Source organism: Oryzias latipes, chromosome 2, assembly GCF_053564925.1.
Source record: "Oryzias latipes strain Hd-rR chromosome 2, Olatipes_Hd-rR_3.1".
Lineage (NCBI taxonomy): Eukaryota > Metazoa > Chordata > Actinopteri > Beloniformes > Adrianichthyidae > Oryzias > Oryzias latipes.
Genome location: NC_136238.1, coordinates 35,895,702 through 37,002,138, shown reverse-complemented (window position 1 = coordinate 37,002,138; position 1,106,437 = coordinate 35,895,702). Strand labels below are relative to the sequence as shown.

Genomic DNA, 1,106,437 nt, shown 5'->3' with positions numbered 1-1,106,437 from the left:
ATTTCTCCTGTTTGCTCTCTCCAGTGGCTGACTCCGCCCCTTAGGACGTCCCCCTGTGTGGATCAGTGGTCAGTGGGTTGGAACCTGCTGCAAATGCAGGCTCTGGTTCTAACTGCTGGATCAGAAGTGGAATGTGAGCTGTAGTGGTGTGTCTGCAGCTGGATGTGGAACACATGAGGGAGGGGTCAAAGGTCAATCTTTCTTCCAAACAAATGTTGTCAGTCTATTCTCCAACAATGCTCCAACATCTTCAAAGGTTTTTGGTCCCAAATCCAGAGTGTAGCTGGTAGGACGTGATCATTTCAGCCTCAGATTTGGGATCTGTCATCTCTCTGCCACCGTGACACCGAGTGATGAGTTCATGCTCCAAAGCGGCCCGATCGCTGGCTTTAGGGACTATTCCAAAAGCTTTCAATGATGGCGGGGAATGAACATTAGGAACAGATGACGGCTTGAAATGTCTGCTGTTGGTTTCTGATCCAGACAGAAATTCAATCAAATGTCTGTGAATCCATGATTTCCTTAGAATCTTTGACTCTAGATTCAGATCCATCTGGTTCAAAGGATGAAACTGCAGCTAAAAGTCTTTCAAAAGTCCAAATCCTCAAAGATGAAACAGAAAGTTCCTAGAAAGTCAAATGAAAAACAATCAGATTGTCTTAGATAAACCCGTTTGGAAGTTAAAGCATAGAAACAAAGAAAGTTCCAAAAGTTAAAAGCCTTAAATAAAGAAAAGTCCAAAGAAAAACAGAAATCCCACATTTGGATCAGTAAAGACATGAATTCTCCAGAAACATCCAGAAACAGCTCTGAGCAGCAGCCATGAAGGGACTGAGAACAGACGGACATCAAAGCAGAATCCAAGCAGCACCTTCATCCTGATGAAGCTCCGCCCTCTGACCTTCAGCAGTCATCTCCAGGCTCCGCCCCCAGTCTGTGACGGCTGGATGATGCTGTCCTCCACCTGCAGCTGGACCTGGATGTTCTCTCAGACCATGTGGCCTCATGGATCAGAAGGTTGAGGGAGCAGAAAACTGTGCCTGTAGGCTGGAAGCAGGCAAAGGCAACAACAGCAACACTTCCTCACCTGCACCTGTTGTTGTTTGTGTGTTGATCCACAAACACATGCTGTGAAGAGGAACCTGCAGTGAAGGCAGCCATGTTGGAGCCTCACACATGTTCTCATTAGGATCAAATGAACCAGTGTGTTTGAGACTGAAAGAAAGACTGAAGGACAAAGAAATATGAAGATTCATTAAGGATCAAATCCAGACTTTATTCATGTCTTCAGACAAAAAAGCTGCAGACATTTTACAGACACAATTGAGGTTTTTCAACACTTTTCTGATCAGAAGATGCAGTTCTGGATACAGCCAGAAGGGGTCGCCCTTTTCATTTCTAATACAAGTTCAAACTACAGACCTGACTGATTTGGTTTGGTTTTTCTTCTTTTAGTCATCATGTATGAAGAAATCAGACCTAGAATTACAGAAAAAACATCAAAAATGTTTCACAAACTTGTTTTAATAAACTGAAAATGTATAATTTCTGTCTGTTGGAAGTCATTTGAAGTGAAGCTGTGAAAGTGACCACATTTGTTCAACAACCTCATAGCAACAAGAAACAAAGCAGATTTCTCTCCAAAGAAGTTTTTTTCCTCCGTTTTCCATCCAAACAAAGACAAACAGGTGTTCTGTTTGGCAGAAATGTGTTTCCACCCAGAGGAACCTGCAGCAGCTGCTGATCCATCAGAAGATTCTGGACCTGCAGAGACTTCCCACACAGCTGCCTCTGCCTCCAAAGAAGCTGCTGATCTGCATGGAGAGAGAGCTCCAAGTCTCTGCAACCAAAGCAAAGAAGCAACCAGAGAACAGAAGCACAGAGCTGAAGCAAACATCCCAGAACGTTTGCTTTGGGAGTCCCACCTTCAGTTTGATCCGCTTCAAGACAAAGTCCCACATGAAAGAGATCAAAGTGAGCTAACCAAGCGCTTCATCCAAGAGAAGCAGCTCCAAAGCACAAAGACTCCGTCTGGTTGCAGGAACTCTGGGAAAGAAGGAGCAGGAGGAACTCCTGCAGGAATCTCTGCAGGAAACATCAGCTTGGAAAGAAGAGCTGACTCAGCTGAAACATCAGCTAACATGTCAGCAGTCTGTGGCTGAGACCAAGTCAACACTACTGCAGCGCTCAGCTGCAGCAAAAAGACACCCAGCAAACGTGGAGAGAGAGAGAGAGATAGAGAAAGAGAGACAGAGAGAGAGAGAGAGCTGGAAGCAAACGTGGAGAGAGAGAGAGAGATAGAGAAAGAGAGACAGAGAGAGAGAGCTGGAAGCAAACGTGGAGAGAGAGAGAGAGATAGAGAAAGAGAGAGAGAGAGAGAGAGAGAGAGAGCTGGAAGAGCTGCTGTACTTGACTAAATTTAGAATTTAGAAATGACTTCATGGTCTTCTGAAATAGTTCCATCTATATTAATTCTCTGAATGCTACTACCTTTAATAGCGACTCGTCGCATTTCGGGCAGACACTCTGCAGAATTGCAGGTTACTCCCCTAGGGCGGGTCAGTTAATTAACCCACCTGCTTAGCGTCCTATTTAAGTCAGGTGTACAATTGTTCATTCTCTCTTACCTCCAGCGCTCATTCTTTGCCCCTCCCTCCTCCCCGGCTTCCACGTGTGGGCTCCGTTACGGGGATTGTTACCCGAAAGTGTATGGAAAAAATAATAATAAGTGTCTCAAGGAATTGAACGGAGCCTTATGCCAAAACGAAGTTGTGAATCAAATTGTGAATGTCAACCTAAAGATGTTGTGAAATAAATATTCTTCTGCAAGAGTTGTCTGACTGAAAGGCCTGTTCACACCGGGACGAATTTCGCCGGCGATTTTCGCCGACGTTTAACGCCTCGTGACTAAACAAAGGGCACCAATGAGAGTGTGCACACCGAGGCGAAAAAACGGCAAGCGCCAAAGCGTCAAAAAAAAAAAAACGCCTCGGGTTCGTTTTTTTTTTTCCACGCGTCGCGTCGAAATCTATTCGACCAATGAGAATGGCGCTTTTGCACACGTGTCTGGAGCTTCTGAAGTTACAGTAAAACACAACTTGGGGGCGCTCAAACACAAAACTACCTTGCTGAGCACACATACCAGCGAAGAAGATAGACGCCAAGTAGCGTCTACACTGCCGCAAAGAAATAATTACGGACATTCTAAAATATCCCCTTACCAAGTACCAGTTGGAGCTACTGATGCTTGAAATATTCATGTTTTCTTTGTAGGATTCTGACAAGCTCGTAAATACTTGCTCTCTTCTTCTGAGTGAAAAGCGACTTTAAGAATCGTAAAGTTGCGCAGCGCCACCTTGTGTACAGGAGTATTTCTGTTTACATTAAGCGCCATCTAATGTCAGGGAAGGAAATTGCATGTTCGCTCGGCTCATCGTCAGCGAAAATCGCCTGGGTGTGGACACAAAAACGTGGTGAAAAACGCTGGCGAATAACGCCTGGCGAATATTCGTCCCGGTGTGTACGGGCCTTTAGAATGGGGTCTCTCCAGATTAAAGAAGTAATGTGAATTTTGTTCACCGTTTTCAAGCCACCTTGATGGAGATCTCACAAAAGCTCCCTTGGCTTTTGGAAGAAAGTGTTTCCACTAAACAATTTACATGAGAAGACATTCATAAACACAGATGTGAGCAATACTTGGATTTACAGCAGATACCTTCACATTTCTGTCTGTTTGTCTCATTACAATGCATGGAAGACACGGATGATGTTTAGCCATCAGATTGATTTATTTGAAAAAGCTGAACAGAAGCATAGATAATCACGTCTCCATGTCTGGGTTCACTTACATCCCTTTACGCACTCACATATTGAATATATTTAAGATATGTGAGGCTATATGTGTAATCTAGACAACTACAGAAAAAGAGAGTTCTATATGCATGGACATTCTTTATTCAACATCAGTTCTACCATACTTCAAATGCATTTGTGACATTTTGGGGGATTTATACAAAACAATTATTTGGATTAAACTCCACAAAAAGATTAATACAAATACAAAGTGGGATTTGGAAATCTACTAATGCATTCATGAAAAAAACATCACATAAACATTTGTGGACAGTGTGCATGCAAGAATGTTGGAAATGTTGTATTGTGTAGATTTTTAAAGAAGAAATGAACATTTATGATTTAAGAGAAATGTTTATGTTTGAGTCATGCTGAGTTCTCAATAACTGCTGGTGAAGGATAACCTTTTTTCTTCTTTTTCATTCTTTTCTGCTACTACAACTTAATTTCCCTACAGGGATTAATAAAGTTCATCTTCATCTTAAAAAACAACATCCAAACTCTTGCAAAGATGGATGTGCATGTTGAGCATATGAAAGGAAAGCATTTAGCCAATCAATGCTAACTCCACAGAGAAAGTGGGGCTGTGTCCGAATTCCCCCCCGAACCCCTAAATACTGACAAACTAGATAGTGCGGCACTAAATATTCAGCCTTTCTCTTAGGGCACTATAGCTGTGAATTGAAAAGCAATTCGGACACTATGCTCACTACATTATTTTTATGGTGGATACGACGCCATCGATTTCACAAAGTTAAATGAGTTTTTCACTGATTTACTGAGCAGCGATGCACACTTCTGTTTCGCAGAGACTTCTGGGAAATTTCTATGGTACTTAATTTTGGAACTGTAGGTTGTGTCTGAATTCCTTCCCTGCTCACTATATAGTGCGTTCACCATTTTGTAGTGCATTCCAAAATCCAGTGCCCTAGAAACTTCCCAGAAGACTCTGCAAAGAACCAGTGTGCATCGATGTTCACTTGATCGGCGAATATAGACCACAATGCATTCCGTCATAACAATTTTTGCCAAAAACCTTTATTTATTTAATTAATTATTTTAATTTGTTTTGCTTTTTTGTTATTATTTTTGTTTAGAGTCAGCAGCATGTCTTCATTTCGATTTCCAGCAAGCTTACTTCTGATTGGCCACAGTAGTTGCCCTAGAAACGTCACTCAGACCAACTCGACCAATCCCGGTTGTCTGGCTCCAACGGGGACCCGTTTTGTGGAAAAATGGCAACGGAATTGGCTTCATTTCCCTGTAGCCAGGGGTAAGGCCCTTTCTCTGGGTGAGGTCACAGTCCTCTATGTACAGTGAATTTCAGGGCCGGATCTGTGTGGAAGTGAGCCCAAATATATCTAGCTGGTACCTTCTAACATCTCACACAAGCTCAGGCTCCTTCCCTCTCAGAGAGGTGACCCGACTGCAAGCTTTGTGTTGTAACTGGACCTTGTTCTTTCTGACTCACTTTAGGGATTCTGAACCGCTCTTAGTCTGACTCGTCACCTAGAGCCGGTCTGCGTGGGACACCTTGCCATCGGCTTTAGCCCCGGACAGATCAGCTTCTAGGATCACTCGAGTGCTCAAACCCCCCCACCATGTTAAGGTGGCGGTTCACGGAGGGGATCCATTTAGTGTGTTGCAATTCTTTCTGTTTCTACTTTTTAATGTCACTTCATTTTTTTCTGAATAAAATGAATTTAATTAAAAATAAATGATCAACTTATCCATTTTTTTTACAGGAACCTTTTTTTGGTTGGGTGGGGGGAACTGAAGTCCTCAGAGAAAACCCACACAAACACTAAATGGTGTGTTGCCCTTTTTTTCTGTTTGGCCAGATTTTAAAGAATTAATAAATCAGTTCACATTTTTTTATTGCCTTTGTTATTTTTGTACAACTAGAAGAGAGAATTGCAACAATGTTTTTGTTTCTTCAATTCACAATTTTTTTTCTCTCTCACTTTTTCTGTCCAACAACTGAGCAAACAGATTAGAGCTGAAGGCCTTTTGTGTTGGACAGGTTTTACTATCACAACAAGAGGTTATAGAACTTTAGAAGCCAGAGTGGAGATTTGTATAAAACCCCTTTTTGTTGTATTGTTTTTTTTATTTATTTGTTACATTTAGTGTGTGTGGGGAGGGGGAGGGAAAGAATGTGTGGGGGGTGGAAGAGAGTAAAAGGAAGAAAGGTGAAAAAGTGGGGGATACAAGTACCGCTGATGTCTAATGATGTCATCACTCTGCAGACTTTTCTTCCCTTTTTAAAAAGATCTTTGGTTCTTTCCAGCAGCTGGAACAGACATTAAAGGAGGAGTCTGTTTTTTCAAACAGGCTTTGTTTGTAACTAACATATTGATAACTAATGACGTTCTGCTGTGCGAAGGTTACAATAATCTATAACAATGATTTAACGTGGTAGAAAACATGCATTTATCTAAACGCCACTCTTTATTTCCATAAATTAAATCACTTCTACAGTATTTTCATCAGTCATTAAGAATTTTGAACACATTTTTTACTACTTATTTGTGCAGATAAAGTATATAACATGGGAAAATACTTTTGCTGATCACATTACCAACCTACTATGAAGGGATTTCTGAGCCATTGTTCCATGTGCAACACTTACAAAAAATTCTTTTGTACCTGAAACTCAAAAACAAGTGCAAACAAAACCAGGAGCTGGAGAAAGTGGTCAGGGTTAGGGAAGTCTGGGAATCTCTACTTAGACTGCTGCCCCCGCAACCCGGTCCCGGATAAGCGGAGGGAGATGGATGGATGGATTATTGAAAAAATGTGTTTTATAGTGAACGCAGTCCTTCGTATTTAAAGTGGCAGATGTGGCTCTAAAAATGAATAACATCAACTAATCAACAAACAGCAGAAACCCACACTGTGAGAAAGACTCTACACTTCTGACTGATGTTCACGTCCACTTTAGTCTTCACAGTAAAGATTGGAACAGAACAATGAGAACCAAAATAAAAAACAGAGGAACAGTTCTAATGTCTACTAGAAAACATGAATAACAAGAACACCAGACATAAACCCCAGTCTGGTTCTTTATCAGCCTCTTCCTTCATACATTTTTAGGAAAATCTTTTCCTCACTAAACTTGGTCTAAAAAAAAATATAAACTCAGTGACTACTTTTTGTTTAAATTAATAATCAAATGTTCACTGACTACATAAAAAGTGTCAGAATTAAAGACGTTTACAAAATCTTTCTTGTGTTGTCATGGTAACACACACATGAACAAACTAAAAATTAATTAAAATATTTTTAAAAATTAAAATATTTAAATTATCTGAAATACGAAAACCAAAGTGATTGGATGTGCTGCAGAGGTAGAGTGGTTGACCTCTGATCAGAATATCACAGGTTCAACTACCACTTTGCCCATCCATGTGTCAAAGTGTCATTGAATAAAACTTAACCCCACATTGATCCTGGGGGTTATAGGTTAGTGCCAGTGTGAGACAGCACAGCTGCCATCAGTGTGTGAATGGGTGTGTGTGGGGGTGAATGGGACTGAATGTTTAGTAGTTTGGGCTTTCAAAGAAGGTACATTAGCGGTATATTCCATACGTATATGGCAACATAAAAACAAGGCTTGAAATATTTCATTCTAAAAAATCATAATTTCAAATAAAATACTAGTTTCTGTCTTTATGGAAGAAAATTTGTACTTTTTCCAAATCTCTTCCTCTGCTCATGAAAACCCAATGTTTTTACTGCACAAGTTCTCTGCTCCAAGTTTTCTTGCGCTTAAAGTTTTTAATGAATCCTGTATTAAACTGTTTTAAAATGTTTTTCTCTTGTGAGTTATCATATGTGTTTTGAGATTAGATATAAGTTTAAAACTTTTGTCACATTCTTTACAAGAAAAAGGCTTCTCTCCTGTGTGAGTTCTCATGTGTGTTTTAAGATGAGATATTTGACTGAAACTTTTGTCACATTCTTTACATGAGAAAGGCTTTTCTCCTGTATGAGTTCTTGTGTGTTTTTTTAGACTAGACAAATCACTAAAACCTTTATCACATTCTATACAAGAAAAGGGCCTTTCTCCTGTGTGAGTTCTCATGTGTGACTTGAGATGAGATATTTGACTGAAACTTTTGTCACATTCTTTACAAGAAAAAGGCTTTTCTCCTGTGTGAATTCTCATGTGTATTTTGAGACTGGATATTTGACTAAAACTTCCACCGCATTCTTTACATGAAAATTGTTTCTCTCCTGTATGAAATCCTATGTGAAAAGGTTTGTTAGTGATTCTTGAGCTTTCACCAGACTTGAAAAAAGAAACATTTTTCTGCACTGGAGATTCTTTGTGTTTCTTAACCAAATCATCCTTCTTTAATTTTTTACTACCATCAGAGTCACACTGACTTTTTGGCATCTGAGAGCTGTCCACACTTTGGACATGACTCCTGTCTCTTCTCTTCCTCTCATCTCTGTTCTGTGGGTCTGTCTCTTCATCTGTAGTTGATGTTGATTCTTCATGTTGGTTTTCTTCTTCATCCTGACTATCAGTTACATTAAAGCTCTGCTGAGTGTTTAGATCTGCTTCACTGTTCTCATCATCCTCATTAGTAGGAATCTCCATCAAGGTATCAGTCTCCTGCTTCAGATCAAGCTGCTCTTCATCCTGACTGATGCAGAGGTCCTCTGGCTCCTCTTTAATCTGCGGTGGTTCTGGTTCTTCCTGTTCCACTTTGAAGTTCCACTGTTGGTTGTTTAGATCTGCTTTACTTTTCTCATCTTCCTCATAAGTAGTAATCTCCATCAAGGTATCAGTCTCCTGCTTCAGATCAAGCTGCTCTTCATCCTGATTGATGCAGAGTTCCTCTGGCTCCTCTTTAATCTGTGGTGGTTCTGGTTCTTCCTGTTCCACTCTGAAGTTCCACTGTTGGTTGTTTAGATCTGCTTCACTGTTCTCATCTTCCTCATAAGTAGGTATCTCCATCAAGGTATCAATCTCCTCGTTAATCGTTGATGGTTGTGGTTCCTCCGGTTCCTTTTTATAAAGCGGAGGGTCTGGTTTCTCCAGTTCAACTCTGAAGTTCCTTTGCTGGTTGCAGAGATCTTCATCTTCAGTCACCCAATGCTGGGGGAGGACTGCAGAAACACAAAAAGACACATTTTTTTGTTTTAGGTCTTTGTGTGTTGTTAATAAACACTATTAACTGATTATCTTAAAACACCAATTGTCTGTGAAGACTCTAATTCATCCAGTTTGTTTCCATCACAGAAGTAGGATTAAAAATGCCATCTGTACATTATCATTTTCGAAATTGAAAACATTTCACCTCTTATCCAAATTGTCAATTCTGAAATACCTGGTGAAAGAGCTAGTTTATATGTGCTCCTGGAGGAGGAATCAGTGGCTGCCCTCCCTAACCTGGTCATCTCTTTCAGCTGTTAATGAGTGGAACTGGTTTGTTTGTCTGGGACTGATTTAAACCTGAGACCACCATTCTTATTAAGATAATGTTTATCTTTCTTGAAGAAGATCGCATCTTTCACGCCTCGCTCAAACCATGCTTTCTCTCTGGCTAAAACTCAAACCTTGCTATCCTGGAAGGAGTAGTTTGTGGCCCTCAGGTGGAGGTGTACCGCAGACTCTGGTCCACTTGAGTTGGTTCTGTGATGTTGGTAATGCAGCTAGGGAAGCAACCTCTGCACAAGCGGCTTTACCAACATGACAGAACCAACTCAAGTGGACCTGTATTGGCTCGAGCAGGGGAACCAACCAGCCAGGTGAGGGGGCCCCCCTTCCGGCATCCGGGAGCAAGGGGGAACCCCGCCATTAGGGCCCCGAGCCACAGGACAGGCACTGCGCTGTACTGGGGGGTAGCCCTTGGGGCCACCGGGCACCAAGACCCGGGCCATGACGGAGCCAGGACCCAGGAGCCGCCCACCAACCAGCCGGGGGCTCGTCACTCCAGGCCAGCCCCGGCGCCCGACCCAAGCAGCTTCAGAGAGCTTCACTGGTTTGTAGAAGGTCACATACCTATGTGGTGGAGCTGCAGCTGTGGTTTCCAGATGACATCCAGCAGTCTGCGCTGACGACAGAGCTCCTGCTCGTACTGGACGATGGTTCCTTCACAGAGTCTGCAGATTTCTTCAGCAGCAGCAGCTAGTCGCTCGCTGATCAACTCTCTCAGAGACTGAAGGGAAGACATGGTTCCTGCTCCGATCTTCAGCTCCAACTCCCACAAACACCGCCGTCCTCTTCACTGCAGCTCCGATCGATCATCTGCTAGTCTCACAATCCCAGAAAAAAGGTCCAAACAGAAACTTTTCTCCTGGTTGGAGATTTTCCTGAAAGTTCCTGTGATCCTGCAGGAGTCAGTTCTGCTCAGCCTGCAGACCAAACAGAAAAGACTCTGGAAGCTTCCACATGTGAAACTTCAAGACAAAGAATCCAAACAACAACATCTGATTGGTTGACTTTTGGAGGGAAAGCTGCAACAGTCTTCTGTGATTGGTTCAGCCGTCCCTGCCCCCACTAGTCTACTGCACAGGGGGCAACATTCCAGGGGGGGTTGGTAATCTCCTCCTTCTATTGTTTCTGCCCCACTGGCTCTTTCAAAATAAAGGCTTATTGTAGCAGAAACCTGAATGGAACATCAGAATGGACTCAAACTGCTGCTGGTTTCAAAGCCTCGTTCTCAACTTCCAGCTGAACTCTTCATGAGTTTGAGCGTCTGTGACAAACTCTACAGTTGAACAACAGCAGTGAAAATCTCCATGGATGTCAACTGGGAGAGAATCAACATGAGATTTCCAAGAGTTTCTGCAGGAACTCATCACAAAGTCAGGAGCTGCAAGGCCTGATGGGAGATCTGTGATCCTATTGTGACATGAAGGAAACTCCTTCAAACAGGAAAGATTTCATTTGACACGATCACTTTGATGTTAACATGAAGATGGATCCCAGTGATTCAGCTGAAAAACATCCCATAATAGTGTTCTAGATGGTTCTAGAGTGGTGTGGAGATTTCCTGTTTCTTTTTCCTGTTTCTCCAGAAACTAGAAGTCAAACCTGAAAGCAGAAGCTGCAAACTGAGTCTGTGAGGCAGATTTTCCAGCAGCACATCCTCCTCATCTGCTGCTGAGATGGAATGATGAAGCTCAGCTGAGGAACAGCAGGTTTCCTCTCACATGTTCCTGCTGCAGAAAACACTGTTTCATATCAACTCATCCACATCATGAAGGATCAACATGTTTGACTGAATTTAAAGGAAAAGAAAAGACGTCAAAGAAATCTGTCCAGACGGGAAAGACTGAATGAATCCAAGTTTTTACCAGATAGATGGAACTTTGTTTGATTTTCTAGCTCTGCTTTTCTCCAAAGACGAAGAACATCAAGAAATAACCAATAAATGCTGATCTGGAACATTCTGTCTGGGAGTCTGACTGACACTTTGACACTTTCTACATTCTGCTTTGATCCGGGTTTGAACCTGCTTTACTGCCACCACAACACATCCAATCCCAGCCCAGAACCTGAAGCTGGTTCTGAACATGAAGCCGGTCTTCAGGGACAGCAGGACTGATGAGTTAGTGATCTTCTCAGATGGACTTCAGACCCCTTAGAGCTGAAACTCTCACTTTTCTCTAGGAATCAGCTTCTTGTTGACGACACACTGCTGCAGTCAGGGGAACACACAAGAAACACACACACACACAAAGACACACAAAGGGGGAGGAGCTTAGCTCAGGCATTGAAGTCATGGTTGAACTCTTCTGGGACTTATTTTAGACACAGAAAGCGCTCGTGTTGTAATCAATAACATGATTGGTCAGCTTTAGCTTCAATGGAAACATCACATGGTCTTTCATTAAAGTCCATTTAGATCATAGTTACAGAAATAAGAACTGATCAGAAGTCATGAATCAATGGAGATTCAGAAACATTCAGAATATTTCACTAGTCTGATTGGAATCACTCTATTCAATAGAAACCAGCAAGAAAATAGAGATTTTCTCTCATGACCTCATTATTCATGTGAATTTATCAGCTGTAAGCCATAATTCAGACAAATGGAGCCAGTAATTCCAGAATAATCCTCACATAGATGTTGTGTGTGGAGCCCGTTTTCCTTTAGATGATCCAGCTCTTGGTCCAATGAACCTCCAACCTTCTTCCATTTGTTCAGCTGCTGGACAGAACAAAGAAAAACAAACAGATGTTTTTGCTGAGTCAGGAAAATGCCTGTTGGAGCTCCAACATGATTGTTGACGGTGTTCCTCCTCTTTCTGCTCCGCTGACGTCCTCATTTTCAGTTTCCTGATCAGACAAACTAAACTCTTTTCCAGGTTTGAATCATCAGAAGAAGAAGAAACTTCCACCTTTGTGCCACATGCTCAGAGAATCCACTTCCAGAACAGCAGAGATTCCCGCCACATGTGACAGAGCATCCAGGTGATCTCCAACTACAGGACATCATCACCTGCCTGTGACAGTCACACCTCCATTCTAGATGCAGCCAATGACCTCTAGGCTGTTTGAGGCTCAGAACAACATGACAGCCAGGAAGACCATCCCTCCTCCTGACCACCAGCTGCTCTGTCTCACAATGGCTGCCATGAGGAAGACTCCATGAAGAGTTAACGCCCAGAGGTCTGCTGGACCAGACACCATTCCTGACAGAGTGATCAGAGAGAGCAGAGCAGCTGCTAGACGTCTGATGTCTGACAGGAAATCTTCTAGGGAGACAGAGGGACGGGGACAAACCAGGACACCTGCAGTATGCACGGAGCACTTCAAAAACAGATGAAAATCATGTTTTCTTATGAACAGCATGTTGAAAACCCTTTCTCAGATAAACAAACCTACTTCACTTTGAGACAAACAAATCTGTATTTAAAAGAAAAAATCATTTCTTTTTGTAGGATTTTAACAGAGATCCGGCACACTTAACAAGTTTCTCAGAAGTTTACTGACAACAAATCCTGAAATTGTTCCATTCAAGGAAACATCGACTAATATTTGTATTGATGCTGTTTTCCATCTGTGTTTTCAAACCTGCATCAATAATTAGCTCATGTTTATTGATTCACTTTCTCTTGAAATTTGGCTTCTCTGATGTACCACCAGAGGGCGACAGAGAACTGTTGATATTATTAACACAACAGTAGATAGAAAATAGATGGGGTTTTACTAGAAACGGTCATTTAAGAAGATGTCAGCTCACGGTCACCCAATGCATAGTAGCAGTACTGACCCTTACTTTCTGTGTAGAAACCACAATCGCCTCGACCTGAGGGCTTGCTCACATAGTCGATGCGATTGCAGTAGTCGTTCTTGATATGAACAGCTCCACTCGGAAGAGATCCCTCCCAGGTCTTCCAGTAAAGTTTGTCAGTAATTTTCCACATGGTGGACAAACACTTGATCGGTTGACTGTGGACTGACAGTAAAATGCAGTGTGGGCTCTTCTCTGGTCAAGTTGGAGACTACAAGGGAAAATGAAAAAGCTGTGTTAACTCCATTGTAATTCTTCATACTCACAGAAGCTGATGCTTCGCTCAGGTTGACTGGGATATTCTGCAGACAGTTGGGCTCACCTCTACTCAGGGTTTGGGCTCCAACACTCAGTAGTGACCTGAGAAGACTTGGAACCTCAGGAGTGGGACGCGGATCACTACCACCACTGCCAACCTGTCAGCTCTGTGCTAGATTTGTGCTGTTTGAGTCTTGCAAGTCCTCACCAACGGAAGAGATGTGACGTAGTAAGAATTTCCCCTGGAAAGTTAGTGAGATGAGTCAGTAGGGCTGGGCAATTTAGAATTTTTTGGCATCAGGTGACAACAACATATATCACATTTTAAACCAAATAATTGTATTTTTCAAATTTGAACACTCTGTTGCTCATAAGAGAAATATGTAATCATCAGCAGGTTGTTTAGATTTAAATATTTACTTCCTATTAAACTTTTAACATAAAAGATGCAGTGAAGGACCCTGATGAAACAGTTTTTTCAGATAATTAAAAAATGCATTTACATTAAAAGGTAAACTGAAAAATAAAAAGCAAAATCTTTCAAGTTTCAAAAGAGAACATAAATAAAACAGAACACTAAACTGTTTGATTAGTTCTATTTGAAAACAAAAGGATGATTTTACAAATAAATTCTGATGATTTCAAGTTTTACAGAACTGACATAAAATTGAAAAGCATTATTGTCATCATCCTGTATAAAAACAAGGAACTAAAAGCAACTAGGAACTAAAAGCAAATTCTGAGTTTCCTCTGCTAGATAAGACTGTTGTTGCTGTGCAGGTCTGACCTTAAATTTTTTTCCTGGAGAATCATCGTTTATTTCAGTCTGAGACTGAACATGCTTGGTGACTCAGCTTCAGGTGATAAAAAAGTTTGGTGCTATTTCCAGTTTTAGAAAGAACATGTCTTCTGCACAGTTTGCAGTGAACGTTACTCTGTTTTTTGTTGTATTTTAAATAAATAATCAATTAAATCAATTTTTTATTTGAATAGCACTTATTTAAGCAGGAGCTGTCACGGCGGGGGGGATGAAGGAAGCACCCAGGTCGGAGAGGAGGAGACAGTTGCTCAAGGTGGACAAGGATTTTAATGACAAAAACTAGAAGCCAAAACTACTGCTAAAGCAGGCAAACCAAAACGCGAAACACTCATTACACTCAAAAAGCGGGGAAGAGCAGAATAAGCTTTGGACCAGCACAGGAGGAAGGGAAAGACAGGACTTAAATACATACAAGGCAACAAGACACAGGTGGAAACACTCAGGACTGATGGGGAAAGGCAACACTCGAAACAACAACAAAACAGGAAATACTACAAAATAAAACAGGAAGTAATTCAAACATATACAGAAAAACAAGGAACCAAACACAAAGACAAAAAAAAAAACGGAAAACCGTTACAGAAGCAACCATAGTGCTTAACATAAAATCACATTAAATCAGAGACAATATGATACAATAAAGAAACAATAAAAGCAATAAAACAACAAAAGGAAAAAATTAACAAGCTGACCCACCAAATCCACTTATTGGAATTAAAAGCCTGGCTAAAAAGATGAGCTTTTAAAAGTGACTTCAAATCACTGACAGTTCTGGCTGACCTCACAGAGAAGGGGAGAACATTCCAGAGTTTAGGACTTGCAACTGAAAAGGCCCTGTCTCCCCAAGTCACAAGCCAAGTCCTGGGAACCATTAAAAGCGTTTGATCTTCAGATCTTAGGACTCGACGTGGACGATATACATGGAACAGCTCAGATAGATACAGCAGTGCCAGACCATTCACACATTTAAAAACCAAAAGTAAAATCTTAAAAGTGATCCTAAAAGACACAGGCAGCCAGTGAAGAGAGGGTAAAAGTATGTAGTATGTATGGTCACCTGCAGAAATCCTCTCAACTGTCCCGGTGATTGTTATTCCCAGATTATCTTATTGATCTGAAGGGGTAAATAAAACCTCTCAGGGAAAACCAGCAACACCCCTTTTTAACCTCATTCAACCAGTCCAAACTCCGCCCAGTGAAGACAGAATTTGCTATTTATGAGTGACAGGCACAGCGCTTAGACTTGTTTGCCGACCCGCTTGACGAAGCAACGGTCAGCACTCTGACTCCTCTGTACTGGTGAGTGAAACGTCTTTTACCTATCTGAGCAGAAGGTTGAACTTCTTAACTTAATCCCAGCAGTGAAAATTTCTGCTGTGGACTGGCAGCACCTATGCATGTGAGGTCTGCCAGAACCGACAGTGATTTAAAGTCACTTTTAAAAGCTCATCTTTTTAGCCAGGCTTTTAATTCCAATAAGTGGATTTGGTGGGTCAGCTTGTTAATTTTTTCCTTTTGTTGTTTTATTGCTTTTATTGTTTCTTTATTGTATCATATTGTCTCTGATTTAATGTGATTTTATGTTAAGCACTATGGTTGCTTCTGTAACGGTTTTCCGTTTTTTTTTTTTTTGTCTTTGTGTTTGGTTCCTTGTCTTTCTGTATATGTTTGAATTACTTCCGGTTTTATTTTGTAGTATTTCCTGTTTTGTTGTTGTTTCGAGTGTTGCCTTTCCCCATCAGTCCTGAGTGTTTCCACCTGTGTCTTGTTGCCTAAGCAGAAGAAACTCAGAATTTGCTTTTAGTTCCTTGTTTATATACAGGATGATGACAAAAATGTTTTTCAATTTTATGTTTGTTCTGTAAAACTTGAAAACATCAGAATTTATTTGTAAAATCATCCTTTTGTTTTCAAATAGAACTAATCAAACAGTTTAGTGCTCTGTTTTATGTTCTCTTTTGAAACTTGAAAGATTTTGCTTTTTATTTTTCAGTTTACCTTTTAATGTAAATGCATTTTTTAATTATCTGAAAAAACTGTTTCATCAGGGTCCTTCACTGCATCTTTTATGTTAAAAGTTTAATAGGAAATAAATATTTAAATCTAAACAACCTGCTGATGATTACATATTTCTCTTATGAGCAACAGAGTGTTCAAATTTGAAAAATACAATTATTTGGTTTAAAATGTGATATATGTTGTTGTCACCTGATGTGAAGAAATTCTAAATTGCCCAGCCCTACTGACTCATCTCACTAACTTTCCAGGGGAAATTCTTACTACGTCACATCTCTTCCACCGGTGAGGACTTGCAAGACTCAAACAGCACAAATCTAGCACAGAGCTGACAGGTTGGCAGTGGTGGTAGTGATCCGCGTCCCACTCCTGAGGTTCCAAGTCTTCTCAGGTCACTACTGAGTGTTGGAGCCCAAACCCTGAGTAGAGGTGAGCCCAACTGTCTGCAGAATATCCCAGTAAACCTGAGCGAAGCATCGGAAGCATCAGCTTCTGTGAGTATGTAGAATTACAATGGAGTTAACACAGCTTTTTCATTTTCCCTTGTAGTCTCCAACTTGACCAGAGAAGAGCCCACACTGCATTTTACTGTCAGTCCACAGTCAACTGATCAAGTCTTTGTCCACCATGTGGAAAATTACTGACAAATTTTACTGGAAGACTTGGGAGGGATCTCTTCCGAGTGGAGCTGTTCATATCAAGAACGACTACTACAATCGCATCGACTATGTGAGCAAGCCCTCAGGTCGAGGTGATTGTGGTTTCTACACAGAAAGTAAGGGTCAGTACTGCTACTATGCATTGGGTGACCGTGAGCTGACATCTTCCTCATTTCTCATCCTTGTGAATGAAGATGATTTTGAAGATCTTGTTTGGAAAAAAGACTCAAATGGTCAGGTACCTAAAAATGCTGTGGAGTCTGATAATGGATTATACGTAGGAAAGAACAAGTATGGCCTAGGGAAGGTGCACCCAGTACACCATAGCCTTTTTATACCCTGCAACGGTCGTGAATATTGGTACCACGACTACGAGGTCCTGACCTACAACACTGATGTGAAAAGTGATGCTCTCTCTTGTGTTGAGTACCAAATAGATAAAGCTGAAACTGAACACCTCTTTCCAGAAACAATTACAAAATTGGAATGTGTCAACGACAATAGCACTGAAATGACAGTAAAGCGTACCATTGTGGGGACAGTTGTAAATGAGTCAAAATGGGATTTCACTATTTCTAATACTTCACATGCTGAAATGACCGTTTCTAGTAAAATCCCATCTATTTGTGACATGAGCGTCACATTTGGTGCTGAGGAGACATTCACAACTTCGAAAGGAGGCTCCAGGAAAGAGGAGAAACAATTGTCTGAGGAGGTCACTGTCAAAGTCTTATCAAAACAGAAATTACATATCATGATGGTGGTCCGTAAGTGCAAGCTCGACATTCCCTTCACTGCACGCCTCACTCGCACTTACAATAATGGAACGGTCAGGTCAACAAACATCAGTGGTACCTACAGAGGTGCCTGTGTGAGTGAAGTTAAGGTTGAGGTTAAAGAGGTTTAGTGACCTCATCCTTTAGTCTGAAGTGGCTAGCAGAGTATCGAGGGACAGAAACAAACAGATTCAGCTTGAAGCCTTAAACTTACCTGTACTTCAGGCCTTGGCTCTTTGGAAGGAACTCCATGTGAATGTGTTTACAATAGCTGAATTGGACCTCTGTCTTGGACATCTGCTTTTCAGAACCAAAAACATGTAAACTAAATGTAATCCAAGAACATTTGCAAACAAAACTTTGACTTTGGTATTTTTTCTCTAATTTAGGACATTTTCAATGTTTGCCCTAAAGGTTGTGGCTCTTACTTGTGTATTTGTGATCATTTGCTCCAACGCAATAAAAAATGAGCAATTCTTCTTTTTCTTGTCCTGTCAAGAAATATAGTGTGTGTGGAATTATTTTCTTTGCATGTCTGCTTCACATTGATACTTTTTTGAAACTCATGACTTTGTTAATATAAGAGTCTATCTTCTTTTCATACTGAATAAAGATCAACTTCAAGTGTGTGAGTTTATTTTTGTCTCTGAGACTTCCTTTTTTTCTATTTTGTCTGTTAGATATTTCACTACAAGTAGTTGAAGCGTTTAAGCATTTTGCAGTTTTAGTCCAAACGGTTAAAGGAAAACATTCCTGAATCCCAAATTGATGGCTGCAGGAAGATGGAGTCACTGCAACGCTCTATTTTCACACAAAGACTTGACACTAGCCGAAGCTGTGGCGGAGAAGTGGAGCAGAAGAGGAAAGTTCAGAAGATCTGAATGTTCTTTCTCCTGGAGGAAAGCTGCAGCCAAACTGTGAGACTTATGCTATGTACACACCACGCATTTGACGTGTGTTTAAGAGCATTTGTGATTGATAGATTGATCACAAACTGAGTGTAAACTTAAAGAATGTGGATCTTCCAGATCTGTCAGAGCTTCCAGGAAAAACACTGACAGATTCCAACAGAGAGAAACAGTTGACCACTCAATCCTTTTAAAAAGACTTCATGACATGGTTGAAATTACTGGGACAGCTCTTAGTTGGTTTAAACCTTTCCTCACAAACAGAGATTTTATTGTTAATCTAAATGATTTTTCATCTGAAAGGTATAAACTGACTTGAGGGGTGCCCCAAGGCTCCATCCTGGGTCCCACACTTCAATCTTTACATCCTTCCGCTTGGTGATGTCATCAGGCATTAACTTTCATAGCTATGCTGATGACACTCAACTGTGTGTTGCTGTGTCTCCTGATGAAACTGGACTGTTGTTATCTGTCAACCCACTCTATGACTACATGTGACACAGTAAGGAACCTCGGTATGATTTCTAGATGCAGATCTTAGCTTTGACTAAGACTCTGACTTAGCTTTGAATCAACTAACTAAATCTGCATTTTACCATCTAAGGAATATTGCCCGAGTGAGACCCTTGCTCTCTAGAGGCAGTGCTGAAATCTTAATCCATCAAGAATAGATTACTGTAATGCCCTCTTTTCTGGGGTAAAGAAAACCACTCTCAATTGTGTGCAGCTAGTCCAGAACTCTGCTGCACGCCTTTTAACAAGAACCAGAAAGAGGGAGCACATTACACCAATCTTAAAATCTCTGCACTGGCTCCCCGTCAGCTTCAGGGTTGATTTTAAAATTCTTTTAACAGTTTTTAAGAGTGTCCATGGTCTTAGTCCTTCTTTTATATCAGACTTGCTTTTAACGTATGAACCTCCTAGAGCCTTTCGGTCATAAGGTGCAGGCCTGCTGATGGTCCAAAGGGTCAGGACAAAAATCCACGGCGAGGCCTCATTTAGATACTATGGGCCTTGTCTGTGGAATAGTCTGCCTGAGGATGTGAGGGCCTCATCTACTGTGGAGGTTTTTAAAAAGAAACTACAGACACACCATTTTTTTTTTTTTTTTTTTTTTTTAACTTGTCCTGTCCAACAGCTAGGCAAACAGATGAGAGCTGAGGGCCTCTTGTGTTGGACATATTTTATTTTAACAAGAGGGGTTATTCATCTTCAGACAAACCAAAGGTATGTCTGAATAAACCCCTTTTGTAATTGAGGCCAAACTTTATTAATTTCAATCATGTTTGAAAATCTTTGGTGTTGGACCGGACGGAAAAGGAAAGAGGGGAAGAAGAGAGAGGGACGTTAGAGAGGGGGGGGGGTAGGAGGGTGATAATCGGAGGGGAAAGGGGGTAAGACCATGAAGCAGCATAGAGCAGACAGACTTACTGGTTGTTTATCGTTACGGTACGGTTCAAATGTAGTACAAAAAGGGCGGGGCCTGTTCACACACACTCAAATATTATCAACACACCTGCTAGCCGCAAAAATGTCCACATGTCAACATGCACACAAAACAGATAGTGTTCACGAACGCATACCTATGCCTTTAAACCAACTAGTGTGAAATCTTTCATTCATTCAATCACGCAAACTATTAGTGCAAAGGTGAGCCAACACCTGTGCTCAGGTGAGTGTTTATGTTCTTCTAAAATGGATGGTGGAATGTGAAAAGAAGGAGGAGGAGCGCCCAGCCACCCCCACACCCACACCCACACCCCCGCCTCAGCAGCAGCGGCAGCCGGAATTCCCCCAACGCCACACAGGAACAGGCAGGGAACAACCGCCCCCCGGGCGACCAAGACCGCCACCCAGGCCAGGGCCAGCAGGACCGCCGCGAGGCCCCCAGAGCCAGAGAGCAGGGAGGCGCAGAGGGAAAGAGAGCGCCGCCCCAGCCCAGCCAGGAAAGCAGCCCCCCGCCGCGCCGGAAGAGCCCAACGCAGGGCCCCACCGGAGAGGGACGCCCACAGCCCCAGACGAGCACCCCACCACCACCCAGGAGTTCCGGGCATCCCCCCGCCCCGACCCCAGGTACGAGCCAGGACCCCCCAAGGGAGACCCGCTCCGCACTCCAGGCAGCCACCCACCCGGCCCACGGTTGGTCCAGGCAGAAGCAAGGCAGGGGCCCGCCGCCCCCGCCCAGGAGGGGGGAACCCCGGGGAAAAAAGGGCGGCCCACAAGGGGTGTTATGAATATGGCCCGACCAGGCTCGGCCATGTTGGAAGTTTGGCGGGGCCCAGCGCCCAGGGGCAAGGACCAGGACCCACCCCCCAGGGACACAAACACCCCCGGCTCTGGTGTAATATGAACCCCCCCACCGCGCGGAGAGAGCACCGCCGGGCCCAGGGAGCCGGCACCCAAGGGACACGGCCGCCATCGCCAAGAGGCCCACACCCCCCACCAGGGAAGGGGTAGGGGACAGATGGACCCAGGTCCCACCTTCCTTGTAAAATGTGTGTGCGTGTATGGGTGTTTGAGAGGGTGTTTGTGTGCATGTGTGTGTGTTTATGTTTGAATGTATATATTGAAGGGGGAGGGGTGTGTGTACTAAGGGGGGTGCAGTTAAAATTGGCGAGTAGGGCACTAAGGGGACATCTCCTGATTACTCACAGTGATGTCCCCTCACCCTCCACACCAAGGGGCCCTAAATGTCTAAGGTGCGGTTAAAATTGGCGGGTAGGGTGCCAGGAGGACATCTGCTGCTTGCTTGCAGTGATGTCCAAGCACCCCCCCTACCAAGGACCCTACATGTCTAAGGTGCAAATAAAACCGAGAGAGGGGGGGCCCACTCCATACGGCAACCATAGGAGGGGGGCCACTCCCAAGTAGCCCCCCCCCCAAGGCGCATCGCAGGCTAGACCCCCCACCCCCTCACCCTAATATGAGGTTATATAAGGAAGGGGGTAAGTTGGGGACAGCTGGTAAACTGTCCCCCGGTGGTCAAACAGCCGTCCCCCAGCCCACCCCCAGCAAAGGGGCCAGGGCCACCCAGCCCAGGGGCCCACCCCCGGAGGCGCCGACACCCCAGGCCCGGCACCACCCGCCCCACACAGAGAGAGAGGAGCCAGAAAGCGTCGCCCCCCCCCCGGAGCAAGCCCAGGCCCCCACCCCCAGACGCCGGCCCTAGAAGAGCTCTGGTCAGGCCTCGACGGGATCGAGGAGGCCAACCGGCCGAGGCAACCACTGATTGCCTCAGCGGAGACCCCGACCCGTTAGCCCCCCCGACCCGTACCGGACCCGACCCCCCGACCAACGGAGACCCCCACCGCCCCCGCCAGGCACCGGAAGCACCGACCCCCACCCCAAACCACGGCAGAAGGGCAAGGAGCAGCGACGACCAAGCCCCCCACCCCCTAAGTCATGGAGTCAACCACAGGAGACCAGAGAGACTGAATTCTTTCAAAGTTACTTGAGCTTTGGGCTGACATTTTTTCCAAGCTGATATGATCAAACAGCAGATTTCTGTGTTGACTTATGTTTATATTTTTCTTGTTTTTCCAATTTATTAAAATAGTTTTTTTGGCAATACAAAGAGTTATGAAAATGATAGATGCTAATCCTTCTTCTATATCGATGGCACTCATGTCACCAAGCACACAAAGTGACGGTGAGGCAGTGATTGAAACCTTAAGCCAGACTGATAAATCGGCACATACCTGCTGCCAGAGAGCCTGGACAGGAGTGCAGACACACCATTTTAAATTAGCTTTTAATTAGATTTTATGTCTTTTTATGTTTTATTACATCATTTTAGCATTTTACTTTTTTAATCTATTTTTTAACTCTTATATTTTATTACATATATATTTATTCTTCATTCTTTTTATGTTTTATTACATAATTTTAGCATTTTACTTGTTTAATCTATTATATAACATTATAAATATCATTATGTATATTATGCATGTATATATTATATCAAGGGTGCTCATCACGTCGATCGCGATCGACCGGTCGATCTTCAATGACATGAGTGTAGATCGCGGGCCAGAAAAGATTAAAAAAAAAGTACTTCTTTAAAATCCACCAGCCAATCAAAATCCTCACTGAGAAGTACGGGACTTGATTGACATGTAGATTGGCCAATCGGACATCGTCTGAAGCATACATCACTGCAAATGCACATTATGTTCATTATGCGCTCTCCTACACAGAGAGCGCAAAATACGATAGTCGGGGCGCTCCAGCGCCGCACAAGGATGAAAGAGCCGGACGCAGGTTTTAGCGGGGATAGAGCAGGTTAAGCAAATGAATGGAAGAAGGCGGCCCGCTGAAGAAATATTCAATATTGTACACATTTTATTATTAGTCTGAACTATCTTTTATTTAGAAAAATCTTTTATTTTATCAGTCCAGTATGGAAAAAAAAGATCAACAAAAGCTGTGTTGGGCGGTTTTTGGCTGGGTCTGGCAGTTTTCAAATGACTTTTTGGCTGGAAACCTGTGACTCCATCTGACAACGCTGGCGCGAACTCTCAGTCTGTCATCAGTCTCTGCCCCGCGGCACGTCAAGTTCCCGGCAGAAGATCAGAGTGTTTATTGAAGCCGCCCCGCGTGCCTCTCCCTGCTATCAGCTCTGCAGGTCTCGCCAGATAAATACGAGCTCATTACGAAGCTGTTTTTTACGTGGCTCGCGCTTCGTGCGGAGCCATCAGCGCCTTTGAAATGCCATGAAAAATGAACAAACTAAAATAAAATTTAATAAAAATACTCATTATATTTCCAAAGTCACAGGGAGCCACAACAGATGGATGAAAGAGCCACATGTGGCTCCGGAGCCATGGGTTGCAGACCCCTGCACTAAATCCAAATGTCTTAGGTCTACTTCTAAGGGGTGGGGGAAGTAAAAACAATGCAATGCAGCCCACACAGGTCAAGAAGCTAATCTAAACACCATCTTTAAAACACAACTGCTCCTATGGGATATCACCTTGTTGACCTCTTAGCGCACATCTCCTACAGATGAAAGGTGAACAGCTGTCACCCGGTCAAGGCGAGACAGCTGTGCTGGGTCATCCCCTGTTTTCCTGAGAACCAGTTTTGCAGAAAAGCAATATACACACTCACACTTTGCCATATATGATCACACGTTCAAAGGTTCAGAGCACTGTATTTTCACAACCATAAGGTGCACTTAAATGTCTTACATTTTCTCCAAACTTTTGGGGTTTCCCAATGAGGTGGTGCGCCTAATGTGTAGTTGTGGGGCGTAGAGGAGGACAGCGTGAGAACGGGGAAAGTAAGTGTGAGCTTGAACAGCACTGTGTAACAACCACACCGCACTGCATTAAGATTGGTCAATGTCCTTTCCGACATCAAAGCCTATTTATTTTCAACACACTCAAACAGCGTAACAACATGAACCTCACCTCTCTTTATAGCTCTCTCACTTATGGTGAGGGATTCCACAAACACAAGTTTCATGAGTCTTAGTGACCCCCAGGTCATCATACTTGTTTACAACATGGCTGATGCACAGTTTAAACTACAGCTATCAGCTACCAGGAGGAAAATGAGGGCTATGAGATAATTTATGTACAATTATTCCAACACATGGTAACACACACATAATGTACATTGTCTTAGCAAAAGCTACAACCACAGTGAATCCATTCAAGATGTAGCACTAATATATCAAAACAACTTGTTTCTATTTGCAGGTACATCTAAAATAATTCATTTTGTGAAAAAAGTTTACATATTTTGTCAACAGTAAAATTCATTGACTTATCTTTACACATAGTTTGAAATGTATTGATCCTTTAGCTTTTTACCTTTTGATAATTGCCGCTTTGAGGAGTAGAAAACCTAAAAAAAAACGGTCCTAGAAAGTTAGAATATCATGCTTCAACAATCAAAGTCTTTAGAAAACTTAATTTCTACACATTCTACACTCACTTGTGCCTCCCTGTGGATCTGTGTACTTGTAATGAAAGCGTAGATAGCTGTGGAGTTCATTAGAACATTGGGGTTTGACCTCAAGAGTTTTAAACATTAAAAATGTATTTTAAAATATTCAAATTAACTGAGACATAGAACTTTCTCCCCGTAATGAAATCTTCAGCTGTGGTGCAAAGAGGTCGGCCTCAGATGTTATGGCCGTGGCCGTATCTGGTTTTGTTTGTTCTGAGTATTGTGTATTATTTTCTATCAAAGTGGGAGTTCATTGTTTTGTTGTGTGTATCTTGTTTCAGTATCAGAGTGGGAATTTGTTATGCTTTTGGATCTTTGTGTGACTGTCTGATTATTTTCAGGTTTGGTGTATGAAGGTGTGGCTACCATTTGGAACCAAGCTGGTGGAGACAGCCTTTGAATCCACCATTTGGACTTTGGCCTATGAGAAGGGAGCTTGGCTGCAACATGTCTCCACTGCAGCTTGGCGCTCTTCTCCACTTGTTTTGTGGAGCTGCACTTAGTCGTACTTGTTAGTTTTGTGTTCAGGTCCACTCTGTTTAGTCTTTTGGTTTGTAGTTGTATTTTAAGTTAAGCTGTAGGGGTGAACTGCCATTTTCCTACTACTCTTGGTACTCCTTTTCTCCTGTTTATGATAGTCCAGGGATGTCAGTGTTTGTCTTTGTTTTTTTACATTCTTTACAGGCAAAAGGCTTATCTCCTGTATGAGTTCTCATGTGTGCTTGGAGGCTAGATTCATGACGAAAACTTTTATCACAATCTATACAAGGAAATGGCTTCTCTCCTGTATGAGTTCTCATGTGGGTTTTGAGAGTAGATAAATCACTAAAACATTTATCACATTCTTTACAAGAAAAGGGCTTTTCTCCTGTATGAATTCTCATGTGTCTTTGAAAATTACATATACGACTAAAACTTGCATCACATTCTTTACAAGAAAAAGGCTTTTCTCCTGTGTGAGTTCTCATGTGTGTTTTGAGATGAGATATTTGATTAAAACTTGTATCACACTCTTTACAAGAAAAAGGCTTTTCTCCTGTGTGAATTCTCATGTGTGTTTTAAAATTAGACACATCACTAAAACGTGTACCACATTCTTTACAAGCAAAAGGATTCTCCCCTGTATGAATTCTCATGTGTCGCTTGAGATTAGATAAATGACGAAAACTTTTATCACATTCTTTACAAGCAAATAACCTCTCTCCTGTATGAGTTCTTATGTGTGCTTGGAGGCTAGATACATGACAAAAACTTTTATCACATTCTGTACAAGTAAAAGGCTTCTCTCCTGTATGAATTCTCATGTGCGTTTTGAGGCTAGATGCGTCAGTAAGACATTTATCACATTCTTTACAAGAAAAGGGCTTCTCTCCTGTGTGAGTTCTCATGTGTCTTTGAAAATTATACATACGACTAAAACTTTTATCACATTCTTTACAAGAAAATTGCTTATCTTCTACATGGATTCGGATGTGAATTCTGAACAGAGATATGTTACAAAAGCTTTTACCACATTCTTTACAGATATAAAATATTTCATCAGGACTAGTTCCCACGTCAGAGAGCTTACCAATTATTTTTGAGCTTTCACCAGACTTAAAAAAGGGAAGTTTCTTGTCTTTTGGAGATTGTTTCTGTATCTTAACCAAAGTTGCCTTCTTGAGACTTTTTCTAACATCAGAGTCACACTGACCCTCCGACATGTAAGAAATGTCCACATTTTGGACATGCCCTCTGCCTCTTCTCTTCCTCTGATCTCTGTTCTGTGGGTCGGTCTCTCCATCTGTAGTTGATATTGATTCTTCATGTTGGTTTCCTTCTTTATCCCGACTATCAGTTACATTAAAGCTCTGCTGGTTGTTTGGATCTGCTTCACTTTTTTCATTTTCTTCATAAGTAGGAATCTCCATCAACCTATCAGTCTCTTGCTTCAGATCAAGCTGCTTTTCATCCTGACTGATGAAGAGCTCATCTGGCTCCTCTTTAATCGGTGATGGCTCTTGTAGCCCCTGTTCAATTTGTGGAAGTTCTGGTTCCTCCCATTCCACTCTGAAGTTCCTTTGGTGGTTGCAGAGATCCTTCTCTTCATTCATCCAATGCTGTGGGAGGACTGTAGAAACAAAAGAAGAAGCCCTTTTATTTGTTTTGAGGACTTTGTATATTGGTAAGCACCAATAAAAATTTGAATAGTCTCAGTCAGACTATGCATAATTTAAAACTCTAATTTAAAGAATGTAATTCCTCAATTTAAAAACCAAATCCATTTATGTTGATTTATGTTGATGTAACTTGTTTCAGTACCGGTGAAGGTGCCTACAAATGCTCAGGGGCCTGCGACTAATGATGATGTCACTCAATTTCATAGGCTTTACGTTGGTCTGATGACATGTAAGATAGTGATTGGTCTGGACTGATGACATGTAAGATAGTGATTGGTCTGGACAAATTACGGTACAATTTTTTACACAACAATACAGTTCCTCGTGAGAAACTCCCCGTGGGAGCTAATAAAGTTGTTCGTAATAAATTTGTTTACATGCCAATACAGTTCTTCATTAGAAACTTGTTTACACGCTAATACAGTTCTTTGTGAGGGCTAAAAAGGTTCTTCGTGAGAAACATGGATGACTTCTACATCGAATTTTCCCAGCCTCAGTTAAAAAATCCTACTAGCAGAAAGTGTACTATTCAAAGGCCATCAAATATTAAAAGTAAGTACCAATGTGGCTTGATGTGTGTGGGACTTCTACTCAATTCACGTTTGTAACTTGTAGATGCCACTGTTTTGAAGATGAATTCATTACCAATCTAATTATTAGTCATTACAGAGATAATAAAATAATGTTGGCTTTTCCTGGTGAATTACATGAGCAGCTGTATTACAACTGTCAGGTCATTACAGTTACAAGGTATTACTTGGTCATGTTTCAAGCGCAGGTTTGCGACATTTTGGTTTTAATTTCAATGAGCAGATCAGTTCACTGGTGAAATCCAGCTTCTTTCAGTTAAGGCAGTTGGCTAAAATCAAATTTTATTTTATCAAGAAAGCACTTTGAGACCGTAATAAGGTAGAGTGATCCCTAGCTATAACGCGGTTTACTTTTCACGGTTTCGCTACTTCACGGATTTGCATCGTGCATTGTGTTCTGCATTCTGATTGGCTAAAAAGTCACTCTGCTTCTTCTCGACCTGTGCGTCAAAAACGTTGCAGTTTAATATGTACACTTACGTAAAACAGCTTGCCAAATTTACATTACATACATGCAAATCATCTTGCAATTTCGAGTTTCTCTAAAACCCATAGAAAAAAGAGCGACAACAACTGCCAATCAATATGTTCTTCTCCTGAACAAACACACCTGCACCGCGGGCTTCAAAAGAAGAAAACACTGCAGAGCGGAGTCAGGATGCAGTGTTTCAGTCTGAATAGCAGGGAAATACACCTGAGTCACTATTTGTCCCACTGTACTTTGTATTTTTTTCATAATCATTTAAAATTTTCTCCCGTTAATCCAATTACTCGGGTTGCGGTGGGCGGGGCTAATCTCTGCGATTTGAAGACTTCTGTTCACATTGATGATTCAAATTATTATTTGAGAGGACAGTACAGAAGTTATTTGTTGAAAAAAAACATTTCCAAAGTACTTTTATTTATGAAACAAATATAGAGCCTGTAAAATTTTTTGTTCTTTCTTTTCAATGTATAATAGAGTATTTAACTGTATAATAATAGTTAAAAAAAATAAAGGTTTCTACTCTGCCTATCACGGGTTCTTTTTGGAACGTAATCCCCGCGAAAAACAAGGGGTTTACTGTATATGGGAATCTCTTCATACCAGAAGCCAGACTGGTCAGGGGAGCATCGCCATAGTGCCCACCCAGACTGGAACAGCAACTGGGTCCACTTTACAGCTATGAAGCTGCTAAGGTAGACTTTAGCCACCCCAGCAAGGGCAACAACTGCGGCAACAACCACCGACCAAGCCGGCAAGCCCTGGAAGAAAAGATCCCCAAAGGAAACACTGGGGATAAGATACTAAAATTAAAGATATAAGATGAATATTAAAACTTAAAATTGAGAATACAGGGCTCCAGACTAACTTTTTTCACTAGGAGCACAGTGGCCCCCAACTGAAAATTTTAGGGGCACAACCAGAAAATTTAGGGGCGCATACCGTAAATCAACATTCTAACCAAATCTACTAATTTCTTCTGTATTAATAATAAATACTTTAATGATAGATGCAGAAATTACAATGCGCTGTTTCAAATTCAGTGTCACATTTTAATCTGCACTTTTGAAGATGCAACAAGGTAAACTGACAGAAGAAGGTAAACTGTAAAAGAACGGGCGATGTTCACTGGATATCAGAACAATCGATACAGATACCAGAGAGAGGCTTAAAAACTGAAATTTATGGTGACACCAAATAAGTGCAGCCAAGACGCACAATAAGCGTGTTTGAGATCACCCAGGTGGACGCAACGCTGTTCAGATCACCTGGTGTGTGACATATATTTTTGTTTTTGCTCCAACATCACCTGTCAATCATCACAAAAATATCAGGAGAAAGGGGCGGGAGCAGCAAGGCCCCAACCTACCGAACGCAGCTGGAAATTTAGTACTGAACTGACTGAAAGCTGCCCTATGACTACAAAACAATGCATTATGGGACATGTGTCCTGATGGTTTTTGTAGTTAAGTGAGAAATTGAAATAATTTAAAATACCAATTGTTTAAAAATAGGCTACATCCATTACAAAACATTCAAATAAATATAAAATATGTTAACACAGATCATACTAAGGGGGAGAGGAAATATAAAACTAAATTGAACTGAGTTGAACTCCAACTTCCTGTTCTCCTTCAGTCTCGCTGCAGATTCGCCATCCCCCCCCCCCGGCCTGGTCTCCCCAATGATCCAGGCGAGCCGCTGGTTCATCTTCTATCCTTGCATTTTCACCACGTGTTTTAAGTGCGTCTCGGACTAAACCGTGTTGTTGCTGGCACGTGTTTAAAGTTCAAGCCCCGTTAGCTGTCACGCATGTAGGTGTGGGACATTTATTCTCCTCAGCTGACCATCGCCCGCGGGAGCGGTGTGCTGCCGTAACAGCCATGCATAAACCGTTTGGTTGGGGGGATGCGAACCGTAACCCCCATAACCTCCGGGTCTGTGAGGCCCAGACAGACTGCAGCACAGACTGCATGCATTTAGAAAATTACGAGCGAATAGATACGTTCTAGAAAGGAAAGTAAGGAACTCCTTCATGTGGTCTGGGGAGGGGGCGGTCAGGTTTCCTGCTTTCAAGCCCAGTCATTTACTCCACTGTGATTGGTTGGTTTCTCAGCTCCGCACACGACAATGAAAAGGTGTTATTCATACAAACTGGCAGGACGCATTAAAATTAAACTTTCATTTCAAGGTGGGGGCCACAAATAGTCCGCGGGCCGAGAGTTTGAGACCCCTGCTGTACACTCTGGCACTGGTACACCAGCCGCAGGTCGGAAGAATGAATCAATAGTTTGCTTGCTCATAGCTCAGTTGCACGCACAGGTTGTGATGATATTTGTCTCCGTTTCCTTCCCACAGATGTTTACGCGCGCTCTATTATCTCTAGGCCCCTCCCCCTACACGCATTTTAGCCACTTACGTGAGTGTGTGCCCTCGTCTCATGAGTATGTGTGTGAGTTTGTGTGTTTGTTTGCGTGCATGTGCGCTCGCGTCTCATTGATTATTTCATTGATCATTGACGTGCCCCTTCCACGTTTAATGTTTAAAAAATACAGAGGGTGGGGGAGGCAAATTTACTGGTCGCACATGTGCGACTGGATGTAAAATTCAGTCGCACACTCTCAAATTTTGGTCACAAAATGCGACCAAATGGTCGCAGTCTGGAGCCCTGGAATAAGATGCATAAAATGAAACTAAATACATAAAATAGCCTGTACTAAAACTACCGTATTTTCACGACTATAAGGCGCACTTAAGTCATAAATTTTCTTCCGCCAGCAGGGGGCGCCCTATGAGCCGGTGCGCCTATTGTGTAGTTGTGGGTCGTAGAAGAAGATGGAGTGAGGGAGGGAGAGAGACGCAAAGGCCAAGTGGAACCTAACAGCAGTGCAACTATCTACATTTTAAAGCCTTCTATGCTCCTTCTACCTCATAACCATCAAACATTTCAGTACAGGAGGAGTAAGCAGAAAAGCAGCTGGCCCACTGCTTTAAGCTGCTGCTTTCGCTAGGCATAGGAGGAGAAATGCAGACACAGACTGGCGCAGTTCTGTGTGTGTGTCTGTGTGTACTGAAAGGAGCAGGTTTTCGTCAGCGCTATGAAGAAAGGAAACCCGCAAGTCTGTCTGTGTGTCTCTGTGTATGTGTGTGTGCTGAAAGCAGCTCCGTTTTCTAGTGCATAGAAAGGAAAAAAAGGAGACGGCACACCCAGCGTCTGTGTGTGTGCCGTGTGTTTAGCGCTTGTTAGGAGGAAGGGAGACAAGAGCGCTGCAAGTGAGCGACCATTCAGTTTGTGATCAGTTAGGGAGAACAGTAACAAGATAAAAATGTTTTCTCTAAAAAAATCAGAGACTGGATGTTCTATTAACCCACTCTAGAAGCTCTGAGGGTCTGAACAGGGCATTAACGTGCCCGCGCCTTAACACCCGGTGCTCCTTTTGTATGTGTCAAAGACGGAAAAATCCCCCGTGACTGAGACCGCGCCCTAACATCCGGTGCGCCCTATTGTCGTGAAAATACTGTAATAGAATAAATTAGCAGTTAAAATAAACTAAAAGCGAAACTAAAAAGGTGGGTCTTGAGCCTCTTCTTAAAAACCTCTACAGTCTCTGCGGCCCTGAGGGTCTCCGGCAGGCTGTTCCACAGGCGAGGAACATAATGGTGGAACGATAAGTTTTGGTCCTAACCTTAGGAACAACTAAAAGGCCAGCACCGAAGGACCTCAGGGTCCGCGAGGGCTCATATTTTAAATAATATCATTTAAATAAGAAGCATTAAAAGGATCTTAAAATCAATCCTGAAATGCACAGGGAGTCAATGCAACAATTTTAAAACCAGTGTAATGTGTTACCGCCTGTGGTCCTTGTAGTCCAGAGTTCAGCAAAAGTTGTAAGTTTGAAATAGACTTTTTGGGTAAACCAGAGAGCAGGGCATTGCAATGATCTGAAAGACTAAAAATAAAAGCATGCATCAGCACTTCTATGCTGGCGAGAGAGAGGAACGGGCGGACTCTGGCAACGTTTTTAAGATGATGAAATCCTGTCTTAACGACATTTTTAATGTGTGGGATAAAAGTTAGCTCAGAGTCAAAAATAGTGTCCATCTGTAAGGTAAAAGTAAGAGTGCTGTGTTACCTTGTTTCATTGTTGTGGAAGAAAATTTCTGGCGCACGCGCTGCGTGGCATGCGCCTCATGTTCTCAGTGATTTTTACCGTTCTGTAGGGCTGGGGGATATGGCCTAAAAATAAAATCTCCAAATTTTTTTTTTATTCCATTTCCGAATTTTTCCTGACTCCACTTACTTAAGAAAAGCAATAATTACAAATGGCAGACAACTTAAAGCAAATTTTGCTTTTATTAAATCAAACGCAAGACAAATGTAACCCCCATTTCTGCGATTATTAATAAATAAATGAACACACTCTTGAAATCAAAGTCCCAGCTGTGTTTTGAGTCACACTGTGTCTAAACTAAAAGGACACAAACATTATCCTTGAAAGTCGCACCATTTTCTAAAGGATTAACAATAATTAATAAACCCCTTCTTCTTCATGGTATAAATGGGTACCATGTATTTGGTTATATGCAAAGTGACCGCTTCTGCAATTGTTCTCCACCGTGCCCATTTCCTAGGGATGGGTACTGAGCCCCGGTATTGAACGAGTCCCAGGGCAACATTCTGAAAGATCGCAGTATCTGTAAGATCTGACCTCCACTGGAGGAGTCACATTTTTTGGTGTCCCACAAGATAAAAACTAGAGCTGCGACGATGTGGGATTTTTGATCAGCGCTGAAGATGAATTCATTACCAATCTAATTCTAATTCTTCATCAGCGCTGATGAAGCAGCACAAAAATCACAAAATCCCCCGGCGGCCACGTCAATAATTACAACGCTACAATTATAGCTTAGTCAGTTTGTTAGTTCATTTTAGTATTTTTCTATTGAACTCTTTGTATTCGTGATCCTTTTGATTTCATGTTTTACTTCGAAGCCCATCGAGACGACTGTTGTTGTGATTTTGGGCTATACAAATAAAATTGAATTGAATTGAACGCAGTACTCTTTATAAACAAATGACATTAAAAACTAGCTACTAACCATCTAACTAATGAACTAATTATATAAGTTTTGTAGAATGAGTACGTGTATGTGTGTCAACCTCCACGTCTGTGGCAGTAAACTCATACCAGTTCCAGACAACTGATAATTTAATTCCTTTCTTGGGAACAAACTTCCCACTCTCACCGGTAGCCATGCTGTTGCTTGCTGTTTCGTGTGTGTTATGATGTTGTTGTTTGTCACTTGCCATACTGCCGTGAGAAACTAACGCTACGGAAGCTCTGGGGAGCCAAAAATGCGCAATTACACAAAAACTCGATTTAGTAATTTTTGAAATCGCCCGTAACAAAAAATTTGAATTCATTAATTCAATCGATTTTTCACCCAGGCCTACCGGTATGTTTTTCCTAAACAGCCCTGTTACTACCATTTTGCTGCCGTGTTACTGCCACAGGCACTGTTAAGTTTGCCTCCAAAGCCTCCTCTGGAGAGAAACACCATCTGTGCATGACGTAACACCATGAGACCCACGATTAGAATGAACTGTTTATATGCATCACTATCGGATCAACAATAGGCATAACCCGCCTATCTTGATCGGAATGATATTTTGATCTAAACGAGTCTGATCGGTGTAAAGTATTACGAACAGTACGTTTACATCACACATTTTTCTTCTGATCAGGCGTTTATTCCGATTACTTCTTTAAATGGCTTTTAGGGGAGCCGGTTTAGCTCGTGCTGGTTTGCGGCGCCTTCCGCCCGTGAAACCAGGGTTCGACTCCAGGCTGCTCCCTGTTCCCTTCTCTACCTCTGTGCCGGTACCAAGCCCGGTGGCTTTGAGAGGGTTGCGTCAGGAAGGGCATCCGGCGTAAAACATTGCCAAGTTTACCATGCGACTCGTTCGCTGTGGCAACCCCTGATGGGAAAAGCCGAAAGAGAAACACTTCTTTACATGTCTTTTGGACCGGTCTGATCATTTCTAGCTTCTAGTTTCGGAAAAAATATTTTTTCACATTAAAATGCATCTACAAGAAATTTAGCTTAAAATTAAAAGATTTATAGGTTGTTGGCGCAACGTTACGTGTCTGTATAAACAAAGGCGTGTCTGCAGTCTCGTTTATTACTGGGCAAGATATAATATTATGAGAAGATGTCTGTACCAGAGAGCACAGGTGAAGACTCACATGCAGCTAGAGAGCAGAAGAATCAACACGCACCCCCAACACACGTATGCGCGCTTCTTTCTCCTAGTCCTACACAAGAAGCTCCGCGCTCACACACACAGTCAATCTACAACACCTATATGGTTAGTTCATTAGTTAGATAGGTAGTAGTTAGTTGTTACTGTTATTTGTTAATAAGGAATACTACGTTGTAATTGCATTTATGTCTGATTCAGCCGCCGGGGGATTTCATGTTTTTTTTTTTTTTTGTGTGTGTGTGGGAGGGGGGCTGCGGTTAACCGCGACACCGCGCCCCCTGGTGGTTCATCACCGCGGTGATCAAAAATCCGACACCGTCACAGCTCTAATTCTGGTTACATTTATTGCTTTGCTTTTCAGGGATATAAAATAAGAAATCAAGTAAAATAAAATCACTTTCTTTGAAATGTCTTTATACCATTGGGAAATTTTTATTTAAGCCCGTTGCAGTGACATCAATCCAATGTTGAATTTTTGGTCACATACCAACTATGTTGAGCTGCAGCTGCGGGTTCCAGCTGCTATCCAGCAGTCTGCGCTGACGACAGAGCTCCTCCTCGTTCTGGACGATGGTTCCTTCAGCAGCAGAAAGTTGTTCTCTGACAGAACCTTCCTGAGGTTCTGAAGACATGGTTCCTGCTCCGATCTTCAGCTCCAACTCCCACAAACACCGCCGTCCTCTTCACTGCAGCTCCGATCGATCATCTGCTAGTCTCACAATCACAGCAATCCACGTTGTCTTTCCGTTCAACACTTCTTCACTCATTTACGACACTTTGGAAAATGCTGAGAGTTCCCACACGAACCACGTATCGTCCTTTCTGTCCAAAAACCTCACAAACGTCCCAACTAAACACCACCGACCTCTCAACACAAGCCAACGCTGCTAGCCTGCTAACAAGCTAACGCTGCTAGCGCCTCGTGCTGTTTACTTCCGGGTCACGTACAGATCTTTAAAACAGTTTTAATTCTGGATATAATAAAGTAAAGAAAATCAAAATAGAAAAAAAATGTATCGAGGAAACTTTTTGAGAGCTGTTGTGACGTCATCACACTGTGTCTCATTCCAATCTTCAGATTTGACTACAAAAGGCATCAGAGACTAACTAAACCTGATCACATTCATTTATTGTATTTCTAAAATACAGTAATGAATAAAGACATTTCTTAAGTAAACAAAGAAACAAAAAAGGAAATTTCAAGCAAAAACATCCTAAAAATCTGTTTCTAAAGAGAATAAATACGACTATAAATAAACATTAACAACTGAGAATATGTCATATTGTAGGTTCTTCCTAGTAGCCACCTTTTGCTTTGATTACTGCTTTGCACACTTTTGGCATTCTCTGGATGATTTTTTTTTTTTTTTTTTTTTTTTTTTTTTTTTTAGAGAACAGATTTATTTATTTCAAAAAGCACAAAGGCATCCATCGTATTCACGTTCATTCATGGTGATCTGGTACGCCCTCAGTCATCTTTTTTTTATTTTTATTTTTTTATTGAACTTTTCAAAGACAAAAATACAAACTCCCGCAGAGGATGAACACACCACAAAATACAAAAAACACTAAGGGGGTAAAAAATACTCTCAGTCATAAACATATAGTGTTAAAAACACTTACAAAAAATAAAATAATAAATAACAGGAGCCAAATGATAACATAGGACGGAAACTAGAATAAAAGCCACAAGGAAATTTGTTTAGATATTTTTTTAACACCTACTGAGGATTGTAATCTTTTCAGTGAGGAATAATATAATTTAAAATCGTTAATAAAACCTGGGAAGGAGGGCTTGGAACCTCTCCACTTGCAACAGTGGATATGGTATTTTCCTAAAAGTAAGATGATATTAATGATATTTGAGAAAGAATCATCAATATTTTCCATAAACAGCAAGACATCAGAAATACCAAAAGGGGGAATGTTCAGTTTTAAATTAATCCAATTCCTTATTTGAGTCCAGAACTCAGAGTAATCGCATGAAAAAAACAAATGTTCCAGCGTTTCCTCATTGGAGTTACAAAAAATGCAAGATTCCACGTCAAATTTAAATCTGCTTTGAAGAAAATTGGAGACAGGATAATATTTATTTATTATTTTGGAAATGAGTTTCTTTTATTTTTGGCAGAACAGGCCATTTAATGGACTTTGAGTGTGCTTTAACTAACAGAGATTGGCTGTTGGAATAAGAGAATGATCTAAAAGAGGCTCAATTATGGACATGATAAATTATATCTTTTAAACAGTTGTTCAAAAGATTGTTATTTAGTTTAAAATCTAAGAAATTACATCCATTTATCTGTAATTTTGGTAATGAGATAATTGTTCTAAGAGGAGTAAAAACAGTGTTCTTTATTAAATGAATCAAAGCAGCAGGAATAGCTCGACAAACTTTTTAAATTCTTTAAGACTGCAGGTGAGACTGTATTTATCTATAAACGAAGAAAAAGTCAATAAATTACCGTCACTGTCAGTTAAATCTGTAACAAAAAGCATGTTCCTGTCAAACCAATCCTGTTTGAATATAGATTTCCTACCAACTAATACTGTTCTGTTATTCCATAATGTTGATCCATGGGGGGTAAAATTGTGATTAAATATCATTTTCCAAAACTGAAGAACCTGTTTATGGAAGTTGGACAAAATGAATGGAATCTTATTTACTTCAAAATCACATTTCAAAAGGAAGTCTATGCCTCCTAAATGTTTAAAGATGGATCTTGGAATATGAAACCACATGGAGTTACTATCAACCAGAAGAGCTTTTAAAAAATTAATCCTGAAAGTACCGACCATAGCTTCAAAATCTAGAGCATTGATGCCACCATTATCATAACTTTTGACCAGTTGGGAACGTTTGATATAATGTGTTTTGTTTTTCCATATGAATTGAAAAATAATAGAGTTAACCTTCTTGATGTTTGGAGGGGATATGTATAAAGAATAGCAGGGATAAATAATCTTAGAGACGCCTTCTGCTTTGGTTAACAGATTTCTCCCAAAGATAGTTAAATCTCTTGTCAACCAACGACTCAAACTTTTCTTTATGTCAAACAATCGGTTTGTAATGTTGACTTCTTCCCTCCTTATTGTGTTTTTAGACAATAATACACCCAGATATTTCACTTCATGAACAACCCTAATGGCTTCAATAGTTTGGTGCTGACATGAGTGAACGGGGAGAATTTCACATTTGGAAATATTTAACTTCAATCCTGATGCTTTGGAAAATAACTGAATCCTATTTAGAGCTTTAACAACCTCTGCAACGTTTTTTAGAAGTAAAGCAGTATCGTCTGCAAACTGACTAATTTTGTATTGCTTATCAAAAATAGAAATACCTTGAATATCATGACTATGTTTTATGAGAACGGTTAATAACTGAGTAGCTAACATAAACAGTTTGGGTGAGATGGGGCAACCTTGTCGGATACCCCTTTTAATTACAAATCGGGGAGTAATTCCTGGATTTAAGGAAACTGAACTATAAATATCATTATAAAACATTTTAATAATATTACAAAATTTATCACCAAATCCTAAAAATGTCAGGGCTTTAATTAAAAAGGAATGCTCCAATGTGTCAAATGCTTTATAAAAATCTAGAAATAATATCAAACTATCGGGGTCAACAAAGTCACAATAATCCAACAAATCTACCACCAACCTGGTGTGATTATGAATATTTCTTCCTTTAATAAATGCTGACTGACACTCATCCACTAAATCCTTCAGTCCTCTGTTTAGACGCTCTGCAAAAACATGAGCTAATATTTTATAGTCATTGCATAACAAAGTAATTGGTCTTCAATTATCCAAATATAAAGTGTTTTTGTTAGGTTTGGGGATTAAAGTGATTAACCCCTGTCTCATTGTGTTAGAAAGGCTACCTGCTGAGATACATTCCAGAAAAGCTTCATGTAACAAACGTCTTATATCTGACCAAAAGAATTTAAAAAATTCTGCTGTTAAACCATCCAAGCCAGGAGATTTCCCAGAGGACATCTTTAGTACAGCAGCATCCATTTCCTCAATTTGTAAATCGTTTTCCATAAAAAGCTTAAATTCTAAATCAATGTTTTGGTTCAATCCTTCAATGCTTTCGAATAAAATTTCACAGTCAGCTTCGGAATGATAGGACTTATATAAATTGGAGTAAAATGTGTGTATTTCTTTGTTAATTTCCCTTTGGTCTTCATAAACAAAATTATTTACTGATAATTTGTTAATTTGCTTTCTTAATTGCCTTTGCTTTTCAAGATTAAAAAAATATGTGGTATTTTTTTCTCCCTCTTCAATCCAGCGAGCTCGGGATCTTACAAATGCACCTTTAGCTTTTTCAATATACAAAATGTCTAACTCGCTTTGTAATTTACTTAATTCTAATAATTCCTCAGTCGACAAATCCATCTTTGTACATAGGTCATTAATATTTCTTAAAATATTTTGTTGTTTAAGACGTTTCAATCTAAAGGCACTTTTACTAAAATCAATTGCAAGACTTCTAATTTTAAACTTAAACCATTCCCATTTACTCACAGGTGACATGTCCAAAGCCTCAACTTCTGTTATTAATTCTCTAACCTTGTTGCAAAATAAGGAATCTTCCAAAAGCATATTGTTGAATTTCCAAATTTGAATTAAATCAGTTACTGACCTATTACATTGAAGGGATAAGGAAACAGCACAGTGGTCTGTTAAGGGCGAAGCAGAAATGGAACATTTATCAATATATTTTACTAATGATGAAGATATTAACCAATAATCTAACCTTGAAGATTGTCCATTTCCTGCAGCATTAAACCATGTATATTGCCTGGTCACTGGGTTCTGAATTCTCCAATAATCAACTAAATTGACAACATTCATAAATTCAACCACCAGATCATCAAACTTGTGACATTGTGCTCTAGGTGGATGTCTGTCTAACCAAAGGTCTGGTACCAAGTTAAAGTCACCTCCAACTATGACATTATCAGTTAAATGAGCGTGTTTAAGGTCTAGAATTTGTTTACATAAGTCTGAGAGGAGTGTTTTGTTTTTAGCTCTTTCATTATAACCATATGCACAAACCAAAATAAACATTTCACCGTTAAACTCAAATATTAATATCAACCAATGGCCATAAGTATCCCCAAAATGGCTAATAACTTTTCCCGGGAATTTGTTTAAAAGTATCATGACACCAGCTGAATGAGAGGTCCCATGACTGACATAAATAGAATCACCCCACTGTAATTTCCAGAAGTTTACATCTTCTTCAACTGAATGGGTTTCCTGCAAAAAAACACATTTAGCTTTCTGCTCCTTGCAAAATAAAAAAATAGCTTTTCGCTTAACATTGTTTTTAAGCCCCCTAGTGTTTAAAGAAATGAAAGAAAACATTTAAGAATTACCAATAGAACAGCAACCGCAGAAGATGTGCAGGAATGAACAATATTGTCCTTACCAGACAATTCAATGAGCATTCTTCACCAAGAACATGAACTGACAGAACACTAACTCTCACTGACTGGAACCTATTGAGGGTCCACTCTTCGATTGTCGATCAGTGCGTACCCCTCCTTCAGGAACGCTCTCTGACCCCTCTTCCTCGCCTCTTGGACCAGCGGCCACAGCTTGGCTCTCGCCTCCCTGTCCTCCTTGGAGAAATCTTCTTTGAGGTGGATGTGCAATTCCTTGCAGACTCTTGCATCTCTTGACCGTTTCCACAAGTCATCCCGGACCACTCTGGACACAAACTGCAGGATTATCGACCGCGGCGTATTGTTGGAAGTCGCCGCGCTCCCCTTTCTTCCCGACCGATGGACCGTGTCAACTGTCTCTCGCAGGTGGTCCGCGCCGATGGGAACCACCCTGGTCAAGATGCCGATGACGGTTTCTCTGATGTCTTCTCCATCCTTCTCAGCCAAACCATTCAGCCGCAGATTCCACCTCCGTTTGTATCGAGCATGCTCAGCCACCGCTTCCTTTAGCCGCTTGTTGTCTCCTTGAAGTTCAGCCACTCTTTTCTCCAGGTGTTCTAGAACTCCCTTATTCCTTTTTATAGCTTCTGAGTTGGCATCAATTCTTTCGTCAAACTTTTTCAGTAGGGCTGTCTGCTCATCCATTTTGGTCGTTTGCATGTCGACCTTCTCCGTCAGGGCGGCCACGGCTTCCATTATTCTTTCAAACATACTTTCATCGTACACGTTCTGCCCGCTCCCTTTCTTTTGTTTTTTAGGATGAGGTGCTTTGACTGGAGTGTGTGCAAGGTTCACTAACTTTTCTTTGGACCTTTCTCCATCCCCTGTAGTGACTTCAACAGCTTCCTCTGTCATCTCGTGAATATCGGACTGCCACATGGAGCGGTTGCTTGTGCTTATCTCAGTAACAATGCATGGATGCACAATATACATGGAGAGTGTTAAGATGTCAGAATCGTCATCGCAGGAAAGGTTCAACATTTTTCTTGAGAGGGAAAAATAAAACCAGAGGACCTGATTATAATCATTGAAAATAGAAAAATATCATAAGGTTCAGGAGGCACGAGCAGGCTTGTCCCGCTTTGCGCAGCTGCCTGGTCTCACTCTGTCGATCCTCCTGCGAACCGACATATGTCACGATGTGAGCTGTGAGTGAATGGCGTAATGAGGACTGTGAAAGATGTTGACGATCGGAGCTCCTTTGTGGTTTGGTTCACACAAACCCTCAAACTACAAAAACAGAGTCGTAGATGTTTGCATCTTCTTCAGCAGACAGATTGTTTGTCTCTATTTGATCTCTAATGTCAGCAAAGCCTCGCAGATATCGCTGAAACATGTAATCTCTCTGACTGGAACACCGCTGAGTGGGTATCGAGGAATATGAGTAGATTTCCATGGATGAGCCAATGAGCTTTTAGATCCCGCCCACTTTCACTGATTGACAGATAGACCCATTCTCCTGAAAAAGCTCTTCATGAAATAAATAAGCCATTGTGAAAAACAGCAACATGAAATAAAACAAAGCTACTTTGGAAAATATTGATTTTGAAATACGAGCTTCTGAAAAAAGACAGAATTATATTAAAATTCAACATGATTAAAATGAATATTTTAAAATGCTGTTTTAAAATAATGAACATGTTTTTAAAGCAAAATGAAATATATTGAATAATATAATGGCTAATTTTCATTTTTTTAAATGAGAGTTATTGCATGCCCTGTATCGTTATTTGATGTACAAATGTATTCATTTGGATTGCATGTCTGTTCATTCCATAATAAACTACCAGAAATAACGTGTTTTGTCTGAAATATAATCAATCAGACAGATTCTAAAAGTGAGATTTAACACTGACAAGAGTGTTTTGTGGGTTGTTGAGCATGACATGGAATGGAATCAAGCAGAAATGAAGAAACTCCAAGTAAATTCACATCTGGTCCTGTCAACTCTTTCTAAAGTTGCTTCATTTAAGGTGACACAAAACTTTCACTGGATTATTGTTGGTAATGATGTTCACTAATATCATAGCAAGTTTGAAGAAGAATGACTGCTTTTGCGTCACCTTTAACAGAAGTAGCATTTTGTAAGGTTTACATAATACTGATTGCCTGAGAATGAGGAGACCCAAAATGTTTTATAACTTTAATATCTCTAATATTCTGCAGTCATTTTTCTTCAAACTTGCTGTGATGTTAGTGAACATTATTACCAACCATAATCCAGTCAAAGTTTTGCGTCACTGTTACGGCTGTGGCCGTATTTGGTTTTGTTTTGTTTGTTTGTTCTGTGTTTTGTGTATTATTTCTGTATCAGAGTGGGACTTGTGTTTTTTGTGGATCTTTGTCTGTTTTTGTCTGATTATTTTCAGGTGTGGTGGAAAGGGTGTGGCCTCCCATTGGACCAGCTGGTGGAGGCAGCCTTTAAAGCCACCATTTGGACATCCAGTCGGTGAGAAGGGTGCCTTGCAGCAAAAGCCTCCACTGCAGCTTGGCCCTCTTCTCCATTTTGTTTTGTTCTCCATTTTGTTTTGTTCTCCATTTTGTTTATGTCTTCTCCACTTGTTTTAGTTTGTGTTGCACTTTGTAGTTCTTTGTAGTTTGTAGTTTTGTCTGTGCCCACTCTGTTTAGTCCTTTGGTTTATGATTTTGTTTAAGTGAAGCTGTAGGGGTGAACCGCCATTTTGTTTAGTACATGTTTTCTCCTGGTTTTGTTAGGTTAGGGAGGTTAGCGTTCTGTCTTTGATTTCCCTTTTCTTTCTTTGCAGGTAAGATTACATGTTGCAGTTAGTTGGGGTTTTGTTTGTTGTTTTGGCCTGGGTTCACCCTGAAGCCTTTTAGTTTCACTTTTAGTTATTGTTGGATTGTTTGTTTATTTGTAAATAAATTTGACATATTTTTATGGAGACATTCGTTTGGTGTTTTGTGTTGCAGTCAACTTGGTAGCCAAACCTTTACTTTTTTTATGTTATGCCCCCCTAGCACCCCTAGACACACAAGGGGGCGTAACAGTCACCTTTTGATAAAGTGCCCTTTTGAAGGGTTCACAAGTTTTATTTTAACTATACAAGCAGGATGCTTAGGTGTACTATAATGTATAAAATCTCTTATTTTTTCCAGTCAAATTTCTTCAAATTTACTGTGATGTTAGTGAACATTATTCCCAACTATAATCCAGTGAAAGTTTTGCTTCACCTTTGAAAGAAGTAGCATTTTGTAAGGTTTACATATTACAGTGTCTCTAAATGAGGAGACCCAAATTGTTCTATAAGTTTAATATCTCTAATATTCTGCAGTCATTTTTCTTCAAACTTGCTGTGATATTAGTGAACATCATTACCAACAATAATCCAGTGAAAGTTTTGTGTCACCTTAAATGAAGCAACTTTAGAAAGAGTTGACAGGACCAGATGTGATTTTACTTGGAGTTTCTTCATTTCTGCTTGATTCCATTCCATGTCATGCTCAACAACCCACAAAACACTCTTGTCAGTGTTGAATCTCACTTTTAGAATCTGTCTGATTATTATATTTCAGACAAAACACGTTATTTCTGGTAGTTTATTATTGAATGAACAGACATGCAATCCAAATGAATACATTTGTACATCAAATAACGATACAGGGCATGCAATAACTCATTTATTTCAGAGTACAGTACATGTCATTTCTATAATGGGTAACAGTGACATCGGTGATGTCCGCGCTTTATGCCGTCTTTCCAGCTCGCTGGGGGTGTGTACCGTAAACTATGATGTAAACGCGCATGCTAAAAGTCAGTGACGGCTGGCGTGACCGCACTTCCGCAGATGTCGGCTCACTTGACCGCGGTCCGGTTTGCAGTGGCGTGTCTTCAGGTGAAGGGTTCACCGTGTGAGTGTTTTTATCATTTGAGTGGGGTAATTTTTATCTCATAGTTGACATTTTATTTGGGAGCCTCCACCTCGCCTAGTGAAAAAAGTCCTCAGCCCAGTGACCGGGTGTCTGTGGTGCCCGTCTTTTTAACTTCTTCATTTTAAATGGTTTTAGGATTTTGCAAATAATTTATATCTTAACCTTGATTCCTCCGTGTCTTGCTTTGTGCGCCTCCATTGCAAGAAATAGTGTCCCTCGGGACCACATTCACGTTCGCCAGGAGAATGAACAGAAAAACCACAATAATAAATACAAATACATATGAAACAGATATAATGCCCTTAATTCTATTACAGAAGAGAGCTATTCCAATTATTCACAAAGCTAATTTTAGAGATCACACAAATGAACTTTTTATTAAGTCAGGCTTATTAAAACTTAAAAATGTAATTGAATTGCAGACCTTATTAGTTATGTTTAAAGCCAGAAACAGAGATTTGCCTGAAGACCTACAAAAGCTTTTTATTTTTACCACAGGAGATGAAAATCATAGGAGAAAATTTGATTTCAAACAACAGATTGTTCGAACAACATTAAAGCAAAAGTGTTTGTCTATAGCAGGGATACAAATGTGGAATTATCAGTTAAAAAGTTGTCAAAATAATATTCAATTTAAACGGATGTATAAAGCTAAACAAATTAGTTTGTACAAACTTTACTGTTGAATAGAATGTTTGGAATGTATGTATTAAATGACTGGAATGTATTTACTGTGTAGTGGAACTATACATTGTTAAATCTGAGCACAGGTGATGGTGTGAGAAATGTAAATGTAATGTTTAAAGGGAGCAGATAATTATAAGAATTGTATTCTTCAATTCTGCTCCCTTCCAATCATGAAAATGTTCAATATGTAAGACAAACATGTAAACATTTGAACATCAATTTTCATGAAAGGAACAAATAAATAAATGAAATGAAAACCAGGTAAAACAGGTTATGCAAAAATAATAAAGGCAAAGGAATCTGTTAAAGTTTCAGGAGAGACCATGTTTCAACTGTTCTGACAGCTTTTTTGTCAGTGGAAGATTTAATACTGTTCCCAGACAACACCATTTCTTTCTGAAAAACATAAAACACTTGTTTTTTGTCAGCATATTTACACTTGTGAATAAATTATTTAGCCATAATTATAAGTAAATTAACTACATATATTGTACCTACATTAATTTTTTCTTGTGTAAAATATCCAAAAATAATATGCTCGTAAAATAATCTATAATCTTCACATAGATGAGTTCTTATAAAATGTATCACATCTTTCCAAAATAGTTGAATGAAAGAGCAATACCAAAAAAGATGAGGCACAGTTTCTGGTGAGGAATGACAGAATGAACAGTTTATGTCCAGATCTTTTTTAAACTTAGTAAAGAAATGTTTCACTGGATAAAATTTATGAAGAATTTTGAAAGAAATTTCTCTGATTTTATTGGTGATGAAATACTTTTGGGGCAGGGACCAAACCTTTTCCCACTGAATTCTACATCCAAAGCTGTTCCAGTATGAGATAACATACGGTTTTGTGGCAATCTCATTTTGAAACAGAGAACGGATACTTTGATTATTCCTGCTAGTTGAAAAACAAATCTTTCCACACCACAAGTCTGTTAATTTGGGAGGAAAACATGGAGTATTTGAAGGAGAACTGCTACACAGAAATCTAACAACATCTGGGATGGCTCCAGTAACCAATGCAAACTCTGCAGGTGAGACATGCAGACAGGGCCGGCCCTGGTCTTCTGGGGGCCCTAAGCGAAATTTTATTTGTGGGCCCTCTAACTGATCAGCAGCACCAAAAAAACACAACTGTTGTTGTAATATAAATGAGATCTCTCTATTAATACATTTGTGAATTATTGTTGCTGCCGAAGAATTGAATACAGTATGTTGCCTGCATGTTGGATATACATTTAGTGGTGCACAACAAATTTTAAATGCAAAGAAATAAATATGAATGACAAATGCATATAGAAATATATTTTTTAATGTAACATTAGGCACTCAACAAATGACATTCACAAAACTCCAACTTATTTAAAACAGCAACTTAATAGAAAATCAAATAACAATAAAACAATCCAACATAAAGAACACAACAGCTCAATGAGGGCGATTTTGGAAAGTCAGAGTCTTTATCAGTCTGAAAACGACCTCTCTGCACCAAATCCATTCTTACTGGATCAGAGAGTGTGGTTGATCATTCAGCTGGACCAATTGGATTGGAGGAAGGTGGAATTTTGGATCCAGTCGGCTCCTCTTCCATACACGCCTCTCTTGGAGCCCCTGGAACATGAGATACAGAACTTCAATAAAAGCAAACAGTGAAAAGTCAAACAGTCAAATGTTTGCCTTTCAACAGTAGAAGTGGGGACAGGAGTTTCTTCTGCAGCTAAAAAACAAGAAATATTATTATAGAATAATCACTGATAAAGCCAATAAAAAGCCAGTTTTTCCCAATTTCATGATCTTTTTATACATTTATGAGAGATTTATTGTTTGATTATTTGCATGAGGTGATATTTATTAATTTAATTATGAAGAACTTGGGACTCCATTCTCTTCAGCTGCTGTTTATAAATACAAGGGGTTATGCAGACACTGTTTTTTTATTACTTTACATGCTATTAAAGTTACCTGAGATGACATCTTCAGTGAAGTCAGGAACATCTTGGGATGTGGATGCTGCACCACCTCCAATACGTTTTGAGAGCAGAAGAAACTGTCGGCTGAGACGGAACTGTGCAAAACATCATCATTATGTAGAATCAAAACTGCAAAATACAAATAAGAAAAAAATTTACCCATTTATAAATAATAAATGTGAACACTAATTTGAGCATAAATGAAAATATAAGTTTTTATACACGTCTTTATCTATTATTTTACGTTCATGATTTTAAAATTAGTACATTTATTTTGTTTATCATTTATAAATGAGAACATTTATTTCCTATTTGTATTTGGCAGTTTTGATTCTCCATATTTCATGCCAATGCAAGATTTTAAGACGCATTCAATGTTGAAAAAGTCGGAATACCTGACCTGCTATAATAAACAGCAGTTTTTTTAATGACATAAACCGGAAAATGCAGAACGCACTAAATGTGTCAGCAAAACAACGAAACAATACGATTATAACATGAGTTTAAACATTTTTCAGCCACCATACCATCATCATTATTTACTTTTCTCTGCTATTAGCCGTTTTGGAAGGTCATGTCCTCATGATCTTGGAAACTTGGATATCAGAATTATTTTCGAGTTTTCCATTGGAAATGACGGGATTGTTTATGTGCAATCTTCACCTCGGATCGATTAGTATTTAACGTAAATTGCTCAGCAGCACCGAAAGGCAGGATAATGTATGAATACGGCTCCAATCCAACATCCTCCAAACTTACCTTGTGATTGATGTTAAAGTTCTTCATCTTTTTTCAGCTCCTAATGATGGATAAAGTCTCTTTGGCATGAAGTTCTCTTGTTGTCGCTCTGATCAGTGTGATAAAATGTGCTAGTTTTTTTCTTTTTCCCAACTTTATTGAAACAAAATGCGCTCGTAAATGCACACTGTGTATGGCTCAGATGGAATGATGATGACCAATCGTTGCTAAGAGGGGCGTGACGCCGTTTATTTGGGTTGCCAGATTGTTTCAGGTGTGTTGAAGGGGGGGATCACAAAAGTGCAAGCAAGTTTCTTTTGCACAACACTCGGAGACCACGTTGGTACGGAAATTCTATCAAATGGGTTGCCAGATTTGGGTATTTCTTTATTTCATTTTTTTTCACCACTTCGGGGCCCTGGTGATGACGGGGGCCCTACGCGGCTGCGTAATTCGCGTATAGGGAGGGCCGGCCATGCATGCAGACTATAGGTGGACAGAAATTCAACGTATGACATCAGGTTACCTTGTGGATTAATCAGCTGCGTTACAAGAGAAATGTTCTTTTCCAACCAATTTTCAAGAAAAATACTCTTGTTTTTGTATAGAATATCTGCATTATTCCAAATATAGTAGCAATGAGGAGAAAAATGTTGTTTGTAGATCAAAGTCCATGTTAATAAAACCTGCTTATGAAAATTAGACAGTTTTAAAGGAATTTTCTCTATTTTGAAATTACATAATAAAAGAAATGGCAGACCACCAAGCTTATTAAAGATATATTTTGGTATGAAATTCCAAAATGAGGATTCACTTTTTAAGAAGTTTTTTAACCATTTAGTTTTGAGGACATTGTTTAGAGTGGAGAAATCAAGAAAGTCAAGTCCTCCATTTTTAGATGAATTAATTACTACTGATTTTTTTACATAGTGGATTCTGTTTCTCCAAAGGAAAATTAAAAAGTATCTGATCAATCCTTTTTGCAGTTTTACAGTCCAGAGATAGCGAGGAAGAAATGTAGACTAGTCTGGAAATTCCTTCTGCTTTAGCTAAGAGGGCACGGCCTTTTAGTGAAAGATCTCTTTGTGCCCAGCGATTCAATTTATTCTGTGCTTTTGCAATCATAGGATTATAGTTCATCAGTTCTCTTTGTTCTTGATCTTTAGTCATCTACAATCCCAAATATGTGACATTTTCTTTGACTACTATACTATTTATGGATGTTAGAGCACATTGTTTCAGAGGAAATAACTCACATTTCTTTAGGTTTAGATAAAGTCCAGATACTTTTGAAAATATCTCTATAACTTGAAGAACCCTGGGAACCTGTGAGGAGTTTTTTAAGAATAACGTGGTGTCATCTGCCAGTTGACTTATAAGAATGTTTTTACCAGCAATGGAAATACCATCAATATTACTTGATTTAATATATCTGCAGAAAACTTGTGCAACCAGAAGAAACAGCTACACAGAGGCAGGACACCCCTGTCTTATTCCTCTCTGGAGACAGAATCTGCGAGTGGTGCCAGCACTTAACTTAACAGAACTATTTCCGTTTGCATAGAGTGTTGCATAGAATAGAAAAGGATGCTCAACAGTATCAAATGCCTTATAAAAATCAAGGTGTCATGGTTTGAGTTTGTTTTGTCTTTGTTTTTGATTTATTTTCTTGTTCTGTCTTGTTTGGTTCTGTTTCCTGTTTCATTTTGAAAGGTGTTCTGTGTTGTAATGTTCCTGAGTTTTACTTCCTGGTCCCTATCTGTCCTGATCATGTTCACCTGTGTCTTGTCTGCCCTGCCTGTATTTAAGTCTCGTCTCTCCCTTCCTCTTGTGCTGGTCCATTAACGTCACTAACGTCTTTATGGTCTCTTTGTCCCTGACTCCCTTCATGCCTTGTTTCATGCTTTGTCACAGTAAGTCTAGTTTTGTTTTTTGTTATCCTGCAGCGCCTTTTGTTTTGCATTAAAACCCCTTGCCCTTGAACCGTGTGCCTCCGCCTCTGCTTTTGGGTCCTTACCTGCTCTCGAGCCTCCCGCACATGACACAAGGAACAGAATGAAGCTATCATCATCAGCAATGAGGTCTGAATAATCTATAAGATCTAAAACTAGTCGTAGATTGTTTGAGATGCATCTGTCTTTCATGAAACTTGACTGATTCTCATCTATTACTGTATCAAGAACACTTTTCATTCTCATGGCTAATATTGTGGCAAATATTTTATAATCATTAAGTAGACTAATAGGTCTCCAGTTATCTATCAGCAAAGTATCTTTGTTGGGTTTGGGGATCAGGGAAATAACACCCTGAGTCATGCTGGTTGGAAGAGTCATGTTTGTAATACTTTCTGTATAAACATTCAGTAAAAATGGGGTTAAGAGTTCTGAAAAAAATTATAAAATTCTGCTGTTATTCCGTCGTTCCCAGGGGACTTGTTGTTTTTTAGATTGTTAATAGCATCTGACACTTCCTGTAAAGAAATGACAGAATCACATGCCAATTTATCCTCTTCACTGATTGTATTTATATTATTCAATATAAATATTATTTTATCAGGAAATTTGGCCCTCCATATGTCACATAAATCCAACTTTTCTACCAACAGCTTCAGCTTTGATGTAGATTTTAGAGTCTGACCTGGAGGCCATCTGTCAGCGATTTGGTCCATTACCAGATTAAAGTCACCTCCAATTAGCACATATGCGCTTGGAAATTTGGCTAACCAGAACATTATTTTAGCTTCTAGAGTTTCCAGAAGCCGATTGTTATCAGAGCTGGAATTGTATCCATAAATGTCGATTATCATGCAACGAATATTGCTCATCTTTACAATTAGACATATAAAATGACCATTTGCATCAGAATCAGTGTGCAAAACCTCCCCCTTAAAATTATTCCTCACGCAACATACTCCTGCAGAGAATTCTGTGCCATGTGAAAACCAAAAGTCATCCCCCCACTGAGCTTTCCAAAAATTTGCATCCTTAGCAAGAGAATGAGACTCCTGAAAAAAAAACAGTCAGTTTTTTGCTGATTAGCAAACAAAAATAAGGCCTTACGCTTTACATTATTCCTTAGCCCTCTGGCATTTAACGAGAAAACAGATAACGACATAAAAAAGTAGAAAAATAGGTAGAAAAATAGAACCTTTTTAACTTGTAAAAAATCTTTAGTCAAAAAAAAATATAGGTTTACAGCAAACGCAGTCGCACGTTCTTAAATCAAACTAGTGTGAAAAAATAAATAACACTAACACTGAGAACATTTCAGCATTAACTCAACATCCTCTTTGGATATAATAATGTCAAGAAAAGTGACATTCATATGTCCACTGTGTTAAACCTTCAAACTTTTGTTGAGAGATCTTTTATTTATGTACTCAAGTTGTGAATTTATTTTTGTACCTTTATGGAGCAGTATTTCATCCCCGCCGCTAGGAGGCGCACGTTTTTGTTTTGTTGAGTTTTTTTTTTTTTGAGAGGAGATGAGACAACTTGTTGTTGTAGGGATATACAATTCCTGTGAGCAGTTTAAAATAAAAGCACAAGTGAAATGTTGAAGTGCCTCCGTAAACTTCTTCCCTTCGAGTTCAACGCAGTGGTGCTGCAATAATCCAACACCTTTTTTTTTCTTTTTCTCTCCTCTTATTCTCCTCCTTTTTAAAATGGAGTTACGTTATTGATCACCAATGATGATTTCCCTTCTCCTTGGATGAACGCCCTGGCACCAGTGTAGTAGGCAACTTTTCCAGCAGCTCCAGCCTTCTGAATCTCTGGCCACAGCCGCAGCCTCCTCTCTCTGTCGCCTTTGGAAAAATCCTCCTTGAACTGCAAACCATGATCCTTCATGTAAGGCAGGGGTGTCAAGCTCATTTTCATCGAGGGCCACATCAGCTAGAGGTAAGATCGGGCCTAAAAAATACAGCCCGACCCGACACAGGCCCGCGGGCATTAAAGCCAAACCCGACCAATTAACTTGATTTGCAGCCCCAAGCCCGAAGCAAACCCGAAATTTCATTTTAGCCCATAGTATTTTTGACAGAAAAAAACCCCGCCAGATTTCTTGAAGGTAAAATAATCTACATATTTTTATGATCATGAAAGTTATTTTCTTTCGAACAGAGAGTGGTCGCTGCAGCCGCGCGCGTATAAGCTCGCTGTTGTGGAATTTAGTTCCGCTGGAAGCGCTGCGCATAGGTTCCTCCCTACATGATAAATGCATTTGCACAACGAAATAACGCTGGAACACAGAAAAAGAGGCCAGACAATAGAAAAAGAGATCTTGATGCGCACTCGCTTCATTACGCGGGAAATACTGCAGCCGGTGCGTGTTTGCCTTTTCAGTTCCCCTGTCTGAAGTTTATCCTTGACTTCTTGCTACTCCATATCGGGGATATCTAAACAAAATAGATGCAGACTTATGGAGGGAAGATTACATTCACGACACGTGCGCGTAGCTGCGGGTGGCCTGCGCCCCCCTCTTTCTGCCAGTTGCTGGACCACAGTGTGTGTCAATTAATGGTGGGCTGGTGACTGGTGGGAGGGGGCGGGGTCTACCTGTGTGTGTGTGTGTGTGTGTAAATAAATGTAACTATTCCTTAATGTTAAATAACTCATTATTTATTTATTATAACTTTTTAAGGAGACAATTCCAGTTGCATAGAAAACATGTTTGCTAGTTACTTTAGCATAAATCCATTTACATTTTGTCCACTTATTAAAACCCACGTCCATTAATGAAGGATCAAACTGTCCAAGACAATAAGGAAAAACAACATAAAACTGAGCTCAAGAGAACATGTATGAGACGTGTAACATTTTCCAAAAAAAGGCTACACACAGCCTTGGATCCAACTAATGGTTTGATGACAACAATTTGTCTGCTTACACACATAAGACCTGCAAACATTAAATAATTACAACTGCAGCTACACATAAATAATATGTAATCAACTAAAAAAAATGATTTTAAGACATTCTAAACTTTTATGCTCTTGCGGGCCACATAAAGCGACATGGTGGGCCACATTTGGCCCCCGGGCCTTGAGTTTGACACATGTGATGTAAGGTGAATCCTTCGCCACCTTCCAGACTGCATGCCTGTCCAGCCAAGAGATGAACTGTAGAATCAGAACTCTGGGTCGTGTGTTACTTGAAGGCTGCCTCTGATTGCCAATAATGCACAGCGTCTATAACATTCACCAGCTTTTCCTTCATAGAAGGGGGGACCATCTGACTGATTTTTATCACAACGAGGTGTGTGTTTTCAATCTCTGTCTTAGGAACTCCCACAAGCTCCAGATTCCATCTTCTTGTGTCAGATTCAAGCTCATCCATTCTTCCAGGGGGGGGGGGGGGGGGGGGGGCACGGGTTCAATCCCTTAATACGGCATAATAAACTGCAGCCAGAGGACGTGAAACAGGTTATAACATTAAATGAACAATTTTCTAAAAAATATTAAAACCATTTCTGAATTGGAAGCTCTATCATTTGTGATCACCTACATTTATCTCTGGACCTTAGAAATTTGTAGCTTGCGGCCCCTACTTGGTCCCTACTCTGTTCTGCTCAGAAACATGCTTCACTAGGGTGGAGCAGCAGGTTCATTCTAACAGCCACAGATCTTTTTACAAAGTGGATTGTGGCAAAATCTCTCTATAAACACTACAAAGAATAATGTCAGAAACAACTTATGAGGGAAAAGAACTTTGGGTTACAAAAAGAAACGTGAAATGAAAACATGTAGAGCCCCAGCATATCTCCACACTACATAGTTTGTCCAAGTGGGGTTAGTGCACCTGCACGATCGAGCATCAATACGAACACAATTGATGAATCCATGGGCACGGATCAGTCCGTGCGCATGGTTTATCAAAAACATTTTTTACCACTGGCACCCGGGGAGCCTAATATATTTCAGCCCCTCAGAGCCGAATCTCTTACTCTTTAGGACCCAGAAGCATATTGACTGCTGCAGCTGCAGACACGTGATTTCTTGTAACTGCAGAGTGGAGAGTCACATCCATGCATATACACACGCACGCACGCACACACACACAGACAGACAGCAATCAGAAATGGCCTCTTTCTTGCCCTTTTACTCCTCCCACTGAGCTGAATAACTCTGCATCAGCACAAAGTCCATCCAAATATTGTCTTCTGGTCATTTTTCTAAAAGTTATACTCTGGAGAAGCCAACAAGTTCACACACACACACACACACACACACACACACGCACACACACACACACCCAGTGAAGTGTTGATATTCTTTTGGAATGAAAGCGCACAGATGGGAGTTTCTAATTCAAGCCAAAGATTTATTACCCTAACAATATCACTAATACAGATATCCGGGCTCAATCAGTTTCCCAGAATGCCTTTTATTAAAACAGGGCTCACAGCAGGACCACAAGAGAGAGCGCTGTCCCTCCCTGGGGATTTGTGGTCTCCCCAGGAATGTTAACTGTCCCGTAAGCATCTGCACAGAGAGAACCCAGAACACAACCCACAAAGTCTTCCCCCCCACACCATGAGTGCCTGGGACCCACCTCCACAACCTGACCTCCCATGTGTCTGCTCCTCTAAAACTGCAGGGGCCACTCACATGTATGCATGATCTGCTGAAAATGAGTCTGAAACCGTTTCTATGGGTTTTATATTGTTCAAGTTCTATGTGTTATACAGTGGTGGACAAAATTGTTGGTACCCCTCAGTTAAAGATTCTCTAATTTTCCAGAAATTTTAATTTATTGTTACTTTTGAACGTTTCAAGTCATTTCAGTGAGCATTGTGGACTTTCTTACTGACGCGTACCAACAATTTTGTCCACCAGTGTATATTCTTCACCACCCACACACACACACACGAACAAAGAGGGAGGAGTTCTGCTCTCAAAGTCAGCCAGCAGAGTTTGTCCAGCAGACACAGACGTTGGAGTCTCCTCCGGTTTCTTCTTCTTCTTCGGTGAGTTTTTGTGAAAAAGTGGTTTTCTGCTCTCATCATGAAGCTGTTGGGTTTGATCTGTGAGGAAAAGAGCAGCAGACCAACACAACAGAGATTCCTGGAAACATGGTGACTCTGGTTTTAACCTGTTGAACAACAGGTTTTTAAAATAATCCAAACCCTCTGATCTGTTTCACAAAGACACAGACAAAGAAATGAACTTATTGCTAAAAATGATGTCAGGAGTTCAGCTCCAAAAAATTGATAAAAGAGCAAAAAAAACAGAATAATTTTATATTTCTAATTATTAATATTTCCAGGCTTTGTTTTCTTTTGTTCTGCAGCATTTTCATATTTGTATATTTCTCACAGAATATATTTTTACTAGAGCAAATTGTTATATGCTATTTAAGGTTTAACTTGTTTTTTTCTGGATTTATATTCCTGTCTTTTTATATTTGTGTTCAAAAAGTTTAGCTTTAGTGTGTTCAGTAAATGTTTATCTTGTTCGGCAGAAACTAAAGTGTGTTTGGGATTCAGACTCCCTGTGCGACTGAGTTTGACCCCCTGTAACACGAGTTCATTGCACATAAAGCTACATGTTCAAACAGCATAATATATACAAGGAAACGCAAATTTTACCTTTTAAAAAAATAAAGAAATTCTTAGGAAAGTAACGGTAGACGTAGCTGTACTGAACTGTTTCAGTACAGCTTTTTCAGTTTGGTTCACTCTTGAACCATTTTAGTGTTCGCTGTTTTTTTTGGTCCCCCAAATGTATTAACTATGCAGCAAGGTGGAACTAATGTTAATCGTGTGAGCAGGGGCGCAACTACCTACTACTCTCACACACACACACACACACACACACACACACCCACACACACACACAAATACACAGACATAAATGCACATAATAAAACGTCCCATCCACCCCTCCTAAAGTCATCTAAACACCCCCGCAACACTTTTATTGTTTAAATGTATGTATCTCATTACTTCTTATCTGATTATGGATTTGACCCAGCAGAACATTTTTTGTGCCGTTTTCAACTATTATTGCCTCAACGATTCCCCAAATCTGTCAGGTGAAAGCCAGAAGGATCTTCTGAGTAATGCCTTGCCCCAGCCCCCTCCTCTGTTCTTCTCCCTCGTCATCATCAGCTGATTGTCTCTCAAACTTCAAACTTTGTTTATTTATACCGCGCCTTTCATTTCAGTTAAAAACACAAAGCTCTTAACATAAAAGCAGATAAAATAATCATAAAAATGAAAATGATTAAAAACAGAAAACACAGGACAATAACACACAGATGGGACCCCTCCCTCACCAGATTCCTCCCTCCACCCACCCAATTCCCACAGTAGAACCCTGAACTCACAAAGAACTGCAGCATAAAGAAAGTCGGACTCAGTTCTGCTGTGAGGAAATGATATCATGGGGATCCATTCATTCCAAGGCCCAGCCCACGGCCCGCCCAGCACAGAGCAGCCGAAGGCCCATTCCATAGCTATTGGACCACAGAGCAGGACCCCAGCCAGCCCAATGAAGACAGGCACTTTGGCAAAAGCGCCACCTACAGGTGAAGCCGGTAGTGCCCCAGACAAAAGATCCCCAATATGAAAAACTGGAGTAAAAAACATCAGAATAAAAATTATCATAAAATAACAAAAATAAAATAAGATATAACAATATCAGTAATTAAAATATAAAATACCTAAAAGGATTAAAACATATCATAAATATCATAGGTAATATAACAATAGAAAGAATAGCATCTTAATAACATAAAGATAATAATGATAGTCCTTAAAGAAGAAAAAAAGATAAATTAATAAATAGATAAATAATAAAAGCCGGACTAAAATGGTGGGTCTTGAGCCTCTTCTTACTCTTGTACTAAATCTCTTGTACACACTCTGCAGCCCTGAGGTTCTCTATGGAGTCCTATACTGTTCATAATTAAATAAATAAATATTTAATTAAATAAATAAATATGAACTCATGCAAATACACAATCAACCAATAAATCTCTTATAAATATATAAAAAGATCATGAAATGGTGAAAAACCTGCACACTGATTTTAAATTAGCCATTATATTATTCAATATATTTCATTTTGCTTTAAAAACCTGTTCATTATTTTAAAACAGCATTTTAAAATATTCATTTTATTCATGTGGAATATTATTAGAATTCTGCTTCTTTTTTCAGAACCTCGGATTTCAAAGTCAATATTTTCCAAAGTAGCCTTGTTTTTATTTCATGTTGCTGTTTTTAGCAATGGCGTATTTATTTCATGAAGAGCTTTTTCAGGAGAATGAGTCTATCTGTCAATCAAACTAGACAAGGCGGAGACACTTTTGTGATTGGCTAATCCTTTACTCAGACATGAGCAGCAGCACCCTGACTACATCGATCGAAGATGCTTCAACAAACGTGACGGCGCAATGCACACTCCTCAACACTAGGGGGAGTATGCACCTCAACACATCCACAGTGTTACCAGAAATCGGGCAGTTTTTGTTCTAAATTTGCGCATAAAAGTGGCTTTGGGTGAGTGTGCATAATTCAGGTGGTTTTGTGGTCGGTTCGGCAATTTTCATCTTCTCATTTATATCTAGTTGTGGCCTAAGTTAGGCTGGGTGGTTGTTGGAGTTCCACAAAACGTCTATGAACTGGAGTTCCATGAACGCAACATGCCGCGTGTGGGATGGGCTACCACCTAATGTTTTCTGCCTGATAGCCACATGGAGCGGTTGCTTGTGCTTATCTCAGTAAAAATGCATGGATGTACATGGAGTGTTAAAAGATCAGGTTTATTTATTTTGAATAGTTTCACATGATAACAATGTTTCCATGTTTGAGTTTATGACATCATCCCAGAGAGAGTCTGCTTCAGCTCCTGCAGTCAAACGTCTTAAATTATGTGTAAATCAAAGCGCCCAGGCAGCGCGAGAGTGTATTTGTGAGCACAAGTTCCCCGGAAAAGTAATAATAAAAAAAGATTTCCTCCAAAGTGCAGAGCCTGAAATTTGGAGTAAACCCTGGCTGCAGAATTGCTCAATCAATCCCGGATCTCCGCTGCGTTTTCCGACCACGGTCAGAAACGTCATCGCAGGAAAGGTTCAATATTTTGAAGGGAGGGAAAAATAAAATCAGAGGACCTGATTATAATCATTGTCTCATTGAAAATAGAAAAATATAAGGTTCAGGAGGCCTGAGCAGGCTTGTTCCGCTTTGCGCAGCTCCGACATAAGGCACGATGTGAGCTCTGAGTGAATGGCGTAAGAATGAGGAATGTTTCAACGGGGGACTTATAGACGTGGACGACCGGAGCTCCTCTCTTTGCTTTGGTCCACACAAACCCTCAAACTACAAAAACAGAGTCGTCCATGTATGCATCTTCTGCAGCAGACAGATTGTTTGTCTCTATTTGATCTCTAATGTCAGCAAAGCCGTGCAGATATTGCTGAAATATGTCACCTCTCTGACTGGAACACCGCTGAGCGGGTATCGAGGAATATGAGTAGATTTCCATGGATGAGCCAATGAACGTTTAGACCCCGCCCACTTTCACTGATTGACAGATAGACTCATTCTCCTGAAAAAGCTCTTCATGAAATAAATACGCCATTGTGAAAAACAGCAACATGAAATAAAAACAAAGATAATTTGGAAAATACTGATTTTGAAATACGAGCTTCTGAAAAAAGACAGAATTATAATAATATTCCACATGATTAAAATGAATATTTTAAAATGCTGTTTTAAAATAATGAACAGGTTTTTAAAGCAAAATGAAATATATTGAATAATATAATGGCTTATATAAAATCAGTATGCAGGTTTTTCACAATTTCATGATCTTTTTATATATTTATGAGAGATTTATTGGTTGATTGTGTATTTGCATGAGGCCATATTTATTTATTTAATTAAATATTTATTTATTTAATTATGAACAGTATAGGACTCCATAGTTCTCTGGCAGGCTGCTCCACAGGCGAGGACTGCAATGGTGGATCAAGGCCTCTCAGGGACAACTAAGAGGCCAGTGCCAGAGGACCTCAGGGTCCGTGAGGGCTCATATTTTAAAATAACATTATTTAAATAAGGAGGCCCAAGACCATTAAAACATTTATAAACCATTAAAAGATTATTAAATTCAACCCTGAAACGCACACAGAGCCATGCAGCCATTTTAAAACCGGTGTAATGTGTTCCCGCCCTCTGGTCCACGTCAGAACTCAAGAGTTCTGCAATAGTTGTGGGATTGAGATTGACTTTTTTGGTAAACCAGAGAGCAGGGCATTACAATAAACCAAAATACTAAAAATAAAAGCATGCGTCAGCACCTCTTTCTTTCTTTCTATCATCATCATGAAACCAAACTAAAGAGCCCAATCCTCTGACGATCCCAGCTGTCTGGAGGTGATGCCTCCTCCTGCCCCCTGAAGGAGCAGCAGAGAGGAAGAGGAGCAGCTGAGGGTTCTGCTCATGTGAGCGTGTGCAGAGTGAAGCTCCCACACAGACTCTGCCTGGGGGCGGAGCTGCTGCTCAGGTGTCCTGTGGGCGTGTCAGCAGGTGAAGGACAGCAGTCACAGAAAGGTGCAGCAGCTGACCTCTGCTCCAACTGCTGTGAGCGGGAGCAGCTGACGTCCTGCTGTTACCATGGAAACAGACTTTGGAGTAAAGAAGCTGCACATGCAGCTGGTTTCTTCCTGCAGGGTTTGTCTGTCAGACCTTCATCAGGCAGAAGAGTCCAGAACCAGATTTGAGATCCTGAAGGTCTTTTTCACAAACACAATCCCTGATAGAAACTCTCAAACATCTGACTTTCAGAGACGCTTCAGGAATCCCGTTTGAGGAGTTAAAGCAAAAGAAAATGAGAAGAAAAGAGAAATGATGGGAAATGGAAACAGAGTTAAAAAGTTTTTTTTTTCTGATCCAGTTCCGTCAGACTTCCATCATGATGTGATGTTTGGAGAAACAGGACGAGAAAAAACTCCAAATCTGTTGATGTTTTATAGTAGAAAACAATCAAATCCTAAATCCAGTCAATGATAACACATCAACCAATCACCAGTTCACTGCAGAACCGATGGACCAAATTTAAAATCTACTTCAGGATCAGACCATGTCCTTGAAGCGTGGAGATTCTGTTGGAATGAAAGCACACAGACAGGGGTTTTCAATTCAAGCCAAAGATTTATTACCCTAACAATATTTCTAATACAGATATCCGGCTCAATCAATTTCCCTGCCCGGGAATTTACACAATGTGTTAATGAATATGTAAATGCAGAGGAGGGGGAAGAATCTGCTGGTCAGTGGTCTCCCCAGGAATGTTAGCTGTCACTTAACCATCTGCACAGAGAGAATCCAGAACACAACCTACAAAGAGCCTTCCCCCCACACCATGAGCGACTGGCACCCACCTCCACAACAAGCATGTGTCTGCTCCTCTAAACTGCAGTGGGGGTCTCTCAAATGTATAATCTGCTGAAAATTATTCTGAACCAGTTTTATATTTTATATAGTTTTCATCCTTCACGTCCAAAATCCACAGGAATCTGCTTCCTGGCTGCATTCAGAACCGGTTTGTAACTGGAGCCGGTAAGACTTCAGGGACTCCAAGCGGTTCCAAAAGTCCAGAGGAAGAAGTCAAAAAAAGAACAGATGCATTTGTGTCAGAGGGGTGAGTTGATGGAACAGCTGGGATGGAAAGAATGTGAATGTTTGCATTTCAAAGACTTTCAGAAGAACTTCTTGAATGTTAGGACTCAGCTGGGAGCCTCTTTGTTATAATCCTAAAGGATCCTGGCTGAGATCAGATCAGATTGATCCAACATTAGTTTAGAGTTCTGGATCATGAAATAGTGAAATGATTTGGAGGATTTGAAAGGAGGATCAATCATCTGAGCTTCAGCTTTTTCAATCCCATTTGATCTGGTTGTGATTTTTCTTTCTTTGGTTCTTTCTTCATCCTTCAACCAAACAAAGAAACGAAGTAAAGATCTTCACCTCTGGAGGTGCAGATTATGAGCTCCTCTGCAAACAGACCGAGGCTTTTGGGATCTGCAAACACTGACCTCTGCAGGGTGGAATAGGAAGTGTAGCTTGATGTCTGAATGGAGGAAATGTTTGATCTTCATCAGATGAACTGAGAGGCTCTCATGTGAGGAAGAACATCTGAACAGCTTTGATCCTTTTCTGCTGCTTTTGCTCTGATGTTGCTTCAATTCTGCTTCAATTCGTTTGGATTTCAACTCACTTCATGGATTTTCTTCAGAGCAGCACTGGACTCTGGACATGAACAGGTCAAAGGTCAAATGTCATTGAGGGAACTCTGAGTTCATCCAGATGTTTAGTTTTAGTCCAGAAAACCATCTGAAAGAGAAGTTGGTTCAGATCCACAGAGTCCTGCAGCAGGATCAGAGTCCTGATCCTGCTGCAGACAGAAGTGATCAGAACATTTGAATCATCATCTGAATGAAAGAAGAAAGACTTTTCTGCTGCAACACAAAGATTTGATGAAGCTGTTGAGGATTGAAAATGAAGTTCCAAAGCAGAAACTTGATCCTGATGTGCTGCTGCTGATGCTGATAATGATGATGATGATGATGATGAGGGTTTCCTCTGCAGGTGAAGGTGTGTGTGAGCTGATGTGGATCCAGTGAATCCAGCAGCATGGATCAGTGGGAGGAGCCACAGGAGGGAGCCCCTCCCTCTAAAAGCAGAGACAGTTACCATGACAACCAGAGCAAAGCTCAGAGGTGAGATGAACATCTCCAACTGTCCATGATCTTCTCCATGTCAGAGCTCAGGACTCACACCAGCAACCTTCATTCTACACAGGAACCAACCTGGACCTGAATCTGGATCCAGCTGTGGCTCCATGAAGAGTGACTTGTCCAAAGATGATCCTCCTGAGTTCAGAACTGAACCAGGATCTTCAGACTCACAGTAAGAAGCAGTTCCTTGTGAACATAGATCTGTTGGTGAATCTTTTTTCACAGTTAAGATGGGATTAGATTGTTGGAGAGAAACCCAAACAGTAACTTTAGCTCCAAATCCCAAACAGTTTTTAAAAATGTCAGGTATGATGTCATCATTCTCTGATGTGTTGAAGTTCTTTAGGTCAGTGTTTTTCAACCAGTGTGCCGTGGCACACTAGTGTGCCCTTTCCCATCTCCAGGATATCAGCTCTTTGTTCATCCAAACAGGCCCTGATAAAACACTGAGTAGTTAGGAATATGAAAGATCATAAAACAACTTTTGTCTTTGTGTTTATTTGATTCTATTAAAGACACTTTGATAAGAATGGCGGTACCACGACTTAGACGCAGCTTTCAGATACTTTAGTTGAAATTTATTACTGAAAACTAGCTTAACTTTTATTACAGCTTTTAGAAAAAAACAGCAGCAACTTCCAGCTTTTTCTGCCCCAATTATAACAAAAATGCATGTGAGAGTTCGAAGGGACTTTACATCAATTCAGACCATGAGTTTCTCCTTTTATTAATTTTTGGATGCTGGTGTGCCGCAGGATTTCTGTCAAGGATGAAGTGTGCCGTGGCTCAAAAAGCTTGAAAAAACACTGACTTAGGTCGCTGTAAACTGTTGATCCAAACATGTCATGTTATTCCAGACCAAACAGCTCAGTCTGTGTTCATGTCAAAGTCCATCAGCTGTTCACGAAGAAGCAGATCCTCCAACACTCTGATGGTTTGGTGTTTGCAGAGGTCAACAGGTCACACAGAGAGTCCAGTCTGCAGCCTCCAGCTGTGGATCCATGAAGAGTGACCGGTCCAAAAGTCTTCCTCCAGACTTCAGAACTGAACCAGGATCTTCAGACTCACAGTAAGAAGCAGTTCCTTGTGAACATAGATCTGTTGGTGAATCTTTTTTCACAGTTAAGATGGGATTAGATTGTTGGAGAGAAACCCAAACAGTAACTTTAGCTCCAAATCCCAAACAGTTTTTAAAAATGTCAGGTATGATGTCATCATTCTCTGATGGGTTGAAGTTCTTTAGGTCAGTGTTTTTCAACCAGTGTGCCGTGGCACACTAGTGTGCCCTTTCCCATCTCCAGGATATCAGCTCTTTGTTCATCCAGAACCTTCTGTGGAACCTGAAGATTTTTCTTCTCCACCTTCATATGATAAAGACCGAAGGGAACCGTGTCTGAGTGTTAAAATGACGCTAGCATCAAAGCTAAGAAGGATAACGTATTACAGCAAACAATACCGAGTGAAACATTCATTGTAAATCTCATAACCAGGACACATTTCTCTGGATTCAATGCCAACTGCATTCAACCACTGTTGCCTTGCTTTCAAGTCCACTGAAAAGTTGCGCAAGCCACTTATTTTTGACGACCGAAGGCAATAAACCGACAAGCCATGCTAAATCTAACACGCTAACGACCGACCGGTATAGAATCAAATATGGGCGGGGCTTTTGCCACCTGCACGAAAGCGTAGAGAAAGCGTAAGGGGCCATTTGATTGGCTAAAAGCGAACCCGCCTACTTTGCTGATGAGTGTGATTGACAGATTCACTAGCCAAAGGTGACATTAGTTGACCTGCTCCGTCAGATGAGTCTCAATATTCACCGGAAAAAAATCTCTCACAAATATGGGCAGATTCACAAATGAGAGCGGGTTTTTGAATGACATTCTGCAATTCGTATGATCTGTGAGTTCACATCACATGTGTACCTAAAAATCATGTTTGTGAAGCACCTATTGTGCATTTCTAATACATTTATTGTGAATTTCTGAAATGTTTTTGTGAAACACAGTGTACACATTTGAAGATGAGCTGTCATTACTGTCCGTCTTCAGGCACATGCATCTGCTGTGTGTGCTTCCATACCTCAGGTCCAACGATTTTATGAATGAACGCCGAACTAAACCATTGATGAATGAACGTAGTAGGCTGCTGCGCTCCAATCACGTCGCACATCCATTAGTTTCCAATTCCAAAAGCGATCGAATGATCTCCAAACACTCCAGGATAATAATTCTACCGATCAATGTCTCTGAGAGTCACAATTTGATGACTTTAATGTTTCTGCTAAAAAGCGTTGAGGGCCGCCGTGGGCTAAGCTGCGGCTTCTTTGTCCGAGGTGCGTTTCAATAGAAAGTCCAAACGTCTGCCTGGCTGCAAAGTATTTATTTTCTCCTTCTGCAGGTTTCCAATCCATACAGTCAAAACAATTGATAAATTAAATATAAATTCCAGCAGTGAAAGACTTCCAAACCACTCAAGTGACGCGATCAACAAATTATGTGATCACCGCGGCTCACCCCACTTCCTCATCCATTCACATGCGTCGCCAGCAAGTTAGTGAGCACCTTTCAAACTTCGTGCCACACACACCCACAACCTGATGATGCAGCACTTCACCTGTGCCACCTTCATTATGGCTCCCACACTGGTGTGCCGCAGGATTTCTGTCAAGGATGAAGTGTGCCGTGGCTCAAAAAGCTTGAAAAAACACTGACTTAGGTCGCTGTAAACTGTTGATCCAAACATGTCATGTTATTCCAGACCAAACAGCTCAGTCTGTGTTCATGTCAAAGTCCATCAGCTGTTCATGAAGAAGCAGATCCTCCAACACTCTGATGGTTTGGTGTTTGCAGAGGTCAACAGGTCACACAGAGAGTCCAGTCTGCAGCCTCCAGCTGTGGATCCATGAAGAGTGACCGGTCCAAAAGTCTTCCTCCTGATTTCAGAACTGAACCAGGATCTTCAGACTTACAGTAAGAAGCAGTTCCTTGTGAACATAGATCTGTTGGTGAATCTTTTTTCACAGTTAAGATGGGATTAGATTGTTGGAGAGAAACCCAAACAGTAACTTTAGCTCCAAATCCCAAACAGTTTTTAAAAATGTCAGGTATGATGTCATCATTCTCTGATGGGTTGAAGTTCTTTAGGTCAGTGTTTTTCAACTAGTGTGCCCTTTCCCATCTCCAGGATATCAGCTCTTTGTTCATCCAAACAGGCCCTGATAAAACACTGAGTAGTTAGGAATATGAAAGATCATAAAACAACTTTTGTCTTTGTGTTTATTTGATTCTATTAAAGACACTTTGATAAGAATGGCGGTACCACGACTTAGACGCAGCTTTCAGATACTTTAGTTGAAATTTATTACTGAAAACTAGCTTAACTTTTATTACAGCTTTTAGAAAAAAACAGCAGCAACTTCCAGCTTTTTCTGCCCCAATTATCACAAAAATGCATGTGAGAGTTCGAAGGGACTTTACATCAATTCAGACCATGAGTTTCTCCTTTTATTAATTTTTGGATGCTGGTGTGCCGCAGGATTTCTGTCAAGGATAAAGTGTGCCGTGGCTCAAAAAGGTTGAAAAAACACTGACTTAGGTCGCTGTAAACTGTTGATCCAAACATGTCATGTTATTCCAGACCAAACAGCTCAGTCTGTGTTCATGTCAAAGTCCATCAGCTGTTCACGAAGAAGCAGATCCTCCAACACTCTGATGGTTTGGTGTTTGCAGAGGTCAACAGGTCACACAGAGAGTCCAGTCTGCAGCCTCCAGCTGTGGATCCTTGAAGAGTGACCGGTCCAAAGGTTATCCTCCAGACTTCAGAACTGAACCAGGATCTTCAGACTCACAGTAAGAAGCAGTTCCTTGTGAACATAGATCTGTTGGTGAATCTTTTTTCACAGTTAAGATGGGATTAGATTGTTGGAGAGAAACCCAAACCGTAACTTTAGCTCCAAATCCCAAACAGTTTTTAAAAATGTCAGGTATGATGTCATCATTCTCTGATGGGTTGAAGTTCTTTAGGTCAGTGTTTTTCAACCAGTGTGCCGTGGCACACTAGTGTGCCCTTTCCCATCTCCAGGATATCAGCTCTTTGTTCATCCAGAACCTTCTGTGGAACCTGAAGATTTTTCTTCTCCACCTTCATATGATAAAGACCGAAGGGAACCGTGTCTGAGTGTTAAAATGACGCTAGCATCAAAGCTAAGAAGGATAACGTATTACAGCAAACAATACCGAGTGAAACATTCATTGTAAATCTCATAACCAGGACACATTTCTCTGGATTCAATGCCAACTGCATTCAACCACTGTTGCCTTGCTTTCAAGTCCACTGAAAAGTTGCGCAAGCCACTTATTTTTGACGACCGAAGGCAATAAACCGACAAGCCATGCTAAATCTAACACGCTAACGACCGACCGGTATAGAATCAAATATGGGCGGGGCTTTTGCCACCTGCACGAAAGCGTAGAGAAAGCGTAAGGGGCCATTTGATTGGCTAAAAGCGAACCCGCCTACTTTGCTGATGAGTGTGATTGACAGATTCACTAGCCAATGGTGACATTAGTTGACCTGCTCCGTCAGATGAGTCTCAATATTCACCGGAAAAAAATCTCTCACAAATATGGGCAGATTCACAAATGAGAGCGGGTTTTTGAATGACATTCTGCAATTCGTATGATCTGTGAGTTCACATCACATGTGTACCTAAAAATCATGTTTGTGAAGCACCTATTGTGCATTTCTAATACATTTATTGTGAATTTCTGAAATGTTTTTGTGAAACACTGTTCTGCCCCCGGTTTGTTTGCCTTTATTTAATTAGATTTCTCTTTATTCTGAAGTCATGTTTTGTTCATGCTTTTATTTTGAAGGCCATTTTTGAGTTCATGAGAGGAAGTCAATGTCAGCCATGTTAATTCAGTCTTTGCCATGCAGTCTTGTCATCTGTCGCCATCCTGCTTCTGTTTGTGCCAGAGACCTCATTGTCTGTAAGTTTGGTTTAGGTTAATTAATATAATTCACAATATAGTCTTATTTGTCTCTTTTCTTCAAGTTTGAATGTTAGATTAGCAGCTGTGTTGTCATGCTGGAGTTGAACTCTAAAAACAATATTGCTGAGTAATGTTTAGACATTTTATTTGACAATTATATTCTTATATGTTTGCAGTTTTACTCTTTGTTGAATGCCGAAAATAAACGGAGCTTGGAAGCTACTCCCTGACTCGACGTCTTTCAGCAAGAGTTAGGCTTACTGCTAAATCATATTAGAAACATATGAGGAGAGCAGGAAAGTAAAAAGACAATACGCAGCTGGTCAAACAAGAATACGGCAGCAAGCTAAAACAACAAGTATGGATGATGCAAAAATGAAAGGTGCAAAGCCTAAAGAAAGAAAGCCTGTGGATTATGAAGCATCCGTTCACAGTTCAAGAAGTTCTAGAGAGAGCTCAGTATCTTCAAGCCGATCCTCAGTAAGTGCTGCTGCAGCTCGAGCTAGAGCCAAGGCAGAAGCTGCCCGCACACGTGCTATGTTTGCACAAAGAGAGATAGACATTAAAGTCGACAAAGCAAGATTAGAAGCGAACTTGGAAGCTCTGAATCTTGAAAGAGAAGCTGCTGCTGCTGTCGCTCAAGCGGAGGTTTTGGAAGCAGCAGTTGAATTGGAGTCTGGTGAACTGCATAGCAAGATGAGCCCCTCGGTTTCGATGCAAAGTACACATGAGCGTGTCAGTGACTATGTAAAAGACCAGGCTGCTCACCTAAACCAGGAGTCCAAATTCACTGATTTACTACAACAAACTAACACTTCGATTCAAGTTGCTCTTCAACCTTCAGATCATGTCCAGTTTAAAGAAGATGAATACATTGTGACAGACGTCTGGCCCCCACCCCGTCGGCCAAGGTCAGAAGCAACCCGGACTCGGCAGAAAGAACATCTTATGAGCTCAACCATGCAGCTTCATGGCACCAATCAACCTCAACTTAAAGGTGAAAGGACATTGGAAAATTCTGACAGAAACAACATGGATAAAAAACCACCAAGTTCAAATGTTCCACAAAACCTTCAAGATGCTCACACAAGCCGTCCAGAGCCTTCAGCCATGATGGACATGGCAAAGTATTTGGCACGGAAAGAACTCGTGAGCACAGGCCTGTCTCACTTTGACGACTGTCCAGAATCCTATAGAGCATGGAGGTCCTCTTTCTACAACACTATCAAAGATTTAGATTTGACAGCCAGCGAGCAGTTGGATTTACTTTCAAAGTGGCTTGGAAGGGAATCAGCTGGTTATGTCAAACGTTTGAGAGCAGTGTGTACAGGCAACCCAAAAGCAGCACTTCAAATGACTTGGGAAAGACTGGATGAATGCTACGGTGCACCTGAAGTTATCGAAAGTGCTCTCTTTAAGAGGTTGGACAATTTCCCAAAAATATCAAACAGAGACAACCACAAGCTACGAGAGCTAGGTGATCTTTTGATGGAGCTACTTTCAGCCAAGCAGGATGGTTATTTACCTGGCCTTGCATATTTGGACACTGCCCGTGGCATCAAACCGATCGTGGAGAAGTTGCCATACAACCTGCAGGAAAGATGGGTTTCTGAGGGATTCAAGTATAAAGAAGAGTGGAGGGTTGCATACCCCCCTTTCTCCTTTTTTACTTCGTTTGTTTGCTACCAGGCTAAGACTAGGAATGATCCCAGCTTTACACATTCTGGTGGCAGCGGGTTCACAGACAGACAACTTGTAAAACAAAGCAACCTCAAAAACTCAATCTCAGTGCACAAGACCAAAGTGATTGTTGATGCAACACAGAATAATGCAGCTATGGATGACCTAACAAAACATTGTCCCATTCACAAGAAGCCCCACTCCTTGAGAAGCTGTCGCGGATTCAGACTAAAAACTCTTGAACAAAGAAAGGCTTATTTAAAAGATCAAAACATCTGCTTCAAATGCTGTTCCTCCTCTTCTCACTTGGCTCGTGACTGCAAAGCAACATTAAAGTGTGATGAGTGCAACAGTGAGAACCACGTGACAGCTCTTCATCCTGGTTCACCACCATGGGCGTACAAGGGCTCAGGAACCCCAAAAGACAATGGCGGGGAGCGAGAGTACCAGGACGCCACAGCAACATCCGTGGTGAGTCCCCTTTGCACTGAAGTTTGTGGAGATTGTTTAAAGTCTAAATCGTGTTCAAAGATTTGCCTTGTTGAAGTTCACCCAAAAGAAACCCCAGACAAAGCTATCAAGATGTATGCTGTGCTTGACGACCAGAGTAACACATCTCTAGCTAGATCAGAGTTTTTTGACATATTCAACATTCAGAGCAACCCATATCTTTACACATTAAAGACTTGTGCTGGCTTGGTTGAAAAATCAGGCAGAAGAGGATTTGGCTTTCAAATCAAAGGGGTGAATAATGGAGTCAGCATTCCTCTTCCCACACTCATCGAATGTGATGACATACCAGACAATCGGGAAGAAATACCAACACCAGAGGCTGCCTTACACCATCAACATCTCAAGTCTATTGCCAACGAAATTCCTCGGTTGGATAAGAATGCCAAGATTCTTCTTCTGCTTGGCAGAGACATTCTTCAAGTCCACAAAGTGAGAGAGTGGAAAAATGGTCCAGGAAACTCACCCTTTGCACAGAGACTTGACCTAGGATGGGTGTTGGTTGGTGATGTGTGTTTAGGTAAAGTCCATAAACCAATCATCCACAGCTACAAAACTAACATTTTAGAAAATGGTAGACCTTCATTTTTCAGACCTTGCACAACACACGTCAACATTACCCAATCAATTAGCCCCATCTTAAACCACAGCTTTTCCCTCAGTCACTGCCACACAGACGCAGCCAATGACTCATTTGGTCTGACAGTTTTCAAAAGAACTGTAGATGATGACAAACTATCCCTCTCAGTAGAGGATGAAAGATTTCTAAAAATAATGGACAGAGAAGTTTTTCAAGACGAGACACAATCTTGGGTGGCCCCACTTCCATTCAAATCACAAAGACCACCTTTGCCAAACAACCATGAACAAGCCAAGAACCGACTTTCTTCTTTGCAACGCACACTAGAACGTAAGCCGAAGATGAAGAATCAGTTTATTGCTTTCATGCAGAAGATGTTTGACCAAAACCACGCAGAAATGGCCCCTCCACTGCCTAAAGGAAAGGAGTGTTGGTACCTACCAATGTTTGGAGTTTACCACCCTCGAAAACCTGAACAAATCAGAGTCGTGTTCGACTCTAGTGCACAATTCAAAGGTATTTCGCTAAACAATGTCCTCCTCACCGGACCCAACCTGAATAACAATCTGTTAGGAGTTCTCTTACGTTTTAGAAGAGAAAAGGTAGCTGTTATGGCAGACATAGAGCAGATGTTCCATTGTTTTGTTGTTAGAGAGGATCACAGAGATTTCCTGCGCTTTTTGTGGTATCGCAACAATGATCCGACCAAAGACATTGTTGAGTACAGAATGCGAGTTCATGTATTTGGCAATAGCCCTTCACCGGCAGTTGCGATTTATTGTCTCAGAAGAGCTGCAATGAAAGGAGAGCAACTGTATGGATCAGACACCAAGAACTTTGTGGAAAGAGAGTTCTATGTGGATGATGGGCTAATTTCAAGACCTACTGAAGAAGAGGTCCTTTCATTGCTGAAGAGAACTCAAACCTCTCTATCAAAGTCCAACTTAAGACTCCATAAGATCACTTCCAACAGCAAAGAGGTGTTGAAAGCCTTCCCAGAAGAGGATCATGCAAAGAACATCAAAGACCTTTTTCTGGATGAGGAAGTCGTTCCAACACAACGAAGTCTTGGCTTGAGCTGGGAGGTCAAGAAAGACACCTTCACCTTCCAGGTATCCATTGAGGACAAACCATTCACTCGTCGTGGAATTCTCTCTACTGTGAACAGTCTGTTCGACCCCCTCGGTCTCGTTGCTCCAGTCACAATTCAGGGAAAATTCCTCCTAAGAGAACTGACAAAGGAAGGAAGTGATTGGGACGATCCTCTCCCACAAGACAAGTGGAATACGTGGAAAATATGGAGAGATTCACTTCAAGAGCTCAAAAACCTTGATGTCCCTCGAGCCTACACAAAGGCATCTCCTTGCAACGCCAAGAAAAATGAGATATGTATCTTCTCAGATGCCTCAACCAAAGCCATTGGGGTGGTAGCATATCTCAAAACAACCCAAGAAAATGGTGAAATTCATGTGGGATTTATTGCTGGAAAAGCCAAGTTAACACCTGTATCCGAACCCACTATTCCTCGTTTGGAGTTGTGTGCTGCTGTACTAGCTGTAGAAATGGCTGAATACATCACAGAAGAAATCGACATCTACCTTAGTGCAGTGACCTTCTATTGTGACAGCAAGGTTGTGCTGGGATACATACACAACCAGTCCAAACGTTTCTATGTGTATGTGCACAACAGGGTCCAAAGAATTCGACAGTCCACTGAGCCAAAACAGTGGAAATATGTGCCTACTGAACATAACCCTGCAGATCATGCTTCCAGGTCAGTCCAAGCCTCACAGCTTGTTGAAACCAACTGGTTTACAGGTCCACCCTTTCTTCACAAGGTCCAGTTAACCAATGAGCTTCAAGAGACCTTTGTGCTTGTTAACCCAGACTTGGATGTCGAAATTCGACCTCAAGTTACAAGTTCTGTGACTAATCTTGTTGAGAAGAAGACTCTCAATCCTGACAAGTTTACAAGATTTTCATCCTGGAAATCCCTACAAAGGTCAGTTGCTTCCCTTATCCACATTGTGCATTCTTTCAAAGTGAAGAATAAGGTTTGTCGTGGCTGGCATTGGTGTTCGAAGCCTCGCACTGTCAGTGAGTTGTCCGCAGCATCTACAGTGGTTCTTCTTTCAGTTCAAATGACTTCCTTTCCATCTGAATGGGAAGTTCTTGCCAAGGGAGAGGTGATAAATAAAAGAAGTCAGCTTGTTAAGCTGAACCCTGTCAAAGGTCCGGATGGCTTGATGAGGATTGGAGGCAGGTTGGACTCAGCGAATCTAAGTGACAGTGAGAAACATCCAGTCATTCTACCAGGGAAACACCATGTTTCTTCCTTGCTGATAAGGCATTATCATGAACAAGTGCAGCATCAAGGCAGAAGCTTCACTGAAGGGGCTATCCGAGCTGCAGGCATATGGCTGATTGGTGGAAAGAGGTGTATCAGCAGCATTCTGCATGGATGCGTTACATGCAGGAAGCTCCGAAGAAAAACTGAAACTCAGAAGATGTCCAATTTGCCACCGGAACGACTAAGTGTATCACCGCCATTTACATACACTGGATTGGACGTTTTTGGTCCCTGGCTTGTTACAGCCAGGCGAACCAGAGGAGGCCTGGCCAACTCTAAGCGTTGGGCAGTCCTTTTCACATGCTTGAGTACACGTGCTGTCCATATTGAAGCGATTGAATCCATGGACACTTCCTCTTTCATCAACTCTCTGAGAAGGTTCTTTGCCATTCGTGGCCCTTCCAAACAACTGCATTCTGATTGTGGAACTAATTTCATTGGTGCTTCTAAAGAGCTGGAATTCCGCAAGGTGTTGGAGGAGTCAAAGGTCCAGCTGTATTCAAACAGCCAAGGTTGTACGTGGTACTTTAATCCCCCTCACTCATCACACATGGGTGGTGCATGGGAACGCATGATAGGCGTCGCGAGGAGAATATTGGATGCAATGCTGATGCATACCCACTCTTCCAGCTTGTCTCATGAAGTTCTCTGTACGTTGCTGGCAGAAGTGACGGCCATCATCAACTCTCGTCCCCTTGTTCCAGTTTCTTCAGATCCGGACGCTCCAGAGTTGCTTACACCAGCAATGCTTCTCACTCAGAAACAAAGTGTACCACCTCCTCCAGGAAACTTTCCAGAGAAGGATTTGTACAAGCGACAATGGCGTCAAGTTCAATGTTTGGCAGACCAGTTTTGGAGCCGATGGCGACGCGAATACTTGCAGACCCTCCAAGTTCGACACAAATGGCAAAACGCATGTCCAAATGTTGAAGAAGGAGATGTTGTTTTGATGAAGGATGCTGGAACGTGCCGAAACGACTGGTCTATGGCTCTTGTGACGAGAACCTTTCCTGGACGCGATGGACGTGTCCGCAAGATTGAACTCAAAACTGTACAGGATGGTTCTGCTCGAAAGTTTTTTAGACCCATTACTGAGGTTGTTTTGCTCGTCAAGAAATAACTTCAATGGATTGTTGGCATGATAGTTAATATATGACATCATTACAGATGCCAGGCGGGGAGTGTTCTGCCCCCGGTTTGTTTGCCTTTATTTAATTAGATTTCTCTTTATTCTGAAGTCATGTTTTGTTCATGCTTTTATTTTGAAGGCCATTTTTGAGTTCATGAGAGGAAGTCAATGTCAGCCATGTTAATTCAGTCTTTGCCATGCAGTCTTGTCATCTGTCGCCATCCTGCTTCTGTTTGTGCCAGAGACCTCATTGTCTGTAAGTTTGGTTTAGGTTAATTAATATAATTCACAATATAGTCTTATTTGTCTCTTTTCTTCAAGTTTGAATGTTAGATTAGCAGCTGTGTTGTCATGCTGGAGTTGAACTCTAAAAACAATATTGCTGAGTAATGTTTAGACATTTTATTTGACAATTATATTCTTATATGTTTGCAGTTTTACTCTTTGTTGAATGCCGAAAATAAACGGAGCTTGGAAGCTACTCCCTGACTCGACGTCTTTCAGCAAGAGTTAGGCTTACTGCTAAATCATATTAGAAACATATGAGGAGAGCAGGAAAAACACAGTGTACACATTTGAAGATGAGCTGTCATTACTGTCCGTCTTCAGGCACATGCATCTGCTGTGTGTGCTTCCATACCTCAGGTCCAACGATTTTATGAATGAACGCCGAATTAAACCATTGATGAATGAACGTAGTAGGCTGCTGCGCTCCAATCACGTCGCACATCCATTAGTTTCCAATTCCAAAAGCGATCGAATGATCTCCAAACACTCCAGGATAATAATTCTACCGATCAATGTCTCTGAGAGTCACAATTTGATGACTTTAATGTTTCTGCTAAAAAGCGTTGAGGGCCGCCGTGGGCTAAGCTGCGGCTTCTTTGTCCGAGGTGCGTTTCAATAGAAAGTCCAAACGTCTGCCTGGCTGCAAAGTATTTATTTTCTCCTTCTGCAGGTTTCCAATCCATACAGTCAAAACAATTGATAAATTAAATATAAATTCCAGCAGTGAAAGACTTCCAAACCACTCAAGTGACGCGATCAACAAATTATGTGATCACCGCGGCTCACCCCACTTCCTCATCCATTCACATGCGTCGCCAGCAAGTTAGTGAGCACCTTTCAAACTTCGTGCCACACACACCCACAACCTGATGATGCAGCACTTCACCTGTGCCACCTTCATTATGGCTCCCACACTGGTGTGCCGCAGGATTTCTGTCAAGGATGAAGTGTGCCGTGGCTCAAAAAGCTTGAAAAAACACTGACTTAGGTCGCTGTAAACTGTTGATCCAAACATGTCATGTTATTCCAGACTAAACAGCTCAGTCTGTGTTCATGTCAAAGTCCATCAGCTGTTCACGAAGAAGCAGATCCTCCAACACTCTGATGGTTTGGTGTTTGCAGAGGTCAACAGGTCACACAGAGAGTCCAGTCTGCAGCCTCCAGCTGTGGATCCATGAAGAGTGACCGGTCCAAAGGTTATCCTCCAGACTTCAGAACTGAACCAGGATCTTCAGACTCACAGTAAGAAGCAGTTCCTTGTGAACATAGATCTGTTGGTGAATCTTTTTTCACAGTTAAGATGGGATTAGATTGTTGGAGAGAAACCCAAACAGTAACTTTAGCTCCAAATCCCAAACAGTTTTTAAAAATGTCAGGTATGATGTCATCATTCTCTGATGGGTTGAAGTTCTTTAGGTCAGTGTTTTTCAACCAGTGTGCCGTGGCACACTAGTGTGCCCTTTCCCATCTCCAGGATATCAGCTCTTTGTTCATCCAGAACCTTCTGTGGAACCTGAAGATTTTTCTTCTCCACCTTCATATGATAAAGACCGAAGGGAACCGTGTCTGAGTGTTAAAATGACGCTAGCATCAAAGCTAAGAAGGATAACGTATTACAGCAAACAATACCGAGTGAAACATTCATTGTAAATCTCATAACCAGGACACATTTCTCTGGATTCAATGCCAACTGCATTCAACCACTGTTGCCTTGCTTTCAAGTCCACTGAAAAGTTGCGCAAGCCACTTATTTTTGACGACCGAAGGCAATAAACCGACAAGCCATGCTAAATCTAACACGCTAACGACCGACCGGTATAGAATCAAATATGGGCGGGGCTTTTGCCACCTGCACGAAAGCGTAGAGAAAGCGTAAGGGGCCATTTGATTGGCTAAAAGCGAACCCGCCTACTTTGCTGATGAGTGTGATTGACAGATTCACTAGCCAATGGTGACATTAGTTGACCTGCTCCGTCAGATGAGTCTCAATATTCACCGGAAAAAAATCTCTCACAAATATGGGCAGATTCACAAATGAGAGCGGGTTTTTGAATGACATTCTGCAATTCGTATGATCTGTGAGTTCACATCACATGTGTACCTAAAAATCATGTTTGTGAAGCACCTATTGTGCATTTCTAATACATTTATTGTGAATTTCTGAAATGTTTTTGTGAAACACAGTGTACACATTTGAAGATGAGCTGTCATTACTGTCCGTCTTCAGGCACATGCATCTGCTGTGTGTGCTTCCATACCTCAGGTCCAACGATTTTATGAATGAACGCCGAACTAAACCATTGATGAATGAACGTAGTAGGCTGCTGCGCTCCAATCACGTCGCACATCCATTAGTTTCCAATTCCAAAAGCGATCGAATGATCTCCAAACACTCCAGGATAATAATTCTACCGATCAATGTCTCTGAGAGTCACAATTTGATGACTTTAATGTTTCTGCTAAAAAGCGTTGAGGGCCGCCGTGGGCTAAGCTGCGGCTTCTTTGTCCGAGGTGCGTTTCAATAGAAAGTCCAAACGTCTGCCTGGCTGCAAAGTATTTATTTTCTCCTTCTGCAGGTTTCCAATCCATACAGTCAAAACAATTGATAAATTAAATATAAATTCCAGCAGTGAAAGACTTCCAAACCACTCAAGTGACGCGATCAACAAATTATGTGATCACCGCGGCTCACCCCACTTCCTCATCCATTCACATGCGTCGCCAGCAAGTTAGTGAGCACCTTTCAAACTTCGTGCCACACACACCCACAACCTGATGATGCAGCACTTCACCTGTGCCACCTTCATTATGGCTCCCACACTGGTGTGCCGCAGGATTTCTGTCAAGGATGAAGTGTGCCGTGGCTCAAAAAGCTTGAAAAAACACTGACTTAGGTCGCTGTAAACTGTTGATCCAAACATGTCATGTTATTCCAGACCAAACAGCTCAGTCTGTGTTCATGTCAAAGTCCATCAGCTGTTCACGAAGAAGCAGATCCTCCAACACTCTGATGGTTTGGTGTTTGCAGAGGTCAACAGGTCACACAGAGAGTCCAGTCTGCAGCCTCCAGCTGTGGATCCATGAAGAGTGACCGGTCCAAAAGTCTTCCTCCTGATTTCAGAACTGAACCAGGACCTTCAGACTTACAGTAAGAAGCAGTTCCTTGTGAACATAGATCTGTTGGTGAATCTTTTTTCACAGTTAAGATGGGATTAGATTGTTGGAGAGAAACCCAAACAGTAACTTTAGCTCCAAATCCCAAACAGTTTTTAAAAATGTCAGGTATGATGTCATCATTCTCTGATGGGTTGAAGTTCTTTAGGTCAGTGTTTTTCAACCAGTGTGCCGTGGCACACTAGTGTGCCCTTTTCCATCTCCAGGATATCAGCTCTTTGTTCATCCAAACAGGCCCTGATAAAACACTGAGTAGTTAGTAATATGAAAGATCATAAAACAACTTTTGTCTTTGTGTTTATTTGATTCTATTAAAGACACTTTGATAAGAATGGCGGTACCACGACTTAGACGCAGCTTTCAGATACTTTAGTTGAAATTTATTACTGAAAACTAGCTTAACTTTTATTACATCTTTTAGAAAAAAACAGCAGCAACTTCCAGCTTTTTCTGCCCCAATTATCACAAAAATGCATGTGAGAGTTCGAAGGGACTTTACATCAATTCAGACCATGAGTTTCTCCTTTTATTAATTTTTGGATGCTGGTGTGCCGCAGGATTTCTGTCAAGGATAAAGTGTGCCGTGGCTCAAAAAGGTTGAAAAAACACTGACTTAGGTCGCTGTAAACTGTTGATCCAAACATGTCATGTTATTCCAGACTAAACAGCTCAGTCTGTGTTCATGTCAAAGTCCATCAGCTGTTCACGAAGAAGCAGATCCTCCAACACTCTGATGGTTTGGTGTTTGCAGAGGTCAACAGGTCACACAGAGAGTCCAGTCTGCAGCCTCCAGCTGTGGATCCTTGAAGAGTGACCGGTCCAAAAGTCTTCCTCCAGACTTCAGAACTGAACCAGGATCTTCAGACTCACAGTAAGAAGCAGTTCCTTGTGAACATAGATCTGTTGGTGAATCTTTTTTCACAGTTAAGATGGGATTAGATTGTTGGAGAGAAACCCAAACAGTAACTTTAGCTCCAAATCCCAAACAGTTTTTAAAAATGTCAGGTATGATGTCATCATTCTCTGATGGGTTGAAGTTCTTTAGGTCAGTGTTTTTCAACCAGTGTGCCGTGGCACACTAGTGTGCCCTTTCCCATCTCCAGGATATCAGCTCTTTGTTCATCCAGAACCTTCTGTGGAACCTGAAGATTTTTCTTCTCCACCTTCATATGATAAAGACCGAAGGGAACCGTGTCTTAGTGTTAAAATGACGCTAGCATCAAAGCTAAGAAGGATAACGTATTACAGCAAACAATACCGAGTGAAACATTCATTGTAAATCTCATAACCAGGACACATTTCTCTGGATTCAATGCCAACTGCATTCAACCACTGTTGCCTTGCTTTCAAGTCCACTGAAAAGTTGCGCAAGCCACTTATTTTTGACGACCGAAGGCAATAAACCGACAAGCCATGCTAAATCTAACACGCTAACGACCGACCGGTATAGAATCAAATATGGGCGGGGCTTTTGCCACCTGCACGAAAGCGTAGAGAAAGCGTAAGGGGCCATTTGATTGGCTAAAAGCGAACCCGCCTACTTTGCTGATGAGTGTGATTGACAGATTCACTAGCCAAAGGTGACATTAGTTGACCTGCTCCGTCAGATGAGTCTCAATATTCACCGGAAAAAAATCTCTCACAAATATGGGCAGATTCACAAATGAGAGCGGGTTTTTGAATGACATTCTGCAATTCGTATGATCTGTGAGTTCACATCACATGTGTACCTAAAAATCATGTTTGTGAAGCACCTATTGTGCATTTCTAATACATTTATTGTGAATTTCTGAAATGTTTTTGTGAAACACAGTGTACACATTTGAAGATGAGCTGTCATTACTGTCCGTCTTCAGGCACATGCATCTGCTGTGTGTGCTTCCATACCTCAGGTCCAACGATTTTATGAATGAACGCCGAACTAAACCATTGATGAATGAACGTAGTAGGCTGCTGCGCTCCAATCACGTCGCACATCCATTAGTTTCCAATTCCAAAAGCGATCGAATGATCTCCAAACACTCCAGGATAATAATTCTACCGATCAATGTCTCTGAGAGTCACAATTTGATGACTTTAATGTTTCTGCTAAAAAGCGTTGAGGGCCGCCGTGGGCTAAGCTGCGGCTTCTTTGTCCGAGGTGCGTTTCAATAGAAAGTCCAAACGTCTGCCTGGCTGCAAAGTATTTATTTTCTCCTTCTGCAGGTTTCCAATCCATACAGTCAAAACAATTGATAAATTAAATATAAATTCCAGCAGTGAAAGACTTCCAAACCACTCAAGTGACGCGATCAACAAATTATGTGATCACCGCGGCTCACCCCACTTCCTCATCCATTCACATGCGTCGCCAGCAAGTTAGTGAGCACCTTTCAAACTTCGTGCCACACACACCCACAACCTGATGATGCAGCACTTCACCTGTGCCACCTTCATTATGGCTCCCACACTGGTGTGCCGCAGGATTTCTGTCAAGGATGAAGTGTGCCGTGGCTCAAAAAGCTTGAAAAAACACTGACTTAGGTCGCTGTAAACTGTTGATCCAAACATGTCATGTTATTCCAGACCAAACAGCTCAGTCTGTGTTCATGTCAAAGTCCATCAGCTGTTCACGAAGAAGCAGATCCTCCAACACTCTGATGGTTTGGTGTTTGCAGAGGTCAACAGGTCACACAGAGAGTCCAGTCTGCAGCCTCCAGCTGTGGATCCATGAAGAGTGACCGGTCCAAAGATGATCCTCCTGAGTTCAGAACTGAACCAGGACCTTCAGACTCACAGTAAGAAGCAGTTCCTTGTGAACATAGATCTGTTGGTGAATCTTTTTTCACAGTTAAGATGGGATTAGATTGTTGGAGAGAAACCCAAACAGTAACTTTAGCTCCAAATCCCAAACAGTTTTTAAAAATGTCAGGTATGATGTCATCATTCTCTGATGGGTTGAAGTTCTTTAGGTCAGTGTTTTTCAACCAGTGTGCCGTGGCACACTAGTGTGCCCTTTCCCATCTCCAGGATATCAGCTCTTTGTTCATCCAGAACCTTCTGTGGAACCTGAAGATTTTTCTTCTCCACCTTCATATGATAAAGACCGAAGGGAACCGTGTCTGAGTGTTAAAATGACGCTAGCATCAAAGCTAAGAAGGATAACGTATTACAGCAAACAATACCGAGTGAAACATTCATTGTAAATCTCATAACCAGGACACATTTCTCTGGATTCAATGCCAACTGCATTCAACCACTGTTGCCTTGCTTTCAAGTCCACTGAAAAGTTGCGCAAGCCACTTATTTTTGACGACCGAAGGCAATAAACCGACAAGCCATGCTAAATCTAACACGCTAACGACCGACCGGTATAGAATCAAATATGGGCGGGGCTTTTGCCACCTGCACGAAAGCGTAGAGAAAGCGTAAGGGGCCATTTGATTGGCTAAAAGCGAACCCGCCTACTTTGCTGATGAGTGTGATTGACAGATTCACTAGCCAATGGTGACATTAGTTGACCTGCTCCGTCAGATGAGTCTCAATATTCACCGGAAAAAAATCTCTCACAAATATGGGCAGATTCACAAATGAGAGCGGGTTTTTGAATGACATTCTGCAATTCGTATGATCTGTGAGTTCACATCACATGTGTACCTAAAAATCATGTTTGTGAAGCACCTATTGTGCATTTCTAATACATTTATTGTGAATTTCTGAAATGTTTTTGTGAAACACAGTGTACACATTTGAAGATGAGCTGTCATTACTGTCCGTCTTCAGGCACATGCATCTGCTGTGTGTGCTTCCATACCTCAGGTCCAACGATTTTATGAATGAACGCCGAACTAAACCATTGATGAATGAACGTAGTAGGCTGCTGCGCTCCAATCACGTCGCACATCCATTAGTTTCCAATTCCAAAAGCGATCGAATGATCTCCAAACACTCCAGGATAATAATTCTACCGATCAATGTCTCTGAGAGTCACAATTTGATGACTTTAATGTTTCTGCTAAAAAGCGTTGAGGGCCGCCGTGGGCTAAGCTGCGGCTTCTTTGTCCGAGGTGCGTTTCAATAGAAAGTCCAAACGTCTGCCTGGCTGCAAAGTATTTATTTTCTCCTTCTGCAGGTTTCCAATCCATACAGTCAAAACAATTGATAAATTAAATATAAATTCCAGCAGTGAAAGACTTCCAAACCACTCAAGTGACGCGATCAACAAATTATGTGATCACCGCGGCTCACCCCACTTCCTCATCCATTCACATGCGTCGCCAGCAAGTTAGTGAGCACCTTTCAAACTTCGTGCCACACACACCCACAACCTGATGATGCAGCACTTCACCTGTGCCACCTTCATTATGGCTCCCACACTGGTGTGCCGCAGGATTTCTGTCAAGGATGAAGTGTGCCGTGGCTCAAAAAGCTTGAAAAAACACTGACTTAGGTCGCTGTAAACTGTTGATCCAAACATGTCATGTTATTCCAGACCAAACAGCTCAGTCTGTGTTCATGTCAAAGTCCATCAGCTGTTCACGAAGAAGCAGATCCTCCAACACTCTGATGGTTTGGTGTTTGCAGAGGTCAACAGGTCACACAGAGAGTCCAGTCTGCAGCCTCCAGCTGTGGATCCATGAAGAGTGACCGGTCCAAAGATGATCCTCCTGAGTTCAGAACTGAACCAGGACCTTCAGACTCACAGTAAGAAGCAGTTCCTTGTGAACATAGATCTGTTGGTGAATCTTTTTTCACAGTTAAGATGGGATTAGATTGTTGGAGAGAAACCCAAACAGTAACTTTAGCTCCAAATCCCAAACAGTTTTTAAAAATGTCAGGTATGATGTCATCATTCTCTGATGGGTTGAAGTTCTTTAGGTCAGTGTTTTTCAACCAGTGTGCCGTGGCACACTAGTGTGCCCTTTCCCATCTCCAGGATATCAGCTCTTTGTTCATCCAAACAGGCCCTGATAAAACACTGAGTAGTTAGGAATATGAAAGATCATAAAACAACTTTTGTCTTTGTGTTTATTTGATTCTATTAAAGACACTTTGATAAGATTGGCGGTATCACGACTTAGACGCAGCTTTCAGATACTTTAGTTGAAATTTATTACTGAAAACTAGCTTAACTTTTATTACAATCTTTTAGAAAAAAACAGCAGCAACGTCCAGCTTTTTCTGCCCCAATTATCACAAAAATGCATGTGAGAGTTCGAAGGAACTTTACATCAATTCAGACCATGAGTTTCTCCTTTTATTAATTTTTGGATGCTGGTGTGCCGCAGGATTTCTGTCAAGGATAAAGTGTGCCGTGGCTCAAAAAGGTTGAAAAAACACTGACTTAGGTCGCTGTAAACTGTTGATCCAAACATGTCATGTTATTCCAGACCAAACAGCTCAGTCTGTGTTCATGTCAAAGTCCATCAGCTGTTCATGAAGAAGCAGATCCTCCAACACTCTGATGGTTTGGTGTTTGCAGAGGTCAACAGGTCACACAGAGAGTCCAGTCTGCAGCCTCCAGCTGTGGATCCATGAAGAGTGACCGGTCCAAAGGTCTTCCTCCAGTCTTCAGAACTGAACCAGGATCTTCAGACTCACAGTAAGAAGCAGTTCCTTGTGAACATAGATCTGTTGGTGAATCTTTTTTCACAGTTAAAATGGGATTAGATTGTTGGAGAGAAACCCAAACAGTAACTTTAGCTCCAAATCCCAAACAGTTTTTAAAAATGTCAGGTATGATGTCATCATTCTCTGATGGGTTGAAGTCCTTCAGGTGAGTGAACTGTTACGGGAAACCAAGGGGGTTAACCCAGATGCAGGAAGGACAAGGAGGCTGAAGGATCTTTGAAGGCTATTCAATGCCAAAGTGCTAAGACAAACAGTGAACATCCAAAAATGACTCTGCGACAAACACAGACAGGAACAGAAACCTTAAAAAGGAACCAAATCAAAGTATAATACGAAACAGCTGTGGGGGAAAAAGCGGACAGAGAAGGAAGGGCAACCTCCAGACGGAGTACAGCTGAGCAGCAGGGAGTAAATGTATCATAACCCCCTCCCCGAAGTCTGGCTACCAGACGGACCCCGACGGGGTTGATCCGGGTGGCGGCGATGGAAACGGGCTATCAGCCCGGGGTCGTAGATGTGGCGTTCTGGGACCCACTGCCGATCCGCAGGGCCGTAACCCTCCCAGTCCACCAAGTATTGGACGCCCCGTCCCACTCTCCTAGAGGTGAGAAGCTCCCGAATGGTGTAAATAGGTCCTCCGTCCACCATCCGAGGAGCAGGAGGAGGAGCTGGAGCAGGCTGTAGAGGAGAGACCTTAGCAGGCTTCAACTTGCTCACGTGGAACACCGGATGGATCTTCAGACAGGGAGGCAGCTCCAGTCTCACAGCCACAGGGTTGATGATTCGGGTGATGGAGAACGGGCCGATGTACTGGGGCTGCAGCTTCCTGGAACCACCCTTCAAGGGAACGTCGGTAGAAGACAACCACACCCTGTCTCCCACCTTGTACTCCGGGGCAGGGGTCCTCCGACGGTTAGCCACCACAGAGAGCCGTTCCTGGTTCCGCAGGAGTTCTTGTCGAAACCTGCTCCAGGTACGACGACACCTCCACACGAAAGCCGCCAGGCCTGAAGAGGAGGCCAAGTGTTCTTGGTGCGGAAACAAGGGAGGCTGGAATCCGTACGCGGCCTGGAAGGGTGAGTATCCTGTGGAGTTAACCAGGGAGTTGTGGGAGTACTCTACCCAAGGAAGTTGTGAAGACCAGGGGCCTCATTTATAAACGTTGCGTACGCACAAAAGAAGGCGTACGCCACTCTCTACGCAATAGTTGAGATTTATAAAAAGCAAACTTGACGGGAAAATGTGCGGTCCTTCACGCAAGCTCTGACCCAGGCGTACGCACAAAAACGGGTGAAATGAGAAACGGCGACACCGTCGGCAGATGGAAGAAACACGTGAAAGTGAAAATGACAATACTGCCTCTCATAAAGAACATGAAGACTTCACAAAGTAAGTCTTACAATTAACAGCCTACACGAACACCCGTTTGATCGATCAGCAGTGAAACAAACAAAATAAATCAAACGAAAATTACAACAGAAACTTAAATGAACACATATTTGCAAAAGGAAAAGTGAAATATGTTCTACAATATTGGCATGTTGTGCAATTCATCCTCATAAATAATATAGTTAACAGAACGAAATAATGTACAAAACTGATATTCTCGTCAATGTGTCCGTCTGGTGGAGCAGATATAGTCAAAGTCAGCTTTATTGTCAAATATGCTGCATCCATAAGACATACAGCACAGATGAATTTGCTTTCCTCTCACCCCACAGTGCAAGCAGCATATAAAATAATAAATAAACGACTTACGACTTAAAATACATTCTTTTAAAAACAATAAATCCTTGAAACACAAAAAGATAAAGCCAAAAAAAAAGCCAAAAAACACTGAAGGTAGGGGAGAGAGGAGCCGCTGCGTGTGCACGCACCGCCAGATGCGTGCGAATCAGACAGACGGACGGACGGACGTATTAATTGTCCACTGGGGAAAGTTGTTTTCACATTAAAACATTTCTTCTTAAGCTATGGAATTATGGTATTCATGCATATGCCTTTAGTTTGTTTTATTTTTGATAAAACAATGTATGGCGTATGTATCAACCATTCAGAAAGCAACAAGAAATTACATTTGCGCTGAACAATTTCCCATTTCCACGTCGATTATTACCGACATCTGTAGCTTGTCAGATGTAATTAAATGGAGGGAAATAAAATGCCCCATCACAATGCGTAATGACGCGCAATGGCTGATGTTGTGCTCTTAGAAAGATGTGGCAAATGAAAGAATTCGGAGTGAACGCATCTTAATCTTTAGACAGCAAGAAGACTTGCTGGCAAACGAGGACGAGTGTCTTATGAGCCGGTTCCGACTTCTTCGAGCCATCCCTTTGGACCTCTGCGGGCTTTTGGGGGGTGTCACCCGGTGCATCTGGCGCGTCGGTGTCTCCCTCCGCCTCAGTCACCACTCCCCTTAAAAGGGATTCCCCAATTATTGCCGCCAGTCTCTCAAGAGGGGTCAGCTCCGGTGTGTCCCCCCCCCCCCGTGGCAGACACACTCTGGCGATGCAGCGCCAGACGCTTTTTTGCCGCGACTTTGATGTCCGACCATTTCTTTTTTACTTCGGCCACGGTCTGAGGTTGTTAGGCTACAGCATTTTCACGTGCCTTTTTGGCATTAGTAATGCCCACACTGTATCCTCCAAACAACACTTTTCTCCTCTTTTCCACCTCGTCAACTATAACTTCTACTTCACGTTGAGTGAAGTTACGTCTTTTTGATTTCCTCTCGGTGTTTGCCATGGTTTAGCAACCAATGAATATTAATTTGTGGGCGTTTCACGGACTATTTATGGGCAACTATGGGCGTGTCATGAAGCCGCTAAAGCTGCGCTGCATTTAGAATTGGTTGTGATTTATAAAAGGAAAGATGCGTAGGATGTGCGTGCGCACGGTTTTATGAATCCGAATATTTCTGTGCGTACGCACGTCCTATGTTTCATCCGTACGCCACTTCTGACGCAAATCCTACGCAAAGTTTTATAAATGAGGCCCCAGGTCTTAGGATTCTTGCTGCACATAGCCCGCAGGGACGTCTCCAGATCCTGATTGTACCTCTCTACCTGGCCATTAGTCTGAGGATGGAATCCAGAACTCAGACTGACCTTGATCCCGATGAGGTTGCAGACCTCCTTCCAGAAAGCCGCAATGAATTCAGGGCCCCGATCCGAGACGATATTGAGAGGGAGTCCATGAAGGCGAAACAGATGCTGCAAGACCAATGCTGCTAGTTCCTTGGCCGAAGGGAGTTTCTGCAGGGGAATAGCATGGGCTAATTTGGAGAAACGGTCAAATGCAGTCTTCCACTCATCACCCTCTCTCACTCGAACCAGGTGATAAGCATTCCTGAGGTCCAACTTTGTAAAGATACGGGCCCCGCTTAACAGGTCAAAAGCGGAGTGCAGCAGTGGCAAGGGGTAAGTATTACGGATAGTAATAGAGTTTAAACCCCTGTAATCAATGCAAGGACGCAGGCCCCCATCTTTTTTTCCCACAAAAAAGAAACCTGCTCCAGCTGGAGAGGAGGACGGACGAATGAGCCCCGCCTGTAAGCTCTCCTGGAGGTACGAGTCCATAGCCTCTCGTTCAGGTGGCGACAGGGGGTAAATGTGACCCTTCAGTGGTTGAGTCCCCGACAGAAGGTCGATGGCACAGTCATAAGGGCGATGGGGAGGAAGAGATCTAGCACGTACGTTACAGAACACAAAGCCCAAATCATGATAAGCAGACAGAACCTTACAGAGATCTGGAGTTTTCTGGAGACTGTTGGACCTCAACAGCTTTACGAACTGAGGCAGAGGAAAGGCAATTCAGCAACAAAAGGGACTCCACGACAGAAACCGCCCCGAAGCCCAGTCGATGTGAGGTTTGTGTCTGCTCAACCCGGGAAACCCTAAAATAACAGGAGGTTTAAGGGACTCAACAACATAAAACAACATGTTCTCAGAGTGGTTTCCAGAGATAGACACAGAAATATTAACAGTACGAACAGAAACCTTTTGTATGAGGGACCCATTAATGGCATGAATGTCAAATGCTGGAGACAGAGGTTCGGTGGGGATTTGCAGTCTGTCCACTACCTCCTGGGAGATCAGATCCCCATCAGACCCCGAGTCAATAAGAGTGTCAAATTCCACCTGGGCTCCAGCATATGCCGCCAAGACCTTGGTAGAAGGATGGGAAGGAGAGGAAAAAGAAGAGTTGCGGCTCACAAGCTTCCTCACTGCTGGGGAGCCCTGGCGTTTCCCGGACAGTTGCGCACAACGTGTCCCGATCGTCCACAGTAAAGGAAAAGTCCCTCCCGCATGCGGCGCTGCCGTTCAGCCAGAGAGAGACAGCCAGCTCCTAGCTGCATGTGCTCCGGGGAGGAGTTGGGAAGAGGCGGAGAAACCTCCACGGGGCGCGGTGGGCGGTAACCTGGAAGGCTGCGTTGCTCGTTACCCCGTTCCCTCATTCTCTGGTTGATACGAACCGCCAGGTCGATAAGCTCCTCGAGGTCGTCCGAAAGTTCCCTCGCCGCCAGCTCGTCTTTGAGAGCGTCGGACAGACCCCGCAGGAAGACGTCGAGCAGTGCTTCATCTGGCCAGCGGGTGCCAGCAGCCAAGGTCCAGAACTCCACCGCGTAGTCCGAGACACAGCAGGATCCCTGCTGAAGGCGAAGGAGCTCAGACGCAGCAGCACGATGAGGCGTGGTGGGATCGAATACCGTGAGAAGCCGGGCGGAGAAGACTCGAAAGGAGCGGCACAGCTCCGATCCGCGCTCCCACTCCGCCAGTCCCCATCGTCGGCTCTTCCTGTTAGGTAGCTCAGAGCAAACGCCACCTTGCTCTGCTCAGAGGGGAAATAATCAGGATTAAAGTCAAACTGCAGCCGGCAGGAAGTGAGAAACGCCCGGCAGTCTGCAGCAGTCCCATCAAACGGTTCAGGGTGACCCAGTCTGGTCTGCCGAGGAGAAGGCGAGGGCGCACGTTCCAGGTGGGAGAGGCGTTCGTGCAGCTGCTGCATACCCGACATGAATCCTCGCATCTCCTGAGCCGTACCGGTGACGGAACCACCAACGGCGGAGGATCCAGGTAAGTCTAGTCGAGACGAATCTCCTGCTGGGTTGGACATGGTCGCAGCGTAATGTTACGGGAAACCAAGGGGGTTAACCCAGATGCAGGAAGGACAAGGAGGCTGAAGGATCTATGAAGGCTATTTAATGCCAAAGTGCTAAGACAAACAGTGAACATCCAAAAATGACGCTGTCACAAACACAGACAGGAACAGAAACCTTAAAAAGGAACCAAATCAAAGTATAATACGAAACAGCTGTGGTGGGAAAAGCGGACAGAGAAGGAAGGGCGACCTCCAGAGGGAGTACAGCTGAGCAGCAGGGAGTAAACGTATCATGAACAGAATTCACTCCAAATGAAACTGGTTCTCTGGGATTTTCTACATCATTCCAGAGCTTTTTGTCTCTTATCAACCAAAGCTCAAAGTCTGAAGGTCAATGAGGAATTTTCAGAGAAACTGGAAAGAGTTTCAAGCGTTTCTGACTAAACTGTTGGCTCCTCCCACTTTCTGTTCTTCTGCTTTATAATGGTTTCAAAGATCAGAGCAAGTCCAAGTGTCCTCTGGAGCTCAGGAACCCTCAGAGAAAGTTGGGGAAGAGAAGCAACGACTGAGAGTTCAGAATCCCAAACAGACAGCAGAGCTTTGATCTGAATCTGAAGAAGATCTGAGTCCATGAGAGCAGAGATGTTGGAGAAACTTTCAACAGAATGAATATTTTCATATTTTCTGATTTGAACAAATGTTTGGATCAGGAAAGACACAGTTTAGGCAAATATTTTATTAAAGTTTTTCATAAAGATAGTTTTATAATAAACCACAGATTAAATAAAATATAATGATGCATAATGGTTGGACTCCATTAAGATTTATTACAAATTGCTTCAGACACCCAAATAGGACAAACTTAGGAATGCAAGAAACCAGATTTATTTTATTCTTTTACGTAAAGGAGCACAGGGCCTGGAGAAATACAGCAAATGCACAGATATGGGATGAGGAGTGTGATCTGCAGGTAGAAGAGAGGGGCGGTGTTAAGTCCTTGGTACTGCAAATGGATGGAGGTGTGGCTCCAAACACAGAAGTCAGAAAAGAGAGAGATGCTATTTTCAGCGTGGGAGAACTAAAGAAATTAGGGTTCAGTCACTAGCAACCTTGATTTTGCAATCCAAATAATAAACTGCAAAAATTGCAGAGGTGCGGGGACTTAGGAGGCTTGGGGCAAAATGGTGTGGCAGGGAAACAGGAGCAGACCAGTAATGTGTGGGCAGACGAGGTAAGTGAGGCTCAGCCTCACATTGTGATCAAATTGAAAAATGTGAATTAAGTAAATATTTTCCCCTGATTTGTGTTAAAGATTCATTTTCGTTGACTTTACACATTTCCCACAGTTTGACGTTTAAAAATAAATAATTAAAGAAATCGCCATATTTGCACGATCATATACAGAGCAGAACCTCCGGGTGAGGCTCTTGAGCGCTTCGCCTCATGTCTGACTGCGGGACTTAGTTTAAACATTGACGTGCGCATTTGGAAGTTTTTCTGTAACAAAATTAAAAAGAAAAGTCAAACCCAGAAATGCTTTTTCATTTTAAAGGTGAAGCTGCATTTTCTTACTCAAAATTAAAAAGAAAAAGCAATCCACCAAAATGTTTTTTCATTTTCTTCTTTAATTGTGCTATCCTATGGGGTCAAGGTGACCAGTGATGTGCTCTCCTTACCATGACAAAGGTGGATAAAGGTGAATAGGATTTCATGCAATTCATGGACACCAGTGAAGATCACAAATCATTAAAGAAAAAGGTCCAGCGCACTGTCTTTAGTGGGTCTAGATGATCCAACTACCAATGTTAAAGTTCCTAGGATAGCACAAGGGATACCATTGCTTATTATGTGACATAATTTAAGCAAAAATGCAAACAGGGGAATGCATTTTGTTTGCACATTCACAAAGCAAAGACTGTGGCAAAATTCAATACCAGTCAGCATTTCCAGGGGACAGGCGGACAGAGGCCTGACAGAGTAAGGGGGTAAAACAATTTTTGATACCTCTGATGCTCGCCCAGCTTCCAGCTTGAGAAATATTCGCACCCGGGCGCCCCCATTTTCCCTGCTCACCTGTGTTTTACATTTTATTTGACTGAAATCCGGATCTGGTAACACTTTATATTAGGATTCCTTAACAAGCTTTGTTAACACATTAACAAGCATTATAAATGAATTTATGGGTGTTAGTAAGACATTATTAGTACAATAAGTCTATTAAGGTTTACTAAATTACTTAGTTGCATTTTTATTATTATTAATTATATAAGCATTATTATTAGGATGTTTTCAAGATGCTAATGATACATTTATTGGAATTATAGATGCCTAACAAATGTGTCAATGTTAATAAGCTTAATAACATTTATTAACAACCTTTGCTAACAAATTAAGAAGTATTATTATTGTTTGGGGTTCTAGTAATATATTTATTAGCATTATAGATGTCTCACCCAAGCCTAAGTGTTCATGAGCTTAATAAGTTTTATTAACTAATTTAACAAATTAATAGGCTTTATTAATGTCTAAGATGCTAGTAAGATGTTTATTAACATTAAAGATTTCTTGCAAATACCTGAAAGTGTTAATAAGATTTATTAACATCTAAAGTCAGACCATTGTCTTCAAAATCCATATTACTAAACTGCTTATAAGCTTAACAAATGTATTAACCAACTTTGTTGACAGTTTAATAATTGTTTTGCAGCACCTCAACTAAACTGAGGACGGCTTTACCACAAACAACCACAAAGCATAACGATTGTAAAAACAACTTTATAACATTAAAACAGACTAAACAAACAAAACTCTTTCTGTAAAAGAAATATAATAATTTAGTTCAGACAAATAAAAAAAATAAAAATAAAAAAACATTGGGACTGGTGATGGATGACTCTAGCATCATAGCTAATAAGGATAAAGTATTAGCAAACTATCCTGAGTGAAACATTCATTGCAAGTCCCATCACCAGGAGACAGTTCTCTGGATTCAATGCCAACTGTATTCAACCAGTCCACTGAAAAGTTGCACAGGCCCGTAATTTTTGAAGACCGTAGGCAATAAACCTACAGGAGCCATGCTAAAGCTAACATGCTACCGACCAACTAGTACAGAATCTATGGAGTTAATTCAGTCTCAATAATCAGAAATGCACACAACCTGTTTTACAAATACACACGCTCTGATTCACAAATGTCATTTTATGCAAACATGAAAAAATAAATTTGGAAATGCACACGTGTTTCACAAATGCACACCCTGTGTTTCACAAACACAGACATTGTGTTTCACACATGCACACTGAATGTTTTACAAATGCACAATAATTTTTTCTCACAAATGTGCACACTGTGTTTCACAAAAACATTTCAGAAATTCACAATAAATGTATCAGAAATGCACAGTAGGTGCTTCACAAACATGATTTTTAGGTACACATGTGATGTGAACTCACAGATCATACGAATTGCAGAATGTCATTCAAAAACCCGCTCTCATTTGTGAATCTCCCCACATATGTGAGAGATTTTTCTACCGTGAATATTGAGACTCCTTTGACAGAGCAGGTCAACTAATCTCACAATTGGCTAGTGAATCTGTCAATCACACTCATCAGCAAAGCAGGCGGGTTCGCTTTTAGCCAATCGAATGGCCCCTTACACTTTCTCCTGACTTTCAAACTGACGAGGGAGGGAGCTGTTCAGCACAGCAGTTGAAAGTACGCGGGCAGCAAACATGGCGAAGAGGTCCACCGAACGGGATCAGTCTCAGCCCGTAAGTAATGCATTTATTTGATCATTCCCTCGTTGTACATCTTGTAATGTTATTGAATAATAACTTGGATAAGCGTTCTGCTTATCCAAGTGACATGGGTGAATGAACACTTCAGTTGAGTCGTTTGCAGAGTACACCCACCGCAAATTAGCTTAGCTTAGCTAAGCCTGTGTGGTCATATTTTTTAAAATGGTTTTAAAGCGGGGGAGGACTTATGATGGTTTTGTCAAGTTTTATACTTGGCATACCAGCTCTTCACACAACACGAGTAACTACAACTAACCAGGGGCCTCGAAACCAGCCGGCTTTTGACTCAAGTTGTGTCTGCTGTGAAGCTGGTGGGACCGGCAATCTGTACCATGTTGAGTTCTTAACATGATTCCCGGAAGTAAGGGGAAAAAACATTTACAGCAGCAAAGAAAGTTTAATAAAAAGTATTGATTTGGAGACGGCAGTGTTGTTGCACACTGATGCTATGCTATGCTTACTAGCTAGTTAGCTGTTCCATGTGCTGCCTTTATGTAAACACGATCCGGGTTAAAGTTAGACACAGTATTTTCTCAACCCAGACTTTAAGACGGGGTGGATATGTGCAACAAAATAATTCATATGACATTCAGGAAAACGGCATTTTTCTAAATATGAAAAAAGACGTGTAGGGCTGAAACGATTCCTCGAGTTACTCGATTACAATAATTCCACGAGGCAAAAACTCTGCCTCGAAGCCTCGTTAAAATCCTATGACGCGCACTATACGCGCGGCGCAGGGGTTTGATTGTGTCACACAGACCGTTTATTCACATGAACATTTTGAATTTAGTTGGCACGATGGTGGAGAATAGATCTTTAAATTAACGGCAGAAAACGTGAGATGTCAAGGCAAAATAGAGCTGGCATACCACAACAGCACATCTTCCATGATTCAGCATCTGAAAAGAAGACATCCACTCTATGCTTTTTCACCAAGCATCGCTGAAACAAGGTAAATTAACGTAGTCTAAACCTATTGATGTTCGCTGATTTTAATCCCATACTGCATTTGTAGCGATGTCGTGATGCGGTTTGACTAGTTATGATGTTTAACTTTGACGTTTTAAAGTAGTAAACGTAACTATTACGTTCAATTCCAAGAGAGTATAGCCTAAAAAAAGAACCCCTTCACACACACACAAACACACGCACACACACAAACACGTACATTTTGATGTTTGTTTTGAGATTACAGCTTATTATTTATAATTGTTAATAATTGTTTTATTTACATATTTTTTTAAACATTTTATACATTGTGTACCTGTTTGGCTTGATATTTCATATTCATTTTTTGTTCTCTGGTTAACTAAACTAAATTTGCAGAAGGTGCAATCCTTTTTTTGTAATGTTTTGTATTAAGAAGACAAAAAACGAATTTATATATTCATATTAGTTTTACAATACATGTTATACATGTTACAGTAAGTTCACTTAACTGTACATTGTTCTATAATTGTTGGCAATGCCAACTTGGCACTTAACTTTTGGAGCCAACTTTTTGGACTTGGAAATAAATACCTCTGTTGAGAAATAAAAGCCAAATGCTTGTTCATTTTACAGCCACATCATTTTTGTTATGCATTATTTGTTTTGGTTGTTCAAAAACACACACAAATCGTTTTATCCGATTACTCGATTAATTCATTGAAAGATTAATCAATTACAAAAAGAATCGATAGCTGCAGCCCTACAGACGTGAATGAATGAAATGTCATAGAACTAACGTTAGAGCCCGAGTTGTGCTGAGAAGCCCTGTGAGATTGTGTCAGACAGCCACTAAAATCCCTTTACTTCCAAAGACGTAATGACAAGAATCCCAAACATTATAATGTTTTTAGGCTGTTTTGTAGTCGATAAGTAGTCACAGGAAGAATGGATCGATGTAAGAAATCAGCTGTTGCCTCAATTGTTTTCTCCAGATACATGTAACCCACTCCTGTAATTTTTTAACCTAGAAATTCTACTTATTGGCAACGTACATAGGAAAATTAACATAAAAAATGTTAAATTGATGTGTACCGTTTTGGCGATGCATTTGTAATTATGTGTTTGAGAAATTATGTTCATGTTATTGTCAGGGTGAGAGGAGATCATGGAGGAGAAAATGTGGGCATAGCCGAGTTAATGCATGTAGATGGAACTGACACAAACAGCTTCATTGCGGGAAAAGTGTACACAATCAATGATGAGTTGAACCTAGTTTTAGAAGCTTTAATATATACATAAAAGTAAATGATGTATTAAAACGAAATCTGACAATATAATATTTACTTTTGCTCTTTTCCAAATACAGGATTGAGCCCCCTCTGGTGTGATGTCTTCACGAGTGTTACTGGTTTATATTACAACATCCTGCACTCTCCTGAGGACCAAGACTTGCTCAATATCAGTAACATCAGGTATTCTGCTGCCACTATATTTTCGTACCACGCATCCAAGCCAGTTTGGATGTCTTTAGTGACGCGTGGCACAGCCATCCAATCAGGACGGACCAAAGCATGACACCAAATCAGCTGTGGCAGTTGGGCTTGACCCAGAACCCTGTTTCTGATCCCCGGGTAAATGCTTTATTTAATCTCACTGTACTGGACAACTGATTTGTGTGCAGTTCGACTAAAGTGTAAAGTATCAAAAACAGTATCATGAAATCACATCATGACTACAAGGAATTTTCATCAAAAATGAATGAAAAGTATTATTGTTGTGTGGTGCAAACTATTTCCCTAAATTGGTTGGTCTTTTAAATCAAGTAGGAAGAATAGCACATCTGCAAGTTCAAAATGCATCACAATGCATGGCATTATGAGCCATCAGCTGTACTAATCTCACTACTTAGTTAAGAGTCACTTATTTACAAATTAAAAACAGTTATTGAGATATGAGGTCTGCCTGCCAGCAACAATATAAGTAATTATTGGTCGGTCAGTGTGCCTACATAATCTAAATCATTAAAAAAACAGCACTGTTCATAAACAGTATCTTTTTTTTTGTCAGGGTATGCTGGTTCCAGAGATTGAATGGGAGGAGAGTGGATCCATGACTGAACCTCATCCTGGGATCAATGTTCCGGTATGGGACAGTCCCCTTTTGGGTCCACAAATGTTGGAACTGCAAGACGACATCAATCCATTGTGGAATTCAGAGCGTTTTGGAGTGGACCTATATCTTTACTGTCCAGTATGTTTATAACTTAATTTAGGCGACATAATTACATACAGAAGGAGAGAGACTGAGGGGAGGAAGACAAAGTTCAAATAAATACTGCTATATTGTTCAAGGGACTTCATTGTATGTAAGGATGTTAAGAAAATTAGTTCCAGTTTAAATTAAATTCAAATCCGTAGAGATCCCACATCTGCTTAAATTTTGATTTTTTAATCTGTCCATGTTTTCACTGAATTTTACTCTGCAATAAAGGGTGAATGTTTGCACTTTGTTGTTCTATGACCATATTTTGTTTTGTAGTATTTAACCAGTTATAAAACCCAGAGAGATGAGGATCTTTTTTGCAAGGGTGACCTGGCCAAGAGGTTAGCAGCAGAAATATGGTTACAATAAAAAAAAATCAATGACTTTAGAGTTATTACAAAATTAAAATTAAGGTCCAGCAAAGTGACTTCGGGCTGAGCAGGGGAGGCATATTGAGTATCTGTGATTGACAGTGAGATGAGCTTGAGGTAATGTAGTCCCACTATGTGGTACTGAGCAAAGAGATGCCAGTTTCTCCAAAGAACCTTCTGTGGAACCTGAAGATTTTTCTTCTCCACCTTCATATGATAAAGACCGAAGGGAACCGTGTCTGAGTGTTAAAATGACGCTAGCATCAAAGCTAAGAAGGATAACGTATTACAGCAAACAATACCGAGTGAAACATTCATTGTAAATCTCATAACCAGGACACATTTCTCTGGATTCAATGCCAACTGCATTCAACCACTGTTGCCTTGCTTTCAAGTCCACTGAAAAGTTGCGCAAGCCACTTATTTTTGACGACCGAAGGCAATAAACCGACAAGCCATGCTAAATCTAACACGCTAACGACCGACCGGTATAGAATCAAATATGGGCGGGGCTTTTGCCACCTGCACGAAAGCGTAGAGAAAGCGTAAGGGGCCATTTGATTGGCTAAAAGCGAACCCGCCTACTTTGCTGATGAGTGTGATTGACAGATTCACTAGCCAATGGTGACATTAGTTGACCTGCTCCGTCAGATGAGTCTCAATATTCACCGGAAAAAAATCTCTCACAAATATGGGCAGATTCACAAATGAGAGCGGGTTTTTGAATGACATTCTGCAATTCGTATGATCTGTGAGTTCACATCACATGTGTACCTAAAAATCATGTTTGTGAAGCACCTATTGTGCATTTCTAATACATTTATTGTGAATTTCTGAAATGTTTTTGTGAAACACAGTGTACACATTTGAAGATGAGCTGTCATTACTGTCCGTCTTCAGGCACATGCATCTGCTGTGTGTGCTTCCATACCTCAGGTTCAACGATTTTATGAATGAACGCCAAACTAAACCATTGATGAATGAACATAGTAGGCTGCTGCGCTCCAATCACGTCGCACATCCATTAGTGGATGGAGGGGGAGGAGTCTGACAGAGGCACCATGACACCTTTTATGTTTTGGAGGTTAAATGTGGCATTTGTTCAGCAGAACTGTCAAACTTAAAAGCAGCTCCTTAATGCTGGGGAATTATAGAGCCAGACATGGAAAAGATGAACTACAATGACAAATATTGTGTTTAGATTAATTGCATTAAGTCCATCAGCAGAGTTTACGTGGGTTGCCTGCAATGATGTTTTTGGTCCAGCAGGAGTCAGTACTAAGTGACACAGTATCGACACAGTATCAATTCTGTTTTAGCAATGTGCCGAAACGCTTCACAAGGCCTCACCTACCCATCACTACTGAGAACAGAGATGGCTGAGCAGGTTAGCTGGAAGCCAGGCTGAATGGTGAGCAGAAGGGATGGCCTGTTTGACACAGCGCTTCGGCGAGTGTTTCACCTTCATGAAGCAGAGTGGTTCAACACAATGTTTCGGGGCGGGTGTCAACATGCGCAGATCACGTGGTTGATGAGCTATGAAGCGCCAAATGCATTGTTTGGTCAAACCATGGTTCAGATGTCACTTTTGTTCGAACAGTTGGATGCGCTATTCTCTAGAAAATACGAAATTAATCCCGACCAGTTCTATCGTTTCCCCTGTATTGGAATCAGCGTCAGTTCATTGCACTTTACCATGGCTCCTGGTAAAAAAAAGTACTGTGGTTCAGGATCATTTCAACTCAATTTCTCCTAATAAAACAATACACTATGAACATTGCGGATAAAAAAGAAATATTTCAATAAATCTATAACGGCAAGTTAATATGATGTGAGCAGAAGTAGCTCAGTAATACAGTCTATGGGATTTGCAATCAGAGGTCCTGGGTTTAAGGCCAGCATTTTACCTTTTTTCTTTTTGCTTTGCATTTTTTTTCTTCATGTAATGTGTATTTTGCTGTCTCAAGCACTTCTCACAGAAAACTTCACATGTCGTTCTTTTTTTTTTTAAATCATTAACAACATTGTTTTGTTTTACGTTTTTTCATCATCATTTCCACATTGAAGTGTTACAAGGAGCTTAGTTTAGGCATTTGATATACGTCCAGTCCGCCACCAGATGCCGCTGTTCTGTGTAGTTTCAAAGCCCTGAATGGGTGGTTCGTTTTTCCGGCACAATTACATGAACCCCAAGGGAAGCTTCATGGGGCTTCTATTTACATCCCTAGTGAGCAAACAGGTAGACAAGCTGGCAGAGACAACAGAGCAGGTAAGCTGCCTAAATACTTGCAGTGCAATGATCAGAAAGGTGAAGGCAAAGGCAGAGATTTATAGGAGTAGGCACAGGTGAAGGAAATCAGACAATTAGCAGCAGCGGGGGAAACTGCTGCTATGACAATTTTAATTCAAGTTTTTCTCTGTATCTCATCAGCAAACCCAAACATTAAATTCTTCATTTTCTTCTGGTCTACATGAGAATCAATAATCCAGTTTTCTGTAACTCTGATTCTCTGTGAGTCAGAATGAATGTTAGAATCAGTGCTGTTCTGAAAACAACAGCATTCATGATGCATTTGTGATCTGAGATGATCCAAATCCAAAAGAACTCATCAAACACCATCATGAAAGAAACTCACATCTAACTAAACAAGTGTTTTTCTATCAGGATCCATCAGAGACTCAGAACTGGATCTGGATCTGAACCCAGCTGTGTTTCCTTCAGGAGTGACCGGTCAAAGCATGGTCTCATCGACTTTAAATCATCTTCTGGTTCAGAGAGGTGAGCTGCATGTAAACGTTCTTCCTCACAGACATTTCTATCTCCATGTGTGCAGCAGTGAGTGTTGGATCTTTTCCACAAACACAGAATAGATCTTGTAGATGCTTCTGAGTCTTTGCAGGACACCAGTGGGTCCAGTAGGATCTGATTGTTGCTGGTTGTCCACAGACTGGACCAGCAGAGCTCAGAGACTCCCAGTGGTCCGTCTGTCCAGCAGCATCAAACACAGCTGGACTCCATCTTTCTGGTCTGTACATGAACAACAACTACTTTCCCATCATTCTGTCCACAGTCGTCTCCATGCTGCACTTTGGACACCAGTGGACTGTCAGTGTGTCCAACATGGAGCTGATGTTTGGTCCATGACTTCACTCTGATTGGCTCATTCATCTGGAATTCTGTTGCAGCTGCTGGAGGACAACATTGTCACTTTTGTCAAAAAGGAGCTGAAGAAGATCCAGAAGCTTCTGAGTCACAGGGAGGATGAGGAGGAGCTGGAGGATGAGGATGAAGAGCAGAGGAGCAGCAGAGAGTCACTGATGAAGATCACAGTGAACTTCCTGAGGAGAATGAAGCAGGAGGAGCTGGCTGATGGACTGCAGAGCAGTAAGAGGATTTCTCTGAAGGTTTCAGCTGCTGAGAAATGACGATTTACTGATGTTTGAACACATGGAACCACAGGGATTCAAACCCTCGTCATTCAGGGCTGCAGAGAGTTGATTTACTGTTTGTTGTCTTCATTCAGGATCTGCTGCTGCAGTTTGTCGACATAAAGTCCAATCTGGTCTGAAGAAGAAGTTCCAGTGTGTGTTTGAGGGGATGGCTAAAGCAGGAAGCCCAACCCTTCTGAATGAGATCTACACAGAGCTCTTCATCACAGAGGGAGGAAGAGGAGAGCTGAATGAAGAACATGAGGTCAGACAGATTGAAGCAGCATCCAGGAAAGCAGACAGAGCAGAAACAAGCATCAGACAAGAAGAGCTCTTCCAACTCCCAGCTGGAAGACCAGAACCAATCAGAACCGTGATGACTAAGGGAGTGGCTGGCATCGGGAAAACAGTCTTAACACAGAAGTTCACTCTGGACTGGGCTGAAGGCAAAGCCCACCAGAACCTCCACTTCACATTTCCATTCACTTTCAGACAGCTGAATGTGCTGAAAGAGGAGAAGTTCAGCTTGGCGGAACTTGTTCATCACTTCTTCCCTGAAACCAAACAAGCAGGAATCTGCAGCTTTGAAGACTTCCAGCTCCTCTTCATCTTCGATGGTCTGGATGAGTGTCGACTTCCTCTGGACTTCCACAAGACTCGGATCCTGAAGGACCCTAGAAAGTCCACCTCAGTGGCTGATCTGCTGACAAACCTCATCAGGGGGAACCTGCTTCCCTCTGCTCGCCTCTGGATAACCACACGACCTGCAGCAGCCAATCAGATCCCTGCTGAGTGTGTTGACATGGTGACGGAGGTCAGAGGGTTCAATGATCCCCAGAAGGAGGAGTATTTCAGGAAAAGATTCAGAGATGGGGACCAGGCCAGAAGGATCATCTCCCACATCAAGAGATCCCGAAGCCTCCACATCATGTGCCACATCCCAGTCTTCTGCTGGATCACTGCTACAGTTCTGGAGGATCTGCTGAAGAGCAGAAATGGACGAGAGCTGCCCAAGAGCCTGACTGAGATGTACATCCATTTCCTGGTGGTTCAGGCCAAAGTCAAGAAGGTCAAGTATGATGGAGGAGCTGAGACGGATCCTCACTGGAGTCCAGAGAGCAGGAAGATGATGGAGTCTCTGGGAAAACTGGCTTTTGAGCAGCTGCAGAAAGGAAACCTGATCTTCTATGAATCCGACCTGACAGAGTGTGGCATCGATATCAGAGCCGCCTCAGAGTACTCAGGAGTGTTCACACAGGTCTTTAGAGAGGAGAGAGGCCTGTACCAGGACAAGGTCTTCTGCTTCATCCATCTGAGTGTTCAGGAGTTTCTGGCTGCTCTTCATGTCCACCTGACCTTCATCACCTCTGGACTAAACCTCATGGAAGAAAAACGGAAAACAAAATCCTTAAAGATTCTCAAACAGACACAAAGCAGTCCAGTCCAGTTCTACCAGAGTGCTGTGAAGAAGGCCTTACAGAGTCCAAACGGACACCTGGACTTGTTCCTCCGCTTCCTCCTGGGTCATGCAGTGCAGACCAATCAGAATCTTTTACGAGGTCTGCTGACTCAGACAGGAAGTATCTCACAGACCAATCAGGAAACAGTCCAGTTCATCAAGAAGAAGATAAGTGAGAATCTGTCTGCAGAGAAAAGCATCAACCTGTTCCACTGTCTGAATGAGCTGAATGATGGTTCTCTAGTGGAGGAGATCCAACAGTCCCTGCGGTCAGGACGTCTCTCCACAGAGAAACTGTCTCCTGCTCAGTGGTCTGCTCTGGTCTTCATCTTACTGTCATCAGAAGAAGATCTGGAAGAGTTTAACCTGAAGAAATACTCTGCTTCAGAGGAGGCTCTTCTGAGGATGCTGCCTGTGATTGAAGCTTCCAACAAAGCTCTGTAAGAACTCTCAGGAAAATTACCTTCAGTGAACAAATGAATCTGAGTGGAAACATGAAGGTTTCAGTAACTGCTGTCGGTCTTTGTTTTCTTCAGGTTGTATAACTGTAATCTATCAGAGAAAAGCTGTGCAGCTTTGTCCCCAATTCTTAGCTCTCAGTCCTGCAGACTCAGAGTTCTGGACCTGAGTAACAACAACCTGCAGGATTCAGGAGTGAAGCTACTGTCTGCTGGACTGGAGAGTCCAGACTGTAAACTGGAGACTCTCAGGTCAGGTTTCATTCAATTTTTGATTTTCTGCAACAAGTGTTATCAGTTTTTCTCTGTTTCAGGAGAAAGTGTTAATAGACGTCAGTGCAGATAAAACAGCAGAGGACTGTTGCATAGAAGTAAAAAGAAAAGAACATTCTGCTTGAGTTAAAAATCCTGAAATCTCCTTATCTGATGGTTACAAATGTTATCCTGTATTATTTTATTTTTTTGCACCAGACTAAACAGGAGAACCTACATCCACCCAGGTGTTGAGATCTGGGAGAAGTTCATGTTCTGTGTTCTTTCAAAGAAAACATGAATCAATTCAAGAACTGCAGATTTCAATGGACAGTTACAGAGATTTCTGACCCACAGAGCAGCAGCTCCTTATGAAGAGATATGAGGAGGTCAAACTCCAGCAGATTGACAGGCGTTTCCCACAGACCTGGTTTGGTGATTATTCAGAACCGAGCTTGGATCAGAACCAGGTCTTTCATTTCACATAGTCTCTAGGTTCTCAGTCCTGGTGCTTAAACAGATACTAAATCTATTTGTGATTAGAGTGAAGAACCTCTGGATGTAGTTTATGTTCAAGGCTTGGGGCAGAGCTACCTGGCAAAAGGAAGATGGTGCCATAAGCAAACCCAGAAACTGAAGAAGATCCTTCAAGGTTTCTGTGATTAGAAATGGACTTTGGGAGCAGCAGAGACAGTGGACCTCGCTTAATTTGATCCTATGGTATCGGCCGGGACACTTCATATTCATTTATGTTACAGCACATCAACAATAAAATGAATAGTAACAGAATTGTATATGTTCAAACTCAAACAGGTTTCTTAAAAGCTCCAGAGCTGAACAATCTTAAACCCTTAAACTAACAGCACAACCAGCTGAAGCCCTTTGACTACCAGCAGAACCATCAGCAGCTCCTCTTCAGGGCCACATTCAGACATTTTTGGCCCCGTGGATCCTCATGTTTTTCAAGGCCATTTACAGTTTAGAGATGTCAAGAAATGCTTTCAGAGGAGAACTAAAGACTTTTTGAGCTGTTTTTCTGCAATGTGATCATTTGAAAATGTATTTTACAATGTAAGATTCAAGATGAAAAAATACAATTTAATCTGACATTTTTTAATCAAAGCTTTAAATCAAAGAAACATCTATTGGATTGTAAATATTTAGTCATGAATAATTCCTGATGATCAATTACATTTCAATTCCTCATCTGTTTTAACTTCATTTCAAGTCATTTCTAATCTATTGCATTTTCATTCATGATCATGTTTTTGGGTTCAAATCCAAAAGAAATGAGCAAACAGTGAAAATGTCATCTGTCAGTCTGTCATCAGGGCGGGTCCCACCTGACAGAATGGACCAAGTTCGTGGACCTCCAGCTGCATTACTGCTCCTGAACACACTTTTCTGTCTGATTGCAGGTTGGAGGACTGCAGTTTGTCGAAGAGCAGCTGTAAAGTTCTGGTCTCAGCTCTGAAGAAAAACCCGTCTAATCTGACAGAACTGGACCTGAGCAGGAACAAGAACCTGCAGGATTCAGGAATTCTTCATCTGTGTGGTTTTCTGGAGAGTCCAGACTGCAGACTGCAGACTCTGAGGTCAGACTCCATGTTTCAGTTGTGTTCAGATCAATATGATGACAAAGTTGTGTTGACCCACAGTGAGCAGAAATGTCCAGATTCTGATCTGCAGCAGCATCTTCCTGCAGCTGCTTGTTCTCTTCAAAGATCTGCAGAAGAACTTCTTATTTTCTTCTTGCAGCTGCTTGTTCCAAAGCTGTCTGCTGACATATGTGCTCCACAAAGTTCCGCTTGCAGCCATCAGCTCTTCTTTGTGTCTTTGCTCCAACAGACTCCTTTAAAGCGCGTGCATAAGAAGCAGCCGTGCACGCTCACATGCACTCTGAGTCCTGCTGTGTTTCAGCAGATACAGCTGAGAGTCCAGCGGCTGATGTTTGTGAGCAGACAGTGACAGAGTCATGCTGCAGCTGGATGCTGCTCTGACAGACACATCCTCCACAAACATCCTCACCTTTTCATCCACAAACATCATCACATCATCCATCAAAGCTCCCAGCAGCTTCTGACTCTTCATTCAGAGCTGAAGTCATGGATCAGGGATCAATGTCCAACATTTGCTGCTGACTCTTCCTCACCACTTCCTTCTTCTCTCTGCTTTGATCTGTTGGAGCTGAAAGTCTCTGCTTGAAGGGCTGCAGCAGAGAAGGACTGGAAGATCATCTCCTGAAAACTGGGATGAAGACTTTCCAGCATCATGCTGCTGAAATTCTCCCATGATTCAGTGCTGTTTGGAGAAGAGCTGAGCAGAAAGAGGAAGTGGACTTTTTCTGCTGTTGCTGCAGAAACATCAGTTGGTTTGGATGCAGCCACAGGCTGATGTTTGACTTTCACACATCTGGACTTCTTTCCTGAAGCAGCTGCATGTTGTCCTGAATGTTCCTGAATGTTCTTCTTCTCTGCTTCTGCTGGACTCTTCTGATCTGCTGCTGTTGCTTCACATCTTTGGACTTTTTCTAAACTTTCTGATTTTTTTTCAGCTCTGAACTCTTTAGAAGAAGTGAAGGATGAAAAACATGAACTTTGTCTTTAAACTCAACTCTTTGTTCTGGATTCAGGTTAATTAAGTGCAGTTTGTCAAAGACCAGCTGTGCTGCTCTGGTCTCAGCTCTGGAGAAAAACCCGTCCCACCTGACAAAACTGGACCTGAAGAACAACAACCTTCAGTTTTCAGATGTTCAGCAGCTCCAGGATCTGGTGGAGAGTCCAAACTCCAAACTGCAGACTCTGAGGTCAGTAGAGGGTTGGAGTCAGTCCAGCTGCTTCCAGATGTTGCCCTAAAGTTAGTCTGAGAGCAAAGATGCAAAGTTTCCTGTGAAGCTGCAGCTTCTCAGTGAAGCTCTGAGGAGACTGATGACAGGCTTCAGGACAACAGTCAGCCAATCAGAGCAGCAGAAGCTCCAACAGGTGAAGATGACAGGAAGCTGCTGCTCTGAACAGGACTGAAGCTCCTGCTGCTCTTTCTGCTGCTGTGCTGCATCACTGACTGACAGACCAGGATTACGAGACACTCCATCATCTCTGTCTCTACACTTTCTCTCTGCAGGTTCTGAGTCTGATGTTCCTCCTGGAGGAGCAGAGAGGAGCAGCAGCAGCTGGTCTGCAGAGATGTTGTGACTGGACGGTGTTCCTGGGAGGTGGAGAGCAGAGTGATGGAGGAATCAGAGGAAGTGGAGATGAGTGTCAGAGCTGCAGCAGGAACTGATCTGAGATCAGCTCCATTGTCTCTCTCAGCATCAAGTGGACAGTTATTGTGCTGCAGCTCCCCAGGTGGACTGATGGAGAACTGCACTTCCTCTTCTCATTCTAACTTGGAGTGTTGATCTGAAACATGGGTTGGATTCAGATGTTGAATTTTTAACAAGCCAACTAGTAAATAACTGGTAAACTAACCGGGATCCACTTAGTTTACATTTTAAATGTGTTACTGTTGCCTCTCCAACTTAGCAGTTACAGGGGCAACTGGTGTTTATTTCCCTCAACATGTTTGTGGTAAGAATAGAAGAGACATACACGTTGAGCTACCGTTAGCTTTATTTCAAGAAGGTTTATTCCTTGCAATAACCTTCAACATAAGTCAAGTTACAACATATTTTCTGCACACATATTATCGGTCTTGTACACTTTCATGAGTTACTTAAATGTCACATTCTAAAGGAAAATACAATATTCTTATCTCCCTTTAACTTCACCTTTGAACATTTATGAAAACTCTGTAATCCCTCTATAACTAAAATAGTTTTTTGTAACATATAATCAGATTTACAGGATAATCAAAACTAAAAACAAAGTAAGTATTCCATCAGTTAAACTTGCATTACTTGTACATCCATAAATCCAATTATTCGCTATATCTCCTACATCTCCTGCATTTATCTAGATGCTCTTTTTACTGACCTGTGGTAAGAATAGAAGAGACATACACGTTGAGCGTTAGCTTCATTACAGGAAGGTTTATTCTTCTTCCTGCATCCCCAACTAATCTATACCAGCGTGATGATCGCCCTCTAGCGGCCGGCTGTGAAATAGCACAATGGTAGCTGAGCTTGTACTGAAATCAGTACTGAAACGAAAATGATCAGGGTTAAGAAAATATATAGATCAACATATAGACTATGACAAAATAAAATAATGGTGTCTTTTTTCTCCTGGGGCCTGTTTCAGAAAGGAGGTTAAGTGTAAACTCTGAGTGCGTTAACCCTGAAATCAGGGAAACCCTGGGTTTTCCGTTTTAGAATGGGAGGTTTGTTAAACCAGAGAAAGCAGAGTAAATCAAACCCGTTTCTGAAAGAGAGGTTACTTATACTCGGAGTCAGTGTCCATGGTTACTTACGCTGTGAACCTAACCTGGTCGGGAGCAGGTTTTATTCTCCAAACTCAAAGTTTCTGCCGGTCCCCTCCCCTTTTTAAAGACGAAGCGGTATTTTTCGCTTTAACCTTCATTGCCCACATTTCCGTCACACAGAGACGGTCTAAGTGACAAGAAAGGCTTGTCCTTTTTTGGAGGACCCAATAGACGAGGAGGCTGCATTAATTCATAGAGAATTATATTTACCTCGTACGAGGATTTTGAGAAGACTCGATTTTTTGTCATTTCCCCATACGTTTTTGTTTGAGCTTTACCGTCAGTCAATTACATATATACAATGAAAACAACATTAGATATGTATTGCTATGCAGATGTTTCATATGTCAAATATTGTCAACAAAGCCTCCATCCATGACATGCTCAAATTTGACCTGATTGAATTTATACTTCATTTTTAGCTGCTGCCATGTTCTTTTAATTCCTGCAGGATTGCATCTACATGAAAATGAAATCAGGGACATTGAATTAGATTAATGTAACAATTACTTTTTGGAAACACAATTTGCTAGTACTGCTTACTTTCTTAATCCCATTAAAATCTATATCACTTGATCAATACAAGGGTAGTGTTGCAGCGTGTGTGTGCTGAGCGGGGTGCGAGCCACGAGAGATAAGGGGAGGGGTGAGTGCAGGTGCAGATGGGGGGAGGGGTGAGCACGGAGCAGAGGTGTGTGCGTGGAATATATTGTGTGTTCGGAGGACGGAGCACTTAGTTAAATAAAGAGAAGGTGTCATTCCCAGAATAACTGTTTTGGAGTCATTCTTCATCCGCTCTGGAGGTTGAGGGTTTTCGAACAGGAAGTGAACCCCGAAGGAGAATTCCCTTCGGCCCTGAAGGAAATCTCCCCTGCGCTTCTGACCACGGTCGGAAAGACGACAGAAAAGAAAGGAGAAGTCTTCGCGCAGCGAAAGGTACAACAGTAGACAAAAGTTCACTTTTAAAAACACAATTGCATGTATTAATATTAAACTGACCAACGTTTGCAAGAGGGGAAGGTTAACAAAAAAGTCCTCTAAACATTACCGACGTTAAATGCATTTTCCCCCAGATTGGTTCTGTACACTATGCAGCATTTCATGCAATTACACCAGGAATAACACTTCAAAAGTAAACCTTAATATCGCCATTTTTATTTCACACCTTACGCTGTTTAAAAAGTTATTACAGCCAATATTTTATAACAATGATTTAAATGCAAACTTAGGCATTAACTTGAGCAGCTATGTTTTCCCACGCTAACTGTCTCTGTTTTGCAGATGCAGCGGTGTTGCTTTTCTTCTGGAATATGTGCTCATATTCACTGTAACTCTGCAGCAGCACGTCAAGTTCAGCTGGTGAAAAATGTGCAGACCTCTTTTTTTCCACAGTTGCCATGGTGACTCGTGATATCTGCGCTCCATTGATAATGGCTTCTTATAGTCGCGGTGCGCACGCTTAACTCCGAATCAGTCCACTCAGAGTTGATTGACCTAACTCCGATCAGCTTCTCTGAAACAGAAAACTCAGAGTTTTTAATCTCCCGATTGACCAACTCAGAGTTCAAGTTCAACCTCAGAGTTGGTTGAACCTCCTTTCTGAAACAGGCCCCTGACCCACTACATTACTAAAAATGTTTCCTCTCGATTCAAAGTAAACCTGGGGGGTATTCCAGAAAGCAGGTTATGCTAGCTCCTACGGTAAGTGTGAGGCTAAGGAAGTTGATAACCTCAGCTTTCGGTTCCAGAAATGTAGGTATGTTTCAGGGTAGGTCAAGTTGCCATAGCAACTCATGCTCTGAACATAACCTGGTCTGGAGCAGGTTTAGTTGAAGCTTAGTTTGTTTTCAGAGAGGTGAAGCAGCATGGCGTGTCCATTTGAAGATGATTTAGGGGATGAAGAAGCTCAGATAATACTTTTTCCACCATGAGAGGGTGATAAGACCACATATGGATGTTGGAAAAATAAACTTTATACTTTGATCTAATTTCATTATTTGCTTCAGTTAAGATAAATCATTTTTTTTAGTTAAGTCAGCTTAAAAATAACACGTACCTTTCAAACAGTTATTTTACTTTCATTCAGATTAATTAAATTAAGTAGGTGTAACTTTGGTGCTGCTGTTAGATCGGCATCACAAGGAATTGTGGGATACCATTCCCTTTGCCTGTCTGGACGGATTTGGGTTTAAATGTGGGTTTCTGGCCAAATGTGTTTAGTTGTTTAGCTGTTTTACTGTGTTTTGCCGAGTTATTTTGTCCTACTATGCTTAAGCCTTTGCACCATGAGTGAGAGGGATGGAGAGGATGATAAGTTTATATAGCACCCCTAGTGACATTAACTATAATGACAATGTTGGAAAATTCCCAAGAATTTCTGTACTCTCTACATATATTTTCGGTCTTTTTATTGTTGTACAAATTTGTATATCTGCCAGTTCAAACTTAGACATAGGAGAGTTCAAGAATTTTAATTAATTAAGATGGAAAAAATATTAATTGACTTGGAGTAATATGACATGTAGTTAGATAAATATGTAAATATGAGTTGTATAAACAATTATTGAGTTTTACAGACGTAAGAAATTAGGTTAAATAAATTTAACTCAATTACTTGTTACCAATTGAAGTAATTCATTTAAGTTGGCAAAATTTATATATGTATATATATAAGGAAAATGGAAATGGAAAATGGAAATAAGATCAGAAACTCGTGCGTTTACTTTGTCTGTTCTTTTTCTACACGCAGAAACTCTTTTTGCTGATGCAGCCGTGTTACTTTTTTGATGGACGTATAATCTTCATACTCCGTCATTAATCTCAGACTCCGTCTCACTGAAGTATAGCGCTTTCTTTTTTTCACCACGCGTTCCCATGGTGACTCCAGAAATCGGCGATCTATTGAGAATGTCTTTATGTACCTGCTTTGCACGTGCATTAACCCAGGGTTACCAAGTTGAGCGTAATTACGCCAACTCATTTCCGGTCTTTTGGTACCGACATACCCAGAGTAAGCAAGTTCAGACGGATTTCAGCCAGAGTTCAGGCTTAAAGTCAGGCTGGTTTAAACATGCTTCCTGGAATATCCCCCCGAACTGGTTTATCTAAACTGATGTGGATGTACGCGCTAGCTGTAGTTGAAAACGCTGCTAAAATGTGAAGGGGATTGTCATGGATTGTAACCTCTCAGGTTGGATACGCCCCTAACCGGGTGCCAGTGGTTGTATTGATGAGAGGAGAACAGATAAAAGAGGAGCTTAAGCAGCATAGCAGCCCCAGTTGGCAGTCTAACAGTGGTAACACCAGGCTTGACTCATGTACTTACTTTTAAGAGTGAAACTGTCATCTTTGTTGTAGGGGAGAGCTGCCATTTTCTTTCAAATATTTCTATATTGCTTTTCTCATTCTAGGAGTGTTGATCTGAAACATGGGTTGGATTCAGATTTTCAGCAGCTCCAGGATCTGGAGAAAAACAGACCTGCAGACAAACAGATTATTTTCTAGATCATCACTTTCTTCTTTGATCTACATTTGATGGACAGATGTGTGTTTGGGATGGACCAATCAAGGATTGAGGGAATCATTGATCAGACAGAACATTTCTGGATGACATAGATCTATGTGTGGGTCAGGCGTTGGATCCTGGTTCTTGGATCCAGAACTCTGGATCACAAGATTCTGGTTCCAGATGTTTCACACTTGATTTCTGTTCTCCAGAAACTCTCATTGACAAACAAACACAGAGTTTCATTCAGAAACCTCCAACATGGTCATGTGACCAGAATGTTCATAGTGGAGACACGGACAAACGCTGTGGTCACATGACTCACTGGTCTGGATTCAAGTCCTTTGAAGTCAGTTTTTGGAGCAGAAATCCCGTCTGATCTCAGTTAGTAAACAAAAGTCTCTCAGTTGAATCATTTTTCTATCATCTCTGTTCTGTTGATGATCAAATATTGACTCATGTAGTTTAAAAGACTTAGAGTTTTGGTTTGATTGATGTTTTCCACAGTTTTCTGACTGAACTTCTTTTTTCTTTGGTGTTTTGTGGGTAAAACTCTGTTCTTTTTCATGCTGACAGCATTTTTAGCTGAAGTTTTAAAGAAGTTTCATCTAAATCCAGTAGAATCTCCTCATTTTCTAGAATGTCTGAATCTAGTAGAAACTTTCTGTGCATAAAGCCTGTTTTCTCCAGAGGACATGAATGAACAGAGTGGATCTTAGTGAGGAATGACAGCCTCTGGATGCAGAGAATCACTTTGATGCAGCTGCTGCAACAACACCAACTGCGTTGAAGCAGGAGGGAGAAGGGAGCACCTGCTGGCTGTTTGCAGAACTGCATCTTAGTGTCTAAAGGCTTCAAACTGAAAGCTGTAAAATTCCTGCAGCCTGTTTGGATCTAATAAATGCTCTTTTGAATCAACTCTGTATTTTATATTGATTTCTGTCTTCATTCTATCTTTGACTCACAAACAGACTTGAATCTTCAGCCTTCCCCCTCAGCCTGTTCCAGCTGTTCTAATCTTCATGTGTTTGGTTCCTTCTCAGTAGAAATGGGTTGGAAAAGAGCTTTGGAATGTTCAGGTGCTGCTGATGTCTTTCTACATGGGGGTGGGCAGAACAGATGAGAGCTCCTCCCTCCTGATTCAGAGGGGAACAGTGGGCAGCAGCTGAAAGGAGGGAGTGGAAATGGGAAAAGTTCTCTGCACGTTTCTCCTTTCCAAGAACAGAGGGACACGACTCCATGAACAGCAGAAGCTAAAGAGGTGGAAAACATGCCCAAAGCTGCAGCACCACCTGCAGAAAGATGCTTCCTCTTCAGGCTCCGCCCCTCCACATCAAGAAAGATCAGAGTTTCTGCTGAGCTGCTATTGGAGCTTTTAGGGGGTCAGATCTTTAGGGACATTTGCTGTCAATAAAACCAGGAAGTAAAGATCAGATTGATGACATCATCAGTTGTGGAAACACTGGAAAATGAAAATCCAGCAGAGAAGTAGACATCAGGAACTTCCTGCAGGACAAACTGTTCTAGACTGTTGGAGACAGGAACAGCTTTGGTCTGGAAGTTGTCTGCATTCTCAGATGAAATCTTCTCCTCCAATATCTGCTGCTTCCATCACCTGAGAGACTTGTTCCTCCATCCAACATCAGCACCTCTGAAAGAACCACCTACAATGGATCGGAACCAGACTTCTGTCAGCTGGAACTGGGGCTTCTTCCAGACCATGACATGTTGTTCAATAAAGTTCATTCCAAACCGTGACTGATTCATGAAGTGGTTCCTTGAGCCGTGAGTTTTGCCAGCAGCAGGAATCCCTGAGAGTTATGGTAAATGGTAAATGGCGTATACTTATGAAGCACTTTCTACCTTCATTTGAATGCCCCTTTACAGTCACAGTCCCATTCACCCATGAACACACAAATTCACACACTGATGGTGGCTCCGCTGCCGAACACTGGTGCCAACCTCCCGCCAGAGGAAAGGTGGGGTTCAATGTCTTGCGCAGGGACACTTCGACACATGGGTGTGCAAGGCGGGAATCGAACCTGCAATCTTACGATCATGGGTCGACCGCCCTACCGCTGCACCAGTTAGGAAACAGTTTGTGGAGAGAGTGTGTAGATTGAGGAGAAACCAACATTTGAAATGAAACCAAAGTGTCCTAAACCAAAATCACTGAGCACATCTCAATGTTCCACAAACAGTCTGTTTGATTCATGTCTGATGAATTTATCTTGGAGTATTTATCCTCCACGTCTAGAAGTCCGCTCCGTGAAAATCCTGTCCGACTTTAAAGCGGCCCGTGTTTCCATGGTGACAGAGGGAACAGCTGGTTAGCATCTTTCTAACTTGACTGAACTAAAGGTTGGGGCTTCCAGCACAGAACCAACCTGAGAGCAAATGAACATTCAAATCCTCCACAAGCTAAACCCCATCAGCGTTGGATTGTTGCTGACAGACAGACTTCATTGATGGCATCTTCCGTTCTGGACCTGACGTTTAGCACACCATAGCTGGATTCCAGAGCGCTTTATCAAAGCGCCTTAAGCCCGTTTGGACTCTGGATGAATAGTGGCGTTTGGAGGAAGTGCGGCTGCGCAGTCCGTCACTGAACACCGTCACTGCCTGGACCTCTTTCTGGGTCCTAGTGCCCTAAAGGTTACTGCTCCTGGTTACACAAGAAAAAAGTCATCATCATCATCAAAGACAGCGTTACCTAGCAACCATACCAAGACCATAGCAGCTATAGAGGGAAACACAACAAACCATCAACGGCGGTTAAAGCAGTCAGACGTTTGTTCTGCAGCTCAGCAAAAATCTTTGCTTTAGGTTTTGGGGAGAAAAACAAAGGAAAACACACGGAGAAGGATTCTGCAAAGGAAATCCCAAGTTCTATTGGTAAGTCAGCGTCCTGGAAACATGCTTTGTTGGTTCTGAAGTGGCATGAATGCAGACTTAGATTGGTTTGTTTCCTTGGATTCTTCAGATGGATTCAAGCTGTAAATGTTGTCGGCATAAAGCAAGTTTGGACTAAACTAAAGCAGAAAGTGGCTTTGAAGATGGTCAGGAGAAATGAGGGCTTTTTTCAGGAATTCTTGGAAGAGGAGGACTTCTCCAAACAACCAGAATCTAGGAGGAGGTTTTTTCAGCATTGAGATCAGGATTTAGCATGAGCTTCAATCCCATTTTTGTTCAATCCAAATGTTTACCGTCATATTCAGGAGTTCAACTCTGAAAGCCACCATGACATCATAGACATTAAAGACCCTGTTACCTAGCAACCAAACACAACAAACTGTAGACTATTCAAACTGGACATTTTGGGGCAACAATTCTTTTCTGACTCAAGTTTTTATGAAAAATCCAAATGATGGAAACAGATTGTGTAAAGGAAATGAGGATCTATTGGTGAGTCACAGTCCTGGAAACATGAGTTGTGCTCTGATGAAGACGCCTGATCCAAATGTGGATTTTTGAAATGTTCTTCATGAGATTCAAACTGATTGAAGCTTTGAATTAAAGGTGTCAACACATTTCTGCATTGGATTCATTCTGTTTCAGTGTCTAAGGTTGGTTTTGTGGCAGAAACCAAGTTTTTGTTGAACAGTAGCGTTTGAAAAAGCAGAAAGTGGCTTTGAAGATGGTCAGGAGAACTTCTTTGAAGAGGAGGACTTCTCCAAACAACCACAACCTTAGAGGAAGTTTTCTGAGCATTCAGAGAATGCTTTTACAATGACTCATCATTTTCCACAAGAAGCTAATGAGTTTTTCCAAATGCATGCTGGATATTCTTAGTTCTAGCTTGGAAAGCACTTTGTGGGATTTCCCTGGAAAACCTGCTTTATCAATCATTTTGGTCTCTTTTTCTTCTTCATGCGATGCTGCTTGGGGCAGAGCTTGAACACAGATATTCAACCTGAAAGAAAGGGTCGTCATGGTGACCTGCAGACTTTACACCTACAGCCTCCTGAGGGTTTGGAGGTGTCATCATGGTACGGGCCAAAAGGCTCCATGTTCAGAGCTGCTGATTACGTCAAGTCATCAGTGATCTCAGAGCTCTGAGATCTTTCTGTAACATGTTCTTTGTCTGTTCTTTTGACCTTTGATGGTTTGTGAGGAAACATCAGCAAATTCCTTTTCTTCTTCCAGACTTTTTCACATTGGAACTCCAACCTTCAATGCTCCTTCAGGCCAGAATTCCTCAGAATTCCCCCTCATTCATCAAATGGATCAAAATATTATATCACAACCCCAATGCATCAGTTAGAACTAATAAACAGACTTCCAACAGGTTCTTTCTTGGAAGAGGAACCAGACAGGGTTGCCCACTTTCTCCTTCTCTTTTTGCTATATTTATTGAGCCTCTAGCTGCAGCAATAAGACAGAATGAGAGCATTATAGGAATAAAAACCAAACACAGCCATCATAAAATTAGTCTTTATGCAGATGACATATTACTGTTTTTAAGTAATTTACATTCTGTAAATGAAACAGCAACAATCATGAATGAATTCTCCTCTATATCAGAGTATTCCATTAATTTGAATAAGTCTGTTTTATTACCACTCAATAGGAATGCGGAACAAAGACTCACAATACCAGTCAAATCAGGAAATATCAAATATCTAGGTATCAATTTTCCCCCCAGGTTCGTTTTTTTGGTTTGACGCTCCGCTTCAAAAACGATACGACCAATGAGAACGGTGCTTTTGCACACGTGTAAAACACAACTTGGGGGCGCTCAAACACAAAACTGCCTTTCTGAGCACACATACCAGCGAAGAAGATAAACGCCAAGTAGCGTCTACACCGCCGCAATGAAATAATAATGGATTAGATTTATCTGCACTTTTCCAGACGCTCAAAGCGCTTACATTGTGTCCATTATTCATTCACTCCTCAGTCATACTTGGTGATGGTAAGCTATGGTTGTAGACACAGCTGTCCTGGGGCAGACTGACAGGCTGCCATTTTGCACCTACGGCCCCTCTGACCATCACTGGGATCATTCATGCACATTTACACACCAGTGGAGCCACACTGAAGGCAAGGAGGGTGAAGTGTCTTGCCCAAGGACACAACAACATTTTGGCTGGTGGGAGCGGGGAATCGAACCGCCAACCCTTCAAACATTGGACGACCTGCTCAACCACCTGAGCCACTGTCGCAACATAAAGACGGACATTCTAAACGCTCATGATACATTTTTAGGTCTTGTACCAGTCGATAACTCCCCATGTTCTTCTCTTAACTATGGGATTGTGAAGGAAATTGTTTTAGTATTATAATTTTGTAAATGTATTTGTTTAAATGTGTGTTTAAATGTTAACTCAGATTGACCTTTTTACCTCTTCTGAAAACAGTTGTGTGTTTGTTCATCTGCTTCTCATCCCCCACCAAGGATGAGGGGTTTACGACACACTGTCCTGAGCTGATAAGGGATACTGTTTGAAGTTAGAATCCAACCAAAAGGGTCATTTGACGACACCCCCTAATGAACTTTTCCTCTTTGTCTTGAATTGTTACCTCCCACTTGTGTTCTTAATAAAAGCAGCACAGGGAGAGGCAGACCTTTGAGAAGAGAAACGTGGCAGACGTTTTCTGTCACTCTTGCTCCTCTCCCTCGTGCATGAGAAACTTGATTCTTGTTGTGGTTTGTTGTTTATAATTGTGTTTTTCTTTAATGTCTAGATGCATTTATCTGACATTCTTTGGTCCATTCGAGCCGGATGACAACATATCTGCGTCCTTGGGGGAGGACCATGCCGATTGAAGTCTGTGCACAGCCCGTGAGACTAGGTCTCCGGAGGAAAGTCCGTCGTAGTGAATTCTACGCCGGCCAATCGACTGGTCTGATCCCTGGGTCCGGATTGACGTTATTCGTTAACCAGTCAGACCACAACGACAAGGCAAGTACAGCGCTTTTTCAGGGGTTCGAGTCCCCGAAGTGGCCCAGAATTCTGAGGGACAGGTTCAAGTCCTGTTGCCTAAAACACGTGTGGGTTTGGAGTCCCGGAAAAGTCCAGAATTCTGTATAAAGGTGTAGGTTCAAGTCCTGCAGCCTAAAACGCGTAAGAGGGTTCAAGTCCCTAAAAGGCCTATAAAAATTAAAAAATAAAGTTTTTTTTTGGTGTGAATGTGTATGCATGTGTGAAAGGAGTGAACTTGTTCGAAGCAGTGAACAGCTGGAAACCTTGCGGTGTTAACACAAGGCTGCTTGTTGGAGTAGAACAAGATTTCATCTCATTAGGCTTTAGGTGAAAAGAACCCAGAGTCTAAAACGGGTTTTGCTCCTGGGAGGACCCTAAACGTGTGACCGGATCAGACAATAGGTCTGACCTAGAAGCTTGTTGCACGGGGAGTGAAATTCGGTCCTGAGAGAAATTCTCTGTTGGTTCTGATCACACTCTGTGACTAACGTAAATAAAAGAAAAAAGAAAAAAAAATGGGGGAATTCAAATGGAAAGGTTGAATTAAAATGAGATTAAAAATATGTGTGAAGAGTTCATCCAGATTCAACTACATTTTTGAGAAAATGGGATAGAAATTACAATTTTAAGGGGAATCTTGGAGTACAGGAATGTACTGAATTAGTTCAACGGTTACCAATTAAAAACTAGAATAAAACTAAAAAAGAAACAAAAAAATAGTGAAGAATTAATTTGTGCAAAACTGTGCTTAAATGAAGCAACGAAAAATAAAGAATGGCATTCAGAAAAGTAAAACTAGAGAAGCATGTCTGATTGCTAAAAAAAAGGAGGATAAATCAGTTGTGAGACTCAGACCCCTGCAACAGCAGGCTGCAGCAGGCTGCAGACTGAGCAGGAGCAGGATGAAAGGGGGGGGAGAGCAGAAACCAGCTGATTTCTCACCTCCTCCCTACCAGGGGACAAATGCTCCTCTGTTGACGGGTTTTTACCCACCGGTGACTGATTTAAATAAACTAGAAAAAGGCAAAATGATTTTAAGAGGAAAAGGGAAAAAACTTGTTTGAAGTAAAACTATGGGGGTTGGTTTGGAAGAAGCTGGAGAGTCATCTAAAGTTGCAGAGACATTTCCAATCATTGAAGTGTCCAATCCCAGAGCTGGAGAAGATGGCCAGAGGCCTACACTTCTTGTGTTTAGGACCTGGACATTAGAGGATGTTAGGAAGGCAGTGAGGGGAGTTATCTCTCACAGGGAAAATGATGGAAGTTCAGAGAGCTTATCATCTGAATGGCATTAAATGTCAGAAACCATGTATGAATGCTATGAAAGTAGACTGGGCAAAAGTAAAGGGAAAAAGGAATCCTATGAATGATAACGATCCACCCAGACCTTTTCCGCATAACAGTCTAAGAGTTAATTCAAAGTCTTACACTTTTAGGACAAAGAATTAGAGAAGCCTTTCCAAAGAGACCTGATTATGGAAAGATTGGTCAAACTAAGCAAAAAGATGGAGAGTTAGTGTCTGATTTTAGAGTCAGATTTGAAGAAGTTTTAAAGCTAATTGTGGACTCAGAGATAATGATAATGATGATGGTGCCTATAGACAGCAGCTGAAAAAAGCTTTACTGCAAGCTATGAGACCAGAGATTGCAGACTAAATAAGGACACTTTACATAGATCTGCCTACAGGAGCACTACAACAGTTTGTGAATTTTACTGTTCATGCAGAAAAAAGTGATGGTGAATAAGAAGAAATTTAGGAATCAAGGTGTAGTTACATTTTGGCAGGAGGAAAGTAGTGATGTGTTTTTTGGAAGGAATATGAACAGAGGAAGAAATCGTGGTCGTGGAAAAGGAAGTTTTAGAGGAAGGTTTAGAGGAAGTAGCAAGAGAGGGTCAGAGCAGGTTGATGATGGATGTTGGATTTGTGGACAGAGAGATCATTGAGAGAGATATTATCCTGATAGGAGGAAATCAGATTGTCTAGATAGTAGGAAACTTGACAAGTTAAAAGATAAATCTGAACTAGAAATTCAACCAATTAGTGATGAATTTTTAGATCTCACTGAAAGAGAAATAGTTTTTGTTGATGGGTCAGCAAAGAAAGATGAGACAGGCAGAAACAAAGTGAGTTTTGCCGTTGTAACTCAAGATAAGGTTCTGAAGGCAGGACCCCTGTGTGGAAATTACTCAGCACAATCAGCAGAGTTGACAGCTTTAACTGAAGCATGCAAACTGTTTAAAGATAAGCCAGTTACAATCTACACTGATAGCCAATATGTGTTTGCTACTGTGCATTTATTTTGTCAACAGTGGAAGAACAGAGGGTTTAAAACATCAACAGGAAAACCAGTAACGCATGTAGACTTACTGAAAGAATTATTGACTGCTGTAATGTTACCATCTAAAGTAGCAATATGTAAATGTGAGGGACACACACGAAGAACAGATCATATTTCTAAAGGAAATGCCTTTGCAGATGCAACAGAAAAGCAAGCTGCAACAAAAGATGTAGAAATATGCACAAATGAGGATGTGACTGCAGATGTAACCGCTGATTTTTTTAAAGAAATGCCACCCAGTGCACCACAACCAAAAAAAAAGATTTATGTTTGAAAAAGGGAGCAAAAGTTGGAACAAGGTCTTTATGTCAGCACAGAAGGAAAACCTATTTTACCAAAATCCATGTACAAATGGGCAGCAATTTTGAGTCATGGGCTTTGCCATGATTCAACAGGGGGGAGGATGAATTTATTAGAGACATATTAAACAACTTATGGATTTATTCTCTATTACAACATTTTTTTGTAAACAATGTGTTACATGTATGCGTCATAATCCCCAAGGCAATGTTAGACCTAAGAGAGGAAAATTTCCTGAACCAACTTTTCCTTTCCATACAATCCATATGGATTTTATTGAATTGAATAAAAGTAAAGGATTGAAATATTGTTTAGTGATTATTGATGCATTTTCCAAATGGGTTGAAATTTTTTCATGTGCAACACAAGATGCTATTACAGTAGCTAAAGCTATTAGTAAAAGAATAATCCCAACTTTTGGCATACCACAAGTGATAAGAAGTGATAATGGTACACATTTTGTAAATCAAGTGATAGACAAAATGGCTCAACATCTTTGTATTGATCTAAAGAGACATTGTAGTTATCACCCACAGAGTGCAGGATTAGTTAAGAGAACTAATGGCACTATCAAATCAAAGTTAAAGAAATGCATGGAAGAGACAAACAGACAGTAGCCTGACTGCATAGACTTAGTTCAACTAAGCATGCGTATCACACGCACAGCAGGTCAACCTTTAACGCCTTTTGAAATGTTGTATGGACGTTCTTATAGGTTACCAGACCTTGATCCTACACAGCAACATTCTCCAGATGATGATGCAAATTTAGTGGATTACTTGAGAAAAATGTTTACCACTAAAGATGTGCAAAGGACAAATCAAGTGCCAGATTCCTTCTTATCTCCACAGGACACTTCACCAGTGCAGGTTGGTGACTGGGTGTTTGTGAAGGCCATAAAAAGGAAGTGTTGGTCCAGCCCACGGGGGGAAGGGCCATTCCAAGTCCTGCTGACTACACCAACAGCTGTCAGGATTGCTGAAACAGCTGAAACAGCTGTCACACTGCAAGAAAAAGCATCTGGGTGAGGCTAATTCCAACTGCTAGGTGGGGAAGTCTGACTACAAAGGGAGGCAGCTGTATAGAAGCTGCTTGTCTCAACGTCAGCGAAGCAGGGGAATCCACCTAGTCTTAGGGAAGAAAGCACACCAGAACTCTTTTGCACTACACAGATCCTACACTGTTAGAGGACTTGAGGAGGTGATGTGCTAGTAACCTCTCCCTCCCGAAGATAGGCACATATCCACCATGGCGTGTCCAACTGGGCTAAGAGACAGTTTATTTTGTTTACTGTTCCTGCTATTCCTGACAGGAGCAACCACAAGGATTTGGTTCTTTTGGAATCATTATTCACCTGCAAGAAGAACCACCAACGAGGAAATAAACATTTCTCGACGATGGCTGAGTATTGATGAACATGATGTTTTAACTAGTCCAAAAATGAACATAACTCACCTGTATATGACAAATTCTTGGTATAGGTATGTTATGTTACTGGCTAAGGAAATGCATAGATCTGATTGCTATGTTGTTCTGTAATTCCAACTTCATCCCTACATCCTAATTTACAGGCAAAGCAGTTTTCTGAGTGGAAAAGTGACTGTGTTATTGAATATAGTACCAGAGGGTATATTAGTACTGGAGCCGTCACCACTTCAAATGGTACTCTTGTAAGACCGAGTTGCAAGAGTTTGTATCAGTTTAAAAAACTGAAACTAACAAAATCATTAGCTCATGCTAGTGTGGAACCAGGAACTGTGTTTCCACATTGCGTAACTAACAATGTAACAGTGTTTTTAGGAACGTTGCCGACAAAGATGTGTCATGAACTTCTTGTTCCCTTCACAGTCCAGATAATCAATGACAGAGTTTCCCATGGTTATGCTGTTCCCTGCCCCAGAGGACGTCGTATTCGATCTAATCCAGATTTAATGCCAGGTAACAATGGTACTTGTGTGGTTGATCAAATGTTTTGGTTATGTGGGCAGGCCCTCTACCTCAGTCTGCCTAGAGACTGGAGTGGGATTTGTGTTTCTGTAAAGGTCACAGGTCACACTTTCGTAGTTTCTGCAGTCCATGAGCCTCACCTGCGTCACAGACGTAACCTTATTGATGTCAAGCCACATGATTCCATTTGGGGATCAGATGTACCTGAAGACCATAAACACTGGAATACTGGGGAAAAGGTAACTATGGCATTGTTTCCCTGGGTGGGAAATGCTAAAACGCTCTCAGAATTGAGACCATTGATTATTAATTAGGTTTATTTTTGAACGCTACAATTAAAGCATTTAAAGGCTATAACGAAGAAATTGCAAGCATGAGACTTATGGTTCTACAGAACAGATTGGTTTTGGACTTATTGGTTGCTCAGGAGGGAGGTGTTTGTAAAATGTTAAATGAAACCTATTTTACATTTATTCCTGACAACACCGATAAAGGTCACAGCATCACTGAAGCATTACATCAACTTGAAAAGGTTCAACAGGCAATACAGGATGACAGGAAACCCCAGTCTTGGGATTTCTTCTCCTGGCTTGCTTTTGGTTCCTGGTCGCAACTTTTGTTAAAAATAGTGACACCTATTCTTATGGTACTGATCACATGTTGTGTGTTCACTATGTGCATTTTTCCTTGTATTCAATCTATGATTTCCAGAGCAGTGAATGGTGGAGTACAAAGTGTTCTTATGAGTCAAGAATACAACTTGTTATTACAGGGAGAACAAGACGACTGTAATGATTTTGAAATTGAAATGACTTGGAAAAAAAAAAAGAACTTCTCATCTGAGTGTAAATTGAAAGTGTTATGAAAATGAAGATGTCACAGAAAACTGAAAAGAGATGTGATATTGGATGTGAGATTTTAACATTTATCAATGATAAAAAGGAGGGACTATGTGAAGGAATTTGTTTTATTATTATCATTGCCTAAATGTATTTGGTTCAATGTATGTTAACTCAGATTGACCTTTTTACCTCTTCTGAAAACAGTTGTGTGTTTGTTCATCTGCTTCTCATCTCCCACCCAGGATGAGGGGTTTACGACACACTGTCCTGAGCTGATAAGGGATACTGTTTGAAGTTAGAATCCAACCAAATGGGTCATTTGACGACACCCCCTAATGAACATTTTCTCTTTGTCTTGAAAATGTTACCTCCTTCTTGTGTTCTTAATAAAAGCAGCACGGGGAGAGGCAGACCTTAGAGAAGAGAAGCGTGGTAGACTATTCTGTCACTCTTGCTCCTCTCCCTCGTGCATGAGAAACTTGATTCTTGTTGTGGTTTGTTGTTTATAATTGTGTTTTTCTTTAATGTCTAGATCAGTGTTTTTCAACCAGTGTGCCGCGGCACACTAGTGCGCCGTGGGAGATGGTCAAGTGTGCCGTGAGAAATTGCCCTCATTAACTGATCTAAAAGCAATTACCATCTCCAGGATTTCAGCTCTTTGTTCATCCAAACAGGCCCTGATAAAACACTGAGGAGTTAGGAACATAAAAGATCCTAAAATACTTTTTCTTTGCGTTTATTTTATTTTAATAAAGACATTTTAATAAGAATGACGCGATTCAGCTGCACCTTCGGCTGTATTTGGGAAAAGTCCCGTCCCTTTGACTGTCTCGACCAATCATTCTTGAGGGGCTTAATCACATGTCATCGGTCTGACCAATCAGAAGTGCTTAAAGTCTTCACTTCCTTGTCCCGATTTAGCTCGTAAAGTCGCTCAGTTCTAACAAAAATACCAGCTAAAGCTCGTCTTTAGCGGTGTAGCTTTCCACAGAATCCGGTATCAGACCGTGGAACAAGTGAACAAAACAATGAAGCTCCGAAAAGCGATTTTCGGCCATTTTATGCACTACATCTCCCATGATGCATTGGGTAGTGAGAGTGACAGCGCATAAGGAGATCTGTTGTTAAACGTCTTGAAACCAACGAACACACATCAAACTGTTTCTTAAATCTTCTAACTTAACTTTTATGCATCTTTTAGAAAAAAACAGCTGCAGTTTCCAGGTTTTTCTGTGACAATTATCTCAAAAATGCATGTGAGATTGTGGAGGGAGGGGCTGTAGATCAATACAGACTATGAGTTACTCCTTTTTTTTTTTAATTTTTGGATGCTGGTGTGCCGCGGGAATTTTTTTAAGGTTAAAGTGTGCCGTGGCTCAGAAAAGGTTGAAAAACGCTGGTCTAGATGCATTTATCTGACAGAAGGTTTTTGGGAAACTGCAGAGTTTTCTTTGTGGAGCTAAAGAGCTGCTGTCAGTCTGCTTTGGTCCATCAGGAATGAAGGTCAGGACTGAGAGGAACCTGAAGAAAGTGACTCTTCATCATCTGCTGCTGAAGAAGACAGAGGAAGATCCACTGTGAGAGCAGCTGCAGAAAGCTTTCTGCTGTTTTTCTCCTCTGAGAGAGTTTGGAGTTCCCAGCAGTTTGAGTGGAGCTGAAGCAGCAGAGCTGAAACAGACGTTCTTCTGCTCCCATTCAGCATGAACGGACAGATCCACTGAAGGCCGGCCTGAAGCTCTGGCTTCCAACACGTCTGCATGGATCCAAGCGTGTGCAGTGTGTGCTGACATGCTGTTCTCTGAGGAACATGTTGGTGTCTGACTGGATCTGAGGACACAAACAGCTGCTGACATCTGAGAGGGTCAAGCTGCAGAGTGGCTCCTCAAAGCTCACGTCTCTGTGACAAACATGATGCTGCTTCTGTCTGTGCTCCACCACTAAAAGGACTGTCCAGAGTCGGTCCTGATCCGGTTCTAGTCTTTCTGGCTCCAACTTCTCTTTCCTGTCAGGAACCCTTCATGTTCTCTGCCTTCCTCACATTTCTGTCTTCTCTCTGGGCTTGAAGCCCAAAAGGAGCTGAAAGCTGCTGACTTCAGTCTGATCCCATGTTCTGGATCATCCGTGTTCCTGAAACACGCTGCTGGACCCGTGATCAGAGGAACCGAGGAACCGGAGAACTTCCCAGAACATGCAGACACATGTGGAACTGTTCTGATCATCTGTGTGTGTTGACAGTGAAGGAGAGCTTTGTCCTTCAAGAACTTCATCTTTGAAAAAACTTTATTGACTCTGACAGAGTTTCAGTTTGAATCCATGTGGTTTTCATTCTTCCATTGAAGTTGTCTCCAGAAACTAAAGATCTGCTGAATCAATGCTCCTCTGAGAACTTTGGAGCTTTTCTCTGCATCTGTTCCACACTTGAATGTGCAGAAGATCAAAGCGCCGGACGCTCTGAGCTTCAGCGTTCCAGTCAGCAGCTGCTGAACCAAAGCCAGCAGCAGGTGAGGATCTGGGCCTCAAAGCAAACGGACAGAAAGATGAATGGAAGAAGGGATGGAGTCCCAGTGTTGAAGACATCAGCTGGAGAAGCCCTGAGGCTCTTTCAGGTGGGCGTGGCAGCGCTGCTGCTTTCCAGCAAACCAAGCAAACTGCAGCATCTGTGATCTGAGAGGCTGTTGGTGAAGAAGAGCATCATCAGCATAGAACTGTGGGCCGTTTGGGTTCAGAAGAACAGCTTCATGATGTGGAAAGAATCTGTGTCCTTCAACAGCTCCAGAAGATCCCAAACATGGAAACTGGAAGCAGTTTGGATTCCGGTTTCTTCCTGAACTTTGAGGATCCAAATGCTGAAAATGGAAGCTGACAGATAATGCAGCAGACTTTACCAATGTGCTCAGAACACTAGAACATCCACAGAAGAAGAAAACACTGTTCTAGTGGAACATCTACAACTTCTGTCCATGATTCAGAGGAACTGCAGAAAGATGACTCCTCCCACTTTGGGTTTTGGTCAAATGTAGAAAAAAAGTATTCAGCACAGCTCAGGGATCTGGAGCTCCATTCATGCATGGAGTTGGGGAGAACTCATCTTTGAGCAACAAGCTGGTCTAGTTTCTCCAGCAATCCTCAATCTGAAAAAAAGACAATGATAAACTTTAAAAGGAAATCTCTTTTCTTTCATTCTAGGATGGAAAGTCCAGGAAGAATATTGTGGACCTGAAGATGCTTTGATCTAAACGCTTTAGACTCGTAAGAGGATTGTCCCACTTGATTGACGGTCGCCCACAAAAAGCAGTTCTCCATCTCATCTCAGACTTACTTTAATTTTAGGTGACTTTCCTGGAGAAAAAACACTTTTCTTCCTGGTTTCATTGACAGCAAATGTTCCTAAAGATCTGACCCCCTCAAAGCTCCAATAGCAGCTCAGCAGAAACTCTGATCTTTCTTGATGTGGAGGGGCGGAGCCTGAAGAGGAAGCATCTTTCTGCAGGTGGTGCTGCAGCTTTGGGCATGTTTTCCAACTCTTTAGCTTCTGCTGTTCATGGAGTCGTGTCCCTCTGTCTTGGAAAGGAGAAACCTGTAGAGAACTTTTCCCATTTCCACTCCCTCCTTTCAGCTGCTGCCCACTGTTCCCCTCTGAATCAGGAGGGAGGAGCTCTCATGTGTTCTGCCCACCCCCATCTAGAAAGACATCAGCACCACCTGAACATTCCAAAGCTCTTTTCCAACCCATTTCTACTGAGAAGGAACCAAACACATGAAGATTAGAACAGCTGGAACAGGATGAGGGGGAAGGCTAAAGATTCAAGTCTGTTTGAGTCAAAGATAGAATGAAGACAGAAATCAATAGAAAACACAGAGTTGATTCAAAAGAGCATTTATTAGATCCAAACAGGCTGCAGGAATTTTACAGACAGCTTTCAGTTTGAAGCCTTTTGTCACCAAGATGCAGTTCTGCAAACAGCCAGCAGGTGTCTCCCTTCTCCCTCCTGCTTCAATGCAGTTGGTGTTGTTGCAGCAGCTGCATCAAAGTGATTCTCTGCATCCAGAGGCTGTCATTCCTCACTAAGATCCACTCTGTTCATTCATGTCCTCTGGAGAAAACAGGCTTTATGCTCAGAAAGTTTCAACTAGTTTAGACATTCTAGAAAATGAGGAGATTCTACTGGATTTAGATGAAACTTCTTTAAAACTGCAGCTAAAATTGCTGTCACAATGTTCCAAGTTAGAATGAGAAGAGGAAGTGCAGTTCCCCATCAGTCCACCAGGGGAGCTGCAGCACAATAACTGTCCACTTGATGCTGAGAAAGACAGTGGAGCTGATCTCAGATCAGTTCATGCTGCAGCTCTGACACTCATCTCCACTTCCTCTGATTCCTCCATCACTCTGCTCTCCACCTCCCAGGAACACCGTCCAGTCACAAAATCTCTGCAGACCAGCTGCTGCTGCTGCTCCTCTCTGCTCCTCCAGGAGGAACATCAGTCCCATAGCCTGCAGAGAGAAAGTGTAGAGACAGAGATGAAGGAGTGTCTCCTGATCCTGGTCTGTCAGTCAGTGATGCAGCACAGCAGCAGAAAGAGCAGCAGGAGCTTCAGTCCTGTTCAGAGCAGCAACTTCCTGTCATCTTCACCTGTTGGAGCTTCTGCTGCTCTGATTGGCTGACTGTTGTCCTGAAGCCTGTCATCATTCTCCTCAGAGCTTCACTGAGAAGCTGCAGCTTCACAGGAAACTCTGCATCTTTGCTCTCAGACTAACTTTAGGACCAAACATCTGGAAGCAGCTGGACTGACTCCAACCCTCTACTGACCTCAGAGTCTGCAGTTTGGAGTTTGGACTCTCCACCAGATCCTGGAGCTGCTGAACATCTGAAAACTGAAGCTTGTTGTTCCTCAGGTCCAGTTCTGTCAGGTGGGACGGGTTGGACTTCAGAGCTGAGACCAGAGCAGCACAGCTGGACTTTGACAATTTACAATTGAACAACCTGAATCCAGAACAAAGATTTGAGTTTAAAGACAAAGTTCATGTTTTTCATCCTTCACTTCTTCTAAAGAGTTCAGAGCTGAAGAAGATCAGAAAGTTTAGAAAAAGTCCAAAGATGTGAAGCAACAGCAGCAGATCAGAAGAGTCCAGCAGAAGCAGAGAAGAAGAAGATTCAGGAACATTCAGGACAACATGCAGCTGCTTCAGGAAAGAAGTCCAGATGTGTGAAAGTCAAACATCAGCCTGTGGCTGCATCCAAACCAACTGATGTTTCTGCAGCAACAGTAGAAAAAGTCCACTTCCTCTTTCTGCTCAGCTCTTCTCCAAACAGCACTGAATCATGGGAGAATTTCAGCAGCAGGATGCTGGAAAGTCTTCATCCCAGTTTTCAGGAGATGATCTTCCAGTCCTTCTCTGCTGCAGCCCTTCAAGCAGAGACTTTCAGCTCCAACAGATCAAAGCAGAGAGAAGAAGGAAGTGATGAGGAAAAGTCTGCAGCAAATGTTGGACATTGATCCCTGATCCATGACTTCAGCTCTGAATGAAGAGTCAGCAGCTGCTGGGAGCTTTGATGGATGATGTGATGATGTTTGTGGATGAAAAGGTGAGGATGTTTGTGGAGGATGTGTCTGTCAGAGCAGCATCCAGCTGCAGCATGACTCTGTCACTGTCTGCTCACAAACATCAGCCGCTGGACTCTCAGCTGCATCTGCTGAAACACAGCAGCAGGACTCAGAGTGCATGTGAGCGTGCACGGCTGCTTCTTCTGCACGCGCTTTAAAGGAGTCTGTTGGAGCAAAGACACAAAGAAGAGCTGATGGCTGCAAGCAGGACTTTGTGGAGAACAAATGACAGCAGACAGCTTTGGAACAAGCAGCTGCAGGAAGAAAAGAAGAAGTTCTTCTGCAGGTCTTTGAAGAGAACAAGCAGCTGCAGGAAGAAAAGAAGAAGTTCTTCTGCAGATCTTTGAAGAGAACAAGCAGCTGCAGGAAGAAAAGAAGAAGTTCTTCTGCAGATCTTTGAGGAGAAAAGGCTGCTGCAGGAAGATGCTGCTGCAGATCAGAATCTGGACATTTCTGCTCTCTGTGGGTCAACACAACTTTGTCATCATGTTGATCTGAACACAACTGAAACATGGAGTCTAACCTCAGAGTCTGCAGTCTGCAGTCTGGATTCTCCAGAAAACCACACAGATGAAGAACTCCTGAATCCTGCAGGTTCTGGTTCCAGCTCAGGTCCAGTTCTGTCAGATTGTACGGGTTTTTCTTCAGAGCTGAGACCAGAACTTCACAGCTGATCTCTGACAAACTGCAGTCCTTCAACCTGAAAGCAGACAGAAAAGTGTGTTCAGGGGCAGTGATGCAGCTGGAGGTCCAGGAACTTGGTCCATTCAGTCAGGTGGGACCCACCCTGATGACAGACTGACAGATGACATTTTCACTGTTTGCTCATTTCTTTTGGATTTGGACCCAAAAACATTATCATGAATGAAAATGCAATATATTAGAAATGACTTGAAATGAAGTTAAACCAGACGAGGAATTGAAATGTCATTGATCATCAGGAATTATTCAGGACTAAATATTTACAATCCAATAGATTTAAAGCTTCCAAATTCCAAAATTTCAGATTTTAAAAAATAAATAAAGAGACACAGGCTGTGTCCAAATTCCCGCCCTACTCGCTAATTCCTTGTTAGGGAGGACTGTGAAGATGGAGGACTGTGAGGACGGATGACTGTGAGGACGGAGCACTGTGAGGACGGATGAATGTGAGGACGGAGCACTGTGAGGACGGATGAATGTGAGGACGGAGCACTGTGAGGATGGAGGACTGTGAGGACGGTGGACTGTGAGGACGGATGACTGTAAAGATGGAGGACTGTAAAGATGGAGGACTGTGAGGACGGATGACTGTGAGGACGGTGGACTGTGAGGACGGATGACTGTGAGGACGGAGGACTGTGAAAATGGAGGACTGTGAAGATGGAGGACTGTGAGGACGGAGGACTGTGAAGATGGAGGACTGTGAGGACGGAGGACTGTGAAGATGGAGGACTGTGAGGACGGATGACTGTGAAGATGGAGGACTGTGAGGACGGTGGACTGTAAAGATGGAGGACTGTGAGGACGGATGACTGTGAGGACGGTGGGCTGTGAGGACGGAGGACTGTGAGGACGGAGGACTGTGAAGATGGAGGACTGTGAAGATGGAGGACTGTGAGGACGGATGACTGTGAAGATGGAGGACTGTGAGGACGGAGGACTGTAAAGATGGAGGACTGTGAGGTCGGATGACTGTGAGGACGGTGGGCTGTGAGGACGGAGGACTGTGACGACGGAGGACTGTGAAGATGGAGGACTGTGAGGACGGAGGACTGTGAAGATGGAGGACTGTGAGGACGGTGGACTGTGAGGACGGATGACTGTAAAGATGGAGGACTGTAAAGATGGAGGACTGTGAGGACGGATGACTGTGAGGACGGTGGACTGTGAGGACGGATGACTGTGAGGACGGAGGACTGTGAAGATGGAGGACTGTGAAGATGGAGGACTGTGAGGACGGAGGACTGTGAAGATGGAGGACTGTGAGGACGGAGGACTGTGAAGATGGAGGACTGTGAGGACGGATGACTGTGAAGATGGAGGACTGTGAGGACGGTGGACTGTAAAGATGGAGGACTGTGAGGACGGTGGACTGTGAGGACGGAGGACTGTGAGGACGGAGGACTGTGAAGATGGAGGACTGTGAAGATGGAGGACTGTGAGGACGGATGACTGTGAAGATGGAGGACTGTGAGGACGGAGGACTGTAAAGATGGAGGACTGTGAGGACGGATGACTGTGAGGACGGTGGGCTGTGAGGACGGAGGACTGTGAGGACGGAGGACTGTGAAGATGGAGGACTGTGAGGACGGAGGACTGTGAAGATGGAGGACTGTGAGGACGGATGACTGTGAAGATGGAGGACTGTGAGGACGGAGGACCGTGAAGATGGAGGACTGTGAGGACGGATGACTGTGAAGATGGAGGACTGTGAGGATGGAGGACTGTGAGGACGGAGGACTGTGAAGATGGAGGACTGTGAGGACGGAGGACTGTGAAGATGGAGGACTGTGAGGACGGATGACTGTGAAGATGGAGGACTGTGAGGACGGAGGACTGTGAGGACGGAGGACTGTGAAGATGGAGGACTGTGAAGATGGAGGACTGTGAGGACGGATGACTGTGAAGATGGAGGACTGTGAGGACGGAGGACTGTAAAGATGGAGGACTGTGAGGACGGATGACTGTGAGGACGGTGGGCTGTGAGGACGGAGGACTGTGAGGACGGAGGACTGTGAAGATGGAGGACTGTGAGGACGGAGGACTGTGAAGATGGAGGACTGTGAGGACGGATGACTGTGAAGATGGAGGACTGTGAGGACGGAGGACTGTGAAGATGGAGGACTGTGAGGACGGATGACTGTGAAGATGGAGGACTGTGAGGATGGAGGACTGTGTGAGCCCATAAATTAAAGGGATTGTGTTTAGAAAAATGCTTCAGTTTTCACATTTTTATGCAATCTTTTTGTTCAACCCATGGAATAAAAGCTGAAAGTCTGCACTTCAATGGCATCTGAGTTGTTTTACTTAAAGTTCACTGTGGTTATGTACAGAAACTAAATAAAAATGAAAGAATGTGTCTCTTGGTCAGCTTTCAGGCAGGTTTGGTCAGGATAACTAGTCTGTCATTAGTTTGAGTTCTTATTTGTTTTCTGACTCTTTAAACTCAGAAATCTGTCAAAAGTTTCAACAGCTGAACCTTTTGTTGCCATGGAAACATCTTTGTTCTAAAGAAAATCTAAGCAGCTGTTTTCTTGCACTGCAGACTCTTCAAAGAATCAAAGATGTTCAAATTGTGGAAAATCCAGAAAATCTTTGAATCCAAACCTTTCAGCTTCAGTGTAGAACTACAAATGTAGAAATGAACCAACCAGCAGCTTCAATGTTCTGACCTCAGAGTCTGCAGTCTGCAGTTTGGACTCTCCAGTCCAGAACACAGAACCTTCACGGATGAATCCTTCAGGCTGTTGTAGCTCAGGTTCATTTCTGTCAGGTGGGACGGGTTGGACTTCAGAGCTGAGGCCACAATTTCACAGTGAGTCTCTGAGAGTCCACATTTATATGGAAGTCTGAGAAGAGAAAGAAAGACAGAAACAGGTGATCTATGATGAATTCAGGCTGTGATGAAGTTCCAGTTGGACATTTCTCTCTTCTTTAGAGCTTCATCTTCATCATGAAACAGTCTTCCTCATTAGTCTCTCTCAGACCTTCATCTTTCTTTCATCTGCAGCTGGAGGAGAGAAGGTGGAGCTCCATGGAGCTTCATGCTGCCCTCAGTCAGTCAGTGATCTCAGGTCTGAACCCCAAAGTTCACAGTAGAACATCTGGATCCCAGAGACTGACAGCTGTCACTCTGACCATGATGATGATGATGAGGGTTGAATGTTTTTAAATGTTAGTTCTGATCCAGTTTTCTGAGAGTTTTCTGTTTTCATTTCCAAAATTATATTTTCATGTTTTCAGCTCTGAAGCTGTAAACAACAACAGTTCATCTTCCTGTTCTGTTGCAGAACTTTGGATTCAGTTTCCTCCTCAGGTTCACGTCTCCCGTCATTAACAGAACCACAGCAGCACCAACCTTCAGGCAGAACTTTCCAGAAGGTCTTCTTGGTAGAAAGAGGCTAAAGTGACTGTTTCTATGGAGGAACCAGAACCTGTGTAGGTTTACAAGTTAGCTGTGATGCTAAGCTTCATTGTTCAGAGTCAGAGTCCTCCTCGACTGTGACAAAGACAGAAGACGTCTGTCAAAACATGTCAGGTACCGTATTTTCACGACTATAAGGCGCACTTAAAAGTCTTGCCTTTTCTTCAAACTGTAGGGGGCGTCATATGAGGGGGTGCGCCTTATGTGTAGTTGTGGGACTTTGGCAGAGGAGTAGATGAAGACAGCATGAGAACCAACTCAGTTTTTCTCCCACTGCTTTTTTTCTACAATGAGTGTGTATGTGTGTGTGCTGAAATGTGTGTGTGATGAAATGTGTGTGTGTGATGAAATGTGTGTGCTGAAATGTGTGTGTGCTGAAATGTGTGCGTGCTGAAATGTGTGTTGAAATTTGAGTGTGCTGAAATGTGTGTGCTGAAATATGTGTGTGTGCTGTTATTTGTGTGTGCTGAAATGTGTGTGTGTGCTGAGTTCCCGCATGCTGCTCTCCCCTATTTGCAAAAGGAGGGGGCAGACACTCAGCCAAGTGAGTGTGTGAGCGCAAATTCAATTTGTGTTACTCAGTTAGGGAGAACAGTAATAAAAAAAAAGTTCTCCTCCAATAAAACAGAGACTGGTTCTATTATTAACCCGCTCTGGAGCCTCTGAGGGTCCAAACGGTGAAGTGAACCCTGAAGGAAGATCCAACGTCGGCCCTGGAGAGGATCTCCCCCGCGTTCAGAAACGTCACTGCAGGAAAGGTTCAACACTAGTATGCATGTTTTACCGGTATGTTGTGCTAACGAGCCCGCGCCTCAACACCTGGTGTGCATTTTGATTGTGTCTAATACAGAAAATTCTCCCATAACTGAGACTGCGCCCTATAACCCAGTGCGCCCTATCGTGGTAAAAATATGGTAAGTGAAAAAACACAACCATGTCTGATCTAGAAGAAGCTAAGAAATCAAGTTTCTGCTTCAGTTTCTTCTATTAGTCATCAAACGGTTTTATTTACAGATCAATGATTTATCTAGAAAGAAGATGATGAATGGAAGAAAAAGCGTTTTAGAAATGTACTTCTAGAATGACTGACATTGTGGAAATGAAGACATCCTTTCATTCTGGACCGTCTGCTTTGGGTTCAAACCTTTTAGAAGTTTCTGGATTGGATTTCATTAGAACAAATATGATCCTTTTTTGCTCTTTAGCTAAAAGATCATATGAGTGTTAGAAAAACTGATATTCTTCTGTCATGTTTTTATTTCGAATCATTTTCAAACCTCTCATTCTTTGTAAATCAATCTGAACACTGATCTGATTTATCATCACAATCATTTCTGGACTCACCTGAAATTTCTGCAGTTCCTCACAGCTGGGATCAGTCTCCGTTTACCCTCAGGTGATGTCTTAAACTGGTCCAGGTCCAGTTCATCCAGAATCTCCTCTGACATCTGCAGAGTGTAGGCCAGAGCTGAGCAGTGGATCTCTGATTTGTTCTCTGACTTCAGGAACTCTTGGATCTCCTGATGAACTGAGAGGTCCTTCATCTCCATCAGACAGTGATAGATGTTGATGCTTCTGTCAGGAGAAACTCCTTTATTGTTGATCTTCTTCAGGTTGTTGATGGCTTTCTGGATGGTTTCTGGATTTTTCTCTGTCTGTCCCAGCAGGCCTCCTAAGAGTCTCTGGTTGGACTCCACAGAGAGACCATGAAGGAAGCGAACCAGCAGGTCCAGGTGTCCAGTTTGACTCTGCAAGGATTTCTCCATGACTTTGCTCAGAAACTCATCCAGGGATGGGTTCTCCATGTTGTTCTTCAGGAATTCCTCAATGACCTTTACCTTCCTGTTGGAGTAACAGTGGAACATGTAGACTGCAGCCAGAAACTCCTGAACGCTCAGATGAACAAAGCTGTAGACCGGTTTCTGGAAGATCTCACACTCTCTTCTGAAGATCTCAGTACAAACTCCAGAGTACACTGAGGCCTCTGTGACATCCAGACCACACTGCTGCAGGTCTTCTTGGTAGAACATGATGTTTCCTTTCTCCAGATGTTCAAATGCCAGCCTCTCCAGCTTCAGAAGAACTTCCCTGTCAGTCTCTGTCAGCTCTTGTGGACTTGTCTGATGTTCCTGCAGGTACTTGTTCTTCTTCCTCTTTGTCTGGACCATCAGGAAGTGGGAGTACATGTCAGTCAGGGTGGTGGGCAGCTCTCCTCTCTGCTCTGTGGTCAGCAGGTTCTCCAGAACCACAGCAGTGATCCAGCAGAAGACTGGAACTTCACACATGATGTAGAGGGACATGGAGCCCTTGATGTGGGAGATGATTCTGCTGGACAGCTCTCCATCTGGGAACCTCCTCCTGAAGTACTCCTCCTTCTGAGCATCATTGAAGCCTCGGACTTCTGTCAGTCTGTCCACACATGAAGGAGGGATCTGATTGGCTGCTGCAGGTCTGGGAATGATCCAGACCAGAGCTGAGGGCAGCAGACGTCCCTGGATGAGGTTAGTGAGCAGCACGTTGACTGAGGACTTGTGTGTGACATCAGACACCAGCGGACTGTTGTTGAAGTCCAGAGAAAGTCTGCTTTCATCCAGACCATCAAAGATGAACAGAAGTTTGCAGACATACAGCTGTTCTGCTGGGATCTTCTGGAGTGTTGGATGGAACAGCTGGATCAGAGTGAGAAGACTGTGCTGCTCATCTCTGATCAAGTTCATCTCCCTGAAGGACAGAGGAACCACAGCACTGATGTCTTGGTTCTCCAAGCCCTCGGCCCAGTCCAGAGTGAACTTCTGCACTGAGAAGCTTTTTCCAGCTCCAGCAACTCCGCTGGTCAGAACCACTCTGATGGATCTGTGTTGGTCAGGGAGGACTTTGAAGATGTCTGGGTTCTTGATTGCAGTGTCATGGAGCTGGTTGGTCTTGGTGGTGGTCTCCAGCTGCATCACCTCATGTTGGGTGTGAGCCTCTGGTCTCAGTCCCTCTGTGATGTAGAGCTCAGTGTAGACCCTGTTGAGGAGCGTTTCTCTTCCTGCTTCTTCAGTTCCTTCAGCCACATGTTCACTTCCGCTAATCAGACTGATCTGATGTTCTCCAAACATCTCCTGCAGACCAACATCTGCTGACAGAACAGAGAAGAAAGCTCCTTCATGAGTGTTCCACATGTTTCCAGAAGAATCCATCAGCAGATGATCAGGCTCTGACTCACCAGCTCTGGGTCTTTCTGCAGACTGGGGTCCGCTCCTCTTCTTCTCTCTGTGGACACGAAGGAGAAACGTTAGTGAACAGCAATCAAAGCAGTCAGTGGGAAGTTCCAGACTAACTCTGATCTTCAGACTTAGATATTGTGTGATCCAGACTGTGTTGAATGTGAGCAAATGTGTTTCTAGGTTAAACCAGAGCAGATCTAGTCAATCTGAAGGTCTAAATGATGCGTTAGCTGTGTTTGGAGCTCATGTCTGGACTGAGCTCAGAGAAAAGTTCAGCTGTTTGCTTCATCCTCACAGACTGAGCTTTGTGTCCTCCAGAGTTGTCCAACTCTTTTCTTTCCTCTCAGACCTAAAGCGCTCACAGCAGATGGTTGACCTTCCTGGATGGATCAGCTGATGTTCTTGATGAGAACATTGTTGTTCCAGCTGAGAGCTGAACTCTGCTTTGTTCACTAGAAACTGCTTCTTACTGTGAGTCTGAAGGTCCTGGTTCAGTTCTGAAGTCTGGAGGATCATCTTTGGACCGGTCACTCTTCATGGATCCACAGCTGGAGGCTGCAGACTGGACTCTCTGTGTGACCTGTTGACCTCTGCAAACACAAAACCATCAGAGTGTTGGAGGATCTGCTTCTTCATGAACAGCTGATGGACTTTGACATGAACACAGTCTGGAATAACATGACATGTTTGGATCAACAGTTTCCAGGTTTCAGCATTTTCTGTCAGTCAATCCAGACTTTTTTCTAGAAAAGCTGATTCCAATTCTCCATGTAGAAATGTAGAAATTCCGAGAGCAGAAAGTCCAACTAGAACAATGTGATGTTTGGAAAGCATGAAAATCTGAATCCTAGGAGTCTGCAGTGATTCTTCTCATTAGACTGGAGCTGCTGTCAGTCAGAGTCAGCAGTCAACATGTTTTCTTCTCCAACATCTCTGATGTCTCTCAGAGACTCTCAAAAGACTCAACTGAAAAGATCTCATCACACACATGATGCTCCAAGTGAGTCTGATCAGAGAGATCCAGAACTGAACCAGACCTCAAGTCCTTCATCTGAAAACTGTTGATCATCTGAACTAGAATCCAGCCTCCAAAAACTCTGACAAACACTCACTGTTCCACTCCTGAATGGATGGCTTTGAAGTTTACAGGTAAATCCTTTGATATGTCACTCCTGAAGGACCCCCAGCTGGATCCAGGTCCAGCTCCAGGTCTTGATCCAGGTCCAGATCCAGATCCAGATCCAAGTTGGTTCCTGTGAAGAATGAAGGTTGCTGTTGTGAGTCCTGAGATCTGATCTGGAGAAGATCATGGACAGTTGGAGATGTTCATCTCACCTCTGAGATTTGCTCTGGTTGTCATGGTTACCATCTCTGCTTTTAGAGGGAGGGGCTCCCTCCTGTGGTTCCTCCCACTGATCCATGCTGCTGGATTCACTGGATCCACATCAGCTCACACACACCTTCCTCCTTCACCTGCAGATGAAATCCTCATCATCAGCTCTGATCCTCCTTCACCAACAGATCAGCTGCTCCTCCACTGATTGGCTCTTCTCTTGTGTTTCCTCTCAGGTTCAGGTGAATCCAGTCAGACAGCAGGGAAATAAATTTTGTTAAATCTTAATCCGAACGAATCCAGTGGTTTTCTTCTTCTCGACTTTTTTGAACACGCAAGGAAAGAATCTGAAAATAAGCTGAAAAGCGGATAGATTTTTTTTCTACATTTTTGGTGACCCCTGAACGTGAAAGTCGGGAAGGAACGCGGATCCGGATTATAGTGGTTTATTACGAGATTTCTGAGACTTTCGGCGTAAAGTCAGGGGATGCTTCCTTCCATGCGGTCGACTCCTTCAGAGGCCTCGTAAAAGAAAGGTGAGCAGAGCCTTTTGTAAAGTCTGCATATTGATTAAGTTATTCAATAGTCGAATAACTCAAATTAGAGGAGACGTTGATTGCGTAGGTGGCGGAGTGTACCCCATATGGTTTACCCGAACCTTAAAGGAATGGTTAACTGTTAGCCTGCGACACAGGATGTGAGTAAACAGAAGAAATAAAGAGTAGGTTCACCGTCTCCTAAACGAAGCGTTCATAATTCGGTAGGTTTGCGTCTGTTGGAGCCTGTACGTCAGGAAAACGTACAAAAAACAGTGTTAGGATTCAATTCAATTCAATTCAATTTTATTTGTATAGCCCAAAATCACAACAACAGTCGTCTCGATGGGCTTCAAAGTAAAACATGAACTCAAAAGGATCACGAATACAAAGAGTTCAATAGAAAAATACTAAAATGAACTAACAAACTGACTAAGCTATACTGGCATCCCTGCCCTTAGACCCCCCTTCGCGGTAAGGAAAAACTCCCAAAAAAAACGGATTCCGGAAAAAACGAAGAAACCTCAGGGGTGCCCACATGAAGGAGGGATCCTCCCCCAGGACGGACAGGCGATTTACCAGAACTCTTAGAGAAGAATTAACTTATCTAAATCTACAACTACATATATAAAAGTCCAGCAGATGAGCTTCATCCAGCTGTGGTTGTGTGGACAGTCAAAGGCGCGAGTCGAGCCGGAGACAGGAACCACAGCCAGGTGTAGGAGCAGGAGCAGAGACGAGGTACTCGGTCAGGTACAGAGCAGAGACGAGCCAGAGATGAGCCAGAGGTAGGATCCACAGCCAGGTGTAGGAGCAGGAGCAAAGGCGAGGTAAACGGTCAGGAACTGGAGCACGGATGATCCAACTGGAGTCTGGAAGCACTCCCACTCCCCAGGAGGGGAGAGGAAAAGAGGGACAATACATGAATCGCACTGCACCAAACAGAGGCATGGAGAACTAAATGATAAATTATGATCAAGAATAGAGGAGAGGAAGGGTAGAAGTAAAAAAGGAAAGAGGACAGAACCCCAGTGCACCATAGTTACCCCAGCTTCAACTTCTAGCAGCCTTTTAAAAGAAATAGTTATTATTAAGTTTAATTTAAACAAACTAACATTAAGTTAAATAATCTCTGAATACTAACTAGTCTGACAATAAGCCTGTCCAAAGAGGAATGTTTTCAGTCTAGCTTTGAATGTAGAAACTGAGTCGGCCTCTCTTACATGAGCTGGGAGTTTATTCCATAAGACAGGGGCTTGGTGGCTAAACGCTCTACCTCCAACCGTACTTTTACTAATTCTAGGAACCACAAGCAGTCCTGCATTTTGCGAGCGAAGTGTTCTGATTGGTTGGTAAGGGACTATGAGGTCCTTAATATAGGACGGGGCCATTCCATGTAAGGCCTTATAGGTTAAGAGGAGGATCTTGAACTTGATTCTAGAATCAACTGGGAGCCAATGGAGCGAAACTAACACAGGAGTGATGTGATCTCTTCTGCTGGTTCCAGCTAACAATCTAGCATCTGCGTTCTGAACAAGCTGGAGACTTCTTAAGGAACTCTTAGGACACGCTGCTAACAAGGAGTTACAGTAATCCAGCCTCGACGTAACAAATGCATGGATGAGTTTTTCAGCATCACTCTTAGAAAGTATATTTCTGATCTTAGCAATATTCCGCAGGTGAAAAAAGGCAGTTCTACACGCCTGAGATATGTGAGCCTTAAATGATAAATCCTGGTCAAGTAAAACCCCAAGGTTTCTAACTGTGGAATTGGGGGCTATACTTATGCCATCCAGGGAGACTATCTGAGCAGACAGAGCATCTCTGAGGTTTTTAGGACCAAGTATAATGACCTCAGTTTTTTCTGGGTTCAAGAGGAGGTAATTAATTGTCATCCAGGTCTTGATGTCACTGATGCAGGCGTTCAGTTTCTCTATCTGGTCATTCTGGTCAGGCTTCATGGATAAATACAACTGCGTATCGTCGGCATAACAATGAAAATTAATGCTGTGTTTCCTGATTATGTTTCCTAGGGGTAGCATATAAAGCGTAAACAGGATCGGTCCCAAGACTGAGCCCTGTGGGACTCCATAGTTGACTCGAGTGCACTGAGAGGAATGGCCATTTACATTAACGAACTGATACCTATCAGACAGATAGGATTTAAACCACTGGAGAGCAGATCCTCTGATCCCTATGTCCTGCTCTAATCTATGGAGTAAAATACCGTGGTCGATAGTGTCAAAGGCAGCACTGAGGTCCAACAGGACCAGAATAGAAAGTAGTCCCTTTTCTGAGGCCAATAGCAGGTCATTAGAGACTCTAACTAGTGCAGTTTCCGTACTGTGGTGAGGTCTAAACCCCGACTGAAAGTCTTCAAAGTGGCTGTTGTCCTGTAGGTGGCAGTAAAGCTGCTTAACTACAACTCTTTCTAGGATTTTAGAAATAAAGGGCAGGTTTGATATCGGTCTATAGTTGGCCAAGATGCTAGGATCCAAACTGGGCTTTTTCAGAAGAGGTTTAACAACTGCATATTTAAAAGACTGTGGCACGTAACCCGTTTCCAGAGAGGCATTTATCATTGTTAATATGGGATCATTAATTAGGGGAAAAGTTTCTTTAAAAAGTCTAGTGGGAATTGGGTCTAACAGACACGTTGAGGATTTGGAGGACGTAATAATTGATGTTATTTCCGCTTGATCCACAGCAGTGAAGCAGTCTAATGTTACAGAGGTTTCTATGGATGCCTCCATTTCTACCACTTCAGCCTGTTCTGGGCTGATAGTAGGAATAACTTGATTTAACTTATGTCTAATATTTGAGATTTTACTGTCGAAAAATGTAAGAAAATCAGAGCTGAGAGAAACAGGAACATGTGGTTCTACTGAGCTCTGACTGCGAGTTAATTTAGCAATAGTGCTAAAAAGAAATCTTGGATTGTTTCCATTCTCTGATATTAAGGTTGAATAGTACTGGCTTCTAGCTCTACGCAGAGCTTTTTTATAATTTAATAGGCTATGTTTCCAGATATCCAGAGACTGCTCTGAACCGGAGCGGCGCCATTCTCTTTCCAACTTACGGGTTTCTTGTTTAAGAGAACGAGTTTCAGCGTTAAACCACGGTGCTACTCGGTTTTGTCTGACGAACTTAGGTTTCAAGGGGGCAACAACATCGAGTGTACTCCTGAGGGCTTGTAAGGCATCATTAACAAAGTGGTCATTTATACTAGGACTGATGCTATGGGAGCTAGACTCAGAGTATTTTCTCAGAATATCACTAAGTACTGGCTGAACTGTGTGTTTAAACTCAGACACAGAACGGTCAGTTAAGGTTCTTCTAAGCTGTTTCTTATTCACTGGGGCAGAAGGATGTTCCAGTGTAAGCTGGAAGGTAATCATAAAGTGATCAGAAATGATGGGGTTAAGAGGAAGGACACTCAGCTGGCTGATCTCTATACCATGGGTTAGAACAAGGTCCAGGGTGTGCTTATGACAGTGAGTGGGTTCATTCACACTTTGGGTGAAACCAACATCATCTAATAAAGCTGCAAAAGCCGTTCCTAGACAGTCACTGGGGTCATCAACATGAATATTAAAATCCCCTAATATTATAATTTGATCAGAATCTAAGACAATAGTCGATAGGAAGTCGGAAAACTCAGTTAAAAATTCTGAATATGGGCCGGGGGGGCGATAAATAATTATGAGTAAAACAGGTTTTCGAGTTTTCCTGTTAGGGTGACTTAAAGACAATATGATGTTTTCAAATGAATTATAAGCATTTTTAACTTTAGGGCTGAGAAGTAAGCTAGACTGTGATATTACTGCCAAACCACCTCCTTTCCCGGAAATCCTGGATTTCTGATAGTTAGCATAAGTGGGGGGGGTTGCTTCATTCAATCTAACATAGTCATCCTGATGGAGCCAAGTTTCTGTTAAGGCTAAAAGACTAAGATTGTTATCAGTAATTAACTCATTGACTAAGAGGGACTTGGAGGAAATGGATCGAATGTTTAATAAACCGCATTTAATGACATCATAATTCTGCTTGTGAGAACTACTGTCTGTCACTTTAAGGTTTCTATGACGCGCTCCTTTCATTTGTCTTTCAGCACATAAGCTAAAGCTAGGACCTGCTTGACTTTCCCTGCATGGGTTTTGCACCGGCACTAACCCTAAGGGAGGCTCAGAGGAGCGTTTTACACTGCTGCTCTGCGCCCGGGTCTCGGGATAGTTAAATTCGGTAGGTTTGCGTCTGTTGGAGCCTGTACGGCAGGTACGTACAAAAAACAGTGTTACTATAGGAACCAATTTTGTGGGTTAGTACAATTCGGAAACACGACTATAAATTATTTTTTTATACGGAGAGAAACCACAGAAGGATTCAAAATAAACATTAAAGGTGAATTGGACATAAAATATGAGGAAACCGGTGCATTTTGTTTTGATGACAGACTTGACGATGACGACAGACAACTTGACTTGACAACAGAGGTGAAAATGACTTTAATGAGGATGAATGGAATGAAATGTGTGAGATTTTGGAAAGAATGGGATGAAAAAATGTTTGAAATCGGTGAATTTTAACTTTATTTCCGCATTTCCCCGTGTATTGTTTTCTATATGGACGTGGACATCTTATTTACGTTGAATGGACCAATGACGGGACATTTTAGTTGTTTTCGAATGTGTCGACGGCTCTGATTGTTTTTTTGTTGTACCACGTGGTCAGCGTGACGGAGTCCTAGCAACCAAAATGGCGTCGACGGCTATGATTGGCTTTGTTCGTACTATTTGGTCGGCGAAATGGCGTCCCTAGAGATCAAAATGGCGGAACACGCTAAACTTTTACAAACAAATTTGAAGAGTTTGGGATGTAATTTGTGGTAAAATCATGGTGGGGATTGTCATTATTGAGCGTGGTTACGACCTCAGTTGTAAGTAGACGATAAAAAACGAATTTAAGTGGTCTTGGTTCGACAAAGAAGATTTTTAAGGTGGTGTCGGTCCAATACATTTTGTGTAAAATAATTTTGAAATTATTTCGGTTTTCTTATTTTAATAAAATTCTCTAATTTGTTTGTATTTCATAACTACCGTGATTTAGTTCAGCTTTGTTCAAAGAAGTATAATTGACATTAATTATAAGTTTTTGGTGGTTTAGATCCGGACTCCCTTAACAAGAATCTCTACGATGTTTGATTTGGTTTGTATGTTTGTTTTGATATTACATAGGATTGTTGTGATGTGCACCGCTGTGAATGTGTGTATGAGAAGCGAATGACTGGTGGTTCTGTTTGTTTGATTCATGATCAAGAGTATTTGAAAATTGTTATCAGAAATAACTGTGAATGGGAAAAGGACAAAGCAGTGAAGAAAAGGAGAAATGAAATGCATGGGAAGTGATATAGAGGATCTGTGGACACGGAAAGGTATGATAAGGTAACAGGAGGTGCTGGTTCTGGTAGAAAAGAAGAAGGGGGAACAGGAATGTTAATACTAGTTATAAAAGATTAATTTCAGTGAAATGGTTTATTTTGTTTATGTGTAAGGTACCTAATTTTTTGTGTTATGTCTTTTGGTGTGGTTTTAAGAAAAAGTTATTGTCTGCGTATTGATTGTCTGTGTTTTAACAAACCTGTTATGGTTTAGAGTGTGAATTGTGTTTTTGGTTAAATAAGGAGAAGCCTAGATTGTGGGATTTTGTTTCTTTTAGATTACAAATTCTTTTTGTATGACAGCAAGTCCTTAATGGTCAGTCAAAACAATTAGTCTTTGTCACTAATACATTTACTAAATCTTTTTTCAAGCAGCACATAGCTTTAATGTTGCAGGCAAGGCGAAGAGCAGACCCCTACCGAGACCTCATAAATCTTTACGCAGAAAAAAACGCCTCTAATTCGTGGGTGAGTGACAAAAGTCGCAGAAGCCGAGGCGGGGGCCGAGTCAGGAGTGACTGACCCTCAGGTCAGCTCCTCTAATCAATTGAAGGCATGACTGAACGCATGAAGAATGCATTGGAGCGTCTGGCAGGTGATAAGAGTCGATTTAAACTACATCTGATTCATCACTGCAGAGCACATTTGCAGACAAAGGACAGGGCAAAGGGAGAAGTTGAACAACTGACAAAACAATCATTTACTCCAGGAAAATTCCACTTGAGATAATAAAGGTGTTTGAAAAAAGCAAATAACATGATGAGTTTAAATACCCTCAGGACCTGCAGCAATGATGTGACAAGTTCAGGCTTTCGGAGGCCGGGGCAGGAAAAGTGGTGGAAATCCTGGGAGACGTGATCCACCCAGGAGACCCCCCAGCAGCAGTTGGAAATGGCATCTGTGGCACTCCGAACCCTTGGGCATGTGAGTGCCCACAACGAGGTACCCAACAGCAGAATGCACAGACCGGGGGCAGAGGGCGTGGCGGAAATGAACAGTACACACGACCACTCCAGGCCCTCCCTTCACCGCGGCGAGGACCACAGGGGTGGCAAGTCGAACAATATCACTTGGTGATGCAAGAGCCATGATCCCTTTCAAGCCCAGAAGTAACTCCATGAATGGACACTGGTGCAACATGTTCCTCTAAAAACTGCCAGTTACCTCCATCTGCTCTGACGAATGAACATATGACTCCTCAAAATCTGCAAAAGATCATCCGACTGACTTTTGACCAGATGGTGGAACATTCATTTGTGCATTCACCACACACGCCTGTGAATCTTTTGGGATGGGACATTCTTGTCAAAACAGGAGCTAGCATTCTCTCAATGCCATGCCACACACAAAAGCCAACCCCCACTGCAGACATCTGCTGGATCCAGAGGCCCCTGACAAGCCAGGTGTGTTCCATGAATTTCAGGTATGGAAGCCATGAATCCTGTCCTTGAAGCCACATTTTTCCCCCTCTGATGACCTGAACTGCATACTCTATTATGACAGAGAGGATGATCGACTGTACCAGGAAGCCTTTCATCAGGTAGAAGGCATTTAAACTACACTGACATATATAAAGCGGGGAAAATAAGTATTGAAAACATCAACATTTCTCTCAAAAGACATATTTCTAATCGAGCTATTGACATTAAATTTTCACCAGATGTCGGTATCAACCCAAGTAATGCACCCATAGAAAGAAATCCAAACATTTATGTCCATAAATGAAGTTATGTGTAATAAAGTGAAATGGCACAGGGAATAAGTATTGAACACATGAAGAAAAGGAGGGGTAAAAAGGTCTGGCAAGCCAAAATGTCTAAACTTCTGAAAGTTCCAGTGAGTACCATTGGGGCCATCATCCGGAAGTGGAAAGAACACGGCATTACCATAAACCTGCCACGGCCAGGTGCTCCTCGCAAGATTTCAGACAGAGGAGTCAGAACAATCATCAGAAGGGTTCTCCAACAGCCCAGGACCACTCGTGGAGAGCTTCAGAAAGACCTGGAATCAGCAGGTACCGTTGTTTCAAAGAAAACAATAAGTAATGCACTCAACCGCCATGGCCTCCATGCACGCACACCACGCAAGACTCCATTTTTGAAGAAGAAGCATGTTGAAGCTCCTTTGGAGTTTGCCACACAACATTTGGATAAACCCATGACATTCTGGGAGAAGATACTCTGGTCAGATGAGACCAAAATTGAACTCTTCGAATGTCATAAGACACAACATGTTTGGAAGAAAAATGGCACCGCGCATCACCCCCAAAACAATACCAACAGTCAAGTTTGGAGGTGGGAGCATGATGGCGTGGGGCTGTTTTTCAGCATGCGGTACTGGTAGACTTCATATCATTGAAGGAATAATGACTGGAGAAAAGTATGGAAACATTCTTGATCAGAATCTGCTGTCATCTGCCAGGCTGCTGAAGATGAAAAGAGGGTGGATCTTTCAGTAAGACCACGATAATTAGACAGTTTTTTTTTGTTTTTTTTGTGTGTTTTCTTTTATTGATGATTTTATTATCATTTTACTGTGTTTCTTTGAATTTTACCTATGGTTTTAGTGTAGTTAAACGTGTGCAGCACTTTGGATGTCTGGAAGATGTGAAAGTGCTATACAAATAAAGATTTGATTGATTGATTGATTGATCCCAAGCACACAGCCAAGGTAACACTCAACTGGTTGAAGAAAAAGAAAATAAAGCTGCTAGAATGGCCCAGTCAATCACCAGACTTGAATCCAATTGAAAATCTTTGGAAAGAACTGAAGATCCGGATTCACAGAAGAGACCCCCGGAACCTTAAAGATTTGAAGGCAGTTTGTGTGGATGAATGGGCCAAAATCACACCTGAGCAATGTATTCGACTGGTTTCTCCATACAGGAGGCGTCTTGAGGCTGTAATCACCAACAAAGGTTTTTGCACTAAGTATTAAATAAATTTCAGTAAGCGTGTTCAATACTTATTCCCTGTGCCATTTCACTTTATTACACACAACTTCATTTATGGACATAAATGTTTGGATTTCTTTCTATGTGTGCATTACTTGGGTTGATGCCGACATCTGGTGAAAATTTCGTGTCAATAGCTCGATTAGAAATATGTTTTTTGAGAGAAATGTTGACGTGTTCAATACTTATTTTCCCCGCTGTACGTCTCTCAACAGACTTTTCCAGACTGAATGCACCCTTAGAAAAGGGCAAACAGAACTACAGGCCTGTTTAAGCTATTTAATTAAAGCAGGTTCTACCACGGACAACTAGGACCTCCTTAAAAATAAAACAATAGATTTAGGAGAATAAAGGTATACATTTATAAGAAAAAGTCATAATTTACTAGGACACAGACAAGCTTTTCGAAAAAGTCGATTGTGTAAGCCTAGCATAATGCCTTTGGACCTCTGCAGTACACTGCCGACGGCGTAAACGCTGCTGCCAGAAATCCACTTCCTGTGGGTCAAGAATCTTCTTCTGAAGACTTCCAGTGTCCTGAAAGTCTTTTGAATTTCCTTTAACTTATAATAAACTATGCCGACTCACTAAACGATGAAGTATTTCCTTATTAGTTAAACCAATTCTGAATGAAAAACAATGTTCTCTACGTCTCTCACCATACTTTATTATCGTATAATACCGACTATTTTACCCACAAACCTATGAGTTTATTCTCATAAAATTACATTTTTTCACATAATTGCACTACTTTATTCCGGTAAATGTATTTAATTTTTTTTTTATTTTGATGGCGGCTCCATTACTTTCTCATAAAGTTCAAATGACAGAACTAGAAAAACTAGACAGACAGCTGTGTGCTAAAAACAGATTAAACACACCCATGAGGATCACAACAACTAAAGTTTAAGGTCAACAAAGACTAACAGCAGATTGAACACAAGCATTTAAGATGAGATGAAAAATAGAATTTATAGTTGGTGACGAAAAGCAGAAAACTCTTTGTTTTCATGCACTAACGCCTCATGGTCTCTCTGCTACAAACATTTCTATTCTAGGTCGTTTTTCTGATGGAATCTAAGAGTTCCTGAACATGGAAAGAGGAAATATGACTCTACTGAGTTCCAGCACACAGTTACCTGGAACCGTAATCTATTACTTTAGTAATGAATTCCCCACACAGACTTGGATGGAGGAGAACAGGAAGGTTTGGAGTCAGAAATGATGTTGATGATCAGTACAAAACAATGATGAAGCTTTGGAAACAGCAGAGTGATGAGAGTTTGCAGAGAAAGAAGAAGATCTTCTCCAAACATTCAGAAACAAACAGTCAAGTTAGAGAAGACTAAGGCCGCATTTACACTGCATGGTTCCAGTGACCCAATTCCGATTTTTTCCTCTCATGTGTCACAGATCGGATATGACCAGTGAACGTGTAAGCAGGACAAAAGAGCATGGATTCTAATTTTCTCAGATCGGATACAGGCCTCATTCATATATCGGATACAAATCGGATACGTGCATTTGCGTGTGCCATGTAAGCAGACATATTGGATATTCCCCAGTAAATGCGAGTCGTAACTCAGTGACATCAACTCAGGACACCACCAACTGAGATCACACGACTTATTAAGGTGCTTTTTGTGCTGATTTTACTGTCAGCGTGTTACCTTTCAGCCTCAGGCTTCAGACCGTAGTCAGAAACTTGCTGTTATTCCCGGTCCGGACGCAAACGGTAACTAATCAAGCTGGACACTGTTACAATGGAGCAGGCTAGAAGCCCTTTATTTCTTTGCTTGAAGAAATAAAGCAATTGTGGGGGCGTGTATGACGGGGACCTCGCATGCTGTGTGTGTGTGTATGAGAGTGTGAGTGTGTGTGTGTGTGTGTGTGTGTGTGTGTGTGTGTGTATGTGTGTGTGTGTGCGTGTGTGTGTGTGTGTAAGGAGAGATGAGGGGGTGTGAGAGCGGAGCGGGAGAGTGTCGGAGAACCGTAATGAAAAGAAGGTTTTGGAGGCTTTCTTAACCCACACTGGAGGCTGAGGGTTCAGAACGGCAAAGTGAACCCCGAAGTAGAATCCGCCTTCTGCACTGGAGAAAATCTCCCATGCGTTTCTGACCACGGTCAGAAAGAGAGAAGTCATCGCGCAGGAAAGGTTCAACACTTGGATCAAACTGTTAGCACAACATCTGCAAACACTTCCTCATTTAAAACTCAGCGAGAGCACATCAGCCGGCCGAGCAGCCTCCCTTTTTCCTCTCCTGCCCCATCCAGGAGCGCCCAAGGCAACGCCTCCTTCCGTCCCCGCCTTGCCTCCATTAAAACCACAATCACAAAAGTCTGAAGGAGGTCCGCGGAAGGCGGAAATGCTGCTACGTAGTCCTCAGAACGTCTACGTTTGATAGTTTCAGCATTGTATAGTGTAAATGCAAAAATCGGATACGGGTCACTTTTAAAAGGTGATGTAAGCGGGTCGTAAAAAAAATTGGATATGGTCAGAAAATTGGATATGAGCATCAAGACCTGCAGTGTAAATGCGGCCAAAGTTCCAGAAACAAACTCAGTTTAGTTTCTTCAGAAATGAAGAGGAAGAAGAGTCTCCACTCACCGTGTCAACGCAGCTGCAGCACAGATCACTGATTCACAACCAGAAGGAGTCCACCTGGATGGAGGCGGGGCCGCACAGGTGGGCAGGGCAGCAGGTAGAGTAGCTGAATTGGAATTTTAATGTCAGATTCAGACTGTGCGCCTTTCCGGAATCAAATCCTCAACTTGCCGGTTGACACTGAAGCAGAAACTCTGATGGAGCTGAAGGGAGGGGCCTGACTATTTCCTGGAAACAGCTCCTTCTGATCATCAGTCAGACTCAGAGGAACAGAGAGTTTGTTCACCTGTAGCTCAGGAAAATGGCTGACAGTGAAGCTGAGAAGCTTTTTTCTCCATGTCTGTTAGAATCACAATGTTTCAAATCCACAAGATCCTAAAAGTGAAGCAGAAACTGAGAAAGAAGCAGATTGAAGTCAGAGTGAACAAGTCAGAACAGCAGTTGGAGGAAGATTTGATCCCAAAGCTGATGGGAAACTGAAAGAATGTGGATCTTCCAGATCTGTCAGAGCTTCCAGGAAAAACTCTGACAGATTCCAACAGAGAGAAAGATGTAAGAAAAAGGAGCAGAAAAACACTTTAGTCTGACACTTTGATTAACACCATGGTCCCACCCCCACAGACTAAAGCCCTCCACTCACTGCAGCATTTTGGCCTCACAGGCTTCCATCTCCTTTAACAGAGTCAGAACCAAAGCTGAGCCTGAGAGCAGCTCTGACTGAAACAATGTGGATCTTCCAGATGATCTGTGGGACTTTTTCTCTGCTTTAGTCTGGAAGAATGTTCTGCAGCAGAACCACATTCCTGAAGGACGTCTGTTTTCCTCAGTAACAGGGCGTGTCTGAACGGCTGCAGATTCTGCAGAACATCAAGGTTTCCTGCAGTTGGATGGAAGGAGTGCTGCCCCCTGGTGGACAGGAACTCAGCAGTGCAGCTTCAGGATGGAGTGGCTTCCAACAGATCAGATCAACGTTCTGCTCTCTGCTAAAGAGGCAGAACGTCTCCTTCTAAGAAGAATCCAGAGTTCCTGATCACAAACATCAACTGAAGCCCAAATCAGAGCTGATCAGACTGCATGGAGCCCAAGCTACAGAAAAGAGGAGAGAAGAAGAAGTCGTCCACATGAAGCTTCACCTTAGAGGAAAAGAGGAGCTGCTGAACTAAAGTACTCGAGTACTGAGGAAGACTTTCAACCTCTGATGGATTCTGTAGAACATTTGGAACTAGAATGTAGAAAGTGCTTCAGTTCCATCAGCTGTCAGTCTGCAGCAGTTCCTGCTGCTGTTTGATTGACTTCTTCAGCATTGAAACCTTCCTCTTCCTAGTTTCTAGAGTTGAAAGCTGCTCTGTCTGACCTTTGACCTCCACAAACATCAACTCAGAGAAAGAGGTTCAAGTTCCACACAGACCTGGATAGTTCTGCTCAAAGGACCACTGTTGGTGAGACCCATTCATCCACTTTGTTCCTCTGCAGCATCAGGATCTGGAAACTCCAACGTCACTCACTTCAACAGGAAACGGAGTAGCTCAGAGTCAGAAGATGAGAGAGGAGCATGACAGCATCTGTGTTCAAAGCTGATGATGAAGCAGAGTCCAGCCTCTTCCTCATTTTGGATCCAGAACAGCTTCTGGAAACACAGCAGCTCTTCTAAAGAAAGGAAGGAGCATTTCTCTGGAGAGGATCTGGTTGGTGGCCATGAAACCACCAATCCTCTGCTCTGATTCTAAACCCCAGTTTCTTCTAGAAATACAAAACATTTTTGTCTGACATTCTAGCCACAGATCATCTCTGCAGACACAAAGAGCTTCATCTGAGCAGAATATCCCTTCAGTTTCAAATCTTCTTTCATTCTTCTTCCACATCCCTCCCTCAAAGACTCTGTGCTGCTTTCTGGTGTGGAAATGAATGAGCGTCAGTGATGAAGATGATGATCATGATAATGATGATTCTTCCACCATCTGGTCTGTGACAACAAAGTGAAATGAGAATCTGACCATCAAGCAGTGACAAAGAGTGAAGTTCTGTGTTCCTCACCACGCCGTCTGAAGACAGCCAGCCCACTATGACACAGAGACAACGGCTGGAAGGTCCCATTACCAGAGGGGCGGTCCAAAAAGCAGCGTTCTCGCCTGGCGCTGTTTTCCAGTCAGTGTTCTCCATAGATTCTAAAATAGATTTATTTCTTTGAAGCTTTTTTCTTGAAATTTGAAAAGTTTGAACATTTTCTGCCAGAATTGATCCAAATTGTTTTGATTTGCTTGTTTTCTCTTTTCTACATTTGACCAAACCCAAAGTGGGAGGAGTCATCTTTCTGCAGTTCCTCTGAATCATGGACAGAAGTTGTAGATGTTCCACTAGAACAGTGTTTTCTTCCTCTGTTGATGTTCTAGTGTTCTGAGCACATTGGTAAAGTCTGCTGCATTATCTGTCAGCTTCCATTTTCAGCATTTGGATCCTCAAAGTTCAGGAAGAAACCGGAATCCAAACTGCTTCCAGTTTCCATGTTTGGGATCTTCTGGACCTGTTGAAGGACACAGATTCTTTCCATATCATGAAGCTGTTCTTCTGAACCCAAACGGCCCACAGTTCTATGCTGATGATGCTCTTCTTCACCAACAGCCTCTCAGATCACAGATGCTGCAGTTTGCTTGGTTTGCTGGAAAGCAGCAGCGCTGCCACGCCCACCTGAAAGAGCCTCAGAGCTTCTCCAGCTGATGTCTTCAACACTGGGACTCCATCCCTTCTTCCATTCATCTTTCTGTCCGTTTGCTTTGAGGCCCAGATCCTCACCTGCTGCTGGCTTTGGTTCAGCAGCTGCTGACTGGAACGCTGAAGCTCAGAGCGTCCGGCGCTTTGATCTTCTGCACATTCAAGTGTGGAACAGATGCAGAGAAAAGCTCCAAAGTTCTCAGAGGAGCATTGATTCAGCAGATCTTTAGTTTCTGGAGACGACTTCAATGGAAGAATGAAAACCACATGGATTCAAACTGAAACTCTGTCAGAGTCAATAAAGTTTTTTCAAAGATGAAGTTCTTGAAGGACAAAGCTCTCCTTCACTGTCAACACACACAGATGATCAGAACAGTTCCACATGTGTCTGCATGTTCTGGGAAGTTCTCCGGTTCCTGGGTTCCTCTGATCACGGGTCCAGCAGCGTGTTTCAGGAACACGGATGATCCAGAACATGGGATCAGACTGAAGTCAGCAGCTTTCAGCTCCTTTTGGGCTTCAAGCCCAGAGAGAAGACAGAAATGTGAGGAAGGCAGAGAACATGAAGGGTTCCTGACAGGAAAGAGAAGTTGGAGCCAGAAAGACTAGAACCGGATCAGGACCGACTCTGGACAGTCCTTTTAGTGGTGGAGCACAGACAGAAGCAGCATCATGTTTGTCACAGAGACGTGAGCTTTGAGGAGCCACTCTGCAGCTTGACCCTCTCAGATGTCAGCAGCTGTTTGTGTCCTCAGATCCAGTCAGACACCAACATGTTCCTCAGAGAACAGCATGTCAGCACACACTGCACACGCTTGGATCCATGCAGACGTGTTGGAAGCCAGAGCTTCAGGCCGGCCTTCAGTGGATCTGTCCGTTCATGCTGAATGGGAGCAGAAGAACGTCTGTTTCAGCTCTGCTGCTTCAGCTCCACTCAAACTGCTGGGAACTCCAAACTCTCTCAGAGGAGAAAAACAGCAGAAAGCTTTCTGCAGCTGCTCTCACAGTGGATCTTCCTCTGTCTTCTTCAGCAGCAGATGATGAAGAGTCACTTTCTTCAGGTTCCTCTCAGTCCTGACCTTCATTCCTGATGGACCAAAGCAGACTGACAGCAGCTCTTTAGCTCCACAAAGAAAACTCTGCAGTTTCCCAAAAACCTTCTGAAGCAGAAAAACCAGGAGACTTCCTGTCTGTCTGTCTGTCTGTCAGTGTTGGAGTCTTCCTCCATCTTCAAATGATGAAGGTTTCTGCTTTGGAACATGGCATTCATTAAGGATCAAATCCAGACTTTATTCATGTCTTCAGACAAAAAAGCTGCAGACATTTTACAAACACAATTGAGGTTTTTCAACACTTTTCTGACCAGAAGATGCAGTTCTGGATACAGCCAGAAGGTGTCGCCCTTCTCATTTCTAATACAAGTTCAAACTACAGACCTGACTGATTTGGTTTGGTTTTTGTTCTTTTAGCCATCATGTATGAAGACATCAGACCTAGAATTACAGAAAAAACATCAAAAATATTTCACGAACTTATTTTAATAAATTAAAATGTATAATTTCTGTCTATTGGAAGTCATTTGAAGTGAAGCTGTGAAAGTGACCACATTTGTTCAACAACCTCATAGCAACAAGAAACAAAGCAGATTTCTCTCCAAAGAAGTTTTTTTCCTCCGTTTTCAATCCAAACAAAGACAAACAGATGTTCTGTTTGGCAGAAATGTGTTTCCACCCAGAGGAACCTGCAGCAGCTGCTGATCCAGCAGAAGATTCTGGACCTGCAGAGACTTCCCACACAGCTGCCTCTGCCTCCAAAGAAGCTGCTGATCTGCATGGAGAGAGAGAGAGCTCCAAGTCTCTGCAACCAAAGCAAAGAAGCAACCAGAGAACAGAAGCACAGAGCTGAAGCAAACATCCCAGAACGTTTGCTTTGGGAGTCCCACCTTCAGTTTGATCCAGTTCAAGACAAAGTCCCACATGAAAGAGATCAAAGTGAGCTAACCAAGCGCTTCATCCAAGAGAAGCAGCTCCAAAGCACAAAGACTCTGTCTGGTTGCAGGAACTCTGGGAAAGAAGGAGCAGGAGGAACATGTCCAGAAGGACAAAGACTCCTCCCTCCCTCCCTCCCTCCCACCTCCTGACTGACTGACACCACAGAGGGAGGCAACAGTCCCATGGAGACCAGCTCTGATGGAGAACCAAAAGAACCTGGAAGGAGAACGGCAGCAGAGAACGGCAGCAAGAACAGTCCTCCCTTTTGGGGGAGATCTCCTCACTCAGAGAGACCCTCAAGAAGGAGGAGGAGGAGAAAATGATGCTTTCAAAGACCTTGATGGACACATTCAATCAGATCAAAGAGGAGATTGAAAACCTGCAGAAACCAAAACCCAAGAAGAAATCTGGGATGCAGAGATTCCTTCAGTTTTTCCAAAGATCTGAAAGGCAGAATTGATCCAAACTGGATTGATTTTGGTTCTTTGAGTTTTTCTACATTTGACACAAAACAAAGTGGGAGGAGTCATCTTTATGAAGTCCATCAGAATCCTAGAAAGAAGTTCTAGATCATATATATCTATACATCCTTGATTCTAAATGATGGATCTAAAGTTGAAAAGAAGTCAAAGTAGGCTTCATGTGAAGAAAACAAACTGTTTGAAAAGATGAAAACATAAACAAAGACGTTTCTAGAAGCTGCAGATGCAGTTACAAAGAACAGCCAGCTGGTGTCCCACTGTGTTAGTCTCTGGAGTTGAAAAATGACTTTTTGGTGAAATTCAGTCAATTCCTGAATTATCACCCAGACAAACACAGAGAATGAGAGACAGACAGACAGAGAGAGAGAAGAACAGGAGATGAGCTTGCTGGAAGATTAAATTAGATGTGTGTCAAATATGTAAAGGTTGATGGTCGACTAAGTGTGCATTATTACTTCTAAACGCACGCCGTGGAAGCCTGAACCGTCCGACGTGAAGCACACTTTGATGCCATTTATTCGCTTATATCATGGTCACTTACAAAAGCTAATATTAACCAGTTTTTAGTCCTTAATCCTTGTTTTTTCCCCGATTTGGATCACTTTTCTCACAAAAAGTGGACCATTTGTTATGTGGTGCCGCACCACGAAACAAGCAGTCAACGTCGCCCCGCACCTCAGCTGCACTCAAGATTCGGCGACTTATATATGCTGATTTTTCAATGGGTTGAATAAAGCATCAGTGCAGAGAGAAAGTTCTCCTCTTACCGCTTGTTCTTGTCCAAATGATGAAGCTAAAGGTTGTTTTAAAGAAGCGGTGCAGTGATACAAAACATTTAAGATAGCTGACCGGATAGCAGCCAATCAGAATCGAGCATTCACCCAGACCGTGGTATAAAGCAGGATAAAACTGAACTAAAAGACTGTTTATTTGAACAATACAACAATTAAGATTTGTATCTGAACTAATATTTGATTTTTTTGATTTTCATCAATAAGTGTTGAAATATAAGGAGAAAATAGCATCAAAAAGGAAAGGGAATTTAAGAAAGTTTATCTTTTTCTGATTGGTCTGAAACTGATGTCCATCTGTTCGTTATCCCCAGGCAATAAAACATAAAATGGTTGCTATGGAGATAAAAATCAACAGAAAAACTGTCAATTTGAAAAAAAAAGTGGATTTTCCACCAATCTATCACATGTAGTTCTTACCGATACAATCATCTTAATTAATGTGTTTTTCTGAGTCAGTTAATAATGCTGATCGTATTGCTGATCGATCATGCAGAGCAGCAGGATTTTGGTCCAAAGTTTCCTCTGTAGCTCACACTGTAACCCCCCCTCACCCCCGCCTGCAAACAGAAGCTACAAGACTCGCGTGGAGCAGCAAGTTCATTATGGAGTCCTATACTGTTCATAATTAAATACTCTAGTGATATAACTCATTGGTTTCAGACCCTTAGAGCTGAACCTCTTACTCTTTAGGACCCAACAGCGTCTTGACTGCTGCAGCTGAAGTCACGTGATTTCTTGTAACTGCAGGTAGGAGAGTCACACCCATGCCTATGAACACACGCACACACACACACCACACAAGTCATTTGATTTCCTGTTAAGCCAAGCAGAGACTCTCTTAGGTTTCTGGGAGGAGCCTAACACAAACACACACTTAAGGGGGCGGAGCTCTGCTCAGGTGTTCCTGAATCAGGAAATGAGGAAGTTGAGAGTTTTCCTCCGTGTCAGAGCAGACAGAGCAGGACTTTCTTCTTCTTCACGGTGAGTCTTTGTGTTTCTGTTGTCTTCTCCACTCATGATGAAGGCCGCGACGTGTCTGTGTGTTCTCCTCTGTGAGGAAGAGGAGCAGCAGAGGAAGAGCTCAGACTGAAGTTTGTCTTGAACTTGTTCTTCTGTTCTTCCAAAAAGCAGCAGCTAAAGGTCACTGCAGGTCACCTTTCTGACAGAAACAACACAAACACACAAAGAGACCACAATGCATCTGTCAGATCTGCCCTGAAGGACAAACTCTGAGTTCTGCTGGATCCTTGTTCTTCCAAACAGTTGGTGACTCTGCTCCAGCCTTCCTCTCAGCTCACATTCTGACATTCCAGTGATGTGTTCCAGAGAGGCTGTGGAAGATCCTCAGTGCTTTGATCTCTGCTGAAGAAGGTTGTGAAAAGCTGCAAAGCTGCCATCAGACAGCTGCTGATTGGTCCAGATTCTAACAAGTTAAATCCCTGTACTCACTCTTCTCGGGTGGGGCCCTGCGTTGGGCTCTCCCGGTGCGGCGGGGGGGGGGCTGCTCTCCTGGTTGGGCTGGGGCGGCGCTCTCTTTCCCCCCGTGCCTCCTTGCTCTCTGGCTCTGGGGGCCTCGCGGTGGTCCTGCTGGCCCTGGCCTGGGTGGCGGATATGGTCGCCAGGGGGCCGGTTGTTCCCTGCCTGCTCCCGTGTGGCGTTTTGGGGGTTCTGGCTGCCGGTGCTGCTGCGGCGGGTGTCTGGGTGTGGGGGTGGCTGGGCACTCTCCCTCCATCCATTTTAGAAGAACATAAACACTCACCTGAGTACAGGTGTTAGCTCACCTTTGCAATAATAGTTTGCATGATTGAATGACTGAAATATTTCACACTAGTTGGTTTAAAGGCATAAGTATGCGTGTGAACACTATCTGTTTTGTGTACATGTTGACATGATGAGTTGTACAGAACATTTGGTGACAACAGCATCACTGTCCTCAGAGCTACTGAGCCGCTTTATTATAAATCACATGTGTTCACATTTGAAAAAATAGATTAGATTAGATCAACTTTCTGTCTCGTCTGATCTGAAGTGGAAGGTGGATGTGAGCCACGGAGGGGGCGTGGCCTGGAAAGGAGAGGCGAGGAGCCCACAGGGCGGGGGCGGAGCTCGGCTCTTCGTACTGTAACTGTTTAGTTTAGTTTAGTTTATTTTTCCACAATGTGTCAAAAGCAACAAATCCCCTCATAATACAGAATGTGGAAAAAATGGACATCCCGAGGCAGTTGCTTATTATTAGGGGTCCAGCATTTAAACCAGCATAAAAGTACAGACGATGAGTGGCGGAAGAAAAAAAAGAAAAGAAAAAAGAAAATAATTACAAAAATAAAATACAATAATAATATGAGAAAATGATGGTAATATAGTGGAAAGTGTTGGACAATAGGGACAATGAATTTGAACAACATAAACTCTGGCGTGTGGCCATATAAGTGTCAACAAACAGAGAGAAATCACGAAACATTAATAGGTGGTTTCGGTCGGAGCAGCATTTGTACAGTATGATGACAATAATAGCAATTTCAGTTTCCTTTTAAACATGTGTATTGTAGCAGACTGTTTAATGTCATTGTCTAATACATTCCAAATTTGTGGACCTCTAGTACAGACAGAGAAGCTTGTACATTGTAACTTTCTGTTTTTGCCTTTTAGCATATGCTTTCCCCTGGTGTAATGGTGATAAGAGGGCGAGGAAAGTGGTATGAGGTCACACAAACGACTGTTTAGTTTATGAACAACACTGTACATTGTGCATGCGTTATGATACGTGTTGAGTTCCGGTAACTTAAGGAGGCTGTATCTGTGAAAGAGTGGATCTGTTGGAGAATTTGGCATGGACCAAGTTATTGCTCTTATTGCTTTTTTTTGTGTAATCTGGAGTTTTGCCGTGTAGGTAGTATATGTGTTATTCCATATGATGTTGCAGTAATTCAGGTGAGGCTCAAACAGGGATCTGTACAATGTTAGCGATGCATCTGATGGGAGCATGTGTCGAATCTTATAGAATAAACCAACAAATTTGGATAATTTTTTAACAAGTTCATCTATGTGTTTTTTAAAATTTATAAATTGATCTATATGGATTCCAAGAAAATTGATTGAGTCCACCTGTTGTAGAGATCGCCCATCTATATTTATGTTCAATTTCCTGTAGGTGGATTTGTGTCTGGATGTGTGGAATATGATAAAAAAAAGTTTTGCTCGTGTTTAATGACAATTTATTGCATTTGAACCAAGTATCTACTTTTACTAGTTGTTCATTTTCAGAGTTTTTCTAATAGGTCTATATTTCTATGTGCCAGAAATAAAGTAGTATCGTCTGCAAAAAGTATTTTGTGGATGGCGCCGGAACAGTAGACAAAATCATTTATATAAATTATGAAGAGAAGTGGTCCCATTATGGATCCTTGTGGCACACCCGTTTGAATGTTGAGTTTATGTGATTTTAGTTCATCAACTTTTACATATTGCTCTCTTCCACAGATATAACTCCTGAACCATTGGAGCACTAATCCCCTGACCCCGTAATGCCTTAATTTGCTGAGTAATATTTCATGATCTATAGTGTCAAATGCCTTAGAAAGATCCAGAAAACCCCAATAACATATTCACCTCTTTCAAAGGCGTCGTTGATTTTTTTCTACTAGATCTAAGATAGCCATACCCATGGTGCTGTTTTTCCTAAAGCCGTATTGTTGTGGCACTAGTATATTGTGTTTTACAAAATAGTCTTATGATCTGGAGTACACAACTCGGTCAAATACTTTGGAAAGAATTGGCAGTATTGATATGGGTCTGTAATTTTTAATATCATTTTGTCCCCAGACTTATATATGGGTATTATTTGAGCTATTTTAGTCATTTTTGGAACTTTTCCATGTGTTAATGAAAGATTAATGGTGTAGGCGAGAGGTTCTGCAATTTCATTTACTATGGCTTTGATGATATTACTACTTATGTTATCAGCACCAACTGTGTAGGATGATCTCCGCTTGTTTATAATATTCACCACTTCTGTTTTACAGGTGGGTTTTAGAAAGACTGAATTTGGGTAATTTCCCTGAAGATAAGCATTGTAATTGGCACCACCTGGTGGACAAATGTTTTGAGAAAGACTTTTCCCAACTGAACAGAAATAATTGTTAAAAATATCAGGTAAACTGAGATTGTTTGATTGACATTGTTCAAAGGCATCGGGGATGACTGTAGTTTTTGTTTTGCGGCTGAGAATGTCATTCAACACCCTCCAAGACTTTTTTTGATCTCCAGATGCCACCTTCAGTTGTGTAGTAAAATGATTTTGTTTGCTTATCCTTAATAGTTTTGTTAGATTGTTTTTATATTTTATGTGAGTTAATTAATTTTGTTCATTTGGTTTTTTTATATACTTTTTGTACAATTTGTTCTTTTGTTTGATTGAATTTAGTATTCCCTTGGTTATCCAAGGTTTTGCTTTTATGTATTTTTGTCTAATTGTTTTTTCTGGGATAGTTATGTTAATTGAGTCACTTAATTCTTCAATTCATGAATTGTATGCACATCCGGGATCTGTGGTTTTAAATACTGCGTCCCACCTTTTGGTTTGAAGGTGACGGATTAGGTTTGCTAAAGTTTGAGTGTTTACCATTTTCACTTTTCTCCTTGTACGTGAGATTGACATTTTTTTATTTAAATCCATATAGCATGCAATGGGATAATGGTCCGTGATGTCTTAGTATACAACCCCTGATTTATATTACGTATTTACTGTATTAGTTATCATGTTGTCCAAAATGGATTTGCTTTTATCCGTAACCCTGGTATACTTGTTAATTTTTGGGAAGAAGAATGTTTACAAGTTTGTCTCTAAATGTATCATAATCAGAGTCTGGTAGGCGATATATTACTCCAATAACAATACTTTTTGCATTGTTATGTTTTAGTTCTAGAAAGATTGAGTCAGAAAAACCATCATCAAGTATAATGTCTGTTCGTTCCCTTACTGAATATGAGGATCTCACATATAGACAAACTCCAACACCAGGTTTTCCAGGTCTATTTTTGCAGAACAGTGTATATCCATCTAAGTTGTAGAGATCTAAATATGCATCTTCATTAATCCAGGTTTCACTGCAGCCAATTATGTTAAAGTTGTGACCTATTGATACCAGCAGTGAAACTAGGTCATCATGATTTTTTTGTAATGCTACGTATATTTAGATGCAAGGAGGAGAAGGTAAAGCTGCTGTTGATTTTAATTAAATCCTCTGGATTATAATATTCACAGTTTAAATTTCTCAGTTTTGCACCCAGATAGTGCTGTTCAAAATGGTCTTCTTCAAGACTACAATTTACTTCTATCAATCCCATACAGTTTGTGAGATACATGATGGCCAAAATGCAGGTAGAAGACTCTGTGGAGACACTTTCCCAGATTCCCACATCAAACGAAACATAATAAACAAAAAACAAGTAGAAATGTAAGAAGGAAAAACATTACCATAGTCATTTAAGTAAACTCAAGTCAAATTTCTGTCTCCCAAAGAGTGCAATTCGTTCAATACCCATAACGAACATTATTCATTGATGACTGCGATGTTTACTCACCAGATCATTCTCGAGGTTAGAAAATGAGTACAGTACCTCATTTTTGGGCACTTTTTAGAAATAGATCAGCCTCTTTCGAGTCTCTGAAAGTCATTTTATTTCTGTTGATTGTGAAGGACAGGGTTTGCAGGATAAGCCATCTGGAAGCGTATATTCCTCTCAATGAGGTGCGTGCACACAGAGTTGAACGCTCTTCTGGCGATATGAACGCTTTGTGGAATGTCGGGAACAATCTGAAGGTATGAATCCTCATGCGCTATTTTCCCCCGTCGTTTTGCCTCTGTCAGAATCATCCTCACATCTCTCTTTTGCTGAAGTTTGATGAACACCGGGTGCAGGCGTCCATCTGCAGGCGTTCCAAAGCCCCGATGGGCGCGGTCGGTAGCAACATAGTTTATCGGCAATTTCAGGAGTTTAGGGATGAACTCTTCAAAGAACACAGTCGGGTCACTTCCTTCAGTGGATTTTTTGAGGTTTAACAATCTGATGTTGTCACGTCTTGACCGGCCTTCTAGGTCCATGACTTTGCTGGTAATCTCCTCGTTTGTTTTTTCAAGTTCATCCAGCTTCCTCTTTATCGGAGCGATGTCGTCCTACAGCCCAGAGACCCGTGTCTCTGACTCGGTCTGGCGATCCTTGAGCGAGTCAGTTGTAGCCACCACATCATCAAGGCGTTTAATTATGTTGTCCAGCTTGGCATCCAGAATGGATTCGAACTTTTCGAATGACTCTTTGACGGACATTAGAGTGCGGTGTCCTTCCTCTGCAACAGCTGTGGAGATCATTTTTAACAGAGCCTCCGGTGAAAACTCCGAATAAGTTGCAGGGGAGTCGAGTTTTGTCGAAGCGCTAGCATTAGCACTTGTTGTTTCATAGGACTTGCTAGATGCTGTTAAAGCTGTGCCATCTTCACGGTCAGCTCATGATTGTTTTACTGGTTTTGGCATTTCAGCGACTCCTTTATTTTTTACCCTTTAGTTTTAACCTTTAGTTCTGTAACACAGTTAGAGAGTGGGTATCTGTTCAAAGTAGACTTCAGGGGAAGACAGTTTGACGTGACTTACTCCTCTGCCGCCATCTTAGTTACCAATCAAGTCCCGAGACGGGATGTCAGCATTTACAGCTGAAAGACATTATTTCTCATTCAAATGCAGGAAAAAAACATCTTTTTTCTTTAGAAATGCAGTTGTAGTTCACTCTCTGTGTTCATACAAAATGACTGAGAGACTCTGTCACATTTTACGTTTATCAGAGTTATTGAAGCAGGAAGTCTGAATCTGTGAAGCTAGCACACTTGTAATTTTCACCAGCAGACTGGAGACACGCAGAAGCACATGTGAGCAGCTGGAATCACAGATTGGAGGTTGTAGCTCTAAATGAACACATGCTAATGGGAATCTGTCAGTTCACAGCTGAAGATTTTTACACACAGATGCAGATTTTTGGTGTGCAAGTTCTCACATTTTATGTCACAAGTTCTCCCATTCTGTCACAAGTTCTCACATCAAATATACAGGTGCATTCTTTTTGGAACATATTTCCCTTCATATCCATCTATCTGTTTGGCTTCATGTGGACGACTTCTTCTTTTCTCCTCTTTTCTGGAGCTTGGGCTCCATGCAGTCTGATCAGCTCTGATTTGGGCTTCAGTTGATGTTTGTGATCAGGAACTCTGGATTCTTCTTAGAAGGAGACGTTCTGCCTCTTTAGCAGAGAGCAGAACGTTGATCTGATCTGTTGGAAGCCACTCCATCCTGAAGCTGCACTGCTGAGTTCCTGTCCACCAGGGGGCAGCACTCCTTCCATCCAACTGCAGGAAACCTTGATGTTCTGCAGAATCTGCAGCCGTTCAGACACGCCCTGTTACTGAGGAACACAGACGTCCTTCAGGAATGTGGTTCTGCTGCAGAACATTCTTCCAGACTGAAGCAGAGAAAAAGTCCCACAGATCATCTGGAAGATCCACATTCTTTCAGTTTCCCATCAGGTTTGGCATCAAATCTTCCTCCAACTGCTGTTCTGACTTGTTCCCACTCTGACTTCAATCTGCTCCTTTCTCAGCTTCTGCTTCAGTTTCAGGATCTTGTGGATTTGAATCGTTGTGATTCTAACAGACATGGAAAGAAAAGCTTCTCAGCTTCACTGTCAGCCATTTTCCTGAGCTGCATGTGAACAAACTCTCTGGCTGTGTCCGAATTACCGCCCTAACCACTATATAGTGCACTATATAGTGCGGTCGCCATTTTGTAGTGCTGTCCGAATCTACAGTTCAAAAATCATGTGCACTAGAAATTTCCCAGAATTCTCTACGAAAAACCAGTGTGGATCGATGCTCACTCGATCGGCGAATATTGCCCAGAATGCATTGTGTGTGACCCACAATACACTGCGCTTGAATTATTCGAAGATGGCGGACGGTTGCGCGAGAAAGAGGACTTAAAAATGTAAGTATATTTAAAAGTATCAAGTATCTGTTGTAAAATATATTTGTAAATACGTAAGATGATGTGTTTAATGTGTTATATTCCTCAATCGACAACCTACATTTTTTGGAAGCTCATCAATTTCGGTAATGCTAAAGCTAACGCTAGCGCGAATTAGCGCCGAATGCTAAAAACAAACGCTGTTGATATTACATAAAAAAACGAGTGAGTTCTAACCGTAGTAATAAGTTATTAAAACATTTTTTAAATGTGTTTATATATGTAGGGACTGACGAGGATAAAGAAAATCTGATCCATCTGTGGATGGAGAAAGATAGCCTGTTTGTTATCAGGCAAGCTCGTGCCGGATGGGAGTGAGAGACACTTGATTTGTATTTATTTATCATTAAACTGTAATCGTTGTCATGTTGGGGTAAAGGTTGTTGAAAGGGGAGAGGAGGAGAGAGCAAGAAGGGACAAAGAGTGACAGGAGAGTCTGTTAAGCTTACCTGAGTTTAAAATATTGTTCACAAAATGTAACGTCGTCATTGTTTTTGCAATTTGTTTAATAAATGCAGTAACAAAAATGAATTATTTACATGCATTATTTAAATCTGAGCCATTTTTAACAATCTCAAAAGAATTTTCATATAAATATCAAATGTACATATTTACATTTTCGTTTTATGTTAACATTTATTTTTATACATCTTAACAATAATCCTGGTCTTCTAGAGTCATGTGTGTCACAGTTGGAGCTGAAAGGAAAGCAGAGATTTGTCCTCGCAGACGGACGCCACTTTACCCATCCTACTGGTTCCTGCTGTGGCTCAACATCTGTGGCTCCAAGCAGTCCCCTTCCCTGATGCACAGATTGTGCAGAACTGAACTGCAGGCAATGATTTTCATTGCAAAGGTTGGTTTTACTTCCAGTGCCCCCAGAAATATTTCTCTCCTCCTCATCTTCATCATGCCAAATCCTCTCTCCACCACAGAGTGTGTCTTGGCGTGGTGCTGGTTGTAACGGGCCTGAACCGCATTCCTCACGGGTTCCCTGTAGGGTGTCAGCAGCGTGATGGGATGAAGAATGCAGGGATACCCACAATCACCCAAAAGGATCCTTCAGGTGGGTAATGTTTTATTTACATAAATTGGGCTTTTACGTAGAACATGTGAACTGTGGACTGATCCTTGATTCCCAACAAAAATATCTCTAAATTTGGCATTAGTCACATACAGCCTGCAGTTGAATGGAATAAAAAAGCTTCCTGTTAAAATAACAAGCTGCATTTTCTTTTAGGGCCTTTATTCTTATGTGGCAGCCATCAATGCTCCCTACGACCTTTTGGAAGGTGGAAGACTCAGCGAGCTGCTAAAAAACCAGAGTTGACTAATGGCAGTTCATTCCCACTGGATGCTGGGTGACCCTGCTCATCAGCTGGAGGATGCGGTCTGCCGTCCTGTGGACAACGTCGCTCACAGTGGACCGTGGCATGTCAAAGGCCAGGTTACCACACCGTAAGATGCGCCACACGCCAGCCAGAAAAGGAACACCAGGACCTCAGTCTCCTGTACACCCCCCCCAGAGTGTGAGGAACCCGAAACTGCTCTACCAGATGCTCAATGGTCCTGCGGGTCAACCGATCTGCGGTTCTGCCGGTCTGGTCTTGCGTGGGACTGACCGTCAGCGTGAAGGGCCACGACAGACACCTTTATGTTGGCAAAGCAGTAGAGACATGGAAGACCCTGTAAAATAGAAAAATAATTATTTCATTGAGAAAATTAAATCTGATTTTTTTGAATGTTTCATTTTATTCTGATGTCTTACATTTTAGTTTATGACGTATTTATAAATGCTGGAAAATCTCGTGGTTTTTTTTTTGGCTGGGTTTTTGGATTTTTATATAAATATTTAAAAATTAAAGTATTTTTGTTTTAAACAAGTGATATGGATTGACTCTGAATAAAAAATACTAAACTTTGATCTCACAAGTGTTTCATGTAGTTAGACTATACAGTTCATAATCCAGTGTTGAAAAATAATGTTAAACTCTTACCCAGCAGACTGTGTAACCTTGAGCAAATTTAGAAACAAATGCTTAAATTGAACTAATAAAAAAACTTTAAGTTTAACTCACAAGTTGTTCATGTCTGGTCAGGGGCATCCAGAGGAAATCTTCTGAGATGTCTGCTTCTCCTTGCTGTCCTGTGATGCTGCATATCTGCTCGTTTCTGGTTTGATCTCACGAAAAACGGTTGAATCATTGCCAGGAACATGGACAGATTCATATATAAAGCTATTTTCAGTAAGGTAGAAGATAAAACTACAGAAAAAAAATGCTTCCTCGCAAGAGCCCGTAAATCGTTCAGCGGCACAAAAATAAATATTGCCATGGACTAATGACTTGAGGGTTTATTTATCAACTAATACATAAAAGCTACACCAATGTGTTTGTAATTTTATTATTTATAAATCAGCCACGTTTTCCATGATCAGAACACGGCAGATTCATAAATAGTCATCATAAAATGTTTATATTTATTATATTTTTACTTTGACAAATGGGTGGCATTCTCGGCGTTAAATAGAAGTAGTTCCCCTCCAGACCAGGTGGTGGCGGTAATGCGCCACTTTGTTTTCGTGCGGAGCGCCATTTGAAAACACCCGAAAGAGAAAACTAGTGAGCACGGGTGTCCGAATTGCTTTGAAAATTCAGAGAACTATATAGAGAACTATATAGTGCCGCACTATATAGGGTTTTAGTAGTTAGGGGTTAGGGCGGTAATTCGGACACAGCCTCTGTTCCTCAGAGTCTGAGCTGTTTCCAGGAAATAGTCAGGCCCCTCCCTTCAGCTCCATCAGAGTTTCTGCTTCAGTGTCAGTAGATGACAGATGAAGGGAGTTCATGCACGTCTGGAAGCAGAAGGTCACATGACCTCACCTTTCTCAGTCACTGAGATCAACAATCTGTCAATCAGCTTGAAGCTCCGCCCCTCCTCTCAGCTGCTGTCAGGTGGTGTCAGGTTTCTTCTTGAACCTGTTCTCTGTCTTTAGTTCAGGAAACAAACATCCTGCAGCTCCTGACAGTCATTCCACCTCCAACTAGAAGCCCCGCCCCCTTTTTCATGTCAGGACAAAACCTGATCAGATCCTGATCCTCTGACTGTGGAGCAGTGGCTGTTCACTACGTAGACAACAGGCAGGTTGAGGGTTTGATTCCAGGAAGGCTCACAGTCTGAATCTGAATTCCACTAAATTCCACTTCAGCTGCTCCACCTGCTGCCCCGCCCATCTGTGATGCCCCGCCTCCATCCAGGTGGACTCTTCCTGGTTGTGAGTCAGTGATCTGTGCTGCAGCTGCGTTGACACGGTGAGGGAGACTCTTCTTCCTCTTCATCTCTTTGCAGAAACTGAAGTGAGTTTCTTTCTGGAACTTTGTCTTCACTAACTTGACTGTTTGTTTCTGAATGTTTGGAGAAGATCTTCTTCTTTCTCTGCAAACTCTCATCACTCTGCTGTTTCCAAAGCTTCATCATTGTTGGATCAACAACATGGAGGACTCTTTTTCATCAAGTCAACAACAATAGGCTGATGCTTGTTGGTTTTTTTTTTTTATTTCTGACTCCAAACCTTCCTGTTCTCCTCCATCCAAACCTGTGTGGAGGTCAAAGTTCATGAGAAAGTCTCTGTTGGAGCTTTGAGAGGAAGAATTCATGTCTTTCTTTTTTTTTCTCCTCATTCTCTGATTCGTCTTTTTTTTTCTTGATGTTTCCTGAAGTGTAGAAACAGGAAGTTTGTTGTTTCTTTGTCAAAGTGACTGAATGGAAATGTTGCTGCTGCAGCTCCATGTCTCCACCTGGTGGAGGGAGAGCGGAAGTGCAGCAGCTGATGGCAGCTTCCTCTGCCTCCCACTGCTGTCTGACTGCATTCACCTGAACCTGAGAGGAAACACAAGAGAAGAGCCAATCAGTGGAGGAGCAGCTGATCTGTTGGTGAAGGAGGATCAGAGCTGATGATGAGGAGGGTTTCCTCTGCAGGTGAAGGTGGAAGGTGTGTGTGAGCTGATGTGGATCCAGTGAATCCAGCAGCATGGATCAGTGGGAGGAACCACAGGAGGGAGCCCCTCCCTCTAAAAGCAGAGATGGTAACCATGACAACCAGAGCAAAGCTCAGAGGTGAGATGAACATCTCCAACTGTCCATGATCTTCTCCATGTCAGAGCTCAGGACTCACACCAGCAACCTTCATTCTCCACAGGAACCAACCTGGACCTGGACCTGGACTTGAACCTGAACCTGAATCTGGATCTGAATCCAGCCGTGGGTCCAACAAGAGGCGCAAGTCAATGGTTTCACCTCCTGACTTCAAAGTCATCCCTTCAGAAGTGGAACAGTGAGTGTTTGTCAGAGTTTTTGGAGGCTGGATTCTAGTTCAGATGATCAACAGTTTTCAGATGAAGGACTTGAGGTCTGGTTCAGTTCTGGATCTCTCTGATCAGACTCACTTGGAGCATCATGTGTGTGATGAGATCTTTTCAGTTGAGTCTTCTGAGAGTCTCTGAGAGACATCAGAGATGTTGGAGAAGAAAACATGTTGACTGCTGACTCTGACTGACAGCAGCTCCAGTCTAATGAGAAGAATCACTGCAGACTCCTAGGATTCAGATTTTCATGCTTTCCAAACATCACATTGTTCTAGTTTGACTTTCTGCTCTCAGAATTTCTACATTTCTACATGGAGAATTGGAAACAGCTTTTCTAGAAAAAAGTCTGGATTGACTGACAGAAAATGCTGAAAGCTGGAAACTGTTGATCCAAACATGTCATGTTATTCCAGACTAAACAGCTCAGTCTGTGTTCATGTCAAAGTCCATCAGCTGTTCATGAAGAAGCAGATCCTCCAACACTCTGATGGTTTGGTGTTTGCAGAGGTCAACAGGTCACGCAGAGAGTCCAGTCTGCAGCCTCCAGCTGTGGATCCATGAAGAGTGACCGGTCCAAACGTCATCCTCCAACCTTCAGAACTGAACCAGGACCTTCAGACTCACAGTAAGAAGCAGTTTCTAGTGAACAAAGCAGAGTTCAGCTCTCAGCAGGAACAACAATGTTCTCATAAAGAACATCAGCTGATCCATCCAGGAAGGTCAACCATCTGCTGTGAGCGCTTTAGGTCTGAGAGGAAAGAAAAGAGTTGGACAACTCTGGAGGACACAAAGCTCAGTCTGTGAGGATGAAGCAAACAGTTGAACTTTTCTCTGAGCTCAGTCCAGACATGAGCTCCAAACACAGCTAACAAATAATGATTCTTAACCAAACCTTTGTCTTAGAGCGCCAACTATTGGGCTGCAAAAAAAAAAAAAACTGGTCTGAATCTGCGGGACCTGAATGCAGCCTCCCACCACTTGGTGGCAGTGATAGTTCAGTCAGTGTAGCTGGGTAAAAAAAATGTGTCCAAATTCCAGCCCTAATCTCTAACTACTAAAAATATTGAATACTAAATACTTTTTTATTTTAAATGGTGAATATCACCGATTTCAAGAATTGAAAACATTATAGGATCGTTTTGTGATGACTATTTATGATTGCACTGTTCTTAAGACGAAAACATTTATATTTGATCAAAATACATTTAAAAACATTTTCTTTGCAAAAAATGTTCAGATGCATTGTGGTCTATTTGTAAGAACTGTAGGAGGTTTGAATGTAGAATGAGGGGGGAAAAAAAAAGATTAGAATATTCCAGGGCTAGAAGGATGAAGTGAGAGCACACATGACACCAAAGAGGACCTGTGCTTTACCACAACAACAAATTATTTACTATAAAACATGAATATTCACTGAGGTGAAGTTTAAATACTAAAAACATATGGGAACAGTTCTAAAAATCCCAGGAAAGTTTAAAACGGGGTAAAATGAAGCTTTATTGGGGGAGGTCACAGATCCGGAACAGAGCGACGTCTCCTCCCAGCAAGACTTTGTCCCCGGAGTCGGTGTCTCACGTTAATGGTCAGGTGATTCCCTAATCACAAGCACCAGGACCTGTAAGCAGAGGCACCTGCCGTACCAGAAGCAACAGGGCCGCTATGAGGGGCCGTATAAGACATTATTTATTCTGAACCATTCACATTCATACATTCTTGCTCTCACAGTCATATATACTCTCTTTCGCATACATATATTCTCTTACGCATCCATATATTCTCTCTCTCACATTCATACATTCTTGCTCTCACAGTCATATATACTCTCTTTCGCATACATATATTCTCTTACGCATCCATATATTCTCTCTCTCACATTCATACATTCTTGCTCTCACAGTCATATATACTCTCTTTCGCATACATATATTCTCTTACGCATCCATATATTCTCTCTCTCACATTCATACATTCTTGCTCTCACAGTCATATATACTCTCTTTCGCATGCATATATTCTCACTTGCACATCCATATATTCTCTCTCTCGCATGCATATATATTACTTTACACATACATACATTCTCACTCTCATTGTCACTCTTAAAAAAGAATGTATGTATGTGAAAGACAAGTATATATGAACGTGTGAGGAAGAGTTTATATGTGTGAGTGAGAGAGGAGTATGCATGAAACGGAAGTGAGTTTGCATGAAAAGGAAGGCACTTTGAATGAAAAGGAAGGCATTTTGAATGAAACGGAAGGCAGATGATTTCTCGTGCTCTGATTGGACGAGAGGCCGCCACCTCCCATTTTGAACACACTCTAAACCCTATCACTTGTACTGACTCATAACTATTAAGGTTACACAACTTAAATGTCATTTTGTAGTTGATTCAACTATAAAGTATTAAGCTCTATCAAGATTTTTTCAAATTTAACTTAACAGTGCTAAATATTTTAAAGCTTATTTGTATCTAGCACTCAAAAATTTTAAGATCCCTGAAGTAGCGTCATGACGTCATCACGTACTGGTGGGAGGGTCTTTCGTTTTCTCTACGTTAGCTCAGGTGGCCATGTTGGATTTGCCGAATGCGAGTATGCGACGTTTGAAATTGAAAGTCGAGCATTTTATTTTTCTGCAAAGCGTTGCGATTTCGTCCCGCTTCAAGACGCCCCAACCTCGGGTTTTTTTTTCATCCGCCTCATCGCTGATGGTGCCGTCTTGTCTTCAGCCCTGATTTAATTTGGTAAGTATCGTTCATGGTTTATTTTGAATGAATGCTTTAAAAATGCTCTTATACTACCGTAAATGTGGTTTACTGTTGTTTAAACATATGTGTGTTATGATTGTTTTAGAGATTAATGTGGAAATGTATACATGATTAGTTTGTCATAGCAGACGTATGGCGAGCCAAACCCAAAATGCATTTCTGCCCGTAAGTTACGACAGTGATGAGGTTTTTTTTTTTCAGAGGTAGAAATGAGCTGTTATGCTGCAATCACACTAAACATGATCCGCGTGTGAAATTCGCGTTGGAGGCCTCTGTCTGTGGCTAAAGTTTGCTGCTGGACATTTGTCCAAAAATGTCACTCAAAGCCTCTAACGGTTGTGTGGGAGGAGCTACCGCCAAAAGTTTTAAGCCTGGTTGCTACATGGAAGCATTGGGTTTTGAATGCAGCTTTAAGCTTTTATAAATCACTGATCTCCGTTATAAAAAAGGTTTTTGTAAAAATAAATTAATCAACGTGCTCGTGTTGTGTTCAGGTACCGAACTACAGAGTGTTCAGTGTTTCACCTCCAGGTAGACGCCAAGGCCAGCCAGGTAACTTGTCTCCTGATCAGTTATTTGTCTAGAGCTATTTTAAAAAAACAAAAAATGCAATAGGTTGTGTAGTGCAATAAATGTTTTTTGATCAGAATATAATTGAAACATTTTTTAACATTGAAAAATCTCTTTTGGACTTTTTCAGATACTGAACTTCAGAAAGTTCACCAGAAAGTCACCATTTCACCAGAAAAGAGGTGTCAGTAGGTGAGTTTTATACTTATTTAATACATTCATCCTGAACTATTACCATTATTAGATTTATACGGCAGCATGGAAACATTTATGCACATTTTAACTAGCCAAAGGTCTAAATAGAGCTGAAATTATTTACAATTTAACTAAACATATTTAGATTGCAGGCTGAAGGTGGCACAATGGAATGGAGGTGCAAGTTGTGTTCTGTTACTTTGGCACTATGCAGTACTACATATAATACTGCAGTACTACATAGCCAATATTCCAAAGTGTTTCCACTGCCATGTATGTGGAGACACTTTGGAATATTGTCATGTCTTTATGACAGTATATTACAATAATAAAATGATGTTGCATTAGCACCATTCCATCATTTGAAACCATGAAAACTCATCTGTCAAGATCTGAAATGGATTTATGTAGAGTAGATGCAGTCAGAGGAAATTGTGCAGTTTTTACATGTTTGTGTAACTTAAAGCTGCCTTTTTCTGAGACTAAGTCCACCAAAACAGACAGGAACTGGCCAGCTTGGTTAGGATTTATGACCTTCAGGTGAATTTCTAATGTATTTCTAATTCAAAAACGGATAACAAATCATTTGTAAACAGCTGTAAGAAGCCAAGGTGTAACTTGCCTTAAAAATGACTTTGGGTCTTTGACCTGAAGTGGATCATGACATAAACACTGTATTGTCCTCTTACTAGAAATAGACATCTAGAAAAGGTATCATTTTATTATTTCTTAAAGTTCCTTAAATAAATATTGGAAGTGTTTGCTCTGCATTTGCTTCAAAGGTAATGGATATTTCTTTTTATTCTTTTAGGACCAGCGTGACGTGAACATGAGACGGGCACTTGTCCTCCTTGCACTTCCTGTTTATCTGCATGAAGATGCCTCCAACTTCTTCAAGACCTGTACAGTAAGTGCACACGACTCCCTGTCAATGGTTTTCTCTAATCCTTTAATATTGATTGAGATTTTATTGAGTGACATAATAAATAGGGCAATTGTTTGTAGTTTGTAAACTGAGTGATATTTTTAAATGGTTTTAAAAATGAGACGGAAGATGAAAGGCGAACATCAGGGACTCCTGATTGGAAGGAGTGGAGTTTCGTTTACCTTTTTCTGCTCCTGATCCATCATTATTTGAATAAAGAAAAATGAAGCTTTAGTCTTAAATTATTTTATAAATGTCCTCCTTCAGAAAAATGCTAAAGAACTTTTTAAAAACACAATTTTAATTGGAGTTGGTCCTTAAAACATCATAGCCAGTTGATTAAAAGCTAACAGAATGTTAGCATGAAAAGATTCCTATTGACAGGTGGCAGGAATGTCAGTTTTGGACATTAGTGTGATGAATATCTTTGAGGGTCCGAACTCATCTGTGTTTTTTGTTTTGTATTTTCCAGAATACCAGACCTCACAGACACTGCTGTGGGTATCTTCTCAGTTGTCGTGGTGATGCTCCTGATGCTGCCGTCAGTGGTCCCACACATCTGGCTGACTAATCTCTTCTAACTCTTCGGGGATATCTATGCTCTGGACCTACAGCACCCCAAAAAACTTGAACTTGCCTTCATATTTATTCAGAATGCTGTCTTGAGCCTTGAGGACAGCAAACCACTGAAAGGACATTTATTGACGCTGAAGAATGTTTCGTTGAGTGAGTCTTCCAGAATGGACTATTTGTTGGTTTAAGTGTTATGTAACTAATGTGTTTTGTTGTGATCATTTGCTTTTTCTGCCGTAAAATACAAAACCAACTCTTTTTGTCAATATGTTGTGTGGCACTCTTATAATGCAGTTTTATTGCACTTATTGTTTCTTCATCCTCTTGATATTTGTGCTTTTTTTTTTAAAGAGCAATTAAAAAAAGTGTATTAAGCAATCACTATTGTGTGGCCTTCACTTTTGTTGGTTTTTATCAATGTTAGCCTTTAAAATGTAGTGGGGCAGTATCAATATCTCTGTTTAGAATACATTTTAAGCTGAAGAATTTTAAATATTTTCAATGCTACACATTTAATGAGTTAAAGAATTTATAAAGCATTTGAGTGAATTTTACATATTTTATGAGTTGAGTAATATAAAAATATAGTTAGTTAAAGCGTTTTTTAGTTGGAAAATATTAAAAACTTTAAGTAAATAATCTCTCTTTTATAAGTTGAGGAATCTTAATATTTTTTATATGAAATAATACAAATGTAAGCCAACTGACAATATGAATTTTAATAAATGTTAACTTAAAAGTTTTAATAATATAACTTAACTGTTGCGTAATCTGTTACACAATAATTTTTAAGTTCAGTCAACTCGCTAGGGATTACAGTGCAGACGCTAACATGAACCAGCAAGAAATCCCAAATTAACAGACTTGTGGTGTGGAAAGGTATGTTTTTCAGCTAGCAGGAATAATCAAAGTATCTGTTCTCTGTTTCAAAATGAGATTGCCACAAAACCGTATGTTATCTCATACTGGAACAGCTTTGGATGTAGAATTCAGTGGGAAAAGGTTTGGACCCTGCCACAAAAGTATTTCATCACCAATAAAATCAGAGAAATTTCTTTCAAAATTCTTCACAAATTTTATCCAGTGAAACATTTCTTTACTAAGTTTAAAAAAGATCTGGACATAAACTGTTCATTCTGTCATTCCTCACCAGAAACTGTGCCTCATCTTTTTTGGTTTTGCTCTTTCACTCAACTATTTTGGAAAGATGTGATACATTTTATAAGAACTCATCTATGTGAAGATTATAGATTATTTTATCTATAATCTATTATTTTTGGATATTTTACACAAGAAAGACTTAATGCAGAAAAAATATATGTAGTTAATTTACTTATAATTATGGCTAAATACTTTATACACAAGTGTAAATATGCCAACAAAAAAAACGTGTTTTATGTTTTTCAGAAAGAAATGGTTTTGTATGTGAACAGTATTAAATCTTCCACTAACAAAAAAGCTGTCAGAACAGTTGAAACATGGTCTCTCCTGAAACTTTAACAGATTCCTTTGCCTTATTATTTTTGTTTTCTTTTTGCATAACCTGTTTTACATGGTTATAATTATGTTTTTTTGTTCATTCTCATGGCGAACGTGAAGATTGTATTTTGCACACAGTGGAGTTTTGTGTTTGGTATTTTGTATGTGCAAGATATTGTTAATAAAGTTTATTTTTTAAAAAAAACGAACCGGCAAGAAGTAGCCACGGGGGTCCTGCAGCCATCGGAACCTTAACAAATATTTCATCTCCACCTCACCGTTGCCTTTTTAAGAAATGACAGCTGGTTTTCCCACATTTATATGTAGTTATGGATCAAAAAAACAAGAGGAATTTGTTTTAATGTAAATGCGTGTTCCAGCGTCTACAGGAAGTGTCGCCCATAATTCACGCAAAGGCTCATGGGGGCTAGGAATAAGGTGGATACGGATTTTCTGTTTCGGTGGCACTTCTATTACCATTATTGGTATTTGAGACATTCCTTTGTGTCTCTAGAGATGCAGACAGATTTTTGACCACTTGAGGTGAAGATAAAATATTTCTTAAGGTTTCGATGGCCTTCTTATTGGTTCGTGTTAGCGTCTGTTCAAAATGGGAGGTGGCGGCCTCTCGTCCAATCAGAGCACGAGAAATCATCTGCCTTCCGTTTCATTCAAAGTGCCTTCCTTTTCATTCAAAGTGCCTTCCTTTTCATGCAAACTCACTTCCGTTTCATGCATACTCCTCTCTCACACACACATATAAACTCTTCCTCACACGTTCATATATACTTGTCTTTCACATACATACATTCTTTTTTAAGAGTGACAATGAGAGTGAGAATGTATGTATGTGTAAAGTAATATATATGCATGCGAGAGAGAGAATATATGGATGTGCAAGTGAGAATATATGCATGCGAAAGAGAGTATATATGACTGTGAGAGCAAGAATGTATGAATGTGAGAGAGAGAATATATGGATGCGTAAGAGAATATATGTATGCGAAAGAGAGTATATATGACTGTGAGAGCAAGAATGTATGAATGTGAGAGAGAGAATATATGGATGCGTAAGAGAATATATGTATGCGAAAGAGAGTATATATGACTGTGAGAGCAAGAATGTATGAATGTGAATGGTTCAGAATAAATAATGTCTTATACGGCCCCTCATAGGCCGCCCTAGGCCTACGCTCTCAGCTACTTACACTGAAGGCAACATTTTTTTTTAATTAACTTTATTTTTTATTAACTTTGTGCATGACAGGAGCAATAGTCATAACAATGAGAATGCCAGGGGATGGTGCATGTTTTACAAAAGAAATATTACAGCACAGATTGCTAAACATCAAAAATGTTGGAGAAAAATGTTGTAAAGACAGACAGTTTTCATAAATATGTATGGCCATTTTGTTATAGCTATTAGAAATGGTATGTAGATAAGATTTTAATCGATGTAATGATTCTAATTGTTTAATTATTTCAGTGGTGATAAAGAAAATGAATTGATTTGTGAAAATGAAAAATGACCAAATATTATGAAAATGTGTACATTCTTTCCAACATTTTTATTTTCATTTCAAAATAGGTGGCCGATTGGTTCTGGGTGTTTACATAGAGAACAGTTAGGGTCAATTTTTTTCTCATATCTTAACATGTACGGATTTGTTGGATAGATTCTATGTAGAAGTTTGTAGGAGACATCTCTCCTCTTGTTATTAATTAGTCATTTCTGATGCAGGGTCCAAACACTTATCAAGGATAAGTCAAAAAATAAATGTTCTCGCTATAGAAGGTAGCAGAGGGAACAAAAATGATATTGTGCTGAAATGTCATGATTTTGTTTTTCTTTCAGGCACAGTTGAAACTAGATTTTCCCACAGTGGTGTCACTTAGAGATTGACAGAAGGCAGAGTTCCCCTCTGCTCTGGTTTAACCTGGAAACACATTTGCTCACATTCAGCACATTCTGGATCACAATATCTGAGTCTGAAGATCAGAGAGGATCTGCTCCATGATCAGAGTTAGTCTGGAACTTCCCACTGACTGCTTTGATTGTTGTTCTCTAACGTTTCTCCTTGGTGTCCACAGAGAGAAGAAGAGGAGCGGACCCCAGTCTGCAGAAAGAGCCAGAGCTGGTGAGTCAGAGCCTGATCATCTGCTGATGGATTCTTCTGGAAACATGTGGAACACTCATGAAGGAGCTTTTTTCTCTGCTCTTTCAGCAGATGTTGGTCTGCAGGAGATGTTTGGAGAACATCAGATCAGTCTGAGGAGCAGAAGTCAACATGTGGCTGAAGGAACTGAAGGAGCAGGAAGAGAAACGCTCCTCAACAGGGTCTACACTGAGCTCTACATCACAGAGGGACTGAGACCAGAGGCTCACACCCAACATGAGGTGATGCAGCTGGAGACCACCACCAAGACCAACCAGCTCCATGACACTGCAATCAAGAACCCAGACATCTTTAAAGTCTTCCCTGACCAACACAGATCCATCAGAGTGGTTCTGACCAGCGGAGTTGCTGGAGCTGGAAAAAGCTTCTCAGTGCAGAAGTTCACTCTGGACTGGGCCGAGGGCTTGGAGAACCAAGACATCAGTGCTGTGGTTCCTCTGTCCTTCAGGGAGATGAACTTGATCAGAGATGAGCAGCACAGTCTTCTCACTCTGATCCAGCTGTTCCATCCAACACTCCAGAAGATCCCAGCAGAACAGCTGTCTGTCTGCAAACTTCTGTTCATCTTTGATGGTCTGGATGAAAGCAGACTTTCTCTGGACTTCAACAACAGTCCGCTGGTGTCTGATGTCACACACAAGTCCTCAGTCAACGTGCTGCTCACTAACCTCATCCAGGGACGTCTGCTGCCCTCCGTTCTGGTCTGGATCACTTCCAGACCTGCAGCAGCCAATCAGATCCCTCCTTCATGTGTGGACAGACTGACAGAAGTCCGAGGCTTCAATGATGCTCAGAAGGAGGAGTACTTCAGGAGGAGGTTCCCAGATGAAGAGCTGTCCAGCAGAATCATCTCCCACATCAAGGGCTCCATGTCCCTCTACATCATGTGTGAAGTTCCAGTCTTCTGCTGGATCACTGCTGTGGTTCTGGAGAACCTGCTGACCACAGAGCAAAGAGGAGAGCTGCCCACCACCCTGACTGACATGTACTCCCACTTCCTGATGGTCCAGACAAAGAGGAAGAAGAACAAGTACCAGCAGGAACATCAGACAAGTCCACCAGAGCTGACAGAGACTGACAGGGAAGTTCTTCTGAAGCTGGGGAGGCTGGCATTTGAACATCTGGAGAAAGGAAACATCATGTTCTACCAAGAAGACCTGCAGCAGTGTGGTCTGGATGTCACAGAGGCCTCAGTGTACTCTGGAGTTTGTACTGAGATCTTCAGAAGAGAGTGTGGGATCTTCCAGAAACCGGTCTACAGCTTTGTTCATCTGAGTGTTCAGGAGTTTCTGGCTGCAGTCTACATGTTCCACTGTTACTCCAACAGGAAGGTAGAGGTCATTAAGGACTTCCTGAAGAACAACATGAAGAACCCATCCCTGGATGAGTTTCTGAATAGTGTCATGGAGAAATCCCTGGAGAGTCAAACTGGACACCTGGACCTGCTGGTTCGCTTCCTTCATGGTCTCTCTGTGGAGTCCAACCAGAGACTCTTAGGAGGCCTGCTGGGTCAGACAGAGAAGAATCTAGAAACCATCCAGAGAGCCATCAACAACCTGAAGAAGATCAACAGTGAAGGAGTCTCTCCAGACAGAAGCATCAACATCTATCACTGTCTGATGGAGATGAAGGACCTCTCAGTTCATCAGGAGATCCAAGAGTTCCTGAAGTCAGAGAACAAATCAGAGAAGAAACTCTCAGAGATCCACTGTTCAGCTCTGGCCTACACTCTGCAGATGTCAGAGGAGGTTCTGGATGAGCTGGACGTGAACCAGTACAAGACATCAAATGAGGGTAAACGGAGACTGATCCCAGCTGTGAGGAATTGCAGAAAGTTCAGGTGAGTCCAGAAGTGATTGTGATGATAAATCAGATTAGTGTTCAGTTTGATTTACAAAGAATGAAAGGTTTGAAAATGATTAGAAATAAAAACATCAAAGAAGAAAATCAGTTTGATCATGTGATCTTTCAGCTAAAGAGCAAAGAAGGATCATATTTGTCCAAATGAAATCCAATCCAGAACCTTCTGAAAGGTTTGAACCCAAAGCAGACGGTCCAGAATTAAAGGATGTTTTCATTTCCACAATGTCAGCCATTCTAGAAGCACATTTCTAAAATGTTCTTTCTTCTGTTCATCATCTTCTTTCTAGATAGATTATTGATCCGTGAATGAAACAGTTTGACGACTAAAAGAAGAAACTGAAGTAAAAATTTGATTTCTTAGGTTCTTCTATATCAGACACAGTTGTGAAATTGTTCACTCAGCGTATTTTCACGACCATAGGGCGCACGGGGTTATAGGGCGCGGTCTCAGTTATGGGTAATTTTTTTGTATATGACACACAAAAAAGGCGCACTGGGTGTTAAGGCACAATAACACAACATACTGGTAAAACATGCATGCTAGCGTTGAACCCTTCCTGCTGTGATGTTTCTAACCGCGGGGGAGATCCCATTCAGCCTGACAGCAGATCTTCCTTCAGGGTTCACTACCCTGTATGGACTCTCAGAGCCTCCAGAGCGGGTTAAAAATAGAACCAGTCTCAGTTTTTTTTTAGAGGAAACCTTTTTCTTTAATTACTGTTCTCCCTAACTGAGTAACACAAACTGAATGTGGGCTCACACTCTCACTTGGCTGAGTGTCTGGCCCTTCCTTTTGCAAACAGGGGAGCGTGTAACCGGTTTACAGAAGTGTTATATAATTACACAAAATTGTATTTTTTTATTTAATTTATTTTATATCTGGCAATTGATTAGCATGCCATCAGGGTCCTTCAGACTTGGGTATAAATTCATGCTCCCCCCCCTCTCTTCCCTTTTTGCTGTGTCCAATCTGGAAGAGGTGAGCATGATGACAATCTAGTTCTCTGTATGCAATGTTGGTGCTCATTTGAAGTTTATATTTTTAGTTTTGGGGCATTATCGGAGTGCAGCACGTGTTGATGCCATATTTTGTCACAACCAGAAAATAAAGAAAACCGCTCCAAGAAAGTTTCTCCGGTGTCTCGTGGCTTCCTGCGGGTGCACAAAATCACACAACGCAGAGCAGAGACTAGAAAATGGTTACAAGCGCAGCACTCAGTACACACACATTTCAGCACACACACATTTCAGCACACACACATACACACTCATTGTGGAAAAAAGCAGTGGGAGAAAAACTGAGTTGGTTCTCATGCCATCTTCTTCTACTCCTCTGCTGAAGTCCCCCAACTACACATTAGGCGCACCGCCTCATAGGGCACCCCCTACAGTTTGGAGAAAATGTAAGACTTTGAAGTGTGCCTTATAGTCATGAAAATACGGTACCTGACATCTTCGTCATAGTCGAGGAGGACTCTGACTCTGAACAATGAAGCTTACCATCACAGGTAACTTGTAAACCTACACAGGTTCTGGATCCTCCATAGAAACAGTCACTTTAGCCCCTTTCTACCAAGAAGACCTTCTGGAAAGTTCTGCCTGAAGGTTGGTGCTGCTGTGGTTCTGTTCATGACAGACGTGGACCTGAGGAGGAAACTGGATTCAAAGTTCTGCAACAGATCAGGAAGATGAACTGTTGTTGTTTACAACTTCAGAGCTGAAAACATGAAAATATCATTTTGGAAATGAAAACAGAAAACTCTCTGAAAATTGGATCATAACCAACATTTAAAAACTGTCAACATTCAACCATCATCATCCTCATCCTTATGGTCAGAGTGACAGCTGTCAGTCTCTGTGATCCTTTTGTTCTACTGTGAACTTTGGAGTTCAGACCTCAGATCACTGACGGACTGAGGGCAGCATGAAGCTCCATGGAGCTCCACCTTCTCTCCTCCAGCTGCAGATGGAAGAAAGATGAAGGTCTGAGAGAGACTGATGAGGAGGACTGGTACATGATGAAGCTCTGATGAAGAGAGAGATGTCCAACTGGAACTTCATCACAGCCTGAATTCATCATAGATCACCTGTTTCTGTCTTTCTTTCTCTTCAAAGACTTCCAGAACGATGTGAACTCTCAGAGACTCATTGGGAAATTGTGGCCTCAGCTCTGAAGTCCAACCCGTCCCACCTGACAGAACTGTACCTGACCAATAACATCCTGGAGGATTCATCCATGGAGGTTCTGTGTTCTGGACTGGAGAGCCCAAACTGCAGACTGCAGACTCTGAGGTCAGAACATTGAAGCTGCTGGTTGGTTCATTTCTACATTTGTAGTTCTACACTGAAGCTGAAAGATTTGGATTCAAAGATTTTCTGGATTTTCCAGAAATTGAACATCTTTGATTCTTTGAAGAGTCTGCAGTGGAATAAAACAGCTGCTTAGATTTTCTTTAGAACAAAGATGTTTCCATGGCAACAGAAGGTTCAGCTGTTGAAACATTTGACAGATTTATGAGTTTAAAGAGTCAGAAAACAAACAAGAACTCAAACTATTGACTGACTACTGATCAAACCTGCCTGAAAGCTGACCGACGTCAAAGTTCAAATCAGAAACAGCAGAGCATGTGAGCCTGCACGTGCACAAACAAGTCTGAGTCAGACACTACGGAGGAAAATCAGAGAAAGGAGAGTTTTGGTGCAGAAATGAAAGAATTGAGTAAACCTGCAGAGGTAGATCTGTAGCTGCATATCAGTTTAATGTCAGACAATATTTTCAAGGACCAGAGTCTACCAGGTTCAAGTTATAAGATTAACAATATTTGATAAAGGATTAAATGCAGAATATAAAGAGAATGACTTTAGCATCAGCACGCTGCACCACAGCAACACTCTCTCAGAGATTAGTGGTCCAGAGTGTCAGAATCTGTCAATCTTCTGTTCTCTCCAATGCTTATCTAGACTCCTTCTGAGGGACTGTCAAGAAACATTCGAGCTACGGTCACAGAGAAAACTGCCACCACATGATGGGAAGGCACCAGCAGAATCTTCTAGATTAGATGCTGCAGCCTGAGTTTCTCAAAATCGTCATGAATGTAGACAGCGGCAGTCCCAGAAGCTCCTGGCTGCAGTCTGCAGACCGAGGCGTGCCTCTACGTGGGCGGAGTTAAACGCGTTGAGTCCCGCCCACAGTAAAGGTTTACATTCAGAAACACCAAGTGTCTCATCTTTGAGAAGCTGAGCTGGTTTCTTCAGTCAGTAATGATCTGCTCTGTTCAGGAGAAGATTCTCTCAGTTTTCAGGTCCAGGTTGGTTCTGATCCGGTTCTAGATGGAATTGTTTTCTTGCAGACTCTAAATTCTCTTTTCACATCATCAGTTAAAGTGAAGTGGTTATGGATTTAGCTTCTTTTTCCAGTGTCTCTCATTCCTGTAGGTGCTTGTGTTAATGTTGTCTCATCTTGTCTTTTGTTGCACATGGCGCTCTATTCCATTCCATTCCATTCTATTCCATTCAGCTTTCATTGCCCCTCTCAGCCCCCCGCTCAGCATAATTATCACCAATTATGAGCCGCTTGAAGACTAAAAGAACAAAGAAAGAGTGAAGGACAGTTAAAAATGGTTTCCAGGAAGGAGTTGGTTCTTGTCGTTCTCTTTTAAAGCCATTCTGTCACTAGTCGTTTCCACAATGGCGCGTTTAGTTCATACTTGCTTGGATTTGCCTGCGACTGTGATCTTCTCCAGGGTTTATTGATAACGTGAACCACATCCTGTCAGGTAGTGAGGGGCTGGTGAGCATGAAGGACCCAAAATGCAGAGACGGAAGGCACACGGTTCCAGGACAAGGGGTTTATTCTTAACCTTAATTCTTAAGGCTTAACAAAACCAAAACTAACTGTGGCCTAAGCATGGAAACATGTTAGAAGACAGTCAGGAAAGAGACGTTAAAAGACCAGCACAAGAGGAAGGCAGAGGCGAGACTTAAATACAGACAGGACTGACAAAACACAGGTGACAATGATTAGGTGAGATTGGAACCAGTGAATTAAAACTCAAAACCATGACATAACAGTAAACCTTTCAAAATAAAACAGGAAACAGAACTCAAATCATGACAGATATAATGGAAAGCAAAAACCAATACAAGGAACCCCAAACCATGACAGTACTCCCCCCTCAAGGAACCGCACCGAGATTCCAAAAGTCAACCAAGGAGGAGGGGGCCTGGAGGACAAACGTTGACGGCCAACACAGTCCAAGGAGGCTGGGCTGGGCACACCAGCGACGCCGAGAAGGTGAATCCGCAGGACGGACAGGAGTCTGCTCTGTCCGGCGAGGCAGGTCCGGAGGAGGCCAGGAGGCTGCGCTTTCCAGCGAGGCGGGTCCGGAGGACAGCCGGGAGACCGCGCTGTCCGGCGAGGCAGGTCCGGCATGGTGGGTCGGGCCAGTTGTCGAGCTACATCACTCTGCTCCATATCAACCAACATTGTTATTTTTGGTGATGTAAATATTCATGTTGATAACCCCTCTAGTCGTTATGCAACAGAATTTCTGAGCATGCTAGACTGTCTTGGTCTCCAGCAGCATGTGGAGACACCCACACACACCAGGGGTCACACTCTAGATCTAGTCATAACTGATTCAGCCCTATAAACAACCTGCAGGTCTATGATCTGGGAGTGTCTGACCACAAGCTGGTCTCCATGGACTTTGTGTTTCCACTACCAAAAATTAGACCTAAGCGCCAAATGTCCTTCCGAAACTGGAAACAAATTGATCCAACTTCTATGGCTACAGATCTCCAGCAGATTATCTGCCCTGACCTCAAAACTGCTGATGAACTGGTGGAACATTACAATGCATCCCTGAGCAGTTTTTTCAACCTTCATGCCCCTATCAGAACACGTGAAGTCAGTTTTGAATGCTCTGCTCCTTTGTACACACCAGCACTACGCCAGATGAAAACAGCTGGTCGTGCTCTGGAAGGCAATTTTAGAAAATCTGGACTTACTATTTACTCTTTGATTTATTCCTTCATGTTGGTTCAGACGACCGTGATCAAACACTTCTCAACGTCTTTCATGGGGTTAATAACGCGAACCTTGGACCGGTCCGATCCTGCAGCCGATAACCCAAGTGTTCTCAATCTGCTTACGCTTCCTGAGAAGCCTGGCATGTTTTGAGATTTCAGCATTCCTTCTGGTCAGATGGTCGTTCAGATAAACAGCAGATCCTTTCAGATTTTTACCTTGATTCATCAGAGCCAGCTTGTGTTTTTGATTCACAAACTTGATGAGGATCGCTGGTTTATCCGTCTCCTTTCTCCTAGGGAGCGGGTGGCAGGTCTTGATGGTGTTGAGATCCAGGGAAATCCCTTTAGACGTGAGAAATTATTTCACTTGGTGATCCAGAGTCTTTCCACCGCTCTCCGTTTCAGAACTAGTAGCGATGCTAGCGCTATTAGCATTAGCAGTGCTAGCTCCAGCTGCATTTAGCTTTGCCCGAGGTTTGATCGGTACTCCAGTGAGAATTACATTATTCATCCTTACTTGTTGTTCCACATCGTCCAGTCTTTTCTCCAGAATGTCGACCCGGTTTTCTCATTGCTCATTTTGAGCCCGAAATCTTTGGAACTCTTCCATGAGTTCAATCAGTGGAGCTAGCTTAGCTTAGGATACAGCGTAGCTTCAAGAATCGTTTGAAGGTCTTCGTATTCCTGGTCTTTCTTGGGGGCCATGGTCAGCTCTCTTTTTTGGAGAAAATCTAGTTTTTAAATCATTTGAAGATAGGTGTATAGCTGCCGTGAGCCCCGAGCGTCCGCGCTGTAACCCGGAACCGGAAATCTAAAATCTAAGACATCTCCAAACTCCGGCCCCTTCTATCACTTCCCGACGCAGAAACACCTCTCCATGCCTTTATCTCCTCAAGGCTAGACTACTGCAACTCCCTTTTTTCTGGCATTCCCAACAAAAATATAAAAAAACTTCAGTACGGGAGTACTGGGGGACGGCTGTTTGACCACCGGGGGACAGTCTACCAGCTGTCCCCAACTTACCCCCTTCCTTATATAACCTCATATTAGGGGGAGGGGGTGGGGGGTCTAGCCTGCGATGCGCCTTGGGGGGGGGCTACTTGGGAGTGGCCCCCCTCCTATGGAGTGGGCCCCCCCTCTTTCGGTTTTATTTGCACCTTAGACATGTAGGGTCCTTGGTAGGGGGGGTGCTTGGACATCACTGCAAGCAAGCAGCAGATGTCCTCCTGGCACCCTACCCGCCAATTTTAACCGCACCTTAGACATTTAGGGCCCCTTGGTGTGGAGGGTGAGGGGACATCACTGTGAGTAATCAGGAGATGTCCCCTTAGTGCCCTACTCGCCAATTTTAACTGCACCCCCCCTTAGTACACACACCCCTCCCCCTTCAATATATACATTCAAACATAAACACACACACATGCACACAAACACCCTCTCAAACACCCATACACGCACACACATTTTACAAGGAAGGTGGGACCTGGGTCCATCTGTCCCCTACCCCTTCCCTGGTGGGGGGTGCGGGCCCCTTGGCGATGGCGGCCGTGTCCCTTGGGTGCCGGCTCCCTGGGCCCGGCGGGGCTCTCTCCGCGCGGTGGGGGGGTTCATATTACACCTGAGCCGAGGGTGTTCGTGTCCCTGGGGGGTGGGTCCTGGTCCTTGCCCCTGGGCGCTGGGCCCCGCCAAACTTCCAACATGGCCGAGCCTGGTCGGGCCATATTTATAACACCCCTTGTGGGCCGCCCTTTTTTCCCCGGGGTTCCCCCCTCCTGGGCGGGGGCGGCGGGCCCCTGCCTTGCTCCTACCTGGACCAACCGTGGGCCGGGTGGGTGGCTGCCTGGAGTGCGGAGCGGGTCTCCCTTGGGGGGTCCTGGCTCGTACCTGGGGTCGGGGCGGGGGGATGCCCGGAACACCTGGGTGGTGGTGGGGTGCTCGTCTGGGGCTGTGGGCGTCCCTCTCCGGTGGGGCCCTGCGTTGGGCTCTTCCGGCGCGGCGGGGGGCTGCTTTCCTGACTGGGCTGGGGCGGTGCTCTCTTTCCCTCTGCGCCTCCCTGCTCTCTGGCTCTGGGGGCCTCGCGGCGGTCCTGCTGGCCCTGGCCTGGGTGGCGGTCTTGGTCGCCCGGGGGGCGGTTGTTCCCTGCCTGTTCCCGTGTGGCGTTGGGGGAATTCCGGCTGCCGCTGCTGCTGCGGCGGGGGTCTGGGTGTGGGGGTGGCTGGGCGCTCCTCCTCCTTCTTTTCACATTCCACCATCCATTTTAGAAGAACATAAACACTCACTTGAGCACAGGTGTTAGCTCACCTTTGCACTAATAGTTTGCATGATTGAATGAATGAAAGATTTCACACTAGTTGGTTTAAAGGCATAGGTATGCGTTCGTGAACACTGTTTTGTGTACATGTTGACATGTGGACATTTTTGCGGCTAGCAGGTGTGTTGATAATATTTGAGTGTGTGTGAACAGGCCCCGCCCTTTTTGTACTACATTTGAACCGTACCGTAACGATAAACAACCAGTAAACCTGTCTGCTCTATGCTGCTTCATGGTCTTACCCCCCTTCCCCTCCTATTATCACCCTCCTACCCCCCCTCTCTCTAACGTCCCTCTCTCTTCTTCCCCTCTTTCCTTTTCCGTCCGGTCCAACACCAAAGATTTTCAAACATGATTGAAATTAATAAAGTTTGGCCTCAATTACAAAAGGGGTTTATTGGTTAAGATGAATAACCCCTCTTGTTAAAATAAAATATGTCCAACACAAGAGGCCCTCAGCTCTCATCTGTTTGCCTAGCTGTTGGACAGGACAAGTTAAAAAAAAAAAAACTTCAGTACATCCAAAACAGTGCAGCCAGAATCCTGAAAGGAGTCAGGAAATATGAGCACATCACCCCCATCCTGAAATCGCTGCACTGGCTTCCTGTTTCATCTCGGATTGAATATAAACTTCTAATCATCACCTACAAATGCATGTCCGGTCAGGTACCACCATACCTCCAGGAACTCCTCATTCCCCAGAAACATACCCGTACCCTCCGTTCATCAGGCAGCCTCCTTCTTCAGGTCCACCCCACCAGGCTCCGCACGATGGGAGACATTCTGTTCTGCTGCACCGAGGCTTTGGAACTCCTTTCCTATCAATCTCAGAACATGACAGACCCTGGACTCTTTTAAAGCCCTCTTAAAGACATTTTTACTTAAAAAAGCCGATGACTGCTGATAGTTTTATTTTTTGCTCGTTAAGTTCTACTTTTATAGTTTTAACATAGTTTTGTATTAAAATGTGCACATTCTTTCTTTTTAATTGAGTTTTATTGATATCTTGGAGCACTTTGAGGTTTTATTTAATGAAAAGTGCATTATAAATAAAATGCACTATATAATGCAATGTAATGCAGTTGAGTACATGGCCGATTGGGCCATGTAGGGCAGGCGGGTCAGACATGGAGTCCAGGATTGTCATCTTAAATTCAGGGTTGGGATGGGGTGCGTTCGGCACCCTCCTGGGAGCAGAGACAGGTCGGGGTGCATCCGAGACCACCACTGGAACAGGAAGACGGCTCCCCTTGTTAGTAGGAACGGAGAAATGGAGCATGTCAAAATCCCAGTATGACCTAGTCCTCTCTGCTTCCAGACAGTGTGCCTTCAGTAATCGCATGTCCTGCTTTGCTGGGTCCAGGAAAAAGTATGGCTGGTCCATTCTGTCAGGTGGGGAGGGCTGGTGAGCGTGAAGGACCCACAATGCAGAGACGGAAGGCACACAGTTCCAGGGCAAGGGGTTTATTCTTAACCAAAGGCAATGCAGAGCAGGGTAACAAAACCAAAACTAACTGTGGCCTAAGCATGGAAACATGGCAGAAGACAGTCAGGAAAGAGACGTTAAAAGACCAGCACAAGAGGAAGGCAAAGGCGAGACTTAAATACAGACAGGACCAATACAATGAAACCCAAACCATGACACATCCTGATCATTGACTTGCAGCAGCTGTGAACGCGCTGAGGAAGAAGAGGGTGATGTGTTCGTCCACCGAGCAGAAGCAGGAAATACAGAGGAGAAAAAAAGCAAATTGTATTTTCAGTGGGCGAAGCGCAACGCGTTAACCCCGCCCACATAAAGCCACGCCTCTGTCTGCACACTGCAGCCAGGAATAGTTGGGCAGTCCGGCTTCAGTCTGTCAGGCGGGGAAGACACCATTACAAACAGAGTTGGATTGCCGGCCAAGCAGCTCTGACTGGACGATGTATAAATGTCTGTAGATCACAGCCGTCCTCATCAAGTATCACTGGCCGCCAGCCACCTAGTTCCTTGCACTTGTTTTGTGCAATCATGAAATGCTATGTGGAGAGCACAAAACAAAATTACTGTACATATTCTGACATACACAGTTGAACTATTGACATCTAAACATTAGCTGTAGTTACTTTTGCAGAATGTCTTTGACCGGATCAAAGATCAGATTAGAATTGAACTGTGTACATGGAACCAGAGAAACTTTATCCAGTTAGAACAAACGTTTACATCCGGTTCAATTTCTGCTGCAATAAATCACATTGACATGCATAGAACGATCTAAAATACTGGAAACTACTATAGAAGAAATATTGAGTTCTGTTGTAAACGAAGACAGCTGCAGCATAGAGTGAGATGATCTTCTAAACGTGCATTTATTGTTGATATGATTATTATTAAGTGCATTTTTGCTCATACATTTCCAAAACTGTGCGGCCAGTGCTTTATTCTAGGCAGCTGGGACCCAGAAGAAAGGTTAGGATTAGGTTAATATGTGCCAGCAACAACATCTAGTCGGGGATGAACATAAGATCCGTGTGGTCAATGCTTTAATCTGCATTTTGGCTACACTTATATATGTGGGAATAAAATCAGTCTTAATTTTTTCTGAACACAACTGGTTACACAAATTCACATGATTGTAGATAGATAGATAGATAGATGATGACTTTATTAATCCCACAATTGGGAAATTTCATATATCTGTGGCAGCAAAGACGACATTCAGAAATAATCTATATAATATAACATCAAAAAAGGACATAAAAATAACATTCATATTTAATTATTGAGAATATTAAATTTTTAAAAATTATAATTACAATTATTATTGAAATTATTATCGAAAATGAGATTCATATTAAATAAATAAATATTAAATACTACTACTACTACTACTGCTACTACTACTACTACTACTAATAATAATAATAATAATAATAATAATAATAATAATCACAATAATATAAATAAATAAATAAAATATATACAAAAAATATGTGGTCAACTGCAAATGCTCGATTCCTTATGCAACCCGCCGTTGTCAAATGTTGTTTTTTTTTTTTTTTAAATTGTACAGTTGTAAAAACAGAAAAAACTGCAAAAAAAAGTAAATGAATCAATGAGTAAAAGAAAGAAAAACACCCCTGGGACTCTGTCACTTTGACACGGTGTTGTCTGATGGCTGTGGGGAGGAATGACCTGCGGCAGCGCTCCTTCTTACACTATGGGTGCAACAGTCTGGTGCTGAAGGAGCTGGTCAGCGCCTCTACAGTTTGGTGCAGGGGGTGGGAGGGGTTATCGTAAAGCTGAACCCCTCAGTCCAGAAAAGCACAGTGCTAGGAACAGCTAAGATACTGCAGGACCCTCAAGCTCCCAAGCCTCTGGTAGAGTACCCGAGCTTGGAGGAGAAACCATCCACGGAGGGTGAGAGTGGCACTTTTTTAAAATTATATATTTATTATATATTTTGTATATGTTTTATTTTATATATTTTTATATATTATATTTTTCCTGTTAATATATATTTCAATTCCTCATCTGTTTTAATTTCATTTCAAGTTATTTCTAATCTATTGCATTTTCATTCATGATCGTGTTTTTGGGTCCAAATCCAAAAGAAATGAGCAAACAGTGAAAATGTCATCTGTCAGTCTGTCATCAGGGCGGGTCCCACCTGACTGAATGGACCAAGTTCCTGGACCTCCAGCTGCATCACTGCTCCTGAACACACTTTTCTGTCTGATTGCAGGTTGATCTGCTGCAGAATGTCAAAGATCAGCTGTGAAGTTCTGTTCTCAGCTTTGAAGAAAAACCCGTCTAATCTGACAGAACTGGACCTGAGCTGGAACAACCTGCAGGATTCAGGAGTTCTTCATCTGTGTGGTTTTCTGGAGAGTCCAGCCTGCAGACTGCAGACTCTGAGGTCAGTAAAGAAGCTGAACTCCCTGAAGGATGAGAAAAACGGATCAGGTGAAGAACTTTCTGATGTTTTACTGGAAGATTTTCTGTCTACAGCCGTGTTTGAAACAATCTGGTGATTGGTTCAGATTTTCTTCATCAATTGAATTGATTGTTCTGATGATTGATAGAAACTGATCTGTTTCAATCAGCATCTTGTAAATCAGTATCTCCAACCTATTTTAGAACACCGATCCATTTCATGTCAGAAAAATGTTCACAGATCGGCCTGTAGAAAGTTCAAGTTAGTGTCTAAATTCGTGTTCAGCTTTCAATTTTCAGTAAACCCTTCAAAGGATTCTACATCAAATTTGTTTGAGGAAATTACTTTGAAAAGATCTTTAAATATTGAATCTACAACAGACAGTTCCTTTGAAAGTCACTAGTACAACAAAAACACATAAAGTGTTCTCTGGTCAGTGCATCATTCAGTCACTGAAAACCAGAAATGACTGCAGATTCATTTACAACTGCAAATGAATAATTGTCACTTAAAAAAAGATAAAGTCCAAATCCACATGAAAGAATAATTGTGTGGGTAGAGCATCAAGAATGGAAGTGAAAGAAGACTTTCATGTTCTGCACTAGCTTTCTGCTTTTCTGCTGAACTGCAGGAACAAATGGGTGGCTGCCCCCAGCTTTCTGGCTCTTTGCACTGAGCCAGTTCCTCAAACACACAAGCCTCCTGATCTGTTCAGAGGAGAGAGAAGCTCTATTTTTCTAAACCACATGTCCAGAGAGGGAAAATCATCTCTCACAAGGCACTGATGGTGCTGCTGTCTCCAGGTACCTGTGTGCAAGGCGGCCCATTGATGTTTGACCATCACTTAAGCGGCCAGTCCTCCAAGCTGATTGTGGGCTCTGCCTTGTAGAAAAAACATGTAAACAGTTCTATATTGATAGAAATCAGATCCCCATCCCCATACAGGCCTCCAGATGGAACCAGCTGCATGTGTTCAGAATCCACTGTTGTCTTCAGCATGGTGAGGGCTAGCTTCACAATAATTTGCAGCATCATCAGCTAGTTTGGATCGACGCGGTAAGAGTTCATGTTGGATTACTGTGTCAAATGTTCTCCAGTTCATTTGATCTGTCAGAGAGAAAGAGGCGCTAATTGTAAAACAGAGATGCAGATGACATCATCACACTGAGAACGTCCAGAAATAGGATTTTCCCTTTTTCCCTCTTACATTTTTTCCCTTACATTTGGTTTGGATTCTTGTCATGATGTCATTGACAGTAAAGATGCAGCACTCTCAAGGGGGGGGGGCTTTTTCAGTTCAACACCGGTGTAGGTACCAAAACTATTCTGCCAATAACCAATAACCGTTCGGGGTCCTTTCGACTGAGGATAACGTGACACTACGGCAGTGCTTCTGAAATAGTGTGGCGCGATGCCGGGGGGGCGCTCAGTTACGAGGTGCCGTGTAGGAGATTATTCAGAATTAGCATTCATAAACACGTATGAAATCTCTCACACACACTAGTGAAATGCTTGTATACATACAACTGAAAATATATTCATTCACATACACATGTGAAATCTCTCAGATACAGATGTGAAAATCCTCTCACACTCCCTACCGAAAACCCTCTCACACTCAGTACCGAAAATCCTGTCACACTCGCTACCGAAAATCCTCTCACACTCTCTACTCAACAACTGAAAATTTCGATAGAAACGGAAGGCTGTCATGGTTTGGGTTTCTTTTGTCTTGGTTTTTGCTTTGTGTCTTGTTCTGTCATGTTTGGTTCTGTTTCCTGTTTTATTTTGAAAGGTGTTCTGTTTGGTCATGTTCCTGAGTTTTACTTCCTGGTCCCTATCTGTCCTGATCATGTTCACCTGTGTCTTGTCTGCCCTGCCTGTATTTAAGTCTCGTCTCTCCCTTCCTCTTGTGCTGGTCCATTAGCGTCTTAACGTCTTTAATGTCATTAATGTCTTAAATGTCTCTTCCATGTAAGTCTTCTGCCCTGTTCACCATGCTATGCCCACAGTGAGTTTTGGTTTTTGTTTTGTTTCCCTGCTTAGCAGCGCTTTTTGTTAAGTTAATAAATCCTTTGCCCTGGAGCCGTTTGCCTCCCGCCTCTGCATTCTGGGTCCTTCCTGCTCACCAGCCTTCCCCACCTGACAAAGGCGTTTCAGTAGAAACGGTAGTTGGCTGATTATCGCAAGATTTTTTTTTTTTTTTGTTTTATTGATTATCGCGAGATTTAAAGGCAGTCAAAAGCATTGCTATGGTGATGTATATTGGCAACTCGGACCAAAGTAACAACTTTAAACTATAATAGACTGGCTGAGGCAGAGCCTGCACCTGCACCTGAGGAAAAACATGGTCTGGGTGACATTTTTGTTTTTTCTTTTAAACATTTTTATTTTCGACTTCCAGTGTCCACTCCGCGTCATGAGTGGGTCCAGCGGACTGCTCCACCAACACATCCATGTTCTGAGATAGATGTGCAGATGACACTTAAATGATATTTTTAAAAACTTGCTTTTACCTGACATCCCCTGGAATGTGTTCGCCAAAGCCCTCCCTGATGGGTTGCACAACTGTTTGGTAGTCCCAAGCTTTCTGAAATTCAAAGGCACTGAGTACTGTAAATTCCGGACTATAAAGAGCACCCGATTGCAAGCCGCACCCACCCATTTTCACGTGTTTAACTACTTTTCTACATACACAAGCCGCGTCGGAGTACAAGCCGCATGTATTAGGCAACATTGTCATCCTGACAAATCACGTCCTGACTCCCATAGTGAGTGTGACTCATTCACACTGTGGGTGGCATCAACTTTGCCTCAGGCTCATGTATTTGAGCATATCTACATCTGCCAAACAGCATGGAGCTCTATTCTGTTCACAAGTTCCTCAGTTATGGTTTTTTTATTTTATTTTTTTTTACTTATTGACAATCTAGGTATCATACATAAAATTACAAACAGTAACCATATAATCAACATTACATCCCTCAGTTATGATGAGGAAATTTACATCCGTGATTCCCCATTTCCCATGAGTCTTAGGGGCTAAAGGCGGGGCCAATGCCCAGCTCGCCACACTGTTGTATGTGTTTAAGAATGAGCAAGTATCAGCAGTGCATGGAGGGTTGAACGGGAACAGCTCTCCTTCCACTTGTGTTGCGGCAGCGTTATGGGAGTAACAGGGCTGGTTAAAAAAAACACATCAGCAAAATAAAGTAGCGGCGACTGAAAAGCGCACGCCTCAGCGCGATACGCACGCCTCAGCGCGATACGCGCGCCTCCGCGCGGCGCGTGCGTCAGATGTTTCTTTCCACAACAAACACTGTTGCTCCGCGGACGCCTCTGCGCTCCGCGCTCCCGCGCACTCCTTGTCTCCCCTTCCTATCTACTCCGACAGCTCTGGCCAGGGCGGCTTCAAGGAGGAGCACTTCGTCCCCATTGCGCCGGTGGAAGGAGCAAATCGTTTCTGTGCAGAGCAATCGGACTTAATACTGTACGTTTTGTGTATGAGGGGCGGATGCGTTGTTACGTGTGGGAGCCTTCAGACTGCCATCGGCCCCGCAGCTCACACGCAGTCTCCAGCTCACACGGAGGCTGTGAGCGTTTCAATGCAAAACTCCGCTCAGTCCTTAGAAACCGTTAAAACGACCACGTCAATTTGTGTTTCCAGTCGTGTCCCGACAAAATAAAGGCTGATGTTATTCCCACATATTTACGTGCAGCCAGTCGAGTCACTATGACTCAGAGGTAAATTCACTCCATGCGCTGTTCTCTCCATCACGCAGCTGACCGGCTTTTCCAAACCCGTTGGTGATGGTGGATTTTTTTACGCTGCTTTTAACGATTGCTTTTAACTTGAAAGCTTCATCATATTGTAGTGGCGATCACGTGCATGTTGCGTCTGATGGCACTAAAGGATTCTGGGATGCGGCCGGGCATGCGTGTTTTTCGTTTTGTTGAACCATGACTGAACTGTCTAAGACCTGAAGTCAAGTCCATGCTGTTTGGCTGCTTAGAGGTGTGTTGAAAAACAAATGACTTGTGTTTGGTGTTAGATAGAGAATTCAAACCATACACTGAGTCCGAAAGTACGTTCATGGCGGCCGCCAATTAAATCCACAAATCCGCCGCGTCACTGAATAAACCGCAGGGCTGTAAGCGCAGGAAAAAAGTAGCGGCTTATAGTCCGGAAATTACGGTATATGTCCATGCCTATGTATTTTCAACTTTGGACCTTGCTTACTAACCACATCCCAAGATGGATTCGGAAGGAGTATCACATCTTTATTAAAATGGTTAAACTGCTATGTCCGAGCTCTGAAACAAAATGAAAACAGCAATATCAGATCACGTCTGGTGGAGTTTCTTCATTTCTTTCTTATAGCATTCCAGGAGATGCTCAACAACAGACAAAACAATCACTTTGAGTCTGTCTGGTTTATTATATCTCACACAAAAGACCTTATCTCCCATTAGTTTTGCTTATTATAAAATGGAAGGACATGCAATCGAAATTACATTTTTTTAACATGACAAAATATAGCTTACAAAAGTTCTCATTAGATTCCTGACCACAAAAACGTTAGGTAATTGTGACATATTTATAGTATTACCACTTTATACGGTCATTTGAGTTCGCTAAGCACATGTACCGTAAACCATGGTATAAACGTGCATGTAAAATGTCAATGATGGCTAGCGTGACCGCACGTCTCCAGATGGCGGTTGACTATGAAACAATATTAAAATTTTTATCTGATATGCATATACAACAATGTTGAAACCTAGGTCGTTAATTTACCTTTTCCTCTTTGTGCCCATATTCCACGGGGCAAAAGACTGCTGTACTTGATAACGTGGGGTGCGTCCGCTCAAATTCCTGGTTATTGTTGGTGGTAACGGGACGCAACCACGGTGCCGAGACGGGAAAAGTGACACTAGGCGATTATCCACCGTTTCCGTACTCAGGGACATGGGGGTCCCTTGCAGGGCTGCGCTTGTGGAGTTCAACAGGGTGCGAATAGTCTCTGTTGAAGACAGGATATTAGTCAGTAAAGCTGTCGGCCATAGGTTTTTGGGGAAACTGAGAAAAAATACTGTAGCACCCAACCACTGCTAGTAAAATCCCGCTCTCGACCAACTTCCGTTTTTACTGAAATGCCTTCCATTGACCAACTTCGTTTCTAACAATAAAGTTTAAAAAAAACTTACTTTCTACTGAAATGTCTTCCGTTTCTATCGAAATTTTCAGTAGTATGTGTGAGAGGATTTTGAGTTGTGAGTGTGAGAGGATTTTGAGTTGCGAGTGTGCAAGATTTCACATGTGTATCTGAATGAATATATTTTCAGTTGTATGTATACAGGCATTTCACTAGGGTGTGTGAGAGATTTCATATGTATTTATGAATGCTAATTCTGAATAATGTCCTATACGGCACCTCATACGCAGTAGTGGGGGTTTTAGGCACAGGAAATACGGGCATTTGTCCAGGGCGCAAATTTAACGGGGGGGTTGACAGCAGCTCAGTGCTTGGGAAAAAAAATCTACGCCACTATTTGTTTCCTATTCTCTGTTCTATCAGAGTTTATAACAGCCTGAAACCTTTGAATCCTGCATGTGTGAGAATGAAAGGGGATGGGTAGTGGGCTCAGGCTGCGAGGTGGAACGTGCACGCAAGCAGCCTCTGTTGCCCAACACCAGGATCATCATAATGCCTTTAGATTACTCAGATCATGCTAATAATGTCATTCTTTATTAAGTATTGAAGACATTTTGATGAGGTGTCTTTATTTTCCATAAATCATTTCTTTGTCTGCCTGTCGTTTAGTTTGTGTCAGTTTTTTGACATGAAGACAGCAGGTAATGCACGAAAACAGCTGCACTCTATGACATCATAAATAATAATAAAATGTGTCTGTGCTTTTCCAGATGCTCAGAGCACTAACAATGTGTCCATTATTCATTCACTCCTCATGTATATTTGGTGATGGTAGGCTGCTAGTTCGCGTCTATGGTCCCTCTGTCACGGTGAGGGGGGCTCGTGAGCCGGTAGGACCCAGACGCAGAGACGGGAGGCCAAAGGGTTCAAGACTAGTGGGTTTATCAACAAAACAAAAGGCGCTGCAGAGCAGGATAACAAAAACAAAACAAAAACTCACTGTGGCGTGGCGAAGAACATGGAACAAGGACACTAAGACAAGAAGACGTAACACCATGACCAGAAGCTAATGGACCAGCACAAGAGGAAGGCAAAGACAAGACTTATATACAGGCAGGGCAGACAAGACACAGGTGAACACGATCAGGGCATATGGGGACCAAAGGAAGTAAGACTCAAGACATGACAAGACAGGAACCCTTTCAAAATAAAACAGGAAACAGAACCAAACAAGACAGAACAAGAACTAAAACAAAAACCAAGACAAAACAAACTCAAACCATGACAGTACCCCCCCCCCCCCCCCCTCAAGGAACCGCTCCGAGGTTCCAAAAGTCACTTGAGGGGGGGATGCCCGGAGGACAAACTTCGACGGGCAAAAGAGTCCAAGGAGGCCGGCTTGGCACGCCAGCAAGGCCGAGAAGCGTCCGGAGGACGGCCGGGAGGCCGAGCGGTCCGGCGAGGCAGGTCCGGTGGACGGCCCGACTGACTGGGATGATGTTGGAGAGTTTGAGACAAGCAGGTACCACACACATCTCCAGGGAGCTGTTGAAGATCCTGGTGAAGATGGGAGCTAGCTTCTTAGCACACAGACTTTCAGGCAGGAGGGAGAGACTCCATTAGGTCCTACAGCCTTCCTGATCTTCTGCTTCTGGAACTGTTGATGCACACCCCATTCTTAGATCGTCAGTGTAGGTGAGGGGGCAGGTGTGGGGGGGATTGCAGGTCTATCCTGTGTGATGGAAATGGTGGCTGAGGGGGAAGGTGAAGTTCTTTCAAACCTTGAGTAGATGTCCTTAAGCTCCTCAGCCAGGTGGTAACTGTCTGAGGGGCAGTGGGATGATCTCCAGTAGTTGGTGATGGTCTGCAGGCCTTTTCAAACTGCAGCAGAGTTGTTGGCCAATAACTGGTCTATCAGCTTTGCAGTGTAGGACCTCTTTGCAGCATTGATCTCCTTTGTCAGCTTATTCCTGGCCTGCTGGTACCATTCCCAATCACCACTCCTGTAGGCCTCTTCTTTGTCCTGACGTAGTTGCCTCAGTTTAGCAGTGAACCATGGTTTGTTGTTGTTGTATGTGCAGGAGGTTTTAGTCTGCACACACATGTCCTCATAAAAGCTGATCTAGGATGTTCCAGTGTCATTGAGTTTATCCAGGTCTGAAGCAGCAGCCTTGAAGACGCTCCAATCAGTGCAGTCAAAGCAGGCTTGCAGTTGCATCTTTGACTCATTCGTCCATCTCTTCACGGTCTTCACTATGGGCTTCGCTGATTTCAGCTTTTGCCTATACATGGCAATCCATGGGTTGAACAAAAAGATTGCAAAAAAATGTGAAAAAGTAAAGCATTTTTTAAACACAATCCCTTCATTTCATGGGCTCGTAAGTAGTTGGCCAAATGAATTAACTGAAAACAAAATGGTCATTACTATTATTTGGTTGAAAAGCCTTTGTTGGCAGTGACAGCCTGAAGTCTTGAACTCATGGACATCACCAGATGCTGGGTTTTCTCCTTCTGAATGCTCTGCCAGGCTTTTACTGCAGTGGCTTTCAGTTGCTGTCTATTTGTGGGCTTTTCTGTCTGAAGTTTAGTCTTCAACAAGTGAAATGCTGCTGAGTTGGGTTAAGATCAGGTGACTGACTCTGCCATTCAAGAAAAGAGTATTCCACTTCTTTGTTTTAATAAACTCCTGAGTTGCTTTGGCTGTATGTTTTGGGTCGACACCTCCATCTGTATTGTGAAACGCCGCTCATTCAGTTTGGCAGCATTCACCTGGATCTGCGCAGACAGTATGTCTCTGAACACCTCAGAATTCATTGGGCTGCTTCTGTCCTGTGTCACGTCATCACTAAACACTAGTATCCCAGTGCCACTAGCAGCCATGCACGCCCAGACCATCACACTGCCCCCACCGTGTTTTACTGATGATGTAGTGTGCTTTGGATCATGAGCTTCTCCACGCCTTGTCCATACTTTTCTCTTGCCATCATTCTGGTAGAGGTTGATTTTGGTTTCATCTGTCCAAAGAATGTTTTTCCAGAACTGTGCGGCCTTTTTTAGATGCTTTTCACCAAAGTCCAATCTAGCCTTCCTATTCTTGAGGCTCATGAGTGGCATGCATCCTGCAGTGTACCCTCTATATCTAATTTCATGCATCTTCTTTTTATGGTAGAGAGTGTTGTTCACTTGGTTGGTTGTTGTGAACAGGTTCCTCTTCACCATGGAAATTATTCTGCGATCATCCACCACTGTTGTCTTCCGTGGACGTCCAGGGGCCTCATTTATAAACGTTGCGTACGCACAAAAGAAGGCGTACGCCACTCTCTACGCAATAGTTGAGATTTATAAAAAGCAAACTTGACGGGAAAATGTGCGGTCCTCCACGCAAGCTCTGACCCAGGCGTACGCACAAAAACGGGTGAAATGAGAAACGGCGACACCGTCGGCAGATGGAAGAAACACGTGACAGTGGAAATGACAATCCTGCCTCTCAGAAATGAACGCAAGACTTCACAAAGCAAGACTTACAATTAACAGCTACACAAAGACCCGTTTGATCGATCAGCAGTGAAACAAACAAATCAGATCAAACAAGAATTACAACATAAATTCAAATGAACACATATTTGCAAAAAGAAAAGTGAAATATTTTCTGCAATATTGGCATGTTGTGCAATTCATCCTCATAAATAATATATTTAACAGAACGAAATAATGTACAAAACTGACATTCCCGTCTATGTGTCCGTCTGGTGCAATCAGACAGACAGATGGATAGATAGAGAGAGATGCATTAATTGTCCACTAGGGAAAGTTGTTTTCATAGTAAAACATTTCTTCATAAGCAATGGAATTATGGTATTCATGCATATGCCTTTAGTTTGTTATATTTTTGATGAAACAATGTATGGCGTATGTCTCAACCATTCAGAAAGCAACAAGAAATTACATTTGCGCTGATCAATTTCCCATTTCCACGTCGATTATTACCGACATCTGTAGCTTGTCAGATGTAATTAAATGGAGGGAAATAAAATGCCCCATCACAATGCGTAATGACGCACAATGGCTGATCTTGCGCTCTTAGAAGATGTGGCAAATGGAAGAATTCGGAGTGAACGCATCTTTAGACAGCAAGGAGACTTGTTGGCAAACGAGGACGAGTGGCTTATGAGCCGGTTCCGACTTCCTCTGCGGGCTTTTAGGGGTGTGTCCCCCTGCGCCTCAGTCACCACTCCACTTAAAAGGGATTCCCCAATTATTGCCGCCAGTCTCTCATCAGGAGGGGTCAGCTCCGGGGGGGGGGGGGGGGGGGGGTTCAGCGCTAGACGTTTTTTTGCCTTGACTTTGATGTCCGACCTTTTCTTTTTTATTTCGGCCACGGTCCGAGGTTGTGAGGCTACAGCATTTACAGCGTCTGCCGCCGTCTGCCACTCACGTGCCTTTTTGGCATTAGTAATGCCCACACTGTGCCCTCCAAACAACATTATTCTCCTCTTTTCCACCTCGCCAACGATAACTTCTACTTCACATTGAGTGAAGTTACGTTTTTTTGATTTTCTCTCCGTGTTTGGCATGGTTTCGCAATCAATGAATATTCATTTGTGGGCGTTTCACGGACTATTTATGGGCAACTATGGGCGTGTCATACAGCCGCAAAAGCTGCGCAGCATTTAGAATTGGTTGTGATTTATTAAGAGAAAGATGCGTAGGATGTGCGTGCGCACGGTTTTATAACTCCGAATATTTCTGTGCGTACGCACATCCTATGTTTCATCCGTACGCCACTTCTGACGCAAATCCTACGCAAAGTTTTATAAATGAGGCCCCAGGTCTTTTTGCGTTGCTGAGTTCACCAGTGCTTTCTTTCTTTCTCAGGATGTACCACACTGTTGATTTTGCCACTCCTAAAACTGTAGCAATTTCTGGCATGGTTTTTTTCTCTTTTCTCAGCTTAATGATGGCTCCTTTCACCTGCATGGAGAGCTTCTTTGACCGCATGTTGTCTGTTCACAGCAAAATCTTTAAAATGAAAGCACGAGTCTTCTTATCAACTCCAGGCCTTTTATCTCCTTCACTCATAATGACATTGTAAGGGAATTGCCCACACCTGCCCATTCAATAGCATGGAAGTCAATTGTCCAATTACTTACGAGCCCATGAAATGAAGGGATTGTGTCATTTGACAACCATGCCTGCCCACTTACCGCGTTGCCGCCGCTTTCTAAGTCTGCACAGGGCTGCTATACCTCCGATCAGGATTTCCAAAAAACTATCCATGTCTATCCTAAAGTCTGTCCATGAAAATATTGTCTGACATTAAAACAGTTTGTGGTCACATACCAACAACACACGGAACAGCTTATTATCATAGTGTAACCCTGCTTAAGTTACTTAGTTATTTTTTTCTCTTTTTATTTAGTGTAATTTTCAGTTTCACCACCGGTGGCAGTCAAAATTTAAATGTTGTTTTTTTTGGATTTGCCAGGAGTGATCATCCTGTCATTGTTTTATCTTTGACGTCTTCTCAACTTTTCTCAAAGCAAAGCGTCAGAGGAAAAAAAGACTTGAGCGAGGTAAAAAGGAACAAAAACTACGACGGAGTTTTAGGGCCACGGTGAGGAAAAAAAATTCTGGCCAACATGACGAGATTAAAGTCGTCATGTCGACTTTAATCTCGTCATGACGAGAAAAAACTCGACACAAAGTTTCGAGAAAAAACTTGTCGTGTCGAGATAAAAGTCGAAATAAAGTTTCGAGATTAAAGTCGCAATGTTGCGCGCGAGCAGTGAAGCTGAGTCTTTCAGGAGTATTCAATGTTATGGCTGTTAGTGAGCTAGTGGCTTTGTATTTAAGAGTTTACGACAGAGTTTTATGGCCACCAAAAAGATGAAGCGACCCGTTTGATCATTAAAAAAACAAAGATGAATGAAAATAGTCTATTATATTAGCATTACAACGTTGATAAAGGCAAAAAGTGCTTCTCCTCCTCAGACGGAAGCATCACACAAACATAGAGATCTTGTCTTTGGTGGAGGAAGAAAGGATTCAAGCAAACAGCTGCAGGGACACCCGATGCCGGCTTCATCATCGGGCTGCAGAGTATGGAGGCAGAGATCCTGCAAACCAACCATCAATAAATAAAACTTTAATAACGTGTAAATCAAACAAATGAGCTTCCAGACATTTGGAACGTTATCAATAAACATTCAGCTCACCTGTTCAACTACGTTTAGTCGGTCTGATCTGCTGCTGCACGGCGTTCACCTGCTGCTCTGCATTCTCACTTCCACAATAATCTCGTAAATTTACGAGTTTTTTTCTCTCGCGCGCAACATTGCAACTTTAATCTCGAAACTTTATTTCGACTTTTATCTCGACAAGACGAGTTTTTTCTCGAAACTTTGTGTCGAGTTTTTTCTCGTCATGACGAGATTAAAGTCGACATGACGACTTTAATCTCGCCACGTTGGCCAGAATTTTTTTTCCTCACCGTGGCCCTAAAACTCCGTCGTAAAAACAGATTGAAATTAATTGTGGTTGTTAAAACTTTATTTGTTCTAAGTTGGAAAAAACTCACTTCCAACAGTTAGTGTACCCAGGAATAGAAATCTGGTTAAAGAGCTACGTTGGACTTTGATAACTTTGTGGAGAAATACGTTGCCTCGTGGTAATATCGCATTTGATGTCGCATTGACCTGCTATATTCACTGGTGAAGTGTATTGATTGATTTGAGAGAGAAAAAACAGTGATTTGCAAACCAAATATTATAGAAAAAACCAGTTGAGGTAACTATAAAAAATATGTGATCAGTATTGTAATGTTCTGTTAAGTTTAATGCACGGAGTCTCCTCAGTTGGCCACGTGTTGCAGGCTAGCTGCACAGTTAAGCTAGTTTTGACGCTAGTTTTGACTTGTTTTTTGCATACATGTTAAGTTATATCCTTTTGGTGTGTATATTGAGTTAAATTTCTGAAAAAAAGGAAAATGACTGTGAAGTAATGTTAAAAGGACAATATATATGGACAATATTTAATGATTTTCTGCACATTTGTGTAGACTGTTTTTTTTTTCCTTTGTGTACTACATCTGGATCGCCGACCTTCCTTCATTCAACTCATCTACTCCATCATCATTCCGTCATCTTACATCCTTGGTTCATTATATCTAATCTCATCTACTGTTTGGACATTAAGTGGGTTACCTTTATTATTATTTTTTTGAGTGCACTCAAAGGGTTATTTATTTTATTCTAAATAAAAGAGAAAGTTGGACTCAGATTTAGGTTTTCATTTTGAGATCTCCATTTTATTTGAACCTCCTTTTCATGTCAGTGGCCACTTGTTTTTGTTGTGAAGTGTTAAATATAAGAAATTCACTCAGTTCTGCAGACTGTTATTTTGTGTTATTTTATTGCCTAAACCAAAGTATTGTTTTTCTGGTTCAACTGTAAATCATACACTTCTTTGGGGTGAAATATTCCTAGCTAAATACTGGAATACATGACAGTAAACAATCTCCTTATTGAACCTAGACCTAGAGTAACTCCATTTGAAGTTATTTAGAGCTGTCAGACACAGCAGCACCACCTAGGGGTTACAATAACATTCTTAGCGTCAGTATCTTAGCATAATTTGCATCATTACCTTGGCATTATTAGCATTGCATTATTAGTGTGGCATTATTGGCATCATTAGCATAGCATTAATAGACGGAGCGGGAGTCGGAGTGGAGGCTGTGGAGCTAACGTGCATCACGTGGTCACATGGAAGCGGAGTCGTCGTCTTTCTGTTCTCTCTGGATCTGACTGGATTATTGCAACAAACTCCATGTTTTCCAAAAGCAACAACAAGCCTGCAACGCTTTTTCTTGGCTTTAAGGTGCCGGTACCGGGACTAAACTGGACTGTGTGTTTGAGCGCGTGCATGAGAAAAGCTCTGAAACGGTTTCAATGTTCAATGTTCTACGGTTTGGACTTCTGTGCTTTACTTTCTTAGAAACTAAAGGTGTTAATATGTGGGAAACTTTGATGGAGACATATATTTATCATTTGGATGGAAAGCAGTGTTTTCTTTAGTTTAGATAGAGACTCAAAGGAGAAATTTATGATTTAGGATCATTTCTGTCATTTAATTTTTACATTTTCACTTAATTGGAGGGTTTTATATTTTTAGTTGGGGAATTATTCACATTTTTGTTCCAAAAAAAGTATTTAAATGTTTGTTTGTTTTTACATAAACATCCATGTTTTTCTCTTCTGAACTCAGTGGATTCATAAATGATCATCACTAAACGCTCATATCAATTAGATTTTTACTTTGTGAAATCAATGACGTTATATTCACCGTTTAAATGAATATAGTGATCTTGGTGTTAGAATTACTTCTTAAATCCAGGGGCCTCATTTATAAACGTTGCATACGCACAAAAGAAGGCTTACGCCACTCTCTACGCAATAGTTGAGATTTATAAAAAGCAAACTTGACGGGAAAATGTGCGGTCCTTCACGCAAGCTCTGACCCAGGCGTACGCACAAAAACGGGTGAAATGAGAAATGGCGACACCGTCGGCAGATGGAAGAAACACGTGAAAGTGAAAATACTGCCTCTCAGAAATAACATGAAGACTTTACAAAGCAAGTCTTACAATTAACAGCCTACACGAACAGCCATTTGATCGATCAGCAGTGAAACAAAAAAAATCAAACGAAAATAACAGAAATTCAAATGAACACATATTTGCAAAAAGAAACGTGAAATATGTTCTGCAATATTGGCATGTTGTGCAATTCATCCTCATAAATAATATAGTTTGTCAGGGTTGTCGTAGACATGGCAGACCCAGATGATGGAACCCAGAAAGAACTGCACTAAAGCAGATTGAATTTCATATAGCATATTATAAGGAGTTTATGTTCAAAATGACAAACTCAGTTTTCCTTGTTTTATGGACTTTATTTTATTGACAGCAGGTCAATTTGTGCAATTTGTGTAGTGATAAGAGGGATCTTTAGTTGTTTGCAGATTGACTTGGAATATGAATCAGCAACAGAATAAATGTGGAACATCTGCCAAGTAGAGTCACATCTCTTTCTCCTCCTCCCTGTGTCCTGACCACCCCTCTCCCCCATCTTGTTGCCTGTTAAACTCCTACCCCGAATCAGTGACACAGTCCTCCATCCTCACAGTCATCCGTCCTCACAGTCCTCCGTCCTCACAGTCCTCCGTCCTCACAGTCCTCCGTCCTCACAGTCCTCCGTCCTCAGTGATCTGTCCTCACAGTCCTCCGTCCTCACAGTCATCCGTCCTCACAGTCCTCCGTCTTCACAATCCTCCGTCCTCACAGTCATCTGTCCTCACAGTCCTCCGTCCTCACAGTCCTCCTTCCTCACAGTCATCCGTCCTCACAGTCCTCCGTCCTCACAGTCCTCCATCCTCACAGTCCTCCGTCCTCAGTGATCTGTCCTCACAGTCCTCCGTCCTCACAGTCATCCGTCCTCACAGTCCTCCGTCTTCACAATCCTCCGTCCTCACAGTCATCTGTCCACAGTCCTCCGTCCTCACAGTCCTCCTTCCTCACAGTCATTCGTCCTCACAGTCCTCCGTCCTCACAGTCATCCGTCCTCACAGTCCTCCGTCCTCACAGTCATCCATCCTCACAGTCATCCGTCCTCAGTCATCTGTCCTCACAGTCCTCCGTCCTCACAGTCCTCCGTTTTCACAGTCCTCCGTCCTCACAGTCCTCCGTCTTCACAGTCCTCCGTCTTCACAGTCCTCCGTCCTCACAGTCATCCGTCCTCAGTCATCTGTCCTCACAGTCTTCCGTCCTCACAGTCATCTGTCCTCACAGTCCTCCGTCTTCACAGTCATCTGTCCTCACAGTCCTCCGTCCTCACAGTCCTCCATCCTCACAGTCCTCCATCCTCACAGTCATCCGTCCTCAGTCCTCCGTCCTCACAGTCATCCGTCCTCAGTCATCTGTCCTCACAGTCTTCCGTCCTCACAGTCATCTGTCCTCACTGTCCTCCGTCTTCACAGTCATCTGTCCTCACAGTCCTCCGTCCTCACAGTCCTCCATCCTCACAGTCCTCCATCCTCACAGTCATCCGTCCTCAGTCCTCCGTCCTCACAGTCATCCGTCCTCAGTCATCTGTCCTCACAGTCTTCCGTCCTCACAGTCATCTGTCCTCACAGTCCTCCGTCTTCACAGTCATCTGTCCTCACTGTCCTCCGTCCTCACAGTCCTCCGTCTTCACAGTCCTCCGTCTTCACAGTCCTCCGTCCTCACATTCATCCGTCCTCAGTCCTCCGTCCTCACAGTCATCCGTCCTCAGTCATCTGTCCTCACAGTCTTCCGTCCTCACAGTCATCTGTCCTCACAGTCCTCCGTCTTCACAGTCATCTGTCCTCACTGTCCTCCGTCCTCACAGTCCTCCGTCTTCACAGTCCTCCGTCTTCACAGTCCTCCGTCCTCACAGTCATCCGTCCTCAGTCCTCCGTCCTCACAGTCATCCGTCCTCAGTCATCTGTCCTCACAGTCTTCCGTCCTCACAGTCATCTGTCCTCACAGTCCTCCGTCTTCACAGTCATCTGTCCTCACTGTCCTCCGTCCTCACAGTCCTCCATCCTCACAGTCCTCCATCCTCACAGTCCTCCATCCTCACAGTCCTCTGTCCTCACAGTCCTCCATCCTCACAGTCCTCCCTAACAAGGAGTTAGGCAGTAGGGCGGGATTTGAACATGGCCTGAGTCTCTTTATTTAGTTTTAGAAATCTGACATTTTTGTAAATATGTATTTATGAATAATTCCCGATGATCAATGACATTTCAATTCCTCGTCTGTTTTAACTTCATTTCAAGTCATTTCTAAACTATTGCATTTTCGTTCATGATCATGTTTTTGGGTCCAAATCCAAAAGATATGAGCAAACAGTGAAAATGTCATCTGTCAGTCTGTCATCAGGGCGGGTCCCACCTGACTGAATGGACCACGTTCCTGGACCTCCAGCTGCATCACTGCTCCTGAACACACTTTTCTGTCTGATTGCAGATTGTGGGACTGCAGATTGTCAGAGATCAGCTGTGAAGTTCTGGTCTCAGCTCTGAAGAAAAACCCGTCTAATCTGACAGAACTGGACCTGAGCTACAACCAGAACCTGCAGGATTCAGGAGTTCTTCATCTGTGTGGTTTTCTGGAGAGTCCAGACTGCAGACTGCAGACTCTGAGGTCAGACTCCATGTTTCAGTTGTGTTCAGATCAATATGATGAGAAAGTTGTGTTGACCCACAGTGAGCAGAAATGTCCAGATTGTGATCTGCAGGAGCATCTTCCTGCAGCTGCTTGTTCTCTTCAAAGATCTGCAGAAGAACTTCTTCTTTTCTTCCTGCAGCTGCTTGTTCTCTTCAAAGATCTGCAGAAGAACTTCTTCTTTTCTTCCTGCAGCTGCTTGTTTCAAAGCTGTCTGCTGACATTTGTGCTCCACAAAGTTCTGCTTGCAGCCATCAGCTCTTCTTCTGTCTTTGCTCCAACAGACTCCTTTAAAGCGCGTGCAGAAGAAGCAGCCGTGCACGCTCACATGCACTCTGAGTCCTGCTGCTGTGTTTCAGCAGATGCAGCTGAGAGTCCAGCAGCTGGGTGGCTCGGTTGGTAAGGTGAGCGGCTACCACGCAGGAATTCAGGGTTCGATTCCCGGAGGGGAATAAACAATGGTACTGACCATATCAATTGAGCAATGAACAACACCCAGTGAGGGTCCTTAGCGCTACTGCCTCCCGGGCACAGTTAAGGCCCATACACACCGGGACGAATATTCGCCAGGCGTTATTCGCCAGCATTTTTTGCCACGTCTTTTGTGTTCACACCCAGGCGATTTTCGCTGACGATGAGCCGAGCGAACATGCAATTTCATTCCCTGACATAGATGGCGCTTAATGTAAAACAGAAATACTCCTGTACACAAGGTGGCGCTGCGCAACTTTACGCTTCTTAAAGTCGCTTTTCGCTCAGAAGAAGAGGGCAAGTATTTACGTCCTTGTCAGAATCAAACAAAGAAAACATGAAGATTTCAAGCACCAGTTGCTCCAACTGGTACTTGGTTCGGGGTTATTTTAGATATTTTATTATTTATTTCTTCTTCGCTGGTATGTGTGCTCAGCAAGGCAGTTTTGTGTTTGAGCGCCCCCAAGTTGTGTTTCACTGTAACTTCAGAAGCTCCAGACACGTGTGCAAAAGCGGCGTTCTCATTGGTCGAATAGATTTCGACGCGACGCATCAAACCAAAAAAACGAACCCGAGGCGTTTTTTAAAAAGTGACGCTTTGACGCGTGGCGTTTTTTCCCGTCGGTGTGCACACTCACATTGGTGCCCTTTGTTTAGTCACGAGGCGTTAAACGTCGGCGAAAATCGCCGGCGAAATTCGTCCCGGTGTGAACAGGCCTTTAGGCTGCAGCTCACCGCTCCCCCAGGGGATGGGTCAAATGCCGAGAAGAGTTTCCCCATTGTGGGATGAATAAAGTACCAATTATTATTATTATTATTATTATTATTGATGTTTGTGAGCAGACAGTGACAGAGTCATGCTGCAGCTGGATGCTGCTCTGACAGACACATCCTCCACAAACATCCTCACCTTTTCATCCACAAACATCATCACATCATCCATCAAAGCTCCCAGCAGCTTCTGACTCTTCATTCAGAGCTGAAGTCATGGATCAGGGATCAATGTCCAACATTTGCTGCTGACTCTTCCTCATCACTTCCTTCTTCTCTCTGCTTTGATCTGTTGGAGCTGAAAGTCTCTGCTTGAAGGGCTGCAGCAGAGAAGCACTGGAAGATCATCTCCTGAAAACTGGGAGGAAGACTTTCCAGCATCATCTGCTGAAATTCTCCCATGATTCAGTGCTGTTTGGAGAAGAGCTGAGCAGAAAGAGGAAGTGGACTTTTTCTGCTGTTGCTGCAGAAACATCAGTTGGTTTGGATGCAGCCACAGGCTGATGTTTGACTTTCACACATCTGGACTTCTTTCCTGAAGCAGCTGCATGTTGTCCTGAATGTTCCTGAATGTTCTTCTTCTCTGCTTCTGCTGGACTCTTCTGATCTGCTGCTGTTGCTTCACATCTTTGGACTTTTTCTAAACTTTCTGATCTTCCTCAGCTCTGAACTCTTTAGAAGAAGTGAAGGATGAAAAACATGAACTTTGTCTTTAAACTCAACTCTTTGATTTTGATTCAGGTTGAGCAGCTGCAGATTGACAAAGACCAGCTGTGCAGCTCTGGTCTCAGCTCTGAAGTCCAACCCGTCCCACCTGACAGAACTGGACTTGAACTGCAACAACTTTCATGATTCAGATGTTCAGCAGCTCCAGGATCTGGTGGAGAGTCCAAACTCCAAACTGCAGACTCTGAGGTCAGTAGAGGGTTGGAGTCAGTCCAGCTGCTTCCAGATGTTTGGTCCTAAAGTTAGTCTGAGAGCAAAGATCCAGAGTTTCCTGTGAAGCTGCAGCTTCTCAGTGAAGCTCTGAGGAGAATGAGGTCAGGCTTCAGGACAACAGTCAGCCAATCAGAGCAGCAGAAGCTCCAACAGGTGAAGATGACAGGAAGCTGCTGCTCTGAACAGGACTGAAGCTCCTGCTGCTCTTTCTGCTGCTGTGCTGCATCACTGACTGACAGACCAGGATCAGGAGACATTCCTTCATCTCTGTCTCTACACTTTCTCTCTGCAGGTGGGAGGACTGGATAGTCTGATGTTCCATCTGGAGGAGCAGAGAGGAGCAGCAGCAGCTGGTCTGCAGAGATGTTGTGACTGGACGGTGTTCCTGGGAGGTGGAGAGCAGAGTGATGGAGGAATCAGAGGAAGTGGAGATGAGTGTCAGAGCTGCAGCAGGAACTGATCTGAGATCAGCTCCACTGTCTCTCTCAGCATCAAGTGGACAGTTATTGTGCTGCAGCTCCCCCGGTGGACTGATGGAGAACTGCACTTCCTCTTCTTATTCTAACTTGGGAGTGTTGGGAAATCTTCATCTTCTTGTCTTTTGTGTTGCCATAGTAACTGATGTCATTCTTCCTGTCAGCTGACGTCTGTGTTTCTCTGTTCATGAAGCTGTTTGTGTACATTATTGTGACATTTTCTCCTGCTTGTTCTAATACTTTGATTATTCTTCTTTTGTTTGGTGTGAACATGTTTTTCCTCTGAAAGAGTTCATGTAGGATTCAGTCTTTATCCTCACAATTTTAAATGTCATTTCCACTTTGATAACTTTTGAAATGAGGATTGAAACAGCAGGGGGCGATTGAAACATCTAATGCCGAGTTTAAAAAACTTTTCTGTTACACTAAACAGTTAATGGATGACTTTTCTTGGAAAATAATGAAGAGAACAGAGAAAAGAAAAGAAAAAAACAGAAAAAACACCGGAGACGTCCACATGTGGATCCCAGGAATTACTTTACTGTGGAAATTTTTTAGAAACTCAACTTTAAGATTCAATTTTTATCAACCTGTTTACTTCTTAAATAATATATTTCCTAAGAATGTCTTATTTTTGTTGTTTTCTTTGGCTCATACAACACCAACTGCATTGAAGCAGGAGGGAGACACCTGCTGGCTATTTGCAGAACTGCATCTTAGTGTCAAAAGACTTCAAACTGAAAGCTGTCTGTAAAATTCCTGCTGCCTGTTTGGATCTAATAAATGCTCTTTTGAATCAACTCTGTGTTTTCTATTGATTTCTGTCTTCATTCTATCTTTGACTCACAAACAGACTTGAATCTTTAGCCTTCCCCTTCATCCTGTTCCAGCTGTTCTAATCTTCATGTGTTTGGTTCCTTCTCAGTAGAAATGGGTTGGAAAAGAGCTTTGGAATGTTCAGGTGGTGCTGATGTCTTTCTAGATGGGGGTGGGCAGAACAGATGAGAGCTCCTCCCTCCTGATTCAGAGGGGACCAGTGGGCAGCAGCTGAAACAGAGGGACACAACTCCATGAACAGCAGAAGCTAAAGAGTTGGAAAACATGCCCAAAGCTGCAGCAGCACCTGCAGAAAGATGCTTCCTCTTCAGGCTCCGCCCCTCCACATCAAGAAAGATCAGAGTTTCTGCTGAGCTGCTATTGGAGCTTTTAGGGGGTCAGATCTTTAGGAAAATTTGCTGTCAGTGAAACCAGGAAGTAAAGTGTTTTTGAAGATCAGATCGATGACATCATCAGTTGTGGAAACACTGGAAAAAGGAAATCCAGCAGAGAAGTAAACATCATGAACTTCCTGCAGGGGCCTGTTTCAGAAAGGAGGTTAAGTGTAAACTCTGAGTGCATTAACCCTGAAATCAGGGAAACCCTGGGTTTTCCGTTTCAGAATGGGAGGTTTGTTAAACCAGAGAAAGCAGAGTAAGTCAAACCCGTTTCTGAAAGAGAGGTAACTTATACTCGGAGTCAGTGTCCATGGTTACTTATGCTGTGAACCTAACCTGGTCGGGAGCAGGTTTTATTCTCCAAACTCAAAGTTTATGTCGGTCCCCTCCCCTTTTTAAAGACGAAGCGGTATGTTTCGCTTTAACCTTCATTGCCCACATTTCCGTCACACAGAGACGGTCTAAGTGACAAGAATGGCTTGTCCTATTTTGGAGGACCCAATAAACGAGGAGGCTGCATTAATTCATAGAGAATTACATTTACGAGGATTTTGAGAAGACTCGATTTTTTTTTTTCACTTTTAGCTGCTGCCATGTTCTTTTAATTCCTGCAGGATTGCATCTACATGAAAATGAAATCAGGGACATTGAATTAGATTAATGTAAAAATTACTTTTTGGAAACACAATTTGCTAGCACTGCTTACTTTCTTAATCCCATATAAACCTATACCACTTGATCAATATAAGGGTAGTGTTGCAGCGTGTGTGTGCTGAGCGGGGTGCGAGCCACGAGAGAGAAGGGGAGGGGCGATTGCAGGTGCAGATGGGGGGGGGGGGGTGAGCACGGAGCAGAGGTGTGTGCGTGGTATATATTGTGTGTTCGGAGGACGGAGCACTTAGTTAAATAAAGAGAAGGTGTCATTCCCAGAATAACTGTTTTGGCGTCATTCTTAATCCGCTCTGGAGGTTGAGGGTTTCTAACGGGAAGTGAACCCCGAAAGAGAATTCCCTTCGGCCCTGAAGGAAATCTCCCCTGCGCTTCTGACCACTGTCGGAAAGAAGAGAGAAAAGAAAGGAGAAGCCTTCGCGCAGCGAAAGGTTCAACAGTAGACAAAAGTTCACTTTGAAAAACACAATTGCATGTATTAATATTAAACTGACCAACGTTTGCAAGAGGGGAAGGTTAACAAAAAAGTCCTCTAAACATTACCGACGTTAAAGGCATTTCCCCCAGATTGGTTCTGTACACTATGCAGCATTTCATGCATTTACACCAGGAATAACACTTCAAAAGTACACCTAAATATCCCCATTTTTTATTTCACACCGTACGCTATTTAAAAAATTATTACAGTCAATATTTTATAACAATGATTTAAATGCAAACTTAGACATTAACTTGAGCAGCTATGTTTTCCCACGCTAACTGTCTCTGTTTTGCAGATGCAGCGGTGTTGCTTTTCTTCTGGAATATGTGCTCATATTCACTGTAACTCTGCAGCAGCACGTCAAGTTCAGCTGGCGAAAAATACGCAGACCTCTTTTTTTCACGGTTGCCATGGTGACTCATGATATCTGCGCTCCATTGATAATGGCTTCTTATAGACGCGGTGCTCATGCTCACCTCCGAATCAGTCCACTCAGAGTTGATTGACCTAACTCCGATCAGCTTCTCTGAAACAGAAAACTCAGAGTTGTTAATCTCCCGATTGACCAACTCAGAGTTCAAGTTCAACCTCAGAGTTGGTCGAACCTCCTTTCTGAAACAGGATAATGAAGAGTTCTCCAGAATCATGGGGAATCACGTCTCCATGTCTGGATCCTTCAGATTCTCTCCGTTCAGTGATCTTCTCTCCTGATGAGTCTGAAAGACGGACGCTTCCGCCGTCTTTCCGTCTCTCTGACCGACTTTGAAGGCTTGCTGTCCCATGTTAACCCCAGAAGAAAACTACAAACCAGAATCAAATCAGGGAGCTTTTTCTGATGGTCTCCATGGAAACCAGAGAGCTAAAGTTCAGGAGATGATCAGGCTGTCTTTCCATCAGCAGCAGCTCTCTGTCTGGCCGCCAGCTCTCCTCCTGGAGCCGCATAGCCAGATCAATGCTCCAGCTCCATGGGCCCTGCAGCAGACTGAAGGGTGAAGCCGCCTTTGGCCAACAGCAGGCAGGACGCTTCCTGAAACCCCGCTGCCCCCAAAGGGAACCAGCAGGTGAAGAGAATGAATGGAAGTTCAGGAGAACCATGGATCCATTCACTAGATTGATGTGTTTTCTACCCGCTGTCACTCAAACCGTCACGCTGCGGCCAGACCTTCACGCCGCCCACCGCTCAAATGGCACCGCAGGACCTCAGATGGTGTCTGTACCATAGAACCGGAGTCACACTGGATCCAGCTGTCAGGAAGGGGAGGAGCCAAAATGCAGAAACTGGACTCAGAGGCAGAAACGTCAAGATTTGATCAATAAACAGAAACAGGAGAAAATCCATGGAGAAACCAAAAACTGATGATCTGACAATGTAGAGCTGAAAACAGAGACTTCTACTGACTGAAGACAACAGAGATGAAGACATGTGGATGATTGACAGGAACCTGGAGGGACTGACAGACAGAACACCACCAGAACCACTGAAGAACGGACCTGCAGAATCCTCACAGCAACAGCAGGAGAACATTCATTCTCAGTCAAACTGTTGCATTCTGGGAAGGAAAGCTGGAAGACAGGGCTGCTCAATCCTGGTCCTAGAGATCTACCAACCTGCCAGTTTTCCAGATCTCCAAGCCCTGCTAGCTGCTGATTGGCTCAATCAGATGTCTCCAGATTGTGACTGGATGAACACACCTGGTCCAGGTGATCAGCAGGAAGGAGTGCAGGGAGAGCTGGAGAACAGGCAGGTGGTAGATCTCCAGGAGCAGGAAGGAGCAGCCCTGCTGTAGGACGTCTGTGTTTCCAACATCTGGATTCAACTGGATTCCTGTTGATTCTGATCCTGTTGAAGCAGCTGCATCACAGTGTGGTACGGCAGCTCTACCGCCATGGACCGCAAACGCCTGCAGAGAGTGGTGAAGTCGGCGTCCAAAATCCCCAGGACTCCTCTTCCCTCGCTGCAGAGCATCTACAAACACTGGATCCACAGTAGAGCTGCCTCCACCATCAAGGACCCCACCCACCCCCAACCAGGTCTGTTCCCTCTCCTCCCCTCAGGAACTCTTTCTTTCCCTCTGCCATCAGACTCCGTGACAGGAGTAACAACAAACTGCACCTTGCACATCCTGTTCACTACTGTTTATTATCAAATTTTGCACATTTGCACATTTAGAATTTGCACAACATCTAGTGCTTTTTGGGTGGATGTTCTGTGTGATTTTTCAGTTCCTGCATACTTTTTGGCATTCGAAGCAGACAGCAAAGTAAGCATTTCATTGTGCAGGGAAACCTGTTTCTTCCTGTGCAGATGACCGTAAACCCTTTGAATCTGGAATCTACTGAGGTGTCCAGGAGACGTCTGAACCAGATGCTGGATCCTCTGGATGTGGAGGAGCAGTGGATCTATTCTGAGCCTCTCACCCTCATTGACTTTGACACCCAAAGGTCCTCAGATCCTCATGAAAGGCTCAGAAAAGACGCTCAGAACTCCTCATCTTCTTCAGGATTCAGGGATGAAGAAGAAATGCTTTTCCCCAAAACTTCTCTCCTGCTTTATCCACTACTGTCAAATAGGAGCTACTGAGGCTGCTGGAGGTGGTTTCCATGGCAACGCCTGATGAAGGACAGGAGTCTGTGTGGAGTGAGACTGGAACATTGATGTTTAAACTGAAACGACTGTTTCTGCTGTCAGAAGCTGCAGGAAGAAGAGACTCAGCGTTTTCCAGCAGCTTCATCCTGCAGAAACATCAGCAGAAGAGAAGCAGCAGCCATGAAGGGACTGAGAACAGACGGACATCCAGCCAGAATCCAAGCAGCACCTTCATCCTGATGAAGCTCCGCCCTCTGACCTTCAGCAGTCATCTCCAGGCTCCGCCCCCAGTCTGTGACGGCTGGATGATGCTGTCCTCCACCTGCAGCTGGACCTGGATGTTCTCACAGACCATGTGGCCTCATGGATCAGAAGGTTGAGGGTTCAAGTCCCTTCATGGTTGAAGTCAGACAGAAGAAGAGTTTGGTTTGGATCCTTTCTTGTCTTTCTGTTCTCATTGAGTCTCTTCTAGTTCCAGGTCTGGTTCAAATAGTGGAATCATCCAAAAGGATGAAAACAGTCCTCCAAGCAGACGTCAGATTGAAAAGCTCATCAAAGAACACATCCAACTAGCCAATCAGCAAAGCACTGACAAGCTGGACTTGTGCTCTCCTTCAGTGAAGAACCTCCTCCTGCTGCTCCTCCATCTTTAGCTCTGACTTTGGAAGTCTTAGCTCCTCCTCCTCACCATCACTGTGACTGTTGACGTCTTCCAACTCCTCCAGAAAGCTGTTTTCTGATGAAGCTCTAACATCTCCTCCCTGTTGCTGCTTTCAGTCCAAACTCACTCTGTTCATGTCAATTCACTCCATAGAAAATCCTTTTTCTGGGAAGAATTTGCTCCAAGTTTTCCTCCAACTAAGAATCTGCAAACCCAGATGAGAACTCCCAGCAGGAAAAGAATTCATCTGCAGGAAACTAGAAAAAGGCCTTTTTGTGGGAGGAAACCATTCCAGATCTTTACAAACACCAGAAATCCCAACTTTTCCTCCACTTAGCCTGAGTTTGGGTTCCAGGAAGCGGTGTATGTTCAAGCTCCGCCCCCAGCAGCATCTCATGAAGCCCCTCCTCCAACATGAGGCCACTGGGGAATTCTGAATGAACCTTTACATTTCAACAGAAATTTCAAGCTAAAAACAGGAAAAAAAAAACTCTCTTCATGTTTGAAAACAATCAAACATTCAAACAGGAAGAGAAAACAACGTTTGTCAGGAAATCAACAGATTTGATTGATTGTAAATCTTCTTCCTGTTGGAGTTTGATGAATGGAAGTAGAATCTGTAGAAAGTCAGTTGATGTTTTCCATTTCAGTAAATGAAGGTTTGATCTGCAGATTTCCTGATGACTTTCTGACTGGGATCCAGACCTGATCTAGACGTGACTCATGAGGAAGCAAACAGCACAGAAACTGCTCTGAATGTTCCCTCTTCTTCACTTTCTGTCTGACTTCAACCATGAAGGGACTTGAACCCTCAACCTTCTGATCCATGAGGCCACATGGTCTGAGAGAACATCCAGGTCCAGCTGCAGGTGGAGGACAGCATCATCCAGCCGTCACAGACTGGGGGCGGAGCCTGGAGATGACTGCTGAAGGTCAGAGGGCGGAGCTTCATCAGGATGAAGGTGCTGCTTGGATTCTGCTTTGAAGTCCGTCTGTTCTCAGTCCCTTCATGGCTGCTGCTCAGAGCTGTTTCTGGAAGTTTCTGGAGAATTCATGTCTTTACTGATCCAAATGTGGGATTTCTGTTTTTCTTTGGACTTTTCTTTATTTAAGGCTTTTAGCTTTTGGAACTTTCTTTGTTTCTATGCTTTAACTTCCAAACGGGTTTATCTAAGACAATCTGATTGTTTTTCATTTGACTTTCTAGGAACTTTCTGTTTCATCTTTGAGGATTTGGACTTTTGAAAGACTTTTAGCTGCAGTTTCATCCTTTGAACCAGATGGATCTGAATCTAGAGTCAAAGATTCTAAGGAAATCATGGATTCACAGACATTTGATTGAATTTCTGTCTGGATCAGAAACCAACAGCAGACATTTCAAGCCGTCATCTGTTCCTAATGTTCATTCCCCGCCATCATTGAAAGCTTTTGGAATAGTCCCTAAAGCCAGCGATCGGGCCGCTTTGGAGCATGAACTCATCACTCGGTGTCACGGTGGCAGAGAGATGACAGATCCCAAATCTGAGGCTGAAATGATCACGTCCTACCAGCTCCACTCTGGATTTGGGACCAAAAACCTTTGAAGATGTTGTAGCATTGTTGGAGAATAGACTGACAACATTTGTTTGGAGGAAAGATTGACCTTTGACCCCTCCCTGATGTGTTCCACATCCAGCTGCAGACACACCACTACAGCTCACATTCCACTTCTGATCCAGCAGTTAGAACCAGAGCCTGCATTTGCAGCAGGTTCCAACCCACTGACCACTGATCCACACAGGGGGACGTCCTAAGGGGCGGAGTCAGCCACTGGAGAGAGCAAAAAGGAGAAATGGGGGTCACTCTGGGCCTCTCTGTGTCTGGACCTTCAGAGGGACAGTGGTTTGGTCCAGAACACGGATGCTAAACTAGCTCTCTGGAAACTTGAACTTGTTGAATGGGAAACTTCCTGAAATCTTCTTCATCTGTTGACTTGTTCTTTCTTCATCTGAATGAGCTCAGTCCTCTCCCAAATCCAACTCCATCTATCTTCAGTGCTTTGGACTGAGTTGGAGCAGAACTAGAGCTTTCTCCAGATGTCCTAGTACTTTTAGATCAGTGTCTTCCAGTATTTGGAGCCCAGGTTCACTTCTTTCCCTGACAAAAATCCCAAAAGGCCTACCAGCCACCAAATAGTCAGAAACCAGAGAAACTTGGTGGTCTGCATTGATGAGAAACCAGTCCCTCCAGGATGACACATGGCTTTTTGGAATCATTTCACACACAAACAAAAATGAAGTTGTGCTTGTTTCTCTGAGAAAATGCCATCAAATGTGTGATAATGGTCAATGTAAATGTTTGGATAAAGGCTGTAGGGGATTCAGGGATTGTGGAGCGGTTGTTGTTTCCTTCTGGGTTAAAGTGCAGTTTTGTGTAACCTCCCAAAGAGGAGAAACCCAAAAAAGAAAGGAAAAGCAAAGAGACAGGTGGAAGCCATCATGATCTTCCTTTCAAACAGGAAGTTCTTTGTCATTTCATGCACTAGTTTCATTTAGCTCTAGTTGTTGAACATTCTAGAAACTCCTAAAAACATTTTCTGTCCACTTTGAAACCATATGGGGCTGACTTGGCCTTGCTCGCTGGGATACGGCCAACATCCAGAAATCTACCAACAGACATTTTTAGCTCTAGTTGTTGAACATTCTATGTTTTGAAGAGGCAGTTCTTCTAAAAGAAACTAGCAGGAGCCCCAGCGCTGGTCTTTGCTTGGATTTGGTTTAGACTTGTTCAGAGTCAAATGCATGTTTTAAGGGGAGGAGGATTATTTTGTTGTTGCTGTTTTTGTTCCTATTCTTACAATCCACTATATGTCCCGTGTTGAATTCTACTATTAAAATGTGGGAAACAAATGTTTATCAAATCCAAATCAATCCAAAAGCCTGGAGACTGGATGGCCGTGGTCCTCCCTTTGACCTGGGGCCTCATTTATAAACGTTGCGTACGCACAAAAGAAGGCGTACGCCACTCTCTACGCAATAGTTGAGATTTATAAAAAGCAAACTTGACGGGAAAATGTGCGGTCCTCCACGCAAGCTCTGACCCAGGCGTACGCACAAAAACGGGTGAAATGAGAAACGGCGACACCGTCGGCAGATGGAAGAAACACGTGAAAGTGAAAATGACAATACTGCCTCTCAGAAATAACATGAAGACTTCACAAAGCAAGTCTTACAATTAACAGCCCACACGAACACCCGTTTGATCGATCAGCAGTGAAACAAACAAAAAAATCAAACGAAAATTACAACAGAAATTCAAATGAACACTTATTTGCAAAAAGAAACGTGAAATATGTTCTGCAATATTGGCATGTTGTGCAATTCATCCCCATAAATAATATAGTTAACAGAACGAAATAATGTACAAAACTGATATTCTCGTCAGTGTGTCCGTCTGGTGGAGCAGATATAGGTGCAGACAGATAGATGGATAGATAGAGAGAGATGCATTAATTGTCCACTAGGGAAAGTTGTTTACATAGTAAAACATTTCTTCATAAGCTATGGAATTATGGTATTCATGCATATGCCTTTAGTCTGTTTTATTTTTAATGAAACAATGTATGGCGTATGTCTCGACCATTCAGAAAGTTACAAGAAATTACATTTGCGCTGATCAATTTCCCATTTCCACGTCGATTATTACCGACATCTGCAGCTTGTCAGATGTAATTAAATGGATGGAAATCAAATGCCCCATCACAATGCGTAATGACGCACAATGGCTGATCTTGCGTTATTAGAAGATGTGGCAAATGGAAGAATTCGGAGTGAACGCATCTTTAGACAGCAAGAAGACTTGTTGGCAAACGAGGACGAGTGGCTTATGAGCCGGTTCCGACTTCCTCTGCGGGCTTTTGGGGGGGTGTCACCCGGTGCATCTGGCGCGTCGGTGTCCCCCTGCGCCTCAGTCTCCACTCCACTTAAAAGGGATTCCCCAATTATTGCCGCCAGTCTCTCATCAGGAGGGGTCAGCTCCGGTGTCCCCCCCCCCCCCCCACACCCGTGGCAGACACGGGTGTGTGTGTGTGGGGGGGGGGTCAGCGCTAGACGTTTTTTTGCCTTGACTTTGATGTCCGACCTTTTCTTTTTTATTTCGGCCACGGTCCGAGGTTGTGAGGCTACAGCATTTACAGCGTCTGCCGCCGTCTGCCACTCACGTGCCTTTTTGCATTAGTAATGCCCACACTGTGCCCTCCAAACAACATTATTCTCCTCTTTTCCACCTCGCCAACGATAACTTCTACTTCACATTGAGTGAAGTTACGTTTTTTTGATTTTCTCTCGGTGTGTGCCATGGTTTCGCAATCAATGAATATTCATTTGTGGGCGTTTCACGGACTATTTATGGGCAAATATGGGCGTGTCATGAGGCCGCAAAAGCTGCGCAGCATTTAGAATTGGTTGTGATTTATTAAGAGAAAGATGCGTAGGATGTGCGTGCGCACGGTTTTATAACTCCGAATATTTCTGTGCGTACGCACGTCCTATGTTTCATCCGTACGCCACTTCTGACGCAAATCCTACGCAAAGTTTTATAAATGAGGCCCCTGGACAGTGGTTGCCATGGCGACCTGCACACTTACCAGGCTGGAACTTAGAAGAAGAAAAGGACACAAAAATGTTTGATAAAGCAGGTTTTCCAGGGAAATCCCACAAAGTGCTTTCCAAGCTAGAACTAAGAATATCCAGCATGCATTTGGAAAAACTCATTAGCTTCTTGTGGAAAATGATGAGTCATTGGAAAAGCATTCTATGAATGCTCAGAAAACTTCCTCTAAGGTTGTGGTTGTTTGGAGAAGTCCTCCTCTTCCAAGAATTCCTGAAAAAAGCCCTCATTTCTCCTGACCATCTTCAAAGCCACTTTCTGCTTTAGTTTAGTCCAAACTTGCTTTATGCTGACAACATTTACAGCTTGAATCCATCTGAAGAATCCACGGAAACAAACCAATCTAAGTCTGCATTCATGCCACTTCAGAACCAACAAAGCATGTTTCCAGGACGCTGACTTACCAATAGAACTTGGGATTTCCTTTGCAGAATCCTTCTCCGTGTGTTTTCCTTTGTTTTTCTCCCCAAAACCTAAAGCAGAGATTTTTGCTGAGCTGCAGAACAAACGTCTGACTGCTTTAACCGCCGTTGATGGTTTGTTGTGTTTCCCTCTATAGCTGCTATGGTCTTGGTATGGTTGCTAGGTAACGCTGTCTTTGATGATGATGATGACGTCAGAGTGGCCTCTAGAATGGACTTTTTTCTTGTGGAACCAGGAGCTGTAACCTTTAGGGCACTAGGACCCAGAAAGAGGTCCAGGCAGTGACGGTGTTCAGTGACGGACTGCGCAGCCGCACTTCCTCCAAACGCCACTATTCATCAGCGCGTGGAGCGCCAGAGTCCAAACGGGCTTAAGGCGCTTTGATAAAGCGCTCTGGAATCCAGCTATGGTGTGCTAAACGTCAGGTCCAGAACGGAAGATGCCATCAATGAAGTCTGTCTGTCAGCAGCAATCCAACGCTGATGGGGTTTAGCTTGTGGAGGATTTGAATGTTCATTTGCTCTCAGGTTGGTTCTGTGCTGGAAGCCCCAACCCTCAGTTCAGTCAAGTTAGAAAGATGCTAACCAGCAGTTCCCTCTGTCACCATGGAAACACGGACCGCTTTAAAGTCGGACAGGATTTTCACGGAGCGGACTTCTAGACGTGGAGGATAAATACTCCAAGATGAATTCATCAGACATGAATCAAACAGTCTTTTCTACATAGAACAGAATGAAATCCACTGTGTTTTAGCAGCGTCTGTAGCATCACAGAGACGGTGTTCCACCAAAAACTGGGACCTGTCACATGTTGTTTCCTGGTGACAGAGCTGCAGCTTTAATGTCAATGATATAGAAGAAGAAGAATCCAAAACATTGGACTGTTTTCATGTGATCACATGGAAGCAGAATTAGGAAATCTCTAGGAAATCTGTCCTTGTTTTGTCAGCATGTTTGAATTGGAGTTTACAGTTAGACGACAAGAAAGACGTGTTCACACCAAGAAATTACTTGGAGGCTATTTTCTTTAAATAAATCAAAGAAATGTTCATAAAGTAAAATAGTGTTAATATGTTGTCATATATTAACTGTTGTCTCCTGTGTGGAGGTATTTCCATTCATTAAAAACTGACATAAATGAGTAACGTTCACTGCAAACTGTGCAGAAGGCATGTTCTTTCTAAAACTGGAAATAGCACCAACCTTTTTTATCACCTGAAGCTGAGTCTCCATTTGATAATTCAATAAAAATAACATTTCATTTCCTCATTATAAAGCAACTTTATTGGAGTTTCATTTGTCATTGGTCTTTTTGAGCCAAAATTCTGAAGAAATCAAAACAAAAGGCTTTTCCAACAGAATCAGAACGTTAGCACGTGACCTAAGTTTGTTCACTTTGTGCTAAATGTTGATTTATTTGACTGTTGTGTTAATAATATCAACAGCTCTCTGTCGCCCTCTGGTGGTTCATCAGAGAAGCCAAACTTCCAAAGAAAGTGAATCAATAAATATGAGCTAATTCTGGATGCAGGTTTGAAAACACAGATTGGAAACAGCATCAATACAAATATTAGTCAATGTTTCCTTGAATGGAACAATTTCAGGATTTGTTGTCAGAAAAGTTGTGAAAAACTGTCTTGTAAAGTGTGTGGTGACGGTCCACTGTGGAAAATGACTGTTTGTGGAACATTGAGATGTGCTCAGTGATTTTGGTTTAGGACACTTTGGAATGTGATCTTAATTTCTGTTTTATTTTGCATTTGTTTTTCTTTTGTGTATTTTATTTTGAAATTAGTTTGTGTTATTTCCTGTTTTGTTTTCTTGTCACGGTGTGTTAAATTAATCCACATTAATCCCAGCTGCGTGTTTACTGAGAGTGAAGTCAGAAAAAACAGGAATTGTTTGCTGTGACTTCTTTGATTCTGGAGGAATTTATCCAGGGGGGTATTCCAGGAAGCATGTTTAAACTAGCCTGACTTTAAGCCTGAACTCTGGCTGAAATCCGCCTGAACTTACTTACTCGGGGTATGTCGGTTCCAAGAGACCGGATATGAGTTGGCGTAATTACGCTCGACTTGGTAACCCTGGGTTAATGCTCGTGCACAGCAAGTACATAAAGACATTCTCAATGGATCGCCGAATTCCCGAGTCACCATGGAAACGCGTGGGGAAAAAAAAAAAGAAAGCGGGACACTTGAGACGGAAGTGAGACGGAGTCTGAGATTTTAAAGACGGCGGATAAAGATTATAAATCCATAAAAAAAGTAATACGGCTGCATCATAAAAAAAAAGAGTTTCTGCTTCGAGAAAAATAACAAAATTTCTGATCTTGTTTCCATTTTCCTTGTGACGCATATATATAAATATATATTAACTTAAATAAATTTCTTTTATTAGTAACAAATAATTTAGTTAAATTTATTATTTATTCGACCGTCTATAAAACTCAATAATTGTTTATACAACTCAAATTTACGTATTAATCTAACTAAATGTCACATTACTCCATTAATCTTTTTTCCATCTTAATTACTTATATTTCTTGAACTTTCATATGTCTAAGTTTGAACCGGCAGATATGCTCATTTTTATAACAATAAAACGGACGGGAAAAAATGCACGGAGTGCAAAAATTCATCACAGAATATTCCATCACTGTCATAACAGTTTAGGTGGTAGGGGTGGTACATAAACTCATCATCCTCTCCCTTACTCTCACTCATGGTGCAGAGACATAATTATGGTAGGACAAAATAACTCGGCAAAACATGGCAAAACACAGTAAAACAGCTATACAACTAAACACATTTTGTAAAAAACCCACACTTAAACCCAAATCCGTCCAGACAGGCAAAGGGAATTATATCCCAGAATCCCTTGCGGTGCCAATCTAACTGCAGCACCAAAGTTACACCTACTTAATTGAATTAATTTGAATGAAAGCAAAATAATTGTCTGAAAACTACGTGTTATTTTTAAGGTGACCTAACAAAAAAATGATCTTAACTGAAGCAAATAATTAAGTTAGATCAAAGTAAAAAAGTTTATTTTTCCAACATCCATACATAGTCTTATCATCCTTTCATGTTGGAAAAAGTATTATCTGAGCTTCTTCATCCACTAAATCCTCTTCCAATGGACACGCCATGCTGCTTCACCTCTCTGTAAACAAACTAAGCTTCAACTAAACCTGCTCCGGACCAGGTTATGTTCAGAGCATGAGTTGCCATGGTAACTTGACCTACCCTGAAACATACCTCCATTTCTGGAATCAAAAGCTGAGGTTATCATCTTCCTTAGCCTCAAACTTATCGTGGGAGCTAGCATAACCTGCTTTCTGGAATACCCCCCAGGTGAAGTTGACACGGTAGTCCAGGTACCACGCAGCACCGCAGTGCAGCTACTAACCTGCTAACAGAACCCAATCCTCAGAGGATCCCAGCTGTCTGGAGGTGACGCCTCCTCCTGCCCCTGAAGGAGCAGCAGAGAGGAAGAGGAGCAGCTGAGGGTTCTGCTCCTGTGCAGAGTGAAGCTCCCACACAGACTCTGCTAGGGGGCGGATCTAATGCTCAGGTGTCCTGTGAGCGTGTCAGCAGGTGAAGGACTGCAGTCACAGAAAGGTGCAGCAGCTGACCTTTGACCTCTGAACAACTCTGTTCTGCTCTAACAGAGATTAGATTAGATTCATCTTATTGTCCTTACACATAAACAGATACAAGGAAACCAAATGCAGTTTGTGTTTAACCAAAGTACAACAAGCAGTAAAGTGCAGGATAGAAACATGTCATGAATAGAAGTTCAAGATGCAAATAAATATGAGTTAGATATGAAAACAATATCCAAGATAGTTCTACTATAAGCAGTTCTGTCCAGATTTCCAGGTTGTTTGATTAGAAATGTACAGGAATACTATATATTTGCATTTAGGGATGAGTGCATTTACAGTGTAATCTATTACATACATGTGCAAAGGAGATAAAACTGTTCTTCAGTCTGCTGTGGGCGCGACCAACTGATGACCTGCTGTTGCCATGGAAACAGACTTTGGAGCATCTGGTTTCTTCCTGCAGGGTTTGTCTGTCAGACCTTCGTCAGACAGTAGAGTCCAGAACCAGATTCTAAATCCTGAAGGTCTTTTTCACAAACACAAACCCTGATAGAAACTCTCAAACATCTGACTTTCATAGACGCCTCAGGAATCCTGTTGGAGGAGTTTTGGGTCAAAGAAAAGAAAATTAGAAGAAAATAGAAATGATGGGAAATGGAAACAGTTGAAAAGTCTTTTTTTCTGATCCAGTTTCCTCAGACTTCCATCATCATGTGATGTTTGCAGAAAAAGAAAGAACTCCAAATCTGTTGATGTTTTACAGAAGAAAACAATCAAATCATAAATCCAGTCAATGATTAAACATTAACCAATCGTCTGATGACTGCAGAACAGATGAATCAACTTTATGATCTGCTTCAGGATCAGACCGTTTCCTTCATGTCCAAAGTCCACAGGAATCTGCTTCCTGGCTGCATTCAGAAGCGGTTTGAAACTGGGGCCGGTTGGACTTCAGGGACACAAAGCTGTTCAGAAAATCCAGAGGAAGAAGTCAAAGAAAGAACAGCTGCATTTGTGTCAGAGGGGTGAGTTGATCGAACATCTGGGATGGAAAGAATGTGGATGTTTGCATTTCAAAGACTTTCAGAAGAAGTTCTTGAATGTTAGGACTCAGCTGGGAGCCTCTTTGTTGGAATCTAAATGATCCTGGCTGAGATCAGATCAGATTGATCCAGCATTAGTTTGGAGTTCTTGATCAGGAAGTGATGAAATGATTTGGAGGAGTTGAAAGGAGGATCAATCGTCTGAACTTCAGCTTTTTCAATCCCATAGGATCTGGTTGGTTTTTCTGTCTTTGCTTCTTTCTTCATCTTTTAACCAAACAAAGAAACAAAGTGAAGATCTTCACCTCTGGAGGTGAAGATCACAAGATCATCTGCAAACAGACGGAGGCTTTTGGGATCTGCAAACACTGACCTCTGCAGGGCAGAATAGGAAGTGCAGCTTGATGTCTGAATGGAGGAAATGTTTTATCTTCATCAGATGAAATGAGAGGCTCTCATGTGAGGAAGAACATCTGAACAGCTTTGATCATTTTCTGCTGCTTTTGCTCTGATGTTGCTTCAATTCTGCTTTAATACGTTTGGATTTCAACTCATTTCATGCATTTTCTTCAGAGCAGCTCTACTGGATTCTGGAAATGAAGGAGAACAGGTCAAAGGTCAAATGTCATTGAGGGAACACTGAGCTCATCCAGATGTTTAGTTTTAGTCCAGAAAAACATCAGAAAGAGAAGTTTGTTCAGATCCACAGAGTCCTGCAGGGATCAGAGTTCTGATGCTGCTGCAGACAGAACTTCTCAGAACATTTGAATAATCATCTGAATGAAAGAAGAAAAACTTGTCTGCTTCAGCAAACAAAGGTTTGATGAAGGATTGAAAATGAAGCTCCAAAGCAGAAACTTGATCCTGATTAGCAGATGATGATGATGAGGAGGGTTTCCTCTGCAGGTGAAGGAGGAAGGTGTGTGTGAGCTGATGTGGATCCAGTGAATCCAGCAGCATGGATCAATGGGAGGAGCCACAGGAGGGAGCCCCTCCCTCTAGAAGCAGAGATGGTAACCATGACAACCAGAGCAAAGCTCAGAGGTGAGATGAACATCTCCAACTGTCCATGATCTTCTCCATGTCAGAGCTCAGGACTCACACCAGCAACCTTCATTCTCCACAGGAACCAACCTGGATCTGGATCTGGATCTAGATCCAGCTGGGGGTCCTTAAAGAGTGATTATTCAAAGGATTTTAATCCAGACTTCAGGGACGTCCGTTCAGCAGTGGAACAGTGAGTGTCTGTCAGAGGTAACCCTTGTGCTATCCTAGGCACTTTAACATTGGGAGTTGGGTCATCTAGACCCACTGGACAGTGCACTGAACCTTTTTTCTTCAATGATTTGTGATCTTCATTGGTGTCCATGGATTACATGAAATCTTTCCACCTTTATCCACCTTTGTCATGGTAGGGAGAACACGTCAATGTAAGGGTGGGGTTATCAAAGATAGCACAAGGGTTAAAGGATTCTAGTTCAGATGATCAACAGTTTTCAGATGAAAGACTTGAGGTCTGGTTCAGTTCTGGATCTCTCTGATCAGACTCACTTGGAGCATCATGTGTGTGATGAGATCTTTTCAGTTGAGTCTTCTGAGAGTCTCTGAGAGCCATCAGAGATGTTGGAGAAGAAAACATGTTGACTGCTGACTCTGACTGACAGCAGCTCCAGTCTAATGAGAAGAATCACTGCAGACTCCTAGGATTCAGATTTTCATGCTTTCCAAACATCACATTGTTCTAGTTTGACTTTCTGCTATCAGAATTTCTACATTTCTACATGGAGAATTGGAATCAGCTTTTCTAGAAAAAAGTCTAGTTAGACTGACAGAAAATGATGAAATAATAAAATAATAATATAATAATAATAATAATAATAATTGATACTTAATTGATCCCACAATGGGGACATTCTTCTCCGCATTTTGACCCATCCCCTGGGGGAGCAGTGAGCTGCAGCCTAACTGCGCTCAGGAGGCAGTAGCGTTAAGGGCCTTGCCTAAGGACCCTCACTGGGTGATGTTCATTGCTCGCCATTGATATGGTAATTGACCCAGTACCATTGTTTATCCCCCTCCGGGAATCGAACCCTGGATTCCTGCATTGTAGCCTCTCACCTTACCAACCTGTGTGAAAATGTCAGGTATGATGTCATCATTCTCTGATGGTTGGAAGTCCTTCAGGTCACTGAGTTCCAAATTCCAAATGAAACTGGTTCTTTGGGATTTTCTACATCATTCCAGATCTGAGGTTCACTCATCAACCAAAGCTCAAAGTCTGAAGGTCAATGAGGAATTTTCACTGCTCTGCAGAAATTCAAAGAGTTTGAAGCTTTTCTGATTGAACCATTGGCCCCTCCCACATTGTGTCATGTCTGTTCTTCTGCCTCCCCCTCCTTTTTACATTCCATCATTCATTTTAGAAGAACATAAATAGTCACCTGAGCACAGGTGTTAGCTCACCGTTGCACTAATAGTTTGCGTGATTGAATGAAATATCTCACACTAGTTGGCTTGAAGCTATAAGTATGCATGTGTGAACATTATCTGTATTGTGTACATGTTGACATGTGTTCATTTTTGCAATCAACAGGTGTGTTTATAACATTTGAGTGTGTGTGTGAGGACAGGCCCCGCCCCTTTGAGATTTGTATTCTATCTGAACCTTGCCGTAATGATAAACATCAGTAGCTTGTTGCTTTATGCTGCTTCATGGTTTTAACATCTCCCCCCTCTTATAATCACCCTCCTACCCCCCCCTCTCTCTCTAACGTCCCTCTCTCTTCTTCCCTTCTTTCCTTTTCCGTCTGGTCCAACACAAAAGAATTTCAAAAATGTGAAAGTGTTAAAGTAAAATATGTCCAACACAAGAGGCCCTCAGCTCTCATCTGTTTGCCCAGCTGTTGGACAGGACAAGTTAAAAAAATAAAAATGTCTGTTCTTCTGCGCCAAAATGGTTTCAAAGAATAAAATCAGAGCAAGTCCAAGTGTCCTCTGCAGCTCAGGAACCCTCAAAGAAAGTTGGTAAAGAAAAATAAAGACTGAGAGTTCAGAATCCCAAACAGACCGACAGAGCTTTGATCTGAATCTGATGAAGATCAGAGAAGATCTGTGAGTCTAAGAGCAGAGATGGTGGAGAAACTTTTAACAGAAATGAATCTTTTAATATGTTCTGATTTGAACAAATGTTTGAATTAGAAAAGAAACAGCTTAGTCAAATATTTTAATGAAAGTCTTGAATAAAGTTAATCTTATCGTTAACCACAGAAATTACAAAATATTAATGCATAATGGTTGGTGTCCATACAAATGGTAAATATAAGTTTTTATTTGTCTCATCAACAAACTCAAACGTTTAATTCTTCATTTTCTTCTGGTGTAAATGAGAATCAATGATCCAGTTTTCTGTAACTCTGATTCATCTGTGAGTCAGAATGAATGTTGGAATCATTGCTGTTCTGAAAACAACAGCATTCATGATGCATTTATGGTCTGAGATGATCCAAATCCAAAAGAACTCATCAAACACCATCATGAAAGAAACCCAGCTCTAATAAAACAAGTGTTTTCTATCAGGATCCATCAGAGACTCAGAACTGGATCTGGATCTGAACCCAGCTGTGTTTCCTTCAGGAGTGACCGGTCAAAGGATGGTCTCATCAACTTTAAATCATATTCTGGTGCAGAGAGGTGAGCTGTTTGTAAATGTTTTTTCTCACAGACATTTCTATCTTCATGTGTGCTGCAGTGAGTGTTGGAGCTTCTCCATAAACACAGAATAGATCTAGTAGATTCTACTGAGTGTTTGCAGGACACCAGTGGGTCCAGTAGGATCTGATTGTTGCTGATTGTCCACAGACTGGACCAGCAGAGCTCAGAGACTCCCAGTGGTCCGTCTGTCCAGCAGCATCAAACACAGCTGGACTCCATCTTTCTGGTCTGTACATGAACAACAACTACTTTCCCATCATTCTGTCCACAGTCGTCTCCATGCTGCACTTTGGACACCAGTGGACTGTCAGTGTGTCCAACATGGAGCTGATGTTTGGCTCCATGACTTCACTCTGATTGGCTCATTCATCTGGAATTCTGTTGCAGCTGCTGGAGGACAACATTGTCACTTTTGTCAAGAAGGAGCTGAAGAAGATCCAGAAGCTTCTGAGTCACAGGGAGGAAGAGGAGGAGCTGGAGGCTGAAGATGAAGAGCAGAGGAGCAGCAGAGAGTCACTGATGAAGATCACAGTGAACTTCCTGAGGAGAATGAAGCAGGAGGAGCTGGCTGATGGACTGCAGAGCAGTAAGAGGATTTCTATGAAGGTTTCAGCTGCTGAGAAATGAAGATTTACTGATGTCTGAACACATGGAACCACAGGGATTCAAACCCTCATCATTCAGGGCTGCAGAGAGTTGATCTACTGTTTGTTGTCTTCATTCAGGATCTGCTGCAGTTTGTCAACATAAAGTCCAATCTGGTCTGAAGAAGAAGTTCCAGTGTTTGTTTGAGGGGATGGCTAAAGCAGGAAACCCAACCCTTCTGAATGAGATCTACACAGAGCTCTTCATCACAGAGGGAGGAAGAGGAGAGCTGAATGAAGAACATGAGGTCAGACAGATTGAAGCAGCATCCAGGAAAGCAGACGGAGCAGAAACAAGCATCAGACAAGAAGAGCTCTTCCAACTCCCAGCTGGAAGACCAGAACCAATCAGAACCGTGATGACTAAGGGAGTGGCTGGCATCGGGAAAACAGTCTTAACACAGAAGTTCACTCTGGACTGGGCTGAAGGCAAAGCCCACCAGAACCTCCACTTCACATTTCCATTCACTTTCAGAGAGCTGAATGTGCTGAAAGAGGAGAAGTTCAGCTTGGTGGAACTTGTTCATCACTTCTTCCCTGAAACCAAACAAGCAGGAATCTGCAGCTTTGAAGACTTCCAGGTCCTCTTCATCTTTGATGGTCTGGATGAGAGTCGACTTCCTCTGGACTTCCACAAGACTCGGATCCTGAAGGACCCTAGAAAGTCCACCTCAGTGGCTGATCTGCTGACAAACCTCATCAGGGGGAACCTGCTTCCCTCTGCTCGCCTCTGGATAACCACACGACCTGCAGCAGCCAATCAGATCCCTGCTGAGTGTGTTGACATGGTGACAGAGGTCAGAGGGTTCAATGATCCACAGAAGGAGGAGTACTTCAGGAAGAGGTTCAAATGGACACCTGGACTTGTTCCTCCGCTTCCTCCTGGGTCTTTCACTGCAGACCAATCAGAGTCTCCTACGAGGTCTGCTGACTCAGACAGGAAGTAGCTCACAGACCAATCAGGAAACAGTCCAGTTCATCAAGAAGAAGATCAGTGAGGATCTGTCTGCAGAGAAAAGCATCAACCTGTTCCACTGTCTGAATGAACTGAATGATGGTTCTCTAGTGGAGGAGATCCAACAGTTCCTGAGGTCAGGACGTCTCTCCACAGAGAAACTGTCTCCTGCTCAGTGGTCTGCTCTGGCCTTCATCTTACTGTCATCAGATGAAGATCTGGAAGAGTTTGACCTGCAGAAATACTCTGCTTCAGAGGAGGCTCTTCTGAGGCTGCTGCCAGTGATCAAAGCCTCCAACAAAGCTCTGTAAGAACTCTCAGGAAAATCACCTTCAGTGAACAAATGAATCTGATGGAAACATGAAAGATTCAATAACTGCTGTATGTCTTTGTTTTCTTCAGATTGAGATGGTGTAATCTGTCAGAGGGAAGCTGTGCAGCTCTGTCCTCAGTTCTCAGCTCTCAGTCCTCCAGACTCAGAGTTCTGGACCTGAGTGTCAACAACCTGCAGGATTCAGGAGTGAAGCTGCTGTCTGCTGGACTGGAGAGTCCAGACTGTAAACTGGAGACTCTCAGGTCAGGTTTCATTCTACTATTTTATCAGATTTTGTATGGAGAAAGTGTTGTCACTAAAGAGGAAATAGCAGAGGACTTTTGCACAAAAGAAGAATAACAACATCAGTTAAATTCCAAGTAATTTCTAATCTGATTATCTTTTTTTCTTGCATGCTTTTTGGACCATAATTAAAAAGGAGAATCTAAGTCCATCCAGGTGTATATCTGGGAGAAGTTCATGTTCTGTGTTCTTTGAAAGAAAACATGAATCAACCCCAGAACTGCAGATTTCAATGGACAAACAGTTGCAGCAGATTTCTGACCCACAGAGCAGCAGCTCCTTATGAAGAGAAATGAGGAGGTCAAACTGCAGCAGACTGACAGGTCTTTCCCACAAACCCGGTTCTAGTGATTATTTAGAACCAAGCTTGGATCAGAACCAGGTCTTTCATTTCACATAGTCTTTAGGTTAGTTTCTGGTTCTCAGTCCTGGTGCTTAAACAGACACTAAATCTATCCTATAATGTAGTTTATGTTCAAGGCTGGGGCGGAGCTACCTGGTCAAGGGAAGACAGTTAGATCAGCTAACTAAGATATTGACAAAGATTGTAAAATATTTCTGGGATCAGAAATGGGACTTTGGGATCTACAGACTCTGTGGACCTCACTAAATGTTATTCTCTGCAATTGCTCAGCACACTGCATATTCATTTACATAATAACAGATCAACAATGAAATAACTTGTAACTGACTTGTACATGTGCAAACACACACAGTTTCTTTAGAAGCTCCAGAACAGAACCAGCTAAAACCCTTAGACTAACAGCCGAACCAGCTGAAACCCTTAGACTAACAGCTGAACCATCAGCAGTTCCTCTGCAGGGCCACATTCAAACATTTGGGGCCCGTGGATCCTCATATTTTTCAAGGCTCCTCTACAGTTTAGAGATGTCAGGAAATGATTTCAGAGGATAACTAAATACTTTTTGAGCTGTTTTTCTACTCAATCTGCTTTTTCCAGTCAGGATGAAGAGAGAAAGGAAAGTTTAGCGCTGCTTCATTCTTATATGTGGTGAACATCTTTGAGTTTCTGCAGAGAAACTTCATGCTGACCTGGATGACCTCTCCCATCAAATGAACTATCTGATCTAGTTCAGCAGCAGTCCTGGTCATGAAGGTCCTTCATACACAGATGTTCCTTCAGGCAGAGAAACAACAGCAGAGAAATCAAGTGATTGCAAAAATGTTCATCTTTCAGAAGTCTGCATCAAATCTCTCTGGAAGTTATTTTTTCTGAGTCTTTAGCAGCTTTAAAACATGCAGATTCTCCAGGATAACATTCCAATCGTCTTCTAGCTACAGTTATTAGCAGCGGTTACATGGGCAAAATATATTGATCAGATCAATGGCCGGATTAAAATTCAACCGTGAACATGGTGTTGCACCGAGTAAAAACTGTTAACTGTCGTAACACGAGTCAAAGTTTTATTAACACAGGATCATTATTTGCAGTACAATACCATTATACAGATGACACCACAGCACACGTGCGAAAAAGAAAATCACAATCGATGCAAAACCAAAAATAAAAAAATTTAAACATGCAAGAAAACTGTGATGCACAGCACACTCGGTCAGATACGGCACTTTTAAAATAATGTCCAGTATAAATGAGAGGAAGTGACTTTAGCAAAAATGACAAACAAAATAGAAAAGAAGTAGTCCGCTCCTGCACTTGATTAGTCAGTCATGCCGAGTGAGCCCCATGAGGAGCGGACAAACAAAACACAAAACCAAAAAACTAAAACAGGACAGCAGGGCACAGTATTCCAACAGTGATGCATAGCAAAACCTCACGCCCAGTCTGTTAAACCCTTGAAAAAACAGGATCTACCTCTGCCGTGATCCTCTCGCCTTGAGCCAACTAACGCTGCTCCCTGAGCTAACCGGCTTTCTCACAGGAAGCTAGCACCATGGCAACCACACATCAACTTCCTTTTTATACCCTCTGTACAATGGGTATAGCAACACCCTTAGGTGCCTTCCATTACAATGGGCCCAGAAAAACCTTTTCCGATTAGAACAAACGTTCACATGGTCACACTTTCGGTCAGAATAAATCATTTGGGCATGCCCAGTAGTGTTGAAAATACCGGAAGCGGAAATTAGTCCCGGTGTAAACAAATAGCCACACAGTTGATAACTGGCAGCCCGGTGATATACAAGATGATCTTCTAAACGTGCTTTTATTGTTTTTATGGTTATTATGAAGCACCTGTTCGCTCATTATTTTATTTGTAATCCGTGTGGTCAGAGCTTTTTTGTGGTGGAACAGAGCTGGTAGAGGCCAAGGTTAGGAATGTGCTAACACGCGCTAGCAACATTGGCTTGTGTAACCCTTGTGCTATCCTAGGCACTTTAACATTGGGAGTTGGGTCATCTAGACCCACTAGACAGTGCTCTGAACCTTTTTTCTTCAATGATTTGTGATCTTCACTGGTGTCCATGGATTACATGAAATCTTTCCATCTTTATCCACCTTTGTCATGATAGGGAGAACATGTCAATCTAAGGGTGGGGTCATCTAGGAACCGGATATTGATAAATCATGTAATAAAATGGTTATAGTATAACGGGGTGGAATTATATAAGTTCGCTTCCTTCCACTCCCTTTCAAGCAATATTTATTAATTATGTCTAATTATCCTAAGTTTGATTAGTTACCGTATGAATGTATAACTGATGTTTATATTGCTTTTGTGTATAACTTCTATTTGATTGCTTGAAATAAACCATTTCAAATAAAAAAAAATCAAATCTAAGATAGCACAAAGGTCAAAAAACACAAAATCCATGCGGTAAATGCTGCAATCTGCATTTTGGCTGCACGTAAATATGACATCAGCCTTTATTTTGTCGTGACACGAGTGGAAACACAAATCCACGCGATTGTTTGAACGGTTTCTAAGGACTGAGCGGCATTTCTGCTTTAAAAAGCAACCCCCCCCCCCCCCCCCCCCCCCAAAAAAAAAAAAAAAAAAGCATGGTTCTGGCAGCTCGCAAACCCAGAACGGCAGGACGGAGGGACGGAAGCCTTCCCCCTCGGAACGCACACATACCAAAGCACCCCCCCCCCCCCCCCCCCCCCATCCGCAAAAATCACAGCTATCACTCCGACTGCTGTGCTGACAGATACGGTTCAAAAACCAGAGCGATAGTGACACATGATCGGAATGTACTGTTTACATGCAACATGATCGTGTCCCCCGTCCTCCAGTTGGGCGGCTTTTTGCTGGGACTGGCACTTTTCAGATGACTTTTGGGCTGGAAAACTGTGACTCTATCTGGCAACACTAATGTCATTTACAATGCATGGAGAGATCAGGTTTATTTATTTTGAAGAGGTCTACATGGTGATCATGTTTCTGTGTTTGAGTTAATGAGCTCATCCCAGAGAGAGTCTCTGCTTCAACTCCCTTGATGACGGCCACTTCAGCGATTTTTCCATCTCTCTCTGACCGAGTTTGAAAGCTTACTTTCCTGCGTTAACCCGAGAGGGAAAAATAAAACCAGGGGACCTGATTTATAATTATTGAACTGATGAAAATAGAAAAACATCATAAAGTTAAGGAAGCCTGAGCAGGCTGGCTCCGCTTTCCACAGCGGGTCTCTGTCTGTCTGGCCGCCAGCTCGCCTCCCGGGAGCAGAACACAAACATCCTTCGCGCAGTTGTTCATCCCCCTTTGCAGCCTCAGTTCATCCATCTTATTAGTCAGGAAGATGAGCGGAAAACATCTGACCATGTTAGGAGGGGGATGAAGCAGACAGGGAGCAGTGTGCACGTGGGGGTTGAGATACATGCATGCACCAAATTGAACCGTGTGTTCATGAGGGGTAAAATAGGAGGTCTCCAGTGTGGCGGGCCCCACCGCTGCCAAGCAGTATAGCCCCCCCACTCCAGGGTCCCTCTGTGATTGGTGTTTATTTGCTGTGTGTGTGGTGCTAACATGCAGTGTGTGTGTCTAAAGTGGAAGTTAAAATTGTGGGGCGGACCAGTGAAAGATGAGCATGGATGTTTCACCGTACCCCCCTCCACCAGACCATCCCCACAAGGCCCTAGATGAATCAGGTTGTCTAATATGCGAGTAACGACCCCAGAGAGAGACACCCCCAGTGAGCCCTCGCCAGCAGTTCCCGGAGCCCTATGTGCCTGTGTGCAACATTTGTTTGGGTGGAAGCAGGGATGAGCAGGCGGATGGGCACAACCGGGGGAACAAGGCTCCCCCGAGCGACCGGCCCCCCAGCCGACCGCATTAGGCGCCACCCCTCCCAGGGCGGCCAGGCAGTCAGGAGGCAGCAAGGCAGCCGCAGATAGAGGCCAGAGCCATTCCAGCGCCGAGAGACAGTCAGCAAAGAAGGGGCCCGGTGCCAACCCAAAGGGGCAGGAGGTCCAGCCCCACCATTCATGCCCTGACTTCCCCAAGGGACTAGCACCCCCCCCCCCCCCCCCAGGGCGCCCCCCCCCCCCTAAAAAGTAGATAAATAAATGGAGAACGAAAATAGATAAATAAATGACTAATAATAATAATAATTATTATTATTATTATTATTTTAATCAAAAAGAAAATAATAATTATTAATAATTATTATTAATAATTGTAATAATTAAGAGTAGAAAAAATGTGTCAGACAATATTTACAAGAACCGGCCTATACGAGGGTGAGGTTGGCATTTGATGTTTTTTAATTTATTTTTCACATTAAAATTGTTTTGATAAATCTTCAGGGCCAATTTCTCTGTGTATTTCTCTTTAACACAGATGTGGATTTTCCATACTAAAGTTTCCTAACAGGGTTCTGTCCAACTTAGCTTTGATGTTGAAAAATTCTTCGATTCAAACTTGTTTTTTTAAATTGATAAACAAACCCATGCCCCCACCCCACTCCCATTTTCATTAACAGGTCATCACAATTTTGCTGTTCATAATTTTAAAATATAATCAGTCAGTCTGTCATCAGGGCGGGTCCCACCTGACTGAATGGACCAAGTTCCTGGACCTCCAGCTGCATCACTGCTCCTGAACACACTTTTCTGTCTGATTGCAGGTTGGAGGACTGCAGTTTGTCAAAGATCAGCTGTGAAGTTCTGGTCTCAGCTCTGAAGAAAAACCCGTCTAATCTGACAAAACTGGACCTGAGCAACAACAACCTGCAGGATTCAGGAGTTCGTCATTTGTGTGGTTTTCTGGAGCGTCCAGACTGCAGACTGCAGATTCTGAGGTCAGACTCCATGTTTCAGTTGTGTTCAGATCAAAATGATAAGTGCAGATGAATGATTAATGACATGACTATAGAACGACGACTGAGACCCCCCACCTTACCATGTGCTGCTGCTGACTGCACTTGCTACGACTCCGAGGCTCCTTTTTTTCTTTTTACACAAAGGTACTCACATATGTCAGGTGTGTACAGCTCATGTGATATTTGGATCTGAAATGAGAAGGAGGAGCTTGTTTGAGCGTTTATGTTAATGTGTGAAACTTAGGGAGGGAGTGAAAAAGAGAACAAAAAATGGTTCCTAGCCAATCGCCACTGGATTTCCACCGTTTATGTTTATGATGCGTTCAAAAGGTTTGATTTGTTCCTGTACGTCACATCTCCACAACACATCTCTGTATAATCAGGAATGTCAGTGAACTCTGAATCTGTCTCCTGCATAAAGGACTGAAACTGCTGGGGATTCAAACCTTTAGCCCCGTTAAAGTATACAGTTTGTGTTCCAGAGCTCATTCTTTTATCCGTCTTCAGGATTTTGCCACATAGTGCTCCCTGGTGGATGATGCAGTGATCTGCTGTTTACTCACCAGTGCAGTTCTCCTCCTGCATCTTTAATCACATTATTCCCACTAGTCCATTTTTTTCACCACACATAGCTGCTGCTCCATCAGTTGTTAATGCAAAGAGTTTGTTTCATGATGGTACCACTTTGACGAACTCTTCTTACTTTCTTTTATAAAAATTATAAACAATAGAATTTGTTCAACAAAAACTTTAATTTAAACATTTCAGTCAGACAACTCCTGCAGTAAAATATTTATTTTCACATTCTTTAAGTTGGCATAAGACTCCATGAAGATTCTTCCCACATGTCTTTATTTCATGTTTCACCTTTTTTAATTTGTTATTTAGCTACAGGGAAAAGGTTTTATTAGCACCCACTCCCCTGCATTCTGAAAGGAGGATTAGAGAAGAATTTGGGCTGTTTATTTCTGTTGACCACTATTAACTGTTTTATTTACACCTCTGGTTTATTTAGCGATCTCCTTTCTGCTCATGGATAATAGATCTGAATTCATACAAAGTCATCTTTCTCCGTCTGATATATTTCTGTCAATAAAAATAAACAACAGAATGGACTGCTCCATATTTATAACACAAAAGAAAGTTAGACATTAAACTGAACCCACCGACTTCTCATGTAGCTTCAACAGGAAAGTCGCTTCTACAATCTCCTGTGGAAATTGGGTTTAACACAAAGAGCAACCAAATACAAGCAGTAAAAATGTTTGCAGATTAATGCAGCACATGTTTGGTGAGCTAGAGCATCTTGTACAGAGAAACACTAGATTAAAAAGAAGCCAAAGAAATCAGAGAGCTAGGAAAATGAAATGCAGAAATTCCTGATAAAGTATCTTCTAAAACAATAAATTCAAATTCATCTGTAAAATAGAAATTGATTTATTTGTAGGGGCAGATATAATCACACACCAGGCTGGATGTGGCCCGCGAGCCTTGAGTTTGACCCAAATATCCTAAAGGAGTTCTGGGATAAAATAACATAAAAAAAATAAAATAGTTTAACTTGAAATTTAAATTGTGTCAGAAGTTCAAAGTCACTCTTTGAATGATGGGAGTTGAAGTTCTTGTAAAGCATTTTCTCATATTAGAGACCACTCTGACGGAAGACGTCCGTCGAAACATGTCAGGTATGTGAAAAAACACAACCATGTCTGATATAGAAGAACTTGAGTAATCAATCGACAACACAGACACTACTAACTTTATTAATTAGGTTTTCATCAGTTCAGCGCATGGCGCTTTCAGCTTGCTATCGGACATGGATTGTGAAATGCAAGGAAAGGTAACTTTAACAAAAGTTGGCTTTTCAAGGGGGAGTATGAACTGTGGCTAGAAAGACCCAGACTAGAAAAATGCAAAATGCAGACTTTGCTCCAAGTCATTCGACATAAGCAGCATAAGAGGTGTGGGCTGGTGTGCCACATTAAAGGGAAGAAACAGCGACAGGTGCCGAACGCTGCAAAAGCCAGTTGATTAAAGAACTGTTTAAATAAGTAATGAGTGTGTTGCTGTAGAAGTTTATTACAAAAAAAAAAAAAGAAAAACGGGTGACCTTCGTTTTAATTTTTCCATTAAAAAAAAGATATATTGTATTTTCATTTACAGGTCATCCCTATTTGTTAGCACAAAATTCAGCTGAAAATGTTATCCGCCTGTCATCATGGCGGGTCCCACCTGACTGAATGGACCAAGTTCCTGGACCTCCAGCTGCATCACTGCTGCTGAACACACTTTTCTGTCTGGTTGCAGGTTGAGAAACTGCAGTTTGTCAGAGATCGCCTGTAAAGCTCTCGTCTCAGCTCTGAAGAAAAACCCGTCTAATCTGACAGAACTGGACCTGAGCAGGAACCAGAAGCTCCAGGATTCAGGAGTTCTTCATCTGTGTGGCTTTCTGAAGAGTCCAGACTGCAGACTGCAGACTCTGAGGTCAGACTCCATGTTTCAGTTGTGTTCAGATCAATATGATGACAAAGTTGTGTTGACACTAAACTGCAGATCAGAGGCACTTCCTTATCACCTACTTATTCTCTTTCTGCTTTGATCTAACTGTTTAAACGAAATGGTCAGAAAAAAAGCTAAATAGTCTGAAAATATGCCACACCCACACTGCTGTACCATGATGTGTGCAAAGAGGAGATCATCACCAGCTCTCTTAAGCAGAAGGAAGGGGTGTAATAGCAACAATGCCATCCATTAATCCACTCATCCATCTTCATCACCTCATCTGGCAGCAGTCTAACCAAAAATGTCCAGACTTTCTTTTTTTTTTTTACTTGTCTTTTCCAACAGCTGGGCAAACAGATGAGAGCTACCCAGACTTTCCACTTCTCAGGTGTTTCCTCCAGCTCCTCTGTGGGAATCCTGAGGTCTTTCCAGATCAGATGTCAGTTGTCTCCTTTCCTTTGACTCTTAGCTTCCCCTGTGTGACCAAGCTCCGCCCCTATCTCTACAGGAGTGCCCAGCCACCCAGTGGAGGAAGCAGATTTTAGCCGCTTGTTTCCGGGATCACAATCATTATGACCCAAGGCTTGGACTTTTTCCGAACTTTCTGATCTTCTTCAGCTCTGAACTCTTTAGAAGAAGTGAAGGATGAAAAACATGAACTTTGTCTTTAAACTCAACTCTTTGTTCTGGATTCAGGTTGGAGGACTGCAGTTTGTCAGAGATCAGCTGTGCTACTCTGGTCTCAGCTCTGAAGTCCAACCCGTTCCACCTGACAGAACTGGACCTGAGAAACAACAACCTTCATTCTTCAGATGTTCAGCAGCTCCAGGATCTGGTGAAGAGTCCAAACTCCAAACTGCAGACTCTGAGGTCAGTAGAGGGTTGGAGTCAGTCCAGCTGCTTCCAGATGTTTGGTCCTAAAGTTAGTCTTAGAGCAAAGATGCAGAGTTTCCTGTGAAGCTGCAGCTTCTCAGTGAATCTCTGAGGAGAATGATGACAGGCTTCAGGACAACAGTCAGCCAATCAGAGCAGCAGAAGCTCCAACAGGTGAAGATGACAGGAAGCTGCTGCTCTGAACAGGACTGAAGCTCCTGCTGCTCTTTCTGCTGCTGTGCTGCATCACTGACTGACAGACCAGGATCAGGAGACACTCCTTCATCTCTGTCTCTACACTTTCTCTCTGCAGGTGGAGGTAAAGGTGAGTCTGATGTTCCTCCTGGAGGAGCAGAGAGGAGCAGCAGCAGCTGGTCTGCAGAGATGTTGTGACTGGACGGTGTTCCTGGGAGGCGGAGAGCAGAGTGATGGAGGAATCAGAGGAAGTGGAGATGAGTGTCAGAGCTGCAGCAGGAACTGATCTGAGATCAGCTCCACTGTCTCTCTCAGCATCAAGTGGACAGTTATTTTGCTGCAGCTCCCCCGGTGGACTGATGGAGAACTACACTTCCTCTTCTCATATTAACTTGGAGTGTTGATCTGAAACATGGGTTGGATTCAGATGTTCAGCAGCTCCAGGACCTGGAGCAAAACAGACCTGCAGACAAACAGATTATTTTCTAGATCATCACTTTCTTCTTTGATCTACATTTGATGGACAGATGTGAGTTTGGGATGGACCAATCAAGGATTGAGGGAATCATTGATCAGACAGAACATTTCTGGATGACATAGATCTATGTGTGGGTCAGGGGAAAACACAGTCAGGCGTTGGATCCTGGTTCTGTCTCTGGAACAGGGACAGAACCAGGACTCTGGATCACAAGATTCTGGTTCCAGATGTTTCACACTTGATTTCTGTTCTCCAGAAACTCTCATTGACAAACAAACACAGAGTTTCATTCAGAAACCTCCAACATGGTCATGTGACCAGAATGTTCATAGTGTAGACACGGACAAACGCTGTGGTCACATGACTCACTGGTCTGGATTCAAGTCCTTAGAAGTCAGTTTTTGGAGCAGAAATCCCGTCTGATCTCAGTTAGTGAACAAAAGTCTCTCAGTTGAATCATTTTTCTATCATCTCTGTTCTGTTGATGATCAAATATTGACTCATGCAGTTTGAAAGACTCAGAGTTTTGCTTTGATTGATGTTTTCCACAGTTTTCTGAATGAACTTCCTTTTTCTTTGGTGTTTTGTGGGTAAAACTCTGTTCTTTTTCATGCTGACAGCATTTTTAGCTACAGTTTTAAAGAAGTTTCATCTAAATCCAGTAGAATCTCCTCATTTTCTAGAATGTCTAAACTAGTAGAAACTTTCTGAGCATCAAGCCTGTTTTCTCCAGAGGACATGAATGAACAGAGTGGATCTTAGTGAGGAATGACAGCCTCTGGATGCAGAGAATCACTTTGATGCAGCTGCTGCAAAAACAACAACTGCTTTGAAGCAGGAGGGAGAAGAGAGACACCTGCTGGCTGTTTGCAGAACTGCATCTTAGTGTCAAAAGGCTTCAAACTGAAAGCTGTCTGTAAAATTCCTGCAGCCTGTTTGGATCTAATAAATGCTCTTTTGAATCAACTCTGTGTTTTCTATTGATTTCTGTCTTCATTCTATCTTTGACTCACAAACAGACTTGAATCTTTAGCCTTCCCCCTCATCCTGTTCCAGCTGTTCTAATCTTCATGTGTTTGGTTCCTTCTCAGTAGAAATGGGTTGGAAAAGAGATTTGGAATGTTCAGGTGGTGCTGATGTCTTTCTAGATGGGGGTGGGCAGAACAGATGAGAGCTCCTCCCTCCTGATTCAGAGGGGAACAGTGGGCAGCAGCTGAAAGGAGGGAGTGGAAATGGGAAAAGTTCTCTGCATGTTTCTCCTTTCCAAGAACAGAAGGACACGACTCCATGAACAGCAGAAGCTAAAGAGTTGGAAAACATGTCCAAAGCTGCAGCACCACCTGCAGAAAGATGCTTCCTCTTTAGGCTCCGCCCCTCCACATCAAGAAAGATCAGAGTTTCTGCTGAGCTGCTATTGGAGCTTTTAGGGGGTCAGATCTTTAGGAACATTTGCTGTCAGTGAAACCAGGAAGAAAAGTGTTTTTTCTCCAGGAAAGTAACCTGAAATTAAAGTAAGTCTGAGATGAGATTAAAAACTGCTTTTTGTGGGCGACCATCACTCAAGTGGGACAATCCTCTTACGAGTCTAAAGCGTTTAGATCAAAGCATCTTCAGGTCCACAATATTCTTCAAACTGCTTCCAGTTTCCATGTTTGGGATCTTCTGGACCTGTTGAAGGACACAGATTCTTTCCACATCATGAAGCTGTTCTTCTGAAGCCAAACGGCCCACAGTTCTATGCTGATGATGCTCTTCTTCACCAACAGCCTCTCAGATCACAGATGCTGCAGTTTGCTTGGTTTGCTGGAAAGCAGCAGCGCTGCCACGCCCACCTGAAAGAGCCTCAGAGCTTCTCCAGCTGATGTCTTCAACACTGGGACTCCATCCCTTCTTCCATTCATCTTTCTGTCCGTTTGCTTTGAGGCCCAGATCCTCACCTGCTGCTGGCTTTGGTTCAGCAGCTGCTGACTGGAACGCTGAAGCTCAGAGCGTCCGGCGCTTTGATCTTCTGCACATTCAAGTGTGGAACAGATGCAGAGAGAAGCTCCAAAGTTCTCAGAGGAGCATTGATTCAGCAGATCTTTAGTTTCTGGAGACAACTTCAATGGAAGAATGAAAACCACATGGATTCAAACTGAAACTCTGTCAGAGTCAATAAAGTTTTTTCAAAGATGAAGTTCTTGAAGGACAAAGCTCTCCTTCACTGTCAAAACACACACAGATGATCAGAACAGTTCCACATGTGTCTGCATGTTCTGGGAAGTTCTCCGGTTCCTGGGTTCCTCTGATCACGGGTCCAGCAGCGTGTTTCAGGAACACGGATGATCCAGAACATGGGATCAGACTGAAGTCAGCAGCTTTCAGCTCCTTTTGGGCTTCAAGCCCAGAGAGAAGACAGAAATGTGAGGAAGGCAGAGAACATGAAGGGTTCCTGACAGGAAAGAGAAGTTGGAGCCAGAAAGACCAGAACCGGATCAGGACCAACTCTGGACAGTCCTTTTAGTGGTGGAGCACAGACAGAAGCAGCATCATGTTTGTCACAGAGACGTGAGCTTTGAGGAGCCACTCTGCAGCTTGACCCTCTCAGATGTCAGCAGCTGTTTGTGTCCTCAGATCCAGTCAGACACCAACATGTTCCTCAGAGAACAGCATGTCAGCACACACTGCACACGCTTGGATCCATGCAGACGTGTTGGAAGCCAGAGCTTCAGGCCGGCCTTCAGTGGATCTGTCCGTTCATGCTGAATGGGAGCAGAAGAACGTCTGTTTCAGCTCTGCTGCTTCAGCTCCACTCAAACTGCTGGGAACTCCAAACTCTCTCAGAGGAGAAAAACAGCAGAAAGCTTTCTGCAGCTGCTCTCACAGTGGATCTTCCTCTGTCTTCTTCAGCAGCAGATGATGAAGAGTCACTTTCTTCAGGTTCCTCTCAGTCCTGACCTTCATTCCTGATGGACCAAAGCAGACTGACAGCAGCTCTTTAGCTCCACAAAGAAAACTCTGCAGTTTCCCAAAAACCTTCTGAAGCAGAAAAACCAGGAGACTTCCTGTCTGTCTGTCTGTCTGTCAGTGTTGGAGTCTTCCTCCATCTTCAAATGATGAAGGTTTCTGCTTTGGAACATTCCAGAAAGCCTTTTGAAAGCTTCCTGATGATGCTGGAGGACAGGGAGGAGCGCAGGAGGATGCAGGAGCTCCCAGAGGAGGAGAGGCAGGAGGAGCAGAGGGAGCGGCTGCTGGAGCAGAAGCAGCTGCAGACGCACTTTTGGCTCTGGGCTTCAAACTTTGATCAGGAGGAAGAGGAGGAGCTAAAGAGGAGCAGGAATGCTGGGAGTGGGACTGGAATTCAGACTGAATCCAACATTTAGAGACAAAAATGGCGTCTTCCAGAAATAAATCAGAATCAGAGTCTTTATTGTCATTGTAGATGGTGATACAATGAAATTGCAGCAGCCTTGAAGTGATGAAGTTAAATAAAATAAAATAGAATAACTGTATTTACATCTCTAACAAAAAATGAACAATATGTACAGAAACTGTTAAATATTAAATATGTATGGACAAAATAGAATGGAATGAGTTGAGTTGCTGTGAGCGCAGCATAGTAGATATTGTGTTATTGCACAGAAGTCAAGATATTGCACACATGTGTAGTCAGAGATTTAGCATTTCTTAGCATTGTAACCGAGCGATGGGGAAGGTTCAATAATCAGCCACTCTGTAGTCAAAAACAACTCGGGACACTCAGTCTGCCATTTAGTGAATCTGCTCACCACTCCTTTATTCTTCTTCAACTCAAAATCCACAATACTCTCTGAACTTGCCACGCCCCCTGGTCTCTAGGGTAACTCGGGAGGGGCACACCTCTCCCAAAATAAAAGATCCAAGAAGTTGGTTACAGCATTAATGTGACTCCTGGTGCTGCGTGGTGGTTTTGCTGATGGTCTAGTCTGGTTGATACGTGGCGAGTTTCAGCTTCATGCAGGCGTTGAGTCTTCCATCCGTTAAACGTGATCATAGGTTGGTCTGAATGTTCTGTAGATGTGAGAAAGACTGCTCATATGCAGATTTGGAGCCAAACACACACTGACGCTGCAGTGAGTGACGGGTTCTGTGTTTTAAGTTATGACAATGTGCCCACTACCCCTACACCCTTTCTTCCTCACTCATCCCGATCCTGCAACTGCACGCTCTTTCTCAGATATGGGAGCGCGCAGTTGCAGGAACAGCAATTAACAGGTTTCTGGCTGTTAAAACTCTGTGAAATAATAGATAATAGTTAATTAAGTAAGTAAGTAAAATGGTGCTGATTCTTCTCTCTGCAAGCACCGCTACTACTGCGCGCCCCTCTGGCATAGCATCGCAAACAAGGACTGGTCTAATGAAAAAAAGACGTTATAATTAAAGATTTGTCTGTGAGCCAGATGTGACCATCAAAAGAGCCACAGGTTCCGACCCCTGGTCTAGGGGCATAGAAAGTTTTTTTTTTTTTTTTTTTGGGCGCTCACATGTCCCCTACGAGATCGCCACTGACTGTCTTTCCAGGAAAACTTTCCGTCCTATAACAGACTCTGGTTGGCGTTCACAGCTGCAGACACGCCCCCTCCACGTGCGCTCACACTGCTCTCTTCCTCCAGCCCGCTCTGACGGTGTTAAAGGCACCACAACAATCTGGGAACATGATAGTTATTTTACAAAAACACAAAGAGCCGCAGCATTTTGGACCGTTTAGCTCTTTCTGCCATCGTATATCTTTGGTAGCGTTCCTGTGTGAGCTTCTTCACCCCGCCCCCCGTGCACACAAATAGCCAGAGAGACCTGTCCTCTTCAGTCAGAATAGTGAAATTAATATAATCATTAAATAACGAAAAATTTACTGAGTTGGTGATTTAAATATGGCAGATAATGTTCATATTTTGTGGGACACATAAAAGCTACTTCTCCAGTATCGAAAGCAGAACCGTTGAGGTCAGATCTTAACAATACTGGGGTCTTGAAGAATGTTGCCCCGGGGCTCGTTACCCATCCTTATTACCTAAAAATACATGTTGGTATTTTTCGAGTTATTTCTCTTCATTTTCAATGCTGCCCAACTCAAATGGCTCAGGAGACAACGGAGGACGCTGGACAACTCCACTCATTTTAACTTCTTTTTATTTTCAACAAATGGAATGGATGAGAGCTTGATAACCTTGAAATAAAACAGAACATAATTAAACAGACATCAGAAATGTTTGTTGTTCAGCTCACCAAGACTGCCAGACAAAACCCCCACCTGCACACTGTCACCTAGTTAAATACCTCTTCCCATCTACCTACCTGGTAGATTAGGATTCACATTTTCCTTATACTGCCCCCTTCAGCTATGGAGTTGATCCTATCTGGAACAATCCTCCAAATCAATGTTCAGGAGCAAAAATAAAGAAAATAGAAGACAAAAAGGCAGGACAGACAAATCTTAACAGTATTTATTGATCATTTTATTTTAGTGTAAACTTACACCAGAAAATATCCATAAAAATACTAATAAGGTACCAGAGTGAAAAGCAGCAGATTAAAAGGAGTTAATAGATCAAATCTTAACGATACCTATCTCTACTAGATGTTAACTTTGCTAGATGTTAACTCTAATGATTCAAAACAACTAATTTCTATTCTAAAATAATTCATTTTGTGATTTTTTTTTACATATTTTGTCAGCAGTGAAACTTATTGTCTAGTATCATTAGATTGAAATGTATTGATCCTTTTTTGCTTTTGATAGTAGTGGCTTGGAGAAGATGAAAACCTAAAAAGCTGTCAGGATAAGACAAGACCAGACTTTATTGATCCCTGGAGGGAAATTCAGTTGTTACAGCAGCCAAACAAGAAATATAGCAGTTAAAAAAACAAATAGTAAGTAAAAATTAAAATAATAACAAAAAGTGGAAGTAAAAGTACACGTCATAAATGAATAAGCAAATCCAGCAGCAGTTTCAACAGTCCTAAACTGTGTCATTCTATAGTCTAACTGCTGCTGGGAAGCAAATCATTGGGACAAAGAACCTCCTGTAGCGGATCAAATATCAAAACAACCAAGGTTTTTTTTTTTTTTTTTTTGGAAAGTTAATTTCTACACATTTAATATTCACTTGTGCCTCCCTCTAATGAAGTTATTGCTTCAACATGGTATGGAGGCCATCAGCCTGTGGCTCTGTGTACATGAACTAAAAGCTTCATTAGAACACTGGGGTTTCACCCCAGAAGTTTTAAGCATTAAAAGCTTATTTTAAAATATTTAATTTTTCTGAGATACAGAACTTTTCCCCTGTAAAATAAAGTCTTCTGCTGTGGTACAGAGGTTGAGAGGTCGACCTTTTATCAGAAAAGTTTAGAATTTAGAGTTTACACTAAATCCTTACATTGTCAAGAAAAAGTCTTACAAGTTCTCATGTGTTTGTTGACACAAGATACTTGACGAAAACTTTTATCACATTTTTTACAAGTAAAAGGCTTTTCTCCTGTGTGAATTCTCATGTGTGTTTTGAGATGATGTATTTGATTAAAACTTTTTTTACATTCTTCACATGAAAAAGGCTTTTCTCCTGTGTGAGTTCTCATGTGTGTTTTAAGAGCAGATATTTGATTAAAACTTTTTTTACATTCTTTACAAGAAAAAGGCTTTTCTCCTGTGTGAGTTCTCATGTGTGTTTTGAGATTAAATCTATGACAAAAGCTTTTTTTACATTCTTTACATGAAAAAGGCTTTTCTCCTGTGTGAGTTCTCATGTGTGTTTTGAGAGTAGATATTTGATTAAAACTTTTTTTACATTCTATACAAGTAAAAGGCTTTTCTCCTGTGTGAGTTCTCATGTGTGTTTTGAGATGATGTATTTGATTAAAACTTTTTTTACATTCTTCACATGAAAAAGGCTTTTCTCCTGTGTGAGTTCTCATGTGTGTTTTGAGAGTAGATATTTGATTAAAACTTTTGTCACATTCTTTACAAGAAAATCTCTTATCTTCTGCATGGATTCTTATATGAATTCTGAACAGAGATATGTTACAAAAGCTTTTACCACATTCTTTACAGATATAACATCTTTCATCAGACCCAGTTTCCATGTCGTCAGACGGGTTAGTAATTATTCTTGAGTTTTTATCAGACTTGATAGAGGAAAGTCTTTCTTCTTTTTGAGATTGTTTGTATTTCTTACCAAGACTTGTCTTCTTGGGATTTTTTCTAACATCAGACTCACACTGACCTGCTGACATGTGAGAGCTGTCCACACTTTGGACATGACTTCTGTCCCTCCTCTTCCTCTGATCTCTGTTCTGTGGATCTGTCTCTTCATCTGTAGTTGATGTTGATTCTTCATGTTGGTTTCCTTCTTCATCCTGACTATCAGTTACATTAAAGCTCTGCTGATTGTTTAGATCTGCTTCACTGTTCTCATCTTCCTCATAAGTAGGAATCTCCATCAAGGTATCAGTGTCCTGCTTCAGATCAATCTGATCTTCATCCTGACTGATGCAAAGTTCCCCTGGTTCCTCTTTAGTATGTAGACGTTCCAGTTCTTCATGTTCCACTCTGAAGTTCCTCTGCTGGATGCAGAGATCTTCCTCTTCAATCATCCAACACTGGGGGAGGACTGCAGGGACACAAAAACAGGTCCTTTTATCTACTATGGTGACTTTATTTATTCTTAAGTATCAATACAAATGATTGCAGTATCATTCAGTATAGGGTTGTGCCGATGGACGATATCATCGTCCATCGTGATGGGTGACTGACATCCCGATGGAGAGACCACCATCGTGATGCCACGCCCCCGCCACGTTGCGCGTCGACACCATAAGCCGCGGTTACATGTACAAAATATCTTGATGGGATCAATGGTCGGATTAGAATCCAACCGTGTAGATGGGACCAGAAAAATGTTTTCAGAATATAAAAACGTTCACTAAGGTCACAATTTCGGTCGGAATATATCATTCGCACATGCGCAGTATTCGCACATGCGCAGTTTGAAAACCGGAAAGGGATACAACTTCCGCCGAGCGGCTTTTTTTCCCAACTTTATTGAATGTAACAATTCAATACAAAACGATAACAGCGCCGAGCGGCTATATATATTGACATGTCAGCTCGGTAAAATACGAGATGATCTACTAAACGTCCTTTTAATAATGTTACGGTTATTATGAAACACCTGTTCGCTCATCATTTGAATTTTAATCCGTGTGGTCAGTGCTTTTTCTGAACGAAGCCAGGATTAGCAGTATGCTAACACGGGCTAACAACATTAGCTTTGGGTGGCGCTGCAACATGTGAATAACATCAGCCTTTATTTAGTCAGGACACGACTGGAAACACAAATCCACGTGATTGTTTGAATGTTTTCTAAGGACTGAGAGACATTTCTGCTTTGATGCTCAAACCTCTGTGTGTCTGCTGACGATCCGAGCTGTGCTCAGACACACGTTTAGACCCGGTTCTGAGTTCGGTTGCTTGTAACCCTAGAGCTGCGGGACGGATCGCAGTTTTAAATCTCCCACACATACCGCTCATGTACCCCCCCCCCCTTCCCATCAAACACAAAGCTGTAAATCCGCACTCCGCCGGTCCACTCCGCTAAGTGCGGGAGTGGACTACTTCTTTTCTATCTTGCTTGTTACTTTTTCTGTTAAAGTCACTTCCCTCAGTTTATATTGGATCATCGCGGATTAACCATTAGTTGGGAAATAAAATGAAAAAAGCAAAATAACGAATAGCAGTTATATAAGAACAAAAAATGTACGATGTCATCGTCCATCCCGATGGTTGACAGCAAACATCGTCAACGGCCAAATTAGGGGACATCGCCCAACCCTAATTCAGTATATGCACATTAAAAAATGTTTAATAAAAAAAAGGATTTTGTTTTCTTTAACACTACATTATAAAACTGTGCTGAAAAAGCCCCCCCCCTACACCTCCCCCTTATGAGGAGAGCTGTTTCAGTCAATAAATAGTCTGAACCAGTTAAAGATGGAATATATTTTTTCTTTGGTTTTTTTAAGGAAATGAAATTGCAGATAAGTAATTCATAAATGGTACAAACAGGTTTTTAATGTTATATAACTGTATACCCAAATTAAATCATGCTGAGATAAATAGGACACATTTACTAGAAAGGGGACGGAGGGATTAACAGAAAATGTACTTTTAACCTCATTCTGTCTCCAATTATTTTGATATGAAATTACAAAAAGGAAAACAGTTTGAAAACAAATAGAATGTTTTAGATTCTTGTCATTATTGACAGTAAACATGCAGGTATCTATAGTAAATGTTTGACACAGTCTCTGAGGCTTCTTTCAGCACACCAGTTGTGTTATGTTAGGAATATTCTGCTAATAAAGTTACATTCACATGTCTGTTATTGTATTCATTTTATTTAGAAATCACCTGCAGGACCAAGGTCTGGGGCACCATCAATCGGGGTCAGAAACTTGCCTGTGGTGGTGTTGGTGGGTGTGTTTATGTGTGCGTGTTAGCCTGGAGGTGCGCTGGCAGCGCAGACGATAAAAATGTGTCAAAAATGGACAGAAACAATTTGACAAAAATGGCTCAATTTAAATTAGCCATTTTATTATTAAATATATTTCATTTTGCTTTGAAAACCTGTTCATTATTTTAAAACAGAATTTTAAATGTTAATTTTAATCAGGTTGAATATTATTATAATTGTATCTCTTTTTTTCAGAAACTGATTTCTAAATCAATATTTTCCAAAGTAGCTTTTTTTATGTTGCTGTTTTTCAGAATGACTTATTTACTTCATGAAGAGTTTTTCCAGCAGAATGAGTCTGTCTGTCAATCAGTGAAAGTGGGTGGGATCTAAACATTGGCTGATCCCTGGAAATCGACTTGTCTTCCTAGATACCCGCTCTGTGGTGTTCCAGTCAGAGGGATGACATATTTCTGTTGTGAAACCGGAGGAGCTTTGTAGAATCCAAGCGCAGTCACAAAAATGGAGTGGCGAACTAGGTTCTCTTTCAACATTCGTTTCGGTATCTCACTATAGGACACGCCCCCTGTGCTGTCCCCCAGAAGCTCTTTTTCACTACGCCAGTCTTGACTGGCAGACAGAAGGTGACGTCTGCTCTCAGGAGGCGGGACTTCGTCCTGCTATAAGAGCCGGACGCCATCTTCTCTCCTCAGTCTAACACCTCTTCTCGCTCCCAGAAGCATCCTCAGACGGCAGGTGTAGTATCCGAAGCTAGCTTAACTGTTCCTAGAGCGAGCTAACAACTCGGTCGCTGAACGCTAGTCGGTGTTACATAGCTTGTCTGGGTCACGCGGTTGGTCTGTCTCCAAACAGCACCCGTTAGAACTAGTCACCATAGTAGTAATTTTCGCGCTTCGCACTCAACCGGAGTCGACGAAGTCGTCATGGAGCCTGAACCTTTCCTCGCCATGGAAACGTTCAGACCTCTGCCTAGAGCCTGCTCATGCGGTAGCAAAATCGCCGGGGCAGACACCCATTCTGCCTGTGCTGCATGTCTGGGGCTGCAACATGCCCAGGAGGCGTTAGCATCTCCGGCTAGCTGCGAGTATTGTGCGCGCCTCTCCCTCAAGACCCTGAGACGCAGACTAGCGCGCCAAGCTAGTCTGTCCAAGGCGGACCCGGTCTTGGGGGTAACCAGCCCCCCACTACCAGAGGAGTCTACGCAGGGAGAGGTGGCAGGCATGAGCTGGGGCGACCAACTGGATACGGTCGCGCCACTCGAGGGCATGGAGGAGCAGGAGGCCGCGCCCCCGGAGTTTCAGGACACTGTGCCCGACTCCGGAGACGAGTCCATCAGCCTTGGCTGCGGGCGACGCGTGCGGCGGCTTCCCAAACCCGACCGCCGCGATGGACCTGCATGATGTCTGCAGAAGAGCAGCTGAAAAGCTGGGCATTAAGTGGCCTGAAGCCCTCACTGAGGCCACCACGTCTCGCTATGAGGGAAAAAGACTGCCTAAAGCCAAGTCTTCCAGCAGACAGCTGCTGCCAGTGTTCCCTGAGTGCTTGGAGGAAGCGACCAGGACCTGGAGCACCCCCTTTTCAGCCAAAAGCCCCGTCCTGGGAGGCTCGGCATTCGACAGGGCCAACATGGAGGAGAAGGGATTCTCGCAGATCCCTCCAGTCGAACCGCTGCTGGCATCCCACCTGCACCCGACACAGAAGTCCACCATGACTTCCGCGGGCCCCGCCCTGCCCTCGAAAGCTGACTGCTTCCAGTCAACTCTCACCGAAAAGGGCTACAAGGCAGTTGCCGCATCGGTGAAAGCCCTGAATGCATCTTCTCTGCTCCTAGCCTACCAGGCAGAGCTGCAGGAACAGATGTCAAGCACACCAACCCCAGACCTGTGGAACGAGCTATGCGTAGTCACAGACCTTTGTCTGCGTCTCTACAGGTCCACAGTCCAAACCTCTGGGCGAGACATGGCCCTCATGGTTGTCCAGGAAAGAGCCCCGTGGCTGAACTTGTCCAGTCTCTCTCAGAAGGAGAAGACTCAACTCCTCGATGTGCCGGTGGACCCAAAGAGCCTATTTGGGCCAGCAATGGCCACAATGCAAAGGCGCTGTGAGGAGAAGAAACGGGAAGGTGAAGCGCTGCAGCTGTGTCTGCCCAGGAAGGTACCCCCTCCTACCCCAGCTGCACCGCGTCTTTCCTTCGCTCAAGCGGTAGCTAGACCAGCTTACCGCACTCCGAAAAACCAGCCTCAGCCAGGTGACCGGAGCCACGGAAAGCCTGCTGAGGCCAGAGGGGCCTGGGCCTAGAAACCGTCTGCTCCCAACGTGACAACGGCAGCCCAGCCAGCGCCTCCTGTCGCTCAGAGCGCAAAGAAAAAGAGGCGTGCCACCTAGGGCGCAACCAACAGGGATGGAGAGCGGGCACAACCAGAAGCCTGCTTCCCCCCTTCCACAACACGTTCCGTTCCTGTCGTTTTTCTCCAGGGCATGTTCCAGCCCGACCAAGAGGCGTGCAGAGGCACAGGTGGCCCTCACAGTTCACAGCCAGTTGAAAGGGAGAAAAGAGGGACCCACAGAGAGCTCAGTGGAGCCACAGTTGTGTCCCAGAAAGTGTTTGAAAAGGTTTTTAAAACCAACACAAATAAAAAATCCCCGAGGCGCGCAACCAGGCCCCGAGCCAAGGGCGCAGCCTCAACACAGAAAGACAAAACAAAAAACAAAACACATACAAATGACGGGAAGCCGAGTGGGAGCTGCGCAGCTGCACATGAGGCCACAGGAGGCAGCTGTTGCTCCACCAGTGGCACAGCAGCCCAGCACCGTGGTAGCAACGAGCCCTGCGCCAGCGCAACTCGTGTTGGCCACGCCCACCAGTGTCTCAGCGCGGAAGCCGCTCGGCCCGCTCTCGGACAAATCACAGCAATGGTGGCACTGCGGGGCGCCAGACTGGGTTATAAGCATTGTTACCAAGGGTTACAGACTCCAGTTTGCATCCACCCCTCCCCTTTTCAATGGTATACTGCAGTCGCAGGCCAGGGGGCAAAATGCACCAATTTTTGCAGGAAGAGATCAAAACACTGCAAGGCAAAAGAGCCATTCAGCTAGTGCCACCGGAGCAGGCTCACAGCGGTTTCTACTCCAGATACTTCCTGGTCCCAAAACGGGGCGGAGGCCTGCGTCCGATTCTAGACCTGCGAGCACTGAACAAATACTTGAGGAAGTACAAATTCAGAATGCTAACACACGCAGGTCTGGTACGGTTTGTGCGTCCAGGAGACTGGTTTGTCCCCATAGATTCTAAAGAGGCATATTTTCCCGTCCCAATATACCCCCCTCACAGAAAGTATCTCAGATTTTCCTTTCGAGGGAAGGTTTACGAGTTTCTAGTGCTCCCCTTCGGCCTCTCACTGAGTCCGCGGGTGTTTGTGAAATGCACGGAGGCCGCCGTCGCACCCATGAGACAGATGGGCGTTCGGCTGGCCATGTATATAGACGACTGGCTGCTCGCAGCGCAGTCTCCCGAAGAACTCAGGAGGCAGGCCGGGTTGCTCACATCGCACCTAACTGCACTGGGCTTCACAGTAAACTGGGGAAAGTGCGTATTGACACCAGTTCAAACGATCACTTTCATCGGCTTATCCCTGAACTCGGTCGAGTTCAGAGCGCGACTCTCAGCGGAGAGAGTGATAGCCTTCCGGGCGTGTCTGTCACAGTTCCGCAGGAGGGCGTGGATAACATTCAGACTGTGCCTCAAACTCCTCGGGCTGATGGCATCGGCGCTGTCCGTCATCCCTTTTGGCCGCTTACACATGCGTCCTTTTCAGCGGTGGGTGGCGTCGCTCAATCTAAGCCCCGCCCGCCATGGTCACCGGTGAGTGCTTGCTACGGTTACGTGCATTCTCGCCCTACACAAGTGGAGGGATATCTCCTTCCTCACCACGGGTGTTGTCATGGAAACCGTGCAAACAAGACAGGTGATCACCTACAGACGCCTCGCTGACAGGCTGGGGAGCCACTCACGAGGGCAGGACAGTGAACGGTCTGTGGGGCTCCCACATGCGATCAGTTCACATAAACTGCTTGGAACTCCTGGCGGTGTCTCTTGCACTGAAACATTTCTTACCCTTCCTGAAAGGGCGCCATGTTTTAGTCAGGACCGACAATACCACAGTGGTGACGTATATCAACAGACAAGGAGGGCTGCGCTCACTTCAGTTGCACACGCTAGCACACAGACTGATTATGTGGAGCAGCTCCCGTCTTCTGTCGCTGTGGGCCATCCATGTACCGGGGATAATGAACCGGGGAGCCGACCTGCTCTCCAGAGGGAACCCGCGTTACAGGGAATGGAAGCTCCACAGCCAGGTGGTAGCCCAGATGTGGAGCATTTACGGTCAAGCAGAGGTCGATCTCTTTGCGTCAGCGGAGAACGCCCAGTGTCAAATGTTCTACTCTCTGACGGACCAGAGCGCCCCCCTGGGGGTGGACGCACGAGTGGCCGTCCCGACTTCTGTATGCGTTCCCACCGTTGGAGTTGATTGCCCCTACCCTCACCAGGGTTCGGATGGGGAAACACTCTCTCATCCTCGTAGCCCCTCGGTGGCCCGGGAAACACTGGCTAGCGGACATCATTCAGATGCTGCACAGCCAACCGTGGCCTCTGCCTTTACGCAGGGACCTCCTGTCGCAGGCCCGCGGGGAAATTTTTCATCCTCATCCGGAACGCCTGGCTCTGTGGGCCTGGCTCGTGAGAGGCTGAATCTCATGGCAGCGGGACTCCCGCACAACGTCATGGACACGATCCAGAGTGCCAGAGCGCGGTCCACCCGCTCCGCCTACGGCGTCAAATGGCGCGTTTTTGAGGACTGGTGCGTAAAAATGGCCGTAATGCCTTTCCAGAGCCCAGTCCCAGTCATTCTATCGTTCCTTCAGGAACTGATTGAAAAAGGTTTGTCCTTTTCCACCATTAAAGTGTATCTGGCGGCCATATCCGCCTGTCACATAGGTGTTAATGACAAAACAGTGGGCCAGCATCCGCTTATTTGTCAGTTTATGAGGGGCGCACGTCGGCTCCGACCGGTGTCGAAAAGCCTTGTTGCTCCTTGGGATTTACCGGTGGTGCTGGACGCACTGTCGTGCGCACCGTTTGAGCCACTGAGGCAAGTCAGCCTCAAAGCGCTCTCTTTTAAAACAGCTCTGTTTATTACAGCTTCTGCTAAACGAGTGAGCGACATCCATGCGTTGTCAGTTCACCCGTCCTGTTTGCAGTTCTCCAGAGGGGATTCTAAGGTTTTGTTGAGACCGAATCCGGCATTTATGCCCAAGGTTTTCAACCCTACCATACCTTACCACCCCATTGAGTTTTTGGAATTGAATCCGCCTCCTTTTTCCTCTACGGAGCAAGAGAGGCTTCACACATTGCGCCCTGTGCGGGCGCTGCGCATGTATGTGGAGAGGACGGCTGGCTTCAGAAAATCTGAGCAGCTGTTTGTGTCGTGGGCTTCTCCTCACACAGGAAAGCCTATAACCAAACAACGCCTGTCACACTGGGTTGTGGGCGCTATAACCATGGCTTATAACAGCAAGGGGTTAACACCCCCGGCGGGCCTGCGCGCTCATTCCACTCGCGGCATGGCATCATCATGGGCAGTTTTTCAGGGCATCTTTCTGGATGATGTGTGCACGGCTGCCAGTTGGGCAACGCCTAACACTTTCATCAGATTTTATAGACTGGATGTCACTAGACCAGGGCTGCCTCACGCAGTGCTAGGTGTGGGGTCTAGGGTTGTGCCGATGGACGATATCATCGTCCATCGTGATGGGTGACTGACATCCCGATGGAGAGACCACCATTGTGATGCCACGCCCCCGCCACGTTGCGAGTCGACTCCATAAGCCACGGTTACATGTACAAAATATCTTGATGGGATCAATGGTCGGATTAGAATCCAAGCGTGTAGATGGGCCCAGAAAAATGTTTTCAGAATATAAAAACGTTCACTAAGGTCACAATTTCGGTCGGAATAAATCATTCGCACATGCGCAGTAGGGTTTGAAAACCAGAAGTGGATACAACTTCCGCCGAGGGGCTTTTTTTTCCAAACTTTATTGAATGTAACAATTCAATACAAAACGATAACAGCGCCGAGCGGCTATATACCTTGACATGTCAGCTCGGTAAAATACGAGACGATCTTTTAAACGTCCTTTTAATAATGTTACGGTTATTATGAAACACCTGTTTGCTCATCATTTGAAATTTGATCCGTGTGGTCAGTGCTTTTTCTAAACGAAGCCAGGATTAGCAGTATGCTTACACGGGCTAACAACATTAGCTTTGAGTGGCCCTGCACGTAAACATGTGGTAATAACATCAGCCTTTATTTAGTCTGGACACGACTGGAAACACAAATCCACGTGATTGTTTGAATGTTTTCTAAGGACTGAGCCACATTTCTGCTTTGAAGCTCAAACCGCTGTGTGTGCTGACGATCCGAGCTGTGCTCAGACACACACTTTAGACCCGGTTCTGAGTTCGGTTGCTTGTGTACCCCTAGAGCTGTGGGACGGATCGCAGTCTTAAATCTCCCACACATACCGCTCATGTAACAAAGCACCCCCCCCCTTCCCATCAAACACAAAGATGGAAGTCCGCGCTCCGCCGGTCCACTTCACTAGTTAAGTGCGGGAGCGGACTACTTCTTTTCTATTTTGTTTGTTACTTTTTTTGTTAAAGTCACTTCCCTCAGTTTATAGTGGATCATCGCGGATTAACCATTAGTTGGGAAATAAAATGAAAAAAAGTAAAATAACGAATAGCAACGAAAAATGTAAAAATACCCCCCCCCCCCCCCCCCCCGCGACGATGACATCGTCCATCCCGATGGTTGACTGCATACATCGTCAACGGCCAATTTAAGGGACATCGCCCAACCCTAGTGGGGTCCACACCTACATCTGTATGATCAGCCTGGTTGTTCTCTGTTGGTCTTCGGAGTAAGCTTATCTGGCAATACGGGAGTCTCTACATCCCATAGTGAGATACAGAAACGAATGTTGAAAGAGAACTTTAGGTTGAGAACTTAACCCCGGTTCTCTGAAACACGAGTGAGGTATCTCACCAGATCACCCTCCTTGCCTGGAGCGAGAAGAGGTGTGCTTACTTAGACTGAGGAGAGTATATGGCGTCCGGCTCTTATAGCAGGAGGAAGTCCCGCCTCCTGAGAGCAGACGTCACCTTCTGTCTGCCAGTCAAGACTGGCGTAATGAAAAAGAGCTTCTGGGGGACAGCGCAGGGGGCGTGTCCCATAGTGAGATACCTCACTCATGTTTCAGAGAACCGGGGTTAAGTTCTTAACTTAAAGTTTTATTATGTGGCAGAGGGGATGAATGGAGGGGGAGGAGAACAGGCCAGCAGGTGAGCCCACGGAACCACATCAATTTCAGCGATATCTGCATTGCTGACATTAGAGGATCACATAGAGACAAACAATCTGTCTGCTGCAGAAGATGCAAACATGGACGACTCTGTTTTTCTAGTTGGAGGGTTCATGTAAAGAGTATGTTAATAAAAGACAAGCCCTGAATATTATTATTCCTATTCGACCCCAAACTACAATATCAGCTGGCTGTATCTGTCTACTGGCCAGCCAGCGGCCCGCACGCCATTGCTTTTACAGTCCAGTTTTAGTGTACTTAAATGGTAAATACCAAGTAATATTCAAGTGAACATACCCAGTATTTAGTACTAAAATTACCATGTAGTTGAGTGGAAATAGGGCTGACTTTCTTTTACAGTCCAGTTTCAGTGTACTTAAGGGGTAGTTTCTGTGGTAAATTTATGGTAAATACCATGAAACGTGAGTGCAGACTTAAATTGTCCTCTTTTCTCATCTACTTCTACCCTTCCTCTCTTCTCTATTTTTGATCATCATTTATCATTTAGTTCTCCATGCCTCTGTTTGGTGCAGTGCGATTCATGTATTGTCCCTCTTTTCCTCTCCCCTCCTGGGGAGTGGGAGTGCTTCCAGACTCCAGTTGGCTCATCCGTGCTCCAGTTCCTGACCGTCTACCTCGCCTTTGCTCCCGCTCCTACACCTGGCTGTGGATCCTGCCTCTGACGAGTACTGGCTTACCTCTGGCTCGTCTCTGCTCTGTACCTGACCGAGTACCTTGTCTCTGCTCCTGCTCCTACACCTGGACCTGGCTGTAATAATAATAATAATGGATTGGATTTATCTGCGCTTTTCAAGACACTCAAAGCGCTTACAATGTGTCCATTATTCATTCACTCCTCATTCATACTTGGTGATGGTAACTACGGTTGTAGTCACAGCTGCCCTGGGGCAGACTGACAGAGGCGTGGCTGCCAGTTCGCGCCTACGGCCCCTCTGACCATCACGGGGATCATTCACGCACGCTGGTGGAGCCACACTGGAGGCAAGGAGGGTGAAGTGTCTTGCCCAAGGACACAACAATATTTTGGCTGGTGGGAGCAGGGATTGAACCGCCAACCCTTCAATCATTGGACGACCCGGTCAACCACCTGAGCCACTGTCGCTGTGGTTCCTGTCTCCGGCTCGACTCGCGCCTTTGACTGTCCCCCCCAAACACGGCTGGATGAAGCTCGTCTGCTGGACTTTATATATGTAGTTGTTGTGTTAGATAATTTCATTCTTCTCTAAGAGTTCTGGTAAATTGCCTGTCTGTCCTGGGGGAGAATCCCTCCTTCATATGGGCACCCCTGAGGTTTCTTCGTTTTTTCCGGACTCTGTTTTTTTAGGAGTTTTTCCTTACCGTGAAGGGGGGTCTAAGGGCAGGGATGCCAGTATAGCTTAGTCAGTTTGTTAGTTCATTTTAGTATTTTCCTATTGAAGTACCATGTAAGTACCCAGTAAATTCCATAAAAAGTACCATGTAAGTACCCAGTAAATTCCATAAAAAGTACCATGTAAGTACCCAGTAAATTCCATAAAAAGAACCATGTAAGTACCCTAAAAGTACCCAGTAGTTACACAATAATTACCACGTAAATACCACTTAAGTACCATGTAAGTACTCTAAAAGAAAGCGTTACCAATTATAATCAGTAACAGAAATGCTTTTTCATTTTCACAATGTAACTGAATCAAATGACTCAAAATTAAAATAAAAAAATCAATCGTTCAAAATACGTTTTCTTTTTCTACATTAAAACCGCTTATTCTGCGTCATAATTAAAACAAATGCAAAGAGGGGATTTTCGTTTTCACATCCACTCTGCGAATAGTGTTTCAAAACTCAATTCCAGTTTGCATTTCCAGGAGGGATGTGGGGTGATGATGTCAGTGGGTGTTAGCCCAACCAGCAAACGGCAAAAGTTTAGCATGGTGAAATCTGATAGAGCTGTTCATGGGGCTATAGCTGTCCTGGAACAGCAAAATCAGCGTGAAGTTGCAGGAGAAGATCTTCTAAATGTGCTTTTATTACTGTTCTGATTATTATTAAGGGCCTGCTCGCTCATAATTTTTAAATCCGTGCGGCCAGTGCTTCTTTCTTGGCTGGAAGAAGGTTTAGCATTAAGCTAATACGTGCTAAAAACATTAGGCGTGGAGGAACACATCTTGTTCGTTTCGATTCAAATTCAAAAATGCTGACAATGAGTCTCTGTCCCAATATTTATGGACCTGACTTGCATTATGGGACAAGTCTGATACATGATGGGATACATAGCATGTAGCCCTCAGATAAATAGCTCTTTTCAGACTTCAGGCTTTTTACAGCAATTATTAGGTTAGATTAAAAATAGATTCATGAAATGACCTAATAGTTAGTGATTGATTAATCACACAAAGAATTCATCTCATGACAGTTCTGAAAACACTGTCATAATTTAATTTTTGGGAAATTTTTAAAAGCTACATTTAATAAATGATTTTCTTAGCAGTCAGAAAAACAGAAATAAAAAGTATTTTGTTAAACAGTGAAGTGGAACTTTGTGGCTCTTGTTGGGTTTTGGTCTGGAAGAAACTGGATCAAATGGTTCTTTTAGTGTTAAAGGTTCCAGACTCTTGATTTCCACTGAAGCTATGAGTATGAAATGTCATTCCACAGACAAACCATCAACAAAATGATCCTGATGCTGCTGAGGTTCTAATGGAAGTGAAGCAAATCTCAGCAGAGATGCAGTTTTTCTAAACTGAAATCACTGACATTAAACAGCCTGAACATTCATGGAGCTGAACTGGACACAGAAAAACCTCCCTGTTGTGTTTCCACCCACCAATGAGGAGCAGTTTGATGAAGATGAAGCTGCACTGGAGGAAGAATCAGTCCAGAAAAAAATGGAGAACAATTCCGACACTAAGCAGTTTTTCACTGATGTGTTCAGGTTTGAATCTTTTCTGTCTGCAGATCCATGAGCAGGACCCTGTCTTTGGGTTTTAGCTTGAAATGTAGTTTTGGAAATAGAATCTGTCTGGATGTCTGGAATTGGAGACATGGAGACATCAAAGAGGTTTAGATGGGATTTTGGGTTTGACAGAGAAATCTGCTGAAAAGAACTGAACTACAAACTTAGAACCACAGACGACAAAACAGATTGTACTTTTTTATCTGTTAACAATTTTCTCTTTGATCTGTTAAGGTTTCCTGTTTGTCGTTAGCTGGAGGGACTAACTAAGATCATATGATTTGAATAATTTTGTCGGCTGCACTGACCAACAATGTCTTCTGTCTTTTCAACTGGAAGGGACAGAAGAGACTCTTCCAGGACACGCTGTTGATGGACTGCATGTTTGGAGAGCTTGAAGCTCAAGATAGAACCGTTGTTGAAGTGAACATACATATAGTGTGGAGATGAAGATCAGAGTCACACTGACCTGCTGACATGTGAGAGCTGTCCACACTTTGGACATGACTTCTGTCCCTCCTCTTCCTCTGATCTCTGTTCTGTGGGTCTGTCTCTTCATCTGTAGTTGATGTTGATTCTTCATTTTGGTTTTCTTCTTCATCCTGACTATCAGTTACATTAAAGCTCTGCAGTTCCTCTTGAATCTGTGGAGGTTCTGTTTCCTCCTGTTCCTCTTTAATCTGTGGAGGTTCTGGTTCATCCTGTTCCTCTTTAATCTGTGGAGGTTCTGGTTCCTCCTGTTCCTCTTGAATCTGTGGAGGTTCTGGTTCCTCCTGTTCCACTCTAAAGTTCCTCTGCTGGTTGCATTGATCTGCCTCTTCAGTCATCCAATGCTGGGGGAGGACTGCAGGGACACAAACACAACAAGGAGCCTTTTATACGTTTTTAGGACTTTTGGGTTTTGTCAAGCTTCAATAAACTCTGTGATCATTGGAATATGAATATGTCTGAGGAGTCTGGAGGACAACAAGAGACTAATGGAAGCAATAAATATAGATGCCATTATATTATTTAACAAACGTGTCATTAATTTAAAATTGGAAAAAAATAATCAAAATTGTCATTATTTAATTAAAATTCAATGCTAAGTGATTTACACAGGTTCCATTTCTAAGTTCTTCTAATCTTCTACATTCTATTCTATTTCTCCATCTGAGATTGACACAGTTTAAAGGTAAACTTTGTTTCAGGGTGATGGTTGAACTCCCGCCTTCCAGTTTGTTCTTCTGGTTCTAGAGAAGGAAAGTGCTGATTCCACTGGTGACAGAAACAAACACACAGTAGTGTCTGATAAAAAAACATCAATGAACACTCATGGATCATGTGTGACACATGTTACTGGCATCTGCATTTATGGCGCACAGTCGCGACTTGAACACACCGGGGTGTGGTTCCACCAGCACAAGCAGCTGCTCCAGATGTGTACATTGGAATGTGTACACAAGTGGCTTCTGGACAGTTTTGGAAAGATGTACACAAAAATACACAACTGGACAGACCGGACCCTCCAGTGGACAGGCTGTAGGTCAGAGGTGGGCACTGAGGGCCGCATTCCTGCATGTTTTCCAGCATACCCTGCTCTGGCATGTTCTAATTGGCTGGACACACCTGAACCAGGTAATCAGCCATGACTAGGGCAAGATTATTGGCTGGACACACCTGAACCAGGTAATCAGCCATGAGTAGGGCAAGACTATCTGGAAATCGTGCAGACACACCGGCCCTCGAGGCCTGGAATTGCCCACCCCTGCTGTAGGTAATAACCAAGTCCAAAGTGTGTCCTCTGTTGTGAGCAGCTGTGGGACATTTTTGAAATCTGTGGGAAACTCACAATCATGACATCATCAATGTTTTCCACAGCTATCTATCACTATCAATTAGGTAGACAAAATTTTTTTTAAAATAAATATAACTTAAAAAAATAATCCATAAAAATAAGGGTCCATTACAAAAGTTGAAATAGATCAAATAAATTACACAATGTCTGGGCATTCTTATGATTCATGTAATGTAAAGATTTAGAGAATAGGTTGAGACGGTTGAGTAATCCATTAATGTGAGATTTCACCCAATAAAATGCTTTGAAATTACAATCAGTGCATTAATCAGAAAGTCCAGATTTTTGTGAATAAATTGTTATCGAATTTTAATTGTATTCCAATTTAAAGGGCTAATGATGATATTTTTGTATTTGAGCCAATTATGAAAAGAAGACCAAAACTCTTTTACATGAAAACATTCCAATAAAAGATGTTCCACAGTTTCTACATAATTTCCACAAAAGACAAAAAGATCACCATCCCAGTTAAAGAGAGAATGTAAAAATGATTGGAAGGGTAAATATCATTTAACGGGAGTGCCCCAAAAATAGCACTGCTCATATAGCAAATCAATATATTGTGGCGATCTGGGGTTTAGCCCCGCCTTCGGCTTTTAAGATTCATGGGAAGTGGGGAATCTGGGGTGTGTTCAATTGCTCACCAGAAGTGAGGGAGCTGTGAGCAGAAGTGAGTTTAATGCTGTTTGGATGTTGGTGGGCGTGTTCAAAATTAACAGACATAACAGACTGCCAACATATGTGAGTGTCGTTTTCGACAAACTGGGGTTGTGCTTAGCATGGGGCACGGGGAGCAGATTCGGACATGTCAAGTGGAGCCGCTACTAAGTAAGAGGATATTTAATTTAGACTTGGGCACAACGGTACTTACCTGGATAGTAAAGGGTGGTGATTCAGTGCTTGCTATTTAGTAATTAATGCACTTCAGTTCTGCTGTCATGAAATATATGGCAGAGGATGGAACGGCCTGAAACTTGTGAATCGGTGTTCCCGCCTTTGAGAAAGAGGTGCGTGTGTGTGTGAGGAGGAGAAGGGGAGGGGTAGTGGGTGCAGGTTGCGAGGTGAAACGGCACACGGAGACCATTGTGGAACACCTGGATCAGCGGCTGGCTTAAATTACTCAGCTCATTCTAATAATGTCATTCTTCACCAACTATTGCAGACATTTTTAATACTTGTCTGTATTTTCCATATCCATTTATTTTTACGGTTGTTTAGTTGGTGATAGTAACGTATAAATAAAGACAGCAGGTAATGCTGGCTGGAAAACAGCTGCACTTTTTCAGACCATAAATAAACAATAGATCATTTGTTTATGAAAGTATTGAGGATTTTGGAGGATTTTAATGTTGGTGTTGTACAAAATTAGGAAAATGGCAAATATTTTGGAGTAATCCCACTGATGAGTTCTGTAATTAGGTTTTTAATGTTTTATGAGACCTAAACATGATTTTCACAATAACAGGTTTTTAAATAATCAAATCCCTCTGATATGTTTCACAAAGACACACACAGGACCAAAGACACACACAGAACTTTACAAACCAAGCAGAAATGAACTTATTGCTAAAAATGATGTCAGGAGTTCAGCTCTAAGAAAAGGACAAAAGAGCAAATAAAACGGAATAATTTGATTTATTATTTCTAATTATTAATATTCCCTGGCTTTGTTTGTGCATATTTGCTTAATTTCACAGAATGTATTTATTATTCCAGATCAATATTCCTGTTTTTTTTTTTATTTACAGCCCTCGGTCTCAAAAAGGTTAGTGATCCATGTGCTAAGTAACAAGCAAACATTTGTTTTCTATGTAATTGTTACTTTAAAAGTTATAATACATAAATAATGAGTTATTTAACATTCATTCATTCATTCATTACATTTAGTTAGATGTATAAGTTATATCTGGCCTTTTGAGGACAGACACTATGCTGATGTGGCCCTCAGTGAAAATGAGTTTGACACCCCTGGTGAAGAACCACCACTGACTGACAGACGGGTCACCAAAAAGAAAAGCATGAAGCTCAAAGGGCTTCTCTGTTTCTGATGAAGGTCACATACCTATGTGGTGTAGCTGCAGCTGTGGTTTCCAGATGACATCCAGCAGTCTGCGCTGACGACAGAGCTCCTGCTCGTACTGGACGATGGTTCCTTCACAGAGTCTGCAGATTTCTTCAGCAGCAGCAGCTAGTCGCTCGCTGATCAACTCTCTCAGAGACTGAAGGGAAGACATGGTTCCTGCTCCGATCTTCAGCTCCAACTCCCACAAACACCGCCGTCCTCTTCACTGCAGTTCCGATCGATCATCTGCTAGTCTCACAATCACAGCAATCCACGTTGTCTTTCCGTTCAACACTTCTTCACTCATTTACGACACTTTGGAAAATGCTGAGAGTTTCCACACGAACCACGTATCGTCCTTTCTGTCCAAAAACCTCACAAACGTCCCATCTAAACACCGCTGTCCTCTCAACACAAGCTAACGCCGATGGCCTGCTAACAGGCTAACGCTGCTAGCGCCTCGTGCTGTTTACTTCCGGGTCACGTGCAGGAGCTTCCTTTAAAAAGAAACGTATAAACTGCTTAACTGAACCTCAATATGGTCCAAAAAGCCTCAAATATTTTTAAATAGTTTTGATTCAGGAGATAATAAAGAAAAGAAAAGAAAAATAGAAAAAAATGTATCGAGGAAACTTTTTGAGAGCTGCTGTGACGTCATTACACTGTGTCTCATCAATGTTCAGATTTGACTACAAAACTATGGAGTCCTATACTGTTCATAATTAAATAAATAAATATTTAATTAAATAAATAAATATGGCCTCATGCATATACACAATCAACCAATAAATCTATCATAAATATATAAAAAGATCATGAAATTGTGAAAAACCTGCACACAGATTTTATATAAGCCATTATATTATTCAATATATTTCATTTTGATTTAAAAACCTCTTCATTATTTTAAAACAGCATTTTAAAATATTCATTTTTAATCATGTGGTTGTTGTTTCTCTTTTGGCTTTTCCCATCAGGGGTTGCCACAGTGAACGAGTCGCATGGTAAACTTGGCAATGTTTTATGCCGGATGCCCTTCCTGACGCAACCCTCTCAAAGCCACCGGGCTTGGTACTGGCACAGAAGTAGAGAAGGGAACAGGGAGCAGCCCGGAGTCAAACCCTGGTTTCACGGACGGAAGGCGCCGCAAACCAGCACGAGCTAAACCGGCTCCCTACATTTTTAATCATGTGGAATATTATTATAATTCTGTCTTTTTTCAGAAGCTCGTATTTCAAAATCAATATTTTCCAAAGTACCTTTGTTTTTATTTCATGTTGCTGTTTTTCACAATGGCTTATTTATTTCATGAAGAGCTTTTTCAGGAGAATGAGTCTATCTGTCAATCAGTGAAAGTGGGCGAGATCAAAACGCTCATTGGCTCATCCATGGAAATCCACTCATATTCCTCGAAACCCGCTCAGCGGTGTTCCAGTCAGAGAGATGACATGTTTCAGTAATATCTGCGCGGCTTTGCTGACCTTTTCAGCAGAGAGATCAAATAGAGACAAACGATCTGTCTGCTGCAGAAGATGCAAACATGAACGACTCTGTTTTTGTAGTTTGAGGGTTTGTGTGGACCAAACCACAGAGGAGCTCCGGTCGTCCACGTCTCGAAGTCCCCGGTTGAAACACTCCTCATTCTTACGCCATTCACTCAGAGCTCACATCGTGTCTCATGTCGGCTCGCAGGAGGCGAACTAGCGGACCGACAGTCAGACCAGACAGCTGCGGAAAGCGGAACAAGCCTGCTGAGGCCTCTTGAACCTTATATTTTTCTATTTTCAATGAGACAATGATTATAATCAGGTCCTCTAATTTTTTTTTCCCTCTCTGGGAATATGTTGAACCTTTCCTGCGATGACGTTTCTGACCGTGGTCGGAAAACGCAGCGGAGATCCGGGATTGATTAAACAATTCTGCAGCCAGGGTTTACTCCAAGAATCAGGCACTGTACTTTGGAGGAAACATTTTTTTATTATTACTTTTCCGGGGGACAGGGCAACAGACCCTTAACTTGCGCTCACACATACACTCTCGCGCTGCCTGGGCGCTCTGATTTACACGTAATTTATGACGTATTTTGACTGCAGGAGCTGAAGCAGAGACTCTCTGGGATGATCTCATAAACTCAAACATGGAAACATTATCATGTGGAACTATTCAAAATAAATAAACCTGATCTTTTAACAGTCTCGATGTGCATCCATGCATTGTTACTGAGATAAGCACAAGCAACCGCTCCATGTGGCTATCAGGCTAAAAACATTAGGTGGTAGCCCCTCCCACACGCGGCATGTTGCGTTCATGGAACTCCACTTCATAGAAGTTTTGTGGAACTCCAACAACCACCCAGCCTAACTTAGACCACTACTAGATGTTAATGAGAAGATGAAAATTGCAGAACCGACCACAAAATCACCTGAATTATGCACACTCACCCAAAGCCACTTTTACCGCAAATTTAGGACAAAAACTGCCCAATTTCGTGTGACACTGTGGATGTGTTGAAGTGCATACTCCCCCTAGTGTTGAGGGGTGTGCATCGCGCCATCACGTTTGCTGAAACATCTTCCATCGATGTAGTCAGGGTGCTGCTGCTCATGTCTGGGTAAAGGAGTAGCCAATCACAAAAGTGTCTCCGCCTTGTCTGGTTTGATTGACAGACAAACTCAGTCTCCTGAAAAAGCTTTTCATGAAATAAATCAGCCATTGTGAAAAACAGCAACATGAAATAAAAACAAAGCTACTTTGGAAAATATTGATTTTGAAATCCAAGGTTCTGAAAAAAGACGTAGATTTATAATAATATTCCACATGAATAAAATGAATATTTGAAAATGCTGTTTTAAAATAATGAACAGGTTTTTCACGCAAAATGAAATATATTGAATAATATAATGGCTAATTTAAAATCAGTGTGCAGGTTTTTCACAATTTCATGATCTTTTTATATATTTATAAGAGATTTATTGGTTGATTGTGTATTTGCATGAGGTCATATTTATTTATTTAATTAAATATTTATTTATTTAATTATGAACAGTATAGGACTCCATACAAAACGCATCAGAGACTAACTAAACCTGATCACCTTCGTTTATTGTATTTCTAAACTACAGTCATGAATAAAGACATTTCTTAACTTAACAAAGAAACAAAAATAAAATAAAACCTGTTGCTAAATAGAATAATTACCTGTTTAAATTAACATTAAACTGTTAATAACAGTTCTAATAACAATAATAGTTAATAACAAAGACAAGACAAGCCGTCATTTTGAAATTCTTATTACAGTGGAAAAAAAAACAATAGAGAAATTTACTTAATTTAATTGAAATTAGATTAACATATTCATGAAGTAGAGATGTAACATAATAAAAGAAAAGTGAATAAAATTAAAGATCTTTGGAATTCAAACATTTTTCACTGACAATCTGCAAAGATTTTAAAGCTGTTTCTTGTTTCTGTTTCTTATTCAAATATTTTTTCAATAAAAAACTGGGAAAGATTTAAATAAATTCATAGATTTTTTCAGGTTAAGAAAAAAAACACTTAACATTTTTATTTACAGTACAGACCAAAAGTTTGGACACACCTTCTCATTTAAAGAGTTTTCTTTATTTTCATGACTATGAAAATTGTAGATTCACACTGAAGGCATCAAAACTATGAATGAACACATGTGGAATTCTATACATAACAAAAAGTGTGAAACAGCTGAGAATATGTCATATTGTAGGTTCTTCATAGTAGCCACCTTTTGCTTTGATTACTGCTTTGCACACTTTTGGCATTCTCTGGATGAGCTTCAAAAATGCTGAGAAATGCAGAAATGTGTGCTGCAGATGCCATGTTTGCCACTAGAGGGCAGCACAGCAGCTTCAGTCTTTGTCATTGTTGCTGTGTATAATCGCTTCCATACTGAAGGAGCTTCAAAGTGAGCTTCAAACAGTCATGCTGCCTCATCAGAGTGACTAACATCATCACTGACTCCACCCATCCTGCTTTCTCTGTGTTTGAACTGCTGCCCTCTGGAAGGAGGTACAGGTCCATCAGAACCAGGACAAACAGACTAAGGAACAGCTTTTTTCCACAGGAAATCACCATACGGAATACACACACTTCCACCAACTACACCCACTCTGACTTTTTACAAATGCTAAATCTCTGACTACACATGTGTGCAATATCTTGACTTCTGTGCAATAACACAATATCTACTATGCTGCGCTCACAGCAACTCCACACTGTAAACCCGAATAAGTTCAGTGAACTCAAAATTTTTGAGGAAACAGATTACATAATAATTTTTAAGTTGACTTACTTAAAAAGTATAAGTTATTTGAACTTAAAATCTTTGAGTTGAATAAAATAAAACAATTTAACTAAAATTAAACTATAACTTTTTATTTAACTAACTTAAACATTCTTACTTTACTGAACTAGAATATTTTGTTTGTATTGAACCTTAATACATTAGTTAATTAACTAAAAAACTTTAATATATCTCAACTCAAAATTAATCATTTGAAGTCTAAACTAGTCTTATTTGTCCTTCTTAGTCACGGCCATTTTTACAAAAGAAAAACTGAGGCAGAATTGTAATTGCAAGTTTATTTTTAAACCACCTTACACAAGTACATTTGAACAACTTGTGGTACTACAAAAAGGTAAAACACTGCACAATTTGTGTTAAGAAAAAGTGCACAAGCCATAAAAAATAAATAAATCAGTCTTCAAGAGAAGCAAAAAATGAGCACTAATCTTTTTTACACCATTTCCTTATACAACTTCATAAAAAAAGAGCATTCTTACATTTCAAGAAAAGCAAAAATTGTTTATCAGCCTTTTTTTTTTAATACTTTTCCCACATAAAACAGTATTTTCTTAGGCTGCCATTTCCCTATAAACATTAGCGCTCAAAAAAATACCCATTTAGGAAATTTGCCTACCACAAGCTCATCTTCCACCACAACTGCTGTACTGAGCGGACAGAAATGCACTGAACTTGTATTGTTGTTGCTGACGGTCAGAATGCCAACAGAGGTGCTGCTGATGTCTGCCTCTGGTGACTCTAATCTGCAAAGGAAAAAATACAGTGTAGTATTAAAGAGAGAGAATTGATCGCTTGAGGGAAGAAAACTTTATGCAAAAACTACAACCTGAAATTGACATTTTAAGAGAAGGTCAGAAATTACACATCAGGAAAATTATTAAAATTGATTTAAATTAATGATTTCAAGGATTGTAGTCAAAGCAATAAAAAATTTACACATATTTATCAAACTCATTACAGAAATGATGAAATGCATTGATTAAAAAGACAGAAAATAAAACAAAAATGTCAATTAAATCACATTTGCTTAATTCAATACAGTGATCTTTAACTAAAGTCATGTAGAGCTTGATTTATTGCTTGAAAAGGATCTGGAAGAACAGAGCTTATATAATACAAAATCAAATGGAATCAAAATAAGACTATTTGTAAGAGTCCTCATGATTCCATAAGGCACTGTACACAAAAAAATATGACATCTGAAAACAGGATCACATTTACACACATCACATCCCTGCCATTAGACCCTTTTACACAGTTAGTAAAAACTCCTTTATAAAAATAAAATTAAAAAAAACTCCTCCCCAGGACGGACAGGCGATGTACCACAACTCTTTGAGAAGAATTACATTTTCTAGCTCAACAACTGCATTTTTTAAGTCCAGCAGATTGGCGTCATCCAGATGAAATAGGGGACGCCTGTGGGCCCGAGACGAGTCAGAGGCGAGGTCCACGGTCAGGTACAGGAGCACAGATGAGCTGGAGTGCAATATTTTAGGAGACTATGTGCTCTGCCACATAATATTGCTTTGGCATGACTTATGGTTAAGTTGTATTACCCACACAGCTGGAGTATTAACCAGCATATCCATCATAAAGTACTTACATTCCAAACTTTGAAGAACTGTGGGTCCTCCTCACGTTTGTATATGGGAAGCCAGTGCAGGACAGGAGTACCTTTGACATCAGCAGTCTGCTCTTGCTGCACAGAGACATGTACAAATTAATATGGCAAACATATATCAAATGAGTGCACCCTTTGGTCTGGCTCAGTTCAGTTCATCTAGTCTTTTTAATAATCTTAAAATTGTACAGTTATTTCAAAAACTACACCAAACATAAGATGACATTAAATTCATATTTACAAATGCATTGGGATCAACGTTGATGTTTTTTTCTCCAGTGAAGTAAACATTTACACTCATTCACTGAATTAGAAACACTCAGTAATTAATATGAATCAATCCAAGTCAGCCCCTTCTTATAGCTATACTAATGCATAATGTTGATTATGCCATGCAGTTACACCTCACCTGTTTATCATAGAGGTGCAGAATGTCGCATAGAGCCTTCCGGTTCGTGCTGCCTTCTGTCTCAACAAGATCAGGATCTGTCAAGAACTGTCTGTCCAGGTCCAAATAAAACTGTTTTAACAGTTTGACATTTGTGATGCGATGAAACTCCGCTCACATCTACAAAAAATTTTTTAAAATGTTAAACACATTTTAAAGCTTTTTCAAGCTACTGGTAGCTTGGAAAAACCGCTGCATTTCACAATAGCCTCAATACTCTGTCCACAATATGTAATCTAGGATGCATATTAATATTTTTTAAATACTTGTGCATTAGCTAGAATGACATAGAGGATGTTTTAGGAAGAGACAAAAAAGTTATTTTAAAATATTTGACATTGTGAAACACAAATCACAACCAAACCAGTGGCCAAAATACAGTTTTTGAGTCTTAAGCAAACTTTATGATACATTTAGTATTTTTACCCGAGCACAATTCAGGACAAAGTTATAACTGCTACATAACATTAAGGTAGCTTAGACATTTTTACTTATTTATAATTAATTTAATTTGTCAATAAGGTCAAACGTTCTCCATAGCCGGAGGATTCATTGGACTGGGAGCTGCTCGTGTCTTAGATAATGCAGCCATGTTAATTACAATCAAAACTTACCTCCGCTCTTTCAAACGCACCGCCGGTTCACTAAAGAAGATACGAGAACATGTTTAGCGTAAGACAGCTAGCTTAGCCCACATTTGCATTTATTAGGTTACTACGTGAAATACAAGTTACACAAAAAAAATAACGATTACCAAATCACAGAGCCTATGGTAAAAAGTAGTAGAAAAAAAAGGCAATTCCCACCGAGTCGTATATGTGGCTGTGGCAGCCGCTCTGCCAGAGCTAGCTAGCGGTTAGCTAGTAGTAACGGTTAGCTAGTAACGGTTAGATAATTTAAAATGTGCGCCAACCAACTCGGTAAAAGTAAAACTTGAAACTTTGCCCCAACAACTTCTTTTCACCACAAGCAATAATTCTCTGATGACATGATACTGCAAAACATACATAATTGTTTAATTCAGAACAAATATTCGAATACATACAAACTCATGGAGCACGTCATGAATACAAAGGATATACTTGAAGGAACATCAAAAGAAGCAACAAATATATAATACAGAGGCGAAAGTCATAAAATATAATAAAAAATAAAATAATACGACTTACCTAGACGTATGTGCGTTATCAACTTGGGCCAGCTGACACTCGCATCAGACCTCCGCCATCTTGAAGACTTCTGTGGCTGAGTTCACGTTCATGGGCGTACGTTACGACGTCATCACGTCTCATTACTCATAAGTTTTGACTCCAAGGTTTCATTTACTCAAAATGTTTCAGTCCAATAAAGATATAACTGTGGCAAAAGTTGAATCGGCTTATAGGTTTTAAGCTGACTCAACTTGTTTGTTACTTTTGAGTTCAGTGATTATAAAACTTTTGAGCTCATTGGACTATTCGGGTTTACAGTGTAGAACCATCTAGAACACTATTATGGGATGTTTTTCAGCTGAATCACTGGGATCCATCTTCATGTTAACATCAAAGTGATCGTGTCAGATGAAATCTTTCCTGTTTGAAGGAGTTTCCTTCGTGTCACAATAGGATCCCAGATCTCCCATCAGGCCTTGCAGCTCCTGACTTTGTGATGAGTTCCTGCAGAAACTCTTGGAAATCTCATGTTGATTCTCTCCCAGTTGACATCCATGGAGATTTTCACTGCTGTTGTTCAACTGTAGAGTTTGTCACAGACGCTCAAACTCATGAAGAGTTCAGCTGGAAGTTGAGAACGAGGCTTTGAAACCAGCAGCAGTTTGAGTCCATTCTGATGTTCATTCAGGTTTCTGCTACAACAAGCCTTTATTTTGAAAGAGCCAGTGGGGCAGAAACAATAGAAGGAGGAGATTACCAACCCCCCCTGGAATGTTGCCCCCTGTGCAGTGGACTAGTGGGGGCAGGGACGGCTGAACCAATCACAGAAGACTGTTGCAGCTTTCCCTCCAAAAGTCAACCAATCAGATGTTGTTGTTTGGATTCTTTGTCTTGAAGTTTCACATGTGGAAGCTTCTAGAGTCTTTTCTGTTTGGACTGCAGGCTGAGCAGAACTGACTCCTGCAGGATCACAGACACTTTCAGGAAAATCTCCAACCAGGAGAAAAGTTTCTGTTTGGACCTTTTTTCTGTGATTGTGAGACTAGCAGATGATCGATCGGAGCTGCAGTGAAGAGGACGGTGGTGTTTGTGGGAGTTGGAGCTGAAGATCGGAGCAGGAACCATGTCTTCAGAACCTCAGGAAGTGTCTGTCAGAGAACAACTTTCTGCTGCTGAAGGAACCATCGTCCAGAACGAGGAGGAGCTCTGTCGTCAGCGCAGACTGCTGGATAGCAGCTGGAACCCGCAGCTTCAGCTACACATAGTTGGTACGTGACTAAACATTTGAATTCTTTGGATTGTCCTGATCTTTATGTCACTGGTTAGGTGTTAAAGAAATATTTCCAATGGTATAACGACCTTTCAGATAAAGTAATGTCATTTTACGTGATCACCAATTTTTTTCCTAAATAAGGAGCAAATCAATAAAATCTTTGACCAGAATCAGGTGAGACTCCTTAGTGTCAGAACTTTCTCATTACTATCCAATCCAAGAAAGGGAGGTGTCAATGTAAAGCTAGTTACATACATTTGGTTCTCCATGGTGCAGCAGTAGGGCAGTCGACCCATGATCCTAAGATTGCAGGTTCAATTCCCACCTTGCACGCCCATGAGTCGAAGTGTCCTTGGGCAAGACACTGAACCCCACCTTGCCTCTGGTGGTAGGCAGGCGCCTGTGTTTGGCAGCAGAGCCGCCACCAGTGTGTGACCGGGTGATCCTTGTACCTACCTTCTAGGTAGAAAAGCGCTATATGAGTATACACCATTTACCATTTAGTCAAAATAACCACAAGAACTAAAGTTGATATCAAATCCTGTTTTATTTCCTTACTAGCAAATATAAATTAATTAGGAATATAATCAAGAAAATTGTCCAATTCAATTCGAAGCTTCACAAAAGATAATTTAGCTTAAAAAACACACATTTTAAAGCAAACATCGTATTTACATTAAAGATATTTTAAGTTATTAATATAGAGAGATTCCAGACTTTTATTTCCTTTTATTTCCAGGCATCAGCAAAACATTCTTCTTCTTTGTTTGGAGCCATGGAGCCAAAAACTGAAAGCAGAGAACATATAAGGTGACAGACCACATTTTAATTTAAAAAAAGCTAAAACGCATGACGAAAGTCCGAAGAAAATGAAAATAATGTCTAGAAAGTCTGCAAAATAAGAAACTAACGGGTAAAATGAAAATCATGATAACGTTTCTTGAAATTAACAAAACAATAAGAAAGCAGTTATTTTATTAAAAATACCACATTCTGATATTATTAAATGACGTTACATATGCTCCTGTATGTTTGTGGACATTGGTTGTAGCCCATCAACTTACTCACAACCGGTCACATGACCTCATTATTCCAGCATTAGATGCATTGTCACAGAGGCATGTGAATGAGAAAAACATTTCCCGCTAACTTTTTCTCTTTTTGTGAACTGCAAATTTCATCAGGAGCATTTACTAACTTGTACTGAGTGAAAACATTCAAGGGGCAGCGTGGGGGGGGGGGGGGGGGGGCGCTCTCTTTGTCGGGTTGGGTCTGGCACTCTCAAGGCCCGTACACACCGGGACGAATATTCGCCAGCGTTTTTCGCCACGTTTTTTGTGTTCACATCCAGGCGATTTTCGCTGACGATGAGCCGAGCGAACATGCAATTTCATTCCCTGACATTAGATGGCGCTTAATGTAAACAGAAATACTCCTGTACACAAGGTGGCGCTGCGCAACTTTACGATTCTTAAAGTCGTTTTTCACTCAGAAGAAGAGAGCAAGTATTTACGCGCTTGTCAGAATAATACAAAGAAAACATGAATATTTCAAGCATCAGTAGCTCCAACTGGTACTTGGTAAGGGGATATTTTAGAATGTCCGTCATTATTTCTTTGCGGCAGCGTAGACGCTACTTGGCGTCTATCTTCTTCGCTGGTATGTGTGCTCAGCAAGGCAGTTTTGTGTTTGAGCGCCCCAAGTTGTGTTTTACTGTAACTTCAGAAGCTCCAGAAACGTGTGCAAAAGCGCCATTCTCATTGGTCGAATAGATTTCGACGCGACGCGTCGAAAAAAAAAAACGAACCCGAGGCGTTTTTTTTTTTGACGCTTTAGCGCGTGGCGTTTTTTCGCGTCGGTGTGCACACTCTCATTGGTGCCCTTTGTTTAGTCACGAGGCGTTAAACGTCGGCGAAAATCGCCGGCGAAATTCGCCCCGGTGTGAACAGGCCTTCAGTCCCCAGGTGCCTCCCGGCTCTCTGGCCTTGGGGGCCCCTGTGGCGGTCCTGCCGAACCTGGCCTGGGTGGCGGATCTCACCTGAATGAAGTATTTCACATGTGTTGGTCTGAATGCATAAGTATGCATGTGTGAACATCAGGGGGGTATTCCAGAAAGCAGGTTATGCTAGCTCCCGCGGTAAGTTTGAGGCTAAGGAAGTTGATAACCTCAGCTTTCGGTTTCAGAAATGGAGGTATGTTTCAGGGTAGGTCAAGTTGCCATGGCAACTCATGCTCTGAACATAACCTGGTCTGGAGCAGGTTTAGTTGAAGCTTAGTTTGTTTTCAGAGATGTGAAGCAGCATGGCATGTCCATTTGAAGATGATTTAGTGGATGAAGAAGCTCAGATAATACTTTTTCCACCGTGAGAGGGTGATAATACCACATATGGATGTTGGAAACATTTTTTTTTTTTTACTTTGATCTAACTTAACTATTTGCTTCAGTTAAGATAAATCATTTTTTTAGGTCACCTTAAAAATAATATGTAAGTTTCATACAATTATTTTCCTTTCATTCAAATTAATTCAATTAAGTAGGTGTAACTTTGGTGCTGCTGTTAGAGCGGCACCGCAAGGGATTCTGGGATACCATTCCCTTTGCCTGTCTGGACGGATTTGGGTTTAAGTGTGGGTTTTTGACAAAATGTGTTTAGTTGTTTAACTGTTTGAGCTGTTTTACCGTGTTTTGGCGAGTTATTTTGTCCTACTTTGCTTATGTCTCTGCACCATAAGTGAGAGTAAAGGAGGGGATGATGAGTTTATATAGCACCCCTACCATTCAACCCTATAATTGTAATGACAGAGAATTCTTTATTGAAATTGTGACTCCGTGTAATTTTTTTCCGTCCTTTTAATTGTTATAAAAATGAGCATATCTGCCGGCTCAAACGTAGACATATGAGAGTTCAAGAATCATAATTAATTAAGATGGAAAAAGATTAATTGAATTGGAGTAATATGACATTTAGTTAGATAAATATGTAAATATGAGTTGTACAAAAAAATTAAAGCCGCAAGCGGCGTTGTATGGCCCGCAGACGCAACCCGCCTTCTACGCCCAACTCTACGCACCACCGGCGCCCTCACCGCCCACAAATTAAAAGCTAGTAAAGGCTGATTTCGCTTAATATGCTAGCTATGCTAATTTGGCTAAAAGTGCTAGCATAGCGATCAGCATCATCAACTGATTCAGAAAAACACATTACCTAAAATGCTAATTATGCTAACAATGCTAGCTATATTAATTAATTAACACATTTCTCCATTGGTGAGAGCTATACGTCATAAGTTAGTTAAAAAAAACACTTTTTTCAAAATGGCGGATTTTCTGTTGATTTTTATCTCCATAGCAACCATTTTATGTTTTGGTCCCCTCGGGAGGACGAACAGATTGACGTCAGTTTCGGACAAATCGGTAAAAGTAAACTTTTTGTTGTCCTTAGCAACAGTGGTTTTATGCTAACCACGCCCACATTCCTTATATGTCTATATCCAGTGTTTTTCAATGTATGCAGTTTCAGGCATTATTGCATGCATTCAAAATTCACAGTAGTCCTTTGAAAAACATAGGAGTTATAACAGTGCGCCACTTTGCTAGCTCGCCACGCGGACGCCGTTCAAAATCTACAACTTCTAATTGCAACATTTTTTTCACAGTAGCTTGCCGTTGATGCCCAAAAAGTTTCGAGACGATCACGGAAAATTCCAACGACAAGTTTACGATTGAATCCAGGGGTAAAGGCGTTTTTTTATAGAAAATTCAAGATGGCGGCCCTTTCCCGAGGTCAAATGTGGACGAAACTCCAGAGGTAGTTGTGGACTTGCTCTAGCAACATGTGAGTCAAATTTCGTGAAAATCGCTCGAAAAAAAAGTTCATTTTTCCATATTGTGTAAAAACGTGAAAAACGCAAAATGGCAGATTTTGGCACAAAATGGCCGCCAAACCGTAGGTCGTGTCACCATCCCGTAATGATTTCAAAACGTCCTTTGGATATCGCGGACAAGGGTATATTGGTTTCGTTAGTCGATTCTCAAAAAAAAAGTTCCGAATTTTTTCGTTTTTGCCGAGTCGGCACATTTTTCTGCGACGGTTTTTTGCTTACCACGCCCACATTCCTTTATCGATCTTGTCGTGCGTAGCATCGTTTTGTTCAGCGCGGGCCAAGGAATCGCATATTACCTCTTCACGACATTCCGATGAAAAATGTGCGAGCTAGCCAAGATGGCAACGGTTGCTAGCTCGCCACGCGCACGCCGTTCAAAATCTACAACTTCTAATTCCAACATTTTGTCCAGAGTAGCTGGCCGTTGGTGCCCGAAAAGTTACGAGAATTCCAACGACGAGTTTTCGTTTGTATCTGGTGCTAAAGGTGCTTTTTTGAGAAAATTCCCGATGCCGGCCTTTTCCCAAGGTCAAAGGTCAACGACACTTCTGGGGTTTTTTTAGACTTGAGCTGGCAGCAAGTGTGTGCAATTGCGTGAAAATCGTTCAAACAAAAGTGTCTTTTCCCCATATTGTGGGAAAACACGAAAATCGCCAATTCTCAGAGTTCGCCACAAAATGGCCGCCAAGCCGTAGGTCGTGTGGCCGTCCCGTAATGATTTCAAAACATCTTTGGGGTATCCCCGACACGTGTGTCTTGGTTTCGCGGCTGTATTTTGAAGTCCATTTTGTTCGGCCCCATACGCGATTTTCGGCCCATTCATTTTTTTGACGGGATCGCTGGCCGTGATGTCATCGTCTTCGGGGGGGTGACGTTGACTTTGTGGAAAATTCATTTGCAATTTATCCCAGGTGTGTGCACGTTTTGGTGACTTTTCGAGCATGCGGCGGGGGTCAAATTCTCGCTGAAAGGCGGCGAAGTCGTCGTTCCAACTGCGAAAACAATATGGTCCTTGCAGTCAGTGACTGCTGCTGCGGGCCATAATTACTGAGTTTTATAGATGTGAAATGAGGTTGAATAAATTTAACTCAATTATTTGTTACCAATAGAAGTAATTCGTTTAAGTTGGCAAAATTGGATAAGTTATATATATGAGTCACAGGGAAAATGGAAATAAGATCAGAAACTCGTGCGTTTACTTTGTCTGTTCTTCAACTACAAGCAGAAACTCTTTCTATTGATCATGCAGCCGTATTACTTTTTGATGGACGTATAATCTTCATACGCCGTCATTAAAAGCTCAGACTCCGCCTCACTGAAGTGTTGCGCTCTCTTTTTTTCTCCACTTTACTCTGATAAGCTGGACATAAAACAATAAAAGGAGATGCAGGAATAAAACAGGAAGGCGGAGCCGACCGCCCGTGCAGGAGGGGAGGGAAAGGGAGGGACTAAGCCAGTACGAGGCAGCGCATCTCACTCCACTCCGTGCTGAAACCAAATAAAACGAACCCACACACAATAAGAAAAACGTGCCAACAAAACTTCCACTACACACTAAAAGGGAAAAAAAAATACAGTGAGGGAACTGGAGTGAGGAAGACGCTGCCACCAGGGGCCCCCTCACTGACATCGCACGCACCGACGCCCAACTAAGACCTATACAACAATAAAATAAATCAGAGTCAACCACACAATAAATTAGGGATGTCCTGTTTGACACGGCGCTTCAGCGAGCACTTCACTGTAAAAAACAGAATGTTTCAGCACAATGTTTCTAGGCTTGTGTCAATTAGCGCAACACGTGGTTGATGACGTATGAAGCATCAAATGCTTCATTTGGTCGAACCACGCTTCAGATGTCACTTGCAGTTGGGCGCACTATTCTCTAGAAACACGAAATGAATCCCAAACGTTTCCCGACCAGTTCTATTGTTTCCCCTGTATCAGAATCAGCGTCAGTTCATTGCACCTTACCATGACTCCTGGTAAAAAAACGTACTGTGGCTCAAGATCGTTTCTACTCGATTTCTCCTAATAAAACAATGCACTATGAACGTCGTGTATAAAAAAATACTTAGATATATTTATAATGTCAAGACAAATATAACATCAGTAGAGATAGCTCAGTGAAATGGTTGCTGGGAGTCACATCCAGAGGTCTTGGGTTCAAGGCCAGCATCTTACAATTTTGTTTTATTTATTTTTTGCTTTGTGTGTGATGTGTGTTTTGCTGTCAAGCACTTCTCACAGAAAACGTCACATGTTGTGTTGTTTCACATTGTTCTTTTTAATAATCATTAACAACATTGTTTTGTTTTACGTTTTTTCATCATCATTTCCACATTGAAGTGTTACAAGGAGCTTAAATGAAGCATATGATATGTATCCAGACCACCACCAGATGCCGCTGTTCTGTGTGGTTTCAAAGCCCTGAATGGGTGGTTCATTTTTCCGGTACAATTACATGAACCCCAAGGGAAGCTTCATGGGGCTTCTATTCCCATCCCTACAATAAATACGTCGCTCTAAAAACACATTAAAATGTATTAAGAGGGTGGGTACAGAAAATGCAGTGGCTCATGACATCTGCAACACCTCCAGCCACTTACAGCATCTAGTTAAAAGAGCAGAATATGAGTAAAAGGTGATCTACATCCTCCCAACAAGAGGAGCTTCAGCCATACATGCCACCATGCAGGCAGGCAGCCACTGTCTATCCACTCACTCCCTGTTCCTTATATAAGGACAGACACAGCTGGACCAAATCCCCAATCAAACAGGCATGCACCTGTCAAAGGCAGAGCTGCTGGTTACACTATTAAAAAAGAAAGTGACCATGTAAACCTGTTGAGTTCAATGTAATGTAGATGAGAAAGTCGGTGCACCAAACCTTTGTGCGGGTGCACCAGCAAAAAAGTTTGATGGACTGACTTTCTCAACCACATTACATTGAACTCAACAGTTTAACACGGTGCAAAGATTGAGTCTAGAATCCTGGCCTAAGAGACACAACTATCACCACTACTGAGGGTCTTACTCCCCCCCCAGAGGAGATGGGGTAGGGAACAGAAGATCAATGGTCACCACCTTATTATTATAAAAGACGAGTGTATGTAGTGTGTCGGGTGTGTGTTTACTAAAATGCATAGTTTAAAATAAGTGGGTTACTTTTTGTGAAAATGTATTGAGTTTCTTTGATTACCATATTTTCACAACTGTATTTTCTCCAAAATATATGACGTGTCCTATGGTGCAGTGGGCCTTTTGTGTTGTTGTGTGACTTCGGTAAAGAGGACGTAGGAGAGGACAGCATGAGAATGGCAAGTGTGGTCGTGAAAGAAGACGTACCCCAATTAGTACAAAGTGCAGGTGTGTGAATTATGCAGAACAACATCATTCTGGAAACCCCAAAAAAGCCACCAGTTATCAGCTACGTGGAGGAACATGGGAATCAAACAGCTGCCAGAGAATTCAACATCAATGAATCCATGGTACGCAAGTAGAGGAAGTTTGAAAACGAACTCCGAAAAGTCATGAAGATGGAGCTGAGTTTCCACGGAAACAAGGCGAGGTGGCCAGAGGTTGAAGACCAACTGAAACAATAGATTAATGACAAAAGAACAGCTGGTAGAAGCGTCTCTACAGTCATCATTCCACTAAAGGCAGAAACGCTTGCATTTTCAAAGAGGGCCGTCTTGGTGCTTTGTTTTATGAAACAGTGCTATCTGTCAATCCGGGCAAGGACTATGGTGGCACAGCAACTTCCAGTGGATTCTAATGAAAAGCTGTCCATATTCCGCTCATACTTTAGTAAAAAGATTGCAGACAAACACATCCAGCCAAGCCACATCACCAACATGGATGAAATGCCGCTTACTTTTGACATCACAGTGAGTCACAATGTCAAGAAGAAGGGGAACAGCACAGTAGCGTTATGCAGAACAGGGCACAAAAAGGCAGCTTTTATTGTTGTGGGAGGCAGCGTCCGGTGAGTGATGCCTTGGGCTAAGTGTCTGCTTGCACAGTTCTTCGAGCTTTCACAACAGCCGGCAACGAGCCGGACTCTGACAATAACGAAAGGGAACCTGGCGTGTTTGATAGAAATTTAGCCAGGCTGTTGATTTCAGATACAGAAGATGAGGACTTTGATGGATTCTTGGATGCTGATTGATGACTGAAAAAATAAACAATAAATCACAGCCAACTCAGTTTCTCCCGCTGTCCTTTTTTGAAATACATTAGCATGCATGTTTTACCGATATGTTTTAATTTACCCGCGCCTTAAAACCTGGTGCGCCTTTTGTATGTGTTAAATACAGAAAATTCACTCATAACTTAAACTGCGCCCTATAATGCAGTGCGTCCTATGGTCATAAAAATACGGTATGTGTTTGACCTACTGAAGACTGAAGGACTCACATCACCTCTAACTGTCCTAACTGTGAAAGAGAACTACGACATTGTTCATTTCAATTATTTTACTTCCAAAAAAAAAGGATTTAGATCTTTCTTGCCAATTTACAAGGTATAAAAGGTCTCCTTTTTTGTCTTTTTGTCCCTGCAGTCCTCCTTAAGCGTTATGCGAGTGAAGAGGATCTGTGCAACCAACAGAGGAATCTAAGAATGGAACAGGAGGAATCAGAGCCTCTGCATATTCAAGAGGAACATGGAGAACCAGAACCTCCACAGTTTAAAGAGGAACATGGAGAACCAGAACCTCCACAGTTTAAAGAGGAACATGAAGAACCAGAACCTCCACAGTTTAAAGAGGAACAGGAGGAATCAGAGCTTCCACAGATTAAAGAGGAGCAAGAGAAACAAGAACCCAAAATGATTAAAGAAGAAAAAACAGAAGAAACAGAACCTCTATTGATAAATCAGGGTCAAAAAGGGTTCTACATCAGTCAGAATAAAGATCAGCTTAATCTGAAGCAGGAGACTGATACCTTGATGGAGATTCCTACTTATGAGGAAGAGGAGAACAGTGAAGCAGATCTAAACAATCAGCAGAACTTTAATGTAACTGATGGTCAGGATGAAGAAGGAAACCAACATGAAGAATCAACATCAACTACAGATGAAGAGACAGAATCAACATCAACTACAGATGAAGAGACAGAATCAACATCAACTACAGATGAAGAGACAGACCCACAGAACAGAGATCAGAGGAAGAGGAGGGACAGAAGTCATGTCCAAAGTGTGGACGGCTCTCACATGTCAGCAGGTCAGTGTGACTCTGATGTTAGAAAAAATCCCAATAAGACAAATCTTGGTAAGAAATACAAACAATCTCCAAAAGAAGAGAGACTTTCCTCTATCAAGTCTGGGAAAAACTCAAGAATAATTACTAACCCGTCTGACTACATGGAAACTTGGTCCGATGAAAGATGTTATATCTGTAAAGAATGTGATAAAAGATTTTGCAACAAATCTCTGTTCAGAATTCACGCAAGACTCCATGCAAAAGATAAGATATTTTCTTGTAAAGAATGTGAGAAAAGATTTAATCAAATATCTCATCTCAAAACACACATGAGAATTCATACAGGAGAAATGCCTTTTTCTTGTAAAGAATGTGATGCATGTTTTCGTCAATTATCTAATCTCCAAACACACATGAGAACTCACACAGGAGAAAGGCCTTTTTCTTGTAAAGAATGTAGTAAGAGTTTTAATCAAATATCTAATCTCAAATCACACATGAGAATTCACACAGGAGAAATGCCTTTTTCTTGTAATGAATGTGATACAAGTTTTCGTCATGCGGTTAGTCTTAAAACACACATGATAACTCACACAGGACGTATGCCTTTTTCTTGTCAAGAATGTAGTAAGAGTTTTAATCAAATGTCTATTCTCAAAACTCACATGAGAATACACACAGGAGAAAAGCCTTTTTCTTGTAAAGAATGTGATACAAGTTTTCGTCATGCAGCAAGTCTTAAAATACACATGAGAACTCACACAGGAGAAAAGCCTTTTTCTTGTAAAGAATGTGATACAAGTTTTCGTCATGCAGCAAGTCTTAAAAAACACATGAGAATTCATACAGAAGAAAAGCCTTTTTCTTGTCAAGAATGTGATTCAAGTTTTAGTTGCAGATCTAGTCTTCAGACACACATGAGAACTCACAAGACTTTCTCTTCACAAACAGTGTAAAAAAGGAGTTATTGTAAACTGTAAATTATAAACTTTTCTGATAAGAGGTCGACCTCTCAACCTTTGCACCACAGTCAAAGACTTTATTTACAGGAGGGAAAAATCTGATGGCCTCCATACCATATTGATGAAGTAACTTCATTAGAGGGAGTTACAAGTGAGTATTTCATGTATGGAAAGGAAATTTTCTACTAATTTATTGTTATAATATGATATTCGTACTTTTCTAGGAATTCTTTTTAGGTTTTCATCTTTACATAAAAAGCAAAAAAAGTAATTGATCAATACATTTGAATCTTTGTGTAATGATATTAGACAAAGAGTTTTACTGCTGACAAAATATGTTCAACTTTTTCACAAAATGAATTGTTTTAGATGTACCTGCAAATAGAAATGAGTTGTTTGTTTTGAGTCATTAGAGCTAATTCTTGAATGTCTTCATTATGGTTAAAATGTTTTTGTTATACTTTTTTAATTCTAACATTTAATGTGCTCAGTGAACATTTAATAAATATATACATATAAACACAAAGTAGTGACTGCAGCATGTACTTTGTTAGGTCAAGTAATAGAGGTGTAACGGTACACGTAGTTGTACCAAAACATTTCGGAATGGCACTTTCGGTTCGGTTCACCTTTGTACCGTTTTCGGTACAAAACGGTACAAGGTTTTCGGTATGTTGTTTATTTTTTTGTTTTTGTCCTCCCAATATATTAACTTTACGCCGAGACGGAACTTATGTTAACCGCGAGTTTTCGCCGCATTAGGTAACAGACAGTTAGCATGTCTGTGCACTGCACGGTGGTGCAGTGGTTAGCGCTCTTGCCTTTCAGCAAGAAGACCCCGGTTCAAGTCCTGGCTGGCGGACATGAAAAACAACATCAAAGGGGGACCTTTCTGTGTGGAGTTTGCATGTTCTCCCCGTGTATGCACCGTCCAAAAACATGCATCATAGGTTGATTGGCAACTCTAAATTGTCCCTAGGTGTGAGTGTGCGTGTGAGTGTGAGAGTGAATGGGTGTGTGATTGTGGACATTCTACCCTGCGACAGACTGGCGACCTGTCCAGTGTGTCCCCTGCCTTCGCCCATAAGTGGCCGGGATAGGCTCCAGCAGCCCCGTGACCCCGAAAGGGACAAAAACGGAACAGAAAATGAATGAATGAACAGTTAGCATGTCAACTATAGCACTATGGGTAATGCAGACGTGAGACCAGAACCTGAGGACCCACCCATCTCCTTACACTCTCCTGTGTGGGAACACTTGACTTGTTGTGAGCATCCATGAAGGGAAAAGACAGTTGGATAAGTCAAACACAGCGTATGGCGCTGTAAAACATCTAATCTGCTAACGCACTTAAAACAGCATCACCGGATTGTCTGTGGAAAATAAGTCTGCTATTTTGGAGGAGATAAAGGTAAAGGTTACCAAATACAGAGCAACAGGATGCATCCCTCTTGATGAGACCAGCTATAAGCATATTGCAAAATTGGCAAAGAGGTATCCGCTGACTATTCCCTGTGGACACAGCTACTGCAGGAAGTGTCTTCAAGGACTGTGGGATGCAGAGGAGAACGTCCACAGCTGTCCTCAGTGCAGGAAGACCTTCACACCGAGGCCTGTTCTGGGGGAAAATTTGATGTTTTTGGAGCAGTGGCATTCAAGAACACCAGCAGATCTGGAAATGCCAGTAGATTTGGTTTGAATGCTAAATCTTGGTCATTCCATTGTTTTCCAGACAGTTTCTCATTTCTCCACAACAGCATGTTCACCTCCATCTCAGCTCCTGGTTCCTCCAGAGGAGGAGTGGACCTGGATCACAGAGCAGGTGTTCTGTCCTTCTACAGCATCTCTGAAAGCAGGACTCTCCTCCACAGAGTCCAGAGACGCTCCATGCTGGACCGGGGGGGGGGGGGTGATGTTGGAGACACAGCAGAGTTCTGGAAAGTCAAAAGAGTTCCTGAAAGAAGAGAAATGTTTGTTTTCAGGGATTTCTCTGCTTTGGATAATTTTGAACTAAACGTTTGAACTGTTCAGATTCTGTGTCAGAAATAGAGAGAAATGAAAAATCTCTAGAATGTGAGACACTTTTGAACATAAATCTATGGAGACCTCTGGGGGTCAGTGTTTAAAAAGAAAAAATGATGATAAACGGTCCACAGATTGATGAATTGTGCTTGTTCATTGCATGTGACTCCACCCGTCCCAATGCCTCTCCGGCTTTGAGATACGAATCTCCCAAGAGACACGGTTCTCATGAGTCCGGCAGTCCGCTTATGCAGAACAGGTGAATGGACAGCGGTCCAAAGTGTCCTCCGTTGGGTTCACTGTAACAACAAGAGGAGTATTATTTTGTTGTTCCTATTTTTGTTCCTATTCTTACAATCCACTTTATGTCCCGTGTTGAATTCTACTATTAAAATGTGGGAAACAAATGTTTATCAAATACAAATCAATCCAAAAGCCTGGAGACTGGATGGCCGTGGTCCTCCCTTTGACCTGGAAAGTGGTTGCCATGGCTACCTGCACACTCACCAAGCTGGAACTTAGAAGGCAAGGCAAGGCAAGGCAAATTTATTTATATAGCACAATTCATGTAAAGAGACAATTCAAAGTGCTTTATATAAAAATTAAAAGAAACAATTAAAAACAAATAGTAAAAATGTGATCATTAAAATAAAATTAAAAGATAGTAAACAAGATTTGAATTTAAAACAAGCATAAATAAATAGTACGGACATAAACTTTTGAATACATATTAATTAAATGCTGCTGTGAACAGGTGAGTTTTTAACCTAGATTTAAAGACACTGAGTGTTTCAGCAGATCTAATGTTTTCTGGAAGTCTATTCCAGATCTGTGAAGCATAGAAAGTGAATGCAGCTTCCCCATGTTTAGTTCTGGCTCTAGGGACTGATAAAAGACCAGATCCAGAAGAGCGGAGAGGTCTGGTTGGTACATACTGGGTCAGGAGGTCAGCCATGTATTTTGGTGCTAAACCATTCAAAGCTTTATAAACTAGTAACAGGACTTTAAAGTCTATCCTCTGACAGACAGGTAGCCAGTGTAAAGACCTCAGAACTGGACTAATGTGGTCCACTTTCTTGGTCCTTGTGAGAACCCGAGCGGCAGAGTTCTGAATGAGCTGTAGTTTCCTGATGGATTTTTTTTGGTAGTCCTGTAAACACACTGTTACAGTAATCAAGTCGACTGAAGACGAAAGCATGCACTAGTTTCTCCAGGTCCTGCTTAGACATCAGATCTTTAATCCTTGAGATATTTTTGAGATGATAATAGGCTGATTTTGTGACTGCCTTAATGTGTTTATCAAAATTTAGGTCTGTGTCTATCAATACACCCAAGTTTTTGGCCTGGTTGGTAGTTTTTAGTTGAATAGATTGAAGCTCTATAATGACGTCCAACCTTTTTTCTTTAGCCCCAAAGACAATAACCTCGGTTTTGTTTTTGTTTAGCTGAAGTAAATAATGGCACATCCAGTCATTAATGTCCTCAATGCATTTACCAAGAGCCTGTACAGGTTCTCGGTCGCCTGGTGTCAGTTTAATATGTATATCTGTGTATCATCTGCATAACTATGGTAGCTAATGTTGTTGTTCTTTATCACTTGGGCCAGTGGGAGCATGTAGATGTTAAATAAAAGTGGTCCCAGGATGGAGCCTTGGGGTACTCCACATGTAATTTCTATTGGCTCAGAAGTGAAGTTACCAATGGACACAAAATATTTCCTGTTTTCTAAGTACGTTTTGAACCAGTTTAATACTGGCCCAGTGAGACCCAACCAGCTTTCCAGTCGTCTGAGTAGTATTGCATGGTCGACTGTATCAAACGCAGCACTGAGGTCCAGTAGAACTAGCACTGACATATTCCCACTGTCTGTATTCAAACGTATGTCATTAATCACTTTGATCAGGGCAGTTTCAGTGCTGTGATTCTGTCTGAAGCCGGACTGGAAGACATCATAGCAGTTGTTTTTTATTAGAAATTCATTTAGCTGATAGAAAACAGCTTTTTCAATGATCTTGCTTAAAAATGGCAGGTTTGATATCGGTCTATAGTTGTTCATTTGAGTTTTGTCTAGACTGTCCATTTTTAGAAGAGGTTTAATTACAGCTGTTTTCAGTGGATCTGGGAAAACGCCAGATGTTAACGACAAGTTGACAGTCTGGAGCAGGTCTGGTTCCAATGTCTTTGAGACTTTTTTGAAAAAGCTTGTGGGTAGAATATCCAGACAGCAAGAGGAGGAGTTTTGTTGCGATAGAATGTCCAGCAGTTTTTTACTGTTTATGGGTTGAAACTGAGCCATTGGATTAATACTGGTTTCTAGTGGATAGGGTTCATATCTTGAACTTGTAGTTGATGAAACTATTGTTTGTCTAATGTTTTTGATTTTGTCCCTGAAGAATTTGGCAAAGTCATTACAGCCTTTGATGGAGTAAAATTCTGGTGCCACGGACACAGGGGGTTTTGTCAACCTGTCGACTATATTAAATAGGACCCGAGCATTATGAGAGTTTTTGTTAATAATTTCCGAAAAATAGGACTTTCTTGCATTGCACAGTTGTAAATTATATAAGTGAAGTTTCTCTTTATAAATTTCATAATCTACCTGTAGTTTAAATTTTCTCCATTTGCGTTCAAATTTCCGACATTCTCTTTTTCCATTGTTTACAATAATGGAATTTCTCCATGGAGATTTTTTCCTACCAGAGATCACCTTCACCTTACTAGGAGCAATATTATCCATGATATTTGACATGTTGGAATTAAAGCTGTTAACAAGTTCGTTGACTGAATTCCCTGAGAGGGGAGGAGTCAGGGAGAACATCTGATTGAACATCTCACTAGTATTTTCCGTTATATACCGTTTTGTGATCTCCTCCCTTAAAACATTTGTGTATACTGGAATAATGCTCTCACAGGAAACACAGCTGTGATCAGACAGACCTAAGTCATATACAGTAACCTTAGTGATGTTCAGACCTTTGGAGATCAATAAATCAAGAATATTCCCCCTGTTGTGTGTGGGCTCTGTTACATGTTGAGTCAATCCGAAATTGTCCAGAGTGTTTATCAAGTCCTTAGTCCCTTTGTTCTCAAGATTTCCATAATGGATGTTAAAATCTCCAGCCATGATTATACAGTCAAAATCAAGACAAACTATGGACAGCAGTTCACTAAACTCTGTTAAATTCTGCACAGTATGTAGGGGGGCGGTAGATATTTATAAATATGGTTTTGAGTGAGGCCTTCAGCTGTTTGGCTACATATTCAAAACATGGAAAGCTTCCAAAAGATAACTTTTTACACTGAAACATTTCATTAAACAAAACTGCAACCCCCCTCCCTTTCTGCTTGTTCTTTCTTTACTAATAACACCATAGTTGGGAGGTGCTGACTCTGTGAGAACGGCTCCACTGCTGTTCTCATCTAACCAGGTTTCAACTAAGAACATAAAATCAACTTTGTTCTCAGTGATAAAATCATTAATTAAGAATGTTTTTCCTGCTGAAGACCTGACATTTAAAAGTGCTAACTTAAGAGGTCTAGGAGCAATAATATTTTCATTTACCTTCTGTTTCTGGAAAAGTGCAGAGGAGATGTTTATCTCTTTTAAAGTCCTTCGTTTGCGTTTTGGCCAGATTACATTCCTCCTGTTAGTGACAATTACAGAAATGGTGTGTGTTTCTAGAGAACAGGGTCCCAGGTTTTTCTGGCGAGCATCATGACTGTTGGTATTTTCACAGCCTGGACCCTCAACACATCAAACATCTGACTGCAGGGACAGGATATGATGTTGCACAGGAGAGGGTGGGGTTTTACGTCGTCCCTTCAAACGTTCTGGTGACAGAATTATGGGGGACGAAAATGGATTGAAGGATAGAAGAAGATAGAAGAAAAAGAGACCAAAATGATTGATAAAGCAGGTTTTCCAGGGAAATCCCACAAAGTGCTTTCCAAGCTAGAACTAAGAATATCCAGCATGCATTTGGAAAAACTCCATAGCTTCTTGTGGAAAATGATGAGTCATTGTAAAAGCATTCTATGAATGCTCAGAAAACTTCCTCTAAGGTTGTGGTTGTTTGGAGAAGTCCTCCTCTTCAAAGAAGTTCTCCTGACCATCTTCAAAGCCACTTTCTGCTTTTTCAAACGCTACTGTTCAACAAAAACTTGGTTTCTGCCACAAAACCAACCTTAGACACTGAAACAGAATGAATCCAATGAAGAAATGTGTTGACACCTTTAATTCAAAGCTTCAATCAGTTTGAATCTCATGAAGAACATTTCAAAAATCCACATTTGGATCAGGCGTCTTCATCAAAGCACAACTCATGTTTCCAGGACTGTGACTCACCAATAGATCCTCATTTCCTTTACACAATCTGTTTCCATCATTTGGATTTTTCATAAAAACTTGAGTTAGAAAAGAATTGTTGCCCCAAAATGTCCAGTTTGAATAGTCTACAGTTTGTTGTGTTTGGTTGCTAGGTAACAGGGTCTTTAATGTCTATGATGTCATGGTGGCTTTCAGAGTTGAACTCCTGAATATGACGGTAAACATTTGGATTGAACAAAAATGGGATTGAAGCTCATGCTAAATCCTGATCTCAATGCTGAAAAAACCTCCTCCTAGATTCTGGTTGTTTGGAGAAGTCCTCCTCTTCCAAGAATTCCTGAAAAAAGCCCTCATTTCTCCTGACCATCTTCAAAGCCACTTTCTGCTTTAGTTTAGTCCAAACTTGCTTTATGCTGACAACATTTACAGCTTGAATCCATCTGAAGAATCCAAGGAAACAAACCAATCTAAGTCTGCATTCATGCCACTTCAGAACCAACAAAGCATGTTTCCAGGACGCTGACTTACCAATAGAACTTGGGATTTCCTTTGCAGAATCCTTCTCCGTGTGTTTTCCTTTGTTTTTCTCCCCAAAACCTAAAGCAGAGATTTTTGCTGAGCTGCAGAACAAACGTCTGACTGCTTTAACCGCCGTTGATGGTTTGTTGTGTTTCCCTCTATAGCTGCTATGGTCTTGGTATGGTTGCTAGGTAACGCTGTCTTTGATAATGATGACGTCAGAGTGGCCTCTAGAATGGACTTTTTTCTTGTGTAACCAGGAGCTGTAACCTTTAGGGCACTAGGACCCAGAAAGAGGTCCAGGCAGTGACGGTGTTCAGTGACGGACTGCGCAGCCGCACTTCCTCCAAACGCCACTATTTATCCAGCGCGTGGAGCGCCAGAGTCCAAACGGGCTTAAGGCGCTTTGATAAAGCGCTCTGGAATCCAGCTATGGTGTGCTAAACGTCAGGTCCAGAACGGAAGATGCCATCAATGAAGTCTGTCAGCAGCAATCCAACGCTGATGGGGTTTAGCTTGTGGAGGATTTGAATGTTCATTTGCTCTCAGGTTGGTTCTGTGCTGGAAGCCCCAACCCTCAGTTCAGTCAAGTTAGAAAGATGCTAACCAGCTGTTCCCTCTGTCACCATGGAAACAGGATTTTCACGGAGCGTACTTCTAGACGTGGAGGATAAATACTCCAAGATGAATTCATCAGACATGAATCAAACAGTCTTTTCTACATAGAACAGAATGAAATCCACAGTGTTTTAGCAGCGTCTGTAGCATCACAGAGACGGTGTTCCACCAAAAACTGGGACCTGTCACATGTTGTTTCCTGGTGACAGAGCTGCAGCTTTAATGTCAATGATATAGAAGAAGAAGAATCCAAAACATTGGACTGTTTTCATGTGATCACATGGAAGCAAAATTAGGAAATCTCTAGTAAATCTGTCCTTGTTTTGTCAGCATGTTTGAATTGGAGTTTACAGTTAGATGACAATAAAGACGTGTTCAGCCAAAAAAATTACTTTGATGCTATTTTCTTGAAATAAATCAGTCTAAAGTATTTATTTTTATAATTTGGCTGGTAAAAATATATTGTCAAAACTTAAATGTCGTCTCCTGTGTGGAGGTATTTCAGTTCATTAAAAACTGACAGAAACGAGTAACGTTCACTGCAAACTGTGCAGAAGGCATGTTCTTTCTAAAACTGGAAATAGCACCAACCTTTTTTATCACCTGAAGCTGAGTCTCCATTTGATAATTTAATAAAAATAACATTTCATTTCCTCATTATAAAGCAACTTTATTGGAGTTTCATTTGTCATTGGTCTTTTTGAGCCAAAATCCTGAAGAAATCAAAACAAAAGGCTTTTCCAACAGAATCAGAACGTTAGCACGTGACCTAAGTTTGTTCACTTTGTGCTAAATGTTGATTTATTTGACTGTTGTGTTAATAATATCAACAGTTCTCTGTCGCCCTCTGGTGGTTCATCAGAGAAGCCAAACTTCCAAAGAAAGTGAATCAATAAACATGAGCTGATTCTTGATGCAGGTTTGAAAACACAGATGGAAAACAGCATCAATACAAATATTAGTCAATGTTTCCTTGAATGGAACAATTTCAGGATTTGATGTCAGAAAAGTTGTGAAAAACTGTCTTGTAAAGTGCGTCGTGACGGTCCACGGTCTGGATTTAGATGAAACTTCTTTACAAACTGCAGCTAAAAATGCTGTCAGCATGAAAAAGAACAAAGTTTTACCCACAAAACACCAAAGAAAAAGGAAGTTCAGTCACAAAACTGTGGAAAACATCAATCAAAGCAAAACTCTGAGTCTTTCAAACTGCATGAGTCAATATTTGATCATCAACAGAACAGAGATGATAGAAAAATGATTCAACTGAGAGACTTTTGTTCACTAACTGAGATCAGACGGGATTTCTGCTCCAAAAACTGACATCAAAGGACTTGAATCCAAACCAGTGAGTCATGTGACCACAGCGTTTGTCTGTGTCTCCACTATGAACATTCTGGTCACATGACCATGTTGGGGGTTTCTGAATGAAACTCTGTGTTTGTTTGTCAATGAGAGTTTCTGGAGAACAGAAATCAAGTGTGAAACATCTGGAACCAGAATCTTGTGATCCAGAGTTCTGGTTCTGTCCCTGTTCCAGAGACAGAACCAGGATCCAACGCCTGACCCACACATAGATCTATGTCATCCAGAAATGTTCTGTCTGATCAATGATTCCCTCAATCCTTGATTGGTCCATCCCAAACTCACATCTGTTCCTCAAATGTAGGTCAAAGAAGAAAGTGATGATCTAGAAAAGAATCTGTTTTTCTCCAGATCCTGGAGCTGCTGAACATCTGAATCCAACCCATGTTTCAGATCAACACTCCAAGTTAGAATGAGAAGAGGAAGTGCAGTTCTCCATCAGTCCACCGGGGGAGCTGCAGCACAATAACTGTCTACTTGATGCTGAGAGAGACAGTGGAGCTGATCTCAGATCAGTTCCTGCTGCAGCTTTGACACTCATCTCCACTTCCTCTGATTCCTCCATCACTCTGCTCTCCACCTCCCAGGAACACCGTCCAGTCACAACATCTCTTCAGACCAGCTGCTGCTGCTGCTCCTCTCTGCTCCTCCAGGAGGAACGTCAGACTATCCAGTCCTCCCACCTGTAGAGAGAAAGTGTAGAGACAGAGATGAAGGAGTGTCTCCTGATCCTGGTCTGTCAGTCAGTGATGCAGCACAGCAGCAGAAAGAGCAGCAGGAGCTTCAGTCCTGTTCAGAGCAGCAGCTTCCTGTCATCTTCACCTGTTGGAGCTTCTGCTGCTCTGATTGGCTGACTGTTGTCCTGAAGCCTGTCATCATTCTCCTCAGAGCTTCACTGAGAAGCTGCAGCTTCACAGGAAACTCTGCATCTTTGCTCTCAGACTAACTTTAGGACCAAACATCTGAAAGCAGCTGGACTGACTCCAACCCTCTACTGACCTCAGAGTCTGCAGTTTGGAGTTTGGACTCTCCACCAGATCCTGGAGCTGCTGAACATCTGAATACTGAAGCTTGTTGTATCTCAAGTCCAGGTATGTCAGGTGGGACGGGTTGGACTTCAGAGCTGAGACCAGAGCAGCACAGCTGGTCTTTGACAAACTACATTTCTGTAACCTGAATCCAGAACAGAGTTTAAAGACAAAGTTCATGTTTTTCATCCTTCACTTCTTCTAAAGAGTTCAGAGCTGAAGAAGATCAGAAAGTTTAGAAAAAGTCCAAAGATGTGAAGCAACAGCAGCAGATCAGAAGCAGAGAAGAACAGTCTTCTCACAAACATCAGCCGCTGGACTCTCAGCTGCATCTGCTGAAACACAGCAGGACTCAGAGTGCATGTGAACGTGCACGGTTGCTTCTTCTGCACGCGCTTTAAAGGAGTCTGTTGGAGCAAAGACACAAAGAAGAGCTGATGGCTGCAAGCAGGACTTTGTGGAGCACAAATGTCAGCAGACAGCTTTGAAACAAGCAGCTACAGGATGAAAAGAAGAAGTTCTTCTGAAGATCCTTGAAGAGAACAAGCAGCTGCAGGAAGATGCTGCTGTAGATCAGAATCTGGACATTTCTGCTCACTGTGGGTCAACACAACTTTGTCAGCATATTGATCTGAACACAACTGAAACATGGAGTCTGACCTTAGTGTCTGCAGTCTGCAGTCTGGACTCTCCAGAAAACTACACAGATGAAGAACTCCTGAATCCTGCAGGTTCTGGTTCTGGCTCAGGTCCAGTTCTGTCAGATTAGACGGGTTTTTCTTCAGAGCTGAGACCAGAACTTTACAGCTGATCTCGGACAAACAGCATCTCTCCAACCTGCAATCAGACAGAAAAGTGTGTTCAGGAGCAGTGATGCAGCTGGAGGTCCAGAAACTTGGTCCATTCAGTCAGGTGGGACCCGCCCTGATGACAGACTGACAGATGACATTTTCACTGTTTGCTCATATCTTTTGGATTTGGACCCAAAAACATGATCAGGAATGAAAATGACATAGATTAGAAATGACTTGAAATGAAGTTAAAACAGACGAAGAATTGGAATGTCATTGATCATCAGGAATTATTCAGGACTTATACCATGGTCCAGGCGAATACTCCATTCTGATTGGCTGCTGGATGTGCATTAATACATGATAACTGCACGGTGAAAAAAGAAGTTCCGGTCAGCTAGCTTAAATGTTTTATATCACTACTCTGGCTTCTTTAAAACAACATTCAGCTTTATCATTTGGACAAAAACAAGCGGTAAGAGGAGAACTTTCTCTCTGAACTGAGACTTTATTCAGATCAGAAAGATCAGCAAATATATATATATATATATATATATATATATATATATATATATATATATATATATATATATATATATATATATATATATATATATATACAGTTTGTTGCAGTTCTCCATCAGTCCATATATATATATATATATGATCACTTTTCTCACAAAAAGCGGACTATACATACATACCACATAACATATATATATATATATATATGTTATGTGGTATGTATGTATAGTCCGCTTTTTGTGAGAAAAGTGATCCAAATCAGGAAAAAAAAATTAAGAATTAATGACTAATAACTGGTTAATATATTTTTTCTTTGTAAGTGACCATGGTATAAGCGAGTTAATGGCCTTCGAAGTGTGGATTATGACTTTTTAACCCACGCCATGGATGCCTGAACTGTCCGACGTGAAGTACGTTAAAAGGTGATAACGCACACTTTGAAGGCCATTAACCCTCAATAAATGTTTACAATCTATTGATTGAAAGCTTTCATTTCAAAAATGTCTGATTCATTTGCATTTCTTCATCTTGAACCCCTAATGGTGAAATCCCTGTTCATCACCCAGAAATCCTTTAGGACATTTGGGTCAAACTCAAGGCTCGTGGGCCACATCCAGCCTGGTGTGTGATTCTATCTGGCCTTAAGGTCGGTCAATAGGTCCATTTCTGTTTATGGATTCAGTTCAAATGGATGTTTTAGAAGATCATTTTTGGGAACATCTGGATTCTATTTTCCAGCTCTCTGCTTTCTTGGCCTGAGTACAGTCAGATGCTAATAATGTTAATGATGCTATAATAATAATAATCTGTAGCACCCTTGGAGCCCTTCTACAAATGTAGAAATGAACCAACCAGCAGCTTCAATGTTCTGACCTCAGAGTCTTCAGTCTGCAGTTTGGACTCTCCAGTCCAGAACACAGAACCACAATGGATGAATCCTCCAGGCTGTTGTTGAACAGGTCCAGTTCTGTCAGCTGGGACGGGTTGGACTTCAGAGCTGAGGACACAATTTCCCAGTGAGTCTCTGAGAGTTCACATCCTGAAAGTCTGTGAAGAGAAAGAAAGACAGAAACAAGTGATCTATAATGAATTCGGGCTGTGATGAAGTTCCAGTTGGACATTTCTCTCTTCATCAGAGCTTCATCTTCATAATGAACCAGTCCTCCCCATCAGTCTCTCTCATCTTTCTTTTATCTGCAGCTGGAGGAGAGAAGGTGGAGCTCCATGGAGCTTCATGCTGCCCTCAGTCTGTCAGTGATCTGAGGTCTGAACCCCAAAGTTACCAGTAGAACATCTGGATCACAGAGACTGACAGCTGTCACTCTGACCATGATGAGGATGACGATATAATGTTGACAGTTTTTAAATGTTGGTTATGATCCAGTTTTCTGAGAGTTTTTTGTTTCCTTTTCCAAAATGATATCTTCATGTTTTCATTTCTGAAGCTGTAAACAACAACAGTTCATCTTCCTGGGGGGTATTCCAGAAAGCAGGTTATGCTAGCTCTCACGGTAAGTTTGAGGCTAAGGAAGTTGATAACTTCAGTTTTCGGTTCCAGAAATGGAGGTATGTTTCAGGGTAGGTCAAGTTGCCATGGCAACTCATGCTCTGAACATAACCTGGTCTGGAGCAGGTTTAGTTGAAGGTTAGTTTGTTTACAGGGAGGTGAAGCAGCATGGCGTGTCCATTTGAAGATGATTTAGTGGATGAAGAAGCTCAGATAATACTTTTTCTACCATGAGAGGGTGATAAGACCACATATGGATGCTGGAAATATATATATTTTTTACTTTGATCTAACTTAATTATTTGTTTCAGTTAAAATAAATAATATTTTTGTAAGTCGGTTTAAAAATTACACGTAGTTTTCAGGCGGTTATTTTACTTTCATTCAAAGTAATTCAATTAAGAAGGTGTAACTTTGGTGCTGCTGTTAGAGCGGCACCGCAAAGGATTATGGGATATCATTCCCTTTGCCTGTCTGGACGGATTCGGGTTTAAGTGTGGGTTTTTGACCAAATGTGTTTAGTTGTTTAGCTGTTTTACTGTGTTTTGCCATGCTTCGCCGAGTTATTTTGCCGTACTGAGCTTACGTCTCTGCACCATGAGTGAGAGTGAAGAAGAGGATGATGAGTTTATATAGCACCCCTACGGCTTAACATTGTAATGGCAATCATGGTAAATTCTTAAATGGATTTTTGCAATCCGTGCATTATTCCCCCCGTCTTTTTTACTGTTATAAAAATGGGTATATCTGCCGGCTCAAACTTAGGCATTTGAGATTTCAAGAAATTTAATTAAGTAAGATGGAAAAAAATATTAATTGAATTGGAGTAATATGACATTTAGTTAGATAAATACGTAAATTTGAGTTGTATAAACAATTATTGAGTTTTATAGACGTAAGAAATTAGGTTGAATAAATTTAACTCAATTTTTTGTTACCAATAGAAGTAATTCATTGAAGTTGGCAAAATTGGATGAGTTATATATGTATGTGCGTCACAAGGAAAATGGAAACAAGAACAGAAACTCGTGCTTTTACTTTGTCTGCTCTTTTTCTACACGCAGAAACTCTTTTTTTTGATCATGCAGCCGTGTTACTTTTTTGATGGTCGTGTAATCTTCATACGCCATCATTAAAACCTCAGACTCCCTCTCACTGAAGTACAGCGTTTTCTTTTTTTTCACCACGCGTTTCCATGGTGACTCCAGAAATCGGGGATCCATTGAGAATGTCTTTATGTACCTGCCGTGCACGCCCATTAACCCAGGGTTACCAAGTCGAGCGTAATTACGCCAACTCATATCCGGTCTTTTGGAACCGACATACCCAGAGTAAGCAAGTTCAGGCGGATTTCAGCCTGAGTTCAGGCTTAAAGTCAGGCTAGTTTAAACATGCTTCCTGGAATACCCCCCTGTTCTGTTGCAGAACTTTGATCCAGTTTCCTCCTCAGGTCCACGTCTGCCGTCATGAACAGAACCACAGCAGCACCAACCTTTAGGCAGAACTTTCCAGAAGCTCTTCTTGGTAGAAAGAGGCTAAAGTGACTGTTTTTTGTTCTCAAAGAGCTTTTCTAAATCTGGACTTGATCCTTTCTGGAAGCTGTTGATTTTGTTATGGAAACACCACATTCTGGGTTCTGCTCCTCTGAACACTGTGGAACCATGACTCAGCATTGTTGTTCTCTGCATACAGCAGACCCATTTTCCAGAACAACATCTGCATCTTCTCCTGTCTGATCCTGAAGATGAGCTTCTTCCAGCATTGTTTGTTTCAGCGCTGTTTGAAAAAGGGAAACAGCAGAGAAAGAGGCCAGGGGGTGGAGCTTCAACAGGAAAGTGTCTTACTCCAATCAAGCAGGTGGATTCTTCAGTGTCTCATTAAAAACCAGGAATCTTCTCCACAGGAGCCTCAGGAGACCATGATGACATCACTCTGACCTTTGACCCACCATGCTCCTCATACTTTACACACATCAAACAATGATGCAGTTGATGTTCCATGGACAGAAGAAGCTGAATCCAGACTGCTGATGGCAGCTAGCTTTGATCAGGAACATCATGGTTTTCATGGTTCTAGAGCCACACTATGATAAAACAGCAGAGTGGTTTCAAAGGCACCTGCTGAATCCATGCAGGTGAATCAAAGCATGTATGTATGGACTTTCTGTGCTGGATTCCAGAACCTCGGTATGGAGGAACCAGAACCTGTGCAGGTTTACAAGTTACCTGTGATGCTAGGCTACATTCTGCCGTCCAGACAACTATTTTGGTCTGATCAATAAGGATTTTCACAATAAAACTTTAACAACACAAAAACCCTTAATCCATAAAACAAACTGCATTTTCAGATTCCAAAAGCCTGGATTGATCCAGAAGATTTTCTGCTGAACTTGTACTCACATTCTGGGATTTTTCTAGAAGCATCAGAGAAATAAGAATCCAGAAGACTAGAAGAAAGAGGTATAAAACATGAATCCTTTCAATGGAACTGCATAAAACAAATCAATAGAAGCACATTAAAAATCAGATTTTGGACACATTTCCCTGATTTTCTGTCTGCTCTGCTGTGTTGGACTCAGATCTTCAACAGAGACTGTATGTATGCAGATGATGGTGATCTGACAGTTTGTATATCGCCCTGATAAAATTACTTGTGCAGGTCAGAGAGGAGAGGCCTGCCCTCTAATCAGAGAGCCATCAGCTGTGGGAAAAAGGGACATAGAAAGACAAAGGCAGAGGATCTGACAACGCTGAAGTTAGCTTCTGATTTGAAGCTTCTGATTCGTGAGGGCACTAAGGGAACATTTCACTGCATTTTTCGCACTAAGATCACCTTAAACCAGGACCTGTTCAAAAAACCGCTGGACCTGGACTGCTCAAACCTGGATTAAATTATTATTTAGATACCAGAGAACACATTAAACACAGTTTCTGATTTGTGAAAATGTGAAATAGGTTAAATTTTAATCGTATTTTACGCACTGAGTCCACCTCAGACCATGTCCTGTTCAAAAACCACTGTGTGAAATAGTATCATTTTATCACATTTTATGCAATTTAAGGATAATTGGGACAAGGGAAAGACAACTTAAAGCAAAACACCAAAACAGGAACTTTAAAGTAAATCAGAAAACAAACTAAGAAAAAATTGAACAAAAAACACAAACTTATTGCAGGGGCTCACCCTGCTAACCGTGACCATAACTATGTGTCCAATCTAACATCTGTTTCCCAGTTTCTTTTGTATATTGAGGTTTTGATGTTGCCTTGTCCAGCTTTCTTGGATTCCTGTATTCCATGGTAAAAGTGCCAGCTTTTGTCTGTGCCCAGTCTGTGGAATGCAGAAAAGGGACTACTTTCTATTCTGGTCCTGTTAGACCTCAGTGCAGCCTTTGACACCATGGACCACAGTATTTTACTCCATAGATTAGAGCAGGACATAAGGATCAGAGGATCTGCCCTCCAATGGTTTAAATCCTATTTATCCCATAGATATCAGTTCGTTAATGTAAATGGACACTCCTCTCGGTGCACTCGAGTTAACTATGGAGTCCCACAGGGCTCAGTTTTAAAACCCATCCTGTTTACGCTTTATATGCTACCCCTGATAAACATAATCAGGACACACAGCATTAATGTTCATTGTTATGCTGACGATACCCAGTTGTATTTATCCATGAAGCCTGACCAGAATGACAATATAGAGAAACAGAACGCCTGAGGAAGACATCAAGACATCAAGACCTGGATGACAATTAATTACCTCCTCCTGAACCCAGAAAAAACTAAGGTGATTATACTAGGTCCTAAAACCCTCAGAGATGCTCTGTCTGCTCAGATTTTCTCCCTGGATGGCATAAGTATAGCCCCCAATTCCACAGTTAGAAACCTTTGGGTTTTATTTGACCAGGATCTATCATTTAAGGCTCACATATCTCAGGCGTGCAGAACTGCCTTTTTTCACCTGCGGAATATTGCTAAGATCAGAAATATACTTTCTAAGAGTGATGCTGAAATCTCATCCATGCATTTGTTACGTCGAGGCTGGATTACTGTAACTCCTTGTTAGCAGCGTGTCCTAAGAGTTCCTTAAGAAGTCTCCAGCTTGTTAAGAAAGCAGCAGCTAGATTGTTAGCAGAAACTAATAGAAGAGATCACATCACTCCTGTGTTAGTTTCACTCCATTGGCTCCCAGTTGATTCCAGAATCATAGTCCCTTACCATCCAATCAGAACACTTCACTCACTAAATGCAGGACTGCTTGTGGTTCCTAGAATTACCAAAAGTACAGTTGGAGGTAGAGCGTTCAGTCACCAAGCCCCTGTTTTATGGAATAAACTTCAAGCTCATGGAAGAGAAGCCGACGACGTTTCTACATTCAAAGATAGACTGAAAACATTCCTCTTTGGACAGGATTATTATCAGATTAGTTAGTATTCAGAGATTATTTAACTTCATATGTTTAAATTAAATTTAGTAACAATAACAATTAGTTTTTAGGAGCTGCTATTAGTTGAAGCTGGGGTAACTACGGTTCTTTTGGGTTCTGTCCTCTATTCTCATCTACTTCTACCCTTCCTCTGTTCTCTATTATGGATCATTATTCATCATTTAGTTCTCCATGTCTCTGTTTGGTGCAGTGATTCATGTTCTGTCCCTCTTTCCCCTAATGGGGAATGGGAGTGCTTCCAGATTGCAGTTGGTTCATCCGTGCTCCTGTTCCTGACCATGTACCTGGTCTCTTCTCTGTACCTGACCGTGTACCCCGTCTCTGCTCTGTACCTGACCGTGTACCTGGTCTCTGCTCTGTATATGACTGTGCACCTCGTCTTTGATCTGTACCTTGCCGTGTACCTTGTCTCTTCTCTGTACCTGACCGTGTACCTAACCTCTTCTCTGTACCTGACTGTGCACCTCGTGTCTGCTCTGTACCTGACCGTGTACCTAGTTTCTGCTCTGTACCTGACTGTGTACCTCGTCTCTGCTCTGTACCTGACCGTGTACCTCCTCTCTGCTCTGTACCTGACCGTGTACCTGGTCTTTACTCTGTACCTGACCGTGTACCTCGTCTCTGCTTTGTACCTGACCGTGTACCTCGTCTCTACTCTGTACCTGGCAGTGTACCTCATCTCTGTTCTGTACCTGACCATGTACCTCGTCTCTGCTCTGTACCTAACCGTGTACCTCCCTTCTGTTCTGTACCAGACCGTGTACCCCGTCTCTGCTCGTTAAATGACCGTGTACCTCGTCTCTGCTCTGTACCTGACCGTGTACCTCGTCTCTGCTCTGTACCTGACCGTGTACCTCCTCTCTGCATTGTACCTGACCGTGAACCCCTCTCTGCTCTGTTCCTGACCGTGTACCTCGTCTTTGCTCTGTACCTGAACGTGTACCTCGTCTCTGCTCTGTACCTGACCGTGTACCTTGTCTCTGCTCTGTACCTGACCGTGTACCTCGTCTCTGCTCTGTACCTGACAGTGTACCTCCTCTCTGCTTTATACCTGACCGTGTACCTCGTCTCTACTCTGTACCTGGCAGTGTACCTCGTCTCTGTTCTGTACCTGACCATGTACCTCGTCTCTGCTCTGTACCTAACCGTGTACCTCCCTTCTGTTCTGTGCCAGACCGTGTACCCCGTCTCTGCTCGTTAAATGACCGTGTACCTCGTCTCTGCTCTGTACCTGACCGTGTACCTCGTCTCTGCTCTGTACCTGACCGTGTACCTCCTCTCTGCATTGTACCTGACCGTGAACCCCTCTCTGCTCTGTTCCTGACCGTGTACCTCGTCTTTGCTCTGTACCTGAACGTGTACCTCGTCTCTGCTCTGTACCTGACCGTGTACCTTGTCTCTGCTCTGTACCTGACCGTGTACCTCGTCTCTGCTCTGTACCTGACCATATACCTCCTCTCTGCTTTATACCTGACAGTGTACCTTGTCTCTACTCTGTACCTGGCCGTGTACCTCGTCTCTGTTCTGTACCTGACCATGTACCTCGTCTCTGCTCTGTACCTGACCGTGTACCTCCTCTCTGCCATGTACCTGACCGTGAACCACCTCTCTGCACTGTACCTTGCTGTGTACCTTGTCTCTTCTCTGTACCTGAACGTGTACCTCGTCTCTGCTCTGTATCTGACCATGTGCCTTGTCTCTGCTCTGTACCTGACCGTGTACCTCCTCTCTGCTCTGTACCTGGCTGTGTACCTTGTCACTGCTCTGTACCTGACCGTGTACCTCGTCTCTACTCTGTACCTGGCCGTGTACCTCGTCTCTACTCTGTACCTGGCCGTGTACCTCGTCTCTACTCTGTACCTGGCCGTGTACCTCGTCTCTGCTCTGTACCTGACCGTGTACCTCGTCTCTATGCTCTGTACCTGACCTTGTACCTTGTCTCTGCTTTGTACCTGACCGTGTACCTCGTCTCTGCTCTGTACCGGGCCGTGTACCTGGTCTCTGCTCTGTACCTGACCGTGTACCTGGTCTCTGCTCCTTACCTGAGCGTGTACCTGGTCTCTGCTCTGTATATGACCGTGAACCACCTCTCTGCACTGTACCTTGCTGTGTACCTTGTCTCTTCTCTGTACCTGAACGTGTACCTCGTCTCTGCTCTGTATCTGACCATGTGCCTTGTCTCTGCTCTGTACCTGACCGTGTACCTCCTCTCTGCTCTGTACCTGGCTGTGTACCTTGTCACTGCTCTGTACCTGACCGTGTACCTCGTCTCTACTCTGTACCTGGCCGTGTACCTCGTCTCTGCTCTGTACCTGACCGTGTACCTCGTCTCTCTGCTCTGTACCTGACCTTGTACCTTGTCTCTGCTTTGTACCTGACCGTGTACCTCGTTTCTACTCTGTACCTGGCCGTGTACCTCGTCTCTACTCTGTACCTGGCCGTGTACCTCGTCTCTACTCTGTATCTGACCGTGTACCTCGATCTCTCTGCTCTGTACCTGACCTTGTACCTTGTCTCTGCTTTGTACCTGACCGTGTACCTCGTCTCTACTCTGTATATGGCCGTGTACCTGGTCTCTGCTCTGTACCTGACCGTGTACCTGGTCTCTGCTCTGTACCTGAGCGTGTACCTGGTCTCTGCTCTGTATATGACCATGTGCCTTGTCTCTGCTCTGTACCTGACCGTGTACCTCCTCTCTGCTCTGTACCTGGCTGTGTACCTTGTCACTGCTCTGTACCTGACCGTGTACCTGGTCTCTGCTCTGTACCTGGCCGTGTACCTGGTCTCTACTCTGTACCTGGCCGTGTACCTTGTCTCTACTCTGTACCTGAACGTGTACCTCGTCTCTGCTCTGTATCTGACCATGTGCCTTGTCTCTGCTCTGTACCTGACCGTGTACCTCCTCTCTGCTCTGTACCTGGCTGTGTACCTTGTCACTGCTCTGTACCTGACCGTGTACCTGGTCTCTACTCTGTACCTGGCCGTGTACCTGGTCTCTACTCTGTACCTGGCCGTGTACCTTGTCTCTACTCTGTACCTGGCCGTGTACCTCGTCTCTGCTCTGTACCTGACCGTGTACCTCGTCTCTCTGCTCTGTACCTGACCTTGTACCTTGTCTCTGCTCTGTACCTGACCGTGTACCTCGTCTCTACTCTGTACCTGGCCGTGTACCTCGTCTCTGCTCTGTACCTGACCGTGTACCTGGTCTCTGCTCTGTACCTGAGCGTGTACCTGGTCTCTGCTCTGTATATGACCGTGTACTCCGTCTCTGCTCTGTATATGACCGTGTACTCCGTCTCTGCTCTGTACCTGGCTGTGTACCCCGTCTCTGCTCTGTACCTGACCATGTACCTCGTCTCTGCTCTGTACCTGACCGTGTACCTCCTCTCTGCATTGTACCTGACCGTGAACCCCTCTCTGCTCTGTTCCTGACCGTGTACCTCGTCTTTGCTCTGTACCTGAACGTGTACCTCGTCTCTGCTCTGTACCTGACCGTGTACCTTGTCTCTGCTCTGTACCTGACCGTGTACATCGTCTCTGCTCTGTACCTGACCGTGTACCTCCTCTCTGCTTTATACCTGACAGTGTACCTTGTCTCTACTCTGTACCTGGCCGTGTACCTCGTCTCTGTTCTGTACCTGACCATGTACCTCGTCTCTGCTCTGTACCTGACCGTGTACCTCCTCTCTGCCATGTACCTGACCGTGTACCTCCTCTCTGCCATGTACCTGACCGTGAACCACCTCTCTGCACTGTACCTTGCTGTGTACCTTGTCTCTTCTCTGTACCTGAACGTGTACCTCGTCTCTGCTCTGTATCTGACCATGTGCCTTGTCTCTGCTCTGTACCTGACCGTGTACCTCCTCTCTGCTCTGTACCTGGCTGTGTACCTTGTCACTGCTCTGTACCTGACCGTGTACCTCGTCTCTACTCTGTACCTGGCCGTGTACCTCGTCTCTACTCTGTACCTGGCCGTGTACCTCGTCTCTACTCTGTACCTGGCCGTGTACCTCGTCTCTACTCTGTACCTGGCCGTGTACCTCGTCTCTGCTCTGTACCTGACCGTGTACCTCGTCTCTATGCTCTGTACCTGACCTTGTACCTTGTCTCTGCTTTGTACCTGACCGTGTACCTCGTCTCTGCTCTGTACCGGGCCGTGTACCTGGTCTCTGCTCTGTACCTGACCGTGTACCTGGTCTCTGCTCCTTACCTGAGCGTGTACCTGGTCTCTGCTCTGTATATGACCGTGAACCACCTCTCTGCACTGTACCTTGCTGTGTACCTTGTCTCTTCTCTGTACCTGAACGTGTACCTCGTCTCTGCTCTGTATCTGACCATGTGCCTTGTCTCTGCACTGTACCTGACCGTGTACCTCCTCTCTGCTCTGTACCTGGCTGTGTACCTTGTCACTGCTCTGTACCTGACCGTGTACCTCGTCTCTACTCTGTACCTGGCCGTGTACCTCGTCTCTGCTCTGTACCTGACCGTGTACCTCGTCTCTCTGCTCTGTACCTGACTTTGTACCTTGTCTCTGCTTTGTACCTGACCGTGTACCTCGTTTCTACTCTGTACCTGGCCGTGTACCTCGTCTCTACTCTGTACCTGGCCGTGTACCTCGTCTCTACTCAGTATCTGACCGTGTACCTCGATCTCTCTGCTCTGTACCTGACCTTGTACCTTGTCTCTGCTTTGTACCTGGCCGTGTACCTCGTCTCTACTCTGTATATGGCCGTGTACCTGGTCTCTGCTCTGTACCTGACCGTGTACCTGGTCTCTGCTCTGTACCTGAGCGTGTACCTGGTCTCTGCTCTGTATATGACCGTGAACCACCTCTCTGCACTGTACCTTGCTGTGTACCTTGTCTCTTCTCTGTACCTGAACGTGTACCTCGTCTCTGCTCTGTATCTGACCATGTGCCTTGTCTCTGCTCTGTACCTGACCGTGTACCTCCTCTCTGCTCTGTACCTGGCTGTGTACCTTGTCACTGCTCTGTACCTGACCGTGTACCTCGTCTCTACTCTGTACCTGGCCGTGTACCTGGTCTCTACTCTGTACCTGGCCGTGTACCTTGTCTCTACTCTGTACCTGGCCGTGTACCTCGTCTCTGCTCTGTACCTGACCATGTACCTCGTCTCTCTGCTCTGTACCTGACCTTGTACCTTGTCTCTGCTTTGTACCTGACCGTGTACCTCGTCTCTACTCTGTACCTGGCCGTGTACCTCGTCTCTGCTCTGTACCTGACCGTGTACCTGGTCTCTGCTCTGTACCTGAGCGTGTACCTGGTCTCTGCTCTGTATATGACCGTGTACTCCGTCTCTGCTCTGTATATGACCGTGTACCTCGTCTCTGCTCTGTACCTGACCGTGTACCCCGTCTCTGCTCTGTATATTACCGTGTACCTCCTCTCTGTTTTGTACCTGACCGTGTACCACCTCTCTGCTCTGTTCCTGACGGTGTACCTCATCTCTGCTCTGTTCCTGACAGTGTACCCCGTCTCTACTCTGTATATGACCATGTATTATTATTATTTTTATTTTACCAGGAAGTTCCATTGAGACTACATCTCTTTTTCAAGGAAGACCTGGGCCAAAGGGCATCAATACAAAATAAAATACAGGTAAAACAACTGAAATATAAAAATACATTACAAAATAAAATAAAATGCAATTTAAATTGAAATGAACAGTAGAACATTAGCCGTGTTTACATGGGCAAAAGTAATCGGAAAGAACGTCTGATCGGAAAGAAAATGCTTCATGTAAACGCGCCGTTCGGAATACTCTGCCCCGACCAGACTCATTCGGATCAGAATTTCTATCCGATCATGATAGGTGGGTTATACCGATCGTTTATCCGATTGTGGAGCATGTAAACGGTCATTCCGATCGTGTGTCACTGCTGCTCTGGGTTACGTCATGCATAGACGGTGTTTGGCTGTGAGAAAGCTTTGGAGCGCATACGGGACTGACCAGCTCTGCGGACGCCCCGTGAAAAGCTCACAGAGTTGCTTTGGGGCGGCCTGTGTGAACTTCAGAGCAGAAATAAATGTCGCGTGGTGTCACGTGGATTTGTGTTTCCAGTTGTGTCCCGACAAAATAAAAGCTGATTTTATTTCCATACATTTATTTGCAGCTAATATGCAGATTGCTGCGTTTTTCGCACGGTCCTGGATTTTGTGTCCATCAAGGCTAATGTTGTTAGCCTGTCCTCAGCCTTTTCCAGCTCTGTTTCATTCACAAAACAGCACTGATCACACGGATTAAATATAACGATGAGCGAACAGGCGCTTCATAATATTCATGACATTAATAAAAGCACGTTTGGAAGATCGTCTCGTATTACGGAGCTGCTGCACATGCTGTCTCTCTGTGGCAGCGGTTTGTTGACAACAGGACCTAGTTCCGCATCCGGGTGATTTTACACTACTGCGCATGCCCAGATGATTCATTCCGAACGAAAGCGTGAGCTATGGGAACGTTTGTTCTAATCGGAAAAAGGTTTTCTGTGCCCATGTGCACGGGTGAATTTTAACCCGACCATTGATCCGATCAAGATATTCTGCCCATGTAACCGCGGCTAATGACTAACAGGTTAATTAAAAATGGTACAGATAGCACAAGGGTGGCATGTGGATGTTTCTTTTAAAAGCACAGAAAGTTTTGCTTTAAAACAATTCAAAGGAATAAGGTCACTTAAATGCAGAGAGTTTTGAATATTATTCCAGGAAAGCGGAGCAGCAATGGAAAAGCCTGTTTTTCCTAATTCACTGAGGAATCTAGGGACATAAAGAAGCACCCCCGTCTCTGCTCTGTATATGACCCTGTTCCTTGTCTCTGCTAGGCAGGTTTAAATTTCTGCCGCTGATAGGGGGAGATGTGGGATCTGTGGAGAATCATGAGTTGAGTTGCTTTGACTCTATTACAAACACACAGTGTTTTTACACCTTCCCAGACATCTTTCCACTCCTCCTCAGTAATCTCTAAACCAAGTTCTTTGTCCCATATTTTTTTCAATTGTAGCGTGTTAGTTGAAGCCTTACATTTAAGAATATGATAGAATGCACTGATGGAACTTGCTGGTTTTATCAAAAAGACCTGTCTCTCAACATCTGATACATCATAAGAAAGTGGATGTCTTATATTCTTGCTAACAAAGTCCCTCACCTGCAAATATTGATAAAAGTCAGTGTTTGGGACATTGTATTTTCTGACTAACTGATTAAATGACATCATTGTATGCCCCTCTAACAGATCTTGTAATCTGGATAACCCTTTGTTTGCCCAGACACAAAATCTACTGTCCATCATCCCAGGCAAAAAATCCGGATTATTGCATAATGGTGTGAGAACAGAAGTTACCTGGGACCTGCCTTCCAACTTTCTTATTGTTCGCCATGCTGCCATGGTAGAAATTGTAATAGGATTCCTGCAGAAAGACTTTAGTGATTTATCTTTTTAAAACAAAAAGTAAAGTTGTTTAGGGACAATTAGACAAAGAACTCTCTATGTCGATCCAAAGACATGTAGGACTATTGCTTACCTATTCAGATATGACACGCAAGTGGGCACTAAGTTGATAATTTGTAATGTCTGGGAGGTCCAGGCATCCATCCAAAGATGAGCAACATAGCGTGGACAATTTTAGGCATGGTTTTCTTTTAGACCATATAAAGGAACTGAGCCAACTATTTAATTGTTTGGTGGCTTTGTGTGATAACAATACAGGTATCATTTGTAGTGGATAGAGCAGTCTAGGAAGAATGCTCATTTTTATTAAGGATACTCGTCCAACCCAGGAAATTGGAAGATTGCTCCATCTCTCCAGGTCCAGTCGAATGCGCTCAAGCAGTGGGGGAATGTTGGCTTTATACATTCCATCAAATGCAGGTGTAACATTGATGCCTAAATACACAAAACCTTCTGGTGACCATTTAAAAGGAAAAGGTTGTACAGGCACCTGTTTCAAGATGCCCAAGGGCATAGCCGCGGATTTACTAAAATGTATTTTATAGCCTGAGAAACTACTGAACAACTTTATTGTCTCAACGAGGCAAGGAATTGATAAATTTGGTTTTGTCACCACTATCAGGATGTCGTCGGCATAAAGTGCAATCTTATGTTCTCTATTCTCAGTACAGAGACCAGATATACTGTTATTTGTCCTAATGGCCTCAGCCAAGGGCTCGATCACAAGTGCAAAAAGCAGCGGTATAGAGGACATCCCTGTCTTGTTCCTCTGAAGATACCGAAATAAGGAGATTGCAAACCATTTGTAAGTACTGCCGAGAGGGGGTCTGCGTACAAAAGTTTTATCCAGTTTATGAAATTCATTCCCAGGCCAAATCTGCGTAGTATATAGAACAGATATGGCAATTCTACACGGTCAAAAGCTTTTTCTGCATCGAGAGAAAGCACAAGACCACTTCTAGAGTGTTGATGAAAATACTGAATGATGTTTAATAATCGACGCATGCTATTGTGGGAATTACGACCCTTAACAAACCCAGTTTGGTCATTGTTAATTAGTACAGGTAGTAGACGCTCCATTCGCATTGCTAAGATTTTAGACAGTATTTTTAGGTCCACATTCAAAAGTGAAATAGGCCTGTATGATGCAAGATCCTCAGGTGCTTTTCCCTTTTTTAAAATCAAGGAGATATTCGCTTCTCTTAAGGACCGTGGTAGCAACCCTTTTACAAAAGAGTCGTTAAACATATTTAACAGAGGAGTAATTAATAATTTATGGAATTCTTTATAAAATTCCACACTGAGCCCATCAGGTCCAGGGGATTTGCCAGATTGCAGCGCTTTAATTGCAGCAAGTACTTCCTTTTCAGATATGGGGGCATCAAGACATGTTCTTTGTTCCTCTGACAGACAGGGAAGCTTCAGGTTAGAAAAGAAAATTTCCATATTCTCAAAAGAATCAGGCTGTTGATCAGATTTATATAATTTCTCATAGAAATCCTTAAATACGTTATTGATATCTAAACTGTTAAATATTTGCTTCCCATGTCTGTCTATGACAGAAGGGATAGTCTGTGAATCAGCCTTTTTCTTTGTTAAATATGCCAAATATCTTCCTGCTTTATCTCCATGTTCGTACAGTTGTTGTTTTGTAAATCTAATCTGTTTTTCAGCTTCCCCCGTTAAGAGTGTATCAAGAGCAGCTCGAAGTGCAGACATTTCCTTACTTTTATGTACAGATGGATGCTTTACATATTCTCTCTCGGCACGTCCCAATTTAATCTCCAGGATCTTCCTTTGTTCGAACTGTTTTCGTTTTTTAGTAAACGTGTAGGACATAATAATCCCCCGAGAAAAGGCTTTAGAGGTCTCCCATAATAATGATGAGTCATTTGTAGAGACCAAATTAACAGACATAAATACTTCAAATTCGTCTTTAAAGTAAGACACAAATTTTTGGTCTTTAAGTAAAGAGGGAGTCAATCTCCAATGTCTGGGTTGTATCACTGAGTGTACCCCAGTATACTGAATAAAAACGGGAGCATGATCAGAAACAACGATTGTGCCAATTGAGCTAGAAGTAACTGATCGCAATAGAACTTTAGGAAGCAAAAAATAATCAATCCTTGTAAATGATCGTGAGGCATTCGAGAAGAATGTATATTGTTTATCAATTAAATGCTGAGCCCTCCAGACGTCAGCATAATCCATGTCTTCACAGAATGCATTGATAATCTTAGCATGAGAGGAAAATGATAATTTACCAGACGGAGATTTGTCCATGATAGGGTTCAAGTGACAGTTGAAGTTTCCACCTATGAGTGTCTGTTTAACATTAAGATTTATGGCTTTAGAAAAAGCCGTAGTTAAGAGGTTGGTTGGATAACCGGGTGGGTTGTAAACATTCAATAATGCAATTTCTTCTCCAAAAAGCAAACCCTTTATCATAACATAACATCCTGATGTGTCCTTTATATAATCCAAGAGTTTGAATAGTACATTTTTTTTAATCAAAATAGCCACACCTCGACTTTTTGAAGTGAAAGATGAACAATAAACTTGTCCAAAGCCCTCCTGCCGCAACTTCAAATGTTCACTGTCATTTAAATGAGTTTCTTGCAACAGTGCGATCTGAAATGCTTCTCTCCTAAGGTAATTTAAAACCTTTTTCCGCTTTACAGGTGTATGTAATCCATGAACATTCCAAGTGCAAAATTTCAAACCAGACCTAATTAACTACAAACGGTATTATTCCAAGAAAGCAGCACAATATAATAGAAAAGAAAAATATCAAGTTGAACATTGGGCCAAAGAAAAACACAAAATAAACCATAATAACTAAGAACTGTGTACATAAAGTACACTTCGCCTAACATCGGCATAAAGCGTAAACACTGTCCTTCTCCTGTCATGGAGGAGATCGAGTGAAGGGGAACTCTGACGGAAAAAAAGATAACCAGTCCGTCTGGGGCGCTGGGAGGCCGTGCCTATAGATGTCCATACTTAGCCTAATTGTAAAATCAAAACTCCAGGTTAAGTAGAATTCACATACATTTATGTTCTCAGCCATCGATAAAGATCGCCCAAAAAAAAACAAAAAAAGGGGGGGGCATGATCAACTGAGCAGTGATGCCGGCTTAGTTATTAGTGGCGGGTGCCTCCTCTAGTGAATCAGCATAGTTTTCTGCCTCTACAGGGTCATTAAACACCTTAGATGATCCTCGAAATGTTACCTTTAGTAGGGCTGGGTAGATTTGTCGGTACTCAGCGCCAAGCAACTTGAGCCGTTTTTTTACCGCGTCATATGCCTTCCTCCGGCGCAGAACAGCAGCAGACAGATCCTGGAAAAACATTATTGTGGAGTCGCCGTATTTCACCGCTTGATTTTTCCTGCCCAGCTCCCAGGACGCATTCATCACGCGTTGTTTGTCTTGGTAGTTATGAAAACGCACAAGCACTGGCCTGGGTCTCTGTGTAGCGGGGGACTTTGGGCCGAGGGCACGGTTTACTCTTTCCAGCTTCACCCGGCCCATCTTCATTTCAAGATGTAGCGCTTTAGGGAGCCAGGACGAGAAAAAGCGTGTTGGATCATCTCCCTTAACGCCCTCGGGGAATCCGAGGATGCGAATGTTCTTTCTTCGCCCTCTGTCTCCAGGTCGTCCACACGTCCATTCAGGTAATCCACTTTCCTTTCCAGATCTTCAAGTATACGGTTTACAGAGTCGCGGTGTCTTCTAGCGCTGAGATTCTTTGCTCAGTCTCAGTTAGCCTCTTCTCATGGCTATCGAGCGTGTCTCCCTGTTTTTTTAACAGTTCCGATATCGGTCCCAATTTTTCATCGATGAGTTTGGAGATGTTCGTCGTAATGTCACTTACTACGGCTTCACGGAATAGGAGTAAGTTAGCATCGGTTCCAGCCTGGACCGCCGAGTTGGCTTCAACCTCAGGCGTATTAGCTTGTTGATTTAGTCCGTCAGAGGCATCCGCAGTTTGGTTCTTTCTACGTGGCATCATATCAGACTGTCTCAGAAAATATCGATCTATGCTCATTCTAAGTTTGCAAACCACATAAATGCCTGAAGCTATTCCTGAGAGTAGGATTAAGTGAAATTATCAATGATTAGCTGCACCAGCTCTCCCGAACCTGACCTATCCTTACGCCGCCATCTTGAATTCCCGTTTCGCGTTTTCAATAGACGACTGTTGTTGTTAATTTGGTCTAAAAAAATCAAATTGAAATTGAATTGAACAATGTGATTTTGCACACCCAGGTGATACATTATGGCCACCAGCTCGTCCCTGTTTAAACAAATACAATAGTACAATCCAGTATAAAAAAATAAAAATATTAAGTAATTAAAAAACAAATTTCCCCACAAATATCAGCAACAGGACCTGGTCTGAGGTGGACTCAGTGCGTAACATGCGATGAAAATCAACCTTTTTCACATTTTCACAAATCATAAACTGTGTTTAATGTGTTTTCTAGTATCTAAATGGTAATTTAATCCAGGTTTGAGCAGTCCAGGTCCAACGGTTTTTGAACAGGACCTGGTTCTAGGTGATCTTAGTGCGAAAAATGCAGTGAAATGTTCCTTTAGTGCCTTCACGAATCGGAAGCTGTGAATCAGAAGCCAACTTCAGCATCATGAGGATCTTGGAGGTGAGTAGGCTGAAAGAGGCTGATAGAGGCTGAAAGAGGTTCCAACACTCAACCCTGCATGCTTCCACAACCTGACAGACTGACATCTTCTCAGAGGAAACCTGATCAGATGCAGCAGAACTTTTCCAGACAGTTTACTGCACAGGGCCTCATCATGCACTACGATTATCCACAAGACATCTGCTCAAAACCAAGTTGCAGCACAACAAACCAGAAAAGAAACCACAACTCTTCCTGTCAAAAAGGAAGACGGTTGGTAAACCTGGACCTGACCCCCTCCACAAAGGACTGGATTCAGGAAACCACGTCCCAGGAACCCGGAACGTATTTCTAAGGAGTACTGGACTGAACAGGAAGACCAAAGGTACTCAGAAGAACTAGACTGTGTGGCCTTGCTTTCTAACTTCATTTCAGCAATACCCTCCAAAAGTAACAGAGACAATAAAATACTTTAAATGAACTTTGGGCTTTTGTGTGTGGAGAGCAGAGGGAGTGGAGAACATCCTTTGTGACTGTGGATTTTTTTGTATCTTATATGTCAGAGAGACCTGACTGGCACCTCAGGAAAAGTCATCCACAAACTGTCACAAGATGATGGTTGACTGAACCAAAGGAACCAAAAGGATCAGAAAGAATCAATTTCTGCTTCAGTTTCTTTCATTCACAGATCAATGATTTCTCTAGAAAGAAGATGATAAACAGAGGAAAGAGCATTGTAGAAATGTGCTTCTAGAATGACTGACATTGTAGAAATGTGCTTTTAGAATGACTGACATTGTGGAAATGAAGACATCCTTTCATTCTGGACCGTCTGTATTGTGTTCAAACCTTTCAGAAGGTTCTGGATTGGATTTCATTTGGACAAATATGATCCTTCTTTGCTCTTTAGCTAAAATATAATACGAGTGTTAAAAACAAACTGATTTTCTTCTTTCATGTATTTATTTCTAATTATTTTCAAACCTTTCATTCTTTGTAAATCAATCTGAACATTGATCTGATTTATCATCACAATCACTTCTGGACTCACTTGAACTTTTTGGAGTTCCTCACAGCTGGGATCAGTCTCCGTTTACCCTCAAGTGATGATGTGTTGTACTGCTCCAGGTCCAGCTCATCCAGAACCTCCTCTGACATCTGCAGAGTGTAGGCCAGAGCTGAGCAGTGGATCTCTGAGAGTTTCTTCTCTGATTTGTTCTCTGACTTCAGGAACTCTTGGATCTCCAGATGAACTGAGAGGTCCTTCATCTCCATCAGACAGTGATAGATGTTGATGCTTCTGTCAGGAGAAACTCCTCTGATGTTGACCTCCTTCAGGTTATTTATGGCTCTCTGGGTGGTTTCTGGATTCTTCTCTGTCTGACCCAGCAGGCCTCCTAAGAGTCTCTGGTTGGACTCCACAGAGAGACCATGAAGGAAGCGAACCAGCAGGTCCAGGTGTCCAGTTTGACTCTGCAGGGATTTCTTAATGACTCTACTCAGAAACTCATCCAGGGATGGGTTCTCCATGTTGTTCTCCAGGAAGTCCTCCATGACTTTTTCCTTCTTGTTGGAGTAACAGTGGAACATGTAGACTGCAGCCAGAAACTCCTGAACGGTCAGATGAACAAAGCTGTAGACCGGTTTCTGTAAGATCTCACACTCTCTTCTGAAGATCTCAGTACAAACTCCAGAGTACACTGAGGCCTCTGTGACATCCAGACCACACTGCTGCAGGTCTTCTTGGTAGAACATGATGTTTCCTTTCTCCAGATGTTCAAATGCCAGCCTCCCCAGCTTCAGAAGAACTTCCCTGTCCGTCTCTGTCAGCTCTTGTGGACTTGTCTGATCTTCCTGCTGGTACTTGTTCTTCTTCCTCTTTGTCTGGACCATCAGGAAGTGGGAGTACATGTCAGTCAGGGTGGTGGGCAGCTCTCCTCTCTGCTCTGTGGTCAGCAGGTTCTCCAGAACCACAGCAGTGATCCAGCAGAAGACTGGAACTTCACACATGATGTAGAGGGACATGGAGCCCTTGATGTGGGAGATGATTCTGCTGGACAGCTCTCCATCTGGGAACCTCCTCCTGAAGTACTCCTCCTTCTGAGCATCATTGAAGCCTCGTACTTCTGTCAGTCTGTCCACACATGAAGGAGGGATCTGATTGGCTGCTGCAGGTCTGGAAGTGATCCAGACCAGAGCTGAGGGCAGCAGACGTCCCTGGATGAGGTTAGTGAGCAGCACGTTGACTGAGGACTTGTGTGTGACATCAGACACCAGCGGACTGTTGTTGAAGTCCAGAGAAAGTCTGCTTTCATCCAGACCATCAAAGATGAACAGAAGTTTGCAGACAGACAGCTGTTCTGCTGGGATCTTCTGGAGTGTTGGATGGAACAGCTGGATCAGAGTGAGAAGACTGTGCTGCTCATCTCTGATCAAGTTCATCTCCCTGAAGGACAGAGGAACCACAGCACTGATGTCTTGGTTCTCCAAGCCCTCGGCCCAGTCCAGAGTGAACTTCTGCACTGAGAAGCTTTTTCCAGCTCCAGCAACTCCGCTGGTCAGAACCACTCTGATGGATCTGTGTTGATCAGAGGAGACTTTGAAGATGTCTGGGTTCTTGATTGCAGTGTCATGGAGCTGGTTGGTCTTGGTGGTGGTCTCCAGCTGCATCACCTCATGTTGGGTGTGAGCCTCTGGTCTCAGTCCCTCTGTGATGTAGAGCTCAGTGTAGACCCTGTTGAGGAGCGTTTCTCTTCCTGCTTCTTCAGTTCCTTCAGCCACATGTTCACTTCTGCTCCTCAGACTGATCTGATGTTCTCCAAACATCTCCTGCAGACCAACATCTGCTGAAAGAGCAGAGAAGAAAGCTCCTTCATGAGTGTTCCACATGTTTCCAGAAGAATCCATCAGCAGATGATCAGGCTCTGACTCACCAGCTCTGGCTCTTTCTGCAGACTGGGGTCCGCTCCTCTTCTTCTCTCTGTGGACACTAAGGAGAAACGTTAGTGAACAACAATCAAAGCAGTCAGTGGGAAGTTCCAGACTAACTCTGATCATGGAGCAGATCCTCTCTGATCTTCACACTCAGATATTGGGATCCAGACTGTGCTGAATGTGAGCAAATGTGTTTCCAGGTTAAACCAGAGCAGATCTAGTCCATCTGAAGGTCTAAATGATGCGTTAGCTGTGTTTGGAGCTCATGTCTGGACTGAGCTCAGAGAAAAGTTCAACTGTTTGCTTCATCCTCACAGGCTGAGCTTTGTGTCCTCCAGAGTTGTCCAACTCTTTTCTTTCCTCTCAGACCTAAAGCGCTCACAGCAGATGGTTGACCTTCCTGGTTGGATCAGCTGATGTTCTTGATGAGAACATTGTTGTTCCTGCTGAGAGCTGAACTCTGCTTTGTTCACTAGAAACTGCTTCTTACTGTGAGTCTGAAGGTCCTGGTTCAGTTCTGAAGTTTGGAGGATGACCTTTGGACCGGTCACTCTTCATGGATCCCCATCTGGAGGCTGCAGACTGGACTCTCTGTGTGACCTGTTGACCTCTGCAAACACCAAACCATCAGAGTGTTGGAGGATCTGCTTCTTCATGAACAGCTGATGGACTTTGACATGAACACAGACTGAGCTGTTTACTCTGGAATAACATGACATGTTTGGATCAACAGTTTCCAGCTTTCAGCATTTTCTGTCAGTCAATCCAGACTTTTTTCTAGAAAAGCTGATTCCAATTCTCCATGTAGAAATGTAGAAATTCTGGTAGCAGAAAGTCAAACTAGAACAATGTGATGTTTGGAAAGCATGAAAATCTGAATCCTAGGAGTCTGCAGTGATTCTTCTCATTAGACTGGAGCTGCTGTCAGTCAGAGTCAGCAGTCAACATGTTTTCTTCTCCAACATCTCTGATGTCTCTCAGAGACTCTCAGAAGACTCAACTATAAAGATCTCATCACACACATGATGCTCCAAGTGAGTCTGATCAGAGAGATCCAGAACTGAACCAGACCTCAAGTCCTTCATCTGAAAACTGTTGATCATCTGAACTAGAATCCAGCCTCCAAAAACTCTGACAAACACTCACTGTTCCACTGCTGGATGGATGTCCTTGAAGTCTGGATTATTACCCTTTGACTTGTCACTCTTGAGAGATCTACAACTGGATCCAGATCCAGATTCAGATCCAGATCCAGATCCAGATCCAGGTTGGTTCCTGTGAAGAATGAAGGTTGCTGGTGTGAGTCCTGAGTTCTGACATGCTCCTTTAACTCTGACAAACACTTACTGTTCCTTTTCTTTCAAGTTAGGAATAGAAGCTGATGACTTTTTAGTCTTGAAGATTTTGAAGAAGTCTTTAAGATTTTTTTTACTGTGGAAAAAAAACCTCCAATTGATCAAATATTGTCCATCCATTACATCAGTAACACATATTTAACAAACACTTACTGTTTCACTCTTGAACGACTGTTTTTGGATGCATTTAAATTATCTTCTGATGTGTCAGTACTTTTAGATCCACATCTGGATCCAGATCCAGATCCAGATCCAGGTCCAGGTCCAGGTCCAGGTCCAGGTCCAGATCCAGGTCCAGATCCAGGTCCAGGTCCAGATCCAGGTTGGTTCCTGTGAAGAATGAAGGTTGCTGGTGTGAATCCTGAACTCTGACATGGAGAAGATCATGGACAGTTGGAGATGTTCATCTCACCTCTGAGCTTTGCTCTGGTTGTCATGGTTACCATCTCTGCTTCTAGAGGGAGGGGTTCCCTCCTGTGGTTCCTCCCACTGATCCATGCTGCGGGATTCTCTGGATCCACATCAGCTCACACACACCTTCCACCTTCACCTGCAGAGGAAACCCTCCTCATCATCAGCTCTGATCCTCCTTCACCAACAGATCAGCTGCTCCTCCACTGATTGGCTCTTCTCTTGTGTTTCCTCTCAGGTTCAGGTGAATGCAGTCAGACAGCAGTGGGAGGCAGAGGAAGCTGCCATCAGCTGCTGCACTTCTGCTCTCCCTCCACCAGGTGGAGACATGGAGCTGCAGCAGCAACATTTCCATTCAGTCACTTTGACACAGAAACTTTTTTTTTATATACTTTATTGACAAACAACAACACAATACAATAACAATGTGAATGTCACAGGGGAAATTGCAATGTGTACATATTACAGAAAATATAAGAAATAAAACAAAAAGTATATAAGTATATACACATACATATACAACATAAGACAAAAAGAATCACTACTTCAAAAAACTTTGGGGTTTAATAAATTTTAAATTTTTCAAAAATTAAAGTAGTTCTAATTGCTTTTTGGTTTTGCAGATGTTTGATAATGGTACAATACTGATTGATTTCACTCAAAAACCGCTGGAATTTAGGTTTGGAGTTTGACCATTTGGCTTTATGGATATGGAATTTTGCCAATAATAAAAACAATTGTGTAATGAAGATACAATCTTTGTGTACTTTGGCATTTAGGTAACCCAGAACAATATCTTTATCTAAAAATGTAACAGTTTGTTTAGTTATATTTCCAATATAGTTCCCAACTTCAATCCAAACATTATTTGTATGTCTGCAGTCCACAAACAGATGATAAATAGCTTCCTCCTGAGTTCCACAGAATGAACAAGACAGGTCCATGTCCACAACAAATCTACTCAAAGTTCTTTTGGTAGGATATATACAATGCAATATTTTGAAGGACACCTCTTTTATTTTGTTATTTTGACAGTATTTATTACTAATAGTCCAAGCATATGTCCATTTTATGTCCACAAATTTGGACTCCCAATAAAACCTCCCAGCAGGTAAGGTTGTGGTCTGTAAAAGATTTCTTATTTGTTTATTGGAAACTGAATTAACACAAATATCCACATTGTCCAAAAAAATGGTCTGGGTTCTTAATTGACTTGTGCTATAAATCCCTTTAAACAGTTGAAGTAGACTGGTTGGAACGGCATCTAACACTATTGCATATTCTCTGGGTGGAACAGGAAAACCGAATTTTAAAAGAAATTCTTCATACGTCAGAAGATGTCCATGAGGATTGAAAAGTTGTCTGATTAAAACAATATCATTATCTTACCATCTAGGAAAAAAAAGTGATTTTTTTCTTGTATTGTACATTACTGTTATTCCAAATAAAACAAGTTGTTGGAGAAAAATTATGTTAATAAAGGAGTTTCCAGGCCAGCAGGGCTTGTTTGTAAAAGTTTGAAAGTTTTGTGGGTAATTTTTCAATTTTATAATTACATTTTAGCAAGAATTTAATGCCTCCCATTGTGTCAAATATATATTTGGGAAATGCATTCCAGATATTGTCTTCCCCTTTCAATGACTGACTTAACCACTTTATTTTAAAAGAGTTGTTTAAAGTTTCAAAGGTTAATACTTCCATGCCCCCATGTTTTCTGGTGTTACATAAAACATTTTTCCTTAAGTAATGACATTTTTTCCTCCGAATACAATCAAATAATGTTTTGTTTAATAGGTTACTTTGACACAGAAACAACAAACTTCCTGTTTCTACACTTCAGGAAACAGGAAGCATCAAGAAAAACAGACAGAAATCAAAGAATGAGGAGAAAAGAAAGAAAGACATGAATTCTTCCTCTCAAAACTCCAACAGAGACTTCCTCATGACCTTTGACCTCCACACAGGAGAACAGGAAGGTTTGGAGTGTAGGAAATAATCTGTCGCTTTGAGATTACTTTCCTTGTTGCATGTTCAAAAAAGTCGAGAAGAAGAAAACCACGGGATTCGGCCGGATTAAGTTTAACAAATTTATTCCCTAACAATATTTCTGAAAAGTAAAAGATAATAAAACAAAATAAAACAGATCGATCTGGGTGTCCAAAACCAAGGCCTGCAATACGCAAGAGGTTACATTCCGAAATCACATGCAGCTTGTCTGGAGACACAGAAAGGTTCCTTGAGTTCAGACTTTTAAGCATGTGGTCAGAACATCCTCCCCCGGGAGCAAGATGGCCGCCGAATCTCCGCCTCTGGTCGCTAGAGATTGACTGACAGAGGAGCCCGCCTACTTCCTTCAGTCCATCACAGCAACTGGTCTCTGGGGGGAAACCTCACAGATAGACACGGTACGGAATCCCCATGGGTGGCAGGAACTGTCACCGCAGGAAGTCGATCCTAGAGCTTTGTTTTTCACACGTGAAAGGACGCCTGGAGTGGTTCCCACAGCTACAGTACCAGAGATAGTTAATTTATGGCCCATGTCAGACCTACAACCAAATGGCCTTAGAAGATCAAAGACTGTTTTCTCCTGAAGGGGGATAAGATTGGAGCTGCATTCCTGAAACCTCTCACATATGCAACTTTAGGAAGCCCCTTTGAAATTCAAAGTATGGGAACCCCACACAGTAAACCTGTAAGAAAACCTTCAATGAAATAAAGATAAGATAAAAGCCTAGAAGAAATGAGGACCACAAAAATATAAAATTCCTTCAGGAGACAGAACTGAAAACCCCAACCAGCATCAGCTGATTGTTGTTGAGGTGATGAAGAAGAGTCCTCCATGTTGTTGATCCAACAATGATGAAGCTTTGGAAACAGCAGAGTGATGAGAGTTTGCAGAGAAAGAAGAAGATCTTCTGTCTTTTTTATTTGACGCTCATGAACACAGTGGACATGAAAAGGGGGCGGGGCTTCTTGTTGGAGGTGAAATGACTGACTGGAGGTGAAATGACTGACAGGAGCTGCAGGATGCTTGTTTCCTGAACTAAAGACAGAGAACAGGGGCCTGTTTCAGAAAGGAGGTTAAGTGTAAACTCTGAGTGCATTAACCCTGAAATCAGGGAAACCCTGGGTTTTCCGTTTCAGAATGGGAGGTTTGTTAAACCAGAGAAAGCAGAGTAAGTCAAACCCGTTTCTGAAAGAGAGGTAACTTATACTCGGAGTCAGTGTCCATGGTTACTTATGCTGTGAACTTAACCTGGTCGGGAGCAGGTTTTATTCCCTAAACTCAAGGTTTCTGCCGGTCCCCTCCCCTTTTTAAAGACGAAGCGGTATGTTTCGCTTTAACCTTCATTGCCCACATTTCCGTCACACAGAGACGGTCTAAGTGACAAGGATGGCTTGTCCTTTTTTGGAGGACCCAATAGACGAGGATGCTGCATTAATTCGTAGAGAATTACATTTACGTCGTACGAGGATTTTGAGACCTAGACTCGATTTTTTGTCATTTCCCCATACGTTTTTGTTTGAGCGTTACCGTTTTTCGTTGCAGTCAATTACATATATACAATGAAAACACTATTAGGTATTGCTATGTAGATGTTTCATATGTCAAATATTGTCAACAAAGCCTACATCCATGACATGCTCAAATCTGACCGGATTGAATTATGTTTTTATACTTCATTTTTAGCTGCTGCCATGTTCTTTTAATTCCTGCAGGATTGCATCTACATGAAAACGAAATCAGGGACATTGAATTAAATTAATGTAACAATTACTAGTACTGCTTACTTTCTTAATCCCATATAAACCTATACCACTTGATCAATACAAGGGTAGACAAAAGTTCACTTTTAAAAACACAATTGCATGTATTAATATTAAACTGACCAACGTTTACAAGAGGGGAAGGTTAACAAAAAAGTCCTCTAAACATTATCAACGTTAAATGCACCCCCCCCCCCCCCCCCCGATCCGATTGGTTCTGTACACTATGCAGCATTTCATGCATTTACACCAGGAATAACACTTCAAAAGTACACCTAAATATCGCCTTTTTTTATTTCACACCTTACGCTATTTAGAAAGTTATTACAGCCAATATTTTATAACAATGATTTAAATGCAAACTTGCGCATTAACTTGAGCAGCTATGTTTTCCCACGCTAACTGTCTCTGTTTTGCAGATGCAGCGGTGTTGCTTTTCTTCCGTAATATGTGCTCATATTCACTGTAACTCTGCAGCAGCACATCAAGTTCAGCTGGCGAAAAATATGCAGACCTCTTTTTTTCCACGGTTGCCATGGTGACTCGTGATATCTGCGCTCCATTGATAATGGCTTCTTATAGTCGCGGTGCGCACGCTCACCTCCGAATCAGTCCACTCAGAGTTGATTGACCTAACTCGGATCAGCTTCTCTGAAACAGAAAACTCAGAGTTGTTAATCTCTCGATTGACCAACTCAGAGTTCAAGTTTAACCTCAGAGTTGGTTGAACCTCCTTTCTGAAACAGGCCCCAGGTTCAAGAAGAAACCTGACGCCACCTGACAGCTGAGAGGAGGGGCGGAGCTTCAAGCTGATTGACAGTTGTTGATCTCAGTGACTGAGAAAGGTGAGGTCATGTGACCTTCTGCTTTGTAAAGAGACCCTTTGAAGGTGATTTGATTCAAACTACAGACCAGATGATGAAGAAATGCTGTATGTGGAAGAACCAATCAGAGACGAGCTCCCAGCTCTGTTCCATCAGAATCATGTCAGAAGTTCAGAAATGAAGGAGATCTCAGTACTGAGAGGATTGGAAACATGCAGTTGTTCAGCACTGAGGACCTGAGAGCCTAACAACCTTCTTCAGCAGAGATCAAAGCACTGAGGAGCTTCCACAGCCTCTCTGGAATGTCATTAGAATGTGAGCTGAGAGGAAGGCTGGAGCAGAGTCACCAACTGTTTGGAAGAACAAAGATCCAACAGAACTCAAAGTTTGTCCTTCAGGGCAGATCTGACAGCTGCATTGTGGTCTGTTTCTGTCAGAAAGGTGACCTGCAGTGACCTTTAGCTGCTGCTTTTTGGAAGAAGAACAAGTTCAAGACAAACTTCAGTCTGAGCTCTTCCTCTGCTGCTCCTCTTCCTCACAGACACGTCACTGTCTTCATCATGAGTGGAGAAGACAACAGAAACACAAAGACTCACCGTGAAGGAGAAGAAAGTCCTGCTCTGTCTGCTCTGACACGGAGGAAAACTCTCAACTTCCTCATTTCCTGATTCAGGAACACCTGAGCAGAGCTCCGCCCCCTTCTGGGTGTGTTAGGCTCCTCCGTGTAATCAGAATGTATGTTTGCATAGGGGTGTAAGTGTGGTGTGTGTGTGTGTGTGTGTGTGTAGGTGTGCACACACACACATACACATACACACACACATACACATTGTTGGACAGTTTATTGTCCAACAACCTCCACTGGTCAGGTCAAAGGTCAATAACTGTTACTAATAACTGTTACTAACTGGACTGTATAGAACATGAACACTGATTCCAAGTCCACAAGTCCTTCACAAAGACCAATGTGGATCCAAGTGATGAAGATCAAGCCAGGAGGTCAAATGAGTTTCTCAAAGTCCAAACATTAAAGAAGCTCCATGAATGCAGACAGTGAGGTGAAGCTGCTGCTCTGAATTTATGGACCAGACTGGAAAGTTTTACTGAACATGTTCTAAACATGTTAGCATCCATAATAACTTTAAAGACTGAAGTGAGGCCAAACATGAAACAGGAAGGACTTTCTCTACGGCTAATGTCTCCCAGGACAACATGGAATTCATCATTTATTATAATTTATCTCAACTTTCTAAATTTGGATCATTCAGAAAGACCTTGTGGTTCAACCAGAGGGAAAACCACAGCAGGTCTGAAAAAAACCAAGACAACAATGTTCATGTACTGAAATGTTGTAGTTCACTGAGTGAAAGTGGACAAAACGTTTCAAAAAGACTTTAGTTTTTGTTGTTTGTTGAAAATTGAGTTAGAAAGGAGCCCAAACCATGGTCCCTCCTCCTCCGTGTGTAACAGTTGGTATCAGTTCTTGTGTTGTTATATGTTTTTTTTTTTTTTTTTTAAGTATGGTGCTGAGCCTGAAACTTGTTAGTTTTTCTGCAAATATAACCAAACTGCTCATTTGTTTTTAGAATGACAGCAGCATCAGTGAACAACAAGCCTCTACTGTTGGACTCTTTTTAGCACATGAAGCTGAAATGAAGAAGACAGAGCCGTCAAACGGTTCTGGACAGTCTACATATCAGCTGATTGAAAAAGAGTTTAAGAAAAATCCAGTTCTTGCTGCTGTTTTAGTTGAGTTCTTCAGCATTAAAAACTTGCTTGAAGGTTCTAAAGATGAAAACTGCTCTGTCTGACCTTTGACCTCCACAAACCCCAACTCAGAGAAACAGTGAAACTGCCCAAAAACATCACCAACTCTGACTTTCTTGCTGTTAAATGTTGAACATACAAAGGCAAAAGGGGGTCAGAAGCAGACTTGGATTAAGCTCCTCCCACTTGCTAACAATCCACCAATCAGGCAGGTTTGTTCTCTGAAAAAAACACTTTACTGAATGAAAAGTAGAATTTCAGATCTAATCAAAAGATGATTTGATGAAATGTTCTGTATACTTGGTGTCAGAGAACATTGTTTCTGTATCATACTGCTGTCACTGCCTGATGGCTTTTATTCTGGAGAAGGTTTGTGTTAGTTTGGTCACAATTCCACTCAGACCAGACATTCTCTGGATCTGATGATGGAGGAAAAGTTCCACACAGACTTGGAGAGTTCTGCTCCAAGGACCACTGTGGATGAGACCCATTGATCCACTTTGTTTCTCTGCAGCATCAGGATCTGGAAACTCCAACGTCAGTCACTTCAACAGGAAACAGACGAGCTCAGAGTCAGAAGATGAGAGTGTCTGGGTTTAGACTGTTCCTCAACAAAGAGAAGAACCACACGGGAATTTTAGTTAGATTTCTGCAGAAGGAGAATCTGTCTGTCACAGTGCAGGCTGCAACACAGGAGCTCTGTCTTCCCACTGCATGCAGTCTGGTTTTATTTGTCGGCTGGGGTTGATAACATGAAAGTGGGTCATTTAATCAGGCAGAACACGAACATCAAATCTTGTATAGTCAGCAATATTCAGGTCAGTGTTTTCTTACTGAAAGACAGAATTGAGACACCAAGTCGAGCGTAATTACGCTAACTCATATCAGGTCTTGTGGAACCAACATACCCAGAGTAAGCAGGTTCAGGCGGATTTCAGCCAGAGTTCAGGCTTAAGTCAGGCTAGTTTAAACATGCTTCCTGGAATACTCCCCTGGAACCAGAGACTTCCTCTGTTGGCTGCTTTAACATGAATTGTGTGAATAGAGAACTTTTCCATTTTTTAAAATTTTCAATTTTTAATAGTTTATTTCAAGCATTAAAAATATTCAAATATTAATTAAAAGATAAATAAAAAATAATAAAGATGAATTAAGAGGAATCCATCTTCTGAACAGTTTTACTACTCAAACACTTCTGACACATTAGATTCATTTCATTTAATGATTTTCAAATAAAGTCAAATAGAGTTTAATTGGTTGTTAAAAGGGAATGTGAAGAAGGAAGAGTATATAATCCCATCTATAGTTTTAAACAGTTATTATAATCCAGTCCATATCGGATCAAATTCAGATTCTTTATCAAGTAACATAATAGAGTGTTTATTGTCAGAAATCATTCTCACATTATTTCAGTTAACATTGATATGAAACACACTTTGCATAGTAATATGTATAGTTCCTATTAATCATCCTCAGAACACTGACAGTGTGGTGTTCATCTAGTTCTGTTTCCTGACTGACTCTGTGTTTTGCAGGTCAGCTGTCGCTCCTCCTGGATGACCCCTCCCTTTCCTGTTTGGTCCTGGTGGAGGAGTGCACAGCTGGCTGCACTTTGCAGTCATGTCTATCTAAGTTGATGTTACTCAGTCCTCAGTGTCGGTGTGTTCCTGTTAGGTCTGTGGTTTTCATGCTCAGCCAACACTGAGGTCTGTTTGTCCTTTGGACTTTTTGTCGTAGCTTAGTTGTTCCCTTTTTGCCTTTTGCAGTTTTCCCTCTCATTGGGAGTTTTTGTGTTTTCGTGATCCCACCTTGTGGCGCTTTTTGTTAGTGTTAAGTCGTTTCTAAGTGCATTCCTGAGTCTCAGCCTGATTCTTCTCTGCACTTGGGTTTACGTCCTTCCAGCTGTCACAAACACATGATCACATTAATACAGAAATCATTGCTACACATTCCTGATCAATAAAGTAAATTGCTATCTTATTACTTATAATCATTAAATATTTTTACATCATTTCAGTAAAGCGTGGCTCTCACTAAGTTTTTAGTCGGTGAGAAACTAACTCAACATCTATTTTATAGTTTATGGATGCAGATTCCTGTTCAAAACAACAATTCAAATGGCAGATAAAAATCTAAAACTATCCACAGATGGGATGACTACAAGTAGATGTGTAGGAGACCTCAATGCTGATGTCCTTCAGAACAATAATGGTATGACAGGGTAGGGGACTGGAGAGCAGGTAGGACCCAGAGGCAGGAGGCACACGGTTCCAAGGCAAGAGGGTTTATTGAACAAAAAGCGCTGCAGAGCAGGAAACAAAACTAGAACTAGACTCACTGTGGCTTGGCAAGAACAGGAAACATGGCAACATCCAAGACATAAATGACGCTACGACATGAAGACCTTAAGACGTTAATGGACCAGCACAAGAGGAAGGGAGAGACGAGACTTAAATACAGACAGGCCAGAAAGACACAGGGGAACAAGATCAGGACAGAAGTAGACAAGGAAGTAAAACTCAGGAACATGACAAAACAGAACACCTTTCAAAATAAAACAGGAAACAGAACCAAACATGACACAACAAGAAATAAAGCAAAAACCAAGACAAAAGAAACCCAAACCATGACATGTAGACCTTCAGTAGAATAAGAAAGTAGAGTCTTCTGAAACATCCAGTAGATCTACATAGACCTATGGTAGTTGTCTAAAGGATATCTTGTGCCCCGTAGAAAGAAACTAACACAGGAGAAACAAATGAACTACACACATTAGAAAACCTTATATCCATGTTCATACTTTAACTTTCCTCTATGGTGTGTCACTCTGACATGAACTCATGTGTTGAGTAAAGACTTCAACTTTGCATCACAAAAAGGTCACTTTGTCCTCAGATCCAGTCAGACAGGTTTTCTTATTTATGCTGATGCTCAGAAAACACAACAGCAGAGTGTTTAGACAAGAAACATCAACACAAGCTCAGTTTGTGATGCTGTAGTCATTGTTTTGATTGGTTTATTTAAAGCCATAAAATAATGGAATAATACATTTCTAATAATTAAAAATATACCAAACTCACTTCTAATATTAAGTCATATATTGATTAGAAAATAAAGGACAATTAATGATAAAATGAGTGGAATCCATCTACTAAACATTGTTATGGCTATGACAAATAGAGGTATTTGCAGTAATATTTACAGTAAATGCACACGTCACATAAGGGTGCAATGAGTTTCATCCAGTGTGGGCTCCTAAGCACAACCCTTCACGCTATTCCAAATGTAACCCCTGTGCTATCCTAGGCACTTTGACATTGTGGGGTCATGTTTTTCATTTGACTTTCTAGGAACTTTCTGTTTCATCTTTGAGGATTTGGACTTTTGAAATAGCGACTCGTCGCATTTCGGGCAGACACTCGGCAGAATTGCAGGTTACTCCCCTAGGGCGGGACAGTTAATTAACCCACCTGCTTAGCGTCCTATTTAAGTCAGGTGTACAATTGTTCATTCTCTCTTACCTTCAGCGCTCATTCTTTGCCCCTCCCTCCTCCCCGGCTTCCACCTGTGGGCTCCGTTACGGGGGTTGTTACCCGAAAGTGTATGGAAAAAATAAGTGTCTCAAGGAATTGAACGGAGCCTTATGCCAAAACGAAGTTGTGAATCAAATTGTGAATGTCAACCTAAAGATGTTGTGAAATAAATATTCTTCTGCAAGAGTTGTCTGACTGAAAGACTTTTAGCTGCAGTTTCATCCTTTGAACCAGATGGATCTGAATCTAGAGTCAAAGATTCTAAGGAAATCATGGATTCACAGACATTTGATTGAATTTCTGTCTGGATCAGAAACCAACAGCAGACATTTCAAGCCGTCATCTGTTCCTCATGTTCATTCCCCGCCATCATTGAAAGCTTTTGGAATAGTCCCTAAAGCCAGCGATTGGGCCGCTTTGGAGCATGAACTCATCACTCGGTGTCACGGTGGCAGAGAGATGACAGATCCCAAATCTGAGGCTGAAATGATCACGTCCTACCAGCTCCACTCTGGATTTGGGACCAAAAACCTTTGAAGATGTTGGAGCATTGTTGGAGAATAGACTGACAACATTTGTTTGGAAGAAAGATTGACCTTTGACCCCTCCCTCATGTGTTCCACATCCAGCTGCAGACACACCACTACAGCTCACATTCCACTTCTGATCCAGCAGTTAGAACCAGAGCCTGCATTTGCAGCAGGTTCCAACCCACTGACCACTGATCCACACAGGGGGACGTCCTAAGGGGCGGAGTCAGCCACTGGAGAGAGCAAAAAGGAGAAATGGGGGTCACTCTGGGCCTCTCTGTGTCTGGACCTTCAGAGGGACAGTGGTTTGGTCCAGAACACGGATGCTAAACTAGCTCTCTGGAAACTTGAACTTGTTGAATGGGAAACTTCCTGAAATCTTCTTCATCTGTTGACTTGTTCTTTCTTCATCTGAATGAGCTCAGTCCTCTCCCAAATCCAACTCCATCTATCTTCAGTGCTTTGGTCAATCCTGCATTTGACAGGAAGCCAGTGGAGCTGAAAAGTGGTGGAATGTGTGTGTGTGTGTGTGTGTGGGGGGGGGGGGGGGCTATGTGAGCAGGTGAGATCTGGACCACTTGATGCTTCAGAAGAAAGCAGTGTTGCAATCGTCACTGCTGCTGCTGAGCTGGATAAAGATGGAAAAGGACGGTAATTGAAAGAGGTGAGCAGAGCAGGAGGGGATTCCAGAGAGCAGGTTTAAACTACCCTGACTTTAACCCTGAACTCTGGCTGAAATCCGTCATCCTTTTTCCTACTTCCTGCTGCTGTTAAGCTGGATAGAAACAAGACTTCGTTGTTTCAGGATCCAATCAAAATTCCATAAAGTTTCAGTACAAATCAAGATTTTTAGCATTTATTGGATTTTTCTGTCTTTCTTTCTCATTTTAGTGGCAGAAATTTCTCTTCATAGTTCCAGAGTCTGTCTTAAATTAAATAACGTCTGACTGTTGCTGCTAAAACTCAACATTTGTTGATAACATGAAGAACTTTGGACTTTGTCTCTTTCATGATCTTTGACTGACAGCTAAACCAATAAATGTTTCTGAGTTGCAGTAAAGTCTTCAGTGAAATCCCAGACTGTCCTGGACTCTGATCCTGAAATCCTCCTGATGACAAAACCTTTGAAAGTTCAGAGTCTGGAAGGGAAACAAGCTGTGAGGAAACCTTCAGTGCAGAAAGAACTGCAGCTTCTTCAACTGGAACTCTGCAGCCAAATGAGCAGGAAGGATCTGGATGAATGGAGCTTCTGCTGTTCCATCTGTCTGGACCTGCTGAAGGATCCGCTGACTGTTCCCTGTGGACACAGCTACTGCAGGAAGTGTCTTCAAGGACTGTGGGATGCAGAGGAGAACGTCCACAGCTGTCCTCAGTGCAGGAAGACCTTCACACCGAGGCCTGTTCTGGGGAAAAATGTCATGTCAGCAGCTTTAGTGGAGCAGCTGAAGAAGAGCGGACTCCAAGCTGCTGCTGCTGGTCTCTGCTCTGCTGGACCTGAAGATGTGGTCTGTGACGTCTGCACTGGAAGAAAACTGAAAGCCATCAAGTCCTGCTTGATCTGTCCGGCCTCTTCCTGTGAGGAAGACCTTCAACCTCATTTGAAAGCAGCTGCATTGAAGAAACACAGACTGGAACCCTCCAAGAACCTGCAGGAGAACATCATGATGAGGTGATGAAGATGTTCTGATCAGAAGAGCATCTGTTCTCTCTGCTCTGAGGAAGAACATGAGGGACATCAAACAGTCTCAGCTGCAGCAGAAAGGACTGAGAAGCAGAGAGAGCTTTTTTTTTTCATAAAAACTTGAGTTAGAAAAGAATTGCTGCCCCAAAATGTCCAGTTTGAATAGTCTACAGTTTGTTGTGTTTGGTTGCTAGGTAACAGGGTCTTTAATGTCTATGATGTCATGGTGGCTTTCAGAGTTGAACTCCTGAATATGACGGTAAACATTTGGATTGAACAAAAATGGGATTGAAGCTCATGCTAAATCCTGATCTCAATGCTGAAAAAACCTCCTCCTAGATTCTGGTTGTTTGGAGAAGTCCTCCTCTTCCAAGAATTCCTGAAAAAAGCCCTCATTTCTCCTGACCATCTTCAAAGCCACTTTCTGCTTTAGTTTAGTCCAAACTTGCTTTATGCTGACAACATTTACAGCTTGAATCCATCTGAAGAATCCAAGGAAACAAACCAATCTAAGTCTGCATTCATGCCACTTCAGAACCAACAAAGCATGTTTCCAGGACGCTGACTTACCAATAGAACTTGGGATTTCCTTTGCAGAATCCTTCTCCGTGTGTTTTCCTTTGTTTTTCTCCCCAAAACCTAAAGCAGAGATTTTTGCTGAGCTGCAGAACAAACGTCTGACTGCTTTAACCGCCGTTGATGGGCATGTATCATGTCAGGGCCCGGTGTTGTCCAGTTCTTCATACCTGAGACTCTTTCTTGGATGTCTGCCACTGTGATGGTTACTGGATATATGGTGGATGGTTACATATATATATATATATATATATATATATATATATATATATGGATATGGATATATGGTGGATGGTTACATATATATATATATATATATATATATATATATATATATATATATATATATATATATATGTATATATATATATATATATATATATATATATATATATATATATATATATATATATATATATATATATATATATATATATATGTATATATATGTATATATATGTATATATATGTATATATATGTATATATAATATGTAACCATCCACCATATATCCAGTAACCATATATCCAGTAACCAGTAACCATCACAGTGGCAGACATCCAAGAAAGAGTCTCAGGTATGAAGAACTGGACAGCACCGGGCCCTGACATGATACATGCCTACTGGCTAAAGAAGCTTACCGCACTCCACGAGCGCCTGGCAGCACAAATGAACCAGCTGCTAAGAGATGGGACTCACCCCGAATGGCTAACGGAAGGGCGAACGATCCTGATCCAGAAGGATCCCTCAAAGGGTGCAGTCCCATCCAACTACCGGCCAATAACCTGTCTGTCCACAACATGGAAGCTCATGTCAGGCATCATTGCAATCAAGATAAATAGGCACATGGATCAATTCATGAATAACACACAGAAGGGCATTGGTAGAGACTCCAGAGCAGCCAAACACCAACTCCTGGTCGACAGAACAGTCGCCCAAGACTGCAAGTCACGACACACCAACCTGTGCACAGCCTGGATTGATTACAAGAAGGCCTATGACTCGATGCCACACACATGGATCACTGAATGCTTGGAGCTGTACAACATCAACAGGACTCTAAGAGCCTTCATAGGAAACTCAATGAAGCTGTGGAAAACCACCCTTGAAGCCAATGGGAAGCCACTTGCACAAGTGTCCATCAAATGTGGGATATACCAAGGTGATGTTCTGTCCCCACTGCTGTTATGCATAGGTCTCAACCCCCTCAGTCAAATAATCAACAAGACTGGCTATGGATACCGACTCAGAAATGGGGCCAACATCAGTCACCTCCTCTACATGGATGACATCAAGCTATATGCTAAGAGCGAGCGTGACATTGATCTACAGTACTGACATTGGGATGTCATTCGGGCTCGAGAAATGCAGCCGGATGGTGACAAAGAGAGGCAAGGTAGTCCACACAGGGGGGGTCTCACTCCCAGAAGGAACAATAGCAGACATCGAGGACAGTTACAAGTGCCTTGGAATTCCACAGGCAAATGGCAACCTGGAGTAGGCAACAAGGAAAGCTGCAACAGCTAAATACCTCCAACGAGTAAGTCCTGAGAAGCCAGCTCAATGGCAAAAATAAGACCCGGGCAATTAACAGCTACGCACTGCCAGTTATCAGATACCCTGCAGGAATAATAAGATGGCCAAAGGAAGAGATACAGACAACACGAAAGCTCCTAACCATGCATGGAGGGTTCCATCCCAAATCCAGCACCCTGAGACTGTATGCTAGCCGCAAGGAAGGAGGTCGAGGACTAGTGAGCTTGGAAGCCACTATCCAGGATGAAACATCCAAGATCCATGAGTACATCAAGCTCAAGGCCCCAACTGACAGTGTGCTCAGTGAATGTCTCAGGCAATGGAGAGCAGAAGATACAGTGCTGGAGGACAGATCCTCATGGGAGGACAAACCCCTGCATGGGATGTACCACCGGACCATAACTGAAGTGGCTGATATCAAGAAGTCCTACCAATGGCTAGAAAGGGCTGGCCTACAGGACAGCACCGAAGCGCTCATCCTGGCAGCCCGGGAACAAGCCCTGAGCACCAGAGCAATAGAGGCTCAGATCTACCACACCAGACAAGACCCAAGGTGTAGGCTGTGCAAAGAGGCGCCTGAAACAATCCAGCACATAACTCCAGGGTGTAAGATGCTGGCAGGTAAAGCATACATGGAGCGCCACAATCAAGTGGCTGGAATAATATACAGGAACATGTGTGCAGAATATGAACGGGAAACCCCAAGGTCAAAATGGGAAACACCTCCGAAGGTGGTAGAGAATGAGAGGGCAAAGATCCTGTGGGATTTCCAGATCCAGACTGATAGGATGGTAATGGCGAACCAACCAGACATTGTAGTGGTGGATAAAGAACAGAGGAAAGCCGTTGTGGTGGATGTGGCAGTGCCAAGCGATGGGAACATCAGGAAGAAGGAACATGAGAAACTGGAGAAATACCAGGGACTCTGAGAAGAACTGGAGAAAAGCCTGGAAAGTGAAGGTGACAGTGGTGCCTGTGGTAATTGGAGCACTCGGGGCAGTAACCCCCAAGCTGGAGGAGTGGCTACAACAGATACCTGGAAAGAACTCAGACCTCTCAGTCCAGAAAAGCGCAGTGCTAGGAACAGCTAAGATACTGCGCAGGACCCTCAAGCTCCCAGGCCTCTGGTAGAGGACCCGAGCTTGGAGGAGAAACCACCCGCGGAGGGTGAGAGGGGCGCGTGTGTGTGTATATATATATATATATATATATATATATATATATATATATATATATATATACATATGTGTATATATATATGCGTCACAAGGAAAATGGAGACAAGATTAAAACCTTGTGCGTTTACTTTATTTTTTCTCCAAGCAGAAACTCTTTTTTTTATGATGCAGCCGTGTTACTTTTTTGATGGACTTATAATCTTTATCCGCCGTCATTAAAAGCTCAGACTCCGTCTCACTTCCGTCTCAAGCGTTGCACTTTCTTTTTTTTTTTATCCACGCTTTCCATGGTGCTTATAGAAATCGGCGATCTATGGAAAATGACTGTTTGTGGAACATTGAGATGTGCTCAGTGATTTTGGTTTAGGACACTTTGGTTTCATTTCAAACGTTGGTTTCTCCTAAATCTACAAACTCTCTCCACAAACTGTCTCCTAACTCTCAGGGATTCCTGCTGCTGGCAAAACTCACGGCTCAAGGAACCACTTCATGAATCAGTCACGCTTTGGAATGAACTTTATTGAACAACATGTCATGGTCTGGAAGAAGCCCCAGTTCCAGCTGACAGAAGTCTGGTTCTGATCCATCAGATCTCACTAGCAACAGAACCAAACCTTCACGTGTTGCAGCAACAGTTTCCACCATGTTTGGGAGGATCTTCTGAAGAACAGCTCAGTTCCAGATCACATCATGATGTTTGATGTTTTCTTCATTCCAGGAAATCATCTGTGTCTCCTTTGATCTGTGCTGAGTCAGCACTTAGACTTCTTTTCAACTTTAGATCCATCATTTACAATCAAGGATTCATTGATAAATATTATTTATTGACAGAAAATAAAGAGTAAATGTATTTATCATCCAGCAGTGATTGTGGTGTTTGTAAGTCTCTCAGCACCAACCAATCCACTCTGCCCTTCCTCCAACTGAAACAAAGAGACCCCCCCAACGACTCACAGCTCCACCCCCCTGTCGCACACCTCCGGTTAGCCTCACAGCTCCGGATCAGAACTTCAGGCACAGATTCTTGAGCCAAAATACAGCCTCTGCATTTGAGCCTCCCAGGTGACGAACAGTCTGCCAGGGACTTTCTGACGCTCCCGCCCGCCGAACAGCTGCTGCTTTTTCTAGACTGAATTTTTAGAAACATTTTAAGGAACTGTCACTGCTCGTGTCCAGAATCCCCGTGGACTCTGACCAGGGTTCTGCCGGGTCCGGGTGCTCCTCAGCTGCCTTTGAGCCTGAGCAACGGAGGACTAAACGGGGCGTCACGCCTGAATCCTCCCTCACCCCAACGAGAACAAAAACTTCATTTAGCAGCTCCCTACGGGCAGACTTACTCTCACGAGAGTTTCTTTTATTGTCATTTTAAGAATTTTTATACAACTCTTTCAGAGTTGTGTTTTAACTGTGCATTTTATTGTGTAATCCACCTTTGTTCTCCCCCCTCCCTCAGTGCTGAGAACTCAGGTGTCTGTCCTGAGTTCTAGGTGGAGGCTTTCCCCCGGTTTGGAGTGGCGTGTCCTTGGGTGAAGGGTTGACAAGTGTGTGTGGTCTGCATCACGTGAGTGGGGTGACATTTTATTTTGGTTTTCTGGGAGTCTCCACCTCCCTTTACTCTTCTGGTCCTCAGCAGACTTAATCTGTCTTTTAAACGGGTCCATTTTTAATTGGTTTGAACGTTTTGTAATCAAATCATTTTAACCTTGGTACCTCCGTCTCCTGCCTTTTTGTGTGCATCCGCCAAAGAAAACTAATTTCCCTCAGGCCCACATTAACGTTACCTACTTCCACAAAGAAGAGTGACGTCGTTCACCGTTGAGTTGACTACTGCGGGTCACTTCTGGATCACTTCACGCTCACACAGGAGATCACAAATGTTCGCATTTTATTGGAAATATGAACGGCCTTGCAAAAAAATAGCATTTTTTCAAAAATCCTGAATTGAGCATTAAGCCCTGCAGTGTGAACGTAGCCATGGATGCTAGGATGGAGTCACCAAACTTTTTTTTGTAAGTCCACATTAAGTCTTTTTCTTTAAAACTTTATTTATTTTTATTTTTATTTAACCTTTATTTAACCAGGAAAGTCCCATTGAGATTAAAAACCTCTTTTGCAAGGGAGTCCTGGCCAACAGGCAGCAAAAAGTTACAAACACAGACAACAAATAAAATTACATTCAATTATAAAAACAGTTACATTTAAAGGAGTTGACCTCAAGTGCTCTCAGTCTGGTTTTAAAATCAGTTAAAAAGATAAGATCAGGGAGCTTCCAGTTTTTTTGCAGTGTGTTCCATGACGTGGGAGCAGCGTGAGAAAAAGATCTTTTTCCCAGTTCTGTGCGGACAAATGGAACATTGAGCAACAGTTGATCATTTGAACGCAATGAATATGAATCAACATTTCTCCTCTGTAGTAAATCTCCAATGTAGGAGGGAAGCAGTCCAAGCATGGCCTTGTAAATAAAAATGTACCAGTGTCCTTGCCTTCTTGTGGACAGAGATGACCACCCCACACGAGAGTACAGTTCACAGTGAAACGTTAATGCTCTACAATTGGTGATAAACCTCAGAGCAGCATGATACACAGAGTCTAATCTATAAAGACAATGATTTGAAGCATTCATGTACAAAAGGTCCCCGTAGTCTAAAACAGATAGAAATGTTGCTGTCACAAGCCTTTTTTTTACTTTGAAAGAGAAGCAAAGCTTATTTCTAAAAAGAAAACCCAATTTCAGTTTTAGTTTCTTCACAACATTTTCAATGTGGGGCTTGAATGTCAAGGAGTCATCAAGTAAGACCCCAAGGTATTTGTACTCATGTACTTGTTCTATAGCATCTCCGTGAAGAGTGAGAATCTTAGGGAGATCTTCTGGCACCTTTTTGGCATTAGAAAAGAACATGAATTTGGACTTTTCAGCATTTAGGACAAGTTTCAATTGCAGAAGTGTAAGTTGCACATTATCAAAAGCTTTCTGCAATGATTCAACTGCTTTCGCAGGAGTTCGTCCAAAGCAATAGATAATTGTGTCATCAGCATAAAGATGAATATTAGCATCTTGAAGATCTTGTCCTAGTTCATTAATATATAAAATGAAAAGTAGAGGTCCTAATATTGAACCCTGTGGCACCCCCCTGTGGACATTTAAAAATTCAGAGGACAAGCCATCACATTTAACACACTGAGTCCTTTCATTCATGTAATTTCTAAACCAGGAAAGCACAGTATTGGAGAATCCAAAACAGCTAAGCCGATGCATTAAAACCCCATGGTCCACAGTATCAAAGGCTTTAGACAAATCAATAAAAAGCGAAGCACAATGTTGCTTTTTGTCAAGAGCAAGAAGTATGTCGTTGACGACTTTTGTAGCGGCTGTGATTGTGCTGTGTTTCTTCCTAAAACCTGATTGCAGCATTGACAGAAGTTCATTAATCGTTAAATAGTCTTTTAGTTGATCGCTAACAAGAGATTCGAGAATTTTTGACAATACACATAAATTTGATATTGGTCTATAGTTAGATAGGACTGCTGGATCACCTCCCTTTAATACAGGACGAACAAAGGCAGATTTCCAAATAGCAGGTATTTTGCCACTTTGGATTGAGAGGTTAAAAAGTACTGTAAGGGGCTGTGCTACAAAATCAGCTGCAGCTTTCAGAAAAAAAGGTTCTATTGAATCTGGACCAGGAGGTTTCCTGGGATCGAGCATCCTGAGTGCCTTATGCACTTGCTGCACCGTAAAGAGAGTAAAGTTGAAGGAATCCCCAGGGAAGAGAGGAGGATCTGTGCAGGAAGTATTGAGTGCTGCACCTTTTTGATTAAATAAGTCTCCACTTGTAATAAAATGTTTGTTAAAGCAATTCAACATATCAACTTTGTCTAGGACTGGAACTGAGTCCTTAAGGACAAATGTTGGAAGAGTTTGAGGAGATTTAATAAGAAAAAGAGACTTAATCACCTTCCAGAATTTGGATGGATTATTAAGATTGTCAGTTGTGACAGATAGGTAATAATCTCATTTGGCTTTTTTGATAAGAGAGGTACATTTATTCCGTAATTGTCTAAAAGCAGTCCAATCACCGGAGGAATCACTTTTTCTGGCCCTAGCCCATGCTAGGTTACGCATGTGCATAGTGTCTGACAGCTCTGAAGTGAACCAGGGATTCTCTCGTCCCCTCACTCTGAATCTTCTAATTGGAGCATGTTTGTTAACAATGTTAGTAAAAGTGTCTTTAAAGAATGTCAAAGCTAGCTCAACGTTTGGTAAAAGGTCTATCTGCTCCCAATCTATAAGAGATAGATCATGGTGAAAAGCCTGCTCATTAAATAATTTTAGGTTCCTTTTATAGATAATGTTTGGTTTGTTTTGGGGGATTTTAGTATTCCTGCAAGCAGCAACAACACAATGGTCACTCATGTCAGCACAGAAAACTCCAATTGCAGAAAATTTATGGGGAACGTTTGTTAAAATTAAATCAATTAAGGTGGATTTCTCTGGATGTTTAAGGTTTGGCCTTGTGGGTACATTAACCAATTGACTAAGATTAATAGAATCACAGAAAGTTTTAAATTCATCTGAGACTGAGGTTAGCCAGTCCCAGTTCAGATCTCCAGCCAGTAGGAGCTCCGTAAACTGAACCTTGGACAGAAGATGTTTCAAAGATGACAAAGCCTCTTTAGTGGCAGAGGGAGGCCTGTAACAGCCTACAACTGTTATACAGAGGGATTCAGCGATTTCAACTTTTAAAGCTAAGAACTCCAGTTGCTTACAGATTGATTCGGATAGTAGAATAGAAGTCTCAAATCTTGATTTAACATAAATTACTATGCCACCACCTTTTTTTGGCCTATCTGTACGAAAAACATTGTAACCATGAATGTTAATTCTTTCATTAACAACAGATTTAGACAGCCAGGTTTCAGATATTATTACAATGTCAGCATTTGTTGATTTAACCCAGATTCTGACCTTGTCAATCTTGGGTAATAAACTGCAAACATTAAAGTGGATACATTTAAGTCCAGCTATTGATTTGAAATCTTCAGGAGTCTGAATATGTTGCATCTCAGGGCCAGGATTTGGGTGTACATTTCCAGACAAAAACAAAAGTAAGATAATAATTAATCTTAGTTTCACATTTTGCTTTGTTACACTGTATGTTAAGGACAAGCGGTAACTTTTATCAAGCAATAGAGTAAGTTTATGTAAGGCAATAAAACTTACATGAAGAGGGCTCTGCGATGGCTGAGGAAACCTCAAATTTAGAGTCCAAGCCAAGTGAGTCCGTGTGTGTTCAGGATACCTATAAGAACTAAAGCAGGTGCCACTGTAATACGTGTCCCAAATGTTGATTTCATTCCCAGGAGGGGTATTTGTCCCGGCTACATTTATTGATCTTAAGTCCCAAGCAGTCCAGAAGCAAAATAAAGTGAAGAAAAAAGCCTTCATCTTCTAGCTCAGGCTAGCGGCCCAGGGTAGGAGTAGCAGGCTCCAGGAGGGGGCTCAGGCTAGTAGACCTAGGGCAGAAGTAGCAGGCTCCAGGAGGGTGTTCAGGTTGGGCCCAGGTTAGGTGTAGCAGGCTCCAGGAGGGGGCTCAGGCTAGCAGGCCCAGGTTAGGTGTAGCAGGCTTCAGGAGGGGGCTCAGGCTAGCAGGCCCAGGGCAGATGTAGCAGGCTCCAGGAGGGGGCTCAGGCTAGGCCCAGGTTAGGTGTAGCAGGCTTCAGGAGGGGGCTCAGGCTAGCAGGCCCAGGGCAGATGTAGCAGGCTCCAGGAGGTGGGTTAGGTTAGCAGGCCCGGGACAGATGTAGCAGGCTTATGCTAGTAGGCTTGGACTAAGTAAGCTTTAGAGAAATACACACTTTCCCTGGTAAGGTTGTGAAGGGCTTCATTAAAAAATGTCAATAAAATGCCAAACTGTGACATTCTGGGTAGTAAAAATTAGGTAAAATCGATTAAAAGCCAGATTTACACTGAGTGGCACTGAGCTGACAATAGACATGCTGCCATCTTGGATGATGTTTAAACTGCTTTTATCTTTTTATTGTAAAGCCCTATAATAAATTTTTATTTATTCATGATCATTTAAATAAAATAAATAACACTATTTATAAAAAAAAAAATGACCAAATAACTGATTTTTAAAGACAGTCAGGAAAAAAATAGCCTTTATTTTGAAAGAGCCAGTGGGGCAGAAACAATAGAAGGATGAGATTACCAACCCCCCCTGGAATGTTGCCCCCTGTGCAGTGGACTAGTGGGGGCAGGGACGGCTGAACCAATCACAGAAGACTGTTGCAGCTTTCCCTCCAAAAGTCAACAAATCAGATGTTGTTGTTTGGATTCTTTGTCTTGAAGTTTCACATGTGGAAGCTTCCAGAGTCTTTTCTGTTTGGTCTGCAGGCTGAGCAGAACTGACTCCTGCAGGATCACAGGAACTTTCAGGAAAATCTCCAACCAGGACCTGTTTGGACCTTTTTTCTGTGATTGTGAGACTAGCAGATGATCGATCGGAGCTGCAGTGAAGAGGACGGCGGTGTTTGTGGGAGTTGGAGCTGAAGATTGGAGCAGAAACCATGTCTTCCCTTCAGTCTCTGAGAGAGTTGATCAGCGAGCGACTAGCTGCTGCTGCTGAAGAAATCTGCAGACTCTGTGAAGGAACCATCGTCCAGTACGAGCAGGAGCTCTGTCGTCAGCGCAGACTGCTGGATGTCATCTGGAAACCACAGCTGCAGCTACACCACATAGGTATGTTACCTTCATCAAAGAAACAGAGAAGCCCTTTGAGCTTCATGCTTTTCTTTTTTTTCTGTTTTACTTTGTGTACGAATTGTGTGTTGGCCTCCCCTCCGGCCTTCACAGATTCAGATGGTTCAGGACGTCCAAAAATGAAATATGCAGAAATTAAAAGACACACAAGAGTCTGCATGAATTTTCCAACCTTTTCCAAAAGTGTAGAGGTGGAGAAACACGACCTGTTAGGCTCTGTGGCTGTCCTCTCTCTGTCCTCAAGGCAAAAAGGCTTTTTTATTATTCAGTCAGGGAAGATGTAAACATACTAGATACGTCAGTAGAATGGTGTGTTTATGTCTAGTCTGCATTGCAGGTGTTGTGGCTTCATAAACACTCAAGTACAGAAAGAAAACGGAGACAAAAAGTAAAAAATAGCCCTATTAGTGACCTTGGTACTTATTATCTGCTACTGAAGGCAAGAATCAAGCATATTTCTGTAATACAATATACATGAATAAATAGAATCAATTAAATGCAGAATAACAAGAACATAGAAAACATAATAGAACCCCTGTTCACCTCAACATGGGCTATACAAATAAATTGCCTTGTCTTACTCTCACAAGTACAATTCACCAAAAAGTTACTTCAGTTAATGTAACGTGTTACTACCCACCTCTGTATAAATATTCATTTGAATCAGTCTCCTCGGGTCCTCCAGACTCCTCAGACATTGTCTCCAATGATCACAGAGTTTATTGATGCATGAAAAAACCAAAAGTCCTGGAAATGTATAAAAGGCTCCTTGTTGTGTTTGTGTCCCTGCAGTTCTCCCCCAGCATTGGATGACTGAAGAGGAAGATCTCTGCAACCAGCAGATGAACTTCAGAGTGGAACAGGAGGAACCAGAACCTCCACAGATTAAAGAGGAACAGGAGGAAACAGAACCTCCACAGATTAAAGAGGAACAGGAGGAAACAGAACCTCCACAGATTAAAGAGGAACAGGAGGAAACAGAACCTCCACAGATTAAAGAGGAACCAGGGGAACTCTGCATCAGTCAGGATGAAGATCAGCTTGATCTGAAGCAGGAGACTGATACCTTGATGGAGATTCCTACTTATGAGGACGATGAGAACAGTGAAGCAGATCTAATCAATCAGAGCTTTAATGTAACTGATAGTCAGGATGAAGAAGGAAACCAACATGAAGAATCAACATCAACTACAGATGAAGAGACAGAATCAACATCAACTACAGATGAAGAGACAGAATCAACATCGACTACAGATGAAGAGACAGACCCACAGAACAGAGATCAGAGGAAGAGGAGGGACAGAAGTCATGTCCAAAGTGTGGACAGCTCTCACATGTCAGCAGGTCAGTGTGACTCTGATCTTCATCTCCACACTATCGGTATGTTCACTTCAACAACGGTTCTATCTTGAGCTTCAAGCTCTCCAAACATGCAGTCCATCAACAGCGTGTCCTGGAAGAGTCTCTTCTGTCCCTTCCAGTTGAAAAGACAGAAGACATTAACTTTCAGGGCTTTAATCATGTTTGTGCTGCTGTCAGTTGTCATGCAGCATAGACGGTCCTCAGACAGGTTCCAGCAGTCGAGAGCGTCTCTCAATCCCTTGGCAACAAGTTCACCGGTGTGGTCCTCGGGAAAGTATGACGTTTGCAGGGAAATACTCCGCAAATCCCACGCATCGTTAATGAAATGCACCGTTAAACTCGTATAAGGCTGCATGGTCCGACTGGACCAAATGTCGTTTGTTGCCAAATAAAAGGACAGCTCCTCCAGTTCTCTGCTGACTGTCTCTCGTGTGTTGTTGTACAGCTTGGGCAAGGCGACTTCACTGAAGTACTTGCGGCTGGGTAGCTCATATCTGGGGTCTAATGTTTTAATTAAGTAAATAAACCCCGTCTTCTCCACGGTATATACGGGTACCATGTCTTTTGCTAAATGTAAAGCGACTGCTTTAGTGATTGTTCTCCACCGTGCCCCTTTACTGTCATATGCGGTGCCGGTGCCTTGTTGTACAAAGGATTCGGCTACAGTTAGCTGTTTTTTTAGCAATCTTTTTCTGGTCACTGCAGTTTTGTTTGTCTCGGAGAGACTGGCTTTTTTCATAGTGGGCTGGATGTTTCTGTTTCAGGTGTTGGAATAAGTTTGTTGTGCTGCTGCCTACAATCGCGATGGGCTTCAAGCAAATGTTGCAGCACGGGGTCTCTTGCTTCACGTCTGTCGCAGCAAACCCATAAGTTTGCTATGGGAAGTTAACAAGTTCCAAACGACGGACGTTTTTATTCCTTTCCCTTGGGACAGACTTCCCACTCTCGCCGCTGCCGGCGGCCATGCTGTCGCTTGTTGTTTGGTGTGTGCTATGTTGTTTGTCGCTTGCCATAGCGCCATCTGAAACTAACGTTACGGAAGCTCAGGGGAGCCAAATGCGGCATTAAACAAGAACTCGATTTAGTTATTTTTGAAATCGCCCGTAACAAAAAATTCAAATTTATTAATTTGATCGAATTATCGCCCAGGCCTAGATGAAACCCAAAAGTCCTGGAAACGTATACAATTCTCCTTGTTGTGTTTGTGTCCCTGCAGTTCTCCCCCAGCATTGGATGACTGAAGAGGAAGATCTCTGCAACCAGCAGAGGAACTTCAGAGTGGAACAGGAGGAACCAGAACCTCCACAGATTAAAGAGGAACAGGAGGAACCAGAACCTACGCAGATGAAACAGGAACCATGGGAACTCTGCATCAGTCAGGATGAAGAGCACCTTGATCTGAAGCAGGAGACTGATAACTTGAAGGAGATTCCTACTTATGAGGAAGATGAGAACAGTGAAGCAGATCTAAACAATCAGCAGAGCTTTAATGTAACTGATAGTCAGGATGAAGTAGGAAATCAACATGAAGAATCAACATCAACTACAGATGAAGAGACAGAATATACATCAACTACAGATGAAGAGTCAGACCCACAGAACAGAGATCAGAGGAAGAGAAGAGACAGCAGTCATGTCCAAAGTGTGGACAGCTCTGACATATCAGAAGGTCGGTGTGACTCTGATGTTAGAAAAAATCCCAAGAAGACAAATCTGGGTAAGAAACACAAACAATCTCCAAAAGAAGAGAGATTTTCCTCTATCAAGTCTGGTAAAAACTCAAAAATAATTACTAACCCGTCTGACTACAAGGAAACTGTGTCTGGAGAAAGATGTTATATCTGTAAAGAATGTGGTAAAAGCTTTTGTAACAGATCTCTGTTCAGAATTCATACAAGAATCCATGCAGAAGGTAAGCGATTTTCTTGTAAGGAATGTAATAAAAGCTTTAGTCGTATATCTACTCTCAAAACACACATGAGAATTCACACAGGAGAAAGGCCTTATTCTTGTAAAGAATGTAAAAAAAGCTTTAATCGCATATCTCATCTCAAACTACACATGAGAACTCACACAGGAGAAAAGCCTTTTTCTTGTAAAGAATGTAATAAAAGCTTTTATCAAATATCTACTCTCAAAAGACACATGGGAACTCACACAGGAGAAAAGCCTTTTTCTTGTAAAGAGTGTAAAAAAAGTTTTAATCAATTATCTAATCTCAAAACACACATGAGAATTCACACAGGAGAGAGGCCTTTTTCTTGTAAAGAATGTAAAAAAAAATTTAGTCGTATATGTAATCTCAAAAGACACATGAGAACTCACACAGGAGAAAAGCCTTTTTCTTGTGAAGAAGGTAAAAAAAAGTTTTGGTCAGGGATCTAGTGTCAACGCACTCATTACAACTTGTAAGACTTTTTCTTGATAATGTAAGGACTTAGTGTAAAATTCTAAATTCTAAACTTGTCTAATAGGAGGTCAACCTCTCTACCACAGCAGAATACTTTATTTTACAGGGGGAAAATGTTCTGTATCTCAGAAAAATGAAATATTTTGGAATAGGTTTTTAATCCTTAAATCCTCTGCGGTGAAACGCCAATGTTCGAATGAACTCCATACCAACTTGAGCTTTTATTTCATGTACACAGAGCCACAGGCTGATGGCCTCCATACCACATTGATGTAGTAACTTTATTAGAGGGAGGCACAAGTGAGTATTAAATGTGTAGAAAATAATTTTTCTAAAAAATAAAAAAAAGTTTGTTGTTTTGATATATGAATCACTACAGGAAGTTCTTTGTCCCAACAGCAGTTAGACCAGTGTTTTTCAACCAGTGTGCCGTGGGAAATTGCCCTCATTAACTGATCTAAAAACATTTCCCATCTCCGGGATTTCAGCTCTGTGTTCATCCAAACATTCCCTGATAAAACAAAGAGTAGTTAAGAATATGAAAGCTCATAAAATACCGGTACTTTTTTCTTTGTGTTTATTTTATTTTATTGAAGACACTTTGATAAGAATGACGGTACTGCAATTTAGCTGCAGTTTAAGCTGTTTTTGGAAAAGTCTCGCCTCTTTAACTGTCTCCACCAATCAATATTGAAAGCTTAATCACATTTCATCATACTGACCAATCAGAAGTGGTTAAAGTCTTCACTTCCTTGTCCCGATTTAGCTCGTAAAGTCTCTTATTTCCAACAAAAATACCAGCTAAAACTCATCTTTAGCGCTGTAGCTTTGGATCTGGGATCCGGTGTCAGACTGTGGAACATGTGAAGAAAACCATGAAGCTCAGAGAAGCGATCCCTGGCCGTTTGTGCACTACACCTCCAGGGCTCCAGACTAACTTTTTTCACTAGCACAGTGGCCCCCAACTGAAAGTTTTAGGGGTCACAACCAGAAAATTGAATGAAAAAGTGTCATTCATTAAAACTGGCGGGCTGCAGTAACATTAAACTTTCATATTAAGGCAGGGGCCGTAAAATATCATCTTGGAGACCCCAAATAGCTTGCGGCCCGCGAGTTTGAGACCCCTACTGTAGTTCTGTCACTGGTACACTAGCCGCAGGTCGGAAGAATGAATCAAGAATTCACTTACTCATAGCTCAGACGCACGCACATATCAGGTTGTGATGATATTTGTCTCTGTTTCCTTCCCACAGATGTTAACGCGCGCTCGATTATCTCTAGGCCCCTCCCCCTCCACGCATTTTAGCCACTTACAGCGACTTTCCCTATTCTTCTGACACGCAGTGGCCGCCTCACAGACGGTCATCACGGATTGTGTGCTCGTGTTTCATGAATATGTGCGCAAGTGTGTGTGTCTGCCTGCGTGCGTGTGTGCTCGCGTCTCATTGATTATTTCATTGATCATTGACGTGCCCCTTCCACGTTTAATGTATAAAAAAATACGTAGGGTGCGGGAGGCAAATTTACTGGACGCGCATGTGCGACTGGATGTAAAATTCAGTCGCACACTCTCAAATTTTGGTCGCAAAATGCGACCAATTGCTCGCAGTCTGGAGCCCTGATCTCCCATGATACATTTGGTTAAAGGGACAGCGTCTCAGCGCACTCTTGCGCTTGACTCTTTTTTGTTAAACGTCTTGAAACCACAACGAACACACATCAGACAGTTTTTAGTCTTCTAACTTAATTTTTATTACATCTTTTAGTAAACAACAGCTGCAACTTCCAGCTTTTTCTGCCACAATTATCACAAAATGACATGTGAGATTGTGGAGGGAATGTACATCAATACAGACAAAGAGTTTCTCCTTTTATTTTTTAATTTTTGGATGCTGGTGTGCCGCGGGATTTTTTTCAAGGTTAAAGTGTGCCCTGGCTCAGAAAAGGTTGAAAAACACTGAGTTAGACTATAGAATGAAACGGTTTAGGACTGCTGAAACTGCTGCTGTATTTACATATTTTTTATGACATGCACATTTACTTCCACTTTTTATTACTATTTTAATTTGTACTGACTCTTTGTTGTTCTAACTGCTATATTTCTTGTTTGGCTGCTGTAACAACTGAATTTCCATCCGGTGATCAATAAAGTCTTGTCTTTTCTTATTCTGACTTTCTCGGACAGCTTTTTTAGGTTTTCATTTTCTCTAAGCCACAATTATCAAAAGCAAATAAGTAAAGGATCAAATGTATTTCAATCTATGTGTAATGATATTAGACAATGAGTTTCATTGCTTCAAAATATGTAAAACCTTTTTTAACAAAATGAATTATTTTAGATGTACCTGTTAATAGAAGTGAGTTGTTTTGAATTATTTAGTTAACATCTAGTAGAGTTAACAGATAGTAGAGATAGGTATCATTAAGGTTTTATCTATTATCTCCTCCCTTGTGCTATCTTAGATGACCTCACCCTTACATTGAAGTGTTATTCCCACCATGACAAAGGTGGATGAAGGTGGAAAGATTTCATGTAATCCATGGACACCAGTGAAGATCACAAATCATTGAAGAAAAAAGGTTCAGCCCACTGTCTAGTGCAGGGGTGTTCATTACGTCGATCGCGATCGACCGGTCGATCTTGAAGGACATGAGGGTAGATCGCTGGACAGAGAAGATAAATAAATAAATAAATAAATAAAGTCTGAAAAATTTCCACCAGCCAATCAAAATCGTCACCGAGAAGTACGGGACTTGATTGACATGCAGAACGGCCAATCGGACATCCTCTCATGCATACGTCGCTGCAGACGTGTGTTTAAAAACACTGAGTGCATACTCTCTGTCATCCGAAAGGTGCTCTCTGCTCCGCGTCACGTCAAGTTCCCCGCAAACGACCACTCCGCACAAGCGGAGTGTTTAATAAAGCCGCTCCGCGTGTCTCCTCCTGCTATCAGCTCTGCAGTTCTCGGCCAATAAATACGAGCTCATGAGGAAGCTTCGTACGTAGCCATCAGCGCCTTTGAAACGCCATGATGCTCCCCCCATTGCACGGTTTACAACAGAGCATGAGATACGATGGTTGCTGCTTTCTGTCTTTGTGATAAAATGCCTCATCTGTTAATACTAAAGTATCTTTGTGTAATCTCACTGTGTAGTTTTTAATCATCAGTATATAAACAACAATGTTTCTAATAAACATCACTAACAAATATTTACTAATAGTATTTTATAAAAAAAAAAAAAAAAACGCCCCTCTCACCCTCCACGGGTGGTTTCTCCTCCAAGCTCGGGTCCTCTACCAGAGGCCTGGGAGCTTGAGGGTCCTGCGCAGTATCTTAGCTGTTCCTAGCACTGCGCTTTTCTGGACTGAGAGGTCTGAGTTCTTTCCAGGTATCTGTTGTAGCCACTCCTCCAGCTTGGGGGTTACTGCCCCGAGTGCTCCAATTACCACAGGCACCACTGTCACCTTCACTTTCCAGGCTTTCTCCAGTTCTTCTCTGAGTCCCTGGTATTTCTCCAGTTTCTCATGTTCCTTCTTCCTGATGTTCCCATCGCTTGGCACTGCCACATCCACCACAACGGCTTTCCTCTGTTCTTTATCCACCACTAAAATGTCTGGTTGGTTCGCCATTACCATCCTATCAGTCTGGATCTGGAAGTCCCACAGGATCTTTGCCCTCTCATTCTCTACCACCTTCGGAGGTGTTTCCCATTTTGACCTTGGGGTTTCCAGTCCATATTCTGCACACATGTTCCTGTATACTATTCCAGCCACTTGATTGTGGCGCTCCATGTATGCTTTACCTGCCAGCATCTTACACCCTGCAGTTATGTGCTGGATTGTTTCAGGGGCCTCTTTGCACAGCCTACACCTTGGGTCTTGTCTGGTGTGGTAGATCTGAGCCTCTATTGCTCTGGTGCTCAGGGCTTGTTCCTGGGCTGCCAGGATGAGCGCTTCGGTGCTGTCCTGTAGGCCATCCCTTTCTAGCCATTGGTAGGACTTCTTGATATCAGCCACTTCAGTTATGGTCCGGTGGTACATCCCATGCAGGGGTTTGTCCTCCCATGAGGATCTGTCCTCCAGCACTGTATCCTCTGCTCTCCATTGCCTGAGACATTCACTGAACACACTGTCAGTTGGGGCCTTGAGCTTGATGTACTCATGGATCTTGGATGTTTCATCCTGGATAGTGGCTTCTACGCTCACTAGTCCTCGGCCTCCTTCATTGCGGCTAGCATACAGTCTCAGGGTGCTGGATTTGGGATGGAACCCTCCATGCATGGTGAGGAGCTTTCGTGTTGTCTGTATCTCTTCCTTTGGCCATCTTATTATTCCTGCAGGGTATCTGATAACTGGCAGTGCGTAGCTGTTAATTGCCCGGGTCTTATTTTTGCCATTGAGCTGGCTTCTCAGGACTTGCCTTACTCGTTGGAGGTATTTAGCTGTTGCAGCTTTCCTTGTTGCCTACTCCAGGTTGCCATTTGCCTGTGGAATTCCAAGGCACTTGTAACTGTCCTCGATGTCTGCTATTGTTCCTTCTGGGAGTGAGACCCCCCCCTGTGTGGACTACCTTGCCTCTCTTTGTCACCATCCGGCTGCATTTCTCGAGCCCGAATGACATCCCAATGTCACTGTAGATCCTGGTGGTGTGGATCAGGGAGTCAATGTCACGCTCGCTCTTAGCATATAGTTTGATGTCATCCATGTAGAGGAGGTGACTGATGTTGGCCCCATTTCTGAGTCGGTATCCATAGCCAGTTTTGGTGATTATTTGACTGAGGGGGTTCAGACCTATGCAGAACATCAGTGGAGACAGAGCATCACCTTGGTATATCCCACATTTGATGGACACTTGTGCAAGTGGCTTCCCATTGGCTTCAAGGGTGGTTTTCCACAGCTTCATTGAGTTTCCTATGAAGGCTCTTAGAGTCCTGTTGATGTTGTACAGCTCCAAGCATTCAGTGATCCATGTGTGTGGCATCGAGTCATAGGCCTTCTTGTAATCAATCCAGGCTGTGCACAGGTTGGTGTGTCGTGACTTGCAGTCTTGAGCGACTGTTATGTCGACCAGGAGTTGGTGTTTGGCTCCTCTGGAGTCTCTACCAATGCCCTTCTGTGTGTTACTCATGAATTGATCCATGTGCCTATTTATCTTGGTTGCAATGATGCCTGACATGAGCTTCCATGTTGTGGACAGACAGGTTATTGGCCGGTAGTTGGATGGGACTGCACCCTTTGAGGGATCCTTCTGGATCAGGATCGTTCGCCCTTCTGTTAGCCATTCGGGGTGAGTCCCATCTCTTAGCAGCTGGTTCATTTGTGCTGCCAGGCGCTCGTGGAGTGCGGTAAGCTTCTTTAGCCAGTAGGCATGTATCATGTCAGGGCCCGGTGCTGTCCAGTTCTTCATACCTGAGACTCTCTTGGATGTCTGCCACTGTGATGGTTACTGGATTCTGTTCAGGGAGGTTGCTATGTTCTTTTCTTAGAGAGACCAGCCACTGGGCATTGCTGTTATGTGCTGTCTCTTTCTCCCATATACTTTTCCAGTACTGTTCAGTTTCTAGCCTTGGTGGGTCTGCTCGGCTGTTTTGACCCTGCCACTGAGCGTACACTTTTGGAGGTTGAGTTGCGAAGAGCCTGTTTATTCGTCTGGCTTCATTGTCTCTTGTGTACCTCTTTAGGCGGCTGCTCAAGGCTAGGAGCCTTTGTTTGGCAGTTTCCAGTGCTTCAGGTATGGGCATCTGGCTGTATCTCTTAGGTACTTGCTTTCTCATTGTACCTCTTTGAGCCTCTGTCAGCTTACTCACATCCTTCCGAGTTGCCTTGATTTTGGCCTCTAACCGTTGCTTCCATGGTGGGTATTGTTTTCTTCCATGGTTGCTCTTGTAGCCAAGCATCTCAAGGATCACTGCTGCTGAAGTGTAAACCAGTTCATTGGTTTCTGTGCAGCGACCGGTTGCCGCACAGAGGCGCGCGTATCGCGCTGAGGCGCGCGCTTTTCAGTCGCCGCTGCTTTATTTTACTGGTGTGTTTCTTTAACCAGCCCCGTTACCACCATAATGCTGCTGCGACACAAGTGGAAGGAGAGCTGTTCCCGTTCACCCCTCCATGCACTGCTGCTTCTTGCTCATTCTTAAACACGTACAACAGTGTGGCGAGCAGGGTTAGACCCGCCTTTAGCCCCTAAGACTCATGGGAAATGGGGGATCGCGGATGTAAATTTCCTCATCATAACTGAGGGATGTAATGTTGATTATATGGTTACTGTTTGTAATTTTATGTATGATTTCTAGATTGTCAATAATTAAAAATAAATAAAATAAATAAATAAATAAAATTAAAAACCATAACTGAGGAACTTGTTAACAGAATACAGTTCCATGCTGTTTGGCAGATGTGCGTGTACTCAAATACAGGAGCCTGAGGCAAGGCTAACTCCTCCCACAGTGTGCTAATGAATCACACTTACTCCGGGAGTCAGGATGATTAGTCAGGATGACCATGTTGCTTTATGCATGTGGCTCGTACCCTGACGCGGCTTGTGTATGTATAAAAGTAATTAATCACGTGAAAATGGATGGGTGCGGCTTGTAATCGGGTGCGATGGCATCAGTGTTGCTAAAAATCGACTTTAAGATTGAAATCAGTAAACAAGTTATTATGGGAAATAATATTAAACTAATTGCATTGTATATTTTTGAACCATGCATATACATGAACTGACACTTAAAAATGAACTTTAAAAGTTTATAAAATACTTAATTGAATTAACATGTGATATTTCTGCAGGTGAAGTTTCTCAAAGCGAAGTTCCAGAAAAGTTTGTGCTGCAGAAGAACAGATGGCATCTCTACATGGAAATACAAAAAGACTAAAGTCATTCATCACTGTGCAGTGTACAGGCAAATCACCATGATTTATGTGCAATGTAATCATTAAATATTATTTAACCTTAATATCTTTTTTTTTTTTAAGTTGCAGGTCCTGTAAAAAAAAGTCTTTAACCTGCTGCATAAGCCTGATTAGTTGTAAATGATGCAGTGGGGAGTGAAAAACGAAGCACAATTCCTGTCTTTAGCGTCGGGCTGATGATCTGGAAATCACATCTGAGGAATCGCATCAAACACTTGTACAACTCCAAACAACTTAATGTTCCTTTAAGCAAAACTCCAGTTTAAAATGTTCATATAAGGCTTGCTTCATTTAGGAGTTTTTCCATGTTTACCGTTTTAGGTTTTAAAGCTTTATTAACAAAGATGATGTATGATTTTCAAAGCTGTTGTTTAGAAATGTTTCTTTGTCAATGAGAAAACTGAATGCTGACGTGAGGATTGTAATAATGGATATGAAAATAAACAAATTTGTTTCATAGCAATGCAGTGTATTTATTGAAAACTTAACATGAATACGTTATTCAATAACAGAAACAAAGAAACAGTTGATGATTTTCCTTTATGGGCTTCTTCATGCAGTCAATCAAATGTTACGTTTACATTCAGCATTTACTCAGCGTACCTGTCAGTCACATTTATTAGAGGAAAAAATGCATCTGGGAAAAGTCTGTTTGTGCTTAACAACTATATCAAAAAGAGTCATGTCAGGGAAGTTTTGTCCACATTGCTGCTCAGCATCACATCCAGAGGAAGATGCACAGGTAAGGGACCCCAGTTCCTGCTCGTACATGCTTGCAGCTTCCTCTGCACTGGACTCCAGCTCCATTGAAATCGCTGACAGAAATAAATTAATAAATAAAAAACCACTGACAGAAAAACATCAGCTGCCGTTCATCTTTCATTCAGGAAAAAGTTGAGTTCATCAAAATGAGGAGTAAATGGGTTAAACCAGACATTCATTAGGGAGGGGTCAAAACACCAAACTCAGAATAAAATACATTATTTCAGTCTTATAAAAATACATTCTAAAACACTTCGGTATTCCTCCTCTGCCTGAAAGTCTAAAATGTTTTTTTAAAGATTTATTTTACACTACAGACTTTGCCACCTTTAGTTACACACCTGTACATGTCTGATGATGTGCACATCAAGTCATTTACTGTCATGTTTCTGTGCACTGACACACTCTAAAGTCACAGATCTTAATAGTGTGAATAAGAAGCATTCATAAATGTTATTCTGAGACACAAACTGCTGCAGTTTACCTGACAGCTTCGCTGATTTATGCTGCTGGTACACCTGTCTGTGAATCCTGCCCACGTGACCCCCCTCTCCAGCTGATGAGGTAACCTGTCATTAACGTATGACTGAAGGATCTTGGATCTGTCTGTAAACACCCACCTAGAAATCACGTTTAACGCTACATTTATTAGATCAAACAAATGTGCCTCCATACCTTATCTGTGGATGGCGGGACTGCATTTGCTGATGTCCGCCGTCTTTAACACCCGTTTCTTCGCAGCTGCTGCTTTAGACAGAATCCTCTCACGACATTTCGAAACATTTGTAAACCTGGTTGGTGTTGATATTTCTGCGTGCGTTCTGTCATCACATCCGCTAAATATTCAAAGATTAACGTTTAAGTTAACGTTTTATCGTCCTTCCCTTTCATTGTTTACCTGCAGAACGGACGTCATCCACACAAACTACTTCCGGGTGACCGTTCTGCTTCAGACGAAATATTAAAAAAATAATTTAAACCATCATTATCTGTTTGCTGCATTTTTGATTTAATATGTAAATGGGAAATACGTGGATTATTATGGTACATTGTTGTTTGGACGATTTTTAGTTCAAATGATTGACAAACATCATCATCCAATCAGCGTTGTCCCATAGTACCTGCCTCTTCCGGTTTGGAAATGTTTTTCATTTTTGAAGATTTCATTTTGTTTTCTGGAAATTAATTTTGTTTTCTGAAATGTTTTTTTCTTTTTTTTCTTTTTTCTTTTTTATGTTTTGGTTTCTGAAATTTTGTTTTGTTTTTCTAAAATGTAATACTGCTTTTTAAATAGTTGCTGTGATCTTAAAAATGTTTTTGTATCGAGTGATTTGTTGAATGGTTTGCACTTCAGGGCCACCGTAGAAAACACACGGAGAATGATTCTGCAAAGGAAATCCCAAGTTCTATTGGTAAGTCAGCGTCCTGGAAACATGCTTTGTTGGTTCTGAAGTGGCATGAATGCAGACTTAGTACGAACACATTTGATTAATCCACGGGCTTTATCAGTCCGTGCGCATTGTTTATCAGATTTTTTTTAAACCACTCGCACCTGGGGAGCTTCATGTATTTCAGCCCTTCAGAGCTGAAACTCACACTCTTTAGGACCCAGCAGCGTTTTGACTGCTGCAGCTGCAGTCACGTGATTTCTGGTAACTGCAGAGAGGAGGAAAATCACAGCCATGCATTCCCACACACACACACACACACACACGCACCCCCCCCCCCCACACACACACACACACACAAAGAGGGAGGAGGTCTGCTCTCGGTCAGACAGCAGAGTTTGTCCAGCAGACACAGACGTTGGAGTTTCCTCCGTTTTCTTCTTCTTCTGTGAGTCTTTGTGTAAAAGTTGTTTTTTGCTCTCATGATGAAGCTGTTGTGTCTGATCTGTGAGGAAAAGAGCAGCAGACAAACACATCAGGGCTTCCTGACAACATGGCGACTCTGGTTTTAATGTAGAGACGGCTCAGAGAAGCTCTGGTCCTTCTTCCAGCCATCAGCCGTTTTTCACATGGGCAGCATTTACCAGGCACACTTCAACTGGTATGCCTATATTGTGATTACCAAGGCGGTATTGAGTCGATTAAGGAGACACAAAGTGTTTGATCTGATGGGACTATAACATACCGCACCCTGAGTTTTTATTTTACCAGCCTGACATTGTACGTCGCACCCAAGTCTTCACCCTCTCCTCTCTTCCCACTTATGGTGCAAAAAAAAAAGAAGCAAACCCAACAGGATGAAATCACTAAGGGTGAAACAACGTAAAACAGCCACATGAAAGGGCACAAGGGCAAAAGAAAGACCCCTGATCAACCAGAGCAGGCAAAGGGGAGGGTATTCCACAGTTCTAATGTGGATGTGACCACCACTACGTCTGAAGGTTTCATTTTGAATGTTTCACAGGGCCCTCTGCTGCACGACACTGAAACTTGCACCCTCACCTCTTTGCGGTAGTCTTTGGAACGTACCAAGTCAAGAAATTGGGTGAATCACACAAACACAGGTAATTGGGAGTATTTCAGGCTAACAATCCTCTCTAGGCAGCAGCTCTGCCTCCTGTCTTAGAGAAGGATGTGTGGGAGGGAAAAGAGGAGGGGTAGTGGGCGCTCGATTACGCAACACCTGGATCATCACATGCTGCTGGATCACTCAGCAGCTCATGTTAATAATGCTATTATTTACTAACTATTGTAGATATTTTTATTACGTGTCTTTTCTGTGGTTTAGTTGGTGTCAGTATATGACACAAAGACAGCAGGTAAAGCAGGAAAACAGCTGCACTTTATGAGATCATTAATAAACTATAGATCATTTTTCATGGATTGAGGTATTTGGAGGATTTCTACTGTTGGTGTTGCTCAAAATTAGGGTAATGACAAATAGGTTTAGAGTAATCCCACTGCTGAGTTCTAAGATTTAGTTTTTAATGTTTTATAAAACCTAAACATAATAGTCACAATAACAGTTTTTTTTTAGATCCAGTCCCTCTGGTATGTTTCACAAAGACACACACAGGACGTCACACACCAAGAAGTTCTTGCTAAAAATGATGCAGGAGTCCAGCTCTAAAAAATGATGAAAGAGCAGAGAAAACAGAATGAATCGATTTATTATTTCTTCTTATTAATATTTGTTTGTTTAGTTCTGCAGCATTTTCATATTTGTATAATTGTGACAGAATATATTTTTATGGATGTAAAATATTATACGCTATTTCAGGTTTAACTTGATTTATTCTGGATTCATATTCCTGTCTGTCTTTTTAAATATTTGTGTTCAAAAAGTTTAGCTTTAGTGTGTTCAGTAAATGTTTATCATGTTTGGCAGAAACTAAAGTGTGTTTTGGATTCAGGCTCCCTGTGCGACTGAGTTTGACCCCCCAGTAACACCAGTTTATTGCTCATCAAGCTATAGGTTCAAACAGCTTATTATGTACAAGGAAATGCAAATTTTATTAGCTTTTAAAAAAATTATGACATTTTTAGGGGTGCAACGGTACACGTAGTTGTACTGAAATGTTTCGGTACAGCAATTTTGGTTCGGTTCACTTTTATACCGTTTCGTTTTTCAATTTCGTTGTTGTGCCCCCCCCCCCCTTTTGTTGCTCAAAATAAAACTTCCCATCCACCCCTCCTGAAGCTATCTAAACACCCACCAACCACCCTCATTGTTTAAATGTATACATTTCATTACTTCTTATCTGATTATGGATACGACCCAGCAGAACATTTTTGTGAGCCGTTTTCAACCATTATTGCCTCAATGATTCCCCAAATTTGTGAGGTGAAGGCCAGAAGGATCTTCTGAGTAATGCATTGCCCCAGCCCCCTCCTCTGTTCCTCTCTGTTCTCCCCCCTCGTCATCATCAGCTGATCGTCTCTCAAACTTCAAACTTTATTGATTTGTATAGCGCCTTTCATTTCAGTTAAAAACGCAAAGCGCTTAACATAAAAGCAGATAAAATAATAATAGAAAAGGAAAATGATTAAAAACAGAAAACACAGGATTATCACACAAAGATGGGACCCCTCCCTCACCAGATTCCTCCCTCCACCCATCCAATTCCCCCAGTAGAACCACGAACAAACAAAGAACTGCAGCTCAACCCTTGTGCTATCCTAGGCACTTTAACTTTAGGAGTTGGGTCATCTAGACCCACTAGACAGTGCGCTGAACCTTTTTTCTTCAATGATTTGTGATCTTCACTGGTGTCCATGGATTACATGAACTCTTCCACCTTTGTCATGGTAGGAATAACACGTCAAAGTAAGGGTGGGGTCATCTTAGGTAGCACAAGGGTATTAAAGAAGGTCTGGCTCGGTTCTGCTGTGAGGAAACAATATCATGGGGATCCATTTATTCCAAGTCTTGGCCCAACCCCGTGGGTCATTACCACGGCACCCACCCAACACAGAGCAGCCCAGGGCCCACTCGCTCCTGAGCCACGGGTTGCCGACCCCCGGTCTAGTGGGTCTAGATGACCCAACTCCCAAAGTTAAAGTGCCTAGGATAGCACAAGGGTTACAATATATCAAAATACCTTCTGGACTGAGAGACTCTGGTGGTTGTGAGGTAAGTGTTTTTGTTTTTTCTATTTAGTTTCTAGGTAGGTAGGAGCCTTGGCTTCACCAAACACCTTTTTCTGTTAATGTTCAGTGTTTACGTTGTGGTTTTAAGTTTGTGTGTTTAACATAACCGACATAAATGTCTCTCTTTCTCTCTCTCTAAAAAGGTTCCCGCCTTTAATCTGAGAGGATTTTTCTGCAGCGTGTTGATCTGGAAACTATTTTATTTTGAAAAACAGACATGCATCTTAATTATTTGTTTTAATGTGAAAGGCCTGACCAACATCCTTTATTTCTTAAACTTTTTTTAAGAAATGTCCATGTCCTTCATGTTGAACATCTTTCTCTGTCATGAATTCCCTTGATTTCTGATTTCTTGATAAATATTTAAAGCTGATGTCTTTGTGTCTCAGCCTCCAGAAGGTTTCAGCACCACCATCCGGACAGCTCCCACTGCACGTTCTCCTTAAAACCCACTCGGGCTCCAACCAAGAGTTTGGGAAGAAATCAGGAGAATCCGGAGAACGGAGGAGGAGATCTGAGGATCTCTGCAGAGAGAACGTGTGGAGAAAAGACAGACGTGCAATGTACCGAGTCCTCTGACCGAGTCCTCATGAGAGACACGCTACATGTGTCAAGCAGGACAGACGTGTGATTAAAGGGGAGGAGGAGCAGAACTGAAGTTAGAAGATGCAGACAAACAGGAGAAAATGAACCACCTGGAAGAAAATCCAACTGGAAGCATTTGCTCAAATCCAATGGCTGACACCCCCCCCCCCCCCATAAAAGGTTGCTTTACAAACATTTTCTTTGAAGCTCTATTCATTTTATTTACTTCTCCATTGACAGAGGTGAGAAAGAGAAAGAAAACACAGAATGAAACCACATAGAACCGCTCCATTAGATTACACATGAGGAGACCTCCAGCCGTGGAACCTGCAACCCGGTGTTCTGGGAACTCGGCCGGGTTCCAAATCCAACCAGATCAGCAGGTGAGAGTTTCAGGGAACTGCTGGTTACCACGGCAACAGGACAGGAAACTGCTTCATTCTGGTTTAGTGAGATAGAAGGAAATCTGCAGGTTACTACAGGAATTCTCCACCAGGGGGCGCACCACTCCAACAAAGGATGTTTCTTTGCCTTAACGACAGACAGGTGCTGTGTAACTCCCCCCCCCCCCCCCCCCCCCCCGTGATGCTGAGGTTCTCACCTGTGTGGATGTCCTTTAAGCTGTGAAAAGAGGAGCAGAAACCGCCGTTAGGACACTCCTCCCACATTCTCATGTCATGTCGACCTGCTGCCTCTCCTACCCCTCCTCCTCGTCCTCCAGAAGCCCCCCATAGGTAGCGATCTCCATGTCCAGGCCCAGCTTGATGTTCAGCAGCTCCTGATGCTTACGGACCTGCAGGGTCAGAATTTCCCTCTTCTTCTTCAGTTTCTCCTCCAGTCCAGTGATTTCTGCATCGTCTCCTTCTTTCAGCTTTAAGTCTTTTTCCAGCTCCTTTTCCTATCAGGAAACAGGGATGTCATCAGGATGGGGGTGGTGGATGCAGAAGTTGGTTGTTTGCTCTTTACCTTTGTTTGCTGAACCTCCAGCTTAGTTTGGAGTTCTGTGATCCTCTTCTTCAGAAGTGTAATTTCCCTCTTTATCTCGTGTGCCTTCTGCTCGTACTGGCCTGAAGTTTGGCGCAAAGCGTCAATCTGAGGAGGAGAGCAACCACAGTGACATCACTGATGTTAATGTGTGACAGACCTCATCTTCTTCTTCCTCACCTTCTTCCTGTTCAGCTGATCTACTTGCTTCCTGGTGCGATCTGCTATTGCTGTATAATGAGCCTCAAGGGATTTGATGATGTTCTCCAGGTCCAGGGACCGTTTGTGGGTGTCAGAGATGACCCTCTTCTCATTCTGGATCATAGACTCCAGCTCCTTGGCTTCCTGAAGGTCAGACGCACAGAAGGGTCATCTGGAGGAACGTCTTTTTTCTCCAGAACCAGGAATGGAACCTCTGGAACCTCTCTGTACCTCATCAAATCCAGCTCTGAGGAAGTTCAGCTTATTGTTCAGAACCCTCTTTTCCACCATCAAGTCAGCTGTTATCAGCCATTCATGCTCCAAAGCCTGTTGCATAAAAACAGTTCAGATATTTTTGTAAACATTAGATGATCCGCAAACACTTCAGGATGTTGATTTTACCTTGATGCTGTTGATGAATGTGTTCATCTTTTCAGATCTTTTCTTCTTCTCTTCCTCGTACCTGCAAGCGTTTCCATGGTTACCGTGCTGACAAACACTCAGAGCTTCAGAACCAGAACCTCTGCTGACCTCCTCCTGGTGTCCTCCACCTCCTTCTCCTGCACAGACAGCTCCACCTCCAGCTTCTCCTGATCTTTGCAGAAAGCTTGACGCTGCTGTTCCAGCTCTTCCTTTGCTCTCCTCACAATCTCATCCACCTTCCAGGTGTGGACGTCCCTCCCCTTGAGGATCTTCAGTTTTTCTTCCAGCTTTTTGTTCTCAGTCTTACAGTGAATCACCTGGAACACACAGAGACAATGTTTGCACCGTCACAAAAACATGCTGGGTTTGAACTTTGTACACGTTTCTCAAGCATCAAATCTGAACAGAAACATGTCTCAAAGGTTTTCCATGAAGCTTTAGGTTTGATCCTACGATGATGTCACGTATGATGAGCTCCACTGGAATCAACCCAAACAGCTTTGACGACACAAAACATTCAAATCACTGAATTCCTTTAATTTTAGTGATCCACCATGAAGAAACACTCAGTCATGCACAGCTGTCTTGATCCTCTTATTTTCCCAGATCTTCCTGCTTAAACGCTGTTTTAGGAGGAATTGTTCACTAGATTCACACATTTTGGACATATTTGCTAAACAACAGTATGTTTGAAGATTTGATAAAACATTTTTCTGAAAAGAAATAGAGTTTAAAAACGGAGTTCCACACACCTGACTGATGACAACCAGGAACTGGTCGTTGCCCTCTTTCATACCATCTTTGTCCCTCTTGGCTTCTGTAAAATGGTTAGAGGAACTCATGATGACGGACTCTGACACACAGGTGAGGTCCTTCTGAACAGGTGAGGTCTTTCTGCACAGGTGAGGTCCGTCTGAACAGGTGAGGTCTTTCTGAACAGGTGAGGTCCGTCTGAACAGGTCAGGTCTGGTGGAGCCTCGTCGTTTCTCCTGCTTTTATCAGGACAGGAGTCTCCATCTCCTCCCCATACCTGCGCTGAGGTCCAATCATAAGATGACACCCGAGGAGGAGAGGTATGTGGTTGAGGTGAAAAACTGGAATTTCGACTCGGAACCAGCTTTTCTGCGTCTCTGGAGCCAACCGGGTTGCTGGTGGGCGGATTTATGCGCAGACACCTGCTATAAGAGCCTTCCCAGCATCCATCCGGCCGTACTGCGACAGCAACAAGAAAACCTAAGCAGGGAAATTGAAATACTGAACAAGACGCTCCAACAACAGAAAACAGAGCACCAGGCTGTGAGGCTGGCAGCACATTGGCAGAGTCGCTCTCTGCTCATCTGAGGATGAACTTCTACTCTTTTTCTTGCAGAAAGTCAAGGATCTGTGTAAGAGGATCAGGGAGTCAAAGGTGACGGTGGAGATTGAGTCTCAGAACTCCAACCTGACTGACATTGTCAAGGAGATCCGAGAAAAATATGATGAAATAGCAAAGAGGAACATGGAGGAGATGGATGAGTGGTACCAAAAGGAGGTATGATGGTGCTGTGAGGACAGTCTCCACCTTCTCCACCTTCTCCACCCTCCTGGTTCATCCAACTCTGTCATGTGTGTCTTTGTAGCTGAAGAGCCTCCAAGAGCAGGAGAATCATCACCGGAGCCAGCCTGAATCTGCAAAATCTGAATATACCAAACTGCTGAAGTAAAAGAAAATGCTGCAAATCCACACTGACAATCTGATTACCAAGGTAATCACATAAACATAAAAAACCAGAGTGAAACACGAGGAAATGAGTCAAACTTCAATAAAACCTGAAGATTCAGGGTTTAGCAACCTTTGGAAACGTCTCCCATTCCTCACAGGCTTGTCAACACCTGAGTGCTTTCATCCATTCAAAGTATAAGCTGAAAAGAAGAAGAAGCAGTTTGTTGTCTGGTTCTCTTCTTCAGCATTCTGACCTCCTGCTTTCTCTACAGATTAAATATCTTGAAGAGACTCTGAAGGAGAGCAGACAGCAAGTGGCTGGCAACAGAGGTGAACTAAAAAAGAAGCTGCAGGAGCTGATTTCCCAGATTGATGAGCAGAAGAAGAAGAACCAAGACCTGCTGGAACTCACTGGCAGCCTGCAGGTGCAAATCCGGAAATACAAAGACCTGGTTGGCTACAAGCATCAATCAGCCTGAGAGAGGTGAGTCAGGAAATGCAAAAAAACTCCAAAGATTTACAACAAACTAAAGTCCAAGAAGGATTTTTGAGATGTTTCTGACTAACAAGTGGGATTTTTTCTTTCCAGATCCTTCATGGTTCACGTATAAAGAGGAATCTATGGTAAAAAAAAAAAACTCCTAATACAGGTTACATCTATGATCACATCTATCTATCTACAGAACTACACATTTATGATGATGACAATGATGGCAGCAATGAAGATGACATGAGTCTTGTCACCTGAAACCAGCTTCATCGGACGTTTGGGGAACTGCTACTTATGGGTCTGCTTTAAATTCAGAAGGTGGGCGGGGCTTAAATAGGACAGGATGTTATTACAACATCCTATGGACATGAATAAAAGCTCAAATGAGTGATAGGAGTTTTATCACGTCTGTTATTTTCTTCTCTGTCACTGATGATAAAGAATCACATCAACTCTGTCAAAGTAAAAGCATCTGATTCAAAGGAAGTCCCAGATTCTGGTGTTGTTTGTCGACTCGTCACTCAGAAGAGGCATCGAAATCCCAGAAACCTCATGGAACCACTATCACTGATCAATAAACAAACAATCATTCCAATAGTTACATTTACTGAATGTAGAGTTTAAAAAGTATAAAAAAAACACCAAGAGTTTTCTATCAGGAAACCAATTATTTTAACATTTTTATGTATTTCTTGATTCTAAATGATCACATGCATAAATTTAAAGTCCCAGTCTGATCATCTGCTGATCAAACGTTCAAAGCGTATACTGTGATGATGATAATGATGATGATGATGATGATGACGATGGTGCCGTTTTTAGCCGACATCTAAAAACCTGTGTGGTTTCTATGACATAGTTTCTGCAGAGCGGCATTAAAAATTCACCTCTGAGTTGTGGGCAGGACTGTTGATGCAGAGTAAGCCTGCCACTACTTCCCATCATCCCTTTGTTTACACTCTCTCCCACTAGCTTACAGCCCCTCACACCCTCATCCTAACATTAGGGTACAACAGAAACAGCAGCAACATCAGATCTGTCCATCCGTCCGGTTCTGATCCAGATTCCAGCTCAGAGCAGGAAAACAAAGACGTTCATGGATCTGTTGGTCTGCAGGTGGATGATCAGAACGGGGAGGAGCAGGAAGCTTGTAGCCCCCCTGGAATATTTTCTACATCACTGTTACATCACCATGATTTGAATAAAGAAATACTCAGAAATGCAGTTTTCATCTTTCTTTTACTCATGTATGTCCTCCATTGTGGGGAAAAATACTACAAGACTGTGTTTTAAAGCAGCAGATACTCATTGGAGTGGCTCTTTAAAGAAAAGTAAAACCAGTGAAAGGATCTTTGAAAACTCCTGTTGGCAGAAGAATTCAAACAGGAGTTTAAGGAATTGAGACCTGGTCTCTGCTGGTTTGTTCATTTGGTTTCATTATTTCCAAATGTGTGTGAGTGCCAATAACCCCGCCCATTTTCACTTTGCCCCAGAGGCTGTCAGTCATCCTCATGAACTGTCAACATCTTCAAACTTCTTTTCTGTCATACTTGAAGTCTTAGTCACATGTTCCTGTAAGAGAGGGTCGACCCAAATAGGTGATGGTTTTTTGGGGGGTTGTCTGGGTCCTTGGAGGGCCGTAGAGAGGAGTGGCTGTATTTTAAGGTGAGCACAGGTGTGTCTTGCAGTTTCCTTGATGCTCGTACGACCACCTTAAGGGACATCAAGTACATGGAGCGTACTGTGTCTTGTGAAAGTATTCAGCCCCCCTTGAACTTTTCAACCTTTGCCACATTTCAGGCTTTAAACATAAAGACATAAAACTGTCATTTTTGTGAAAAATCATCAATAAGTGGGACACAATCAACAAACTTATTTAACAAATACTGAAAAAAACTGAAATATTGGGTGTGCAAAATGATTCAGCCCCTTTCCTTTCAGTGCAGGAACTCTCCAGATGTTCAGTGAGGATCTCTGAATGATCCAATGTTGACCTGAATGACTAATGATGATAAATAAATCCACCTGGATGTAATCAAGTCTCCGCATGAATGCTCCTGCTCTGTGAGAGTCTCAGAGGTCCGTTTAAAGAGCAGAGAGAGAAATGTGAGCCTTAAATGATAAGTCCTGGTCAAATAAAACCCCTAGATTTCTAACTGTGGTGTTGGGGGCTATACTGACGCCATCCAGGGAGACTATCTGACTGTCCCTGATGCAGGCATTCAGTTTCTCTATACGGTCATCCTGGTCAGGTTTAATGGAGAAATACAACTGCATATCATCTGCATAAAAGTGGAAATGAATGCTGTGTTTCCTGATTACGTTTACTAGGGGCAGCATGTAGAGCATCAGCAGGAAGGGTCCTAGAACTGAGCCCTGTGGGACTCCATAGTTAACTCGAGGTCTCATTGTCCTCTATTTTCAGAAAAATGCTACAAGAACGTGTTAAAAACACGTTTCTCTTTGGAGTGGGTCTGTAAAGTGAAGTGAAATCAGTAAAAGTATATTTGAAAACTCCTGTTGGCAAAATAACTTCAAAGATCAGAGAGGAATTCAGACCTTCCTTCTGCTGGAATCTGAGGGTGTCAAGAGAATGTGAATTTGGTTTCGTTATTTGCAACTTTCATTATGTGTGAGACTGCCAATAACCCTGCCTATTTTCTCTTTACCCCAGAGGCTGTCAGTCATCCTCATGAACTGTCAAGATCTCCAAACTTCATTTCTGTCATACTTGAAGCCTTAGTCACATGTACCTGTATAGGTGCTCCGGGTTTTTGGGTCCTAGGGTTCATGGAGGGTCATAGAGAGGAGTACAGGTGTGTTTGCAGGTCCCTTGAGGCTCGTCCAGCCACCTGAATGGACATCATGAAAATGGAACGTACCATTAGCCGCGTTTCCATTACATCAGGGGTCACCACAGCAGTGCCCGAGGGCGCATGGTCGCTTGCCAGGACCACTTAAAGCGCCCACAAGGCACGCTCTGCAAATTCAATAGAATTTATAAAAGTTTAATTCATGTTTGGAACAAAGTAGAAGTACAAGGATCAGTCAAAAAAGACATCACAGCATTCACATCTCTGTCAGCAAGACGTTGACTGTTATTGGAAATCCATTAAATGTCCATCTATTTCACAAATGGCTAAATGATAGGATGTTTTTTTTTAATCAGACAAAATTAAATACACATTGAGAGGATGCACGCAAACATTTTACAACAAATGTTTCATTGACTATTTTCACATTAGAACTGTTACCAGGTTGAGTTTGTGCCTGAGGTCTTCTGATCTATGTCAATATTATTTTTATTCTTTTTCTGATTTTCATGCTGGGATGGGGCGGTGGAGGGTGGGTGGTTTGTTCCATTATCTTAATGTTTAGATTTTCTATTCAAGTACGTTGAATCTTGTACAGACAAAATGGTTAAAAGTATCTCTCAGCTGGATCATGTATTAATATGTTCATAAAATAAAAAAGAAGTCAAAGTCAAAGTCAGGTTTATTTGTCAATTTCTTCACATGTGTTTGACATAAAAAGGAATCGAAATTACGTTTATCACTGTCCCGTGCGTAGACATAAACAACAGTGAAGTGCAGATGCAATCTCTAATCTCTAAGTAATGATAAATAATAAAATGTGAAAAAAATAAACATGTGAAAATAAGGTGCAGGTTGTTTAAAGCAACGTGAGCCAACTGTGTGCATTTACAGGTAGTGTACTGGGAGGTACACTAGTTGTAGGTAAGGTAGTTGGTAGGAGTAAATGTTATTTACATGTGCAGTTGCATATGCAGAGGTAGTTATTTGTCTCAGTTCAGTGTTAAGTGTTTGTCCTTCAAACACTTAGTGGAGGAGGGGTGTTTGTCCTATTCCGGTGGTCCTGCTGGCTGGCGCTGTGAGTGGGGAGGGGAGTGAGTTCAGCAGTCTCACAGCCTGATGGATAAAGCTGTTGGTGAGTCTGGTAGTGCGGGAGCGGAGGCTCCTATACCTCTTTCCAGATGGCAGGAGGCTGAACAGACTGTGTGCAGGGTGGCTTGCTTCATTTACGATTGTGATGGCTTTGCGGGTGAGGCGGGTGGTGTATATGTCTTGCAGGGAGGGGAGTGATACACCAATTATTTTCTCAGCTGTTCTCACTGTGCGTTGCAGAGCTTTCCTGTTTTTGTCCGTGCAGCTTCCACCCCACACAGTGATGCAGCTGGAAAGGATGCTCTCAATGGTTCCCCTGTAGAATGTTGTCAGGATGGGTGGTGGAGCACTTGCCCACTTGAGTTTGCGCAGAAAGTAGAGGCGCTGCTGTGCTTTCTTGGCTGGCCAGTGATGCAGTGTTGGTTGTCCAGGAGAGGTCCTCGCTGATGTGGAGGTGCTGAGGCCCAGTCTGTCCAGTTTGCAGATGAGTTGTTGTGGTATTATGGTATTAAATGCTGAACTGAAGTCTATGAACAGCATTCTCACATATGAGTCTTTCTTGTCCAAGTGAGTGAGAACTGGATGGAGGGCAGAGCAGATTGCATCTTCTGTGGATCGTTTTGCTCCATATGCAAACTGGTATGGGTCCAGGGTGGGGGGTAGGTTAGATTTGATGTGTGACATGACTAGTCGTTTGAAGCACTTCATGATAATGGGTGTCAGTGCCACAGGACGGTAGACATTGAAGCAGTATGGGGATGATTTCTTTGGCACAGGTATGATGGTGGCAGTTTTGAAGCCTGATGGGACAATGGGTTGCCTCAGGGAGATGTTAAAGATGTCTGTGAAGACATCTTTCAGTTCCTCCGCATAGTCTTTTAGCACACTGCCAGGGATGTTGTCTGGACCCGCTGCTTTCCGGATGTTGATGGTGGAGAGTGTCCTCTTCACGCTGGCAGCAGACAGGCACAGAGGCTGGTCGTGCGAAGGTGGTGGTGTTTTCTGTGGGCAAGTGTGGTTTTGTGCTTCAAAGCGTGCAAAGAAGCTGTTCAGGTTGTTGAGCAGAGTGGTGTTGCTCTCACTGCTTTGCGGTGCAGGTTTGTAGTCTGTGATGGCCTGGATGCCCTGCCATAGTCTCTGAGCATCCTTGCTATCCCTGAAGTGAGCGGTTATTTTGTGTGTGTAATCTTGTTTGGCTTTCCTGATGCCACGGGGCAGGTTGGTTCTCGATGTTCTCAAGCTTGATTGATCCCCAGCTCTGAAGGCCTTGTCTCTCGTTTTCAGCAGCCTGTGGACGTCCCCTGTCAGCCATGACTTTTGGTTAGCTCGAGTGATGACGTTCTTTTTATGGGTCACATTATCAATGCATTTGGTGATGTAGGACGTCACAGTGTCTGTGTACTCCTCGATGTCTGTGGTGTTGTTATAGGTGGCTGCTTCTTTAAACATTTCCCAATTTGTTGTCCCAAAACAGTCCTGGAGAGCAGAAGTGGCCTCCTGTGGCCACACCCTTACTTCTTTCAGAACAGGTTTGGTCACTTTCACTCTATGTCTGTATGCTGGCGTCAGCATCATAGTGAGGTGATCAGAGGCGCCGATGTGGGGGAGGGGGGAAGCTTTGTATGCTCCTTTGTGCTGAGTGTAAACAAAGTCCAAGATGTTGTCAGCCCTTGTTAGAAAATGGACATGCTGGTGAAATTTCGGGAGAACAGTTTTAAGATCAGCATGATTAAAATCTCCTGCGAGGATGATGAAACCGTCTGGGTGTGCTGTTTATTGTTCACTGATGGCTTGATACAGTTCGTTTAGTGACGCATTTCTGTCGCTGATATTGTTAGTTGGGGGTATATAAGAAGCAACCAGCAGGATCGAACTGAATTCCCTCGGAAAGTAGAAGGGGTGAAACTTCACGATCAAAAACTCCGCCAGGGGTGAGCAGTGTTTGCATACTACAGTGGCATCTCGGCACCAACCGTCCCGGATGTAAATGTCAGAGGGGTGGGGGTGAAGCCCCAAAGCAATCAAAAATTTTAGGGATCCGCTGGGGAATTTGCTAGTTGCTCCAGAGACAGCCAAAGCCCTGATAGTTAAAAGGTTTTAATAAAATAGTGTAAAACCAGGAATGGTAAAAAAAACTAAAAACAAGAATGACATAAAACACATGTAAAACCAACACATAAAGAGAACAGTGGTGGTAATTCTCCATATCACACCATTGTCCAAGTGTCCACCTTGACGTTCGTCCCACACCCAAGTCCTTCACACGAGCAGGCCTGGACTCCAAACCACCAGTTCACATGCAATAAAAACAAGGCAAATCCACAAATAGTTTTAAAAGCACAAAAACAGTCATGCAAAGGAGTTAAAAGTCAATCCATATAAAACCCAATTAAAATCCACTGGTGACTGAGCTACAGGCTGCTCATAGAAGCTCGGTGTGTAGCTGGCACACTTAACTTTAGGAGGGGTGAAGCCCGCTCACCCCTCTGGGTCTCCAAATGGCAGTGTGAGATCTTCCCGAGGGTGTGCTGCTTCCCTCCTCCTCCACGTGAGCGTTTTACTGGTCCGCGCCCCGATGAAGACCTGTGGTGGCTGTGGCCAGTGTTCTGCCGCCTCCGCGTCCTGAATTGCGCACCTCCTGCCTGGACCTTGCAGGTTGCGCCCAAATGTCACGGACCTCGCGTCTCTGGCTCCAGCAGCAGGCCAAACTCAAACGCCACAGGCTCCATGCGCTGGCTCCAACTGTTTTCCTGCTGCAGGCTGTGCCTAAGTGTCAGGAACCCCACGCGCCGGCTCCAACAGTCCTCCTCTTCTGCCCCCGCCGGCCGCGCACTGGTGCTCTATAAGAGAATAACGGCCTCCCTACTCTGTGTGTGACCACGCCCTCCCACACAGGTGTCCTTCATACACCATCAGCAATCTGTGCAAGCAGTCACAAACTACCTGCTGACATAAACACAGACCCCGCCGCCCCGGATCTTTCCTCCGTCTACGAGAGCCCTGTCGGCTTTGTAGCATGCTAACTGCTCCAGTTGTATAGCAGAGTCCGGAATGTTGTCATTAAGCCATGTTTCCGTGAACACTAGCACACAACAGTCACTCACTTTTCGATTCGCTGATCTTAGTAGTCGGATGTCATCAATTTTGTTGTCCAGTGATCGTACGTTGGCCAGAAGGATAGATGGAATGGCTGGGCGAGTTGGCTTAGCCTCTAGCCTAACTCGGATCCCTCCGCGCTTGCCCCGCTTCTTCGTCCTTGCACACCGCTTCCGACGCCTCCTTTCCGGGAGAGGGGTAGCAGGTGAGTTCCGTGGATTAGCTGGCCAGTGTAGCAGTCCGAGTTCCCTTAGCGTCTTTGTTTCCGTGTTCAAAGCTTGGCAGAAGTTGCTTCTCCGAATGTGTAAGAGAGCCTGTCGACTGTACCTATATTTCGACGTAGGCTGACAAAAACTTGCAGGCAAACACTTATTTGACGAACAAAACATCGCACTGTCGGAAGAGCGTGAGGTCGCTGCGTCTACACGCGGCGCCATCTAGTACAATGATTAGTAGATTCTGCACACACATACTGCAGATTAGCCCCCCGTCCTCCCCCCTCCTTTTGCGTGCATCATTTAAATGAACTGTCCAGTATATGAGTGTCCATGCGTCTAACTGTTTGAGGCACCCTTGTGTCCCCTCAGGCCTCATCTCTTTGAAAACTTCTCTAAACCAAGACACAGGATCCTTGTGTCAAATGTTTGAGGCCCCCTCGAGTTCCCCCTCAGGTCTCCTCAGGCTTTCTCGGGCCTCCTTGGGACTCTGCGGGCCTATACTTAGGCCCCCTATCTCCCCTCAGGCCTCTTCAGGCCTGCAGGCCTCTGAGCTGCAGTGAAACCTGCTGAAACGTTGGTCAGACTGAAGTTCAGTACACAACCAAAACCTAGAGTGTGGGTTTGAGTCCCGTCCTCCACATTCTGACTGACAAACCAGTCAAAAAAAAGAAGGCAGTGTCTAAAAAAAAGTCCAAACTTCCTGCCACTGAAAAATATCAGATGACAACGTTTTCAAAAGGATATCCCTCAGTAGACCCCGGCGGACATGCAATTCTCAATTCTTTTTTTTATTATTAATTTTTTATTTATTTATTTTTTACTATTTTTACTCCTCAAAACACCTAGTCATTAGTTCATCGTATAAGTCATTAACTGCAAAATGTTTGACCAAGTTGTCACAATGTGACAAACATATTTCGCTGCATTGCAAGAGAGGATATTCGCTGTGATGTGGATGAGAATTTGTGTCCTAACAAACAGGAACGACAAGAGGTGTAGGAAGACCACACCAATTCCTACTGCACTGCCTGTACTGTTGTACAGAATATTGTCCTATCTTTTCTTTCCCTTTGTGTTACTGTTTGCATTGGGTTTTTTCTATGTTGGTATGACATGGTCTGTCAACAAATTACAATATGAACATTAAAAGTGTAAATGTGAATCTTGTCCAGTCTCTTGCAATCAAACAAAAAAGGTGTAACTTACATTTTACAATAATTGTCATCATAACTTTAGCCATAGTTTACATCAGAACCTCCCTCTAAAGTACACAGTTATATTGACAACATGACTAAGTAATTTGACTGTCTTGTTCGTAGACAATGACACAAGGGACTTGACATTCTGATGGCACTGACATGTTCAATGACATAAAGACTTAGTTTTGAGAGATGAACTAAAAATTATGAGCAAGTTACAGGCTTTTGCAAGAAATCCATGGTGTTTTGCTGTTTGTGCAAATTGTCTTGAGAAATGCACACACGTATTTGCAAACTTCAATTCTGATCAGAGAATTGTACTAAAGCGACTGAGAAAAAATGTAAAGGCTGAATGCTCACATGCTAATGTTGGAGCTCTGCACACCGGACTCAGAAATCTATGAGCACGTTAAAGTGCGTTTCAGGATGACAGCTAAACCAGTGGAACTCTGACCAATCAGAGTCTTGGATTTGGTGGAGACCTGTTTTTAGCACACGCATGTCGGGATGTTCAGGTCACGGGTCAAAAATTCATCCTCTACTTTGGCTAAACTGAAACCCAAAGTTACGTACAAACAAACGGATTGGCAGAAGAGAAGAAACAGAAGAAGACTTCAAAATAAAAGCTGCATTTGACAGCCAAAAACAGGAGTCTTCTTTCCAAATCTGGATTCCCACAGACCCACATCAGTCCACGCTTCAGATCATTACAGGTCAAAGAGAAATACAGATTCATCTTCATACAATAGAAATCTCATTGCATAAACGTGGTTGAGTTTGATTATGTGGTGAAAGCAGGAGTGGAGCAGGTGTGTCTGTCACGAGGCCCAAATGCCTGAGAGTTTTCTGTTTTTACAGCAAACGTCATGTAGAAATTCAGGTACAGAATGAAGCTCAGCTGTTGCATTCTGTCCATGTAGGGAAGAGGACAAAAAGTGCAGCTGAACACACCCAAGACGGCATTTTTTGAATATATTTCTGAATTGTTCTGATTTCTATATCTAGTTTTAGATCTTTCAGGAGAATTTGTATATTTTTATTATTATGCACATTTAATTTCTGTTATAAAACATAAAAACACTTAGTTCTCAATTTTCTTTATTTCACAGCATTAGCTTATAATTAAAATAATAAAATTGATTAATAAATTGATTTCTGAAACATTTTTAATTCTGTTATTTTTTAATCATAGTCAGGATTTTTCTAATGACAATTATCTGAATGTATTTTAGATAACTGATCTGCCTTTGCTATGTTGATTTCCACAATAGAGTTTTGTCTATTTTTTACAGCATAATTAAGTAATTCATCTTTGTTATGTGATTTAGTGATAATTATTGATTTTTTTGTGATTCTCCGCTTGTGTTTAAAAAGAAGATTCCTTCTGCTGCAGCGGATCATCTTCACTCTGATGATCAGAGGGACAGAAAAAAAACACTTTCCTCCGTTTAACATAAAATTGTTCATGTTCAACCATTTCAACATTAATACATCCGTGCCAATCTCTCTACATTAACCCAAAGAATGTAAAAAATTAACTCAATTATTTATACACTTATTTGGAGAAATAAGACCCATTTCATCAGGAAATCTCAACTAATTCAGGAATATAATTAGGGAGGTGTGAAGACGATTGATTTAGAATCCATGGTTGGAACTTTTAGAATAAAATGGTTAAAGACTTTATAGCTAATCCTGACTCATTCTGGTTTCATTTTGCCAAAAACATCTTCAAAAAAGTTGGTGGATTAGATTTTTTGTTGATGTAACTTTCCAAACTTCCTATAAAGATTTCAAAATTTCACAAACAAGTACTTTTCCACTGAGAATTTGAAATGTAGTCACTGCGCCTCCCTGTGGAACAACAGAGTAATGACCACAAGCAGGAAGACAATGTTTCATCAGAATTGGTTTGACCTCAAAATCATTTTGGAAACGATGTTCTTGATTCAAAAGGAGAAATTCTTCAATGAAGAGACTTCAGAAGTAAATTTGATATTTAATGTTAAACCAAAGAATTTCAGAAAACCTGCAGAGAAATTCCGATTGCTTTAATACATTTAATAACAAATAGAATATTGTCTTCCAATGTTCACATTAAACTACCAAATTTAGTAATAGATGAAATAAAACTCACTGAAAAAATGTGATCATAAATATCTAAACAAATCCTACAAAGGTCAATTCTGCCATGACTTTAACAGTAAAGTATAATAAATATAAAATAACAGACACATCAGGTGCTCAACTATGGAGATTCATCAAATGTCCCCAAAATTAAAGAAATGCATAAAAAAGGAAAACAGATCATCTGAATTTACTGTGTTTTAAATTGAAGTCAGACTGTATTTATCCTCATTAAATGTATTCAGAACTCAAATCCTTTTATTGATCACATTTGTAAGTCTGCTACACAATATTTACTGATCTAGAGTCCAGATTGTTGATTGCCTTGTATTTTAATTTATGATGAAAGTTTTTAATATTTTTTATATATGTATACATTCTTGTTTTTTTTTATCTTTGTTTTTGTGAAGAGCTGTGCCTTGCATCATGGTGTTGTTGGGACTGCGAGAGTTTTGTACTGATTAGATTTCAATTTAAAATAAAAAGTCCCTCATGTCCTCTCTCTCTCTCTCTCTCTCTCTCTCTCTCTCTCTCTCTCTCTCTCTCTCTCTCTCTCTCTCTCTCTCTCTCTCTCTCTCTCTCTCTCTCTCTCTCTCTCTCTCTCTCTCTCTCTCTCTCTCTCTCTCTCTCTCTCTCTCTCTCTCTCTCTCTCTCTCTCTCTCTCTCTCTCTCTCTCTCTCTCTCTCTCTCTCTCTCTCTCTCTCTCTCTCTCTCTCTCTCTCTCTATTTCTTAAACTTTACTTAAGAATGTCCATGTCCTTCATGTTGAACGTCTTTTTCTGTCATAAATTCACTTGATAAACATTTAAAGCTGATGTCTTTGTGTCTCAGCCTCCAGAAGGTTTCAGCACCACCATCCGGACAGCTCCCACTGCATTCTCCTTAAAACACAGCCGGGCTCCAACGAAGAGTTTGGGAAGAAATCAGGAGAAACCGGAGAACGGAGGAGGAGATCTGAGGATCTCTGCAGAGAGAACGTGTGGAGAAAAGACAGATGTGCAATGTACCGAGTCCTCTGACCGAGTCCTCATGAGAGACACGCTACATGTGATGTGTGATTAAAGGGGAGGAGGAGCAGAACTGAAGATCAAAGTTAGAAGATGCAGACAAACAGGAGAAAATGAACCACCTGGAAGAACATCCGACTGGAAGCATTTGCTCAACTCCAATGGCTGACCCCCCCCCATTCTGCTTTTGAACAGCCAGACTGTATTTCTAGTTGGTACCACAGTGATCCATTTGGGTTAACTCTTTTGATAGCTAAGGCCCACTTTTTCCCTAAGTCTGAATCCATTGGAAACCTGCAAGAAAAGTTCAGTCACTGATTCAGAAATGTATAAATCTTTATTACTATAATAGCCTAGTATGCTGTATACAGGTTTAGCAAAAATAAAATGTACATTTATATTGACAGCAAAATAAATGTACATCATGCAGCATGTTGATAATAGCCCTGCGGGGTATTCCAGAAAGCAGGTTATGCTAGCTCCCACGATAAATCTGAGGCTAAGGAAGTTGATAACCTCAGCTTTTGGTTCCAGAAATGGAGGTATGTTTCAGGGTAGCTCAAGTTACCATGGCAACTCATGCTCTGAACATAACCTGGTCCGGAGCAGGTTTATTGAAGGTTACTTTGTTTACAGAGAGGTGAAGCAGCATGGCGTGTCCATTTGAAGATGATTTAGTGGATGAAAAAGCTCAGATAATACTTTTTCCACCATGAGAGGATAAGACCACATATGGATGTTGGAAAGAGAAACTATTTTAATTTGATTTATCTTAATTATTTGCTTCAGTTAAGATAAATCATTATTTTTGTTAGGTCACCTTAAAAATAACACGTAGTTTTCAGACAATTATTTTCCTTTCGTTCAAATTAATTCAATTAAGTAGGTGTAACTTTGGTGCTGCCGTTAGATCGGCACCGCAAGGGATTCTGGGATATCATTCCCTTTGCCTGTCTGGACGGATTTGGGTTTCAGTGTGGGTTTTTTACAAAATGTGTTTAGTTGTATAGCTGTTTTACTGTGTTTCACCATGTTTTGCCGAGCTATTTTGTCCTACTATGCTTACGTCTCTGCACCATGAGTGAGAGTAAAGTAGAGGATGATGAGTTTATATAGCACCTCTACCACCTTAGCAAGTTATGACAGTGATGGAAAATTCTTTAGGGAATTTTTGCACTCCATGCATTTTTTCCCCGTTCTTTTTTTGTTATAAAAATGAGCATATCTGCCGGCTCAAACTTAGACATTTGAAAGTTCAAGAAATATAAGTATTTAAGATGGAAAAAAGATTAATGGAGTAATGTGACATTTGGTTAGATAAATACGTAAATTTGAGTTGTATAAACAATTATTGAGTTTGAATTAATTTAACTAAATTATTTAAATTATTTTTCAGCCATGTTACTTTTTTGATGGACTTGTAATTTTTTTCCGCCGTCATTAAAATCTCAGACTCCGTCTCACTTAAGTACAGCGCTCTCTTTTTTTTTCTCCACGCGTTTCCATGGTGACTCCAGAAATCGGCGATCTATTGAGAATGTCTTTATGTACCGTGCGTTAACCCAGGGTTACCAAGTCGAGCGTAATTACGCCAACTCATATCCAGTCTTTTGGAACCGACATACCCAGAGTAAGCATGTTCAGGCGGATTTCAGCCAGAGTTCAGGCTTAAAGTCAGGCTAGTTTAAACATGCTTCCTGGAATACCACCTGGAATACCCCCCTGGTCTCCTTGGTTGAAACCTCAAATGATTTTGGAACTATAAACATTTGCCTATTAAAGAATAATTTCATAATGGTGTTCAGAGTATAATTAAACTGTGACTGGATTTGCTTCAAACATGTATAAATATGTCCTTTAAAGCAGTGCTCCCCAACCTTAATGTGGCTGCAGAACGGTCAACCCCTGGGGGTTTTACCACAGCCCTGCGTGAAGGGGTGGGGGTTGCCGGGGATGCTTAACTTTGGTCCGATTTTAAAAAGAAACGGGAAAAAAAACCTCTGATCTTCCGAAAAAACAAATAATTAATAATAATAATAATCAAAAGGAACACCAGTGGAACATCTGTCACGGTGCGGGGTGGCACGAGAGCCGGTTGGACCCAAATGCAGAGGCGGAGGCACGAGGATCAGGGACTAGCGGGTTTTAATAAGCAAAAACGAACACAAAGCGCTGCAAAGCAGGTTTTCAGGACAAAACAAAAACTTACATTGACGTGGCGAGGAGCATGAAACAAGAGCGTGGCGAGGAACAAGGAACTAGACGGCATGACATGAACACCAAGACAAGGTTAATGGACCAGCACAGGAGGAAGGCAGAGACAACACTTAAATACAGACAGGGCAGACAAGACACAGGTGAACACGATCAGGGCAAATGGGGACCAAAGGATGTCAAGCACAAGAAACAAGACAAGACAGGAAACCTTTCAAAATAAAACAGGAAACAGAACCAAACAAGACAGAACAAGAACTAAAATGAAAAAACACGACACAACAAACTCAAACCATGACAACATCAATCATATTCTTCCAATGAATGTAGTGAGTGAAACAGGCTCCGTGTGGGAAATCACCTGTTGCTATAAATCCATGTTTTAAGCAGGAGAGTATTCCAGAAAGCATGTTATGCTAGCTCCCACAATAAGTTTGAGGTTAAAGAAGTTGATAACCTCAGCTTTCAGTTCCAGAAATGGAGGTATGTTTCAGGGTATGTCAAGTTGCCGTAGCAACTCATGCCCTGAATATCACCTGGTCTGGAGCAGGTTTAGTTGAAGGTTAGTTTGTTTTCAGAGAGGTGAAGGAGCATGGCGTGTCCATTTGAAGATGATTTAGTGGATGAAGAAGCTCAGATAATACTTTTTCCACCATGAGAGTGTGATAAGACCATGTATGGATGTTGGAAAGATAAACTTTTTTACTTTGATCTAACTTAATTATTTGCTTCAGTTAAGATAAATCGTTTTTTTTTTTTTTGTTAAGTCAGTTTAAAAATAACACGTAGTTTTCAGACAGTTATTTTACTTCCATTCAAATTTATTCAATTAAGTAGGTGTAACTTTGGTGCTGCTGTTAGATCGGCACCGCAAAGGATTCTGGGATATCATTCCCTTTGCCTGTCTGGACGGATTTGGGTTTTACCGTGTTTTGCCGAGTTATTTTGTCCCACTATGCTTAAGCCTTTGCACCACGAGTGAGAGGGAAGGAAAGGATGATGAGTTTATATTGCAGCCCTAGTAGTAATTGCTATGATGATGACATCATGAAATTTTCACCAGATGTCGGCATCAACCCAAGTAATGCACACATAGAAAGAAATCCAAACATTAATGTCCATAAATGAAGTTATGTGTAATAAAGTGAAATGGCACAGGGAATAAGTATTGAACACGCTTACTGAAATTTATTTATATTTAAATAAATTTATATATATATATATATATATATATATATATCACAATGAAAATAGAAATAAGATCAGAAACTCGTGCTTTTACTTTGTCTGCTCTTTTTCCACAAGCAGAAACTCTTTCTTTTACTGATGATGCAGCCGTATTACTTTTTTGATGGACGTATAATTTTCATTAGCCGTCATTAAAATCTCAGACTCCGTCTCACTGAAGTACAGCGTTTTCTTTTTTTTTCACCACGCGTTTCCATGGTGACTCCAGAAATCGGCGATCTGTTGAGAATGTCTGTATGTACCTGCTGTGCACGCCCATTAACCCAGGGTTACCAAGTCGAGCGTAATTACGCCAAGTCATATCCGGTCTTTTGGAACCGACATACCCAGAGTAAGCGAGTTCAGGTGGATTTCAGCCAGAGTTCAGGGTTAAAGTCAGGCTAGTTTAAACATGCTTCCTGGAATACCCCCCTGGTAATGCAGGAAAACAGCAGCACTTTATGACATCAGAAATAAACAATCATTTAGAAAATGAATCAGCACAATGTTTTTTATCTATTTCTTCAGACTAAAAGCGTTAAATTTATTGGTGCTGCTGTGTTAATGTTTCAGATCAATTTACATTTAATGTTATTTATTGATTGAATTATTTTTCTCAGCATCAAATGGTTCAGTTGGTCAAAATGTTTCTAGTTTAAATAAGGACATTAATACAGGCAGTTTAAACCTCTTTTCTGTTTTAGACTATAACAGGGTTTCTGTGTGACAAAATAAAGTTAATATGATTTGAAATTTGAAAGTGGATTCATTTTTCTTTTTTCTTTTGTCAATGTTAAAAGATACAATTTTACGTATACTTACACAATTTTTATAGATACTTACCTAATATATTGTCACTGCACAAGTGTGTGGTGGTGGGGGGGGGGGTATGACTAGAGTCTCTGAGACTGAGCTGTTCTTCAGAAGATCCTCCCAAACATGGAAACTGTTGCTGCAACACGTGAAGGTTTGGTTCTGTTGCTAGTGAGATCTGATGGATCAGAACCAGACTTCTGTCAGCTGGAACTGGGGCTTCTTCCAGACCATGTGACCTCATGGACTGAAGGAATTTATTTTTTGTGGTTCTTATTTCTCCTAGGTTTTTTATCTTATCTTTATTACATTGAAGGTTTTCTTACAGGTTTACTGTGTGGGGTTCCCATGCTTTGAATTTAAAAGGGGCTTCCTGAACATTGCATATGTAAAGAGGTTCTGATGCTGGAGTTTCGAACACATCCCCCTTCAGGAGAAAACAGTATTTGATCTTCTAAAGGCCATCTGGGAGACTTGGCTGTAGGTCTGACTTAGATCATACATCAATCATCTCTGAGACTGAGTCCATCCCTGGGAACAGCCACAGGCATCTGCTCACGTGTGGGGAACAAAAGTGTATTGTCTACTGTATGCTAAGAAGATCCGGCCACATGGGGGGGACCACCTAGGGAGCCATTTGGTTGCGGGACCATGTCAGTTTGGGAGGTGACTTCCAACGCGGGAAATGGATGCTGACTCCTTACATGGACTGACAAAAGTAGGCAGGCTCCCTGCCGGCCAATCCGAGCGTCCAGAGGAGGAGTCTGGACGCCATGCTGTTTTACGAAGGAGGAGGCTGAAACCGAGATGTTAAAACAGCTGGACGGAGGAACTTTCCTTTGTTCCCAACAGGCTGACACGTTAAGACGTTTGTAATTTGGCGCTGTGCAAGCTCTGAAATTTTGGGAAACCGGATATCTGTTATATTTTGTCTTACTCTGTTTTAGAAATATTGTTAGGGAAATAAATTTGTTAATCTTTAATCCGGACGAATCCCGTGGTTTTCTCCTTCTCGACTTTATTGAACATGCAACAAGGAAAGTAATCTCAAAGCGACAGATTATATTTTCCTACATTTTTGGTGACCCCGACGTGATAAAATGGGGAAGGAACACGTAATCGCAACGCGGGTAAGAGGACCGATAGTGGTTTATAACGAGATCTCTGAGACTTTCGGCGAAAAGTCTGTGACGCTCCCCCCACGTGCTTTACTTCCCTCGAGGCCTCACAAACAAAAGGTAAAGCAGGAACCTGTTCGTAAATTCTGCATATTGACCAGGTTATTCTCTTAGTGAATAACTCAAATTGTGGGGAAGTGAAGTATGTGGACGGCATAACGCACCTGTATAAGTTTTGTGATTCACCCTCCTGAAACAGTAAATTGGACTTAGGAAATTTATGAAAATTACAGCTGAGCAAATTGTGCAGGTTTTGTGTCTGTTTAGCCTGTCAAAATTGAATGAATAGCAAATTGGGAGCTTGTGATATTTGGATTAAAGCAAATTTAGTAGGTTTTGCGTCTGTTTGAGCCTGTACGAAATCCCGTACAAAAAACGGTGTTACTATAGGAACTAATTTTGCGCGTTTAGGATTTTCGGAAAAACCAGCAAGGCGGCGAACCTTCACAAATTATTTTTAATGCGTAGAGAAACCACAGAGGGATTCACAGTAAAAATGAAAGGTGCACTAGACAGAAGAAATGAGAAAACCGGTGAATTTTCTTTTGACGACAGACTTGAGGACGGTGACGACTTGACAACAGCGGTGAAAATGGCTTGAATGAGAATGAATGGAATGAAATGTATGCGAATTTGGAAAGAATGGGATGAAAAAGTGTTTGAAATCTGTGTATTTTAACTGTATCTTCCACATTTCCCTGTGTATTGTCTGCTCCACGGACACAGCCATCTTGCTCACAGTGTGTTTACGTCACATGGACCAATGACGGGACGTTTTAGTTGCTTCAAATGTGTCGACGATTCTGATTGGTTTTGTCTGCACCACGTGGTAAGCGTGACGGAGTCCTAGCCAAAATGGCGTCAACGGCTGTGATTGGCTTTGTTTGTACCATGTGGTCGGCGAGACGGGTCCCTGACGACAAAATGTGGCGGAACGTGCTGGATTTTTTCACGATGAAAATTTGAAGAGTTTGGGAGGTAATTTGCGGTAAAATCATGGTGGGGATCGTTGTTATCGAGCGTGGTCATGACCTCGGTTGTAGGCCGTCGTTTAAAAACAAGTTTCACTGGGTTTTCGGTTCGCCGAAAAAGTTTTTTTTTTGTAGCGCGGCGCCTCCGACGGGAGCCTCTGCCGCAACGGCGAGATATTGCATGACTGCTGCAACCCGTCTCTCTGTTCCCCAAAGCTTTTCAAAAAACATGGTAAGGTAGTATCGGTCTAATACATTTTGTGTAAAATAATTTTGCAATTATTTCGGTTTTCTTATTGTGAATACATGTCTCTAATTTGTTTGTATGTCCTAACCGTGATTAAGTTCAGCTGTGTTAAAAGAAGTTTTATTCATTGACATTTTAAATTTGTTTAATTCCGTTTTTTGTTTGTTTTAATCTCGTGCACTGCTGTTTGAATGAGAAGCGAATGAGTGGCGGTTTTGTTTGTTTGAATCATAATCAATAGTATTTGAAAAGTGTTATCAGAATATAACTGAGATGGGAAATGGACAAAGCAGTGAAGTAAAGCTAGAAATGAAAGCCATAGGAAGTGAAATGGAGGGTCTGCGGACATGGAAAGGTGTGGTAAGACGGAGCAGAGTCTGGTAGAACAGGAGAAGAGGGAACATGAATGTTAAAACGCTAGTTATGAACGATTCATTTCAGTGAAATGGTTTATTTTTTGTTTATGTGTAAGGTACCTAATTTGTTGTGTTAAGTTATCTTTTGCAAAAACGGTTAAGTTCTTGTCTTTGTATTGATTGTCTGTGTTTTAGGGTGTGAATTGTGTTTTGGTTAAATAAGGAAAAGCTTAAATTGTGGGATTTTATTGCTATTAGCACTTCTCCAAATTCTTTTTGTAGGACAGCAAGTCCTTAATGGAAAGTCAAAACAATTTGTCTTTGTTTTCTTGATAAGAGTGAATGATTAGCGGCCAGAATGCATGTAAGACAATATATTTTTCAAAGATTTTACTCCAGGTCCGTCATTTCGGACAAAGAAAATTTTAGGGATTTTTCCCTTTGCTGGTTTTCATTACTGATCAACTGACGGCGTTGGTGACGGTGAAGACTGAACATGACTAATAAATTTCTAAATCTCTTTCCAAGCAGAAGAGCAGACCTCATAAATCTTTACGCAGAAAACCACCCTCTGCTTCAAACCCCCCCTCTGCTTCGTGGGTGAGTGACAAAGGCGCAGTAGTTTACCATCCTCCGCAGCTCTCTACTTTCACAGGAGGGGGCCGAGTCAGGAATGTCTGACCCTCAGGTCAGCACTCCTAGTCAATTGAAGGCATTAATTTACACATGAAGAATGCAGTGGAGCGTCTGGCAGGTGATAAGAGTCGATTTTAACATGCATCTGATTCATCACTGCAGAGCACATTACAGGGCAGAGGGAGAAGTTGATCAACTGAAAAAAAAAAACAATTATTTCTGGATAATAAAGGTGTTACAAATTAAAACAAAGCAAATAACACGATGAGTTTAAATACCCTCAGGACCTGCAGCAATGTTCAGGTATCGGAGGCCGGGACAGGAAAAAAGGCTGGTATCCTGTCAGCCGTGACCCACCTAGGGGACCCACCCCCAGCAGCAGCTGGACATGGCATCTGTGGCGCTCAGGACAAAATGGGCCCGACTGCCCACAACGAGGTACCCAACAGCAGAATGCACAGAGGGTGTGGCGGAATGAACAGTACCCACAACCGCTCCAAGCCCCACCTCCACCGTGGCGAGGACCACAGGGGTGGAAAGTCTGACAATACCACTTGGTGATGCAGGAGCCATGGTCCCTGTCAAGCTCAGAGGTAACTCCATGATGAGTCTAATGGACATTGGTGAGACATGTTCTTCCATAAACTTCCAGTTACCTCCACCTGCTCTGACAAATGGACATAACCTGCAAAAGACCATCCGACTGACTGTTGACCAGATGGTGGAACATTCATTTACCACACACGCCTGTGAATCTGTTGGGACGGGACATTCTTGTCAAAGCAGGAGCCAGCATTCATTCAGACTGGATGCCATGCCACACGCCACAGCCAAACCCCACTGCAGACATCCAGGGTTCCCTGACACGCCAGGTGTGTACATGAATTTCAGGTATAGCAGCCAAGAAACCTGTCCTAGAAGCATTTTCTGCCTCCGATGACCTGAACAGCACGCTCTATTATGATCAGGGAGCATTTCATTAGGTACAAGGCCATGGGTGGCATTTAAACTACACTAACATATAGTTGTCCTGTGGGTTTAACAGTTTCTTTTGCATTCACAAACTCACAAATGCAATGGTACACAGCTGTACCTCACTTAGCACTCCCCCTAGTCATGAGGCTCTGCAACTCGGAGCCCTGACTGGGCGGGAAGTTTACACAGACTGGCAAAATTGTGTTTTTTCAGGTGTTCACTTTCCTCCCTCAATAAAAATGTACAGGTTAATTTTGCCTTCAACAACTGAGCAGAGAGGAGACGGCTCATGAAGATGCAGAGGTGATGTTTAAAACGCTCTCTGATGCTTCATGGACCACAGGTTCAGTTGATGTTGGTTCATGCTTCACCATCCCCCGGTGGTGATTCAGGTAACTACAGGAGCACAGGTTTTTAGATCTCAGTGCAGCTGGGTGAAGGATGCAGATGAAGGGATGAAGGAAACTCAGTCTGGGCTGTGGAACTATGGTGTCATTGAATATTCGTATTTTTCATGGTGTACTTCTTTGAAACCGGTTTTAAAAGTAGATGGATTGCATATGATTTAAGCTAATGTTAATGTAAGTTGACGACGTCACCATTATTATAAAACTTATCCGTCCCTGATCCATATTGCATGCTGACAACTTTAACCCCACAAGGTGTGTTGTTTGCTGCTATTGACTTAGCACACGTTTTCTTTTAATGGAATCATTACATAAAAATAGCAGACAATTGTTCGCATTATAGTACAGAGGGGTTCATAAAATCCTTCTGCCATTTTTAATCACTGTTTAAAATCTCTCTGACAGAACATTATGCTATAAGAGGTTTGTGTTTTGCTAATGTAGGTTGATGACATCTGCCTGCAATTAATGAAAGATCTTCTGTTGCAGCTGTATTATTTCTTCTTGTGACCTTGCCTTTTACAGGAGCGTGGACAGGACGCCTGTTCACCTTATCGATGCACCAAACTGTTTATTGTTTTTATGTTCTTGCTTTACATTTAATTCGTTTTATGTGTTTGTCCTGGAGCTTAGCCCCAGGCCAAGAGAGGGAGGTAGACAAAACAGGTCTTAATGATTAAAAGGACATTATTTTATTATTTCATTATTATCAGCGTTTAAATGTATTGTCTATTGTCTAGAAAGAATGTTTAAATGGGAACGCAGATTGACCATTTTTTAAATGTTTAAAGCTTTGTGTGTCTGTTCATCTGATTTTCTCTCATCCACAGCAAGGATGAGTAGGTTCTACGACTGGGTCATTAGACAACAGCCCCTAATACACTTTTTTCTTTTTCTTGAATTTGTATCTTCCCCACTTGTGTTCTTCATAAAACAGCACGAGGGGAAGCAGACCTTTGAGAAGAGAAATGTGGTGGACCCTTTCCATCATATTTGCTCTTACCCGGGCGTGCGTAAATTGATTCTTGTCTCATTGTCTTTTGTGTTTAATTGTTTTTTATTTTTTGATTTCCTGACCCTAACACTAACAAAAACTTAGACCCACAGCAGAATCATCTTGGCAGAACAGTACCACAGCAATGGACACCCCAAGTTCTTTTGCAGCCGTTCTGTTGCATCAGATGTGTCACATCTCTAATAACAGGCTTATTGAGAAGTCCATAGGAGGCCAGGTCCAAGCTTGCCAGAGCTTGTGGGACATGCAGAAGGAGGACGCAAGTGTTCGAGGCCCGGAATGACCTTTTTTGGACTTGGTTGCATTTTACAAAATTGCATGCTGTTATGTTTGACAATTCTATTTTTTCTTTTCATCGTCTGTGTGATTTTGTTCTGCTTTAACATTTCTCAATTCCCCCCCTTAATTCCAGGTGTTCCTTTTCCTTACAGGAAGTGCTATTTTATTGTCTTTATCTTTTACTTTTTAGAATAATTTGAATTTGTAGTTGTGCATTTTCTTTATTTACTATTTTATGTCTTGTCCTTTGTAAACGCCAATGTGCCAAAGATCCAATGAAGCATGAGTATCCTTAGGGACGGTCGCCGATAGGGGCTCGGGGCCTTAGCAAGCATTTTTCCTGTCCAACTGAATGTTTCTTAAAGATCATTAAAGCAAGCTCCACAGGTTTTTCGCTGCTAAACTCATAAATGGGTCATCAACACCTTTGAAATGCACATTAAGGCACATTGGTTCTGTTATAGATTGTGAGGGCTTGAGACCACAGCTGTTTTGATTGCATGATGTGATGATGTGTTTTTATTTTTTGTGTGACCTCACTTCGTGAGATCAAGAGAGGGAAACTGAAGGAATTTTATATCTTTGTGGTCCTCATTTCTCCTAGGCTTTTATCTTATCTTTATTTCATTGAAGGTTTTCTTACAGGTTTACTGTGTGAGGTTCCCATACTTTGAATTTCAAAGGGGCTTCCTGAACATTGCATATGTAAAGAGGTTGTGATGCTGCAGCTTCGAACTCATCCCTTCAGGAGAAAACTGTCTTTGATCTTCTGAGGCCATTTGGTTGTAGGTCTGACTTGGATCATACATCAATCATCTCTCAGACTGATTCCATCCCTGGGAATCGCCACAGGCATCTGCTCCCGTGTGGGGAACAAAGGTGTATTGTCTACTATATGCTAGGTAAATCCGGCCACATGTGGGGGGCCACCTAGGGAGCCATTTGGTTGCGGGACCATGTCAGTCTGGGAGGTGACTTCAGACGCGGGAAACGGATGCTGACTCCTAACATGGACTGACAGAAGTAGGCAGGTTCCCTGCCAGCCAATCCGAGCGTCCAGAGGAGGAGTCTGGACGCCATGCTGTGTTACGGAGGAGGAGGCTGAAACCGAGATGTTAAAACAGCTGGACGGAGGAACTTTCCTTTGTTCCCAACAGGCTGACACGTTAAGACGTTTGTAATTTGGCGCTGTGCAAGCTCTGAAATTTTGGGAAACCGGATATCTGTTTTATTCTGTTTTTACTCTGTTTTTAGAAATATTGTTAGGGAATAAATTTGTTAAACTTAATCCGGTCGAATCCCGTGGTTTTCTTCTTCTCGACTTTTTTGAACATGCAACAAGGAAAGTAATCTCAAAGCGACAGATAATATTTTCCAACAAGGTACATCTAAAATAATTCATTTTGTGAACATTTTCCTTTATGTAGTTTCATTACACATAGATTGAAATGTATAGATCCTTTACTTTTTTGCTTTTGATAATTGTGGCTTAGGGAAGATGAAAACCTAAAAAAGCTGTCCAAGAAAGTCAGGATAAGACGAAACAAGACTTTATTGATCCCCGGAGGGAATTTCAGTTGTAGCAGACAAACAAGAAATATAGCAGTTAGAAGAACATATAGTCTGTAAAAATTCAAATAGAAATAAAAAGTGGAAATAAAAGTACAGATCATAACTAAATAAGTAAATCCAGCAGCAGTTTCAACAGTCCTAAACTGTTTCATTCTATAGTCTAACTGTTGTTGGGACAAAGGACCTCCTGTAGTAAATTATATATCAAAACAACCAAAGTTTTTTTTATTTTATTTTTTAGAAAAATTCATTTCTACACATTCAAAACTCACTTGTGCCTCCCTCTAATGAAGTTACTTCATCAATATGGTATGGAGGCCATCAGCCTGTGGCTCTGTGAAAATGAAATGAAAGCTCAGGTTGCTTTGAAGTTCATTAGAATACTGAAGAAGTTTTGAGGATTAAAAAAAAAACTTTTTTTAAATATTTAATTTTTCTGAGCTACAGAACTTTTCCCCCTGTAAAATAAAGTCTTCTGCTGTGTTACAGAGGTGAGAGGTTGACCCCTTTTTGGAAAAGTTTAGAATTTAGAGTTTAAACTAAATCCTTACATTGTCAAGAAAAAGTCTTACAAGTTCTCATGTGTCTTTTGAGATGAGATATTTGACTAAAACTTTTATCACATTCTTTGCAAGAAAAAGGCTTTTCTCCTGTGTGAGTTCTCGTGTGTGTGTAGAGATGAGATACATGACTAAAACTTTTTTTACATTCTTTGCAAGAAAAAGGCTTTTCTCCGGAGTGAGTTCTCATGTGTATTTTGAGAGCTGATGCATCACGAAAACTTTTTTTACATTCTTTACAAGAAAAAGGCTTTTCTCCTGTATGAGCTCTCGTGTGTCTTTTGAGATGAGATAAATGATTAAAACTTTTTTTACATTCTTTACATGAAAAAGGCTTTTCTCCTGTGTGAGCTCTCATGTGTGCTTTGAGATGAGATATTTGATTAAAACTCTTTCTACATTCTTGACAAAAAAAAGGCTTTTCTCCTGTGTGAATTCTCGTGTGTTTTTTGAGATCAGATACATCACGAAAACTTTTTTTACATTCTTTACAAAAAAAAGGCTTTTCTCCTGTGTGAGCTCTCATGTGTGTTTTGAGATGAGATATTTGACTAAAACTTTTATTACATTCTTTACAAGAAAAAGGCTTTTCTCCTGTGTGAGTTATCATGTGTGTTTTGAGATGAGATATACGACAAAAGCTTTTCTTACATTCTTTACACGAAAAGGGCCTTTCTCCTGTGTGAGTTCTCATGTGTCTTTTGAGACTAGATCTGCGACTAAAGCTTTTATTACATTCCTTACAAAAAAATCGCTTATCTTGAATTATTCTTGAGTTTTTACCAGACCTGATAGAGGAAAGTTTATCTTCTTTTGGAGATTTTTTGTATTTCTTACCCAGATTAGTCTTCTTGGGATTTTTTCTAACATCTGTGTCACACTGACTTTCTGACATGTGAGAGCTGTCCACACTTTGGATATGTCTTTTGTCTCTTCTCTTCCTCTGATCTCTGTTCTGTGGCTCTGTCTCTTCATCTGTAGATGATGTTGATTCTTCATGTTGGTTTCCTTCTTCATCCTGACCATCAGTTACATTAAAGCTCTGCTGATTGTTTGGATCTGCTTCACTGTTCTCATCTTCCTCATAAGTAGGAATCTCCATCAAGGTATCAGTCTCCTGCTTCAGATTAGGCTGCTCTTCATCCTGACTGATGCAAAGTTCCCCTGGTTCCTCTTTAATCTGTGGAGGTTCTGGTTCCTCCTGCTCCCCTTTAATCTGTGGATGTTCCGGTTCTTCATGTTCCACTCTGAAATTCCTCTGCTGGATGCAGAGATCTTCCTCTTCAGTCATCCAACACTGGGGGAGGACTGCAGGGACACAAGAACAGATCCTTTATATGTTATGGCAGGGGTGGGCAATTCCAGGCCTCGAGGGCCGGTGTGTCTGCATGATTTCCAGATAGTCTTGCCCTACTCATGGCTGATTACCTGGTTCAGGTGTGTCCAGCCAATAATCTTGCCCTACTCATGGCTGATTACCTGGTTCAGGTGTGTCCAGCCAATTAGAACATGCCAAAGCAGGGTATGCTGGAAAACATGCAGGAATGCGGCCCTCAGTGCCCACCTCTGTGTTATGGTGACTTTATTTATTCTAAAGTATCAATACAAATGATTGCAGTATCATTCAGTATATGCACATTAAAAAACTTTTAATTTAAAAAAAAAAAAGTTTTTTGTTTTCTTTAGCACAACAGTATAAAACTGTGCTGATAAAGCCCCCCCCCCCCCCCCCCCCCCTACACCTCCCCCCTATGTGGAGAGCTTTTTCAGTCAATAACTTGTAGTCTGAACCAGTTATTGATAAAAAATAGTATTTTCTTTGGGTTTTTTTTAGGGAAATTAATTTGCAGATAGATTAATTCATAAATGGTATAAACAGGTCTTTAATGTCATCTAACTGTATACTCAAATTAAATCCTGCTGAAATAAATAGGACAGATTTATTAGAAAGGGGACGGAGGGATTGACAGAAAATGTACTTTTAACCTGATTATGTCTCCAATTGTTTTTATGTGAAATTATAAATAGGAAAATAGTCTGAAAACAAATAGAATGTTTTAGATTATTGTCATTATTGACAGTAAACATGCAGACATCTATAGTAAATGTTTCACACAGTCTTTGAGGTTTATTTCAGCACAACACCAGCTGTGTAATGTCAGGAATATGCTGCTGATAAAGTTACTGTTAAGTTATTGTATTTATTGTATTTAGAAATCACCTCCAGGACTGAGGTCTGGGGCCAATGGGCACCACACCTTTTACTGAGGCATCTGATTGGTCAGTTTATAACTTGAGTAACTGGCAATAAAGAACAAATATGAAGAAAAAAACTAAGATAAGCAAGGAGATATTAAGAAAAATGTTTCACAGCAAGAATGGTAATTCTGTCTATTGGCGACAGCAGCCACTTCCTATTTGGAAGTGGGGGGGGACTCTACTGCCAAGTGACGATATAGTCTATGCTTTTTAGCATAGACTTTTGGACAGCTCCTCGTGGTTTGACTACTAACAATAAACAGTGTTGGGGGTAATGAATTACATAGTAACAAGTTAATTTAATTTAGTTACTTTTGTCAGTAATGGAGTAACGTAATGAATTACTATGGAGCCCGTGATCTGCCATGGGATAAAAAAAAAAAGTTTTTCATTTCCACTAAATAATTAATTCCATCCAACAATAATTCTGTTCCTGGTGAAGAAAATTCCCTAAACGGAGGGTTTACCACAAGATGTAAAACCTTAGTGAGCCTCAAAAACAGGAAGGCCAGACTAGAGTTTGCCAAACAACATCTAAAACAGTGTTCACAGTTCTGAAACAACATCCTATGGACAGATGAGACCAAGATCAACATGTACCAGAGTCATGGAAAGAGAAGAGTATAAGAAGGAAAGGAACTGCTCATGATCCAAAGCATAAAATCTCATCATTGAAGCATGGTGGTGGTAGTGTCATGGCGTGGGCATGTATGGCTGCTAATGGAACTGGTTCTCTTGTATTTATTGATGATGTGACTCCTGACAAAAGCAGTAGGATAATTTCTGAAATGTTTCTGACAATATTATCTATGGAAGCATTTGTGTAGCAATTAAAAATAAAAGACAATACCAGAAATGCTTTTTCATTTTCCAAATTGAAGCTGCATTTTTTGACTCAAAATTAAAAAGAAAAAGCAATCCACTAAACCGCTTTTTCATTTTCTTATTCAACACTGCTTATTCTGTCACTTAATTAAAATGATAAAGAAAATAGTTTTTGACATTTCATTTTCAAAAAGTTATCTGGTAAATGTGTAGCAAAATTCAGTTAGATATATCTAATTTGACAATTAAAATTGATTAACAGACATGCTTTTTCATTTTAAAAATGTAACTACATCATATGACTCACAAATTAAAAGAAAAAAACTTCAAAATACTTTAAAAACCGCTTATTGTGTATCATAATTAAAATAAAAGTGCAAAGAGGGGATTACATTTTCATTTTCACATCCACACTGCGAATAGTGTCGCATAACACAATTCCAGTTAGCATTTCCAGGGGGAGGCGGGGCGATGACATCAGTGCCTGTTGATCCAACCAGCAAACGCCAAAAGTTTAGCATGGTGAAATCTGTTAGCGTTGTTCAAGGGGCTGTAGCTGTCCCGGAACAGCAAAATCAGCGTGAAGTGTTCAGATCTTAAGCCCGAGTCAGAACCCGACCCGGCCCGAAATTCGGGTCAGGTCGTGAACTAAAATGACAATCATTACGTTCGGGTCAGGTTGGACCGGGCTTCTCTCTCGCTGACTTTTTTAACAAATATATGTTTATAAAAATGTATACTGTTAGCAGCTTAGCATGTCCCCCCCCTTGTTGCTATGTTTCTATGGTGTGACTGCGGTCGTCAGGGAGGTGACGCAGCGACGGAAAAAGGCGTTGCCTTGGGGCACTCAGCGATGACGCAGGCATACGAGAGGGAAAAATGCGCGGGAGAGGAAAAAAGTATGGGCTGTGCTGCTGCAGGTGTCAGTTTGCATGACAAGGTGTTTGGAGACGTTGTGCTGTAACAGATGATACGACCAAAGAAAATAAATGGCTACAGGCCTTTTCCGAAGCAACGGTGTCCCGCTAAATTTGTTACAGTTTAAGTCCAGACCGGACTGGAGATCATAACAGCGGTTTCCGACTACGGTCCGAAGCCTCACACTGAAGGTAACAAAACTAAAACGATGTGTGGATACTAAACTAAGGAATACTTGTCAGGGCTCCAGACTGCGACCAATTGGTCGCATTTTGCGACCAAAATTTGAGAGTGTGCGATTGAATTTTACATCCAGTCGCACATGTGCGACCAGTAAATTTGCCTCCCCCACCCTCCGTATTTTTAATACATCAAACATGGAAGGGGCACGTCAATGATCAATCAATGAGACGCGAGCGCACACGCACGCAGGCAGACACACACTCGTGCACACTCATGAAACGCGAGCACACACTCGCGTGATGCCTGCCTGTGAGGCGGCCAATGCGTGTGAGAAGAATAGGGAAAGCCACTGTGAGTGGCTAAAATGCGTGTAGGGGGAGGGGCCTAGAGATAATCGCGCGCGTAAACATCTGTGGGAAGGAAACGGAGACAAATATCATCACAAACTGATATGTGCGTCTGAGCTATGAGCAAGCGAATTATTGATTCGTTCTTCCGACCTGCGGCTAGTGTACCAGTGCGAGAGTGAGCAGGGGTATCAAACTCGCGGCCCCCAAGATGATATTTTGTGGCCCCCGCCTTAATATGAAAAAGTTCAATTTTAATGTGCCCCGCCAGTTTGTATGAAAGACACTTTTTCATTGTCGTGCGCGGAGCTGACCAACCAATCACAGTGGGGTATATGACTCTTGGGGGGCGTGACAATGACAGGGTTTGAAAGCTGGAAACCTGACAGCCCCCTCCCTCCCTGGACCACATTAAGCAGTTCCTTACTTTCCTTTAAAACGTATCTATTCGCTCGTAATTTTCTAAATACACGCAATCCGTGCTGAACTTTTCTCTGGGTCGCACAGACCCGGAGGAAGGTTTAGGGTTTTGGTCAAGCGCGCGGCGGCGTGTCACCCCCGACCACAAACGGTTTATGCACGGCTGTTAGGGCAGCACACCGCTCCCGCGGGAGTCGGGTCAGCTGAGGAGAATAAATGTCCCACGTGACAGCTAACGGGGCTTGAACTTTAAACACGTGCGAGTGACAAGATTTAGTCTTAGACACACTGGAAACACTTTGGGGAAAATGCAACGATAGATGTGTTTAAGATGATCCAGCGCCGTGCCTGGATCGTTGAGGTGACCAGGCGGGGGGGGGGGGGGGGTTTGTCTTGTTGTCTTGTCTTCGTTTCATTTCAAATCCAAAAATGCTGGCATTGAGTCGCTGTCCTAATATTTATGAACCCAACTCTACGTTTATCCTGTTGTATTTGAATGCACTATGGTTAAGGGACACGTTGATTGGTCAAGAGGCTTTATGGGAAATGTGTGATGCACGATGGGATACATAGCATGTAGCCCTCAGATGTAAAGTTACTGCTAATTCCTAACGAGTATGTTCATAAAAGAGTTACCTCAGCATGTCCTGAATATTATTATTCCTGTTTGACCCTAAAGTACAACACCCCATATTGGCCTTCATGACCAGCAAAAGAGATCCAAGGCTGGACGAAAATAGCTCATTTACTTAGTTCTGGAAGGAAATAGAAATACTTGAATCCATTTTCTTAACTGCAAGACACGTCAATGAACCGAAAACACCGGAGTCCAATCTCAATCATTTCATTCATTAGATGCAAATTGACTGACATGACCAAAAAAACAGCTGTGCAGTCATAAACATGTGCAACAGCTTGCAGATCCGCTTTGTGGGTTTCCAAATCATGCAATCACGTTTCATCCACAGATGAGCTCACATCTCTGTGCCTGTCATCTCACCGGCAACAGTTTCAAAACACAGGATCATTATTACATTTTCATTTCACACAGGGATACGTCCTTTTTCTATCTTTTAAAGCGCCCGTTCCTAAAGATCGACATGGAAAGTATTGTACATGTAAAACTTTAACGTTTTATTGAAAAGAAGTGGCAGTATTTATATAGGTGGGCAGGGTGAAAGTAACAGCACTGAATGAACAGACCCCTTATGACCCCATTGGGGGAAAAAGTCATTTTGAGAAGAAATCATAATTCAAACATTATTTTTTTTCCAAGTCTAAAACTACAAACAGATGACAGATCAAGTGCTTCTTTTTGTCACCCCCCCCTCCCCTCTGTGTGTCCCAGGTTGTCGACCCCTGATATGTATTGTTGTGTTAGGAAGTGTGAGGTCAACATTTTTTTAGATTGCTCAGAAAGGTGTTCCTACTGGTTTTCATGTGTTAAATTAGAGACTGTAGACTTGATGTTTGCTTCTTGTATTTTTTTTGTTGGTTGTTGGAGATTAACAAAAATTCCCCTTGTTGGTGTACAGTAATACCCCGCCCATTCGCGGTTTAATATTCACGCCCCGCCCATTCGCGGGTGGCCGCAGATGACGTGACGTCACAAGCTTGAGACGCAGAACGGCGCTCATTCCGCGAATTTGAAAAACCATTTACTCTGTACTCTACTGTAAAGTGTAACGACCCAGAGTTGGACAGAGCTGCGGGCGGCAGGCGCCCCCTTTTCTGCCAGTTGCTGGACCACATCGTATGTCAATCAGCGGTGGGCTGCTGACTGGTGGATTAGAGGGGGCCTACCTGGGTGCGCGTTGGCTGAACGTTCTCCTCCGGCTGAGTGTATGTGCAGGCTGAGCTATTTTTGTTCGAGCTGGAACCATTCTGACAAGGTTAATAAAAGCCAATAAAAGCCCTGCATCATCTCCAGCTTCTGGAAATGAACACAAACGGCAGAAAAAGATTCTGACTCTGCAGAGGCTCTGGCTCTGGGAGTCTTAAAACAGCGTCAATTATTCGCAGATTTTCGTTATTCGCGGGGGGGTGAGGAACGTAACCCCCGCGAATACGGGGGGATTACTGTAAACGTAGAGGTTGGAAATCTGATATGATAAGAAACATTAAAAAGACGCTTTTTTAGTATTAAGATCTTTTTCTTCACCACAATGTCACAGATTTTAATAAAAAATACCTCAAAATCAGGCTTTTCACAGCAATTATTATGTTAGATTAAAAATAGATTCGTTTTGAAAATAGATTAAACTAGATTCATCGGAAAATTTCCGGTTCCGGGTTACAACGCGGACGCGTGTGGCTCTCTGTGGCTATACAACTATCTTCAAATAACTTAAAAAGTTGATTTTCTCCAAAAAAAAAGAGAGCTGACCATGGCCCCCAAGAAAAGCCAAAAATACGACGACTTTAAAAAGATTCTTGATGATATCAAAGCTACGCTGTATCCCTTTATGGAAATAGTGAAATAATGAAATCGGGCGAATAATGAAATCGGGCAAAGCTTAATGCAGCAGGAGCTAGCATTACTAATGCTAATAGCACTAGCGTAGCTATCAGTGCTGAAACGGAGAGCGGAGGAGAGTCTTTGGAACACCAAGTAGAATCATTTCTCACGTCTAAAGGGATTTCCGTGGATCTCAACACCATCGAGAACTCCCACCTGCTCCCCAGGAGAAAGGAGACGGATAAACCAGCAAACCTCATCAGGTTTGTGAATCAAAAACACAAGCTAGCTCTGATGAATCAAAGGAGGAATCTGAAAGGATCTACTGCTTATCTGAACGACCATTTGACCAGAAGGAATGCTGAAATCGCCAAACATGCCAGGCTTCTCAGGAAGTCTAAGCAGATTGAGAACGCTTCGGTTAAAGGGTGCAGGATTTACGTCAAACCACTCGGTCCACCGGACCGGTTCAAGGTTCTGTTGGTGAACACCATGAAGGACTTTGAGGAGTGTTTGACCACGGTCGTCTGAAACAACATGCAGTAATAAATCAAAGAGCCAAATGATTTCAAGAAATATGACGCCTAGATGCATCGCTTCCTCCAAAAGTCTGAAGTAACCTGATTCTCGGCAGAGAGTTTTGACCTGCAGACAACTTGACCTCAACTTTCACCGCCGCTGATATCAGCTGAAGAAGGATATGGACCTGAATCTAATGTCTGCAGACATAGCATCGAAGAGAACTATAAACTGTTTAAACCAAGAAGAACGGCTTTTAATCAGCAGAAGAAGGAATGCAAACCTTGGTCATTCGACAGATTATGGACCCTTTTTATTTTTCCCTTACAGCAATACTTTATTATATTAAAAAAATACAAAATAAAAAAATAAAAACAAATGATTAATCACTTATTGAAAATGGTTAAATTGATCGACGTTTAATGAATATTACTTCACTTGCTCCAAAAATGGATAAATTGATTCAAAAATCTTTCCTAATGTAGCATAATTTTGCACACGTTTTTAACTTTTGATACTTGATGAAATTTTGCTATGAAAATCTCTGAAACAGTGTTTTGTCTATTTTACTGATATAGTATTTTTTTATCATATCAATGACTTTTATAAGTAACAAAATCTGCATATATTTTATATAACTGATCTGCATTTGCCATGTTAATTTCTAAAATAGTTATTTTTACATAATAATTAAGTAATTCAACTCTGTCATGTGCTTTATTGATACTTTACGATTCTTAATCCTGTCTGATAAAAGCTAGGAACCGGATATTGATAAATCATGTTATAAAATGGTTACAGTATAACGGGGTGGGATTATATAAATTGTGTTCAGGTTTGAATCTTTTCCGTCTGCAGATCCATGAGCAGGACCCTGTCTTTGGGTTTTAGCTTGAAATGTAGTTTTGGAAATAGAATCTGTCTGAATGTCTGGAATTGGAGACATGGAGACATCAAAGAGGTTTAGATGGATTTTGGGTTTGACAGAGAAATCAACTGAAAAGAACTGAACTACAAACTTAGAACCACAGACGACAAAACAGATTGTACTTTTTTATCTGCTAACAATTTTCTCTTTGATCTGTTAAGGTTTCCTGTTTGTCGTTAGCTGGAGGGACTAACTAAGATCATATGATTTGAAGAATGTTGTCGGCTGCACTGACCAGCAATGTCTTCTGTCTTTTCAACTGGAAGGGACAGAAGAGACTCTTCCAGGACACGCTGTTGATGGACTACATGTTTGGAGAGCTTGAAGCTCAAGATAGAACCGTTGTTGAAGTGAACGTACCGATAGTGTGGAGATGAAGATCAGAGTCACACTGACCTGCTGACATGTGAGAGCTGTCCACACTTTGGACATGACTTCTGTCCCTCCTCTTCCTCTGGTCTCTGTTCTGTGGGTCTGTCTCTTCATTTGTAGTTAATGTTGATTCTTGATGTTGGTTTCCTTCTTCATCCTGACTATCAGTTACATTAAAGCTCTGCTGATTGTTTAGATCTGCTTCACTTTTCTCATCGTCCTCAGGAATCTCCATGAAGGTATCAATCTCCTGCTTCAGATCAAGCTGATCTTCATCCTGACTGATCAAGAGTTCCCCTGGTTCCTCTTTAATCTGTGGAAGTTCTGGTTCCTGCAGTTCCTCTTTAATCTGTGGAGGTTTTGGTTCATCCTGTTCCTCTTTAATCTGTGAAGGTTCTGGTTCCTCCTGTTCCTCTTTAATCTGTGAAAGTTCTGGTTCCTGCAGTTTCTCTTTAATCTGTGGAGGTTCTGGTTCCTCCTGTTCCTCTTTAATCTGTGAAGGTTCTGGTTCCTGCAGTTTCTCTTTAACCTGTGGAGGTTCTGGTTCCTCCTGTTCCACTCTGAAGTTCCTCTGCTGGTTGCAGAGATCTTCCTCTTCAGTCATCCAATGCTGGGGGAGGACTGTAGGGACACAAACACAACAAGCAGCTTTTTATACGTTTCTAGGACTTTTGGGTTTTGTCAAGCATCAATAAACTCTGTGATATTTGGAGAAAATGTCTGAAGACTCTTCAGTCTGGAGGACCAGAAGAAACTAATTGAAATTAATATAACCGCAGAGGTGGGTAGTAACACATTACATTTACTTAAGTAACTTTTTGGTGAATTGTACTTGTGAGAGTAAGACAAGGCAATTTTATATGTGTAGCACAATTTGTACACAAAGTAAAACAGGAAAATTCAATGGAAAATGATTGGTCTAACTTGGACTAACTTACAAGTTACTCCTTCAATAAGTTACTCCTTCAGTAAGTTACTCCTTGAAGGAGTAAGTTAGTGTAGAACCGCTACTGAGTGCCAAGCGGGTCACCAAATAGAAAAGCATGAAGGTCACGGCTTCTCTCGTTTGACATACCTATCATGTGGTGTAGCTGCAGCTGCGGGTTCCAGCTGCTATCCAGCAGTCTGCGCTGACGACAGAGCTCCTCCTCGTTCTGGACGATGGTTCCTTCAGCAGCAGAAAGTTGTTCTCTGACAGAACCTTCCTGAGGTTCTGAAGACATGGTTCCTGCTCCGATCTTCAGCTCCAACTCCCACAAACACCGCCGTCCTCTTCACTGCAGTTCCGATCGATCATCTGCTAGTCTCACAATCACAGCAATCCACGTTGTCTTTCCGTTCAACACTTCTTCACTCATTTACGACACTTTGGAAAATGCTGAGAGTTCCACACGAACCACGTATCGTCCTTTCTGTCCAAAAACCTCACAAACGTCCCAACAAAACCCCACAGTCCTCTCAACACAAGCTAACGCTGCTAGCCTGCTAACGCTGCTAGCGCCTCGTGCTGTTTACTTCCGGGTCACGTGCAAAACTCTATTTAAAAAGAAATAACTACTTGACTGAACCTCAATGGTCCAAAAAGCTTCCGATATTTTTAAACAATTTTTTATTCAGGAGATAATAAAGAAACGAAAATCAAAATTTAAAAAAGAAATTGTGCAGAGGAAACGTTATGAAGGTTGTTGTGACGTCATCACACTGTGTCACATTCCTTTTCCCCCCCTTTTTTGAACTTTATTGTTCAAAACAAATAGAACAAGTATGTATGACAGGAACAATAGTCATAACAACAAGAATGTCAGGGGATGGTACATGTATTAAAAAAGAAAAATTACAGAAACAGATTGCTGGGCATTGAAAATATTCAAAGACAGACAATTTTCATAAATATGTACGGCCTTTTTGTTTAAGCTATTAGAGACAGTATATAAATAAGATTCTAATTCTTTAATTATTACAGGGAAAAAAAGTTGTGATTAGGAAAACTTTGATTTGTGAATATGAAATTTACCAAATATTATAATTAAACTATTTGCCAATTTTAAGTTTGATCTTATATTTTTTTTGAAGGCCAATGTGATGTGTTCAAATTTCATCTGATATTGTGAATCTAATTTGGAATTTATAAAACGTGCACAATCTATCCAAAGTTTTTTAGTAGTATTACAGTTCCAAAATAGGTGACTGATTGTTTCTGGGTGTTCTTTACAAAAGGTACAGTTGGGGTCAATAGTCTTCTTATATCTGATCATGTATTGATTAGTGGGATAGATTCTATGTAGGAGTTTGAAGGAGACGTCTCTCATCTTGTTATTAATTATTAATTTCTGATGCAGGGTCCAAACATTTTTCCAGGGCAAGATAGGAATAAATTTTCTCCAATAAAAAACAGCAGAGGGAACAGAAACAACATTTTGCTGAAACACATATGATCTTGTTATTTTATCGAGTACAGATGCAACAAGATTTTCCAACAGTGGTGTCACTTAGAGACATGAAGGAAATATTTGCATCAAGTACAGTATTTTTAAAGAGTTCACAGATTTCATTAGTGACAGCATCAAAAACAATGGCATACTCTTTTGGAGGAACAGCAAGGTTGTATTTAGGCTTAAATTCTTCATATCTAAGTAACTGACCATTGTGGTTAAAGAGCTGACCCACCAGTAGGATATTATTGTCAAACCAATTATTGTAAAATAAAGATTTGTTCTTGTAAAGGATATATCTGTTATTCCAAATAAAAAAACTTATGAGGGGAAAAATTGTGTTTATAGATAAGTGCCCATGAAAGAAGAGTTTGTCTGTGAAAAGCAGAAAGTTTCACTGGGATTTTGTCGATATTATAATGACAAAGCAGAAGAAAATGGAGACCACCTACTTTAGCAAACATGTGATGAGGGAAAATATTCCAAATGGAGAGTGGATTTTTAAAATATGACTTAATCCAGTTTATTTTAAAAGTATTATTTAAAGTAGTAAAATCAAGAAAATTTAGGCCTCCTTTTTCATAGGAGTTTATTAATACAGATATTTTTAAATAATGAATACGGTTTTTCCAGATGAAGTTTAGCAGCATTTGATCAATAGATTTAAGAGTCTGATTGTCCAGGTGCAGAGACAGAGCAGAGTAAGTTAGTCTAGAAATCCCTTCTGCTTTGGAGAGTCAAATCCTTCCTCTCAGACTCAGGTCTCTCTGAAGCCATTGGTTCAAACGTTTCTTGGCTTTATCAATCAGGGGAGTGAAATTTAATGAGCATCTTTCTAAATTATTTTTGGAAATAATAATGCCTAAATATGTTACATTTTCTTTTACAGGAATGTTGCAGATGGATTCTAAAGCACAATCTTTAACAGAAAGAAGTTCACATTTGTTTAGATTGAGACGTAGACCTGAGACATCAGGGAAAGACTGAATAAGGTTCAGAGCACAGGAAACTTGACTGCTGTCTCTCAAGAAAAGAGTCGTGTCATCAGCTAGCTGACTTATTAAAATTTATTAATTAAGAACTGAAATGCCTTTTAATTTATGAATAGTAATATAATCAGCAAAAGTTTGAGTAACTAGAAGAAAAAGATACGGTGAAATAGGACACCCCTGTCTGATTCATCTATTAAGATTGAATCCAGGGGAGGTGCCATTTTTTAGTTTGACAGAACAATTAGCATTATTATACAGAGTTTTAACTGTATTACAGAAGAAAGGGCCAAAACCAAATTTATGAAGACAGCTGAAGATAAAATGATGATTAACAGAGTCAAACGCTTTGTAAAAGTCTAAAAAGAGTATCAAACTGTCATCAGAGATCAGGTGTGAGTAATCTAAAATATCAAGAACCAGACGAATGTTATTGGAGATGTATCTGTTTTGCATGAATCCTGATTGTGTCTCTGCAATAACTGAGTTTAGAACAGATTTAAGTCTTTTTGCAAAGACAGATGCAAGAATCTTGTTATCATTATTTAATAGACATATGGGGCGCCAGTTGTCAATGAGAAGTACATCTTTTTTGGGTTTGGGTATCAGAGTAAGAACACCTTGATTTAATGTTGGAGGAAGGAAGCCTTTATCTATGCTCTCAATAAATACCTGTGTTAGAAAGGGGGTCATTTTATCACTAAATTGTTTATAAAATTCTCCCGTTAAGCCATCTGGTCCAGGAGATTTGTTCTTCTTAAGGTGGTTAATAGAGAAAAGTACTTCATTTTCTGAAAGAGGAGAATCACAGAGATCCTGTTCAGAGGCCTGGATTTGTTGTAGATTATAGTTTAAGAAGTGATCAGGATCTTCACTGGGTTCAGAGGCATACAGTTTACTGTAGAACAGGCTAACATCATTTGCAATCATTTTGGGATCAGAGGTAATCTGGTCTTCAATGTTTAACTGCTCTAGTGTATTTGTCTTGGCACGACGTTTCTCCAATTGAAAAAAATAAGAGGAATTATTTTCACCCTCTTCTAACCATTTCAGCCTTGACCTTCCAAAGGCTCCTTCAGCTCTGTTCTATAAATACTGTCTAATTCTTTTTGTAATAATGCCAAATTTATTTTATCATCATCTGATAACTCTGCAGGATTTCTTTTTGAAATTGTCATAATGTCATTGATAATTTGGCTTTCTTTAGCTTTTTTAGTTTTATTTAGTTCTGAACTAAACTTTCTAAGAAAATTAGTGATTTCAAATTTAAAAAGTTCCCAGTTTTTACCGTAACAATTTTCTTCTTTTGCTAGATTATAAAAGTAAGAGATGAATTCAGAAACCTTTTGTTGTACTATGTCTAGCTTAAGCAGTGAGTTATTTAACATCCAGTAAGCTTTCTTATTTTGGGATCTAGTTTCGGATAATTTAATAGAAATGTAAATTACTTTATGATCTGTTAGTGGAGAAGGAAGAATACTTACTTCATTATAATCTGCACTTAGACAATCAGACACCAGCCAGTAATCGATGCCAGATTGTTTGGATCCATCATTATTATTCCAAGTAAAAACACAATCTGATGGGAATTTTTCTCTCCAGAGACATTTCAGGTTCTATCTCTGCATGAATGAATGTAAGGGACTATCAGAAGATGGAGCACATGGCGGCCATTTGTCCAGCTGATTATTTAGAGCTATATTAAAATCCCCTCCTATTATAATAATTGCATCAGGAAATTTGTTTAGACCAAAAATTATAACATTTTCAATCAAAGAAAGGAGCTCAACGTTTTCAAGTTTGGAGTTGTAACCATATATGTTAATAGTAATAAAGATCTTATTTTGAGTGGATATTATCAGAAAAACATAATGACCCTGACTGTCACATTTGCTCAGAAGAATGTCGCCCTCAAATTTATTTTTAACTGTGAGAGTTCCAGCTGAATGCTGACTACCATGTGATGGATATGAACTTTCACCCCATTGAGATTTCCAGAGGTTTATATCATTACTGGTAGAATGTGATTCTTGAAAGAAAAAAAAATCTGTTTTCAATTGTTTAGCGAATAGAAACAGCGCTTTACGTTTTATGGCATTTCTTAATCCCCTGACATTTAAAGAACCTAAAGATAAAGACAAGATTTAAAATAAAAAAGAGAGAAAAAATAAATCTGAGTAAATAGGAGTGTTGTTACTTTCAATCTGTGCGCCAAATTGCACGTAGAGTGGGGGAAAAAATATTTTAAATAACCTTTACGCCACTTTGAAGAATTAAATTAAAATATACAAAAAAAAGAGCAAATATATCTCACAGTCAGAACTTGTTTCAGCTGCCAACTTATTATTATAACATCTCAATGTAATTAACTGTCAACATGGCTTAAAGAAATAAACGGCAGAACACGTGAGATCAGAACAGGATGAGTGTTTTCCTCAAGACTAACAGCAGAAGCTGCTCAGGATGCAGTCATTTCTGAGGGTCTGAGTTCTCAGGAAGACCCACTTCTTTACCGTTAATATAAGCTCGGGCTCCCACATAGTAGGCGATTTTCCCTTCTCTTCTTGCTGCTTGTATTAAGGGCCAAAGCGCTGCTCTGGTGTCCCAGTCCTCTGGGCTCAGGTCCTCCGTGAAGCGGAGATGACGCTCCTTCAGGATGGGATTGTTTTTTGCGGCTTTCCACACGGCATCTCTGTAGGTTCTGGAGGAAAACTGGAGAATGATCCCTCTGGGCTTCCTCTCGTTTTCTTTCAGCTTTCCCAAACGGTGAACAGTGTCGATCACATCTGGAAGCTTCTGTTTTCCCTCCGGGAAAATCATTTGACAAATGTTGATGGTTTCTCTTCTCACATCTTCTCTGGACACTGTTCCCGGTACTCCATATAATTTTAAATTCCAGCGTCTTGAGTAGCGTTCAGACTCCAGGAGTCTTTCCTGCAGCCGCAGAACAGTAGCTCCATCTCTGTTTGTTTTCTTTTCAACATGGGGTCCCTTCAGCTGAAATAGGCAGGGCTGGAAAATCTTCTTCATCCGGGATGATCATGTCTTGTTCAGGATCTGTCTTCAGAGTATAGTCGTGTCCTGCATCACTAACAGCACCGCTGCTGTTAGTGTTAGCCATGGCTTTGCTCTCCTTAGAGGCTCTTTTCCGTTCTCGAGATGGCATTGGAGAGAAAAATTGTTTCCTTTTTTTATTATAACAGCAAGAAATGTGCAAGCAGCATTTAATTAGTAGCTTTCCACAGTATTTTTCAAAGTTTGGCACAACAGGTTGAAAAGTAGCGTCTGGTCAAGCCGCCATCTTGGTTAGCCCCCCCTGCAATAACCGTTCAGGGTCCTTTTGACTGACGATGACGTCACACTACAGTAGCCCCACATGGACAAACTACATTGCGTCCAGATCTGCTCGGACTCAACATATTTTCATTTCACGTTTTCTTTTGACATGTGGCTGTTAGAATGAACCTGCTACTCCACACAAGAGAACTGGAGTCTGGTAGCTACATGTGACTCCAATGAATCCCAGAGAATCTCCTCTCTGCTGTTTGGACACTTTGACCAGCAGAGGGCAGCAGAACTTTCAGCAACTCTGGATCTGATCCCACAAAAAAAATCCATGGATGATCAGATTTCAGAAGATTTGAAGGATCAAAGACAAAGATGTTCTGAAGAGAAGATGTGAGAAGAAAGTCCAGAATGAATCCACTCTGACTTCTCCTCATGTCTCTGAAGCTTGTGTCTTCATGTCTTCCCCTCAGAGTTTCTTCTGGATTCCATGTGGATCAATAATATTGATCATGTTCTGTTGTCATTTTCCATCAGAACTTCAGGCTTTTCTCTGCTGATGATCTCTGAGCTGAACTTCTTGGAGGAATTCCTGAATCTGGGATTTGGAGCAAACAGTCAGAACAAAGGAGGTTTCCATTTCTTCTAAGCTCTGCCAGAAGAAAAGAGCTGAAGCTTGAAGCTGAAGCAGCATTTGCTCAGAGAATCTGTCCTCCAGACCAACAAGTCCCACCACAGCCTTGAAGACGTTTCCAGAAGCAGCAGCAGACTGTGTTCCCATGACGATGCTGAAGTCAGCTGCTGCTCTGCAGGAGAAAGTCTGCAGCTCCTCAGTCAGGAAGCTCTTTCAAGCTCGTGCACATCTGTCAGTGCAGCAGCAGAAAGCCTGTTTCCCTGCAGGAAGTCTGAGACTTTTCAAAGTAAGAGCCTCATGTTGGCAGAGATGGGTTGGATTCTTTGATGCTCCAGTGTCTTTTGGATTCAGGATGAGTTCATGCAGATCAAGAAATCCCACCATGATGATCATCCTTGAGGAATTTCAAAATAAAAGACTTACAAACACCACAGTCACTGCTGGATGATAAATACATTTACTCTTTATTTTCTGTTAATAAATAATATTTATCAATGAATCCTTGATTGTAAATGATGGATCTAAAGTTGAAAAGAAGTCAACGTGCTGACTCAGCACAGATCAAAGGAGACACAGATGATTTCCTGGAATGAAGAAAACATCAAACATCATGATGTGATCTGGAACTGAGCTGTTCTTCAGAAGATCCTCCCAAACATGGAAACTGTTGCTGCAACACGTGAAGGTTTGGTTCTGTTGCTAGTGAGATCTGATGGATCAGAACCAGACTTCTGTCAGCTGGAACTGGGGCTTCTTCCAGACCATGACATGTTGTTCAATAAAGTTCATTCCAAAGCGTGACTGATTCATGAAGTGGTTCCTTGAGCCGTGAGTTTTGCCAGCAGCAGGAATCCCTGAGAGTTAGGAGACAGTTTGTGGAGAGAGTTTGTAGATTTAGGAGAAACCAACGTTTGAAATGAAACCAAAGTGTCCTAAACCAAAATCACTGAGCACATCTCAATGTTCCACAGACAGTCATTTTCCACAGTGGACTGTCACCACACACTTTACAAGACAGATTTTCACAACTTTTCTGACAACAAATCCTGAAATTGTTCCATTCAAGGAAACATTGACTAATATTTGTATTGATGCTGTTTTCCATCTGTGTTTTCAAACCTGCATCAAGAATTAGCTCATGTTTATTGATTCACTTTCTTTGGAAGTTTGGCTTCTCTGATGAACCACCAGAGGGCGACAGAGAACTGTTGATATTATGAACAGAACAGTCAAAGAAATCAACATGAAACAAGAAAAAAGTCCATTCTAGAGGCCACTCTGACATCATCATCATCAAAGACAGCGTTACCTAGCAACCATACCAAGACCATAGCAGCTATAGAGGGAAACACAACAAACCATCAACGGCGGTTAAAGCAGTCAGACGTTTGTTCTGCAGCTCAGCAAAAATCTCTGCTTTAGGTTTTGGGGAGAAAAACAAAGGAAAACACACGGAGAAGGATTCTGCAAAGGAAATCCCAAGTTCTATTGGTAAGTCAGCGTCCTGGAAACATGCTTTGTTGGTTCTGAAGTGGCATGAATGCAGACTTAGATTGGTTTGTTTCCTTGGATTCTTCAGATGGATTCAAGCTTTAAATGTTGTCAGCATAAAGCAAGTTTGGACTAAACTAAAGCAGAAAGTGGCTTTGAAGATGGTCAGGAGAAATGAGGGCTTTTTTCAGGAATTCTTGGAAGAGGAGGACTTCTCCAAACAACCAGAATCTAGGAGGAGGTTTTTTCAGCATTGAGATCAGGATTTAGCATGAGCTTCAATCCCATTTTTGTTCAATCCAAATGTTTACCGTCATATTCAGGAGTTCAACTCTGAAAGCCACCATGACATCATAGACATTAAAGACCCTGTTACCTAGCAACCAAACACAACAAACTGTAGACTATTCAAACTGGACATTTTGGGGCAACAATTCTTTTCTAACTCAAGTTTTGATGAAAAATCCAAATGATGGAAACAGATTGTGTAAAGGAAATGAGGATCTATTGGTGAGTCACAGTCCTGGAAACATGAGTTGTGCTCTGATAAAGACACCTGATCCAAATGTGGATTTTTGAAATGTTCTTCATGAGATTCAAACTGATTGAAGCTTTGAATTAAAGGTGTCAACACATTTCTGCATTGGATTCATTCTGTTTCAGTGTCTAAGGTTGGTTTTGTGGCAGAAACCAAGTTTTTGTTGAACAGTAGCGTTTGAAAAAGCAGAAAGTGGCTTTGAAGATGGTCAGGAGAACTTCTTTGAAGAGGAGGACTTCTCCAAACAACCACAACCTTAGAGGAAGTTTTCTGAGCATTCATAGAATGCTTTTCCAATGACTCATCATTTTCCACTAGAAGCTAATGAGTTTTTCCAAATGCATGCTGGATATTCTTAGTTATAGCTTGGAAAGCACTTTGTGGGTGAAGGAGCTAAGCCTACAACTCAGCTACTGAGAATGTTTTGACCCAGGGTGAGGTTGACGCGCATGTGTTTGCTCCAGTCATTAAATGTCCACTCTCATTTTTTATGGCGACACATTGACATTTATTTTCTGTCATTTTACATACACATACTTGCGTGTGACATTGACCAGCCTGCGTTCTTACACTCGTGCGGTACTGCGGTCAAAACCCTTTGCCCTTCCGGGCCAAAACACCTGACAAACACTGTGATGTCTTCCTTTACATACAGAATCTCCCTACTGGCAGTAAGGTGAACTACAATCACATTCATGGCTCCTACACACCGGCCCCTAATTGTTGATGACTACTGACACAATAATTCATACCTTAAGCAGAATGGAGCCATAAAGTGCCATGATAAACAAATTACATCACAACCAGTTTACACCCCATGAACCAAACAAAGTTTTTTGACTGGCCTTTCAATTACATTGGTCTTAGTCTGCAATTTCACAGAGCGCACTAGTCCTCGTTTGTCGGGAAAAACTTCTAGAACTTTTCCAAGAGGCCATGATCCACGTGGAGTTGAAAAGTCCATGATCACTACGATATCTCCTGGAGTTAAACTCCTTTTTCTTTCGTTCTACTTTTGTCTTTCTTGAAGCAACGGTAAGTACTCTTGTGTCCATCTCTTTCAGAATAGGTCTGCAATGTACTGTACCAACGCCTCTTGATGTACAGATCATGTTTTTCAAACAAGCCTGGTGACAAAGCTGGTTTTCCTTTCAAGAGAAGAATGTGGTTTGGAGTGAGAGGTTCCAGATCGTTTACATCATCCGAGAGCTTAGTAATAGGACGGTCATTCAGAATGGCCTCTACTTCACAGAACACTGTATGAAGTCCATCGTCATCCAGCCTTTGTTGATGTAGAACAGAAGTGAGAACTCTCCTCACCAGGCGAATCATGCTTTCCCACACCCCACCCATGGTGTGAAGCTGCTGGTGGGTAAAAATTCCAATGGATCCCAACTTGAGCCATGGATCTTTGAATCCTATCCTGATTCAACCCTTTGAGAGCCTCTTTTTGTTCTCTATTTGCTCCGATGAAGTTGGTTCCATTATCTGAAGTCAGATGTTCAACCTGTCCTCTTCTGCTGATGAAACGATGTATGGCATTGATGCACGCGTTTGTATCCAATGAGACTGCTACTTCCAGATGTACTGCCCTGCTTGCCATACAGGTGAATATGACCCCATAACGTTTGCATGTTGACCTTCCTCTTCTTACTTCCACCGGTCCAAAGTAATCTACCCCTGCGTTTGTAAATGGTGGTAGATCAGGAAGGAGTCTCATTCTTGGCAGGTCTGCCATTTTTTGTTCCACAGCTCTTCCATTATAGCGTCTACAAAAGCTGCAATCACTAATGATAGTCCTGATGGCGGTGTTGGCATTTGTAATCCAAAATTTTCTTCTCACTTTGGATAGTGTGTGAGCTCGTCCACTATGACCCAAGTTCTGATGAGTGTGCTTGAGAATGAGCTTGGAAATATGCTGGTCTTTAGAAAGAATCAGAGGGTGCTTTGCTTCCTCTGGCATTGCTCCTCTGCTCAGTCTTCCTCCAAGTCTCAAAAGCCCGTCTTCCAGAACTGGGTCCAATCGATATATAGAACTTTGGCGGCTCACTGTATCTTTTCCACATGACAAAGAAGTAATCTCTGGTCCGAATTTCTGTTTCTGACAGTAACGGATTATGGCGTCTTCTGCAGCAGACAATTCATCCAGTGTCAGAGTTCTGCACTTTGATGTTGATGATGCAACTTCTTTCCCATCAGTTCCTCTTGAGCTTTCCTGACTGCCTTTATCCACGGTAGCCTTCAGCTGCTTCTTTAATTGGCACCGATCCATCAAAACTGCCTTCAGTCTTAGAACCCAGGCAACTACTGTTTTTAGTCTTCTCCAATCCGAAAAGTATGTAATGAGCTGGTCAGTTGGACTAGAGATGTCAGAAGTCGTGATAAGGTTTACAATCACCTCTTGTCTCACTTCTTGATCTTCAGGATCCATTGAGTCATCCAGCACAGTTTTAGGCCAATCCTCTTCCTGCCTCCAAAGAAATACTGAACCCTCCAGCCACCTGCTGCTGTTCAGGAAATTTGAGACTTTCATTCCTCTTGATGCATCATCTGCTGGATTATCTTTAGAGCTGAGGTGCTTCCATTGAGAGGGTTCAGTTGTTTCTCTGATTGTGGAAATTCTGTTAGCCACAAATGTTTGAAACCGTTTGTCCTCATTGTTCAGGTATTTTATCACTGACGTGCTGTCAGTCCAAAAGACTGATTCCTCTACCAGAAAATCCAACTCTGATTTCAAAACTGAGTCCACTCTGGCAGCAAGAACGGCTGCCGTTAGCTCCAGTCTGGGAATTGTTACAGCCTTCAGTGGAGTCACTCTAGCTTTGCCGAGAAGAAAAGCAACCTGAACATCGTTTTTATGATTCAACATACGGATGTATGTCACAGTTCCATATCCCTTTTCGCTGGCATCAGCAAAATGATGTAGCTGAGCATGCTTAAAACACCTTTTCACACTGAATGCAGTTAGCTGATCGAAGTCTTCCAACCATGATTTCCATTGAGGCAGGATGTCCTTTGGTAGTTCATCATCCCATCCACAACCTCTGCGACAGAGCTCTTGTTGCATCATTTTAGCAAGTATGGTGATGGGAGCCAGGAAACCCAATGGGTCGTATACCGAGCTTGTGATGGACAGCATGCCACGTCTGGTGAAAGACTGTTGCTTTACCTCCATCTTGAACCTAAATGAGTCAGTCTACACGCACTATTATAAACCCAGAACCCTTTCCACTGGTAGTTTATCTCTATCCAGATTTAACTCCTTTAGGTAAGTGGCTCTCTGATTGGCTGTGAGAGACTGCAATACAACACGACTGTTGCTGATCCATTTCTCCAGTGTGAACCCTCCTTTCTGACACAGAGCAGTGAGATCCTTTATCATTTTGATGGCTTCTCTTTCTGTAGAAGAACTCTTCAAATAGTCATCCACATAGAAATTTTGCTTGATTGATTGAACACCTCTTCTGAACTTTCAGACTTGTTATCATCAGCAGTTTTCCTCAAGGCATAGCTCGCACAGCTAGAAGATGACACAGCTCCAAACAAATGTACGGTCATCCGATACTCCTTGAGGTCCTGCGTGATGTTCCCATCCAGCCACCATAGAAAGCGTAGAAAATCTCAATCTTCTTCCGCAACTTTGACTTGATGGAACATGGATTGTATGTCGCCAACAAATGCGACTGGTTCTTTTCTAAAACGAAGCAGGACTCCCAGTAATGAACTGGTGAGATTTGGGCCAGGCAACAGTTCATCATTTAGAGATACACCTTGAAATGTGGCTCCACAATCGAACAACACACGAAGGGATCCTTTTCTTGGATGGTGAACTCCATGGTGGGGGATATACCACACCTTTCCCTTTGTGGCACACAGTTGTTGCTCTGGTACTTGTTCTGCGTAGCTCTGACTGATTAACATTTTCATATACTCTGTGTACTCCTGGTGTAACCTTTTATTGTTTAGAAATCGCTTCTTTAGCCCTTGAATTCTTTGTTTTGCCACTGCAATGTTATTAGGCAGAAAAACTTCGTTGGTTTTAAAGGGCAATTTCAAACAATAAATTCCTTCATGAAGAATTGCTGAGTGCTCCATGATTTCCATAAACTTGAGATCTTCTCTGGACATTCCATTTTCTTTCAAGTTTCTTTCATTAAAATCTTGATTACATTGTTTGACCAACATTTCTTCAAGTTTGCATACAGAGATTTTGTTTACAAAAGCCATGGGTAACTTCCCCTTTGAAGCACCACTGTTACCAGTCAGTGGGCCATTAACCACCCATCCCAGCACCGTCTTAATAGCATACGGACCATTTCCGCAACTATTTATAACCTCCCATGGTTCTAATACCTTGGGGGCGTTGGTTCCAATCAACAAGCCGACGTCTGCCGATAGATGTGGGAATTCAACTTTGGACAAATAAGGCCATTTTGCCAGTTCTTCAGGTGTAACCATGCTGTCAACAGTTACTGGCATTTCCCTTTGGGTGAGAACTTCTGGAAGAACATGGAATTTGTCGCTGTTCAACCCAGAAACTTGTAAACCAGTCAATGAATAGGCTGTGACCACCGTTTTCTGTCCCATTGTGCTTAAAAGAAAGTTTGTTTTTCTTCCTGTAACTCTCAACTGTTCCATTAGATGTTCTGAACAAAATGTTGCAGAACTTCCTGGATCCAGAAATGCATATGTTTTAACTGTGTGGTTTCCTTTAACACTTCTTATCTTCACAGGGAGAATGGATAATACGCAACGGTCCTGACCGGTCCCTGTATGTCCACATGTTTTGGGTGAAGTGGGTTGGTTAGAGGTCCCTTGTGGCCTTGGTGATGATTTTTGTTTAATGTGAAGCACAGTTGGGTGGTTTTGCCCACACATTTTACATGTCAAACGTTTGATACACTCACGGCTCATGTGTCCCACACAAAGACATCCAAAACAAATCCCTTTGCTTCTCAAGAGTTGAACCTTTTCTTTATGTTTCTTTCTGTTGAACTGTTTACATTCCTCCAAAGTATGACAGCGTTCACAGCAAAGACATTTAGGGTTCCTGTGAAGAAACTGGATTCTCTAGAAAGGACTGTATTAAATTTTAGTTTGTAACCCCGTCAGTTTCTTGCACACAGAAATAATGAATAATGACTCAGAGACAAAACTTAGCTTTTGTGGAGGTTTTACTTCGCACAAACACGAAGGGGACAGACAGATGAACATGGTGCATTCAAAGTCCGAACCAAAGAGCTCAGGGATGGGGTTGGTATAAAAACCCTGCATTTGCATATTCAGAAGATCGTCTGATGGACCTCGTGTGAAAAACACACCCACAGGTTACTGGTGGAGAGAAGCTCCAAGGCTAAAGTGAAGATAAGTCTGAGGCCTGCTCAGCAGATCACACATGCACAGAAAAAGGGAGGATGAGAATAAACTGTTAGAACAATAGTTTGTCTGTGCTTTCTTCAAATGTAATATAATTTTGAGATGACAATACATGCTCAGTGAATTAAGTTTAAACCATTAGTGTAATAAAAGTTAAAGGCAGTTTCTAACTTTTCTTCAGTTTGTTGTGTTTGGTTGCTAGGTAACAGGGTCTTTAATGTCTATGATGTCATGGTGGCTTTCAGAGTTGAACTCCTGAATATGACGGTAAACATTTGGATTGAACAAAAATGGGATTGAAGCTCATGCTAAATCCTGATCTCAATGCTGAAAAAACCTCCTCCTAGATTCTGGTTGTTTGGAGAAGTCCTCCTCTTCCAAGAATTCCTGAAAAAAGCCCTCATTTCTCCTGACCATCTTCAAAGCCACTTTCTGCTTTAGTTTAGTCCAAACTTGCTTTATGCTGACAACATTTACAGCTTGAATCCATCTGAAGAATCCAAGGAAACAAACCAATCTAAGTCTGCATTCATGCCACTTCAGAACCAACAAAGCATGTTTCCAGGACGCTGACTTACCAATAGAACTTGGGATTTCCTTTGCAGAATCCTTCTCCGTGTGTTTTCCTTTGTTTTTCTCCCCAAAACCTAAAGCAGAGATTTTTGCTGAGCTGCAGAACAAACGTCTGACTGCTTTAACCGCCGTTGATGGTTTGTTGTGTTTCCCTCTATAGCTGCTATGGTCTTGGTATGGTTGCTAGGTAACGCTGTCTTTTTTTTTTTTTTTTTTAACTTGTCCTGTCCAACAGCTAGGCAAACAGATGAGAGCTGAGGGCCTCTTGTGTTGGACATATTTTATTCTAACAAGAGGGGTTATTCATCTTCAGACAAACCAAAGGTATGTCTGAATAAACCCCTTTTGTAATTGAGGCCAAACTTTATTAATTTCAATCATGTTTGAAAATCTTTGGTGTTGGACCGGACGGAAAAGGAAAGAGGGGAACAAGAGAGAGGGACGTTAGAGAGAGGGGGGGGTAGGAGGGTGATAATAGGAGGGGAAGGGGGGTAAGACCATGAAGCAGCATAGAGCAGGCAGGTTTACTGGTTGTTTATCGTTACGGTACGGTTCAAATGTAGTACAAAAAGGGCGGGGCCTGTTCACACACACTCAAATATTATCAACACACCTGCTAGCCGCAGAAATGTCCACATGTCAACATGCACACAAAACAGATAGTGTTCACGAACGCATACTTATGCCTTTAAACCAACTAGTGTGAAATCTTTCATTCATTCAATCATGCAAACTATTAGTGCAAAGGTGAGCTAACACCTGTGCTCAGGTGAGTGTTTATGTTCTTCAAAAATGGATGGTGGAATGTGAAAAGAAGGAGGAGGAGCGCCCAGCCACCCCCACACCCATACCCCCGCCGCAGCAGCAGCGGCAGTCGGAATTCCCCCAGCGCCACACGGGAACAGGCAGGGAACAACCGCCCCCCGGGCGACCAAGACCGCCACCCAGGCCAGGGCCAGCAGGACCGCCGCGAGGCCCCCAGAGCCAGAGAGCAGGGAGGCGCAGAGGGAAAGAGAGCGCCGCCCCAGCCCAGCCAGGAAAGCAGCCCCCCGCCGCGCCGGAAGAGCCCAACGCAGGGCCCCACCGGAGAGGGACGCCCACAGCCCCAGACGAGCACCCCACCACCACCCAGGAGTTCCGGGCATCCCCCCGCCCCGACCCCAGGTACGAGCCAGGACCCCCCAAGGGAGACCCGCTCCGCACTCCAGGCAGCCACCCACCCGGCCCACGGTTGGTCCAGGTAGGAGCAAGGCAGGGGCCCGCCGCCCCCGCCCAGGAGGGGGGAACCCCGGGGAAAAAAGGGCGGCCCATAAGGGATGTTATAAATATGGCCCGACCAGGCTCGGCCATGTTGGAAGTTTGGCGGGGCCCAGCGCCCAGGGGCAAGGACCAGGACCCACCCCCCAGGGACACGAACACCCCCGGCTCAGGTGTAATATGAACCCCCCCACCGTGCGGAGAGAGCACCGCCGGGCCCAGGGAGCCGGCACCCAAGGGACACGGCCGCCATCGCCAAGGGGCCCGCACCCCCCACCAGGGACGGGGTAGGGGACAGATGGACCCAGGTCCCACCTTCCTTGTAAAATGTGTGTGCGTGTATGGGTGTTTGAGAGGGTGTTTGTGTGCATGTGTGTGTGTTTATGTTTGAATGTATATATTGAAGGGGGAGGGGTGTGTGTACTAAGGGGGGTGCAGTTAAAATTGGCGAGTAGGGCACTAAGGGGACATCTCCTGATTACTCACAGTGATGTCCCCTCACCCTCCACACCAAGGGGCCCTAAATGTCTAAGGTGCGGTTAAAATTGGCGGGTAGGGTGCCAGGAGGACATCTGCTGCTTTCTGGCAGTGATGTCCAAGCACCCCCCCTACCAAGGACCCTACGTGTCTAAGGTGCAAATAAAACCGAAAGAGGGGGGGCCCACTCCATACGGCAACCATAGGAGGGGGGCCACTCCCAAGTAGCCCCCCCCCAAGGCGCATCGCAGGCTAAACCCCCCACCCCCTCACCCTAATATGAGGTTATATAAGGAAGGGGGTAAGTTGGGGACGGCTGGTAGACTGTCCCCCGGTGGTCAAACAGCCGTCCCCCAGCCCACCCCCAGCAAAGGGGCCAGGGCCACCCAGCCCAGGGGCCCACCCCCGGAGGCGCCGACACCCCAGGCCCGGCACCACCCACCCCACACAGAGAGAGAGGAGCCAGAAAGCGTCGCCCCCCCCCGGAGCAAGCCCAGGCCCCCACCCCCAGACGCCGGCCCTAGAGGAGCTCTGGTCAGGCCTCGACGGGACCGAGGAGGCCAACCGGCCCAGGCAACCACTGATTGCCTCAGCGGAGACCCCGACCCGCTAGCCCCCCCGACCCGTACTAATAATGGGCCCCCCCTCCCCCCCAGAACGCCCCCCCACAGGACAGGGCCGACAAGCCCCCCACCCCACCCCACCCCAGACCCCGTAGCCGAAGCGGGTGACACCCAGAGCGACCGGGGGCCCCGAGAGGGTTGTCCCGTCCCGTCCCAGAGCCAGGGAAGGGCCGATCCCAGCCCCAGGTGCAGATGGGCAGCCCATCCGGCGCCGCTGGGCCCCCCCCACCCGAGCAGGGCCCCCCGCCAACCCCCCCCAGCACAGGCAAAGGGACCACCCCCCCAAGCCAAGCCAGACCACCACCCCACCCCCCCACCACGCACCCCCACACCGAAGCCCAGAGGACCAAGCAACGCCCCAGCCCGCCCCACCCAGGCACCGGACCCGACCCCCCGACCAACGGAGCCCCCCACCGCCCCCGCCAGGCACCGGAAGCCCCGACCCCCACCCCAGGTAACGCTGTCTTTGATGATGATGATGTCAGAGTGGCCTCTAGAATGGACTTTTTTCTTGTGGAACCAGGAGCTGTAACCTTTAGGGCACTAGGACCCAGAAAGAGCTCCAGGCAGTGACGGTGTTCAGTGACGTCACTCCTCAGTGACGGACATGCTGGACACAGCAGACTGCAGACCAGCCCACACCAGCATCACCATAGTGAAGTTTGCAGACGACACTACTGAGGTGGGGCTGATCTCTGGGGACAACGAGACGGCCCACAGAGACAAAGTCCTGAAACTGTCCAGGTGGTGTCAGGCTAACAACCTCATCCTGAACACCACCAAGACCAAGGAGATCATCCTGGACTTCAGGAAGAACAGAGCAGATCCACCCCCACTCTACATCAATGGAAACTGTGTGGAGAGGGTCCACAGCTTCACCCTCCTGGGCACCACCATCTCTGCTGACCTCACAGGGTCTAACAACACCATCAGGAAGGCTCAGCAGTGTCTGCACTTCCTGAGAAGACTCAGGAAGAACAATGTGAACCAGGAGCTGCTGGTAACCTTCTACCGCTCAACCATTGAGAGCATCCTGTCCTCCTGCATCACAGTGTGGTTCTCCCACTGCACTGAAGCAGAATGGCAGAGCCTCCAGAGAGTGGTAAAGACAGAAGAGGATCATCGGCTGCCCCCTCCCCTCACTGAAGGACATCTACCAGTCATGCTGCCTCAGCAGAGTGACTGACATCATCACTGACTCCACCCATCCTGCTTTCTCTCTGTTTGAACTGCTGCCCTCTGGAAGGAGGTACAGGTCCATCACAACCAGGACAAACAGACTAAGGAACAGCTTTTTTCCACAGGAAATCACCATACGGAATACACACACCTCCACCAACTACACCCACTCTGACTTTTTACAAATGCTAAATCTCTGACTACACATGTGTGCAATATCTTGACTTCTGTGCAATAACACAATATCTACTATGCTGCGCTCACAGCAACTCGACTCATTCCATTCTATTTTGTCCATACATATTTAATATTCAACAGTTTCTGTACATATTGTTCATTTTTTGTTAGAGATGTAAATACAGTTATTCTATTTTATTTTATTTAACTTCATCACTTCAAGGCTGCTGCAATTTCATTGTATCACCATCTACAATGACAATAAAGATTCTGATTTATTTCTGGAAGACTCCATTTTTGTCCCTAAATGTTGGATTCAGTCTGAATTCCAGTCCCACTCCCAGCATTCCTGCTCCTCTTTAGCTCCTCCTCTTCCTCCTGATCAAAGTTTGAAGCCCAGAGCCAAAAGTGCGTCTGCAGCTGCTTCTGCTCCAGCAGCCGCTCCCTCTGCTCCTCCTGCCTCTCCTCCTCTGGGAGCTCCTGCATCCTCCTGCGCTCCTCCCTGTCCTCCAGCATCATCAGGAGGCTTTCAAAAGGCTTTCTGGAATGTTCCAAAGCAGAAACCTTCATCATTTGAAGATGGAGGAAGACTCCAACACTGACAGACAGACAGACAGACAGGAAGTCTCCTGGTTTTTCTGCTTCAGAAGGTTTTTGGGAAACTGCAGAGTTTTCTTTGTGGAGCTAAAGAGCTGCTGTCAGTCTGCTTTGGTCCATCAGGAATGAAGGTCAGGACTGAGAGGAACCTGAAGAAAGTGACTCTTCATCATCTGCTGCTGAAGAAGACAGAGGAAGATCCACTGTGAGAGCAGCTGCAGAAAGCTTTCTGCTGTTTTTCTCCTCTGAGAGAGTTTGGAGTTCCCAGCAGTTTGAGTGGAGCTGAAGCAGCAGAGCTGAAACAGACGTTCTTCTGCTCCCATTCAGCATGAACGGACAGATCCACTGAAGGCCGGCCTGAAGCTCTGGCTTCCAACACGTCTGCATGGATCCAAGCGTGTGCAGTGTGTGCTGACATGCTGTTCTCTGAGGAACATGTTGGTGTCTGACTGGATCTGAGGACACAAACAGCTGCTGACATCTGAGAGGGTCAAGCTGCAGAGTGGCTCCTCAAAGCTCACGTCTCTGTGACAAACATGATGCTGCTTCTGTCTGTGCTCCACCACTAAAAGGACTGTCCAGAGTTGGTCCTGATCCGGTTCTAGTCTTTCTGGCTCCAACTTCTCTTTCCTGTCAGGAACCCTTCATGTTCTCTGCCTTCCTCACATTTCTGTCTTCTCTCTGGGCTTGAAGCCCAAAAGGAGCTGAAAGCTGCTGACTTCAGTCTGATCCCATGTTCTGGATCATCCGTGTTCCTGAAACACGCTGCTGGACCCGTGATCAGAGGAACCGGAGAACTTCCCAGAACATGCACACACATGTGGAACTGTTCTGGTCATCTGTGTGTGTTGACAGTGAAGGAGAGCTTTGTCCTTCAAGAACTTCATCTTTGAAAAAACTTTATTGACTCTGACAGAGTTTCAGTTTGAATCCATGTGGTTTTCATTCTTCCATTGAAGTCGTCTCCAGAAACTAAAGATCTGCTGAATCAATGCTCCTCTGAGAACTTTGGAGCTTTTCTCTGCATCTGTTCCACACTTGAATGTGCAGAAGATCAAAGCGCCGGACGCTCTGAGCTTCAGCGTTCCAGTCAGCAGCTGCTGAACCAAAGCCAGCAGCAGGTGAGGATCTGGGCCTCAAAGCAAACGGACAGAAAGATGAATGGAAGAAGGGATGGAGTCCCAGTGTTGAAGACATCAGCTGGAGAAGCTCTGAGGCTCTTTCAGGTGGGCGTGGCAGCGCTGCTGCTTTCCAGCAGACCAAGCAAACTGCAGCATCTGTGATCTGAGAGGCTGTTGGTGAAGAAGAGCATCATCAGCATAGAACTGTGGGCCGTTTGGCTTCAGAAGAACAGCTTCATTATGTGGAAAGAATCTGTGTCCTTCAACAGGTCCAGAAGATCCCAAACATGGAAACTGGAAGCAGTTTGGATTCCGGTTTCTTCCTGAACTTTGAGGATCCAAATGCTGAAAATGGAAGCTGACAGATAATGCAGCAGATTTTACCAATGTGCTCAGAACACTAGAACATCCACAGAAGAAGAAAACACTGTTCTAGTGGAACATCTACAACTTCTGTCCATGATTCAGAGGAACTGCAGAAAGATGACTCCTCCCACTTTGGGTTTGGTCAAATGTAGAAAAGACAAAACAACCAAATCAAAACAATTTGGATCAATTCTGGCAGAAAATGTTCAAACTTTTCAAATTTCAGGAAAAACGCTTCAAAGAAATAAATCTATTTTAGAATCTATGAAGAACACTGACTGGAAAACAGCAACAGACTGCTGCAGCTGCAGACCTTCATGTGACTGTGGGAGCTGCAGCAGCTGCAAACATCTGGACTTCCTGCTGCAGCTGCAGACCTTCATGTGACTGTGGGAGCTGCAGCAGCTGCAAACATCTGGACTTCCTGCTGCAGCTGCAGACCTTCATGTGACTGTGGGAGCTGCAGCAGCTGAGGAGCTCAGCATCTCTGCAGACTCAGACGGAGCTCAGAGCTTCTGAGTTGTGGAAGTTCACCATAGTGAAGTTTGCAGACGACACTACTGTGGTGGGGCTGATCTCTGAGGACGACGAGACGGCCCACAGAGACAAAGTCCTGAAACTGTCCAGGTGGTGTCAGGCTAACAACCTCATCCTGAACACCACCAAGACCAAGGAGATCATCCTGGACTTCAGGAAGAACAGAGCAGATCCACCCCCACTCTACATCGATGGAAACTGTGTGGAGAGGGTCCACAGCTTCACCCTCCTGGGCACCACCATCTCTGCTGACCTCACAGGGTCTAACAACACCATCAGGAAGGCTCAGCAGCGCCTGAACTTCCTGAGAAGACTCAGGAAGAACAATGTGAACCAGGAGCTGCTGGTAACCTTCTACCGCTCAACCATTGAGAGCATCCTGTCCTCCTGCATCACAGTGTGGTTCTCCCACTGCACTGAAGCAGAACGGCAGAGCCTCCAGAGAGTGGTAAAGACAGAAGAGGATCATCAGCTGCCCCCTCCCCTCACTGAAGGACATCTACCAGTCATGCTGCCTCAGCAGAGTGACTGACATCATCACTGACTCCACCCATCCTGCTTTCTCTCTGTTTGAACTGCTGCCCTCTGGAAGGAGGTACAGGTCCATCAGAACCAGGACAAACAGACTAAGGAACAGCTTTTTTCCACAGGAAGTCACCATACGGAATACACACACTTCCACCAACCACACCCACTCTGACTTTTTACAAATGCTAAATCTCTGACTACACATGTGTGCAATATCTTGACTTCTGTGCAATAACACAATATCTACTATGCTGCGCTCACAGCAACTCCACTCATTCCATTCTATTTTGTCCATACATATTTAATATTTAACAGTTTCTGTACATATTGTTCATTTTTTGTTAGAGATGTAAATACAGTTATTCTATTTTATTTTATTTAACTTCATCACTTCAAGGCTGCTGCAATTTCATTGTATCACCATCTACAATGACAATAAAGACTGATTTATTTCTGGAAGACGCCATTTTTGTCCCTAAATGTTGGATTCAGTCTGAATTCCAGTCCCACTCCCAGCATTCCTGCTCCTCTTTAGCTCCTCCTCTTCCTCCTGATCAAAGTTTGAAGCCCAGAGCCAAAAGTGCGTCTGCAGCTGCTTCTGCTCCAGCAGCCGCTCCCTCTGCTCCTCCTGCCTCTCCTCCTCTGGGAGCTCCTGCATCCTCCTGCGCTCCTCCCTGTCCTCCAGCATCATCAGGAGGCTTTCAAAAGGCTTTCTGGAATGTTCCAAAGCAGAAACCTTCATCATTGGAAGATGGAGGAAGACTCCAACACTGACAGACAGACAGACAGACAGACAGGAAGTCTCCTGGTTTTTCTGCTTCAGAAGGTTTTTGGGAAACTGCAGAGTTTTCTTTGTGGAGCTAAAGAGCTGCTGTCAGTCTGCTTTGGTCCATCAGGAATGAAGGTCAGGACTGAGAGGAACCTGAAGAAAGTGACTCTTCATCATCTGCTGCTGAAGAAGACAGAGGAAGATCCACTGTGAGAGCAGCTGCAGAAAGCTTTCTGCTGTTTTTCTCCTCTGAGAGAGTTTGGAGTTCCCAGCAGTTTGAGTGGAGCTGAAGCAGCAGAGCTGAAACAGACGTTCTTCTGCTCCCATTCAGCATGAACGGACAGATCCACTGAAGGCCGGCCTGAAGCTCTGGCTTCCAACACGTCTGCATGGATCCAAGCGTGTGCAGTGTGTGCTGACATGCTGTTCTCTGAGGAACATGTTGGTGTCTGACTGGATCTGAGGACACAAACAGCTGCTGACATCTGAGAGGGTCAAGCTGCAGAGTGGCTCCTCAAAGCTCACGTCTCTGTGACAAACATGATGCTGCTTCTGTCTGTGCTCCACCACTAAAAGGACTGTCCAGAGTTGGTCCTGATCCGGTTCTAGTCTTTCTGGCTCCAACTTCTCTTTCCTGTCAGGAACCCTTCATGTTCTCTGCCTTCCTCACATTTCTGTCTTCTCTCTGGGCTTGAAGCCCAAAAGGAGCTGAAAGCTGCTGACTTCAGTCTGATCCCATGTTCTGGATCATCCGTGTTCCTGAAACACGCTGCTGGACCCGTGATCAGAGGAACCCAGGAACAGGAGAACTTCCCAGAACATGCAGACACATGTGGAACTGTTCTGATCATCTGTGTGTGTTGACAGTGAAGGAGAGCTTTGTCCTTCAAAAACTTCATCTTTGAAAAAACTTTATTGACTCTGACAGAGTTTCAGTTTGAATCCATGTGGTTTTCATTCTTCCATTGAAGTCGTCTCCAGAAACTAAAGATCTGCTGAATCAATGTTCCTCTGAGAACTTTGGAGCTTTTCTCTGCATCTGTTCCACACTTGAATGTGCAGAAGATCAAAGCGCCGGATGCTCTGAGCTTCAACATCATAACATGAGCGACAGAAAACACTCCAGACCAGCTGGTGGCGCTAAAGCACGATGACGCTGTTAGCCAAACAAAGAAGAAGTACAGCACGAGGCGCTAGCAGCGTTAGCTTGTTAGCAGGCTAGCAGCGTTAGCTTGTGTTGAGGGGACGGTGGTGTTTTGTTGGGACGTTTGTGAGGTTTTTGGACAGAAAGGACGATAAGTGGTTCGTGTGGGAACTCTCAGCATTTTCCAAAGTGTCGTAAATGAGTGAAGAAGTGTTGAACGGAAAGACAACGTGGATTGCTGTGATTGTGAGACTAGCAGATGATCGATCGGAGCTGCAGTGAAGAGGACGGCGGTGTTTGTGGGAGTTGGAGCTGAAGATCGGAGCAGGAACCATGTCTTCCCTTCAGTCTCTGAGAGAGTTGATCAGCGAGCGACTAGCTGCTGCTGCTGAAGAAATCTGCAGACTCTGTGAAGGAACCATCGTCCAGTACGAGCAGGAGCTCTGTCGTCAGCGCAGACTGCTGGATGTCATCTGGAAACCACAGCTGCAGCTCCACCACATAGGTATATGACCTTCATCACAGAAACAGAGAAGCCATTGAGCTTCATGCTTTTCTTTTTGGTGACCTGTCTGTCATCATTCGTGGTTCTACTAACTTACTCCCAGGGCGATATATATATAAACCAATAATTTTCCTGTTTTACTTTGTGTATGAATTTTGCTATACAAATAAAATTGCCTTGTCTTACTCTCACAAAAACAATTCAACAAAAAGTTACTTAAGTAAATGTAATGCGTTACTACTCACCTCTGCATATATATTTATTTCAATTAGTCTCTTCTGGTCCTCCAGACTCCTCAGACATTTTCTCCAATGATCACAGAGTTTATTGATGCTTGAAAAGAAACCAAAGTCCAGGGGCCTCATTTAGAAAACTTTGCGTAGGATTTGCGTTGATGTGGCGTACGGATGAAACATAGGACGTGCGTACGCACAGACATATTCAGAGTTATAAAACCGTGCGCACGCACATCCTACGCATCTTTCCCTTAATAAATCACAACCAATTCTAAATGCAGCGCAGCTTTTGCGGCTTCATGACACGCCCATAGTTGCCCATAAATAGTCCGTGAAACGCCCACAAGTTAATATTCATTGATTGCGAAACCATGGCAAACACCGAGAGGAAATAAAAAAAACGTAACTTCACTCAATGTGAAGTAGAAGTTATCGTTGGCGAGGTGGAAAAGAGGAGAAAAATGTTGTATGGAGGGCACAGTGTGGGCATTACTAATGCCAAAAAGGCACGTGGCAGACGCTGTAAATGCTGTAGCCTCACAACCTCAGACTGTGGCCGAAATAAAAAAGAAATGGTCGGACATCAGACTCGAGGCAAAAAACGTCTAGTGCTCCATCGCCAGAGTGTCTGCCACGGGTGGGGGGGTGAAGGTGGGGACACCGGAGCTGACCCCTCTTGATGAGAGACTGGCGGCAATAATTGGGGAATCCCTTTTAAGTGGAGTGGTGACTAAGACGGGGGGAGACAATGACTCGCCAGATGCACCGGGTGACACACCCCCAAAAGCCTACAGAGGTCCAAGAGGACGGCTCGAGGAAGTGGGAACCGGCTCATAAGCCACTCGTCCTCATTTGCCAGCAAGTCTTCTTGCTGTCTAAAGATGCGTTCACTCCGAATTCTTCCATTTGCCACATCTTTCTAAGAGCGGAAGATCAGCCATGTGCGTCATTACACATTGTGATGGGGCATTTTATTTCCATCCATTTAATTACATCTGACAAGCTACAGATGTCGGTAATAATCGACGTGGAAATGGGAAATTGTTCAGCGCAAATGTAATTTCTTGTTGCTTTCTGAATGGTTGAGACATACGCCATACATTGTTTTATCAAAAATAAAACAAACTAAAGGCATATGCATGAATACCATAATTCCATAGCTTATGAAGAAATGTTTTACTATGAAAACAACTTTCCCTAGTGGATAATTAATATGTCCGTCTGTCTGTCTGTCTGTCTAATTGCACCTATATTTGCTCTGCCAAACGGGCACATTAACGAGAATATCAGTTTTGTACATTATTTCGTTCTGTTAACTATTATTTATGAAGATGAATTGCACAACATGCCAATATTGCAGAACATATTTCACTATTCTTTTTGCAAATAAGTGTTCATTTGAATTTCTGTTGTAATTTTCGTTTGATTGCTTTGTTTGTTTCACTGCTGATCGATCAAACAGGTGTTCGTGTAGGCTGTTTATTGTAAGACTTGCTTTGTGAAGTCTTCATGTTATTTATGAGAGGCAGTATTGTCATTTTCACTTTCACGTGTTTCTTCCATCTGCCGACGGTGTCGCCGTTTCTCATTTCACCCGTTTTTGTGCGTACGCCTGGGTCAGAGCTTGCGTAAAGGGCCGCACATTTTCCCGTCAAGTTTGCTTTTTATAAATTTCAATTATTGCATAGAGGGTGGCGTACGCCTTCTTTTGTGCGTACGCAACGTTTACAAATGAGGCCCCTGGAAACTTGTAAAAGGCTTCTTGTTATGTTTGTGTCCCTGCAGTCCTCCCCCAGCATTGGATGACTAAAGAGGAAGATCTCTGCAACCAGCAGAGGAACTTCAGTGTGGAACAGGAGGAACCAGAACCTCCACAGATTAAAGAGGAACTGGAGGAACCAGAACCTCCACAGATTAAAGAAGAACCAGGGGATTTTTGCATCAGTGAGGATGAAGATCAGCTTGATCTGAAGCAGGAGACTGATACCTTGATGGAGATTCCTACTTATGCGGAAGATGAGAACAGTGAAGCAGATCTAAACAATCAGCAGAGCTTTAATGTAACTGATAGTCAGGATGAAGAAGGAAACCAACATGAAGAATCAACATTCACTACAGATGAAGAGACAGACCCACAGAACAGAGATCAGAGGAAGAGGAGGGACAGAAGTCATGTCCAAAGTGTGGACAGCTCTCACATGTCAGCAGGTCAGTGTGACTCTGATATTCATCTCCACACTATCGGTATGTTCACTTCAACAACGGTTCTATCTTGAGCTTCAAGCTCTCCAAACATGCAGTCCATCAACAGCGTGTCCTGGAAGAGTCTCTTCTGTCCCTTCCAGTTGAAAAGACAGAAGATATTGTTGGTCAGTGCAGCCGACAACATTCTTCAAATCACATGTTCTTAGTTAGTCCCTCCAGCTAACGACAAACAGGAAACCTTAACAGATCAAAGAGAAAATTGTTAGCAGATAAAAAAGTACAATCTGTTTTGTCGTCTGTGGTTCTAAGTTTGTAGTTCAGTTCTTTTCAGCAGATTTCTCTGTCAAACCCAAAATCCATCTAAACCTCTTTGATGTCTCCATGTCTCCAATTCCAGACATTCAGACAGATTCTATTTCCAAAACTACATTTCAAGCTAAAACCCAAAGACAGGGTCCTGCTCATGGATCTGCAGACAGAAAAGATTCAAACCTGAACACATCAGTGAAAAACTGCATGGTGTCAGAATTGTTCTCCATTTTTTCTGGACTGATTCTTCCTCCAGTGCAGCTTCATCTTCATCAAACTGCTCCTCATTGGTGGGTGGAAACACAACAGGGAGGTTTTTCTGTGTCCAGTTCAGCTCCATGAATGTTCAGGCTGTTTAATGTCAGTGATTTCAGTTTAGAACAGGGGTCGGCAACCCATGGCTCCGGAGCCACATGTGGCTCTTTCATCCATCTGTTGTGGCTCCCTGTGACTTTGGAAAATAATGAGTATTTTATAATAATTAAATTTTATTTTAGTTTTTTCATTTTTCATGGCATTTCAAAGGCGCTGATGGCTCCGTATGAAGCGCGAGCCACGTAAAAAACAGCTTCGTAATGAGCTCGTATTTATCGGGCGAGAACTGCAGAGCTGATAGCAGGGAGTGGCACGCGGGGCGGCTTCAATAAACACTCCGATCTTCTGACGGGAACTTGACGTGCCGTGGGGCAGAGACTGATGACAGACTGAGAGTTCGCGCCAGTGTTGCCAGATAGTCACAGTTTTCCAGCCGAAAAGTCATCTGTGTTTGGCCAGACCCAGCCAAAAACCGCCCAACACAGCTTTTGTTGATGTTTTTTTTTCCATACTGGACTGATAAAATAAAAGATTTTTCTAAATAAAAGATAGTTCAGAATAATAATAAAATGTGTACACTATTGAATATTTCTTCAGCGGAGCGCCTTCTTCCATTCATTTGCTTAACCCGCTCTATCCCCGCTATAACCTGCGTCTGGCTCTTTCATCCTTGTGCTGCGCTGGAGCGACCAGACTACCGTATTTTGCGCTCTCTGTGTATAATACACTGAGGAGCGCGGGGGAAACAAATCTCAGCTGCAGAGGATGTGAACAGGTGAACAGGTAGAGAGGAAAAGCAGGTGGAGAGGCGGAGGAGGGGCTTTGGCTTCAAACTCTGTCAGAGAGATGCAAACACGGGCGTCAGATTGAGACGCAGCTTTCACTGCGGGAGTTGAAGCAGACTCTGGGATTTATGAACTCAAACATGGAAACATGATTACCAAGTAAATCTCTTCAAAATAATAAACCTGATCTCTCCACATTCGCACATCGCTCCATGCAGCGATCAGACCAGAACCAGTAGCTCCTCCCAACGCGGCCGCGGTATCATCCTTTAAAGAACATAGGCTACGTTCACACTGCAGGGCTTAATGCTCAATTCGGATTTTTTCAAAAAATCTGAATTGTTTGCTAGACCGTTCACATTTCCAAGTAAATCCGAACTTTTGTGATCTCCAGTGTGACCGTGACACGACCCAAACGAGACCCGCATGCGCAGAAGCCAGAAGAATACTCAACGGTGAACGACGTCACTCGTTGTTTGCGGAGCAAACGTTAACAATGGATGTCAACAACAGTGTTGTCAAAAGCGGAGCTCTTTTTGTAATATTAAATTTATTTTCACGAAGGAGCAGCACAATTACAATCTTCTCATTTTAAGAAGGCAATGGAGTCGGGATCGTCTGTACCCACTGTTGTGGAAGAGGAATGTGTATGTGTTGGGCCCGCGCGCCCCGTGTGTGTGTGTGTGCAAGCGCGTGCCGCGATAGAGAATGGGGGGGGGGGGGGGGGGCAGTGTGGGCGCGCATTCATGTTGTGTGTTACGGAGGAAGGAGGGCGGTAATAAAAGAAGGTTTCCCCCAGAATAAATGCTATGGACTCTTTATTAACCCGTTCTGGAGAATCTAAGGATCAGAACAGAGAGGAGGAGGAGGATCGCCTCGGGTCCCCCGCGCTTGAGCACGGTCAAAGGGGAGAAAGGAAAAAAAGTCATCGCGGGAAAGGTACAACATCACGCTCTGCCATTTAGCTGGAATTTTTTTCAAAAACCGCCCAGTTGCAATTAGAGCCCTGGAGTTTGGCTTGAAAAGAGTGATCACCCCAAATATTAATCCAATCCGTGACCTCCCTTCCCTTTCACTGACTGGTCTCAGCAGCATCGTCCACCATGGTTGATGTTTACGTTCTCGTTCCCGCCTACTTCAACGCAAAATGATGACGTTTGTTGCGTGTCGATGACGTACAGTTCGGAATCAAGTCGCCTGGCCGGTCAGACGGCGGTCGCAATTGAAAAGAACGGCTACAATTCGGAATCAGGACGGCTGGGTCGCAATTGAAAAGATCGGATCTGTGTCATTCAGGCTGTCATGAAAAGATCGGAATTGGGCCGCTTAGGGGCAAAAAATTCGGAATTGGGTCGTTTCAGCCTGCAGTGTGAACGTAGCCAAAATGTGCATTTGCAGCCACATATGCTTCAGACGATGTCCGATTGGCCAATCTACATGTCAATCAAGTCCCGTACTTCTCAGTGAGGATTTTGATTGACTGGTGGATTTTAAAGAAGTACTTTTCTTTTTTTTTTTTTTTTTTTTTCTGGCCCGCGATCTACACTCATGTCATTGAAGATCGACCGGTCGATGCGATCGACGTAATGAGCACCTTTGAATAATATATACATGCATAATATATATAATGATGTCAAAACGGGTTGTGGCTCCAGGTGCTTTCTTTTTAATTAGGGGCGGTCCCAAATGGCTCTTTGAGTAAAAAAGGTTGCCGACCCCTGGTTTAGAAAAACTGCATCTCTGCTGAGATTTGCTTCACTTCCATAAGAACCTCAGCAGCATCAGGGTCATTTTGTTGATGGTTTGTCTGTGGAATGACATTTCATACTCATAGCTTCAGTGGAGATCAAGAGTCTGGAACCTTTAACACTAAAAGAACCATTTGATCCAGTTTCTTCCAGCCAAAAACCCAACAAGAGCCACAAAGTTCCACTTCACTGTTTAACAAAATACATTTTATTTCTGTTTTCTGTTAAGAAAATAATTTAATAAATGAAGCTTTAAAATATTTCCAAAAAGTGAATTATGACAGAACTGTCATGAGATGAATAATTTGTGTGAATACCGTATTTTCCGGATTATAAGTCGCTCCGGAGTACAAGTCGCACCAGCCCAAAAATGCATTATAAAGTAGAAAAAAAACACAGATAAGATAACACTGGACTATAAGTTGCATTTCGTCGGAAATTTATTTGACAAAATCTGAGACCAAGAACTAATAAGTTGCACAACCTCATATGACACAATCATAGCAGACTGTTTATCTCATAATTTCACAGTAATTCTTTCTCATACTTATTTATTTATTCCTTTCATGAAGCATGATTGGCCAACTAATACTCTGTTTTCATCCTGTATTTGTAGAAAGAGTTGTCATTTTTATTGCATTTCTGAATCTATGAAATCATTGGAAAATAGAATATTATGTTTTAGCCTTCAAGATGTTACTGTAAAAAAAGGTTTTCTGATTCTCTGAGTCACTTAACATACCTCATACATCAAATTGACCCAGGAACATCATCTCTGTTCCTCATAAATGAACATAACAGGAGGGTTAACAATGTATTTATTTCAATTTAGTTCTAATATAAGTCGCTGCGGAGTATAAGTCGCACCCCTTGCCAAACTATGGAAAAAAAGGGCGACTTATAGTCCGGAAAATACGGTAATCAATCATTACCTGTTATTAAGTAATTTAATGAACCTATTAACCTATTAATTGCTCTGAAAAGCCTGATTTTGAGGTATTTTTATTTAAATCTGGGACATTGTGGGGAAGAAAAAGATCAAGTTACAACAAAAAAGTGGCTTTTTTATTGTTTCTTACATCAGACTTGCAACCTCTACCGTTACACCAATTAGGAGTTTTTTTAAATCTCCATCAATCAAGAAAAAAAAACAGGGCTTCAGACTAACTTTTTTTCACTAGGAGCACAGTGACCCCCAACTGAAAATTTTAGGGGCACAACCAGAAATTTTCGGGGCGCATACCGTAAATCAACATTCTAACCAAATCTACTAATTTCCACTGTATTACTAATAAATACTTTAATAATAGATGCAGAAATTACAATGTGCTGTTTCTAATTCAGTGTCACATTTTATTCTGCACTTTTGAAGATGCAACAACGAGGTAAACTGACAGCACCATCGCTGTCATGACAGTACAAATAGTAAACAAAATATCATACATTCTAATAAAAAAAAGTGTTTAGTAACAAAATGATTACCGTAGTAACCTTTCGTTCATTTCACAGTTTCAAACAATACTTAAATGTATGTAAACATTAGGGGATGGAAATTCATGTTGGAGACACCAAATAATTGCAGCCAAGATGCACAATAAGCGTGTTTGATATCACCCAGATGGACGCAACGCTGCACAGATCACCTGGTGTGAGACGTATATTTTTGTTTTTGCTCCTACATCAACTGTCAATCATCACAATAATAGCACGAGAACGGGGCGAAAGCGAGGCCCCAACCTGAGCGAACACAGCTGGAAATTTAGCACTACACTGACTGAAAGCTGCCCTGATGACTACAAAACAATGCATTATGGGACATGTGTCCTGATGGGTTTTTGTAGTTCAGTGATCAATGAAATAATTTAAAATGCCAATTGATAAAAAAAGGCTACATACATTACAAAACATTAAAATAATTATAAAAGATATAATATCACAGATAACAGATCATACCAAGGGGGAGAGGCATATTAAAACTACATTGAATATTAAGGACAACTCCAACTTTTTGTTCTCCTTCAGTTTCGCTGTCTGCCTCTGCGCTGCACGTGAGACGCGGCTCCCTTTACAGACACACAGGCACGCGCTTTCAGAAGCACACATCCTCATTCTAAAACCGAAGTTTCCGTCTCGCAAGGAAATATAACAAATTTACTGCGTTCTAATTATTATTATTTTTTTTTTTTTCTGCGTTCTAATTATTAATTTCCATTGTATTCAGTTCCATTATAAGCTGCGTGCGCTCTTAAGTGCGCGCGACACGGCCGCCCACCGGAGGATTTTGTGTTAGGGGCGGCTTATTACTGTTCTCCTTCACTCTGTAACACCAAACATGAACGCGCGCTGTTAGATTTCCATGAATATCACTACATGTTTTGTTTGGGAACTATTTTGTGCGGCGCAAAGTTATGTGTCTGTATGAATAAAAACCTCTTGCCCCGTGTTCTTCATGGGTGCCAAGCTTCATGGCTACCGGAAAGGTGTGTGTCTGCAGTCTGTTTATTACTGGGCAATATATAATATTCTGAAAAGATGTCTGTACCAGAGAGCACAGGTGAAGGCTCACGTGCAGCTAGAGAGCGGTCCGCTGCAGAGGAATCAACACGCACCCGAAACACACAGCGCTGACCCACACAGTCACAGTCAATCCACAACACCTATATAGGCTATATAGTTAGTTCATTAGCTAGATAGGTAGTAGTTAGTTGTTACTGTTATTTGTTAATAAAGAAAATACGTTGTATTTATTTCTGATGCGGCCACCAGGGGATTTTTTTAGGGGGGGGGGGCTGTGGTTAACCGCGGTTATCAAAAATCCGACACCGTCATAGCTCTAGTTCAGACTACTAGTTATTGACTGAAACAGCTCTCCTTATAGGGGGCAGGTGTAGAGCAGGGCTCCAGACACCCTGGCCTGGTCTCCCCAATGATCCAGGCGAGGTGCTGGTTCATCTCAGGGCTCCAGACTGCGACCAAATGGTCACATTTTGCGACCAAAATTTGAGAGTGTGCGACTGAATTTTACACCCAGTCGCACATGTGCGACCAGTAAATTTGCCTCCCCCACCCTCTGTATTTTCTATACATTAAACGTGGAAGGGGCTCGTCAGTGATCTATGAAATAAGCAATGAGACGCGAGCACACACACACGCAAACACACGCTCGCGTTTCATGAGTGATGATGCCTGTATGTGAGGCAGCCAATGCGTGTGAGAAGAATAGGGAAATCCACTGTAAGTGGCTCAAATGCGTGGAGGGGGAGGGGCCTAGAGATGATCGAGCGCGCTTAAACATCTGTGGGAGGGAAACAGAGACGAATATAAACACAACCTGAAATGTGCGTGCGTCTGAGCTATGAGCAAATGAACTAATGATTCGTTCTTCTGACCTACGGCTAGTGTATCAGTGCCAGAGTCTACAGCAGGGGCCTCAAACTCGCGGCCTGTGGGCTATTTTCGTTTCTAGGTAGGTCAGGTAGGTCGTTTCTACTTGCTGCCGTTAGACAATACAACCTTAGCTGCTCCCAGTGAACCACGTTAAGCAACATCATCGGCTCTGTCATATTTCTTTTATTTCTTTTACCCTGTGCAATAACTGATATATGATCATCCTGTGCAATTTGGAAATGTATGTGTAGATGGTGTACATATGTGTGTATATTGACTCCATAGTTTTTCTTTTTCGTTACATATTGCTCTCTGTTCCTGTACTGCTGCTGCAACAAGGAAATTTCCCCATCGTGGGACTAACAAAGGGATATCTTATCTTATATCTTATCTTATTTGCGGCCCCTGCCTTAATATGAAAGTTTAATGTCAATGCCTCCCGCCAGTTTGTATGAATGACACCTTTTCCTTGTCATGCGCGGAACTGACCAACCAACCAACCAATCATAGTGGGGTAAATGACTCTTTGGGGTGTGACAATGACCGGTGTGGGTACCGGATCGACTCAGGCTGCCAGATCTTCTCGGGGTCCTTCGACCAATGCTGACGACACTCTACGGCAACACCAGTTGGACAAACAACTCAAACCACTTAGCGATTTTACTACTTAGCGACGTTACCTAGTCGCTGTACTTTAAGAACATATTTGTTCTGTTTATGTTTTAAACGGAGAACCATTAGCAATATGAACTTATTTTTCCAATTTGAGCAAATTTATGACTGTTTAAAAACAATATTTATTTATGGTGTGCAGTCTGATTTAATTCTCCCAAATGTCAGTTTCCATTTTTTTATCTCAATAAAAAAACATTGTCATATTGATATCTATAATCAAAAGGAGCAGCCTACAGTCCTAACCATTAATTGAATTCCACACTATGGAATTACAGAGCTTCATTGAATTTAGCAGTTATGATAGCAAAGTTTATATTTCTCGTTTAAAACTTGTTGAAAGCATTAAAAAACGAATTACAAAAATCAGCACACTTTTTGCTAAATTTTTATTTGTTCTTCATGTTTTATCAAAACAAACAACCAAAAATAAAATTTCGATGTTATACTCATACGTTTCTCACGAATAACGGAAAATTATAGTATTATCGTTCACCCTAACTGTAACTGAGCAATCACTATCGTATACGTCATAGTGCCAACTTACAGCCAATCAAATAGTGTTGCGGCTAAACAGCGTTGAGGGCCGCCGGGAGCTAAGCTGCGGCTTCTTTGTCCGACTTCAGGCGCATGCATCTGTTGTGTGTGCTTCCATACCTCAGGTCCAACGGTTTATGAATGAACGCCGTACCAAACCATCGATGAATGAACGTAGTGGGCTGCGGCAGAGAAAGGAGAACGCTGACAGTGCATGTGCGATGGCTTCACTTTCTGTCCAATCTAGTGGTTTAACTGGGGCCGGTGAACATGATTGTACTCTACCGATTGTACCAGTTCGAGTTAAATCCAAAAAGAGCCAACAAATGATAATAACATATGCCTTCTTAGACCCTGGTAGCTCTGCATCGTTTTGCACTGATGAACTCATGAGGAAACTAAAGCTAAGTGGGAGAAGAACCAACATCCTCTTAAGAACAATGGGTCAGGAAAAGATGGTTGGGAGTTGCATCGTTTCAGACTTGGAGATAGCTGGATTGGATGAAGATATGTTTTGTGAATTACCCGAATTGTACACACAGAGTTGTATGCCTGTACATCGTGATAATATTCCCCATCAAGACGATCTGCTAAAATGGCCACATCTGGCAGACTTAAGAATCACAGAAATCAATTCGGGAATTGATTTGCTTATTGGTGCAAATGTCCCTAAAGCACTAGAACCATGGCATGTCATACGAAGCGAAGATGGTGGTCCATATGCAGTTAAAACAATCCTTGGCTGGACAGTAAATGGACCTCTAAGAGTTGTAGTTGGTGGAGAAAGAAGAAATAAACAGTTAAGTGTCATTGTGAACAGAATATCTGTGTCTAGACTTGATGATCTGTGGCAACAGCAGATGAAAATGGATTTCCCTGAATGCTCTCAAGAAGAGGAGCTTGGATGGTCAAGGGAAGATCATCGTTTCATGGAGATGGTTTCAAAATGTTCACATAATTTGTTGACCGCGTTACTTGACCGCGTCACTTGAGTGGTTTTGGAAGCCTGTCACTGCTGGAATATTTAATTTATCAATCGTTTGGACTGTATGGATTGGAAACCTGCAGAAGAAAATAAATACTTCGCAGCCAGGCAGACGTTTGGGACTTTGTCGGACAAAGTCGGACAAATAGTGTAACGTCATCTTTGTTCGAAGGACCCCAAGACGATCTGGCAGCCTGAGTCGATCCGGTACCCACATCGGGCTTGAAAGCAGGAGAACATTTAAGGCAGGAAGCCTGACAGCCCCGTCCTCGGACCACATTAAAGAGTTCCTTACTTTCCTTTTTAGAAAGTATCTATTTGCTCGTAATTTTCTAAATACATGCAGTCAGTGCTGAACTTTTCTCTGGGCCGTACAGACCCGGAGGAGAGTTACGGCTATGGTTACGGTTAGGCGCGAGGCGGCGTATCAACCCAGACCAAACGGTTTTCATGCACAGCTGTCACTGCAGCTCACCGCTCCCGCAGGAGTCGGGTCAGCTGACGAGAATAAACGTCCCACACCTGCATGCGTGACAGCTAACGAGGCTATATATTTTATATTTATTTGAATGTTTTGTAATATACGTAGGCTTTTTTTAATCAGTTGGTGTTTTCAATTATTTTAATTGATCAATCAACTACAAAACCCACCAGGACACATGTCCCATAATGCATTGTTTTGTAGTCATCAGGGCAGCTTTCAGTCAGTTCAGTACTAAATTTCCAGCTGCGTTCGCTCCCTTTCTCGTGATATTTTTTTGATGATTGACAGGTGATGTTGGTGCAAAAACAAAAATATATCTCACACCAGGGGATCGGCGCAGCGTTGAGTCCACCTGGGTGATCTCAAAGACGCTGATTGTGCATCTTTGCTGCACCTATTTGGTGTCACAAAGATAAATTTCCATCCGTTTTGTTTACTATTTGCACTGTCATGACAGCGATGGTGCTGTCAGTTTACCTTGTTGTTGCATTTTCAAAAGTGCAGAATAAAATGTGACACTGAAATTGAAACAGCACATTGTAATTTCTGCATCTATTATTAAAGTATTTATTAGTAATACAGTGGAAATTAGTAGATTTGGTTAGCATGTTGATTTACGGTATGCGCCCCTAAATTTTCTGGTTGTGCCCCTAAAATTTTCAGTTGGGGGGCCACAGTGTTCCTAGTGAAAAAAGTTAGTCTGGAGCCCTGTAGAGGACAGTTTTATACTGTTGTGCTAAAGAAAACAAACTTATTTTAAAACATTAAAAGTTTTTTATTGTGCATATTTTGAATGATTCTATGTAAAATGGTATTAAAAAAATGGTATAATGGTACTTAACAATGCATGAAGTCACCATAACATATAAAAGGGCCTCTACTTGTGTTTCTGCAGCCGTCCCCCAGTGTTTGATGACTGAAGAGGAAGATCTCTGCATCCAGCAGAGGAACTTCAGAGTGGAACAGGAAGAACCAGAACCTCCACAGATTAAAGAGGAGCAGGAGGAACAAGAACCTCCACAGATGAAAGAGGAACCAGGGGAACTCTGCATCAGTCAGGATGAAGATCAGCTTGATCTGAAGCAGGAGACTGATACCTTGATGGAGATTCCTACTTATGAGGAAGATGAGAACAGTGAAGCAGATCTAAACAATCAGCAGAGCTTTAATGTAACTGATAGTCAGGATGAAGAAGGAAACCAACATAAAGAACCAACATCAACTACAGATGAAGAGACAGAATCAACATCAACTACAGATGAAGAGACAGACCCAGAGAACAGAGATCAGAGGAAGAGAAGAGACAGAAGACATGTCCAAAGTCTGGACAGCTCTCACATGTCAGCAGGTCAGTGTGGCTCTAATGTTAGAAAAAACCCGAAGAAGACAAATCTTGGTAAGAAATACAAACAATCTCCAAAAAAAGAGAGATTTTCCTCTATCAAGTCTGGTAATAACTCAAGAATAATTACCAACCCATCTGACTACGTGGAAACTGGATCTGATGAAAGATGTTATATCTGTAAAGAATGTGGTAAAAGCTTTTGTAACAAATCTCTGTTCAGAATTCACGCAAGAATCCATGCAGAAGATAAGAGATTTTCTTGTAAAGACTGTAAGAAAAGTTTTAGTCACAGATCTACTCTCAAAAGACACATGAGAACTCACACAGGAGAAAGGCCTTTTTCTTGTAAAGAATGTAATAAAAGTTTTAATCAAATATATCATCTTAAAAGACACATGAGAACTCACACAGGAGAAAAGCCTTTTTCTTGTAAAGAATGTAAAAAATGTTTTAGTCATAGATCCAATCTCAAAACACACATGAGAACTCACACAGGAGAAAAGCCTTATTCTTGTAAAGAATGTAAAAAACGTTTTAGTCGTATATCTAATCTCAAAACACACATGAGAACTCACACAGGAGACAGGAGGGAAAAATCTGATGGCCTCCATACCTTATTGATGAAGTAACTTCATTAGAGGGAGGCACAAGTGAGTATTTAATTTGTAGAAATTAAGTTTTCTACAAATTATTTGTTATAATATGATATTCTTACTTTCTATTAATTATTTTTAGGTTTTCATCTTCTATACATCAAAAGCAAAAAAGGAATGGATTAATACATTTGAATCTTTGTGTAATAATATGAGAGAGTTTTACTGCTGACAAAATATGTACAACTTTTTCACAAAATGAATTGTTTAAGATGTATCTGCAAATAGAAATGAGTTGTTTGTTTTGAGTCATTAGAGCTAATTCTTGAATGTCTTCATTATGGTTGAAATGTTGTTTATACATCTTTAATTTTAACACTTTTAATTTGATCAGTGAACATGTAATAAACATTTAAACACAACTGCAGTATTTACTTTGTTATGTCAAGTAATAGGGATGTAACAGTACACGTCGTTGTACCAAACCGTTTTGGTATGGCACTTTCGGTTCGGTTCACCTTTGTACCGTTCTGGTTTTTAAATTCTATTTGTTTTTTTGTTTTTGTTCCCCCCAATGTATTAACTTTGCGCCGAGACGGAACTAATGTTAACTGCGAGTTTTCGCCGAGATGCCATTAGGTGACAGACAGTTAGCATGTCAACTATAGCTATATGGCTAATGCAGACGTGATACCAGAACTTGAGGACCCACCCATCTCCTTACGCTCTCTTGTGTGGGAACACTTTTGATTTATTGTGAGCATCCATGAAGGGAAAAGACAGTTGGATAAGTCGAACACCGTGTGCAGATATTGTTTCGCGAAGATCGCGTATGCCGCTGTAAAACATCTAATCTGCTAATGCACTTAAAACGGCATCACCGGATTGTCTGTAATTAGTAATGACTGAACTGTTTGGCAAAGTCTTTCAGATGCTGGTGGAAAATAGATCTGCTATTTTGGAGAGGAAGGTAAAGGTTACCGAATACAGAGCAACAGGATGCATCCCTCTTGATGCTAACCATCTTGAATTGGGAAGAACCAATAAGACCAGCTATAAGCATATTGCAATATTGGCAAAGAGGTATCTCTCCATTTGTGCAACCTCTGTCCCGAGTGAGAGAGTTTTTTTCTAATGCTGGGGACATCGTTACCGCTAAAAGATCTCTCCTTGTTCCTGAAAATGTTGACAAACTAATCTGAAAAACTGAATACTAAACTGAAACTTAACTCAGCAAAATCAAAGATAGCACAAAAGCGAGATTTGACACAACGCATACAAAAAAATTCATTTTGCAAATGCAAAAAAACGTTTTTGAAAGCAAAAAAAACGTTTTTGAAAGCAAAAAAAAGTAAAGCATAATAAAAAATTATTAAAAAGCATTAAGCAGTATTCTAAAGATTTTCAAACAGAGTTGTGTTAAAAGAGATATCCTGGTGAGTTCAACATTGTTTTTCAGTTTTTTTAATAAGCTAACCACAAGTGGGACGAGTTAGCAAGCTAACGAGCTGGCATGCTAGCCCATGATGAAGCCAAGAGGAGAAAGGTTGCTTATATGTTTCTGTAATTACTTCAACTTTATTTTGTATTTACTTTAAGGAAAAATTAAATTTGAAATGTATGATTTCCTTGTTAATATTCAGAATGTGTTAGATATTATTATTTTTTTAAGTTGATGCAAGTATAGAAGCTGGAGTTGGCTAACTGCCTGACACGTGTGTGTAGCTGTTTTTTTCTTCCCCGACTGCTTCAAGGAGTGGACTGATGCATGTAGCATTGTTTGGAACACTAAAATTAAATGTTAAAAAAAAAGTTCTAGTGCGTCTTTGTAATAATTTACTCACTTCAATGTAATAACTTAGATAAACAGTGCAGTAAATAGCCAAATATATCAAATGGCCTTCTCACTGCAAATAACAAGAACAGTGGAAATAAAAATGCACAATGTTGTATTTTAATTAATTTTACGCTTTGTGTTGCGTAATTTATTATTGAGGTGATCTTTCAGTCTATTGTTATGATATGATGATTGTGTTTTACGGTGCTGGTAGTCCTGTTCATTTTCTCTCCTTTTTTATTTGCAACGTCTAAGATGGCTGACTCGCAATCTTTATAAATATAGCAGAGTGTAGTTAAAATGCACTTGGGAGCAATGTTGTATTGCTCTGTTGGATTTTAAGTTTTCTAACCAAATAAAGTCTAAAACTTACTGACATAAGTTCTGAAATAAAAACACATGTGCTTTTACACAGGGGCTTTATCTCCAGTGTTTACATTCTTTTTATTCCAGTAACTATTCAAGAGTTGACACAATCCCAGCAGATTCTTATGTGGAGAAAGCAGCCTCACACGGAGATGCAGCGCTGCACAGTAGGGACGTGATTACGTAATCACCTTGAATCAGCTGATTCTGCAGCCCAGAAAAGAGGCTTTGTTACGGTATATCAGGATGACCCAAATGCAGTACCAGACTCCAACGTTGAGGGAAGATCCAGAACTCTTTTCATAAAAAAACACCACATTTGGTGGTTAAAACTCCACTAAAATAACCAGGGGGGTATTCCAGGAAGCATGTTTAAACTAGCCTGACTTTAACCCTGAACTCTGACTGAAATCCACCTGAACTTGTTACTCTGGGTATGTTGGTTCCAAAAGACTGGATATGAGTTGGCGTAATTACGCTCGACTTGGTAATCCTGGGTTAATGCACAAGTACATAAAGACATTCTCAATGGATCACAGATTTCCAGAGTCACCATGGAAACGCATAGAGAAAAAAAGAGAGAAGGCGCTAAACTTCAGAGGGACGGAGTCTGAGATATTAATGACGGTGTATGAAGATTATACCTCCATCAAAAATTCTGATGGATTCTGATTCTGATGGACTTCATCAAGATGACTCCTCCCACTTTGGTTTGTGTCAAATGTAGAAAAACTCAAAGAACCAAAATCAATCCAGTTTGGATCAATTCTGTTTTTCAGATCTTTGGAAAAACTTAAGGAATCTCTGCATCCCAGATTTCTTCTTGGGTTTTGGTTTCTGCAGGTTTTCAATCTCCTCTTTGATCTGATTGAATGTGTCCATCAAGGTCTTTGAAAGCATCATTTTCTCCTCCTCCTCCTTCTTCTTGAGGGTCTCTGTGAGTGAGGAGATCTCCCCCAAAAGGGAGGACTGTTCTTGCTGCCGTTCTCCTTCCAGGTTCTTGTGGTTCTCCATCAGAGCTGGTCTCCATGGGACTGTTGCCTCCCTCTGTGGTGTCAGTCAGTCAGGAGGTGGGAGGGAGGGAGGGAGGAGTCTTTGTCTTTCTGGACATGTTCCTCCTGCTCCTTTTTTCCCAGAGTTCCTGCAACCAGACGGAGTCTTTGTGCTTTGGAGCTGCTTCTCTTGGATGAAGTGCTTGGTTAGCTCACTTTGATCTCTTTCATGTGGGACTTTGTCTTGAAGCGGATCAAACTGAAGGTGGGACTCCCAAAGCAAACGTTCTGGGATGTTTGCTTCAGCTCTGTGCTTCTGTTCTCTGGTTGCTTCTTTGCTTTGGTTGCAGAGACTTGGAGCTCTCTCTCTCTCCATGCAGATCAGCAGCTTCTTTGGAGGCAGAGGTAGCTGTGTGGGAAGTCTCTGCAGGTCCAGAATCTTCTGATGGATCAGCAGCTGCTGCAGGTTCCTCTGGGTGGAAACAAATTTCTGCCAAACAGAACATCTGTTTGTCTTTGTTTGGATGGAAAACAGAGGAAAAAAACTTCTTTGGAGAGAAATCTGCTTTGTTTCTTGTTGCTATGAGGTTGTTGAACAAATGTGGTCACTTTCACAGCTTCACTTCAAATGACTTCCAATAGACAGAAATTATACATTTTAATTTATTAAAACAAGTTTGTGAAACATTTTTGATGTTCTTTTCTGTAATTCTAGGTCTGATGTCTTCATACATGATGGCTAAAAGAACAAAAACCAAACCAAATCAGTCAGGTCTGTAGTTTGAACTTGGATTAGAAATGAGAAGGGTGACACCTTCTGGCTGTATCCAGAACTGCATCTTGTGGTCAGAAAAGTGTTGAAAAACCTCAATTGTGTCTGTAAAATGTCTGCAGCTTTTTTGTCTGAAGACATGAATAAAGTCTGGATTTGATCCTTAATGAATCTTCATATTTCTTTGTCCTTCAGTCTTTCTTTCAGTCTCAAACACACTGGTTCATTTGATCCTAATGAGAACATGTGTGAGGCTCCAACATGGCTGCCTTCACTGCAGCTTCCTCTTCACAGCATGTGTTTGTGGATCAACACACAAACAACAACAGGTGCAGGTGAGGAAGTGTTGCTGTTGTTGCCTTTGCCTGCTTCCAGCCTACAGGCACAGTTTTCTGCTCCATATGAGGTGGAAAAGAAAATGAATGACACCAATTTTAGGATCCCAACTCATGACAAAGAGAAGAAATGTGGAGTTTGTCACGTCAACATGCTCCAGCCTTCTTTTTCCAGAGGGGAGTCCAACTTTCCTTCTAGTGATGCTCCGGTAGTTTCAGTCTCCATGTGTTCTCGTCCCTCAGAAGATCAGATTTCAGAGGATGGGCTTGGAGAGAAAAGTGGAGTTGTGCTACTGCTTGTTTGGGAAACTCTGAAATCTGAAGCCAACTAGAGAATTTCTGCTCATATCTGTCTCCACCTGCTGGTGGTGACATCATGGTTTGATGGAGGAGAAGTTGTTGCTGTTTTCTGATCCTCCTGGTCAGGCTGGAAACAGCCTGGAGATGTTGTTCATCCATCACAGGGTTTGGTCCAAAGCTCCAGTGCAGCCTCTCACCTCCTCCACCTTCCTCTTTGAGGCAGCAGAAGCTCCTCCTCTTCTTCAGCTGGATGATGCTGTCCTCCACCTGCAGCTGGACCTGGATGTTCTCTCAGACCGTGTGGCCTCATGGATCAGAAGGTTGAGGGTTCAAGTCCCTTCATGGTTGAAGTCAGACAGAAGAAGAGTTTGGTTTGGATCCTTTCTTGTCTTTCTGTTCTCATTGAGTCTCTTCTAGTTCCAGGTCTGGTTCAAATAGTGGAATCATCCAAAAGGATGAAAACAGTCCTCCAAGCAGACGTCAGATTGAAAAGCTCATCAAAGAACACATCCAACTAGCCAATCAGCAAAGCACTGACAAGCTGGACTTGTGCTCTCCTTCAGTGAAGAACCTCCTCCTGCTGCTCCTTCATCTTTAGCTCTGACTTTGGAAGTCTTAGCTCCTCCTCCTCACCATCACTGTGACTGTTGACGTCTTCCAACTCCTCCAGAAAGCTGTTTTCTGATGAAGCTCTAACATCTCCTCCCTGTTGCTGCTTTCAGTCCAAACTCACTCTGTTCATGTCAATTCACTCCAGAGAAAATCCTTTTTCTGGGAAGAATTTGCTCCAAGTTTTCCTCCAACTAAGAATCTGCAAACCCAGATGAGAACTCCCAGCAGGAAAAGAATTCATCTGCAGGAAACTAGAAAAAGGCCTTTTTGTGGGAGGAAACCATTCCAGATCTTTACAAACACCAGAAATCCCAACTTTTCCTCCACTTAGCCTGAGTTTGGGTTCCAGGAAGCGGTGTGTGTTCAAGCTCCGCCCCCAGCTGCATCTCATGAAGCCCCTCCTCCAACATGAGGCCACTGGGGAATTCTGAATGAACCTTTACATTTCAACAGAAATTTAAGCTAAAAACAGGAAAAAAAACTCTCTTCATGTTTGAAAACAATCAAACATTCAAACAGGAAGAGAAAACAACGTTTGTCAGGAAATCAACAGATTTGATTGATTGTAAATCTTCTTCCTGTTGGAGTTTGATGAATGGAAGTAGAATCTGTAGAAAGTCAGTTGATGTTTTCCATTTCAGTAAATGAAGGTTTGATCTGCAGATTTCCTGATCACTTTCTGACTGGGATCCAGACCTGATCTAGACGTGACTCATGAGGAAGCAAACAGCACAGAAACTGCTCTGAATGTTCCCTCTTCTTCACTTTCTGTCTGACTTCAACCATGAAGGGACTTGAACCCTCAACCTTCTGATCCATGAGGCCACATGGTCTGAGAGAACATCCAGGTCCAGCTGCAGGTGGAGGACATTATCATCCAGCCGTCACAGACTGGGGGCGGAGCCTGGAGATGACTGCTGAAGGTCAGAGGGCGGAGCTTCATCAGGATGAAGGTGCTGCTTGGATTCTGCTTTGATGTCCGTCTGTTCTCAGTCCCTTCATGGCTGCTGCTCAGAGCTGTTTCTGGATGTTTCTGGAGAATTCATGTCTTTACTGATCCAAATGTGGGATTTCTGTTTTTCTTTGGACTTTTCTTTATTTAAGGCTTTCAGCTTTTGGAACTTTCTTTGTTTCTATGCTTTAACTTCCAAACGGGTTTATCTAAGACAATCTGATTGTTTTTCATTTGACTTTCTAGGAACTTTCTGTTTCATCTTTGAGGATTTGGACTTTTGAAAGACTTTTAGCTGCAGTTTCATCCTTTGAACCAGATGGATCTGAATCTAGAGTCAAAGATTCTAAGAAAATCATGGATTCACAGACATTTGATTGAATTTCTGTCTGGATCAGAAACCAACAGCAGACATTTCAAGCCGTCATCTGTTCCTAATGTTCATTCCCCGCCATCATTGAAAGCTTTTGGAATAGTCCCTAAAGCCAGCGATCGGGCCGCTTTGGAGCATGAACTCATCACTCGGTGTCACGGTGGCAGAGAGATGACAGATCCCAAATCTGAGGCTGAAATGATCACGTCCTACCAGCTCCACTCTGGATTTGGGACCAAAAACCTTTGAAGATGTTGGAGCATTGTTGGAGAATAGACTGACAACATTTGTTTGGAAGAAAGATTGACCTTTGACCCCTCCCTCATGTGTTCCACATCCAGCTGCAGACACACCACTACAGCTCACATTCCACTTCTGATCCAGCAGTTAGAACCAGAGCCTGCATTTGCAGCAGGTTCAGTTTGAATCTCATGAAGAACATTTCAAAAATCCACATTTGGATCAGGCGTCTGATTGATTGATTGACTTTTGCTGAAAGTTCTGCTGCCCTCTGCTGGTCAAAGTGTCCAAACAGCAGAGAGGAGATTCTCTGGGATTCATTGGAGTCCAGATTCTCCTGGATGTGAACAGTCTCTGCTTCTGGAACAGAAGAGTCTTTCTCAGAGCAGCATTGAGGATCTGTTCTGTCCGGCTGAGAGCGCTCCCTGCTGGTAGGAGACAGAACCACATCAGCTGCTTTTCTTTGGCCGTTCAGAAACAGTCTGGAGACTCTAAAAAACCTCCACTTCCTGAAGCAAACGGATGCAGAGCATCATGTTTGATCCTCTTCCTTCAGAAACGGCTCCATTGTTCCATCGCTCAGCAGTTTGACTAAAGCAGCTGAGAGTCTTGATGCAAACAGACCTCAGCAGCTCATCCAGAACGCCATGACAGAAGCACATGCAGCAGCACGTGCACGCTCCCAGAGAACAGCAGCTGATCCAAGTCCTGACTTTGAGGTCAGACCTTTCTGTTCTGCTTGGACCACACTTCAACATGAACTTCATTTCCCATCATTCCATCTGTCAGGAGAGAACAGCTGCAATCAGCTTCCTTCAGGAATGACTGCAGGTAGAAGGATCTTTCATTCTTCAGCACCACCAGGACCCACATCCAGCCCATCAACAGCCAGAACATCAGTGACATCAGCGTCTGATCTTCATCACATCATCATCATCAAAGGACCACCTCTACGTTTTTACAATCTGATGGATTTCAGTCTTTCTGCAGCTTCTCATCAACTGGATTGTCAAATATTTTCATTTCCGTTAGCACTCTCAGACCTGGAAAAAGCTGAAAGGGTTCAAATAAAACCAGCAATATTTTATAGAAACTACATGTGATATTTATCTAGTTATTAAGAAGGGAAAAAAATCCTTTAGTGTTTATTTTGTGTCAACCTGAAATAATAATTAAGAAGTCCAGTTTTTTTTATTAAATAAGTCTTTGAAGACGACACAGAAACAAGAAACAGCGTTACAATCTTTGCAAAATGTCGGTGAAAAATGTTCGCATTCTAAAAATCTTTCATTGTTCATTTATTTGTTTCCACTTTTCTTTCATGATGTTATATCTCAGTTATATACATCATAAATGTGTTAATCTAATTTAACTAATCCAGAAACCTCTGTATTGTTTTTTCACCGAAAGAATTTCTAAAATAATATTTGTCTTTGTTTTTGACTACAGTTTAATGTTTATTTATACTTGTAATTATTCTCTTTAAAAACAGCTATTAAAGTTTTTTTGATGTTAAATTTCTTTTTCAATAATTTTTCTTTGTTTACTGAAGACATTTCTTTATCGATTACTCTACTTCAGGAATACAATAAACAAATGTAATTAAGGTTAATTTAACCTCTGATGCGTTTTCTTGTCAAATCTGAACATTGGAATCAGAACGAAACAGTGTGATGACGTCACAACAGCTCTCAAAAGGTTTTCTCGATACATTTTTTTCTATTTCTATTTTCTTTTTTATTATGTCCTAATTTAAAACTGTATAAAGTATTGGAATCTTTTTGAACCATATTGAAGTTCAGTTAAGCAGTTTAAACGTTTCTTTTTAAATAAAGTTTCTGCACGTAACCCGGAAGTAAACAGCACGAGGCGCTAGCAGCGTTAGCTTGTGTTGAGAGGTCGGTGGTGTTTTGTTGGGACGTTTGTGAGGTTTTTGGACAGAAAGGACGATACGTGGTTCGTGTGGGAACTCTCAGCATTTTCCAAAGTGTCGTAAATGAGTGAAAAGTGTTGAACGGAAAGACAACGTGGATTGCTGTGATTGTGAGACTAGCAGATGATCGATCGGAGCTGCAGTGAAGAGGACGGCGGTGTTTGTGGGAGTTGGAGCTGAAGATCGGAGCAGGAACCATGTCTTCAGAACCTCAGGAAGGTTCTGTCAGAGAACAACTTTCTGCTGCTGAAGAAACCATCGTCCAGAACGAGGAGGAGCTCTGTCGTCAGCGCAGACTGCTGGATAGCAGCTGGAACCCGCAGCTTCAGCTCAACATAGTCGGTACGTTCACTGCTGCAGACACATAGACCCATGAATGTCTTTGTTTTCCTCGTCTAAGCTGCTATCTGGATCCAAACTGTGTGGTTATAGCTCCAATGGTTCTGCCGTCATAGCATCACCGCTAATGTTAGCTTGGAGTTGTTAGTTGGTAAATTAAGCGTAAACTATGGAGTGATATTTCTGCCACCACGTTGAACACAAAACTTTCTACGTTTTTTTCTCAAAAATTGTTTTTTTTTTGCTTTCAAAAACTTTTTCTTTGCTTTCAAAACCGTTTTTTGCGTTTGCAAAACACATTTTTTCGCGTGCATTGTGTCAAATCTCGCTTTTGTCTTATCTTTGATTTTGCTGACTACTTTGAGCGCGACTTAGCGTGATATGACTGCCACTGGTATCGGCAAAAAGAAATTCGCATGCGTTGTGTGTCATCTCACTTTTTTCCTATCTTTGCTGAGTTAAGTTTCGGTTTGACGTGACCACGCTGCCATCAAACAGCTGCTGATTGGTCCAGATTCTAACCAATCACATTGCCATATGAATCTAACATGGTGTCTGCTGCCGAGGCTGAACCAGCTCTTTTTACCCTCATTTTTGTATTTTTGGATGAAGACGTTTTCATTTTTTAAATATAATTTTAACAATAATTCATACTTTCTTTTTTTAGCATTCGTTCATTTTTATTAAGTCAGATATTGTGAATTTATGGCTGAGGATCTCCTGAAACTGTAAAGTTTATCTGCTGACATTAAATCAACAGGCCTGTGAGGGATATGTGAATCCTCCTGAGCAAATTATTAGTGAAAAGGTGGATTTTCTTTAAGGTCTGTTTGTTAAAACAAAACAATAAAAGATTCAAAGCACATATTATTTAATGCTGCAAACGTGTTTGGGATCAGATGAACAGCAATAATAAGCAAAAGAATGATGGCTCACCACAGTAAACTCAATGTATATAACAAAGAAGAGGCATTTTTTGACTTTTATTACCATTTATGTTTTAGAACTTGTAAGCGGTTTTCCAAAGTTAAAAAATATTAGTCATAAAAAATGCTATTTTCTCTTAATATTTCAACCATTTTTGACTAAAATAGAACAATAATTTAGATACAAATCTTAAAAAGTGTTGCTTCCCTGCTGGACGGAGTCGGAGTTTGGACATGTTTTTTTCTGCTGCAGACATTTTAAACACGTTCATCACTACACTGACATGAATAAATACTAAACTCTGTTTGATTTTAGCTGCTTTGCTGCTCATTCTGGGTTTTACTCTCAGAGAAACGGGCCAGACTCGTTGAAAACGGCAGAACCCTGTACGAAAAGAACCGACACAAAGTCTAAAGTCCATGTCTGCCTCAGCGTACCGTCAATATCCGTCAATAACCGTCAGAGACACTTGATTGGTTAGAATCTGGACCAATCAGCAGCTGTTTGATGGCAGCTTGGTCACGTCAATACGAAACTTAACTCAGCAAAGATAGGAAAAAAGGGAGATGACACACAACGCATGCGAATTTCTTTTTGCCGATGTCAGTGGCAGTCATGTCACGCTAAGTCTCGCTCAAAGTAGTCAGCAAAATCAAAGAGAAGACAAAAGCGAGATTTGACACAACGCACACGAAAAAAAGTGTTTTGCAAACGCAAAAAACGTTTTTGAAAACAAAAAAAAATTCTGAGAGCAAAAAAAATTTTTTTTGAGCAAAAAACGTAGAAAGTTTTGTGTTCAACTTAGAAAGTTTTGTGTGCAACGTGGTGGCAGAAATATCACTCCATAGTAAACAAAGGCATGATGAAATATTAACAGCGCTAACAGACATTTGCATGAACACCTTAAATGGACTAGTAGGGATGGCCTGTTTAACACAGACGCTCCGACGCTCACTTAACCTTCATGAAACAGAGTGTTTCAGCACAATGTTTCTGACCGCGATCAAGTGAGCCGACATCTGCGGAAGTGCGGTCACGCCAGTCGTCACTGACTTTTAGCATGCGGTTAGTTTACAGTACACACACCCAGCAAGCTGGAAAGACGGCATAAAGCGCAGATATCACCCATGTCACTGTTACCCATTATAGAAATGACATGTACTGTACTCTGAAATAAATGAGTTATTGCATGCCCTGTATTGTTATTTGATGTACAAATGTATTCATTTGGATTGCATGTCTGTTCATTCCATAATAAACTACCAGAAATAACATGTTTTGTCTGAAATATAATCAATCAGACAGATTCTAAAAGTAAGATTCAACACTGACAAGAGTGTTTTGTGGGTTGTTGAGCATGACATGGAATGGAATCAAGCAGAAATGAAGAAACTCCAAGTAAAATCACATCTGGTCCTGTCAACTCTTTCTAATGTTGCTTTATTTAAGGTGACGCAAAACTTTTACTGGATTATTGTTGGTAATGATGTTCACTAACATCACAGCAAGTTTGAAGAAATTTGACTGGAGAAAATTAAAGATATTGACATTATAGTACACCTAAGCATCCTGCCTTGACAGTTAAAGTAAAACATGTGAACCATCCAAAATACCACTTTATCAAAAGGTGACAGAAAATTTTCACTGGAATATGGTTGCTAATGATGTTCACGATCATATCAGCAAGTTTGATGAAAAATGACTGTAGAAAAGTAAAGATATTGACATATTAGACCAATTTAGACTTCCTCATACATAGTCATAATATAACATTTGAACCATCCAAAATACCACTTTTTTCAAAGGTGACGCAGAAATTTCACTGGATTATGGTTGATAATGATGTTCATGATCATTACAGCAAGTTGGAAGAAGAATGACTGTAGAATATTAGAGAAATTAAAGTTATAGTTCTCCTAAGCATCCTGCCTTTATAGTTAAAGTAAAACATTTGAACCATCCAAAATACTCCATCAAAAGGTGACGCAAAGTTTTCACTGGAATATTGTTGGTATTGATGTTCATGACCATCACAGCAAATTTGAAGAAATTTGACTGTAGAAAAATACATATATTGATATTGTATACCAATTCTGGCCTCCTCATTCATAGTCGGAGTATAACATGTTTATTAACCTCCATATTAGGTAAATACAGGGTATTTTTTTGCAATAATTTTTCTTCAAACCTGCTGTGATGTTAGTGAACATCATTACTAACATATTCCAGTGAAAGTTTTGCGTCACCTTTTGATGAAGGAGTATTTTGGATGGTTCACATGTTCTACTATGACTATGTAAGAGGAAGTCTAAATTGGTCTATTATGTAAATATCTTTACTTTTCTACAGTCAATTTTCATCAAACTTGCTAAGATAATCGTGAACATCGTTAGCAACCATAATCCAGGGAAAATTTTGCGTCACCTTTGATAAAGGAGTATTTTGGATGGTTCAAATGTTATACTATGACTATGTATGAGGAAGCCTGAATTGGTCTAATATGTCAATATCTTTACTTTTCTACAGTCAATTTTCATCAATCTTGCTGATATGATCGTGAACATTATTAGCAACAATATTCCAGTGAAAATTTTCTGTCATCTTTTGATAAATGGTATTTTGGATGGTTCACATTATTTCAGAGTACAGTCCATGTTATTTCTATAATGGGTAACAGTGACATGGGTGCTATCAGCGCTTTATGCCGTCTTTCCAGCTCGCTGGGGGTGTGTACCGTAAACTATGATGTAAACGCGCATGCAGAAAGTCAGTGACGGCTAGCGAGACCGCACTTCCGCAGATGTCAGCTCACTTGACCGCGGTTGTTTCTGGGCGTGTGTCAACTAGTGCAGATCACGTGGTTGATGACGTATGAATCACCAAATGCATCGTTTGGTTGAACCACGGTTCAGATGTCACTTGTGTTTGAAAAGTTGGGCGCGCTATTCTCTAAAAAACAAATGAATCCCGAATGTTTCCCGACCAGTTCTATTGTTTCTCCTGTATTGGAATCAGCATCAGTTCACTGCACTTTACGGCTCCTGGTTTAAAATGTACTGCTGCTCAGGATCGTTTCAACACTTTTTCTCCAATTAAGACAATACACTATGAACATTATCAATAATGAAAATACTTCTACGAATAAACAATGGCAAGGATGTACTGTTGTTGTAGAGATAGCTCAGAGATAAAGTCATAGCTTCTGTATCCAGAGATTCTTGGTTCAAGACCAGTTTTCTTTTTTTTTTCTTCCTTTTTTTGCCTTGCGTTTATTTTCTTCATGTGATGTGTATTTTGCTGTATAAAGCACTTCTGACAGAAAACGTAACTCATTGTGTTGTTTTACATTGTTTTTTATCACTATTAACAAAATTGTTTTGTTTTAAGTTTTTTCATTATATTATAATAATAATATACTAATATTATAATATCCATACTGAAAAGTTACAAGGAGCTTAGTTGAAGCAGATGATATACGTCCAGACCACCACCAGATGTCGCTGCTTTTTGTGGTTTCAAAGCTCTGAATGGTTGGTACATTTTTCTGGCACAATTACATGAACCCCAAGGAAAGCTTCCAGTGGCTTCTATTGCCATCTCTATGGACTAGTATGGTGACATGCAGAGGACTGAAGGCGTGGTTTGCAGAACCAGTCGGATCAAGGCTGGAGACAGAGGGGCGTGGCTACACCTGAGCCAATATGATCACTTCAATATCGGACCATGTCGTTGTTGTAGAATTCTTTTCCCCTGTCTGGACACGACTTCTGGCATCGCTGATTTGTTTTGTAAAAATCATAATTTGCCCCAAAAAGCGATAAAAGCAGGCGGATGTTAACATTATTCTGTGGCTTGTGAGAATTTATTATCATATTTAATACTTCCATAAAGGCTACTTTTATAAATTGATCTTATTCTAAATTAGCTGAACAGAAGTCTTTTTATTAACACAAAATCTGTCGTTTGTCATTGAATATGTGGAAAACAACAACAATAATGATGATGGATTGGATTCATCTGCACTTTTCCAGATGCTCAAAGCGTTTACAATGTGTCTGTTATTCATTCACTCCTCATTCATACTTGGTGATGGTAACTACTGATTTAGCCACAGCTGCCCCTCTGACCATCACCTGGACATTCAGACACATTCACACACAACAGTGGAGGAGCTCTTGCTCACGGACACAACAACAACATTGGACTGGGGGAATCTAACCACCGACCCTTCAATCATCGTCCGACCAGCTCAACCACTGAGCCACTGCAGCCCCAAATATGAGATTAAATTCCCAAAAGAATAAATTCCCAAAGACAAAGTTCAGCATAAATGAGTACAACAACCCTTTTAAAAAGTACTAATTTAATCCGAAGCTCAATGAGCAAAAGAAACATTTCCAAACTTTACACAAAGTTGACTTCTATTGAAAACTTCTTTAACTATATAACATGAAATAAAGTTTAATGATCTAACTTAGATTGCATAATCTTCCATTTTTCTTCAATTGGTTTAAGCAAATCAACCCTGCAACAAAAACGACTACATCTAGTATTTTGTATGAGCACTGTGATTTTTTTTAAGGACAGCACCAAGTCTTGTAGGCATAGAATGAAAAAGTTGCTGACATGTTACAACATCTATCTTTTTCCATTCTTCAAGAAAAACCTATTTTAGAGCCTGGATGGAGAGTGATGCTGAACTTGTTCTTCAGAATTCCCCACAGGTGTTGGATAGGGTTCAGATCAGGAGACATACTTGGCCATTCAATCACCTTCACCCTGTTCTTCCTCAGAAAATACAGCAGTAGCTTTAGAAGTGTGTTTTGGATCATTGTCGTGTTGGAAAAGTGCTCAATGACCAATGAAGTAATGGCAGCAACTTCTTCTTCAGTATAGAGCACTACATTGTTGAGTTCATGATTCCATCAATGAAATGCAGCTCCCCCACACCAGCAGCACTCATGCAGCCCCACACCAGGTCACTGCCACCACCATGTTTCACTGTAGGCACCATGCATTTATCTTTGAAATCCTCACCTTTGCAATGCCGTACAGTTTTAAAACCATACAATTATTAAAATTGTCATGAAAAAATGTAAGATTCTTTTTTAATTAGTATTCTATATATAATTAAGCATTTATGTTTTGATTTAAAATTTTATTATTTATTGACAATTTCAAATAAATGAATGACGCATTTATTCAATTATTTATATTCGATTTATTTATTTCCATGAGTCTCTACTGGTCCTCCAGACTCCTCAAACATTTTCTCCAATGATCACAGTGTTTAGTGATGCTTGAAAAAATCCAAAAGTCCTGGAAACGTATAAAAGGTTTAAAGAAAATGTTTAAGTGTTGTTTTTGTGTCCCTGCAGTCCTCCCCCAGCATTGGATGACTGAAGAGGAAAATCTCTGCAACCAGCAGAGGAACTTCAGAGTGGAACAAGAACCTCTACAGATTAAAGAAGAACTGCAGGAACCAAAACCTCCACAGATTAAAGAGGAACAGGAAGAACCAGAACCTCCACAGATTAAAGAGGAACAAGAGGAACCAGAACCTCCACGGATTAAAGAGGAACAGGAAGAACCAGAACCTCCACAGATTAAAGAGGAACCAAAGGAACCAAAACCTCCACACATTAAAGAGGAACCAAAGGAACCAAAACCTTCACAGATTAAAGAGGAACAGGAGGAACCAGAACCTCTGCAGATTAAAGAAGAACAGCAGAACTTTAATGTAACTGATAGTCAGGATAAAAAAGGAAACCAACATGAAGAATCAACATCAACTACAGATGAAGAGACAGACCCACAGAGCAGAGATCAGAGGAAGAGGAGGGACAGAAGTCATGTCCAAAGTGTGGACAGCTCTCACATGTCAGCAGGTCAGTGTGACTCTGATCTTCATCTCCACACTATCGGTATGTTCACTTCAACAACGGTTCTATCTTGAGCTTCAAGCTCTCCAAACATGCAGTCCATCAACAGCGTGTCCTGGAAGAGTCTCTTCTGTCCCTTCCAGTTGAAAAGACAGAAGACATTGTTGGTCAGTGCAGCCGACAACATTCTTCAAATCATATGATCTTAGTTAGTCCCTCCAGCTAACGACAAACAGGAAACCTTAACAGATCAAAGAGAAAATTGTTAGCAGATAAAAAAGTACAATCTGTTTTGTCGTCTGTGGTTCTAAGTTTGTAGTTCAGGTCTTTTCAGCAGATTTCTCTGTCAAACCCAAAATCCCATCTAAACCTCTTTGATGTCTCCATGTCTCCAATTCCAGACATTCAGACAGATTCTATTTCCAAAACTACATTTCAAGCTAAAACCCAAAGACAGGGTCCTGCTCATGGATCTGCAGACAGAAAAGATTCAAACCTGAACACATCAGTGAAAAACTGCTTAGTGTCAGAATTGCTCTACATCTTTTTCTGGACTGATTCTTCCTCCACCTCAGCTTCATCTTCATCAAATTTTTAAAATAAAATCACCGCGGTGATGACCTCATCACCGCGGTGATGCGGTTATCGTCACAGCCCTAAGCCCCGCCACATGCTTTAACGTACGAGCTTGATTTTAACAGGGCATGTTTATCAGATGGAAACCTACAAAAAAGCTGTCACTCGCACAGGAAGTCACAGATGTAACATAAGACAGTAAATCTCTCTTGTATCCGTTTTTAATCAATGCTGCAACTTCTTTTCCTTATCTATGCGTCCAATGAAATTAAACTACAACACCAACAAACACAACATATAGCAAATGTCTCTAAAAAAAATATGTGTATATACAGTATGTAGCACCTTTAAACACCAAAAAAATAACAAATCCTCCCAATAAAAGCACAAAAAATGGAAAACAAAATTTAAAACTCAAATTAGAGATTGCATTTTTAAAAGATAATTTTTTTTAGAAGTTTCTTAAGATAAATCACCAAGTCAACTCTTCTGTGTATGAAACAAATAACTCCAGAACAATGAAGACACTTCTCCAAAGTCTCTGTCACCTTCAGTTTTAAACGAGGTCTGTGAAAATCCACCATAAATTGATCATATGTACTCAGAGAACTCCTAAAAGTGCACAATTGTAAAAGCTCTTTTATATAGAATACTGTTTGGTTGCTTAGAGCTCTAAATATAAAAACAATGCTTTTATATCACTTAGACACAGATGGAGGACCATATCAACTGGATTAGTAACAGGGTGCCATGTTTAGGTTTAATTAGGTTAAAAACTTACATCACTAGACAACATGAAGCTGTTCATCACATTATTGACCTAAACATGTAAACACATGCTTGGCTCTGCGGTTAGGAAACAGTTTTTGGGAATCTCTTCATACCAGGAGCCAGCCTGGCCATTGGAACATTGCCACAGTGCCCACCCAGACAGGGACAGCAACGGGGTCCACTCCACAGCCGGGAGGCTGCAAATTTAACCTCCCGATAACCCAGCAAGGGCGACAACTGCAGCAACATCCACCCTCCAAGCCGGCAAGCCCTGGCAGAAAATATCCCCACAAGAAACACTGGCTCAGGCAGGCTGGTCAATAACAATGTATAGTTTTGCCATTGTCTTGCAGCTCGCAGATCAAGTGGTTTAGTTTTCCAGTAATGTCAGTCAAAAATGCAAGTTCAGATCACCATATTCATATTCACCATATTCAGCAGACATCTCCTCCAATACCACCTTAAAAATCCTGTGCTGTTTTGCTTTGCAGCTGAGGTTGTTTATGATTTTCACAATAGGAGACATTATGTGTCAGAGCCAATCACTTCTGCACATAAGGCCTACTGGTGAATGACACAGCAGTAATGCAGACATTTTGGAAAGTCTGGGTCAGCTTTACAGTGAGTGATGAAACCTGTTTGTCTATTGATCTTAGCAGGAGCCCCGTCTGCAGTCACTGCTACTAGCTTTTCTAATGGTACCTTTTTCTGTACAAAGCTCCTTCACCGTGTTATAAATTTCAACTCTTCTTGTAGTTATCTGTTTGGTCAGGTGTGTCAAGAGTTCTCTTGATGTTAAAAAAACAACAACTGCGCTGTACTGCTGCTTTTCACAGACTCATCACACTGGATGCTAAACCACCTGCACTTGGCCAAGTTATCAAACATAGCTGACACTTGTCTAGACATTGTAGTGGAAATTAGATCAGTTCCATTTTCCTCATCCTTAGGTACAGTGTTGGTAAATATCATCATTGCTTGATTGATAACTTCTTAATCTGAAAATGTGTTCCTCTTGATGAGAAAATGAGCAGGTCTAAACGAGGCTTCAGTTGAAGAAAAAATGATAATTTCTTCTCACAATGACTTTCTCCCCCCATGGGGTCATAAGGGTTCCATTCACTCAGTGCTGTTACTACCCACCTATATAAATGCTGCCACTTCTTTTAAATAAAACTTTAACATTTTACACAACATACATGTGTAATGTACGACAGCAGCTACGTCCTGTTCCAAATAGCTGCTGTCGGAGTGATAGCTCTGTGTTTGCGGACAGGCTGCTGTTATTCCCACATATTTACGTGCAGCCAAGATACAGATTGCAGCGTTTCCCACATGGATTTATGGTTTTTTAAGAAGGCTGATGTTGTTAGCACATGTTAGCCCACTCATAACCCTGACTTCTTCCGACTCCGTTCCACCACAAAAAAAGCACTGACCACACGGATTAAAAATAAAATGATGATCTAACAGGTGCCTCATAATAACCAAAACAATAATAAAGGACGTTTAGAAGATCATCTTGTATATTACCGAGCTGCCAGCTATCTACTGTGTGGCAGTTTGTTTACACCGGGACTCGTTTTCGCTTCTAGTATTTTCAACACTACTGTGCATGCCCAAATGATTTATTCTGACCAAAAGTGTGACCTTGTGAACGTTTGTTTTAATCGTAAAAAGTTTTTCTGGGCCCATGTACAAGGTTGAATTTAAATCTGACCATTGATCCGACTGGGTAGCTCGGTTGGTAAGGTGGGAAGCTACCATGCAGGAAACCAGGGTTCGATTCCCAGAGGGCAATGGTACTAATGAGCAATGGTACTGGGGGCAATTACCATCTGGGGGTCCTTAGGCAAGACCCTTAACTGCCGCTACCGCCTCCCGAGTGCGGTTCGGCTTAACGCTACCGCCTCCTGAGTGCGGTTTGGCTGCAGCTCACAAGTGCCCTTCATGGGATAAATACAGTGTAATATCGGATCATATATGATCCGATATTACATGTACATGTAACTGCGGCTATTGACAAAAAAGATTATATCAGAACATTACGTTGTAAGGTACGGTATCTTTTACAGCTATTAAGAATTTTGACCAATCGTGATCCATATTTGAAGAAAAAAAAGTAATTGATTGACATACAGTTATCTTTGTTGTAGTAGGACAACAGGGTCATTAGTCACTACAGAAAATGTCAGTATCCTCAGAGCTATTGAGCACCTTTATTATGATTCATATCTCTATTATGATTTGATAAAATATATACAATAAAATAAATATTGCCTTTTTAACAAAATATTGATTGTAGCATGAATATGCTGAGGAGTCTTTATTACCATATAAATGTAGAAATTAATTTGTTTTAGAGAGATGATGGATTTTTACAGAATGGTCTTTCCTCGGATATTGCACTTTGTTGACTTGGCAGCCGTCTCCCTGCCGTGTCTCCATTTACACCTCAAAGAGATCACCTCTCAATAAAAGTCAGGGAAAAAGCATATTTGTCTTTTAAAATGTATTTGTAGTGTGCTGTGATTTGCAGATTCAAGCAGTTGAAATCACTGATTTGAGGTTGTAACTCTAAAGAACAGATGCAAATGGTCAGTTGTGATTTTATTTATCAAACTTTAAAGCAAAAGATTTTTACATTCTATTTTACGTTTTTAAGTTCTCAAATCAAATCTTGAAACTCGTCCATTTAAACACATTTTTACCGTCTGCGCTGCCAGCAGCACCTCCAGGCTAACACACACATGAACACACCCACCAACACCACCACAGGCAAGTTTCTGACCCCGATTGATGGGGCCCCAGACCTCGGTCCTGGAGGTGATTTCTAAATAATATAAATACAATAACAGGCATGTGAATGTAACTTTATTAGCAGCATATTCCAAACATAACACATCTGTTGTTGTGCTTTGCCTCAGAGACTGTGTCAAACATTTACTATAGATGCCTGCATCTTTACTGTCAATAATGGCAAGAATCTAAAACATTCTATTTGTTTTCAGACTTTTTTCCTTTTTGTAATTTCATATAAAAATAATTGGAGACAGAATCAGGTTCCGGGTTATACAGCAGGACGCGTGGCGTGCCTCTCTGCGAATACAACTATCTTCAAATTACTTAAAAAGTTGATTTTTCTCCAAAAAAGAGAGCTGACCATGCCCCCGAAGAAACCCCAGGAATACGAAGACCTCAAAAAGTCTCTTGACATTATTCAAGAAACGCTGAAAAGTTTTATGGATCAAGTGTCGGCTAAGCTAACGCCACTTTGGGAAATGATGGAAGAGTTCCGAAGATTTCGGGCTCAAAACGAGCAGCGAGAAAACCGGGTCGAGATTCTGGAGAAAAGACTGGACGATGTGGAACAGCAAGTAAGGATGAATAATGTCATTCTCACTGGAGTACCAATCAAGCCTCGAGCGAAGCTGAATGCAGCTGGAGCTAGTACTGCTAATGCTAGCGCTAGCGTAGCTAGCAGTTCTAATACGGAGATCGGTGCAGCGTCGCTGGAACAGCAAATACATTAATTTCTCACATCTAAAGGGATTTCCCTGGATCTCAATACCATCGAGACCTGCCACCTGCTCCCCAGGAGAAAGGAGACGGATAAACCAGCGATCCTCATCAGGTTTGTGAATCACAAACACAAGCTAGCTCTGATGAATCAACGCAAAAATCTCAGAGGATCTGCTGTTTATCTGAACGACCATCTGACCAGAAGGAATGCTGAAATCTCCAAACATGCACGGCTTCTCAGGAAGCGTAAGCAGATTGAGAACACTTGGGTTAAAGGCTGCAGGATTTACGTCAAACCACTCGGTCCAGAGGACCGGGCCAAGGTTCTGGTCGTGAACACCATGAAGGACTTTGAGAAGTGCTTGATTACGGTTGTCTGAAACAACGTGGAGTAATAAATCAAAGAGCCAAATAATTTCAAGAAATATGACACCTGGAATCATCACTTTCTCTGTATGTCTGACGTCACCTGAATAACAGCAGAGTTCTGACCTGCAGACAACTTGACCTCAACTTTCACCGCAGCTGATATCAGCTGAAGAAGGATATGGACCTGAATCTAATGTCTGCAGACATAACATCGAAGAGAACTATAAACTGTTAAACCCAGAAGATCGGCTGTTATCAGTAATAGAAGAAATACCAACCTTGGACAATTCGACAGTTTATGGACCCTTTTTATTTTTCCCCTACAGCATTACTTTATTATATAAAAAAATAAAATAAAAATACAAAAAAAATATAAAAAGAGTAAAACAAATGATTAATCACTTTTGAAAATTGTTAAATTGATTGACTTTTGATGATATTACTTCACTAGCTCCTAAAATTGATAAATTGATTCAAAAAGCTTTCCTAATGTAGCATAACTTTGCACATGTTTTTAACTTTTGATACTTGATGAAATTTTGCTATGAAAATTCCTGTAACAGTGTTGTGTCTATTTTACTGATATAGTATTATGTTTTAAAGCATATGAATGACTTTTAAAAGTAACATAATTTGCATATATTTCAGATGCTGCATTTGCCATGTTGATTTCTAAAATAGTTATTTTTGACGTAGTACTTAAGTAATTCATCTTTGGCATGTGCTTTATTGATACCTTATGATTGTTAATTCTGTCTGATAAAACCTAGGAACCGGATATTGATAAATCATGTAATAAAATGGTTATAGTATAACGGGGTGGGATTATATAAGTTCGCTTCCTTCCACTCCCTTTCAAGCAATATTTATTAATTATGTCTAATTATCCTAAGTTTGATTAGTTACTGTATGAATGTATAACTGATGATTATATTGCTTTTGTGTATTATTTCTATTTGATTGCTTGAAACAAACCATTTCAAATCAAATCAAAAAAAAAATTGTACTGGCACTTAAAAATGCATAAAGTCACCATAATGTATAAAAGGGCCTCTACTTGTGTTTCTGCAGCCCTCCCCCAGCATTGGATGACTGGAGAGGAAGATCTCTTCATCCAGCAGAGGAACTTCAGAGTAGAACAGGAAGAACTGGAACGTCCACAGACCAAGGAGGAGCAGGAGGAACCAGAACCTCCACAGATTAAAGAGGAACCAAGGGAGCTCTGCATCAGTCAGGATGAAGAGCATCTTGATCTGAAGCAGGAGACTGATACCTTGATCGAGATTCCTACTTATGAGGAAGATGAGAGCAGTGAAGCAAATCTAAACAATCAGCAGAGCTTTAATGTAACTGATAGTCAGGATGAAGAAGGAAACCAACATGAAGAATCAACATCAACTACAGATGGACAGACAGAATCAACATCAACTACAGATGAAGAGACAGACCCACAGAACAGAGATCAAAGGAAGAGAAGAGACAGAAGACATGTCCAAAGTGTGGACAGCTTTCACATGTCAGCAGGTCAGTGTGACTCTGATGTTAGAAAAAATTCCAAGAAGGCAAAACTTGGAAAGAAATACAAACAATCTCAAAAAGAAGAGAGACTTTCCTCTATCAGGTCTGGTAAAAACTCAAGAATAATTAGTAACCCATCTGACTACATGGAAACTGGGTCTGATGAAAGATGTTATATCTGTAAAAAATGTAGTAAAAGCTTTTGTAACAAATATCTGTTCAGAATTCATGCAAGAATCCATGCAGAAGATAAGCAATTGTCTTGTAAAGAATGTGAGAAAAGCTTTAGTCGTATGTCTCATCTGAAATCACACATGATAACTCACACAGGAGAAAGGCCTTTTTTTTGTAAAGAATGTAAAAAAAGTTAAGCCTTTTTCTTGTAAAGAATGTAAAAAAAGTTTTAATGATTTATCTAACCTCAAAACACACATGAGAACTCACAAGACTTTCTCAATATAATAAAGGAGTTAGTGTAAACTGTAAATTATAAACTTTTCTGATAAAAGGTCGACACCTCAACCTCTGTACCACAGTCAAAGACTTAATTTTACAGGAGGCAAAAATCTGATGGCCTCCATACCATATTGATGAAGTAACTTCATTAGAGGGAGGCACAAGTGAGTATTTAATGTGTAAAAATGAAGTTTTCTACTAATTTAGTGTTATAATATGATATTCTTATTTTCTAGGATTTCTTTTAGGTTTTTATCTTCTTTACACCAAATTTTTCACAAAATGAATTGTTTTAGATGTACCTGCAAATAGAAATGAATTGTTTGTTTTTGAGTCATTAGAGCCAATTCTTGAATGTCTTCACTATGGTTGAAATGTTTTTTATACTCCTTCAATTCTAACACTTTTAATGTGATCAGTGAACATTTAATAAACATTTAAACACAAAGTAGTGACTGCAGTATATACTTTTTTAGTTCAAGTAATAGGGGTGTAACGGTACACGTAGTTGTACCAAACCATTTCGGTACGGAACTTTCGGTTCGGTTCACCTTTGTACTGTTTTACAGAGTTGTGTTTAAAGAGATACCCTGGTGAGTAGAAGATTGTTTTGCATTCATTCAGTCATTCATTCATTCATTCATTTTCTATACAATTTCTCCCTTTCGGGGTCACGGGGCTGCCGGTGTGGGTACCGGTGTAGGTACAATAGCCGTTCGGCGTGAAACAACCGTTCGGGGTCCTATTGACTGAAGGGAACATCACACTACGGTAGCCCCACTTGGACAAACTACGTAGAGTGGAGATCTGCTCGGGCTCTACATATTTTAATTTAACGTTCCCTTTTGTAACCTAAAGTTATTTTCTTCATAAATTGTGTCTGACAATATTCTTTGTAATTTTTATAAAAAGATTTTGCCACAATCCGCTTGTTATTCCAGTTTAAGTTCAGCCATTATGGCTGAAAATGTTGTTAGCACGGCTAAATGTTGTGCTTCCGGGTCTGATCTGCCAATAATAAAGCACTGGGAGCAGGGATTATAAAAACTATAAGCAAACATGCTGTTACCTTCAGCGTGAGGCTTCGGACCGTAGTCGCAAACTGCTGTTATGATCTCCAGTCCGGTCGGGGCTTAAATGGTAACAGATTTAGCGGGACACCGTTGCTTTAGAACAGGCCTTTTAGCCGTTTATTTCTTTGGTCAGATCAACTCTTACAGCACAACGTCTCCGAACTCCTTCTCATTCAAACTGAAAAACATGCAGCCAAACAGCTCGTAATAGCTCTTTCTTCAGGAAAGAATCCATTCTCCAAACATGTCTGGTGCTCTCCGTGCCCGCTGTGGTCTTCCAGCTGAGGCCAGCATAGTTTCACAGGAGGTCTGAGCGTCTTCTGAAACTGTTGAAGTTCCCTCCATGCACTCTTTTGTGTCAGACGATTCATTCCACAGGGTCAGCGGCCCGTAGTCCTCCCCCAAAGATTGGTGCCTTTGTTTCCTCTGTGTGCAGTTCTCCTGTGTCCGTGAGACCCAGCTGCCATCAAGTGGAACTCTGGAGTGATATAGCTTGAGCTTGTCGTGGTGCACTATTTTTGCCTTCGACCTTGGTCCCTTTTTAATACGGTACACCAGATCGTCCAGGTGATCAACAACAAAGTAGGGACCTTCGTGAGATGGCAGGAACTTGCGCACCTTGTTCTTGACACGTTTAGTTCCTTTTAGAAGGTACCAAACTGTGTCACCGATCTTGTACTGCACTTGACAGTACAAGACACTATGACTTGATAAAATATATACAATAAGATGCTTCGTGCTAGCTGGTGGGACAGCTCCAGTCGTTCTCTGAGCCGCTGTACGTACTCTGGGGCAGTGTGCGCAGTCAGATTCTCAGAAGGAAGTCCAACGACCAGGTCCATGGGTTCTGTAATCTCGCGGCCAAAGAGCATCATGTTTGGTGTCAGGCCCGTAGAACTGTGCTTTGTGGCTCTGTAAGGCATGAGGGCATAGGGAATCATTATGTCCCAGTCCCAGTGACATCTTTCGGCTGTGGCAGCAAGGGTTTTCTGTAGTGTGGCATTAAATCATTCCATTTGACCGTCAGATTGGGGCCGAAAGGGTGTGATCCTGGTTTTGTTAATGCCCAACAGCTCACACATCCCCTGGAATACCGCAGACTCAAAGTTGGTGCCCTGGTCGCTGTGTAATTCGTATGGTGCTCCATATCTGCAGACCCACTCAGAAACAATCTTTTCTGCTACAGTTGTGGCTTGTTCATTCGGCACCGGGTATGCTTCCACCCACTTGCTGAGGTAGTCTTGCACAACCAGGATGTATCTGTTATGCCGATCGGTCTCATTTAGAGGCCCCATCACGTCAACAGCGATCCATTCCATTGGGGCACCAACTCGCATGGAACCCATTGGAGCCTGAGGTGTCTTTTTAGGTCGAGCTCTACAAGCACAAGAAGCACATGTTTGGCAAAACAATGTGACATCATCACGCATGTTGTACCAGTAGTACCTGGTCTTTAGTCGCCCCAAAGTTCGCTCAGCTCCAAAATGACCACCGATGGGTCCTTCATGCAGGTGCTGCATCACAGTGTGGCGATATGTCTTGGGGAGCAATGTCTGTGCAAATTACATCTTTCCATCCTTACAGTAAAACTTTCTCATCAACACTCCATTCTTGAAAAACAATCTCTTCCATTGTGCCCAATATGCCTTTGTAGCTGGGCTTAAACTGGCAATTTCCACCCAAGGGGGACGGTCATCTCCTTGTTGTCTAAAAGCAAATACTGGTGCCATGTCTGAGTCTGCTTTCTGGGCTGCTTGAAGCTCCTCGTGTGTCCAACCGCTGAACACAGGCACAGGGGCTGAGGTGGTGTTATCTACCCCCTCTAGGGTGTGCTTTGGGTCTACTGCAGCATTGCTCCCGTCATGCTGATCAATCATCGCCACCCCCACTGGACGAACAACACTAATTGTGGTCTCAGCAACAATATCGTCAAATTCACACTGTGCCTGCTTGTCTTGGGATGCGTTGCTGTCGGTGCTGGGGTCAGGGAGTTTGCAAGCACACAGCTCACGACATGGCCTTCTGGAGAGTGCATCTGCATTCTGATGAACCTTCCCTGGCCGGTGAAGTACTTGAAAGTCGTACTCTGCCAGCTTCTCCAACCACCTGGCCAGCTGTCCCTCCGGTTCTTTTAAACGGATCAGCCACCGTAGGCTACTGTGGTCTGTTCGCATAACAAACGATCTAAGGTACTAGATAAGATAAGAAGGTACTGTCTGAAATGGGAGGTAAACTCGACCACCGCCAGAAGTTCTCTCCTGGTTGTGCAGTAATTTTGCTCTGTTGTTGTTAACCGCCGGCTTCCATAAGCCAGCACTCTCTCTTCACCTCCCTGCACTTTGGACAACACTGCACCAACTCCCCAGTCGCTGGCGTCACTGTCAAGAAGCATTTCCCCGCTGTCGAGGGGTAGCCCAAAATCGGTGCAGAAGTAAGTCGCTCCTTCAGTTCTTCAAAAGCCTCTTGGCATTCAGTCGTCCAGTCGAAACGTGCATACTTTTTAGTCAGCTCATGAAGCGGCCTTGCAATGGTAGCAAAGTCGGCAACGAAACGTCTATAATAGGACGCCAACCCCACAAACTGTCGCACTTCAGAAATATTCTTAGGGATGGGCCAGTCTTTGACCTTTTGGATCTTTTGTGGATCGGGGGAGATCCCTTGAGCTGACACGACGTGCCCCAGGTAAGCCACTTGCTCCTGAAAGAGACGGCACTTAGACAGCTTCAGTTTAAGATTGGCCTGTCTAAGTCTGGTAAACACCTGCTCCAACCGCTCCATCATCTGATTGCTGTTGCATCCAAGGACTATGATGTCGTCAAGATAAACCAGACAAGCCTCCCACTGCAACCCAGCTAGTACACGGTCCATGAGCCGTTGGAAGGTGGCAGGGGCATTGCATAGTCCAAACGCCATCACATTCCATTTGAACAGTCCCTTCCTGGTGCAAAATGCTGCAGCCTTACGAGCTCTAGGTGTCAATTCCACCTGCCAGTAGCCCGAAGTCAGGTCCAGTGTGCTGAAGTACTTGGTGGTGGATAAGGTGTCAAGGGTGTCTTGTATGCGTGGCAGGGGATAGGCATCCTTGATGGTTCTGTCATTTAATGGCCTGTAATCCACACAGAGTCGTGGGCTCTGATCCTTTTTCTTCACCATGACTATAGGTACTGCCCAGCTGCTGTTACTGTGCCGAGCTAACCCTGCTTCGAGGCTCTGTTGCACCTGCTGGTCGGCAGCCTCCTGCTTCTCTCTGCTCATGGCGGATTTGTTGTTTTATTGCCGACCCGGGTGTTGTCAAGATGTCATGCTGTACGACATTAGTCCGGCCGAGGTCAGTGGGGCCTGCAGAGAAAACGTCACTGTAAGAGCGTAACAGCCCTGCTAGTCTGTAGCGACTTTCTTCCGGCAGATTAGCACAACTTTCTTCATACAGGTCTGTGAGATGTTGAGGCACGGAGAAAGAGAACGAGTTACCAGGGTCATGGGAAGGTTGATCTTTGGGTCGTGAGAGCTCCACCTTCCCCACCACTTGGGCTGGCTGAAGAACACCGGCCACGACTCCTTTCTTCAAGGTGACGGGAGATGTGCTCGGGTTGAAGACTCTAATGGGGATGCACAAAGACTGCGAAGGCTGAACAACTGAGCGTGCCACCATCACATGATGTTTTGAGACAAACGCTTTTGCAGGACTCAGCATCAAGTCTCCAGAAGTAGCAAAACCGACCTGAGAGGTACCTGGCACGATGTATTCACACCCTGCCTCCAACACAGTGGTGCGTGCCACTCTCACTAGATGAGTTGCAGGTTGTGGGTCTGGCTTATACAGGGGGGCACCTTTTTACCAAAAACAGTGATCTCTTTACTGCCATAGTCTAAGCATGCTTGTGTCTGTAGTAAAAAAGGGTGCCCCAAAATAACTTCAGTACTCTCAGTTGTGTCAGCGATGATAAAGTTAACTGAAATGACTTTGCAGCCGACATTGACAGGAAGGTCAACCTCACCCAGAACCGCTAGGCCTTCTGGTCCGATGCCCTGGAGTGTGTGCACCATAGATGGTGAGATTGGGGGCCGGATGCTGTTAGGAATTAAATGAAAGAGAAGAAGGGGTAACACATTTCTTCTTGCACCAGAGTCCAGCAGAGCACACATCCGTACACCATGTATCATTATCTGGAGGGAAGCAAATTAGCTCTGCGGGGGCATGGCGTGGGCCAGCGAGGGGAGGGGCAGTGTTTCTGGAAATGCCCTACCCCCGAGCAGTTGTGACAGATCAGTTCATCCTCCCTGGGTGTCTTACGTCTACTTTCGGCTGGCTGCCTTCTCACAGACCGCCCTGCTTGCCCCGAAGGAGTGGGAACAACCTTATGTGCCTGTCCGTCTTCCTGGTTGCTGGTATATTGCTGGCATTTTTAATTTTACGGTGTCTGTCATAATTGTTATGTGTGACATTATTATTTGTTACACCAAATGCAAACTGTACTTTAACACATAAACAGAACAAATATGTTCTGTTTATATTTTAAAGGGAGAGCCATTGGCAATATAAACTTATTTTTCCAATTTGAGCAAATTTACGACTGTATAAAAACAATATTTATTTATGGTGTGCAGTCTGGTTTAATGCTCCCACATGTCAGTTTCCCTTTTTGTATCTCAGAAAAAAACATTGTCATTTGATAACTATAATCAAAAGAAGCAGCCTACAGTCCTAAGCAATAATTGAATTCCACATTATGGAATTACTGACCTTCATCAGATTTAACATTTATGATTGCAAAGTTTATATTTCCCGATTAAAACTTGTTGAAAGCATTAAAAAACTTATTACAAAAAACAGCACATTTTTTTGTTCAATTTTTATTTGTTCTTCATGTTTTCTCAAAGCAAACAAACAACCAACGGAAAGTAATGGTATTATCGAGTTCACAAATCATTAATGTTGTTATTATTTTATTCAAACATTTCATTCATGTAAATGGAAAAATACATGCGCTTTGTTTAGTATTTTTTGGAATTATTTTTCTGATTTTTGTAAGTGTCTTAAATGCATTCCTAACAAAAACAATAAAACAACAGTATTCATTCATCATTCATCTTCTTAACCGTTTATTCCCTCTTGGGGTCATGGGGGTTGCCGGAGCCTATCCCGGCCACTTGGGCATAGGCAAGGGATGCCCTGGACTGGTCGCCAGTCTGTTGCAGGGTAGAATATCCTCAATCACACATCCATTCACTCTCACACCTCTGGACAATTTAGAGTTGCCAATCAACCTATGAAGCATGTTTTTGGACGGTGGGAGGAAGCCGGAGATCCCGGAGAAAACCCACGCATGCACGGGGAGAACATGCAAACTCCACACAGAAAGGTCCCCCATTGATGTTGTGTTTTTTTTTTTCATGTCCCCCAGCCGGGACTTGAACCGGGGGCCTTCTTGCAGTGAGGCAAGAGCGCTAACCACTGCGCCACCGTGCAGCCCAAAAACTAAAAAACTACAGTAATTCATCAAAATATATCAAAAGTATTGTTATTTTGAATTGTTTTTGCCTTGCCTTTGCCTATTATTTTAATTTTATTTTGTCTTTTTCTATGTGTGCATTTATAACGTTTGTTCACCTTAACTTGCTTTGTATACCCCCCGGCTTGTTCCTTCGTTGTTACTGTTTAACATTGTTTTGTATTGAATTGTTACATTCAATAAAAACAAAACAAAAAAAATAACGGAAAGTTGTAAATTGACCAATCACTTTCGTAGACGTCACAGTGGCAACTTACAGCCAATCAAATAGCGCAACGTCATCATTGGTCGAAGGACCCCGAGAACATCCGGCAGCCCGAGTCGATCCGGTACCCACACCAGAGCCTATCCCGGCTACTTGTGGGCGAAGGCAGGGGAAGCCTGTCGCACGGTAGAATGTCCACAATCACACACCCATTCACTCTCACACTCACACCTATGGTCAATTTAGAGTTACCAATTAACCCATGAAGCATGTTTTTGGACGGTGGGAGGAAGCCGGAGACCCCGGAGAGAACCCACGCATACACGGGGAGAATATACAAACTCCACACAGAAAGGTCCCCATTGATGTTGATTTTTCACGTCCCTTGAACCGTCCCTTGAACCGGGGGCCTTCTTGCTGTGAGGCAAGAGCGCTAACCACTGCACCACCGTGCAGATTGTTTTTCAGTTTTTTTAATAAGCTAACCACAAGTTGGACGAGTTAGCAAGCTAACGAGCTAGCATGCTAGCGCATGATAAAGCCAAGGCAAAGGTTGCTTATATGTTTCTGTAATTCAACTTGTTTTTGTATTTACTTAAAGGAAAAAATCAATTAGAATTGTATGATTTCCTTGTTAATATTGAGAATGTGCTAGATATATTTTTTTTAAGTTGATGCAAGTATAGAAGCTGGAGCCTGACACGTGTGTGTAGCTGTTTTTTTCTTTCCCGACTGCTTCATGGAGTGGACTAATGCATGTAACTTTATTTGGAACACTAAAATTAAAATGTTAAAAAAATACTAGTGCGTCTTTGTAATATATTTACTCACTTCAATGTAATAACTTAGATAAAAAGTGCAGTAAATATGTCAAATGGCCTTCTCACTGCAAATAACAAGAACAGTGGAAATAAAAATGCCCAATGTTGTGTTTTAGTTATTTTACACTTTGTGTTGCGTAATTTATTATTGAGGCGAAATATGATCTTTCAGCCTATTGATATGATATTGTAGCGACCTGGGGGTTGGCCCTGCTTTCAGCCCCAAAGGCTCATGGGAAGTGGGGAGCTTTAGGGTGAAACCTTGAGTCAGAGGGTTGTGAACTTAATTGACGCTCCATGCTGTTTTGCTGTTGGTGTGTTTGAAATAAACGGGCTAGATGCTCAAAAGGAGAATTTGCCTCTCTTCTTTTGTCTACCAACCTGAGGCTGTCTGGGGTTGTGCAGTGTATGGGGCACAGACAGCTCTCCAATAAAAACTTTTCATGAGCAGCTTGGCTTTCACTACCCAGTTCAAGCAACATTCCGGCCGCATCCTTACAATTTCATCATTGTGTTTTACAGTGCTGGCAGTCCTGTTCATTTACTCTCCCTTTTTATTTGCTACGTCTAAGATGGCTGACTCGCTTTCTTTATAAATATAGCAGATTGGGAGCAATGTTGTGTTGCTCTGAAATGCAGAATAATGTTGGATTTTAAGTTTTCTAACCAAAATAAAGTCTAAAGCTTACTGACATAAGTTCTGAAAAAAAAACCCACACGTGCTTTGACACAGGGGCTTTATCTCCAATGTTTACATTCTTTTTATTCCAGTAACTATTCAAGAGTTGACACAATTCCAGTGGATTCTTATGTGGAGAAAGCAGCCTCACACTGAGATGCAGCGCTGCACAGTAGGGACGTGATTACGTAATCACCTTGAATCAGCTGATTCTGCAGCACAGAAAAGAGGCTTTGTTACGGTATATCAGGATGACCCAAATGCAGGACCAGACTCCAACGTTGAGGGAAGAACCAGAACTCTTTTCATAAAAAACACCACATTTGGTGGTTAAAACTCCACTAAAATAACAAGGGGGGTATTCCAGGAAGCATGTTTAAACTACCCTGACTTTAACCCTGAACTCTGGCTGAAATCCACCTGAACTTGTTTACTCTGGGTATGTCGGTTCCAAAAGACCGGATATGAGTTAGAGTAATGACGCTTGACTTGGTAACCCTGGGTTAATGCACGTGCATGGCAAGTATATAAAGACATTCTGAATGGATCGCTGATTTCTGGAGTCACCATGGAAACACATGGAGAAAAAGTCCAGAAGACTCCTTCAGCTGTTGGGCTGAGAGTCTGGGAGCTTCATTTGTCCTGCTTTTCTCTGCACTGACAGCAGCTTCCAGCTCTCGCTCGCGCTCTCTCTCTCTCTCTCGCTCGCGCTCTCTCTCTCTCTCTCTCTCTCCCTCTCTCTCTCTCTCTCCACGTTTCCAAGTCAGCTCTTCTTTCCAAGCTGATTCCTGCAGAGATTCCTGCAGGAGTTCCTCCTGCTCCTTCTTTCCCAGAGTTCCTGCAACCAGACGGAGTCTTTGTGCTTTGGAGCTGCTTCTCTTGGATGAAGCGCTTGGTTAGCTCACTTTGATCTCTTTCATGTGGGACTTTGTCTTGAAGCGGATCAAACTGAAGGTGGGACTCCCAAAGCAAACGTTTTGGGATGTTTGCTTCAGCTCTGTGCTTCTGTTCTCTGGTTGCTTCTTTGCTTTGGTTGCAGAGACTTGGAGCTCTCTCTCTCTCCATGCAGATCAGCAGCTTCTTTGGAGGCAGAGGCAGCTGTGTGGGAAGTCTCTGCAGGTCCAGAATCTTCTGATGGATCAGCAGCTGCTGCAGGTTCCTCTGGGTGGAAACACATTTCTGCCAAACAGAACATCTGTTTGTCTTTGTTTGGATGGAAAACGGAGGAAAAAAACTTCTTGGAGAGAAATCTGCTTTGTTTCTTGTTGCTATGAGGTTGTTGTACAAATGTGGTAACTTTCACAGCTTCACTTCAAATGACTTCCAATAGACAGAAATTGTACAATTTAGTTTATTAAAGTAAGTTTGTTTAACATTTTTGATGTTTTTTCTGTAATTCTAGGTCTGATGTCTTCATACATGATGGCTAAAATAACAAAAACCAAACCAAATCAGTCAGGTCTGTAGTCTGAACTTGTATTAGAAATGAGAAGGGCGACACCTTCTGGCTGTATCCAGAACTGCATCTTCTGGTCAGAAAAGTGTTGAAAAACCTCAATTGTGTCTGTAAAATGTCTGCAGATTTTTTGTCTGAAGACATGAATAAAGTCTGGATTTGATCCTTAATGAATCTTCATATTTCTTTGTCCTTCAGTCTTTCTTTCAGTCTCAAACACACTGGTTCATTTGATCCTAATGAGAACATGTGTGAGGCTCCAACATGGCTTCCTTCACTGCAGCTTCCTCTTCACAGCATGTGTTTGTGGATCAACACACAAACAACAACAGGTGCAGGTGAGGAAGTGTTGCTGTTGTTGCCTTTGCCTGCTTCCAGCCTACAGGCACAGTTTTCTGCTCCATATGAGGTGGAAAAGAAAATGAATGACACCAATTTTAGGATCCCAACTCATGACAAAGAGAAGAAATGTGGAGTTTGTCACGTCAACATGCTCAAGCCTTCTTTTTCCAGAGGGGAGTCCAACTGTCCTTCTAGTGATGCTCCGGAAGTCTCAGTCTCCATGTGTTCTCGTCCCTCAGAAGATCAGATTTCAGAGGATGGGCTTGGAGAGAAAAGTGGAGTTGTGCTACTGCTTGTTTGGGAAACTCTGAAATCTGAAGCCAACTAGAGAATTTCTGCTCATATCTGTCTCCACCTGCTGGTGGTGACATCATGGTTTGATGGAGGAGAAGTTGTTGCTGTTTTCTGATCCTCCTGGTCATGCTGGAAACAGCCTGGAGATGTTGTTCATCCATCACAGGGTTTGGTCCAAAGCTCCAGTGCAGCCTCTCACCTCCTCCACCTTCCTCTTTGAGGGAGGCAGCAGAAGCTCCTCCTCTTCTTCAGCTGGATGATGCTGTCCTCCACCTGCAGCTGGACCTGGATGTTCTCACAGACCATGTGGCCTCATGGATCAGAAGGTTGAGGGTTCAAGTCCCTTCATGGTTGGAGGCAGGATTTTGTTTCTAAATCAGCAGTTGGTGAAGCTTCAGAGACTCCCACAGTGAGACACCTTTGTTGGTGTTCCTTTGAACCAGATGGATCTGAATCTAGAGTCAAAGATTCTAAGGAAATCATGGATTCACAGACATTTGATTGAATTTCTGTCTGGATCAGAAACCAACAGCAGACATTTCAAGCCGTCATCTGTTCCTAATGTTCATTCCCCGCCATCATTGAAAGCTTTTGGAATAGTCCCTAAAGCCAGCGATCGGGCCGCTTTGGAGCATGAACTCATCACTCGGTGTCACGGTGGCAGAGAGATGACAGATCCCAAATCTGAGGCTGAAATGATCACGTCCTACCAGCTACACTCTGGATTTGGGAGCAAAAACCTTTGAAGATGTTGGAGCATTGTTGGAGAATAGACTGACAACATTTGTTTGGAAGAAAGATTGACCTTTGACCCCTCCCTGATCTGTTCCACATCCAGCTGCAGACACACCACTACAGCTCACATTCCACTTCTGATCCAGCAGTTAGAACCAGAGCCTGCATTTGCAGCAGGTTCCAACCCACTGACCACTGATCCACACAGGGGGACGTCCTAAGGGGCGGAGTCAGCCACTGGAGAGAGTAAAAAGGAGAAATGGGGGTCACTCTGGGCCTCTCTGTGTCTGGACCTTCAGAGGAGCCCCAGCGCTGGTCTGTGCTTGGATCTGTTTTAGACTTGTTCAGAGTCAAATGCATGTTTTAAGGGGAGGAGGATTATTTTGTTGTTGCTGTTTTTGTTCCTATTCTTACAATCCACTATATGTCCCGTGTTGAATTCTACTATTAAAATGTGGGAAACAAATGTTTATCAAATCCAAATCAATCCAAAAGCCTGGAGACTGGATGGCCGTGGTCCTCCCTTTGACCTGGACACTGGTTGCCATGGCGACCTGCACACTCACCAAGCTGGAACTTAGAAGAAGAAAAAGAGACCAAAATGATTGATAAAGCAGGTTTTCCAGGGAAATCCCACAAAGTGCTTTCCAAGCTAGAACTAAGAATATCCAGCATGCATTTGGAAAAACTCATTAGCTTCTTGTGGAAAATGATGAGTCATTGTAAAAGCATTCTATGAATGCTCAGAAAACTTCCTCTAAGGTTGTGGTTGTTTGGAGAAGTCCTCCTCTTCAAAGAAGTTCTCCTGACCATCTTCAAAGCCACTTTCTGCTTTTTCAAACGCTACTGTTCAACAAAAACTTGGTTTCTGCCACAAAACCAACCTTAGACACTGAAACAGAATGAATCCAATGCAGAAATGTGTTGACACCTTTAATTCAAAGCTTCAATCAGTTTGAATCTCATGAAGAACATTTCAAAAATCCACATTTGAATCAGGCGTCTTCATCAGAGCACAACTCATGTTTCCAGGACTGTGACTCACCAATATATCCTCATTTCCTTTATACAATCTGTTTCCATCATTTGGATTTTTCATAAAAACTTGAGTTAGAAAAGAATTGTTGCCCCAAAATGTCCAGTTTGAATAGTCTACAGTTTGTTGTGTTTGGTTGCTAGGTAACAGGGTCTTTAATGTCTATGATGTCATGGTGGCTTTCAGAGTTGAACTCCTGAATATGACGGTAAACATTTGGATTGAACAAAAATGGGATTGAAGCTCATGCTAAATCCTGATCTCAATGCTGAAAAAACCTCCTCCTAGATTCTGGTTGTTTGGAGAAGTCCTCCTCTTCCAAGAATTCCTGAAAAAAGCCCTCATTTCTCCTGACCATCTTCAAAGCCACTTTCTGCTTTAGTTTAGTCCAAACTTGCTTTCAGTCAGACAACTCTTGCAGTAAGAAATATTTATTTGACATTTTTCCACATTCTTTAAGTTGGCATTCACATATTTCCGTTTGGCATAAGGCTCCGTTCAATTCCATAAAACTTCCATAAAATTCCATAAAACTTTCGGGTAACAAAACCCCCCTTTACGGAGCCCACAGGTGGAAGCCGGGGAGGAGGGTGGGGCGAAGAATGAGCGCTGAAGGTAAGAAAGAATGAACAACTGCGCACCTGGCTTAAATAGGACGCTGAGCAGGTGAGTTAATTAACTGAACCGCCCTAGGGTATTTACCTGAAAAAACACTGCAGCGAGTATCTGCCCGAAATACGATAAATCGTCATTTCAGTCAGACAACTCTTGCAGTAAGAAATATTTATTTGACATTTTTCCACATTCTTTAAGTTGGCATTCACATATTTCCGTTTGGCATAAGGCTCCGTTCAATTCCATAAAACTTCCATAAAATTCCATAAAACTTTCGGGTAACAAAACCCCCAACACTAAAATCATCCAGAAGAAGAGAAAATGTGAATGTAAAATCAGTATGTAATAAAATGGGGTGTGTTTTCGGCAGCATTCCATTTTCATTTCATTTCCCAGTATGACTGCTATGTGTGACCCGGCACCATTGACCGTTTGGGCCGCCCCCGTTCGAGTACAGCGCCACGAAGGGAACATGCTATCTAGTGGATCTGCTATGTGTGACCCGGCACCATTGACCGTTTGGGCCGCCCCCGTTCGAGTACAGCGCCACGAAGGGAACATGCTATCTAGTGGATCTGCTATGTGTGACCCGGCACCATTGACCGTTTGGGCCGCCCCCATTCGAGTACAGCGCCACGAAGGGAACATGCTAACTAGTGGATCTACTATGTGTGACCCGGCACCATTGACCGTTGGGCCGCCCCCATTCGAGTACAGCGCCACGAAGGGAACATGCTATCTAGTGGATTTGCTATGTGTGACCCGGCACCATTGACCGTTGGGCCGCCCCCGTTCGAGTACAGCGCCACGAAGGGGACATGCTATCTAGTGGATCTGCTATGTGTGACCCGGCACCATTGACCGTTGGGCCGCCCCGTTCGAGTACAGCGCCACGAAGGGGACATGCTATCTAGTGGATCTGCTATGTGTGACCCGGCACCATTGACCGTAGGGTCGCTCCTGTTCGTGGAAACCACTAGAGGAACATACTATCTGAAAGAGAGAGGGAAAGAAATAAAAGGGGAGCCAACATAAACTGATCTTAGAACGTAAGCTCACTTCCGCAAAACGCTGTGCTAAACTATTTAAACCGCCAAACAACCCGTATGATACACTAACTTAACATCCAATCCAAAGCTTCCGATGGCGTATGACATGCTTAACAGCCATTATTCAAACTTCTATTAAACTAAGAACAAGTTTGATGACCATAAACTCTACCATTTTGGCAACTATATATACACGCGCTTAAGTAACATCCGTTATTTCGAAGCTCCCAACGACAGTACCACGAACGAGCTTAATAGCCATAATTTTCTCCATTTGGCATACCAATTATAAGCGCTCAAGGAACATCCATATAAATGAGGTTCCATCCCAATATTAAGAACGAGTTCAACGCCCATATTTACTATGCTTCATTGGCATACTACAAACAAATGAGCTTAAGAACCAGATCCGAGCACCGCGCAAACTATGATACAACTTAGAGCAACCTAAATTTTTGAGGCTTCCACCTGGCTATAATTTTCTTTTAACATCTATAATCGAAGAATTTACATTCATTCTGCGGTTGACATTGATTAATTAATTCAGTCAGAAGTGTCATTGGAATGCAGAGGAGGTCCAACGCCCCGTCACTTTCAGTGCAGCAATAGGTACGTCGAGCAGTCATCGTTGCAGCACCAGATCAAGGAATGCATGGGTGACATCATTTCCTGGAAACAGAGAAGCTGATCGGGGCGTAGGGGTTCGCAGGCTCAGGATGCGATGCATAGATAAAAACAAAGCAGTATTAGTCTTGACAAGAATATATAAATAACCCAGAAACTGATCAGTTTCAAAAATGATTGAGATAAATTAAATAACAGTGCTTTTAAAAACAAACAACAAATCTGAGAAAGTGAAATTTAGTAGATAGTAAAGGTAAAGACCCATTGTGGATTTATCGCACCCTAGAAACCCCCATAATCACAAATTCCAACAGTGAAATGATAGTGAAATATATAACCTGCACGAAATCTTAACACCAATTTTTATATACTCCAATGATGAGAAAAGTAACCTTTGACAGTTTCAGAGGGACGCACCTTCAGGAGGCCATCGAGGAGCAGGTGATGGGAAGAGTAGCCAAGGAGATTTGTAGATGAGGAAGGTCAACATCCCACGTAGCAAAGGATTACAGCTCGGCTGGATTTGATGCTTTGATTTGATATTAGTGATTCTCAAATTTTTAATTAGCCAATGGCGTCTGGATACTGCAAAAGAGAACTTGAGAGCCATGAGGGATCATAGGTTTTGATAGTATTTTTTTTTTTTTTTTGCTAGACTGAACCTTAAGCATTTAGAGGCGGAGTATAACAAGCCTCTAAATGGGGATGCATCTAGCAGAGTGTCATCTGCTTAAACAAGGCAGATGGAAGACTGACTTGTGGACACAAGATTTAACTCTTGAACTAAGCTTGAGAGCGCAAGTGATATATTTCCTACGGTCAGGGTAGAAGTTGCTCAAGGTGTTATTTAAACATTAACCAAGTCAACCGATGACAATACTATCATTCAATATTGAATCAGCTTTAATATAATCTCCAAGGATGAAATAACCGGACAACCCTTAAAAACCAACAGAGCTGTAGATTCCGGCGGCCGGACAAACACAAACCACTCTTCTTAAATCCTTTTCCCCCAAACCAGAAGGCGCAGACTCAGGAGAACAAGTGGAGGGAGCCTGAAGACACAACAGGTATCACAAAACCACTTCAGGCATAGAGAGGGAAAGATCAAACGCAAAACACGAAAATCCAGAACAGGAACACGTGGCCCAGGATCGAACTACCCAGAACAAGAACACAAGATGAACGGATGACCATAGGACCAAAGCTACAGCAAACGTCAGGTGGCCCAATCATTGACGAATCATATCCAACCAAAATTCGAAGAAACGACATGCTGCACAAAAGCTAAAGATGACATAATGGGGAGAGACAAGCATCAATGAACCACCCAAATCTATAGAAGAAAAATAAATCCGGACGGGTGGAGGACCATACATTATAGATAACGTGGAAACCCAATTTTGAAAATAAAGTTTTTTTTTTTTTTTTTTTTTTTTTTTCACAGAGATTCAAAAGACCAGGGATACAGAGTAAAGTTGGCCACCAAGAAATAATCAATAACATGCAAAATGAAGGGCACCCATCGCCTACAAATATCCAGTACAGGGCGATAAGGTCGATTTTATGAGGACTGCCACGACAACGGAAAGGTAAACCGACAAACACCTCGAGCGCCAACTGAAGGCCAAGAGACGCCACTGAGAGGCATAGAGGCAGAACAGTGAGACCAGTGACAGTCATCCTCAGCCTTATATCGCGTTCGGAGGAAATTCGTGGAGACAGCATGGGGAGCTGAAGAAAATATATACCAATCCTGAAGGCGCATGGGGAACCAGGCCACTGATGCCCAGAAGATTAACTGCGAGGCGCTAGCAGGTCCAGATCAAGTCACATCAACCTGAACACTTCCTAGGGGCCACCCTTAGTGGCAGCTTGAAAACGATGCCCCGGAAGAATCCATCACATAGCCCCCACAAACCTCCAACCAAACTAGAGAGAATAACAAATTAACTGTCCAGCCGAGAAAACGAGGCCGCGACGAGACTGACACACTCACTAATGCGGCCGACGCAAGTCCCTGAAGCCAGGGCATGACCCAACTGGGGTACACAGAGCGGGGAAAAACAGGTGGAGCAGAACGTGCGGGGGCAATGAATGAGGATCGCAAAGTGAATAAAATGAGCCATAGACGCTGCATAAGAGAGACCAATCACAAGGGAAAATGTCCATAGAGCAGAGACGGGTCCAAGAGACACTGATTCACATTCCAACTAACCAGCACCTACAACAACGAAGAAAACAAACAGAAGAACCGCCATAATAATAAAGCCAGCATCAAATTAAAGACAACCAAGATTTACACACAGCTCCCAAAGAACAAAACAGCAATAGAAAACAAATGCTAAAAGCCACGATAAATTCAGCCAGCATGAGAAACCTGTCCAAACGAGGCCTGCCAGCCTTCACAACCACAGAAAGGACCCCACAACCCCTGAAAAAAATAAATAAAATAAAACAACCGGACGACGCAGAACTACGCAGCAGAAAAAGAATCAGAAGTGCATCATGAAGGACTCGGGAAAAAAAACTACAATTCCCAGGGTCCTTAGGGGCGTGACGTCACCGAAGTAAACAGGAAGTGAGACGCAGCCATAGAAACTACACGGGAAAAGTACCGCATGACGCTCACCGTGGATAATTGGGGTGACCACGGCAGACGAGAAGACCCGACTACTCCTGATCGGGGGGCACGGACATCCTGAACATTGCGGAAAGCACACCCCCTGCAGATGCACGCGACCGCGGCGAAACGAACGCGCTGTGCGCCGGCAGCCGCCCGCGGATCGTCAGCCGCCCGCGGATCGGAGGAGAAATTAAGGAGAGCAGACGCGGCGAAACCAAAACCCCACATCAGAAAGATGGGGATCATCCTTCCCAAGGACGGGGGAACACGGCAAGACGCCGAAAGAGAAGGAGACCCGCGGGCTCTGAGACCGGCGAAGAATGAGCGCTGAAGGTAAGAAAGAATGAACAACTGCGCACCTGGCTTAAATAGGACGCTGAGCAGGTGAGTTAATTAACTGAACCGCCCTAGGGTATTTACCTGAAAAAACACTGCAGCGAGTATCTGCCCGAAATACGATAAATCGTCATTTATGCTGACAACATTTACAGCTTGAATCCATCTGAAGAATCCAAGGAAACAAACCAATCTAAGTCTGCATTCATGCCACTTCAGAACCAACAAAGCATGTTTCCAGGACGCTGACTTACCAATAGAACTTGGGATTTCCTTTGCAGAATCCTTCTCCGTGTGTTTTCCTTTGTTTTTCTCCCCAAAACCTAAAGCAGAGATTTTTGCTGAGCTGCAGAACAAACGTCTGACTGCTTTAACCGCCGTTGATGGTTTGTTGTGTTTCCCTCTATAGCTGCTATGGTCTTGGTATGGTTGCTAGGTAACGCTGTCTTTGATGATGATGACGTCAGAGTGGCCTCTAGAATGGACTTTTTTCTTGTGGAACCAGGAGCTGTAACCTTTAGGGCACTAGGACCCAGAAAGAGGTCCAGGCAGTGACGGTGTTCAGTGACGGACTGCGCAGCCGCACTTCCTCCAAACGCCACTATTCATCCAGCGCGTGGAGCGCCAGAGTCCAAACGGGCTTAAGGCGCTTTGATAAAGCGCTCTGGAATCCAGCTATGGTGTGCTAAACGTCAGGTCCAGAACGGAAGATGCCATCAATGAAGTCTGTCTGTCAGCAGCAATCCAACGCTGATGGGGTTTAGCTTGTGGAGGATTTGAATGTTCATTTGCTCTCAGGTTGGTTCTGTGCTGGAAGCCCCAACCCTCAGTTCAGTCAAGTTAGAAAGATGCTAACCAGCTGTTCCCTCTGTCACCATGGAAACACGGACCGCTTTAAAGTGGGACAGGATTTTCACCGAGCGGACTTCTAGACGTGGAGGATAAACACTCCAAGATGAATTCATCAGACATGAATCAAACAGTCTTTTCTACATAGAACAGAATGAAATCCACTGTGTTTTAGCAGCGTCTGTAGCATCACAGAGACGGTGTTCCACCAAAAACTGGGACCTGTCACATGTTGTTTCCTGGTGACAGAGCTGCAGCTTTAATGTCAATGATATAGAAGAAGAAGAATCCAAAACATTGGACTGTTTTCATGTGATCACATGGAAGCAGAATTAGGAAATCTCTAGGAAATCTGTCCTTGTTTTGTCAGCATGTTTGAATTGGAGTTTACAGTTAGACGACAAGAAAGACGTGTTCACACCAAGAAATTACTTTGATGCTATTTTCTTTAAATAAATCAGTAAAATGTTCAAAAAATAAAACATCTGAAGTATTTAGTGTTATAATTTGGCCAGTATAAAATATGTTGTCAAAATGAAATGTTTTCTCCTGTGTGGAGGTATTTCAGTTCATTTAAACTGACATAAATGAGTAACGTTCACTGCAAACTGTGCAGAAGGCATGTTCTTTCTAAAACTGGAAATAGCATCAACCTTTTTTATCACCTGAAGCTGAGTCTCCATTTGATAATTCAATAAAAATAACATTTCATTTCCTCATTATAAAGCAACTTTATTGGAGTTTCATTTGTCATTGGTCTTTTTGAGCCAAATTTCTGAAGAAATCAAAACAAAAGGCTTTTCCAACAGAATCAGAACGTTAGCACATGACTTAAGTTTGTTCACTTTGTGCTAAATGTTGATTTCTTTGACTGTTGTGTTAATAATCTCAACAGTTCTCTGTCGCCCTCTGGTGGTTCATCAGAGAAGCCAAACTTCCACAGAAAGTGAATCAATAAACATGAGCTAATTCTTGATGCAGGTTTGAAAACACAGATGGAAAACAGCATCAATACAAATATTAGTCAATGTTTCCTTGAATGGAACAATTTCAGGATTTGTTGTCATAAAGTTGTGAAAAACTGTCTTGTAAAGTGTGTGGTGACGGTCCACTGTGGAAAATGACTGTTTGTGGAACATTGAGATGTGCTCAGTGATTTTGGTTTAGGACACTTTGGTTTCATTTCAAACGTTGGTTTCTCCTAAATCTACAAACTCTCTCCACAAACTGTCTCCTAACTCTCAGGGATTCCTGCTGCTGGCAAAACTCACGGCTCAAGGAACCACTTCATGAATCAGTCACGCTTTGGAATGAACTTTATTGAACAACATGTCATGGTCTGGAAGAAGCCCCAGTTCCAGCTGACAGAAGTCTGGTTCTGATCCATCAGATCTCACTAGCAACAGAAGCAAACCTTCACGTGTTGCAGCAACAGTTTCCATGTTTGGGAGGATCTTCTGAAGAACAGCTCAGTTCCAGATCACATCATGATGTTTGATGTTTTCTTCATTCCAGGAAATCATCTGTGTCTCCTTTGATCTGTGCTGAGTCAGCACTTTGACTTCTTTTCAACTTTAGATCCATCATTTACAATCAAGGATTTATTGATAAATATTATTTATTGACAGAAAATAAAGAGTAAATGTATTTATCATCCAGCAGTGATTGTGGTGTTTGTACGTCTTTTATTTTGAAATTCCTCAAGGATGATCATCATGGTGGGATTTCTAGATCTGCATGAACTCATCCTGAATCCAAAAGACACTGGAGCATCAAAGAATCCAACCCATCTCTGCCAACATGAGGCTCTTACTTTGAAAAGTCTCAGACTTCCTGCAGGGAAACAGGCTTTCTGCTGCTGCACTGACAGATGTGCACGAGCTTGAAAGAGCTTCCTGACTGAGGAGCTGCAGACTTTCTCCTGCAGAGCAGCAGCTGACTTCAGCATCGTCATGGTAACACCGTCTGCTGCTGCTTCTGGAAACGTCTTCAAGGCTGTGGTGGGACTTGTTGGTCTGGAGGACAGATTCTCTGAGCAAATGCTGCTTCAGCTTCAAGCTTCAGCTCTTTTCTTCTGGCAGAGCTTAGAAGAAATGGAAACCTCCTTTGTTCTGACTGTTTGCTCCAAATCCCAGATTCAGGAATTCCTCCAAGAAGTTCATCTCAGAGATCATCAGCAGAGAAAAGCCTGAAGTTCTGATGGAAAATGACAACAGAACATGATCAATATTATTGATCCACATGGAATCCAGAAGAAACTCTGAGGTGAAGACATGAAGACACAAGCTTCAGAGACATGAGGAGAAGTCAGAGTGGATTCATTCTGGACTTTCTTCTCACATCTTCTCTTCAGAACATCTTTGTCTTTGATCCTTCAAATCTTCTGAAATCTGATCATCCATGGATTGTTTTTGTGGGATCAGATCCAGAGTTGCTGAAAGTTCTGCTGCCCTCTGCTGGTCAAAGTGTCCAAACAGCAGAGAGGAGATTCTCTGGGATTCATTGGAGTCCAGATTCTCCTGGATGTGAACAGTCTCTGCTTCTGGAACAGAAGAGTCTTTCTCAGAGCAGCATTGAGGATCTGTTCTGTCCGGCTGAGAGCGCTCCCTGCTGGTAGGAGACAGAACCACATCAGCTGCTTTTCTTTGGCCGTTCAGAAACAGTCTGGAGACTCTAAAAAACCTCCACTTCCTGAAGCAAACGGATGCAGAGCATCATGTTTGATCCTCTTCCTTCAGAAACGGCTCCATTGTTCCATCGCTCAGCAGTTTGACTAAAGCAGCTGAGAGTCTTGATGCAAACAGACCTCAGCAGCTCATCCAGAACGCCATGACAGAAGCACATGCAGCAGCACGTGCACGCTCCCAGAGAACAGCAGCTGATCCAAGTCCTGACTTTGAGGTCAGACCTTTCTGTTCTGCTTGGACCACACTTCAACATGAACTTCATTTCCCATCATTCCATCTGTCAGGAGAGAACAGCTGCAATCAGCTTCCTTCAGGAATGACTGCAGGTAGAAGGATCTTTCATTCTTCAGCACCACCAGGACCCACATCCAGCCCATCAACAGCCAGAACATCAGTCACATCAGCGTCTGATCTTCATCACATCATCATCATCAAAGGACCACCTCTACGTTTTTACAATCTGATGGATTTCAGTCTTTCTGCAGCTTCTCATCAACTGGATTGTCAAATATTTTCATTTCCGTTAACACTGTCAGACCTGGAAAAAGCTGAAAGGGTTCAAATAAAAACAGCAAGAATTAATATTTTATAGAAACTACATGTGATATTTAACTAGTTATTAAGAAGGGAAAAAAAATCCTTAAGTGTTTTTTTGTGTCAACCTGAAAAAAAAAAGTTTTTTTTTTATTAAATAAGTCTTTGAAGACGACACAGAAACAAGAAACGGCGTTACAATCTTTGCAGAATGTCTGTTAAAATGTTTGCATTCTAAAAATATTTCATTTGTTCATTCATTTTTCCACTTTTCTTTCATTATGTTATATCTCAGTTATATACCACATAAATTTGTTAATCTATTTTAACTGAAATCTAGGAAACCTCTGTATCGTTTTTTCACCGAAAGCATTTCTAAAATATTATTTGTCTTTGTTTTTGACTACAGTTCAATGTTTATTTATACTCGAAATTATTCTCTTTAAAAACAGCTATTTAAGGTTTTTTTGCTGTTAAATGTCTTTTTCAATAATTTTACTTTGTTCACTGAAGACATTTATTTATTGTTTACTCTACTTCAGGAATACAATAAACAAATGTGATTAAGGTTATTTTTAACCTCTGATGCGTTTTGTGGTCAACTCTGAACATCTTTTTTTCCAACTGTATTGAACAAAGCATAAACATACAAAATCCAGCATCAATGAATCAGATAGAACATCAGCAGTGGTAGTCAATGTCATCAATCCAAACTTACTGAATTATCTCAAGTAAAAGAAAAACAATTTATCAGAAATATATCCAAAATAGAATATGCTGATTGAAAAATGAAGTATCTTAAAATAAAAGAGGAACTTTGAACAATGAATTGAGAACGCCCCCGTGTGATGACGTCACAACCGCTCTCAAAAAGTATCCTCGATACATTTTTTTCTATTTTGATTTTCTTTTTTATTATCACCTGAATTAAAACTGGTTAAATATTTGAAGTTTTTTTTAACCAAATTGAGGTTCAGTTAAGCAGTTTATACGTTTTTTTTTTTTTTTTTACAGTTTCTGCACGTGACCCGGAAGTAAATATCACGAGGCGCTAGCAGCGTTAGCCTGTTAGCAGGCTAGCAGCGTTAGCTTGTGTTGAGAGCACGGTGGTGTTGTGTTGGGATCTTTGTGAGGTTTTTGGACAGAAAGGACGATACGTGGTTCGTGTGTAAACTCTCAGCATTTTCCAAAGTGTCGTAAATGAGTGAAGAAGTGTTGAACGGAAAGACAACGTGGATTGCTGTGATTGTGAGACTAGCAGATGATCGATCGATCGGAGCTGCAGTGAAGAGGACGGCGGTGTTTGTGGGAGTTGGAGCTGAAGATCGGAGCAAGAACCATGTCTTCAGAACCTCAGGAAGGTTCTGTCAGAGAACAACTTTCTGCTGCTGAAGGAACCATCGTCCAGAACGAGGAGGAGCTCTGTCGTCAGCGCAGACTGCTGGATAGCAGCTGGAAACCAGAGCTGCAGCTTAACATAGTTGGTACGTTCACTGCTGCAGAAATAGATCCATGATCGTCTTTGCTTTCTTAGTCTGAGCTGCCATCTGGATCCAAACTGTGGCTGGATTATAGCTCCAATGGTTCTGCCGTCATAGCTTCGCCGCTAATGTTATCTTGGATTTGTTAGTTGGTAAACAAAGCGTAAACAAAGGCATGATGGGAAATCAGTGGGCGGTTATTCCAGCCAGGCAGCTTTGATGTCCGTGCTCCCCCCCCCCTTCCGTTTTAGAAGGACCACCATTCATGTTTTACAAACATTACAAACATGGTAATTATCTTGATCACAACACTTTCTTAACACTTACAAAAATACGATAATTATTTCCATTCCAATTCTCACTAAAAATGTAGCCCAGCAAGTTGCAACAACATTTTTCAGAAATAAGACCACTCATTTCTGCACGGTGGCGCAGTGGTTAGCACTCTTGCCTCACAGCAAGAAGGCCTCTGGTTCAAGTCCCGGCTGGGGGACATGAAAAACACAACATCAATGGGGGACCTTTCTGTGTGGTGTTTGCGTGTTCTCCCCGTGCACGCGTGGGTTTTCTCCGGGATCTCTGGCTTCCTCCCACCGTCCGAAAACATGCTACATAGGTTGATTGGCAACTCTAAATTGTCCATAGGTGTGAGAGTGAATGGATGTGTGATTGAGGATATTCTACCCTGCGACAGACTGGCTACCAGTCCAGGGCAACCCTTGCCTACGCCCAAGTGGCCGGGATAGGCTCCAGCAACCCAGTGACCCCGAAAGGGAATAAACGGTTAAGAAGATGAATGAATGAGACCACTCTATGTGGAAGGGCTATGTTTGGGAGACAAAAAAATAAAAAACATTTCTTTTGAGAGATTTTAAATTGTTTATATTACCCTTCCTCATTAATAAAAAGATTTAGCAGAATTACAGCACCACAGAAACTAAAAATATATGAACATTATATATAGCATATCCTGTACAACCAAACATATATAGCATATCCTGTACCTCACAAAGCAAAAGGAGTAACCTTTTAAAATATTGAATGATATTTACCCTTCCAATCAGATTTACATATTCGCTTTAATTGGAATAACAATCTTTGTGTATTTTGTGGAAATGATGTAAAAAATGTATAACATCTATTCTTTGAATTTTTCCATGTAAAAGAGATTTGGTCATATTTTCATAATGGTGGAAAACAAAAAAGATTATCATAAACCCTTTAAATTGGAATACCATTAAAATTTGATTACTATTACGTGATAAAATTCTGGAATTTCTGATTAATGTATTGATTGTGATTTCAAAGCATTTCATACACAACTGTAAATTATTAAAGGTAAAACTTCAGATTAATGGATTAATAAACCATCTCAAACTATTTTATAAATCTTTGCATTATATGAATCACAAGAAAGCCCAGACATGTAATTTATTTAAAGTATTTAAGCTTTGGTAAACTTTAAATTTGCTTATATTTGTTTTCCAGTTTATTTTTGACTACCTTCATCTCATTGATATTGATGTCATTGACACAAATGCCACGATTGTTTGTTAAATAAATCCTTCAATAAAAACAGACACACAAAAATTAACAGCGCTAACACACATTTGCATGAACACCTTTAATGGACTAGTAAGGATGGCCCGTTTGACATAGACGCTTTGGCGTATGTTTCACCTTCATGAAACAGAGTGTTTGGGCACAATTTTTCGGGGCGTTTGTCAACTAGCGCAGATCACGTGGTTGATGACGTATGAAGCACCAAATGCATCGTTTGGTTGAACCACGGTTCAGATGTCACTTGTGTTTGAACAGTTGGGTGCGCTATTCTCTAAAAAACAAGTGAATCCCGAACATTTCCCGACCAGTTCTATTGTTTCTCTTGTATTGGAATCTGCGTCAGTTCACTGGACTTTACCATGGTTCCTGGTAGAAAAGGTACTGGGGCTACACAGTACCTTATCAATGATAAAAATACTTCTACGAATATACAATGGCAAGGATGGACTGTTGTTGTAGAGATAGCTCAGATATAAAGTCATAGCTTCTGTATCCAGAGATTCTGGGTTCAAGACCAGTTTTCCTTTTTTGCCTTGCGTTTATTTTCTTCATGTGATGTGTATTTTGCTGTGTAAAGCACTTCTCACAGATAACGTAACTCATTGTGTTGTTTTACGCTGTTTTTTATCACTATTAACAACATTGTATTGTTTTATGTTTTTTTATTATAATATCCACAATGAAAGGTTACAAGGAGCTTAGTTGAAGCAGATGATATACGTCCAGACCACCACCAGATGTCGCTGTTTTGTGTGGTTTCATAGCCCTGAATGGTTGGTACATTTTTCTGGCACAATTACATGAACCCCAAGGAAAGCTTCCTGTGGCTTCTATTCCCATCCCTATGGACTAGTATGGTTACATGCAGAGGACTGAAGGCGTGGTTTGCAGAACCAGTCTGATCAATTCTGGAGACAGAGGGGCGTGGCTACACCTGAGCCAATATGATCACTTCAATATCTGACCATGTTGTTGTTAAAGAATTCTTTTCCCCTGTCGGGACACGACTTCTGGCATCGCTGATTTGTTTTGTAAAAATCATATTTTGCCCCAAAAAGCGATAAAAGAAAGTGGATGTTTACTTTATTCTGTGGCTTGTGATAATTTATTATCATATTTAATACTTCCATAAAGGCTACTTTTATAAATTGATATTATTCTAAATTCGCAGAGCAGAGGTCTTTTTTTAAACACAAAATCTGTCATTTTGCGTTGAATATGTGGAAAACAACAACAACAATGATGATGGATTGGATTCATCTGCACTTTTCCAGACGCTCAAAACGCTTACAATGTGCTTACAATTCATTCACTCCTCATTCATACTTGGTGATGGTAACTACTGATTTAGCCACAGCTGCCTCTCTGACCATCACCTGGACATTCAGACACATTCACACACCAGTGGAGGGACTCTTGTCCATGGACACAACAACAGTGGACTGGGGGGAATCTAACCACCGACCCTTCAATCATTGTCCAACCAGTTCAACCGCCTGAACCACTGCCGCCCCAAATATGAGAATAAATTCCTAAAAAAATAAATTCCCAAAAACAAAGTATAGCATAGATGTGTACACCCCCTTTAAAAAGTACTCATTTAATCAGAAGCTCAATGAGCAAAAGAAACATTTCCAAAGTTTCCACAAAGTTGACTTTTATTGAAAACTTCTTTAACTCTATAACATGAAATAAAGTTTAATGATCTAACTTAGATTGCATAATCTTCCGTTTTACGTCAATTAGTTTAAGCAAATCCACCCTGCAACAAAAACTACTACATCTAGTATTTTGTAATGAGGCCGTGATTTTTTAAGGACAGCACAAAGTCTTCTAGGAATGAACAAGTTGCTGACATATTACAACATTTATCTTTGTCCATTCTTTAAGAAGAATCTATTTTAGAGCCTGGATGGAGAGTGACGCTCAACTTGTTCTTCAGAATTTCCCACATGTGTTGGATTGGGTTCAGATCAGGAGACATACTTGGCCATTCAATCACCTTCAGCCTGTTCTTCCTCAGAAAATACAGCAGTAGCTTTAAAAGTGTGTTTTGGATCATTGTCGGGTTTGAAAAGTGGTCAATGACCAATGAAGTACTGGCGGCATCTTCTTCTTCAGTATAGAGCACTACATTGCATGGATGGCCTGGACGTCTCTGTATGATTGTGACACTTCCATCTTTCTTTAATTTTTGGATCACTTTTGCAGTAGTAAATTTGACTGATATTTAAAGCTTTGCTGATCTTGTAGCCCTCACCTTTTTTGTGCAAAGAAAGGATTTACTTTCTCAGATTTGGTGACATTTCTTTTCCACGGGGAGCCATTGCTGACAGCATGAAATGGGAAGGGCTGTTCTTTGTTAAGAAAGGCCCTTTTAAGGTCACCTGTGTGGTGGACACCTCTTAAATAAGTCAATACACTCAACTGTGGTTGGATGCCTGTTAATTAGAAATTTGTAGTCTTGAGTTCGACTTTTGTCATAAGACTGACTGAGGTGTACTCATTTTTGCAACATGGGTTTGAATTAATTTGATAGGAAATCAATTTTTGTATGTAAATTAACAGATCCTGTTTGCAATCAATGGCCCACCTTTGTAGGAGTATTTTGTAATCTAGTATTTCATAGAAAATGTTGATTCTACATTTTTTTCTATTTTGATTTTCTTTTTTATTATCACCTGAATTAAAACTGGTTAAATATTTGAAGTTTTTTTTAACCAAATTGAGGTTCAGTTAAGCAGTTTATACGTTTTTTTTTTTTTTTTTTTACAGTTTCTGCACGTGACCCGGAAGTAAATATCACGAGGCGCTAGCAGCGTTAGCCTGTTAGCAGGCTAGCAGCGTTAGCTGGCCCTTTTAAGGTCACCTGTGTGGTGGACACCTCTTAAATAAGTCAATACACTCAACTGTGGTTGGATGCCTGTTAATTAGAAATTTGTAGTCTTGAGTTCGACTTTTGTCATAAGACTGACTGAGGTGTACTCATTTTTGCAACATGGGTTTGAATTAATTTGATAGGAAATCAATTTTTGTATGTAAATTAACAGATCCTGTTTGCAATCAATGGCCCACCTTTGTAGGAGTATTTTGTAATCTAGTATTTCATAGAAAATGTTGATTCTGAAAGGACGCTAAAGATTTCTGACACATTTAGTGAGGTGTATTCATTTATGCTGAGCATTGTATTTATTTTAATTTGTCCCACACTGGACCATAAAATCATTAAAAATGTCATGAAAAAATTTAAGGTGCTTATGTTTTGATTTCAAATTTTATTTATTTACTGACAATTTTAAATGAATGAATTTTGCATCTATTCAATTATTTTATATTCAATTTATTTCAATGAGTCTCTTCCAGTCCTCCAGACTCCTCACACATTTTCTTCAATGATCACAGAGTTTATTGATGTTTGACGAAACCCAAAAGACCTGGAAACATATAAAACGTATAAACTATAAAAGGTATAAAGAAAACGTTTAAATGTCGTGTTTGTGTCCCTGCAGCCCTCCCCCAGCATTGGATGACTGAAGAGGAAGATCTCTGCAACCAACAGAGGAACTTCAGAGAGGAACAGGAGGAATCAGAACCTCCACAGATTCAAGAGGAACAGGAGGAACCAGAACCTCCACAGATTAAAGAGGAACAGGAGGAACCAGAAGAACCAGAGATCAAAGAGGAACAGGAGGAACCAGAACCTCCACAGATTAAAGAGGAACAGGAGGAACCAGAAGAACCAGAGATCAAAGAGGAACAGGAGGAACCAGAACCTACACAGATTCAAGAGGAACTGGAGGAACCAGAAGAACCAGAGATCAAAGAGGAACAGGAGGAACCAGAACCTCCACAGATTAAAGAGGAACTGGAGGACCTAGAAGAACCAGAGATTAAAGAGGAACCAGAGGAACTCTGCATCAGTCAGGATGAAGATCAGCTTGATCTGAAGCAAGAGACTGATACCTTGATGGAGATTCCTACTTATGAGGAAGATGAGAACAGTGAAGCAGATCTAAGCAATCAGCAGAGCTTAAATGTAACTGATAGTCAGGAGGAAGAAGGAAACCAACATGAAAAATCAACATCAACTACAGATGAAGAGACAGACCCACAGAACAGAGATCAGAGGAAGAGGAGGGACATAAGTCATGTCCAAAGTGTGGACAGCTCTCACATGTCAGCAGGTCAGTGATCTTCATCTCCACACTATCGGTATGTTCACTTCAACAACGGTTCTATCTTGAGCTTCAAGCTCTCCAAACATGCAGTCCATCAACAGCGTGTCCTGGAAGTGTCTCTTCTGTCCCTTCCAGTTGAAAAGACAGAAGACATTATTGGTCAGTGCAGCCGACAACATTCTTCAAATCATATGATCTTAGTTAGTCCCTCCAGCTAACGACAAACAGGAAACCTTAACAGATCAAAGAGAAAATTGTTAGCAGATAAAAAAGTACAGTCTGTTTTGTCGTCTGTGGTTCTAAGTTTGTAGTTCAGTTCTTTTCAGCAGATTTCTCTGTCAAACCCAACATCCCATCTAAACCTCTTTGATGTCTCCATGTCTCCAATTCCAGACATTCAGACAGATTCTATTTCCAAAACTACATTTCAAGCTAAAACCCAAAGACAGGGTCCTGCTCATGGATCTGCAGACAGAAAAGATTCAAACCTGAACACATCAGTGAAAAACTGCTTAGTGTTAGAATGTCAGGGGGGGCGCGCGGTAGTAGCCGTTTTAGGCACAGGTAATACGAGCAATTGTCTGGTGCGCAAATCTAACGTGGGGGCGGCGGTGACAGCGGCTCAGTGCTTGGAAAAAACTCTGCGCCTCTATTGGGTTCCTATTCTCTGTTAAATCACAGTTTACAACCTGAAACAGTGAATTACCGTCCCCGCAGCCGCGTGCTCCCGTCTCCTGTCACACGCGGCTGCGTGTGTAAGAACGAAAGGGGAGGAGTTGTGTGGGCTCTCTCTGCCAGGTGGAATGGGTCACGCGGAGGAGAGCTGCAAGTGCTGTCTGTTTCCCAACACCAGGATCACCATGTGCCTTTAGATTCCTCAGCTCATGCTAATAATGTCATTCTTTATTAACTATTGTAGACATTTTTAAGACGCGTCTTTATTTTCCATAAATGTATTCTTTGTCTGTCTGTAGTTTAAGTATTTGACATAAAGACAGCAGGTAATGCAGGAAAACAGCTGCACTTTATGAGATCAAAAATAAACAATCATTTATTTCTTCAGACTAAAAGCATTAAATATATTGGTCCTGCTGTGTTAATGTTTCAGATCAATTTACATTTAATATTATTTATTGATTGAATTATTTTTCTCAGCATCAAATGGTTCAGTTGGTCAAAATGTTTCTAGTTTAAATAAGGACTTTAATACAGGCACTTTAAGCTTCTTTTCTGCTTTAGACTAGAACAGGGTTTCTGTGTGAAAAAATAAAGTTAATATGATTTGAAATTTGAAAGTGGATTAATTTTGCTTTTTTCTTTTGTTAATGTTAAAAGATACAATTTTAAGTACCGTATACTTACACAATTTTTATAGATACTAACCTAATATATTTACACACGAGTGGGGGGGGGGGCATTTCCTTTTTCCTAGGGGGGGCCTGGCAAAAAATAATTGAGAAGCACTGGTTTACACCAACAAGGTTTATTTTTTTTAACTTCAACAATCAAAAAACAAAAACAAAAGGCAAACCTCAAGTCTAGAGTCTCTAATTTAACACATAAACACCAGTAGGAACACTTTTCTGAGCAATCTAAAGAAATGTTGACCTCACACTTCTTAACACCACAATACATATCAGAGGTCGACAACCTGGGACACACAGAGGGAAAGACAGTGGAACGCTGGGGGGGGGGGTTTGACAAAAAGAAGCACTTGATCTGTCGTCTGTTTGTATTTTTAGAATTGGAAAAAAAAAACATTATTGAATTATCATTTCTTCTCGCAATGACTTTTTTCCCCCTATGGTGTCATAAGGGGTCCATTCAGTCAGTGTTGTTACTACCCACCTATATAAATGCTGCCACTGCTTTTCAATAAAACTTTAACATTTTACACAACTTACATTACTTGTGTAATGTACGACAGCAGCTACTTCCCGTTCCAAATAGCTGCTGTCGCCAAACTCCAATTAGAGAGTGATGAAAGTCTTCCGGGAATTCCCGGAAATCCGGGTTTTTGAGCAAACCGATCATTTCTTCCGGGAAATAAAGACCTGATCTCTACGGACAAATCACTTTCCGGATGAAAAAAATGTCTGAAATTGGCGAATTTTCGCTTTTTTTTTCTATATTTTTCCGTGGATCGCTTTCTCTATGGGCCCGGCTGTCTTGTCTTCCCGGTCGAATTGACCAATGACGGGACGTTTTAGTTGCTGGATGTGTCGACGGCTCTGATTGGCTCTGTCTGTACCACTTGGTCAGCGGACCCACGCTAAACTCTCACAAACAAATCTGAAGAGTTTGTGATTAAATTTGTGTTAAAATAATGGCGGGCATCTTCATTATTGAGCGTGGTCACGACCTCAATTGTGAGATGAAGATAAAAACAAATTTAAGTGGTCTTGGCTGGAGGAAAAAGACAAATGTGGCTATTTCTTTTCAACGTACGTTAGCAAAACAAATTGTTGTTGTTCAGAATTTCACTCTCCGTTCTAATACAATTAGTTACGGTGGAAATTATGCAGAGATTAAGTAAGGGTAATCTAATGGCTTACGAAGTGTGTGTTATTATTACTTTTTTATTGAATGTTAAGGACAACTCCAATTTCCTGTTCTCCTTCAGTCTCGCTGCAGATTCGTCTTCATCTCTCAGACGCACATATCAGGTTGTGATGATATTTGTCTCGGTTTCCTTCCCACAGATGTTTACGCAACCTCGATTATCTCTAGGCCCTTCCCCCTCCACGCATTTTAGCCACTTACAGTGGCTTTCCCTATTCTTCTCACATGCATTGGCCGCCTCACAGACAGGCATCATGCGAGAGTGTACGTGCTCGTGTTTCATGAATATGTGCGCGATTGTGTGTCTGCCTGCATGCGTGTGCGCTCGCGTCTCATTGATTATTTCATTGATCATTGACGTGCCCCTTCCAAGTTTAATGTATAAAAAATTACGAAGGGTGGGGGAGGCAAATTTACTGGTCGCACATGTGCGACTGGAAGTAAAATTCAGTCGCACACTCTCAAATTTTGGTCGCAAAATGCGACCATTTGGTCGCAGTCTGGAGCCCTGCCCCTTGTAGATTTTCTTGATCTGACTGCAGAATAACCGACCACATTGATCAAAACTAAAACATTTGAATACATTTCTTTATCTAATTTATTTGTATTTATGCTTAATTACCATGATTTAGTTCAGTTTTGCTCAAAAAAATATCATTGACATTAATTATAATTATAAGTATTTGGTGGTTTGGACCCACACTCCCTTAAAAAAGAATGTTTACAATATTTAATTTTGTTTGTATGTTTGTTTTGATATTTCCCAGATTACTAAGTATTGGTGTTAAAGAATTGATGTATTATGTTATAGAAAGATAGTTTAAAGTAGATCCCATATTTTGATGTAATTATAGTTTGAGAAAACAGTATTTTTAAAGCAGAAATCGTTCAAATAAATGAGGTATTTTCATAGAATATCATAGTTACTGGTGTGCTTTTTGCCATTTGGGGCTTTGATGTTACACTATTTTAGTAATTGTATGTTTTGCAGCTTTAAGGAAAAGCTTAGATTTTAGGGTTGGTGTTACTTTTAGCAATTATCTAAATTCTTTATTAGGACTAACAAGTCCTTAATGGCAAGTCAAACTAGGGGTTTGAATGACAAATCATGATGCTCCAATTAGTCTTAGTTTGTTGATTAAGAAGTGAAAAACTAACCGCCAGAATGTACCAGAATGCATCTAACACCATGTATTTTTCAAAAATTTCGCTCCGCACACGCCATATCGGTCAAAGAAAAATTCAGCGATTTTTTTTTTTTTTTTTTTTTTTTTTTTTTTTTTTACTTTGCCTGACATTCATCACTGAATAGACCTCTATAGAAAAATAGTCATTCTAAATAGACGGAATTACCATTCTTGCTGTCAAACATTTTTCCTAATATCTTGTTGATTATCTAAGTTTTCTTCATAATATTTTTTTATTGCCAGTTATTCAAGTTGTAAACTGACCAATTAGATGCCTCAGTAAAAGATGTGGTGCCCGCTGGCCCCACCTCGAATGTTTGATGGACAGCTTCTTCCGAGCAGCTTTCAGTTATGGGGGGCGTGGACATTGAACTAGCTTATCATGATCAGCAACTGGTTGTTCTAAAAACGTGACTCAGACCGCCTGACTAATCTCTGTTGCCTGGCTCAAAATGGCGATTAGATTTGTTGTTGTTATTAGCTGCGTTTTGAAGGAATATAAAGCGGGGAAAATGAGTATTGAACACGTCAATATTTCTCTCAAAAAACATATTTCTAATCGAGCTATTGACACGAAATTTTCACCAGATGTCGGCATCAACCCAAGTAATGCACACATAGAAAGAAATCCAAACATGTCCATAAATGAAATTATGTGTAATAAAGTGAAATGGCACAGGGAATAAGTATTGAACACATGAAGAAAAGGAGGGGTAAAAAGGTCTGGCAAGCCAAGAAAGCAGCTGGAGTTTGTCAGTATTCAGAAGGTTAACCTGCCCCCTATTAGTGCAAAGTCAGTCTCACTGAAGTTTAGTTTTATTAGTGTGTGCTGTTTCCATCCTTTGAACTTTGAAAAAGCTTCCTTAAGTTGCATATGTGAGAAGGTTTTGACTGCAGCTCCAAGTTCATCCCCCTTCAGGGGAAGGAGAGACTTTGATTTTCTAATGCCATTTGGAAGACTGGGCATTCATTCTGTCAGGGACCATATATCAACCATCCGCTCTCCTGTGAAGAACAAAGCTTTATGACCGACTGCCTGCGGTGAAAGTTCCTGCCACATGTGGTGGACCCCATGGGGATTCCGTACCGTGTCCATCTGTGAAATGGCTCCCTGGAAACCAGATGCTGTGATTCCAAGTATGGACTGAAGGAAGTAGGCGGGCTCCTCTGTCAGCCAATCCGAGCGGCCAGAGGCAGAGATTCGGCCGCCATCATGCTTCCGGGGTAGGAGATTCTGAACACATGTTTAAAAGTCTGCACTCAAGGAAGTTCCTTTGTTCCCAGACAGCCTCGTGTAATTCGGATTGTAATTTCTTACGTTTTGCAGGTTTTGGATTTGGGAACCCAGATTATCTGTTTTATTTTGTTTTAGAGCTCTTTGTTAGGGACAATAAAAACTCTTAATGTTATTCCGTTCGCATTTTCTGGTCTTTCTCCCGACTTTAAGAACACACATGGAAGAAATCTCAAAGCAACAGATTTCATTTTCCTACATTCTACACGGACAAAATTAATTGGAAGAAAAACACGTCATGTAAACTAGGGCTGGGAATCACTGGGTACCTCACGATACGATACGATTTGCGATACATTGCTCACGATAACGATACTATCACGATATGGCGATATTGTGATAGTCAATAGAGCTCGTTTCTAACAACTACAACTCACGATATATCAAACTTTAAGAGAGAAGAACTCGAAAAACTATTTTTTGGAAAATATTTACCCATTTATTTTTTAAACACCATGATAATAAACAACTTGTGTCCTATTTGGTGTAATGAATAACCGACTTTAGTGTAACATTGCTGAAATCAGTAATACTCTGTCTTTGACAAACAATGACAATTTTCATTTGGAAATATCTGTAAAATTTGGTTTAAACAATAGTGAACATGAACAGCCGCCATTATTTAGTACAAAATTGCTGTAAACGGGATTTAAAAAATGAATAAGTCAAATAGCTGCCAGACACATTGTTATTAAATTTTGAAAAACAAAACCATAGCCATTGCTTAATTAAAAAAAAAAGATGTGAATCAGAAATTAATTCTGTGATACCTCTTAAAATGACACAATTTAGTGCAAATGTGCTGCAAAAAAATAAAATTCGCCCAGAAAAATAAAATCAAGTAGCTATGAACTTTTCTTTAAGTTATTTAAGACATAAACTGCTTTCAAAATAAATGACCAGGGATAAAATACATGAAGAACTTAAAGTGCATCCAAAAGTAAACATCTTTGTGAACAACAAGTTTGGGGAAAAGCTGCACGCGATGTATGTTTAAATGTTTATGTTTTTCTGGAACCACAGGCTTTATAGCGTCAAGACGCCGCTCATCTACCGCTGCTTTTTGGAGAAAGGGGGGTCTATGGGCAGGAATTCCACTCTTTCTGCTGTTTCCACCTTAATCGTAACTTTGGTATGGCCGTACAGTGCAGGGATCCTTTTTTAAGTATTTCTGAGAGGGAATGTCAAATCGTGGCTCTACTGCATTCAATAAACACCAAAATCCCTCGTTCTCCACTGCGCTGCAGGGACGGAAACCGTTTCCGTTCGTAGTTGCCAATGCTCTCGCAGAAGACGGCGGTACCTCCATCTGGGAAAAATAGTATCCGCGCCGGGCTGTGTCGGCTTCGGGCCAGCAACAACCACGGCTTTCTCACACAACTCTGGGTGATGCAGCTTCAATGCTGCCGGCGCATCTTTTAAGTTGCTGCTCTTGCCTCTTGTTTTTCCCTACCGCCATCTTTGTTTGAATGTGTGTGCTTCTTCGTCCGCCCGCAACAGCCAATCACGCAACGAGCGCCCCCTATCGACCCTCCGAAGAATTGTCTTACCAAAGGATGGTTAATATAAGGTTTTACAGGGTCTTTAAATGTAAATAAAAGGTGGATACTTGACGAAGACGTCTCGAGAATCAATCGTGGGACTAAATATCGCGATATATCACCATATCGATATTTTGGCACACCCCTATTGTAAACACGCAGTTTAGAATATTCTGCCCAGATCAGACTCGTTCGGATCAAAATTTCTTTCCGATGGAGATAGGTGGGTTATGCCGATGGTTGATCTGATCGCGTTGCATGTAAACAGTTCATTGCGATCCTGTGTCTGCTCTGGTTTACGTCATGCATAGATGGTGCGGTGCTCCCGCTTTGGAGCACATAGAGGACCGACCGGCTGCTCCGCGCCACCGAACTGTGTCTCTGAGCAGAGCAGCCGGAGTGATAGCTCTGTGTTTGTGGACAGGCTGCTGTTATTCCCACATATTTACGTGAAGCCAAGATGCAGATTGCAGTATTTCCTGCATGGATTTTATGTTTTTTAAACAAGGCTAATGTCGTTAGCGCATGTTACCCCACTCATAACCCTGACTTCTTCCGACTCTGTTCCACCACAAAAAAAGTACTGACCACACGGATTAAAATAAAATGATCTAACAGGTGCTTCATAATAACCATAACAATAATAAAGGATGTTTAGAAGATCATCTTGTATGTTACCGAGCTGCCAGCTATCTACTGTGTGGCTGTTTGTTTACACCGGGACTCATTTTCGCCTCCGGTATTTTCAACACTACTGCACATGCCCAAATGATTTATTGACCTAAAGTGTGACCATTTGTTTTAATCAGAAAAAGTTTTTCTGGGCCCATGAACACGGTTGAATCTAAATCCGACCATTGATCCGATCAAGATACTTTGCATATGTAGCTGCGGCTATTGACAAAAAAGATTATATCAGAACATTACATTGTTAGCTACAGTATCTTTTACAGCTATTAAAAATTTTGGAACAATCGTGATCCATATTTGAAAAAATAAAGTTAATTAATAGACATACAGTAATCTTTGTTGTAGTAGGACAACAGGGTCATGATTAGTCAGTACAGAAAGTTTGGTGAAAATAGCTTCAGTATATTCAGAGCTATTGAGCGTCTTGATTATGAGTCATTTCTCTATTAAAATTTGATAAAGTATATACAATGAAATAAATATTGACCTTTTTCACAAAATATTGATTGTAGCATGAATATGCTGACGAGTCTTCATTACCATATAAATGTAGAAATTCATTTGTTTTAGAGAGATGATTGAATTTTACAGAATGGTCTTTCCTCAGATATTGCACTTTGTTGACAACGGTCTCTTGGCAGCCGTCTCGCTGCCGTGTCTCCGTTTACACCTCAATGTCTCATTAAAAGTCAGGGGAAAAAAACATCTTTTTTTTTCTTTTGAAATGTGTTTGTAGTTCACTCAGTTGTAGTGTGCTGTGATTTACAGCAGCAGATTCAAGCAGTTGAAATCACTTTTTTGAGGTTGTAACTCTAATGAACACATGCAGATGGTTATTTGTCAGTTGTGATTTTATTTGTCAAACTTTACAGCAAAAGATTTTTACATTCTGTTTTACGTTTTTAAGTTCTCACATCAAATCTTGAAGCTCGTCCATTTTGATACATTTTTACCGTCTGTGCTGCCAGCATCACCTCCAGGCTAACACGCACACATAAACACACCCACCAACACATCACAGGCAAGTTTCTGACCCCGATTGATGGGGCCCCAGACCTTGGTCCTGGAGGTTATTTCTATTTAAAATTATATTGGTACTTAACAATACATAAAGTAACCATAACATATAAAAGGGCCTCTTCTTGTGTTTTCTGCAGCCTTCCCCCAGTGTTTGATGACTAAAGAGGAAGATCTCTGCATCCAGCAGAGGAACTTCAGAGTGGAACAGGAGGAACCAGAACCTCCGCAGATGAAAGAGGAACCATGGGAGCTCTGCATCAGTCAGGATGAAGATCAGATTGATCTAAAGCAGGAGACTGATACCTTGATGGAGATTCCTACTTATGAGGAAGATGAGAACAGTGAAGCAGATCCAAACAATCAGCAGAGCTTTAATGTAACTGATAGTCAGGATGAAGAAGGAAACCAACAAAAAGAATCAACATCAACTACAGATGAAGAGACACAATCAACATCAACTACAGATGAAGAATCAACATCAACTACAGATGAAGAGACAGAATCAACATCAACTACAGATGAAGAGACAGACCCACAGAGCAGAGATCAGAGGAAGAGGAGGGACAGAAGACATGTCCAAAGTGTGGACAGCTCTCACATGTCAGCACGTCAGTGTGACTCTGATGTTAGAAAAAATCCCAAGAAAACAAATCTGGGTAAGAAATACAAACAATCTCCAAAAGAAGAGAGACTTTCCTCTATCAAGTCTGGTAAAAACTCAAGAATAATTACTAACCCGTCTGACTACATGGAAACTGGGTCTGATGAAAGATGTTATATCTGTAAAGAATGTGGTAAAAGCTTTTGTAACAAATCTCTGTTCAGAATTCACACAAGAATCCATGCAGAAGATGAGAGATTTTCTTGTGAAGAATGTGAGAAAAGTTTTAGTCACAGATCTAGTCTCAAAAGACACATGAGAACTCACACTGGAGAAAAGCCTTTTTCTTGTAAAGAATGTAAAAAAGGTTTCCGTGATGTTTTTAATCTCAAGATGCACATGAGAACTCACACAGGAGAAAAGCCTTTCTCTTGTAAAGAATGTAAAAAAAAATTTAGTCGTTTATCTAATCTTAAATCACACATGAGAATTCACAAAGGAGAAAGGCCTTTTTCTTGTAAAGAATGTAAAAAAAGTTTCCGTGATGTATCTTATCTCAAAAACCACATGAAAATTCACACTGGAGAAAAGCCTTTTTCTTGTAAAGAATGTAAAAAAAAATTTAGTCGTATATATCATCTCAAATCACACATGAGAACTCACACAGGAGAAAAGCCTTTTTCTTGTAAAAAATGTAAAAAAGGTTTCCGTGATGTTTCTAATCTCAAAATGCACATGAGAACTCATACAGGAGAGAAGCCTTTTTCTTGTGAAGAATGTAAAAAAAGCTTTAGTCAAATGTCTAATCTCAAAAAACACATGAGAATTCACACCGGAGAAAAGCCTTTTTCTTGTTAAGAATGTAAAAAAAGTTTTACTCTTTTATATAATCTCAAAACACACATGAGAACTCACACAGGAGAAAAGCCTTTTTCTTGTAAAGAATGTAAAAAACGTTTTAATGATTTATCTAATCTCAAAACACACATGAGAACTCACAAGACTTTCTCTTTACAAACAATATAATAAAGGAGTTAGTGTAAACTCTAAAGTCTAAACTTCTGATAAGAGGTCGACACCTCATACTCTGCACCACAGTCAAAGACTTTATTTTACAGGGGGGAAAAATCTGATGGCCTCCATACCATATTGATGAAGTAACTTCATTAGAGGGAGGCACAAGTGATTATTTAATGTGTAGAAATGAAGTTTTCTAATAATTTATTGTTATAATATGATAATCTTTCCAGGATTTTTTTTAGATTTTCATCTTCTCAACATCAAAAGCAAAAAAAGTAATGGATGAATAAATATCAATTTTTGTGCAATGATATTAGAGTTTTACCACTGACAAAATATGTACAACTTTTTCACAAAATGAATTGTTTTAGATGTACCTGCAAATAGAAATGAGTTGATTTTTTTTAGTCATTAGAGCTAATTTTTGAATGTCTTCATTATGGTTTAAATGTTTTTATACATCTTTAATTCTAACACTTTTAATGTGATCAGTGAACATTTAATATAAATTTAAACACAAAGTAGTGACTGCAGTATATACTTTGTTAGGTAAAGTAATAGGGGTGTAACGGTACATGTAGTTGTACCAAACCGTTTCGGTATGGCACTTTCGGTACTGTTTCGTTTTTTAAAATTATATTTATTCTTTTGTTTTTGTCCCCCGCAATGTAATAACTTTGCGCCAAGATGGAACTAATGTTAACCGCTAGTTTTTGCCGAGACGCCATTAGGTGACGGACAGTTGGCATGTCAACTATAGCACTGTGGCTAATGCAGACGCGAGACCAGAACTTGAGGTCCCACCCATCTCCTTACGCTCTCCTGTGTGGGAACACTTGATTTGTGTTGAGCATCCATGAAGGGAAAGACAGTTGGATAAGTCGAACATCGTGTGCCGACATTGTTTCGCGAAGATCGCGCATGCCGCTGTAAAACATCTAATCTGCTAACGCACTTAAAACGGCATCACCGGATTGTCTGTAATTAGTAATGACTGAACTGTTTGGCAAAGTCTTTCAGATGCCGGTGGAAAATGAGTCTGCTGTTTTGGAGGAGATGAAGGTAAAGGTTACCAAATACAGAGCAACAGGATGCATCCCTCTTGATGCTAACCCTCTTGAATTGGGAAGAACCAATGAGACCAGCTATAAGCATATTGCAAAATTGGCAGAGAGGTATCTCTCCATTTCTGCAACCTCTGTCCTGAGTGAGAGAGTTTTTTTCTAATGCTGGGGACATCGTTACCGCTAAAAGATCTCCCCTTGTTCCTGGATATATTTACAAACTAATCTGAAAACTGAATACTAAACTGAAACTTAACTCAGCAAAATCAAAAATAGAAAAAAAGTGAGATAACACACAATGCATGCGAAAAAGTGGTCAGCAAAATCAAAGATAGGACAAAAGCGAGATTTGAGAGATAACGCCTGCGAAAACATGCATTTTGCAAACGCAAAAAAAAAGCGTTTTTGAAAGCAAAAAAAAGTAAAGCAGAATAAAAAATTATTAAAAGGCAAATATTTAATATTTTCACTTGCAACTTGTAAAGTTTTGTGTGCAATGTGGTGGCAGAAATATCAATCCATATTTCTCAAGGTTTTTTCCATCTGCGACGACACGGTGAGATGAGAGGACATCAGTGTGCTTCTGGAACACATACAGAAATAGGAACTTGGCACGAATCGACACTAAAGGAGGATTCTAAAGATTTTCAAACAGAGTTGTGTTTAAAGAGATATCCTGGTGAGTTGAAGATTGTTTTTCAGTTTTTTTAATAAGCTAACCACAAGTTGGACGAGTTAGCAAGCTAACGAGCTAGCATGCTAGCGCATGATGAAGCCAAGAGGAGAGAGGTTGCTTATATGTTTCTGTAATTACTTCAACTTGTTTCTGCATTTACTTTAAAGAAAAATTCAATTTGAAATGTATGATTTCCTTGTTAATATTGAGAACGTGCTAGATATTTTTTTTTATGTTGATGCAAGTATAAAAGCTGGAGCTGGCTAACTGCCCGACACGTGTCGTGTGTGTGGCTGTTTTTTCTTCCCCGACTGCTTCAAGGAGTGGACTGATGCATGTAGCGTTATTTGGAACACTGGAGTTAAATGTTAAAAAAATACTAGTGCGTCTTTGTAATAATTTACTCACTTTAACTTAGATAAACAGTGCAGTAATGAAAAAATATATCAAATGGCCTTCTCACTGCAAATAACAAGAACAGTGGAAATAAAAATGCACAATGTTGTATTTTTTATTTTTGAGGTGAAATATGATCTTTCAGCCTATTGATATATGATCATTGTGTTTTACAGTGCTGATAGTCCTGTTCATTTTCTCTCCTTTTTTATTTGCAACGTCTAAGATGGCTGACTCACAATCTTTATAAATATAGCAGTGTAGTAAAAATGCACTTGGGAGCAATGCTGTGTTGCTCTGAAATGGAGAATAATGTTGGATTTTAAGTTTTCTAACCAAAATAAAGTCTAAAGCTTACTGACATAAATTCTGAAAAAAACACATGTGCTTTGACACAGGGGCTTTATCTTCAGTGTTTACATTCTTTTTGTTCCATTAACTATTCAAGAGTTGACACAATCCCAGCGGCTTCTTATGTGGAGAAAGCAGCTTCACACTGAGATGCAGCGCTGCACAGTAGGGACGTGATTACGTAATCACCTTGAATCAGCTGATTCTGCAGCGCAGAGAAGAGGCTTTGTTACGGTATATCAGGATGACCCAAATGCAGGACCAGACTCCAACGTTGAGGGAAGATCCAGAACTCTTTTCATAAAAAAACACCACATATGTTGGTTAAAACTCCACTAAAATAACCAGGGGGGTATTCCAGGAAGCATGTTTAAACTAGCCTGACTTTAAGCCTGAACTCTGGCTGAAATCTACTTGAACTTGTTACTCTGGGTATGTTGTTTCCAAAAGAACGGATATGAGTTGGCGCAATTACGCTCGACTTGGAAACCCTGGGTTGCACAGCAAGAACATAAAGACATTCTCAATGGATCACTGATTTCCGGAGTCATCATGGAAATGTGTGGTGAAAAAAAGAGAGAGAGCCATACTTCAGTGAGACGGAGTCTGAGATTTTAATGACGGCATATGAAGATTATAAACCCATCAAAAATTCTGATGGATTCTGATGGACTTCATCAAGATGACTCCTCCCACTTTGGTTTGTGTCAAATGTAGAAAAACTCAAAGAACCAAAATCAATCCAGTTTGGATCAATTCTGTCTTTCAGATCTTTGGAAAAACTGAAGGAATCTCTGCATCCCAGATTTCTTCTTGGGTTTTGGTTTCTGCAGGTTTTCAATCTCCTCTTTGATCTGATTGAATGTGTCCATCAAGGTCTTTGAAAGCATCATTTTCTCCTCCTCCTCCTTCTTCTTGAGGGTCTCTGTGAGTGAGGAGATCTCCCCCAAAAGGGAGGACTGTTCTTGCTGCCGTTCACTACTGCCGTTCTCCTTCCAGGTTCTTGTGGTTCTCCATCAGAGCTGGTCTCCATGGGACTGTTGCCTCCCTCTGTGGTGTCAGTCAGTCAGGAGGTGGGAGGGAGGGAGGGAGGGAGGGAGGAGTCTTTGTCCTTCTGGACATGTTCTTGGATTGGGAGCAGATCAGCTTGGAGTCCAGAGGACTCCTTCAGCTGTTGGGCTGAGAGTCTGGGAGCTTCAGCTGTCCTGCTTTTCTCTGCACTGACAGCAGCTTCCAGCTCTCTCTCTCTCTCTCTCTCTCTCTCTCTGTCTCTCTCTCTCTCTCTGTCTCTCTTTCTCTCTCTCTCTCTCTCTCTGCAGCAGTGTTGACTTGGTCTCAGCCACAGACTGCTGACATGTTAGCTGATGTTTCAGCTGAGTCAGCTCTTCTTTCCAAGCTGATGTTTCCTGCAGAGATTCCTGCAGGAGTTCCTCCTGCTCCTTCTTTCCCAGAGTTCCTGCAAGCAGACGGAGTCTTTGTGCTTTGGAGCTGCTTCTCTTGGATGAAGCGCTTGGTTAGCTCACTTTGATCTCTTTCATGTGGGACTTTGTCTTGAAGCGGATCAAACTGAAGGTGGGACTCCCAAAGCAAACGTTCTGGGATGTTTGCTTCAGCTCTGTGCTTCTGTTCTCTGGTTGCTTCTTTGCTTTGGTTGCAGAGACTTGGAGCTCTCTCTCTCTCCATGCAGATCAGCAGCTTCTTTGGAGGCAGAGGCAGCTGTGTGGGAAGTCTCTGCAGGTCCAGAATCTTCTGATGGATCAGCAGCTGCTGCAGGTTCCTCTGGGTGGAAACACATTTCTGACAAACAGAACATCTGTTTGTCTTTGTTTGGATGGAAAACTGAGGAAAAAAACTTCTTTGGAGAGAAATCTGCTTTGTTTCTTGTTGCTATGAGGTTGTTGAACAAATGTGGTCACTTTCACAGCTTCACTTCAAATGACTTCCAATAGACAGAAATCATACATTTTAATTTATTAAAATAAGTTCGTGAAACATTTTTAATGTTTTTTCTGTAATTTTAGGTCTGATGTCTTCATACATGATGACTAAAAGAACAAAAACCAAACCAAATCGGTCAGGGGCCTGTTTCAGAAAGGAGGTTCAACCAACTCTGAGGTTAAACCTGAACTCTGAGTTGGTCAATCGGGGGATTAACAACTCTGAGTTTTCTGTTTCAGAGAAGCTGATCTGAGTTAGATCAATCAATTCTGAGTGGACTGATTCGGAGGTGAGCGTGCGCACCGCGACTATAAGAAGCCATTATCAATGGAGCGCAGATATCACGAGTCACCATGGCAACCGTGAAAAACAAGAGGTCTGCGTATTTTTCGCCAGCTGAACTTGACGTGCTGCTGCAGAGTTACAGTGAATATGAGCAGATATTCCGGAAAAGCAACACCGCTGCATCTGCAAAACAGAGACAGTTAGCGTGGGAAAACATAGCTGCTCAAGTCAATGCCTAAGTTTGCATTTAAATCATTGTTATAAAATATTGGCTGTAATAACTTTTTAAATAGCGTAAGGAGTGAAATAAAAAATGGCGATATTTAGGTGTACTTTTGAAGTGTTATTCCTGGTGTAAATGCATGAAATGCTGCTTAGTGTACAGAACCAATCTGGGGGGGAAAATGCATTTAACGTTGATAATGTTTAGAGGACTTTTTTGTTCACCTTCCCCTCTTGCAAACGTTGGTCAGTTTAATATTAATTCATGCAATTGTGTTTTTAAAAGTGAACTTTTGTCTACTGTTGAACCTTTCGCTGCGCGAAGACTTCTCCTTTCTTTTCTCTCGTCTTTCCGACCGAGTTTAGAAGCGCAGGGGAGATTTCCTTCAGGGCCGAAGGGAATTCTCCTTCGGGGTTCACTTCCCGTTGGAAACCCTCAACCTCCAGAGCGGATTAAGAATGACTCCAAAACAGTTATTCTGGGAACGACACCTTCTCTTTATTTAACTAAGTGCTCCGTCCTCCGAACACACAATATATACCACGCACACACACACCCCCCCCATCTGCACCTGCACTTGCCCCTCCCCTTGTCACTCGTGGATCGCACCCCGCTCAGCACACACACTGCAACACTACCCTTGTATTGATCAAGTGGTATAGGTTTATATGGGATTAAGAAAGTAAGCAGTGCTAGCAAATTGTGTTTCCAAAAAGTAATTGTTACATTAATTTAATTCAATGTCCCTGATTTCATTTTCATGTAGATGCAATCCTGCAGGAATTAAAAGAACATGGCAGCAGCTAAAAATGAAGTATAAAAACATAATTCAATCAGGTCAAATTTGAGCATGTCATGGATGTAGGCTTTGTTGACAATATTTGACATATGAAACATCTACATAGCAAGACCTAATGTTGTTTTCATTGTATATATGTAATTGACTGCAACGAAAAAAGGTAACGCTCAAACAAAAACGTATGGGGAAATGACAAAATATTGAGTCTTCTCAAAATCCTCGTACGAGGTAAATATAATTCTCTACGAATTAATGCAGCCTCCCCGTCTATTGGGTCCTCCAAAAAAGGAAAAGCCATTCTTGTCACTTAGACCGTCTCTGTATGACAGAAATGTGGGCAATGAAGGTTAAAGCGAAAAATACGGCTTTGTCTTTAAAGATAAGATAAGATAAAGATACTTTATTGATCCCAGCTTGGGAAATTCAGTTGTTGCAGCGTCGGCGTTAGGCTCAAGATACAAACTTACACACAATAGATGACAGAGAACCAGAACAATCAATCGTTCTAAAAAGGGGAGGGGACCGGCAGAAACCTTGAGTTTAGGGAATAAAACCTGCTCCCTACCAGGTTAGGTTCACAGCATAAGTAACCATGGACACTGACTCCGAGTATAAGTTACCTCTCTTTCAGAAACGGGTTTGACTTACTCTGCTTTCTCTGGTTTAACAAACCTCCCATTCTGAAACAGAAAACCCAGGGTTTCCCTGATTTCAGGGTTAATGCACTCAGAGTTTATACTTAACCTCCTTTCTGAAACAGGCCCCAGGTCAGGCTGGAAACAGCCTGGAGATGTTGTTCATCCATCACAGGGTTTGGTCCAAAGCTCCAGTGCAGCCTCTCACCTCCTCCACCTTCCTCTTTGAGGCAGCAGAAGCTCCTCCTCTTCTTCAGCTGGATGATGCTGTCCTCCACCTGCAGCTGGACCTGGATGTTCTCACAGACCATGTGGCCTCATGGATCAGAAGGTTGAGGGTTCAAGTCCCTTCATGGTTTAAGTCAGACAGAAGAAGAGTTTGGTTTGGATCCTTTCTTGTCTTTCTGTTCTCATTGAGTCTCTTCTAGTTCCAGGTCTGGTTCAAATAGTGGAATCATCCAAAAGGATGAAAACAGTCCTCCAAGCAGACGTCAGATTGAAAAGCTCATCAAAGAACACATCCAACTAGCCAATCAGCAAAGCACTGACAAGCTGGACTTGTGCTCTCCTTCAGTGAAGAACCTCCTCCTGCTGCTCCTCCATCTTTAGCTCTGACTTTGGAAGTCTTAGCTCCTCCTCCTCACCATCACTGTGACTGTTGACGTCTTCCAACTCCTCCAGAAAGCTGTTTTCTGATGAAGCTCTAACATCTCCTCCCTGTTGCTGCTTTCAGTCCAAACTCACTCTGTTCATGTCAATTCACTCCAGAGAAAATCCTTTTTCTGGGAAGAATTTGCTCCAAGTTTTCCTCCAACTAAGAATCTGCAAACCCAGATGAGAACTCCCAGCAGGAAAAGAATTCATCTGCAGGAAACTAGAAAAAGGCCTTTTTGTGGGAGGAAACCATTCCAGATCTTTACAAACACCAAGGGCCTCATTTATAAACGTTGCGTACGCACAAAAGAAGGCGTACGCCACTCTCTACGCAATAGTTGAGATTTATAAAAAGCAAACTTGACGGGAAAATGTGCGGTCCTCCACGCAAGCTCTGACCCAGGCGTACGCACAAAAACGGGTGAAATGAGAAACGGCGACACCGTCGGCAGATGGAAGAAACACGTGACAGTGGAAATGACAATCCTGCCTCTCAGAAATGAACGCAAGACTTCACAAAGCAAGACTTACAATTAACAGCTACACAAAGACCCGTTTGATCGATCAGCAGTGAAACAAACAAATCAGATCAAACAAGAATTACAACATAAATTCAAATGAACACATATTTGCAAAAAGAAAAGCTATATATGTTCTACAATATTGGCATGTTGTGCAATTCATCCTCATAAATAATATAGTTAACAGAACGAAATAATGTACAAAACTGATATTCTCGTCAGTGTGTCCGTCTGGCGGAGCAGATAGGTGCGGACGGACGGACAGACGTACTAATTGTCCACTGGGGAAAGTTGTTTTCATTGTAAAACATTTCTTCATAAGCTACGGATTTATGGTATTCATGCATATGCCTTTAGTTTGTTTTATTTTTGACAAAACAATGTATGGCGTATGTCTCAACCATTCAGAAAGCAACAAGAAATTACATTTGCGCGGAACAATTTCCCATTTCCACGTGGATTATTACCGACATCTGTAGCTTGTCAGATGTAATTAAATGGAGGGAAATAAAATGCCCCATCACAATGCGTAATGACGCACAATGGCTGATCTTAGAAGATGTGGCAAATGGAAGAATTCAGAGTGAACGCATCTTTAGACTGCAAGAAGACTTGCTGGAAAATGAGGACGAGTGGCTTCTGAGCCGGTTCTGACTTCCTCGAGCCGTCCTGTTGGACCTCTGCGGGCTTTTGGGCCCGGCGTTACAGAAGAGCACTCGGAGGAACCACGCGTGTCACCCGGTGCATGCATCTGGCGCTCCGGTCCGCCCCTCCCTCCCATGGAGCGCTGTAGCCTCACAACCTCGGACCGGCCACCGTTTGCCGCTCACGTGCCTTTTTGGCATTAGTAATGTCCACACTGTGCCCTCCAAACAACACTTTTCCCCTCTTTTCCACCTCGCCAACGATAAATTCTACTTCACATTGAGTGAAGTCACGTTTTTTTGATTTCCTCTCTGTGTTTGCCGTGGTTTCGCAATCAATGAATATTCATTTGTGGGCGTTTCACGGACTATTTATGGGCAACTATGGGCGTGTCATGGGGCCGCAAAAGCTGCGCAGCATTTAGAATCGGTTGTGATTTATTAAGGGAAAGATGCGTAGGATGTGCGTGCGCACGGTTTTATAAATCCGAATATTTCTGTGCGTACTCACGTCCTATGTTTCATCCGTACGCCACTTCTGACGCAAGTCCTACGCAAAGTTTTATAAATGAGGCCCCAGAAATCCCAACTTTTCCTCCACTTAGCCTGAGTTTGGGTTCCAGGAAGTGGTGTGTGTTCAAGCTCCGCCCCCAGCAGCATCTCATGAAGCCCCTCCTCCAACATGAGGCCACTGGGGAATTCTGAATGAACCTTTACATTTCAACAGAAATTTAAGCTAAAAACAGAAAAAAAACTCTCTTCATGTTTGAAAACAATCAAACATTCAAACAGGAAGAGAAAACAACGTTTGTCAGGAAATCAACAGATTTGATTGATTGTAAATCTTCTTCCTGTTGGAGTTTGATGAATGGAAGTAGAATCTGTAGAAAGTCAGTTGATGTTTTCCATTACAGTAAATGAAGGTTTGATCTGCAGATTTCCTGATGACTTTCTGACTGGGATCCAGACCTGATCTAGACGTGACTCATGAGGAAGCAAACAGCACAGAAACTGCTCTGAATGTTCCCTCTTCTTCACTTTCTGTCTGACTTCAACCATGAAGGGACTTGAACCCTCAACCTTCTGATCCATGAGGCCACATGGTCTGAGAGAACATCCAGGTCCAGCTGCAGGTGGAGGACAGCATCATCCAGCCGTCACAGACTGGGGGCGGAGCCTGGAGATGACTGCTGAAGGTCAGAGGGCGGAGCTTCATCAGGATGAAGGTGCTGCTTGGATTCTGCTTTGAAGTCCGTCTGTTCTCAGTCCCTTCATGGCTGCTGCTCAGAGCTGTTTCTGGATGTTTCTGGAGAATTCATGTCTTTACTGATCCAAATGTGGGATTTCTGTTTTTCTTTGGACTTTTCTTTATTTAAGGCTTTTAGCTTTTGGAACTTTCTTTGTTTCTATGCTTTAACTTCCAAACGGGTTTATCGAAGACAATCTGATTGTTTTTCATTTGACTTTCTAGGAACTTTCTGTTTCATCTTTGAGGACTTTTGGACTTTTGAAAGACTTTTAGCTGCAGTTTCATCCTTTGAACCAGATGGATCTGAATCTAGAGTCAAAGATTCTGAGGAAATCATGGATTCACAGACATTTGATTGAATTTCTGTCTGGATCAGAAACCAACAGCAGACATTTCAAGCCGTCATCTGTTCCTAATGTTCATTCCCCGCCATCATTGAAAGCTTTTGGAATAGTCCCTAAAGCCAGCGATCGGGCCGCTTTGGAGCATGAACTCATCACTCGGTGTCACGGTGGCAGAGAGATGACAGATCCCAAATCTGAGGCTGAAATGATCACGTCCTACCAGCTCCACTCTGGATTTGGGACCAGAAACCTTTGAAGATGTTGGAGCATTGTTGGAGAATAGACTGACAACATTTGTTTGGAAGAAAGATTGACCTTTGACCCCTCCCTGATCTGTTCCACATCCAGCTGCAGACACACCACTACAGCTCACATTCCACTTCTGATCCAGCAGTTAGAACCAGAGCCTGCATTTGCAGCAGGTTCCAACCCACTGACCACTGATCCACACAGGGGGACGTCCTAAGGGGCGGAGTCAGCCACTGGAGAGAGCAGAAAGGAGAAATGGGGGTCACTCTGGGCCTCTCTGTGTCTGGACCTTCAGAGGGACAGTGGTTTGGTCCAGAACACGGATGCTAAACTAGCTCTCTGGAAACTTGAACTTGTTGAATGGGAAACTTCCTGAAATCTTCTTCATCTGTTGACTTGTTCTTTCTTCATCTGAATGAGCTCAGTCCTCTCCCAAATCCAACTCCATCTATCTTCAGTGCTTTGGACTGAGTTGGAGCAGAACTAGAGCTTTCTCCAGATGTCCTAGTACTTTTAGATCAGTGTCTTCCAATATTTGGAGCCCAGGTTCACTTCTTTCCCTGACAAAAATCCCAAAAGGCCTACCAGCCACCAAATAGTCAGAAACCAGAGAAACTTGGTGGTCTGCATTGATGAGAAACCAGTCCCTCCAGGATGACACATGGCTTTTTGGAATCATTTCACACACAAACAAACGGGAAGTTGTGCTTGTTGTTCTGAGAAAATGCAATCAAATGTGTGATAATGGTCAATGTAAATGTTTAGATAAAGGCTGTAGGGGATTCAGGGATTGTGGAGCGGTTGTTGTTTCCTTCTGGGTTAAAGTGCAGTTTTGTGTAACCTCCCAAAGAGGAGAAACCCAAAAAAGAAAGGAAAAGCAAAGAGACAGGTGGAAGCCATCATGAGATTCCTTTAAACAGGAAGTTCTTTGTCATTTCATGCACTAGTTTCATTTAGCTCTAGTTGTTGAACATTCTAGAAACTCCTAAAAACATTTCCTGTCCACTTTGAAACCATATGGGGCTGACTTGGCCTTGCTCGCTGGGATACGGCCAACATCCAGAAATCTACCAACAGACATTTTTAGCTCTAGTTGTTGAACATTCTATGTTTGGAAGAGGCAGGCTCTTCTAAAAGAAACTAGCAGGAGCCCCAGCGCTGGTCTTTGCTTGGATTTGTTTTAGACTTGTTCAGAGTCAAATGCATGTTTTAAGGGGAGGAGGATTATTTTGTTGTTGCTGTTTTTGTTCCTATTCTTACAATCCACTATATGTCCCGTGTTGAATTCTACTATTAAAATGTGGGAAACAAATGTTTATCAAATCCAAATCAATCCAAAAGCCTGGAGACTGGATGGCCGTGGTCCTCCCTTTGACCTGGACAGTGGTTGCCATGGCGACCTGCACACTCACCAAGCTGGAACTTAGAAGAAGAAAAAGAGACCAAAATGATTGATAAAGCAGGTTTTCCAGGGAAATCCCACAAAGTGCTTTCCAAGCTAGAACTAAGAATATCCAGCATGCATTTGGAAAAACTCATTAGCTTCTTGTGGAAAATGATGAGTCATTGGAAAAGCATTCTATGAATGCTCAGAAAACTTCCTCTAAGGTTGTGGTTGTTTGGAGAAGTCCTCCTCTTCAAAGAAGTTCTCCTGACCATCTTCAAAGCCACTTTCTGCTTTTTCAAACGCTACTGTTCAACAAAAACTTGGTTTCTGCCACAAAACCAACCTTAGACACTGAAACAGAATGAATCCAATGCAGAAATGTGTTGACACCTTTAATTCAAAGCTTCAATCAGTTTGAATCTCATGAAGAACATTTCAAAAATCCACATTTGGATCAGGCATCTTCATCAGAGCACAACTCATGTTTCCAGGACTGTGACTCACCAATAGATCCTCATTTCCTTTACACAATCTGTTTCCATCATTTGGATTTTTCATAAAAACTTGAGTTAGAAAAGAATTGTTGCCCCAAAATGTCCAGTTTGAATAGTCTACAGTTTGTTGTGTTTGGTTGCTAGGTAACAGGCTCTTTAATGTCTATGATGTCATGGTGGCTTTCAGAGTTGAACTCCTGAATATGACGGTAAACATTTGGATTGAACAAAAATGGGATTGAAGCTCATGCTAAATCCTGATCTCAATGCTGAAAAAACCTCCTCCTAGATTCTGGTTGTTTGGAGAAGTCCTCCTCTTCCAAGAATTCCTGAAAAAAGCCCTCATTTCTCCTGACCATCTTCAAAGCCACTTTCTGCTTTAGTTTAGTCCAAACTTGCTTTATGCTGACAACATTTACAGCTTGAATCCATCTGAAGAATCCAAGGAAACAAACCAATCTAAGTCTGCATTCATGCCACTTCAGAACCAACAAAGCATGTTTCCAGGACGCTGACTTACCAATAGAACTTGGGATTTCCTTTGCAGAATCCTTCTCCGTGTGTTTTCCTTTGTTTTTCTCCCCAAAACCTAAAGCAGAGATTTTTGCTGAGCTGCAGAACAAACGTCTGACTGCTTTAACCGCCGTTGATGGTTTGTTGTGTTTCTCTCTATAGCTGCTATGGTCTTGGTATGGTTGCTAGGTAACGCTGTCTTTGATGATGATGACGTCAGAGTGGCCTCTAGAATGGACTTTTTTCTTGTGGAACCAGGAGCTGTAACCTTTAGGGCACTAGGACCCAGAAAGAGGTCCAGGCAGTGACGGTGTTCAGTGACGGACTGCGCAGCCGCACTTCCTCCAAACGCCACTATTCATCCAGCGAGTGGAGCGCCAGAGTCCAAACGGGCTTAAGGCGCTTTGATAAAGCGCTCTGGAATCCAGCTATGGTGTGCTAAACGTCAGGTCCAGAACGGAAGATGCCATCAATGAAGTCTGTCTGTCGGCAGCAGTCCAACGCTGATGGGGTTTAGCTTGTGGAGGATTTGAATGTTCATTTGCTCTCAGGTTGGTTCTGTGCTGGAAGCCCCAACCCTCAGTTCAGTCAAGTTAGAAAGATGCTAACCAGCTGTTCCCTCCGTCACCATGGAAACACGGACCGCTATAAAGTCGGACAGGATTTTCACGGAACGGACTTCTAGACGTGGAGGATAATACTCCAAGATGAATTCATCAGACATGAATCAAACAGTCTTTTCTACATAGAACAGAATGAAATCCACTGTGTTTTAGCAGCGTCTGTAGCATCACAGAGACGGTGTTCCACCAAAAACTGGGACCTGTCACATGTTGTTTCCTGGTGACAGAGCTGCAGCTTTAATGTCAATGATATAGAAGAAGAAGAATCCAAAACATTGGACTGTTTTCATGTGATCACATGGAAGCAGAATTAGGAAATCTCTATCTGTCCTTGTTTTGTCAGCATGTTTGAATTGGAGTTTACAGTTAGATGACAATAAAGACGTGTTCACACCAAGAAATTACTTTGATGATATTTTCTTTAAACAAATCAGATAAAAAGTTCAAAAAGTGATATATATTTTTGTGTGAAATGCCCAAATAACAAATGGAAACACAAAACAATGCTGTCACTAAGGTGATGGTTGGTTTACTCGACAGACTTGATCCCTTCGGGAGGACATTTATGCTAAATGCCAAAAAACATCTGAAATATGGACAAAAAAAGGTGTGCTGCTGTTGCTGCTGCTGCTGCTACTGCTGTTGCTGCTGCTGCTGCTGTTACAGCTGTGCTGCTGCTGCTGCTGCTGCTGTTACTGCTGTTGCGGCTGTTACTGCTGCTGTTGCTGCTGCTGCTGCTGCTGCTGTTACTGCTGTGCTGCTGCTGCTCTGCTGTTGCTGCTGTTACAGCTGTGCTGCTGCTGCTGCTGCTGCTGTTACTGCTGTTGCGGCTGCTGCTGCTGCTGCTGTTACTGCTGTGCTGCTGCTGCTCTGCTGCTGCTGCTGTTACAGCTGTGCTGCTGCTGCTGCTGCTGCTGCTGTTACTGCTGTTGCGGCTGTTACTGCTGCTGTGCTGCTGTTGTTGCTGCTGTTGCTGCTGTTACTGCTGTGCTGCTGCTGTTGCTGCTGCTGCTGCTGTTGCTGCTGCTGCTGTTACTGCTGTTGAGGCTGTTACTGCTGTGCTGCTGCTGTTACTGCTGTGCTGCTGCTGCTGCTGTTGCTGCTGTTACAGCTGTGCTGCTACTGCTGTTGCTGCTGTTACAGCTGTGCTGCTGCTGCTGCTGCTGTTACTGCTGTTGCGGCTGTTACTGCTGCTGTGCTGCTGTTGTTGCTGCTGTTGCTGCTGTTACTGCTGTGCTGCTGCTGTTGCTGCTGCTGCTGCTGTTGCTGCTGCTGCTGTTACTGCTGTTGAGGCTGTTACTGCTGTGCTGCTGCTGTTACTGCTGTGCTGCTGCTGCTGCTGTTGCTGCTGTTACTGCTGTGCTGCTGCTGCTGCTGTTGCTGCTGTTACAGCTGTGCTGCTACTGCTGTTGCTGCTGTTACAGCTGTGCTGCTGCTGCTGCTGCTGTTACTGCTGTGCTGCTGCTGTTGCTGCTGCTGTTACAGCTTTGCTGCTGTTGTTGCTGCTGTTGCTGCTGTTACAGCTGTGCTGCTGCTGCTGCTGTTACAGCTGTGCTGCTGTTGTTGCTGCTGTTGCTGCTGTTACTGCTGTGCTGCTACTGCTGTTGCTGCTGCTGAGGCTGTTACTGCTGCTGCTGGTGCTGTTACTGCTGTGCTGCTGCTGCTCTGCTGTTGCTGCTGTTACAGCTGTGCTGCTGCTGCTGCTGTTACAGCTGTGCTGCTGTTGTTGCTGCTGTTGCTGCTGTTGCTGCTGCTGCTGTTACTGCTGTTGAGGCTGTTACTGCTGTGCTGCTGCTGTTACTGCTGTGCTGCTGCTGCTGCTGTTACAGCTGTGCTGCTGTTGTTGCTGCTGTTGCTGCTGTTACAGCTGTGCTGCTGCTGCTGCTGCTGTTACAGCTGTGCTGCTGCTGCTGCTGTTACAGCTGTGCTGCTGCTGCTGCTGCTGTTACAGCTGTGCTGCTGTTGTTGCTGCTGTTGCTGCTGTTACAGCTGTGCTGCTGCTGCTGCTGCTGCTGTTACAGCTGTGCTGCTGTTGTTGCTGCTGTTGCTGCTGTTACAGCTGTGCTGCTGCTGCTGCTGTTACAGCTGTGCTGCTGTTACAGCTGTGCTGCTGCTGCTGCTGCTGTTACAGCTGTGCTGCTGTTGTTGCTGCTGTTGCTGCTGTTACAGCTGTGCTGCTGCTGCTGCTGCTGCTGTTACAGCTGTGCTGCTGTTGTTGCTGCTGTTGCTGCTGTTACAGCTGTGCTGCTGCTGCTGCTGTTACAGCTGTGCTGCTGTTGTTGCTGCTGTTGCTGCTGTTACTGCTGTGCTGCTGCTGCTGTTACTGCTGTGCTGCTGCTGCTGTTGCTGCTGCTGCTGTTACTGCTGTTGAGGCTGTTACTGCTGTGCTGCTGTTACTGCTGTTGCTGCTGCTGCTGCTGCTGTTACAGCTGTGCTGTTGTTGTTGCTGCTGTTGCTGCTGTTACTGCTGTGCTGCTGCTGCTGTTGCTGCTGCTGCTGCTGTTACTGCTGTTACAGCTGTGCTGCTACTGCTGTTGCTGCTGCTGCTGCTGCTGTTACAGCTGTGCTGCTGCTGCTGCTGTTGCTGCTGTTACAGCTGTGCTGCTACTGCTGTTGCTGCTGCTGCTGCTGTTACAGCTGTGCTGTTACTGCTGCTGTTACTGCTGTTGCGGCTGTTACTGTTGCTGCTGCTGCTGCTGTTGCTGCTGCTGTTACTGCTGCTGCTGCTGCTGCTGTTACTGCTGTGCTGTTGCTGTTGCTGCTGCTGCTGCTGCTGTTACAGCTGTGCTGCTGTTGTTGCTGCTGTTGCTGCTGTTTCTGCTGCTGTTGCTGTTGCTGCTGTGCTGCTGTTTTTGTTGCTGTTGCTGCTGTTACTGCTTTGCTGCTGTTGCTGCTGTTGCTGCTGCTGCTGCTGTTATTGCTGTTGCGGCTGTTACTGTTGCTGCTGCTGCTGCTGCTGCTGCTGCTGTTGCTGCTGCTGCTGCTGTTACTGCTGTTGCTGCTGCTGCAGTTTATTTTTATTTTATTTACAAATGTTGGGTTATAAAAATAATTTTCATAAATCTGTTGGTAGTTTTAAAGATTAATATTTACCATTTGCTACAACTCTCCTCTTCTTTCTCTTTCGGCTTTTCCCATCAGGGGTCGCCACAGCGAATCATCCTTTTCCACCTCACTCTATCATGAACATCTTCTACCCTAACGTTAGCCAACTTCATGTCCTCTGTTAAGACATCCATATATCTCCTCTTTGGCCGTCCTCTTGCCCTCCTGCCAGGCAGCTCCATCTCCAACATCCTTCTACCAATATATCCACTATCCCTCCTCTGAACATGTCCAAACCATCTCAGTCTGGCTTCTCTGACTTTGTCGCTAACACAGGCAACATGAGCCGTCCCTCTGATGTACTCGTTCCTTATCCTGTCTAACCTGGTCACTCCTAAGGAGAACCTCAACATCTTCATCTCCGCTACCTCCATCTCAGCCTCTTGTCTCTGTCTCACTGCTACCGTCTCTAACCCATAGAGCAGAGCTGGTCTCACCACTGTCTTGTACACCTTTCCTTTGAGTCTTGCTGACACTCTTCTGTCACACAACACTCCTGACACTTTCCTCCACCCGCTCCAACCTGCCTGCACTCGCCTCTTCACCTCTTTTCCACACTCCCCATCACACTGAACTGTTGACCCCAAGTACTTAAACTCCTGCACCTTCTTCACCTCAGCCCCCTTGTAACCTAACGCTTCTACCTTGATCCCTCTCGTTCAGACACATGTATTCTGTCTTACTACAACTGACCTTCATGCCTCTTCTTTCCAGAGCAAACCTCCACCTCTCTAGCTGTTCCTCCACCTGCTCTCTACTCCCACTGCAAATTACGATGTCATCCGCAAACATCATTGTCCTGGGAGATTCCTGTCTTACCTCGTCTGTCAGCCTGTCCATCAGCATAGCAAACAAAAAAGGACCCAAAGCTGATCCTTGGTGTAGTTCCATCTCCACCTTGAACTCCTTTGTCTGACCTACAGCACATCTCAACACCGTCATACTTCTTTCATACATGTCCTGAACTACTCTGACATACTTCTCTGCCACTCCAGACAACCTCATACAGTACCACAGCTCCTCCCTCGGCACCCTGTCATACGCCTTCTCTAAATCTACCAACACACAATGCAGCTCCTTCTGACCTTTTCTGTACTTTTCCATCAACATTCTCAAAGCAAAAATGGCATCAGTGGTGCTCTTACGGGGCAAGAAACCATACTGCTGCTCACAAATCTCCACCTTCTTCCTAAGCCTGGCTTCCACTACTCTTTCCCACAGCTTCATTGTGTGGCTCATCAACTTTATTCCTCTATAGTTGCTGCAGTTCTGCGTGTCACCCTTGTTCTTAAAGATCGGGACCAGAACGCTTCTCCTCCATTCCTCAGGCATCTTCTCACTCTCTAAAATCCTATTGAACAACCTCGTTAGAAATTCCACTGCTGTCTCTCCTAAGCACTTCCATACCTCCACAGGTACGTCATCAGGATCAACGGCCTTTCCGCTCTTCATCCTTTTCAGAGCCTTCCTAACCTCCTCCTTTCCAATCTCTGCTACTTCCTGCTCCACAACAACCACATCTTCCTCCCTTCTTTCCCTGTCATTTTCCTCGTTCATCAGTTCCTCAAAATACTCCTTCCATCTTTTCTGTACACTCTCCTGGGTTGTTAAAACCTTTCCATCTCTGTCCTTAATCACCCTTATCTGTTGCACGCCCTTCCCATCTCTGTCTCTCTGTCTGGCTAGCCTGTACAAGTCCTTCTCTCCTTCCTTTGTGTCTAACCTGTCATATAGCTCATCGTAAGCTTTCTGTTTGGCCTTTGCCACCTCTCTCCTCACTCTACGCTGTGCTTCCTTGTACTCCTGTCTACCTTCCTCAGTCCCTTCTACATCCCACTTCCTTTAAGCCAACCTCTTCCTGTGGACGCATTCCTGTACTTCCTCATTCCACCACCAAGTGTCTTTACCGTCTTTCCTCTTTCCAGATGACACACCTAGCACCTTCCTACCTGTTTCCCTGATAATCTCTGCTGTAGTTTCCCAGTCCTCTGGAAGCTCATCCTGACCACCCAGGACCTGTCTCAACTTCTGCCTAAATTCCTCACAAGTTTCTTCATTCTGTAGCTTCCACCACTTGGTCTTCTTTTCTGTTTTCCCTCTCTTCTTCTTCCTGACCTCCAGAGTCATCTTACACACCACCATGCGGTGCTGTCTGGCTACACTCTCTCCTACCACCACTTTGCAGTCATTAACCTCTCTCAAATGACCTCGTCTACACAGGATGTAGTCCACCTGAGTACTCCTACCTCCACTTCTGTATGTCACTCTATGTTCCTCTCTCTTCTGGAAGTAAGTGTTGACTACAGCCATTTCCATCCTCTTTGCAAAGTCCACCACCATCTGTCCCTCCAGATTCCTTTCCTTCACACCAAACCTACCCATCACCTCCTCATGTCCTCTGTTGCCCTCACCAACATGCCCATTAAAGTCTGCTCCAATAACAACTCTCTCTCCTCTGGGGATACTCTCGATGACCTCATCCAACTCACTCCAGAATCTCTCCTTCACTAGGGTTGTGCCGATGGACGATATCATGCAGGAAAAAAGCAAAATAACGAATAGCAGTTATATAAGAACGAAAAATGTAAAAATACACCCCCCCCCCCCCCCCCCCCCCCGACGATGTCATCGTCCATCCCGATGGTTGACAGCAAACATTGTCAACGGCCAAATTAGGGGACATCGCCCAACCCTATCCTTCACTTCTTTTTTTTTTTTTTTTTTAACTTGTCCTGTCCAACAGCTAGGCAGACAGATGAGAGCTGAGGGCCTCTTGTGTTGGACATATTTTACTTTAACAAGAGGGGTTATTAATCTTCAGACAAACCAAAGGTATGTCTGAATAAACCCCTTTTGTAATTGAGGCCAAACTTTATTAATTTCAATCATGTTTGAAAATCTTTGGTGTTGGACCGGACGGAAAAGGAAAGAGGGGAAGAAGAGAGAGGGACGCTAGAGAGAGGGGGGGGGGGGTTAGGGGGGTGATAATAGGAGGGGAAGGGGGGTAAGACCATGAAGCAGCATAAAGCAACAAGTTTACTGGTTGTTAATCATTATGGTAAGGTTCAAATGTAGTACAAAAAGGGCGGGGCCTATCCACACACACACTCAAATGTTATAAACACACCTGCTAGCTGCAAAAATGTCCACCTGTCGACATGTACACAAAACAGATAGTGTTCACACGCATACTTATGCCTTAAAACCAACTAGTGTGAAATATTTCAGTCATTCAATCATGCAAACTGTTAGTGCAAAGGTGAGCTAACACCTGTGCTCAGGTGAGTGTTTATGTTCTTCTAAAATGGATGGTGGAACGTGACAAGAAGGAGGGAGAGTGCCCAGCCATCCCCACCCCAAGACCCCCACCGCAGCAGCAGCGGCAGCCGGAATCCCCCCAACGCCACACGGGAACCGGCAGGGAACAACCGCCGCCCGGGCGACCAAGACCGCCACCCAGACCAGGGCCAGCAGGACCGCCGCAAGGCCCCCAGAGCCAGAGAGCAGGGCGGCACGGAGGGAAAGACAGCGCCGCCCCAGCCCAACCAGGAGAGCAGCCCCCCCGCCGCGCCGGGAGCGCCCAACACAGGGCCCCACCGGAGAAGGACGCCCACAGCCCCAGACGAGCACCCCACCACCACCCAGGAGTTCCGGGCATCCCCCCGCCCCGACCCCAGGTACGAGCCAGGACCCCCCAAGGGAGACCCGCTCCGCACTCCAGGCAGCCATCCGCCCGGCCCACGGTTGGTCCAGGGAGGAGCAAGGCAGGGGCCCGCCGCCCCCGCCCAGGAGGGGGAACCCCGGGGAAAAAAAGAGGGCCCACAAGGGGTGTTGTAAATATGGCCCGACCAGGCTCGGCCACAGTTGGAAATTTGGCGGGGCCCAGCGCTCAGGAGCAGGGACCAGAACCCACCCCCCAGGGACACGAACACCCCCGGCTCAGATGTAATGTGAACCCCCCCACTGCGCGGAGAGAGCACCGCCGGGCCCAGGGAGCCGGCAACCCGGGGACACGGCCGCCGTTGCAAAGGGGCCCGTAGCCCCCACCAGGGAAGAGGTAGGGGACAGATGGTCCTAGGTCCCACCTTCCTTGCAAAATATGTGTGCGTGTATGTGTGTTTGAGAGGGTGTGTGTGTGCATGTGTGTGTGTTTATGTTGGGATGTATATATTGAGGGGGGAGGGGTGTGTGTACTAAGGGCGGTGCAGTTAAAATTGGCGGATAGGGCACTAAGGGGACATCTCCTGATTACTCACAGTGACGTCCCCTCACCCTCCCCACCAAGGGAACCTAAATGTCTAAGGTGCGGTTAAAATTGGCGGGTAGGGTGCTAGGAGGACATCTGCTGCTTGCTGGCAGTGATGTCCAAGCACCCCCCCTACCAAGGGCCCTACATGTCTAAGGTGCAAATAAAACCGAAAGAGGGGGGGCCCACTCCTCTCTCCTTCACTTCTAACTCACAGCCAACCTGTGGCGCATACCCACTGACTACATTCACCATCACCCCTTCAATTTCTAACTTTAGGCTCATCATCCTGTCTGAGACTCTTTTCACCTCTAGAACACTGTTCTAGAGGTGAAAAGAATCACTCCTACCCCGTTTCTCTTCCTATCAACACCATGATAGAACAGTTTGTATCCTCCTCCAATACTACGTGCCTTGCTGCCCTTCCACCTTGTCTCCTGCACACACAGTACATCTACCTTCCTTCTCTCCATCATGTCTGCCAGCTCTCTGCCTTTCCCTGTCATTGTGCCAACGTTAAGAGTCCCTATTCTCAAACCTATGTTCCTGCCTTTTCCCTTCTCTCTCTGTCCACGGACCCTCCTGCCTCCCCTCTTCCTCGACCAACAGTAGTCAAATTTCCACCGACACCCTGTAGGTTAACAGCATCGGTGGCGGTCGTTGTTAAACCGGGCCTCGACCGATCCTGTATTAAAGTGTTGTAGATGATTTGCATGGTTATTTTGGCAATTTTTACGCCGGATGCCCTTCCTGACGCAACCCTCTCTATTTATCCGGGCTTGGGACCGGCAAAGAAGTAACTGGCTTGCAACCCCTGTGGCTAGATTATTTGCTACTACTCTATGGTGACAAAACATAATTTAACAGGTCATAACTAAAAATGTGCCAATCAAAGGATTGAAGACAGCAAACATGAGCTAATTTTTCTTCTAGAGATTGATATAGAGCAGGGTTCACCAACCTTTTTGAGACCGAGGGCTATTTCATGGGCACCAAGTGGTATGAAGGGCGCCACTAAAAACCTCCTAGCCCCCCCCACCCCCCCCCCCCAAAAAAAAAAAAACAACACAATTTGAGGACTTCCTTTTGTGTGCCCTATTTTTATTTGGTCATATTACACACAAAAACATGCATGAATTTTCTAGACTCGTATTGCAGGGGGGGGGTCAAACTCAGTTGCAGAGGGAGCCTAATTTCAAAACAGACTTTAGGTTGCAGCCGAACAAGATAAATATTTATTGAACACACTAAAGCTAAACTTTTAAACCTTTAAAACTTAAACTTAATTTTAACTTTTTGAACATAAATGTAAATAAAAACAGACAGGATGATTAATCCTCACATTAATGGATTACTCAACCACCTCAACCTATTCTCAAAATCTTTACATTACATGAATCATAAGAATGTCCAGAAATTGTGTAATTTATTTGATCTATTTAAACTTTTGTAATAGACCCTTACTTTTAGTGATTATTTTTTAAGTTATATTTGTTAACATATTTGGGTTTTCTTTGTCTACCTTTATCTCAGAATTGATATTGTTGTCATTGACAGACATGCCGTAGTTGTTTGTTGAATATTTGCTTCAATAAAAAAAAAAAAGATTTTTTTTGGGTGCATTCCCTGCTGGCGCCACAAGGGGTGCTCGCGGGCGCACTGGCGCCCGCGGGCACAGGGTTGGTGACCCCTGATATAGAGCATGACTATTTAAATTTCTAATTCATAAATGTTTTTTGTAAGGCCTTTATTGCAGATGAAGAGCTGACGGAGCAATGCAAGGCACTAGGCCACATACTCCATTTTGAAGGGAACTGTGATTTGGAAAGTAGAGAGCTTGTTCAACGACTCTATGAGTTCATCGCTTTCATGTCTGATAACTATCTATCAGAAATCTATCCCAACTTTTGGACTGCTCTCAGGATTGCTCTCACCTTCCAGGCACTGTGGCTCAAGCAAAGAGGAGCTTTTCAAAACAAGTTGATCAAGTCAAACCTGAGGTCACCAATGTCTCACGATCGACTCACTAACCTTGCTGTTGTTAGTATCAATCATGCAGTAGAGGAGCTGGGGGATATTCCAGGAAGCATTTTTAAACTAGCCTGACTTTAAGCCTGAACTCTGGCTGAAATCCGCCTGAACTTGCTTACTCTGAGTATGTCGGTTCCAAAAGACCGGACATGAGTTAGCGTAATTACGCTCGACTTGGTAACCCTGGGTTAATGCACGTGCACAGCAGGTACATAAAGACATTCTCAATGGATCACCGATTTCTGGAGTCACCATGGAAACGCGTGGTGAAAAAAAGAGAGCGCTGTACTTTAGTGAGACGGAGTATGAGATTAATGACGGCATATGAAGATTATACGTCCATCAAAAAAGTAATACGGCTGCAACAACAAAAGAAAGAGTTTCTCCTTGTAGTAGAAGAACAGACAAAGTAAACGCACGAGTTTCTGATCTTATTTCCATTTTCCTTGTGACGCATATATATATAACTTATCCAATCTTGCCAACTTAAATGAATTACTTTTATTGGTAACAAATAATTGAGTTAATTTTAATCAACCTAATTTCTTACGTCTATAAAACTCAATAATTGTTTGTACAACTCAAATTTATGTATTTATCTAACTAAATGTCATATTACTCCAATTCAATTAATATTTTTCCATCTTAATTAATTATACTTCTTGATCTCTCATATGTCTAAGTTTGAGCCTGCAGATATGCTCATTTTTATAACAATAAAAGGACGGGAAAAAAATGCACATTGCGCATAAATTCATTAAAGAATTTTCCATCATTGTCATCACAATAATAAGCGGTAGGGGTGCTATATAAACTCATCATCCTCTCCTTCACTCTCACTCATGGTGCAGAGACTTAAGCACAGTAGGACAAAATAACTTGGCAAAACATGGTAAAACACAGTAAAACAACTAAACACATTTGGTCAAAAAGCCACACTTAAACCCAAATCCGTCCAGACAGGCAAAGGGAATGGTACCCCTTAATCCCTTGCGGGGCCGATCTAACAATAGCACCAAGGTTACACCTACTTAATTGAATTAATTTGAATGAAAGTAAAATAACTGTCTGAAAACTACGTGTTATTTTTAAACTGACTTAACAAACAAATGATTTATCTTAACTGAAGTAAATAATTAAGTTAGATCAAAGTAAAAAGTTTGGTAACACTTTATATTAAGATTCCTTAACAAGCTTTGTTAACACATTAACAAGCATTATAAATGAATTTATAGGGTGTTAGTAAAACATTTATTAGTACAATAAGTCTAATAAGGTTTTTTAAATTACTTAGTTAACACATTTACAAGCATTATTATTAGGATGTTTTCAAGATGCTAATGATGCATTTACTGATATTATAGGTGCCTAACAAATGTGTCAGTGTTAATAAGCATAATAAGATTTATTAACAACCTTTGTTAACAAATTAAGAAGTATTATTATTGTTTGGGGTTCTAGTAAGATATTTATTAGCATTATAGATGTCTCACACAAGCTTAAGTGTTCATAAGCTTAATAAGTTTTATTAACTAACTTAACAAATTAATAGGCTTTATTAATGTGTCAGATGCTAGTAAGATATTTGTTTGCTATGCTGATGGACAGGCTGACAGACGAGGTAAGACAGGAATCTCCCTGGACAATGATGTTTGCGGATGACATTGTAATTTGCAGTGAGAGTAGAGAGCAGGTGGAGGAACAGCTAGAGAGGTGGAGGTTTGCTCTGGAAAGAAGAGGCATGAAGGTCAGTCGTAGTAAGACAGAATACATGTGTCTGAACGAGAGGGATCAAGGTAGAAGCGTTAGGTTACAGGGGGCTGAGGTGAAGAAGGTACAGGAGTTTAAGTACTTGGGGTCAACAGTTCAGTGTGATGGGGAGTGTGGAAAAGAGGTGAAGAGGCGAGTGCAGGCAGGTTGGAGCGGGTGGAGGAAAGTGTCAGGAGTGTTGTGTGACAGAAGAGTGTCAGCAAGACTCAAAGGAAAGGTGTACAAGACAGTGGTGAGACCAGCTCTGCTCTATGGGTTAGAGACGGTAGCAGTGAGACAGAGACAAGAGGCTGAGATGGAGGTAGCGGAGATGAAGATGTTGAGGTTCTCCTTAGGAGTGACCAGGTTAGACAGGATAAGGAACGAGTACATCAGAGGGACGGCTCATGTTGCCTGTGTTAGCGACAAAGTCAGAGAAGCCAGACTGAGATGGTTTGGACATGTTCAGAGGAGGGATAGTGGATATATTGGTAGAAGGATGTTGGAGATGGAGCTGCCTGGCAGGAGGGCAAGAGGACGGCCAAAGAGGAGATATATGGATGTCTTAACAGAGGACATGAAGTTGGCTAATGTTAGGGTAGAAGATGTTCATGATAGAGTGAGGTGGAAAAGGATGATTCGCTGTGGCGACCCCTGATGGGAAAAGCCGAAAGAGAAAGAAGATGCTAGTAAGATATTTATTAGCATTATAGATGTCTTGCAAATACCTGAAAGTGTTAATAACATTTAATAAGATCTAAAGTCAGACCATTGTCTTCTAAATCCATATTACTAAACTGCTTATAAGCTTTACAAATGTATTAATTAACTTTGTTAATAGTTTATTAATTGTTTTGCAGCACCTCATCTAAAGTGTGGACGTTTTTACCACAAACAACCACAAAGCATTAAGATTGTAAAAAGAACTTTATGACATTAAAACAGACTAAACATACACAAATCGTTCTGTAAAAGATATTTAATAATTTAAATCAGACAAATAATTTTTTTTAAAACATATATACCGGTGTTGGATGACTAGCATCATAGCTAATAAGGATAAAGTATTAGCATCTATCCTGAGAGAAACATTCATTGCAAATTCCATCACCAGGAGACAGTTCTCTGCATTCAATGCCAACTGCATTCAACCACTGTTGCCTTGCTTCAAAGTCCACTAGAAAGTTGCACAAGCCAGTAATTTTTGAAAAACGAAGACAATAAACCTACAGGAGCCATGCTAAAGCCAAAGCCAAAGATGGGCTTATGATCACTTAGGCTTGTGTGAGACATCTATAATGCTAATAAATATCTTACTAGAACCCCAAACAATAATAATACTTCTTAATTTGTTAACAAAGGTTGTTAATAAATCTTATTAAGCTTATTAACACTGACACATTTGTTAGGCGCCTATAATATCAGTAAATGCATCATTAGCATCTTGAAAAACAACCTAATAATAATGCTTGTAAATGTGTTAACTAAGTAATTTAATGAACCTTATTAGACTTATTGTACTAATAAATGTCTTACTAACACCCTATAAATTTATTTATAATGCTTGTTAATGTGTTAACAAAGCTTGTTAAGGAATCTTAATATAAAGTGTTACCAAAAGTTTATCTTTCCAACATCCATATGTGGTCTTATCATCCTCTCATGGTGGAAAAAGTATTATCTGAGCTTCTTCATCCACTAAATCATCTTCAAATAGACACGCCATGCTGCTTCACCTCTCTGAAAACAAACTAACCTTCAACTAAACCTGCTCCAGACCAGGTTATGTTCAGAGCATGAGTTGCTACGGCAACTTAACATACCCTGAAACATACCTCCATTTCTGGAACCGAAAACTGAGGTTATTACTTTCCTTAGCCTCAAATTTACCGTGGGAGCTAGCATAACCTGCTTCCTGGAATACCTCCCAGATTTCATATGATGACGTTATTGATGAGTTTGCATCAAGGAAAGCGAGAAAGGTTAAGTTTTAGTTAGTGTTTTCTGTTCTTAGTGCAATGGTGCTGCAGTTATATGTTTAGCGTGTCATTTGTGATTTATTTGACTGTTGTGTTAATAATATCAACAGTTCTCTGTCGCCCTCTGGTGGTTTCATCAGAGAAGCCAAACTTCCAAAGAAAGTGAATCAATAAACATGAGCTAATTCTTGATGCAGGTTTGAAAACACAGATGGAAAACAGCATCAATACAAATATTAGTCAATGTTTCCTTCCTTCGCGGGGAGCTCGGAGTAGAACCGCTTCTCCTCCACATCGAAAGGAGCCAGTTGAGGTGGCTCGGGCATCTAGTCCGGATGCCTCCTGGACGCCTCCCTGGAGAGGTGTTCTGGAAATGTCCCACTGGGCGGAGGCCCCGGGGAAGACCCAGGACACGCTGGAGAGACTACGTCTCTCGGCTGGCCTCGGAACGCCTCGGGGTCCCCCCAGAGGAGCTGGAGGAAGTGGCTGGGGCGAGGGAAGTCTGGGCATCTCTGCTGAGACTGCTGCCCCCGCGACCCGGTCCCGGATTAGCGGAGGAAGATGGATGGATGGATGGATTTTTCTTTGAATGGAACAATTTCAGGATTTGTTGTCAGAAAAGTTGTGAGAAACTGTCTTGTAAAGTGTGTGGTGACGGTCCACTGTGGAAAATGACTGTTTGTGGAACGTCGAGATGTGCTCAGTGATTTTGGTTTAGGACACTTTGGAATGTGATATTAATTTCTGTTTTATTTCACATTTTTTTTTCTATTGTGTATTTTATTTTGAAGCTGGTTTGTGTTATTTCCTGTTTTGTTTCCTGTCTTGGTGTGTTAGATTAATCAACATGGGTGTCTAAATAAATGCTGCGATCACTCCCAGATGTGTGTTTACTGAGAATGAAGTCAGAGAAAGAGGAATTGTTTGGTGTGACTTCTTTGATTCTGGAGGAATTTATCCAGGTGAAGTTGACACAGTAGTCCAGGTACCACGCAGCAGCGCAGGGCAGCTACTAACCTGCTAACAAAGCCCAGCTGTCTGGAGGTGACGCCTCCTCCTGCCCCTGAAGGAGCAGCAGAGAGGAAGAGGAGCAGCAGAGAGGAAGAGGAGCAGCTGAGGGTTCTGCTCCTGTGCAGAGTGAAGCTCCCACACAGACTTTGCTGGGGGGTGGAGCTGCTGCTCAGGTGTCCTGTGGGCGTGTCAGCAGGTGAAGGACTGCAGTCACAGAAAGTTGCAGCAACTGACCTTTGACCTCTGAGTGGTTCTGTTCTGCTCTAACAGAGATTATATTAGATTCAGCTTTATTGTTGTTACACATAAACAGGTACAAGGAAACTAAATGCAGTTTGTGTGTAACCAAAGTGCAACAAGCAGTAAAGTTCGGGATAGAAACATGTCACGAATAGAAGTTCAATATGTATATAACTATGATTAAGATATGAACACAATGTACAACATAGTACTACTATAAACAGTATGTCCAGATTTCCAGGTTGACTGATTAGGAATGTACAGGAATACTGTATATTTGCATTTAGGGATGAGTGTGTTTACAGTGTAATCTGTTACATACATGTGCAAAGGAGACAAAACTGTTCCTCAGTCTGCAGTGGGCGGGACCAGCTGACAACCTGCTGTTGTCATGGAAACAGACTCTGGAGCAAAGAAGCAACAAATGCAGCTGGGGGGTATTCCAGAAAGCAGGTTATGCTAGCTCCCACGGTACGTTTGAGGCTAAGGAAGTTGATAACCTCAGCTTTCAGTTCCAGAAATGGAGGTATGTTTCAGGGTATGTTAAGTTGCCATAGCAACTCATGATCTGAACATAACCTGGTCCGGAGCAGGTTTAGTTGAAGGTTAGTTTGTTTTCAGAGAGGTGAAGCAGCATGGCGTGTCCATTTGAAGATGATTTAGTGGATGAAAAAGCTCAGATAATACTTTTTCCACAGTGAGAGGATGATAAGACCATATATGGATGTTGGAAAGAGAAACTTTACTTTGATCTAACTTCATTATTTGCTTCAGTTAAGATAAATCATTTGTTTGTTAAGTCAGTTTAAAAATAACATCTAGTTTTCAGATAGTTATTTTACTTTCATTCAAATTAATTCAATTAAGTAGGTGTAACTTTGGTGCTGCTGTTAGATCGGCACCGCAAGGGATTGTGGGATACCATTCCCTTTGCCTGTCTGGACGGATCTGGGTTAAAGTGTGGGTTTTTGACCAAATGTGTTTAGTTGTTTAGCTGTTTAGCTTGAGAGGATGATGAGTTATATAGCACCACTACATCTGAATTATATAAAGAAAATGTAGGGAAATTCCAAACTGAATAAATGTTCAATGTGCATATTATTTTGTTCTTTTTTTTTGTTGTAAAAATGAGCATATCTGCCGGCTCAAACCTAGACATATAAGAGTTCAAGAATTATAATTAATTAAGATGGAAAAACTATTAATTGAATTGGAGTAATATGAGATTTAGTTGAATAAATATGTAAATTTGAGTTGTATAAACAACTATTGAGTTTTATAGACGTAAAAATTAGGTTGAATAAATTTTACTCAATTACTTGTTACCAATAGAAGTAATTTATTTAAGTTTTTATATATATATGTATATATATATATATATATATATATATATATACACACACATATATATATATATATATATATATATATATATATATATATATATATATATATATATATATATATATATATATATATATACATATATATATCTAACTATATAGAAACTCTTTCTTTTGATGATGCAGCTGTGTTACTTTTTCTATGGACGTATAATCTTCATACGCCGTCATTAATCTCATACTCCGTCTCACTAAAGTCCAGCGCTCTACTTTTTTTCTCCACGCGTTTCCATGGTGACTCCAGAAATCGGTGATCCATAGAGAATGTCTTCATGTACCTGCTGTGCACGTGCATTAACCCAGGGTTACCAAGTCGAGCGTAATTACGCCAACTCATATCCGGTCTTTTGGAACCGACATACTCAGAGTAAGCAAGTTCAGGCGGATTTCAGCCAGAGTTCAGGCTTAAAGTCAGGCTAGTTTAAACATGCTTCCTGGAATACCCCCCTCGTCTATCCCTGCAGGGTTTGTCTGTCAGACCTTCATCAGGCAGAAGACTCCAGAACCAGATTTGAAATCCTGAAGGTCTTTTTCACAAACACAAAACCTGATAGAGACTCTAAAACATCTGACTTTCAGAGACGCCTCAGGAATCCTGAATGAGGAATTTTGGGTCAAAGAAAAAAAATGAGAAGAAAAAAGAATTGATGGAAAATGGAAACAAAGTTGAAAAGTCTTTTTTTCTCATCCAGTTCTCTCAGACTTCCATCATGTGAGGTTTGAAGAAATAGGAAGAGAAAAAACTCCTAATCTGTTGATGTTTTATATGAGAAAACAAACCAATCATACGTCCAGTCAATGATTACAAAGAAACCTGTTGACTGTAAAACAGATTAATCTACTTCATGATCTGCTTCAGGGTCAGACCATGTCCTTCAGGTCCAAAGTCCACAGGAATCTGCTTCCTGGCTGCATTCAGAACCGGTTTGAAACTGGAGCCGGTTGGACTTCAGGGACACAAAGCTGTTCAGAAAATCCAGAGGAAGAAGTCAAAGAAAGAACAGCTGCATTTGTGTCAGAGGGGTGAGTTGATGGAACAGCTGGGATGGAAAGAATGTGGATGTTTGCATTTAAAAGACTTTCAGAAGAAGTTCTTGAATGTTAGGACTCAGCTGGGAGCCTCTTTGTTGGAATCTAAAGGATCCTGGCTGAGATCAGATCAGATTGATCCAACATTAGTTTGGAGTTCTGGATAATGAAGTGATGAAATGATTTGGAGGAGTTGAAAGGAGGATCAATCATCTGAGCTTCAGCTTTTTCAATCCTATTTGATCTGGTTGAGGTTTTTCTTTCTTTACTTTCTTCATCTGCTTCAATATGTTTGGATTTCAACTCCTTTCGTGGATTGTCTTCAGAGCGGCTTGACTGGATTAGTATTGTGTAGTATTTTGATAGATCCTATATGGTCTATGTTGACTCTTTATCGTCACAAACAAAAATCCTGTCTGGTGGTGTTCCCCAAGGTTCTGTTCTGGGACCCATTTTATTAATTCTCTATGATCCCCTTGGGAAACTCATCAGCAAAATTTTCCACATTTCTTATCATCCATACGCTGAAGAAATTCAGCTTTATTGCTGCTTTGATAAAAATAAATCTTTCTTATTTGCTAGACTGTTCGGCCAGCATCAACGTGTGATAAAATGACAACCATTTACTTCTGAACCCTAATAAAATAGAGATGATAATTTTTACTCCTGATAATAAAATTCCCTCCAACAAAAGACACCTTGGTTCATTGAGCTCCTCCATCCAGTAAAGTTGAACAGCGACATATCAACATCCAAACAGCTGACCAAGAACGGTTTCTTTCATTTGAGGAACACGGATTTATAAAATTATGTGCTAGGAGGCTCTTAATTATAATCGTAACAGTAACAAAAGCGCATTTAGAAGATCGTGTCCTGCTACTTCCCGCTGGTTTTGCTGTTCAAGGACAGCTGGAGCTCGATCAACAGCTCTAGTGATATCGCCTTGCTAAACTTTTGCCGTTTGCTGGTTGGACCAACACGCACTGCTATACAAATAAAATAATCACTCACTCACTCACTCACTCACTCACTCACTCACTCACTCACTCACTCACTCACTCACTCACTCACTCACTCACTCACTCACTCACTCACTCACTCACTCACTCACTCACTCACTCACTCACTCACTCACTCACTCACTCACCCCTCTGCTTTTTTGGCTACATTGGCTTCCTATTAAATCTAGAATAGATTTTAAGATTAGTGTTTTAGAGCCTTGCACCCCAAACTATATTTCTAACCTTTTCCTTGAGGTCCACTAATAAGAATCTTTTATCTGTTCCCAAAAAAAAAAAATTTAAAACTGGGGAAAACCTCACCTTTCAGGCAGTCGCTCCCCGACTTTGGAATGACCTCCCCCTGTCTCTGTGCCAAATTGACTCAGTTGAATGTTTTAGAACTCAAGTTGAGACATTTTTATTTAGGAGAGCTTTTAGCTGATTTTTACTCATGTTCACTTTTATTTGTTTGTTTGATTACTTATATTCCTGAGTCGGTTTTATTTGGGTTTTACCTGCTTTAGATTCCCTGTGCCATTCTGTGTCCTTTCTCTGATTTTATATTGTGTTAACATTTTAAAGCACTTTACATGTTTAGTTTTAGTCCAGATTAATCCAGGGATTAGAGTCCTGATGCTACTGTAGACAGAACTTCTCAGAACATTTGAATCATCATCTGACTGACAGAAGAAAGACTTTTCTGCTGCAGCAAACAAAGGTTTGATGAAGATGTTGAGGATTGAAAATGAAGCTCCAAAGCAGAAACTTGATCCTGATGTGCAGATGATGATGATGATGAGGAGGGTTTCCTCAGCAGGTGAAGGTGGAAGGTGTGTGTGAGCTGATGTGGATCCAGTGAATCCAGTAGCATGGATCAGAAGGGAGCCCCTCCCTCACTAAGCAGAGACGGTAACCATGACAACCAGAGCAAAGCTCAGAGGTGAGATGAACATCTCAAACTGTCCATGATCTTCTCCATGTCAGAGCTCAGGACCCAAAACCTACCCAACCTTCAAAAACATTAGTTCAGGACTGGAACAGTGTATGTGAGAGTTAAAGGAGCATATCAGAGCTAAAAAGTCACACCAGCAACCTTCATTCTTCACAGGAACCAACCTGAACCTGGATCTGAATCCAGCTTTGGATCCAAAAGGAGTGACATGACAGAGGATTATTTAATTACATTCAAAAACAGTCGTTCAAGAGTGAAAGAGTAAGTGTCTGTCAAATACATGTTTTGGATGGAGAAAAATTAATTGATTAGAGTTTTTTTCCACAGTGAAAATGTATGTATGCAGTGTCACACAGTTGTCAGAAGGGGGCATTTTACATATCTCATTGCAGATCAGTCTGTTTATGATCTGAGTTCAATCAGTGATAGGCCGTCAGTGTTTTCAAAGCCTTTTCTCCTTGAGTTCCTTCATCAGAAAAATCTGAGTGAGATCATGAAGCAGCCGCGCAGATTTGTGTTTGGCGCTGACCATCCTCGTGTCCACTGCGTCAGTTCAGCGGACATTTTGGTCTCTAAAGTGGATTCAAACCTACGCAAAGACATAACTTTACAAACTCGACTCTCAGCATAGAAACAGAAAAATACTTCTTGACGATACTGAAGCCCCTTTGAATACATAACAGGGTGGTGGACGTGTTTTTGAGGAAAGAGAGGAGGATGGATTTTGTCTTCAAATCAGATTTTTGGACGAGTGAAATGATTACCTACCTACCTAGCCACCCACCCACCTACCCACCTACCTACCTACCTACCTGGGGGTTGGGGGGGGGGGGGGGGGGGGGGTTACGCGCCAAGGTAGTAAGTTAGTGTAAAATGCCACAAAAATTAGAAGATAATCGGATGATCTTCAGTTACTTAATAAATTACTTTTTGATCAATCAAATGTTTTTCCATTAGGGCCCAACAGATATTTCAAACTGACTGTGGATCTGGTTCTGAACCCAGCCGTGCTTTTATCAACACTAAAAAATCATCGGCTTCTATTCCTAATTTAAGAGACATCAGTTCAGGAGTGAAAAAGTAAGTGTGTGTCAGAGTTAAAGGAGCATATCAGAGTGCAACAGTCACACCAGCAACCTTCATTCTTCACAGGAACCAACCTGAACCTGGATCTGAATACAGCTGTGGGTCTTTCAGGAGTGACAGATCAAGGGATGTTAATCCTACCTTCAAAAACATCAGTTCAGGAGTGAAACAGTGAGTGTGTGTCAGAGTTAAAGGAGCATATCAGAGTGCAACAGTCACACCAGCAACCTTCATTCTTCACAGGAACCAACCTGAACCTGGATCTGAATACAGCTTTGGGTCCAAAAGGAGTGACATGTTAGATGATTATTTAAATGAATTCAAAAACAGTCGTTCAAAAGTGAAACAGTAAGTATCTGTCAAATACATGTTATTGATGTATCGAATGGACAATAATTGATCGATTGGAGTTTTTTTCCACAGTGAAAGTGTCTGTATGCAGTGTGACACGGTTGTCAGAAAGGGGCGTTTTACCTGACTGTCTCACTGCAGATCAGTCTGTTCATGATCTGACTTCAATAGTTTAACATGGACAGTAGGGGTTTCAAATTTCAATGGGAGTCGGCATCCCCGTGCTTGGAAGAAAAGAAAAATTGAGCCACTACCGGTTTTCTATAATCTGTTATGTTATAGACTTTGGAACAGCCTAAAAGTGTCTTAGAGCTGTCTTTGGAGGAAACAGGGAGGGGTAGTTGGCGTAGGCAAAGAGGAGTGAAGCCGGATTATGCAACACCTGGATCGTCAGGTTCTGTTGGATCACTCAGCAGCTCATGTTAATAATGTCATTATTTACCAACTATTGTGTATATTTTTATTATGTGTCTTTTCTGTCGTTTAATTGGTGTCAGTATTTGACTTAAAAAGATCAGGAAAACAGCTGCACCTTTTGTGATCATAAATAAACTATGGGTGTTTATGAATGGATTGAGGTTTTTTGAGGATTGTTACTGTTGGAGTTGCACAAAATTAAGGAAATGCCAAATATTTTGGAGTAATCCCACTGATGAGTTCTATGATTTAGTTTTAATGTTTTATAAAACCTACAAAGGATTTTCACAATAAGAGGTTTTAAAAAAAAAAAATCAAATCCTCTGATATGTTCACAAAGACACACACACAGGACGTCCCACCCCCAAGAAATGAACTTATTGTTAGAAATGACGCAGGAGTTAAGCTCTAAACAAAAGAGCAAAGAAAATTGAATGATTTGATTTGTTATTTCTTCTTATAATTATTTCCAGAATCTGTTCGTTTTGTTCTGCAGCGTGTTCATATTTGTATAAATTTGACAGAATGTATTTTTATGGAGAGCAAATGTCAGGAAGCAGAGTGGACACAAATGCGGGACGCAGGAATTTCCAAAGAAAGTTCAGCTTTAATTACCAACTTGCTCTGAAGACAGGAGTGCTCACAGCTCTGTGAAATGCACAAAACAATTCAGCAACAAGAACAGGGGAGACGCAGACTATAAGCATGAGGACTGATTAAGCAGTTACACACAGGTGCGCACATAGTGGAATAATTTACACTGGAGGGAAAATCAAGACATCTGACATGAGGACATGTGAGAGACAGGAAGTAACCGTCCTGGCCCCAATACCAAATATTTTAAATTATTCAAGTTTTAACTAGATTTATCCTGGATTAATGTTCCTGTCTGCTTTTATCCATATTTTTTTTACGTTTTAAAGGTTATAAGTTTAAAAAGTTTAGCTTTAGTGTGTTCAGTAATTTTTTGTCTTTTTCGGCCCGAAACCTAATGTGTGTTAGACCCCCTGTGTGACTGAGTTTGACACCCGTGTAGTTTATAAAATCTATGCATTGTCTGTGTAAAATGGCCAAATAAAGGTAGGGAACCTTAAATATATCATCAAATTTGTATGTATGTGTGTGTGTGGGGTGGGGGTGGGGGTTGGGGGTCACGCGCCAAGGTAGTAAGTTTGTGTAAAATGCAACAAAAAATAGAAGATAATCGGATGATCTTCAGTTACTTAATAAATTACTTTTTGATCAATCAAATGTTTTTCCATTAGGGCCCAACAGATATTTCAAACTGACTGTGGATCTGGTTCTGAACCCAGCCGTGCTTTTATCAACACTAAAAAATCATCGGCTTCTATTCCTAATTTAAGAGACATCAGTTCAGGAGTGAAAAAGTAAGTGTGTGTCAGAGTTAAAGGAGCATATCAGAGTGCAACAGTCACACCAGCAACCTTCATTCTTCACAGGAACCAACCTGAACCTGGATCTGAATACAGCTGTGGGTCTTTCAGGAGTGACAGATCAAGGGATGTTAATCCTACCTTCAAAAACATCAGTTCAGGAGTGAAACAGTGAGTGTGTGTCAGAGTTAAAGGAGGCTGGATCTTTTCAGAATTGATTACAAAGTGCTTTCATTGACTTATAAATGTTTTTATGGTCTTGGGCCATCATATTTATCTAATCTAATCTTATTTTACAGTGTGAGCCCTTTTGAACCATTAGGTCCCCTGGAATAGACCTTTGGGTTATTTCACAAGTTAGAACTAAAACAGACAGCGAGGCTTCATTCTGTTTTTGACCTCTCCTGTGGAACAGCCTCCAAGAATACCTCAGGGAAATTTTCATGTTTAATGTTTCTGCATACTTCGTCTGATTTCTATTTTTCAAATATCAAAACAATCTACAAGTTAAGAACATTATTGCCCTCTGCTGCAATTTTTTAAACTGAAGGTTATGAGGAGAATCTTGAAACTAATCCTTTATTTTATGGGAAGCCAGTGTAAGTTTTGGAGAACTGGTGGGATGTGGTGGGATAACGGGGGAGACAAGATATATTGCGGAGATGAAAGTAAGCAGAACAGGTGATGTTATTAATATGAGATTTGAACAAAAGTGAGCTGTCGAGGATGACACCCAGACTCTTTACCTGGGGGGAGGGAAGAACAGAGAAGTCGTTGATAGAGATGGAGAAGCTATTGGATTTGGAAATAGCGGATGGAGTGCCTACAAGGAGGTCTTCAGTTTTGGAACTGTTTAGTTGGAAAAAACTGGAAGAGAACCAGGAATGGATTTCTTGCAGACAGAGGGTAAGGGAAGAAGGAGGAAGTGATGAGGAGGGTTTAGTAGAAATGTAGAGCTGGGTGTCGTCCGCATAGCAATGGAAATTAATGTTGTGTTTATGGAAGAGAGAACCAAGAGGGAGGATGTAAATGATGAAGAGAAGGGGACCTAGGACAGAGCCCTGGGGAATACCAGCAGAGAGTGTCAAGGTGTTTGAGATATGAGGTTTAATCTGGAGAAATTGACTACGGTCTGATAGATATGAGGAAAACCAGGACAGAGGGGTGTGAGAATTACCAATAGTTTGAAGTCTGTGAATAAGAATATTGTTGGAAATGGTGTCAAAAGCAGCAGTTAAATCAAGGAGAATTAGAATGGACAGTGAACCGGAGTCTGAAGCTAAGAGGAGGTCATTTGTGATTTTTAAAAGACCTGTTTCTGTACTATGGAGTGAGCGGAAACCAGATTGAAGTATTCGAAGATATTGTTACTGGAAAGATGAACACTGAGCTGAAGAGCAACAGTTTTTTCAAGGATTTTGGAAATAAAAGGTAAATTAGAGATTGGGGGAAGATTATTAAAGTTGTTAGGGTCAAGACCAGGTTTTTTCAAAACTGGAGTGATAGAGGCGATTTTTAGAGAATGTGGAACAATACCAGACATGAGAGAGGAGTGAATAATGTTGGTTATTGATGGGAGAAGAGAAAGGAGACAGGATTTAACAAGAGATGTAGGAATGGGATCCAGTTGACAGGTGGAAGGTTTAGAGTTGGTAATGAGGTCAGAAATGGTTTGGACAGAAGGAAGGGAAAATCTTGAAAAGGTTGTCAGAACCGAGGGAGGGGTGAAGGTGTCCACTCCAGAGAGACTGCAGCTTGGCTGTGAGCTGTTGATGGACTGTAGAGATCTTAGAAACAAAGAAGGACATTAAAGCGTTACAAAAGTCAGGTGAGGACAGATGATTAGGAAGAGAATCAGGGGTTTTTGTTATATTAGAAAGAAGTGAGTAAAGAGTCCTAGAGCTATGTCGGTTTGAGTAAATCAGGCCAGAGTACTGTAATAGGAAGTTTTAGCAGAAGCTATAGGATCTTTATAGAGGATAATGTGGTTTTTGTACATGTCCTTATGAATTGTGAGTCCAGTTTTATTTTGAAGTCTTTCCAGTTGTCTGCCTTTAGCTTTGAGCTGATGTAGTGCAGGTGTGAACCAGGGTCCAGAGCGGGTGAAGGAAACTGATCTTGTTTTGAGGGGTGCATGAGTATTTAGAAGTGAATGAAAGGTCATTGTTATAATGTAAAACCAGCTGGGTGGGGGTTGGGGGTCACGCGCCAAGGTAGTAAGTTTGTGTAAAATGCAACAAAAATTAGAAGATAATCGGATGATCTTCAGTTACTTAATAAATTACTTTTTGATCAATCAAATGTTTTTCCATTAGGGCCCAACAGATATTTCAAACTGACTGTGGATCTGGTTCTGAACCCAGCCGTGCTTTTATCAACACTAAAAAATCATCGGCTTCTATTCCTAATTTAAGAGACATCAGTTCAGGAGTGAAAAAGTAAGTGTGTGTCAGAGTTAAAGGAGCATATCAGAGTGCAACAGTCACACCAGCAACCTTCATTCTTCACAGGAACCAACCTGAACCTGGATCTGAATACAGCTGTGGGTCTTTCAGGAGTGACAGATCAAGGGATGTTAATCCTACCTTCAAAAACATCAGTTCAGGAGTGAAACAGTGAGTGTGTGTCAGAGTTAAAGGAGGCTGGATCTTTTCAGAATTGATTACAAAGTGCTTTCATTGACTTATAAATGTTTTTATGGTCTTGGGCCATCATATTTATCTAATCTAATCTTATTTTACAGTGTGAGCCCTTTTGAACCATTAGGTCCCCTGGAATAGACCTTTGGGTTATTTCACAAGTTAGAACTAAAACAGACAGCGAGGCTTCATTCTGTTTTTGACCTCTCCTGTGGAACAGCCTCCAAGAATACCTCAGGGAAATTTTCATGTTTAATGTTTCTGCATACTTCGTCTGATTTCTATTTTTCAAATATCAAAACAATCTACAAGTTAAGAACATTATTGCCCTCTGCTGCAATTTTTTAAACTGAAGGTTATGAGGAGAATCTTGAAACTAATCCTTTGTTTTATGGGAAGCCAGTGTAAGTTTTGGAGAACTGGTGGGATGTGGTGGGATAACGGGGGAGACAAGATATATTGCGGAGATGAAAGTAAGCAGAACAGGTGATGTTATTAATATGAGATTTGAACAAAAGTGAGCTGTCGAGGATGACACCCAGACTCTTTACCTGGGGGGAGGGAAGAACAGAGAAGTCGTTGATAGAGATGGAGAAGCTATTGGATTTGGAAATAGCGGATGGAGTGCCTACAAGGAGGTCTTCAGTTTTGGAACTGTTTAGTTGGAAAAAACTGGAAGAGAACCAGGAATGGATTTCTTGCAGACAGAGGGTAAGGGAAGAAGGAGGAAGTGATGAGGAGGGTTTAGTAGAAATGTAGAGCTGGGTGTCGTCCGCATAGCAATGGAAATTAATGTTGTGTTTATGGAAGAGAGAACCAAGAGGGAGGATGTAAATGATGAAGAGAAGGGGACCTAGGACAGAGCCCTGGGGAATACCAGCAGAGAGTGTCAAGGTGTTTGAGATATGAGGTTTAATCTGGAGAAATTGACTACGGTCTGATAGATATGAGGAAAACCAGGACAGAGGGGTGTGAGAAATACCAATAGTTTGAAGTCTGTGAATAAGAATATTGTTGGAAATGGTGTCAAAAGCAGCAGTTAAATCAAGGAGAATTAGAATGGACAGTGAACCGGAGTCTGAAGCTAAGAGGAGGTCATTTGTGATTTTTAAAAGACCTGTTTCTGTACTATGGAGTGGGCGGAAACCAGATTGAAGTATTCGAAGATATTGTTACTGGAAAGATGAACACTGAGCTGAAGAGCAACAGTTTTTTCAAGGATTTTGGAAATAAAAGGTAAATTAGAGATTGGGGGAAGATTATTAAAGTTGTTAGGGTCAAGACCAGGTTTTTTCAAAACTGGAGTGATAGAGGCGATTTTTAGAGAATGTGGAACAATACCAGACATGAGAGAGGAGTGAATAATGTTGGTTATTGATGGGAGAAGAGAAAGGAGACAGGATTTAACAAGAGATGTAGGAATGGGATCCAGTTGACAGGTGGAAGGTTTAGAGTTGGTAATGAGGTCAGAAATGGTTTGGACAGAAGGAAGGGAAAATCTTGAAAAGGTTGTCAGAACCGAGGGAGGGGTGAAGGTGTCCACTCCAGAGAGACTGCAGCTTGGCTGTGAGCTGTTGATGGACTGTAGAGATCTTAGAAACAAAGAAGGACATTAAAGCGTTACAAAAGTCAGGTGAGGACAGATGATTAGGAAGAGAATCAGGGGTTTTTGTTATATTAGAAAGAAGTGAGTAAAGAGTCCTAGAGCTATGTCGGTTTGAGTAAATCAGGCCAGAGTACTGTAATAGGAAGTTTTAGCAGAAGCTATAGGATCTTTATAGAGGATAATGTGGTTTTTGTACATGTCCTTATGAATTGTGAGTCCAGTTTTATTTTGAAGTCTTTCCAGTTGTCTGCCTTTAGCTTTGAGCTGATGTAGTGCAGGTGTGAACCAGGGTCCAGAGCGGGTGAAGGAAACTGATCTTGTTTTGAGGGGTGCATGAGTATTTAGAAGTGAATGAAAGGTCATTGTTATAATGTAAAACCAGCTCCTCAGGTATGGCATCAGGATTTACTCATGGAAGGTTGTTGATATCGGCTGAAAAACTAGCAGTGTTGATGGCTTGTATCTTATGGAATGATATGATGCGCGGACGTTTGAGTTTGGATAATGTGAGCTATTGGAGTGACAGATCAAGGGATGTTAATCCTACCTTCAAAAACATCAGTTCAGGAGTGAAACAGTGAGTGTGTGTCAGAGTTAAAGGAGGCTGGATCTTTTCAGAATTGATTACAAAGTGCTTTCATTGACTTATAAATGTTTTTATGGTCTTGGGCCATCATATTTATCTAATCTAATCTTATTTTACAGTGTGAGCCCTTTTGAACCCTTAGGTCCCCTGGAATAGACCTTTGGGTTATTTCACAAGTTAGAACTAAAACAGACAGCGAGGCTTCATTCAGTTTTTGAACTCTCCTGTGGAACAGCCTCCAAGAATACCTCAGGGAAATTTTCATGTTTAATGTTTCTGCATACTTCGTCTGATTTCTATTTTTCAGATATCAAAACAATCTACAAGTTAAGAACATTATTGCCCTCTGCTGCAATTTTTTAAACTACTTTTTAAAACAAACTGTTGTAACTTTGCAATTTTTTCAGCAAAACGTAGGAAAAGGCCTCTAGTTTTTATGTGACCGTCAAACCTGTGGGGCAAACATCTTCACATCTACAGCAGCGGTCTCCAACCCCCCGGTCCGTGGGTCATTTGGTACCATGCTACACAGAAAGAATAAATAACTTACATTACTTCTGTCAGGGGATGAATACGTGGACACAAGATGCAGGACGACAGAAGCTGTGAAAACAAGGATTTTAATCCTGAGGAAGGCTCTGAGACTCGTACACAAGTGACAGTCATAAAGAAAACAATCCGGTGACAAGTGAGGAGGCACACAAGGTATATATACACAACAGCAATTGAAAACAGGTGAGTAGACAGTTGCTGGTGATGAAAGAAGTCAAGTTAACAAAAGCACAATGGAACACAGAACAGGAACTTAACAAAATAAAAGCCCAAACCCGGAAGTGAAGGCAAACCTAACCGCCCTGGCCCCGGTACCCGACAGTACCCCTCCCTCAAGGGGTGCCTCTGGGCGCACCACCGGGCTTGTCAGGATGGCGACGGTGAAACTCCTGGAGCATGTCCTTGTCCAGCATCCTCGATGTTTGCTCCCAGGACCTCTCCTTGGGCCCGTCCCCCTACCAGTCAACCAGGTACTGCAGACCCCGACCCTGACGCCTGACGTCCATGATGCGTCTGATAGTCCATGCAGGCTGACCGTCGATGATACGAAGCGGTGGCGGTTGGGAGGGAGAAGGCTGGAGAGGACTCGTAACATGTGGTTTGAGCTGAGATACATGAAAGACTGGATGAACACGCATAGTCCGAGGAAGGCGCAGTCGGACCGCCACAGGGTTGATGACCCTCTCCACCTCGAAAGGCCCGATGTACTTGGGAGACAGCTTCCTCGACTCCGTCCGCAGCTTGATGTTAGCCGTAGATAGGAGAACCAACTGACCTTGTGTGTAGGCAAGTGCAGGTAACCGATGCCGGTCAGCCAGTCTTTTGTTAGCTGCGGACGAGCGAAGAAGAGCAGCGCGTGCCTCTCTCCAGATGCGCCTGCAGCGGCGGTAAAGGTGTTGAACCGATGGAACCGTCACCTCCTTCTCCTGCTCCGGAAACAATGGAGGTTGGTAGCCCAGGGAACTCTCAAAGGGGACCATACCTGAAGCAGATGATGTCATAGAGTTTTGGGCATACTCAACCCACGGCAGCAGGGTGCTCCAAGAGGTCTGGTTACGGGAACAGACGCATCGGAGAGCCACCTCAAGGTCCTGATTGGTCCTCTCGGCCTGCCCATTGGACTGTGGATGGAAACCTGAAGAGAGACTGACCGTGGGACCAAAGGCTGCACAGAAAGTCTTCCATAATTGTGAAATGAACTGAGGACCGCGGTAAGAGACGATATCCACAGGAATGCCGTGCAGCCTGAACACGTGCTCAATGATGAGTTTGGCGGTCTCAGCGGCCGAAGGCAGCTTCCTCAGGGGCACGAAGTGAGCTGCCTTGGAAAACCGGTCCACAATCATCATGATTGCAGTTTTTCGAGTGGAGGATGGCAGACCGGTCACAAAGTCCAGGGCGATGTGGGACCACGGACGGCTCGGAACTGGTAAGGGGTGTAACAGACCAGCTGGCGGTCGATTGCTGACCTTGTTCTGGGTGCAGATCGTGCAGGCAGAAACAAACTCTCGGGCGTCCTTCACCAAACTGGGCCACCAGAAGCAGCGACGCAGGAGGGAGACAGTTCTGTGTACACCGGGATGACAAGTGAGGCGAGTAGCATGAGCCCACTGAAGGACCTGACTACTTACGGCCCTGGGAACATAGAGTCTGTTAGGGGGGCCCCACCAGGGTCAGGCTCCCGGGTCTGGGCAGCCTTGATATCCCCTTCCAGCTGCCAGGAGAGGGCACCCAGAACACAGGAGGCAGGTATCACAGTCTTAGGTTGCTGATTATCCACCACCGGTTCCTGCCGCAGAGAAACAGCGTCTGGTTTGACGTTTTTGGAGCCAGGGCGGTACGACACCACAAAATCAAAACAAGCAAAAAACAGTGACCACCATGCCTGTCTAGAGTTAAGCCGTTTGGCGGTCCGGATATAGGACAAGTTCTTATGATCAGTCCAGACCACAAAAGGCTGAACCGCCCCCTCCAACCAGTGCCTCCACTCCTCCAACGCCAGCTTGATAGCCAAAAGCTCCTTGTCACCCACATCATAGTTAGTCTCCGCCGGAGTAAGCCGGCGGGAGAAAAAGGCACAAGGATGAAGCTTGTTGTCCGCACCCTTCCGCTGGGACAACACAGCTCCAATCCCAGTGTCCGAAGCGTCAACCTCCACAATGTATTGGATGGAGGGGTCAGGTTGGACAAGGACCGGCGCTGTGGTGAAAAGGCGTTTGAGGTCCTGAAATGCGCCCTCAGCGGCCTTCATCCAAAGAAATGTGATAGGTTACCGCTAAAATAAAAGGCCGCCATCTTGAATTTTTGAAAAAAATGAAAAGCACCTTTAGTACTGGATACAAACGTAAACTTGTCTTTGGGATTTTTATTGATCGTCTCATAACTTTTTGGGCATCAATTGCAAGCTACTGTGGAAAAGATGTTGCAATTAATAGTGGTAAATTTTCAACAGCGTGCACGTTACAAGCTAGCAAAACTGTTATAACTCCCAGGTTTTTTCAATGGAATACTGTGAAATTGCATGCATGCATTCACGGCTGGAACTGAACATATTGAAAAACACTAGATATGGACATATAATAAATATGGGCGTGGTTAGCAATAAACCTCTGTTGCCAAGGTCATCCAAAAGTTTACCTTTTCTGATTCATCCTAAACTGATGTCGATCTGTCCATCTAATCAATGTGCTTTTCTGAGTGAGTTTATGATGCTGATTGCAATGCTAGCACTTTTAGCCACATTCGCATTACTAGCATGTTTAGCATAACTAGCAAATGCATCTTTGACTATTCTTGATTGAACGTGGGCGGTGGTGCTGTGCAGAGGGGAGCAGCGATGGCTTGGCAGTGGTGGGTAGAGGTGGGCAGACACGACAGCACCTGCTGGCCATACAACGCCGCCTGCGGCTTTAATTCACTTTTATATCTGCCTTTTAAGAATTATTCATTTACTTATTTATCTTATCCCTTTAACATTTTTGTTTTAACTCCAGCATGCTTCAAGAGTGAAACAGTGTTTGTCAAACACATGTTATTGATGTAATGCAGGGGTCTCAAACTCAATTTACCTGGGGGCCACTGAAGGCAGGGTCTAGCTGAGGGAGGGCCGCAACTTCAACGCACACACACACACGCAACCTGTGAGTGTCTGAGAGCCAATAAATATGTATGGAACATGTACTATACTATTAACTATACTCTATTAGTAACTGTTTTCTGTAGAAAATTTACTTTATAAAACTCTCATTCAATAAAATAAAATACGTAAACAAAAGAAATCAATAAATAAATAAATCAGTAATACATTTCTGTTTATTCAGTCTTCTATATCTGCTATTTTCTAATTTAAACGCCCCTATTAACACAGTTCAGTTAAACTGTTGAATTATAACTATTAAACACAAGAGAAGACTTAAATCTTACAGTTCTGTAACCTCCATCAATGGGTTCTTCTGAACTCGACTTCTCTTGCCTTTTTCTTACTGATGGACACTTGGCAGCACTTCCTCCCAAACAGCTGAGACCCTCAGTGTGGATGAAGATGATTGTCAGTAAATCTGGACTGAACTTGGATTCATTGAAATTTAAGGTGGAGAAGTCAGAGAGTGTGTGCTTCCTATTTAGAGTCTGTGTTTATTTATTTTTTTAAGTTCACTCTTTAAACCACAAATCAGTAAAGGAGAAACAAAATTCAAAAACCATTTTTTGTTTTTCTTTCTTATGACTTTTTGCACATATAAACTCTGGTCACAAGTTATGGTAGAGCAGCCTATCAGCCACTCCTATGTTTTTATACTGAATTCAAAGTGGTTCATTAAAAAAAAGGGGCGCTGTTCACTGGAGATCAGAACAATTGTTAATGATACCTGAGATCAGAGAAAAGCTAAAAAAAAAAAGGATGGAAATGTATGTTGGTGACACCAAATATGTGCAGCCAAGATGCACAATAAGCGTGTTTGAGATCAACCAGGTGGACAAAACGCTGCGCAGATCACCTAGTGTGTGACGTATGTTTTTGTTTTTGCACAAACATCACCTGTCAATCATTACAAAAATATCACGAGGAAAGGGGCGGAGCAAGGGGCAAACCTGAGCGAACTCAGCTGGAAATTTAGTACTGCACTGACTGAAAGCTGCCCTGATGCTTACAAAACAATGCATTGTGGGACATGTGTCCTGATGGTTTGTGTAGTTAAGTGATCAATTAAAATAATTTAAAATACCAATTGATTAAAAAAAGGCTACATACATTACAAAACACTAAAATCAATAGGAAAGATATAATAACAGATCGTGCTGAGGGGGAGAGGCATATTAAAACTAAATTGAATGTTAAGGACAACTCCAACTTCCTGTTCTCCTTCAGTCTCGCTGCAGCTTTGTCGTCGTCCCCCCCCCCGGCATGGTCTCGCTAACGATCCAGGCGCTGGTTCACCTCAAATACGTCTATCGATGCATTTTCCTCACGTATTTTCAGTGTGTCTAAGACTAAATCCTGTTTTGTGAAGCACCTTGAATTACTTTGTGCACGAATTGTGCTATACAAATAAACTTGTCTTGCCTTTCCTAAATCTTGTTTTTGCTCGCACGTGTTTAATCTTAAAGCCCTGTTAGCTGTCAAGCATGTAGGTTTGGGACATATATTCTCCTCGGCCGGCCCATCTCCCGCGGGAGCGGTGTGCTGCCGTGACAGCCGTGCATGGTGGGGGGGGTGATACCCGCCGCGACTGACCGTAACCATAACCTTAAACCTCCTCCGGCTCCGTGCGGCCCAGAGAGAAGTTCATCACGGACTGCATGTATTTAGAAAATTACGAGTGAATAAATACGCTCTAAGAAGGAAAGTAAGGAACTCCTTAATGTGGTCCGGGGAGGGGACTGTCAGGTGTCCTGTCTTAAATGTTCTCCTGCTTTCAAGCCCAGTCAATGCCACGCCCCCAAGAGTCATTTACCCCACTGTGATTGGTTGGTTCGTCAGCTCCGTGCACGACAGTAAAAAGGTATCCTTTATACAGACTGGCGGGCCGCATTAACATTAAACATACATATTACAGCGGGGGCCGCAAAATATCATCTTGGGGGCCGCAAATAGCCCGCGGGCCGCGAGTTTGAGACCCCTGATGTTATGGATGGACAATAAGTGATCGATTGGAGGTTTTTTCCTACAGTTAAAATTTCTGTATGCAGTGTCACACGGTTGTCAGAAGGGGGCGTTTTATCAGACTGTCTCACTATATATCAGTCTGTTCATGATCTGAGTTCAATAGTTCAACATGAAAAACAATCTGATGATTCGCAATAACTAAAGAAAACAGTTTTTGATAGATCAAATGTTTTTCAATCAGGATTCAACAGAGAACTGGATCTGAATACAGCTTTGGGTCTTTCAGGAGTGACAGATCAAAGGATGTAAATCCTACCTTCAAAAACATCAGTTCAGGAGTGAAACAGTAAGTGTGTGTCAGAGTTAAAGGAGCATATCAGAGTGCAACAGTCACACCAGCAACCTTCATTCTTCACAGGAACCAACCTGAACCTGGATCTGAATACAGCTGTGGGTCTTTCAGGAGTGACAGATCAAGGGATGTTAATCCTACCTTCAAAAACATCAGTTCAGGAGTGAAACAGTGAGTGTGTGTCAGAGTTAAAGGAGGCTGGATCTTTTCAGAATTGATTACAAAGTGCTTTCATTGACTTATAAATGTTTTTATGGTCTTGGGCCATCATATTTATCTAATATAATACAATTTTACAGTGTGAGCCTTTTTGAACCCTTAGGTCCCCTGGTATAGACCTTTTGGTTATTTCACAAGTTAGAACTAAAACAGACAGCGAGGCTTCATTCAGTTTTTGACCTCTCCTGTGGAACAGCCTCCAAGAATACCTCAGGGTCGCAGAAAAGGGGTTATGGGTTAAAATGTTTAAGAATGAAGACCCACCTATTATGGCTTTTAGTCCACACTTTGGAATTTATTTGATATTTTAATAAGTTTGTAATGTATTGTGTAATGCAATCAAACTATTGTTCTTCTGTTTTCTTCCATATGCTTTTTAATCACGCAAATCTGCATACTTCTGCTTTTTCTGTAATTCAACAAAGTTATAAATTCACAGAAATACATGGAGTAGGATCTTCTGCAACTTTAAACTTTCTGCAATCCTAACTCCTGCATACTCAACACTATTTTTAAAATTCACACATGCATTCGTTCTGCTTTTTTGTAAAGTCTTAAGTTGTTTTTATAAGATTTTACAATTTTCGCGTTTCTCTACAACATATGAAAATTATTTTTTTTTTAATTCAATTTTCATGAAATTTGATAAACGTGCTGCAAGCCCAAGTCTACAAGTACCTCTGGAGTTTCGTCAACCTTTGACCTCGGGAGAAGGCCGCCATCTTGCACCTTTAGAACCAGTACAAATGAAAACTTGGGAGTCCCGGCAAGATGGCGATGGAAGCAAACGTCCGGTAAGCGTCCTGCGCAACATAACCTTGAAAATATTACTGTAAGACGTAATAGTTACAAGACCGACTCTCCACTGGATATCAAGATAAAAGAAAGAAAGCTTGTGAGCCAGCTGAAGATTGCCTAACACGCCCAATAACTATGCGAGCATGGGTAAATTCAGTGCTAAAGCTACAGCTAATGCTAGAGCTAAAATGCTGTTTCCACATGACTACTGCACGCCTGAGGACATGGAAACAAATTTGAAGGGGACAAAAAACAGCGTGGCATCACCTTTGAAATCAGCAGCGACACAGAAAAAACCAAGACCAGATGAAACCTGCTTTCTCAGAGCAGGAGGAGACTCCAACGCCGCAATCTTGGCTGCAATTGAAAGCCTCAAAGGCATGATGACGGACTTTAAGTGGGAGCGGCAGCAAAACACTGACTACATCCACCATCGCCAAAGCCATGGCGTTTAACTCTACTGAAATCAAAGAATGTAAAGACAGAAATAAAAAAGTTGGAAGAAGTGAAACGTCTGAAAGAGAAAAATGTGGAGTTAGAGCAGAGAGCATCAGAGATGGAAAAGAAAACGTTGGAATTGGAAAGATACAAAAGGAGATGGAACTTGAGGCTAAATGGTGTTGAAGAAGAAAAAGGGGAAGACACTCGAGGAATTGTGGCAGATATCATCACAAAGATCGCACCATCCTGTACCGAGAAAGTGGACCACATTCTCGACAAGGTACCCCAGCTGGGCCCAACCGATGTCTACCGCCCCCGTCAAATCATCATTCAGTTCACAGGAAGGAGATACAGAGATGAGCTGTGGAGAATGACTGAACACCATCCTGTCTGTCGAGACCTCAACATTTGGTTTGCAGAAGACCTCATCAAAGAAGACAGAGATGCAAGGAAAGCGGTGTGGCCTAAAGTTGAATAGGCGAGGAAGAATGGTTGTAAGACAATGTTTCGTGGTCCTTATGCTTTCATTAATGGTCAGAGTCACACCATGACTTTAGTTAGTCTTGCAATTTATTTAGTTAAGATGGTTATTGTAAATTCAAGGTTTTGTTGCTTTAAAGTTTTTGTTCAGTAATACTTTCAGCCTCATTTAGGTCTGTTAAGTTTGCCTTTTTGTTACATGTTGCATCTTAAAATGGATATTTCTTTACTTTCTTTAAATGCAAGACGTCTAAGAGATCTAACAAATTCACCACCCATCTTTGATCAAGGCTAGTCAAAGCTTTATATGCTAATGATGCTAGTTATGCTAATGTGACTAAAAGTGCTAGCATTGGGATCAGCATCATCAACTCACTCAAAGTGAGTTAAGTTGATAGAAAATATACATTTTTCAAAATGGCAGCTTTTCCGTTGATTTGATCTCCATTGCAACCATTTTATCTTTTGGTAGCCTTAGGATGACGTACAGATCAACGTCAGTTTCATATGAATCGGAAAAATTAAACTTTTGAATGACTATAGCAACAGAGGTTTATTGCTAAGCACGCACAAATTCCTTATGTCTGTATCCAGGTTTTTCAATTTGTCCAGTTCCAGCCATGGATCCATGCATTCAGTTTTCACAGTATTCCATTAAAAGACATGGGAGTTATGACAGTACACCACTTTTGCTAGCTGGCCACGCGCACGTCTTGGAAATCTAGAATTTCTAATTGCAACATTGTTTTCCACAGCAGCTTGCCAGTGACTGAAATGTTACGAGACAATCTTTAAAAATCCCAACGACAAGTTTATGTTTGTATTTGGTAGTAAAGGTGCTTTTTTTTAAAAAAAAAATCATGTCGGTGGCCTTTTCCCGCCGTAAAAGGTCAACAAAACTCTAGAGATAGTTGTAGACGTATGCTAGCAACATGTGCGTTAAATTTCGTGTATATCGCTAGAAAAAAGTTCATATTTCTATATTGTGTAAAAACGCAAAAATCGGGAAATTGCTGATTTTGCCACAAACTGGCAGCCAAACTGTAGGTCGTGTCGCCATTTCAAAACTTCCTCTGATTATCATAGACAAGGATATATTGGTTCTGTTAGACAATTCTCAAAAAAAAAAAAAAAAACAGAATATTTTTTTGTTTTTGCTGAGTTAGCACAGTTTTTGGCTTACCACGCCCACATTCCTTTATCGATCTAGTCGATCTTCGTCGAAACTTTCCCCTGGACTAGCTTTGTCTTCGGACTGGCAGCTGGATCGCTGAAGGCGGAATTGCTGCTACGCAGATCTGAGAGACTCTAAATCATAATATGAATTTGTGTTTCCAGTGGTGTCCAGACAAACTAAAGACTAACGTAATTCCCACATATTAACTTCCATGGTAGTAAAACAGTAATAAACGGACATTTAGACGATACCTGTTGGTGCAACCAGCAAACGTTTAGCATGGCGAAATCTGCTACAGCTTTTGATGGGGCTCCAGCTGTGCTCGAACAGCAAAATCAGCACCAAGCTGCAGGAGACGATCTTCTAAATGTGTTTTTATTACAGTTATGAATATTATTAAGGGCCTGCTCGCTCATAATTTTTTTAATCTGTGCGGTCAGTGCTTTTTTACTTGGCTGCAAGGGCCCAGAAAAAGGGATAGCATTAGGCTAATAAGATAAAGACATTAGCCATGGAGGAACAGAACTTCAGGTGGTCAATCTAGCAATGCGAAACTTGAATGTAAATATGTTGGAATTACATCAGCCTTTATTTTGTCTGGACACCACTGGAAACACAAATTCATATGATGGTTTAGAGCAGTGTTTTTCAACCTTTTTTGAGCTACGGCACACTTTAACCTTGACAAAAATCCCGCGGCACACCAGTATTAAAAAAAAAAAGGATAAAAACAGTCTGTATTGATGTACAGTCCCTCCATGATCTCACATGTATTTTTGTGATAATTGTGGCAGTAAAAGCTGGAAGTTGCAGCTGTTTTTTTCTAATAAATGTAATAAAAGCTAAGTTTTTTAACCCAATGCATCATGGGAGATGTAGTTAATAATCTGCCGAACGCAGAAAGGCCAGCGTCTCTGAGCTTCATGGTTTTGTTCACTTGTTACACGGTCTGACACCGGATTCTGTGGAAAGCTACATACCAGCTACATACAAGCTACATACAATACCAGCTAAAGACGAGCTTTAGCTGGTATTTTTATTAGAACTGAGCGACTTTATCAGCAGAATTCAGAGCAAGGAAGTGAAGACGTTAACCACTTCTGATTGGTCAGACTGATGACATGTGATTAAGAATCCAAGAATGATTGGCGGAGACAGTTAAAGGGGCGGGACTTTGCCGCAAACGGCTTTAGCTGCAGCCAAATCGCGGTACCAGTCATTCTTATCAAAATGTATTTAAAAAGAATCAAATAAACACAAAGAAAAAAATATTTTATGATCTTTCATATAGCTAATTTCTTAGTGTTTTATCAGGGCCTGTTTGGATGAACAAAGAGCTGAAATCCTGGAGATGGAAAATATTGTTAAATCAGCTAATGAGGGCAATTTCCCACGGCACACTTGACCACCTCCCACGGCACACTAGTGTGCCGCGGCACACTAGTGTGCCGCGGCACACTGGTTGAAAAACACTGGTTTAGAGTTTCTCAGGTCTGTGTAGAACACTTCCTCCTGAATTTCAAAGCTTCGCTGGACCAGCTTTGTCTTCAAGCTAGCGAGCCGGGTGTAGCTCCATTAGCTCTGTCCGAAAACAAAGCTAGTCCGAGGGAGAAGCTTCAAACCATGGGCCAAGGCTCCAAACGAGGCCAAGCTGGTGCATCCGCCTCCGGACCGCCGGGCTTCCAAAGGACGCTGTGGTCCCAAACTATGGACCGCAGAAGGCGGAAATGCTGCTACGTAGTCCTGAGAAGCTGTGTACAATCATCAGGAGAGCACAACCATCACAACACCCTCTCCTCTGCTGCTAATACAAGGCTACAAGTGTGGCTACACTGCTCCTGCTCTGTTTGTGCCTCTTAGCAATCAAATACACGGACACACTGACGTCATCGCCCCGCCTCCCCTCTGGAAATGCTAAATCAAATTGATATATACGACACTATTTGCAGGGTGGATGTGATAATGAAAATGTAATCCCCTCTTTGCGTTTTCATTTTAGTCGTGACACAAAATAAGTGTTTTTTAAGTAGAAAATAAAAAATAATTTTGAAGGATTGATTTTCCATTTTAAGTCATTTGATGCAGTTCTTCTTTCTCTTTCGGCTTTTCCCATCAGGGGTCGCCACAGCAAATCATCGTTTTCCACCTCACTCTATCATGAACATCTTCTACCCTAACATTAGCCAACTTCATGTCCTCTGTTAAGACATCCATATATCTCCTCTTTGGCCGTCCTCTTGCCCTCCTGCCAGGCAGCTCCATCTCCGACATCCTTCTACTAATATATCCACTATCCCTCCTCTGAACATGTCCAAACCATCTCAGTCTGGCTTCTCTGACTTTGTCGCTAACACAGGCAACATGAGCCGTCCCTCTGATGTACTCGTTCCTTATCCTGTCTAACCTGGTCACTCCTAAGGAGAACCTCAACATCTTCATCTCCGCTACCTCCATCTCAGCCTCTTGTCTCTGTCTCACTGCTACCGTCTCTAACCCATAGATCAGAGCTGGTCTCACCACTGTCTTGTACACCTTTCCTTTGAGTCTTGCTGACACTCTTCTGTCACACAACACTCCTGACACTTTCCTCCACCCGCTCCAACCTGCCTGCACTCGCCTCTTCACCTCTTTTCCACACTCCCCATCACACTGGACTGTTGATCCCAAGTACGTAAACTCCTGCACTTTCTTCACCTCAGCCCCCTGTAACCTAACGCTTCTACCTTGATCCCTCTCGTTCAGACACATGTATTCTGTCTTACTACGACTGACCTTCATGCCTCTTCTTTCCAGAGCAAACCTCCACCTCTCTAGCTTTTCCTCCACCTGCTCTCTACTCTCACTGCAAATTACAATGTCATCCGCAAACATCATTGTCCAGGGAGATTCCTGTCTTACCTCATCTGTCAGCCTGTCCATCAGCATAGCAAACAAAAAGGGACTTAAAGCTGATCCTTGGTGTAGTCTCACCTCCACCTTGAACTCCTCTGTCTGACCTACAGCACATCTCAACACCGTCATACTTCTCTCATACATGTCCTGAACTACTCTGACATACTTCTCTGCCACTCCAGATGACTTCATACAGTACCACAGCTCCTCTTTCGGCACCCTGTCATACGCCTTCTCTATATCTACGAACACACAATGCAGCTCCTTCTGACCATCTCTGTACTTTTCCATCAACATTCTCAAAGCAAAAATGGCATCAGTGGTGCTGTTACAGGGCATGAAACCATACTGCTGCTCACAAATCTCCACCTTCTTCCTAAGCCTGGCTTCCACTACTCTTTCCCACAGCTTCATTGTGTGGCTCATCAACTTTATTCCTCTATAGATGCTGCAGTTCTCCGTGTCACCCTTGTTCTTAAAGATCGGGACCAGAACGCTTCTCCTCCATTCCTAAGGCATCTTCTCACTCTCTAGAATCCTATTGAACAACCTCGTTAGAAATTCCACTGCTGTCTCTCCTAAGCACTTCCATACCTCCACAGGTACGTCATCAGGACCAACGGCCTTTCCGCTCTTCATCCTTTTCAGAGCCTTCCTAACCTCATCTTTTCCAATCTCTGCTACTTCCTGCTCCACAACAACCACATCTTCCTCCCTTCTTTCCCTGTCATTTTCCACGTACATCAGTTCCTCAAAATACTCCTTCCATCTTTTCTGTACACTCTCCTGGGTTGTTAGCACCTTTCCATCTCTGTCCTTAATCACCCTTATCTGTTGCACGTCCTTCCCATCTCTGTCTCTCTGTCTGGCTAGCCTGTACAAGTCCTTCTCTCCTTCCTTTGTGTCTAACCTGTCATATAGCTCAGCGTAAGCTTTCTGTTTGGCCTTTGCCACCTCTCTCTTCACTCTACGCTGCGCTTCCTTGTACTCCTGTCTACCTTCCTCAGTCCTTTCTACATCCCACTTCCTTTAAGCCAACCTCTTCCTGTGGACGCATTCCTGCACTTCCTCATTCCACCACCAAATGTCTTTACCGTCTTTCCTCTTTCCAGATGACACACCTAGCACCTTCCTACCTGTTTCCCTGATAATCTCTGCTGTAGTTTCCCAGTCCTCTGGAAGCTCATCCTGACCACCCAGGACCTGTCTCAACTTCTGCCTAAATTCCTCACAAGTTTCTTCATTCTGTAGCTTCCACCACTTGGTCTTCTTTTCTGTTTTCCCTCTCTTCTTCTTCCTGACCTCCAGAGTCATCTTACACACCACCATGCGGTGCTGTCTGGCTACACTCTCTCCTACCACCACTTTTCAGTCATTAACCTCTCTCAAATGACCTTGTCTACATAGGATGTAGTCCACCTGAGTACTCCTACCTCCACTTCTGTATGTCACTCTATGTTCCTCTCTCTTCTGGAAGTAAGTGTTGACTACAGCCATTTCCATCCTCTTCGCAAAGTCCACCACCATCTGTCCCTCCAGATTCCTTTCCTTCACACCAAACCTGCCCATCACCTCCTCATCACCTCTGTTGCCCTCACCAACATGCCCATTAAAGTCTGCTCCAATAACAACTCTCTCTCCTCTGGGGATACTCTCTATGACCTCATCCAACTCACTCCAGAATCTCTCCTTCACTTCTAACTCACAGCCAACCTGTGGCGCATACCCACTGACTACATTCACCATCACCCCTTCAATTTCTAACTTTAGGCTCATCATCCTGTCTGAGACTCTTTTCACCTCTAGAACACTGTTTACAAACTCCCCCTTCAGAATCACTCCTACCCCGTTTCTCTTCCTATCAACACCATGATAGAACAGTTTGTATCCTCCTCCAATACTACGTGCCTTGCTGCCCTTCCACCTTGTCTCCTGCACACACAGTACATCTACCTTCCTTCTCTCCATCATGTCTGCCAGCTCTCTGCCTTTCCCTGTCATTGTGCCAACGTTAAGAGTCCCTATTCTCAAACCTATGTTCCTGCCTTTTCCCTTCTCTCTCTGGCCACGGACCCTTCTGCCTCCCTTCTTTCTTCGACCAACAGTAGTCAAATTTCCACCGACACCCTGTAGGTTAACAGCATCGGTGGCGGTCGTTGTTAAACCGGGCCTCGACCGATCCTGTATTAAAGTGTTGTGGATGATTCGCATGGTTATTTTGGCAATTTTTACGCTGGATTCCCTTCCTGATGCAACCCTCTCTATTTATCCGGGCTTTGGACCGGCACAGAAGTAACTGGGTTGCAACCCCTGTGGCTAGATTAAGTCATTTGATGCAGTTACATTTTGAAAATAAAAAAGCATTTCTGTTAATCCATTTTAATTGTCAAATTAGACATTTCTAAATAAATTTGGTACATATTTACCAGACAATTTTTTGAAAATGAAATGTCAAATACCATTTTCTTTATCATTTTAATTAAGTGACAGAATAAGCGGTTTTGAAGACTAAAATGAAAAAAACATTTTGAAAGATTACCTTTTTCATTTTAGTTTTGAGTCAAAAAATGCAGCTAGTGTGGTAGTAGCTGGCAAAACTTATTTTCTTAGCTCTGCGATTGTAGTTGGAGGTTGGTGACTTTTCCTGATCAGAAATTACGTGGCCCAAACACTGAACTACCTGCTGGAGAAAATGAGCACTTTGAAAGCTTCACCCGTAGCTTTTCCTCCTGCAACTGGCCCAACACTAACTCCATCTGTTCCAGATGTTGATCTATGTTTGATGAGACCACCACAATATTGTCTACATACAATAAAACAGACTGGTTTCCAAAAATCACCTGCATCAATTGTTGGAAGGTGCCTGGGGCATTACAAACACCAAATAGCATTCAGTTCCACTCAAACAACCAGAATGGCGTACAGAAGGCCGTCTTGGCTCGGTCACCTTCTTTTTAACTGAACCTGATTGTACATACTGACTAGATGTAACGTGGTAAACTACTGAGCCTTAGATAACATATCTAGTGGTTCATGAATGTGAGGGAAGGGAAACAAATCCTTTTGGGCTTACTGTTTAGTTGGCAGTCGTCGGCACACATACTCTAGCTGCCATCCTTCTTGCAGCCCAGAACAATAGGTGAACCATGAGGGCTGCTGGTCTCGCGACTCACCAGGGACGCAAGTAGTTGGCTGTTTAAGTAATTTTGCACAGGGCTGGGGATCCCCAAACAACTCCTTGTGGCACCTGCAGAGAAAGTTCATCCCCAAGATTCCGGATCCCAACGGGGTATCACTAGTGGAGTCTTTAATGACAAGTACCCCACAACCAGGCATCACCTCCCCATAGAGCTCAGAGCTCAACTCCCGATAACCACCACATTGGATGGCTAAACCATTAGCAGCTTTAAGCTGTAACCAATGGCACATTCGAAGGAGTTTATAGACCCACAGCTCAAAGTGCTTACAAAAGAACTTTTGTGTCCACATTGACACCATTGACCCTGTTTCCAGTAAACACAGAACATTGACTCCACTCATATCAACATTAATACCAGGACAAACAGCAAGTAGGCTAGATGGATCACCTTCTCCACCAGAGGTGGAATTTGGGCCCAGACCCGCCCCAACTGATCTATGGCTCAGGAGTTCCGTGGGTGCTAGTTTCCTGACATGGCATACTTTCACCTTTTTAGACTGACACTGTACGGGGTAGGGGTGCACTAGCCCTATCACACTCACAAGCATAATGCTCAGATTGCTGGCAGCATCTGACATCAAAATCTAGGGAGCACCTCTCTTAGCCTGTGTTTTTTTTTTTTTATGAAACTGAGCGATGGTTTCAGAAAGCTTGTTAATTTTCTCCCGTTGATCCTGCAGGAGCTACATTAATTATTTTATTTCCATGTTTGGGGAAATTATTTCCAAGCGACATGGAGTGACTTCCACTTCTGGCCAAGGATGTCTGCAGTCAGATCCTTTTAGGATCATCTGCTTCAAGTTCACATCCACATCTGACCTTATCAACCTTCACTTTGTGTTAGTCTCTGTGCAAAGACAGAATGGATCTGATTGTTGCTGATTGTCCACAGACTGGACCAGCAGAGCTCAGAGACTCCCAGTGGTCCGTCTGTCCAGCAGCATCAAACACAGCTGGACTCCATCTTTCTGGTCTGTACATGAACAACAACTACTTTCCCATCATTCTGTCCACAGTCGTCTCCAAGCTGCACTTTGGACACCAGTGGACTGTCAGTGTGTCCAACATGGAGCTGATGTTTGGCTCCATGACTTCACTCTGATTGGCTCATTCATCTGGAATTCTGTTGCAGCTGCTGGAGGACAACATTGTTACTTTTGTCAAGAAGCAGCTGAAGAAGATGAAGAAGCTTCTGAGTCACAGGGAGAATGAGGATGAGCTGGAGGCTGAAGATGAAGAGCAGAGGAGCAGCCTAGAGTCACTGATGAAGATCACAGTGAACTTCCTGAGGAGAATGAAGCAGGAGGAGCTGGCTGATGGACTGCAGATCAGTAAGAGGATTTCTCTGAAGCTTTCAGCTGCTGATAAATGAAGATTTACTGATGTCTGAACACATGGAACCACAGGGATTCAAACCCTCATCATTCAGGGCTGCATAGAGTTGATTTACTGTTTGTTGTCTTCTTTCAGGATCTACTGCTGGAGTTTGTCGACATAAAGTCCAATCTGGTCTGAAGAAGAAGTTCCAGTGTGTGTTTGAGGGGATGGCTAAAGCAGGGAACCCAACCCTTCTAAATGAGATCTACACAGAGCTCTTCATCACAGAGGGAGGAAGAGGAGAGCTGAATGAAGAACATGAGGTCAGACAGATTGAAGCAGCATCCAGGAAAGCAGACAGAGCAGAAACAAGCATCAGACAAGAAGAGCTCTTCCAACTCCCAGCTGGAAGACCAGAACCACTCAGAACCGTGATGACTAAGGGAGTGGCTGGCATCGGGAAAACAGTCTTAACACAGAAGTTCACTCTGGACTGGGCTGAAGGCAAAGCCCACCAGAACCTCCACTTCACATTTCCATTCACTTTCAGAGAGCTGAATGTGCTGAAAGAGGAGAAGTTCAGCTTGGTGAAACTTGTTCATCACTTCTTCCCTGAAACCAAACAAGCAGGAATCTGCAGCTTTGAAGACTTCCAGGTCCTCTTCATCTTTGATGGTCTGGATGAGTGTCGACTTCCTCTGGACTTCCACAAGACTCGGATCCTAAAGGACCCTAGAAAGTCCACCTCAGTGGCTGATCTGCTGACAAACCTCATCAGGGGGAACCTGCTTCCCTCTGCTCGCCTCTGGATAACCACACGACCTGCAGCAGCCAATCAGATCCCTGCTGAGTGTGTTGACATGGTGACAGAGGTCAGAGGGTTCAATGATCCACAGAAGGAGGAGTACTTCAGGAAGAGGTTCAGAGATGGAGATCAGGCCAGCAGGATCATCTCCCACATCCAGAGATCCAGAAGCCTCCACATCATGTGCCACATCCCAGTCTTCTGCTGGATCACTGCTACAGTTCTGGAGGATCTGATGAAGAGCAGAGAGGGAGGAGAGCTGCCCAAGAGCCTGACTGAGATGTACATCCACTTCCTGGTGGTTCAGGCCAAAGTCAAGAAGGTCAAGTATGATGGAGGAGCTGAGACAGATCCTCACTGGAGTCCAGAGAGCAGGAAGATGATGAAGTCTCTGGGAAAACTGGCTTTTGAGCAGCTGCAGAAAGGAAACCTGATCTTCTATGAATCCGACCTGACAGAGTGTGGCATCGATATCAGAGCAGCTTCAGTGCACTCAGGAGTGTTCACACAGGTCTTTAGAGAGGAGAGAGGTCTGTACCGGGACAAGGTCTTCTGCTTCATCCATCTGAGTGTTCAGGAGTTTCTAGCTGCTCTTCATGTCCACCGGATCTTCATCACATCTGGAGTCAACCTCATGGAGGAAAAGAAGAAAAACTCCTTAAAGATTCTCAAACTGAAACAAAGCACCCCAGTGCAGTTCTACCAGAGTGCTGTGGAGAGGGCTTTACAGAGTCCAAATGGACACCTGGACTTGTTCCTCCGCTTCCTCCTGGGTCTTTCACTGCAGACCAATCGGAGTCTCCTACGAGGTCTGCTGACTCAGACAGGAAGTAGCTCAAAGACCAATCAGGAAACTGTCCAGTTTGTCAAGGAGAAGATCAGTGAGGATCCATCTGCAGAGAAAAGCATCAACCTGTTCTACTGTCTGAATGAACTGAATGATGGTTCTCTAGTGGAGGAGATCCAACAATTTCTTAGGTCAGGACGTCTCTCCAGAGATAAACTGTCTCCTGCTCAGTGGTCTGCTCTGGTCTTCATCTTATTGTCATCAGAAGATCTGGAAGAGTTTGACCTGAAGAAATACTCTGCTTCAGAGGAGGCTCTTCTGAGGCTGCTGCCAGCGATCAAAGCCTCCGACAAAGCTCTGTAAGAACTCTCAGGAAAATCACTTTCAGTGAACAAATGAATCTGAGTGGGAAAACAAAAGTTTTAATAACTGCCGTTTGTCTTTGTTTTCATCAGACTGAGAGACTGTAAGCTGTCAGAGAGAAGCTGTGCAGCTCTGTCCTCAGTTCTCAGCTCTCAGTCCTCCAGACTCAAATATCTGGATCTGAGTAACAACAACCTGCAGGATTCAGGAGTGAAGCTGCTGTCTGCTGGACTGGAGAGTCCAGACTGTAAACTGGAGACTCTCAGGTCAGGTCTCATTGTAATATTGATTCTTTACAACAAGTCTGGTTATTTTTTGCAGATATACGTCTACCTGAGGCAGGATTCAAATGGAGAAATTCATGTGGCGGAAGAGGGAAGAGAGTTATGTGCATATTCAATCCAGACCAGATGAGAACACCAATCGGAAGCATTCTGGGCAGCCACACAATGGAGGGCAGCTTTCAATTTTTGGTTAGCCTATTCTGCTTGCCCGTTGGACTGTGGGTGGTAGCCTGATGAAAGGCTAACTGTAGCTCCGAACAGATTGCCTTCCGCACTTGAGAAATGAATTGTGGTCCTTAATCTGTTAAAATGTTCGTAGGAATTCCATGGTACTTGAAGACACAATCGACGAGGATGTTGGCAGTTTCCAAGGCAGTGGGGAGTTAAGGCAGGGGAATGAAGTGAACAGATTTGGAGAACTGATCTACCACAGTGAAGATAACTGTGTTGTCGTTAGATGGAAGAATACCGGTTACGAAATCCAGGGCGATATGAAACCAAGGCCTATTTGGACAGAGGATGGAGGAGACCGGAGGGAGACGAGGTAGATGATTTGGATCTAGCGCAGGTGGAGCAGGCACCGATATGTTTACAGACATCTTTTTTCACAGTGGGCCAAAAAAAAAAAAAAAAACGACGACTAATAAGAGCTAAGGTTCAGTGGACACCAGCGTGACAGGAGACCCGGGACATGTGCCCCCAAGTGATGACAACTGATCTAAGGGACGTTGGAACATACAGAGTAGTCCAGGAGGACATGGCAAATGATTAGGTTCCTCACCTTCGGCTTGTAAAACACGGTTCTCGATCACCCAGGTGAGGGACCCTACAATGCAGGTAGTGGGGATAATAGGGCCGTCAGTGTTATTTCCATTTGTGCAGTATTTGCAAGACAGGGCGTTGGGTAGGACATAACAGCTGCCAGGTCTATTAGTGATTGTGATATAAAACCAATCTAAAATAGACACCAGTGGGCCTGACAAGAGTTTAGTTGTTTGGCGGATCGTAAGTAAGCCAAATGGTCAGTCTTTTATGATCAGTCCAAATAATAAAGGTGTGAGTAGAACCCTCAAGCCAATGGCCCCATTCCTCCAATCCTCATTTGATTGCTAATAATTCATGATTAACTATATCGTAATGTTGTTCAGCAGGGGAAAGCTTCTTAGAAAAGAAGGGGCATGGTTTAAGTTTGCCCGACCCTTCCTCTTTCTGCGAGAGAACATCTCCAACATCGGAATCGGAAGCATCAACCTCGACAACAAACTGACGGGAGGGATCAGGTTGAATAAGTATGGGGGCTGAAACGAATAGACCCTTGAGATTGTCAAAAGCTTTCTGAGAAGTGGCATCCCAACAGAAGGGTTTTAAGGGAGAAGTGAGTTTAGTGAGAGGAGAAGCGCTTTGACTGTAATTATGGATAAAGCGGCAATAGAAATTGGCAAACCCCAAAAACTGTTGAAGTTTCTGTCTGTTGGTGGGTGCTTCCCAGTTGATGACCGCTTTGACTTTAGTAGGATCAGGACAAATTTTACAGGCCTCTAGAATGTAGCTAAGAAAGGGAAAAGTAGAAACATGGAATTCACACTTCTCGGCTTTGACATAAAGTTTATTTTCCAAAGGGCGTTCCAAAACACGACAGACATGGATCTTATGTTGATCTAGACCAGGGGAGTAAATGAGTATGTCGTCCAGATACACAAAGACAAAGCGATTTAGAAAGTCCTGAAGGACATCATTGACTAACCGTTGTAAAACAGCCGGGGCGTTGGTTAGACCAAAGGGCATGACGAGGTATTCAAAGTGTCCTAGGGGGTAGTTAAATGCGGTTTTCCATCAGTCTCCTTCCTTGATATGAATGTAGTGGTAAGCATTACGAAGGTCGAGTTTGGAAAAGACACAAGCCCCTTGGAGTGAATCAAAAACAGAATTCAGTAGTGGCAAAGAATATTTATCTTTTATAGTGATTTGATTGAGTTCTCGATAGTCCACATAAGGACGCAGTGTTTTGTCCTTTTTCTCAACAAAGAAGAATCCTGCCCCGACAGGAGAGGAAGAAGGATGGATGTGACTGTTGGCAAGAGCTTCCTGAATATACTTTTCGATCGCCTCCTTTTCGGGTACAGACAAGTTAAATAGTCTGCCTTTAGGTAAGCTCGTCCCAGCAAGAAGGTCGATGGAACAGTCATAGGGCAATGGGTTGGCTTTAGCTTTACTGAATACGGCTTGGAGATCAAGATAGCAGGTGGGAACCTTAGACAAGTCTACCTCTTCCTGGTGGTGGGGAGAGGATGCAATGGAGGGAACCGCAGACTGGAGACAATTAGCCATGCAAAAAAAAACTCAATTTATCAATGTGGCATTGAGTCCAATCTAATTGCTGATTATGTAAGTTAAGACAGGGAAGACCTAAAATGATGGGAGTTTGAGGAGTATTGGTGACAAATAATTGTAAATGTTCATGGAGGTTACTGGAGTTGACCATCCAGTCCAGAAGCTTTAACAGGGGTATCCAATAGCTCAGTGTTATCAAATGTTGTCCATGAAAATGATCATAAAAATAAAATTAATGATTTTACTTACTTTTTTTTCAACTTACTCCCATGTTATTTTTTAAAAGCAAACAGTAAAAAACATGTTTGGCCTTACTTTTTGAGTCCATTTGTCGATCCTTCTCCACAAAAATCTCTATGATTTGTTAAAAAAGTCTTCCTTCTTTTTCCTTTAGTTTAAATGAGTTTCTCCCTCTCAATGGAGACGTCTCCTGTACTGTTGCTACAAAGCAGCTGTCAGCTCACGCCTGCCCCCTGCTGGTGAGGCATGCCTCTACGGGTCTACAGCAGGGCTTCTACCACACGTCTCTGTTAACATTGAGTCCTGCCGTCAGACATGAGGCACAGCGCTTCAGAGCCTCACCCGGATTTTCCGATCCCTTTGTGATTACGCAACACTCAACTTCGGCAATTTTAACCTCTGAAACTGTGGAAAACATGTTGAGTTGACTGAAAATGTATATTTACCAAAGATCATTGGAAAATAATATTTAATTAATTTAGCTTTTTGTGTTTTATCACGATTATGTATGTATGTTATTATGTAGGAGTGACCGATCTGCATGGGTTCCTCAGGAACTTTTCGGGAGGTGTCCTTTACTGACGTGGAGGGAAGAATATTAGGCAAGGCAATAAACTTCACTGCTGTGTGGTGGCTTACGTGATGTAAACGTTTTTTTAGATTGTCGTTCCTTTAAGCTAGTATCCGATTGAAGAGCTGCAGCCACTAGTTCCTCGAAGGTCTGAGCTTCGGGTTGAGAGCAGAGATGATCCTTGATGGCTTTGTTTAATGATTTATAGAAGATTCCTTTTAACGCTTTATCCAGCCATTCTATTTCAACAGCCAGGATGTGGAAGTCGAAGGAATGGTCACTTACTGAGCGGTTGTATTGTTTTAGGGTTAGTAATTTACGTGTGGCTTCATCCTCACGGCGTGGGTGATCGAAAACCAGTCTAAATTCATCAAAGAATTTGTTAAATGGTTGGTGGGAAATGGGATTGGATGTTAAGTAGGCCTGAGCCCATTGCAGAGCTTTGTTACGTAGAGAATTAACTATGAGAGTTATCTTGCTTTGATCAGACTGATAATATTTGGGTCCTTGTTGAAAAATGAGTTGTCATTGTAACAAAAATCCTCCACAGTTCTCCACTTCTCAGTGAAATGGTTCCGGTTGTAAGTTGAAGTTTTCTGATGATGAGGTGGATGCGGCAACCGTCATATTACCTGGACGCGGAAAAGGTGGGTTACTCACGGGAGCAGCTGTCAAGTGACTTGTTTGGTCCAGTAAAGCCTGGGAAATATAGTCCATTCGGCGGAACAAATCTTCCTGTGCTGAGGCCATTTGGGAAAGAGTGTCAGCCTGGTGACCCAATAGAATCCCTTGCTGTGAAACGGTGAAGTGTGGTCCTTCCGGATCAGCTGGGTCAGGAGTTTGGCCAGTTCATTCTGTCATGCTCGGCTAGGACGAGAACAGACCCAAGTGCTGAAACCCAGAAGGACAAACACTGGAATGTAGTTAAAGGATTTATTTCAAAGTATCTGGCAATTGGAAGGCTGGTAGCGGAGACTTCACCGGAGAATGGATTGTGAGGCGTCGAGATGGAGGTAAATTTCTTTGTAGACTGAAGAGATGAAAGTGAGCAGAACTTGGGGAAGGAGGAATGGGCTTGATGGTAAGATGAAGTCAGAGCGTGGTAGTAACATGGAGCTTTGAGGTGAGCTTGAGGATGAAGATCTTGTGACTGGATCCAGGTTGGCACGAATGGATGAGTGAATTCTTTAGGCAGATCGAGAGCTTGGATTAAACGAGAGCTTGGATTACACAAGAGCATAAATTCACTAGGCAAGATTTTAGGTAAGACCACGTATGCACCATAGAAGGCAACGAACTGGCGATGAATGCTGGTCTGGAGCCAACTTAAAGACAGGTGCAGGTGATGAGATGAATGCACACCTGGGATCTGGAAGGAATCAGAGAAGGGGGGGAGGGGGACTCCCGGAGGTACCATGACATGATGTTATTTCTGCTTGATCCACAGCAGTGAATCAGTCTAATGTTACAGAGGTTTCTATGGAGGCCTCCACTTCTACCACTTCAGCTTAATCTGGGCTGATAGTAGGAATAACTTGATTCAACGTATGTCTAATATTTGGGATTTTATTATCGAAAAATGTAAGAAAATCTTCAGAGCTGAGAGAAACTGGAATATGTGGTTCTACTGAGCTCTAACAGCGAGTTAAACTAGCAGTTGTACTAAAAATAAATCTTGGATTATTCCCATTCTCCGATATTAAGGTTGAATAGTACTGGCTTCTAGCTCTACGCAGAGCCTTTCTATAATTTAAGAGGCTATGTTTCCAGGTATTCAAGGCCTGCTCTGAACCGAAGCAGTGCCATTGTCTTTCCAATTTATGAGTTACTTGTTTAACAGAATGTGTTTCAGCATTAAACCACGGCGCTACTCGGTTTTGTCTAAAAAGCTTAGGTTGCAGGGGGGCAACAACATTGAGTGTACTCCTTAGGGCTTGTAAGGCATCATTAACAAACTGGACATTTATACCAGGAATTATGCTATGGGCGCTGATCTCAGAGTATTTAGGCCCTTTGTGTTATTCTTTTATATGAAAAGTGCCACACGGCAGCAGGCACGGGACAACCGCCCCTCGGGCGACCAAATCCGACACCCAGGCCAGGACCAGCAGGACCGCCGCGAGGCCCCCAGAGCCAGAGAGCAGGGAAGCACGGAGGGAAAGAGAGCGCCGCCCCAGCCCAACCAGGAGAGCAGCCCCCCCCGCAACGCCGGAAGAGCCCAACGCAGGGCCCCACCCGAGAAGGGCACCCACAGCCCCAGGCGAGCACCCCATCACCACCCAGGAGTTCCGGGCATCCCCCCGCCCCAACCCCAGGTACGAGCCAGGACCCCCCAGGGCAGACCCACTCCGCACTCCAGGCAGCCACCCACCCGATCCACGGTTGGTCCAAGGAGGAGCAAGGCAGGGGCCAGCCAGCCCCACCCCGGAGGGGAGCACCCTGGGGAAAAAGGGGGGCCCACAAGGGGTGTTGTAAACATGGCCCAACCAGGCTCAGCCACTGTTGGAAGTTTGGCGGGGCCCAGCGCCCAGGGGCAAGGACCAGAACCCACCCCCAGGGACACGGACATCCCCCGGCTCAGGTGTAATGTGAACCCCCCCCCCGAGCGGCGAGAGCACCGCCGGGCCCAGGAGACCGGCACCCAGGGGACACGGCAGCCGTTGCCAAGGGACCCGTACCCCCCACCAGGGAAGGGGTAGGGGACAGATGGTCCTAGGTCCCACCTTCCTTGCAAAATGTGTGTGCGTGTATGTGTGTTTGTGAGGGTGTGTGCGTGCATGTGTATGTGTTTTATGTTGGAGTGTATATTTTGAGGGGGGAAGGGGTGTGTGTACAAAGAGGGGTGCAGTTAAATTTGGCGGGTAGGGCACCGAGGGGACATCTCCTGATTACTCACAGTGATGTCCCCTCACCCTCCCCACCAAGGGGCCCTAAATGTCTAAGGTGCGGTTAAAATTGGCAGGTAGGGTGCTAGGAGGGCATCCGCTGCTTGCTGGCAGTGACGTCCAAGCACCCCCCCCCCCCCACCAAGGACCCTACATGTCTAAGGTGCAAATAAAACCGAAAGAGGGGGGGCCCACTCCATACGGCAACCATGGGAGGGGTACCACTTCCAAGTAGCTCCCCCCCAAGGCGCATCGCAGGCTAAACCCCCCACCCCTTCACCCTAATATGAGGTTATATGAGGAAGGGGGTAGGTTGGGGACAGCTGGTAGACTGTCCCCCCGGTGGTCAAACAGCCGTCCCCCAGCCCCCCCCCAGCATAGGGGCCAGGCCGCCCCAGCCCAGGGACCCCATCCCCCGAGGCGCCGACACCCCAGGCCCAGCACACAGAGAGAGAGAGGAGCCAGAAAGCGGCGCCCCCCCCGGAGCAAGCCCAGGCCACCACCCCCAAGCGCCGGCCCTAGAAGAGCTCTGGTCAGGCCCTGACGGGACCGAGGCCGCCAACCGGCCGGGGCAACCGCCGATTGCCTCAGCAGAGACCCCGACCCGTCAACCCCCCAAGGTCCCGTACCAATAGTGGGCCCCTCCTCCCCCCCCAGAACGCCCCCCCACAGGACAGGGCCGACAAGCCCCCACCCCACCCCACCCCAGACCCCGCAGCCGAGGCGGAAGACCCCTAGAGCGACCGGGGGCCCCAAGAGGGTTGTCCTGTCCCGTCCCAGAGCCACGGAAGGGCCGACCCCAGCCCCAGGTGTAGATGGGCAGCCCACCCAGCGCCGCTGCCCCCCCCCCCGAGCAGGGCCCCCCGCCACCCCCCCCCCAGCACAGGCAAAGGGACCACCCCGCCAGGCCAAGCCTGGCAACCACCACCAACCCCCACGTCCCCCCACACCCAAGCCCAGAGGACCACACCGCGCCCCAGCCCGCCCCACCCAGGCACCGGACCCGACCCCCCGACCAACGGAGCCCCCACCGCCCCCGCCAGGCACCGGAGGCCCCGACCCCCACCCCAAACCACGGCAGAAGGGCAAGGAGCAGCGACGACCAGGCCCCCCACCCCCTAAGTCATGGAGTCAGCCACGGGAGACCAGAGAGACCGAATTCTTTCAAAGTTACTTGAACTTTGGGCTGACATTTTTTCCAAGCTGATATGATCAAACAGCAGATTTCTGTGTTGACTTATGTTTATATTATTCTTGTTTTTCCAATTTATTAAAATAGTTTTTTTAGCAATACAAAGACTTATGAAAATGATAGATGCTAATCCTTCTTCTATATCGATGGCACTCATGTCACCAAGCACACAAAGTGACGGTGAGGCTGTGATTGAAACCTTAAGCCAGACTGATAAATCGGCACATACCTGCTGCCAAAGAGCCTGGACAGGTGTGCAGAACCACAGTGCGTGCATGTAGCTGTCGGGTAGATTACTGTCACAGTGCTCGCAAATGTCTGAATTATAGAGACCCATCTTGAACATCTTCTGTCCAGTGTAGTAAATTCTGTGAAGAGTTTTGAGATGGATTAGCTGCAAATTTGGACTTTTTGTCAGTTTAAAGGTGTTTAGACAGAGTTCTGACCAGAAGCTTTCATCTGTGCTGATGCTCAAATCTGCATCCCATTTTTTGGTTGGAAGGGAAATATTGTTATCTAAATTACATAAAAGTTTGTATATTTTGGAGAGAGTTCTATTCATTGAAAAATTAATCAGAGTGGTAACTACACCTGGTAGCTTTAAATTGTTGTCTTTATATTTCTACTTTTTAGTAATACTTGATTTAAGTTGCTGATATTCCAAGAAGTTATTTATTCCATGTTTGTCTTGAAGTTCCTGGGGAGTTATGAATCTTCTATCAATAATTACGTGCTCTAGTTGTTTTATGCCCCCTGCTTGCCAAGCTGGGAAGTGAATCATTTTTTTTGTTTATAAGGATGTCCGGGTTGTTCCAGATGGGTGTCATTTTGCACGGTTGAATTGATTATTTTGATATTTTGAGAAATTCCCAGCAGGCTGTTAAAGTGGCGTTTATATTAATAGTTTTGAAACAATCCTGTTTTTTAACTGTTTGGCTAATAAATGGTAGCTCTGACAGGTTGATCTTTCCACATAATGCCTGTTCCAAGTCTAACCATGAGTTGGTTTCCGGATTATTTTTTAACCATTTTAAGATGTATTGTAATGTATTGTAAGGTAATTCTAATCCTCCACATCTTTTTGCAGATTTTAAAGTTTTTAGACTAATTCTTGCAGGTTTATTGTTCCATAAAAAGCTTGATATGGATGAGTCTAATGTTTTGAACCATTTTAATGGCGGTTGTGTGGGAATCATTGAGAAGAGATAATTAACTTTGGGTAAGATTTCATTTTAACCGTGGCTACCTTACCCATAAGGGACAGAGGCAGGTTGGTCCAGCGTGTTAGATCGTCCTGTATGCTTTTCAGTAATGGGGTGTGGTTTAGCTGCACCAGTTCTGATAGTTTGGGGGAAAAGTAGATACCCAGATACTTGATATTTCCTGTTTTAACTGGAATTGTGAGTCTTTGTTCCATATTCCTGTTGAGTGGTAATAAAACAGACTTATTCCAATTAATGGAATAGTCTGATATGGAGGAGAATTCATTAATGATCATTGCTGTTTCATTTACAGAATGTAAGTTCCTTAAAAACAGTAATATGTCATCTGCATAGAGACTAATTTTATGATGGCTGTGTTTGGTTTTTATTCCTATAATGCTCTCATTCTGTCTTATTGCTGCAGCTAGAGGCTCAATGAATATAGCAAAAAGAGATGGAGAGAGTGGGCAACCCTGTCTGGTTCCTCTTCCAAGAAAAAACCTGTTTGAAGTCTGTTTATTAGTTCTAACTGATGCATTGGGGTTGTGAAATAATATTTTGATCCAGTTGATGAATGCTTCTCCAAAACCAAACTTATGGAGGGCAGCAATAAGGAACTTCCAATTTACTCTGTCAAAGGCTTTTTCAGCATCCAGCGATAGTACAGTCATTTCCTGGTTTTCAATGGTGGCAAGGTCTATTATATTAACTAGTCTACGGACATTATCATCCGAGTGTCTGCCTTTGATGAATCCAGTTTGGTCGAAGTGAATTATGTGAGGAGTGATTTTTTTCTATTCTCTGTGCTAGTGCTTTGCAGATAATTTTTACATCTCCATTGATTAAAGAAATAGGGCGATAGCTTGAAGGACTAGTGGGATCTTTGTCTGGTTTTAGAAGAAGAATTATGTTGGCTGAGTTCATGTTAGGTGGCATTGATTGGCTCTCATTGATAGATGTAACGGTTTTATAAAATGTTGGTGCCAGTTGTTCCCAGAATTCTTTATAAAACTCAGCAGGAAAGCCGTCAGGCCCTGGTGCCTTACCATTAGGCATAAGTAACAGAGCTTCATGAAGTTCAGACAACGAGAGCGGAGAGTCTAAGTTTGTGAAATGATCCTCATTTAGCCTGGGTAGGTTTACATTATTAAGAAGTGAGTCAATACTTTGATCTGACGGATTGATCTGTGATGTGTACAAATTTTTATAAAAGTTTCCAAATGTGTTATTAATTTTGACCGGGTTGTGAGTGATATTTCCTCACATAAGCTAAAGTTAGAAACTGTTTGACTTTCCCTACATAGGTTTTGCACTAGCACTAACCCTAAGGGAGGCTCAGAGGAGCGTTTTACACTGCTGCTCTATTCAATTCAGTTCAATTCAATTTTATTTGTATAGCCCAAAATCACAACAACAGTCGTCTCGATGGGCTTCGAAGTGAAACATGAACTCAAAAGGATCGTGAATACATAGAGTTCAATGGGAAAATACTAAAATGAACTAACAAACTGACTAAGCTATACCGGCATCCCTGCCCTTAGACCCCCCTTCGCTGTAAAGAAAAACTCCCTAAAAAAACGAATTCCAGAAAAAACGAAGAAACCTCAGGGGTGTCCACATGAAGGAGGGATCCTCCCCCAGGACGGACAGGCGATTCACCAGAACTCGTAGAGGAGAATTAACTTATCTAACGCTACAACTACATATTTAAAGTCCAGCAGACGAGCTTCATCCAGCTGTGGTTGGGGGGACAATCAGGGGCGCGAGTTGAGCCGGAGACAGGATCCACAGCCAGGTGTAGGAGCAGGAGCAGAAACAAGGTACACGGCCAGGTACAGGGACACGGATGGGCCAACTGGAGTCTGGAAGCACTCCCACTCCCCAGGAGGGGAGAGGGAAAGAAGGACAATGCATGAATTGTACTGCACCAAACAGAGGCATTGAGAACTAAATGATGAATAATGATCAAAAATAAAGTAAAATAGAGAAGAGAGGAGGGTAGAAGCATATGAGGAAAGAGGACAGAACCTCAGAGCACCACAGCTACCCAAGCTTCAACTTCTTAAAGCCTTTTAAAACAAATAGTTTGTTGTTTGTTAATTATTATTAAGTTTAATTTAAACATATTAACATTAAGTTAAATCATCTCTGAATACTAGCTAGTCTGACAATAAGCCTGTCCACACAGGAATGTTTTGAGTCTAACTTTGAATGTAGAAACTGAATCGGCCTCTCTTACATGAGCTGGGAGTTTATTCCATAAGACAGGGGCTTGGTGGCTAAACGCTCTACCTCCAACCGTACTTTTACTAATTCTAGGAACCACATGCAGTCCTGCATTTTGTGAGCAAGGTGTTCTGTTTGGGTGGTAAGGGACTATGAGGTCCTTAATATAGGATGGGGCCATTCCATGTAAGGCCTTATAGGTTAACAGGAGGATCTTGAATTTTATTCTAGAATCAACTGAGATCCAGTGAAGTGAAACTTACACAGGAGTGATGTGATCTCTTCTGCTAGTTCCTGCTAACAATCTATCTGCTGCGTTCTGAACAAGCTGGAGACTTCTTAAGGAACTCTTAGGACACGCTGCTAACAAGGAGTTACAGTAATCCAGCCTCGACGTAACAAATGCATGGATGAATTTTTCAGCATCACTCTTAGAGAGTATATTTCTGATCTTAGCAATATTCCGTAGGTGAAAAAATGCAGTTCTACACGCCTGAGATATGTGAGCCTTAAAAGATAAATCCTGGTCAAATAAAACCCCAAGGTTTCTAACTGTGGAATTGGGGGCTATACTTACACCATCCAGGGAGACTATCTGAGCAGACAGAGCATCCCTCAGTTTTTTCTGGGTTCAAAAGGAGATAATTAATTGTCATCCAGGTCTTGATGTCTCTGATGCAGGCGTTCAGTTTCTCAATATTGTCATTCTGGTCAGGTTTCATGGATAAATACAACTGCGTATCGTCGGCATAACAATGAAAATTAATGCTGTGTTTCCTGATTATGTTTCCTAGGGGTAGCATATAAAGCGTAAACAGGATAGGTTACACGACTAAGGCTAACAGAAATGTTTCTAGAAAGAAGAGCGGCACCGTCCAGAGTGGGATGGACTCCATCCCTCCGCAGGAGACCGGGTTTCCCCCAAAACGCGCTCCAATTATCAACAAAACCAACGCTGTTTTCTGGGCACCATCTAGAAAGCCAGCGGTTGAGTAATGAAAAGCGGCTGTACATTTCATCACTGAATAAGCTCGGCAGGGGACCACAGAAAATTACAGTGTCTGATATCGACTTAGCAAGTTTATACACCGAAGCTGCATTTAATTTGAAAACCTCAGATTGTCTCCGTCGGGCATCATTACCGCCTGTGTGAATCACGACTCAACGGACCCTGGACTTACTCTGAGCAAACATCCTAAGGTTTCCCTCTATGTCACCAACTCTGGCCCCCAGATAACACCTGACTGTAGCCGCTGGGAGCTTCACATGTCTAACTATAGAGGAGCCGATAACGAGATTTGAGGGTTCCGCGGGTGTGTACTAATGGGGATTTTGGGTGCTCTATGTTTTTGCATTTAGCACAATGCTTCCTCCCAACCAGTACAAACCCTCCCTGTTTGTTTCCTGGCTGCTGGGAAAGCGCTGGATTGGTAACTGGGTTAGCCCTGGCAGCGCTGCCCGCGCTACAAGTAATGACCTGGTTAGTAAGCTTAGCTTTCACTGTGCGGAGCCACGCCTCTAACTGCTCTAGCCAGGCCTCCAAGTCTAACACAAGACTACACTTAACACACCTACCGCTATCTTCACTAAAGGAGGCAGGATCTTCACTAAACATATAGCACATGGGGTGGGAGAGAGGGATGAAGGCAGAAGAAGTGGTAGACATGCCAAATGCTAAGCTAAGGCTAGCGCTGTTTAGCTAAGAAGAAGTAGTTAATTTAGAAAACTTAGAATAAAGTGGACTGCAAGCAGTTAACACAGTATTGTATTCGCTTCAAAAGGCAGCTAAATGTAAATGTGAATATTAAACCAAATAACTCTTAAGTTAGGTAACAGTAGTCAAGCTAATGCCAAACAAGAGAGCAACAGTCAAACAACAAACAGCACTGACAATAACTTTCACAGGAAACATAGGATACATAGCAATGTATCCCCGGAACCGCAGCTATACAACTATCTTCAAATGACGTAAAAAGTTGATTTTCTCCAAAAAAGAGAGCTGACCATGGCCCCTAGGAAAAACCAGGTCCACGAAGACCTTAAAAAGTCTCTTGATGGTATCCAAACTGCATTGTATCCCTTTATGGAACAAGTGAATGCTAAGCTAACTCCGATCTTGGATCTAATGGAAGACTTCCGAAGATTCTGAGCTCAAAACGAGCAACGAGAAAACCGGGTCGACATTCTGGAGAAAAGACTGGAAGATGTGGAACAACTAGTAAGGATGAATAATGTCATTCTCACTGGAGTACCGATCAAACCTGGGGCAAAGCTAAATGCAACTGGAGTCAGCATTGCTAATGCTAATAGCGCTAATAGTCCCTCTCAAACGGAGAGCGGTGGAGAGTCTCTGGAACACCAAGTGGAATCATTTCTCACATCTAAAGGGATTTCGCTGGATCTCAACACCATCGAGGAGACGGATAAACCAGCGATCCTCATCAGGTTTTTGAATCACAAACACAAGCTAGTGAATCAAAAACACAAGCTAGCTCTGATGAACCAAAGGAAGAATCTGAAAGGATCTGCTGCTTATCTGAACGACCATCTGACCAGAAGGAATGCTGAAATCGCCAAACATGCCAGGCTTCTCAGGAAGCGTAAGCAGATTGAGAACACTTGGGTTAAAGGATGCAGGATTTACGTCAAACCACTCGGTCCACCGGACCGGTCCAAGGTTCTGGCTGTGAACACCATGAAGGACTTTGAGAAGTGTTTGATCACGGTCGTCTGAAACAACATAGAGTAATAAATCAAAAAGCCAAACAATTTCAAGAAAAATGACGCCTAGATTCATCATTTTCTCCAAAAGTCTGAAGTGACCTGATTATCAGCAGAGAGTTCTGAACTGCATACAAGTTGACCTCAACTCTAAAGGCCTGTTCACACCGGGACGAATTTCGCCGGCGATTTTCGCCGACGTTTAACGCCTCGTGACTAAACAAAGGGCCCCAATGAGAGTGTGCACACCGACGCGAAAAAACGCCAGGCGTTAAAGCGTCAAAAAAAAAACGCCTCGGGTTCGTTTTTTTTTTTCGACGCGTCGCGTCGAAATCTACTCGACCAATGAGAACGGCGCTTTTGCTCACGTGTCTGGAGCTTCTGAAGTTACAGTAAAACACAACTTGGGGGCGCTCAAACACAAAACTGCCTTGCTGAGCACACATACCAGCGAAGAAGATAGACGCCAAGTAGCGTCTACACAGCCGCGAAGCAATAATGACGGACATTCTAAAACATCCCCGAACCAAGCACCAGTTGGAGCTACTGGTGCTTGAAATATTCATGTTTTCTTTGTTTGATTCTGACAAGCGTGTAAAAACTTGCTCTCTTCTTCTGAGTGAAAAGCGACTTTAAGAAGCGTAAAGTTGCGCAGCGCCACCTTGTGTACAGGAGTATTTCTGTTTTACATTAAGCGCCATCTAATGTCAGGGAATGAAATTGCATGTTCACTCCACTCATCGTCAGCGAAAATCGCCTGGGTGTGAACACAAAAAACGTGGCGAAAAACGCTGGCGAATAACGCCTGGCGAATATTCGTCCCGGTGTGTACGGGCCTTTAGGCGCCGCTGATATCAGCTGAAGAAGGATATGGACCTCTATTTAATGTCTGCAGACATAACATCGAAGAGAACTAAAAACTCTGTTTAAACCCAGAAGAACGGGTGTTAATCAGCAGAAGAAATGCCAACTTTGGTCATTCGACAAAATTATTTTACTTCACAGCATAACTTTATCATAAAAAAATTAAAATAAATAAATAAATAGAAATACAAAAATAATAAAACAAATGATGAATCAATTTTTAAAAAAGGTTAAATTGATTGACTTTTAATTATATTACTTCACTTGCTCCAAAAATTGATAAATTGATTCATGATTTTTCCTAATGTAACACATTTTTGCACATATTTTTTACTTTTGATACTTGATCATATTTTGCTATGAAAATTCCTGAAACCGTGTTATGTATATTTTACTGATATAGTATTATTTTTTAATCATCTCAATGTCTTTTATAAGTAACATAATCTTCATATATTTGGATACTACATTGCCATGTTGATTTCTAAAAGTTATTTTTTACAAAATAATTTAAGCAATTAATCTTTTTCATGTGCTTTATTGATATTTCAAAGATTCTTAATTCTGTCTGATAAAAGCTAGGAACCAGATATTGATAAATCATGTTGTAAAATGGTTATGGTTTGATGGGGTGGGATTATATAAATTCGCTTCCTTCCACTCCCTTTCAAGCAATATTTATTAATATGTCTAATTATCCAAAGTTTGATAAGTTATTGTACGAATGTATAACTGATGATTGTTTTGTTTTGTGTATTCTTATTTGATTGCTTGAAATAAACCATTTGAAATCAAAAATCAAATAAACATTAGATTAGAATGTATAAAGCAGTCAGAGTGGGGTGTAGTTGTTGGAAGTATGTGTTCCATATGACAATTGCCTGTGAAAAGAAGCAGTTCCTGAGTCTGTTTGTCCTGGTTCTGATGGATCTGTACCTTCCTCTAGAGGGCAGAAGTTCGAACAGAGGGAAAGCTGGATGGGTGGAGTCAGTGGTGATTGGTAGATGTCCTTCATTGAGAGGAGAGGACAGCCAATGATCTTCTGCACTATCTTTACCACTCACTGGAGGCTCTGCCGTTCCACTTCAGTGCAGTGGGAGAACCACACTGTGAGGCAGTATGACAGGAAGCTCTCTATGGTTGAGCGGTAAAGGGTTACCAGCAGCTCCTGGTTCACATTGTTCTTCCTGAACCTTCTCAGGAAGTACAGCCACTGATGTGCCTTTCAGATGACAGCCATGGTCTTGATGGACCAAGTGAAGTCAGCCGAGATGGTGGTGCCCAGGAGGGTGAAGCTGTGGACCCTCTCCACGCAGTTTCCATTGATGTAGAGGGGGGGTGGATATCCTTGGTCTTGGTGGTGTTCAGGATGAGGTTATTAGCATGACACCACCTGAATGCTGAGCTATAGTCTCTAATGGAAAATTCTTCAATTGAGATAAGGTTTTTAAAATTGACCCCCCCCAGGCGTGATGTACTTTTATTTACAGGTCGTCACAAATTTTCAGTCCATAATTTGAAAATGTAATCTGTCAGTCTGTCATCAGGGCGGGTCCCACCTGACTTAATTAAAGTTCCTGGACCTCCAGCTGCATCACTGCTGCTAAACACATTTTTTTTTATTTCAGGTTGAAAAACTGCAGTTTGTCAGAGATCAGTTGTGAAGCTCTGGGTTCAGCTTTGATGATAAACAAGTCCAATCTGGCAGAACTGGACCTGAGCAGGAACAACCTGCAGGATTCAGGAGTTCTACATCTATGGGGTTTTCTGGAGAGTCCAGACTGCAGACTGCAGACTCTGAGGTCAGACTCCAAGTTTCAGTTGTGTTCAGATCAATATGATGAGTACAGATGACTAACTGATGACATGACAACAGAATAATGAGTGAGACCCCCCCCCCCCCCTCCCAAAATTTCTGGGTTCTTAATTGATTGGTGTTACAAATCCCTTCAAACAGTATAAGTAGACTTGTTGGAATTAACTCAATTAAGAAAAAGTGTTATTAATCTAACACTTTTGCACACACTTTGGGTGGAACAGTAATACCAAATTTTTAATAAGTAAGAAGATATCCATGAGAACTGAAAAGTTGTCTTATCAGAACAATAACATTTTCATAACGTCTAGGGGAAAAAGTGATTTATTCTTGTATTGCACATTACAGTTATTCCAAATGAAACAAGATGTTGGAGAAAATTGTGTTTATAAATAAGTGTCCCAAGCTTATAAAAGTCTAAAAGTTTTGTGGCTAATATTTTCACTTTATAATTACACTTGATCAAGAACGTAATTCCTACCGTTGTGTCAAACACATGGTTGGGAAATATGTTCCAGATATTGTCTTCCCCTTTCAGTAAATTAATTAACCAGTTTATTTCAAAAGAGTTGTTAAAAGTTATAAAAGTTGGTACATTTGTGTCCCCATACTTTTTGATGTTACACAAAACATTTTTCCTTAAGTAATTACATTTTTTCTCCAAATACAATTAAATAATGTTTAATGTTTAATAGGTCACAGATGTGTTTTGGCATTCTAAATACAAAGACACATAGACAGATCTCAAAATTCCCTATTCTACCATTCAGTGAAAGCTCTCTCATCAACCACATATTATGTCTTTTGATAATTTGTTTAGTTATTGGCTTGAAATTAACATCACTGTGATTTGTTTCATTCTTATCCATTGTACAGAAGCTTGATCGCTATAAAAAATCTTTTAAACAAATCCAAATTTTTTAGTAACTCGAATCTATGACCAATTGTGTCAAATGTCTTTTTAAAATTCAACCAAATCTATCATCTTTAATAATTCATAATAGTCAATCATGTCTTGTATTAATCTCATATTGTTGGTAATATTTCTACCAGGCATGAAACCGGATTGTTCTTCATCAATTCTGTCTTTTAGTCCTCGTTTTAATCTTTTGGCAAAAAATAAGTGCAAACATGTTGGCGTCATTGTTTAACAGACTAATTAGCCTCCAGTTTTCTGTTCATCTATAGCAACGTCTGTTGCCATTACCATATATAGAATGGCTAAGAGTGACTCAGACCAATCACTGTCGACTGGTTTCAACATAGCAGCGCCTGTATCAGGAAACAGTGGTGGGGGATTTTCTCTCATTTCGACATAGGTGGAAGTGAGGAATTTTCTATAGCTGAAGTCACACATCGATTCGTCCATTGTTTTTACAGTCTATGTTTGTCACCAAAGCAAGGGGGCTGGTGGCTGGTGAGCATAAAAAAAAAGTTTGAAGTTCAGTGCTTCAGTGGCTTGAATGGCTTCAGATGGTCATTTGTAATGTCTTTGCTCCAGGACACAAATTGAGTCTGACGTTAACAGTTGTCCATTTCCTTTTAAATAAAGTACAATAAAGTAATATATTTATAATGAAGTAAAATAATGTCTTAATTGGTGCGACTTCCTGTTGTCATCTTCGCTGTGCGCTGAACACGCATTTCAACATGCCCTGACCCACTTGACTCCATAGCCAATGATAATCTTGAATGGGAGTAACCCCCCCCCACACACACACACACTACTTTGCAATAAACACAGTCTTGCTGTGAAGTGCTATAGGATGAAAAAGGTATGCTCGCAGCTGCTTTAACCGCTAAAGTTGCGCCCCAAGATTTAAATTAATCCACTACAAAAGGCATTGCTGCGGGAATGAAAGTTAATGGTTTATACTTATATAGCACTTTTCTACTTACAAGGCCCAAAGCGCTTTATAGTCACAGACCCATTCACCCAGTCACACACACATTCACACACTGGTGGCGGCTCCGCTGCCGAACACAGTTGCCCGCCTACCACCAGAGGCAAGGTGGGGTTCAGTGTCTTGCCCAAGGACACATCGACTCCTGGGCGTGCAAGGCAATCGAACCTGCAATCTTACGATCATGGGTCGACCGCCCTACTGCTGCACCACTGCCGCCCCAGTAACAAAAGTAATTGGTTAGATTACTTCGTTTGTCACAAGAACAGGTAGATGGCTGGATCCAAATGCAGACGGTTTATTACCTCAGTTAAAAGTCCACAATGCTAAATCAAGGTCAGGCAGGTAGGAGCTGATAAGAGGCATGAAAATATCAGAGGAGACACAGAGTAAACCGAGAGTCAGGCAAGGGTTGGGGCAGGCGGCAGGCAAACAGAGTCAGAAACAAAGTCAGGAAACAGAAAATCAGGTCCAAATTGAAGGCAGAATGGCACAAACAATGCTTCGCACTGAACTCAACTCAGTGGAGTGCTTAAGTATGCTGTGGTTGATTGAGTGATTTGGAGTCACGTCACTTAACTTAACTGACACAGTTATACTTAAACGCTGTTACTTTCAACACTGCTCACCAATGACTAAATTTACCAAGTTCCTGGACTTCCAGCCACCATAACTGCTCCTGAACACACTTTTATTTCTGATTTCAGGTTGAAGGACTGCACTTTGTCAGAGATCAGTTGTGAAGCTCTGGTCTCAGCTCTGAAGAATAACCCGTCCAATCTGACAAAACTGGACCTGAGCAGGAATTGGAAACTGCAGGATTCAGGAGTTCTTCATCTGTGTGGTTTTCTGGAGAGTCCAGACTGTAGACTGCAGACTCTGAGGTCAGACTCTATTGGATTTGTATTACCTTTATGTTTTTGTGTCAATTTCCAGGGGGAATTGCTAACACTCCTCCCAAGTGGTCAGGCATTTTCATTTACAGGTCATCAAGATGTTTCAGTCCAGAATTTTATCTGAAAATGTAATCTGTCAGTGTGTCATTCAGTCTTACCTCACTAAATTTACCAAGATCCTGATCCTCCAGCTAACATCCCTGCTCTTAAACACACTTATTGTCTGATTTCAGGTTGAAAAACTGCAGTTTGTCAAAGATCAGCTTTAAAGCTATGAGCTCAGCTCTAAAGAACAATCCATCCAATCTGACAGAACTGGACCTGAGCGGGAATGAGAACCTGCAGGATTCAGGAGCTCTTCATCTGTGGGGTTTTCTGGAGAGTCCAGACTGCAGACTGCAGATTCTGAGGTCAGACTCCATGTTTCAGTTGTGTTTAGATTAATATAATGAGTACAGATGACTGACTGATGACATGACTACAGAACATCGACTGCGACCCCCCCCCCCCCCCATTCCCCAGTGCTGCTGCTCGCTACACTCACTTCTTTTTGTTATTTTTCACAGATGTACTTACTCTTGATTTTATGTTAACTTATTCAATTACCATCACAAAGCCCACCGAGATGACTGTTGTTGTGATTTTGGGCTATGCAAATAAAGTTGAATTGAATTGAATTGAATATGGTATGCACATATTTCCATCTGAAGTAACAAGGAGGAGCTTGTCTGAGCTTTTATGTTAATGAGAAAAATAGTTCCCTGATAACGACAACTCGATTCCCATTGTTCATGTTAATGATCTGTTCAAAAGATTTGATTCATTTCTAAACGTCACATCTCTACAACACATCCTTGTAAAATCTGGACTGTCAGTGAACTCTTAATGTGTCTCCCGCATTATGGACTGAAACTGCCAGGTGATTCAAACCTTTAACTCTGCAGTTGTGTTCCAGAGGTCATTCCATTGTCCATCTTCAGGACTTTACTACATAGTGCTCGCTGGTGGATGATACAGTGTTCACTTACCAGTAAAGTTCTCCTGCTGAATCTTTACTCACATCCTTCTCACATGTCCAATTTTTTTAACACGCATAGCCGCTGCTCCATCAGTTGTTATTGCAGCTGGTTTGTTTAATGATGGTTCAATTCAGCTTTATTTATATAGCCCAAAGTCAAAGCAGTTATCTCACTGGGCTTCATACCGGTTATTGTAAAATAAACATAAAATCAACCCTCAGAGCCTCCAGAGCGGGTTAAAAAAAGAATCAGTCTATGTTCTTTTAGAGCAGGGGTCGGGAACCTATGGCTCGCGAGCCATATATGGCTCTTTTGATGGTCACATGTGGCTCGCAGACAAATCTTTAATCATACTTTTTTTTTCATTAGACCAGTCCCTCTCGGGCACCATGCGATGCGATGCCAGAGGCGCACAGTAGTAGCGCTGCTTGGAGAGAAAACTATCAGTTTACTATTATCTATTATTTCACAGAGTTTGTAACAGCCTGAAACCTGTGAATTGCCGTGCCTAAAACTGCGCGCTCCCGTCTCTGAGTAAGAGCGCGCAGTTGCGAGGACGCGATGAAAGCAGAGGATGGGGGTGAGGCGGTTTGTGGGGACAGGCAGCAGGTGAATCGCGCAGGGATTGTAAAAACATAAAACCTGCTGCCCGTCATTCACTACAGCGTGTGAATGTGTGTTTGGCTCCCCGTCTGCATGTGAGCAGTCTTTGTCACATCTACAGAATATTCAGACCTAAGATCACGTTTAAAGTCTCAATGCCTGCATGAAGCTGAAACTCACCAAGTATCAACCAGACTAGACCATCAGCAAAACTACTATGAGAAATACTCACCATTTATTAGCAACAGCATAACAATGTTATTAAAAAGAATCCACAGACTTATTGTACTTTAGAAGTGTTGAAATTACATCAAATGCACACATTCACTTGTATATTTAGTTTGTTTTTTTTTTTTTGTTTTTTTTTAACTTGTCCTGTCCAACAGCTAGGCAAACAGATGAGAGCTGAGGGCCTCTTGTGTTGGACATATTTTATTTTAACAAGAGGGGTTATTCATCTTCAGACAAACCAAAGGTATGTCTGAATAAACCCCTTTTGTAATTGAGGCCAAACTTTATTAATTTCAATCATGTTTGAAAATCTTTGGTGTTGGACCGGACGGAAAAGGAAAGAGGGGAAGAAGAGAGAGGGACGTTAGAGAGAGGGGGGGGTAGGAGGGTGATAATAGGAGGGGAAGGGGGGGTAAGACCATGAAGCAGCATAGAGCAGACAGGTTTACTGGTTGTTTATCGTTACGGTACGATTCAAATGTAGTACAAAAAGGGCGGGGCCTGTTCACACACACTCAAATATTATCAACACACCTGCTAGCCGCAAAAATGTCCACATGTCAACATGCACACAAAACAGATAGTGTTCACGAACGCATACCTATGCCTTTAAACCAACTAGTGTGAAATCTTTCATTCATTCAATCATGCAAACTATTAGTGCAAAGGTGAGCTAACACCTGTGCTCAGGTGAGTGTTTATGTTCTTCTAAAATGGATGGTGGAATGTGAAAAGAAGGAGGAGGAGCGCCCAGCCACCCCCACACCCATACCCCCCGCCGCAGCAGCAGCGGCAGCCGGAATTCCCCCAACGCCACACGGGAACAGGCAGGGAGCAACCGCCCCCCGGGCGACCAAGACCGCCACCCAGGCCAGGGCCAGCAGGACCGCCGCGAGGCCCCCAGAGCCAGAGAGCAGGGAGGCGCAGAGGGAAAGAGAGCACCGCCCCAGCCCAGCCAGGAAAGCAGCCCCCCGCCGCGCCGGAAGAGCCCAACGCAGGGCCCCACCGGAGAGGGACGCCCACAGCCCCAGACGAGCACCCCACCACCACCCAGGAGTTCCGGGCATCCCCCCGCCCCGACCCCAGGTACGAGCCAGGACCCCCCAAGGGAGACCCGCTCCGCACTCCAGACAGCCACCCACCCGGCCCACGGTTGGTCCAGGTAGGAGCAAGGCAGGGGCCCGCCGCCCCCGCCCAGGAGGGGGGAACCCCGGGGAAAAAAGGGCGGCCCACAAGGGATGTTATAAATATGGCCCGACCAGGCTCGGCCATGTTAGAAGTTTGGCGGGGCCCAGCGCCCAGGGGCAAAGACCAGGGCCCACCCCCCAGGGACACGAACACCCCCGGCTCAGGTGTAATATGAACCCCCCCACCGCGCGGAGAGAGCACCGCCGGGCCCAGGGAGCCGGCACCCAAGAGACACGGCCGCCATCGCCAAGGGGCCCGCACCCCCAACCAGGGAAAGGGTAGGGGACAGATGGACCCAGGTCCCACCTTCCTTGTAAAATGTGTGTGCGTGTATGGGTGTTTGAGAGGGTGTTTGTGTGCATGTGTGTGTGTTTATGTTTGAATGTATATATTGAAGGGGGAGGGGTGTGTGTACTAAGGGGGGTGCAGTTAAAATTGGCGAGTAGGGCACTAAGGGGACATCTCCTGATTGTATATTTAGTTTTAAACGTATCGCGGACAGAGTTGGACTGGGTGGCTGTTGGGCCGTGTTATAAGTTCTGGAGTTCATTGAACGCATCAAGCAGAGATCTGATTGGCTCTCGGTTCTGTCGCTCAGCCTGTTGTTAGGTAGTTTGGACCAATGGGGTTCAGCTATGGTCCAAATAAGGGAAATGGGAGGGCTGGAGCGGGAGGGGGGGGAATCTAAAGTTGGGAGAAGCGCTCTCGTCAGTGCTGCCAGATTGGGCGGTTTTGGTTCTAAATTTGCGGGTAAAAATGGCTTTGGGCGGGTATGCATAATTTGGGCGGTTTTAGGGTTTAAGAGTTCTATTTGGAAATCATGTTTCCATGTTTGAGTTCATAAAATCATCACAGAGAAAGTCTCTGCTTCAACTTCCGCAGTGAAAGCTGCGTCTTAATCTGACGCCCGTGTTTCAATTTGACAGAGTTTGAAGCCAAAGCCCCTCCCCTGCCTCTCTACCTGTTCACCTGTTGACATACTCTGCAGCCCCCCCCCCCCCCCCCGTTGGGCGGTTTTTGGCTGAGTCTGGCGGTTTTCAGACGACTTTTGGGCTGGAAAACTGTGACTATTTCTGGCAACACTGGCTCTCGTCTTGGCGGGAGAGATTGAGGAGTTGCTGAATTCATTGTACGGCGTTTGTTGCGGTCTGCAGTAACCAGAATAAAGAACCTTAAAAGAGATAGGGACACTACATTATTGTATGGCTCTTTCGAAATTACATTTAAAAATATGTGGCGTTTATGGCTCTCTCGGCCAAAAAGGTTCCAGACCCCTGTTTTAGAGGAAACCTTTTTTTTCATTAGTGTTCTACCTAACAGTAACACAATCTGAATGCTCACACATTCACTTGCCATGAGTGTCTCCCTTCCTTCTTGCACACGCACGAGCGCAGCCAGAGTGTGTGTTTGAAAAGGCTTCAGGATCAAATCTGAGTTGGTTGCAATCTATTTTTCATTTTTCAGTCACAAAGAGCATCCAAAAATCCATCAAAGTTCTCATCTTCTGTATCTTCAATGAGCAGCCGGATTAAATTTCTATCAAACACAGCAGGTTCACTTTCATCATCATCAGAGTCTGTCTCGTTGCTGCGTGGCTTCAAGCAGACACATTAGCCCAAGCTTCTACAATCTATTCACAAAGTGGGGAGTAACTCACTGCCCCGTTCTAAGTATTGTGAAAATATGGTAAACTAAACTGGCATCCCTGCCCTTAGCTCTTTTGGTGGCCACATCTGGCTTGCAGACAAATCTTTAATTATGGAAAAAAAATGTAATTAGACCAGTCCTTCCCGGGTGTGAATCGACGCCAGTTTATAACGACCTGAAACTTGCTAATTACATTCCAGGCAATTGTGCGCTGCCATCGCTGAGAAGGAAAAGGGGAGGAGTAGTGGGTGCAGGCAGCAAGGTGAGGCGGCACACCTATTCGAACACGCTGCCCGTCACATGTGAGCAGTCTTTCTATCATCTAATAACATTGAGACCAACCTATGATCACGTTTAATGGATGGAAGTCTCACCGCCTGCATGAAGCTTGAACTTACCACGTATCAACCAGATGAGGACCATCAGAAAATCCACCATGCAGCACCAGAAGTCGCATTAATGGAAATAAATACTCATTTATTAGCAACAGCATAATGTAGCATCCTTTTCCCACATTGAGGCAGGGAGACTTAATCTCTTTTAGTGTTCTCTATTGTGGTTACTGTAGGCCATAACCAACGCCGTACAACTTATTCAGCAAATCCTGAATCTCTCTTGCCGAGAGTGCTTCTCCCCAACTTTTTATTGACCCACTCCCACACAAGCTCTTTTATTTCCCTTAATCAGCCCATAGCTGAACCCCATTGGTCCAAACTCCCCAACAACAGCCTGAGCGACATAACTGAAGGCCAACCAGCATCTCTGCTTGATGCATTCAATAAACTCCGGAACTTAGAACGTGACCCAACAGCCACCCAGTCTAACTCAGTCCGCTACAATAACAAGTTATTACAAAGATCCCAAACTTATTGTACTTTTAAAGTGTTGAAATTGCATAAAATGCACACATTCACTTGTATTTTTAGTTTTAAACATATTGTATGGTTCTCACGAAATGATATCTAAAAATATGTGGTGTTTATGGCTCTCTCTCCAAAAAGGTTCCCGACCCCTGCCTTAGACTTAGAAAGAAAAACTCCACAAAAAAAACAATTACAGAAAAAATAGGAAACTTCGGGGGTGTCCACTTGTAGGAGGGATCCTCCCCCAGAGCGGACAGGCAATGTACCAGAACTCTTAGAAAAGAGTTAACTTGAATGAATTCCGGACAACTTCTGGGATTGTGTGCAGCAGTGATGCGGATCTATCTCTCTGAGACCTTGGTGGAAAACAAGATGATCTTATCCTGTAATCTGTCTCCCATTTGCAAAATGATCTCCCTAATTAGTACATTTTCCTCAGTTTCGGAATACTCCATAAACTGGTTTAAAAGCACAATTCTGCCAATTAATTGCAACTATCTAAATCAATCATCCATTAAATTACAAACAGGCTACATAAAGTGCTAAGGTAGAAATACTTTCTCCAGGCTTTCTGATCTATTCAAGCTGAACCATACACAACTTCTTAAAACAATTGAGGCTGATCTCACTAGATGGAAAATTTTACCATTTTCCTTAATAGGGAGAGCCACAGGTAAAGGTAAACCACCAAGGATCAGTCTGAAAACGATTCTAAAACTTAAAGACAGAGGAGGACTAGGCCTACCAAACTTCCAGGATTACTACTCCCCAAACAGGTTACTTTATGTCCAAAAATGGCTTAAACCTGGTGTGTTAGATGAATCTTGGCCAAATATATTGCAGAATCTCTGTGACAACCTAGATATTTCTAATTTACCTTTTTTCAGTTCTAAAATTAAACATCACAAGTGCTTTAGAAGTTTAAACATCAGATCATCTATAACAGCTTGGTGAGATTTTCCTTTTACCCCCCCCCCCCCCCCCCCCCCCCAAACTTGTCGTCCCCAATAGCTGTGCAGACAGATGAGAGCTGAAAGCCTCTTGTGTTGGACATATTTTACTGTTACAATAAGGGTTATGAATCATTTGACACACTAGGTGTATATTTGAATAAACCCCTTTTGTAGTTTTGGCTCAACTCTATTCATCTCACTTATGTCTGTAACAGTCAGCTTGAGGCCCGCCGCCCCACTGGAGATCCCCTATTTTACCTGCAGCACATACACTGCACACCCATACCACCATACAAGGGTGGGATCAGGGAGGGACGGCCTGTCTTCACCCATCTGGTCCTCTCAGGGATGCCTGGCTTGTGGGAATTCTGTTGGCCGTATTGGTGGCCGGGCGTGTGGCGCTGGAGGGTAGATTGTCCGGAGGACAAAGGAAATGGGGCAACCAGAAGATTGTCTGTGTGTGTAAGAGTGCATGGATGGGGACAAGCCTGGGGGCTGGCTCGCCGGGATCCGCTGGGGCTCACCTTACCCATTGCAGAGTGGGGAGGGGATCAGGGGGGATACGGCAGCAGAGGTTGAGGAACATGGTGGGTGAGGGGGTTGTAGAGAGTAGAGTAGTTGGGGGTAAGGATGGATCTGTGGTTGTGTCATGTTCATTGGGTGGCGTGGGTCAGGCACTGGGGCTGGCCTGCGGAGACAAGGCTCCGGTGGTGGGTGGCTCCTGGATCCTTTGTGCCCAGAGTTTGCCCTTGGCCAGCGTCTCTGTGTCCAGCACCCGGTGGCCCCAAAAGCTGCTGCCTGGTATGGCAGAGCACGTCTGACCTGTGGCCCGGGGGTCCTGACGCCGGACTCGCCTATGTTGAGGGGGGCCGGGGGGGTGTGGGCCTGTAGAGGGGCCTCTTCTGCGCCAGGCTGGCTAGCTGGCCTCTGCACATGGTTCACTTCATCAGCGTGCATGTGTGTTCATCCCCACTTGCACACGCACACCGCCACACTTCTCCCTGTCTGCTTTATCCCTCCAACTAACCCACAGTGTATTGATGGACAGATATCTTCCGCTTATCTTAGTGTTCGAATTTCACCTTCGGATGTAATAGATGTCTTTCAAAGAAATCTGGTATAATTGTTTCACAGCTTAAAATAATAACCTATCCAAGTTAGTAACTCCCTGCGACAGACTGGAGAACTGTCCATGGTGTCATCTGCCTTTGCCCATAGTGTCGGGGATAGGCTCTGGCAGCCCGTGACCCGGAAAGGGATAAAACGGCAGAAGATGAAAGAATGAATGAAAGTTAGCAACTAAGCGGTTGTATCCTCCACCTTCTCCCCCTCTCTCCCTTTTATTCCCAACCCCCCCCCCCCATACACTTTTCCTCTCTCCCCCCCCCACACACACCAAATATAACAAATAATTAAAAAATAATGAAAAACAACACAGAAAAGGGTTTATACAAATTTAAACTCTGATATATAACCACTTTTTGGAACCTGTCCAAAACGAAAGGCCTTCAGCTTTCATCTGTTTGCGCAGTTGTTGGACAGAACAAGTTAAGAAAAAGGAAGAAAACAATTAACTTATCTAACTCTACAAATACACGTTTAAATGGTCCAGCAGATGAGCTTCAGGAATGAGGAATGGATAGGGGCGCAAGACAAACCAGAGTCAAGATCCACAGCCAAGTGTAGGAGCAGTAGTAGAGACGAAGTACATGGTCAGGTACAGGGGGACAGACAAGTCTGTGGTGAGGACCACAGTCAAGTGCAAGTGCACGGAAGAGCCAAATGGAATCTGGCATCACTCCCACATTGGGGAGAGGGACAGTGCATTAATCGAACTACATCAAACAGAGGCATGAATCACCTCATGTGCTGCTTACAATTTCCAGTTATATATTCTGCCAGTTACAACTCTAAGCAATGAGGAGTTGCTGTTTTAATTAATAAAAATCTTAATTTGGTAACACTTTATATTAAGATTCCTTAACAAGCTTTGTTAACACATTAACAAGCATTATAAATGAATTTATAGGGTGTAAGTAAGACATTTATTAGTACAATAAGTCTAATAAGGTTTATTAAATTACTTAGTTAACACATTTACAAGCATTATTATTAGGATGTTTTCAAGATGCTAATGATGCATTTACTGATATTATAGGTGCCTAACAAATGTGTCAGTGTTAATAAGCTTAATAAGATTTATTAACAACCTTTCTTAACAAATTAAGAAGTATTTTTATTGTTTGGGGTTCTAGTAAGATATTTATTAGCATTATAGATGTCTTGCAAATACCTGAAAGTGTTAATAAGATTTATTAACATCTAAAGTCAGACCATTGTCTTCTAAATCCATATTACTAAACTGCTTATAAGCTTTACAAATGTATTAATTAACTTTGTTAATAGTTTATTAATTGTTTTGCAGCACCTCATCTAAAGTGTGGACGTTTTTTAGCACAAACAACCACAAAGCATAAAGATTGTAAAAAGAAATGTATGACATTAAGTCAGACTAAACATATACAAATCGTTCTGTAAAAGATATATAATAATTTAATTCAGAAAAATAAAATTTTTTAAAAAACATATATACTGGTGTTGGATGACTCTAGAATCATAGCTAATAAGGATAAAGTATTAGCATCTATCCTGAGTAAAACATTCATTGCAAATCCCATCACCAGGAGACAATTCTCTGCATTCAATGCCAACTGCATTCAACCACTGTTGCCTTGCTTCAAAGTCCACAAGAAAGTTGCACAAGCCAGTAATTTTTGGCAGTCATGAGAGGGAAAATAATTTCTTATTCAACGCACAAAAAACGCAAAGAGAAAGCAGATTTATTAGAACTAGAAAATAAAATCAAAACCCTGGAGACTGCTTATGCTGCTTCTGCACAGGAACACATTCTGGGAGATCTGAAAAATTTAAAGCTGCAGTTAAATGACATCATTAATAAACAAACACAATTTCAAATACAAAGGCTACGACTTGAAAGATTTGAAAACTCTAATAAATCTGGCAAATTTCTGGCTAATCAGCTTAAAATTAATAGAGAAAAATCCTCAATCACCTCTATTATGGACGAAACATGAAATGTCACTCACGACCCGGTCAAAATTAATAACGCATTTGAAAACTTTTATAAAAATTTGTACACATCACAGATCAATCCGTCAGAGCGAAGTATTGACTCATTTCTTAATAATGTAAACCTACCCGGGTTAGATGAGGACCAAATCACAAACTTAGACTCTCCGCTCTCGTTGTCTGAACTTCATGAAGCTCTGTTACTTATGCCTAATGGTAAAGCACCAGGGCTTGACGGCTTTCCTGCTGAGTTTTATAAAGAATTCTGGGAACAACTGGCACCAACATTTTATAAAACCGTCACATCTATCAATGAGAGCCAATCAATGCCACCTAACATGAACTCAGCCAACATAATTCTTCTTCTAAAACCAGACAAAGATCCCACTAGTCCTTCAAGCTATCGCCCTATTTCTTTAATCAATGCAGATGTAAAAATTATCTGCAAAGCACTAGCACAGAGAATAGAAAAAATCACTCCTCACATAATTCACTTCGACCAAACTGGATTCATCAAAGGCAGACACTCGGATGATAATGTCCGTAGACTAGTTAATATAATAGACCTTGCCACCATTGAAAACCAGGAAATGACTATACTATCACTGGATGCTGAAAAAGCCTTTGACAGAGTAAATTGGAAGTTCCTTATTGCTGCCCTCCATAAGTTTGGTCTTGGAGAAGCATTCATCAATTGGATCAAAATAATATATCACAACCCCAATGCATCAGTTAGAACTAATAAACAGACTTCAAACAGTTTTTTTCTTGGAAGAGGAACCAGACAGGGTTGCCCACTCTCTCCTTCTCTTTTTGCTATATTCATTGAGCCTCTAGCTGCAGCAATAAGACAGAATGAGAGCATTATAGGAATAAAAACCAAACACAGCCATCATAAAATTAGTCTCTATGAAGATGACATATTACTGTTTTTAAGGAATTTACATTCTGTAAATGAAACAGCAATGATCATTAATGAATTCTCCTCCATATCAGACTATTCCATTAATTGGAATAAGTCTGTTTTCTTACCACTCAACAGGAATATGGAACAAAGACTCACAATTCCAGTTAAAACAGGAAAAATCAAGTATCTGGGTATCTACTTTTCCCCCAAACTATCAGAACTGGTACAGCTAAACCACACCCCATTACTGAAAAGCATACAGGACGATCTAACACGCTGGACCAACCTGCCTCTGTCCCTTATGGGCAAGGTAGCCACGGTTGAAATGAAAATCTTACCCAAAGTTAATTATCTCTTCTCAATGATTCCCACACAACCGCCATTAAAATGGTTCAAAACATTAGACTCATCCATATCAAGCTTTTTATGGAACAATAAACCTGCAAGAATTAGTCTAAAAACTTTAAAATCTGCAAAAAGCTGTGGAGGATTAGAATAACCTAATTTCCACAAATACTTTCTTGCAAATAGATTACAATACATCTTAAAATGGTTAAAAAATAAGAAACCAACTCATGGTTAGACTTGGAACAGGCGTTATGTGGAAAGATCAACCTGTCAGAGCTACCATTTATTAGCCAAACAGTTAAAAAACAGGATTGTTTCAAAACTATTAATATAAATGCCACTTTAACAGCCTGCTGGGAATTTCTCAAAATATCAAAATCATCAATTCAACCGTGCAAAATGACACCCATCTGGAACAACCCGGACATCCTTATGAACAAAAAAATGATTAACTTCCCAGCTTGGCAAGCAGGGGGCATAAAACAACTAGAGCATGTAATTATTGATAGAATATTCATAACTCCCCAGGAACTTCAAGACAAACATGGAATAAATAACTTCTTGGAATATCAGCAACTTAAATCAAGTATTACTAAAAAGTACAAATATAAAGACAACGATTTAAAACTACCAGGTGTAGTTACCACTCTGATTAATTTTTCAATGAATAGAACTCTCTCCAAAATATACAAACTTTTATGTAATTTAGATGACAATACTTCCCTTCCAACAACAAAATGGGATGCAGATTTGAGCATCAGCACAGATGAAAGCTTCTGGTCAGAACTCTGTCTAAACACCTTTAAACTGACAAAAAGTCCAAATTTGCAGCTAATCCATCTCAAAACTCTTCACAGAATTTATTACACTGGACAGAGGATGTTCAAGATGGGTCTCAGTAACTCAGACATTTGCGAGCACTGTGACAGTAATCTACCTGACAGCTACATGCACGCACTGTGTTTCTGCACACCTGTCCAGGCTCTTTGGCAGCAGGTATGTGCCGATTTATCAGTCTGGCTTAAGGTTTCAATCACGGCCTCACCGTCACTTTGTGTGCTTGGTGACATGAGTGCCATCGATATAGAAGAAGGATTAGCATCTATCATTTTCATAACTCTTTGTATTGCTAAAAAAAACTATTTTAATAAATTGGAAAAACAAGAATAATATAAACATAAGTCAACACAGAAATCTGCTGTTTGATCATATCAGCTTGGAAAAAATGTCAGCCCAAAGTTCAAGTAACTTTGAAAGAATTCGGTCTCTCTGGTCTCCCGTGGCTGACTCCATGACTTAGGGGGTGGGGGGCCTGGTCGTCGCTGCTCCTTGCCCTTCTGCCGTGGTTTGGGGTGGAGGTCGGGGCCTCCGGTGCCTGGCGGGGCGGTGGGGGCTCCGTTGGTCGGGGGACGGCTGTTTGACCAACAGGGAGACAGTCTACCAGCTGTCCCCAACCTACCCCCTTCCTCATATAACCTCATATTAGGGTGAAGGGGTGGGGGGTTTAGCCTGCGATGGACCTTGGGGGGGGAGCTACTTGGCATGTAGGGCCCTTGGTAGGGTGGGGGTGCTTGGACATCACTGCCAGCAAGCAGCGGATATCCTCCTAGCACCCTACCCGCCAATTTTAACCGCACCTTAGACATTTAGGGCCCCTTGGTGGGAGGGTGAGGGGACATCACTGTGAGCAATCAGGAGATGTCCCCTCAGCGCCCTACCCGCCAATTTTAACCGCACCTTAGACATTTAGGGCCCCTTGGTGGGAGGGTGAGGGGACATCACTGTGAGCAATCAGGAGATGTCCCCTCAGCGCCCTACCCGCCAATTTTAACTGCACCCCCCTTAGTACACACACCCCTCCCCCCTCAAAATATACACTCCAACATAAAACACATACACGTGCACGCACACACCCTCATAAACACACATACACGCACACACATTTTGCAAGGAAGGTGGGACCTAGAACCATCTGTCCCCTACCCCTTCCCTGGTGGGGGGGTACGGGTCCCTTGGCAACGGCTGCCGTGTCCCCTGGGTGCTGGTCTCCTGGGCTCGGGGGGGGGGGGGGGGGGTTCACAATACACCTAGCCGGGGGGTGTCCGTGTCCCTGGGGGTTGGTTCTGGTCCTTGCCCCTGGGCGCTGGGCCCCGCCAAACTTCCAACAGTGGCCGAGCCTGGTTGGGCCATGTTTACAACACCCCTTGTGGGCCCCCCTTTTTCCCAGGGGTGCTCCCCTCCGGGGTTGGGGTGGCTGACCCCTGCCTTGCTCCTCCTTGGACCAACCGTGGGTCGGGTGGGTGGCTGCCTGGAGTGCGGAGTGGGTCTCCCTTGGGGGGTCCTGGCTCGTACCTGGGGTTGGGGCGGGGGGATGCCCGGAACTCCTGGGTGGTGATGGGGTGCTCATCTGGGGCTGTGGGTGCCTTTCTCGGGTGGGGCCCTGCGTTGGGCTCTTCCAGCGCGGCGGGGGGGGGGGGGGGGGGCTGCTCTCCTGGTTGGGCTGGGGCCCCGCTCGCCACTCCAGCGTGTTCTACAAAAACAGCGCAACATACGGTCATCGTAGCAGCAAGGTGACAGGATGGTAAGGGCTCCTTGATGCAATCTTCATTAATTTTACGCAGAAACGGGTGTTCTTAGTCTAGGGCGCTCACGTGTCCCCTACGAGATCGCCACTGACTGTGTGTGCACTGCCTTGTCTTGTGTGTGTGCGCGCGCGGCGTGTGCTGTCTGAACAACAGCCCCGCCCCCCTTGCACACAAATAGACAGACAGAGCTCTCCGCTTCAACGAGAATACCGAAATTAATATCATCATTAATTAACGAAAAATTGACTGACTTGGTGAGTTAAATATGGCAGATAACGCTTGTGGGACACAAAAAAGAAAAAGTATCTTCTTCAGTAAGATCTGACCGTTCAGGTCAGATCTTAACGATACTGCGGTCTTGAAGAATGTGGCCCGGGGCTGGTTCAATACCGGGGCATGGTACCCATCCCTAATGCTAGCTATGCTAATGTGGCTAAAACTGCTAGCATTGCGATCAGCATAATCAACTCTTTCAGAAAAACACATTACCTAAAATGCTAATTATGCTAACTATGCTAACTATGCTAATGTGGTTGAAAGTTTTTTATTTTTATTTTTTTATTGAAAATAATAATTGAGGTTAACAGTTTTGGACAATTGTATAGAATTATGCAAAGTATAGAAACATCGCATCGAAAAAGTACTGGACATGTACAAACAAAAAATGCAAGATAAAATAAAGTAAAACAATTTTTTTGCCAATAGTACAGAAAAAAATAAATAAATACAAGACATTAAAATAGAAAGAAAAAAAAGGGGTTTACATAGACATTTGAATGATTCTTAGCTTAGGGGTTATCAAAAAGCTGCAATTTACATATGATACTTTGAAGGTCCACACCAAGTTTGCTTTTCATGAAGTTTGCAGATGAAAAAAAAGAGCAGAGTTCTGAAATGTAGAAAAAAAAAGGTTTGATTTTAAGGAAACAACATTTATGCATATAGAATTTACCCATAATACTTACAACATTCATAATAAGTTCTGTGTTCTTGTTTTCTAAAATAAACCCAAAAATTATATCCTTAATAGAAAAGTCTGCTAAAAGTGGAATCTTGGGGAAAAGTCAATAATGTAAACTCTTCCAAAAGACATCAGAATAAAAACATTATTATGTTTAGTTTCTGACATGGATGCATGCAGTCAATATTTACTGTATTCTATTGAAAGCCATGGGAGTTATAACAGTGAGCCACTTTGCTAATATCCTCTTCTCGACATTCCGATAAAAAATGTGCGAGCTGGCTAAGATGGCAACGGTTGCAAATTCGCCACGCGCACGGCGTTCAACATCCACAACTTTTAATTCAAACATTTTGTCCATGTGACCTTGCTTTGGATGCGTGAGAAGTTACGAGACAATGGCAAAAAATCCCTAGGACGAGTTTTCGTTTGTATGTGGCGCTAAAGGGGCTTTTTAAGAAAAATGCAGGATGGTGGCCTTTTCTCAAGGTCAAAGGTCAACAACACTTCTGTGGTGTTTGTAGACTGGAGCTGGCAGCAACTGTGTGCAATTGCGGCTAAATCACTTAAAAGTATCCTTTTCCCATATCGTGGGAAAACACAAAAATCGCCAAGTCTCAGAGTTCGCCACAAAATGGCCGCCAAGCTGTAAGTCGTGTGGCCGTCCCATAATGATTTCAAACCTTCTTTGGGATATGCCCAACACGTGTGTTTTGATATCGCAACTGTATTTTGAACAAATTTTTTGTTCTGTCCCACACGCGATTTTCGGCCCATTCATTTTTTTGACGGGATCGGTGGCCGTGATGTCATCGTCTTCGGGGGGGGTGACGTTGACTTTGTGGAAACTTCATTTGCAAGGTATCCCAGGTGTGTGCACATTTTGGTGACTTTTCGAGCATGCGGCGGGGGTCACATTCTCGCTGAAAGGCAGCGAAGTCGTTCCAACTGCGAAAACAATATGGTTCTTGCAGTCAGTGACTGATGCTGCGGGCCATAATAAACATGTAACTAACAAACATAATTAACAAACATGTGCTAATAATATATATGTGTATGTATATATATATATATATATATATATATATATATATATATATATATATACTTATATATATACATATAAGTTGTGGAGATACAGGTTATTAGCCGGTAGTTGGATTGGACTGCGCCCTTTGAGGGATCTTTTACATCAAGGCAACAGCTTTGAGTTTGGCTTCTAACCATTGCTTCCACGGTGGGTATTGTTTTCTCAGAAAATGCTTCATTAACAGCGCATCACTCAGGATTGCTTAGTGTTGAATTGATCTTGTCTCTCTTCCATCTCAAGTTGTGATAGGAGTTGCCGTTGGTGGATTTTAGAACATTGGGTTACCTTGTTAGCCTTGAAGCATCCATTCCACATTCTCTGCATGCAACTGCTTATAGTAGAATTCTAATAGTCAAAATCCTGGTATCTAGTTAATTTCCGTTATGAGGTACTGTAGGCGGTAGCGTTAGAGATCTTACCAAAGGACCCACACTGGGTGATGTTAATTGTTAAGCATTAATTACCATTGCTTGCCATTAATTGTTCATTCCACAGGTCAGACGTACTTCCACCATTGAACCCTATACACACACACACACACACACACCTACACACAAACACGCAGGTAGATCTTCAAGACATTGTTGTCTCAAAAGTAGCTCACATGCCAAAAGTGTGAGCACCCCTGATGTAAGGCCTCCATCTTCTCCTTCTTCATCAGCTGCGCCTCTGTTCGTCTCCCTCTTCATCATTAACTGATTGTCTCTCTTTCTTTCTATTATTTTCGTCATCATCTGAACCTCTCTCTTCATTCTTCTCTGTTGTGACTGACTTGTCATGTATGTCTGCACTTATTTTCCCAGAAGGACACAATGAACAGGTGGTCAGCAGAAGTTCAAACCAGAATGAGCATCTAAGTCTTTGTGGCTTCAATAGGTTAATTATTCCTCCCTGAAGTCAGATGCCATCACTAACCTCATGTCTGCCTCATTCACCTCTTGCTTATGTCAGTTATGTTTGCACAAACTGCTGTGAAATTAAAAAGTATGGACAATATATTATTTTCCCAATGTCGGTTTGGCGACCTCTGTAGTCCGGTGCCCCTATGCGACGCATATGCTGCATGCCCACTTTTTGCACATGTGAACATGAACAATGGCTATTGAGTCGTGATTGACTGACCCCCCACCTCACCCCACACACAGCATTATGCTTTTTTTACTTACAGGTCATCACGATTTTTCAGCCCAAGGTTTGTCTCATCAGGGCCGTTGCCACCTGAATTAATTTACCAAGTTCTTGTACCTCCAGCTGCCATCACTGCTCTTCTGTCTGATTGCAGGTTGAGGGACTGCAGTTTGTCAAAGATCAGCTGTGAAGCTCTGGTCTCAGCTTTGAAGAAAAACCCATCTAATCTGACAGAACTGGACCTGAGCGAGAACCAGAACCTGCAGGATTCAGGAGTTCTTCATCTGTGTGGTTTTCTGGAGAGTCCAGACTGCAGACTGCAGACACTGAGGTCAGACTCCATTTTTATGCACCTCATATCTAGGGGTGTAGAGCATAACATAAAAAACAACAAACAAACAAATACCAATAAGTACACCTTCAAACGGCCAAAAACACCTAAAAAATCTGCCCAGACTATTTACTGTACAGATCAAAGAAGCATTTACATGAAAAATGAACCTTTTAAGATCAGCATGAACAACAACAAAAAAGGAAAAAAATCAAACAAAACCATCACTGCCACTTGGGCTCAGCTTTTTTCTCCCAGGAATGTATACAAATAAAACTTGAGATGAAAAAATGGCCGCTGGTGAACTCATTAATGCAAGGCTAAAGAGGCAGATGCTCAAGCTCCCCCAGGGTCCAATGTGTGCACATGGCTTCAGGTGATCCATTTTTATATAAAATCATAGCAAAAAACAGCCTGAAAAGGTTCTCATATTACGTGTTCTTATGTTCTTCACAGAACAAGCTCTTCTTTGCTATCAGTTTGTCGTGATTTCTATGACGTGGCATGCCCAGATGCGGGAACCCGGAAGAAAACTCAGTCGTAATAGATTTGACAAAATATTTATTTTTCCAGAACAGAAAAGTAATAGAGTCTTCAAATTTTGTAGTTTGAATGATGGTAAACGGAGTCAGCAGTCTTGCCGAGGCAGGACACGAAGCGTGGCGAAAGTCTTTCGGGCCGGCGTGATTGTTGGCCGGAGTCGTGGCGTGGCTAGAGAGAGTGAGGCAGGAAAGTGGCGTGGCAGGAGTTAGAGTGAGTGGCTGGAGACAGGGCGTGGAGTGAGTTGGATTGGGCAGCTCGTAGAGACTAGGCTACCAGGTGGACACTCGTGGTGAAGGACCTGAGAGTGGGGCGACAAGACGAGGTAAGTAACAAGATTAAGTGAAGAACAAGACAACTTGGTGACCAGACTAAGCACTATTAGGAGCAACGAACTGCCGATGAATGGTACCCCCCCTTCTCAACGACCGCCGCCGGGCGGTCCAGGACACCGATCTGGGTGGGCACGGTAGAAGTCCTCAATGAGGGATTGGTCCAGAATGAGGTAACGGGAGATCCAAGACTTTTCCTCAGGACTGTTACCCTCCCTGTCCACCAGGAACTGGGGCCCCCATCCCCGGCACCGAACATCCAATACTCAACTGACCGTGAAAGCCGGGGAGCCGTCGATGACAGGGGCGGATGGAGGGGAAGTGGACGGCAGGCACAGAGGACTCTCCTGAACGGGTTTGATTTGGGATACATGAAAGGAGGTGTGTACCTTGAGGGCTGCGGGAAGCTGTAGACGGACACAGGATGGATCAATAATATGCTCAATGGTGTAGGGTCAGATGAAAATGGGCGCCAGTTTACAGGAGGTTGCCTGAGTGGGGATGTTCCGTGAAGAGAGCCAAACCCTCTGACCAGGCTGGTACGTGGTTCCCACCACCCTGCGTTGATTATCATTGGGGCAGTTGCTCTCCCAGGTGCGCAGGAGAGCTGCCCTGGTCGGATGCCAGATTCGTTGGCACTGCTGGAGATGGTGCTGGACAGAGGGCACTGCCAAATCAAGTTCCTGGGACGGAAACAGAGGTGGGGATTACCCAAGGGAGGCCTCAAACGGAGAAACCCTGGTATTAGAAGATGGGTCATTGTTGTGAGTGTATTCGATCAACACAAGGAACTTGGACCAGTCGGCGGGAATTTGGTTTGCCAGGCAACAAAGAGCGGCCTCTAGCTCCTGATTAGCTCTCTCTGCCTGATCGTTTGACTGCGGGTGGTATCCGGGGGTCAGGCTTACCGTGGCACCAAGAGAGGAGAAAAAGGCCTTTCACACCAGTGAAATGAATTTAGGTCCCCGATCGGAGACAGTGTCCTTGGGGATTCCATGGTGGTGAAAAACAGTCTGAACTAGGATGTCGGCCATTTCCAAGGCTGTGGGTAACTGTGGAAGAGGAATGAATTGAATGAATTTAGAAAAACGATCAATGACACTGAGGGTGACGGTGTTGCTTTGGGAGGACGGGACTCCTGTGATGAAGTCTATAGCAATGTGTGACCACGGCCGGCTAGGTACAGGCAAAGGTTGCAGTTGACCAGCAGGTGGGGAATTTGAGTATTTGGAGCGAGCACAGATATTGCAGGCTGAGATGTATTCTCTAACATCTCTCTCCAGAAAAATCGATACCTCAGGAGGTATTGAGTTCTCTGGACACCAGCATGACAGGAGATTTGAGAGGTGTGTCCCCAGGCCAGCACATCTGAACGGAGAGAGAATGGCACAAACAAAGTATCTTTAGGAGCTGGAGGGTGATTAGGCTCCTCACCTTGAGTTTGAAGAACCTGGGTATCAATATCCCAAGTGAGATTCCCCACAATGTAGGTAGGTGAGATGATAGGGGAAGCGTCCTGACTGTCACTCAAACTGAACTTCCTGAAAATGGCATCAGGTATTACGTTCCAACTGCCAGGCCTGTAAGTTATGGTAAATAAAAAACGGTCAAAGAAAAGGCACCACGTGCTTGACGGGAGTTCAGCCTTTTAGCGGTACGGCAATAAGCCAAGTTTTTATGATCCGTCCACACAATGAAAGGTTGCTCAGCTGCTGGGACTGGATCTCCTTATGAAGGCTGGTAGCAGATGAGGTGAGTGTTCACAGCTGGTTCCAATAAAGAGAGCAGAGAGGGTAGGGGGAGGAGAGACTGCCAGGGGCACCATGACACAGTTGTTTTCATGTCTGCTCCTAGAGAGCATACTTTATTCTGAACAAAAGAAGCCCATGAAAACAGAGAGCAGGAAAATAAATAAAAGTATTTCACCCAAACTTTCCTTTTAAAACTATCCCGCGGGCCGTATGTTTGCCATGTTCTTTAGTCCGACCCACACATGAAGAGTAAAAATCATAAGTATGTTTAAAAAAGAAAGCACGTTTTTAGTCCATTCTTGTGGCGAGTTAAGATTTTTTGAACAAATAACTAACATGCGCAATTCCGCCACTAGGGGGAGCAAAGGAAAGGCAAAACAGGTGAAACAGCATATCTCTGCACGTGCAAAAAGCAAACCTAACAGCAGTGCGTCTGGGTAAGATGTAGTTTGGTTCCCTATGAGCTTTACCGCTGTTATCTTGCTATGAGGATGATCAGTAGTGACACCCTAATGTGGCCCACAAACCAAAATGAGTTTGACACCCCTGGTCTAGGGCTACAAGTTATGAGGAATTTGTTTGCAGTTTGCGATATAAGTTATCAATAGTGCAACGACGATATAACTTGCGATACTAAAGTTTAATGAAATGAGAGTCAACATACCTTTAATTAAAAGAATAAAACTAGTCAACATGGCGTTGAACTTCTAACATAAAATGGGATTCATCTGATTGGTCAAATGCATAAATTGATTCATTTGGTTAGCCAAATATTTCAAGCTGCCATTTGATTGTTTTAGCACATTTAAAGTAAACATTTGTTGCGATTTTCGCCATCCAAGATAACTTTGCAATTTATTGTGCAAGCCAAAGCTAAAATAGCTTTGCTGTTGGAAAAATCTTTAATGTCTCTTTTACAAGTTTTCATGTTCAGGCAACTTTGCTTTCTTTAATCTTCATCCTCTGTAAAATATCTGCAGGGGGTTTAAACTTTCTTTGTTTTTCTTGATTTTGTGTTGATCCATTAAAATTTGATCAAGACTTTCCTACAGAATTTTTTTTTACCCATAATTCAAAGTGATCTTAAATTCTTTTTTTTTTTTTTTTTTTTTTAACTTGTCCTGTCCAACAGCTAGGCAAACAGATGAGAGCTGAGGGCCTCTTGTGTTGGACATATTTTATTTTAACAAGAGGGGTTATTCATCTTCAGACAAACCAAAGGTATGTCTGAATAAACCCCTTTTGTAATTAAGGCCAAACTTTATTAATTTCAATCATGTTTGAAAATCTTTGGTGTTGGACCGGACGGAAACGGAAAGAGGGGAAGAAGAGAGAGGGACGTTAGAGAGAGGGGGGGGGTAGGAGGGTGATAATCGGAGGGGAAAGGGGGTAAGACCATGAAGCAGCATAGAGCAGACAGGCTTACTGGTTGTTTATCGTTACGGTACGGTTCAAATGTATTACAAAAAGGGCGGGGCCTGTTTACACACACTCAAATATTATCAACACACCTGCTAGCCGCAAAAATGTCCACATGTCAACATGCACACAAACCAGATAGTGTTCACGAACGCATACCTATGCCTTAAAACCAACTAGTGTGAAATCTTTCATTCATTCAATCATGCAAACTATTAGTGCAAAGGTGAGCCAACACCTGTGCTCAGGTGAGTGTTTATGTTCTTCTAAAATGGATGGTGGAATGTGAAAAGAAGGAGGAGGAGCGCCCAGCCACCCCCACACCCATACCCCCGCCGCAGCAGCAGCGGCAGCCGGAATTCCCCCAACGCCACACGGGAACAGGCAGGGAACAACCGCCGCCCGGGCGACCAAGACCGCCACCCAGGCCAGGGCCAGCAGGACCGCCGCGAGGCCCCCAGAGCCAGAGAGCAGGGAGGCGCAGAGGGAAAGAGAGCGCCGCCCCAGCCCAGCCAGGAAAGCACCCCCCGCCGCGCCGGAAGAGCCCAACGCAGGGCCCCACCGGAGAGGGACGCCCACAGCCCCAGACGAGCACCCCACCACCACCCAGGAGTTCCGGGCATCCCCCCGCCCCGACCCCAGGTACGAGCCAGGACCCCCCAAGGGAGACCCGCTCCGCACTCCAGGCAGCCACCCACCCGGCCCACGGTTGGTCCAGGTAGGAGCAAGGCAGGGGCCCGCCGCCCCCGCCCAGGAGGGGGGAACCCCGGGGAAAAAAGGGCGGCCCACAAGGGGTGTTATAAATATGGCCCGACCAGGCTCGGCCATGTTGGAAGTTTGGCGGGGCCCAGCGCCCAGGGGCAAGGACCAGGACCCACCCCCCAGGGACACGAACACCCCCGGCTCTGGTGTAATATGAACCCCCCCACCGCGCGGAGAGAGCACCGCCGGGCCCAGGGAGCCGGCACCCAAGGGACACGGCCGCCATCGCCAAGGGGCCCACACCCCCCACCAGGGAAGGTGTAGGGGACAGATGGACCCAGGTCCCACCTTCCTTGTAAAATGTGTGTGCGTGTATGGGTGCTTGAGAGGGTGTTTGTGTGCATGTGTGTGTGTTTATGTTTGAATGTATATATTGAAGGGGGAGGGGTGTGTGTACTAAGGGGGGTGCAGTTAAAATTGGCGAGTAGGGCACTAAGGGGACATCTCCTGATTACTCACAGTGATGTCCCCTCACCCTCCACACCAAGGGGCCCTAAATGTCTAAGGTGCGGTTAAAATTGGCGGGTAGGGTGCCAGGAGGACATCTGCTGCTTGCTTGCAGTGATGTCCAAGCACCCCCCCTACCAAGGACCCTACATGTCTAAGGTGCAAATAAAACCGAAAGAGGGGGGCCACTCCCAAGTAGCCCCACCCCCAAGGCGCATCGCAGGCTAGACCCCCCACCCCCTCACCCTAATATGAGGTTATATAAGGAAGGGGGTAAGTTGGGGACAGCTGGTAGACTGTCCCCCGGTGGTCAAACAGCCGTCCCCCAGCCCACCCCCAGCAAAGGGGCCAGGGCCACCCAGCCCAGGGGCCCACCCCCGGAGGCGCCGACACCCTAGGCCCGGCACCACCCGCCCCACACAGAGAGAGAGGAGCCAGAAAGCGTCGCCCCCCCCCGGAGCAAGCCCAGGCCCCCACCCCCAGACGCCGGCCCTAGAAGAGCTCTGGTCAGGCCTCGACGGGACCGAGAAGGCCAACCGGCCGAGGCAACCACTGATTGCCTCAGCGGAGACCCCGACCCGTTAGCCCCCCCGACCCGTACTAATAATGGGCCCCCCCTCCCCCCCAGAACGCCCCCCCACAGGACAGGGCCGACAAGCCCCCCACCCCACCCCACCCCAGACCCCGCAGCCGAAGCGGGTGACACCCAGAGCGACCGGGGGCCCCTAGAGGGTTGTCCCGTCCCGCCCCAGAGCCAGGGAAGGGCCGATCCCAGCCCCAGGTGCAGATGGGCAGCCCATCCGGCGCCGCTGGGCCCCCCCCCACCCGAGCGAGTGATCTTAAATTCTTAATGAACAATAGATTTCACAATGTGATGATGTTAATTGAAAATTCATTTTATAATTTTGGATTCAAGAGAAAGAAATACAATTTCATCTGACATTTTTGAAATCAAACCAAAATCTATTTGATTTTAAACCGTTGCTTTGGTTCCATAATTAAAATTAAAATTCAAGTTCTGTCATTTCAATCTGCATTTCTGGTATGCATCTTGAAAATTTATTTAATCATGAATAATTCATGATTATAAATGACATTTCAATTGCTCGTCTGTTTTAACTTAATTTCTAATCTATTGCATTTTCATTCCTGATCATGTTTTTGGGTCCAAATCCAAAAGAAATGAGCAAACAGTGAAAATGTCATCTGTCAGTCTGTCATCAGGGCGGGTCCAACCTGACTGAATGGACCAAGTTCCTGGACCTCCAGCTGCATCATTGCTCCTGAACACACTTTTCTGTCTGGTTGCAGGTTGAGGGACTGCAGTTTGTCAAAGAACAGCTGTGAGGTTCTGGGCTCAGCTCTGAAGAAAAACCTGTCTAATCTGAGAGAACTGGACCTGAGCGGGAACCACAACCTGCAGGATTCAGGAGTTCTTCATCTGTGTGGTTTTCTGAAGAGTCCAAACTGCAGACTGCAGACTCTGAGGTCAGACTCCATGTTTCAGTTGTGTTCAGATCAATATGATGACAAAGTTGTGTTGACCCACAGTAAGCAGAAATGTCCTGATTCTGATCTCCAGCAGCATCTTCCAACAGCTGCTTGTTCTCTTCAAGGATCTGCAGAAGAACTTCTTCTTTTCTTCATGCAGCTGCTTGTTTCAAAGCTGTCTGCTGACATTTGTGCTCCACAGACTCCTTTAAAGCGCGTGCAGAAGAAGCAGCCGTGCACGCTGTTGGAAAATATAATCTGTCGCTTGGAGATTACTTTCCTTGTTGCATGTTCAATAAAGTCGAGAAGGAGAAAACCACGGGATTCGGCCGGATTAAGTTTAACAAATTTATTCCCTAACAATATTTCTAAAAACAGAGTAAAAACAGATCGATCTGGGTGTCCAAAATCAAGGCCTGCAATACGCAAGAGGTTACATTCCGAATTCACATGCAGCTTGTCTGGAGACACAGGAAAGTTCCTTGAGTTCAGACTTTTAAGCATGTGGTCAGAACATCCTCCCCCGGGAGCAAGATGGCCGCCGAATCTCCGCCTCTGGTCGCTAGAGATTGGCTGACAGAGGAGCCCGCCTACTTCCTTCAGCCCATCCTTAGAATCACAGCATCTGGTCTCTGGGGGGAACCTCACAGATAGACACGGTACGGAATCCCCATGGGTGGCAGGAACTGTCACCGCAGGAAGTCGATCCTAGAGCTTTGTTCTTCACACGGGAGCAGATGCCTGTGGCGGTTCCCAGGGATTGAGATGATTGATTTACGATCCAAGTCAGACCAACAACCAAATGGCCTCAGAAGATCAAAGACCGTTTTCTCCTGAAGGGGGGTTGAGATTGTAGCTGCATTCCTGACACCTCTCACATATGCAACTATAGGAAGCAACTTCAGAGTTGAAAGGATGTTAAAGCACACACTTCAGCAAATGACTTATCTTCACTGTAATAAAAATTTAAGACTGACAACCCTAATGAAATTACCAAAAAATATAAATTCCTTCAGTTTCCCTCTCTTGACCTCATGAAGTGAGGTCACACAAAAAATAAAAACACATCACATCATGCAATCAAAACAGCTGTGGTCTCGAGCCCTCACAATATATAACAGATCCAATGTGCATTACTGTGCATTTCAAAGGTGTTGATGATCCATTTATGAGTTTTGCAGCGAAAAACCTGTGGAGCTTGCATTAATGATCTTTAAGAAACATTCAGTTGGACAGGAAAAATGCATGCTAAGGCCCCGAGCCCCATCGGCGACCGTCCCTAAGGACACTCATGCTTCATTGGATCTTTGGCACATTGGCGTTTACAAAGAACAAGACATAAAATAGTAAATAAAGAAAAAGCACGAATACAAATTCAAATTATTCTGAAAAGTAAAAGATAAAGACAATAAAATAGCACTTCCTGTAAGGAAAAGGAACACCTGGAATTAAGGGGGGGAATTGAGAAATGTTAAAGCAGAACGAAATCACACAGACGATGAAAAGAAAAAAGAAAAATTGTCAAACATAACAGTAAGCAATTTTATAAAATGCAACAAAGTCTAAAAAAGGTCATTCCGGGCCTCGAACACTCGCGTCCTCCTTCTGCATGTCCCACAAGCTCTGGCAAGCTTGGACCTGGCCTCCTATGGACTTCTCAATAAGCCTGTTATTAGAGATGTGACACATGGTGATACAACAGAACGGCTGCAAAAGGACTTGGGGTGTCCACTGCTGTGGTACTGTTCTGCCAAGATGATTCTGCTGTGGGTCTAAGTTTTTGTTAGTGTTAGGGTCAGGAAATTAAAAAATAAAAAAACAATAAAACACAAAAAACAATGAGACAAGAATCAATTTACGCATGCGCAGTAAGAGAAAATATGATGGAAAAGGGTCCACCACATTTCTCTTCTCAAAGGTCTGCTTCCCCTCGTGCTGTTTTATGAAGAACACAAGTGGGGAAAATACAAATTCAAGAAAAAGAAAAAAGTTTATTATGGGCTGTTGTCTAATGACCCAGTCGTAGAACCTACTCATTCTTGCTGTGGATGAGAAAAAAATCAGATGAACAGACACACAAAGCTTTAAAATTTTAAAAATGGTCAATCTGTGTTACTATTTAAACATTCTTTCTAAATGATCAATCTGTGTTACTATTTAAACATTCTTTCTAGAAAATTACATTTAAACGATAATGATAAAATAATGTCCTTCTTTTAATCATTAAGACCTCTTTTGTCTACCTCCCTCTCTTGGCCTGGGGCTAAGCTCCAGGACAAACACATAAAACAAATTAAATGTAAAGCAAGAACATAAAAACAATAAACAGTTTGGTGCATCGATAAGGTGAACAGGCGTCCTGTCCACGCTCCTGTAAAAGGCAAGGTCACAAGAAGAAATAATACAGCTGCAACAGAAGATCTTTCATTAATTGCAGGCAGAGTTCAGCAGTTGGTGCTGCCAGCAGGAGGTCATCAGCCTACATCATGAAAACACAAACCTCTTATAGCATAATGTTCTGTCAGAGAGACTTTAAACAGTGATTAAAAAAAATGCCAGAAGTATTTTATGAACCCCTCTGTACTATAATGCGAACAATTGTCTGCTATTTTTATGTAATGGAATGCAAAAGAAAACCTGTGCTAAAGCAATAGCAACAAACAACACACCTTGTGAGGTTAAAGGTGACAGCATGCAATATGGATCAGGGACGTATAGGTTTTATAATAATGGTGACGTCATCAACTCAAATTAACATTAGCTTAAATCATATGCAATCCATCTACTTTTAAAACCGGTTTCAAAGAAGTACACCATGAAGAATACGAATATTCAATGAGACTATAGTTCTACAGCCCAGACTGAGTTTCCTTCATCTGCATCTTTCAATCAGCTGCACTGAGATCTAAAAATCTGTGCTCCTGCAGTTACCTGAATCACCACCGGGGGGACGATGAAGAATGAACCAACATCAACTGAACCTGTGGACCATGAAGCATCAGAGAGCGTTTTAACATCACCTCTGCATCTTCATGAGCCGTCTCCTCTCTGCTCAGTTGTTGAACGGCAAAATTAACCTGTACATTTTTATTGAGGGAGGAAAGTGAACACCTGAAAAAACACAATTTAACCAATGTGTTGTTAATGTCCTGCTTAGTCTAATCCTATGTGGGATACAGCTGTGTCTGACAGCTAGTATCATTGCATTTGTGAGTGTATGAATGCACAATAAGCCGCTCGCCCTCAGGGTTAATATATGTCAGTGTAGTTCAAATGCCACGTGTGGTCTTCTACCTGCTGAAATACTTCTTACTGTTAATCATGCTCTCTGTCATAATGGAGGTACAGGTCAGACCATTCGGAGGCTTCCAACACAGGAGTCCAGGCTTCAAACCTGAAATTAACGAAACCACCTGGCGTTTCAGGGCCCTTTACATGTCTGCAGTGGGGGTCGGCTGTGGTGTCCGGCATGGCATCCAGTCTGCTGTCTCCTGTTTTGACAAGACTGTCCCATCCCAACAGATTCACAGGCGTGTTTGGTGAATGCACGCATGAATGTTCCACCATCTGGTCAAAAGTCAGTCGGATGGTCTTTTGCAGGTTTTGAGGAGTCATTTGTTCATTTGTCAGAGCAGGTAGAGTGTCCAGTAGACTCATCAGTGGTTACCTTTGAGCTTGAAAAAGACAATGGCTCCTGCATCAAGTGGTGTTGTCCGACTTGCCCTGTGGTCCTCGCCACGGTGGAGGAGGGCTTGGAGTGGTCATGGGTACTGTTCATTTTTCCTCCAGACCCTCTGCCTCTTGGTCTGTACATTCTGCTGTTGGGCACCTCGTTGTGGGCTGTCAGGGTTCAGAGCGCCATAGATGCCATTTCCAACTGCTGCTGGGGTCCCCTGGGTGGCCTGCTTCTCCCAGGATTTTTCCACCCGTCCTCCTGTTTCGGCCTCCGAATGGCTGAGCATGACACGTCATTACTGCTGTCTCTGAGGGCATCAAAAGTCAAAATTCATGTTAGTTTCCTTTTCTTTTTTAAAACACCTTTTATCCTGTGTGAATCATTTCAGCAGGGTAAAGAATTGTTTTTCTTCAGTTGCTCAACCTCCCCCTCTCTCCTGTCCTGTTTCTTCAAATGTGCTCTGGGGGTCAGTCACTGCTGACTCGGCTCCCTCCTGTGAAGGTAGAGAGCTGCGGAGGATGGTAAACTTCTGCGCCTTTTGTCACTCACCCACAAAGCAGAAGGGGGTTTTCTGCCTAAAGTTTTATGAGATGTCAGGGGGGGCTGCTCTTCTGCTTGGAAAGAGATTTAGAAATGTATTAGTCATGTTCAGTCTTCACCGTCTCCAACACCGTCAGTTGATCAGTAATGAAAACCAGCAAAGGGAAAAATCCCTAAAATTTTCTTTGTCCGACATGACGGACATGGAGCAAAGTCTTTGGAAAATATATTGTCTTACATGCATTCCAGCCGCTAATCATTCACTCTTAATCAAGAAACAAAGACAAATTGTTTTGACTTACCATTACTTACTGTACCAGGACTTACTGTTCAAGAAAAAGAAATTTGGAGAAGTACTAAAAGCAACAAAATCCCACAATTTAAGCTTTTCCTTATTTAACCAAAAACACTATTCACACTCTAAAACACAGACAATCAATACAAAGACAACAACTTTTAACCGTTTTTGCAAAAGACATAACACAACAAATTAGGTACCTTACACAAACAAAAATAAACCATTTCACTGAAATGAATCGTTCATAACTAGCGTTTTAACATTCATGTTCCCTCTTCTCCTGTTCTACCAGACCCTGCACTGTCCATGTCCACAGACCCTCCATTTTACTTACAATGGCTTTCATTTCTAGCTTTACTTCACTGCTTTGTCCATTTTCCCATCTCAGTTATTTTCTGATAACACTTTTCAAATACTATTGATTATGATTCAAACAAACAAAACCGCCACTCATTCGCTTCTCATTCAAACAGCAGTGCACGAGATTAAAACAAACAGAAAAACTAAATTAAACAAATTAAAAATGTCAATAATACTTCTTCGAACAAAGCTGAACTTAATCGCGGTTATTAGGACATACAAACAAATTAGAGACATGTATTCACAATAAGAAAACCGAAATAATTGCAAAATTATTTTACACAAAATGTATTAGACCGATACTACCTTACCATGTTTTTTGAAAAGCTTTGGGGAACAGAGAGAAAGTTGTTTTTGTTCGAACAGAGACGGGTTGCAGCAGTCATGCATGCAGCCATCTCGCCGTTGAGGCAGAGGCTCCCGTCGGAGGCGCCGCGCTACAAAAAAAAAACTTTTTCGGCGAACCGAAAACCCAGTGAAACTTGTTTTTAAACGACGTCCTACAACCGAGGTCATGACCACGCTCGATAACAACGATCCCCACCATGATTTTACCGCAAATTACCTCCCAAACTCTTCAAATTTTCATCGTGAAAGAATCCAGCACGTTCCGCCAGATTTTGTCGTCAGGGACGCGTCTCGCCGACCACATGGTACTAACAAAGCCAATCACAGCCAACGCCATTTTGGCTAGGACTCCGTCACGCTTACCACGTGGTACAGACAAAACCAATCACAGTCGTCTACACATTCGAAAACAAGTAAAACGTCCCGTCATTGGTCCGTTCGATGTAAACATGATGAACAAGATGGCTGCGTCCGTAGAGCAGACAATACACAGGGAAATGTGGAAAATACAGTTAAAATGCACAAATTTCAAACACTCTTTCATCCCATTCTTTCCAAAATCGCATACATTTCATCCCATTCATCCTCATTCAAGCCATTTTCACCGCTGTTGTCAAGTCAAGTCGTCAGCGTCCTCAAGTCTGTCGTCAAAAGAAAATTCACCGGTTACCTCATTTCTTCTGTCTAGTGCACCTTTCATTTTTACTGTGAATCCCTCTGTGGTTTCTCTACGCATTAAAAATAATTTGTGAAGGTTCGCCGCCTTCCTGGTTTTTCCGAAAATCCTAAAACGCGCAAAATTAGTTCCTATATTAACACTGTTTTTCGTGAACGGGTTTCTTCACAGGCTCAATAACAGACGCAAACCTAGTTAATTTTAACGTAATCCAAATATCACACGCTCCCAATTTACTATTTATTCAATTTTGACAGGCTAAACAGACACAAAACCTGCACAATTTGCTCAGCTCTAATTTTCATAAATTTCCTCAGTCCAATTTGCTGTTTCAGGAGGGTGAACCACAAAACTTATACAGGTGCGCTATGCCGTCCACATACTTCACTTCCCCACAATTTGAGTTATTCACTAAAAGAATAACGTAAACGATATGCAGAATTTACGAACAGGTTCCTGCTTTACCTTTTGTTTGTGAGGCCTCGAGGGAAGTCAAGCACGTGGGGGGAAGCGTCACCGACTTTTCGCCGAAAGTCTCAGAAATCTCATAATAAACCACTATCGGTCCTCTTACCCGCGTTGCGATCCCGCGATTCTTCCCCACTTTATCACGTCGGGGTCACCATAAATGTTGGAAAATATAATCTGTCGCTTGGAGATTACTTTCCTTGTTGCATGTTCAATAAAGTCGAGAAGGAGAAAACCACGGGATTCGGCCGGATTAAGTTTAACAAATTTATTCCCTAACAATATTTCTAAAAACAGAGTAAAAACAGATCGATCTGGGTGTCCAAAATCAAGGCCTGCAATACGCAAGAGGTTACATTCCGAATTCACATGCAGCTTGTCTGGAGACACAGGAAAGTTCCTTGAGTTCAGACTTTTAAACGTGTGGTCAGAACATCCTCCCCCAGGAGCAAGATGGCCGCCGAATCTCCGCCTCTGGTCGCTAGAGATTGGCTGACAGAGGAGCCCGCCTACTTCCTTCAGCCCATCCTTAGAATCACAGCATCTGGTCTCTGGGGGGAACCTCACAGATAGACACGGTACGGAATCCCCATGGGTGGCAGGAACTGTCACCGCAGGAAGTCAATCCTAGAGCTTTGTTCTTCACACGGGAGCAGATGCCTGTGGCGGTTCCCAGGGATTGAGATGATTGATTTATGATCCAAGTCAGACCAACAACCAAATGGCCTCAGAAGATCAAAGACCGTTTTCTCCTGAAGGGGGGTTGAGATTATAGCTGCATTCCTGACACCTCTCACATATGCAACTATAGGAAGCAACTTCAGAGTTGAAAGGATGTTAAAGCACACACTTCAGCAAATTACTTATCTTCACTGTAATAAAAATTTAAGACTGACAACCCTAATGAAATTACCAAAAAATATAAATTCCTTCAACGCTCACATGCACTCTGAGTCCTGCTGCTGTGTTTCAGCAGATGCAGCTGAGAGTCCAGCGGCTGATGTTTGTGAGCAGACAGTGACAGAGTCATGCTGCAGCTGGATGCTGCTCTGACAGACACATCCTCCACAAACATCCTCACCTTTTCATCCACAAACATCATCACATAATCCATCAAAGCTCCCAGCAGCTTCTGACTCTTCATTCAGAGCTGAAGTCATGGATCAGGGATCAATGTCCAACATTTGCTGCTGACTCTTCCCAATCACTTCCTTCTTCTTTCTGCTTTGATCTGTTGGAGCTGAAAGTCTCTGCTTGAAGGGCTGCAGCAGAGAAGGACTGGAAGCTCATCTCCTGACAACTGGGATGAAGACTTTCCAGCATCATGCTGCTGAAATTCTCCCATGATTCAGTGCTGTTTGGAGAAGAGCTGAGCAGAAAGAGGAAGTGGAGTTTTTCTGCTGTTGCTGCAGAAACATCAGTTGGTTTGGATGCAGCCACAGGCTGATGTTTGACTTTCACACATCTGGACTTCTTTCCTGAAGCAGCTGCATGTTGTCCTGAATGTTCCTGAATGTTCTTCTCTGCTTCTGCTGGACTCTTCTGATCTGCTGCTGTTGCTTCACATCTTTGGACTTTTTCTAAACTTTCTGATCTTCTTCAGCTCTTAACTCTTTAGAAGAAGTGAAGGAGGAAAAACATGAACTTTGTCTCTAAACTCAACTCTTTGTTCTGGATTCAGGTTGTGGAGCTGCAGTTTGTCAAAGACTAGCTGTGCTGCTCTGGTCTTAGCTCTAAAGTCCAACCCGTCCCACCTGACAGAACTGGACCTGGATTACAACAACCTTCAGTCATCAGATGTTCAGCAGCTCCAGTCTCTGGTGAAGAGTCCAAACTCCAAACTGCAGACTCTGAGGTCAGTAGAGGGTTGGAGTCAGTCCAGTTGCTTCCGGATGTTTAGTTCTGAAGTTAGTCTGATAGCAAAGATGCAGAGTTTCCTGTGAAGCTGCAGCTTCTTAAAGAAGCTTTTTATTTTATCATTATTTTTACAGGTGTACGGACTTAAGTCTCTTTTCCTCCCAATGGTCTGCAGAGATGTTGTGACTGGACAGTGTTTCTGGGAGGTGGAGAGCAGAGTGATGGAGGAATCAGAAGAAGTGGAGATGAGTGTCAGAGCTGCAGCAGTTCCTTCTGCAGCTCTGAGAGCTCCACTGTCTCTCTCAGCATCAAATCAAACTCGATTTCTATAGCCCTTTTCCAACTCGTGCTACTCAAAGTGCTTTGCATAAAAACATAATCAAATTTTAAAATTAAAAGGTAAGACATTAAACAAATGTTTTGTCTAAAAACCATACAATGCCCGCAAAAAATTCTGAATTACATAGAGACCCAATGCAGCGATTTTAAAAATCAGTATAATGTGTTCCCACCCCCTGGTCCTTGTCATTACATGTGTGGCTGAATTCTTCAGCAAATGGTTTGGTATCCTTCTTTTTGGGAAGACCAGAGAGGAGGGCATTACAAAAATCTAATCTGCTGAAAATAAAATATTTCAGTAGCACTTCCGTGCTGGCAAGAGAGAGAAATAGGCGGACTCTGGAAAATATTTTTAAAATGATAAAATCCTGTATTTGTTATTTTTATTTATTTGTGAAATGAAGTTCATCTTAGACTCAAGAATAACGCCCAAGTGTCCCCACACACTGAGAAGTTTTGTTATTTTTTAGTTTAGATAAAATAACTCTCTCTTGTCTTCAGAACCAATTACTAAAACCCAGTGGCAGACTGTGCATTACACACCTGTGCCTTCAGTAGTGCTACATCTGAATCACTCAACCCCTCATTATCATACAATGCAGAAACCAGCTTTGCTTATTGAAAATTCCTGTAGCCGCAATAAATGCCTCTTAATAAACTGAATAAACAAAACAGTAAACAAATCTCCTTAGCATTTACAGCTAGCAAAAAACATTGAAAATAACCACGTATATTTGGAATATTATTTATTTATGATATTTATCATTTCACTCACCCTCGCAGCTGTCCAGCGTTACTCGAGTCTGTCATCTCATCCACGATCACAGAGAAAAACAGTGCTCTTTTCACATCATTTCTGATTTCTTCTTCTATCACTTTAGCAATTGCACTGATCAGTTCGATTTGTATTCTACCTGTAGTCCCACTAAACACCTTATTAGTAGACGGGATAAGTTCCAATACTAATCCGTGTTGTTCTCAGCAATGTGAGGAAGGCGCTCCAAGTAGTTTCCTCTGTTGCTGGATCCAGCGCTTTCATCGTGTCTCCGAAATGAAAGTTCGTCCTTTCCCCAAAAATGACACAGTCTACCTGTCTTGTTAAGATTTCTCTGTTTTTCTTCACCTTTTCGTTATGAAACTCCATTTCCCTGTGCACTTGCTGCTTCATTGTGCTTTCCCAAATAGTTAAGAGAGTACAACAAATCAGGAGGTCTGAATACTGTGTTGTTGCCCAAGCCTGCTAGAAGGCCCTGCTAACAACAACTCAAAATCTGATTGGTTGAAGGAAATTAATTTCCGTCATTGATTTTGCATTAGGGAGCCCTTCAGAACAGGTTGAGAAGGCCTGTTTAGCTCTGACACTGCCTAGCAACAAAGGACAGCTGAAATGCGATTTGTTAAAAGCTCCAATGTAAAAATATGTCTTTCTGGAAGTATGGAGTGATATTTCTGCCACCAGGTTGCACACAAAACTTTCTAAGTTGCAAGTGAAAATATTTGATATTTGCTCTTCAATAAATTTTTATTTTGTCAATAATTTCTTATTCTGCTTTGACATTTTTTTTTTGCTTTCAATTTCTTTTTTTTTTTTGCATTCAAAACCTTTTTTTTGCTTTCAAATATGTGTTTGCGTTTGCAAAACACGTTTTTGCGTGCGTTGTGTCAAATCTCGCTTTTGTCCTATCTTTGATTTTGCTGACTACTTTGAGCGAGACTTAGCGTGATATGACTGCCACTGCTATCGCCCAAAAAGTTTTCGCATGCATTGTGTGTCTCAATTTTTTCCTATCTTTGCTGAGTTAAGTTTCGGTTTGACGTGACCAAACTGCCATCAAACAGCTGCTGATTGGTCCAGATTATAACCAATCAAATAGCCATATGAATCTAACATAGTGTCTGCTACTGAGACTCAGAAACCAAACCAGCTCTTTTTACCCTCATTTTTGTCTTTTTGGATGAAGTCGCTTTCATTTTTTAAAATAAATTTAACAATAATTCATACTTTATTTCTTTGTTTAGCTTTGGTTAATTTTTATTAAGTCAGATTTGTGAATTTATGGCTGAGGATCTCCTGAAACTGTAAAGTTTATCTGCTGACATTAAATCAACAGGCCTGTCTGTGATCTGTGATTCCTGCAGAACAAAAATTTTGATTTTCTTTAAGATCTGTTCGTTAAAACAAAAACAATAAAAGATTTACACCACATATTATTTAATGCTGCACATGTGTTTGGGACTAGATGAACAGCAATAATAAGCAAAAGAATGATAGCTCACCAAAGGAGACTCAATATATTTAACAGAAGAAGCATTTTTAACTTTTATTATCATTTTCACAGTGTCTCATGTTTTAGAACTCGTGAACATTTGTCCAAAGTTAAAAAGTATTAGTCATAAAAAATGCTATTTTCTCTTAATATTTCAACATTTATTGATTAAAATAAAACAATAGTTCAGATACAAATCTTAAAAAGTTTAACTTCTTCCGGCTGGACAGAGTTGGAGCTCGGACATTTTCTTCTCTGCTGCAGACATTTTAAACACGTTCATCACTACACTGACAGAAATAAATACTAAACTTTGTTTGATTTTAGCTGCTTTGCTGCTCCTTCTGGGTTTTACTCTGAGAGAAAAAGGCCAGAATGGTTGAAAACGGCAGAAACCCGTTAGAACAGAACCCACACAAAGTCCAAAGTCCATGTCTGCCTCCAAGCACCGTCAATATGAGACAGAGACACCTGATTGGTTAGAATCTGGACCAATCAGCAGCTGTTTGATGGCAGTTTGGTCATGTCAAATTTAAACTTAATTTAGCAAAATCAAAGATAGGACAAAAGCAAGATTTGACACAACGCATGCAAAAACATGTTTTGCAAAGGCAAAAAACATTTTCGAAAGCAAAAAAAATGTTTATGAAAGCAAGAAAAAAATTGAAAGCAAAATACCGTATTTTCCGGACTATAAGTCGCACTTTTTTTCATAGTTTGGCAAGGGGTGCGACTTATACTCCGCAGCGACTTATATTAGAAATAAATTGAAATAAATACATTGTTGACCCTCCTGTTATGTTCATTTGTGAGGAACAGAGATGATGTTTCTGGGTCAATTTGATGTTTGAGGTATGTTAAGTGTTAAGAGGATGTTAAGTGACTCAGAGAATCAGCAAACCTTTTTTTTACAGTAAGATCTTGAAGGCTAACAACATAATATTCTATTTTCCAATGATTTCATAGATTCAGAAATGCAATGAAAATGACAACTGTTTCTACAAATACAGGATGAAAACAGAGTATTAGTTGGACAATGATGCTTCATGAAAAGAATAAATAAATAAATAAGTTTGAGAAAAAATTACTGTGAAATTATTAGATAAACAGTCTGCTATGATTGTGTCATATAAGGTTGTGAAAGTTAAAATGCGACTTATAGTCCAGTGCGACTTATCTGTGTTTTTTTCTACTTTATAATGCATTTTTGGGCTGGTGCGACTTATACTCCGGTGCGACTTATAGTCCGGAAAATACGGTAAAAATATCAAAGCAGCATAAAAAATGATTGAAAAGCAAACATTTAATATTTTCACTTGCAACTTAGAAAGTTTTGTGTGCAACGTGGTGGGAGAAATATCACTCAATATTGAAGCAGTATTACCATCATAAACACAATAAAATGTAATGGACAAACCATTTGGAATAAATTTATGAGTATCCATGGACAAAACATAATTAACACATTATACAGCTATTGTTTTAGGCCATCAGAGAAGGTTTTGAAGGCCTTGACGGCCAACCACTGCTAAAACCTATGTTTTGTCCTGGTTGAGCTGTAGAAAGTTCTCTGCCATCAATGACTTAATGTCTGTAATGCAATTTAAAAGCATGTTGACCGATTCCTTGTCATCAGGAGACAAAGCAAAGTAGAGTGGAGTGTCATCAGCATAGCTATGAAAACAAATGCAATTCTTCCTACTGATGTCCTGAAGTGGCAGCATATGTAATTCAAAAAACAGTAGGCCACGTTGTGCCTTACCGGCGCGGCGTGGGGGCTTCTCTCCTGGTTGGGCGGGGCTTGAACTGTCTGTCCTCCCTGCTCTCTGGCTTTGGCGGCCCCCGTGGTGGTATGCCGGCCCTGGGCAGGGGGCAGATATGATTGTTCGGCGGGTGGTTGTTCTCTATCTGCTGTGGTGCAGGTGTTGGGGGGGGTCCGCTGCTGCCGCGGCGGGGTCTTGGTGTGGGGATGGCTGGACACTCCCTCGTTCTTTTTACATTCCATCATTCACTTTAAAAGAATATAAAGTCCCACTCGAGCACAGGTGCTATGTCACCTTTGTACAGATTTCACATGATTTCAAAATTTCACATGGGCCGGTCCGAATGCATAAGTATGCATGTGCGAACATCAGTTGTACATGTTGACTGGTTTTGTATGAGGGCATTTTTGGAGCCAACAGGTATGTTTGTGGCATTTGGGTGTGTGTGTGAACAGGTCCCGCCCCCTTTGGATTTATATTATGTATAAACCTGACTGTAATGATTGTAAACATCCAGCAACTTGTAAGGCAACATGCTGCTTCACGATTCTACCCCCCCTCCTCTCGAATCACCCTTTTACACCCCCCCCCACGCACACACACACACACAGTATCCCTTCTCTTCCCAGTTCAACAAACAACAATTAATAATAATAATTATTATTAATTATAATTATTATCATAATTAATAATAATAATTAATAATACTAAAATACTCAAATACTTCTCAAAGATGTTATTTCTATTTAATAACTCATCAAACTGAATTAGGCTGCACAATAGCGCAGTGGTTAGCGCTCTTGCCTCACAGCAAGAAGGCCCCTGGTTCAAGTCCCAGCTGGGAGAACTGAACCAGAACATCAATGGGGGACCTTTCTGTGTGGAGCTTGCATGTTCTCCCCGTGAATGCATGGGTTCTCTCTGGGAACTCTAGCTTCCTCCCACCGTCCAAAAACATGCTTCATAGGTTTATTGGTAACTCTAAATTGCCCATAGGTGGTGAGTGTGAGAGTGAATGGATGTGTGATTGTGGACATTCTACCCTGCAACAGACTGGTGACCTGTCCAGGGCACCCCCTGCCTTCGCCCACAAGTGGCCGGGATAGGCTCCAGCAGCCCCATGACCCTGAAAGGGATAAAAAGTGGAAAATGAAGGAATGAATGAATGATCAAACTGAATTAAATCATTCAAGAATGTCATTTTTTAATCATTTTACTTAAAAATGGTAAGTTGGATTCTGGCCGAGAATTTTTATAGTTGTTTGGATCCAAGTTACACTTCTTTAGAAAAGGCCTCACCACTGCTTTTTTAAAGGCAGCAGGGAAAACACCTGTCTGAAGAGAGTCATTTACTATATTCAAAAGCTCAAAGAAGTCATAAAACAGCGATGGAGCGATTAGGTCTAAAAGGCAGATAGGTGGCTTTAACTGGGAGAAAACTCGATCAATCAACCAGGACAAAACCTCCCAGTGTTTCTTCTAATAATTACATTGTAGATTCACTAAAATCAACACCTTTTTTATTTAAAAGACTAGATCTACTAGTATTGGGTTTTAAAGAGGACTTTAGGGTCATATTTGTTTTGGATGATTAAGTTTGAGAAGTGGAGAGTTCTAGCTTTTTTATTGCATGACTGTAAATCATTTGCTGTTTTTAAACAATTTTGTGATGTATAGTAATTTCCTTTTTCTCCACGCCTCTCCGCTGTCCTGCATTCACGTTTCATTGCTCAAATTGCTTCTTTTTCCAGGGTGCTGTCACTTAAATTTTCACAGTTTTTGGTTTAAGTGAACCAACAGCACCAATGGCTGACTGAAGTTTGTTGTTAAAATGTTCAACCATAAAATCACATGATGCAGGTAAAATCTGAATGGGACAGTTATTGTGCTGCAGCTCCCCTGGTGGACTGATGGAGAACTGCACTTCCTCTTCTCATTCTAACTTGGAGTGTTGATCTGAAACATGGGTTGGATTCAGATGTTCAGCAGCTCCAGGATCTGGAGAAAAACAGACTTGCAGACAAACAGATTCTTTTCTAGATCATCACTTTCTTCTTTGATCTCCATTTGATGGACAGATGTGAGTTTGGGATGGACCAATCAAGAATTGAGGGAATCATTGATCAGACAGAACATTTCTGGATGACAGATCTATGTGTGGGTCAGGGGAAAACACAGTCAGGCGTTGGATCCTGGTTCTGTCTCTGGAACAGGGACAGAACCAGAACTCTGGATCACTAGATTCTGGTTCCAGATGTTTCACACTTGATTTCTGTTCTCCAGAAACTCTCATTGACAAACAAACACAGAGTTTCATTCAGAAACCTCCAACATGGTCATGTGACCAGAATGTTCATAGTGGAGACACAGACAAACGCTGTGGTCACATGACTCACTGGTTTGGATTCAAGTCCTTTGAAGTCAGTTTTTGGAGCAGAAATCCCGTCTGATCTCAGTTAGTGAACAAAAGTCTCTCAGTTGAATCATTTTTCTATCATCTCTGTTCTGTTGATGATCAAATATTGACTCATGCAGTTTAAAAGACTCAGAGTTTTGCTTTGATTGATGTTTTCCACAGTTTTCTGCCTGAACTTCCTTTTTCTTTGGTGTTTTGTGGGTAAAACTCTGTTCTTTTTCATGCTGACAGCATTTTAAGCTGCAGTTTTAAAGAAGTTTCATCTGAATCCAGTAGAATCTCCTCATTTTCTAGAATGTCTAAACTAGTAGAAACTTGCTGAGCATAAAGCCTGTTTTCTCCAGAGGACATGAATGAACAGAGTGGATCTTAGTGAGGAATGACAGCCTCTGGATGCAGAGAATCACTTTGATGCAGCTGCTGCAACAACACCAACCGCATTGAAGCAGGAGGGAGAAGGGAGACACCTGCTGGCTGTTTGCAGAACTGCATCTTAGTGTCAAAAGGCTTCAAACTGAAAGCTGTCTGTAAAATTCCTGCAGCCTGTTTGGATCTAATAAATGCTCTTTTGAATCAACTCTGTGTTTTCTATTGATTTCTGTCTTCATTATATCTTTGACTCACAAACAGACTTGAATCTTTAGCCTTCCCCCTCATCCTGTTCCAGCTGTTCTAATCTTCATGTGTTTGGTTCCTTCTCAGTAGAAATGGGTTGGAAAAGAGCTTTGGGATGTTCAGGTGGTGCTGATGTCTTTCTAGATGGGGGTGGGCAGAACAGATGAGAACTCCTCCCTCCTGATTCAGAGGGGAACAGTGGGCAGCAGCTGAAAGGAGGGAGTGGAAATGGGAAAAGTTCTCTGCACGTTTCTCCTTTCCAAGAACAGAGGGACACGACTCCATGAAAGGCAGAAGCTAAAGAGTTGGAAAACATGCCCAAAGCTGCAGCACCACCTGCAAAAAGATGCTTCCTCTTCAGGCTCCGCCCCTCCACATCAAGAGCTGCAAGGAGAAGAAAGATCAGAGTTTCTGCTGAGCTGCTATTGGAGCTTTTAGGGGGTCAGATCTTTAGGAACATTTGCTGTCAATGAAACCAGGAAGTAAAGTGTTTTGAAAGTAACCTAAAATTAAGGTAAGTCTGAAATGAGATTAAAAACTGCTTTATGTGGACGACCATCAGTCAAATGGGACAATCCTCTTTCGAGTCTAAAGCATTTAGATCAAAGCATCTTCAGGTCCACAATATTCTTCCTGGACTTTCAATCCTAGAATGAAGGATTCTAAAGTCTATAATTTTCTTTTTTCAGACTGATGATTCCTGGAGAAACTAGACCAGCTCCAGATCCCTGAGCTGTGCTGATCACTTTTCTACATTTGACTAATCCCAAAGGGGGAGGAGTCATCTTTCTGCAGTTCCTCTGAATCATGGACAGAAGTTGTAGATGTTCCACTAGAACAGTGTTTTCTTCTTCTGTGGATGTTCTAGTGTTCTGAGCACATTGGTAAAGTCTGCTGCATTTTCTGTCAGCTTCCATTTTCAGCATTTGGATCCTCAAAGTTCAGGAAGAAACCGGAATCCAAACTGCTTCCAGTTTCCATGTTTGGGATCTTCTGGACCTGTTGAAGGACACAGATTCTTTCCACATCATGAAGCTGTTCTTCTGAAGCCAAACGGCCCACAGTTCTATGCTGATGATGCTCTTCTTCACCAACAGCCTCTCAGATCACAGATGCTGCAGTTTGCTTGGTTTGCTGGAAAGCAGCAGCGCTGCCACGCCCACCTGAAAGAGCCTCAGAGCTTCTCCAGCTGATGTCTTCAACACTGGGACTCCATCCCTTCTTCCATTCATCTTTGAGGCCCAGATCCTCACCTGCTGCTGGCTTTGGTTCAGCAGCTGCTGACTGGAACGCTGAAGCTCAGAGCGTCCGGCGCTTTGATCTTCTGCACATTCAAGTGTGGAACAGATGCAGAGAAAAGCTCCAAAGTTCTCAGAGGAGCATTGATTCAGCAGATCTTTAGTTTCTGGAGACAACTTCAATGGAAGAATGAAAACCACATGGATTCAAACTGAAACTCTGTCAGAGTCAATAAAGTTTTTTCAAAGATGAAGTTCTTGAAGGACAAAGCTCTCCTTCACTGTCAACACACACAGATGATCAGAACAGTTCCACATGTGTCTGCATGTTCTGGGAAGTTCTCCGGTTCCTGGGTTCCTCTGATCACGGGTCCAGCAGCGTGTTTCAGGAACACGGATGATCCAGAACATGGGATCAGACTGAAGTCAGCAGCTTTCAGCTCCTTTTGGGCTTCAAGCCCAGAGAGAAGACAGAAATGTGAGGAAGGCAGAGAACATGAAGGGTTCCTGACAGGAAAGAGAAGTTGGAGCCAGAAAGACTAGAACCGGATCAGGACCAACTCTGGACAGTCCTTTTAGTGGTGGAGCACAGACAGAAGCAGCATCATGTTTGTCACAGAGACGTGAGCTTTGAGGAGCCACTCTGCAGCTTGACCCTCTCAGATGTCAGCAGCTGTTTGTGTCCTCAGATCCAGTCAGACACCAACATGTTCCTCAGAGAACAGCATGTCAGCACACACTGCACACGCTTGGATCCATGCAGACGTGTTGGAAGCCAGAGCTTCAGGCCGGCCTTCAGTGGATCTGTCCGTTCATGCTGAATGGGAGCAGAAGAACGTCTGTTTCAGCTCTGCTGCTTCAGCTCCACTCAAACTGCTGGGAACTCCAAACTCTCTCAGAGGAGAAAAACAGCAGAAAGCTTTCTGCAGCTGCTCTCACAGTGGATCTTCCTCTGTCTTCTTCAGCAGCAGATGATGAAGAGTCACTTTCTTCAGGTTCCTCTCAGTCCTGACCTTCATTCCTGATGGACCAAAGCAGACTGACAGCAGCTCTTTAGCTCCACAAAGAAAACTCTGCAGTTTCCCAAAAACCTTCTGAAGCAGAAAAACCAGGAGACTTCCTGTCTGTCTGTCTGTCTGTCTGTCAGTGCTGGAGTCTTTATTGTCATTGTAGATGGGGATACAATGAAATTTCAGCAGCCTTGAAGTGATGAAGTTAAATAAAATAAAATAGAATAAACTGTATTTACATCTCTAACAAAAAATGAACAATATGTACAGAAACTGTTAAATATTAAATATGTATGGACAAAATAGAATGGAATGAGTCGAGTTGCTGTGAGCGCAGCATAGTAGATATTGTGTTATTGCACAGAAGTCAAGATATTGCACACATGTGTAGTCAGAGATTTAGCATTTGTAAAAAGTCAGAGTGGGTGTGGTTGGTGGAAGTGTGTGTATTCCGTATGGTGATTTCCTGTGGAAAAAAGCTGTTCCTTAGTCTGTTTGTCCTGGTTCTGATGGACCTGTACCTCCTTCCAGAGGGCAGCAGTTCAAACAGAGAGAAAGCAGGATGGGTGGAGTCAGTGATGATGTCAGTCACTCTGCTGAGGCAGCATGACTGGTAGATGTCCTTCAGTGAGGGGAGGGGGCAGCCGATGATCCTCTTCTGTCTTTACCACTCTCTGGAGGCTCTGCCGTTCTGCTTCAGTGCAGTGGGAGAACCACACTGTGATGCAGGAGGACAGGATGCTCTCAATGGTTGAGCGGTAGAAGGTTACCAGCAGCTCCTGGTTCACATTGTTCTTCCTGAGTCTTCTCAGGAAGTGCAGGAGCTGCTGAGCCTTACTGATGGTGTTGTTAGACCCTGTGAGGTCAGCAGAGATGGTGGCGCCCAGGAGGGTGAAGCTGTGGACCCTCTCCACACAGTTTCCATCGATGTAGAGTGGGGGTGGATCTGCTCTGTTCTTCCTGAAGTCCAGGATGATCTCCTTGGTCTTGGTGGTGTTCAGGATGAGGTTGTTAGCCTGACACCACCTGGACAGTTTCAGGACTTTGTCTCTGTGGGCCGTCTAGTCGTCCCCAGAGATCAGCCCCACCACAGTAGTGTCGTCTGCAAACTTCACTATGGTGTTGCTGGTGTGGGCTGGTCTGCAGTCTGCTGTGTACAGCATGTCCGTCACTGAGGAGTGACGTCACTGAACACCGTCACTGCCTGGACCTCTTTCTGGGTCCTAGTGCCCTAAAGGTTACAGCTCCTGGTTCCACAAGAAAAAAGTCCATTCTAGAGGCCACTCTGACGTCATCATCATCAAAGACAGCGTTACCTAGCAACCATACCAAGACCATAGCAGCTATAGAGGGAAACACAACAAACCATCAACGGCGGTTAAAGCAGTCAGACGTTTGTTCTGCAGCTCAGCAAAAATCTCTGCTTTAGGTTTTGGGGAGAAAAACAAAGGAAAACACACAGAGAAGGATTCTGCAAAGGAAATCCCAAGTTCTATTGGTAAGTCAGCGTCCTGGAAACATGCAGCCCCATATGGTTTCAAAGTGACAGAAAATGTTTTTGGGAGTTTCTAGAATGTTCAACAACTAGAGCTAAATGAAACTAGTGCATGAAATGACAAAGAACTTCCTGTTTGAAAGGAATCTCATGATGGCTTCCACCTGTCTCTTTGCTTTTCCTTTCTTTTTTGGGTTTCTCCTCTTTGGGAGGTTACACAAAACTGCACTTTAACCCAGAAGGAAACAACAACCGCTCCACAATCCCTGAATCCCCTACAGCAGGGGTCTCAAAGTCAATTTACCTGGGGGCCACTGAAGGCAGGGTCTAGCTGAGGGAGGGCCGCAACTTCAACGCACACACACACGCAACTTGTGAGTGTCTGAGAGCCAATAAATTTGTATGGAACATGTACTACACTACTACTATACTCTATCAGTAACGTTTTCTGTACAAAATGTACTTATAAAACTCATTCAAATAAAATATGTAAATACAAAATTCAATAAGTAAACAAATCAGTAACATTTCTGTTCATTTAGTCTTCTATATCTGCTGTTTTCTAATTTAAACGCCCCTATTAACACAGTTCAGTTAAACTGTTGAATTATATTAAACACTAAAGAAGACTCATTTCTACAGTTCTGTAACCTCCATCAATGGTTCTTCTAAACTTCTCTTGTCTTTTTTTTTACTGCTGGACACTTGGCAGCACTTCCTCCCAAACAGCTGAGACCCTCAGTGTGGATGAAGATGATTGTCTGTAAATCTGGACTTGGACTCATTGAAATTTAAGGTGGAGACGTCAGAGAGGATGTGCTCCCAATTTTGAATCTGTGTTGAATTTTTTTTAAGTTTACTTTTTAAAACACAAATTAGTAAAGGAGGAACAAAATTCAGTAAACATTTTTGGATTTTCTTCCTTATGACTTTTTGCACAATAAAACCCTGGTCACCAGTTATTGTAGAGCAGCCGGTCAGTCAATCAAATGTCTGTGAATCCATGATTTCCTTAGAATATTTGACTCTAGATTCAGATCCATCTGGTTCAAAGGATGAAACTGCAGCATTTCAGTAATGAGTTTGATAAATATGGGTAAATTCTATATTGCTTTGACTGCGATGCTTGACATAAATCAATAAATGTTTTTGCTGATATATCACTATAGTTCATTTGGCAATACTTGTATTGATTCCAAATACTGTCAGGACATTGATTTAATTATTGATTTTAATTTTTTATGAATGTGATGTTTCCTTTTATCTTTTGTCCATTTTCCACAACATTGAACAGACTTTTCCGCCTGTCATGAGTGAGATTATGAAAACAAATTCACTTTGATGCAGACTTTTTTTCTATTTATTTTTCTTTCTTTAAATCCATTAAACCCAATGCATTATGTCAATTGTATGGATGAGAACTGATTTTTAACAAGAAGCAGCTGTTAGTTTATTGCGGGTCTGGAATCATAAGCGGTGAGTCTAAGCCCCGCCCCCACCTCTCTACGTGTTCGTTGTTTTCCCCCGCATGCAACCCCCGCCCCCCTCCAGCATGTTCTACACAGACACAGCATACGTTCATAATAGCAGCAAGGTGACAGGATAGTAGGGGCGTCCTGACGCAAATTGAATTAATTTTACGCGGAAATGGGTGGTCTTAGTCTAGGGCAGGGGCCGGGAACCTTCTTGGCCGAGAGAGCCATAAACTCCACATATTTTTAAATGTAATTTCGAAAGAGCCATACAATATTGTTGTGTCCCTTTCCCACACTGAGGCACAGAGATTTAACCTCTTTTAGGGTTCTTTATTCTGGTTACTGCAGACCGTAACAAACGCCGTACAATTAATTCAACAACTCCTGAATCTCTCCCGCCGAGACGAGACGAGAGCTCTTCTCCCAACTTTATATTCCCTCACTGCCGCATCAGCCCTCCCATTTCCCTTATTCGGCCCATAGCTGAACCCCATTGGTTCAAACTCCCCAACGACAGGCTAAGCGACAGAACTGAGGGCCAATCAGATCTCTGCATGATGCGTTCAATGAACTCGGGAACATATAACGCGACCCAACATCCACCAGTTAAACTCAGTCCGCTACAATACGTTTAAAACTAAAAATACAAGTGAATGTGTGCATTTGATGTGATTTGAACATTTTTAAAGTCCAATAAGTCTGTGGATTCTTTTTAATAACATTGTTATGCTGTTGCTAATAAATGATGAGTATTTCTTAGCATTGTAACCGAGCGATGGGGAAGGTTCAATAATCAGCCACTCTGTAGTCAAAAACAACTCGGGACACTCAGTCTGCCATTTAGTGAATCTGCTCACCACTCCTTTATTCTTCTTCAACTCAAAATCCACAATACTCTCTGAACTTGCCACGCCCCCTGGTCTCTAGGGTAACTCGGGAGGGGCACACCTCTCCCAAAATAAAAGATCCAAGAAGTTGGTTACAGCATTAATGTGACTCCTGGTGCTGCGTGGTGGTTTTGCTGATGGTCTAGTCTGGTTGATACGTGGCGAGTTTCAGCTTCATGCAGGCGTTGAGTCTTCCATCCATTAAACGTGATCATAGGTTGGTCTGAATGATCTGTAGATGTGAGAAAGACTGCTCATATGCAGATTTGGAGCCAAACACACACTGACGCTGCAGTGAGTGACGGGTTCTGTGTTTTAAGTTATGACAATGTGCCCACTACCCCTACACCCTTTCTTCCTCACTCATCCCGATCCTGCAACTGCACGCTCTTTCTCAGATATGGGAGCGCGCAGTTGCAGGAACAGCAATTAACAGGTTTCTGGCTGTTAAAACTCTGTGAAATAATAGATAATAGTTAATTAAGTAAGTAAGTAAAATGGTGCTGATTCTTCTCTCTGCAAGCACCGCTACTACTGCGCGCCCCTCTGGCATAGCATCGCAAACAAGGACTGGTCTAATGAAAAAAAGACGTTATAATTAAAGATTTGTCTGTGAGCCAGATGTGACCATCAAAAGAGCCACAGGTTCCGACCCCTGGTCTAGGGGGATAGAAAGTTGTTTTTTTTTTTTTTTGGGCGCTCACATGTCCCCTACGAGATCGCCACTGACTGTCTTTCAAGAAAAACTTTCCGTCCTATAACAGACTCTGGTTGGCGTTCACAGCTGCAGACACGCCCCCTCCACGTGCGCTCACACTGCTCTCTTCCTCCAGCCCGCTCTGACGATGTTAAAGGCACCACAACAATCTGGGAACATGATAGTTATTTTACAAAAACACAAAGAGCCGCAGCATTTTGGACCATTTAGCTCTTGCTGCCATCGTATATCTTTGGTAGCGTTCCTGTGTGAGCTACTTCACCCCGCCCCCCGTGCACACAAATAGCCAGAGAGACCTGTCCTCTTCAGTCAGAATAGTGAAATTAATATGATCATTAAATAACGAAAAATTTACTGAGTTGGTGATTTAAATATGGCAGATAATGTTCATATTTTGTGGGACACATAAAAGCTACTTCTCCAGTATCGAAAGCAGAACCGTTGAGGTCAGATCTTAACAATACTGGGGTCTTGAAGAATGTTGCCCCGGGGCTCGTTACCCATCCTTATTACCTAAAAATACATGTTGGTATTTTTCGAGTTATTTCTCTTCATTTTCAATGCTGCCCAACTCAAATGGCTCAGGAGACAACGGAGGACGCTGGACAACTCCACTCATTTTAACTTATTTTTATTTTCAACAAATGGAATGGATGAGAGCTTGATAACCTTGAAATAAAACAGAACATAATTAAACAGACATCAGAAATGTTTGTTGTTCAGCTCACCAAGACTGCCAGACAAAACCCCCACCTGCACACTGTCACCTAGTTAAATACCTCTTCCCATCTACCTACCTGGTAGATTAGGATTCACATTTTCCTTATACTGCCCCCTGCAGCTATGGAGTTGATCATATCTGGAACAATCCTCCAAATCAATGTTCAGGAGCAAAAATAAAGAAAATAGAAGACAAAAAGGCAGGACAGACAAATCTTAACAGTATTTATTGATCATTTTATTTTAGTGTAAACTTACACCAGAAAATATCCATAAAAATACTAATAAGGTACCAGAGTGAAAAGCAGCAGATTAAGAGGAGTTAATAGATCAAATCTTAACGATACCTACCTCTACTAGATGTTAACTTTGCTAGATGTTAACTCTAATGATTCAAAACAACTAATTTCTATTCTAAAATAATTCATTTTGTGAATTTTTTTTACATATTTTGTCAGCAGTGAAACTTATTGTCTAGTATCATTAGATTGAAATGTATTGATCCTTTTTTGCTTTTGATAGTGGTGGCTTGGAGAAGATGAAAACCTAAAAAGCTGTCAGGATAAGACAAGACCAGACTTTATTGATCCCTGGAGGGAAATTCAGTTGTTACAGCAGCCAAACAAGAAATATAGCAGTTAAAAAAACAAATAGTCAGTAAAAATTAAAATAGTAACAAAAAGTGGAAGTAAAAGTAAACATCATAACTAAATAAGTAAATCCAGCAGCAGTTTCAACAGTCCTAAATTGTGTCATTCTATAGTCTAACTGCTGCTGGGAAGCAAATCATTGGGACAAAGAACCTCCTGTAGCGGATCAAATATCAAAACAACCAAGGTTTTTTTTATTTTTTTTTTTGGAAAGTTCATTTCTACACATTTAATATTCACTTGTGCCTCCCTCTAATGAAGTTAATGCTTCAACATGGTATGGAGGCCATCAGCCTGTGGCTCTGTGTACATGAACTAAAAGCTTCATTAGAACACTGGGGTTTCACCCCAGAAGTTTTAAGCATTAAAAGCTTATTTTAAAATATTTAATTTTTCTGAGATACAGAACTTTTCCCCTGTAAAATAAAGTCTTCTGCTGTGGTACAGAGGTTGAGAGGTCGACCTTTTATCAGAAAAGTTTAGAATTTAGAGTTTACACTAAATCCTTACATTGTCAAGAAAAAGTCTTACAAGTTCTCATGTGTTTGTTGACACAAGATACTTGACGAAAACTTTTATCACATTTTTTACAAGTAAAAGGCTTTTCTCCTGTGTGAGTTCTCATGTGTGTTTTGAGATGATGTATTTGATTAAATCTTTTTTTACATTCTTCACATGAAAAAGGCTTTTCTCCTGTGTGAGTTCTCATGTGTGTTTTGAGAGCAGATATTTGATTAAAACTTTTTTTACATTCTTTACAAGAAAAAGGCTTTTCTCCTGTGTGAGTTCTCATGTGTGTTTTGAGATTAAATCTATGACAAAAGCTTTTTTTACATTCTTTACATGAAAAAGGCTTTTCTCCTGTGTGAGTTCTCATGTGTGTTTTGAGATTATATAAAAGAGTAAAACTTTTTTTACATTCTTAACAAGAAAAAGGCTTTTCTCCTGTGTGAGTTCTCATGTGTGTTTTGAGATGATGTATTTGATTAAAACTTTTTTTACATTCTTCACATGAAAAAGGCTTTTCTCCTGTGTGAGTTCTCATGTGTGTTTTGAGAGTAGATATTTGATTAAAACTTTTTTTACATTCTATACAAGTAAAAGGCTTTTCTCCTGTGTGAGTTCTCATGTGTGTTTTGAGATGATGTATTTGATTAAAACTTTTTTTACATTCTTCACATGAAAAAGGCTTTTCTCCTGTGTGAGTTCTCATGTGTGTTTTGAGAGTAGATATTTGATTAAAACTTTTTTTACATTCTATACAAGTAAAAGGCTTTTCTCCTGTGTGAGTTCTCATGTGTGTTTTGAGATGATGTATTTGATTAAAACTTTTGTCACATTCTTTACAAGAAAATCTCTTATCTTCTGCATGGATTCTTATATGAATTCTGAACAGAGATATGTTACCAAAGCTTTTACCACATTCTTTACAGATATAACATCTTTCATCAGACCCAGTTTCCATGTCGTCAGACGGGTTAGTAATTATTCTTGAGTTTTTATCAGACTTGATAGAGGAAAGTCTTTCTTCTTTTTGAGATTGTTTGTATTTCTTACCAAGACTTGTCTTCTTGGGATTTTTTCTAACATCAGACTCACACTGACCTGCTGACATGTGAGAGCTGTCCACACTTTGGACATGACTTCTGTCCCTCCTCTTCCTCTGATCTCTGTTCTGTGGATCTGTCTCTTCATCTGTAGTTGATGTTGATTCTTCATGTTGGTTTCCTTCTTCATCCTGACTATCAGTTACATTAAAGCTCTGCTGATTGTTTAGATCTGCTTCACTGTTCTCATCTTCCTCATAAGTAGGAATCTCCATCAAGGTATCAGTCTCCTGCTTCAGATCAATCTGATCTTCATCCTGACAGATGCAAAGTTCCCCTGGTTCCTCTTTAGTATGTAGACGTTCCAGTTCTTCATGTTCCACTCTGAAGTTCCTCTGCTGGATGCAGAGATCTTCCTCTTCAATCATCCAACACTGGGGGAGGACTGCAGGGACACAAGAACAGGTCCTTTTATCTACTATAGTGACTTTATTTATTCTTAAGTATCAATACAAATGATTGCAGTATCATTCAGTATAGGGTTGTGCCGATGGACGATATCATCGTCCATCGTGATGGGTGACTGACATCCCGATGGAGAGACCACCATCGTGATGCCACGCCCCCGCCACGTTGAGCGTCGACACCATAAGCCGCGGTTACATGTACAAAATATCTTGATGGGATCAATGGTCGGATTAGAATCCAAGCGTGTAGATGGGCCCAGAAAAATGTTTTCAGAATATAAAAACGTTCACTAAGGTCACAATTTCGGTCGGAATAAATCATTCGCACATGCGCAGTATTCGCACATGCGCAGTTTGAAAACCGGAAGAGGATACAACTTCCGCCGAGCGGCTTTTTTTTCCCAACTTTATTGAATGTAACAATTCAATACAAAACGATAACAGCGCCGAGCGGCTATATATATTGACATGTCAGCTCGGTAAAATACGAGATGATCTACTAAACGTCCTTTTAATAATGTTACGGTTATTATGAAACACCTGTTCGCTCATCATTTGAATTTTAATCCGTGTGGTCAGTGCTTTTTCTGAACGAAGCCAGGATTAGCAGTATGCTTACACGGGCTAACAACATTAGCTTTGGGTGGCGCTGCAACATGTGAATAACATCAGCCTTTATTTAGTCAGGACACGACTGGAAACACAAATCCACGTGATTGTTTGAATGTTTTCTAAGGACTGAGAGACATTTCTGCTTTGATGCTCAAATCTCTGTGTGTCTGCTGACGATCCGAGCTGTGCTCAACCACACGTTTAGACCCTGTTCTGAGTTCGGGTGCTTGTCTCCTAGAGCTGCGGGACGGATCGCAGTCTTAAATCTCCCACACATACCGCTCATGTACCCCCCCCCCCCTTCCCATCAAACACAAAGCTGTAAATCCGCACTCCGCCGGACCACTCCGCTAAGTGCGGGAGTGGACTACTTCTTTTCTATCTTGCTTGTTACTTTTTCTGTTAAAGTCACTTCCCTCAGTTTATATTGGATCATCGCGGATTAACCATTAGTTGGGAAATAAAATGAAAAAAGCAAAATAACGAATAGCAGTTATATAAGAACAAAAAATGTAAAAAATACCCCCCCCCCCGACGATGTCAACGTCCATCCCGATGGTTGACAGCAAACATCGTCAACGGCCAAATTAGGGGACATCGCCCAACCCTAATTCAGTATATGCACATTAAAAAATGTTTAATAAAAAAAAGGATTTTGTTTTCTTTAACACTACATTATAAAACTGTGCTGAAAAAGCCCCCCCCTACACCTCCCCCCTATGAGGAGAGCTGTTTCAGTCAATAAATAGTCTGAACCAGTTAAAGATGGAATATATTTTTTCTTTGGATTTTTTAAGGAAATGAAATTGCAGATAAGTAATTCATAAATGGTACAAACAGGTTTTTAATGTTATATAACTGTATACACAAATTAAATCATGCTGAGATAAATAGGACACATTTACTAGAAAGGGGACGGAGGGATTAACAGAAAATGTACTTTTAACCTCATTCTGTCTCCAATTATTTTGATATGAAATTATAAAAAGGAAAACAGTTTGAAAACAAATAGAATGTTTTAGATTCTTGTCATTATTGACAGTAAACATGTGGGTATCTATAGTAAATGTTTGACACAGTCTCTGAGGCTTCTTTCAGCACACCAGTTGTGTTATGTTAGGAATATTCTGCTAATAAAGTTACATTCACATGTCTGTTATTGTATTCATTTTATTTAGAAATCACCTGCAGGACCAAGGTCTGGGGCACCATCAATCGGGGTCAGAAACTTGCCTGTGGTGGTGTTGGTGGGTGTGTTTATGTGTGCGTGTTAGCCTGGAGGTGCGCTGGCAGCGCAGACGATGAAAATGTGTCAAAAATGGACAGAAACAATTTGACAAAAATGGCTCAATTTAAATTAGCCATTTTATTATTAAATATATTTCATTTTGCTTTGAAAACCTGTTCATTATTTTAAAACAGAATTTTAAATGTTAATTTTAATCAGGTTGAATATTATTATAATTGTATCTCTTTTTTTCAGAAACTGATTTCTAAATCAATATTTTCCAAAGTAGCTTTTTTTATGTTGCTGTTTTTCAGAATGACTTATTTACTTCATGAAGAGTTTTTCCAGCAGAATGATTCTGTCTGTCAATCAGTGAAAGTGGGTGGGATCTAAACATTGGCTGATCCCTGGAAATCGACTTGTGTTCCTAGATACCCGCTCTGTGGTGTTCCAGTCAGAGGGATGACATATTTCTGTTGTGAAACCGGAGGAGCTTTGTAGAATCCAAGCGCAGTCACAAAAATGGAGTGGCGAACTAGGTTCTCTTTCAACATTCGTTTCGGTATCTCACTATAGGACACGCCCCCTGTGCTGTCCCCCAGAAGCTCTTTTTCACTACGCCAGTCTTGACTGGCAGACAGAAGGTGACGTCTGCTCTCAGGAGGCGGGACTTCCTCCTGCTATAAGAGCCGGACGCCATCTTCTCTCCTCAGTCTAACACCTCTTCTCGCTCCCAGAAGCATCCTCAGACGGCAGGTGTAGTATCCGAAGCTAGCTTAACTGTTCCTAGAGCGAGCTAACAACTCGGTCGCTGAACGCTAGTCGGTGTTACATAGCTTGTCTGGGTCACGCGGTTGGTCTGTCTCCAAACAGCACCCGTTAGAACTAGTCACCATAGTAGTAATTTTCGCGCTTCGCTCTCAACCGGAGTCGACGAAGTCGTCATGGAGCCTGAACCTTTCCTCGCCATGGAAACGTTCAGACCTCTGCCTAGAGCCTGCCCATGCGGTAGCAAAATCGCCGGGGCAGACACCCATTCTGCCTGTGCTGCATGTCTGGGGCTGCAACATGCCCAGGAGGCGTTAGCATCTCCGGCTAGCTGCGAGTATTGTGCGCGCCTCTCCCTCAAGACCCTGAGACGCAGACTAGCGCGCCAAGCTAGTCTGTCCAAGGCGGACCCGGTCTTGGGGGTAACCAGCCCCCCACTACCAGAGGAGTCTACGCAGGGAGAGGTGGCAGGCATGAGCTGGGGCGACCAACTGGATACGGTCGCGCCACTCGAGGGCATGGAGGAGCAGGAGGCCGCGCCCCCGGAGTTTCAGGACACTGTGCCCGACTCCGGAGACGAGTCCATCAGCCTTGGCTGCGGGCGACGCGTGCGGCGGCTTCCCAAACCCGACCGCCGCGATGGACCTGCATGATGTCTGCAGAAGAGCAGCTGAAAAGCTGGGCATTAAGTGGCCTGAAGCCCTCACTGAGGCCACCACGTCTCGCTATGAGGGAAAAAGACTGCCTAAAGCCAAGTCTTCCAGCAGACAGCTGCTGCCAGTGTTCCCTGAGTGCTTGGAGGAAGCGACCAGGACCTGGAGCACCCCCTTTTCAGCCAAAAGCCCCGTCCTGGGAGGCTCGGCATTCGACAGGGCCAACATGGAGGAGAAGGGATTCTCGCAGATCCCTCCAGTCGAACCGCTGCTGGCATCCCACCTGCACCCGACACAGAAGTCCACCATGACTTCCGCGGGCCCTGCCCTGCCCTCGAAAGCTGACTGCTTCCAGTCAACTCTCACCGAAAAGGGCTACAAGGCAGTTGCCGCATCGGTGAAAGCCCTGAATGCATCTTCTCTGCTCCTAGCCTACCAGGCAGAGCTGCAGGAACAGATGTCAAGCACACCAACCCCAGACCTGTGGAACGAGCTATGCGTAGTCACAGACCTTTGTCTGCGTCTCTACAGGTCCGCAGTCCAAACCTCTGGGCGAGACATGGCCCTCATGGTTGTCCAGGAAAGAGCCCCGTGGCTGAACTTATCCAGTCTCTCTCAGAAGGAGAAGACTCAACTCCTCGATGTGCCGGTGGACCCAAAGAGCCTATTTGGGCCAGCAATGGCCACAATGCAAAGGCGCTGTGAGGAGAAGAAACGGGAAGGTGAAGCGCTGCAGCTGTGTCTGCCCAGGAAGGTACCCCCTCCTACCCCAGCTGCACCGCGTCTTTCCTTCGCTCAAGCGGTAGCTAGACCAGCTTACCGCACTCCGAAAAACCAGCCTCAGCCAGGTGACCGGAGCCACGGAAAGCCTGCTGAGGCCAGAGGGGCCTGGGCCTAGAAACCGTCTGCTCCCAACGTGACAACGGCAGCCCAGCCAGCGCCTCCTGTCGCTCAGAGCGCAAAGAAAAAGAGGCGTGCCACCTAGGGCGCAACCAACAGGGATGGAGAGCGGGCACAACCAGAAGCCTGCTTCCCCCCTTCCACGACACGTTCCGTTCCTGTCGTTTTTCTCCAGGGCATGTTCCAGCCCGACCAAAAGGCGTGCAGAGGCACAGGTGGCCCTCACAGTTCACAGCCAGTTGAAAAGGAGAAAAGAGGGACCCACAGAGAGCTCAGTGGAGCCACAGTTGTGTCCCAGAAAGTGTTTGAAAAGGTTTTTAAAACCAACACAAATAAAAAATCCCCGAGGCGCGCAACCAGGCCCCGAGCCAAGGGCGCAGCCTCAACACAGAAAGACAAAACAAAAAACAAAACACATACAAATGACGGGAAGCCGAGTGGGAGCTGCGCAGCTGCACATGAGGCCACAGGAGGGAGCTGTTGCTCCACCAGTGGCACAGCAGCCCAGCACCGTGGTAGCAACGAGCCCTGCGCCAGCGCAACTCGTGTTGGCCACGCCCACCAGTGTCTCAGCGCGGAAGCCGCTCGGCCCGCTCTCGGACAAATCACAGCAATGGTGGCACTGCGGGGCGCCAGACTGGGTTATAAGCATTGTTACCAAGGGTTACAGACTCCAGTTTGCATCCACCCCTCCCCCTTTCAATGGTATACTGCAGTCGCAGGCCAGGGGGCAAAATGCACCAATTTTTGCAGGAAGAGATCAAAACACTGCAAGGCAAAAGAGCCATTCAGCTAGTGCCATCGGAGCAGGCTCACAGCGGTTTCTACTCCAGATACTTCCTGGTCCCAAAACGGGGCGGAGGCCTGCGTCCGATTCTAGACCTGCGAGCACTGAACAAATACTTGAGGAAGTACAAATTCAGAATGCTAACACACGCAGGTCTGGTACGGTTTGTGCGTCCAGGAGACTGGTTTGTCCCCATAGATTCTAAAGAGGCATATTTTCCCGTCCCAATATACCCCCCTCACAGAAAGTATCTCAGATTTTCCTTTCGAGGGAAGGTTTACGAGTTTCTAGTGCTCCCCTTCGGCCTCTCACTGAGTCCGCGGGTGTTTGTGAAATGCACGGAGGCCGCTGTCGCACCCATGAGACAGATGGGCGTTCGGCTGGCCATGTATATAGACGACTGGCTGCTCGCAGCGCAGTCTCCCGAAGAACTCAGGAGGCAGGCCGGGTTGCTCACATCGCACCTAACTGCACTGGGCTTCACAGTAAACTGGGGAAAGTGCGTATTGACACCAGTTCAAACGATCACTTTCATCGGCTTATCCCTGAACTCGGTCGAGTTCAGAGCGCGACTCTCAGCGGAGAGAGTGACAGCCTTCCGGGCGTGTCTGTCACAGTTCCGCAGGGGGGCGTGGATAACATTCAGACTGTGCCTCAAACTCCTCGGGCTGATGGCATCGGCGCTGTCCGTCATCCCTTTTGGCCGCTTACACATGCGTCCTTTTCAGCGGTGGGTGGCGTCGCTCAATCTAAGCCCCGCCCGCCATGGTCACCGGTGAGTGCTTGCTACGGTTACGTGCATTCTCGCCCTACACAAGTGGAGGGATATCTCCTTCCTCACCACGGGTGTTGTCATGGAAACCGTGCAAACAAGACAGGTGATCACCTACAGACGCCTCGCTGACAGGCTGGGGAGCCACTCACGAGGGCAGGACAGTGAACGGTCTGTGGGGCTCCCACATGCGATCAGTTCACATAAACTGCTTGGAACTCCTGGCGGTGTCTCTTGCACTGAAACATTTCTTACCCTTCCTGAAAGGGCGCCATGTTTTAGTCAGGACCGACAATACCACAGTGGTATATCAACAGACAAGGAGGGCTGCGCTCACTTCAGTTGCACACGCTAGCACACAGACTGATTATGTGGAGCAGCTCCCGTCTTCTGTCGCTGCGGGCCATCCATGTACCGGGGATAATGAACCGGGGAGCCGACCTGCTCTCCAGAGGGAACCCGCGTTACAGGGAATGGAAGCTCCACAGCCAGGTGGTAGCCCAGATGTGGAGCATTTACGGTCAAGCAGAGGTCGATCTCTTTGCGTCAGCGGAGAACGCCCAGTGTCAAATGTTCTACTCTCTGACGGACCAGAGCGCCCCCCTGGGGGTGGACGCACGAGTGGCCGTGCCGACTTCTGTATGCGTTCCCACCGTTGGAGTTGATTGCCCCTACCCTCACCAGGGTTCGGATGGGGAAACACTCTCTCATCCTCGTAGCCCCTCGGTGGCCCGGGAAACACTGGCTAGCGGACATCATTCAGATGCTGCACAGCCAACCGTGGCCTCTGCCTTTACGCAGGGACCTCCTGTCGCAGGCCCGCGGGGAAATTTTTCATCCTCATCCGGAACGCCTGGCTCTGTGGGCCTGGCTCGTGAGAGGCTGAATCTCATGGCAGCGGGACTCCCGCACAACGTCATGGACACGATCCACCCGCTCCGCCTACGGCGTCAAATGGCGCGTTTTTGAGGACTGGTGCGTAAAAATGGCCGTAATGCCTTTCCAGAGCCCAGTCCCAGTCATTCTATCGTTCCTTCAGGAACTGATTGAAAAAGGTTTGTCCTTTTCCACCATTAAAGTGTATCTGGCGGCCATATCCGCCTGTCACATAGGTGTTAATGACAAAACAGTGGGCCAGCATCCGCTTATTTGTCAGTTTATGAGGGGCGCACGTCGGCGCCGACCGGTGTCGAAATACCTTGTTACTCCTTGGGATTTACCGGTGGTGCTGGACGCGCTGTTGTGCGCACCGTTTGAGCCACTGAGGCAAGTCAGCCTCAAAGCGCTCTCTTTTAAAACAGCTCTGCTTATTACAGCTTCTGCTAAACGAGTGAGCGACATCCATGCGTTGTCAGTTCACCCGTCCTGTTTGCAGTTCTCCAGAGGGGATTCTAAGGTTTTGTTGAGACCGAATCCGGCATTTATGCCCAAGGTTTTCAACCCTACCATACCTTGCCACCCCATTGAGTTTTTGGAATTGAATCCGCCTCCTTTTTCCTCTACGGAGCAAGAGAGGCTTCACACATTGCGCCCTGTGCGGGCGCTGCGCATGTATGTGGAGAGGACGGCTGGCTTCAGAAAATCTGAGCAGCTGTTTGTGTCGTGGGCTTCTCCTCACACAGGAAAGCCTATAACCAAACAACGCCTGTCACACTGGGTTGTGGGCGCTATAACCATGGCTTATAACAGCAAGGGGTTAACACCCCCGGCGGGCCTGCGCGCTCATTCCACTCGCGGCATGGCATTATCATGGGCAGTTTTTCAGGGCATCTTTCTGGATGATGTGTGCACGGCTGCCAGTTGGGCAACGCCTCACACTTTCATCAGATTTTATAGACTGGATGTCACTAGACCAGGGCTGCCTCACGCAGCCATCGTGATGGGTGACTGACATCCCGATGGAGAGACCACCATTGTGATGCCACGCCCCCGCCACGTTGCGAGTCGACGCCATAAGCCACGGTTACATGTACAAAATATCTTGATGGGATCAATGGTCGGATTAGAATCCAAGCGTGTAGATGGGCCCAGAAAAATGTTTTCAGAATATAAAAACGTTCACTAAGGTCACAATTTCGGTCGGAATAAATCATTCGCACATGCGCAGTAGGGTTTGAAAACCGGAAGTGGATACAACTTCCACCGAGGGGCTTTTTTTTCCAAACTTTATTGAATGTAACAATTCAATACAAAACGATAACAGCGCCGAGCGGCTATATACATTGACATGTCAGCTCGGTAAAATACGAGACGATCTTTTAAACGTCCTTTTAATAATGTTACGGTTATTATGAAACACCTGTTTGTTCATCATTTGAATTTTGATCCGTGTGGTCAGTGCTTTTTCTAAACGAAGCCAGGATTAGCAGTATGCTTACACGGGCTAACAACATTAGCTTTGAGTGGCCCTGCACGTAAACATGTGGTAATAACATCAGCCTTTATTTAGTCGGGACACGACTGGAAACACAAATCCACGTGATTGTTTGAATGTTTTCTAAGGACTGAGCCACATTTCTGCTTTGAAGCTCAAACCGCTGTGTGTGCTGACGATCCGAGCTGTGCTCAGACACACACTTTAGACCCGGTTCTGAGTTCGGTTGCTTGTGTACCCCTAGAGCTGCGGGACGGATCGCAGTCTTAAATCTCCCACACATACCGCTCATGTAACAAAGCACCCCCCCCCTTCCCATCAAACACAAAGCTGGAAGTCCGCGCTCCGCCGGTCCACTTCACTAGTTAAGTGCGGGAGCCGACTACTTCTTTTCTATTTTGTTTATTACTTTTTTGTTAAAGTCACTTCCCTCAGTTTATAGTGGATCATCGCGGATTAACCATTAGTTGGGAAATAAAATGAAAAAAAGTAAAATAACGAATAGCAACGAAAAATGTAAAAATACCCCCCCCGCGACGATGACATCGTCCATCCCGATGGTTGACTGCATACATCGTCAACGGCCAATTTAAGGGACATCACTATGGGATGGGTCTCTACATCCCATAGTGAGATACAGAAACGAATGTTGAAAGAGAACTTTAGGTTAAGAACTTAACCCCGGTTCTCGGAAACACGAGTGAGGTATCTCACCAGATCACCCTCCTTGCCTGGAGCGAGAAGAGGTGTGCTTACTTAGACTGAGGAGAGAAGATGGCGTCCGGCTCTTATAGCAGGAGGAAGTCCCACCTCCTGAGAGCAGACGTCACCTTCTGTCTGCCAGTCAAGACTGGCGTAATGAAAAAGAGCTTCTGGGGGACAGCGCAGGGGGCGTGTCCCATAGTGAGATACCTCACTCATGTTTCAGAGAACCGGGGTTAAGTTCTCAACTTAAAGTTTTATTATGTGGCAGAGGGGATGAATGGAGGGGGAGGAGAACAGGCCAGCAGGTGAGCCCACGGAACCACATCAATTTCAGCGATATCTGCATTGCTGACATTAGAGGATCACATAGAGACAAACAATCTGTCTGCTGCAGAAGATGCAAACATGGACGACTCTGTTTTTCTAGTTGGAGGGTTCATGTAAAGAGTATGTTAATAAAAGACAAGCCCTGAATATTATTATTCCTATTCGACCCCAAACTACAATATCAGCTGGCTGTCTCTGTCTACTGGCCAGCCAGCGGCCCGCACGCCATTGCTTTTACAGTCCAGTTTTAGTGTACTTAAATGGTAAATACCAAGTAATATTCAAGTGAACATACCCAGTATTTAGTACTGAAATTACCATGTAGTTGAGTGGAAATAGGGCTGACTTTCTTTTACAGTCCAGTTTCAGTGTACTTAAGGGGTAGTTTCTGTGGTAAATTTATGGTAAATACCATGAAACGTGAGTGCAGACTTAAATTGTCCTCTTTTCTCATCTACTTCTACCCTTCCTCTCTTCTCTATTTTTGATCATCATTTATCATTTAGTTCTCCATGCCTCTGTTTGGTACAGTGCGATTCATGTATTGTCCCTCTTTTCCTCTCCCCTCCTGGGGAGTGGCAGTGCTTCCAGACTCCAGTTGGCTCATCCGTGCTCCAGTTCCTGACCGTCTACCTCGCCTTTGCTCCCGCTCCTACACCTGGCTGTGGATCCTGCCTCTGACGAGTACTGGCTCATCTCTGGCTCGTCTCTGCTCTGTACCTGACCGAGTACCTCGTCTCTGCTCCTGCTCCTACACCTGGCTGTAATAATAATAATAATGGATTGGATTTATCTGCGCTTTTCAAGACACTCAAAGCGCTTACAATGTGTCCATTATTCATTCACTCCTCATTCATACTTGGTGATGGTAACTACGGTTGTAGTCACAGCTGCCCTGGGGCAGACTGACAGAGGCGTGGCTGCCAGTTCGCGCCTACGGCCCCTCTGACCATCACGGGGATCATTCACGCACGCTGGTGGAGCCACACTGGAGGCAAGGAGGGTGAAGTGTCTTGCCCAAGGACACAACAATATTTTGGCTGGTGGGAGCAGGGATCGAACCGCCAACCCTTCAATCATTGGACGACCCGGTCAACCACCTGAGCCACTGTCGCTGTGGTTCCTGTCTCCGGCTCGACTCGCGCCTTTGACTGTCCCCCCCAAACACGGCTGGATGAAGCTCGTCTGCTGGACTTTATATATGTAGTTGTTGTGTTAGATAATTTCATTCTTCTCTAAGAGTTCTGGTAAATCGCCTGTCCGTCCTGGGGGAGAATCCCTCCTTCATATGGGCACCCCTGAGGTTTCTTCGTTTTTTCCGGACTCTGTTTTTTTAGGAGTTTTTCCTTACCGCGAAGGGGGGTCTAAGGGCAGGGATGCCAGTATAGCTTAGTCAGTTTGTTAGTTCATTTTAGTATTTTCCTATTGAAGTACCATGTAAGTACCCAGTAAATTCCATAAAAAGTACCATGTAAGTACCCAGTAAATTCCATAAAAAGAACCATGTAAGTACCCTAAAAGTACCCAGTAGTTACACAATAATTACCACGTAAATACCACTTAAGTACCATGTAAGTACTCTAAAAGAAAGCGTTACCAATTATAATCAGTAACAGAAATGCTTTTTCATTTTCACAATGTAACTGAATCAAATGACTCAAAATTAAAATAAAAAAAAATCAATCGTTCAAAATACGTTTTCTTTTTCTACATTAAAACCGCTTATTCTGCGTCATAATTAAAACAAATGCAGAGGGGATTTTCGTTTTCACATCCACTCTGCGAATAGTGTTTCAAAACTCAATTCCAGTTTGCATTTCCAGGAGGGATGTGGGGCGATGATGTCAGTGAGTGTTAGCCCAACCAGCAAACGGCAAAAGTTTAGCATGGTGAAATCTGCTAGAGCTGTTCATGGGGCTATAGCTGTCCTGGAACAGCAAAATCAGCGTGAAGTTGCAGGAGAAGATCTTCTAAATGTGCTTTTATTACTGTTCTGATTATTATTAAGGGCCTGCTCGCTCATAATTTTTAAATCCGTGCGGCCAGTGCTTCTTTCTTGGCTGGAAGAAGGTTTAGCATTAAGCTAATACGTGCTAAAAACATTAAGCGTGGAGGAACACATCTTGTTCGTTTCGATTCAAATTCAAAAATGCTGACAATGAGTCTCTGTCCCAATATTTATGGACCTGACTTGCATTATGGGACAAGTCTGATACATGATGGGATACATAGCATGTAGCCCTCAGATAAATAGCTCTTTTCAGACTTCAGGCTTTTTACAGCAATTATTAGGTTAGATTAAAAATAGATTCATGAAATGACGTAATAGTTAGTGATTGATTAATCACACAAAGAATTCATCTCATGACAGTTCTGAAAACACTGTCATAATTTAATTTTTGGGAAATTTTTAAAAGCTACATTTAATAAATGATTTTCTTAGCAGTCAGAAAAACAGAAATAAAAAGTATTTTGTTAAACAGTGAAGTGGAACTTTGTGGCTCTTGTTGGGTTTTGGTCTGGAAGAAACTGGATCAAATGGTTCTTTTAGTGTTAAAGGTTCCAGACTCTTGATCTCCACTGAAGCTATGAGTATGAAATGTCATTCCACAGACAAACCATCAACAAAATGATCCTGATGCTGCTGAGGTTCTTATGGAAGTGAAGCAAATCTCAGCAGAGATGCAGTTTTTCTAAACTGAAATCACTGACATTAAACAGCCTGAACATTCATGGAGCTGAACTGGACACAGAAAAACCTCCCTGTTGTGTTTCCACCCACCAATGAGGAGCAGTTTGATGAAGATGAAGCTGCACTGGAGGAAGAATCAGTCCAGAAAAAAATGGAGAACAATTCCGACACTAAGCAGTTTTTCACTGATGTGTTCAGGTTTGAATCTTTTCTGTCTGCAGATCCATGAGCAGGACCCTGTCTTTGGGTTTTAGCTTGAAATGTAGTTTTGGAAATAGAATCTGTCTGAATGTCTGGAATTGGAGACATGGAGACATCAAAGAGGTTTAGATGGGATTTTGGGTTTGACAGAGAAATCTGCTGAAAAGAACTGAACTACAAACTTAGAACCACAGACGACAAAACAGATTGTACTTTTTTATCTGTTAACAATTTTCTCTTTGATCTGTTAAGGTTTCCTGTTTGTCGTTAGCTGGAGGGACTAACTAAGATCATATGATTTGAATAATTTTGTCGGCTGCACTGACCAATAATGTCTTCTGTCTTTTCAACTGGAAGAGACAGGAGAGACTCTTCCAAGACACGCTGTTGATGGACTGCATGTTTGGAGAGCTTGAAGCTCAAGATAGAACCGTTGTTGAAGTGAACATACATATAGTGTGGAGATGAAGATCAGAGTCACACTGACCTGCTGACATGTGAGAGCTGTCCACACTTTGGACATGACTTCTGTCCCTCCTCTTCCTCTGATCTCTGTTCTGTGGGTCTGTCTCTTCATCTGTAGTTGATGTTGATTCTTCATTTTGGTTTTCTTCTTCATCCTGACTATCAGTTACATTAAAGCTCTGCAGTTCCTCTTGAATCTGTGGAGGTTCTGTTTCCTCCTGTTCCTCTTTAATCTGTGGAGGTTCTGGTTCCTCCTGTTCCTCTTGAATCTGTGGAGGTTCTGGTTCCTCCTGTTCCACTCTAAAGTTCCTCTGCTGGTTGCATTGATCTGCCTCTTCAGTCATCCAATGCTGGGGGAGGACTGCAGGGACACAAACACAACAAGGAGCCTTTTATACGTTTTTAGGACTTTTGGGTTTTGTCAAGCTTCAATAAACTCTGTGATCATTGGAATATGAATATGTCTGAGGAGTCTGGAGGACAACAAGAGACTAATGGAAGCAATAAATATAGATGCCATTATATTATTTAACAAACGTGTCATTAATTTAAAATTGGAAAAAAATAATCAAAATTGTCATTATTTAATTAAAATTCAATGCTAAGTGATTTACACAGGTTCCATTTCTAAGTTCTTCTAATCTTCTACATTCTATTCTATTTCTCCATCTGACATTGACACAGTTTAAAGGTAAACTTTGTTTCAGGGTGATGGTTGAACTCCCGTCTTCCAGTTTGTTCTTCTGGTTCTAGAGAAGGAAAGTGATGATTCCACTGGTGACAGAAACAAACACACAGTAGTGTCTGATAAAAAAACATCAATGAACACTCATGGATCATGTGTGACACATGTTACTGGCATCTGCATTTATGGCGCACAGTCGGGACTTGAACACACCGGGGTGTGGTTCCACCAGCACAAGCAGCTGCTCCAGATGTGTACATTGGAATGTGTACACAAGTGGCTTCTGGACAGTTTTGGAAAGATGTACACAAAAATACACAACTGGACAGACTGGACCCTCCAGCAGACAGGCTGTAGGTCAGAGGTGGGCACTGAGGGCCGCATTCCTGCATGTTTTACAGCATACCCTGCTCTGGCATGTTCTAATTGGCTGGACACACCTGAACCAGGTAATCAGCCATGAGTAGGGCAAGATTATTGGCTGGACACACCTGAACCAGGTAATCAGCCATGAGTAGGGCAAGATTATTGGCTGGACACACCTGAACCAGGTAATCAGCCATGAGTAGGGCAAGATTATTGGCTGGACACACCTGAACCAGGTAATCAGCCATGAGTAGGGCAAGATTATTGGCTGGACACACCTGAACCAGGTAATCAGCCATGACTAGGGCAAGATTATTGGCTGGACACACCTGAACCAGGTAATCAGCCATGAGTAGGGCAAGACTATCTGGAAATCGTGCAGACACACCGGCCCTCGAGGCCTGGAATTGCCCACCCCTGCTGTAGGTAATAACCAAGTCCAAAGTGTGTCCTCTGTTGTGAGCAGCTGTGGGACATTTTTGAAATCTGTGGGAAACTCACAATCATGACATCATCAATGTTTTCCACAGCTATCTATCACTATCAATTAGGTAGACAAATTTTTTTTAAAAATAAATATAACTTAAAAAAAATAATCCATAAAAATAAGGGTCCATTACAAAAGTTGAAATAGATCAAATAAATTACACAATGTCTGGGCATTCTTATGATTCATGTAATGTAAAGATTTAGAGAATAGGTTGAGACGGTTGAGTAATCCATTAATGTGAGATTTCACCCAATAAAATGCTTTGAAATTACAATCAGTGCATTAATCAGAAAGTCCAGATTTTTGTGAATAAATTGTAATCGAATTTTAAAGGGCTACTGATGATATTTTTGTATTTGAGCCAATTATGAAAAGAAGACCAAAACTCTTTTACATGAAAACATTCCAATAAAAGATGTTCCACAGTTTCTACATAATTTCCACAAAAGACAAAAAGATCACTATCCCAGTTAAAGAGAGAATGTAAAAATGATTGGAAGGGTAAATATCATTTAACGCGAGTGCCCCAAAAATAGCACTGCTCATATAACAAATCAATATATTGTGGCGATCTGGGGTTTAGCCCCGCCTTCAGCTTTTAAGACTCATGGGAAGTGGGGAATCTAGGGTGTGTTCAATTGCTCACCAGAAGTGAGGGAGCTGTGAGCAGAAGTGAGTTTAATGCTGTTTGGATGTTGGTGGGCGTGTTCAAAATTAACAGACATAACAGACTGCCAACATATGTGAGTGTCGTTTTCGACAAACTGGGGTTGTGCTTAGCATGGGGCACGGGGAGCAGATTCGGACATGTCAAGTGGAGCCGCTACTAAGTAAGAGGATATTTAATTTAGACTTGGGCACAACGGTACTTACCTGGATAGTAAAGGGTGGTGATTCAGTGCTTGCTATTTAGTAATTAATGCACTTCAGTTCTGCTGTCATGAAATATATGGCAGAGGATGGAACGGCCTGAAACTTGTGAATCGGTGTTCCCGCCTTTGAGAAAGAGGTGCGTGTGTGTGAGGAGGAGAAGGGGAGGGGTAGTGGGTGCAGGTTGCGAGGTGAAACGGCACACGGAGACCATTGTGGAACACCCGGATCAGCGGTTGGCTTAAATTACTCAGCTCATCAGTGGCGGTTCTACCCTGAATTACTCCCCGGGCGAGACCCTCCTCTGGCGCCCCCCCCCCCCCCCCCCCCCAATAGAGTCACTTTGTCCATTTATTGTAACTGAAAATACAGTTAGGAAATATTTAATCAAACACAAATAATCTGAAATAAATATAAACTACAAATCACACTAATAATACACTAGAATAAATGTAACTGCAGCACTAAGAACAGAAACACTAACTAAAACCTAACCTTTGTGGCCTTCCTGATGCAAGCTTGTCAATAACGTCATCATATGAAATCTGCTCCCCCCCTGAATGATTGATACTAACAATAGCAGGTTAGTGAGTTGCTCCTGAGACATTGGTGATCTCAGGTATGACTTGATCAACTGGAGTTTTGAAAAGCTAACAGCTGCAGCAGCAGCAGCAGCAGCAGCAGCAGCAGCAGCAGCAGCAGCAGCAGCAGCAGCAGCAGCAGCAGCAGCAGCAGCAGCAGCAGCAGCAGCAGCAGCAGCAGCAGCAGCATGCTACCATCACAGCTTATTTAACATTATGAACTAATATACAACAATAAAACACAACAAAAACTTTGTGTTACAGCAGAGCAGACAGACACACGAATCATAACTAATGTTACAAGTTAAGGCAGAGCAAACATTTAAGAATAAATATCTTAAAAATGACGTTATTTGCAATATTTGGGCCTACTTCAATTTTGGTCATGATAGACCAAACAAGAGATTTTTCCTCTGCAACGTTGTTGTTGTTGTAGGGCAGGTAGCATTCAAATTTAGAAAACGTGCATCTAGCTATGCGATAATACCCTTTTCTTTGTCTCTTTTCTCCTCTTCTTCTCTTTTCTTTCTAAATTGGGCACCAGCTTTGACCTTTTTTCTCCATATTTCAGATGTTTCTGCATTTAGCATAAATGTCCTGACATAGGTATCAAGTCTGTCGACTAAACCAACTGTCATCTAAGTGAAGAATTTTTTTTGTTTTCCCATTTTTTATTTGGGCATTTCACACAAAAATAACCAAAAAAGCCTGATTTTTTTTATACCTTTTTTATACCCGCAGCCCCCCCCCTCGTCAAACATTTCCAGCAGGAGCGCGTGCAGCTGCACCCAGGGGCGCCAATTCGCTACATGGCGGCGCAATTTTTATTTTTATTTTTTCATCAAGCACTGAGCCGCGGCCCGCGACCGTTGCCCCCCTGGAAGAAGATCCAGCCAGGTTTGCGCATGCGTTTTGCGCTCCGTGCTCACCTCTCAGCCTGCACCCTTCACCCCGCGCCCCCTCCCTTCTCCTTCTTCACCCCGCGCCCCCTCCCTTCTCCTTCTCACACACATTTGCGTCTACTTCTCAAAGACAGGAGGGAGCTCAGCTGCGGGGCGGGGGCGCCGCCAGGTTTCAGGCTGTTACAAACTCTGTGATATAAGTAAACCAATAGTGGTGCATAAAGTATTTTACAAGAGCTGAGCCGCTGGCGCCGCCCCTCCGTCATTTTCCCGCCCCGGGCGATCGCCCGTATGGCCCGTGCCTAAAACCGCTACTGCAGCTCATTCTAATAATGTCATTCTTCACTAACTATTGCAGACATTTTTAATACTTGTCTGTATTTTCCATATCCATTTATTTTTACGGTTGTTTAGTTGGTGATAGTAACGTATAAATAAAGACAGCAGGTAATGCTGGCTGGAAAACAGCTGCACTTTTTCAGACCATAAATAAACAATAGATCATTTGTTTATGAAAGTATTGAGAATTTTGGAGGATTTTAATGTTGGTGTTGTAAAAAATTAGGAAAATGGCAAATATTTTGGAGTAATCCCACTGATGAGTTCTGTAATTAAGTTTTTAATGTTTTATGAGACCTAAACATGATTTTCACAATAACAGGTTTTTAAATAATCAAATCCCTCTGATATGTTTCACAAAGACACACACACAGGACCAAAGACACACACACAGCACCAGAGACTAGGCCTGGGCGATAAATCGATTAAATGAATTAATTCGAATTTTTTGTTACGGGCGATTTCAAAAATAACAAAATCGAGTTTTTATGTGGCGCATTTTTGGCTCCCCAGAGCTTCCGTAGCATTAGTTTCACACGGCGGTATGGCACATGACAATCGACACACGAAGCAGCAAGCGACAGCATGGCTACCGGCGAGAGTGGGAAGTTTGTTCCCAAGAAAGGAATCAAATTATCTGTTGATGGAACTGGTCTGGGTTTACTGCCACAGATGTGGAGGAAGAGACCCCCCCCACGCTGCCTAATTCCCATCAGAGTCAAAGGCTCGCACGCGCCCAGTCCTCTTACACACGCACGCGCCCTGACACACACACATACTCATTCTACAACGCCTGTATAATTGGTTCATTAGTTAGATAGTTGGTTGTTACTGTTATTTGTTAATAAAAAACACTGCGTTGTAATTATTACTTGTACCGATATATTCATTTGAGACGCGGCCGCTGTAGGATTTTGTTTTTGGAGGAGTCGGCCGCGGGGGGGACTCCTGCTGCTTCATCATCTTTTCCGTGGAGAAGACGGGGTTTATTAATTTCTTTAAAGCCTTAGACCCCAGATATGAGCTGTATTGTTAATTTTTTATTTTTAGGCCATATCGCCCAGCCCTACCAGAGACACACACACATGACCAAAGACACACACAGGACATCACACACAGGACCAAATACACAGACACAGGACCAAAGACACAAACAGGACCAAAGACACACACAGGACCAAAGACACATGACCAAACACACATACAGGACCAAAGACACAGGACCAAACACACACACAGGACCAAAGACACAGGACCAAACACACAGACACAGGACCAAACACACACACACAGGACCAAATACACAGGACCAAACACACACACACAGGACCAAAGACACAGTACCAAACACACACACAGGACCAAAGACACACAGAGGACCAAAGACACAAGACAAAAGACACACACAGGACCAAAGACACAGGACCAAAGACACACACAGGACCAAAGACACACACAGGACCAAAGACACACACAGGACCAAAGACACACACAGGACCAAAGACACACACAGGACCAAAGACACACACATGACCAAAGACACACACAGGACCAAAGACACACACATGACCAAAGACACACAAAGGACCAAAGACACACACAGGACCAAAGACACACACAGGACCAAAGACACACACAGGACCAAAGACACACACAGGACCAAAGACACACACAGGACCAAAGACACACACAGAACTTCACAAACCAAGCAGAAATGAACTTATTGCTAAAAATGATGTCAGGAGTTCAGCTTTAAGAAAAGGACAAAAGAGCAAATAAAACGGAATAATTTGATTTATTATTTCTAATTATTAATATTCCCTGGCTTTGTTTGTTCATATTTGCTTAATTTCACAGAATGTATTTATTATTCCGGATTAATATTCCTGTTTGTTTTTATTTACATTTATGTTTAAAAGGTTAAAATTAAGTTAAAGTTTTAAAAGTTTAGCTTTAGTCTGTTCAATAAATGTTTATTCTTGTTCGGCCCGCAACCTGAACCCCCCCCCCCCCCCCCCCCCCCACACACACACATAATACAAGTCTAGAAAATTCACGCATGTTTTTGTGTGTAAAATAGGGCACACACAAGGATGTCCGCAAACTGTGTGGTTTTTTTTTTTTTGGAGGGGGGGGGGGGCGCTGGGAGGTTTTTAGTGGCGCCCTTCAAACCGCTTAGTGCCCATGAAATAGCCCTCGGTCTAAAAAAGGTTATTTAACATTCATTCATTCTTTCATTACATTTAGTTAGATGTATAAGTTATATCTGGCCTGTTTTGAGGACAGACACTATGATGATGTGGCCCTCAGTGAAAATGAGTTTGACACCCCTGGTGAAGAACCACCACCAACTAACACCGCGGTCAAGTGAGCCGACATCTGCGGAAGTGCGGTCACGCCAGCCGTCACTGACTTTTAGCATGCGCGTTTACATCATAGTTTACGGTACACACGCCCAGCGAGCTGGAAAGACGGCATAAACCGCAGACATCACCGATGTCACTGTTACCCATTATAGAAATGACATGTACTGTACTCTGAAATAAATGAGAGTTATTGCATGCCCTGTATCGTTATTTGATGTACAAATGTATTCATTTGGATTGCATGTCTGTTCATTCCATAATAAACTACCAGAAATAACGTGTTTTGTCTGAAATATAATAATCAGACAGATTCTAAAAGTGAGATTCAACACTGACAAGAGTGTTTTGTGGGTTGTTGAGCATGACATGGAATGGAATCAAGCAGAAATGAAGAAACTCCAAGTAAAATCACATCTGGTCCTGTCAACTCTTTCTAAAGTTGCTTCATTTAAGGTGACGCAAAACTTTCACTGGATTATTGTTGGTAATGATGTTCAATAATATCACAGCAAGTTTGAAGAAAAATGACTGGAGAATATTAGAGATATTAAAGTTATAGAACAATTTGGGTCTCCTCATTTAGAGACACTGTGTAATATGTAAACCTTACAAAATGCTACTTCTTTCAAAAGGTGACGCAAAACCTTCACTGGATTATAGTTGGGAATAATGTTCACTAACATCACAGCAAGTTTGAGGAAATTTGACTGGAAAAAATAAGAGATTTAGACATTATAGTACACCTAAGCATCCTGCTTGTATAGTTAAAATAAAACTTGTGAACCCTTCAAAAGGGCACTTTATCAAAAGGTGACGCAAAACTTTCACTGGATTATGTTGTTTGTTGTTGTTTCTCTTTCGGCTTTTCCCATCTGGGGTTGCCACAGCGAACGAGTCGCATGAGAAACTTGGCAATGTTTTACGCCGGATGCCCTTCCTGACGCAACCCTCTCAAAGCAACCGGGCTTGGGACCGGCATAGAAGTAGAGAAGGGAACAGGGAGCAGCCCGGAGTTGAACCTGGGTTTCACGGATGGAAGGCACCGCAAACCAGCACGAGCTAAACCGGCTCCAAAACTTTCACTGGATTATGGTTGGTAATAATGTTCATGATCATCGCAGCAAATTTGAAGGAATATGACTGGAGGAAATTAGAGATATTAAAGTTATAGAACAATTTGGGACTCCTCATTCACAGACAGTGTGTAATATGTAAACCTTACAAAATGCCACTTCTGTCAAAGGTGACGCAAAACTTTCACTGGAATATGGGTGGTAATGATGTTCACGATCAGATCAGCAAGTTTGATGAAAATTGACTGTAGAACAGTCATAGATATTAACATATTAGACCAATTCAGGCTTCCTCATACATAGTCATAGTATAACATTTGAACCATCCAAAATACCACTTTTTTCAAAGGTGACGCAAAAATTTCACTGGATTATGGTTGATAATGTTGTTTATGATCATCACAGCAAGTTTGAAGAAGAATGACTGCAGAATATTAGAGAAATTAAAGTTATAGTTCTCCTAAGCATCCTGCCTTTATAGTTAAAGTAAAACATTTGAACCATCCAAAATACTCCTTCATCAAAAGGTGACGCAAAATTTTCACTGGAATGTTGTTGGTATTGATGTTCATGACCATCACAGCAAATTTGAAGAAATTTGACTGTAGAAAAATACAGATATTGACATCGTATACCAATTCTGGCCTCCTCATTCATAGTCTGAGTATAACATGTTTATAATCCTCCATATTAGGTAAATACATTTTTTTGCAATAATTTTTCTTCAAACCTGCTGTGATGTTAGTGAACATCATTACTGCCATATTCCAGTGAAAGTTTTGCGTCACCTTTTGATAAAGGAGTATTTTGGATGGTTCAAATGTTTTACTTTAACTATAAAGGCAGGATGCTTAGGAGAACTATAACTTTAATTTCTCTAATATTCTCCAGTCATTTTTCTTCAAACTTGCTGTGATGATCATGAACATCATTATCAACCATAATCCAGTGAAACTTTTGCGTCACCTATGAAAAAAGCGGTATTTTGGATGGTTCAAATGTTATACTATGACTATGTATGAGTAAGCCTGAATTAGTCTAATATGTCAATATCTTTACTGTTGTTCTGCAGTCAATTTTCATCAAACTTGCTGATCTGATCGTGAACATCATTACCACCCATATTCCAGTGAAAGTTTTGCGTCACCTTTGACAGAAGTGGCATTTTGTAAGGTTTACAGATTACACACTGTCTGTGAATGAGGAGACCCAAATTGTTTTATAACTTTAATATCTCTAATATTCTCCAGTCATTTTTCTTCAAATTTGCTGTGATGTTAGTGAACATCATTCCCAACAATAATCCAGTGAAATTTTTGCATCACCTTTTGATAAAAAGCCCTTTTGTATGGTTCACATATTACACTTTAACTACATATGACAGCCTGTATTAGACTATAATGGCAATATCTTTCATTTTCTCCAGTCATATTCCTTCAAATTTGCTGCGATGATCATGAACATTATTACCAACCATAATCCAGTGAAAGTTTTGCGTCACCTTTTGATAAAGTGCCCTTTTGAAGGGTTCACAAGTTTTATTTTAACTATACAAGCAGGATGCTTAGGTGTACTATAATGTCTAAATCTCTTATTTTTTCCAGTCAAATTTCTTCAAATTTACTGTGATGTTAGTGAACATTATTCCCAACTATAATCCAGTGAAGGTTTTGCGTCACCTTTTGAAAGAAGTAGCATTTTGTAAGGTTTACATATTACACAGTGTCTGTAAATGAGACCAAAATTGTTCTATAACTTTAATATCTCTAATATTCTCCAGTCATTTTTCTTCAAACTTGCTGTGATATTATTGAACATCATTACCAACAATAATCCAGTGAAAGTTTTGCGTCACCTTAAATGAAGCAACTTTAGAAAGAGTTGACAGGACCAGATGTGATTTTACTTGGAGTTTCTTCATTTCTGCTTGATTCCATTCCATGTCATGCTCAACAACCCACAAAACACTCTTGTCTGTGTTAAATCTCACTTTTAGAATCTGTCTGATTGATTATATTTCAGACAAAACACGTTATTTCTGGTAGTTTATTATGGAATGAACAGACATGCAATCCAAATGAATACATTTGTACATCAAATAACGATACAGGGCATGCAATAACTCTCATTAATTTCAGAGTACAGTACATGTCATTTCTATAATGGGTAACAGTGACATCGGTGATGTCTGCGGTTTATGCCGTCTTTCCAGCTCGCTGGGCGTGTGTACCGTAAACTATGATGTAAACGCGCATGCTAAAAGTCAGTGACGGCTGGCGTGACCGCACTTCCGCAGATGTCGGCTCACTTGACCGCGGTCAACTAACAGACGGGTCACCAAACAGAAAAGCATGAAGCTCAAAGGGCTTCTCTGTTTCTTTGATGAAGGTCACATACCTATGTGGTGTAGCTGCAGCTCTGGTTTCCAGATGACATCCAGCAGTCTGCGCTGACGACAGAGCTCCTGCTCGTACTGGACGATGGTTCCTTCACAGAGTCTGCAGATTTCTTCAGCAGCAGCAGCTAGTCGCTCGCTGATCAACTCTCTCAGAGACTGAAGGGAAGACATGGTTCCTGCTCCGATCTTCAGCTCCAACTCCCACAAACACCACCGTCCTCTCAACACAAGCTAACGCTGCTAGCCTGCTAACGCTGCTAGCGCCTCGTGCTGTGATAGTTTCAGTATTTTCTCGTAGAGTTTAACCCCCTGGCTTATTTCTCTCTATTCTTGTTCTTCTGTTTGTTACAGTTGTGTATTTGATATTTGCAGTTGTGTTTTTATTGCATACCTAAAAGTACATCTTTGTAAATTGACATAATGTGCAATAAAGTTTATTTTAAAAAAAATAAATAAATAAAAAAAATAAAAAAAATAAAAAATAAAAAAAAATAAAAAAAATAAAAAAAGCCTCGTGCTGTGTACTTCCGGGTCACGTGCAGACGTTTGGCTGAAACAAAAACGCATAAATTGCTTCGCTGAACTGCAATATGGTTAAAAAAAGTTTTAATTCTGCAAATGATAAGGAAAATAAAATCATAATAGAAAAAAAAAATCATTTTTGGGGAAACTTTATGAGAGCCGTTGTGACGTCATCACACTGTTCCGTTCTCAATCCAATGTTCATTTTACAAAAACAGGCATGAGAGGTTAAATTAACCTTGTTCACATTTGTTTAGTGTATGCCTGAACTACAGTAAACGATAAAGAAATTTCTTCAGGAAACAAAGAAACAAATTTGAAAAAAAAAAAGAAATTTAACAGCAAAAAATCTTAAATAACTGTTTTTAAAGAGAATAATTAGGAGTATAAATAAACATTCAACTCTAGTCGAAAACAAAGACAAATAATATTTTAGAAATGCTTTCGGTGAAAAAACAAAACAGAGGTTTCCTAGATTTCAGTTAACTTAGATTAATACGTTAATGAGATTTATAACTGAGATATAACATAATGAAAGAAAAGTGAAAAAATGAATGAACAAATGAACAAATAAAATATTTTTAGAATGCTAACCCTTTTTCACCGACATTCTGTGTCTTGTTTCTGTGTCGTCTACAAAGACTTGTTTAATAAAAAAAAAAACTGGAATTATTTTTTTATTATTTCACACAAAATAAACACTTAAGGATTTTTTTCCCTTCTTAATAACTATTTAAATATCACATGTAGTTTCTATAAAATATTACTTCTTGCTGTTTTTATTTGAACCCTTTCCGCTTTTTCCAGGTCTGAGAGTGTTAACGAAAATGAAAATATTTGACAATCCAGTTGATGAGAAGCTGCAGAAAGACTGAAATCCATCAGATTGTAAAAACGTAGAGGTGGTCCTTTGATGATGATGATGTGATGAAGATCAGACGCTGATGTCACTGATGTTCTGGCTGTTGATGGGCTGGATGTGGGTCCTGGTGGTGCTGAAGAATGAAAGATCCTTCTACCTGCAGTCATTCCTGAAGGAAGCTGATTGCAGCTGTTCTCTCCTGACAGATGGAATGATGGGAAATGAAGTTCATGTTGAAGTGTGGTCCAAGCAGAACAGAAAGGTCTCACCTCAAAGTCAGGACTTGGATCAGCTGCTGTTCTCTGGGAGCGTGCACGTGCTGCTGCATGTGCTTCTGTTATGGCGTTCTGGATGAGCTGCTGAGGTCTGTTTGCATCAAGACTCTCAGCTGCTTTAGTCAAACTGCTGAGCGATGGAACAATGGAGCCGTTTCTGAAGGAAGAGGATCAAACATGATGCTCTGCATCCGTTTGCTTCAGGAAGTGGAGGTTTTTTAGAGTCTCCAGACTGTTTCTGAACGGCCAAAGAAAAGCAGCTGATGTGGTTCTGTCTCCTACCAGCAGGGAGCGCTCTCAGCCGGACAGAACAGATCCTCAATGCTGCTCTGAGAAGGACTCTTCTGTTCCAGAAGCAGAGACTGTTCACATCCAGGAGAATCTGGACTCCAATGAATCCCAGAGAATCTCCTCTCTGCTGTTTGGACACTTTGACCAGCAGAGGGCAGCAGAACTTTCAGCAACTCTGGATCTGATCCCACAAAAACAATCCATGGATGATCAGATTTCAGAAGATTTGAAGGATCAAAGACAAAGATGTTCTGAAATGAAGATGTGAGAAGAAAGTCCAGAATGAATCCACTCTGACTTCTCCTCATGTCTCTGAAGCTTGTGTCTTCATGTCTTCACCTCAGAGTTTCTTCTGGATTCCATGTGGATCAATAATATTGATCATGTTCTGTTGTCATTTTCCATCAGAACTTCAGGCTTTTCTCTGCTGATGATCTCTGAGCTGAACTTCTTGGAGGAATTCCTGAATCTGGGATTTGGAGCAAACAGTCAGAACAAAGGAGGTTTCCATTTCTTCTAAGCTCTGCCAGAAGAAAAGAGCTGAAGCTTGAAGCTGAAGCAGCATTTGCTCAGAGAATCTGTCCTCCAGACCAACAAGTCCCACCACAGCCTTGAAGACGTTTCCAGAAGCAGCAGCAGACTGTGTTCCCATGACGACGCTGAAGTCAGCTGCTGCTCTGCAGGAGAAAGTCTGCAGCTCCTCAGTCAGGAAGCTCTTTCAAGCTCGTGCACATCTGTCAGTGCAGCAGCAGAAAGCCTGTTTCCCTGCAGGAAGTCTGAGACTTTTCAAAGTAAGAGCCTCATGTTGGCAGAGATGGGTTGGATTCTTTGATGCTCCAGTGTCTTTTGGATTCAGGATGAGTTCATACAGATCTAGAAATCCCACCATGATGATCATCCTTGAGGAATTTCAAAATAAAAGACTTACAATCACTGCTGGATGATAAATACATTTACTCTTTATATTCTTTATCAATAAATCCTTGATTGTAAATGATGGATCTAAAGTTGAAAAGAAGTCAAAGTGCTGACTCAGCACAGATCAAAGGAGACACAGATGATTTCCTGGAATGAAGAAAACATCAAACATCATGATGTGATCTGGAACTGAGCTGTTCTTCAGAAGATCCTCCCAAACATGGAAACTGTTGCTGCAACACGTGAAGGTTTGGTTCTGTTGCTAGTGAGATCTGATGGATCAGAACCAGACTTCTGTCAGCTGGAACTGGGGCTTCTTCCAGACCATGTGGCCTAATGGACAAGGCGTCTGAGTCCGGATCAGAAGATTGAGGGTTCAAGTCCCTTCATGGTTGGTTTTAGATAATGTTCTTTACCAGAGAACTTGGCATTTAGCAGTCAGGGGGAGAGAGGAACTTCCTGACAGGAAACATAGTCAATTATCTGACATCCAGGATTCATTTCTTTCTTTGTTGTCCTTTCAGACTCACTGGAATCCAGCTGCTATGGTAGAGTGTCCTTGTTGAAGCTTCATGTCTTGTTTGTCTCTTTCATGTTGGTTGATCTCTATGGTTTTCTCTGTGTGGTCAGAAGGTGACAATAAAGGAAACATCCAGTTTCTGCACACGTTACTTTTAGGCTAATGCTGAGTAAACAGAGAAAACATCTCTGATCTGATTGGACCAAAGCATGTTAGTGAAGTCCACAGTGGTTCCTGCTGTGAAGATCTGTTTTTCTGTTTGTGGATGAAGAGAACAAACGTAGCAGTTCTGCTGTTCCTGAAGTTCCAACATCAGGTTCATAGAGACCAACATAGACCAGATCTGTGTTCCTCCAGGTTCAGGGCTGGGGTCGTATAGAGGTCAGTACTCTGCGTTGTGGCCGCAGGAACCCCGGTTCAAATCCGGGTCACAGCAATATGTTCAGACCAGGAGTCTCACTGATGCAGACTGATTGATAGAATGACTCATGAGGTCATTTGAGTTCATCTGCTGCTGATTACCTGGATCCCTGGATTACCTCCCTCATGTGTTCCACATCCAGCTGCAGACACACCACTACAGCTCACATTCCACTTCTGATCCAGCAGTTAGAACCAGAGCCTGCATTTGCAGCAGGTTCCAACCCACTGACCACTGATCCACACAGGGGGACGTCCTAAGGGGCGGAGTCAGCCACTGGAGAGAGCAAAAAGGAGAAATGGGGGTCACTCTGGGCCTCTCTGTGTCTGGACCTTCAGAGGAGCCCCAGCGCTGGTCTTTGCTTGGATTTGTTTTAGACTTGTTCAGAGTCAAATGCATGTTTTAAGGGGAGGAGGATTATTTTGTTGTTGCTGTTTTTGTTCCTATTCTTACAATCCACTATATGTCCCGTGTTGAATTCTACTATTAAAATGTGGGAAACAAATGTTTATCAAATCCAAATCAATCCAAAAGCCTGGAGACTGGATGGCCGTGGTCCTCCCTTTGACGTAGACAGTGGTTGCCATGGCTACCTGCACACTCACCGCCGTTGATGGTTTGTTGTGTTTCCCTCTATGGCTGCTATGGTCTTGGTATGGTTGCTAGGTAACGCTGTCTTTGATAATGATGACGTCAGAGTGGCCTCTAGAATGGACTTTTTTCTTGTGTAACTAGGAGCTGTAACCTTTAGGGCACTAGGACCCAGAAAGAGGTCCAGGCAGTGACGGTGTTCAGTGACGGACTGCGCAGCCGCACTTCCTCCAAACGCCACTATTCATCCAGCGCGTGGAGCGCCAGAGTCCAAATGGGCTTAATTAGATCAAACAAATGTTCCTCCATACCTCATCTGTGGATGGCGGGTTGCTGAGATCCCACTACGATCATCTTCTGATCTACTTCCAAACTGTTCCCCATTGTCTTTTCAATCAATCAATCAAACTTTTATTTCAGACTCAGGTGGTCCATAGGAAGAAAAGAGAATAAAATAAAACATAAGATACAAATACAGTATTTATAATAAAAAGTAAAAAAATATATAACTTAAAAAGAGTATAATCGCTGTATCCAGTGTTTCCTTAGGGCAGAAGTGCAGCGGCATGAGCTTCTTTTGGGATCAGTCACAGACATGATAATTGAGTTCTTAGATTTGTCCAGGCGTTCCATGAGGCTGTATGTTAGTTTACGCAGTAGAGCTTCACAGGTGGGGATGTGAGCATCCACAAACAGCTGACTGGCTCTGTACCACCTGGGCACCTGTAGCAGAAGCCTAAAAGCATCATTATAAGCCACTAAGAATTTGTGGAATGTCCCACGTCCATAGTTCCACCAAAGAGGGGCCGTATCAGTAGCGGTTTTAGGCACGGGCCATACGGGCGATCGCCTGGGGCGGAAAAATGACGGAGGGGCGGCGCCAGCGGCTCAGCTCTTGTAAAATACTTTATGCACCACTATTGGTTTACTTATATCACAGAGTTTGTAACAGCCTGAAACCTGGCGGCGCCCCCGCCCCGCAGCTGCGCTCCCTCCTGTCTTTGAGAAGTAGACGCAAATGTGTGTGAGAAGGAGAAGAGGGGGGGCGCGGGGTGAAGAAGGAGAAGGGAGGGGGCGCGGGGTGAAGAAGGAGAAGGGAGGGGGCGCGGGGTGAAGGGTGCAGGCTGAGAGGTGAGCACGGAGCGCAAAACGCATGCGCAAACCTGGCTGGATCTTCTTCCAGGGGGGCAACGGTCGCGGGCCGCGGCTCAGTGCTTGATGAAAAAATAAAAATAAAAATTGCGCCGCCATGTAGCGAATTGGCGCCCCTGGCTGGAAATGTTTGACGAACGGGGGGGGGGGGGGGGGGGGGGGGGGGGGCTGCGGGTATAAAAAAGGTATAGAAAATCATGCTTTTTTGGTTATTTTTGTGTGAAATGCCCAAATAAAAAGTGGGAAAACGAAAAAAAATTCTTCACTTAGATGACAGTTGGTTTAGTCGACAGACTTGATACCTATGTCAGGACATTTATGCTAAATGCAAAAACATCTGAAATATGGAGAAAAAAGGTCAAAGCTGGTGCCCAATTTAGAAAGAAAAGAGAAGAAGAGGAGAAAAGAGACAAAGAAAAGGGTATTATCGCATGGCTAGATGCACGTTTTCTAAATTCGAATGCTACCTGCCCTACAACAACAACAACGTTGCAGAGGAAAAATCTCTTGTTTGGTCTATCATGACCAAAACTGAAGTAGGCCCAAATATTGCAAATAACGTCATTTTTAAGATATTTATTCTTAAATGTTTGCTCTGCCTTAACTTGTAACATTAGTTATGATTCGTGTGTCTGTCTGCTCTGCTGTAACACAAAGTTTTTGTTGTGTTTTATTGTTGTATATTAGTTCATAATGTTAAATAAGCTGTGATGGTAGCATGCTGCTGATGCTGCTGCTGCTGTTAGCTTTTCAAAACTCCAGTTGATCAAGTCATACCTGAGATCACCAATGTCTCAGGAGCAACTCACTAACCTGCTGTTGTTAGTATCAATCATTCAGGGGGGGGAGCAGATTTCATATGATGACGTTATTGACAAGCTTGCATCAAGGAAGGCCACAAAGGTTAGGTATTAGTTAGTGTTTTCTGTTCTTAGTGCTGCAGTTACATTTATTCTAGTGTATTATTAGTGTGATTTGTAGTTTATAATATTTATTTCCGATTATTTGTGTTTGATTAAATATTTCCTAACTGTATTTTCAGTTACAATAAATGGACAAAGTGACTCTATGGGGGGGGGGAGGCGCCAGAGGAGGGTCTCGCCCGGGGAGTAATTCAGGGTAGAACCGCCACTGGGCCGTATACAGAGGAGTGCAGTAAGCTCTGAACAGCAAACACTTCACTTGAAGAGAACATGCACTGAATTTTCTCATCAGCATATTTGCCTGAGCATAGAGTTTACAGTACTGTCTCTGAATGTCTCTATCATCCCTCCAATCGTCAGTAATGAAATGTCCAAGATATTTGATAGATGATGTTTGTTCCAGAGTCGTTCCACAAAGCTTAAAAACAGGAAAGTTTACATTTCTGTCGTCTTTGATCCTTACGATCATTACTTTGCTTTTGGAAGGATTGTATTTTATGTCAAAGTCTTTGCCATAGTCAGAACAAACTTTTAAAAGTGTTTGTAACCCAGCACTGTAGGGGCTAAAAATGACATGGTCATCAGCATACATAAGATGATTAAAGGTTTGACATCCAACAACACATCCAGTTTTGCACAGATTCAGATCAGTGGATAGGTCATGAATATACACATTGAATAGAAATGGAGAGAGGATCCCCCCCTGTTGAACTCCATTGCTTACATAAAAAGGCTCTGATAAGACATTGCCCCATTTGACTACCATTGTTTGATTAGCATACCAGAAAGCCAGGAGTCGTACAAGATATTTGGGCACTCCTCGATTAATTAGCTTCTGAAAAAGCTTGAGGTGGTTGACCCTGTCAAAGGCCTTAGTGGCATCAATAAAACACAGAAATACAGATGTATTCAGATGCAGGTATTTCCCAACTATTTCCTGTAACGCGTAGATACACTTATCAGTGCCGAGGCTTTTTTTAAAACCAAATTGGTTCTCACTTGTTAAAAGATGCACTTCGAGTCTAGTCAATAAAACATATTCTAAAATTTTTGAAATGTTGCTGGAAACGGCAATCGGTCTGTAGTTCGACAGACTATTTAAACTGGCGGTCTTGTCTTTGATGACGGGAATTAATACAACTGAGAGAATTGAATCAGGCAAGACTCCATGGGTTAAAAAGCCAGTGAAACACATGGCCAGCAGGGGCAGTAATTTAAAACTTGAATATTTTAGATGCTCGACTGTGATGTCATCAAGACCACATGCTTTGCCTTCTTTTATCTTTGAAATTGCATCTTGAATCTCACTTGCACGAATAACCATTGTGTCTGTAAAATCCACATTGTCAATAGAAACTGCATGACTTTTTACCGAATTAAGCAGGTCAGAATAATGCTTACGCCATAAATCAGCAATGTTATCAGCACCACATACACCTTCAATGTTGGACGGCAATGAAGTTTTACGATTATTCATAGCATTAACCTCCTTCCAGAATTTATGGTAATCATTATTTTGTAGACCTCTGGCCAGAGAGTCTGCTCTCATCATGTTTTCTTGCCTTTTGATAATGCGAAGTGAATATTTGAATCTAGCAGTAGTCATTTTCTTGCTCTCAAACAAGGCACCTTGACGAGGCTTCCCAGCTTCATGCCAGAGCATGATGTTCAGCTACAAAGTCATTCCAGCCTGGCTTGACAGTCCAGCTTTTATGACTCCTGCTTCGTAGGCAAAGACTACTATCTTTTACAGCTTTTACTATATTTTCATAGAGTTTACACAATTCATCGCAATGAGTAGTATTTTTGCAGTTTGGATCACAGCATGCCAGTGCATCCCTGGGCAATTTCACAGCCTGCAGCTGAGCATCGGTGGTTGCTGTGTATTTATTGATGTCCTCATTTGTAACTTTGGACCAATCAAGTTTATCTGTAAGATCGTTATTATCTTTCGCCACAAGAGATGGTACATTTGCCACATTTAAGGAGAAGATTATTGGTATGTGATCAGAGGTAGCCAAGTTATACAGGATTTCTATGTTACTCAGAGAAGCATGAGCATCCACAGTACAGATACAGTGGTCCAGCCATGAGGTGGAATGCCAGGCATCACTGATATAAGTAAAGCTTGTATCTGGGAGAAGTATTTTACTTGATAAGGTGAGATTATTTTCTTCACAGTAAGAAGTTAAATGATTACCAAATATTGATGAGTCATCTGAGAGATCAGCATTAAAATCTCCCATAACAAACACACAAGTGGAGCTGCTATCCTCAATATATGCTTTTATGAATGCTAATTTGTGCAAGAATTCGTCCTCCAATAGATTAGACTCATAGGGCATGTAAACATTTAGAATTGTAAATTTCTTTTCATCAATGTCGATTTCCAAGCCAACAGCCCAATCAACATTAAGCCTCACAACATTAACAGCAGCATCATACTTAACATTCCAGAGGATAGCCACGCCCCCAGGAATTCTACCTCGAACGATACTGGTACTCAGATCAGTGGTGGATTCACCAGCACCATGAAAATCCACATGTAATGAGTTTAGATTGTCCAAGTCCTGTTTGGCAAGCCAAGTTTCTTGCAAACATAATACATCACACTCATTCAAAAGCTTATCGACGACATAGCGACTGGATTTATCTGATTTAGATGTAATGAAATTCTAGTTTTCACTTTAAAAGTTATTTGAGATCCTTTCAAATAAACATTCAGGTAAGTCTCAGTTTTTGTTGTGTCTTATGTCCTTTTTTTCATTTTCAGTCTACCTTTTTAATGATATGATCCGACTGTTTAGTGCTTACAAATCAGAAGAACAGATCAAGATTGCGTGCGATGAGGGTAGACTCAGAAAACACTGCAGAGGCGGTCTGGAAGTGTCTTGGGATTCCCCCTGAGGAAGTGGTCTTTGCTCAGACTTCTGCCCCTGTGACCTGATGTCGGAAGAAAATGAATGGATGCTAAACACAAATTCTTCTTTATTGTAACACAAACATATTTGTCAACGCATGTTATCGACAACAGAGCTGAAATGTTCGAAACTTTCAAAAAGTCTGTTTTCAAGACCCTTTGACGTAGACATTTTGGTCACTGTGCAAAAGGTTTTCTTTTTGTATTTTTTGTGTCCCTGGAGAGCTTGGCCACAGAGGCTACAAACGGGGAGCTTTTGTACTCTTGACAGTTTACTGTCCCCTCCTGAGCTTTGTTCTTGGAGCTTCCTTTTATAGATGGTAGCTTTTGCCCAGGAGGGTGTGCTGAGCCTGGAGGCGGTACTGATGCTGTAGGGGGTGCTGGTGTTGTCAGGGGCAGGTCGTATGGGAATGAAGAAGACGCCCTGGGTGGATGAGGAGGCAGCTGCAAGTTGCGTTTGGCTACAGATGCCAGGTTTGCTCAAAGTTCTGCTTGGTGGTTTTGGGAAATGGGTGGAAGATGGCAGAGGGGTTTTTGTTCTTTTTTTAAGCGTTTCTATTCCAGCAGTACTTGGTATAGGTGCATATGTAATAACGGGGTAGTCTTGGGGGGGCGGCACAGTTAGCTGATGTGGTGCTGGAGGTAGCTCCAAGGAGGAGATGGAGGTAGTCTTGGTGATGGTGGACAGCTGCTTGGTGGCGTGCAGGTTCAGCGGCCTCTCCTGAAAGCGTGTAAAGTCTTTCACCTTCTCTCCTGTGTGAGTTCTCATGTGTGTTTTGAGGTGAGATAAATGAATAAAACTCTTCCTCTGATCTGTGTTCTGTGGGTCTGTCTCTTCATCTGTAGTTGATGTTGATTCTGTCTCTTCATCTGTAGTTGATGTTGATTCTTCATGTTGGTTTCCTTCTTCATCCTGACTATCAGTTACATTTAAGCTCTGCTGATTGTTTAGATCTGCTTCACTGTTTTCATCTTCATCATAAGTAGGAATCTCCATCAAGGTATCAGTCTCCTGCTTCAGATCAAGCTGATCATCATGACTGATGAAAAGTTCTTCTGGTTCCTCTTTAAACTGTGGAGGTTCTGGTTCTCCATGTTCATCTTTAAACCGTGGAGGTTCCGGTTCCCCCTGTTCCACTCTTAAATTCCTCTGCTGGTTCCAAAGATCCTCTTCATTTACATAATGCTGAGGGAGGACTGCAGGGACAAAAAGACAAAATAGGAGACCTGTTATACCTTTAAAGGTCTTTGTTTATTGTCAAGAAAAATCTAAATCCCTTTTTTTCAGAAGCCCTGGACTATAAATATATAACAGTTAAGACAGCTAGAGGTGATGTCAGTCTTTCAGTCTTCAGTAGGTCAAACACCTCATCAAAGAAACTCATAAGTCTTCAAAAAAGTTACCCGCTATACCTTTTAATAAACACACACTGACACACTACACACACACATCGTTTTCAGTAATAAGGTGGTGGTCATTGGTCTTCTGTTCCCCACCCCATCTTTTATGGGGGGAGTCAGACGCTCAGTGGTGGTTGTGTCCTGTAGGCCAGGATACTAGACTAAATTTTTGCAATGGTGCACCTAACCTTTTATCATAGTTGCACCAGCATGAAACTTTGGTGCACAGACTTTCTGAACCACATTGCATTGAACTCATTAGGTTTACATGGTCACTTTCCTTTTTAATAGCTGTCAGTTTTTGCAATGAGACTTCAAAACAACAACAGTATAGTCCTCTCTAACAAAAATAAAAGAAATACACATCCATGGACGTAGACATTGACCCAGATATCAATTTCTTTGACTTTGTGAAGAACCACTGCAGTTTTTACACAGAGCAAGAATACAATAAAAACACAAATCCTAATCACGAACTCTCAATCATACATTTCAACAGCAGAAGCTTATATGCTAATCAACAAACTATTGAAGAAAACTTGCAACAATTTAACAAACACTGCATAAATAGAAATCCTAAGTCCTTCTTTTTGAGACCTGAAGAAGCAAAAGAAGTCCTAAAAAGCGTCAAATTAAAAAAAAAAAACATCTACAGACAGTAATGGAATTAATATGATGGTGATAAAAAGGTCATTGATTCCATTGTCGACCCGCTGACCTACATTTGCAATTTATGTTTTCAAACAAGATCATTTCCACAAAAAATGAAAATAGTCAAAGTTATCCCTACACAAATCAGGGACAAACACCAACTAACAAATTACAGACCAGTGTCTTTACTCTGCCAATTCTCAAAAAGACACGAAAAAGTATTCCTCATAAGGCTGGAGAATTTTGTAGAAACACAAACCAAACAAATTTCCGACAACCATCTTACCACTCGGGAGTTGCTCATGGTGAGAGGCGTCGGGCTTGTGTGGGCTCACTCGTGAGCCCTCATCTCAGCTGCCAAGTGTTGGAGTTTACCCACGGTGGATGAGAGGGTCATGTCCCTCCGCCTGCGGTTGGGGGGGCAATGTGCATCTTGGCTGCATGTATTGCAAGTGGCCAACGTGAATTTCCATTGATTTTCATTTTTGGATGCACATACATAAATAAAATCAACCGCCTTTGGGATATGTAAAATCAATCAATTGTGGGGTTTTCTGTAATAACAGTTGTGTATTTCAGCTCAGCTCACACACAACTCAAGGAGTATATAGCCGCTGTAGGCTCTCCAGCAGCAGCAGTCCCTCTCGCCGCTTGGGAACTCTCTCCAGACACCACAGCCGTTAAAGACACCCCGGTGGTGGACAGGAGGGTCATGTCCCTCCACCTTTCGGGCGGGGGACAGGTCTCTGACTGTGCTTTCGGCTTACGGGCCGAACAGCAGATTGGAGTACCTGGCCTTCTTCTAGGTGTTTGTCGAAGGGGTACTGGAAAGTGCCCAGACGGGGTTATCTATTGTCCTCCTGGGGAACTTCAATGCCCACGTGGGTAATGACAGTGACACCTGGAGGGGCGTGTAGGAATGGCCCCCATGATCGGGACCAACAACTGAAATGATTGAAATCCTGTAATACCTGATCTGAAGTGATGATAAAAACGGACAAACATCCTCAATAAAGCAGGGGGGGGGTTGGTGGTCTGAACACAGTGACAGTTAAGACAAGCAGGTCCCCAATAGAAAAGCGTGAAGCTCAAAGGGCTTCTCTGTGTCTTTGATGAAGGTGACATACCTATGTGGTGTAGCTGCAGCTGTGGTTTCCAGATGACATCCAGCAGTCTGCGCTGACGACAGAGCTCCTGCTCGTACTGGACGATGGTTCCTTCACAGAGTCTGCAGATTTCTTCAGCAGCAGCAGCTAGTCGCTCGCTGATCAACTCTCTCAGAGACTGAAGGGAAGACATGGTTCCTGCTCCGATCTTCAGCTCCAACTCCCACAAACACCGCCGTCTTCTTCACTGCAGCTCCGATCGATCATCTGCTAGTCTCACAATCACAGAAAAAAGGTCCAAACAGAAACTTTTCTCCTGTTTGGAGATTTTCCTGAAAGTTCCTGTGATCCTGCAGGAGTCAGTTCTGCTCAGCCTGCAGAGCAAACAGAAAAGACTCTGGAAGCTTCCACATGGGAAACTTCAAGACAAAGAATCCAAACAACAACATCTGATTGGTTGACTTTTGGAGGGAAAGCTGTAACAGTCTTCTGTGATTGGTTCAGCCGTCCCTGCCCCCACTAGTCCACTGCACAGGGGGCAACATTCCAGGGGGGGGTTGGTAATCTCCTCCTTCTATTGTTTCTGTCCCACTGGCTCTTTCAAAATAAAGGCTTGTTGTAGCAGAAACCTGAGTGGAACATCAGAATGGACTCAAACTGCTGCTGGTTTCAAAGCCTCGTTCTCAACTTCCAGCTGAACTCTTCATGAGTTTGAGCGTCTGTGACAAACTCTACAGTTGAACAACAGCAGTGAAAATCTCCATGGATGTCAACTGGCAGAGAATCAACATGAGATTTCCAAGAGTTTCTGCAGGAACTCATCACAAAGTCAGGAGCTGCAAGGCCTGATGGGAGATCTGTCATCCTATTGTGACATGAAGGAAACTCCTTCAAACAGGAAAGATTTCATCTGACACGATCACTTTGATGATAACATGAAAACCATTAAAAGGAAAGACTTATAGTATTTGCAGATACTACTTATAGTATCTAGTATCTTTTTATCTATTTTTTAAGTCGTTTATTTATTTATTTTTTATATGATGCTTGCACTGTGGGGTGAGAGGAAAGCAATTTCATCTGTGCTGTATGTCTTTATGGATGCAGTACATTTGACAATAAAGCCGACTTTGACTTTGTATTTACCTGTAAAATGTTATGCCTTCCTCCTTCGTGGATTTATTTCTCCGATTTTGGTAGTTGAAACCCGCACAATGAACTGGCATTTTGCAAAAAACGTGTTCACATGCATGCACTAGAGCAGTGACTTGACCTCACCAAAATGGCGGTGCTCTCCTCCAATGAAAAATCACGGGATGTCTCCTCTAGTGATATAACTCATTGACCTTCCCTGCCTGGACCTCTTTCTGGGTCCTAGTGCCCTAAAGGTTACAGCTCCTGGTAAACAAGAAAAAAGTCCATTCTGGAGGCCACTCTGACGTCATCATCATCAAAGACAGCGTTACCTAGCAACCATACCAAGACCATAGCAGCTATAGAGGGAAACACAACAAACCATCAACGGCGGTTAAAGCAGTCAGACGTTTGTTCTGCAGCTCAGCAAAAATCTCTGCTTTAGGTTTTGGGGAGAAAAACAAAGGAAAACACACGGAGAAGGATTCTGCAAAGGAAATCCCAAGTTCTATTGGTAAGTCAGCGTCCTGGAAACATGCTTTGTTGGTTCTGAAGTGGCATGAATGCAGACTTAGATTGGTTTGTTTCCTTGGATTCTTCAGATGGATTCAAGCTGTAAATGTTGTCAGCATAAAGCAAGTTTGGACTAAACTAAAGCAGAAAGTGGCTTTGAAGATGGTTAGGAGAAATGAGGGCTTTTTTCAGGAATTCTTGGAAGAGGAGGACTTCTCCAAACAACCAGAATCTAGGAGGAGGTTTTTTCAGCATTGAGATCAGGATTTAGCATGAGCTTCAATCCCATTTTTGTTCAATCCAAATGTTTACCGTCATATTCAGGAGTTCAACTCTGAAAGCCACCATGACATCATAGACATTAAAGACCCTGTTACCTAGCAACCAAACACAACAAACTGGAGACTATTCAAACTGGACATTTTGGGGAAACAATTATTTTCTAACTCGAGTTTTTAGGATTTAGCCTTTTAGGATTTTTGTCAGGGAAAAAAGTGAACCTGGGCTCCAAATATTGGAAGACACTGATCTAAAAGTACTAGGACATCTGGAGAAAGCTCTAGTTCTGCTCCAACTCAGTCCAAAGCACTGAAGATAGATGGAGTTGGATTTGGGAGAGGACTGAGCTCATTCAGATGAAGAAAGAACAAGTCAACAGATGAAGAAGATTTCAGGAAGTTTCCCATTCAACAAGTTCAAGTTTCCAGAGAGCTAGTTTAGCATATTCATGAGATGCTGCTGGGGGCGGAGCTGGAACACACACCGCTTCCTGGAACCCAAACTCAGGCTAAGTGGAGGAAAAGTTGGGATTTCTGGTGTTTGTAAAGATCTGGAATGGTTTCCTCCCACAAAAAGGCCTTTTTCTAGTTTCCTGCAGATGAATTCTTTTCCTGCTGGGAGTTCTCATCTGGGTTTGCAGATTCTTAGTTGGAGGAAAACTTGGAGCAAATTCTTCCCAGAAAAAGGATTTTCTCTGGAGTGAATTGACATGAACAGAGTGAGTTTGGACTGAAAGCAGCAACAGGGAGGAGATGTTAGAGCTTCATCAGAAAACAGCTTTCTGGAGGAGTTGGAAGACGTCAACAGTCACAGTGATGGCGAGGAGGAGGAGCTAAGACTTCCAAAGTCAGAGCTAAAGATGGAGGAGCAGCAGGAGGAGGTTCTTCACTGAAGGAGAGCACAAGTCCAGCTTGTCAGTGCTTTGCTGATTGGCTAGTTGGATGTGTTCTTTGATGAGCTTTTCAATCTGACGTCTGCTTGGAGGACTGTTTTCATCCTTTTGGATGATTCCACTATTTGAACCAGACCTGGAACTAGAAGAGACTCAATGAGAACAGAAAGACAAGAACGGATCCAAACCAAACTCTTCTTCTGACTTCAACCATGAAGGGACTTGAACCCTCAACCTTCTGATCCATAAAACTACCGGAGCATCACTAGAAGGACAGTTGGACTCCCCTCTGGAAAAAGAAGGCTTGAGCATGTTGACGTAACAAACTCCACACTTCTTCTCTTTGTCATGAGTTGGGATCCTAAAATTGGTGTCATTCATTTTCTTTTCCACCTCATATGGAGCAGAAAACTGTGCCTGTAGGCTGGAAGCAGGCAAAGGCAACAACAGCAACACTTCCTCACCTGCACCTGTTGTAGTTCGTGTGTTGATCCACAAACACATGCTGTGAAGAGGAAGCTGCAGTGAAGGCAGCCATGTTGGAGCCTCACACATGTTCTCATTAGGATCAAATGAACCAGTGTGTTTGAGACTGAAAGACAGACTGAAGGACAAAGAAATATGAAGATTCATTAAGGATCAAATCCAGACTTTATTCATGTCTTCAGACAAAAAAGCTGCAGACATTTTACAGACACAATTGAGGTTTTTCAACACTTTTCTGACCAGAAGATGCAGTTCTGGATACAGCCAGAAGGTGTCGCCCTTCTCATTTCTAATCCAAGTTCAAACTACAGACCTGACTGATTTGGTTTGGTTTTTGTTCTTTTAGCCATCATGTATGAAGAAATCAGACCTGGAATTACAGAAAAAACATCAAAAATGTTTAACAAACTTATTTTAATAAATTAAAATGTATAATTTCTGTCTATTGGAAGTCATTTGAAGTGAAGCTGTGAAAGTGACCACATTTGTTCAACAGCCTCATAGCAACAAGAAACAAAGCAGATTTATCTCCAAAGAAGTTTTTTTCCTCCGTTTTCCATCCAAACAAAGACAAACAGATGTTCTGTTTGGCAGAAATGTGTTTCCACCCAGAGGAACCTGCAGCAGCTGCTGATCCATCAGAAGATTCTGGACCTGCAGAGACTTCCCACACAGCTGCCTCTGCCTCCAAAGAAGCTGCTGATCTGCATGGAGAGAGAGAGAGCTCCAAGTCTCTGCAACCAAAGCAAAGAAGCAACCAGAGAACAGAAGCACAGAGCTGAAGCAAACATCCCAGAACGTTTGCTTTGGGAGTCCCACCTTCAGTTTGATCCGCTTCAAGACAAAGTCCCACATGAAAGAGATCAAAGTGAGCTAACCAAGCGCTTCATCCAAGAGAAGCAGCTCCAAAGCACAAAGACTCTGTCTGGTTGCAGGAACTCTGGGAAAGAAGGAGCAGGAGGAACTCCTGCAGGAATCTCTGCAGGAAACATCAGCTTGGAAAGAAGCAGCTGACTCAGCTGAAACATCAGCTAACATGTCAGCAGTCTGTGGCTGAGACCAAGTCAACACTCCTGCAGCACTCAGCAAATGTGGAGAGAGAGAGAGAGAGAGAGAGAGAGAGAGAGAGAGAGAGAGAGAGAGAGAGAGAGAGAGAGAGAGAGAGAGAGAGAGAGAGAGAGAGAGAGAGAGAGAGAGAGAGAGAGAGAGAGAGAGAGAGAGAGAGAGAGAGAGAGAGAGAGAGAGAGAGAGAGAGAGAGAGAGAGAGAGAGAGAGAGAGAGAGAGAGAGAGAGAGAGAGAGAGAGAGAGAGAGCGAGCTGGAAGCTGCTGTCAGTGCAGAGAAAAGCAGGACAGCTGAAGCTCCCAGACTCTCAGCCCAACAGCTGAAGGAGTCCTCTGGACTCCAAGCTGATCTGCTCCCAATCCAAGAACATGTCCAGAAGGACAAAGACTCCTCCCTCCCTCCCTTCCTCCTGACTGACTGACACCACAGAGGGAGGCAACAGTCCCATGGAGACCAGCTCTGATGGAGAACCACAAGAACCTGGAAGGAGAACGGCAGCAAGAACAGTCCTCCCTTTTGGGGGAGATCTCCTCACTCACAGAGACCCTCAAGAAGAAGAAGGAGGAGGAGAAAATGATGCTTTCAAAGACCTTGATGGACACATTCAATCAGATCAAAGAGGGGATTGAAAACCTGCAGAAACCAAAACCCAAGAAGAAATCTGGGATGCAGAGATTCCTTCAGTTTTTCCAAAGATCTGAAAGACAGAATTGATCCAAACTGGATTTATTTTGGTTCTTTGAGTTTTTCTACATTTGACAGAAACCAAAGTGGGAGGAGTCATCTTTATGAAGTCTATCAGAATCAGAATCCATCAGAATTTTTGATGGGTTTATAATCTTCATACGCCGTCATTAAAATCTCAGACTCCGTCTCACTGAAGAGTAGCGCTCTCTCTCTTTTTTTCTCCACGCGTTTCCATGGTGACTCTGGAAATCAGTGATCCATTGAGAATGTCTTTATGTACCTGCTGAGCACGTGCATTAACCCAGGGTTACCAAGTGGAGCGTAATTACTCTAACTCATATCTGGTCTTTTGGAACCGACATTCCCAGAGTAAACAAGTTCAGGTGGATTTCAGTCAGAGTTCAGGGTTAAAGTCAGGCTAGTTTAAACATGCTTTCTGGAATACCCCCCTGGTTATTTTAGTGGAGTTTTAACCACCAAATGTGGTGTTTTTTTATGAAAAGAGTTCTGGATCTTCCCTCAACGTTGGAGTCTGGTCCTGCATTTGGGTCATCCTGATATACCATAACAAAGCCTCTTTTCTGTGCTGCAGAATCAGCTGATTCAAGGTGATTATGTAATCACGTCCCTACTGTGCAGCGCTGCATCTCAGTGTGAGGCTGCTTTCTCCACATAAGAATCCACTGGGATTGTGTCAAGTCTTGAATAGTTACTGGAACAAAAAGAATGTAAACACTGGAGATAAAGCCCCTGTGTCAAAGCACATGTGTTTTTCAGAACTTATGTCAGTAAGCTTTAGACTTTATTTTGGTTAGAAAACTTAAAATCCAACATTATTCTCCATTTCAGAGCAACACAGCATTGCTCCCAAGTGCATTTTTACTACACTGCAATATTTATAAAGATTGTGAGTCAGCCATCTTAGACGTTGCAAATAAAAAAGGAGAGAAAATGAACAGGACTATCAGCACTGTAACACACAATGATCATATATCAATAGGCTGAAAGATCATATTTCACCTCAAAAATAAAAAATACAACATTGTGCATTTTTATTTCCACTGTTCTTGTTATTTGCAGTGAGAAGGCCATTTGATATATTTTTTCATTACTGCACTGTTTATCTAAGTTATTACATTGAAGTGAGTAAATTATTACAAAGACGCACTAGTATTTTTTTAACATTTAACTCCAGTGTTCCAAATAACGCTACATGCATCAGTCCACTCCTTGAAGCAGTCGGGGAAGAAAAAACAGCCACACACACGACACGTGTCGGGCAGTTAGCCAGCTCCAGCTTTTATACTTGCATCAACATAAAAAAAAATATCTAGCACGTTCTCAATAATCATACATTTCAAATTGAATTTTTCTTTAAAGTAAATGCAGAAACAAGTTGAAGTAATTACAGAAACATATAAGCAACCTCTCTCCTCTTGGCTTCATCATGCGCTAGCATGCTAGCTCGTTAGCTTGCTAACTCGTCCAACTTGTGGTTAGCTTATTAAAAAAACTGAAAAACAATCTTCAACTCACCAGGATATCTCTTTAAACACAACTGTTTGAAAATCTTTAGAATCCTCCTTTAGTGTCGATTCGTGCCAAGTTCCTATTTCTGTATGTGTTCCAGAAGCACACTGATGTCCTCTCATCTCACCGTGTCGTCGCAGATGGAAAAAACCTTGAGAAATATGGATTGATATTTCTGCCACCACATTGCACACAAAACTTTACAAGTTGCAAGTGAAAATATTAAATATTTGCCTTTTAATAATTTTTTATTCTGCTTTACTTTTTTTTGCTTTCAAAAACGCTTTTTTTTTGCGTTTGCAAAATGCATGTTTTCGCAGGCGTTATCTCTCAAATCTCGCTTTTGTCCTATCTTTGATTTTGCTGACCACTTTTTCGCATGCATTGTGTGTTATCTCACTTTTTTTCTATTTTTGATTTTGCTGAGTTAAGTTTCAGTTTAGTATTCAGTTTTCAGATTAGTTTGTAAATATATCCAGGAACAAGGGGAGATCTTTTAGCGGTAACGATGTCCCCAGCATTAGAAAAAAACTCTCTCACTCAGGACAGAGGTTGCAGAAATGGAGAGATACCTCTCTGCCAATTTTGCAATATGCTTATAGCTGGTCTCATTGGTTCTTCCCAATTCAAGAGGGTTAGCATCAAGAGGGATGCATCCTGTTGCTCTGTATTTGGTAACCTTTACCTTCATCTCCTCCAAAACAGCAGACTCATTTTCCACCGGCATCTGAAAGACTTTGCCAAACAGTTCAGTCATTACTAATTACAGACAATCCGGTGATGCCGTTTTAAGTGCGTTAGCAGATTAGATGTTTTACAGCGGCATGCGCGATCTTCGCGAAACAATGTCGGCACACGATGTTCGACTTATCCAACTGTCTTTCCCTTCATGGATGCTCAACACAAATCAAGTGTTCCCACACAGGAGAGCGTAAGGAGATGGGTGGGACCTCAAGTTCTGGTCTCGCGTCTGCATTAGCCACAGTGCTATAGTTGACATGCCAACTGTCCGTCACCTAATGGCGTCTCGGCAAAAACTAGCGGTTAACATTAGTTCCATCTTGGCGCAAAGTTATTACATTGCGGGGGACAAAAACAAAAGAATAAATATAATTTTAAAAAAACGAAACAGTACCGAAAGTGCCATACCGAAACGGTTTGGTACAACTACATGTACCGTTACACCCCTATTACTTTACCTAACAAAGTATATACTGCAGTCACTACTTTGTGTTTAAATTTATATTAAATGTTCACTGATCACATTAAAAGTGTTAGAATTAAAGATGTATAAAAACATTTAAACCATAATGAAGACATTCAAAAATTAGCTCTAATGACTAAAAAAAATCAACTCATTTCTATTTGCAGGTACATCTAAAACAATTCATTTTGTGAAAAAGTTGTACATATTTTGTCAGTGGTAAAACTCTAATATCATTGCACAAAAATTGATATTTATTCATCCATTACTTTTTTTGCTTTTTATGTTGAGAAGATGAAAATCTAAAAAAAATCCTAGAAAGATTATCATATTATAACAATAAATTATTAGAAAACTTCATTTCTACACATTAAATAATCACTTGTGCCTCCCTCTAATGAAGTTACTTCATCAATATGGTATGGAGGCCATCAGATTTTTCCCCCCTGTAAAATAAAGTCTTTGACTGTGGTGCAGAGTATGAGGTGTCGACCTCTTATCAGAAGTTTAGACTTTAGAGTTTACACTAACTCCTTTATTATATTGTTTGTAAAGAGAAAGTCTTGTGAGTTCTCATGTGTGTTTTGAGATTAGATAAATCATTAAAACGTTTTTTACATTCTTTACAAGAAAAAGGCTTTTCTCCTGTGTGAGTTCTCATGTGTGTTTTGAGATTATATAAAAGAGTAAAACTTTTTTTACATTCTTAACAAGAAAAAGGCTTTTCTCCGGTGTGAATTCTCATGTGTTTTTTGAGATTAGACATTTGACTAAAGCTTTTTTTACATTCTTCACAAGAAAAAGGCTTCTCTCCTGTATGAGTTCTCATGTGCATTTTGAGATTAGAAACATCACGGAAACCTTTTTTACATTTTTTACAAGAAAAAGGCTTTTCTCCTGTGTGAGTTCTCATGTGTGATTTGAGATGATATATACGACTAAATTTTTTTTTACATTCTTTACAAGAAAAAGGCTTTTCTCCAGTGTGAATTTTCATGTGGTTTTTGAGATAAGATACATCACGGAAACTTTTTTTACATTCTTTACAAGAAAAAGGCCTTTCTCCTTTGTGAATTCTCATGTGTGATTTAAGATTAGATAAACGACTAAATTTTTTTTTACATTCTTTACAAGAGAAAGGCTTTTCTCCTGTGTGAGTTCTCATGTGCATCTTGAGATTAAAAACATCACGGAAACCTTTTTTACATTCTTTACAAGAAAAAGGCTTTTCTCCAGTGTGAGTTCTCATGTGTCTTTTGAGACTAGATCTGTGACTAAAACTTTTCTCACATTCTTCACAAGAAAATCTCTCATCTTCTGCATGGATTCTTGTGTGAATTCTGAACAGAGATTTGTTACAAAAGCTTTTACCACATTCTTTACAGATATAACATCTTTCATCAGACCCAGTTTCCATGTAGTCAGACGGGTTAGTAATTATTCTTGAGTTTTTACCAGACTTGATAGAGGAAAGTCTCTCTTCTTTTGGAGATTGTTTGTATTTCTTACCCAGATTTGTTTTCTTGGGATTTTTTCTAACATCAGAGTCACACTGACGTGCTGACATGTGAGAGCTGTCCCCACTTTGGACATGTCTTCTGTCCCTCCTCTTCCTCTGATCTCTGCTCTGTGGGTCTGTCTCTTCATCTGTAGTTGATGTTGATTCTGTCTCTTCATCTGTAGTTGATGTTGATTCTTCATCTGTAGTTGATGTTGATTCTGTCTCTTCATCTGTAGTTGATGTTGATTCTTTTTGTTGGTTTCCTTCTTCATCCTGACTATCAGTTACATTAAAGCTCTGCTGATTGTTTGGATCTGCTTCACTGTTCTCATCTTCCTCATAAGTAGGAATCTCCATCAAGGTATCAGTCTCCTGCTTTAGATCAATCTGATCTTCATCCTGACTGATGCAGAGCTCCCATGGTTCCTCTTTCATCTGCGGAGGTTCTGGTTCCTCCTGTTCCACTCTGAAGTTCCTCTGCTGGATGCAGAGATCTTCCTCTTTAGTCATCAAACACTGGGGGAAGGCTGCAGAAAACACAAGAAGAGGCCCTTTTATATGTTATGGTTACTTTATGTATTGTTAAGTACCAATATAATTTTAAATAGAAATAACCTCCAGGACCAAGGTCTGGGGCCCCATCAATCGGGGTCAGAAACTTGCCTGTGATGTGTTGGTGGGTGTGTTTATGTGTGCGTGTTAGCCTGGAGGTGATGCTGGCAGCACAGACGGTAAAAATGTATCAAAATGGACGAGCTTCAAGATTTGATGTGAGAACTTAAAAACGTAAAACAGAATGTAAAAATCTTTTGCTGTAAAGTTTGACAAATAAAATCACAACTGACAAATAACCATCTGCATGTGTTCATTAGAGTTACAACCTCAAAAAAGTGATTTCAACTGCTTGAATCTGCTGCTGTGAATCACAGCACACTACAACTGAGTGAACTACAAACACATTTCACATGTCCCCTGACTTTTAATGAGACATTGAGGTGTAAACGGAGACACGGCAGCGAGACGGCTGCCAAGAGACCGTTGTCAACAAAGTGCAATATCTGAGGAAAGACCATTCTGTAAAATTCAATCATCTCTCTAAAACAAATGAATTTCTACATTTATATGGTAATGAAGACTCGTCAGCATATTCATGCTACAATCAATATTTTGTGAAAAAGGTCAATATTTATTTCATTGTATATACTTTATCAAATTTTAATAGAGAAATGACTTATAACAAAGATGCTCAATAGCTCTGAAGATACTGAAGCTATTTTCACCAAACTTTCTGTACTGACTAATCATAACCCTGTTGTCCTACTACAACAAAGATTACTGTATGTCTATTAATTAACTTTATTTTTTCAAATATGGATCACGATTGTTCCAAAATTTTTAATAGCTGTAAAAGATACTGTAGCTAACAATGTAATGTTCTGATATAATCTTTTTTGTCAATAGCCGCAGCTACATATGCAAAGTATCTTGATCGGATCAATGGTCGGATTTAGATTCAACCGTGTTCATGGGCCCAGAAAAACTTTTTCTGATTAAAACAAATGGTCACACTTTAGGTCAATAAATCATTTGGGCATGTGCAGTAGTGTTGAAAATACCGGAGGCGAAAATGAGTCCCGGTGTAAACAAACAGCCACACAGTAGATAGCTGGCAGCTCGGTAACATACAAGATGATCTTCTAAACATCCTTTATTATTGTTATGGTTATTATGAAGCACCTGTTAGATCATTTTATTTTAATCCGTGTGGTCAGTACTTTTTTTGTGGTGGAACAGAGTCGGAAGAAGTCAGGGTTATGAGTGGGGTAACATGCGCTAACGACATTAGCCTTGTTTAAAAAACATAAAATCCATGCAGGAAATACTGCAATCTGCATCTTGGCTTCACGTAAATATGTGGGAATAACAGCAGCCTGTCCACAAACACAGAGCTATCACTCCGGCTGCTCTGCTCAGAGACACAGTTCGGTGGCGCGGAGCAGCCGGTCGGTCCTCTATGTGCTCCAAAGCGGGAGCACCGCACCATCTATGCATGACGTAAACCAGAGCAGACACAGGATCGCAATGAACTGTTTACATGCAACGCGATCAGATCAACCATCGGCATAACCCACCTATCTCCATCGGAAAGAAATTTTGATCCGAACGAGTCTGATCTGGGCAGAATATTCTAAACTGCGTGTTTACAATAGGGGTGTGCCAAAATATCGATATGGTGATATATCGCGATATTTAGTCCCACGATTGATTCTCGAGACGTCTTCGTCAAGTATCCACCTTTTATTTACATTTAAAGACCCTGTAAAACCTTATATTAACCATCCTTTGGTAAGACAATTCTTCGGAGGGTCGATAGGGGGCGCTCGTTGCGTGATTGGCTGTTGCGGGCGGACGAAGAAGCACACACATTCAAACAAAGATGGCGGTAGGGAAAAACAAGAGGCAAGAGCAGCAACTTAAAAGATGCGCCGGCAGCATTGAAGCTGCATCACCCAGAGTTGTGTGAGAAAGCCGTGGTTGTTGCTGGCCCGAAGCCGACACAGCCCGGCGCGGATACTATTTTTCCCAGATGGAGGTACCGCCGTCTTCTGCGAGAGCATTGGCAACTACGAACGGAAACGGTTTCCGTCCCTGCAGCGCAGTGGAGAACGAGGGATTTTGGTGTTTATTGAATGCAGTAGAGCCACGATTTGACATTCCCTCTCAGAAATACTTAAAAAAGGATCCCTGCACTGTACGGCCATACCAAAGTTACGATTAAGGTGGAAACAGCAGAAAGAGTGGAATTCCTGCCCATAGACCCCCCTTTCTCCAAAAAGCAGCGGTAGATGAGCGGCGTCTTGACGCTATAAAGCCTGTGGTTCCAGAAAAACATAAACATTTAAACATACATCGCGTGCAGCTTTTCCCCAAACTTGTTGTTCACAAAGATGTTTACTTTTGGATGCACTTTAAGTTCTTCATGTATTTTATCCCTGGTCATTTATTTTGAAAGCAGTTTATGTCTTAAATAACTTAAAGAAAAGTTCATAGCTACTTGATTTTATTTTTCTGGGCGAATTTTATTTTTTTGCAGCACATTTGCACTAAATTGTGTCATTTCAAGAGGTATCACAGAATTAATTTCTGATTCACATCTTTTTTTTTTAATTAAGCAATGGCTATGGTTTTGTTTTTCAAAATTTAATAACAATGTGTCTGGCAGCTATTTGACTTATTCATTTTTTAAATCCCGTTTACAGCAATTTTGTACTAAATAATGGCGGCTGTTCATGTTCACTATTGTTTAAACCAAATTTTACAGATATTTCCAAATGAAAATTGTCATTGTTTGTCAAAGACAGAGTATTACTGATTTCAGCAATGTTACACTAAAGTCGGTTATTCATTACACCAAATAGGACACAAGTTGTTTATTATCATGGTGTTTAAAAAATAAATGGGTAAATATTTTCCAAAAAATAGTTTTTCGAGTTCTTCTCTCTTAAAGTTTGATATATCGTGAGTTGTAGTTGTTAGAAACGAGCTCTATTGACTATCACAATATCGCCATATCGTGATAGTATCGTTATCGTGAGCAATGTATCGCAAATCGTATCGTATCGTGAGGTACCCAGTGATTCCCAGCCCTAGTTTACATGACGTGTTTTTCTTCCAATTAATTTTGTCCGTGTAGAATGTAGGAAAATGAAATCTGTTGCTTTGAGATTTCTTCCATGTGTGTTCTTAAAGTCGGGAGAATGACCAGAAAATGCGAACGGAATAACATTAAGAGTTTTTATTGTCCCTAACAAAGAGCTCTAAAACAAAATAAAACAGATAATCTGGGTTCCCAAATCCAAAACCTGCAAAACGTAAGAAATTACAATCCGAATTACACGAGGCTGTCTGGTAACAAAGGAACTTCCTTGAGTGCAGACTTTTAAACATGTGTTCAGAATCTCCTACCCCGGAAGCATGATGGCGGCCGAATCTCTGCCTCTGGCCGCTCGGATTGGCTGACAGAGGAGCCCGCCTACTTCCTTCAGTCCATACTTGGAATCACAGCATCTGGTTTCCAGGGAGCCATTTCACAGATGGACACGGTACGGAATCCCCATGGGGTCCACCACATGTGGCAGGAACTTTCACCGCAGGCAGTCGGTCATAAAGCTTTGTTCTTCACAGGAGAGCGGATGGTTGATATATGGTCCCTGACAGAATGAATGCCCAGTCTTCCAAATGGCATTAGAAAATCAAAGTCTCTCCTTCCCCTGAAGGGGGATGAACTTGGAGCTGCAGTCAAAACCTTCTCACATATGCAACTTAAGGAAGCTTCTTCAAAGTTCAAAGGATGGAAACAGCACACACTAATAAAACTAAACTTCAGTGAGACTGACTTTGCACTAATAGGGGGCAGGTTAACCTTCTGAATACTGACAAACTCCAGCTGCTTTCTTGGCTTGCCAGACCTTTTTACCCCTCCTTTTCTTCATGTGTTCAATACTTATTCCCTGTGCCATTTCACTTTATTACACATAATTTCATTTATGGACATGTTTGGATTTCTTTCTATGTGTGCATTACTTGGGTTGATGCCGACATCTGGTGAAAATTTCGTGTCAATAGCTCGATTAGAAATATGTTTTTTGAGAGAAATATTGACGTGTTCAATACTCATTTTCCCCGCTTTATATTCCTTCAAAACGCAGCTAATAACAACAACAAATCTAATCGCCATTTTGAGCCAGGCAACAGAGATTAGTCAGGCGGTCTGAGTCACGTTTTTAGAACAACCAGTTGCTACTCATGATAAGCTAGTTCAATGTCCACGCCCCCCATAACTGAAAGCTGCTCGGAAGAAGCTGTCCATCAAACATTCGAGGTGGGGCCAGCGGGCACCACATCTTTTACTGAGGCATCTAATTGGTCAGTTTACAACTTGAATAACTGGCAATAAAAAAATATTATGAAGAAAACTTAGATAATCAACAAGATATTAGGAAAAATGTTTGACAGCAAGAATGGTAATTCCGTCTATTTAGAATGACTATTTTTCTATAGAGGTCTATTCAGTGATGAATGTCAGGCAAGGTAAAAAAAAAAAAAAAAAAAAAAAAAAAAAAAAAATCGCTGAATTTTTCTTTGACCGATATGGCGTGTGCGGAGCGAAATTTTTGAAAAATACATGGTGTTAGATGCATTCTGGTACATTCTGGCAGTTAGTTTTTCACTTCTTAATCAACAAACTAAGACTAATTGGAGCATCATGATTTGTCATTCAAACCCCTAGTTTGACTTGCCATTAAGGACTTGTTAGTCCTAATAAAGAATTTAGATAATTGCTAAAAGTAACACCAACCCTAAAATCTAAGCTTTTCCTTAAAGCTGCAAAACATACAATTACTAAAATAGTGTAACATCAAAGCCCCAAATGGCAAAAAGCACACCAGTAACTATGATATTCTATGAAAATACCTCATTTATTTGAACGATTTCTGCTTTAAAAATACTGTTTTCTCAAACTATAATTACATCAAAATATGGGATCTACTTTAAACTATCTTTCTATAACATAATACATCAATTCTTTAACACCAATACTTAGTGATCTGGGAAATATCAAAACAAACATACAAACAAAATTAAATATTGTAAACATTCTTTTTTAAGGGAGTGTGGGTCCAAACCACCAAATACTTATAATTATAATTAATGTCAATGATATTTTTTTGAGCAAAACTGAACTAAATCATGGTAATTAAGCATAAATACAAATAAATTAGATAAAGAAATGTATTCAAATGTTTTAGTTTTGATCAATGTGGTCGGTTATTCTGCAGTCAGATCAAGAAAATCTACAAGGGGCAGGGCTCCAGACTGCGACCAAATGGTCGCATTTTGCGACCAAAATTTGAGAGTGTGCGACTGAATTTTACTTCCAGTCGCACATGTGCTCCCAGTAAATTTGCCTCCCCCACCCTTCGTAATTTTTTATACATTAAACTTGGAAGGGGCACGTCAATGATCAATGAAATAATCAATGAGACGCGAGCGCACACGCATGCAGGCAGACACACAATCGCGCACATATTCATGAAACACGAGCACGTACACTCTCGCATGATGCCTGTCTGTGAGGCGGCCAATGCATGTGAGAAGAATAGGGAAAGCCACTGTAAGTGGCTAAAATGCGTGGAGGGGGAAGTGCCTAGAGATAATCGAGGTCGCGTAAACATCTGTGGGAAGGAAACCGAGACAAATATCATCACAACCTGATATGTGCGTCTGAGAGATGAAGACGAATCTGCAGCGAGACTGAAGGAGAACAGGAAATTGGAGTTGTCCTTAACATTCAATAAAAAAGTAATAATAACACACACTTCGTAAGCCATTAGATTACCCTTACTTAATCTCTGCATAATTTCCACCGTAACTAATTGTATTAGAACGGAGAGTGAAATTCTGAACAACAACAATTTGTTTTGCTAACGTACGTTGAAAAGAAATAGCCACATTTGTCTTTTTCCTCCAGCCAAGACCACTTAAATTTGTTTTTATCTTCATCTCACAATTGAGGTCGTGACCACGCTCAATAATGAAGATGCCCGCCATTATTTTAACACAAATTTAATCACAAACTCTTCAGATTTGTTTGTGAGAGTTTAGCGTGGGTCCGCTGACCAAGTGGTACAGACAGAGCCAATCAGAGCCGTCGACACATCCAGCAACTAAAACGTCCCGTCATTGGTCAATTCGACCGGGAAGACAAGACAGCCGGGCCCATAGAGAAAGCGATCCACGGAAAAATATAGAAAAAAAAAGCGAAAATTCGCCAATTTCAGACATTTTTTTCATCCGGAAAGTGATTTGTCCGTAGAGATCAGGTCTTTATTTCCCGGAAGAAATGATCGGTTTGCTCAAAAACCCGGATTTCCGGGAATTCCCGGAAGACTTTCATCACTCTCTAATTGGAGTTTGGCGACAGCAGCTATTTGGAACGGGAAGTAGCTGCTGTCGTACATTACACAAGTAATGTAAGTTGTGTAAAATGTTAAAGTTTTATTGAAAAGCAGTGGCAGCATTTATATAGGTGGGTAGTAACAACACTGACTGAATGGACCCCTTATGACACCATAGGGGGAAAAAAGTCATTGCGAGAAGAAATGATAATTCAATAATGTTTTTTTTTTCCAATTCTAAAAATACAAACAGACGACAGATCAAGTGCTTCTTTTTGTCAACCCCCCCCCCAGCGTTCCACTGTCTTTCCCTCTGTGTGTCCCAGGTTGTCGACCTCTGATATGTATTGTGGTGTTAAGAAGTGTGAGGTCAACATTTCTTTAGATTGCTCAGAAAAGTGTTCCTACTGGTGTTTATGTGTTAAATTAGAGACTCTAGACTTGAGGTTTGCCTTTTGTTTTTGTTTTTTGATTGTTGAAGTTAAAAAAAATAAACCTTGTTGGTGTAAACCAGTGCTTCTCAATTATTTTTTGCCAGGCCCCCCCTAGGAAAAAGAAAATGCCCCCCCCCCCCACTCGTGTGTCAATATATTAGGTTAGTATCTATAAAAATTGTGTAAGTATACGGTACTTAAAATTGTATCTTTTAACATTAACAAAAGAAAAAAGCAAAATTAATCCACTTTCAAATTTCAAATCATATTAACTTTATTTTTTCACACAGAAACCCTGTTTTAGTCTAAAGCAGAAAAGAAGCTTAAAGTGCCTGTATTAAAGTCCTTATTTAAACTAGAAATATTTTGACCAGCTGAACCATTTGATGCTGAGAAAAATAATTCAATCAATAAATAATATTAAATGTAAATTGATCTGAAACATTAACACAGCAGGACCAATATATTTAATGCTTTTAGTCTGAAGAAATAAATGATTGTTTATTTTTGATCTCATAAAGTGCAGCTGTTTTCCTGCATTACCTGCTGTCTTTATGTCAAATACTTAAACTACAGACAGACAAAGAATACATTTATGGAAAATAAAGACGCGTCTTAAAAATGTCTACAATAGTTAATAAAGAATGACATTATTAGCATGAGCTGAGGAATCTAAAGGCACATGGTGATCCTGGTGTTGGGAAACAGACAGCACTTGCAGCTCTCCTCCGCGTGACCCATTCCACCTGGCAGAGAGAGCCCACACCACTCCTCCCCTTTCGTTCTTACACACGCAGCCGCGTGTGACAGGAGACGGGAGCACGCGGCTGCGGGGACGGTAATTCACTGTTTCAGGTTGTAAACTGTGATTTAACAGAGAATAGGAACCCAATAGAGGCGCAGAGTTTTTTCCAAGCACTGAGCCGCTGTCACCGCCGCCCCCACGTTAGATTTGCGCACCAGACAATTGCTCGTATTACCTGTGCCTAAAACGGCTACTACCGCGCGCCCCCCCTGACATTCTAACACTAAGCAGTTTTTCACTGATGTGTTCAGGTTTGAATCTTTTCTGTCTGCAGATCCATGAGCAGGACCCTGTCTTTGGGTTTTAGCTTGAAATGTAGTTTTGGAAATAGAATCTGTCTGAATGTCTGGAATTGGAGACATGGAGACATCAAAGAGGTTTAGATGGGATGTTGGGTTTGACAGAGAAATCTGCTGAAAAGAACTGAACTACAAACTTAGAACCACAGACGACAAAACAGATTGGACTTTTTTATCTGCTAACAATTTTCTCTTTGATCTGTTAAGGTTTCCTGTTTGTCGTTAGCTGGAGGGACTAACTAAGATCATATGATTTGAAGAATGTTGTCGGCTGCACTGACCAATAATGTCTTCTGTCTTTTCAACTGGAAGGGACAGAAGAGACACTTCCAGGACACGCTGTTGATGGACTGCATGTTTGGAGAGCTTGAAGCTCAAGATAGAACCGTTGTTGAAGTGAACATACCGATAGTGTGGAGATGAAGATCATAGTCACACTGACCTGCTGACATGTGAGAGCTGTCCACACTTTGGACATGACTTATGTCCCTCCTCTTCCTCTGATCTCTGTTCTGTGGGTCTGTCTCTTCATCTGTAGTTGATGTTGATTTTTCATGTTGGTTTCCTTCTTCATCCTGACTATCAGTTACATTTAAGCTCTGCTGATTGCTTAGATCTGCTTCACTGTTCTCATCTTCCTCATAAGTAGGAATCTCCATTAAGGTATCAGTCTCTTGCTTCAGATCAAGCTGATCTTCATCCTGACTGATGCAGAGTTCCTCTGGTTCCTCTTTAATCTCTGGTTCTTTTAGTTCCTCCAGTTCCTCTTTAATCTGTGGAGGTTCTGGTTCCTCCTGTTCCTCTTTGATCTCTGGTTCTTCTGGTTCCTCCAGTTCCTCTTGAATCTGTGTAGGTTCTGGTTCCTCCTGTTCCTCTTTGATCTCTGGTTCTTCTGGTTCCTCCTGTTCCTCTTGAATCTGTGTAGGTTCTGGTTCCTCCTGTTCCTCTTTGATCTCTGGTTCTTCTGGTTCCTCCAGTTCCTCTTGAATCTGTGTAGGTTCTGGTTCCTCCTGTTCCTCTTTGATCTCTGGTTCTTCTGGTTCCTCCTGTTCCTCTTTAATCTGTGGAGGTTCTGGTTCCTCCTGTTCCTCTTTGATCTCTGGTTCCTCCTGTTCCTCTTTAATCTGTGGAGGTTCTGGTTCCTCCTGTTCCTCTTGAATCTGTGGAGGTTCTGGTTCCTCCTGTTCCTCTCTGAAGTTCCTCTGTTGGTTGCAGAGATCTTCCTCTTCAGTCATCCAATGCTGGGGGAGGGCTGCAGGGACACAAACACGACATTTAAACGTTTTCTTTATACCTTTTATAGTTTATACGTTTTATATGTTTCCAGGTCTTTTGGGTTTCGTCAAACATCAATAAACTCTGTGATCATTGAAGAAAATGTGTGAGGAGTCTGGAGGACTGGAAGAGACTCATTGAAATAAATTGAATATAAAATAATTGAATAGATGCAAAATTCATTCATTTAAAATTGTCAGTAAATAAATAAAATTTGAAATCAAAACATAAGCACCTTAAATTTTTTCATGACATTTTTAATGATTTTATGGTCCAGTGTGGGACAAATTAAAATAAATACAATGCTCAGCATAAATGAATACACCCCACTAAATGTGTCAGAAATCTTTAGCGTCCTTTCAGAATCAACATTTTCTATGAAATACTAGATTACAAAATACTCCTACAAAGGTGGGCCATTGATTGCAAACAGGATCTGTTAATTTAGATACAAAAATTGATTTCCTATCAAATTAATTCAAACCCATGTTGCAAAAATGAGTACACCTCAGTCAGTCTTATGACAAAAGTCGAACTCAAGACTACAAATTTCTAATTAACAGGCATCCAACCACAGTTGAGTGTATTGACTTATTTAAGAGGTGTCCAGCACACAGGTGACCATAAAAGGGCATTTCTTAACAAAGAACAGCCCTTCCCATTTCATGCTGTCAGCAATGGCTCCCCGTGGAAAAGAAATGTCACCAAATCTGAGAAAGTAAATCCTTTCTTTGCACAAAAAAGGTGAGGGCTACAAGATCAGCAAAGCTTTAAATATCAGTCAAATTTACTACTGCAAAAGTGATCCAAAAATTAAAGAAAGATGGAAGTGTCACAATCATACAGAGACGTTCAGGCCGTCCATGCAAGCTAACATCTCGAAACAGGAGGGTCTTCTCATGAGAAGGGTTGAAGAAAACCACCATGAAAGTTCACTGCAGTTAGCTAAAGCTGTAGAAATCTAAACTGGAGACAACGTTTCCCGTGACGCCATACAGCGCACACTGCAGAGGAAATGGCATGCTTGCTTATTGTCCAGGAAGGAAGCCTCTCCTGAAGCCTGTACAAAAGCATGCCTAGAATTTACTAGGGCTCATGCTGAAACAGATGAAAACTACTGAGACTCAATTGAACGTTGAAGTAATTACAGAAACATATAAATAAGATATTCTTTATTGATCCCACATTGGGGAAATTCAATTGTCACAGCAGTTCCAAAAAGCAAAGAAAAGTGACAGCAATGTGCAAAAGTGAGGGGTGTTCTAAAATGTGCAAGTATATAAGCAACCTTTCTCCTCTTGGCTTCATCATGCGCTAGCATGCTAGCTTGTTAGCTTGCTAACTCGTCCAACTTGTGGTTAGCTTATTAAAAAAACTGAAAAACAATCTTCAACTCACCAGGATATCTCTTTAAACACAACTCTGTTTTTTAAAATATTTAGAATACTCCTTTAGTGTCGATTCGTGCCAAGTTACTATTTCTGTATGTGTTCCAGAAGCACACTGATGTCCTCTCATCTCACCGTGTCATCACAAATGGAAAAAACCTCAATACTCTGGAGTAATGAGACAAAGATCACCATTGTCAAAACTAATGGTTTTAAAACTGTACGGCATTGCAAAGGTGAGGATTTCAAAGATAAATGCATGGTGCCAACAGTGAAACATGGTGGTGGCAGTGTCCTGGTATGGGGCTGCATGAGTGCTGCTGGTGTGGGGGAGCTGCATTTCATTTATGGGATCATGAACTCAACAATGTAGTGCTCTATACTGAAGAAGAAGATGCTGCCAGTACTTCATTGGTCATTGACCACTTTTCAAACACGACAATGATCCAAAACACACTTTTAAAGCTACTGCTGTATTTTCTGAGGAAGAACAGGCTGAAGGTGATTGAATGGCCAAGTATGTCTCCTGATCTGAACCCAATCCAACACATGTGGGAAATTCTGAAGAACAAGTTGAGCGTCACTCTCCATCCAGGCTCTAAAATAGATTCTTCTTAAAGAATGGACAAAGATAAATGTTGTAATATGTCAGCAACTTGTTCATTCCTAGAAGACTTTGTGCTGTCCTTAAAAAATCACGGCCTCATTACAAAATACTAGATGTAGTAGTTTTTGTTGCAGGGTGGATTTGCTTAAACTAATTGACGTAAAACGGAAGATTATGCAATCTAAGTTAGATCATTAAACTTTATTTCATGTTATAGAGTTAAAGAAGTTTTCAATAAAAGTCAACTTTGTGGAAACTTTGGAAATGTTTCTTTTGCTCATTGAGCTTCTGATTAAATGAGTACTTTTTAAAGGGGGTGTACACATCTATGCTATACTTTGTTTTTGGGAATTTATTTTTTTAGGAATTTATTCTCATATTTGGGGCGGCAGTGGTTCAGGCGGTTGAACTGGTTGGACAATGATTGAAGGGTCGGTGGTTAGATTCCCCCCAGTCCACTGTTGTTGTGTCCATGGACAAGAGCTCCTCCACTGGTGTGTGAATGTGTCTGAATGTCCAGGTGATGGTCAGAGAGGCAGCTGTGGCTAAATCAGTAGTTACCATCACCAAGTATGAATGAGGAGTGAATGAATTGTAAGCACATTGTAAGCGTTTTGAGCGTCTGGAAAAGTGCAGATGAATCCAATCCATCATCATTGTTGTTGTTGTTTTTCACATATTCAACGCAAAATGACAGATTTTGTGTTTAAAAAAAGACCTCTGCTCTGCTAATTTAGAATAATATCAATTTATAAAAGTAGCCTTTATGGAAGTATTAAATATGATAATAAATTCTCACAAGCCACAGAATAAAGTAAACATCCACCTTCTTTTATCGCTTTTTGGGGCAAAATATGATTTTTACAAAACAAATCAGCGATGCTAGAAGTCGTGTCCCGACAGGGGAAAAGAATTCTTTAACAACAACATGGCCCGATATTGAAGTGATCATATTGGCTCAGGTGTAGCCACGCCCCTCTGTCTCCAGCATTGATCAGACTGGTTCTGCAAACCACGCCTTCAGTCCTCTGCATGTCACCATACTAGTCCATAGGGATGGGAATAGAAGCCACTGGAAGCTTTCCTTGGGGTTCGTGTAATTGTGCCAGAAAAATGTACCAACCATTCAGGGCTATGAAGCCACACAAAACAGCGACATCTGGTGGTGGTCTGGACGTATATCATCTGCTTCAACTAAGCTCCTTGTAACCTTTCATTGTGGATATTATAATAAAAAAACATAAAACAATACAATGTTGTTAATAGTGATAAAAAACAGCGTAAAACAACACAATGAGTTACGTTTTCTGTGAGAAGTGCTTTACACAGCAAAATACACATCACATGAAGAAAATAAACGCAAGGCAAAAAAGGAAAACTGGTCTTGAACCCAGAATCTCTGGATACAGAAGCTATGACTTTATATCTGAGCTATCTCCACAACAACAGTCCATCCTTGCCATTGTATATTCGTAGAAGTATTTTTATCATTGATAAGGTACTGTGTAGCCCCAGTACCTTTTCTACCAGGAACCATGGTAAAGTGCAGTGAACTGACGCAGATTCCAATACAAGAGAAACAATAGAACTGGTCGGGAAATGTTCGGGATTCACTTGTTTTTTAGAGAATAGCGCACCCAACTGTTCAAACACAAGTGACATCTGAACCGTGGTTCAACCAAACGATGCATTTGGTGCTTCATACATCAGCAACCACGTGATCTGCACTAGTTGACACACGCCCCGAAACATTATGCCAAATCACTCTGTTTCATGAAGGTGAAACACGCGCCAAAGCGTCCCTGTCAAACGGGCCAGCCCTACAAGTGCATTAAAGGTGTTCATGCAAATGTGTGTTAGCGCTGTTAATTTTTGTGTGTCTGTGTGTGTGTTTTTATTGAAGGATTTATTTAACAAACAATCATGGCATTTGTGTCAATGACATCAATATCAATGAGATGAAGGTAGTCAAATATAAACTGGAAAACAAATATAAGCAAATTTAAAGTTTACCAAAGCTTAAATACTTTAAATAAATTACACGTCTGGGCTTTCTTGTGATTCATATAATGCAAAGATTTATAGAATAGTTTGAGATGGTTTATTATTCCATTAATCTGAAGTTTTACCTTTAATAATTTACAGTTGTGTATGAAATGCTTTGAAATCACAATCAATACATTAATCAGAAATTCCAGAATTTTATCACGTAATAGTAATCAAATTTTAATGGTATTCCAATTTAAAGGGTTTATGATAATCTTTTTTGTTTTCCACCATTATGAAAATATGACCAAATTTCTTTTACATGGAAAAATTCAAAGAATAGATGTTCTACATTTTTTACATCATTTCCACAAAATACACAAAGATCATCATTCCAATTAAAGCGAATATGTAAATCTGATTGGAAGGGTAAATATCATTCAATATTTTAAAAGGTTACTTCTTTTGCTTTGTGAGGTACAGGATATGCTATATATGTTTGGTTGTACAGGATATGCTATATATGTTTGGTTGTACAGGATATGCTATATATAATGTTCATATATTTTTAGTTTCTGTGGTGCTGTAATTCTGCTAAATCTTTTTATTAATGAGGAAGGGTAATATAAACAATTTAAAATCTCTCAAAAAAAATGTTTTTTATTTTTTTGTCTCCCAAACATAGCCCTTCCACATAGAGTGGTCTCATTCATTCATCTTCTTTACCGTTTATTCCCTTTCGGGGTCACTGGGTTGCCGGAGCCTATCCCGGCCACTTGGGCGTAGGCAAGGGTTGCCCTGGACTGGTAGCCAGTCTGTCACAGGGTAGAATATCCTCAATCACACATCCATTCACTCTGACACCTATGGACAATTTAGAGTTGCCAATCAACCTATGTAGCATGTTTTCGGACGGTGGGAGGAAGCCAGAGATCCCGGAGAAAACCCACGCGTGCACGGGGAGAACACGCAAACTCCACACAGAAAGGTCCCCCATTGATGTTGTGTTTTTCATGTCCCCCAGCCGGGACTTGAACCAGAGGCCTTCTTGCTGTGAGGCAAGAGCGCTAACCACTGCGCCACCGTGCAGAAATGAGTGGTCTTATTTCTGAAAAATGTTGTTGCAACTTGCTGGGCTACATTTTTAGTGAGAATTGGAATGGAAATAATTATCGTATTTTTGTAAGTGTTAAGAAAGTGTTGTGATCAAGATAATTACCATGTTTGTAATGTTTGTAAAACATGAATGGTGGTCCTTCTAAAACGGAAGGGGGGGGGGGGGGGAGAAAAGCACGGACATCAAAGCTGCCTGGCTGGAATAACCGCCCACTGATTTCCCATCATGCCTTTGTTTACGCTTTGTTTACCAACTAACAAATCCAAGATAACATTAGCGGCGAAGCTATGACGGCAGAACCATTGGAGCTATAATCCAGCCACAGTTTGGATCCAGATAGCAGCTCAGACTAAGAAAGCAAAGACGATCATGGATCTATTTCTGCAGCAGTGAACGTACCAACTATGTTAAGCTGCAGCTCTGGTTTCCAGCTGCTATCCAGCAGTCTGCGCTGACGACAGAGCTCCTCCTCGTTCTGGACGATGGTTCCTTCAGCAGCAGAGAGTTGTTCTCTGACAGAACCTTCCTGAGGTTCTGAAGACATGGTTCCTGCTCCGGTCTTCAGCTCCAACTCCCACAAACACCGCCGTCCTCTTCACTGCAGCTCCGATCGATCATCTGCTAGTCTCACAATCACAGCAATCCACGTTGTCTTTCCGTTCAACAATTCTTCACTCATTTACGACACTTTGGAAAATGCTGAGAGTTCCCACACGAACCACGTATCGTCCTTTCTGTCCAAAAACCTCACAAACGTCCCAACACAACACCACCGTCCTATCAGCACAAGCTAACGCTGCTAACCTGCTAACAGGCTAACGCTGCTAGTGCCTCGTGATATTTACTTCCGGGTCACGTGCAGAAACTGTAAAAAAAAACAAAAACGTATAAACTGCTTAACTGAACCTCAACATGGTTAAAAAAACTTCAAATATTTAACCAGTTTTAATTCAGGTGATAATAAAAAAGAAAATCAAAATAGAAAAAAATGTATCGAGGATACTTTTTGAGAGCGGTTGTGACGTCATCACACGGGGGCGTTCTCAATTCATTGTTCAAAGTTCCTCTTTTATTTTAAGATACTTCATTTTTCAATCAGCATATTCTATTTTGGATATATTTCTGATAAATTGTTTTTCTTTTACTTGAGATAATTCAGTAAGTTTGGATTGATGACATTGACTACCACTGCTGATGTTCTATCTGATTCATTGATGCTGGATTTTGTATGTTTATGCGTTGTTCAATACAGTTGGAAAAAAAGATGTTCAGAGTTGACCACAAAACGCATCAGAGGTTAAAAATAACCTTGATCACATTTGTTTATTGTATTCCTGAAGTAGAGTAAACAATAAATAAATGTATTCAGTGAACAAAGTAAAATTATTGAAAAAGACATTTAACAGCAAAAAAACCTTAAATAGCTGTTTTTAAAGAGAATAATTTCGAGTATAAATAAACATTAAACTGTAGTCAAAAACAAAGACAAATAATATTTTAGAAATGCTTTCGGTGAAAAAACGATACAGAGGTTTCCTAGATTTCAGTTAAATTAGATTAACAAATTTATGTGGTATATAACTGAGATATAACATAATGAAAGAAAAGTGGAAAAATGAATGAACAAATTAAATATTTTTAGAATGCAAACATTTTTAACAGATATTCTGCAAAGATTGTAACACTGTTTCTTGTTTCTTTATCGTCTTCAAAGACTTGTTTAATAAAAAAAAACTTTTTTTTTTCAGGTTGACACAAAAAAACACTTAAGGATTTTTTTCCCTTCTTAATAACTAGTTAAATATCACATGTAGTTTCTATAAAATATTAATTCTTGCTGTTTTTATTTGAACCCTTTCAGCTTTTTCCAGGTCTGACAGTGTTAACGGAAATGAAAATATTTGACAATCCAGTTGATGAGAAGCTGCAGAAAGACTGAAATCCATCAGATTGTAAAAACGTAGAGGTGGTCCTTTGATGATGATGATGTGATGAAGATCAGACGCTGATGTCACTGATGTTCTGGCTGTTGATGGGCTGGATGTGGGTCCTGGTGGTGCTGAAGAATGAAAGATCCTTCTACCTGCAGTCATTCCTGAAGGAAGCTGATTGCAGCTGTTCTCTCCTGACAGATGGAATGATGGGAAATGAAGTTCATGTTGAAGTGTGGTCCAAGCAGAACAGAAAAGTCTCACCTCAAAGTCAGGACTTGGATCAGCTGCTGTTCTCTGGGAGCGTGCACGTGCTGCTGCATGTGCTTCTGTCATGGCGTTCTGGATGAGCTGCTGAGGTCTGTTTGCATCAAGACTCTCAGCTGCTTTAGTCAAACTGCTGAGCGATGGAACAATGGAGCCGTTTCTGAAGGAAGAGGATCAAACATGATGCTCTGCATCCGTTTGCTTCAGGAAGTGGAGGTTTTTTAGAGTCTCCAGACTGTTTCTGAACGGCCAAAGAAAAGCAGCTGATGTGGTTCTGTCTCCTACCAGCAGGGAGCGCTCTCAGCCGGACAGAACAGATCCTCAATGCTGCTCTGAGAAGGACTCTTCTGTTCCAGAAGCAGAGACTGTTCACATCCAGGAGAATCTGGACTCCAATGAATCCCAGAGAATCTCCTCTCTGCTGTTTGGACACTTTGACCAGCAGAGGGCAGCAGAACTTTCAGCAACTCTGGATCTGATCCCACAAAAACAATCCATGGATGATCAGATTTCAGAAGATTTGAAGGATCAAAGACAAAGATGTTCTGAAGAGAAGATGTGAGAAGAAAGTCCAGAATGAATCCACTCTGACTTCTCCTCATGTCTCTGAAGCTTGTGTCTTCATGTCTTCACCTCAGAGTTTCTTCTGGATTCCATGTGGATCAATAATATTGATCATGTTCTGTTGTCATTTTCCATCAGAACTTCAGGCTTTTCTCTGCTGATGATCTCTGAGCTGAACTTCTTGGAGGAATTCCTGAATCTGGGATTTGGAGCAAACAGTCAGAACAAAGGAGGTTTCCATTTCTTCTAAGCTCTGCCAGAAGAAAAGAGCTGAAGCTTGAAGCTGAAGCAGCATTTGCTCAGAGAATCTGTCCTCCAGACCAACAAGTCCCACCACAGCCTTGAAGACGTTTCCAGAAGCAGCAGCAGACTGTGTTACCATGACGACGCTGAAGTCAGCTGCTGCTCTGCAGGAGAAAGTCTGCAGCTCCTCAGTCAGGAAGCTCTTTCAAGCTCGTGCACATCTGTCAGTGCAGCAGCAGAAAGCCTGTTTCCCTGCAGGAAGTCTGAGACTTTTCAAAGTAAGAGCCTCATGTTGGCAGAGATGGGTTGGATTCTTTGATGCTCCAGTGTCTTTTGGATTCAGGATGAGTTCATGCAGATCTAGAAATCCCACCATGATGATCATCCTTGAGGAATTTCAAAATAAAAGACTTACAAACACCACAATCTCTGCTGGATGATAAATACATTTACTCTTTAGTTTCTGTCAATAAATCATATTTATCAATAAACCCTTGATTGTAAATGATGGATCTAAAGTTGAAAAGAAGTCAAAGTGCTGACTCAGCACAGATCAAAGGAGACACAGATGATTTCCTGGAATGAAGAAAACATCAAACATCATGATGTGATCTGGAACTGAGCTGTTCTTCAGAAGATCCTCCCAAACATGGAAACTGTTGCTGCAACACGTGAAGGTTTGGTTCTGTTGCTAGTGAGATCTGATGGATCAGAACCAGACTTCTGTCAGCTGGAACTGGGGCTTCTTCCAGACCATGTGACCTCATGGACAAAGTTCCAACATGGTTTCAATGAAATGTGGAGGTTTTCCAGGAAACGTTGCTGCAGTTCCTCCGTCTCATCAAATGAGAGATTTCTCTGCACTAAAGAAGAAAATCTTCCAGAACAGCTTCAAGCTGCAGAAAAACTGTTTCCATCATTCTGAGGACATTTCTTTAGGCTTCATGTGAAGAAAACAAACTGTTTGAAAAGATGAAAACAGAAACAAAGACGTTTCTAGAAGCTGCAGATGCAGTTACAAAGGACAGCCAGCAGGTGTCTCACTGTGGGAGTCTCTGAAAGTTCTGCCTCCAACCATGAAGGGATTTGAACCCTCGATCTTCTGATCCGAAGTCAGACGCCTTGTCCATGAGGCCACATGGTCTGTGAGAACAGCCAGGTCCAGATGGAATTGGAGGAAGATGAAGAAGAGGAGGAAATTCAGAAGAGGAAAGGTGGAGGAGGAGGAAGAGGAGGTGCAGTGTGGTCCTCCTCATGAGTCCTGAAGCTGCACCGTCAGCTGCAGAGCTTCAGAGCTTCCTTCTCAGACTTTCCACTTTCTTTGGCTCTCTGGCTCTGATGCTGCTGCTGCAGAAAAACCAGCAAATGCAGAAAAACTCTGCAGAGACTCACAGAGAGAGGATGGAGGCAGCAGATGAAGCTGCTGGAAAACGCCGAGTCTCTTCTTTCTGTCATTTCAGTTACATCAATGTTCCAGTCTCACTCTACATAAACTTCTGTCCTTCATCAGCCGTTTCCATGGAAACCAGCTGACTCCAGCAGCTCCAGAAGTTCCTACTTGACACAAGTGGGTTGAGGCAGGAGGGATGTTTCTGGAAAAAGCATTTTCTGCTTCATCCCTGAGAAAGCTGAAGAAGAGGAGGAGTTCTGAGCGTCTTTTCTGGCGGGGACTCCTGCTTCACCTGCAGCCCATCTCCACCCTCTGACTGTGTTCCTGACTGCTGTTCCAGCTCATGGCCGCCAGTCTGTCAGCTAACGTCTGATGGGATGGAGCTGACATCTGCTAGAAGATTTCCTGTCAGACATCAGACGTCTAGCAGCTGCTCTGCACTCTCTGATCACTCTGTCAGGAATGGTGTCTGGTCCAGCAGACCTCTGGGCGTTAACTCTTCATGGAGTCTTCCTCATGGCAGCCATTGTGAGACAGAGCAGCTGGTGGTCAGGAGGAGGGATGGTCTTCCTGGCTGTCATGTTGTTCTGAGCCTCAAACAGCCTAGAGGTCATTGGCTGCATCTAGAATGGAGGTGTGACTGTCACAGGCAGGTGATGATGTCCTGTAGTTGGAGATCACCTGGATGCTCTGTCACATGTGGCGGGAATCTCTGCTGTTCTGGAAGTGGATTCTCTGAGCATGTGGCACAAAGGTGGAAGTTTCTTCTTCTGATGATGATTCAAACCTGGAAAAGAGTTTAGTTTGTCTGATCAGGAAACTGAAAATGAGGACGTCAGCGGAGCAGAAAGAGGAGGAACACCGTCAACAATCATGTTGGAGCTCCAACAGGCATTTTCCTGACTCAGCAAAAACATCTGTTTGTTTTTCTTTGTTCTGTCCAGCAGCTGAACAAATGGAAGAAGGTTGGAGGTTCAGTGGACCAAGAGCTGGATCATCTGAAGGAAAACGGGCTCCACACACAACATCTATGTGAGGATTATTCTGGAATTACTGGCTCCATTTGTCTGAATTATGGGTTACAGCTGATAAATTCACATGAATAATGAGGTCATGAGAGAAAATCTACATTTTCTTGCTGGTTTCTTCTTGAATAGAGTGATTCCAATCAGACTAGTGAAATATTCTGAATGTTTCTGAATCTCCATTGATTCATGACTTCTGATCAGTTCTTCTTTCTGTAACTATGATCTAAATGGACTTTAATGAAAGACCATGTGATGTTTCCATTGATGCTAAAGCTGACCAATCATCTTATTGATTACAACACGAGCGCTTTCTGTGTCTAAAATCAGTCCCAGAAGAGTTCAACCATGACTTCAATGCCTGAGCTAAGCTCCTCCCCCTTTGTGTGTCTTTGTGTGTGTGTTTCTTGTGTGTTCCCCTGACTGCAGCAGTGTGTCGTCAACAAGAAGCTGATTCCTAGAGAAAAGTGAGAGTTTCAGCTCTAAGGGGTCTGAAGTCCATCTGAGAAGATCACTAACTCATCAGTCCTGCTGTCCCTGAAGACCGGCTTCATGTTCAGAACCAGCTTCAGGTTCTGGGCTGGGATTGGATGTGTTGTGGTGGCAGTAAAGCAGGTTCAAACCCGGATCAAAGCAGAATGTAGAAAGTGTCAAAGTGTCAGTCAGACTCCCAGACAGAATGTTCCAGATCAGCATTTATTGGTTATTTCTTGATGTTCTTCATCTTTGGAGAAAAGCAGAGCTAGAAAATCAAACAAAGTTCCATCTATCTGCTAAAAACTTGGATTCATTCAGTCTTTCCCGTATGGACAGATTTCTTTGACGTCTTTTCTTTTCCTGTAAATTCAGTCAAACATGTTGATCCTTCATGATGTGGATGAGTTGATATGAAACAGTGTTTTCTGCAGCAGGAACATGTGAGAGGAAACCTGCTGTTCCTCAGCTGATCTTCATCATTCCATCTCAGCAGCAGATGAGGAGGATGTGCTGCTGGAAAATCTGCCTCACAGACTCAGTTTGCAGCTTCTGCTTTCAGGTTTGACTTCTAGTTTCTGGAGAAACAGGAAAAAGAAACAGGAAATCTCCACACCTCTCTAGAACCATGTAGAACTGTATTATGGGATGTTTTTCAGCTGAATCACTGGGATCCATCTTCATGTTATCATCAAAGTGATCGTGTCAGATGAAATCTTTCCTGTTTGAAGGAGTTTCCTTCATGTCAAAATAGGATCCCAGATCTCCCATCAGGCCTTGCAGCTCCTGACTTTGTGATGAGTTCCTGCAGAAACTCTTGGAAATCTCACGTTGATTCTCTCCCAGTTGACATCCATGGAGATTTTCACTGCTGTTGTTCAACTGTAGAGTTTGTCACAGACGCTCAAACTCATGAAGAGTTCAGCTGGAAGTTGAGAACGAGGCTTTGAAACCAGCAGCAGTTTGAGTCCATTCTGATGTTCCATTCAGGTTTCTGCTACAACAAGCCTTTATTTTGAAAGAGCCAGTGGGGCAGAAACAATAGAAGGAGGAGATTACCAACCCCCCCTGGAATGTTGCCCCCTGTGCAGTGGACTAGTGGGGGCAGGGACGGCTGAACCAATCACAGAAGACTGTTGCAGCTTTCCCTCCAAAAGTCAACCAATCAGATGTTGTTGTTTGGATTCTTTGTCTTGAAGTTTCACATGTGGAAGCTTCCAGAGTCTTTTCTGTTTGCTCTGCAGGCTGAGCAGAACTGACTCCTGCAGGATCACAGGAACTTTCAGGAAAATCTCCAAACAGGAGAAAAGTTTCTGTTTGGACCTTTTTCTGGGATTGGAGACTAGCAGATGATCGATCGGAGCTGCAGTGAAGAGGACGGCGGTGTTTGTGGGAGTTGGAGCTGAAGATCGGAGCAGGAACCATGTCTTCAGAACCTCAGGAAGGTTCTGTCAGAGAACAACTTTCTGCTGCTGAAGGAACCATCGTCCAGAACGAGGAGGAGCTCTGTCGTCAGCGCAGACTGCTGGATAGCAGCTGGAACCCGCAGCTTCAACTCCACATAGTTGGTACGTGACTAAACATTTGAATTCTTTGGATTGTCCTGATCTTTATGTCACTGGTTAGGTGTTAAAGAAATATTTCCAATGGTATAACGACCTTTCAGATAAAGTGATGTCATTTTACGTGATCACCAATTTTATTCCTAAATAAGGAGCAAATCAATAAAATCTTTGACCAGAATCAGGTGAGACTCCTTAGTGTCAGAACTTTCTCATTACTGTCCAATCCAAGAAAGGGAGGTGTCAATGTAAAGCTAGTTACATACATTGGGTTCTCCGTGGTGCAGCAGTAGGGCAGTCGACCCATGATCCTAAGATTGCAGGTTCAATTCCCACCTTGCACGCCCATGAGTCGAAGTGTCCTTGGGCAAGACACTGAACCCCACCTTGCCTCTGGTGGTAGGCAGACGCCTGTGTTTGGCAGCGGAGCCGCCACCAGTGTGTGACTGGGTGATCCTTGTACCTACCTTGTAGGTAGAAAAGCGCTATATGAGTATACGCCATTTACCATTTAGTCAAAATAACCACAAAAACTAAAGTTGATATCAAATCCTGTTTTATTTCCTTACTAGCAAATATAAATTAATTAGGAATATAATCAAGAAAATTGTCCAATTCAATTCGAAGCTTCACAAAAGATAATTTAGCTTAAAAAACACACATTTTAAAGCAAACATCGTATTTACATTAAAGATATTTTAAGTTATTAATATAGAGAGATTCCAGACTTTTATTTCCTTTTATTTCCAGGCATCAGCAAAACATTCTTCTTCTTTGTTTGGAGCCATGGAGCCAAAAACTGAAAGCAGAGAACATATAAGGTGACAGACCACATTTTAATTCAAAAAAAGCTAAAACGCATGACGAAAGTCAGAAGAAAATGAAAATAATGTCTAGAAAGTCTGCAAAATAAGAAACTAATGGGTAAAATGAAAATCATGATAACGTTTCTTGAAATTAACAAAACAATAAGAAAGCAGTTAATTTATTAAAAATACCCCATTCTGATATTATTAAATGACGTTACATATGCTCCTGTATGTTTGTGGACATTGGTTGTAGCCCATCAACTTACTCACAACCGGTCACCTGACCTCATTATTCCAGCATTCAATGCATTGTCACAGAGGCATGTGAATGAGAAAAACATTTCCCGCTAACTTTTTCTCTTTTTGTGAACTGCAAATTTCATCAGGAGCATTTACTAACTTGTACTGAGTGAAAACATTCAAGGGGCAGCGTGGGGGGGAGGGGCGCTCTCTTTGTCGGGTTGGGTCTGGCACTCTCAAGGCCCGTACACACCGGGACGAATATTCGCCAGGCGTTATTCGCCAGGCGTTATTCGCCACGTTTTTTGTGTCCACACCCAGGCGATTTTCGCTGACGATGAGCCGAGCGAACATGCAATTTCATTCCCTGACATTAGATGGCGCTTAATGTAAACAGAAATACTCCTGTACACAAGGTGGCGCTGCGCAACTTTACGATTCTTAAAGTCGTTTTTCACTCAGAAGAAGAGAGCAAGTATGTACGCGCTTGTCAGAATAATACAAAGAAAACATGAATATTTCAAGCACCAGTTGCTCCAACTGGTGCTTGGTTCGGGGATATTTTAGAATGTCCGTCATTATTTCTTTGCGGCAGCGTAGACGCTACTTGGCGTCTATCTTCTTCGCTGGTATGTGTGCTCAGAAAGGCAGTTTTGTGTTTGAGTGCCCCCAAGTTGTGTTTTACTGTAACTTCAGAAGCTCCAGAAAAGTGTGCAAAAGCGCCATTCTCATTGGTCGAATAGATTTCGACGCGACACGTCGAAAAAAAAACGAACCCGAGGCGTTTTTTTTTTTTGACGCTTTAGCGCGTGGCGTTTTTTCGCGTCGGTGTGCACACTCTCATTGGTGCCCTTTGTTTAGTCACGAGGCGTTAAACGTCGGCGAAAATCGCCGGCGAAATTCGTCCCGGTGTGAACAGGCCTTCAGTCCCCAGGTGCCTCCCGGCTCTCTGGCCTTGGGGGCCCCCGTGGCGGTCCTGCCGAACCTGGCCTGGGTGGCGGATCTCACCTTAATGAAGTATTTCACATGTGTTGGTCTGAATGCAGGGCTCCAGACTAACTTTTTTCACTAGGAGCACAGTGGCCCCTAACTGAAAATTTTAGGGGCACAACTAGAAAATTTAGGGGCGCATACCGTAAATCAAAATTCTAACCAAATCTACTAATTTCCACTGTATTACTAATAAATACTTTAATAATAGATGCAGAAATTACAATGTGCTGTTTCAAATTCAGTGTCACATTTTAATCTGCACTTTTGAAGATGCACCAAGAAGGTAAACTGACAAAAGCATCGCTGTCATGACAGTACAAATAGTTAAGAAAACTGATGGAAATTTATCTTGGTGACACCAAATAGGTGCAGCCAAGATGCACAATAACCGTGTTTGAGATCACCCAGGTGAACTCAACGCTGCGCAGATCACCTGGTGTGTGACATATATTTTTGTTTTTGCTCCAACATAACCTGTCAATCATCACAAAAATTTCAGGAGAAAGGGGTGGGAGCAAGGGGCAAACCTACCCGGACACAGCTGGAAACTGAACTGACTGAAAGCTGCCCTACAGGCTACAAAACAATGCATTATGGGACATGTGTCCTGATGGTTTTTGTAGTGGAGGGATTAATCAAAATAATTTAAAATACCAATTCATTAAAAAAAGGCTACATACATCACAAAACCTTAAATAATCATAAAATATATAATAACACAGATCATACTAAGGGGGAGAAGAATATTAAAACTAAATTGAATGTTAAGGACAATTCCGATTTCCTGCTGTTCTCCTTCAGTCTTGCTGCAGATTCGCTTTCATCTCACAGCCCCCCCCCCCCCCCCCCCCAAACGATCCAGGCGAGGTGCTGGTTCATCTCAAACACGTCTATCGTTGCATTTTCCCCACGTATTTTCAGTGAGTCTAAAACTAATGTTGTTTTTGCTCGAGCGTGTTTAAAGTTCAAGCCCCGTTAGCTGTCACGCATGTAGGTGTGGGACATTTATTCTCCTCAGCTGACCCGACTCCCGCGGGAGCGGTGTGCTGCCGTAACCCGTTTGATGCGCCGCCGTAACCGTAACCAAAACCTAAACCTTCCTCCGGGTCTGTGCGGCCCAGAGAAAAGTTCAGCACGGACTGCATGTATGTAGAAAATTACGAGTGAAAAGATACGTTCTAGAAAGGAAAGTAAGAAACTCCTTCATGTGGTCCGGGGAGGGCGCTGTCAGGTGTCCTGCTTTCAAACCCTGTCATTGTCACGCCCCCAAGAGTCATATACCCCACTGTGATTGGTTGGTCAGCTCTAGGCCCCTCCCCCTACACGCATTTTAGCCACTCACAGTGGCTTTCCCTATTCTTCTCACACGCAGTGGCCGCCTCACACACAGAAATCACGCGAGAGTGTACGTGCTCGCGTTTCATGAGTATGTGCGCGAGTGTGTGTGTCTGCCTGCGTGCGTGTGCGCTCGCGTCTCATTGATTATTTCATTGATCATTGACGTGCCCCTTCCACGTTTAATGTATAAAAAAATATGAAGGGTGGGGGAGGCAAATTTACTGGTCGCACATGTGCGAATGGATGTAAAATTCAGTCGCACACTCTCAAATTTTGGTCGCAAAATGCGACCAATTGCTCGCAGTCTGGAGCCCTGAATGCATAAGTATGCATGTGTGAACATCAGGGGGGTATTCCAGAAAGCAGGTTATGCTAGCTCCCACGGTAAGTTTGAGGCTAAGGAAGTTGATAACCTCAGCTTTCGGTTTCAGAAATGGAGGTATGTTTCAGGGTAGGTCAAGTTGCCATGGCAACTCATGCTCTGAACATAACCTGGTCTGGAGCAGGTTTAGTTGAAGCTTAGTTTGTTTTCAGAGATGTGAAGCAGCATGGCATGTCCATTTGAAGATGATTTAGTGGATGAAGAAGCTCAGATAATACTTTTTCCACCGTGAGAGGGTGATAATACCACATATGGATGTTGGAAAGATAATTTTTTTTACTTTGATCTAACTTAACTATTTGCTTCAGTTAAGATAAATCATTTTTTTAGGTCACCTTAAAAATAATATGTAAGTTTCAGACAATTATTTTCCTTTCATTCAAATTAATTCAATTAAGTAGGTGTAACTTTGGTGCTGCTGTTAGAGCGGCACCGCAAGGGATTCTGGGATACCATTCCCTTTGCCTGTCTGGACGGATTTGGGTTTAAGTGTGGGTTTTTGACAAAATGTGTTTAGTTGTTTAACTGTTTGAGCTGTTTTACCGTTTTTTGGCGAGTTATTTTGTCCTACTTTGCTTATGTCTCTGCACCATAAGTGAGAGTAAAGGAGGGGATGATGAGTTTATATAGCACCCCTACCATTCAACCCTATAATTGTAATGACAGAGAATTCTTTATTGAAATTGTGACTCCGTGTAATTTTTTTCCGTCCTTTTAATTGTTATAAAAATGAGCATATCTGCCGGCTCAAACGTAGACATATGAGAGTTCAAGAATCATAATTAATTAAGATGGAAAAAGATTAATTGAATTGGAATAATATGACATTTAGTTAGATAAATATGTAAATATGCGTTGTACAAAAAAATTAAAGCCGCAAGCGGCGTTGTATGGCCCGCAGACGCAACCCGCCTTCTACGCCCAACTCTACGCACCACCGGCGCCCTCACCGCCCTCACCGCCCACAAATTAAAAGCTAGTAAAGGCTGATTTCGCTTATTATGCTAGCTATGCTAATTTGGCTAAAATTGCTAGCATAGCGATCAGCATCATCAACTAACTCAGAAAAACACATTACCTAAAATGCTAATTATGCTAACTATGCTAGCTATGCTAATGTGGCTAAAAGTGCTAGTATAGCGATCAGCATCATCAACTGATTCAGAAAAACACATTACCTAAAATGCTAATTATGCTAACAATGCTAGCTATATTAATGTGGCTAAAAGTGCTAGCATAGCGAGCAACATCATCAACTGACTCAGAAAAACACATTTCTCCATTGGTGAGAGCTATACGTCATAAGTTAGTTAAAAAAAACACTTTTTTCAAAATGGCGGCTTTTCTGTTGATTTTTATCTCCATAGCAACCATTTTATGTTTTGGTCCCCTCGGGAGGACGAACAGATTGACGTCAGTTTCGGACAAATCGGTAAAAGTAAACTTTTTGTTGTCCTTAGCAACAGTGGTTTTATGCTAACCACGCCCACATTCCTTATATGTCTATATCCAGTGTTTTTCAATGTATGCAGTTTCAGGCACTATTGCATGCATTCAAAATTCACAGCAGTCCTTTGAAAAACATAGGAGTTATAACAGTGCGCCACTTTGCTAGCTCGCCACGCGGACGCCGTTCAAAATCTACAACTTCTAATTGCAACATTTTTTTCACAGTAGCTTGCCGTTGATGCCCAAAAAGTTTCGAGACGATCACGGAAAATTCCAACGACAAGTTTACGATTGAATCCAGGGGTAAAGGCGTTTTTTTATAGAAAATTCAAGATGGCGGCCCTTTCCCGAGGTCAAAGGTGGACGAAACTCCAGAGGTAGTTGTGGACTTGCTCTAGCAACATCTGAGTCAAATTTCGTGAAAATCGCTCGGAAAAAAAGTTCATTTTTCCATATTGTGTAAAAACGTGAAAAACGCAATATGGCAGATTTTGGCACAAAATGGCAGCCAAACCGTAGGTCGTGTCACCATCCCGTAATGATTTCAAAACGTCCTTTGGATATCGCGGACAAGGGTATATTGGTTTCGTTAGTCGATTCTCAAAAAAAAAGTTCCGAATTTTTTCGTTTTTGCCGAGTCGGCACATTTTTCTGCGACGGTTTTTTGCTTACCACGCCCACATTCCTTTATCGATCTTGTCGTGAGTAGCATCGTTTTGTTCAGCGCGGGCCAAGGAATCGCATATTACCTCTTCACGACATTCCGATGAAAAATGTGCGAGCTAGCCAAGATGGCAACGGTTGCTAGCTCGCCACGCGCACGCCGTTCAAAATCTACAACTTCTATTTCCAACATTTTGTCCAGAGTAGCTGGCCGTTGGTGCCCGAAAAGTTACGAGAATTCCAACGACGAGTTTTCGTTTGTATCTGGTGCTAAAGGTGCTTTTTTGAGAAAATTCCCGATGGCGGCCTTTTCCCAAGGTCAAAGGTCAACGACACTTCTGGGGTGTTTTTAGACTGGAGCTGGCAGCAAGTGTGTGCAATTGCGTGAAAATCGTTCAAACAAAAGTGTCTTTTCCCCATATTGTGGGAAAACACGAAAATCGCCAAGTCTCAGAGTTCGCCACAAAATGGCCGCCAAGCCGTAGGTCGTGTGGCCGTCCCGTAATGATTTCAAAACATCTTTGGGGTATCCCCGACACGTGTGTCTTGGTTTCGCGGCTGTATTTTGAAGTCCATTTTGTTCGGCCCCATACGCGATTTTCGGCCCATTCATTTTTTTGACGGGATCGCTGGCCGTGATGTCATCGTCTTCGGGGGGGTGACGTTGACTTTGTGGAAAATTCATTTGCAATTTATCCCAGGTGTGTGCACGTTTTGGTGACTTTTCGAGCATGCGGCGGGGGTCAAATTCTCGCTGAAAGGCGGCGAAGTCGTCGTTCCAACTGCGAAAACAATATGGTCCTTGCAGTCAGTGACTGCTGCTGCGGGCCATAATTACTGAGTTTTATAGATGTGAAATGAGGTTGAATAAATTTAACTCAATTATTTGTTACCAATAGAAGTAATTCGTTTAAGTTGGCAAAATTGGATAAGTTATATATATGAGTCACAGGGAAAATGGAAATAAGATCAGAAACTCGTGCGTTTACTTTGTCTGTTCTTCTACTACAAGCAGAAACTCTTTCTATTGATCATGCAGCCGTATTACTTTTTGATGGACGTATAATCTTCATACGCCGTCATTAAAAGCTCAGACTCCGCCTCACTGAAGTGTTGCGCTCTCTTTTTTTGTCCACTTTACTCTGATAAGCTGGACATAAAACAATAAAAGGAGATGCAGGAATAAAACAGGAAGGCGGAGCCGACCGCCCGTGCAGGAGGGGAGGGAAAGGGAGGGACTAAGCCAGTACGAGGCAGCGCATCTCACTCCACTCCGTGCTGAAACCAAATAAAACAAACCCACACACAATAAGAAAAACGTGCCAACAAAACTTCCACTACACACTAAAAGGGAAAAAAAAATACAGTGAGGGAACTGGAGTGAGGAAGACGCTGCCACCAGGGGCCCCCTCACTGACATCGCACGCACCGACGCCCAACTAAGACCTATACAACAATAAAATAAATCAAAGTCAACCACACAATAAATTAGGGATGTCCTGTTTGACACGGCGCTTCAGCGAGCACTTCACTGTAATGAAACAGAGTGTTTCAGCACAATGTTTCTAGGCTTGTGTCAATTAGCGCAACACGTGGTTGATGACGTATGAAGCATCAAATGCTTCATTTGGTCGAACCACGCTTCAGATGTCACTTGCAGTTGGGCGCACTATTCTCTAGAAACACGAAATGAATCCCGAACGTTTCCCGACCAGTTCTATTGTTTCCCCTGTATCAGAATCAGCGTCAGTTCATTGCACTTTACCATGACTCCTGGTAAAAAAACGTACTGTGACTCAAGATCGTTTCTACTCGATTTCTCCTAATAAAACAATGCACTATGAACGTCGTGTATAAAAAAATACTTAGATTTATAATGGCAAGACAAATATAACAGTCACATCCAGAGGTCTTGGGTTCAAGGCCAGCATCTTACAATTTTGTTTTATTTATTTTTTGCTTTGTGTTTTTTTTTCCTTCATGTGATGTGTGTTTTGCTGTCAAGCACTTCTCACAGAAAACGTCACATGTTGTGTTGTTTTACATTGTTCTTTTTAATAATCATTAACAACATTGTTTTGTTTTACGTTTTTTCATCATCATTTCCACATTGAAGTGTTACAAGGAGCTTAAATGAAGCATATGATATGTATCCAGACCACCACCAGATGCCGCTGTTCTGTGTGGTTTCAAAGCCCTGAATGGGTGGTTCATTTTTCCGGTACAATTACATGAACCCCAAGGGAAGCTTCATGGGGCTTCTATTCCCAACCCTACAATAAATACGTCGCTCTAAAAACACATTAAAATGTATTAAGAGGGTGGGTACAGAACATGCAGTGGCTCATGACATCTGCAACACCTCCAGCCACTTACAGCATCTAGTTAAAAGAGCAGAATATGAGTAAAAGGTGATCTACATCCTCCCAACAAGAGGAGCTTCAGCCATACATGCCACCATGCAGGCAGGCAGCCACTGTCTATCCACTCACTCCCTGTTCCTTATATAAGGACAGACACAGCTGGACCAAATCCCCAATCAAACAGGCATGCACCTGTCAAAGGCAGAGCTGCTGGTTACACTATTAAAAAAGAAAGTGACCATGTAAACCTGTTGAGTTCAATGTAATGTAGATGAGAAAGTCGGTGCACCAAACCTTTGTGCGGGTGCACCAGCACAAAAGTTTGATGGACTGACTTTTTCAACCACATTACATTGAACTCAACAGTTTAACACGGTGCAAAGATTGAGTCTAGAATCCTGGCCTAAGAGACACAACTATCACCACTACTGAGGGTCTTACTCCCCCCCAGAGGAGATGGGGTAGGGAACAGAAGATCAATGGTCACCACCTTATTATTATAAAAGATGAGTGTATGTAGTGTGTCGGGTGTGTGTTTACTAAAATGCATAGTTTAAAATAAGTGGGTTACCTTTTCTGAAAATGTATTGCGTTTCTTTGATTACCATATTTTCACAACTGTATTTTCTCCAAAATATATGACGTGTCCTATAATGCAGTGCGTCCTATGGTCATAAAAATACGGTATGTGTTTGACCTACTGAAGACTGAAGGACTCACATCACCTCTAACTGTCCTAACTGTGAAAGAGAACTACGACATTGTTCATTTCAATTATTTTACTTCCAAAAAAAAAAGGATTTAGATCTTTCTTGCCAATATACAAGGTATAAAAGGTCTCCTTTTTTGTCTTTTTGTCCCTGCAGTCCTCCTTAAGCGTTATGCGAGTGAAGAGGATCTGTGCAACCAACAGAGGAATCTAAGAATGGAACAGGAGGAATCAGAGCCTCTGCATATTCAAGAGGAACATGGAGAACCAGAACCTCCACAGTTTAAAGAGGAACATGGAGAACCAGAACCTCCACAGTTTAAAGAGGAACATGGAGAACCAGAACCTCCACAGTTTAAAGAGGAACATGAAGAACCAGAACCTCCACAGTTTAAAGAGGAATATGGAGAACCAGAACCTCAACACATTAAAAAGGAACAGGAGGAATCAGAGCTTCCACAGATTAAAGAGGAGCAAGAGAAACAAGAACCCAAAATGATTAAAGAAGAAAAAACAGAAGAAACAGAACCTCTATTGATAAATCAGGGTCAAAAAGGGTTCTACATCAGTCAAAATAAAGATCAGCTTAATCTGAAGCAGGAGACTGATACCTTGATGGAGATTCCTACTTATGAGGAAGAGGAGAACAGTGAAGCAGATCTAAACAATCAGCAGAACTTTAATGTAACTGATGGTCAGGATGAAGAAGGAAACCAACAAGAAGAATCAACATCAACTACAGATGAAGAGACAGAATCAACATCAACTACAGATGAAGAGACAGACCCACAGAACAGAGATCAGAGGAAGAGGAGGGACAGAAGTCATGTCCAAAGTGTGGACGGCTCTCACATGTCAGCAGGTCAGTGTGACTCTGATGTTAGAAAAAATCCCAATAAGACAAATCTTGGTAAGAAATACAAACAATCTCCAAAAGAAGAGAGACTTTCCTCTATCAAGTCTGGGAAAAACTCAAGAATAATTACTAACCCGTCTGACTACATGGAAACTTGGTCCGATGAAAGATGTTATATCTGTAAAGAATGTGATAAAAGCTTTTGCAACAAATCTCTGTTCAGAATTCACGCAAGACTCCATGCAAAAGATAAGAGATTTTCTTGTAAAGAATGTGAGAAAAGATTTAATCAAATATCTCATCTCAAAACACACATGAGAATTCATACAGGAGAAATGCCTTTTTCTTGTAAAGAATGTGATGCATGTTTTCGTCAATTATCTAATCTCCAAACACACATGAGAACTCACACAGGAGAAAGGCCTTTTTCTTGTAAAGAATGTAGTAAGAGTTTTAATCAAATATCTAATCTCAAAATACACATGAGAATTCACACAGGAGAAATGCCTTTTTCTTGTAATGAATGTGATACAAGTTTTCGTCATGCGGTTAGTCTTAAAACACACATGATAACTCACACAGGACGTATGCCTTTTTCTTGTCAAGAATGTAGTAAGAGTTTTAATCAAATGTCTATTCTCAAAACACACATGAGAATACACACAGGAGAAAAGCCTTTTTCTTGTAAAGAATGTGATACAAGTTTTCGTCATGCAGCAAGTCTTAAAATACACATGAGAACTCACACAGGAGAAAAGCCTTTTTCTTGTAAAGAATGTGATACAAGTTTTCGTCATGCAGCAAGTCTTAAAAAACACATGAGAATTCATACAGGAGAAAAGCCTTTTTCTTGTCAAGAATGTGATTCAAGTTTTAGTTGCAGATCTAGTCTTCAGACACACATGAGAACTCACAAGACTTTCTCTTCACAAACAGTGTAAAAAAGGAGTTATTGTAAACTGTAAATCATAAACTTTTCTGATAAGAGGTCGACCTCTCAACCTTTGCACCACAGTCAAAGACTTTATTTACAGGAGGGAAAAATCTAATGGCCTCCATACCATATTGATGAAGTAACTTCATTAGAGGGAGTTACAAGTGAGTATTTCATGTATGGAAAGGAAATTTTCTACTAATTTACTGTTATAATATTATATTCGTACTTTTCTAGGAATTCTTTTTAGGTTTTCATCTTTACATAAAAAGCAAAAAAAGTAATTGATCAATACATTTGAATCTTTGTGTAATGATATTAGACAAAGAGTTTTACTGCTGACAAAATATGTTCAACTTTTTCACAAAATGAATTGTTTTAGATGTACCTGCAAATAGAAATGAGTTGTTTGTTTTGAGTCATTATAGCTAATTCTTGAATGTCTTCATTATGGTTAAAATGTTTTTGTTATACTTTTTTAATTCTAACATTTAATGTGCTCAGTGAACATTTAATAAATATATACATATAAACACAAAGTAGCGACTGCAGCATGTACTTTGTTAGGTCAAGTAATAGGGGTGTAACGGTACACGTAGTTGTACCAAAACATTTCGGAATGGCACTTTCGGTTCGGTTCACCTTTGTACCGTTTTCGGTACAAAACGGTACAAAGTTTTCGGTATGTTGTTTATTTTTTTGTTTTTGTCCTCCCAATATATTAACTTTACGCCGAGACGGAACTTATGTTAACCGCGAGTTTTCGCCGCATTAGGTAACAGACAGTTAGCATGTCTGTGCACTGCACGGTGGCGCAGTGGTTAGCGCTCTTGCCTTTCAGCAAGAAGACCCCGGTTCAAGTCCTGGCTGGCGGACATGAAAAACAACATCAAAGGGGGACCTTTCTGTGTGGAGTTTGCATGTTCTCCCCGTGTATGCACCGTCCAAAAACATGCATCATAGGTTGATTGGCAACTCTAAATCGTCCCTAGGTGTGAGTGTGAGAGTGAATGAGTGTGTGATTGTGGACATTCTACCCTGCGACAGACTGGCGACCTGTCCAGTGTGTCCCCTGCCTTCGCCCATAAGTGGCCGGGATAGGCTCCAGCAGCCCCGTGACCCCGAAAGGGACAAAAACGGAACAGAAAATGAATGAATGAACAGTTAGCATGTCAACTATAGCACTACGGGTAATGCAGACGTGAGACCAGAACCTGAGGACCCACCCATCTCCTTACACTCTCCTGTGTGGGAACACTTGATTTGTTGTGAGCATCCATGAAGGGAAAAGACAGTTGGATAAGTCAAACACAGCGTATGGCGCTGTAAAACATCTAATCTGCTAACGCACTTAAAACAGCATCACCGGATTGTCTGTGGAAAATAAGTCTGCTATTTTGGAGGAGATAAAGGTAAAGGTTACCAAATACAGAGCAACAGGATGCATCCCTCTTGATGCTAACCCTCTTGAATTGGGAAGAACCAATGAGACCAGCGATAAGCATATTGCAAAATTGGCAAAGAGGTATCCGCTGACTATTCCCTGTGGACACAGCTACTGCAGGAAGTGTCTTCAAGGACTGTGGGATGCAGAGGAGAACGTCCACAGCTGTCCTCAGTGCAGGAAGACCTTCACACCGAGGCCTGTTCTGGGGAAAAATTTGATGTTTTTGGAGCAGTGGCATTCAAGAACACCAGCAGATCTGGAAATGCCAGTAGATTTGGTTTGAATGCTAAATCTTGGTCATTCCATTGTTTTCCAGACAGTTTCTCATTTCTCCACAACAGCATGTTCACCTCCATCTCAGCTCCTGGTTCCTCCAGAGGAGGAGTGGACCTGGATCACAGAGCAGGTGTTCTGTCCTTCTACAGCGTCTCTGAAAGCAGAACTCTCCTCCACAGAGTCCAGAGACCGGAGGGGGGGGGGGGGGGTGATGTTGGAGACACAGCAGAGTTCTGGAAAGTCAAAAGAGTTCCTGAAAGAAGAGAAATGTTTGTTTTCAGGGATTTCTCTGCTTTGGATAATTTTGAACTAAACGTTTGAACTGTTCAGATTCTGTGTCAGAAATAGAGAGAAATGAAAAATCTCTAGAATGTGAGACACTTTTGAACATAAATCTATGGACACCTCTGGGGGTCAGTGTTTAAAAAGAAAAAATGATGATAAACGGTCCACAGATTGATGAATTGTGCTTGTTCATTGCATGTGACTCCACCCGTCCCAATGCCTCTCCGGCTTTGAGATACGAATCTCCCAAGAGACACGGTTCTCATGAGTCCGGCAGTCCGCTTATGCAGAACAGGTGAATGGACAGCGGTCCAAAGTGTCCTCCGTTGGGTTCACTGTAACAACAAGAGGAGTATTATTTTGTTGTTCCTATTTTTGTTCCTATTCTTACAATCCACTTTATGTCCCGTGTTGAATTCTACTATTAAAATGTGGGAAACAAATGTTTATCAAATACAAATCAATCCAAAAGCCTGGAGACTGGATGGCCGTGGTCCTCCCTTTGACCTGGAAAGTGGTTGCCATGGCTACCTGCACACTCACCAAGCTGGAACTTAGAAGGCAAGGCAAGGCAAGGCAAATTTATTTATATAGCACAATTCATGTACAGAGACAATTCAAAGTGCTTTACATAAAAATTAAAAGAAACAATTAAAAACAAATAGTAAAAATGTGATCATTAAAATAAAATTAAAAGATAGTAAACAAGATTTGAATTTAAAACAAGCATAAATAATAGTACGGACATAAACTTTTGAATACATATTAATTAAATGCTGCTGTGAACAGGTGAGTTTTTAACCTGGATTTAAAGACACTGAGTGTTTTCAGCAGATCTAATGTTTTCTGGAAGTCTATTCCAGATCTGTGGAGCATAGAAAGTGAATGCAGCTTCCCCATGTTTAGTTCTGGCTCTAGGGACTGATAAAAGACCCGATCCAGAAGAGCGGAGAGGTCTGGTTGGTACATACTGGGTCAGGAGGTCAGCCATGTATTTTGGTGCTAAACCATTCAAAGCTTTATAAACTAGTAACAGGACTTTAAAGTCTATCCTCTGACAGACAGGTAGCCAGTGTAAAGACCTCAGAACTGGACTAATGTGGTCCACTTTCTTGGTCCTTGTGAGAACCCGAGCGGCAGAGTTCTGAATGAGCTGTAGTTTCCTGATGGATTTTTTTGGTAGTCCTGTAAGCACACTGTTACAGTAATCAAGTCGACTGAAGACGAAAGCATGCACTAGTTTCTCCAGGTCCTGCTTACACATCAGATCTTTAATCCTTGAGATATTTTTGAGATGATAATAGGCTGATTTTGTGACTGCCTTAATGTGTTTATCAAAATTTAGGTCTGTGTCTATCAATACACCCAAGTTTTTGGCCTGGTTGGTAGTTTTTAGTTGAATAGATTGAAGCTCTATAATGATGTCCAACCTTTTTTCTTTAGCCCCAAAGACAATAACCTCAGTTTTTTTTTTTGTTTAGCTGAAGTAAATTATGGCACATCCAGTCATTAATGTCCTCAATGCATTTACCAAGAGCCTGTACAGGTTCTCGGTCGCCTGGTGTCAGTTTAATATATATCTGTGTATCATCTGCATAACTATGGTAGCTAATGTTGTTGTTCTTTATCACTTGGGCCAGTGGGAGCATGTAGATGTTAAATAAAAGTGGTCCCAGGATGGAGCCTTGGGGTACTCCACATGTAATTTCTATTGACTCAGAAGTGAAGTTACCAATGGACACAAAATATTTCCTGTTTTCTAAGTACGTTTTGGACCAGTTTAATACTGGCCCAGTGAGACCGTCCCAGCTTTCCAGTCGTCTGAGTAGTATTGCATGGTCGACTGTATCAAACGCAGCACTGAGGTCCAGTAGAACTAGCACTGACATATTCCCACTGTCTGTACTCAAACGTATGTCATTAATCACTTTGATCAGGGCAGTTTCAGTGCTGTGATTCTGTCTAAAGCCGGACTGGAAGACATCATAGCAGTTGTTTTTTATTAGAAATTAATTTAGCTGATAGAAAACAGCTTTTTCAATAATCTTGCTTAAAAATGGCAGGTTTGATATTGGTCTATAGTTGTTTATTTGAGTTTTGTCTAGACTGTCCTTTTTTAGAAGAGGTTTAATTACAGCTGTTTTCAGTGGATCTGGGAAAACGCCAGATGTTAACGCGAAGTTGACAGTCTGGAGCAGGTCTGGTTCCAATGTCTTTGAGACTTTTTTGAAAAAGCTTGTGAGTAGAATATCCAGACAGCAAGAGGAGGAGTTTAGTTGCGATAGAATGTCCAGAAGTTTTTTACTGTTTATGGGTTGAAACTGAGCCATTGGATTAATACTGGTTTCTAGTGGATAGGGTTCATATCTTGAACTTGTAGTTGATGAAACTATTGTTTGGCTAATGTTTTTGATTTTGTCCCTGAAGAATTTGGCAAAGTCATTACAGCCTTTGATGGAGTAAAATTCTGGTGCCACTGACACAGGGGGTTTTGTCAACCTGTCGACTATATTAAATAGGACCCGAGCATTATGGGAGTCTTTGTTAATAATTTCCAAAAAATAGGACTTTCTTGCATTGCACAGTTGTAAATTATATAAGTGAAGTTTCTATTTATAAATGTCATAATCTACCTGTAGTTTAAATTTTTTCCATTTGCGTTCAAATTTCTGACATTCTCTTTTTCCATTGTTTACAATAATGGAATTTCTCCATGGAGATTTTTTCCTACCAGAGATCACCTTCACCTTACTAGGAGCAATATTATCCATGATATTTGACATGTTGGAATTAAAGCTGTTAACAAGTTCGTTGACTGAATTCCCTGAGAGGGGAGGAGTCAGGGAGAACATCTGATTGAACATCTCACTAGTATTTTCAGTTATATACCGTTTTGTGATCTCCTCCCTTAAAACATTTGTGTATACTGGAATAATGCTCTCACAGGAAACACAGCTGTGATCAGACAGACCTAAGTCACATACAGTAACCTTAGTGATGTTCAGACCTTTGGAGATCAATAAATCAAGAATATTCCCCCTGTTGTGTGTGGGCTGTGTTACATGTTGAGTCAATCCGAAATTGTCCAGAGTGTTTATCAAGTCCTTAGTCCCTTTGTTCTCAAGATTTCCATAATGGATGTTAAAATCTCCAGCCATGATTATACAGTCAAAATCAAGACAAACTATGGACAGCAGTTCACTAAACTCTGTGTTAAATTCTGCACAGTATGTAGGGGGGGCGGTAGATATTTATGAATATGGTTTTGAGTGAGGCCTTCAGCTGTATGGCTACATATTCAAAACATGGAAAGCTTCCAAAAGATAACTTTTTACACTGAAACATTTCATTAAACAAAACTGCAACCCCCCCTCCCTTTCTGCTTGTTCTTTCTTTACTAATAACACCATAGTTGGGAGGTGCTGACTCTGTGAGAACGGCTCCACTGCTGTTCTCATCTAACCAGGTTTCAACTAAGAACATAAAATCAACTTTGTTCTCAGTGATAAAATAATTAATTAAAAATTTTTCCTGCTAAAGACCTGACATTTAAAAGTGCTAACTTAAGAGGTCTAGGAGCAATAATATTTTCATTTACCTTCTGTTTCTGGAAAAGTGCAGAGGAGATGTTTATCTCTTTTAAAGTCCTTCGTTTGCGTTTTGGCCAGATTACATTCCTCCTGTTAGTGACAATTACAGAAATGGTGTGTGTTTCTAGAGAACAGGGTCCCAGGTTTTTCTGGCGAGCATCATGACTGTTGGTATTTTCACAGCCTGGACCCTCAACACATCAAACATCTGACTGCAGGGACAGGATATGATGTTGCACAGGAAAGGGTGGGGTTTTACGTCGTCCCTTCAAACGTTCTGGTGACAGAATTATGGGGGACGAAAATGGATTGAAGGATAGAAGAAGATAGAAGAAGAAAAAGAGACCAAAATGATTGATAAAGCAGGTTTTCCAGGGAAATCCCACAAAGTGCTTTCCAAGCTATAACTAAGAATATACAGCATGCATTTGGAAAAACTCATTAGCTTCTTGTGGAAAATGATGAGTCATTGTAAAAGCATTCTATGAATGCTCAGAAAACTTCCTCTAAGGTTGTGGTTGTTTGGAGAAGTCCTCCTCTTCAAAGAAGTTCTCCTGACCATCTTCAAAGCCACTTTCTGCTTTTTCAAACGCTACTGTTCAACAAAAACTTGGTTTCTGCCACAAAACCAACCTTAGACACTGAAACAGAATGAATCCAATGCAGAAATGTGTTGACACCTTTAATTCAAAGCTTCAATCAGTTTGAATCTCATGAAGAACATTTCAAAAATCCACATTTGGATCAGGCGTCTTCATCAGAGCACAACTCATGTTTCCAGGACTGTGACTCACCAATATATCCTCATTTCCTTTACACAATCTGTTTCCATCATTTGGATTTTTCATCAAAACTTGAGTTAGAAAAGAATTGTTGCCCCAAAATGTCCAGTTTGAATAGTCTACAGTTTGTTGTGTTTGGTTGCTAGGTAACAGGCTCTTTAATGTCTATGATGTCATGGTGGCTTTCAGAGTTGAACTCCTGAATATGACGGTAAACATTTGGATTGAACAAAAATGGGATTGAAGCTCATGCTAAATCCTGATCTCAATGCTGAAAAAACCTCCTCCTAGATTCTGGTTGTTTGGAGAAGTCCTCCTCTTCCAAGAATTCCTGAAAAAAGCCCTCATTTCTCCTGACCATCTTCAAAGCCACTTTCTGCTTTAGTTTAGTCCAAACTTGCTTTATGCTGACAACATTTACAGCTTGAATCAATCTGAAGAATCCAAGGAAACAAACCAATCTAAGTCTGCATTCATGCCACTTCAGAACCAACAAAGCATGTTTCCAGGACGCTGACTTACCAATAGAACTTGGGATTTCCTTTGCAGAATCCTTCTCCGTGTGTTTTCCTTTGTTTTTCTCCCCAAAACCTAAAGCAGAGATTTTTGCTGAGCTGCAGAACAAACGTCTGACTGCTTTAACCGCCGTTGATGGTTTGTTGTGTTTCCCTCTATAGCTGCTATGGTCTTGGTATGGTTGCTAGGTAACGCTGTCTTTGATGATGATGACGTCAGAGTGGCCTCTAGAATGGACTTTTTTCTTGTGGAACCAGGAGCTGTAACCTTTAGGGCACTAGGACCCAGAAAGAGGTCCAGGCAGTGACGGTGTTCAGTGACGGACTGCGCAGCCGCACTTCCTCCAAACGCCACTATTCATCCAGCGCGTGGAGCGCCAGAGTCCAAACGGGCTTAATTAGATCAAACAAATGTGCCTCCATCCCTTATCTGTGGATGACAGGTTGTTAAAATCCCACTCTGATCATCTTCTGATCTACTTCTAAACTGTTCCCATTGGTCTTTTGATGATGATGATGATGATGTTGATGCTGTTTTTAGAAAAAATAAAAATGTAAAAAAACTGTGTTGTTTTCTAGGACATAGTTTCTCCAGAGCAACAGAAGTTTATTAGTAATTCGCGTCTGAGGCAGGATGGTGGTACAGATTCAGGCCGTCTCCTTCCCATAATCCATCTGTGTACAAACTCCCCCTCTGTCTTATAGCCCCCCTAGCTAACATTAGCAGTACAACAAAATCACCAGCAATGTCAGGTCTATCCATCAGTCCAGTTTAGATTCAGATTCCAGCTCAGACCAAAGACGTTCATGGATCAATCATAGTTATGGACGATCAGAATGGAGCAGAGCAGGGAGACTGTGTCCTGCAGTCTGAGTTTAGTTTTTAATCTTCAAGCTTTTATAAACTGTTTCTGTTTATCAGGACAGGATTTTCTTTATGTTTTTGACACAAGAACGATTTTTTTTAACAACCCATCGAAGATAAAATATCAATAAAAACAGTTATTTCATGCCTTGGGGAAGCATTTCATAAAAACAAGGTTTTTAAACATACATTTTTTCAAAATGTTTTCAACCATTTGGCTAAGCTGGAAGTTTACAGATTTGTGATATTCTTTCAAATGTAGTATTGTTCCCTGTCAAAACACAAAATCAAACTTTTATTTGGAGTCTTGAGAACAAAATGAAGCAGAAGATAAAAGTGGAGATGAGAAGTTTTTGCCTCCTTTCTCTGCCTGTGATGTGATGAAGGCTTCAGTGACGGTTTCTGTCTCTGCTGCATCGACTGTGGGAGCAAAAGTTCATCAAACTTGTCTTCTCTGTTGCCTTAAAATCTCTCCAGTTTTCTTTTTAGAGCTCATGTTTGCACAAATATACATAGATTATGACAGTTTTTTAAGTGACTCAACACTTACCACAATGTGAGAGAGAGGAGAGGAACCTGAGGTAAACCTGCAGAATGGAAACATTTCTGTCAGCAGCTTAACAGCAGCAGCTTTGATTGGTTTAGATCATAATAGTTTGACTTAATGTAAAATTCAGTTTTCTTCATTGTCTGAGGATATGGAGCAGCAGTTCTGAGGTGAAGCAAGAAGGACAAAGAGAAGTGGTGGAGTACAGAACATCCACAAAGAAAACATTTAAAATAATCCTTGATTTAACCATCAAAGATGTTTGACCTCCATCCTGACACATTTAGGATCTCCAGCTGCAGAAAAACGTGTCAGATTTCTGTGTCGCTTCCTGAAGATGAGAAAAAAACATTTTGAACTCCAGATTTTTAAATTACAGATTAATGAAGAGAAAAAAAACACAAACATGAAATAAAAGAGGCTGATAAATCTACATAAAGACTGAAAAGGATCCCAGTGCATCATGGGATATCCCCTTTATCAATTGTTGTGACTGAACCTCAGTCCTGTCAGCCTCTATAAACTCAGTCTGAGTGTGGAGCTGCTTTCTGGAGGATGTTTTCTGTCATCTGCTCCCTTGTTTTCCACGGGGAGTCGTGACCCCCCCACTGACACTAAGGATCATCTTCTGTGGTTTTTCCACGGTCCGTCCCAGGTCAGCAGGGTCTGAGTCCTCTCTGTGAAACTGTCAGCTTCTGTTGATGAATCTGAACTGATGACATTAGATGAGGAATGTGTCTTCCTCTCAGTCTGTTTGCTGGTTTTTCTGGAGGCAGCAATGAAGGTTTGATGTTTTGATCCAAAAATGTCATGGAAGTAAAATCTCACATTCAGATTCAAGTGGACTGTCAGAGTTTAATAATAACCTCAGGACAGAGATAACCTGATCTGATTCATTCACACGTGTTTTTACTTCATGATTCATTACAAAAATCCATTTCAGGTTTCAACAAACCAACAGTCCACTCAGACAATGTTTCCTCCTTCAGTGTCTCATCCAGAAACACTGAACAGTCTTCATCAGTGAAGAAGATTCTCATCTTCTCACCAGCTTCCTGCTCTGAAGGAAACATCTTCTTCATCATCATGGACAGCCAGACCAACCTCTGTAGAAACACAATCCTCTAGTTCCAGACTAAAGAAATGATCCCTGAAAGTAGAGTCTTAGTGAGTTCTGGATGTTGTTTGTCCTCTTCTGTCTGCAGACAGGAACTCCTGCTCCTGGTCTCCTCCTGCAGATCACAGACTGCTAAGTTAACAGTTTGGTCTCACAATTCCTGCTGCAGTCACTTCATGGAGAGTAAAGATGAACATAGGATGAGGCTTAGTGAAGGTTCCTGATATGTCTGATAAGGTTCCAGAAGGACCGATCCATCTGTGATCAGATAGATGAAGGCTTTAGGATGACTACTAATCTCTGAGACAGCTGAACCCAACAGAGAAGAAGATAGTTTGACACAACTGGACAAAGATGTTGGGGAAAACTCAACATTTCATTGTTAGGTTACTTTGATGATTGAAAAGAACTAAAATGCTTTTTTGTATTCGCAAACAAGCTGCAGTCTGATTGGAGGAGGTGTGAGTCTGTGATCTGCAGGAGGAGACCAGGAGCAGGAGTTCCTGTCTGCAGACAGAAGAGGACAAACAACATCCAGAACTCACTAAGACTCTACTTTCAGGGATCATTTCTTTAGTCTGGAACTAGAGGATTGTGTTTCTACAGAGGTTGGTCTGGCTGTCCATGATGATGAATGAAGATGTTTCCTTCAGAGCAGGAAGCTGGTGAGAAGATGAGAATCTTCTTCACTGATGAAGACTGTTCAGTGTTTCTGGATGTGACACTGAAGGAGGAAACATTGTCTGAGTGGACTGTTAGTTTGTATTAAGATTAAATATTATTTGTTTCTTTCTATGAAAGCAGAAACCAACAACCAAGCAGAAATGTGTGCTGCAGATGCCATGTTTGCCACTAGAGGGCAGCACAGCAGCTTCAGTCTTTGTCATTGTTGCTGTGTGAGCCTGAAGGAGCTTCAAAGTGAGCTGCAGCTTGGTTCAGACAAACCTCCACATTCACACACAGATGTGATCCTGAAGAAGTCTGAACAGAACATTTCAGGAGAACTCTTCAGTCCAGAACATGAGCCTGCATTGTTCCTGAAACTGGGATCAGAGTTCTGCTCTCTGCTCCAACAGAACCACCTTCATGAGCTCCTGGTTTCTTCTGGATCCTCCAACATTCAGACGCTCTCTGACTGAGTTCATGTCTGCACAGAAACCTTCAGGATTCTCTTCTTCCACACGTCTTTCACTCTGAAACTCTCTTCTGAATGTGGATCATCTCAGTCAGACGTTCAGCAGCATCAGAGCCGTGCATGTGCTCCTCCTCATGAGTCCTGAAGCTGCACCGTCAGCTGCAGAGCTTCAGAGCTGCTTCCTTCTCAGACTTTCCACTTTCTTTGGCTCTCTGGCTCTGATGCTGCTGCTGCTGCAGAAAAACCAGCAGCTGCAGAAAAACTCTGCAGAGACTCACAGAGAGAGGATGGAGGCAGCAGATGAAGCTGCTGCAGACTGACAGCTGATGGAACTGAAGCACTTTCTACATTCTAGTTCCAAATGTTCTACAGAATCAGTCAGAGGTTGAAAGTCTTCCTCAGTACTCGAGTACTTTAGTTCAGCAGCTCCTCTTTTCCTCTAAGGTGAAGCTTCATGTGGACGACTTCTTCTTCTCTCCTCTTTTCTGGAGCTTGGGCTCCATGCAGTCTGATCAGCTCTGATTTGGGCTTCAGTTGATGTTTGTGATCAGGAACTCTGGATTCTTCTTAGAAGGAGACGTTCTGCCTCTTTAGCAGAGAGCAGAACGTTGATCTGATCTGTTGGAAGCCACTCCATCCTGAAGCTGCACTGCTGAGTTCCTGTCCACCAGGGGGCAGTGTTACGGCTTTGCTTGCCTTATTATTCTGCTCATCTGTCAGGTTGGGACTTCCAACACGCAAACATTTGACCTTTTCACTTTAGAAAAGAGTTTGTTAAACACTTTGGTGACTTTCAGATTTATGAAAAACATTTTTTATCTTTTATTTCTGTAATTATTGGTCTAAACTTTTCTTCCTGAAGGCTGACCGCCTCTCTTTCACCGTGTGGATAATTCTCTGCTCGCCGTCTGTCCACAAATGTGTTCCTGAGCTTGACGCCGCCTGTGGGCGGAGCTTCCAGCTGATGTTTTCAGCCTGATGGCGACATGGAGCGGTGTCTGTGTTTCTGTCATTTCCACTGCATGAAGACACGGATGATGCTGAGAGGTCAGGTTTCTGGATGATGAAGAGTTCTACAGAATCATGGGGAATCACGTCTCCATGTCTGGATCCTTCAGATTCTCTCCGTTCAGTCATCTTCTCTCCTGATGAGTCTGAAAGACGGACGCTTCCGCCGTCTTTCCGTCTCTCTGACCGACTTTGAAGGCTTGCTGTCCCATGTTAACCCCAGAGGAAAACTACAAACCAGAATCAAATCAGGGACCTTTTTCTGATGGTCTCCATGGAAACCAGAAAGCTAAAGTTCAGGAGATGATCAGGCTGTCTTTCCATCAGCAGCAGCTCTCTGTCTGGCCGCCAGCTCTCCTCCTGGAGCCGCATAGCCAGATCAATGCTCCAGCTCCATGGGCCCTGCAGCAGACTGAAGGGTGAAGCCGCCTTTGGCCAACAGCAGGCAGGACGCTTCCTGAAACCCCGCTGCCCCCAAAGGGAACCAGCAGGTGACGAGAATGAATGGAAGTTCAGGAGAAACATGGATCCATTCACTAGATTGATGTGTTTTCTACCCGCTGTCACTCAAACCGTCACGCTGCTGCCAGACCTTCACGCCGCCCACCGCTCAAGTGGCGCCGCAGGACCTCAGATGGCGTCTGTAGCATTGACTTAACATTGAAAGTGGCCACGCCCACCGCTCAAATGGCGCCGCAGGACCTCAGATGGCGTCTGTACCATTGACTTAACATTGAAAGTGGCCACGCCCACCGCTCAAATGGCGCCGCAGGACCTCAGATGGCGTCTGTACCATTGACTTTACATTGAAAGTGGCCACGCCCCCCCCGCGAACCCCGTTGGGTGTGAAGCAGCTTTCCAGATGAATCCAAAAGTGTGTCCAACCCCCCAGTTTGGTATCAAACCATTTTCTTCTGAGCTGCAGCTCGTGTCTTTGCAGCTCCGCTCGGACTCAGAGCCTCCAGACGTTCAGGTTTCAGAAAAACGCTCCAAATGAGTCCAGGAGTCACTTTGGACTTTAGCCAGACGTCTGAATTCAACACAGAGCAGATCCTGCAGGGACAGGAAGCTGCTACTAAGTACAGAATCAAACAGCAGGGGATTTTCAAAATAAAGGAAGAGTATTTGTGGTGAGGTCACAGCTTCCTCATTCCGGGTCTGACACTAAATGTTTCTGTTGAACAGAATGTTTTCTGATTGGTTTAGCCTTCTTTCCACTCTGGATCCTTCAGGTTCTCCATCTTTCTGGATCCAAATCCTTCCAGTCACAACAACTTCCTGTGTTTAGAGGATCAGATGCAGAAGAGAATCCAACATAGAACCGGAGTCACACTGGATCCAGCTGTCAGGAAGGGGAGGAGCCAAAATGCAGAAACTGGACTCAGAGGCAGAAACGTCAAGATTTGATCAATAAACAGAAACAGGAGAAAATCCATGGAGAAACCAAAAACTGATGATCTGACAATGTAGAGCTGAAAACAGAGACTTCTACTGACTGAAGACAACAGAAATGAAGACATGTGGATGATTGACAGGAACCTGGAGTGACTGACAGACAGAACACCACCAGAACCACTGAAGAACGGACCTGCAGAATCCTCACAGCAACAGCAGGAGAACATTCATTCTCAGTCAAACTGTTGCATTCTGGGAAGGAAAGCTGGAAGACAGGGCTGCTCAATCCTGGTCCTAGAGATCTACCAACCTGCCTGTTTTCCAGATCTCCAAGCCCTGCTAGCTGCTGATTGGCTCCAATAGATGTCTCCAGATTGTGACTGGATGAACACACCTGGTCCAGGTGATCAGCAGGAAGGAGTGCAGGGAGAGCTGGAGAACAGGCAGGTGGTAGATCTCCAGGAGCAGGAAGGAGCAGCCCTGCTGTAGGGCGTCTGTGTTTCCAACATCTGGATTCAACTGGATTCCTGTTGATTCTGCCTGCAGCACATTGTGCCGACATCAAGAGCCTCCAGTGTTTGATTCTTCCAAGTCTGGGATCAAGTGAACAAACTCATGTTGACTAGAGTTTGCTTGGATCACTTTCAGCTCCAGGGATCAGAAAGGAGTCGTTGTCTCCAGGTGACTTCATCTCTGGTCGTCTGCTTTCAAGGAGCGAAAAGTCTCTTCCCACTTTGAGCCCCGCCCCTCTGGAATCCTGATCCTGATGCTGGTGGTCTCTCTGCAGCTGCTTCTGGATCCTGGGCCTTTAGCCTCCTTCAGCTCATGGTTCCTCTGTCAGTCTCTTCTCCCCAGAGGCCTGTCAGCACATTCAGATCAGCTCAGATCCATCCAGACCTCTGCAGGAGCAGACACCTGGAAAACATCGTCCATCACCTGGAACACCTCCAGCAGCCGTGGAGCCGCTCCACTCAGTCGCCATGGCGGCAGAGGCCACTTTCAGTGTGAGGTCAAAGGTCAGACGTGATGTGAGCAGCGCCGCCACACTGTCACTTCCATGTAGACATGTGTTGTTGTCATGTGTTGTTGTGGTCCAGCTGAACAAGCTCTTGGTGGTGTTGTTGGTGGAAATGACAGTTTGAAGTCCAACACGTCTGGACTAAACCAAACTTTTTCACAGCAGATTTGACCTTCAGCTGTTTCACATTACAACTTCAATCTGCTTCCAATCTGCAACCAGTAGAGGGCGCTAAGCGGGAAAAGCTTCACTGTTTGGCCAGAAGAAGAAGTCTCACCAAGCCCTCATGAAGGTTAGACTCCGTGCACGGTGGGGCAGTGGTTAGCGCTCTCAGTGAGAAGGTTCAAATCCCAGCTGTGACCTTTCTGTGTGGAGTTTGTTTGTTCATTCCACCCGTGTTTCCTCCCACTCTCCAAAAACATGCTTCATACACTGATGGTTCCTCTGAATGCCCCTAGGTGTGTGTGTGTGTGTGTGTGTGTTGGGGTGTGTGTGTGTGTGTGTGTGTGATTGTGTGACCCTGTTACAAAGTTGTAACCTGTCCAGAGTGAAGCGCCTTCATCCAATAGAGGCAGCTTAGACAATTTTAGACAATTATATTTTCATCATTCTCATCTTTAACTCTGACTTTTTCTGGATAGAAATGTGAATTCTGATGAAGTATTTAGTTTTTCTCTGCAATTGATAGTATTAGAAAATATATACAACCTATTAGGCATCAAAAAAGGAAAGCCAATTTTTAAACATTTGGCTATTTTCCTAAGCTTGAATTAATTTAAACCATGAAATGAAAGAACCCTGAAACCCTTAAAAGTAACTTTTCTTTTTGCTAAAACATCAGTCAATCAGTTTCTGACCTCTGTAGCGTTCATGTTTGTGTCCTTACGAGTCTTCCTTTTAGTTTCTTCCTCAATTATTGTTTTACTCAAGAAAACGGGTTCTTTTCATCTTTATTACCATTTAGTGCAGTTTTAGCAGTTCAAATAGCAAAAGTCATTTTAGTTTAAGGAAGTTAGTTCAGTTTTAGCAAATATTTCCACTTCTTGACTTTTTTTTACTGTGTTGACATTCTTCATCATCTTCACAGCTTCAGCTGTCAGCATTCAAATATGTATATTTGCATAAAATTGAACTTTAAAACTGTATTTGCATTTGTTTATAAAATGCTGAGGAATCTTCAAATGAAAACATATTTTTATCAAAAACAAAACAATCATCTTTATTCTATTAATAATCTACTTTAACAAAACCCATTTTTTTTTAAACAAAGAAAATCTTGTTATCTATAAAATAGACTGACTATATTTGGTAAACAACAATTTTAAAGTAAAGGTAAGAAATGTTTTTCAAAGAAATATTACCTCCAGACTGAATCATAAAAATAAAGATGAATTCCAGCAGCAGAGTCTCTCAGGTTGTTGGTCTCTCACTGTAAATGTTCCTTTCCTCTCTGATAATGACTAAATTATAGAAAAGTCTTGGCTCCTCCCACTCAATATTTTTAGTGTCAGTACATTTGTGAGTGATGTGAGAGTGAAAGGATGAATCACAGATTACTAAACTATAAAATGTAGTTACTGAAGGTAAAAATCAGACAAAAGAAGACATTTGATGTTATTATATTTGAAGTTAGAGCTTCATCAGTTTAGTATCAGAAAAAGGAAGTCTATCTTTTTCCTGTCCTAAAAGAGGAAATGCTGTTTGTTTATTTCCTGTACATGATTCTTAATCTGCTCTGTAATGAACTTTATCCACATCACTTTTGCTCAGAAACTGTCTGGTTTTGATCTTTTGCAACAAACTTGATGTTTGTTCAAAGCAGCAACTGAATCAACTGTTATTACAAGAACCAGTCCGTCTTCTTTTACTGCAACTGGTCCAGTCTGGTGAAGGAAGCCGTCTGCTTTGAAAACCTGTGATTAGATCTGATCACAGCTGGACTCAGTCTGCAGACGCTAACGTCACTGTTTGCTTTCAAGTCAAACTCTCAAAGTTCAGTTTTGACTCTTCAATCTCATTGAAATCTATTCTGTAAATCTTGAAACTGCACTCTAAAAACATTTCAAAGGTGCAGTAAATATGACAGAAAAACATGAATTCATAATAAAATTGGTGAATTTCAGTTCACTGCAACAAATTTTGTGAGAACTAATCAAACAAGAGCTTTTTTGAAAAATAAGTAGATGTATTCAAAATAAATTAATTTTAATAAATAATTGTATTTAAATCATTTAAAATATTTTCATTTGAAATAAATTTGATCAACTTCTTTACGAATGATCTATGACCTTAAATTAGTTTAATTGCAATTAATGTAGAATTTATCTCAGCGGGACGGAATGTCCTCAACACAATTGTCAAAGAAAGGTTGGACAATATTGCATTAGCCTCATTAGTTTAAGAAGCCAAGCGTGAGCATAAAACATCAAGTCAGAAATATGAATATCACAAACAAATAGTTTTACAGTCAAAACTAGTTTAGCTCATTGATATCCTCTCTGATTAACGTTTGACTTTGATTTTATTGAGTAAATTGTAGCCGTACCTTCACCGTAGTCTACCGTGCCACGACAGCAGAAACAAGAGCGAAGAATGAAAATATTTGACAATCCAGTTGATGAGAAGCTGCAGAAAGACTGAAATCCATCAGATTGTAAAAACGTAGAGGTGGTCCTTTGATGATGATGATGTGATGAAGATCAGACGCTGATGTGACTGATGTTCTGGCTGTTGATGGGCTGGATGTGGGTCCTGGTGGTGCTGAAGAATGAAAGATCCTTCTACCTGCAGTCATTCCTGAAGGAAGCTGATTGCAGCTGTTCTCTCCTGACAGATGGAATGATGGGAAATGAAGTTCATGTTGAAGTGTGCTCCAAGCAGAACAGAAAGGTCTCACCTCAAAGTCAGGACTTGGATCAGCTGCTGTTCTCTGGGAGCGTGCACGTGCTGCTGCATGTGCTTCTGTCATGGCGTTCTGGATGAGCTGCTGAGGTCTGTTTGCATCAAGACTCTCAGCTGCTTTAGTCAAACTGCTGAGCGATGGAGCAATGGAGCCTTTCTGAAGGAAGAGGATCAAACATGATGCTCTGCATCCGTTTGCTTCAGGAAGTGGAGGTTTTTTAGAGTCTCCAGACTGTTTCTTAACGGCCAAAGAAAAGCAGCTGATGTGGTTCTGTCTCCTTTTTATTTTATTTATTTATTTATTTTCACTTGTTCTGTCCAACAGCTGAGCAAACAGATTCGAGCCGAAGGCTTTTTGTGTTGGACAGGTTTTACTATCACAAAAAGAGGTTATATAGCTTCGAGAGACTATAGTGTAGATTTGTATAAACCCCTTTTTGTCGTATTTTTTTAAATTTATTTGTTACATTTAGTGTGTGTGGGGAGGGTGAGGGGGAGAATGTGAGGGGAGGGTGGAAGAGAGTAAAAGGAAGAAAGGTGAAAAGGTGGGGGATACAAGCACTGATTTGAATAAGTTATTATTTTAAGCTGTAACAATAATACCAGATCTGCTGGAAAGACGAATGTTACATCAAAGGTGAAAATCTGACACTAAGATGAGCAAAAAATATCTGTCCATCAATACACTGTGGGTAAGGAGGAGGGATGAAGCAGACGGAGCAGTGTGGCAGTGTGCACGTGCACGTGGAGATACATGCATGCTGCCGACGTGAACCGTGTGTTCATAACGGGGACCAGATCCAACCAAGCCAGACCAGCCAGACCAGGAGAGGGGAGGAGAGCCCCCGAGGCCAGGAGCCCCCCCAGCATCCGACCCAGGCAGCCCGGGAGGGGGGGAGAAGGGGACCGCCCACCCCACCAGCCAGGCAAAGAGAGGGTCCCCCTACAGGGGCCCCCCCAATGCCCAGAGGCATGAGCGAACCCAGTGTCCAGCCCCCAGGCCACAGGGCAAGAGCGCTTAGCCGTACCAGGCGCCAGCCAAGGGGGCCACCGGGCGCCGGACACCGAGACAAGGGCCAAGGACGAAGCCAGGGCCCCCAGAGCCCATGAGCCGTCCACCACCCAACCGGCGCCCCGTCTCCGCAAGCCAGCCCCGGCACGCGACCCGAGCAACCCCGGGATCGCCACGCACCCACAGCCACCCCCCATAACCCTACAACCCTACACACTACAACCCCCCCCCCCCCGCCATAATATCTGAGCCCCCCTCCCCAACCCTCTCAGTGCCCTCCCCTCTCTGTGGTGGGGAGGGAAAGCCCCAGAGGGTCCCAGCGAGCCAGCCCCCAGGTCCGTCCCACCCATGCACTCACTCACACATAGTCACAATCATCTGGTTACCCTCCCCGCCACCACGCAGTAAACCCCCCCCCAGCCGGCCGACACCCAGCGCCGTATCCCCGACCATTCCCGCAGCCGACATGATACCCATAAGCCCGGCCGCCCTGAGAGGACCAGGCGGGTTAAGACCGCCCCCCCCCCCCCCCCCCCCCCGACCCCACCCATGTATGGAGGTGTGGGAGTGCTGTGTGTGTACTGCAGGTAAAATAGGAGGTCTCCAGTGTGGGGGCCCCACCGCTGCCAAGCCGCAGAGCCCCCCACTCTGGGGTCCCTCTGTGAGTGGTGTTTATTAGCTGTGTGTGTGCTGCTAGCATGCAGTGTGTGTGTCTACAGAGGAAGTTAAAATTGTGGGGGGGGCCAGCGAAAGGTGAGAACGGATGTTTCACCGTGCCCCCCTCCACCAGACCCTCTCCACAAGGCCCTAGTTGAATCAGAGTGTCTAATATGCAAGTAAAAAGCGGGGAGGAGGGCGGGTGCCAAACTTAGAGAACCCAGAGAGGGGCATCCCCAGTGAGCCCTGCCAGTATACCCCTCCCTTCCAGTTCCCGGAGCCCTATGTGTATGTGTGCCATATTTGTTTGGGTGAGAGCGGGGAGGAGCGGGCGGATGGGCACAACCGGGTGAGAAGGCTCCCCCGAGCGACCGGCCCCCCCAGCCAGCCACGGTAGGCGCCCCCCCTCCCAGAGCGGCCAGGCAGCGGCAAGCCAGCCGCAGTTGGAGGCCAGAGCCTCGTAGCGCCGAGAGACAGCCAGCAAGGAAGGGTCCCGGTGCCAGAACGGAGGGGCAGGGGGTCCAGCCCCACCATTCATAATACCCTGGCCTCCCTAGGGACTAGCACACAGCCCCCCTAGACCCCCCCCCCCAAAAAAAACCCAAATAAATTAAATAATAATAATAAAATAAATAAATAAAAATAATAATTATAAAATAAACCCACCCAAGTGAACCCCTTAACCCCTGCTGTGAAAGCGGCGTCGACCCCCGGGGGGCCAGGCCACGCGCCAACTACCGGCCACGGGCGAAACACCAGCCATGGGCAGACGACCCCAGGCCCCAGAACCCCAAGCCCCCCCCAGTCCCCGCCACGGCGACCAGCCACCCAGCACGGCACCCGGCCGCCATTCCCGGTCAGCCGCACTGCTTGTTTCAGATCAACACTCCAAGTTAGAATGAGAAGAGGAAGTGCAGTTCTCCATCAGTCCACCGGGGGAGCTGCAGCACAATAACTGTCCACTTGATGCTGAGAGAGACAGTGGAGTTGATCTCAGATCAGTTCCTGCTGCAGCTCTGACACTCATCTCCACTTCCTCTGATTCCTCCATCACTCTGCTCTCCACCTCCCAGGAACACAGTCCAGTCACAACATCCCTGCAGATCAGCTGCTGCTGCTGCTCCTCTCTGCTCCTCCAGGGGAAACATCAGTGCCAAAACTCCCACCTGCAGAGAAAAAGTAGAAAGACAGAGATGAAGGAGTGTCTCCTGATCCTGGTCTGTCAGTCAGTGATGCAGCACAGCAGCAGAAAGAGCAGCAGGAGCTTCAGTCCTGTTCAGAGCAGCAGCTTCCTGTCATCTTCACCTGTTGGAGCTTCTGCTGCTCTGATTGGCTGACTGTTGTCCTGAAGCCTGTCATCATTCTCCTCAGAGCTTCACTGAGAAGCTGCAGCTTCACAGGAAACTCTGCATCTTTGCTCTCTGACTAACTTTAGGACCAAACATCTGGAAGCAGCTGGACTGACTCCAACCCTCTACTGACCTCAGAGTCTGCAGTTTGGAGTTTGGACTCTCCACCAGATCCTGGAGCTGCTGAACATCTGAAGACTTAAGCTTGTTTCTCCTCAGGTCCAGTTCTGTCAGGTGGGACGGGTTGGACTTCAGAGCTGAGACCAGAGCAGCACAGCTGGTCTTTGACAAACTGCAGAACCTCAGCCTGAATCCAGAACAAAGAGTTGAGTTTAAAGACAAAGTTCCTGTTTTTCATTCTTCACTTTTTCTAAAGAGTTCAGAGCTGAAGAAGATCAGAAAGTTTAGAAAAAGTCCAAAGATGTGAAGCAACAGCAGCAGATCAGAAGAGTCCAGCAGAAGCAGAGAAGAAGAACATTCAGGAACATTCAGGACAACATGCAGCTGCTTCAGGAAAGAGGTCCAGATGTGTGAAAGTCAAACATCAGCCTGTGGCTGCATCCAAACCAACTGATGTTTCTGCAGCAACAGCAGAAAAAGTCCACTTCCTCTTTCTGCTCAGCTCTTCTCCAAACAGCACTGAATCATGGGAATTTCAGCAGCAGGATGCTGGAAAGTCTTCATGCCAGTTTTAAGGAGATGATCTTCCAGTCCTTCTCTGCTGCAGCCCTTCAAGCAGAGACTTTCAGCTCCAACAGATCAAAGCAGAGAGAAGAAGGAAGTGATGAGGAAGAGTCAGCAGCAAATGTTGGACATTGATCCCTGATCAAGCATGACTTCAGCTCTGAATGAAGAGTCAGAAGCTGCTGGGAGCTTTGATGGATGATGTGATGATGTTTGTGGATGAAAAGGTGAGGATGTTTGTGGAGGATGTGTCTGTCAGAGCAGCATCCAGCTACAGCATGACTCTGTCACTGTCTGCTCACAAACATCAGCCGCTGGACTCTCAGCTGCATCTGCTGAAACACAGCAGCAGGAATCAGAGTGCATGTGATTGTGCACGGCTGCTTCTTCTGCATGCGCTTTAAAGGAGTCTGTTGGAGCAAAGACACAAAGAAGAGCTGATGGCTGCAAGCAGAACTTAGTGGAGCACAAATGTCAGCAGACAGCTTTGAAACAAGCAGCTGTAGGAAGAAAAGAAGAATTTCTTCTGCCGATGTTTGAAGAGAACAAGCAGCTGCAGGAAGATGCTGCTGCAGATCAGAATCTGGACATTTCTGTTCACTCAAACTGAAAACATAGAGTCTGACCTCAGAGTCTGCAGTCTGCAGTCTGGACTCTCCAGAAAACCACATAGATGAAGAACTCCTGAATCCTGCAGGTTCTGGTTCCAGCTCAGGTCCAGTTCTGTCAGATTAGACGGGTTTTTCTTCAGAGCTGAGACCAGAACTTCACAGCTGATCTCTGACAATCTGCATTCCTCCAACCTACAAGCAGACAGAAAAGTGTGTTCAGGAGCAGTGATGCAGCTGGAGGTCCAGGAACTTGGTCCATTCAGTCAGGTGGGACCCGCCCTGATGACAGACTGACAGATGAAATTTAGTTTCAGCTGTTGGTCAATTCAATTAAATTCAATTTTATTTGTATAGCCCAAAATCACAACAACATTCTGGGCTTCGAAGTAAAACATGAACTCAAAAGGATCACGAATACAAAGAGTTCAATAGGAAAATACTAAAATGAACTAACAAACTGACTAAGCTATACTGGCATCCCTGCCCTTAGACCCCCCCTTCGCGGTAAGGAAAAACTCCTAAAAAAACCGGATTCCGGAAAAAACGAAGAAACCTCAGGGGTGCCCACATGAAGGAGGGATCCTCCCCCAGGACGGACAGGCAATTTACCAGAACTCTTAGAGAAGAATTAACTGATCTAAAGCTACAACTACATATATAAAGTCCAGCAGACGAGCTTCATCCAGCCGTGTTTGGGGGGGACAGTCAAAGGCGCGAGTCGAGCCGGAGACAGGAACCACACCCAGGTGTAGAAGCAGGAGCAGAGACGAGGAACTCGGTCAGGTACAGAGCAGAGACGAGCCAGAGATGAGCCAGAGGCAGGATCCACAGCCAGGTGTAGGAGCGGGAGCAAAGGCGAGGTAGACGGTCAGGAACAGGAGCACGGATGAGCCAACTGGAGTCTGGAAGCACTCCCACTCCCCAGGAGGGGAGAGGAAAAGAGGGACAATACATGAATCGCACTGCACCAAACAGAGGCATGGAGAACTAAATGACAAATGATGAGCAAAAATAGAGAAGAGAGGAAGGGTAGAAGTAGAAGAGAAAAGAGGACAGAACCCCAGAGCACCATAGTTACCCCAGCTTCAACTTCTAGCAGCCTTTTAAAACAAATAGTTATTGTTATCAAGTTTAATTTAAACAAATTAACATTAAGTTAAATAATCTCTGAATACTAAGTAGTCTGACAATAAGCCTGTCCAAAGAGGAATGTTTTCAGTCTAACTTTGAATGTAGAAACTGAATCGGCCTCTCTTACATGAGCTGGGAGCTTATTCCATAAGACAGGGGCTTGGTGGCTAAACGCTCTACCTCCAACCGTATTTTTACTAATTCTAGGAACCACAAGCAGTTCTGCATTTTGCGAGCGAAGTGTTCTGTTTGGATGGCAAGGGACTATGAGGTCCTTAATATAGGACGGGGCCATTCCATGTAAGGCCTTATAGGTTAACAGGAGGATCTTGAACTGAGGTTTTGAGGACCAAGTATAATGACCTCAGTTTTTTCTGGGTTCAGGAGGAGGTAATTAATTGTCATCCAGGTCTTGATGTCACTGATGCAGGTGTTCAGTTTATCTATATTGTCATTCTGGTCAGGTCTCATAGATAAATACAACTGCGTATCGTCGGCATAACATTGAAAATTAATGCTGTGTTTCCTGAAAATGTTTCCTAAGGGTAGCATATAAAGCGTAAACAGAATGGGTCCTAAGACTGAGCCCTGTGGGACTCCATAGTTAACTCGAGTGCACTGAGAGGAATGGCCATTTACATTAACGAACTGATACCTATCGGACAGATAGGATTTAAACCACTGGAGAGCAGATCCTCTGATTCCCATGTCCTGCTCTAATCTATGGAGTAAAATACTGTGGTCAATAGTGTCAAAGGCTGCACTGAGGTCTAAAAGGACCAGAATTCAAAGTAGTCCCTTTTCTGAGGCCAATAACAAGTCATTAGAGACTCTAACTAGTGCAGTTTCCGTACTGTGGTGGGGTCTAAACCCCAACTGAAAGTCTTCAAAGTGGCTGTTGTCCTGTAGGTGGCAGTAAAGCTGCTTAACTACAACTCTTTCTACAATTTTAGAAATAAAAGGGAGGTTTGATATCGGTCTATAGTTGGCCAAGATGCTAGGATCCAAACTGGGCTTTTTCAGAAGAGGTTTAACAACTGCATATTTAAAAGACTGTGGCACGTAACCCGTTTCCAGAGAGGTATTTATCATTGTTAATATGGGATCATTAATTAGGGGAAAAGTTTCTTTAAAAAGTCTAGTGGGAATTGGGTCTAACAGACACGTTGAGGATTTGCAGGATGTAATAACTGATGCTATTTCTACTTGATCCACAATAGTGAAGCATCTAATGTTTCTATGGATGCCTCCATTTCTACCGCTTCAGCCTGTTCTGGGCTGATAGTAGGAATAACTTGATTTAACTTATGTATAATATTTGAGATTTTACTATCGAAAAATGTAAGAAAATCATCAGAGCTGAGAGAAACAGGAACACGTGTTTCTAATGAACTCTGACTGTGAGTTAATTTAGCTATAGTGCTAAAAAGAAATCTTGGATTGTTTCCATTCTCTGATATTAAGGTTGAATAGTACTGGCTTCTAGCTCTACGCAGAGCTTTTTTATAATTTAAGAGGCTATGTTTCCAAATATCCAGAGACTGCTCGGAACCGGAGCGGCGCCATTCTCTTTCCAACTTACAGGTTTCTTGTTTAAGAGAACGAGTTTCAGCGTTAAACCACGGTGCTACTCGGTTTTGTCTGACGAACTTAGGGTTCAAGGGGGCAACAACATCAAGTGTACTCCTGAGGGCTTGTAAGGCATCATTAACAAAGTGGTCATTTATACTATGACTGATGCTATGGGAGCTGGTCTCAGAGTATTTTCTCAGAATTTCACTAAGTACTGGCTGAACTGTGTGTTTAAACTCAGACACAGAACGGTCAGTTAAGGTTCTTCTAAGCTGTTTCTTATTCACTGGGGCAGAAGGATGTTCCAGTGTAAACTGGAAGGTAATCATAAAGTGATCAGAAATGATGGGGTTAAGAGGAAGGACACTCAGCTGGTTGATCTCTATACCATGGGTTAGAACAAGATCCAGGGTGTCCTTATGACAGTGAGTGGGTTCATTCACACTTTGGGTGAAACCAACATCATCTAATAAAGCTGCAAAAGCATTTCCTAGACAGTCACTGGGGTAATCAACATGAATATTAAAATTTCCTATTATTATAGTTTGATCAGAATGTAAGACAATAGTCGATAGGAAGTCAGAAAACTCAGAAATTCTGAATATGGGCCGGGGGGCGATAAATAATTATGAATAAAACAGGTTTTCGAGTTTTCCTGTTTGGGTGATTTATAGACAATATGATGCTTTCAAATGAATTATAAGCATTTTTAACTTTAGGGCTGAGAAGTAAGCTAGACTGTGATATTACTGCCAAACCACCTCCTTTCCCTGAAATCCTGGATTTCTGAAAGTTAGCATAAGTGGGGGGGGGGGTTGTCATTCAATCTAACATAGTCATCCTGATGGAGCCAAGTTTCTGTTAAGGCTAGAAGACTAAGGTTGTCATCAGTGATTAACTAATTGACCAAGAGGGACTTAGAGGAAATGGATCGACTGTTTTATAAACCGCATTTAATGACATCATAATTCTGCTTGTGGGTACTGCTGTCTGTCACTTTAAGGTTTCTATGACGCGTTCCTGTTACTTGTCTTCAGCACATAAGCTAAAGCTTGAACCTGCTTGACTTTCCCTGCATGGGTTTTGCACCAGCACTAACCCTAAGGCAGTGGCGCCTCCAGAAATTTTTCATGGGGGTGGCCAGTGGGGGGCCACATTAAATCTTGGGGTGGCACACAAAAACCATGAGCTATATTTTTAAAATTCATTCTACCAAACGTAGTAAAACAACCTTTAGAAAACCAACAGAAAGATAAATGCCTACTGATATTTTGTAGAACATGAACTTATAGTAGATACTACTAGTATAATAACTAATAGATACTAGTAGATACCACTACTACTGATATATATTTTTTGTTTATATTTAATGCTTTGGTGTGTCTGCTTGGGGTGTTCGGCTCTTTTTTTTTTTTTTTTTTTTTTTTTTTTTTTTTTTTTTTTAACTTGTCCTGTCCAACAGCTAGGCAAACAGATGAGAGCTGAGGGCCTCTTGTGTTGGACATATTTTATTCTAACAAGAGGGGTTATTCATCTTCAGACAAACCAAAGGTATGTCTGAATAAACCCCTTTTGTAATTGAGGCCAAACTTTATTAATTTCAATCATGTTTGAAAATCTTTGGTGTTGGACCGGACGGAAAAGGAAAGAGGGGAACAAGAGAGAGGGACGTTAGAGAGAGGGGGGGGTAGGAGGGTGATAATAGGAGGGGAAGGGGGGTAAGACCATGAAGCAGCATAGAGCAGGCAGGTTTACTGGTTGTTTATCGTTACGGTACGGTTCAAATGTAGTACAAAAAGGGCGGGGCCTGTTCACACACACTCAAATATTATCAACACACCTGCTAGCCGCAGAAATGTCCACATGTCAACATGCACACAAAACAGATAGTGTTCACGAACGCATACTTATGCCTTTAAACCAACTAGTGTGAAATCTTTCATTCATTCAATCATGCAAACTATTAGTGCAAAGGTGAGCTAACACCTGTGCTCAGGTGAGTGTTTATGTTCTTCTAAAATGGATGGTGGAATGTGAAAAGAAGGAGGAGGAGCGCCCAGCCACCCCCACACCCATACCCCCGCCGCAGCAGCAGCGGCAGCCGGAATTCCCCCAGCGCCACACGGGAACAGGCAGGGAACAACCGCCCCCCGGGCGACCAAGACCGCCACCCAGGCCAGGGCCAGCAGGACCGCCGCGAGGCCCCCAGAGCCAGAGAGCAGGGAGGCGCAGAGGGAAAGAGAGCGCCGCCCCAGCCCAGCCAGGAAAGCAGCCCCCCGCCGCGCCGGAAGAGCCCAACGCAGGGCCCCACCGGAGAGGGACGCCCACAGCCCCAGACGAGCACCCCACCACCACCCAGGAGTTCCGGGCATCCCCCCGCCCCGACCCCAGGTACGAGCCAGGACCCCCCAAGGGAGACCCGCTCCGCACTCCAGGCAGCCACCCACCCGGCCCACGGTTGGTCCAGGTAGGAGCAAGGCAGGGGCCCGCCGCCCCCGCCCAGGAGGGGGGAACCCCGGGGAAAAAAGGGCGGCCCATAAGGGATGTTATAAATATGGCCCGACCAGGCTCGGCCATGTTGGAAGTTTGGCGGGGCCCAGCGCCCAGGGGCAAGGACCAGGACCCACCCCCCAGGGACACGAACACCCCCGGCTCAGGTGTAATATGAACCCCCCCACCGTGCGGAGAGAGCACCGCCGGGCCCAGGGAGCCGGCACCCAAGGGACACGGCCGCCATCGCCAAGGGGCCCACACCCCCCACCAGGGACGGGGTAGGGGACAGATGGACCCAGGTCCCACCTTCCTTGTAAAATGTGTGTGCGTGTATGGGTGTTTGAGAGGGTGTTTGTGTGCATGTGTGTGTGTTTATGTTTGAATGTATATATTGAAGGGGGAGGGGTGTGTGTACTAAGGGGGGTGCAGTTAAAATTGGCGAGTAGGGCACTAAGGGGACATCTCCTGATTACTCACAGTGATGTCCCCTCACCCTCCACACCAAGGGGCCCTAAATGTCTAAGGTGCGGTTAAAATTGGCGGGTAGGGTGCCAGGAGGACATCTGCTGCTTGCTGGCAGTGATGTCCAAGCACCCCCCCTACCAAGGACCCTACGTGTCTAAGGTGCAAATAAAACCGAAAGAGGGGGGGCCCACTCCATACGGCAACCATAGGAGGGGGGCCACTCCCAAGTAGCCCCCCCCCAAGGCGCATCGCAGGCTAAACCCCCCACCCCCTCACCCTAATATGAGGTTATATAAGGAAGGGGGTAAGTTGGGGACAGCTGGTAGACTGTCCCCCGGTGGTCAAACAGCCGTCCCCCAGCCCACCCCCAGCAAAGGGGCCAGGGCCACCCAGCCCAGGGGCCCACCCCCGGAGGCGCCGACACCCCAGGCCCGGCACCACCCACCCCACACAGAGAGAGAGGAGCCAGAAAGCGTCGCCCCCCCCCGGAGCAAGCCCAGGCCCCCACCCCCAGACGCCGGCCCTAGAAGAGCTCTGGTCAGGCCTCGACGGGACCGAGGAGGCCAACCGGCCGAGGCAACCACTGATTGCCTCAGCGGAGACCCCGACCCGCTAGCCCCCCCGACCCGTACTAATAATGGGCCCCCCCTCCCCCCCAGAACGCCCCCCCACAGGACAGGGCCGACAAGCCCCCCACCCCACCCCACCCCAGACCCCGCAGCCGAAGCGGGTGACACCCAGAGCGACCGGGGGCCCCGAGAGGGTTGTCCCGTCCCGTCCCAGAGCCAGGGAAGGGCCGATCCCAGCCCCAGGTGCAGATGGGCAGCCCATCCGGCGCCGCTGGGCCCCCCCCACCCGAGCAGGGCCCCCCGCCAACCCCCCCCAGCACAGGCAAAGGGACCACCCCCCCAAGCCAAGCCAGACCACCACCCCACCCCCCCACCACGCACCCCCACACCCAAGCCCAGAGGACCACGCAGCGCCCCAGCCCGCCCCACCCAGGCACCGGACCCGACCCCCCGACCAACGGAGCCCCCCACCGCCCCCGCCAGGCACCGGAAGCCCCGACCCCCACCCCAAACCACGGCAGAAGGGCAAGGAGCAGCGACGACCAGGCCCTCCACCCCCTAAGTCATGGAGTCAACCACAGGAGACCAGAGAGACTGAATTCTTTCAAAGTTACTTGAGCTTTGGGCTGACATTTTTTCCAAGCTGATATGATCAAACAGCAGATTTCTGTGTTGACTTATGTTTATATTTTTCTTGTTTTTCCAATTTATTAAAATAGTTTTTTTGGCAATACAAAGAGTTATGAAAATGATAGATGCTAATCCTTCTTCTATATCGATGGCACTCATGTCACCAAGCACACAAAGTGACGGTGAGGCAGTGATTGAAACCTTAAGCCAGACTGATAAATCGGCACATACCTGCTGCCAGAGAGCCCTGACAGGAGTGCAGAACCACAGTGCGTGCATGTAGCTGTCGGGTAGATTATTATCACAGTGCTCGCAAATGTCTGAGTTACTGAGACCCATCTTGAACATCCTCTGTCCAGTGTAGTAAATTCTGTGAAGAGTTTTGAGATGGATTAGCTGCAGATTTGGACTTTTTGTCAGTTTAAAGGTGTTTAGACAAAGTTCTGACCAGAAGCTTTCATCTGTGCTGATGCTCAAATCTGCATCCCATTTTTTTGTTGGAAGGGCAATATTGTTATCTAAATTACATAAAAGTTTGTATATTTTGGAGAGAGTTCTATTCATTGAAAAATTAATCAGAGTGGTAACTACATCTGGTAGCTTTAAATCGTCGTCTTTAATTTTATACTTTTTAGTAATACTTGATTTAAGTTGCTGATATTCCAAGAAGTTATTTATTCCATGTTTGTCTTGAAGTTCCTGGGGGGTTATGAATCTTCTATCAATGATTACGTGCTCTAGTTGTTTTATGCCCCCTGCTTGCCAAGCTGGGAAGTGAATCATTTTTTTGTTAATAAGGATGTCCGGGTTGTTCCAGATGGGTGTCATTTTGCACGGTTGAATTGATGATTTTGATATTTTGAGAAATTCCCACCAGGCTGTTAAGGTGGCATTTATATTAATGCTTTTGAAACAATCCTGTTTTTTAACTGTTTGGCTAATAAATGGTAGCTGTGACAGGTTGATCTTTCCACATAACACCTGTTCCAAGTCTAACCATGAGTTGGTTTCTGGATTATTTTTTAACCATTTTAAGATATATTGTAATCTATTTGCAAGAAAGTATTTGTGGAAATTAGGTAGTTCTAATCCTCCACAGCTTTTTGCAGATTTTAAAGTTTTTAGACTAATTCTTGCAGGTTTGTTGTTCCATAGAAAGCTTGATATGGATGAGTCTAATGTTTTGAACCATTTTAATGGCGGTTGTGTGGGAATCATTGAGAAGAGATAATTAACCTTGGGTAAGATTTTCATTTTAACCGTGGCTACCTTGCCCATAAGGGACAGAGGCAGGTTGGTCCAGCGTGTTAGATCGTCCTGTATGCTTTTCAGTAATGGGGTGTGGTTTAGCTGCACCAGTTCTGATAGTTTGGGGGAAAAGTAGATACCCAGATATTTGATATTTCCTGTTTTAACTGGAATTGTGAGTCTTTGTTCCATATTCCTGTTGAGTGGTAATAAAACAGACTTATTCCAATTAATGGAATAGTCTGATATGGAGGAGAATTCATTTATGATCATTGCTGTTTCATTTACAGAATGTAAATTCCTTAAAAACAGTAATATGTCATCCGCATAAAGACTAATTTTATGATGGCTGTGTTTGGTTTTTATTCCTATAATGCTCTCATTCTGTCTTATTGCTGCAGCTAAAGGCTCAATGAATATAGCAAAAAGAGAAGGAGAGAGTGGGCAGCCCTGTCTGGTTCCTCTTCCAAGAAAAAACCTGTTTGAAGTCTGTTTATTAGTTCTAACTGATGCATTGGGGTTGTGATATAATATTTTGATCCAATTGATGAATGCTTCTCCAAAACCAAACTTATGGAGGGCAGCAATAAGGAACTTCCAATTAACTCTGTCAAAGGCTTTTTTAGCATCCAGCGATAGTACCGTCATTTCCTGTTTTTTAATGGTGGCAAAGTCTATTATATTAACTAGTCTACGGACATTATCATCCGAGTGTCTGCCTTTGATGAATCCAGTCTGGTCGAAGTGAATTATGTGAGGAGTGATTTTTTCTATTCTCTGTGCTAGTGCTTTGCAGATAATTTTTACATCTGCATTGATTAAAGAAATGGGGCGATAGCTTGAAGGACTAGTGGGATCTTTGTCTGGTTTTAGAAGAAGAATTATGTTGGCTGAGTTCATGTTAGGTGGCATTGATTGGCTCTCATTAATAGATGTGACAGTTTTATAAAATGTTGGTGCCAGTTGTTCCCAGAATTCTTTATAAAACTCAGCAGGAAAGCCATCAGGCCCTGGTGCTTTACCATTGGGCATAAGTAACAGAGCTTCATGAAGTTCAGACGGCAAGAGCGGAGAATCTAAGTTTGTGATTTGATCCTCATTTAGCCTGGGTAGGTTTACATTATTAAGAAATGAGTCAATACTTTGCTCTGACGGATTGATCTGCGGTGTGTACAGGTTTTTATAAAAGTTTTCAAATTCGTTATTAATTTTGACCGGGTCATGGGTGACATTTCCTGTTTGGTCCATAATAGAGGTGATTGATGATTTTTCTCTGTTAATTTTAAGCTGATTAGCCAGAAATTTGCCAGATTTATTAGAGTTTTCAAATCTTTCAAGTCGTAGCCTTTGTATTTGAAATTGTGTTTGTTTATTAATGATGTCATTTAACTGCAGCTTTAAATTTTTCAGATCTCCCAGAATGTGTTCCTGTGCAGAAGCAGCATAAGCAGTCTCCAGGGTTTTGATTTTATTTTCTAATTCTAATAAATCTGCTTTCTCTTTGCGTTTTTTGTGCGTTGAATAAGAAATGATTTTCCCTCTCATGACTGCTTTTGCTGCTTCCCAAAGAACGCACGGTGGGACGTCTGGAGTATTGTTGAAGTCTAAGAAGGTTGCCCACTCTTTTTTAAAGAATTCAAGAAATTCCTGGTCCTTTAACAGAGACGTATTAAACCTCCAGGTTGTACCAGAGGGTGTGGATTTTTCCCTAGAAATGTTTACAGAGACTGGTGCATGATCACTGATAATAATTGGATGGATATTGGAGCTTTGAATATTTTTTAAAAGAGAGTTACTGATTAATAAATAGTCTAAACGGGAGTGTGAATAGTGAACTGGAGAAAAAAAGGTGAACCCTTTAGTGCTTGGGTGACATGAGCGCCACGCGTCGCAGAGACCCAGATCATTCATGTACTGCTTTAGAATACTTGCAGACCGCCATGTACGCTGGTTTGCTGCTGTGCTGAGTCTGTCAAGTTCAGGGTCCAAAACAAGGTTGAAGTCTCCTCCTATAATGATTGTGGAGTCAGAGTGAACTGAGAGTGAGGTGAAGAATCTGTGAAAGAAGGAAGAGTCGTCAACATTAGGACCATAAATACTCACTATACAATAGTCCTTATTCTGAATGGATATATTAATGATTACAAATCTGCCTTCTGGGTCAGTAACTGTATCCTTATGAGTAAAATTAAGATTTTTATTAATTAAAACAGCAACTCCTCTTTGTTTGGAGTTGTAACTGGCAGAGTATATAACTGGAAATTGTAAGCAGCACATAAGGTGATTCAAAGAATCTGATAAATGGGTCTCCTGCAGTAGAGCTATATCTGCTTTTAGACCATCCAGGTGATTTAACACTTTCAGTCTCTTTGGCTCAGAGCCAAGTCCACGCACATTCCAGCTAACGATGTTAAGACTGTTCATAACTGCTCTGACTGAAAAGGTGTAAAGCTAAGTAGTGCTTGTGTGCCAGTCCGTGTGCGCGTGCCCGCGTTTGAGAAGCGCTGTGCGCGTGAACGTTTTCTGGTTATGTGAGCTGCGTGTCGCGTGCGTCCTATGAGAGCCTGTGTGAGGTGATTGCAGTATGTCAGCGTGTGTGTGCGGGATCGCATGTGCACGCCCCTGTGTGCGCTTGTGTGAGCGCGCGCCCGTTCCGTGCATAAATAAATACTTACCGAGGATGAGTTGCTTCCAGGTGATTTACATATAATGAGGGGGGAGAGGGGGGGGTGAGAGTAAAGGAAAGAAAAAAAGAGATAGAAGGGAAAACGAAAACAACAACAAAACAACAATAGAAACATCAGTGGGACTGAAGTGACGAAGAAAAAAAAAAAGACTGTTTTCCTGCGATCGAGGTGTGGATTATTGATGATCCGGTTTTCCATTCATTGAAGTTAGTTTAGCGGGTTTCTTCTGGGCAGCGCAGATGTTCTCAGCGCGGATCTGAAAGCCTTCAGCACAGCCAGGGGGTGATCTCCGGGTCCCGGAACAGCCGTCCGTCCACGTACAGTTTGTCAACGGCCACAATCGCTCTCGAACCAGCAGCAAGATGCTTCCTCCTCAGCGGGAACAGGATCTTCCTTCTACGGAGGATTTCTGCCGGGAACTGGTCATTAACGCTGTAATGCGTGCCTCTCAGTTCCCGTCCGCGGCCCTTCACCAACTCCTTCTGTTTGAAATGTTCGAATTTAGCCACAATAGGACGCGGGCGCTGGTGGTCGGACCTTCTTCCTCCGAGGCGGTGAACCCTGTGGAAGGAGATCTTCTGCACCTCCTCCTTGGGGAGCTTCAGGTGGACCTGTAAAAAGGATCTCACGGTGGCTTCGGGGTCTTCTCCTACCTCCTCTGGAACCCCCGCGACCACTAGATTGTCCCTCATGCTCCTCGACTGAAGATCCAGGAGGGTTTCCTTGATGGATCGGTTCTCCTCGGAGAGACGGGCGGTGTCACTGCTCAGGGTCTTCACGGTCTCTCTGAGGGCCTGGTTCTCCGCTGCGAGCTCCCGCACCTGCTGCTGGCTGAATTCCAGAGACTCCCGCAGACCTTGAAATTCTCTATGGAGGATCTCCAGCAGATTGAGGCGGCCATCAAAGCTGGAGAGCTTTTTGTCAATCGAATCCAGGATATCGCTCATTCCGCTGCCTGGAGAGGACACAGCCCCGGGAGAGTCCTCAGGCCGTTCACGCTTGGCGGAGGGGGTGGTGGCGGTTCTGGGCTTCACCATGTTGCAGGTATTAAAACACTCGTCAATGAAATTCTCCAGGTCCTCCAGGCTGACAGAAGCTTAATACTCTTAACAGGTTATGTTAGTTAGCAGGAAATATTTTAATATGGCGGAAAAATGAAACAAGATCGAAAATGTTTGTTCAAATGCTTACGCGCCGCCAAGTCGACTCACCACACTCGTCTCGCTGGGTCTCGCGATACTACAGCATCACGCGATCTCCTACCACCTTAGCTCATGTTTTTCTGTGTTCGGCTCTTGACTGAGAGATATCTATAATAAACAAAAAATGAAATCTGTTGTTCTGAAATAATAATAAAAATATCCTTCTAATTATGAATTATATCTGTTGACATTTCTATTCAGACTAATAATCATGAAACGTTTTTATTATTAGGGTAACATAATTCTAACTTCACCAGTTGGTCCAGGAACAGGTGGAGCCCCTGCTTATGCTGAGTTCTGCCTTGTTTCTCTGACCGATGATGCTGACTGTCCCTCCTCTGATGCAGTCTCATCTTTGTCTTCCTTATTCTCTTCTGTCATTCATGCTGCTCTGTCTCATCTTCCTCCTCCTCCTCACTACTCCTCTGTTGCTCCCCTACCATCTCTTTCACTCCTTCTGCTGCACTTTTATTCTTAAAATAAGAATATATGTTGAATTTCTCTTCATTCTCTGAAAATGGACAGACATCAACTAATGACTATAGGTAACTCTGTGGAAACAAAAACACATCAAAATGTTGCGGTAACACAACAACCAGTGCTTAAATAGTGCCATGAAAATGAGTGGCTTGTGACAGGGACATCCTTTTTTTTACTTATTAATAAAAAGTAATGACACATCCACCGCCGCTGATGATGTGGCGTATTTGCACCAAGTATTTGCACACTGGGTTTACATGTTTTGCAGACCGCATGTTTTTTACACCTTTGCAGCTGTATTTATTTAAAATTTAATATTTATTTCTTTATTTAATAAGAATCTAATTTTTGATAATAATTTTTCATAATAATTTCCAGTGATATTTTTAATTATTTAATATAAATGTCATTTGTGATGTCCTTTATTGATGTTATATTATACAGATTATTTCTGAATGTCGTGTTGCTGCCATAGATAAATGAAATTTCCCCATTGTGGGATTAATAAAGTCGTCTGTCTGTCTGTCTGTCTGTCTGTCTGTCTGTCTGTCTGTCTGTCTGTCTGTCTGTCTGTCTGTCTGTCTGTCTGTCTGTCTGTCTGTCTGTCTGTCTGTCTGTCTGTCTGTCTGTCTGTCTGTCTGTCTGTCTGTCTGTCTGTCTGTCTGTCTATACAGATCTAAAGTACAGTAAACAGATTGTTAAAGACCCACGGAAAATATTTAACAGGAAAAGAAACGTAGCATTTTGGGATGTGTGATTGTGTGTGCGTGCGTGCGCTCTCGCGCGCACGCGTGTGTTTGCGTGCTGAAACCGGTGCTCGCGCGATGCAGGAAGAGAGGGGGGATAGCGCGTGTGAGGGTGTGGAGCGCATACACGCGCGGTCAGTCGCCCGTTTTGGACTTAAGGAAAAAGTAATAAAGAAAGTTTATCTTTAGTGACTGAGACTGGTTCTTTTGTCTGACCGGCCCAGAGGATCTGAGGGTTCGAACGCGGAAGTGAACCACGCGTCTTATTCATTCTGCGTCCAGCGGCTCCTCTGTAGATGTCTGCGCACTCAAAGGCAGCAGGGAGGGGAGGGGATGTGGGCCGGTTTAGGTGATCAGAGCGACTTGCCGCTTGCTGGCTGTGCATTTGGGATGAAACGCACAACTGATGCTACCACAGCTTATAGTGGCTACTGGGGTGGCCACTGGGGTGGCCAGGTGTCGGAGAGGGGTGGCCATGGCCACCCCTGGCCACCCCCTGGTGGCGCCACTGCCCTAAGGGAAGCTCAGAGGAGCGACTTACACTGCTGCTCTGCGCCCGGGTCTCGTCTCTGGATTGTCAGGTTGACAGACTAAGGCTAGCAGAAATGTTTCTAGAAAGAAGAGCGGCACCGTCCCGAGTAGGATGGACGCCGTCTCTCCGCATGAGACCGGGCTTCCCCCAAAACGCGCTCCAGTTATCCACAAAACCAACGCCGGTTTCTGGGCACCATCTAGAAAGCCAGCGGTTAAATGAAGAAAAGCGGCTGTACATTTCATCATTGACTAAGTTCTGCAGGGGACCAGAGAAAATTACAGTGTCGGACATTGTCTTAGCCAGTTTACACACCGAAGCTACGTTTAACTTAACCACCTCTGATTGTCTCCGTCGGGCATCATTACCACCTGCGTGAATCACGACTCGACGGAACCTGGACTTACTCTGAGCTAACATCCTAAGGTTCCCCTCGATGTCACCATCTCTGGCTCCCAGATAACACCTGACTGTACCCGCTGGGAGCTCCACGTTTCTAACTTCAGAAGAGCCTATAACCAGGCTAAGGTCTAAGGTTTTCAGCTGGTTCTGCTGTTGGTCTAATGGTTTCAGCTGGTTCTGCTGGTAGTCTTAAGGGTTTCAGCTGGTTCTGGTGTTGGTCTTAGGATTTTAGCTGGTTCTGCTGTTGGTCTAAGGGTTTCTGCTGGTTCTGCTGGTAGTCTTAAGGGTTTCAGCTGTTGGTCTAAGAGGTTCAGCTAATCTGTGGAGCACAAATGTCAGCAGACAGCTTTGGAACAAGCAGCTGCAGAAAGAAAAGAAGTTTTTCTGCTGATCTTTGAAGAGGAAGATGCTGCTGCAGATCAGAATCTGGACGTTTCTTCTCACTGTGGGTCAACACAACTTTGTCATCATATTGATCTGAACAGAACAGAAACATGGAGTCTGACCTCAGAGTCTGCAGTCTGCAGTCTGGACTCTCCAGAAAACCACACAGATGAAGAACTCCTGAATCCTGAAGGTTCTGATTCCCGCTCAGGTCCAGTTCTGTCAGATTAGACGGGTTTTTCTTCAGAGCCGAGACCAGAACTTCACAGCTGATCTCTGACACACGGCAGCTTCTCAACCTGCAATCAGACAGAAAAGTGTGTTCAGGAGCAGTGATGCAGCTGGAGGTCCAGGAACTTGGTCCATTCAGTCAGGTGGCACCCGCCCTGATGACAGACTGAGAGATGACATTTTCACTGTTTGCTCATTTCTTTTGGATTTGAACCCAAAAACATGATCATGAATGAAAATGCAATAGATTAGAAATGACTTGAAATGAAGTTAAAACAGACGAGGAATTGAACTGTCATTGATCATCATGAATTTTTCATGACTACATATTTACAATCCAATAGATTTTGATTTGATTTAAAGCTTCCATTAGAAAAATGTCAGATTAAATTGTATTTCTTCATCTTGAATCCTAAATAGTAAAATGCATTTTCAAATGATCACATTGCAGAAAAACAGCTCAAAAAGTCTTTAGTTCTCCTCTGAAAGCATTTCCTGACATCTTTAAACTGTAGAGGGGCCTTGAAAAACATGAGGATCCACGGGGCACAAAATTTTAAATTGCCCTAAATGTCTGAATGTCTGAATGTGGGAGCACAGTGAAAAGAAATGTTGCAATTAATTATCAGGGGCCGTATAAGACATTATTTATTCTGAACCATTCACATTCATACATTCTTGTTCTCACATTCATATATACTCTCTTTCGCATACATATACTCTCTTACGCATACATATATTCTCACTTGCACATACATATATTCTCACTTGCACTTACATGTATTCTCACTTGCGCATCCATATATTCTCTGTCTCGCATGCATATATATTACCTTACACATACATACATTCTCACTCTCATTGTCACTCTTAAAAAAGAATATATGGATGTGAAAGACGAGTATATATATATGTGCGTGTGAGGAAAAGTATATATATGCGTGTGAGAGAGGAGTATGCATGAAAAGGAAGTGACTTTGCATGAAAAGGAAGTGACTTTGCATGAAAAGGAAGGCAGATGATTTCTCGTGCTCTGATTGGACGAGAGGCCGCCACCTCCCATTTTGAACTACTTAATAAACATGTTTATTTGCTGAAAGTCTCTGTCCTGTGTTTTATTATATACTTAATAAAATAAAATATCAAATACAAAAGTTTTCAAGAAAAAAGTATCAGTATCAATATCTGCGATATGAGCCCTATAAATATTTAGTATCAGATCCCTTGGACATCAATTTTCATGAAAGGAACAAATATATAAATGAAATCAAATGAAGTCAGCAGCATTTAAATTCCTCCAAGATCTTTTTCCAAAGCTGTCCGAGGCTAAGGTCAGGGCTGGTATATTCGTGGAACCACAGATCAAGAAGATCATAGAATGTGAGGATTTTGCAAAGCTGTTGAACAGGACAGAAAGAGCAGCTTGGAGCAGTTTTGTTGCAGTTGTTCATGGCTTCCTAGGTAATCACAAAGCTGAAAACTATGTGAAAAAAACTATGACAGATAAAATGAACTGGAGAACATTTGACACAGTAATCCAACATGAACTCTTACTGCGTCAATCCAAACTAGCTGATGATGCTGCAAGTTACTGTGAAGCTAGCCCTCACCATGCTGAAGACAACAGTGGATTCTGAACACAGACAGCTGCTTCCATATGGAGGCCTGTATGGGGATCTGATTTCTATCAATATACAACTATTTCCTTTATTTTTCTACAAGGCAGATCCCACAATCAGCCTGAAGGACTGTCCCCTTAAGTTGTGGTCAAACATCAAGGGGCCGCCTTGCACACAAGTACCTGGAGACAGCAGCCCCCTCAGTGCCTTGTGAGAGATGATTGTCCCTCTCTGGACATGTGGTTCAGAAAAAGAGAGATTCTCTCTCCTCTGAACAGATCAGGAGGAGGAGGAAGTGGCTCAGTGCAAAGAGCCAGAAATCTGGGGGCAGCCATCCATTTGTTCCTGCAGTTCAGCAGAAAAGCAGAAAGCTAGTGCAGAATATGAAAGTCTTCTTTTACTTCCATTCTGGATGCTCTACACAGACAATTGTTCTTTCATGTGGATGTGGACTTCATCTTTGAAGAATCCTGAAAACACTTCTTTAGATCTCCTTGGATTTCCTCCACTGCTGGATTCAACACAGTTGTGTCTTTCGTTGAATGGAAACGTCTAATATTCAGTCACTGAACTTTCAATGACACTTCTTTTTGGTTCATGTCTATCAGTTGTTTGCAGCTTTTCATGTCACGTTTTCATTGTGTTCATGAAGTGTTGAACTCTATTCTAAATGTCCTTTTGTTGTCTTTGGACCTGAGTTTAACTTTTTAGGTTTCAGCATTTTTTAGTCTTCAGAAAACTTTTCTGAATCCAAAGTTCGAAAAATAATGTGTCATTTTTGAAGTGACAGTTTTTCCTTTCTAGTGTTAAATGAATCTGCAGTCATTTCTGGTTTTCAGTGACTGAATGATGCACTGACCAAAGAACTCTTTGTGTGTTTTTTTTGTACTAGTGACATTCAAAGGAAGTGTCTGTTCTAGATTCAATATTTAAATATCTTTTCAAACTATTTTCTTCAAATAGATTTGAGGTAGAATCCTTTGAATGGTTTTCTGAAAACTGGAAGCTGAAACTAATTTGGACGCCAACTTGAACTTTCTACAGGCCGATCTGTGAACATTTTTTCTGACATGAAATGGGTCTGTGTTCTAAAATAGGTTGGAGATCCTAAATTACAAGATCCTGGTTGAAACAGATCAGTTTCTATCAATAACCAGAACAATCAATTCAATTGATAAAGAAAATCTGAACCAATCACCAGTTTGTTTCAAACACGGCTGTAGACAGAAAATCTTCCAGTGAAACTTCAAAAAATTCTTCACCTGATCCGTTCTTCTCATCCTTCAGGGAGTTCAGCTTCTTTACTCACCACAGATTCTGCAGTCTGCAGTCTGGACTCTCCAGAAAACCACACAGATGAAGAACTCCTGAATCCTGCAGGTTGTTGTAGCTCAGGTCCAGTTCTGTCAGATTAGACGGGTTTTTCTTCAGAGCTGAGACCAGAGCTTCACAGATGATCTCTGATAAAATGCAGTCCTTTAACCTGCAATCAGACAGAAAAGTGTGTTCAGGAGCAGTGATGCAGCTGGAAGTCCAGGAACTTGGTCCATTCAGTCAGGTGGGACCCACCCTGATGACAGACTGACAGATGACATTTTCACTGTTTGCTCATTTCAAATGTCAGATAAAAAAAAAAAAAAAACAACTCCCTAACGCAGGGGTCCCCAAACCCAGGCACCCAAGGCCAGTTTCCTACACGTCTTCCAACCAACCTGCCATTGAAGCTCCTTATTGGCAAAACACACCTGATCCAGGTAATCAGCGGCAGATAAGGCAGGGATTCTGGAAAACCAGTAGGACACCGGCCCTCGAGACCTGGATTTGGGGACCCCTGCCCTAACTCCTAATCGCTCTAACAGAATGAGACAATGAAACAATTCCATCTAGAACCGGATCAGAACCAACCTGGACCTGAGAACTGAGAGAATCTTCTCCTAAACAGAGCAGATCATTACTGACTGAAGAAACCAGATCAGCTTCTCAAAGACGAAACAGTGTTTCTGAATGTCAACCTTTACTGTGACCATAAATCACAGACAGTGGGCATGACTCAAAGCGTCAAACCCCGCCAAACCACGCCTCGGTCTGCAGACTGCAGCCAGGAACTTCTGGGACTGCCGCCGTCTACATTCATGACGATTTTCAGAAAAATCAGGCTGCAGCAGCTATTCTAGGAGATTCTGCCGATGCCTCCCCATCACATGGTTGCAGTTTTCTCTGTGACCGTAGCTTGAATGTTTCCTGACAGTGAAGCTATTGTGAAAGTGAGTTTATTGTGGCGGAGGAGATCCAGACCATTTACCCCCACTGTAAAAGTATCAGTATCAATGTCCGTTATATTAACCCCGTAAATATTTTGTATCGGTTCGCTACCCAAATTCCCAGATGTTCCCAGTAAATGAAGCTCTGACCAAAAAACGTTTTTTACAATGTTCTGTACCAGTGATAATGTAAAATGAAGATCATCTGTTTATCTAAATCTAAATGTCAAATCTGAATGTAAACAATAAATGTTTCATTTCAACATTAAAGTCCAGTTTCTGACTCCCAGACTCTGGTTCACATGGAAACTGATCCACACAGAGTAACACCCTCAGAAGGAGTCTAGTTTACCATTGGAGAGAACAGAAGACGGAGATTCTGACACTCTGCACCACTGATCTCTGACAGAAGTGTTGCTGTGGTGCAGCGTGCTGACGCTAAACTCATTCTATTTATAACTTGAATTTAATCCTTTATCGAATATTGTTAATCTTATATCTTCAACTTCAACCTGATAGACTCTGGTCCTGGAAAGTATTGTCTGACATTAAACTGATATGCAGCTACAGATCTGCCTCTGCAGGTTTACTCAATTCTTTCATTTCTGCAGCAAAACTCTCATTTCTCTGATTTTCCTCTCTAGTCTGACTCACACTTGTGTGTGTGTGTGTGTGTGTGTGTGTGTGTGTGTGTGTGTGTGTGTGTGTGTGTGTGTGGGTGTGTGCGTGCGTGTGTGTGTGTGTGTGGGTGTGTGTGTTCACATGCATGCTCACATGCTTTGCTGTGTCCGATTTGAACTTTGACTTTGGTCAGCTTTCAGTCAGCTTTGATCAGAATGACTAGTCTGTCATTAGTTTGAGTTCTTGGTTGTTTTCTGACTCTTTAAACTCAGAAATCTGTCAAATATTTCAACGGCTGAAGCTGTTGTTGCCATGGAAACATCTTTTGTTCTACAGAAAATCTAAGCAGATATTTTCTTTCAATGCAGGCTCTTCAAATAATTAAAGATGTTCAATTTGTGGAAAATCCAGAAAATCTTTGAATACAAACCTTTCAGCTTCAGTGAAGAACTACAAATGTAGAAATGAACCAACCAGCAGCTTCAATGTTCTGACCTCAGAGTCTGCAGTCTGCAGTTTGGACTCTCCAGTCCAGAACACAGAATCTTCATGGATGAATCCTCCAGGCTGTTCTTGTTCAGGTCCAGTTCTGTCAGGTGGGACGGGTTGGACTTCAGAGCTGAGGCCACAATTTCCCAGTGAGTCCTTGAGAGTCCACAATGTGCTGAAAGTCTGTGAAGAGAAAGAAAGACAGAAACAGGTGATCTATTCAGGCTGTGATGAAGTTCCAGTTGGACATTTCTCTCTTCATCAGAGCTTCATCTTCATTATGAAACAGTCCTCATCAGTCTCTCTCAGACCTTCATCTTTCTTTCATCTGCAGCTGGAGGAGAGAAGGTGGAGCTCCATGGAGCTTCATGCTGCCCTCAGTCTGTCAGTGATCTGAGGTCTGAACCCCAAAATTCACAGTAGAACATCTGGATCACAGAGACTGACAGCTGTCACTCTGACCATGATGATGACGAAGATGATGGTTGAATGTTGACAGTTTTTAAATGTTGGTTATAATCCAGTTTTCTGAGAGTTTTCTGTTTTCATTACCAAAATGATGTTTTCATCTTTTCAGCTCTGAAGCTGTAAACAACAACAGTTCATCTTCCTGTTCTGTTGCAGAACTTTGAATCCAGTTTCCTCCTCAGGTCCATGTCTCCATTCATAAACAGAACCACAGCAGCACCAACCTTCAGGCAGAACTTTCCAGAAGCTCTTCTTGGTAGAAAGAGGCTAAAGTGACTGTTTCTATTCTCTTTTTTTTGTTTTTTGTTTCTTAACTTGTTCTGTCCAACAGCTGAGCAAACAGATTAGAGCTGAAGGCTTTTTGTGTTGGACAGGTTTTACTATCACAAAAAAAGGTTATATAGCTTCGAGACACTAGAGTGTCATGATTTGAACTTGTCTTGTTTTTGGTCCTTGTTCTGTCTTGTTTCTGTTTCCTGTTTTATTTTGAAAGTCTCCTGTCTTGTCTGGTTTCTTGAGTTTTACTTCCTTTGGTCCCCATCAGCCCTGATCGTGTCCACCTGTGTCTTGTCTGCCCTGTCTGTATTTAAGTCTTGTCTCTGCCTTCCTCCTGTGTTGGTCCATTAGTTATTCCTGTCCTGGTTGTCCTTGTCATGCCATGATCCTCGTCTCTTGTTCCACGCCACAGTGAGTTTTGTTTAGTTTTGTCATTCCTGCTCTGCAGCGACTTTTGTTTGTTCATTAAACCCTCTAGACTCTGATCCTCATGCCTCCGCCTCTGCGTCTGGGTCCAACCGGCTCTCAAGCCACCCTGCACCATGACACTAGAGTGTAGATTTGTATAAACCCCTTTGTCATATTATTTTTTATTTATTTGTTACATTTAGTGTGTGTGGGGAGGGTGAGGGGGAGAATGTGAGGGGAGGGTGGAAGAGAGTAAAAGGAAGAAAGGTGAAAAGGTGGGGGATACAAGCACTGATTTGAATAAGTTATTATTTTAAGCTGAAACATTTATACCAGATCTGCTGGAAAGACGAATGTTACATCAAAGGTGAAAATCTGACACTAAGATGAGCGGAAAAAAAATATATAATCTGTCCATCAATACACTGTGGGTAAGGAGGAGGGATGAAGCAGACAGGGAGCAGTGTGGTAGTGTGCACGTGCACGTGGGGGTGGAGATACATGCATGCTGCCGACGTGAACCGTGTGTTCATAAGGGGGACCAGATCCCCCCCCAGCCAGACCAGCCAGACCAGGGGCCTCATTTATAAAACTTTGCGTAGGATTTGCGTCAGAAGTGGCGTACGGATGAAACATAGGACGTGCGTACGCACAGAAATATTCGGATTTATAAAACCGTGCGCACGCACATCCTACGCATCTTTCCCTTAATAAATCACAACCAATTCTAAATGCAGCGCAGCTTTTGCAGCTTCATGACACGCCCATAGTTGCCCATAAATAGTCCGTGAAACGCCCACAAATTAATATTCATGTCTTGCGAGATCATCGCAAACACAGAGAGAAAATCAAAAAAACGTAACTTCACTCAATGTGAAGTAGACGTTATCGTTGGCGAGGTGGAAAAGAGGAGAAAAATGTTGTTTGGAGGGCACAGTGTGGGCATTACTAATGCCAAAAAGGCACTTGAGCGGCGAACGGTGGCAGACGCCAAATGCTGTAGCCTCACAACCTCAGACCGTGGCTGAAATAAAAAAGAAATGGTCGGACATCAAAGTCGAGGCAAAGAAAACGTCTAGCGCTTGATCGCCAGAGTGTGTCTGCCACCGGGGGGGGCACCGGAGCGCCGGATGCACCGGGTGACACGCGTGGTTCCTCCGAGTGCTCTTCTGTAACGCCGGGCCCAAAAGCCCGCAGAAGTCCAACAGGACGGCTCGAGGAAGTCGGAACCGGCTCTTAAGCCACTCGTCCTCGTTTGCCAGCAAGTCTTCTTGCTGTCTAAAGATGCGTTCACTCCGAATTCTTCCATTTGGCACATCTTCTAAGAGCGCAAGATCAGCCATTGTGCGTCATTACGCATTGTGATAGGGCATTTTATTTCCATCCATTTAATTACATCTGACAAGCTACAGATGTCGGTAATAATCGACGTGGAAATGGGAAATTGATCAGCGCAAATGTAATTTCTTGTTGCTTTCTGAATGGTTGAGACATACGTTGTTTTATCAAAAATAAAACAAACTAAAGGCATATGTATGAATACCATAATTCCATAGCTTATGAAGAAATGTTTTACTATGAAAACAACTTTCCCCAGTGGACAATTAGTACGTCTGTCCGTCCATCCGCATGCCCGCACCTATATCTGCTCCGCCAGACGGACACACTGAAGAGAATATCAGTTTTGTACATCATTTCGTTCTGTTAACTATATTATTTATGAGGATGAATTGCACAACATGCCAATATTGCAGAACATATTTCACTTTTCTTTTTGCAAATATGTGTTCATTTGAATTTCTGTTGTAATTTTCGTTTGATTTTTTTTTGTTTGTTTCACTGCTGGTCGATCAAATGTGTGTTCGTGTAGGCTGTTAATTGTAAGACTTGATTTGTGAAGTCTTCATGTTATTTATGAGAGGCAGTATTGTCATTTTCATTTTCACGTGTTTCTTCCATCTGCCGACGGTGTCGCCGTTTCTCATTTCACCCGTTTTTGTGCGTACGCCTGGGTCAGAGCTTGCGTGAAGGACCGCACATTTTCCCGTCAAGTTTACTTTTTATAAATCTCAACTATTGCGTAGAGAGTGGCGTACGCCTTCTTTTGTGCGTACGCAACGTTTATAAATGAGGCCCCAGGAGAGGGGAGGAGAGCCCCCCAGGCCAGAAGCCCCCCCCAGCACCCGGACCCAGGCAGCCCGGGAGGGGAGGAGGAGGGGACCGCCCACCCCACCAGCCAGGCACAGAGATGGCCCCCCTACAGGGGCCCCCCCAATGCCCAGAGGCACAAGCGAACCCAGTGTCCGGCCCCCAGGCCACAAGAAAGGAGCGCTTAGCCGTACCAGGCGGCAGCCATGTGGGCCACCGGGCGCCGGACACCGAGACAAAGGCCAGGGACGAAGCAAGGGCCTCCGGAACCCATGAGTCGGCCACCACCCGACCGGCGCCCCGTCTCCGCAAGCCAGCCCAGGCACGCGACCTAAGCAACCCAGGGATCGCCACGAACCCACAGCCACCTCCCATAACCCTACACACTACAACCCCCCCCACCCCCGCCATAATATCTGAGCCCCCCTCCCCAACCCTCTCAGTGCCCTCCCCTCTCTGTGATGGGGAGGGAAAGCCCCAGAGGGTCCCAGCGAGCCAGCCCCCAGGTCCGTCCTACCCATGCACTCACGCACACATACTCACAATCATCTGGTATCCCTCCCTCCCCCCGCCGCCACGCAGTAACCCCCCCCAGCCGGCCAACCCCCAGCGCCGTATGCCCGACCATCCCCGCAACTGACAGGATACCCATAAGCCCGGCCGCCCTGAGAGGACCAGGCGGGTGAAGACCGGCCGCCCCCCCCCCCCCGACCCCACCCATGTATGGAGGTGTGGGAGTGCTGTGTGTGTGCTGCAGGTAAAATAGGAGGTACCCAGTGTGGGGGCTCCACCGCTGCCAAGCCGCAAAGCCCCCCACTCCGGGGTCCCTCTGTGAGTGGTGTGTATTTGCTGCGTGTGTGCTGCTAGCATGCAGTGTGTGTGTCTACAGAGGAAGTTAAAATTGTGGGGGGGGCCAGCGAAAGGTGAGCACGGATGTTTCACCGTGCCCCCCTCCACCAGACCCTCTCCACAAGGCCCTAGATGAATCAGAGTGTCTAATATGCAAGTAAAAAGCGGGGAGGAGGGCGGGTGCCAACGAGAACCCAGAGAGGGGCATCCCCAGTGAGCCCCGCCAGCATACCCCTACCATCCAGATCCTGGAGCCCTATGTGCCTGTGTGCATTATTTGTTTGGGTGAGAGCGGGGAGGAGCAGGCGGAGGGGCACAACCGGGGGAAAAGGCTCCCCCGAGCGAGCGGCCCCCCAGCCGGCCGCGGTAGGTGCCCCCCCTCCCAGAGCGGCCAGACAGCCAGAAACGGCAAGCCAGCCACAGTTGGAGGCCAGAACCTCGTAGTGCCGAGAGACAGCCAGCAAGGAAGGGTCCCGGTGCCAGAACGGAGGGGCAGGGGGTCCAGCCCCACCATTCATACCCTGGCCTCCCTAAGGACTAGCACACTGCCCCCCCAGCCCCCCCCCAAAATAAATAAAAAAATAAAAAAATTAAATAATAATAATAACAATAATCAAATAAATAATAACAATATAATAATAATAATAATATTAATTATAATAATAGTAATGATAATAATAATAATAACAATTAAATTAACCCACCCAAGTGAACCCCTTAACCCCTGCTGTGACTGCGGCGTCGACCCCCGGGGGGCCAGGCCACGCGCCAACTACCGGCCACGTGCGAGACACCGGCCAGGGGCAGACGACCCCAGGCCCCAGAGCCCCAAGCCCCCCCCCCCCCCCCCCCCCCCCCAGCCCCCGCCACGGCGACCAGCCACCCAGCACGGCACCCGGCCGTCGTTCCCGGTCAGCCGCACTGCCCACCCCGCGCCCAGAAGGCACCCGCCCAGGAACCCCTGCCAAGTTGCTGGCAGAGTGTGCGCCCCCACCACCACCCCACCCAGGCAACCAGAGCCCCGAGCTGGGAGAACGGCAGGCCCGGCAGAGCTCACCCCCCCAAACCCACCCCGGCCCACCCAACCAGCCAGGACCCGGCTCAACCTATCACCATCCCACCCCTACTAGGTGATGTGACTAACCAGCTGGAGCCAGGGAGAGTCTGAAGCCGACAGGTTTTTTGTGGAGGACATTATCTCTAAACTAATATGCTCTGACATGAGGTTTCTGTAGTGGTTGATGCTAAGATTATTTTTAGATTTCCAGTTTAGGAGGATAGTTTTCTTTGAGATACATACAGCGGTGAGAACCATATAGGCCTTGTTAGATTCCATGTTGATGTTATTCAGGTCACCTAATAAGCAGAATTTGGGGCAAGCAGGAATCTTATGATTAAACCAGATTGATAAATCCTCACAGACCTTACGCCAGAATGATTGGACAGGTGGACAGACCCACAGGGCATGCAAATAGTCGTCTATGTTGTTACCTATGCACTGTGTGCATGTAGCAGACTGATTGAGACCCGTTTTAAATAACCTCTGTCCGGTGTAGTGAGTTCTGTGGAGAACCTTGTATTGAATAAGTTGCAGATTAGGGCTTTTGGTCATATTAAAGGCATTCAAACAGATCTGTAGCCAAAATTGATCACTAGAATTCAATGATAGCTCAGACTCCCATTTTGTCATGGGTAAGTAAATTGTTTCATCTATGTCCGATAACATCTTATAAATTTTGGAGGTGAGCTTGGGATTTTTAAGGTCAATGAAATGTGTTACTGTAAGGGGAAGGTCATGGTCTCTTTGGGTCAGGCAGTATTTAGTGCTTATAGCTGATTTAAGATGCTGATATTCTAGAAATTTGTTTATATTAATTCCATAGGTTGAGGATAACGTTGAGAGGGACATAAATTTTTTATTCTGAATTATATGCTGGAACTGCTGTATTCCTTTGTTCTTCCATGAAGAAAAATGAATCATGTTTTTGATAATCAAAATGTCAGGGTTATTCCAAATGGGGGTAATTTTACATGGAAATAATGTGAGGTTGTTTTTTTTTAAGAAAATCCCACCAGGCTGTTAAGGATGAGCTGATGTTTAAACTTCTGAAGCATTTGTGTTGTTTAATTTTAGAACTGAAGAAAGGTAAATTAGAAATATCTAGGTTATCACAGAGATTTTGTTCTATGTCTAGCCAGGATTCATCTACCACACCAGGATTCAGCCATTTTTGTACATGACACAATCTGTTCGCGGAGTAGTAGTCCTGGAAGTCTGGAAGGCCTAGTCCTCCTCTATCTTTAGGTTTTTTTATAGTTTTTAAACTGATCCTTGGGGGTTTACCTTCCCAGAGGTATTGGGAAATGAATGAGTCTAATGATTTGAACCAAGTAGTTGGAGGTTTGGAAGGAATCATTGAAAATAGGTAGTTAATTTTTGGGAGAATCGTCATTCTTTTTGGTAGAAAGAGGCTGAAGTGACTGTTTCTATTCTCAAAGAGCTTTTCTAAATCTGGGGGGCATTCCAGGAAACTCCCCTTAACTCTGGCTGAAATCAAATCAAATCAAACTTTATAAAATAGCGCTTATCATGCAATTTGTGCAGCTCGAAGCGCTTTAACATTAAAAACAGAAAACACAACATTACAGTAAAAACCCAACCCACCCTTCACCCTTCCCACCCCCTTCCATTAAAACACACAACCCATGGCCCCCACGTACAAAGAATAATGACTATGTAACTTTAAATAAATAAATAAATAAATAAATAAATAAATAAATAAATAAATAAATAAATAAATAAATAAATAAATAAATAAATAAATAAATAAATAAATAAATAAATAAATAAATAAATAAATAAATAAATAAATAAATAAATAAGCAAGCAAGCAAGCAAGTAAGTAAGGCTTGGCTCTGCTATGAGGAAACAGTATTTGGAATTCTCTTCATACCAGGAGCCAGCTCGACCATGGGAGCATTGCCACAGCACCCACCCAGACTGGGACAACACTGGGGTCCATTTCAAAGCCGTTAAGCTGCAAAGTTAGACTCCAGCCGCCCCAGCAAGGGCGACAAATGCAGCAACAACCGCTGACCAAGCCGGCAAGCCCTGGAGGAAAAGATCCCCACAAGAAACACTGGGGCTAAAATCATGATAGAATACTACAATTAAAAACATGAGATGTATATAAAAACATAAAACTGAGAATAAGATGCATAAAATGAAAATAAATAAATAAACCCAGCCTCATAAACGTGAGGCTGGGATTGAGACACGTGATGCTGTAGTATCGCGAGAGCCGACGAGAGGAGTGTGGTGAGTTTACTTGGCGGCGCGTAAGTTGTGAACAAACATTTTTGATTTATTTTATTACACCGCCATATTTTAATAATCCAGAAAGTTAAAAAATAAAAAAATCTGAAAAAGTTTGTCAAGCATTTGCCAGCCTGGATGACCTGGAGGACCTGGAGAATTACATCGACGAGTGTTTCAATACCTGCGTCATGAAGAAATCCAACACCGCCACTCCGTCCACCAAACGCAACCGTCCCGAAGACTCCCCCGGGGCTGCCTCCTCTCCAGGCAGCAACATGAGTGACATCCTGGATTCAATTGATAAAAGGCTCTCCAGCCTTGATTGCCGTTTAAATCTGCTGGAGATCCTCCATAAGGAATTCCAAGGTTTGCAAGAGTCTCTGGAGTTCAGCCAACAGCAGGTGCAGGAGCTCGCAGCGGAGAACCAGGCCCTCAGAGAGACCGTCAAGATCATGGCCAACGACACCGCCCGTCTTTCTGAGGAAAACCGATCTATAAAGGAAACCCTCCTGGATCTTCAGGCGAGGAGCATGAGGGACAATCTAGTGTTCGCAGGGATTCCAGAAGAGGCAGGGGAAGTCCCGGAGAACATTTTTAAGTCCTTTATAGAGGTCCACCTGAAACTCCCCAAGGAAGAAGTCCAGAAGATCTCCTTCCACAGGGTTCACCGGCTCGGAGGAAAGAGGCCGGACAATCAGCGTCCCCGTCCTATTGTTGCTAAATTTGAACATTATAAACAAAAGATGCAGGTAAAAAGCAGAGGGCGAGAGCTGAAAGACACACATTACAGCGTGAATGATCAGTTTCCAGGCGAGATCCTCCGCCGGCGGAAAATCCTCTTCCCGCTGAGGAGGAAGCACCTGTCTGCTGGAGCACACGCGGTGGTTGCCGTTGATAAACTTTTTGTGAATGGCCAGCTGTTCCGGGACCCAGAGGTAACACCCTGGCTGTGCTGAAGGCTTTCAGAGGCGCACTGACATCTGCGCTGCCCAGAAGAAACCCGCAAACTTATTTAACTGAATAGGAAATAATCGGATCATCAATAATCCACACCTCTCAGGAAAAGTGTTTTTTCTTTCTCTCACATTCATGTTTCTGTTGTTGTTTCGTTGTTTTTTGTTCTTTCTCTTTTCCTCTCTCTTTTCTCTTGTCCCCCCCCCCTTCCCATTTCCTCATATGTGAATCAGGTAAAGTCAACGCAACCACGGTAAGTATTTATTTATGCACGGAACGGGCGCGCGCGCATACTAGCGCGCATAAGAGCATGCACACGCGATCCCGCACACACACGTTGATAAACTGCAAAAACCTCACTTAGGCTCACACAGGACGCACGCAACATGCAGCTCACAGCCAAGACACGTTCACCCACAACGCACAGCGCTTGTCAGTGTAGCAGAAACGCACAGCGTGCACGCGCACACGGACGGGCACACGCACTATTTAGCCTTGCACTCTCCCGGTTAGAACAGCTATGAACAGTCTTAACATCGTTAGCTGGAATGTGCGTGGACTTGGTTCTGGGCCAAAGAGATTGAAAGTGTTAAATCACCTGAATGATCTTAAAGCAGATATAGCTCTGCTGCAGGAGACCCATTTATCTTTATCAGCTGGTCATCTCCTGTGCTGTTCCCAGTATCCAGTTATGTATTCTGCCAGTTTCAACTCCAAACAAAGAGGAGTTGCAGTTTTGATTAATAAAAATGTTACATTTACTCATAAGGATACAGTTACTGACCCAGAAGGCAGATTTGTAATCATTAATATATCCATTCAGAATAAGGACTTTTGCATCGCCAGTATCTATGGCCCTAATGTTGACGACTCTTCCTTCTTTCACAGATTCTTCACCTCACTCTCAGCTCACTCTGACTCCACAATCATTATAGGAGGAGACGTCAACCTGGTTTTGGACCCTGAACTTGACAGACTCAGCACAGCAGCAAATCAGCGTACATGGCAGTCTGCAAGTATTCTAAAGCAGTACATGAATGATTTGGGTCTCTGCGACGCTTGGCGCTCATGTCATCCAAGCACTAAGGGGTTCACCTTTTTTTCTCCAGTTCATCATTCACACTCTCGTTTAGATTATTTATTAGTCAGTAACTCCCTTTTGAAAGAAATTAAAAGTTCCAACATTCATCCAATTATTATCAGTGACCATGCACCAGTTTCTGTTACTATTTCAAGGGAAGTACCCAGACCCTCGGGTTCAACCTGGAGGTTTAATACATCTCTGTTAAAAGACCAGGAATTTATTGAATTCTTTAAAAAAGAGTGGGCAACCTTCTTAGAATTCAACAATACTTCTGAAATATCACCAAGTATTCTTTGGGAAGCAGCAAAAGCAGTCATGAGAGGGAAAATCATCTCTTATTCAACGCATAAAAAACGCAAAGAGAAAGCAGATTTATTAGAATTAGAAAATAAAATAAAAACTCTGGAGACTGCTTATGCTGCTTCTACACAGGAACACATACTGGGCGACATGAAAAATTTAAAGCTACAGTTAAATGACATCATCAATAAACAAACACAATTCCAGATACAAAGGCTTCGACTGGAAAGATACGAAAACTCAAATAAATCTGGCAAATTTCTAGCTAATCAGCTTAAAATTAATAAAGAAAAATCAACAATCACTTCTATTATGGACCAAACAGGGAATGTCACCCATGACCCGGTAAAAATTAATAATGCGTTTAAAGACTTTTATCAAAACTTATACACTCCACAGATCAATCCATCAGAACAAAGCATCAACTCATTTCTCAACAATATAAACCTGCCCAAGTTAAACGAAGATCAAATCACAAATTTAGACTCTCCGCTCTCGCTGTCTGAGCTTCATGAAGCTCTGTTACTTATGCCTAACAGCAAAGCACCAGGACCCGACGGCTTTCCTGCAGAGTTTTATAAGGAATTCTGGGAACAACTGGCACCAACGTTTTATAAAACGGTAAAATTTATCAATGAAAGCCAATCTCTACCACCTAACATGAACTCTGCCAACATTACCCTTCTTCTAAAACCAGACAAAGACCCCACGAGTCCTTCAAGCTATCGCCCCATTTCTTTAATTAATGCAGATGTAAAAATTATCTGCAAAGCACTAGCACAGAGAATAGAAAAAGTCACTCCTCACATAATTGACTTTGATCAAACTGGATTCATCAAAGGCAGACACTCGGATGATAATGTCCGCAGACTCGTTAACATAATAGACTTTGCCACCATCAAAAACCAGGAAATGACTATACTATCACTGGATGCTGAAAAAGCCTTTGATAGAGTAAACTGGAAGTTCCTCATTGCTGCCCTCCATAAGTTTGGGTTTGGAGAATCATTCATCAATTGGATCAAAATATTATATCACAACCCCAATGCATCAGTTAGAACTAATAAACAGACTTCCAACAGGTTTTTTCTTGGAAGAGGAACTAGACAGGGTTGCCCACTCTCCCCCTCTCTTTTTGCAATATTTATCGAGCCTCTAGCTGCAGCAATAAGACAGAATGAGAGTATTAAAGGAATTAAAACCAAACACAGCCATCATAAAATTAGTCTCTATGCAGATGACATATTACTGTTTTTAAGTAATATACATTCTGTAAATGAAACGGCAACAATCATTAATGAATTCTCTTCTATATCAGACTATTCCATTAATTGGAATAAATCTGTTTTATTACCACTGAACAGTAATGCGGAGCAAGGACTCACAATACCAGTTAAAACAGGAAATATCAAATATCTAGGTATTTATTTTTCCCCCAAAATATCAGAACTGGTGCAGCTAAACTACACCCCATTACTGAAAAACATACAGGACGATCTAACACGCTGGACCAACCTGCCTTTGTCCCTTATGGGCAAGGTAGCCACGGTAAAAATGAAAATCTTACCCAAAGTTAATTATCTCTTCTCAATGATTCCCACACAACCGCCATTAAAATGGTTCAAAACATTAGACTCATCCATATCAAGCTTTCTATGGAACAATAAACCTGCAAGAATTAGTCTAAAAACTTTAAAATCTGCAAAAAGCTGTGGAGGATTAGAATTACCTAACTTCCACAATTACTTTCTTGCAAATAGATTACAATATATCTTAAAATGGTTAAAAAATAATCCAGAAACTAACTCATGGTTAGACTTGGAACAGGCGTTATGTGGAAAGATCAACCTGTCAGATCTTCCATTTATTAGCCAAATAGTTAAAAAACAGGATTGTTTCAAAAGTATTAATATAAATGCCACTTTAACAGCCTGGTGGGAATTTCTCAAAATATCAAAATCATCAATTCAACCGTGCAAAATGACACCCATCTGGAACAACCCAGACATCCTCATAAACAAAAAAATTATCCACTTCCCAGCTTGGCAAGCAGGGGGCATAAAACAACTAGAGCACATAATTATTGATAGAAGATTCATAACTCCCCAGGAACTTCAAGACAAACATGGAATATATAACTTCTTGGAATATCAGCAACTTAAATCAATTATTACTAAAAAGTTTAAATACAGAGACAACGATTTAAAGCTACCAGATGTAGTTACCACTCTGATCAATTTCTCAATGAATAAAACTCTCTCCAAAATATACAAACTTTTATGCAATTTAGATAACAATATTTCACTTCCGACAACAAAATGGGATGCGGATTTAAGCATCAGCACAGATGAAAGTTTTTGGTCAGAACTTTGTCTAAACACCTTTAAAATGACAAAAAGTCCAAATCTGCAGCTAATCCATTTCAAAACTCTTCACAGAGTTTACTACACTGGACAGAGGATGTTCAAGATGGGTCTCAGTAACTCAGACATTTGTCAGCACTGTGACAGTAATCTACCCGACAATTAAATGCATGCACTATGGTTCTGCACGCCTGTCCAGGCTCTCTGGCGGCAGGTATGTGCCGATCTATCAGTCTGGCTTAAGGTTTCAATCACAGCTTCACCGTCACTTTGTGTGCTTGGTGACATGAGTGCCATCGATGTAGAAGGAGGATTAGCATCTATCATTTTCATAACTCTTTGCATTGCTAAAAAAAACTATTTTAATAAATTGGAAAAGCAAAAAAAATATAAATACAAGTCAACACAGAAATCTGCTGCTTGATCATATCAGCTTGGAAAAAATGTCAGCCCAAAGTTCAAGTAACTTCGAAAGAATTCGGTCTCTCTGGTCTCCCATAGCTAACTCCGTGACTTAGGGGGTGGGGGGGGCCTGGTCGTCGCTGCTCCTTGCCCTTCTGCCGTGGGCCGGGGTGGGGGTCGGGGCCTCCGGTGCCTGGCGGGGGTTGTTGGGGGCTCCGTTGGTCGGGGGATCGGGTCCGGCGCCTGGGTGGGGCGGGCTGGGGCGCTGCGTGGTCCTTTGGGCTTGGGTGTGGGGGTGCGTGGTGGGGGGGTGGGGTGGTGGTCTGGCCTGGCTTGGGGGGGTGGTCCCTTTGCCTGTGCTGGGGGGGGGGGTCGGCGGGGGGCGCTGCTCGGGGGGGGGGGCCCAGCGGCACTGGATGGGCTTCCCATCTACGCCTGGGGCTGGGATCGGCCCTTCCCTGGCTCTGGGGCGGGACGGGACAACCCTCTTGGGGCCCCCGGTCGCTCTGGGTGTCCTCCGCTTCGGCTGCGGGGTCTGGGGGGGGGGGTGGGGTGGGGGGTCTTGTCGGCCCTGACCTGTGGGGGGGCATTCTGGGGGAGGGGGGGGGTCCACTATTGGTACGGGGCAGGGGGGGTTGACGGGTCGGGGTCTCCGCTGAGGCCATCGGCGGTTTCCCCGGCCGGTTGGCTGCCTCGGTCCCGTCGAGGCCTGACCAGAGCTCTTCTAGGGCCGGCGTTTGGGGGTGGGGGCCTGGGCTTGCTCCGGGGGGGGCCGGCGCTTTCTGGCTCCTCTCTCTCTGTGTGAGGGGGGTGGTGCTGGGCCTGGGGTGTCGGCGCCTCCGGGGGTGGGGCCCCTGGGCTGGGTGGGCCTGGCCCCCTTGCTGGGGGGGGGGGCGGGGGACAGCTGTTTGACCACCGGGGGACAGTCTATCAGCTGTCCCCAACTTACTCCCTTCCTCATATAACCTCATAATAGGGTGAGGGGGTGGGGGGCTTAGCCTGCGATGAGCTTTGGGGGGGGGGTTTACTAGGCAGTGGCCCCCCTCCTATGGTTGCCGTATGGAGTGGGGCCCCCCCTCTTTCGGTTTTATTTGCACCTTAGACATGTAGGGCCCTTGGTAGGGGGGGTGCTTGGACATCACTGCCAGCAAGCAGCGGATGTCCTCCTAGCACCCTACCCGCCAATTTTTTTTTTTTTTTTTTTTTTTTTTTTTTTTTTTTAACTTGTCCTGTCCAACAGCTAGGCAGACAGATGAGAGCTGAGGGCCTCTTGGGTTGGACATATTTTACTTTAACAAGAGGGGTTATTAATCTTCAGACAAACCAAAGGTATGTCTGAATAAACCCCTTTTGTAATTGAGGCCAAACTTTATTAATTTCAAACATGTCTGAAAATCTTTGGTGTTGGACCGGACGGAAAAGGAAAGAGGGGAAGAAGAAAGAGGGACGTTAGAGAGAGGGGGGGTAGGGGGTGATAATAGGAGGGGAAGGGGGATAAGACCATGAAGCAGCATAAAGCAACAAGTTTACTGGTTGTTAATCATTATGGTAAGGTTCAAATGTAAAAAAAAAACAAAAAAAAAGGGCGGAGCCTGTCCACACACACACTCAAATGTTATAAACACACCTGTTAGTTGCAAAAATGTCCACCTGTCGACATGTACACAAAACAGATAGTGTTCACACGCATACTTATGCCTTAAAACCAACTAGTGTGAAATATTTCAGTCATTCAGTCTGTTGAGCTGACACCTGTGCTCAGGTGAGTGTTTATGTTCTTCTAAAATGGATGGTGGAACGTGAAAAGAAGGAGGGAGAGTGCCCAGCCATCCCCACCCCAAGACCCCCACCGCACCAGCAGCGGCAGCCGGATTCCCCCCAACACCACACGGGAACCGGCAGGGAACAACCGCCGCCCGGGCGACCAAGCCCGCCACCCAGGCCAGGGCCAGCAGGGCCGCCGCAAGGCCCCCAGAGCCAGAGAGCAGGGAGGCACGGAGGGAAAGAGGGCGCCGCCCCAGCCCAACCAGGAGAGCAGCCCCCCCGCCGCGCCGGGAGAACCCAACGCTACCCGCCAATTTTAACCGCACCTTAGACATTTAGGGCCCCTTGGTGGGGAGGGTGAGGGGACATCACTGTGAGTAATCAGGAGATGTCCCTTTAGTGCCCTACCGGCCAATTTTAACTGCACCCCCCTTAGTACACACACCCCTCCCCCCTCAATATATACATCCCAACATAAACACACACACATGCACACACACACCATCTCAAACACACATACACGCACACACAATTTGCAAGGAAGGTGGGACCTGGGTCCATCTGTCCCCTGCCTCTTCCCTGGTGGGGGGTGCGGGCCCCCCTTGGCAACGGCGGCCGTGTCCCCGGGGTGCCGGCTTCCTGGGCCCGGCGGTGCTCTCTCCGCGCGGTGGGGGAGTTCACATTATATCTGAGCCGGGGGTGTCTGGTTCCTGGGGGGTGGGTTCTGGTTCCTGGGTGGTGGTGGGGTGCTCGTTTGGGGCTGTGGGCGTCCTTCTCCGGTGGGGCTCTGCGTTGGGTTCTCCCGGCGCGGCGGGGGGGCTGCTCTCCTGGTTGGGCTGGGGCGGCGCTCTCTTTCCCTCCGTGCTTCCCTGGCCTCTGGCTCTGGGGGCCTTGCGGCGGCCCTGCTGGCCCTGGCCTGGGTGGCGGGCTTGGTCGCCCGGGCGGCGGTTGTTCCCTGCCGGTTCCCGTGTGGCGTTGGGGGGATTCCGGCTGCCGCTGCTGCTGCGGTGGGGGGTCTTGGGGTGGGGATGGCTGGGCACTCTCCCTCCTTCTTTTCACGTTCCACCATCCATTTTAGAAGAACATAAAACCTCACCTGAGCACTGGTGTTAGCTCACCTTTGCACTAATAGCTTGCATGACTGAATGACTGAAATATTTCACACTAGTTGGTTATCAGGCATAAGTATGCGTGTGAACACTATCTGTTTTGTGTACATGTCGACAGGTGGACATTTTTGCAGCTAGCAGGTGTGTTTATAACATTTGAGTGTGTGTGTGGACAGGCCCCGCCCTTTTTGTACTGCATTTGAACCTTACCATAATGATTAACAACCAGTAAACTTGTTGCTGTATGCTGCTTCATGGTCTTATCCCCCTTCCCCTCCTATTATCACCCCCTACCCCCCCTCTCTCTAGCATCCCTCTCTCTTCTTCCCCTCTTTCCTTTTCCGTCCGGTCCAACACCAAAGATTTTCAGACATGATTGAAATTAATAAAGTTTGGCCTCAATTACAAAAGGGGTTTATTCAGACATACCTTTGGTTTGTCAGAAGATTAATAACCCCTCTTGTTAAAGCAAAATATGTCCAACACAAGAGGCCCTCAGCTCTCGTCTGTCTGCCCAGCTGTTGGACAGGACAAGTTAGAAAAAAAGAAAAAAAAAAAAAAAGAAAATAAATAAATAAAATATCCTATATTAAAACTAATAGAATAAATTAGCAGTTAAAATCAACTAAAAGCTAAATTAAAAAGGTGGGTCTTGAGCCTCTTCTTAAAAACCTCTGCAGTATCTGCGGCCCTGAGGTTCTCCGGCAGACTGTTCCACAGGCGAGGGCTGTAATGGCAGAACGAAGCCTCCCCATAAGTTTTGGTCCTCACCTTAACAACTAAGCGAGGGCTCATACTTTAAAAGAATATCATTAATAAGAAGGCCCAACACCGTAAAAACATTTATAAACCATTAAAATCAATCCTGAAATGCACAGGTAGCCAATGCAGCGATTTTAAAACCGGTGTAATGTGTCCCCGCCCTCTGGTCCTCGTCAGAACTCGTGCTGCTGAGTTCTGCAATAGTTGTAGATTTAAAATAGACTTTTTTTGGTAAACCAGAGAGCAGGGCATTACAATAATCTAAACAACTGAAAATAAAAGCATGCATTAGCTGTGCTGGCAAGAGAGAGGAATGGGCGACTTGGCAATGTTTTTAAGATGATAAAATCCTGTCTTTTCGACATTTTTAATGTGTGGGATAAAATTTAGCTAAGAGTCAAAAAGTACACCCAGGTTTCTCACACATTGAGAAGGTTTAAAATTATGAAGATGTGGTAAAATCATCTCTCTCTTGTCTTCAAAACCGATTATCAAAACTTGAGCTGTAAGAAGTTTTCTGCCATCCATGACTTTATATCTAAAATACAGTTTAAAAGAGTGTTAACAGGTTCAAGGTCATCAGTCATTTAATCAAGGTTGGAAAGAAATGTATATTAGTATGTAATCAGATGAAGTGTGTTTCAGAGGCATTCCATATTCAGACTTACAAGTATGACTGCTATGTGTGACCCGGCACCTTTGACCGTTGGGCCGCTCCCATTCGAGTACAGCGCCAAGAAGGGAACACACTATCTAGTGGATCTGCTATGTGTGACCCGGCACCTTTGACCGTTGGGCCGCTCCCATTCGAGTACAGCGCCAAGAAGGGAACACACTATCTAGTGGATCTGCTATGTGTGACCCGGCACCTTTGACCGTTGGGCCGCTCCCGTTCTAGTACGGTGCCAAGAAGGGAACATGCTATCTAGTGGATCTGCTATGTGTGACCCGGCACCATTGACCGTTGGGCCGCTCCCATTCGAGTACAGCGCCACGAAGGGAACATACTATTTATTGAGTCTGCTATGTGTGACCCGGCACCATTGACCGTTGGGCCGCTCCCGTTCGAGTACAGTGCCAAGAAGGGAACACACTATTTATTGAGTCTGCCATATGTGACCCGGCACCAAAGACCGTTGGGCCACTCCATTTCGAGTATTGCGGCAAGTAGACGGCACGACTTTACAAACAAGTCTGAAGCTTCCACTAGAATAATATAAAGCTTAAGTGATATCCATGATTTAAAAGCTTCCATCTGAGAACTATGAACGAGCTTAATGCTATAATTTTTGATGCTTCCATCCGGCTCATAAGATACGAGCCTAAGTAACCTTGAATTTCAGGTTACACGCATATCGTAACACAGCTTAGAACGTCTTAATTTTGAGGCTTCCACCCGGCTAATAGTTTTCAATAAAATATAATCTGAGATTTTGTATGCCATTCTGATACTAACATATCAGTTGATTCAAGTAAGATAACTCATTGAAACTCTAAAGAGGTTTACCACCCCATCACTTCAGTGCAGAGTAGGTGCGTGGAATGCAGTCGTCTTTGCATATCCAGATCAAGGTGAAGGGGCAACAATCTGCAGGGGAGCTGCAGGACGAGCAGAGACTTTGGAACTAGGAAACCATCCGACTTCGTCGAGGGCTTGACATCATCCTCCAGAAACTGAATTGCTGACCAGGGAGTATGGATCACAGGATCAGGAAGCGATGCATAGATAGACAAAGCAGTATTAGTCTTGGCAATGAATACATAAATAATAGACCTGATTAGTGTAGAAAGCTTAAGATGAAAGGTAATAAAGTCCTTTTAATAACAACACTGAGAAAGAGATATCAAGTAGTGAGTTTAAAGAGAAGGTTCTATCTGTGTATTCATAGTACCATAAAAAGCCATTAGCACAGATTCCAACAAGAAAGACAGTCTATATGGAACCTGCACGTAATACATCACCAAAATAAATATTTTTATATATGCACCAATAGTAAGAGAGAAGTAACCTTTATTCATTTCCGGAGGGGCGCACCTTAGGAAGGCCACAGAGAAACAGGCGAATAGAAGGATAACCAAGGTCCAAGGAGGTTACGTAGATGAGGAAGGTCGCCATCCCACGTAGCATGGACAGCGGCTCGGCTAGATTTGAGGTTACATACTTGACATCATTGGTTCATAATAGGTAGACAACAAAGCACGTATAACATGAAGTTAATGGCAAAGGGGTGCCTGGAAACCATAATGAAGACATTTTTTGGGATTGAAGAGAGATCATAGAGTCTGATAGTATTTAAAATGGCTGAACCTCATGCATGTAGAGGCGGTTAACAATAAGACTCAAAAGGAGATACTCTTAGTAGCTAAAAGCTAAAAAGTATGCTAAAAAGCAGGGCAGACTGAGGATTAGTTTGCAACAAAAAGTTTCTTACTCTTGAAACTGAAGCTAGAGAGCATCAGTAAAAAATTCTACAGCCAGGAATTTAGCTCGTAATATAAGTTATTTAACACTAAACCATGTTAAATGATGGCACATTACTAGTTATTATCGCACGCTTGAAATAAGCTTTGTAATAACCTCCACAGCTGAATCTCAGGACCACATGAGCAGTTGATGGACCATTAGAGCTGAACGTTTGGATTAGCAACCAAACATTTTCAGGCGGTCGAAGATTCATAAAACAAGTTTTCATACATTTTTCTCTCCCCCAAAAGAGGGTGGAGCCACAAACAAGTGGAGGGAGACCGAAGACCTAAAACAAACATCGTTATAACAAAACCACGCTAAGCGCAGAGAATTAGAGACCAGAAAAGCAAAACAAAAAATCCAGAACAACGGGAACACGGGGGCCCAGGAAGGAACTACCCAGAACGAGAAAACAAGATGAACGGATGACAGTGGGGAAGGAAGCACACAGCAAAATACGGGTGGCCCAGTAGCAACCGAGTCATATCTCACCTCCAAAGATGGGATAAATTACGTGCCGCACAAACGGGAGAGATCACAGAGAGGCATGCATCACAAACTAGAGATTCATGCAGAAATAAATCCAGACGGGCAGAGAACCATACGCCTTCCTTAAATAAAGCAGAAACCGAGATCCAAAAAATATGAGTTGCAACCACGGAGTCGCAAAAGACTGGTGACGATGAAAATAGAACAGAGAAACATTTCAAAAAACAAAATGCAGAACAAAAGGGCCCAATAGAATTACACTAAGTCCAGCACAGGGCTTCTGAGAATTGAAGTCAAAAACACGACATACACAACAGCCGAAGGAAACTGACACATAACACTTCAAAACCCACCTAAGCCAGAAGACGCCACCGGGAGGAATGGAGAGGCAGAACAAAGGGAGCATCAGCAAAATCAGCCATCCCCAGCCCTGCACTGCGTCCGGTGGAATAAATCAAAGATAGCAAGGTCAGCCAAAAAGCAAAACAAAAAACTGGATGGATCACGAGGAATAAGATGCTGATGACACCCCCCCCCCCCCCCCCACAAAATGGAGGAACCGAGGCGCCGACAGTTCTCAAACAATCGCGCCAAACCCAAAAACGTGTGAGAGGCCACCTTAGGGCTGACTCAACTATTTTACTGATTTATTTACGTTTTTAATCACACTGTGAAGGAAGAGCAGAAGCGGCCGTGCTACAGTGACCAGTCAGGGTCTTGGTTGTGTGAAGCCAACAGTTTTGTTTAATTTATTTATTTATCTACTTGTGTATTTTTCACAGTCCAATGTGTTCTCAAAAACAACTCCCCCTACTGAGCAAACACCTCTGCCTATATAGCCTTGCCCCAATCGGATCAAACCATTACCGAAGGGATGCGGGGTTAACAGCTGAACACCCCTTTCAAAATGGTTTCAGCTGAACATTCAAAATGGCTGCCAAGCATCTTAACAAACATTTGTCCAAACATGCCCTGGTGAGGAAGCAGGGGAGCAGAAAAAACAGGTAAAATTGAGTGGACACAAGTTGACACACACCAGCAACAAATGCCACTTCGTTACACTCACAGAAGAGACAAGTCCATAACTGACCAATCCAAATGCAGTTTAAACTAGTAAATGTGCAAAGCTTCAACAGAAAAGAAACCAAACAAAGAGCCACCACAACAAAGCCAGCACCGAATGAAAGCCCAAACAGGGGAAACCAGACCGTCGGTTGAAGATAACGCAGTGCTGCAGTAAAGAAGGATGAACAACTTACGCACCTGGACTTAAATAGGATGCTGCACAGGTGAGTTGATTAACTGACCCACCCTAGGGGAGTGGCCTAAGTAAAAGCCTGCCCGAGTTGCCTGCCCGAAATGCTCCCAAGGTCGCTCACTTCTGCCTCACAGCTTCTTTGACTCCTTCATTCCCTTTAGAACATGCGGCTCAACATTCAGGCTTTGGTCATGTGATCAGAGGGAGAGCTCTGTTTGTTTAAGCACTTTGTTCGCAGACTGTCTGGAAAAGGAACGTGAGAAAAAGAGGCCAGGGGGTGGAGCTTCAACAGGAAACAGAGAAGGGTCTCACTACAATAAAAGCAGATGGATTCTTCAGTGTCTCATTCAAAGCCAAGGATCTTCTCCACAGGAGCTTCAGGAGACTATGCTGACATTCCTCCGATATTCAAACCTCAGATCCAGAAACAACAGTGCGGTTTCCGTCCTCGTCGTAGAACAGTGGACCAGCTCTAGAACCTATCTAGGGTGCTGGAGGTATTGTGGGAGTTAACCAGTCCATGTGTGTTTTGTGGATTTGGAGAAGGCATTCGACCGCGTCCCCCGTGGTATCCTGTGGAGGGTGCTCTAGGAGTATGGGGTCCGGGGAGCCTTACTGAGGGCTATCCGGTCTCTGTATGACCAGAGTAGGAGCTTGGTTCGCATAGCCAGCAGTGAGTCAGACCTGTTCCCGGTCCACGTTGGACTCCGGCAGGGCTGCTCTTTATCACTGGTTCTGTTCATAGTTTTTTATGGAACTTACAGAATTTCTAGGCGCAGCCAGGGGCCAGAGGGGGTCTGGTTTGGAGACCACAGGATTTCCTCTCTGCTTATGTTCATGATGTTGTCCTGTTGGATTCATCGAGCCGGGACCTCCAGCGTGCATTGGGGCGGTTTGCGGCCGAGTGTGAAGCGGCTGGGATGAGGGTCAGCACCGCTAAATCTAAGGCCATGGTTCTTGACCGGAGAAAGGTAGTTTGCCATCTCTCGGTGGGCGGAGTCTCAGTGCCCCAGGTGGAGGAGTTTAAATATCTTGGGGTCATGTTCACGAGTGAGGGAAGACCGGAGAGTGAGATTGACAGGCGGATTGGAGCGGCGTCCGTAGTTATGTGGTCGCTGTAACGGTCCGTTGTGGTTAAGAGAGAGCTGAGCCAAAAACCAAAGCTCTCAATTTACTGGACTGGATCTTCGTTCAAATACTCACCTATGGTCATGAGCTATGGGTCATAACCGAAAGAACGAGGTCCCGAATACAAGCGGCTGAAATGAGCTTCCTCCACAGGGTGGCGGGGCGCTCCCTTAAAGATAAGTTGAGAAGCCCAGAGGAGCCGGAGGAAGTGGCCGGGGCGAGGGAAGTCTGGGCATCTCTGCTTAAACTGCTGCCCCTGCAACCCAGTCACGGATAAGCAAAGAAAAAGGGATGGATGGATGGATGGATGGATGGATGGATGGATGGATGGATGGATGGATGGATGGATGGATGGATGGATGGATGGATGGATGGATGGATGGATGGATGGATGGATGGATGGATGGATGGATGGATGGATGGATGGATGGATGGATGGATGGATGGATGGATGGATGGATGGATGGATGGATGGATGGATGGATGGATTCTTCGGTGTTCATTCAAGGCCAGGAATCTTCTCCACAGGAGACCATGCTGACATCACTCTGACCTTTGACCCATCATGCTCCTCACAGTTCACACACACATCAAACAATGATGCTGTTGATGTTCCACAGACAGAAGAATTCAGACTGCTGATGCTAGCTAGCTGTGAAGGAAATTGTTTTAGTATTATCATTGCTTAAATGTATTTGGTTAAATGTATGTTTAAATGTTAACTCAGATTGACCTTTTTACCTCTTCTAAAAACAGTTCTGTGTGTGTGTTCGTCTTCTTGTCATCCCCAGCCAGGAAGAGGGGGTTTTACGACACACTGTCCTGAGCTGATAAGGAATACTGTTTGAACTTAGAATCCAACCAAATGGGTCATTATACAACACCCCCTAATGAACTTTTTCTCTTTGTCTTGAATTGTTACCTCCTACTTATGTTCTTAATAAAAGCAGCACGAGGAGAGGCAGACTTTTGAGAAGAGAAGCGTGGTGGACGTTTTCTGTCACTCTTGCTCCTCTCCCTCGTGCATGAGAAACTTGATTCTTGTTGTGGTTTGTTGTTTATAATTGTGTTTTTCTTTAATTTCTAGTTGCATTTATCTGACACTAGCTTTGATCAGGAACATTATGGTTCTCATGGTTCCAGAGACACACTATGACCAAACAGCAGAGTGGTTTCAAAGGCATCTGCTGAATCCATGCAGGCGAATCAAAGCACGTCTGGACTTTCTTCACTGGATTCCAGATCCTCGGAATGGAGGAACAAGAACCTGTTCAGGTTTACAAGTTAGCTGTGATGCTAGACTTCATTCTGTAGTCCAAACTGCTATTGTGGTCTGATCAATAATGACGTTCACAGTAAAACTTTATTCAAAACAGAAACTGCATTTTCAGATTCCAAAAGCCTGGATTGATCCAGAAGACTTTCTGGTGAACTTGTACTCACACTCTGGGATTTTTCTAGAAGCATCAGAGAAATAAGAATCCAGAAAAATAGAAGGAACACATCTAAAACATGAATCCTTCCAATGGAACTGGATAACCAAACCAATAGAAGCTCAAGAAAAAGCAGATTTCAGACAGATTTCCCTGATTGTCTGTCTGCACTACTGTGTGTTGGACTCAGTGCTTCAAGAGAGACTGTATGTATGCAGATGATCGTTGACTGAACTAAAGAAACCAAAAGGTTCAGAAGAATCCGATTCTGTTTCAGTTTCTTCTTTTAGTCATCAAACTGTTTCATTCACAGATCAATGATTTATCTAGAAAGAAGATGAACAGAAGAAAGAGCATTGTAGAAATGTGATTCTAGAATGACTGATATTGTAGAAATGTGCTTCTAGAATGACTGACATTGTGGAAATGAAGACATCCTTTCATTCTGGACAGTCTGCTTTGTGTTCAAAAGTTTCAGAAGGTTCTGGATTGGGTTTCATTTGGACAAATATGATCCTTCTTTGCTCTTTAGGTAAAGATCATATGAGTGTTAAAAACAAACTGATTTTATTCTTTTATGTCTTAATTTCTAATCATTTTCAAACCTTTCATTCTTTGTAAATCAATCTGAACACTGATCTGATTTATCGTCACAATCACTTCTGGACTCACCTGAACTTTCTGCAGTTCCTCACAGCTGGGATCAGTCTCCGTTTACCCTCATCTGATGTCTTGTACTGGTCCAGGTTCAGCTTATCCAGAACCTCATCTGACATCAGCAGAGTGTAGGTCAGACCTGAGCAGTGGATCTGTGAGAGTTTCTTCTCTGATTTGTTCTTTGACTTCAGGAACTCTTGGATCTCCCGATGAACTGAGAGGTCCTTCATCTCCATCAGACAGTGATAGTTGTTGATGCTTCTATCAGGAGAAACTCCTCCAATGTTGATCTTCTTCAGGTTGTTGATGGCTCTCTGGATGGTTTCTGGATTGTTCTCTGTGTGATTCGGCAGGCCTCCCAAGAGTCTCTGGTTGGACTCCACAGAGAGACCATGAAGGAAGCGAACCAGCAGGTCCAGGTGTCCAGTTTGACTCTTCAGTGATTTCACCATGACTCTCCTCAGAAACTCGTCCAGGGATGGGTTCTCCATGTAGTTCTTCAGGAAGTCCTCAATGACCTTTACCTTCCTGTTGGAGTAACAGTGGAACATGTAGACTGCAGCCAGAAACTCCTGAACGCTCAGATGAACAAAGCTGTAGACCGGTTTCTGGAAGATCTCACACTCTCTTCTGAAGATCTCAGTACAAACTCCAGAGTACACTGAGGCCTCTGTGACATCCAGACCACACTGCTGCAGGTCTTCTTGGTAGAACATGATGTTTCCTTTCTCCAGATGTTCAAATGCCAGCCTCCCCAGCTTCAGAAGAACTTCCCTGTCCGTCTCTGTCAGCTCTGGTGGACTTGTCTGATGTTCCTGCTGGTACTTGTTCTTCTTCCTCTTTGTCTGGACCATCAGGAAGTGGGAGTACATGTCAGTCAGGGTGGTGGGCAGCTCTCCTCTCTGCTCTGTGGTCAGCAGGTTCTCCAGAACCACAGCAGTGATCCAGCAGAAGACTGGAACTTCACACATGATGTAGAGGGACATGGAGCCCTTGATGTGGGAGATGATTCTGCTGGACAGCTCTTCATCTGGGAACCTCCTCCTGAAGTACTCCTCCTTCTGAGCATCATTGAAGCCTCAGACTTCTGTCAGTCTGTCCACACATGAAGGAGGGATCTGATTGGCTGCTGCAGGTCTGGAAGTGATCCAGACCAGAGCTGAGGGCAGCAGACGTCCCTGGATGAGGTTAGTGAGCAGCACGTTGACTGAGGACTTGTGTGTGACATCAGACACCAGCGGACTGTTGTTGAAGTCCAGAGAAAGTCTGCTTTCATCCAGACCATCAAAGATGAACAGAAGTTTGCAGACAGACAGCTGTTCTGCTGGGATCTTCTGGAGTGTTGGATGGAACAGCTGGATCAGAGTGAGAAGACTGTGCTGCTCATCTCTGATCAAGTTCATCTCCCTGAAGGACAGAGGAACCACAGCACTGATGTCTTGGTTCTCCAAGCCCTCGGCCCAGTCCAGAGTGAACTTCTGCACTGAGAAGCTTTTTCCAGCTCCAGCAACTCCGCTGGTCAGAACCACTCTGATGGATCTGTGTTGGTCAGGGAGGACTTTGAAGATGTCTGGGTTCTTGATTGCAGTGTCATGGAGCTGGTTGGTCTTGGTGGTGGTCTCCAGCTGCATCACCTCATGTTGGGTGTGACCCTCTGGTCTCAGTCCCTCTGTGATGTAGAGCTCAGTGTAGACCCTGTTGAGGAGCGTTTCTCTTCCTGCTTCTTCAGTTCCTTCAGCCACATGTTCACTTCTGCTCCTCAGACTGATCTGATGTTCTCCAAACATCTCCTGCAGACCAACATCTGCTGAAAGAGCAGAGAAGAAAGCTCCTTCATGAGTGTTCCACATGTTTCCAGAAGAATCCATCAGCAGATGATCAGGCTCTGACTCACCAGCTCTGGGTCTTTCTGCAGACTGGGGTCCGCTCCTCTTCTTCTCTCTGTGGACACTAAGGAGAAACGTTAGTGAACAACAATCAAAGCAGTCAGTGGGAAGTTCCAGACTAACTCTGATCATGGAGCAGATCCTCTCTGATCTTCAGACTCAGATATTGGGATCCAGACTGTGCTGAATGTGAGCAAATGTGTTTCCAGGTGAAACCAGAGCAGATCTAGTCCATCTGAAGGTCTAAATGATGCGTTAGCTGTGTTTGGAGCTCATGTCTGGACTGAGCTCAGAGAAAAGTTCAGCTGTTTGCTTCATCCTCACAGACTGAGCTTTGTGTCCTCCAGAGTTGTCCAACTCTTTTCTTTCTCCTCAGACCTAAAGCGCTCACAGCAGATGGTTGACCTTCCTGGATGGATCAGCTGATGTTCTTGATGAGAACATTGTTGTTCCTGCTGAGAGCTGAACTCTGCTTTGTTCACTAGAAACTGCTTCTTACTGTGAGTCTGTAGGTCCTGGTTCAGTTCTGAAGGCTGGAGGATCATCTTTGGACCGGTCACTCTTCATGGAGCCACAGCTGGAGGCTGCAGACTGGACTCTCTGTGTGACCTGTTGACCTCTGCAAACACCAAACCATCAGAGTGTTGGAGGATCTGCTTCTTCATGAACAGCTGATGGACTTTGACATGAACACAGACTGAGCTGTTTACTCTGGAATAACATGACATGTTTGGATCAACAGTTTCCAGCTTTCAGCATTTTCTGTCAGTCAATCCAGACTTTTTTCTAGAAAAGCTGATTCCAATTCTTCATGTAGAAATGTAGAAATTCTGAGAGCAGAAAGTCAAACTAGAACAATGTGATGTTTGGAAAGCATGAAAATCTGAATCCTAGGAGTCTGCAGTGATTCTTCTCATTAGACTGGAGCTGCTGTCAGTCAGAGTCAGCAGTCAACATGTTTTCTTCTCCAACATCTCTGATGTCTCTCAGAGACTCTCAGAAGACTCAACTGAAAAGATCTCATCACACACATGATGCTCCAAGTGAGTCTGATCAGAGAGATCCAGAACTGAACCAGACCTCAAGTCCTTCATCTGAAAACTGTTGATCATCTGAACTAGAATCCTGCCTCCAAAAACTCTGACAAACACTCACTGTTCCACTTCTGAAGGGATGACTTTGAAGTCAGGAGGTGAAACCATTGACTTGCGCCTCTTGTTGGACCCACGGCTGGATTCAGATCCAGATTCAGGTCCAGTTCCAGGTCCAGGTCCAGGTTCAGGTTCAGGTTCAAGTCCAGGTCCAGGTCCAGGTCCAGATCTAGGTCCAGATCCAGGTCCAGGTTGGTTCCTGTGGAGAATGAAGGTTGCTGGTGTGAGTCCTGAACTCTGACATGGAGAAGATCATGGACAGTTGGAGATGTTCATCTCACCTCTGAGCTTTGCTCTGGTTGTCATGGTTACCATCTCTGCTTTTAGAGGGAGGGGCTTCCTCCTGTGGTTCCTCCCACTGATCCATGCTGCTGGATTCACTGGATCCACATCAGCTCACACACACCTTCCTCCTTCACCTGCAGAGGAAACCCTCCTCATCATCAGCTCTGATCCTCCTTCACCAACAGATCAGCTGCTCCTCCACTGATTGGCTCTTCTCTTGTGTTTCCTCTCAGGTTCAGGTGAATGCAGTCAGACAGCAGTGGGAGGCAGAGGAAGCTGCCATCAGCTGCTGCACTTCTGCTCTCCCTCCACCAGGTGGAGACATGGAGCTGCAGCAGCAACATTTCCATTCAGTCACTTTGACAAAGAAACAACAAACTTCCGGTTTCTACACTTCAGGAAACATCAAGAAAAAAAAAGACGAATCAGAGAATGAGGAGAGAAAAAAAGAAAGACATGAATTCTTCCTCTCAAAGCTCCAACAGAGACTTTCTCATGAACTTTGACCTCCACACAGGTTTGGATGGAGGAGAACAGGAAGGTTTGGAGTCAGAAATAAAAAAAAAAAAACAACAAGCATCAGCTGATCGTTGTTGACTTGATGAAGAAGAGTCCTCCATGTTGTTGATCCAACAATGATGAAGCTTTGGAAACAGCAGAGGGATGAGAGTTTGCAGAGAAAGAAGAAGATCTTCTCCAAACATTCAGAAACAAACAGTCAAGTTAGTGAAGACAAAGTTCCAGAAACAAACTCACTTCAGTTTCTGCAAAGAGATGAAGAGGAAGAAGAGTCTCCCTCACCGTGTCAACGCAGCTGCAGCACAGATCACTGACTCACAACCAGGAAGAGTCCACCTGGATGGAGGCGGGGCATCACAGATGGGCGGGGCAGCAGGTGGAGCAGCTGAAGTGGAATTTAGTGGAATTCAGATTCAGACTGTGAGCCTTCCTGGAATCAAACCCTCAACCTGCCTGTTGTCTACGTAGTGAACAGCCACTGCTCCACAGTCAGAGGATCAGGATCTGATCAGGTTTTGTTCTGACATGAAAAAGGGGGCGGGGCTTCTAGTTGGAGGTGGAATGACTGTCAGGAGCTGCAGGATGTTTGTTTCCTGAACTAAAGACAGAGAACCGGTTCAAGAAGAAACCTGACACCACCTGACAGCAGCTGAGAGGAGGGGCGGAGCTTCAAGATGATTGACAGACTGTTGATCTCAGTGACTGAAAAAGGTGAGGTCATGTGACCTTCTGCATCCAGACGTGCATGAACTCCCATCATCTGCCATCTACTGACACTGAAGCAGAAACTCCTGATGGAGCTGAAAGGAGGGGCCTGACTATTTCATGGAAACAGCTCAGACTCAGAGGAACAGAGAGTTTGTTCACATGCAGCTCAGGAAAATGGCTGACAGTGAAGCTGAGAAGCTTTTCTTTCCATGTCTGTTAGAATCACAACGTTTCAAATCCACAAGATCCTAAAAGTGAAGCAGAAGCTGAGAAAGGAGCAGATTGAAGTCAGAGGGAACAAGTCAGAACAAACAGTTTGAGGAAGAGATTTGATCACAAAGCTGATGGAAAACTGAAAGAATGTGGATCTTCCAGATGATCTGTGGGACTTTTTCTCTGCTTCAGTCTGGAAGAATGTTCTGCAGCAGAACCACATTCCTGAAGGCCGTCTGCGTTCCTCAGTAACAGGGCGTGTCTGAATGGCTGCAGATTCTGCAGAACATCAAGGTTTCCTGCAGCTGGATGGAAGGAGTGCTGCCCCCTGGTGGACAGGAACTCAGCGGTGCAGCTTCAGGATGGAGTGGCTTCCAACAGATCAGATCAACGTTCTGCTCTCTGCTAAAGAGGCAGAACGTCTCCTTCTAAGAAGAATCCAGAGTTCCTGATCACAAACATCAACTGAAGCCCAAATCAGAGCTGATCAGACTGCATGGAGCCCAAGCTCCAGAAAAGAGGAGAGAAGAAGAAGTCGTCCACATGAAGTTTCACCTTAGAGGAAAAGAGGAGCTGCTGAACTAAAGTACTCGAGTACTGAGGAAGACTTTCAACCTCTGATGGATTCTGTAGAACATTTGGAACTAGAATGTAGAAAGTGCTTCAGTTCCATCAGCTGTCAGTCTGAAGCAGCTTCATCTGCTGCCTCCATCCTCTCTCTGTGAGTCTCTGCAGAGTTTTTCTGCAGCTGCTGGTTTTTCTGCAGCAGCAGCAGCATCAGAGCCAGAGAGCCAAAGAAAGTGGAAAGTCTGAGAAGGAAGCAGCTCTGAAGCTCTGCAGCTGACGGTGCAGCTTCAGGACTCATGAGGAGGAGCACATGCACGGCTCTGATGCTGCTGAACGTCTGACTGAGATGATCCACATTCAGAAGAGAGTTTCAGAGTGAAAGACGTGTGGAAGAAGAGAATCCTGAAGGTTTCTGTGCAGACATGAACTCAGTCAGAGAGCGTCTGAATGTTGGAGGATCCAGAAGAAACCAGGAGCTCATGAAGGTGGTTCTGTTGGAGCAGAGAGCAGAACTCTGATCCCAGTTTCAGGAACAATGCAGGCTCATGTTCTGGACTGAAGAGTTCTCCTGAAATGTTCTGTTCAGACTTCTTCAGGATCACATCTGTGTGTGAATGTGGAGGTTTGTCTGAACCAAGCTGCAGCTCACTTTGGCCGCCTTTACACTGCATGGTTCAAGTGACCCAATTCCGATTTTCTCCTCTCATTTGGCTAGAATCGGATATGATCGGTGAACGTGTAAGCAGGAAAAAAGCGCATGGATTCCGTTTTTCTCAGATCGGATACAGGCCTCTCTCATATGTGGAAATAAATCGGAAACAAATCGGATACGTGCATTTGCGTGTGCCATGTAAGCAGAAAAATCGGATATTCCCCAGTAAATGCGAGTCGTACGTCAGTGACGTCAACTCAGGACACCACCAACTGAGATCACATGACTTATTAAGATGCTTTTTGTGCTGATTTTGCTGTCAGCGTGTTACCTTTCAGCCTCAGGCTTCAGACCGTAGTTGGAAATCGCTGTTATGTCCGGTCCGGTCGGGACGCAAACGGTAACTAATGAAGCGGGACACCGTTTGGGGGGCGTGTATGATGGGGACAGTGTGTGTGTGTGCGCGCGCGTGCTTGCGTGTGTGTGCGTGTAATTTAAGGAGAGGAGAGCGGGTGTGAGCGCGGAGCGGGGGAGTGTCGGAGAAACGTAAATTAAAAATAAGGTGTCTCCCCCAAAAGTTTAGGAGTCTTTCTTAGCCCAATCTGGAGGCTGAGGGTTCAGAACGGAAAAGAGAACCCCGAGGAAATCTCCCGTGTGTTTCTGACTACGGTCAGAAAAGAGAAGTCATCGCGCAGGAAAGGTTCAACACTTGGATCAAACTGTTAGTACACCACAACGTCTGCAAACACTTCCTCATTCATAATTCAGAAAGAGCACATAAGACGGCCGAGCAGCCCTCCTTTTCCTCTCCCATGCATCCCCTCAGAAGCGCCCAAGGCAACGCCTCCTTCCGTTGCCGCGTTGCCTCCATGACAACCGCAGTCACAAAAGTCCGAAAGAGGTCCGCGGAAGGCGGAAATGCTGCTACGTAGTCCTCAGAACGTCTACGTTTGATAGTTTCAGCATTGTAAAGTGTAAATGCAAAAATCAGATACGGGTCACTTTTAAAAGATGATGTAAGCGGGTCGTCAAAAAAATCGGATATAGTCAGAAAATCGGATATGGGCATCAAGACCTGCAGTGTAAAGGCGGCCTTTGAAGCTCCTTCAGGCTCACACAGCAACAATGACAAAGACTGAAGCTGCTGTGCTGCCCTCTAGTGGCAAACATGGCATCTGCAGCACACATTTCTGCATTTCTCAACATTTTTGAAGCTCATCCAGAGAATGCCAAAAGTGTGCAAAGCAATAATCAAAGCCAAAGGTGGCTACTATGAAGAACCTACAATATGACATATTCTCAGTTGATTCACACTTTTTTGTTATGTATAGAATTCCACATGTGTTCATTCATAGTTTTGATGCCTTCAGTGTGAATCTACAATTTTCATAGTCATGAAAATAAAGAAAATTCTTTCAATGAGAAGGTGTGTCCAAACTTTTGGTCTGTACTGTAAATTAAAATGTTAAGTGTTTTTTTTGTCTTAACCTGAAAAAATCAGTGAATTTATTTGAATATTTCTCAGTTTTTTTACTGAACAAATCTTTGAAGAAGACACAGAAACAAGAAACAGGTTTAAAATCTTGGAAGATTGTTGGTGAAAAATGTTTGCATTCCAAAAATCTTTAGTTTTTTCACTTTTATTTTATTACGTTACATCTCAGTTATATACTTCATAAATATCTTAATCTAATTGTAATTAAATTAAGTAGAGTTCTCTATTGTTTTTTTCACTGTAATAAGAATTTCAAAATTATTGCTTGTCTTTGTAATTAACTATACAGTTTAATGTTTATTTAAAGTCAAAATTATTCACTTTAGAAACAGTTTTTTAGGATATTTTGCTTGAAATGTTCTTTTTTAATTTGTGTTTCTATGTTTACTTACTAATTACTGTAGTATATAAATACAATAAACATTGTGATCAGGTTTAGTTAGTCTCTGATGCGTTTTGTAGTCAAATCTGAACATTGGAATTAGACGCAACTATTTGTTCTATTTGTTCTCAACGATAAGTTTAAAAAAGGAACGGAAGCTTTTTGAACCATATCGAGGTTCAGTTACGCAGTTTAGACGTTTCTTTTTAAAATAAAGTCTGGTCACGTAACCCGGAAGTACACAGCACGAGGCGCTAGCAGCGTTAGCTTGTGTTGAGAGGACGGTGGTGTTTTGTTGGGACGTTTGTGAGGTTTTTGGACAGAAAGGACGATACGTGGTTCGTGTGGGAACTCTCAGCATTTTCCAAAGTCTCGTAAATGAGTGAAGAAGTGTTGAACGGAAAGACAACGTGGATTGCTGTGATTGTGAGACTAGCAGTCAGATGATCGATCGGAGCTGCAGTGAAGAGGACGGCGGTGTTTGTGGGAGTTGGAGCTGAAGATCGGAGCAGGAACCATGTCTTCCCTTCAGTCTCTGAGAGAGTTGATCAGCGAGCGACTAGCTGCTGCTGCTGAAGAAATCTGCAGACTCTGTGAAGGAACCATCGTCCAGTACGAGCAGGAGCTCTGTCGTCAGCGCAGACTGCTGGATGTCATCTGGAAACCACAGCTGCAGCTACACCACATAGGTATGTGACCTTCATCAAAGAAACAGAGTAGAAGCCCTTTGAGCTTCATGCTTGTCTTTGTGGGGACCCGTCTGTCACTCAGTCAGTGGTGGTTCTACACTAACTTACTCCCCGGGCGAGTAACCCCCTCTCTCCCCGCACACATAGAAATTTTATGACTTCCTTTTGTGTTCTCTATCTTTATTTGTCCATTTTACAAGTATCAAAACTCAGAAATATCAAATGCAGTTGCACAAGGGGCCTAAATCCAAAACCTGCTTAGGTTTCGGACCAAAAAAGATAAACATTTGCTGAAAACACTAAAACTGAACTGAAAATGAATAAAAATAGAAAGGAATATTAATCCAGAATAAATCAAGTTAAACCTTAAGTAATATAAAATTTAGCTCTCCATAAAAATATATTCTGTCAAAATCAGTCAGTGGGATTACTTCAAAATATTTGAAGGTTTCCCAATTCTTTGCAACACCAACAGTAAAAATCCTCCATAAACCTCAAACGTTTATTAACAAATGATCTATAGTTTATTTATGATCTCATTAAGTGCAGCTGTTTTACTGCTTTACCTGCTGTCTTTATATAAAATACTGACACCAACTAAACCACAGGCAGATGTCAAAAATACATTTATATGAAAAATAAAGAGGTCATAAATATTTCTAAAATATTTAATAAAGAATGACATTATTAGAATGAGCTGAGTCACCTAAAGGCACGCCATGATGGCACGCTGCCTGTGCCCATAACCCCTCCCCTTTTCCTTCTCAAAGACAGGACTGTGCAGTTCACAGGTTTTAGTCCGTTCCAAAGTCTGTGATTTAACACATAATAGAAAACTGATTGAGGAACAGATTTTTTTGTCTTCCAAGCACGGGGATGGCGCCCCATGTTGCATTTGCACCCTGGGCAATTGTCTGTACTGCCCGGCCCTAAAACCTCTACTATTGTCGCTGTCTACAGACCACCCGCCCCCTCCTGCTTTATAAAAGATGTTTTTCCATTTTTATCTTCACTTCACATCTGGTAGAATAGGATTTCAATCATTGGTGATTTTGATTGACATGTGGACAACATTGATGATGTCATGATTGTGAGTGTTCCACAGATTTCAAAAATGTCCCACAGCTTCTCACAACAGAGAACACACTCTAGACTTTGTCTTTACCTACAGCCTGTCTGCTGGAGGGTCCAGTGTGTCCAGTTGTGTATATATGTGTACATCTGTCCACAACTGCCCAGAAGCCACTTGTGTACACATTCCAATGTACACATCTGGAGCAGCTGCTTGTGCTAGTGGAACCACACCCCGGTTTGTTCAAGTCCCGACTGTGCGCCATAAATGCAGATGCCAGTAACATGTGTCACACATGATCCCTGAGTGATCATTGACGTGTTAATGACAATTTTGATTTTTTATTTCCAATTTTAAGAAATTAATGATACATTTATTAAAGAAATTAATGGCATCTACATTTATTTTTTCAACTAATCTCTTCTGGTCCTCCAGACTCCTCAGACATTTTCTCCAATGATCACAGAGTTTATTGATGCTTAAAAAAAACAAAAGTCCTGGAAACGTTTAAAAGGCTCCTTGTTGTGTTTGTGTCCCTGCAGTCCTCCCCCAGCATTGGATGATTGAAGAGGAAGATCTCTGCAACCAGCAGAGGAACTTCAGAGTGGAACAGGAGGAACCAGAACCTCCACAGATTGAAGAGGAACAGGAGGAACCAGAACCTCCACAGATTCAAGAGGAACTGCAGGAACCAGAACCTCCACAGATTCAAGAGGAGCATGAGAGCTTTAATGTAACTGATAGTCAGGATGAAGAAGAAAACCAACGTGAAGAATCAACATCAACTACAGATGAAGAGACAGACCCACAGAACAGAGATCAGAGGAAGAGGAGGGACAGAAGTCATGTCCAAAGTGTGGACAGCTCTCACATGTCAGCAGGTCAGTGTGACTCTGATCTTCATCTCCACACTATCGGTATGTTCACTTCAACAACGGTTCTATCTTGAGCTTCAAGCTCTCCAAACATGCAGTCCATCAACAGCGTGTCCTGGAAGAGTCTCTTCTGTCCCTTCCTGTTGAAAAGACAGAAGACATTGTTGGTCAGTGCAGCCGACAACATTCTTCAAATCATATGATCTTAGTTAGTCCCTCCAGCTAACGACAAACAGGAAACCTTAACAGATCAAAAAGAAAATTGTGAGCAGATAAAAAAGTACAATCTGTTTTGTCGTCTGTGGTTCTAAGTTTGTAGTTCAGTTCTTTTCAGCAGATTTCTCTGTCAAACCCAAAATCCATCTAAACCTCTTTGATGTCTCCATGTCTCCAATTCCAGACATTCAGACAGATTCTATTTCCAAAACTACATTTCAAGCTAAAACCCAAAGACAGGGTCCTGCTCATGGATCTGCAGACAGAAAAGATTCAAACCTGAACACATCAGTGAAAAACTGCTTAGTGTCAGAATTGTTCTCCATTCTCTGGACTGATTCTTCCTCCAGTGCAGCTTCATCTTCATCAAACTGCTCCTCATTGGTGGGTGGAAACACAACAGGGAGGTTTTTCTGTGTCCAGTTCAGCTCCATGAATGTTCAGGCTGTTTAATGTCAGTGATTTCAGTTTAGAAAAACTGCATCTCTGCTGAGATTTGCTTCACTTCCATAAGAACCTCAGCAGCATCAGGATCATTTTGTTGATGGTTTGTCTGTGGAATGACATTTCATACTCATAGCTTCAGTGGAGATCAAGAGTCTGGAACCTTTAACACTAAAAGAACCATTTGATCCAGTTTCTTCCAGACCAAAACCCAACAAGAACCACAAAGTTCCACTTCACTGTTTAACAAAATACTTTATATTTCTGTTTTTCTGTCAATAATATATAAAAGGTTGCTTTTAATTTATTATCATAACTGAATTTTGACAGTATAATTAGAGCTGTCATGTCATTAAGCAATCATTGTCTGTTACTAAGTAATTTAATGAATCTATTTTTAATCAATCTAACCTAATAATTGCTGTGAAAAGCCTGATTTTGAGGTATTTTTAAGTTAAGTTACAACTAAAGTCGCTTTTTGAATTTTTCTTATGTCAGACTTTCATCCTCTACATTTTCACCAACAAGGTTTTTTTTTTAAGTTTTCTTAAAAAAATTTTTTAAATTAAATTAAATAAATTAAATACATTTTTTCTCAAATCTCCAACAATTAAGAAAAATAACAAAAAAACAAACATCACGTCTAGAGTTCTGTAATTTAACACAAACAATCCAAAGAAATGTTGACCAACTTCTTAACTCCACAAAACATTTCAGGGGTCGACAACGTGGGACACGTTCCACAGTTATCATGCAGAGGAAAAGACAGTAAAACGCGGGACGTGACAACAATACTGTCAGTACTGGGTCTGTCGTCTGTTTTTATTTCTTAGACTTGATAAAAAAAAAAAACAAGTTTGAGTGATCATCTCTGCTCACAATGACCTTTTTTCCCTGTGGGGTCATAAGGGGTCCATTCACACAGCGCTGTAACTGTGACTCCGCCCGCCAATATAAATAGTGCCAGAAACAGGTGATTTAAATGACAAAACCAAAAACAACGTTTCCCTCTGTGAAATGATAATGATGATCCGGTGTTGTGAAACTGTTGTTGGTGAGATGACAGGCGTGGTGATATGAGCGCGTGTCTGAGGATGAAACGTGAGCGGGAAAAGCACAAAGTGGATCAATGTTTATGACTGCACAGCTGTTTGTTTCTGGCGTCGCAGCGGCTGACATTTATGAAGTTACAAGTTCAGTTTGTTGAATAAAAACCAACCAAGATCAGATTAAACCCAGACTTTCTGTTCCTTCTGACAAATGTCCAAATGACATGTGAACAATAAATAAATATCATCTCTTCATTTACTGGAGATGAAAATAGATAATGATGCTGTTCAAATAAAGAAAATGTATATGATTATAATTAGTAGAATTAAGGAAAAAGTAAAAACAATTAATTTTACATGCAATAAAAGCACCAAGACAGACACATTAAGTTACTCGGGGCCCTGTCACATTATGGAACCAAAGATAAATAAAACAAAATAACTTATTTTTTTCATGTTCATTGGTTGTTAAGTTCTTAGAAATATTGATGGTATTTTGTTCCGATTTATCCAATCCTATGGCTGCAGGTCTGACATACCACAAATGCAGTACTTTTGGTTTCTAACAAATATATTTGCAATACTCTTTTAACTTTGATCTATTTTCCTTATGCAAAATTGTTACGATAGTACTTTTTTGAGTTAATGCCTAAATATGTTTCATATAGCTATTTGACCTGCTGTTAAGTAAATAGCATTTCAGATGTATTGGAAATGTCTTTATACATTTTTTGTATTATTATTATTATTATTATTATTATTACTATTATATTTGATGGTGTCGCAGTTGTTCAGAACATTTAGAATCTGCACTTCCTGTCATAAACACTGCAGATCCCTGATATTAATGTTGACATTCCATATTCCACATTTTGCCATTTTCTGGAACTCAAAGTTCAAAATTCCAGTGTGCAGATGTACCAGACTGATTGAGACTAAAAAGAAGTTGGTCTATTTAATTTTATATAGACTGAATATTTTACATCTGACACGGAAGCAATCCAGAAACTTTTCTTTATGGTAAGTCTCTTAGTGGTGCTGAATGTTATATTCTTTGAACACTGCAACCTGTTGATGACATGACAAGCATGGGGGTTTTGCATTCAGCTTAGTGAAAGAAAAAAAAAACTGTCCATTTTTCCTGGAAATCTCTTCACTCCACTTCACTTTTTGACAACATTTTGGTCATTAGGGTGTTGCTACTGATCATCCTTATAGCAAGATAACAGCGGTAAGGCTCATAGGGAACCAAAGTGTATCTTACCCAGACACAGAGCTGTTACATTTCATTTTTGGCACATGCAGAGATATGCTGTTTCACCTGTTTTGCCTTTCCTTTGCTCCCCCTAGGGGCGGAATTGCGCATTTCGGTTATTTCTAGGAATGGACTAGAAACTTGCTTTATTTTTTAACCATCCTTATGATTTTTACTCTTCATGTGTGGGCCGGACTTAACCACCTGGCGGGCCGGATACGGCCCACGGGCTGTATGTTTGACACCCCTGTGCTAAAGAATCTTATGGCAGCTTGAAGTATTTTACGAGTCAAATAAATAAATGTATGCATTTGAACAATCAGATGGACATCTTTTATTTTAGATGTTCATCTCTTATGTAGACTAGAGTCATTTGGAGTATAATTTTTAAACTGTTGCAATTAAATGGGAAGGTTTTTGGTTGTTTGCTTATTTTTCAGATACCAAAGTTATATGGTTATCGCCATATTTATCACTAATATTGCACGTTTTTCTCATATCATGCAGCCCTACAAGGGTCCGAATACTTTTGCAGGGCACTGTATGTGTACAAACAAGTAAACAAGAACACAACGGGAACATTATTAGAACATTCTACCACACTTTATGGTCATGTGTCTTAGCTAAATTCAAGTGTTTCCACACATCAGACTGGAATGATGGACTGAACAGTTTTTTCTGCATCACATGTGTGTTGTCTGCTGTGATGTACCTGGGCATTTTTACGTTATAATAAAATACACCTACCATGACCCAATCCTAATTGTATTTTCCATTATCAGTTTATCTTTTTTTGAAATGATTTTGTATAGTATAGGTAGATTCAATACAATTCATAATTTGCCTCAGAGATTTTCCAGGTTGGTTTGTAGGAAAATAACAAATAAAGTGCACACGGGTCAATATCACAATTTTAATTTCACAGAGTCTGCACTTCCAGTATTGAGTCCTATACTGTTCATAATTAAATAAATACATATTTACTTAAATAAATAAATATGACCTCATGCAAATAAACAATCAACCAATAAATCTCATATAAATATATAAAGATCATGAAATTGTGAAAAACATGCAAACAGATTTTAAATTAGCCATTATATTATTCAATATATTTCATTTTGCTTTAAAAACCTGTTCATTATTTTAAAACAGCATTTTAAAATATTATTTTTTAATCATGTGGAATATTATTATAATTCTACGTCTTTTTTCAAAACCTTGGATTTCAAAATCAATATTTTCCAAAGTAGCTTTGATTTTCATGTTGCTGTTTTTCACAATGACTGATTTATTTCATGAAGAGCTTTTTCAGGAGAATGGGTCTGTCTGTCAATCAAACTAGACAAACTAGACACTTTTTCTTATAACACTTATTGTGCATGTGTGAAAGATTTATTTATTTATTTATTTTTTATTTGAAATGGCTTATTTCAAGCAATCAAATGAGAATAATACACAAACATTACAATCATCAGTTGTGCATTCATACAATGATGAATCAAACTTAGGATAATTAGACATATTAATAAATATTGCTTGAAAGGGAGTGGAAGGAAACGAACTTATATAATCCCACCCCGTTATACTATAACCATTTTATTACATGATTTATCATTATCCGGTTCATAACTTTTATCAGACAGAATTTAATCCTGAAATATCAATATAGCACATGACAAATATGAATTACTTACTTATTATATCATTTATCCAAAATATGTGCAGATTATGTTACTTAGAAAAGTCATTTTTATGATTAAAAAATTATACTATATCAGTAAAATAGACATAACATTTTCATAGAAAAATTTGATCAAGTATCTAAAGTTCAAAATACGTGCAAAATCATGTTACATTAGGAAAAAATTGTGAATCAATTTATCCATTTTTGGAGCAAGTGAAGTAATATAATTAAAAGTTAATCAATGTAACCATCTTCATTAATTGAATAATCATTTGTTTTATTATTTTTTGTATTTATTTATGTATGTATTTATTTATTTATTTTTATAATAAGGTAATGCTGTGAAGTAAAATAAAAAAAATGTCCATAATCTTTCGAATGTCCAAGGTCGGTATTCCTTCTTCTGCTGATTAACAGCCGTTCTTCTGGGTTTAAACAGTTTATAGTTCTCTTCACTGTTATGTCTGCAGACATTAGATTCAGGTCCATATCCTTCTTCAGCTGATATCAGCTGCGGTGAAAGTTGAGGTCAAGTTGTCTGCAGGTCAGAGCCAGGCTGAGAATTATTTAGAGTTATGTCAGACTTTTAGAGAAAGCGATGAATCTAGGCATCATATTTCTTGAAGATACTTTGCTCTTTGATTTATTACTGCAGTGGTTCCCAAACTTTTTCTGCAGGGCCCCCCTTTCTGAAGATTAGAATATTTTCGAGCCCCCCCACACTGACACAAACATACAAATCCTTTGTTTCTAAACTCCACTGGACTTTACTTAACATTGTAAGTCATACAAATTGGCAACTTCTTCCAGAACAAAACAAAAAAAAAGACAAATCACCTTTACAATTATTAAAAGTGACACTGCATCATGTATCATAAAATGTTATCATGTAATGGTGTTCATGGCTTTCAACACATCTTCTTATAAACTCCATTCCTGCATGAAAGTGGCCTTTTACACTTTACCAGCTCTCTGAAGAAAATAACAAAATCCTGAACATTTAACTCTGCAAAAACTGTCCTTTAATGTCCACATCTTCTCAGTGACTGGTGTGGGCTTGCTTCATGCTGCACATCTTCTCAAATCGGGGCTGCAGCTGTGAGACTGCTACTCTTAGATAATTTTCAGTGTCCAGCTTTGATCTGTATTTAGTCTTGATGGAGGCCACAGCAGAAAACCCTATCTCACATAGGGAAGACGTGGCAAATGGAAGGAGTGTGGCCAGAGCTCTTTTACTTAGCAGTGGGAAATCTTTCTCCACTCCAATCCAAAATGCAGCTAGTGTCTTAGACTGAAACTCCAGCCTCATTGTTGAATCGGAGGTGACATCAATGAACTGTTCATTCTCTGTAGTGCTGAATTCGACAGGTGGTGTTGCACTGAATGGGTCTCGGATCCAGTCATATTGTGTAGGATCCTGCACTGGGAAATACCTCTGGAAATGCTTTTGGAGGGCAGAGATGTGGGCTTTCATGCATGGGATCACTGTGTTCTGCAGCTTGATGACCTCAATGAATGACTTCAGGTTCTCAAACGAGTCCATATTTCCCTCTGTAACTTGCTGCTCACACATCTCAAGCTTTCTTGTGAATGATGTGATTTTATCTGCCAGATGTGGAAGGTGTGTGTTGCTGCCCTGCATCTGCAGATTTAGCTCATTGAGTTTTTCAAACATGTCACTTAGGTACGCAAGTTTCATGAGGAACTTGTTGTTGTTAAACTTGTGGGCAAGTTCATTTTCCTCCTCCTCCAAAAAGATGTGGATCTCATCCTGCAGTTCAAAGACCCTGGATAAAACCTTCCCACATGACAGCCATAGGAACACGCTGTGAAACAGAACAGCTGTGTGGTCAGAGCAGAGAAAATACGTGCTTTGACAGGTCGTTTTTTAATGTAGTTCAATGTAGTGATGACATCCGTCATAACATCGTGCAGGTCAGGACTGAGCTGTTTAGATGCCAGCGCCTCTCGGTGTGTCATACAGTGTGTCCACTGCACGTTAGGGGAGACGCGCTTGATGAGCGCTTGCAGCCCCTCTCTACTCCCAGCCATGGCCTGAGCCCCGTCTGTGCAGATCCCCACACAGTCCTCCCATTTCAGATCAGTCTCTCTCAAGTAAGTGTCAATTGTTTTAAACAGTTTGTCTCCAGTGGCTCTGCTCGTCACTTGTTTGCAGAAAAGCAAATCCTCCCTCAAATCGTCGACATCAATGAATCTGACGTATGTTATCAATAAGCAGTCTTTATTACTGTCAGTCACCTCATCCATCTGCAGAGCAAAGCGTCGGTCCCGTATCTTGTCATTTAGCTCCTCTTCTATGTCTTTTGACATATCATAAATACGCCTTGAGATAGTATCGTTTGAGAGAGGAATGGCCTTAAGCTTGCTGGCAGTGGCTTCGTCGATCATAGTTGAGACCATGTCAATCGCAGAGGGAAGTATTAATTCCTTGGCGATAGTGTGTGGCTTTTTACACTGAGCAACTCTGTAGGCAACTTTGTAGGAGGCGAGCTGAGCATTTGCAGGCAGGGATGCTGCCTTAGTAAAGCGACTCTGCTGTGCACAACAGTGTGTGAGTTTTTTTCTGAGGAACTCCACCGGCTTTTCTTTGTGCTCGGGATGTGTTGTCTCAAAGTGGCGTTTTAATTTGTTGGGCTTCAGACTGTCGCAAGTTAGTATTTTTAGACACACAACGCACTGTGGTCTTTCCTCATTACTCACTGTTGTGGTCGTGAAGCCGAGTGCGAGATATGCCTCCTCATATTTTCTTGTCTTTGCTTTTGAAGTTGCTACATTTGGTGAAGATTCATCATCTGGTTTGCGTTTAGCTGGGAGCGCTGTCACAAACTTGTCCATGCTGTTGTAACTAACCCGGGAAGCCGTAGCCTTGCTGCGCCCCCCCTGCAATACCTCCACGCCCCCCCTAGGGGCACGCCCCCCAGTTTGGGAACCACAGTATTACTGCATGTTGGTTCAGTTCTGTTTTGCCAATTCGTTTCCTTTTTTATTTTCAACTGGTTCAGACAACAGTTTATTAACTGAGTTGTGCTGCTGTGCTAAAGAAAACAGAAGAAACTCTAAAAAAATATTGTGCATATTCTGACTGACACTATTTGAATTTTTATTGGTCCTTATAACACACAAAGTCATCAAAACATCTTAACGACCCTCTTCTTGTGTTTCTGCAGCCCTCCCCCAGCAATGGATGACTGAAGAGGACGATCTCTGCAACCAGCAAAGGAACTTCAGCGGGGAACAGGAAGAACAAGAACTTCCACAAATTGAAGAGCAACAGGGTGTAACAGAACCATCACAGATTAATGAGGAGCCAGATGCGCTCTTCAACAGTCAGGATGAAGATCAGATTGATCTGAAGCAGGAGACTGATACCTTGATGGAGATTCCTAGATATAAGGAAGATGAGAACAGTGAAGCAGATCTTACCAATCAGCAGAGCTTTAATGTAACTGATAGTCAGGATGAAAAAAACCAACATGAAGAATCAACATCAACTACAGATGCAGAGACAGAATCAACATCAACTACTGATGAGGAGACAGGATCAACAACAACTACAGATGGTGAGACAGAATCAACAACAACTACAGATGGAGAGACAGAATCAACATCAAGTACAGATGAAGAAACAGAACCACAGAACAGAGATCAGAGGAAGAGAAGAGACAGAAGTCGTGTCCAAAGTGTGGGCAGCTCTCACATTTCAGAAAGTCAGTGTGACTCTGATCTTCATCCCAAGAAGGCAAGCTTGCGTAAGAAATACAAACAATCCCCAAAAGAAGAGAGTCTTTCCTCGATCAAGTCTGGTAAAAACTCAAGAATAATTACTAACCTGTCTGACTACATGGAAACTGGATCTGATGAAAGATGTTATATCTGTAAAGAATGTGGCAAAAGCTTTTGTAACAAATCTCTATTCAGAACTCACGCAAGAATCCATGCAAAAGATAAGCAATTTTCTTGTAAAGAATGTAAAAAAAGTTTTAATTGCATATCTTATCTTAAAAGACACATGAGAATTCATACAGGAGAAAAGCCTTTTTCTTGTAAAGAGTGTGAAAAAAGTTTTAGTCGTGCATTTGATCTAAAAACACACATGAGAACTCACACAGGAGAGAAGCCTTTTTCTTGTAAAGAATGTAAAAAAAGATTTAGTCGTTCATCTGATCTAAAAATACACATGAGAACTCACACAGGAGAGAAGCCTTTTTCTTGTAAAGAATGTAAAAAAAGTTTTAGTCAAAAATCTAGTCTTAAAACACACATGAGAACTCACACAGGAGAGAAGCCTTTCTCTTGTAAAGAATGTAAAAAAAGTTTTAGTCAAATATCTAATCTCAATTCACACATGAGAACTCATACAGGAGAGAAGTCTTTTTCTTGTAAAGAAAAAGGCCTTCTGGACAACCCACAGCCAACCTACACACAAGACTCAACAGATAAAATAAAACAGAACTGAAGACTGTGACAGGCTTTTCATACCAGCTTTGCATAAATATGAAATGTTTTAGAATGTAAAGTGAAAAACTGTGGAAAACATTTTCAGGATTTGTTGTTCAATAATGCAAAACAACAGTGATGTTTTTTTAAAGTTTATGCTACTGCTAAAAGGTATGGATATACAGGAGTTGGGCCTGGGTGATAAATAGATTGAATGAATTAATTAGAATTTTTTGTCACGGGCATTTTCAAAAATAACTAAATCGAGTTTTTGTGTAATGGCGCGTTTTTTGGCTCCCCAGAGCTTCTGTAGCGCTAGTTTCACACGGCGGTATGGCAAGCGACAAACAACATCATAGCACACACGAAACATCTAGCGACAGCATGGCTACTGGTGAGTGTGGGAAGTTTGTTCCCTAAGGAATAAAATCATCTGTTGATGGAAGTGGGATGGGTTTACTGCCACTTACGGGGAGGAAGAGACCCCACGCTTCAACATTTGCCTAAAGCCCATCGCAGTAAAGGCTCTCACGCGCGCTCGCCTGGCACACACTCAGTCCTGTTAGACACGCACGCGCCCTGACACACACAAACATATTCACTCTACAATGGCTGTATACATACTTCAATAGTAAGTTTGTTATATAATATTTGTTATAATATTTGTTAATAAAGAATACTGCGTTGTAATTATTACTTACACCGGCATATTAATTTGAAACGTGGGGCGGGTGACCGCGCAACTGCAGCTTTATCATCTTCTCCGTGGAGAAGACGGGGTTTTATTCATTTTTTAATTTATTTAAAACCTTAAAACACAGCTGGGACTTTAAGTAAGTAACCTTTTTATTTTGGACAAGTGAAAACAAGTGTAGAATGACACAATAAGACGAAAACAAGACAAAAATTATATAAACAACACAGGTCCAAAAGGGAGAGAGAAGAAGAAAAATCTTGTACTTTGATTTGAAGAGTGTGTTGAATTTTTTATTATTCATCCCAGATACGGGGGTTACATTTCTCTTGTGTTTGATTAAATAAAAGCAAAATTTGCTTTAAGTTGTCTGTCATTTGTACTTATTGCTTTCCTTAATTAGGGCAGGGGGCAAATTAAAATCGGGAGAAAATCGTGAATCGAATTGAAAAAAAAAATTTGGGGTTTTTATTTTTAGGCCATATCGCCCAGCCCTAACAGGAGTACATAAAAACTTGTTTATGAGGACAACCCGGGAACCAAACATTTCAGATGTATATTTTTTCCTGTTTAGCCCTGTGGGTTTAACCAGGAGTAATGTTGAGTTTCTCTTAGTACAGGCAATTATAGTTGGGTGATTGTAGAAGGTTGACAGGCAGAGTTTAACTGACATTTAAGAGAAAGCGGAGGTTAATCTGAAGTTTAGTTCAGATGAAATGTCTGTTTATATGCTGCTTTACTTTCTACCAACATTTGGATCCAATATTAGAAGAACAAGTATTTGTCTTCCTATTTGTCTTTCATCCAAAAGAAATTGGGATGGGACGTTGGACATAGTTTGTGCTAGGTTGTCTAAATGGAAATGGTTGCTACCTCAGCTGTCTTAAAGAGGACGTGTCCTGATTACAAACAACCTAGTGGCCTCAATGCTCTGGCAGAAACTGCTGGTTCTTTCCCCTCCTAAAGATCTACTCACCAAGGTGCAGCGTGTGCTTACCGACTTTTTCTGGAACGGTAAACATTGGACATGAGAAGCCTCCCTGTTTCTGCCGCTATCAGAAGGGGGGCAGGGATTAATTGACGTCACATCCAGACTGATGGCTTTCAGACTGCGAACTGCCCAGCGGCTGCTGTATCACAGCGGCATGCGATGGCTCGACACTCCCAGAATCCTCCTAAGAGCCGGTTGCCTTGGCTATGACAAGCAGCTCTTCCTTGTGACCAGAGGGCATCTAGATTTAAGTGGTCTCACTCCTTTCTATAGTTCAGTTCTTGACGCCTGGAGAGCTTTAAGGTTTATCCGTGCTCAGGATGCCACTCCTGGACTGTGGATACTCGAAAAACCCTTGTTCTTTAATACCCTCATTGACTCTCATCTCTTTGTTCTCAGTTAGATCAGCATTGAGCAATGTTGGTTGTTTGAAGCTGGGTCACTTGCTCTTACCCTTGGAAGCCATGAGACAACGGGTTGGTCTACGTCCCAGGCTCCTAGATAAAGTGGTGGATGACGTCATGAAATCTGTTCCTGCGCAGTGGAAACATTTTCTTCAACTACTCAATGAAAGCTGGACTGGTACTTCGCAATATTCTTTTCCGCCCTTGACCGTCTCCCCAAATGTTGAGGATTGGACAGAGGATGAGGATAAACTGCTTGCCTTCAGTAATGCAGGAGACGGGGAGTTTAAGACCATGGCAAAGAAGACACTCTACACCACATGCGTGAAAGTATGACGTCTGCAGTCGTTGAAAGACATAAAGCCTCCAAGTGGACTAAGGTTTTTGGAACAGGGCACACTCCAAAAGGACGCTGGCGGTGCCTGTACAAGTTGCCTGTTGAAAAGCGCGCAGCTGATCTCCAGTGGAGAATTGTACACGGTGCTATAGCTACGAACAGATACAAAGCACACTTTGTTCCAACTCAATCAGACAAATGTGATTTTTGTGGGACATCTGAAACTCTGGCACATTTGGCAATCGAGTGTAACAGGCTAAGGCGTATGTTCACAGTTTTGGAGGACTGGTGTCTCAGGCTCGGGGAGGTGTTCTCTTTCCCGTTGTTCATTTTTGGCCCCAAATATACAGCCCGAAGGAAACATGTACACACCATACTCAATTTTATTTTTGCAACAGCTAAACTTGCAATCTGGCTAACAAGGAAAAACCGGTTACTCTCTGTTGGTTGTGTGGATGTTCCCTTTATGTTTTTTTCTCTTCCGAAAAGTCGTGTGAATGTTGAATACGCTTACTTTAGGTTGATTGACGACCTTCAAAAGTTTAAAAATACCTGGGCTCTGGAGGGAGTTCTGTGTACTATCGGGGAGGATAATAACATAGTGTTCAAATTCTAATGGATTACAGGCTACATACTGATTTTTGTTGTTGCTCCGCAATGGGGTACCTTTTAGGTCTTATTATCTTTCTTTTAATGTACAGTGTGTCTTTAATTTATTATGATTATTAAAGTTTTTGTAAAAATCAAAAAATCAATCTCTCTCTCTCTCTCTCCGCGTTTGCTGGGTGTCTTTTTGCTGCAGCTGAGCGCTGCAGGAGTGTTGACTTGGTCTCAGCCACAGACTGCTGACATGTTAGCTGATGTTTCAGCTGAGTCAGCTCTTCTTTCCAAGCTGATGTTTCCTGCAGAGATTCCTGCAGGAGTTCCTCCTGCTCCTTCTTTCCCAGAGTTCCTGCAACCAGACGGAGTCTTTGTGCTTTGGAGCTGCTTCTCTTGGATGAAGCGCTTGGTTAGCTCACTTTGATCTCTTTCATGTGGGACTTTGTCTTGAAGCGGATCAAACTGAAGGTGGGACTCCCAAAGCAAACATTCTGGGATGTTTGCTTCAGCTCTGTGCTTCTGTTCTCTGGTTGCTTCTTTGCTTTGGTTGCAGAGACTTAGAGCTCTCTCTCCATGCAGATCAGCAGCTTCTTTGGAGGCAGAGGCAGCTGTGTGGGAAGTCTCTGCAGGTCCAGAATCTTCTGATGGATCAGCAGCTGCTGCAGGTTCCTCTGGGTGGAAACACATTTCTGCCTTTCAGAACATCTGTTTGTCTTTGTTTGGATGGAAAATAGAGGAAAAAAACTTCTTTGGAGAGAAATCTCCTTAGTTTCTTGTTGCTATGAGGTTGTTGAACAAATGTGGTCACTTTCACAGCTTCACTTCAAATGACTTCCAATAGACAGAAATTATACATTTTAATTTATTAAAATAAGTCTGTGAATCATTTTTGATGTTTTTTCTGTAATTCTAGGTCTAATGTGTTCGTACATGATGGCTAAAATAACAAAAACCAAACCAAATCAGTCAGGGGGGTTTTCCAGGAAGCAGGTTGTGCTAGCTCCCACGGTAAGTTTGAGGCTAAGGAAGTTGATAACCTCAGTTTTCGGTTCCAGAAATTGAGGTATGTTTCAGGGTGGGTCAAGTTGCCATAGCAACTCATGCTCTGAACATAACCTGGTCGGGAGCAGGTTTAGTTGAAGGTTAGTTTGTTTACAGAGAGGTGAAGCAGCATGGCGTGTCCATTTGAAGATGATTTAGTGGATGAAGAAGCTCAGATAATACTTTTTCCACCATGAGAGGGTGACAAGACCACATATGGATGTTGGAAAATTCAACTTTTTCACTTTGATCTAACTTAATTATTTGCTTCAGTTAAGATAATTAAAAATCTTTTTTTTGTTAAGTCAGTTTAAAAATAACACGTATTTATCAGACAGTAATTTTACTTTCATTCAAATTAATTCAATTAAGTAGGTGTAACTTTGGTGCTGCTGTTAGATCGGCACCGCAAGGGATTGTGGGATACCATTTCCTTTGCCTGTCTGGACGGATTTTGGTTTAAGTGTGGCTTTTTGACCAAATGTGTTTAGTTGTTTAGCTGTTTTACTGTGTTTTGCCATGTTTTGCTGAGTTATCTTGTCCTACTATGCTTATGTCTCTGCACCATGTGTAAGAATGAAAGAGAGGATGATGAGTTTATATCACCTCTACTTATCATTATGGTAATGTTAAAGATGGATAATTCTTTAATGAATTTGAGCACAACGTGCATTTTTTTCCCCGTCCTTTTTATTGTTATAAAAATGAGCATATCTGCCGGCTCATACTTAGACATATGAGAGATCAAGAAATATAATTAATTAAGATGGAAAAAATATTAATTGAATTAGAGTAATATGACATTTAGTTGGATAAATACATAAATTTGAGTTGTATAAACAATTATTGAGTTTTATAGACGACAGAAATTAGGTTGATTAAATTTAACTCAATTATTTGTTACCAATAGAAGTATTTCATTTAAGGTGGCAAAATTGGATAAGTTATATATTTATGCGTCACAAGGAAAATGGAAATAAGATCAAAAACTTGTGCGTTTACTTTGTCTGTTCTTCTACTACAAGCAGAAACTCTTTCTTTTGATGATGCAGCCGTGTTACTTTTTTGATGGACGTATAATCTTCATACGCCGTCATTAAAATCTCAGACTCCGTCTCACTAAAGTATTGCGCTCTCTTTGGTTCTCCACGCGTTTCCATGGTGACTCCGGAAATCGGCGATCTATTGAGAATGTCTTTATGTACCTTCCGTGCACGAGCATTAACCCAGGGATACCAAGTCGAGCGTAATTACGCCAACTCATATCCGGTCTTTTGGAACCGACATACCGGTCTCCGGTTCCGGGTTACACGGCAGGACGCGTGGCGTGCCTCTCTGCGAATACAACTATCTTCAAATTACTTTAAAAGGTTGATTTTCAAAAAAGAGAGCTGACCGTGCCCCCGAAGAAACCCCAGGAATACGAAGACCTCAAAAAGACTCTTGACATTATTCAAGAAACGCTGAAAAGTTTTATGGAACAAGTGTCGGCTAAGCTAACGCCACTGTGGGATATGATGGAAGAGTTCCGAAGATTTCGGGCTCAAAACGAGCAGCGAGAAAAACCAGGTCGAGATTCTGGAGAAAAGACTGGACGATGTGGAACAGCAAGTAAGGATGAATAATGTCATTCTCACTGGAGTGCCATTCAAGCCTCGAGCTAGCACTGCTAATGCTAGCGCTAGCGTAGCTAGCAGTGCCAATACGGAGATCGGTGCTGTGTCTCTGGATCAGCAAATACATTCATTTCTCACATCTAAAGGGATTTCCCTGGATCTCAATACCATCGAGACCTGCCACCTGCTCCCCAGGAGAAAGGAGACGGATAAACCAGCGATCCTCTTCAGGTTTGTGAATCACAAACACAAGCTAGCTTTGATGACCCAAAGGAAACAACTGAAAGGTTCGGCTGTTTATCTGAACGACCATCTGACCAGAAGGAATGCTGAAATCTCAAAACATGCACGGCTTCTCAAGAAAGCGTAAGCAGATTGAGAACACTTGGGTTAAAGGCTGCAGGATTTACGTCAAACCGCTCGGTCCAGAGGACCGGTCCAAGGTTGTGGTTGTGAACACCATGAAAGACTTTGAAAAGTGTTTAATCACAGTCGTCTGAAACAACATGGAGTAATAAACCAATGAGCCAAATAATTTCAAGAAATATGACACGTGGATTCATCACTTTACGTAACCTGAATAACAGCAGAGTTCTGACCTGCAAATAACTTGACCTCAACTTTCACCGAGCTGATATCAGCTGAAGAAGGATATGGACCTGAATCTAATGTCTGCAGACATAACATCGAAGAGAACTATTAACTGTTTTGAACCCAGAAGAACGGCTGTTATCAGTAAAAGAAGAAATACCAACCTTGGACAATCGACAGTTTATGGACCCTTTTTACTTTTCCCCTACAGCATTACTTTATTATAAAAAAAAATATATATATATTTAAAAAAGTAAAACAAATGATTAATCACCTATTGAAAATTGTTAAATTGATTGACTTTTAATGATATTACTTCACTTTCTCCAAAACTTGATAAATTGATTCAAAAATCTTTCCTAATGTAGCATAATTTTGCACATGTTTTTAACTTTTGATACTTGATGGAATTTTGCTATGAAAATTCCTGAAACAGTGTTGTGTCTATTTTACTGATATAGTATTATGTTTTAAAGCACATGAATGACTTTTAAAAGTAACTTTGGCTTTTATAAGTAACATAATCTGCATATAGTTCAGATGACTGATCTGCATTTGCCATGTTGATTTCTAAAATAGTTATTTTTGACGTAATACTTAAGTAATTCATCTTTGTCATGTGCTTTATCGATATCTTATGATTTTTAATTCTGTCTGATAAAAACTGGGAACCGGATATTGATAAATCATTTAATAAAATGGTTATAGTATAACGGGGTGGGATTATATAAGTTCGCTTCCTTCCACTCCCTTTCAAGCAATATTTATTAATATGTCTAATTATCCTAAGTTTGATTAGTTACTGTATGAATGTATAACTGATGTTTATATTGCTGTTGTGTATTCTTTCTACTTAATTGCTTGAAATAAACCATTTCAAATCAAATCAAAAAACATACCCAGAGTAAGCGAGTTCAGGCGGATTTCAGCCAGAGTTTAGGGTGAAAGTCAGGCTGTTTAAACATGCTTCCTGGAATACCCCCCAGGTCTGTAGTTTGAACTTGAATTATAAATGAGAAGGGCGACACCTTCTGGCTGTATCCAGAACTGCATCTTCTGGTCAGAAAAGTTTTGATAAACCTCAATTGTGTCTGTAAAATGTCTGCAGCTTTTTTTTCTGAAGACATGAATAAAGTCTGGATTTGATCCTTAATGAATCTTCATATTTCTTTGTCCTTCAGTCTTTCTTTCAGTCTCAAACACACTGGTTCATTTGATCCTAATGAGAACATGTGTGAGGCTCCAACATGGCTGCCTTCACTGCAGGTTCCTCTTCACAGCATGTGTTTGTGGATCAACACACAAACAACAACAGGTGCAGGTGAGGAAGTGTTGCTGTTGTTGCCTTTGCCTGCTTCCAGCCTACAGGCACAGTTTTCTGCTCCATATGAGCTGGAAAAGAAAATGAATGACACCAATTTTAGGATCCCAACTCATGACAAAGAGAAGAAATGTGGAGTTTGTCACGTCAACATGCTCAAGCCTTCTTTTTCCAGAGGGGAGTCCAACTGTCCTTCTAGTGATGCTCCGGTAGTCTCAGTCTCCATGTGTTCTCGTCCCTCAGAAGATCAGATTTCAGAGGATGGAGAGAAAAGTGGAGTTGTGCTACTGCTTGTTTGGGAAACTCTGAAATCTGAAGCCAACTAGAGAATTTCTGCTCATATCTGTCTCCACCTGCTGGTGGTGACATCATGGTTTGATGGAGGAGAAGTTGTTGCTGTTTTCTGATCCTCCTGGTCAGGCTGGAAACAGCCTGGAGATGTTGTTCATCCATCACAGGGTTTGGTCCAAAGCTCCAGTGCAGCCTCTCACCTCCTCCACCTTCCTCTTTGAGGCAGCAGAAGCTCCTGGGGGCGGGCCTGGAAGTAACTGCTGAAGGTCAGAGGGCGGAGCTTCATCAGGATGAAGGTGCTGCTTGGATTCTGCTTTGATGTCCGTCTGTTCTCAGTCCCTTCATGGCTGCTGCTCAGAGCTGTTTCTGGATGTTTCTGGAGAATTCATGTCTTTACTGATCCAAATGTGGGATTTCTGTTTTTCTTTGGACTTTTCTTGATTTAAGGCTTTTAGCTTTTGGAACTTTCTTTCTTTCTATGCTTTAACTTCCAAACGGGTTTATCTAAGACAATCTGATTGTTTTTCATTTGACTTTCTAGGAACTTTCTGTTTCATCTTTGAGGATTTGGACTTTTGAAAGACTTTTAGCTGCAGTTTCATCCTTTGAACCAGATGGATCTGAATCTAGAGTCAAAGATTCTAAGGAAATCATGGATTCACAGACATTTGATTGAATTTCTGTCTGGATCAGAAACCAACAGCAGACATTTCAAGCCGTCATCTGTTCCTAATGTTCATTCCCCGCCATCATTGAAAGCTTTTGGAATAGTCCCTAAAGCCAGCGATCGGGCCGCTTTGGAGCATGAACTCATCACTCGGTGTCACGGTGGCAGAGAGATGACAGATCCCAAATCTGAGGCTGAAATGATCACGTCCTACCAGCTACACTCTGGATTTGGGACCAAAAACCTTTGAAGATGTTGGAGCATTGTTGGAGAATAGACTGACAACATTTGTTTGGAAGAAAGATTGACCTTTGACCCCTCCCTCATGTTTTCCACATCCAGCTGCAGACACACCTCTACAGCTCACATTCCACTTCTGATCCAGCAGTTAGAACCAGAGCCTGCATTTGCAGCAGGTTCCAACCCACTGACCACTGATCCACACAGGGGGACGTCCTAAGGGGCGGAGTCAGCCACTGGAGAGAGCAAAAAGGAGAAATGGGGGTCACTCTGGGCCTCTCTGTGTCTGGACCTTCAGAGGGACAGTGGTTTGGTCCAGAACACGGATGCTAAACTAGCTCTCTGGAAACTTGAACTTGTTGAATGGGAAACTTCCTGAAATCTTCTTCATCTGTTGACTTGTTCTTTCTTCATCTGAATGAGCTCAGTCCTCTCCCAAATCCAACTCCATCTATCTTCAGTGCTTTGGACTGAGTTGGAGCAGAACTAGAGCTTTCTCCAGATGTCCTAGTACTTTTAGATCAGTGTCTTCCAATATTTGGAGCCCAGGTTCACTTCTTTCCCTGACAAAAATCCCAAAAGGCCTACCAGCCACCAAATAGTCAGAAACCAGAGAAACTTGGTGGTCTGCATTGATGAGAAACCAGTCCCTCCAGGATGACACATGGCTTTTTGGAATCATTTCACACACAAACAAACAGGAAGTTGTGCTTATTTTTCTGAGAAAATGCAATCAAATGTGTGATAATGGTCAATGTAAATGTTTAGATAAAGGCTGTAGGGGATTCAGGGATTGTGGAGCGGTTGTTGTTTCCTTCTGGGTTAAAGTGCAGTTTTGTGTAACCTCCCAAAGAGGAGAAACCCAAAAAAGAAAGGAAAAGCAAAGAGACAGGTGGAAGCCATCATGATATTCCTTTTACCATCTTCAAAGCCACTTTCTGCTTTTTCAAACGCTACTGTTCAACAAAAACTTGGTTTCTGCCACAAAACCAACCTTAGACACTGAAACAGAATGAATCCAATGCAGAAATGTGTTGACACCTTTAATTCAAAGCTTCAATCAGTTTGAATCTCATGAAGAACATTTCAAAAATCCACATTTGGATCAGGCGTCTTCATCAGAGCACAACTCATGTTTCCAGGACTGTGACTCACCAATATATCCTCATTTCCTTTACACAATCTGTTTCCATCATTTGGATTTTTCATAAAAACTTGAGTTAGAAAAGAATTGTTGCCCCAAAATGTCCAGTTTGAATAGTCTACAGTTTGTTGTGTTTGGTTGCTAGGTAACAGGGTCTTTAATGTCTATGATGTCATGGTGGCTTTCAGAGTTGAACTCCTGAATATGACGGTAAACATTTGGATTGAACAAAAATGGGATTGAAGCTCATGCTAAATCCTGATCTCAATGCTGAAAAAACCTCCTCCTAGATTCTGGTTGTTTGGAGAAGTCCTCCTCTTCCAAGAATTCCTGAAAAAAGCCCTCATTTCTCCTGACCATCTTCAAAGCCACTTTCTGCTTTAGTTTAGTCCAAACTTGCTTTATGCTGACAACATTTACAGCTTGAATCCATCTGAAGAATCCAAGGAAACAAACCAATCTAAGTCTGCATTCATGCCACTTCAGAACCAACAAAGCATGTTTCCAGGACGCTGACTTACCAATAGAACTTGGGATTTCCTTTGCAGAATCCTTCTCCGTGTGTTTTCCTTTGTTTTTCTCCCCAAACCTAAAGCAGAGATTTTTGCTGAGCTGCAGAACAAACGTCTGACTGCTTTAACCGCCGTTGATGGTTTGTTGTGTTTCCCTCTATAGCTGCTATGGTCTTGCTATGGTTGCTAGGTAACGCTGTCTTTGATGATGATGAGGTCAGAGTGGCCTCTAGAATGGACTTTTTTCTTGTGGAACCAGGAGCTGTAACCTTTAGGGCACTAGGACCCAGAAAGAGGTCCAGGCAGTGACGGTGTTCAGTGACGGACTGCGCAGCCGCACTTCCTCCAAACGCCACTATTCATCAGCGCGTGGAGCGCCAGAGTCCAAACGGGCTTAAGGCGCTTTGATAAAGCGCTCTGGAATCCAGCTATGGTGTGCTAAACGTCAGGTCCAGAACGGAAGATGCCATCAATGAAGTCTGTCTGTCAGCAGCAATCCAACGCTGATGGGGTTTAGCTTGTGGAGGATTTGAATGTTCATTTGCTCTCAGGTTGGTTCTGTGCTGGAAGCCCCAACCCTCAGTTCAGTCAAGTTAGAAAGATGCTAACCAGCTGTTCCCTCTGTCACCATGGAAACACGGACCGCTTTAAAGTCGGACAGGATTTTCACGGAGCGGACTTCTAGACGTGGAGGATAAATACTCCAAGATGAATTCATCAGACATGAATCAAACAGTCTTTTCTACATAGAACAGAATGAAATCCACTGTGTTTTAGCAGCGTCTGTAGCATCACAGAGACGGTGTTCCACCAAAAACTGGGACCTGTCACATGTTGTTTCCTGGTGACAGAGCTGCAGCTTTAATGTCAATGATATAGAAGAAGAATAATCCAAAACATTGGACTGTTTTCATGTGATCACATGGAAGCAGAATTAGGAAATCTCTAGGAAATCTGTCCTTGTTTTGTCAGCATGTTTGAATTGGAGTTTACAGTTAGATGACAATAAAGACGTGTTCAGACCAAGAAATTACTTTGATGTTATTTTCTTGAAATAAATCAGAAAAAAGTTCAAAAAGTAAGACGTCTAAAGTATTTAGTGTTATAATTTGGCCTGTAAAAAATATGTTGTCAAAAATTAAATTTTCAGTTCATTAAAAACTGACAAAATGAGTAACGTTCACTGCAAACTGTGCAGAAGGCATGTTCTTTCTAAAACTGGAAATAGCACCAACCTTTTTTATCACGTGAGTCTCCATTTGATAATTCAATAAAAAATAACATTTATTTCCTCATTATAAAGTGGCTGGGTGGCTCGGTTGGTAAGGTGAGAGGCTACCATGCAGGAATCCAGGGTTCAATTCCTGGAGTCCTGAGCAATGGTACTGGGGGCAATTACCATATCAATGGCGAGCAATTAACATCACTTGGTGAGGGTCCTTAGGCAAGACCTTAACGCTACTGCCTCCCCAGCGCAGTTCAGTTGCAGCTCACCGCTCCCTCAGGGGATGGCTCAAATGCGGAGAAGAATTTCCTCTTTGTCGGATCAATAAATTATCAATTATTATTAAAGCAACTTTATTGGAGTTTCATTTGTCATTGGTCTTTTTGAGCCAAAATCCTGAAGAAATCAAAACAAAAGGCTTTTCCAACAGAATCAGAACGTTAGCACGTGACCTAAGTTTGTTCACTTTGTGCTAAATGTTGATTTATTTGACCGTTGTGTTAATAATATCTACAGTTCTCTGTCGCCCTCTGGTGGTTCATCAGAGAAGCCAAACTTCCAAAGAAAGTGAATCAATAAACATGAGCTAATTCTTGATGCAGGTTTGAAAACACAGATGGAAAACAGCATCGCAAGCCAACTTCAGCGGCCGGACACACGGAGAAAACATTGAAGTCATCGCAGGGTGGATGTGAAAAATGCAAATGCAATCCCCTCTTTGCATTTTCATTTTAATTATGACACAGAATAAGCGGTTTTAAGTATAAAATGAAAAAGCATTTTGAAATATTGCTTTTTCATTGTAATTTTGAGTCATTTGATGCAGTTACATTTTGAAAATTAAAAAGCGTTTCTGTTAATCCATTTTAATTGTCATATTAGACATTTCTAAATGAATTTGGCTACACATTTACCAGAGAACATTTTGAAAATGAAACGTCAAATACCATTTTTATTATCTTTTTAATTAAGTGACAGAATAAGCTGTGTTGAGGAAGGAAATGAAAAAGCATTTTCAAGATATGTGAGGCTCTATAAGGGCTGTCTTTACTAGGGATGTGTATTGGTGATACGATACTGTGAAGGAATTTGTTTTAGTATTATCATTGTGTAAATGTATTTGTGTAAATGTGTGTTTAAATGTTAACTCAGATTGACCTTTTTACCTCTTCTGAAAACAGTTCTGTGTGTTTGTTCATCTGCTTCTCATCCCCAGCAAGGAAGAGAGGGGGTTTTACGACACACTGTCCTTAGCTGATAAGGACTACTGTTTGAACTTAGAATCCAACCAAATGGGTCATTATACAACACCCCCTAATGAACTTTTCTCTTTGTCTTGAAATTATGACCTCCCACTTGTGTTCTTAATAAAAGCAGCATGAGGAGAGGCAGACCTTTGAGAAGAGAAGCGTGGTAGACGTTTTCTGTCACTCTTGCTCCTCTCCCTCATGCATGAGAAACTTGATTCTTGTTGTGGTCTGTTGTTTATAATTGTGTTTTTCTTTTATGTCTAGATGCATTTATCTGACATTCTTTGGTCCATTCGAGCCCGATGACAACATATCTGCGTCCTTGGGGGAGGACCATGCCGATTGAAGTCTGTGCACAGCCCGTGAGACCAGGTCTCCGGAGGAAAGTCCGTCGTAGTGAATTCTACGCCGGCCAATCGACTGGTCTGATCCCTGGGTCCGGATTGACGTTATCCGTGAACCAGTCAGACCACAACAACAAGGCAAGTAAAGCGCTTATTCAGGGGTTCGAGTCCCCGAAGTGGCCCAGAATTCTGAGGGACAGGTTCAAGTCCTGTTGCCTAAAACACGTAAGAGGGTTCCAGTCCCTAAAAGGCCTAGAAAAATAAATAAATAAATAAATAAATAAAATAAGAAGTTTTTTTTGGTGTGAATGTCTGTGCATGCGTAAATGGAGTGAACTTGTTCGAAACAGTGGGCAGCTGGAAACCTTGCGGTGTTAACACAAGGCTGCTTGTTGACGTAGAACAAGATTTCATCTTATTAGGCTTTAGGTGAAAAAGACCCAGAGTCTAAAACGGGTTTTGCTCCTGGGAGGACCCTAAACGTGTGACCGGATCAGACAATAGGTCTGACCTAGAAGCTTGTTGCACGGGGAGTGACATTCGGTCCTGAGAGAAATTCTCTGTTGGTTCTGATCACTCTCTGTGACTAACGTAAATAAATAAATTTAAAAAAATGGGGGAATTCAAATAGAAAAGTTGAATTAACATGAGATTAAAAATATATGGAAAGAGGTTCATCCAGGTTCAACTACATTCTTGATAAAATGGGATAAAACTACGATTTTAAGGGGAATGTACCAGTTAAAATAAAGAAGTTAAAAAGATGGGCACAACAGACACCCGTTCACTGGGCTGAGGACCTTTTTTACTTAGGAGAGGTGGAAGCTCCCAAATAAATGTCAACTTATAATATAAATCACCCCTCTCACGTGATAAAAACACTCACACGGCGAACCCTTCACCCGAAGACACACCACTCCAAACCGGGGAAGACCTCCACCTTACACACAGGACTGACGCCTGGGTCCTCAGCGCTGGTGACAAAACAAAACAGGGTCAATAAAAATTTGGAGACAACAATTGAATAGTTTTTCTAAAAACAAAATAATAACAACGGGTCCCAGCAGTTCGGTGACCCAGAACCAACCCTGAAAATACAAGATTAAAAACACCAGTTGGCTACTCAGGCGAGGGTTTGCTGCACAGTGCACTGAGTGCCGCTCGTCTTAGCTTTGGGGTAGGTGAGGGGAGTCCAGGCCCCCGAATGTCCCGATCGCCTCCCTGGAGAATTTCCGTCGGCGAACACTCCAGACAAACCCTCCTTGAAGTCCAAACTGGATCCTTTTCCACGCAGGATCAATAAAAGGTTCTGATAAAATCAGTATACATGCCACGTATAACAACAGCGTATAAAAAAAACAGCAGCTGTTCCACTCTTGGGAGCGTTAGAAAGTCCCAAGGCTCTGTTCAGCTCCTGGTAAAAAAAAAGCGCAAAGCCGCGCTATCCGCAGAGCTACAAGAGCTCACCCATTGGCCTTGAGTATCCGGTGCTGTGAGGCTAAACCGGATGTATACAACTGGAAGTGGGCGGTCCCAGTGGCCAAATGCTGCACATCCTGCCAGTGACTGCCTAAGGCTTTTTATAGTGCCCCAAGAGGCCACCGCTCTTAATTATTCTCCGAGCAACACCTGAGCCCATTAATCCTGCCACATTCAGTTCCTGACACGGATGCATGCTTTGAATTTACACTGTATTCCAATGAAAGGCATGGGAGTTAAAACAGTGCGCCAATTTGCTAGCTCACCACGCGCACGCCGTTCAAAATCTACAACTTCTAATTCCAACTTTTTTTCACAGTAGCTTGTCATTGATGCCCAAAAATTTTCGAGACGATCGATGAAAATGCCAATGACAAATTTACGTTTGAATCCGGTGATAAAGGTAATTTTTATAGAAAATTTAAGATGGTGGCCTTTTCCCGAGGTCAAAGGTCAACAAAACTCCAGAGGTGATTGTAGACTTACGCTAGGGACATGCAAGTCAAATTTCGTGAAAATCGCTAAAAAAAAAGATCATTTTTCCATATTGTGTAATAACGCGAAAATCTCAAAATGGCAGATTTTGGCACAAAATGGCTGCCAAACCATAGGTCGTGTCGCCATCATGTATGATTTAAAAGCTTTGTTTGGATATACCCAACATATTTATCTGGGTTTTGTTAGTCGATTCTTAAAAATAAGCACTTTTTTTGTGATCGTTTTTTGTTTACCACACCCTCATTCCTTTATCGATTTTGTCGTATGTGACATTGTTTTGTTCAATGTGAGCCAGGGAATCGCATATATCAGTTTCACAACATTCCGATGAAATGTTCCAACAATTTTTCCACATCACCCTGCTATGGATGCCTGAGAAGTTACGAGACAATGGCAAAAAATCCCCAGGACGAGTTTTCATTTGTATGTGACGCTTCCTTTGAGGGCTTTTTGGGGCTTTTTTGTGTTATTGTCGTCATTTTTGCAATTACAATTTTGACGTTTGTGCGGTGGTGTTGTGCATGTGTATTTTTGTTGCGTTACACAATTGTCGTGTCGTTTTGTGCTTTGGGCGACTTTTGACCTCATTTTTTGGCGTTTTGACGCGTTTTTTTACATTTTGGACCTTTTTGAGTGTTCGACCCTCGTAGCAGTTACAATATGGTCCTTGCAGTCTATGACTGCTGCGGGCCATAATGACACATTTAAATCAGCATGAACAAGTTACCATCAACAGCTTTAATTTACTTCAGATTTACCAGATGTGGAATTTTTTATTGATTTTAACCATTTTCTACTTTACTGGAAAAGAAATCATTTTAATGAACCAAACTCCAATTTCTCTGTTTATTTTATGCTTTAATGGTTGTTGCTGTTTGCAAGCTGACAACTTTTTCAAGGATTTAAAATAGCAAAGAATAACTGAGTCTATGAGGTATTTGATAACCCTTATTTATTTGTATAAAGAAGATTGTTGTTTCATAAATCGCCATGTGAAAACTGCAATTTACACAGAAAATTGTGTACTGTTTTGTTGCAGATTTGATTCCAAAACCTGTTGAGAAAAATGAAAGATTAAATCAAATCCATTTTTATCCTGAAGCAGTTTTATTCTGCTGAGTGTAGCAGAGAAGCGTCAGTTTAATGGAGGACAGATCAGACTATCATGATCACACAAACATAAACACACGTGTGCACTAACACTCTCTGCTACTAAAAAAAATGAAGCAGATTTCTTTGAACGTAGAAAGAAATTCACTGTTCAGAGGAGAGTTCATCTCTTAGGCTGATGGATTTTCTGGAACCATCTGCTGCTGGACCTCCTTGTTCTCTACAGCTGTGAGATCAGAAACTGTTAGTCTGGATCCTCATCTGAACTGAAGCTTCAACAAACATGAAACTCTGATGGAAAAACTTCTAAACTAGTCGCTATAAATACAGAGAAAACATCTGAAACTAGGAAGAAAACCTTTACTTACGAGCAGGTGGACGCTTGGCTGAAATGAAAAAAAGAAAATTAAAAAGAGTAATCATTTCAGCTTTCTTTCAGTAAAAACCATTTTTAATCTTGTTCAACTGGATCTGAGCCAAAGATAATTGAAGATAAATGTAACTGAAAGGAAAAATCTGTTTATTTCTCATTTTTTATGTCAAAAATAGATTCAAACCTTAAGTCAAAGTCTAAAATGAAAACAACAATAACTCACGGTTCTTCTTCTTGTAAAGAATGAATGCGGTTACAGCGAGAACAGCAGCGATAACAGCAGTGATGATCAACATCTGACTGGAAGAATCTGAAGAGAAAAAATACAAAGAGATGAATTAAAAACATTCACCAGTCAAATTAAAATCACTCTTTTGGAGGTGAAGTTCACATTCTATAAATGTATTAAATCCAGCAGCTTTAATCTCTTTAATCTGGTCAAATTATTGATTCAACCTTGAGAACTTTTGGAAAACAGCAACAATCAAAGAACAGAAGAGAAGATTCTGAGCTGGAAACACTAGAATCCATCACTTCAATCCCCTAGACCAGGGGTCGGGCCAAATCTGGCTCTTATGATGGTCACATGTGGCTCACAGACAAATCTTTAATAATTAAAAAAAAAAAAAGTTTCATTAGACCAGTCCTTCTTGGGCGCGATGTGATGCCGGTTTGTGACGTGTGGTGTCAATTCATGCGCATCAAAACCCCAAATCTGTAACGGCCTGAAACCTGTGAATTACAGCTGGACACTCCCGTCTCTGAAAAGGGGAGGGGTAGTGGGCGCAGGCAGCAAAGTGAAAGCCGCTCTGATTAGAACACGCTGCCCGTCACTCACTGCAGCGTGTGAGTGTGTGTTTGGCTCCACGTCTGCATGCTAGCAGACACATCTAAAGAACATTCAGACCAACCTATGATCAAGTTTAATGGATGGAAGTCTAAACGCCTGCATGAAGCTTAAACTCCCCATGCATCAACCAGACTAGACCATCAGCAAAACCAACATGCAGCACCAGAAGTCACATAAATGCTAATAAATACTCTTCATTTATTAGCAACAGCATAATGAAGTGTCCCTTTCCCACACTGAGGCACAGAGACTTAACCTCTCTTAAAGTTCTTTATTCAATGTCGTACAACTTTGAGAAACTCCTGAATCTATCCCCCCAACTTTATATTCCCCTGCTCCCCCATCAGTCCTCCTATTTCCCTTATCGGCCCATAGCTGAACCCCATTGGTCCAAACTCCTCAACAACAGTCTAAGCGACAGAACTGAGGGCCAATCAGCAACTCTGCTTGATGCGTTCAATGAACTTTGGCACTTATAACGCAACCCAACAGCCACCCAGTCCAAGTCAGTCCACTACAATAACAATGTTATTAAAAAGAATCCACAGACTTGTTGTACCTTAAAAGTGTTACAATTACGTAAAATGCACACATTCACTTATATTTTGAGTTTTAAACATATCGTATGGCTCTCACAAAATTACATTTAAAAATATGTGGCGTTTATGGCTCTTTCGGCCAAAAAGGTTCCCGACCCCTGCTGTAGAACACAGAAAGAGAAAGAGGTCTAGTCTGAATTCCTCCAACTTGAATCAATGATACCTTCATTGGTTCTGATCTTTGCTTTTTCCAGTTTAGTGATGATGTCTTGTTTGACTCCAGAGAGCTGAAACACACATTCATATCTCTGCATGTCTTCTTCTGATGGAAGTTGGAGATCAACGCTCATTTGGAAGGTTCCGTCATTGTTGGGGAGGATCCATCCTTTCTCCACTCCATCATGGATCTTCTCTCCATCTCTCCTCCACAGCAGTTCAGCTCTGTGGGGAAAGAAACCTGTTGCATGACAGCTGACTGGAGAGGAGGAGGACTTCTGGAGGAGAGACACTGATGGAAGAACTGGAAGAAGGAGAAAGATGGACTGAAATGTTTCTATAATATTTATATTTGATCAATATTTAACACGGTCACTCGTTATGTCAACTTCTATAAATGCTTTGTGTTAATATTCTGTGTTCTGGACATTTTAATGACAATAATTGAAGTGAAATTCAAAAGATTACAAATCAGAGAAAAGACAAAAAACACCTGAAAATGAACTAAAAAAAACAGATAATTGAAACAAAAGAACGAAAATGTGAGAATGCTAATTCACTCTCCCCTTGATCAGACAAATTTATGAAAAAACACTTCAAAATGGTGTTGGGGCTTTAGGTCTGATCTCCATAGCAAACATTTGATATTTTGGTCGTCTGGAGGTGATAAACATGCTGTCATTGTTAGGAGAATCGCTAAAAGTAAACTTTTGGATTTCCTTAGCAACTGAAGTTTTTGTTAACAACGCCCACATTCCTGATTGGATCTTATATTGGTTCTTTTAGATCGAGTCAATGATTCATTTGTTACATTTTCATGATGTGCTGGTTAAAAAATGCGGAACAGTTTCATTTGTAGTTGGGCGTAGAGGTTAGAGGGGAAAATTCTAGATGACGGCCTGTTCTCGAGGACAAAAATCAATGAAACTTCAGCTGTGGTTGTAGACTTAAGCTGGGAACATTGTGTGAAATTTTGTGAAGATCACTCAAACAAAAGGTTTTTTTTATGTTGTATAAAATGTGAACATCACTACATTTCACCCTTTGCCACAAAGTGGTCGCCAAGCTGTAGGTCCTCTGGCCATCCCATAATAATTGCAAAACTTTCTTTGGATCTCCCCGACACGTGTGTTCTGGTTTTGTTTGTGGATTTTTGTGAATTCCTTCACTATGTCAAATATTCAGTGTGTTGTAAGTACATGCAGATTTGATCATTCAGATGTAAAATCTGTCAAAAGATCAATCTATTCTCAAGTTTAAAAAACACTGAGAAGTTAATGTGAGTTTACCTTTTCTCATCAGAGAACTCCTTCCATCATTAACGTATTTCTTCAGCCATTCAGGACACTCCTGGCTTAGGTAGTTCTTTAAGAATGCCATGAAATCTTTGTCATTCTCCCACTTGTGTTTGGTGATTTCAGCCTGCTGTTTTGGAGCAGTCCATGATTCCATTTTCAGGTCATAAACAATGAAGTCTTCTCCATCATAACCGTACTGACGATAACCTTTGACCTCTCCAGTCTCATCATCCCACTCACATCCATACATGTACTGAAACGCATGAACACCTGAGGAACAAGAACCCAAAGAACCTCAGTCAATTTTGAACACAATGACAGAAAAATCGGATGATTCATAATCAGAAACACAGAAACTCATCAAGGATGTTTGATCTAAAATAAATCAAATGTCTGTTTCAGACATTATGACTCTGCAAGTCACTGATCCAAGCACTGATTGTTTTCTTCACAGCCTCCTCTGAAACAAAGCACTTAATATCAGAGTCACAGAGACATTTAAGACTTCAAAATTCTAACATTTCTCTTTATCTGGTGTTTAAATCCTCAAACTACTTTAGAATGTTCTCATAGGCCGCCTTTACACTGCTTGGTTCAAGTGACCCAATTCCGATTTTTTCCTCTCACGTGGCACAGATCGGATATGATCGGTGAACGTGTAAGCAGGACAAAAGCGCATGGATTCCGTTTTTCTCAGATCGGATACAGGCCTCTCTCATATGTGGAAATAAATCGGAAACGAATCGGATACGTGCATTTGCGTGTGCCATGTAAGCAGACAAATCGGATATTCCCCAGTAAATGCGAGTCGTACCTCGGTGACGTCAATTCAGGACACCACCAACTGAGATCACATGACTTATTAAGGTGTTTTTGTGCGCTGATGTTGCTGTCAGCGTGTTACCTTTCAGCCTCAGGCTTCAGACCGTCGTTGGAAACCGCTGTTATGTCCGGTCCGGACGCAAACGGTAACTAATGAAGCGGGACACTGTTGCTATGGAACAGGCTAGAAGCCGTTTATTTCTTTGGGGGGCGTGTATAATGGGGACCGTGTGTGTGCGTGTGAGTAGAGTAGAGCGGGTGTGAGCGCGGACCGGGGGAGTGTCGGAGAACCGTAAATTAAAAATAAGGTGTCTCGCCCAAAAGTTTTGGAGTCTTTCTTAGCCCACTCTTGAGGCTGAGGGTTCAGAACGGAAAAGAGAACCCCGAGGAAATCTCCCATGTGTTTCTGACTACAGTCGGAAAAGAGAAGTCATTGCGTAGGAAAGGTTCAACACTTGGATCAAACTGTTAGTACAGCACGTCTGCAAACACTTCCTCATTCAAAACTCAGAGAGAGCAGAGCAGCCCTCCTTTTTACTCCCCCGTGCATCCCCTCAGGAGCGCCCAAGCCAACGCCTCCTTCTGTCGCCGCCTTGCCTCCATGACAACCGCAGTCACAAAAGTCCGAAAGAGGTCCGCAGAATGCGGAAATACGGCTACCTAGTCCTCAGAAAATCTACGTTTGATAGTTTCAGCATTGTATAGTGTAAATGCAAAAATCAGATACGGGTCACTTTGAAAAGATGATGTAAGCGGGTCGTCAAAAAAATCAGATATAGTCAGAAAATCGGATATGAACATCAAGACCTGGGGCCTCATTTATAAAACTTTGCGTAGGATTTGCGTCAGAAGTGGCGTACGGATGAAACATAGGACGTGCGTACGCACAGAAATATTCGGATTTATAAAACCGTGCGCACGCACATCCTACGCAGCTTTCCCTTAATAAATCACAACCAATTCTAAATGCAGCGCAGCTTTTGCAGCTTCATGACACGCCCATAGTTGCCCATAAATAGTCCGTGAAACGCCCACAAATGAATATTCATTGATTGCGGAATCATGGCAAACACAAAGAGGAAATCAAAAAAACGTATCTTCACTCAATGTGAAGTAGAAGTTATCGTTGGCGAGGTGGAAAAGAGGAGAAAAGTGTTGTTTAGAGGGCACAGTGTGGGCATTACTAATGCCAAAAAGGCATGTGAGTGGCAAACGGTGGCTACAGCGCTCCATGGGGGGTGGGGGCACCGGAGCGGCAGATGCATGCACCGGGTGACACGCGTGGTTCCTCCGAGTGCTCCTCTGTAACGCCGGGCCCAAAAGCCCGCAGAGGTCCAACAGGAGGGCTGGAGGAAGTCTGAACCGGCTCATAAGGCACTCGTCCTCATTTGCCAGCAAGTCTTCTTGCTGTCTAAAGATGCGTTCACTCCAAATTCTTCCATTTGCCACATCTTCTAAGAGCGTAAGATAATCTCCCATCATCCCCTGCAGCGTTCAGAAGCTGGTTTCCGCTCCACACGGACCATCATGCATTGCGTCCTGAATTCAGCAGACAGACAGCAGAAGCAGTTCAGGACGTCTGTCAGCAGAACTGAACTCCTCAACATTTCAGAGGCTTTTCTGCCTCATCTGCAGGATTTCTTCCTTATTAATAAAATGTCTGATTTCCACGCGTGTTCAAAGTAAAAACTCAACATGATCAGGACACTAAACATGATCAGGGGCCTCATTTATAAAACTTTGCGTAGGATTTGCGTCAGAAGTGGCGTACGGATGAAACATAGGACGTGCGTACGCACAGAAATATTCGGATTTATTAAACCGTGCGCACGCACATCCTACGCATCTTTCCCTTTATAAATCACAACCGATTCTAAATGCAGCGCAGCTTTTTGCGGCTTCATGCCACGCCAATAGTTGCCCATAAATAGTCTGTGAAACGCCCACAAGTGAATATTCATGGATTGCGAAATCATGGCAAACACCGAGAGGAAATGAAAAAAAATGAACTTCACTCAATGTGAAGTAGAAGTTATCGTTGGCGAGGTGGAAAAGAAGAGAAGAATGTTGTTTGGAGAGCACAGTGTGGGCATTACTAATGCCAAAAAGGCATGTGAGCGGCAAACGGTGACAGACGCCGTAAATGCGACCGTGGCCGGTCCGAGGTTGTGAGGCTACAGGGGGGGGTACCGGAGCGCCAGATGCACCGGGTGACACACGTGGTTCCTCCGAGTGCTCCTCTGTAACGCCGGGCCCAAAAGCCCGCAGAGGTCCAACAGGACGGCTCGAGGAAGTCGGAACCGGCTCATAAGCCACTCGTCCTCATTTGCCAGCAAGTCTTCTTGCTGTCTAAAGATGCGTTCACTCCAAATTCTTCCATTTGCCACATCTTCTAAGAGCGCAAGATCAGCCATTGTGCGTCATTACGCATTGTGATTTTATTTCCCTCCATTTAATTACATCTGATAAGCTACAGATGTCGGTAATGTTGGAAAATATAATCTGTCACTTTGAGATTACTTTCCTTGTTGCATGTTCAATAAAGTCGAGAAGAAGAAAACCACGGGATTCGGCCGGATTAAGTTTAACAAATTTATTCCCTAACAATATTTCTAAAAACAGAGTAAAACAAAATAAAACAGATCGATCTGGGTGTCCAAAATCAAGGCCTGCAATACGCAAGAGGTTACATTCCGAATTCACATGCAGCTTGTCTGGAGACACAGGAAAATTCCTTGAGTTCAGACTTTTAAGCATGTGGGCAGAACATCCTCCCCCGGGAGCAAGATGGCCGCCGAATCTCCGCCTCTGGTCGCTAGAGATTGGCTGGCAGGGGAGCCCGCCTACTTCCTTCAGCCCATGTTAGGAGTTACAGCATTTGGTCCTAGCTTCCTGCTTCAAACGTCCAGGGGGGTTATTTCAAAGACGGACCACTGTCCGACCACCAACAGTGTCCCCATGGGGGTCCAGCACCGTCGCCCGGATCCTTCTCCGCAGGCAATCAGTCCCAACTCTTTGTCCTTTTCATGTGAGTTGACACCTTCAGGGGGTTCCCATGAATTGAATTGAATCCTGAAGACAATTTAATTCTGGTCCATGTCAGATCTACAGTTAAGGCTTCCAGATGGTCTTAGAAGATCAAAGACTGTTTTCTCCTGAAGGGGGTTGGAGGTTGGAGCTGCATTCCTGAAACCTCTTTACATATGCAATTATCAGGAAGTCCCTTTTAATTGAAATGACTGAAACCCACACACAGTAAACCAGAAAGAAAACCTTCAATGAAATAAAATGAAGATAAAAACCTAGGAGAAATGAGAACCACAAAAAATAAATTCCTTCAGCTTCCCTCTCTTGACCTCACGAAGTGAGGTCACACAAAAAATAAAAACACATCCCATCATGCAATCAAAACAGCTGTGGTCTCTCGCCCTCACAATCTTTATCAGAACCAATGTGCCCTTCTAAGGTGTGAATGATTTGTTCATAAGTGTAGGAGCGAAAACCTGTCAGAGCTTGCATTAACCATCTTTAAGAAACGTTCAGTTGGACAGGGAAAATTCTCGCTACGGTCCCGTGCCCCATCGGCGACCATCCCTAAGGATACTTATGCTTCACTAGATATTTGGCACATTGGCATTTACAAAGAACAATACATGAAATAGTAGTCAAATTTAAATTTAAAAAAAAAAAGTCAAATATAAAAGCCAAATTTAAAAAGTCAAAATATAAAAGTACAGAAAAATAAAACATTCAAAGTCAAACTTAAGTTTAAAAAAGTGAAAATATAAAAGTCAAATTCAAATTTAAAAAGTCAAAATATAAAAGTAAAAAGGTAAAAAATACAACAAAGATAACACTTCCTATAAAGAAAAGAAAACACCTAGAATTAAGGGGGGGAATTGAGAAATGTTAAAGCAGAACAAAATCACACAGACGATGAAAAGAGAAAAGAAAATTGTCAAACATAACAGTAAGCAATTTTATAAAATGTAACAAAGTCCAAAAAAGGTCATTCCGGGCCTCGAACACTCGCGTCCTCCTTCTGCATATCCCACAAGCTCTGGCAAGCTTGGACCTGGCCTCCTATGGACTTCTCAAAAAACCTGTTATTAGAGATGTGACACATCTGATACAACAGAACGGCTGCAAAAGGACTTGGGGTGTCCACTGCTGTGGTACTGTTCTGCCAAGATGATTCTGCTGTGGGTCTAAGTTTTTGTTAGTGTTAGGGTCAGGAAATTAAAAAATAAAAAACAATAAAACACAAAAGACAATGAGACAAGAATCAATTTACGCATGCGCAGTAAGAGAAAATATGATGGAAAAGGTCCACCACATTTCTCTTCTCAAAGGTCTGCTTCCCCTCGTGCTGTTTTATGAAGAACACAAGTGGGGAAAATACAAATTCAAGAAAAAGAAAAAAGTTTATTATGGGCTGTTGTCCAATGACCCAGTCGTAGAACCTACTCATCCTTGCTGTGGATGAGAGAAAATCAGATGAACAGACACACAAAGCTTTAAAATTTTAAAAATGGTCAATCTGTGTTACTATTTAAACATTCTTTCTAGACAAATACATTTAAATGATAATGATAAAATAATGTCCTTCTTTTAATCATTAAGACCTCTTTTGTCTACCTCCCTCTCTTGGCCTGGGGCTAAGCTCCAGGACAAACACATAAAACGAATTAAATGTAAAGCAAGAACATAAAAACAATAAACTGTTTGGTGCACCGATAAGGTGAACAGGCGTCCTGTCCACGCTCCTGTGAAAGGCAAGGTCACAAGAAGAAATAATACAGCTGCAACAGAAGATCTTTCATTAATTGCAGGCAGATGTCATCAACCTGTATTAGCAAAACACAAACCTCTTATAGCATAATGTTCTGTCAGAGAGACTTTAAACAGTGATCAAAAATGCAAGAAGGATTTTATGAACCCCTCTGTACTATAATGTAAATAATTGCTATTTTTATGTAATGATTCCATTAAAAGAAAACGTGTGCCAAGTCAATAGCAACAAACAACACACCTTGTGAGGTTAAAGGTGACAGCATGCAATATGGATCAGGGACGGATAGGTTTTATAATAATGCAACTCAAATTAACATTAGCTTAAATCATATGCAATCCATCTACTTTTAAAACCGGTTTCAAAGAAGTACACCATGAAGAATACGAATATTCAATGACACCATAGTTCCACAGCCCAGACTGAGTTTCCTTCCTCCCTTCATCTGCATCAGTCACTCAGCTGCACTGAGATCTAAAATCTGTGCTCCTGTAGTTACCTGGATCACCACCGGGGGGACGATGAAGAATGAACCAACATCAACTGAACCTGTGGACCATGAAGCATCAGAGAGCGTTTTAACATCACCTCTGCATCTTCATGAGCCGTCTCCTCTCTGCTCAGTTGTTGAACGGCAAAATTAACCTGTACATTTTTATCGAGGGAGGAAAGTGAACACCTGAAAAAACACAATTTAACCAATGTGTTGTTAATGTCCTGCTTAGTCTAATCCTATGTGAGATACAGCTGTGTCTGACAGCTAGTATCATTGCATTTGTGAGTGTATGAATGCACAATAAGCCGCTCGCCCTCAGGGTTAATATATGTCAGTGTAGTTCAAATGCCACGTGTGGCCTTCTACGTGCTGAAATACTTCTTACTGTTAATCATGCTCTCTGTCATAATGGAGTGTACAGGTCAGACCATTCGGAGGCTTCAAACACAGGAGTCCAGGCTTCAAACCTGAAATTAACGAAACCACCTGGCGTTTCAGGGCCCTTTACATGTCTGCAGTGGGGGTCGGCTGTGGTGTTCGGCATGGCATCCAGTCTGTTGTCTCCTGTTTTGACAAGACTGTCCCATCCCAACAGATTCACAGGCGTGTTTGGTGAATGCATGCATGAATGTTCCACCATCTGGTCAAAAGTCAGTCGGATGGTCTTTTGCAGGTTTTGAGGAGTCATCTGTTCATTTGTCAGAGCAGGTAGAGTGTCCAGTAGATTCATCAGTGGTTACCTTTGAGCTTGAAAAAGACAATGGCTCCTGCATCAAGTGGTGTTGTCCGACTTGCCCTGTGGTCCTCGCCACGGTGGAGGAGGGCTTGGAGTGGTCATGGGTACTGTTCATTTTTCCTCCAGACCCTCTGCCTCTTGGTCTGTACATTCTGCTGTTGGGCACCTCGTTGTGGGCTGTCAGGGTTCAGAGCGCCATAGATGCCATTTCCAACTGCTGCTGGGGTCCCCTGGGTGGCCTGCTTCTCCCAGGATTTTTCCACCCGTCCTCCTGTTTTGGTCTCCGAATGGCTGAGCATGACACGTCATTACTGCTGTCTCTGAGGGCATCAAAAGTCAAAATTCATGTTAGTTTCCTTTTCTTTTGTAAAACACCTTTTATCCTGTGTGAATCATTTCAGCAGGGTAAAGAATTGTTTTTCTTCAGTTGCTCAACCTCCCCCTCTCTCCTGTCCTGTTTCTTCAAATGTGCTCTGGGGGTCAGTCACTGCTGACTCGGCTCCCTCCTGTGAAGCTAGAGAGCTGCGGAGGATTGTAAACTTTTGCGTCTTTTGTCACTCACCCACAAAGCAGAGGGGGGTTTTCTGCCTAAAGTTTTATGAGATCTCGGGGGGGGGCTGCTCTTCTGCTTGGAAAGAGATTTAGAAATGTATTAGTCATGTTCAGTCTTCACCGTCTCCAACACCGTCAGTTGATCAGTAATGAAAGCCAGCAAGGGGAAAAAATCCCTAAAATTTTCTTTGTCCGATATGACGGACATGGAGCAAAGTCTTTGGAAACTATATTGTATTACATGCATTCTGGCCGCTAATCATTCACTCTTAATCAAAAAATAAAGACAAATTGTTTTGACTTACCCTTAAGGACTGTTTTTGCCCTACAAAAAGAATTTGGAGAAGTACTAAAAGCAACAAAATCCCACAATTTAAGGTTTTCCTTATTTAACCAAAAACACAATTCACACTCTAAAACACAGACAATCAATACAAAGACAAGAACTTTTAACCGTTTTTGCAAAAGACATAACACAACAAATTAGGTACCTTACACAAACAAAAATAAACCATTTCACTGAAATGAATCGTTCATAACTAGCATTTTAACATTCATGTTCCCCCTTCTTCCGTTCTACCAGAACCCGCACTTTCATACCACACCTTTCCATGTCCACAAACCCTCCATTTTACTTACAATGCTTTTCATTTCTCCTGCTTGTCTACATTGCCACATCCTTCCAAATCCTCAAAAACCATGTTTCCCTTTCCTTTACCTCGTCCTTTTCCCCATTCTGATAACAATTTTCAAATACTATTGAGTATGATTCAAACAAACAAAACCACCACTCATTCGCTTCTCATTCAACCAGCAGTGCACAAGATCAAAACAAACAGAAAAACGAACTTAAACAAATTAAAAATGTCAATAATACTTCTTCGAACAAAACTGAACTTAATCGCGGTTATTAGGACATACAAACAAATTAGAGACATGTATTCACAAGAAAACCGAAATAATTACAAAATTATTTTACCCCAAATGTATTAGACCCTGCAACCATGCATGTTGATATCACCGTTGCGGCAGAGGCTCCCGTCGGAGGCGCTGTGCAACATAAAAACCTTTTTCGGCGAACCGAAAACCCACTGACATTTGTTTTTAAACTACAACCGAGGTCATTACCACGCTCGATAACGACGATCATGATTTTACCGCAAATTACATCCCAAACTCTTCAAATGTTCCTCATGAAAAAGTTCAGCACGTTCCGTCATATTTGGTCGTCAGGGACGCGTCTCGCCGACCACATGGTACAAACAAAGCCAATCACAGCCACACGTCGCCATTTTGGCTAGGACTCCGTCACGCTTACCACGTGGTACAGACAAAACCAATCACAGTCGTCTACACATTCGAAAACAAGTAAAACGTCCCGTCATTGGTCCGTTCGATGTAAACATGATGAACAAGATGGCTGCGTCCAGAGAGCAGACAATACACAGGGAAATGTGGAAAATACAGTTAAAATACACAGATTTCAAACATTGTCATCCCATTCTTTCCAAAATCGCATACATTTCATTCCATTCATTCTCATTCAAGCCATTTTCACCGCTGTTGTAAAGTCAAGTCGTCGGCGTCATTAAGTCTGTCGTCAAAAGAAAATTCACCGGTTTCCTCATTTCTTCTGTCTAGCGCACCTTTCATTTTTACTGTGAATCCCTCTGTGGTTTCTCTACGCATTAAAAATAATTTGTGAAGGTTCGCAGCCTTCCTGGTTTTTCCGAAAATCCTAAAACGCGCAAAATTAGTTCCTATAGTAACACTGTTGTTTTCGTACGGGATTTCGTACAGGCTCAAACAGACGCAAAACCTACTATTTTTTAACGTAATCCAAATATCACACGCTCCCAATTTAATATTTTCAATTTTGACAGGCTGAACAGACACAAAACCTGCACAATTTCCTTAGATTCAATTTCATAAATTTCCTAAATCCAATCTGCTGTTTCAGGAGGGTGAACCACTAAACTCATACAGGTGCGCTATGCCGTCCACATACTTCACTTCCCCACAATTTGAGTTATTCACTAAAAGAATAACGTAAACAATATGCAGAATTTACGAACAGGTTCCTGCTTTACCTTTTGTTTGTGAGGCCTCGAGGGAAGTCAAGCACGTGGGGGGAGCGTCACCGACTTTTCGCCGAAAGTCCCAGAAATCTCATCTCATAATAAACCACTATCGGTCCTCTTACCCGCGTTGCGCTTCCGCGTTTCTTCCCCACTTTATCACGTCGGGGTCACCATAAATGTTGGAAAATATAATCTGTCGCTTTGAGATTACTTTCCTTTGTTGCATGTTCAATAAAGTCGAGAAGAAGAAAACCACGGGATTCGGCCGGATTAAGTTTAACAAATTTATTCCCTAACAATATTTCTAAAAACAGAGTAAAACAAAATAAAACAGATCGATCTGGGTGTCCAAAATCAAGGCCTGCAATACGCAAGAGGTTACATTCCGAATTCACATGCAGCTTGTCTGGAGACACAGGAAAATTCCTTGAGTTCAGACTTTTAAGCATGTGGGCAGAACATCCTCCCCCGGGAGCAAGATGGCCGCCGAATCTCCGCCTCTGGTTGCTAGAGATTGGCTGGCAGGGAGCCTGCCCACTTCTGTCAGTCCATGTTAGGAGCCAGCATCCGTTTTCCCGCGTCTGAAGTCACCTCCCAGACTGACATGGTCCCGCAACCAAATGGCTCCCTAGGTGGCCCCCACGTGTGGCCGGATCTTCTTAACATACAGTAGACAATACACCTTTGTTCCCCACACGGGAGCAGATGCCTGTGGCGGTTCCCAGGGATTGAGATGATTGATTTATGATCCAAGTCAGACCTACAACCAAATGGCCCCAGAAGATCAAAGACCGTTTTCTCCTGAAGGGGTTGGAGGTTGGAGCTGCATTCCTGAAACCTCTTTACATATGTAATTATCAGGAAGTCCCTTTTAATTGAAATGACTGAAACCCACACACAGTAAACCTGAAAGAAAACCTTCAAAGAAATAAAGATAAGATAAAAACCTAGGAGAAATAAGAACCACAAAAATAAATTCCTTCAAGACCAGGAGCAGGAGTTCCTGTCTGCAGACAGAAGAGGACAAACAACATCCAGAACTCACTAAGACTCTACTTTCAGGGATCATTTCTTTAGTCTGGAACTAGAGGATTGTGTTTCTACAGAGGTTGGTCTGGCTGTCCATGATGATGAAGATGTTTCCTTCAGAGCAGGAAGCTGGTGAGAAGATGAGAATCTTCTTCACTGATGAAGACTGTTCAGTGTTTCTGGATGTGACACTGAAGGAGGAAACATTGTCTGAGTGGACTGTTGGTTTGTATTAAGATTAAATATTTGTTGTTTCTTTCTATGAAAGCAGAAACCAATAACCAAGCAGAAATGTGTGCTGCAGATGCCATGTTTGCCACTAGAGGGCAGCACAGCAGCTTCAGTCTTTGTCATTGTTGCTGTGTGAGCCTGAAGGAGCTTCAAAGTGAGCTGCAGCTTGGTTCAGACAAACCTCCACATTCACACACAGATGTGATCCTGAAGAAGTCTGAACAGAACATTTCAGGAGAACTCTTCAGTCCAGAACATGAGCCTGCATTGTTCCTGAAACTGGGATCAGAGTTCTGCTCTCTGCTCCAACAGAACCACCTTCATGAGCTCCTGGTTTCTTCTGGATCCTCCAACATTCAGACGCTCTCTGACTGAGTTCATGTCTGCACAGAAACCTTCAGGATTCTCTTCTTCCACACGTCTTTCACTCTGAAACTCTCTTCTGAATGTGGATCATCTCAGTCAGACGTTCAGCAGCATCAGAGCCGTGCATGTGCTCCTCCTCATGAGTCCTGAAGCTGCACCGTCAGCTGCAGAGCTTCAGAGCTGCTTCCTTCTCAGACTTTCCACTTTCTTTGGCTCTCTGGCTCTGATGCTGCTGCTGCTGCAGAAAAACCAGCAGCTGCAGAAAAACTCTGCAGAGACTCACAGAGAGAGGATGGAGGCAGCAGATGAAGCTGCTGCAGACTGACAGCTGATGGAACTGAAGCACTTTCTACATTCTAGTTCCAAATGTTCTACAGAATCCATCAGAGGTTGAAAGTCTTCCTCAGTACTCGAGTACTTTAGTTCAGCAGCTCCTCTTTTCCTCTAAGGTGAAGCTTCATGTGGACGACTTCTTCTTCTCTCCTCTTTTCTGGAGCTTGGGCTCCATGCAGTCTGATCAGCTCTGATTTGGGCTTCAGTTGATGTTTGTGATCAGGAACTCTGGATTCTTCTTAGAAGGAGACGTTCTGCCTCTTTAGCAGAGAGCAGAACGTTGATCTGATCTGTTGGAAGCCACTCCATCCTGAAGCTGCACTGCTGAGTTCCTGTCCACCAGGGGGCAGTGTTACGGCTTTGCCTGCCTTATTATTCTGCTCATCTGTCAGGTTGGGACTTCCAACACACAAACATTTGACCTTTTCACTTTATAAAAAAGTTTGTTAAACACTTTGGTGACTTTCAGATTTATAAAAACATTTTTTATGTTTTATTTCTGTAATTATTGGTCTAAACTTTTCTTCCTGAAGGCTGAACTGCAGCTTTCCTCAGGTCTTTCATTTTCTCCATTTTTCCCTCCTTTTCTTGGCTTCCAGCTCACCAGGCATGACCTAGACGGCGCCCTCATGTGGACGGATGAACACATGACAGAGGGGAATGACAGAGCTGCACAGCAGGGACGAGCAGAGACCTTTGGGTCACGTGGAGTAACAATAAAAACAGTAGAAACTCCAATAAAACCAGTAGAACCAGACTGGGAAAGCTCAAAAAGTTCAGAAAACCTCTTGAAAAATGCAAAACTATATGAACTCTGAACACTAATGACAAATAAATGGTAATTAAAAACCTTTATGGATCAGAACCAACAGAAATAACAGGTTGATGCTGGTCAGACGTGCACACACAGGACCCTAGGGGGGTTTGAACACCTGGGGCCTGTTTCAGAAAGGAGGTTCAACCAACTCTGAGGTTGAACTTGAACTCTGAGTTGGTCAATCGGGAGATTAACAACTCTGAGTTTTCTGTTTCAGAGAAGCTGATCCGAGTTAGATCAATCAACTCTGAGTGGACTGATTCGGAGGTGAGCGTGAGCACCGCGACTATAAGAAGCCATTATCAATGGAGCGCAGATATTACGAGTCACCATGGCAACAGTAGAAAAAAAGAGGTCTGCGTATTTTTCGCCAGCTGAACTTGACGTGCTGCTGCAGAGTTACAGTGAATATGAGCACATATTCCAGAAGAAAAGCAACACCGCTGCATCTGGAAAACAGAGACAGTTAGCGTGGAAAACATAGCTGCTCAAGTTAATGTCTAAGTTTGCATTTAAATCATTGTTATAAAATATTGGCTGTAATAATTTTTTAAATAGCGTACGGTGTGAAATAAAAAATGGGGATATTTAGGTGTACTTTTGAAGTGTTATTCCTGGTGTAAATGCATGAAATGCTGCATAGTGTACAGAACCAATCTGGGGGGAAATGCATTTAACGTTGATAATGTTTAGAGGACTTTTTTGTTAACCTTCCCCTCTTGCAAACGTTGGTCAGTTTAATTTTAATACATGCAATTGTGTTTTTAAAAGTGAACTTTTGTCTAATGTTGAACCTTTCGCTGCGCGAAGACTTCTCCTTTCTTTTCTCTTGTCTTTCCGACCGTGGTCAGAAGCGCAGGGGAGATTTCCTTCAGGGCCGAAGGGAATTCTCCTTCGGGGTTCACTTCCCGTTGGAAACCCTCAACCTCCAGAGCGGATTAGGAATGACTCCAAAACAGTTATTCTGGGAATGACACCTTCTCTTTATTTAACTTAGTGCTCCGTCCTCCGAACACACAATATATTCTACGCACACACCTCTGCTCCGTGCTCACCCCCCCCCCCCCCCCATCTGCACCTGCAATCGCCCCTCCCCTTCTCTCTCGTGGATCGCACCCCGCTCAGCACACACACGCTGCAACACTACCCTTGTATTGATCAAGTGGTATAGGTTTATATGGGATTAAGAAAGTAAGCAGTGCTAGAAAATTGTGTTTCCAAAAAGTAATTGTTACATTAATCTAATTCAATGTCCCTGATTTCATTTTCATGTAGATGCAATCCTGCAGGAATTAAAAGAACATGGCAGCAGCTAAAAATGAAAAAAAGAATCGAGTCTTCTCAAAATCCTCGTAAATGTAATTCTCTACGAATTAATGCAGCCTCCTCGTCTATTGGGTCCTCCAAAAAAGAACAAGCCATTCTTGTCACTTAGACCGTCTCTGTGTGACGGACATTTGGGCAGTGAAGGTTAAAGCGAAAAATACCGCTTCGTCTTTAAAAAGGGGAGGGGACCGGCATAAACTTTGAGTTTGGAGAATAAAACCTGCTCCCGACCAGGTTAGGTTCACAGCATAAGTAACCATGGATACTGACTCCGAGTAAAAGTTACCTCTCTTTCAGAAACGGGTTTGACTTACTCTGCTTTCTCTGGTTTAACAAACCTCCCATTCTGAAACGGAAAACCCAGGGTTTCCCTGATTTCAGGGTTAACGCACTCAGAGTTTACACTTAACCTCCTTTCTGAAACAGGCCCCAGGTGATCTGTGCAGCGTTGCTCTCCTTCCCCCCATGCTTCCCTTCTCTCTGGCTCTGGGGGCCTCACGGCGGTCCTGCTGGTCCTGGCCTGGGTGGCGGATTTGGTCGCCCGGGGGGGCGGTTGTCCCCTGCCTGCTGCTGTGTCGTTGGGGGGGGGTTCCGGCTGCCGCTGCTGCTGCGGTGGGGGTCTTGGGGTGGGGATGGCTGGGCACTCTCCCTCCTTCTTTTCACGTTCCACCATCCATTTTAGAAGAACATAAACACTCACCTGAGCACAGGTGTTAGCTCACCTTTGCACTAATAGTTTGCATGATTGAATGAATGAAATATCTCACACTAGTTGGTTTAAAGGCATAAGTATGCGTGTGAACACTATCTGTTTTGTGTACATGTTGACCTGTGGACATTTTTGCAGCTAGCAGGTGTGTTCATAACATTTGAGTGTGTGTGTGGACAGGCTCCGCCCTTTTTGTACTACATTTGAACCTTACCGTAATGATAAACAACCAGTAAACTTGTTGCTTTATGCTGCTTGATTGTCTTATCCCCCTTCCCCTCCTATTATCACTCTCCTAACCCCCCCCCCAACGTCCCTCTCTCTTCTTCCCCTCTTTCCTTTTCCGTCCGGTCCAACACCAAAGATTTTTAAACATGGTTGAAATCAATAAAGTTTGGCCTCAATTACAAAAGGGGTTTATTCAGACATACCTTTGGTTTGTATGAAGTTTAATAACCCCTGTAGTTAAAGTAAAATATGTCCAACACAAGACACCCTCAGCTCTCATCTGTCTGCCCAGCTGTTGGACAGGACAAGTTTTAAAAAAGAATGCGCTTATTGTGCATCTTGGCTGCACCTATTTGGTGTCACCAAGATGAATTTCCATCCCTTAATGTTTACATACATTTAAGTATTGTTTGTAACTATGAAATGACCGAAAGGTTACTCACTTTGTTACTAAAAACCTTTTTATGATTCTAAATGTATGGTATTTTCTTTACTATTTGTACTGTCATGACAGCGATGCTGCTGTCAGTTTACCTTGTTGTTGCATCTTCAAAAGTGCAGATTAAAATGTGACACTGAATTTGAAACAGCAATTTCTGCATCTATCATTAAAGTATTTATTAATAGTACAGTGGAAATGAGTAGATCTGGTTAGAATGTTGATTTACGGTATGCGCCCCTTAATTTTCTGGTTGTGCCCCTAAAATTTTCAGTTGGGGGCCACTGTGCTCCTAGTGAAAAAAGTTAGTCTGGAGCCCTGTCAACATTAAATATTTCTCCTCAGCAGATGGTGAACATTAGTCCAATAAAAACAGGAAAAACAGTTGTTCTGGAGGGTGATTCTGATTTTTAGATAAATGTGATATTTTTCACAGATATTTAAAAAGAAAAATGCTTCAGTCTCCATTTAGTCTAAAAGTTTTAACATTTATTCTCCTTAAGTCATTTTATGCTCACGTCTTTGAATAAATACGTGTTTCACAGTGAATGCAGTCCTTCATATTTAAAGTTCCATGCAGATTTGGAACCAAAAGTGTAGAACATCAATTAATTTACCCTTGAACTTTTTTGGAACAGAGTCCAGCTTTGGAACCAGCAGAGAACTAACAAACAGCAGAAACCCACACTGTGGGAAAGACTCCACACTTCTGACTGATGTTCACGTCCACTTTATTCTTCACAGTAAGGACTGGAACAGAACACTGAGAACCAAAAAGAACAGAGGAACAGTTCTAATGTCTACTAGAAAACATGAATCACAAGAACACCAGACACAAACACCAGTCTGGTTCTTTATCCAAATCTTTTTGAATAAATTTTTAGGAAAATTCTTTCCTCACTAAATGGTAGGGATGCGGTTCTACTAAGACTGTGGATCGTTCCTTAGGTGGCGATCCAATTGAATTCATGAATTAAGCTCAACGTTTCACAGACCGAAACACGATTCTTGCTTTTTAATAGAATATGTTTGTACAGTTACTATAGGTGTGTATTTTTACAGGATGTATGAAAAAGTTTAAACTATATGTATTAAATCAGCCTAATTTAGAACCAAAGATCAAAATAAACAAAATTGATACAAACACAAAGATTTATATAAAAAGAAAGAAATGGGGTTTGTTACTTCAAACAAGTTTCCATCAATATTATGGTTACGTTCAGCAGTAACATAAACAACAAAAACATAAACCTGATTGTTGTCGGGTTGCACGGTGGTGCAGTGGTTAGCGCTCTTGTCTCAAAGCAAGAAGGCACTCTGTTCAAGTCCTGGTTGGAGGATCTGAAAACAGTAGAGTTTGCATGTTTGCCCCTGTGCATGTGTGAGTTTCCTCTGGGGACTCCAGCTTCCATCCAAAACGTGCTTCATAGATCGATTGGTTGGTCTAAATTGTCCCTAGATGTGAATGTGAGAGTGCATGGGCCCTGTGACAGACTGGATGCAGGATGTCCCCTGCCTTCATGACCCCAAAAGGGAACAAACAGCTTAGAAGATGATTCACATGAAAATGTTCTCCACAGTTTCTCCATCCTAAAAGTTCTGCAACACTTTATGTTTTAAAACATTGCATATTGAAGCTGCAGAATTTGCTGATTCATGGTGATTCCATTAGTTAGTGGATTTAAAAGAAAATCTTTTTTCACTCGATGGTTACTAGCTCACATGCCTTGACAAATTAAAAACTGAAGTCCCTTCTTTTAGCCTAAAACAACAATGAAAATATGACAAAAAAATCAAAGATGTTTACAAAACATTTCTCATAATAATGTACACACTTTGACAACATAAACATTGTCTTATCAGAAAATACAACAATGGTCAACTAAATAAGTTTTGTCTAAAATAATAAAAAAAAAAAAACAATGGCAGGACAAAATGTAGTTAATGCCTCCTTTGAACTGAATTACTACATCAATGCTCTGTGTCATTGAGGCCACCAGATTGGGGGTAGTTACTGAAAAAGATTTAGGCAATTTTGGCAATATGGGATGGTGCAGAATACAACCAGTCCACCAGTCTGACTGAGATAATTTACCCCTCCAATACCAAAGCACTCGCTGGCAGGAAGGACACAACACACTTTGTAACCCTTGTGCTATCTTAGATGCCCCCCACCCTTACATTGACGTGTTCTCCCTACCATAACAAAGGTGGGACATATTCATGTAATCCATGGACACCAGTGAAGATCACAAATCATTGAAGAAAAATTGTTCAGGGCACTGTCTAGTGGGTCTAGATGACCCAACTCCCAATGGTAAAGTGTCTAGGATAGCATAAGGGTTAAACATGATCACTAAATGTTTTTGACAAACATTTGTTAGAATGTTCTTTTTTCCCATCGTTTTATTTAAACTTATACAATAAATTCACTAAATTAAACTAAGGCTTGAAATATTCCAACATTTTTCTTTTTTGTATATAAACAAAAAAAGTTCTTTCTTTTAAAAACAAAAATAAAAAAAATAAAAAACGACCAAATGGCTTTTTCACAATATTTTCCCATATACTGTACAAGTTTTCTGCTCTATGTTTTTCTGTTTTCGTAGTTGAAATCTTTCTGTAAATCCTTTATAAAAAAATGTTTTCGTTAAAAAAGAAAAGCTTCTCACCTGTGTGAGTTCTAATGTATTTTACTAGATTACATTTATGACTGAGCCATTTATCAGCCATAAAAACTATCTCTCACCTGCATGAGTTTTCATGTGTGTTTTTAGAATAGATATTCGACTAAAACTGGCATCACATTTATTGCAAGGGAAAGGCTTTTTTCCTGTGTGAGTTCTCATGTGTGATTTGAGATGAGATATTTGACTAAAACTTGAATCACATTCTTTACAAGTAAAAGGCTTTTCTCCTGTGTGAGTTCTCATGTGTGATTTGAGACTAGATCTGTGACTAAAACTTTTATCACATTCTTTACAAGTAAAAGGCTTTTCTCCTGTGTGAGTTCTCATGTGTGTTTTGAGACTAGATCTGTGAATAAAACTTGCATCACATTCTTTACAAGTAAAAGGCTTTTCTCCTGTGTGAGTTCTCATGTGTGTTTCTAGACTATATTTGTGACTAAAACTTGCATCACATTCTTTACATGAAAAAGGCTTTTCTCCTGTGTGAGTTCTCATGTGTGATTTGAGACTAGATAATTGACTAAAACTTTTTTTACATTCTTTACAAGAAAAAGGCTTCTCTCCTGTGTGAGTTCTCATGTGTGTTTTGAGATTAAATTTATAACTGAAACTTTTTTCACAGTTTTTACAAGAAAATGTCTTCCTTCCTGTTTGAGTTCTCATGTGAAATTTCAACTGAGGCCGCCCACTAAACTTTTTACCACATTTTTTAGATGCACAATATCTTTCATCAGACCCATTTTGGACATGACCTCTGTCTCTCCTCTTCCTCTGATCTCTGTTCTGTGGGTCTGTCTCTTCATCTGTAGTTGATGTTGATTCTGTCTCTTCATCTGTAGTTGATGTTGATTCTACATGTTGGTTTCCTCCATCATGACTATCAGTTACATTAAAGCTCTGTTGATTGTTTAGATCTGCTTCACTGTTCTCATCTTCCTCAAAAGTAGGAATCTCCATCAAGGTATCAGTCTCCTGCTTCAGATCAAGCTGATCTTCATCTTGACTGATGCAGAGTTCCCCTGATTCCTCTTTAATCTGTTGTGGTTCTGGTTCCTCTTTAATCTGTTGAAATTGTTGCTCCCCTTGTTCCTCTTCAGTTTGTGAAGGTTCTGGTTCCTCATGTTCCACTCTGAAGTTCCTCTGCTGATTGTTTAGATCTGCTTCACTGTTCTCATCTTCCTCATAAGTAGGAATCTCCATCAAGGTATCAGTCTCCTGCTTCAGATCAATCTGATCTTCATCCTGACTGATGAAGACCTCCCCTGATTCCTCTTTAGTCTGTGGATGTTCCGGTTCTTCCTGTTCCACTTTAAAGTTCCTCTGCTGGTTGCATTGATCTTCCTCTTCAGTCATCCAATGCTGGGGGAGTGCTGCAGGAATACAAACATAAGAAAAAGCCCTTTTTATACTTTTAAATGAATTTGTGTATTGGCAAACACCAATAAAAGTCGAAAACTGCTCAGTCATATATTTCACACTAGTTCAGGGGTGGGCAAACTACGGCCCGTGGGCTTAATCCGGCTTGCCCCCATGTTTGGTCAGGCCCACTGAACAATATCAGAGGCCCGTGTTTTTTTATCTGCCCACATGATCAAGAAGTGACATTTTATTTCCCCCTTCTGCAGTCTGTGCTCCAACCTGAAACCCTCTAAAATTCCTGTCAAACATAACAGAAGAGAGTCTTCTCTTTCTACGTCGCAGTTCGTCTTTACCGGTTTAGTTTATTTTTTAGAGCGATTATGCTGCATTTTTTAAACAGCACCCTGTTCTGTGTCCTGATTGGCTGGAGACCCTGTCAATCAATCTCCTCAGTCCGTGCCGTGTCTCCTGTACAGAAACGCGGAGCTCTTCAGATCAACAGAAATCTTTGATCCATCAGATCTTTGTTTTTATTCTAAGATCCTGGACTTAATTTCCATGAAAGTTTGAGATTTCAAACAAGAGAAAAGGATGAAAATGTTCATGTCTGTCTGAGAAAAGTATATTTAGTCAGTGAGGAGTTTTACTGCCATAAACTTCTGTAATCAGACTCCTTGGATTTCAGCGATCGTGGTTATTTTTTAGAAAGAAACTCCTGCAATAAAACAAGGGAACTCTGTACTGGTGAAAAGGTAACGCAGATATATGCGTAGCTGCAGCAGAACATGTAGAAATTTTCTTTTTCATAATTCCTAGAAGAGGAACAGATAAACAGGACACAGTGCAGCTGCACAAATCGTGAGAAGTGACGCAGCCCTGAAAGTCAAAGCGGAATTATGACGGGAGAGGATTGACTATCAGAAAACAAGTGGAGGGAGACCAAAGATCCAAACAGTCAGCGTCATAACAAAACCACTCATAGCATCGAGAATTAGAGACCAAAAAAAAAGACAAACATCCAGAACAACAGGAACACGGAGGTAAAGGACTGAGCTACCCAGAACAAGAAAACAAGATGGCCGTGGGGAAAAATGCACATAGCAAAATTCAGGTGGCCCAACAGAGACAAATTCTTAATTATACAACCAAAGATTGAATTAAGGACGTGCTGCACAAACACAAGGGATGACATAGTGGCATGCATCAATAAACCAGAGATCCATGGCAGAAATAATACTAAATGGTCGTAGGACCATATGTCTTACTTAAACAAAGCGGAATTCTAGATTCGAAAACAAGTCGCGACCAGAGAAATGCAAAAGACCGGTGATAATGGAGGAAAATAGAACACAGAGAAAACACCAAGAAGATGCAAAACAAAGGGGAGCCCATAGGATTACACCAAGTCCAGCACAGGACTTCTGAGAAATGTAGTCGAAAACATGACTGATATGACAGCCGAAAGCTAAACTGATACATAACACTTTGAGTGCCACCTAAAGCCAAAAGATGCCACTGGGAGGGATGGTGAGGCCAAACAGTGAGAACATCAGCAATATCAGCAGTATCGTTAAGATCTGACCTCAACGGTTCTGCTATCGGTACTGGAGAAGTCGCTTTTTTTGGGTCCCACAAGATATAAACGTTATCTGCCATAATTAACTCTACAAGTCAGTCAATTTTGCTTTAATTAATGATTATATTAGTTTCGCTATTCTCTCTGAAGAGGAGAGGTCTGTCTGACTATTTGTGTGCACGGGGGGCGGGGCTGTTGTTTAGACAGTATGCGGGGGGCGCGCACAGGAACGCTGCCAAAGTTTTAGGATGGCGGAAAGAGCTAAACGGTCCAAAATGCTGCGGCTCTCTGTGTTTTTGTAAAATAACCACCATGTTCTCAGAGGGTCGTCGTGCCTTTAACACCGTCAGGTAGTACCGAGCAGGCAGAAGGAAGAGAGCATCATAAGCACACTGAGTGAGCGTGTCTGCAGCTGTGAAAGCTGACAGAGTTGGTGGCGATCTCGCAGGGGACACGTGAGCGCCCAAAAAAATAAAAAAATCCTTTCATCCCCTTAGACTAAGATCACCCATTTTCGCTTAAAACGAATTAAATTTGCGTCAGGGCGCCCCCACTGTCAACTTGCTGCTACGATGACCGTATGATTCCAGACCACAACCAACAAACTAACAGCTGCTTCCTATTAAAACATAGTTGACATCCATAAAATTAATGTAATGATTTGGGTTAAATGGATTTCAAGAAAATAAATAAAAAGGAGTCTACATCAAAGTGAATTTGTTTCCATCATCCCACTCATCTTTGCTCTGGTGCTTGACAGACAGAAAAGTCTATTGAAGGTTGTGAAAAATGGACAAAAGATCAAAGGAAAGATCACTCTCATAAAGAATACAAATAATAAAATAAATATCCTGACAGCATTTTGAATCAATACAAGTATTGTCAAATGAACTATCATTATTTATCGGCAAAAACCTTTTTTCTAACACATCTAGTGTTGTGGCTCCCTGTGCTTTCATCTCAGTGGGAAACTGATCCAAATGGCTCTTAGAGAGGTTCAGGTTGCAGACCCCTGGTCTAGCACATCCATGTGCATTCCATGTTTTTATTGGAACATTCTCATGTATAAAGTCAAATGTTTTGTTAAAAAACAATGCTGTTACATAATGACAAAATAAAACACTTTGTGTTCATAATTTGCCATTTTTTATTTATTTGTTTATTTTTCGTCCTCAAAAAGTATCAATAAGACTACCGTTAAAATGCCGGATCGATAAGCAGTATCAATAAGAGTAGTAGTAACCTTAACAATACCCATCCCGAGTCACGAGTAAATCCTGGTGGTCTCTGATTATGCTACACGGTTCCTAGAAGCTTTTCCCCGGCACACCATTACAGCTCCTGCAGTCATGAGAGCGTTAATTCAGTTTTTCTCCAGGGTAGGAATACCTGATGAAATTCTGACAGACCTGGGAACCAACTTCACTTCCTGGTTGATGAAACTTTTCCATCAGCAGCTTGGCATCAGTAGCCGCGGTTACATGGGCAGAATATCTTGATCGGATCAATGGTCGGGTTAAAATTCACCCGTGCACACGGGCACAGAAAACCTTTTTCCGATTAGAACAAACGTTCCCATGGTTCACACTTTCAGTCGGAATGAATCATCTGGGCATGCGCAGTAGTGTAAAATTACCCGGATGCCAAACTAGGTCCCGTTGTAAACAAACCGCTGCCACAGACAGACAGCATGTGCTGCAGCTCCGTAATACGAGACAATCTTCCAAACGTGCTTTTATCAATGTCATGAATATTATGAAGTGTCTGTTCGCTCATCGTTATATTTAATCTATGTGATCAGTGCGTTTTTGTGAATGAAACAGAGCTGGAAGGCTAACACGCGATAACAACATTAGCCTTTTGATTGACACAAAATCCAGGACCATGCGGGAAAAGCTGTAATCTGCATCTTGGCTGCACGCAAATGTCTGGGAATAACATCAGTCTTTATTTTGTCGGGACACAACTGGAAACACAAATCCTTGTGTTTGTTTCAACGGTTTCTTAGCACCAAGAGGCATTTGTGCTCTGAGCACACACCGCCCCAAAGCCAATGTGTGTGCTGGCGGTCCATGCTCTTCTCAGACGCGGTTCTCCTAAAGCCGGCAGCCGCTAACCCAGAGCGACGGGACGGATCCATGTCTCCCACATATTACATACAACAAAACGCACGCGTAAGAAAGCACCCTCCCCTCAAACACACATTAAAAAATCTGGCTGCTCTGCTCAGACTCTGAGACATGGTTCACTCGGTCCACAGGCACCCGAAACGGGACGCAGAGCTCGGGTGCTGGGTCACGAAGAGCTCCTCCCCCACATCTCCCTCGCCAGCGGGGCGAGAGCAGAGCGGCGCTTTTCACGGGGCCTCCGCAGAGCAGCTGGCCGGTCCCGTATGCGCTTCAAAGCTTTCTCTCAGCGAAACACCGTCTATGCATGACGTAACCCAGAGCAGTAGTGACACACGGTCGGAATGAACCGTTTACATGCTCCACGATCGGATAAACAATCGGTATGACCCACCTATCTCCATAGGAAAGAAATTTAGATCTGAACGAGTCTGATCGGGGCAGAGTATTCCGAACGGTGTGTTTACATGACGCATTTTCCTTCCGATCAGGCGTTCATTCCGATTACTTTTGCCCATTTAAACGTGGCTAGTGTTCAGAGACTGAAGCATGTGAGATGTGGAAGACATGGCAGGAATAGATAGGAATATGTTACATGGAGTAATGGGTGGAATTAGTAGTATGGCCAGCAAGATATTTAATGATTGCATTGAAGATGAAACTGTATGCACTAAGCTTTAAGCTGAATGTCAAAGAATCAAAGGCAACTCCAAATACCTGAATCTCAGACTCAAATGCAGTATAATGTCAAACTACTTCATTTTGTTTTTCTTTACAACACTGTAAGAAGTAACTATTTCTAGTTAGCTGAATGATCTCAGTAATTTAATTTTATTTAATTTAATTAAGGATCTAAATAGTAAATGTAACTTTGCAACAGTAACAAAAAGCAGAACCTCAAGGCAGTCAGAGCAGAAAAGTAAATGAAACTTCTTAACTATTGATTAGGAACAAATGTGAAATAGCAGTGATTAGAAGCAGCATGAAAACTTCTTAACTAGTGTTACTACTACACTGTAGTGCTCTCTTCAAAACATCTGAAACAGACTAGAGCATATTTAAGTTCGATATGCTCTATGTTCAGTCAATGAAAAGTGTAGAAATAAGTGCTAGATGTCACCAGAATGCACCAAATTACACCATGTTAAAATTTTCCGGGGGGGGGGCATGCCCCCGGATCCCCCTAAAGTTGCAAGCACCTGCGGAGCGGCGGGTCCCGCTGTGCGCGGTGTCGGGCCAGTAACTTTCAGGCAGGGCCAGTTACTTTCAAAAACTACTGGCCCTGTGGGCCAGTGCAAATTTCTGGGCTATGTCAACCCCTGTATAAGTTATTATTACATTATGTTGTCAATTAAAGTTTTAAATTTGACAATGTAGTGTGGTACATTGCAAACAAAGGTCAGATATTATATTGCATTAAAGTCTAGTTTAAAAAATGACAATCTGGGCTTTAAAAAGAATAAATGTAAAAATCGAGAATCGAATCGAACAGTGACCTTAGAATCGAAAATGCAATCGAATTGAGGATTTGGAAAATCATGACACCCCAATAAATGACAATGCAAAATGTTGTTTTTTTTTGCATTAGAAAATGCACAGTTTTTATCTGAAAATCCTCATGCTATTCTCTCAGAGCTCTTCTCTACTCTGTAGCTAACACAGCTCCGCTGTTTGTGCTCACAGATCCAGTCTGTCGTCACATCTGTTTTCCCGGCTCCAGCCAGCAGACCTGGCCTGCTCCGGACTCCTGAACCTTATGATATTTTTTATTTTCATGGAGACAATAATTAATAATAAACAATAAATCAGGTCCACTGGTTGTATTGTTCCCTCTGGGGTTAAAGCGGGACAGCAAGCTTTCAAACTCAGCCAGAGAGAGATGGAAAAACACACGTCCTGGTGCGTTCACAGAGCTCCAGTACATAGAAGATTAGAGGCATTCCAAACAACGAGTTATATCACTAGAGGAGACATCAAGTGATGGGAGGAGAGCACCGCCATCTTGGTGAGGTCAAGTTACTGCTGCAGTGCATGCCTGTGAACAAATTTTTTGCATAATACCAGTTCATTGTGCGGGTTTCAACTGCCAAAATCAGAGAACTGAGTCCATGAAGGAGGAAGGTATATCATTTCACAGGTAAGTACTATAATTTTTTTTCTTTTAATGCTGCAGGGGTTTCATTAATCATACACATGTTGACATTCATGATGCTGCAGGGATGTTATCAACATGCTGCATGATGTACGTATAATTTGCTGTCGACATAAATGTACATTTTATTTTGCTAAACTTGTATACAGCATACTAGGCTATTATAGTAATATAGATTTAAACATTCAGAGACTGAACTTTTCTTGCAGGTTTCCAATGGATTCAGACTTAAGGAAAAAGTGGATCTTACATGTCAAAGAGGTCTAAAACTCCTAAATGTTTACAATTTTTTTTAAATTCTTTGTAATATTTTTTTATTTGTTAGAAATCCTGCAACACTGCATTTTCATTGAAGTTTGAGCTTTTAAGGCTGACTGTTTCTCTTCTTTAACAACAACAACAAATGATGTCTCTATATATATATATTATATATATAAATAGAATATATTTACATATATGTATAAAAATATATGAATTTAAAATATATATATAGTATGTAAAAGCTACTTAGGCCGCCTTTACACTGCATAGTTCAAGTGACCCAATTCCGATTTTTTTCCTCTCTTGTGGCACAGATCGGATATGATCGGTGAACGTGTAAGCAGGACAAAAGCGCATGGATTCCGATTTTCTCAGATCGGATACAGGCCTCTCTCATATGTGGAAATAAATCGGAAACAAATCGGATATGTGCATTTGCGTGTGCCATGTAAGCAGACAAATCGGATATTCCCCAGTAAATGCGAGTCGAACGTCAGTGACGTCTATTCAGGACACCACCAACTGAGATCACATGACTTATTAAGGTGCTTTTGTGTGAAAATCTCCCGTGCATTTCTGACCATGGTCGGAAAAGAGAAGTCATCGCGCAGGAAAGGTTCAACACTTGGATCAAACTGTTAGTACATCACGTCTGCAAACACTTTCTCATTCAAAACTCAGAGAGAGCCGAGCAACCCTCCTTCTTTTCCTCCCCCGTGCATCCCCTCAGGAGCGCCCAAGGCAACGCCTCCTTCCGTCGCCGCTTTGCCTCCATGACAACCGCAGTCACAAAAGTCTGAAGTAGGGCTGGGCGATATGGCCTAAAAATCTCCGATTTTATTTTTTTTAATTCGATTTCCGATTTCCCCCCCCCCCCCCCCCACCCTTCTTAAGGAAAGCAATAAGTACAAAGGGCAGACAAGTTCAAGCAAATGTTGCTTTTATTTAATCAAACCCAAGACAAATGTAACTCCCATTTCTGGGATGAATAATAAATAAATGAACACGCTCTTGGAATCAAAGTTAAGTATAAGATTTTTCTTCTTACTCCCTTTTTGGACTTGTGTTTAAATAATTGTGTCTTGTTTTATATAACTTTTGTCTTGTTTTTGTCTAATTTAGATTTATTCGATTAGATTAAGTCTAGAGTAGCACCGTTTTCTAAAGGATTATCAATACAGCTCATATCTGGGGTCTAAGTTTTTAATTAAATTAATAAACCCCGTCTTATCCACGGAGATGATGATGATCATGAAGCAGCAAGAGTCACGGTCACGGTCAGGATGACGGTAATAGAAGAAGGTTTCCCCCAGATTAAATGCTATGGACTCTTTATTAACCCATTCTGGAGAATCTAAGGATCAGAACAGGGAGGAGGATGATCGCCTCGGGTCCCCCGCGCTTGAGCACGGTCGGAAAGGGGAGAAAGAAAAAAAAGTCATCGCGGGAAAGGTTCAACACCACGCTCTGCCAATTAGCTGGAATTTTTTTCAAAAACCGTCCAGTTGCGATAAGAGCCCCCGAGTTTGGCCTGAAAAGAGCGATCAGCCCAAATACTAATCCAATCAGTGACCTCCCTTCCCTTCCACTGACTGGTCTCAGCAGCATCGTCCACCATGGTTGATGTTTACGTTCTCGTTCCCGCCTACTTCAACGCAAAATGATGACATTTGTTGCGTGTCGATGACGTACTGTTCGGAATCAAGTCGCCTGGCCGGTCAGACGGCGGTCGCAATTGAAAAGAACGGCTACAATTCGGAATCAGGACGGCAAACCCACGGGGCCTGGGTCGCAATTGAAAAGATCGGATCTGTGTCGTTCAGACTGTCATGAAAAGATCGGAATTGGGCCGCTTAGGGGCAAAAAATTCGGAATTGGGTCGTTTCAGCCTGCAGTGTGAACGTAGCCTTTGACTCCGATGGGCTTTAGGCAGGGTGGGGGGTCTATTCCTCCACGTCTGTAACAGTAAACCCAGACCAGTTCTGAACAACAGATGATTTTATTCCTTTGTTGGGAACAAACTTCCCACTGTCACCGGTAGCCCTGCTGTCGCTAGCTGCTTTGTGTGCCGATTGTCGCGTGTCACCGTGTGACACTAACGCTACGGAAGCTCTGGGGAGCCAAAAATGCGCCAATAAAAACTCGATTTAGTTATTTTTGAAATCGCCCGTAACAAAAAATTCGAATTAATTCATTTGATCGATTTATCGACCAGGCCTAGTCTGAAGGATGTCCGCGGAATGCGGAAATGCTGCTACGTAGTCCTCAGAACGTCTACGTTTGATAGTTTCAGCATTGTATAGTGTAAATGCAAAAATCAGATACGGGTCACTTTTAAAAGATGATGTAAGCGAGTCGTCAAAAAAAAAAAAAATCGGATATAGTCAGAAAATCGGATATGAGCATCAAGACCTACAGTGTAAAGGCGGCCTTAAGGCCTGTTCACACCGGGACGAATTTCGCCGGCGATTTTCGCCGACGTTTAACGCCTCGTGACTAAACAAAGGGCACCAATGAGAGTGTGCACACCGACGCGAAAAAACGCCAGGCGTTAAAGCGTCGAAAAAAAAAAACGCCTCGGGTTCGTTTTTTTTTTTCGACGCGTCGCGTCGAAATCTACTCGACCAATGAGAACGGCGCTTTTGCTCACGTGTCTGGAGCTTCTGAAGTTACAGTAAAACACAACTTGGGGGCGCTCAAACACAAAACTGCCTTGCTGAGCACACATACCAGCGAAGAAGATAGACGCCAAGTAGCGTCTACACTGCCGCGAAGCAATAATGACGGACATTCTAAAATATCCCCGAACCAAGCACCAGTTGGAGCAACTGGTGCTTGAAATATTCATGTTTTCTTTGTTTGATTCTGACAAGCGCGTAAATACTTGCTCTCTTCTTCTGAGTGAAAAGCGACTTTAAGAAGCGTAAAGTTGCGCAGCGCCACCTTGTGTACAGGAGTATTTCTGTTTTACATTAAGCGCCATCTAATGTCAGGGAATGAAATTGCATGTTCACTCCACTCATCGTCAGCGAAAATCGCCTGGGTGTGAACACAAAAAACGTGACGAAAAACGCTGGCGAATAACGCCTGGCGAATATTCGTCCCGGTGTGTACGGGCCTTTAGACACCTCTAAAAGCAATAGAAATCATTGTCATGTGGGTGTTGTCGACCTCACCAACTGATATGACTCTTTGATTCCAACAGCCTCCCAGCCCAACGTAGTCCGCTACTATATTTTCATGAGAAAAAAATAAACGCAGAACCAACCTTAAAACCTTCAATAGCCCATTTTTATCCGCAAATTTAGAGCCAAAAATCGACCAAATCTGGTAACACTGTGGATGTGTTGAGGTGCATACTCCCCCCTAGTGTTGAGGTGCATGCTTTGCACCGTCACGTTTACTGATGCATCTTCCATCAATGTAGTCAGGGTGCTGCTGCTTATGTCTGAGTAAAGAAGTAGCCAATCACAAATGTGTCTCCGCCTTTTCTGGTTTGATTGTCAGACTCATTCTGCTGAAAAGGCTCATTATGAAATAAATAAGTCATTCTGAAAAACAGCAACATGAAATAAAAAAGATACTTAGGAAAATATTGATTTGGAGATCTGAGTTTCTGTAGATTTTTCACAATTTCATGATTTTTTGATATATTGATGAGAGATTTATTGTGATTGTGTATTTGCATGAGGTCATATTTATTTATTCAATTATGAACAGTTTGGGACTCCATACATGATTGGTCCAAAATGCTTAACAGCTCTAAAAGATACCGAAGCCAACAACATAATGCTCTGATATAATCTTTGTTGTCAATAACAACAACAAACCTAATTGCCAATTTGAGCCAGGAAACAGTCATTAGTCAGGCGGTCTGAGTCACGTTTTTAGGGCAACCAGTTGCCAATCATGATAAGCTAGTTCCCATCACTGAAAGCTGCTCAGAAGAAGCTGTCAATCAAACATTCGAGGTGGGGCCAGTGGGCACCACACCTTTTACCGGGGCATCTGATTGGTCAATTTATAACTTGAATAACTAGCACTAGAGAAAAAAAAAACTTTATTATATTAAGAAAAATGTTTCACAGCAAGAATGGTAATTCTATTTAGAATGAGTCACAGCTGCATGTTTATTTATAGACAGCAGCTACTTCCTATTTGGAACCCGGGGGGTGAGGGGTGGGATGCTCTACTGTCCAGTGATGATATAGTCTATGCTTTTTAGCATAGACCCCTTTTAGACAGCTCCTCGTGGTTTAACTACTAACTAATAAACAGTGTTGGGTTAATGAATTACATAGTAACAGTACTTACTAACAGTAGTTACTTTGGTCAGTAATGGAGTATTTCAGATCACAGGCTCCGTAGATAAAAGGTCCAGAGTTTTTGAAGTGTGGTGTAAGCATTTGGAATAAGAGCTGTCACTATCAGTGAATCAAGGCATCATTAGGCTGAAAAACAAAGGAAAACCATGAGAGAGATAGCAAAAATATTAGGTGTGACCAAAATGACTGTTTGGAACATTCTTAAAAAGAAAGAACGCACAGGGGAGCTCAGCAACGCCAAACGACCCGGGAGACCACCGAAAACAACTGTGATGGATGAAGGAATAATTCTGTTCCTGTTGAAGAAAACTCCCTAAACAGAAGGTTTACCACAAGATGTAAAACCTTAGTGAGCCTCAAAAACAGGAAGGCCAGACTAGAGTTTGCCAACCAACATCTAAAACAGTCTTCACAGTTCTAATACAACATCCTATGGACAGATGAGACCAAGATCAACTTGTACCAGAGTCATGGAAAGAGAAGAGAATGGAGAAGGAAAGGAACTGATCATGATCCAAAGCATACAATCTCATCAGTGAAGCATGGTGGTGGTAATGTCATGGCGTGGGCATGTATGGCTGCTAATGGAACTGGTTCTCTTGTATTTAATGATTATGTTGCTGCTGGCAAAAGCAGAAGGATGAGTTCTGAAGTGTTTCGGGCAATATTCTCTATGGAAGCATTTGTGTACAATAATTTAAAAAAAAAATCAAAACTGGAAATGCTTTTTGATTTTCAAAATGAAGCTGCATTTGTTGACTCAAAAGTAACAAGAAAAAGAAATCCACTAAACCACTTCTTGTTCTTCTTCTACACCACTCATTTTGTCACTTAATTAAAATGATAATGAAAATGGTATTTGACATTTAATTTTCAAAAAGTTCTCTTGTAAATGTGTAGCAAAATTTAGTTAGAAATGTCTAACTTGAAAATTATAATAAATTAAGAGAATTGCTTTTTCATTTTCTACTTAAAAATTGCTTCTTCTGTGTCAATTAAAACACAAATGCAAAGAGGGGATTGCATTTTCGTTTTCACATCCACCCTGCGAATAGTGTTGCAAAACACAATTTCAGTTAGCATTTACAGGAGGGAGGCGGGGCGATGATGTCACTGTGTGTTAGTCCAACCGGCAAACGCCAAAGTTTAGCATGGTGAAATCTGCTAGAGCCGTTCATGGGGCTGTAGCTGTCGTGGAACAGCAAAATCACATGGAAGCTGCAGTAGACTATATTCTAAATGTGCTTTTATTAGTTATGATTATTATTAAGGACCTGCTCGCTCATAATTTTTTTAATCTGTGCGGCCAGTGCTGCTTTCTTGGCAGCAAGAAGGGTTAGCATCAGGCTAATACGTGCTAAAAACATTAGCCGTGGAGGAACACATCTTGTTTGTTTCATTTCAAATCCAAAAATGCTGACAATGAGTCGCTGTCCCAATATTTATGGACCTGACTGTACATTTATTCTGTTGTATTTGAATGCACCACAGTTAAGGGACACTTTGATTGATCAATATGCATTATGGGACATGAATGATGCATGATGGGATATGTAGCATGTAGCCCTCAGATGTAAAGTTATTGCTAACTCCTAATGAGTATGTTCATAAAAGACAAGTTACCTCAGCACGTCCTGAATATCATTATTCCTGCTCAACCCTAAAGTACAACACCCAATACTGCAGACGCCCTCAGTCTGCCGGCCAGATGCCCTGATGCCTTCATGACAAACAAAAGAGCTCCAAGGCCAGAGCTTCGGAGCTCGCCCACGGCCAGCTGGACAAACATGGCTCACACCGCAGCCAGCCGGAGCTAGTTTGCTTGGTTTCTGGAATGAAATAGAAATACTTAAATATATTTTCTCAACAACAGCAAGCCTCATCAATGAACCGATAACACCAGAGTGAAATCTCAATCATTTCATTCATTAGATGCTAAATGACTGACGTAACCAAAAAAACAGCTGTGCAGTCATAAACATGTGCAACACTCGTTTGCACTCACTCACGGGGTTAGATTAAAAATAGATTCATTAAATTACTTAATAACGGGTAGTGACTGATTATCGCACAAAGAATTTATCTCATGACAGATCTAATAACACTGTCACTGGGCTGCATTCACACTGCAGGTCTTGATGCCCATATCCGAATTTCTGACTATATCCGATTTCTTTGACGACCTGCTTACATCATCTTTTAAAATTGACCCGTATCCGATTTTTGCATTTACACTATACAATGCTGAAACTATCAAACGTAGACGTTCTGAGGACTACATAGCAGAATTTCCACCTTACGCGGACCTCTTTCGGACTTTTGTGACTGCGGTTGTCATGGAGGCAGCGCAGCAACAAAGGAGGCGTTGCCTTGGGCGCTCCAGAAGGGAGAGGAAAAAGTTTGATCAGTTTTGAAATAAGTGTTTGATCCAAGTGTTGAACCTTTCCTGCGCGATGACTTCTCTTTTTCCGACCGTCGTCAGAAATGCTCGGGAGATTTTCTCCATGGCCAAAGGCGGATTCTCCTTCTGGTTCACTTTCCCGTTCAGAACCCTCAGCCTCCAGAGTGGGTTAAGAAAGACTCCAAAACTTTTGGGGGAGACACTTTGTTTTTAATTTACGGTTCTCCGACACTCCCCCGCTCCGCGCTCACACCTCCTCTCCTCTCCCCTCCTCTCCTCACACCTCCTCTCCTCTCCTCACACCTCCTCTCCTCACACCTCCTCTCCTCTCACCTCCTCTGCACGCACGCACGCACGCACACACGCAAAGAAATAAACGGCTTCTAGCCTGTTCCATAGCAACGGTGTCCCACTTGATTAGTTACCGTTTGCGTCCCGTCCGGGACCGGACCGGAAACAACAGCGGTTTCTGACTACGGTCTGAAGCCTGAGGCTGAACGGTAACATGCTGACAGCAAAATAAGTGCACAAAAGTACCTTAATAAGTCATGTGATTAGGGTGAACCGCGGTGTGATGAGGTCATCACCGCATCTTTTTTTTAAACTTTTTTTTTTGAAAGTTTTGCATATGGTGCGTGATTGGAACTATAATAAACATGGTAAACACATTCATCTTTGCCGATAATTTACTTTCTCTGCTAGTCCTGTGTTCAGACTTCAAGGGTTTCTATGGGAAACCTTTTATCACTCTTCTCCTTCTCTCCTCATCGAACCCACCTGTGCGGCGGCGCTGCTGTCACTGTCTCTTAACCCTTGTGCTATCTTAGATGACCCCACCCTTACATTGACGTGTTCTCCCTACCATCACAAAGGTGGATAAAGGTGGAAAGATTTCATGGAATCCATGGACACCAGTGAAGATCACAATCATTGAAGAAAAAATGTTCAGCGCACTGTCTAGTGGGTCTAGATGACCCAACTCCCAATAAAGTGCCTAGGATAGCACAAGGGTTAGAAGTACGCGGCACGTGCGCACTCTACTTACACACGTGCGCTGTTTCAGAAACACACACACATCCTCATTCTACAAAAGAAGTTTCTGTCTTGCGAGGAAATACGACAAATTTACTGCGTTCTAATTATTAATTTCCATTATAAGCTGCGTGCGTTCTTGAGTGCGTGACACGGCCGCCAGCCGGAGGATTTTGTGTCGGGGGGGGGGGGGGGGGGGTATATTACTGTTCTCACTCTGTAACACGAAACATGGACTCGCGCTGTTAGATTTCCATGAATATCACAACATTATTTTGTTTGGGAACTATTTTGTGCAACGCACAGCTAGAGAGCAGAAGAATCAACACGCACCACAAACACACGTCACAGCTCAAATGGCTTCTCTCTTCCTTTGTTGAAGCTAACATACCTATGTGGTGTAGCTGCAGCTGTGGTTTCCAGATGACATCCAGCAGTCTGCGCTGACGACAGAGCTCCTGCTCGTACTGGACGATGGTTCCTTCACAGAGTCTGCAGATTTCTTCAGCAGCAGCAGCTAGTCGCTCGCTGATCAACTCTCTCAGAGACTGAAGGGAAGACATGGTTCCTGCTCCGATCTTCAGCTCCAACTCCCACAAACACCGCCGTCCTCTTCACTGCAGCTCCGATCGATCATCTGCTAGTCTCACAATCACAGCAATCCACGTTGTCTTTCCGTTCAACACTTCTTCACTCATTTACGACACTTTGGAAAATGCTGAGAGTTCCCACACGAACCACGTATCGACCTTTCTGTCCATAAACCTCACAAACGTCCCAACTAAACACAGCTGACCTCTCAACACAAGCTAACGCTGCTAGCGCCTCGTGCTGTTCTTCTTCTTTGTTTGGCTAACAGCGTCATGGTGCTTTAGCGCCACCAGCTGGTCTGGAGTGTTGTCTGTCGCTCACATAATGAAGTCGATGGCGGGGGAAAATTGCTTTTTTTTCAACTTTACTGGCAAATAAAACAGAAAGTGGCAGTTTTCATTAACACAATTATGCTGTGAATAATATTTTTCGATCAGAAAAGGAGCAACCTAAATGGAGAAGGGGGAACGGGACGTGACTTACGGTTCCGGCTATTGATGTTAGTCGCCAGTTGGTCGTCTGCAGCCAAGGTCTTCTATTTAACCGAAAGAAAACAAAGAGTAATATATTTCCTGGACAACACAGGTCCTCACGAACTGATATATGAAATAATCTGTAAATTACGACATAAACTATTGGTAGGAAAAGTGACGTCAAATCCTTTCAGGGTTTTTGGAAAAAAACAGTTATAATATAAAAAAAAAATAATATATATAAATATATTCAACAAATTTCCCACGAATGGGATCAAATAAAGTAATTCTGATTATCCATCCAATTTACTTTGTTTATTTTTAGTGTCATCAAATTTTGAACAATTTTAAAATTAAAATCCACATTTGGATCAGGCGTCTTCATCAGAGCACAACTCATGTTTCCAGGACTGTGACTCACCAATATATCCTCATTTCCTTTACACAATCTGTTTCCATCATTTGGATTTTTCATCAAAACTTGAGTTAGAAAAGAATTGTTGCCCCAAAATGTCCAGTTTGAATAGTCTACAGTTTGTTGTGTTTGGTTGCTAGGTAACAGGGTCTTTAATGTCTATGATGTCATGGTGGCTTTCAGAGTTGAACTCCTGAATATGACGGTAAACATTTGGATTGAACAAAAATGGGATTGAAGCTCATGCTAAATCCTGATCTCAATGCTGAAAAAACCTCCTCCTAGATTCTGGTTGTTTGGAGAAGTCCTCCTCTTCCAAGAATTCCTGAAAAAAGCCCTCATTTCTCCTGACCATCTTCAAAGCCACTTTCTGCTTTAGTTTAGTCCAAACTTGCTTTATGCTGACAACATTTACAGCTTGAATCCATCTGAAGAATCCAAGGAAACAAACCAATCTAAGTCTGCATTCATGCCACTTCAGAACCAACAAAGCATGTTTCCAGGACGCTGACTTACCAATAGAACTTGGGATTTCCTTTGCAGAATCCTTCTCCGTGTGTTTTCCTTTGTTTTTCTCCCCAAAACCTAAAGCAGAGATTTTTGCTGAGCTGCAGAACAAACGTCTGACTGCTTTAACCGCCGTTGATGGTTTGTTGTGTTTCCCTCTATAGCTGCTATGGTCTTGGTATGGTTGCTAGGTAACGCTGTCTTTGATGATGATGATGATGTCAGAGTGGCCTCTAGAATGGACTTTTGTCTTGTGTAACCAGGAGCTGTAACCTTTAGGGCACTAGGACCCAGAAAGAGGTCCAGGCAGTGACGGTGTTCAGTGACGGACTGCGCAGCCGCACTTCCTCCAAACGCCACTATTCATCCAGCGCGTGGAGCGCCAGAGTCCAAACGGGCTTAAGGCGCTTTGATAAAGCGCTCTGGAATCCAGCTATGGTGTGCTAAACGTCAGGTCCAGAACGGAAGATGCCATCAATGAAGTCTGTCTGTCAGCAGCAATCCAACGCTGATGGGGTTTAGCTTGTGGAGGATTTGAATGTTCATTTGCTCTCAGGTTGGTTCTGTGCTGGAAGCCCCAACCCTCAGTTCAGTCAAGTTAGAAAGATGCTAACCAGGGGGGTATTCCAGAAAGCAGGTTATGCTAGCTCCCACGGTAAATTTGAGGCTAAGGAAGTTGATAACCTCAGCTTTTGGTTCCAGAAATGGAGGTATGTTTCAGGGTAGGTCAAGTTACCATGGCTGAGTTATTTTGTCTTATTTTGTATTATTTACGTCTCTGCACCATGAGTAAGACTAAAGGAGAGAATGATGAGTTTATATAGCACCCCTACAAGAAAGTATGGTGATGACAATGATGGAAAATTCCTTAATAAATTTTTGCACTGCTTGCATTTTCCCCCGTCCTTTTTATTGTTATAAAAATGAGCATATCTGCCAGCTCAAACTTAGACATATGAGAGTTCAAGAAATATAAGTAATTATGATTGAAAAAAAGATTAATGGAGTAATGTGACATTTAGTTAGATAAATACGTAAATTTGAGTTGTATAAACAATTACTGAGTTTTATAGACGTAAGAAATTAGGTTGAATAAATGTAACTAAATTATTTGTTTCTAATAGAAGAAATTTATTTATTTATCTCTAAGCAGAAACTCTTTTTTTTGATGATGCAGCCATGTTAATTTTTTGAGGGACTTATAATCTTTATCCGCCGTCATTAAAATCTCAGACTCCGTCTCCAGTGCCCTGCTTTCTTTTTTCTCTCCACACGTTTCCATGGTGACTCCAGAAATCGGCGATCTATTGAGAATGTCTTTATGTACCTGCTATGCATTTGCATCAATCCAGGGTTACTAAGTCCAGCCTAATTACAACAACTCATATCCGGTCTTTTGGAACCGACATACCCAGAGTAAGCAAGTTCAGGCGGATTTCAGCCAGAGTTCAGGCTTAAAGTCAGGCTAGTTTAAACATGCTTCCTGGAATACCCCCCAGCTGTTCCCTCTGTCACCATGGAAACACGGACCGCTTTAAAGTCCAACAGGATTTTCACGGAGCGGACTTCTAGACGTGGAGGATAAATACTCCAAGATGAATTCATCAGACATGAATCAAACAGTCTTTTCTACATAGAACAGAATGAAATCCACTGTGTTTTAGCAGCGTCTGTAGCATCACAGAGACGGTGTTCCACCAAAAACTGGGACCTGTCACATGTTGTTTCCTCGTGACAGAGCTGCAGCTTTAATGTCAATGATATAGAAGAAGAAGAATCCAAAACATTGGACTGTTTTCATGTGATCACATGGAAGCAGAATTAGGAAATCTCTAGGAAATCTGTCCTTGTTTTGTCAGCATGTTTGAATTGGAGTTTACAGTTAGATGACAAGAAAGACGTGTTCACACCAAGAAATTACTTTGATGCAGTTTTCTTTAAATAAATCAGGAAAATGTTCAAAAAATAAAACATCTAAAGTTTTTAGTGTTATAATTTGGCTGCTAAAAACTATGTTGTCATACATTAAATGTCGTCTCCTGTGTGGAAGTATTTTGGTTCATTAAAAACTGACATAAATGAGTAACATTCACTGCAAACTGTGCAGAAAGCATGTTCTTTCTAAAACTGGAAATAGCACCAACCTTTTTTATCACCTGGGGCCTGTTTCAGAAAGGAGGTTAAGTGTAAACTCTGAGTGCATTAACCCTGAAATCAGGGAAACCCTGGGTTTTCGGTTTCAGAATGGGAGGTTTGTTAAACCAGAGAAAGCAGAGTAAGTCAAACCCGTTTCTGAAAGAGAGGTAACTTATACTCGGAGTCAGTATCCATGGTTACTTACGCTGTGAACCTAACCTGGCCGGGAGCAGGTTTTATTCTCCAAACTCAAAGTTTCTGCCGGTCCCCTCCCCTTTTTTAAAGATGAAGCGGTATTTTTCGCTTTAACCTTCATTGCCAACATTTCCGTCACACAGAGAACAGTGACAAGAATGGCTTGTCCTTTTTTGGAGGACCCAATAGACGAGGAGGCTGCATTAATTCGTAGAAAATTATATTTACCTCGTACGAGGATTTTGAGAAGACTCGATTTTTTTGTCATTTCCCCATACGTTTTGGTTTGAGCGTTACCGTTTTTCATTGCAGTCAATTACATATATACAATGAAAACAACATTAGATATGTATTGCTATGTAGATGTTTCATATGTCAAATATGGTCAACAAAGCCTACATCCATGACATGCTCAAATTTGACCTGATTGAATTATGTTTTTATACTTCATTTTTAGCTGCTGCCATGTTTCTTTTAATTCCTGCAGGATTGCATCTACATGAAAATGAAATCAGGGACATTGAATTAGATTAATGTAACAATTACTTTTTGGAAACACAATTTGCTAGCACTGCTTACTTTCTTAATCCCATATACACAAATACCACTTGATCAATACAAGGGTAGTGTTGCAGTGTGTGTGTGCTGAGCGGGGTGCGATCCACGAGTGACAAGGGGAGGGGCAAGTGCAGGTGCAGATAGGGGGGGGGGAGACGGAGCAGAGGTGTGTGCGTGGTATATATTGTGTGATCGGAGTACGGAGCACTTAGTTAAATAAAGAGAAGGTGTCATTCCCAGAATAACTGTTTTGGAGTCATTCTTAATCCGCTCTGGAGGTTGAGGGTTTCCAACGGGAAGTGAACCCCGAAGGAGAATTCCCTTCGGCCCTGAAGGAAATCTCCCCTGCGCTTCTGACCACGGTCGGAAAGACGAGATAAAAGAAAGGAGAAGTCTTCGCGCAGCGAAAGGTTCAACAGTAGACAAAAGTTCACTTTGAAAAACACAATTGCATGTATTAATATTAAACTGACCAACGTTTGCAAGAGGGGAAGGTTAACAAAAAAGTCCTCTAAACATTATCAACGTTAAAGGCATTTTTCCCCCAGATTGGTTCTGTACACTATGCAGCATTTCATGCATTTACACCAGGAATAACACTTCAAAAGTACTCCTTAATATCGCCATTTTTTATTTCACACCTTACGCTATTTAAAAAGTTATTACAGTCAATATTTTATAACAATGATTTAAATGCAAGCTTACGCATTAACTTGAGCAGCTATGTTTTCCACGCTAACTGTCTCTGTTTTGCAGATGCAGTGGTGTTGCTTTTCTTCCAGAATATGTGCTCATATTCACTGTAACTCTGCAGCAGCACGTCAAGTTCAGCTGGCGAAAAATACGCAGACCTCTTTGTTTTCACGGTTGCCATGGTGACTCGTGATATCTGCGCTCCATTGATAATGTCTTCTTATAGTCGCGGTGCGCACGCTCACCTCCGAATCAGTCCACTCAGAGTTGATTGATCTAACTCGGATCAGCTTCTCTGAAACAGAAAACTCAGAGTTGTTAATCTCCCGATTGACCAACTCAGAGTTCAAGTTTAACCTCAGAGTTGGTTGAACCTCCTTTCTGAAACAGGCCCCAGCTGTCCCAGCAAAGTCAACAACTCCGGCTCGGGCTGCCAGATCGACTCGGGGTCCTTCTACCAATGATGACGTCACCCTACGGTAACACCAGTTGAACAAACTATTTAGCAATTTTATGTTTCCTTTTGTAAAGTTTTTCTCACTCATAACTAATAATGCCATTTTTAATTTTAAGGTGTCTGACATAAGTTAGTTAGTTGTTAGGTCTGACATTATTATTTGTTACACCAAATGGAAATTGTACTGTAAAACATAAACTGAACAAATAGGTTCTGTTTATATTTTAAAGGGAGAACCATTGGCAATATAAACTTATTTTTCCAATTTGAGAAAATGTATGACTGTACAGTGTATGAAAACAATATTTATTTATGGTGTGCAGTCTGTTTTAATTCTCCCAAATTTCCCTTTTTTTATTCTCAGAAAAAAACATTGTCATATTGATAACTACAGTCCTAAGCATTAATCGAATTCCACACGATGGAATTTCTGTTTCTCACGAATAACGGATTTTAATAACGGAAGTTATAGTTTTTTTTTAAATTATTGATTCAGAACAAAGGGGATATTCAGCAAACGGTTAGTTATAGTGTTATCGTTCCCCCTCAACTGTGAGAGCGTGATTTGTCTGGACCAATAAATTGACCAATCACTATCGTACACGTCATCGTGCAAACTTACAGCCAATCAAATAGTGTGACGTCATCATTGGTCGAAGGACCCTGAAGGACCCCGAGAAGATCTGGCAGCCAGAGCACCAAGCCCTGACAGAAAAGATCCCCACAAGAAACACCGGGGCTAAAATCATGATAAGATACTCCAATTAAAGACATAAGATGTATATAAAAACAAAAAAAATGAGAATAAGATGCATAAAATGAAATTAAATACATAAAATAGCCTATACTAAAACTAATAGAATAAATTAGCAGCTAAAATCAACTAAAAGTTAAATTAAAAAGGTGGGTCTTGAGCCTTTTCTTAAAAACCTCCACAGTCTCTGCGGCCCTGAGGTTCTCTGGCAGGCTGTTCCACAGGCGAGGACCGTAATGGCAGAATGAAGCCTCACCATGAGTTTGGGTCCTCACTTTCGGAACAACTAAGAGACCAGCCCCGGAGGACCTCAGGGTCTGCGAGGTCTGATACTTTAAAATAATATCACCATAAAAACATTTATAAACCATGAAAAAAATCTTAAAATCAATCCTGAAACGCACAGGGAGCCAATACAGCCATTTTAAAACCGGTGTAATGTGTTCTCTGGTCCTCGTCAGAACTCGTGCCGCTGAGTTCTGCAATAGCTGTAGATTTGAAATAGACTTTTTTGGTAAACCAGAGAGCAGGGCATTACAGTAATCTAAACGACTGAAAATAAAAGCATCAGCACCTCTGTGCTGGCAAGAGAGAGGAACAGGCAGACTCTGGCAATGTTTTTAAGATGATAAAATCCTGTCGTAACCCTTGTGCTATCCTAGGCACTTTAACATTGGGAGTTGGGTCATCTAGACCCACTAGACAGTGCTCTGAACCTTTTTTCTTCAATGATTTGTGATATTCACTGGTGTCCATGGATTACATGAAATCTTTCCACCTTTATCCACCTTTGTCATGGTAGGAAGAACACGTCAATGTAAGGGTGGGGTCATCTAAGATAGCACAAGGGTTAAAGACATTTTTGATGTGTGGGATAAAATTTAGCTCAGAGACGAAAAGAACGCCCAGGTTTCTCACACATTGAGAAGGTTTAAAATTCTGAACATGTGGTAAAATCATCTTTCTCATGTCTTCGGAACCGATGATTAAAACTTCAGTTTTGTCCTGGTTGAGCTGCAAGAAGTTTTCTGCCATCCATGACTTTCTGTCTACAATACAGTTTAAAAGAGTGTTAACAAGTTCAAGGTCATCAGGAGACACGGCGATGTAAAGCTGTGCATCATCAGCATGGCTCATGACATCCCCAAAAGACAACATATACAAGTCAAAAAGTATTGGACCTATAATCAATGTGCCTTTTTAGAAGTGTAAACGGATCAGTTACATCAGCAGATTTCGAACACCTAGGTGCTCTTATTGTGGTGGGGCCAGTTCCCTTCATTAACATCTGGGTCACCTAGCCACTTCCTGTAATCCAAGCTCTGGCTGTTGCCGATCTGCTGTGGCTGGCTGCATTTCTGATAGCTGTTTATTTAAGCTCTAAACCAAACTTTGGTGTCACATCTCACTGGATCAACCAGACCTTTGAACAAACTACTCTTCTGGGAGTTTATACAATCCACACACATATAGCTGCAAAACAGTCTTGCCAAGTTTCACTGCCTCACAGGAATGCCATGCTAGCGTGTCTACATACAAAATGGCGTAAATGGAGCATACTTGTACAACGCTTTTCTACCTACAAGGACAAAGCGCTTTACGGTCACAGACCCATTCACCCAGTCACACACATTCACACACTGGTGGCGGCTCCACTGCCAAAATCAGGCGCCTGCCTACCACTTACCACCATACAAATTTATGATCATACTTTTTTCTGTTGGAATTGAAACATTTCATTTAATGATTGTTAGCAGTTTTTGTCTGTTTTGGAGTTTTCAACTTGTTTTTTTTTTATTGCACTTGTGCATGGTCGGCCATTTTAGTTTTGAACTAATTCATTCATTTTATTTCATTTTTCTCCTTAGATTAGATACTAACTAATTAAAAGTGTGCTTTATGTTGGAAACATTGTTGAAACCCATTGATTTATAGGCCTGAAATTGGAAAACAGGTTCCTGCCATTCTTGTAGGATCTTATTTGATTTTTTTTCTTAAAATTATGACATACAGTTGACTACTGTACTTAATGTAAATGATATATGTTGTAAATAATAGGTTGCAAATAGTATGCGTTGTCCAATCTAACATTTGTTTTGACCTTGTTTAGGTCAGATTTTTTTTCCACCCCTACTTCTATCCCTGATTGGATCCACTTTTGATCTGTCTCATTCAACAATGGTGCATGGTGAGCTATCCACGAACCGTCACTGAGCACTTATTTAACAAAGGAAAAAGGAATTTTGACAAAGACACCATAACCAAAAAAAAGGAACCTTGAAAACCAAAGAAGGAAAAATATCTTTGTGGATTTCTGGACACTCCATTCTCCACTGTCTCAACTTGTTGTTTTATTATTTTTGTTGTTTTAATATAGTCAATTGATTACTTGCTTACCCGGGTACGTCACATACTCTGCTTTTTGGAGCAGAGTCCAGTTTTGGAACCTACAGAGAACCAACAAACAGCAGAAACCCACACTGTGGGAAAGACTCCACACTTCTGACTGATGTTCACGTCCACTTTATTTTTCACAGATAAGATTGGGACAGAACACTGAGAACCAAAAAGAACAGAGGAACAGTTCTAATGTCTACTAGAAAACACGAATCACAAGAACACCAGACACAAACACCAGTCTGGATCTTTATCAGCCTCTTCCTTCATACATTTTTGGGAAAAAATTTTCTTCCCTAAACTAGGTCTAACAAAATATAAGCTGCAGTTACTACTTTAAAAAAAAATCAAATTTTCACTGATCACACAAAAACTGTTAGAATAAAAGTAATTTACAAAATTCTTCTAGTGTTGTCATGGCAACACACAAACAATATACTAAGCATCTCAGCATAAACTACAACCACATTCAATCAGTTCAAGAGTTGACTCTAATAATACAAAACAACATTTTTTTATTAACTGGTACATCTCAAAGAATTCATTTTGTACAAGTTTTCAACATTTTTGTCCATGAAAGTAGCAAAACTCATTTTGTCTAGTATCTATAAACAGATTTAAATATATTGGATTTTTTTCTCTCTGGTTTTGATCATTTTTATTCAAAGAATATACAATAAAAAGACTGTTGTAAAAAAATAGAATATCACATCAAACCCATTAAAAAGGATGTTTTCAGCTCATGTCAGACTTTAGAAAACTGTTCATTGATATTTGTTCAATACTAACTTGTGTCTCCTTTTAACTGAATGACTGCATCTATTTGTTATGGAGGCCAACAGTCTGTGGCTCTGTGTTCATGTAAGGAAAGCTCAGGCTGCTTTGGAGTAAATGAGCACATTAGGGTTTGATCCCAAGAGTTTTAAAGATTACAAATGTAAATTAAAATATTCACATTTTCTGAAATTCGAAAAGTAAAGTCATGAGCTGTGGTGTAGAGGTAGAGTAGTTCAGAAGATCACAGGTTCAACTACCACTTTGCCCGTCCATGTGACAAAGTGTCATTGGACAAAACTGAACCCCGTGTTGATCCTGGTGGTTATAGGTTGGTGCCAGTGTGAGACAGCACAGCTGCCGTCAGTGTTTGAATGGGACTGACTGTTAAGTACTTTGGGATTATATCCAATATGTAAATGGCAACATAAAACCAAGGCTTAAAATATTTCAGACTAAAAATCATAATTTTGAATAGAATACTAGTTTCTGTTTTTATGGAAGGAAATGTGTACTTTTTTCAAATCTTTCCCTCTGCTGATGAAAACCCTGTGTTGTTTAAGTTCTCTGCTCTAAGTTTCCATTAGTTTTTTTTAAGTTTTTAATAAATCCTTGATTAAACTGTTTTAAAATGTTTTTCCACTTGTGTGAGTTCTCATGTGTCCTTGTAGATTAGATGTACTATTAAAACTTTTGTCACATTCTTCACAAGAAAAAGGATTTTTCTTCTGTATGAGTTCTCATGTGTTTTTTGAGATGAGATATTTGATTAAAACCTTTATCACAATCTTTACAAGAAAAAGGCTTTTCTCCTGTATGAATTCTCATGTGTTTTTTGAGATTAGATGAATCATTAAAACTTGTATCACATTCTTTACAAAAAAAAGGCTTTTCTCCTGTATGAGTTCTCATGTGTTTGTTGAGAGAAGATATGTGACTAAAACTTTTATCACATTCTTTACAAGAAAAAGGCTTTTCTCCTGTGTGAGTTCTCATGTGTGTTTTGAGATTAGATATTTGATTAAAACTTTTATCACATTCTTTACAAGAAAAAGGCTTTTCTCCTGTGTGAGTTCTCATGTGTTTTTTGAGACTAGATGAATTATTAAAACTTTTATCACATTCTTTACAAGAAAAAGGCTTTTCTCCTGTGTGAGTTCTCGTGTGTGTTTTGAGATGAGATAAATCACTAAAGCATTTATGACAATATATACAAGAAAAAGGCATTTCTCCTGTGTGAGTTCTCATGTGTTTGTTGAGATCACATATGTGACTAAAACTTTTATCACATTCTTTACAAGAAAATCGCTTCTTTCCTGTATGAAATCTTCCATGAAAAAGTTTGGTAGTTTTTTTTGAGCTTTCACCAGACTTAAAAGAGGAAATCTTTTTCTGTTTAGAAGATTCTTTGTGTTTCTTTACTAAATCATCCTTCTTTGGTTTTTTCCTAACATCCGTGTCACACTGACCTTCTGACATGTGAGAGCTGTTCACACTTTGGACATGACTTCTGTCTTTTCTCTTCCTCTGATCTCTGTTCTGTGGGTCTGTCTCTTTATCTGTAGTTGATGTTGATTCTTCACGTTGGTTTCCTTCTTCATCCTGACTATCAGTTACATTAAAGCTCTGCTGTTTGTTTAGATCTGCTTCACTGTTCTCATCTTCCTCATAAGTAGGAATCTCCATCAAGGTATCAGTCTCCTGCTTCAGATCAAGATGCTCTTCATCTTGACTGATGCAGAGTTCCCCTGGTTCCTCTTTCATCTGTGGAGGTTCTGGTTCCTCCTGTTCCACTCTGAAATTCCTCTGCTGGTTGCACAGACCATCCTCTTGAGTCACCCAATGCTGGGGAAGGACTGCAGAAACACAAGAAGAGACCCCTTTGTACTTAATAATGATAGCACAATTTAAAAATTAAATTAAAAAAGGAAATAACCTCTAAGGCTAAACACCAGATGAAAATGACTCTTAGGTTTTTTTTAATTATCCACCAATGTTAACTACACACCAACACACTATAAACACACATACGCACATTATACACGGAGGGTGGTTACCACTGATCTTTTACAGTCCCTGACAAAAGTCTTTTCGCTTATCCATTTTGTAGAAACAAAAGCGTATAACCTCACTTTTAATGAATCCATTGGTTTTAGAAATGTTTCATATGAAAGCTAAAACCCTCCCAAATTATGTTCAATATACTCAAATAAAATTGCTTCACTGAAGAAAGATTGATCATTTAATGAACACAGAAAGGTCACATTTTGGCAAGACAAAAGTTTTGTCGCCTTGTCATATGATACACCCAATCCTAGATTACAGCCTCACCTGTCATCAATTACTGATCAATCAATTAGTAGGTGTGTATAAAAAGAACCCCAGCACACTAGGCCTTCACATCAACTGCAATTTGACCGCGTTGATTATCAAGAGGCTGAAGACCAGATCCACTGCTGAGGTGGCTGACATCTTCAATGTGTCTCAGCGTCAAGTACAAAGAAAAAGAAAAAGATTTGAAGAGACTGGATATGTTTTTGACAAGCCCAGGTCACATCCCCCCTTCAACAGGTTAGATGACAGACCCCGTCAAGCGTCTCTGCCTGGTGCGTTCACTGAGCTTCAGTACATAGAAGTTCAACAGCCACACGGCCTCACGTAGTCCGCTATTATATATTCATGAGGGAAAAAACCCGCCGAACTGACCCTAAAACAGCCCAAATTATGCAAACCCGGCCAAAGCCATTTTTACCCGCAAATTTAGAACCAAAACCGCCCAATCAACACTGCTGCTATCTTCTCTTGTAGAAATAACATGCTCCCTCCACAGTTCACTGTAACGTTACTTTCTGTTAGGTGGTTAGCCGCTCAGCCTAGTGGAAATTTCAGAATAAAAGCACTTCCATTGCTCCTTTACTTCCGTTGTGAGTTAGATATGAAGATGCTAGATTTCTTTTACATGATCTTTATTGTAGTAGGAAAATAAGGTCACAATTAGTCAGTTCAGTGGGTTTTGTGTCAGTAACTACAGCATCTCAAAGCTATTGAGCATTTTTGACCATATCTGATCAATGTTTAAATATGAAAAATTCCTAACAATAAACAACGTGAATTATGACATAATCTGCAGTAGGACAATAAGGTCAAGATAAGTCAGTACAGGAGGTTTGGTGACAGAAGCTTTAGTATCTTCAGAGCTATTGAGCATTTATGTTATGATTCATATCTCTATTCAATTTTAAAAACTATAAGCAATAAAATAGAGATTGACTTTCTAACAGAATTTAGTATAATAATAATAATGTAGCATGACTATACTGACGAGTCTTCATTACCAGTTCATATAAATATAGACATGTATTTGCTTTTTAAAAGTTTACTACTGATTATTACAGAATGTGTTTTACAGGGTACGCACGTTGTTGATGGTCCCTTGGCAGCCGGCTTGCTGCTCTGTTTGCATTCACACCTTGAAACGAACAATTCTGATTAAAAGGCAATAAAAACGATCTTTTTTTATTTAAAAATGCTTTTGTAGTTCACTCTCTGTGTTAATACAAAATGATTGAGGTACTTGCTGACATTTGAACGTTTATCACCGGGGTCGGCCACCCGCGGCTCAGGGGCCACACACTCTTTAGCGCTGCCCTAGTGGCTCCCTGGAGCATTTTTAAAAATGTTTGAAAATGTAAAAAGATGGGGGAGAGAAATATATTCTATGTTTTAAAATGGTTTCTGTAGGAGGAAAAACAAGACACAAACATTCTTAACGTTTTCCAATATTGTAAGAATGTGTAGAAAATATATTGTAACACCCAGCAAGTACGTCACTTGCAGCGGACGACACGGGAGCCAAGCTGTCAAAAATGTTGTGCTGTCAATCAACTAGCTGCGCTAGAGAACTGCCCGTGTCCCACACACTGCACTACACTGAGCAGTCTCAGGGAGGAGGAGGCAAAAAGAGGAGCTGAGAGCGCCGCCCCTTTTCGGCATTTCAAGCCCATTTATTTTGAACACACACCACATTAAACATTACACAGGCCTCATCAACCCCTCTCCCTTCCACACTCATGGTGCAACATAAAGAACCAACATAACAGGAAGAATAAACTAAGGTGGAACAACGAAACTGCCATATGAAAAGAAACGTGGGCAAACAGAAACGCTCATGCTGAGCCCTAATAAGATCATCATCCCACATTCCACAATCCCCTGCTGCTAACAGACCTAAAATGCACATGACCGCCACTACAATTTCAACATTTCTGTCAACAAAAATTTGCGTCATAGCCTGCGACACATGTTTCTACCAGCAGGGCTGTTTTATTTTTTTTTTACTTTCAGCGGACCGCTGAACAGGTGGCTGATGGAAATCGAATCACCGTCAGTCCCATGCATTGCTTGATGAAGTTAAAAGGAAATATTCTGATCTCCTGCTAAACAACACAGTCTGATGGCTGTCCAGGGGTGACGTTTTGCGTCACTTTGTCGTCTGTTTAGAACAGGGGTCACCAACCCTGAGCACCCCTCGTGGCGCCTGCAGGGAATGCACCCAAAAAAAACTTTTTTTTATTTATTTATTTTTTTAATTGAAGCAAATATTCAACAAACAATCATGGCATGTCTGTCAATGACAACAATATTAATTCTGAGATAAAGGTAGCCAAAAAAATAAAAATAAGAAAACAAATATAACTTAAAAAATAATCAACAAAAATAAGGGTCTATTACAAAAGTTTAAATAGATCAAATAAATTACACAATGTCTGTGCATTCTTATGATTCATGTAAAGATTTAGAGAATAGGCTGAGACGGTTGAGTAATCCATTAATGTGAGATTTCACCTTTAAGAATTTACAAGTATGAATAAAATGCTTTGAAATTACAATCAGTACATTAATAAGAAAGTCCAGATTTTTGTCAATTAATTGTAATCAAATTTTAATTGTATTCCAATTTAAAGGGTTAATGATGATATTTTTGGATTTGAGCCAATTATGAAAAGAAGACCAAAACTCTTTTACATGAAAACATTCAAAGAAAAGATGTTCCACAGTTTCTACATCATTTCCACTAAAGACACAAAGATCACTATCCCAGTTAAAGCCAGAATGTAAAAATGATTGGAAGGGTAAATATCATTTAACAGGAATGCTCCAAAAATAGCACTGCTCATATAGCAAATCAATATATTGTGGCGATCTGGGGGTTAGCCCCGCCTTCAGCTTCTAAGACTCACGGGAAGTGGGGAACCTTGGTTGTGTTAAATCGCTCACCATAAGTGAGGGAGCTGTAAGTAGAAGTGAGGTTAATGCTGTTTGGCTAGTGGTGGGGGTGTACAAAATAAACGGACTGATATGATTGTCCGCTAACTTATGTGAGTGTCGTTCTTGACAAACCGGTGCTGGACTTTGCATGGGGCACGGGGAGCAGATTCGGACATGTCCAGTGGGGCCGCTACCAAGTAAGAAGATAGTGCAGGGGTGTCCAATTCCAGGCCTAAAGGGCCAGTGTCCTACATGTTTTCCATTCAACTTGGCCTTGAAGCTCCTTATTGGCTAAACACACCTGATCCAAGTAATCCACACAGGATCAAAGACACACACAGGACATCACACACAGGACCAGAGACACACACAGGACCAGAGACACACACAGGACCAGAGACACACAGAGGACCAAAGACACAGACAAGACCAAAGACACACACAGGACCAAAGACACACACAGGACCAAAGACACTCACAGGACAAAAGACACACACAGGACCAAACACACACACAGGACCAGAGACACACACAGGACCAAAGACACTCACAGGACAAAAGACACACACAGGACCAAGGACTCACACAGAACATCACACACCAAGCAGAAAAGAACTTATTGCTAAAAATGATGTCAGAAATTCAGCTCTAAAAACAATGACAAAAGAGCAAAGAAAAGAAACAGAACAAAGAAAAGGCCCCTCTCTGCAACTGGGTTTGAACCCCCCCCCCCCCCCCCCCCCCCATGTAATACAAGTCTAGAAATGTATGCATGTTTTTGTGTAAAATGAGCAAATAAAAATAGGGCACAAAAGGGCATCCTAAAATTGTGTTTGTGTGTGTGGGGGGGGGGGGGGGCTAGGAGGTTTATAGTAAACGGGTCCTGTGGCGCCCTTCATACCACTTAGTGCCCATGAAATAGCCCTCAGTCTCAAAAAGGTTGGTGACCCCTGGTTTAGAACATGTGAAAACATTCCTGAAAAGCGAAGACCTGAACTACCCGCAACTGGAAGATACTGTGGCTTGAAAAGCTGCACTTTTTGGTGGATATGACTGTGACAAGCCAGCTAAACGAGCTGAATGAAAGTCTGCAGGGGCAGCAAATGCTTGAAGCTGTTCTGTCATTTGAGCGCAGCTGACTGTCATGGGGCACGCACGTTCCATTTTTTTGTTTTGTGTTCGAATCCTCACAATAAAAATGACATCAAAAATCGGATTTCTTTATTACATTTCTTTAATTTTATCAAAGCAATGAAACATAATTCATTGATATTGTAATTAAGTTAAACTTGCACAACAGAGCAGTCACGTGACACGTCGTTCTCCGCAGAATGCACTGCAGGGTAAATAAACATTTAATCGTTAATAATGCTCATTATATGTTTCAAGCAACTTAGTCATTTTGATAGTAGGCTAATATAGCTAGTATAAATACACATTGCATGTGTTGCCTTCATTATAAGGCTTAAACAGGGCTTTTAATATTTTGCGGCTCCAGACATGTTTGTTTTTTCGTCCAATTTGGCTCTTTCAACATTTTGGGTTGCCGACCCCTGGTTTATCAGAAGAGTTATTGAAGCAGGAAGTCCGAATCTGTGAAGATCTAATTTAACTGAACTGCAGCTGCTCTATTCCCGTTTTCCTCCGCGTAGCTGATAGCTGCAGTTTAAACTGTGCCTAATAATCGTGTCTTTTTGCATTTCCATGGTTCCTAAAATGAAGTCGTTCTGCATTATGCACATATCTGCACCTTTGTACTATGGGGGGGGGTGTCTTCTTTCACGTCCTCTCCTCTCTCCGTACTAGGGATGGGTACAGAGCCCCGGTATTGAACCAGCCCCGGGGCCACATTCTTCAAGACCGCAGTATCGTTAAGATCTGACCTGAACGGTTCTGCTATCGGTACTGGAGAAGTCGTATGTTTTTGTGTCCCACTAAATATAAACGTTATCTGCAATATTTAACTCATCAAGTCAGTCAATTTTCCTTTAATTAATGATGATATTAATTTCGCTGAACAGGAGTGGTCTGTCTACTATTTGTGTGCACGGGTGGCGGGGCTGCTCACACAGTACGCGCCGCGCGCGCACACACACACAAGGCAAGGCAGCGCACACACAGTCCGTGGTGATCTCGTAGGGGACACGAGAGCGCCCCGCGACAAAAATCCTTTTATCCCCCTATATACTAAGAAAACCCATTTCCGCGTAAAATTAATTTAGTTTGCGTCAAGGAGCCCCTACCATCCTGTCACCTTGCTGCTACGATGACCATATGTTGCGCTGTTTGTGAACACGTTCCACGGGGGGGGGGGGGGGGGGGGGGGGTTGCACCCAGGTAGAGGGGCAGGACTTAGACTCACCGCTTATGGTTCCAGACCAGCAACAAACTAACAGCTGCTTCCTAATACTTAATGATAATTAATCACTAATTATATTCTTCATCCATAAAGTTAATATAATTTATTGGGTTTACTGGTTTTAAAGAAAAATAAATAAACAGACAGGAGTCTGTATCAAAGTGAATTTGTTTCTATCACTTAACTTAACTTTGGGTGTTTGACAGACAGAAAAGTCTATTCAAGGTTGTGGAAAATGGACAAAAGATCAAAGGAAACATCACGCTCATAAAGAATAAAAATAATTAAATGAAATATTTAAATGAATATCCTGTCTGGAACATTCTCATGTATAAAGTAAAATGTTTTGTTAAAAAAAAACAATGTTGTTCCATAATGAGGACATTTTTGATTTGAAATGGTTTATTTCAAGCAATCAAGTAGAAACAATACACAAAAGCAATATAATCTTCAGTTATACATTCATACAGTAACTAATCAAACTTAGGATAATTAGACATATTAATTAATATTGCTTGAAATGGAGTGGAAGGAAGCAAACTTATATAATCCCACCCCGTTATACTGTAACCATTTTATTACATGATTTATCAATATCCGGTTCCTAGCTTTTATCAGACAGAATTGAAAATCATAAGATATCGATAAAGCAACATAATACTTAATTATTATGTTAAAAATTAATAAAAAATTACTATTATAGAAATCAACATGGCAAATCCAGATCAGTTATCTAAAATATATGTTACTAACAAAAGTCATTCATATGATTAGAACATAATACTATATCAGTAAAATAGACACAACACTGTTTCAGAGATTTTCATAGTAAAATTTCATCAAGTATCAAAAGTTAAAAACGTGCAAAATTATGTCAAATTAGGAAAGATTTTTGAATCAATTTATCAATTTTTTTGGAGCAAGTGAAGTAATATCATTAAACATCGATCAATATTACCATTTTCAATAAGTGATTAATCATTTGTTTTACTTTTTGTATTTTTTTAATATGTTTTTCTTTTTTTTTCTTCTTTTCTTTTTTTTTCAACATTTAATAAAGTAATGCTGTAATGGAAAAAGAAATAAAAGGGTCCATATTCCGTCGATTATCCAAGGTTGGTATTTCTTCTTCTTCTGAAAAAACAGCTGTCCTTCTGGGTTCAAAACAGTTACTAGTCTCTACCATGTTATGTCTGCAGACATTAGATTCAGGTCCATATCCTTCTTCAGCTGATATCAGCTCGGTGAAAGTTGAGGTCAAGTTGTCTGCAGGTCAGAAATCTCTGCTGTAGATTCAGGTGACGTCATACAGATGGAGAAAGTGATGAGTCCAGGTGTCATATTTCTTGAAATTATTTGGCTCTTTGGTTTATTACTCCATGTTGTTTCAGACAACCGTAAACAAGCACTTCTCAAAGTCTTTCATGGTGTTCACAACCAGAACCTTGGACCGGTCCTCTGGACCGAGTGGTTTGACGTAAATCCTGCAGCCTTTAACCCAAGTGTTCTCAATCTGCTTCTGCTTCCTGAGAAGCCGTGCATGTTTGGAGATTTCAGCATTCCTTCTGGTCAGATGGTCGTTCAGATAAGCAGCCGAACCTTTTAGGTTCTTTCGTTGATTCATCAGAGCTAGCTTGTGTTTTTGATTCACAAACCTGATGAGGATCGCTGGTTTATCCGTCTCCTTTCTCCTGGGGAGCAGGTGGCAGGTCTCGATGGTATTGAGATCCAGGGAAATCCCTTTAGATGTGAGAAATGAATGTATTTGCTGATCCAGAGTCTCTCCACCGTGCTCCGTATGAACAGCCCTGCTAGCTACACTAGCGCTAGCATAAGCATTAGCAGTGCTTGCTCCAGCGTTCAGCTTCGTTCGAGGCTTGATTGGTAATCCAGTGAGAATGACATTATTCAACCTTACTTGCTGTTCCACATCGTCCAGTCTTTTCTCCAGAATGTCGACCCGGTTTTCTCGTTGCTCGTTTTGAGCCCGAAATCTTCGGAACTCTTCCATCATCTCCCACAGTGGCGTTAGCTTAGCTGACAACTGATCCATAAAAGATCTAAGCGTTTCTTGAATATCATCAAGGGTCTTTTTGAGCTCGTCATATTCCTGGGTTTTCTTAGGGGCCATGGTCAGCTCTCTTTTTGGAGAAAATCCACTTATTAAGTCATTTGAAGATAGTTGTATTCGCAGAGAGCCGCGACCACGCGTCTTGCCGTGACCCGGAACCGGAAGGAAAAAAAAATCTGGACATAAAACACTTTATGTTCTTAATTAGTTATTTATTTATTTTTCGTCCTCAAAAAGTATCGATAAGAGTACCGTTAAAATACCGGATCGATAAGCAGTATTGATAAGAGTAGTAGTACCGTTAAAACCTAACGATACCCATCCCTACTCCGTACAGTCATCATGCTGTTCTCTCCTAGATCCTCTTTACCGAAGTCACACAACAACACATTAGGGCTGCTCTGTACGTTTTGGAGAAAATGTAAAACTTTCACCTTATGGTTGTGAAAGTATTGTACATAGAAAATATGATGAAAGGCAGAGAGCTCAAGGGCCGCCTGTTAACACCCCCCCTCCCCCGCTCTGAAAAATGAAAGTCCCGCCCCTCTGCCTCGCCGATAAGCCATGAAAATTTCGGCCAATCAGATCAACCAGAACGGTTGACAAAAATGCCCCCTTAACACTGACCGTAAAACCAGGTGAGCGCGCAAAAAGGAATTGACCGCGCAATATCACTGTTCAGTTAGGATTGCAGCCGTGCAATTGTAAAATACAGGGTCGCTTGGTTAAAATTGCGCCAGCGCGGTTGTAAGGTTCACTTACTCAGTTCCTAAATACGCCCCCTTAGTTGTCTTTACGCCCTTTCAAGTCTCCAGCTTGTTCAGAACGCAGCTGCTAGATTGTTAGCTGGAACCAGCAGAAGAGATCACATCACTCCTGTGTTAGTTTCGCTCCATTGGCTCCCAGTTGATTCTAGAATTAAGTTCAAGATCCTCCTGTTAACCTATAAGGCCTTACATGGAATGGCCCCGTCCTATATTAAGGACCTCATAGTCCCTTACCAACCAATCAGAACACTTCGCTCGCAAAATGCAGGACTGCTTGTGGTTCCTAGAATTAGTAAAAGTACGGTTGGAGGTAGAGCGTTTAGCCACCAAGCCCCTGTCTTATGGAATAAACTCCCAGCTCATGTAAGAGAGGCCGACTCAGTTTCTACATTCAAAGCTGGACTGAAAACATTCCTCTTTGGACAGGCTTATTGTCAGACTAGTTAGTATTCAGAGATTATTTAACTTAATGTTAGTTTGTTTAAATTAAACTTAATAATAACTATTTCTTTTAAAAGGCTGCTAGAAGTTGAAGCTGGGGTAACTATGGTGCACTGGGGTTCTGTCCTCTTTCCTGTTTTTACTTCTACCCTTCCTCTCCTCTATTCTTGATCATAATTTATCATTTAGTTCTCCATGCCTCTGTTTGGTGCAGTGCGATTCATGTATTGTCCCTCTTTTCCTCTCCCCTCCTGGGGAGTGGGAGTGCTTCCAGACTCCAGTTGTTTCATCCGTGCTCCTGTTCCTGACCGTTTACCTCGCCTTTGCTCCTGCTCCTACACCTGGCTGTGGATCCTGCCTCTGGCTCATCTCTGGCTCGTCTCTGCTCTGTACCTGACCGAGTACCTCGTCTCTGCTCCTGCTCCTACACCTGGCTGTGGTTCCTGTCTCCGGCTCGACTCGCGCCTTTGACTGTCCCCACAACCACGGCTGGATGAAGCTCGTCTGCTGGACTTTTATATATGTAGTTGTAGATTTAGATAAGTTAATTCTTCTCTAAGAGTTCTGGTAAATCGCCTGTCCGTCCTGGGGGAGGATCCCTCCTTCATGTGGGCACCCCTGAGGTTTCTTCGTTTTTTCCGGAATCCGTTTTTTTTGGGAGTTTTTCCTTACCGCGAAGGGGGGTCTAAGGGCAGGGATGCCAGTATAGCTTAGTCAGTTTGTTAGTTCAATTTAGTATTTTTCTATTGAACTCTTTGTATTCGAGATCCTTTTGATTTCATGTTTTACTTCGAAGCCCATCGAGACGACTGTTGTTGTGATTTTGGGCTATACAGATAAAATTGAATTGAATTGAATTGAATTGAATTTATGGCAGACATGTAATTCCAGTTAACCAAACTTTATGTTGCGTTCTGTTCTGTGCAAAACATTCGTTTGTGTAGTTAATTTTGAGTACCGTAATTTCCGGATTATAGAGCACACCCGATTACAAGCCGCCGCACAGCGCGTGCGTCAGAAGTTTCCTTCCACAACAAACACTGTTGCTCCGCGGACGGCTCTGCGCTCCGCGCTCGCCAAGCGGGCTCTTTGTCTCCCCTTCCTATCTTCTCCGACGCCCCCCCTTGCCAGGGCGGCTCCAAGGAGGAGCGCTTCGTCCCCATTGCGCCGGTGGACCGAGCGAATCGTGTCTGTGCAGAGCAATCGGACTTAATACTGAACGTTTTGTGGATGAGGGGCGGATGCGTTGTTACGTGTGGGAGCCTTCAGACTGCCATCGGTCCCGCAGCTCTATGTGAACGAGCAGCAGGAGAATTCAATTCAATTCCATTCAATTTTATTTGTATAGCCCAAAATCACAACAACAGTCGTCTCGATGGGCTTTGAAGTAAAACATGAACTCAAAAGGATCATGAATACAAAGAGTCAATAGGAAAATACTAAAATAAACTAACAAACTGACTAAGCTATACTGGCATCCCTGCCCTTAGACCCCCCTTCGCGGTAAGGAAAAACTCCTAAAAAAACAGATTCCGAAAAAAAAAAGAAGAAACCTCAGGGGTGCCCACATGAAGGAGGGATCCTCCCCCAGGACGGACAGGCGATGTACCAGTACTTTTAGAGAAGAATTAACTTATCTAAATCTATAACTACATATTTAAAGTCCAGCAGACGAGCTTCATCCAGTCGTGGTTGGGGGGACAGTCAAAGGCGCGAGTCGAGCTGGAGACAGGAACCACAGCCAGGAGCAGGAGCAGAGACGAGGTACTCGGTCAGGTACAGAGCAGAGACGAGCCAGAGATGAGCCGGAGACAGGAACCACAGCCAGGTGTAGGAGCGGGAGCAAAGGCGAGGTAAACGGTCAGGAACTGGAGCACGGGTGGGCCAACTGGAGTCTGGAAGCACTCCCACTCCCCAGGAGGGGAGAGGAAAAGAGGGACAATACATGAATCGCACTGTACCAGACAGAGGCATGGAGAACTAAATGATAAATTATGATCAGGAATGGAGGAGAGGAAGGGTAGAAGTAGAAAAGAAAAGAAGACAGAACCCCAGTGCACCATAGTTACCCCAGCTTCAACTTCTAGCAGCCTTTTAAAAGAAATAGTTAAGTTTAATTTAAACAACTTAACATTAAGTTAATAATCTCTGAATACTAACTAGTCTGACAATAAGCCTGTCCAAAGAGGAATGTTTTCAGTCTAACTTTAAATGTAGAAACTGAGTCGGCCTCTCTTATATGAGCTGGGAGTTTATTCCATAAGACAGGGGCTTGGTGGCTAAACGCTCTACCTCCAACCGTACTTTTACTAATTCTAGGAACCACAAGCAGTCCTGCATTTTGCGAGCGAAGTGTTCTCATTGGATGGTAAGGGACTATGAGGTCCTTAATATAGGACGGAGCCAGTCCATGTAAGGCCTTATAGGTTAACAGGAGGATCTTGAACTTGATTCTGGAATTAACATAGGAGTGATGTGATCTCTTCTGCTAGTTCCAGCTAATAATCTAGCTGCTGCGTTCTGAACAAGCTGGAGACTTCTTAAGGAACTCTTAGGACACGCTGCTAACAAGGAGTTACAGTAATCCAGCCTCGACGTAACAAATGCATGGATGAGTTTTTCAGCATCACTCTTAGAAAGTATATTTCTGATCTTAGCAATGTTCCGCAGGTGAAAAAATGCAGTTCTACACGCCTGAGATATGTGAGCCTTAAATGATAAATCCTGGTCAAATAAAACCCCAAGGTTTCTAACTGTGGAATTGGGGGCTATACTTACACCATCCAGGAAGACTATCTGAGCAGACAGAGCATCTCTGAGGTTTTTAGGTCCAAGTATAATGACCTCAGTTTTTTTTTTTTTTTTTTTTTTTTAACCTCAGTTTTTTCTGGGTTCAAGAGGAGGTAATTAATTGTCATCCAGGTCTTGATGTCACTGATGCAGGCGTTCAGTTTCTCTATATTGTCATTCTGGTCAGGTTTCATGGATAAATACAACTGAGTATCGTTGGCATAACAATGAAAATTAGGCAAGACAAGGCAAGGCAAGTTTATTTGTATAGCACAATTCGTACACAAAGTAATTCAAGGTGCTTCACAAATTTAAATAAATAAATTAATGCTGTGTTTCCTGATTATGTTTCCTAGGGGTAGCATATATAGCGTAAACAGGATGGGTCCTAAGACTGAGCCCTGTGGGACTCCGTAGTTAACTCGAGTGCACTGAGAGGAATGTCCATTTACATTAACAAACTGATACCTATCTGACAGATAGGATTTAAACCACCGGAGAGCAGATCCTCTGATCCCTATGTCATGCTCTAATCTATGGAGTAAAATACTGTGGTCGATAGTGTCAAAAGCTGCGCTGAGGTCTAACAGGACAAGAATAGAAAGTAGTCCCTTTTCTGAAGCCAATAACAAGTCATTAGAGACTTTAAATAGTGCAGTTTCCATACTGTGGTGGGGTCTAAACCCCAACTGAAAGTCTTCAAAGTGGCTGTTGTCCTGTAGATGGCAGTAAAGCTGCTTAACTACAACTCTTTCTAGGATTTTAGAAATAAAGGGCAGGTTTGATATCGGTCTATAGTTGGCCAAGATGTTAGGATCCAAACTGGGCTTTTTCAGAAGAGGTTTAACAACTGCATATTTAAAAAACTGTGGCACGTAACACGTTTCCAGAGAGGTATTTATCATTGTTAATATGGGATCATTAATTAGGGGAAAAGTTTCTTTAAAAAGTCTAGTGGGAATTGGGTCTAACAGACACGTTGAGGATTTGGAGGACGTAATAATTGATGCAATTTCTACTTGATCCACAATAGTGAAGCAGTCTAATGTTACAGAGGTTTCTAAGGATGCCTCCACTTCTACCGCTTCAGCCTGCTCTGGGCTGATAGTAGGAATAACTTGATTTAACTTATGTCTAATATTTGAGATTTTATTATCGAAAAGTGTAAGAAAATCATCAAAGCTGAGAGAAACAGGAACATGTGGTTCTACTGAGCTCTGACTGCGAGTTAATTTAGCAATAGTGCTAAAAAGAAATCTGGGATTGTTTCCATTCTCTGATTGTCTTGTCTTGTCTTTCCAACTTACGGCTTTCTTGTTTAAGAGAACGTGTTTCAGCGTTAAACCACGGTGCTACTCAGTTTTGTCTAACGAACTTAGGTTTCAAGGGGGCAACAACATCGAGTGTACTCCTGAGGGCTTGTAAGGCATCATTAACAAATTGGTCATTTATATTAGGACTGATGCTATGGGAGCTGGTCTCAGAGTATTTGCTCACAATGTCACCAAGTACTGGCTGAACTGTGAGTTTAAACTCAGACACAGAACGGTCAGTTAAGGTTCTTCTAAGTTGTTTCTTATTCACTAGGGCAGTATCATGTTCTAAATTAAACTGGAAGGTAATCAGAAAGTGATCAGAAATGATGGGGTTTAGAGGAAGGACAGTCAACTGGCTGATCTCTATCCCATGGGTTAAAACAAGGTCCAGGGTGTGCTTGTGACAGTGAGTGGGTTCATTTACATTTTGGGTAGGGCTGGGCGATATGGCCTAAAAATAAAATCTCCGATTTTATGTTTTTTAATTCGATTTCCGATTTTTCCCCCGATTATTTTTTCTTTTCCGCCCACCCTACTTAAGGAAAGCAATACGTACAAACGGCAGACAAGTTCAAGCAAATGTTGCTTTTATTTAATCAAACCCAAGACAAATGTAACCCCCATTTCTGGCATGAATAATAAATAAATGAACACGCTTTTGGATTCAAAGTTAAGTATAAGATTTTTCTTCTTCTCACTCCCTTTTGGATTTGTGTTTAAATAATTGTCTTGTTTTATATAACTTTTGTCTGGTTTTTGTCTAATTTCGTCATTCTAAACTTGTTTTCACTTATCCAAAATAAAAAGGTTACTGTACTTCTTTACTTAAAGTCCCAGCTGTGTTTTAAGTCCCACTTTGTAGTCTAGACTAAAAGGAGACAAACATTCACCTTGACAGTAGCAGCACTTTCTAAAGGATTAACAATATAGCTCATATCTGGGCTCTAAGGTTATAATTAAATAAAGAAACCCCGTCTTTTCCACGGAGAAGATGATGACCCAGCAGTCTAAGGTTAGCAGAAATGTTTCTAGAAAGAAGAGCGGAACCGTCCCAAGTGGGATGGACGCCATCTCTCCGCATGAGACCGGGCTTCCCCCAAAATGCGCTCCAATTATCCACAAAACCAACGCCGTTTTCTGGGCACCATCTAGAAAGCCAGTGGTTGAATGATGAAAAGCGGCTGTACATTTCATCACTGACTAAGTTCGGCAGGGGACCAGAGAAAATTACAGTGTCGGACATCGTCTTAGCAAGTTTACATACCGAAGCTACGTTTAACTTAGCCACCTCAGATTGTCTCCGTCGGGCATCATTACCGCCTGCGTGAATCACGACTCGACGGAACCTGGACTTACTCTGAGCTAACATCCTAAGGTTCCCCTCGATGTCACCAACTCTGGCCCCCGGATAACACCTGACTGTAGCCGCTGGGAGCTCCACGTTTCTAACTTCAGAAGAGCCTATAACCAGAGTTGAGTGTTCAGCGGGTGTGTCGCTGAGGGGGGAGAACCTATTACTAACGTGGAGTCTCGGGTGCTCTAAGTTTTTGCGCTTAGCACTATGTTTCCTCCCAACCGGTACAAACCCCTGACTGTCTCCCGGCTGCTGGGAGAACGCTGGGGTGCTAACTGGGTTAGCCCTGGTAGCGCGACCCGCGCTACGAGTAACGACCTGGCTAGCCGGCTTAGCTTCCACTGTGCGGAGCCGCGCTTCTAGCTGCTCTAGCCTGGCCTCCAAGTCTAACACAAGACTACACTTAACACATCTACCGCTATCTTCACTAAAGGAGGCAGGATCGTCACTAAACATATAGCACATGGAGCAGGAGAGAGAGGAAAAGGTGGAAGGAGGAGTGGTGGCCATGCTAGGTTCTAAGCTAAGGCTAGCGGTGTTTAGGTAAAGAGAAGTGGTTTATTTAGCAAAATGAGAAAGTGAACAGCAAGCGGTTTAACAGTAGTGTATCGCTACTAAAAGGTGCTAAAGGGAATATTAACCCAGATAACCCTTAGAGTAAGCAATAGTAGTCAGGCTAATGCGAAACAAGAGAACAGTAGTCAAGCACGAATAGTGCTGGGAAACGCTCACCCGGAAATGACGTCACAGGAACATGTCTCCAGCTCACACGGAGGCTGTGAGCTTTTCAATGCAAAATTCCGCTCAGTCCAAACGAACACGTCAATTTGTGTTTCCAGTCGTGTCCCGACAAAATAAAGGCTGATGTTATTCCCACATATTTACGTTCAGCCAAGCTGCAGATTGCAGCTTTTCCCGCATCAATTCATGTTCATCCAGGCTAAATGTTGTTAGTGCATGCCAGCCTTCACCTACAGGGCTCGACATAGCCATTTGTCCGCTGGCCCGGTCCTGTTTTTCGAGCAGTACGGACCACAAGACTTTATTTTTCACTTGTCCGCTCGGGCCACTAAAATATCTAACGGATAATATATTTTTCAACTTTTTCAATAAAGTATATTTTGCGAAAACGTGTAGATTTACCTCGTCTTCATAATTTACTTTTTCTGCTAGTCCTGTGTTCAGACTTCAAGGGTTTCTATGGGAAACCTTTTATCACTTCTCCTTCTCTCCCGCCTGCGCGCGCGGCTTTCACTGCCGAGCACCACGCGGCACGCGCTCACTACTTTTTTTTTCAAACTTTATTGAATGTAACAATTCAATACAAAACAATGTTAAACAGCAACAACGAAGGAACAAGCCAGTGGGTTATTATTACATTTGATTATAAATCCGACACCGTCACTGAAGAGAGACTGAAGCATGTCAGAGATGTGGAAGACATGGCAGGAATAGATAGGAATATGTTAGATGGAGTAATGGGTGGAATTAGTAGTATGGACAGCAAGATATTTAATGAATGCATTGAAGATGAAACTGTATGCACTAAGCCAGGGGTCGGCAACCCATGGCTCCGGAGCCAGATGTGGCTCTTTCATCCTTCTGTTGTGGCTCCCTGTGACTTTGGAAAATAATGAGTATTTTATAAAAATTCAAATTTATTTTAGTTTGTTCATTTTTCATGGCATTTCAAAGCCGCTGCTGGCTCCGTGCGAGGCACGTGCCACGTAAAAAACAGCTTCCTTGGTGGGCTCGTGTTTGTCGGGCGAGGGCTGCGGAGCTGAAAGCAGGAGGAGACACGTGGGGCGGCTTCAATAAACACCCTGGGTCTGGAGTGATTTTCTGCCGGGGGCTTGGCGTGGCGCCGAGCGGGGAGCGGCTTTCTGGTGACGGAGAGTTAGCGCCGGTGTTTTGGACTTGCGTGTGCGGTGATGTGTGTTTCAGAGCAGGGGAGCTTGTTGCGTCGGTCGCGATCGACCGGTCATCTTCGGGGACGTGGGGGAGATTGAAGGGGAAGAGAGTGCTTCTTGAAAATCCACCAGCCAATCAAAATCCTCACAGAAAAGAACGGGACTTGATTGACATGCAGAATGGCCAATCGGACATCCTCTGACACATACGTCACTGCAGACGCGAGTTTAAATTCACTGAGCGCAGGCTCTGTCATCAGAGCGGCTTTTTCTCCCCGCTGCACATCATGTCCCCGGTAGAAGTCCAGCAACCGAAGTTTATTAAAACCGCCCCGCGTGTCTCCTCCTGCTATAAGCTCTGCAGTTCTCGCCCGATAAATACGAGCTCATCAAGGAAGCTGTGAGGCACGCGCTTTATACTGTTGCTGAGCGGCGCGCGTGCCACGAGGGAGAAGGGGCGTGTGCAGGTAAAGATGGGGGTGTGAGCACGGAGCGGAGGTGAAATATATGAAATATATTGTGTGTTCGGAGGACGGAGCACTAAATAAAGAGTAGTCGTCGTTCCCAGAATAACTGTTTTGGAGTCATTTTTAATCCGCTCTGAAGGTTGAGGGTTTCAAACAGGGAAGTGAACCCCGAAGGAGAATTGCCTTCGGCCCTGAAGGAAATCTCCCCTGCGCTTCTGACCACGGTCGGAAAGACGAGAGAAAAAGAGAAGTCATCGCGCTGCGAAAGGTTCAACAAATACGGAGCCAGCAGCGCCAAATGCCTCACTCCCCGCATTGCACCGTTTACAGCAGAGCATGAATACGATGATCGCTGCTTTCTGTCTTTGTAATAAAACGCCTCATCTGTTAATACAAAAGTATCTTTATGTAAACTCACTGTGTAGTTTTTAACCATCAGTACATAAACAATAATGTTGAAATAAACATGTAACAAATAAACATGAAGATGAAAAGAAAGAAGTACTTTTTTTATCTTTTCTGGACCGTGATCTACACTCATGTCCTTGAAAATCGATCGCGATCGACGTAATGAGCACCCTTGATATAATATAAACATGCATAATATATATAATGATGTCAAAACGGGTTGTGGCTCCGGGTGCTTTTTTTTTCATTAGGGGCGGTCCGAAATGGCTCTTTGAATAAAAAAGGTTGCCGACCCCTGCACTAAGCTTTAAGCTGAAAAACAAAGAATCAAAGGCAACTCCAAATACCTGAATCTCAGACTCAAATGCAGTATAATGTCAAACTACTTAATTTTGTTTTTCTTTACAACACTGTAAGCAGTAAGTATTTCTAGTTAGCTGAATGATCTCAGTTAGACCTGCACGATATGAGGAATAACTCGCGATATGCGATATCAGAGATTAAAATTGCGATAACGATATAATTTACGGTACATAAACAAATAGCAAAATAACCAAATAACCATTCCCATTTCATTGCAACAGTTTAAAAATTATACTCCAAATGACCCACGTTGACATAGGTGACAAACATTTAACATAATAGGGCTCCATCTGATTGGTCAACAACGTGAAGGCGTCCATCCGATTGGTCAAATGCATTAAGGGATTTATTTGATTCGTTAAATGGTTCAAGCTGCCATTAGATTGTTTTAACACAGTTAAGGTTTATGATTAATTGCGATATTTGCCGTCTTTTGCGATATGCATATTGCAGAGCTGGATTTTGCGATAACGATAAATTTGCGGTATATTGTGCAGGCCTAATCTCAGTCATTTATTTTTATTTAGTTTTTCAATTATTTAATTTAATTAAGTAACTAAAGTAACTAAAAAGTAAATGTAACTTTGCAACAGTAACAAAAAGCAGAACGTCAAGGCAGTCAGAGCAGAAAAGTAAATAAAACTTCTTAACTATTGATTACGAATAAATGTGAAATAGCAGTGATTAGAAGCAGCATGAAAACTTCTGAACTAGTGTTACCTACTACACTGCAGTGCTCTCTTCAAAACATCTGAAACAGACTAGAGCAGATTTAAGTTTGATATAGTCTATTTTCAGTCATTGAAAAGTGTTAAATTAGTGCTAGATGTCACCAGAATGCACCAAGTTGCACCACATTAAAATTTTCCGGGGGGGCATGCCCCCGGACCCCCCTAAAGTTGCAAGCACCTACGGAGCGGCGGGTCCTGCTGTGCGCGGTGTCGGGCCAGTAACTTTCAGGCAGGGCCAGTAACTTTCAAAAACTACTGGCCCTGTGGGCCAGTGCAAATTTCTGGGCTATGTCAACCCCTGACCTAACTATACTTCTGGCTTCGTTCTGGCAGAAAAAAGCACTGACCACACAGATTAAAAATAAAATGAGCGAACAGGCGCTTCATAATAACCACAACATAGCAATAATATACGTACGTTTAAAAGATCATCTCGTATATTACGGAGCTGCGAATAGATGGGCTTGTGTCACTATGACTCTGATGTAAATTCACTCCTAAGCATGTGCTGTTCTCTCCGTTGCGCAGCAGAGCGGCTTTTCCGAACCAGTTGGTGATGGTGGATTTTTTCAGGCTGCTTTTAACGATTGCTTTTAACTTGAAAGCTGCATCATATAGTAGTGGCGATCACATGCACGTTGGGGTCAAATGGCACCAAAGGATTCTTGGATGCGGCTGGGCATGTGTGTTTCTTTGTGTTGAACCCTGACTGAAGTGTCTAAGACCTGAAGTAAGGTCCGTGCTGTTTGGATGCTTAGAGGTGTGTTGAAAAATAAATGACTTGTTGCTTGGAATTGGATAGAGTATTCAACCTCTGCTCTGAGTCCGCTAGTACGTCCATGGCGGCCGTCAATTAAAGCCATAAATTAGCCGCGTCACTGAATAAGGCGCAGGGCTGCAAGCGCAGGAAAAAAGTAGCGGCTTATGGTCCGGAAATTACAGTATTTATTTATTTATCTGTTAAGCCAGTGCTTCTCAAATAGCGGGGCGCGCCCAGATGGGATGCCGGGGGGCGCGCCCAGCAGCAGCGGTCTTAGGCAAAGGTGCGAAAATTTAACGGGGGTCGGCGGTGACAGCAGCTCAGTGCTTGGTAAAAATCTGTGCCACTGTTTGTTTCTTCTTATCTCTTATATCACAGAGTTTTTAACAGCCTGAAACAGTGAACTGCCGTCCCTGCAGGTGCACGCTCCTGTCTCCTGTCACACGCGGCTCCCGTGTGAGAGATAATGAAAGGGGAGGGGTGGTGGGATCCAGCTGAGAGTCGGAACGTGCCTTTAGATTCCCCAGCTCATGCTAATAATGTCATTCTATGACCTATTGTAGACATTTTGGTGACGTCTTTATTTTCCATATTCTTTGTCTGCCTGTTGTTTATTCGGTGTCCGTATTTGACATAAAGACAGCAGGTAATGCAGGAAAACATCTGCACTCTGAGATCAGAAAAAAAGAATCATTTAGAATCAGCACAATGTTTTTTACCTCTTTCTTCAGACTAAAAACGTTAAATATATTGGTGCTGCTGTGTTAATGTTTCAGATCAATTTATATTTAATATTATTTATTGATTGAATTATTTTTCTCTGCATCAAATGGTTCAGTTGGTCAAAATTTTTCTAGTTTAAATAAGGACTGACAGATATTTTTATTTTAAGCTTTTCTTCTATTTTAGACTATAACATGGTTTCTTTGTGGCAAAAGAAATTTAATATTGGTTGAAAGTGGATTTATATTGCTTTTTTTATTGTTAAAAGATACAATTTTAGGTATACTTACACAAAGTTTATATATACTACCCTAATATATTGTCTTCGTGGCGAGTGTGTGTCTGTGTGTGTGTGTGTGAGGGGGAGGAGGGAGGGGCGCGAAATATTTTCCTTTTCCTAGGGGGGCCTTGCAAAAAATAATTGAGAAGCACTGTGTTAAACCAACAACTACACAAACTACTCTTCTGTCTTCGTTTGGAATTAAACTTCCAAGCAACTCAACTTGTGCAAATGCAATTACGCGTGCGGTGGGAGTATTCATAGCCACGGACATGCAACCTTATTCGGTGGTGGAAAACTCGGTTTTTAGGCATTTAATTAGTGTGCTAGAGCCACATATTGATCACTCACATGAATCAGTATAAATCTATTGTTTTTCTTTGTTGTTGTTTTTTTAAGGGTAAATCTATTGTTCACTTTTGGACTTCTTTTGAATATTTATTGTCACGGTGCCTCCGGCTGCTACCCCTCCCCTCCTTGCTCCTTCATTGGAACCAGCTGACCTTCATCTCCTCATCACCCTGCCAGCCTTCATAAGGGAGATCCTCACAAGTATCCAGCGCCAGTCCGTTATACTCACTCCGGTGATCACGCCTGGCCTCAAGTTGAGTTACTCTCGCTCTAGTAATCCAAGCTTGTACTTACCGTCTGTCTCACGTCTTCAGGTCTTCTCGCCATTGGTCACGCTGGTTCCTCGTCACGTTCCTGCCTCATCGTTCCTGCCCTCTTCTCTCACTCCAAGTGGTGCTCGCCGTCCTCGGCTCTCTACCTCGTCACAGGCGGTCCACGCCGTCCTCGGCGCTCCACCTCGTCACAGGCTGTCTACGCCGTCCTCGGCGCTCCACCTCGTCACAGGCTGTCCCGCATCGTCCTCGGTGCTCTCCCTCGCTTCCAGCAGTTTCCAGCATCCACGACGTCCCCTGTCTTCTATAATTAAACATCCTGTTACTACATCGCCTCCTGAGTTTCTTCCGAGTTCCAGCATCTGCGTCTCCCTAGTAGTCCGACCATGACAGAACGGACTGGCCATTACCCAGCTGACCCGGAAGGACTCCGCTTGGCCGTCACTCACCAAGGCATCGCTCTGGGACGGCAAGCTGAATCCCTCAACCAGATGGCCGCCGCCCAGCAGGACCTTTTCCGTCGCTTGGACGGTATTTCTCAGGCTCTGATGGATTTAACCGGCCGAGGACCTACTAACGCCACAGCCAGCAACACGGGTTCCGCCACCGGAAGCCCGGGCCCCGCTACAGACAATGCAGCTAATGAAAACATCCGGCTCCTTCCTGAGCCTTTCCTAGGTGACGTAGGAGCCTGCGGGGGTTTCCTCCTGCAATGTCGTTTGATCTTCCAGCAGGCACCTCGGCACTATCATGCAGACCACAGCAAAATCACCCTTATAGTGAACTCTCTCCGGGGTAAAGCGCTTCAATGGGCACAGGCTTACCTGACTGCTAATCCCATCTCTCAAATTCCTTTCGAACGCTTTTTAGGAGAGTTCCGGCTGGTTTTCGATCAACCCCGCAAGGAGGAGGAGGCCACCCGCCGTCTGCTAGCCCTCAAACAACGCCACAAATCCGTGAGTGACCATCTAATAGACTTTCGGATTCTAGCCGTGGAGGCGGGTTGGCCGGATATAGCCCTTAAAGGGTGTTCTACCAATCCCTTAATGACTCGATCAAAGATCATTTATGTTCGCAACCCGAGGCTAGATCTTTTGAAGAGCTCGTGACCGCAGCCTTGCGGTCCGACGTGCGTCTCCGTGAACGTCATGCCGAGCGCCCCCGCCAAGACAAGAGACCCTTTGCCAGTGTTTCTCCTCCATCCCCTGCTACTAACTATGTTCATGTTATGTCTCACGATTCTGTCGGACGCTCCACAGAGGAACCCATGCAGATTGGACATTCTAAGCTCACTCCTGAGGAGCGGCAGAGACGAAGAGATGAGGGGCCGTGTTTCTATTGCGGCCAAACCGGTCACCTCGTTCATCAATGTAAGCTTCGTTTAAACACCCGAACCCCCCGTTAGACGACAGGCCGCGGGCGGGTCCATCTTCTCTCGCCACTGAGAGTTCTTTTTTATATATTCTTGTCAAGGTAAGTTTTTTGTCAAATACCTTCGAGGGTAAAGCTCTCATTGACTCTGGTTCAGAACAAAGTTTTATTGATGACCTTCTGGTTTCTGATCTCAAGCTTCCCACAGAACTTTTGGATCTCCCTGTCAAAGGGGCTGGTTTAGGAGGCCAGATCCTCACTCAGATCACCCATCGCACTAGGCCCGTTCATCTCATCACGTCTGGTAACCATCACGAATTCATACAGTTTTACATCACCAAATCCCCCCAGTCTCCCATCATTCTAGGTTTTCCCTGGCTCCGCGCCCACAACCCCCAGTTCGATTGGGTTAATCTCCACGTCACTAACTGGAGCACGACCTGCATGGCCAACTGTCTTCGCTCCGCCATTCCCTCGGTCCGTCCTCGTAACGATCCGGATCCTGAGATTATCGATCTCTCGAAGGCACCACCCTGCTATCACGACCTGAGAACTGTGTTTAGCAAGACTAGGGCGGGTTCTCTACCTCCTCACAGGCCCTACGATTGTTCTATTGAACTTTTGAAAGGCGCCACCTTGCCAAAAGGGAGGTTGTTTAATCTATCGGGTCCGGAGAAACTCTCTATGGAGAAATATATCCAGGAAGCCCTTTCATCGGGTCACATTCGCTCCTCATCGTCTCTGGTGGGGGCTGGCTTCTTTTTCGTTCAGAAAAAGGATAAAACATTACGACCTTGTATTGACTTCCGCGAACTTAATCAAATTACTGTAAAAAATAAATATCCTCTTCCGCTCATTGATGCTGCTCTGGACTCTGTTCAAGAAGCTCGGGTTTTTTCAAAGTTAGATCTTCGTAATGCTTATCATCTGGTTCGTATGAGGGAGGGGGACGAGTGGAAAACCGCTTTTAACACTCCACTCGGTCACTTTGAGTATTTGGTGATGCCTTTCGGGCTCACTAACGCCCCCGCCATTTTCCAAAATCTTGTTAACGACGTACTCCGTGATTTTCTGAACCGTTTTGTCTTTGTGTACCTGGATGACATCCTTATTTACTCCCGGAACCAGGAACAACATATCCACCATGTCCCCCAGGTCGTCTCTCGGTTGCTAGAAAATCAATTATACGTTAAAGCAGAGAAATGCGAGTTTCACGTTCCCACAATTTCTTTTCTCGGTTTCATAATCGATTCTGGTAACATCCGTCCTGATCCTGCCAAGATCACAGCCGTCACGAGTTGGGAACCTCCCAAGTCTCGGAAACAACTCCAACGTTTTCTCAGTTTCGCAAACTTCTACCGTCGCTTCATAAGGAATTATAGTAGCATTGCTGCCCCCTTGACTCAACTCACCTCTATTAATATACCGTTTATCTGGACCCCTGAAGCTCATTCTGCGTTCGACAAACTTAAGAACCTCTTTACTACCGCTCCCATCCTCATTCAGCCTGACCCCTGCCGAAAATTCATCGTCGAGGTCGACGCCTCCGACTCAGGCGTGGGAGCGGTCCTCTCCCAACGTGAGATAAATACAGGGAAACTAAAACCATGCGCGTTCTTTTCTAGAAAACTCTCCGCGGCGGAAAGAAACTATGACGTCGGTAACCGAGAACTCCTCGCCATAAAGCTCGCCCTAGAGGAGTGGCGCCACTGGCTCGAGGGGGCTGAACATCCGTTCATTGTGTGGACGGATCATAAAAATCTGGCCTACCTCCGTTCCGCTAAGCGTCTGAACTCACGCCAAGCCCGCTGGTGCCTTTTTTTCGATAGATTTAACTTTTCCATCACATATAGACCCGGCAGCAGAAACGTCAAACCAGACGCCTTATCCCGCCTCTACAGTGCAGGGGATGACCAGGAAAGCTTTCCCATTATTTCACCTACCTGTATTGTGGGGAATTTAACATGGGACATCGAGAGCCGTGTCATCCAGGCCCAAGGGGAGGAACCGGATCATCCCCCGGCTCCCCCTAACACTCTATATGTCCCATCCTCCCTCCGTTCAGATGTGCTTGTCTGGGGGCACACATCTCGTATAGCCTGTCATGGAGGCACCCATAGGACTCTCAAACTCCTGCAACGCCGTTTTTTCTGGCCCTCCATGGAACAGGACGTTAGGGAATTCATCGCTGCCTGGACCGTCTGAGCCCGCTCTAAATCGTCTAATTCCCCTCCTGCTGGTCTGCTCCATCCGCTGCCTATTCCGCGACGCCCCATGTCCCATTTAGCCATGGACTTTATCACTAGGTTGCCCCCCTCAGTAGGTCACACCGTCATCCTCACAGTCATCGACCGTTTTTCTAAGTCTGCCCATTTCATCCCCCTTTCCAAGCTGCCCACCGCCACTGAGATGGCCGACATCTTGGTTCAGAACGTTTTTCGTCATCACGGCATACCCAGTGATATCGTGTCTGATCGTGGTCCCCAGTTTGTGTCTCAGGTGTGGCGGGCCTTCTGTTCTGCTCTGGGTGCCAGGGTCAGTCTCTCGTCTGGACACCATCCCCAATCCAACAGGCAGGCTGAGCGCGCCAACCAGGAGCTTGAGGCCGCTCTCCGCTGTCTGGCCGCTCAGAACCCCTCTAGCTGGTCCTCGTTCCTTGTGTGGATCGAATACGCCCACAACAGCCATCAGTCCTCAGCTACCGGTATGTCCCCGTTCGAAGCATCCCTCGGGTACTCTCCACCCCTGTTCCCCTCGCAGGAGTTGGATTTGGCTGTCCCCTCGGTCCAGCATCATCTGCGGCGTGTCCAGCGCATCTGGACTCAGGCCAGGGCCGCTCTCCTGCGAACCAGGGAGAAGAACTGCCGTATTGCTAATCGCCACCGGGTGGAGAGTCCCGCCTACCAACCGGGACAGAGGGTGTGGCTCTCTTCGCGGGACATACCGCTTCAAGCCACTTCCCGCAAGTTAGCCCCTCGCTACATCGGGCCTTATCCCATCGAGAAGGTCACAAACCCCTCCTGTGTGCGGCTGCGGCTCCCGGCGGCCCTGAAGGTACACCCTACCTTTCATGTTTCACAGCTGAAGCCCGTCCGGGAGAGTCCGTTGTGCCTGCCATCCGCTTCCCCACCGCCCGCCCGGGTCATCGACGGCGCTCCTGCCTACACTGCCAGCAGGGTGTTGGATGTTCGCCGCCGGGGCCGGGGATTTCAGTTCCTCGTGGACTGGGAGGGTTACGGTCCGGAGGAGCGTTCATGGGTCTCCCGCTCCCTTATTCTGGACCGTGCCCTCATCGACGATTTCTATCGGGCCCACCCAGATCGTCGTCCGGGACCGCCTGGAGGCGGTCGTTGAGGGAGGGGTACTGTCACGGTGCCTCCGGCTGCTACCCCTCCCCTCCTTGCTCCTTCATTGGAACCAGCTGACCTTCATCTCCTCATCACCCTGCCAGCCTTCATAAGGGAGATCCTCACAAGTATCCAGCGCCAGTCCGTTATACTCACTCCGGTGATCACGCCTGGCCTCAAGTTGAGTTACTCTCGCTCTAGTAATCCAAGCTTGTACTTACCGTCTGTCTCACGTCTTCAGGTCTTCTCGCCATTGGTCACGCTGGTTCCTCGCCACGTTCCTGCCTCATCGTTCCTGCCCTCTTCTCTCACTCCAAGTGGTGCTCGCCGTCCTCGGCTCTCCACCTCGTCACAGGCGGTCCACACCGTCCTCGGCGCTCCACCTCGTCACAGGCTGTCTACGCCGTCCTCGGCGCTCCACCTCGTCACAGGCTGTCCCGCATCGTCCTCGGTGCTCTCCCTCGCTTCCAGCAGTTTCCAGCATCCACGACTTCCCCTGTCTTCTATAATTAAACATCCTGTTACTACATCGCCTCCTGAGTTTCTTCCGGGTTCCAGCATCTGGGTCTCCCTAGTAGTCCGACCATGACATTTATTTTGTTATTATTATTATTATTATTATTATAATTAATAGACTTATTTTTTTATTATTTATTGACTTATTATTTATGTATTGTGATTATTTATTGTTTGTATTGACATACTATTGATTTATTATTTTTTTTATTATTGACTTATTGTTGGGTTTTTCTAAATAATTTAAATTACATGTCAAAGAGGTCTAAAACTCCTAAATGTTTACAAATTTTTTTTTTAATTCTTTGTAATATTTTTTTATTTGTAAGAAGTCCTGCAACAATGCATTTTGATTGAATTTTGAGCTTTTAAGGCTGACTGTTTCTCTTCTTTAACAACAACAAATGATGTATCTATATATATATATTATATATATAAATATAATATATTTACATACATGTATAAATATATATTAATTAAAAAATATATAGTATATAAAAGCTACTTAGACACCTCTAAAAGCAATAGAAATCATTGTCATGTGGGTGTTGTCGACCTCACCTCACCGTCGGCCAGGCTTCTAAAATGGGCATGTCTCCTCTAGTGATATAACTCATTGATTCCAACAGCCTCCCCGCCCAACGTAGTCCGCTACTATATTTTCATGAGAAAAAAATAAACACAGAACCATCCCGAAAACCTTCAATGGCCAATTTTCATCCGTAAATTTAGAACCAAAATCGACCAAATCTGGTAACACTGTGGATGTGTTGAGGTGCACACTCCCCCCTAGTGTTGAGGTGCATGCTTTGCACCGTCACGTTCACTGATGCATCTTCCATCAATGTACGGTAGTCAGGGTGCTGCTTCTTATGTCTGAGTAAAGGAGTAGCCAATCACAAATGTGTCTCCGTCTTTTCTGGTTTGATTGACAGACTCATTCTGCTGAAAAAGCTCATTATGAAATAAATAAGTCATTCTGAAAAACAGCAACATCAAGATTCAAGTAAGTAAATTGCACAAATTAGTTTACAAATGTACACAACTATTTACAGGTTGGAAGAATAGTCATACATTTATGATGGAAGATTTATCTCACAGACTTCTGCACAGAGACAGATACACACAGGATTCACTTTACATAAAAGCTTCAGCAGACACTATCGCTCTGTAAGAAACTTGTCACTGCCACTTTTATGTCTGTCCTTGATTTTGGTGATGTGATTTATATGATTGCTTCTGCTGATGCTTTACATGCTTTGGACACTGTTTTTCATGGTGCACTGCGTTTTATAACAAACATGAGGTCACTAACCCATCACTGTGTACTGTATGCTTTGTGTTATGCTCAGGTGGGTTTACCCTCATCTGTTTTAACTTCATTTCAAGTCATTGCTAATTTATTGCTTTTTCATTCATGATCATGTTTTTGGGTCCAAATCCAAAAGAAATGAGCAAACAGTGAAAATGTCATCTGTCAGTCTGTCATCAGGGTGGGTCCCACCTGACTGAATGGACCAAGTTCCTGGACCTCTAGCTGCATCACTGCTCCTGAACACACTTTTCTGGTTGATTTCAGGTTGGAGAGATGCAGTTTGTCAGAGATCAGCTGTGAAGCTCTGGGCTCAACTCTGAAGAAAAATCCGTCTAATCTGACAGAACTGGTCCTGAGCGAGAACCAGAACCTGCAGGATTCAGGAGTTCTTCATCTGTGTGGTTTTCTGGAGAGTCCAGACTGCAGACTGCAGACTCTGAGGTCAAGATTCAAGTTTTATTGCCGTTTGCACATGCGGTACATCGGAATTTGTCTTTGGCATCTCTCATGTCAGGGTAGGTTAAAAAAAAGGACAAAAGAAAGAAATAACATGAAATAAAAACAAAGATATTTTGGAAAATATTGATTTGGAGATCTGAGTTTCTGAAAAAAAGCCATAGAATTATAATAATATTCACCATGATTAAAATTCATATTTTAAAATGGTGTTTTAAAAATAATGAACAGGTTTCTAAAGCAAAATGAAAAATATTTAATAATATAATGGCTAATTTAAAATCAGTGTGTAGATTTTTCACAATTTCATGATCTTTTGATGTATTGATGAGAGATTTATTGTGATTGTGTATTTACATGAGGTCATATTTATTTATTCAATTATGAACAGTTTGGGGCTCCATACATGATTGGTCCAAAATGCTTAACAGCTCTAAAAGATACCGAAGCCACAACATAATGTTCTGATATAATCTTTGTTGTCAATAACAACAACAAATCCAATCGCCATTTTGAGCCAGGAAACAGTGATTAATCAGGCGGTCTGAGTCACGTTTTTAGGGCAACCAGTTGCCAATCGTGATTAGCTAGTTCAAAGTCCACCCCCCATCACTGAAAGCTGCTCAGAAGAAGCTGTCAATCAAACATCCGAGGTGGTTCCCACAAGATACTATTCCGTTCCCACAAGATACTATTGCGTTCCCTCAAAATACTATTCCGTTCCCTCGAAATGATTAACTCGTGCGAAAGCAATAATTATGTCGTTCGAACGCAATAATTAATCCGTTCGAACGCAATAATTATTCACGTCATAAGTCATTCACGCGGATATGCTCTCTGTACGCCGGCAAAAGCCGCTTTCAGCGGTAACTTCCGTGTCTCTGTGACCCATATTCGTTCAAAAAAGGAACATGAAAAACAAAAATGATCACTTTATTACCGTCTCAATGAATATAAGAAAAATATCAAAAGATTTATGATAACTAGGCTGCTTTGTCATACGATAGCTCCTGCTAGGCTACTACTAGCTCCGCCGCAGAGCTCTCTGATCATGTATGCCGGCATTTGGGCAACTGGCTGGTCTGTTGTCAGACAGCTGATATTGTAGTTTAGGGTCGAATAGGAATAATAATATTCAGGACTTGTCTTTTATTAACTTTAGCAGTCAGTATCTTTACATTCGAAGGCTATTAGGCTACATGCTAACTGACTAGCCGATCATTTCCTGTTATTAATTTACGTCATAGATTTACAGCAGATACCTTCACATTTCTCTCTGTGTGTGTCTCATTACATTGCATTGAAGACACGGAGGATGTTTAGAGAACAGATTTATTTATTTCTAAAAGCACAAAAGCATCCATCGTATTCACGTTCATTCACATGATGATCTGGTACGCCCTCAGTCATCTTGCTGCAAAAGCCGCTTCCTGCCGCTACTTCCGTGTCTCTGTGAGCATTCAATAGGGGTAAAAATAAAAGCAAGAATGGTCGATCTGTTATTTTCTCGATGAAAATCTGAAAAAATATCATATTAAGCTGGATGCTTCGCCTAAAGCACTTACCTTTAGCTTGTAGCATAACAACAATAGCAGTACGTCCCGTTTCCCAGCGTGCTTTGCTGCCAATCACTGGCCAATCACCGTGTCCCTGTGACCAAGGTCTAATAACAAGACCAATGATTGGCCAGTGATTGGCCGCAAAGCATTCTGGGAAACGTGACGTACTGCTTTGTTGTTATGCTACAAGCTAAAGGTAAGTGCTTTAGGCAAAGCAGCCAGATTAATATGATATTTTTCAGATTTTCATCGAGACAATAACAGATCGACCATTCTTGCTTTTATTTTTACCCCTATTGAATGCTCACAGAGACACGGAAGTAGCGGCAGGAAGCGGCTTTTGCAGCAAGATGACTGGGCGTACCAGATCATCATGTGAATTATGAACGTGAATACGATGGATGCTTTTGTGCTTTTAGAAATAAATAAATCTGTTCTCTAAACATCTTCCGTGTATTCAATGCAATGTAATGAGACACACACAGACAGAAATGTGAAGGTATCTGCTGTAAATCTATGATGTAAATTAATAACAGGTTATGATCGGCTAGTCAGTTAGCATGTAGCCTAATAGCCTTCGAATGTAAAGATACTGACTGCTAAAGTTAATAAAAGACAAGTCATGAATATTATTATTCCTATTCGACCCTAAACTACAATATCAGCTGTCTGACAACAGACCAGCCAGTTGCCCAAACGCCGGCATACATCAGAGAGCTCTGCGGCGGAGCTAGTAGTAGCCTACCAGGAGCCATCGTATGACAAAGCAGCCTAGTTATCATAAATGTTTTGATATTTTTGTCATATTCATTGAGACGGTAATAAAGTGATCATTTTTGTTTTTCATGTTCCTTTTTTGAACGAATATGGGTCACAGAGACACGGAAGTTACCGCTGAAAGCGGCTTAGTTTTGCCGGCGTACAGAGAGCATATCCGCGTGTATGACTTATGACGTGAATAATTATTGCGTTCGAACGGATTAATTATTGCGTTCGAACGACATAATTATTGCGTTCGCACGAGTTAATCATTTCGAGGGAACGGAATAGTATTTTGAGGGAACGCAATAGTATCTTGTGGGAACAGAATAGTATCTTGTGGGAACGGAATAGTATTTCGTGCGAACGACATAATAACCTGTGGGAACAAGATATTAATCTGTGGGAACAAGATATATTTTTATATCTTAATGTCAGGACACGGGCTCCGTACATTACTACTTATATATACGAAATAATTAATTCCTACAAAATAATAATCTGATATACACTCAGGTCCATAAATATTGAGACAGAAACAATTCCAACAATTTTGGCTCTATAAATCACCACAATGGCTTTGAAATGAAACCAACAAGATGTGCGTTAACTGCAGACTGTCAGTTTTAATTTGAGGGTATTTACATCCAGATCAGGTGATCGGTGTAGGAATTAAAACTGTTTGCATATTTGCCTCCCACTTGTTTAGGAACCAAAAGTAATGGGCCAATTGCCTTCTCAGCTGTTCCATGGCCTGGAGGGTGTTATTCCTTCATTATCACAATTACAGTGAGCAGATAAAAGGTCCAGAGTTTTTGAAGTGTGGTGTAAGCATTTGGAATAAGAGCTGTCACTATCAGTGAATCAAGGCATCATTAGCCTTAAAAACAAAGGAAAACCATCAGAGAGATAGCAAAAATATTAGGTGTGACCAAAATGACTGTTTGGAACATTCTTAAAAAGAAGGAACGCACAGGGGAGCTCAGCAACGCCAAACGACCCGGGAGACCACCGAAAACAACTGTGATGGATAAAGGAATAATTCTGTTCCTGGTGAAGAAAACTCCCTAAACAGAAGGTTTATCACTAAATGTAAAACTTAAGTGAGCCTCATAAAGAGGAAGGCCAGACTAGATTTTGCCAACCAACATCTAAAACAGTCTTCACAGTTCTAATACAACATCCTATGGACAGATGAGACCAAGATCAACTTGTACCAGAGTCATGGAAAGAGAAGAGAATGGAGAAGGAAAGGAACTGCTCATGATCCAAAGCATACAATCTCATCAGTGAAGCATGGTGGTGGTAATGTCATGGCATGGGCATGTATGGCTGCTAATGGAACTGGTTCTCTTGTATTTACTGATGATGTGACTGCTGGCAAAAGCAGAAGGATGAGTTCTGAAGTGTTTCGGGCAATATTCTCTATGGAAGCATTTGTGTACCATAATTTAAAAAAATCAATACCGGAAATGCTTTTTGATTTTCAAAATGAAGCTGCATTTGTTGACTCAAAATTAACAAGAAAAAGAAATCCACTAACCGCTTCTTCTTGTTCTTCTTCTACACCACTCATTTTGTCACTTGATTAAAATGATAATGAAAATAGTATTTGACATTTTATTTTCAAAAAGTTCTCTTGTAAATGTGTAGCAAAATTCAGTTAGAAATGTCTAACTTGAAAATTATAATGAATTAAGAGAAATGCTTTTTCATTTTCTACTTAAAAATCGCTTCATCTTTCTCATAATTAATACACAAATGCAAAGAGGGGATTGCATTTTCGTTTTAACATCCACTCTGCAAATAGTGTTGCAAAACACAATTTCAGTTAGCATTTACAGGAGGGAGGCGGGGCGATGATGTTAGTGTGTGTTAGTCCAACCGGCAAACGCCAAAGTTTAGCATGGGGAAATCTGCTAGAGCCATTCATGGGGCTATAGCTGTTGTGGAACAGCAAAATCAGCGGGAAGCTGCAGTAGACTATCTTCTAAATGTGCTTTTATTAGTTCTGATTGTTATTAATGACCCGCTCGATCATAATCTTTTAAATCCGTGCGGCCAGTGCTTCTGTCTTGGCTGCAAGAAGGGTTAGCATCAGGCTAATACATGCTAAAAACATTAGCCGTGGAGGAACACATCTTGTTTGTTTCATTTCAAATCCAAAAATGCTGACAATGAGTCGCTGTCCCAATATTTATGGACCTGACTGTACATCTATCCTGTTGTATTTTAATGCACCACAGTTAAGGGACACGATGATTGATCAATATGCATTATGGGACATGAGTGATGCATGATGGGATACATAGCATGTAGCCCTCAGATGTAAAGTTACGCCTAACTAGGGTTGTGCCGATGGACGATATCATAGTCCATCGTGATGGGCGACTGACATCCCGATGGAGAGACACCATCGTGATGCCACGCCCCCGCCACGTTACGAGTCAACACCATAAGCCGCAGTTACATGTACAAAATATCTTGATGGGATCAATGGTCGGATTAGAATCCAACCGTGTACAGGGCTCCAGACTAACGTTTTTTACTAGGAGCACAGTGGCCCCTAACTGAAAAATTTAGGGGCACAACCAGAAAATTTAGGGGCGCATACCGTAAATCAACATTCTAACCAAATCTACTAATTTCCACTGTATTATGAATAAATACTTTAATAATAGATGCAGAAATTACAATGCGCTGTTTCAAATTCAGTGTCACATTTTAATCTGCACTTTTGAAGATGCAACAAGAAGGTAAACTGACAGTAGAAGGTAAACTGTAAAAGAACGGGGGATGTTCACTGGAGATCAGAACAATCGATACAGATACCTGAGATCAGAGAGGCTCAAAAACTGATGGAAATGTATCTTGGTGACACCAAATAAGTGCAGCCAAGCCGCACAATAAGCGTGTTTGAGATCACCCAGGTGAACGCAACGCTGTTCAGATCACCTGGTGTGTGACATATATTTTTGTTTTTGCTCCATCACCTGTCAATCATCACAAAAATATCAGGAGAAAGGGGCGGGAGCAAGGGGCAAACCTACCGAACGCAGCTGGAAATTTAGTACTAAACTGACTGAAAGCTGCCCTACTGACTACAAAACAATGCATTATGGGACATGTGTCCTGATGGTTTTTGTAGTTAAGTGAGAAATTGAAATAATTTCTAATACCAATTGATTCAACCCTAACCCTTAAAAATAGGCTACATCCATTACAAAACATTCAAATAAATATAAAATATATAATAACACAGATCACACTAAGGGGGAGAGGAATATTAAAACTAAATTGAACTGAACCCAATGATCCAGGCGAGCCGCTGGTTCATCTCAAACACGTCTATCGTTGCATTTTCACCACGTGTTTTAAATGCGTCTCGGACTAAACCGTGTTGTCACTCGCAAATATTTAAAGTTCAAGCCCCGTTAGCTGTCACGCATGTAAGTGTGGGACATTTATTCTCCTCAGCTGACCCGACTCCCGCGGGAGCGGTGAGCTGCCCTAACAGCCGTGCATAAACCGTTTGGTTGGGGGGATGTGACGCCGCGCGTTTAACCGTAACCTCCGGGTCTGTGCGGCCCAGAGAAATGTCCAGCCCGGACTGCATGTATTTAGAAAATTACGAGCGAATAGATACGTTCTAAAAAGGAAAGTAAGGAACTCCTTCATGTGGTCCGGGGAGGGGCTGTCAGGTTTCCTGCTTTTTTGCCCGGTCATTGTCCCACAGATGTTTACGCGCGCTCGATTATCTCTATGCCCCTCCCCCTACACGCATTTTAGCCACTTACGCCAGTGTGTGGTCTCGTCTCATGAGTATGAGTGCGAGTGTGTGTGTCTGCCTGCGTGCGTGTGCGCTCGCGTCTCAATGATTATTTCATTGATCATTGACGTGCCGTTTCCACGTTAAATGTATATATAATACGGAGGGTGGGGGGTGGGGGGTGGGGGGGCAAATATACTGGTCGCACATGTGCGACTGGATGTAAAATTCAGTCGCACACTCTCAAACTTTGGTCGCAAAATGCGAGCAAATGGTCGCAGTCTGGAGCCCTGGTGTACATGGGCCCAGAAAAATGTTTTCAGAATATAAAAACGTTCACTAAGGTCACACTTTCCGTCGGAATAAATCATTCGCACATGCGCAGTAGGGTTTGAAAACCAGAAGGTTATAGATTCCGCCGAGCGGCTTTTTTTTTCAAACTTTATTGAATGTAACAATTCAATACAAAACGATTATAAACAGCGCCGAGCGGCTATATACATTGACATGTCAGCTCGGTAATATACGAGATGATCTTCTAAACGTGCTTTTAATAATGTTACGGTTATTATGAAACACCTGTTCGCTCATCATTTGAATTTTAATCCGTGTGGTCAGTGCTTTTTCTGAACGAAGCCAGGATTAGCAGTATGCTAACACGGGCTGACAACATTAGCTTTGGGTGGAGCTGCATCCTGTGAATAACATCAGCCTTTATTTTAGTCGGGACACGACTGGAAACACAAATCTGTGATTGTTTGAATGTTTTCTAAGGACTGAGCGACATTTCTGCTTTGAAGCTCAAACCGCTGTGTGTGCTGACGATCAGAGCTGTGCTCAGACACACACTTTTAGACCCGGTTCTGAGTTCGGTTGCTCGTACCCCTAGAGCTGCAGGACGGATCGCAGTCTTAAATCTCCCACACATACCGCTCATTATACCTTATAATGAGCGGTATGTGCGGTATAATGAGCGGTATGTGTGCTATACTCATTGTACCCCCCCCCCCCCCCCTCCCATCAAACACAAAGCTGGAAGTCCGCGCTCCTCCGGTCCACTTCACTAGTTAAGTGAGGGAGCGGACTACTTCTTTTCTGTTTTGTTTGTTACTTTTTTCGTTAAAGTCACTTCCCTTGGTTTATAGTGGATCATCGCGGATTAGTCATTAGTTGGGAAATAAAATAAAATAAAGTAAAATAACGAATAGCAGTTATATAAGAACGAAAAATGTAAACCCCCCCCCCCCCCCCCCCCCCCCGATGTCATCCTCCATCCCCATGGTTGACAGCAAACATCGTCAACGGCCAATTTAAGGGACATCGCCCAACCCTACGCCTAACTATGTTTTTACCTCAGCACGTCCGAATATCATTATTCCTGTTCGACCCTAAAGTACAACACCCAATACTGCAGACGCTCTCAGTCTGCCGGCCAGACGCCCGGATGATTCATGACAAACAAAAGAGCTCCAAGGCCAGAGCTTCGGAGCTTGCCCACGGCCAGCTGGACAAAAATAGCTCACACCGCGGCCAGCCGGAGCTCGTTTGCTTGGTTTCTGGAATGAAATAGAAATACTTAAATCTATTTTCTCAACTGCAAGAAACATCAATGAACCGATAACACCAGAGTGAAACCTCAATCATTTCATTCATTAGATGCTAAATGACTGACATGACCAAAAAAACAGCTGTGCAGTCATAAACATGTGCAGCACTCGTGTGGACTCGCTCATGTTTCATCCACAGATGAGCCCATTTCGCTGCACCTTTCATTTCACTGGCAACAGAGACAAACCATCAACAAAATGATTGATGCTGCTGAGGTTCTTATGGAAGTGAAGCTAATCTCAGCAGAGATGCAGTTTTTCTAAACTGAAATCACTGACATTAAACAGCCTGAACATTCATGGAGCTGAACTGGACACAGAAAAACCTCCCTGTTGTGTTTCCACCCACCAATGAGGAGCAGTTTGATGAAGATGAAGCTGCACTGGAGGAAGAATCAGTCCAGAAAAAGATGGAGAACAATTCTGACACTAAGCAGTTTTTCACTGATGTGTTCAGGTTTGAATCTTTTCTGTCTGCAGATCCATGAGCAGGACCCTGTCTTTGGGTTTTAGCTTGAAATGTAGTTTTGGAAATAGAATCTGTCTGAATGTATGGAATTGGAGACATGGGCTGCATTTACACTGCAGGACTATATCCGATTTTTTTTGACGACCCGCTTACATCATCTTTTATTGTATTTATTTATTTATTTTTATACACTGTATTTATCCCACGAAGGGGAATTCTTTCTCTGCATTTGACCCATCCCCTTGGGGAGCGGTGAGCTGCAGCGGAAACCGTGCTTGGGAGGCGGTAGCGTTAAGGGTGTTGCCTAAGGACCCTCACTGGGTGATGTTAATTGCTCATGGTAATTGCTTCCAGTAACATTGCTCATTCCCCTCCGGGAATTAAACCCTGGTTTCCTGCATGGTAGCTTCCCACCTTACCAACCGAGCTACCCAGCCGTAGTTACCCGTATCCGATTTTTGCATTTACACTATACAATGCTGAAACTATCAAACATAGATGTTCTGAGGACTACGTAGCAGCAATTACGCATTTACGAACCTTTCCTGCGGGATGACTTTTTTCCGAGCGTCGTCAGAAACGCACGGGAGATTTTTTCAAGGGCCAAAGGCGGATTCTCCTTCGGGGTTCACTTTCCGTTCTGAACCCTCAGCCTCCAGAGTGGGTTATGAAAGACTCCAAAAATTTTGGCGGGAGACACCTCATTTTTAATTTACGGTTCCCCGACACTCCCCCGCTCCGCGCTCACACCTCCTCTCCTCTCCTCTCCGCACACGCACACACACAAACGGTCCCCATCACATACACACCCCCACTCCGCAACACAAGCAAAGAAATAAACGGCTTCTAGCCTGTTCCAGAGAAACGGTGTCCCGCTTCATTAGTTACCGTTTGCGTCCCAACCGGGACCGGACCGGGAATAACAGCGGTTTCCAACTACGGTCTGAAGCCTGAGTCTGAAAGGTAACACGCTGACAGCAAAATCAGCGCACAAAAGCACTTTAATAAGTCATGTGATCTCAGTTGGTGGTGTCCTGAATTGACGTCACTGAGGTACGACTCCCATTTACTGGGGAATATCCAATTTGTCTGCTTAAATGGCACACGCAAATGCACGTATCCGATTTGAATCCGATTTATTTCCACATATGAAAGAGGCCTGTATCCGATCTGAGAAAATCTGAATCCATGCGCTTTTTTCCTGCTTACACGCTCACCGGTCATATTCGATCTGTGCCACATGAGAGGAAAAAAAATCGGAATTGGGTCACTTGAACCATGCAGTGTAAATGGACCCATGGAGACATCAAAGAGGTTTAGATGGGATTTTGGGTTTGACAGAGAAAACTGCTGAAAAAGAACTGAACTACAAACTTAAACCACAGACAACAAAACAGATTGTACTTTTTTATCTGCTAACAATTTTCTCTTTGATCTGTTAAGGTTTCCTGTTTGTCGTTAGCTGGAGGGACTAACTAAGATCATATGATTTGAAGAATGTTGTCGGCTGCACTGACCAACAATGTCTTCTGTCTTTTCAACTGGAAGGGACAGAAGAGACTCTTCCAGGACACGCTGTTGATGGACTGCATGTTTGGAGAGCTTGAAGCTCAAGATAGAACCGTTGTTGAAGTGAACATACCGATAGTGTGGAGATGAAGATCAGAGTCACACTGACCTGCTGACATGTGAGAGCTGTCCACACTTTGGACATGACTTCTGTCCCTCCTCTTCCTCTGATCTCTGTTCTGTGGGTCTGTCTCTTCATCTGTAGTTGATGTTGATTCTGTCTTTTCATCTGTAGTTAATGATGATTCTTCATTTTGGTTTCCTTCTTCATCCTGACTATCAGTTACATTAAAGCTCTGCTGATTGTTTAGATCTGCTTCACTGTTCTCATCTTCCTCATAAGTAGGAATCTCCATCAAGGTATCAGTCTCCTGCTTCAGATCAAGCTGATCTTCATCCTGACTGATGCAGAGTTCCCCTGGTTCCTCTTTCATCTGTGGAGGTTCTGGTTCCTCCTGTTCCTCTTGAATCTGTGGAGGTTCTGGTTCCTCCTGTTCCTCTTGAATCTGTGGAGGTTCTGGTTCCTCCTGTTCCTCTTTAATTTGTGGAGGTTCTGGTTCCTCTTGTTCCACTCTGAAGTTCCTCTGCTGGTTGCAAAGATCTTCTTCTTCAGTCATCCAATGCTGGGGGAGAACTGCAGGAACACAAACACAACAAGGAGCGTTTATACGTTTTCAGGACTTTTGTTTTTTTTTAAGCATCAATAAACTCTGTGATCATTGGAGAAAATGTCTGAGGACCAGAAGAGACTCATTGAAATAATGATGCAGAGATGAGTAATAACGTGTTACAATTACTTAAGTAACTTTTTGTTGAATTGTACTTGTGAGACCAAGACAAGGCAGGTTTATTTGTATAGCAAAATTCGCACACAGAGAAAAACAGGAAAATGATTGGTTTATCGCCCTGGGAGTAAGTTATTGTAGAACCATCACTGAGTGACAGACGGGTCCCCAAAAAGAAAAGCATGAAGCTCAAAGGGCTTCTCTGTTTGTTTGATGAAGGTCACATACCTATGTGGTGTAGCTGCAGCTGTGGTTTCCAGATGACATCCAGCAGTCTGCGCTGACGACAGAGCTCCTGCTCGTACTGGACGATGGTTCCTTCACAGAGTCTGCAGATTTCTTCAGCAGCAGCAGCTAGTCGCTCGCTGATCAACTCTCTCAGAGACTGAAGGGAAGACATGGTTCCTGCTCCGATCTTCAGCTCCAACTCCCACAAACACCGCCGTCCTCTTCACTGCAGCTCCGATCGATCATCTGCTAGTCTCACAATCACAGCAATCCACGTTGTCTTTCCGTTCAACACTTCTTCACTCATTTACGACACTTTGGAAAATGCTGAGAGTTCCCACACGAACCACGTATCGTCCTTTCTGTCCAAAAACCTCACAAACGTCCCAACAAAACACCAACGTCCTCTCAACACAAGCTAACGCTGCTAGCCTGCTAACAAGCTAACACTGCTAGCGCCTCGTGCTTCTTCTTTGTTTGGCTAACAGCGTCATGGTGCTTTAGCGCCACCAGCTGGTCTGGAGTGTTGTCTGTCGCTCATATTATGATGTCGATGGCGGGGGAAAAGAAATTTTAGATTAATAAATAATAATAATGATGGTAATAACAACAATATAATAAAACGTCAGAGCCAAAGAAAGTGGTCTGAGAAGAAGCAGCTCTGAAGCTCTGCAGCTGACGGTGCAGCTTCAGGACTCATGAGGAGGACCACACTGCAGCGCCTCCTGCTGAAGTATCAGAGAGTCTGCAGACAGAAGATCCTTCCAACAGCAAAGAGGTCTGCAGGAGCTCTTTCCACCACCAGCAACAACCTGAACCAAGCAGGACCTACAAGAAGTTCAGCCACTAAACTTCCACAACTCAGAAGCTCTGAGCTCCGTCTGAGTCTGCAGAGATGCTGAGCTCCTCAGCTGCTGCAGCTCCCACAGTCACATGAAGGTCTGCAGCTGCAGCAGTCTGGTGCTGTTTTCCAGTCAGTGTTCTTCATAGATTCTAAAATAGATTTATTTCTTTGAAGCTTTTTTCCTGAAATTTGAAAAGTTTGAACATTTTCTGCCAGAATTGATCCAAATTGTTTTGATTTGGTTGTTTTGTCTTTTCTACATTTGACCAAACCCAAAGTGAGGGAGGAGTCATCTTTCTGCAGTTCCTCTGAATCATGGACAGAAGTTGTAGATGTTCCACTAGAACAGTGTTTTCTTCTTCTGTGGATGTTCTAGTGTTCTGAGCACATTGGTAAAGTCTGCTGCATTTTCTGTCAGCTTCCATTTTCAGCATTTGGATCATCAAAGTTCAGGAAGAAACCGGAATCCAAACTGCTTCCAGTTTCCATGTTTGGGATCTTCTGGACCTGTTGAAGGACACAGATTCTTTCCACATCATGAAGCTGTTCTTCTGAACCCAAACGGCCCACAGTTCTATGCTGATGATGCTCTTCTTCACCAACAGCCTCTCAGATCACAGATGCTGCAGTTTGCTTGGTTTGCTGGAAAGCAGCAGCGCTGCCACGCCCACCTGAAAGAGCCTCAGAGCTTCTCCAGCTGATGTCTTCAACACTGGGACTCCATCCCTTCTTCCATTCATCTTTGAGGCCCAGATCCTCACCTGCTGCTGGCTTTGGTTCAGCAGCTGCTGACTGGAACGCTGAAGCTCAGAGCGTCCGGCGCTTTGATCTTCTGCACATTCAAGTGTGGAACAGATGCAGAGAAAAGCTCCAAAGTTCTCAGAGGAGCATTGATTCAGCAGATCTTTAGTTTCTGGAGACGACTTCAATGGAAGAATGAAAACCACATGGATTCAAACTGAAACTCTGTCAGAGTCAATAAAGTTTTTTCAAAGATGAAGTTCTTGAAGGACAAAGCTCTCCTTCACTGTCAACACACACAGATGATCAGAACAGTTCCACATGTGTCTGCATGTTCTGGGAAGTTCTCTGGTTCCTGGGTTCCTCTGATCACGGGTCCAGCAGCGTGTTTCAGGAACACGGATGATCCAGAACATGGGATCAGACTGAAGTCAGCAGCTTTCAGCTCCTTTTGGGCTTCAAGCCCAGAGAGAAGACAGAAATGTGAGGAAGGCAGAGAACATGAAGGGTTCCTGACAGGAAAGAGAAGTTGGAGCCAGAAAGACTAGAACCGGATCAGGACCAACTCTGGACAGTCCTTTTAGTGGTGGAGCACAGACAGAAGCAGCATCATGTTTGTCACAGAGACGTGAGCTTTGAGGAGCCACTCTGCAGCTTGACCCTCTCAGATGTCAGCAGCTGTTTGTGTCCTCAGATCCAGTCAGACACCAACATGTTCCTCAGAGAACAGCATGTCAGCACACACTGCACACGCTTGGATCCATGCAGACGTGTTGGAAGCCAGAGCTTCAGGCCGGCCTTCAGTGGATCTGTCCGTTCATGCTGAATGGGAGCAGAAGAACGTCTGTTTCAGCTCTGCTGCTTCAGCTCCACTCAAACTGCTGGGAACTCCAAACTCTCTCAGAGGAGAAAAACAGCAGAAAGCTTTCTGCAGCTGCTCTCACAGTGGATCTTCCTCTGTCTTCTTCAGCAGCAGATGATGAAGAGTCACTTTCTTCAGGTTCCTCTCAGTCCTGACCTTCATTCCTGATGGACCAAAGCAGACTGACAGCAGCTCTTTAGCTCCACAAAGAAAACTCTGCAGTTTCCCAAAAACCTTCTGAAGCAGAAAAACCAGGAGACTTCCTGTCTGTCTGTCTGTCTGTCAGTGTTGGAGTCTTCCTCCATCTTCAAATGATGAAGGTTTCTGCTTTGGAACATTCCAGAAAGCCTTTTGAAAGCCTCCTGATGATGCTGGAGGAGAGGGAGGAGCGCAGGAGGATGCAGGAGCTCCCAGAGGAGGAGAGGCAGGAGGAGCAGAGGGAGCGGCTGCTGGAGCAGAAGCAGCTGCAGACGCACTTTTGGCTCTGGGCTTCAAACTTTGATCATGAGGAAGAGGAGGAGCTAAAGAGGAGCAGGAATGCTGGGAGTGGGACTGGAATTCAGACTGAATCCAACATTTAGGGACAAAAATGGCGTCTTCCAGAAATAAATCCGTGTTTCAGAAACAGGAACATTCTTGAAAGTCTACCCGGCAACAACTGGGGTTTGGATGAGGAGAAGAAGAAATGTTCCCATTTAGAGGAAACCAGTTTCTACTCGATCCATTGTAGTTTCTACAAGTCCATTCTAGAGGCCACTCTGACGTCATCATCATCAAAGACAGCGTTACCTAGCAACCATACCAAGACCATAGCAGCTATAGAGGGAAACACAACAAACCATCAACGGCGGTTAAAGCAGTCAGACGTTTGTTCTGCAGCTCAGCAAAAATCTCTGCTTTAGGTTTTGGGGAGAAAAACAAAGGAAAACACACGGAGAAGGATTCTGCAAAGGAAATCCCAAGTTCTATTGGTAAGTCAGCGTCCTGGAAACATGCTTTGTTGGTTCTGAAGTGGCATGAATGCAGACTTAGATTGGTTTGTTTCCTTGGATTCTTCAGATGGATTCAAGCTTTAAATGTTGTCAGCATAAAGCAAGTTTGGACTAAACTAAAGCAGAAAGTGGCTTTGAAGATGGTCAGGAGAAATGAGGGCTTTTTTCAGGAATTCTTGGAAGAGGAGGACTTCTCCAAACAACCAGAATCTAGGAGGAGGTTTTTTCAGCATTGAGATCAGGATTTAGCATGAGCTTCAATCCCATTTTTGTTCAATCCAAATGTTTACCGTCATATTCAGGAGTTCAACTCTGAAAGCCACCATGACATCATAGACATTAAAGACCCTGTTACCTAGCAACCAAACACAACAAACTGTAGACTATTCAAACTGGACATTTTGGGGCAACAATTCTTTTCTAACTCAAGTTTTTATGAAAAATCCAAATGATGGAAACAGATTGTGTAAAGGAAATGAGGATCTATTGGTGAGTCACAGTCCTGGAAACATGAGTTGTGCTCTGATGAAGACGCCTGATCCAAATGTGGATTTTTGAAATGTTCTTCATGAGATTCAAACTGATTGAAGCTTTCAATTAAAGGTGTCAACACATTTCTGCATTGGATTCATTCTGTTTCAGTGTCTAAGGTTGGTTTTGTGGCAGAAACCGAGTTTTTGTTGAACAGTAGCGTTTGAAAAAGCAGAAAGTGGCTTTGAAGATGGTCAGGAGAACTTCTTTGAAGAGGAGGACTTCTCCAAACAACCACAACCTTAGAGGAAGTTTTCTGAGCATTCATAGAATGCTTTTCCAATGACTCATCATTTTCCACAAGAAGCTATGGAGTTTTTCCAAATGCATGCTGGATATTCTTAGTTCTAGCTTGGAAAGCACTTTGTGGGATTTCCCTGGAAAACCTGCTTTATCAGTCATTTTGGTCTCTTTTTCTTCTTCTATCTTCTTCCATCCTTCAATCCATTTTCGTCCTCCATAATTCTGTCACCAGAACGTTTGAAGGGACGACGTAAAACCCCACCCTCTCCTGTGCAACATCATATCCTGTCCCTGCAGTCAGATGTTTGATGTGTTGAGGGTCCAGGCTGTGAAAATACCAACAGTCATGATGCTCGCCAGAAAAACCTGGGACCCTGTTCTCTAGAAACACACACCATTTCTGTAATTGTCACTAACAGGAGGAATGTAATCTGGCCAAAACGCAAACGAAGGACTTTAAAAGAGATAAACATCTCCTCTGCACTTTTCCAGAAACAGAAGGTAAATGAAAATATTATTGCTCCTAGACCTCTTAAGTTAGCACTTTTAAATGTCAGGTCTTTAGCAGGAAAAACATTCTTAATTAATGATTTTATCACTGAGAACAAAGTTGATTTTATGTTCTTAGTTGAAACCTGGTTAGATGAGAACAGCAGTGGAGCCGTTCTCACAGAGTCAGCACCTCCCAACTATGGTGTTATTAGTAAAGAAAGAACAAGCAGAAAGGGAGGGGGGTTGCAGTTTTGTTTAATGAAATGTTTCAGTGTAAAAAGTTATCTTTTGGAAGCTTTCCATGTTTTGAATATGTAGCCAAACAGCTAAAGGCCTCACTCAAAACCATATTTATAAATATCTACCGCCCCCCGTACATACTGTGCAGAATTTAACACAGAGTTTAGTGAACTGCTGTCCATAGTTTGTCTTGATTTTGACTGTATAATCATGGCTGGAGGTTTTAACATCCATTATGGAAATCTTGAGAACAAAGGGACTAAGGACTTGATAAACACTCTGGACAATTTCGGATTGACTCAACATGTAACAGAGCCAGTGGCGGTTTTTGATATGGGCGATGTGGGCGGTCGCCCAGGGCGGCTCTTCATAGGGGGCGGCATTTGCCGTGCCTGAGGCGTTACACCTAATGTGCTACATACTATATTCATAGAGAAGCTTGGAGCTTTTAATTTGAAATTGCTTCAGCAGCCGACACTTAATGCTTCTTGTTTGACACATCAGACTCTTAAGAATGTCTTCCTCCTATTTGCTCTTCACACTTATGGTGCAAAAAAAAAAAAAAAAAAAAAAAAAAAAAAAAAAGAATACCACAGAGTGAAACAACGTAAAACAGGCACATGAAAAGGAATTAGGCAGAACAAACACCCGTGCTCAACCCAATTTCGAAAAAAGCAGGCAATGGAGATTATTTCCCACAATTCTTTGCTCCGACACAGCAGACCCGCAACCTGCTGCAAGACGCTTGCGGCCACACCTCTTTGCGGTAGTCTTTGGAACATAAGTAAAAAAACTCGAGAGGGGAGCGCAACTCGCTGGTGGCTGGCTGAATCACACTAACAGGTGATTGGGAGTCATTTTCTATCTAACAATCAACTCTGAGCCGCAGCTGCGCCTCCCTTCATAGAGACGGAGCCGCGTGTGTCAGAGGGAAGGGGAGGGGGAGGGGGAGGGGGATGAGATCAGACCATTTTTTTAGGATTGAGTTTTTTTGGAGGATTTCTGCTGTTGGTGTTGCACAAATTTAGGGAAATGCCAAATATTTTTGGAGTAATCCCACTGATGAGTTCTAAGATTTAGTCTTTAATGTTTTATAAGACCTAAACATATTAATCACAATAAGTTTTATTTTTTAGATCTAATCCCTCTGATATGTTTCACAAAGACCCACACAGGACGTCACACATTAAGAAATTATTGCTAAAAATGAAGCAGGAGTCCAGCTCTAAAAAAGATTTCTCTAAAAAATGATGAAAGAGCAAAAAAAATGGAATTATTTGATATGTAATTTCTTATTAATATTTCCAGGCTTTCTTTGCTTTTTGTCCTGCAGCATGTTCATATTTGTATAATTTTGACAGAATAAATTTATATGGAGAACAAAATATTACAACTTATTTAAGGTTTAACTTGTGTTCCTGTTTTTATTCATATTTATGTTCGAAAAGTTCAGTTTAAAAGGTTTAAAAGTTTAGGTTTAGTGTGTTCGGTAAACATTTATCTTCTTCGGCCCAAAACCTTAAGCGTGTTTTTAACTTAGGCCCCTGTGTGACTGAGTTTGACCCCCCTGTAATACGAGTCTAGAAAATTCATGCATTTTTTGTGTAAAATGGCTAAATAAAAGATAGGGAACTCAGCAGGATGTTGTCAAATTTTGTATGTGTGTGTGTGTGTGTGTGGGGGGGGGGGCGCTGGTGGGGTTACTCGCCCAGGGAGTAAGTTAGTGTAGAACCGCCACTGAACAGAGCCCACACACAACAGGGGGAATATTCTTGATTTATTGATCTCCAAAGGTCTGAACATCACTAAGGTTACTGTATATGACTTAGGTCTGTCTGATCACAGCTGTGTTTCCTGTGAGAGCATTATTCCAGTATACACAAATGTTTTAAGGGAGGAGATCACAAAACGGTATATAACTGAAAACACTAGTGAGATGTTCAATCAGATGTTCTCCCTGACTCCTCCCCTCTCAGGGAATTCAGTCAACGAACTTGTTAACAGCTTTAATTCCAACATGTCAAATATCATGGATAATATTGCTCCTAGTAAGGTGATCTCTGGTAGGAAAAAATCTCCATGGAGAAATTCCATTATTGTAAACAATGGAAAAAAAGAATGTCGGAAATTTGAACGCAAATGGAGAAAATTTAAACTACAGGTAGATTATGAAATTTATAAAGAGAATCTTCACTTATATAATTTACAACTGTGCAATGCAAGAAAGTCCTATTTTTCGGAAATTATTAACAAAAACTCCCATAATGCTCGGGTCCTATTTAATATAGTCGACAGGTTGACAAAACCCCCTGTGTCCGTGGCACCAGAATTTTACTCCATCAAAGGCTGTAATGACTTTGCCAAATTCTTCAGGGACAAAATCAAAAACATTAGACAAACAATAGTTTCATCATCTACAAGTTCAAGATATGAACCCCACATCTGTCAGTGCAGCAGCAGAAAGCCTGTTTCCCTGCAGGAAGTCTGAGACTTTTCAAAGTAAGAGCCTCATGTTGGCAGAGATGGGTTGGATTCTTTGATGCTCCAGTGTCTTTTGGATTCAGGATGAGTTCATGCAGATCTAGAAATCCCACCATGATGATCATCCTTGAGGAATTTCAAAATAAAAGACTTACAAACACCACAATCACTGCTGGATGATAAATACATTTACTCTTTATTTTTTGTCAATAAATGATATTTATCAATAAATCCTTGATTCTGAATGATGGATCTAAAGTTGAAAAGAAGTCAAAGTGCTGACTCAGCACAGATCAAAGGAGACACAGATGATTTCCTGGAATGAAGAAAACATCAAACATCATGATGTGATCTGGAACTGAGCTGTTCTTCAGAAGATCCTCCCAAACATGGAAACTGTTGCTGCAACACGTGAAGGTTTGGTTCTGTTGCTAGTGAGATCTGATGGATCAGAACCAGACTTCTGTCAGCTGGAACTGGGGCTTCTTCCAGACCATGTGACCTCATGGACAAAGTTCCAACATGGTTTCAATGAAATGTGGAGGTTTTCCAGGAAACGTTGCTGCAGTTCCTCCGTCTCATCAAATGAGAGATTTCTCTGCACTAAAGAAGAAAATCTTTCAGAACAGCTTCAAGCTGCAGAAAAACTGTTTCCATCATTCTGAGGACATTTCTTTAGGCTTCATGTGAAGAAAACAAACTGTTTGAAAAGATGAAAACAGAAACAAAGACGTTTCTAGAAGCTGCAGATGCAGTTACAAAGAACAGCCAGCAGGTGTCTCACTGTGTGAGTCTCTGAAAGTTCTGCCTCCAACCATGAAGGGATTTGAACCCTCAATCTTCTGATCCGAAGTCAGACGCCTTGTCCATGAGGCCACATGGTCTGTGAGAACAGCCAGGTCCAGCTGGAGTTGGAGGAACTTCTGCTGCCTCAAAGAGGAAGGTGGAGGAAGAGGAGGTGCTGCAGTGTGCTCCTCCTCATGAGTCCTGAAGCTGCACCGTCAGCTGCAGAGCTTCAGAGCTGCTTCCTTCTCAGACTTTCCACTTTCTTTGGCTCTCTGGCTCTGATGCTGCTGCTGCTGCAGAAAAACCAGCAGCTGCAGAAAAACTCTGCAGAGACTAACAGAGAGAGGATGGAGGCAGCAGATGAAGCTGCTGCAGACTGGGGGCGGAGCCTGGAGATGACTGCTGAAGGTCAGAGGGCGGAGCTTCATCAGGATGAAGGTGCTGCTTGGATTCTGCTTTGATGTCCGTCTGTCCTCAGTCCCTTCATGGCTGCTGCTTCTCTTCTGCTGATGTTTCTGCAGGATGAAGCTGCTGGAAAACGCTGAGTCTCTTCTTTCTGTCATTTCAGTTACATCAATGTTCCAGTCTCACTTTAAATAAACTCCTGTCCTTCATCAGCCGTTGCCATGGAAACCAGCTGACTCCAGCAGCTCCAGAAGTTCCTACTTGACACAAGTGGGTTGAGGTAGGAGGGATGTTTCTGGAAAAAGCATTTTCTGCTTCATCCCTGAGAAAGCTGAAGAAGAGGAGGAGTTCTGAGCGTCTTTTCTGACGGGGACTCCTGCTTCACCTGCAGCCCATCTCCACCCTCTGACTGTGTTTCTGACTGCTGTTCCAGCTCATGGCCGCCAGTCTGTCAGCTAACGTCTGATGGGATGGAGCTGACATCTGCTAGAAGATTTCCTGTCAGACATCAGACGTCTAGCAGCTGCTCTGCTCTCTGATCCCTCTGTCAGGAATGGGGTCTGGTCCAGCAGACCTCTGGGCGTTAACTCTTCATGGAGTCTTCCTCATGGCAGCCATTGTGAGACAGAGCAGCTGGTGGTCAGGAGGAGGGATGGTCTTCCTGGCTGTCATGTTGTTCTGAGCCCCAAACAGCCTAGAGGTCATTGGCTGCATCTAGAATGGAGGTGTGACTGTCACAGGCAGGTGATGATGTCCTGTAGTTGGAGATCACCTGGATGCTCTGTCACATGTGGCGGGAATCTCTGCTGTTCTGGAAGTGGATTCTCTGAGCATGTGGCTCAAAGGTGGAAGTTTCTTCTTCTGATGAGGATTCAAACCTGGAAAAGAGTTTAGTTTGTCTGATCGGGAAACTGAAAATGAGGACGTCAGCGGAGCAGAAAGAGGAGGAACACCGTCAACAATCATGTTGGAGCTCCAACAGGCATTTTCCTGACTCAGCAAAAACATCTGTTTGTTTTTCTTTGTTCTGTCCAGCAGCTGAACAAATGGAAGAAGGTTGGAGGTTCAGTGGACCAAGAGCTGGATCATCTAAAGGAAAACGGGCTCCACACACAACATCTATGTGAGGATTATTCTGGAATTACTGGCTCCATTTGTCTGAATTATGGCTTACAGCTGATAAATTCACATGAATAATGAGGTCATGAGAGAAAATCTACATTTTCTTGCTGGTTTCTATTGAATAGAGTGATTCCAATCAGACTAGTGAAATATTCTGAATGTTTCTGAATCTCCATTGATTCATGACTTCTGATCAGTTCTTCTTTCTGTAACTATGATCTAAATGGACTTTAATGAAAGACCATGTGATGTTTCCATTGATGCTAAAGCTGACCAATCATCTTATTGATTACAACACGAGCGCTTTCTGTGTCTAAAATCAGTCCCAGAAGAGTTCAACCATGACTTCAATGCCTGAGCTAAGCTCCTCCCTCTTTGTGTGTCTTTGTGTGTGTGTTTGTTGTGTGTTCCCCTGACTGCAGCAGTGTGTCGTCAACAAGAAGCTGATTCCTAGAGAAAAGTGAGAGTTTCAGCTCTAAGGGGTCTGAAGTCCATCTGAGAAGATCACTAACTCATCAGTCCTGCTGTCCCTGAAGACCGGCTTCATGTTCAGAACCAGCTTCAGGTTCTGGGCTGGGATTGGATGTGTTGTGGTGGCAGTAAAGCAGGTTCAAACCCGGATCAAAGCAGAATGGAGAAAGTGTCAAAGTGTCAGTCAGACTCCCAGACAGAATGTTCCAGATCAGCATTTATTGGTTATTTCTTGATGTTCTTCATCTTTGGAGAAAAGCAGAGCTAGAAAATCAAACAAAGTTCCATCTATCTGGTAAAAACTTGGATTCATTCAGTCTTTCCCGTGTGGACAGATTTCTTTGACGTCTTTTCTTTTCATGTAAATTCAGTCAAACATGTTGATCCTTCATGATGTGGATGAGTTGATATGAAACAGTGTTTTCTGCAGCAGGAACATGTGAGAGGAAACCTGCTGTTCCTCAGCTGATCTTCATCATTCCATCTCAGCAGCAGATGAGGAGGATGTGCTGCTGGAAAATCTGCCTCACAGACTCAGTTTGCAGCTTCTGCTTTCAGGTTGGACTTCTAGTTTCTGGAGAAACAGGAAAAAGAAACAGGAAATCTCCACAACACTCTAGAACCATCTAGAACAGTATTATGGGATGTTTTTCAGCTGAATCACTGGGATCCATCTTCATGTTAACATCAAAGTGATCGTGTCAGAGGAAATCTTTCCTGTTTGAAGGAGTTTCCTTCATGTCAAAGTAGGATCCCAGATCTCCCATCAGGCCTTGCAGCTCCTGACTTTGTGATGAGTTCCTGCAGAAACTCTTGGAAATCTCATGTTGATTCTCTCCCAGTTGACATCCATGGAGATTTTCACTGCTGTTGTTCAACTGTAGAGTTTGTCACAGACGCTCAAACTCATGAAGAGTTCAGCTGGAAGTTGAGAACGAGGCTTTGAAACCAGCAGCAGTTTGAGTCCATTCTGATGTTCCATTCAGGTTTCTGCTACAACAAGCCTTTATTTTGAAAGAGCCAGTGGGGCAGAAACAATAGAAGGAGGAGATTACCAACCCCCCCTGGAATGTTGCCCCCTGTGCAGTGGACTAGTGGGGGCAGGGACGGCTGAACCAATCACAGAAGACTGTTGCAGCTTTCCCTCCAAAAGTCAACCAATCAGATGTTGTTGTTTGGATTCTTTGTCTTGAAGTTTCACATGTGGAAGCTTCCAGAGTCTTTTCTGTTTGCTCTGCAGGCTGAGCAGAACTGACTCCTGCAGGATCACAGGAACTTTCAGGAAAATCTCCAAACAGGAGAAAAGTTTCTGTTTGGACCTTTTTTCTGGGATTGTGAGACTAGCAGATGATCGATCGGAGCTGCAGTGAAGAGGACGGCGGTGTTTGTGGGAGTTGGAGCTGAAGATCGGAGCAGGAACCATGTCTTCAGAACCTCAGGAAGGTTCTGTCAGAGAACAACTTTCTGCTGCTGAAGGAACCATCGTCCAGAACGAGGAGGAGCTCTGTCGTCAGCGCAGACTGCTGGATAGCAGCTGGAACCCGCAGCTCCAGCTACACGTAGTTGGTACGTGACTAAACATTTGAATTCATTGGATTTCCCTGATTTATGTCACTGGAAAGGGATTAAATAAAGATTTTCCAATGGTATAAATACCTTTCAGATAAAGTTATGTCATTTTACATGATCACTAATTTTTTTCTGAATATAAAGCAAAACAATAAAATGTTTGTAACCAGAATCAAAGATGAGAGTTCTTAGTGTCAGGACTTTCTCATAACTGTCCAATCAAGAAATGCAGGTATCAATGCAGAGATAGACATAATAACTACAATAGTTAAAGTTGATTTCACATCAATTTATATTTCCTTATTAACAAATCATAATTAATTAGACAAGAAAATGATCCAGTTCAATTTTAAAGCTTCACAGAATGATTTAGCTTAAAAAACACCCTTTAAAGCATTTGAAGTCATCAAACTAGAGAGATTCCAGACTTTCATTTCCTGGTTTGAACAATATGTGGCAACCATTCCAGGCATCACCAAAATAGTTTTCTTCTTTGGAGCCTTGGAGCCAAAAACTGACAGCAGAGCAAACATCAAGTATAAATATACAGATGGTAGACCAAATTTTAAATAAAAAAAAAGTTAAAACGACCAAAAACCATAAAAATATAGTCTAGAAAGTCTGCAAGGATATTAATCTAAAGGATAAAATTACTATGAAGAATAAAATTACTATGAAATAGTTTTTCATGATTAATGATTCATGATTAATTTTTACAATGAATAAAACAGTTATTTAATATTAAAAAAAAATCTAGAAGTATTTGTTGGACTTACTCAAGCTTACTCAAAACCGGCCACATGACCTTATGATCCAGCATTCACTGCTTGGATAGAGAGGCATGTGAATGAGAAAACAGTTCCTTCTAACTTGAATTTTCTCATGAAATCTGCAGGAATAAAACATCAAAAATTGAGTATTATTATTATTAAATGTCAACTTAACTTAGAAAACTGACAAGTGTTTTTGTGAACCACAAATGTCGTCTGGAAAAGTCGTATCTTTTAATGCATGAATTGAAAAAAATTCAAGAAGCAGGTTAAAGACAAAAATTTGGACTATTTTAACACTGGATTTTCTTGCATGTGTAACACCCACTGATCTACTGAGGCTCATTCTATAGAACAGAAAATGCTGCAGCCTCGATCAGGTCTATCAGCTGGTCTGGCAGAAAGCTCTGCTGGCTAAGCTAGGTCATGTGTCCATGCTGATGTCTAGGTACGTTCACTGCATCCACCTGTGGACAAATACAGCGCTGGGCATCTCCACATTTCCAACAGTGTGTGAGTCTGATCAGGTCATGTTTACGATGCTCTTCAGGGACCCCCACTTCTCTTGGGCGTCCTCCTGGATGGAGAGGGCAGCTCCTGTGTTGCTCTCTCTTGGACCTCCAGCGGGGTGGGTGTCTGTCTGGAGCATGGGGTGGGGCTCCCTTGGGGAGCTGGGGGTCATGCCTGGGGTTGGGGGGGGTGCTCACCCGCAGCTGGGGGGTGCTCTCCCTGTGTGGGACTGTGCTCTGTATGGAAGCGATTGTGTTACATAATTAAAAATAAAAGTCAATATCAGAAATGCTTTTTCATTTTTAAAATATAACTGCATCAAATGACCTCAAAATTAAAATGAAAAATCAATTCTTCAAAAAGCTTTTTCCTTTTCTTCTTAAACATCACTCATTTATTGACATAATTAGAGTGAAAATGCAAAGAGGGGATTGCTTTTGGTTTTTCATATCCACCGTGCAAAATGTGTAGCAATATTCAATCCCAGTCAGCATTTCCAGGGGGGAGGCGGGGCGATGACGTCAGTGCTCACTCGGAGTGGCTACATGCTCTGCGCGAGCCAAGCATGTCTGATCAGTGCAGCCGGAGTCTTCGTGTTTGTGTAAAGTGAAGGGAAGGGAAAGGTGCTTTGTAACATTCAACGCTTCAGACCTCAGTCCGTCTGACTGTGTCTCCCGGGAGAACCGAGTCTCTAAGCAGAGGAGTACATTTGAGGCGGCTTTTAAAGGCAGAAGTGCCGCTTCGGGCAGTCCTGAGAAACCATGCAATCGTGTGAATTTGTGTTTCCAATCGTGTCCCGACAAAATAAAGGCTGAAGTTTTTCCTACATATTTACAGCCAAGATGCACATTGTGGCATTGCCTGCAGTACGGAGGTTAAATGCATCAGAAGCTTAATGTTGTTGTTGACACGGATTAGCCGGATCCCAAACTCTTCTCCTGAATCTTATGGTTTTTTTATTTTAATCGATACAATGATTATAAATCTGGTTTTTATTTTTCTCCCTCTCGTGTTAACGCAAACTTTCAGACTTGGGAGAAAGAGATGGAAAACCGCAGCCTGCAGCGCAGCGGTCTAGAAGCTGAAGCAGAGACTCTGTGGGAGAATCTCGAACATGAGCATCATGTTTCACCCTTACATTGACGTGTTCTTCCTACCATGACAAAGGTAGATAAAAGTGGAAAGATTTCAAGTAATCCATGGACACCAGTGAAGATCACAAATCATTGAAGAACAAAGGTTCAGAGCACTGTCTAGTGGGTCTAGATGACCCAAGTCCCAACGTTACAGTGCCTAGGATAGCACAAGGGTTACAGGCTGAGAGCCTGCTGGCTCTATTTCCATGTTCATAATTTTGTTGTTTGGCAAAGGGAAGGTTTCCCTCAATCTTCTCTGATTACAGTTTCTTGCAATTCTTTGCGAGTCGTATTCAAGTCAGTAAAGAGGTTTGGTTCTGCACTCTGCTGTGTATGTGTTCCAATTCTTTGATTTTATTCTGTAATTGCTGCTGTTTATTCAACTTTTGTCTTTTTTTGCTGTTGCATAAGAAATGATGCTACAGTACCTCTTAAAAAGGCCTTTGCACAGTCAATAGTCAGCATGAGAGGGGATGTATCAGGTGATTTATTCATATCTAAGTAATATCTTAGTTCAGTTTTAATGAGAGGAATGAAATCTTTATCGTTAAGAAAAGAAGCATTCAGTCTCCACTGTCTAGTGCGGAGGTCGGCAACCCACGGCTCAGGAGCCACGAAAAACAAAACAATTCAATAATGTACGTTATTTACGCTTTAAACACTTCGCCCAACACTCAAACATCAAAAACCCAATTTCCCCAAATACACAATATATACAAAAACCCACAGTTCAAACCCAAGTCCCACAGTTTTGCTAGCAAAAAAAAAGAAATGCTCTGGAGGAAAAATGAGTGTTCGATAGTCTCACGCGTTTGGTGGGAGGCCGCTCCGCCTCACTCCTGGAACGCATTCCACCCGTCAAAGAAGCTGCACAGATCCTTTGATGGGTGGAATGCTCTTTGGGAAAATATATTTAGTAGGCAAATAATCTGAGCTGGGAAAGGTAATCCGTATGAGAGATCGCTTGGTCCTCCACACAACAGAGCAGTCACGTGACGCGTCGTTCTCCGCAGAATGCACTGCAGGGCAAATAAACATTTAATCGTTAATAATACTCATTATGTACTTAGTCATTTTGATAGTAGACTAATATAGATACATATTGCATGTGTTGCCTTCATTATAAGTAGGCCTGGGCGATACATCGATCAAATGAATTAATTCGAATTTTTTGTTACGGGCGATTTCGAAAATAACTAAATCAAGTTTTTATGTGGCGCATTTTTGGCTCCCCAGAGCTTCCGTAGCGTTAGTTTCACACGGCGACACGCGACAATTGACACATGAAGCAGCTAGCGACAGCATGGCCACCGGTGACAGTGGTGAAAGTTTGTTGTTTGGAACTGGTCTGGGTTTACTGCCACAGACGTGGAGGAAGAGACCCCCCCCCCACGCTGCCTAAAGCCCATCGGGGTCAAAGGCTCTCACGCGCACTCGCGTGGCACGCGGTCAGTCCTCTTAAACACGCACGCGCCCTGACACAGAAACACATACTGTGTCAGTATGTATTTTTTTTTAACTTGTCCTGTCCAACAGCTAAGCAAACAGATGAGAGCTGAGGGCCTCTTGTGTTGGACATATTTTATTTTAACAAGAGGGGTTATTCATCTTCAGACAAACCAAAGGTATGTCTGAATAAACCCCTTTTGTAATTGAGGCCAAACTTTATTAATTTCAATCATGTTTGAAAATCTTTGGTGTTGGACCGGACGGAAAAGGAAAGAGGGGAAGAAGAGAGAGGGACGTTAGAGAGAGGGGGGGGGGGGGGGGGGGTAGGAGGGTGATAATAGGAGGGGAAGGGGGGTAAGACCATGAAGCAGCATAGAGCAGACAGGTTTACTGGTTGTTTATCGTTACGGTACGGTTCAAATGTAGTACAAAAAGGGCGGGGCCTGTTCACACACACTCAAATATTATCAACACACCTGCTAGCTGCAAAAATGTCCACATGTCAACATGCACACAAAACATATAGTGTTCACGAACGCATACCTATGCCTTTAAACCAACTAGTGTGAAATCTTTCATTCATTCAATCATGCAAACTATTAGTGCAAAGGTGAGCTAACACCTGTGCTCAGGTGAGTGTTTATGTTCTTCTAAAATGGATGGTGGAATGTGAAAAGAAGGAGGAGGAGCGCCCAGCCACCCCCACACCCATACCCCCGCCGCAGCAGCAGCGGCAGCCGGAATTCCCCCAACGCCACACGGGAACAGGCAGGGAACAACCGCCCCCCGGGCGACCAAGACCGCCACCCAGGCCAGGGCCAGCAGGACCGCCGCGAGGCCCCCAGAGCCAGAGAGCAGGGAGGCGCAGAGGGAAAGAGAGCGCCGCCCCAGCCCAGCCAGGAAAGCAGCCCCCCGCCGCGCCGGAAGAGCCCAACGCAGGGCCCCACCGGAGAGGGACGCCCACAGCCCCAGACGAGCACCCCACCACCACCCAGGAGTTCCGGGCATCCCCCCGCCCCGACCCCAGGTACGAGCCAGGACCCCCCAAGGGAGACCCGCTCCGCACTCCAGGCAGCCACCCACCCGGCCCACGGTTGGTCCAGGTAGGAGCAAGGCAGGGGCCCGCCGCCCCCGCCCAGGAGGGGGAACCCCAGGGAAAAAAGGGCGGCCCACAAGGGATGTTATAAATATGGCCCGTTGGCCATGAGTATGGCACATACTCATTCTACAACGCCTGTATAGTTAGTTCATTAGTTAGTTGTTACTGTTATTTGTTAATAAAGAATACAGTGTTGTAATTATTACTTTTACCGATATATTCATTACGCGGCCGCTTTAGGATTTTGTGTTCGGAGGAGGAGGCGGGGGGGGGGGGGGGGGGGTATGACCGCGACTCCTGCTGCTTAATCATTTTCTCCGTGGAGAAGACGTGGTTTCTTAATTTAATTAAAACCTTAGACCCCAGATATGAGCTGTATTGTAAATCCTTTAGAAAATGGTGCTATTCTCAAGGTGAATGTTTGTCTCCTTTTAGTCTAGAATACAAAGTGTGACTCAAAACACAGCTGGGACTTTAAGTAAAGAAGTAACCTTTTTATTTTGGATAAGACAAAAACCAGACAAAGGTTACATAAAACAAGACACAATTATTTAAACACAAGTCCAAAAAGGGAGTAAGAAGAAAAATCTTATACTTAACTTTGATTCCAAGAGCGTGTTCATTTATTTATTATTCATCCCGGAAATTGGTGTTACATTTGTCTTGGGTTTGATTAAATAAAAGCAACATTTGCTATAAGTTGTGTGCCGTTTGTACTTATTGCTTTCCTTAAGTAGGGTGGGCGGGGGAAAAAAATCGGGAAAAAATCGGAAATCGAATTAAAAAAAAAATCTGTCAAGGTGAGGGAGGCTCGAGAGCCGGTAGGACCCAGACGCAGAGACGGGAGGCCAACGGGTTCAGGACTAGAGGGTTAATTAACAAAAAGCGCTGCCGAGCAGGATGACAAAACAAAAACAAAAACTTACTGTGGCGTGGCGAGGGACATGGAACATATCATGAACAGGGCGACAAGAAGCTAATGGACCAGCACAAGAGGAAGGCAGAGACAATACTTATATACAGACAGGGCAGACAAGACACAGGTGAACACGATCAGGGCATGATCTAAGATTGTGATCGGGATTATTGTTATTTCGTCAATTCTATGTATTTCAGCTTTATGTGTAAAAACAATCGTCAAGTTGTGAGTATGATTTGTGCCTGTTTGAGTAGAAAGTGAAATATCTGTCATTTGGAAATTTAGATCTCCATACATCCACAAATCCAGTCTCCATAGACAAAGATTTAAGGGTTATAGCCATTTTGGATAAAGATGTAGAAAAAGAATGTCTGTCCAGTTGTGACATTATACAGTTAAAGTCTCCCCCATGAGTAGAATACCAGAGCTATGCTCTGCTATCGTATTAAAGAGTGATTTGACAAATCCTGGCTGATCCTCGTTCAGAGCGTATACATTTATGAATGAAACTGCAATGCCATCTATTAGTCTGTTTACTAGAATGAATCTTCCCTCCCTGTCTTTGTGTACTTTAGTTTGTACTTTAGTTTCAGTAAAATTAACTTGTCTGTGTATTAGCATAGCCAAACTGGGGGCAATTTCACACGGCACACCTGACCATCTTCCCCTTGAAAAACACCGGAGTAGGAAACACAAGATCAATGACCACCACCTTATTACTGTAAAAGATGAGTTTGTCAGTGTGGGGAGTGTGTGTTTATTAAAATGTATAGAAACCTTTTTTGAAAACTTATGAGTTTCTTTAGTTAGGTGTTTAACCTACTGAAGACTGAAAGACTAACATCACCCCTACCTGTCTTATCTGTAAAAGAGAACCAAGACAAACTATTTCTTGACAATACACATACAGTATACCTTTAAAAGTATAAAAGTTCTCCTTTTTTGTCTTTTTTTCCCTACAGTCCCCCCTCAGCATTTTGCGAGTGAAGAGGATCTGTGCAGCCAACACAGCAATTTAAGAATGGAACACAGGGAACAAGAACCTCCACAAATTAAAGAGGAACATGAAGAACCAGTACTTCCACACATTAAAATGGAACATGGAGAACCAGAACCTCCACAGATTATAGAGGAACATGGAGAACCAGAAACTTTGCAGATTAAAGAGGAACTGCAGGAACGAGAACCTCCACAGATTAAAGAGGAACAGGGAGAACCAGAAGCTTCACAGATTAAAGAGGAACATGGAGAACCAGAAACTTTGCAGATTAAAGAGGAACTGCAGGAACGAGAACCTCCACAGATTAAAGACGAACAAGTGGAACAACAACTTTCACAAATTAAAGAGGAGCCACAGGAACTCTGCATCAGTCAGGATGAAGATCAGCCTGATCTGAAGTGGGAGACTGATACCGTGATGGAGATCCCTACATATGAGGAAGATGAGAACAGTGAAGCAGATCTAAACAATCAGCAGAGCTTTAATGTAACTGATAGTCAGGATGAAGAAGGAAACCAAAACAAAGAATCAACATCAACTACAGATGAAGAGACAGACTCAACATCAACTACAGATGAGGAGACAGAATCAACATCAACTACAGATGAAGAGACAGAATCAACATCAAGTACAGATGAGGAGACAGAATCAACATCAAGTACAGATGAGGAGACAGAATCAACATCAAGTACATATGAGGAGACAGAATCTGCATCAACTACAGATGAGGAGACAGACCCACAGAACAGAGATCAGAGGATGAGTTTTAGTTATTTATCTCAGCTCAAAACAAACATGAGACACACAGGAGAGAAGCCTTTTTCTTGTAAAGAATGTGACAAAAGTTTTAGTCAAACATCTCATCTTAAATCACACATGAGAACTCATACAGGAGAGAAGCCATTTTCTTGTATAGAATGTGATAAACGTTTTAGTCATGTGTTTACTCTCAAAAAACACATGAGAACTCACACAGGAAAGAAGCCTTTTTCTTGTGTAGAATGCGATAAACGTTTTAGTGATTCATCTAGTCTCCAAAAACACATGAGAACTCATACAGGAGAGAAGCCTTTTTCATGTAAAGAATGTAATAAAAGTTTTAGTTTTGTATATAATCTCAAAGCACACATGAGAACTCACACAGGAGAGAAGCCTTTTTCATGTAAAGAATGTGATAAAAGTTTTAGGGAAAAATCAAAACTCAAAATACACATGAGAACTCATACAGGAGAAAAGCCTTTTTCTTGTAAAGAATGTGATAAAAGTTTTAGTGAAATATCTACTCTCAAAAGACACATGAGAACTCACACAGGAGAGAAGCCTTTTTCTTGTAAAGAATGTGATAAAAGTTTTAGTTTTGCACATATTCTCAAAACACACATGAGAATTCACAAAACAGAAAGGCCCCTTTCTTGTAAAGAATGTGACAAAAGTTTTAGTCAAACATCTCATCTTAAATCACACATGAGAACTCATACAGGAGAGAAGCCATTTTCTTGTATAGAATGTGATAAACGTTTTAGTCATCTGTTTACTCTCAAAAAACACATGAGAACTCACACAGGAGAAAATGCTTTTTCTTGTGTAGAATGCGATAAACGTTTTAGTGATTCATCTAGTCTCCAAAAACACATGAGAACTCATACAGGAGAGAAGCCTTTTTCATGTAAAGAATGCAATAAAAGTTTTAGTTTTGTACATAATCTCAAAACACACATGAGAACTCATACTGAAGAGAAACCTTTTTCTTGTACAGAATGTGATAAACGTTTTAGTCAATTATTTAATCTCAAAAATCACATGAGAACTCATACAGGAGAAAAGCCTTTTTCTTGTACAGAATGTGATAAACGTTTTAGTGAAATATCTAATCTCAAAAAACACATGAGAACTCACACAGGAGAAAAGGCTTTTTCTTGTGTAGAATGCGATAAACGTTTTAGTGATTCATCTAGTCTCCAAAAACACATGAGAACTCATACAGGAGAGAAGCCTTTTTCATGTAAAGAATGTAATAAAAGTTTTAGTTTTGTACATAATCTCAAAACACACATGAGAACTCATACGGGAGAGAAGCCTTTTTCTTGTACAGAATGTGATAAACGTTTTAGTCAATTATTTAATCTCAAAAATCACATGAGAACTCATACAGGAGAAAAGCCTTTTTCTTGTACAGAATGTGATAAACGTTTTAGTGAAATATCTAATCTCAAAAAACACATGAGAACTCACACAGGAGAAAAGCCATTTTCTTGTAAAGTATGTAAAAAAAATTTTAACCAAGCATCCAGTCTCAAGACACACATGAAAACACATTAAAGGGGACTACCCTTTTCATGTAAAGAATGTGATAAACAATTTTAGTTCTGTATCTAGTCTTTTTGTGTAAACAATATAAAAAAAGTTTTAGCTATGTATTTAGTCTCAAATCACCCCTTTTTTGTGTAAAGTATTTGCCAAAAGGTTTAGTGATGTAGTTGACCTTAAAACAGAGAACTCATGCAGAAGAGAAACTGACCTGAGGTCAGCTATTAAACCATCCTGATCTTTCATTTAAATGTATACAGGCTGATGGGCTCCAGACCACATTGATGCAGTTATTTAGTAATAAGGAGAAGGCAGAAGTGATTTTTGGATGCATTGAACTGAAACCCTTCTTTTTTATTCTTCTGACTTAAAATTGTAATATTTTAGACATAATTTCTAGGTGTGTCATCTATAAGCCACTATGCTCACATATCTCAAATCAGGGATTGTGTAATGATTCTAAACATCATGAGTTTCACTTTTTAAGTTATTTACCTTAATGAAATTAATTTTATTAGATATACTGCTAAATAGAAATGTGCTGTTTTGAATTATGAGGGTAAGATTTGATTTTTTAAAAATGCTGATAATGTTCAATTTTTGTTGGTTGATTTTTCGTAGTAGAATTTTGTACGTTATGTTATTGTTAAAAGTTTTTGAGTTAACCATTGTGGTTGTTGTTTATGTCAGGGACACTGACAGACGAAGTGTGTATTATTCTACACCGTGGAAGCCCGATCTGTTTCTTCTGCAAAGTGCGTTAATTTCTCATATTGCACACTTTGAAGGCCATTAACCTGCTCACACCATGGTCACTAACAAAAGAAAGAAATATTCAATCCGTTTTTAGTACTTTGTTCTTGTTATTTTTTGGATTTAAATTGCGTTTTTCTCAAAAAGCGGACTATTTGTTACGTGATGTGGCACACTGTCACTGTAACACAACGCACCGGTGGGGCCAGCACTGACTTTGACTACAGCTGCAAAGGAACGGGATATCTATGCCATCACAATGTGTTAAATAAAATCAGTTCAGAGATAAAATTCACCTCTTAGTGCTTGTTTTTGTCCAGATGATTAAGCTAAAGGTTGTGGTAAAGAAGCCAGCGCAGTGATGTAGAATATTGAAGCTATGTGACCGGAACTTCTTTTTAGGCGTGCAATTATCACTGTGGATTATCACTTTTTAATCTATACCCATCAGCCAATCAGAATCAAGTATTTACCCGGTCCATGGTATAAGCTATAACTATGTTGTCTAAGTCTTTGTGTTACCATGACAAAACTAGAATTATTTTATACTGTACATCTCTAAATCTAACACTATATGGTTCATAAATATTTCGGTATTGTTTAAAATATAAAATTATAAAGAACCAGACTGGTGTTTGTGTCTGGTGTTCTTGTGATTCATGTTTTCTTGTAGACATTAGGGTAACGCTTTCTTTTACAGTACAGTACTTACAATGTACTTAAGTGGTATTTACATGGTACTTATAGTGTAACTACTGGGTACTTTCAGGGTACTTACATGGTACTTTTTATGGAATTTACTGGGTACTTACAGTGTGTTTACATGGTACTTTCTATGGGACTTTACTGGGTACTTACATGGTACTTTTTGTGTCTACTCTGTACTTACAAAGTACTTACTGTGTATTTATATGGTACTATTTGGTTCATACCTATGTGGTACATACTGGGTATTTATAATATTCTTACTGGGTATTTACATGTTGAGCAAAGGTGTCTTTTATGGTACTTACCACATGTAAGAACAAGGTAAGTACAAATAAAGTACCTTGACCTTTAGGTCTGCACTTTCATGGTATTTACCATCAATTTACCACAGAAACTACCCCTTAAGTACAGTGAAACTGTAACTGTAAAAGAAAGTCAGCCCTATTTCCACTCTATTCCATGGTACTTTCATTACTAAATACCGGGTATGTTCACTTGAATAGTACTTGGTACTTACCCCTTAAGTACAATGAAACTGTACTGTAAAAGAAAGTCAGCCCTATTTCCACTCTATTACATGGTACTTTCAGTAGTAAATCCTGGGAATGTACACGTATTACCATCCCGTACAGTGTACATGAACACACTTGGTCTTCTGACCTCACCACATGAGACAATGCTAACCTGTTGGTAAGGGTAAAGTAACTACATTGTAAAAACATATTCTGGCCTGATTACTTCTTGTAACATGAGGCAAGTTTAAAGAGAAACAAGACAGCAGTGAAAACAACAATCTTTAATATGATACGTGTCTGCAGCATACAGTGTCATCACAATGAAATAGGTTTTACGTACAATACAGTACAAAGGAGAATTCCAAAAAACACATTATTGGCCTGAGGGTCGTGCTTTTTGTCCATCCAAATTCTTTCAGCAGAGTTTGGTAACGGTGCAGGACTTCTTCAGGGTTTGTAACTGCAAGAAAATTCACAATATGAGCTTAAGTGAACATAAAAAGCATAACGACTTTGATGAAGTACAAAATATATTTTACTTATTTAATCATTTCTGTAATGAGTTTGATAAATTTCTGTGAATTCTTTATCGCTGTAAGTACCCAGTAAATTCCATAAAAAGTACCATGTAAGTACCCTGAAAGTACCCAGTAGTTACACTATAAGTACCATGTAAATACCACTTAAGTACACTGTAAGTACTGTACTGTAAAAGAAAGCGTTACCGACATTAGAACTGTTCCTCTGTTCTTTTTGGTTCTCAGTGTTCTGTTCCAATCTTTACTGTGAAGAATAAAGTGGACGTGAACATCAGTCAGAAGTGTGTAGTCTTTCTCACAGTGTGGGTTTCTGCTGTTTGTTGGTTCTCTGCTGGTTCCAAAGCTGGACTCCTCAGGTCCAGTTCTGACTGCTGAACCCATGACTGAGATGAGATCACAGAGCTCCATCCGATTAGTTGATTGGTTCATCAGTCACATTGACCATTTTGTCTTTCTTAAATTTGCCTGTTTCAGCTCTCAAACATTTCCAACTCTAGACCTAACACCCCTTTCTCTAGCAGAGTAGGTTTTATTGTACATCTTCATGAAGGAACGTCCAGCTGTTCCAAACTGAAACCATCGGAAGTAGCACTGTGTAGATGCTCTCCACTCACTGAAACCACAGTTTTTCTATTCTGCATAGAAATGTGTGTTTCTGTGTTGTTGATGTTCTTTCACTTGTTGTTTTTGTCCAATTCTGACCTCTAGAGGAAGTTTATACAGATGCACACAAAGGCCGCCTTTACACTGCATTGTTCAAGTGACCCAATTCCGATTTTTTCCTCTCACGTGGCACAGATTGGATATGACCGGTGAACGTGTAAGCAGGAAAAAAGCGCATGGATTCTGTTTTTCTCAGATCGAATACAGGCCTCTCTCATATGTGGAAATAAATCTGAAACGAATCGGATACGTGCATTTGCGTGTGCCATGTAAGCAGACGGATCGGATATTCCCCAGTAAATGCGAGTCGTACCTCAGTGACGTCAAGGACACCACCAACTGAGATCACATGACTTATTAAGATGCTTTTTGTGCGCTGATTTTGCTGTCAGCGTGTTACCTTTCAGCCTCAGGCTTCAGACCGTAGTTGGAAACCGCTGTTCCTGAAACAGGACTTTATTGTTTCAGGATCCAACAAAAAATCTATAAAGTTTCAGTACAAATCAAGATTTTTAGCATTTATTGGATTTTTCTGTCTGTCTTACTTATTTTAGTGGCAGAAATATCTCTTCTTAGTTCCAGAGTCTGTCTAAAATTAAATAACGTCTGACTGTTTCTGCTAAAACACAACATTTGTTGATAACATGAAGAACTTTGGACTTTGTCTCTTTCATGATCTTTGACTGACAGCTAAACCAATAAATGTTTCTGAGTTGCAGTAAAGTCTTCAGTGAAATCCCAGACTGTCCTGGACTCTGATCCTGAAATCCTCCTGATGACAAAACATTTGAAAGTTCAGAGTCTGGAAGGGAAACAAGCTGTGAGGAAACCTTCAGTGCAGAAGGAACTGCAGCTTCTTCAACTGGAACTCTGCAGCCAAACGAGCAGAAGGATCTGGATGAATGGAGCTTCTGCTGTTCCATCTGTCTGGATCTGCTGAAGGATCCGCTGACTGTTCCCTGTGGACACAGCTACTGCAGGAAGTGTCTTCAAGGACTGTGGGATGCAGAGGAGAACGTCCACAGCTGTCCTCAGTGCAGGAAGACCTTCACACCGAGGCCTGTTCTGGGGAAAAATGTCATGTCAGCAGCTTTAGTGGAGCAGCTGAAGAAGAGCGGACTCCAAGCTGCTGCTGCTGGTCTCTGCTCTGCTGGACCTGAAAATGTGGTCTGTGACGTCTGCACTGGAAGAAAACTGAAAGCCATCAGGTCCAGCTTGATCTGTCCAGCCTCGTCCTGTGAGGAAGACCTTCAGCCTCATTGGAAAGCAGCTGCATTGAAGAAACACAGACTGGAACCAATGCTGCTGTGAAGATACAAATCTCCCAAGAGACACGGTTCTCCTGAGTCCAGCAGCCGCTTACACAGACCAGATGAACAGACGGCGGTCCAAAGTCTCCTCCGTTGGGTTCACTGTAACAAGAGGGGGATTATTTTGTTCAACTTCAAAAGCTCCAGACACGTGTGCAAAAGCGCCATTCTCATTGGTCGAATAGATTTCGACGCAGCGCGTCGAAAAAAAAAAACAAATCCGAGGCGTTTTTTAAAAAATGACGCTTTTACGCGTTGCGTTTTTTGCGTCAGTGTGCACACTCACATTGGTGCCCCTTGTTTAGTCACGAGGCGTTAAACGTCGGCGAAAATCGCCGGCGAAATTCGTCCCGGTGTGAACAGGCCTTCAGGTTGTGGTTGTTTGGAGAAGTCCTCCTCTTCAAAGAAGTTCTCCTGACCATCTTCAAAGCCACTTTCTGCTTTTTCAAACGCTACTGTTCAACAAAAACTTGGTTTCTGCCACAAAACCAACCTTAGACACTGAAACAGAATGAATCCAATGCAGAAATGTGTTGACACCTTTAATTCAAAGCTTCAATCAGTTTGAATCTCATGAAGAACATTTCAAAAATCCACATTTGGATCAGGCGTCTTCATCAGAGCACAACTCATGTTTCCAGGACTGTGACTCACCAATAGATCCTCATTTCCTTTACACAATCTGTTTCCATCATTTGGATTTTTCATAAAAACTTGAGTTAGAAAAGAATTGTTGCCCCAAAATGTCCAGTTTGAATAGTCTCCAGTTTGTTGTGTTTGGTTGCTAGGTAACAGGGTCTTTAATGTCTATGATGTCATGGTGGCTTTCAGAGTTGAACTCCTGAATATGACGGTAAACATTTGGATTGAACCAAAATGGGATTGAAGCTCATGCTAAATCCTGATCTCAATGCTGAAAAAACCTCCTCCTAGATTCTGGTTGTTTGGAGAAGTCCTCCTCTTCCAAGAATTCCTGAAAAAAGCCCTCATTTCTCCTGACCATCTTCAAAGCCACTTTCTGCTTTAGTTTAGTCCAAACTTGCTTTATGCTGACAACATTTACAGCTTGAATCCATCTGAAGAATCCAAGGAAACAAAGCAATCTAAGTCTGCATTCATGCCACTTCAGAACCAACAAAGCATGTTTCCAGGACGCTGACTTACCAATAGAACTTGGGATTTCCTTTGCAGAATCCTTCTCCGTGTGTTTTCCTTTGTTTTTCTCCCCAAAACCTAAAGCAGAGATTTTTGCTGAGCTGCAGAACAAACGTCTGACTGCTTTAACCGCCGTTGATGGTTTGTTGTGTTTCCCTCTATAGCTGCTATGGTCTTGGTATGGTTGCTAGGTAACGCTGTCTTTGATGATGATGACGTCAGAGTGGCCTCTAGAATGGACTTTTTTCTTGTGGAACCAGGAGCTGTAACCTTTAGGGCACTAGGACCCAGAAAGAGGTCCAGGCAGTGACGGTGTTCAGTGACGGACTGCGCAGCCGCACTTCCTCCAAACGCCACTATTCATCCAGCGCGTGGAGCGCCAGAGTCCAAACGGGGTTAAGGCGCTTTGATAAAGCGCTCTGGAATCCAGCTATGGTGTGCTAAACGTCAGGTCCAGAACGGAAGATGCCATCAATGAAGTCTGTCTGTCAGCAGCAATCCAACGCTGATGGGGTTTAGCTTGTGGAGGATTTGAATGTTCATTTGCTCTCAGGTTGGTTCTGTGCTGGAAGCCCCAACCCTCAGTTCAGTCAAGTTAGAAAGATGCTAACCAGCTGTTCCCTCTGTCACCATGGAAACACGGACCGCTTTAAAGTGGGACAGGATTTTCACGGAGCGGACTTCTAGACGTGGAGGATAAATACTCCAAGATGAATTAATCAGACATGAATCAAACAGTCTTTTCTACATAGAACAGAATGAAATCCACTGTGTTTTAGCAGCGTCTGTAGCATCACAGAGACGGTGTTCCACCAAAAACTGGGACCTGTCACATGTTTCCTCGTGGCAGAGCTGCAGCTTTAATGTCAATGATATAGAAGAAGAAGAATCCAAAACATTGGACTGTTTTCATGTGATCACATGGAAGCAGAATTAGGAAATCTCTAGGAAATCTGTCCTTGTTTTGTCAGCATGTTTGAATTGGAGTTTACAGTTAGATGACAATAAAGACGTGTCGTCTCCTGTGTGGAGGTATTTCAGTTCATTAAAAACTGACATAAATGAGTAACGTTCACTGCAAACTGTGCAGAAGGCATGTTCTTTCTAAAACTGGAAATAGCACCAACCTTTTTTATCACCTGAAGCTGAGTCTCCATTTGATAATTCAATAAAAATAACATTTCATTTCCTCATTATAAAGCAACTTTATTGGAGTTTCATTTGTCATTGGTCTTTTTGAGCCAAAATTCTGAAGAAATAAAAACAAAAGGCTTTTCCAACAGAATCAGAACGTTAGCACGTGACCTAAGTTTGTTAACTTTGTGCTAAATGTTGATTTCTTTGACTGTTGTGTTAATAATATCAACAGTTCTCTGTCGCCCTCTGGTGGTTCATCAGAGAAGCCAAACTTCCACAGAAAGTGAATCAATAAACATGAGCTAATTCTTGATGCAGGTTTGGAAACACAGATGGAAAACAGCATCAATACCAATATTAGTCAATGTTTCCTTGAATGGAACAATTTCAGGATTTTTCACAAAGTTGTGAAAAACTGTCTTGTAAAGTGTGTGGTGACGGTCCACTGTGGAAAATGACTGTTTGTGGAACATTGAGATGTGCTCAGTGATTTTGGTTTAGGACACTTTGGTTTCATTTCAAACGTTGGTTTCTCCTAAATGTACAAACTCTCTCCACAAACTGTCTCCTAACTCTCAGGGATTCCTGCTGCTGGCAAAACTCACGGCTCAAGGAACCACTTCATGAATCAGTCACGCTTTGGAATGAACTTTATTGAACAACATGTCATGGTCTGGAAGAAGCCCCAGTTCCAGCTGACAGAAGTCTGGTTCTGATCCATCAGATCTCACTAGCAACAGAACCAAACCTTCACGTGTTGCAGCAACAGTTTCCATGTTTGGGAGGATCTTCTGAAGAACAGCTCAGTTTCAGATCACATCATGATGTTTGATGTTTTCTTCATTCCAGGAAATCATCTGTGTCTCCTTTGATCTGTGCTGAGTCAGCACTTTGACTTCTTTTCAACTTTAGATCCATCATTTAGAATTAAGGATTTATTGATAAATATTATTTATTTACAGAAAATAAAGAGTAAATGTATTTATCCTCCAGCAGTGATTGTGGTGTTTGTAAGTCTTTTATTTTGAAATTCCTCAAGGATGATCATCATGGTGGGATTTCTAGATCTGCATGAACTCATCCTGAATCCAAAAGACACTGGAGCATCAAAGAATCCAACCCATCTCTGCCAACATGAGGCTCTTACTTTGAAAAGTCTCAGACTTCCTGCAGGGAAACAGGCTTTCTGCTGCTGCACTGACAGATGTGCACGAGCTTGAAAGAGCTTCCTGACTGAGGAGCTGCAGACTTTCTCCTGCAGAGCAGCAGCTGACTTCAGCGTCGTCATGGGAACACAGTCTGCTGCTGCTTCTGGAAACGTCTTCAAGGCTGTGGTGGGACTTGTTGGTCTGGAGGACAGATTCTCTGAGCAAATGCTGCTTCAGCTTCAAGCTTCAGCTCTTTTCTTCTGGCAGAGCTTAGAAGAAATGGAAACCTCCTTTGTTCTGACTGTTTGCTCCCAATCCCAGATTCAAGAATTCCTCCAAGAAGTTCAGCTCAGAGATCATCAGCAGAGAAAAGCCTGAAGTTCTGATGGAAAATGACAACAGAACATGATCAATATTATTGATCCACATGGAATCCAGAAGAAACTCTGAGGTGAAGACATGAAGACACAAGCTTCAGAGACATGAGGAGAAGTCAGAGTGGATTCATTCTGGACTTTCTTCTCACATCTTCTCTTCAGAACATCTTTGTCTTTGATCCTTCAAATCTTCTGAAATCTGATCATCCATGGATTGTTTTTGTGGGATCAGATCCAGAGTTGCTGAAAGTTCTGCTGCCCTCTGCTGGTCAAAGTGTCCAAACAGCAGAGGTGTTTCTCTCATCATTCTTTCTTTCAGTCACAAACACACTGGTTATATTTTATACTATTAAACCTGTTACAAGATATATAAGGCTTTATAACGGCTGTCTTTACTGCACACAAATTGGGTTTTATGAACAAACTCGTGAAAAGTTCAACAGTTCAACATTCAGTTCAACATTAGATATTTCTGCTCAGCAGATTGTAAACATTAGTCCAATAAAAACAGGAAAAACAGTTGTTCTAAAGTGTGATTCTGATTTTTAGATAAATGTGATATTTTTCACAGATATTAAAAAGAAAAATGCTTCAGTCTCCATCTAGTCTAAAAGTTTAAACATTTATTCTCCTTAAAAGTCATTTTATGCTCACGTCTTTGAATAAATAATTGTTTCACAGTGAATGCAGTCCTTCATATTTAAAGTTCCATGCAAATTTGGAACCAATAGTGTAGAACATTAATTAATTTACCCTTGAACTTTTTTGGAACAGAGTCCAACTTTGGAACCAGCAGAGAACCAACAAACAGCAGAAACCCAGACTGTGGGAAAGACTCCACACTTCTGACTGATGTTCACGTCCATTTTATTATTCACAGTAAAGATTGGAACAGAACACTGAGAACCAAAAAGAACAGAGGAACAGTTCTAATGTCTACAAGAAAACATGAATCACAAGAACTCCAGACACAAACACCAGTCTGGTTCTTTATCCGCATCTTCCTTCATACATTTTTAGGAAAATCATTTCCTCACTAAATGGTAGGGATGCGGTTCTACTAAGACTGTGGATCGTTCCTTAGGTGGTGATCCGATTCAATTCATGAATCAAGCTCAACGGCTCACAGATCGAACCACGATTCTTGCTTTTTAATAGAATATGTTTGTACAGTTACTATAGGTATGTATTTTTACAGGATGTTTAAAAAAGTTTAAATTATATGTATTAAATCAGCATCATTTAGAACCGAAGATCAAAATCAACAAAAGTGATACAAACAAAGATTTATAGAGAAAGAAATAAATGGGGTTTGTTACTTTAAACAAGTTTCCATCAACATTCTGGTTACGTTCAGGAGTAACATAAACAACAAAAACATATACATATTTGTTATCGGGTTGTACGGTGGTGCAGTGGTTAGCACTCTTGCCTCAAAGCAAGAAGGCCCTCGGTTCAAGTCCTGGTTGGAGGATCTGAAAACAGTAGAGTCAAGTCAAGTAACTTTATTTGTCAAGATCTACAATGTTGACACATACATAGAAATTGAAATTGCGTTTTCTCTTCATCTTCAGTTTAAACGGGGAGACACCTTCAAATTGCACAATAAACAACTATAAATAGTAGTAGAGGCCTAAATATAAATAGTATAAAAAAAATAAAAGTAAAACAATGAGGAGAGAATAAAGTGACTAGAGAATAAAGTGACTGAAGTACAGTTACTTAGTTTTTTAACGGCACTAGAGGACTGGTGGAAGGTGCAGTCAGTGCTGATGAGGTAGGTGACGTATGTGTGTCAGAGTTCAGCAGAGCAGGAGGGCAACAGGGCAGCAGGAGGGGAGGGGGGGCAGGGCTGGGAGAGAGTTCAGCTTCCTGACAGCCTGGAGGAGAAAACTGTCTCTGAGTCTGCTGGTCCTGGCCTGAAGACTGCGTAGTCTTCTCCCAGATGGAAGCAGACTGAAGGAGCTGTTGGATGGATGGGTGGCGTCAGCTGCAATGCAGAGGGCTTTTCGGGTCAGGCGGGTGTTGTAGATGTCCTGGAGGGAGGGGAGGGGGGCACCGATGATCCTCTCAGCTGCCCTCACGATGCGTTGGAGGGACTTCCGGCAGGACGCGTTGCAGGCACCAAACCACACCATGCAGCTGGTGAGGATGCTCTCCACAGCGCCTCTGTAGAACGTGTGCATGATGGGGGGAGGGACTTTTGCTTTCTTGAGTTTACGGAGGAAGTAGAGACGCTGCTGTGATTTCCCAGCTAGTGATGCCATGTTCTCGGACCAGGAGAGGTTGTCTGTGATGTGCACACCCAGGAACTTAGTGCTGCTCACTCTTTCCACCGTAGTGTTGTTGATGGTCAGAGGAGCATGCTGAGTGTGCACTCTCCTGAAGTCCACCACCATCTCCTTCGTCTTCTCCACGTTCAGGAGGAGATTATGGTCTCTGCACCAACCAGCCAGGTGGCTCACCTCACTCCTGTAGTTTGTCTCATCTCCGCTCCTGATGAGACCCACCACTGTGGTGTCGTCGGCAAATTTAACGTAAATGTTGGAGCTGTGTGTCGGGGCGCAGTCGTGGGTCAGCAGGGTAAAGAGGAGGGGGCTCAGCACACATCCCTGGGGAGCCCCTGTGTTCATCATGATAGTACTGGATGTGTTGCTGCCGACTCGCACTGCTTGTGGTCTCCCCGTCAGGAAGTCTAGCAGCCAGTTGCACAGAGGTGTGTTGAGCCCCAGCTGAGCAAGTTTGTGAGTGAGCTGCTGGGGGATGATGGTGTTGAATGCTGAGCTGAAGTCAATGAACAGCATCCTGACATATGAATCCTTATTCTCCAGGTGGGTGAGTGCGGAGTGCAGAGCAGTTGAGATGGCGTCCTCTGTTGAGCGGTTGGACCGATAAGCAAACGGAAATGGGTCCAGGGAGGGGGGCAGGGCAGACTTGATGTGCCGCATGACTAGCCGTTCGAAGCTCTTCATGATGATGGGGGTCAGGGCAACCGGACGGTAGTCATTAAGGCAGGAGGGAGATGGCTTTTTTGGGACGGGTATGATGGTGGTCGCTTTGAAACATGTGGGGATGACAGCCTGACTCAGAGAGATGTTGAAGATGTCTGTGAAGACATCAGCCAGCTCACCCGCACAGTCTCTCAGCACCCGACCAGGGATGTTGTCTGGTCCTGGGGCTTTCCGTGGATTGATCCTGCTGAGGGATCTCCTCACGCTGTCTGAAGACAGCGACAACTCCTGGTCACCAGGAGAGGGTGGAGTTTTCTGGGCCGTTGTGCTGTTCGCTGCCTCAAAGCGAGCGTAGAAGGAGTTCAGATCGTTCAGCAGGGTGATGGAGCTGTCACATGTCTGTGGGGGAGGTTTGTAGTCTGTGATGGTCCGAAGTCTACGCCACAGGCTCTGGGTGTCTCTGCTGTCGCTGAAGTGATGGGCGATCCTCCTGGAATATTGTCTCTTGGCTTCTCTGATGCCGCGGGTCAGGTTGGCCCTAGCTGTCCTCAAGGCCACCTCGTCTCCAGCTCTGAAGGCAGCATTACGGACCTTCAGGAGTCTGTAGACCTCTCCTGTTAGCCACGGCTTCTGATTTGCCCGGACTGTGATGGTCTTAGTTACTGTGACATCATCAACACACTTGGCGATGTAGGCAGTAACAGTCTCTGAGTACTCCTGGAGGTCTGTGGTGTTGTTGTTTGTTGCGGCCTGCTTGAACATGTTCCAGTCTGTGGAGCTGAAACAGTCCTGGAGAGCCTCTGAGGACCCCTCTGGCCACACCCGTATGCTTTTCCTAACCGGTCTGGCCACTTTTCCTAGGGGTCTGTGTGCAGGCATTAGCATCACAGTGATGTGGTCTGAAGATCCAAGGTGGGGGAGGGGGAGGGCTTTGTAGGCTCCTCTCTGTGAGGTGTAAACACAGTCCAGTATATTTTCTCCACGTGTTGGAAAGCTAATGTGTTGATAAAGTTTTTGGAACACACTTTTGGGGTCTGCGTGATTAAAATCCCCAGCCATGATGAGAAATGCGTCTGGGTGTGCAGTCTGCTGCTCGCTGATCTGTAGGTGCAGGTCATGCAGTGCCTCCTTCCTGCTGTCGTACTGCCTCCTTCCTGCTGTCGTAAAAGAGTTTGCATGTTCTCTCTGTGCATGTGTAGGTTTCCTCTGGGGACTCCAGCTTCCATCCCAAAAATGCTTCATAGATGGATTGGTTGGTCTAAATTGTCCCTAGATGTGAATGTGAGAGTGCATGGGCCCTGTGACAGACTGGATGCAGGATGTCCCCTGCCTTCATGACCCCAAAAGGGGACAAACAGCTTAGAAGAGGATTCACATGAAAATGTTCTCCACAGTTTTTCCATCCTAAAAGTTCTGCAACACTTTATGTTTTAAAACATTGCATATTGAAGCCGCTTTTCTGAGCTGCAGAATTTGCTGATTCATGGTGATTCCATTAGTTAGTGGATTTAAAATATATATTTTTTTCACTCAATGGTTACTAGATCACATGCCTTGACAAATTAAAAACTGAAGTCCCTTCTTTTAGTCTAAAACAACAATGAAATTATGACAAAAAAAATCAAAGATGTTTACAAAATATTTTCATAATAATGTACACACTTTGACAACATAAACATTGTCTTAGCAGAAAATACAACAATGGTCAACTAAATAAGTTTTGTCTAAAATAATAAAAAACAATGGCAGGACAAAATGTAGTTACTGCCTCCTTTGAACTGAATTACTACATCAATGCTCTGTCATTGAGGCCACCAGCTTGGGGGGGTGCACATGTAATGAAAGCTCAGGCTGATTTAACAGCAGACTTCAAGTCGTCTTTATCATTAGGCCTGGTGTTTCATCTTCCTCTTCTTAACAGGTCATAGATTTTATTCATTGGATTCAGCTCAGGGAACTTTACTGGTTGATCAAACAGTAACATCATAGTCATTGAAAAAGATTTATTGCTTGTGCTATCCTATGACCCCCACCCTTACATTGACGTGCTCTCCCAACAATGACAAAGGTGGATTAAGGTGGAAAGATTTCATGTAATCCATGGACACCAGGGAAGATCACAAATCATTGAAGAAAAATGGTTCAGCGCACTGTCTAGTGGGTCTAGATGACCCAACTCCCAACGGCAAAATGCCTAAGATAGCACAAGGGTTAAACATGATCACTAAATGTTTTTGACATAAACATTTGTTATAATGTTCTTTTTTTTCCCGGACAAAGAACATTGTTTTATTTAAACCTATACAATAAATTCACTAAATTAAACTAAGGCTTGAAATATTCCAACATTTCCTTTTTAGTATATAAAAAAAAAAAGTTCTTTCTTCTAAAAACGAAAAAGAAAAAAAAGACTAAATGGCATTTTCACAATATTTTCCCATATACTGTACAAGTTTTCTGCTCTAAGTTTTTCTGTTTTTGAAGTTGAGATTTTTCTATAAATCCTTTATCTATTTTTTTTTGTTACAAAAGAAAAGCTTCTAAACTGTGTTTTCTAATGTATTTTACTAAATGGCATTTATGACCGCCATTTATCAGCCATAAAAACTATCTCTCACTTATATGAGTTTTCATGTGTGTATTTAGAATAGATATTCGACTAAAACAGGCATCACATTTCTTGCAAGTAAAAGGCTTTTCTCCTGTGTGAGTTCTCATGTGTGTTTTGAGATTAGATCTGTGACTAAAACTTGTATCACATTCTTTACAAGTAAAAGGCTTTTCTCCTGTGTGAGTTCTCATGTGTATTTTGAGATTAGATCTGTGACTAAAACTTGTATCACATTCTTTACAAGTAAAAGGCTTTTCTCCTGTGTGAGTTCTCATGTGTATTTTGAGTTTTGATTTTTCACTAAAACGTTTATCACATTCTTTACAAGAAAAGGGCATCTCCCCTGTGTGAGTTCTCATATGTATTTTAAGACTAGACACATGACGAAAACTTGTATCACATTCTTTACAAGTAAAAGGTTTTTCTCCTGTGTGAGTTCTCATGTGTGTTTTGAGATGAACTATACGACTAAAACTTGTATCACATTCTTTACAAGAAAAAGGCTTTTCTCCTGTGTGAGTTCTCATGTGTGCTTTGAGATGAGATATTTGACCAAAACTTTTTGTACATACTTTACAAGAAAAAGGCTTCTCCCCTGTGTGTGTTCTCATGTGTATTTTAAGTTTTGATTTTTCACTAAAACTTTTATCACATTCTTTACAAAAAAAAGGCTTTTCTCCTGTGTGAGTTCTCATGTGTGCTTTGAGATGAGATATTTGACCAAAACTTTTTGTACATACTTTACAAGAAAAAGGCTTCTCCCCTGTGTGTGTTCTCATGTGTATTTTAAGACTAGCCACATGACGAAAACTTGAATCACATTCTTCGCATGAAAAAAGCCTTTTTCCTGTGTGCATGCTCATGTGTGTTTTTAGACTAGACATTTGACTAAAACTTGAATCACATTCTTTACACATAAACGGCTTTTCACCTGTATGAGTTGTCCTGTGTTTTTTGAGATTAGATTTATAACTAAAACTTTTTTCACAGTTTTTACAAGAAAATGTTTTCTTTCCTGTATGAGTTTTCATGTGAAATTTCAACTGAGACTGCCCACTAAACCTTTTACCACATTTTTTACATGCACAATATCTTTCATCATACCCATTTTGGACATTACTTCTGTCTCTTCTCTTCCTCTGATCTCTGTTCTGTGGGTCTGTCTTTTCATCTGTAGTTGATGTTGATTCTTCATGTTGGTTTCCTTCTTCATCCTGATTATTAGTTACATTAAAGCTCTGCTGATTGTTTAGATCTGCTTCAATGTTGTCATTGTCCTCATAAGTAGGAATCTCCATCAAGGTATCAGTCTCCTGCTTCAGATCAAGCTGATCTTCATCCTGACTGGTGCAGAGTTCTCCTGGCTCCTCTTTAATCTGTGGTGGTTCTGGTTCCTCTTTAATCTGTTGAAGTTGTTGCTCCCCTTGTTCCTCTTCGGTTTGTGGAGGTTCTGGTTCCTCATGATCCACTCTGAAGTTCTTCTGCTGATTTTTTAGATCTGCTTTATTGTTCTCATTTTCCTCATAAGTAGGAATCTCCATCAAGGTATCAGTCTCCTGCTTCAGATCAAGCTGATCTTCATCCTGACTGATGAAGACTTTCCCTGGTTCCTCTTTAATCTGTGGAGGTTGTGGTTTCTCCTGTACCTCTTTAATCAGTGAAGGATCTGGTTCCTTCTGTTGCTCTTCACTTTGAGCAGGTTCTGGTACCTTCTGTTGCACTCTTAAGTTCCTCTGCTGATTGCAGAGATCTTCCTCTTCAGTCATCCAATGCTGGGGGAGAACTGCAGGAATACAAACACAAGAAAAAGCCAGGAAATATCAAATATCTAGGTATCAATTTTCCCCCCAAACTATCAGAACTGGTGCAGCTAAACCACACCCCATTACTGAAAAGCATACAGGACGATCTAACACGCTGGACCAACCTGCCTCTGTCCCTTATGGGCAAGGTAGCCACGGTAAAAATGAAAATCTTACCCAAAGTTAATTATCTCTTTTCAATGATTCCCACACAACCGCCACTAAAATGGTTCAAAACATTAGACTCATCCATATCAAGCTTTTTATGGAACAATAAAACTGCAAGAATTAGTCTAAAAACTTTAAAATCTGCAAAAAGCTGTGGAGGATTAGAATTACCTAATTTCCACAAATACTTTCTTGCAAATAGATTACAATACATCTTAAAATGGTTAAAAAATAATCCAGAAACCAACTCATGGTTAGACTTGGAACAGGCGTTATGTGGAAAGATCAACCTGTCAGATCTTCCATTTATTAGCCAAACAGTTAAAAAACAGGATTGTTTCAAAAGTATTAATATAAACGCCACTTTAACAGCCTGGTGGGAATTTCTCAAAATATCAAAATCATCAATTCAACCGTGCAAAATGACACCCATCTGGAACAACCCAGACATCCTCATAAACAAAAAAATTATCCACTTCCCAGCTTGGCAAGCAGGGGGCATAAAACAACTAGAGCATATAATTATTGATAGAAGATTCATAACTCCCCAGGAACTTCAAGACAAACATGGAATAAATAACTTCTTGGAATATCAGCAACTTAAATCAAGTATTACTAAAAAGTTTAAATACAGAGACAACGATTTAAAGCTACCAGATGTAGTTACCACTCTGATTAATTTTTCAATGAATAGAACTCTCTCCAAAATATACAAACTTTTATGTAATTTAGATAATAATATTTCACTTCCGACAACAAAATATGATGCGGATTTGAACTGACAAAAAGTCCAAATCTGCAGCTAATCCATTTCAAAACTCTTCACAGAATTTACTACACTGGACAGAGGATGTTCAAGATGGGTCTCAGCAACTCAGACATTTGTCAGCACTGTGACAGTAATCTACCCGACATTAACATGCATGCACTGTGGTTCTGCACAGTGCATGCCCCCTAAGTCACGGAGCTAGCTCTCTGTCGTCGCTGCTTCTTGCCCTTCTGCCGCGGGCCGGGGTGGGGGTCGGGGCCTCCGGTGCCTGGCGGGGGGTAGTGGGGGCTCCGTTGGTCGGGGGGTCGGGTCCGGCACCTGGGTGGGGCGGGCTGGGGCGCTGCGTGGTCCTCTGGGCTTCGGTTTGGGGGTGCGTGGTGGTGGGTGGGGTGGTGGTCTGGCTTGGCTTGGGGGGGGTGGTCCCTTTGCCTGTGCTGGGGGGGTTGGCGGGGGGCGCTGCTCGGGGGGGGGCCCAGCGGCGCTGGATGGGCTTCCCATCTACGCCTGGGGCTTGGATCAGCCCTTCCCTGGCTCTGGGGCGGGACGGGACAACCCTCTTGGGGCCCCCGGGCGCTCTGGGTGTCATCCGCTTCGGCTGTGGGGTCTGGGGGGGTGGGGGGGGGGGGGGGGTCTTGTCGGCCCTGTCCTGTGGGGGGGCATTCTGGGGGAGGGGGGGGGCACTATTGGTACGGGGCAGGGAGGGTTGACGGATCGGGGTCTCCCCTGAGGCCATCGGCGGTTTCCCCTGCCGGTTGGCTGCCTCGGTCCCGTCGAGGCCTGACCAGAGCTCTTCTAGGGCCGGCGTTTGGGGGTGGGGGCCTGGGCTTGCTCCGGGGGGGGGGGGGGGGGGGGGGCTCCTCTCCCTCTGTGTGGGGTGGGTGGTGCTGGGCCTGGGGTGTCGGCGCCTCCGGGGGTGGGGCCCCTGGGCTGGGTGGGCCTGGCCCCCTTGCTGGGGGGGAGGGGGGGGACAGCTGTTTGACCACCGGGGGACAGTCTACCAGCTGTCCCCAACTTACCCCCTTCCTCATATAACCTCATAATAGGGTGAGGGGGTGGGGGGCTTAGCCTGCGATGAGCCTTGGGGGGGGGGTTACTAGGCAGTGGCCCCCCTCTTATGGCTGCCGTATGGAGTGGGCCCCCCCTCTTTCGGTTTTATTTGCACCATAGACATGTAGGGCCCTTGGTAGGGGGGGTGCTTGGACATCACTGCCAGCAAGCAGCAGATGTCCTCCTAGCACCCTACCCGCCAATTTTAACCGCATCTTAGACATTTAGGGCCCCTTGGTGGGGAGGGTAAGGGGATGTCACTGTGAGTAATCAGGAGACGTCCCCTTAATGCCCTACCAATTTTAACTGCACCCCCCTTAGTACACACACCCCTCCCCCCTCAATATATACATCCCAACATAAACACACACACATGCACACACACACCCTCTTAAACACACATACACGCACACACATTTTGCAAGGAAGGTGGGACCTGGGACCATCTGTCCCCTGCCTCTTCCCTGGTGGGAGGTACGGGCCCCTTTGCAACGGCGGCCGTGTCCCCGGGGTGCAGGCTTCCTGGGCCCGGCGGTGCTCTCTCCGCGCGGTGGGGGGGTTCACATTACATCTGAGCCGGGGGTGTTCGTGTCCCTGGGGGGTGGGTTTTGGGGGTGGGGGAGTCTACCAACTGTGCCCAACTTACTATCTTCCTTATATAATCTCTTATCAGGGTGATGGGGGGGGGGTTAGCCTGCCTTGCACCTTGGGGGAGGATCTACTTGGCAGTGGTCCCCCTACCGTGGTTGCCGTATTTAATAGTCCCCCCCCCTCTCGGTTTTATTTGCACCGTAGACATGTAGGGCCCTTAGTAAGGAGGGTGCTTGGACATCACTGCCATCAAGCAGCAGATGTCCTTTTGCGCCCTACCTGCCAATTGTAACTGCACCTTAGACATTTAGGGCCCTTGGTGGGGAGGGTGATGGGACATCACTGTGAGTAATCAGGAGACGTCCCCTCAGTGCCCTACCCGCCAATTTTGACTGCACCCACTTTACTCCTCCAAATATACATTCCAACATAAACGCACACACATGCACGCATTTCACAAGGAAGGTGGGACCTTGGACCATCTGTCCCCTACCCCATCCCTGGTAAGGGGTACTGGGCCCTTGGCGATGGCGGCCAATGTTCCCTGGGTGCTGGCTTCCTGAGCCCGGCGGCCCTCTCTCCACGCAGGGAGAGGGATCCCTGAGCTTTTTGGCAAGGCCAAGAGGAATCTCAAGAGGAAGGCCAAGAAAGCTCAGGGCAAGGGATCACATCACAGCTGAGCCGGGGGGGTGTCCGCGTCCCTGTGTTGTGGGTTCTGGTCCTTGCCCCCAAGCGTTGGGCCTCGCCAAATTTCCAAATGTGGACGAGCCATGTGAGATGTGAAAGGTCATTTAGAAAATCCTTGTTGTATTTGGGCGGACGGTAGACTGTAGCAACTATGGTGGGGGGCAGGACCAGAAAGGAGTAATGCAGTATATTCAAATGAGCAGTAAGTAGGAACAGAGACAGGAAGGACTTGCCAGGACTCACGATAGATCATCAGGACACCACTGCCTCGTGCATGTATGCGCGGCTCACTGGTGTACACAAATCCAGATGGAGTTGCCTCATTGAGTGCAGTGAAGTCCCCAGGTTGCTGCCAAGTCTCTGTGAGGCATAGAAAGTCCAGCTTTCGGTCAGTAAGAATGTCCTGGACCAGCTGGCCTTTATTGGTGAGCGAGCGGATGTTGAGGAGACCAAGGATGACTGTAGTAGAGTTAGTGGAACAGAGAGGATCTGGAGTAGAGCGGGGGAGAAAGGAGAGCACACTGTGGTCAGCGCCTCTGGCCGGCGCCTCTGGAAGACAGTGTTTGTTTTTCTCTCCGCATGTCCCTTCACAGAAGACCTGAGTGTAATAATAGTCCTAATAGGATAGACTGGGTGGGCAGCAGGTCTTGGAACGAAAGCAGTGATGATGGTTTGTTGGGGGATGTGGGAGGAAACCAAATCTAGTCAGTCACTTCCACAGACCGATGTCTGTACGGATGAAGAGGAGGTTTGGACAGGTGTGGGCATGATGGGGGCAGGGGAAGTCTGGACAGAGTGTCTGATGTTGGCTGCTAAAACATTGCTGCCCAGTGGACTGGGGTGAATACCATCAGATTTATAGAATGAAGTTCTGTTCCAAAACAGATTAAAATTGTCAATAAAAACAAACTTGTTCAGGTTGGCAACAGACTGGAGCCAGGAGCTCAGACTCAGCAGCCTGCTGAAATGGCCCTGGCGGCGGGAGAGGGAGGGGAGGGGTCCCGAAATAAAAACAGTCGATGGGCAGGAGTTTAAAAAATTAAAAAGTCTGATGAACGCCTTTTTAGTAGTTTCAGACTCTCTATAGGAGGTGTCATTAAAACCGACGTGTAAAATCAGCCTCCTGACTGTGGAAGGGAGAAATCGCAGCAGGTCTGGGAGTTTCTCTAGAATATCCAGAACCATGGCTCCCGGAAAGCAGTGAGTGACCGCGTTGAAGAAGCGGACCTTCCTTATTATAGAATCACCGATTATCGCTGTTGACGGGGCAAACAGGGGAGCAAAAGACGCGGGCGGAGGTGTAGCGCCGACAGGCAAATGACGACAGCGGCAGCTGCGGCCTCACCCTGTGGCCGGTGGTCCGTCAGCAGCGGCGAGGCCCGAGCCTTGCTGGAATGGAAGCGGACGGCTTCCTTCAGGATCCGACGGCGGGAGGAAGATGCTGGAGCCCGCGAGGACGCGGGGAAATCCAACTGCAGACGCTCGTCTGATCCTGATGAGCCTTTAGTTGTAATCCTGGGGGCCCGAACCGGGTTTCTGCATGCCGCGATTTTTCCTTCTTCCTCCAGGATCACCGTGGCGTCTCTCCGGAGAGAGGGGAAATCGAGAGTGGAGCCCAAATCCGGTGGAGTCTGTGTCGTTGTAGTCGCTGAGGAAGGAGCGGGAGAATCTGTGGCCAGACCAGCGAAGCGGTTGGACAGACTCAGGAGAGGAGGCTTCCAGGTCTCATCAGAACTCCTTCTGGGCCTTCGGACAACCACTTCTTCATCCAGGGATCGTTGCTTAGGAGTTGAAGTTGAAGAAGGGCATGCGCAGGTGGACGGATCCCATGGAGCTGGAGTGCAGCACTGAGGCAGCTTAGCCGCCGACTGGGCGAAGGAGCCGTCCATGAACTTGGACAGGAGAGCGTCCTTCAGTTGTAGTTCAACCCTCGGACGACAGATGTCTTCTTTGAGGTCAGTAATGATCCCCGAAGCTGTACTTAGAGACTGTGAGTTCAGATCGTAGTTTGGATTTGGGTTTTTTGCTGAGGTCTGGTCTGGACTCACCACTGCTATCTCACCGTCCGCCATTTTGTCAGAGAGGACATGTACTATACTATTACTGTACTCTATTATTAACCATTTTATGTACAAAATGTACTCATAAAATTCTCATTCAAATAAAATACGTAAATAAAATAATCAATAAGTAAATAAATCATTAATACATTTCTGTTTAATTAGTCTTCTATATCTGCTGTTTTCTAATTTAAATGTCCCTACTAACACAGTTCAGTTAACACTGTTGAATCATAACTATTAAACACAAAAGAAGACTTAAATTCTACAGTTCTGTAACCTCTATCAATGGTTCTTCTGAACATGGCTTCTCTTGTCTTCTTCTTACTGCTGGAAACTTGGCAGCACTTCCTCCGAAACAGCTAAGACCCTCAGTGTGGATGAAGATGATTGTCAGTATATCTGGACTAAACTTGGACTTATTGACATAGAAAATGAAGCAGTCAGAGAGTTTGTGCCCCCAATGCTGAGTCTGTGTTGAATGTTTGCCCTTTAAACAACAAATTGGTAAAGGAGAAACAAAATTCAGTAACCACTGTTGGATTTTCTTTCTTATGACTTTTTGCACATATAAACCCCCCGGTCACAAGTTATTGTAGAGCAGCCGGTCATCCACTCCTATATTTTTTATAAAAAAAAAAGATGGAAATTCATGTTGGCAACACCAAACATGTGTAGCCAAGATGCACAATAAGCGTGTTTGAGATCACCCAGGTGGACAAAACGCTGCGCAGATCACCTTGTGAGTGACGTATGATTTTGTTTTTGCTCCAACATCACCTGTCAATCATCACAAAAATATCACCAGAAAGAGGGGGGGATCAAGGCCCCAACCTGAGGGAACACAGCTGGAAACTTAGTACTGCACTGACTGCATGCTGCCCAATGACTACAAAACAATGCATTATGGGAAATGTGTGGAATGTGCAGTTGAATGATCAATTAAAATAATTTCAAATACCACCCCCCCGGGGGCGGATCCAGGGGCGGCGCTGGTTCATCTCACGTCTATCGTTGCATTTTCCCCACGTATTTTCAATGTGTACATTATGTTGTCTCTCGCACGTGTTTAATGTTAGAGCCCCGTTAGTTGTCACGGATGTAGGTGTGGGACATTTATTCTCCGTAGCGACCCACCTCCTGCAGGACCGGGAGATGGGTCGGCGCCGCGCGCCTAACCATAACCATAACCTCAGCCCTCCTCCGGGTCTGTGCGACCCAGAGAAAGGTTCAGCATTGACTGCATGTATTTAGATAAGTAAAGTAAAGTAAGGAACTCCTCCTGGTCCGGGGAGGGGGCGGTCAGGTTTCCTGCCTTAAATATTCTACTGTGCTTTCAAGCCCAGTCAAAGCCCCGCCCCCAAGAGTCATATACTTCACTGTGATTGGTTGATTCTTCAGCTCCGCATACAAAATTGAAGAGGTGTCATTCATACAGACTGGCAGGTCGCATTAACATTAAACTTTCAAATTAAGGCGGGGGCCGCAAAATATCATCTTGGGGGCCGCAAATAGCCCGCAGGCGGCGAGTTTGAAACCCCTGCATTAAAGGAATCAAACGAGTTAAGAAAATGAATGGAAGGCCGGTCTGAAATATTTATACTTTACTCATTTTGTTTCTTTTTGTCTTTGTCTCTTATAAAATTATTTTATTTATGGCCGGATCTGGGTGCTAAATTAATATCAGAAACAGCTGTTTTAGTACACACACACAAAACCTCACCCCTATGGAGTCCTATACTGTTCATAATTAAATAAATAAATATTTAATTAATTAATTAAATATGACCTCATGCAAATACACAATCAACCAATAAATCTCTTGTAAATATATAAAAAGATCATGAAATTGTGAAAAACCTTATTATATATATATATATATATATATATATATATATATATATATATATATATATATATATATATATATATATATATATATATATATATATATATATATATATATATAATTACTTATTTATTTAATTAAATATTTATTTATTTAATTTATTTAATTATGAACAGTATAGGACTACATACACCCCACCCATACACCTCGTGCTGACACCGGTTTCAGCACCCACATACATAGTACATACATACCCCCGCCCGGACAGTAAGTTTAGTGTGGAACCGCCACTGGGTGACAGACGGGTCACCAAAGAGAAGAGCATGAAGCTCAAAGGGCTTCTCTGTTTGTTTGATGAAGGTGACATACCTAGTATGTGGTGTAACTGCAGCTGTGGTTTCAATAAACAGTTAATTGAGTTGCAGCTGGCAGAGGCTAGGCAGAAAGCCAATAAATGAATAGGACATCAATAAAATGAGGAGCAGTTTGATGAAGATGAAGCTGCACTGGAGGAAGAATCAGTCCAGAAAAGATGGAGAACAATTCTGACACTAAGCAGTTTTCACTGATGTGTTCAGGTTTGAATCTTTTCTGTCTGCAGATCCATGAGCAGGACCCTGTCTTTGGGTTTTAGCTTGAAATGTAGTTTTGGAAATAGAAGCTGTCTGAATGTCTGGAATTGGAGACATGGAGACATCAAAGAGGTTAAGATGGGATTTTGGGTTTGACAGAGAAATCTGCTGAAAAGAACTGAACTACAAACTTAGAACCACAGACGACAAAACAGATTGTACTTTTTTATCTGCTAACAATTTTCACTTTGATCTGTTAAGGTTTCCTGTTTGTCGTTAGCTGGAGGGACTAACTAAGATCATATGATTTGAAGAATGTTGTCGGCTGCACTAACCAACAATGTCTTCTGTCTTTTCAACTGGAAGGGACAGAAGAGACTCTTCCAGGACACGCTGTTGATGGACTGCATGTTTGGAGAGCTTGAAGCTCAAGATAGAACCGTTGTTGAAGTGAACATACCGATAGTGTGGAGATGAAGATCAGAGTCACACTGACCTGCTGACATGTGAGAGCTGTCCACACTTTGGACATGACTTCGGTCCCTCCTCTTCCTCTGATCTCTGTTCTGTGGGTCTGTCTCTTCATCTGTAGTTGATGTTGATTCTGTCTCTTCATCTGTAGTTGATGTTGATTCTTCATGTTGGTTTCCTTCTTCATCCTGACTATCAGTTACATTAAAGCTCTGCTGATTGTTTAGATCTGCTTCACTGTTCTCATCTTCCTCATAAGTAGGAATCTCCATCAAGGTATCAGTCTCCTGCTTCAGATCAAACTGATCTTCATCCTGACTGATGCAGAGTTCCCCTGGTTCCTCTTTAATCTGTGGAGGTTCTGGTTCCTCCTGTTCCTCTTTAATCTGTGGAGGTTCTGGTTCCTTCTGTTCCACTCTGAAATTCCTCTGCTGGTTGCAGAGATCGTCCTCTTCAGTCATCCAATGCTGGGGGAGGACTGCAAGGAAAAACAAACACAACAAGGAGCCTTTTATATGTTTCCAGGACTTTTGGGTTGTTTCAAGCATCAATAAACTCTGTGATCATTGGAAAGAATGTCTGAGGAGTCTGGAGAACCAGAAGAGCCTCATTGAAATGAATATATACACAGAGGTGGTTATTAACCAAAACCAAACTAAACCAAAAGAGACTAATGGAAATGAATTATATATATATATATATATATATATATATATATATATATATATATATATATATATATATATATATATATATATATATATATATATATATTATAGGAGCCATAAATGTGATTGTAGATCAAGGAGATTCTGTATGTAAGGGAAGACGTCAAAGTGTTTGTTAGGTGTTTTGGCCCGGAAGGGCAAAGGGTTTTGACCGCAGTACCGCACGAGCGCAAGGAACGCAGGCTGGTCAATGTCACACACAAGTATGTATGCAAAATGACAGCAAATAAATGTCAATGTGTCGACATACAAAATGGGGAGTGGACATTTTATGACTGGAGCAAACAGATGCGCGTCAACCTCACCCTGGGTCAAAACAATCTCAGTAGCTGAGTTGTAGGCTTAGCTCCTTCATATATTTATATGCAGAAGTGGGTAGTAACGCGTTACAATTACATAAGTAACTTTTTGGTGAATTGTACTTGTGAGAGTAAGACAAGGCAATTACATTTGTATAACACAAAGTCTTACACAAAGTAAGAGTAATAGTAAGAGTAATGCAGAAAGAGTAACTAAGAGCATGAAGCTCAAAGGGCTTCTTTTCTGTTTCTTTGATGAAGGTCACATACCTATGTGGTGTAGCTGCAGCTGTGGTTTCCAGATGACATCCAGCAGTCTGCGCTGACGACAGAGCTCCTGCTCGTACTGGACGATGGTTCCTTCACAGAGTCTGCAGATTTCTTCAGCAGCAGCAGCTAGTCGCTCGCTGATCAACTCTCTCAGAGACTGAAGGGAAGACATGGTTCCTGCTCCGATCTTCAGCTCCAACTCCCACAAACACCGCCGTCCTCTTCACTGCAGCTCCGATCGATCATCTGCTAGTCTCACAATCACAGCAATCCACGTTGTCTTTCCGTTCAACACTTCTTCACTCATTTACGACACTTTGGAAAATGCTGAGAGTTCCCACACGAACCACGTATCGTCCTTTCTGTCCAAAAACCTCACAAACGTCCCAACAAAACACAACCGACCTCTCAACACAAGCTAACGCTGCTAGCCTGCTAACAAGCTAACACTGCTAGCGCCTCGTGCTGTTCTTCTTCTTTGTTTGGCTAACAGCGTCATGGTGCTGTAGCGCCACCAGCTGGTCTGGAGTGTTGTCTGTTGCTCATATTATGTCGATGGTTGCAAAAAAAGCCATTTGAACTTGACTGGCAAATAAAGTATAAAGTAAACAGTTTATTTTCAGGAGAAAATAAAAAGAGAAAATCAAAATAGAAAAAAAATGTATCAAGGAAACTTTTTAAGAGCTGTCGTGACGTCATCACACTGTGTCTCCAATGTTCAGATTTGACTACAAAACACAGCAGATATTAACTAAACCTGATCACATTCGTTTATTGCTTTTCTAAAATACAGTCATGAATAAAGAAATTTCTTAGGTAAAAAAGTAAACAAAAACAAAACAAAAAAAGAAAATTTCAAGCAAAAAGATCCCAAGAAACCTGTTTTCTAAAGAGAATAATTACGACTATTAATAAACATTAAACTGTATAGTTATTAACAAAGACAAACAATAATTTTGAAATTCTTATTGTATGGAAGTTTTACTTAGCGACGTCGTACCCATTTAAGGAATTTTTGAGGATTCGTTTTGGGTTTGAAGAGAATGACTGCAGTTTTTGTTTGAATGACATTGAGACGGTGGATCATTTATTCTTTAACTGTGGAATTATAAAATTATTCTGGGATGAGTTCTGCTTCTGGTATTTTTCCAAAATTGCAATGCCATTTTATTTACACTCAAAAAATGTTCTATTGGGTATCATATAATAGACCAGAAAATACAGTTCTTAATATCCTGATATTGCAAGGAAAGTTTTATATAAACAAAAATAAATTTTTGAAGACCAAACCCCTTTTTTACAACATTTCATAAAGAGCTCTGTTTTTACTTTGAATCACTTCATTATATGAAAAAGAAGAATGGCTTGAAATTGCTTAGTTTTGTTCAGAAATACAAACTTCACGAGTACCCCTAAGTAGTATTAGACTATTTAGATTGGTTCTATGTTCCTTTATTTTATTTTTATTTACTTATGTTTTTATTTATTTGTGTGTTATGTTCATTGTTTCTTTTTTTTCCTGTATTCTTTATTTTCTATGTTAATATGTTATGTTTATTATTATTATTATTATTATTATTATTATTATTATTATTATTATTATTATTATTATTATTATTATGTTATGCTTGGCAATGGTGACTGATCTTCGAGGTAATGTTGATTACATTGTTATTGTTCGTTATTCAATGTATGATACCTCAACTGTCAATAAAGTTTAAAAAAAAACTTAGCAACGTTAACTCATTGGTCGTGGCAACTTACAGCCAATCAAATAGTGTGACGTCATCATTGGTCGAAGGACCCCGAAGGACCCCGAGAACATCCGGCAGCCCGAGTCGATCCGGTACCTACACCGGCTCGTAGGGGTCCTCGCCGGATGCTAAAGAATATTTTACAGCTGCTGCCAGCGTTTCCTTAATCTTAACCCACGTTTGTGCCCCTGCATGGAGAAATGGCATCAGCTGACTCAGAAGCAGCAGGGGAATTATTCTGAGGAAGATAATGATGAGAATAATGATCATCTTCTTTTCTTTTCTACTCCTTCCTTTCCTCCATTCCTGATCATAATTTATCATTTAGTTCTCCATGCCTCTGTTTGGTACAGTGCGATTCATGTATTGTCCCTCTTTTCCTCTCCCCTCCTGGGGAGTGGGAGTGCTTCCAGACTCCTGTTGGCTCATCCGTGCTCCAGTTCCTGACCGTTTACCTCGCCTCTGCTCCTGCTCCTACACCTGGCTGTGGTTCCTGTCTCTGGCTCGACTCGCGCCTTTGACTGTCCCTACAACCACGGCTGGATGAAGCTCGTCTGCTGGACTTTTATATATGTAGTTGTAGATTTAGATAAGTTAATTCTTCTCTAAGATTTCTGGTAAATCGCCTGTCCGTCCTGGGGGAGGATCCCTCCTTCATGTGGGCACCCCCTGAGGTTTCTTCGTTTTTTCCGGAATCCGGTTTTTTTGGGAGTTTTTCCTTACCGTGAAGGGGGGTCTAAGGGCAGGGATGCCAGTATAGCTTAGTCAGTTTGTTAGTTCATTTTAGTATTTTTCTATTGAACTCTTTGTATTCGTGATCCTTTTGATTTCATGTTTTACTTCGAAGCCCATCGAGACGACTGTTGTTGTGATTTTGGGCTATACAAATAAAATTGAATTGAATTGAATCATCCAAAGCAGGTGTTTAATATGAATGGATGGATGAAAGGATGTAAGATAATAAAAGAAAAGTGAAAAAATTTAAAGATCTTTGGAATGCAAACATTTTTCACAGACAACCTGAAAAGATTTTAATGCTGTTTCTTGTTTCTGTGTCTTCTTCAAAGATTTTTTCAATAAAAAACTGGGAAAGATTTAAATAAATTCACAGATTTTTTCAGGTTAAGACAAAAAAAAAACACTTAACATTTTTATTTACAGTACGGACCAAAAGTTTGGACACACCTTCTCATTCAAAGAGTTTTCTTTATTTTCATGACTATGAAAATTGTAGATTCACACTGAAGGCATCAAAACTATGAATGAATACATGTGGAATTCTATACATAACAAAAAAGTGTGAAACAACTGAGAATATGTCATATTGTAGGTTCTTCATAGTAGCCACCTTTTGCTTTGATTACTGCTTTGCACACTTTTGGCATTCTCTGGATGAGCTTCAAAAATGTTGAGAAATGCAGAAATGTGTGCTGCAGATGCCATGTTTGCCACTAGAGGGCAGCACAGCAGCTTCAGTCTTTGTCATTGTTGCTGTGTGAGCCTGAAGGAGCTTCAAAGTGAGCTGCAGCTTGGTTCAGACAAACCTCCACATTCACACACAGATGTGATCCTGAAGAAGTCTGAACAGAACATTTCAGGAGAACTCTTCAGTCCAGAACATGAGCCTGCATTGTTCCTGAAACTGGGATCAGAGTTCTGCTCTCTGCTCCAACAGAACCACCTTCATGAACTCCTGGTTTCTTCTGGATCCTCCAACATTCAGACGCTCTCTGACTGAGTTCATGTCTGCACAGAAACCTTCAGGATTCTCTTCTTCCACACGTCTTTCACTCTGAAACTCTCTTCTGAATGTGGATCATCTCAGTCAGACGTTCAGCAGCATCAGAGCCGTGCATGTGCTCCTCCTCATGAGTCCTGAAGCTGCACCGTCAGCTGCAGAGCTTCAGAGCTGCTTCCTTCTCAGACTTTCCACTTTCTTTGGCTCTCTGGCTCTGATGCTGCTGCTGCTGCAGAAAAACCAGCAGCTGCAGAAAAACTCTGCAGAGACTCACAGAGAGAGGATGGAGGCAGCAGATGAAGCTGCTGCAGACTGACAGCTGATGGAACTGAAGCACTTTCTACATTCTAGTTCCAAATGTTCTACGGAATCAATCAGAGGTTGAAAGTCTTCCTCAGTACTCGAGTACTTTAGTTCAGCAGCTCCTCTTTTCCTCTAAGGTGAAGCTTCATGTGGACGACTTCTTCTTCTCTCCTCTTTTCTGGAGCTTGGGCTCCATGCAGTCTGATCAGCTCTGATTTGGGCTTCAGTTGATGTTTGTGAACAGGAACTCTGGATTCTTCTTAGAAGGAGACGTTCTGCCTCTTTAGCAGAGAGCAGAACGTTGATCTGATCTGTTGGAAGCCACTCCATCCTGAAGCTGCACTGCTGAGTTCCTGTCCACCAGGGGGCAGTGTTACGGCTTTGCCTGCCTTATTATTCTGCTCATCTGTCAGGTTGGGACTTCCAACACACAAACATTTTACCTTTTCACTTCATAAAAAAGTTTGTTAAACACTTTGGTGACTTTCAGATTTTTAAAAAACATTTTTTATCTTTTATTTCTGTAATTATTGGTCTAGACTTTTCTTCCTGAAGGCTGAACTGCAGCTTTCCTAAGGTCTTTCATTTTCTCCATTTTTCTCTCCTTTTCTTGGCTTCCAGCTCACCAGGCATGACCTAGACGGCGCCCTCATGTGGACGGATGAACACATGACAGAGGGGAAGGACAGAGCTGCACAGCAGGGACGAGCAGAGACCTTTGGGTCACGTGGAGGAACAATAAAAACAGTAGAAACTCCAATAAAACCAGTAGAACCAGACTGGAAAAGCTCAAAAAGTTCAAAAAACCTCTTGAAAAATGCAAAACTATATGAACTCTGAACACTAATGACAAATAAATGGTAATTAAAAACCTTTATGGATCAGAACCAACAGAAATAACAGGTTGATGCTGGTCAGACGTGCACACACAGGACCCTAGGGGGGTTTGAACACCTGCCCTTTCTGCCTCCTATTCAAAAGTGTCCTCTTTGTTTTTAATGAACATGAATACATTTCTGTTCAGCTGCGTCCACACTGACCGCCTCTCTTTCACCGTGTGGATAATTCTCTGCTCGCCGTCTGTCCACAAATGTGTTCCTGAGCTTGACGCCGCCTGTGGGCGGAGCTTCCAGCTAATGTTTTCAGCCTGATGGCGACATGGAGCGGTGTCTGTGTTTCTGTCATTTCCACTGCATGAAGACACGGATGATGCTGAGAGGTCAGGTTTCTGGATGATGAAGAGTTCTCCAGAATCATGGGGAATCACGTCTCCATGTCTGGATCCTTCAGATTCTCTCCGTTCAGTGATCTTCTCTCCTGATGAGTCTGAAAGACGGACGCTTCCGCCGTCTTTCCGTCTCTCTGACCGACTTTGAAGGCTTGCTGTCCCATGTTAACCCCAGAGGAAACCTACAAACCAGAATCAAATCAGGGGCCTTTTTCTGATGGTCTCCATGGAAACCAGATAGCTAAAGTTCAGGAGATGATCAGGCTGTCTTTCCATCAGCAGCAGCTCTCTGTCTGGCCGCCAGCTCTCCTCCTGGAGCCGCATAGCCAGATCAATGCTCCAGCTCCATGGGCCCTGCAGCAGACTGAAGGGTGAAGCCGCCTTTGGCCAACAGCAGGCAGGACGCTTCCTGAAACCCCGCTGCCCCCAAAGGGAACCAGCAGGTGAAGAGAATGAATGGAAGTTCAGGAGAACCAAGGATCCATTCACTAGATTGATGTGTTTTCTACCCGCTGTCACTCAAACCGTCACGCTGCTGCCAGACCTTCACGCCGCCCACCACTCAAATGGCGCCTCAGGACCTCAGATGGCGTCTGTACCATTGACTTAACATTGAAAGTGGCCACGCCCACCGCGTGAATCCCGTTGGGTGTGAAGCAGCTTTCCAGATGAATCCAAAAGTGTCTCCAACCCCCCAGTTTGGTATCAAACCATTTTCTTCTGAGCTGCAGCTCGTGTCTTTGCAGCTCCGCTCGGACTCAGAGCCTCCAGACGTTCAGGTTTCAGAAAAACGCTCTAAATGAGTCCAGGAGTCACTTTGGACTTTAGCCAGACATCTGAATTCAACACAGAGCAGATCCTGCAGGGACAGGAAGCTGCTAATAAGTACAAAATCAAACAGCAGGGGATTTTCAAAATAAAGGAAGAGTATTTCTGGTGAGGTTACAGCTTCCTCATTCCGGGTCTGACACTAAATGTTTCTGTTGAACAGAATGTTTTCTGATTGGTTTAGCCTTCTTTCCACTCTGGATCCTTCAGGTTCTCCATCTTTCTGGATCCAAATCCTTCCAGTCACAACAACTTCCTGTGTTTAGAGGATCAGATGCAGAAGAGAATCCAACATAGAACCGGAGTCACACTGGATCCAGCTGTCAGGAAGGGGAGGAGCCAAAATGCAGAAACTGGGCTCAGAGGCAGAAACGTCAAGATTTGATCAATAAACAGAAACAGGAGAAAATCCATGGAGAAACCAAAAACTGATGATCTGACAATGTAGACCTGAAAACAGAGACTTCTACTGACTGAAGACAACAGAAATGAAGACATGTGGATGATTGACAGGAACCTGGAGTGACTGACAGACAGAACACCACCAGAACCACTGAAGAACGGACCTGCAGAATCCTCACACCAACAGCAGGAGAACATTCATTCTCAGTCAAACTGTTGCATTCTGGGAAGGAAAGCTGGAAGACAGGGCTGATCAATCCTGGTCCTAGAGATCTACCAACCTGCCTGTTTTCCAGATCTCCAAACCCTGCTAGCTGCTGATTGGCTCCATCAGATGTCTCCAGATTGTGACTGGATGAACACACCTGGTCCAGGTGATCAGCAGGAAGGAGTGCAGGGAGAGCTGGAGAACAGGCAGGTGGTAGATCTCCAGGAGCAGGAAGGAGCAGCCCTGCTGTAGGACGTCTGTGTTTCCAACATCTGGATTCAACTGGATTCCTGTTGATTCTGCCTGCAGCACATTGTGCCGACATCAAGAGCCTCCAGTGTTTGATTCTTCCAAGTCTGGGATCAAATGAACAAACTCACGTTGACTAGAGTTTGCTGATATCCAAATGACAATTGGATGACTTTCAGCTCCAGGGATCAGAAAGGAGTCGTTGTCTCCAGGTGACTTCATCTCTGGTCGTCTGCTTTCAAGGAGCAAAAAGTCTTTTCCCACTTTGAGCCTTGCCCCTCTGGAATCCTGATCCTGATGCTGGTGGTCTCTCTGCAGCTGCTTCTGGATCCTGGGCCTTTAGCCTCCTTCAGCTCATGGTTCCTCTGTCAGTCTCTTCTCCTCAGAGGCCTGTCAGCACATTCAGATCAGCTCAGATCCATCCAGACCTCTGCAGGAGCAGACACCTGGAAAACATCCTCCATCACCTGGAACACCACCAGCAGCCGTGGAGCCGCTCCACTCAGTCGCCGTGGCGGCAAAGGCCAGAGGCCACTTTCAGTGGGAGGTCAAAGGCCAGACGTGATCTGAGCAGCGCCGCCACACTGTCACTTCCATGTAGACATGTGTGTTGTTGTCATGTGTTGTAGTCCAGCTGAACAAGCTCTTGGTGGTGTTGTTGGTGGAAATGACAGTTTGAAGTCCAACACGTCTGGACTAAACCAAACTTCTTCACAGCAGATTTGACCTTCAGCTGTTTCACATTGCAAGTTCAATCTGCTTCCAATCTGCAAACAGTAGTGAGAAGGTTCAAATCCCAGCTGTGACCTTTCTGTTGGAGTTTGTCTGTTCATTCCACCCGTGTTTCCTCCCACACTCCAAAAAATGCTTCATGCGTTGATGGTTCCTCTGAATGCCCCTAGATGTGTGTGTGTGTGTGTGTGTTGTAACCTGTCCAGAGTGAAGCGCCTTCATTCAACAGAGGCAGCTTAGACTCAGAGGTTCAGAAAATGGATGGATGGATGGAGGAATGTTGGTCTTCAACTGTTTGACTTTTTCATTCTGACATAGTCTTCTTTGGGTCTAGTCAGAGAAATATGGGAGTTCTTTTCATCATATTTGCTGCTTCATTTGATTGACAGCCCCTGCTGAACACAATTGAAGTTTTTGATTTGAGTTTTTGATTTGAAATTGTTTATTTCAAGCAATCAAAAAGGAATAATACACAAAATACACATAATACACAATACAATCATCAGTTATACATTCATACAATAACTAATCAAACTTTGGATAATTAGACATAGTAATAAATATTGCTTGAAAGGGCGTGGAAGAAAGTGAACTTATATAATCCCACCCCTGTTCTACTGTAACCATTTTATTACATGATTTATCATTATCCGGTTCCTAGCTTTTATCAGACAGAATTAAGAATCTTGAAATATCAATAAAGCACATGACAAAGATGAATTACTTAAATTATTTTGTAAAAAATAACTTTTAGAGATCAACATGGCAATGAAGTATCCAAAATATATGCAGATTATGTTACTTATAAAAGTCCTTTATATGATTAAAAAATAATACTATATCAGTAAAATAGACATAACACTGTTTCAGGAATTTTCATAGCAAAATTTCATCAAGTTTTAGAAGTTAAAAATATGTGCAAAATTATGCTATATTAGGAAAAATCATGAATTAATTTATCAATTTTTTTGGAGCAAGTGAAGTAATATCATTAAAAGTCAATCAATTTAAGAATTTACAATATTTGATTAATCATTTGTTTTATTTTTTTGTATTTTTATTTATTAAAATTTTATTTTTTATAATAAAGTACTGCTGTAAGGCAGGGATGTCAAACTCATTTTCACTGAGGGCCACATAAGCATACCAGCTGTCCTCAAAGGGCTAGATTTAACTTAAACATGTAACTAAATGTAATGAAAAATAAATGTAACTACTCCTTAATGTTAAATAACTCATTATTTATTCTGGCTTTTTAAAGTGACAATTACAGTTGCATAGAAAACATATGTTTGTTTGTTACTCTAGCATAAATCCTTTTACATTTGATTCTGTCAGGTTAGGTTATATGGACAGTGCTTAAGTCCTAATGTTTAGTTGCTCAATCCGATATTTCAAGTCTATGACGGAGTATTAGGGCCACCCAAAAAAAAAAAATTAGGGCCACCAAAAAGAAAAAAAAAAGTAAAATTACGAGCTTTTATCTCGTAATTTTAGGAGATAAAAACTCGTAAATTTAAGAGATAAAAACTCGTAAATTTATGAGAAAAAAACTCGTAATTTTAGGAGATTACAGTGGAAGTGATGAACGCAGTGCAGCCGTAGAGCAGACCGACTAAACTTTGTTGACCAGGTGAGCTGAATGTTTATTGATAACGTTCCAAATGTCTGGAAGTTCATTTGTTTGATTTACGATTCATTAAAGTTTTATTTATTGATGGTTGGTTTCCAGGATATCTGCAGCCCAATGAAGCCATCGGGTGTCATTGCAGCTGTTTGCTTGAATCCTTTCTTCCTCCACCAAAGACAAGATCTCTACGTCTGTGTGACGCTTCCGTCACACAAAAGGAGGAGCACTTTTTTGGCATTTTCAACGTTGTAAAGCTAATATAAAAGACTATTTTCATTCCTCTTTATTGTTTTATGCTGAAACGGGACATTTCATCTGCAGGTGGGGAGTATGTAACACTGTTTACTTCCGCATTGGTGTTCGGATGACAGGTTCATGACGTAATGAGACAGATGAACTTCAGGTTATGTGAATTAAAAGGAAAATAAAAGCTGCAGCGATCCTCTACACCCAAACGTGTCTCTGAGCTCCTTATTTTACATATGAAACTCCGCTTTACTGACACTGAACCCCGGAAAGACTGCTACATGGAAAATAATCTGATTTTGAGTCGCCAAAAGGTTCAGAATCTCTTTGTTTTAAACCTATAATAATCCGGAAATTAAGCTTCACAAAAGGCTCCACATACTTCATCTAAGCTAGGTTCCGATAAACGGACAACTTCGGTTTTCTCCTTAATCTACGACTTTTTTCTCGTAAATTTATGAGATAAAAAGTCGTAAATTTATGAGATAAAAAGTCGTAAATTTATGACTTTACGAGATAAAATCTCGTAATTTTAGTTTTTTCTTTTTTTTTTGGTTGCCCTAAAACTCCGTTGTACAAGTCTGTTTCCCCCTAGATATAAATAAATACACACCAATTTTATTTTTTTATTCTAAGAAATGATAAACTTTTATGCTCTCGTGGGCCACATAAAATGACATGGTGAGCCACATTTGGCCCCCGGGCCTTGAGTTTGCCACATGTGCTGAAAGGGAAAATAAAAAGAGTCCATATTCTGTCGATTGTCCAAGGTTGGCATTTCTTCTTCTGCTGATTAACAGCCGTTCTTCTGGGTTTAAACAGAGTTTATTGTTCTCTTCGATGTTATTTCTGCAGACATTAAATAGAGGTCCATATCCTTCTTCAGCTGATATCAGTGGGTGTAAGTTGAGGTCAAGTTGTCTGCAGGTCAGAGCTGTGCTGTTAATTAGGTCACTTCAGACTTTGAGAAAGTGATGAATCTAGGCGTCATATTTCTTGAAACTATTTGGCTCTATGATATATTACTCCACGTTGTTTCAGATGTCCGTAAACACTTCTCAAAGTCCTTCATGGTCTTCACAACCAGAACCTTGGCCCGGTCCGGTGGACCGAGTGGTTTGACGTAAATCCTGCAGCCTTTAACCCAAGTGTTCTCAATCTGTTTACGCTTCCTGAGAAGCCTGGCATGTTTGGCAATTTCAGCATTCCTTCTGGTCAGATGGTTGTTTAGATAAGCAGTAGATCCCTTTAGGTTCTTCCTTTGATTCATCAGAGCTAGCTTGTGTTTAAGATTCACAAACCTCATGAGGATCGCTGGTTTGTCCGTCTCCTTTCTCCTGGGGAGCGGGTGGCAGGTCTCCATGGTGTTGAGGTCCAGGGAAATCCCTTTAGACATGAGCAATGATTCCATTTGGTGTACCAGAGACTCTCCACCGCTCTCCGTTTGAGAGGGACTGCTAGCGCTATTAGCTTTAGCAATGATAATTCCAGCTGCATTTAGCTTTGCCAGAGGTTTGATCGGTACTCCAGTGAGAATGACATTATTCATCCTTACTTGTGGTTCCACATTTTCGAGTCTTTTCTCCAGAATGTCGACCCGGTTTTCTCGTTGCTCGTTTTGAGCTCGGAATCTTTGGAAGTCTTCCATTAGATCCAAGATCGGAGTTAACTTAGCATTCACTTGTTCCATGAAGGGATACAAAGCAGCTTGGAGATCATCAAGAGACTTTTTAAGGTCTTCGTAGTCAGCGTTTTTCTTGGGGGCCATGGTCAGCTCTCTTTTTTAGAGAAAATCAACTTTTTAAGTCATTTGATAGATGTATAGCTGCAGCGAGCCGCAGCGAGCCGCAGCGAGCCACACACGCGTCGACACAGCAACCCGGAACCGGAAAAAAAAAAATTCTCAATGAGTTGAGAAAAATGATTGAAGTTTGAACAATAGTAAAAAAAAGTTTCTGTGATTTTCAAATCTCTATCAGAATCAAATACCAGAACTTTGGTTCAACAAGATCTTTTCATTTCATCCAACAAAAGGTCACGTTAACACAACTAATCCAGTTTGTTGACTTGTGTGAGGAAACTGGCGATTCTAAACAGGACTGTAAGATAGTGAAATTAGGCTGGTTCGTTCCCTTCAGTTTCTTGCACACAGAAATAATGAATAATGACTCAGAGACAGTTACTTGTCTTTTGTGGAGGTTTTACTTCGTACAAACACGAAGGGGACAGACAGATGAACAAGGTGCATTCAAAGTCTGAACCAACGAGCTCAGAGATGGGCTTTGGTATAAAAACCCTGTATTTTCATATTCAGAAGATAGTCCGCTGGACCCCGTGTGAAAATCACGCCCACAGGTTGCTGCTGGAGAGAAGCTCCAAGGCTAAAGTGAAGATAAGTCTGAGGCCTGCTCAGCAGATCACACATGCACAGAAAAAAGGGAGGATGAGATTAAACTGTGAAAATAATTTGATTGGCTGTGCTGTCTTCAAATTTAATGTAATTTTGAGATGACAATACATGCTCAGTGAATTAAGTTTAAACCATTAGTGTAATTAAAGTTAAAGGCAGTTTCTAACTATTCTTCACAACTTGACTTCAACTTTTAAGGCAGGCCTCTGAGGAGAGGAGGCTGTCTCCCTATGGACAGCTATATACTTCTATAGAAATAGAGACACTGATGGATTAAGGGAAGAAATGCATTTGTAGTTGGATTTGGATCTTTTTCTGCACCACAGTTGTCACAAATGTCAATGAAAAGACCTTAAAATGAGGCTTTGAACTTGCTGCTGACAGAATAGTCCATTACTGCAGGAGGACGGGGGGTGGGGTTAACCCTTTTAACTGGACAATTTTTTGTCATTTCAGTGTTTTTTATTTTTATTTCCAGAGTTAAATAAAAATGGTCATTAAATTATTTCAGAATTATTTTATGGATTCAGCTCGAAGCCTCCAAAGTGCTGGGGGCCCCATGACCCCCTCCCCCCCTCATCGGTGGACAATCATAAACAGCAGAGAGGAGAAGCGGAGCCTAAGTGCTGAATTTGCTTTGCTGAAATCATTGAATTGATGTCATTCCTGTTTCAGCAAAGTCCTAAAGTCCATTTTTAGCAATTATTCATGACAGGAATTGAAACCACGTGGTAGTGCCTTTCCCCGGGGAGTCTGTTTCCTGGATGGGCCCGCCCTCTGACCCCAGGCCTGTCCTGCCCCCTCCTAGTCATCCACCTCCTGTTGGAACAGTAACATCTGTCCACCACTAGAGGGCCTCAGCTCTGATCTGTTCGCTCAGCTGATGATAAAAAAGTCATAATTCTGGAACCAGAACAGATGAAGCTGAAATCCATGAAACTCAAAGACTAAATAGATTTGAATCTGGTTTCAGATCTAGTTTTTATTCAATTATGATGCAACGAGACAAATATGAAATGTTCAGTGGTCTTTTCTCTAGGATAAAAATGAAATGGTTCAGTCCAACATTTGAGATTGTTGCTGTCAGACCTGCAGACCATGAAAACGGTCAGAAACAGCAGGAATAGCGATTGTTTTCATGACTGATGAGGATTCTTACATCAACTGAATGGGGTTTTTCTGATCCAGAACATTTGACATCATAGATCAAGAAGAACCAATCTGAGCTTTTCTGCGACTCCACGCTTGTAATGAGCTGTTTCCACCAGCAGGGGGCGACAATCTTCAGCTCCTGCTCCAACTTGAAGCAGTGGTAGAAAAAGTGACGTCACACCTCCATGTTTATTGAAGAATTGGTGAAGATATGAGCCCTTCATGTCTCTGACTTTGATGTTTGGTTTTTCTTTGAATTTGATCATTTGATTATTTTCAAATGTTCTATTTTTAATGGAAAAAAATGAGTTTATGAATCACAAAATGACTAAAATTATGATTCTATGTGATTCCATGGTTCTAATACTCAGAATAATGTTTAGAAATGAAAAGGACATTGAAGGAGTTTGAGAGAACAGATTTCTGTTTTATTTCAATAAGAAAAGAACAAATTCTGAGTTAGTTGTTAGTTTTTACCTCTGATGATCATAAAATGTGTGCTTTTATTGTGAAAAACAGTTCAAAAACAAGTCCCACTCCCACTATTCCTGCTCCTCTATTGCTCCTCCTCTTCCTCCTGATGAAGCAGCACAAAGTTTGAAGCCAGGAAATGACAGTTTTTTGCTCCCCAAAGGCCTCATGTGGAGCTGCTGTTCCTGCAGAGCTGGAAACCAGCAGGATGGAGGCACCTTGGGAGCTTTGACCCTAAATGTCTTTAGCTTCCATCCTTGAAGACAGAGAACTCTCAGAAAACAACCTTCCTGCTTGAATTGAATCGACTTTTAAAGAACTTTGGTTATCTTCTCTGGAAGATCTTCAACCAGTACTGTATTTTCACGCCTATAAGGCGCACTTAAAAGTCATAAATTTTCTTCCGCCAGCAGTGTGTTCCCTATGAGCCGGTGCGCCTAATGTGTAGTTGTGGGTTGTAAAAGAAGATGGAGTGTGGAAAGGAGAGAGACATAAAGGCCAAGTGGAACCTAACTGCAGTGCAACTATCTACATTTTAAAGCCTTCTATGCTCCTTCTACCTCATAATCCTCAACCATTTCTAAAAAAACAGAGACTGGATGTTTTATTAACCCTATAGAAAATGTATGTTTTTAGATCTTATTCTTTGTTATATTGCAGTTTTATCTTTAGTGTGAACTCTTTTGGACTCTTTTAGGACTTATTCTCCAGTGACCTTCACTTATGCTTTATAGTTGCAGCAGCAACTAGGACTTCTTTGTGCAAATCTAGGAGTTTCCAGAGACGCAATAAATATGTCATGGACTACATCTCTACTATCTGGGTTGAAGGTTTTTCCCCTGGGAAAGTGTTCGGATTTGTGTTCTCATGTGGAGGATGGAGCTGACCTTTGATCTCGTGCCGGTGATGGAGTATTCGTTTGGCTGGTATGATTTACTTTGGACCAGTGGAGGACTCTTTAGATCGTTGGATTGTGTGCGCCAGTGAAATGCCCCTCTCCGGAAAGGCGGAGCGGATCTGGAGTTGGTAACTTTCATCTATTGGCCGGTGGAAGCACGAGGGATACCGGCTGACGAATCAGACTGTTCAGGGGTGGAGATTCGGCCGCCAAGATGTTTCCAGGAGGAGGAGTGTCAACACATGTTTAAAAGACTGTTTGGAACGGACTCTATGGTTCTCAAGACTGTCTACAAGTAATTCGCATGTAACTTATGCGTCTGCAGGTCTTTTAACTTGAGAATCAAGATATCTGCAACAATGTCTTTAATCTGTGTTAGAACTATTGTTAGGGCAATAGAATCCGTGTATTTTTAATCAGCTTGAATCCTTGTTTGCTTTACCACTCTCGACTACTGAACACACATGGATGGAAAGAACTGAAAAGCGGAAGATTTCTTTCCTACAACCCACTCTAGAAGCGCAGAGGTTCTGAACGGAGCGTTAACGTGCGCGCGCCTTAACACCCGGTGCGCCTTGTATGTGTCAAAGACGGAAAAATCCCCCACGACTGAGACTGCGCCCTACCATCCGGTGCGCCCTATGGTTGTGAAAATACGGTAAGTCCTTCATGTCTTTGTGCGCCCCCTAGTGGTGAGCTCTAAAAACCCCTCAGTCCAACCTTCAGAACAGAATCAGTTCCAGAATGGATCTCACGCTTCCAGGATGGATTGGAGTAATCTGTAATTAGAAGATTTGATTGAAATGTTCATTCAAATGCGTTTATATTTATAAGTTCCTGGAGTTTCTTCCAGAGTGGACCAGCCCATCATCGATTAACCTTTCTGTCATTTTCATTCTTCCACCATTTTGGAAATTTAATTTATGTCCTGATCTTCAAAAAGGTACATGAGACATTTGTTCTATTGTGGACACGCCCACATTTCATTTGTGTAGAGCATTTCGTCCTTGGAATCATCCAAAGGTATGTACCATTTAGTTCTGCTGTTCTTCCTGGCCGCTGTGCCACAATTGTTCAGATATCTTGACACCGTTCAAATATGCAAATAATTTTGATACTTGATCTGTAATGTTGTGCATTCTTGTGTAATTGATATGTACTTAATCTTTGTTAGTCTATTTTACTAAAACTTATGGATTTTTTAATGATCTTCACTTGTGATGGTAAACTATAAATAAATGATGAGAAGTTAAGAACCAAAGGGCTAATATGTCTGTTTATGTTTAAGAGTAAATAAAACTATATTACTTACATGTGTATGTGGATTTATTCATATTTACCACACAATTCATGACTATCCTAAGTTTGATATTTATCTATGACTTTCTTCAGGTAACCAAATGCTTTATCATCTAATTGTTGACGCTCATGAATGAATGATCGAGATTCCCGCGGTTCCTACCAGAAGACAGACAAACATCTGGATCTGAGTCTCCTGTTTATTTTTCACATCTGGATCCTGCTTGAAGAAAAAACAAAGCCATAGCAGAGCTGTTCCACCACCAAACACTAGGAGGTGCACTGAGCTGAAAGAATCACCAAAGACTCTTTGAGGGAGGGGGGATGTGGAGCGACCTTTGACCTTGGAGAGAAGTGAAAGAAAAAGCTTTGAAAGTTAAATGATGTTCTGCTCAGATGAAACTCTTTGATTCTGTCTGCAGATGATCTGTGGCTGCAATCACAGACCTTCACGCAAACGCTTACACGCGTGTACGTTCTATCCAGCATGTGTGTGAAGGTTGACGGCGCGCTAATGCAGAGCTTTGAGAGGGAGAGAGGAGAGAAGCAGGGCTGTCCTCTGAGCGGCACCCTATATGTTCCAGCCAGCAGAATACATGTTGACAGGAAGATGTGAGCACAGCAGGAGGAGCTGCAGGTTCCAACAGGAACCCAGTGAGAAACAGCATCTGCAGCTGAAGGAAAGCAAACAGTTTTTTCTGACACTGAAATGCTGCTCTGTCATCTCCTCTGTCAGGACCCTCCTCTTCATCACAGATGAAGCTCCGCCCACAAGCGTCCACGTTTGTTCTCCAACCTTCTGCAGGTTCTGATCTGCTTCTTTCTGATTGGTCAGAACCTTCAGACCCAGAATCCTCTGCTTTCTTCCCAGAACTGCTGGTTCTGCAGCTTCCTTCAGTTTCTGCTTCACTTCCTGTCAGAGCAGAACTCCCACTGCATCAGGATGAAGACCAGGATCCACCCTCATCTTCATCCTGTCTTCATGGATCCAGAGTCTGCAGGACGATCCACAAACATCCTGCAGCATTTGAGAGGCAGATCACCTCAAAGAAGACTTCTACATCATCCTGTCATTCACTCTGAAGCCCAGCCCTCTTCCATCACATCTGCTGTGTTCAGAAATCGGAGATGAATCCTGATGAAACCTTCAGAGCCCAAAGCATTCTGGGTGATCATCTACACCTTCAGTTCATATGAAATGATTGGATCAGAGTTTTTGTGAAATCACTTTGTATCAGTTCAGTGAAAAGTTTGGATCCAGAACTGAGACAAGGAGCTGAGATGTGGAGACTAAAGAGGAAAGATCAACATGAATCTTTATCTTATCTTAATCTTCCTCACAAATTGTGTGAAGAAGAGGAGCTGCCGGGTCAGAGGTCATGTGATCAAGTAACAGTAACATTCAGGTGAAAGGCTGAAGCTGATTGGTCCAACATAGAACACTCAGCAGAATCAACACAACATGAGGAAGTGATGTGTTCTTAAAGTAAAGCAGAAGAGAAAGAAACAGAATCTCTGATCTGAGCTGCAGCTGCTTCACACGGTGAGAAAAGACGTCTCTTCAGACCTTTTGTGAAAATCTACTTTCTTTGTTGAACTTTGTCTTCTCTAACTTGACTGTTAGTCTCTGAATGTTTAGAAGATCTTCTTCTTTCTCTGCAAACTCTCATCTTTGATCTCATTACTGATCAACAACTGAGGATCAATTCTCACTTATTGATCAGTTTCTGTTTGACTGATTTATGGAGAAAATGTAAACAAATTGTGTTTTTATTGAAGATTTTCACAGAATAAACTGTTGATGTTTACAGAAGTGAAAATGCTGACTCATCAAAGTGGTTCAGATCAGCTGACTGCTGCTTCCTGTCAGAACTTTCCAGAATCCAGACAGAAGAAAGAGTTTCGGTAACACTTTATATTAAGATTCCTTAACAAGCTTTGTTAATTCATTAACAAGCATTATAAATGAATTTATAGGGTGTTAGTAAGACATTTATTAGTACAATAAGTCTACTAAGGTTAATTAAATTACTTAGTTAACACACTTACAAGCATTATTGTTAAGATATTTTTAAGATGCTAATGATACATTTATTAGCATTATAGATGTCTCACCCAAAGCTAAGTATTAATAAGCTAAATAAGTTTGATTAACTAACTTAACAAATTAATAGGCTTTATGAATGTGTAAGATGCTAGTAAGATATTAATTAGCAAATACCTGAAAGTGTTAATAAGATTTATTAACCTCTGAAGTCAGACCATTGTCTTTAAAGTCCATATTACTAAACTGCGTATAAGCTTTACAAATGTATTAATAAACTTTGTTAACAGTTTATTAAACGTTTTGCAGCACCTCAACTAAAGTGAGGAACGTTTTTACCACAAACAACCACAAAGCATAAAGATTGTAAAAATAACTTCATAACATTAAAACAGACTAAACATACAAAACTCTTTTTGAAAAAGAAATATAATAATTTATTTCAGACAACTTAAAAAAACGTAGGGACACTATAACACTGACAAATTTGTTAGGCATCTATAATACCACTAAATGTAAGATTAGCAACTTAAAAACATCCTAATAATAATGCTTGTAAATGTGTTAACTAAGTAATTTAATAAACCTTATTAAACTTATTGTACTAATAAATGTCTTACTAACACCCTAAACAATTCTATTATAATGCTTGTTTTAATGTTGGGTTCAAACAACCTGCAACATTAGAATAACATCAAAGGAAAGAAAGACAAGAGAAAAGGGTGCCTCTTAGGAGGAGAACAAACAGAGAATGGTACCCATTTACAATCTCGCTCCGCTCTGGCGCATTCACTTCCTTCTTTTCTGACTCGAAACCATCTCCTCCATCCAAACCTGTGTGGAGGTCAAGGGTTATGAGAAAGTCTCCGTTGGAGCTTGGAGAGGAAGAATTACTGTCTTTCTTTGTTTCTTTATTTTCTCCTCATTATTAGATGTCTGTCTGTCTTCCTTGATGCTTCATGAAGTGTAGAAACAGGAAGTTTGTTTGTATGGACTAAACTCACTCACGGTGTATTTTGATCTTCCAATTTGGTTTAAATTCTTTTCACTTTACCAGAAATAAACTTTATTATCTGAAATGTTCCAGTTTTGAGAAAGTATTATTGTCAAGTAACAGATCACTTTTGAACAAGTAACTTGTAATGCTTTCCAGTTTAGAGGTTTAAGAGTGGAATCAAAGTCTCTGTTGGAGCTTTGAGAGGAAGAATTCATTTATTTCTATCTTTTCTCCTCATTCTTTGATTTCTGTCTGTTTTTCTTGATGTTTCCTGAAGTGTAGAAACAGGAAGTTTGTTGTTTCTTTGTGAAAGTGACTGAATGGAAATGTTGCTGCTGCAGCTCCATGTCTCCACCTGGTGGAGGGAGAGCAGAAGTGCAGCAGCTGATGGCAGCTTCTCTGCCTCCCACTGCTGTCTGACTGCATTCACCTGAACCTGAGAGGAAACACAAGAGAAGAGCCAATCAGTGGAGGAGCAGCTGATCTGTTGGTGAAGGAGGATCAGAGCTGATGATGAGGAGGGTTTCCTCTGCAGGTGAAGGTGGAAGGTGTGTGTGAGCTGATGGGATCCAGTGAATCGAGCAGCAAGGATCAGTGGGAGGAACCACAGGAGGGAGCCCCACCCTCTAGAAGCAGAGATGGTAACCATGACAACCAGAGCAAAGCTCAGAGGTGAGATGAACATCTCCAACTGTCCATGATCTTCTCCATGTCAGAGCTCAGGACTCACACCAGCAACCTTCATTCTTCACAGGAACCAACCTGGACCTGGATCTGGATCTAAACCTGGATCCAGCTGGAGGTCCAGAAGAAGTGATACATCAGAGGATAATTTAAATGCATCCAAAAATAGTCGTTCAAGAGTGAAACAGTGAGTGTTTGTTAAATATGTGTTATTCATGTAATGGATGGACAATATTTGATCAATTGGAGTTTTTTTTCCACAGTAAGAAAAATCTTAAAGACTTCTTCAAAATCTTCAAGACTAAAAAGTCATCGGCTTCTAATCCTGACTTGAAAGACATCCGTTCAGAAGAGGAACAGTGAGTGTTTGTCAGAGTTACAGGAGCATGTCAGAGCTCAGGACTCACACCAGCAACCTTCATTCTTCACAGGAACCAACCTGGACCTGGATCTGGATCTGGACCTGGATCTGGATCCAGCTGTGGGTCCTTCAGGAGTGACATATCAAAGGGTAAAATTCCTAACTTCAAGGACATCCATCCAAGAGTGGAACAGTGAGTGTTTGTCAGAGTTTTTGGAGGCTGGATTCTAGTTCAGATGATCAACAGTTTTCAGATGAAGGACTTGAGGTCTGGTTCAGTTCTGGATCTCTCTGATCAGACTCACTTGGAGCATCATGTGTGTGATGAGATCTTTTCAGTTGAGTCTTCTGAGAGTCTCTGAGAGACATCAGAGATGTTGGAGAAGAAAACATGTTGACTGCTGACTCTGACTGACAGCAGCTCCAGTCTAATGAGAAGAATCACTGCAGACTCCTAGGATTCAGATTTTCATGCTTTCCAAACATCACATTGTTCTAGTTTGACTTTCTGCTCTCAGAATTTCTACATTTCTACATGGAGAATTGGAATCAGCTTTTCTAGAAAAAAGTCTGGATTGACTGACAGAAAATGCTGAAAGCTGGAAACTGTTGATCCAAACATGTCATGTTATTCCAGACTAAACAGCTCAGTCTGTGTTCATGTCAAAGTCCATCAGCTGTTCATGAAGAAGCAGATCCTCCAACACTCTGATGGTTTGGTGTTTGCAGAGGTCAACAGGTCACACAGAGAGTCCAGTCTGCAGCCTCCAGCTGTGGCTCCATGAAGAGTGACCGGTCCAATGGTCTTCCTCCAGACTTCAGAACTGAACCAGGACCTTCAGACTCACAGTAAGAATCAGTTTCTAGTGAACAAAGCAGAGTTCAGCTCTCAGCAGGAACAACAATGTTCTCATCAAGAACATCAGCTGATCCATCCAGGAAGGTCAACCATCTGCTGTGAGCGCTTTAGGTCTGAGAGGAAAGAAAAGAGTTGGACAACTCTGGAGGACACAAAGCTTAGTCTGTGAGGATGAAGCAAACAGCTGAACTTTTCTCTGAGCTCAGTCCAGACATGAGCTCCAAACACAGCTAACGCATCTTTTAGACCTTCAGATGGACTAGATCTGCTCTGGTTTCACCTGGAAACACATTTGCTCACATTCAGCACAGTCTGGATCCCAATATCTGAGTCTGAAGATCAGAGAGGATCTGCTCCATGATCAGAGTTAGTCTGGAACTTCCCACTGACTGCTTTGATTGTTGTTCACTAACGTTTCTCCTTAGTGTCCACAGAGAGAAGAAGAGGAGCGGACCCCAGTCTGCAGAAAGACCCAGAGCTGGTGAGTCAGAGCCTGATCATCTGCTGATGGATTCTTCTGGAAACATGTGGAACACTCATGAAGGAGCTTTCTTCTCTGCTCTGTCAGCAGATGTTGGTCTGCAGGAGATGTTTGGAGAACATCAGATCAGTCTGAGGAGCAGAAGTGAACATGTGGCTGAAGGAACTGAAGAAGCAGGAAGAGAAACGCTCCTCAACAGGGTCTACACTGAGCTCTACATCACAGAGGGACTGAGACCAGAGGGTCACACCCAACATGAGGTGATGCAGCTGGAGACCACCACCAAGACCAACCAGCTCCATGACACTGCAATCAAGAACCCAGACATCTTCAAAGTCCTCCCTGACCAAGACAGATCCATCAGAGTGGTTCTGACCAGCGGAGTTGCTGGAGCTGGAAAAAGCTTCTCAGTGCAGAAGTTCACTCTGGACTGGGCCGAGGGCTTGGAGAACCAAGACATCAGTGCTGTGGTTCCTCTGTCATTCAGGGAGATGAACTTGATCAGAAATGAGCAGCACAGTCTTCTCAGTCTGATCCAGCTGTTCCATCCAACACTCCAGAAGATCCCAGCAGAACAGCTGTCTGTCTGCAAACTTCTGTTCATCTTTGATGGTCTGGATGAAAGCAGACTTTCTCTGGACTTCAACAACAGTCCGCTGGTGTATGATGTCACACACAAGTCCTCAGTCAACGTGCTGCTCACTAACCTCATCCAGGGACGTCTGCTGCCCTCAGCTCTGGTCTGGATCACTTCCAGACCTGCAGCAGCCAATCAGATCCCTCCTTCATGTGTGGACAGACTGACAGAAGTCCGAGGCTTCAATGATGCTCAGAAGGAGGAGTACTTCAGGAGGAGGTTCCCAGATGAAGAGCTGTCCAGAAGAATCATCTCCCACATCAAGGGCTCCATGTCCCTCTACATCATGTGTGAAGTTCCAGTCTTCTGCTGGATCACTGCTGTGGTTCTGGAGAACCTGCTGACCACAGAGCAGAGAGGAGAGCTGCCCACCACCCTGACTGACATGTACTCCCACTTCCTGATGGTCCAGACAAAGAGGAAGAAGAACAAGTACCAGCAGGAACATCAGACAAGTCCACAAGAGCTGACAGAGACTGACAGGGAAGTTCTTCTGAAGCTGGGGAGGCTGGCATTTGAACATCTGGAGAAAGGAAACATCATGTTCTACCAAGAAGACCTGCAGCAGTGTGGTCTGGATGTCACAGAGGCCTCAGTGTACTCTGGAGTTTGTACTGAGATCTTCAGAAGAGAGTGTGGGATCTTCCAGAAAGCGGTCTACAGCTTTGTTCATCTGAGCGTTCAGGAGTTTCTGGCTGCAGTCTACATGTTCCACTGTTACTCCAACAGGAAGGTAAAGGTCATTGAGGACTTCCTGAAGAACAACATGGAGAACCCATCCCTGGATGAATTTCTGAGGAGAGTCATGGAGAAATCCCTGCAGAGTCAAACTGGACACCTGGACCTGCTGGTTCGCTTCCTTCATGGTCTGTCTGTGGAGTCCAACCAGAGACTCTTAGGAGGCCTGCTGGGTCAGACAGAGAAGAATCCAGAAACCATCCAGAGAGCCGTCAACAACCTGAAGGAGATCAGCAGTGAAGGAGTCTCTCCTGACAGAAGCATCAACATCTATCACTGTCTGATGGAGATGAAGGACCTCTCAGTTCATCAGGAGATCCAAGAGTTCCTGAAGTCAAAGAACAAATCAGAGAAGGAACTCTCAGAGATCCACTGCTCAGCTCTGGCCTACACTCTGCAGATGTCAGAGGAGGTTCTGGATAAGGTGGACCTGAAACAGTACAACACATCAGATGAGGGTAGACGGAGACTGATCCCAGCTGTGAGGAACTGCAGAAAGTTCAGGTGAGTCCAGAAGTGGTTGTGATGATAAATCAGATCAGTGTTCAGATTGATTTACAAAGAATGAAAGGTTTGAAAATGATTCGAAATAAAAACATGAAAGAAGAATATCAGTTTGTTTTTAACACTCATATGATCTTTTAGCTAAAGAACAAAGACAGATCATATTTGTCCAAATGAAATCCAATCCAGAATCTTCTGAAAGGTTTGAACACAAAGCAGACGGTCCAGAATGAAAGAATGTCTTCATTTCCACAATGTCAGTCATTCTAGAAGAACATTTCTACAATGCTCTTTCTTCTGTTCATCGTCTTCTTTCTAGAGAAATCATCGATCTGTGAATGAAACAGTTTGATGACTAAAAGAAGAAAATGAAACAGAAACGGATTATTTCTTCTGATCCTTTTGGTTCCTTTAGTTCAGTCAACCATCATCTGCATACATACAGTCTCTGTAGTGCATTTAATTACGTTATCAAAAGAAGCATTTTCTTTTATGTAAACTATGTTTAACAGTTCGTTTTTAGATAATTATCAGTGTCAGTCTGGTCCGAGTGCTCTCACCATGCGTTCTTACATTTAATTGAGCACATTTTCACAGAGATGTGGCCATGTTGGCGCTGAGTTGGCACTGTGCGCGCAAGCATTGGGAATTTTCCGTCTTTCTAGGTTCATTATACATTGTTAATGTTCTTAAAAGTTGTTTAGCTGTTTCTTGTGAACCTTAAAGTGTTTCTGACAAGCTGTGGATTAGCAATAGGCCTGTCATGCTTTGTTATGGACAGCTAATGTCTTCAAACACTTTTTTTCTGTTTAGGATTAGTTACAAATAATAAAATGATAATTTTTCAAGAAGAAGAGAAATTAAAGAAGAAACTCAAACCAACTTGGAAGTATGACGCTGAAGTTGGTTTCCTATTCACAAATGTTATGCTTTAATGATACTATATCACATTTTCACAAATCAGAAACTGTGTTTAGTGTGTTCTTTAGTAACTAAATCACAATTTAATCCAGGTTGGAGCAGTCCAGGTCTTGTAGTTCTTGAACAGGACCCGGTTTTAGGTGATCTAGGTGTTCCTTTAGTGCCCTCGCCAATCGGAAGCTGTGAATCGGAAGCCAACTTCAGGGTCGTCTTGGAAGTACTCGTATTTTTTCCTTGCTGTCTAGCAGCTGCTTTTTCATGAGCTTGTATTGATTTGTTTATCCAGTTCCATTGAAAGAATTACTGTTTTAGAAGTCTTTCTTCTATTTTTCTGGATTCTTATTTTTCTAATGTTTCTAGAATAATCCCAGAGTGTGAGTACAAGTTCAGCAGAGGATCTTTTGGATCAATCCAGGCTTTTGGAATATGAAAATAAAGTTTGTGTTGTTAATAAAGTTTTCTTATGAAAGTCCTCATTGATCAGACCAAAATAGCAGTCTGGACTAGAGAATGAAGCCTAGTATCACAGCTAACTTGTAAACCTGCACAGGTTCTTGTTCCTCCATACCGAGGTTCAAGATTCAAGATCAACCTTCTTAATCCCAGAAGGAAAATTTAGTACTGGAATCCAGTAAAGAAAGTCCAGACGTGCTTTGATTCACCTGCATGGATTCAGCAGGTGCCTTTGAAACATGATGTTCCTGATCAAAGCTAGCTAGCATCAGCTGTCTGGATTCTTCTGTCTGTGGAATATCAACATCCTCATTGTTTGATGTGTGTGAACTGTGAGGAGCATGATGGGTCAAAGTTCAGAGTTATGTCAGCATGGTCTCCTGAGGCTCCTATGGAGAATATTCCTGGTTTTGAATAAGATCCACCTGCTTTGATTGGAGTTAGACATTTCCTGTTTCCTGTTGAAGCTCTGCCCAATGGCGGTCTGTGAACACGGCGCTGAAAACAAACAGAGCTCTCCCTCTAATCACATGACCAAAGCCTGAAAGTTGAGCCGTATGTCGGAATAAAGGAGTCAAAGAAGCTGTGAGGGATAAATGACGGTGACGTGCAGTCAGCTGTGGCAAGTGAGGCACAGCCTCACCTGTCATAATTGTGATAAAATAGGAAAAGGTGAATCTGTCCTAAATTTACATTTTCAGTCAACTCAACATGTTTTCCACAGTTTCTGAGGTTAAAATCACAAAATTTGAGTGTTGCGCGATCACAGACGGAGCGGAAACTCCGGGTGAGGCTTTGAAGCGCTGTGTCTCATGTCTTACGGCAGGACTCAATGTTAACAGAGACGTGCGGTGGAAGCCCTGCTATAGACCCGCAGAAAAGGCTTCAGGTGAGGCAAGCCTCACCAGCAGGGGGCAGATGTGAGCTGACAGCTGCTTTGCAGCTACATTGGTGCCGTAGAAAAAGACTAAGAACATCTTTCTCCATTGAGAGGGAGAAACTTATTAAACTAAAAAAAAATAATGAAGAATTTTCCAACGGATCATAGAGATTTTTGTGGAGAAGGATAAAGCGTGGACTCAAAAAATAAGGCAAAACATGTTTTCAATGTTTTTTTTTTTAATAACATAAGAGTACCGTAATATACAGACTATAAGCTGCTACTTTTGTCATTCACTTCCAACCCTGCGGCTTATTCAATGAAGCGGGCAACTTGTGAATCTATCTGATGGCCGGTAGTGCTCTTGCAGCCTCAGAGGGGAGGTAAAACACTCAATCCAATTCTCAGCACAAAGCCCATTTGTTTTAGACACACCCACAAGCAGCCAAACAGCATGGATCTCACTTCAGGTCTTAGACACTTCAGTCATGGTTCAACAAAAAGAAAAACCCATGTGCAGCTGCATCCCGAAATCCCTTGGTGCCATTAGACCCAACGTTTTCTGGTCATTTTTTTTGTGGCAGAACGAAGCCGGAGAATGGTTAGGAGAGGAAGGCTAACAACATTTAGCCTGGATGAACATAAATCCATGCGGGAAACGCTCCAATCTGCATCTTGGCAGCACGTAAATACAGTATATGGGAAAAACATCAGCCTTTATCTTGTCAAGACACGACTGGAAACACAAATCCATGTTGATTGTTTGAACGATTTCTGAGCACTGAGCGGCATTTTGCCTTAAAAAACTCACACCGCCCCAAAGCCGCCCACCGGCAGCCGCGCCCCGCGAGCAGGGTCCGGACTCAGTGGGCACGAAGCGCTCCTCCCTGGTGCCCCCCTTTGCGAGGGGTGTCTGAGAAGATAGGAGGGGAGAGACTAAGGAGGGCGGAGTGCAGAGGCATCCGCGGGGCAACAGTGTGTCACTGTTGTGGAGGAAAATCCTGGCGCACGCGCTGCGCAGAGGTACACACACCGCACGCTTTTAAGTCACCGCTGCTCTTTTTTTCCGATATGTTTTTTTAACCAGCCCTGTTACAACCATATTGCTGTTGGAGAGGAGAGCTGTTCTCCTGTTCTCCCCTCCTTCTGCTGCCGTTCTCTGCTTCTTTTTAAACACGCATGCGGTTTCAGCACATATACATCCTCAAAATACAACACAGTGTGGCAACCCGGGGGTTAGCCCCGCCTTAAGCCCCTGAGACTCATGGAAAGTGGGGAATCGCAGGTGTAAATTTCCCGACCATAACTTAGGGAAATGTGTACAGAAGTCAGGTGCAAGCTGTTAGGCAGATGTGAGTGTGTTCAAATGAATAGATTGACACTCTGTTGTCTCCTCCCTCTGAAGCCAGTCGTATAGTCTTTGAGTCAGGCTCTGATAGTGTTGGTAACAACATGCGGCATGTATATTGCTGCTGCTTGTGTATGTAAATTGTCTCGCACCTTCAATAAACTGTGTAGTTGCGGCTTATAATCAGTTGCACTCTATAGCCCGGAAATTACGGTAAGTGGAAAAGATTTTAAGTAAAATCATTTATTTTATTTTTATGATCATTTTCACGGACAACATTTGAGAACTGTACGGTGGCCCAGAAGGGTCACAACACAACACATTAACTTTACACACAACACATTAACTTTACACACAACACATTAACTCGCAATACAACACATTAACTCGCGACACAACACAATAACTCACAACACAACACATTAACTCACAACACAACACAATAACTCACAACACATTAACTCACAACACATTAACTCACAACGGAAGTAAAGCTGCAATGGAAGTGCTTTTATTCTGAAATTTCCACTGGGCTGAGTGGCTAACTGCCTAACAGAAAGTAACGTCACAGTGAGCTGTGGAGGGAGCATAATTTACTACAAGAGAAGCTAGCAGCAGCGTTGCCAGATTGGGCGGTTTTGGGTGTAAATTTGCGGTCAAAAATGCATAATTTGGGCGGTTTTAAGGTCGGTTCAGCTGGTTTTTTCCCACTCATGAATATATAATAGCAGCCTACGTTAGGCTGTGTGGCTTTTGGAGTTCTACTGAAGCTCCGTGAACGGCAGAGCTTAATGGACCGGGCTCTGTCATCTAACCTGTTGTTGGGGGAGTTCAACCCCCGCCTCTTAGTAATTGTGTTTATTAAAGCCTGTGCGTGTGTGAGAGGAAGAGGGAGAGGAAGAAAGGAGAGGAGCTCGTGCAGGGACTGGGAGGGTGTGTGGGTGGGTGGGGGGTTTTGGGGACCGAGTGAGTGTGAGAGGAGGGGCCTGAAGAACGGAGAGGAGCGGAGCACGTGCAGCGACAGAGAGGGGTGTGAGTGCAGCGCGGAGGAGTTTGCGTTAACATTGTGTAGCTTCTCTTGTAGAAGAAACATGCTCCCTCCACAGCTCACTGTGACGTTACTTTCTGTTAGGCAGTTAGCCACTCAGCCCAGTGGAAATTTCAGAATAAAAGCACTTCCATTGCAGCTTTACTTCCGTTGTGAGTTAATGTGTTGTGTTGTGAGTTAATGTGTTGTGAGTTATTGTGTTGTGTTGTGAGTTAATGTGTTGTGTTGTGAGTAAGTGTGTTGTGTTGTGAGTTAATGTGTTTTGAGTTAATGTGTTGTGTTGTGAGTTATTGTGTTGTGTTGTGAGTTAATGTGTTGTGTTGCGAGTTAATGTGTTGTGTTGTGAGTTAATGTGTTGTGTGTTAAGTTAATGTGTTGTGTGTAAAGTTAATGTGTTGTGTGTAAAGTTAATGTGTTGTATGTAAAGTTAATGTGTTGTGTGTAAAGTTAATGTGTTGTGTGTTAAGTTAATGTGTTGTGTGTAAAGTTAATGTGTTGTGTGTTAAGTTAATGTGTTGTGTGTAAAGTTAATGTGTTGTGTGTAAAGTTAATGTGTTGTATGTAAAGTTAATGTGTTGTGTTGTGACCCTTCTGGGCCACCGTAGAACTGATTAAAGCACCAGAATTTGAAGTTGGAAAAATACCAAAAATAGTTACTGAGGGTCAAATGTGTGCTGAACACATATGTATACTTGTTCACAGTATATAAATAAATTATACACAAGAAGATTGTTCTGTCCATCTATAAAAGACACAATTTCTGCAGGACAAATATGTTCTTGTGTGTATTTTATAAGCTGTTACCTGCTGTTGGATTAATGGTGAAATATTTAGTTCTTTCTTTGTAAATCTGACTCCAGAGGATTTAGTGCCTCACCAGCCATCAACCTCACCGCACGTCACTGAAAATGACAAGAGAGGAACCTGAAGGAGGTTCTTTCTTCCACTCTGAAAGGATGAAGCTCCTGCAGCTCTGCTTTAGAACAGGCTTTCTGAACTCCAGGCCCCAAACCACCAACCTGCAAGGTTTCCATCTTACCTGCTGAAACACATCTGACTGATCATGGCAAGTTCTACAGAGGCCAGATGATGAGTCACTGGAGGCAGGAGTGTTTACGCAGAGAAGCAAAAAAAGCCTTCAAGATGGTGGAACTGAGGACTGGAATTCAGAAACACACAGACTGAAGCTGTGGCTGTTTCTGAAGGTCCCCACCAGAGACAGACCATGATACTTCCACTGCATGCAGCTGCAGAGACAGGGAGAGGAGCAGGTATCAGCAGCAGCTGTGGATGCAGACAGTTGTTCATGGATCTGTCAGCACAAAGAGCTGCATGTTAGTCAGTCACTCATGTTCACAGCCATGCTCCAGCTGGTCCTGAAGGAGACGTTGTCATGGAAACGGGTTTCTCATAACTGGAGGAAGCTCATCTTCAGGATCAGCAGGAGAAGATGCACATGGTCTTGAAAATGGGTCTGCCGCCTGCAGACTTTGATTGTATTTCACCTTCAAGCCCAATAGAACAACAATGCTGAGTCATCATTAAACAGAAAGTTCAGAGGTGCAGGGAAGAAACACTTTGGTGTCAGTCAGCTGGTAACAGACCCCAGAATGTGGTGTTTTCATGACAACATAAACAGCTTCAAGAAAGCATCATTTCCACATTTAGAAAAGCTCCTTGAGAACAGAAAAAGTCACTTTAGCCTCTTTCTACCAAGAAGAGCTTCTGGAAAGTTCTGCCTGAAGGTTGGTGCTGCTGTGGTTCTGTTCATGATTGGAGACGTGGACCTGAGGAGAAAACTGGATTCAGAGTTCTGCAACAGGACAGGAAGACAAACTGTTGTTTAGAACTTCAGAGTTGAAAACATGAAAATATCATTTTGGAAATGAAAACAGAACATTTAAAAACTGAGTGACAGCTGTCAGTCTCTGTGATCCAGATTTTATACAGTGAACCACTGGGGTTCAGACCTCAGATCACTGACAGACTGAGGGCAGCATGAAGCTCCATGGAGCTCCACCTTCGCTCCTCCAGCTGCAGATGAAAGAAAGATGAAGGTCTGAGAGAGACTGATTCATGATGAAGATGAAGCTCTGATGAAGAGAGAAATGTCCAACTGGAACTTCATCACAGCTTGAATTCATCACAAGATCAACTGTTTCTGTAATTCTCTCTTCTCTGTCAAAAAACAAACACCAGTGGGCTTGTAGAGAATTGAGTCTTTTCGCTGACCGCAAATAAGCTAAGTTTTTGTGGTCAGTCCACACTATGAATGGATGTTGAGCCCCCTCCAGCCAGTGACGCCACTCTTCTAATGTAAGTTTGATGGCCAGCAACTGTCGGTTTCCCACGTCGTAGTTCTGTTCTGCCGATGTTAATTTACGGGAAAAGAAAGCGCACGGTTTTAACTTGCCAGAAGACTTTTCCCGTTGAGAAAGGACGGCCCCAACTCCAGTGTCAGATGCGCCAACCTCAACAACAAATTGACTGGTGGGGTCAGGTTGCATGAGGATGGGAGCGATAATGAAAAGTTCCTTGAGTTTATCGAATGCTGCCTGAGCTTCGGGTACCCAGGAGAAAGGCCTCTTGATGGAAATGAGTTGAGTGAGGGGTGAAGCTATGGTGCTGTAGTTCCGAATGAAACGTCATAAACATAAAAGTTGGCTAACCCTAACAACTGTTGGAGTTTCTTCCTATTCTCAGGTGGTTCCCAGTTGGAGACAGCCTCGATCTTAGCATGATCAGGTCTAATGTTACCGGCTTCAAAGATGTACCCCAAAAACAAGATAGTAGAGGCGTGAAACTTGCATTTTTCTGCTCTTACGTAGAGCTGATTTTCAAGCAGACGCTCTAAGACTAGAACAAAGCGGTTGAGGAAGTCACGGAGTATTTCATTAACCAGGCGCTGGAAGACTGCGGGGGCGTTGGTGAGGCCGAAAGGCATGACAAGATATTCAAAATGTCCTAACGGAGTGTTAAAAGCAGTCTTCCACTCGGCGGCGGGGGGGCTGCTCTCCTGGATGCGTTCCTTCTGTCATTCCCTGATACGAACGTAATGCTGCCGACACTAGTTCTTTGAAGCTATGAGTCTCAGGTTGAGAGCATAAATGATCCTTGATCTAGTTGTTAAGGGATTGATAGAATATTCCCTTGAGGGCGACGTCCGGCCAGCCAGTCTCCACTGCCAGTATGCGAAAATCGATCAGGTGGTCACTTACAGAGCGGTTGCGTTGTTTGAGTCAAAGAAGTTGACGTGAAGCCTCTTCCTCCTTCCGGGGTTGGATGAATACCAGGCGGAATTCTCTGATAAATTGCTCAAAAGAAGCATGGTATATGGGGTTAGCCAAGAGAAATGCCTGATCCCACTGTAAAGCCTTGTTCCATAGCGAGTTTACAATAAAAGTTATCTTGCTGTGGTCAGCTTGAAAATAACGGGGTGCCTGTTGGAATATTAATTGGCATTGGATGAGGAAACCACCACATGCTTCAACGTCACCGTGGAACGTTTCTGGTAGGAGGCGGGAGTTTTCTGGAGCCGGACCGGAAGCGGAAGTGTTAAAGCTGCCGGGTGTGGGAATGGATGCGGAAGCGGCAGTGGCACTAGCAGAATTTTGCCCAGTTAAGTCCATAAGGGCTTGAGTAATGCCATCCAGGCGGCGGAAAATATCTTGCTGCACCAAGGCCATTTGAGACAAAGATTCTGCTTGGCGTCCCAGGGCTAATCCTTGTTGGGTGACGGCTAGTCGGAGTCCTTCCGGGTCAGCTGGGTCTGGGGTTTGGCCAGTTCGTTCTGTCATGGTATGTATGACGTGGCAGACCCAGATGCTGAAAACCCGGAAGAAATCTCAGGCGAGTAGTGTGAAACAAAGAGTCTTTAATCTTCCAAGGCAGGAAACTAAAAGATCAAGCTGTTGTAGTTTGTTAGCTTGGAGCATAGCAGCCGCTCATGGAGTCTTGGGAGCGCAGCTGGAAACGAGGCGCGGCTGGAGTGGGGCGAGACTTGCCGAGAGGAGCACCGCTGACTGCCTGATGTCTTGGGAGCAGAGGCGAGAGGATGGAGCGGAGCGGATCGAGTGGCGAGATTGACAGCGGCCCTTGGATGTCTTGGGAACCGTAGCGAGAGGAAGAGCGAGACGTGACGTGAGGCGAGACTGAGGCGGATCGTGATGAAGATTTTCCAGGTGGACACTCATGGATGCAGAACCTGGAGGCGGATCGACAGGCAAGGTAAGTACAGCCCAGAGCATAAACTTAGCCAGAACAACCAGAGAGTCAGAAATGCACTGAGGTAGGTAACGAACTGGCAATGAATGCTAGGCTGGATCTCCTTATGAAGGCGGAGTGTAGATGAGCTGAGTGTCCACAGCTGGTTCCAATCTTCTGAGGCGCTGAAAAAGGGGAGGGGGAGGAGAACTATCGGGCACATTGACATCCTTATCTGTTTTAACTTCATTTCAAGTCATTTCTAATCTATTGAATTTTCATTCATGATCATGTTTTTGGGTCCAAATCCAAAAGAAATGAGCAAACAGTGAAAATATCATCTGTCAGTCTGTCATCAGGGCGGGTCCCACCTGACTGAATGGACCAAGTTCCTGGACCTCCAGCTGCATCATTGCTCCTGAACGCACTTTTCTCTCTGATTGCAGGTTGATAGACTGCAGTTTGTCAGAGATCAGCTGTGAAGCTCTGGTCTCAGCTCTGAAGAAAAACCCGTCTAATCTGAGAGAATTGGACCTGAGCTGGAACAAGAACCTGCAGGATTCAGGAGTTCTTCATCTGTGTGGTTTCCTGCAGAGTCCAGACTGCAGACTGCAGACTTTGAGGTCAGTAAAGAAGCTGAACTCCCTAAAGAATGAGAAGAACGGATCAGGTGAAAAACTTTCTGATGTTTCACTGGAAGATTTTCTGTCTACAGCCGTGTTTGAAAACAAACTGATGATTGGTTCAGATTTTCTTCATCAATTGAATTGATTGTTCTGATGATTGATAAAAACTGATCTGTTTCAATCAGGATCTTGTAAATCAGGATCTCCAACCTATTTTAGAACATGGATCCATTTCATGTCAGAAAAAATGTTCAAAGATCTGTCATGGTTTTAGTTTTTTTTGTGTTCAAGTTGTTTTTTGTTCTGTGATGTTTTGAGTTACTTCCTGTTTTATTTTGTATTATTTCCTGTTTTGTTGTTGGTTTCGAGTTTTACCTTTCCCCATCAGTCCTGAGTGTTTCCACCTGTGCCTCGTTTGTCTGCATGTATTTAAGTCATGTCGTTCCTCTCCTCCTGTGCTGCTCCATAGGTTAATGTTTCCCTGTTCAAGTGTATTTAGAGTTTCAAGTTGTTTCGAGTTTCTAGCCTGCCGTCTGCAGTGGTTTTGGTTTTGTGTCTTTAGTTTTGTTTAATAAAGCCCCCGTTCCCCTGCAAACTCCTGCCTCCTCTCCTCTTCTGCGCCTGGGTGCTTCCTCCCATCTCCCCCCGTAACAAGATCGGCCTGTAGAAAGTTGAAGTTGTAGAAAGTTGGCTTCCAAATTAGTTTCAGCTTCCAGTTTTCAGAAAACCATTCAAAGGATTCTACATCAAACATATTTGTAGAAAATAGTTTGAAAAGATCTTTAAATATTGAATCTAGAACAGACACTTCCTTTGAATGTCACTAGTGCAACAGCCAGTGCATTATTCAGTCACTTAAAACCAGAAATGACCACTAGAAATGAAAAACTGTCACTTCAAAAATGACACTTTATTTTTGGAACTTTGGATTCAGAAAAGTTTTCTGATTACTAAAAAATACTGAAAGCTAAAAAGTTCAACTCAGGCCCAAAGACAACAAAAGGACATTTAGGCCGCATTTACACTGCTTGGTCAAGTGACCCAATTCCGATTTTTTCCTCTCATGTGGCACAGATCGGATATGACCGGTGAACATGTAAGCAGGACAAAAGGGCATGGATTCTGATTTTCTCAGATTGGATACAGGCCTCAATCATATGTGGAAATAAATTGGATACATGCACTTGCATGTGCCATGTAAGCAGACAAATTTGATATTCCCCAGTAAATGGGAGTCATACGTCAGTGACGTCAACTCAGGACACCGCCAACCGAGATCACATAACTTATTTGTGCGCTGATTTTGCTGCCAGTGTGTTACCTTTCAGCTTCAGGCTTCAGACCGTAGTCGGAAACCGCTGTTATTTCAGGTCCGGTCCCGGTCGGGACGCAAACGGTAACTAATCAAGTGGGACACCGTTGCTATGGAACAGGCTAGAAGCCGTGTATTTCTTTGCTTGTGTTGCGGAGTGGGGGTGTGTATGATGGGGACCGCGCGTGCTGTGTGTGTGTGTGTGTGTGTGTGTGTGCGTGTGCGTGTGTGTTGAAGGAATGAAGAAATCTGTCGCTTTGAGATTTCTTCCATGCGTGTTCCAAGTCGGGAGAATGACCAGAAAATGCGAATGGAATAAAATTAGGAGTTTTTATTGTCCCTAACAAAGAGCTCTAAATAAAATAAAACAGATTGATCTGGGTTCTCAAATCCAAGGCCTGCAATACGTAAGAAATTAAAATCCGAATTTACATGCAGCTTGTCTGGGAACCACGCTTATTCCAAAGCATGGCCCTTTTAAGATGTGGTCAGAATCTCCTCCCCCGTAAGCATGATGGCGGCCAAATCTCTGCCTTTGGCCACTCGGATTGGTTGACAGAGGAGCCCGCCTACTTCCTTCAGCCCATACTTGGAGTCACAGCATCTGGTCTCTGCTTCCCATGTGGTCCTCCACAGGCGGCAGGAACTTCCCAGCAATGCAGTCAGTAGATCATAAAGCTTTTGTTCTCCACACGTGAGTTGGCTCCTTCAGAAGTTCCCACACATTTAATCAGTCCGAGAAGATTAATTTATGATCTTTGCTCATATGGCCTCAGAAGATCAAAAGCTCTGTTTCCCCTGAAGGGGGATGAGCTTGCAGCTGTAGTACTGAAATCTCCTTACATATGCAAATTGCAGGATGTCCCTTCAAAGATCAAAGAACGTTAAAGCACACACAAAACCCCAATAAAATGAGGACAAAAATATAAATTACTTCAGTGTGTTTGTGTAAGGAGAGGAGAGGGGTTGTGAGCACGGAGCGAGAGTGTGACGGAGAACCGTAAATTAAAAATGAGGTGTCTCCCCCAAAGTGAACCCAGAAGGAGAATCCGCCTTCAGCCCTGGAGAAAATCTCCCGTGCATTTCTGACCACGGTGGGAAAAAAAGAAGTCAGCGCGCAGGAAAGGTCCAACACTTGGATCAAACTGTTAGTACAGCACATCTGCAAACACTTCCTCATTCAAAACTCAGAGAGAGCACATAAGCCGGCCGAGCAACCCCCCCCTTTTTCCTCTCCCGGGCTGCATCCCTGCTCGTGCGCCTGCCTCATCCAGGAGTGCCCAAGGGAAGGCCTCCTTCCGTCGCTGCGTTGCCTCCATGACAACCGCAGCAATACAAATGTACGAGGGAGGTCCGCGGAAGGCGGAAATGCTGCTACGTAGTCCTCAGAACGTCTATGTTTGATAGCTTCAGCATTGTAAAGTGTAAATGCAAAAATCGGATACGGGTCACTTTCAAAAGATGATGTAAGCGGGTCGTCAAAAAAATCGGATATAGTCAGAAAATCGGATATGGGCATCAAGACCTGCAGTGTAAATGCGGCCTTAGAATAGAGTTCAACACTTCATGAACAATGAAAAGGTGACATGAAAAGCTGCAAATTTTGGGAGCGGCAGAACAAGCTGAAACCCTTAGACTAACAGCAGAACCATCAGCAGCTCCTCTTCAGGGCTACATTCAGACCTTTTGGGTCCGGTGGATCCTCATGTTTTTCAAGGCCTCTACAGTTTAAAGATGTCAGGAAATGTTTTCAGAGAAGAACTAAAGACTTTTTCAGCTTTTTTTTTGCAATGTGATCATTTGAAAATGCATTTTAAAATTTAGGATTAAAGATGAAGAAATACAATTTTATCTGACATTTTTGAAATCAAAGCTTTAAATCTATTGGATTGTAAATATGTAGTCATGAATAATTCCTGATGATCAATGACATTTCAATTCCTCGTCTGTTTTAACTTCATTTCAAGCCATTTCTAATCTATTGCATTTTCATTCCTGATCATGTTTTTGGGTCCAAATCCAAAAGAAATGAGCAAACAGTGAAAATGTCATCTGTCAGTCTGTCATCAGGGCGGGTCCCACCTGACTGAATGGACCAAGTTCCTGGACCTCCAGCTGCATCACTGCTGCTGAACGCAATTTTCTGTCTGATTGCAGGTTGATAGACTGCAGTTTGTCAGAGATCAGCTGTGAAGCTCTGGTCTCAGCTCTGAAGAAAAACCCGTCTAATCTGAGAGAACTGGACCTGGGCGTGAACCAGAACCTGCAGGATTCAGGAGTTCTTCATCTGTGTGGTTTTCTGGAGAGTCCAGACTGCAGACTGCAGACTCTGAGGTCAGTAAAGAAGCTGAACTCCCTAAAGAAGGAGAAGAACGGATCAGGTGAAGAACTTTCTGATGTTTCACTGGAAGATTTTCTGTCGTGTTTCAGTTGGTTTCAGATCAATATGATGACAAAATTGACCCACAGTGAGCAGAAATGTCCAGATTCTGATCTTCAGAAGCACCTTACTGCAGCTGCTTGTTTTCTCTTCAAAGATCTGCAGAAGAAATTCTTCTTTTCTTCCTGTAACTTCTATTTTTTAAGATCTGCAGAAGAACTTCTTATCTTCATGTAACTTCTTGTTCTCTTTAAAGATCTGCAGAACTTCTACTTTTCTTCCTGAAGCTGCTTGTTCTCTTCATAGATCTGCTGAAGAACTTCTTCTTTTCTTCCTGCAGCTGCTTGTTCTCTTCATAGATCTGCTGAAGAACTTCTTCTTTTCTTCCTGCAGCTGCTTGTTCTCTTCATAGATCTGCTGAAGAACTTCTTCTTTTCTTCCTGCAGTTGCTTGTTCTCTTCGTAGATGTGCAGAAGAACTTCTTTTTTTCCTGCAGCTGCTTGTTCTCTTCAAAGATCTGCAGAACTTCTTCTTTTCTTCCTGCAGCTGCTTGTTCTCTTCAAAGATCTGCATAAAAACGTCTTATCGTCCTGCAACTGCTTGTTCTCTTCAAAGATCTGCATAAAAACGTCTTATCGTCCTGCAACTGCTCGTTCTCTTCAAAGATCTGCAGAAGAACTTATCATTTTCTTCCTGCAGCTGCTTGTTTTCTTCAAAGATCTGCAGAAGAACTTCTTATCTTCCTGTAACTGCTTGTTCTCTTGAAAGATCTGCAGAAGGACTTTTTCTTTTCTTCCTGCAACTGCTTGTTCTCTTCAAAGATCTGCAGAAGGACTTCTTCTTTTCTTCCTGCAGCTGCTTGTTCTCTTCAAAGATCTGCAGAAGAAATTTTTTTCTTCCTGCAACTGCTTGTTCTCTTCAAAGATCTTCAGAAGGACTTCTTTTCTTCCTGCAGCTGCTTGATCTCTTTATAGATCTGCAGAAGAACTTCTTCTATTCTTCCTGCAGCTTCTTGTTCCCTTCATAGATCTGCAGAAGAACTTCTTCTTTTCTTCCTGCAGCTGCTTTTTCCCTCCCAAGATCTGCAGGACTTCTTATGATCTTCCTGCAGCTGCTTGTTCTCTTCAAAGATCTGCAGAAGAACGTCTTCTTTTCTTCCTGCAGCTTCTTGTTCCCTTCCAAGATCTGCAGAAGAACTTCTTCTTTTCTTCCAGCAGCTGCTTGTTCTCCTCAAAGATCTGCAAAAGAACTTATTTTCAGTCCTGCAGCTGCTTGTTATCTTCAAAGATCTGCAGGACTTCTTATGATCTTCCTGTAACTGGTTGTTGTCTTCAAAGATCTGTTGAACTTCTTCTTTACTTCCTGTAGCTGCTTGTTCTCTTCAAAGATCTGCAGGACTTCTTATGGTCTTCCTGTAACTCCTTGTTCTCTTCAAAGATCTGCAGAAGGACTTCTTCTTTTCTTCCTGCAGCTGCTTGTTCTCTTCAAAGATCTGCAGGACTTCTTCTTTTCTTCCTACAGCTGCTTGTTCCCTTTAAAAATCTGCAGAAGAACATCTTATTTTCTTTTTGCAGCTGCCTGTTGTCTTCAAAGATCTGCAGGACTTCTTCTTTTCTTCCTGCAGCCGCTTGTTCTCTTCAAAGATCTTCAGTAGAACTTCTTCTTTCCTTCCTGCATCTGCTTGTATTCTCTTCAAAGATCTGCACATGAACCTTTTATCTTCCTGTAACTGCTTGTTTTCTTCAAAGATCTGCAGAAGAACTTCTTCTTTTCTTCCTGCAGCTGTTTGATATCTTTATAGATCTGCAGAAGAACTTCTTCTTTTCTTCCTGCAGCTTCTTGTTCCCTTCATAGATCTGCAGAAGAACTTCTTCTTTTCTTCCTGCAGCTGCTTTTTCCCTTCATAGATCTGCAGAAGAACTTCTTCTTTTCTTCCAGCAGCTGCTTGTTCTCCTCAAATATCTGCAAAAGAACTTCTGTTATTCCTGCAGCTGCTTGTTCTCTTCAAAGATCTGCAGGACTTGTTATGATCTTCCTGCAGCTGCTTGTTCTCTTCAATGATCTGCAGAAGAACTTCTTTTCTTCCAGCAGCTGCTTGTTCTCCTCAAAGATCTGCAAAAGAACTTCTTTTCTTCCTGCAGCTGCTTGTTATCTTCAAAGATCTGCAGGACTTCTTATGATCTTCCTGTAACTGGTTGTTGTCTTCAAAGATCTGTTGAACTTCTTCTTTACTTCCTGTAGCTGCTTGTTCTCTTCATAGATCTGCAGAAGAACTTCTTTTGTTTCTCCAGCTGCTTGTTTTCTTCAAAGATCTGCAGAATAACTTCTTCTTTTCTTCCTACAGCTGCTTGTTCTCTTTAAAGATCTGCAGAAGAACGTCTTGTTTTCTTCCTGCAGCTGCTGTTTCCCTTCAAAGATCTGCAGAAGAACGTCTTCTTTTCTTCCAGCAGCTGCTTGTTCTCCTCAAAGATCTGCAAAATAACTTATTTTCTTTTTGCAGCTGTTTTTTCTCTTCAAAGATCTGCAGGACTTCTTCTTTTCTTCCTGCAGCTGCTTGTTCTCTTCAGAGGTCTGCAGAAGAACTTCTTCTTTTTTTTCTCCAGCTGCCTGTCCTCTTCAAAGATCTGCAGAAGAACTTCTTCTTTTCTTCCTGCAGCTGCTTGTTTTCTTCAAAGATCTGCAGAAGAACTTCTTCTTTTCTTCCTGCAACTACTTGTTCTCTTCAAAGATCTGCAGAACTTCTTCTTTCCTTCCTACAGCTGCTTGTTCTCTTCAAAGATCTGCAGAAGAACTTCTTTTCTTCCTGCAGCTGCTTGTTCTCTTCAAAGATCTTCAGAAGAACTTCTTCTTTCCTTCCTGCATCCGCTTGTTCTCTTCAAAGATCTGCACAAGAACCTCTTATCTTCCTGTAACTGCTTGTTTTCTTCAAAGATCTGCAGAAGAACTTCTTTTCTTCCTGCAACTACTTGTTCTCTTCAAAGATCTGCAGAAGAACTTCTTCTTTTCTTCCTGCAGCTGCTTGTTCTCTTCAAAGATCTCCAGTGGAACTTCTTCTTTTCTTCCTACAGCTGCTTGTTCTCTTCAAAGATCTGCAGAAGAACTTCTTGTTTTCTTCCAGCAGCTGCTTGTTTCAAAGCTGTCTGCTGTCATTTGTGCTCCACAAAGTTCTGCTTGCAGCCATCAGCTCTTCTTTGTGTCTTTGCTCCAACAGACTCCTTTAAAGCGCGTGCAGAAGAAGCAACCGTGCACGCTGACATGCACTCTGAGTCCTGCTGCTGTGTTTCAGCAGATGCAGCTGAGAGTCCAGCGGCTGATGTTTGTGAGCAGACAGTGACGTCATCATGCTGCAGCTGGATGCTGCTCTGACAGACACATCCTCCACAAACATCCTCACCTTTTCATCCACAAACATCATCACATCATCCATCAAAGCTCCCAGCAGCTTCTGACTCTTCATTCAGAGCTGAAGTCATGGATCAGGGATCAATGTCCAACATTTGCTGCTGACTCTTCCTCATCACTTCCTTCTTCTCTCTGCTTTGATCTGTTGGAGCTGAAAGTCTCTGCTTGAAGGGCTGCAGCAGAGAAGGACTGGAAGATCATCTCCTGAAAACTGGGATGAAGACTTTCCAGCATCATGCTGCTAAAATTCTTCCATGATTCAGTGCTGTTTGGAAAAGAGCTGAGCAGAAAGAGGAAGTGGACTTTTTCTGCTGTTGCTGCAGAAACATCAGTTGGTTTGGATGCAGCCACAGGCTGATGTTTGACTTTCACACATCTGGACTTCTTTCCTGAAGCAGCTGCATGTTGTCCTGAATGTTCCTGAATGTTCTTCTTCTCTGCTTCTGCTGGACTCTTCTGATCTGCTGCTGTTGCTTCACATCTTTGGACTTTTTCTAAACTTTCTGATCTTCTTCAGCTCTGAACTCTTTAGAAGAAGAGAAGGATGAAAAACATGAACTTTGTCTTTAAACTCAACTCTTTGTTCTGGATTCAGGTTGGAGTTCTGCAGGTTGTCAAAGACCAGCTGTTTTGCTCTGGTCTCAGCTCTGAAGTCCAACTCGTCCCACCTGACAGAACTGGACCTGAGAGGGAATGACCTTTGGCCTTCAGATGTTCAGCATCTCCAGGATCTGGTGGAGAGTCCAAACTCCAAACTGCAGACTCTGAGGTCAGTAGAGGGTTGGAGTCAGTCCAGCTGCTTCCAGATGTTTGGTCCTGTAGAAAAGAAATGTTCCGCTTTTAGATCTTTCCATCCGTGCGTGTTCAGGAGTCGAGAGTGGTAAAGCAAACCAAGGATTCAACCGGGTTAAAAATAAACAAAATTTATTTCCCTGACAATAGTTCTAGCACAGATTAAAACATTAATGCAGATATATCTGGATTCCCAAGACCTACAGTTACAAGTTACATGCAAATTACTCATAGATTTTCTTGAGAACCATGGACAACTTTAAAAACAAACAGTCCTTTTAACATGTGTTTGAATCTCCGCCTTCCGGAAGCATCATGGCAGCCGAACCTCCGCCCTTGGTCGCTCTGATTCATCGGTAAATGTCCTTCCTGCTCTCACTGGCCAATAGAGTATCAGCCTCAGAGTTCCTCCTCCTGGCTTTAGGGTGAGATCAGCTTCAACCTCCACATGAGAACTTGAATCTTCACACTTTCCCAGGGGAAGAACCTTCAATCCAGATGGTACGGATGTAGTCCATGGCATATTTATTGCATCCATGGAAAACTCCTAACTTTGCACAAAGAACATCCTATTTCTTCACAGGATGCTGCAAGCATAAAGGAATGTCACAGGACTATAAATTTTGATAGTTCAAAATGAGTTCACTTCACACTAAAAATAAACCGAGAAATCTGCCATAGAGGCAGAACAGTGAGAACATCAGCGAAAACAGTCATCCTCAGCCTTGTATTGCGTTCGGAGGAAAAATTGTGGAGACAGCATGGGCAGCTGAAGAAAATATATACTAATCCCGAAGGTGCATGAGGAACTGGGCCACTGATGCCCAGAAAGATGAACTGCGAGGCGCTAACAGGTCCAGATCGAGTCACGTCAACCTGAACACTTCCTAGGGGCCACCCTCAGTTGCGGATTTGAAAACGATACCCCGGAAGAATCCATCACATAGCCCCCACAAACCTCCAAACCAAACCAGAGAGAGAATAATAAAGTAACTGTCCAGCCGAGAAAACAAGACCGCGACGAGACTGACATACTCACTAATGCGGCCGACGCAAGTCCCCGAAGCCAGGGCAGGACCCACTGGGGTACACAGAGCGGGGAAAGACAGGTGGAGCAGAACCAGATGCAGAACATGCGCTGAGTGAATAAAACGAGCCATAGACCCTGCATAAAAGAGACCAATCATAGGGAAATTGTCCACAGAGGAGAGACTGAATTAGTCTCTCCAAGAGAGACTAATTCACATTCTGACTAACCAGCAGCTACAACAACGAAGAAAATAAACAGAAGAACCGCCATAATAATAAAGCCACCATCGAATTAAAGATTGTCAATATTCACATTCAGCTCCCAAAGAACAAAACAGCAACAGAGAAAATGCTAAAAGCCACAACAAATTCAGCCAGCATGAGAAACCTGTCCAGACGAGGACCGGCAGCCTTCACAACCACAGAAGAGACCCCACAACCCCTGAAACAATAACCGGACGACGCAGAACTACACAGCAGAAAATGAATCAGAAGTGCATCATGAAGTGGACCATGAGTCCTAAAACTACAATTCCCAGGGTCCTTAGGGGCGTGACGTCACCGATTACCGAAGTAAACAGGAAGCAAGAAGCCTTAGAAAAAAAACACGGGAAAAGAACCGCATGCCGCTCACCGTAGAAATTCGGCTGACCACGGCAGACGAGAAGACCCGGACTGCTCCTGATCGGGGGCCACGGACAACCCGAACACCGCGGAAAGCACACCCCCTGCAGATGCACGCGACCGCGGCGACACGAACGCGCTGGGCGCCGTCAGCCACCCACTGATCGCCGCAAAAGGGGAGCAGATGCGGCAAAACGAAAGCCCCACATCAGAAAACAGGGGAACCATACATCTGAAGGACGGGGGGGAATACAGCAAGACGCCGAAAAAGAAGGAGACCCGGGGATACGGAGAATGGCGAAGAATGAGCGGCGAAGGTAAGAGAAAATGAACAATTGCCCACCTGACTTAAAAAGGACGCTGAGCAGGTGAGTTAATTGACTGACCCGCCCTGAGGGGAAAATGCTGAAATCTCCAAACATGCACGGCTTCTCAGGAAGCGTAAGCAGATTGAGAACACTTGGGTTAAAGGCTGCAGGATTTACGTCAAACCACTCGGTCCAGAGGACCGGGCCAAGGTTCTAGTTGTGGACAACATGAAGGACTTTGAGAAGTGTCTTATCACAGTCGTCTGAAACAACATGCACTAATAAATCAAAGAGTCATATAATTTCAAGAAATATGACGCCTGGATTCCTCCCTTTCTCCATACGTCATGACGCCATGACGTCACCTGAATAACAGCAGAGCTCTGACCTGCGGTGAAAGACAGATTCTTAATTCTGTCTTTCACCGCAGCTGATATCAGCCGAGGAAGGATATGGACCTGAATCTAATGTCTGCAGACATAACATGGAAGAAAACTATTAACTGTTTTGAACCCAGAAGATCCGCTGTCATTCAGCAGAAGAAGAAATACCAACCTTGGACAATCGACAGATTATGGACCCTTTTTATTTTTCCCTTACAGCATTTCTTTATTATAAAATAAATAAAAAAATAAAAATACAAAAAAATATAAAAAGTAAAACAAATGATTAATCACTTTTTGAAAATTGTTAAATTGATTGACTTTTAATGATTTTACTTCACTTGCTCCAAAAATTGATAAATTGATTCAAAAAGCTTTCCTAATGTAGCATAATTTTGCACGTTTTTAACTTTTGATACTTGATGAAATTTTGCTATGAAAATTCCTGAAACAGTGTTGTGTCTACTTTACTGATATAGTATTATGTTATAATCATATGAATGACTTTTATAAGTAACATAATCTGCATATATTTCAGATGCTGCATTTGCCATGTTGATTTCTAAAATAGTTATTTTTTACGTAATAATTAAGTAATTCATCTTTGTCATGTGCTTTATTGATACCTTATGATTCTTAATTCTGTCTGATAAAAGCTAGGAACCGGATATTGATAAATCATGTAATAAAATGGTTATAGTATAACGGGGTGGGATTATATAAATTGGCTTCCTTCCACTCCCTTTCAAGCAATATTTATTAATATGTCTAATTATCCTAAGTTTGACTAGTTACTGTATGAATGTACAACTGATGATTATATTGCTTTTGTGTATTATTTCTACTTAATTGCTTGAAATAAACCATTTCAAATCAAATCAAATCAACAGTGAAAATTTAAGCCATGTTGTCGGATGATGTCACCAAGGGAAATGAGGTAAAGGATGAACAGGAGTGGGCCAAGCACTGAACCTTGGGGAACACCTTGCAACAGAGGAGCTGTGGAGGATGAGCAATTGTTTCCCTTGATAAACTGTTGACGGCTTGTGAGGTAGGACTGAAGCCAGGATAGAGCAGAGCCAGTGATGTTGAGACCGTTCTTGAGACGGGAGAGCAGGATGGAGTGACTGATGGTGTCAAATGCTGCAGTGAGGGCATTCTTGTACTGGTAAGTGAAATCCATTTACATCTGGAGATGTACAGTTAGTCCAGTTTTGTGATGCAGTCTCTCAAGCTGTCGTTTGCGGGATTTCATGGTGCGGAGTTCAGTGGTATACCAGGGTGCTGAGTGGGTGATGGAGACATTTTTCGTTTAAGTGGGAGCCAACTGGTCAAGACAGGAGGAGAGGGTGCTATTGTAAAAATTTACATGTTCTGTAGGATTGTTAGACAGGGGAGGAGGAGAGACGGACAATTTAGCAGCAAGGGAGGCTGACAGTGCATCAGGAGAGAAAGATTTGAGGTTACGAAAGGTTATTATACGCTTGATTATAGGTGCAGGGAGAGAAAATTCAATGTCCAGACTTATGGCTAGGTGATAAGATATATGAAGATTCTGACTGGAAAGATTGTAAACCGAGATGACAATTGTGCAGATGAGATCCAAAGATGACAGGAAGCTGCTGCTCTGAACAGGCCTGAGGCTCCTGCTGCTCTTTCTGCTGCTGTGTTGCATCACTGACTGACAGACCAGGATCAGGAGACACTCCTTCATCTCTGTCTCTACACTTTCTCTCTGCAGGTGGGAGGGAAGGAGCCTGTGGGAGTGATGTTCCTCCTGGAGGAGCAGAGAGGAGCAGCAGCAGCAGCTGGTCTGCAGAGATGTTGTGACTGGACGGTGTTCCTGGGAGGTGGAGAGCAGAGTGATGGAGGAATCAGAGGAAGTGGAGATGAGTGTCAGAGCTGCAGCAGGAACTGATCTGAGATCAGCTCCACTGTCTCTCAGCATCAAGTGGACAGTTATTGTGCTGCAGCTCCCCTGGTGGACTGATGGAGAACTGCACTTCCTCTTCTCATTCTAACTTGGAGTGTTGATCTGAAACATGGGTTGGATTCAGATGCTCAGCAGCTCCAAAAAAAAAAAAAACAGACCTGCAGACAAACAGATTCTTTTCTAGATCATCACTTTCTTCTTTGATCTACATTTGATGGACAGATGTGAGTTTGGGATGGACCAATCAAGGATTGAGGGAATCATTGATCAGACAGAACATTTCTGGAAGACATAGATCTACGTGTGGGAAAACACAGTCAGGCGTTGGATCCTGGTTCTGTCTCTGGAACAGGGACAGAACCAGAACTCTGGATCACAAGATTCTGGTTCCAGATGTTTCACACTTGATTTCTGTTCTCCAGAAACTCTCATTGACAAACAAACACAGAGTTTCATTCAGAAACCTCCAACATGGTCATGTGACCAGAATGTTCATAGAGGAGACACGGACAAACGCTGTGGTCACATGACTCACTGGTTTGGATTCAAGTTCTTTAAAGTCAGTTTTTGGAGCAGAAATCCCGTCTGATCTCAGTTAGTGAACAAAAGTCTCTCAGTTGAATCATTTTTCTATCATCTCTGTTCTGTTGATGATCAAATATTGACTCGTGCAGTTTGAAAGACTCAGAGTTTTGCTTTGACTGATGTTTTCCACAGTTTTCTGACTGAACTTCCTTTTTCTTTGGTGTTTTGTGGGTAAAACTCTGTTCTTTTTCATGCTGACAGCATTTTTAGCTCCAGTTTTAAAGATGTTTCATCTGAATCCAGTAGAATCTCCTCGTTTTCTAGAATGTCTAAACTAGTAGAAACTTTCTGAGCATAAAGCCTGTTTTCTACAGAGGACATGAATGAACAGAGTGGATCTTAGTGAGGAATGACAGCCTCTGGATGCAGATAATCACTTTGATGCAGCTGCTGCAACAGCACCAACTGCATTGAAGCGGGAGGGAGAAGGGAGACACCTGCTGGCTGTTTGCAGAACTGCATCTTAGTGTCAAAAAGCTTCAAACTGAAAGCTGTCTGTAAAATTCCTGCCGCCTGTTTGGATCTAATAAATGCTCTTTTGAATCAACTCTGTATTTTATATTGATTTCTGTCTTCATTCTATCTTTGACTCACAAACAGACTTGAATCTTTAGCCTTCCCCCTCATCCTGTTCCAGCTGTTCTAATCTTCATGTGTTTGGTTCCTTCTCAGTAGAAATGGGTTGGAAAAGAGCTTTGGAATGTTCAGGTAGTGCTGATGTCTTTCTAGATGGGGGTGGTCAGAACAGATGAGAGCTCCTCCCTCCTGATTCAGAGGGGAACAGTGGGCAGCAGCTGAAAGGAGGGAGTGGAAATGGGAAAAGTTCTCTGCACGTTTCTCCTTTCCAAGAACAGAGGGACACGACTCCATGAACAGCAGAAACTAAAGAGTTAGAAAACATGCCCAAAGCTGCAGCACCACCTGCAAAAAGATGCTTCCTCTTCAGGCTCCGCCCCTCCACATCAAGAAAGATCAGAGTTTCTGCTGAGCTGCTATTGGAGCTTTTAGGGGGTCAGATCTTTAGAAACATTTGCTGTCAATGAAACCAGGAAGAAAAGTGTTTTGAAAGATCAGATTGATGACATCATCAGTTTGTGGAAACACTTGAAAATGGAAATCCATCAGAAAAGTAAACATCAGGAACTTCCTGTTTGAGTCTCTTGATTTTAGGATAATCAAGCCAGAATCCAAGCACCTTCATCCTGATGAAACTCCGCCCTCTGATCTTCGTCAATCATCTCCAGTCTCCGCCCCCAGTCTGCAGCAGCTTCATCTGCCGCCTCCATCCTCTCTCTGCAGAGTTTTTCTGCAGCAGCAGCAGCATCAGAGCCAGAGAGCCAAAGAAAGTGGAAAGTCTGAGAAGGAAGCAGCTCTGAAGCTCTGCAGCTGACGGTGCAGCTTCAGGACTCATGAGGAGGAGCACATGCACGGCTCTGATGCTGCTGAACGTCTGACTGAGATGATCCACATTCAGAAGAGAGTTTCAGAGTGAAAGACGTGTGGAAGAAGAGAATCCTGAAGGTTTCTGTGCAGACATGAACTCAGTCAGAGAGCGTCTGAATGTTGGAGGATCCAGAAGAAACCAGGAGCTCATGAAGGTGGTTCTGTTGGAGCAGAGAGCAGAACTCTGATCCCAGTTTCAGGAACAATGCAGGCTCATGTTCTGGACTGAAGAGTTCTCCTGAAATGTTCTGTTCAGACTTCTTCAGGATCACATCTGTGTGTGAATGTGGAGGTTTGTCTGAACCAAGCTGCAGCTCACTTTGAAGCTCCTTCAGGCTCACACAGCAACAATGACAAAGACTGAAGCTGCTGTGCTGCCCTCTAGTGGCAAACATGGCATCTGCAGCACACATTTCTGCATTTCTGCCTGATCAGCATGAAACATGAGGACATTTAGTGTTCAACACAGTTTCACTATCAAAAATATAGCAGCTACATGAAAAACATCTAAAGACATCTAAGACAGTGGAAATGACAGTGGACTTCAGGAAGGCCCCAGCCCCACACCAGACTCACAGAAGCATTTGGTATTTGTTTTCATTTTATTTTTCATATAACTAACAAATAACTCATCATTTTCCGCCTTCAGCCTCATACTAATAAACCTATGAGAGCGTTTTTGTAGCTCCAGCATTACAGCCATTCCTGCAAGGACAAAACAACAAAGAAATCCTTAGTTTATTATCATATAAAATAAAATTTAATATTACATAATATTAGACATTACAACTCTAACATCTACAAAAATCTAAAAAGACATTGATGCGATAAAAACAGGTATCATTGATCTTTTTATGAAAACTGGATGTTTAAATTCTGTTTATTTCTTCTCAACATTAAATAAACTGATATTTTTTCTTTTTATTGAACAAGCCTTATATAGAAAAAACAGAAACAAGAAACAGTGAAAACTGTTTGCATTTATTTTGTTAAATGTCGTTTAAATATTGAAATTGAGGAGACCTCTCTTGTTTTATCCGCTTTATTTAGCAATTATAGCCTTTCTTTGTTATTGACTTTTTTTGTTCACTTTCCTTTCCTTTATCAATTATCATAGTTTAGGAAAAGTTTAAACAAATGTGTTTAAGTCTAGTTAGTCTGAGATGCATTTTGAAGTCAAATCTTAAGACTATAATTACTTACAGTGTGATGACGTCATACCAGCTCTCAAATACTTTATCAAAACGTTTTTTTTCCATGTAGATTTACTTTTCCTTGATAGTTCATGAATTAAAGCTGTTTTAAAAAATACTGAAAGCGTTTTGAACCATCTTAAGGTCCAGTTAAGCTTTTCTTATGTCTCTTTATTAATAAAGTTCCTGCACGTGACCCGGAAGTAAACAGCACGAGGCGCTAGCAGCGTTAGCTTGTTAGCAGCGTTAGCTTGTGTTGTGAGGACGGTGGTGTTTTGTTGGGACGTTTGTGAGGTTTTTGGACAGAAAGGACGATACGTGGTTCGAGTGGGAACTCTCAGCATTTTCCAAAGTGTCGTAAATGAGTGAAGAAGTGTTGAACGGAAAGACAACGTGGATTGCTGTAATTGTGAGACTAGCAGATGATCGATCGGAGCTGCAGTGAAGAGGACGGCGGTGTTTGTGGGAGTTGGAGCTGAAGATCGGAGCAGGAACCATGTCTTCAGAACCTCAGAAAGGTTCTGTCAGAGAACAACTTTCTGCTGCTGAAGGAACCATCGTCCAGAACGAGGAGGAGCTCTGTCGTCAGCGCAGACTGCTGGATAGCAGCTGGAACCCGCAGCTTCAACTCAACATAGTTGGTACGTTCACTGCTGCAGAAATAGATCCATGAACGTCTTTGTTTTCCTCGTCTGAGCTGCTATCTGCATCTAGATAGCAGCTGTGCGGCTGGATTAGCTCCAATCATGCCGTGTTAGTTTCACAGTTATAGCTGAAGTTTGGGAGCAGTGTTGTGAACGTTTTCCAGCCCAAAACAAGTCATCTGAAATCCGACAGACCCAGCAAAAAACCGCAGAACCCGTCTATCTATGACCGAACCACCATTCATGTCTTAACGCCTTTATCGTGTTTAAGAAATTTGTGCTTCTAAATTAATAGCGCAGCGTTTTTCAACCAGCAGTGCCGGTTTTACACTAATTTACTCCGTGAACATTTTTTTTCAAATGTCACACAAACTCAGTCGCCCAGGGAGGCTAAATCCAAAATCGCTTTAGGTTTTGGGCTGAACAAGATAAACATTTACTGAACACACTAAAGATAATCTTTTAAAACTGAACTTTTAAAACATTAATATGAATAAAAATAGACACGAATATTAATCCAGAATAAATCAAGGTAAACCTTAAATGACTTATAATATTTTGCTCTCCATAAAAATAAATTCTGTCAAAATTATACAAATATAAACATGCAGCAGAACAAAACAAACAAAGCCTGGAAATATTAATGTAGGTGCCATGAATTAAGTGTGGTCTTTCTTATGTTAAATTAATAATAATTAATAAGAAATCAATCACATCATCCTGTTTTCTTTGCTCTTTTGTCATTTAGCTGGACATCATTATTAACAATAATTTCATTTCTGCTTGGTGTGTGATGTCCTGTGTGTGTCTTTGAGAAACGTATGAGAGGGATTTGATTATTTTCTTTTTTTAAAACTTTTATTGTAAATTGCAGTTATAGGTATTATAAAACATAAAAAACTAACTCATAGAACTCATTAGTGGGATTAATCCAAAATATTTGGCAACAATATTTTACGATATCATCGTCCATCGTGATGGGTGACTGACATCCCGATGGAGAGACCACCATCGTGATGCCACGCCCCCGCCACATTGCGCGTCGACACCATAAGCCGCGGTTACATGTGCCAAATATCTTGATGGGATCAATGGTCGGATTAGAATCCAACGGTGTACATGGAACCAGAAAAATGTTTTCAGAATATAAAAACGTTCACTAAGGTCACACTTTCCGTCGGAATAAATCATTCGCACATGCGCAGTAGGGTTTGAAAACCGGAAGAACATAAATTCCGCCGAGCGGCTTTTTTTTTTCAAACTTTATTGAATGTAACAATTCAATACAAAACAATGTTAAACAGCGCCGAACATTGACATGTCAGCTCGGTAATATACGAGACGATCTTCTAAACGTGCTTTTAATAATGTTACGGTTATTATGAAACACCTGTTCGCTCATCATTTGAATTTTAATCCGTGTGGTCAGTGCTTTTTCTGAACGAAGCCAGAATTAGCAGTATGCTAACACGGGCTAACAACATTAGCTTTGGGTGGTGCTGCTTGCTGGCTGCACGTAAACATGTAAGAATAACATCAGCCTTTATTTAGTCGGGACACGACTGGAAACACAAATCCGCGTGATTGTTTGAATGTTTTTTCTAAGGACTGAGCGACATTTCTGCGTTGAAGCTCAAACCGCTGTGTGTGCTGACGATCTTAGCTGTGCTCAGACACACACTTTTAGACCCGGTTCTGAGTTCGGTTGCTCGTACCCCTAGAGCTGCGGGGACGGATCGCAGTCTTAAATCTCCCACACATACCGCTCATGTACCCCCCCCCCCCCTTCCCATCAAACACAAAGCTGTAAGTCCGCACTCCGCCGGTCCACTTCACTAGTGAAGTGCGGAGCGGACTACTTCTTTTCTATTTTGTTTGTTACTTTTTTTGTTAAAGTCACTTCCCTCAGTCTATACTGGATCATCGCGGATTAGTCATTAGTTGGGAAATAAAATGAAAAAAGCAAAAAAACGAATAGCAGTCATATAAGAGCGAAAAATGTAAAAATACCCCCCCCCCCCCCCCCCCGACGATGTCATCGTCCATCCCGATGGTTGACAGCAAACATCGTCCACGGCCAATTTAAGGGACATCGCCCAACCCTACTACATAGAGGTAGTTTATTATTTGTGTAACCATATTAGGAGAACACTTATCGCCATTTAGGCCTCCTTTTGCGGTAAGCATACCGCAATGACCTGATACCATGATGATGATAAATTTGCAGTTAATCATGCAGGCCTAAGTTAAAGCAAAAATGAATACACGCTGCAAAAACTACTACATCTATTATTTTGTATGACCACAGTGATTTCTAAGAATAGCACCAAGTCTTCTAGACATGGAATGAACAAGTTACAGATATATTGCAACATCTCTCTTTATCTATTCTTCAAGAAAAACCTATTTTAGAGCCTGATGGGGAGTGATGCTCAACTTGTTCTTCAGAATACCCCACAGGTGTTGGATAGGGTTCAGATCAGGACACATACTTGGCCGTTCAATCACCTTCACCCTGTTCTTCCTCAGAAAATACAGCAGTAGCCTTAGAAGTGTGTTTTGGATCATTGTCGTGTTGGAAAAGTGGTCAATGACCAATGAAGTAATGGCAGCATCTTCTTCTTCAGTATAGAGCACTACATTGTTGAGTTCATGATCCCATCAATGAAATGCAGCTCCCCCACACCAGCAGCACTCTTGCAGCCCCACATCAGGACACTGCCACCACCATGTTTCACTGTAGGCACCATGCATTTATCTTTGAAATCCTCAGCTTTACGACGCCATTCGGTTTTAAAAGTATTAGTTCCATAAAAAAGGAGATTTTTGTCTCGTCACTCCAGAGTTTTGAGTCCCAGTAGTCTCATTTTTATCTGCATGGGCCGTAGCTAATTCGGTAACGCTTTCTTTTACAGTACAGTACTTACAGTGTACTTAAGTGGTATATACATGGTACTTATAGTGTAACTACTGTGTACTTTCAGGGTACTTACATGGTACTTTTTATGGAATTTACTGGGTACTTACAGTGTGTTTACATGGTACTTTCTATGGGACTTTACTGGGTACTTACATGGTACTTTTTGTGTCTACTCTGTACTTACATGGTACTTACTGTGTATTTATATAGTACTATTTGGTTCATACCTATGTGGTACATACTGGGTATTTATAATATTCTTACTGGGTATTTACATGTTGTGCAAAGGTGTCTTTTATGGTACTTACCACATGTAAGAACAAGGTAAGTACAAATAAAGTACCTTGACCTTTAGGTCTGCACTCGCTGCACGTTTCATGGTATTTACCATGAATTTACCACAGAAACTACCCCTTAAGTACAGTGAAACTGTAACTGTAACTGTAATAGTCAGTCCTATTTCCACTCAACTACATGGTACTTTCATTACTAAATACCGGGTATGTTCACTTGAATATTACTTGCTACTTACCCCTTAAGTACAATGAAACTGTACTGTAAAAGAAATTCAGCCCTATTATCACTCTATTACATGGTACTTTCAGTAGTAAATGCCACGTATTACCATCCCGTACAGTGTACATACACACTTGGTCTTCTGACCTCACCATATGAGACAATGCTAACCTGTTGGTAAGGGTAAAGTAACTACATTGTAAAAACATATTCTGGCCTGATTACTTCTTGTAACATGAGGCAAGTTTAGAGAGAAACAAGACAGCAGTGAAAACAACAATCTTTAATATGATACATGTCTGCAGCATACAAAGTCTCATCACAATGAAATAGGTTTTAAGTACATAACAGTACAAAGGAGCATTCCAAAAAACACATTGTTGGCCTGAGGGTCGTGCTTTTTGTCCATCAAAATTCTTTCAGCAGAGTTTTGTAACGGTGCAGGACTTCTTCAGGGTTTGTAACTGCAAGAAAATTCACAATATGAGCTCAAGTGAACATAAAAAGCATAACGACTTTGATGAAATACAAAAGGAATTTTACTTATTTAATCATTTCTGTAATGAGTTTGATAAATTTCTGTGAATTCTTTATCGCTTTGACTGTAATGCTTGAAATTAATTATTAATTATCCTCATTACCTCATGACCAAGTGTGTATGTACACTGTACGGGATGGTAATACGTGGCATTTACTACTGAAAGTACCATGTAATAGAGTGGAAATAGGGCTGACTTTCTTTTACAGTTACAGTTTCAGTGTACTTAAGGGGTAAGTACCAAGTAATATTCAAGTGAACATACCCAGTATTTAGTAATGAAAGTACCATGTAGTTGAGTGGAAATAGGGCTGACTTTCTTTTACAGTTACAGTTTCAGTGTACTTAAGGGGTAAGTACCAAGTAATATTCAAGTGAACATACCCAGTATTTAGTAATGAAAGTACCATGTAGTTGAGTGGAAATAGGGCTGAATTTCTTTTACAGTACAGTTTCATTGTACTTAAGGGGTAAGTACCAAGTAATATTCAAGTGAACATACCCAGTATTTAGTAATGAAAGTACCATGTAGTTGAGTGGAATTAGGGCTGACTTTCTTTTACATTCCAGTTTCAGTGTACTTAAGGGGTAGTTTCTGTGGTAAATTCATGGTAAATACCATGAAACGTGCAGCGAGTGCAGACCTAAATGTCAAGGTACTATATTTGTACTTACCTTGTTCTTACACGTGGTAAGTACCATAAAAGACACCTTTGCACAACATGTAAATACCCAGTAAGAATATTATAAATACCCAGTATGTACCACATGGGTATGAACCAAATAGCATCATATAAATACACAGTAAGTACCATGTAAGTACAGAGTAGACACAAAAAGTACCATGTAAGTACTAGGGTTGGGCGATGTCCCTTAAATTGGCCGTTGACGATGTTTGCTGTCAACCATCGGGATGGCCGATGACATCGTCGGGGGGGGGGGGTATTTTTACATTTTTCGTTCTTATATAACTGCTATTCGTTTTTTTGCTTTTTTCATTTTATTTCCCAACTAATGACTAATCCGCGATGATCCAGTATAAACTGAGGGAAGTGACTTTAACAAAAAAAGTAACAAACAAAATAGAAAAGAAGTAGTCCGCTCCCGCACTTCACTACTGAAGTGGACCGGCGGAGCGCGCAGACTTACAGCTTTGTGTTTGAGGGGAAGGGAGGGGGGGTGCTTTGTTACATGAGCGCTATGTGTGTGAGATTTAAGACTGCGATCCGTCCCGCAGCTCTAGGGGTACAAGCAACCGAACTCAGAACCGGGTCTAAAAGTGTGTGTGTGAGCACAGCTCGGATCGTCAGCACACACAGCGGTTTGAGCTTCAACGCAGAAATGTCGCTCAGTCCTTAGAAAAAACATTCAAACAATCACGCGTATTTGTGTTTCCAGTCGTGTCCCGACTAAATAAAGGCTGATGTTATTCTTACATGTTTACGTGCAGCCAGTAAGCAGCACCACCCAAAGCTAATGTTGTTAGCCCGTGTTAGCATACTGCTAATCCTGGCTTCGTTCAGAAAAAGCACTGACCACACGGATTAAAATTCAAATGATGAGCGAACAGGTGTTTCATAATAACCGTAACATTATTAAAAGCACGTTTAGAAGATCGTCTCGTATTTTACCGAGCTGACATGTCAATGTATATAGCCGCTCGGCGCTGTTTAACATAGTTTTGTATTGAATTGTTACATACAATAAAGCTTGAAAAAAAAAAGCCGCTTGGCGGAATTTATATCCTTCCGTTTTCAAACCCTACTGCGCATGTGCGAATGATTTATTCCGACGGAAAGTGTGACCTTAGTGAACGTTTTTATATTCTGAAAACATTTTTCTGGTTCCATGTACACGGTTGGATTCTAATCCGACCATTGATCCCATCAAGATATTTTGTACATGTAACCGCGGCTTATGGTGTCGACGCGCAACGTGGCGGGGGCGTGGCATCACGATGGTGGTCTCTCCATCGGGATGTCAGTCACCCATCACGATGGACGATGATATCGTCCATCGGCACAACCCTAGTAAGTACCCAGTAAAGTCCCATAGAAAGTACCATGTAAACACACTGTAAGTACCCAGTAAATTCCATAAAAAGTACCATGTAAGTACCCTGAAAGTACCCAGTAGTTACACTATAAGTACCATGTAAATACCACTTAAGTACACTGTAAGTACTGTACTGTAAAAGAAAGCGTTACCGCTAATTCTATGTGTGTGTTTTTTGTGTACAGGCTTTAGGAGACTCATTTTTGCAACCTTCCAGCTCACACTGGACAATCAAATCATTAAATACGTACGGGATTTTTAATTTTAATTTTAAGCTTTTTAATGGCTATTTTATCATATTAAACCTTTTATTTTTTAAATTATTTATTAAATTACCATTTTAAATAATGATTGACACATTTATTGAATAATGTATTGGTGTATATATTCATTTCAATCAGACTCTTCCGGTCCTCCAGACTCCTCAGACAATTTCTCCAATGATCTCAGAGTTTATTGATGCTTGACAAAACCCAAAAGTCCTGGAAATGTATAAAAGGCTCCTTGTTGTGTTTGTGTCCCAGCAGTTCTCCCCAAGCATTGGATGACTAAAGAGGAAGATCTCTGCAACCAGCAGAGGAATTTCAGAGTGGAAGAAGAGGAACCAGAACCTCCACAGATTAAAGAGGAACAGGAGGAACCAGAACCTCCACAGATTAAAGAGGAACCAGGGGAACGCTGCATCAGTCAGGATGAAGAAGGAAACAAACATGAAAAATCCACATCAACTACAGATGAAGAGACAGACCCACAGAACAGAGATCAGAGGAAGAGGAGGGACAGAAGTCATGTCCAAAGTGTGGACAGCTCTCGCATGTCAGCAGGTCAGTGTGACTCTGAGCTTCAGCTCCACGCTGTCGGTATGTTCACTTCAACAAAGGTCATAAGGGTTCGCTGTTACTGTGACCCCGCCCACCTTTATAAATACAGCTAGGTTACGTCATCCATGGTCAACACTGACCGACAGAGGCCAACAACAAGTATCTAGAGCAGCAGAAGTTCACAACAAATTTGCTTCTGAGTCGTGGGCGGGACTGTTGACATGGACCAAGCCTGAACTGAGTCTTAGCAGGAAGCTCAGCAGGGTCTGAGTTGACGAGATCCAGACACGGTGCTGGATTGTTTCTCTTTTTATCCTCAGCAGTATTATGCTGCTGAGTTTGGTTGTTTTAGTTTTTCTTTTCTTCCTTTAAACTGCCGCTATTGTCGGTTTCTAGTAAGCCTACTTTACCTCTAGGTTGGCGTTCTTGTTTTTGTTATTGTTCATCCATTTTCTTAGCCCACTATTTCCAGTTTGGGTCACGGCTACTGATGGGCGAGGGTTGGGTTGGGGGACGCCTGCCTCGGGAGGCTTGCTGGCGAGCAGATGGGAGAGCAGTGGCTGTCCCTTTGGTAGATTGTTTACATGATCAGCTTTTGTCGTCTGGCAACAACAAAATGCGCCTGGAGCTCGCCGTTGTTTTTATCTGTTTTTTATTCAACAGAACTATGTTAAGAAGTTCACTTTCCTGCTATGGGATCCAATATCCTAAACAGTTTGATTCTTTTTTAGTTTCTTAAATGAGCCTTAATACACATGTTCACTTTGTTGTATCGATGTTTCTGGGCTGTATATGCCTGTGACCATGTGACGTATTTTTGACAGTAAGTTTGTGTTGTTCTGTAGTGTTGACTCAAAGTACTTCAGTCCTCCTCTTTCTTCACCAATGCTCCTTGTTACCTCACTGTTCCACTTGAGTTCCTCTCTTTTGCACACAGATACTTTTGTTTTGCTATGGCTGCCCTGCATTCATCTCCATCCACCTCTGTAGGTGTTTCTCCACCTGGTTTCACTACAGATCACAATATCTTTGCAACCACGGGGAGATTCCTGTCTAATCTCATTTGTCAGTCCGTCCATCACCACAGCAAACAAAAAGGAGGTCAAAGCTGATCCTTGCTATAGTCCCACCTCCACCTTGTGCTCCTGTCATACTTAACAACACATTTTCAGCTCTCGTATATGTCCTGCTCGCCCCCAGCTTACTTCTCTGCCACTCCAGACTTCCTCATATTAACCACAGTTCCTCCCTCTTTAGTGTTTTAGATCTACTCCGGATCCGAGGTCGACAACCTGGGACATGCGTGCTGCAGTAAGCACTTAGCTCTTCATGAAATAAATAACTCATTCTGAAAAACAGCAACATGAAATAAAAAACAAAGCTACTTTGGAAAATATTGATTTTGAAATCCGAGCTTCTGAAAAAAGATGTAGTATTATAATAATAGTCCACATGATTAAAATGAATATTTTAAAATGCTGTTTTAAAATAATAAACAGGTTTTTAAAGCAAAATGAAATATATTGAATAATATAATGGCTAATTTAAAATCTGTCTGCAGGTTTTTCACAATTTGATGATCTTTTTATATATTTATGAGAAATTTATTGGTTGATTGTGTGATTCCACACGGTTATTTATTGATTAAAATATTTATTTATTTAATTATGAACAGTATAGGACTTCATACATTCATGCAGCGTCGTTACTCTGACCCCGCCCACCTACACAAATACTGCCATTCTTTTTGCATTTTAGATGCAACAAAAGCACCTTGACAGAATGAACTTGCACTAAGTCAGGGGTGTCCAAAGTTTTTTTGGTGAGGGCCAAATACGGAAAAATGAGCAAAGGTCCGGGCCGCACACAAAAGGTGACATATTGACACATGATTACTGTGTATTTCTAACTCACCTTTAATGTGAAGAACATTGCTCTCAGTGGGAGCAGTGATGCTGATCTGTGCCACATAAAACAAGCGCACGTCAAAATGAAACATTCACTCAGACAATCATTCCAACCAGGCAGTTCAGAACGGTTTTATTGAGCAGCTGAAGCCAGCAGATCTTTACATACGTAGCCGTTAGTGTGGTTGACTGCCAGAGTGCACGATTTTGTAGATTATAAAGAGTTGACTGTTTTCTCAGAAAAGTAGACCCAAAAAAAGGGCTTATGGATGACCGAGGACAATTTTAACATTAAACGCACACAATTTAAAAAGCTTCATTTTACAATTACACTCTGTGACAAAATATGCAGCTATGAACAAAAAAAATTCCAAAAACAAAACAACAAGTTCTTTTTTACATAAAGGAAATACTTTTTAATAGTTCAGAATGCTATTTATTGAAATTCTCCGTCCTCCGAACACACAATATATCGACCCCCCCACACCTCCGCTCCGTGCTCACACACCCATCTCCACCTGCATGAGTTCCTCCCCCTCTCTCTCTCGTGGCATGCGGGGCGCTCAGCACACACCCACTCCGCAACACACTTTTCTGTGACCGACTCCATCTAGTGTTGAAACTGAGAAGTGCAACAGCACCACGTGCGGGCCAAATTCAATTATATTTTCAAAATTTGCTGCGGGCCAATAAAAACAGACCCGCGGGCCGCAGTTTGCCCGCGGGCCGTAGTTTGGATACCCCTGTACTAAGTCATAAGCCCGTTCTCATAATTTGACAAAAGATAAATAAACCAAAATAACTTATTCTTCCGTTTTAATGGTTGTGAAGATTTTGAATAATTGTTGGTATTTTGTTCTGATGTATCCAATCCTATTGCTGTAGGTATGATATACCACAAATGCGGTACTTTTGGTTTTTAAACAAAGAAAGTATTTCAACTTTGACCTATTTTCCTTGTGTTGATAATGATGAAGATAGATGAAGAGACACTTCTTGTCCTCAGAACGTGAAGGTTTATTGTCTTATATGCCAACTGTCCACGGTGGGCAAATTACCGTATAGATACATATATATGTATATATTTACAGAACTCGTAGATGGTGGTGCTGTTGACACGTAGACCAAAGTTCCCTCACCTTAGCCATGGTAAATTTAAGTGGTCTATGATCCACATATTCAATGACAGAATGTCCATTAAGCGAAATAGGAAATGTTGAGTTGCCAAAGACAGAGAAAGCAACTCGCGGTCAAAAACACTGTTCTTGTGTTCCTGACTCTGAAACTTGCGGCAAAAAACCCCCACAAGAGTCTGCAAGAGGCACAATGTCCACCACTTGCTGCTCTACAAAAGTACAAACCGCTATGTCTGAAGCGGGTTGTAGTCAGTGCAATCTCAGCATCTACGCCTGGAGCACTTGGAGAGCAGCCGTTGCTAAGGCTGACTTAGCTTCATCAAATGCAGCAACGCAGTCTGGTGTCCAATCCACAGGGTCTGTGGTTTTCTTGGAACACAAGGCATCATAAAGCAACTGTAACAGGTGGGCAGCCCTGAGAATGAACAGCTTATAGAAATTCACCATCCCCAATAACTCCTGCAGGGACTTGACCACCACTGGATGGGGGGAATTTTGCTATGGCCTAGACTTTGGTGGGCAGCGGAACTGCACCCTGCCGAGATTTGATTGCCCAAAAAAATCAATCGCAGTCAAACCAAACTGGCATTTGGCCGAGTTAACAATAGGGGTGTGACGATGACCTCATCACCGCATCACCACACTGTTTTTTTTTATAAAGTTCTGCATATGGTGCGTGATTCGAACTATAATCGCACTATAAAAACACATTCATCTTTGCTGATAATTAATAAAATAAATAAAGCTGCGGTTGCAGGAGCAAAATATCTTGATCGGATCATTGGTCAGATTAGAATTCAACCGTTTACATGGTTCCAGAAAAACGTTTTCAGAATATAACAAACGTTCAAACGTGCTTTTAATAATGTTATGGCTATTATGAAGCGCCTGTTCCTTCATCATTTTATGTTTAATCCACGTGGTCAGCGCTTTGTCTGTTGAAGAATGGAGCCATAAATGAAGCCAGGATTCGCGGGATGCTAACATGGGCTAACAACATTAGCTTTGGGTGGTGCTGCAATCTTCATCCTGGCTGCACGTTAACATGCGGGCATAACATCAGCCTTTATTTAGTCGGGACACGACTCGAAAAACAAATCCACTTGATTGTTTGAACGGTTTCTAAGGACTGAGCGACATTTCTGCTTTGAAGCTCAAACCGCAGATAGTCTCCCTGGATGGCATAAGTATTGCCCCCAATTCCACAGTTAGAAACCTTGGGGTTTTATTTGACCAGGATTTATCATTTAAGGCTCACATATCTCAGGCTTGTAGAACTGCCTTTTTCACCAACGGAATATTGCTAAGATCAGAAATATAAATCTAAGAGTGATGCAGAAAAACTCATCCATGCGTTTGCTACGTCTAGACTGGATTACTGTAACTCCTTGTTAGCAGCGTGTCCTAAGAGTTCCTTTAGAAATTTCCAGCTTGTTCAGAACGCAGCAGCTAGATTGTTAGCAGGAACTAGCAGAACAGATAACATCACTCCTGTGTTAGTTTAGCTCCATTGGCTCCCAGTTGAATCTAGAATCAAGTTCAAGATCCTCCTGTTAACCTATAAGGTATGGCTATATATCCTATATAAAGGACCTCATAGTCCCTTACCACCCAATGAGAACACTTTGCTCGCAAAATGCAGGACTGCTTGTGGTTCCTACAATTAGTAAAAGTACGGTTGGAGGTAGAGCGTTTAGCCACCAAGCCCCTGTCTTATGGAATAAACTCCAAGCTCATGTAAGAGAGGCCGACTCAGTTTCTACATTCAAAGTTAGACTGAAAACATTCCTCTTTGGACAGGCTTATTATCAGACTAGTTAGTATTTAGAGATTATTTAACTTAATGTTAATTTGTTTAAATTAAACTTAATAACAATGACTATTTGTTTTTAGTAGGCTGCTAGAAGTTGAAGCTTGGGTAACTATGGTGCTCTGGGGTTCTTTCCTCTTTTCTCATCTAGTTCTACTCCCCTTCTCTTTTCTACTCTCCTTCTGTTCTCTATTCTTGATCATTATTCATCATTTAGTTCTCCATGCCTCTTTTTGGTGCAGTGCGATTCATGTACTGTACCTCTTTCCCTCTCCCCTCCTGGGGGGTGGGAGTGCTTCCAGATTCTAGTTGGCTCATTCTTGCCCCTGTTCCTGACCGTGTACCTCATCTCTGGCTCGTCTCTGCTGCTGCTCCTACACCTTGCTGTGGATCCTGTCTCCGGCTCAACTCCGTGCCCCCGGCTATCCCCCCAACTCCGGCTGGATGAAGCTCGTCTGCTGGACTTTAAATGTATAGTTGTAGCTTTAGATAAGTTAGTTATTCTCTAAGAGTTCTGTTAAATCGCCTGTCCGTCCTGGGGGAGGATCCCTCCTTCGTGTGGGCCCCCTTTGAGGTTTCTTCATTTTTTCTGGAATCCGTTTTTTTTGTATTTTTCCTTACCGCGAAGGGGGGTCTAAGGGCAGGGATGTCGAGTTTGGCTTAGTCAGTTTGTTAGTTCATTTTAGTATTTTCCTATTGAATTCTATGTATTCATGATCCTTTTGATCTTATGTTTAACTTTTTCAACTACCGATATGAAGCCAATCGAGACGACTTTTGTTGTAAATTTGGGCTATACAAGTAAAATTTAATTGATTTGAATTGAATTGACTGAATCACTAAGTGCAATAAACAATAACTCCAAATGTGCAATAATTCTTTGAACGGACTGGGACGCTGCAATATTTTTCATGTACCTTGTGCTTTTGTTGTCTAATTTTAACTTTATTCTATTTATTTTTCTATTTTTTTGTCCTTTTTTATTTACCCTGACATGAGCGATGCCAAAGAAAAATTCCAATGTACCTCATGTGTAAACGGCAATAAAACCTAGAGTCTTGAATCTGAGTATACAGTTAGATGACATTAAAGACCTGTTTGTACCATTTATGAATTATTTATCTGCAATTTCATTTCCTTAAATAAAGAAAAATATTATTTTCTATCTTTAGCTGCTTCAGACTACAGATTATTGACTGAAAAAGCTCTACTGATAGGGGGGAGGTGTAGGGGGGGCTTTTTCAGCACAGTTTTATACTGTTGTGCTAAAGGAACAAGAAATTTATTTTAAAAAATTAAAAGTTTTTATTGTGCATATTCTGAATGACATATTTAAAATCATATTGGTACTTAACAATACGTAAAGTCACCATAATATATAAAAGGGCCTCTTCTTGTGTCCCTGCAGCCCTCCCCCAGTGTTGGATGACTAAAGAGGAAGATCTCTGCATCCAGCAGAGGAACTTCAGAGTAGAACATGAAGAACCGGAACGTCCTCAGACCAAAGAGGAGCAGGAGGAAACAGAACCTCCACAGATGAAAGTGGAACCAGGGGAACTCTTCATCTGTCAGGATAAAGATCAGCTTGATCTGAAGCAGAAGACTGATACCTTGATGGAGATTCCTTCTTATGAGGAAGATGAGAACAGTGAAGCAGATCTAAACAATCAGCAGAGCTTTAATGTAACTGATAGTCAGGATCAAGAAGGAAACCAACATGAACCATCAACATCAACTACAGATGAAGAGACAGAATCAACATCATCAACTACAGATGAAGAGACAGAATCAACATCAACTACAGATGAAGAGACAGACCCACAGAATAGAGATCAGAGGAAGAGAAGAGACAGAAGGCATGTCCAAAGTGTGGACAGTTCTCACATGTCAGAAGGTCAGTGTGACACTGATGTTGGAAAAAATCCCAAGAAGGCAAATCTTGGTAAGAAATACAAACATTTTCCACAAGAAAGACTTTCCTCTATCAAGTCTGGTAAAAACATAAGAATAATTACTAACCCATCTGACTACATGGAAACTGGGTCTGATGAAAAATGTTATATCTGTCAAGAATGTGATAAGAGCTTTTGTAACATATCTAAGTTCAGAATTCACAAAAGAATCCATGCAAAAGATAAGCGATTTTCTTGTAAAAAATGTGATAAAAGTTTTAGTCACAGATCTCGTTTCAAAACCCACATGAGAACTCACACAGGAGAGAAGCCTTTTTCTTGTAAAGAATGTAGTAAAAGCTTTAGTTGTGTATTTAGTCTCAAAAGACACATGAGAACTCACACAGGAGAGAAGCCTTTTTCTTGTAAAGAATGTAAAGAAAGTTTTAATCAAATATCTAATCTCAAAAGACACATGAGAACTCACACAGGAGAAAAGCCTTTTTCTTGTAATGAATGTAATAGAAGCTTTAGTCGTACATCTCATCTCAAAACACACATGAGAACTCACACAGGAGAAAAGCCTTTTTCTTGTAAAGAATGTAAAAAAAGTTTTCGTGATGTATCTAGTCTCCAAACACACATGAGAACTCACACAGGAGAAAAGCCTTTTTCTTGTAAAGAATGTAAAAAAAGTTTTCGAGATGTATCTAATCTCAAAAGGCACTCGAGAATTTGTAAGAATCTTTCTTGACAATGTAAGTATTTGTAAATATTTTTCTGATAGATTTCTTTAAATAGGTTTTTAAATTATAATACCTTGATGTCTGTATTTATGCTACATTTTCTTGTTCTTGCTTTTTTACTTAATTCTAAGTCTTTTTTCCCTCTGCTGTCAGTTGCTATGGTGACAAACAAATTTCCCACATGTGGGATCAATAAAGTATCTCTGATTCTGATTTAGTGTAAACTCTAAATTCTAAACATTTCTGATGAGAGGTTGACCTCTCAACCTCTGTACCACAGCAGAAGACTTTATTTTACAGGGGAAAAAGTTCTGTATCTCAGAAAAATAAATATTTTAAAATACGTTTTTAATACTTCTGTGGTGAAACCCCAAAGTTCTAATGAACTCCATAGCAACCGGAGCTTTCATTTCATGTACACAGAGCCACAGGCTGATGGCCTCCATACCATATTGATGTAGTAACTTCATTAGAGAGAGGTACAAGTGAGTATTGAATGTGTAAAAATGACTTTTCTAAAAATAAAAAAACTTGTTGATTTGATATATGAATCACTACAGGAGGTTTTTTGTCCCAACAGCAGTTAGACTATGGAATGACACAGTTTCAGGACTGCTGAATCTGCTGCTGGATTTACTTATTTATTTATGAAGTGTACTTTTACTTCCCCCTACTTTTTATTACTAATTTAACCTTTACTGACTATTTTTTCTAACAGTATATAGCAGTTTTTCTAACTGCTGTATTTCTTGTTTGGCTGCTGTAACAACTGAATTTCCCTCCGGGGATCAATAAAGTCTTGTCTTGTCCTGTCCTGACTTTCTTTGGACAGCTTTTTTAGGTTTTCATCTTCTCTAAGCCACAAAAAAGCAACAAAGTATAGGATCAATAGATTTCAATCTATGTGTAATGATACTAGACAATGAGTTTCAATGCTGACAAAACATGTAAAACTTTTTTCACAAAACTCTGTGCCCGGTGGGGGGCGGTGAGGACTCCGTTAGTTGGGTGGTGGGATACGGTGTCTGGATGGGGCGGGCTGGGGTGCATGTCGTCCGCGCTCCGGTGTGGGGGATGTGTGGTGGGGGAGGTTGAGTGGTGGTATGGCTTGGCTTGGGGGGTTATCTTTTTGCCTGTGCTGGGGGGGGGAGGGTGGCGGGGGACCCAACTCGAGGGGAAAGTTCCAGCTGCGCCGGATGGGGTGCCCATCTGCAGCTGGAGGTTGGATCACTCCTTCCCTGGCTCTGAGACGGGGAGGGGCAACCCTCTTTGGGCCCGCGGTCGCTCTGGTTGACATCCATCTGGCTGCGGGGGGTGTGGGGGGCTTGTTGACTCTGTCCTGTGGGGGGGCTTGCTGGGGGAGGGGGAGCGCCCACTATGGGTATGGGACCTTGGAGGTTTGGCGGGTCGGGGTCTCTATCGATGGTCTCCCTGACTGGTTGGCTGCCCCGGTCCCGTGGAGGCCTGACCAGAGATTTCCCAGGGGCAGCGCCTGGGGGCGGGGGCCTGGACTGGCTCCGAGGGGGGGCTTTCTGGCTCCTCTCTCTCTGTGTGGGGTGGGTGGTGTGGGCATTGGGGTGCCGGCGCCTCGGGGGATGGGTCCCCTGGGCTGAGGGGACCTGGGCCCTATGCTGGGGGGGGGCTGCTTGACCACCGGGGGACAGTCTACCAGCTGTCCCCGACTTACCCCCTTCCTCATATAATCTCTTATTAGGGTGATTGGGGTTCAGCCTTCGATGCACCTTGGGCGGAGGACCCACTACCCGCCAATTTCAACTGTACACCCATAGTACACACACCCTTTACTCCTCAAACTATACACTCCAACACTAGGACCATCTGTCCTCTACCCCTGCCCTGGTAGGGGGCACTGGCCCCTTGGCAACGTCAGCCATGTTCCCTGGGTGCTGGCTTTCTGGGCCCGGCAGACCTCTCTCCATGCAGGAAGAGGGATCCCTGAGCTTTCTGGCATTACACCTGGTCCTTGCCCCTGAGCGCTGGACCTTGCCAAATTTCAAACTGTGGCTGAGCCTGGTCGGGCCATGTTTACATCACTTCTTGTGGACCCCCTCTTCTCCTGGGTGCCCTCCTAAACATTTTTATTTACAGTACAAACGAAAAGTTTGGACACACCTTCTCATTCAAAGAGTTTTCTTTATTTTCATGACTATGAAAATTGTAGATTCACATGAAGGCATCAAAACTATCAATGAACCAGGTGGAATTCTATACATAACAAAAAAGTGTGAAACAACTGAGAATATGTCATATTGTAGGTTCTTCATAGTAGCCACCTTTTGCTTTGATTACTGCTTTGCACACTTTTGGCATTCTCTGGATGAGCTTCAAAAATGTTGAGAAATGCAGAAATGTGTGCTGCAGATCCCATGTTTGCCACTAGAGGGCAGCACAGCAGCTTCAGTCTTTGTCATTGTTGCTGTGTGAGCCTGAAGGAGCTTCAAAGTGAGCTGCAGCTTGGTTCAGACAAACCTCCACATTCACACACAGATGTGATCCTGAAGAAGTCTGAACAGAACATTTCAGGAGAACTCTTCAGTCCAGAACATGAGCCTGCATTGTTCCTGAAACTGGGATCAGAGTTCTGCTCTCTGCTCCAACAGAACCACCTTCATGAGCTCCTGGTTTCTTCTGGATCCTCCAACATTCAGACGCTCTCTGACTGAGTTCATGTCTGCACAGAAACCTTCAGGATTCTCTTCTTCCACACGTCTTTCACTCTGAAACTCTCTTCTGAATGTGGATCATCTCAGTCAGACGTTCAGCAGCATCAGAGCCGTGCATGTGCTCCTCCTCATGAGTCCTGAAGCTGCACCGTCAGCTGCAGAGCTTCAGAGCTGCTTCCTTCTCAGACTTTCCACTTTCTTTGGCTCTCTGGCTCTGATGCTGCTGCTGCTGCAGAAAAACCAGCAGCTGCAGAAAAACTCTGTAGAGACTCACAGAGAGAGGATGGAGGCAGCAGATGAAGCTGATGTAGACTGGCAGCTGATGGAACTGAAGCACTTTCTACATTCTAGTTCCAAATGTTCTACAGAATCAATCAGAGGTTGAAAGTCTTCCTCAGTACTCGAGTACTTTAGTTCAGCAGCTCCTCTTTTCCTCTAAGGTGAAGCTTCATGTGGACGACTTCTTCTTCTCTCCTCTTTTCTGGAGCTTGGGCTCCATGCAGTCTGATCAGCTCTGATTTGGGCTTCAGTTGATGTTTGTGATCAGGAACTCTGGATTCTTCTTAAAAGGAGACGTTCTGCCTCTTTAGCACAGAGCAGAACGTTGATCTGATCTGTTGGAAGCCACTCCATCCTGAAGCTGCACTGCTGAGTTCCTGTCCACCAGGGGGCAGTGTTACGGCTTTGCCTGCCTTATTATTCTGCTCATCTGTCAGGTTGGGACTACCAACACACAAACATTTGACCTTTTCAGTTTATAAAAAAGTTTGTTAAAAACTTTGGTGACTTTCAGATTTATAAAAGCATTTTTTATCTTTTATTTCTGTAATTATTGGTCTAAACTTTTCTTCCTGAAGGCTGAACTGCAGCTTTCCTCAGGTCTTTCATTTTCTCCATTTTTCTCTCCTTTTCTTGGCTTCCAACTCACCAGGCATGACCTAGACGGCGCCCTCATGTGGACGGATGAACACATGACAGAGGGGAAGGACAGAGCTGCACAGCAGGGACGAGCAGAGACCTTTGGGTCACGTGGAGCAACAATAAAAACAGTAGAAACTCCAATAAAACCAATAGAACCAGACTGGAAAAGCTCAAAAAGTTCAAAAAACTTCTTGAAAAATGCAAAACTATATGAACTCTGAACACTAAAGACAAATAAATGGTAATTAAAAACCTTTCTGGATCAGAACCAACAGAAATAACAGGTTGATGCTGGTCAGACGTGCACACACAGGACCCTAGGGGGGTTTGAACACCTGCCCTTTCTGCCTCCTATTCAAAAGTGTCCTCTTTGTTTTTAATGAACATGAATACATTTCTGTTCAGCTGCGTCCACACTGACCGCCTCTCTTTCACCGTGTGGATAATTCTCTGCTCGCCGTCTGTCCACAAATGTGTTCCTGAGCTGGACGCCGCCTGTGGGCGGAGCTTCCAGCTAATGTTTTCAGCCTGATGGCGACATGGAGCGGTGTCTGTGTTTCTGTCATTTCCACTGCATGAAGACACGGATGATGCTGAGAGGTCAGGTTTCTGGATGATGAAGAGTTCTCCAGAATCATGGGGAATCACGTCTCCATGTCTGGATCCTTCAGATTCTCTCCGTTCAGTGATCTTCTCTCCTGATGAGTCTGAAAGACGGACGCTTCCGCCGTCTTTCCGTCTCTCTGAGCGACTTTGAAGGCTTGCTGTCCCATGTTAACCCCAGAGGAAAACTACAAACCAGAGTCAAAGCAGGGACCTTTTTCTGATGGTCTCCATGGAAACCAGAGAGCTAAAGTTCAGGAGATGATCAGGCTGTCTTTCCATCAGCAGCTCTCTGTCTGGCCGCCAGCTCTCCTCCTGGAGCCGCATAGCCAGATCAATGCTCCAGCTCCATGGGCCCTGCAGCAGACTGAAGGGTGAAGCCGCCTTTGGCCAACAGCAGGCAGGACGCTTCCTGAAACCCCGCTGCCCCCAAAGGGAACCAGCAGGTGAAGAGAATGAATGGAAGTTCAGGAGAACCATGGATCCATTCACTAGATTGATGTGTTTTCTACCCGCTGTCACTCAAACCGTCACGCTGCTGCCAGACCTTCACGCCACGCCCACCGCTCAAATGGCGCCGCAGGACCTCAGATGGCGTCTGTACCATTGACTTTTTTTTTTTTTTTCTTTTTTTTTTAACTTGTCCTGTCCAACAGCTGGGCAGACAGATGAGAGCTGAGGGCCTCTTGTGTTGGACAGATTTTACTTTAACAGATTTTACATCTTCAGACAAACCAAAGGTATGTCTGAATAAACCCCTTTTGTAATTGAGGCCAAACTTTATTAATTTCAATCATGTCTGAAAATCTTTGGTGTTGGACCGGACGGAAAAGGAAAGAGGGGAAGAAGAGAGAGGGACGTTAGAGAGGGGGGGGGGGGGGTAGGAGGGTGATAATAGGAGGGGAAGGGGGGTAAGACCATGAAGCAACATAGAGCAGACAGGTTTACTGGTTGTTAATTATGGTAAAGTTCAAATGTAGTAAAAAAAAAAGCAGAGCCTGTCCACACACACACTCAAATGTTATAAACACACCTGCTAGCTGCAAAAATGTCCACCTGTCGACATGTACACAAAACAGATAGTGTTCACACGCATACTTATGCCTTAAAACCAACTAGTGTGAAATATTTCAGTCATTCAGTCATGCAAACTGTTAGTGCAAAGGTGAGCTAACACCTGTGCTCAGGTGAATGTTTATGTTCTTCTAAAATGGATGGTGGAACGTGAAAAGAAGGAGGGAGAGTGCCCATCCATCCCCACCCCAAGACCCCCACCGCAGCAGCAGCGGCAGCCGGAATCCCCCCAACGCCACACGGGAACCGGCAGGGAACAACCGCCGCCCGGGCGACCAAGCCCGCCACCCAGGCCAGGGCCAGCAGGGCCGCCGCAAGGCCCCCAGAGCCAGAGAGCAGGGAGGCACGGAGGGAGAGAGAGCGCCGCCCCAGCCCAACCAGGAGAGCAGCCCCCCCGCCGCGCCAGGAGAACCCAACGCAGGGCCCCACCGGAGAAGGACGCCCACAGCCCCAGACGAGCACCCCACCACCACCCAGGAGTTCCGGGCATCCCCCCGCCCCAACCCCAGGTACGAGCCAGGACCCCCCAAGGGAGACCCGCTCCGCACTCCAGGCAGCCATCCGCCCGGCCCACGGTTGGTCCAGGGAGGAGCGACGCAGGGGCCCGCCGCCCCCGCCCAAGAGGGGGGAACCCCGGGGAAAAAAGAGGGCCCACAAGGGGTGTTGTAAATATGGCCCGACCAGGCTCGGCCACAGTTGGAAATTTGGCGGGGCCCAGCGCTCAGGAGCAAGGACCAGAACCCACCCCCCAGGGACACGAACACTCCCGGCTCAGATGTAATGTGAACCCCCCCACCGCGCGGAGAGAGCACCGCCGGGCCCAGGAAGCCGGCACCCCGGGGACACGGCCGCCGTTGCAAAGGGGCCCGTACCCCCCACCAGGGAAGAGGCAGGGGACAGATGGTCCTAGGTCCCACCTTCCTTGCATTGACTTAACATTTAGAAGTGGCCACGCCCACCGCTCAAATGGCGCCGCAGGACCTCAGATGGCGTCTGTACCATTGACTTTACATTGAAAGTGGCCACGCCCACCGCGTGAATCCCGTTGGGTGTGAAGCAGCTTTCCAGATGAATCCAAAAGTGTCTCCAACCCCCCAGTTTGGTATCAAACCATTTTCTTCTGAGCTGCAGCTCGTGTCTTTGCAGCTCCGCTCGGACTCAGAGCCTCCAGACGTTCAGGTTTCAGAAAAACGCTCTAAATGAGTCCAGGAGTCACTTTGGACTTTAGCCAGACGTCTGAATTCAACACAGAGCAGATCCTGCAGGGACAGGAAGCTGCTACTAAGTCCAAAATAAAACAGCAGGGGATTTTCAAAATAAAGGAAGAGTATTTGTGGTGAGGTTACAGCTTCCTCATTCCGGGTCTGACACTAAATGTTTCTGTTGAACAGAATGTTTTCTGATTGGTTTAGCCTTCTTTCCACTCTGGATCCTTCAGGTTCTCCATCTTTCTGGATCCAAATCCTTCCAGTCACAACAACATCCTGTGTTTAGAGGATCAGATGCAGAAGAGAATCCAACATAGAACCGGAGTCACACTGGATCCAGCTGTCAGGAAGGGGAGGAGCCAAAATGCAGAAACTGGACTCAGAGGCAGAAACGTCAAGATTTGATCAATAAACAGAAACAGGAGAAAATCCATGGAGAAACCAAAAACTGATGATCTGACAATGTAGACCTGAAAACAGAGACTTCTACTGACTGAAGACAACAGAGATGAAGACATGTGGATGATTGACAGGAACCTGGAGTGACTGACAGACAGAACACCACCAGAACCACTGAAGAACGGACCTGCAGAATCCTCACAGCAACAGCAGGAGAACATTCATTCTCAGTCAAACTGTTGCATTCTGGGAATGAAAGCTGGAAGACAGGGCTGCTCAATCCTGGTCCTAGAGATCTACCAACCTGCCTGTTTTCCAGATCTCCAAGCCCTGCTAGCTGCTGATTGGCTCAATCAGATGTCTCCAGATTCTGACTGGATGAACACACCTGGTCCAGGTGATCAGCAGGAAGGAGTGTAGGGAGAGCTGGAGAACAGGCAGGTGGTAGATCTCCAGGATCCTGTTGAAGCAGCTGCATCACAGTGTGGTACAGCAGCTCAACCGCCATGGACCGCAAACGCCTGCAGAGAATCCCCAGGACTGCTCTTCCCTCGCTGCAGAGCATCTACAAACGCAGGATCCACAGTAGAGCTGCCTCCATCATCAAGGACCCCACCCACCCCCAACCAGGTCTGTTCTCTCTCCTCCCCTCAGGAACTCTTTCTTTCCCTCTGCCATCAGACTCCGTGACAGGAGTAACAACAAACTGCATTTTGCACATCCTCAAGAACGGCTTTCCATGAGTTTCAGCAGCAGGAATCCTCTGCTTTCCATCATCCTGAAGACGTTTATTCTCACAGAGATTTCTGCCACAGGCTGGTTTCTGCTTTGACTGGATCAAATGTTTCCTCTGAAGGTTTGGAGTTCAAACCAATGTGTTTCTACTGAACCATGAGAGTCATTCGTCTGAAATTCACCTCCAGATCAGCAGGAGAGTCAGGAGGAAAATTCACTGTTTCAATGCAAACTGAACCGACTGTTTCAGTCAGTAAAGTCAGTGAGCTGACAGATCCTCATGAAAGGCTCAGAAAAGACGCTCAGAACTCCTCATCTTCTTCAGGTTTCAGGGATGAAGAAGAAATGCTTTTCCCCAAAACTTCTCTCCTGCTTCATCCCACTACTGTCAAATAGGAGCTTCTGGTTTCCATGGCAACGTCTGATGAAGACCAGGAGGTTGTGTGGAGTGAGACTGGAACATTGATGTTTAAAATGAAACGACTGTTTCTGCTGTCAGAAGCTGCAGAAAGAAGAGACTCAGCGTTTTCCAGCAGCTTCTTCCTGCAGAAACATCAGCAGAAGAGAAGCAGCAGCCATGAAGGGACTGAGAACAGACGGACATCCAGCCAGAATCCAAGCAGCACCTTCATCCTGATGAAGCTCCGCCCTCTGACCTTCATCAGTCATCTCCAGGCTCCGCCCCCAGTCTGCAGCAGCTTCATCTGCTGCCTCCATCCTCTCTCTGTGAGTCTCTGCAGAGTTTTTCTGCAGCTGCTGGTTTTTCTGCAGCAGCAGCAGCATCAGAGCCAGAGAGCCAAAGAAAGTGGAAAGTCTGAGAAGGAAGCAGCTCTGAAGCTCTGCAGCTGACGGTGCAGCTTCAGGACTCATGAGGAGGACCACACTGCAGCGCCTCCTCCTCCACCTTCCTCTTTGAGGCAGCAGAAGCTCCTCCTCCACCTGCAGCTGGACCTGGATGTTCTCTCAGACCATGTGGCCTCATGGATCAGAAGGTTGAGGGTTCAAGTCCCTTCATGGTTGGAGGCAGAACTTTGTTTCTAAATCAGCAGTTGGTGAAGCTTCAGAGACTCCCACAGTGAGACACCTGCTGGCTGTTCTTTGTAACTGCATCTGTCAGTTATCATTGTCATATAGTTGTCATTTGATTGAATTTCTGATCCAGACAGAAATTCTGTCTGGAATCATTTCACACACAAACAAACGTGAAGTTGTGCTTGTTTCTCTGAGAAAATGCAATCAAATGTGTGATAATGGTCAATGTAAATGTTTAGATAAAGGCTGTAGGGGATTCAGGGATTGTGGAGCGGTTGTTGTTTCCTTCTGGTTCCAGGACTGTGACTCACCAATATATATATATATATATATATATATATATATATATATATATATATATATATATATATATATATATATATATATATATATATATATATATCCTCATTTCCTTTACACAATCTGTTTCCATCATTTGGATTTTTCATAAAAACTTGAGTTAGAAAAGAATTGTTGCCCCAAAATGTCCAGTTTGAATAGTCTACAGTTTGTTGTGTTTGGTTGCTAGGTAACAGGGTCTTTAATGTCTATGATGTCATGGTGGCTTTCAGAGTTGAACTCCTGAAAATGACGGTAAACATTTGGATTGAACAAAAATGGGATTGAAGCTCATGCTAAATCCTGATCTCAATGCTGAAAAAACCTCCTCCTAGATTCTGGTTGTTTGGAGAAGTCCTCCTCTTCCAAGAATTCCTGAAAAAAGCCCTCATTTCTCCTGACCATCTTCAAAGCCACTTTCTGCTTTAGTTTAGTCCAAACTTGCTTTATGCTGACAACATTTACAGCTTGAATCCATCTGAAGAATCCAAGGAAACAAACCAATCTAAGTCTGCATTCATGCCACTTCAGAACCAACAAAGCATGTTTCCAGGACGCTGACTTACCAATAGAACTTGGGATTTCCTTTGCAGAATCCTTCTCCGTGTGTTTTCCTTTGTTTTTCTCCCCAAAACCTAAAGCAGAGATTTTTGCTGAGCTGCAGAACAAACGTCTGACTGCTTTAACCGCCGTTGATGGTTTGTTGTGTTTCCCTCTATAGCTGCTATGGTCTTGGTATGGTTGCTAGGTAACGCTGTCTTTGATGATGATGACGTCAGAGTGGCCTCTAGAATGGACTTTTTTCTTGTGGAACCAGGAGCTGTAACCTTTAGGGCACTAGGACCCAGAAAGAGGTCCAGGCAGTGACGGTGTTCAGTGACGGACTGCGCAGCCGCACTTCCTCCAAACGCCACTATTCATGCAGCGCATGGAGCGCCAGAGTCCAAACGGGCTTAAGGCGCTTTGATAAAGCGCTCTGGAATCCAGCTATGGTGTGCTAAACGTCAGGTCCAGAATGGAAGATGCCATCAATGAAGTCTGTCTGTCAGCAGCAATCCAACGCTGATGGGGTTTAGCTTGTGGAGGATTTGAATGTTCATTTGCTCTCAGGTTGGTTCTGTGCTGGAAGCCCCAACCCTCAGTTCAGTCAAGTTAGAAAGATGCTAACCAGCTGTTCCTTCTGTCACCATGGAAACACGGACCGCTTTAAAGTCGGACAGGATTTTCACGGAGCGGACTTCTAGACGTGGAGGATAAATACTCCGAGATGAATTCATCAGACATGAATCAAACAGTCTTTTCTACATAGAACAGAATGAAATCCACTGTGTTTTAGCAGCGTCTGTAGCATCACAGAGACGGTGTTTCACCAAAAACTGGGACCTGTCACAAGTTGACAGTCCTGACAGAGCTGCAGCTTTAATGTCAATGATATAGAAGAAGAAGAATCCAAAACATTGGACTGTTTTCATGTGATCACATGGAAGCAGAATTAGGAAATCTCTAGGAAATCTGTCCTTGTTTTGTCAGCATGTTTGAATTGGAGTTTACAGTTAGACGACAATAAAGACGTGTTCAGACCAAGAAATTACTTTGATACTTTCTTAAAGCAAATCAGAAAGAGTTAAAAAGTAAAAGACCTAAGGTATTTCTGTGTAAAATTGTGTTTTAATTTGTAAAAATATGTTGTCATATATTAAATGTTTTCTCCTGTGTGGAGGTATTTCAGTTCATTAAAAACTGACATAAATGAGTAACGTTCACTGCAAACTGTGCAGAAGGCATGTTCTTTCTAAAACTGGAAATAGCACCAACCTTTTTTATCACCTGAAGCTGAGTCTCCATTTGATAATTCAATAAAAATAACATTTCATTTCCTCATTAGAAAGCAACTTTATTGGAGTTTCATTTGTCATTGGTCTTTTTGAGCCAAAATTCTGAAGAAATCAAAACAAAAGGCTTTTCCAACAGAATCAGAACGTTAGCACGTGACCTAAGTTTGTTCACTTTGTGCTAAATGTTGATTTCTTTGACTGTTGTGTTAATAATATCAACAGTTCTCTGTCGCCCTCTGGTGGTTCATCAGAGAAGCCAAACTTCCACAGAAAGTGAATCAATAAACATGAGCTAATTCTTGATGCAGGTTTGAAAACACAGATGGAAAACAGCATCAATACAAATATTAGTCAATGTTTCCTTGAATGGAACAATTTCAGGATTTGTTGTCAGAAAAGTTGTGGAAAACTGTCTTGTAAAGTGTGTGGTGACGGTCCACTGTGGAAAATGACTGTTTGTGGAACATTGAATCGCAAGCCAACTTCAGCGGCGGGACACACGGAGAAAGCATTGACGTCATCGCAGGGTGGATGTTAAAATGCAAATGCAATCCCCTCTTTGCATTTTCGTTTTAATTATGACACAGAATAAGCGGTTTTAAGTTTAAAATGAATAAGCATATTGAAGTATTGCTTTTTCATTTTTATTTTGAGTCATTTGATGCAGTTACATTTTGAAAATTGAAAAGCATTTCTGTTTTAACAGTCAAATTAGACATTTCTAAATGAATTGTGCTACACATTTACCAGAGAACTTTTTGAATATGAAATGTCAAATACTTTTTTCATTATGATTTTAATTAAGTGACAGAATAAGCTGTGTTGAGGAAGGAAATGATAAAGCATTTTGGTGGATTGCTTTTTCATTTTAATTTTGAGTAAAAAAATGCAGCTTACTTTTTGAAAATGAAAAAGCATTTCTGCTTTTGACTTTTCTTTATATTTATGCTACACAAATGAGGCTTTATAAGGGCTGTCTTTACTAGGGGTGTGTATTGGCAAGAATCTGGTGATACTATACATATCCCGATATTTTGCCGCAACATGTTTTCTTTTTTTTCTTAAATGACTTTAAAAACACTACCTGAATGTCAATATCTTCTATTGTAATAAAATGGTCAAATTCTGTTTATTTATTGATCAGTGTTAAGCACTGCAACTGTATCTCATATATCAGTTGCGTTTACCAAAGCAAAATCATAGTGCTTTTATTTTGGTAACTAAAAATATAGAAAGGGAACAGTCAACACTGTCTGATTTCCACAACAAAAGTTAATTGCCCTCAGCCTATTTAAGTGTCTTGGTTTCTGTTCATCCTTGTCAGGTCATCTGCTCTGTTGTGACAGTTTTGTTTCTCCTCATAATTTTGTCATGTTTCAGTTTGCCTTTTAAATGTTTTATTTCCTGTCACCAATTCTGGTCTCCTGCATTTTGGGTCCTCCACCACCAGTTCCTGACACGCGGAAGTAAATTAACGTTGATTGCCACATTGTACACAAATGATCCATCGGGTCACTAAACTAGAATCTACTGCTGGGAGGTTCTGCAGAACATTTTTTCCGCTTTGCTGATAGAAATTTAGCCGGTGCTATGTGCATTAACCGCCGTGAAGCTGCACTGCTTCACTCGATTTTATCTGAGCCGCTAAAAAGCACCGCAATCCACATTTTTATATGTTGCTGGCAGCAACATGATACAGAGTTTGGGTTTGGTATCAACCCCAAGTAAAAACTAAGTAGTTCATGTCTCATAACGAAAGAAGCTGCCTCTGGCTGAGGTCTTCCTGTTTTGTGTGGTGCAGAGCTGCTCAAAGAGGCTCCCTGTACTCTGCAACCTAGCGGTTGAAGGTTGAAGTGGAAAACAAGAGTCAGATGCTGAAGGACGCTCATAAATAATTCAATAAATATCGTCCTTACAGCATTATGAATTGATGCAAGTATCACCAAATGAACTATTGCCATATTTTGCCAAATCTATTTTTTCTAACACCCTAGTCTATATTGCACACAAATTGTGTTTTATCAACAGTGAAAAATGTAAACAGTTGAGTTCAACGTTAGATATTTCTGCTCAGTCCAATTAAAAAAAAAAAAAAAAAAAGGAAAAACTTTTCTAAAGAACATAAACTAACTTACTATTTAACTTACCTGGGTATGTCACATTCATTACTTTTTGGAACCTGCAGAGAACCAACAAACAGCAGAAACCCACACTGTGACTCCACACTTCTGACTGATGTTCACGTCCATTTTATTCTTCACAGATAAGATTGGGACAGAACAAGGAGAACCAAGAACAGGAACAGTTCTAATGTTTACTAGAGAACATGAATCACAAGAATACCAGACAGGTTCTTTATCTGCCTCTTCCTTCATACATTTTTAGTGAAACTGTACGCCCTCTTACATCTGCACCCCAAATGGAGACTGGATTTGGTAGGTTAAAAACATAAATTAAAAGCTTGGCACGAATTCCATAAAAGAGAAAGTTAAAATAGCCTCGGACAGTTGGACCACACTCCAACACTGCATGAGGGCGGCTGCCTCCAGGATCACCTCAGCCCCACTGCACCGGCGGGTAGCCACAAACACCAAAGGAGATCTGATCCAAACCCTCACCAGGAGTACCTGCTCAGGGCCCAAATGCACACAAAAACACACCACAACCACACCCCAACCCAAACAGTGATTAAAAGAAAATACAAAAAGAGGTGCACCTGAGCAGGTCACCACTGATTTATGGGCTGAAAACAGGGGGGTCCCCCTTACACAATACTAAATATGGCACCCACCAGCTACCATAAGGATAAAAGGAGGAGGCAGCCACCTTCAGCCAGGTCCAGACACCAAGATACTAAAAATGAGCACAAAACAGTTAAAAAAAAAAAAAAAAAAAAGATAAAAGCAAGGGTGTCAAGCTTGATTAAAATTGAAAAACCAATGACTAAAAACACTAAGCAAAACAGCAGTGGCAACTCTGCTGGAAAAAGACAAAGTTAGTTCTCCCCTGGGACAAACACATGTTTACAAAGCCTTATGTGACCTCTCATGCCCCAGGGTCAGAACTCATGCCACCACCTGTTAATATAAAATAGAATTTAAAATGTTGCAAACTCAAATGATTAAAAACTTTAGTAAAAGGACTCAAATGATTAAAAGCTTTAGTAAAAAACGTCCACATGTCAAGCTCACCCACCAAGGCCAAACCAGGAAACCAGCATCTAGATGGAACTCCCACTGCTTTATTTATCAGCCTTGTGAGCCAATCACAGCTCAACAGACAGGTGCCGGCCATGAATGTTAAACTATGGAACGCCATGAGGGACAAACCACCACCCACAGCCCTGTCTGTCACATTAGGAAAACCTTTTCCTCACTAAATGCTAGGGATGTTTTACTGCTAAGACCGTGGATCGATCCTTAGGTGGCGATCCGATCAATTCACGAATCAAGGTTAACGACTAAGTGATCAAACCACAATTGTTGCTTTTTTAATATAAAATTTTTGTACAGTCATTATAGTTATGTATTTTTACTGGTTTATGAAAGTTTAAATTATCTGTATTAAGTCACCATCATTTAGAACCGAAGATCAAAATCAAACAAAAGTGATAAAAACACAAAGATTTATATAGAAAGAAAGAAATGGGGTTTGTTACTTTAAACAAGTTTCCATCAACATTCTGGTTAAGTTCAGCAGTAACATAAACAACAATTAGCACTCTTGCCTCACACCAAGAAGGCCCCCAGTTCGAGTCCCGGTTGGGGGATCTGAAAACAGTAGAGTTCGCTTGTTGTCCCTGTGCATGTGTGGGTTTCCACCCACCACCCAAAAAAATGCTTCATAGATCAATTGGTTGGTCTAAATTGTCCCTAGATGTGAATGTGAGAGTCCATGGCCCCTTAGGAAGAATGTTATCATTCTTTCCAGGAACACCATGCCCTCCAACAACACCCTCAATTTACTCATCACCCACTCTAGCATTCAGATCTCCCATCAGCACTACATTCACATTTGCTCCAAATCCTTGCAAGCACTCATCCAAGTCGTTCCAGAAGGTCACTCTTTCCTCTTCATTCCTCTCACTGCCAGGACCATATGCACTCACGAACGCCATAAACTCCTTCAGAAATTTCAATTTCACCCACATCAGCTGATTCATGTTGATTGAATTAGTAGTTAATGCCTCCTTTGAACTGAATTACTACATCAATGCTCTGTGTCATTGAGGCCACCAGATTGGGGGGGTGCACATGTCATGAAAGATCTGGCTGATTTAACTGTTATTTATTTATTTTTAGAGAAGAAAAGCTTCTCACTTGTGTGTTTTCTAATGTATTTTACCAAATTACATCTGTGGCTGAGCCATTTATCAGCCATAAAAACTATCTCTCACCTGTATGAGTTTTCATGTGTGTTTTTAGAATAGGTATTCGACTAAAACTGGCATCACATTTATTGCAAGGGAAAGGCTTTTCTCCTGTGTGAATTCTCATGTGCGTTTTGAGATCAGATAGATGACTAAAACTTTTATCACATTCTTTACAAATAAACGGACTCTCTCCTGTGTGAGTTCTCATGTGTATTTTGAGATTTGATTTTTGACTAAAACTTTTATCACATTCATTGCAAGAAAAAGGCTTTTCTCCTGTGTGAGTTCTCATGTGTGTTTTGAGATGGGATTTTACACTAAAACTTTTATCACATTCTTTACAAGAAAAAGGCTTCTCTCCTGTGTGACTATCATGTGGGTTTTGAGATTATATGCGTCACTAAAACTTGTATCACATTCTATACAAATAAAAGGCTTTTCTCCTGTGTGAGTTCTCATGTGTCTTTCGAGACCATTTATCTGACGAAAACTTGCATCACATTCTTTACAAGAAAAAGGTTTTTCTCCTGTGTGAGTTCTCATGTGTGTATTGAGATTTGATTTTCGGCTAAAACTTTTAGCACATTCTTTACACGAAAAAGGCTTCTCTCCAGTGTGAGTTCTCATGTGTATTTTTAGATTATATGTGTCACTAAAACTCTTATCACATTCTATACAAGAAAATGCCCTTTCTCCTGTGTGAGTTCTCATGTGTCTTTCAAGACCATTTATCTGACGAAAACTTACATCACATTCTTTACAAGAAAAAGGCTTTTCTCCTGTGTGAGTTCTCATGTGTCTGTTTAGATTAGATATATGATTAAAACTCTTATTACATTCTATACAAGAAAAAGGCTTTTTTCCTGTGTGAATTCTCAAGTGTGTATTCAGACTAGACATTTGACTAAAACTTGAATCACATTCTTTGCACGTAAAGGGCTTTTCGCCTGTATGAGTTGTCCTGTGTTTTTTGAGATCAGATTTATAACTAAAACTTTTTTCACAGTTTTCACAAGAAAATGTCTTCTTTCCTGTATGAGTTTTCATGTGAAATATCAACTGAGACTGGCAAATAAATTTTTTACCACATTTTTTACATGCAAAATATCTTTCATCAGGCCCAGTTTGGACATGACGTCTGTCCCTCCTCTTCCTCTGATCTCTGTTCTGTGGGTCTGTCTCTTCATCTGTAGTTGATGTTGATTCTTCATGTTGGTTTCCTTTTTCATCTTGAATATCAGTTACATTAAAGCTTTGCTGATTGTTTAGATCTGCTTCACTGTTCTCATCTTCCTCATAAGTAGGAATCTCCATCAAGGTATCAGTCTCCTGCTTCAGGTCAGTCAACTATTCATCTTGACTGATGACTTCTTCTTGCTTCTCTTTTATCTGTGGAGGTTCTGGTTCTTCCTGTTCCACTTTAATCAGTGAAGGATCTGGTTCCTTCTGTTGCTCTTCACTTTGGGCAGGTTCTGGTACCTTCTGTTCCACTCTAAAGTTCCTCTGCTGGTTACAGAGATCTTCCTCTTCAGTCATCCAATGCTGGGGAAGAACTGCAGGAATACAAACAAAAGAAAAAGGCCTTTTATACTTTTAAATGGGTTTGTATTTTCAAACACCAATAAAAACCGAAATGTGCCCAGTCAGGATCTTTGTGACTACCTTTAGAAGCTCATCAAGAGAATGCCAAGAGTGTGCAACCAGTAATCAAAGCAAAAGGTGGTTAATATGAAGAACCCAGAATATGACATATTTTCAATTGTTTCGCACTTTTTGGTTATGTATATACTACTTAAGGAAAGCAATAAGTAAAAATCGCAGACAACTTAAAGCAAATTTTGCTTTTATTTAATCAAACGCAAGACAAATCCCATTTCTGGGATGAATTATAAATAAATGAACAAACTGTTGGAATAGAGGTTGGGTATAAGATTTTTCTTCTTCTCAATCCCTTTTGGACTCGTGAGAAGATGAACACAAAATCCTCCGGGAGCCGCGTTGCAAATGAATACCGGTACAAGTAATAATTACAACACAGTTTTCTTTATTTCAGTCAGACAACTCTTGCAGAAGAATATTTATTTCACAACGTCTTTAGGTTGGCATTCACAACTTCGTTTTGGATTCACAACTTCGTTTTGGCATAACGCTCCGTTCAATTCTTTGAGATAATTCTTTTTTCCTTAAACTTTCAGGAAACAAAACCCCGTAACGGAGCCCAGCCCAGGTGGAAGCCGGGGAGGAGGGAGGGGCGAAGAATGAGTGCTGAAGGTAAAAGAGAATGAACAATTGTACACCTGACTTAAATAGGACGCTGAGCAGGTGAGTTAACTGACTGACCCGCCCTAAGGGAGTAACCTGTAACTCTGCAGAGTGTGTCAGCCCGAAATGCAACGAGTCACTATTAACAAATAACAATAAGAACTATCTACCTAACTAATGAACTAACTATATAGGCATTGTAGAATGAGTATATGTATGTGTGTGTCTGGCGGCGTGCGTGTGTAAGAGGTATGAGTGCATGCCATGCGAGTGAGAGCCTTTGACTGCGATGCGCTTTAGGCAACTGTTGCAGAGTGGGGTCTCTTCTTCCAAATCTGTTGCAGCAAACCCATACCAGTTCCACACAACAGATGGTAGCCATGCTGTCACTTGCTGTTTCGCTGAAGGCCTCTTGTGTTGGACATATTTTACTTTAACAACAGGGATTATTTATCTTCTGACAAACCAGAGGTATGTCTGAATAAACCCCTTTTGTAATCTAGGCCAAACTTTAGTCATTTTAATCGTATTTGAAAATCTTTTGTGTTGGACCGGATGGACAAGGAAAGGAGGGAAGAAGACAGGGGGATGATAGGGTATTGGAGGGTGATTGGGGGGGGGGGGGGGGGGGGGGGGGGGGGGTAAAACCATGAAGCAGCATAAAGCAACAAGTTGGTGGATGTTTATCCTTACAGTCAGGTTCAGATGTAATACAAATCTAGAAGGGGCTGGGCCTGTCCACACACACTCAAATGATATAAACATACCTGTTGGCTCCAAAAATGTCCACATCTCAACATGTACACAATAAGAAAATAGTTTTCACACACACATACTATGCCTTCAAACCAACTAGTGTGAAATATTTAATTCAACCACGCAAAATATTAGTACAAAGGTGAGCTAACACCTGTGCTGAAGTGAGTGTTTATGTTCTTCTAAAATGGATGATGGAATGTGAAAAGAAGGAGGGGGAGTGACCAGTCATCCCCACACCAAGACCCCCGCCGCAGCAGGAGCGGCAGCCAGTATCCCCCAACGCCCGCACGGCAGCAGATAGAGAACAACTGCCCGTTGGGTGGCCGCAAACGCCAACCAAGGCCAGGGCCAGCAGGACAGCCCACAGGGCCCCCAGAACAAGGGAACAGGGAGGCATGGCAGGGACAGGGAGTGCAGCTCCGGCCCAACCAGGAGAGCAGCAACCCAGAAAGTGCAGGGAAGACCCAACGCAGGGCCCCGCCCCAGAAAAGTGCCCACAGCCCCAAATGAGCACCTCATCACCAGTTTGGGGCATCCCCTGCCCCAACCCCAGGTATGACCCAGGACCCCCCCAAGGGAGACCCATCCCGCGCTCCAGGCAGCCACCCACCCAGCCCACTGTTGGTCCAGGAAGGAGCAAGGCAGGGGCCAGCCGCCCCCCACCTACCAGGGATAGGGTACGGGACAGATGGTCCTAGGTGCCATATTTCTTGTTTAATGCATGTGTTTGGGTTTGTGAGGGTGTGCGTTTGTGTGTGTTTATGTAGGAATGTATATTTGGAGGAGTAAAGGGTGTGTGTACTAAGGGGGTGCAGTTAAAATTGGCGGGTAGGGCACTGAGGGAACATCTCCTGATTACTCACAGTGATGTCCCCTCATCCTCCCCATCAAGGGGCCTTAAATGTCTATGATGCAGTTAAAATTGGCAGGTAGGGCGCTAAAAGGACATCTGCTGCTTGCTGGCAGTGATGTCCAAGCACCTCCCTTACCAAGGGCCCTACATGTCTATGGTGCGAATAAAACCGAGAGGGGGGGTCCTCAATTCCATACGGCAACCAAGGGAGGTTGACCACTGCCAAGTAGCTCCTCCCCCCAAGGTGCAACGCAAGCTGACCCCCCCCCCACACACACACATCACCCTAATAAGAGATTATATGAGGAAGGGGGTAAGTTGAGCACAGCTGGTAGACTGTTCCACGGTGGTCAAACAGCCGTAGCCCCCCCCCCAGCATAGGGTTTCAGCTCCCCTTAGCCCAGGGTCCCCATCCCCCAAGGCGCCGACGCCCTTGGCCCCGCCACCACCCACCCCACACATAGAGAGAGGAGCCAGAAAGCGACGCTTGTTTCGTGTGTTCTATGATGTTGTTGTCGCTACGGGAGCTCTGGGGAGCCAAAAATGTGTCATGATCAGATCAAGGCGGACCCAGATGCTGCAACCCGGAAGGAAGAGGCAGGTAGGTGGAAAGGTAAGTAACTGGTTTTATTTTGAAGGAGCCAGCGGATCCAGGAGGAGAGAGCGGCGTGGAGCTTGACAGCGGCTCGTAGACCAAGGTGAGCACGGAGATCTGTGCAGCGGCGTGACCGGAGCTCACGGCAGTGGCATGAATGAGGAGCGTGAGGGATTCAGCTTCTGCTCGCGGCGGATGAGGACTCGGGTGACTCTCGTGGAAAAGGCAGACCATCAGGTTTAACGGACTGGCGAAGAATGTTTGAGGTGAGTCTCCTTAAGTAGGGGGTGCGTGGATGAGGTGATGAGTCACAGCTGAAAGTCTGGAGCAGAGCTGGGAGGGGGAGGAGTCTGACAGGCCACCATGACAAAATGCACCATTGCACAAAAATTTGATTTATTATTTTTTAAATCGCCCACTACAAAAAAATCGGATTAATTCATTCAATCAATTTATCACCCAGCCCCAAAACCACTTATTCTGTTTTATAATTGAAACGAAAATGCAAAGAGGGGATTACATTCCCATTTTCACATCCACCCTGCGAAAGGTGTTGCATAACTCAATCCCACTCAGCATTCCCAGGGGGAAGGCGGGGCAACCCATTAAAGACAGAGGATTAAAAAAATGAACATCTCTTCATAAAGCCACACAGGGCTTCAGCTAACCCCAAGTGACCAAAATCCGACCTTCAGCTAGGCCTAGGCAATAAATCGATTATATAAGTTGATTCAAATTTTTTGTTACAGGCGGTTTGGCACGCGACAACTGACACACAAAGCAGCTAGCGACAGCATGGCTACCGGTGACAGTGGGAAGTTTGTTCCCAAGAAAGGAATAAAATCATCTGTTGTTTGGAACTGGTCTGGGTTTGCTGCTACAGACGGGGAGGAGGAGACACCCCCCCCCCCCCCCATACTGCCTAAAGCCCATCGGAGTCAAATGCTCTCACGTGCGCTCGTGTGGCACGCACTCAGTCCACTAACACACGCGCCGTGACACCCACATTTTACTCATTCTACAACGCCTGTATAGTTAGTTCATTAGTTAGTTAGTTATTACAGTTATTTGTTAATAAAGAATACTGTGTTGTAATTATTACTTGTACCGATATATTCATGTGCGACGCGGCTGCCATAGGATTTTGTTTTTGGAGGAGTCGGCTGCGGGGGGGGGGGGGGGGGGGGGGGGGGCATGACTCCTGCTGCTTCATCATCTTCTCCGTGGAGAAGACGGGGTTTCTTAAAGAATTACAACCGTAGACCTCAGATATGAGCTGCATTGTTAATCCTTTAGAAATTGGTGCTACTGTCAAGGTGAATTTTTGTCTCCTTTTAGTCTAGACTACAAAGGGTGACTTAAAACACAGCTGGGACTTTAAGTAAGTAACCTTTTTATTTTGGACAAGTGAAAACAATTGTACAATAACGAAATTAGACAAAAACAAGACAAAGTTATCTAAAACAAGACAAAATTATTTAAACACAAAGTCCAAAAAGGGAGTAAGACGAAAAAAAGTCTTACACTTAACTTTGATTCCAAGAATGTGTTCATTTATTTATTATTCATCCCAGAAATGGGGGTTACATTGGTCTTGGGTTTGATTAAATAAAAGCAACATTTGTTTTTTGCTTTAAGTTATCTGCCGTTTGTACTTGCTCTCTTTAAGTAGGGCGGGGGGGGGAAATCGAAAATCGAATTAAAAAAAATAAAATTGGAGATTTGATTTTTAGGCCATATCGCTCAGCCCTACCTCCAGCTGACCCGCAACTCCGTCAAGCGGCCTTCCACCTGGTGCATTTCAGCTTCCAACCCCGCTGAGCGGCTTTCACACGACAAGTGCTGACAACACAGCTAGTCACCTAGCCACCGGCTTACCGCTTCTCAATGGTAAGCAGACACCTTACAAACGATGAGGACCAACAATAAAGCTAGCCAGGCTTGGCTAACCGCCAAAACAGGTCAGCAAGCAGAAAACAGCGGTCTACGGTAACAGTTACAATGGCACCCAAAATAGAAAGCAGAAAAATCCTCTCTTAAAGCAAGGAAGAAAACTAAATGAAAAAAAAAACGTCTACCTAAATGGACATCGCAAGGAAAGCAGAGTTTTTCAGAAAAAAAAGATTGAATAAAATTGACGTGGACAACAAACTGCAAAGTCTTCATTTAATCAAATGGCCCATCTGAACAGGCAAAAGTCATCACAATCAAAGAAAGTGAAAAACTGAACAAATTTTAATAGAAAATAAGAATATTTTAGTCCGCCGCGCACACATCCTTACCTAGAATGAAAAAATACACAATGATGGATGTAGATATTGACCCAGACCCAATATCTTTAACAATTTCTTTATTTTTCCTATCTTTAAAGGTTTTATTGAAAGTATTCGAACAGTCCATGAGAACGCTAGAACAACTGAGGCTGATTACTCCACCTAGTCGGGAGGAAGTGGGTGAAGATGGCGTGCGGTCTCAGAACTAAGCTAAAGCCTACTCAATACCTGCTCCCTCTGCCCAGCATCTTTTAACCCCAATCAACATGTTCTGCACTGGCTTGGCACAGGGCTGTGGGCTGAGCCCCTTAAAGCAAATTTTGCTTTTATTTAATCAAACGCAAGACAAATGTAACCCCCATTTTTGGGATGAATAATAAATAAATGAACACATCCTTGGAATCAAAGTCCCAGCTGTGTTTTAAGTCTCACTTTGTAGTCTAGACTAAAAGGAGACAAACAGACGTTCATCTTGAGAGTAGCAACATTTTCCAAAGGATTAACAATACAGCTCAGATCTGGGGTCTAAGGTTTTAAATAAATTAAACCCTGTCTTCTCCACTGTATCTATGGGTACCATGACTTTGGCTGTTTGCAAAGCGACTGTTTTAGTGATTGATCTCCACCATGCCCCTTTCCTAGGGATGGGTAGCGAGCCCCAGTATTGAAGGAGCCCCAGGGTAACATTCTGCAAGACCGCAGTATCTGTAAGATCTGACCTCAGCGGTTCTGTTGTCGGTACTGGAGAAGTCGCATTTTTGTGTCCCACAAGACAAAACCAGAGCTGCGATGGTGTGGGATTTGTGATCACCGCGCTGATGAAGCAGCAGGAGTCACAGTGTTGCGGCCAACCACCCCCCGGCCGAACACAAAATCCCCTGGCGGCCGCGTCGCAAATGAATACAATTCATAACTACAATGCCGTACTCTTTAACAAATAACATTAAAAACTAGCTACTAACTAATTAACTAACTATCTAGGTCAGGGGTGCTCATTACATCGAACGTAATCAACCGGTCGATCTTCATGAGGGTAGATCGCTGGACAGAGAAGATTTAAAAAAAAAGTACTTCTTAAAAATCCACCAGCCAATCAAAATCGTCACTGAGAAGTACGAGACTTGATTGACATGCAGAACGGCCAATCGGACATCCTCTGACGCATGGGTCACTGCAGACGCGTGTTTAAATTCACTGAGCGCAAACTCTTTCTGCCCTGCGGCACATCATGTCCCCAGCAGAAGACAACTCCTAACAACCTAAGTGTTTATTAAAGCCGCCCCACGTGTCTCCTCCTGCTATCAGCTCTGCAGTTCTTGGCCGATAAATACGAGCTCATTTAGGAAGCTGCGAGGCACGCGCTTCGTACGGAACCAGCAGCACCAAATGCCTCATAATATGCCACGCTCCCCCCATTGCGCGGTTTACAGCAGAGCATGACATATGATGGTTGCTGCTTTCTGTCTTTGTAATAAAACGCCTCATCTGTTAATACAAAAGTATCTTTGTGTAATCTTACTGTGTAGTTTTTAATCATCAGTACATAAACATTAATGTTCAAATAAACATGTAACTAATAAACATTTAATAGTATTTAATATATAATATATATATATATATATATATATATATATATATATATATATATATATATATATATATATAATATTTATTTATTTTTATAGGTAGATCTTCAAGACATGGTCGATTTATAAGTTAGCTCACACACCAAAAAGTGTGAGCATCCCTGAATTCTAGGTGTTGTAAAATGAGTAAGGTATGTGTGTCAGCGCACTGCATGTGTAAGAGCCACTTTTCTCCTTTCTGAAGTCCATGATAACTAGGCCTGTGCAAAGAATCGATTGAATTAATTAATTCAAATTTTTTGTTACGGGCAATTAAAAAAACAACTAGGGAATACCCAACAAACTTAATAAAAGAGTAGACGACAGGAATATGCGCCAAAGCGGAGAGAGATTGTATTCTCTGTTCGTTCTCCTCATAAAAGCTACCTTGGTCTGTTTTCTTTCTTTCCTTTTGACGTTATTCTGATGTTGCAGGTTGTTTGAACCCAACAGGCTCAGAGAGTGTTTTTAAGAACACTTAAGAGGAACCACCTTTCCTAGGCCATTCTGGCAAACTTCTACTGTTGCACAACAAAGAACATCCTAACCAAAAGTGTAACGGTATGGTATGGGATCTCCACTATCAGCCTCTACCAAATCATCTACAAAAAATGCTACCTGCCACGGGCACACAATATTCTAAGTTCTGTGTTCTACCTTCAGGCAGATACTCCAGGTTCCCAAGCCAAGGACTAGCAAACTGAGGAACCTTGTTTTTTCCAGAGCTATTTCTTTCCTAAACTCAGCCCCCAACTCATTCAATCCATCCAATATTTGACTAGTTAGTATTGCAAATGTAGCTAATGAACTCCACTGCAATTACACTCATCTGTAAAGGCAAGTATATACAAATTCCAGATATTAGTTTGGGCCTTAAGGCTTTAGGGCCAAAGTTAACAACAGTTATGTTCATCTCAACTAAGGGGAAAAGAGAAAAGCTCTTAATGTAATCACATTATATGTGATCATAGGCTAACAGCTTAATGAACAGAGAATAAAAACGTTTTACATGTTCACTTTATTAACATTTATCAAACCACATGCTGAGAAAACATTTTTTTTTTTTTTAATTACACTGTATTTATCCCACGAAGGGAAATTCTTTCTCTGCATTTGACCCATCCCCTCGGGGAGGGGTGAGCTGCAGCTGAAGCTGCGCAAGGGAGGTGGTAGCTTTAAGGGACTTGCCTAAGTACCCTCACTGAGTGATGTAAATCGCTCGCCATTGATATGGTAATTGCCCCCAGTACATTCCCCTCCAGGAATTGAACCCTGGTTTCCTGCATTGTAGCCTCCCACCTTACCAACCGAGCTACCCAGCCCACAGATTTACTAGAGATTTTCTAATTTGCTGTTCATGATCACATTTTATAGTAAATCAAAACAAAAACAGCCTGACAACAGTATAATGTTTAGGATTTTTTTTTTATCATCGACATCTGACAAATCAAAGTTTTTTCAGTCTAGCACCAAGTGTATAATTTTCCAAATATTTGTGAAAAAACTTTTTATGAATGTCCTATGAATTCATTATGTTGCATTTCCGCTACGTCACAAAGTCTGGTTTGTAAAAAAATACTGACTTTAAAACAGTCTATGATTACATGAGGCGACCCACAGATCAGCTCATCATTGGCATAGCATTAGTGTCTAGCAGCACTGATGGTTTTAAATCAACACTTTTTATGAAACTTTCTGTTGCTGAGAAAGAATGAAAGAAGTGAATCAATGACTGTAGAGCGACGGTTACCAGAATCCTCCACTAGAAACAGTCATCGCTCCAATAGAATCTGGATCTGAATGTTCTGGAAGATGAAGGGCTTGTGTGGAAAATTGTTTCTTTTTGTTTTTACCATAAGAGACAATAACAGCTTCTGCTTCTGACATTGAAGTAAGTGACTAAATAAATGAAGAAACCTGAGATCAGCATCTGAAAAATGCAAAATTAAATAACATATGATGAAGAAGAAATCAGTGAAGGGCTTCTCTGTTTCTCTGATGAAGGTCACATACCTATGTGGTGGAGCTGCAGCTGTGGTTTCCAGATGACATCCAGCAGTCTGCGCTGACGACAGAGCTCCTGCTCGTACTGGACGATGGTTCCTTCACAGAGTCTGCAGATTTCTTCAGCAGCAGCAGCTAGTCGCTCGCTGATCAACTCTCTCAGAGACTGAAGGGAAGACATGGTTCCTGCTCCGATCTTCAGCTCCAACTCCCACAAACACAACCGTCCTCTTCACTGCAGCTCCGATCGATCATCTGCTAGTCTCACAATCACAGAGAAAAGGTCCAAACAGAAACTTTTCTCCTGGTTGGAGATTTTCCTGAAAGTTCCTGTGATCCTGCAGGAGTCAGTTCTGCTCAGCCTGCAGAGCAAACAGAAAAGACTCTGGAAGCTTCCACATGTGAAACTTCAAGACAAAGAATCCAAACAACAACATCTGATTGGTTGACTTTTGGAGGGAAAGCTGCAACAGTCTTCTGTGATTGGTTCAGCCGTCCCTGCCCCCACTAGTCCACTGCACAGGGGGCAACATTCCAGGGGGGGTTGGTAATCTCATCCTTCTATTGTTTCTGCCCCACTGGCTCTTTCAAAATAAATCAAATCAAATCAACCTTTATTTATATAGCACTTTTTCGACAACATATGTCACTCAAAGTGCTGTGCATAAAATACAATAAAATTTAAAAACAAGATGACAAGACAAACCGTGCGACAGCCCCCCCCCCCCGCAAATACACACACACACCCACACACACAAGTCAATAAATAAATAAATAAATGAATAAATAAATAAAAAAGTGATAAAATGATAGAATGTAGAGACTTGGCTTTGTCCTGAGGTGGGAAAACGATAGTTTGGGGACATGTCCACACCAGCGACCCCCCAACCCAAGTTCACGGAGTACACTACCACAGAACCCCCCAGATCTGATCAAAAGAGTCAGACCCAGGAGATCCCACTGCAGCGACCCCGCTCACTGAGAAGGGTCAGTCACCGATGTGGAGGATCCCTCAGAGGAAAACACTGGAGTGTAATAAAATGTAAAAGGAATAAAATTAAAATATATATAAAACAAAGACAAAAAAAAAAAAAAAAAAAATTACATAAACCTTAATAGGCATATGAAATAGTAAGAGCGACTTAAAAATTAATAGAATAAATAAATAAATGTATTTACATACACATATAAAACTAGTTAAAAAAATTAATAAATAATTAAAATATTTAAAAATAATAATAATAATAAATTGAAATAAAAAAAATTTAAAATCCTAAAATTCAACTAAAAGCTAAATTACAAAGGTAGGTCTTAAGCCTTCCTTTAAAAACATGAACAGTCTCTGCGGCCCTGAGGCTCTCTGGGAGGCTGTTCCACAGGCGAGGTCCGTAAAAACTGAATGAGGCCTTGTCGTATGTCTTTGTTCTAACTTTTGGAATAACCAAAAGGCCTGTATCAGAGGACCTCAGGGTCCACGAAGGCTCATACTTTAAAATCATGTCAGATAAATATGAAGGCCCGAGACCATAAAAACATTTGTAAACCAATAAAAGAACTTTAAAATCAATCCTGAATTACACAGGGAGCCAATGCAGCGATCTTAAAACTGGTGTAATGCGTTCCCGTCCCCTGGTCCTCGTCAGAACGTGTGCTGTTAAAGGCTTGTTGTAGCAGAAACCTGAATGGAACATCAGAATGGACTCAAAGTGCTGCTGGTTTCAAAGCCTCGTTCTCAACTTCCAGCTGAACACTTCATGAGTTTGAGCGTCTGTGACAAACTCTACAGTTGAACAACAGCAGTGAAAATCTCCATGGATGTCAACTGGGAGAGAATCAACACGAGATTTCCAAGAGTTTCTGCAGGAACTCATCACAAAGTCAGGAGCTGCAAGGCCTGATGGGAGATCTGTGATCCTATTGTGACATGAAGGAAACTCCTTCAAACAGGAAAGATTTCATCTGACACGATCACTTTGATGTTAACATGAAGATGGATCCCAGTGATTCAGCTGAAAAACATCCCATAATACTGTTCTAGAATGTTCTAGAGTGGTGTGGAGATTTCTAGTCTTTTCTGCGGTGAGAAAGCCAGATGTTTTCCAGATGCTGCATAAAAACCCTGTTTCATATCAACTCATCCACATCATGAAGGATCAACATGTTTGACTGAATTTACATGAAAAGAAAAGACGTCAAAGAAATCTGTCCAGACGGGAAAGACTGAATGAATCCAAGTTTTTACCAGATAGATAGAACTTTGTTTGATTTTCTAGCTCTGCTTTTCTCCAAAGATGAAGAACATCAAGAAATAACCAATAAATGCTGATCTGGAACATTCTGTCTGGGAGTCTGACTGACACTTTGACACTTTCTACATTCTGCTTTGATCCGGGTTTGAACCTGCTTTACTGCCACCACAACACATCCAATCCCAGCCCAGAACCTGAAGCTGGTTCTGAACATGAAGCCGGTCTTCAGGGACAGCAGGACTGATGAGTTAGTGATCTTCTCAGATGGACTTCAGACCCCTTAGAGCTGAAACTCTCACTTTTCTCTAGGAATCAGCTTCTTGTTGACGACACACTGCTGCAGTCAGGGGAACACACAAGAAACACACGCACAAAGACACACAAAGAGGGAGGAGCTTAGCTCAGGCATTGAAGTCATGGTTGAACTCTTCTGGGACTGATTTTAGACACAGAAAGCGCTCGTGTTGTAATCAATAACATGATTGGTCAGCTTTAGCATCAATGGAAACATCACATGGTCTTTCATTAAAGTCCATTTAGATCATAGTTACAGAAATAAGAACTGATCAGAAGACATGAATCAATGGAGATTCAGAAACATTCAGAATATTTCACTAGTCTGATTGGAATCACTCTATTCAATAGAAACCAGCAAGAAAATGTCGATTTTCTCTCCTAACCTCATTATTCATGTGAATTTATCAGCTGTAACCCATAATTCAGACAAATGGAGCCAGTAATTCCAGAATAATCCTCACATAGATGTTGTGTGTGGAGCCCGTTTTCCTTTAGATGATCCAGCTCTTGGTCCACTGAACCTCCAACCTTCTTCCATTTGTTCAGCTGCTGGACAGAACAAAGAAAAACAACCAGATGTTTTTGCTGAGTCAGGAAAATGCCTGTTGGAGCTCCAACATGATTGTTGACGGTGTTCCTCCTCTTTCTGCTGACGTCCTCATTTTCAGTTTCCTGATCAGACAAACTAAACTCTTTTCCAGGTTTGAACCATCACAAGAAGAAGAAACTTCCACCTTTGAGCCACATGCTCAGAGAATCCACTTCCAGAACAGCAGAGATTCCCGCCACATGTGACAGAGCATCCAGGTGATCTCCAACTACAGGACATCATCACCTGCCTGTGACAGTCACACCTCCATTCTAGATGCAGCCAATGACCTCTAGGCTGTTTGAGGCTCAGAACAACATGACAGCCAGGAAGACCATCCCTCCTCCTGACCACCAGCTGCTCTGTCTCACAATGGCTGCCATGAGGAAGACTCCATGAAGAGTTAACGCCCAGAGGTCTGCTGGACCAGACACCATTCCTGACAGAGTGATCAGAGAGTGCAGAGCAGCTGCTAGACGTCTGATGTCTGACAGGAAATCTTCTAGCAGATGTCAGCTCCATCCCATCAGACGTTAGCTGACAGACTGGCGGCCATGAGCTGGAACAGCAGTCAGGAACACAGTCAGAGGGTGGAGATGGGCTGCAGGTGAAGCAGGAGTCCCCGCCAGAAAAGACGCTCAGAACTCCTCCTCTTCTTCAGCTTTCTCAGGGATGAAGCAGAAAATGCTTTTTCCAGAAACATCCCTCCTGCCTCAACCCACTTGTGTCAAGTAGGAACTTCTGGAGCTGCTGACGTCAGCTGGTTTCCATGGCAACGGCTGATGAAGGACAGGAGTTTATGCGAGCTTCTTATGAGCTTCATCCTGCAGAAACATCAGCTGAAGAGAAGCAGCAGCCATGAAGGGACTGAGGACAGACGGACATCAAAGCAGAATCCAAGCAGCTCCTTCATCCTGATGAAGCTCCGCCCTCTGACCTCCATCAGTCATCTCCAGGCTCCGCCCCCAGTCTGCAGCAGCTTCATCTGCTGCCTCCATCCTCTCTCTGTGAGTCTCTGCAGAGTTTTTCTGCAGCTGCTGGTTTTTCTGCAGCAGCAGCATCAGAGCCAGAGAGCCAAAGAAAGTGGAAAGTCTGAGAAGGAAGCAGCTCTGAAGCTCTGCAGCTGACGGTGCAGCTTCAGGACTCATGAGGAGGAGCACACTGCAGCGCCTCCTCTTCCTCCTCCACCTTTCCTCTTCTGAATTTCCTCCTCTTCTTTATCTTCCTCCAATTCCAGCTGGACCTGGCTGTTCTCACAGATCATGTGGCCTAATGGACAAGGCGTCTGACTTCGGATCAGAAGACTGAGGGTTCAAATCCCTTCATGGTTGGAGGCAGATCTTCCAGAGACTCCCACAGTGAGACACCTGCTGGCTGTTCTTTGTAACTGCATCTGCAGCTTCTAGAAACGTCTTTGTTTCTGTTTTCATCTTTTCAAACAGTTTGTTTTCTTCACATGAAGCCTAAAGAAATGTCCTCAGAATGATGGAAACAGTTTTTCTGCAGCTTGAAGCTGTTCTGGAAGATTTTCTTCTTTAGTGCAGAGAAATCTCTCATTTGATGAGACGGAGGAACTGCAGCAACGTTTCCTGGAAAACCTCCACATTTCATTGAAACCATGTTGGAACTTTGTCCATGAGGTCACATGGTCTGGAAGAAGCCCCAGTTCCAGCTGACAGAGGTCTGGTTCTGATCCATCAGATCTCACTAGCAACAGAACCAAACCTTCACGTGTTGCAGCAACAGTTTCCATGTTTGGGAGGATCTTCTGAAGAACAGCTCAGTTCCAGATCACATCATGATGTTTGATGTTTTCTTCATTCCAGGAAATCATCTGTGTCTCCTTTGATCTGTGCTGAGTCAGCACTTTGACTTCTTTTCAACTTTAGATCCATCATTCAGAATCAAGGATTTATTGATAAATATGATTTATTTACAGAAAATAAAGAGTAAATGTATTTATCATCCAGCAGTGATTGTGGGGTTTGTAAATCTTTTATTTTGAAATTCCTCAAGGAAGACCATCATGGTGGGATTTCTAGATCTGCATGAACTCATCCTGAATCCAAAAGACACTGGAGCATCAAAGAATCCAACCCATCTCTGCCAACATGAGGCTCTTACTTTGAAAAGTCTCAGACTTCCTGCAGGGAAACAGGCTTTCTGCTGCTGCACTGACAGATGTGCACGAGCTTGAAAGAGCTTCCTGACTGAGGAGCTGCAGACTTTCTCCTGCAGAGCAGCAGCTGACTTCAGCGTCGTCATGGGAACACAGTCTGCTGCTGCTTCTGGAAACGTCTTCAAGGCTGTGGTGGGACTTGTTGGTCTGGAGGACAGATTCTCTGAGCAAATGCTGCTTCAGCTTCAAGCTTCAGCTCTTTTCTTCTGGCAGAGCTTAGAAGAAATGGAAACCTCCTTTGTTCTGACTGTTTGCTCCAAATCCCAGATTCAGGAATTCCTCCAAGAAGTTCAGCTCAGAGATCATCAGCAGAGAAAAGCCTGAAGTTCTGATGGAAAATGACAACAGAACATGATCAATATTATTGATCCACATGGAATCCAGAAGAAACTCTGAGGTGAAGACATGAAGACACAAGCTTCAGAGACATGAGGAGAAGTCAGAGTGGATTCATTCTGGACTTTCTTCTCACATCTTCTCTTCAGAACATCTTTGTCTTTGATCCTTCAAATCTTCTGAAATCTGATCATCCATGGATTGTTTTTGTGGGATCAGATCCAGAGTTGCTGAAAGTTCTGCTGCCCTCTGCTGGTCAAAGTGTCCAGACAGCAGAGAGGAGATTCTCTGGGATTCATTGGAGTCCAGATTCTCCTGGATGTGAACAGTCTCTGCTTCTGGAACAGAAGAGTCCTTCTCAGAGCAGCATTGAGGATCTGTTCTGTCCGGCTGAGAGCGCTCCCTGCTGGTAGGAGACAGAACCACATCAGCTGCTTTTCTTTGGCCGTTCAGAAACAGTCTGGAGACTCTAAAAAACCTCCACTTCCTGAAGCAAACGGATGCAGAGCATCATGTTTGATCCTCTTCCTTCAGAAACGGCTCCATTGTTCCATCGCTCAGCAGTTTGACTAAAGCAGCTGAGAGTCTTGATGCAAACAGACCTCAGCAGCTCATCCAGAACGCCATGACAGAAGCACATGCAGCAGCACGTGCACGCTCCCAGAGAACAGCAGCTGATCCAAGTCCTGACTTTGAGGTGAGACCTTTCTGTTCTGCTTGGACCACACTTCAACATGAACTTCATTTCCCATCATTCCATCTGTCAGGAGAGAACAGCTGCAATCAGCTTCCTTCAGGAATGACTGCAGGTAGAAGGATCTTTCATTCTTCAGCACCACCAGGACCCACATCCAGCCCATCAACAGCCAGAACATCAGTGACATCAGCGTCTGATCTTCATCATATCATCATCATCAAAGGACCACCTCTACGTTTTTACAATCTGATGGATTTCAGTCTTTCTGCAGCTTCTCATCAACTGGATTGTCAAATATTTTCATTTCCTGTTTTATGTTTTAAATGCTGAAGAAAAATCTTTCCAGTTTTAAAAAGATGAGACTAATAAAGTTATTGGAAAGACCCTGTTTGCTGCAGGACCTGTGCAGGTGCATTGTGGGTAATAATGTTCTGTTTGGGATATTTGCTGGATTCTGGATGTTGACAGTTGTGTTGGTCTTGATTGTTTACCGTTGTGGTTTGGATGTTTGTTGTTATTTGTAGCACAGCTGAGTAGGTTCTTCATAGACAACATGTTGCTCTGCCAATGTGCCTTTGGGCCAACTTGATTGGGCTGTTTGGAAGAATAATGAGGATAAATGAGAGCCTCCATCAGATCATGTTTCTGCTGTTTTTCAGAACTGCATCTGAACCTGAAAGCTGTCTGTCATATTTATGCAGCCTTTTTCAATAGAAACTGATCCAAACTGCAGATTCTATTGATTTCTCCATCAGATTTATGTCTAGGGGTGTAACGATACGCTAAAATCTCCATTCGGTTAAATTCAAAGTCTCATAGGGCTTGGTTTAGCTGTTCAACAATTCTGCCTGATATGAACTTCTATTTTATGAACTATTATTATATTGTTATTGTATGACTATTATGTGTTTGTGTGAGTTTTTATCTTCCACTATGAAGCAGCATGGCGTGTCCATTTGAATAGGATTTAGTGGCATCTAACCTAAGGTGTAACTTGGTGCTGCTGTTAGATGAGCACCCCAAGGGATTGTGGGATACCATTCCCTTTGCCTGTCTGGACGGATTGTTCCTGCTCTGTTCTTACCATCTTCCTTCATCTCAAGGTTTTTTTTTTTTTTTTTTTTTTTTTTTTTATTTATAGAACACAATACAAAACAATACCAGAACATTTACATAAAAAATTACAAAATATGGCGAATACTAAAGAGAATACTATAATTGGAAAGGAAGCAAAAAGAAGAAAAATTCTTATCAGTATGCAAACATAAACCTATTTATATTCATAATCATAGAGAAATCAGGGAAAAGAATAACATAAGAGAACAACAATTTCAGAGTTAGATAGTGTTGCAAAAAGCAGGGGGATACAAAATATAAATAAACTGTCTTAGACATCAGGAATATCACTCAGGGTGTCATAAATTGTTATGGCTTTAGGTGAGTCGATTAACTTTATGGATTTTAAGTATAAATTGACCTCATTATTAAAGAAGCTAAAGCTGGGCTGGCATTTCTGTAACCTATTTTTGTGTATAAAAAACTTGGCTAAACATAATACAGTATTGATACATACATTATTTACATTGTTGTGTATTGACAGGCCAAAGATTATGACTTCTTTGGAAAAGAAGTCCATGATGAATGGAAATTTATGTCTTAACCATTTGTAAACATCCAACCAAAACACTTGTACAACATCACACAGGAAAAATATGTGGTCGATGTCTTCAACAGCAGTTTGGCAGAAGGAACAGCTGTTGTCATCAATGTTGAAACGTAATCTAAGTAGTTCTTTGGAAGGATAGATATCATTCATAATCTTGAAGTGTGTTTCTTTAACTTTTGGGGGAATAGGAAGTTTCATGAAATCGGTTCTTAATTTAGTAACAACATTTTGTTCAAATTTCTGCAGTATATTATTTTTGTTTTGTCGACCAGGAAAAAACCTTTCAATGAACCAATTTCTGATAAATGAGTTATTACATTTTCTGTCCATTAGAGGGCATCCTTCAATTGACAATGTGGCTAACTGTGGTTTTATCCTTAAATGTGTCATTGTGTTCCTTGTTAGAAATACAAATTCTCGAGGAAGAGAATTGCGTACTTTTAAAAATTCTGAAATATGAGGATTAAAGTTATGTCTTAAACAAAATTGCTCATAATCTAATAAATTTCCCTCCATATCCATCAGATCAGACACCGACCAGACTCCTCTGTCAAACCATTCAGCACAAAACAAAGATTTGTTTCTGTGGAGGATGTATCTGTTGTTCCAAATGATATTTGAGTGTGGCGAGAAATTATGCACATACAAGATTTTCCAGTATAGTAGAATTTGTTTGTGGAACTCTGATAATGCTATAGGGAGCTTATTAATGTCAAAATCACTAATAAGCACCAACTTTAACCCGCCTAATTTGTTAAATAAATAATTTGGGATACAAAACCAGAAGGATTGGTTGTGTTTGATCCACGATTTCAACCAGTTTATTTTCAGGGTTCCGTTAAGACAGTCAAAATCAATAACTTTGAGACCCCCATCCTTAAATTCTTTGACCATATAGTTTTTTTTCATGTAATGAGGCTTGTTTCTCCAAATAAAGTTAAACGTCATTTGGTTGATGGATTTTATCATTTTGTTTGGGATGGCATTAGAGTAAGAGGGATAAATACATCTAGACAAACCCTCCATCTTTGTCAGATAGATCCGACCCAGCAGCGATATATCTCTTTGGAGCCACATATTCAACCTCGTCTTACATTCATCAAGTTTTTCACCCACATTCCTTGATTGGCTTATTTTTTGGTCTTTGTTGATATAGATGCCCAAGTATTTAATTTCTGATTTAATGGGGATATGATTGATTTCTTTTAAGGGTGTGTCATGAATAGCCAACAGTTCACATTTCTTTAAGTTTAAGTTTAACCCTGATGCTTTGGAAAAGTGTTTGACTTTTTCAATAGCTGCTTTAATTTGATACTCATCTTTTAAAAATAGTGTTGTGTCGTCTGCTAGCTGGCTAATAATGATTTCTGTGCCCAAGACATTTAACTTTTTGATTTCACTACAATTCTTAATATAAATGGCTAACATTTCAGTGGCTAATAAGAACAGATATGGAGAGATGGGACAACCTTGAGGGATTCCTACATCAACTTTGAAACTTGGGGTGGTGCCATTAGGAAGGATAACACAGCTATTGATATTCTGATATAGACCATAGATCAGGTTTTCTAAATTTAGTACCAAAACCAAGATTTTCCAGTGCAGTCATTATAAACGGATGCTCTCTGTCGGTTAAATAAGAAGACCTTGGCTGCAGACGACAAATTGGCGACTAACATCAATAGCCGGAACCGGAAGTCACGTCCCGTTCCCCCTTCTCCATTTAGGTTGCTCCTTTTCTGATAGTCACAGCATAATTTTGTTAATGAAAACTGCCACTTTCTGTTTTATTTGCCAGTAAAGTTAAAAAAAAAGCAATTTTCCCCCGCCATCGACTGTGAGCGACAGACAACACTCCAGACCAGCTGGTGGCGCTAAAGCACCATGACGCTGTTAGCCAAACAAAGAAGAAGAACAGCACGAGGCGCTAGCAGCGTTAGCTTGTTAGCAGGCTAGCATCGTTAGCTTGTGTTGAGAGGACGGTGGTGTTTTGTTGGGACGTTTGTGAGGTTTTTGGACAGAAAGGACGATACGTGGTTCGTGTGGGAACTCTCAGCATTTTCCAAAGTGTCGTAAATGAATGAAGAAGTGTTGAACGGAAAGACAACGTGGATTGCTGTGATTGTGAGACTAGCAGATGATCGATCGGAGCTGCAGTGAAGAGGACGGCGGTGTTTGTGGGAGTTGGAGCTGAAGATCGGAGCAGGAACCATGTCTTCCCTTCAGTCTCTGAGAGAGTTGATCAGCGAGCGACTAGCTGCTGCTGCTGAAGAAATCTGCAGACTCTGTGAAGGAACCATCGTCCAGTACGAGCAGGAGCTCTGTCGTCAGCGCAGACTGCTGGATGTCATCTGGAAACCACAGCTGCAGCTACACAACATAGGTATGTCACCTTCATCAAAAGAGACAGAGAAGACCTTTGGGATTCATGCTTTTCTTTTTGGGGACCCGTCTGTCACTCAGTGGTGGTTCTACACTAACTTACTCCCGGGCGAGTTACCTTCCCCGCGCACACACAAATTTGATGACTTCCTTTTGTGTTCTCTATCTTTATTTGTCCATTTTACAGAAAATATATAAATTCATATACTCTTATTACAGGGATGTCAAACTTAGTTGCACAAGGGGCCTAAATCCAAAACATGCTTATTTAGGTTTCAGGCCGAAAAAGATATACATTTGCTGAAAACACTAAAACTGAACTGAAAATGAATAAAAACAGGAATATTAATCCAGAATAAATCAAGTTAAACCTTAAATAATATAACATTTTGTTCTCCATAAGAATATATTCTGTCAAAATTATACAAATATTAACAGGCTGCAAAACAAACAAAGCCTGGCAATATGATCACTTTTAGGTTTTATAAAACATAAAAAACTAAATCAAAGAACTCATCAGTGGGATTACTTCAAAATGTTTGACATTTTCCCAATTCTTTTTTGCAACACCAACAGTAAAAATCCTCCAAAAGCCTCAAACATTCATTAACAAATGATCTATAGTTTATTTATGATCTCATTAAGTGCAGCTGTTTTCCTGCTTTACCTGCTGTCTTTATGACAAAAACTGTCACCAACTAAACCTAAACCACAGGCAGATGTAAAAAATACATTTATATGTAAAATAAAGAGAGGTCATAAAATGTCTTCAATATTTATTAAAGAATGACGTTATTAGAATGAGCTGAGTCACCTAAAGGCACGCCATGATGGCACGCTGCCTGTGCCCACGACCCCTCCCCTTTTCCTTTTTAAAGGCAGGACCGTGCCTGTCTGCCTTCGCGCTGCACGTGGCACGTGGCTCCCTTTACACAAACAGGCGCGCGCTTTCAGAAGGACACACCCTTATTCTACAACAGAAGTTTCCGTCTCGTGAGGAAATACGACAAATTTACTGCTTTCTAATTATTAATTTCCATTGTATTTATTTCTATTACAAGCTGCGTGCGTTCCTAAGTGCGCGACACGGCAGCCCACCGGAGGATTTTGTGTTGGGGGGGGGGTTACTGTCCTCCTTCAATCCGTAACACAAAACATGAACGCGCACTGTTAGATTTCCATGAAAATCACTACATGTTTGGTTTGTGAACTATTTTTTGCAGCGTAACGTTACGTGTCTGTATAAACAAAGGCGGAGCCTCCTGCCCCGCGTTCTTCATGGGTGTTAACCGCGACACCGCGCCCCCTGGTGGTTCATCACCGCGGTGATGAAAAATTCGACACCGTCACAGCTCTAATGGCATCTATATTTATTGTTTCCATTAGTCTCTCCTTGTCCTCCAGACTCCTCAGATATTTTCTCCAATGATCACAGAGTTAATTGCTGCTTGAAAAAAACCAAAAGTCCTGGAAACAAATAAAACGCTCCTTGTTGTGTTTGTGTCCCTGCAGTTCTCCCCCAGCATTGGATGACTGAAGAGAAAGATCTCTGCAACCAGCAGAGGAACTTCAGAGTGGAACAGGAGGAACCAGAACCTCCACAGACCAAAGAGAAGCTGCAGAGTTTTAATGTAACTGATAGTCAGGATGAAGAAGGAAACCAACATGAAGAATCAACATCAACTACAGATGAAGAGACGGACCCACAGAACAGAGATCAGAGGAAGAGGAGGGACAGAAGTCATGTCCAAAGTGTGGACAGCTCTCACATGTCAGCAGGTCAGTGTGACTCTGATCTTCATCTCCACACTATCGGTATGTTCACTTCAACAACGGTTCTATCTTGAGCTTCAAACTCTCCAAACATGCAGTCCATCAACAGCGTGTCCTGGAAGAGTCTCTTCTGTCCCTTCCAGTTGAAAAGACAGAAGACATTGTTGGTCAGTGCAGCCGACAACATTCTTCAAATCACATGATCTTAGTTAGTCCCTTCAGCTAACGACAAACAGGAAACCTTAACAGATCAAAGAGAAAATTGTTAGCAGATAAAAAAGTACAATCTGTTTTGTCGTCTGTGGTTCTAAGTTTGTAGTTCAGTTCTTTTCAGCAGATTTCTCTGTCAAACCCAAAATCCATCTAAACCTCTTTGATGTCTCCATGTCTCCAATTCCAGACATTCAGACAGATTCTATTTCCAAAACTACATTTCAAGCTAAAACCCAAAGACAGGGTCCTGCTCATGGATCTGCAGACAGAAAAGATTCAAACCTGAACACATCAGTGAAAAACTGCTTAGTGTCAGAATTGTTCTCAATCTTTTCTGGACTGATTCTTCCTCCAGATGTAGGGCTGCAGCTATCGATTCTTTTTGTAATCGATTAATCCAGCACTTAATCGATCGATTAATCGAGTACTCGGATAAAATGATTTGTGTGTGTTTTGAACAGCTATCGATTCTTTTTGTAATCGATTAATCTAGCACTTAATCGATCGATTAATCGAGTACTCGGATAAAATGATTTGTGTGTGTTTTGAACGACCAAAACAAATAATGCATAACAAAAATGATGTGGTTGTAAAATGAACAAGCATTTGATTTTAAAGATCCGCTCTGATGCAAATGTTACTTTTGGTGTTTTTAAGTTGGTCTTGAGAAATGGCGGAGCTAGAACATTTTGTATGGGGGGGGGGACAGAAGACTTTGAAAGGGGTGGTACAACACCAAAGTGGAAGGCCATTAAAAATAAAAGAATCAGAAAAACATATTTTTATCATTGTTTATATTTCGTGTAAAAATAATGCTTTTGTTATTTTTGCAATGCTTAAAGAAGCCTCGCAGTCCGCCGAAAGGCGAGCCACCGCCTGTCCCAGCCCCTGCCTCTCGGCGCCCCCTCGATGCTCTTAATAATAATAATGGATTGGATTTATCTGCGCTTTTCAAGACACCCAAAGCGCTTACATTCTGTCCATTATTCATTCACTCCTCATTTATACTTGGTGATGGTAAGCTACTGTTGTAGCCACAGCTGCCCTGGGGCAGACTGACAGAGGCGCGGCTGCCAGTTCTCGCCTACGGCCCCTCTGACCATCACCGGGATCATTCATACACATCCACACACCAGTGGAGCAACACTGGAGGCAAGGAGGGTGAAGTGTCTTGCCCAAGGACACAACAACGTTTTGGCTGGTGGGAGCGGGGATCGAACCGCCAACCCTTCGATCATTGGACGACCCGCTCGTTAGCTGAGTGTCCCGCGGGGTCCGAAGCGTTTCCTTTGAAAAAATTAGTGTTCAAATCAGGCCCGGTCGCCTGAATACCGCAGCTAGGGGCTCTCTCCGCCCGCCGAGGCGGCCCATGCTGGTCGCCGCGGAGGGGGCGCGGAGCGGCTGACGCCGCCACTCGCTCGCTGCCGATGGCACGCGCGGGTCCCGCGCCTAAGGCGTCGGTTCCAGCGGTCACGCAGATGTCTTCGTTCAGATGCTGAATCATGGAAATGTGCTGTTGTGTATGCCAGCTCAATTTTGCAGTAGAAACACTGCACTTTGTTCTCTTCTTTATTAAGATCCCACACTTTTGACAATTTCTGCCGTTTATTTATAGATACATTCTCCGCCATCGTGCCAACAAAATTCAAAAGGTCCGTGTGAATAAACGGTCCGTGTGACACAATCAAATCCCTGCGCCGCGCGTATAGTGCGCGTCATAGGAATTTAATGAGGCTTCGAGGCAGAGTTTTTGCCTCGAGGAATTTTTGTAATCGAGTAACTCGAGGAATCGTTTCAGCCCTACTCCAGTGCAGCTTCATCTTCATCAAACTGCTCCTCATTGGTGGGTGGAATCACAACAGGGAGGTTTTTCTGTGTCCAGTTCAGCTCCATGAATGTTCAGGCTGTTTAATGTCAGTGATTTCAGTTTAGAAAAACTGCATCTCTGCTGAGATTTGCTTCACTTCCATAAGAACCTCAGCATCATCAGGATCATTTTGTTGATGGTTTGTCTGTTGAATGACATTTCATACTCATAGCTTCAGTGGAGATCAAGAGTTTGGAACCTTTAACACTAAAAGAACCATTTGATCCAGTTTCTTCCAGACCAAAACCCAACAAGAACCACAAAGTTCCACTTCACTGTTTAACAAAATACTTTATATTTCAGTTTTTCTGGCTGTTAAGACAATCATTTATAAAATGTTGCTTTAAAATATTTCCAAAAAAATGAATTATGACAGTGATATCAAAACTGTCATGAGATTAATTCATTGTGTGATTAATCAATCATTACCTGTTATTAAGTAATTTAATGAATCTATTTTTAATCTAACCTAATAGTTGCTGTGAAAAGCCGGATTTTGAGGTATTTTTATTGAAATCTGTGACATTGTGGTGAAGAAAAAGATCTTAATACAGTCCCTGACAAAAGTCTTGTCACTCATCCATTTTGTAGAAACAAAAGCGTATAACCTCACTTTTAATGAATCCATTGGTTTTAGAAATGTCTCATATGAAAGCTAAATCCCTCACGAATTATGTTTAATATACTAAAATAAAATTGCTTCACTGAAGAAAGATTGATCATTTCATGAACACAGAAAGGTCACATTTGGCATGGACCCAAGATTCACCCAGAAAAGAGTTAAGTTTGGTGGCAGAAAAATCATGGTCTGGGGTTACATCCAGTATGGGGGTGTGCCAAACATTTGCAGGGTGGAAGGCAATATCAATAGCCTAAAATATCAAGAAGTATTAGCTACCTCTTACATTCCCAACCATAAAAGGGGTCAAATTCTGCAGCAGGATGGTGCTCCATCGCATACTTCCATCTCTACATCAAAGTTCCTCAAGGCGAATAAAGATCAAGGTGCTCCAGGACTGGCCAGCCCAGTCACCATACATGAACATCATTGAGCATGTCTGGTGTAGAATGAAAGAGGAAGCATGGAAGACGAAACCAAAGAATCTTGATGAACTCTGGGAGGCATGGAAGACTGCTTTCTTTGCTATTCCTGATGACTTCATCCATAAATTGTATGAATCATTGTCAAACCGCATGGATGCTGTCCTTCAAGCTCATGGAAGTCATACAAGATATTTAATATGGATCTCACAGTAGCACTACTTAATTCACTGATGTTATGCAACATATTTTTGTTTTTGAAGTAAATTATTTATTAAATTTTCACATTACTCTGTAGGCGACAAAACTTTTGTCTTGCCAAAATGTGACCTGTGTTAATTAAATAATCAATCTTTCTTCAGTGAAGCAATTTTATTTTAGTATTTTGAACATCATTTGGGAGGGTTTTAGCTTTCATATGAGACATTTCTAAAACCAATGGATTCATTAAAAATGAGGTTATATGCTTTTGTTTCTACAAAATGAATAAGCAACAAGACTTTTGTCAGGGACTCTATAGCATAATACATCAATTCTTTACCACCAATACTAAGTAATCTGGGAAATATCAAAACAAGCATACAAATAAAATTAAACATTGTAAACATTCTTTTTTTAAGGTAGTGTGGGTCCATGGAGGGAATCACCGTAGCTGAGAGATGCGTTCTACTTAGGATTTCGTAGCGCACGCTAATTAAAATGCCTGAAAACCGGAGTTTTCCACCACCGGATAAGGTTGCATGTCCGCGGCTATGAATACACCGCGCGCGTAATTGCATTTGCACGAGTTGAGTTGCTTGGAAGTTTAATTCCAAATGAAGATGGAAGACTAGTTTGTGTAGTTGTTGGTTTACAGATAAATCTATGTTTTTGTGGTGCCTGAGCTGCCAGAACCATGCTTTGGGGCAGTGTGTGAACTGGTGTCCTGGCAGAGCTCGTAACGCCAGCTCACACAGGGGCTTTGGGGCAGTCTGTGAGCTTTTCAAAGCAGAAATGCCGCTCAGTCTTTAGAAACCATTCAAAAAATCACGTGGATTTGTGTTTCAAGTCGTCTCCCCAGGCTGATGTTATTCCCACATATTTAAGTGAAGCCATGATGTGGATTGCTGCATTTCCCGCATGGATTTTAGGTTTATCAAACAAGGCTAATGTTGTTAGAACGTGTTAGCCCAATTCTAACCCTGGCTTCTTCCGGCTCCGTTCCACCACATAAAAAGTACTGACCACATGGATTAAGAATAAAATGATGAGCAAACAGGTGCCTCGTAATAACCATATCAATTATAAAAGCACGTTTAGAAGATTATCTTGTATATTACCAAGCTGCCAGTAATGTACTGTGTGGCAGTTTGGCGTGTTTAGCGGGACTCATTTCTGTTTCCAATATATTTTTAACACTACTGTGTATGTGCGAATAATTTATTCCGACTGAAAGTGTGGCCCATGTGAATGTTTATTCTAAACGGAAAAAGTTTTTCTGGGCACATGTACACGGTTGAATTTTAATCCGAACATGGATTCGATCAAAATATTTTGCACACGTAACCGCGACTACTGTTGAGTGTGAAGCAGATCACAGAATGAGTTAATAGAATTTATTAACAACACACAAAGTCCTCAAAACATAAAAAGGGTCTCTTTTTGTGTTTCTGCAGTCCTCCCCCAGCATTGGGTGACTGAAAATGAAGATCTCTGCAACCGACAAAGGAACTATGGAGTTGAACTAGAAAAAGCGGACCGTCCGCATTATAAAGAGGAACTGGAGGAACCAGAACCATCACCGATCAAAGAGGAGCAAGAAGGGTTCTACAACAGTCAGCTTGATCTGAAGCAGGAAACTGATACCGTGATGGAGATTCCTACTTATGAGGAAGATGAAAACAGTGAAGCAGATCTAAACAACCAACAGAGGAACTTCAGAGTGGAACAGGAGGAACCAGAACCTCTACAGAACCAAGAGGAACAGGAGGAGCCAGAACCACCACAGATTCAAGAGGAACCAGAACCTCCACAGATTAAAGAAGAACCAGGGGAACTCTGCATCAGTCAGGATGAAGATCAGCTTGATCTGAAGCAGGAGACTGATACCTTGATGGAGATTCCTACTTATGAGGAAGATGAGAAGAGTGAAGCAGATCAAAACAATCAGCAGAGCTTTAATGTAACTGATAGTCAGGATGAAGAAGGAAACCAACATGAAGAATCAACATCAACTATAGCTGAAGAGACAGAATCAACATCAACTACAGATGCAGAGAAAGACCGACAGAACAGAGATCAGAGGAAGAGGAAGAAAAAAAGTTGTCTCCAATGTGTGTACACTTCTCACATGTCAGAAAGAGAGTGTGACTCTCATGGTAGTAGAAAGGGTGATTTGGTTAAGAAACGCAAAGAGTCTTCAAAACAGAGAATACTTTCCTCTTTCGAGTCTGGCGAAAACTCAAGAATGGCTAACAAACCTTTTAATGTAAGATTTCAAACAGGAGAGAAGCAATTTTCATGTAAAGAATGTGATGAAAGTTTTAGTCAATTATCAGATTTCCAAAAACACATGAGTACTCACACAGGAGGAAAGCCTTTTTCTTGTATAGAATGTGCTAAACGTTTTAGTGATATATCTAGTCTCAAAACACACATAAGTACTCACACAGGAGGAAATCCTTTTTCTTGTATAGAATGTGCTAAATGTTTTAGGGATATATCTAGTCTCAAAACACACATGAGAACTCACACAGGAGAAAAGCCTTTTCTCGTAAAGAATGTGATCAAAGTTTTAGTCAATTATCAGATTTCCCAACACACGCGAGTACTCACACAGGAGGAAAGCCCTTTTCTTGTATAGAATGTGCTAAACGTTTTAGTGATATATCTAGTCTCAAAACACACATAAGTACTCACACAGGAGAAAATCCTTTTTCTTGTATAGAATGTGCTAAACGTTTTAGTGATATATCTAGTCTCAAAACAAACATGAAAACTCACACAGGAGAAAAGCCCTTTTCTTGTAAAGAATGTTAAAAAAAGTTTTAGTGAACCATCTCATCTTAAAAAACACATGAAAACTCACACGAGAGAAAAACATTTTAGCAAAGGATTTATTAAAAACTTTAAACTTCGGAAAACGATCCTATCCTAAAACTATCCTAGGCATTTTAACATTGGGGGTTGGGTCATTTAGACCAGGGTTGGGCGATGTCCCTTAAATTTGCCGTTGACAATGTTTGCTGTCAACCATCGGGATGGACGATGACATCGTCGGGGGGGGGGGGGGGGGGGGGGTATTTTTACATTTTTCGTTCTTATATAACTGCTATTCGTTATTTTATTTTTTTTTAATTTTATTTCCCAACTAATGACTAATCCGTGATGATCCAGTATAAACTAAGGGAAGTGACTTTAACAAAAAAAGTAACAAACAAAACAGAAAAGAAGTAGTCCGCTCCCGCACTTAATTAGTAAAGTGGGCCGGCGGAGCGCGGACTTCCAGCCTTGTGTTTGATTGGAAGGGGGGGGGGTACAATGAGTATAACACACATACCGCTCATTATAAGGTATAATGAGCGGTATGTGTGGGAGATTTAGGACTGCGATCCGTCCCGCAGCTCTAGGGGTACTAGCTACGGAACTCAGAACCGGGTCTAAAAGTGTGTGTCTGAGCACAGCTCGGATCGTCAGCACACACAGCGGTTTAAGCTTCAAAGCAGAAATGTCGCTCAGTCCTTAGAAAACATTCAAACAATCACGTGGATTTGTGTTTCCAGTCGTGTCCCGACTAAAATAAAGGCTGATGTTATTCACACATGTTGCAGCGCCACCCAAAGCTAATGTTGTTAGCCCCTGTTAGCATACTGCTAATCCTGGCTTCGTTCAGAAAAAGCACTGACCACACGGATTAAAATTCAAATGATGAGCGAACAGGTGTTTCATAAGAACCGTAAAATTATTAAAAGCACGTTTAGAAGATCATCTCGTATTTTACCGAGCTGACATGTCAATGTATATAGCCGCTCGGGTTCCGCTGTTTATAATCATTTTGTATTGAATTGTTACATTCAATGAAGTTTGAAAAAAAAAAAGCCGCTTGGCGGAATCTATATCCTTCAAACCCTACTGCGCGTGTGCGAATGATTTATTCTGACGGAAAGTGTGACTTTAGTGAACGTTTTTATATTCTGAAAACATTTTTCTGGGCCCATGTACCCGGATGGATTCTAATCCGACCATTGATCCCATCAAGATATTTTGTACATGTAACCGCGGCTTATGGGGTCGACTCGTAACGTGGCGGGGGCGTGGCATCAAGATGGTGGTCTTTCCATCGGGATGTCAGTCACCCATCACGATGGATGATGATATCGTCCATCGGCACAACCCTAATCTAGACCCACTAGACAAGGGGTGGGCAATTACATTGACGTGTTCTCCCTATCATGACAAATGTGGATAAAGGTGGAAAGATTTCATGTAATCACAAATCAATCTGTTTTTATTGGCCCGCAGCAAATTTTGAAAATATAATTGAATATGGGCCGCACATGGCGCTTGAGCTCAACTCTGTTGCACTTCTCAGTTTCAACACTAGTTGGAGTCGGTCACAGAAAGGTGTGTTGCAGAGTGGGTGTGTGCTGAGCGGGCGTGCCACGAGAGAGAGGGGGAGGAGCGCTGCAGGTGGAGATGGGTGTGTGAGCACGGAGGGGAGGTGTGGGGGGACGATATATTGTGTTCGGAGGACGGAGAATTTTAATAATAACATTCTGAACTGGGAAAAAGTATTTCCTTTATGTAAAAAAGAACTTGTTGTTTTGTTTTTGGATTTTTTTTTTGTTCATAGCTGCATATTTTGTCACAGAGTGTAATTGTAAAATAAAGCTTTTTAAATTGTGTGCGTTTAATGTTAAAATAGTCCTCGTTGGTCACCCATAAGCCCTTTTTTTTGGTCTACTTTTCTGAGAAAACAGGACTTCGACCCTTTATAATCTACAAAATTGTGCACTCTGCCAGTCAACCACACTAACAGCTACTTATGTAAAGATCTGCTGGCTTCAGCTGCTCAATAAACTCCATTCTGAACTGCCTGGTTGGAATGAGGTTTCATTGTCTGAGTGAATGTTTCATTTTGATGTGCACTTGTTTTATGTGGCACAGATCAGCATCACTGCTCCACTCAGAGCAATGTTCTTCACATTATAGGTGAGTTAGAAATACACAGCAGAGCTCCAGACTAACTTTCTTCACTAGGAGCACAGTGGCCCCCAACTGAAAATTTTAGGGGCACAACCAGAAAATTAGGGGCGCATACCGTAAATCAACATGCTAACCAAATCTACAAATTTCCACTGTATTACTAATAAATACTTTAATAATAGATGCAGAAATTACAATGTGCCGTTTCAAATTCAGTGTCACATTTTAATCTGCACTTTTGAAGATGCAACAAGAAGGTAAACTGACAAAAGCATCGCTGTCATGACAGTACAAATAAGTAAAGAAAACAGATGGAAATGTATGTTGTGTGTTTGAGATTACCCAGGTGGACTCAACGCTGCACAGATCACCAGGGGCCTGTTTCAGAAAGGAGGTTAAGTGTAAACTCTGAGTGCATTAACCCTGAAATCAGGGAAACCCTGGGTTTTCTGTTTCAGAATGGGAGGTTTGTTAAACCAGAGAAAGCAGAGTAAGTCAAACCCGTTTCTGAAAGAGAGGTAACTTTTACTCGGAGTCAGTGTCCATGGTTACTTATGCTGTGAACCTAACCTGGTCGGGAGCAGGTTTTATTCTCCAAACTCAAAGTTTCTGCCGGTCCCCTCCCCTTTTTAAAGACGAAGCGGTATGTTTCGCTTTAACCTTCATTGCCCAAATTTCCGTCACACAGAGACGGTCTAAGTGACAAGAATGGCTTGTCCTTTTTTGGAGGACCCAATAGACGAGGAGGCTGCATTAATTCGTAGAGAATTATATTTACCTCGTACGAGGATTTTGAGAAGACTCGATTTTTTGTCATTTCCCCATACGTTTTTGTTTGAGCGTTACCGTTTTTCGTTGCAGTCAATTACATATACAAAATGAAAACAACATTAGATATGTATTGCTATGTAGATGTTTCATATGTCAAATATTGTCAACAAAGCCTACATCCATGACATTCTCAAATTTGACCTAATTGAATTATGTTTTTATACTTCATTTTTAGCTGCTGCCATGTTCTTTTAATTCCTGCAGGATAGCATCTACATGAAAATGAAATCAGGGACATTGAATTAGATTAATGTAACAATTACTTTTTGGAAACACAATTTGCTAGCACTGCTTACTTTCTTAATCCCATATAAACCTATACCACTTGATCAATACAAGGGTAGTGTTGCAGCGTGTGTGTGCTGAGCGGGGTGCGAGCCACGAGAGACAAGGGGAGGGGCGAGTGCAGGTGCAGATGGGGGGGGGGGGGGTGAGCACGGAGCGGAGGTGTGTGCGTGGTATATATTGTGTGTTCGGAGGACGGAGCACTTAGTTAAATAAAGAGAAGGTGTCATTCCCAGAATAACTGTTTTGGAGTCATTCTTAATCCGCTCTGGAGGTTGAGGGTTTCCAACGGGAAGTGAACCCCGAAGGAGAATTCCCTTCGGCCCTGAAGGAAATCTCCCCTGCGCTTCTGACCACGGTCGGAAAGAAGTCCTCGCGAAGCGAAAGGTTCAACAGTAGACAAAAGTTCACTTTTAAAAACACAATTGCATGTATTAATATTAAACTGACCAATGTTTGCAAGAGGGGAAGGTTAACTAAAAAGTCCTCTAAACATTACTGACGTTAAATGCATTTCCCCTCCAGATTGGTTCTGTACACTATGCAGCATTTCATGCAATTACACCAGGAATAACACTTCAAAAGTACACCTAAATATCGCCATTTTTTATTTCACAACTTACGCTATTTAAAAAGTTATTACAGTCAATATTTTATAACAATGATTTAAATGCAAACTTACGCATTAACTTGAACAGCTATGTTTTCCCACGCTAACTGTCTCTGTTTTGCAGATGCAGCGGTGTTGCTTTTCTTCTGGTATATGTGCTCATATTCACTGTAACTCTGCAGCAGCACGTCAAGTTCAGCTGGCGAAAAATACGTAGACCTCTTTTTTTCACGGTTGCCATGGTGACTCGTGATATCTGCGCACCATTGATAATGGCTTCTTATAGTCGCGGTGCGCATGCTTAACTCCGAATCAGTCCACTCAGAGTTGATTGACCTAACTCGGATCAGCTTCTCTGAAACAGAAAACTCAGAGTTGTTAATCTCTCAATTGACCAACTCAGAGTTCAAGTTCAACCTCAGAGTTGGTTGAACCTCCTTTCTGAAACAGGCCCCTGGTGTGTGACGTATATTTTTGTTTTTGCTCCAACATCACCTGTCAATCAAAAAAATAATATCACGAGAAAGGGGTGGGAGCAAGACCCCAACCTGAGCGAACACAGCTGGAAATTTAGTACTGCACTGACTGAAAGCTGCCCTGGTGACTACAAAACAATGCATTATGGGACATGTGTCCTGATGGTTTTTATAGTTCAGTGATCAATCAAAATAATTTAAAATACCAATTGGTTAAAAAAAGGCTACATACATTACAAAACATACAAGACCTTGTAGACTATGGCACACTTGCCGCAGGTCGGAAGAATGAATCAATAGTTCGCTTACTCATAGCTCAGACGCACCCCCCCCCCCCCCCCCCCAGGCATCACGCGAGTGTGTGCTCACGTTTCATGAGTATGTGCTCGAGTGTGTGTGTCTGCCTGCGTGCGTGTGGGCTCGCGTCTCATTGATTATTTCATTGATCATTGACGTGCCCCTTCTACGTTAAATGTATTAAAAATACGGAGGGTGGGGTAGGCAAATTTAATGGTAGCACATGTGCGACTGGATGTAAAATTTAGTCGCACACTCTCTAATTTTGGTAGCAAAATGCGACCAATTGGTCGCAGTCTGGAGCCCTGCACAGTAATCATGTGTCAATATGTCACTTCTTGTGTGCGGCCCGGACCTTTGTCCATTTTTCTGTATTTGGCCCTCACCAAAAATACTGTGGACACCCCTGCTTTAATCCAATGTCTTGGAGGACTCTAACCTCCAGTATATTCTCGGACTTTAACCCCTGATCAGGGGTTGACATAGCCCAGAAATTTGCACTGGCCCACAGGGCCAGTAGTTTTTGAAACTTACTGGCCCTGCCTGAAAGTTACTGGCCCGACACCGCGCATAGCGGGACCCGCCGCTCCGCAGGTGCTTGCAACTTTAGGGGGGTCCGGGGGCATGCCCCCCCGGAAACTTTTAATATGGTGCAATTTGGTGCATTCTGGTGACATCACTTATTTCTACACTTTTCAATGACTGAAAATAGACCATATCAACTTAAATCTGCTCTAGTCTGTTTCAGATGTTTTGAAGAGAGCACTGCAGTGTAGTAGGTAACACTAGTTCAGAAGTTTTCATGGTGCTTCTAACGGCAAATATCGCAATAAATCATAAACCTTAAATGTGTTAAAACAATCTAATGGCAGCTTGAACCATTTAACGAATCAAATAAATCCCTTAATGCATTTGACCAATCGGATGGACGCCTTCACATTGTTGACCAATCAGATGGAGCCCTGTTATGTTAGATGTTTGTAACCTATGTCAACGTGGGTCATTTGGAGTATAATCTTTAAACTGGGAATGGTTATCTGGTTATTTTGCTGTTTGTTTATATACCGCAAATTATATCGTTATCGCAATTTTAATCTCTGATATCGCATATCGCGAGTTTTCTTCATATTGTGCAGGTCTAACTGAGATCATTCAGCTAACTAGAAATACTTACTGCTTACAGTGTTGTAAAGAAAAACAAAATTAGGTAGTTTAACATTCTACTGCATTTGAGTCTGAGATTCAGGTATTTGGAGTTGCCTTTAATTCTTTGACATTCAGCTTAAAGCTTAGTGCATACAGTTTCATCTTCAATGCATTCATTAAATATCTTGCTGTCCATACTACTAATTATACCCACTACTCCATCCAACATATTCCTATCTATTCCTGCCATGTCTTCCACATCTCTGACATGCTTCAGTCTCTCTTCAGTGACGGTGTCGGATTTATAATCAAATGTAATAATAACCCACTGGCTTGTGCCTTCGTTGTTACTGTTTAACATTGTTTTGTATTGAATTGTTACATTCAATAAAGTTTGGAAAAAAAAAGTAGTGAGCGCGTGCCGCGTGGTGCTCGGCAGTGAAAGCCGAGCGCGCGCAGGCGGGAGAGAAGGAGAAGTGATCAAAGGTTTCCCATAGAAACCCTTGAAGTCTGAACACAGGACTAGCAGAAAAACTAAATTATGAAGACGAGGTAAATCTACACGTTTTCGCAAAATTTACTTTATTGAAAAAGGTGAAGAATATATAAAACGTTAAATATTTTAGTGGCCCGAGCGGACAAGTGTAAAGTAAAGTCTTGTGGTCCGCACTGCTCGAAAAACAGGACCGGGCCAGCGGACAAATGGCTATGTCGAGCCCTGCATTTTATTTACTTTTTTGATCTGACTGCCTTGAGGTTCTGCTTTTTGTTACTGTTGCAAAGTTACATTTACTTTTTAGATCCTTAATTACTGTTATGCTGTTCAAATTTGCAGTTACTTGTTTAAAGTTGCAAAGTTACATTTACTTTTTAGTTACTTTAGTTACTTAATTAAATTAAATAAATGAAAAATTAAATTACTGAGATCATTTAGCTTTTGACTAGAAATACTTACTGCTTACAGTGTTGTAAAGAAAAACAAAATTAAGTACTTTGACATTATACTGCATTTGAGTCTGAGATTCAGGTTTTGGAGTTGCCTTTGATTCTTTGAATTTCAGCTTAAAGCTTAGTGCAGGGGTGCTCACACTTTTTTGCCGTGTGAGCTACTTTTGAATCGATAATGTCTTGAAGATCTACCTGTAATATATATATAAATATATATATTAATTAAATACTATTAGTAAATGTTTCTTAGTTATGTTTATTAGTTACTTGTTTCTTTGAACATTGTTGTTTATATACTGATGATTAAGAACTGCACAGTAAGATTACACAAAGATACTTTTGTATTAACAGATTAGGCGTTTTATTACAAAGACAGAAAGCAGCGACTATCATTTGTCATGCTCTGTAAACCGTGCAATGGAGGGAGCATCATGACATTTCCAAAGCGCTGCTGGCTCCGTACGAAGCTCGTGGCATGTAAAAAACAGCTTCCTTAATGCGCTTGTATTTATCGGGCGAGAACTGCAGAGTCGATAGCAGGAGGAGACACATGGGGGGGGCTTCATTAAACACTCCGGTTGTCCGTTGTCAGTGAGGATTTTGATTGGGTGGTGGATTTTTAAGAAGTACTTTTTATTTATTTATTTTTTATCTTTTCTGGCCCGCGATCTACACTCATGTCCTTGAAGATCGACCGGTCGATCGCGATAGACGTAATGACCACCCCTGATACACGTTTTCGTAAAATATACTTTATTGAAAAAGGTGAAAAATATATTACCCGTTAGATATTTTAGTGGCCCGAGCGGACAAGTGTAAAATAAAGTCTTGTGGTCCGTACTGCTCGAGAGAGCTGGACCGGGCCAGTGGACAAATGGCTATGTCGAGCCCTGCTTAATCCTGTCTGATAAAAGCTAGGAACCGGATAATGATAAATCATGTAAAAAATGGTTACGGTAGAACAGGGGTGGGATTATATAAGTTCGCTTCCTTCCATTCCCTTTAAAGCAATATTTATTACTATGTCTAATTATCCTAAGTTTAATTAGTTATTGTATGAATCTATAACTGATGATTGTATTGTTTTTGTGTATTATTTCTATTTGATTTCAAATCCAATCAAATTGTTTTTTTTCTTCTTCGTTGCACCTGTCTCTCATCTATGAACGTTTAACTTGTCATTTTTTATGCAGCATCTTTGGCTCATTTTCTCATTTTGATTCGCTGGTTCGGAAACGACGATCTTCGTGTCGTTTCCACCGCATTCTCAGCTGTCTGGTTTTGCTCCACCCTTCCTCCATTGGTGCCAGCTGGAGTGTGGACGGCCACCCCGCTCTATGTTCCCCAGAGAGTCGAACCCTAACCTTCAGGGAACTAACATCAGAATCCCTTGTGAATGTGTCAGCTTTGTACGCGGCCTCGTCTTTTTAATCTAACAGATATTTAGTTGTTCTCTCTCTCTGGTTGGTTTGGGGGTTTATGGCTGGTTTGTGGGGGCTTTGTGTTGGGCTATTTCCAGGGCACCTTTTTTTTTACTTTTCGAGTGGCCACTCGGACGTTTTCTTGTTTGACGCAGTTACAGTGGTAGACAAAATTGTTGGTACCCCTCAGAAAGAAAGTCCACGACGTTCACTGAAATGACTTGAAACGTTCAAAAGTAAGAATAAATTAAAATGAATTGAAAATGTAATCTTCAAAATCAGCCATTACTTTTGCGTTGTTGATTAACAGAATTATATAAAAAAAACTAATGAAATAGGAATGGACAAAAATGATGGGACCATAACTTAATATTTTGTTGCACAACCTTTTGAGGCAATCACTGCAATGAAACGGTTTCTGTATTTGTCAATGAGCCTTCTGCACCTGTCCACAGGTATTTTGGCCCACTCCTCATGAGCAAACTGCTCCAGTTCTCTCAGGTTTGACGGGTGTCTTCTCCAAATGGCATGTTTCAGCTCCTTCTGCTTTTCTCTTAGCCATTCTTGTGGTTTTTTGGCTGTGTGTTTATGATCGTTGTCCTGTTGGAAGACCCATGACCTGCGACTGAGACCAAGCTTTCTGACACTAAGCAGCACAATTCTATTCAGAATGCCTTGATAATGTTGAGATTTCATTTGACGTTACACAACTTCAAGACACCCTGTGCCAGATGCAGCAAAGCAGCCCCAAAACAGAACTGAGCCTCATGTTTCACAGTGTTCTTTTCCTTGTGTGCTTCATTTTGGAGTCTACCAATGTGAGGAAGCTGGTTATTCTAAATAGGACTGCAAATAAGAAAGGTTAGGTTCGTACCCTACAGTTTCCTTGCACACAAAAATGAATTAATAATGACTCATAGAAAAAACTCATCTTCAGTGGAAGTTTACTCCGTACAAGCAGCACAAATCAGGCTGTACGAAGGGTTACAGACGAAGTGAACAGAATGCATTCAAAGTCTTCACACACGTAGGCCGGGAGATGGGCTTGGTATTAGAGCTGTGACAGTGTCGGATTTTTGATAACCGCGGTGATGAACCACCAGGGGGCGCGGTGTCGCGGTTAACCGCAGCGCGCCCCCTCTCCCCCCCCCCCCCCCCCCCCCCCCCCCAAAAGAAAAAAACCCACAAAATCCCCCGGCGGCCGCATCAGAAATAAGTACAACGTATTTTCTTTATTAACAAATAACAGTAACAACTAACTACTACCTATATAACTAATGAACTAACTATATAGCCTATATAGGTGTTGTGGATTGACTGTGACTGTGTGGGTCAGCGCTGTGTGTAGGAGGATGCGCGTGTTGATTCCTCTGCAGTGGACCGCGCTGTAGCTGCCCGTGAGCCTTCACCTGTGCTCTCTGGTGCAGACATCTTGTCAGAATATTATATATTGCCCAGTAATAAACAGACTGCAGAGACTTTTGTCACCTTTCCGGTAGCTATGAGCCTGACACCCATGAAGAACACGGGGCAGAAGGCTCCACCTTTGTTTATACAGACACGTAACGTTGCGCTGCACAAAATAGTTCCCAAACAAAACATGTAGTGATATTCATGGAAATCTAACAGCGTGCGTTCATGTTCGGTGTTGCAGAGTGAAGGAGAACAGTAATAAGCCGCCCCTAACACAAAATCCTCCGGTGGGCGGCCGTGTCGCGCACACTTAATAACGCACGCAGTTTGTAATGGAAACGAATACAATGGAAATTAATAATTAGAACGCAGTAAATTTGTCGTATTTCCTCGCGAGATGGAAACTTCGGTTTTAGAATGAGGATGTGTGCTTCTGAAAGCGCGCGCCTGTGTGTCTGTAAAGGGAGCCGCGTCTCACGTGCAGCGCAGAGCGCACGCCAACAACAGACAGTAGCCGCGCTTACATGGGCAAAAGTAATCGGAATGAATGCCTGATCGGAAAGAAAATGCGTCATGTGAACGCGCCTTTCGGAATACTCTGCCCTGGTCAGACTTATTCGGATCAGAATTTCTTTCCGATCGAGATAGGTGGGTTATACCGATCATTTAACCGATCGTGGAGCATGTAAACGGTCATTCTGATCGTGTGTCACCACTGCTCTGGTTTACGTCATGCATAGATGGTGTTTCGCTGAGAGAAAGCTTTGGAGCGCATACGGGACCACCAGCTGCTCTGCGGAGGCCCCGTGAAAAGCGCCGCTCCGCTCTCGCCCCGCTGGCTCTCCCCTTTCTTACACCCCTCACGAGGGAGATGCAGGGAAGGAGCGCTTCGTGGCCCCCGACGCTCACTCGGTCCACTGGCACCGGATGTGAGCAGAGCAGCTGGATTAATAATTTTGTGTCTGAGGGGGGGAGGATGCGAGCCGTCCCGCCGCTCTGGGTTAGCGGCTGCAGGACTCAGGAGGAACCGTGTCCGAACAGAGCTCGGGCCGCTAGCTCACAGAGTGATTTGGGGCGGTCTGTGTGAACTTTTCAGAGCAGAAATAAATGTCGCTCAGTCCTTAGAAACTGTTCAAACAATCACGTGGATTTGTTTTTCCAGTTGTGTCCCGACAAAAATAAAGGCTGATATTATACCCATACATTTATGTGCAGCTAAGATGCAGATTGCTGCGTTTCTCGCACGGTACTGGATTTTGTGTCCATCAAGGCTAACGTTGTTAGCCCGTGTTAGCCTGTCCTAAGCCTTCTTCCAGCTCTGTTTCTTCCACAAAAAAGCACTGACCACACGGATTGCAGCAGCGGTTGGTTTACAACAGGATCTAGTTCCTCATCCGGGTGATTTTACACTACTGCGCATGCCCAAATTATTCATTCAGACCGAAAGTCTGAGCCATGGGAACGTTTGTTCTAATCGGAAAAAAGGTTTTCTGTGCCCATGTGCACGGGTGAATTTTAACCCGACCATTTATCCGATCAAGATATTCTGCCCATGTAACCGCGGCTAGTGACAGGCGCGGTGGGAGAGAATAGTCTGAAGGAAAGAAGGAAAGTCTGAACACAGGACTAGCAGAAAAAGGAAATTATCAGCAAAGATGAATGTGTTTGTGTTTATTATAGTTCCAATCAGGCACGATATGCTGAACTTTAAAAATAAAAATAAAAAAAGTGTGGTGATGAAGTGATGACCTCATCACCGCGGTGATGCGGTTATTGTCACAGCCCTACTGGGTATAAGAACGCTGCATTTGCATATTCAGAAGATCATACACTGGACAATGGTGTGAAAATCACGCCCACAGGTTGTTACAGACGAGGTGCTCGGAGGTCGAGATGCTTGAAGTGTCAGATCTCTCTGAGGCTCTCACAGACATTTACCAGAACACAAACACCAGCACACACATAAATAAAAAAGGGAGGATGATGGAGGAATGCTATGAGAAAAATGGATTGGTTGTGCTGTTTTCAAAAGGAATATAATTTTGAGATGATAATACATTCATAATGAATTAAGTTTGAACCATTAGTGTAATAAAATTTAAAAGGGAGTTTCTAACTATTCTTAACAACCAACATAGAGCTGATGTGCCTTACCAAAAAGCTCCAGTTTGGTCTCATCTGTCCAAAGGACATTTTCCCAGAAGCTTTGTGGCTTGTCAACATGCATTTTTGCAAATTCCAGTCTGGCTTTTTTATAATTTCCTTTCAACAGTGGTGTCCTCCTTGGTCGTCTCCCATAAAGTCCACTCTGGCTCAAACAAAGACGAGTGGTGCGATCTGACACTGATGTACCTTGATCTAGGAGTTCACCTTTAATGTCTTTGGAGGTTATTCTGGGCTCTTTGGATACAGTTCCAACTATCCGTCTCCTCAATTTGTCATCAATGTTCCTCTTCCATCGTCCAGGGAGGTTGGCTGCTGTCCCGTGGTTCTTAAACATCTGGATAATATGTGTCACTGTCGTCACAGGAACTTCAAGCTGCTTAGAGATGGTTTTATAGCCTTTGCCTTTACCGTGTTTGTCTATAATTTTGTTTCTAATGTCCTGTGTAACCCCTTGGCATCAGACTAGCCATCAGCCTAACTGTGAACACCTGGCCCCGCCCTTATTATGAGAGGCCCGGTGTGTATATAAGTTCCTGGACAGCTGGTGCACTTCCTGCTTGCTACTTCCTGCTTCCTGCTTCCAGTTGGCTGCTTCTTGCTCTCAGCTGTTGCTGCTGCTGTGGCCACACCAGGACGCCTAAAACATTTTCTTAATACGAACATAATTGGACACCTCAGCATTTGCCTTTGGACACTAACTAACCCCAAAGAGACCTGCTCATTGGTGAGTTTTTGCGGTCGCGACACCGAAAACAGAAAAAAGCTTTATCATAGTCACAGAGCTAAGCTAATGCTGCCTCACCTTTGAGACTTTGTTTTATTTAATGGTTCTTGTTTGGTTGTTTTAATTTGTTGGCTGAATTCAAGCCGAAGCAATTTTGTTAAGTCGCTTTCCTTCTTTTGTGTTAATTGAACACTTTGAACTGTTTTAGTTACTTTTATTTCCATGATGCCAAACTTGCCACTGTCTTTGAATTAGATAATGGAATGAAAAACCATGTTGCGCAACATTTGAAATTTGAAAGTTTAATTTGTTTAAAATTATTCTACTTTGATAATAAAATTAATTTGTAACTTCAGAGTACATTTTTGATTTAAAACTTTTATCCACTTACCTTGAACCTTGATATGGAATTGTTTGACTTGTGTACACACTTTGAATTCTATTTGAAACAGCTATGTGATTTTTGATAAGAATATTGTTTCTCTTGTTTTTACTTTCTACAATGATTATTAATCTGATCTATTTCAGTATACCCAGTGAAATGACTGGTTTGTTTTTGTTCAATTCTTGATTTGTTTTTTCTGACCCTTTCTAGGTCAGGTTTTTGTTATGTATGCTTTGATCTACAACTTGATGGCGAGCTACCCAAATCTGAGATCCTGATACTTCCACCCTCAATAACAACTCCTCAGCTGCAGCAAACCTAAACTACATCATCACCAATAGACTTTTGGAAACCATTTAATAGGACTCAGACCCATATCCAAGTTCCTTTTTGTTTTTCTGTATTTAAATGTTTTATTTTCTGTAATACAATTGATTGCATTTTACTTTCATCGCTGTCTTGTTTTCATTTACATACCTTGGGCTCCCTGAGACGAATTCTGATTAATGCGTCTAGTCCCATAATCTGAGAAGCGTTACACCTGGGATAATTCTCTCCTTGGCTTTCTGTTGTCCATGTTCAGTGTGGTAGACACCTTTTCACCAAACAGCAACGTGACTATTTGTCTCCCTTTAAATCAGCAGACTGACTGACTATGGGTTTGAAAACAGCTGTGATGGCAATTGACGAACAGCAAGCCCACATCTACAAAGACCTGAAACACGCACTCCTGGTGAAATTTGACATCTCGCCAGAGACTTATCGCCAGCAGTTCCGGTCCGTTGTGGTGCCATCTGGGGAGAATCCAACTCAGACGTACCACCGACTGAAGGGCCTCTACTGTTACTGGATCCACACGAAGGACCAGATCGGAGTGATTGTCATCCGGGAGCAGCTGCTGCGTGTGCTTCCAGCTGACATGAGGACGTGGGTAAAGGAGCACGAACCAGAGGATGGGCTCACTGCTGCCCGGCTTGCGCTGCAGTACGTTAATGCTCGACGAGGGGCATCTACAAGGCTGTCGGGTGGGGATCAGCGTCATCCCATTCAAACTGCTCCATCGAGACCTGCAAGGAGAGACTTCAATCAGCCAACGCAAGGTACTAGGGACGATACCATCGTCCATCGTGATGGGTGACTGGCATCACGATGGTGTCTCCCCATCGTGCCCCCGCCACGCCGCGAGTCGACACCATAAGACGCGGTTACATGTGCGAAATATTGATAAGGATTATTGGTCGGGACACGACTGGAAACACAAATCCACGTGATTGTTTGAACGGTTTCTAAGGACTGAGCGGCCTTTCTGCTTCGGAGCTTACACACTGCGTTAGCTAGCGCTCCGAGCTCTGTCCTGACACACACTTTTACCGGGAGACCCGCTTCTCCTAAATTCCGGTTGCTCGTTCAGGTAGAGCTGCGGGACGGATCACAGTCCCATGTCTCCCACACGTAACAAAGCATCCTTACTTACCCTAAAACACAAAACTGTAAGTCCGTCTGCTCTGCTAGAGACACGGTTGCTCGCTCCACCGGTCTAATCAAACGCAGGACCGGACCACTTCTTTTCTATTATTTTTATTTTTTTTAAGTCACTTCACTCAGTTTAGACTGGATCATCGTGGTTGAGTCATTATTTGGGAAATAAAATAAATAAAGTAAAGTAAAATAATGAATAATATTTATATAACAAAAAATACCCCCCCCCCCACTCCCCCGACGATATCATCGTGGTTGACTGCAAACATCGTCAACTGCCAATTTAGGGGACATCGCCCAACCCTACAAGGTACCAACCCAGCACCAGGGAGCAGTTGGTAAGGACCTTGTGTGTTACTATTGCCAGCAGATTGGTCACAAAGCCTCTTATATGTATGTATATATGTATGTATGCCCAATTCACAGGTGCTTGCTATGCACCCAGACTGTCGCAGGATCAGGGCCTGTTCACACAGACAAAGACAAATCTGTGACTGTGAATGGACAGCAGGTTACTGTTATGCTGGACACTGGTAGTTTTGTTTCTTTGGTCAAACTGAGTTTAATCCCTTTTGGTGGACTTGATTATGGCAGGCAAACAAATGTTGTGTGTGTACATGGTGACAAACATTTTTACACAAAAGCAGATATAACTGTGACCATAAATGAACAATCATGTTTTTTGACTGCTGGGGTGGTAGAGAACCTGCCTTGTTAATTTGATTTTGGGGTGTGATTTACTTATGTTGAGGGACTTATTAAATGAGGCTACTGAAACAGCTAAAGCTAAGCTGAGCTAGCTGTTAGTGTGTTTACTAAGGCTTGGGCTAAAGCTGCTATGCAAAGTCTGCCACACATGGATGACAGTTTCTTTGATGGGAGCAAAGAAATGCATAAAAAAAAAGTCCAGAGACGGTTTGAAAAAAAATTAAGTTGCCGGATCCTGAGATCCAACCACAGCAGAAACATTTGAAATACCAGCTGACATTCTAGCTTTACAAAATGAAGACCAAACTTTAAAACCTTTGTTCGCCAAAGTGACGACGCAAAGTGACAAATGTTTGGGAAATGTGCCGTTTATTGTTGTTGATGATGTTCTGTGTGCAAGTGAAGGTGAACACCGATGGTTAGTTGTTCCAACCACCTCAGCCATCATGCTCTTAGCACATACGCTCACATGGGCGGGTCACCTGGGTCATCACAAAACATATCTTCGTGTTAGTTCACGTTTTTTCTATGTACACTGATATTCAGACGTACTGTGCAACATGTCCTACTTGCCAGAAAACTGCCATCACACATAAGTCAGACAGAGCATTACTGATCATCATTTCTACACCGTTCAGGAGAATAGCCATGGACATTGTTGGACCTTTAGCTAAGAACAGCAGTGGTCACGAGTAGGGGTGGGTACCGTGCCGCAGTATTGAGGGAGCCCCGGGGCAACATTCTTCAAGACTGCAGTATCGTTAAGATCTGACCTCGACGGTTCTGCTATCGGTACAGGAGAAGTCGCTTTTTTGTGTCCCACAAGATATAAACCTTATCTGCCATATTTAACTCGCCAAGTCAGTCAACACATAGGAACGCTACGAAAGTTATAGGATGGCAGAAAGAGCTAACGGTCCAAAATGCGGCGGCTCTCTGTGTTTTTGTAAAATAACTACCACGTCCTCAGAGTGTCGTGGTGCCTTTAACACCGTCAGGTGGTACCGAGCAGGTAGAAGGAAGAAAGCAGCATAAGCACACGGAGGGGGCGTGTCTGCATCTGTGAACGCCACCCATTTCCGCGTAAAATGAATTAAATTTGCATCAGGGCGCCCCCACTATCCTGTCACCTTGCTGCTACAATGACCATACTATGCGGGAGAGAGGCGGGGCTTAGACTCATCCGCTTATGATTCCAGACCCGCAACAAACTAACAGCTGCTGCTTCCTATTAAAACATAGTTGTTGTGAAGAATAGTTAGAAACTGCCTTTAACTTTTATTACACTAATGGTTTAAACTTAATTCACTGAGCATGTATTTTCATCTCAAAATTATATTACATTTGAAGAAAGCACAGCCAAACTATTGTTCTAACAGTTCCTTCTCATACTCCCTCTTTTCTGTGCATGTGTGATCTGCTGAGCAGGCCTCAGACTTATCTTCACTTTAGCCTTGGAGCTTCTCTCCAGCACTAACCTGTGGGCGTGATTTTCACACAAGGTCCATCTGACGATCTTCTGAATATGCAAATGCAGGGTTTTTATACCAAGCCCATCCCTGAGCTCGTTGGTTCAGACTTTGAATGTACCATGTTCATCTGTCTGTCCCCTTCGTGTTTGTGCGAAGTAAAACCTCCACAAAAGCTAAGTTTTGCCTCTGAGTCATTATTCATTATTTCTGTGTGCAAGACACTGACGGGGTTACGAATTAATACAATACAGTCCTTTCTAGAAAATCCAGTTTCTTCACAGTTGTCATCCATAAAATTAATATAATGTATTGGGTTTACTGGATTTAAAGACAATAAAGACAAAGGAGTCTGCATGAAAGTGAACTTGTTTCCATCATCTTACTCATCTTAACTCTGTGTGTTTGACAGACAGAAAAGTCTATTCAATGTTGTGGAAAATGGACAAAAGATCAAAGGAAACATCACTCTCATAAAGAATACAGATAATTAAATAAATATCATGACAGCATTTTTAATCAATACAAGTATGGCCAAATTAACTATCACTATATATCGGCAAAAACCCCTAGTGTAGCGGCTCCCTGTGCTTTCATCTCAGTGGGAAACTGATCCAAATGGCTCTTAGAGAGGTTCAGGTTGCCGACTCTGGTCTAGCACATCAACGTGCATTCCATGTTTTTATTGGAACACTGTCATGTATATAGTAAAATGTTTTGTGAAAAAACAATGCTGTTGCATAATGAGGAAATAAAACCGTTTATGCTCTTAATTTGTTATTTATTTGTTTATTTTTCATCCTCACAAAGTATCGATAAGAGTACCGTTAAAATGCCGGATCGATAAGCAGTATCAATAAAAGTAGTAGTACCGTTAAAACTTTAACGATACCCATCCCTAGTCACGAGTACATCCTGGCGGTTTGTGATTCTGCTACACGGTTCCTAGAAGCTTTTCCCCTTCACACCATTACAGCTCCTGCAGTCATGAGAGTGTTAATTCAGTTTTTCTCCAGGGTAGGAATACCTGATGAAATACTGACAGACCAGCGAACTAACTTCACCTCCCGGTTGATGAAACTTTTCCAAGAGCAGCTTGGCATCACTGCCATCAAGGCGGCTGTATGTGAGAACTGTTGGCACCTCGTGGGTTCATCCATTTTGGGCATCAGCAGCATGACTTTTTGGATCTTCGGTCTCCCTTCACTTGTTTTCTGATAGTCAATCCTCTCCCGTCATAATTCCGCTGAGACTTTCAGGGCTGCGTCACTTCTCACGATTTGCACAGCTGCGCTGTGTCCTGTGCATCTGTTCCTCATCCAGTAATTATGAAAAAGAAAATTTCTACATGTTCTGCTGCAGTTAATCATATATCTGCATTACCTTTTCACCAGTACAGAGTTTGCTCGTTTATTGCAAGAGTTTTGTTCTAAAAATAACCATGATCGCTGAAATCCAAGAAGTCTGATTACAGAAGTTTATAGCAGTAAAACTCCTCACTGCCTACTTTAGGAAAGAAATCTTCCGCTTTTCAGTTCTTTCCGTACATGCATGTTCGATAGTCGAGAGTGGTAAAGCAAACAAGGATTCAACCGGATTAAAAATACACAAAGTTTATTTCCCTGACAATAGTTCTAGAGCACAGATTAAACATTAATGCAGATATATCTGGATTCTCAAGTAAAGATCTACTGACGCACAAGTTACATGCGAATTACTCGTAGATTTTCCTAAGAACAATGGAAAAGTTTGAAAACAGTCTTTTTAAGATGTGTTTGAATCTCCGCCTTCCGGAAAGATCATGGCCGCTGATCCTCCGCCCCTGGTCGCTCTGATTCGTCAGCCGGTATCCCTCGTGCTTCCACCGGCCAATAGCTGACGGTTGCCAACTCCGGATCCGCTCCGCCTTTCCAGGGGTGGAGGCATTCCACCGGCGCACCCAATCCATGATCAAAAGGAGTCCTCATCTGGTCCAAAATAAATCATACCAGCCAAATGAATACTCCATCACCGGAACGAGATCAGAGGTCAGCTTCATCCTCCACATGAGAACACGAATCTGAACACTTTCCCAAAGATAAGATGTTCAACCCAGATAGTAGAAATGTAGTCCATGACATATTTATTGCGTCTCTGGAAACTCCTAGATTTGCACAAAGAAGTCCTAGTTGCTGCTGCAACTACAAAGCACAAGTGAAGGTCACTGGAAAATAAGTCCTGATGAGTTCAAAATGAGTTCACTTTACACTAAAGACAAAACTGCAATATAATAAAGAATAAGATATTAAAACATACATTTTCTACACTACATACCCTTTTCTCAGACAGACATGAACATTTTCATCCTTTTCTCTTGTTTGAAATCTCAAACTTTCATGGAAATTAAGTCCAGGATCTTAGAAGGAAAAAAAAGATCTGATGGATCAAAGATTTCTGTAGATCTGAAGAGCTCTGCGTTTCTGTACAGGAGACATGGCACGGACTGAGGAGATTGAGTGACAGGGTCTCCAGCCAATCAGGACACAGAACAGGGTGCTGTTTAAAAACGCAGCATAATCGCTCTAAAAGAACGAGCTAAACCGGTAAAGATGAACTGCGACGTAGAAAAGAAGACTGTCTTCTGTTGTGTTTGACAGATTTTAGAGGGTTTCAGGTTTAGAATGTGCCGGTAAGTTTTTCATGTTTTTCAAATCTTTTACTATACTAATGATCAAACTTGTACTTTATTTAACCAGAGGACGCCAGCACAGTCAGATGAGGAGCTCCACCAGTAGCTGCTAGTGAAAAAAGATGTTAAAAAGTTAGATGTTGCATGACAAACTATCACCATTGTTCTCCCGTGTTAGCATGCTAGCTAGCTCAATGCTAGCAGGGTTTCCAGCTCTTTTCATGACTTTTATGGATTAAACAAAGTCGATTTTTTTTACCACAGTGTCAGGATTGGTCATGTAAACCTGGGAATAATTGCCCGTGAATTGTCTCTAGGATTAATCAAAAAGAAATTTCAAGAAGCACATTCATGTATAATTTAAAAGGTTTCTCAATATATCTTTAGGGATTACAGATTGATTGATCAAAGCAACATATTGCTGTAAGAAAGTGCCACCTTTCCTAGTTTGGGATCAAGTTCATCCCTATTTCAAATAATAAAAGTAAAATTATGATTCAGAAACACATTATTTATTTGAGGTACCAGAACAAATTTCCCACGTGTGGGATCAATAAAGTTTTTCTGATTCTGAACTGTATTCCCAAACCATTTTATTCTCAACTTTAAAGATTGCAGGTTCATACAGGAAGTTAACTCTCACAATATGCAGCTACTGAGTATCATTTAAGGTGTGTGTGTGTGTATATATATATTCTCATTTTAACTGTCTTAAATACATTTTTCTTTGTGTGCAGGATGCTGTGGACATTGGACGACAGTCTAACTTAAACCAGGCAGAGCAGAAACTTGTTGGAGTTGTTGTTCCCTCTGTGGCTTGTCTTCTCTCCTCTCAGACCTGTTCAACCCTTGTGGGACATCGGAAAACCATGGCCAAGACATTAACATTTATGTACTGATCTATGCATGTCATCTCAGCAGGATGTAACAAAAACTAACAATGTGAACAGATCTCATCTGCCTTACAAAATACTGGCCCCCTTAAGAAAAGAAATGGCTAATAATCACCACTGGTATTTTGTAATGCTTCACTTTTTAATGTTTGACCATTAAATGTGTTTTGTACAGAAGACTGATTTATGGTTTTGCAGATATCTTTGAAACACAGAGTCAAGTGTATTAGATTCTGTGAAATTCTGAACCACAATTCCGAGAAATTAAAATAAATGTTTTTAAAACTCCTCAAAAGACTTGAGGTGGAAAAGTCACTGTTTTCGTGCAGGCACTGAGAAATGGGAAGCAGACAGTGTGCCTGGGCATGTTGTCAATGCAATCATGGTCAAAATGGACAACTATTTTAAATGCTTCTCTTTCAGTTAACAGGAGATGTCTGTGAGCCTGCTGGACAGCCTTTGCATCACACCAGGGACGTCTTTAAGGCCTGCATCTGGAAAGAAACAAAGACAGCAAAGTTAATTAACCCAAAAAAGAAGAGAAAAATTAAGATTAAAATTGTTTTCTTTACCTCCAAGAAGTTGTAGACATCCACGTCTTAGCTGCCTCAGAATTCCTGCCTTTTTTGTTATGGCATGCATAACAACGGTCCTTATAGAAAACAACAGACATACAGGAATTGTCCATTTTAAAATCACCACCTAATTAAAAAGAAACTAATAATTCTATTTGTGTCTAATAATGGAATAATTTTAAGGGGAATAAAGCACGTTTTTGCTGGTCTGCTACAATTTACTCTGCTCTGATTCACTCATACCAGAATTCTGCCGGTCTGCATAGTGCAAACGCATACATTTTCTAACCGTAACCCTAACCCTAATATTATTGCTCTGTTAATTCCCTCTGTCTGTAAACCCTGAAAAATATTGAGAAACCTTATAGGTTATAACATATTTGATTAACCCTAGTGACAATTCACGGGCAATTATTCCCAGGTTTACATGACTGATACTGACACTGTGGTAAAAACTCGACTTTGTTTAATCCATAAAAGTCATGGAAAGAGCTGGAAACCCTGCTAGCATTGAGCTAGCATGCTAACACAGGAGAACAATGGTGATAGTTTGTCATGCAATATCTAACTTTCTAACATCTTTTTTCACTAGCAGCTACTGGTGGAGCTCCTCATCTGGCTGTGCTGGTGTCCTCTGGTTAAATAAAGTACAAGTTTGATCATTTAATATAGTAAAAGATATGAAAAACATAAAAAACTTACCGGCACATTCTAAACTGGTCTGTTGACGTAAGACTCGGTGTTATTCGGCAGCCAATGAGCTTTTGGATATCAGGGATGTCCCGCCTGTTTTTACGTGTCGACAGGTTTTAGAATCAAAGCCGCAAAAAATAAAAGTGCAACTCAAAAAGATAATTTCAAAATAAAACTGCAACTCAAAAACAGGATTTCAGAATGACGAGAAAACAAATTGGCAGCTGAGAAATAGGATTGTGCTTTGGGGAATGGCTTTTGGTTGCAAATTGTGGGTTTTGGTTCTCAATTTATGGATTTTGATTCACAGATTTGGGGTTTTGATGCGCGGTTTTACTGTTTTGATGCGCAATACTTTAGGCGCTAATTTGACACCACAGCCCACGGGGCCCCCAAAGCCAGAGAGCAGGGAGGCATGGGGGGGGAGACAGAGAGTGCAGCTCCAGCTCAACCAGGAGAGCAGCCCCCCGCCACGCAGCGAGGGCCCAACGCAGGGCCCCGCCCCAGAAGAGTGCCCACAGCCCCAGACGAGCACGTCATCATCACCCCAAGAGTTCTGGTCATCCTACCGCCCGAACCCCAGGTACGAGCCAGGGCCCCCCAAGGGAGACCCGCCCCGTGCTCCATGCAACCACCCACCTGGCCCACGGTTGGTCCATGAAGGAGCAAGGCGAGGGGTCAGCCGCCCCCGCTCAGGAGGAAGACATCCAGGAGTAGAGGGGGTCCACACGAGGGGTGTTGTAAACATGTTGTAAACATGGCCGACCAAGCTCGTCCACATTTACTCACAGTGATGTCCCATCACCCTCCCCACCAAGGGCCCTAAATGTCTACAGTGCAGTTAAAATTGGCAGGTAGGACCTAAAGGACATCTGCTACTTGCTGGCGGTGATGTCCAAGCACCCCCCCTTACTAAGGGCCCTACATGTCTACGGTGCAAATAAAACTGAGAGAAGGGGGGGGGGGGCAATTCCATACGGCAACCACGGGAGGGGGACCACTGCCAAGTAGATCCTCCCCCCAAGGTGCAACGCAGGCTGAACACCCCCCCCCCCCCCCCCATCACCCTAATAAGGGATTATATGAAGACGAGTGTAAGTTGGGGACAGCTGGTAGACCCCCGCCCCCTCCTCCAGACAGCCCCCCCACAGGACAGGTCCAACAAAGCCCCCGGCCAGACCCCGCAGACCTGGTGGATGTCACCCAGAGCAACCGCGGGCCCCAAGAGGGTTGCCCCGCCCCGTCCCAGAACCAGGGAAGGAGTGATCCCAGCCCCAGGTGCAGATGGGCAGCCCATCCAGCGCCCCTGGAAAGAACAGTTTTTCATATTTTATATTTAAAGATTTAAACTCTAAGGTTCCTGACTGAGCAGATTTCGACTTTTATTGGTGTTTGTCAATACACAAACTTGTTTAAAAGTATAAAAGGGCCTTTTCTTGTGTTTGTATTCCTACAGTTCTCCCCCATCATTGGATGACTGAAGAGGAAGATCTCTGCAACCAGCAGAGAAACTTAAGAATGCAACAGAAGGTACCAGAACCTGCTCAAAGTGAAGAGCAACAGAAGGAACCAGATCCTTCACTGATTAAAGAGGTACAGGAGGAACCAGAACCTCCACAGATTAAAGAGGAACCAGGGAACGTCTTCATCAGTCAGGATGAAGATCAGCTTGATCTGAAGCAGGAGACTTATACCTTGATGGAGTTTCCTACTTATGAAGAAGATGAGAAAAGTGAAGCAGATATAAAAAATCAGCAGAAGAACTTCAGAGTGGATCATGAGGAACCAGATCCTCCACAAACTGAAGAGGAACAAGGAGAGCAACAACTTCAACAGATTAAAGAGGAACCAGAACCATCACAGATTAAAGAGGAACCAGGGGAACTCTGCATCAGTCAGGATGAAGATCAGATTTATCTGAAGCAGGAGACTGATACCTTGATGGAGATTCCTACTTTTGAGGAAGATGAGAACGTTGAAGCAGATCTAAACAATCCGCAGAGCTTTAATGTAACTGATAGTCAGGATGAAGAAGGAAACCGACAGGAAGAATCAACATCAACTACTGATGAAGAGACAGAATCAACATCAACTACAGATGAAGAGACAGACCCACAGAACAGAGATCAGAGGAAGAAAAGAGACAGAAGTCATGTCCAAAATGGGTCTGATGAAAGATATTGTGCATGTAAAAAATGTGGTAAAAAGTTTAGTGGGCGGCCTCAGTTGAAATTTCACATGAAAACTCATGCAGGAAAGAAAACATTTTCTTGTAAAAACTGTGAAAAAAGTTTTAGTTATAAATCTAATCTCAAAAAACACAGGACAACTCATACAGGCGAAAAGCCCTTTACGTGTAAAGAATGTGATTCAAGATTTAGTCAAATGTCTAGTCTGAAAACACACATGAGAATGCACACAGGAAAAAAACCTTTTACTTGTAAAGAATGTAAAAAAAGTTTTAGTCAAATATGTGATCTCAAAACACACATGAGAACTCACACAGGAGAAAAGCCTTTTACTTGTAAAGAATGTGATACAAGTTTTAGTCGTATATCTCATCTCAAAGTACACATGAGAACTCACACAGGAGAGAGGCCTTTCTCTTGTAAAGAATGTAAAAAAAGTTTTAGTCAAATATCTAATCTCAATTCACACATGAGAACTCATACAGGAGAAAAGCCTTTTACTTGTAAAGAATGTGATACAAGTTTTAGTGAAAAATCAAAACTCAAAATACACATGAGAACTCACACAGGAGAAAAGCCTTTTTCTTGTAAAGAATGTAAAAAAAGTTTTAGTCAAATATCTAGTCTCAACTCACACATGAGAACTCACACAGGAGAAAAGCCTTTTACTTGTAAAGAATGTGATACAAGTTTTAGTCGTATATTTACTCTCAAAACACACATGAGAACTCACACAGGAGAAAAGCCTTTTTCTTGTGAAGAATGTGATACAAGTTTTAGTGATTCATCTAATCTCAAAATACACATGAGAACTCACACAGGAGAAAAGCCTTTTTCTTGTCAAGAATGTAAAAGAAGTTTTAGTCAAATATCTAGTCTTAAAGCACACATGAGAATTCACACAGGAGAAAAGCCTTTTTCTTGTCAAGAATGTAAAAAATATTTTGGTAATACATCTCATCTCAAAGTACACATGAGAACTCACACAGGAGAAAAGCCTTTTACTTGTAAAGAATGTGATAAAAGTTTTAGTGAAAAATCAAAACTCAAAAGACACATGAGAATTCACACAGGAGAAAAGCCTTTTACTTGTAAAGAATGTGATACAAGTTTTAGTCGTATATCTCTTCTCAAATCACACATGAGAACTCACACAGGAGAAAAGCCTTTTTCTTGTAAAGAATGTGATAAAGGTTTAATCAAATATCTAATCTCAAATCACACATGAGAACTCACACAGGAGAAAAGCCTTTTTCTTGTAAAGAATGTGATACAAGTTTTAATCAAATATCTAATCTCAAATCACACATGAGAACTCACACAGGAGAAAAGCCTTTCCCTTGCAATAAATGTGATGCCAGTTTTAGTCGAATACCTCTTCTAAAAACACACATGAAAACTCATACAGGTGAGAGATAGTTTTTATGACTGATAAATGGCTCAGTCATAAATGTAATTTAGTAAAATACATTAGAAAACACACAGGTGAGAAGCTTTTCTTTTGAAACGAAAAGAAAATATAAAGGATTTAGAGAAAAATCTCAACTTCAAAAACAGAAAAACATAGAGCAGAAAACTTGTACAGTATATGGGAAAATATTGTGTAAATGCCATTTGGTCGTTTTTTTTTTTTTGTTTTTAAAAGAAAGAACTTTATCCTTTTTATACTAAAAAGGAAAACTGTTGGAATATTTCAAGCCTTAGTTTAATTTAGTGAATTTGTTGTATAGGTTTAAATAAAACAACGTTCTTTGTCTAGAAAAAAAGGACATTCTAACAAATGTTTACGTCAAAAACATTTAGTGATCATGTTTAACCCTTGTGCTATCCTAGGCATGTTAACGTTGGGAGTTGGGTCATCTAGACCCACTAGACAGTGCTCTGAACCTTTTTTCTTCAATGATTTGTGAACCTCACTGGTGTCCATGGATTACATGAAATCTTTCCACCTTTATCCACCTTTGTCATGGTAGGGAGAACACGTCAATGTAAGGGTGGGGTCATCCAAGATAGCACAAGGGTTACAAGTGTGTTGTGTCCTTCCTGCCAGCGACTGCTTTGGTATTGGAGGGGTAAATTATCTCAGTCAGACTGGTGGACTGATTGTACTCTGCACTTTCCCACATTGCCAAAATTGCCTAAATCTTTTTCAATGACTATGATGTTACTGTTTGATCAACCAGTAAAGTTCCCTGAGCTGAATCCAATAAATAAATCTAGGATCTGTTAACAAGAGGAAGATGAAACACCAGCCCTAATGATAAAGGCGACTTGAAGTCTGCTGTTAAATCAGCCTGAGCTTTCATTACATGTGCACCCCCCCAATCTGGTGGCCTCAATGACACAGAGCATTGATGTAGTAATTCAGTTCAAAGGAGGCATTAACTACATTTTGTCCTGCCATTGCTTTTTATTACTTTAGACAAAACTTTTTTAGTTGACCGTTGTTGTAGTTTCTGCTAAGACAATGTTTATGTTGTCAAAGTGTGTACATTATTATAAGAAATGATTTGTAAACATCTTTGATTTTTTTTGTCATAATTTCAATTTTTGTTTTAGGCTAAAAGAAGGGACTTCAGTTTTTAATTTGTCAAGGCATGTGAGCTAGTAACCATTGAGTGAAAACAGATTTTCTTTTAAATCCACTAACTAATGGAATCACCATGAATCAGCAAATTCTGCAGCTCAGAAAAGCGGCTTCAATATGCAATGTTTTAAAACATAAAGTGTTGCAGAACTTTGAGGATGGAAAAACTGTGGAGAACATTTTCATGTGAATCATCTTCTAAGCTGTTTGTTCCCTTTTGGGGTCATGAAGGCAGGGGACATCCTGCATCCAGTCTGTCACAGGGCCCATGCACTCTCACATTCACATCTAGGGACCATTTAGACCAACCTAACCACTGCAACACTGTGCAACGTGACAACAATTATGTTTATGTTTTTTTGTTTATGTTACTGCCGAACGTAACCAGAATGTTCATGGAAACTTGTTTGAAGTAACAAACCCCATTTCTTTCTTTCTATATAACTCTGTGTTTGTATCACTTTTGTTGATTTTGATCTTCGGTTCTAAATGATGCTGATTTATTTCATATAATTTAAACTTTTTTATACATCCTGTAAAAATACATACCTATATTAACTGTACAGACATATTCTATTAAAAAGCAAGAATCGTGGTTCGATTTGTGAGCCGTTGAGCTAGATTCGTGAATTGAATCGGATCGCCACCTAAGGAAAGATCCAGTCTTAGTAGAACCGCATCCCTACCATTTAGTGAGGAAAAGGTTTTCCTAAAAATGTATGAAGGAAGAGGCGGATAGAGACTGGTGTTTGTGTTTGGTGTTCTTGTGATTCCTGTTTTCTAGTAGACATTAGAACTGTTCCTCTGTTCTTTTTGGTTCTCAGTGTTCTGTTCCAATCTTACTGTGAATAATAAAGTGGACGTGAACATCAGTCACAAGTGTGGAGTCTTTCCCACAGTGTGGGTTTCTGCTGTTTGTTGGTTCTCTGCTGGTTCCAAAGCTGGACTCTGTTCCAAAAAGCAGAGCATGTGACGTTACCGGGATGAGTTTAAGGGTAAATTAATTGATGTTCTTCACTTTTGGTTCCAAATCTGCATGGAACTTTAAATACGAAGGACTGCATTCACTGTGAAACACTTATTTATTCAAAGACGTGAGCAAAAAATGACTTTTAAGGAGAATAAATGTTTAAACTTTTAGACTAAATGAAGACTGAAGAATTTTTCTTTTTAATATCTGTGAAAAATATCACATTTATCTAAAAATCAGAATCACACTCCAGAACAACTGTTTTTCCTGTTTTTCACTGCTGGATGATAAATATATTTACTCTTTATTTTCTGTCAATAAATAATATTTATCAATGAATCCTTGATTGTAAATGATGGATCTAAAGTTGAAAAGAAGCCAAAGTGCTGACTCAGCACAGATCAAAGGAGACACGGATGATTTCCTGGAATGAAGAAAACATCAAACATCATGATGTGATCTGGAACTGAGCTGTTCTTCAGAAGATCCTCCCAAACATGGAAACTGTTGCTGCAACACGTGAAGGTTTGCTTCTGTTGCTAGTGAGATCTGATGGATCAGAACCAGACTTCTGTCAGCTGGAACTGGGGCTTCTTCCAGACCATGACATGTTGTTCAATAAAGTTCATTCCAAAGCGTGACTGATTCATGAAGTGGTTCCTTGAGCCGTGAGTTTTGCCAGCAGCAGGAATCCCTGAGAGTTAGGAGACAGTTTGTGGAGAGAGTTTGTAGATTTAGGAGAAACCAACGTTTGAAATGAAACCAAAGTGTCCTAAACCCAAATCACTGAGCACATCTCAATGTTCCACAGTCATTTTCCACAGTGGACCGTCACCACACACTTTACAAGACAGTTTTTCACAACTTTATGACAACAAATCCTGAAATTGTTCCATTCAAGGAAACATTGACTAATATTTGTATTGATGCTGTTTTCCATCTGTGTTTTCAAACCTGCATCTAGAATTAGCTCATGTTTATTGATTCACTTTCTGTGGAAGTTTGGCTTCTCTGATGAACCACCAGAGGGCGACAGAGAACTGTTGATATTATTAACACAACAGTCAAAGAAATCAACATTTAGCACAAAGTGAACAAACTTAGGTCACGTGCTAACGTTCTGATTCTGTTGGAAAAACCTTTTGTTTTGATTTCTTCAGAATTTTGGCTCAAAAAGACCAATGACAAATGAAACTCCAATAAAGTTGCTTTATAATGAGGAAATGAAATGTTATTTTTATTGAATTATTAAATGGAGACTCAGCTTCAGGTGATAAAAAAGGTTGGTGCTATTTCCAGTTTTAGAAAGAACATGCCTTCTGCACAGTTTGCAGTGAACGTTACTCATTTATGTCAGTTTTTAATGAACTGAAATACCTCCACACAGGAGACATTTAATTTCTGACAATATTTTTTACCGGACAAATTAAAATACTATTTTACACAGAAATACTTTAGGTTTTTTAATTTTTGAACTTTTCTTTGATTTATTTAAAGAAAATAGCATCAAAGTAATTTCTTGGTCTGAACATATCTTTATTGTCATCTAACTGTAAACTCCAATTCAAACATGCTGACAAAACAAGGACAGATTTCCTAAAAGACTGTTTGATTCATGTCTGATGAATTCATCTTGGAGTATTTATCCTCCACGTCTATAAGTCTGCTCCGTGAAAATCCTGTCCCACTTTAAAGCGGTCCGTGTTTCCATGGTGACAGAGGGAACAGCTGGTTAGCATCTTTCTAACTTGACTGAACTGAGGGTTGGGGCTTCCAGCACAGAACCAACCTGAGAGCAAATGAACATTCAAATCCTCCACAAGCTGAACCCCATCAGCGTTGGATTGCTGCTGACAGACAGACTTCATTGATGGCATCTTCCGTTCTGGACCTGACGTTTAGCACACCATAGCTGGATTCCAGAGCGCTTTATCAAAGCGCCTTAAGCCCGTTTGGACTCTGGCGCTCCACGCGCTGGATGAATAGTGGCGTTTGGAGGAAGTGCGGCTGCGCAGTCCGTCACTGAACACCGTCACTGCCTGGACCTCTTTCTGGGTCCTAGTGCCCTAAAGGTTACAGCTCCTGGTTCCACAAGAAAAAGTCCATTCTAGAGGCCACTCTGACGTCATCATCATCAAAGACAGCGTTACCTAGCAACCATACCAAGACCATAGCAGCTATAGAGGGAAACACAACAAACCATCAACGGCGGTTAAAGCAGTCAGACGTTTGTTCTGCAGCTCAGCAAAAATCTCTGCTTTAGGTTTTGGGGAGAAAAACAAAGGAAAACACACGGAGAAGGATTCTGCAAAGGAAATCCCAAGTTCTATTGGTAAGTCAGCGTCCTGGAAACATGCTTTGTTGGTTCTGAAGTGGCATGAATGCAGACTTAGATTGGTTTGTTTCCTTGGATTCTTCAGATGGATTCAAGCTGTAAATGTTGTCAGCATAAAGCAAGTTTGGACTAAACTAAAGCAGAAAGTGGCTTTGAAGATGGTCAGGAGAAATGAGGGCTTTTTTCAGGAATTCTTGGAAGAGGAGGACTTCTCCAAACAACCAGAATCTAGGAGGAGGTTTTTTCAGCATTGAGATCAGGATTTAGCATGAGCTTCAATCCCATTTTTGTTCAATCCAAATGTTTACCGTCATATTCAGGAGTTCAACTCTGAAAGCCACCATGACATCATAGACATTAAAGACCCTGTTACCTAGCAACCAAACACAACAAACTGTAGACTATTCAAACTGGACATTTTGGGGCAACAATTCTTTTCTAACTCAAGTTTTGATGAAAAATCCAAATGATGGAAACAGATTGTGTAAAGGAAATGAGGATCTATTGGTGAGTCACAGTCCTGGAAACATGAGTTGTGCTCTGATGAAGACGCCTGATCCAAATGTGGATTTTTGAAATGTTCTTCATGAGATTCAAACTGATTGAAGCTTTGAATTAAAGGTGTCAACACATTTCTGCATTGGATTCATTCTGTTTCAGTGTCTAAGGTTGGGTTTAGTGGCAGAAACCAAGTTTTTGTTGAACAGTAGCGTTTGAAAAAGCAGAAAGTGGCTTTGAAGATGGTCAGGAGAACTTCTTTGAAGAGGAGGACTTCTCCAAACAACCACAACCTTAGAGGAAGTTTTCTGAGCATTCATAGAACGCGTTTCAAATGACTCATCATTTTCCACAAGAAGCTATGGAGTTTTTCCAAATGCATGCTGGATATTCTTAGTTCTAGCTTGGAAAGCACTTTGTGGGATTTCCCTGGAAAACCTGCTTTATCAATCATTTTGGTCTCTTTTTCTTCTTCTAAGTTCCAGCTTGGTGAGTGTGCAGGTCGCCATGGCAACCAGTGTCCAGGTCAAAGGGAGGACCACGGCCATCCAGTCTCCAGGCTTTTGGATTGTTTGGATTTGATAAACATTTGTTTCCCACATTTTCATAGTAGAATTCAACACGGGACATATAGTGGATTGTAAGAATAGGAACAAAAACAGCAACAACAAAATAATCCTCCTCCCCTTAAAACATGCATTTGACTCTGAACAAGTCTAAAACAAATCCAAGCAAAGACCAGCGCTGGGGCTCCTGCTAGTTTCTTTTAGAAGAGCCTGCCTCTTCAAAAAATAGAATATCAACAACTAGAGCTAAAAATGTCTGTTGGTAGATTTCTGGATGTTGGCCGTATCCCAGCGAGCAAGGCCAAGTCAGCCCCAGATGGTTTCAAAGTGGACAGAAAAGGTTTTTAGGAGTTTCTAGAATGTTCAACAACTAGAGCTAAATGAAACTAGTGCATGAAATGACAAAGAACTTCCTGTTTGAAAGGAATCTCATGATGGCTTCCACCTGTCTCTTTGCTTTTCCTTTCTTTTTTGGGTTTCTCCTCTTTGGGAATGTGGTCCCGAGGGAGTTTATTTTTCTATTGGCAGATGCACACAAAAGAAGGCAGGAGACGGAGGTACAAAAATTAAAGTGATTTTATTACAAAACATTAAAACCAATTAAAAATGGACCCGTTAAAAGACATACACAACAAATTCAGTATGCTGAGGACCAGAAGACTTAAGGGAGGTGGAGGCTCCCAGAGAACAAAGATAAAATTTCACCCCACTCACGTGATGCAGACCACACACACACTGTGAAACCTTCACCCAAGGACACGTCACTCCAAACTGGGGGGATAGCCTCCACCTAGAATTCTGGGCTGGCACCTGAGTCCTCAGCACTGAGGGAGGGGGGAAACAAAGGTGGATCACACAATAAAATCCAGTTAAAACACAGGTCTAAAAGAATTGTGTAAAAATGCTAAAAACAAAATAAAAGAAACTCTCGTGAGAGTAAGTCCGCCCGTAGGGTGCTGCTCAATGAACGGAGCGCGGCCGAGCTTTTATTCTCGTTGGTGGAGGATTCAGGCGTGACGCCCCGTTAGTCCTCCGTTGCTCAGGCTCAAAGGCAGCTGAGGAGCACCCGGGCCCGGCAGAACCCTGGTCAGGAGTCTACAGGGATTCTGATCACGAGCGGTGACAGTTCCTTAAAATAATTCTAAAATTCAATATATAAAAAGCAGCAGCTGTTCAGCAGGTGGGAGCGTCAGAAAGTCCCCGGCGCTGCAAGAACAACAAACATTACCAAAATAAAACAAAAAAAGAACAGCTTAAAGGCAAGCGCAGGACTTGACCCTCGCCGGCTTACCAGACAGACTGTTCGTCACCTGGGAGGCGCGCTCGATGGCAGAGGCTGTATTTTGCTCAATCTGTGCCTGCAGGTCTCATCCGGAGCTGAAAGAGTGTGTTAATATGAGGCAGCGAACAAACTCTTGTCCTTAGCCTACCACCGCTACTTTACCTGTGAGGCTAGCCGGAGGTGTGAAAACAGGAAGTGGGCGGTTCCAATGGCCAAATGCTGCCCCTGGCCGAGTGAAGGCTTCTTTGCCCTTTATAGCGCCCCATGAGGCCAGTGCTAGTAATCCTCTGCCCTACAGCACCTGAGCCAATTAATCCTGCCACAATCCTCCCCCACAAAATGCATCGTCGACCCGACGATGATTCAAAGTAAACTACAGCCATGGTCTAAAAGCAACAGCAGATGATATGCTTACTGAGGAGGAGCTTTGCTCCTCCCCTACGGCCCGAGGAAGCCGGTGAGGGTTGGAGTGCTGTCCAGCAGTGGGCCGTGACGTCCGGCGCACTGGCACGCTACTCCTATCCCGGTCAGCTTGTAAAGTGACTCCGGAAGCACAGGGTACAGCAGCTGCCGCGGAATCAGCCTCAGAGAAGACTGGTGCCACCTGTCCAAGATGCAGTTCAGGTTGGTTGTCCTCTACCGCCTCACTAGTGCGGTCCTCCCTTAGAACAAACCAGTCCCCGTTCTCTATTGGGTCCTCTTGGGAGAAAGAACTTTGTGGGGGTTGGCTCGGAGGGCAACCAGCCAACTCTTTGTCTGGTCCTCGCCTGACCACGGCCTTCAGTAAGGACCGATGGACTTGTCGGGGTGTACAGGGTTCATCCCTGGGGGAAATGGTGTACACTGAGCCCCCCTCTCTGGGTGCCTTTAATACTCTGTGCACCCTGTGATCCCACAAATCCCTGATTTTCTGTCGTCCTCTAAACCCCAGGTCACGCACTAAGACCAACTGCCCCTCACTCAAAGGAGGGTCCCTTACCCCCTCATCATGACCTCTCTTCCTGCGATCAGCAGCTGCAAGCAGCTTCTCTTTGGTACCCTCAAAAGCCAGTTTTAGCCGAGCTTTGTGTTCCTGGACCCACTCCTGCACAGTGCCCTCCACTGGCTCTTGCACTCTTCCTAACAGGAAGTCAACTGGAAGCCTTGGCTCCTGTCCAAACATCAGAAAAAATGGTGACTCACCCGTTGAATGATGGGGAGTCGTGTTATAAGAATACAAGAGCTGCGGCAGGCACACGTTCCAGTCCCGCTTCCGGGACACTGGTAGAGTTCTGAGAAGGTCGTGGAGGGTTCTGTTGAAGCGTTCACACTGACCATTACCCTCTGGGTGGTAAGGTGTGGTGCGCGACTTCTCTACTGCATAGAGGTCACAGAGTTGTTGAATGAGGGCGCTCTCAAAGCTCCGACCTTGATCGGAATGTATCCGAGCTGGAACGCCAAATTTTGAAAACCATTCTGTGACCAAGACCTGGGCCACTGTTGCAGCACGCTGATCCCGAGTCGCAACCGCCATGGTGTATTTACTGAAGATATCAGTAATGACAAGAACATTCTCTATGCCACTGGTAGTTGGCTCCAGCACCGAAAAATCCATAGCCAAAATCTCATTGGGCTTGGAAGCCAGCAAATGACCCATGGGGGCGCGGGCTGCGGGACGAGTGACTTTAGCTACTTGGCAGCGCTCACACTGACTGCACCACTCTGCCACCTCAGCTGACATACCAGGCCAATAACAGCGCTGCCGTAGCAGGTCAAGGGTCCTGTCTACACCCTGATGACCATGCTGCTGATGGACTGCCGTCAACACTTCCTCCCTGATCGAGCCAGGAAGCAGGATTTGCAACACTGCCTCCCCACCATCATCTCGAAAGACCCTTCTGTACAGAACCCCACCTTGCTCAACCAGCCGGTTCCACTGTCGAAGCAATGCCAGCGTGGGTGAGGACAACTGCCTACGCTCCTCTGGGCTTGGGCGAGTCTGACGTTCCCAGAAAGGCAGAAACTCCTTTAGAACAGGATCAGCCCCTTGAAGTGAAGCCATGTCAGAGGGGCTGTGATGGGGCAGGGCAACCATGGTGGCTTGGGTTGTACCGACAGTCTCCGTCTGTTGCACCTGCTGCAACGACATGGGCAAGCAGCTACCCGGAAGAACATCTCTCCAGGCCTGCATGTCTGGAAAGTGCTGCCTTGACAGAGCATCTGCATTTCTGTTGCTGCGGCCCGAGCGGTACCTTATCTCCAGGTCAAACGCTGCCAGCTGCGCTGCCCACCGTTGCTCCATGGCACCAAGCTTGGCGGTGGACAGATAGCTGAGGGGGTTGTTGTCAGTGTACACAATACACTTCTGTCCCAAAAGGTACTCCCTGAATTTCTCAGCTACTGCCCATTTTAGTGCCAAAAATTCCAATCTCATGGAGCTATAATTGACTGGGTTCCTCTCGGTAGGCCGCAAGCCTCGACTAGCGTAGGCTATTGGCCGCACCTTACCCTCTTGTTCTTGGGAAAGAACAGCTCCAAGGCCTCCGTTGCTAGCATCGACCTCTAAGATGAAAGGGCGGGAGAAGTCTGCATACGCCAGGACTGGTGTTGTAGTCAGCTTAGCCTTTAAAGCCTCAAAGCTGCGCTGGCATTCCTCCGTCCAGTGGTTAGTTAAACCACGTGCAGACTTTTTTCTGACCTTGTTTCCCTCCAGCTCTGCCACTAACCGGTGCAGCGGTGCAGCCAACTTGGCAAATCCCTCCACAAAACGTCTATAATAGCTGGCAAAGCCAATAAACGATCGCAGCTGGAACACTGTAGTAGGGGGCTCCCAATTAGCCACCGCTTCCACCTTGCCAGGGTCTGTAGAGACTCCCTGGTCCGAAATCACATGACCCAGATAATGCACCTGGTGCTGAAAAAAGGCACATTTGGCGAGCTTAACCTTAAGCCCTTCGAGCTGCAGTCTCTCAAGTACCAGCTCTAATCGCTCCAGATGCTGCTCGATCGTCGAAGAAAAGACAATGATGTCATCCAGGTACAAAAGCAAGGACTGACCTTGTTGCTCGCCAAACATTCGCTGCATCAGCCTTTGAAAGGTGCTGGGGGCGTTGCAAAGGCCAAAGGGCATGCGGTTCCACTCAAAAAGGCCAAATGGTGTGCAGAACGCGGTCTTAGGACGATCTGCCTCTGCCACCGCCACCTGATGGTAACCGCTGGCTAAGTCCAGAGTGGAGAACCAACGAGCTCCGGACAAGGCATCCAAGGATTCCTCTATTCGAGGAAGTGGAAAAGCATCTTTCCTAGTCCTGCTATTCAACTGCCTGTAATCCACGCAAAGCCGGAGACCACCATCTTTTTTGCGGATCAAAACAATTGGGGACGCAAAGGGGCTGCTGCTCTCACGAATCACCTGAGACTGGAGTAAATTGTTAATATGCTCCTTAGCCGCCACATAATCCGATGGGGGAATGCGCCTATAGCGCTGCCGGACTGGAGCATCATCCACCAAGGGAATCTCATGAGTGATTAGGCTTGTGCAACCCAGGTCCCCCTCATGCAGTGAGAAGACAGTTAAATACTTCCCTAGGAGGGTCCGGACTTTCTCCTGCTCTCCCGCCGAAAGTGCAGAGAGGTCTACTGACTCCAGCTGAGCCAGAGGCAGGGTGGATGCTGCATGAGCAGCCACCACAGCGGCTTCCGATTGTACCTCAGTCACTTCCTTGGGTAAACTTACCACTCCAGCTGGAGCCACCGTACCCACCAGGGTACGTGGGTGGAGTCTCACAGCGGTGGACCCCACATTGATGATTGGGATGTAGGCTGTCCCCCTTTCCACCCTTACGAGTGATGGAGTTGCTAAAAGGCCGGCAGGGAGGCCTGAGCTACATGGCTCAAACAACACCGCTGAACCAGCACACTGCTCGGAACAAGTGGCAGCAACGATAGCCAGGACACCACCAGAAATCCAACGAGCCTTTCGACCACGTGTCCTTACATTAAACATGCTGGGGGTTACCGTAGCTTGAGCTTGCTGGCACTGTTTCAGGGCCCCAAAAATTACATCTGGGGCTGTGGACACCTCAGATTGTCCAAACAGGGCACTGCCATACTGGGCAAAGAGCTCTTGGTAACAGCGCTGGATGATGTTCATCCCCAAAACGCCCGGCGCCTGTAAAGGTCCTCCACCGGGAATATCTTTAACTACTAGTACACCACATTGTGGCAATAACTTGCCACAAAGTCCCACTTCCAACTCCAAGTAGCCAAGATATGGTATAGCCAGCCCGTTAGCTGCCCTCAATTGTAGCCACTGACAGGAGCGAAGTCGCTCTGGTCCCCATGGCTCAAAATTCTGTTTGAAGAAACTTTCCGTGATGGTGGATACCATGGACCCAGTATCCACTAAACACGAAATGGAACGACCCCCCATGCACACCTGTAAATGAGGACAAGATGCCAGAAGTCCATCAAACTCCCCCTTGGAGCCAGCGGCTGCCCCCTCCGAGCTGTGGCTCAACAACTCGGTGGGCATTAGTTTTCCGATGGTGATGGGGTGTTATTATTTCTCTGGCGGGACCTTTGGGTAGGCGAGACTGGGCGGGCCGAAGGAGCCACCCGAACGCCATCACAATCCTGGGCAAAATGCCCAGGCTGCTGGCACCTTCTGCAAATAATGGGACCACGACGAGGGGGACGACTGGCCTGGCTAGGATTCTGCAGGCGTAGCAGGTCCTGAGACATCTGGAGGATCTGCTCTTGTTGGAGCCTTAACATCTCCTTTATCTCCGATAGTTCGGACACCGGAGGGACTGATTGGGAACTACCCCCAACGCCACACTGGAACCCAGGGACAGAGGGGACGGAGTAACTACGACTCCGTACGCCTCCAGGGAGACCCTCCCGCTCCCACTGCATTGCCTCACCCCTAACCTCCAGCAACGTAGCGGTGGGCTGTCGGCGCACAAACTGTTTTAATTCACGGCGTAGGGCACAGTCAAAAACTTGTTCCACAAATTGATCCCGCAATAAAATCTCTGCATTTGGAACACCACTAGGTGCAGCTCCCTTAACGGAGGCCATTAGGCTCATTAAAGCCAGGGAGTATTCATGCAGTGTCTCACCTTCCTGCTGCCGACGAGAAAAAAATGCCTCCTGCAAGGCAACATAAGAGTCAGTGCATCCGTATAATTCCTGCAGCACTGCAATGACCCTAGCCGGGTCCTCCCTGTCGGAACCAGGGCGATATTTAATTTCGTCGCGGGCCTCTCCCTCCAGGTGATCGAACAAAAAGAACGCCTGATCGGCTACACTTAAATGGCGGGTCCTCATGCAAGCCTGCACCTCCTCAAGCCACTCCGTAAGCCCAATACCAGTCCGTCCCCTAAACATGGGACATTTTCTGTCTCTAGGGACATACAACAGTCTCTCAACCACGGGAGGATTGGTCGAAGGCCCAGCCAAAGTGGCAGGTGCTGCACCAGGGCCAGAAGCTGCTGCTTGTTGCTGCCGCAGCCTCTCATTTTCAGCTTGCAGCCGTGAAACCAGGTCTGTCAAATCCTGGACCTGTCCTTCCATTACTTAAACCTAGAGGTCCCAACAAAACAAAGTCCACTTTCCAAGGTTATTAGGATGCCAAGTTACCTTGCACAAATCACCTTCCTCACTTCCAAGCGGAACCAGCTGCTGCTTCTTTAAAATTAAAAAAATAAATAATTAAAAACAGAACAAAAAAAAACAGTCTGCGTGTGACCAAACACAACCACAGAATAATGTAAAAACCACACGTCTCTGCCAAGTGTGCGATCCTGCCGACAACGCCAATTGTGGTCCCGAGGGAGTTTATTTTTCTATTGGCAGATGCACACAAAAGAAGGCAGGAGACGGAGGTACAAAAATTAAAGTGATTTTATTACAAAACATTAAAACCAATTAAAAATGGACCCGTTAAAAGACATACACAACAAATTCAGTATGCTGAGGACCAGAAGACTTAAGGGAGGTGGAGGCTCCCAGAGAACAAAGATAAAATTTCACCCCACTCACGTGATGCAGACCACACACACACTGTGAAACCTTCACCCAAGGACACGTCACTCCAAACTGGGGGGATAGCCTCCACCTAGAATTCTGGGCTGGCACCTGAGTCCTCAGCACTGAGGGAGGGGGGAAACAAAGGTGGATCACACAATAAAATCCAGTTAAAACACAGGTCTAAAAGAATTGTGTAAAAATGCTAAAAACAAAATAAAAGAAACTCTCGTGAGAGTAAGTCCGCCCGTAGGGTGCTGCTCAATGAACGGAGCGCGGCCGAGCTTTTATTCTCGTTGGTGGAGGATTCAGGCGTGACGCCCCGTTAGTCCTCCGTTGCTCAGGCTCAAAGGCAGCTGAGGAGCACCCGGGCCCGGCAGAACCCTGGTCAGGAGTCTACAGGGATTCTGATCACGAGCGGTGACAGTTCCTTAAAATAATTCTAAAATTCAATATATAAAAAGCAGCAGCTGTTCAGCAGGTGGGAGCGTCAGAAAGTCCCCGGCGCTGCAAGAACAACAAACATTACCAAAATAAAACAAAAAAAGAACAGCTTAAAGGCAAGCGCAGGACTTGACCCTCGCCGGCTTACCAGACAGACTGTTCGTCACCTGGGAGGCGCGCTCGATGGCAGAGGCTGTATTTTGCTCAATCTGTGCCTGCAGGTCTCATCCGGAGCTGAAAGAGTGTGTTAATATGAGGCAGCGAACAAACTCTTGTCCTTAGCCTACCACCGCTACTTTACCTGTGAGGCTAGCCGGAGGTGTGAAAACAGGAAGTGGGCGGTTCCAATGGCCAAATGCTGCCCCTGGCCGAGTGAAGGCTTCTTTGCCCTTTATAGCGCCCCATGAGGCCAGTGCTAGTAATCCTCTGCCCTACAGCACCTGAGCCAATTAATCCTGCCACAGGAAGTTACACAAAACTGCACTTTAACCCAGAAGGAAACAACAACCGCTCCACAATCCCTGAATCCCCTACAGCCTTTATCTAAACATTTACATTGACCATTATCACACAGTTGATTGCATTTTCTCAGAAAAACAAGCACAACTTCCCGTTTGTTTGTGTGTGAAATGATTCCAAAAAGCCATGTGTCATCCTGGAGGGACTGGTTTCTCATCAATGCAGACCACCAAGTTTCTCTGCTTTCTGACTATTTGGTGGCTGGTCGGCCTTTTGGGATTTTTGTCAGGGAAAGAAGTGAACCTGGGCTCCAAATATTGGAAGACACTGATCTAAAAGTACTAGGACATCTGGAGAAAGCTCTAGTTCTGCTCCAACTCAGTCCAAAGCACTGAAGATAGATGGAGTTGGATTTGGGAGAGGACTGAGCTCATTCAGATGAAGAAAGAACAAGTCAACAGATGAAGAAGATTTCAGGAAGTTTCCCATTCAACAAGTTCAAGTTTCCAGAGAGCTAGTTTAGCATCCGAGTTCTGGACCAAACCACTGTCCCTCTGAAGGTCCAGACACAGAGAGGCCCAGAGTGACCCCCATTTCTCCTATTTGCTCTCTCCAGTGGCTGACTCCGCCCCTTAGGACGTCCCCCTGTGTGGATCAGTGGTCAGTGTGAAGTCAGTTTCCTGTTTTTAGCTTTAGATTTCTGTTGAAATGTTAAGGTTCATTCAGAATTCCCCAGCGGCCTCATGTTGGAGGAGGGGCTTCATGAGATGCTGCTGGGGGCGGAGCTTGAACACACACCACTTCCTGGAACCCAAACTCAGGCTAAGTGGAGGAAAAGTTGGGATTTCTGGTGTTTGTAAAGATCTGGAATGGTTTCCTCCCACAAAAAGGCCTTTTTCTAGTTTCCTGCAGATGAATTCTTTTCCTGCTGGGAGTTCTCATCTGGGTTTGCAGATTCTTAGTTGGAGGAAAACTTGGAGCAAATTCTTCCCAGAAAAAGGATTTTCTCTGGAGTGAATTGACATGAACAGAGTGAGTTTGGACTGAAAGCAGCAACAGGGAGGAGATGTTAGAGCTTCATCAGAAAACAGCTTTCTGGAGGAGTTGGAAGACGTCAACAGTCACAGTGATGGTGAGGAGGAGGAGCTAAGACTTCCAAAGTCAGAGCTAAAGATGGAGGAGCAGCAGGAGGAGGTTCTTCACTGAAGGAGAGCACAAGTCCAGCTTGTCAGTGCTTTGCTGATTGGTTAGTTGGATGTGTTCTTTGATGAGCTTTTCAATCTGACGTCTGCTTGGAGGACTGTTTTCATCCTTTTGGATGATTCCACTATTTGAACCAGACCTGGAACTAGAAGAGACTCAATGAGAACAGAAAGACAAGAAAGGATCCAAACCAAACTCTTCTTCTGTCTGACTTCAACCATGAAGGGACTTGAACCCTCAACCTTCTGATCCATGAGGCCACATGGTCTGTGAGAACATCCAGGTCCAGCTGCAGGTGGAGAACAGCATCATCCAGCTGAAGAAGAGGAGGAGCTTCTGCTGCCTCAAAGAGGAAGGTGGAGGAGGTGAGAGGCTGCACTGGAGCTTTGGACCAAACCCTGTGATGGATGAACAACATCTCCAGGCTGTTTCCAGCCTGACCAGGAGCCTGTTTCAGAAAGGAGGTTAAGTGTAAACTCTGAGTGCATTAACCCTGAAATCAGGGAAACCCTGGGTTTTCCATTTCAGAATGGGAGGTTTGTTAAACCAGAGAAAGCAGAGTAAGTCAAACCCGTTTCTGAAAGAGAGGTAACTTATACTCGGAGTCAGTATCCATGGTTACTTATGCTGTGAACCTAACCTGGTCGGGAGCAGGTTTTATTCCCTAAACTCAAAGTTTCTGCCGGTCCCCTCCCCTTTTTAAAGACGAAGCAGTATTTTTCGCTTTAACCTTCATTGCCCACATTTCCGTCACACAGAGACGGTCTAAGTGACAAGAATGGCTTGTCCTTTTTTGGAGGACCCAATAGACGAGGAGGCTGCATTAATTCCTAGAGAATTACATTTACGTCGTTACGTCGTGTGAGGATTTTGAGACCTAGACTCGATTTTTTGTCGTTTTTGTTTGAGCGTTACCGTTTTTCGTTGCAGTCAATTACATATATACACAATGAAAACAACATTAGATATGTATTGCTATGTAGATGTTTCATATGTCAAATATTGTCAACAAAGCCTACATCCATGACATTCTCACATTTGACCTGATTGAATTATGTTTTTATACTTCATTTTTAGCTGCTGCCATGTTCTTTTAATTCCTGCAGGATTGCATCTACATGAAAATGAAATCAGGGACATTGAATTAGATTAATGTAACAATTACTTTTTGGAAACACAATTTTCTAGCACTGCTTAATTTCTTAATCCCATATAAACCTATACCACTTTATCAATACAAGGGTAGACATAAGTTCACTTTTAAAAACACAATTGCATGTATTAATATTAAACTGACCAACGTTTGCAAGAGGGGAAGGTTAACAAAAAAGTCCTCTAAACATTACCGATGTTATATGCATTTCCCCCCCCAGATTGGTTCTGTACACTATGCAGCATTTCATGCATTTACACCAGGAATAACACTTCAAAAGTACACCTAAATATCGCCATTTTTATTTCACACCTTACGCTATTTAGAAAGTTATTACAGCCAATATTTTACAACAATGATTTAAATGCAAACTTAGGCATTAACTTGAGCAGCTATGTTTCCCACGCTAACTGTCTCTGTTTTGCAGATGCAGCGGTGTTGCTTTTCTTCCAGAATATGTGCTCATATTCACTGTAACTCTGCAGCAGCACGTCAAGTTCAGCTGGCGAAAAATACACAGACCTCTTTTTTTCACGGTTGCCATGGTGACTCGTGATATCTGCGCTCCATTGATAATGGCTTCTTAAAGTCGCTGTGCGCACGCTCACCTCTGAATCAGTCCACTCAGAATTGATTGACTTAACTCCGATCAGCTTCTCTGAAACAGAAAACTCAGAGTTGTTAATCTCTCGATTGACCAACTCAGAGTTCAAGTTTAACCTCAGAGTTGGTTGAACCTCCTTTATGAAACAGGCCTGTTGCAGGGGCCAAGAAAGGGAAAACTACCACAGAGCAGGTTACGAAGATTTACTAATACAAAAACCCCGTCATGAGTAGAATAAAAATGTTGACCGTATCAATGACACCACAGTTCATGCACAACAATAAAAACATGCAACGTAACTGTGATGCACAGCACTCGGTGGGATACGGCACCCACCAAAATAACATGCGGGGTGAAACCTGAGGGAAGTGACTAAAAAAATGACAAACAGAACAGAGGATAAATAGTCCGCTCCTGCACTTGATTAGTCAATCACGCTGAGACAGCTCCGTCAGGAGCGGACAAACAAAGTACAAAACATAAACTTAAACAGGACAGCAGGGCACAGTATTCCAACACTAAAAACAGAAGAAGCACCATATTAAAAACATTTGATAAAAAATAATTTACCATTTGTTTAAAATATACCTCTGCTGTGATAAAAGTGTAAAATACCTGGTGCGTTGCAAAACCTCACGCCCAGTCTTTAAAACTCCCAGAAAAGCAGGATCTACCTCTGCCGTGATCCTGTCATACAATAAAAAATAAAACATCAAGCACTGCTTAAAAACATCATCCACAGGTAAGGATAACAGCAGTCTTACCGCACTCTTTGCTCGAGCCAACTCACGCTGCTCTCTGAGCTAACCGGCTTTCTCACAGGAAGCTAGCGCCATAGCAACCACACGTCAACTTCCTTTTTAAACCCCTTGAACAATGGGTATAGAGACACCTACAGGTGACTCCCGTTACAGGCCCATGGGGGGTATTCCAGGAAGCATGTTCAAACTAGCCTGACTTTAAGCCTGAACTTGCATACTCTGGGTATGTCGGTTCCAAAAGACCGGATATGAGTTGGCGTTATTACGCTCGACTTGGTAATTCTGGGTTAATGGGCGTGCACAGCAGGTACATAAAGACATTCTCAGTGGATCGCCGATTTCTGGAGTCACCATGGAAACGCGTGGTGAAAAAAAGAGAGCGCTATACTTCAGTGAGACGGAGTCTGAGATTTTAAGACGCCGTATGAAGATTATACGTCCATCGAAAAAGTAACACGGCTGCATAATCAGTAAAAGAAAGAGTTTCTGCTTGTAGTAGAAGAACAGACAAAGTAAACGCACGAGTTTCTGATCTTATTTCCATTTTCCTTGTGACGCATATATATATATATATATATATATATATATATATATATATATATATATATATATATATATATATAACTTATCCAATTTTGCCAACTTAAATGAATTACTTCTATTGGTAACAAAAATTGAGTTAAATTTATTCAACCTAATTTCTAACGTCTATAAAACTCAATAATTGTTTATACAACTCAAATTTACATATTTATTTAACTAAATGTCATATTACTCCAATTCGATTAATCTTTTTTCCATCTTAATTAATTATATTTCTTGAACTCTCAAATGTCTAAGTTTGAGCCGGCAGATCTACTCATTTTTATAACAATAAAAAAGACGGGGGAAAAATGCAAGGAGTGCAAAAATTCGTCAAAGAGTTTACCGCCATTATCAAAACAGCTGCTAGCCGTAGGGGTGTTATATAAACTAATCATCCTCTACTTCACTCTCACTCATGGTGCAGAGACGTAAGCACAGTAGGGCAAAATAACTCGGCAAAACATGGCAAAACACAGTAAAACAGCTAAACAACTAAACACATTTGGTCAAAAACCCACACTTAAACCCAAATCCGTCCAGACAGGCAAAAGGAATGATATCCCACAATCCTTTGCGGTGCCGATGTAACAGCAGCACCAAAGTTACACCTACTTAATTGAATTAATTTGAATGAAAGTAAAATAACTGCCTGAAAACTACGTGTTATTTTTAAACTGAATTGGCCTTGCAAAAAAATTGAATTTTTTCAAAAAATGGGAATTGAGCATTAAGCCCTGCAGTGTGAATGTAGCCATGGATGCTAGGATGGAGTCACCAAACTTTTTCTTGTGAGGCCACATTAAGTCTTTTTCTTTAAAACTTTAAACTGCTTTTATCTTTCCTTTTATTGTAAAGCCTTATAATAAAGTTTTATTAATTCATGATCATTTTAATAAAAAATAACTATTTATAAAAAAAATTAAGAATGACCAAATAACTGTGATTTTTAAAGACAAAAAGTCAGGAAAAAAATATACTGATACATTGATAGGAAAAATAATAAATCGTGGATCCTCTCCTGTCATTTTTCTGCTGAGACTTTTAGACCCTGCTTGGAGAAAAAGAACAAAGTAAACGCATATATATATATATATATATATATATATATATATATATAAATTATCAAACTTAAATGAATTACTTCAATTGGTAACAAGTAATTTAGATAAATGTATTCAACTTAATTTCTTAAATCTCTCCAACTTAATATTTTTTACAATCAAATTTACACATTTATCTAATTAAATGTCATTTTACTCCAATTCAATTCAATGTTTTTCCATCTTAATTAATTGTACTTCTTGAACTCTCATATGTCTAAGTTTGAGCCTGCAGATATTTTTATAACAATAAAATGACAGGACCAATTTAGATTTGCAACATGATTTCAAACATGATTGAAATTAATAAATTTTGGCCTCAATTACAAAAGGGGTTTATTCAGACATACCTTTGGTTTGTCTGAAGATGAATAACCCCTCTTGTTAAAATAAAATATGTCCAACACAAGAGGCCCTCAGCTCTCATCTGTTTGCCTAGCTGTTGGACAGGACAAGTTAAAAAAAAAAAAAGATTTGCAACATGGAATCATTTACCATTTCTCCATAGTTGACATATCATTAGCTGGCAGCAGGGCTGCTAAATAAACTCATCATCTTCTCCCTCCGTCTTACTCATGGTGCAGAAAGAATTAAAAAAGCAGAAAGAGTTAAACATAACGGAACAGTTCAGCTGGAAGTTGAGAACGAGGCTTTGAAACCAGCAGCAGTTTGAGTCCATTCTGATGTTCCATTCAGGTTTCTGCTACAACAAGCCTTTATTTTGAAAGAGCCAGTGGGGCAGAAACAATAGAAGGAGGAGATTACCAACCCCCCCTGGAATGTTGCTCCCTGTGCAGTGGACTAGTGGGGGCAGGGACGGCTGAACCAATCACAGAAGACTGTTGCAGCTTTCCCTCCAAAAGTCAACCAATCAGATGTTGTTGTTTGGATTCTTTGTCTTGAAGATTCACATGTGGAAGCTTCCAGAGTCTTTTCTGTTTGCTCTGCAGGCTGAGCAGAACTGACTCCTGCAGGATCACAGGAACTTTCAGGAAAATCTCCAAACAGGAGAAAAGTTTCTGTTTGGACCTTTTTTCTGTGATTGTGAGACTAGCAGATGATCGATCGGAGCTGCAGTGAAGAGCACGGCGGTGTTTGTGGGAGTTGGAGCTGAAGATCGGAGCAGGAACCATGTCTTCAGAACCTCAGGAAGGTTCTGTCAGAGAACAACTTTCTGCTGCTGAAGGAACCATCGTCCAGAACGAGGAGGAGCTCTGTCGTCAGCGCAGACTGCTGGATAGCAGCTGGAACCCGCAGCTTCAGCTCCACATAGTTGGTAGGTTCACTGCAGCATCCATCACCTGCAGACACATAGATCCATGAACGTCTTTTTTTTTGTCGTCTGAGCTGCTATCTGGATTGTTATCTGAACTCAGTCGCACATCAAGTGGCCTAAATAAAAAACACTCTTTAGGTTTCGGGCCAAACAACAAGATAAACATTTACTGAACACACTAAAGCTAAACTTTTACACGTTTAACTTGTATTTTCGATTTTATAATGAATAAAAATAAACAGAGATATTAATCCTGAATAAATCATTTTAAACCTTAAATAATGTATAACATTTTGCTCTCTAATAAATAAATTATGTCAAAATTAAACAAATATGAACATGCTGTAGTATGAAACAAACAAAGCCTGGACATATTAATACTGTAGTTAGAAAATAACAAATCAATCTTTCTGTTTTCTTTGCTCTTTTGTCATTTAAAAAAAAGCTGGACTCCTGACCTCATTTTTAACGATACGTTTATTTCTGCTTGCTGTGTGATGTCCTCTGTGTGTCTGTATGAAACGGATCATCAGAGGAATTAGATTTAAAAAAAAAACCTGTTCTTGTGAATATCATGTTTATGTCTTATAAAACATTTAAAACTATATATTGGTCATCACTGGGATTACTCCAAAAATGAAACCACTACTGTCAACCAGTGTTCCTCAATACACTATGAGAGTGTGAGAGATGGTTAGGTGTGCTGCGGGAAAAAAAACGTCATCAGCATAATCATCTCTGTGCTTATCAAAAAAGGTTTAGGTTTCAACCTGAGTACCGTATTTTCTTGACCACAGGACACACTGGGTTATAGAAAACGGTCTCAGTTATGGGGGATTTTTCAGTCTTTGACACATGCAAAAGGCGCACTGAGTGTTAAGGCGCGGGTACGTTAACGCCCTTTTCTGACCCTCAGAGTTGGTTAATAAAAGAACCAGACTCTGATCTTTTAGAGGAAACCCTTATTAATACTGTTCTCCATAATTGAGTAACACAACCTGAATGCTCACAAAGTCACTTGCGCTAAGTGTCTCCCTCCCTCCTTCCTGCAGATGCACACACCGGCTTGAGCAAACACACACTGTGTGTTTACAAAGGCTTTTGGAGCAAATCTAAGTTGGTTGTGATTTATTTTTTCATTTTTCAGTTATGAAACAGCACCCAAAAATCCATCAAAGTCCTCTTCTTCTGTATCTGGAAACAACCGTCGCACTCAATTTTTAACACGTCAGGTTCCCTTTTGTCATTGTCAGAGTCTGTCTAGTTGCTGTGCTGCTCCAAGCAGACACGTGAGCCCAAGCTTCAACAGCCCATTCACAAACAGTGGCGTAACTCGCACAACAATAAAAGCCAACTTTTCCTGCCCCGTTCTGTGTATCTCTACCACGCTGCTCCACGGCACACCTCTATTCAGAAACAGGCCACTGATCTTGGTGGGTCTCTTTAGGTGATTGTTGTTCCACACCTGACTGTGGAGTCTGCCAAAGGCACTATTCGCCTTGGCGAGCCTGTTGTCTAACTTTTTGTCGATCCTGGCATCTGAGGTAATTGTGCACCCCAAGTAGGTAAACTGCTGGACAGCTTTCAGTTCTGTCTCTCCGATATAGACATGGGGAGGCTGGTACACTTCCCGAGGTGCTGGCTGGTGGAGGACCTCTGTCTTCTTTAGACTAACTTCAAGTCCGAAGAGCTTGGCAGCATCTGCAAAGCAGGAAGTTAATTGCTGAAGTCCCCTCTGAGAGTGAGCTAGGAGTGCTGCGTCATCTGCAAAGAGGAGGTCACTGATCATCTGCTCACAGGTCTTGGTGTGAGCCTTCAGTCGTCTCAGGTTGAACAAGCTGCCATCGAGGCGGTAGCGATTGTACACGGCATCCTCGTCATCAGGGCCGTCAGTGGCTTTCTTCAGCATCGTGCTGAAGAAGATCGTGAAAAGAGTGGGTGCCAAGACACAGCCCTGTTTTATGCCGTTGATGATGGGGAAAGTAACTGAAAGGTCGCTTTTGAGCCTGATCTGATCGTTCATGATCTGCCACAGGCCCTTTCGGCTCACAGTGTCAAACGCCTTGGACAGGTCAACAAAGGTTACATAGACTGCCTTGTTCTGCTCACGACACTTTTCTTGAAGCTGTCAGAGGAGAAACACCATGTCAGTTGTGCTCCTGTTGCCTCTGCAGCCACATTGGGATTCTGGAAAATGATCTTTGGCGATAGTGGGCACAAGTCTGTTGAGCAGGATTCTTGGAAGGATTTTTTCCTGCGATGGAGAGTAGGGTAATCCCTCTGTAGTTTGAGCAATTAGACTTTACTCCCTTGTTATTGTAGAGGGTGATGATGACTGCATCACGGAGATCTTGCGGTAATTTTCCCTTCTCCCAACAGCAGATAAACAGTTCATGGAGTTTGGAGTGTAGCACTGGGCCACCCTGCTTCCATAACTCTGGTGGGATGCCGTCAACTCCTGCTGCCTTGCCATTTTTCAGTTGCTTAATGGCTTTTAAGATCTCTTCCATAGAAGGCGCCTCATCCAGTTCTTTCTTAAATGGTTACTGGGGAATACGGAGAATTGCTGTCACGCCGACCACGCGATCAGCGCCGTAGAGAGCTCAAAAGTGTTCAGTCCAGCGATCCAAGATGGAAGTCTTGTCTGCTAGAAGCTTCCGTTCGTCTGGGCTGCGCAAGGGACTCAGGATTTGGTGCATGGGCCCGTACACTGCCTTAAGGGCTTTTGAAGTCACCAGTGTCTGCACAGTGCTGAGTTCTGTCTGCAAGGATGGTCCACCACTCGTTCTTGATTTCTCTGAGTTTGCGTTGGGTGTTGCTGCACGCATGACGAAAGGCAGCCTTCTTCACAGTACAAGACGGCTGGGCTAGATGAGCCCGATGAGCTGCGCTCTTGTTTGCAAGCAATTCCTGGATTACAGGATCATTTTCATCAAACCAGTCTTTGTTCTTTATTCTGGAGAATCCAAGTACTTTATCAGAGGATTGCAGAATGACAAGATTGAGTTGCTCCCAGAGTGGTTCACGGTAGGGATCACTCGGGCAACTGGTGTCTTCAAGGCTAGACTGTAGACTTGCTTGGAATTTTGCCTTGGTTTCAGCTGACTGTAAGCCGCTGATGTTCAATTTCTTCTTTGGCGCTCCACCTTGATTTTTGATTTTTGATTTGAAATGGTTTATTTCAAGCAATTAACTAGAAATAATACACAAAAGCAATACAAACATCAGTTATACATTCATACAGTAACTAATCAAACTTTGGATAGTTAGACATATTAATTAATATTACTTGAAAGGGAGTGGAAGGAAGCCAATTTATATAATCCCACCCCATTATACTATAACCATTTTATCACATGATTTATCAATATACGGTTCCTAGCTTTTATCAGAAAGAATTAAGAATCATAAAGTATCAATAAAACACATGACAAAGATGAATTACTTAATTATTATGTAAAAAAAGAACTATTTTAGAAATCAACATGGCAAATGCAGATCAGTTATCTAAAATATATGCAGATTATGTTACTTATAAAAGTCATTCATATGCTTAAAACATAATACTATATCAGTAAAATACACAACACTGTTTCAGGAATTTTCATTGCAAAATTTCATCAAGTATCAAAAGTTAAAAACATGTGCAAAATTATGCTACATTAGGAAAGATTTTTGAATCAATTTATCAATTTTTGGAGCAAGTGAAGTAATATCATTAAACGTCGATCAATTTAACCATTTTCAATAATTGATTAATCATTTGTTTTATTTATATTTTTTGATTTTTTGATTTATTTTTATTATAAAGTAATGCTGTAAGGGAAAAATAAAAAGGGTCCATAGTCTGTCGATTGTCCAAGGTTGGCATTTCTTCTTCTGCTGATTAACAGCCGTTCTTCTGGGTTCAACAGTTTTTAGTTCTCTTCGATGTTATGTCTGCAGACATTAGATTCAGGTCCATATCCTTCTTCAGCTGATATCAGCGAAGGTGAAAGTTGAGGTCAAGTTGTCTGCAGGTCAGAACTCTGCTGTAAATCAGGTTACATCAGACTTATGGAGAAAGTGAGGAATCCAGGTGTCATATTTCTTGAAATGATTTGGCTCTTTGATTTATTACTCCATGTTGTTTCAGACGACCGTGATCAGACACTTCTCAAAGTCCTTCATGGTGTTCACAACCAGAACCTTGGACTCGGTCCGGTGGACCGAGTGGTTTGGCGTAAATCCTGCAGCCTTTAACCCAAGTGTTTTCAATCTGCTTCTGCTTTCTGAGTAGCCTGGCATGTTTGGCGATTTCAGCATTCCTTCTGGTCAGATGGTCGTTCAGATAAGCAGCGGAACCTCTGAGATTTTTATGTTGATTCATCAGAGCTAGCTTGTGTTTTTGATTCACAAACCTGATGAGGATCGCTGGTTTATCCGTCTCCTTTCTCCTGGGGAGCGGGTGGCAGGTCTCGATGGTGTTGAAATCCAGGGAAATCCGTTTGGACGTGAGAAATTACTCCATTTGGTGTATCAGAGACTCTCCATCGCTCTCAGTTTCAGCACTGCGAGCTACGCGAGCGCTATTAGCATTAGCAGTGCTAGCTCCAACTGCATTCAGTTTTGCTTGAGGTTTGATTAGTACTCCAGTGAGAATGACATTATTCATCCTTACTTGCTGTTCTATATGGTCCAGTCTTTTCTCCAGAATGTTGACCCGGTTTTCTCGTTGCTCGTTTTGAGCCCGACATCTTCGGACTCTTCAATCAGCTCAATCAGTGGAGTTAGCTTAGCGGTCACTTGTTCCATAAATGGATACAACGCAGCTTGGAGATCATCAATACACTTTTTAAGGTCTTCGTATTCCTGGCTTTTCTTGGGGGCCATGGTCAGCTCTCTTTTTTGGAGAAAATCAACTTTTAAGTCATTTGAAGATAGTTGTATCCGCAGAGAGCCACGCACGCGTCCTGCCGTAACCCGGAACCGGAACCTTACTTGGGTTTCGGCTTGAAGTGGAGTTTGAGTTTGCAGCGCACAAAGCGGTGGTCTGTGTGGCACTCTGCGCTGGGCATCACTCTGGTGTGCAAGACATCTTTAGTATCTCACTGACGCACTATGATGTAATCAATGAGGTGCCAATGTTTTGACCGAGGATGCATCCAGGTAGTTTTCAGACTGGCCTTTTGCTGAAACAAGGTGTTTGAGATGGTAAGTTGGTGCTCGGTGCAAAGCTCCAGCAGCAGGCGCCCGTTGTTGTTGCAGTTGCCAACATGATACTTGGCAACTGCATGATATTTGTTTCTTAGTGGTAGGCGCATGGAGATGATGCGGTCAGAGTGGCCAGTTGGAAGGTTTTACAGTTTTGAGGCAATGGAGTTTCTAACAAAGAAACCTACTCAAGAAAGGCGTCTCTCTGTTACCGGTTTGCCAGATCAAAAGAGGGTGTAACCTGCGCTATTCTCTCTAAGACTGCCTTCCCCTGGGAATCAGACTTCACTAAGGGCTTCAACATCAATGGAGAGTCTTGATAGCTCATGCGCAATGAGAGCAGAATGACGTTCAGGACGACTGCCTACATCCAGCATGGTTCTGACGTTCCAACATGCTACTTTTAATCCTTTTACACATTTTGAGGTAGGTGGGAACCTTTTTTTCATTGATGTTTGACCGCGTCAAAGAGGCCCGTTGACCGTGGCCAGCCAACAGGGTATGGGAGGAGATGAGCATTGTTTAGGCCACCTTTTCTAGGCCCCTCTCCATATGGAGCAAGCAGTGCGTCCCTAAAAAAGACTGCTTGGTCGTTCAGGGTGTTGCTGTCATCTCCTTGCTTCAGCAACAGGCGACCAATATCCTGAACCCTCTGCATGCAGGATTGGAGCTGCGGCTGCCAGTGGCATTTTCCACCTGCCGTTTTTGCCAATTTCCCATCGCTACAGGACTTGAGGAGTAAGTGGCAAATGGACATGGACTTGTCCTTCGAGCCTGCGCAGTGGGATTTTAAGGTTAAGTGCAGTGTGCGCAGTCCTGGCCCCACCCTTTACACCCGTGGTTCATCTGTCATGGCCTAGCAAGCTGGGATGGTGACAGCGAGGTCCACGGGTCGTAAGTTTTATATCAGACTGTCCTTGTCCTAGCCTCTGGCTCAAAAACCTTCCTCGGAGGCACGAGAAATATGTTGGCCGGTGACCTCAGGATGAGGTTCATACGCCCAGTGGCACATGTCACCGAAACATGATGCTGACCAGAAATCGATGGAACCCATGCGGACATTTACGGGTTTGAAAGATTTATCGTTACCCTGATTACGGAGGCTAAGGGTGTACTAGCACTTGCCCGAGGTGCACACCCAGGCTAGTGGAGGGAAGGAGACGCCTTACTACTCCATTCTAGTACAGCTACAAGCTAGATCTGGCCACTGCCCAGCTAGGGGCTCAATAAATATAGTAAAAAGAGAGGGAAGGAGTGGGCAACCCTGCATGTTTAAAGTGCAAATAAAACCGAGAGGGGGGGTATTCCATACGGCAACCATGGGAGGGGGACCACTGCCAAGTAACTCCTCCCTCCAAAGTGCATCGCAGGCTGAACCCCCCTGCCCCATTACATTAATAAGAGATTACATGAGGAAGAGGAAAGTCGGGGACAGCTGGTAGACTGTCTCTGGGTGGTCAAACAGCCGTCCCCCAGCATAGGCCCCAGGTCCCCTCAGTCCAGGGGTCCCATCCCCCGAAGCACCAATCCCCAAGGCCTCACACCGCCCCACACAGAGGGAGAGAAGCCAGAAATCCCCCCACCCGGAGCAAGCCCAGGCCCCAGCCCCCCAGGCGCCGCCCCTTGGAGAGTTCTGGTCTGTCTGTCTATTAGTTCTGACTGATGCATTGGGGTTGTGATATAATATTTTAATCCAATTGATGAATGATTCTCCAAATCCAAATTTATGGAGAGCAACAATAATGAACTTCCAAATTACTCTGTCAAAAGCTTTTTCAGGATCCAGTGATACTATTTTCATTTCCTGGTTTTTAATGGTAGCAAAGTCAATTATATTAACGAGTCTGCGAACATTGTCATCCGATTGACTGCCTTTGATGAATCCAGATTGATCGGGTTAGATTATGTGAGGAGTGATTTTTTCCTATTCTCTGTGCTACTGCTTTGCAGATAATTTTTACATCTGCATTGATTAAAGAAATGGGGCTGGGGATATTAGGCTGTAGTGACTGGCTTTCCTTGATAAATGTGACCGTTTTATAAAACGTTGGTGCCAGTTGTTACCAGAATTCTTTGTAAAACTCAGTGGGAAAGCCGTGAGGCCCTGGGGCTTTACCATTAGACATAAGTGACAGAGCTTCATGAAGTTCAGACAACGAGAGCGGGGAGTCTAAATTTGTGATTTGGTCCTCGTTTAACCTGGGTAGGTTTAGATTATTGAGACTCTGATGGATTGATCTGTGATATGTATAAGTTTTTATAAAAGTCTTTAAATGCGATATTAATTTTGACCGGGTCGTGAGTGACATTCCCTGTCTGGTCTATCGAAACTCGTGCGTTTACTTTGTTCTTTTTTTTTTCTCCAAGCGGAAACTCCTTCTTTTGCTGATGATACGGCAGTATTACTTTTTTGATGGGTGTATAATCTTTGTACGCTTTCATTAAAATCTCCGACTCCATCTTACTGAAGTATAGCACTCTCTTTTTTACACCATGCGTTTTCATGGTGAATCCGGAAATTGGCGATCCATTGAGAATGTCTTTATGTACTTGCTGTGCACGTGCATTTACCCAGGGTTACCAAGTCGATCGTAATTACGCTAACTCATATCCGGTCTTTTGGAAACGACACACCCAGAGTAAGCAAGTTCAGGCGGATTTCAGCCAGAGTTCAGGATTAAAGTCAGGGTAGTTTAAACATGCTTTCTGGAATACCCCCCAGTTGTCTCAGGTTTGGCGGGTGTCTTCTCCAAATGGCATGTTTCAGCTCCTTCCACAGATGTTCAATGGGATTCAGATCTGGGCTCATAGAAGGCCACTTCAGAATAGTCCAACGCTTTTCTCTTAGCCATTCTTGGGGTTCTTTTGGCTGTTTTTTTTTTTGGATGGTTGTTGTGTTGGAAGACCCATGACCTGCGACTGAGACCAAGCTTTCTGACATCAGGCAGCAAATTTCTATCCAGAATGCCTTGATGATCTGGAGATTTCATTTGAGCTTGCACAACTTCAAGACACCCTGTGCCAGATGCCGCAAAGCAGCCCCAAAGCATAACTGAGCCTCCTCCATGTTTCACAGTAAGGACAGTGTTCTTTTGGTTGGATGCTTCATTTTTGAGTCTACCAACATAGAGCTGATGTGCCTTACCAAAAAGTTCCAGTTTGGTCTCATCTGTCCAAAGGACATTTTCCCAGAGGCTTTGTGGCTTGTCAACATGCATTTTTGCAAATTCCAGTCTGGCTTTTTTATGATTTCCTTTCAACAGTGGTGTCCTCCTTGGTCGTCTCCCATGAAGTCCACTCTGGCTCAAACAATGATGAATGGTGCAATCTGACACTGATGTACCTTGATCTAGCAGTTCACCTTTAATGTCTTTGGAGGTTGTTCTGGGCTCTTTGGATCCATTTCCAAGTATCCGTCTCCTCAATTTGTCATCAAGGTTCCTCTTCCGGCCACGTCCAGGGAGGTTGGCTACTGTCCCCTGGGTCTTAAACTTCTGAAAATATGTGCCACTGTCGTCACAGGAACTTCATACTGCTTAGAGATGGTTTTAAAGCCTTTACCTTTACAATAGCCACGGTTACATGGGCAAAATATCTTGATCTGATCAATGGTCGGGTTAAAATTCAACCGTGCACATGGGCACAGAAAACCTTTTTCTGATTAGAACAAACGTTCACATGGGTCACACTTTCGGTCGGGATAAATCATTTGGGCATGTGCAGTAGTGTTAAAAATACGGATAAAATACGAAGGGAAATGGGTCCCGTTGTAAACAAACCTTTGCTGCCACATACATTTATGCAGCAGCTCGGTAATATATGAGGCGATCTCCCAAATGTGCTTTTTATTAGTGTTATGACTATTATGAAGCGCCTGTTCGCTCATCGTTTCATATTTAATCCGTGTGGACAGTGCTTTTTTTGTGGAAGAACGGGTAACGCTTTATAATAAGAGTCCTTAATAGACTATTTATAAGACATAACCAAGTCCTTAATAAACTATTTACAAAAGATTAACAAGCACTAGAAATCTCTTAGTAAGCTTGTTATAAGTACATTTATTAGCATGAATAAGTCCTTAATAAACTATTTATAAGACATTAACAAGCAATAGTAAGGTTTTGGTAAGTTGCTTATCTTCTTCTTTCTCTTTCGGCTTTTCCCATCAGGGGTCGCCACAGCGAATCATCCTTTTCCACCTCACTCTATCATGAACATCTTCTACCCTAACATTAGCCAACTTCATGTCCTCTGTCAAGACATCCATGTATCTCCTCTTTGGCCGTCCTCTTGCCCTCCTGCCAGGCAGCTCCATCTCCAACATCCTTCTACCAATATATCCACTATCCCTCCTCTGAACATGTCCAAACCATCTCAGTCTGGCTTCTCTGACTTTGTCGCTAACACAGGCAACATGAGCCGTCCCTCTGATGTACTCGTTCCTTATCCTGTCTAACCTGGTCACTCCTAAGGAGAACCTCAACATCTTCATCTCCGCTACCTCCATCCCAGCCTCTTGTCTCTGTCTCACTGCTACCGTCTCTAACCCATAGAGCAGAGCTGGTCTCACCACTGTCTTGTACACCTTTCCTTTGAGTCTTGCTGACACTCTTCTGTCACACAACACTCCTGACACTTTCCTCCACCCGCTCCAACCTGCCTGCACTCGCCTCTTCACCTCTTTTCCACACTCCCCATCACACTGAACTGTTGACCCCAAGTACTTAAATATAAGTACATTAATTAGCATTTGGTAATGTGTTACAACTGACTTACAAGTTGAATTAATCTGCTTATAAATATATTTACATGTCCCTTAATAAACTACTTATAAGACATTTAGAAGCATAAGTAATGTTGTATTAAGATGCTTATAAAGATATTTATTAGCATTTGTTAATCCTGTTCACAAGCTATTTACAAATTGCTTGTATGTGATTAATAAACATATTAACAGTGTTCTTATTAACAGTTTATTGAGTGTTTTGCAGCCCCCCAATCTAAAGGGTGACCAAATAGCGGTTGATCTTTACAAACCATTTATAAATTGCTTGTATGTGATTAATAAATATATTAACAGTTCCCATGTCAAGCTGGATTTACATTTTTTTAAGTCCGCTGATGTGACTCAACCTCAATACTACACCACCTGGATGAACGAGAACCTTCATTGACAGTTTGAGTGTTTTGCTGCCTCCTAAGTGTGGGCTATGTTCTGCCATAAAGAACCACGAAGTACAGAATATGAAAAATGACCTTTATAACATGAACCACAGCCACAAACATATAACAACGCTTCAACACATCACAGCCACATTACAGATTGTACCTTATATAACACTTAGAACTTAACAACTTACAATACACTTCAACATGTTTAAACTCAGAATTAGCCCTTTCCAAGGGGCAGTAGCTGTCCACTCGTGCTGAACATTTTGTGTACATTAAAAAAAATAAGTGCATCAATTGTACTTTTTCTTTATATCATGTAGTAACCGTCCTAGCGGACCACTGTGATGTTTCTTAGCAAGCCATTTATTCCATTCAATCAAACAGAAGTGCTCACGTAGCATGTCTTCAGTTTGATTCCCCCTAAGCCTCCATACTTGCTCTTTAGTGGTCCGCCATGCCCTTTCTATATGTTGTGTGTGAGCACCGTTCTAAGGATTTACAAAAAACTGACTGTGATTAACTGTTAGGTGTTTGTACCCAAGGGCAGGAAGGATGCGATATGCTACCCACTCGTCACTAATAACAGTGGACCCGGGTTTCACATGATGGCCAATCAGTGGTACAAGTTCCCTTCGAGTACGTTTCGTCACAAGTCGTAAAACTGGCTTTCCACTCCTCTGCCCCTGGACTCCTAGCATGCCAAAAACCCACATCTTCCTCTTCCATGCTCCTGCCATTCTTCCTTTCCCATACTGTTTAAAAAAATTAAAGAAAAGGATTAACACAAAAATTGTACAAAAATTATAGGCTTATGAAATTGTTTTTATGTAAATAAAATAAAATGACTAATTGTGCAAGCATTAAGATTTTCATTATATGCACACCTACTTGATCAAGAATACTGTTTGTATGAAAGTTGTTTCCAAAAACAAATGCCTTTGCTTGGTCCAGTAAAGAAGTTATTAAATGTCTTTGGGGCGTTTTCAAAAGGCTGATGTTATTCACACGTATTTATCTGAGGTCAAGCACAAAAACTGATGGAAATTCAGATTGGCCACACGTAATTTGTGCAAACAAGATGCACATTGCTGCATGCCCACATTTATTTTAAGTGCATGCAAGGCTGGATTTTGAACTGAAGTCCAGGGGTGGTGTCATCGCATATGTCCAACCAAGCCCCAAAGATCAAGGGCTCTTTTAAGAGCCAAAAAAGAAAGGGAGAGGGTTTTCGTTTGACAACATAAAAAAGGTGCCAAGACTTAAAAAACACCCTGATAAAAAGGAGGCAACCCACGTACATCTAAAAATTTGGTGTCCATTAAAAACAGAGCATCATCCAGCCCCAAACCATTCATACGCCTCAAGATGCAGCTAGCCAGCTCCTTCCACATTAAATCCTTCGGCCCAGTCAAAAACCTTTGTAGGAACTGTATCCTGAAGGTGGCAGTTCTGCCGGCCAGGTGTACTAGGCCCTGTCCCCCCTCCCTGGGAAGAAATAACACTCCCTGTGGCACCCAGTTTAGACTGTCCCAGAAGAAATTAACCAGTTTGGACTGAATCTGAGACAGTAACCCGGAAGGGGGTTCCAAACACATCAGCCTGTGCCAAAGCAGGGAAGCAACAAGGTTATTGATAACCAATACTCTCCCCCTAAAAGACATCTGGGGGAGCAGCCATCGCCATTTGTTCATCTTCCCCTCCAGTTTATGGACAACATCTTCCCAGTTCTTTTTTAGAGTGACAGGACCACCAAGAAAAACTCCCAGGTACTTCAAACCATCCTTCTTCCATGTCACATTGGATGGGAGAGTTGGGAGAGCGTCCAGCCACTTTCCCACAGCAAGGGCCGCAGTCTTGTGCCAGTTAACCCTAGCAGATGACAATTTAGAAAAAGCATGTATTGCATCTACCAACACATTCACGTCTGCCTGATTTTGAACAAAAACAATCACATCATCAGCATAAGCTGATAAAACAATGTTCCTCTGGAAACCAGGCAAACACAAACCCTCAATACTTGCACAGATCTTATGGAGGAGGGGCTCCAGGGAGAGAGTGTAGAGCATGCCAGACAGAGCACAGCCCTGCCGTATGCCCAGACCCACTCTAAAAGTAGCACAAAGACTGCCGTTCACTTTCAGTACACTCTCAGCCTCGGCGTAAAATACTCTGATTTTAGCAATGAAACCAGCGCAGAACCCAAACTTCTCCATAACTTTCCAAAGGAAGCTGTGTTCAACGCGGTCAAAAGCCTTTTCCTGGTCAAGAGAAATCAGACATGTTCGTATGCCCAAAAGCTCAGAGACCTCCAAAACATCTCGAATTAAAAAGACATTATCGACCATGAGTCAACCTTGGACACAGTAGGTCTGGTCCCGGTGGATGATCTGCTCCATAGCATCCCTCAGCCTATTGGAGAGAGCGGCGTGACGGCTGAGAGAGTGGCGTGACCGTTTCAAACATGCCATTGATGGAGATGCCCTTCTCAACCAGCGTGTTCACCTGCTCCACCCTCTCCACAAACAAAACAATGGCTCCATTCATGCGAGCAGCAGATTTAATTGAAGCATGCCCGATAACTTCCCCCACGGCCAGAACCACATCCTCCACGCTGTGCAGGGAGCCGGCACCTGTTTTTTAAAAAAAAAAAAATTATTTTATTTTTTTACTTGTCCTGTCCAACAGCTAGGCAGGCAGATGAGAGCTGAGGGCCTCTTGTGTTGGATATATTTTACGTTAACAAGAGGGGTTATTAATCTTCAGACAAACTAAAGGTATGTCTGAATAAACCCCTTTTGTCATTGAGGCCAAACTTTATTCATTTCAACCATGCCTGAAAATCTTTGGTGTTGGACCGGACAGAAAAGGAAAGAAGGGAAGAAGAGGGAGGGATGTCAGAGGGGGGGGGGGGGGGGGGTGATAGTGAGAGGGGGGGTATGACCATGAAGCAGCAAAGAGCAGACAGGTTTACTGCCGGCACCTCTTTTAACGCCGTGTTTCCTGGTAAGTGAAGTGAGGGCCATGGCGTCCAGGAGAACGCCACCAGCTCCACATCCACCACCGGATAAAACCCACAAAACACCAAAAAAAACAAAATAAGTGAACTAAAAAAACACCTAAACCATCAACAACTAACACCAAAGTGAAAAAGTAAAGAAAAAAGAACAGAAAAGGCAAATAAATCAATCACTTCTCAGCTCCTTCAATCACCCTCCTCCCACAAGAAGAAGAAAAAGAAGGGAAAAAAGAAGAAAAGAACACCAAAAAAGAAGAAAAAAACAGGCAAGAGTGGAAAGAAGAGACAAAACAAAGCCCGCAAACCTGTCAGAAGAGGTAAGTTGAAATGTTGAGCGTCTCTTTTGACTTTTACATTATCTCCACGAGAACATCGACAACTTTTCTGAGGAGGTCACCTTAATTGGAGTACTCACAATGCCTCCCAAGAAGTACCAAACAGCCGACGAAGTCGACGACATAAAGAGGTCGCTGGAGTTTCTAGCTGAGGAAGTAAAAGCCGTTCGCCAAGAACAGACGGAAATCCAGAAGGGGATCCGGGACCTGGTCGGGGAGGTAAAAGCCATGCGGGTCCAGAACCACGAAAAGGACCGGAGGATTGCCTTTCTGGAGAGCAGAGTGTCGGACCTGGAGCAATATACGCGCATGAATGACGTAATTGTTACCGGAATAAACATCAAGCCTCGGTCATATCCTCGGGCCGTGGCTGGTGACGACGGTGGAGAACCGGGGGAGCAGGACGGCAGCTCCGTGGAGCGGCAGGTGGTTGGCTTTCTGCAGTCGAAGGGGTTGCTGGTGGACGGTGACAACATCGAGGCCTGTCATCCACTGCCCAGGAGAAACGCCGGTGACAAACCAGGGATCATCATGAGGTTCGTTAATCGAAAACAAAAGACTGCTTTGCTGAGGCAAGCAAGGAAGTTGAAAGGATCAAACGTTTTCATTAACGAGCACTTAACAAAACACAACGCGGATATTGCCAAGAAAGCACGTCATCTAAGGAAGCAGGGGAAAATTCAGAACACTTGGACAACCAATTGTAAAGTTTTCATCAGGCTGAATGGGAGTCCAGAGGAAGCAAAAGTTCTATTGATCAGGAACATTACGGAACTGGACAGATATCAGTAATCGCCGCTTCTGGGATATCAAGGTAACAAACTCTCAGACACAATCATGAAGAACAATAACTTAATTGCATGGAAGTCAGCCAAACATCACAGAAGTTAACGGATCTGGATCAACTGATGCTAAGGACATTTGAGTACACTGCTCACAATATACGGGACATAGAACATGACATTGATCCAATCAACAACTTTTTCTCCACCATCAAGGATGACTGCTGTTACTATACTGAGGATCACTACAACCAGAACGTTGAGACTAAAAATAAATTGTCAATTATCCACATTAATAGCAGGAGCATGTATAGAAACTTTAACAATATCAAGGAAAATTTACATACATTTTTACATCCATTTAGTGTAATTGCAATATCAGAAACCTGGTTTAACACAGAAAAGGGAGTCATGGACTTTAATTTAGATGGCTATGAACTAAGATACAATAATAGACTTAATAAGGGTGGAGGAGGAGTGGCATTGTATGTTCATAATACCCTGAAATTCCAGGTGTTGGAAATTTTGACAACTGTGATTGACAATGTACTTGAAAGTATAACTATTGAAATCTGTAAAGAAAACAAAAAAAACATCATAATCAGTTGTATAGACAGAACACCAGGCTCAAACATTGAAATATTTTCATCTTGGATTGAAAAAATGTTTATAAAAAAAAATAAAGTAAATTTCATATGTGGGGATTTCAATATTGACTTGTTAAATCCTAAAAAACTCAAATCAATAGATGAATTCATAAATACCATGTACAGTATCAGTTTATTTCCAAAAATCACTAGACCCAGCAGAATTACAAACCAATGTGCAACTTTAATTGACAATATATTCACTAATGATATTGAAAATAAAACAGTTAACGGATTATTAATTAATGACATAAGTGACCATCTTCCAGTGTTTACAGTATACAATGATAATTATAGAAATTATGAGTTTAACAAGTCAACACAGTACAGAAGGGTTAAAAATGAGGAATCCATACATGCATTCAAAAACGATCTATTAACCCAAAGTTGGGAGGAAATTTACAAAAAACAATGCGTTAATGAGGCCTATGAATCCTTCTTAAAAAAATTTGAATCATTATTTGATAAAAATTGTCCTATCAAAGCATTTAGAAGAAAAACAAATTATAGCCAATGCCCATGGGTTACAAAGGGGCTACAAAATGCCTGTAAAAAGAAAAACTGTCTCTACAAAGAGTTTTTAAAACAAAGAACTAAAGAGGCAGAAAACAGATATAAAAAATACAGAAATAAACTAACCAAGATTATAAGAAGATGCAAAAAAGAATATTATGATAAGTTACTTGACAAAAACAAAAGTAACATCAAAAACATCTGGAGCATTCTTAACGCAGTTATTAGAAAGGGTGCCAAAGAAAATGGTTATCCTAAATATTTCATTTATGATGAAAGGGAAAATTACAAGATGGAGGATGTGGCTGAAAGCTTTAACCAGTATTTTGTAAATGTTGGACCAGAATTAGCAAAAACACTCTCTGATTCAGGACCATCTGGATACCAGTACCATGAACTAATCAGTCGGAATCCCAGTTCAATGTTTCTCAGTTGTGTCACAGAAAAGGAAATATTAGATTTAGTAAAAAATATGAGTAACAAATATTCAACTGATGTCAATGACATTGACATGGCTTTATTGAAAAAAGTGATTGAGGGTATTTTGAAACCACTCGTGTTCATCTGTAATTTATCTTTTCAATCAGGTTCCTTTCCAAACAGCATGAAAATAGCCAAAGTCATACCGCTGTATAAAACTGGGAACAAGCACCACTTCACAAACTACAGACCCATATCCTTATTACCACAGTTATCCAAAATATTGGAAAAACTTTTTGAATGTAGATTGGATGCATTTATGGAAAAGCACAAACTTCTTAGTGACAGTCAATACGGATTCAGAGCAAACAGATCAACGTCATTGGCAATCATAGACTTTATAGAGCAAATCACAAATGCAATTGATCAGAAAAAATGTGTTTCTGGAATTTATTGACCTAAAGAAGGCTTTTGATACTATTAATCATGATATATTACTGAATAAATTAGAACGATATGGTATTAGATGGATAGTGTTGGATTGGATCAGAAGCTACTTGAGTATGAGAAAGCAGTTTGTGAAGCTGGGAGATGTTTGTTCAGCATGTTTGGACATTGCTTGTGGTGTCCCACAGGGGTCAGTGTTGGGCCCCAAGTTATTCATTCTGTATATTAATGATATATGCAAAGTATCTGAAATATTTAAATTAGTTCTATTTGCAGACGATACAAATATTTTCTGTGATGGTGATGACTTAAACAAACTGTTGGAAGATGTAACTAAAGAGATGAAAAAGTTGAAAATATGGTTTAATATTAATAAGTTATCATTGAATTTGAGCAAAACAAAAATTATGTTGTTTGGTAACTGTAAAAAATGCATGCACATTAATGTAACGATTGATGGGGTAAAACTTGAAAGAATATATGAATGTAAATTCCTTGGTGTTGTAATTGATGATAAATTAAGTTGGAAGCCACATATCAAATACATACAATCAAAATTGTCTAAAAGCATATCAGTGCTAAATAAAGCAAAATTTGTCCTAAATTATAAATCACTTTATATTCTATACTGTTCCCTGGTGCTACCGTATCTAAAGTACTGTGTGGAGGTATGGGGAAACAATTATAAAACATCATTACATTCACTGTTAATTCTTCAAAAGAGGGCGATACGAATCATACATAATGTGGGTTATCTGGATCATACACATGCATTATTCTTATAATCAAAATTATTGAAACTTACAGATCTGGTGGAGCTGCGCACAGCATTAATCATGTTCAAAGCCACATATAGCATGCTACCAGCAAATATACAAAAATTATTCATGAAAAGAGAGGGAGAGTACAGTTTGAGAAGAAAACAAAATTTTTACATACACAAAGCACGCACAAATAGAAGATGTTTCAGTGTTTCTATTTGTGGAGCAAAATTGTGGAACAGTATAGAAGATGAAATAAAGCAATGTCCCAACATAAAACTCTTTAAAATAAGATATAAAAATATGATTTTAAAACGATATTCAAATATATCGGATGGATATTAGATGTATATATATATGTAAGTATACATATGTAAAAATATGTATGTGTATATTATTCTTATCTTAATATGCGCATAGTATTCTTCAATAATAATTCATGCTAAGTATTTAGGACAGTACTCTGTGAAAATTATTATACCTTATGAAACATTGTGTATAAACAAAGAAGCTGCTTACTAATGTAATTAATATTGATGAGGAATAGGGGGTGAGTTTATATAAGTTTATACTTCTTCTCACTCCTTTTCGAATATGTATAATTGTTTAATTGTTTGTAGTATTTGTGTTCATATATGGAAGAAAAAAGAAAAGAAAAAAATTCTGTTTGTGTTTATAACGGTTCTTGAGCGTGAACGTTTTCTTTATATTCTCTTTTTTTATTTATGTCTGTTCTTTCTTTTTGTTTTGTTTTGTTTTTTTAACATATATTCGAAATAAACTTGTTTCCATTCCATTCCAAGATTCAAGATTCTTTATTTGTCACATACAAAGTTATATTTAGCAATACAACCCGTAGTGAAATGTAAGCCAGGTCAGCTCTGTGGACAGTGCAATAATTAAGTAAAGCAGCACAGGAAATGTACAAAATATATTTCTGTAAAATATACATAATATATATAAGTAAAGTAAAGCTATGTAAAGATGAAATAAGAAAAAATGTGTATTGTAGAATTGAATATAGAACGCAAAGAATTATGATGAGGAGGTCACCTTAATTGGAGTACTCATTGCATTGATTTATAATGTGCATGAATGTAAACTGTAGACTTAGATAATTAAGATACCCGTTTGGAGTTTAAGAGCCTGATGGCCTGGGGGTAGAAACTCCTCCTGAGTCTCTCTGTCTTTGCCATCAGGCCATGGTAGCGCTTACCAGATGGCAGCAGAGTGAAAATATGATAACTGGGGTGGGTGGAGTCTTTGATGATCTTTGCAGCTCTACTTCTGTAGCGTTTGAGGTAGGTGTCCTGCAGGGAGGGGAGAGTAGACCCTGAAATGCGCTCAGCTAAGCGCACAACTCTCTGCAGGGCTTTGCAGTCTTGACTAGAGCTGTTCCCATACCACACTGAGATACACTGAGTCAATACACTTTCTATGGCACCGGAATAGAAGGTTTTCAGGATTGCTGGTGAGACCCTGAAATTCCTCAGCTGTCACAGATGGTACAGTCTTTGCCTTGCTTTATTAACCTGTGTTTGAATGTGAGTAGTCCAAGTCAGGTCCTCCGAGATGTTTACACCAAGGCACTTGAAGCTGCTCACCCTCTCCACCCTCTCCATATTCTGTACTTTGTGGTTCTTTGTGGCAGAACATAGCCCACACTTAGGAGGCAGCAAAACACTCAAACTGTCAGGTTCTCGTTCATCCAGGTGGTGTAGTATTGAGGTTGAGTCACATCAGCCGGACTTAAAAAAATTTGAGTCCAGCTTGACATGGGAATTGTTAATATGTTTATTAATCACATACAAGCAATTTATAAATGGTTTGTCACGCTTTAGATTGGGGGGCTGCAAAACACTCAATAAACTGTTAATAAGAACACTGTTAATATGTTTATTAATCACATACAAGCAATTTGTAAATAACTTGTGAACAGGATTAACAAATACTAATAAATGTCTTTATAAGCATCTTAATACAACATTACTCATCCTTGTTAATGTCTTATAAGTTGTTTATTAAGGGACATGTCAATATATTTATAAGCAGATTAATTCAACTAAAACCTTACTAGTGTTTGTTAATGTCTTATAAATAGTTTATTAAGGACTTATTCATGCTAATAAATGTACTTATAAGAAGCTTACTAAGATATTTCTAGTGCTTGTTAATATTTTGTAAATAGTTTATTAAGGACTTGGTAATGTCCTATAAATAGTCTATTAAGGACTCTAATTATAAAACGTTACCGAAGAACGGAACTGGAAGAAGCCATTGTTAGGAGAGGCTAACAAGACCTCACAAAATTTAGCCTTTTGATGGACAAAAAATGCTGCAATCTGCATCTTGGCTGCACGTAAATGTGTGGGAATAACATCAGCCTTTATTTTGTCGGGACGAGACTGGAAACACAAATCCATGTGATTGTTTGAACAATTTCTAAGGACTGAGAGGCATTTCTGCTTTGAAAAGCTCACACACCGCCATAAAGCCGCTGTGTGAGCTGGTGGCTCGAGCTCTGCTTGGTTCTCGTGAGTCCGGCAGTCGCTAACGCAGAGCAGCGGGTCGGCTCACAGTCCGAAATTCTCACACATAGCAAAACAACAAAACATTTTTCTTCCGATCAGGCGTTCTTTCCGATTACTTTTGCCCATGTAAACGCGGCTATAGTTTGTCTATAATTTTGTTTCTAATGTCCTGGGACAATTCTCTCCTTGGCTTTCTGTTGTCCATGTTCAGTTTGGTTCATACCTTTTCACCAAACAGCAACTTGACTATTTGTCTCTCTTTAAATAGGCAGACTGACTGATTATGGGTTTGAAAACAGCTGTGTTGTCACTTAAAGGACATACCTAAGTTTATCATGACCCCCCTGGGCAATTAGTTCTCAGTCTTTTATAGAGGTACCATTATTTTTGTCCAGCCCATTTCATTAGTTTTTTACGTTTTTTATAATTCTGTTAATCAACAACTCAAACGTAATGGCTGATTTTGATTATTTAATTTTCAATACATTGTAATTTATTGTTACTTTTGAACCTTTCAAGTAAGCATTGTGGAATTTATTATTTAACTGAGGGGTACAAACAATTTTGTCCAACACTGTAGCTGTTGAACCTGAACTGCAATGACATTTCTGACCGTGGAAGACGGATCTTCCTTCGGGGTTCATTGAACCATTCAGACCCTCCATAACTGAGCTACATAAACAGAACACTCTTGTTGCTGCTTGCTTGATGTGCGTGGCCATGCTCTGACCCCCTCTAAAGGCATGCGAGAGCAGAAACCATTGAGAGTCTCAACGGAATACCGCGAGTAACATTAGTTCCACCTCCTCTGCACTGTTAACACATTGGGGGGGGGGGGCTACCGAAACAGTACAAGAGTGAACCGAACCGAAAGTGCCGTACCAAAATGTTTTGGTCAGTAACTGTATCTTTATGAGTAAAATAAATGTTTTTATTAATTAAAAATAGAAACTCATCTTTGTTTGGAGTTGTAACCAGCAGAATACATGAATGGAAATTGTTAGCAGCACAAGAGATGATCAGCTGATTTAGATAAGTGGTTCTCCTGCAGTAAAGCTAGATTTGCTTTAAGATCAGTCAGGTTGTTAAACACTTTCAGTCGCTTTGACCCAAAGCCAAGTCCACGCACATTCCAGGTAACAATGTTAAGACTTGACATAATTACTATTATCCTGTGTTTTCTTCTTTAATTATTTTTTTATTGCTATTTTATTTTATGATAAGCAATTTGTGTGCGTAACGGGAATGAAAGATGTTATACAAATCGATAAAGTTTTGGTTTTAGTTCATACTGGTATTGGTAACAGGATTTTTCCCCCATAGATCCCTGTAGCAAATGTAATAATTTATTAAAACTTAAATACATGTCTGTTTATATGCTATAGTCAAATTACGGATCTCAATCTAATTTAGTTTCTTCTTCTTTGCAAAAATATGAGTGTTTTTTGTAACTTATAAATAAATTCAAGACCAAAATCACTTCTTAATTTCTTAACTTTGAATGACATCTGAGTAGATACATTTAAAAACAAAACCTTTTCATGCATTTTTCTTACTGCGAGGTTTTTGATATTTATTGCTTTTTGACAAGATGTAAAGTCCTTTTAAAGAATAAGGCTCCTTTCTGTGTTTGTGTCCCTGAAGTTTTCCCCCAGCACTATGAGACTGAAGAAGATTTCTGCAACCGGCAGAGAAATGTCAGAGTGCAACAGGAGAAACCAGAACCACCACAGATTAAAGAGGAACAGCAGGAACCAGAACCTCCACAGATTAAAGAGGAACAGCAGGAACCAGAACCTCCACAGATTAAAGAGGAACAGCAGGAACCAGAACCACCACAGATGAAAGAGGAACTGCAGGAACTAGAACATCCACAGATTAAAGAAAATCAGGACAAACCAGAACCTCCACAGATTAAAGAAGAGCAGAAGGAAACAGAACCTCCACAGATTAAAGAAGAACATGAGGAACCAGAACCTCCACAGATTAAAGAGGAACAGGAGGAACCAGAACCTCCACAGATTAAAGAAGAGCAGAAGGAAACAGAACCTCCACAGATTAAAGAAGAACATGAGGAACCAGAACCTCCACAGATTAAAGAGGAACAGGAGGAACCAGAATCACCACAAAATGAAGAGAAATGGGGGAAACCAGAATCACCACAGATTAAAGAAAAACCAAGGGAACTCTGCATCAATCAGGATGAAGAGCATCTTGAGCTTGTGCAGGAGACTGATGCTTTGATGGAGATTCCTACTTATGAAATAGATGAGAACAGTGAAGCAGATCCAAATAATCAGCAGAGCTTTAATGTAACTGATAGTCAGGATGAAGTAGGAAACCAACATGAAGAATCAACATCAACTACAGATGAAGAGACAGCATCAACATCAACTACAGATGAAGAGACAGAATCAACATCAACTACAGATGAAGAGACAGACCAACAGAACAGAGATCAGAGGAAGAAAAGAGACAGAAGTCATGTCCAAAGTGTGGACAGCTCTCACATGTCAGAAAGTCTGTGCAACACTGATGTAAGAAAAAATCCCAAGAAGACAAATCTGGGTAAGAAATACAACCAATCTCCAAAAGAAGAGAGACTTTCCTCTATCACGTCTGGTAAAAACTCAAGAATAATTACTAACTACATGGAAACTGGGTCTGATGAAAGATGTTATATCTGTAGAGAATGTGGTAAAAGCTTTTGTAACAAAGCTCAGTTCAGAATTCACACAAGAATCCATGCAAAAGATAAAAAAACTTCTTATAAAGAATGTGAGAAAAGGTTTAGTAACGGATTTAGTCTCAAAGGACACATGACAACTCACACAGGAGAAAAGCCTTTTCCGTGTAAAGACTGTAATAAAAGATTTAGTGACAGATCTCATCTCAATATACACATGAGAACTCACACAGGAGAAAAGCCTTTTTCTTGTAAAGAATGTGATAAAAGTTTTAGTCATACATCTAGTCTCAAAACACACATGATAACTCACACAGGAGAAAAGCCTTTTTCTTGTAAAGAATGTGATAAATGTTTTAGTCATACATCTAGTCTCAAAACACACATGAGAACTCACACAGGAGAAAAGCCTTTTTCTTGTAAAGAATGTGATAGAAGTTTTAGTGATGGATCTTGTTTCAAAAGACACATGAGAACTCACACAGGAGAAAAGCCTTTTTCTTGTAAAAAATGTAAAAAACGTTTTAGTCAAATATTTGGTCTCAAAACACACATGAGAACTCACACAGGAGAAAAGCCTTTTCCTTGTAAAGAATGTGATAAAAGTTTTAGTCATACATCTAGTCTTAAAATACACATGAGAACTCACACAGGAGAAAAGCCTTTTTCTTGTCAAGAATGTGATAGAAGTTTTAGTGATGGATCTTATCTCAAAACACACATGAGAATTCACACAGGAGAAAAGCCTTTTTCTTGTAAAGAATGTGATACAAGTTTTAGTGATGGATCTCATCTCAAAAAACACATGAGAACTCACACAGGAGAAAAGCCCTTTTCTTGTAAAGAATGTGATAAAAGTTTTAGTCAAATAACTCATCTCAAAACACACATGAGAACTCACACAGGAGAAAAGCCTTTTTCTTGTAAAGAATGTGATAAAAGTTTTAGTAATACATCTGATCTCAAAATACACATGAGAACTCACACAGGAGAAAAGCCTTTTCCTTGTAAAGAATGTGATAAAAGTTTTAGTCAAATATCTCATCTCAAAACACACATGAGAATTCACACAGGAGAAAAGCCTTTTTCTTGTCAAGAATGTGATAAAAGTTTTAGTCAAATATCTCATCTCAGAAAACACATGAGAACTCACACAGGATGTGCGAGGGAGGTCGAGCCTCGCTTAAAGATTTGTGGTTGAGGAGGCAGATCATGGAACAACATTCCGGTCAGAGAATCATGGCACTTGGAGAAGAGACTGAAGTTTTTTCTTTTATTGAACAACGTTGGAAGATGATGAACTACAGCAGCTGTTGCCTTCATCCATGTGTGTAGGATGATGTAGAAGTAGAACTAAAGACAGATATTCAAATAACTCAAACTTCCACAACATGTTATAATATGAAATAAATATCTTATAATATAAAATAAATCACAAAATTATTGATAAATGAGAAGCAGGAACGACTTACATTTCCTCAAGAATGCACACAAAGAGAAGGGGAAACACACAGGGAATCCTTACAGCTTCACACCTCTGGCAACTGCTTCTCTGCTGATTGTGAGTGTAAGGGGCATGTCTGGACAAGTTCAAAAGATGGCGCTTCTCTTCTGTACGCCAGTAAATAGTGCTCTTCTGCCTTGACCACTAGGGCTTTCTTTCTTGTAAAGAATGTAAAAAAAGTTTTTGTGATGTATCTCATCTCAAACAACACATTAGAACTTGTAAGACTTTTTGACATTGTAAGGATTTAGGGCTGCATGGTGGCGCAGTGGTTAGCACTCTTGCCTCACAGCAAGAAGGCCCCCAGTTCAAGTCCCAGCTGGGGGAACATGAAAAACACGACATCAATGGGGGACCTTTCTGTGTGGAGTTTGCATGTTCTCCCCGTGCATGCGTGGGTTCTCTCCGGGATCTCAGGCTTCGTCCCACCATCCAAAAACATGCTTCATAGGTTATTTGGCAATTTTAAATTGTCCATAGGTGTGAATGCGGGAGTGAATGGGTGTGTGACTGTGGATGTTCTACCCTGCAACAGACTGGTGACCTGTCCAGGTTGTCCCCTGCCTACGCCCAAGTAGCCGGGATATGCTCCGGCAGCCCTGTGACCCCGAAAGGGAAAAATGAATGAATAAATGTAAGGATTTAGTGTAAACTCTAAATTCAAAAATTTTCTGATAAGAGGTCAACCTCTGTACCACAGCAGAAGACTTTAGAAAAAGTTCTGTATCTTAGAAAATTAAATATTTGAAAGTGAGTTTTTAATGCTTAAAACTCCTGGGGTAAAACCCCAATGTTTTAATGAACTCCATAGCAACCTGAGCTTTCTTTCATGTACATAGAGCCACAGGCTGATGGCCTCCATGCCATATTGATGAAGTAATTTTATCAGAGGAAGGCAAAAGTGAGTATTGAATGTGTAGAAAGGAATTTTTCTAAAAAGAAAAAAAAAACTTTGGTTGTTTTAATGTATGATTTGCTACAGGAGGTACTTTATCCCAACAGCTGTTAGACTATAGAATGACACAGTTAGGACTGCTGAAACTGCTGCGGTGTTTGCTTTAGTTATGACGTGTACTTTTACTTCCACTTTTATTACAATTTTATTTTTTACTGACTATTTGTTTTTCTAACTGCCATATTTCTTGTTTTGTTGCTGTAATAACTGAATTTCCCTCTGGGGATCAATAAAGTCTTGTCTTGTCTTATCCTGACTTTCTTAGACAGCTTTTTTTAGCTTTTCATCTTCTCTAAGCCACAATTATCAAAAGCAACAAAGTAAAGTATCAATACATTTCAATCTGTGTGTAATGATACTAGATAATGAGTTTTACTGCTGACAAAATATGTAAAACCTTGTTCACAAAATGAATTATTTTAGATGTACCTGTTAATAGAAATGAGTTGTTTTGAATTATTAGAGCTAACATCTAGTAGAGTTAACATCTAGTAGAGATAGGTATCGTTAAGATTTGATCTATTAAGTCCTTTTAATCTGCTGCTTTTCACTCTGGTACCTTATTAGTATTCTTATGAATATTTTCTGGTGTAAATTTACACTAAAATAAAATGATCAATAAATACTGTTAAGATTTGTCTATCCTGCCTTTTTGTCTTCTATTTTCTTTATTTTTGCTCCTGAACATTGATTTTGAGGATTCTTCCAGGTAGGATCAACTCCATAGCAGCAGGGCGCAGTATAAGGAAAAAGGTAAATCCTAATCTACCAGGTAGGTAGATGGGAAGAGGTATTTAAATAGGTGACAGTGTGCAGGTGGGGGTTTTGTCTGGTAGTCATAGTGAGCTGAACAACAAACATTTCAATGCTTGGATGACTTTGTTGATGCCATTGGTACGGTGTATGTTTATTTCAATTTCATTTATATTCTGATATTTGTGGGAACATTATTCAACAAGTGAAATAGTTAAACCCTCCTCCACCCACGTCCCGACGCCGGATGGATGCACGGGCTGCAGCTGCTCCATGACAGCGACCCCTCCGATCTGCTCCTCACCTTTTTGTGGTCTCCTCTGCGATCCCACTTCTGACACCATAATGTGACGGGGTCCCGTCGGAAAAGGATGCAGAGGAGCCAAGGTGAGGAGGTTCTTTCTTTATTCAAGAACTTTGACACCACTATTGCTTCACGCAGGGCCACACAGCGCTTGGCACCTCCGTCACACTCCTCATTTCACTACCTATGGTGCTCCCACAGGCCACGCCCATTGGGCGTTGCTCTCCATTAGCTTCCGGGTGGCACCACAGGTAGTCATTTTAAACATAAAATACATAAATGCACAAATAATGAAACACAGTGTGGCCCCCCTCGTCATCTGACGGTGCCACACCGTCACACCATCCCCCTCCTCCGAGGGATTGACGATGTGCGGCAATCCATTCCAGCCATCTGCCACAGTGCAGGCAGCACGCCGATCCACCAGACAGTTCAGCAGGCGCCCCTCGTCCAAAGTAGAGGCCCTGCAGTCCATTGGCCAGGCATCAGCGGGTCCTTCCTCTGGCTCGTGCTCCTCCACCCACGTCCCGACGCCGGATGGATGCACGGGCTGAAGCTGCTCCATGACGGCGACCCCTCCGATCTGCTCCTTGGTGCGCCGCTCTGGTCGGTCCCAGCCCCAGCAAAGGCCCTTCCATTGGCCACACGCCCCCGCGTGTCTCCTTCCGGATGGCACCTTAGCCGATCGGAGCCACCGACAGCAAGTTCCTGGCGAGATGTTACGCCTCTCCCGGAGCACCCCGTGGACAACCCGGTAGACGTGGCCTTCAACGCCTGCGTAGGCGGCAGTGGAACCAGGCAGTGTGACATCCCGCCTCCGGCCATCTCCGTGCTCCGGCGGTCTGCCCTTGCTGTCCGCGAGGTCCGCCGCTCGTCATGGGCGCTGAGTTGGACGCCGTAGGTCTTTCAGGGCCCCTGGCCAGGCCTGATGAACCGCCGAGGCCACCCGGATCCACCCCCTCTTCCTTTGAGGATTGACTTCCTGGAACGGAGCTGTGCCTGCAGATCTTCCTCCCCACCTCTGCGTCCTCACCTTTTTGTGGTCTCCTCTGCGATCCCACTTCTGACACCATAATGTGACGGAGTCCCGTCGGAAAAGGATGCAGAGGAGCCAAGGTGAGGAGGTTCTTTCTTTATTCAAGAACTTTGACACCTCGCCATCTGATGGTGCCACACCATCACAGAGAAAATAGGAATCAATGCGCTTTTGTCCTGCTTACATAGTCACATGTCATATCCGATCTGTGCCACATGAGAGGATACTATCGGAATTGGGTCACTTGAACCATGCAGTGTAAATGCAGCCTAAAATTAAAGACCGAGGTGGACTAGGAACTGAACCAAGACCAGCTGTGTGACACAGAGAGCTTCTCACAGATCTGACTTTGTTAATAAAAAATAATAAAAAAACCTATCACAATTGTCATTTGAATGGATGGGGACGGCAGGTGGACTGGGCATCACAAAATCACTAATGGTGTTGAATAGAAACACTTTAGGATTACCTCTGCTTTTAGAAATGAGATTAGTGAAGTAAGCAGCCCTCGCACCTCTAACAGCGTTGTTAAAAGAAACTAAAAGATCCTTCAGATGAAGTAGATGAACATGTAAATGAGTTTTTTTCCAAAACCGTTTGATTTTCTTCAAGATCGTTTTAGATGCCTAATGCTGTCATTTATCCAAGGGGAAACCTTAGTGACAGGGTCCAGTCTAGTTTTAATGGGACAGACTCCATCTAAAATAGAAAGACAGTAACTATTAAAAGTGCATAATAACGAATTAACATCTGTGCACGGAAAGAGAACCAGATTAAAAGTGTTAGAAAAGGTCTCAAGAGTTAAACATGTGAGAGCTAAATTGTCTATGTGCAGGCAAGAGTGACACAGAGAAAGAAAAGAAAGAAAAAAAAACAATGATTGTCAGAAATAAAAATGTCCTCAGAAAAAATAGTCAGAATGCACACCTAATGTAAAAACAAGGTTGAGTGTTCCATCTTTAACATGTGTGGACCCAGACACATGCTGAATAGAATTAAAAGAGTCCATGAGACTGAAACCTCTGGCAAAGAGGTCAGAGTCATCATTAATATGTATGTTAAAGTCACCAACCATGATCAGGTTAGACAGCTTCATAGTGGAAGATAAAAAGTCACACAAACACACACCATACATAACAAAATAATAGTTCATAAAATAGAAGTTCATATCAGACAGATTTGTTAAACAGCCGTACCGAACCAAAACGTATGGAACTGAGCTCTATGAGACTCTGAATGGAACCGAATTGAGATTTTAGCGTATCGTTACACCCCTAGACATAAATCTGATGGAGAAATCAATAGAATCTGCAGTTTGGATCAGTTTCTATTGAAAAAGGCTGCATAAATATGACAGACAGCTTTCAGGTTCAGATGCAGTTCTGAAAAACAGCAGAAACATGATCTGATGGAGGCTCTCATTTATCCTCATTATTCTTCCAAACAGCCCAATCAAGTTGGCCCAAAGGCACATTGGCAGAGCAACATGTTGTCTATGAAGAACCTACTCAGCTGTGCTACAAATAACAACAAACATCCAAACCACAACGGTAAACAATCAAGACCAACACAACTGTCAACATCCAGAATCCAGCAAATATCCCAAACAGAACATTATTACCCACAATGCAACTGCACAGGTCCTGCAGCAGACAGGGTCTTTCCAATAACTTTATTAGTCTCATCTTTTTAAAACTGAAAATATTTTTCTTCAACATTTAAAACAGGAAATGGAAATATTTGACGATCCACTTGATGAGAAGCTGCAGAAAGACTGAAATCCATCAGATTGTAAAAACGTAGAGGTGGTCCTTTGATGATGATGATGTGATGAAGATCAGACGCTGATGTCACTGATGTTCTGGCTGTTGATGGGCTGGATGTGGGTCCTGGTGGTGCTGAAGAATGAAAGATCCTTCTACCTGCAGTCATTCCTGAAGGAAGCTGATTGCAGCTGTTCTCTCCTGACAGATGGAATGATGGGAAATGAAGTTCATGTTGAAGTGTGGTCCAAGCAGAACAGAAAGGTCTCACCTCAAAGTCAGGACTTGGATCAGCTGCTGTTCTCTGGGAGCGTGCACGTGCTGCTGCATGTGCTTCTGTCATGGCGTTCTGGATGAGCTGCTGAGGTCTGTTTGCATCAAGACTCTCAGCTGCTTTAGTCAAACTGCTGAGCGATGGAACAATGGAGCCGTTTCTGAAGGAAGAGGATCAAACATGATGCTCTGCATCCGTTTGCTTCAGGAAGTGGAGGTTTTTTAGAGTCTCCAGACTGTTTCTGAACGGCCAAAGAAAAGCAGCTGATGTGCTTCTGTCTCCTACCAGCAGGGAGCGCTCTCAGCCGGACAGAACAGATCCTCAATGCTGCTCTGAGAAGGACTCTTCTGTTCCAGAAGCAGAGACTGTTCACATCCAGGAGAATCTGGACTCCAATGAATCCCAGAGAATCTCCTCTCTGCTGTCTGGACACTTTGACCAGCAGAGGGCAGCAGAACTTTCAGCAACTCTGGATCTGATCCCACAAAAACAATCCATGGATGATCAGATTTCAGAAGATTTGAAGGATCAAAGACAAAGATGTTCTGAAGAGAAGATGTGAGAAGAAAGTCCAGAATGAATCCACTCTGACTTCTCCTCATGTCTCTGAAGCTTGTGTCTTCATGTCTTCACCTCAGAGTTTCTTCTGGATTCCATGTGGATCAATAATATTGATCATGTTCTGTTGTCATTTTCCATCAGAACTTCAGGCTTTTCTCTGCTGATGATCTCTGAGCTGAACTTCTTGGAGGAATTCCTGAATCTGGGATTTGGAGCAAACAGTCAGAACAAAGGAGGTTTCCATTTCTTCTAAGCTCTGCCAGAAGAAAAGAGCTGAAGCTTGAAGCTGAAGCAGCATTTGCTCAGAGAATCTGTCCTCCAGACCAACAAGTCCCACCACAGCCTTGAAGACGTTTCCAGAAGCAGCAGCAGACTGTGTTCCCATGACGATGCTGAAGTCAGCTGCTGCTCTGCAGGAGAAAGTCTGCAGCTCCTCAGTCAGGAAGCTCTTTCAAGCTCGTGCACATCTGTCAGTGCAGCAGCAGAAAGCCTGTTTCCCTGCAGGAAGTTGGGACTTTTCAAAGTAAGAGCCTCATGTTGGCAGAGATGGGTTGGATTCTTTGACGCTCCAGTGTCTTTTGGATTCAGGATGAGTTCATGCAGATCTAGAAATCCCACCATGATGATCATTCTTGAGGAATTTCAAAATAAAAGACTTCCAAACACCACAATCACTGCTGGATGATAAATACATTTACTCTTTATTTTCTGTCAATAAATAATATTTATCAATAAATCCTTGATTGTAAATGATGGATCTAAAGTTGAAAAGAAGTCAAAGTGCTGACTCAGCACAGATCAAAGGAGACACAGATGATTTCCTGGAATGAAGAAAACATCAAACATCATGATGTGATCTGGAACTGAGCTGTTCTTCAGAAAATCCTCCCAAACATGGAAACTGTTGCTGCAACACGTGAAGGTTTGGTTCTGTTGCTAGTGAGATCTGATGGATCAAACCTGCATCAAGAATTAGCTCATGTTTATTGATTCACTTTCTTTGGAAGTTTGGCTTCTCTGATGAACCACCAGAGGGCGACAGAGAACTGTTGATATTATTAACAC

General features: G+C 42.5%; 24 protein-coding genes, 17 long non-coding RNA genes, 4 other non-coding genes and 5 pseudogenes across 104 annotated transcripts; 28 read left to right on the top strand and 22 right to left on the bottom strand.

Annotated features, from left to right (window-relative positions):
* Window positions 1–4,178: 4,178 nt before the first annotated feature.
* Window positions 4,179–35,318, bottom strand: LOC111948919 (uncharacterized). 4 transcript variants are annotated; one of them, XM_078937069.1, is made up of 5 exons: window positions 13,871–14,018; window positions 13,432–13,609; window positions 11,936–13,320; window positions 9,869–11,510; window positions 4,179–8,973 (listed from the first exon to the last, which is right to left on the bottom strand). In XM_078937069.1, exons 4-5 carry the CDS (start codon window positions 10,038–10,040, stop codon window positions 7,658–7,660), a joined length of 1,488 nt encoding a protein of 495 aa, XP_078793195.1. In that variant the 5' UTR covers window positions 10,041–11,510; window positions 11,936–13,320; window positions 13,432–13,609; window positions 13,871–14,018; the 3' UTR covers window positions 4,179–7,657. The 4 variants fall into 4 exon arrangements, 3 of the variants coding, with proteins under 3 accessions (XP_078793195.1, XP_078793194.1, XP_078793201.1); XM_078937068.1 differs by lacking the exon at window positions 13,871–14,018 and having other exon boundaries at window positions 13,432–13,769; XM_078937075.1 differs by lacking the exons at window positions 9,869–11,510; window positions 11,936–13,320; window positions 13,432–13,609; window positions 13,871–14,018 and adding an exon at window positions 34,487–35,300.
* LOC144987912 (natterin-3 pseudogene) lies at window positions 15,052–18,273 on the top strand (annotated as a pseudogene). The gene is made up of 3 exons (XR_013651599.1): window positions 15,052–15,486; window positions 16,455–16,632; window positions 16,753–18,273. The product of XR_013651599.1 is annotated as a natterin-3 pseudogene (transcript).
* Window positions 35,319–53,618: 18,300 nt separating the features above from the next.
* LOC144986516 (NACHT, LRR and PYD domains-containing protein 3-like) lies at window positions 53,619–107,736 on the top strand. 3 transcript variants are annotated; one of them, XM_078933963.1, is made up of 21 exons: window positions 53,619–53,725; window positions 59,280–59,408; window positions 60,356–60,486; window positions 60,569–60,676; window positions 61,454–61,573; window positions 63,360–63,479; window positions 64,239–64,358; window positions 73,164–73,283; window positions 75,070–75,189; window positions 75,967–76,086; window positions 77,873–77,992; window positions 79,779–79,898; window positions 80,677–80,796; window positions 95,962–96,075; window positions 96,244–96,322; window positions 96,483–96,681; window positions 96,821–98,624; window positions 98,721–98,894; window positions 100,313–100,489; window positions 101,527–101,700; window positions 102,015–107,736. In XM_078933963.1, exons 3-21 carry the CDS (start codon window positions 60,401–60,403, stop codon window positions 102,019–102,021), a joined length of 4,002 nt encoding a protein of 1,333 aa, XP_078790089.1. In that variant the 5' UTR covers window positions 53,619–53,725; window positions 59,280–59,408; window positions 60,356–60,400; the 3' UTR covers window positions 102,022–107,736. The 3 variants fall into 3 exon arrangements, with proteins under 3 accessions (XP_078790089.1, XP_078790088.1, XP_078790090.1); XM_078933962.1 differs by lacking the exons at window positions 101,527–101,700; window positions 102,015–107,736 and having other exon boundaries at window positions 100,313–101,506; XM_078933964.1 differs by lacking the exons at window positions 98,721–98,894; window positions 100,313–100,489; window positions 101,527–101,700; window positions 102,015–107,736 and having other exon boundaries at window positions 96,821–98,628.
* On the top strand, window positions 89,407–93,167 carry LOC144988600 (uncharacterized). Its single transcript, XR_013652526.1, has 2 exons — window positions 89,407–92,294; window positions 92,731–93,167. It is a non-coding gene; the product is annotated as an uncharacterized LOC144988600 (long non-coding RNA).
* Window positions 107,737–122,034: 14,298 nt separating the features above from the next.
* On the bottom strand, window positions 122,035–132,877 carry LOC144986844 (protein NLRC3-like). The gene is made up of 9 exons (XM_078935253.1): window positions 132,449–132,877; window positions 132,226–132,366; window positions 131,584–131,703; window positions 131,113–131,159; window positions 129,249–131,025; window positions 127,153–127,329; window positions 124,302–124,478; window positions 122,983–123,156; window positions 122,035–122,666 (listed from the first exon to the last, which is right to left on the bottom strand). Exons 1-9 carry the CDS (start codon window positions 132,532–132,534, stop codon window positions 122,654–122,656), a joined length of 2,712 nt encoding a protein of 903 aa, XP_078791379.1. The 5' UTR covers window positions 132,535–132,877; the 3' UTR covers window positions 122,035–122,653.
* A 17,898-nt stretch (window positions 132,878–150,775) lies between these two features.
* Window positions 150,776–234,764, top strand: LOC144981371 (NACHT, LRR and PYD domains-containing protein 12-like). 13 transcript variants are annotated; one of them, XM_078934354.1, is made up of 13 exons: window positions 150,777–150,934; window positions 161,998–162,135; window positions 162,218–162,352; window positions 162,889–163,005; window positions 170,984–171,033; window positions 171,124–172,912; window positions 175,051–175,227; window positions 184,003–184,176; window positions 200,398–200,574; window positions 229,556–229,729; window positions 232,058–232,234; window positions 232,949–233,122; window positions 233,439–234,764. In XM_078934354.1, the coding sequence occupies exons 2-13, from the start codon at window positions 162,050–162,052 to the stop codon at window positions 233,446–233,448; spliced, it is 3,240 nt and encodes a 1,079-aa protein (XP_078790480.1). In that variant the 5' UTR covers window positions 150,777–150,934; window positions 161,998–162,049; the 3' UTR covers window positions 233,449–234,764. The 13 variants fall into 13 exon arrangements, 12 of the variants coding, with proteins under 12 accessions (XP_078790497.1, XP_078790502.1, XP_078790480.1 ...); XM_078934337.1 differs by having other exon boundaries at window positions 171,121–172,912; XM_078934356.1 differs by having other exon boundaries at window positions 162,889–163,008; window positions 170,987–171,033.
* LOC144988274 (uncharacterized) lies at window positions 158,508–160,764 on the bottom strand. Its single transcript, XR_013652133.1, has 2 exons — window positions 160,098–160,764; window positions 158,508–159,705 (listed from the first exon to the last, which is right to left on the bottom strand). It is a non-coding gene; the product is annotated as an uncharacterized LOC144988274 (long non-coding RNA).
* LOC144988128 (uncharacterized) lies at window positions 164,606–167,797 on the top strand. 3 transcript variants are annotated; one of them, XR_013651938.1, is made up of 5 exons: window positions 164,610–165,129; window positions 165,648–165,705; window positions 165,854–165,915; window positions 166,730–166,825; window positions 167,316–167,797. It is a non-coding gene; the product is annotated as an uncharacterized LOC144988128 (long non-coding RNA). The 3 variants fall into 3 exon arrangements; XR_013651937.1 differs by having other exon boundaries at window positions 164,606–165,705; XR_013651939.1 differs by lacking the exon at window positions 165,854–165,915 and having other exon boundaries at window positions 164,622–165,705.
* On the top strand, window positions 218,401–224,039 carry LOC144987754 (NLR family CARD domain-containing protein 3-like). 4 transcript variants are annotated; one of them, XM_078937086.1, is made up of 9 exons: window positions 218,401–218,565; window positions 218,868–219,042; window positions 219,157–219,401; window positions 219,490–219,627; window positions 219,710–219,820; window positions 222,160–222,273; window positions 222,442–222,520; window positions 222,682–222,880; window positions 223,020–224,039. In XM_078937086.1, the coding sequence occupies exons 4-9, from the start codon at window positions 219,542–219,544 to the stop codon at window positions 223,883–223,885; spliced, it is 1,455 nt and encodes a 484-aa protein (XP_078793212.1). In that variant the 5' UTR covers window positions 218,401–218,565; window positions 218,868–219,042; window positions 219,157–219,401; window positions 219,490–219,541; the 3' UTR covers window positions 223,886–224,039. The 4 variants fall into 4 exon arrangements, with proteins under 4 accessions (XP_078793212.1, XP_078793214.1, XP_078793219.1 ...); XM_078937088.1 differs by lacking the exons at window positions 218,868–219,042; window positions 219,157–219,401; XM_078937093.1 differs by lacking the exons at window positions 218,401–218,565; window positions 218,868–219,042; window positions 219,157–219,401; window positions 219,490–219,627 and having other exon boundaries at window positions 219,705–219,837; window positions 222,160–222,280.
* A 4,486-nt stretch (window positions 234,765–239,250) lies between the features above and the next one.
* On the bottom strand, window positions 239,251–258,038 carry LOC144988190 (uncharacterized). The gene is made up of 3 exons (XR_013652022.1): window positions 257,567–258,038; window positions 254,137–254,511; window positions 239,251–241,423 (listed from the first exon to the last, which is right to left on the bottom strand). It is a non-coding gene; the product is annotated as an uncharacterized LOC144988190 (long non-coding RNA).
* Window positions 258,039–262,168: 4,130 nt separating this feature from the next.
* LOC144988156 (uncharacterized) lies at window positions 262,169–265,448 on the bottom strand. Its single transcript, XR_013651985.1, has 5 exons — window positions 265,147–265,448; window positions 264,592–264,621; window positions 263,939–264,097; window positions 263,512–263,607; window positions 262,169–262,648 (listed from the first exon to the last, which is right to left on the bottom strand). It is a non-coding gene; the product is annotated as an uncharacterized LOC144988156 (long non-coding RNA).
* Window positions 265,449–265,456: 8 nt separating this feature from the next.
* Window positions 265,457–276,980, top strand: LOC111948707 (uncharacterized). The gene is made up of 2 exons (XR_013652306.1): window positions 265,457–266,396; window positions 274,851–276,980. It is a non-coding gene; the product is annotated as an uncharacterized LOC111948707 (long non-coding RNA).
* A 7,601-nt stretch (window positions 276,981–284,581) lies between these two features.
* On the bottom strand, window positions 284,582–310,781 carry LOC144986839 (protein NLRC3-like). Of its 2 annotated transcripts, none has more exons than XM_078935218.1 (9): window positions 310,415–310,781; window positions 309,794–309,922; window positions 309,138–309,257; window positions 308,647–308,702; window positions 306,765–308,559; window positions 288,523–288,696; window positions 286,994–287,170; window positions 286,305–286,478; window positions 284,582–285,988 (listed from the first exon to the last, which is right to left on the bottom strand). In XM_078935218.1, exons 1-9 carry the CDS (start codon window positions 310,498–310,500, stop codon window positions 285,967–285,969), a joined length of 2,733 nt encoding a protein of 910 aa, XP_078791344.1. In that variant the 5' UTR covers window positions 310,501–310,781; the 3' UTR covers window positions 284,582–285,966. The 2 variants fall into 2 exon arrangements, with proteins under 2 accessions (XP_078791344.1, XP_078791348.1); XM_078935222.1 differs by having other exon boundaries at window positions 284,583–285,988; window positions 306,765–308,556.
* Window positions 310,782–348,838: 38,057 nt separating this feature from the next.
* LOC144987883 (keratin, type II cytoskeletal 8-like) lies at window positions 348,839–351,732 on the bottom strand. Of its 2 annotated transcripts, none has more exons than XM_078937622.1 (9): window positions 351,562–351,732; window positions 350,918–351,126; window positions 350,789–350,849; window positions 350,618–350,713; window positions 350,366–350,530; window positions 350,168–350,293; window positions 349,903–350,099; window positions 349,803–349,822; window positions 348,839–349,140 (listed from the first exon to the last, which is right to left on the bottom strand). In XM_078937622.1, exons 1-9 carry the CDS (start codon window positions 351,649–351,651, stop codon window positions 349,100–349,102), a joined length of 1,005 nt encoding a protein of 334 aa, XP_078793748.1. In that variant the 5' UTR covers window positions 351,652–351,732; the 3' UTR covers window positions 348,839–349,099. The 2 variants fall into 2 exon arrangements, with proteins under 2 accessions (XP_078793748.1, XP_078793752.1); XM_078937626.1 differs by lacking the exon at window positions 348,839–349,140 and adding an exon at window positions 349,397–349,642.
* A 130-nt stretch (window positions 351,733–351,862) lies between these two features.
* Window positions 351,863–354,221, top strand: LOC144987986 (keratin, type I cytoskeletal 18-B-like). Its single transcript, XM_078937976.1, has 5 exons — window positions 351,863–352,105; window positions 352,179–352,340; window positions 352,429–352,554; window positions 352,784–352,995; window positions 353,101–354,221. The coding sequence occupies exons 1-3, from the start codon at window positions 351,863–351,865 to the stop codon at window positions 352,510–352,512; spliced, it is 489 nt and encodes a 162-aa protein (XP_078794102.1). The 3' UTR covers window positions 352,513–352,554; window positions 352,784–352,995; window positions 353,101–354,221.
* A 22,184-nt stretch (window positions 354,222–376,405) lies between these two features.
* LOC144981344 (uncharacterized) lies at window positions 376,406–635,947 on the bottom strand. Of its 6 annotated transcripts, XM_078936087.1 has the most exons (4): window positions 635,672–635,947; window positions 625,625–625,963; window positions 622,878–623,005; window positions 610,665–613,096 (listed from the first exon to the last, which is right to left on the bottom strand). In XM_078936087.1, exons 1-4 carry the CDS (start codon window positions 635,841–635,843, stop codon window positions 613,076–613,078), a joined length of 660 nt encoding a protein of 219 aa, XP_078792213.1. In that variant the 5' UTR covers window positions 635,844–635,947; the 3' UTR covers window positions 610,665–613,075. The 6 variants fall into 6 exon arrangements, 4 of the variants coding, with proteins under 4 accessions (XP_078792202.1, XP_078792203.1, XP_078792211.1 ...); XM_078936076.1 differs by lacking the exons at window positions 610,665–613,096; window positions 622,878–623,005; window positions 625,625–625,963 and adding exons at window positions 376,406–378,311; window positions 386,257–386,853 and having other exon boundaries at window positions 635,672–635,941; XM_078936077.1 differs by lacking the exons at window positions 610,665–613,096; window positions 622,878–623,005; window positions 625,625–625,963; window positions 635,672–635,947 and adding exons at window positions 376,406–378,311; window positions 386,257–386,853; window positions 387,308–387,731.
* LOC144988602 (uncharacterized) lies at window positions 402,031–402,966 on the top strand. The gene is made up of 2 exons (XR_013652529.1): window positions 402,031–402,790; window positions 402,891–402,966. It is a non-coding gene; the product is annotated as an uncharacterized LOC144988602 (long non-coding RNA).
* Window positions 410,235–424,853, top strand: LOC144988258 (uncharacterized). The gene is made up of 3 exons (XR_013652111.1): window positions 410,235–410,830; window positions 412,852–413,274; window positions 423,389–424,853. It is a non-coding gene; the product is annotated as an uncharacterized LOC144988258 (long non-coding RNA).
* On the top strand, window positions 433,019–455,718 carry LOC144987751 (uncharacterized). Its single transcript, XM_078937083.1, has 3 exons — window positions 433,019–433,485; window positions 439,788–440,297; window positions 446,601–455,718. The coding sequence occupies exons 1-3, from the start codon at window positions 433,341–433,343 to the stop codon at window positions 447,416–447,418; spliced, it is 1,473 nt and encodes a 490-aa protein (XP_078793209.1). The 5' UTR covers window positions 433,019–433,340; the 3' UTR covers window positions 447,419–455,718.
* On the top strand, window positions 455,728–457,425 carry LOC144988605 (uncharacterized). The gene is made up of 2 exons (XR_013652534.1): window positions 455,728–456,748; window positions 456,864–457,425. It is a non-coding gene; the product is annotated as an uncharacterized LOC144988605 (long non-coding RNA).
* Window positions 469,731–777,202, top strand: LOC144986863 (uncharacterized). Of its 3 annotated transcripts, XM_078935407.1 has the most exons (4): window positions 469,731–470,461; window positions 475,531–476,205; window positions 484,631–485,101; window positions 773,505–777,202. In XM_078935407.1, the coding sequence occupies exons 1-4, from the start codon at window positions 470,317–470,319 to the stop codon at window positions 774,791–774,793; spliced, it is 2,580 nt and encodes an 859-aa protein (XP_078791533.1). In that variant the 5' UTR covers window positions 469,731–470,316; the 3' UTR covers window positions 774,794–777,202. The 3 variants fall into 3 exon arrangements, 2 of the variants coding, with proteins under 2 accessions (XP_078791533.1, XP_078791535.1); XM_078935409.1 differs by lacking the exon at window positions 773,505–777,202 and having other exon boundaries at window positions 469,735–470,461; window positions 484,631–486,525; XR_013650728.1 differs by lacking the exons at window positions 469,731–470,461; window positions 475,531–476,205; window positions 484,631–485,101 and adding exons at window positions 763,158–763,718; window positions 765,333–765,671 and having other exon boundaries at window positions 773,505–773,641.
* Window positions 515,761–602,873, top strand: LOC144986364 (NACHT, LRR and PYD domains-containing protein 12-like). Of its 11 annotated transcripts, none has more exons than XM_078933947.1 (23): window positions 515,761–515,946; window positions 517,771–517,893; window positions 518,062–518,166; window positions 518,863–518,985; window positions 519,058–519,162; window positions 519,235–519,339; window positions 521,025–521,147; window positions 521,220–521,324; window positions 523,469–523,591; window positions 523,664–523,768; window positions 531,882–531,986; window positions 532,059–532,163; window positions 542,091–542,169; window positions 542,331–542,529; window positions 542,669–544,466; window positions 544,563–544,736; window positions 560,615–560,788; window positions 563,414–563,590; window positions 563,836–564,012; window positions 580,370–580,546; window positions 587,109–587,285; window positions 595,336–595,509; window positions 595,646–602,873. In XM_078933947.1, exons 2-23 carry the CDS (start codon window positions 517,823–517,825, stop codon window positions 595,695–595,697), a joined length of 4,533 nt encoding a protein of 1,510 aa, XP_078790073.1. In that variant the 5' UTR covers window positions 515,761–515,946; window positions 517,771–517,822; the 3' UTR covers window positions 595,698–602,873. The 11 variants fall into 11 exon arrangements, with proteins under 11 accessions (XP_078790073.1, XP_078790074.1, XP_078790072.1 ...); XM_078933948.1 differs by having other exon boundaries at window positions 517,768–517,893; window positions 531,927–531,986; XM_078933946.1 differs by having other exon boundaries at window positions 517,768–517,893.
* Window positions 556,183–557,067, bottom strand: LOC144990539 (uncharacterized; annotated as a pseudogene).
* trnar-ccg (transfer RNA arginine (anticodon CCG)) lies at window positions 638,863–638,935 on the top strand. Its single transcript has one exon. It is a non-coding gene; the product is annotated as a tRNA-Arg (tRNA).
* Window positions 645,119–673,542, bottom strand: LOC144987823 (uncharacterized). Its single transcript, XM_078937290.1, has 4 exons — window positions 672,785–673,542; window positions 666,455–667,264; window positions 648,247–658,042; window positions 645,119–646,264 (listed from the first exon to the last, which is right to left on the bottom strand). Exons 3-4 carry the CDS (start codon window positions 648,416–648,418, stop codon window positions 645,159–645,161), a joined length of 1,278 nt encoding a protein of 425 aa, XP_078793416.1. The 5' UTR covers window positions 648,419–658,042; window positions 666,455–667,264; window positions 672,785–673,542; the 3' UTR covers window positions 645,119–645,158.
* Window positions 676,462–676,534, bottom strand: trnar-ucg (transfer RNA arginine (anticodon UCG)). The gene has a single exon. It is a non-coding gene; the product is annotated as a tRNA-Arg (tRNA).
* Window positions 678,145–691,116, top strand: LOC144988363 (uncharacterized). Its single transcript, XR_013652250.1, has 2 exons — window positions 678,145–679,847; window positions 688,945–691,116. It is a non-coding gene; the product is annotated as an uncharacterized LOC144988363 (long non-coding RNA).
* LOC144987947 (uncharacterized) lies at window positions 680,381–879,536 on the bottom strand. Of its 5 annotated transcripts, none has more exons than XR_013651636.1 (4): window positions 877,616–879,536; window positions 876,712–877,236; window positions 868,436–868,533; window positions 836,571–839,090 (listed from the first exon to the last, which is right to left on the bottom strand). XR_013651636.1 is itself a non-coding variant. In XM_078937791.1 (3 exons), the coding sequence occupies exons 1-3, from the start codon at window positions 877,785–877,787 to the stop codon at window positions 680,582–680,584; spliced, it is 756 nt and encodes a 251-aa protein (XP_078793917.1). In that variant the 5' UTR covers window positions 877,788–879,536; the 3' UTR covers window positions 680,381–680,581. The 5 variants fall into 5 exon arrangements, 1 of the variants encoding a protein (XP_078793917.1); XR_013651635.1 differs by lacking the exon at window positions 836,571–839,090 and adding an exon at window positions 867,657–868,320; XM_078937791.1 differs by lacking the exons at window positions 836,571–839,090; window positions 868,436–868,533 and adding an exon at window positions 680,381–680,640.
* LOC144990716 (small nucleolar RNA U3) lies at window positions 699,846–700,050 on the bottom strand (annotated as a pseudogene).
* Window positions 700,548–700,753, top strand: LOC144990728 (small nucleolar RNA U3). Its single transcript, XR_013654686.1, has one exon. It is a non-coding gene; the product is annotated as a small nucleolar RNA U3 (small nucleolar RNA).
* Window positions 709,971–753,645, bottom strand: LOC144990538 (ribonuclease inhibitor-like). Its single transcript, XM_078944060.1, has 6 exons — window positions 753,635–753,645; window positions 729,472–729,645; window positions 726,435–726,611; window positions 711,787–711,963; window positions 710,610–710,783; window positions 709,971–710,293 (listed from the first exon to the last, which is right to left on the bottom strand). The coding sequence occupies exons 1-6, from the start codon at window positions 753,643–753,645 to the stop codon at window positions 710,275–710,277; spliced, it is 732 nt and encodes a 243-aa protein (XP_078800186.1). The 3' UTR covers window positions 709,971–710,274.
* Window positions 755,183–758,870, bottom strand: LOC144987021 (NLR family CARD domain-containing protein 3-like; annotated as a pseudogene). Its single transcript, XR_013650872.1, has 5 exons — window positions 758,490–758,870; window positions 758,213–758,407; window positions 757,557–757,676; window positions 757,066–757,121; window positions 755,183–756,978 (listed from the first exon to the last, which is right to left on the bottom strand). The product of XR_013650872.1 is annotated as an NLR family CARD domain-containing protein 3-like (transcript).
* Window positions 786,962–794,230, top strand: LOC144988393 (uncharacterized). Its single transcript, XR_013652307.1, has 2 exons — window positions 786,962–788,180; window positions 793,323–794,230. It is a non-coding gene; the product is annotated as an uncharacterized LOC144988393 (long non-coding RNA).
* On the bottom strand, window positions 791,293–794,677 carry orla-uga (major histocompatibility complex class I-related gene protein-like; the record flags this gene model as incomplete). Its single annotated transcript, NM_001278885.1, is given in 5 exon segments — window positions 791,293–791,355; window positions 791,498–791,515; window positions 791,726–791,812; window positions 793,115–793,411; window positions 794,397–794,677. Coding segments are annotated over 5 exon segments (739 nt in total), but the record flags the coding sequence as incomplete, so codon positions are not given.
* Window positions 797,806–804,868, bottom strand: LOC144988296 (uncharacterized). The gene is made up of 2 exons (XR_013652155.1): window positions 801,814–804,868; window positions 797,806–801,571 (listed from the first exon to the last, which is right to left on the bottom strand). It is a non-coding gene; the product is annotated as an uncharacterized LOC144988296 (long non-coding RNA).
* On the top strand, window positions 804,931–805,132 carry LOC111946540 (small nucleolar RNA U3; annotated as a pseudogene).
* On the bottom strand, window positions 810,077–1,012,219 carry LOC144987744 (uncharacterized). Of its 4 annotated transcripts, XM_078937064.1 has the most exons (3): window positions 827,676–827,809; window positions 823,841–823,977; window positions 810,077–813,422 (listed from the first exon to the last, which is right to left on the bottom strand). In XM_078937064.1, the coding sequence occupies exon 3, from the start codon at window positions 813,403–813,405 to the stop codon at window positions 812,101–812,103; it is 1,305 nt and encodes a 434-aa protein (XP_078793190.1). In that variant the 5' UTR covers window positions 813,406–813,422; window positions 823,841–823,977; window positions 827,676–827,809; the 3' UTR covers window positions 810,077–812,100. The 4 variants fall into 4 exon arrangements, with proteins under 4 accessions (XP_078793190.1, XP_078793186.1, XP_078793181.1 ...); XM_078937060.1 differs by lacking the exons at window positions 823,841–823,977; window positions 827,676–827,809 and adding an exon at window positions 1,012,048–1,012,219; XM_078937055.1 differs by lacking the exon at window positions 823,841–823,977 and having other exon boundaries at window positions 827,676–828,320.
* Window positions 880,825–943,397, top strand: LOC144988499 (uncharacterized). 2 transcript variants are annotated; one of them, XR_013652426.1, is made up of 4 exons: window positions 880,825–881,033; window positions 942,889–943,025; window positions 943,108–943,224; window positions 943,301–943,397. It is a non-coding gene; the product is annotated as an uncharacterized LOC144988499 (long non-coding RNA). The 2 variants fall into 2 exon arrangements; XR_013652425.1 differs by lacking the exon at window positions 880,825–881,033 and having other exon boundaries at window positions 942,585–943,025.
* LOC144986890 (uncharacterized) lies at window positions 887,145–901,373 on the top strand. Of its 2 annotated transcripts, XM_078935504.1 has the most exons (3): window positions 887,145–887,355; window positions 887,777–889,391; window positions 896,240–901,373. In XM_078935504.1, the coding sequence occupies exons 2-3, from the start codon at window positions 889,247–889,249 to the stop codon at window positions 898,594–898,596; spliced, it is 2,502 nt and encodes an 833-aa protein (XP_078791630.1). In that variant the 5' UTR covers window positions 887,145–887,355; window positions 887,777–889,246; the 3' UTR covers window positions 898,597–901,373. The 2 variants fall into 2 exon arrangements, with proteins under 2 accessions (XP_078791630.1, XP_078791633.1); XM_078935507.1 differs by having other exon boundaries at window positions 887,145–889,391.
* LOC144986907 (uncharacterized) lies at window positions 907,740–925,280 on the bottom strand. Of its 2 annotated transcripts, XM_078935617.1 has the most exons (4): window positions 923,765–925,276; window positions 922,493–922,945; window positions 913,556–914,234; window positions 907,740–908,364 (listed from the first exon to the last, which is right to left on the bottom strand). In XM_078935617.1, the coding sequence occupies exons 1-4, from the start codon at window positions 923,934–923,936 to the stop codon at window positions 908,205–908,207; spliced, it is 1,464 nt and encodes a 487-aa protein (XP_078791743.1). In that variant the 5' UTR covers window positions 923,937–925,276; the 3' UTR covers window positions 907,740–908,204. The 2 variants fall into 2 exon arrangements, with proteins under 2 accessions (XP_078791743.1, XP_078791736.1); XM_078935610.1 differs by lacking the exon at window positions 907,740–908,364 and having other exon boundaries at window positions 911,827–914,234; window positions 923,765–925,280.
* LOC111948630 (protein NLRC3-like) lies at window positions 943,598–969,391 on the top strand. 2 transcript variants are annotated; one of them, XM_078935565.1, is made up of 7 exons: window positions 943,598–944,247; window positions 944,683–944,738; window positions 944,829–946,617; window positions 955,917–956,093; window positions 959,566–959,742; window positions 963,786–963,959; window positions 968,068–969,391. In XM_078935565.1, the coding sequence occupies exons 1-7, from the start codon at window positions 944,180–944,182 to the stop codon at window positions 968,093–968,095; spliced, it is 2,469 nt and encodes an 822-aa protein (XP_078791691.1). In that variant the 5' UTR covers window positions 943,598–944,179; the 3' UTR covers window positions 968,096–969,391. The 2 variants fall into 2 exon arrangements, with proteins under 2 accessions (XP_078791691.1, XP_078791687.1); XM_078935561.1 differs by having other exon boundaries at window positions 944,826–946,617.
* On the top strand, window positions 971,702–1,057,346 carry LOC144986910 (uncharacterized). Of its 5 annotated transcripts, none has more exons than XM_078935626.1 (3): window positions 1,039,706–1,044,313; window positions 1,053,155–1,053,291; window positions 1,053,328–1,057,346. In XM_078935626.1, exons 1-3 carry the CDS (start codon window positions 1,043,869–1,043,871, stop codon window positions 1,055,113–1,055,115), a joined length of 2,370 nt encoding a protein of 789 aa, XP_078791752.1. In that variant the 5' UTR covers window positions 1,039,706–1,043,868; the 3' UTR covers window positions 1,055,116–1,057,346. The 5 variants fall into 5 exon arrangements, with proteins under 5 accessions (XP_078791755.1, XP_078791752.1, XP_078791750.1 ...); XM_078935624.1 differs by having other exon boundaries at window positions 1,039,709–1,042,828; window positions 1,043,424–1,044,313; window positions 1,053,155–1,057,346; XM_078935629.1 differs by lacking the exon at window positions 1,039,706–1,044,313 and adding an exon at window positions 971,702–972,121 and having other exon boundaries at window positions 1,053,155–1,057,346.
* LOC144988425 (uncharacterized) lies at window positions 978,685–987,277 on the top strand. The gene is made up of 2 exons (XR_013652345.1): window positions 978,685–978,977; window positions 985,236–987,277. It is a non-coding gene; the product is annotated as an uncharacterized LOC144988425 (long non-coding RNA).
* On the bottom strand, window positions 999,529–1,012,187 carry LOC144987886 (uncharacterized). The gene is made up of 2 exons (XM_078937630.1): window positions 1,012,048–1,012,187; window positions 999,529–1,003,220 (listed from the first exon to the last, which is right to left on the bottom strand). Exon 2 carries the CDS (start codon window positions 1,002,979–1,002,981, stop codon window positions 1,001,980–1,001,982), a length of 1,002 nt encoding a protein of 333 aa, XP_078793756.1. The 5' UTR covers window positions 1,002,982–1,003,220; window positions 1,012,048–1,012,187; the 3' UTR covers window positions 999,529–1,001,979.
* On the top strand, window positions 1,003,132–1,004,576 carry LOC144988525 (uncharacterized). The gene is made up of 2 exons (XR_013652456.1): window positions 1,003,132–1,003,268; window positions 1,003,863–1,004,576. It is a non-coding gene; the product is annotated as an uncharacterized LOC144988525 (long non-coding RNA).
* trnar-ucg (transfer RNA arginine (anticodon UCG)) lies at window positions 1,016,432–1,016,504 on the top strand. Its single transcript has one exon. It is a non-coding gene; the product is annotated as a tRNA-Arg (tRNA).
* Window positions 1,021,743–1,030,587, top strand: LOC144987463 (uncharacterized). Of its 2 annotated transcripts, XM_078936920.1 has the most exons (4): window positions 1,021,746–1,022,087; window positions 1,022,186–1,022,434; window positions 1,023,946–1,024,212; window positions 1,028,983–1,030,587. In XM_078936920.1, exons 2-4 carry the CDS (start codon window positions 1,022,263–1,022,265, stop codon window positions 1,030,167–1,030,169), a joined length of 1,626 nt encoding a protein of 541 aa, XP_078793046.1. In that variant the 5' UTR covers window positions 1,021,746–1,022,087; window positions 1,022,186–1,022,262; the 3' UTR covers window positions 1,030,170–1,030,587. The 2 variants fall into 2 exon arrangements, 1 of the variants encoding a protein (XP_078793046.1); XR_013651363.1 differs by lacking the exon at window positions 1,023,946–1,024,212 and having other exon boundaries at window positions 1,021,743–1,022,434; window positions 1,028,983–1,029,613.
* Window positions 1,050,028–1,051,161, bottom strand: LOC144988391 (uncharacterized). The gene is made up of 2 exons (XR_013652304.1): window positions 1,051,003–1,051,161; window positions 1,050,028–1,050,924 (listed from the first exon to the last, which is right to left on the bottom strand). It is a non-coding gene; the product is annotated as an uncharacterized LOC144988391 (long non-coding RNA).
* Window positions 1,057,347–1,068,149: 10,803 nt separating the features above from the next.
* LOC144988114 (uncharacterized) lies at window positions 1,068,150–1,071,542 on the bottom strand. The gene is made up of 2 exons (XR_013651918.1): window positions 1,068,727–1,071,542; window positions 1,068,150–1,068,641 (listed from the first exon to the last, which is right to left on the bottom strand). It is a non-coding gene; the product is annotated as an uncharacterized LOC144988114 (long non-coding RNA).
* Window positions 1,071,543–1,075,355: 3,813 nt separating this feature from the next.
* On the top strand, window positions 1,075,356–1,100,937 carry LOC144986919 (uncharacterized). The gene is made up of 2 exons (XM_078935676.1): window positions 1,075,356–1,075,719; window positions 1,097,181–1,100,937. Exons 1-2 carry the CDS (start codon window positions 1,075,575–1,075,577, stop codon window positions 1,099,421–1,099,423), a joined length of 2,388 nt encoding a protein of 795 aa, XP_078791802.1. The 5' UTR covers window positions 1,075,356–1,075,574; the 3' UTR covers window positions 1,099,424–1,100,937.
* The last annotated feature ends 5,500 nt before the right edge of the window (window positions 1,100,938–1,106,437 follow it).

Bases quoted from the DNA above. Each gene is read 5' to 3' on its own strand.
- LOC144981344 (XM_078936076.1), bottom strand. From the start codon at position 635,843: ATGTCTTCCCTTCAGTCTCTGAGAGAGTTGATCAGCGAGCGACTAGCT. The intron at 386,854-635,671 runs GTATGTGACCTT...GTGTCCCTACAG, and splicing joins GCTGCAGCTACACCACATAG to TCCTCCCCCAGCATTGGATG. The intron at 378,312-386,256 runs GTCAGTGTGACT...GTGTCCCTGCAG, and splicing joins CAGCTCTCACATGTCAGCAG to TCCTCCCCCAGTGTTGGATG.
- LOC144986844 (XM_078935253.1), bottom strand. From the start codon at position 132,534: ATGGATCAGTGGGAGGAACCACAGGAGGGAGCCCCTCCCTCTAAAAGC. The intron at 131,026-131,112 runs GTGAGTCAGAGC...CTGTTCTGTCAG, and splicing joins TGCAGAAAGACCCAGAGCTG to CAGATGTTGGTCTGCAGGAG. The intron at 124,479-127,152 runs GTCAGAACATTG...GTCTGCTTTCAG, and splicing joins TGCAGACTGCAGACTCTGAG to GTTGAAGGACTGCAGTTTGT.
- LOC144987986 (XM_078937976.1), top strand. From the start codon at position 351,863: ATGACACCCGAGGAGGAGAGGTATGTGGTTGAGGTGAAAAACTGGAAT. The intron at 352,106-352,178 runs GTGAGGCTGGCA...TTTTTCTTGCAG, and splicing joins AGAAAACAGAGCACCAGGCT to AAAGTCAAGGATCTGTGTAA. The intron at 352,341-352,428 runs GTATGATGGTGC...GTGTCTTTGTAG, and splicing joins ATGAGTGGTACCAAAAGGAG to CTGAAGAGCCTCCAAGAGCA.
- LOC144986863 (XM_078935407.1), top strand. From the start codon at position 470,317: ATGTCTTCAGAACCTCAGGAAGGTTCTGTCAGAGAACAACTTTCTGCT. The intron at 470,462-475,530 runs GTACGTTCACTG...GTGTCCCTGCAG, and splicing joins GCTGCAGCTTAACATAGTTG to CCCTCCCCCAGCATTGGATG. The intron at 476,206-484,630 runs GTCAGTGATCTT...TGTTTTCTGCAG, and splicing joins CAGCTCTCACATGTCAGCAG to CCTTCCCCCAGTGTTTGATG.
- LOC144987751 (XM_078937083.1), top strand. From the start codon at position 433,341: ATGTCTTCAGAACCTCAGGAAGGTTCTGTCAGAGAACAACTTTCTGCT. The intron at 433,486-439,787 runs GTACGTTCACTG...GTGTCCCTGCAG, and splicing joins GCTTCAGCTCAACATAGTCG to TCCTCCCCCAGCATTGGATG. The intron at 440,298-446,600 runs GTCAGTGTGACT...GTGTTTCTGCAG, and splicing joins CAGCTCTCACATGTCAGCAG to CCCTCCCCCAGCATTGGATG.
- LOC144986839 (XM_078935218.1), bottom strand. From the start codon at position 310,500: ATGGATCAGTGGGAGGAACCACAGGAGGGAACCCCTCCCTCTAGAAGC. The intron at 308,703-309,137 runs GTAAGAAGCAGT...GTTTCTCCTTAG, and splicing joins CCAGGACCTTCAGACTCACA to TGTCCACAGAGAGAAGAAGA. The intron at 308,560-308,646 runs GTGAGTCAGAGC...CTGCTCTTTCAG, and splicing joins TGCAGAAAGAGCCAGAGCTG to CAGATGTTGGTCTGCAGGAG.
- LOC144987886 (XM_078937630.1), bottom strand. From the start codon at position 1,002,981: ATGGAGATTCCTACTTATGAGGAAGATGAGAACAGTGAAGCAGATCTA.
- LOC144981371 (XM_078934337.1), top strand. From the start codon at position 162,050: ATGGATCAGTGGGAGGAACCACAGGAGGGAGCCCCTCCCTCTAAAAGC. The intron at 200,575-229,555 runs GTCAGACTCCAT...GTCTGATTGCAG, and splicing joins TGCAGACTGCAGACTCTGAG to GTTGGAGGACTGCAGTTTGT. The intron at 229,730-232,057 runs GTCAGACTCCAT...GTCTGGTTGCAG, and splicing joins TGCAGACTGCAGATTCTGAG to GTTGAGAAACTGCAGTTTGT.
- LOC144986910 (XM_078935624.1), top strand. From the start codon at position 1,043,869: ATGGGTTTGAAAACAGCTGTGATGGCAATTGACGAACAGCAAGCCCAC. The intron at 1,044,314-1,053,154 runs GTACTAGGGACG...GTATTCCTACAG, and splicing joins CTTCAATCAGCCAACGCAAG to TTCTCCCCCATCATTGGATG.
- LOC144986890 (XM_078935504.1), top strand. From the start codon at position 889,247: ATGTCTTCAGAACCTCAGGAAGGTTCTGTCAGAGAACAACTTTCTGCT. The intron at 889,392-896,239 runs GTACGTGACTAA...TTTTCCCTACAG, and splicing joins GCTCCAGCTACACGTAGTTG to TCCCCCCTCAGCATTTTGCG.
- LOC144987744 (XM_078937060.1), bottom strand. From the start codon at position 1,012,219: ATGTCTTCCCTTCAGTCTCTGAGAGAGTTGATCAGCGAGCGACTAGCT. The intron at 813,423-1,012,047 runs GTATGTGACCTT...GTATTCCTGCAG, and splicing joins GCTGCAGCTCCACCACATAG to CACTCCCCCAGCATTGGATG.
- LOC144986516 (XM_078933962.1), top strand. From the start codon at position 60,401: ATGGATCAGTGGGAGGAGCCACAGGAGGGAGCCCCTCCCTCTAAAAGC. The intron at 80,797-95,961 runs GTAAGAAGCAGT...TTTTTCTATCAG, and splicing joins CCAGGATCTTCAGACTCACA to GATCCATCAGAGACTCAGAA. The intron at 96,682-96,820 runs GTAAGAGGATTT...GTCTTCATTCAG, and splicing joins GGCTGATGGACTGCAGAGCA to GATCTGCTGCTGCAGTTTGT.
- LOC111948919 (XM_078937069.1), bottom strand. From the start codon at position 10,040: ATGTCTTCCCTTCAGTCTCTGAGAGAGTTGATCAGCGAGCGACTAGCT. The intron at 8,974-9,868 runs GTATGTGACCTT...GTGTTTCTGCAG, and splicing joins GCTGCAGCTCCACCACATAG to TCCTCCCCCAGCATTGGGTG.
- LOC144986907 (XM_078935610.1), bottom strand. From the start codon at position 923,936: ATGTCTTCCCTTCAGTCTCTGAGAGAGTTGATCAGCGAGCGACTAGCT. The intron at 922,946-923,764 runs GTATGTGACCTT...TTTTCCTTGCAG, and splicing joins GCTGCAGCTACACCACATAG to TCCTCCCCCAGCATTGGATG. The intron at 914,235-922,492 runs GTCAGTGTGACT...GTATTCCTGCAG, and splicing joins CAGCTCTCACATGTCAGCAG to TTCTCCCCCAGCATTGGATG.
- LOC144987883 (XM_078937622.1), bottom strand. From the start codon at position 351,651: ATGAGTTCCTCTAACCATTTTACAGAAGCCAAGAGGGACAAAGATGGT. The intron at 351,127-351,561 runs GTGTGTGGAACT...TGTGTGTTCCAG, and splicing joins TCCTGGTTGTCATCAGTCAG to GTGATTCACTGTAAGACTGA. The intron at 349,141-349,802 runs GTGAGAACCTCA...TTCTCTCTGCAG, and splicing joins CTTAAAGGACATCCACACAG to AGATCCTCAGATCTCCTCCT.
- LOC144987823 (XM_078937290.1), bottom strand. From the start codon at position 648,418: ATGTCTTCCCTTCAGTCTCTGAGAGAGTTGATCAGCGAGCGACTAGCT. The intron at 646,265-648,246 runs GTATGTCACCTT...TTGTCCCTGCAG, and splicing joins GCTGCAGCTACACCACATAG to TCCTCCCTCAGCATTATGTA.
- LOC111948630 (XM_078935561.1), top strand. From the start codon at position 944,180: ATGAAGAGTGACCGGTCCAATGGTCTTCCTCCAGACTTCAGAACTGAA. The intron at 956,094-959,565 runs GTCAGTAAAGAA...GTCTGATTGCAG, and splicing joins TGCAGACTGCAGACTTTGAG to GTTGATAGACTGCAGTTTGT. The intron at 959,743-963,785 runs GTCAGTAAAGAA...TTCTGGATTCAG, and splicing joins TGCAGACTGCAGACTCTGAG to GTTGGAGTTCTGCAGGTTGT.
- LOC144987947 (XM_078937791.1), bottom strand. From the start codon at position 877,787: ATGTCTTCCCTTCAGTCTCTGAGAGAGTTGATCAGCGAGCGACTAGCT. The intron at 877,237-877,615 runs GTATGTGACCTT...GTGTTCCTGCAG, and splicing joins GCTGCAGCTACACCACATAG to TTCTCCCCCAGCATTGGATG. The intron at 680,641-876,711 runs GTCAGTGTGACT...CTCTGCTTTCAG, and splicing joins CAGCTCTCACATGTCAGCAG to TTTTTGGCTCCATGGCTCCA.
- LOC144987754 (XM_078937088.1), top strand. From the start codon at position 219,542: ATGGATCAATGGGAGGAGCCACAGGAGGGAGCCCCTCCCTCTAGAAGC. The intron at 219,628-219,709 runs GTGAGATGAACA...CATTCTCCACAG, and splicing joins AACCAGAGCAAAGCTCAGAG to GAACCAACCTGGATCTGGAT. The intron at 222,881-223,019 runs GTAAGAGGATTT...GTCTTCATTCAG, and splicing joins GGCTGATGGACTGCAGAGCA to GATCTGCTGCAGTTTGTCAA.
- LOC144990538 (XM_078944060.1), bottom strand. The intron at 726,612-729,471 runs GTGAGTAAAGAA...GTCTGATTGCAG, and splicing joins TGCAGACTGCAGAATCTGTG to GTTGAGAAGCTGCCGTGTGT. The intron at 710,784-711,786 runs GTCAGACTCTAT...TTCTGGATTCAG, and splicing joins TGCAGACTGCAGACTCTGAG to GCTGAGGTTCTGCAGTTTGT.
- LOC144986364 (XM_078933947.1), top strand. From the start codon at position 517,823: ATGGATCAGAAGGGAGCCCCTCCCTCACTAAGCAGAGACGGTAACCAT. The intron at 531,987-532,058 runs GTAAGTGTGTGT...CATTCTTCACAG, and splicing joins ATCAGTTCAGGAGTGAAACA to GAACCAACCTGAACCTGGAT. The intron at 542,530-542,668 runs GTAAGAGGATTT...GTCTTCTTTCAG, and splicing joins GGCTGATGGACTGCAGATCA to GATCTACTGCTGGAGTTTGT.
- LOC144986919 (XM_078935676.1), top strand. From the start codon at position 1,075,575: ATGTCTTCAGAACCTCAGGAAGGTTCTGTCAGAGAACAACTTTCTGCT. The intron at 1,075,720-1,097,180 runs GTAGGTTCACTG...GTGTCCCTGAAG, and splicing joins GCTTCAGCTCCACATAGTTG to TTTTCCCCCAGCACTATGAG.
- LOC144987463 (XM_078936920.1), top strand. From the start codon at position 1,022,263: ATGTCTTCCCTTCAGTCTCTGAGAGAGTTGATCAGCGAGCGACTAGCT. The intron at 1,022,435-1,023,945 runs GTATGTCACCTT...GTGTCCCTGCAG, and splicing joins GCTGCAGCTACACAACATAG to TTCTCCCCCAGCATTGGATG. The intron at 1,024,213-1,028,982 runs GTCAGTGTGACT...GTGTTTCTGCAG, and splicing joins CAGCTCTCACATGTCAGCAG to TCCTCCCCCAGCATTGGGTG.